This window comes from Rhinoraja longicauda, chromosome 21 (genome assembly GCF_053455715.1).
Source record: "Rhinoraja longicauda isolate Sanriku21f chromosome 21, sRhiLon1.1, whole genome shotgun sequence".
NCBI lineage: Eukaryota > Metazoa > Chordata > Chondrichthyes > Rajiformes > Arhynchobatidae > Rhinoraja > Rhinoraja longicauda.
Genome location: NC_135973.1, coordinates 32,627,538 through 33,680,973, shown reverse-complemented (window position 1 = coordinate 33,680,973; position 1,053,436 = coordinate 32,627,538). Strand labels below are relative to the sequence as shown.

Sequence of the window (1,053,436 nt, the reverse complement as noted above, 5' to 3'; positions counted from 1 at the left end):
GGCATTCTCACGCTGCAGCTTTATAGACACTTTAATGCAAAAAGACAATAAATAAGAATGCTATAAGCAATAATACAATTAAATTATCAGTAATACTAAGTAATCGGATTGTAATAAAACAAACCTGAAGGGCAAAGTGCAACCAAAACAAAGCCCACAGTACACTGCTGCTGAGATAGGGTTGTGGTTAGAGTGGTTCTCGAGGTACATGGTTGAAGAGGAGAAGCTGCTCTTCACGCTGGAGGCCGCAGTGCTTGTGATGGGGAGGACATCCTGCCCGGTTCCTGTAGCAAAGAGGACGTGCCCCAGCTCCTCCAACGACGACAGACCGGTGGTGCTGACTTCACACATCATGAGGTCCCTGGAGAGGCTGGTGCTCACTCACCTGCGACCCCTGGTTAAAACCCTACCTGGACCCCCTGCAGCTCGCTTACCAAACAAAGATGGGAGTTGAGGACGCCATCATCATCCATCGCTCCTGTGCTCACCTGGATAAGCCGGGTGTCACTGCGAGAGTCATGTTTTTTTGGCTTCTCCAGTGCGTTTAACACCATCCGGCCTGCACTGCTAGGGAGCAAACTGCCGAAGATGCAGGTGGATGCTCCCACTGGTGTCCTGGATCACCAACTATCTGACTGGACGACCACAATATGTCAGGCTGCAGAACCGGGTCTGGGACGGACATGGTTGTGAGCAACACAGGGGCCCCACAGGGGACGGTCCTCTCTCCCTTCCTGTTCACCATCTCCACCTCGGACCTCAGATACAACTCCGTCTCCTGCCACCTGCAGAAGTTTTCAGATGATTCTGCAATTGTGGGCTGTATCAGTGAGGGGAGGGAAGCTGAATATAGAGGTTCAGTCAGCAACTTTGTTATTGAGGGCGTGCAGCGTAGGTTTACTAGGTTAATTCCAGGAATGGCGGGACTGTCATATGTTGAAAGACTGGATCGACTAGGCTTGTATACACTGGAATTTAGAAGGATGAGAGGAGATATTATCGAAACGTATAAGATTATTAAGGGGTTGGACACGTTAGAGGCAGGAAACATGTTCCCAATGTTGGGGGAGTCCAGAACAAGGGGCCACAGTTTAAGAATAAGGGGTAGGCCATTTAGAACTGAGATGAGGAAAAACTTTTTCAGTCAGAGAGTTGTGAATCTGTGGAATTCTCTGCCTCAGAAGGCAGTGGAGGCCAATTCTCTGAATGCATTCAAGTGAGCTGGATAGAGCTCTTAAGGATAGCGGAGTCAGGGGGTATGGGGAGAAGGCAGGAACGGGGTACTGATTGAGAATGATCAGCCCTGGTAAATTGGTAAACTGGGTGTGCAGTTTACCAGGAGTACAAATACCTGGGTGTGTACCTGGACAGTAAACTGGACTGGTCCAGGAACGCTGGGGCCCTGTACAGGAGGGGACAGAGCCGGCTGTACTTTTTGAGAAGGCTCTGCTCCTTCAACGTCTGCAGTAAGATGCTGCAGATGTTCAACCAATCGGTGGTAGCCAGTGCCGTCTTCTTCACTGGGGCAGCAGGGCGAAGGCCGCAGACGCCAATAGGATTAACAAACTCATCAGGAAGGCTGGCTCCATCCTGGGGGTGGAGTTGGATTCATGGGAGGTGATCTTGGAGGGGAGGATACTCCTCAAACTGTGGAGCATCCTGGACAATACAGCTCACCCCCTCCATGACACACTGGCCAACCTGAGGAGCACCTTCAGCAACAGACTGGTTCCACCAAGATGCAGCACAGAACGCCACAGGAGATCCTTCTTCCCTGTGGCTATCAAACTGTACAACTCCTCCCCCTTCTGTCGTGGGGTAGACTGAGACTGAGACTGACACCTCTCCCCCCCACCCCTCCCCACCCCAATCTTTGCTCATCCCCCAAGCCTTTCCACTCATCACTTTCATTTCATATTTCATGTATCTTGTGTTTTTATGACTGTTGGCAGGTCAATTTCCCTCCTGGAATAACTAAAGTTCTATCGTATCGTATCGTATCATATTGTATCGACTGGGGAGTCCAGAACAAGGGGCCACAGTTTAAGAATAAGGGGTAGGCCATTTAGAACTGAGATGAGGAAAAACCTTTTTCAGTCAGAGAGTTGTGAATGTGTGGAATTCTCTGCCTCAGAAGGCAGTGGAGGCCAATTCTCTGAATGCATTCAAGAGAGAGCTGGATAGAGCTCTTAAGGATAGCAGAGTCAGGGGTTATGGGGAGAGGGCAGGAACGGGGTACTGATTGAGAATGATCAGCCATGATCACATTGAATGGCGGTGCTGGCTCGAAGGGCCGAATGGCCTCCTCCTGCACCTATTGTCTATTGTCTATCATACCTTCTTCCTGACGGTAGCTGCAGAATGAGGGTGTGAGCTGGATGTTGCGGGTCTACGACGATATTACCTGAGGCAGCACGTTCGGTAGATCTCGTTGACGGTGGAGATGTCAAGACCCATGATGGACCAGGAAATTCCACCACATTTTTCAGCCTCCTTTGCTCCAGGGCATTTGAGTTACTAAACTAGGCCATGATGCATCTAGTCAGTACGCTTGCTACGAAACTCCGTAAGAATATTAAAAGTGTATTTGCTGACAAATGGTATTTCCTCAATCTTCCAAGGAAGTGGAGGCTAGGTGGGTTTAGGTCATAAGGTCATAAGTGATAGGAGCAGAATTAGGCCATTCGGCCCATCACGTCTGCTCCACCATTCCATCTTGACTGATCTATTTCTCCCTCCTAACCCCACTCTCCTGCCTTCTCCTCATAACCCCTGACACCTGTACTAATCAATAATCTATCTATCTCTGCCTTTAAAATACCCATTGACTTTGGCCTCCACAGCCTTCTGTGGCAAAGAAACACCACCCTCTGACGAAATAAATTCCCCCTCCTCTCCTTCCTAAAGGAACGTCCTTTAATTCTAAGACTATGACCTCTATTCCTAGACTCTCCCACTGGCGGAAACATCCTCTCCACATCCACTCAATCCAAGCCTTTCACTATTCGGTAAGTTTCGACGAGGCCCCCCCTCATCCTTCTAAATTCCAGCGAGTGCAGGCCCAGTGCCATCAAACACTTTCTTTGTGATTGCATCAATGTGCTGGGTCCAGAACAGATCTCCAGAGATGAGCACACACCGGAACTTGACGTTTTTAACCTTCTCCACTATCCCACCATTGATGATCTATGGCTTCATGGATCTACGGCATTCTCTTCCCAAGTCAACAACCAGCTCCTTGGACTTGCTGATGCTGAGAGCAAGATTGGTATTCTGGCACCATGACTCATTTCCCTCCTGTACTCTGACTCATCGTTATCCATTCTTCATCCAACTACAACATCAGTGGGAATACTCAAGCAACATGTAAAACCTCCACTAGTGTTTGTATAACATCTGTATGCTGAAGGTAAACTGAGATTCATGTTCCTCTTCCTGCACCCGACAGATATTGCTTCATTCATGAAATCCTTCTTTTGTTCAACCTTTGCCTGACCGGCTCCTCAAGACTTCTGATTCCGGCACTGTTTTGTAGTTATTCTTCTGCACCATTCCAGTTTCTAGAGAGTCATAGAGTGACACAGCATGGAAAAAGCCCTTTGGCCCAACTTGCCCACACTGGCCAACATGTCCCAGCTACACTAGTCCCACCTGCCTGCGCTTGGTCCATATCCCACCAAACCTGTCCTATCCATGTTTAACTGTTTTGTAACATTGGAATAGTCCCAGCCTTAACTACCTCCTCTGGCAGCTTGTTCCATACATCCACCACCCTTTGTGTGAAAAGGTTACCCCTCAGATTCCTATTAAATCTGTTCCCCTTCACCTTAAACCTATGTCCTCTGCTCCTCGATTCATCTACTCTGGGCAAGGGACTCTGTGCATCTACCTGATCTATTCCTCTCATGATTTTGTAATAATAATAATAATAATAATGCATTTTATTTATATAGCGCTTTTCATATACTCAAAGACGCTTTACAGAGATTTAGAGAACATAGGGAAATGAATAAATAGATAAATAAGTAAATAAATAAACGAACAGAGAAAGGAGACAGAAGGTGAGGTGACCTTCAGTGGTTGAAGGCAGTACTGAACAGGTGAGACTTCAGCGATGTTTTGAATGTGGTGAGTGTGGAAGAGTCTCTAACGGTTTGGGGTAGTGAGTTCCATAGGGTGGGAGCAGCGATGGAGAAAGCCCTGTCCCCCCAGGATCTGAGTTTGGTCCGGATGTGGGGGGATAGGAGATTGGCAGCAGCAGAGCGGAGGGTGCAGGTGGGAGTGTGCCTGTGGAGGAAGTCGGTCAGGTAGGATGGGGCCAGGTTATGGAGGGCTTTGTAGGTTATGAGGAGGATTTTGTACATCTCTATAAGATCACTCCTCATCCTCCTGCGCTCCAAGGAATAGAGTCCCAGCCTCCTATTCAACCTCTCCCTATAGCTCACACCCTCTAGTCTTGGCAACATCCTCGTGAATCTTCTCTGAACCCTTTCCAGCTTGACAACATCTTTTCTATCGCATGATCCCCAGAACTAAACACAACACTCTAAATGTGGTCTCACCAACATCTTATACAACTGCAACATGACCTCCCAACTTCCATACTCACTTGATTCTACCTGATGTTTTTTGGTCCAGCTACCTCTACTGAGCTGGGGTTCTGTCACTTACTCTGGGCCATTATGTGTTACACATCTGAGAATCCAGAACGCAGCCTCTACTTCCTTAGAAGGCTTCGGAAGTTCATCAGGTCCGCAATAACTCTCACCAACTTCCACATATGCACCGTAGAAAGCATTTAATCGGGATGCACCACAGCTTGGTTTGGGAACAGCTCAATCCAAGACCGCAAGAAATTGCAGAGAATTGTGGACGCAGCACAGATTATCACACAAACCAACCTCCCTTCCATTGACTCCGCACGCTGCCTCAGCAAGGCCAGCAGCATAATCAAGGATGGGTCACATCCCGGCCACTCCCTCTTCTCCCCTCTCCCATCGAGCGAAAGGTACAGAAGAGTAAAGACGTACATCTCCAGATTCAGGGGCAGTTTCTTCCCAGCTGTTATTAGGCAACTGAACTGTCCTACCACAACCAGAGAGCACTAATATCTTCCTCATTGGAGACACTCGGACTATGCACGGTAGCGCAGCGGTAGAGTTGCTGCTTTACAGCGAATGCAGCGCCGGAGACTCAGGTTCGATCCTGACTACGGGTGCTGCACTGTAAGGAGTTTGTACGTTCTCCCCGTGACCTGCGTGGGTTTTCTCCGAGATCTTCGGTTTCCTCCCACACTCCAAAGATGTACAGGTATGTAGGTTAATTGGCTGGGTAAATGTAAAAATTGTCCCTAGTGGGTGTAGGATAGTGTTAATGTACGGGGATCACTGGGCGGCACGGACTTGGAGGGCCGAAAAGGCCTGTTTCCGGCTGTAGATATATGATATGATATGATATGATATGATCTCCGATCAGAATTGACTGGTTTTATCTGGCACCAAACGTCATTCACATTATTCCCTTAATCGGGTACCAGTATACTGTGAATGGCCCGACTGTAATCATGTATTGTCTTTCCGCTGAGCACGCACCAACAAAAGCTTTTCACTGTACCTCGATACACGTGACAATAAACTAAACTCAAACTCAATACGTCTCTGAGCACCGTACATTCATGACACAATCCTACTGGGCAAAGAGCCTTTCAGACAACGTGGCTCTGATATCGGCACCAAAAACACACTCAATTATTATTTGACAGAGCTAGGTATTATCTTTTAGACAGAATAGCTTATATTTATTATATAAGTCATATTATTATATAAGCCATAGTGAGACCGCACCTGGAGTACTGTGTGCAGTTTTGGTCTCCAAATTTGAGGAAGGATATTCTTGCTATTGAGGGCGTGCAGCGTAGGTTTACTAGGTTAATTCCCGGAATGGTGGGACTGTCGTATGTTGAAAGACTGGAGCGACTAGGCTTGTATATACTGGAATTTAGAAGTGGACATACGGGTCAAGATGTGGTCGTAGTTGTGGAATTCAGACATCAGTCTGAAGAAGGGTCTCGACCCGAAACGTCACCCATTCCTTCTCTCCCGAGATGCTGCCCGACCTGCTGAGTTAGTCTAGCATTTTGTGAATAAATACCTGGAATTTAGAAGGATGAGAGGGGATCTTATCGAAACATATAATAATAATAATAATAATAATAATAATAATAATACATTTTATTTATATAGCGCTTTTCATATACTCAAAGACGCTTTACAGAGATTTTGAGAACATAGGGAAATGAATAAATAGATAAATAAGTAAATAAATAAATGAACAGAGAAAGGAGACAGAAGGTGGGGTGACCTTCAGTGGTTGAAGGCAGTACTGAACAGGTGAGACTTCAGTGATGTTTTGAATGTGGTGAGTGTGGGGGAGTCTCTAACGGTTTGGCGTAGTGAGTTCCATAGGGTGGGAGCAGCGATGGAGAAAGCCCTGTCCCCCCAGGATCTGAGTTTAGTCCGGATGTGGGGGGATAGGAGATTGGCAGCGGCAGAGCGGAGGGTGCAGGTGGGAGTGTGCCTGTGGAGGAGGTCGGTCAGGTAGGATGGGGCCAGGTTATGGAGGGCTTTGTAGGTTATGAGGAGGATTTTGTACTGGATTCTCTGGAGGATGGGGAGCCAGTGGAGTTTATAAAGGACGGGGGTGATATGGTCACGGATCGAGGTGTGTGTGAGTAGACGGGCAGCGGAGTTTTGAATGTAAGATTATTAAGGGGCTAGACACATTAAAGGCAGGAAACATGTTCCCAATGTTGGGGGAGTCCAGAACAAGGGGCCACAGTTTAAGAATAAGGGGTAAGCCATTTAGAATGGAGATGAGAAAAAACCTTTTCAGTCAGAGAGTTGTAAATCTGTGGAATTCTCTGCCTCAGAAGGCAGTGGAGGCCAATTCTCTGAATGCATTCAAGAGAGAGCTAGATAGAGCTCTTAAGGATAGCGGAGTCAAGGGGTATGGGGAGAAGGCAGGAACGGGGTACTGATTGAGAATGATCAGCCATGATCACATTGAATGGCGGTGCTGGCTCGAAGGGCCAAATGGCCTCCTCCTGCACCTATTGTCTATTGTCTATTTACTTTAACAGCTTTGATATGGAAAAATATGGGAAGGCAGTTATTGACATCCTTGCAAACATAATTTAACTCCAGTCTAGATAAGGAGACATTGGCGTGGGAAATGAAAAGCCTTGTCATATAGGGAGTATTATTTATTGATACTCATTTGTTGTGTTGTTGTGTTGCTGTGCCTGTAAAGCTGCAGCAAATAAGAATGGCATTGTTCTGTTCTCAGTGCATACGGCATTAAACGATCTTGACACTTGAACGCACTAATCACACTCTTTTATCCATAGGATATAGATTTAAACTTTAAATGTGAATAGCTCTAAAAATATAACCGATTTCAATGAAACTTCTTCCTATACCGAGCCTGGCAGCAAGCCAGTAACTGGCTGAGGAACTTGGGCTGAAGGGCCTGTTTCAGTGCAGTCCCACTCGATGACTCACGGTGGGAGAAAAGTGGAGCACCCGGAGGAAACCCACACGGTCCACAGAGAGAACGTGCAAACTCCACACAGACAGCACACAAAGTCAGCATTGAGCCTGGGTCCTCGGACTTCTGAGGCAATTGGAGGGAGGTAAAGGAGGGAAGAGAACTCTAGAGGTAGAGAGGTTAAGGAAGGAAATTCGAGTGCCTTCAATCCAAGCAGCTAAAAAACGTGGGCACCAATGGTGGAAAGACTAAGAGTGGCAGTCAACATGAAAGCAGTGGCAGGAGTAGTCCCCCAGGCCTGATCCCCACGTTCAGTTGTATTTATTCATCTCTCTCCACCTTATGGCCAGGACTCCACCGCCCCCTGGCAGAGAATTACACAGATTCACATCCTGCCCTGAGAGGGTACTTCTACTCATTTCAGTTTTAAATCATCGGTACCTGCACCGACCGGTCAGTCAAAACATTATGACCACCTGCCAAATAGGCTGTTGGTCCTCCGTGTGCAGCCCCATACCCAGCAGGGTGCGATGCACTGTGTATTGCGACACATTCCTCCCGTGACCACCATTAACATTTTCTGTGACTTGTGCCACAGTAGACCTTCTGTCGGTTCGGACCAGACGGGATAGCCATCGTTGCCCTCGCGCATCGATGAGCCTTGGGCGCCCAACACCCTGTCGCCGGTTTGTGGTTTGTCCCTCCTCGGACCACTGTCGGTAGGTACTCACCACTGCTGACCGGGAGCACCCCACAAGCCTTGCCGTTTCAGAGATGCTCTGACCCAGTCGTCTGGCCATAACAATTTGGCCCTTGTCAAAGTCACTCAGGCCTTTACTCCTGCCCATTTCTCCTGCATCCAACACATCAACTTCAAGAACTGACTGTTCACTCGCTGCCTAATATATCCCACCCCTTGACAGGTGCCATTGTAACAAGATAATCAATGTTATTCACTTCACCTGTCAGTGGTCATAATGTTTTGGCTGATCGGTGTATTTCGTAGTTAGAGCCCTTTGTGATTCTCTCACTAGTGAAAACATTGCGACATCTCAGTTACAACCTTATAGGTTTGAATAAGGTCACCTCTCATTCTTCTAAACTGCAAGGAATATAGACCCAAAATATCTATGCTCTCTTGGCAGGACAACCCTCTCCTCTCATTCCAGGAATTAGCCTGGTGGATATGGTGGACTACCTCCAATGTTACTTTTTCTAAGTAATGGGGCCAAAACTGCGCACAGTATTCAATATTTAGTTCAGAGATACAGCATGGAACAGGCCCTTAGTCCCACCGAGTTCACGCTGACCATCAATCACCCCAGAGACAAGCACCATCCTACACACTGAGGACATGGCGGGACTGTCATATGTTGAAAGACTGGAGTGACTAGGCTTGTATACACTGGAATTTAGAAGGATGAGAGGGGATCTTATCGAAACATATAAGATTATTAAGGGGTTGGACACGTTAGAGGCAGGAAACATGTTCCCAATGTTGGGGGAGTCCAGAACAAGGGGTCACAGTTTAAGAATAAGGGGTAGGCCATTTAGAACTGAGATGAGGAAAAACATTTTCAGTCAGAGAGTTGTGAATCTGTGGAATTCTCTGCCTCAGAAGGCAGTGGAGGCCAATTCTCTGAATGCATTCAAGAGAGAGCTAGATAGAGCTCTTAAGGATAGCGGAGTCAGGGGGTATGGGGAGAAGGCAGGAACGGGGTACTGATTGAGAATGATCAGCCATGATCACATTGAATGGTGGTGCTGGCTCGAAGGGCCGAATGGCCTACTCCTGCACCTATTATCTATTGTCTATTGTCTATTGACAATTGACAGAAGGCAATCAACCTACAAACCTATTTATTATTTCATATTTCATATTTCATATTTCAGATACAGCGCGGAAACAGGCCTTTTCGGCCCACCAAGTCCGCGCCGCCCAGCGATCCCCGCACACTAACACTATCCTACACACACTAGGGACCATTTTTACATTTACCCAGTCAATTAGCCTACATACCTGCGCATCTTTGGAGTGTGGGAGGAAACCGAAGATCTCGGAGAAAACCCACGTGGTCACGGGGAGAACGTACAAACTCCGTACAGCCAGCACCCATAGTCAGGAATGAACCCGGGTCTCTGGCACTGTAAGGCAGCAACCCTACTGCTGCGCCACTGTGCCACCCACCATGGCACTCAAACGGGCTCAGCAATGCCAGTCACACCGCATTGAAAGACGTCACATTTGGGCACGTAACTGGAGGGATGTATCGAATCTGTGGCTCCAGGATCTGCCTCTTCAGCCACCTCAAGACTAAGAAAGGACCCGCCAGCAAGACAATTACATTTGACTTTGAGTGATCACCGATGATCTCAGAAGGCAGACGAAATATTTCAAAGAGACATATGTGTGTGTTTAATAACAATGAATGGAACAATTGGCTTGGTGAGCCTTGCTGTGGATAATAGCATCGTCTGTTCAATCAGTCTGAGAGCAAGGAGTATGGAAGATTCATGTGGGAACTTGTAGTGAATGAGCGATTGGGAGCCAGTGATGCTCGATTGTAGGGGATAGTTTAGCAAAGCTCACAATGCGCTATATTTTAGGGTGCAGTCCTGTATGTTTATTAGCTATTAAATAAACTACTACCTTCAGGTTGTTGAGTTGGTTGCCAGTCTTTGTTAATGGTGCATTTGTTAATTTATGCTTATCGTTCTGATGAGGACTATCTGCCACAAATCATGTACATATTCATTCAGTCTGACTGGTGCTCAAAGAACAGCACTGCTTAGAGATGGAGAACAGAGCCACAGTTTAGTTTTAGTTTAGTTTAGAGATACAGGCCCTTTCGGCCCACCGGGTCCGCGCCGACCAGCGATCCCCGCACATTAACACTATCCTACACCCACTAGGGACAATTTTTACATTTACCAAGCCAATTAACCTGCATACCTGCACGTCTTTGGAGTGGGAGAGGAAACCGAAGATCTTGGAGAAAACCCACGCAGGTCACGGGGAGAACGTACAAACCCCGTACAGATGGCGCCCGTGGTCAGGATCGAACCCGGGTCTCTGGCGCTGTTAGCGCTGTGAGGTAGCAACTCTACCGCTGTGCCACTGCAAATGATCCAAATTTGCAAAAACCAAACCAAAGCTGAAGGCATCCCTCGAAACTAAATTAAGTTCAGTATATATATATACCATCTGTGACCTCCAGGGGGCACCGCACGATGGCTGCCTCACCTACAGTCTGTCCTTTTCTCACTTTTTTTGTTATTTTTGGTAAGTTTTAAAAGTCTGTGTTAATGTTCTCTGGTTTGTTTTATGTGGGGGGGGGGGTGGGGGAAGGGGGTCGGGGGACATTTTATTTCAATCTCTTACCTTGCCGGAGATGCGATTGTTTTCCGGATTGTATCTCCGGTCGCTCTGCGGCCTAACATCATGGAGCTGGAGGCCTTGCCTGGGACTGACTTTGAGCCCCACCGTGGGGCCATGGACTTATCATCGGAGCCTGCGATCCCTTGCCTGGGATCAACGCTCCAACCCCGGCCTGCGGACTTCAACACCGCGGAGCTCCCAGTCTCGGGTTGAGACTGATGTCGGGAAGCTCCAAACGACACAGAAGGTTTCTACCAGCCCCGACCCGGGTAGATCACCCAGCGAGGGGAGCTGAGATACCCCCCGATGCAGCTGGATCGCCCCGACGAGGAAGGCCCACTACCGGGTACAGAAGTCAAGATCGTCCCGTCAACGGAAGCTTAGAGCCCCCGACTGCTGGAGGACAAAGAAGGGAGAGATTGAACTTTGTTTTTGCCTTCCATCACAGTGAGGAATGTGGAGGAATCACTGTGGTGGATGTTCATGTTAAAATGTATTTTGTGTGTCCTGTTGCTTTTTATTGTTATGACTGTATGGCAACTGAAGTTCCTCGTATGTTGCAAAACATACTTGGCTCATAAAGTGTTATTATGATTAATTGATTGTGATTGTGATTGTAGTAAATGAGCTCAGGATGAGATATTGGAAACAGTACAAATAGAACACATTGGACAAGTCAGAGAGTTTGATAAAGCCCAGGAGGAATGTGGAGTTTATTTAGAATGATTTCTTTTTAGAGATACAGCGCGGAAACAGGCCCTTCGGCCCACCGAGTCCGCACATTAATACTATCCTACACACACTAGGGGCAATTTTTTTACATTTTACCCAGTCAATTAACCTACAGACCTGTACGTCTTTGGAGTGTGGGAGGAAACCGAAGATCTCGGAGAAAACCCACGCAGGTCACGGGGAGAACGTACAAACTCCGTACAGACGACGCCCGTAGTCGGGATCAAACCTGAGTCTCAGGCGCTGCATTCGCTGTAAGGCAGCAACTCTACCGCCGTGCCACCCGATTGCAGAGGTTCTTTGAGGCTGACAACGTCGCAGTGTCCATGGACAATATCATATCATCATATATCTACAGCCGGAAACAGGCCTTTTCGGCCCTCCAAGTCCGTGCCGCCCAGCGATCCCCGTACATCAACACTATCCTACACCCACTAGGGACAATTTTTACATTTACCCAGCCAATCAACCTACATACCTGTACGTCTTTGGAGTGTGGGAGGAAACCGAAGATCTCGGAGAAAACCCACGCAGGTGACGGGGAGAACGTACAAACTCCTTACAGTGCAGCACCCGTAGTCAGGATCGAACCTGTGTCTCCGACGGTGCATTCGCTGTAAAGCAGCAACTCTACCGCTGCGCTACCGTGCCGCCCATATTCAACGATAATGTTGAAGAATACAATCCAGTGATCTTTGAAAGGAATAAAGATATTTTTAATAGGGATAATTACTCTAGCACATACAAGACACCAAATCAAATCAAATCAAATCAAATTGCTTTTCATTCAAAAATAAATTTGAACAAAATTGTCATTACCAAGCAGTCACAAACAATAAAGAACACAAGACACACAACCACACAAGTTTAACACAGACAACCATCACAGTGATTGCTCCAGGCACACCCTCACTGTGATGGAAGGCAAAGAAAAGTCTTATCTCCTCCTCATTCTTCTCCCGTGGTCAGGCAGTCAAACTGCTGCCACGAGGCGATCGAGGATCCCGACTCCCAAAGCCCCCGCTGGGCGATGGAAGGTCCCAGGGCCGAGCCGACCAGGCCGATGAAGGTCCTGAGCCCCCACCGGGCGATGGAAAGTGTCGCGGCCGAGCCACGCAGGGCGATGGAGGTCCTGCGAATGGGTCGATCATGCCTTACTAATCGGGGCGGTCGAAGCTGCTACGGCTGGAGCTCCCGAAAGCCGGTCGCCAGCCAGGGACCTGCGAGCTCCCGATGTTGCGGTCTGCAGGGCCCACGGCCGAAGCCTCCAAGATGGTAAGTCCAGGCCCTGCGACCGGAGCCTTCAAGGTCGATCCCAGCTGGAGGCCGCCAACTACACAGTGTTAGGCCGTAGCGCGAACGGAGACACAACGCGGTAAAGGTCGCATCTCCGTTGAGGAGGAGATTTAAAAAAGGTTCCCCCCACCCCCCACATATACACAGCTAACAATAGGTCAATACATACATTTAAACGCTAACAATATACGAAGAAAGAAAAAGACAGACAGACTGCCGGAGAGCCACAGCCGCAAGGCTCAGCACATTTATTGGCACAAAGCATAATCATGGGCATCTCATCTGACGAAATTGGTGCAAAGGTAAAAGTGCATTTCAACCTTGCTCTCTCCAAAATATTTCACTTACAAGTTTAATGCTTGTAACTGTGGATTTATGATTCTGCTACATTAGTACATTTCAGTTTTTAGTGTTTCCATTTTAAGATTGTCATAGAATTATACAGCCGTGAAAATAGGGCCTTCAGTCCAACTCATACACACAGACCAAGTTCGAGCGGGGAGAGGGGAAAGGGGAGAGGGGAGAGGGAGAGGGGGAGAGGGGAGGGGAGAGGGGAGAGGGGAGAGGGGAGAGGGGAGAGGGGAGAGGGGAGAGGGGAGAGGGGAGAGGGGCGAGGGGAGAGGGGGGAGAGGGGAGAGAGGGGGAGAGGGGGGAGGGGGGGAGGGGGGGAGGGGGGAGGGGGGAGAGGGGAGAGGGGAGAGGGGAGAGGGGAGAGGGGAGAGGGGAGAGGGGAGTGGGGAGAGGGGAGAGGGGAGAGGGGAGAGGGGAGAGGGGAGAGGGGAGAGGGGGGAGGGGGAGAGTGAGAGGGGGAGGGGGAGAGGGGCGAGGGGAGAGGGGAGAGGGGAGAGGGGAGAGGGGAGAGGGGAGAGGGGAGAGGGGAGAGGGGAGAGGGGAGAGGGGAGAGGGGAGAGGGGAGAGGGGAGAGGGGGGAGGAGGGAGGGGGAGGGGTAGAGGGGGAGAGGGGGAGGGGGGAGGGGGTAGAGGGGGAGAGGGGAGAGGGGAGGGGAGAGGGGAGAGGGGAGAGGGGAGAGGGGAGAGGGGAGAGGGGAGAGGGGAGAGGGGAGAGGGGAGAGGGGAGAGGGGAGAGGGGAGAGGGGAGAGGGGAGAGGGGAGAGGGGAGAGGGGAGAGGGGAGAGGGGAGAGGGGAGAGGGGAGAGGGGAGAGGGGAGGGGGAGGGTGGAGGGGGAGCGGGAGGTGGGAGAGGGGAGAGGGGGAGAGGGGAGAGGGGAGAGGGGGAGAGGGGAGAGGGGAGAGGGGGAGAGGAGAGGGGAGGGGGGAGGGGGGAGGGTGGAGGGGGAGCGGGAGGGGGAGGTGGGAGAGGGGAGAGGGGGAGAGGGGAGAGGGGAGAGGGGAGAGGGGGAGAGGGGGAGAGGAGAGGGGAGGGGGAGGGGGGAGGGGGGAGGGGGGGAGAGGGGAGAGGGGGAGGGGGGAGGGGGGAGAGGGGAGGGGGAGGGGGGGGGGGAGGGGGAGAGGGGGAGAGGGGAGAGGGGGAGAGGGGAGAGGGGGAGAAGGGGGAGGGGGGAGGGGAGAGAGGAGTCTCCCTGCTAGCTGTGTTCCTCTGTGGCAGGTTCACAGAAGACTGGTCATAAGGTCATAAGTGATCAGAGCAGAATTAGGCCATTCGGCCCATCAAGTCTACTCCGCCATTCAATCATGGGCGATCTGTCTGTCCCTCCTAACCCCATTCTCCTGCCTTCTCCCCGTAACTCCAGACACCCACATCAATGAAGAATCCATCTATCTCTGCCTTAAAAATATCCATTGGCTTGGCCTCTACAGCCTTCTGTGGCAAAGAATTCCACAGATTCATGACCCTCGTCATCTCCTTCCTAAAGGAACGTCCTTTAATTCTGAGGCTATGATCTCTAGTCCTAGACTCTCCCATTGATGGAAACATCCTCTCCACATCCACTCTATCCAAGCCTTTCATTATTCGGTATATTTCAATTCCCCCCTCATTTGTGTGAACTCCAGAGAGTACAGGTCCCGTGCTGTCAAGCACTGAGCCACTGGGACAAAACTGAGACCATCAGCACCACCCCCGTGTGGGCAAGACTGAGCTGCCGGGAACAAGCCCGAGACAGCAGGGTCTCTACTGAGGCTCAGGCTGAATGGTCAAGCCAAGCCTGAGACGGTGGTGCTCTTTCCTGCCCACGGACCACAAGGCACTGCTCCGGCACACAGAGGCAAAGACTGAGCTGCCAGGGTAATCCAGTGACCACCAGCGACGCCTCTTCAAGCCTCAAAGCTGAGCCGCCAGGATAAACCTGAGACAGCCAGCACCTCGTCCTCAGGCAAGTGTGAGCATGTGAGCAGATATATGTTGTTGTTGTTGTTCATCCTTCGGGTTCGAAGATGACCATGACTTCACTTTCACTTGGAGGATTGGTGACTGTGGGTCTGGAAGTGACTGGTGAGGCCAATCCGGGCCCGGAAGGCACGCCCACACGTAGGACACAAGTGGATGGGTGCTGCAGTGGAAGTGGAGGTAGCCCGGGCCTTGCGCGCGGTGCGTTTCCTCTGGGCCTCTGCAGTGCGTCTGTTCTCTGCTGTATAGATACATAGATACATGGACAATAGGTGCAGGAGGAGGCCATTCAGCCCTTCAAGCCAGCACCGCCATTCCATGTGATCACGGCTGGTCATCCACAGTCAGTACCCCGTTCCTGCCTTCTCCCCTACCCCTTGATTCCACTACCCCTAAGAGCTCTATCCAACTCTCTTTTGAAAGCATCCAGTGAATCGGCCTCCACTGCCTTCTGAAGCAGAGAATTCCACAAATTCACAACTCTCTGGGTGAAAAAGTTTTTCCTCATTTCAGTTCTAAATGGCCTACCTCTGATTCTTAAACTGTGGTCCCTGGTTCAGGACTTCCCCCAACATTGGGAACATGTTTCCTGCATCTAGTGTGTCCAATCCCTTAATAATTTTATATGTTTCTATAAGATCCCCTCTCATCCTTCCAAATTCCAGTGAATACAAGCCCAGTCGCTCCATTCTTTCATCATATGACAGTCCCGCCATCCCAGGAATTAACCTCTACGCTGCACTCCCTCAATAGTAAGGATGTCCTTCCGCAAATTAGGAGACCAAAACTGCACACAGTACTCCAGGTGCGGTCTCACCAGAGCCCTGTACAAATGCAGAAGGACCTCTTTGCTCCAACACTCAACTCCTTTCGTTATGAAGGCCAACATGCCATTAGCTTTCTTCACTGCCTGCTGTACATGCATGCTTACTTTCAGTGACTGATGTACAAGGACTCGTTCTACTTCCCCTTTTCCTAACCTGACACCAATCAGATAATAATCTGCCTTCCTGTTCTTCCCACCAAAGTGGATAACCACACATTATCCACATTATACTGCATCTGCCATGTATCTGCCCACTCACACAACATATTCAGCTACACCCTCAAGCCTCCATAGTCCCCTTTGTTCAACTGTAATACTGACACTTCAAATTTTACCTTCACCCTCTCTAATTGCAGATTACAACATCATATTATGGTCACTGCCTCCTAATGGTTCCTTTACCTTGAGTTCCCTCATCAAATCTGGTTCATTGAACAACACTAAATCCAGAATTGCCTTCTCCCTGGTAGGCTCCAGTACAATCTGCTCTAAGAATCCATCTCGGAGGCACTCTACAAACTCCCTTTCTTGGGGTCCAGTATCAATCTGATTTTCCCAGTCTACCTGCATAATGAAATCTCCCATAACCACCATAGCATTACCTTTGTTACATGCCAATTTTAACTCCTGATGCAACTTGCACCCCTTATCGAGGCTACAGTTTTGGGACCTTTAGATAACTCCCATTAGGGTCTTTTACTCTTACAATTTCTCAGTTCTATCCCCAATGACTCTACATCTTCTGATTCTATGTCAACCCTTGCAAGGGACTGAATTTCATTCCCTACCAACAGAGCTACCCCACCCCCTCTGCCCACCTGTCTGTCTTTTTCATAGGACGTATACCTCTGAATATTCAGTTCCCAGCTCTGATCCTCTTGCAGCCATGTCTCTGTAATTCCCACAACAGCATACTTACCAATTTCTAACTGAGCCTCAAGCTCATCCACTTTATTTCTTATTCTTCGCGCGTTCATATATAACACTTTTAATTCGGTATTCACCTCCCCTCTCACACCGGTCCCTCTTTCACCTGATCTTACTCTCTTATCCCTTCTTGAAATTTCCGTCTCATTAATTCGGGTGTCTTTTGTAACTTTTCCTGTACCCTCTTCCGCTTTAACTCCATCCTTAAGGGCCTGTCCCACTTTAGGCGATTTTAAGGTGACTGCCGGCGACTGTCAAAGTCGTAGCAGATCGCCGAACTTTCCTTTTACCCGACGACAATGACCACGACAATGACCACGACAATGACCACGTCAATGCCGAGTCAGGTTGAGATTACACCGTCTTCGGAAACATCGCGAAATTCCCACGCTGTCAATGCTTCTCCGGCGTCCTAATTTTCGCTGAAATCACTGACAAGTCGGTAAGTACTTGAGAGTTTTGAACTATAACATCTTGTATGGGTTACTTAAAAACCAAGCTTCACTGTAACAAGGAATAAACTGGATTTACTTCCAGTTTACTAATAGCTGTATTAAAAAAATTTTTTTTTAAAGTGGTTAAGTGGATTTTTGTGAAAAGTGTGTGGGCATTCTTTGAAAATGTACGGGAGATGCATATCTGGTTTCTGGGTTGCATATCTGGGTTGGGAGCCCACTTTAAATGTAATGGCTGATGGCCATAAACATCGCAAAATCCCCACACTTACCTGACCGTTAAACTGTCGCCTCCAATCTACCTGTCAAATGTCCTGACGGTAAATAAATTGGTTAAACACAAGCATTTTATGGTATTTTGAAATGACTTTACTTATTTTAATATAATGTGCTTCTAAATGCATCTAAGAGAACCTATCAAACCTGGGGACAGCAGGCGACAGCGCCCGCAATAAGCAACGATACCTGGCGACAAGCCAGATGTCCCCGAGAAATTTCACTCCGGATGATTTCTCAGCGACGCGCCGAGGTCCACTACGATTCTTGGAAGACTCTTCACGATCATGCCCACGACAGGCCCTTTACCCCCCCAATCTGTCAACCCCTCCGCCCCCGGCTACTTAGTTTAAATTATAATGTTTTATTCCTAATTATTGTCATGTATGTCGTGTTGTTACTTGTGAGCAAAGCACCATGGCAAATTCCTTGTATGTAGATACAATAAAATGTTTTCTGTTCTATTCTATTCTATTCTATTCTATTCTATTCTATTCTAAACCTGCCTGCCAGAATGTCGGTCCCCCTCCAGTTAAGGAGATTGCCTAACCTTGTCCGTCGAGGCAAGAACTGAGCTGCCGGGACAAGCCCGAGATCACCATCGCCACCGCACACTTGCCCTGACAGCGCCCCGATGCAGTCTGGACATTCGTACCACTGTAAATAAAGGTCACTTCTAGTGCTTCTACACAGCAGAAGGGGGGGAGGGGGGACTACAGCCTATCCATATAATTGAAGCCCTCCTATCCTGGCAACATCCTTGAACGTTTCCTCTTTCTTTCTTTCTACAGACACTGCCTGCTGAGTGCTTGGAACATTTTCTCCTTTCATTTAACAACTCTGATGATCACGAGTAATCGTTTGTTGGTGCCCCCCACTCATAAGAGCACTCAGCCCAGGATGAAGTGAACACATTAGCAGCACACAAGTCAATACATGGGCTGATAAAGACCCACTGCCAACATTTTGAGTGACCAGACTTCCAAAAGCCTTCATTATCGTTCAAGTGTAACTCCAGATGGAAATGCTGGGTTGTTTTCTTACAGCGGTACTACACCTTTGACATTTTCATTGCAAATGATATTCAAATCCAAGATTGTTAACATGACACCCTGTGTAATCCCAGGTGATTGTGATGCTCCTCTCAGGCGTGACGCACAGTCATGCCTTTGCGTTGTCGACGTTATGTATGCAGTGCCTGCAAATGCACTCACACCAGTTGCAAAAAAAATATCAGAGAGCAAGATTTGCTCTGAGCAAGAACACAGCATCCAGTTTAGACCGCACCAAAATAAAATATTGTTTTATTCCACACACACAACTGGCAGTAGATCACACAAGATACATCCTCCAGCGTTGTACATATTCTGCAAGATTTGCACAAGCAAAGAGCTGAACTCATGAACTCACCTACTTAAGACCTGGTGCTAAGATGTCATCTCATTGTCTTCCCACACTTGCTAACTCTAACTCTCGCCCTAATGTACAAAAGGCATTGCTTGTACAGCTCATCTGCAAATTATGAAAACTAAATAATTGTAAATGGGGATGGTATAGGTCCCAGGAATAGATTGCTCGGCTGAGAATACATGAGGCCACATTTATTCACAAAATGCTGGAGTAACTCAGCAGGTCAGGCAGCATCTCGGGAGAGAAGGAATGGGTGACGTTTCGGGTCGAGACCCTTCTTCAGACTGAAGAAGGGTCTCGACCCGAAACATCACCCATTCCTTCTCTCCCGAGATGCTGCCTGACCTGCTGAGTTACCCCAGCATTTTGTGAATCGTCTGCAGTTATTTTCTTATACTTGAGGCCACAGCTAACAATGGCCCGTTCCCTTTATCATCGTCACTTTTTTGCATATCTTTCATTCATTTGTTCTATATTTCTCTACATCACTGTCTGTATCTCTTGTTTCATTTCCCCTGACTCTCAGTCTGAAGAAGAGTCTCGACCCTTAACGTCTCCTAGTCCTTTTCTCCAGAGATGCTGTCTGACCCGCTGAGTTACTCCAGCTTTTTGTGTCGATCTTCATCATAAAGTAAGGTGTCTCTGCCGTGTCAAAGTCAAGTCAAGTCAAGTCAATTTATTTGTATAGCACATTTAAAAACAACCCACGTTGACCAAAGTGCTGCACATCTGACTAGGAAAAAAAGAAACATACAGTGGCAGGCAGCCAAACACAACGGCGCGGCCATCTTGAACAAAATGTTAATTCAATCACCCACAGTCCAACAATGATCACCCACAGTCCAACAATAAAAGCACTAAACAGGCACCCAAATTACCCAACCCCAAAAACCCCCCAAAACACAGTCCAACAATAGAAGCATTAAATAGGCATTCAAAGGGGCCATGATGTCAAAGCTACAAGAACCGAGACAAACAAGTTATCCAAAAGTCCGTATCTTACCATTGGTGTTGATTTTTCAGTTCTGTGTCCTGGCAACAATTTGCCTGTGGTTGTAATCAATGACAGAAGATTCCTTATTGCAGAAATTGGCCCTTCACCCTCTGCAAAATCTACCATTCTGAAGCTTGATCGTGACTTTGCATTACCTGGAGGACTGCAACAAAAAAAAACAATCATGGTCCAACAATGTGCGTAAGCAAGTTCGTGACGTACTTAGGTTTCTATCACGTATTGCGAGATTACGTCTTGGTGTCCAGAGAAAATGGTCAACTGCAGGAATCTGCACAAACTGCTCAATCCGAGGGAAGTCTTTATTCACAAAATGCTGGAGTAACTCAGCAGGTCAGGCAGCATCTCAGGAGAGAAGGAATGGGTGACGTTTCGGGTCGAGACCCTTCTTCAGACTGATGTCGGGGGGCAGGACAAAGGAAGGATGTAGCTGGAGACAGGAAGATAGAGGGAGATCTGGGAAGGAGGAGGGGAAGAGAGGGACAGAGGAACTATCTAAAGTTGGAGAAGTCGATGTTCATACCACTGGGCTGCAAGCTGCCCAGGCGAAATATGAGGTGCTGTTCCTCCAATTTCCGGTGGGCCTCACTATGGCACTGGAGGAGGCCCATGACAGAAAGGTCAGACTGGGAATGGGAGGGGGAGTTGAAGTGCTCAGCCACCGGGAGATCAGGTTGGTCAATGTGGACCGAGAGCAGGTGTTGAGCGAAGCGATCGCCAAGTCTTTCACATGCAAGACCTTCCTTTTGAAAAAGCAAAGAGAAATTGTGGCAGAATGTTCGTGGATGGCAAATCAAGAGTTAAAACTTGGTACTCGCTTGTAATATCTCTATTGCGCTTGACTGTATGTCCCCTCACTTCTTAGGAATGTACTTATCTGCAACTTTAGATAATACTCCCCTGTAAGTACACCGATCAGCCAAAACATTATGACCACTGACAGGTGAAGTGAATAGCATTGGTCATCTTGTTACAATGGCACCTGTCAAGGGGTGGGATATATTAGGCAGCAACTGAACAGTCAGTTCTTGAAGTTGATGTGTTGGATGCAGGAGAAATGTGCAGGAGTAAAGACCTGAGCGACTTTGACAAGGGCCAAATTGTTATGGCCAGACGACTGGGTCAGAGCATCTCTGAAACGGCAAGGCTTGTGGGGTGCTCCCGGTCAGCAGTGGTGAGTACCTACCGACAGTGGTCCGAGGAGGGACAAACCACAAACCGGCGACAGGGTGTTGGGCGCCCAAGGCTCATCGATGCGCGAGGGCAACGAAGACTATCCCGTCTGGTCCGAAACGACAGAAGGTCTACTGCGGCACGAGTTACAGAAAAATTTAATGGTGGTCACGGGAGGAATTCGTCACAATACACAGTGCATTCCTGCTGCGTATGGGGCTGCACAGGGAGGACCAACAGCATATTATGCAGATGGTCATAATGTTTTGGCTCATCGGGTCATAATGTTTTGGCTGATCGGTGTATATTAAAAACTGCCCATGGGAAGAAAGTAGTATGGTAACAGTTATCAAGTTTTCTTTGGGGGATTTTTATGTACTTTTATACTTTGTAGTAATTAGAGCACGGCTTCAGTCATGTAGACTTGCTTGTTCAATGGTATATATATCGCTGAAATACTTGCCGCATCGTCTAGCTCCAGCAGACAGGGCTCTCTGTGGTATCACGTTAATAAAACCTTGCCTTCTCGAAGTCTGGTTCTGGCAGTGTTTCTTTAAGTAAATTCCCTGCCACAAATATACTTTCAATGGAAATGGCCCTGAGTAACATGATGGAGTTTCGGTCATTTCAAGGGCAGATGTTTGTTTATTGAGCAAGACTAGAGGGAGACGTGGACTCGTTAGGACACATGGTGCATATGTTTTCTGCTTCATCTCTGCGGTCTGCAGCACAGGAGGGGATAAGGAATGAACCTTTTCACTCACTTCGATTCAACTCAAGAGAATGAAGGGCATCAAGAGACACCAAATGATGCAATTGAAGACAGGAATTTCAGAGGAGTTCAATAGACAATAGACAATAGACAATAGACAATAGACAATAGACAATAGACAATAGACAATAGACAATAGACAATAGGTGCGGGAGGAGGCCATTCAGACCTTCGAGCCAGCACCACCATTCAATGTGATCATGGCTGATCATTCACAATCAGTACCCCGTTCCTGCCTTCTCCCCATACCCCCTGACTCCGCTATCATTAAGAGCTCTATCATGCTCTCTCTTGAAAGCATCCAGAAAATTGGCCTCCACTGCCTTCTGAGGCAGAGAATTCCACAGATTTACAACTCTCTGACTGAAAAGGTTTTTCCTCATCTCCGTTCTAAATGGCCTACCCCTTATTCTTAAACTGTGGCCCCTGGTTCTGGACTCCCCCAATATTGGAAACATGTTTCCTGCCTCTAGCGTATCCAACCCCTTAATAATCTCATATGTTTCAATAAGATCCCCTCTCATCCTTCTAAATTCCAGTGTATACAAGCCTAGTCGCTCCAGTCTTTCAACATAAGACAGTTGGGGGAATTAACCTAGTAAACCTACGCTGCACGCCCTCAATAGCAACAATGTCCTTCCTCAAATTTGGAGACCAAAACTGCACATAGTACTCCAGGTGCGGTCTCACTAGTGCCCTGTACAACCGCAGAAGGACCTCTTTGCTCCTATACTCAACTCCTCTTGTCATAAAGGCCAACATGCCATTAGCTTTCTTCAGACGTTCAGACGTTTAAGCAGGAGTCAACACCAGGAAGGGTCCTGGCCATAGGGATGGTTGTGCAGTTGTGCAGATACTATGGGAAGCACCAAGGAGGCACTGAGGAAGAACAAGTAATGGCCAAGCTTCAGGATAAATGGAAAAGGAAAACAAAACTGCAGATCCTGGAAATATGAAAATAAAATCTAAAATACTGCCAATACTAGACAGGTCTGACTGCATCATATAAGAAAATAACTGCAGATGCTGGTACAAATTGATTTATTCACAAAATCTGACTGCATCTGTGGAATTAGAGTATTATGTTGAAGATTATTTAGCGGAACTCAGTGTTTTGCAGCGTTGTCTGTTTTCACTCAATTCTATCCAATTGCTCAGGAATCTGATGGAGAAGGAAAGCAAGGGTGGCATGGTGGCGCAGCGGTAGAGTTGCTGCCTTACAGCGAATGCAGCGCCGGAGACTCAGGTTCGATCCTGACTACGGGCGCCGTCTGTACGGAGTTTGTACGTTCTCCCCGTGACCTGCGTGGGTTTTCTCCGAGACCTTCGGTTTCCTCCCACACTCCAAAGACGTACAGGTTTGTAGGTTAATTGGCTGGGTAAATGTAAAAATTGTCCCTAGTGGGTGTGGGATAGTGTTAGTGTGCGGGGATCGCTGGGCGGCGCGGACTCGGTGGGCCGAAGGGCCTGTTTCTGTGCTGTATCTCTAAAAACTCTAAAGAAGTGCACAAAGTACTGGTCTCAGATTTTAGTATGACATTGCATGGAAAAGACCACTCTGGAATTTGTCTGTTTTGAGGAGAAATGATTGAACGTGGCAAGCCACAGGGGCAAAGATCACTTCAGCTGCTGCAAGAAACGTAACTGTAGCCTCCTAGCTGGTGATAAAAACCAGCCACAGCATTGCTGACCAGGAACACATACAGTTTAGTTTATTGTCACGTGTACCGAGGTACAATGAAAACCAGTCAGCAGAAAGACAACACAGTACATGATTACAATCAAGCTATTTACAGTGTATAGATACATGATAAAGGAATAACGTGCAGTGCAAGGTAAAGCCAGCAAAGTTCGATCAAGCATTTGGTCAACAATGAGGTGGTTAGTAGTTCAGCACTGCTCTCTGGTTGTGGTAGGACATAACTCTAATCAAGACCAGCATAACCATCAGCGTCCGACAAGGTGTCCCTCCAAAAGTACACTGATGCACTGTTGAAGTGTTTGCCCTCAACCATAACGTTGTTCATTATGGAGCTCTTAAAGGGGTGATCCAGCCATTGATGGAGCTTTGCAAACTGAGAGAAGAATCAAAGAGATGATGTGAACAGCACAAGGATTACAAGGCAAGTAATAATCTCTTCTTTTCGCTGAACACGTTCGCTCAGTCTGCCTGGGCCTGATCTCCCGGTTGCCAAACACTTTAATTCCCCTTCCCATTCCCCCACTGACCTTTCTGTCCAAGGCCAAATGCAAATTGGAGGAACAGCCCGTCATATTACGCTTGGACAGCTTACACCCCAGTGGTTTGAATGCTGATTTCTGCAAGTAACCCTTGCAGCCCTCTCTCTCCATCCCTCCCCCACCCAAGTCGTGTGCTAGCTTCAAAGTCATCTGGTTGAGTCTCATTGTCTGTAACTCATTTTCACCTAGACCACAGCTAACAATGGACTGTCTCCGTTAGCATTGTTACTTTTTTTGCATATCTTTCATTCGTTTGCTCTATATCTCTCTATACAACCGTCTATATCTTTCGTTTCCCTTTCCCATAACTCTCAATCTGAAGAAGGGTCTCGACCTGAAACATCACCTGTTCCTTTTCTCCAGAAATGCTGTCTGACCCGCTGAATAGCGCAAAATTTCACCAGAGCAAGAATATCCATGGAAATATCAATCAGTCTGTAAGTGATGTGGATCAAGGACATTGTCCACAGGGACGAACCAGAATTAAGGGGAGATAAAGAACAAAGGAATGTTTAGTTTTAGTTTTAGTTTAGTTTAGAGATACAGCACGGCAACAGGCCCTTCGGCCTTCCGGGTCCGTGCCGACCAGCGATCTCCACACATTAACACTATCCTACACCCACTAGGGACAATGTTTACATTTAGCAAACCGATTAACCTACAAACCTGTACGTCTTTGGAGTGTGGGAGGAAACCGAAGATCTCGGAGAAAACCCACGCAGGTCACAGGGAGAACGTACAAACTCCGTACAGACGGCGCCCGTAGTCAGGATCGAACCTGAGTCTCCGGCGCTGCATTCGCTGTAAGGCAGCAACTCTACCGCTGCGCCACCGTGACCACCCTATGTCATAAGAAGAATTCCAGAGAACCTGGACCCAGCAACGTGTTTAGGAATCCTACATCATGTTGTCATTTTGGATCCAAATATACTGTATGTGCAAATTGAGAATTAACATGTGCTGATTACTCTGAGGCAGGGTCTCGACCCGAAACGTCACCCATTCCTTCTCTCCTGAGATGCTGCCTGACCCGCTGAGTTACTCCAGCGTTTTGTGAAAGAAATACCATCGATTTGTACCAGCATCTGCAGTTATTTTCTTACACTCTGGAGCTTCCAGCAGATTCATCATTACGGGTGTCAGGGGTTATGAGGAGCAAGCCCATGAAAACTAAATAATTGTAAATGGGGAAGGCATGGATCCTAGGGGGAGATTGCTTGGCTGGCCAAAAAGTAAGGAATGTCTACCGTGTCAAGGGACCACGTCATCTAATCTACAGGAACTGATACAAACAAGTTAGACAAAAGTTTGTAGGTTACCATTGGTGTTGATTTTTCAGATCTGTATCTGGGTAGCAATTTGCCTGCAGTTGTAATCAATGATAGCAGATTCCTTATTGCAGAAATTGTTCCTTCACCCTCTGTGAAAACCATCACTCGGAAGCCTGATCGTGGCATTACATTGTATGGAGGACTGTAAAGAAAATCAACCATGGTCCAATAATGGATGTAAGCAAGTTTATAGCTTGCTTAGGTTTCTATCACATATTGCTAGATTACATCTTGATGTCCAGAGAAAGTGGTCATCTGGAGGGATCTCCACAAACTGCTCAATCCAAGGGAAATCACAGAAGCAAAAACTTTAAATGGATAGCCTTGGCAAGATTGCATCGTGTGAGAGGGAAAGATAGATCAGCCATGATTGAATGGCGGAGTAGACTGGATGGGCCGAATGGCCTAACTCTGCTCCTATCACTTATGAACATGCACTTACATATAACGTCATAGTCATACAGTACAGAAACAAGGCCCAACTCGTCCACCCGCCCACCTGCCCACATTTGGCCCATACCCCTCTAAACCTTTCCTATCCATGTATTTGCCCAGACGTATTTTAAATGTTGTTATAGTAATGCCTCAACTATCTCCGCTGGCAGATTGTTCCATATACCCACCACCCTTTGCGTGAAAAAATCGCCCCTCATGTTCCTGTTAAATCTTTCCCCTCTCACTTTAAACCTGTGTCCTCTGGTTCTTGATTGCCTTATACTGGGTAAAAAAAAACTGTGTATTCGCCCTGTGTATTCATCTATCCCCTTCATGATTTAATACACCTGCGTAACATCACCCCTCAGCCTCCTGCGCTCCAAGGAGTAAAGTCCTAGCCCGCCAAATCTCTCGCTACACTCAGGCGTTTGTGTCCTTGTAATCTTCTCTGCTCCCCTTCCAGCTTAACATTATCCTTCATATCGCAGGGTGACCAAAACTCATCTAATTCCTTGATATAAACCACAAAGAGCAATGGGCCCAAAATCAATCCCTGAGTCACACCACTAGTCACAGGCCTCCCGTCTGAAAAACAACCTTCCACATCACTCTCTGCTTGCTTCCAAGAAGCCAATTCTCTATCCAGTCGGCTAGCTCTCCCTGGATCCCATGCAAAAGAAACTTCCGGAGCAGCCTACATCAGCACCTCATCAAATTCCTTGCTGAAATCCATATAGGCAATGACTACAGCTTTGCCCCCAAAAAAACATCTTATGATACGATACGATACGATACGATGCGATGCAATACGATACGATATGATATGATACAATACAATAGAACTTTATTTATCCCAGGAGGGAAATTGATCTGCCGACAGTCATAAAACACAAGATACATGAAACATGAAATTAAAGTGACGAATGGAAAGGATTGTGGATGTGCAAAGATTGGGGGAGGGGGAGCCAGTCTCAGTCTCAGTCTACCCCACGACAGAAGGGGGAGGGGTTGTACAGTTTGATAGCCACAGGGAAGAAGGATCTCCCCTGGCATTCTGTCCTGCATCTTGGTGGGACCAGTCTGTTGCTGAAGGTGCTCCTCAGGTTGGCCAGTGTGTCATGGAGGGGGTGGAGCTGTATTGTCCAGGATGCTCCACAGTTTGAGGAGTATCCTCCCCTCCAAGACCACCTCCCATGAGTCCAACTCCACCCCCAGGATGGAGCCAGCCTTCCCGATGAGTTTGTTGATCCTATTGGCGTCTGCGGCCTTCGCCCTGCTGCCCCAGTGAAGAAGATGGCGCTGGCTACCATCGATTGGTTGAACATCTGCAGCATCTTACTGCAGACCTTGAAGGAGCAGAGCCTTCTCAAAAAGTACAGCCGGCTCTGTCCCCTCTTGTCCAGGGCCTCAGCGTTCCTGGACCAGTCCAGTTTACTGTCCAGGTACACACCCAGGTATTTGTACTCCCTGGTAAACTGCACACCCACACCATTGATGGAGACAGGGGATCAGGGGTGTTCCTCTCCTCCTAAAGTCCACCACCACTCCTTAGTCTTGTCGGTGTCGAGCTGCAGGTGATTCGTCAGTTTGGGCCCTGGCAGTGCAGGCCGGATGGTGTTAAAAGCACTGGAGAAGTCAAAAAAGCATGACTCTCACAATACTTCCACAGTCTTGGTTACTTCTTCAAAATAAAACATATCAGATTTATAGGAGGCATCTCCCATTTACAAAACCATGCTGACCAATCAGCCACTTCCTATCCAAATGCATATATGTCCTATCCCTCAGAATTCTCTGCAGTAATTTGCCAACCACAGATGTTCAACTTACTTGTCTCTGCTCTCCTTGCAGCTCTTCGCCAATGGAGGTACAACATCAGCCACTCTTCAGCCTGCTGCCACCTCACCTGCTGTCTGATGATGATTCATATGTCACGCCAGGACTCCCGCAGTGTCTTCTCTAGCTTCCCACAGTGTCCTATCACACAGTGATATATCTGATCAGGCCCAGGTGATTTATCTGCCTTCATACGCCTCAGGATTTACAGCACTTCCTTGACTGTAAACCGGGCTGTTCTCAAGACATTTCCACGAACTGCCCCAAGTTCTTCAGTTTCATGTTTTTCACCCGGAGAGTTGTGAATTTGTGGAATTCTCTGCCACAGAAGGCAGTGGAGACTGATTCACAGGACGAATTTAAAAGAGAGTTAGATAGAGCTCTGGGGGCTAGCGGAATTCAAGGGATATGGGGAGAAGGCAGGCACAGGTTGCTGATTGTGGATGATCAGCCGTGATCACAATGAATGGCAGTGCTGGCTCGAAGGGCCAAATGGCCTCCTCCTGCACCTATTTTCTATGTTTCTATGTTTCCATGGTAAAGACAGAGGAGAAAATCGCATTGACGACCTTGCCCGTCTCCTATGGCTGCACACAAAAATGACTGTTTTGGTTTCTGAGGGGCTCTGTTCTCTCTCTATTAACCCCCTCTCTATTAACCCTCTCTCTATTAACCCTCTCTCTATTAACCCTCTCTCTATTAACCCTCTCTCTATTAACCCTCTCTCTATTAACCCTCGCTCTATTAAACCTCTATCCCTTAATGTATGAGTAAACATTTGGTTCATTGGTGAGCTGATTCTGGAACCCTTCAGCAATATCAGAGAATATCAAAGTCCAGGATTAGCCTGAACCAGGGCATTGAACAACATTGACATGGATGTGTAGGAAGGAACTGCAGATGCTGGTTTAAACCAAAGATAGACACAAAACGCTGGAGTAACTCAGCGGGACAGGCAGCATCTCTGGAGTGAAGGAATGGGTGATATTACGGGAGTTATGAGCAAACCTGCCACAAATGCAGAAGGAATGAGCTGAGTAAGTAAACGGCAAAAGAGGAGACGACAGCAAGAGATTAGCAAAGTATTACTAAAGAAAATAATCAGAGAAAATTCCCTCGGCAAGGCCAGCAGCATAATCAAGGACGAGTCGCACCCCGGCCACTCCCTCTTCTCCCCTCTCCCATCAGGCAAAAGGTACAGAAGTGTGAAAACGCACACCTCCAGATTCAGGGACAGTTTCTTGCCAGCTGTTGTCAGGCAACTGAATCATCCTTCCACAACTAGAGAGCAGTGCTGAACTACTATCTACCTCATTGGTGACCCTCGGACTATCCTTGATCGGACTTTGCTGGCTTTACCTTGCACTGAACGTTATTCCCTTATCATGTATCTATACACTGTAAATGGATCGATTGTAATTATATATTGCCTTTCCGCTGACTGGTTAGCACGCAACAAAAGCTTTTCACTGTACCTCGGTACACGTGACAATAAAGCTAAACTAAACTAAACTAAGAAAAAAGCTCCCTCTCTGGGTCAGAAGGTGAAGATTTTAGTAATTTAAAGCAAGCACAGAAGTAGGAAGAACTCGAATGAGAAGTGAAAAGGATGGAAGAATGAATTAAGTGGAAGATCTTGCCTTGGCAAGGCCCGCTTTGGGCGGCATGGTGGCACAGCGGTAGAGTTGCTGCCTTACAGCGAATGCAGCGCCGGAGACACAGGTTCGACCCTGACTACGGGTGCTGTCTGTACGGAGTTTGTACGTTCTCCCCGTGACCTGCGTGGGTTTTCTCCGAGATCTTCGGTTTCCTCCCACACTCCAAAGGCGTACAGGTATGTGGGTTAATTGGCTTGATAAATGTAAAAAATTGTCCCTAGTGTGTGTGTGTGTAGGATAGTGTTAATATGCGGGGATCGCTGGTCGGCGCGGACCCGGTAGGGCCGAAGGGCCTGTTTCCGTGCCGTATCTCTAAACTAAACTAAACTAAAATCTGAGTTGAGGAGGAATTTGTTGGATGATTAAAGGATTGATGGTGTGGGTTAAATGTGGGTGAAAGGATGTAAGCTGAGCCTGCTGGAGTTGTGTGAGGATGTAAGCTGAGCCTGCTGGAGTTGTGTGAGGATGTAAGCTGAGCCTGCTGGAGTTGAGTGAGGATGTAAGCTGAGCCTGCTGGAGTTGTGTGAGGATGCAGTCGAATCGAGAAGTGAGCAAGTCATGGCAGGATTCATGGCTCTCGTGGCCTGGGAGGGTGACAGAGGAAAGCCAGGAGATTGCGGCCGTGTGCTTTGTAAACAGTCGCAGGTGCCAGAGACAGGATTCCCTGTTCAGCTTTCTCAACAAAAAGCATCCCCCCCATGCGGTTCCAACTCTTTCTAATGCAGAGGAAGCTCATTCCCACATCTGTTCTGCCAGAGTAGATCACGTAGGGAAAGTGTATCGCATTGACTACATTTTAACATTATCATCAAGCAACCTGTTTGTCAGTAATCAGTTGTAATTAGGACTCCAGAAATCGTTTGGTTTCCAATTACTTGTTAGTTTCCTGCTGCCTTTTTCGGCGAGGCAGTAATGACATCGTGGAATTACTGGCGGTAATTACCCACAGAGAACTGTGATGGTGAATGGCGGGCACAGTTCATGTCAGATCCCGTTGCATTCCTTATGGAGAAGAAAAAGCATCTGCCTCGAGCCTTTTCCCTGATGCGGTTAGCGAGGAGGATGACAAACGAGCGCTCAAAATCGAGCAGTGTCAAGGCATGCAGACATGATGCAGAACCAAGGCCAAGATCTGGGATTTTACTAATCGTCTTGTTTGCTTTTTCTGGCTTGCCCTCTCAGTGAAGGGTGGGAGACAGCATGATCCTGAAGATCTGCCGGAAGGAACCGCAGATGCTAGTTTAAACTGAAGATAGACTCAAAAAGCTGGAGTAACTCAGCGGGACAGGCAGCATCTCTGGAGAGAAGGAATGGGCGACGTTTCGGGTCGAGACCCTTCCGAAACGTCGCCCATTCCTTCTCTCCAGAGATGCTGCCTGTCCCGCTGAGTTAGGTCTCGACCCGAAACATCGCCCATTCCTTCTCTCCAGAGATGCTGCCTGTCCCGCTGAGTTACTCCAGCTTTTTGTGTCCATCTATGATCCTGAAGATCATCCCCAGTCATGGGTTAACTGGGTGTGAATGAGTGACTGGAGCACAGCCAAAATCCACAGCCAAAATCCACAGCATCTTATATAAGAAAATATGAATCAAGGTTACCATTTCCTTCGGGGAGTTTTGCAGTTGCTCCATGGAACGCGAGAACTTTGCTTAATATCAAAAGATAATGCAAACTTGGATTAATTAGTTTTGTTAGCAATGAAAACAACATTTGATGTATCTGCTGAGGGTGAAAATGTAAGACCATAAATGTGGTGCGATACTCTGATTTGCACAGTGAAATTTTAGTTTAGTTTAGTTTAGAGATACAGCGCGGAAACAGGCCCTTCGGCCCACCGAGTCCACGCCGCCCAGCGATCCCCACACAATAACACTATCCTACACACACTGGGGACAATGTACAAGTCAATTAACCTACAAACCTGCACGACTTTGGAGTGTGGGAGGAAACCGAAGATCTCGGGAGGAAACCCCCACACAGGTCACGGGGAGAACGTGCAAACTCCGTACAGACAGCACCTGTTGTCCAGGATCGAATCCGGGTCTCTGGTGCTGTAAGGCAGTAGCTCTAATGCTACGCCACCATGCCACCCTAAATCATCAAGAAATCTGCTAAAGAATTCAATTTAAAATACTGTCTAGGTTAAAGGGGGAATGTGGGTTCCTCCCCTGCTCACGGTTGTTTTCTCCTTCCTATGTTGTCTCCTAGCCAATGTTCATTCCACTAATCAACAGAAGTGAGGATCAGATTATCTGTAAGAAAATAACTGCAGATGCTGGTACAAATCGAAGGTATTTATTCACAAAATGCTGGAGTAACTCAGCAGGTCAGGCAGCATCTCAGGAGAGAAGGAATGGGTGATGTTTCGGGTCGAGACCCTTCTTCAGACTGAAGTTCACAACATAGACAGGATGAGCCAAGTAATCTGCCCGGTGCTGAAAGATTCAATGAGAATAGAGCAGCTGAAATGGTTTGGTGCACCATCTCTCTCAGTCTGAAGAAGGGTCTCGACCCGAAACGTCACCCATTCCTTCTCTCCTGAGATGCTGCCTGACCTGCTGAGTTACTCCAGCATTTTGTGAATAAATATCAGATTATCTGAGCATTATCACACTACAGTTGGTGAGATGTAGCTGTGCACAAATTGGCTCGCATTTCCCTCATTATAAGAATGACTACACTTCCAAACAACTTCATGGTTTGCAAGGCCCTTTGGACCATCCCGAGCACGAAAGTCACTCTGTAAATATTGGTCCCTCTCTATTCCTTGATCCTTATCCCTGTTTAATGCCTTGCTTTCTTTATTTCAAAGCAGAACCAATTCATTGGCCCTATGAAGATCACAACATAGACAGGATGAGCCATGTAATCTGCCCGGTGCTGAAAGATTCAATGAGAATAGAGCAGCTGAAATGGTTTGGTGCACCATCTCTTTCACTTCAGGTAGCCCCAGCATTCCCCCTCTCTCTCTATCCCTCCCCCACCCAAGTCACACGAGCTTCTCATTTTCACCCTACAAACAGCTTACATTGGCCTGTTTCCTTTATCATCGTTACTTTTTTTGCGTATCTTTCATTCGTTGTTCTTTTTCTCTCCACATCACTGTCTATCTCTCTCATTCCCCTTATCCCCAACCAGTCTGAAGAAGGGTCTCGACCCGAAACGTCACCCGTTCCTTCTCTTCAGAGATGCTGCATGTCCCGCTGAGTTACTCCAGCTTTTTGTGTCCATCTTTGGTGTACCACTCCTTGGGGATGGTACCACTCCTTGGCCCATTGATCATGGAGGGAATTAAAGAGACCTTTTGATTTCTGAGGTCCATAACTTCAACATTGAACCTTTATTGTTACTTCAAGGTTTTATTTGGTCAAAGAATAGGCGATACAGATTGAAAGGGAGGCGGGGAAGACATTTAGCATCCTTGCCTTCATCGGTAAGTGTATTGAGTACAGGAGTTAGGACATCATGTCCAGCTAAACAAGACATTGGTAAGGCCTCATTTAGGGTGCTCGTTGACAGGCTTAAGGGAAAATATCATTAAACTGAAGGGTACAAAAAAGATTTATATTTAGATTTAGATTTAGATTTAGATTTAGAGATACAGCGCAGAAACAGGCCCTTCGGCCCATCGGGTCCGCGCCGCCCAGCGATCCCCGCACACTAACATACACCCACTAGGGACAATTTTTACATTTGCCCAGCCAATTAACCTACAAACCTGTACGTCTTTGGAGTGTGGGAGGAAACCGAAGATCTCGGAGAAAACCCACGCAGGTCACGGGGAGAACGTACAAACTCCGTACAGATGGTGCCCGTAGTCAGGATCGAACCTGAGTCTCCGGCGCTGCATTCACTGTAAGGCAGCAACTCTACCGCTGCGCCACCGTGCCGCAACTGGGTCTGGAGGATTTGAGTTATAAGGAGATGTTGGATAAGCTGAGTCTTTCTTCTCTGGAGTATGGGAGGCCGAGTGAAGATCTTACAGAGATGCATGAACTTATGAGGAGCATACTGTGGGTAAGGTGATTAGCCACAGTCTTTTTCCCAGAGTAGGGAAGTCTAAAGCTAGAAGGCATAGAGTTATGATGGGAGGGGGGAGATTTAAATGGGACCCGAGGGGCAGCTTTACCGTACCAAGGATGGTGCATGCATGGAACAAGCTAACAGAGGAAGTGGTGGAGATTGCAACGTTCACATTTAAAAGAAACTTGGACGGGTATATAGATAAGAAAGACTTGGAGGAATATGGGCCAGGCGAAGACACGTGAGGCTAACGTCATTAGGCCAGCGACTGACCAAATCCCTGTGATTCCCTTGCTCCCTTTCCACATCAATCACCAGCTCTGAATTTTGCTCCATATTTCCCAATTTGCCTAAGGATATATTCCCGATGCTCAATTTCCTAATGTTCCAGATGTCTCCAATGCCCTGCACAACCTTTCCTTCCTCCCCAAGCATCAACCAAAATATTATTCAACCTTGTCTTGAAACTACTCAGGACCTAACCAGTGCACCAGAGAATTCCAAAGACTAATAATTATTTGAATGAAGACATTTCTTCTCATCTCAGTCTTTGATGTCTGCACCCTTATTGTGTGACGTTGAGTTCTTGATTACCTAGCCAGGAGAAATAACTCTAACATCTACGCTGTAAAACCATTGACCAGGTTTAAATGTTTGGATGAGATCACCTTTTCACACTTCTGAACTCTGAAAAACTTTTCTACTTTATCTTCTCCTCAAGGCAGAAATCAAACCACTGAGCTTCTGTTGGAGTGTTTCCAAGAACAATGCTTCCTTTCTTAGGTACAGGGACTAGAAGTATTTAAGTGTGATCTCACCAAATACTTACGTGATTGCAGGAAGACTGTGAAAGATTGCTTTACTCTTATGTCAAATCCCTTTGTAATAAAGGCAATCATGCCATTTCCTTTTCCATTTCCTTCTGTACCTCTTTGCTACCTTTCTGAGATTCATAACAAGGTCACCAGGTCTCAATGGATTTAGAAGAATGAGAGGTGATCTCATTGAAGTGTACAAAATTCTTACCCAGTTTAACAAGATTAGATATAGAAATGGCAAACCGGTTTCAATGGCAGGGGTGAATAATAATAATAATAATAATAATAATAATAATAATAATAATAATAATAATAATAATAATAATAATAATAATAATAATAATAATAATAATAATAATAATAATAATAATAATAATAATAATAATAATAATAATAATAATAATAATAATAATAATAATAATGATAATAATAATAATAATAATAATAATAATGCCTTTATTGTCATTGTACGAACAGTACAACAAAATTAGAAGTGCTACATCTGAAACAGTGCGACAGTGCAAAACTTTCAAAGACAATCGCACAAACATAGGAACCAACACAACAAATACCAATATCAATAAAAACCAATAAAAAACCTAACAAATAATAAATGAGTTTTACACCTAAAACGCTGAAAATATTTAAAAAGTTTGACGAAAGTGAGAGTTACATCAAGTCAAGTGTCTAGAACAAGGAGCTCCAGTATCAAAATGAAGGATCAACCATTCATGAGAGCCATTCACTGTCCAAAAGGGATGGGTGACTCGGTATATAGTAGGCAGAGAATGATTGATGTTTGGATAACAGGCTAGCCAAGCGATGTGGGGTTAGTCTAGGAAAGATATGAAAGGTAGAAGATCAATCATGATCCATTTGAACAGTGGAGCAGTCACTGTGCAGGTGGAGTATTTGCAGTGCAAATGACCCATTCATACATCTAGGTCTTGAAAGAAGGACAAAGCACAGAGAAGGTTTAAGCAAAAGTTCAACAGAAAAGTGACAGGACAGCAGGAGGCAGGAAAAAAATACAAAGGAAGGCTTGAAAATAGGCCATTTTCAGTGGAGTTGAGTGAGTTGATAGAAGAGCTTGAAGGGCCAAGGAAGTGAACAGAGTAGGTACAAAGCATTAATTGAGGGACCTGGAAGGAGACTACATTCTTATCAGATGAAGTGGAAGAAATTTAGTACCGAGGGTGGGAACATTTGTTTATACGGTGAGATCTGAGGCTGAGACCTGCCAAAGTTGAGTTCACAATTAATCATGTCAACAGGCATAGACACACGAACAGAGCAGGAAAGCAGAGTTAGATCCTATTGCTCAAGTGGCAGGTAACCTTTAACACAATAATTGGACCAATGTTGACAGAAAAAAAGCCTGATTTTATAACTAAACTGTTCATTCATTTATTCATTTTGTAAAGATGATAAAAAATATATATATGCATTTAAAAGAAATGGCAACTGGATTTCTTAAGAACAACTTTTGTGTTAGCCTCAAGCACAGCTTTCTGTGGTGATATTTTTCTAAATTTATTTAATAATCATTTTTTAGTAAGGAAGAAATGAGGAACTGCAGATGCTGGTTTACAAAAAAGGACACAAAGTGCTGGACCAACTCAATGGGTCAGGCAGCATCCCTGGAGAACACAAATCGGTGATGATCTGGATTGGGACTGAAGAATCTTGGTCTAAAGAAGTGTCCCGACCCAAAAAAATCCACCATTCCATGTTTTCCAGGGATGCTGCCTGAGCCGTTGAGTTACTCCAGCAATTTGTGTCTTTTTAGGTAAGGAATTGGATCGCAAGGCATAATACTTTATTGCAAGTCTGTCAGTTGCAGTCGTTAGCACTGTAAACATGGTAACTTATAATGAGAGTTCTCAAGGCAACGGTGTAATGTTCCCTTCCTTCCACTTATTTATCAGTTTATTCTGAGTGGCTAGTTAGAGAAAATCAAAGTGACTCAAATTCCCACGAGTCATTATGTATAAAGTCTTCCAGCTGGTGATTTGGTCTTGCAGAATGTTGCACTCCCATTAATACAAAAATAATAATAATTTTATGATGCGTAGAAGAAACAATAAGCTCAGAAATCTGAGTTTAATCAGTGCAATCATCAAGAGAAAATCTGCACATTGAAGGCGGCAAGTGCAGGTTTCAGTGGAGCGTGAAATCATCCAAGCTGTATCAAGGGTGTCTGGGTTCGGTTAAAGTTGGGGCCTTTGTTGTGTAATTGCACACATTTCCAGCAGAAAGAGCAAGCAATGAAGGAAATATCACAATCAAGGCCAGAAATTCTCCTTCAAGAAACACCTTTGATGGAGGAAAGATTGAATAGGCCTGGATAATTTCCCTTTGCCAGAAAAAGTCAATGATTTAAACCGAAGATCTCGGAGAAAACCCACGCAGGTCACGGGGAGAACGTACAAACTCCGCACAGACAGCACCCGTAGTCGGGATCAAACCCACATGATTTAATCATTAAAGAAGGGTTTGAAAGGGTTGAGGTAGAGCGGCACGGTGGCTCAGCGGTAGAGTTGCTGCCTTACAGCGAATGCATCGCCGGAGACCCGGGTTCGATCCCGACTACGGGCGCTGTCTGTACAGAGTTTGTACGTTCTCCCTGTGATCTGCGTGGGTTTTCTCCGAGATCTTCGGTTTCCTCCCACACTCCAAAGACGTGCAGGTATGTAGGTTAATTGGCTTGGTAAATGTAAAAATTGTCCCTCGTGGGTATAGGATAGTGTTCATATGCGGGGATCGCTGGCCGACACGGACCCAGTGGGCCGAAAGGGCCTGTTTCTGTGCTGTATCTCTAAACTAAACTAGAGAAGGATTTTGGACTTTTTCCAATAGTTTCTACAAACAGAAGATAAGTCTAAAAAGGGACAAATAGGAAATTCATGACAAGCTTTAGATAAAGAACTTTGTTCGGGCGAAGGGTATAGATTTATCTAAGCAGAGTAATGCTACATAATTTGCTACATCAAGACCAAAGATACTAGAGGAACAAGATAGACCACTCGACCCTAAAAACCGTAGTATGTCATAAGGCCATTTTAGTAGGCAGAAACTTGCAGAAGTTTCCCCAAAACACTGATTACACTGCGAGAGGCATAACGAACGGCGGGTTTTGCCTACTAAAATGGCTCCTTTGCGTACTACACTTCAGTATAGGCGATTTCAACGGAGTGGTCCATCTTGTTCCTTTATATTATCTATGATCAAAACTTAGAGTCAGAGAGTCATACAGCACCAAAACAGACCCTTTACCCCAACTCATCTTGGCCACCCAAGATGTCCATCTAAGCTAGTCCCATTTGCCCAAGTTTGACCCATATCCCTTGAGGTAACAAAGATATGAATGACGAATTTACCAGTAGATGGGCAGAAACAGACTCCACTTTCTTATCCATGGACCTGTGCAAAGTATCTGAAATATTTTGTTGCTTTTGCCTCAAATATTTTACCATTTCCTCAGACCGCTTATTTCATATATCCACTACTCTCTCCAAGTGCAAAGGTTGGCGCTCGGATTCCTATCCAATCTTTCCTCTCGTACCTTAAACCTATGCCTTCCAGTTCTTGATCGCCAACACAGGGAAAAAGACTGCATATGGCCCTCACGGCTTTATCCACCTTCATAAGGTCACCCATATCTCCCACTCGTCAAGATATCAACCGGTCTGCCCAACTTCTCCCCTTAACTCAATCCTTTCAGTCATGGCAGTATCATAAATTACTTCTGCATTCATTCCAGTTTAATGACATCTTTCCTACAGCAGGGTTGACCAAAACTGAACACAATACTGCACGTGCAGCCTCTTGTACAATTGTAACACAGCAATTGAAGAATTTCTGAAGAAAGGTCTCTACACGAAACATCACCTATTAGGGATCTCCAGAGATGCTGCCTGACCTGCTGAGTTACTCCAGCATTTTTGTATCCCAACTTGTATACTCAGTATCCTGTCTGATGAAGACCAGCGTGCCAAAAGCTTTCTATACCTTCGTGTCTACGTGTGACAGAATGGTGACGAAAGTTCCAGGGAACTATGTACTTGTAATTTGTACCTGTACTTGTCACTTGAAATGCCCCCTCCTCCACTTGCTCCCCCCACCTCCTTTCTGAGCCAGGTTGCTACCAGGGTCAAAAGAAGTGTCTCACCCGAAACGTCACCTATTCCTTTTCTCCGGAGATGCTGTCTGACCCGCTGAGTTACTCCAGCTTTTTGCGTCTTTCTTTGCTATCTGATTGCTACACTAAATCCCTCTCTCTATATTCTAATTGGTACAGAGTCCCAATCATCAAACACCTCTCTACATACTAACCTCTGTTGGATCCCAATAGACAAAGTTTATTAATATCAAAATTCTCAGCCTGTTTCAAAATTTCACTATAGTCTGGTCACTACCTATGTTTAGAGGTACAGCGTGGAAACAGGCCCTTTGGCCCATCGAATCCATGCTGACCAACAGTCCCCACACACTAACACTATCCTACAAACACTCGGGACAATTTACACACAATAAGCCAATTAACCTACAAACCTGTAGGTCTTTGGAGTGTGGGAGGAAACCGAAGGTCTCGGAGAAAACCCACGTGGTCACAGGGAGAACGTACAAACTCACTACAGACAGCACCCGTAGTGGGAATCGAACCCGGATCTCCGGCGCTGTAAACGCTGTAAGGCAGCAACTCTACCACTGCGCCACCGTGCCGCCCATGTCTATAGTTTAGTTTAGTTTAGTTTAGTTTAGTTTAGTTTAGTTTAGTTTAGTTTAGTTTAGTTTAGTTTAGTTTAGTTTAGTTTAGTTTAGTTTAGAGATACAGCGCGGAAACAGGCCTTTCGGCCCACCGGGTCTGCACCGACCAGCAATCCCCACACATTAACACTATCCTATACCCACTAGGGACAATTTTTACATTTGCCCAGCCAATTTACCTACAAACCTGTACGTCTTTGGAGTGTGGGAGGAAACCGAAGATCTCGGAGAAAACCCACGCAGGTCATGGGGAGAACGTACAAACTCCGTACAGACAGCACCTGTAGTCAGGATCGAACCCGGGTCTCCAGCGCTGCATTCGCTGTAAGGCAGCAACTCTACCGCTGCGCCACCGTGACTGCTATAAATTCCTCCAGCCCTGTAAAGCTCATCTGGATTCTTGCACCTCCCTGATCTCAATGGTTGAACTAATGGCAAACTGTGACCTCTGCTGCCTAGAACTTCAAACATTGAAGGCAGTGACCTTGTAAAGTTAGTGGTTTTACTTCAATTTTACTTAGAACTCTTCCCAACGCAACATGAATCTAAATTGGAATGTTTATTCCGTATTGCGGGTCTAATCAGGTCTAGCAATCTAGGTAAATCCGTTACAGATATTACCTGGCTGTGTGACAATCCTGCATTGCTGCCAGATGGCAGAAAGATATTTTTGACAAGATTAAACACTTGTAAAATGCACATTAGCTACCGTGTGGACTAGTTTCAAATACGTTAACCTAGACGAAACTTGCAAGGTGACTCGATGACATTGTTGGCAGAGGAACTCTGCACAATATATCTGCTCTCATTCTGCCAGAGTACAGAAATATTAAATCAAAGAAAAATAGAACAGGCATTGAACGAGGAAACCACAAGTGGAGATTTGTCATTGTGACATTTAATATTGTGTAAAAACACAACGGTGCTTTATTGCAGAATATTGGGTGAAAAAATATATTGGAGGAAACACATGTAACGATCACAGCTGCAAACCAAGCCGAAGAGTTGAGGATATTGGAGACGTTATCGGCAAAGGCTATCTTAGGAATTATTTTCTTCAACACTCATCACTCAGGAGGGATGATTTCTTCCATTTACCACCTTTCTTCAGAAGGATGCAAAACATGAATCTGTGGATAGACACAAAATGCTGGAGTAACTCAGCGGGACGGGTAGCATCTCTGTAGAGAAGGAATGGGTGAGGTGTTGGGTCCAAACGCCGCCCATTCCTTCTCTCCAGAGATGCTGCCCGTCCTGCTGAGTTACTCCAGCATTTTGTGCCTACCTTCGATTTAAACCAGCATCTGCAGTTCTTTCCTGCACATGAATCTGTGGAATTTGTTGCCACAGAAGGCTGTCGGAAGGAAATGGGAATAGATGAGAATTCTTACTCCGATCTTGGGTAAGGACATGGCTACGGTTGCTGAGTTAAGGGGCAGTTTTATTTTTTAACCTTTAGTAATCATTTTATAATATTAAAAACCTCTGCAATTTTCAAAAACTCGTTTTGAGCTCTTTGGAAATGCCTGAATGCTGAACTGGTAGGCCCCCTCACCATTCTTTGCTTCATCCACTTTCCCACAGCCTCCCATATACTCTTATTCCTGGAGTAAACAAGCTGAACTCCCATTTTTGTTACAACTTATAGCCCTTTGGTTAAAATTATATTGATCCCAGATTTGAAATAGGCATCAAAAATCCTAAGAATGTCGGCTAAAGTTAGCATGTATTCAAGCCTCACTCTCTGTTTAACAAAAATGGTATTAAATGATTAAAATCAACTCCACCATACTCACTAGCAAAGATACTAGAGGAGCAAGATGAACCACTTCGTCGAAATCGCCTATACTGAAGTGTAGCACGCAAAGGAGCGTAACGTCCACCATTTTAGTAGGCAAAACCCACCGTTCGCTATGCCTCTCACAGTGTAATCAGTGTCTTGGGGGAACAGTATGTGTGATGATACCATTAAAATGCAGAATATATCTCATCTATCAATTCACAGATTTTTGTTATTTTTCTTTTAAAATGTTTCTGCAAGTTTCTGCCTACTAAAATGGCGCCATGACATACTACGGTTTTTAGGGTCGAGTGGTCTATCTTGCTCTGCTCTATTATCTTTGCTCACTAGTATTGCTCTCCAAATGAATTTTTAATAACTAATTGAAAAACCTGTTAACTGGTAGTTAACATAAAAGTATACAAAACACTTTGTTGAGTCTTGATTGATTTAATAATTGACTGAAGGATCCAGCTTGGAATCAGGCCCTTTGGCCCACCGAGTCCACACCAACCTGTTCAAACCAGTTCTATGTTGTCCCACTTTCTCACCCATTCCCTGCACACTGGGTACAATTTATGGAGACCAATTAACCTACAAACGGGCACATCTTTGGGATGTGGGAGGAAATCAGAACACCCGGCGGGAACCCACCCGGTCACAGGGAGAGCATGCAAACTCCGCACAAACAGCACCCAAGGTCAGGATCGAACCCGGGACTTTGGCATCATCAGGCAGCAACTTTACCAGCTGCCCCACTGTGTCTTGATATCTTAATTAACAACAAGGAAGATCAGAATTGGGACCAGGAAATTTCATTCTTCAAGTTTCCTTTGCAGATACATTAAGCTGTTGATGCTGAAATTTTGAGCAAAAACAAAGCGCTGGAGAAACAGGCAGCATCTGGAGAGGAATAAGGAATAGAAGTCATTTTAGGTCGGAACCCTTGTTCAGACTACACTTGTAGTAGTAAGGATAAAACTGGAAAAGGAAGGTGGGGACAGAATAAAGAAGGAACTGCTGATGCTGGTTTACATCGAAGATGGACACAATAAGCTGGAGTAACTCAGCGGGACAGGCAGCATCTCTGGAGGAAAAGGAATGGGTGACGTTTCAGGTCGAGACCATTTGTCAGACACAAGGAAGGGTCTCGACCCGAAACGTCACCCATTCCTTCTGTGTGGGGTGGGGAGAGGACGATTGACGGATGGGTGACGGACGGTGGGGAGAGGACCGTTGACCTTTCACCGTCCAGCGGGGGCTTCAATATCGGGAGCCCCGACCGCCCCGACGTGGCAACTCCAACAGCCTGACCGCGGGACAAGACGGCAGGGAAGAGAAAAAGACATTTTGGCCTTCCATCACAGTGAGGAGGTAACTGGAGGAGACTCACTGTGATGGATGTTTCTTTTTGTTTGGTGTTAGTTGTGATTGTATGTGTTATTGCATTTTTATTGATTAATCTTATTGGTCTTATTGTTCAACTGCGGGTAATGTTTCATTTTACTACACATTTATGTGTATGTGACAAATAAACGACTATTGAAAGGCTCGAGGTGAAAAGGAGGAAAAAGTGTGTCAGATGTGGAAAGAAGAGAAGTAAAATTTAAAGCCAGAGGGAGATGTGGGTGGAAGGGATAGAAACATAGAAACATAGAAAATAGGTTCAGGAGTAGGCCATTCGGCCCTTCGAGCCTGTACGCACCGCCATTCAATATGATCATGGCTGATCATCCAACTCAGTATCCCGTACCTGCCTTCTCTCCATACCCCCTGATCCCTTTAGCCACAAGGGCCACATCTAACACCCTCTAAAATATAGCCAATGAAGTGGCCTCAACTACCTTCTGCGGCAGAGAATTCCACAGATTCACCACTCTCTGCGTGAAAAAAAACTTTCTCATCTCGGTCCTAAAAGACTTCCCCCTTATCCTTAAACTGTGACCCCTTGTTCTGGACTTCCCCAACATCGGGAACAATCTTCCTGCATCTAGCCTGTCCAACCCCTTAAGAATTTTGTAAGTTTCTATACACGAGATGAAACCCTACACGAGATGAAACCTAAGATAATGGGGAGGGGGCAAAAGGGAAAGGAGGGGATGGGAGATTCCTCTCACATCAAGTTAAAGATGTAGCAATGGAATCAGTCAGGCTGAAAACACCAGCAAACAGCAGCCTCTGGTTACTGGAGTAGGGTTTCATCTCGTGTGGGCTAAACAATGGTGACTGCACGTTTACAGATTTGTTTTTTAACCCACAGTAGAGAAAGACGGACCCTCCATATGCCAATGTAAATAAGAAAAAAGCTTTACTTATTTGCCGTCATTTGTTGGTTTATAGTGTTCACATGAATGTCAGTGATTGCTGAAACAATAACTAATTTCAGCCCAAAGCAACAATAAAGTTCTCCAAAGATCGACACCAGAAGCTGGAGTAACTCAGCGGGTCGGGCAGCATCTCTGGGGATAAGGAACGGGTGACATTTCGGGTCGAGACCCTTCTTCTCGACCCGAAACATCACCAATTCCATCTCTTCAGAGATGCTCTTTGTCCCGCTGAGTATCTCCGGCTCTTTGTGCCTATCTTCGGTTTAAATCACCATCTGCAGTTCCTTCCGACACAAATAAAGTTCTCCATTTGAGTCTCAACTATACTGGAGGTACCTTCTTGCTCTCAGTGATTCCTGCCCCAGGTTGTCCCCAGCTCCGTTTCCAATGTCTATATTCGAGTCAAGGACATGAATTTGTTGGCTCCTCTCTGCTCAGCTGAATCCTTTGCTTCAATTTCGTCTGATGCCAGAGTTTCCTTTGCAAAGATTCTTACGGCCAATCTTGCCTCAGTAGCTACCCTCAGAGAAGCAAGTCCCTATTCTGCATTCCCTAAACCTGCCTGCAGCTCCTGAGGAAGACAGAGGTTAAACTGGGAAGGGCAATAAAAAGCATGTGTAGAAGAGATAATCAAGAGAGAACAAAGGGAGAACAGTGATGCAGGTGCAGAATCATAATGTGGTGTTGAAGATGAAACAGTCATTTTACATTACAATTCATGTACATATATTTTTCTTAGCATCCAAGTTAACTGGCAAGAGTAAAATGGTTTATATTTGACTCCAGAGAGGTGGGTTAATTATCAGAATGTTGGGCATCAATTAATGTCTGTTTGTTTGGAGATACAACATGGAAACAGGCACTTCAGCCCACCGACTCCGCACCAACCAACGATCAACGTATACTAGTTCTATCCTACACACTAGGAGAAATTTACAGAAGCCAATTAACCGACAGACTTGCACGTATTTGGAGTGTGGGAGGAAACCGGAGCACCCAGAGAAAACCCACGGGGTTACGGGGAGAACGTACAAGTCACGGGGAGAACTTGGGTCTCCGGTGCTGCATTCGACATAAGGCAGCAACTCTACCGCTGCGCCACCGTGCAGAGAATAAAGGCCCAGGCTCCAGTCTGTGCAGTGCATAGCTGGTTATATACTTGCAATCAAAAAAGCATCCTTCCACCATTACTCTCTATCACCAGGCCAGTTTCAGGCCTGAAGAAGGGTCTCGACCAGAAACTTTGCCTATTCCTACTCTCCAGAGATGCTGCCTGGCCCGCTGAGTTCCTCCAGCATTTTGTGTCTACCTTTGGGTCTCATGAACCAGTTTACCTGGATCCTAAGTGTCTTTACCTGCTGAACCCACTTACCATGTGGACCTTGTCAAATGTTTTACTCAAACGATATTTGGACATGAAAAGTTTTGAGGGATATGGGTCAAACACAACAGAATGGGACTAGTGTAGTGGTAATGGGGCAGTTTGACTTTTTACAGAGGATTCCAGCATCTGCAGTTTCTCGTGTGAGCTCGGTGAGAAGTCGGGTCATTTCACGGGCAAACTGCTTTTTAAGGCAAAACAGTCTCCACACTGATGAAGGGTCTCGACCCAAATCATCACCCATTCCTTCTCTCCAGAGATGCTGCCAGTCCAGCTTTAGTGTCTATCCTCTGCCTACTTGTTGACACCACGGTGTTGCCCTTTAATGAGCTCCAAGGTCGCATTCAGAGATGCCTCCTCTCTGGCAACTCACCTTTCCACAGTGGCGAGGATGCAAAAATACAAACTGCAGTTTGCAGTTTGTTAAAGTCGATTTCCCAGTCCTCGAACCTTCATTAATGACTGGCTGTTTTTAAAACTCCTTGCTCTCTGTTCCTGAACTCCCCCAAGATCTTTTTTATAAATCTTCTTCTGGCACCTGGCACTGAACAACCTAGTTAATTGCAATAAGAGAAACATTGGCAATGAGTAGCTGGAACATAAAAACAAGAAAAAGGGAAGCTGGAGGATAATTAAATTCTGCAATTCCCACGCACATCAAAGCAACCAGATAGTGAAAAACAAAGTGCCGGAGGAACTCAGCGGGGCAGGCAGTATCTGTGGAGGGAATGAATAGACAATATTTCAGTTCAGGACCCTTCTACAGACTGAAGAAAAGTCCCAGGTCCCAATCCAAAACTTTTTTTGTCTGTCTATTTCCTCCCCAGATGTTGCATTATCCATTGTGTTATAGAGTCATAGAGTGATACAGTGTGGAAACAGGCCCTTCGGCCCAACTTGCCCACACTGGCAAACATGTCCCAGCTACACTAGTCCCACCTGCCTGCGTTTGGTCCATATCCCTCCAAACCTGTCATATACAGTACATGTACCTGTCTAACTGTTTCTTAAATGTTGGGATAGTCCCAACCTCAACTACCTCCTCTGGCAGCTTGTTCCATACACCAACCACCCTTTGTGTGAAAAAGTTACCCCTCGGATTCCCCGTCACCCTAAACCTATGTCCTCTGGTCCTCGATTCCCCTACTCTGGGCAAGGCATTCTGTGCATCTACCCGATCTATTCCTCTCATGATTTTATACACCTACATAAGATCACCACTTATCCTTCTGTGCTCCAAGAATAGAGACCCAGCCTACTCAACCTCTCCCGACAGCTCAGACCTTCTAGTCCTGGCAACATCCCCGTAAAACTTCTCTGAACCCTTTCAACGTTCCTCCAGCATTTCGGTTTTTGCTCAAGTGTCCAGCATATGCAGGTTCATGTGTCTCCAAAAAAAACAGATAACCTGTTCTCTTTCTGCAACACCAATTATGTAAGTCTTGGCCTTTGCATAACATCTGTGAGCCTGAAACGGTGCCTGTTTTATTTTAGTCATGCCCCACCAAAATCAACATGATGTAGATGCTGAACATCTGAAATAAAACTGAAAAGTGGCGGCACGGTGGTGCAGTGGTAGAGTTGCGCCAGAAACGTGGGTTCTATCCTGACTACGGGTGCTGTCAGTATGGAGTTTGTACCTTCTGCCCGTGACCGCGTGGGTTTTCTCTGAGATCTTTGGTTTCCTCCCACACTCCAAAGACGTACAGGTTTGTAGGTTAATTGGTTTGGTATAAATGTAAATGTCTCTAGTGTAGGATAATGTTAATGTGTGGGGTTCACTGGTCAGTGCGGACTCGGTGGACAGAAGGGCCTGTTTCCGCGCTGTATGTCTAACCTGAACTAAAATCGAAACAAAAAATGCTGAAAATACTTACAAGTTGTGGAGAAGCAGAGTTAGCTCATCAGATGTTCGTGTTGGGGGCATTTTGCTCTGCTGGTCCACTGCTTCCATGTTTTGTATGGACAGCGCATGTATGGAAAGAATGACTGTTGGAAATCTACCCATCACCGAGCAGCCCATCATTTTGGGCTCCTTCTTTCTTCATTTTCTTGTAATATTCAGGATCCTCCAGACTCCACGTCTCAACTGAGCACATCTTCCCAGGCCGATTACATATGTGCTTCTTCCAATTCAGTTTCACAAGGTCACTTGAAACACAGTGTGTAGGAAGGATGCTGGCTTAAACCGAAGATGGACCAAAACGCCGGAGGAACTCAGCGGGTCAGGCACCATCTCCGGATAGCAGGAATGGGTGACGCTTCGGGTCGAGTCTGAAGAAGGGTCTCGACCCGAAACGTCACCTATTCCTTCTCTCCAGAGATGCTGCCTGACCCGCTGAGTTACTCCGGCATTTTGTGTGTACATTCACTCTCCAACACAGTCTTAGCTTTGTCAATGAGATCCATGCAGATCTGGTTTCTGTATCACTCTCTGACCTCTCTATTCTTACCTGTACCGTATGCAGAACACACTGGTTATTTACCTGAGCTGTTCCCAAATCACGGGCTCTACCTCCAAAAATCAGCAAGCAATAGCTGCACGGACGTACCGCCACTTGTAGGATCCCCCCCCCACACCCCCACACCCCCCCACCCCCCCACCCCCCCACCCCCACCACACCCCCACCCCCACACCCCCCCACCCCCCCCCCGCCCCCACTCCCCCACTCCCACCCCTCCCCCCCCCCCCACCCCCACTTATGTACCAACCTGACTGGAAATATATTTCATTCCATCATCATTGCTCCCTCTTCCACATGGAAATCTCAACCCAATAACATTGTTACTTCAGCGGAAGGGCCCATCTTCTCAAAGGGAATCAAGATGGACAATAAATGCTGGCCTTGACAATATGCCCGGCTCACTGGAAATGAACAAATGGTTAATTTTTAGTTCTGGTAATACTTAGTGAAATTTTCTCCAGATTATATTGGCAGTTCCAACATCACTGTTCATCACAAAATGTCGGGGTAACTCAGCGGGACAGGCAGCATCTCTGCAGAGAAGCAGTGGGTGACGTTTCGGGTCGAGATCTCTCTTCAGGCTGAGAGTCAGCGGAGAGGGAGTCCAGAGATATGGAAAGGTAGAGTGTGAAAAAGATCAAAGGAGACAAAGGTCAAGGAAAATGTCAGGAGTCAGGAGTTATGGGGAGAAGGCAGGAGGGAGAGATAGATTACCCGTGATTGAATGGCGGAGTAGACTCGATGGGCCGAATGACATAATCCTGCTCCTATCACTGATGACCTTATGACCTTATTCACAAAATGCTGGAGTAACTCAGCAGGTCAGGCAGCATCTTGGAGAGAAAGAATGGGTGACGATTCGGGTCGAGACCCTTCTTCAGACTGATCAGGAAAATGCATAGATCATTGTTAGCTAGGGGAAGGTGCCAATGACCTATTCTACATTTCCCTTGAACCACTTACCCTTTTATGTCTCGTTTGCACACCTTACCCTTCCTTATCTCTGTGTCTCCCTGTCCCCTGGCTCTCAGTCTGAAGAAGGGTCTCGACCTGACACGTCACCCATTCCTTCTCTCCTGAGATGCTGCCTGTCCCGCTGAGTTACGCCAGCATTTTGTGTCTCTCTTCGGTGTAAACCAGCATCTGTAGTTCCTTCCTACACAGCACTATTCATCATTTTGGGATTTCCATGTAAAGATCAAAGCCCCATAGTTGCAGTCAGCTCTTTGTTGTTACCTCATCAACTATACTGTGATCTTGGACTCCTCATGTACTGGGGAGTCTCACCCCACACCAACGCAGCAACCCTACGTTGAAAATCTGTGTGCGATTGGCCCTGGGAGAGGAGCTCCCCCTGTATTGATTACAATAGTTGACAGCGACTGAGGTAAGTGTAGTTTAGTTTAGAGATACAGTGCGGAAACAGGCACTCCGCACCGACCATCAATCCCCACACATTAATACTATCCTACACACACTAGGGGCAATTTACACCTACACCAAGCCAATTGACCTACACTCCTGTACGTCTTTGGAGTGAGGGACGAAATGGAAAATCTTGGAGAAAAGTCATGTGGTCACGGGGGGAACGTACAACCTCCGCGCAGACAGCGCCCGTAGTCGGGATGGAACCCGGGTCTCCGGCGCTGCAAGCCCTGTAACTCTACCGCTGCGCCACCGTGCCGCCCATGGCCGCTCGTAAGTATCTGAGACAGTTTACAAACTGATTACATTTCATTTTAGTATCTTTAATTTTCTTTTACTTAAAAAAATCACAAAAACTCAACCACGTTTTTAAATGGAGTTAATAGCTTTGGAATACTTCTGAATGGCTGCAACATTCAGAAATATCCGTAGTATTTGGACGGGCTTTATTAGCCCACAAGACCAGGGTACAGTTTACCTATTCCCCTGACTCTCAGTCTGAAGAAGGGTCTCGACCCGAAACGCCACCTTTTCCTTCTATCCAGAGATGCTGTCTGACCCGCTGAGGTACTTCAACTTTTTGTGTCTGTCTACGGTTAGGTCCGTCAGTTTGTGAGCAACCCTGTGCTGCACTGCCAATATTACCCCAACTCCCACCTTTCTTGTCCTCCCCCCCCCCTCCCCCTCACCCTCCCACAGGACTCCACAAGTTGAAGAAGACCCTTCAGCAATGTAGGCTTCACCCTTCCCCCTCCCCCCCCCCCACCCCCCAAGCAGGATTCACACAGTCTGAACTGGTCTCAGACGTCAACAGTGAGGCTGCCTGTTCACCCACTGACCACAGATTCTGAGCAATGATCTTGGATTTTCTCCCCAGTGAAGCTGACTATTTCTGACGTATAAGATTATTAAGGGGTTGGACACGTTAGAGGCAGGAAACATGTTCCCAATGTTGGGGGAGTCCAGACAAGGGGCCGCAGTTTAAGAATAAGGGGTAGGCCATTTAGAACTGAGATGAGGAAAAACTTTTTCAGTCAGAGAGTTGTGAATCTGTGGAATTCTCTGCCTCAGAAGGCAGTGGAGGCCAATTCTCTGAATGCATTCAAGAGAGAGCTAGATAGAGCTCTTAAGGATAGCGGAGTCAGGGGGTATGGGGAGAAGGCAGGAACGGGGTACTGATTGAGAATGATCAGCCATGATCACATTGAATGGCGGTGCTGGCTCGAAGGGCCGAATGGCCTCCTCCTGCACCTATTGTCTATTGTCTATTGTCTATTGTCCAACAATTGGAATGTACATTCCCCCCACCCAAAGATAGACACAAAAAGCTGGAGTAATTCAGCGGGACAGGCAGCATCTTTGGAGACAAGGAATAGGAAGGAAGGACCCATTCCTTCTCTCCAGAGATGCTGCCTGTCCCGCTGAGTTACTCCAGCTTTTTGTGTCTATATTTGGTGTAAACCAGCACCTGCAGTTCCTTCTTTATTCTATCCCCACCTTCCTTTTCCTTTTTTAATCCCTGCTACTACAATCAGTCTGAACAAGGGTTCCGACCTAAAATGACTTCTATTCCTTATTCCTCTACAGATTCCTCTACCTGTTTCTCCAGCACTTTGTTCTTGCTCAAACTTTCAGCATCACAGTTTTTTGTACCTGCAAAGGAAACTTGAAGAATGAAACTTCGGTGTAAACCAGCACCTGCAGTTCCTTCCTGAACTGTTCCCCCCAGCCTCTTCACTCCTGCACATCAACAATGCTTCCTGAATATTCAACGTTTAATCTGATAAACCCTTTGTAATATTAGTGTGCTTTTAAATATCTGCATCCCACAGTTCCTCTATTCCATCTGCCTTGGGTCTAACGTCTCACTTTCACCAAATGCTGGAGTAACTCAGCGGGACAGGCAGCATCTCTGGAGAGAAGAAATGGGTGATGTTTCAGGTCGGGAACCTTCTTCAGTGTCTGAAGAAGGGTGTCGACCCGAAACGTGAGTCTAAAGAAGGGTCTCGACCCGAAACATCACCCATTCCTTCTCTCCAGGGATGCTGCCCGTCCCGCTGAGTTACCCCAGCGTTTTGTGTCTATCTTCGATTTAAACCAGCATCTGCAGTTCTTTCCTACACGTCTCACGTCATCTCCTTCTGTAGAAAACGAAACATGATTGTTAAAAAGCTCCTTTCATTCCTTTCAAATATGGTTGCTTCTCTTCATCTTAAAATCCTCCCATAATTTAGTTGACTCTCTTAAATCCAAATATATTTTTAACGCCCTTATTCCCAGTCTTTTATAACTTGCCCTCCAATTCTTCTCAATCTCCCCATTTATTTACTTTCTGCATGTTTTATAGTTCTCAAAGGATTTAACCTGTGACTATTCCAACCTCAATTTTTTTAATTTTTTTTTTTAATTTATTTTATTTTTACATTTTTTAATTTTTTTTTTAAATTTTAATTTTAATTTCTATTTTTCAGTGGAATCATTCCTTTGACATGGATTCCTTAATCCTGGTCCGAATATATTTGACCATTATCTCACACATAAACACTGATAATATTCAATAGAAGACAGGCACAAAATGCTGGAGTAACTCAGCAGGACAGGCAGCATCTCTGGAGAGAAGGAATGGGTGACGTTTCGGGTTGAGACCCTTCTTCAGACTGCGAGTCAGGGGAGAGGGAGACACGGAGATAAGGAAGTGTAAGGCGTGAGAACGAGATATCAAAGGCGATGCGGTTTCAGGAAAATGTAGAATAGATCATTATTAGCTAGAAGGTGACAACGAAGCATTCAGAGATAAAATTTAATCAGGAGGACAATCAGGCTGGTCAGATAACTAGGATGGGGGAGGGATGGAGAGAGAGGGAAAGCAAGGGTTACTTGAAGTTAGAGAAGTCAACGTTCATACCGCTGGGGTGTAAGATGCCCAAGCAAAATATGAGGTGCTGTTCCTCCAATTTAGGCTGGGCCTCACTCTGACAAGTGTGTCAGACAGGCTGACAGTGTGAATATTCAAATGTCACTGTTTGAACTGATACTTCATTAAGACTGGGATCCTTTCATGGCACTTGAGTGTGTTAATTACTTTCATGCTGACACCATTCTATGGTCTCTCTTTCAGAAAGGCATAACTTTCCATAGGTCTTTACCCACCCTCCATGTTGCCCCAAGTCAAATCTACAACTGCATCCTTCCTTGGTGGGCGTGAACCATACTGAATGTGGAAACACCTCCAGTCTCTCATTGTTATAACTCTCCCGTGACGGGACGCAGAAGATAGTGTCCATTTTCCGAGTGCGGAGGCCTTTGGTAGCTGACTGAGTAGAACCAGGACCTCATTGCTAGAGATAGACACAAAAAGATGAAGTAACTCAGCGGGTCAGGCAGCATCTCTGGAGAAAAGGAATAGGTGACATTTCAGGTCGAGACCTTTCTTCAGGCTGAGAGTCAGGGGGAAGGTCAAAAAGAGATATCGACGGTGATGTCGGAGATGCGTTGAGTTACTCCCGCTTTTTGTGTCTATCGTCAGTTTAAACCAGCCTCTACAGTTCCTTCCTGCACAAATCTCATTGCTTGAGATGCTAATATAGCTATTGGTTAATTATTAATATGTGTACTGAAATGCAGTGAAAAGATTTATTTTGCATTCTATGCATGCAGATCACACCACTTGTGAGTGCATCAGGTAGAAGAAAAGGAAAACAGAGTGCAGAATATTATCTTACAGGTACAGATAAAAAAAATAAGTGTGTGTGCCACAATGAGATAGATTGCAAGATCAGGGTTATATCCTTAGCATGTACTATGTTTACATATTCTGTTGTGCTGCTGCAAGTGAGAATTGTGAGAACATCTGACAATAAAACACTCTTGACTTGATATATAAGAGGTCTGTTCAAGAGTCTAATAAGAGAGGTGAAGAGGGTGTTCTTGAATCTCGTGGTACACGCACGCTGGCCTCGGGAGGAACACTAACAATGATTGCTTATCCTTCTGGTGAAATAAAGGAATACTCATCCCATATTACAGAAAAGGTACAATGTAGGAAGGAACTACAGATGCTGGTTTACACCGAAGATAGACGCAAAATGCTGGAGTAACTCAGCGGGACAGGCAGCATCTCTGGATAGAAGGGAATGGGAGACCTTTCTTCAGGCTTGGTACACACATTACACTTGGAGAACTCCAAGGATAGTTACCGATATTGTAGCGCTGAGTGCCAAAGATAGGTCGCAGAAACTGGAGCTGTTCAACCTTGCTGTTGCATGAGCAGCAGTTTTGGATCCAGCTGGCTCTTCGTTTTAAGATGCAACAGGCTGGTTAAACAAGTACGACCAGAACGTGGGTGAGACAGAAAGCATCTTCATATAATCCCGTGGTGCTGTTCACTATAATTATTTTATTCAAAAGTACTGCAAGGATTGATTTGATTGACAAGTTAGCAATTAATTAAGCATGAAAGCACCAGTGGCTGCTTTCAAAGTGGAACCTCTCTTTTAATTTGTGTGGATTGTGTTATTTCGAGTGCAATTAAGCAGCGGCGAGATGTTGATTTGCGGGAGACCGTCTGAATGGCAAAGCAGCAGAATGAGCACACTTTCACTTGACCTGCAGTTTGGCTCACTTGAAACTTTTAAAAATGATTTCTTTTTCCAAATCTATTCCTTTTAATGATCGGTGCAGTGCAGAACTCACCTCATTAGGTATTCCTTGAAATTGAATACAAATTATTTGCAGGTAGACCCATTAAAGCTCAGAATGACTAAAACGTTACGGGGAGAAGGCAGGAGAATGGGGTTAGGAGGGAGAGAGAGATCAGCCACGATTGAATGGCAGGGTAGACATGATGGGCTGAATGGCCTAATTCTAATTGAGGTTGGAGGTGTAGGGTCAGGTGTTACATCTCCTGCAGTTGCAGGGGAACGTACCTGGGGAGAGGCTGAGTTGCCTGGGAATGGATGATTGAACCAACGGGTTGCTGGTGGAGTGGTCTCTGTGGAAAGCAGAAGGGGGGTGGGGATGGGAAGATGTGACTGGTGATGGGATCACAGTTTAGGTGGCTGAAATGGTTGGATGTAGATGCTGGTGGGGTGAAAGGGAAGGATGTGAGAATTTGGGGGGGTGGTGGTGAGAGGAGTACTGTGGGACAGAAGAAACACTGGGAGAGGACCTATTCACAACACCAGAGGACATGTTGGATGCCCTGAAGTATCTTGGGAGTAGATAAGGCGGAGACGGAGAAAATGGGAGGGGGGGGGGGCGTTTCTTGGAAGAGGCAGAGTGGGAGGAGGTGTCATCGAGATAACTGAGGGAATTACTGAGTTTGTTATAGATGTCAGTCGATAGTCTGTCCCCTGTGATGGAATCAGAGATCAGGAAAGGAGAGGCAGGTGCAGATATAGTCCAGGTGAATTTGAAAGGAGGGTAGAAATTAGTGGTAAAGTTGATGAAGTCAATGAGTTCTGCAAGGAACAGTCTCAATGCAAAATGTTAGACACAAAATGCTGCAGTAACTCAGCGGGACAGGCAGCATCTCTGGAGAGGAAGAATGGGCGATGTTTCGGGTTGAGACCCTTCCTCGGTCCCAACAATATAGGGAAATGTGATGTGGTAAATGTGAACTTCCAATAAGTCTCATAATGGTCCTGTCAACGTCTGAAGGCCAGGGAATGAAATATATGTTGCAGCATAGACAGAAAATTGGCTGTAACGTAAAACAGAGAATGGTAGTGAAGAATTGCTTTTTGGTCTCAGGAGAAATGTGCAATAAAGTCCCCGTGAGCGATATTACATGTAACACTGTTTTTATTTATATTTATTAGTAATTTTGACTTGGGTGCACAGTGCACCATTACCAAATTTGCAGATAACTTCGAGGTGTGAGGATATTAATAGCCTTCGAGGAGCTGGTAAAATGGGCAGATGGAAGGAAAATGATATTTAATGCTGAAAACGTAAAGTATTGCATTCTGGTAGGGAAATTTAGTTAGTAAGGCATTTGACAAGGCCCTGCATGGAAGGCTGGTCGAGAAGGTTCGGATATGCTGAGGGCAAAATGGCTAATTGGACCTATAATTGGTTTGGTGACAGGAGGCAGAGGGTAGTGGTGGAAGGATACTTTTCTGATTGGAGGTCTGTGGTCAGTGGTGTATTATGGGGCATGATGTTTTGACCCTTGATGTTTGTGACATATTAACAATGTGAGGTACAAGTAGTAAGTTTGCAGATGACAAGAACATTGATGATGTTGTGGATGTTGTCTGAAGCCACTGCAAGATATAGATCAGATGGAAAGTTGGGAGAGAGTGAAAAAAATGGAGTTCAATCCCAACAAGTGCTGGATGTTGCATTTTGGAAGGTCAAATATGGGCAGGAGATCTGCAGTAAATGGTTGTGTGTGCTGGGTCCTTGGGGTATGAGGAGGAATTTCTTTAGTCAGAGGGTGGCATTCTTCGCCACAGAAGGCTGTGGAGGCCAAGTCGGAGGTATTTCTAAGGGAGAGATAGATAGATTCTTGATTAGTGCAGGTGTCAGGAGTTATGGGGAGAAGGCAGGAGAAGGCAGGAGGGAGAGATAGATTACTCATGATTGAATGGCGCGGTAGATTCGGTGGGCCGAATGACATAATCCTGCTCCTATCACTGATGACCTTATGACCTTATTCACAAAATGCTGGAGTAACTCAGCAGGTCAGGCAGCATCTCGGGAGAGAAGGAATGGGCGACGTTTCGGGTCGAGACCCTTCTTCAGACTGATCAGTCTGAAGGAGGGTCTCGACCCCAAACGCCGCCCATTCCTTCTCTCCCGAGATGCTGCCTGACCTGCTGAGTTACTCCAGCATTTTGTGAATAAATATCTTTGATTTGTACCAGCATCTGCAGTTATTTTCTTATACTACCTTATGACCTTATGGTAAACACATAGTTCCTTCCAAGTGAAACCAAGGGTAGGTAGGGTATTGGAGAAAGTGTATGGCATACTTGCAGACTGCATTAGACAAAGAATATAAAAGTTGGGAGGTTATGGTCCAACTTTATAAAACACAGTTTAGACTGCACAGAGTATTGTTTGCAGATCCACTCAGCGCACTACAGCAAGGATCCAGGTGGACTGGACAGAGTGTGGAGGAGATTCACCAGGATGCTGTGACGATTGGAGAAATTGTTTTGCCTGGGTTTGTTTTCCTTGCAGCAAAGGTAATTGAGTGGATTATAAAAAGCAAGAGGCGAGAGACTTAATGTGAGAGGAAGCCGTTTTAAAGGAGACTAGACCAAGTGGACCCGTTGGGCCCAAACCCTGCATTGGGCAGCACCCTCTCCTCCACCCACTCCCACCTCCCCTCTCTCCCCTCCCACACCCCCCTCCTCCCCCTCACCCCTCTCCACCACCCTCCCCTCCCCCTCCCTCCCTCCTCCCCTTTCCCTCCCCCTCCCTCCTCCCCTCTCCCTCCCCCTCCCTCCTCCCTCCAACCCTCCCCCTCCCCCCTTCCCCATCCCCCCACTCCATCCCCCTCAACCCCCTTATCCTCCCTCCTCCTCCCTCCCACCCTCCCTCCCTCCACCCTCCCTCCCTCCCTCCCGCCCTCCCTCCCTCCACCCTCCCTCCCTCCCTCCCGCCCTCCCTCCCTCCCTAGGAGATAGATTTAAACTTTAAAATGTGAATAACTTAAAAAATATAACACCGATTTCAATGAAACTTCTTCCGTTAGCACCAACGGGACGACGGTGAGTAAGGTGGGCCTAAAATTGTCTCGCTACCGTGTGCCGTTTTGGCTGTAGTTCAGGAATAAACAAACACGAGAGTTTTAAGTATATAGAGTTGAGGGGAAAGCTATTTACACAGAGTGGTTGATATCTGCAACTCACTGACAGAGGTGTTGTTGAGGAGTTACTATCACTGCGTCTGGAGGCAATTAAATAAGCTTGGCATAGGTGGATATGGATCCAATGTAAGCAAATAGCCTTCAGGATAATGGGGAAAAGTCAACATGGAGATGGTAGACACTAAATGCTGGTGTAACTCAGCGGGACAGGCAGCATCTCTGGAGAGAAGGAATGGAAAAGGGTCTCGACCCAAAATGTCACCCATTCCTTCTCTCCGGAGATGCTGCCTGTCCCGCTGAGTTACTCCAGCGTTTTGTGTCTATCTTCGGTGTAAACCAGCGTCTGCAGTTCCTTCCTACACATTTCGTCAAAGGATATGTCTCTGTGCTATTCAACTCTATGATGCTCCAGGAACGTGAGGAGGTGATTTCAACTGCAGGGTGTGCTGTAATTCTAAAGGGGATACAGCAACAGAAAGGTAGAGTGAAAGGCCTGGCCAAGCTGGCCATCCACGAGTCACGGTGCCAGGCGGAAGAAAGCTCTGTCCGTGTCGACTGCCTGCCCCTTTACTGGTGTTACATCCGCGCCCGGGTGGTTTTAGAGAGGGACCACGCGCTGTCCAAGGGCATCCTGGGGGATTTCCGGGACTGCAGGGCACTGTGGGCGGTGGAATGCATGCTCAGTACGGATGGGGAAACAGTGATTGAATATTTAAGAGCGTTTGCTTTATTTTGCATGATGGTGGTGGGTTTGTTTGTAGTTTTGTACCGTATTTTTGTAAATAGTTGATTAAAGTTACTTTTGGTTAAAACAAAAAGAGAGATGGAGGGGAGGACGGTTTTTTCATTGATCTCATTGATGGAGGAGTCAAGAACCAAGGAATTGACAAGTGAGGGTGACTGGCAAGAACTGAAAATGGCACGAGGGGAAATCCTTTTAACAGCGAATGCTGAGGTTACTGCAATGCACAACCTCATGTACCAGGCAAGGGCACAAGTGGGAGTTGGGTTAGTATCTGAAAGAAGTAAAAGCTTGCAGGCGAAGGGGAGAGGTAAGGGAGTGGATCTGACTGTATTGCCCTTTGATTGTGTAGTCTCAATGTGCGGAGTGGCCACACTGTAATTCTGCTACATACGCTGGGCTGGTCAGAGAGAAGCAAGTCTGGCTCGTAACACATGGCCTGATCGGGGTTCGGAAGTGCGAATTTCACGTCAAAAACACCGTTGGCATGAGGACAAGAGGAAGCTCTACTTATCTGATGGACTTCACCTAAAAACAGGAGGCTAATCCCTTTTCATGACAGTACCCAGATGGAATTATTTTAACAGTACAAGGACACATATGTCTGAGTGTGTGCATGTATATGTATACAGGCACACACACACACACACACACGCACCATATATATATATATAACATAAAATAACACCCCTCCTTCACTAGATTTTAGACTTTAGAGATACAGGGTGGAAACAGGTAATAATAATAATAATAAACATTTATTTTTTATAGTGCTTTTCCAAGTGCTCAAAGACGCTTTACAAAACAGTCATGACATAAAAACAAGCAGACGAACTGTCCTGACGGAGAAGCGGCGAACAAATAGCGCCAGCGTCCTCTCACGTCAGGGTCCGGCAGTAGACAATAAAGAACACAAGACACACAGTTACAATTTTAACACAAAAAGCCATCACAGTGATTGCTCCAGGCACACCCTCACTGTGATGGAAGGCAAAGAAAAATCTTATCTCCTCCTCACTCTTCTCCCGTGGTGCCATGAGGCGATCGAGGCTCCCGACTTTTGAAGCCCCCACCGGGCGATGGAAAGTCCCAGGGCCGAGCCGAGCAGGCCGATGAAGGTCCTGAGCCCCCACCGGGCGATGGAAAGTGCCGCGGCCAGGCCACGCAGGGCGATGAAGGGCCTGCGAGCGGGTCGATCGTACCTCGCGCTTCGGGGCGGTCGAAGCTGCTACGGCTGGAGCTCCCGAAAGCGGGTCGCCAGCCAGGGACCTGCGAACTCCCGATGTTGTGGTCTGCAGGGCCCACGGCCGAAGTCTCCGAGATGGTAAGTCCAGGCCCTGCGACCGGAGTCTTCAAGGTCGATCCCAGCTGGAGGCCACCTCCTCCATGGTGTTAGGCCGTAGCTCGAACGTAGATATGACACGATAAAGGTCGCATCTCCGTTGAGGAGGAGATTGGAAAAAAAGGTTTACCCCACCCCCCCACCACCCCCATACATAAACAGAGTTAAAAATAGATCAAAACGTACATTTAAACGATGACAATAGACAAAAACAAAAACAAAAAGACAAAGAGACTGCCGGTGAGCCACAGCTGCAGAATGCAGCCACACCCCCAATTCGTCCTATCAAGTCTGCCCTGGCCAGCGATAACCCTCAACACTAGCACTATCCTACACACTAGGGACAATTTACAATTTTACCGAAGCCAATTAACCTACAAACTTGTACATCTTTGGAGTGTGGGAGGAAATGGGAGCACCCGAGGAAAACCCACGCGGTCACAGGGATAACGTACAGACAGCTCCCGTAGTCAGGATCAAACCCGGGTCTCTGGCGCTGAAAGGCAGCAAATGTACAACTGCGCCACTTTGCCCCCCCATAGTAGTGAACAAATTACTTTTGTTGAGTTTAGTTTAGCGATACGGCATGGAAACAGGCCCTTCAGCCCACCGAGTCCGCACCGACCACAATCTATGCATATTAACACTACCCTACACACATCAGGGACAATTTTACATTTATACCGGTTAACGTACAAACCTGTACGTCCTTGGAGTGTGGGAGGAAACTGAAGATCTCGTGGATAACGCACGCAGGTCATGGGGAGAACGTTACAAACTCCGTACGGGCAAGCACCCGTAGTCGGGGTCGAACCCGTGCCTCTGGTGTTGTAAGGTCCTATGTCTTCTAAGGCGAAACCAATTTTGAGTCCAAGCTGGCCACTCCATCAGGAACCTCCTACCCCATCGGTGGAAGAATCTCTGGTTTCCACATTGGCCTCATTGATCCACTAAGGCCCCGTAAAATCAGAGTGGATGCAAGTCATTCATGATACCAAGTGAATCCCTAAACAGGATTGTGCGGCCTGTTTTCAGCGCATCTGTTATTATGTTGTGAGAGATGGACTGACTCAAATAAATTGCCACTCTGGGAGGAGGCACATTAGGACGTAGTAAATTATTTTGTTCAAGAAAGCACTTTATCTTACATGCCATTCTCCACCATCGTAGACGTGAAGTAGTGAGAAACACTGGGCAGTCATCCAACCCCATTAATTTCCATTCTCATTACTTGAATGCTAAGCTGCATACTGGGCCCTGGGCGAGGCCTATCGAGAGCTCCATATACATTTAGCATCTCAATAAACCAGTCAAGCAGCAAGTGTGAGAAAAGTCAAGAGTGTTTCGTTGTATTTTTGACCCGAAACAGAACAATGAAATCCTTACTTACAACAGCATAACCAGGACTGTAAGCACAGCACTCAATAGAGAACAACATAAACAGAAGGAAAAAAAAGTTTCACAAATTGGAAAAACATTATTAGTGCAAAACAAAACAAAAGTTCAAAGTCCCTAGGACAACAAAGGCAGTTTGAAGTTTGTGGTTTAGTTGGTGTTTGTACTGTTCAATAGTCTGATGGTTGTTGTCAGCTGTTCCTGAACCAGGAGGTCACAGTTTTCAGACCCTTATTTTCTTCCCTGCCCAGTCCATCACAGATCACGTGCAGTCATTTGAGATTCGATTATTTTGGCATCATGTTCGGTACAGAACTTGTGGGCTGAAGGGCCTGTTCTTGTGCTGTACTTTTCTATGTTCTACGCGAGGGCATTCGAAACAGGCCAGAATATACCAAGACTGAATTCTCCAGCTTCATATAACTTGTTTTTTTCTTTCTGTTGTATTGGGACTGCTCATTTGTACGTAGCATTTCTTTCTGGTTTTTGCTCTCATTTGCGTAGTCTGGTCTGCTCAGCACCTGCCAGTACAGATTGTTCCGCTGTAATGCTGACACTAATTGCATATAATGTAAGTGATGAATTATTGAACACCATCTGCATTACCGAGGCCAAACTGGTAACAACTCAATTTCGATCAGAAACAAGAAAAACACTCAAAACGTGCTTCGCAAATTGACAAGTTGTCTTTTTCCAATGCATCTCAATCTGTGCGAATGGACTCACACCACCTCCTCCTCACTGACCATCGACACAGATGTACCTAGTGTTGCAGCGCTAATGTTTTAGGTGCCGGAGTTGTCACTGCCGCTGTTAAATTCCCCGCTGTTTATTTTGCCTTTTTGTTTACAAAGGTGCCGGAGCGACGCTGTGGTGAGCTCGGGCAGCACAGCACCCTTGGGTGCCCCTGAGCCCTACTCAGGCAGCACTGCACCCGTGGGTGTACCTGAGCCCTACTCTAGCAGCACGGCACCCGTGGGTGTACCTGAGCCCTACTCAGGCAGCACGGCACCCTTGGGTGCCCCTGAGCCCTACTCCGGCAGCACGGCACCCTTGGGTGCCCCTGAGCCCTACTCTAGCAGCACGGCACCCTTGGGTGCCCCTGAGCCCTACTCCGGCAGCACTGCACCCGTGGGTGTACCTGAGCCCTACTCTAGCAGCACGGCACCCTTGAGTGTCCCTGAGCCCTACTCAGGCAGCACTGCACCCGTGGGTGTACCTGAGCCCTACTCCGGCAGCACGGCACCCTTGGGTGCCCCTGAGCCCTACTCCGGCAGCACGGCACCCGTGGGTGTACCTGAGCCCTACTCTAGCAGCACGGCACCCTTGAGTGTCCCTGAGCCCTACTCGGGCAGCACTGCACCCGTGGGTGTACCTGAGCCCTACTCCGGCAGCACTGCACCCTTGGGTGCCCCTGAGCCCTACTCTAGCAGCACGGCACCCCTGGGTGTACCCTACTCTCCTTACGTGACCACTGTGCAGGCAGGCGTAGCTTCAATGCCGTTTATAAAGTTGCCAACAACATGGCTGTAGTTGCTGAATCATGGGTACTGATGAGTGGGCGTGCAGGAGAGAGATAGAAGACCTGGTTGAGTGGTGAGGCAACATCAACAAGACAGGCAGCATCCCTGGAGAGAAGGAATGGGTGACGTTTCGGGTCGAGACCTTTCATCAGTGTGAGTTACTCCAGCTCTTTGTGTTTCTCTTTGGTTTAAACCAGCATCTGCAGTTCCTACCCTATTCTGACAGACCTCAACAGACGACCTGTTCCTATCCAATATTAAAATCCTGGGAACATTAGGATCAAAAGTAGACAGATTGGCAGTGTTGTGTTTTGAGATTTAAAAATCTTTCTCATCATTTTAGGGGTTAAAATCCCCCCTCCCTCCACCCCCCCCCCCCCCCCCCCCCTCCCCCCACCGAATCATCTGACCATGTTTTATAAATTTAATTTAATAAACTTATCCTGCAAATAATTGCAAGCATACCAATGAATTAATCTGCCAGTGACCTTCTATAATATTGCCGTCAGGACTGGCATATAAACACGAGGCAGAGAATTTGTATAATTCTGTCTCTGAAGGATTTGTTTCACAATGTCCAGCTAAGTTCTTTTCATTCTTTGAGTTATTAACGCTGAAGCGAAGGTGATGTTGGTTATTGCTGAGACTCATGTTGGACAGGATAACATTAGGATTCATATAAGACATCAGAAGAATATGAGTATAGGATATGAACGGATAAATGGCAATGCATACATCTGTGGTTTCTGCCGTCTCTTTATTTGGATCAGGAATTGTGCCATTTAAAGTCGATGGATTAATAATGCAAAAGCAGCAAGGGAGGAATTTGAGAAAAGTTTTGAGATTCTTTTGCTAAATCGGTTGAACAATGCAGTGTTTTCAAGGACAGGTTCATGACAGAATTTCTCCTTTGGCCACTCACACAAACTGGAGGTGGCTATCATTTCTCAAGTGTTGCCTGCAATGGTATTGCAAGCCTGCTGCAACTTGTGTGGGCTCTCACAAAGTCACGGTAAAGTGCAAAATGTGCAACAAAGGTGGAAATCAACTGGCGAAGCGGTAGAGGAGTTGCTGCCTTACAGCGAATGCAGCGCCGGAGACCCGGGCTCGATCCCGACTGCGGGTGCTGTCTGTACGGAGTTTGTACGTTCTCCCCGTGACCTGCGTGGGTTTTCTCCGAGATCTTCGGTTTCCTCCCACACTCCAAAGACGTACAGGTTTGTAGGTTAATTGGCTTTGTAAATGTAAAAATTGTCCCCAGTGGGTGTAGGATAGTGTTAATGTGCGGGGATCGCTGGTCAGCGTGGACCCGGTGGGCCGAAAGGGCCTGTTCTCTGTATCTCTAAACTAAACTAAACTAATCAACTGACCTTTGTTGCAGAGTAGATAAAGGAACAGTAACTCCCGGCTCTAATTGTCTTCTCTTCATGTTTGTTCTCGCATTGAACTAGATGATGCTTGTCCCATTAGCGTACCATTTGGATGAGAACTCATGCCTGAACACAATGTTCCAACTAGCAAAGGTAACATTTCCCATTCTGTCACTAGAGAATGCCATTGAGCATCTTACAGCCTTGTGGTAATAATCCTGATCTCCCGGTTGCTCAGCACTTTAACTCCCCCTCCCATTCCTAATCTGACCTTTCTGTCCTGGGCCTCCTCCATTGTCAGAGTGAGGCCCAGCGCAAATTGGAGGAACAGCACCTCATATTTCGCTTGGGAAGTTTACACCCCAGTGGTAGGAACAATGATCTCTAACTTCAGATAGTCCCTGCTTTCCCTCTCTATCCCCTCCCCCTTCCCAGTTCTCCCACCAGTCTTGCTGTCTCCGACTACATTCTATCTCTGTCCACCCACTCCCCTGACATCAGTCCGAAGAAGGGTCTCGAACCGAAACGTCACCCATTCCTTCTCTCCCGAGATGCTGCCTGACCCGCTGAGTTACTCCAGCATTCTGTGTCGACGGCATGAATATTGATTTCTCTCACTTCAAGTGATCCATGCATCCCCTCTCTCTCTCCGTCCCTCCCCCACCCCAGTCATTGCACTAGTTTCACTGTCGTTCTGTTGAGTTTCATTGTCTGTATAACTCGTTATCACCTTGCCCACAACTAACGATGGATTGTTTCCTTGGTCATTGTTACTGTTTTGCGTATCTTTCATTCATTCGTTCTATATCCCTCTATATCACTGTCTACATTTCCCGCTCCCCTTTCCCCTGACTCTCAGTCTGAAGAAGGGTCTTGGCCGGAAATGTCACATATTCCTTTTCTCCCGAGATGCTGCCTGACCCGCTGAGTTACTCCAGCGTCTTGCGTCCATATCCAACTCTCTGAGCAATTCCAACAGTCCCATTTACCCCACTTACTCCCGGCAACCTTCTCTCTCCCACCACCCAATTTACAAGTAACCACCCTTGTTAGGGAAATTTACAGAAGCCAATTAATTTGCCAATATGTCTTTTGAAAGTGGAAGGAAGCTAGAGCCCCACGGAGAATCCCATGCAGATGCGGAAGAACGTGCAAACTCCACATGGACAGCACCCAAGGTGAGGATCAAATGCGGGAGCTGTGAGGCAGTGGAAACACGCCCTTTCGGCTCCACCGCGCTTCCACAAATTTGGGCGAGAGCAAAGCTCAATAATACTTGACAAAGTCCAAACAATTCTGGCAATGGGTAACTATTTGCTTGCCGGACACCTTCAAACCTCTCCCTCTCCCTCTCTCTCTCTTTCCCCCTCTCTCTCTCTCTCTCTTCCTCTCTCTCTTTCTCTCCCTCTCTCTCTTTCTCTCCCTCTCTCTCTTTCTCCCTCTCTCTCTTTCTCTCTCTCTCTCTCTCTCTCTCTCTCTCTCTCTCTCTCTCTCTCTCTCTCTCTCTCTCTCTCTCTCTCTTTCTCCCTCTCTCTCTCTCCCTCTCCCTTCCTCCCTCCCTTCCTCTCTCTCTCTCTCTCTCCCCCTTTCTCTCCCTCTCACTACCCCTCTCTCTCTCCCTCGCTCTTCCCTCCTCACTCTCTTCTCTCCCTCTCTCCCCCCTTCTCTATCTCTATCTCTCTTCCCTCCTCTCTCTCTTAAATTCCCTCTGCTGTGTCTTTTCACTGTACCTCGGTACACGTGACAATAAATGGAGCAGAGCTGCCTCTCAGCAGGAAGGCCATTGTACGTTTGTGCTACTGGCTATGTTATCACTGCAAAGACTGTGACCTCCTCCTCTTCTGTATATTTTCTAACTCTGTCTGTGATTTTTTGCCACCAGTATGATGCTGGCACCGGCATTGACATCGGTTCCAGACACTAATTCATGGTGACTGTCTATTTTTATGTATCAACAGCGCAATTGATATCATGCTGCAAAACGCCCCTTCCATTTTCTCATTACAACTTGTTCTAATCTTGGATGGAGTTCCAAAGCTGGAACATTTATAACTATGTCGGCTGTTATATTCTGCTGGCAACTTCACACTGAGAGAAAAGCCTTGAGAAGGTTCAACTACATAGAACTATCTAAATAGTTTGTTAATTGTAGCCTCAAAAGTTGTCGATGGAGGTTTCCGATTTTATTTAATTGCTGCTGTGAGGATCCTGCTTCAAGAAGTACTCATAGAACCAATCAATGTATTACAATGTTATGCAGCACAATGGTGGAAAACAAAGAGAGAGACATAGAGGTAGTCTCATCAGTCTGAAGAAGGGTCTCGAACTGAAATGTCACCCATTCCTTCTCTCCAGAGATGAGGCCTGTCCCGCTGAGTTACTCCAGCACTTTGTGTCTATCTTCGGTTTAAACCAGCCTCTGCAGTTCCTTCCGAGACATAGAGGGATATAGACATGGACAAATATAAAGACTCTGGCTTCTCTGAATCCAACTTTAAACTCAAGCTTTTGTGAGATTAATTTTGTCAGGGCATAATCAGGGTAGTCAATTCTTTTTTATTACTACAAAACCACCTACAAAGAGAAAGCCATTACTAAGGAAATCACGTCCGATAGCTCTGAAGGAGAAATGAAAATGCTCTGATGAATCCCAGCAGGCTCCGTAAACTGAAGAATTGAACTCAATTGTTGAAAGGATCATGAGTTTCAGGACTGCTTGAGATAAGTGCGTTAGATCAGTCCCCTTCCTGAAAGGCAGACTGTAATTGGAAATTCCTTTGAGAAATGAAAGCATTGTACGTACATATGTCTGTGAAAAATGATGGTGTCAGAATGAACATCTGTGTACACAAAAATATATTGCCAATCCATTCTGAGGAGAAAAGCATACTGTTACAGGGCAGGGAGAAATGGAAACATTTCCTTTTGTCGGTGTGACAATGCTGAGTGTCATAGAATGGAGACTGGGTACAAGGGGGAGTGAACAGAGTGTTGAATGTGTTACTAATACACAGTGTATTTCAACAAAATGGTCCAGATGATTTAAAGTAGAAACGAGATAGAGATATGAGGAAGCCTGCAATGATGACCCTGTATATCAGTCTTCCAGAGTTTACAGAGCACAAAGTCCACAATCAGGCCAAAGAAATATACAGAACTTTAATCAACGTCCGTGTTTGATACAGATCTGAAAACGGTTCCTTGAAATGGTGGTGTTTTTTTTGTTGCATTTATCTCGCCTACATCTCTGTGACATAATGCCAGCGTGATGTGGCCTGGGGGAGGAAGCAGTTAGAACACAACTCCGCAGGTGAAACTGTGCTGTGATATGTTGCTCCGAAGTAAACCAACAGATCTGACAGGGAATTAGTGGGTTCTGCTAAAGGTCAGAATCCAGGAGTTCTGAGGTGGTTTTTTTTCAATACAGCAAAGCTCGATGGCAGCAGTCTGCAGACTTTACAATGCCGTTTAGTCAGATCACACCTAATCCTTCAATAAATAGCTGGACAAGGATCAGGGAGGATTGGCAACTTTCACCTTTCGACTGCTAAATCCCAGGGAATGCCAGATTCCCTTTTCCTGCCACTTGCCATCTCACACAATGTATTACTGACAAATCAATGAAAACTGTATGAAAATCAATGAAAATTACAGCAAGAAAACTGTACAAAATGCCGAGGAAGGTTATAATAAACCAAAACTAAAATAATCATCCAAAGAATAGAATTTGAAATAAAAGATTTAGGCTGCTGCATTTCCTCCGTCCCCTTTTGATTTTGTCTACCCCTTCTTTTGTATTTAATCAAACTCAGTTTGTTCTGAATTAATTAAAGAACAATAGGAAAACCTGCCTGGCTGTGTGCTGACAGCACTAGCATGCTGGGAAAGAAAAGGGTGTTTCAAACATGTCCTCTTCGAACAGCCTCCAAGCCAGTTACAATGTTGTTGGGATGGGTACCTGATGTTAAAGGCTAAGGACTAGACACAAAAAGCTGGAGAAACTCAGCAGGTCACAAGTTCACAGGTTATAGGAGTAGAATTAGGCCATTCGGCCCATCGAGTCTACTCCGCCATTCAATCATGTCTGATCTCTGCCTCCTAATCCCATTTACCTGCCTTCTCCCCGTAACCCTTGACACCCGTTCTAATCAAGAATTTGTCTATCTCTGCCTTAAAAAATACCCACTGACTTGGCCTCCACAGCCCTCTGTGGTAATGAGTTCCACAGATTAACTACCCTCTGACTAAAGAAGTTCCTCTTCCTTTCAAAAAGAGCGCCCTTTAATTCTGAGGCTACGACCTCTCGTCCTAGACTCTCCCACCAGTGGAAACATCCTCCTCACATCCACTGTATCTATAGAAAATAGGTGCAGGAGGAGGCCATTTGGCCCTGTGAGCCTGCACCGAAGATGCCTTTCATTATTCCGTAAGTTTCGATGAGGTCCCGCCTCAACCTTCTAAACTCTAGCGAGTGAGTAGAGGCCCAGTGCCATCAAGTGCTCACCATATGCTAACCCACTCATTCCTGGGATCATTCTTGTCAACCTCCTCTGGACCCTCTCCAGAGCCAGCACATCCTTCCTCAGATATGGGGCCCAAATTTGCTCACAGTCAGACAGCATCTCTGGAGAAAAGGAATAGGTGCCGTTTCTTCAGAAGGATCTGGACCTTTATGTTCTCTGCCTTTATGCTTTATGTTTAATCCTTCTTCACAAATTCTGCTTGAAAGGCAAGTCTGCTTGAAGATTGTGATGTAATTAAAGTAAAGGGGGAGATGTGATGTACATGTAATAAATTTATTAATGCCAGTGCCCCCTTTAGGCCAAGAGCAGAAGCTCAAGAGTAGAAGCTGACCAATGGGCTTGTGCCTTGCGACTGAGGTCAGGTGACCTTCTGTAAGTTTCCTGGTGAAGGATCTGTAATAAAATCTTCTTACAAGATGTCGGGCGTATATTCATTGTACTAGCCACAACAGGGTCTTACAGAGGACATTACAAAGATGTCAACTCTATTTCTTGACCCCTGAATCCTGCCACACTCGGTGCGTACCTCCGACATTTTCTCGTTCAGATTTTTCCACGGGGCACCGCAATGCAGTTCCCAACACACTGTGCAGTAACGCACATCAACTTTCAGAATATCTTTTCAATGAGATAGAAAACTTCATCGGGTCAAAGGAAAGAAAATCCTTTTGTGGTCTCGGAAGGATTAATTTCCAAAATTAATTAATTCTGCACAGTATAGAGAGAATCGCAAAAAATATACTCACACTAATCATGAATTCAAGAAGATTTGCAAGGTACAGAGGAGCATGGGTATAATAAATCCTGACTGATCACCTGAATTATTTGTGTTGGTAAATCCTTCAGTGGCTGGAAATCCATCCTCTAAATCCATTCAATGTATATTTAATTAATCTGACAATATATACTGTTCAGCAGTGGTAGCAGTGTCTATCTGGCCACCAGCTATCCTCAGTGTCTCAGTGGTCAACTACATCTCTGGAGCCATTCTCTTGTACGGCAATCTCTGCCGTTCCTATATCAGGAAGAAGGGGGGGGGAGAACAAAGGAGGAGCCGGTGTGGGGGGGGGGGGGGCACCTTGAGGGGGGGGGATGGGGGGAGAACAAAGGAGGACATGGTGTGGGATACTTTATAATTTTGTCGGCGCTCTTTATGTGGCGACTCTTTGCATACCTTGGGTATGCAAAACAAATAATTTCACTCTGACTGGTCACATGTGACAATAAAGTATTTATTCATTCATTTATTCATTCATTCACTCATTCTTTCATTTATTCATTCAAATGTTGGGTCCAGAAGTTGCAAAGTAAGCTTGCCCCAAGCGTCTCTGGGCCATCAGAGCCAGTGGGGCGCTCTGCTCCCACTTTCCCATGGCAACGGTGGCGCAGCGGTAGAGTTGCTGCCTTACAGGGAATGCAGCGCCTGAGACTCAGGTTCGATCCTGACTACGGGCGCCGTCTGTACGGAGTTTGTACGTTCTCCCCGTGACCTGCGTGGGTTTTCTCCGAGATCTTTGGTTTCCTCCCACACTCCAAAGACGTACAGGTATGTAGGTTAATTGGCTGGGTAAAATGTAAAAATTGTCCCCAGTGTGTGTAGGATAGTGTTAGTGTGTGGGGATCGCTGGGCGGCGCTGCCTCGGTGGGCCGAAGGGCCTGTTTCCGCGCTGTATCTCTAAATCTAAATCTAAATCCAAACACCTTCCTGAGCCGTCAACATCAGGACATCCTGACTCCTGCCTCTCAATGTCCTTGTCGCCATCTTGGAAAACGCAGTGGACTTGCACTGGAATCCTCAGCCCACAATTAAACAACATGTAAAGTAGAATTCCAAAAGAGGAAAATGTCCAACAAGCTGTTTGCTGGGAGGTAGGTTGAACACTTGGGAAGGTCTAAGAGATGGGGTATATAAGAGGCACAAGAGACTGCAGATGAGCAATGAACAAAGTGCTGGAAGAACTCAGCGGGATGGTGCAATATCTGTGGAGGGAAAAGGACAGACAATGGTTCGGGTCGGGACTCTTCTTCAGACTAACCTGAAATGTTGTCTATCCATTATTTTCCACAGGGATGATCACATTGAATGGCGGTGCTGGCTCGAAGGGCCGAATGGCCTCCTCCTGCACCTATTGTCTATTGAAAGGGTTGTGTAGGATTAAGGATTAGAAACAACGTGCCAGATCAGCCTGGCCTTGTCCCTGTTACTCACTGGCCCCACCTGCTTGGAATGTGTCCAGATACAAACAAGCTGAACAAGCTGCCGCCCGTCCCTACCTCACCCCCTGCCAACAAGGTGGCGTGGGTTTCAAGCTGAACAAGCTGCCGCCCGTCCCTACCTCACCCCCTGCCAACAAGGTGGCGTGGGTTTCAAGACGTGATCATTCCTCAGGCACCAGACCCTGATGCCCAGCTCTGGCAACAATCTGGCAACGTTTGACAAAGGCCTCTGAACATTTTTTAAATGTCACCAATTGCAGGAGCATTCAAAGATTATTCAAATCAATCTAAGCATTCTAAAAATGTATAAAATATTTAAAGTCATAAATGTAATTAAATCATCATAAGCTCATAAGTGATAGGAGCAGAATTAGGCCATTCGGCCCATCAAGTCTACTCTGCCATTCAGTCATGGCTGCTCTATCTCTCCAGCATAACCCCATTCTCCTGCCTTCTCCCCATAACCTCTGACACCCGTACCAATCAAGATTCTATCTATCTCTGCCTTAAGTATATCCACTGACTTTGTCCCCACAGTCTTCCGTGGCAAAGAATTCCACAGATTCATCACCCTTTGACTAAAGAAATTCCTCCTCATCTCCTTCCTAAAAGAGCATCCTTTAATTCTGAGGCTATGACCTCTAGTCGTAGACTCTCCCACTAGTGGAAGCATCCCCTTAAGTTCGAACAAATTTGTTAAAACATTAAAGTAAAATAAATCACTTCGTTTTTACCACTGGATTGGAATCTCAATCAAACAAGCAAGTCACTAAGTGGAAGCTGGACTAAGTGGAGTAACATCAAGGGCTGGATTTGAAGTGGATCCCAACCTTTACCTTGTTGTGACACTGCTCCAACCAAGGCCTCTATGACATTGCTCTGTGACAGTAAGATGCCCTGTAGCCTGACCTCTCTGCCTGACTCGATCTCCACAGGCCACAGTTTAACAATAAGGGGTAGGCCATTTAGGACTGAGATGAGGAAAAACTTTTTCACCCAGAGAGTTGTGAATCTGTGGAATTGTCTGCCACAGAAGGTAGTGGAGGTCAATTCACTGGATGTATTCAAGAGACAGTTAAGGTCCTGTCCCACTTTAGGTGATTTTAAGGTGACTGCCGGTGGCTAGGCTGTCGCCGACAGTTCGCCGGGTGTCGTGGGCATGATCGTGAGGAGTCTTCCATGAATCGTAGTGGATCTCGGCGCGTCGCTGAGAAATCATCCGGAGTGAAATTTCTCAGGGACATCTGGCTTGTCGCCAGGTATCGTTGCTTATTGCGGGCGCTGTCGCCTGCTGTCCCCAGGTTTGATAGGTTCTCTTAGATGCATTTAGAAGCACATTATATTAAAATAAGTAAAGTCATTTCAAAATACCATAAAATGCTTGTGTTTAACCAATTTATTTACCGTCAGGACATTTGACAGGTAGATTGGAGGCGACAGTTTGACGGTCAGGTAAGCGTGGGGATTTTGCGATGTTTATGGCCATCAGCCATTACATTTAAAGTGGGCTCCCAACCCAGATATGCAACCCAGAAACTAGATATGCATCTCCCGTACATTTTCAAAGAATGCCCACACACATTTCACAAAAATCCACTTAACCACTTAAAAAAAAAAAAAATTTAATACAGCTATTAGTAAACTAGAAGTCAATCCAGTTTATTCCTTGTTACAGTGAAGCTTGGTTTTTAAGTAACCCATACAAGATGTTATAGTTCAAAACTCTCAAATACTTACCGACTTGTCAGTGATTTCAGTGAAAATTAGGATGCCGGAGAAGCATTGACAGTGTGGGAATTGCGCGATGTTTCCGAAGATGCTGTAATCTCAACCTGACTCGGCATTGACGTGGTCATTGTCGTGGTCATTGTCGTGGTCACTGTCGTGGTCATTGTCGTGGTCATTGTCGTGGTCATTGTCGTGGTCATTGTCGTGGTCATTGTCATGGTCATTGTCGTGGTCATTGTCGTGGTCATTGTCGTGGTCACTGTCGTGGTCATTGTCGTGGTCATTGTCATGGTCATTGTCGTGGTCATTGTCGTGGTCATTGTCATGGTCATTGTCGTGGTCATTGTCGTCGGGTAAAAGAAAAGTTCGGCGATCTGCTACGACTTTGACTTAAAATCAAATTAAAGTCGCCTTAAAATCGCCTCAAGTGGGACAGGCCCTTTAGATTTATCTCTTAGGGCTAACGGAATCAAAGGATATGGCGAGAAAGCAGGAACAGGGTACAGATTCCGGAAGATCGGCCTTGATCATATTGAATGGCGGTGCTGGCTCGAAGGGCCACATGGCCTACTCCTGCACCTATTGTCTATGTTTCTATATTTCCATCTTTTACCACACGTGTGCAGAGATGTGTAATGTCCTGAGCATGGGCCGGCTGACCTTTGTCATTTTAGTTTAGTTTAGTTTAGAGATATAGCATGGAAACAGGCCCTTCGGCCCACCGGGTCTGCGCCGACCAGCAATCCCCGCACATTAACACTTTTCTACACATAACAGGGGCAATTTTACACATACACCAAGCCAATTCACCTACACGCCCGTACTTCTTTGGAGTGTGGGAGGAAACTGAAGATCTCGGAGAAAATCCACGCGGTCATGGGGAGAACGTACAAACTCTGTACGGACATCACCCGTAGTCAGGATAGAACCCGGGTCTCCGGCACTGCATTTGCTTTAAGGCAGCAACTCTACCGCTGTGGAAAGCTACATGTCAATTAGCACAACCCAGGCCTGTGCTTTCAATTGAAAAACACGCCACTCTCTGCAAAATGGGTTTTCGTGCGGTTTGCTCTGGATTTCATTGAAATGGAACTTTACTGCGTAACAAGCAAATGTTTGTAATCAGATTCATTCTGTGTTCTTCATACAATATTTATAACGTTATAAAAAAAAGATGAGATTTTATCGTAGTGAAGGTAATTACATTTCTGTAAAATAGATCAACGTATGACCCTTGAGTTCCCGTGGACAATTATTTATTATGGAATCTTCGAGCTCTATTATCGAATCTTCCAGTTGCAACGTAATGACCAGCTATTCTTAACTGGAAGCAGCACGTGTGCTTTCCAGTTCACAAGACCTGCAGAGTGTGATGTAGATGGGAGCTCATTGCTTCTGGCAACTGCAAACAGGCCAACATTAGCATTTACTTTGAGAACCGAGACCCTAAAATCTGTGGACGGTCCACAAGTGAGGGCTGGGATGGTGGGTGGTGGAGATATGGGAGAGAGGTAGGGGTGCCAACTATCTCACCCCCAAATAAGGGACAAGGTGGCGTCACCGCCCCGCGCCCCACGTGACCTCACCCAGCCAGCGGCCACGTGCTCCCGCTCCACCAATGGTGGCTGCCCGGGCCGGGAGACGGGTTGTTATGCAACCTCCGTAAAGGCGGCACCTGCACTGTCCGGACCTACAGCGGTCCACGGGCCTACACTGCCTAAGTGGCCGGGCCTACAGCGTCTGGGCCTACAGCGTCCGGGCCTACAGCATCCGGGCCTATAGCGTCCGGGCCTACAGCATCCGGGCCTACAGCGTCTGGGCCAACAAAGTCCGGGCCTACAGCGCCCCCTGGGCCTAATACGGGTCAAGGTCGATCCCGTACGGGACAAACCAATTTAGCCCAAAATACGGGATGTCCCGGCTAATACGGGACAGTTGGCAACCCTAGAGAGAGGTGCAATCTGTCCAAATGAATCCCCTTGCTGGAAATTGGGATTTTTTTAGGTGGGTGAATTACAATCCAAGGTAAACGACAGCAATATGCTCGACAGGGCGTTTCCCAAAACTTTGTTATTTATACCCACAGTAATATCAGAACCTTGCAAGAAACCATTGTCCCTTCCATTAACTCCATTTATACCTCACGCTGCCTCGGCAAGGCCAGCAGCATAAGCAAGGATGAATCGCGCCCCGGCCATTCCCTCTTCTCCCCTCTCCCATCGGGCAAAAGGTATAGAAGTGTGAAAACGCACACCTCCAGATTCAGGGACAGTTTCTTCCCAGCTGTTAACAGGCATCCAGAGAGCAGTGCTAAACTACGACCCACCTCATTTGGAGACCCTCGGACAATCTTTGATCAAACTTTACTGGCTTTATCCTGCATTAAACGTTATTCCCTTATCATGTTTCCGCACGGTAGGCTGCTCTGGAAGGTTAGATCGCATGGGATCCAAGGAGAGATAGCAAATGGATAGCAAATTGGCTCCATGGAAGGAAACAGAGGGTGATGGTGGAAGGTTGCTTCTCGGACTGGAGGCCTGTGACTAGTGGTGTGCCTCAGGGTTCGGTGCTGGGCCCGTTACTGTGTGTCATCCAAACATTATGGGGGGACTATGCTTAAACACTGCTGTAATTTCTACATGGTGAAACCAAAATGTATAAAAATGGCCTTTATTAAAATCTGACAATGTGCACTTTGACCACATGTGATTTTTTTCTATTACAAATCTCAAATTGTGGAGTACAGAGGCAAATAAATAAATTATGGGTCTTTGTCCCAAACGTTATGGAGGGCACTGGAGGATCAGACGATGTGCAATCTTTGTGGGTAGAGTTAAGAAACTGTAAGGATAAAAAGATCCTGATGTGTGACATTCACAGGCCTCTGAATAGTAGCCACCATATGGGGTACAAATAACATCAGAAGGTAGAAAAGGCCTGTAAGAAATGCCACAGTGATCATGGGGATTTCAATTTGCATGGATTTGCTGTTCTGTAATGAACTAGATTATATTAGGGAGGTGAAAGTGAAGAAAACCCTAGCAGGTAGAGATCATAACATGATAGACTTCAGTCTGAAGAAGGGTCTCGACCTGAAACATCACCTAATTCCTTTTCTCCAGAGATGCTGCCTGTCCCGCTGAGTTACTCCAGCTTTTTGTATCTACTGTATCTTCGGTTTAAACCAGCATCTGCAGTTCTTTGCTACACATGAAATTAGGTCTATCAATATTACTGTGGAGTGAAGGTAACTACAGAGGCATGAGGGAGCAGATGGCTAAAGCTTTATGTAGAGGACTTTAGCAGGAACGATGGTGGAGCAGCAATAGCAGGAGTATCTAGGAGTAGTTCGGAAGACACAAGTTCTTTTCATCCTGAAGGGGAAGAATCATACGCTGGGGGAATGAAGTGACCGTGGCTGACAAATAGGGGTGCCAACTATCTCACTCCCAAATACGGGACAAGGTGACGTCACCGCCCCGGGCCCCATGTGACCTCACCCAGCCAGCGGCCACATGCTCCCGCTCCACCAATAGCAACCTCCGTTAGGCAGCGCCCGGGCCTCTGGACCTCCACTGTCTGAACCTACACTGTCCGGAAGGTAGACACAGATTTTAACCAGCATCTGCAGTTTTTTTCCTACTACACTGTCCAGACCTACACTGTCCAAGCCTACAGCATCCAGGTCTACAGCGCCCCCCTGGGCCTAATACGGGACAATGGCGGTCCCGTACGGGACAAGCCAATTTAGCCTAAAATACGGGATGTCCCGGCTAATATGGCACAGTTGGCAACCCTATTGACAAAGTAAGTCAAAGACAGCATAAAAGCAAAAGACAAGCATGTAACATGGCAAAGATAAGCCGGAAGCTAGAGGATTGGGAAGCTCTAAAAAATCAACAGTGTTAATGTGCGGGGGTCCCTGGTCAGTGCGGACTCGGTAGGCCGAAGGGCCTGCTTCCACGCTGTATCTCGGAACTAAAAACTAAACTAAAATTAACAAGCATAGTCAAAGGAGAGTCTGTGGATGTTGTACACCTGGATTTTCAGAAGACCTTTGATAAGATACTGCATGTGAGGCTGCTAAACAAGATAGGAGCCCATGGCTTTAGAGGCCAGGTACTAGCATGGAGAGAAGATTGATGAACTGACAGAAGGCAATGAGTGGGAATTAAGGATCGATGTTGGGTTTGCGAGCTTTCACGTTACAGTGTACAGGTATGTTAATGATCTGAGAGATGGAATTGATGACTTCGTGGCCACATTTGCAGATGCTACGAAGATAGGTGGAGAGGCAAGATGATAGGTGGAGAGGCAAGATGATAGGTGGAGAGGCAAGAAGGTAGGTGGATCTCCCGGTGGCCGAGCACTTCAACTCCCCCTCCCATTCCCAGTCTGACTTTTCTGTCATGGGCCTCCTCCAGTGCCATAGTGAGGCCCACCGGAAATTGGAGGAACAGCACCTCATATTTCGCCTGGGCAGTTTGCAGCCCAGTGGTATGGACATTGACTTCTCCAACTTTAGATAGTTCCTCTGTCCCTCCCTTCCCCTCCTCCTTCTCAGATCTCCCTCTGTCTTCCTGTCTCCACCTATATCCTTCCTTTGTCCCGCCCCCCTGACATCAGTCAGAAGAAGGGTCTCGACCCGAAACGTCACCCATTCCTTCTCTCCCGAGATGCTGCCTGACCTGCTGAGTTACTCCAGCATTTTGTGAATAAATCGGTAGGTGGAGAGGCAGGTAGTGCTGAGGAAGCAGGGAATCTGCAGAAAGACAAGGGCAGGTTGGGAGAGTGGGAATGCAGCACAGGAAAGTGTACGGTCATGGACTTTGGTAGAAGGAATAACCACTTCGATCATCCCTAAATGGTGAGATGATTCAGAAATTGAAGGTGCAAAGGGACTTGGGAGTGCTGGTCTAAGATTCCCTAATTTGCAGGTTGAATCAGCAGAAAGGAAGGCAAATGTAATGCTAGCATTCATTTCGAGAGGTCCAGAATATAACAGCAGGGATGTAATGCTCTGGCTTTATAGGGCACGGGTTAGATCATGTTTGGGGCTCCATATCTGAGGCAGGATGTGTTGGAATTGGATGACGGGGGATCTCATTGAAACCTACCAAATAATGAAAGGCCTAGATCAGACATGTCCAAAGTCCGGCCCGAAGGTAGGGGGAGGGGGAGAGGGGAGGGGAGAGGGCGACTACACCTCCCAGCGGTCAGCGCTGCCCGACCTCCCGCCTCCCCCCCTCCCCCCCTCCCCCCGCCCCCCGCCCAGAGCGGGAGAGGCGACGGCGACTACACTTCCCGGCGGCGGCTGGGTTGAGGGCGTGCGGGGGATGGGAGAGCAGCAGCAGAGCTCTCCTCACCCCGCACGCTCATTGGCAGGTGCTCCCGTCAGTGCCGCATCCCCCCCCCCCAGTGGGAGAGGCGACGGCGACTACATCTCCCGGCGGTCAGCGCTGCCCGATCTGCAGATTGTCAGACGCGAGGTCCAGGGGGGGGAGGGAGCACATTAGTTAAAGGACCGGGGGGGGGGGGGGGGGGGGGGCATTGGCCCTTGGGTATTTTCACATTATCAAATCTGGCCCTCTTTGAAAAAAGTTTGGACACCACTGGCCTAGATTGAGTGGCTGCAAAGAGGATGTTTCCAGTAGTGGGAGAGTCCAGGACCAGAGAGCACAAAAGGACCTACATTTAGAATGGAGTTGGGGAGGAATTCCTTAGCCAGGGGTGATGAAACTGTGGAATTCCTTCCAACAGAGGGCTGTGGAGGCCAAGTTATTGGGTATTTTTAATGCGGACATTGAGAGGTCCTTGAGTAGTAAGAGCATCAAAGGTTACGGGGAGAAGGGGGTTGAGAAGGAAACAAAGATTAGCAATGATCAAATGGCAAAGCAGACTCCATGGGTCGAATGGCAAAGCAGACTCGATGGGTCGAATGGCAAATCAGACTCCATGGGTCAAATGGCAAAGCAGACTCCATGGGTCGAATGGCTTAATTTTGCTCCTATGATTCTAATATTATTATCTTATGAAAAGTGGTTGTTAGACAGTTTCAATTCTATAATGAATATTTATGAGCATTAGGAATAACGTAATTAGGTATAATGTAATTAGCTATGTTTGTTTTGAAGTAACAGTTTAATTAAATCCAAAGAATTGTGCAAATTGCATTTTGCCCCAGTTTTATTTTCCTGTTATTTCCATCTCTGGTCTATTTGTTTGAATTCCCTTTTTTAAGATGAATACAAAAGATCAGAAGCAATCACAATAAAGGATTTGTACTTCATGTGACAGGTGAAATCGAGACTACACACTCCTCCCAGGACTTAGATACATTGAAAATTTCAATATGAAATATCACTTGAGTCAGGAACAGGTTTTATTCACAACTGTAATATTGAATGTATCTAGATTTCTAAATGGAAAATATTTACAGTGCAAAGTTTGTTCATTTTTAAGGGCTACTAGACCAAGTGGACCCGCTGAGCCCAAACCTCTCCTGTATTGGTGAACCCTCTCCTCCCCCTCCCCTATCACCCCCCTCCCTCCCTCCTCCCCCCCACCCCTCCCCCTCCCTCCCCCCAACCCCCCTCCCCCCTTCCCTTCCTCCCCACTCCATCCCCCTCAACCCCCCTTATCCTCCCCCACTTCCTCCCTCCCCCTCCCTCCCTCCTCCCTCCTTAGGAGATAGATTTAAACTTTACAATGTGAATAACTTTAAAAATATAACACCGATTTCAATGAAACTTCTTCCATTATCACCAAAGGGACAACGGTGAGTAAGGTGGGCCTAAAATTGTCGCGCTATCGTGTGCCGTTTTGGCTGTAGCTCAGGAACAAACAAACAAACAAACGAGAGTTTTAGTATTTAGATATTTCCTGGATGATCACGAACCATAACCAACAAAAGGCAATACGCAAAGGCATCATGGGTATTGCTTGTGCAACCTATTCTATGTTTAGATTCACAGAGGAATAAAAATGATGGTATGTAATTGTTGAAGCAGCAGGAAAATGGACATTAAGTCAATGCAGAAGAAGTTTAAGTCTCACTTGTGTTGCATTGCCATGAAATAAGAATGTCTGGAAGATAAACTGTTGAAAAAATATTATTCCGCTTATCTGAAGAAAAGGAAAAAGGTGGTGCAGCGGTAGAGTTGCTGCCTTACAGCGCCAGAGACCCGGGTTCCATCCTGACCACGGGCGATTGTCTGTACGGAGTTTGTACGTTCTCCCCGTGACCTGCGTGGGTTTTCTCCGAGATCTTCGGCTTTCTCCCACACTCCAAAGATGTACAGGTTTGTAGGTTAATTGGCTTGGTATAAATGTAAAATGTAAAATGTAAAATTGTCCCTAGTATGTGTGCAGGATAGTGTTAATGTGCAGGGATTGCTGGTCGGTGCGGACTCGGTGGGCCAAGGGGTCTGGTTCTGCACTGTATCTCTAAACTAAACTAAATAAGAATATATGTTGCCTGTGGTTTAACTGCATTCAATGACTGCTGGGCACAGTTCATTGTTGTTATCTATAAAACCATATCAGGGCCTGTTGATTTGCTTTGTATCTCTCAGATTTACAGTATTTATAACATTCACATGTGTAACTGACCTTAAACTGTCCTAGAGCTTTGACTCAGATTATATTTTACAATGTAAAAGCATCTACCTTTTGGTGCTACCCACCGAGGGATGTGAGAACATTGCTTCATGTTTCAACATCTGTTACATTCCTCTAATTTCTGAACAACTCTGTGGTGATTCACCCATGAGTAAAGACACGTTAAATCATTCAAAGGTTTCAAAAGTTTCAAAGGTCTTTTATTGTCACGTGTAACAATTAAAGTACAGTGATATTCGTATTAGCATACAGCCATACTAAAAAAAGCAACAAGACACACAACTACATAAAAGTTAACATAAACATCCACCACAGCGGATTCCCCACATTCCTCACTGTGATGGAAGGCAATAAAGTCCAATCTTCTTCCTCTTTATTCTCCCGCGGTTGGGGCAATCGAACCATCCGTCGAGGCGATCAAAGCTCCCACGTCAGGGCAGTCAAAGCTCCCGCCTCTGGGCGGTCGAAACTCCCGCGTCTGGGCGATCGAATCCCCGCGTCGAGGTGATCGAAGGTCCTGCGGCTTGGAGCTCCCGAAGTCCGTCTCTAACCGGAGACCGCGAGCACCACGATGTTAAGTCCGCAAGCACCCACAGTTGAAGCTCAGAGGTCGATCCCTGGCAAAGGGATCGCGGGCTCCGTGATGTTAAAGTCCTGCAGGCTCCCGCGGTTGGAGCTCCCGAAGTCGGTCTCCAGCAAAGACCGCCAACTCCTCGATGTTAGGCCACAGCGCGGACGGAGATACGATACGGAAAAAAATCGCATCTCCGTCGAGGTAAGAGATTTTAAAAATGTTTCCTCCAACTCCCCCACACCCCCCCCCCCCCCCCCCATAAAAACAAGCTAAAGAACACTAAAAACATACATTTAACATATTATTTAAACAACAAAGGGACTGTTGGCGAGGCAGCCATTGCTTAAAAATATTGTTCACAGTCTAACTTCCTTTTAAAAATGTGTTCATTTTTTCTTCATCTTAGACTCACACAGGCTGAACAAACTTTTACATTTCAGTAGTTAACAGGCCAAATGGCCTGCTTTGGTGGCTTATATAGCTGCTGATGGTATTAATATTAATTAATACACACAGCAGATGGGAATAACTTTTGGTCCATGCAGCATGAGGTTTCCATGGTCCTGTTCCCTGTTCAGTAACCTGTTTCATGTAACTCTTTCAAATATTTAGCCACACCTTTATGTAACACTAGACCAAGTGGACCTGTTGGGCCCAAACCTCTGCTGCATTGGTGCAGCACTCTCTCCTCCCCCTCTCCCCCAACTCCCCAACCCCCACTCCACTCCATTCCCCCCTCCCCCACTCCTCCCTCCCTCCACTCCTCCCCACTCCCCCCCCTCCCTCCCCCTCCCTCCTCCCCTCCTCCCCTCCCCCTCCCCTCCCCTCCCCTTCCCCTCCCCTCCCCTCCCCTCCCCTTCCCTCCCCTCCCCTCCCCCTCCCCTCCCCCTCCCCATTCCACTCCCCCCTTCCCCTCCCCCCCACTCCATCCCCCTCCCCCCCCTCCCTCCCTCCATCCCCCCTCCCTCCCTAGGAAATAGATTAAAACTTTAAAATGTGAATAACTTTAAAAATATAACACCGATTTCAATGAAACTTCTTCCATTAGCACCAATTAGAACGAAGGTGAGTAAGGTGGGCCTAAAATTATTGCGTTATCATGTACCATTTTGGCTGCTGTTCAGGAACAAACAAACAAAAAAACAAGAGTTTTCGTATATAAATAATGCACCCCCTAGTTTCTCTTTATAGTATTTCCTGTTATTATGATCCTCTTAATAATATAAATAACACTATTTTTAGTTTAATTTAGAGATACATTGCGGAAACAGGCCCTTCGGCCCACCGAGTCCGTACTGACCAGCGATCCCCGCACACTAGCACTATCCGACACACTAGGGACAATTTGCAGAAGTCAATTAACCTACAAATCTGATGTTCTTTGCAATGTGGGAGGAAACCAGAGCACCCGGAGAAAACCCACGCGGTCGCAGGGAGAATGTACAAACTCCTTACAGACAGCTTCTGTAGTCAGGATCGAATACGAGTCTCTGGCGCTGTAAGGTAGCAACTCTACAGCTGCTCCACTGTATATCATGTTGCTCTGGTCTTTTGGTTACAGTCTGACATTTCCGTCTTGCATTTAGCAAGTCACCAATCAGTGGACATACCTACCATATCAGTCCCCTCAGGCACGTGTCCACTTCAGTGTGAAAGGTGAAGTCCAGTCCACTTACTCCTCTTTGGGCCTTGGATATTCTTCTTCCATCTGAGCTGCCCCTGGGGATCGAAGCTGATTTGCTCCTATTCCAGTTTGATATTCTTTAATTAAGGCATTAATATGAAATGTCACACTCGGGAACAGGTTTTATTCATGGCTATGATTTTGAATGCATCTCAATTTCTAAATGGAAAGTGCATACTGCGGAAAGTTTGCTGCATTTTTACAGCCCGTCTTTCCAGAACCTTTCTATAATCACTTGTGGATCCTGGTAATCTCTTATTAATCTGTTTTAATCTTGTGCTAAATTCTCCCTTATCTCCTCACAATTAAAACTTTATGCCAGCAATTCCACTTCAGTAAAGACTTTACAGATTTTCTTGATGTCCTTGATATCTTTCAAAAAGAAAAGTTCCCACAGTGGAGGATGCAATAGCCTGGATTTTCCTGGAACTGTATATCAATATGCTACCCACAGCTCTACGACATCAAGACAGATTACTGAGGGGAACCTGTCCCCCTTGGCTATCGCTCCACCACTGACCATATCTCAGTTCAGTTTAGTTTATTGCCACATGTACCGAGGTACAGTGAAAAGCTTATGTTGCGTGCCAACCAGTCAGCAGAAATACATGATTACATTCGAGCCATTCACAGTGTACAGATGCATGATAAGGGAATAACGGTTAGTGCAAGATAACTAACCTTGCACTAGGTTAGGTAAAGTTTGATCAAAGTTTGATCAAAGATAGTCCAAGGGTCCCCAAATGAGGTGGATAGTAGTTCAGCACTGCTCTCTGGTTGTGGTCGGATGGTTCAGTTGTCTGATAACACCTGGGAAGAAACTGTCCCTGAATCTGGAGGTGTGCATTTTCACACCTCTCCCTCCATGCAAGAACAGCCCATCACCTGCACCAGTGGGGGATGACAGACAGACAGACAGACAGACAGACAGCCCTGCTTGAGACTGCGGATATCCAGACCAGACCAGCCCACACATCGTGAATGAATGACTGCTCACTGCGGCTTTTCCCTGGTGGCATCAAGGCCATCCATCCAGCAACTTCTGCTGCCCTGGCCTGGATGTCTACCCTTGGCCTACAACTTTAGGCTGTGCACGCCACACGCAAGAAGAAGAAGAGGAAGCTGGGAAGAAACTGTCTCTGAATCCGGAGGTGTGCGTTTTCACACGTCTGTACCTTTTGCCTGATGGGAGAGGGGAGAAGAGGGAGTGGCCAGGGTTTCGACTGGTCCTGGATTATGCTGCTGGCCTTGCCGAGGCAGCGTGAGGTGTAAATGCAGCCTGCCCCTCCCTGCTGCCCCAGTGTGCCACAAAAATGAAAGTTCTTGCTTTGCTTTCATGAGAAGTGGGGTGGCGATTGAAAGTACGAAATACTGCAGTAATGACAATTAAAGATGTGCTGGATGGGTCACATCTCCTCGCCTGATGCAAATCATCACTTACAACATGTGATGACTTAATAATGTTGTCAAGAATGGATGTCTGCCGTTCAGTCCCAGTGATGGAGCTGCCAAGAAAATGATCATCATTTTTTCAAATGGTGTGCATCTTGTGCAGATTTATTGATATTGCAGAAGGTAGCGAATCCCAATTGATCAAGAGAGTTTAAACATCAGGTTGGTTGGCCGCACAATTAGATTAATTGCCTGACATTTATAAAACTGCAGCTTTTAGTGTTTCCATGGACTATGCTCACATCTTTCAACATGATTTACTTTATTGTGAAGAATGCCACAATCTGCAAGTGATGCTGAAATCTTTGTTCAGTTCTTCCTGAGAGTGGTTGTGAATGGGTCTGGCACGCTGAGAGTGGTTGTGAATGGGTCTGGCACGCTGAGATTTGTACTGAAGGAACAGCCACAGTGACCGGCAGATATTCCAGTGTTGTTGGACACAAAATGCTGGAGTGACTCAGTGGGACAGGCAGCATCTCCGGAGAGAAGGAATGGGTGACGTTTTGGGTCGAGACCCTTCTTCAGACTCAGACTCAGTCTGAAGAAAGCTCTTGACCCGAAACGTCACCCATTCCTTCTCTCCAGAGATGCTGCCTGACCTGCTGAGTCACTCCAGCATTTTGTGTCTACCTTTGGTGTAAACCCCCATCTGCAGTTCCTTCCCACATATTCCAGACACGTGTGATGGAAGTTGCTTCATTCACAGAGACCGATTGACAATCCAGAAATTGTCTCCAGAACGTAACCTTATGTTGACAAGACAATAACTTTTATTGTGAAGTTTGTGAAGGTAAATGCTCTCGATTCTCACATCTTTGTTGTTACAAGGAGTTGACCATCACCTATTTGCAACAATGCAGTTGGTGTCCCCTGGTAACAGACTAAACAGAGTGTGAACCATGATATCAAATTGAAGCCTTTTCTCCCTCAAAAGAAATCTCCTTTGCTCAAAATCCTTGGGGCTTAACAATGGCTCTCCAAGCATGCATGTCTGGCAGAGGTATTAGATAAGTTCAAGCAATGAGATCTGTCCATTCCACCATGTATCCAATATGTTTGCTTTTGCTGTACAAAAGAAGGGATATGATATGCTTGTGATCATTGAGAGGAGCATTGAACGTAAGAGTCAGGACATCCTGATGCAGCTTTGGTTCGGCCGCATTCGGAGTATTGCCTGCAGATCTGGCCGACCCATTCCAGGAAGAAGTGGAAGGTTTGCAGTGGGTGCAGAGGAGGTTTACCAGGATGCTCCTTGGATTAGAGGGTTTGCACTACAGGGAGAAGTCCGATAGACTTGGATTGTTTTCTCTGGAACGTCAGAGAATGAGGGGAGACTTGATAGAAGTGGTTGGAAAGTTACTGGGCAATATTCTGAGGGATACAATATACATGCGTTTAGATGGACAAGGACTGACCAGGGATAGTCAGCACCGTTGTGTTTGTGGGAGGTCGTGTCTCACAAACCTGATTGAGTTTTTTTTGGAGATGTGACCAAAAAGTTGATGAGGGCAGAGCTATAGACGTAAACGGATTTCAATAAGGCATTTGGCAAGGTTCTGCATGATAGGCTGCTCTGGAAGGTTAGATCACCTGGGGTCCATTCAGAGATAGCTGAATGGTTAGACAATTGGCTTCATGGAAGGAAGCAGAGGGTGATGGTGGAAGGTTGCTTCTCGGACTGGAGGCAATAGACAATAGACAATAGACAATAGGTGCAGGAGGAGGCCATTCGACCCTTCGAGCCAGCACCGCCATTCAATGTGATCATGGCTGATCATTCTCAATCAGTACCCCGTACCTGCCTTCTCTCCATACCCCCTGACTCCGCTATCCTTAAGAGCTCTATCTAGCTCTCTCTTGAATGCATTCAGAGAATTGGCCTCCACTGCCTTCTGAGGCAGAGAATTCCACAGATTCACAACTCTCTGACTGAAAAAGTTTATCCTCATCTCAGTTCTAAATGGCCTACCCCTTATTCTTAAACTGTGGCCCCTTGTTCTGGACCCCCAACATTGGGAACATGTTTCCTGCCTCTAGCGTGTCCAACCCCTTAATAATCTTATACATTTCGATAAGATCTCCTCTCATCCTTCTAAATTCCAGTGTAAACAAGCCTAGTCGCTCCAGTCTTTCACATATGACAGTCCTGCCATTCCGGGAATTACCCTGGTAAACCTACGCTGCACGCCCTCAATAGCAAGAATATCTTTCCTCAAATTTGGAGACCCAAACTGCACACAGTACTCCAGGTGCGGTCTCACTAGGGCCCTGTACAACTGCAGAAGGACCTCTTTGCTCCTATACTCAACTCCTCTTGTTATGAAGGCCAACATTCCATTGGCTTTCTTCACTGCCTGCTGTACCTGCATGCTTCCTTTCAGTGACTGATGCACTAGGACACCCAGATCTCGTTGTACGTCCCCTGTTCCTAACATGACACCATTCAGATAATACTCTGCCTTCCTATTCTTACCACCAAAGTGAGATCATAGATGACATGATTAGCAAGTTTGCAGATGAGACTAAAATGGGCGGTGTTGTAGATAGTGAAGATAGTCAGGACAGCAGGACCTTGATCGGTTGGGCAGGTGGGCTGAAGAATGGTTGATGGAATTGAATACAGAGAAATGTGAGGTGTTACATTTTGGGAAGTCTAACATGGGCAGGACCTACACAGTGAATGGTAGGGTTCTGGGCAGTGTTGCCCAGAGTAAGGGAATCGAGAACCAGAGGACATGGGTTTAAGATGAAGGGAGAAAGATTTAATAGGAGAACTGAGAGGTAACTATATTAAATAAAGGGTGGTGGGTGTGTGGAACAAGTTGTCGGAGGAGGTAGTTGAGGCAGGTACTATCTGAATGTTTAAGAAACATTTAGACAGGTACGGATGTAGGGTAGGTTTAGAGGGAAGATGGACACAAAATGCTGGAGTCATTCAGCAGTTTTAGGCAGCATCTCTGGAGAAAAGGAATAGGTGAAATTTCGGGTTGAGACCATTCTTCAGATTGAGGGTCAGGGGAGAGGGAAACTAGAGGTATGAAAAGGTACAAAGAATAAATGAATGAAAGATATGAAAAGAACAAATCAATTCCAGCAACGATGATCTAAGAAAGGTGGAGCCCACAATGGTCCATTGTTGGCTGTGGAGAAGGTGATAATGAGTGGATACAAACAGTAAAAGCAAGCAGGATGACAGTGAAACTAGTATGATGGCTATGGGTGGGAGAGGGATGGAGAGAAAGGGAATGCAAGGGTTACTTGAAATTAGAAAAATCAGTATCATATCACTGGGTTGTAAGTTGCCCAAGTAAAATTTGAGGTGCTGTTCTTCCAATTTGCGTTTGGCCTCACTCTGACAGTGGTGGAGGCCCAGGACAGAAAGGTCAGTGTGGGAATGGGAGGGGGAGTTAATGTGTTTGGCAATCGGGAGATTGGGTAGGCCAAGGCGGATTGAACGCAGGTGTTCAGCGAAACGATCGCCCAGTCTGCACTTGGTCTCGCCGGCATATAGGGGTCCACACCTGGAACAGCGGATGCAGTAGACGAGGTTGGAGGAGGTGTAAGTGAACCTCTGCCTCACATCTGAAAGGACTGTCAGGGTCCCTGGAGAGAGTCAGGGAGGAGGTGTATGGATAGGTGTTGCATCTCCTGCGGTTGCAAGGAAAGGTACCTGGGGAGGGGGTGGTTTGGGTGGGAAGGGGGGCCGAGTTAACCAGGGAGTTTCATCTTCGGTGTAAACCGGCATCTGCAGTTCCTTCTATATGTTAGGTTTAGATGGATAGGGGCAAAAAGCAGGCAGGTTTGACTTGCTTAGATGGGGCATGTTGTCGGCGTGGGAAAGTTGGACCAAAGGGCCTGTTTCCACACTGTATGACGCTATGGCTAAGTAAATACAATTATTAGAGGCACAGATAGGATAGGCAGTCAGACCGTTTTCCCTGTTTCGAAAAGTCCAACACAAGAGGGCTTGGCTATCAGGTGAAAGGTGGAAAATATAACGGAGATGTGCGGGGCAATTTCTTTACAGAGTGTGGTGGGGCCCGGCACGCATTGCCAGGTGGTGGTGGAGCCTTATACAACAATGGCATTTAAGAAGCTCTTAGATCGGCACGTGGATTTGGAGGGAATGGAGGGACGTGGATCACTTCCAGGCAGATGGGATCAGTTCAGCTAAGCTTCATGTTCAGCACAAACATTGTGGGTCAAAAGGCCCATTCCTGTGCTATACTGTTCTATGTCTATGCGTATGTCTGAAAGCATTTGAAGGCCCTGGTGTGTGAAACAAAGGGTTGGCAAGCAGACTCAGCAAGTAATGAAGAAGGTTGGCCTTTACTGGTTGTGTTAGGGTTTATAAAGGTAGGGTTATTCGGGTGTAACTTCACAGGTGTGGCTGAGACCATAGTTTGAAAAATGTGTACTTTTGATTTCCTTTTAAGGAAAATGTATTTGCATCGAAGGCACTATTTTCACTTTGCTGAAAAGGTTTTTGAGGTTGTTTTCTGGGTTGAAGAATTCGATGTATGAAGAGAGGTAGAACGGTTGGATAAATACTCGTCACGTCTCGAAGATAGTATATTAATGACATTTTGTAAGATTCTGCAGGAGGTGGCTGTATTGACTGAGAGGATGCGGAGAGAATGGTTCACCTACTATGGATATCAAGAGCCAGAAGGCATCGATTTAGAATTAGAGTTGTCCATTTTAGACAGAGATGATGAGGAATTTCTTCTCTCAAAGGGTCATGACCTTACAGAAGTCTCTACCCCAGTAAGGTTTGGAGACATTCAGTGGATTCAAGATAGAAGCCGGCAGAGCACTTGGACTACAAATAAATCGAGCATGAGGAGAAGAGATTGGATAAGCAACGACTTTATTGAATAGCAGAAAAGGATCGAAGGGCCTATTCTGAAGGTTCAAGATTTAAAAAATAGGTTTCACGTCTCGAAAGGGGTAGTATGTGCTTCTCATTTGGTGAGGTCAAAAAAGATGTCAATCTCACTCTACAATGCCAAATAATATCAACCCATCTAAAATCAACCACCACAAAATTTGAAGGACTATTTCCCTTTGAATCTGATCCAGAAAGCAAAGCAATAGATTCATGATCCATTTACCGTTTTCATTTGCAGACACTAAGATCTAACTGTTTCCAAAGTCAGAGTATACTGAAGATATCAAGTGATGAGGCCTGTTTTGCCTGTTGCCTAGATTAAAGTCAACGCAGAATATTCAGAATTCGTTTAACTTCCAGTCAAAACCTGATTACTATTTCACGCTATTATTTTCACAAAATTTTCACAAAAGTAGATTTTCAGCAAAAGGTACAGAGAAGATTTACGAGGATGTTGCTAGGACTCGAGGGTCTGAGCTATAAGGAGAGGTTGAGCAGGCTGGGACTCTATTCATTGGAGCGCATGAGGATGACGAATGATCTTCCTGAGGTGTATGAAATCATAAGAGGAATAATAATAATAATAAGAAGAAGAAGAAGAAGAAGAAGAAGAAGAAGAAGAAGAAGAAGAAGAAGAAGAAGAAGAAGAAGAAGAAGAAGAAGAAGAAGAAGAAGAAGAAGAAGAAGAAGAAGAAGAAGAAGAAGAAGAAGAAGAAGAAGAAGAAGAAGAAGAAGAAGAAGAAGAAGAAGAAGAAGAAGAAGAAGAAGAAGAAGAAGAAGAAGAAGAAGAAGAAGAAGAAGAAGAAGAAGAAGAAGAAGAAGAAGAAGAAGAAGAAGAAGAAGAAGAAGAAGAAGAAGAAGAAGAAGAAGAAGAAGAAGAAGAAGAAGAAGAAGAAGAAGAAGAAGAAGAAGAAGAAGAAGAAGAAGAAGAAGAAGAAGAAGAAGAAGAAGAAGAAGAAGAAGAAGAAGAAGAAGAAGAAGAAGAAGAAGAAGAAGAAGAAGAAGAAGAAGAAGAAGAAGAAGAAGAAGAAGAAGAAGAAGAAGAAGAAGAAGAAGAAGAAGAAGAAGAAGAAGAAGAAGAAGAAGAAGAAGAAGAAGAAGAAGAAGAAGAAGAAGAAGAAGAAGAAGAAGAAGAAGAAGAAGAAGAAGAAGAAGAAGAAGAAGAAGAAGAAGAAGAAGAAGAAGAAGAAGAAGAAGAAGAAGAAGAAGAAGAAGAAGAAGAAGAAGAAGAAGAAGAAGAAGAAGAAGAAGAAGAAGAAGAAGAAGAAGAAGAAGAAGAAGAAGAAGAAGAAGAAGAAGAAGAAGAAGAAGAAGAAGAAGAAGAAGAAGAAGAAGAAGATGCCTTTATTGTCATTGTACGAACAGTACAACGAAATTAGAAGTGCTACATCTGAAACAGTGCAACAGTGCAAAACTTCCAAAATCAATCGCACAAACATAGGAACCAACACAATAAGTACCAATATCAATAAAAAACAATAAAAACTAATAAATAATAAATGAGTTTTGCACCTAAGATGCTGTATATATATATATATATTAAAAAGTGCAACGAAAGTGAGAGTCACATCAAGTCAAGTATTTCCATTCACAGTTCTTACGGCCCAGGGAAAGAAAGTGTTGTTAAGTCGGTTTGATCTGGCCCTTAGGCTCCTGTAGCGCCTCCCAGAGGGCAGGAGAGCAAACAGTTCATATCCTGGGTGTGTGATGTCCTAAATTATATTTCTGGCCCTGGCTAGACAACGCGAGCTGGAGATGTCCTTCAGAGAAGGTAGTGGACAGCCGATAATTTTCTCTGCTGTCTTAATAACCTTCTGGAGGGCCTTCTGGTCTGCAGCTGAGCAGCCAGCATACCACACTATGGTGCAGTATGCCAGTATGTCAATAGATTGAGTAGATGCACAGAGTCTCTTGCCCAGAGTAGGGGAATCGAGTACCAGAAGACATAGGTTTAAGGTGAAGGGGAAAAGATTAAATAGGAATCTGAGGGGGTATACTTTACACACAAAGGGCGGTGCGTGTATGGAACAAGGAGGTAGTTGAGGCAGGGACTATCCCAACATTTAATAAGCTGGTAGACAAGTACATGGATAGGACAGGTTTGGAAAGATACGGACAAAACGCAGGCAGGTATGACCAGTGTAGACGGCACATGTTGGCTAGTGTGGGTAAGTTGGGCCGAAGGGCCTGTTTCCACACTATATCACTCTGTGACTCTATGATTCTACGGACGCAATTAAAACAAGGCACTGAAACAGACTGAGCAATGGAAAGACACTTTAGGTTTTCTTATCTGACATTCAATCCTGGATCAAAGAGTTTCTGTCAACACAGTCGGCACAAAAAAATTCTCTTTAGGAGCTGGTGACTAATTCATTTTGTAACTGCATTAAAACAAGAGTGAAAAAGCTTGATCTTGTTATCGTGTTTTTGTTAAAATTACGTGCTGCTATCTGCATTGGAAAATCATTTTTTGTGAAAAATAAAATGCCCTCCAACTTCACCAGGGAGACATGGTCTACATTTTAAATAGAAATAAATTTACATCAAATGTTTCTTCTGAAATGTGAACTTCCAACAGAAGTAATCTTTATGACTTTTAATTGTTAAATGCATTAAACGGGGCGAGTTCAAATTATTCGACTAAATTACACCCCAGTGTGTGGAGTCCTTTTAAGATCCTTGTGCATCAAGATTTGATGTACAAATGTACATTAAGAAAATAGATAAAACTGAACAAGAGATGTCGAAAAACTCGACATCATTTTCGGAGGGGAGTAAGCCAATTCCTGATATCAGCAATGTGAAGAAACATTGTCTTATTCTAAGACAGACACAAAATGCTGAAGTAACTCAGCGGGTCAGGGGGCATCTCTGGAGAGAAGGAATGGGTGACGTTTCGGGTCGAGACCCTTCTTCAGACTGTCTTTCTTTCCCATTGTCTCATTCTCCATCTGTTGCAGCTCACGTTTCCCTGCCCCTTTAGATAGACACAAAAAGCTGGAGTAACTCAGCGGGTCAGGCAGCATCTTCAGACTGAAGAAGGGTCTCGAGCCGAAACGTCACCCATTCCTTCTCTCCAGAGTTGTTGCCTGTCCCGCTGAGTTACTCCAGCTTTTTGTGGCCATCTTCGGTTTAAACCAACATCTGCACTTCCTTCCTAGACGTTTCCCTGCCCCTTTATCTTTGTATTGCCTGCAGTCTTTCAAACGGTGCCCCTATTGTACATGGCCTATCCTGTGCCAAGCCTTATGTATAGATATCATGTATAATTTTCCACTATAAAATATATTTGTAGATGATTCAGAAGTTTCATCTGGTATTGTGATGATTTTTTTTTACTATTTATCCATTCCTTTGCATATAACATACAGTATGACCTGTGCACAAAACCATTATTAAATATTAACTATCTATGCTATAACCTGAATTTATCAATATTCTGAATACCCTGATGTTCCAAGGTGTTTGCACTGGAGATCTTCTGCTGCATCTTAAATGAAACAACAAGACATTGCCTACATATGAGCTCTCCACCAGGTCTATGTGTGAATTTTATCATCTATATCCATGTGCATAGCCATACCCATCCATCCCGATCAATGCTATCTTTCTGCATAGAAGTGTATCTCCATTAATACATGTGTTGGACGTCAATGCTGAGACACATGGTAGGCCAGGCAAGGCACGCTGAACCAGGAAACGTATGTGGATAAATGTGAGGTTATCCACTTTGGTGGCAAGAACAGGAAGGCAGATTATTATCTGAATGGTGTCAGATTAGGAGAAGGGGAGGTGCAACGAGACCTGGGTGACCTTGTGCATCGGTCACTGAAAGTAAGCATGCAGGTACAGCAGGCAGTGAAGAAAGCTAATGGCATGTTGGCCTTCATTGTGAGAGGATTTGAGTTTGGGAGCAAGGAGGTCCTACTGCAGTTGTACAGGGCCCTGGTGAGACCGCACCTGGAGTATTATGTGTAATTTTGGTCTCCTAATTTGAGGAAGGACATTCTTGCTATTGAGGTAGTGCAGAGTAGGTTCACCAGGTTAATTCCCGGGATGGCGGGACTGACATATGATGAAAGAATGGGTCGACTGGGCTTGTATTCACTGGAATTTAGGATGAGAGGGGATCTTATAAAAACATATAAAATTCTTAAAGGATTGGACAGGCTTGATACTGGAAAAATGTTCCCGCTGTTGGGGAAGTCCAGCACCAGGGGTCACAGTTTAAGAATATGGGGTAGACCATTCAGGACTGAGATGGGGAAAAACCTTTTCACCCAGAGAGTTCTGTGGAATTCTCTGCCACAGAAGGCAATGGAGGCCAATTCATTGGATGTTTTCAAGAGAGAGTTAGATTTGGCTCTTCGGACTAAAGAAATCAAGGGATATGTGGAAAAAGCAGGAATGGGGTATTGATTTTGGATGATCAGACATGACCATATTGAATGGTGGTGTACGAAAATAACTGCAGATGCTGGTACCACAAAGGTATCACAAAATGCTGGAGTAACTCAGCGGGTCAGGCAGCATCTCAGGAGAGAAGGAATGGGTGACGTTTCGGGTCGAGACCCTTCTTCAGACTGATGTCAGGGGAGGGGGTGGGACAAAGAAAGGATGTAGTTGGAGACATGAAGACAGTGCACACCCAGGGCGTGAGGTTTCTGTTACATTGAAGGTCCTCTTCTTCTTGGGTCACAGTTTAAGAATATGGGGTAGACCATTCAGGACTGAGATGGGGAAAAACCTTTTCACCCAGAGAGTTCTGTGGAATTCTCTGCCACAGAAGGCAATGGAGGCCAATTCATTGGATGTTTTCAAGAGAGAGTTGTTTCAAGAGAGATGTTTTCAAGAGAGAGTTAGATTTGGCTCTTACCTTTGGCTCTAAAGTTGTAGGCGAAGGGTAGACATCCAGGCCAGGGCAGAATTAGTTGCTGGGTGGATGGCCTTGATGCCACCAGGGAAAAGCCTCAGTGAGCAGTCATTCATTCACGATGTGTGGGACGGTCTGGTCTGGATATCCGCAGTTGCAAGCAGGGCTGTCTGTCTGTCTGTCTGTCTGTCATCCCCCACTGGTGCAGGTGATGGGCTGTTCTTGCATGGAGGGTGTGGATCCTGTTCAGGGTTAGCCATTGCTTGCGACGGAGGTCAAATCCCGGTGGTTTCACTGTGGGGCATGTGATGACCTCTCCGTTGTTGGTGTTGGTATCGTTGCAGACATTGAAGGTGTTGATCCTCTCTCTGTCAGTGCACCCCATGTCCCAGGCATCACTTCCCCCGAGCTGCATCCTTCTGCTGCTGCCCTCTCTCATCCACAGTTGTGATACCTGTGGCCAGCAGACTGTTGCTGGTGCAGTAACTGGCTCAAAACCAATTGCTGGAGGAACTCACCGGCCAGAGAGCATCTGTGGAGGGAAATGGACAGGCATCACGCTGAAGGGTCCCGACACACAGCTTCATCCATCCATTTCCCTCGGTCCGGATTCGGTAGGCCGAAGGGCCTGTTTCCACGCTGTATCTCTAAACTAAACTAAACTAGTACTGTACATATATCTAACTGTGTAAGAAGGAACTGCAGATGCTGGTTTAAACCGAAGATAGACACAAAAAGCTGGAGTAACTCGGCGGGACAGGCAGCATCTCTGGAGAGAAGGAATGGGTGAGGTCACCCATTTCTTCTCTCCTGAGATGCTGCCTGACCTGCTGAGTTACTCCAGCATTTTGTATCTATCTAACTGTATCTATCTTTCTATTTATCTGAATGCATACATGCATGTACCTATTTACATTTATTTAGGTATCTGCATCAACCTGAAGATATGTATTTATAGATCTATCCATTTCAGATAATAACCAAATATCACAATGTCTAGGTGTCTGTCAGCAGGTCAGGACTCCCAGAATGCGCTGAAGTCTTTGACACTGTTAATATTGGCAAGTGTGCCCTGCCTGTATTGGAACTGGAAGCTTTCGCTATGATCAATGCTGCCTGTCATTACTATGACGTATAGATTTTTATGTGAGATGTGTAACCACACACAGCTCTCTTCTTGTGCCTAATGGCAAGCATCAATCACTTTGACTCCTTTGACACGTGTCTGATAGCAGGAACCTGTGTTACATCGGCATGGCACAGTTCAATTACTCACCCCTGTCCCCCCCCTTCTCTTCCACCCCCTCTCTGTTCCTCCTCCCCCGTGCGCAATCTGAACTCACACCTATTTCTCCACTCCCCCTCCCCTTCCACCTACATTCCTTCCTCTAGCTTCCTTCCTCGAGCTTCACAATTCACGCCCTCTGTCTTTTTATCTCTGGCCTTTGTCTGGCCATCTGCATATGAAAATCCCCCTTCACCATTGCAGCAGCAGCAGCAATCAGCAGCAGCAGTAGCATAGCAGCAGTAGCAGCAGCAGCAGCAGCAGCTTGGGAAGTATTGTGTGGAGATAGTAAGGAGTAAGACCTGTGTGATCTCCCGGACAAGTTTCGATCGCCTAGCTTGGGGACGGAGAGGAATTTCCCGGATTTCTTTTCCCAAATTGGCCTGGGTTTTTAATCCGGTTTTTCGCCTCTCCCAGGAGATCACTCAGTTCTTTTGGGTGGGCGGTTGGAGCGGGTGGAGTAGCGGCCGGGCGGTAGGTTTAGTAACCGAACACGGGGCTTTGTTTGGAGAGTATGAGTGCCAGGGCAGTTTATTGTTCTGGGTGTCGTATGTGGGGAATCTGGGAGTCTGATAGTCTTCCAGACATCCACATCTGCGCCAGGTGCGACGAGATGGGGCTCCTAAGGGACCGTATTAGGAACCTGGAGCGGCAGATTGATGACCTCCGTCTGGTCAGGGAGAGTGAGGAGGTTATAGAGAGGAGTTACAGAGAGGTGGTTACTCCAAGACCACGGGAGATAGACAAGTGGGTCACGGTTAGGGGGGGCAAGGAGCAGAGGCAGGGACTAGAGAGTACCCCGGTGGCTGTACCCCTTGGAAATAAGTACTCCTGTTTAAGTGTTGTTGGGGAGTATAGCCTACCTGGGGGCAGCGACGGTGCCCGGGCCTCTGGCACGGAGTCCAGCCCTGTTGCTCAGAAGGGTAGGGAATGGAAGAAGAGAGCGATAGTGATAGGGGACTCTATAGTGAGGGGGTCAGATAGGCGATTCTGTGGACGCAGTCGGGAGACCCGGATGGTGGTTTGCCTCCCTGGTGCCGGTGTCCGGGATGTGTCTGAGCGTGTCCAGGATATCCTGAAAGGGGAGGGAGAGGAGCCAGAGGTCGTGGTACATATAGGTACCAACAATATAGGTAGGATAAGGGAAGAGGTCCTGAAAGGAGAATTTAGGGGGCTAGGAAGAGAGTTAAAAAAAGGACTAGGTAGAGGATTGAAGTGCAGGACCTCTAAGGGTGTAATCTCTGGATTACTCCCTGTGCCACGAGCTAGTGAGTATAGAAATAGGAGGATAGAGCAGTTTAATGTGTGGCTCAGGAGTTGGAGCAGGGGGGAGGGATTCGTTTTTCTGGATAATTGGGCCTGTTTCTGGGAAAGGTGGGAACTGTATAGGCCGGACGGTCTCCACCTTAACCAGAGGGGGACCAATATCCAGGCGGGGAGGTTTGCTAGCACTGTTGGGGAGCGTTTAAACTAATTTGGCAGGGGTGAGGAGAAGGAAAATATAGAGGAAAAAACTGGTCAGATTGGGAGGCAGAACAAGAATGCCCCAACACAATGAGGTAGGGCAAGTCTGAATGGCATTTATTTTAATGCAAGGAGTATTGGAAGCAAGGGGGATGAATTGAAGGTGTTACTGAACACATGGGAGTACGACATTGTTGCCATTACGGAAACATGGTTGAAGGAAGGGCAGGACTGGCAGCTCAATATTCCAGGATATAGAATCTTCAGGAGAGACAGAGAGCAGGGAAAAAGGGGAGGGGGTATTGCAGTATTAATCAAAGAATCTATTTCTGCTGTAAGAAGGGATGACATATTAGCGGGTTCCTCAAATGAGGCTATTTGGGTGGAATTGAGAAATAGAAAAGGGGCATGCACCTTACTGGGTGTATACTACAGACCCCCAAACAGTCAGAGGGAAATAGAAGAACATATTTGTAGGCAAATCTCGGGGGTGTGTGAAAACAACAGGGTAGTAATAGTAGGGGATTTCAACTTCCCGAATATTGATTGGGATAGCCAAAGTGTCAAGGGCCCTGAGGGTGCAGAGTTCCTAAGGGTCATCCAGGAGGGCTTTTTGAGCCAATATGTTGAAAGTCCAACAAGGGAGGGGACTTAATCTTGGGAAATGAGGCCGGACAGGTGGCTGAAGTGTCAGTGGAAGAGCATTTTGGTGACAGTGATCACAATTCAGTGATATTTAAGGTGGTAATGGAAAAGGATAAAGAGGGACCAGAGGAAAGAGGAAAATTTCTAAATTGGGGCAAGGCCGATTTTAATCTGATAAGGCAGAAGTTGGCCCTGGTGGACTGGGATCAGCTTTTCGTGGGGAGGACCGCATCAGAACAGTGGGAGTCATTCAAAGGAATAATTGAAAAAGTACAGAGGAAGCATGTTCCCCTAAAGTTTAAGGGTGGGACAAACAAGTCCAAAGAACCTTGGATGTCGAACGATATAGTAGGATTGATTCGAAAAAAAAGGGGGGCTTTTGGAAGGCATAAAGAACTTAAGGCACAGACATCATTAGAGGATTACAGAAGGTGTAGGGCGGTTCTTAAAAAAGAAATTAGGAGAGCAAAAAGGGGCCATGAGATAGCACTAGCGGGCAAAATAAAAGAAAATCCCAAAGTGTTCTTTAAGTATATCAAGGGTAAGAGAATAACGAGGGAAAGAGTGGGGCCCATCAGGGACCATAGTGGAAAGCTGTGTGTGGAGCCAGAGGATGTAGGAGATGTTTTAAATTATTTTTTTGCATCTGTTTTACGAGGGAGGAGGGCGATGCGGACTTAGAAATGGAGCAGGAGGGTTGTGATGTTCTTGAGCATATTGCTATTGACAGGGAGGTGGTGCTGGAGGCTCTGGCAGGTTTAAAAGTGGATAAGTCTCCGGGCCCTGACGAGATGTATCCCAGGATGCTGAGAGAGGCAAAGGAGGAGATTGCGGGGGCTCTGGCACAAATTTTCAGAGCCTCTCTTGCAACAGGGGATGTACCGGAGGACTGGAGGATAGCTAATGTGGTGCCATTATTTAAAAAGGGCAGTAGGGATAAACCTGGGAACTACAGTCTGACATCGGTGGTGGGGAAGCTGCTAGAAAAGATTCTGAGGGACAGAATCAGTCTTCACTTGGAGGATCGAGGGTTAATTAAGGATAATCAACATGGCTTTGTTAATGGAAGGTCGTGTCTGACTAACTTGATTGAATTTTTTGAAGGGGTGACCAAGGAGGTAGATGGGGGTAGTGCAGTGGATGTGGTATACATGGATTTCAGTAAGGCTTTTGACAAGGTCCCACACAGGAGACTAGTCAAGAAGGTAAGAGCCCATGGGATCCAGGGCACCTTGGCAAAATGGATAAAAAACTGGCTTAGTGACAGAAGGCAGAGGGTGATGGTAGAAGGGTGCTTCTGTGACTGGAGGCCGGTGTCCAGTGGGGTGCCGCAGGGATCGGTGTTGGGTCCCTTACTGTTTGTAATCTACATTAATGATCTGGATGTCAACGTACAGGGCATGATCAGCAAGTTTGCAGATGACACAAAGGTAGGGGGGGTGGTGAATAGCGAGGAAGGGATCTGCAAGCTGCAGGAAGATATAGATGAGATGGTCAGATGGGCGGAGCAGTGGCAGATGGAATTTAATCCTGAAAAGTGCGAGGTGATGCACTTTGGCAGAAATAACTTGGAGAGGGAGTACACCATGAATGGAAGGACCCTAGGGAAGACAGGGGTACAGAGGGACCTTGGAGTACAGGTACACAAGTCCTTGAAGGCAGCAGGACAGGTGGACAGGGTGGTCAAAAAGGCATATGGGGTACTGGCCTTCATTAGCCGGGGCATCGAATATAAAAGTAGGGGGGTAATGATGGAATTGTACAGAACACTGGTGAGGCCACAGCTGGAGTATTGTGTACAGTTCTGGTCACCACATTATAGAAAGGATGTGATAGCTTTGGAGAGGGTGCAGAGGAGATTCACCAGGATGCTGCCAGGGATGAAGGGCCTCGGCTATGAGGAGAGACTGGGCATACTGGGGTTGTTTTCCCTGGAGCAGAGAAGGCTGAGAGGGGACATGATCGAGGTGTACAAGCTCATGAGGGGCATAGATAAGGTAGATGGCGGGGAACTTCTTCCACTGGTGGAAGGTTCAACAACGAGGGGACATAGATACAGGGTAAGGGGAGGGAGGTTTCGGGGGGATGTGAGAAAGAACTTTTTCACCCAGAGGGTGGTTGGAGTCTGGAACTCACTGCCTGGGGTGGTGGTGGAGGCGGGAACACTCACAACGTTTAAGAGGCATTTGGATGGGCACTTGAAATGCTACAACATTCAGGGCTACGGTCCAAATGCGGGAAAATGGGATTAAAATTAGACTGTGTTTGGTAACGGGCGGCGCGGACACGATGGGCCGAAAGGCCTCTTTCTGTGCTGTAGGACTCTATGACTCTATGACCTGTATCCACCTGTTGCTTGCCAGGCTTAGTTCTGCCCTCCTCTCTTCCATCTTCCCCCACCCCTACCCCCTCTCCCCCATAATCTATCTGAAGAAGGCTCTCAACCCAAAACATCACCTGTCCATGTTCGCCAGAGATGCTGCCTGACCCGCTGAGTTACTCCGGCATATTCGTCTTTTTTTGTCACCCAAGCTTGGTTCTAAGTTTGTTTCACTGAAATCAGCCGAACAGTTTTCTTCTGAAGAATTCTGCACAGCGGACGGTTAATTGCATCTGTGTAGGATTCATTAGTACCATCAGAGGGAAGGAGCTGTTGCACAATTAAGATGTTTTCTAAGATGTATCCTAATTTGGAAACATAATAAGAATCGTTTTATCTGTGCTTTACTCAATTTTCAAAGGTTTTGTCTTGCAGCTGGAACCTAATTTCCAGGCAATTAGCTGTTCTTCAGCTTTAAATAGTGTTTCCGGTGTATTTTGTGAAGAATAATACATTTTAACTAGTTAATATATCATTCATTAAATCAAAATAATGGAGCTGCCCAGCTGGTCAGAAGACATCCACAGAGAGAGAACATAGTCGTCAGAATGATCAATTACCTTTAAACAGAATGTTTAGCGGAAAGATCATCAACCTAAACCGTTAACTCCAGATTTAGCTTCAGGCTTAGGTTTATTATCGTCACATGCACTGAGGTACAGTCAAAAGCTTTGCTTTAGAAACATAGAAAATAGAAACATAGAAAATAGGTGCAGGAGGAGGCCATTCGGCCCTTCGAGCCTGCACCGCCATTCAATATGGTCATGGCTGATCATCCAGCTCAGTAACCTGTACTTACCTTCTCTCCATACCCCCTGATCCCTTTAGGCATAAGGGCCACATCTAACTCCCTCTTAAATATAGCCAATGAACTGGCCTCAACTACCTTCTGTGGCAGAGAATTCCACAGACTCACCACTCTCTGTGTGAAGAAATGTTTTCTCATCTCGGTCCTAAAAGACTTCCCCCTTATCCTTAAGCTGTGACCCCTGGTTCTGGACTTCCCCAACATCGGGAACAATCTTCCCGCATCTAGCCTCTCCAACCCCTTAAGAATTTTATATGTCTTCTAAATTCCAGCGAGTATAAGCCTAGTCTATCCAGTCTTTCTTCATATGAAAGTCCTGCCATCCCAGGGATCAATCTGGTGAACCTTCTCTGTACTCCCTCTAAGGCTAGAATGTCTTTCCTCAGATTAGGAGACCAAAACTGTACACAATACTCCAGGTGCGGTCTCACCAAGGCCCTGTACAACTGCAGCAGAACCTCCCTGCTCCTATACTCAAATCCTCTTGCTATGAATGCTATCCAAATAGATCAGATATACCATAGATACAATCAGTTCAAACTCAAGTGCATTAGATAGAGCAAATGAGAAGATGCAGAACGCAGACTATCATCGTAGTGCTTCGTAGCACACAGTTCCTTAGACAAAGTCCAATATCCTCAATTGGGTGAAGATGTTGCTAGCTCTATTTCTCTCTGTACTGCCTGACTTTAGTCTAGTTTAGTTTAATTTAGTTCAGAGATGCAGCGCAGAAACAGGCACTTCGGCCCACCGAGTCATCAGCGATCCCTGCACATTAACACTATCCTGCACACACTCGGGATCATTTACATTTATACCAAGCCAATTATAACAGTGGATGTGGAGAGGATGTTTCCACTGGTGGGAGAGTCCAGGACCAGAGGTCACAGCCTCAGAATTAAGGGGCGCTCTTTTGGAAAGGAGTTGAGGAGGAACTTCTTTAGTCAGAGGGTAGTTAATCTGTGGAAGTCATTGCCACAGAGGGCTGTGGAGACCAGGTCAGTGGATATTTTTAAGCCAGAGAAAGACAAATTCTTGATTAGAACGGGTGTCAAGGGTTATGGGGAAAAAGGCAGGAAAATGGGATTAGGAGGCAGAGATCAGCCATGATTGAATGGCAGAGTAGACTCGATGGGCTGAATGGCCTAATTCTACTCCTATAACATGTGAACTTGCGAATTAACCTGCAAACCTGTACGTATTTGGAGTGTGGGAGGAAACGAAAGATCTCAGAGAAAACCCACGCAGGTCACAGGGAGAATGTACAAACTACGTACAGACGGCAACCGAGGTCAGGTTTGAACCCAGGTCTCTGGATGTAAGTGCTGCAAGGCAGCAACTCTACCGCTGCGCCACCGTGCTGGATATTTCTAACATCTGCTTTTATTTTACATTTCTGACATCTTCAGTATTTTGCTTTTATAATGTATCTTTGATCTCTTTACCAAAGTAGCATTAAATACAAATTTTAGTTTCTAAATGAAACCCCATGTCTTTATAGCGTTATTACACTACCAAAGTGGATTGCCAAATGAAAAGCAGCAGAAGTACATTAATAAAAAAATATCCTGTCCACCGTTCTCCAAATACCATTGGATTTGACCAGCAGAGGGAAGGTGAGGGTTTGTTGTCATTAATGGCGGCCTAGCTGGCAAATGTTGCAAACAGATATGTACCAATATGTGAAGACATGTACCAATAATTCATCTTTCCACCTAAATATTCCTGTTGGTAGAAATATTATAAGAAAATAACTGCAGATGCTGGTACAAATCGAAGGTATTTATCGATTCGCCGATGATATCCAGCTCCTCATCTCCACCAAGTCAATTTCCCCCACCACACACTCTACACTGACAAACTGCATCACTGAAATAAAATCTTGGCTTCAATCAAATTTCCTCAAACTCAATTGCAACAAATCTGAAATCATCATCATTGGTCCAAAAACGCTCACCAAATCCACCCAAAACTTCATCCTCAACATTGATGGTCTCCCAGTATCCACCTCCCCTCACATCCGGAATCTTGGAATCATCTTTGATCAAACCCTCTCCTTCGACAAACACATCAAACACATCACAAAGACAGCCTTCTTCCACCTCAAAAACATCGCCCGTCTCCTCCACAGCTGCAGAAACCCTCATCCACGCCTTCATCACCTCCCGTCTGGACTACTGCAACAGCCTCCTCTATGGCTCACCCTCAAAAATCATCAGTAAACTTCAATACATTCAAAACTCCGCTGCCCGTCTACTCACCCACTCCCCGATCCGTGACCATATCACCCCCATCCCCCAGAGAATCCAGTACAAAATCCTCCTCATGACCTACAAAGCCCTCCATAACCTGGCCCCATCCTACCTGACTGACCTCCTCCACAGACACACTCCCACCTGCACCCTCCGCTCTGCTGCTGCCAACCTCCTGTCCCCCCCCATCCGGACCAAACTCAGATCCTGGGGGGACAGGGCTTTCTCCATCGCTGCTCCCACCCTCTGGAACTCACTACCCCAAACCGTCAGAGACTCCTCCACACTCACCACATTCAAAACATCACTGAAGTCTCACCTGTTCAGCACTGCCTTCAACCATTGACCGTCACCTCACTTTCTGTCTCCTTTTTCTGTTCGTTTACTTATTTATCTATTTATTTTCTTCTCTATGTTCTAGTAATCCCTGTAAAGCGTCTTTGAGTGTTTGAAAAGCGCTATATAAATGTAATGCATTATTATTATTATTATTACATTTTGACGGCTGCTTTGAATTTTTCTTCACTTCTTGGGATCTGGGCACGCTGGGTTGGCCGACATTTATCACCCATCCCTGATGGTCTCTGAACAAAGTAGAGGACAGCCACTTTCTTCAACCACTGCAACCTTTCTGATGTCGGCACTTCCGTTGATGCTGTTGAGTACCGTGTAAAGAACTGGCCAGACGGAGGGAGCCACTGCATTTTGATGACATATTTGCTGTCAGGAATTCTTAAGTATCTTTTGGACGATTCCATTTAGAAAGGAGATGAGGATTTTTTTTTTCAGTCAGCGTTGTAAATCTGTGGAATTCTCTGCCTCAGAAGGAAGTGGAGGCCAATTCTCTGAATGCATTCAAGAGAGAGCTAGATAGAGCTCTTAAGGATAGCGGAGTCAGGGGGTATGGGGAGAAGGCAGGAACGGGGTACTGATTGAGAATGATCAGCCATGATCACATTGAATGGTGGTGCTGGCTCGAAGAGCCAAATGGCCTACTCCTGCACCTATTGTCTATTGTCTATTGTCTATTGAATAGCTTGAGTGTGACTTGGGTCTAAAACAAATGACAGATCCAGAGGAATGGGAGCTGCTTTACGTCCTCATCGTCCACCCTGGGTAGTTCTACAGAACTGGCACCATTTGCAGCAAAGTGCCAACGACGGTACTCTGAAGCACCGATTGCCACTTTTGACTGTTGTAGTTGACGTACGAAAGAAGAAAGAAGAAGACAGATGCAGAGATTTTTCTTTCTGGATTTCAGACCTATGTGTGGCCACTGCAGGAAGACAGTGGCATGATGGTTAAATTCCAGCGCAGTAACCCTGAGGTTGGAACTAAAACTGCAGAGATCTAGATCCGTCCACAGCAACTGGCGGATTGTATTGCCTGAGCTATAAGAAGTGGTTGGGAAGGCTAGGATTGTATTCCTTCGAGCACAGGATCTTATGGATGTGTATAAGATCATGAAGGGAGCAGATAGGGTAAATGCACATAGTCTTTTATCCAGAGACGAGGGGAATCAAGAACCAGAGGACATAGATTTAAGGTGGGAGGGGAAAGATTTAATCGAATCTGAGGGGCAACATTTTCACACAGAGGGTGGTGGGTATGCGGAATGAGCTGCTGGAGGAGGTAGTTGAGGCAGAAACTATAACGGCTTTTAAAAGACATTTGGATAGGTACATTGGTAGGAAAGGTTTAGAGGGATAAGGGCCAAACGTCGGCAAGTGGGACTAGAGTAGATGGGCCACCTTGGAACAGAGAAGAGGGGTCTCGACCCAAAACGTCACCCATTCCTTCTCTCCAGAGATGCTGCCTGACCTGCTGAGTTACACCAGCATTTTGTGATACCTTCGATTTGTACCAGCATCTGCAGTTATTTTCCTACACAACCAGAGGACATAGGTTTAAGGTGAAGGTGAAAGGAATCTGAGGGGTAACTTTTTCACACAAAGGGTGGTGGGTGTATGGAATGAGCTGCCCGAGGAGGTAGTTGAGGCAGGAACTATTGCAACATTTAAGAAACATTTAGACAGGTACATGGATAGGACAGGTTTAGAGGGATATGGGCCAAATGAAGCAGTGAAGAAAGCCAATGGAATGTTGGCCTTCATAACAAGAGGAGTTGAGAATAGGAGCAAAGAGGTCCTTCTGCAGTTGTACAGGGCCCTAGTGAGACCGCACCTGGAGTACTGTGTGCAGTTTTGGTCTCCAAATTTAAGGAAGGATATTCTTGCTATTGAGGGCGTGCAGCGTAGGTTTACTAGGTTAATTCCCGGAATGGCGGGACTGTCATATGTTGACAGACTGGAGCGACTAGGCTTGTATATATTGGAATTTAGAAGGGTGAGAGGGGATCTTATTGAAATGTATAAGATTATTAAGGGATGGACACGTTAGAGGCAGGAAACATGTTCCCAATGTTGGGAGAGTCCAGAACCAGGGGCCACAGTTTAAGAATAAGGGGTAGGCCATTTAGAACAGAGATGAGGAAAAACCTTTTCAGTGAGAGAGTTGTAAATCTGTGGAATTCTCTGCCTCAGAAGGCAGTGGAGGCCAATTCTCTCAATGCTTTCAAGAGAGAGCTAGATAGAGCTCTTAAGGATAGCGGAGTCAGGGGGTCTGGGGAGAAGGCAGGAATGGGGTACTGATTGAGAATGATCAGCCATGATCACATTGAATGGTGGTGCTGGCTCGAAGGGCCGAATGGCCTACTCCTGCACCTATTGTCTATTGTCTATTGTCTTTCAATGCAGGTGGGTAGGACTAGTGTAGATGGGACATGTTGGCCGGTGTGGGCAAGTTGGGCCGGAGGGCCTGTTTCCACACTGTATCACTCTATGACTCTAAGCGCATCACTCAGGATGTGCTTCACCTAACAGAACCATTGCTGCCTAAATGTGGCATCCAGAGATGCTGCCTGTCCCACTGAGTTACTCCAGCATTTTGTGTCTATCTTCGGTGGCATCGGAGGTGAGCGGTTTTCTGTACCCGTAGCTGGTAAGCTGCACAGTCGCTGGAGACAGCCTAAGGTGGCGTGCCCGCCAACTCCCTATGTCCCACCATCCTCATTAATAACTGCGTGTTGCCTCACTCCATCTCAGCCACCCAGTCAAGCCCAAGCCCCCTTGTGAGTGGACTCTGTGCCAGGTGCTTCAGAGTTATGGCAACGTTATGGTGTGCCCAGCAGGTGTCCTGGCAAAGTATGACAAAGGAGGACTGTAAATAGTTATCATCACACTGTGTTCCTCACCACACACAGCATTTCCCTCACCTCAGCTGTTGCTATACATGTTATCGGTTTATTCATAGATGTTGCTTGAGGTGTGATATAAATGATTAATAAAAAGGCTTTCTTGCTTGCAAATAGGCTTTTTTATTTCTCAACTACAATAACAAATCATGTAAAATGTATTGCTGGTGCATCAGCCGCGTAAAATATTACAAAAATGCATTTTGCAAAAACAGGAGTTCATTTACAGTGGGGATAATTAATGTTTGTATTTGTAGGTGTGAGCGTGGCCTGCAAAGACAATGCTTCAGTAGTCCCAGGGTCCAATGTAAGTCCTGGAAGGGCAGTGGGTAATTTGGAGGCGATACCAAACCACCCCTCTTATCAGGTGTGAAGAGAGCAAAGCCAACTTGGTAGAGATGGGATAGGGAAGGTGATCTACTCCACTAATCTCGCTAACATTGAACTTGTTAATTAGTATTGCCAGGTCTCTGGCATTATAGGGTCAAGACACTTGGAAGAGTCATAAGAAAGGACTGCCACTGCCATAAATGGGTCAACTTATGATGAGCGTTTGTCAGCACTGGGCCTGCACTCGCTGTAGTTTAGAAGAATGAGGGGGGACCTAATTGAAACATACAGAATAGTGAAAGGCTTGGATAGAGTGGATGTGGAGAGGATGTTTCCACTAGTGGGAGAGTCTACGACCAGAGGTCATAGCCTCAGAATTAAAGGATGTTCCTTTAGGAAGATGAGAAGGAATTTCTTTGGTCAGAGGGTGGTGAATCTGTGGAATTCTTTGTCACAGAAGGCTGTGGAGGTCAAGTCAATGGATATTTTAAAAACAGAGATAGATGGATTCTTGATTAGTACGGGTGGGGAGAAGACAGGAGAATGGGGTTAGGAGGGAGAGATAGATAAGCCATGATTGAATGGCGTAGAATTGATGGGCCGAATGGCCTAATTCTGCTCCGATTACATATGACCTTATGACCACTGGTAACCACGGAGCCAAGTGGCAAAAGGGAGTCCACAGCATAAAAAGACCATCAAACGCCATCACATTCTCTGCGTACAAGCACTGGTGCATTTAAGTGTGATGCTGAGTTTGTCACTTGCCCTAATAAGATTTCTCTGACAATAAAGAAAAGAAAAAACTCGTCCAGCAAACTAGTTGCGTATCCCAATTGCAGACGTTGTGGACAATTGAAAAGCAAGCACATCAGGAGAGCAGGCAGTGAGACAGTCTTCCTCAAGCACATTCCCCCGCTGCCTAGGATTCCACGAAATGAAGAAAACGGAGTTGGGGTAAGTACTGACGCAGAGTCCATGTTCACCAAAGTAAAACCCAATGTAAGTGGGCACCTGCAGAAGACAAGGCTGTATGGAGAGGAAATTGTAGTAATGAAATATTCCAAACACACCCTGAGACCCTCACCCCCTGATTCACAGATGCATTTACAACTGGGTCTTGAAAATGGCGCCAAACTGGCAATGCTGTATACTCAATTAGTGCACTACCGTTATATACAGTACTTCTGCTATACATTTACTGCTATATACAGTACTTACTGCTATACATTTACTACTATATACTTACTGCTATACATTTACTGCTATATACAGTATTTACTGCTATATACAGTATTTACTGCTATACATTTACTGCTATATACAGTATTTACTGCTATACATTTACTGCTATAAACTCACTGCTATACACTTACTGCTATACAGTGAAAATCGAAATAGCTCAATTTTCATGACCATATTCATTACTTTATAAAACATCGTCCAAGGATAGCTAATTGCCCCAGTTTTAACTGACACGTGATCGGAAACAATGAAAATTTAATCCTACGAGCTTCCAAATCTCCTGGTACATTTTTTAAACCAAACTACAAAGCCAAGAGAGATGGGAATGAGTGAGGATGTTTTTGACAGTGGGTTTTAAAAAAATGCTTTTGAATACATTTTGCTTAAAAATAAACTTCCCTGGCAGTGAAGCAGAGAACAGCTCAGTTTTTGCTGAAAACCTCCTGTGAGAGAGGACACTGTCAGGGGATAATAAGCTTGTCTGTGGCGCCAATGAAACTACCTAGCAACTCATCTCTTTGCAATCTGGCTCTCGGGACCAATCTGACAAGGAACACTCGAACTTGCTCAACAATGGACTGCCCCGTTTCAACTCTTTTATTTTAATAAAATAAAATAAAATCTTCAGTCTGAAGAAGGGTCTCGACCCGAAACGTCGCCCATTCCATCTCTCCCGAGATGCTGACTGACCTGCTGAGTTACTCCAGCATTTTATTCTAATGTCTACCATTTATTCTAATGTTTCTTTTACAGAAGAAAATCTCTATCTGTTCTGGCAGCAGATCAAATCTGCTTTATGTTGTATGTGAAACATTCCCCATGTCAAAGGGGAATTGAGATAAAGCAAATGAAACGTTTCGTTTTCTAGCATATATTAGTTTTGACAATGTGGCAAAGATTTATCGCAGCAACTCGTCTGGTGCACTGAGTCTTTCCCTCCCACCACCCCCTTCTCCACCGTTAGCTGCCAGCTCAGATATTGTCCACACGCTTCACTATCCGCCGAGCCTTTGAACACACAACGCAGCCCCTCAATCGTTCTGCTCTCCAAGTAAATTGGTTCTCACAGTATTTTAGTGGAAAAGAAAATTTTGCTTAACATCTAAGTCAATTATATACCAATATTATATAACGTGCTCCGTAATTCTTTTATGCTCGGCTCTGCTGTATAGTCTTTGTCAGGCCTTTGATAAAAGTTTGTGGTAAAAAAATCAGGGAAATCTGCCACAGAAGGCTGTGGAGGCCAAGTCAATGGATATAAATTATATATATTTTTAAAATTTTAAATTTTTTAAAGCATATGTACAAATAATAATAAACGACAAACTGGTTATAGAATTCTTACATAGCTTAAATTTTTTAATTTTTAAAGAAAAAATAAAGATCAAATGGATATTTTTAAGGCAGAGATAGATAGATTCTTGATTAGTTCGGATGTCAGGGGTAATGGGGAGAAGGCGGGAGAATGGGGTTAGGAGGGAGAGATAGATCAGCCGTGATTGAATGGCGGAGTAGACTTGATGGGCCAAATGGCCTAGTTCTGCTCCTATCACTTATGACCTTATGAAAATTAAGTGCCTGGCGATCAGGAGTACAAACACCTAATATCTTCTTACTGCAGGTAGTTGTGACAGGAGCCCTGTGATTTACTCCTTTTCAATTACTAATAATCAACTGCTTGCCAGGGAAACGAGGTTATGAGATTTTGAACTGTTGCTGGTGTGACGGGCCAAAATGTTTTGGGAATAAGTAAGTTTGCAGTGCCACATGGTGCAACATTTCATTATTCTTTATGTGCACTTATCAAGTCATAGTGCTGGCTTTCAATTAAAATGCAAACTTAACTAACAATAGCTGTGAAAAGGAATGCATTTTGAAGTCTCGATGGTTTCGCATCAATTCATTGTCGCAGCCTGGCCACAAAGGGATGGTTATCATAATCATAATCATAATCATACTTCATTAGCCAAGTACGTTTTGCAACATACGAGGAATTTGATTTGCCATACAGTCATACCAATAAAAAGCAACAAGACACACAAAATACATTATAACATGAACATCCACCACAGTGACTCCTCCACATTCTTCACTGTGAAGGAAGGCGAAAAAAAAGTTAAATCTTTTCCCTTCTTTGTTCTCCCACGGTCGGGGGCCTCGAGCCTTCCGTTGACGGGACGATCTTGGCTCCCGCAGCCGGTGGGTCAGGCACTCCTCTTCGGGGCGATCAAGCTCCCACATTGGGGGATCTCAGCTCCCCCACGTCGGGCGATCTGACCCCGGGTCAAACCTCCTGCGACTTTGTAGCTTCCCGACATCAATCTCTACCCGAGACTGCGAGCTCCTCGATGGTGAAATCCGCAGGCTGCAGTTGGAGCGTCGATCCCAAGCAAGGGATCGCAGGCTCTGATGGTAAGTCCATGGACCCGCGGTGAGGCTCAAAGTCAGTCTCAAGCAAGGCCTCCAGCTCCATGATACTAGGCCGCAGAGCGACCAGAGATACGATCCGGAAAACAATCACATCTCCGGCAAGGTAAGAGATTGAAAAAAAGGTATTCCCCCGACCCCTCCCCCACATAAAACAAACCAGAGAATATTAACACAAACTTTTAAAAACACACTAAAAATAAAAAAAAAGATGAAAAGACAGACAGACCATTGGCGAGGCTGCCATTGCTGACGGCGCCACCCAGTGGAATGGTTATCCGGTTATCTTTGCTATCCCACCTAAAATGACAGGAACGAGACTAAAAACTGGCTGTGATCCACTTCTTTCCCCATCTTCCATGCTTCCCACCAGGGGCATGGATCTAAGAGCCCATTTCCTTCTCATCCACCAACTCCCATGCAGCTGCTTCTCAAGATATGTGCTGAAGTGATGATGATCCTGGTTTCACTGGGAATAATCTTTAATAAAGCTTCATGGTGGCATCCTACCCCTGTGTGATATCTTCTGAACTGGCAGAGGCTTCATCTTTCAGGTGCAACATCAGAAACAGAAAACCCCATCTGTTCTTTGATGCTCACCACCATTTTGTGGGGAAAGCTGGGGAATAATGCAGAGTGATCTGCCCATCATTTAACCTGAAGATAGACACAAAACGCCAGAGTAACTCAGCTGGACAGGCAGCATAGAGACATAGAAACATAGAAAATAGGTGCAGGAGGAGGCCATTTGGCCCTTTGAGCCAGCATCACCATTCATTATGATCATGGCTGATGATCCACAATTAGTAACCCATGCCTGCCTTCCCCCCATATCCCTTGATTCCACTAGCCCCTAGAGCCCCTAGCCCCTCAGAAGGCAGTGGAGGCCAATTCTCTGAATGCATTCAAGAGAGAGCTAGATAGAGCTCTTAAGGATAGCGGAGTCAGGGGGTATGGGGAGAAGGCAAGAACGGGGTACTGATTGAGAATGATCAGCCATGATCACATTGAATGGAGGTGCTGGCTCGAAGGGCCGAATGGCCTACTCCTGCACCTATTGTCTATTGTCTATTGTCTATCTAACTTTCTTTAAAATTCATCCAGTGGCAGAGAATTCCACAAATTCACAACTCTCTCTGTGAAAAAGTTTCTTCTCACCTCAGTTTTAAATGGCCTCCCCTTTATTCTTAGATTGTGGCCCCTGGTTCTGGACTCCCCCAACATTGGGAATATTTTTCCTGCATCTAGCTTGACCAGTCCTTGTATAATTTTATACGTCTCTATAAGATCCCCTCTCATCCTTCTAAACTCCAGCGAATACAAGCCCAATCGTTCCTCATATGACAGTCCCGCCATCCCAGGGATTAACCTCGTGAACCTATGCAGCACTGCCTCAATAACAGTGTAGCATAGACGGGCAACTTCTCTGGAGAGAAGGGATGGGTGACGTTTCGGGTGGAGACCCTTCTTCAGACCCGACTCGAAACATCACCCATTCCTTCTCTCCAGAGATGCTGCCTGTCCCGCTGAGTTGCTCCAGCATTTTTTGTCTATCTTCGGTTTAAACCAGCATCTGCAGTTCCTTCCTACACGTGGAGAGAATGAGAACGCGTTAGGCAGGATCCAGAGTAATGCTGGTTTGTAGGCTGAGGGGCTACCGTAGTGGGAGTTGGTTAGAGAGGCTGAGACTGTTTCTTTTGGTGATATGATTGTATAACATTCCCCAGGAATTAACCTCTGCAAAATATTCAAGTACATTATAATGAGGCCAACTGAGCACATTGAATCTCAAGTCAGCTTGTGATTTGGTCTAATATCAAAACACACAACTACAAGGAGCTTTTCTACATAGAATCTTCTCCCAACTTCAGGATGTTCCATTGCACACGTAGCCCTCTGAAGCATCTACTGTTGCAATGTGGTAACCGATCTCTGATGAGAGGATCCTACCATCATCAAAAAGTCAATGATGGGTGATGATCTGTGATAATGATATAGGTTGCAGGATATGGAATTGACACCCTGGAGAATTTCCTTGCTCTTCTACAAAAGATGAGGTGATCAATTTCAGAGGTGAAATCCTAGAAAACCAGGGTTATTGCAAAATTTTGAAAAAAAATCTATTTATGGCACGTTGCTAGGTTTTTTCACCGAATTTTGTGCATTCACACTGATTTTATCAAACATTTTGAACTACATTTTCATCTTTATATACACTGAGATAAGGGCACTGTATTCCTCATTGTGTGTTGCTCTCTTGTACATACTCTTTGCTCTGTCCTTTGTATACTTTTGACAGGGATGAGTCTGAGTGGACCTTCAGCAGAGCGCGTGTAAAGAGCAATGAAGAGAGGTTTCCTTCCACATTCTATCAGCAAGTCTATGTTGCAAAGTTAGGAGCTGTAGGTGATTTATTAATCCTACCCGTCAGAACCGGCGCAGTGTGCTAGGCAGCACAACCAGGAGGGGGCCAAAGATGAGTTTTGTGTTCTTGTTCTATGCCTGTATGAAACTTTGCGAGTCTTCAAGGTACAACAGAAGTCTTTATTACATTCACTCAATGCTGGCAGCAAGACAACTAAAATGGCTGCCACCCCACAATCTGACTGCACACTCCACACTGTGTACAGCCAAGATAACTATGTACAAAACATCTCCCTTTGTCCTGTGCAGCTCCACCTGCTGCACGGGAGGAGCAACGGGTCCTCCCACCCCACACAGTCCATCAAACATCACAATGAGATCAATGGGAACAACATGCCTGAGCTCGTTCAGTCTAAGATGCTCCATTGGTACTCCATGCACTACTTCTGTCTCATGGTTTACCACCAGCAAAAGGAGCAGAGCTGGAGCATATTTGGCCAATTTCTGTGACACTTAGGAAACGAGTTGACAGAATACCGTCTCCGTGAGTGGCAAGGAGAGAACGCAAGAGTTTCCAGGAGCAATGCCAATGTTGCAAAAGGCTTTGCAGCCCAGATGAGGAGTAAGAGAGGCTGACAAGATGCCAGACTCCATCGTTGTCCATTGATTAATTCCAGGGAAAGAAGAAATACATTTTAAGTTCCCTACGCAAACAATGAAGCATTTTTGAAGTGTAGCCAACAAAAAGCATGGCAGAACTCGTCAGTCAGGAAAGTAATCTGTTTTATCCAATGTAGTTAAATGGGGTACAGGAAGAAATTGCAGATGCTGGTTTACACCGAAGATAGACACAAAATGCTGGAGTAACTTAATGGGACAGGCAACATCACTGGAGAGAAGGAATGGGTGGCGTTTCAGGTCAAGACCCTTCCTCAGCCTTCTTGAGTCTGAAGATGGGTCTCAACCCAAAACGTCACCCACTCCTATCCAGAGATGCTGCCTGTCCTGCTGAGATTCTGCAGCAATTTGTGTCTATCTTCAGTGTAAACCTGCAACTGCTAATCCTTCCTACCTAATAGGTCAGTTGATGCCTGACCAATATTTTATCATGCTTCAGCACAACCTCCCTGCTTTTAATCTTTAGGATTCACTTGATTAACCGCAGGTTGGCCAAGATTTTCTCCTCCTTTTAGAGCAGATTCCTTTTTCCATATGTGCTTCCTATCCACGTCCATTATCACATATTTCTTGACGTTAAACTTCATCTGTTCATTCCACCGGACTGTTTAGGAAGGAGCTGCAGATGCTGGTTTGAACCAAAGATAAACACAAAATGCTGGAGTAACTCAGAGGGACAGGCAGCATCTCTGGAGAGACGGAATGGGTGACGTTTCGGGTCAGACTGAAGAAGGGTCTCGACCCGCAATGTCACCAATGTTGCTCCAGGATTTTGTGTCTACCACCAGACTGCTTACATCCCTGCTGCAATCAAACAATATTGTTGCAAATCAAAACACTGCCCTGTTTTGTATAAGAAAATAACTGCAGATGCAGGCTGCAAACTGCCCAGGCGAACCACCTCTCCCATTCCCAGTCTGACCTTTCTGTCATGGGCCTCCTCCAGTGCCATAGTGAGGCCCACCGGAAATTGGAGGAACAGCTCCTCATATTTCGCCTGGGCAGCTTGCAGCCCAGTGGTATGAACATCGACTTCTCCAACTTTAGATGGTTCCTCTGTCCCTCTCTTCCCCTCCTCCTTCCCAGATCTCCCTCTATCTTCCTGTCTCCACCTATATCCTTCCTTTGTCCCGCCCCCCTGACATCAGTCTGAAGAAGGGTCTCGACCCGAAACGTCACCCATTCCTTCTCTCCCGAGATGCTGCCTGACCTGCTGAGTTACTCCAGCATTTTGTGAATAAATGCCCTGTTTTGTATCTTCTGCATATTTAGATATTGAGGCTTGCATGCCAAATCTCGGTCATTAAAAAAGATTACAGAATATTGAAAGGCCCAAATGGAGTGGATGTGGTGAGGATGTTTCCATTAGTGGGAGAGTCTAGGAGCAGAGGGCACACACTCAGAATAAAAGGATGTACCTTTAGAATGGGTATGAGGAGGGATTTCTTTAGCCAGAGGTTGGTGAATCTGTGGTTTTCATTGCCACAGACGACAGTGGAGGCCGTTATTGGGTCATTTTAAAGCGGAAATTGATAGGTTCTTGACTAGTAAGGGTGTTAAAGGTTACAGAGATAAGGTAAGAGAATGGGGTCGAGAGGGTTACGTTGAACAAAAAGGACAGAACCATTCATGAGTTAATGGAGTTAAAAAATGGAGGTTAAAATGGATCATCTATGGTTGTGTAGGAAAAAAAACTGCAGATGCTGGTTTAAATCGAAGGTAGACACAGAATGCTGGAGTAACTCAGCGGGTCAGGCAGCATCTCTGGAGAGAAGGAATGGGTAACGTTTCGGGTCGAGACCCTTCTTCAGTCTGAGACCCTTCTTCAGTCTGAAGAAGGGTCTCGACTCGAAACATCACCCATTCCTTCTCTCCCGAGATGCTGCCTGACCCGCTGCGTTACTCCAGCATTCTGTGTCTATCATCTATGGTTGAATGGTGGAAAAGACTCAATGGGCCAAATGGCCTCTAATTCTGCACCTAATATTCTATCATTCAGGTAACTGCCAATCTTATCCCGGATTAATGTTCCCATAAACATTCCAGGTGGTCACCGCAATCCAACCAACCCTTCCAATCTCCCTCTGCTTTCAATTTTGATGGTATCCTGTGAGTCTGCCATCTCTTGTGTCACAGTTGCTTTGGATGCATCCTCTTCCCTTTTGGAAACCGATGCAAATGATTCTTTAAGCACCTTGACTGTGTCCTCAGCATCCGTGCACAATGTCCACTTTATGTCCTTATCAGGCGCCACTCCTCTCCGCCCTCACTCTGTCGACCCACGTGCATTATCAACACTGATCAAAATCCTATTGCAATTGAAATTAAAAAATAAAATTTCCATTAACTTCTGTTAAACTGCATATAGCTTCTAAAACTGGTGATTTACAATCATCCTCACATTGTCTATTTTACAGCATTACATGCTTCCATGATTTAAGAACTCATTTGTAACATTATCTTGTATCATTATTCTTCTAGTTCTACCCAGTGCATTTGCTGTTAATGAAAGCAAGGCGTCGTTCTTAAAATCCTGGTGGATAGAGGCGGTTCTATGGTTCGACCTGAATATAATGTATTGAGTGCTCATTCCAGCAACATCATGGAAGCAGAGTGCTGCCTAGATCACGTAGAAAGCTGGAGAACTCTACTGTATAAGTTATGCGCGGTAGTGTTTTACAATTGGCATAAATGTGTTTGGTGCTCAGAATGACATCTGAATTATTCAGCATTGTTATTGAGGTAACGTGCTCTGGCTGAGGCCAAGGAAGCCATCGCCTGTTATTAATTAAACAAGCAGGAGGCAAAATTGTTTGGTTTCATGCAAATATATTTAGACTGTGATTTCTTTTGTTGCGAACTGTAAGGAAACAGTAGTCTCCATTATGCCAAAGGTATAGGAATATCATTCTGCATTCCCTATTCCTTCTGATTTTATTTGCTCATTATCTTCCACAGTTTGGTTGACTTTGTGCGACTTGCCCCCATCTTTTGCAATTGGCACAGTGTTTTTGGTGGGGCCCCTCATTGCCGAGGGGAAGCTGGAAGGACTGTGGAGGTCCCCTAGGTGACCCTCCAACAAGCTGCCACACCACCTCCGTTGCTTCTCTGCATTCTAATAACCACCGTCACTCCTGACAGTGCATTTATTAGCAAACCAAGTGACAAGTGACTGGTTGGAGTAAATACTTTTCACACCACCATTACTCCAGGGCTTTTGTGCAAGAGCAGCAATCTATTGTAGGAGGGCAGTGGCATCAGCAACAAGGAACAGTTCTCCCATGCAGAAGAGTAATTGCAACTAAGCACAGCTCATCACTGACATAACTTTCCCGCTCACACTAGCAGAGCGTTGGGATGCAATGGTGCAAAGGATGACAGAGCGGAACGAGAAACTGGAAGCTCCCAATTTGCTTCTCTCTGCCGACTCCCTTTTCTGAAGTTGTGCAATGTTGGGACTCTACAATGTTGAGTCCCGTTCATACTGGTATTTAAGATAGCTACTGTTAGGATTCTAATCCGTAGATTAGATTTATCATCTATTCGGAATCAATGGCTCAGTATATTTCTGTAGGAGGGAATTGCAGATGCTGGTTTACATCCAAGATAGACACAAAATACTGGAGTAACTCAGTAGGACAGGCAGCATCTCTGGATACAAGGAATGAGTGTCGTTTTGGGTCGAGACCCGTCTTAAGTCTGAAGAAGGGTCTCGACCCGGAACCGCACCCATCCCTTCTCTCCAGTGATGCTGCCTGCCCCGCTGAGTTACTCCAACATTCTGTGTCTGGCTCAGTAGACTTGATTCTCATTTTTCTCCCTATCCTATCCTTAAGTCCCCTTTGTTTCTAGTGGAGTCCTTGAACCCTCACCCCTCCCAGTGTTAAAGCAAGGACCCGCACCAGCCTGTTCAGGCTTCCTGTGTCAGCTTTTGTTTCTTCTTTCCTTCATTATGAGCCAAGAATGTTACTTTGAAATGAGCCTTAGGAAGCTTTTCTTGTACGTTGGAACCAATCTGATTCTCAGGGTGAGGGCAGTCTGGGTTTGTTTCACTATGTGTGTTGAATGTTAAGGGCCTGTTCCACGTAGGCGATTTTTTAGGCGACTACAGGCGACGAGGCTGTCACCACACGGTTGCCGTGGTGTCGCCTGTACGGCCGTGAGTCGTCTCCTCAGTCTCCAGAGAGTCGTAACGTCTTTCTGGTCGCCGCTGGATTTTCAGAATGCTGAAAAGATTTTGGCGACAGTGGGTTTGACGCCAACGAGCGTAGCTTGACGTTTCCTGATGTAGGTGCTGTCGTAGGTTGTCGCCAGGTTGTTGCCAGGTGACGTAGGTGCTGACCAGTGAATTCCATTGGTGAGTACCTACGTCAACTTATGTCAACCGGCGACAGGTACCGGCGTCAAAACCGGAGGACAAAATGACGTGAATTGTCTTCAGTTGTCGCCGACAGGGTCATAGCTTGCCGTAGCTTGTCGCGGGTGGACTTAGGTTGACTTCGGTTGCCGTAGGTTGTCACCTGTGTGGTCGTAGGTTGTTGTAGGTGGACGCCCTTCTCGCGACGATTGGGTCGCTGGTTGTCGGTAGCTTGACGTCGACTAGGTGGTAGGTTGTTGTAGCTTGTCGTAGACGTTGTTGTAGCGGGGGTCCAGTCGCCGGTTTTTCGGCGACCTGCTACAATTATGACAATCGCCGGCAACCGCCTAAGTGGGACAGGCCCTTAATTACTCTGAGACCAGGAGCAAGATTGTTCAGTGAGAAGACGGCAGGCAAAACTTGTGAATACGTTCTTCCTGGAAGCTTTGAGATAGATACCTTCCAATCCTTGAGCTGGCTATACAAGTAGTCTGTAAATATTTTATGGGTTGTGAATATTAGTATTATGACCTTTGAGAAGTGGAAGCAACATCACTTTTTGAGCTGCTGCTGTCTTTCCGGTGAAGATACTTACAAAGTATCGTTAGAGAGTCCCACGAATTAGACCCAGTGACAATTAAGGGATGGAGATATGTTTCCCAGTCAGGTCGGTGTGCAACTCAGCGAGGGATAATTGGCAAGTTTGCCTTGCCCGCCTGCTGAGATCTAATTGTTGCAGTTTGCCTGAGCAGAATAACAGAGTCAAATAACTATACACACAAGGAATGGGGAGAATCCAAACCAAATCACTTTACATGCAAATGCAATTCATCAGGTTGAAGTCACTTAAAAATGAATGCAGTATTGAATGCAATTGTTTTCTCTAGTGAGGGATTATTATTTACATTACGTTTTCTTTAATTATGGGAAGTTTATGATATCATTAAATGAGAAGCAGATAATTTCACCTGTGAGGTAGTCTTTCATGCTGTTGTAATCTTCAGTTCTTCACTGAAGCTACACAAATCTGTGGCAACTGGTGTAATAAGCACGGATAGGCCGGGGGGGGGAGGGGGGCTGATTAGGGTTTGTAAGAGAAGCTAACACAAGTCGCTGCGGATGTTCATTAGGACTAACACAGTTCGGATGCGTGTTCGATGGACAGATCGCTATCAACCTTCCATCGGCAATTTGAATTGGAGATGTTAACAGAAGCTAATGGCTGACAGAAAGTCTGACTGCACACATTGCAGTGTTAAAAAAAAACACCCTGATCTTCACGGGCTTGTGCGATTCCACAAGAGTCACGTTGGCTAATTAGCCCTGCCTGTCGCTTTTCACAGTTCCTGGGGATTTGGTGACCTGCGCCGTTGTTCTGAGCCTCCCCCTGAGATTAGCAACGCATTCTTCACACTCATGCATCAGTTTGGTGCATTTCACGGACAGTTATGATGCATTGCATTGATCATCCTAGGCCCAAGGAGTTAAAGCAGAGAGCCAGCCTTTACTCGCTGTAGTACTGTGAGTAATTGGAGCTCACTGCACAACGTGGGGAGCATCTCTTCCAGGCAATCAAAGCAGAACGATTTCAGCCACCTGCCTCCTTGCCTTGTATAATATGATTTGTGTTTTGCATATCCACTGTTGTTGATATTTCTAATATATTTTTCATGTGGGCTTGCTTCTCCTGCAGCTGTCATTGTGTTGGAGATGGATTAAATTCACGCTTTTGTCTTGCACATAGAGGCTGGCCTTCGTTGGATAATGATGAAAAGCATTCGATTAGTGAAAATGAATGGCTGCCAAAGTGAAGGTTGCCGGAACTAAAATAAAAGTTTGACGGCTGTTAAAATCTCCGATATTCATTTCCTGCGGTCTAACTTTGAGAATCTGAACAACCCATTATCATTATCATTTGAATGCCATTGAGCTTCATTGCACCGTGCCAAACCAAACAGTGTACTGCCAAGGAAGTGAAAACGGTGGGACCCCTTATATTACTTTTGAGTCCTAACAAGCCATGGCAAAATTTACCGGCCACCACTCTTCGTCAGATAGTTGAAGATATATTAAATCAATGTGTAGGAAGGAACTGCAGATGCTGGTTTAAACCGAAGATAGACACAAAATGCTGGAGTAACTCTGCGGGACAGGCAGCATCTCTGGAGAGAAGGAATAGGTGATGTTTTGGGTCTGAAGAAGGGTCTCGACCCGAAACGTCACCCATTCCATCTCTCTGGAGATGCTGCCTGTCCCGCTGAGTTACTCCTGCATTTTGTGACTATTAAATCAATGTCTTGAGTTAATGGATCTTTAACAGTCAGAAGAAGGGTCCCAAGCCAAAACATCGAGCGTCCATGTTCTCCAGAGACGCAGCCTTACCCGCTGAATTACTCCAGCACTTTGTGTCTTTTTTTTTGTAAACCTGCAACTGGAGTGCTTTGTGTCTCCAAAATTACTGGGTCAGTCTCACCGGCAGAGTATTCAATCGTGGGCTTTTCAAAGAAATTATACCATTTAGATTTAGGGGGGAAATAGAAAAACTTACTTTGAAAATCAATTAAAGTTAAAGAAAAAAACAATTTTATTTCTCTCGAAGATAGACACAAAGCTGGAGAAACTCAGCGGGACAGGCAGCATCTCTGGAGAAAAGGAATAGGTGACGTTTCGGGTTGCGATCCTTCTTCGGACTGAGGGAAATGAGAGATATGAAAAGTTACATAGAACAATTGAATGAAAGATAAGCAAAAGGACAAATCAAAACCAGCAACGATAATTGAATGGTGGAACCCACAATGGTCCATTGTTGGCTGTGGGGTAGGTGATCCAAACAGTGAAACTCAGCAAGACGACAGTGAAACTAGTACGATGACTTGGGTGGGGGAGGGACAGAGAGGGGGGATGCAAGGGTTACTTGAAGTTAGAGAAATCAATATTAATATCACTCCTTTGTAAGCTGTCCAAGCGAAATATGAAGTGCTGTTCCTCCAATTTGTATTTGACCTCACTCGGACAGTGGAGGGGGCCCAGGACAGAAAGGTCAGTGGGAATGGGAGGGGGAGCTAAAGTGTTTGGCAACGGGGAGATTGCATAGGTCCAGGTGGACTGAGGAAGGTGTTCAGCGAAACGATCGCCCAGTCTACGCTTGGTCTCGCCGATATTCGGGAGTCCACGCCTGGAACAGCGGATACAGTAGATGAGGATGGAGGAGGTGCAAGTGAACCTCTGCCTCACCTGAAAGGACTGTCTGGGTCCTTGGACAGAGCCGAGGGAGGAGGTATAGCTTGTTTACAGATTACCTTCAGCATCAGACCAAAATCTTTCACATGTAGATTGTCAAACACAATCATTTAGGAGAAATCTTGGCAGGTGAGTAAAACTTGGTGAAAATGGAACATTTGATAGAGCATCTTGAAATAAAAGAGTTGTTGAAAACCAGAGAGGTTATGGGACGAATTACAAAGCTTAGGGCTTGGGCACCAGTGGTAAAGGGATTGAGTTCGGGAGTGATTAAATGGCCATATTTTGACCAGTGTAGATTTTAATGGAATGTGGGGTTAATAGACAATAGACAATAGACAATAGACGATAGGTGCAGAAGAAGGCCATTTGGTCCTTCGAGCCAGCACCGCCATTCAATGTGATCATGGCTGATCATTCTCAATCAGTACCCCGTTCCTGCCTTCTCCCCATACCCCCTGACTCCGCTATCCTTAAGAGCTCTATCTAGCTCTCTCTTGAATGCATTCAGAGAATTGGCCTCCACTGCCTTCTGAGGCAGAGAATTCCACAGATTCACAACTCTCTGACTGAAAAAGATTTTCCTCATCTCCGTTCTAAATGGCCTACCCCTTATTCTTAAACTGTGGCCCCTTGTTCTGGACTCCCCCAACATTGGGAACATGTTTCCTACCTCTAACGTGTCCAACCCCTTAATAATCTTATACGTTTCGATACGTTTCGGGTTAGAGGAGATTATGGTGATAGAGAAAGGTGAAACCATGGAACAATTTGAAAACAAGGACGGGAATATGAATTGGGATTGTCCCCTTACTGTGAGCCAGTGTACGTCAGAGAGTGGTAGGTGTAGAGGCCCTGCTATGCGTTACAGTAAGGGGGGTAGAATGATGGAGAATGGCCAAGAATGCATTGGAGCAGTCGAGTCTGGAAACAACAAAGCCAAGAGTTTCAGCGGCAGCCGGCCTAAAGCAGGGTCAGAGTGGAACAATGTTAAAGAAGCGAAGATCTGAGCTCCAAAATCCAACTGAGTATCAAATATGATACCAAGATTTTGATAGGTTTGTTCCATCTTCAGACTCTGGCCACATAGAAAGACATGTCTGGGAGCCAAGGACCGGAATTTGGGAACATTAAGTACATCTGAGGCGCATTCACTGTTGCAAAGGAGATCAGAAAGAGAGAAAAATACAGTAGTTTGAATGTAGCTGAGTGGGCTGTGCAATCATCGAGATTTAGCTGTAAATCAGGAGCATGTTTAATTGTTTAGAAAACCAATTCCTGCAAAGGGATTTTTATAGTAAGGGGAATGGACTAAAAGTGGTGGAATTCAATGTCAGTAAAGTGTGCATGTTGGTAAAAATAACTGCAGTGGATAATTATACCCTAAATGGAAGTTAGCTCAGTGCTGTGGAGAAGCAGAGGGACTTGTTCTTACAGCGTGACAGGATGTTAAAAGTAGCATTTAACGTTGATTAGGCTGCTAAAATAGCTAATGGAATCCTAGCTTTCATCACAAGAATGTAGAATGTCAAAGCCAAGTGGTAATGTAAGCCTACTTAATGCCTTCCCAATGGATCCTTTGACTACTATTTCCAGCACTAGACTACATGCTATATTAGGCAGATTGAGGCTGTGAAGAGGTCAGAGGGCAGATTTTTCAGGATGCACAGTACCTGCTGGGTGGTAATGCTTTTCTGCATTAAGGCACACTTTACTGACATTGAATTCCACCACTTTTAGTCCATTCCCCTTACTATAAAAATCCCTTTGCAGGAATTGGTTTTCTAAACAATTAAACATGCTCCTGATTTACAGCTAAATCTCGATGATTGCACAGCCCACTCAGCTACATTGGAAGAATGAATGAATGAATGAATGAATGAATGAATGAATGATCACTTTAGTTTATTGTCACGTGTACCGAGGTACAGTGAAAAGCTTTTGTTGTGTGTAGCAGTAAGACAATACATGATTACAACCGAGCCATTTACAGTGTACAGATTCATGATAAGGGAATATCATAGTTAAATGTTGTTGTAGGAATAGAGATTTAAGAGTGTGGGGTGATTGTAATATGTGTTTGTTAGATCTGCATCTGGGGCTAGCACGTGAATAGTTGCCTGGGTTGGGTGCCATCTTGGAGTCATCTTTCACCACACAATAATATTTAATTGTCACGTGACAAGTCAGTGATATTCTTTGTTTTGTATGCACAAGGTATGCAAAGAGTCACCACATAAAGGGCACCGACAACATTACAAAGTATTCCATTTTACACAAACCATAATCACTGAATATGGAGTACAGCTTCTTAGAATGCATGGAACATTGCCTCCTCTTCCTCAATCAAAATGCTGCCTGGCCTGCTGAGAAAACCCAGCATTTTTTACCTTTATTTAATCTTTCCAGTAGGCCAGAGATTTTGTATTTGTACAGAATATGCAGTGGCACAGTGGAAATGTTTAAAATTGGGAATGGATGGGAAAGGAGAGATTGTGGCAAACTGCTTCCAATAATCAAAGGGTCTAGATGGGAACTGATAGACAAGAGAGAAAGAAAGAGTTCAAAATACATCTCATTCTTCAAGGACTTGTGAGACTGCGGAGTTAATTTGTTGGTCAAGTAGTTTAGAGTATAGTTTAGATTAGAGATACAGTGTGGAAACAGGTCCTTTTAACCACCAAATCTGTGCCAAACAACGATCGCCCGCATACTAGTGTAAGAAAATAACTGCAGATGCTGGTACAAATCGAAGGTATTTATTCACAAAATGCTGGAGTAACTCAGCAGGTCAGGCAGCATCTCAGGAGAGAAGGAATGGGTGACGCTTCTCGTCGAGACCCTTCTTAACCCTAACCCTAACCCTAACCTGTATACTAGTTGTATGTTACTCCACTTTTGCATGCTGCACACTGGGGACAATTTTCAGAAACCAAGTAACCCACCTGCACATCTCCTTCACAGCTGTTATCAGGCAACTGACTCACCCGACCACAACCAGAGAGCAGTCCTGAACTACTATCTACCTCATTGGTAACCCTCGAACTGTCGTTGATCGGACTTTGCTGGCTTTACCTTGCACTAAACGTTATTCCTTTATCATGTTTCTATACACTGTAAATGGCTTGATTGTAATCATGTGTTGTCTTTCCGCTGACTGGTTAGCACGCAACAAAAGCTTTTCACTGTACCTCAGTACACGTGACAATAAATTAAACTGGAATATGAGAGGAAACCGGAGCACCCGGAGAAAACTCACGCGTTCACAAGGGAGAACGATCAAACTCTGTAAAGACAGCACCCGCAGTCAGGATCGGTCTCGAGCGCTATAAGGCAGGAACGCGACCGCCGTGCCACCATGACGCTCTAGCGAGGCCAGGCAATATGGAGGTGGTGGAGAAGCTACTGAACGGCAAGCACCGGCTGTCAGCAGGGGGCGGTAGCGCAATCGTGTCCCTGCCTCAGCGTTGCAACCATCCTAGCGTGGACTGCTGAGGATACACTCTGCTACACCACGCTGCTATAAATGGACAACACAAAGTAACCCAGCCAAACGATGTATCCACACTGCAAAAATAAAAAGATGGAATGACAAAGCAGGTAAAGCATTTTTGGCGTAATAGAGAGTAAAGACCACACAGATTGGTCAGGTTCTGACTGTGTTCCCTTTGTCGCATTTTCAAGATTCAATCTGGCTGAAAATGACACCTTGATTAAGATCCACAATAAATTGATTTAAAGTCATCTCAAGTTGATACCTAAGACAGGAAATTGCCAATAAATCAGCATGGTTCTCACAAATGACACGGGCGATTCTTTAGAGACTAGATGAAGGGGTATTTACCCTCTCTATCCATCTTCAATTAATCTACACTCAGTCTTTGTTACAATGTTATTGGGCACAGTAAACTCCTGACATCCTGCAATCTGCTGAATTCCTGCGCATTCTGAACCCACGTCACACTTTAATTTTAGTTATTTTGCCTCACACTTTATGCCTGCAAATATAGACAGTAACCTAGAATAGGTCCCCCGAACATCTTACAGTTTATCCCTGAATGCTGTATTAATGAGAGTGATGGATGTCGCAATGGTCCCTCTTTAAGTCAGAATTCTATGGTGTTTGACGGGCTCAACTCTCTTTGTCTTTTAGTTTAGTTTAGAGATACAGCGTGGAAACAGACCCTTCGGCCAACCAAAACTGCACCGACCAGCGATCCCCGCACGCTAACACTTCCCGGCACGCACCAGGGACATCTTACAATCATACCAGGCCATTTAACCATCAAACCTGTAGGTCGTTGGAGTGTGGGAGGAAACCGAAGATCTCGGAGAAAACTCACATGGACACGGGGAGAACATACAAACTCCGTACAGACAGCACCCATAGTCGGGATCGAACCCGGGTCTCTGGCGCTGCAAGGGCTGTAAGGCAGCAACTCTACCGCTGCGCCACTGTGTCACCCATGCCTCTGTGTCTGCACCACCATGCCTCTGTATCTAACGCTCTGTAAATCTCCATAGTTGGGTGTTTGTGGCTCCACTAAGATGAAGACAGTGTGGGTACCCATCAGGATGGAAACAAGCTTTATTAAAGACAAATGAAATGATGGAAATTTGAAATAAATATCATAAATTTTTCAACAACGAGGGGACATAGATACAGGGTAAGGGGAAGGAGGTTTCGGGGGGATGTGAGAAAGAACTTTTTCACCCAGAGGGTGGTTGGAGTCTGGAACTCACTGCCTGGGGTGGTGGTGGAGGCGGGAACACTCACAACGTTTAAGAGGCATTTGGATGGGCACTTGAAATGTTACAACATTCAGGGCTACGGTCCAAATGCGGGAAAATGGGATTAAAATTAGACTGTGTTTGGTAACGGGAGGCGCGGACACGATGGGCCGAAGGGCCTCTTTCTGTGCTGTAGGACTCTATGACTCTATGACTCTATAAATGCTGGATGCATTCAGCAATATAAGCAGCATCAATGGAAAGAAAAACAGGGTAATATTTCAAACGCAAGACCCTTTGTCAGAAATCTGTTTTGCTTCCAGATCAGTTGTCAAACCTGGTGAGTGCTTCCAGCACAATCTACTTTTTTTTTTCAAATCTCTGTGAAAGGACGAATGAGTTCTTTCAAACCAGCAGTTGTCCACCCGTGGAGTGAGAGTTGACCTCCACAAGTCACTTTGCCCTGAGACTCACTTAGAATAAAAAGCAATGGACAAAGCTACGTCTGGGTAACAAGGACCACTTCCTTGACAGCACAAAGAGTTGAGGGTGCTTGCAGCACCTGGGATCATCAATCATCACACCAACCTTCAAACCCACTCCACTTTCAACGCATGGTCAGAGGTACACTGAATTGATGCGTTGCTATTTCATTGGGTTTTATTTTAAGAAGTGGGTATATTTAATTTAGTTCAGTTTAGTGATACAGCATGGAACCAGGTCTTTCGACCCACCAAGTCCAAGCCGGCCATCGATCACCCGTTCACACTAGTTCCATGTTAGAAATCATGGAAGCGGCACGGTGGCGCAGCGGTAGAGTTGCTGCCTTACAGCGAATGCAGCACCGGAGACTCAGGTTCGATCCTGACTACGGGCGCCGTCTGTATGGAGTTTGTACGTTCTCTCCGTGACCCGCGTGGGTTTTCTCCGATATTCGATTTCCTCCCACACACCAAAGACGTACAGGTTTGTAGTTTAATTGGCTGAGCAAATGTAAAAATTGTCCCTAGTGTGTGTATGATAGTTTTAGTGTGCGTGGATCGCTGGGCGTCGCGGACCCGGTGGGCCGAAGGGCCTGTTTCTGCGCTGTATCTCTAAATCTAAAAATCTAAACTGCAGGTGTTGGTACAAATCGAAGGTATCAAAAAATGCTGGAGTAACTCAGCGGGTCAGGCAGCATCTCTGGAGAGAAGGAATGGGTGACGTTTCAGGTCGAGACCCTTCTTCAGACTGAACCAAATGGATGCATTGGTGATCATTTTCCAATGTTCTCTCCACTCTGGATCAGTTCCTGTGGACTGGAGGATATTCAATGTAACCCCACTATTTAAGAATGGAGGGAGAGAGAAAACGGGGAATTACATCGGTAGTGGGGAATATGCTTGAGTCGATTCTTAAAGATGTTATAGCAGTGCATTTGGAAAGCATTGACAGGGTCAGTCAAAGTCAGCATGGATTTATGAAGGGGAAATCATGCTTGACTAATCTGCTGAAATTTTTTAACATGTAGAATGGATAAGGGAGAGCCAGTGGATGTGGTGTATCTGGACTTTCGAAAACTTTTGACAAGGTCCCACACAAGAGATCAGTGAGCAAAATGAGAGCACATGGTATTGGGGTAGAGTATTGACATGGATAGAGAACTGGTTGGCAGACATGAAGCAAAGAGTAGGAATTAACGGGTCCTTTTCAGAATGGTAGGCAGTGACTAGTGGGGTGCCGCAAGGCTCGGTGCTGGGACCCCAGTTATTTACAATATATATTAACAATTTAGACGAGGGAATTAAATGTGACATTTCCAAGTTTGCGGATGACACAAAGCTGGGTGGCAGTGTGAGCTGCGATGAGGATGCTGTGAGGCTGCAGGGTGACTTGGATAGGTTGTGTGAGTGGGCAGAAACATATAAAATTCCTAAAGGATTGGACAGGCTAGATGCAGTATAATGTGGATAAATGTGAGGTTATCCACTTTGGTGGCAAGAACAGGAAGGCAGATTATTATCTGAATGGTGTCAGGTTGGGAAAAGGGGAGGTGCAACGAGACCTGGGTGTACTTGTACATCAATCACTGAAAGTGAGCATGCAGGTACAGCAGGCAGTGAAGAAAGCTAATGGCATGTTGGCCTTCATTGCAAGAGGATTTGAGTTTAGGAGCAAGGAGGTCCTACTGCAGTTGTAAAGGGCTCTGGTGAGACCGTACCTGGAGTATTGTGTGCAGTTTTGGTCTCCTAATTTAAGGAATTACATTCTTGCTATTGAGGGAGTGCAGCGTAAGTTCACCAGGTTAATTCCCAGGATGGCGGGACTGACATATGATGAAAGAATGGGTCGACTTGGTTTGTATTCACTGGAATTTAGAAGGATGAAATGGGATCTTATAGAAACATATAACATTCCTAAAGGATTGGACAGGCTAGAAGCAGGAAAAATGTTCCCGATGTTGGGGGAGTCCGGAACCAGAGGTCACAGTTTAAGAATAAGGGGTAGGCCATCTAGAACTTGGATGAGGAAAAACTTCTTCACCCAGAGAGTTGTAAATCTGTGGAATTCTCTGCCACAGAAGGCAGTGGAGGCCAATTCACTGGATGTTTTCAAGAGAGAGTTAGATTTAGCTCTTCGGGCTAAAGGAATCAAGGGATATGGGGAAAAAGCAGGAACGGGGTACTGATTGGGGATGATCAGCCATGATCATATTGAATGCTGGTGCTGGCCAAATGGCCTACTCCTGCACCTATTTTTTCTATGTTTCTATGCTATCCCACTTTCTCATCCACTCCCTGCACATGAGAAGCAATTTTGCAGGGGCAATTGAACTGCACACCCACACATCTTTGGGATGTGGGAGGAAACCGGAACACTCGGAGGAAAACTACGAATTCACAGGGAGAATGTGCAAACTCCACATAGACAGCATCCAAGGTTAGGATTGAACTCTGGTCTCTGGCCCCATGAGGCAGCAGCATTACCAGCTGCGTCCCTGTGCCGCCATATTTAGTTCAACTCCAGGGAAGCACCGCAATATTTTGTGTGGGAAGGAACTGCAGGTGCCGGTTTAAACAGAAGATAGATACAAAGAGCTGGAGTAACTCAGCGGGACAGGCAGCATCTCTGGAGAGAAGGAATGGGTGGCGTTTCAGGCCGAGACCCTTCTTCAGACCAGGGTCTCAACTCGAAACGTCACCCATTCCTTCTCTCCAGAGGCGCTGCCTGTCCCGCTGAGTTACTCCAGCTTTTTGTATCTATCCTCAGTATTTCGTTATTTTTGTGGAGCGGGTAGTCTGTGATCTCAATATGCTCAGAGGTCATACTTACAAGTTTTGTATCAAATCATTCTGCTGCTGATGAGAAACATATTGATTTCATCAACCTGTCGGTCTGCCATACTTAAATAGCATGTTTCTTGCAGTGTAAAAGATTATGTATCAGCAAACCAGAAGGAATTCCAACACTGCATTGCCATGTGTCTGCGCACTGCAATATTGTCACATCTTCAGAGTACACATCCTTCAGCTCAAAACATCCACAAATATACAGAGATTTTATTGTAGGCCTCAGGGCTCCTGTACTCCCTGACAGAGATATGCAGACATTAGTCCCTTAGTAAAGTAGACACAGTTTGCTTTCCTGTAATCCATCCCTGGTCAATTGTGTACAATGCCGATGCATGTTGTTTTCAAAGGTAAGAATTTTGGACTCAGAGTACAAAGTGCTGATTAGTTTAGTTTAGTTAAGGGATACAGTGCGGAAACAGGCCCTTCGGCCCACCCAGTCTGTGTCGACCAGTGATAACTTCGTACACCCGCACTATCCTACACATCAGGGACAATTTACAATCTTTACCGAAGCCAATTAACCTACAAACCTGTACGTTTTTGGAGTGTGAGAGGAAACCAGAGCCCCCGGGAAAAGCCCACAAGGTCACAGGGAGAACGTACAAACTGTACAGACGGCACCTGTAGTCAGGATCGAACCCGGGTCTCTGGCGCTGTAAGGCAGCAACTCACCTGCTTGCTATGGACACTAATAGGTTTCCAGGCATTTATCCTTTCTCAGAATATCTGAGTCTGACCCTGCTTATTCTGGATTGTATTGGATTCCTGGTGTTTCTGTGTAGGTTGATTATCCCCCACATCCTTGCTTAATATGTCATCTGTTCTGATGAAGGGCTTCGGGCCGAATTGTCAATTACTCCCCCCCACCCAACCCCCCCACTCCACACACACTTCCCCCACAGATGCTGCTAGACCCACAGAGTACTGCCGACATATTAATTGTTTGTTGCTCCAGATGTCAGCATCAGCAATCTCTAGTGTGTCTCTCTTAATACGTCTAATGCCAGGCCTAATGACCCAGAGTCGAGATTTCCAATCCCACCAAGGCAGCTGGGGGTTTTAAATTCAATCATTGAATCAAATAAACACAGAATGAAAAAAGACACACACACACACACACACGCACACAAAGTAGCTACAGGAAAGAAGGAACCACTGGCGTGTTAGAAAAGCTCGCAAGGTTAACTCATGGTCTTCAGGGAAGGCAATCAAACATCCTTATCCTTAGGCGGCACGGTAGCGCAGCGGTAGAGTTGCTGCTTTACAGCGAATGCAGCGCCGGAGACTCAGGTTCGATCCTGACTACGGGTGCTGCACTGTAAGGAGTTTGTACGTTCTCCCCGTGACCTGCGTGGGTTTTCTCCGAGATCTTCGGTTTCCTCCCACACTCCAAAGACGTACAGGTATGTAGGTTAATTGACTGGGTAGATGTAAAAATTGTCCCTAGTGGGTGTAGGATAGTGTTAATGTGCGGGGATCGCTGGGCGGCGCGGACTTGGTGGGCCGAAAAGGCCTGTTTCCGCGCTGTATATATATGATATGATATGATATGATACCCGGACTGTTTTGTATGTAATTCCAGAGCAAACAGCAATCTGGTGTGCTCTTGAAGAATAAGAAGATAACTGCAGATGTTGGTACAAATCGAAGGTACTTATTCACAAAATGCTGGAGTAACTCAGCAGGTCAGTCTGAAGAAGGGTCTCGACCCGAAACGTCACCCATTCCTTCTCTCCCGAGATGCTGCCTGATCTGCTGAGTTACTCCAGCATTTTGTGAACAAATATTACTCTTGAAGAATGGCCATTTAGCTCAGTGTGCCCTTCGTTCAGAGTGCCGCTAAACGCTGGCCTCTCTGGCAAAGCCTGAGGCTCACAAACGAATTAAAGGGGATGAATAAGCATTTTTCAAAAGCTAGTGCTTACATTTTAAAAAGGTTTCTAAGCCTTCAATTAAAAACAAAGATTATTGCCTTTAGTTAAAAAAAAATGGGATCAAAGAATCTCACGCACAGCTGTCAAACATTGGCCTGGCGGTATTTAGGGGTGTGGACTGTCATCATCATGGTGCTTGGTATCAGTCATGGACCTTCTCCAGACGGCATCAATGGTGACTGGTTCCACTGAAATATTACATTGAGTTTTCCCCGCCATCGTTTTGGATGTCCTTCTACGGCGCTTTGATTCATTGTACAGGGCCCTAGTGAGACCGCACCTGGAGTACTGTGTGCAGTTTTGGTCTCCAAATTTGAGGAAGGATATTCTTGCTATTGAGGGCGTGCAGCGTAGGTTTACCAGGTTAATTCCCGGAATGGCGGGACTATCATATGTTGAAAGACTGGAGCGACTAGGCTTGTATACACTGGAATTTAGAAGGATGAGAGGGGATCTTATCGAAACGTATAAGATTATTAAGGGGTTGGACACGTTAGAGGCAGGAAATATGTTCCCAATGTTGGGGGAGTCCAGAACAAGGGGCCACAGTTTAAGAATAAGGGGTAGGCCATTTAGAACTGAGATGAGGAAAAACTTTTTCAGTCAGAGAGTTGTGAATCTGTGGAATTCTCTGCCTCAGAAGGCAGTGGAGGCCAATTCTCTGAATGCATTCAAGAGAGAGCTAGATAGAGCTCTTAAGGATAGCGGAGTCAGGGGGTATGGGGAGAAGGCAGGAACGGGGTACTGATTGAGAATGATCAGCCATGATCACATTGAATGGCGGTGCTGGCTCGAAGGGCCGAATGGCCTCCTCCTGCACCTATTGTCTATTGTCTATTGTCCTTCCACCGCACTTTGATTCATAATAAATCTCAGAGCTGTCTGTAAACCTGGAGGCATTATTCCAACTACTGCACGTTCACCCCCATTTAATGCAAAAGGCATCAGCCAGTTTTACATCAGAAGGGTCTCGACCTGAAAAGTCACCCATTCCTTCTCTCCAGAGATGCTCCCTGTCCCATGGACTTACACCAGCTTTTTGTGTCTATCTCCAGTTAAATGTCACATCTAGCTTGTATTCCCAGAGCACAGGAGCAATAGTCATTGGGCAATCCTGGCAAAATATTGCCTTCCTGGCACTGCCACTGCCACACACAGGAAACCTCCTCCACCAGGAGGCAAGGGGTGGTGGAGGTGGAGGGAGAGAGAGGAGAGGGTGAGGGTTTAATGGGGGTCCCTTTCATTTTTCTTCAAATTTGCTTGTTCCCTTTAGGTCTCCCACCCACCCCTCTTCTCTGCCTCAACGCCCATTCTCCCGATGACTCCTTCGGTTCTCTTCATTGGGCCCAAAGCCCTGACCTCCAGAGAACTACTGCTCCACCATCCAACCCAGGTTGTAATCTTTAGCTTCTCAGCCTTGCCAACCAATGTCAACCACAGCCATTGAAAACAAACCCCTCTCTGGTTAAAGAACGCCTTCCAATTGTGGCAAAATCAATATCCCCCCATTTAGTGCTATACTTGAAAGTCAAAATACTCCTGCTTCTTTGAGTTCCCGTTCCTCCAAGATAATTAGTAATTAGCTCATTATTAAATAATTGCTCTGATTATTTGGGAATTCAACTATCTTTCAGGCTGAAAGTGTCTCTATATTACTTTTTTTGTTGCGAGTTTGATCATCTTAATGTGCAATTGTCAAAGATAACTGTACAATTATCAATAAGTGTAATTATCTGATAATTTTAATAAGCACCCTCAGCAGCCAGCGTCAGAAGAATGAATGATTTTAAGAAAAGGAAAGTCTCTAAGATTCAATGTGAACCCACTGTTAAGAGTGGCAGAAAGGTTACTATCTGAAATGAGCTCATTAATCAGCGAGTATTTTTGTCCTTTCAGAAATTATGCAAACTAAAATATTGTGTGCCCTTAAATCAAGGAGGAATTAGCTTCCATGAAAATAACATGTAGATGTTTAATTTAGGTTTAAGTCCCCTGAACAAAGAGAAACTGGTTCATATCCAAAGTGCAGACAGCCAGTCTAGGAAAGCTGCTTGCCCCCTATGTACTTCCCTTTTCGATTCTCTTTGTTCAGTTGGAATCTGTAATTAAAGGACTGAGACAAGGGAGGCTGAAGGAAGAAGCACTCAGGGTGAGACTGAAAGATATTGTGCAAAACAGTGTGGTGAGGAACAAGACGAAGCCATGTGGAGAATAAGAGATAACATCATGATAAATCAAAGCTAAAGGGCAGCGGAAAAGGGCCACAGAGTGAGAAGCTCCATCTTAATTTAGAAAGTTAGACTTTTTTTATTAGTGTCCCTCTTATTCCTGGAAACCTCACATGTTAAATATCGTGTCCAGGAAGGAACTGCAGAAGCTGGTTTTAGATTTTTAGATACAGCGCAGAAACAGTCCCTTCGGCCCACCGGGTCCGTGCCGCCCAGCAATCCCCGCACACTAACACCATCCTACACCCACTAGGGACAATTTTTACATTTGCCCAGAATATTAACCTACAAACCTGTACGTCTTTGGAGTGTGGGAGGAAACCGAAGATCTCGGAGAAAACCCACGCAGGTCACGGGGAGAACGTACAAACTCCATACAGACAGCGCCCGTAGTCAGGATCGAACCTGAGTCTCCGGCGCTGCATTCGCTGTAAGGCAGCAACTCTACCGCTGCGCCACCGTGCCGCTGTTTAAACCGAAGATAGACACAAAAAGCAGGAGTAACTCAGCGGGTCAGGCAGCATCTCTGGAGAGAAGGAATGGGTGACGTTTTGGGTCGAGACCCTTCTTCGGACTCGTCAGGGAAACAAAAGATATAGACAATGATATAGAGAGATAAAGAGCAATGAATGAAAGATATGCAAAAAAGTGATGATGATAAAGGAAATAGGCCATTCTTAGCTGTTTGTTGAGTGAAAACGAGAAGCTGGTGCGACTTGGGTTGGGGAGGGATGGAGAGAGAGGGAATGCCGGGGTTACGGTGAGAGAAATCAATATTCATACCACTGGGCTGTAAGCTGCCCAAGCGAAATATGAGATGCTGTTCCTCCAACTTGCGTTAAGCCTCACTCTGACAATGGAGGAGACCTAGGGCAGAAAGGTCAGTGTGGGAATGGGAAGGAGAATTAAACTGTTTAGTATCGTGTGTTATGCTGTTTAATGTTGTTACTCAGACTTCTTGCAATGTAATGTTATGTTGTTGCTCTATGAGGAACGAGACACCGGGCAGCATGCTGGAAGCACCAGACCTACACGGATCTGAAATCCATTGCTGGAATCCCTGATGTGAGGAAATTTGCACCAACCTAAAGTGACACTTGGAGCAAGTGACAGGAAAAATGACATTCTGGTCTGATATGAAAGAAGTGTTTCGTACATTGCAGGAACAGTATTTACTCCTGAGCAGCAGAAGCTGGACGTATGTCATAGGACAACCATGATAACTAAACAAAGCTAAAGTCAACATCAGGCTTAAAAACAAAGGACTTAAGCAAATGGGAAAAAAATATGGAGAATTGCAGAGAAAAGAATGAAATAGAAACATAGAAACATAGAAAATAGGTGCAGGAGTAGGCCATTCGGCCCTTCGAGCCTGCACCGCCATTCAATATGATCATGGCTGATCATCCAACTCAGTATCCCGTACCTGCCTTCTCTCCATACCCCCTGATCCCTTTAGCCACAAGGGCCACATCTAACTCCCTCTTAAATATAGCCAATGAACTGGCCAATGATCCAATGATACAATGGGAGTACCTTGAAGAGTAAAAAAAATAGAAACAAAATATTCAAGTTTCATCAAGATAACAAAATGTACAAATACATTAAGAAAAGCAACATGCGTTCAGGTGCCAAAGCTTTTTGGATCTCGCCCCCAGTCCTATTCACCTATATTCCTTCCTCTGGCTTCACATTTTAAGCCTCTTCTACATTTATCCCCTTATCTCACATTTTTGTCATTTCATCTCTGTCTTTGTCCAACCATCTCACAAAAAAAACCCCTCCCCTGTATTTCCCTATCATGTGCCACGTTTCCTCCTGCCCCCACCTCTCTTCCAGTTTTCTCCCCTGCCCCCACCCCCTATTACAATCAGTCTGAAGAATGTTCCCCATCCAAAAAAATTGCCTAAGGTTGACACAAAGCTGGAGTAACTGCATCTGTGGAGAACAGGAATAGGTGACGTTTTGGGTCGTGACCCTTCTTCCTGCACAGAAAGTTGCCTATCCCTCTTCTTCGGTGATGCTGCCTGACCCGTTGAGTTACTCCGGCACTTTGTATCTTTAAGAAAATCAAAATAGTTTATGGAAACACGACAATCCCCTCCAATCTCATAAACAAACACCTGGATCTAGGAGGCAATAGGTCGCCCAGTCCATCGCACAGACCAGACTCCCCACCATTGACTCCATCTACAGTTCACGCTGCCTCGGGAAAACAGCCAACATACTCAAGGACCTTGTCCAACCCAGTCATTCCTTCTTCTCCCCACTCCTGTCAGGCGGTAGATACAGAAGCTTGAAAGCGCTCACCACCGGACTCAGGAACAGCGTGTTGTCAGGCTTCTGAACGGCCCTTCCATAAAATAGCGTAAAGTCCCGAATCTCCAACCAACTTCATTGCGGATGTGGAATTTTTCTATGGAACTGTTATGCTACAGTGCTGAGAACTATATTCAGTGCCCTCTGCATCCTTCTCTTCCTTCTAGCTATTGTACTTGAGTTTGGCTTAATTGTATTCATGCATGAATCATCTGATTTGATTGCATAGTTTTAGCAAGGTATAGCTTTTCACTAAACCTTGGTACAGGTGACACTAATAAAACCTAACCTAACCCTAAGGTAGACACTAAATGCTGGAGTAACTCAGCAGGACAGGCGGTATCTCTGTAGAGAAGGAATGGGTGATGTTTTCGGTCGAGACCTTTCTTCAGACTGAGAGTCAGGGGAGAGGGAAACTAAAGATATGGAAGGGCAAGGTGCGAAAATGACAGATCAAAGCAGACAATGGTCAAGGCAATGTAGCTGGTGAGCAGGAGGAATCACAGAGGGGGAGCAGAGAGAGAGGGTGTTGGAGAAATCTTGTTGGACAGAGGAGGAGAACTTCTTGAAAGTAGGCACATAGTAGGAGATATCACAGTGGAGCACCTAAATATGGATCCGTTGTGCTCAGGTGCGAGTGATTCTGCAATTGAGTATAACTTAATGGCAGCTTTGTTCATTCAGCCTCGGAACACAGCTACCAGCCTTGGAGGGCATCTACAACACACGATGCCTCAGAAAAGCCACCAGCATTCACAAAGACTCTTCACACCCCTGCAATAGTTTGTTCGAAATTCTACCATCGGGCAGACGCTACAAGGCCTTCTACGCCCGCACCTCCAGACTCAGGAACAGCTTCATCCCCAGGGCCATAGCTGCTATGAACCGGTCCTGCTGAGCCGGATGGTCACATCGCACAGTGAACCGGCACAGATCTACTTGCACTTTATACTGTTTTAAATCTGTTTCTAATTTTGTTTCACTGGGTTGTATAAATTTATACTGATTAGCTAATTAATTTATTGCATCGTATGGAAGTCGCATTCTCAATCTCGTTGTACCCCGGAACAATGACAATAAAGATATATCGTATTGTATCGTATTGTATTGTATTGTATTGTATTGTATCAGCCTGTATAGTTGAGGAAGAGCAGATATATGAACAACATGAGGGCCCCAAAAGTAAGTAAAAGAAAGGAACTTCAAAGGTTTCGAAGGTCTTTTATTGTCACGTACCATTTAAGGTACAGTGATATGCGAATTACCATACAGCCATATGAAAAAAGGCAACAAGACACACAACTACATAAAAGATAACATAACCATCCACCACAGCGGATTCCCCACATTCCTCACTGTGATGGAAGGCAATAAAGTCCAATCTCCTTCCTCTTTTATTCTCCCGCGGTCGGGGCGGTTGAACAATCCGTCGGGGCGGTCGAAGCACCTACGGCTTGGAGTTTCTGAAGTCGGTCTCTGACCAGAGACCACGGGCTCCATGGTGTTAAAGTCCGCAGGCCCTTCGGCCCACTGCTCCATGTTCTATGTTAACAATTCAGAATGCTAGTTGGATGTTACTATTCATTGCATGGTGAATGGTATACAGAAGCAGAGAGGTTGTGTATCAGTTACATGGTGCATTGGTATGGCCACATATGGAGTATTGTGCACAGTATTAGTTTTCTTTGTTGTTGCTGTGCGTTGTCCCTAGTGTGCGTAAGATTGTGTTAGTGTGCGGAGATCGCTGGTCTGCGTGGACTTGGTGGGCCGAAGGGCCTGTTTCTAAACTAAAAAAAAATCAAGAGACAAGAACATCACAAAAGGAAGGCCATAACACTCAACACCAATTAATAACTCAGATGATTCTGCAGCACAAGCCTCCTTCTCCAGCAAGTCCTCTGGACATATAAATGAGAAGTAGGGGAGGACATCTGGTCCCTCAGGCCTGCTTTGCCATTCAGTAGCTGATCTGATTAAAACCTTATCTCTAAATTCCCACCTACGCTTAATAGCCTTTCACTTCCTTGACTGTCGAAAATCTACCAACCTCTACCTAAAAAATAGTCAAAGATTATGTTTATCGTAGGTCCAAAGACTTCTGTGTCTTTAGAGAATAAAAGTTTTGCTTCATGTCTTTTTTTTTTAGTTTTTAGTTTTTAGAGAAACAGTGGGGAAACAGGCCCTTCGGCCCACCGAGTCTGCATCGACCAGCGATCCCCGCACACTAACACCACCCTAGACACACAAGGGACAATTTTACATTTATCCATTCATACCAAGCCAATTAACCTAGAAACTGTACGTCTTTGGAGTGTGGGAGGAAACTGAAGATCTCAGAGAAAGCCCACGCAGGTTATGGGGAGAACGTACAAAACTGTACAGACAAGTCAGGATGGAACCCAGGTCTCTGGTGCTGTAAGGCAGCAACTCTACTGCTGCGGCCTTTACCTTAAACCACAACTCTTGATTTCCATGCCTGACTAGTGTCTCTGAATTGGAGTGACTGTTCAATATTTTATGACATCGAAGACACGTGGAGCCCCTTTTATCGACTAAAACAGCACCCACACTTTAGATCATTTCCTCTCATTACAATTGCAGTTCAATAAGGGCAGCACAGTGGCACAGTGGCACAGTGGCACAGTGGCACAGTGGCACAGTGGCACAGTGGCACAGTGGCACAGTGGCACAGTGGTGGAGTTGCTGCCTCACAGTGCCTCAATCCTGACCACGGGTGCTTGTCTGTACGGAGTTTCAACGTTCTCCCCGTGACCACGTGGGTTTTCTCCAGATGCACCGGTTTCCTCCCACGCTCCAAAGATGTGCAGGTTTGTAGGTTAAAAGGTTTCTCTAAATTGTCCCTGGTGTGTAGGATAGAACTGGTGTGAACGGGTGACAGCTGGTCGGCGTGGACTCGGTGGGCTAAAGGGCCGGTGCACACGCTGTATCTGTGATCTGAACTGAACTAAACTCTGAAGATCACTTTTACACAATGATTGGCACTAACCTCTGAGAAGAAATTGCCAGCTCACGATGCAGCTTTCAGAGAGAAGGTGCTCTGTTGGCAGGTGGCAATTGTCATCAGTGATTACAATCTTCACTATAAAAATATCTGGAAGTGCCACAGAATTCTGGTTCCATAAGAAGTCTGCACCTGCAGTAAAGCAGTCCACAGCATTCCCTTTAATGGCCTGACTTAGATGTGCTTCTGCTCTCATTTAAAGGCAGACTTGCATTGATGATTTCAATGATGTGATGCAATGGACTCTTCACTTGCCTGGATTGTCTCTAACAATGCTCTAGCTAAACACCGCTCAGTGAAAAGCCGCCCATTTGATCGGTACCTCGTCCACCACCCTCTCTCGTGATCGCCACACGCTGGTTGCAAATTGTACAGCAGTTGACTTGCCTAAGGGGCCTGTCCCTCTTAGGCGTTTTTTTAGGCGACTGCCGGCGACTGTCATAGTCGTAGCAGGTCGCCGAGAAACCGGTCACTGGACCCCCCCCATACGACAATGTCTACGACAAGCTACAACAACCTACCACCTAGTCGACGTCAAGCTACGGCAAGCTACCGACAACCGGCGACCCAGTCATCGCGACTTAGAACGTCCACCTACGACCGCACCTACGACAACCCACGACCACGCAGGCAACAACCTACGACAACTGAAGTCAACCTACTTCTACCCGGCACAAGCTACAACAAGCAACGACCCTGTCGGCAACAACTGAAGACAAGTCACGTCATTTTGGCCTCCGGTTTTGACGCCGGTACCTGTCGCCGGTTGACGTAGGTAGTCGCCAATGGAATTCACTGAAGTCAGCACCGGCGACAACCTACGTCACCTGGCGACAACCTGGTGACAACCTACAACAGCGCCTACGTCAGGAGACGTCAAGCTACCATCATTGGCTTCAAACCAACAGTCACCGAAATTTTTTAAACATTTCAAAATCCAGCGGAGACCAGAAAAACGCTACGATTCTTTGGAGACGACTCACGGCCGTACAGGCGACACCCCGGCAACCGTGTGGAGACAGCCTCGTCACCTGTAATCGCCTAAACAATCGCCTAAGTGGGACAGGCGTTTAAGGTGTCCTGATAGCACCGACCAAACCCTTCCCATTACCACCTACAACAGTAGGCCCACTTAATCCATGCAGCCAAGGACATGTTAGAACCCACATGAAATCTGCCATTCCAGATGAAAGATTTTAAACAGTTTGATGGGGGTTTTTTTAGCTTCTCTGCCTCCAAGGCTCAGGGGAATCTTGGTGCCGATATACTCCATCATGCATGCAATATCTTTATGTTTTTCCCCATTAGTATTAACAAGCCACTGACAAAGAATAACTTAGAATTATGTGATTTTGGAAAGTATAATTCTGTCAGTGGTACTCAGCCAATCATGATACTGACGACATAATGACCCTCCATATCTCAGTTAGCCAGTGTAAACGTCAGAGTTCATTAATGTAGCATTGAAAGAGCAATTGTGCAAAATTGGTTTTTGAAATTATGATAATTGAAAAAAGAATGAGTTAATGCGGCAAATAATAAGTTAGGAAATAATAAGTTAGTACAACGAGATCTGGGTGTCCTAGTGCATCTGTCACTGAAAGGAAGCATGCAGGTACAGCAGGCAGTGAATGGAATGATGGCCTTCATAACAAGAGGAGTTGAATATAGGAGCAAAGAGGTCTTTCTGCAGTTGTACAGGGCCCTAGCGAGACCGCACCTGGAGTACTGTGTGCAGTTTTGGTCTCCAAATTTGAGGAAGGATATTCTTGCTATTGAGGGCGTGCAGCGTAGGTTCACTAGGTTAATTCCCGGAATGGGGGGACTGTCATATGTTGAAAGACTGGAGCGACTAGGCTTGTATACACTGGAATTTAGAAGGATGAGAGGGGATCTTATCGAAACATATAAGATTATTAAGGGGTTGGACACATTAGAGGCAGGAAACATGTTCCCAATGTTGGGGGAGTCCAGAACCAGGGGCCACAGTTTAAGAATAAGGGGTGGGCTATTTAGAACGGAGATGAGGAAAAACTTTTTCAGTCAGAGAGTTGTGAATCTGTGGAATTCTCTGCCGCAGAAGGCAGTGGAGGTCAATTCTCTGAATGCATTCAAGAGAGAGCTAGATAGAGCTCTTAAGGATAGCGGAGTCAGGGGGTATGGGGAGAAGGCAGGAACGGGGTACTGATTGAGAATGATCAGCCATGATCACATTGAATGGCGGTGCTGGCTCGAAGGGCCGAATGGCCTACTCCTGCACCTATTGTCTATTGTCTATAATGGAATCAAACAGGTGCCAAGTACACAACATTCACAACTGGATCGTTAAGTCTGGCAATAAGTGTAGGCTAAGCTCTCTCTCCCTCCCCCACCAAGTCACACTAGCTTCTCATTTTCACCTAACAGCTAACCATGGCCTGTTTCCTTTATCATCAATACTTTTTTGCGTATCTTTCATTCATTGTTCTTTATCTCTCTACATCATTGCCTGTATCCCTTGGTTCCCGTATCCCTAACCAGTCTGAAGAAAGGTCTCGGCCTGAAATGTCACCCATTCCTTCTCTCCAGAGATGCTGCTTGTCCCGCTGACTTACTCCAGTTTTTTTGTGTCTATCTTAAGCTAAGCTACGTTGGATAAGGGTGGGTTATTGGAAGTGGTAAAAGCAGGTGGCAATTCAGAGCAGGAGTGAAAAATTAATGGATTACGGTTACAGCGGTGAAGCAAAATGTGTAGGAAGGAACTGCAGATGCTGGTTTAAACTGAAGATAGACACCAAAAAACTGGAGTAACTCAGCGGCACAGGCAGCATCTCTGGAGAGAAGGAATAGTTGACATTTGAGGGCGAGACCCTTCTGCAGTCTGAAAGTCAGGGGAAAGGGAAACGAGAGATATGGGCAGTGATTAGAGGGAGATGTAGAACAAATGAATGAATGATATGCAAAAACGTAATGATGATCAAGGAAACAGTCCATTGTTAGCTGTAGGCTCGGTGAAAACAAGTTATAAGGTCAAAGAAACACACCAGGACGACAGTGAAACTAATACATTGACTAGGGTGGGGGAGGGACGGAGAGAGAGGGGATGCAAGGGTTACTTGAAGTTAGAGAAATCAATGTTCATACCGTTGGGTTGTAAGCGAAATATGAGGTGCTGTTCCTCCAATTTGCGTTTGGCTTCACTCTGACAACAGAGGAGGCCCAGGACAGAAAGGTCAGTGTGGGAATGGGGGTATGAGTGGTTTTGATTGTTTTGCTAACATCGTAGAAGCTCGTGAGGGACTCGAACAGGAGTTGAAATAGGGATACGGAATATAGGGAATTACAACACATATATGTTTGAAAAGACTTTGGAAATAGGGTTGCATTTTGCTGGTATAGAAGAAATCAAGAGTATTTCTTTTAGAGGTTTTATAAAGGAGAGACAGGCAGAACCATTAGCAGCATCAGTCAATGTAAGGATCATGGATGGTCGTTAAGTGCTGCCTTTAAGAAATGTCAAGAAAGCAAGTAGTGAGCTTTATTGATTGGACAAGTTCAGAAAGGGCTGAGGAAGATGGGAAGCGATTCAGAGGCAGGGCTGTCAAAACGCAGAGCGAGCTGGTGGCAGAGTTTCAAACTGCTGGCAGCTGTGGCTGATGGTAAAAGGCACCAGAACTGGCAGAGGTACCTTCCACTGTGTGACATTTGTCTAATCCCAGGAATTCTGGCAGGCCTGGGAATGTAAGTGGGAGCAGTCCAAGGGAAAAAAGGACGGCAGACACAATGTGCTGGAGTAACCAGGCAGCACAGGTAGCATCTCTGGAGGACAGGGATAGGTGAGGCTTGCCGTCGAGACCCTTCTTCAGGCTGGTTGTAGAGGGGGAGAAGAAAGCTGGAAGAAAGGAGAGGCAGCATGAAGCCCGCCAGGTAGGAGGTGATGGAGGGGAGTGGAGGTTTTGAATGGCAGATGGTTGGACAAAAGCCAGAGATGGAAAGAGAGAAAAGGTGTGACACAAAAGGACTGAAGAGTTTTGAATTGTGAAGGAGGGAATGTAGGTGGAAGGGGAGGGGGAGTCCAAGCAAGGGCATCTCAGCTTATTGATGCCTTATGCCAACAGTTCTGGCCCACAATCCTCGAGCATTGCGTGTGCCATGCATTCACTGCATCTGTGGAAGCAATCCCGACTACGGGTGCTGTCTGTACGGAGTTTGTACGTTCTCCCGTGACCTGCGTGGGTTTTCTTCTAGATCTTTGGTTTCTTCCCACACTCCAAAGGCGTACAAGTATGTTGGTTAATCGGCTTGGTATAAATGTAAAATTGTCCCTAGTGTGTGTAGGATAGCGTTAATGTGCGGGGATCGCTGGTCGGCGCGGTCTCAGTGGGCCGAAGGGCCTGTTTCTGCGCTGTATCTCTAACCTAAACTAAACTAAACACCTTACATGATCTCAGGATGCCCCAAGGTGCTTTGGAACATGATGTGCTTTTCCAATGTAATTTATACACAGCAGGTCTCACAAATAGCAATGAGAACAGAAAAAGCTGGGCAAGGTGTTGGTGCAGCCACAGTTGGACTGTTCAGTTTTGGCCAGCAGGCTAAAGAAAATATGTTGTTAAGCTGGAAAGAGTGCAGAGAAGATTTACAAGGATGTTGCCAGGACTTGGACTTGGGGGCCTGAGCCAGAGGGAGAGGTTGGGCAGGCTAGGACTGTAATCCTTGGAGCGTAGGAGGATGAGAGATGATCTTATAGAGGTGTGTACGATCATGAGGGGAATAGATAGGGTAGATGCAAAGTCTTTTACCCAGAGTAGGGGAATCAAGAACAACAGGGCAAAGGTTTAAGGTGAGAGTGGAAAGATTTAATACATATCAGAGAGGGTGGTGGGTATATGGAATGGGCTGCTAGAAGAGGGAGTTGAGACAGAAACTATAACTGCATTTAAAAGACATTTGGGCAGGTACATTGATGGGAAAGGTTTAGAGGGATTTAGGGCCAAACTCGAGCAGGTGCGGCTAGTGTAGATGGGAACCGTGGCTAGCATGAGCAAGCTGGGCCGAAGGGCATGTATCTGTGCTGCATGACTCTATGACTCGAAGAAATAGGTGCAGGAGTCGATCATTTAGATCCTCACATCTGCTCCACAATTCTATCATGTAAAGTCTACCCTTTGCCCCTGCACAATGTTTCCTGGAGTAATTCCATATCCCTTGATTCCCTTAATGTCCAAAAGTCTATCAACATCGATCTTCAATATACTCAGCACGGAACCATGGCAATCTTCACAGGTGAAGAATTCCAAAGCTTCACCCATCTCCGGCTGAATACATTTCTTTCATCTCGGACAAGAATCTTGATATTGCGATTCCTCGTTTTCAGTACCCCGACCATGGGACACATATCCTTCCATGTGCTGTAAGAATTCTCAATTAAATCATCTTTCATTCTTCTCTGCTGTAGATTACGGAGGTTTTTTATGAAACGCAAGTGAATGCAGATGCTGCAATTTGGAGCAAAAACACAATCAACTGGAGGAACTCAGGAGGTTGAGCAGCATCTGCAGTGGAGACAGGCACTGTGGATGATTCAGGTCAGGGTTGAGAGGGGAGAGGGAAGGTGGCCGGCATAAGATGGAGAGAGGGGAGGGGTGAGACAGGGTGATAGGTGGACCGAGGAAGAAAGAATGGTGATGGGTAGAAGGAAGCAAGTGGAGGAGGATTGGGGTTGGGAGACAGAGGCCGGTATGTGATAAGTGGAAGGCAGACGCAGAATGCTGGAGTAACTCGGCGGGTCAGGCAGCATCTCTGGAGAGAAGGAATGGGTGACGTTTCGGGTCGAGACCCTCCTTCAGACTGATAGTCAGGGGAGAGGGAAACAAGATATATTGGACAAATGAATGGAAGATATTCAAAGAGCAACGATAATCAAGGAAATCTAAAGCCCACGATGGCTCATTGTTGGCTGTGGAGAAGGTGATAACGCGTTGTACAGACACTGAAACTCAACAGGACGACAGTGAAAATAGTACGACGAATAGGGTGGGGGAGGGGATGTGATGTTTATCTGAAGTTAGAGAAGTCAATGTTCATACCGCTGGGTTGTAAGCTGCCCCCAGCGAAATATGAGGTGCTGTTCCTCCAATTTACAGTTGGCCTCACTCTGACAATAGAGGAGGCCCAGGACAGAAAGGTCAGTGTCGGAATGGGAGGGAGAGTTGTAGTGTTTAGCAAACAGAAGATCACTTAGGCCCAGACATACTGAGCGAAGGTCGTCAGTGAAACGATCGTCTAGTCTGTGCTTGGTCTCGACGATTTATAGGAGTCCACGCCTGGAACAGCGGAGACAGCAGGTGAGGTTGGAGGAGGTGCAAGTGACCTCTGCCTCGCCTGAAAGGACTGTCGGGGTCCCTGGACAAAGTCGAGGGAGGAGGTATAGTGACAGGTGTTGCACCTCCTGCGGATGCAGGGGAATGTACCTGGGGAGGGGGTGGTTCAGGTGGGAGCGGAGGAGTTAACCAGGGAGTTGTGGAGGGAACGGTCTCTGCGGAAAGTGGAAAGGGGTGGAGATGGGAAGATATGGCTAGCGGTGGGATCCTGTTGGAGGTGGCGAAAATGTCGGAGGATTATGTGCCGTAAGCGACGGCTGATGGGGTGAAAGGTGAGGACTAGGGGGACTCTGACCTTGTCATGACTGGGGGGGAGGGAGCAAGAGCAGAGCTGGGGGTACCGAAGATCACATGTGAGGGCCTCATCTATAATGGAAGAGGGGAATCCCTGCTCCGTAAGGATAAGGACATCTCGGATGTCCTGGTATGGAACACCTCATCTTGGGTGCAGATGCGGCGTAGACGGAGGAATTGGGAGTAGGGGATAGTCTTTGCAGGAGGCAGGGTGGGAAGAATTGTAGTCTAGATAGTTGTGGGAGTCAGTAGGTTTATGATAGATGTCATTCGATAGTCTATGCCCTGTGATGGAGACAGTGAGATCAAGGTGGGAGGCTGGAGGTGGGGGATGGGCAGGGACAAAAATGGGAAGACAGGTGATGGATCGGACGGAGAGAGAGGGGGGGGGGGGGGGGGTCACAGGATACAGGAGATAAGGGTTACCTGAAATTGGAGAAATTCAACGTTCATCCTATTGATTTGTAGACTACCCAAGCGGAGAACGAAATGTTGTCCTCAATTGTTTTGGGCCTCACCCTGGCAATGGGAAAGGCTGAAGATGGAAACATGGAAACATAGAAAAATGGTGCAGGAGGAGGCCATTTGGCCCTTCGTTCCAGCACCGCCATTCAGTATGATAATGGCTGATCATCCAAAATCAGTACCCCGTTCCTGCTTTCTCCCCATATCCCTTGATTCCGTTAGCCCTGAGAGCTGAATCTAACTCTCTCTTGAAAGGTCCATGAGGAATTGGGAAGGGGAGTTGAAACGGCATGCAACCGGGATCTGAGGATGATCATTGCAAACAGAGCGCAGGTGCTCCGCAAACCTACTCACCTTGTCTGCGCTTGGATACAGCGATGCAGTGCGGGCCACATTGGGAGCTGCAGGGAATGCAACAGCATTGAAGGGTAGCAAGGACTGCAGGATGGAACAGCAAGTGCCTTTACTCACTCAGCCCTGCTTGTGTGCCAGACGATCAGGGGCGTTCCTGTGCTCCTCGGTCTGAGCCACTCTACTCACCTCAAAAGCAATCAGCTATTTGCTGAAGGGCATTTGACCTGAAGTGTTAACTGGCTCTTCTTTCCACAGATGTTGCAGGACTGGCGGAGTTTTTTCCCCAAAACTTCTGTAGGTTGGAGGAGGTGCACGTAAATCTCTGCCTCTCTTGAAAGTGTTGTTGAGGTCACTGGACATTGGTGAGGGAGGGAGTGCAGGGATAATTGTTGCCCAACCCCCTGCTGCTTCAGGGGAAGGTGCCAGGCATCAGGCAGGCAGGCAGGTGTAGGTGGGTGGGAGTGGGAGGGAGTTACAGAGAGAATGGTCCCAGCAGTCGATGGAAGGGTATGGGGACGGGAAGAGGTGGCAAGAGGTGTCAATAGACAATAGACAATAGACAATAGGTGCAGGAGGAGGCCATTCGGCCCTTCGAGCCAGCACCGCCATTCAATGTGATTATGGCTGATCATTCTCAATCAGTACCCCGTTCCTGCCTTCTCCCCATACCCCCTGACTCCGCTATCCTTAAGAGCTCTATCTAGCGTCAGGGGCGATGGGGAGAAGGCAAGAGCATGGGGTTGAGAGGGAAAGATAGATCAGCCATGATTGAATGGCGGAGTAGACCTGATGGGCCGAATGGCCTAATTCTGCTCCTACCACTGATGAACTCATGAAGCAGTGGGATCGCGTTGCAGTTTTTGCTGTTGCAATATTGCTGAATGTTTAGATATAGGTCAAGACATCAGGGATAACACTTCTGCTTCTCTTCAAAATAGTTCAGTGAGATTGTTTACAACCACCTAATGTTCCAGGTGGACCCCTGGTTTATTGTCCTACCTGAGAGGTGACATTTGAGCAGCGTAGAGCTCCCTCTGTATTTCATCAGGGTATCAGTTTTGATTAAAAATTCTCTTTGTACAGCTAACTGTCCCCAAAGTGTACCAGTGCTACAAGTGAACTACGTATTTTAGTATTAGAAAATAACTGCAGATGCTGGTACAAATCGACGGTATTTATTCACAAAATGCTGGAGTAACTCAGCAGGACAGGCAGCATCTCAGGAGAGAAGGAATGGGTGACGTTTCGGGTCGAGACCCTTCTTGAGACTGATGTCAGGGGGGCGGTACAAAGGAAGGATATAGGTGGAGACAGGAAGATAGAGGGAGAACTGGGAAGGGGGAGGGGAAGAGAGGGACAGAGGAACTGTCTAAAGTTAGAGAAGTCGATGTTCATACCACTAGGCTGCAAGCTGCCCAGGCGAAATATGAGGTGCTGTTCCTCCAATTTCCGGTGGGCCTCACTATGGCACTGGAGGAGGCCCATGATAGAAAGGTCAGACTGGGAATGGGAGGGGGAGTTGAAGTGCTCGGCCACCGGGAGATCAGTTTGGCCAACGTGGACTGAGTGCAGGTGTTGAGCGAAGCGATCACTGAGCCTGCGTTTGGTTTCGCCGATGTAAATAAGTTGACATCTGGAGCAGCGGATGCAATAGATGAGGTTGGAGGAAGTGCAGGTGAACCTCTGTCTCACCTGGAAAGACTGTTTGGGTCATGGATAGAGTTGAGGGGGGAGGTAAAGGGACAGGTGTTGCATCTCGTGCGGTTGCAGGGGAAAGTGCCCGGGGATGGGGTGGTTTGGGTAGGAAGGGACGAGTGGACCAGGGAGGTATGGAGGGAACGGTCTCTGCGGAACGCAGAAAGGGGAGGGGATGGGAAGATATGGCCAGTGGTGGGGTCCCGTTGTAGGTTTTAGAATTATTTACTATCACAAAATAGTTCAGTCCAACTTTTTCATTCCTCAACAAAAACCATCCCATCAACAACAAGAGAGCGGTTCTGAGCTACTATCTGCCTCATTGGAGACCCTTGGACTATAATCGGAATTTACTGGACTTTACCTTGCGCTGAACGTTATTCCTTTTTATCATGTATCTGAACTCTGTGGATGACTCAATTGTAAATCATGTATAGTCTTTCCACTGACTGGTTAGCACACAGCAAAACCTTTTCACTGTACCTCGGTACACGTGACAATACGCTAAACAGTGACTTTTACTACATTTTCGCAATGTGAATTTCTTCTCAGTAACTATGGATGCCTACTTCTACATTAAATGAAGAGGGAAATCTCCCATGGCTTTCAGTGACTGAGTGCACGCCACTCTCCATTAGCTCCATTAATTCTAATGATATACCCTGATGTGGTGAGGCTCACAGTTACTCGAGTTGAGCTGCACTTACAATGGTTGAGTCAACAACAGTGCTCCTAACAAGATTAATAATATAAAACTGACAGAATTCAATTGGTCCTTTGGGTCACATGGCGCAAAGAAACCCATTTAAAGTTACCGGATAAATGCTGTGAGGTTTTGTTGGCTATGGTTTCAGTTTTAACTGGCCATGGCCTTTGGAAACCATCCTTGTCCTGGCCCCCCACTCTGTGGCATCTCTAATTTTGAATTGCAAAGGGAAAAACAATCCTCCTATCTCCCAATCCACAATCAAACAGCGTTCTCTTTAAACATACAGAGCAGTTTCTAAAGTCATCTCTATTCAGCCCTGAGGTTTGAGCAGTGAAAGAACAGCCGTGGTTTCTCGACACCATACAACTTTATTTATCCCGGAGGGAAATTGGTCTGCCAACAGTCAAAAGACACGGTTACAAGGCATTGAAAGTGCCATGTGCATTATAGTAGTAATGAAATTTGAGTGACCAGTTTTGCGCGGCACATTTGTAATATTGCTCAAACATGAAATTAAATTATCAAGTGTAAAGGTCCAGGATGAGGGATGTAGAAAGATGGGGGGAGGGGAGTCAGTCTCAGTCTACCCCACGACAGAAGGGGGAGTAGTTGTACAGTTTGGTAGCCACAGGGAAGAAGGATCTCCTGTGGCGTTCTGTGCTGCACCTGGGTGGGACTAGTCTGTTGCTGAAGGTGCCTCTCAGGTCTGAGAAGGCACTTGGAACACCATTGGGAAAGACTAGGAAGACTATCCCAGGTTGTTGTGTGCCAGGGAAACGGGAAATGGAAATGTTGGGAGAACTCAGCAAGTCAAGCAGCCTCTGTGGAAAGAAAGGGCCAGATAACATTTCAGGACAAAGACCTTTGATCAGAACGGCTCGATTGCTTTGGAGGTGAGTAGAGTGGCGAAGGAGCACTCCTCACCTTCTGGCCCACAGGCAGGGCTGAGAAGGAGCACTCCTCACCTTCTGGCCCACAGGCAGGGCTGAGAAGGAGCACTCCTCACCTTCTGGCCCACAGGCAGGGCTGAGAAGGAGCACTCCTCACCTTCTGGCCCACAGGCAGGGCTGAGAGGATGTACTGTTACTGGTGTCACTTCAGCTGCCGCATTTCCTGAAGCCAGGGAAAACCACCCATTCCTTCTCTCCCTCCTTCCTTTGTCCCGCCCCCCCTGACATCAGTCTGAAGAAGGGTCTCGACCCGAAACGTCACCCATTCCTTCTCTCCCGAGATGCTGCCTGGCCTGCTGAATTACTCCTGCATTTTGTGAATAAATCGATTTGTACCAGCATCTGCAGTTATTTTCTTATACAGCTAAAGTTAAAGTTGGAACAACAAGCAACATCCAGGCACGTAACCTCATTGACCTATTTAAATGGAGGAGCTGCCTCCTGAGACCTCCAGTTGTCAGGGGTTCTGTGGAGTAGGCAGGAGAATGGGGTTAGGAGGGAGAGATAGATCAGCCATGATTGACTGGCGGAGTAGATTTAATGGGCCGAATGGCCTAATTCTACCTACTCCTATCCCTTATGACCTTATGAACAGGTCGGTCACCCTCCTGTATTAAAATCAAAGTGCGTTGGTTTGAAGTTCGAAATTATTAAAATCATCACTTCAGACTTGACTGGATTTTGGGAGCCTAAGATTGCTGACATTGATTCCCTTGTTCAACAGTAATCTTAACTGAAAACTGGCGTCTCATCTGTGACGATTGTACAACTTACCATGGGATCGCATTTTCTAATAATTAGTTTTTTTTTGTATTGAAACTTAATGACACAAATGTTCTGTCAAGCACGTTTAACCAATCTTAATGAAATTTTCAGTAAGTTAAATTGGTGCTAAATCTTTAAGATCATTGTACGAGGTGATTTGTAAGCATATTTCCATGGCTGCCATCCACACTAAAACATCAGTGAGTCATTTACAAAATATTTGTGAATCTATGGACTTTGAGGTCATTGCTGTGATGACAAATGCAGCCAAAGTTCCCCTGGGATTTATTGGCTTTGTGGGTTGACCTTGGACAAACTTTAACAGTTCACATTTAGTGTGGGAGTGTTAGTGCAAAGCTGTCATATAGATGCTGTGGGAGGGAACACAATGGTTCTGTACTCGTTGCTCACTGTAGGTGGGGAACATAATGCTACTGCGATGAATGTTTGTCAAAGGTGAGGCAAGCAAAGTAGTTGCTGTGGGCGGCAAGGCCCAGCGTGGGCTGGTGGAGCAAACCCGTGGCAGTTAACACGTTGTAGAGGAGGAAGCAGAGGTGGTATTATAAGACAATAGCTGCAGATGCTGGTACAAATCGAAGGTATTTATTCACAAAATGCTGGAGTAACTCAGCAGGTCAGGCAGCATCTCAGGAGAGAAGGAATGGGTGACGTTTCGGGTCGAGACCCTTCTTCAGACTGATGTCAGGGGGGCGGGATAAAGGAAGGATATAGGTGGAGACAGGAAGATAGAGGGAGATCTGGGAAGGGGGAGGGGAAGAGAGGGACATAGGAACTATCTAAAGTTGGAGAAGTCGATGTTCATACCACTGGGCTGCAAGCTGCCCAGGCGAAATATGAGGTGCTGTTCCTCCAATTTCCGGTGGGCCTCACTATGGCACTGGAGGAGGCCCATGACAGAAAGGTCAGACTGGTAATGGGAGGGGGAGTTGAAGTGCTCGGCCACCAGGAGACCTGCTATGGTCTGCTCTCCACACAGGTGGACCGATGGGACTGCGATCACCTCTGCCACCTCTGTGTGTTGAACACTAAAAGGATCAAACAAATCCCGATCTGGCAGTCGGAGAACTGCTCTCTCATATGAATTATAACTCAGTATAATGTTTAACCAATCCTGAAAACTTGACTTGGAGCAAAGTGGAGTGTTGAATTCCCAGAGGCGACTATCACTTGAATTTAGAAGGCTCTCAGCACACTCAATTGAATAATTAGATAGAAATAATTAGATTGACTATCCCGACTTTTAAGAAACAGTTGGACAGGTACATTGATAGGACAGGTTTGGCGGGATATGAACCAAATGCGGGTAGGTGGCACTAGTGTAGATGGGACATGTTGGTGTGTGGGGAAGTTGGGCCAAAGGGCCTGTTTACATGCTGTATCACTCAATGACTCTAAAAGATTGAGGAGGTCTACCTGACAGGAAAGTGCTGAGACTGCACCTTCTGAAAGATGACAGCTGAAATAACTGAGGAATAGTTAAAGGCACTTCACTCGTCGGATGAGGATTTATTGGCCATCTGTAATGGCCCCTGAATGTAAAAGGCCTGCTTGGTCTTTCCGAAAGGCAGTCCGGGGTTAATCACACTGGAGTACCTTGACCCAGTTGTAGATAGACTGGGGAAAGATGGCGGAAATCGTTCACTGAAGAAATCAATTAACCCGGTGGGGATCTTAAGAATAATTTTGTAGTTCCATGTCTGTCATTCTTGATACCAGTTTTCATTCCAGGGTTTATTTAACTGCTTGAATTTAGGTTTCCCAGGTGCCATGTAGTAATGCAGACTCATGTTTGCAGAAGAATTAACCAGGCCGTGAGAATTAGACCAGTAATTTAACCATTGTACTACCATGGCAAAGTGTGGCTCATTAGAATTTAGAATTGAAGTTAGACCCAAAAAGGTGGAGTAACTCAACGGGACAGGCAGCATCTCTGGAGAGCAGGAATGGGTGACATTTCGGGATGGGACTCTTCTTCAGACTGAGAGTCAGGGGAAATGGAAACGAGAGAGATAGACGGTGATGTAGAGAGATATGGAACAAATGAATAAAAGATGTGCAAAAACATTTGTAGAGTGGGAGAGCAGAAGGAATCACAGAGGGGGGGCAATGAGAGGAGATGTTGCAGAACTCTCGTTGGAGAGAGGAGGAGAACTTTAATGTAGGAACTTTAAAATTCTTTAAATTGGAGGAATAGCATCCCATATTTCGCTTGGGCACTTACAGCCCAGTGGTATGAATATCGATTTCTCTTTTTTAATATTTATTTTTCTTGAAGGAAAGATACAATTCGAATGACATAATGCATTACATTCCCCTCCATTTTGTTTTTTATATATAACAACAAAAATAACCCTCACCCGCCCTCCCTAGACACCCCTTTGCAGCAGATGTGTTCACAATACATCATATCATTTCTCTCACTTCAGGTAGCCCTGCCATTCCATCTCTCTCCATCCCTCCCCCACCCAAGTTGCACTAGCTACTCATTTTCACCCTACAAACAGCTACCAATGGCCTGCTTCCTTCCTCGTCGTTACTTTTTTGCATATCTTTCATTCATTGTTCTTTATTTCTCCATATCATCGTCTTTTTCTCTCATTTCCCTTATCCCCAACCAGTCTGAAGAAGGGTCTCGACCCAAAACGTCACCCATTCCTTCTCTCCGGAGATGCTGCCTGTCCCGCAGAGTTCCTCCAGCATTTTGTGTCTATTCTTTGAAGTGTACATACCTTGAGGAGATTTTGCAGTGGAGCAGACTAAATGTGCATGAAGGAACTGCAGATGTTGGTTTAAACCGAAGATAGGAGCAGGGAGGTTCTGCTGCAGTTGTACAGGGCCTTGGTGAGACCACACCTGGAGTATTGTGTACAGTTTTGGTCTCCTAATCTGAGGAAAGACATTCTAGCCTTAGAAGGATTACAGAGAAGGTTCACCAGATTGATCCCTGGGATGGCAGGACATTCATATGAAGAAAGACTGGATAGAGTCGGCTTATACTCGCTGGAATTTAGAAGACTGAGGGGAGATCTTATTGAAACATATAAAATTCTTAAGTGGTTGGAGAGGCTAGATGCGGGAAGATTGTTCCCGATGTTTGGGAAGTACAGAACCAGGGGTCACAGCTTAAGGATAAGGGGGAAGTCTTTTAGGACCGAGATGAGAAAACATTTCTTCACACATAGAGTGGTGAGTCTGTGGAATTCTCTGCCACAGAAGGTAGTTGAGGCCAGTTCATTGGCTATATTTAAGAGGGAGTTAGATGTGGCCCTTGTGGCTAAAGGGATCAGGGGGTATGGAGAGAAGGCAGGTACAGGTTACTGAGCTGGATGATCAGTCATGATCATATTGAATGGCGGTGCGTACAGGCTCGAAGGCCCGAATGGCCTCCTCCTGCACCTATTTTCTATGTTTCTATGTCTATGTTTCTATAGACACAAAAAGCTGGAGTAATTCAGCGGGGAATGTATTATCAATCCTGCAGCCTAAAATTGCTGGTCTCCACCCTACATCCTGGGTGACTATTGTGCTTCAGTATAATTCACAGCAAGGTGTTGAATTGTGACTGAGAGCAGCTGTTCATTTGGGAAAAAACGGTTGAAGAATCCCTAAAGGCATTGATTTACGGTGAGTTTTAGAATGGTCCTGCAGAGAAAATCCCCTCCCAAAGCATTAAGTTGCTTTCACTGATGCGGTAATGGGAAGTTCATTTGCTGTCATGAGATTTCCCTCACCGCCATCTGCCCTTGGAACTCTCTCTGTGATCAAACATTGGCTGCAAATGCTTATCCACAAACCCTCCATGGCAGAGATGGTTTGTGTAGTTAGGAGATAGCAGCTGGCACATAACTCACTCTCGTCGTTGTAAATACAGATAGGTTGAAGTGTTAATTCTGACCTTCTTTGCAACTGTACATCGCTCCATAAGTCAGTGGTTTTGCTAAAAATAAATTATCTTCAGTAGTAATTAAAAAATTTGAATGCTGATGCCCTTCCAGAGTTCAGATTTCCATGCTGCATCTGATAATTGTATTAGCATTTTCATTTAAACAAAGAATCACCCTGATGATCATATCTGCAAGCTTGCGTTAATTAGAGAATGGATTTCTGCAGTCATGTTCATTGCTAGTGACTGACCCATAACAGCTCGTGTTGCTAAGCTGAGAAACTGAGAAAGCAAGCCAAATATTGGACCTTGGCTCTTATTGTAAAGAACGACATGGAGCTGGAAACAATGGTGAGTTCCTGGACAGCTTGCTGAAGGGAAAGCATTGAATTGCCAGCGGTTGCTTCGCCAACAATGGCCTTCAGAGAGGAGATCTAACACGTCTCCCTACACCTCCTCCCTCACTTCCATTCAGGGAACACCGCAGCCCTTGAGGTGAGACACAGGCTCAAGGGCATCTCTTTCAACCTGATCTTAAGGTGGCGCAGCGGTAGAGTTGCTGCCTTGGAGCCCTTGCAGGAGGGGAAGGCAGGCAGGCAGTGCAGGAATCCCCTGCGGCAGCTTCCTCTCGAACAAGTGAAATATTGTCAGGGCAGATGACCTCTTTGGGGAAGTTAGCAGCAGCAGTCAGAACAGTGACACCTGTTGAAGAGCAGGAGGGGGCTGAGTCCAGGCAAGCAATAGAAATAGATGACACTGTAGGTAGGGTACTGTATAGACGAGAGGTTCTATGGTCGAGGATGGGGTGTTGCTTCCGTGATGCCAGGGTCAAGGATAATTCTGAGTGGGCACTGGACATTTTGAGAAAGATAGCTGAAATAAGGGGAGAAGGGAGGCCATCTGTCCTGACAATATTTCACTTGTTTATAGACAATAGACAATAGGTGCAGGAGGAGGCCATTCGGCCCTTCAAGCCAGCACCGCCATTCAATATGATCATGGCTGATCATTCTCAATCAGTACCCGTTCCTGCCCTCTCCCCATACCCCCCTGACTCCGCTATCCTTACGAGCTCTATCTAGCTCTCTCTTGGAAGCATTCAGAGAATTGGCCTCCACTGCCTTCTGAGGCAGAGAATTCCACAGATTCACAACTCTCTGACTGAAAAAGTTTTTCCTCATCTACGTTCTAAATGGCCTACCCCTTATTCTTAAACTGTGGCCCCTGGTTCTGGATTCCCCCAACATTGGGAACATGTTTCCTGCCTCTAACGTGTCCAACCCCTTAATAATCTTATATGTTTCAAGAAGATCCCCTCTCATCCTTCTAAATTCCAGTGTATACAAGCCTAGTCGCTCCAGTCTTTCAACATACGACAGTCCCGCCATTCTGGGAATTAACCTAGGAAACCTACGCTGCATACCCTCAATAGCAAGAGGAGACCAAAACTGCACACAGTACTCCAGGTGCGGTCTCACTAGGGCCTTGTACAACTGCAGAAGGACCTCTTTGCTCCTACACTCAACTCCTCTTGTTATGAAGGCCAACATTCCATTGGCTTTCCTCACTGCCTGCTACCTGCATGCTTCCTTTCAGTGACTGATGCACTAGGACACCCAGATCTCGTTGTACGTCCCCTTTTCCTAACTTGACACCATTCAGATAATAATCTGCCTTCCTATTCTTACCACCAAAGAGGATAACCTCACACTTATCCACATTAAACTGCATCTGCCATGCATCCGCCCACTCACACAACCTGTCCAAGTCACCCTGCAACCTCAAAGCATCTTCCTCACAGTTCACACTGCCACCCAGCTTTGTGTCATCTGCAAATTTGCTAATGTTACTTTTAATCCCTTCATCCAAGTCATTAATGTATATTGTAAATAGCTGCGGTCCCAGCACCGAGCCTTGCGGTACCCCACTAGTCACTGCTTGCCATTCTGAAAGGGACCCATTTATCCCCACTCTTTGCTTTCTGTCTGGCAACCAATTTTCTATCCATGTCAGTACCCTACCCCCAATACCATGTGCTCTAATTTTGCCCACTAATCTCCTATGTGGGACCTTGTCGAAGGCTTTATGGAAGTCAAGGTACACCACATCCACCGGCTCTCCCCTGTCCATTTTCCTAGTTACATCCTCAAAAAATTCCAGAAGATTAGTCAAGCATGATTTCCCCTTCGTAAATCCATGCTGACTCGGAATGATCCTGTTACTGCTATCCAAATGCTCCGCAATTTCGTCTTTTATAATTGACTCCAGCATCTTCCCCACCACTGATGTCAGACTAACTGGTCTATAATTTCCTCTTCACATGTCTAAAGAAGCTTTTACTATCCTCCTTTATATTATTGGCTAGCTTACCTTCGTACCTCATCTTTTCTCCCCATATTGCCTTTTTAGTTATCTTCTGTTGCTCTTTAAAAGAGTCCCAATCCTTTGTCTTCCCGCTCTTCTTTGCTATGTTATATTTCTTCTCTTTTATTTTTATGCTGTCCTTGACTTCCCTTGTCAGCCACGGGTGCCTCTTACTCCCCTTAGAATCTTTCCTCCTCCTCTGCTTTATTCCCAGGAATACCTGCCATTGCTGTTCCACCGTCTTCCCTGCTAGGGTCTCCTTCCGGTGAAATCTGGCCAGCTCCTGCCTCATGCCTCTGTAATCCCTTTTGCTATACTGTAATACTGACACTTCCGATTTTCCCTTCTCCCTGGAATTTATAAGATTATTAAGGGGTTGGACACGTTAGAGGCAGGAAACATGTTCCCAATGTTGGGGGAGTCCAGAACAAGGGGCCACAGTTTAAGAATAAGAGGTAGCCCATTTAGAACTGAGATGAGGAAAAACTTTTTCAGTCAGAGAGTTGTGAATCTGTGGAATTCTCTGCCTCAGAAGGCAGTGGAGGCCAATTCTATGAATGCATTCAAAAGAGAGCTAGATAGAGCTCTTAAGGATAGCGGAGTCAGGGGGTATGGGGAGAAGGCAGGAACGGGGTACTGATTGAGAATGATCAGCCATGATCACATTGAATGGCAGTGCTGGCTCGAAGGGCCGAATGGCCTCCTCCTGCACCTATTGTCTATTATCTATTGTCTATTGTCCCTCTCAATTTGTAGATAAAAAACTTATCATATTATGATCACTGCCTCCTAATGACTCTTTTACCTTGAGTTCCCTTATCAAATCAGGTTCATTACACAACCTTAATCCAGAATTACCTTCTCCCTGGTAGGCTCCAGTACAAGCTGTTCTAAGAATCCATCTCGCAGGCACTCCGAGAGGAAGGAGGTTCCTGCACTGCCTGCCTGCCTCCCTCTCCTGGCAGCTACCCATCTATCTGGCTAAATCCCCAGGGCCTGATGGTCTGCATCCCAGGGTACTTAAGGAGGTGGCTCTAGAAATAGTGGAAGCATTGGAGATCATTTTTCAATGTTCTATAGATTCAGGATCAGTTCCTGTGGATTGGAGGATAGCAAATGTTATCCCACTTTTTAAGAAAGGAGGGAGAGAGAAAACAGGTAATTATAGACCAGTTAGTCTGACATCAGTGGTGGGGAAGATGCTGGAGTCAATTATAAAAGACAAAATTGCTGAGCATTTGGATAGCAGTAACAAGATCATTCCGAGTCAGCATGGATTTACGAAGGGGAAATCATGCTTGACAAATCTACTGGAATTTTTTGAGGATGTAACTAGGAAAATTGACAGGGGAGAGTCAGTGGATGTGGTGTACCTCGACTTTCAGAAAGCCTTCGACAAAGTCCCACATAGGAGATTAGTGGGCAAAATTAGAGCACATGGTATTGGGGGTTGGGTACTGACATGGATAGAAAATTGGTTGACAGACAGAAAGCAAAGTGTGGGGATAAATGGGTCCCTTTCGGAATGGCAGGCAGTGACCAGTGGGGTACCGCAAGGTTCGGTGCTGGGACCCCAGCTATTTACGATATACATTAATGACTTAGATGAAAGGATTAAAAGTACCATTAGCAAATTTGCAGATGATACTATGCTGGGGGGTAGTGTGAATTGTGAGGAAGATGCAATAAGGCTGCAGGGTGACTTGGACAGGTTGTGTGAGTGGGCGGATACATGGCAGATGCAGTTTAATGTAGATAAGTGTGAGGTTATTCACTTTGGAAGTAAGAATAGAAAGGCAGATTATTATCTGAATGGTGTCAAGTTAGGAAGGGGGGATGTTCAACGAGATCTGGGTGTCCTAGTGCATCAGTCACTGAAAGGAAGCATGCAGGTACAGCAGGCAGTGAAGAAAGCCAATGGAATGTTGGCCTTCATAACAAGAGGAGTTGAGTATAGGAGCAAAGAGGTCCTTCTACAGTTGTACCGGGCCCTGGTGAGACCGCACCTGGAGTACTGTGTGCAGTTTTGGTCTCCAAATTTGAGGAAGGATATTCTTGCTATTGAGGGCATGCAGCGTAGGTTCACTAGGTTAATTCCCGGAATGGCGGGACTGTCGTATGTTGAAAGGCTGGAGCAATTAGGCTTGTATACACTGGAATTTAGAAGGATGAGGGGGAATCTTATTGAAACATATAAGATAATTAGGGGATTGGACACATTAGAGGCAGGAAACATGTTCCCAATGTTGGGGAAGTCCAGAACAAGGGGCCACAGTTTAAGAATAAGGGGTAGGCCATTTAGAACGGAGATGAGGAAGAACTTTTTCAGTCAGAGAGTGGTGAAGGTGTGGAATTCTCTGCCTCAGAAGGCAGTGGAGGCCAGTTGGTTGGATGCATTCAAGAGAGAGCTGGATAGAGCTCTTAAGGATAGCGGAGTGAGGGGGTATGGGGAGAAGGCAGGAACGGGGTACTGATTGAGAGTGATCAGCCATGATCGTATTGAATGGCGGTGCTGGCTCGAAGGGCTGAATGGCCTCCTCCTGCACCTATTGTCTATTGTCTATCTATTGTCTATCTCTTTTGTGAACCCCATTCTGAAACTACTGTCTACAACACTCTCTGCCTCCTGTATAGTCCACAATGTGTCCAGCTGTTGCTCCAACTGATCCATGCAGTCTAAGAGGTGCGGCAACTGGACACACGACCATTCATTCTTGACTCAAATATTGTTTGGAGCATTGCAGAACATTGGAGCAGAGATGAACGTTCGGCCCCTTCCTCATGGCTGGTGTGATCTAACTCCCCACACCCGCCTGTGTAGGAAGGAACTGCAGACGCTGGTGTAAACCGAAGATAGACACAAAAAGCTGGAGTAACTCAGCGTGTTCAGGCAGCATCTCTGGAGAGAAGGAATGGGTGACGTTTCGGTTCGAGACCCTTCTTGAGACCCACCTTTAGACAATAGACAATAGACAATAGACAATAGACAATAGACAATAGGTGCAGGAGGAGGCCATTCGGCCCTTTCCTCTTATAAAAACCAAACTGCTGGAAGCTTTCAGCAGGTCATGCAGAGTCCATGAAGAGAAAAGTAGAACTAACCCTTCATCAGAACCAGAGAATGGGAAAGCAAATGGACATTACTGGGACATTAAAACAGAAAACCTTGGAAACACTCAGCATCCCCCTTAATATCTCATAAACTTTCATCAAATTACTCTCAATATTTCAATTTCATATTATTCTTTGGAGCGTAGAAGGTTGAGGGGGGACTTGATAGAGGTTTTTTAAATTTTGAGAGGGACGGACAGAGTTGACGTGGGTAGGCTTTTCCCTTTGAGAGTGGGGAAGATTCCAACAAGGGGACATAGCTTCAGAATTGAGGGACAAAAGTTTAGGGGTAACATGAGGGGTAACTTCTTTACTCAGAGGGTGGTGGCTGTATGGAATGGACTTCCGGTGGAAGTGGTGGAGGCAGGCTCGATTTTATTATTTAAGAGTAAATTGGATAGGTATATGGATGGGAGGGGATTAGAGAGTTATGGTCTGAGTGCAGGTAGATGAGACTAGGTCAGGGAGAGTGGTCGGCGTGGACTGGTAGGGCCGAACGGGCCTGTTTCCGTGCTGTAGTTGTTATATGGTTATATGGTTATATGGTTATACTAGCAAAGCGGTCCCGTTGGGCCCGTCCCCACACCCCCCATTCTCTCCTCCCCCAGCCCCACTCTTACTCTCCAAGTGTGCCCGTTGGGCCCGTCCTCCTGATCTGTGTATTTCAAGTGACTTGCAATAACAAAAAAGACTACTTTAAAACAATCAGCACTCTCCAAGTGTGCCTGTTGGGCCCGTCCTCCTGATCTGTGTATGTCAAGTGACTTGCAATAACAAAAAAAAACACTTTAAAACAAGCAGTGATCTGGAAACTTTTTGAAACAATGTAGCCGTTTTTTGAAACAATGTAGCCGTCACAAGCTGCACAAGCTGAAGGCTCAAGCTGAAGGCTAAATCTGCACCGCAGCACCCCCCTGAAAAGGGGGGGGGGCAGCGCTTTAAAACGTCTGTAACTTAACAAACACGCGACCAAAGCAAATGAAAATATCACGGCCGGTCGTTTGGGAGGTTGGCGATTAAGGCGGTGCAAAAACCGTCACGCTACTGTTCACCGGTTTGCCGCAATCGCTGTTACGCGCGAACATATCAAATAATTCAGGTCAAACCCAAAAAATATATATATACAAGATCTGAGTTTTAATAGTATACTAGCAAAGCAGGCCCGTTGGGCCCGTCCCCACACCCCCCATTCTCTCCTCCCCCAGCCCCACTCTTACTCTCCAAGTGTGCCCGTTGGGCCCGTCCTCCTGATCTGTGTATGTCAAGTAACTTGCAATAACAAAAAAGACTACTTTAAAACAATCAGCACTCTCCAAGTGTGCCTGTTGGGCCCGTCCTCCTGATCTGTGTATGTCAAGTGACTTGCAAAAACAAAAAAAACAACTTTAAAACAAGCAGTGATCTGGAAACTTTTTGAAACAATGTAGCCGTCACAAGCTGCACAAGCTGAAGGCTAAATCTGCACCGCAGCGCCCCCCTGAAAAGGGGGGGGGGCAGCGCTTTAAAACCTCTGTAACTTAAAAAACACGCGACCAAACCAAATGAAAATATCACGGCCGGTCGTTTGGGAGGTTGGCGATTAAGGCGGTGCGAAAACCGTCACGCTACTGTTGACCGTTTTTCCGCAATCGCTGTTACGCGCGAACATATCAAATAATTCAGGTCAAACCCAAAAAATATATATATACAAGATCTGAGTTTTAATAGTATACTAGCAAAGCAGGCCCGTTGGGCCCGTCCCCACAACCCCCATTCTCTCCTCCCCCAGCCCCACTCTTACTCTCCAAGTGTGCCCGTTGGGCCCGTCCTCCTGATCTGTGTATGTCAAGTGACCACTATAACTTTCTTTTTTTTTTTTTTCCTAATCAGATGTGCAGCACTTTGGTCAACATGGGTTGTTTTTAAATGTGCTATACAAATATAATTGACTTGACTTGACTTGACTTGCAATAACAAAACAATCAGTGCTTTTCTGGAAACTTTTCGAAACAATGTAGCCGTCACAAGCTGAAAACTAAATCTGCACTGCAGCGCCCCCCTGAAAAAGGGGGGGGCAGCGCTTTAAAACCTCTGTAACTTAAAAAATACGTGACCAAATTAAATGAAAATATCACGGCCGAGCGAGCGCGAGATTGGCGATTGAGACGGTGCGAAAACCGTCGCGCTACGGTTCGCCGTTTTGCTGCAATCGCTGTTACGAATATATCAGGCCAAACCACAAAAAAATATATATACAAGATCTGAGTTTTAGTAATATAAGGGGCGGCACGGTAGCGCAGCGGTAGAGTTGCTGCTTTACAGCGAATGCAGCGCTGGAGACTCAGGTTCGATCCTGACTACGGGCGCTGCACTGTAAGGAGTTTGTACGTTCTCCCCGTGACCTGCGTGGGTTTTCTCCGAGATCTTCGGTTTCCTCCCACACTCCAAAGACGTACAGGTATGTAGGTTAATTGGCTGGGTAAATGTAAAAATTGTCCCTAGTGGGTGTAGGATAGTGTTAATGTGCGGGGATCACTGGGCGGCACGGACTTGGAGGGCCGAAAAGGCCTGTTTCCGGCTGTATATATATGATATGATATGATAGATAGATAGATAGATAGATAGATAGAAGATAGATATTACAAAATGCAATCTCTCTAGTTAAGCCTTTCGTGGTTTAGGCTCAGATTTAGACTTATCATTGTCAAATGTACCGAGGTACAGTGAAAAGCTTTGCTTTGCATCCAAACAGATCAAATATACCAGTCATAGATGCTATCAGTTCAAACTCACTTGCAATAGACTGAGCATAGGGGGAGATACAGAGTGCAGAATATAATTCTCATCATGGTGGTGCATGGGTTCCTTAGACAAGGTCCAATGTCCTCGTTGGAGTGGAGATGAATTGAACAATACCCTAGCTTGTGGAAGGACCGTTCAAAAGTCTGATAACCGAGGGGATCAAGTTGTTCCTGAGACTGGTGGTGCGAGCTTTTAAGCTTCTATACCTTCTAAAGGACAGGACCATGGCGTGGTGCCCATGTGCCACGCATTCCTCCAATGTTTCTATCCAAAGTAAGGTGCTCAAAACTCACCTTGTACTTCAGTTGTGGTCCAACCGGGGCCATGTGTAGCTGGAATATATCCTCTACATATTATATTATAGATCTCTGGATTTGAAATCCATCAGTCTTTTTGACTATTTTCTACTTCTTTGCTGCTTCGATCCAGCCACTTTAACTGGCTTCCAGCAACACTTAGGCAAATGGCCCAATTCTGTGTAGCAATAACATTTAATGTTCTTGCAAAAACATGGGTCTGAATAATGATCCATTTTGCCAAACCTCCAATAACTCAAATCACTCTGCAGCTGTTGTGCTTGGTGGCCTTGTAACTTGTTAATATTCCAGGTACCAATCTCCAGTTCGAGTTTAGAGCTTAGAGATACAGTACGGAAACAGGCAGTTTCAGCCCACCGAGTCTGTGCCGACCAGCGATCCCTGCATATTAACACTATTCTACACACTCTAAAGACCATATACAATTTTACCATGCCAATTGACCTACAAACCTGTACGTCTTTGGGATGTGGGGGGAAACCGGAGCACCCAGGGAAAACCCACGTAGGTCACAGGGAGAACATACAAACACCGTACAGACAGCACCCGTAGTCAGGATCGAACCCGGGTTTCTGGCGCTGTGAGGCAGTAACTACCGCTGCGCCACCGTGCTGAGTTCTTCCAAGTGTCCAACAGACCTGAGTCAGCTTTTTGGAAATTCTTTTCTTCTGGCTAACATTTCTGTTAATTGGAATGGCTTTCTCATATTGCTTCAGTACATCGTGTTCTCAACAGTTGCCTTAGATCTGATGCGATGAGGGTTTTATCATCTCTTTGCCATCAGTGTCATCCAACAATAATGAATGTCTTCGGGCAAGGATGCTCGTCTAGCACAGGGGTATGTGTGGGGTCAGGGGGGAACAAAGCTTGCATTTACTTGGCACCCATTACAATGGAATACCTCTGGAGTGCAGCCACTAATGTAGTACTGGAAACTCTTCACACATTTTGTCCTTTGAGTGGACAAGAACAAAGAGAATTTTCAACAATGTATACATAGCGACTTCGCAATTAAAAAAAAAAAAAAGAGTTACTCCCATTATCTTTTACGGGTTTATTTGCCTCAAAGTAAGATTGGAATTTTTTGCACCCATTATTGCGATGAGTGAAATGGCCTTTGAAGTGAGATTGAGATGACCACCATTGTAGCCTGGGTAAAGAAGAACAAAGCAATTATCATTCCATGTGAGACTGATTTGATAGATGCCGTGAAGCTATTTCTCCAGGCTGGAGGTGCTAAAATTGGAGAGAATCTTTTCAGGATAAGGATCCAGTCACATAGTATCGGATATTCGCTCAGCAACGCAAATCTGTTGTTTTCTCTACCTCAGAGGGCTGTGGTGCTCAGTCATTCCAGGAAGAGATCTGTAGATTTTTGAAATCAAGGGAAATGTGATCAGCCAGGAAAATTAAATTGAGGTAGATGATTATCCATGATCTCAGAACATTGGAACTGACTTCAGAACTGTACAGCCTACCCATGCTTCTGTTTAGGATTTTATTTATCATATCATATCATATCATATCATATATATACAGCCGGAAACAGGCCTTTTCGGCCCACCAAGTCCGTGCCGCCCAGCGATCCCCGTACATTAACACTATCCTACACCCACTAGGGACAATTTTTACATTTACCCAGCCAATTAACCTACATACCTGTACGTCTTTGGAGTCTTTACACCCGAGCTCGCTCCAGTGACTCACAATTTTCTAACAAGTGCTGAAATGAATACATCAGTGTTGGCTCCCTTGGACACTGTTGTCAACTGAAGAATACCGTAAATGTAACATGTCCACTTGGAAGGTATCACAAAATGCTGGAGTAACTCAGCGGGTCAGGCAGTATCTCAGGAGAGAAGGAATGGGTGACGTTTCGGGTCGGGACCCTTCTTCAGACTGATCACATGTGCGGAGAAACTGCAGATGCTGGTTTACACCGATGTTTACACAAAATGCTGGAGTAACTCAGCGGGACAGGCAGCATCTCTGAAGAAGTCTGAAGAAGGGTCTCGTCCCAAAACGTCACACATTGCTCCTCTCCAGAGATGCTGCCTGACCCACTGAGTTACTCCAGCATTTTGTGTCTACGCATCTGCAATTAGTTGGTTAAAGATCAGACACGTCCCTTAAAATGAAGGAAACTACTTTGGTATTGAGGAACCCCAGTGAAGGACCAATAGGTCTGGAACCAGAAGCGGGAAGAGGATATTAGTTTAGGTTTTAAAAGACAATGAGCACCACAGTCCAGGGTCCCAGTGAGGACATGAGAAGCGAAGGGTGTAATCAATCTCAATGTTCCAATTCAATGCCTTGGGATGTGAAAGGCATTATATAAATGCAAATTCTTTCAATGTCTTCTTCCTACTCATTTTCTAATTGCTTTTGATTTGGTTTTCGATCTTGGAGAACCAACATTTCATTCTTAATCTGTTTTGTGAAGGGAAGGTAATATCAAACCCTTGCAATAAATGTTAACGTTATGGTTTATATTTTAATCTGCTTTGATTTTTGGAGCATGTTTCTCTGGCAATTCTTGATTGACATGATTACAATCTTTAAGCGGCTGGTTTGATTCAAAAGCACTTAAACAATAACGCCAGATGGCACTGCCAAAGGTCATCCCGGTGCTCCCCGCTAACTGCGATCAACTGCAAACTAAAAATAGTTTACAACCTGTTTTTTATCTAAAAAGGCAACGCATACACAAGTACCCAAGACATGTACGTCAGTACTCCCACTCGCGCTCATTCTCGCACTTTCTTGCCCACGCTCTCACCTCCCACACAATTTGCAATATTTCTCCCACTTTCTTAAGTTAAATTACAATTTCCACCATCAACCCTGGCCAGAATGACTCAGAAACCAACCCTCCACCTTATCCGAAGGATCACAACATGATCAAGTGCGCAGCAGTGAGGAGGTGACCATCGAACAAGTCATCGTGTTGCTGGACGGGGATGAGCTAGGCCTGGCGTGGACAGTGGGAGCAGATCCATGGGCCCTCGGCTACATACTGCCGGTCAGTCTGAAGCCCCAACGTCCACTGGGAAAAAAGGCACCATTGAAATTTTCCGGTTGTATTTTCAGGGACTGCAACTTTCCGGTCACACCTTGAAAGACTGGAGCGACTAGGCTTGTATACACTGGAATTTAGAAGGATGAGAGGAGATCTTATTGAAACGTATAAGATTATTAAGGGGTTGGACACGTTAGAGGCAGGAAAATGTTCCCAATGTTGGGGGAGTCCAGAACAAGGGGCCACAGTTTAAGAATAAGGGGTAGGCCATTTAGAACTGAGATGAGGAAAAACTTTTTCAGTCAGAGAGTTGTGAATCTGTGGAATTCTCTGCCTCAGAAGGCAGTGGAGGCCAATTCTCTGAATGCATTCAAGAAAGAGCTGGATAGAGCTCTTAAGGATAGCGGAGTCAGGGGGTATGGGGAGAAGGCAGGAACGGGGTACTGATTGAGAATGATCAGCCATGATCACATTGAATGGCCGTGCTGGCTCGAAGGGCCGAATGGCCTCCTCCTGCACCGATTGTCTATTGAATTTGCAGAGACAAGATCATTGGAATGTAAGAGTCATACAGTGTGGACACAGAATGCTGGAGTAACTCAGCGGGACAGGCAGCATCTATGGAGACCAGGAATGGGTGACGTTTCGGGTCGAGACCCTTCTTCAGATTGATGTCAGGGGAGTGGGCGGTTCTGTACAGAGACCCCCCCCCCCCGCCTCATAAAGTGTGGAAACAGGCCCTTCAGCCCATCATTCACGCTAACCCAAACAAGCGTCCTTTTGCACTAATCCTGCGCCGATCCTCACTTACTCTCCCCACATCTCCATCAAGTCCTCCCAGATTCTACACCCAAGCACACACTAGGGGCAATTTACAGCGGCCCGTTAAACCACCGACTGGGGGATCAACTGGGGAAATCCCAAGTTGTCGCAGAGAGGGCGTGCAAGCTCCACACAGGCAGCGGCGAAGGGCAGGATCGAAGCAAGGTCACTGGGCCTATGAGGCAGCAGCTCAGTGCCGGAGGGGCTGCCAGAGGGCAGGAGTGTTCCTTTGTGGGGAAAGCCCACGAGTGAACAAAGACATCACCCATTCCTTCTCTCCAGAAGTGCTGCCTGTCCCGCTGAGTTACAGCATCTGCAGTTGCCTCCCACACACTTAAATATCTGCCTAGTGGCCTTGGGAAGTTGGATAAATGCTCTTCCCTTGGCTGTAAAGCAGATGGACCAGGGCTCTGCTGAGGGACTACACAGACGCCACACAGGGGTCGTTGTCACCTGCTCAGCAGCGAGGGTTAAAACTAAAGGTGACTGGGGGTGAGCGTGCTAATGTGAAGTGCCCACCTGCCCAGTTTATACCAGGCTGGTGTGGCTGCAATTGCCCCCCTCCCATGTCAAGCAAGGCTCATCCAAGATGAACATATTGTGTAGACTCTGCCAATCGCCACCTCCGCAGAGTATCTATTTTTACTGCAATAGTGCAGTCTCATGGTATTTTTAAATCATCTCCTTTTGCTCACGCAGTGACAAAGAGAACCTTTAGAACGATGCCATATTGACAGTATATTTGACATTTTGACAGGTTTGATTGAGAGGTGCTATTTTTACTTAAATAAGGAGGTTTTGTTGTATAAAGGAGCCACCAGTTCACATTGAAGAGGCAAAGACATTTCTTACTGGAGTTGCAAGTAGACAGTAGTTGCTTTTCAAGAGAGTATGAGTTATTTGAATTTTAAGCTGGACTTGTTTTCTATGATGGATTGTTCAATGTTGTCTCTGGCTGAACAGCAGTTTTCTTAGGACTGTTACACTTTCTGGCCCTTTCTGAGGAAGCACTTCACTTGCAGTGACCAACATAATAACGAGCGGCAAAAAAAATGTTTCAGTAAATCCTTTGAGCTCCTGGAAGTGAAGGGGCCCAGATCAAAGTGATGGAGCACGTTCCGGAAGGAACTGCAGATGCTGGTTTAAACCGAAGATAGACACAAAAAGCTGGAGTAACTCAGCGGGACAGGCAGCATCTCTGGAGAGAAGGAATGGGTGACGTTTTGGGTCGAGACCCTTCTTCAGGCTTGATCTTTTAATAGAACATGTTATTATTTCTGGAGTAGGCCAGGGATATAGTGAAGGTGCTAACTTAATTCCACAGCCTGATCAAACACCAGCCTCAGTAGACCATCTATGTCTATCTCTGTCCATGAGACATCCCATATTTCCCACATAAACATTGGGGCCTTTCTTGGCGCAGCTGCTATCGACTATTAAATGCATTGTGAACCATTGCAATGGCAAAATGTATGAAGAAGGGCCTCGACCCGAAACGTCACCCATTCCTTCTCTCCAGAGATGCTGCCTGACCCGCTGAGTTACTCCAGCATTTTGTGTCTACCTTGAGATAACCGAGGCTTATTTTCAAAATGGTGACATAAAGGGCAACTAGACTCCCTTCAGGAGCAAAAGAGACAACTGCAATTTCTGGGAACACTTTATATTTTGATTCAGATTATATTTCAGAAAATATGATATTTCAGATTATAGAACTGGGTTTTAAGTCAATACATTCCACATCAAAACATTCCATAGCTGACCTCTTTAGAAGCTAGAACGTTCGGTTGTTCACTCTACCTCTTACCAGCTCATCTCATAAGTAGGATACTAGAGGAATATTTGGAGTAAAACTTGTGTTTACTTTGCAGAGATTAGAGAGCAGTGCTGGGCTACGATCTACCTCATTGATAACCCTCGGACTATCCTTGATCGGATTTAGCTGGCTTTACCTTGCACTAAGCGTTATTCCTTTATCATGTATCTATACACTGTAAATGGCTCGGTTGTAACCATGTACTGTCTTTCTGCTGTCTGGATAGCAGGCAACAAAAACTTTTCACTGTACCTCACTGCACATGGCAATAAACTAAACTGAACTGAACTGAACTGAACATGTTCGCAAGCCTTAACTGCAGTGAGATATAAAGCTGTCTCAGGGAAGTTACTTGTTATTTAAGGCCAGAACTGAGTGGCATTCCATAACCTCTGTCAAATGGCATTTAAATTAGCGAATATACCATCATTGACATCGTTCTATTTTATTCATTGAGTTGTCTGCCCAGTCTAAGTCACTTGGTTGTTAAGTTATTTTAATGGAGGTCAGGGGATAATTACTTTATTGATCCTTAGCCCAGGCCCTGAATGATTTAATTGGACCTGTCCAAGCTGAGGAAAAACTATTGTAAGAAAGTCACCTCATTTCCAATAATAGGACCTGAATGGAAACCCAGCACCATCACTCAAATTGTCAGTCGTGAAAGGTTGAGCGCTTTTATTGTTCAACTCTTGCAGATCATTCTCCCAATACTGAAAGGTCTGGAAACATGCGGTAAATCAGTCAGTCATACTTGAAGAACAAAGAGTGCTATGTATGATATTTATCATATTTGATCTGGTTTATCCAACGCATACACTGCATTATGATGTGATATTAACTTTTCCTGTGACATGGTTGAAATATTCCACTGTACATCCTAATGTCAGGAAACAAGTCAAGAGTCCCGAAAAGAAACAATGAAATTGTTACTTGCTGCAGCACAACATATATGTAACCATAATACTCTGTCAACACCATGATGAATAGCAACAAAGAAGTGCAAAGACATAAACAATGCCCCCCTAGTCCATGTGGTTTGGAGCTTATTTGGAGATCACAATCAATCAATCAATCACAATAAAACGTTATCAGCCAAGTATGTTTTGCAACATACGAGGAACTTCATTTGCCATACAGTCATAACAATTGTAGCGTTTAATAGCCTGATGGTTTGTGGAAAGAAGCTGCTCCTGAACCTAGACATTAAGTTTTCAGGCTCCTATTCCTTCTTCCCGACGGCAGGAGTGAAATGAGTGTGTGGCCAGGGTGGTGTGGGTCTCTGGTGATGCTGGCTGCCATTTTGAGGCAGCGGTTCCTGTAGATCCCTTCGATGGTGGGGAGATGATGGACTGGGCAGTGTCCATCACTTTTTGTAGTCTTCCTGGTTCCTGGGCATTTGAATTACAGAACCAGGCCATGATGCAACCAGTCAATATGCTCTCAGTGCTGACAGCTATCAAGGGCGGCACGGTGGCGCAGCGGTAGAGTTGTTGCCTTACAGCGAATGCAGCGCCGGAGACTCAGGTTCGATCCTGACTACGGGCGCCGTCTGTGCGGAGTTTGTACGTTCTCCCCGTGACCTGCGTGGGTTTTCTCCGAGATCTTCGGTTTCCTCCCACACTCCAAAGACGTACAGGTATGTAGGTTAATTGACTGGGTAAATGTAAAAATTGTCCCTAGTGTGTGTAGGATAGTGTTAATGTGCGGGGATCGCTGGGCGGCGCGGACTCGGTGGGCCGAAGGGCCAGTTTCCGTGCTGTATCTCTAAATCTAAAAAAAAAATCTAAAGAAGGAAGCGTGGCTGCCTATTTGTACTGATTGTGTCCTGTTGATGAGGAAGTCGAGGATCCAGTAGCAGAGGTGATGTGCAGAGTCCGAGTTCCTTGAGCTTGGTAACCAGTTTGGAGGAATTGATAAAGTCATAGAGTTATAGAGTGATACAGTGTGCAAATAGGCCTTTCGGCCCAACTTGCCCACACCGGCCAACAATGTCCCACCTGAACTAGTCCCACTTGCCTGCGCTTGGTCCATATCCCTGCAAATCTGTCCTATCTATGTACCTGTCAAACCGTTTCTTAAACGATGGGATAGTCCCAGCCTCAACTACCTCCTCTGTCAGCTTGTTCCATACACCCACCACCCGTTGTGTGAAAAAGTTACTCCTCAGATTCCTATTAAATCTTTTCCTCTTCACTTTGAACCTATGTCCTCTGGTCCTCGATTCCCCTACTCTGGACAAAAGACTGCATCTACCCGATCTATTTCTCTCATGATCTTATACACCTCTATATCCTCCTGCGCTCCAAAGAATAGAGACCCAGCCTACTCAACCTCTCCCTATAGCTCACACCCTCTAGTCAGAGAATTGGCCTCCACTGCCTTCTGAGGAAGGGAAGGGCTTAATTTTTCATTCAAAAAATCATCCAAAATGTAAGCTGGACTTGATTGTAGGAGGTTTTTGCCTCCACCTGTTGCTGCCCACAGTCTATTCACCTCAGGAATATTGCACAATGATCTCCTGGATGACAAAAGAATGCGTTATTTTTGTTATAAAAGAGTCATATAGATCAGAAATACAGAGGATAAAAAATACAGAAATCTGGGGATTGAAGAATTATAATGGGAGGCTTCTCACATCGATCACAGAGTCAGAAAGTTTGCACTTTGCTGTCACCCTGATAGTAGCTCCCTCATCTCAAAGTATGGCTCGGACCCCTCTTTGGACCATTACAGTGAAAGAGAGAGTGCCATGTTGTGAGGTGCTCGCTGTGAACTCTTCCAGAGTTCCTTGTCATTCTCCAAACTTTACCTGTCGCCATTCCTTGTCTCTGTGGTTACTTCTTCTTCTTGCGTTTGAGGCGGCAGACGTTATGAAGCTGCTTCTGCTTCTGCTGTCTCTGTTAGTTGTCGTTCGCCTGACTGAGGTCAGTTGACAGGGCTCACCACGGGGAGGTCGACAACGTGAGACTCTCTGTGTTTACTGCTCACTGCACTTGAAGGGTTCCACATGAAAGCAGCTTCCATCCAGCAACCGGCTTCATTGGGTCACCTTGGGAATGGCGTAGTAGGTTCACAGGATTGGCAGCAATGGCACTGAGCTGTCACTGCAATTGAAGAAGGGTCTCGACCCAAAACGTCACCCATTCCTTCTCTCCCGACATGCTGCCTGACCCGCTGAGTTACCCCCGCATCCTGTGCCTGTCTTCGGTGTAAACCAGCATCTGTAGTCCCTTCCTACACACTACAATTGTACGTCAATGCTGCCCTCCATTCCATTATTCCCTGCTTTTGCTGGCTTCAACCTGGGATCCAATTGGAAATTTAGATGGATGTCCAACCTGATTCTGTCTCTGTCTCCCCCATCGTCAGCACGTTTCTGGTGATCTGCCCACTGTGCTGAACCATCTCTAGGATGGCAGAAGCTACCAACTCCTTGGCCTTTGCCCAGGAAATGTCGCAGTTCTGGCAAAGCTGGGTGGGCAGACAGGCAGATGGAAGTTCTGGGATGATGCATGCCACTGTGCAAGAGGATCTTAAATAGCAACACAGCCAGTTCCATCCTTTGCATCTTACCTTGGGTGCACCTTAAACCCATCTTTAGTTCGGCCTAGCGTTGTACTTCAAGGTGGTATAAAATTGGCACATCCCCTCTGAGTCTCAAATATAAACCTTTTCTTCAACCTGCAAGAGTGCTGGTTTAATTGGTGTCAAAGAAGGGGTAAAATTCCAACTCCATATTCTCCGTAGGGTGACACGCCAACTGGTGGCACATCACAGATTCTGACATGCGGTTCATGTTTTTGAAAGTAGTTGGATCAATGGATGGAAAATCATACAACAGCATGCAGCCAAGGGCTCATGGTCTACATCCAGCAACAAGGCTTCTCACCACGAGCACAGAGTCAGGACCTTTGCACTTTACTGTCAGCTTGACCTAGATGGTAGCTCTCTCATCTCAAAGTATGGCTTGGATCCCACTTTGGACCATTGCAGAGAGGGTGGCTTGTTGAGAAGAGCTCCTTGCGCACTGTCCACGTATTTCTTGGTGGTTCTCCAAGCCCAGCCTTACCTCTTCTTTCCAATGTCTGTAGGCCCAACATAATCCGGCCTCACCATTCACTGTGGACTCTCATATGATCCCTGCATGTATTGTCACACCCGGCAGTGTGATGGGTATTGCTTTACCGGCAGTCTGCGGCTGATAGCGTTTTGTTCCTAAAGGGGGTGGGGGGGGTCTCGCTCGGATGCAGTTCCCTGCCATTGGTTGCAGTTTGAATTTGGGAGCAGTGCTATTGGCCATTATTTTCAACAGCTGATTTCTTACCTGTATCAAGGCAGGCACCAGTAAGCTAGAAGTTAGTTCGTGTACGAGAGAGGTTCACCGACGGGCCGAGTCACGATCAGTGCCGTGGACGGAGGCACAGAGAGAGGGCGGTGTGCTGTTGTAAAACAAAACCCACGCAGACCAAGACAAGTATTGGTTTTCTTCTCTATCTTGCCAATAAAACTGATTTGTAACTAAACAGACGAGTGAACCTTTTTTCTGTTCTACTAGTCAGATCCTTGAACTTGTTCCCTTGTAACAATTGGTGCAGTCGGCAGGATCTGATGAATAGAATAGAAAATGTTTGGTAAAAAGAAATATCAAACGAGATGGTGCTGTTGCAAACCAATTTCCCCCGCAACAAGCTGCAGCCACTCGTCACCTTGGCATCAACAGACAAAACTGCAGCAGTGTGGGACAGTGAAAGATTCAAGAGACTTAAAGGTCACACATCCTTTGTGAATTCACGTTATCCCACCTAACGGGGACCACAGTTGGTCTGTACAGGAAGCGATGACGAAACAGTGAAGCTATAGGACATTTGGAAGAAGGCTGCAATCCATACATTTCAAAACACATACCAAGTACCGGCAGCAACGTTTAATGACACAAGCGATCAGATTATCTCTGGTGGTATTGATGACGACATTAAGGTTTGGGGCCTCTGACAAAACAAGTTAATTTATACCATGCGTGGTCATACAGACTCAGTTACAGGTCTAACCTTGAATGGGGTTAGAGAGAACATCACCAACCTCACTTACCACATCCAGGAAGCCGGGAGGATGGTGGCCTTCCGGGATGTTTGGAGGCTGGTGACAACAGTGGTGCACTGGGGACTGACCATTGGGACAATCTTGTTGGCCATAATATTACGACGTTGTATGTGTGGATTGGCATCACGACCGCGTGGACTTTACTGCAGCTTGTGAGCCGGTTTGGGAAGAGCAGGAGAGGGACGTTCGTGGCAAGATTGGATCAGCATGATCTCAGTGAATGGGAAAGTAAGATCAAAAGGTTAATTGGCTCACTCCTGCTTCTATTTCTTAAGGCCGACAAGCACCGTGATTGCACTAAGGTGACTAGTAAGTGAACATTAGGCATAATTTACCTTATAATTTTACTCTGGAGCATATATTTTTGTAGCAGTCAGTCTCAGAGAGAAGGTAAGGTCTGGGAGTATTTCTGAATAGAGAAAGAGATTGCAGTTCATGGTTCTTACACTCGAAGCAGTTCTTTGCAAAGCAGACCAGATTAATGGAGTTGTTGATGTAGCAGAAATATTCCTCCACCCCCCGTCCCTTCTCTTTCTTTGTCCCCTTATCGTCCTCTTGCTTCAAACAGCCTGTCGTGCTGTGTCGGCCAGTTGCTCGTTCTCCCAACCCAACTCTGTTCCATTTAACTGAGGCAGCATCCTCAGTTGGCAAAAGGTTACACATCTTCCTCTATTCGACACCAACTCAGTAAATTATTAAAGCCTGAAAATGCAGACACTGATAGAGTGATAGTGAATGCCAGAAGAATGGGGTATTCAGCAAGCCTGTAAACCATATTAATCAACCCGTTAAATAGCACCGAAGATAGACGCACAATGCTGGAGTAACTCAGCGGGTCAGGCAGCATCTCTGGATAGAAGGAATGGGTGACGTTTCGGGTCGAGACCCTTCGTCAGACTGAGAGTCAGGGGAGAGGGAGACACAGAGACAAAGAATGTGAGGTGTGAAAACGAGACATCAAAGGGGAGAAAGCTCAAGGAAAATGTAGAATAGATCAGTTAGCTAAGTGAAGGTGACAACGAAGCAAACAAAGATAAAAATGTAATCAAGTTAAATAGCACCACTGGGATCTCTACTTCCTTTTCATTGCGTCCGCCTGATCAATAAAAGGAGCAAAAAACATGGAGTTCTAAAATGGATGCCCCAGCAGAAGATCAGAGTCCCACACTGCACACATGTTAACTCGTCTGGCACGGTGGTTGATGCACTCATATCAAAAATGTGAATGCACATGCCAGTAATGTCGGAAAACCAGGAAGATTAGCAGTGATTTACAATAATAATGTTACCATGCCCAATCTTGCCCCACTAACTTTAACCAAGTGAGCACTTCCTTCAACTTTCAGAGTCCTTAAAACAGCCCAACCCACAGATTGGGAACTTCACAGATGAGTTTAGTTTAGAGATACAGCTTGGAAAGAGGCCTTTCGGCCCACCGAGTCCACGCCGTCTAGCGATCCCCGCACATTAACACTATCCTAAACACCAGGGACAATTTGCAATTATACCGAGCCAATTAACCCACAAACCTCCAAGTCTTTGGAGAGGGAGAGGAAGCCGAAGCTCCGGGGGAAGATCCACGCAGGTCACAGGGAGAATGTACAAACTCTGTACACACGAGCACCCGTAGTCAGGATCGAACCCGGCTCTCTGGTAATGTGAGGCAGCAACTCTACCGTGCGACACCGCGCCGCCCTGGTGATGTCCACCACCACTCCACACCTCCCAGTTCCTGCTTAAAGTGGACCAAACAAAGTGCCTTATTGCCTGAGAAACACTTCCAGAATAAAATACAGAAGATATATAAATGCAAGTTCTCTTTTCCCCTCTTGGTCCCGGAACGATGGGGCCCTGTACAAGAAGGGACAGAGCCGGCTGTACTTTTTGAGAAGGCTCCGCTCCTTCAACATTTGCAGCAAGATGCTGGGGCAACAGGATGAAGGCCAATAGGATTAACAAACTCATTGGGAAAGCTGGCTCTGTCCTGGGGGTGGAGTTGGATTCATGGAAGGTGGTCTTGGAGAGGAGGATACTCCTCAAACTGCAGAACATCTTGGACAATACAGCTCCACCCCCTCCATGACACACTGGCCAACCTGAGGAGCACCTTCAGCAACAGACTGGCTCCACCAAGATGCAGCACAGAACGCCACAGGAGATCCTTCTTCCCTGTGGCTATCAAACTGTACAACCCCTCCCCCTTCTGTCGTGGGGTAGAATGACCCTCCTCCCCCCCTCCCCCCCCCTCCCCCCCCCTCCCCCCCCTCCCCCCCTCCCCCCCCACCCCCCCCCCCCCCCCAATCTTTGCACATCCCCAAGCCTTTCCACTTGTCACTTTAATTTCATATTTCATATTTCATGTATTTTGTGTTTTATGACTGTTGGCAGATCAATTTCCCTCCTAGGATAAATAAAGTTCTATCATATCGTATCGTTGTCTATCTGCTAATTATCGGGGAGTTAATTGGATTGGATATCATGTTTTAAAGCAACCTCATTAACATCAATTGCCTTTGAAATGGACAAGTTTATTTTTCTAGCAATAATTATTCAGGGACTAATTAAAAAATAAACAAAAGCAGTCCCACCAACTGCAGAGAGCGGTGAACTTCTCAAACCACTGAGGTGATGAAGAGATTAAACAATACTTGGTCTATACTACTGCTGTGCAATCTTTCATTCGCTTTGTGTTTGTACCTTAATTTTAATACTGAGCACACAAGGGAGGATTGCGAATCTCCTAAAGATGTGTAACAAGCATTGTAATTAACACACAGCATATATTGCTTGTTCCCATCCACCAGCTAAGCATTCCAGACAGTCATTTCCCGAATACATGTAAACTAGGCCCTAGTGCTGGCTGACACCACGTACTGTAAGCCATTTTAATGACCTTTTATTTGGAACAAAGGATGTTCCACCCGGTACCAAGCTGAGACCAAGGACGGTTTGAAAAGCATTGACCAGAATCTAGCAAGCAGTACCTTGGAGACTGTTTCTGCGAGACTGCTCACACAGCACTCTTCAGTAAGATTGATTGGTATGTGTAAGAAGAAACTGCGAGTGCTGGTTTGAACCAAAGATAGACACTAAATAGACACTTCAGTCTGAAGAAGGGTCTCGACCCGAAACGTCGCCCATTCCTTCTCTCCTGAGATGCTGCCTGACCCGTTGAGTTACTCCAGCATTTTGTGAATAAATACCTTCGATTTGTACCAGCATCTGCAGTTATTTTCTTACACTAAATGCTGGAGTAACTCAGCGGGTCAGGCAGCATCTCTGGAGGGAAGGAATGGGTGATATTTCAGGTCGAGAACCTTCTTCAGCCTGAGGCCTGAACGCCACCCATCCTTTTCCTCCAGAGATGCTGCCTGTCCCGCAGAGTTACTCCAGCATTTTGTGTCTATCTTCGGTGTAAACCAGCATCTGCAGTTCCTTCTGCCACATGACATCTCTGGCAGCAGCTGATGACTCGGTGATCCATGAGGACATTCTCCAGCTTTTCACTCAGAAAGTAAACTTACCCCCCTATTCCCGTCTCCTCTCTCACCTGGAGCCAACAGAAGGCCACTGCACCTTCTGCTTCACCCTGTGTGGCTTTGCTTCATTCTTCAAGGAGTCGGCAGCAGCGTAAACTGGCTGCCGAATTAAGAGGGGTTTTCCTTTTCTTCACTCTGGGCCTGTGACAAAAGCAAAATGAGATTTCTCTTCCCCAAATAAACAAGGCAACATCCGCTCTCCCTTTGGAACGGTGAAGGATAAAACCTGCAGATGCTGGTTTACATCGAAGGTAGACACAAAATGCTGGAGTAACTCAGCGGGTCAGGCAGCATCTCGGGAGAGAAGGAATGGGTGACGTTTCGGGTCGAGGACCTTCTTCAGAGAAGGGTTTATACCAGGCCAATGAACCTACAAACATGTACGCCCTTGGAATGTGGGAGGAAACCGATGGTCTCTGAGAAAACCCACGCAGGTCACGGGGAGAACGTACAAACTCCGTTCAGACTAGCACCCTGGTCTCTGGCGCTGCAAGGCAGTAGCTCTACCACTAGGCCACCGTGGAAACAACATTGTGTAGGAATGAACTGCAGACGATGGTTTACACCGAAGATAGACACATGGTGCTGGTGTAACTCAACGGGACTGGCAGCATCTCTGGAGAGAAGGAATGGGTGACGTTGCGGGTCTAGCTGCGGGGGGGGGGGGTTGTAAGTAGATGACCTGTGGAAGGATTGACAGGGGAGGGTTAGATACCCTCTGAGGTAATAACCTGGGGCTGGGAAAGGAAGCCATTGGTGATGATGCTCTGTTGATGACTGCAGACCTAATGTGGACCCAGGCCAGTGAATCCCACCCAGCTGAACCACATGGGCAACTGGTGCTCAGGGCCGTTACATTAAAGGCTTCAGACAGGCTGAGGACATCCAAGTAGGATCTCATTAGTGGCTTCGATGAGGTACAATTTACAACTCGGCCAAGGTGGAAACTTAATTGTAGAGATTCAGACAGAGTCTCAGGCAAAGGTGAAAGGCACAATACAGCCTCATTATCCACTTCTCATAAAGGGCTAAAACCATTATCTCGTTTGGCACTGAGCCCACAGCTGAAATTAACGGCAGTAATATAAAATAGATGACTGAGAGAGGTTTATAAATTTCAAATTGTGAATGGCGGGTAATTGGCACCAGTCCGCAGGAAGTGATGGCCATCTCACACGCACGCCCTGCATCTTGCGTTCACAAGAGTCATCACCAAAGGCTTGTGTTCCCCACAAAAGCTCACAGTCACTCTTATCTTCTGTGACCTGGGTTTTCTCCAAGATCTTCGGTTTCCTCCCACACTCCAAAGACATAGAAACATAGAAACATAGAAAATAGGTGCAGGGGGAGGCCATTCGGCCCTTCGAGCCAGCACCGCCATTCATTGTGATCGTGGCTGATCATCCACAATCAGTAACCTATGCCCAACTTCTCCCCATATCCCACGATTCCACTAGCCCCCAGAGCTCTATCTAACTCCCCCAGAGCTCTATCTAACTCAGCTTTGTCGGCTGATTGGCATTGTATAAACGTAACATCATCCAGGGTTGCTGCTGCAACTCTTCCACACAACAGGACTAAACAGAATACAGAATACCTTTATTGTCATTCGATACCGAACAAAATTCATTTGCCAGCAGTCACAGAGCAAAAAAAAGGAACACAAGACACACAACCCCAACACAAACATCCATCACAGTGACTCCAAACACCCCCTCACTGTGATGGAAGGCAAAAAACTTCCTCTCTCTTCCCCCATGCCCCTCCCACGGACAGACAGCTCGACCCCTACCGAGGCGACCGACCCGCACAGCCCCCGCAAGGAGATGGAAGGTCCCGCGGCCGAGCCACACCGGGCGCTGGAAAGTCCCGCGGCCGTACCGGGCGATGGAAGGCCCCATGGCCATGCCGCGCCACGCTGGAAAGCCCTACGGCCGTACCGGGCGATGGAAAATCCCACGGCCGAGCCGCGCCAGGCGATGGAAGGCCCCGCGGCTGAGCCGCACCGAGCGCTGTTAAGTCCCGCGGCCGAGCCTCGCCCCGAGGAAGAGACCTAAAAAAAGAAAGATTTCCCCCACCCCACCCCACCACCCCCCACCACCCCCGACACCCCCCACACATACACAGCCAAAAATAAACCATCCCAACACCAACACACAAACAAAAAAGGACAAACAGACTGCCAGCGAGCCGCAGCCGTTACGGCACCGCCACACGTGACAAAACGCACGCAGCACTTGGGCCACGGGCGCCGAGGGTCTGTCTGCTCATGGATCTCCCTGGTATCATGGCCAGCTGGCTTCATATCGAGAGTTCTGGGTGCCTGAAGGGCACTGCCCGGGACGCTGGTGGAGTCAGATACGATTGTGGTGTTTTAGAGGCACTTGGATGAGCATATGGATGTGCCGGAAATGGAGGGACATGGATCATGTGCAGGCACCCATTCCTTCTCTCCAGAGACGCTGCCTGACCCGCTGAGTTACTCCAGCATTTGGTGTCAAGAGCAGTTTGACAGCCGAATTTAAAAATCCATCCCAGTGTTGGAAATTATTCTTTTCAACGTGACATCAGGGTAAAGCACGACATGTTTTCAACATTAAATGCTGTGACAAATCCAGGCTAAAGAAAGAGACAAAGTAATTTAGGAATCAGCTGGGGGACTGTACACGGAATGCACAGAGTTGTAATTTCCATGTTGAAAAGCAACAACATTAATCACAGACATCTCCGTAACTTTGCATGAATGTTTTATTAGTTCAATCAGTAACATAGAAAATAGGTGCGGGAGGAGGCCCTTCGAGCCAGCACTGCCATTCATTGTGATCATGGCTGATCATCCACAAGCAGTAACCTGTTCCTGCCTTCTCCCCATATCCTTTGACTCCGCTAGCCCCTAGAGCTCTATCTAACTCTCTTTTATTGGCCTCCACTGCCTTCCGTGGCAGAGAATTCCACAAATTCACAACTCTCTGGGCGAAAAAGTTTTTTCTCACCTCAGTTTTAAATGACCTCCCCTTTATTCTTAGACTGTGGCCCCTGGTTCTGGACTCCCCCAACATTGGGAACATTTTTCCTGTATCAAGTTTGTCCAGTCCTTTTATAATTTCATCATTTTAGTAGAGCAGAGAATGGCTCTCAACAGCTTGCAAATGCTTGCAGAACAATTAATTTCTCTCACGGGCTTGGGTTTGTTGCCTTCAGTGAAGATGTTAAGTGTTTCTTCTAGTTAGTTGGTCAGTTGGGTTTTGTTTATTGTCGCGTGTACCGAAGTACAGTGAAAAGCTTTTATTGCGTGCTAACCAGTCAGTTGAAAGACAATACATGATTACAATCGAGCCATTTACAGTGTACAGTCACATGATAAAGGGAATAAAGTGAATAACATTTAGTGCAAGATAAAGCCGAGGGTTTCCAGTGAGGTAGATAGTAGTTCAGCACTGATCTCTGGTTGTGGTAGGATGGTTCAGTTGCCTGATAACAGCTGGGAAGAAACTGTCCCTGAATCTGGAGGTGTGCGTTTTCACACATCTGTACCTTTTGCCGGATGGAGAGAGGAGAAGAGGGAGTGGCCGGGGTGCGACTCGTCCTTGATTATGCTGCTGGCCTTGCCGAGGCAGCGTGAGGTGTAAATGGAGTCAATGGAAGGGAGGTTGGTTTGTGTGATGGTCTGGGCTGCGTCCACAATTCACTGCAAGTTCTGCATTTTCAATTGGTTCATCTTCCTTGTTCCTTTCCTTTCAGAGATTATTTTTCACTGTGCAGCAAATATTGACTACAAACTGCAATGATATTTAGCTCTTGATTGAATAAACAGGGAGCAAAGTCCTGACATGATTCCATCCACAAAATGGCATCAGAAGGGAACATTGCATAGAAATCTGATCGGTAAGAATTTAAAATGGTGAAGGTTAGGACAATAAACATGGATAGCTTCCATTGCATCAAGTTATACTCTACTCATAGATCAAGTGCTCAGATCTGGAACTAAGGTCATGGACTAGTATCACCAGTGTTTCCCTGCATGGTTCAGAGATATGGACCATCTACAGGAAATACTTTAGATCATTAGAAAGATATTGCCACTGTTCTTTCCATAAAACCATCCAAATCTATTGCCAGCACCCTCTCCCAGCCCAACACCAGAGCATCATGGTTTTATTCCAATATGTGGCCAACATGTTTCCCAAGTTTGACAACGGATACTTGAAACCAAACTCTAACCCAAGTTCTTTCAGGGTAACGGATTCCCAAATGTCCAGAGAAAACACTTCAAGAATGTTCTCAAAGCCTAACTTGAAAAATGTAGCATCCTAATTAATCCATGCGACTCCCCGGCTTGTGGCCACGTGACATGGAGAAGGAACGCTTGTGCAGGCACTGAGTGTCTCATGCTCTTTGACAGGGACAAGCAACAATGTGAAGGCCAAGCGAAAATGGCAGGAAGACCACACGGCTTATGAGGTGAATGCACCGACGCTGTACAGGAGAAGCAAGAGGTGCTTCATGGGGTGAGTTTGGATAATCGGGGGGAAAGTTTAGTGATACAACACGGAAACAGGCCCTTCGGCCCATCGAGTCCGCACCGACCAGCGATCCCTGCACATTAACATTATCCTACACACACTAGGGACAATGTTACACAGATTATAAGGATTGTAACAAAAGCAAGCCAAGCACAAAGAATGATTCCTAAAGAATTATAAAGTATGGCCAAGCCAATTAACCTACATACTTGTGCATCTTTGGAGTGTGGGAGGAAACCGAAGATCTCGGAGAAAACCCACGCAGGTCACGGGGAGAACGTACAAACTCCGTACAGACAGCACCCGCAGTCGGGATCGAACCCGGGTCTCCGGCGCTGCAAGCGCTGTAAGGCAGCAACTCTACTGCTGCACCACCGTGAGGAATGGCCAAATTACACTACAAGTCAGGACAGCGGGCAGGTGGGACTAGTGTCGATGGGACATGTTGTGGGCAAATTGGGCCGAAGGGCCTGTTTCCACACTGTATCACTCTATGACTCTACGACTCTATGACTCCATGACCCTTTTTCAGACTGGACCCAACCGGTAATGTCCTCTGCCCATTTCCCCCCACGGATGCCACCTGAATCAGTGAGTTCCCCAGCAATCTTTATTTTGTTCAAGATCTCAGCATCTGCAGCCTCTTGTGTCTCCCCAAACTGGTAAACACCTGGTTAACATGCAAAAGTCTTCCATATATTGAAAGATCTGGAATAAATCACCCTCTTCACTAGCCACGGCACCATTCTAACCTATATCGTCTTGCATTTCTAGTGTAATCCTTGTAAAACTTTTTAAAACTCCATTTGTAATGAAGCAATTAGAAGAGTTCAGAATATTCCATTTGTGTGAAACCAAGACACTTTCCATACGTTATCATTCTTTAGAAATCATTCTTTGTGCTTGGCTTGCTTTTGTTACAATCCTTATAATCTGTGTTGCTTTTTTTCAAATTGAATTCTATCCTTGTATTCCCAGATCTCGTTGCTGCTGCAACCTATTTCAATTCTCATTTTCTATGATGCAATAATCACACAGCCTCATACTTACGTGTGTTGGGATTAATTAGCCAACTGCTTGCTCATTCCTACAATAATAATAATAATAATAATATTCATTTATTGTCATTGCAACGAGTACAACGAAATTAAAAAATAGCCAATCCTGACGGTGCGTAAAAACATATATGCAATAAATGCAAAAACAAATAAATACAATTATATTAAGTGCAAAAGTTTTAACAGTGTTGCCTAGTGCAGAAGGTAGTGTTCAGTTCTCGTATGGCCCTGGGGTAAAAACTGTTCTTAAGTCTGTTTGTTCGGGATTTGATCGACCTGAAACGTCGACCAGAGGGCAGATGAACAAACAGACGGTGGCCGGGGTGGGATGGATCTTTTATTATTTTGCCTGCTCTACTGAGGCAGCGTAGGCTGAACAGGTGCTCCAGGGAGGGCAGTGAGCAGCCGATGATCTTCTGGGCCATCGTGATGACCCTCTGAAGGGCCTTCCTGTTCTTTTCTGAGCAGCTGGCATACCATGTGGTTATACAGTATGCCAGCACACTCTCGATGGAGCAGCGATAGAAGGACATCATGAGCTTCTCCTGCAGGTTGGTTTTCCTGAGGATCCTCAGGAAGTGGAGTCTCTGCTGTGCCTTCTTCACTGTGGTGATGGTGTTGGTAGACCAGGTAAGATCCTCTGCGATGTGCGTACCCAGGAACCTGAAAGCGGGTACCCTTTCCACACAGACCCCATTGATGTAGAGTGGGTCGTATTCTGCACTGGTTTTCCTGAAGTCAATTATAAGTTCCTTTGTTTTGGAGGAGTTCAGGACAAGATTGTTAATGTTGTATTTAATGTTGTCGATCTGTTGACCACTGGCCACTCCTACGGCTCCCAATTTGGTGGCATTCACAAATGTAGAAAAAGTATTTTAATTTTGAAGCCTCATTTACATTGTGAACAACTTTGGTGCCAGAAGTGACCGACTCCCCATTTTTCTACCTTCTACCTTCACCTTCCTTCTGTGCATTCCACCTTTCAGCGAGCATTTGCACTCTGCTCCTCCATCTACAAATCTATGAGCTTTCACGTTCAATAGACTATAATGTGATATCTTATCAAAGGCCTTTTAAAAATCTGAGTAGATCCCGTTTGTTGCATTTCCCTTATTTACTCTTTCTCTTACCTCCAAAATGGTCCAATGAGATTTGCCAGGCAAGGGGTTTCTCCTCTGAAACTGCTGTTGGTTGCTCATTGGGCTTTTTTTGTTGTTGATTTTTGGATGCATTTCTATCCTTTGATTTTGTGTAAAGTGCTTATCACCAAACATTAAATTAAACAAGTTCAATTTCCCTTCCGAGTTATTGGCACAAGGGTAGAATTCCTCAAGTCTATTGACAGGACATCTCCTCCTCATGAATTATTAAGCAAATATAGTAGTCTCTGCTTTCTTCCACTAGATGCCTTTAAAATGCACAGAAAGCCCACAGAATATTTCAGAATATTTGTACCTAATAATGGATGGCTTGGGATGGGTATTGGTTTATTTATTGTCACGTGTACAGAGATAACGTGAAAAAACATATTTTTTGTGCGCTGTATATTTTCTACACACGTCACTTCTCACAGTAGGAGCAGTAAAACATACTTTGTGGTTTTCATTTATTAGTTTGTTATCTCATTTCTTCCCAGCTCCATCCCACAATACGCACTCAGCCATAATTCTATGCGTCAAATCCTTACACAAAATTGCAGTGAACTACTATTTCTGTTCATTGCTAAATTTCCCGATTCTTCATTTTTCTGCTTATTCATCCATGATCCAGCTCCCCTCCCCAAAAGCCAAGCTAATTATTGCAAGTTTACTCTGTCTCAGAAAGTTGTGGTCTAAGTTTGATCTCCACATCCTGTGTGACCTTCTATCTTCCTGACCCTATCTCGCCAGTCTCTGCAAGATTTGCTTCCACACCTTCACAGGGCGGGAAGAAGAACTAAAATCCATGGAAATGTTGACCTCTGCTTCGTCATTTGAACATCGCCTGGCTCATGCCCTCAGGTCAGATCAAGGACACAATAACAACTGTTCCATCTGGAATCTTCGTTGTTTATTTTGCATCTGAATTATCTGAAGTTGGGTGGTCATGGTGGCGCAGCGGTAGAGTTGCTGCCTTACAGCGAATGCAGCGCCGGAGACCCGGGTTCGATCCTGACTACGGGTGCTGTCTGCACGGAGTTTGTACGTTCTCCACGTGACCTGCGTGGGTTTTCTAAAAGATCTTCGGTGTCCTCCCACACTCCAAAGACGTACAGGTACGTAGGTTAATTGGCTTGGTAAATGTTTTTAAAAAATTGTTCCTAGTGGGTGTAGGATAGTGTTAGTGTGCGGGGATCGCTGGTCAGCACGGACCTGGTGGGCCGAAGGGCCTGTTTCCATGCTGTATCTCTAAACTAAACTGCTTGAGGTTCAAGGTTCACGCCAACGCTTCAAACTAATGATGAGGATCGCAGCAGTTCAAGAAGCTGCTGCTAATCCTTGACTTTATTTATTCTTGGTCAGCACACCTTGATGCACATTCAGGGCTGTGCTCGGCTGATTCACAGTCGAGAGCTGATCATGTTGGAATGGCTTTGGTGTTTAGCGTAAGCCTAAATAGCCCCAGCTGTTCTCCTGCTTGTGGGACATTGTAGAACGAATCCCAGCAGCTTAAAGTCATTTCTGCTGATACTGCTGAGCATTTTGTCTCCACGCACTGATCGCAGTGGTGCGGCAGGTAGTACAGCTGCCTCACAGTTCCAATGGTTCAAGTCTGGCCTCTGGCGAGTTCATTGAGCAGTTTGTACATTCGTCCCCTGTCCACCTGGGTTTGCCACCAAAGCCCCATGTGTCCCCCTGCATCCCAAAGATGTGCTGCCTGTCAAATGGCTGCTGTGAATTAAGGAGTGGCACAGTGACGCAGCAGTTGAGTTGCTGCCTTACAGCGCCAGAGGCCTGGGTTCGATCCTGACTACGGGCACTGTCTGTACAGAGTTTATACATTCTCCCCATGACCACCAGGGTTTTCTCCAAGTGCTATAAGAAAATAACTGCAGATGCTGGTACAAATTGAAGGTATTTATTCACAAAATGCTGGAGTAACTCAGCAGGTCAGGCAGCATCTCAGGAGAGAAGGAATGGGTGACGTTTCGGGTCGAGACCCTTCTTCAGACTGATGATTTTCTGCACACCTTGCTGCAGACTCAATTTTCTCCAAGTGCTCCAGTTTCCTCGCACACTCCAAGGTTCGTAAGATAATTGGCCTCTGTAAATTGTCCCTAATGTGTAAGATCACTGAAGGGCCTGTTTCTAAGCTGTATCTCTGAAACTAAAACGAAACTAATTACCTCTGGAGTAAATGGCTGATTGAAATGGGGTATTATTTAGGGTGTGTCAGTTGATGGGAAATAAGAGGGGGGTGGGGGGGTGGAATTTATGGGAATGCCCTGACAAGCATCATAGATCCAATGAGCCGAATAGTTTCCTTTACGCTGTAAGAAAATATGAGAAAAAAGATGAGGAATAACTTCAGATTTATTATCTGATATGTGAATTTACACTCCCTGGATTATTAGTGCACTTTGGGATCCCCCTCTGCAGGGAATGTAAATGACTGTTCCCCATGACCCATCGGCCAAAATAGCATCCTTGAGCGAAAGACACAAAATGCTGGAGTAACTCAGCGGGACAGGCAGCATCTCTGGAGAGAAGGAACGGGTTACATTTCGGGTCAAGGCCCTTCTTCAGTCTGGAGAAGGGTATCGACCCGAAACGTCACTCATTCCTTCTCTCCTGAGATGTTGCCTGTCCCGCTGAGTTACTCCAGCATTTTGTGTCTTTCTTCAGTTTAAACTGGCATCTTCAGTTCCTTCCTGCGCATCCTTGAAGGAGACTTGCTGTATTGTAGGATCTAACTTTCAGTAACTTGTTGTGGCTGAGTTGCTTCTTTCAAGACATTGAAAAAGCAGTTTCGTTGTCAGTTGTTCAGAGGTGGGAGCTTACTAGCAGGTGAGACAGCAGTTGTTCAATGAGTTGGTATGAGGCTGAAGTCAGGTAGCAGTCATCCATCATTTACATTGCCCACCATGTTGCCGTCCAGAGTCTGCATAGCCATGGCCAACATGGACATTGGGGTCATTGGACTAATTCATGCCCCAGCAAGTTGCAATTGGTAGGTTCACTGTACTGAGGTACAATGAAAAGCATTGGTTTGCATGCAATCCAAAAGAAATAAATACAATCTAACCAACCTCAAATACAATAGGTAGGGCAAAGGGAAGAAACAGAGTGCAGAATATGCCTCTCGCCATTGTAGCCCAGCAGTTCCAGGGACAAAGGCCAATTTCAGCAAAGGGATAGAGATGAATCAGATATTATCCTGGCTTACAAAATCGCTCAGAAGCCCGATAACAGAGAGGAAGAAAATTTGTTGATGATCCCTCCATCCTTGGACAAATAACAGGTAATGGCGAGTCAAGAAGTCAAAAGGAGATCAATGCTTGGTTGAGTGGTGTTGGAACACGGTCTTCATTGCTGGAAGGGCAGTTGAGAGAGTCAACAGATTCAAGGTAGACACAAGGAACTTCAGATGCTGGAGCCTTGAGTCGCAGCTGGTAGAGCTGCTCCCTCAAACAGCACCAGAGGCCCAGATTTGATCCTGACCTCGGGTGCTCTCTGTGTGGAGTTTGCAAACCACTTCAACGACTGGTGGCATCACTTAGTTATTGCGAGAGTTGGATTTCTCCACACTCTCTGGAGTGATGCTGTGAAAGACTGGAGGATCATCTGGGCATCACTTCATAATCATTCTTTACTGGCTGCCAGGATGTCCCCAGGCACAACATTGGCATCCGGTGGATTCCCCACTGACAACGTTCACTCGCCTGTGAAATATACTGTTCCAAATGAAAATCCAATCTACTGCTTGCAGGACCCCAGCAAAACGTGAGCATACGGGTTAGTGCAAGATGTCTCCTGTCCACATCCCATGAGAAATGTTCAGCTCCTCTCAGGGTTGCCATCCTGAACCTCCGTGGAATTCTGTTGTGTGTGTGATGGGCCTGAGGGAGGTGAGCACATCAATCTTTCCGGTTTAGCTGTATGAAGATAATCGTGTTGCACTTGCTATTTGAAACCATTGCAAACTGACCAGACAGGATGAATGACATGTCTCACTGTGCCACCAGACAACTGGGAGTACCCCTCTCTCCCTCTCTGATGGCCAACCAGATCCAGACTCCTCTCACTTCCACCCTCAACTCCTCTATCTCTGCAAGCTGTGAGATGGCTGTGGCCGCTGGACTTAACAGTGCACGGTGCAGCTCGGCCGCGGGACTTTTCATCGCCCGGTGCGGCTTGGCCGCGGGACTTTACATCGCCCGGTGCGGCTCGGCCGCTGGACTTAACAGTGCCCGGTGCGGCTCGGCCGCGGGACTTTACATCGCTGGTGCGGCTCGGCCGCTGGACTTAACAGTGCCCGGTGCAGCTCGGCTGCGGGGCCTAACATCGCCCGGTGCGGCTCGGCCGCGGGACTTTACATCGCCCGGTGCAGCTCAGCCACGGGTCTTTTCATCGCTGGTGCGGCTCGGCCGCGGGACTTAACATCGCCCGGTGCGGCTCGGCCACGGGACTTAGCTGCGCAAGGCTTGGTCGCGGGGCCTTTCATCGGCCGCAAGACGTTTCAGCGCCCGGTGCGATTCGGCCGCGGGGACTTCCATCCCCTTGTGGGGACTGTGCGGGTCGGTCGGGGACGAGCTGTCTGTCCGTGGGCGTGGGGAAGAGAGTGGAAGTTTTGTTGCCTCCATCACAGTGAGGGGGTGTTTGGAGTCACTGTGATGGACGTTTGTGTTGGGGTCATGTGTCTTGTGTTCTTTTTTTTATGACTGCTATGTAGTTTCGTTCGGTACCTCGGTACCGAATGACAAATAAAGCTCTGTTATACTGTTATACTGTTATGTTAAAGTTCGTTTTCTCTAGCCAGACAACAAAGCAACAAAGTTAGTGGTAAAACAGTAAAGTCTTTATTACGCCAAGCGGGAGAGGGGAGATCAGCACTGTGTGTCATCAGACACACAAACTCATCTTGTGTCCCACTCACCAAAACAAAGGACAAACCAGTATAGTTATATCTTTCTCTTATCAGTGAATGAGGTGGCACCACTCACATCATGCCCATTACAAGGTAGAGAAAGAAATAAGACCATGTCCATGTAAGGTATTAAGAAGTCATCAGTAGTCAGGTTTTTTTTAAGTATGTGCTGCACTTATGGTTAGACACAGCTTGATCTTTTCTGCTTAGCTGTAATTCTCACGGTTAGACACAGCTTTAACTTTTCTCTCTCTGCTTAGCTAAGCCATGTGCAAGAAGAAGCCGGCAACCATTTTGTGCATCTTTTCTTTTTTTAAATACTTAAACTCTTTCATCAGCACCATCTCAACAGAATGTACACGTTTGGATTACCTTTCCATATTTCAATATGGATTTAATTTTATACATTGAAAAATACATAACACCCCTGAGAGCAGGGCGGGTACATAAACTGCTGCATTGCAAATTGCACCTCCAATTTTACGAGCTGCACTAATGGTGCTCGTGGGGCCCAAGATCACTTGAATCTCATCTTCCTAAATGGGTATCCTGAGAAATATTAAGATGTTACAAAGATGATGGCTTCTTGAAAAATGGGCAAGAGCAGGATAATGATAGTTTTTGCCACGTCTGAAGAGAAAAATGCCAATCTCTTACAAAAGGGAAATCGCTAAAATATTAATTTGTGCAGGTGGACAGCCAGAGGCATTAGAATATCTGTTGTAGAAATGGGGGCAGGGGCTACTTTAATTCCTGGGACTTATTGGCTGATATCCCACCCAAACAACAGTACTAATCATGAGGAAGCAGTCTGAAGAAGAGTCTCGACCCGAAACGTCACCCATTCCTTTTCTACAGAGATGCTGTCTGACACTGAGTTACTCCATCTTTTTGCATCTATCTTCGTTTTAAACCAGGTAAATGTAAAAATTGTCCCCATTGCGTATAGGATAGTGTTACGATGTGGGGATCAGTGGTCGGCGTGGACCCAGTGGGCTGAAGGGCCTGTTTCCGCGCTGTGTCTCTGAACCAAACTAAACTAAATCACAACTAATACCCCCACAATCTCTGGAGCTACGTCTTTTAGAAACCTAGTGTGCAGTCCATCTGACCCAGGTGACTTATCCACCTTTAGACCTTTCAGTTTCCCAAGCACCTTCTCCCTAGTAATAGCCACTCCACTAACTTCCACCCCCTGACTCTCTTGAATTCCAGCCACATTGCTGGTGTCTTCCACTGTGAAGACTGATGTAAACAAGTTTATCAACTTGCCATTTTTCTTTATTCCCCATTATCACTTCCCCTGCATAATTTTCCAGTGGTACAATGTCCACTCTTGCCTCTATTCTTACCCTTTATGTATCTGAAGAAACTTTGCTATCCTCTTTTATATTATTGGTTAGCTTACTTTCATATTTCATCTTTTCTCCCCGTATTGCCTATTTGGTTACCTTCTGTTGTTTTTTAAAAGCTGCCCAATCCTCTGGCTTCCCACTAATCTTTGCAATGTTATATGCTTTCTCTTTTAGTTTTGTGCTGTCTTTGACTTCCCTTGTCAGCCACGATGTCATTCTTCCATTAGAATCTTTCTTCCTCTTTGGAATGAAAAGATACTGCTTCTTCCGAATTATTCCCAGAAATACCTGCCATTGCTGTTCCACCGTCATTCCAGCTAGGGTGCCTTTCCAGCTCTTCCCTCATGCCTCTGTAATCACCTTTGCTCAATTGCCTTTTCACTGCTATGCTCGACTGCAAGCTGCTTTAAGAAACCATTTCCTAGCGGCACTCTACAAATTCCCTCTCTTGGGGTTCAGTAGCAACCTGATTTTCCCAGTCCACCTGCATATTGAAATCCCCCATGACCACCGTAACATGGCTTTTCTTACATGCCGAATGTATCTCCTGATGTAATTTGTACCCTCTATGCTGGCTTCTGTTTGGGGGTCTGTAAATAATCCCATCAGGGTCTTCTCACCCTTGCAGTTTCTTAGCTATATTCTACAACTTCTCATCCTGTGTTATCCCTTGCTGAGGACTGAACTTTCATTCCTTACCAGCAGGGCTACCCCACCCCCTCTGCCCACATGTCTATCTTTTCACTAGGATGTGTAACCTTGGATATTCACCTCCCAGCTCCGATCCCCTTTCTTCCACATCTCCGTAATGCCCACAACATCATACCTACCAATTTCTAACTGTGCTACAAGTTCATCCACTTTGTTCCTTATACTACGTGCATTCAAATATAACACGCTTGAGCACAATCTCAGTTGCATTGCATTGAAGTAAGTTACATTCCCAATAGGAGATGCACACAATTTGAAAGGGTGAATACTGATGATTAAAGAACAGGATAGTCCATGTTGCTGAACATTTTAACTCCCCCTCCCATTCCCATACTTACCTTTCTGTCCTGGGCCTCCTCCACTGTCAGAGGGAGGCCCAACGCAAATTGGAGGAACAGCACCTCATATTTTGCTTGGGCAGCTTACACCCCAGAGGTATGAACATTGGCTTCTCTAACTTCAAGTAACCCTTGCTTCCCCTCTCTCTCCATCCCTCCCCCACCCTAGTTCTCCGACTAGTTTCACTGTCCTCCTGATTAATTTTACTGATTGTATGCCTCGTTATCACCTTCCCCTCAGCTAACAATGAACCATTCTACATTTTCCTTTAGCCTCGTCCCCTTTGATCTCTCGTTTTCACACCTTATCCTTCCATATCTCTATGTCTCCCTCTCCACTGACTCCCAGTCTCATGAGGGGTCTCGACCCTGCCTGTCCCGCTGAGTTACTCCAGCATTTTGTGTCTCTCTTTGGATCCACAATTGTCGGATTTATGGTTGTCATTGTTAACAAGCTCTTTGACCTTTTGTTTGATTTCATGAATGTGTTTACCAAATTAAGGGAGATGCTGTGACCTTTGGGGAAATGTAGAAAGAAGGAACTGCAGATGCTGTGCAAAAAAAGACACAAAGTGTTGGAGTAACACAGCAGGTCAGGCAGGGTTTCTGAAGAACAAGGCGGCCACGGTTGCGCAGCGGTAGAGTTGCTGCCTTACAGCGATTGCAGCACTGGAGGCCCAGGTTCAATCCCGACTACGGGTGCTGTCTGTACGGAGTTTGTACGTTCTCCCCGTGACCTGCGTGGGTTTTCTCCGAGATCTTCAGTTTCCTCCCACACTCCAAAGACGTGCAGGTTTGTAGGTTAGTTGGCTTGGTGTAAATGTAAATTGTCCCTCGTGTTTGTAGGATTGTGTTAATGTGCGGGGATCGCTGGCTGGTGCGGACTCGGTGGGCCGAAGGGCCTGTTTCCGCACTGTATCTCTAAACTAATAAACTAAGATAGGTGATGTTTCAGGTCAGGACCATTTTTGAGCACTGAGATTCCAGTCCAAATGCTAAATAATGCACCACTAATCTTATAAGAGAAGGTGGGAATAATGTGGTTGGGGAGGGAGGGATCTTGGGGATCAGAGCTGGGGATCTTGACAGCTAAAACCAGGACTGCCAGTGATGAAGCAAACAAATTGCAAGATACACAACAGGAACAGAGAGATCTTCGGGAACTTCTTATTCCGCAGATCACTAATTTATTTTGAGCTCACACGTTTATGAATATTGCCAATCAAATACAAAAATGATTATTAGAAAAACTTGATGCAGTGCTAAACGTAAAATTACACCCAGTCTCAAAGCTCCCCCACAAGAGAGGCTGAGACATTGTGCTCAAGAGGCTTCATCTCATGTACAAAGAACAAAAAATATCCAGTCACATTTGTGCAAATGCAAAACAATACTTTGAGTTTCCAAGGAAACCAAAGTGAATAATAAACACAGCTGACATGAGGTCTGTATTGAAGAATTCACTCACTTCTAAAGAAAACAAGATACATGTTTAAAAAAATGCAATTTAGAGAATATCTCAAAACCACTTTACCAAAAGTGGACAATGCAAATCTGAATTCTGATCGCTTTGCAGCATTTAAAATGTCTGTGCCATGCAGTGATTTATGCCGGCCTTCAACCACTCAGATTTAATGGCATTATCATCAATAACCCGGTAGTTGCTCTCTCTGGGAAATTCATATGGAACATGTTGGTTCTGATTAAATATGGAAGGCAATCTGTTCAACCCTACTTTGACTATGTTTCCATGGGAAAATGTGTCTGGATTAACCTTCACCTGGTAGAACTCGCATTTTAAGCCAGAGTCTCAGAATAAACTCACGGGGCGGCACAGTGGCGTGACGGTAGAGCTGCTGCCTTACAACGCCAGAAACCCAGGATCGATTCTGACTACAGGTGCTGTCTGTACAGAGTTTGCACATTCTCTCTGGGTTTTCTCCGGGTGCTCCGGTTTCCTCCCACACTCCAAAGACGTACAGGTTTGTAGGTTAGTTGGCATCGGTTAAATTATCACTAGTGCGTCGGATAGTGTTAGTGTATGAGGGTGATTGCTGGGTCAGTGGAAACTTGGTGGGCTGAAGGGCCTGTTTCTGCGCTGTATCTCGAAAGTCGAAAGATTGGCCATTTAGAACTAAGATGAAAAAAAATGTCTCTACCCAGAGGATTAAACATTTTAATAATTGTCTACACGAGAAGGCTTTGGATCAGTTATTATATTAAAGAATGATATCAATAGATGTTTGCATGTTGTCAAGTAAGATAGAGATTGAGTGAGAGAATAGACTAGAGGGATGATATTGAAGGGCAGGGAAGTCTTTAGGATCTGTTTGGCCTACTCCTGTATTGTTCCCCTTATATTTGAAAGCTCTATTGATTTAACCATATAACCATATAACAACTACAGCACGGAAACAGGCCCGTTCGGCCCTACCAGTCCACGCCGACCACTCTCCCTGACCTAGTCTCATCTACCTGCACTCAGACCATAACCCTCTAATCCCCTCTTATCCATATACCTATCCAATTTACTCTTAAATAATAAAATCGAGCCTGCCTCCACCACTTCCACCGGAAGTCCATTCCATACAGCCACCACCCTCTGAGTAAAGAAGTTACCCCTCATGTTACCCCTAAACTTTTGTCCCTCAATTCTGAAGCTATGTCCCCTTGTTGGAATCTTCCCCACTCTCAAAGGGAAAAGCCTACCCACGTCAACTCTGTCCGTCCCTCTCAAAATTTAAAAAATCTCTATCAAGACCCCCCTCAACCTTCTACGCTCCAAAGAATAAAGACCCAACCTGTTCAACCTCTCTCTGTAGCTTAAGTGCTGAAACCCAGGCAACATTCTAGTAAATCTCCTCTGTACCCTCTCCATTTTGTCGACATCCTTCCTATAATTTGGCGACCAGAACTGCACACCATACTCCAGATTCGGCCTCACCAATGCCCTGTACAATTTTAACATTACATCCCAACTTCTATACTCGATGCTCTGATTTATAAAGGCAAGCATACCAAACGCCTTCTTCACCACCCTATCCACATGAGATTCCACCTTCAGGGAACAATGCACAGTTATTCCCAGATCCCTCTGTTCCACTGCATTCCTCAATTCCCTACCATTTACCCTGTACGTCCTATTTTGATTTGTCCTACCAAAATGCAGCACCTTACACTTATCAGCATTAAACTCCATCTGCCATCTTTCAGCCCACCCTTCCAAAAGGCCCAAGTCTCTCTGTAGACTTTGAAACTCTACTTCATTATTAACTACACCACCTATCTTAGTATCATCTGCATATTTACTAATCCAATTTGCCACACCATCATCCAGATCATTAATGTAAATGACAAACAACAGTGGACCCAACACAGATCCTTGGGGTACTCCACTAGACACTGGCCTCCAACCTGACATACAATTGTCAACCATTACCCTCTGGTATCTCCCATTCAGCCATTGTTGAATCCATCTTGCAACCTCACTATTAATACCCAACGATTTAACCTTCTTAATCAACCTTCCATGTGGAACCTTGTCAAATGCCTTACTGAAGTCCATATAGATAACATCCACAGCCTTGCCCTTATCAATTTCCCTGGTAACCTCTTCAAAAAATTCAAGAAGATTAGTCAAACATGACCTTCCAGGCACAAATCCATGTTGACTGTTTCTAATCAGGCCTTGTTTATCCAAATAATTATATATATTGTCCCTAAGTATCTTTTCCATTAATTTTCCCACCACAGACGTCAAACTAACAGGTCTATAATTGCTAGGTTTACTTTTAGAACCTTTTTTAAACAAAGGCACAACATGCGCAATGCGCCAATCTTCCGGCACCATCCCCGTTTCTAATGACGTTTGAAATATTTCCGTCATAGCCCCTGCTATTTCTGCACTAACTTCCCTCAATGTCCTAGGGAATATCCTATCAGGACCTGGAGACTTATCCACTTTTATATTTTTCAAAAGTGTCCGTACCTCCTCTTCTTTAATCCTCATAATTTCCATCACTACTCTACTTGTTTCGCTTACCTCACATAATTCAATATCCTTCTCCTCGGTGAATACCGAAGAAAAGAAATTGTTTAATATCTCCCCATTTCTTCCGGCTCAGCACATAGCTGTCCACTCTGACTCTCTAATGGACCAATTTTATCCCTCGCTATCCTTTTGCTATTGACATATCTGTAGAACCCCTTGGGGTTTACTTTTACATTACTTACCAAAGGAGCCTCATATCTTTTTTTCGCTTTTCTAATTTCCTTCTTAAGATTCCTTTTACATTCTTTATATTCCTCAAGAACCTCATTTACTCCCTGCCGCTTATATTTATTGTATATCTCCCTCTTTTTCCGAACCAAGTGTCCAATTTCCCTGGAAAACCACGGCTCTTTCAAATTATTATTCTTTCCTTTCCACCGAACAGGGACATAAAGACTCTATACTCTCAAAATTTCACCTTTAAATATCCTCCATTTCTCTATTATATCCTTTTCATAAAACAAAAAGTTCCATTTCACTCCTTTTAAATCCTTTCTCATCTCCTCAAAATTAGCCTTTCTCCAATCCAAAATCTCAACCCTTGGTCCAGATTTGACCTTCTCCATAATTATATTGAAACTAATGGCATTGTGATCACTAGACCCAAAGTGCTCCTCAACACATACCTCCGTCACCTGACCCGTCTCATTTCCTAACAGGAGTTCCAACACTGCCCCTTCTCTGGTAGGCACCTCTACGTATTGCTGCAAAAAACTATCCTGCACACATTTTACAAACTCCAAACCATCCAGCCCTTTAACAGAATGTGATTCCCAGTCTATATACGGAAAATTGAAATCACCCACAATCACTACTCTGTGCTTACTACTAATATCTGCTATCTCCTTACATATTTGCTCTTCCAATTCTCGTTCCCTATTTGGCGGTCTATAATACACCCCTATAAGTGTTGCTAAACCTTTCTCATTTCTGAGTTCCACCCAAACAGCCTCCCTAATCGAGCCTTCTAGTCTGTCCTGCCAAAGCACTGCTGTGATATCCTCCCTGACAAGCAATGCAACACCCCCACCTCTTGCCCCTCCGATTCTATCACATCTGAAACAATGAAATCCTGGAATATTTAATTGCCAATCGCAACCCTCCTGCAACCATGTTTCACTGATCGCCACAACATCATACTTCCAGATATCAATCCAGGCTCTAAGCTCATCCACCTTTCTTACAATGCTCCTAGCATTAAAATATACACATTTAAGGGACCCATCATTTCTTATTCTCAGTTTATTTCTTTTCACTTCTTTCTCTCCTACATATTGGGTCTGAGTGTTTCCCTTTTCTGCCTCCTGCCTCACACACTGCCTATTAGCTATCTGTGTTTGAGTCCCTCCCCCCAACCGTACTAGTTTAAAGTCTCCGCAATTACCTTAGCAAATCTCCCCGCCAGGATATTGGTTCCTCTCAGGTTCAGATGCAACCCGTCCTTTTTGTACAGGTCATACTTCCCCCAGAAGAGGTCCCAATGATCCAGAAACTTGAATCCCTGCTCCCTGCACCAGTTCCTCAGCCACGTATTTATCCTCCACCTCACTCCATTCCTATTCTCACTATCGCGTGGCACAGGCAGTAAGCCTGAGATCATTGCTTTGGAAGTCCTTTTTTTTAACTCTCTTCCTAGGCCCCTAAATTCTCCTTTCAGGACCTCTTCCCTTATCCTACCTATATTGTTGGTACCTATATGTACCACGACCTCTGGCTCCTCTCCCTCCCCTTTCAGGATATCCTGGACACGCTCAGACACATCCCGGACACCGGCACCAGGGAGGCAAACCACCATCCGGGTCTCCCGACTGCGTCCACAGAATCGCCTATCTGACCCCCTCACTATAGAGTCCCCTATTACTATCGTTCTCCTCTTCCTTTCCCAACCCTTCTGAGCAACAGGGCCGGACTCCTTGCCAGAGGCCCGGGCACCGTCGCTGCCCCCAGGTAGGCTGTTCCCTCCAACAGTACTTAAACAGGAGTATTTATTGCCAAGGGGTACATCCACTGGGGTACTCTCTCGTCCCTGCCTCTGCTCCTTGCCCCCCCTAACTGTGACCCACTTGTCTACCTCCCGTGGTCTTGGAGTGACCACCTCTCTGTAACTCCTATCTATAACCTCTTCACTCTCCCTGACCAGACGGAGGTCATCAATCTGCCGCTCCAGGTTCCTAATACGGTCCCTTAGGAGCCCCATCTCGTCGCACCTGGCGCAGATGTGGATGTCTGGAAGACTATCAGACTCCCAGATTCCCCACATACGACACCCAGAACAATAAACTGCCCTGGCACTCATACTCTCCAAACAAAGCCCCGTGCTCGGTTTCTAAACCTACCGCCCGGCCGCTACTCTACCCGCTCCAACCGCCCACCCAAAAGAACTGAGTGATCTCCTGGGAGAGGCGAAAAACCGGATTAAAAACCCAGGCCAATTTGGGAAAAAAAATCCGGGAAATTCCTCTCCGACCCCAAGCTAGGCGATCGAAACTTGTCCGGGAGATCACACAGGTTTAAGATGCTGAAAACTAGAACTAAGCCAAGTTATTGGGGTCAGCATTAAATAAAGTCTGCCTTTTAATTTTCAGACAGGAGAATAAATGTTTATGTGGAACTCTCTTGTTCTAACACTGGAAAGGAGGAATAATTAGTTTAGCAGTTGGAGTCTTACCTAGTTGAATGGTAGATTATTTGCCCATTACATTATAAGCATTATGTTTAGGTATTCATCAGCCTTAGCTGATTCTGAGCCCTTCCAGTGAGTTCTATTTTTAAATAATAGAATTGTCATTATAAAGCCTTTACTATAATTTTCTTCAGAATAGGTAATAATTACAATGGCTAAAGATCAGGATTTGGGACACAATGTATTACAATTGCAGAGTTTGGGTTATATTCAGCACCGCATGATTTATATTTGGTTTGTGGGAATTTCCACAGCATCAACACATGATGTTTTACCTCCAACGAATAGCTGTTGATTTGAGCTCCAACCTGTGACGTCTCACTGAAGTCAGATATGAAGTCAGAAAAAAAGTGGTATGGATCGTAAAAATGTCAAACAGGCAGGGTTGCAAGACCATGGCCCATCGTGATGCGGCTGTACAAGTCGTTGGTGAGACCACACTTGTACCTCAACTCTGGTCTCCCAGCTAAAGGAACAATGTCAGGAAGTTGGAAAAGGTGCAGGAGAGATTCACTAGGATGTTTAGTTTAATTTAGTTCAGTGATACAGCACAGAAACAGGCCCTTCGGCCCACCGAATATGCGCCGACCAGCAATCCCTGCACATGAATACTATCCTATGCACACTAGGGACAATTTACAATTTTACCGAAGCTAATTTGGAGCATGGGAGGAATCCGGCGATCCCGGGGAAAACCCACGCGGTCACGGGGAGAACGTACAAACTCCATACAGACAGCACCCATAGTCAGGATCGAACCCGGGTCTCTGGCGATGTAAGGCAGCAACTCTACCGCTGCATCACCGTACTGCACTGCAACCTGAGCTTGCGCGCTTGAGTTATCAGGAGTGGTTGGTTAGGCCAGCACTTTTTTCTTTGGAGCATAGGAGGCTGAGGGGTGACCTTATTGAGGTGTATATGATCATGGTGGATATGGATAAATTGAACATGCTTTTTCCCAGGGTAGAAGATTCTAAAACTATAGTGCACAGGAGGGAATTTAGTGGTACCTCACTAGATTAATTCCCGGAATGGCGGGACTGTCGTATGTTGAAAGGCTGGAGCGATTGGGCTTGTATACACTGGAATTTAGAAGGATGAGGGGGGATCTTATTGAAACATATAAGATAATTAGGGGATTGGACACATTAGAGGCAGATAACATGTTCCCAATGTTGGGGGAGTCCAGAACAAGGGGCCACAGTTTGAGAATAAGGGGTAGGCCATTTAGAACGGAGATGAGGAAGAACTTTTTCAGTCAGAGGGTGGTGAAGGTGTGGAATTCTCTGCCTCAGAAGGCAGTGGAGGCCAGTTCGTTGGATGCTTTCAAGAGAGAGCTGGATAGAGCTCTTAAGGATAGCGGAGTGAGGGGGTATGGGGAGAAGGCAGGAACGGGGTACTGATTGATAGTGATCAGCCATGATCGCATTGAATGGCGGTGCTGGCTCGAAGGGCTGAATGGCCTACTCCTGCACCTATTGTCTATTGTCTATTGTCTATTGGTACCTCAACTTTTTCACTGGGAGGGTAGTCATAATCTGTAATGAGCTTCCAGAGTAAGTGATAGAATTAGATACAAGTAAAAACATGTAAAAGACATTTGGATGGATATGTGGATAGGAAGGGTTTAGATGTCAATGGGCCAAATGCAGGCAAATGGGATGAGTCCAGTCCGCCATCTTTATTGCAATGTATAAGGTGAGCCAATCGTGCGGTTTCCGTGCTGTTAATCACAATGACTCTATGACTCTCAGATTAGTATTCTGGCACACTGTGGACTATGTAAATGTGCTTGATTCATTCCTTAACCATATGTTTCAAGCATCGTGCATCCTGTGTGCAACTCAACCTGGGTGAAACTGGGAATAGAACATAGTGCTATAGTGCTTTATTTATTTGTCACAGATGCAACTGCACAGTGAAATTCTTTCTGCATATATTACACATGCGGGCGCTGCCATTTTTGGTGCCATTATTCAAAGTCCAAAGTCCGCTCGGTCCGCCCGCCCGCTCGATGTACTGGAGCAGTTCCCGTGAGCCAACGCCCTTTCCTGCCGTCTCCCGGCCATCTTGGTGTCTCGGGGGCACCTCCTGCAGCCGATCAGAAGGAGCTAGAGTCAATACCCCGGTTCATCATCCTACCGGTCCTTGCTCCACACGTCCGTCATCTCCAGCTCCCTCCCTCCCGGTTACGCCAACTCATGAGCAGGTTCCCGGTTCTGCCATCCTCCGAGTCTTCGGGCAAGGCCCCGCCGAATGGCACAGCACAGGATAGACAATAGACAATAGACAATAGACAATAGATAATAGACAATAGGTGCAGGAGGAGGCCATTCGGCCCTTCGAGCCAGCACCGCCATTCAATGTGATCATGGCTGATCATTCTCAATCAGTACCCCGTTCCTGCCTTCTCCCCATACCCCCTGACTCCACTAACCTTAAGAGCTCTATCCAGCTCTCTCTTGAATGCATTCAGAGAATTGGCCTCCACTGCCTTCTGAGGCAGAGAATTCCACAGATTCACAACTCTCTGACTGAAAAGGTTTTTCCTCATCTCCGTTCTAAATGGCCTACCCCTTATTCTTAAACTGTGGCCCCTGGTTCTTATTGTCTTTATCCCGTTTACTAATTAGTTGCATCTTAATATCATTATTTTCTGGAAGAGACATGTTTCCTGCCTCTAACGTGTCCAACCCCTTAATAATCTTATACGTTGCGATAAGATCTCCTCTCATCCATCTAAATTCCAGTGTCAAGGATGAAGCCTTTCAGCCCACAATGTCTGTGCTAAACATGATGCCAATATAAAGTCATACCTCCTGCCCGCACATGATCCATATCCCTCCATTCCTTGCAGAGTCATGTGCCTATCTAAAAGTTGCCACCCTGGCATTGTGATCCCTGCATCCATCACTCTCCCTGCACATCTCCTTGAAACCTTTCCCATCACCCCTTATAGCCATGCAATCTTCTTCTTTTGTGTCCATCATTCCAATGTCTCATCACTGTCATCGTCCGTCCTGAAAAGGGCGCAAGCTTCTGGCGACAATCAGTGGGAGCCTCACCTGTACAGTAGACGATGGTGGTAGCAGAATTAGCTCAGGGCACTTCCAGTTTCCAGCCCCGCGACGTGGGCCCTTCTGCTGTGGGGCCGGCTATGCAATTATTATTTGACATTTTTATCCTGGGAAATGGATCCTGACTGTCTGGCATATCCAACATATGTCGTTATTTTATGAATATCCGGCTTCATAAACCTCAGCCTTTGACAAATCCAGAGGAAACAATCCAGGTTTGTCTACATGGTCTTTCATAAGGCATTTGACAAGGTCCCTCATGGTAGGCTGATCCACCCTCTCCAAAGCCACCATATCGCTTCCTGTGTGGAGTGACCAGAACAAATCACAATAATACAAATGTGGCCTAATCAATATTTAATAAAGCTGCAACGAGACTTTCTGACTCACACTCAATGCCCCGACCGATGAAGGCAAGCTTTGAGTATGCTTTGTTTACCATTCTCTCTACTTGTGTTGCTACTTCCAGGGAGCAATAAACTAGGAACCCAAGATCCCTCTGTATATGAATGCTGTTGAAGGTTTTGCCATTAACTGTGCCTGTATACTTTCCCCATATATTTGACCTCCCAAAGTGCAATCTCTCTCGCTTACCCTGATTAAACGCGATCTGCCATCTCTCCACCCAAATCTGTAACTCAGGCATAATTCACGATCTGCAACGCCACCAGTTTTTGTATCATCTTCAAACGTACCAAACAGCCCATCAATGTGTATGTCCAGGTCATCCACAGTATGTTTGCCATAAACACCAAGGTCTCAGCACTGGTTGCAGCAGAACTCCACTGGTCACGGATCTCCACCCTGAATTATGCCCTTCCACCTCTATCCTCTGTCTTCTACGGGTATTTCTGTTCTGAATCCAAACAATCCTAGTGCATCAGTCACTGAAAGGAGGCATGCAGGTACAGCAGGCAGTGAAGAAAGCTAATGGAATGTTGGCCTTCATAACAATAGGAGCAAAGAGGTCCTTCTGCAGTTGTATAGGGCCCTAGTGAGACCGCACCTGGAGTACTGTGAGCATTTTTGGTCTCCAAATTTAAGGAAGGATATTCTTGCTATTGAGGGCATGCAGCGTAGGTTTACTAGGTTAATTTCCGGAATGGCGGGACTGTCATATGTTGAAAGACTGGAGCGACTAGGCTTGTATGCACTGGAATTTAGAAGGATGAGAGGAGATCTTATCGAAACGTATAAGATTATTAAGGGGTTGGACACGTTAGAGGCAGGAAACATGTTCCCAATGTTAGGGGAGTCCAGAACAAGGGGCCACACAGTTTAAGAATAAGGGGCAGGCCATTTAGAACTGAGATGAGGAAAAACTTTTTCAGTCAGAGAGTTGTGAATCTGTGGAATTCTCTGCCTCAGAAGGCAATGGAGGTCAATTCTCTGGATGCATTCAAGAGAGAGCTAGATAGAGCTCTTAATGATAGCGGAGTCAGGAGGTATGGGGAGAAGGCAGGAACGGGGTACTGATTGAGAATGATCAGCCATGATCACATTGAATGGCGGTGCTGGCTCGAAGGGCGAATGGCCTCCTCCTGCACCTATTGTCTATTGTCTATTGTCTAATCAAGTCACCGTGGATCCCATGCATCTCAATTTTCTGGATTAGCCGACCATGAGGAACCTTGTCAAATGCTTTATGAAAGACTAGGTGGACAACTTCCACCACCCGACCCTCATCATCATCTCTATCACTTCCTCGAAAAATCCCATCGCATTTGTAAGACATGACCTGCCCTGCACAAAGCTAAAACTATGCTGGCAGTCCCTAATTAGCCCCTTCTCTTCCCAAATGTGAGTAAATCCTATCCCTACAAATACTCTCTAATAGCCTCCCTACCACTGATGTGAGGCTCACCACCCTATAATTTCCTGGTTTGTTTCCCTCTGTAACCAAACTAACAACATTGGCTGAAGATAGACACAAAAAAGCTGGAGTAACTCAGCGGGCCAGACAGCTTCTCTGGAGAAAAGGAATAGGTGGCGTTTCGGGTCGAGACTCTTCTTCAGACTGAACATTGGCTGCTCACCAGTCCCCCAGGACCTTGCCTGGGCTTGGGGCGATGCAAAGATCGTCATCGAGGCCTTTGATGCGATCTCTCTCAATAACCTGGTTAGATCCCATCAGGTTCTGAGGACTTACCAACCTTAATGTTCTTCACAAGACCCAACACTCTCTCCTTCCTGATCTCAAAATGCCCAAGCACACCAGTGCAGTGTTGCAGTGCTAATGTTTTAGGTGCCGGAGCTGTCACTGGAGCTGGAGCATCCGCTGTTAAATTCCCCGCTGTTTATTTGGGGTTTTGTTTACAGAGATGCTGGAGTGGCGCTGTGGTGAGCCCCAGCAGCACTGCCCCCCTGCATCAGCATATCCCACACTGATCTCACTGGTCTCCATGTCCTTCTTCTGAGGGAATTGCATTGCAAAGTACTTGTTTTGTACCTCACCTCCATCCTCTGACTCTAAGCTTGAATGCCATTATTTATCATAGAGTGGTCCTACCCTCTCCCTAGTTGCCACCTTGTGTTCAAGGTATGTTTTAAATCCCTGGGGACTCTCTACTTTGCAAGGACATTGCATGACCCACTTGGGGCCCTCCTAATAACGTGCTTGCATCCCTTCCTGCTTTCTTTATATTCATCAACGGTCATATCATATCATATCATATATCATATATATACAGCGCGGAAACAGGCCTTTTCGGCCCACCAAGTCCGCGCCGCCCAGCGATCCCCGCACACTAACACTACTAACACTATCCTACACCCACTAGGGACAATTTTTACATTTACCCAGCCAATTAACCTACATACCTGTACGTCTTTGGAGTCCTGTCTGATTTCTTCTACCTAAACCTTACATACGCTTCCTTTTTTATTTCTGACCAAATTTACAACTTTCGTCATCTAAGGTTCCCTTACCTTGCCATCCTTGTGCCACATCCTTACTGGAACATGCTGGTACTGAAGTCTAAACAGCTGGTCTTGAAATGACTCTCACACGTCAAATGTGGATTCACCCACAAACAGTTATTCCCAATTTACTTTCCCGAGCTCCTACCTAATAACATTGTAATCTGGCTTACTCCAATTTAGTACCTTCCCCCAAGACCCAGGCTTGTCATTATTCATGACTATTTTAGTACTTAAGGAGTTGTGATCACTGTTCCCAAAATGATCTCGCACTGAAAAGCCAGTCAACTGGCCAGGCTTGTTCCCCAACTTGGTCTAGTGTGGCCCACCCTCTCATAGGATTATCCACAAACTGTTTCAATAATTCCTCTTGGATACACACAAAAACAAATTCTATCCCGAGTACATCTCTTGTACTACAGAAGTCCCAGTCAATATTGGAGAAATTAATAATTCAGATAGCTTCACAACTTCAGATAGCTCCTCTGTCCCTCCCTTCCCCTCCTCCTTCCCAGATCTCCCTCTATCTTCCTGTCTCCACCTATATCCTTCCTTTGTCCCACCCCCGACATCAGTCTGAAGAAGGGTCTCGACCCGAAACGTCACCCATTCCTTCTCTCCAGAGATGCTGCCTGACCTGCTGAGTTACTCCAGCATTTTGTGAATAAATTGGAGAAATTAATGTCATCCACTTAAGACAACCCTGTGGCTTTTCCATCTTTCTACAACCCTGTCTATCTATCTACCCATTCTTCTATCTCCTGCTTGCCATTGGGATGCCGATAGATTAATCCCACCAGAGTGATGGCAAATTTCATATTTTTGAGCTCGACCAGTATTGCCTCAATGGACATGCAGGAATTTTTAGCGGCAGATCGACTGTCGGAACCTGTAATCTGGGTTGGGTCCGAACTGCGAGGTCTGGAACCGGAGTTGGGAATCCCCGAGGTAGAAGTTGGAGGCGCAGGCAAACACCGAGAAAACAAACGTGGTTGTGGTCGTGGGTGCCCATTTTGTGACCCATTCCTTCCTTCTCTCCAGTGATGCTGCTTGTCCTGCTGAGTTTAGTTTAGTTTACAATGCGGAAACAGGCCCTTCCGCCCACCAAGTCTGCGCCAACCAGCGATCCCCATTCACTAACACTATCCCGCACACACTAGGGACAACCTTAATTGACCTACAAACCTGCACGTCTTTGGACTGTGGGAGGAAACCGAAGATCTCAGAGAAAACCCACGCAAGTCACGGGGAGAACGTACAAACTCCGTAAAGACAGCACCCGTAGTCAGGATCAAACCCGGGTCTCAGGCACTGTAATTGTGGATGATCAAGTCAAGTCAAGTCAAGTCAAGTCAAGTCAAGTTTATTTGTCACATACACATACACGATGTGCAGTGAAATGAAAGTGGCAATGCCTGCGGGTTGTGCACAAAAAGAATTACAGTTACAGCATATAAATAAAGTTAATAAGTTACTATTAGTGTCGACAAAAATTTAGTCTCTGGGGTTATAAAAGTTGACAGTCCTGATGGCCTGTGGGAAGAAGCTCCGTCTCATCCTCTCCGTTTTCACAGCGTGACAGCGGAGGCGTTTGCCTGATCGTAGCATCTGGAACAGTCCGTTACTGGGGTGGTAGGGGTCCCTCATGATCTTGCTTGCTCTGGATCTGCACCTCCTGATGTATAGGTCCTGCAGGGGGACGAGTGTAGTTCCCATGGTGCGTTCTGCCGAACGCACTACTCTCTGCAGGGCCATCCTGTCCTGGGCAGAGCTGTTCCCAAACCAGACTGTAATGTTGCCGGACAGGATGCTCTCTACAGCCCCAGAGTAGAAGCAATGAAGGATCCTCAGAGACACTCTGAATTTCCTCAGTTGTCTAAGGTGGTAAAGGCGCTGCTTAGCCTTACCCACCAGTGCGGCAATGTGCGTTGCCCACGTCAGATCCTCTGCGATGCGGACTCCCAAATATTTAAAATTGTTTTAGTGACATTCAAGAGGAGGCTATTGTCCTGACACCAGAGTGCCAGATCAGCCACCTCCTCCCGGTAGGCCTTCTCATCGTTGTTGGAGATCCGGCCCACCACCACAGTGTCATCAGCAAACTTGATGATGGTTTGAGCTGAACCTGGCCCCACAGTCATGTGTGTACAGAGAGTACAGTAGGGGGCTAAGGACGCAGCCCTGGGGGGATCCTATGTTCAGGGTGAGGGAGCTAGATGTGTGTAGATAGTACCCAAAAGAGGGCAGAATTGGAGGATCAGCTGTTCATGGGATTACAGCACTAGAGGACAAGGATAGGAAGGAACAAGCAAAGCTTCAAAATATTGAAACCATGGTATTATTTAACAAAATGACAATGCTGGCCCCAGCAGGCCCCAGAGTGTCGGATGAACTTGATAATATGATCAGGAGCTTCAATGGTACTTTATTGACACATTTACCGAGATGCAGTAAAACTACTTTGTTTTGCATACAATTCAGTAAAATCTTATTATACATAAGCATAATCATACCTAAGTACAAGATTGCAATGATTGTAGTGTAAGAATAGTAAATTACACTGAGGCAGCACAAAGGATCGCCATGTTTACAGTGTCATTTTGTTTCCTTAAGTTTCAAATTTCTTAAAAATATAAGGTCTTACCTTGGCCTTAAAGGCCCGTAATCCTGGCGACAGAGTTGGGTGAATGTTGCAGGGATCAGCCTGGTCTCACCATGCTGTCAGTGTCCTCCAGTGAGTCATCAAGTGATATAGCATGGTATAAGAAAATAACTGCAGATGCTGGTACAAATCGATTTATTCACAAAATGCTGGAGTAACTCAGCAGGTCAGGCAGCATCTCGGGAGAGAAGGAATGGGTGACGTTTCGGGTCGAGACCCTTCTTCAGAGTCATCAAGTGATATAGCATGGTAACAGGCCCTTCAGCCCAACTTGCCCACACCGGCCAACATATCCCAGCTACACTAGTCCCACCTGCCTTTATTTGGTCCGTATCCCTCCAAACCTGTCCTATACCTGTAGCTGTCTAACTGTTTCTTAAATGTTGGGATAGTCCCAGCCTCAACTACCTCCTCTGGCAGCTTGTTCCATACACCCACCACCCTTTGTGTGAAAAAGTTACCCCTCAGATTCCTATTAAATCTTTTCCCCTTCACCTTGAACCAATGTCCTCTGCGCCTCGATTCACCTACTCTGGGCAAAAGACTGTGCAGATACCCAATCTACTCCTTTCGTGATTTTATACACTTCTATTAGATCACTCCTCATCCTCCTGCTCAACCTCTCCCTATAGCTCACACCCTCTAGTCCTGGCAACACCCTCGTAAATCCTCTCCATCTTGACAACGTCTAACATGGTGCCCAGAATCGAACACAATACTCTAAATGTGGCCTCGCCACCATCTTATACAACTGCACCATGGCTTCCCAACTTTTATACTCCACCGCCACTCTGTGCTGTTGTAGGCTGTGCCCGATCTGTGGGGACACCTAACCCATGCAAGTGAGATCACTGAGATGGAGATTTGGCAGCTGTACCTGTAGAAAGTTGATCCCTAATGCCTGGGATTTCCAACCTTAGCCTCTCCACAACTCAAAACTTTACCCTGCCAAGAAGATACAAGCAAGATATTGGCCTTTGGGCTAATATAAATGGCTGAATTTATCATTTTATTTCGTTATGCATTAGTATAGAGCCTGTGATGTTTCACAGAAATAAGGGAGCTTCAAATGTCTTTGCTTTTGTAACAATTATATATTTGGTAAAAAAGGGACATTTCCTCGGCCTTTGAGGTAAAGTCTGCAGGCCAGTGGGATTCTGACTGCAGTTCCTTGGAAGTTACAGAAGTTCCTTCAGGTATGTTTTTAGGAACCGGTTGACTAATTTAATTGGGATCTAAGTGGTCCCTGCAAAATCTCTGTTAAATAGTTAAATTCCAAAATGGCCTCATTATATCTTGAAACAATCTACTTCAAATTTCTGTGGCACGGTGGCGCAGCAGTAGAGTTTCTGCCTGACAGCGTTTGTTGTATTAAAGCCTGACTACGGGCGCCGTCTGTACGGAGTTTGTACATTCTCCCCGTGACCTGCGTGGGTTTTCTCCGAGATCTTCGGATTCCTCCCACACTCCAAAGACGTACAGGTGTGTAGGTTAATTGACTTGGTGTATGAGTAGATTTTTCTTTGTGCAGGATAGTGTTTGTGTGCGTGAATCGCTGGTCAGTGCGGACTCGATGGGCCAAAGGGCCTGTTTCCGCGCTGTATCTCTAAACTAAACTAAACCTAAGCTTTAGTTTATGTTTTCCTGTGACAGGTAAGCAGTCGGCCCATCAAATCTATTGAAGCTACTGGAGCAATCCCATCAGCACACTTGCCCTCTTCCTTCTCCGTGGTATATTGTCTCTCAGGTGCCCATTAATTCCTACTGATTCTCCTCCCACTCATCGTCAACCAGTTTCCAGTAGCTAATTAACTACCAGCACGTCTTTGGGATGAATGAGAGAGAATGCACGAACTCTGCATTGGCTGCACTTGAGATCGGGATTGAATCTGAGATGTGGAATTTCAAGGCAGTAGCACCAGTGATGAGGACATTAACAACCAATTCACACCAAATTCAGCAAATCAATATCCACCCCATTTTGCCATCATCTCATCCCCTCTGTATTCCTGGTGGCATCTCCTCAAACCAGATATGTTGCTTCAATTTACCAGCAAGTTGCCACGTTTGGGTTCATATGGAGGGTGGTGAGATCTGTATTGAACCTCCCCAAAGATAAAATCTCTTGGGATTTGTATTGCCGAGATCTAGACAGCTTAGAACCATCCAAACCTTCATCTTAGCCGCTTCCGTTTTCCCAGTTAAAATGATTCCTGAGAAGTCCTGCCCAAGAATCTGAATGGACAAGTAGCCAAGAATAGGGATAAAGGCAGTATATACCCAAGCACTGTAAGACCTGTGATGGATTATGTTGCTTGTTAAGCAGCTTTCTGAGGCAGCCCTGATATGAGGGAATGTGGTGGTCAATTTGGACAACATTAGCTCCCACAAACAGTATCATGGTCACGACCAGGTAATCCGTGATGCTGAGGGAGGGTAGACATTGGCCAGAACTCCAGGGATAACACCCCCACCCCCTTCTTCGCTTCTTTGAATTAGTGCAGAGGAACCATTTACGTTCACTTGCGAGAGTAGGTAGGACCTCCGTCAACATCTCGAGCATGATGCTCCATCGCCAGCAGCGCAGCTGGAGTGTCAGTCAACTAGGATCCTTGTGCTCAACTCTCTGAAGCGAGCAAACCCACAACCACTGACTCAGAGGTGAGCGTGAACCATGGTGACAGATGCATAATTATCACCCATTGATGACATTTCATCCCCCTCAGGAAAATCTAGGCCATACTTATTTAAAAATGAGTAACATGAGCTCATTCATACATGCTTGATTTTTATTGTGTAGGAAGGAACTGCAGACGCTGGTTTAAACCGAAGATAGACAGAAATGCTGGGGTAACTCAGCGGGACAGGCAGCATCTCTGGAGAGAAGGAATCGGGTGGAGAACCTTCTTCAGACCGTCTTAATACTGTCTTAAAGAATTATAAGCCTCTTATCACCTCTGGTCTATGGCCCACTGCGGATCCCACACAAGGTAAACAGACCAAACAATTAAAAGGTTTGTTTTTCGAACATGCCATGAGATTACAATTTCATGTAAATGCACACTACCGATCGTTACATTCAGATTGAGAGTATTGTATTAGCAGTAGAATTTCATAAACTACCTGAGATTATTTCCCCAAGGTACACTGTGAAAGGAGAACAATCTTCTCCCCAATTGCTCGATCAAGAATCCTGTGCATTATGAAAATGGTTAGTTCGCAATTATCCCCAGTATTCTGCATTCTTAATTAACGAGTGTAGAATCAAAGCAATTAACTTACCTGTAGGAGCGAACTGCAGATGCTGCTTTTCACCAAAGATAGACACAAAATGCTGGAGTAACTCAGCGGGACAGGCAGCATCTCTGGAGAGAAGGAATGGGTGGCGTTTCGGGTCGAGGCCATTCTTCAGACTCAAAGACTGCTTGAGTCTGAAGAAGGGTCTCGACCCGAAACGTCACCCATTCCTTCTCTCCAGAGATGCTGCCTGTCCTGCTGAGTTACCCCAGCTTTTTGTGCCTATCTTCAATTAACTTACCTCGTGGTTTAACTTGGTTCCTCTCTGACCCTCTAACAATGTATACACTTACTTTATCTTTGGCTGTATTGAGAGATGCTCTCCCTGGGTCCAATGTCAGAAACCATCACTTTGATCGCAGCCTAAGCAGTCTGCAAACAACACCACCTCCAGACATGTCAAGTTCCTGCTCACTCTACCTCATGCAAGATCCTTTTACGTGCCTTGTACGTAAATCAGTGCAAACTAACTCTTAATTAACATCACGTAACTGGACATATGCGTACTGCTACATTCTTACACCACAATTCAGTTTTCGTATCTGCAAGCAGCCCCGAGCACACAAAGTCTAAAAGAAATTGCAACTAAAAAGGTGCACACTGAGATTTGCATCAATTATTTACACCGTGATTTGTAAGCAGGCATTTTACTCATGTTATACCTTGCAGGATTTGATAAAGGGCTCTGACTCTTTTGTAAAAGGTTGACGAACTGATTTCGATTGAAATGAATCATCTCAGACAGAGGATGAGATTTAGTCCACTGTACACTGCCGCCCAAGTTAACATGCTTCCATGACAGATCCAGTCTCCCCACAGGAATCCCACACTAACACCTTGATCTGAATAACTTGAAGTGCAAACAAAGCACTCCCCGGCCCAGTCAGGGACAGAGTTAGGTTGATATGTAGAATAAAATTAAACTCGAAGAGAAAAATAGGGTAAACTGCAGACACCAGTTGGTGTGCAAGATGACTGGGCTGTGTAGATGACCAGTTGTGTAGGAAGGAACTGCAGATGCTGGTTTAAACCGAAGATAGACACAAAATGCTGGGGTAACAGGCAGCATCTCTGGAGAGAAGGACTGGGTGACGTTTCGGGTCGAGACCCTTCTTCAGATTCATGGCTGATGTTTTGGGTCAAGAGGAAAGGCCCCCACCCATTCCTTCCCTCCAGAGATGCTGCCTGTCCCACTGAGTTACTCCAGCATTTTGTTGTCTATGTGACGATGATGAGCTCATTTTGAGCCCAACCTCATGTGTATGATGAAGATAGACACAAAATGCTGGAGTATCTCAGCGGGTCAGGCAGCATCTCTGGAGAAAAGGAATAGATGACATTTTGGAGCGGAACCCTTTGTCTGAACTGGAAAGTAAGTATGCTAAGTATTGCAACGAATTACTGGAGTCCAATTCTCTGGTCACCAAGGATTATTGCTAGTTTTGAACTCCTGCATTGTTTCTTGCATCTTATTTGATTAAAAGTGGACCATTTATTAATATATTAGCCTAATGACAACGTGCAGGGCAAGGAAGTATTTTAGTCCAAGTATCACTACTTTGTGGACAGTGTGGAGAGTGTCCAGCTTCACGTTTCTGGGCACTCACATTTCGGAGGACCCAACATGGTCCAATAACACTGCTGCGCTGGTCAAGAAGGCACAGCAATGACTGTTCTACCTAAGAACACTGAAGAAGTCTGGTCTACCCCAACAGCTGCTGACGACATTCTACCGCTGCACCATAGAGAGCATCCTAACACATGGCATCCCTGTGTGGTACCTCAGCTGCACGGAGGCAGAGAGGAAAGCTCTTCAGCGGGTAGTCCATAGAGCTCAGAGGACCATCGGAACACAGCTACCAGCCTTGGAGGGCATCTACAACACATGATGCCTCAGAAAAGCCACCAGCATCCACAAAGACTCTTCACACCCCTGCAACAGTCTGTTCGAATTTCTATCATCGGGCAGACGATACAAGGCCTTCTACTCCCGCACCTCCAGACTCAGGAACAGCTTCATCCCCAGGGCCATAGCTGCTATGAACCGGTCCTGCTGAGCCAGATGGTCACATCGCACAGTGAACCAGCACAGATCTACTTGCACTTTATTCTGTTTTAAAACTGTTCTAATTTGTTCCATTGGGTTATTTAAATTAATACTGACTAGCTAATTCATTTATTGCATCGTATGGGAGGTGCATTCCCAATCTCGTTGTACCCCTGTACAATAACAATAAAGATATATTGTATTGTATTGTATTGTATTAGAGTTATAGAGACATATTGCATGGAAATCTGCCATTCAGCCTACCACATTCACGCCAACCAGTGGGCACCCATCCCTACTAATCCCATCTCCCAGCACTTGGCCCATTCCCTTCTATGCCAAAGTGATTCAGGTGCTTTTCTAGAGACCCCTTAAATGTTGGCACCCACCCTACGTCACCCTACCTCTCTCTCGGGCAGTTCATTCCAGCTGCTTACCAATGTCTGGGTGAAAGTGATACCCCTCATATCCTCTCTGAATCTTTCCCCCCGATCCCAAAACTAAGTCCTTTGGTTTTTTGTTCTATGTTTTACATGGGGAAAGGTTTCCTACAACTTTTCTTACCTATACCCGTTGATCATGACCCCTTTTAACCTCTGCCTGTTGTTGTTGCAAAGTTTGTGCGGCAAAGTAATTTTGACCCCGTCAAACAGGCAGAGGTCACGTAGAATGTCCCCTGCCCTGCAGCGAAATAAAACAAGGCTGCAGTACCATTCTTCCAACCCACCCCACTGCGGACCAAGCACTTTTTTATATCTGCGCTTTCTCTGAAACCGGAACATTATAATGCGTGGTACTATATTCTGTTTGCACTATCTGTTGTACGAGCCTTTCAGGCCAAGTTAAGACTCTACATTTTTAACAACTTTGTTAAATCGAACAAAATGGCACTGGAAAAGTGGCAACCCCTGTGTACTGCCCCTGTGTAATATACTATACCTCCACTCTTGTACTTAAATGTGACTGTGCCTGCGTATAGTAACATTTCTACAGAACTATATGTAAAAAAGGAATTTCACTGTACTATACACATGTGTGGCAATAAAGCACCATTGAACCTCGTTTCTCTAGTTGAAACACTCCATCCCAGACGATATTCTGGTGATCTCCCACACTCTCACCAGTGCTATCCCATCCTTCCTAAAGTGGGGGACGCAGAACTGCACAGAGTACTCCAAGGTTGGACAAGGTTGGACAAAGTTGGAGCGTGGCCTCTCTGCTTTTGTATTCAATGCCCTGGTTAATGAAGTCGAGTGTCCATTATTCGCTCCCAACCATGTCACCTCCTTGTTCCGCCACCTTCTATCACCTCTGGACTCGTACTCCAAGGTTGCTCTGACCAGCAACGCTCCCGAAAACCGTGAGCGAAACAACAACTACTGGAAGAACTCAGCAGGCGAGTCAGCATGTGGACGGAAATAAACAGACAACGTTTCAGGTCGAGACTTTTATTCTGCCTGTGTTCCCCCAGCTGTCTGTTTTTTGCTCAGGATTCCAGCATCTGCAATTTCTCATGTCTCCCTGCCATCCATGTTACGTGTCCCAGCCTCACTGTTGCTCCCAAAATGCAACCCCTCATGTTTATCTGGAACGAACTCCATCTACCATTTCTCAGCTCATTTCACCAACAGATTGGTATCACTCTCATATGTGCAATTCAATTTTTAGGCACAGGTGTTTTGTTTATGATTTTATGATCTTCTGAATTCGCTTTGCTTGCTATTGCTCATTATTGGTAACCATAAATCAGGCACCTGACTGATAACCTGGTGCACCCCTTTAATGCCATGGGTTAGATACTTCCGAGAGAGATTGGTCATGAAAAGCATATCGTAGGTTTAGTGTAGTTTAGTTTAGTTTAGAGATACAGCGTGGAAACAGGCACTTCGGCTCACCAAGACCGCACCAACCAGTGATCCTGCACACTAACACTATCCCACACACACACACACACACTAGGGACAATTTACATTTTATACCAAGCCATTTAAACTGCAAACCTTTAGAGAGGAAACCGAAGATCTCGGAGAAAACCCACGCGGGTCACGGGGACAACATACAAACTCCGTTCAGAAAACCACTCATGGTCAGGATCGAACCCGGGTCTCAGGCCCTGTAAGGCAGTAGCTCTACCACTGTGCCAGCAGGCCGGCCTGGTTTGATTGCAGATTAATTACCCTTGCCGTTGGATTTTTTGATGATCGTTCATGTTCTGTAGTTGGTGCACCAGGGGTGAGGAGAGTGAATGTTTAGGATTTTGGGTGAGGTGTGATTTTAAAGGCCTGTTTAGCTTACGTGTTGTTGAGCCTTTTGTCGTTATTGCAGCTGCACGTATCCAGGAAAGTGGAGTGGATTCCAGTGGAGTGTATTTGGTAGTCAGGTGCTCTGATGGCCAGACAATCCTGCCTGACTTACATAGAGCACCTTCTTTTTGCACAATCTATTCTGTTGTTGTTGTTCGTCCGGGTTCGAAGATGACCATGACTTCACTTTCAGTTGGAGGACTGGAGACTGTGGGTCCGGAAGTGACTGGTGAGGCCAATCCGGGCCCGGAAGGCACGCCCACACGTAGGACACAAGTGGATGGATGCTGCAGTGGAAGTGGAGGCAGCCCGGGCCTTGCGCGCGGTGCGTTTCCCCTGGGCCTCTGCAGTGCGTCTGTTCTCTGCTGCACGGGCTCCTGTGGTGAGCTTGCTACGTATCCAAGTTGGACAGTCCAACTATTCTGTTATAATGTGTTTAACCTCCCAAACTGCAATGCACGGAGATGCCACTCCAAAGCTACGAATACTGTCTGAGTTATGAACTCTCCAGCATTATAACCTCACTTGAAGTGATCTCAATGAAGTGGGGACAACCAGAACTTGGTATGTGCAGATACATCTATCCCTGCCTTTCAACGTCACTATTTGTGCCCTTTCTCTATTTTCATCTAGACCACGTGTAGAGCAAGGTTGCCCAGTTTATTTTATTAATGCGGATACAACAACAAAAGAAAGTTGACAGCCAGGATCCATTTGTAACATATGATGATTCTATCTGTAATGATAGTGGCCGCAGGTGTGAATAGTGAAGATGGGTAAGATGGGAAAAGGAGATAACAAATATTTTTTCATTTATATTAACACTACCGTTACTATTTCATCATGCCTGTTTATCGTTTTCTCTGTGAAGAAAGAATATGTGGAACGTGCCATTTCACCCAGTGAAGGAGAAGTCTTTGAGTTGGATTCGTTAAGTTACCACAGATGTTCTAAGTGTAGGAAGGAACAGCAGATGCTGGTTTAAACCAAAGATGATAGACACAAAAAGCTGGAGTAACTCAACGGGTCAGACAGCATCTCTGGCGAAAAGGAATAGGTGACATTTTGGGTCGAGTCTTGAATAAGAGTCTGGTCCCGAAATATCACCTATTCCTTTTCTCCAGAGATGCTGTCTGACCAGCTGAGTTACTCTAGCTTTTTGTGTCAAACCATAGACAGGTTTAAACTGAAGCCTTGGTGCACCTGCGGTGGGGAGTGCGAATGTTTAGGATGTTGGATGGAGTGTGATTTTAAAGGACTGTTTGGTCCTAAGTGTGATTGAGCTGCTTGTGGTTATTGCAGCTGCATATATAGAAAACATAGAAAACATAGAAAATAGGCGCAGGAGTAGGCCATTCGGCCCTTCGAGCCTGCACCACCATTCAATATGATCATGGCTGATCATCCAACTCAGTATCCCGTACCTGCCTTCTCTCCATACCCCCTGATCCCTTTAGCCACAAGGGCCACATCTAACTCCCTCTTAAATATAGCCAATGAACTGGGCTCAACTACCTTCTGTGGCAGAGAATTCCACAGACTCACCACTCTCTGTGTGAAAAAAAACTTTCTCATCTCGGTCCGAAAAGACCTTATCCTTAAACTGTGACCCCTTGTTCTGGACTTCCCCAACATCGGGAACAATCTTCCTGCATCTAACCTGTCCAACCCCTTAAGAATTTTGTACGTTTCTATAAGATCCAGAAAAGTGGAGTGAATTCCATCATTTCCCAATTTATTTCTTGCGAATGGTTAAAAATATCTGGGTGAGAGTTATTCACTGAGAATACCCAGCTCCAACCTGCTCTTGTATTTATGTGGTGGTCCATTAAGAACATTGGTGACAGCCGTTTCCCATGTTGATCTTAGAGGTGGTGGGGAGGAAATTAATCAACAACAGTGTTGCCTGATTTCTGGATATGCCTTGTAACTATCTTTTGACTGTATCTTTTGGCAGACCTATTTCCCTCTGGAATAATTAAAGTGGTATTGTATCAAATCGTATCGTATCATGATGTTGGATGCAATCGCTGCCTGGCATGGTGTACCACTGGTGTTATTTAGCATTCATCGAAGCAAGCCTGACCGTTGTCCAAATCTTCCATGTTCACCACCTGAGGAGGTGTGAACAGAGCTAAACGCTGCACAGTTATCCCTGTTTCTGACCTTGTGACAATTATCATATTAACCCAGCAAACCTTTCTCAGCCAGGTTTTTTAGGATTAACACAAGGATTTTGATCAATTAACTTCTTTCTGAAATTACATGGATAGGACAGGTTTGAAAGAGAAACATAGAAACATAGACAATAGGTGTAGGAGGAGGCCATTTGGCCCTTCAAGCCAGCCTTCGAATCATTCATTATGATCATGGCTCATCATCCACAATCAGTAACCCGTGCCTGCCTTCTCCCCATATCCCTTGATTCCGCTAGCCCCTAGGGCTCTATCTAACTCTCTTTTAAATTCATCCAGTGAATTGGCCTCTACTGCCTTCTGCGGCAGAGAATTCCACAAATTCACAACTCTCTGGGTGAATCTGCAATTTGAGAAGGTTAAATCGGAAGTGTCAGTGTTGCAGTTGAACAAAGGGGACTATGAAGGCATGAGAGAGGAGCTGGCCAAGGTAGACTGGAAAGGGATCCTAGCAGGATTGACGGTGGAACAGCAATGGCAGGAATTTCTGGCCATAATCCGGAAGACGCAGGATCATTTCATTCCAAAAAGGAAGAAAGATTCTAAGGGGAGTAGGAGGCAACCGTGGCTGACAAGGGAAGTTAGGGATGGAATAAAACTAAAAGAAAAGATGGATAACACAGCAAAGAGTAGCCGGAAGCCAGAGGATTGGGAAACTTTCATAGGACAACAGAAGGTAACAAAACGGGCAATACGGGCTGAAAAGATGGAGTACGTGGGGAAGCTGGCCAAGAATATAAAGAAGGACAGTAAAAGCTTCTTTAGATATGTTAAGAGAAAAAGAGTAGCAAAGTCAAATGTAGGTCCCTTGAAGGGGTGAAATTATAATGGGTAACAAGAAAATGGCAGAAGAGTAGAACAGGTACTTCGGATCTGTCTTCACTAAGGAAGACACAAACAATCTCCCAGATGTACTGGAGGACAGAGGATCTAGGGGGGTAGAGGAACTGAAAGACATTTTCATTAGGCGAGAAATAGTATTGGGTAGCCTAATGGGACTGAAGGATGATAAATCCCCTGGGCCTGATGGTCTGCATCCCAGGGTCCTCAGGGAGGTGGCTCTAGAAATAGTGGACGCATTGGTGATCATTTTCCAACGTTCAATAGGTTCAGGATCAGTTCCTGTGGATTGGAGGATAGCTAATGTTATCCCACTTTTCAAGAAAGGAGCGAGTGAGAAAACGAGGAATTACAGACCAGTTAGCCTGACTTCGGTGGTGGGAAAGATGCTGGAGTCAATTATTAAAGAGGTAATAACGGTGCATTTGGATAGCAGTAAAAGGATACGTCCAAGTCAGCATGGATTTATGAAAGGGAAATCATGCTTGACTAATCTTCTGGAATTTTTTGAGGACGTGACAAGTAAAATGGATGAAGGGGAGCCAGTGGATGTAGTGTATCTAGACTTTCAGAAAGCCTTTGATAAGGTCCCGCACGGGAGATTGGTGACTAAAATTAGAGCACATGGTATTGGGGGTAGGGTGTTGACATGGATAGAAAATTGGTTGGCAGACAGGAAGCAAAGGGTAGGAGTAAACGGGTCCTTTTCAGAATGGCAGGCAGTGGCGAGTGGAGTGCCGCAAGGCTCGGTGTTGGGGCCGCAACTGTTTACCATATATATTAATGATTTGGAAGAGGGAATTAGAAGCAACACTAGCAAGTTTGCGGATGATGCAAAGCTGGGTGGCAGTGTAAACTGTGAAGAGGATGTTAGGAGGTTGCATGGGTGACCTGGACAGGTTGAGTGAGTGGGCAGATGAGTGGCAAATGCAGTATAATATAGATAAATGTGAGGTTATACACTTTGGCGGCAGAAACAAGGAGGCAGATTATTATCTCAATGGAGTTAGGTTAGGTAAGGGGGAGGTGCAGCGAGACCTGGGTGTCCTTGTACACCAGTCACTGAAAGTTGGCGTGCAGATACAGCAGGCAGTAAAGAAAGCTAATGGAATGTTGGCGTTCATAACAAGAGGATTTCAGTATAGGATTAAAGAGGCTCTTCTGCAGTTGTACAGGGCCCTTGTAAGACCACATCTGGAGTATTGTGTACAGTTTTGGTCTCCTAATTTGAGGAAGGACATCCTTGTAATTGAGGCAGTGCAGCGTAGGTTCACGAGATTGATCCCTGGGATGGCGGGACTGACATATGAGGAAAGGTTGAAAAGACTAGGCTTGTATTCACTGGAGTTTAGAAGGATGAGAGGGGATCTTATAGAAACATATAAAATTATAAAAGGACTGGACAAGCTAAATGCAGGAAAAAAATTCCCAATGTTGAGCGAGCCCAGAACAAGGGCCCACAGTCTTAGAATAAAGGGGAGGCCATTTAAAACTGAGGTGAGAAAAAACTTTTTCACACAGAGAGTTGTGAATTTGTGGAATTATCTGCCACAGAGGGCAGTGGAAGCCAAATCACTGGATAGATTTAAGAGAGAGTTAGGTAGAACTCTAGGAGCTAGTGGAATCAAGGGATATGGGGAGAAGGCAGGCACGGGTTATTGATTGGGGACAATCAGCCATGATCATAATGAATGGCTCGAAGGGCTGAATGGCCTCCTCCTTCACTATTTTCCATGTTTCTATGTTTCTAAAAGGTTTTTTCTCATCTCAGTTTTAAATGGCCTCTCCTTTACTTTATTCTTAGTCTGTGGCCCCTGATTTTGGACTCCCCCAACATTGGGAACATTTTTCCTGCATCTAGCTTATCCAGTCCTTTTATAATTTTATATGTCTCTATAAGATCCCCTCTCGTCCTTCTAAATTCCAGTGAATACAAGTCCAGTATTTCCAATCTTTCCTCATATGACAGTCCCGCCATCCCGGGGATTAACCTAGTGAACCTACGCTGCACTGCCCCAATAGCAAGGATGTCCTTCCTCAAATTAGGAGACCTAAACTGCACACAATACTCCAGATGTGGTCTCACCAGGACCCTGTACAACTGCAGAAGGATCTCTTTGCTCCTATATTCAAATCTTCTCGTTATGAAGGCCAACATGCCATTAGCTTTGGAGGGATATGGACCAAGCGCAGGCAAGTGGGACTAGTGTAGCTGGGACATTGTTGGCTGGTGTGGGCAAGTTGGGCCGAAGGGCCTGTTTCTACACTGTATCACTCTATGACTCTAAGGGTCTCGACACGAAACGTCACCCATTCCTTCTCTCCAGGGATGCTGCCCGTCCCGCTGAGTTACTCCAGCATTTTGTGTCTATCTTCGTCTAACTCCAGCATCTGTAGTTCCTTCCGACACAACATCTTTCTTCTGGTCATTTCCACATCAGATTCAACAATCAATTGTTTGACATTGCCATTGCAGCATGTTGATGGACTCTCTAAATTTAGTTATCCTGATCTTTAAATAATACAATCATCCACAGTAAAGCAGCTCTAGGTTCATTGTTCTTTCCCTGAGTTTCCATGAGCTGTGTTTTAAGAGCATAGAACAATACAGCACAGGAACAGGCCCTTCAGCCCACATTGTTTGTGCCGAATGTGATGTCAGGTTAGACTAATCTCGACCTGGTAGTGATCCATGTCCCTCCATTCCTTGTGTATCCCTGCACCTACCTACAAGCCTCTTAAATGCCACTATTGTATCTGCCACCACCACCACCCCTGGTACTACGTCCCCAGGCATCCACCATGCTGGGTGAAGAAAGACTTGTCCCACCCATCTCCTTCAAACGTTCCCCCACTCACCTTAAAGCTATGCCTCTGTATAAAAAACCTGACCCACACATCTCCTTCAAACTTTGCCCCTCTCACCTTTAAGCTCTGCCCTCTAGACTTTGACATTTCCACCCTGAGGAAAGGTTCTGACTGTTGACACTCTCTATCCATCTCATAATTTTATATCCTTCCATCAGGTTTCCCCTCAACCTCCAATGCTGCAGAGAAAACAATCTAAGTTAGTCCAACCTCTCTTTGCAGCTACTACACGATAATCCAGGCAACATTGTGGTAAACCTCTTCTGCACTGTCTGCAAAACCTCCGCAACCTTCCTGTAAAGAGACAAACAGAGCTGCACACAATACTCCAAACGCAGCCCAATCAGGAACATTGTTGTACTTACGTTGATAACTATTTGACCACCCAAATGATCTATTCATGTGGAGGATTTTTGGGGGCCGTATTTTAACTACAATATTTCTTCATTTCTCCTCTAAACGATAGTGAGAATAGGAATGGAGTGAGGTGGAGGATAAATACGTGGCTGAGGAACTGGTGCAGGGAGCAGGGTTTCAAGTTTCTGGATCATTGGGACCTCTTCTGGGGGAAGTATGACCTGTACAAAAAGGACGGGTTGCATCTGAACCTGAGGGGAACCAATATCTTGGCGGGGAGATTTGCTAAGGTAATTGCGGAGACTTTAAACTAGTACGGTTGGGGGGAGGGACTCAAACACAGATAGCTAATAGGCAGTGTGTGAGGCAGGAGGCAGAAAAGGGAAACACTCAGACCCAATATGTAGGAGAGAAAGAAGGGAAAATAAATAAACTGAGAATAAGAAATGATGGGTCCCTTAAATGTGTATATTTTAATGCTAGGAGCATTGTAAGAAAGGTGGATGAGCTTAGAGCCTGGATTGACATCTGGAAGTATGATGTTGTGGCGATCAGTGAAACATGGTTGCAGGAGGGTTGCGATTGGCAATTAAATATTCCAGGATTTCATTGTTTCAGATGTGATAGAATCGGAGGGGCAAGAGGTGGGGGTGTTGCATTGCTTGTCAGGGAGGATATCACAGCAGTGCTTTGGCAGGACAGACTAGAAGGCTCGATTAGGGAGGCTGTTTGGGTGGAACTCAGAAATGAGAAAGGTTTAGCAACACTTATAGGGGTATATTATAGACCGCCAAATAGGGAACGATAATTGGAAGAGCAAATATGTAAGGAGATAGCAGATATTAGTAGTAAGCACAGAGTAGTGATTGTGGGTGATTTCAACTTTCCGTATATAGACTGGGAATCACATTCTGTTAAAGGGCTGGATGGTTTGGAGTTTATAAAATGTGTGCAGGATAGTTTTTTGCAGCAATACGTAGAGGTGCCTACCAGAGAAGGGGCAGTGTTGGACCTCCTGTTAGGAAATGAGATGGGTCAGGTGACGGAGGTATGTGTTGAGGAGCACTTTGGGTCTAGTGATCACAATGCCATTAGTTTCAATATCATTATGGAGAAGGTCAAATCTGGACCAAGGGTTGAGATTTTGGATTGGAGAAAGGCTAATTTTGAGGAGATGAGAAAGGATTTAAAAGGAGTGAAATGGAACTTTTTGTTTTATGAAAAGGATATAATAGAGAAATGGAGGATATTTAAAGGTGAAATTTTGAGAGTATAGAGTCTTTATGTCCCTGTTCGGTGGAAAGGAAAGAATAATAATTTGAAAGAGCCGTGGTTTTCCAGGGAAATTGGACACTTGGTTCGGAAAAAGAGGGAGATATACAATAAATATAAGCGGCAGGGAGTAAATGAGGTTCTTGAGGAATATAAAGAATGTAAAAGGAATCTTAAGAAGGAAATTAAAAAAGCGAAAAAAAGATATGAGGCTGCTTTGGCAAGTAATGTAAAAGTAAACCCCAAGTTGTTCTACAGATATGTCAATAGCAAAAGGATAGGGAGGGATAAAATTGGTCCATTAGAGAGTCAGAGTGGACAGCTATGTGCTGAGCCGGAAGAAATGGGGGAGATATTAAACAATTTCTTTTCTTCGGTATTCACCGAGGAGAAGGATATTGAATTATGTAAGGTAAGCGAAACAAGTAGAGTAGTGATGGAAATTATGAGGATTAAAGAAGAGGAGGTACGGACACTTTTGAAAAATATAAAAGTGGATAAGTCTCCAGGTCCTGATAGGATATTCCCTAGGACATTGAGGAAAGTTAGTGCAGAAATAGCAGGGGCTATGACGGAAATATTTCAAACGTCATTAGAAACGGGGATGGTGCCGGAAGATTGGCGCATTGCGCATGTGGTGCCTTTGTTTAAAAAAGGTTCTAAAAGTAAACCTAGCAATTATAGACCTGTTAGTTTGACGTCTGTGGTGGGAAAATTAATGGAAAAGATACTTAGGGACAATATATATAATTATTTGGATAAACAAGGCCTGATTAGAAACAGTCAACATGGATTTGTGCCTGGAAGGTCATGTTTGACTAATCTTCTTGAATTTTTTGAAGAGGTTACCAGGGAAATTGATAAGGGCAAGGCTGTGGATGTTGTCTATATGGACTTCAGTAAGGCATTTGACAAGGTTCCACATGGAAGGTTGATTAAGAAGGTTAAATCGTTGGGTATTAATAGTGAGGTTGCAAGATGGATTCAACAATGGCTGAATGGGAGATACCAGAGGGTAATGGTTGACAATTGTATGTCAGGTTGGAGGCCAGTGTCTAGTGGAGTACCCCAAGGATCTGTGTGGGGTCCACTGTTGTTTGTCATTTACATTAATGATCTGGATGATGGTGTGGCAAATTGGATTAGTAAATATGCAGATGATACTAAGATAGGTGGTGTAGTTAATAATGAAGTAGAGTTTCAAAGTCTACAGAGAGACTTGGGCCTTTTGGAAGGGGGGGCTGAAAGATGGCAGATGGAGTTTAATGCTGATAAGTGTGAGGTGCTGCATTTTGGTAGGACAAATCAAAATAGGACGTACAGGGTAAATGGTAGGGAATTGAGGAATGCAGTGGAACAGAGGGATCTGGGAATAACTGTGCATTGTTCCCTGAAGGTGGAATCTCATGTGGATAGGGTGGTGAAGAAGGCGTTTGGTATGCTTGCCTTTATAAATCAGAGCATTGAGTATAGAAGTTGGGATGTAATGTTAAAATTGTACAGGGCATTGGTGAGGCCGAATCTGGAGTATGGTGTGCAGTTCTGGTCGCCAAATTATAGGAAGGATGTCGACAAAATGGAGAGGGTACAGAGGAGATTTACTAGAATGTTGCCTGGGTTTCAGCACTTAAGCTACAGAGAGAGGTTGAACAGGTTGGGTCTTTATTCTTTGGAGCGTAGAAGGTTGAGGGGGGACTTGATAGAGGTTTTTAAAATTTTGAGAGGGACGGACAGAGTTGACGTGGGTAGGCTTTTCCCTTTGAGAGTGGGGAAGATTCCAACAAGGGGACATAGCTTCAGAATTGAGGGACAAAAGTTTAGGGGTAACATGAGGGGTAACTTCTTTACTCAGAGGGTGGTGGCTGTATGGAATGGGCTTCCGGTGGAAGTGGTGGAGGCTGGCTCGATTTTATTATTTAAGAGTAAATTGGATAGGTATATGGATAAGAGGGGATTAGAGGGTTATGGTCTGAGTGCAGGTAGATGAGACTAGGTCAGGGAGAATGGTCGGCGTGGACTGGTAGGGCCGGACAGGCCTGTTTCCATGCTGTAGTTGTTATATGGTTATATGGTTAAACCTGAATGGGATTTTCTAAAATAGAAGTGAGACACAAAAAACTGGATTAATTCATCGGGTCAGACAGCATCTCGAGAGAAAAGGAATCGGTGACGTTTCAGGTCGAGACCCTTCTTCAGGCTGAGAGTCAGGGGAAAGGGAAACGAGAGATATAGACAGTGACACTGTGGTCTGTCCAGCTGTGTCTTGGCAAGTCTTATAATGTGATAGGCATGTGATGTGCTGATTATCCCAGTTCAAATTCCCTTGTTCTTAATTTTTATTGATTTATTAAGTGATTTGCACCATTCAACTTTCCTAATAATTTCCAATATTTTGTTTGCAGAATCTCTAACTGCTACTTGACTACAAACATTCATAGTTTTATATACTGAGCAAGGCACTATGCCTCTGTTGACTGTCACCAATTATTTAAAGTTCAGTCCCAAATGATAAAATGTAGATTAGTCTCAATTGTTACATATGATCTAATATAATCTAATAGCAACATACTTTTACACCATTAAAATAAATCAGTAATTCAGGCATTAAAAGTACTTCCTGATCTTGTATGGCTTAATGTTGATCTATTGCATACATTTGTAAGAATCATAATACAAGATGTCACCTCATTAGAGGTCTATTAAAATGAGTAGCTGATTAGCAATAATAATTGCCATTGATTTAAAAAAGATAATTAAAATATCTCCAACTGAAACATCATTAATTCATGTTTCATCTTATTTTCTTTCTCAAGTTGTATTATTCTTAACTATTAAATAGTGTGATGTGATGAAGACAAAATCACAAATAGAATAATAAGGTCATGGTGGTATACAGCACAGAAACAGGCCCTTCAGCCCAACCAACCAAGGCACTCCATCTGGACTAGTCTCACCTGCCTGCATTTGCCCCATATCCCTCTAAACCTTTCCTATCCATGTACTGTTCCAAATGTCTTTTAGATGTTGAAGTTAACTAATAAATTCAGTCTGAGGAAGGGTCTCGACTCGAAACGTCACCCATTCCTTCTCTCCCGAGATGCTGCCTGACCTGCTGAGTTACTCCAGCATTTTGTTAATAAATTCAGTCCTTTTATGATTGATGATCTATTCGTGAAAATTTTCTAGAGTTATTTCATCTCATATCTTGTATCCTTTTTACTTATGTTCATAGTCACAGAGTGATACAGTGTGGAAACAGGCCCTTCAGCCCAACTTGCCCACACCGGCAAAATGTCACAGCTACACTAGTCCCACCGCGTTTGGTCCATATCCCTCCAAACCCGTCCTATCCATGTACCTGTCTAACTGTTTCTTAAACGTTGGAATAGTCCCTGCCTCAACTACCTCCTCTGGCAGCTTGTTCCATACACCTACCGCCCTTTGTGTGAAAAAGCTACCCCTATTAAATCCTATTAAATCTTTTCCCCTTCACCTATGTCCTCTGGTCCTCGATTCACCTACTCTGGGCAAGAGACTCTGCGCATCTACCCAATTTATTCCTCTCATGATTTTATACACCTCATTTAGACCACCCCTCATCCTCCTGCACTCCAAGGAATAGAGTCCCAGCCTGCTCAACCTCTCCCTATAGCTCACACCCTCTAGTCCTGGCAACATCCTTGTAAATCTTCTCTGAACTCTCTCCAGCTTGACAACATCTTTCCTATAACATGGTGGCCAGAAATGAACAAAATACTCTATATGCGGCCTCACCAACATCTTATATGCCTGCAACATGATCTCCCAACTTCTCTATTCAAAACCTTGAATATTCTTCAGTCTGAAGAAGGGTCTCGACCCAAAATGTCACCCATTCCGTCTCTCCAGAGACGCTGCCTGACCCGCTGAGTTACTCCAGCGTTTTGTGTCTACCTTCGATTTAAACCAGGATCGGCAGTTTTCTTTCCTACTCAATACTCTGACTGATGGCAACATTCTGACTGTGTGTTGCAAAGATTAGATCAGGGTAAATTGCTCATTAAGAATTGGAAAGTATAAACAACGGCCCTTGATTTCCTGTTGTGTTGCCTAGTAATTAATTGACACTTGAACTGACATTCCCAGAATAAATCTCATTCAAGGCACTCAGAATGCGAATAAAGACTTTTGGTTCAATACTTGTTCATATTTATTTCCAAACATCTGACAAATAATTATTCATTTCATTTTCGTTCCAAAATGCTGCAACTTTTGACAATTGTCTGCTTTTCAAACGTTACTTAAATGCCGGTATTTTTTTAAAAATCAATGCATCCCCATAGTATTTTATGTAATTATGAAAATCAAGAGCATGTTTTTCCTGCCTTGCTCAAAGATGAATTTTTCATCTCTATAATGTGACTATGCCCTTCGCTTCCAATAGAATAATTTCCTACAAACGCAGGCCTGTGCAAGGGTGAGCCAGTGGGGATGAGCAAGGCCTCAACCCTTCCTCCTGCACCCTTTCCACTTCCACCCACCCACCACGGTACTCCTCACCTCATGAAGGGTGCACGTGCCTGGGGATCCTATTAAAACCACTCCTCCGAAAGCAGTCAGATTTAAATTGCTGCACATGTGCCTGCCTAAAATAATTCTCTTCCGATCCTGTATTTCCCTGCAATTAATTGGGAGTCAGCAATTAGTGTTCTTCACAATCCTTGCCTTCTGCTGTCGTATGGCAAACTGAAGCCTAATGATATTCCCAATGGATGGTGCAAACTCTCTGAAATTCTAAGTAACATGGGCTTTCCAAATGCACTACCCCATCACCGATTAAAGGATGAGGATGTACTCACGGTGCACGGTGGCACAGTGCCAGAGCTACTGCCTTACCGCACAGCTAGAGACCTGGGATCGATCCTGACTAAGGGTGCTTGTCTGTACGAAGTTTGTACGTTCTCCCCGTGACCTGCGTGGGTTTTCTCTGGGATATTTGGTTTCTTTCCACACTCCAAAGGCGTACAGGTCGGTGGGTTCATTGGCTTGGTATAAATGTAAAATTGTCCCCAGTGTGTGTTGGGTAGTGTTAGTGCGCGGGGATCGCTGGTCGGTGCGGACTAGGTGGGCCGAAGGGCCACTTTCCGCACTGTATCTCTACACTAAACTAAGCTAAAAACATGCTCCATAATTCCAGTAAAGACTCAAGATAGACGCTGTTAATGATCAACCAAAGATCCGATCTTAATCCTGTATCTTTACATCAGCAGAATATCAGGCACCCTTTGTGCCCACTGACTAGCTGATTCCACCTCCATCCCATTTTGACACCCAGCTAATGAAGGCACAGCTTTCCCCCCCTCAGACTGGCAGTAAGTATTTCGTAGCACATCTTGTGAACCCACCTTCAGCGAACAGTGACTGCATGAGACTGGAGAGAAGGCACAACGTTTGGTACTATGGTGCCACCTTCAGACCACAGACAATTTTACACAATCTGCCAGAACAAAGGAGGTGCCTTGAACTGAATTAACCCCCCCCCCCCCCATCATAAATCATCACCTCATTATGCCCCGAGATAAAAAATCCTTGCAATAGTCTACTCTCCACAATGAGACGTTAGGCCATTCAGGGACGACTAAATGGACTGGGACTATCTTCAATGGGAGATGGAGAAGGAGCACATACCAGAGGTAGAGTCTGACAGGGCAGACATATAGTTAGGTATTGACACTTGTGGAGACTACAAAACCAGCGGACAGAAATACAAGAATCCATAAAAATGCTGTCAGGAGTTCGGATGGCTTGAAATGTTGAACTGACTACCACATGGAACAGTCGAAGCAAAGGGCATTCATGTTTTTAAGGAGAAGTCCCATTAAATACACTAAAGTAAAAGATCAAAAGGAAAAGCCGAGGCAGGTTGAGAGGCAGGGGTACACATCTTTTTGGGAACTTTGTAAAATAAACCAAACATCTGCCTTTGGAGAATACTTAACTCGGCTCTTACTCCGAACAATAAGCCCTCGCAAGCATGAAGCCTCAGCGAGGGATCGTTTTATTGATGGGGAATAAGCTGAAAAATAGAAAATCACAGCTTGGGAATACTCTGCAGAAAGTGAAGCTAAAGAATCTGGGGAACGTGTGGCTCTGGATTTAGGGAATAGAAGAAAGGAAACTGCAGGTGTGGGACTCTCTAAAGACAGAGACAATATGGTTGACAAGCACTCTACAGTGCAATGCCTGGATTGGTAAAACAACACTGTTCATTCTGCTTGTACAATAATATGTCAACATGATTTTTATAGAGGTGATGGAATGCACATATTTTGTACCTACACCATTTCAATGAGAACCATTATAAATATGGAGAGGCTTTCATGCTACCAATATTGGATACTTATTCCTCCCAGCTAGAACAGGCTGGCATTTTGATGGCCCATTAGTAACGGTTGATACTTTCGTATTCACTGTGCTGCCTTGGCCTCAAAATAGGTCCGCATCTTTTTTTTCCATGAGAGAGATGCTGAATTAAAATAAAAGTAAATTGGTCCGGTTATTGAACTCTGAAATAATAGCTGATAATGTTGGAAGCACCCAGCATGTCAAGCGGTATCTGCGGAGAGGGAAACAGAATAAATGTTTCATGCTGACAACTGGAATAGTTAGAGACATAATACAGAGCAAGCGAATGAAGGGGAATGACAGGAAGGAGGACGAGTTATCGAGTGACAGAGCGGGTCGAGGTGAAAGAACACCATGAGAAAGAAAGAGACCATGGCATTTGTATCGAACCTCGCAAAGACACAGGACATCCAAAAATGCTTTACATCCAATTAATTACTTCTGATATGTGGCAGGATCCGTAATGTAAAGCAGGATTTTACGCACAGCATGTTCCCGGGAACAAACATGGCGTAACGACCAAATGATCTGTTTTGCTGTTAATTAAAGAATAAATTTTGCCTGAGCACTAATGGAAAAACTTCCTTCCTTTGATCTTCAAAATAGTGCTATGGAATGGCTGATAACACGATAAGACAGAGGAGCAGAATTAGGCCATTCGGCACACGCATACTGCTCTGCCATCCCATCATGGCTGATCTATTTTTCCCTCCTAACCCTATTCTCCCGCCTTCTCCCCATAAATTCTGATACCCTTACTTCTGACACATTTATAAATAAAATTATTGTTAAATATTTTAACAAAGATTGTAATTAAAGTAGTTTTTTTTTAAAATTAAGGCCTTCATTAAGACAATGAGCAAAGCAATTTTCACTCCAATCAATTAATCCACTGAAACATTCAGTAAGGCAATCGACAAGGTTCCGCATGGTAGGCTGCTCTGGAAGGTTAGATCGACTGGGATCCAAGGAGAGATAGCTGAATGGATAGCAAATTGGCTTCATGGAAGGAAGCAGTGGGTGATGGTGGAAGGTTGCTACTCGGACTGGAGGCCTGTGACTAGTGGTGTGCCTCAGGGTTCGGTGCTGGGCCCATTACTGTTTATCATCTACATCAATGATTTGGGTGAGAACATACAGGGCAAGATTAGCACGTTTGCTGATGATATGAAATTGGGTGGTTTTGCAGATAGTTGTTTCCAAATACACAGGACGTGATGTTAAAAATCCAAAGTGCCAAATGTCAACTTGCTCCCAGTGGTGATGGAAGGCTAAAGCACTCACCTACGCTTCTCCGATGTTGAGAAAGGCTGGGCAGACACGTCATTGGGGTTATCAAGTGGGCTCCTATTTTCATCGATGTTTCGCTGACTGGGCCCACGAGGATGTTGCCAGGACTGGAGGGTGTGAGCTATGGGGAGAGGTTGAGTAGGCTGGGTCTCTATTCCTTGGAGCGCAGGAGGGTGAGGGGTGATCTTATAGAGGTGTATAAAATCATGAGAGGAATAGATCAGGTAGATGGACAGAGTCTCTTGCCCAGAGTAGGGGAATCGAGAACCAGAGGACATAGGTTTAAGGTGAAAGAGGGAAAGATTTAATAGGGATCTAAGGGGTAACTTTTTCATGCAAAAGATGGCAGGTGTATGGAACAAGCTGCCAGATGAGGTAGTTGAGGCTGGGACTATACCACCGTTTAAGAAACAGTTAGACAGGTACATGGATAGGACAGGTTTGGATGGATATGGACCAAGTGCAGGCAGGTGGGACTAGTGTAGCTGGTACATGTTGGCCATTGTGGGCAAGTTGGGCCAAAGGGCCTGTTTCCACACTGTAATTGACAAAATGAGCCACGTGGAGAAATAATCTATTGTCTTCTGACATCTCATAGTTCCAAACGTTCAAGCAAATTGAAAAATTCCAGAGTTTGAAGAAGTGAATCCGCACCAACCACCAGTGATAACTGTACAAGACAGTATCAGCCACAAGTTGTCTTTAACGGCCCCTACTCAGTTTCCCTGAATTCAGTGGATTTGCAGAAGTTAAAACAATGGTGGCGTAGCGGTAAAATTGCTGCCTTACAGCACCTACAGCATCAGAGACCTGAGTTCGATCCCAACTACGGGTGCGGTCTGTACGGGGTTTGTCCGTTCTCCCCATGACCTCGTGGGTTTTCTCCGAGATCATCTATTTCCTCCCACACTCCAAAGATGTACAGGTTTGTTGGTTAATTGGCTTGGAATTGTTTTCACATTTTTGGATTGAAGAGGTTAATATTTTCTCTCAGTAACTCCTGAGTCTGAGTTGAAAGTCAATCAAATCTAATATAAGCTGTGTGTTTAGAAAAGATTTGAACAACTCACTTAGTCACATGCATATCTTTCATTCATTTATTCTAGACCTCTCTACATCACCATCTATATATCTCTCGTTTTCCCTTTCCCCTGACTCTCAGTCTAAAGGATGGTCTCGACTTGAAACATCATCCATTCCTTCTCTCCAGAGATGCTGCCTGTCCCGCTGTGTTACTCCAGCATTTTGAGTCTATCTAATCAAATTCACTCTCGACGAGCTGGGTGGTAAACCATGAAGCTTCCTTAGGGTGAGCATAATGGGAATCTTTAATGACGCTTCCTGTTCTTTGGCATACAACTGCTAAGAATGTGAAGCACAGTGCTCTTGTGAAATCAACAAACCTTCAGCTCTCCCATCTCCAAGCTGATGGTTGCAGCTTCTCTATCAAAACAACTCAATTCAGCTTCTCAAATGGATTCTGCAGAGTTTAGGATTGCTCAGTGCCTTGAAGTCAAAGCTTTGGGCCTCTGAGGATGGATTCAAACAACATTAACTTTCTCTAGACTCAGACACCAGACTCAAAATTAGTTTGCAATTGTTCAATTTAGAGGGGGAAATTGGAGAGCTAATCACCTGTTGCATTGCCAAAGCACTAAAAGTAAATGAGCTGCTTGCACTCTCTGCCAGGGAGGAGACCTCTGCATAGCAGGAAGATCCGCAGGGAACATCACAACAAACAATTACTTATTATGAAACAATTCTTGATCAAACCATTCTTTCAGTTTACAATGTAAGGTCACACAATCAGTTGGTTTGGTTTGTTTTGTTTGGTGTTATTGTCAGCTCAAGGATCAAGTGAAGGATCAAGAGTTCAGTTTAGTTTAGAGATACAGCGCGGAAACAGGCCCTTTGGCCCACCGGGGCCGAATGTGTTAATGTGCGGGAATCCGACCAGCGATCCCCGCACATTAACACTCTTCTACACACACTAGGGACAATTTTTACTTTTACCAAGCCAAGTAACCTACATACCTGTACGTCATTGGAGTGTGGGAGGAAACCGAAGATCTCAGAAAAAAAACACGCAGGTCACGGAGGGAACGTACAAACTCCGTACAGACAGCACCTGTAGTTGGGATCGAACCCGGGTCTCTGGCGCTGCATTCGCTGTAAGGCAGCAACTCTACCGCTGCGCCACCGTGCTGCCCTAAAGAGTGTTTAATTGTCAGATGCCCCGACACCAAGATACACTGAAAAACGTTGTCACGTGATGCACTAAGCAGACAAATCATACCGTGCATGAGTACAGCAGGTAATGCAAAAGAGAAAATAAACAGAGAGCAGTATGTGTATAAAATCATGAGAGGAATAGATCGGGTAGATGCACAGAGTCTTTTGCCCAGAGTAGGGGAATCGAGGACCAGAGAACATAAGTTTGTGAAGGAGAACAGATTTAATAGGAATCTGAGGGGTAACTTTTTCCACACAAAGGGTGATGTATGGAGCGATCTGCCAGAGGAGGTAGTTGAAGCAGGGATTCTTAATCGCAACGTAACGTTTAAGAATCAATTAGACAGATACATGGATCAGGCATATGAGTGAGGTAAAAAGAGGAAAAGTGCTGAGCGGTTGCGCGAGGTTTACAGCGGGGGTCAAGAAATTGGAATTTTTTTGAAAATTTACACACATAATTACCAGTTTCAAGCCTCTTTTAGTGCATTTCGAAGTAAAAACAGACATTACAAAATAATGTAAATATGTCACTGTACACTAATAACATTTTAAGTAAATTCACACATTAATTGATAATCAGCCCAAAAATGTGGTAATTGGCTTTTCTGCAGTGTTTTATATTTTAACCCCGTCTTAATTAATTTAGTTATATAATCTTGCACTTAAATTTAATATTTACTCATTACAGTTCCACCGCTGATTTTCTGGCACTCTTGGTTACAGAGCTTTGCTGGTTTATCCAGCCAGCCATGGGGATAGATTTGCTGGCTCCAGCTGGGCTGGAGTTCCAGAGCCCCGGCCGCAAGTTGCAAATTCAACCCACCGATCGGTCGTGGAAGTCCCGATGAGGTCGAGATTGGCTGCCTTGGCCAGCCTAGGTGCCACTTTTTGGGGAGATTTCCAGGGCGCGGAGGATTTCTTGCGGAACCCCTAGCGACCTCTAGCGGAACCCTCGTGTTCATTACAAGTCTATACATCGTTTTTTCTTCCAAATCGATTTCTCCGTTGGTAAACACGATTTTGGCAAAGTGAAAAACGTGGAAATCATGCAAAAAGCACTGAAAATGGATTTTTTAAAAGGCAGAAATCCGTGGAAACACGGAAAATTCACATGCCTGATGGATAGGACAGGTTTGGAGGGATACAGGCCAAATGCCGGCAGGTGGAACCAGTGTAGATGGGACATGTTGGCCGGTGTGGGCAAGTTGGGCTGAAGGGCCTGTTTCCACACTGTATGACTCTATGACTCCATGAGCAGAATACAATGTTGCAGCTACAGAGAAAGTGCATATAAACAAAACTGCAAGGGCCACAACGAGGTTGATCGGAAGATCGGCAATTCATCCTTTACATACGAGAAGTCCATTCAAGAGTCTGACACCAGCAGGGAAGAAGCTGTCATTGAATCTTGTGGTAAGTGCTGATGGTTGTAAAATGCTGAACAAAGCACAAGTGAAAGATTGAAGTCCTGTCTACACATCAGCCAGAAATGTTAGCATTTCCATTTTTTTCCCGTTGTTATCTCACATTTCCAACGTCTGGAGAATCTTGCTTTTGGCCTATTACCATATTATTGGTCATGCCATAACACAATCTACAGTAACTGCATTTCTGTGCCACTAATCTACACCCAGGTGGTAATGAGTAAAATTGAATGTTCAGAAACCCTGTTTGCTAAAAGCTGTAGCATCATCAGTGAGGATCCGCTGTCCCCTGCTGCCATTTGCACCTGTGACCTGGAAATGATTAACAGTGCTCCAGTCATCTTCTCTCATCTCTATTGCCAGGCAACGCTTCACTACACAGGGACCCTGTTGCACCCCAGTTGTATTGAGGTTAGAAAGAATTTGTCAGATTGAATTGGACATTATGAGGTCCACAGCTGTAACATGTTCAATTCTACCTGTCAGGAAATGCTCGAAGTGATAGATGGGAGGGTGTCTGTGAGCGGAGCGTGCTCCCAGTTTCCTGGTTGGTATTCAGCCACACAAACAGATGAACTGGTCATTCATCATGTCACTGCTTGTCGGACGTAACATGAGTAGAATGTCTGCCAACATGGTCTAAATAGTTACAATACTCACAATGGTTCAATTCCGCGTAGCAGTTTGATGCACTTTGGAATGTGACAAGATGCAATATTAATCACTCCATAACTGGCAAGAGCATTTATAATTTGGACTGATTCTCAAGTTGCTTTTTTTATGTTTATAACACATTAGTTTCTGTAGGCAAACTCTTACTCTCCATGTTGAAAGCCATAATTTAACAGTTTGTGAAAAAGTAAAATACTCCTAGCTTCACCTGAGGATTGACAAGATGGATTTTTATAACTGAATTGCTGACAAGGAGTATTTAAGTCATATTGTTATCTTATTAGATTTGCTTTACTTGTGTCTAATTTCAAGAAATTTATTTATAGATACAACTAATGAAAAAATCTTATGGGTGAGGCATTAACCAGTACCATATACTGTACCATATACCATTAACCAGTACCATATACTGTACCATATACCATTAACCAGTACCGTATACTGTACCATTCAAGATTCAAGATTCAAGATTCAAGATTCAAGATTCAAGATTCAAGATTCAAGATTCAAGATTCAAGATTCAAGATTCAAGATAGCTTTATTGTCATCCAAATTGGACGAAATTCAGTCACCCACAGTCCAACAACAAAAGCATCGAAATAGGCATTAAAATTACACAACCCCAAAAACACACAAAAGAAAAAACATCCATCAAGAAAACATCCATCACAGTGAGTCTCCTCCAGTCCTCTCCTCACTGTGATGGAAGGCCACAATGTCTTTTCCCTTCTCCTGCCATCCTCTCCCGCGGTCAGGTTGTTGTGGTTGCAGGCCGCGCCGGACGGTCCGCAGCAGGCCGAGCCTAAGGCGAGTCGCAGCCGCTCCCGCAGCCTCTGAAGACGGCCGGCTCCGCTGATGGTAAGTCCGATCCGGGGCGGGCGAACACGCTGCCGCTGTTGCTGCACGTCGGGGCGGTCGTGGCTCCCGACATTGAAGCCCCCGCCCAGCAGAGAAAAATCCCGCGGCCTATCTTAGGCCGCGCCGGACGGTGAAATGTCCGTGACCCAAGCCCCGCGATCCGGGGCGGGCGAACACGCTGCCGCTGCCGGAACTCCCGATGTCGGCATCCACGCGACCCGAGCCTAAGGCGAGTCGCAGCCGCTCCCGCAGCCTCCGAAGACGGCCGGCTCTGGTGATGGTAAGTCCGGTCCGCGGGCTCTTCGAACCAGAGCCCTTGAGGCCGCCAGCTCCAGGAGTTGGGCCGATGGTAGGCCGCAGCAGGAACGGAGACAACACCCAGAAAACAAAGGTCGGGTCTCCGTTCGGAAGAGACACATATTTACAATTTTACAGTTCCCCCCCTCCCCTCCACTCCACATACACACACACAGTACACAAACACAAAAACACGACATCACATCGACAATTAAGACACAAAAAAACAACAAAACACAAAGACAAATGGACCGCAGGTAAGCCGCAGCTGCTATGGCAGCGCCGCCATATACCATTAACCAGTACCATATACTGTACCATATACCATTAACCAGTACCATATACTGTACTTTAGAACAATGCCTACATTGTCATATGAGGAAAGATTGGAAAGATTGGGCTTGTATTCACTGGAATTTAGAAGGATGAGAGGGGATCTCATAGAAACGTATAAAATTATAAAAGGTCTGGACAAGCTAGATGCAGGAAAAATGTTCCCAATGTTGGGAGAGTCCAGAACCAGGGACCACGGTCGAAGAATAGAGGGGAGGCCATTTAAAACTGAGGTGAGAAAAAACCCATTATATATACCCATCTGGTATTTGACATTCCCACCTTGGGAAAAAGATTCTGACTGTTCACCTGTCTCACAATTTTATATACCTGTACCAGGTCGTCCGACAGCCTCCAATACTCCAAGAAAGTTTGACCAACCTCTCCTTGGAACTAATACTCTGTAATCCAGGCAACATCCTGGTGAACGTATTTTTCACTCTCATAGAGTCATAGAGTGATACAGTGTGGAAACAGACCCTTTGGCCCAACTTGCCCACACCGGCAAATATGTCCCAGCTACACTAGTCCCACATGTCCATGTTTGGTCCATATCTCTCCAAACCTATCCTATCCACGTACCTGGCTAACTGTTTCTTAAACGTTGGAATGGTCCCTGCCTCAACTACCTCCTCTGGTAGCTTGTTCCATACACCGACCACCCTTTGTGTGAAAAAGTTACCCCTTAGATTCCTATTAAAGCGTTTCCCCTAAACCTTAAACCTATGTCCTCTGGTCCCCGATTCACCTACTCTGGGCAAGAGATTCTGTCCATCTACCCGATCCATTCCTCTGGGAACCCTCTTCAAAGCCTCAACATCTTCCTGTAATTGGGTGACCAGAACTGCACGCAATACTCTGAATGTAGCCTAAGAAGATTTATATATGACCTCTCTACTTTTATATTCAACTCTCCAACTGATGAAGGCAAGCATGCTTTTTGCCTTCTTTACCACCTAATGCACTTGTGCAGCCACTTTCAGGGAGCTAAGGACTTGCACCCCAGGATCCTGCTGTATATTAATGGTCCTAAGGGTCCTGGCATTTACTGAAGATGTGTGGAGATCATTTGCAAGGGGTTAACAAAATGCCAGATTCATGCACTCTTAATAATTATTTTTGCAGACTTTGAATCAAAACACTTCTCTGTAATAAAAATGGTTATAATAGCATTCTTGTTCCCTTGAAGGCCAAAGCAGGTCAATATTTCAAAAATCAATTCTTTTTGAAGCTTTAAAATGACAGTAAGATTCGCCCCATCTCCCTGGAAAATGATTGCTTGCCTTTGATTAACAGACAGGTTGCTCGACACAATAGACAATAGACAATAGACAATAGACACCAGATATGAATTGACAGTTTAGCATTTATCGTGGGTTGAAGTGGAACAGAAAATCATATCCTTGCAACATATATACATACTTCCATTCCTCAACATGTTTTAATGTTTGTTAGTAGCAGCACCATTGCTTAGCTAATGAATAGCCGGAATAATGAGAATGCTTGAACAGTTCTACTTCTTTCGTGTCATCTTCTATGTTTCAAATGTTACATCACTGTCATCGTCTGTCCTGAAAAGGGCACGAGCTTCCGACAACAATCAGTGGGAGCCATCACTTCTACAATGGATGGTGGTGGTAGCAGAATTAGCTCAGGACACTTCCAGTTTCCAGCCCAGCGATGTGGACGCTTCTGCTATGGGGCCGCTTGAACAGTGAAAGACCTGGATGTAGTGAACGTGGGGAGAATGTTTCCACTAGTGGGAGAGTCTAGGACCAGAGGCATAGCCTGAGAATAAAAGGATGTACCTTTAGGAAGGAGATGAGGAGGAATTTTTTTAATCAGAGGATGGTGAATCTGTGCAATTTAATGCCACAGATGGCTGTGGAGGCCGTCAATGGATATTTTTAAGGTGGAGAGTGACAGATTATTGATTAGTAAGGGTGTCAGGAGTTATGGGGAGAAGGCAGGAGAATGGGGTTGAGCGGGAAAGATAGATCAGCCATGGTGGAGTAGACTTGATGGGCTGAATGGCCTAATTCTAATCCTATCACTTGTGAACTTATAAGCGCTGATGTAATGGGCTTCTGTGTCATAAGAAAATATGAGAATAAGGTGAGAAATTGAGACGGCATAGCAAATACATAATGTGTCACAGCTGTGGTATCAGGAGACTTTTGTAAGCCATTTTGATCCATGGTAGCCAGATCAGCACTGAATATCTGCAAGTTGAAGAACTTCAGTTCAGAGTTGATGAACTGTGATTTGGCTGCTCTGTGGCATCGAGGTGGGGGAGAATTATTTGAACACTCTGTCATGCCACTGAGATAAAGTGCAGCAGAAATGGTTGTTCAGTAATATAAGAAAATAACTGCAGATGCTGGTACAAATCGAAGGTATTTATTCACAAAGTGCTGGAGTAACTCAGCAGGTCAGGCAGCATCTCAGGAGAGAAGGAATGGGTGACGTTTCGGGTCGAGACCCCGGTTACGGACCAGGGGATGGACTACCTGCACGGAGAGGAGAGCAGAGGCTCCGGTCACCACCTGCCCAACCTGCTCCCACACACCTAGGGTCGCCAACTGTCCCGTATTAGCTGGGACATCCCGTATTTTGGGCTAAATTAGTTTGTCCCATAGGGTTGCCCGTGTCCCGTATTAGTAGGGTTGCCAACTTCCTCAGTCCCGTCTGAAGAAGGGTCTCGACCCGAAACGTCACCCATTCCTTCTCTCCCGAGATGCAACCCGACCTGCTGAGTTACTCCAACACTTTGTGAATAAATACCTTCCGGTTGTTCAGTAAGGTGTGACTGTGACTGAAGTTCATGTGGGGAATGCAGAAGGTGTTTCTAGAAGAGCCTCAGCTCTTGCAAATATGTATACGGTTCTCACACTCTGTGTCAATGAGAGCAGGGACTGCCGGGGGGGATGAGGAAAATGACCACAGCTCTGTCATACAGGGAGCCATTCAAGTATCATTAGGTGGAAAGATACTGCTTTTCCACAGCCGCAAGCAAGAATCCCACAGGTTGTGTTACCTGCTGGAGCCAGGATTAAACGTTACAGTTTGAGACTGGAGAGGTACTTAGAGAGGAAAGAGGAGGTTCATTGTGGTCCATGACGGAACCGATGATATTGCTTCGACCAAAGGAGGTTTTGTCAAATGGGCAGCCGAGACACTAGATCAAAAATCGAAGCAGATGTACAACAATGTCTGATTTAGTAGCGGAGCCACATGCTTATTAGCATGGGGTACATGAGATCAATTGAACATGTGGTTCAAAGATTAGTGTGGGAGAAAACGTTTTCAGTTTGTGGGACTTTGAAACCAGTAATGGGGAAAGAGGAAGATGGTCTATTGAATAGGGCTGGTTCAGAGTTCAGTTCAGTTTAGTTTATTGCCACGTGTACTGAGGTACAGTGAAAAGCTTTTGTCCCGTGCTATCCAGTCTGTGGAAAGACAATACACGATTACAATCGAGCCGTTACAGTGTATGGATACATGAAAAGCCAAGTCAAGTCAAGTCAAGTCAATTTTATTTGTATAGCACATTTAAAAACAACCCACGTTGACCAAAGTGCTGTACATCTGATTAGGTACTAAGGAAAAAAATGAAACATACAGTAGCACGCAAACAGTTCACAGCGCCTCCTCAATGAGCCTCAAACGCTAGGGAGTAGAAATAGGTTTTGAGCCTGGACTTAAAGGAGTCGATGGAGGGGGCAGTTCTGATGGGGAGAGGGATGCTGTTCCACAGTCTAGGAGCTGCAACCGCAAAAGCGCGGTCACCCCTGAGCTTAAGCCTAGACCGCGGGATAGTGAGTAGCCCCAAGTCGGCCGACCTGAGGGACCTGGAGTTAGAGAGGTGAGTTAGAAGATTTTTGATGTAGGGGGGGGGAATGTCCATTTAGGGCTTTATATGTGAATAGGAGGAGCTTGAAGTTGATTCTGTACCGTACAGGGAGCCAGTGGAGAGAGGCCAGAATCGGGGTGATGTGGTCCCTTTTACGGGTACCCGTCAGGAGTCTTGTTGCGGCGTTTTGGACCAGTTGCAGGCGGGACAGGGAAGATTGGCTGATCCCAGCGTATAGGGAGTTGCAGTAGTCTAGGCGGGAGGAAATGAAAGCGTGAATGATCTTTTCAGTGTCGTCGAATTGGAGGAAAGGTTTGATTTTAGCTATGGTACGAAGTTGGAAGAAGCTGGCTTTTACCACAGCGTTGACTTGCTTATCAAAATTTTAATGCAGAGTCAAATATCATGCCGAGGTTTTTGACATGCGGTTTGACTAGGCAGGATAGGCTTCCAAGACTGCCTGTTATCGATTTGATGGAGTCGGGGGGGCCGAATAGGATGACCTCAGACTTGCTCTCATTTAATTGGAGGAAGTTCTGTGCCATCCAACATTTTATGTCCTCAAGGCAGTGTAAGAGGCTGTTTAAATTTGACTGGTTGTTGGGTTTCAGGGGGAGGTAAAGCTGAGTGTCATCGGCATAGCAGTGGAAAGAAATGCCGTGCCTTTGAATGATTTGGCCAAGGGGGAGCATGTATAGAGAGAAGAGAATGGGGCCTAGGATGGAGCCTTGTGGAACTCCGCAGGAGAGGCTAGCTGGAGCAGAGGAATAACTGCCTATGTTGATGGCGAAACTCCTATCTTTGAGGTACGAAGCGAACCAGCTCAGGGCAGTGCCATCAATGCCAACCGCTTACCGGAGACGGTCAATAAGGATAGTGTGGTCCACTGTATCGAACGCTTAGTTCGATAACGTTTAGTGCAAGGTAAAGCCAGCAAAGTCCGATCAAGGATATTCCAAGGGTCTTGCGCATTGAATATAAGGCTTTAAACGAAACAGCGTGGTGAGTGAAAATGTCGAGTTATAAAGGACAAAGCAATCACGCAGAATCACAAAATGGGTAATATAACCTGTGAATGAGGAAGGGGCAGTACATCCAAACATGCAAGTATACCACAAATTACAATCAAAGCAAGGGAAATGATAATAAGGCAAATCTAAAGGCAGCTGACGACAGTGCAAACAGCACTCATAACAAAGCAAATAGATTAATGCACAGAGAGCAATGTGTGAGTATAATTTAATAGTCATTACAGAAATGTGATTGCAAAACAAGCAAGGCTACAAATTAAATTTTCAAGGTTACTTTTAGAAGAGATAAATAAAATCTCAAGTGGAGAGGTAGCCCTGATGAAAATGTATAGGTTAAAGCAGAAAGGAGAAGTGGATTTAGCTCAGAAAACCAAGAAGTTAAATCAATTTGGTTGAATCCGAGAAACAGAAAGGGGCGGAATACACGATGGGAGTTGTCCACAGCCACCTGTGCATGAGTGGTCATGTTGTCAGAACATAGATCAGGAAAATAGAGGGGCAAATATTAAAAGCGATGCAATGGTTATGGAAGAATTTAATCTCCATGTAGGCTAAGAATACCAAATCAGTTGTAACTTGCTGAGTGTGCAAGAAATGGTTTTGTACCTCAGTGTTGAGGAATCTAGCTGCCACGGCTATTTTGGAAAGGGCTTCACTCATAGGCTTAAGAGGGCGTTAAGGAAGACTGATTATAATAAGATATATTTATATTGAGAATGAAAGTGATTCTCAAAACAGAGTTTTTAGTTTAGCTTAGTTTGGTTTAGAGATACAGCGTGGAAACAGGCCCTTCAGCCCACCTAGTCCGCGCTGACCAGCGATCCCCGCACACTAACACTATCCTACTCACACTAGGGACATTTTTTTACATCTACACCGAGCCAATTAACCTACAATCCTGTACATCTTTGGAGTGTGGAAGGAAACAGAAGATCTCGGAGAAAATCCACGCGGTCATGGGGGAACGTACAAACTCCGTACAGACAGCACCCGTGGTCGGGATCGAACCCGGGTCCCCGGCGCTGTAAGCGTTGTAAGGCTGCAACTCTACCGCTGCGCCACCCTACTTTACTCTAAACAATGCATGAAACGTGAGGCATGAATTGGCTGCTGTAGATTGAACAATGGCATTAAACGTTATGACAGGAAACAAGAAAAGGATAAGGCTTCCAGACTATTATATATTACAATCAATATATTCCTTTTTGGATCCAGTTTGCCCACTTTCCTTGTATGCTATAGACACTAATCTTTTGGACTAGTCTTCCATGTGGGACCGTCTCAAAGACCTTTAATAAGTACACTATATGACTGGAAAGGAGTCGTCAGTACCAGGTTCAGAGACTAAAGGCAGTGGAAAGTCACAGGGATTATCGCCGAGTCCCCAGATTTGTATCAGAAGATATGTCTTTTTTGTAGGAGGATTTGAACAGAAGAGTGAAGTTCGTGTTCATAAATTATAGGATCTTAACGATAGCGGAGTCAGGGGGTATGGGGAGAAGGCAGGAACCGGGTACTGATTGAGAATGATCAGCCATGATCACATTGAATGGCGGTGCTGGCTCGAAGGGCCGAATGGCCACCTCCTGCACCTATTGTCTATTGTCTATTGAGCAGAATTAGGCCATTCCACCCATCAAGTCTACTCCGCCATTCAATCATGGCTGATATATCTACCTTTCCCTCTCAACCCCATTCTCCTGCCTTCTCCCCATAACCCGTGACACCCGTACTAATCAACAATCTATCAATCTCTGCTTTACCAAACAGTGAAGATGACACTGAAATTATATTGGGCTTGGTGAGACCATTTCGGGAATATTGTGTGCGGGTCTAAATCTCTGCCTAAGGAAGAGTAAGCTTGCAACAGAGTAAATGCAACAACGGGCTCACTGGATTGGTTGCTGAGGCTTGGGGATTGCGTCATGAGGAGAGGTGAAGCAGACCGTGTGCGCCCAGACTCTCCTGAGTTTAGAAGATTAAGAGGGGATCATATTGAAGTTCTCAAAATCCCTACAGAACCACAGGGTAAATAAATATATTTATATGGTTCCCCTTGCTAGAATGTCTAGAACTAGGAATCACACTCAAAAAAAGGGCTTGGTCATTCAGGAGTGAGAGGATATTCAATCTTTCGTATTCTCTACCCAGCAGGGAGACGGTGGAGGCCAGTTATTCCGTCCACTGAAAACAGAGATGGGTTGAATTTTGGATATTAAAGGAATCAAGACATAGTGCTGGAATAAAGTGATGAGAGAATAGATCAACCATAATCTCCGTAAATGGTGGAGCAGGTGCAGGAAGTTCTCTTGTGTTTAGATTTTATTCTCACCTGTTCCTAATATTAATTGTGGGGGGGGGGGGGGGGCGTTTTGTATACTGAGAACTTTTGAAACTATCAAATAGAGTCATGGAGTCATACAGCGTGAAAACAAGCCCTTCGGCCCAACGTGCCCACACCGGCCAACAAGTCCCAGCTACACTAGTCCCACCTGTCCATGTTTGGTCCATATCCCTCCAAACCTGTCCTATCCATCCTCAGAACCTTGCGTTCTGTTCTAAATTGGGACCAGATTATTCTAAGACGTTTTTGCGATGAGGATCTCCAAGAGAATTTCTCAGCTAATTTGCTTAAGCACTTTGTACTTTGCTTCCAGAACTATTGTTCCATAAAAACAGCTACTTTGTTGTAGCATGCAATCTCATATTCATGACTAGATTAGCTTTTTTTTTGTGTATACTAATTGTAAGTCTCTTTAGAAAGTGGACACTAATGATAAATTATTTTTAGAGTAAAAGGTAGTATAAGTAAATAACTGCAGATGCTGGTACAAATCGAAGGTATTTATTCACAAAATGCTGGAGTAACTCTGTCCCTCTCTCCCCTCCTCCTTCCCAGATCTCCCTCTATCTTCCTGTCTCCAACTATATCCTTCCTTTGTCCCGCCCCCCTGGAACATCAGTCTGAAGAAGGGTCTCGACCCAAAACGTCACCCATTCCTTCTCTCCTGAGATGCTGCCTGACATGCTGAGTTACTCCAGCATTTTGTGAATAAATACCTTTAGAGTAAAAGGGGTAGATTGTTAACGTGAAAATATTAGCTTCCTGTTGCTCTTCACCCTACTCTAAAATCTGAAGGAATGGGAGTTTGTCTGATGAAAACTGTGATTTATCATTGTCACCTGTCTGCTGTCCCCTGTTTATTGTCGTTCGCCTGACTGGGGTCAGTCAGGGCTCACCACGAGGAGATCGACAACATGGTAGCGCAGCGGTAGAGTTGCTGCTTTACAGCGAATGCAGCGCCGGAGACTCAGGTTCGATCCTGACTACGGGTGCTGCACTGTAAGGAGTTTGTACGTTCTCCCCGTGACCTGCGTGGGTTTTCTCCGAGACCTTCGGTTTCCTCCCACACTCCAAAGACGTACAGGTATGTAGGTTAATTGGCCGGGTAAATGTAAAAATTGTCCCTAGTGGGTGTAGGATAGTGTTAATGTACGGGGATCACGGGGCGGCACGGACTTGGAGGGCCGAAAAGGCCTGTTTCCGGCTGTATATATATGATATGATATGATAACCCAAAGTAAATCAGGATTTGAGCTTTAACTGGAGATGTTTGGGATCGGTACTCTTCTTCAGTCTGAAGATGCGTACCCACCCAAAGCATCGTCTGAAGGTGGGTCCTGACCCATAAAGTTGCTTATTCATGCAACCAGAGATGCTACCTCACCCACTGGGTTACTCCAGCACTTTGTCTTTAAAAAAAAAAAATCAGCACCTGCAGTTCCTTGTATCGATTTTGAGATTTAATTGTTCCAGTAGCCATTTGAAACTGAATTTAAAGCAAAAAGATAGGAACAGGCAAGGTAAAATGGATTTTTGATTTTCTGATGTCTGTTTTTGCCTACAAGGCCAATTTCACTTCCCAAAAATAGAAAAATATATTCTAAAAATTCTTTCACGTGGACTTGATGAAAAAGCCATGCATATTAATTATGCCGCACATTTAATTTGATGGTCATTAACTTTGCATTATCTTGTCAAAAAAAGAGAAATAGGAGTGGAGTATGGTAAGTAAACGACAATAATTAGCCAAACATTGCAAAGTTTCTCATTTGTAACCAATTGATGGTCTACAATTTTATTGTTGCGATTTTAATAAATTACTAGACCAAGTGGACCCGTTGGGCCCAAACCTCTCCTGCATTGGTGCAGCACCCTGACCTCTCCCCTCTCTCCTCAACCCACCCCCCTCTCCCTTCTCCCCCACTCCCCCCTCCCTCCCTCCTCCCCTCCCCCTCCCCTCCTTTTAAACTTTAAAATGTGAATAACTTTAAAATTATAACACCGATTCCAATAAACTACTTCCATTATCACTAAAGTGACAATGGTGAGTAAGGTGGGCCTAAAATTGTTGCGCTATCGTGTACCGTTTTGGCAGAAGTTCAGTCACAAACAAGATAACAAACGAGAGTTTTAGTGTATAGACGGCTTTGACCATTGCAAGGTTGTAGGATGAAATGCATCAATTAGCATTGCCATCCCATGTAACATAAAACATGCAGCAGTGCATGACACGTCTGTGCTGAACATGATGCCAAATTAAACTAATGCCTTCTGCCTGCAAATGATCTCTGCACATTTATATCCTTACCTCAAAGCCTCTGAAATGCCACAATCTCATCTGTTTCATCATCATTGTCAGCGCATAGCAAGCACCTCTCACTCTATGTAGAACACCTGCTCCATGCATCTCCTTATATCAACACAAAAAGCTGGTGTAACTCAGCGGATCAGGCAGCATCTCTGGAGAGAAGGAATGGGTGACATTTCGGGTCGAGACCCTCCTTGGTCTCCGTCTGAAGAAGGGTCTCGACCCGAAACGTCACCCATTCCTTCTCTCCAGAGATGCTGGCTGTCCTGCTGAGTTACACCAGTTTTTTGTGTCTTTCTTCGGTTTAAACCAGCATCTGTAGTTCCTTCCACCACACACCTCCTTTACACTTTCCTCCTCCCATCTTAAAGCTATTCCATCTAATATTTGATATTTCCACCATGGCAAAAGGTTCTGATTACTTACCCTGTCTATGCCTCTGATGATTTTTGAAACGTCAACCAGGTCTCCCCTTAGCCTCCAACGCTCCAAAGAAAACAATCCAAGTTTGTCCAACCTCCCCTCTAATCCAAGCAGCATCCTGGTAAACCACTTTGGCCTCCACATACTTTCTGTAATGGGGCAATCAGAACTGTACGCAATATACCAAATGCCATCCTAACAATCTATTTAATTACAGGTGGCTTGGACAGACAGGAATGCATGGGAAACACTGGGAAAAAACAATTGGGTAACAATATAGCCGAGAGAAAGGGAGAATTGAAAATTAGCATCATTTTATCAGCGACAAGATTTAATTGTTCTTTGAAAATCGCCGTTAATAAAATGTTTTCATTTATGTACAAGTGTATAATGTAGTTAAACACATGTACCATTAAACAAGACACTGGATTCATTTTGAGTTACAGCAAAGTAATACTTGACACTAAAGCTTAATTGCTTTCAATCTAATGTTTTAGTGACCTCCTGTGAACTGATTTGTTCCAAATTCTGCTGGATTGATTGCCAACATTGTTAACGCATGGAGTTGAATGATTAAATTAACAAAGCATACATAAACCCACAGAGGTGAAAAGCAACTGTGGGAGCAGTCTTCTGTTTGGGAAGGGAAGCATAAAACACATTAGTGCCCTACCTACACCAAAACACCATCTTGGAAAGTTTCCAGTCAGGTTTCAGAGCCCACCACAGCACAGAGTCTGCCTTGTTGAAGGTACACAACGACCTGCTTCTCGCCATCGACACCGGCGACTGTGCAATCCTGCTCCTTCTCGACCTCAGCGCAGCGTTCGATACAGTGGACCACACCATCCTTATTGACCGTCTCCGGTACGCGGTTGGCATTGATGGCACTGCCCTGAGCTGGTTCGTTTCCTACCTCAAAGATAGGAGTTTCGCCATCAACATAGGCAGTTATTCCTCTTCTCCAGCTAGCCTCTCCTGCGGAGTTGCACAAGGCTCCATCCTAGGCCCCATTCTCTTCTCTCTATACATGCTCCCCCTTGGCCAAATCATTCAAAGGCACGGCATTTCTTTCCACTGCTATGCCGATGACACTCAGCTTTACCTCCCCCTGAAACCCAACAACCAGTCAAATTTAAACAGCCTCTTACACTGCCTTGAGGACATAAAATGTTGGATGGCACAGAACTTCCTCCAATTAAACGAGAGCAAGTCTGAGGTCATCCTATTCGGCCCCTCCCCCCCCCCCCCCCCCCGACTCCATCAAATCGATAACAGGCAGTCTTGGAAGCCTATCCTGCCTAGTCAAACCGCATGTCAAAAACCTCGGCGTGATATTTGACTCTGCATTAAAATTTGACAAGCAAGTCAACGCTGTGGTAAAAGCCAGCTTCTTCCAACTTCGTACCATAGCTAAAATCAAACCTTTCCTCCAATTCGACGACACTGAAAAGATCATTCACGCTTTCATTTCCTCCCGCCTAGACTACTGCAACTCCCTATACACTGGGATCAGCCAATCATCCCTGTCCCGCCTGCAACTGGTCCAAAACGCCGCAGCGAGACTCCTGACGGGTACCCGTAAAAGGGATCACATCACGCCGATTCTGGCCTCTCTCCACTGGCTCCCTGTACGGTACAGAATCAACTTCAAGCTCCTCCTATTCACGTATAAAGCCCTAAATGGACATTCCCCCCCCCTACATCAAAAATCTTCTAACCCACCTCTCTAACTCCAGGTCCCTCAGGTCGGCCAACTTGGGGCTACTCACTATCCCACGGTCTAGGCTTAAGCTCAGGGGTGACCGCGCTTTTACGGTTGCAGCTCCTAGACTGTGGAACAGCATCCCTCTCCCCATCAGAACTGCCCCCTCCATCGACTCCTTTAAGTCCAGGCTCAAAACCTATTTCTACTCCCTAGCGTTTGAGGCTCATTGAGGAGGCGCTGTGAACTGTTTTGTATGTGCTGTTGTGTTTTTGTGCTAAATGTTTCATTTTTTCCTTAGTAACTAATCAGATGTACAGCACTTTGGTCAACGTGGGTTGTTTTTAAATGTGCTATACAAATAAAATTGACTTGACTTGACTTGACTTGACATTAAGAAAAATGTTCCTAAAACAAAATCAGTACAAATAATGTAACATATTGATTGTATTTTACTATGAGGATATATGGTTCTTACTTGCTTTAGTGGAATCATTGTTTCATTGCGTGAAGGAGGTGGGGATTTCAGAATGTAGTGTACCCACGTGCTTTTCCAGGGGAACCAAGACTGTTAAACTCACTGAAAAAATAAATTTTCAAGTGTACAGAAAACAGATCAGTAATCACAGTCCAACAAACTTTTCTCAAAACAACCAGAAATTCCTCAAATATGAGGAATATCAATATGTCTAGGAAGGAACTGCAGATGCTGGTTCAAAACAGATAGACACAAAAAAATAGTTGTAACTCAGCGGGTCAGGCAGCATCTCTGGAGAAAAGGAATAGGTGATGTTTCAGGTCGAGACTCTTCTTCATTCATATATCTAGTTTCCCACTCCCATGACTCTCAGCCTGAAGAAGGGTCTCGATCCGAAACATCACCCATTCCTTCTCTCCAGAGATGCTGCCTGTCCCGCTGAGTTACTCCAGCAATTTGTGTCTATGGGGGAAATCAAGTTACATTGAATATAGTAAATATTTGCCAGTGTTAAAATAGCAGAATAATATGAATAATGTAACTTGTGAAATTAGGTAAATGTACATAACTGACAGCTGAATCAATTGCAACATTGGTCAGAATTAGAAAGTCAAAATGAATCCTATTACACGTCTGTATGCTCACATCAAATGTTAATTATGGATTCCCATGTCTAAAAGCACATGCACTGTAAATTGTTCTTTAATTTTTGCCTGTTAGGACTTGGGTTAATGCCAAGCACAGATTACTGAATTAATGTTCAGTTCGTGGAGCATGCTGATTGGGCACGGGCTTTAATAACAGTAATAACAACATGGGAGAAATATCAGCATTTCTGTGAATAGACCAAGTGGCTGTATCCTGTATGTTTGACACAGTCCATTTACCTGAATAATTGAAGGCAAGTGGCTGGTGTTGATGCTCTGGTTCTGCCTCTGTAGCTCACAGCTTCTCATAATCAGAGACAGAAAGAAAACCAACAATGAAAACGAAAATAGACAGAAAATGCTGGAGTAACCCAGCTGGACAGGCAGCATTTCTGGAGAGAAGGAATGGGCGACGTTTCGGGTCTCAAAACGTCACCCATTCCTTCTCTCCAGAGATGCTGCCTGTCCCGCTGAGTTACTCCAGCATCTTCGCCTTAAACCAGCATCTGCAGTTCCTACACAGTTCCTATGAAGATAGCAGGAAAGAGGAACAAAACCAACATGTGCAAAGTGAAGCTTATTAAATTAAATAACAACCTATGCAAACTGATTAACCAAGTCATCAGGAAATATCTGCATCAGGGAAGCTATAATTAAAGAAATTCTACAAAGTCATTTCAATAGACAATAGACAATAGGTGCAGGAGGAGGCCATTCGGCCCTTCGAGCCAGCACCGCCATTCAATGTGATCATGGCTGATCATTCTCAATCAGTACCCCGTTCCTGCCTTCTCCCCATACCCCAATTATCAATAGTACTTTATTGTCAAATGTACCTATATAAAATGAAATTTTTTGTCATTCCGAAAAATCATACTATAGATAAGCAAAATCATGCATAAGTAAAAGTGGGCCACGACCCTGGTGTAAAAATCATAGATTTCACCCTGAGGCAGTACACAAAGAGACGCGATGTTTCCGACGCCATCTTGTTTCTTCCAAGTATTGTATTTTTAAAATATCATGATCTCAGAGGTCCGTTGTCCTGGCAGCGTCACTGTGGTGGTGATGTAGAGGCCAGTCTGGCCTGGCGATGTTGTCGGTGTCCTCCAATGCCGCTGCCTGCTGCTGCAGGCCACTTCCAACCTGCGCACTTGTGCGACCTCTGTGGGGACCTCTGGCAAGGCCTGATCCTCACGGACCCCCTGCAGTATAGGGCCTGCAGTGGTCTGCTCTGCCGAGACCATGACCTACGAATGCACCGTCCTCTTGCCTGCCACAGCCACCTCTCCACTTCCATGCCTCCCGTATCTGACCTCAGAACCCATCGACCACTGCCGAGGAGGGTATGGGAGGCGAGCTCAAAACCCCCTCGTTGGCTCCGATCTTCACTTCCATCTACTAGTGCCACCATCTTGCACTTCAAAAGCATTTCAAATGTTTGCAAAGTTAGCCCCATGAAATTCAAGAGTGCAGAAAGCCAGAGGTAAGGAGCGAAGCTTGTTTTACATCAGGATCACAGAGGATTCAGGAGTGAAAATCACTCACAGACCTGTCCCTGATTTTCATTAACATTCTTTTACCTAGAAATTGGATCATGTGCCACAACAAAACAATGCTGTTACATGACTCAATATCGCCACTTTACACTTGTCGGATTTCATTGTCCCAGGGGTTTCCAAGTATGTTTCAAAATATAAAATGCCCTCTCACCAAGGTTCCAATATTTTACCACCATTTCATATCATATGCAATGGGTGATGGGTAAATTTCAACTTTGATGAATTATTCTTAAACCCAATCTAATAAACAAATGTTATGCTGCTCAATCTTCGATGGCCTAAGAGATTCATACAATGTTTGGAGCGAACAAAAATGTAATACGGTCTTGAACAAAACTGCTTTTGGGTCGCTTAATATCTATTTTTCACACATGAATGAAATAATATTCCTAAGTTCATAAACAGGGATGTGATAAACAATAATTGTTCCAAATTTCCTCAAAGTGAATGGTAATCTGTGATGAATCATATCTCTTTCAGAGGTACTTACTGATTGAGCTGTGTGGATGCATAATATTGGCTCCTACAATATTGGTTAATTCAATACATCATTTCGTCTGACCTACACCTTCTACATTGAGTAAGTTATAATGATGCTCTGCTTCTAATCTTCTCAAGCAACGAGGGATAAATGGAATTGTCTTCTTTCAAAAGCAACTCATTATTTCCAGCCTGGATAAGCCGTGACCAAATCATAGAAGAGGTAATGAGGATTAAATTGTGAAGTCCTCATTGTTGGGAGTGGGACATGGAGAGACATAAGCCATGGCAATTTACATGTGAATATCTGTATCCAGACAGGGCTAACTTGGGTTCATGGGTTACGTGTATTTGCACAGTGTTACTATTGTAAGTGGCGAGCATCAGTTAAAGTGAGCATAAGGACCAACTCCGCTAGGAGGAGGAGGAGAGGGAAATTGGCTGGTTCTGTGATTCAGGAAGAACCAGAGGGCTTTAAGGCTCCTCGCATTCGTCGAACTAGTCTAGTGAATCTTCATTGCACTCCCTCTATGACAGGTATATCAATTCAGAGGTCAGACCCCCAAAATTATATATAACACTCCTGGAATGGTCTCAGCGAGATCGGACAATTGCAATAAAACTTCTTTACTCCTGTATTCAATGGTCATTCGAAATCAACAAACAACCAACCTGCAAGAGGTGGTTGCCTCCCTCTCCTTACTACTTGTCCAGCTGTGCAAGGTTAAGCTAGAGATCTGGGTGGACCAACAGACCTTCAAAATGACAGTGCTGATATTAAATCAGCATTTCACGTGGATCGTTGCCATGATTTGTGCACTTGTTCTAGGTGATTGTCGCCTATCAAGTAATACCATTACTGAAATGGCATCTGCAATGAATCTCCCTGCAAATGTACACACTGTGAGGTCGGGGATGACACCAGGTCGACAATAACTCCTCGGAATGGATGGAATCACGGAATATCGTTTATTTTGAATGACAGACAAGAGGGGTGGTCTGAAGAAGAGTCCCAACCTGAAACATCGCCTCTCCATGTCCTCCAGAGATGCTGCCTGACCCACACAATTAATCCAGCACTTTGCGTTCCACACCATTCTTCATGGATGAGACAAAATTGTGAAGGTCTAATATTCCTAGGGGCGGGTGGGGAGAAGGGATGGGGCCATATTAGGAACTCAGTGGCAAGTCTAACAGTTGAATACAATAGTCACACACTCTATTGGCTCAGCTGTTGATCTCCTTCCTAACGCCCGAGACAGAATCATCTAGAGTAACTCAGCGGGACAGGCAGCATCTCTGGATAGAAGGGCCTCCACCTGAAACGTCACCCATTCCTTCTATCCAGAGATGCTGCTTGTCCCGCTGAGTTACTCCAGCCTTTTGTTTCTATCTCGGGTGTAAACCAGCATCTGCAGTTCCTTCCTGCACAGAATCATCTGCACTGCTGTTTCAGTATTATCACCCAGGATGTCAGCAAAATCCTCTACTGCCCAGCAGTACAAAAGAGGCTTCAAATAAATGTATAATCTTCTGTTCTTCACTTATTTAGCCCTCTGCTGCGAAGCTTTGGAGTCGTCCTCTCAGCCCCTTGCAGCAATTAGGCTACAAAATCCACAAGGGATGTAAAGGCTAGTTTCTTATCAGAATGGCTTAGAACCTTTCTCATAAACGTAGGATGATGTTAAAGGAATCAGTGGCATGAAAAGGAATCAAAAGAAGATCCCCTGTTATCTGCAGAAAACCCGGGAGACCAAATATCATCTTATCGCGGGCTGACATTAAAAAGTATGCTTGCTAGCAGTGGTCAAACCAGTAAACCCTGACCACAGTAGTAGCTACCTATCCCAAGATCAATGCACACCACCAGATTCAGCGACAGTTTCTTCCCAGCTGTTATCGGGCAACTGAATCATACTAGCACAATCAGAGAGCAATGCTGAACTACTATCTACCTCTTTGATGGCCCTCGGACTATCCTTGATCGGACTTTGCTGGCTTTACCTAGAGCTGTAACTCACTTTATCAAGACACTGTAAATGGATCGATTGTAATCATGTATTGTCTTCCTGCCAACTGTTTAGCATGCAACAAAAAGCTTTTCACTTTACCTCGGCAATAAACTAAACTGAACTCACTGAACTGCCACAAGACCTAAAACTCTGACCATCTGGAATCAGCTAATGCAATGGTCCTTCAGAACTCATTCTTAGAAAGTGAATCGCCTCCTGTAAACTCCTCACCTACAAATTCTGGCGCTAATCACGGCAGATTTGTAATCAAGGTAAAAAATAATCACCATCTTGCATTCTGAAGAAGGGTCTCGACCAGAAACGTCACCCATTCCTTCTCTCCAGAGATGCTGCCTGACCCGCTGAGTTACTCCAGCATTTTGTGATACCATCTCGCATAAGGTCTTTCAGCAGCTACACACTGCTTTCGTATGTAGCACTTAGCTGCCTAGTGACCTTTTCAAAATAGGCAATCGTTATTTTAATGCTGGTATTTCATGCGTTGTGATGTAATTTTTTGGACATTGCTCTTGAGAGTGAAAACAAAATTGGATAGTTAATTTTGCTCTGAGGCTATGTTAAGGCTTCAGCTGCAAACTTAACCAGAGTGTAACTTGCTGACTGTTTGCAATTATCTGAAATCAGTTCATTTGAATAAGTATTCAGGAGCTGTGGGCTTGGTTCTTGCCTTTGTGTAGCAATTGGGCCCAACAGTGAAAGTGCAAAATCAGACCAATGCCACAAATTTGTTACCGCCTGCAGCTAAATGGTGACAAACATTGTTTATGTTTTCATAAAGCTTAAAGGAATTATGATTTTCCATTTTTCTAAGACTGGAGGAGAGGATGAGAGTAAAATGGTTTGTCAATATTGAAGTGAGGAAACAAAGTGTGGAGACATAAGATAGATTCTGTGTTCCAGAGAAAGGTCGCTGTCTGACCTTGATTAAATGGATGGCCAAATGTTATCGTATCCTTTGGGTAACCAAATCCTTTGTGTAATCCTTTTAGTAATTGTTTTCTTTGAGGGCGGCACGGTGGCGCAGCGGTAGAGTTGCTGCCTTACAGCGCTTATAGCACCGGAGACCGGGGTTCGATCCTGGCTACGGGTGCTGTCCGTACGGAGTTTGTACGTTCTCCCCGTGACCGCGTGGGTTTTCTCTGAGACCTACGGCTTCCTCCCACACTCCAAAGACATGCAGGTTTGTAGGTTAATTGGCTTGGTGTAAATGTAACATTGGCCCTAGTGTGTATAGGATAGTGTTAATGTGTGGGGATCGCTGGTCGGTGCGGGCTCGGTGGGCCAAAGGGCCTGTTTCCGCGCTGTATCTCTAAAATAAACTAAACTTATATACAGGACAACAACAGACATGCAAGTAGCAATTAGACATAAAAACTAGGAAAAATAAGTTTGTAGAAGCATTAGTAGATTAGCCCAAGCCAGCTCCACTATAGAGTACAAGTGTCTGATCATTCTAATTCAGCTTCCTGTTCCTGCACTCTCCCCATCTTCCTCTTTAGCCTTTACAATTACATTTAACCCCTAAAATAACATACAGTGCTAGAGTAACTCAGCAGATCAGGCAGCATCCCTGGAGGACATGGACAGGTGACGTTTTGGGTCAGGACCCTTCTTCAGACTCCTTCTTGGGTGTATTAAATAAATTGGCCCCAAATTCCTTCTGTAGTATAGAATTTCATAGGTTCACCACTTATTTTGGTTTCTTTCCCAAATAGCTTACCCTGTTTCCTGAGGCTGTGATCCCTGACACTGGACTTCCAAAACTGGAACATCCTTTCTGCAGCTCTCTTCCCTCTCTGTCCCTCTCTTCCCCTCCTCCTTCCCAGATCTCCCTCTATCTTCCTGTCTCCACCTATATCCTTCCTTTGTCCCGCCCCCCTGACATCAGTCTGAAGAAGGGTCTCGACCCGAAACGTCACCCATTCCTTCTCTCCTGAGATGCTGCCTGACCTGCTGAGTTACTCCAGCATTTTGTGAATAAATACCTTCGATTTGTACCAGCATCTGCAGTTATTTTCTTATATTATCCTTTCTGCAGCTAGTCTGTCCATTCCGTCAGGATTTTATAATGTCAGTGAGTTCTCCACTGATCGACTGGATCGATAAACAGCTCCAATATACAATATACACACTTTTAGAAGGATGAGGCTCGCTGGTCATTGCCACCGCCATCCAGAAATACCAGCAAACAAGGTTGTGCTGTGGGAACCCACCCGTGGAAGACGGAACCCGGGACGACCAAACATGGCGATGCTGAAGACGTTGATGGAAGACGCGTACGTAGAGACAAGAGGAGCTGGCCAGCTGTATGGAGGACAGAGATGTGTGGTGCGTCCGTCACTGTGCCCGTCGGAAACCAGCACCACTGCATCGCTAATGTTTTCAACGATTTTAACTTAATTTAATTTAATATACATAATAGACAATAGACAATAGGTGCAGGAGGAGGCCATTTAGGGGTTAAATGTAATTCAATGTGATCATGGCTGATCATTCTCAATCAGTACCCCGTTCCTGCCTCCTCCCCATACCCCCTGACTCCGCTATCCTTAAGAGCTCTATCTAGCTCTCTCTTGAATGCATTCAGAAAATTGGCCTCCACTGCCTTCTGAGGCAGAGAATTCCACAGATTCACAACTCTCTGACTGAAAAAGTTTTTCCTCATCTCAGTTCTAAATGGCCCACCCCTTATTCTTAAACTGTGGCCCCTTGTTCTGGACTCCCCCAACATTGGGAACATGTTTCCTGCCCCTAACGTGTCCAACCCCTTAATAATCTTATACGTTTCGATAAGATCTCCTCTCATCCTTCTAAATTCCAGTGTATACAAGCCTTGTCGCTCCAGTCTTTCAACATATGATAGTCCCGCCATTCCGGGAATTAACCTAGTAAACCTACGCTGCACGCCCTCAATAGCAAGAATATCCTTCCTCAAATTTGGAGACCAAAACTGGACTCCAAATTTGGAGACCAAAACAATATGTGGTATATTGTTTGTCTCTGCTCATCTCTGGGCAATTGGATCATCATCGGCAAACTTCATGTAATGTGAATTGGCAACAACACTTCCTTCTCAGAGATCATCAGTACAGAGGCATCCCAAGGCTGTGGGCTCTGACCTCTCTATATCTATAACTATGTAACCAGGAACGGCTCCACTGCCATCTTTAAATTCATAGATGACACCACTGTTGTCGGATGAATGACAGGTATCAATAAGTAAGAGTACAGGAGGGATATTGATGATCTGATTGAATGGTGCCAGAACAATAATTTTGTTCTTCATATTAGCAAGACCAAGGAACTGACTATTGACTTCAAGAATGGAAAGCTGAGGGGCAATGAATCTGCGTCCATCGTCTTCTCTTCACTTCCTGCTCAGAAGTTTGAGGAGAATCGGCATATCAGCAAATCAAACTTCTACAGGTGTACAGTAGAGAGTGCACTGACTGTTTGCATCGTGGACTGGTCCACATCTCAAACATCCAGGAACCAAGGGGGCTGCAGAAAGTGGTGGCATTCTTGGTCTTGGCCTTCTTGCACAATGCTGGGTAATTCTTCTTGAAAGCCTTGGAACTGAACATTAGCAGAGATTGAATCTCCCCGTTCAGCCAAAGTTACTGATTAGAATAGACAACTGTCTTCGTTGCAATGCATTCATCAACATACTTCTTGAAAAAACCACCGAAGACTGAGCTATACTCATTCAGACTGGATGATATTGAACATGTTCCAAACCTCTGACTCAAAGCAGTCTTGAAGTAAACCCTCAACCTAATCAAACCACTGCTATATTATTCTCTTATTTGGCACTGTAATGTCTGTCTGTAAGACAACAGGAGCAGACCCAACAGATGATCGGACTTGCCGAAATGCAGGAGAGAGATGAAGCATCAGGCGTACTTAATGGTGGTGTAGCAGTGGTCTCGAGTGTTAACACCTGTGTGTGATAGGCTACTCCAGCATTTTGTGTCTATCTGGGCCAGGAGACACGCTTGGTGTTGATGGAGTACATTGCTGGTTAGCTTGATTGAAGGTGCTGGAAATGATGAATGGGGCATCTGAATTTGCAATCTCAAGAGATTTGATGATTGAGTATAATTCCTCTCATGCCATCTTGAGAAGGGTACGTACAGCCATCAAGATGGTAGAGGTGAATTCCCTCACTCTATAGAAGGGACGCCATCTTATGTGTGGATATTCCAGGTCAGAGGAGCTGAATTGGGCTAAGACCATCACATCGGTTCTCCGTGAAGAAGTTGATCACAAAGCAGATGCCACCACCTTGCTCTTTGCCTAAGGATTTCACATGATCGATACAATAAATAGCAAAACCCTCAGTTTGTATAGCATAGTCAGGTGAGTCAGGTAGAGCAATATTTCAGTCCCCGATCTCCCATTGAAGTCTCTTTTAGCTTGTTCTTGAGTGATTGAGTTCAGCAGTTTAGTTTATTGTCACGTGTACCGCGGTGCAGTAAAAAGCCTCTGTTGCGTGCTATCCAGTCAGTGAAAGACAATACATGATTACAATCGAGCCAATTACAGTGCATAGAGATATAAGAGTGTGGAGCGATTGTAATATGTGATTGTCCATCTGCTTCTGTGGCTAACACGCAAATAGTCGCCCGGGTTAGGCGCCATCTTGGATGAACAATAGTTCAAAGTATACTGAGGAGAGGGGCAATATCCCCATTGTTTCGGCCGCACCCACCTGGAGCACCCTCCCCACCCCCACCCCCCTCCCACCCCACATTTACTGCCGTGCTCCTGTAAATTTTTAGGAATCCCAGCTGTGTCTGTAACTTTATTGTGTGACCAATAAAGTCTGTCAGTTCCGAGAGCTGCTTTGATTTAGTGATGAATGACAGGAGACTTGCAGTGCTGTATCTAATGACTTTCTTGGCACTGGAGCAGAATTGATAATAAGACCATTATAACAGCTTTTAGAGGAGCTTCAAGTAAAATCTTGACACCTGGAGAACACTGGGTCTGACCAGTTAGAGAACCACCAAAAGCAACAATAGGGATAAAAGAAAGTTTTTTTAAATGTCAGAATCAGAATCAGCATAATCAGAATAACCTTTATTGCCATCCAAAAAAACAAGTCTTTTGAACGAAATTCCGTTACCCACAGTCCAACAATAAGAGCAATAAAAATAAGCAATAACACACACAATCACAAACCAACACAAAACAAAAAAAAGAAACATCCATCACAGTGAGTCTCCTCCAGTCACCTCCTCACTGTGATGGAAGGCCAGAATGTATTTTCTCTTCCCCTGCCGTCTTCTCCCGTGGTCAGGCTGTTGAAGTTGCCACGTTCCAGGCCGCGCCGGACGGTGAAAGGTCCGCAGCGGGCCGACCCAAGCCCCGCGATCCGATTTATGACAAAGATTCCAAGGATTATTAAAGCTAACAGCAAAGCTACTTCTATATAATAAAAATAAAAGAACGGTAAGTGGAATATATGATAGCTGCAGGCAAAGAGATAATGGATAATAAGGAAATGGCAGACTTGTTAAATTAATGTTTTATATCCAATTTTGTAAAGCAGGAGGTGGATAAAGTACTAGTGCCACAAAGGAAAAAGAAAGTAAAGAGAAAGATGTAGTAGATTAAATGTAAGTAAAATAGGCTGACCATCAAGAAAATAATACTTGTTTTGACAAACAATTGCTATGGCATGTTATTTTTTACTCCAGCATATCGGGGGGAGGGGTGGGTGGAGAAAGCACAATTATTTTCAAAAGGACTCTATCTCCAAGAATTGTGCCTGAGGATTGAAAAACAAAATGATACTCTGTCATTTAAGAATTGGTGGGAGGGAGAGAACTGTTAGTTTAGGGACATTTTTGAAATCCACCATCAATGCTGAATGAGCAAACCCCTGGACAAGTACACGATGAACAAGAGAATAGTTTTGAGAATATACAGGAGGAGGGATACTCTGGGACTTGAGGATGGCTGCTTAGAATTAATGGTAAGAAGATCAGGTTCATTTCCCTCTGAAACCATGTGACACCTATTGTGTACGTGCACTATTGTGATTGGGCCAAGAAGTTACTACTGATTGGGCCAAGAAGTTACCACTGGTAAGAAAGTTACTATCTGCTGTATTGAACTATAAATATGTGACCAGCTGTATGTTGCTCACTCTCTCCCTGCTCTAATCATGCCACTCTGGTGAGAGCTTGAACGGGTGGGGCAGAAGAAAGTTCCGCGGAGAATAAAGGCTCTTGAACTGCAGTACTGTATTCGACTCGGTGATTGCTGAACCAGACTGAGGGTAAAAGAATCGGAATTCACAGTTTCTTGCAACAAACTAACCCACCTTAGCTCAGACTATTCCAGTTGGCTGGGACTTCATCTCATCTCCCTGTCTTTTATTGAAGATTGATCTTCTCCTTCACTTCAGAATCTTGACCCACGCTTCCTGTCTCCCCTAAATTAGATGCTTTTTACAAACTCAGTAAGTCAAGCAGCATCTTTGTTCATTTATAGTCTGTTTCAGGATTTAGGATTCAGGATTCAGGATATCTTTATTTGTCATCCAAAAAACGACTCTTTTGGACGAGATATCGTCACCCACAGTCCAACAACAAGAGCAATAAAATGAGCAAATTACACAACCCCAACCAACACAAAACACACAAAAAAAAGAAACATCCATCACAGTGAGTCTCCTCCAGTCCCCTCCTCACTGTGATGGAAGGCCAGAGTGTCTTTTCTCTTCCCCTGCCGTCTTCTCCCGCGGTCAGGCTGTTGTACTTGCCACGTTCCAGGCCGCGCCGGACGGTGAAAGGACCGCAGCAGGCCGACCCAAGCCCCACGATCTGGGGCGGGTGAAGACGCTGCCGCTGCCGCTGCTGCTGCACGTCGGGGCGGTCGTGGCTCCCGACATTGAAGCCCCCGCCGAGCAGAGAAAAATCCCGCGGCCTATTGCAGGCTGCGCCGGATGGTGAAATGTCCGCGGTGGGCCGACCCAAGCCCCGCGACCCGGGGCGGGCGAACACGCTGCCGCTGCCGGAGCTCCCGATGTCGGCATCCACGCGGCCCGAGCCGAAGCCTCCGAAGGCAAGTCGCAGCCGCTCCCGCAGCCTCCGAAGACGGCCGGCTCCGCTGATGGTGAGTCCGGTCCGCGGGCTCTGCGAACCAGAGCCCTGGAGGCCGCCAGCTCCAGGAGTTGGGCCGAAGGTAGGTCGCAGCAGGAACGGAGACACGACCCAGAAAACAAAGGTCGGGTCTCCGTTCGGAAAGGACAAATTTACAATTTTACAGTTCCCCCCCTCCCCCCCCCTCCCCCCCCCTCCCCCCCCCTCCCCCCTTCCCCCCCCCCTCCCCCCCCCTCCCCCCCCCTCCCCCCCCCCTAATCAAGATAGTCTGAGGGTCACCAATGAGGTAGATAGTAGTTCAGGACTGCTCTCTATTTATGATAGGATGATTCAGTTGACTGGTAACAGCTGGGAAGAAACTGTCCCTGAATCTGGTGGTGTGCGTTTTCACACTTCTGTCCCTTTTGCCTGATGGGAGAGGGGAGAAGGGGGAGAGGCCAGGGTGAGACTCATCCTTGATTATGCTGCTGGCATTGCCAAGGCAGGGTGAGGTGTAAATGGAGTCAATGGAAGGGAGGTTGGTTTGTGTGATCGTCTGGGCTGCGCCCATAATTCGCTGATGAACAAGCGAATAGTCTCTTGCAACAAACTAACCCACCTCAGCTCAGACTATTCCAGTACGCTGGGATTTGGTCTAATCCCCCTGCCCTTTGTCGAAGACTGATCTTCTCCTTCAGTTCACAATCTTGACGACACTTCCTGTCTCCCCTAAATTAGACACTTTTCCCAAACTCAATGTCAAGGAGCATCTTTATTCATTGACTGGATAGCACACAAACAAAAGCCTTTCACTGTACCTCAGTACACATGACAAGAATAAACTAAACTAAACAATTGAGGGAAAATTAGAACTGAAATATTAACTCCTTCTCCTTCCCCAGATGTCACCTGGCTTGCTGAGGTTTTTCTACCTTTATTTCAGATTTCAACTGTATTATTTGCTTTTCATCTTTTTTTTAATCTTCCTTTCAATTCATAGAGGCATATAGTTACAACACGGAAACAGGCCCTTCCGCCCAATTCATCCATGCCAACAAAGATGTCTATCTGAGCTAGTCCCGTTTTGCCTGCATTTGGCCCATACTTTTCCAAACCTTTCCAATCAATGTACCTATGGAAATATCTTTTAAACATTGTCATTGTATCTACCTTAGCCATGCCATTCATTACTTTTACATACGTATAGGTTTACCCTTCAACCTCCTACACTCCTGGGAAAACAATCCCAGCTTGTCCAATCCTCTCATTATAACTCAAACCGTCTGGTGCCAGTACCATCTTCTCTGCACTCTTTACAGCTAAATGACATCTACATACTAAAACTCTCATTTGTTATCTTGTTTGTGACTGAACTTCAGCCAAAATGGTACATGATAGCGTGACAGTTTTAGCCCCACCTTACTCACCATTGTCACTTTAGTGATAATGCAAGTAGTTTTATTGAAATCGGTCTTATATTTTTTAAGTTATGCACCTTTTAAAGTTTAAAAGAAGGGGAGGGGGAGGGGAGGAGGGAGGGAGGGGGGAGAAGGGAGAGGGGAGGGGGGGTTGAGGGGAGAGGGGAGGAGGGGAGGGGGGGAGGGGGGAGAAGGGAGAGGGGAGGGGGGGGTTGAGGGGAGAGGGGAGGAGGGGAGGGGGGGAGGGGGGAGGACAGGAGGACAGGGTGCTGCACCAATGCAGGAGAGGTTTGGGCCCAACGGGTCCACTTGGTCTAGTCCTTCCTATAACTGGGTGACCAGAACTGCACACAATACTCCAGCTATGGTCTCACCAGCAACTTGTACAGTTGTAACATGATATCCCAACTCCTGGACATAGCATCCCGACTGATGAAGGCCAACATGTCAATTGCCTTGTAGAAACAAGGAATTGTGGAAGTTGACTTACAAAGGAAGACACAAAGTGCTGGAGAAACTCAGTGGGTGAGGCAGCAGCTCTGGAGAACATGGAGAGGTGGTGTTTTTGGTCGGGACTTTTTTCAAATTGAATGTGGGAGGGGGGGGAAGAAAGCTGGAAAAGGGGAGGGGCAAAACAAAGCCTGGCAGGTAATAAGTAGAATACAGGTGAAGGCGGGGTTTTGATAGGCAAATGTTTGGACAAAGGCCAGAGATGAAAAGACAGGTGTGAGATAAAAGGATTGAAGAGCTGCGAATTATGAAGCTAGTGTGAGGAATGTAGGTGTTAAGGGAAGGGGGAGGGGAAAGCGATGCATGTCCAGGTGTGGCTTAGGGGAGTGGAGGAAGAAAGGCCGAGTGGAAGAAGTTTACCTAAATTAGAGAATTCAATATTCATACGGTTGGGTTGTAAGCTACCCAAGTGGAAAATTAGGTGCTGTTCCTCCAATTTCCTCCATTGACCGCACGCTGACAATATAGGAATGGGAGAAGGAGTTAAAATGGTTAGCAACCGGGAGATCGAGTAGGCCTTGGTGGACCGAGTGCAAGTGTTCGACAAAACGGCCACTGAGTCTATGCTTGGGTCTCTCCAAAGTACAGAAGGCCACATTGGGAACACCAGATGCAGTAGATGAGGTTAGAGGAAGTGCATGTGAACCTTTGTCTCACCTGGAAGGATTGCTGGGGTCCATGGATGGAGGTGAGGCAGGTGGTATAGGGACAGGTATAACATCTCCTGGGATTGCAGAGGAAAGTATCTGCGGAGGGGGTTGTTTGAGTGGGAGGGGATGAGTGAACTAATGAGTTGCAGAGGGAGAGGACTCTGTGGAAGGATGGGATGTGACTGGTGGTGGATCACATTGGAAGTGTTTGGAATGTGGGATGCAGATGCTGGTAGGATAAAAGGTGAGGACCAGAGGAAATCTATCATAGAGTCAGAGAGTGATACAGTGCGGAAACAGGCCTTTCAGCCCAACTTGCCCACACCGGCCAACATGTGGATATGCAGGGAATATAGGGATACAGGTTATGTGCAGGCAGATTAGTTAGTTTTGGCATTGTATTGAGCACAGACATTGTGGGCCAAAGGGTCTATTCCTGAACTGTACTGTTTTATGTTCTATGCTCTGTGTTAATTGTGTAGATAAATGTGTCTTAATTCCTGATGTGTCTTACTTCCTGATGCAGGTATCCCTCACTTGGAGCGGCACAGTGGCACAGCGGTAGAGTTGCTGCCTTACAGTGTAAAGACACCGGTTGGATCTTGACTATGGGTGTTGTGTGTATGGAGTTTTTGTACGTTTTCCCCGTGACTGCGTAGGTTTCCCCCAGATGCTTTGGTTTCCTGCTACACTCCAAAGACATACAGCTTTGTACGTTAATTTGAATTCAGTAAAAATTGTAAATTGTCCCTAGTGTGCAGGATAGTTCTGGTGTGCAGGGATTGCTGATCAGTGTGGACTCGGTGGGCCAAGGAGCCTGTTTCCATGCTGTATCTTTAAACCAAACTAAACATAGTAATGCTCATATTTCGTGTCTCATATTTCGCTTGGGCAGCTTACAACCCTGTGGTATGACTATTGATTTCTCTAACATCAAGTAGCCCCTTGAAGTAACTCTCTCCATCCCTCCCCCACCCAAGTCACACCAGCTACTCGTTCTCACCCAGCAAACAGCTAACAATGGCCTGTTTCCATTATCATCATTATTTTTTTGCATATCTTTCATTCATTGTTCCATCTCTCTACATCATCGTCAGTATCTCCCGTTTCCCTTTCCTGTGACGTTCAGACTGAAGAAGGGTCTCGACCTGAAACGTCACCCATTCCTTCTCTCTGGAGATGCTGCCTGTCCCGCTGAGTTACTCCAGCATTTTGTGTCTATCTTCAGTTTAAACCAGCATCTGCGGTTCCTTCCCACAGGGAGGAGTTGGCTGCACCTAACGGCTGCGGCTCTCTGGCAGTCTGTTGTCTTTTTTTCTTTTTTTTGTTTGTGTCGGTGTTGGGATGGTTTTTGTTTCTGTTTTTGGCTGTGTATGTGTGGGTGTGGGGTGTGGGGGGATGGGGTGGGGCGGGGCAGGGGGAAACCTTTCTTTTATTAGGTCTCTTCCCCGGGGCGCAGCTCGCCCGCGGGGCCTTTCATCGCCCGGCGCGGCTCGGCTGCGGGACTTAACATCGCCGGCGCGGCTCGGCCGCGGGACGTTTCAGTGCCCGGTGCGGCTCGGCTGCGGGACTTAACATCGCCGGCGCGGCTCGGCCGCGGGACGTTTCAGTGCCCGGTGCGGCTCGGCCGCGGGACGTTTCAGTGCCCGGTGCGGCTCGGCCGCGGGACGTTTCAGTGCCCGGTGCGGTTTGGCCGCTGGACTTAACATCGCCCGGTGCGGCCGCGGGACGTTTCAGTGCCCGGCGCGGCTCGGCCGCTGGACTTAACATCGCCAGTGCGGCTCGGCCGCGGGACGTTTCAGTGCCCGGTACGGCTCGGCCGCGGGACGTTTCAGTGCCCGGCGCGGCTCGGCCGCTGGACTTAACATCGCCAGCGCGGCTCGGCCGCGGGACGTTTCAGTGCCCGGCGCGGCTCGGCCGCTGGACTTAACATCGCCCGGTGCAGCCGCGGGACGTTTCGGTGCCCGGGGTGGCTCGGCCGGGGGGCCTTCCATCCTCTTGCAGGGGCTGTGCGTGTCGGTTGCCTCGGTAGGGGTCGAACTGCCTGTCCGTGGGTGCGGGGGGAAGAGAGGGGAAGTTTTGTTGCCTCCATCACAGTGAGGGGGTGTTTGGAGTCACTGTGATGGATGTTTGTGTTGGGGTCGGGTGTCCTGTGTTCTTTTCTTTTGTGACTGCTGAAATTTCGTTCGGTGTTGTGCCTCATGACAATAAAGTGTTGTTATGTTATAGTAATGCTTGTGGCAGCTTTTGATCTGTGACGAGAGTGAAGGATTAGTCTAACAAAATCTAAAGTTAATTTATTTGTTTACTTCCTTCCCATTACTTTCTTTTTGGTTGTGCATAATCGTGCTCATTCTCAAGAATGTGTGATAAGCAAAGTGTTGAGCATCTCGTGCTTATTAACTTGTTGGGTGACTTACTATCTAATCTACACCGGTCCTTGATGCTAACTTCAACTTGCAAATATAACACAATAAATGGGGAAAGCGTCACTTGTTAATCTTCTCCTAGTTTCTTCATATTGACTTAGTTCCACCGTGCTCCATTTATATTCTTTTTCAACAGTGGTCTAAGCACCATTAGATGAATTGGAAGGAGTCTGCTATCCCGATGATGCCTTCATACTTTGGCACATTGATGATGGCTTGTTTTATCCTTCGTGGAAACAAAATGGATAAAGCACATATACCTTCTATAATCAATGTGGTACCATATTTGATTTTGCAGTAGATTATATTTCCATCTATTTGGCAGTAAAGTGGCAGTGATTAGCCTATTATAGACAAATAATAATTATAAAAATTATAATTAAAAAAAATTATTACAAATAATTAAATAATAATTATTATTATATGTTATTAATAATATATTAATATTATTATAAAATAATAATATTTTATTATTATTGTTAAAATAATAATAATAATTATTATTATAATTAATAATTTTAATTATAAAATTATATAATTATAATTATATAATATTTATGTGTGATTCATGTTAGCCTTTCTAGAAACAGAGCCCAGACACTCAGGTGTTGAAAAACAAAGAATTTGAATGAAGTGCTAGAGAATATATTCTCATTATAAAGAACAGAGATTCCAAGACGTTTCCCCATCCCAGAGATGGATAAAAACAGAGGACATGAGATTTGGATAAGGGGAAAGAGATTTAGGTGGAATATGAGGGGAACCTTCTTCACCAGAGAGTGGGAACTACCTGGAATGCATTGCCTGTGAGAATGGTTGAATCTGGGTTAATGATAAAATTTAAGATGTGTCCAGATGGGCACTGAATTTGCCGAGGCGGAGAAAGTTATGGACCAAGTTCTGGGAGATGGGGTTATATACAGAAGGGTGTCCACTAGTTGGCATGGATGAGGTGGACCAAATAGCCACTTTCCATGCTGTACAATACAATGGCTATATAACCCAATTTTCAACCCATGATGAAATTGTGCATGTACTAGGTTGAAGTTCCTTTCAGCCTGATTACAGTCCGGGGAGTGAAGATGAGATTTTGCTCCTTCATATTTAACTTAATTTGAAGATGACTTGGAAAGAAACATTTGTTGATATTAGTTTTAAATAACAAATCATTTGCATTGAAATAAAAAGGGTCTGTACTACATGGTATTTATACAATATGTTTTCCTGTTATGCTTAGCCCTGTTGAATACATATGGAAGAGAAATATTTTTCTTCAATTCCCTTCTGAGTATCATTCCTCAGACTCACCTCAGACAATTTTCAAACGTTTCTTACCTCATCCAGAAAATAATTATATTAAAATTCAACTGTTTGCAAATGAGATGAAGACAATCAGAATATTAGTCTCATATAACAGTTGCTCCCCCTGAGAGCTTATGGCTTTTATTTCTTGAGATATCCGAGCTTCAAAGTTTTGAAATGATGCACAAGAGAGTGAACTACTGATATCAGATAAATTAAGCTGTTAATTCCATTGTCTGTTGCCTAAATGATTCGAAGGGAAGTGCTGCCAATTACAATTAGTGGTGAATTACAGAATGTTATGCTAGGTTTCATTCTAACAACTTACCTTATTTTCCACCTAATGAACATGAGACTTGTAAATTGGAGCTGCTTCTCATTATTTCACAAAGAGTTTACGAGGTTTACATGAATGATTTTGCACAGATGAGCCCTGTTAATGCCTTGATTCTATGGGGTTTTGTTAGTCTTCAACCCACTTTTGATGGGACTATAGGAGTAAAGCTCCTATTATTTAAGACTAATATTCTTATAGACAATATACAATAGGTGCAGGAGAAGGCCATTCGGCCCTTCAAGCCAGCACCGCCATTCAATGTGATCATGGCTGATCATTCTCAATCAGTACCCCGTTCCTGCCTTCTCCCCATACCCCCTGACTCCGCTATCCTTAAGAGCTCTATCTAGCTCTCCCTTGAATGCATCCAGAGAATTGGCCTCCACTGCCTTCTGAGGCAGAGAATTCCACAGATTCACAACTCTCTGACTGAAAAAGTTTTTCCTCATCTCAGTTCTAAATGGCCTACCCCTTATTCTTAAACTGTGGCCCCTGGTTCTTATTGTCTTTATCCCGTTTACTAATTAGTTGCATCTTAATATAATTATTTTCTGGAAGAGACATTTGTAAAATTGTCTGACATGAGTTTGAGAAATTATACTCAGAAGAGGTTGAAGAAAGGGCAACTCCATCACCTGTATTTCAATGCCCACTAATCCTCCCCTCTCAGCTCCTGAAACCTATAACGGTTTCACAAGTATTAATGCTCTTCAACAAATGTTTGCAGTGAAACCCACTGTTCCTTTCTTCCTGAGATCTTGTATACAAACAACCCACTCCTGATGCATTAACCTCTGCTTAAAGATTAAGTAAAGACAGTTCTGATGTCGCCCTGAGAAGGCTGCAGCCAATTAAAGGTAAGTATTACTTCAGGACTACCAGGAATGATGAAAGGCACACAATGTCAGGACCAGGAGCTATCCCAGAAAGGTCCTCCATACACTCAGCAGCGTCGCTGGAACTGTTGTTCCCACAAGTGAGGAAGAGAATAATATACAGCAAGTTGGCCATGTAGAGATGGAAGTCCCACGCCAGTCAGTTCCTCGTGACATTGCAACACAGTTCAGAAGAAATTCAACGACCTCATAATGGTGGTAAAGATAGCTCAAGCCACCAGTTTCGAAATATATTCTCTAGCACTCATTTATCTTCATTCACGTTCTTTGTTTTTCAGCACCTGAGTGTCTGGGCTCCATTTCTAGAAAGGCTAACCTGAATCACACAATGTCTTTCGTAAAACATCTTCTTTAAAGAAAACAATCTGCAATTATAATTAGATCTATGTATGGAAAACATACACATGTTTTATGCCATACGCGTATCCTGAAAGTTTTCTCCTCCACCTCCAATGTATGATGAGTGATACAACCCACACCAAATCAATACAAGTGGGAGAGGAGAGGTAGCAATGAAAACCAGGCTCATTAGAAGAGTTCACACTGCAGGAGAATGCGTGGGAGAGAGCTGGGTTGGAGTTGGGATAATTATAGAGGGGCAGTAAAAGCTGTGGAATATTAATCATAAGTAGTCTCTGCTTAATGTGCTTGTTCAAAGCATTGCCCTCCCTCAGATCGAGTGACTACTTCATTTGACGATGATCTCACACTGTATGTATGTTCTTCTTTGTTTCACTCACAGCAGATGCTTTGCAAGAAGAGGCTGTGTATGACAATGACTACCAAGAGCCATATGCCGGGCAATTAGCAGCCACAAGAGCAGTCTCAACTGCTGCCACTTCAACACCATCTGTAGCACAGCAGACTTTTTTATCACAATGACAATAGCTCCACAGAACAACTCTCATGAGGTAAAAATATCTTATATGTTTATATCAGACAAAATTCACCACAGAGCCATGTAACAGGATGTCAAAGGCTTGACCAAAGAAGGTTTTAAGGACTCACAATGGAGGAGAAGGACACAGAGAAGTTGAGTTTGTGTAATGGACTTGACTACATCCACAACCCTGTGACAACACAGGGAGAACATACAAACTCCATACAGACAGCACCCATTGTCAGGATCGAACCCAGGTCTCTGGCGCTGTAAGGCAGCAACTCTACCGCTGCGCCACTGTGCCGCTCTGCTTTAATTGCAAAATGTTGATGCTGAATGGTTATAGTCTGTTAAAGAAGCAGTTCTAAAAGAATCCCACTCACTTTTTGTCAAGTAAACCCTCTGCTTCACATGCAGCAGTTTGATATATGCATAGAGTACACACATTGTAATACCATTTTATTCATCTAAATAGATTGAAAATAATTTCCTTGATTTTAATTTCTCATGTAAGCTTGGGAATAATTAATTCTGTTTTCACCTTATTCTTGACAATATAACCCATAAAGTCTTAATAACCTCTAAACAGATATTGAATATTGTCTGGGGATTGCAAATCATACATCCTTGGCTAAAATGAGGAAGGGAATAAACCTAGCAATCAGTTTATGGTTATTTGTGGCAAAATTAATAGACTATTATCAAAACAAAATTAATTCCAATTTAGATAAGCACTGGTTAATTAGGGACATCAACCAATGAAGTTGTTAATGGCAAGTCTTGTCTGATTAATATAATTGAGTCATTTTATTAAGAAGCAAAAGGGGTTGGTGAAGATGGTTCGGTGGATGATGAAAATTTCCAAAAGATTTCAGATAAATTACCTCATGACTAATGTTCAGAACATAGAAGCTTTTAGTATTAAAGGAACATAATTGGCCTTGGGAAAGGGACCAATTAACAGGCTTTTTATGACGGGGAGAAGTGTATAGCGGGCTCTTCTGATGTCAGTATTGCGAACATTGCTTTTCTTGCTTTTATAAATGAGCCAGATTTAGTAATAATATTATAACTTTGAAATTTATGCATGATACAACATTTCACAATATAGATAAAATTAATGACAGTCATCAATCTGAAATGAAATACACCCCGCATTTATTTTTATTTTACATTTAAATGTGTAGATTATTGTTTTTTCAGTTTGACAGACGATACTAAACATGATAAAGTAGACGTCATGAGAACATACCCAAGGAAGGCTAACTAATGCAGAAAATGTGAAGCTTAATTTGTAATTGGTAATTTATCCAAAATCTTTTGGAAGTTTCCATCATCTTTCGGAAATTTACATCATCCTCTGGACTATCTTCATCAACCCATTTTGTTTCCTGGATTAGAGGTATTAACTACAGAGCCAAGTTGAACAGACTTGGATTGTATGCTCTGGAACGCCAGAGGTTGCTGGGAGAGCTGATAGAAGTATACACAATTATGAGAGGCATAGATAAGGTTGTTAGGCTGAATCTTTTTCCCAGGATGGAAAAATCAAATACTGGAGGGCATAGCTGTAAGGTGAGTGGGGCAAAGCTTAAAGAAGATGTGCGGTCACACAGATGGTGGTTAGTGCCTGGAACCCGCTGCCAGGGTCAGTTGTGAAGCAGATGTGATAGTTGCATTTTAGGCTTTGGGATAGGCATATGGATAAGCAGGGAAAGGATAGATATGAATTATATGCAGATAAATAAAAGATGGTCTTGGCATCATGTTCAGCACAGGCATTGTGGGCTGAAGGGCCTGTTCCTGTGCTGTACTATCTATGATATGAACCAGAACTCTGTTCTGTTTCTTCATAAGATGACTCAATTATATTAATCAGACAAGGCATGCAATTTACATTATACATATCAATTTTATACATATCCATGTATCATACGTAGTCCATAGAGCTCAGAGGACCATCGGAACACAGCTACCAGACTTGGAGGGCATCTACAACACACGATGCCTCAGAAAAGCTACCAGCATCCACAAAGACTCTTCACCCCTGTAACAGTCTGTTCGAACTCCTTCCATCGGGTAGACGATACAAGGCCTTCTACGCCCGCACCTCCAGACTCAGGAACAGCTTCATCCCCAGGGCCATAGCTGCTATGAACCGGTCCTGCTGAGCCGGATGGTCACATCACACAGTGATCCGGAACAGATCTACTTGCACTTTATTCTGTCTTAAAACTGTTACAATTTGTTTCGTTGGGTTGTTGTTGTTTCAATTAATTAAATTATTGCATCATATGGGAGGCGCATTCCCAATCTCGTTGTACCCCTGTACAATGACAATAAAGATATATTGTATTGTATTGTATTGTATTGTATTGTATCTTTCTTTCTTTAAAACGCCTCCTTGTGATCAGTACTCGTAACTCTTTATTACCTTATTATCTTAGCCAATCTCTATATAGTCTTTTGCCTTGCACCTCACTCCTCCCCCAGATCTGCTTTTAAAACTGACAACTATCTGAGGAAGAGTTCCTGACCTGATCCATTCATTGTATTTTCTCTCCACAGATGCTGCTTGACTGGCTGAGTTCTTCAAGTATTTCTGTTTTTTGTTTCCCATTCCAGCACTGCCGCAGGAGGCAGTCGTTCAGGACTGGCACGTGGTGAAAATTCTTTACACAGAAGGGTACAAATCCTTGGAATTCTGCATGAGAGCTCAAAACAAACAAAAGATGGCTTAAGGCCTTGAAATGTAATTTAGAGTTGTTACTGAACCTGGAAACAAGGAGGAGAGTGCTAGAAGTGGGTGGACGATAGTTAGTGTTGATGTAGAGTGGAAAATTGAACTAATATTGCAGGGGCTTTACCCACACCATAACTAGTCAGATCTGATACATACAGAACAAGTAAATTGTTGAACCCAATGCTGACCTAAACACTACAAGGTGCTAAGTCAGAAGAAGTGGTACTTTTTCTTGAGCTTATGTTGAACTTAATTGAATCTATGTAGGAGACCACAGAAGATAGACACAAAAAGCTGGAGTAACTGAGCGGGACAGGCAGCATCTCTGGAGAGAAGGAATGGGTGACGTCTCAGGTCGAGACCCTTCTTCAGACCTGTCTCAACCCGAAACATCACCCATTCCTCCTCTCCAGAGATGCTGCCCGTCCCGCTGAGATACTCCAGCTTTTTTTGTCCATCTTCGGTTTAAACCAGCATCTGCATTTCCTTCCTACACATCGGAGGCCGCAGACAAATCAGTATGTGAGTGGGATGGAAAATTAAAAGTGACAAGCAATAAAATGACAAGTATAAAGTCTCCATTATGGACTGTATGCAGGTATTAGTTTCATTGAGCTATATAGCCCGGAGACAGGCTCTTCAGCCCACCTTGTCAATGCTGACCAAGTTGGCATACTGGGCTAGTGCCATTTGTCTGCATTGGCCCATTGCTGTCTAAGCTCTTCTAATCCATATATCTATCAAAATGTTTTGTGAAAGTCATAAATGTGTCCTCTGTCAGCTTGTTGCAGATGTGGACTACCTTCTCAGTGAAAACGTTTTGATTGATTGATTGAAAGATACAGCATGGAAACAGGTCCTTCAGCCCATCAAGTGCACGCTGACCATCGATCACCTGTTTACATTAGTTCTATATTATCCCACTTTCACATCCACTCTTCGGAACCAGGGGCAATTTACCTGGACCAATTAACCTACAAACCTGCACATCTTTGGCAGGAAAATAGTCCCAGCCTGTTCAACGTCTCCTTGCAACTCAAGCCCACACAAGCCCAGGTAACATCTTGGTGAATCTCTGCTGCTTCCTTTCCAACTTCATGACTTCCTTCCTACAGCTGGGTTTCTAGTCTAGAACTGCAGATAGTATTCCAAATATGATCTCACTGACGACTTGTACAGCAGTATTATGATGTGCCAACACTAGTACTCAGTACCCTTTGAATGAAGGCAATCGTGCCAAATACCCTTCCACACACTGTCCACCTGGCTCGCCACTTTCAGGAAACCACACAACCGTACTCCCCGATCTTTCTCAGGGGGACTGTAGAGGGCTGTGGAGGCCAAGTCAGTTGATATTTTTAAGACAGAAATAGACAAGTTCTTAATTAGAACAGGTGTCAAGGGTTATGGGGAGATAGCAGGAAAATGGGATTAGTTGGCAGAGATCAGCCATGATTGAATGGTGGAGTAGACTCGATGGGCTGAATGGCCTAATTCTATAACTTGTGAACTTGTGGGACAGGCAGCATCTCTGGAGAGAAGGAATGGGTGACGTTTCGGGTCGAGACCCTTCTTCAGACTGATCAGTCTGGAGAAGGGTCTCGACCCAAAACATCACCCATTCCTTCTCTCCAGAGATGTTGCCTATCCTGCTGAGTTACTCCAGCATTTTGTGTCTATCGTCAGTTTAAACCGGCATCTGCAGTTGCTTCCTACACACCCTGATCTTTCTGTTCTGGGACAATCTCCAGGGCTCCAAATAGGAAAAAGTTTTTTTGCATCTTATCCAGGCAAATTATCTCATGCATGAGTTCATTGGGTAGTGCAAAAGCAAAAACAGTTATAGCTACAGAGAAAGTGTAGATTTTAAAAAAGTGCAAGGGCTGCAATGAGGTAGATTGGAAGATCGGGGATGCATCCCTAGCACATGAGAGGCATTTTCAACAGTATGTCAACAGCGGGAAAATGCAGTTCTTGAATCTGTTTGCTGGACTGAGCTGCCTTTAAAATTCTAGGTACAATGGGGATGGAAGTCAAACGGGCTCTTCCTTCCATGATCGTATGATTCTCACCTTTCAATCAAACCACCTTTGTTTCCCTAAAGCTGATGTTTTTATAATGAATAATTAGAAATGTTCACACCAAATAAAATCACTTGTGAAATACACTCCCCATTTATTTCTGCTAGGAATGTCTCGGGTGTGAAGTCTCATCCCATGATAGCTCTGGAATTTGGGGACTTTATTCTTCCAGCTGGTATCTGAATGCAAGAAGTAAGTATAAATGAAGAAGGGTCCTGACCTAATAATGTCGCCTTACCCTTTCCTCCCTGGTTTTCGCAGAAACCATTCCATCCGCAACTCCCTGGTTAACTCATCCCTTCTCACCTAATCCACCCTCTCCCCAGGTGCTTTCCGCTGCAACCGCAGGAGATGCAACACCTGTCCCACGACCATTCAAGGACCCCAACAGTCCTTTCAGGTGAGGCAGAGGTTCATTTGCACCTCCTCCAACCTCATCTACTGTATCAGCTGTTCAAAAATGTGGACTCTTATACATCAGCGAGATCAAGCATAGACTGGGCGATCGTTTCGCTGAACACCTTTGCCCAGTTACCTTTCTGGGCCTACGTGATCTCCTGGTTGTTAAGCACGTCAACTCCCCTCCCATTCCCATAGTGACCCTTCTGCCCTAGGCCACCTCTACAGTCAGAATGAAGCCAAACGCAAATTGGAGGAACCGCATCTCATATTTCGCTTGGGCTGCTTACAACCCAGCGGCATGAATATCGACTTCTCTAACTTCAAGTAAACATTGCTTTCCCTCTCACTGAGTCCCTCCCCCACCCAAGTTCTCTGACTAGTTTCACCATCCTCCTGATCTGTCTCTTTGATCTGTTGTTTTCACACCGTACCCTTCCACATCTTTGTGCCTTGGCTGGGAGTTGATGGAATCAAGATGCATCAAAGCCAGCTTATGTACTGTCTACAAAGAGAATCATTCGCAGTAACATATCTCACTTCATTCAATCCAATACCCAGAAATGTACAAGACAGTCCTCAGGTCACTTCATTTATACTAGAATTAGAGCAATCAAAAATAGCCAGCTACTGTCACTATATCCATGGACTATCCCAGAGTGGAACATCCTTCCCGACACCACCAGATGTGCACCAACCTTGTCACTCTTCAAGTCACAGCTCGACAACTTGGACATGGATCATCTCACCAAATTTGCCCACATAAAAATCTAAATGACCATTTTGCAACAAGTACCCACGCGAGGGAAACCTGCAAGAGATAGCCCAGCTGTTGGCGGTTGTGTAGTAGAAAGCAGGAAAGAAAAAGAAAAGCAGACACGTCTCCCACTCCCCTGACTCGCAGTCTGAAGAAGGGTCTCGACCCGAAATATTACCCACTGCTTCTCTCCAGAGATGCTGCCTGTCCCGCTGCGTTACTCCAGCATTTTGGGAGCCCCGACGTGCAACGGCAGTGTCTTCGCCCGCCCCGAGTCACGGGGCTTGGGTCGGCCTGCTGCGGACCTTTCACCATCCGGCGCGGCCTGGAACGTGGCATCGTCAACAGCCTGACCGCGGGAGAAGACGGCAGGGGAAGAGAAAAGACATTCTGTCCTTCCATCACAGTGAGGAGGTGACTGGAAGAGACTCACTATGATGGATGTTTCTTTTTGTTTGGTGTTGGTTTGTGATTGTGTGTGTGTTATTGCTTATTTTTATTGCTCTTATTGTTGGACTGTGGGTAATCTTTCATTTCACTGCACATTTATGTCTGTGTGACAAATAAAATTGACCATTGTGTCTTGGGGCTATTCAGACTATTCAGTCTGAAGAAGGTTCTCGACCCGAAACGTCGCCCATCCCTTCTCTCCTCCTGAGATGGTGCCTGACCTGCTGAGTTATCATATCATATCATATATATACAGCCGGAAACAGGCCTTTTCGGCCCTCCAAGTCCGTGCCGCCCAACGATCCCCGCACATTAACACTATCCTACACCCACTAGGGACAATTTTTACATTTACCCAGCCAATTAACCTACATACCTGTACGTCTTTGGAGTTACTCCAGCATTTTGTGAATAAACACCTTCGATTTGTACCAGCATCTGCAGTTATTTTCCTACACTACATTGTGTCTTGGGGTTTCAGTGAATATATATGATGCGGCCGGACGGTGGCGATGGCGGCGGAGGCCAGCGGGTGAGCAGCGGCGGCAGAGGCCGAGCGGCCCCTGGGCGGGAGCGGGTGAGGAGCAGCCGGCCGGCCGGCGCCATGACACCGCTCCTGGAATACGAGAGCCAGATCTTCCTGGACCTGTTCCACGAAGATGGGCTCGTCATCACGGCCAAGGGCTTGGGTGTGGACAGGATCCTGCTCAACTTCCTCAGGCTGTACTGTGACCCCGGCAACCTGCTGCTGGTGCTCAACACCAACGCGGCCGAGGAGGTGAGTGCAGGAGGGGTCGCGGCAACGGCGGCATCGGCGGCGGCGGCATCGGCCCGTCGGACGGGATGAGGGATGAGGGAGGTCCCTTCGGCCGGGTTGAGGGCGGCGATGGTGGCGGCCGCGATGAGAGGCCCTGCTTTGGCCGGAATGAGGGTGCCCCATCAGCCGGGGTGAGGGGTCCTGGTCCTTGCAGCCCCCACCCCAGCCATACCTGGCTGTCTTGTCCTCTTTATAAGACAATAACTGCAGATGCTGGTACAAATCGAAGGTATTTATTCACAAAATGCTGGAGTAACTCAGCGGGTCAGGCAGCATCTCAGGAGAGAAGGAATGGGTGACGTATTATTCACAAAATGCTGGAGTAACTCAGCAGGTCAGGCAGCATCTCGGGAGAGAAGGAATGGGTGACGTTTCGGGTCGAGACCCTTCTTCAGACCTCTTTAAATGGCTACGGACTGACCTGCAGACATGCCTCCCGCGCTATTATCTCCATCTGTTAGTGTTGACAGGAGTGAATGTCAACAGAGTGAGGGGTAGGGGAGGAGCCGAGAGTGTTTACTTGTCAAAATGTGTAGGGAGGAACTGCAGATGTTGGTTTAAACCGAGGATAGACGTAAAATGCTGGAGCAACTCAGCGGGACAGGCAGAACATTCTGGAGAGAAGGAACGGGTGACGTTTCTTCAGAGGGATCTCGACCCGAAAGTCACCCATTCCTTTTCTCCGGAGATACTTCCTGACCCGCTGAGTTACTCCAGCATTTTGCGTCTGTCTTTGTGTTTTGTTAGTCATATGCACCGAGTCAGGAACAGTGAAATTCTTACCTTGCTGCAGCTTTACAGGCACAATAAATGCAGCCACACAAATAAATATACAAAAAATGATCAGTTGTTTGAGGTATAACTTGTTTGAGGTATATCATCAGACCATGGTAATGCAGGAGACAAAGTACATAGTGGAACCTTAGTAGTGTAAGGTCCATAGTAGTTCGGTGCTGAAGTAGGGTTACGGTTAGGATTTTGCAAAACTGATGGGAAACAGCTGTTCTTTCATCTGGACTGAAGAATTCTCAGACTCTTTACCCACTTCCAGATGGTAGCAGCAAGATGAAAACGAGACAATCTGAAATGTCACCTATCCTTTTTCTCCAGAGATGCTGCCTGACCTGCTGAGTTACTTCAGCTCTTTGTGTCTATCTTTGGTTAAATCAGCATCTGGAGTTCTTTGTTTCTACATAGTGTGAGTCTTTGCTGGTGTCTTGAGGCAGCGTGATCGATAGAACTTTCGATGGTGGTGGGTTAATCCCTAGAACGTATAAGGCAACGTTCACCACTTTCTACAGCCTTCATTCAGATTACTGAACCAGGCAGTGATGCAATCGATCAATATGCTCTCGACCGTATGCCTGTAGAGATTTGATAAGAGCATTTGACCAAAGGACAAATTTCTTAACTTCTGAAAAAGTAGAGGCATTGGTGAGCTTTCTTTATAAATGTATCAATTTGCTGGGCCTAGTACAATCATCGGAGAGGCGTTTGCCCAGGAGCTTGAAGATATTAACTCTCTGCACTGCCATCCCGTCGAAGACGTATGTATGATCCCTCGGATTTCCCTTCTTGAAGTCAACAATCGAGCTGACATTAAGAGCAAGATTGATGGTTCTGGCACCACTCAACCAGATCAATCTTCCTGCTGTACTCTAACTCGTCATTACCAACATCATGTACATCAGGATGTGATGTGGAACACAGGTGTGCTCGTCGGCGACCATTGGCTTCGTTGATGCCAGTTGTGTGGATGATGCAATCTTCGTTGGTAAGCCTGATTGAGGTTGGAAATCACCCCTAGAGATACACCTTTGTGGGACATTGCTGGCACAAGAAAGATGCTGTGGCATGTGCAGATGCTGAGGCCTTCCAGCGTTCTCTGGCTCGTATCTCGGTCCAATCAGTTGCCTTCAAAGTTGATACCATCTCTTTTGATCAAAGCATACCAGCCTGTTATGTCGTCGGATCCAGCTCTACTGCAGGAATGTCACAGTGTTTAATGCTGTCTTTGATGCAATCCTTGCCTCGCTTACTTGTACATGCCTGATTCCGGTGGCCCCGTGCAAGAACTCCGAAAAGGAACTAACATTGCATACAGGAACTGTCCGTATGAATTACGTGGCCTGTCAGTGCAACTGTGCCCTCAGGATCATAACCAGAATGTTAACCAGGCAATCTCTGTCCAAATCAGCCAGGTTAGGTACCCTGACCTGCCATTTGATGCCCATGAGATCTTGTGGAAACATGCAAGCTATTTGATATCTTTCTTGTAAAGCATCTGTCTCACAACCATACAAAGTCTGAAGAAGGGCCTCGACCCGAAACTTCAACCTTTCCTTCTCTCCAGAGATGCTGCCTGTCCCGCTGAGTTACTCCATATTTTTGTGTCTATCTTCAGTTTAAACCAGCATCTGCAGTTCCTTCTTACACATACAAAAGACGTGAGTATGACGGCTTTGCTCTTTGATCTTGGTTGACATCTTGATGTTTCTGTTGTTTGTCAACCGAGAAGGCAGATGATTAAGCAACTAACTGGCCTTGCTGATTTGTGCTGCTATAGAAATACAATTAGCATTTGAGGTTAATGGCATTGGTTTAATGAGGATTACTTTCTTTTACCTTCTGAGAGATACCAGTGTTTGAAAGCTTAGATGGTTCTCCCAGTTGCGAACCATTTTAACCGCCCTTCCCATTCCCATACTGACCTTTTTATCCTAGGCCTCCTCCATTACCAGAGTAAGGTCATCCGCAAACTGGTGCCTCCTCCACATCACTTACAAGCCAACAATATGAACATTCAATTCTTCAATTTTAAGTAACTTCAAAACCACCTTTCCGTTTCTTTAGCACCCCCCTCCACCCCACCGCTCTCCCCTGTTCCCCTCCTGGACTCACACTTCTTTCTCCCCTCCCTTCCCCCCTACATTCCTTCCTCTAGCTTCACAATTTGCAATATTTTAATCCTCGTGTCTCACATCTTCTGCTTTTCATCTCTGGGTTTTGTCCAACTATCTGCCTATCAATCCCCTCAAGTATCCACTTATTAGTTGCCTGGCTTTCTCTTGCTCCTTTCTCTCTTCCAGCTTTCTTTGCCCCCCCCCCCCCCCCCCCCCCAACCCGAAACATCAAGGGCAGTGGTAGAGTTGCTGCCTTGCAGCGAATGCAGCGCCGGAGACTCAGGTTTGATCCTGACTACGGGCGCCGTCTGTAAGGAGTTTGTACGTTCTCCCTGTGACCTGCGTGGGTTTTCTCCAAGATCTTCGGTTTCCTCCCACACTCCAAAGACGTACAGGTATGTAGGTTAATTGGCTGGGCAAATGTAAAAATTGTCCCTAGTGGGTGTAGGATAGTGTTAGTGTGCGGGGATCGCTGGGCGGTGTGGACCCGGTGGGCCGAAGGGCCTGTTTCTGCACTGTATCTCTAAATCTAAAAATCACCTATCACTCACCTGTATCCACCTATCACTTTCCAGACATTGTCCTGCCCCCGCCTCAGATCAAACTTTAGTATTGACATGTTCCACTAATGAGGAAGAGCAACGTTTAAGAAACATTTAGACAGGTACATGGATCGGACAGGTTTAGAGCGAATATGGGCCAAATGCAGGTAGGTGGGACTAGTGTAGATGAGGGCAAGTTGGTCCGAAGAGCCTGAATCCACGCTGTAAGGCTCTATGACTCTTTGATAGGGATGGCAAGGTGAGGAAGATTAGGAAGATATAGGTATATATATGATATGATATGAAGTGGTGTTGAGTCTCTTGAAAAGTATCAAGGTGGATAAATCCCCAGGGCCTGATGAGATCTATCACTAGTTATTGAGAGAGGCACGAGAAGAGATTGCAGGATTCTTGACAAAGATCTTTGTATCCCCTCTAGTCACAGGCCAAGGTCACAGAGGACTGGAGAGTAGCTAATGTTATTGCTGGCAACACAAGTAGACAGAGTGGTAAAGAAGGCTTATTGTATGTTTGCCTTCATAGGTTGGGGCATTGAGTATAAGAGTCAGGAAGACTGTCAAAGGATACCATGGGATTTAGATCAGTTGCAGATATGGGCAGTAAAATGGTAGCTGGTGTTTAATCCCAGCAAGTGTGAGGTTCTGCACTTGGGAGGTCAAATGTAAGGGGAAAGTAGATAGTTTATGGCAGGACCCTTAACAATATAAATGTACAGTGATCGTAAGGTCCAAGTCTATGTCTCCGTGAAAGTGGCAACATGAGTAGACAGATTGGTAAAGAAGACATTTCGCATGCTTGCCTTCATTGATTGGGGCATTGCGTATAAGAGTCATGGGTATGTTGCAGCTTTATAAAGCCAAAACGTCACCAATGCATGTACTCCAGAGATGCTGCCTGACCCATTGAATTACTCCAGCACTTTATTGCTCTATATCTGATTACAACATCTGCGTTTCCTTGGGTCTACGTTTATAAAATTTTAGTTGGGCCGCATTTGGAGTATTGTGTGCAGTTTTTGGCCACCGCATTGCAGGAAGAATGGAGGGGATTTTGAAAAAAAGATTTTTTAGGAATGCAGCAGAGGGTTACCAGAATGCTGCTTTGATTAGAATGTATTAGCTGTAAGGAGAGGTTGGACAAACTTGAATTGTTTTCTCTGAAGTGTTGGAGGTTGAAGGGAGACCTAAGAGAAATATATGGAATTATGAGAGACATAGAGAGGGTAGACAGAATCTTTTTCCCAAGGTGGAAATATCACGGAGATGTTTGGGTCAAGTTTTTTTTTTTACACAGACTGGTGGGTGCCTGGAACACACCATGGTGGTGGTGGAGGCATATACAATAGTGGCTTTTAAGAGACTTTTAGATAGACATATTGATATGGAAGGATATGTATCAGGTGCAAGCAGAGAAGATTAACTTGGCATCATTCTCGGCACAGACATAGTGGGTCCAAGGGCCTGTTCTTATGCTGTGCTGTTCTGTGTTCTATGATGGGACAAAGTTGAGGAGCTAAATGGCCATTGTTCCTACAATTATTAAGCATTCCTGCAGGATTGGAAGAAATCCCTGTAATTACAGTACTTTGTCACATTGCAGTATTGAAAGAGCATGAAAGATTTATTATGTAGATACATAATTATGGGTTTAACAATTAATATATTCCTATTGGGAAATATGATTCTCCCTCAAAGACCATATTAAAATAATGGCACTGTTGTGTTAGATTAATAGCATTCAGAGAAAACAATGGAGAATTGATGTCCAAATACCAGGATTATTTTGGAATAAAATAGTTGTAAACACTTTAGCATGGAAGTCCATCTCTGATTATACCCCGTATGAATTAATCCCTGAGGACTACTCTCATGGTCATATTTCAATGCTTGATGTGCACAAATCTGAATTTGCATTCCAAAAATATGTCTTCTCATTCCCAAATGAAGGTAACTGCTATTCATACATTTGAATTATTAATTAGAAGATATTCTCTCCAGATGCTGCCTGTCCGCTGAGTTACTCCAGCATTTTGTGCCTACCTTTGATTTAAACCGGCATCTGCAGTTCTTTCCCACACATTGATAAACCATAGGTAGTTGATGTATTGGTTGTCATTGTTTTAATTAATCATGCAAGCATTAATAACTTAAATCAATGTGTAAATAACAACATATTTAATAGGCTCCAACAGCACACTGAAGGTTTAAGCTTTCAACTCAGGACATTGACTTTGAGCCTGTAATTAGACATATGCTTCACTGCAGAACTTGCCCTCAATTTATTTGGAATCCACCCATGTTTGTTTTGCTGACAAAGTTAATACTCTCTTTTCATGAGGATCTAAATGACAAGTTTGTTCATATAAGCTATAAAAAAAATGTCAACGACTTAACAATATTCAGATTAGCAGATGCCATGAAATGAAATACGTCCTTTTTAAACATAAATAATGGAAAAGTAGTCAAATAAATTGTAGACCAAAAAGATAATCTTTGGAGGTATCACAAAATGCTGGAGTAACTCAGCAGGTCAGGCAGCATCTAGGAGAGAGGGAATGGGTGACATTTCGGGTCGAGACCCTTCTTCAAAGAAGGGTCTTCTTCAAAGATCAAAGAAGAAAGGTCTCGACCCGAAATGTCACCCATTCCCTCTCTCCTAGATGCTGCCTGACCTGCTGAGTTACTCCAGCATTTTGTGATACCTTCAATTTGTACCACCATCTGCAGTTATTTTCCTACACATCTTTGGAGGTATGATTGGTATACTAAAAGTAAAGTTAGGTTCTAGCTTCACCACAAAAGAGAATGCTTTCTTAGTAATGGAGGGGGTGGTGGAGAAATCAGATAACATTGGATAAAGGGGAATTAATTAAAAGATTATCAAGCCTCAGAGGAGAAAACCCTAAAATCCAGATGAAATGTACCCAAGATTAGTAACGGGATAACATGGATGGAGATTACAAAGATTTACTCTTCTAATCCTTAAATAGATTTTAAAAAACATGTTGGATGGGAGCATGGCTGGACCAGTCAGCAACATGAATGGTGGTCGGGATCATTTCAAAGACAACAGTCATGAACAAAAAATATTGCTGCTGGGAAATGTAAGGGATTAATAAATGAAAACACAAATTTATTAAAGGACTAACTTGATTGAGACATTTGATGATATAGCACAGAGAATTGTTAGAAATTATAAAGCTGATAATGCCTTCTTAGACATTTGAGGGAAGCTGATATTTACCCCAAAATACAGAACCAAAGTTAAAAAACTGAAAACCTTGAATTAACAAAGTGATGTAACTATGGTTGAGTAACTCAGCAGGTCAGGCAGCATCTCAGGAGAGAAGGAATGGGTGACGTTTCAGGTGGAGACGTTTCAGTCTGAAGAAGGGTCTCGACCCGAAACGTCACCCATTCCTTCTCTCCTGAGATGCTGCCTGACCTGCTGAGTTACTCCAGCATTTTGTGAATAAATACCTTCGATTTGTACCAGCATCTGCAGTTATTTTCTTATAACTATGGTTGTGTCATTGGCTGAGAAACATAAAGCAAAGTGTTGTGGGGAATGGTTTTTTAAACTGAAGGGAAGTTGTGTTCCCTGGAGGTTAGTTTTGAGGTCAGACTTTTTGTGTCATATTTGTTTTGGGGGCTCGAGTACGTCGAGGATGTGGCTGACAATGTAATTTGATGGTTGATGTTTGCAAACTGCATGAAAAGCAGTTTTGATGAATGCATTGCATTGTAAACTGTGAACATGTAATAAAAGCTTTTTGTTTTGGGAAACAAATCTTTGAATGCAACAGGACAAGTAAAGATGGTTTCCAACCATTGCATGTTGTAATTACATTTCAACTGCCTTACAAACAAAACAAAAGGTTATTTCATCAGACAGAAAGAAGAATAAAATGGTAAATGATTTGATTATGCTTTCTCTATTTCAGCAATATTTTATTGAGCAGTTGCGATCTGAAGGAGTGTCCCATCTTCCTCGTAGTATTACCAATGAAATTCCAAGCAACGAGCGTTATTCAGTATACACAGAGGGTGGAGTCTTATTTGTGACTAGCCGAATTCTGGTTGTTGATTTTTTAACAGATCGTATTCCTTCTAATCTAATTACAGGTGAGTGATTTTGTTCTATGTTTTTTTCCCCAAAACAAAAACCTTTTAAATTAGATTCTTCTTCACCTGCCTAAATATTAGGATGTGAGGCAAGATGAACTGCCATTTCTTGCACTGAGAAAGATAATGACATTGACCAGAAATTTAGTGCCTCAACTTTAATCTCTTTTGTTTCCTTTCCTTGTGAAATGTTTGTGGAAGTTTAAAAGTAAAATGCAACCTTTCCTGAAATCATACGAGCTGATTGTTACTGCAAATATTTCACAGATATTCACTTTGCTTTGACATAAAATGCATTTACTAGAGGACTTGAGGTTTTGTAACCTCTTCCTAAGTTCTTTCATGTGTATACTTAGCTTCATCATGATCGTTGAAAACTAGACGGCTTCAGTATTCTTTATCAAAACTCTTCTATATTATTGATATATTTTTGCCAAGTAAAGCTTTAGAATTGCCATCTTGGGTGCAGCCTGTTTATTTAAACAAGTGTGTTCAGGGTTGGCTGAGAGGCTGCCAGCCTGCCTTAGGGTGAGTAAATGAATACTCTGCAAGTATTCACTGTTACGTCTTTGGTTCTGACATTTTGCAATAATCAACTAGCCACAGACAACCTCAACATCTTCAACCTCTCAGTTCAAATGTCCACTGTCCTCACTTATTTTAAAAAAAACATAATTTCAGTCGCCCAAGAAAGTAAAATAACCTGTTGCAACGACTACCACCCAGTATCTCTAACATCTACCAAAATGTTGTGGCTTGAAAGAATCATAATAGTAAGAATCATAACATCTGCGCCGGTCTCGTGGACAATCTAACTCCCTACAAATTGTGTACAGGGAAAATAGGTCTATGGTGGACACCATATCTCTTGCACTACATTTGGCTCTGGATCATCTCAACAATAAGAACAGCTATGTCTGGATGCTTATCACTATCAGCACCTCAGCTTTCAACACTGTACTGCCGAATAAGCTTATCCCTAAACCTTTTTTTTCATATAATGAGCTTCTATGTCCACCATTTGATCAGATACAACAATGATAACATTCAAAATAAAGTAAAGACAAAATGTTAACTTTACACCAGCAATGCATTGGCATTGCATCATCTGCCCATCATTATTTGAGAAGAAATATTCAAGCAATTCAAACAATGGATATCACTCCAAGGAAGAGAACAAAGATTATAACCTTGCATCAACATTGCTTGGTGTTACAGTGAGAGATTGCAAAGTTGGTAGGAGTGAGCCAAGCTTCTGTCTCCAGGATCGCCAAGCAAGTGTCCAGAACCGATCACTGTTGCTTAAGAGGATGGACAGGTGTGGCAGCAAAAGAAAGGCGACTGCAAGGGATGAGGCCTTGCTGATTCAGGGAAGTAAGAAGGAAAACAAGCTGTGCCCTGAAGAAAGATTTGGAGGCAGCAGGAGCCTCAATAATCTCGCGCACAGTGCAACGTGCCTTGCTGAAGGTGATCTTCAAAAAACAATTTCTAACTATTGCGATGAAGAGGCGGTGATAAAGTGCCACATTGACCAGTTTGTCAAATATCCTGAAAAGAAGATATTTTGGGGTTGTTTTAGCTGCAACTGTGTCGATCCACTGCACCCCGTTGATTGAATGGTGAGATCGCCGCAATCCATTGATGTATTGCAGAGAAGACTGGTGGTGGAAGTTGGCAAGGACTTTTCCAGATAAATCTGGAATATTCCAGCAAGACCTTTCACCGTGCCACACCTCAAAGATGGTGACCCAATTTTTCCAGCTTTTCTTGTAACTCGCCAGACCTCAATCCGATTGAGAATTTGTGGTCAATTATCAAGGAGAGACTGAAAGGAATGGACCATATCATGAGACAGAAACTCACTGAGGCCATAATTCATCTGTGAAAACATCGTTGTAAATTGTCAAAATCTGGTCGATTCCATGCCAAATCGTGTCAAGACTTGATAAAGAAATGTGGTAGACATATAACGTACTAAAGACATAATGGTGTGATGATAATGAATGAAAGGTATCCTCATGACATGTATTATAACTTGTTATACTCAAGTGTATGCTTGATGCAATTAATTTGCACAAGGATGTAAGTGCTGGATTATGTTTATGTCTCTGCAGGTATTTTGGTTTACAGAGCTCACAAAATCATTGATTCGTGTCAAGAAGCATTTATTCTTCGTCTGTATCGGCAGAAGAATAAACAGGGTTTTATCAAGGCTTTCACAGACGATGCAGTGGCCTTTAATCTTGGATTCTGTCGGGTGGAGCGAGTCATGCGAAACTTGTTTGTTCGTAAACTGTATCTCTGGCCGAGGTAGGCGCTATATGGGGAAACATCATAACCTGTATCACTAGCTGACAGCAATGATGTTCTCCTCTCAAAATCCTCTTACACTTGTTAATTTGTTAATTTGTAGGGTTCTTTGAGCTCCGTGTGTTTTCTTTTATTCAAGTGCTAATTTATTTTGGTTATTCCATCTAAATGAGAAAACAAGTTTCAAAAGGATTTTAGTTTATCTGTTGAGTGCAGTACTCCACTGTTTCGGGAGATTAAGGGCTAAATTATTTCCTTTTAATACGTGCTTGATGGCAATGTTTTGTTCCAAAATTATAGAAAATATGCTTATACCAGTATAAAGCTATTGAATCTAAAGTAAATACATCTGTGTAAATTTCATAAAAATCATTCATGGCAGTGCACAAATAAATATTGGATGCAAAAGATAAGTCCACTTGAAACTGAAGCATCTCAGCAATCTGGTCTCGACCTGAAACATCACCCATTCCTTCTCTCCAGAGATGCTGCCTGTCCCGCTGAGTTACTCCAGCTTTTTGTGTCTATGTTCAATCCAATGCCCTGTCAGGACATGCATTAGAACTAGACACCCCCTGAAGCAAACAGGTACCGTGGTAGACAAGTATTTTTACATACGTATTACAACATAAAAACAGCCATTTAGCCTGTCTGATCCAAGCAGCTTACCAAAGAGCACTCCTATCTATACTAGTCCCCTGTGATTTATTCTCTCATATGTTGTTCGACACCCTTTCCATCAGATTACATTAGAGGATAATTTATAATAGCCAATAATCCTATCATGCATCCTTGAAATGTGGAACGAAACTGAAGCACCCTGAGAAAACCAACACGTTAACAGCAAGGACGTACAAACTTCATACGGACAACACCTGGGGTCAGAATCATACATAGATTCCTGGAGCTAAAGAAACCTTGTGCGTCATTTGAGCTCAATGCACATGCCAGAGAACATCCATGCTTTAGTTTAGAAATACAGCGCAGAAAAAGGCCCTTTCGGCCCACCGGGTCCGCGCCAATCAGCGATTCCCGCACATTAACACTACCCACTAGGGACAATTTTTACATTTACCAAACCATTTAACCTACAAACCTGTATGTCTTTGGAGTGTGGGAGGAAACCGAAGACCTCGGAGATCACCCATGCAGGTCATGGGGAGAACGTACAAACTCCGTACAGACAGGACCCGTAGTCGGGATTGAACCTGGGTCTCCGGCACTGCATTCGCTGTAAGGCAGCAACTCTACCGCTGTGCCACCTTGACCGCCCTTTAACACATCACATGCACGAAATCACAGGCAACAAGTTTGTACCAGAATTCTCTTCTCCAATATGAAAATGGCTCAAAATTTGGGGAGCAAAGCATTAGATGGATTGGTTTCAACCCTGCTGTTTATTGGTACTAACACTGAAAGCAAAAAAATCAATCTGAGTTTCAAAGAAAGTTCAAGAATTCTGCAAAGCAAGTAAAAGTTGCTAATTTATGCAAAGTTCTGTTATTTCGCCAGCTTCAATCTGGCTGGCTGCTTCAGTGATATTAAATGCATCAAGACAAGAATTTTAATTGTTAAGGCAAATTATTTCAGCATGATTCCATGGGAAAGGTCTGTGATCCTCTCCACCTGACGCATGCCAGGTACAGAGAAAATAAGACAAAGTTGTGGAAGGCAATAATGCATTAATCGAGCGACATCTGGCCTTTTAATTCCTTGATCGTATAAGATTTTTAAGGGGTTGGACACGTGTTCCCAATGTTAGGGGAGTCCAGAACCAGGGGCCATAGTTTAAGAATAAGGGGTAGGCCATTTAGAACGGAGATGAGGAAAAAAAAATTCAGTCAGAGAGTTGTGAATCTGTGGAATTCTCTGCCTCAGAAGGCAGTGGAGGCCAATTCCCTGAATGCATTCAAGAGAGAGCTAGATAGAGCTCTTAAGGATAGCGGAGTCAGGAGGTATGGGGAGAAGGCAGGAACAGGGTACTGATTGAGAATGATCAGCCATGATCACATTGAATGGTGGTGCTGGCTCGAAGGGCCGAATGGCCTACTCCTGCACCTATTGACGATTGTCTATTGATCCTTTTGTAGCTCATCCCAGTTAGCAAAGAAAAACACTGACGCTTGTAAAACTGAACTGAAGAAGATAAATTGCTGCCAGTGCTTGGTATTAAGGCTGTGGTCTGGGTACCAACTAGGTTATTTGGATTCTGTAGTTTGTCTTTGAAATGGCTTGCTTTTTATTATAAATGCACTGCTGTATTATTTTGAGATCGGCCTGTACATATAATAAATATGTACAGACCTATACATTCTTGTTAAGGCCCTCAAGTGTCATTGATTTTGTGTAGTTAGTGCTCGTTATAATGAGGAACACATTAAAGCAGTACAGAAGTGTTTTTTTAATGGGAAGTATAGTGCCCTTCCACAAGAGCAGGTGTACCAGAGAGCATTGTCAGGTAAAATATTTCTCCAAATGGTTCTTACTTTGCTTTAGCCTTTAGACATTATCAAATAAATCTAATCTTTTCAACACTAAAAGGTATTAAGCATCTTAAAACTTTCTCAAATTCAAATCCAATTTACGTTTATCCAGATGACCAAATCAATTACTCTTACTTGGAGGTGAAAATATTTCATGTATGTAATTCATTATAATGCCATATAAATACTGAATGTCAACACTGATTCCGCGCTGACTTCCAGTACCAGAAATGCCAAACTGCTTTTAAAATAAATCGATCTTAATGTCAGCCTGTAATTTGGTCTCCAAGCTAAGCATTTTAACTACCATTATGATGGTAGTTAACTACCGGAGTGTGCATTCAAAGCTGAAATTGGTACATTTTCTAACCAAAAACCCATTTAAGGCTTTACAGCAGAGGAGATGAACAAATTGTTGAAATTATTTTAGCTTTGGTTAGATGCTAATGGAAGTTATTCATGAACTCTGAATGGTATTGTGGTATTGAGTAACTTTAGTTGTGTTGGAATATAATTGTTTTCAGATAGAACTACTTTTTTTGGGGGTCTATTTATTGAAAGACTACATGCTACATCTCTCATTGATATATCTCTCTATTCTATTAGGTTCCACATGGCAGTAAGCTCTTTCCTAGATAGACACAAACCTGAAGTAATAGAGCTGCATGTTTCACTCACTCCTCCCATGCTGGCTATCCAGACTGCCATTATGGATATAATGAATGCCTGCTTGAAAGAGCTTAAACACTACAACCCATCGCTGGATGTTGAGGATTTGTCTCTTGAAAATGCCGTTGGGAAGTCCTTTGAAAAGGTTTGTGATTTGGAATTTTGTTTTGAAGAATATATTTATGTCAGCGTTCTGTTCCTAAGCAAAGACTAAAGTCACAGCTTTGACAGACGATTTCATTGATCTATCCTTCGTGGAGTATGTTCAAAAGAGTTTTGTCCAATCTTTCTGCTGCACATTTTGAGTCAAACCTTTATTATATATCAGGTTCACCTTCACAAGTCCCTTTCATTGTTCTAAGTTTACTTTCACTGCTTAATACCATGTCCCGTGATAGTATAGCCTAAGGGTAAAAGCAATTAAATCGTTTGTTCTGTGAACCAGATATCAGAACTACTTTCACTTCTCAGATTTTCTAAAAAGCAGGCTGATCAACTCCTTAGTGAAACAAAGCCAAATCTAAATTAGCGAATTGTATCATTTACAATTATCAAATGTCTGTACTGACTCTTGTGTGACTTCACATAAATTTAGCCTCTCCTCCTGGAGAAAAAAATAACAGCACATAGTACACATTTAGAGGATGAGAGGGGATCTTATCGAAACATATAAGATTATTAAAGTGTTGGACAAGTTAGAGGCAGGAAACTTGTTCCCAATGTTGGGGGAGTCCAGAACCAGGGGCCACAGTTTACGAATAAGGGGTAGGCCATTTAGAACGGAGACGAGGAAAAACCTTTTCACTCAGAGTTGTGAATCTGTGGAATTCTCTGCCTCAGAAGGCAGTCTCGAGGCCAATTCTCTGAATGCATTCAAGAGAGAGCTAGATAGAGCTCTTAAGGATAGCGGAGTCAGGGGGTATGGGGAGAAGGCAGGAACGGGGTACTAATTGAGAATGATCAGCCATGATCATATTGAATGATGGTGCTGGCTAGAAGGGCCGAATGGCCTACTCCCACACCTATTGTCTATTGTCCATTACTGGGCTAAAACTCACCTTGCTCATCAGTCAGTCCTTTGATCCTCATTGGCTCCTTTCCAAAACGTTGAATTGACTGGTCAATCTGTCTCCCTTCTTCCTTGGCCAAGAGTAAAATCCAGCAGTTGATTTCTGTTCCTTACCTTAACCAATGCTTAACCAATAATCAATTAAACTTTCTAAAACTGAAAATCGTTGTGCTGTTTAGAAAGCAACGTTACATAAATTGTAAATATTGTAAACACTCATTTGGTCCTGTAACATCTCTGGAACTCTCTCTGCAGATGCTACATGAAACATTTTACATTTTCATTTAAACTTTCAGCATGTACAGTTTCTTTCTTTTCAGGTATTGTTTAAATTGGTTCATCAATCTTAAATGCACATATGTCTGCCTTATTCAAATCATTTAATTCTCTTAGATTAAAATTTAACTTGGATTAGAAGTAACGATTTATTATGAATCATGCTACATTCTTTCCTTGGTAAAATATTCAGAAATCCTGTCTGTGATCCATCTAACATTTTAGATTATGCTACATCAAAGAGCTCTCCTGAGAGGCACAACTATGTTCTGTAATGTGACAATCAAAGTTGTCTCAAACTTTAAAGTAATGTGTCGCTATATGGTTGGAAAGACTGAAGTACATGAATACATGAATATGAAACACCTGTGTGGCAAAGAAAGAACATTCATCAAACTACACTCAAGTTGTCTGAAGGGAGATTTTCTTTTGGGAAAATAACCTATTGCAGTGCAGGTCCATTGTGAATTATCTTTTAAATAGAAGAACAGTGATATCTGAAATAAGCCATTTAGTTTTGTCCATGAGATCTATAATACCCAAAAGTAAACAAAAATGCCAGTACCATTTAGTAGGCTGAACCTATCACACTGTCCATGAACAAACCAGGAGAATATTCTCAAAGGCTAGATTATAGTCATAAAGATCTATGCAAAAGAAAATTGCATGGAGAGCAAAATGGATGACTGAGCACACAACAAATTAAATTTAGAAAGGCTAAGGGAGTTATGATCATTATTATCTGGCCATTTTTAGTTTCTACTAGACCAAGTGGACCCGTTGAGCCCAAACCTCTCCTGCATTGGTGCCGCACCCCCCCCCCCCCCTCCCACTCCCCCCCACTCCCTCCTCCCCCTACTCCCACTCCCTCCTCCCCCTACTCCCTCCCCCCTCTCCCTCCCTCCCCCCTCCCCTCTCCGGTTCCCTCTCCCCATCTCCCCTCCCCCACCTCCCTCCCTCCCTCTCCCCTTCCCACCCTCCCTCCCCTCGCCCTCCCTCCCCCAGCCCGTCCTTCCCTCCCCCGCTCCACATCCCCCCACCCCCTCATCCCTCTCCTCTTCCCCCCTCCGTCCCCCCTCCCCAACAGAGGTTGAGTAGCAAAGCACCTCCCGGCCCGGGAGACCGCCATTGGTGGAGCGTGGGGGGGGGGGGGGGGGGGAAGGAAGAGTCCTGTCCTGTCCCGGTGCGGGGATGTTCAGTGTGGTGGGTAGACGGCAGCGGTGGTGGCAGCTCTCCCACTGTTGCTATGCCAAAGCCGAGGGACTCTGGGCGGCGTGGGGAAGACGCTGAGCCGGCGGGGGGACGGGGGAGCCGAGGGCAGGCCCAGTGCCACCAACACCCGGCCTCACCGCTGCTGTTGCTGCTGCCGCCTTTCCTCTTGGCCCACCTCAGGCTCACAATTACCCGGTCACGTCCAGGCCCAGGCTCCGGCTGCTTCCCCCGGCACCAGGAGCCGGCAAATCCGCCCCCAAGAGGCAGGTGGCCAAGCCCTGCTCGTGCCTGAGATCAATGGGCCCCAACTGTTCGGGCGCCGACGCGTTTTTCTGCGCACACGTGGATGCGGTGGCCATGTTACATAAGTACCAGATCAATGCGGCCCCAACTACGCATGCGTGGTTTTTAAAACTTTAAAATGTAAATAACTTTAAAAATATAACACCAATTTGAATGAAACTTCATCCATAGCATCACAGGATGGTGGTGAGTAAGGTGGGCCTAAAATTGTTGCGCTGTTGTGTACCTTTTTGGCTGTAGTTGGGGAACAAACAAACAAACCAACAAGATGAGAGTTTGAGTATATATGTATTTTTACAATACAGGAGAGATTTTGAGGAACAAGATTATTATTCAGGTTTTTACACCAATGCACTGTTCTTTTTATTTTTTATTTTTTTATTTTTGAAAAGCATATGTACAGATAGAAATAAAAGACAAATTTGTTACAAAGTTCTTACATAGCTTCAATTTTAAAATTTTTAAAGAGAAAAATAAAAAATAAAGAGGAAAGAAAAAAAAACTATTGGGAAGAGAGAATTATTTTTTTTTAAATTAAAAAAGGTATAACTATAAAAATTAAAGGGGGTAGATCCAGGAGACAATAACCACAGTTGTACATCCAACCCTAAACTCAAGTTTCAACCTTTAATTTTAAATTTTAATTTTAGTCCTGTGTCAAACCCATTTACTTTTCTAAAAATTCAATAAATGGAGACCATATTTTAGAAAATAAATCAGGTTTGTCAATTAAGGCAAATCTTATTTTTTCCAAATGCAGGGTCTCTGTCATTTCCGTAGTCCACATTTTAATTGTGGGGGTTATTGTTTTTTTCCAAAATTTAAGTATTAATTTTTTCGCAGTTATTAAACTGTAATCAAGAAAATGTACCTGACTTGTTGTAAAGTTTGTAGTATGTTCTGATAATCCTAATATAATTAATTTTGGATCCATATCCAATTGCTTGCACTGTTCTTAACAAAATTCTGCCTAACATGTGAAACCTTGTAAATAACAGATATAAATTAGATAACTTCAAGACCGAAAGTCAAAAACTTTTTTCATGACAGACAAATTTTCATCGTTTTACCACCATTTTGGACACCAAAAATGTGACATAAAAACTCTGCCACATTTAGTCATGAATATTTAATTCATAAATAAACTTCATATGGCCCCTCATACATATACGTTTTGATAATGATCTAGGGAAATATCTTCATTAATACCAGGAGAAAAATAGAGTAACATGTCAGGTGTTCCGCCTGGCGAAGATCCGGTAACGGCCGTTGTGCTTGGTGTGCATTGTCACAACGACCGTTATCAGGGTCGGTACCTCCTTAAGTTAAACCACGGAGGCTCCAAACCTCTACCGCTTTTCACAAACCCCAATGAGGTATCCTATGGTAGTAGTGATTGTGGGGTGAGTTAATTTTGTTTTCTTATATTCAAATTTAATATGTCAAAAACATCGTGGTGTCAAAAACACAACGACCATTTATGATATATTTTCTTGACTTTTTAAAGTCAATAAAAAAATTTGGGGGGCATAAATTGGTCTGAGAAACTGAGCCAATCTTTAGTTTGGCAACACACTGTCTCTTGTTTACCTTTTGTACGGACCAAGTCGATAACTTCATTCCTTCGTGTCAACTTCCGGAAGCTTTACAACGACCGTGACAGAGACAAAAAACATCAGACCCATGTCAGCTACAAAGCTGTTACAGTGTCTGTGTGAATACTGTGAATACTGTGTGAATATAAATTTCTCCTGCCGTCCCTGAACATGAAATGCCTTCAAGTAGGTCACAACAACAGTCTGAAGAACAAGGTGTTTTTATTATATGTATGTATCAAATACGACTTGGTAATTTATTTTAGACTTTTCTTCAGACTGAAGAAGGGTCTCAACTCTGAACAGAGCCACACACCTACCCACGCTCTGCAGAGATGCTGCCCGACCTGCCGAGCCAGTCCAGCACTCTGTGAAACATCACCTACCCACGCTCTCCAGAGACGCTGCCCGACCTGCCGAGCCACTCCAGCACTCTGTGAAACATCCATGTTCTCCATAGATGCTGCCTGAGCCGCTGAGTTACTCCAGCACTCTGTGAAACATCACCTATCCATGTTTGCTAGAGATGCTGCCAGACCCATTAAGTTACTCCAGCACTCTGAAACGTCACCTATCCATGTTTATAAATTTCAGGGCACCATGATGTTTGGGTCACATGGCTTCACAGGCCTTTGTAATTGCTCAGGTGTGTTTAATTTCCCCCTTAATGCAGGTATACGAGAGCGCTCAGCACTTAGTCTTTCCTCCAGTCTTTCCATCACCTTTGCTGTTTATCAACATGAGGACCAAAGTTGTGTCAATGAAATTTGTCTTTATTTACAAATGAAGCCAAAGATACAATGTATTATAACGTATGTTTTTCTTATGTAACACGCGTCACGGTGTCCACTCAGATGGATGCAGTATTCTACTACATGATAATAGACAATAGGTGCAGGAGTAGGCCATTCGGCCCTTCGAGCCAGCACCGCCATTTAATGTGATCATGGCTGATCATTCTCAATCAGTACCCTGTTCCTGCCTTCTCCCCATACCCCCTGACTCCACTATCCTTAAGAGCTCTATCCAGCTCTCTCTTGAATGCATTCAGAGAACTGGCCTCCACTGCCTTCTGAGGCAGAGAATTCCACAGATTCACAACTCTCTGACTGAAAAAGTTTTTCCTCATCTCCGTTCAAAATTGCCTACCCCTTATTCTTAAACTGTGACCCCTTGTTCTGGACTCCCCCAACATTGGTCCCCCAACATGATCAGGTGAATGAAGTGGAAACGGTGTTTGCAATGTTATTGTTCCGTGTGGTATTCATAAACATAGAAAGGAATAAGAAATACGTGCACTTGCTGTGCCAACCAGGCCACTGGACATCAGACGACAACCGTTACACAAAATGTATTTGTGTACTCCGATGGCATTTTCGGAAACGCCCTCAATAAGCGATCTTTTCTTATATTTTTTGTTGATACTATTTTAGTCATGAACTCAATAAAGTGCTTGTCAACTTTTTTGAAGGAATTTGAAATTTGACCCCCTATGTCACATTATTGTGTGCCAGTATTGTAAAATACACATATAGTTTGCTGAGGTAAAATAAGGGTAACAAATACTTCTGCTTTTTTAACAACATCCTTTCTCCTATTTCACAGGCAGTGCGTTACTATTTGGATCCAGTCTGGCACCAGCTCGGTGCAAAAACCAAGTCCTTGGTACAGGATTTGAAGATTCTCCGTACCCTATTGCAGTATTTAACCCAATACGACTGTGTTACCTTTCTCAATCTATTAGAATCTCTTCGAGCCACTGAGAAAGCCTTTGGCCAGAATTCAGGTAATTGTGAAATTAGTTTTGAAAATTCTACTGCTGGGTTCATTATTGAGGAAATATATCTTGACCATCCAACGATTATTGAGTCATAGAGTGATACAGTGTGGAAACAGGCCCTTTGGCCCAACTTGCCCACACCGGCCAACAATGTCCCAGCTACACTAGTCCCACCTGCCTGCATTTGGTCCATATCCCTCCAAACCTGTCCTCTCCATGTACCTGTCTAACTGTTTCTTAAATGTCTTAACATTTCAGGTCTTGGACCCTTCATCACACTCCCACTTTGGCAGTTTGACAATATATTTAGACAAAATCTAGAAATGTTTAGGTTTGTTGTGGTCACGTGTACTGAGACACAGTAAAAAGCTTTGTTTTGCATGTTCTGTCAAATCAGATACTGTACATAGATACAATCAAGCTGAGCTGAAGTACAGTAGGTAGAGCAAAGGAAAAGATATAAAGTGCGGAATATAGTTCTCCGTATTGTAGCACAACAGTTCCAAAGACAAAGTCCAATGTCCTCGATGGGAGAGAGGTGAATTGAATGGCTTCTGGAAGAGCCTGATAACAGAGGGGAGGATGGTGTAGCTTTCATGCTTTAAAAAAAAACTTTTGCCTGCAGAAATTATCGAGTTTTATCATTGAAAAAACTAAGAAGGGTCTCGACCCGAAACGTCACCCATTCCTTCTCTCCTGGGATGCTGCCTAACCCACTGAGTTACTCCAGTATTTTGTGTCTACCAGCTGGTTCAAGATGTATTTTGGACTAATCAGTTCTTAGCGGGTTGAGAGGGGAGATATCTGCAAAATAGCTGTTGTTTCTCCCAGCTGTCTTAGTTGTTCTGAGAATTTGAGGTGATAATAACTGATATTAGCATTGTGCTGCCAGACTGATCATCTCACTTCTTGTTAAGTTATATTTCAGTCACGTCAAATGCTTTGGGAGAGTTTTGCTGACATGAACATTTTAAAATGTATTTAACCAAAACATTGAGCATTGTGAAAAAGCGATCAAACTTGGCAGTAGTAAAACATGACCTTAAGAAAAACAGCTGAATCAGCATTAGCACTGCTGAAGCTAATAGGGAAAATACCCTGGGATGACAGGTTGCTGTAATTAAGGTATTATTTGAATGTTTTGCTGCCATGCTTCCTGCTTCTCTCGATATTGCTACCAGCAACATATCTAATGCACGGCCAGATGGCACCTTAGCTGCTGTTGCAGAAATCCCCAGTTGTAGCTGTTGGAGCTGGCAGTGTGCAAGTTGGGGGCTGTACTGGCTGACAGCCTTCGGCAGAATATGAAAAACAAAAACTGAAAATGCTGGTAAGATACAGCATCCGTGGCAAGAAAATCATTTCAAATTGATGACTTTGCATTCCGACCTATTCTGGGGAAAATTATTGACTTGAAATGTCAACTCTGTACCTTCCTACACAAATGCCTCACAGCCTTTTGAGCATCTCCAGCGGTCTCTGCTTCTATTTAGGATTGACAGAATCTCCTGTTTTAGTGCTCTTCAATATCTATTATGATGTGCTTACAGGGTGGTTATTCCTGGATGCCAGCAATATCATGTTTGTGAATGCTCGCGCGAGGGTTTACAGGTGTCCTCAGGCAAAACTCAAAACCTCAAAGAATGTGGCAAAATCTACAGCAAAAGAAACAGACCAGACAGGTGTGTAAGTTACATCTCTACTATAATAAGGACTGCAATGAACTGGAGCTCTTTTATCTGACGTTTGAGTAGTTTTGTATGTTTCCAGAATTAATATTTAGTTGTTGCAATTAGTAAAGTTAACCTGCTGAACTGAGAAAGCTTATCTTTATTTTCCAGTAATGTTTTTTCATGTTCTGAATACCATCCTCACTGTGTGATGGCCAGAACAAAGGAGGCACTGCATTAACAAATCGACCATGCTGCTCATGTACCTGCAATCCAGTTAGCAAAGGTTCAAACCTCTCTTTCACAGTTGTCCACACTTCAATGTTAGATAATAATCCCTCAGAAGAAACTGAAGTAAATCAAGTTATCTTTTGAGGAGCAGGACAATACACCTGGATACGATATTTACAAGACAATAGGAGTAGGAGTAAGCCAAATCTTCACGCCTGCATGGCTATTTATCTTGATTACGGCCCAAGCCTCTTCTGTGCTGGTTCTACGTAGCACTCAATTCTCTTTCATTTTTTATTTGCTTATTCTTTAAATTGAACATTGATCTCAGCTCCACTGCACTCTGTAGATAATTGCAAAGATTTACCATCCACTGAGAAGACCTAGAGTCACAGAGCATGGCAACAGGCCATTTGGCCCACAGTGTAGATACTGACCAATCTGCACCCATCCCATCTTCCAGCATTGAATCATGGAGTCATACAGCACTGGCCCAACTTGACCGTGCTGGCAAAGATGCCCCATCTACATTTGTTCCATTTACCCAAGATTTGCCCATATTTCTGCACTTGGCTCATAATCTATGCCTAGACAATTCAAGTGTTCATGTGGACACCTTGTAAATGCTGTCAGTGACTTTGCTTACACCACTTCTTCAGGTAGTGCATTCTACGTACTCTCCACTCTCTGTGAGAAAGGTCCCCCTCTAGATCCACTCGACATCTCTTCACAAATACTCTAAATCTATGTCCTCTGCCATGTGGAAATGTTTCTGTAGTATACCCCATCCATTCCCCTCATTATTCTATGGACACTAATCATGGCCCCTCTGATTTGAGTATAGGAGCAAGGAGGTCCTACTGCAGTTGTTCAGGGCCCTGGTGAGACCGCACCTGGAGTATTGTGTGCAGTTTTGGTCTCCTAATTTGAGGAAGGACATTCTTGCTATTGAGGGAGTGCAGCATAGGTTCACCAGCTTAATTCCCGGGATGGCGGGACTGACATATGATGAAAGAATGGATCGACTGGGCTTATATTCGCTGGAATTTAAAAGGATGAGAGGGAATCTTATAGAAACATGTAAAATTATTAAGGGATAGGACAGGCTAGATGCAGGAAAAATGTTCCCGATGTTGGGGGAGTCCAGAATCAGGGGTCACAGTTTAAGAATTAGGCCGTTTAGGGCTGAGATGAGGAAGGACTTTTTCACCCAGAGAGTTGGGAATCTGTGGAATTCTCTGCCGCAGAAGGCAGTGGAGGCCAATTCACTGGATGTTTTCAAGAGAGAGTTAGATTTAGCTCTTAGGGCTAACGGAATCAAGGGATATGGGGAAAAAGCAGGAACAGAGTACTGATTTTGGATGATCAGCCATGATCATATTGAATTGCGGTGCTGGCTCGAAGGGCCGAATGGCCTACTCCTGCACCTATTTTCTATGTTTCTATGACCCACCCCCACTCCAGGGAAAACAGGCCTAGCCTCTCTATTTTCCTCATGGCTGAAATGTTCCATTCCAGGGAACCTGCTGGTGAATTTCCCTGCACTATCACATCTTCTAAAGGTTTGGTAATCAGTGTACTTCGATATTCAAGCTGGGCAAGTGTGCAGATTTGACCATATCACCCCCCCCCCCCCCCCCCCCAACTACAATATCTAGAAGAAAAGACTGTGTAGGCAGGAACTGCAGATGCTGGTTTAAGACGTATAGGTATGTAGGTTAATTGGTTAATAGGTTAATTGGCTGGGTAAATGTAAAAATTGTCCCTAGTGGGTGTAGGATAGTGTTGATGTACGGGGATCACTGGGCGGCACGGACTTGGAGGGCCGAAAAGGCCTGTTTCCGGCTGTAGATATATGATATGATATGATAAGATAGACACAAAAAGATGGAGTAACTCAGCAGGACAGGCAGCATCTCTGGAGGGAAAGAATGGGTGACATTTCAGGTCGAGACCCTTCTTCAGACTGAAAATCACGGGAAAGGGAAACGAGATACAGACGATGATATAGAGAGATATAGAACAATGAATGAAGGATATTCAAAAAAGTAACCATGATAAAGGAAATAGGCCATTGTTAGCTGTTTGTTGGGTGAGAACGAGAAGCAGCTAACAGCTAACAATGACCTGTTTTCTTTATCATCGTTAATGTTTTGCATATCTTTCATTCATTATTCTATATCTCTCAACATCGTCTATATCTCTCATTTCCCTTTCCCGTAACTTTCAGTCTGAAGAAGGGTCTCGACCCGAAACGTCACCCATTCCTTCTCTCCAGACTGCCTGTCCCGCTGAGTTACTCCAACTTTTTGTGTTTAGAAGGAAAGACTGTTTTGTTAGTTCATGATTCTTGGTAGGTCCTGCCTATTACAGCCACCAAACTGAACATTGAAGTGTGAATTACAAAAAAAGATACAATGTGCTGGAGTAATTCAATGCGTCAGCCAGCATCACTTGTGAACATGGATAGGTGACATTTTCGATCAGGACTCTTCTTCAGACTGATTCTGCTGGTAGGGGTTAAAAGTTGGAAAAGAGGCAGGACAGGACAAAGCCTGGTGAGTGATGGGTGGATACAGGTGAGGGGGGTTGATTTGAGAGACAGGTGGTTGGGCAGAAGCCAGAGATAAAAAGACAAAAGGTGTGAGATAACTATATGTAGATTTCTTTGAAAAGACTTGGCTTTCCATTCAGGACAAACAAAAGCAAATGCGTTGTTGACCTACAGGAGAGCTGGTTAGTACATGGCAAAGATACTAGAGGAGCAAGATTGACCACTCGACCCTAAAAACTGAAGTATGTCATGACGCCATTTTAGTAGGCAGAAACTTGCAGAAACATTTAAAAGGAAAAATAACTAAAATCTGTGAATTGATAGATGAGATATATTCTGCATTTTAACGGTATCATCACATATACTGTTCCCCCAAAACACTGATTACACTGCGAGAGGCATAACGAACGGCGGGTTCTGCCTACTAAAATGGCAGACGTTACGCTCCTTTGCGTACTACAGTTCAGTATAAGCGACTTCAAGGAGTGGTCCATCTTGTTCCCCCGGTATCTTTGGTACTCGGCCTTCTCCCTCTAGAGTATGCAGGTGAAAGAACCTCGGTTCATTACAGGCCCGACGGATGAGGCCTGCTCTCACTGCAGTTTCAAGGCCGTATGGCTCCGTTCTGCATGGGCTTCCTAGAGAAGATTGACCACATGGGAAAATAGCTTCCACTGGTTAATGATATGGCCAGGGATTATTCCACAGAGCCCTTGTCTAACTCACCATTATCCTGTTTTTGGTTGGATTTTGGGTCGACTCCAAAAGGGAAGCCAGCTCCAAAAAATAATTCAGCAAGTCTCTCGTTAAATTTGTCCAGTGGGCTTAGCTATTCGTTGGTATTATTCACTTAAAATTTGAGGAAGACCATAACAAAAAAAAATCTATTCCCAAATAAAGAAGCACTCATAAAAATATTTGATTTGATTTGTTTTTTCAGGGACCATTCAAGGGCACATATTATCCTATCAGGCTTTTGTTCTGTTTTATTCCTTCAGCAGTTTTGCAATTATAAATGGTGGAAGTCTCTGCGACACACAGAGTGCTGGAAGACACTAATCTAATGAGGACCAGATCTCGGGCATTAAAGTCTAGCGATGCAGGCTCACACAGGAAGTTCAGGTACAACGTCAATAAGGCCATCAGAAAGGCAAAGAGACAATATTGTTCTAAACTGGAGGATGAAACAGAATTTCAGCAGCTGGAGCAGGATACACTTGCTTTGGTAGGAAGAATATTGACGTACATTCTCAGGCCACCATAGCCCCCGATGACATAACCAAAAAGATTCACATGGGCAAAGCTTGTTTTCATTGTCTACGTGGACTTGAGCAAGGCATTTGGTAAGGTTGTGCATGGTATGCTGCTCTGGAAACTTGGATCGCATGAGATCCAGGGAGAGCTTGCTGGCTGGGTAGAGAATTGGCTTCATGGAAGGAAGGATGGTGGAAATTGTTATGTGGACTGGAGGCCTGTGTCTAGTGGGTGCCTCAGAGATGGGTGCTGGGCTCATTGCTGCTTGTGATTTCTACCAACGATTTGGATGAGAATGTGCAAGGCATGATTAGTAAGGTTGCAGATGACATTAAAGTGGGTGGTATTATAGATACTGAAGATTGTTATCCAATATTATAGCAGGATCTTTATCAGCTGGACAAGTGATAAGAGGAATGGCTGATGGAGTTTAATGTTGAGAAGTGCGAGATGTGCGATTTTGGGAAATCAACCCAGGACTAGACTTTCACAGAGAATGGCAGGGCCCTGGAGAGCATTATGGAGCAGAGGAGTCTAAGAGTGTAGGTACATAGTTCCATGAAAATGATGTAACAGATGTACAGGTTTGTCAAGAAGGCTTTCAGTACATTGGCCTTCATCAGTCAGGTATCGAGTATAGAAGTAAAAAGAGTATACAAGACATTGATGATGCCACACTTAGAACATTCTGTTCAGTATTGATCACTCTGCTACAGGAAGGATGTTGTTATGCTGGAAGGACTGCAGAGAAGATTTACAAGATGTTGGCAAGACTTGAGGGTCTGAGCTACAGGGAGAGGGTAGGCAGGCTAGGACTTTATTCCTTGGAATACAGGAGGCTAAGGGGTGATCTTATAAAGGCGTATAAGATCATGAGCGGAATAGATGGGGTGAATGAACAGTCTTTTACCCAGAGTAAGGGAATAAGGGGAAAGATTTACTAGGAAACTGAGAAACATTTTTTTTCACACAGAGGGTGGTGGGAATCTGGAACAAACTAAGTCATAAGGGATAGGAGTAGAATTAGGCCATTTGCCCATCATCCACTCTGCCATTCAATCATAGCTGATCTATCTCTCCCTCCTAACCCCATAACCTCTGACACCTGTACTAATCAAGAATCTATCTATCTCTGACTTAAAAATATCCACTGACTTGGCCTCCACAGCCTTCTGTGGCAAAGAATTCCACAAATTCACAGAGAAGGTAGTTGCGGCAGGTACTATAACAACATTTAATAAACATTTTGACAGGTACGTGGATAGGAAAGGTTTAGAGATATGGGCCAAACATAGGCAGGTGGGACTAACGTAGATGGGGCATCTTGGTCGGCATGGGCAAGTGGGCCGAAGGGCTTGTTCACATGCTGTATGACTTTGTGACATGGTAATCTTTGTCACCAAGGCCGCGTCAAAAGATCCTTCAAGAGGGTGAACCCCCACGAGGCATCCAGCCCTGATGGGTACTGGCCTGTTCTTAAAACCTGCGAGGACCAACTGGCTGAAATGTTTGCATACACCTTTAATCTTTCATTTATATGGAACTAGGTTGTTATCACCTGCTTTAAAAGAGTAAGTTGACAGGCAGTAATAGACAATAGGTGCAGGAGGAGGCCATTCGGCCCTTCGAGCCAGCACTGCCATTCAATGTGATCATGGCTGATCATTCTCAATCAGTACCCCATTCCTGCCTTCTCCCCATATCCCCTGACGGGGATGTACGGGGATCGCTGGGCGGCACGGACTTGGTGGGCCGAAAGGGCCTGTTTCCGGCTGTATATATATGATATGATATGATATGACTCTGCTATCCTTAAGAGCTCTATCTGGCTCTCTCTTGAATGCATTCAGAGAATTGGCCTCCACTGCCTTCTGAGGCAGAGAATTCCACAGATTCACAACTCTCTGAGTGAAAAAGGTTTTCCTCATCTCAGTTCTAAATGACCTACCCCTTATTCTTAAACTGTGGCCCCTTGTTCTGGACTCCCCCAACATTGGGAACATGTTTCCTGCCTCTAACGTGTCCAACCCCTTAATAATCTTATACATTTCGATAAGATCTCCTCTCATCCTTCTAAATTCCAGTGTATACAAGCCTAGTCGCTCCAGTCTTTCAACATATGACAGTCCCGCCATTCCGGGAATTAACCTAGTAAACCTACGTTGCACGCCCTCAATAGCAAGAATGGCTGTTGTCCTGTGGCACTGACGTCTGTGCTGATGAAGTAAACTGACAGGTAGGTTATGATGCATGTCAACTACCTTAGGCAGGACCTGGAGCCACTACAATTTGCTTGCTGCCACAATAAATCAACGGTCACGTGGACAATAAGAACACGTGCATCAGGCTGTTCTTCATTGACTGCAGTTCAGAGTGCAATACCATCATCGCCACCAGACTTACTATCAAACTCGGAGAACTGGGTCTCTGCTCATCCCTATGTAACTGAATACTTGACTTCCTCAATGGCAAACTACAATCAGTACAAATTGGCACCAGCACTTCCTCCTTGATAATCATCCACACTCAAGCCCTCAAGGCCCCTTCTCTACACTCTTTATACTCATAGATGTATAGCTAGACACAATTCCAAAGTCATCTTTAAATCCGCCTACGATACCACTGTTGTTGGACAAATAACTGGTAATGACCAGTAAGAGTGTAGCAGGGAGATTGAAAATCTGATTGAATCATGCCAGACCAGTAATCTTGTTCTCAACGTCAGCAAAGCCAATTGTTAACTTTAATTCGGGAATGTCAAGGATCCATGACAATGTTTTCATTGACAAGATGGTGGTGAAGAGAGTCAATAGCTTCGAGTTCGGTGGTGTGAATATCTCTAAAGTTCTGTCCTAGGACCAGCACATTGATTCAATCACAAAGCCCATCAAAGCCTCTACTGAGGAAATAAAGTATTCCTATACATAATCACAATCGTAGATTATGAGCATAAAATGCAGTAGTCCACTGAGACACTACACAAGAGTCCAAGTTGCTTGACATGCAGCTGGCCATAAAGGCCCGTTGCCCTGGCGGCGTTAGACAATAGACAATAGGTGCAGGAGGAGGCCATTCGGCCCTTCGAGCCAGCACCGCCATTCAATGTGATCATGGCTGATCATTCACAATCAGTACCCGGTTCCTGCCTTCTCCCCATACCCCCTGACTCCGCTATCCTTAAGAGCTCTATCTAGCTCTCTCTTGAATGCAATGCGTTAGTGTATGATTCATCAAATGGACAAAATTATTTGACTTGGCAGTCAGATACAAGTCTTTCCTTCTGTTGGTATCAGACTGAAGGAAAGAGGAAGCTTTTGTATATTTCAAAACAAATGAAAATATTTTCAGAGAAATAAAAATTGAAGCCACCGATAACTTCAACCTCTTATGGATGTGCAATTATGTCAGTGTCACTTTTGTCTGTAAAATAGAAGATTGTGGATTCTGGTGTCCGATGCTGTTCCGAAGAAGTGAAATACCATCTCGCAAATAAGATCTTAAACGTGGGTCTACACTTAGCTGGATATAAAATGTTTAGTGGCACTATTTTAAAGAATAGCATGGGATCTTCTGTACTGTGGGCAATATTTAATCCTTCTTAACATTAAAAAAAATAGATGAACTGATCATTAGCACATTACGAGGCTGAAAATACTTTGCTTGTCGAAAACGTGGATTTGTGAAAACTGCAGTCTAAATGCCTGCTGTGTACTTTCTCTAGAAGAAAAGAAGGAACTTGTCCTGGAGATGAATCCGAAGTGGGAAGCATTGAGTGAAGTACTAACTGAGATAAAAAGAGAAAATGAACCCAGTGAGGAACTGACTGACTCTGGTGAGCTGAACAAACAGCTGCGGAAATCGAATGCCTTTTTTAAAATGTGTCTATCTCCAGAAAGTATGCTTTGTCACTGATTGTGTAAATCCCATTAGAAGAACAAGTTCAGAAGATGGCGCTTCTGCATCACAACTTTTATAGCTTTGGGGGACAGCTGGGGCTGGGGTGGAACGTGAAATTGTACTTGAAATGTTGTTGAATATTGGATATATGGGTTGGGGTGCTGTTTAAATGACAGATTTTCCATTTTATTGCATGTGAGATTTGGGCAGTTTGAAAGCTTGTTGATGGATGATGCCAATGATTATTGCATAAAAATGCACAACCCATGCTCCCAGATGGGCACGGGGCCAAGTTGTTCAAACTATGCGGCTCAACAGTGAAGCCATTACATTATGTCTTGGGGCAATCCATGTTAGTACGAATGATTAACACTTTAACATTTTATAGGAATGTAAAAAGAGAAATATCCATTTCCAGTAACTCAACCATTAAAAGCTCCATAAAATGTAAGCATATGTAGAAGTGGAGTATAAGTAGGCAGATGTTATGTTAAGGCTTCAGTTCTAATGTCACACTTACAGTTTGGTGTTCAGTTGGGTATCCAGGCCTCAAAACCTATTGTCTTTACCAATGGAAGAGTAAAAGAATTAATAATCAATGTAAAACGGCTGAAGAAATACAAAGTTAGAAATACAGATGAAGGCAATCATCGAGTCATCGCCTATGTTTTTTACCTGCCTGCAGAAGCTTACATTTTGCAATTGAGAACGTAGATGATCAAGCGTACAGGTCATCAGATTACACAAAGGCTTACATCGTCTACATTATATCATCCAGATTACGTAAGCCTTTACATCTAAGCTCAATTAACCTTGATGATGTAAATCCAGATGTAGCTCAAAAACAATAGCGAAACAAGGACAAATGAAAATTAATGGAATGTGAAATTTGAAGAGATATCAAGAAAGCGTAATGGTAAATATTTGGAAATATCTATAAATTACATGAGAGTGAATTTGGTCTCAAGTCTTAACGATATTTTATGTTATTAATTTGTAATACCTAAAAGTGACAATCTTATCACTTTCACCGCTGGCTGCACTAAATAATATTTTCTATACACAGGAACGAGTTCTAATCACATCTTTCTAAAACACACACAGCCACACAACATGATATTGCTTGTAAGGATTTTCAAAATGGTTGTATGATTGCTGTGGCCTTTCATCTTGCTCTGTAGGTCACGTGCTGATCTGTGGCAGTGATGATCAAACCTGTGCACAGCTGAAGGAATACATCAGCATTGGAGCAGAAGACTTGTTAAAGAAGCTGTACAATAAAACTTTTGGGAAGAATGAGGTGGCCGAGCATTTACTGATGGCCACCATGAAACATAAGCCTGGCAAAAACAAGGCGGGACCAAAGTTTGGCCATGGACCTAAAATGAAGAAGGCAAAAACAGAGACTCTTAAAAAGAAGAAATCTGAACTAACATTGACTCAGATGGTTGGAAGAGAAAATAAGGAAGATTCGAAGGAAGAGAAGGATAGAGAAGATTATGACAGTGTTAGCCTGAAACATGAACTTGAAGAAACGGAAGTTGATGATATGATGTTGAACCTGCCAACAGATGCCTGTTATGGAATCCTTAAGGAACCACTCATTATTCTCCATCCATTGCAGGGCTGTAGTGACCCATATAGTCTGTCACGTGTACTGCATGAAATTGAGCCTCGTTACGTCATACTCTATGATGCAGAACTGTCATTTGTTCGTCAGCTTGAGATATACAGGGCAAGCAGGCCAGGCAAGCCTCTCAGGTAAGTTTATGTCTAACTTGACACTTATTTGTTCTCTGAAGAACACAGGTAATGTTTATTGCTTGGCACTAATTTATGTGGCCTTTTTCTTGAAATTCTTTCTATATTTCAATAATTTATTTGGCACCTCACAAATCAATAAGAATTAACTACATCTGTGAGCTAGAGCCATATCTAAACCACACCAGGAAAATTGAAGATTTCTTGAATTTAATTTTAAAACTTGACGTGTTGTGCCTTCATCTTGTAACCTGCATCTCCTGGTTCATTGCACTGTTATTCTGATATCCACGAGTTCCAAGTAAATTTCTCTCTCGTTCTCATTTTGGAAGTTAGTTTGAGGCCAAAGTTCCCGAGGTGATCCCAATGTTTACAGAACAGTCTGGTGAATAGATTAAAGATGGCCAGAGGAAAGAGAAAACAAAGTGATGTATTGTAATGCAGGTCAAAGCTGCTCCTTAGTCCTGAAACCAAAAGAAGGATGCTCGAAATATCCAGACATCAAGGCAGTGTCCATGGAGAAAAAACAACCGATGAATAACCTGAGCAGCTTGTGATTTCTTCTATACTGGAGGAGCTGAACCTATGGCGTTTGACTTTGAATAGGCTTTTTGCTCAGTTCATAAGGTCAAAATGGAGCTTCCAGCTGCTTGGAACTTTAATTTTCTGTCTCACTGCATTTTGACTAATCTGTCTAGGGTTTCCAGCATTGTTTCAACAAGGCAGTTGCTAACTTGAGGAACATCTTTCCATCTTGGCATGGTGCAGCCTTTAGTGTGCGATATATTCAACAGTTACGGGTAGCTCATATTTCCTGTTTGTGTGATAACTGGTTGATTCTTATGTAAGGTTATGCATCCGTCATATAAACTTAACCTCTATCTCTCCACTGCCTGATTTGCCGGGATTTCCAACGTTCTCCTTTTGGTTTCGGGTCTGCCACAGATCTGGCCCACATTTTGCATCCTTTACATGTCTTTTAATCTGTCTGTTTCACTGTCTCGCAACTGCCACTCTAATCAGCAGCCTGATTCATCTAAAATAAAGACACAAAGTGCTAGAGCACCTCAGTGGGTCAGGCAGCATCTCTGGAAAATATGGATATGGGACATTTTGGGTCAGGACCCTTATTCAGGCTGATTGTGTTGGGGAAGGGGGAGAAAGCTAGAAGAGAGGAGGAGCAGGTCACAGCGTGGCGAGCAATAAGTGCATGTAGGTGAGGGGTAGTAATGATATGTAAAAGATTGGACGAAGGACAGAGATGAAAAACCAAAAGGTGTGAGATAAAGATAGAAGAGATGCGAATTGTGAAGCCAGGGAAATGGATGTAGGTGGAAGGGGAGGAGGAGGGGGAGAATGAGTGTGCATCCAAGTGGAACACAAGGAAGGGGGGTGAGACGGGTGAGGAGGAGAGCTTTTGCAGGAAATTAATCTAAAATTGGATAATTCAGTGTTCAAACCATTAGGTAAAAGCTACCCAAGTAGAATATGAGGTGCTGTTCCTCCAGTTTACATGTGGCCTCACTCTGGCAATGGAGGGTATCTAGGACCAAAAAGTCAGAATGGGAAAGGGAGTTCCAGTAGACTTCGGTGGACTGAGCACAAGTGTTCTGAGAAACGGTCGTCCAGTGTACTCTTCAAGATATGTAAGTTTAAGTTTATTATTGTCACCAAGGTACAGTGAAAAGCTTTGTTGTGCATGCTATCCAAAGAGATCAGATGTACCATACAGATAGTCAGATCAAACTCAAGTACAATAGATACAGTAAAGGGGAATATTCTCAGCATTGTAGCCCATCAGCTCCTTAGACAAAGTCCAATGTCCTCAACAGGGTAGAGGCGAATCAAATGGTACCCTAGCTCATGGAAGGATTGTCCAGAAGCTTGATAACTGAGGGGTAGGAAGCTGTTCCTGAGTGTGGTAGTGCTTTCATTCATCGTCTGATGGATGGGATCAGGGAGCAGAAGCAATGACCAGGGTGGACAAGTCCTTGATTATGTTGGCTGCTTTTCCAAGGCAGCGTGAAGTGTAGATGGAGTCAATAGTGGGGAGTCTGTTCTGTATTCTGGACTGGACTACACTAACAACTGTCTTCAATTTCTTGTGGTCTTGGGCGGTGCTGTTCCAAAACCAAGTTGTGATTAAACCTAACTGTATGCTTTCTATGGTGCATCTGTAGAAGTTTGTAAGAGTCACTGGAGACATGCCTTCAGCTTGACTTCTTGGCTGTCGCATCAGTTTGGTTGGTCCATGACAGATGATTGGTAATATTGATGCCAAGGTACTTGAAGCTCTCAACCATTTCGACCTGGAGCAATGATGCTGATTGTGGCATATAATCCAACATGCTTCCTGAAATCAATGATAGACACAACAAGATGGAGCAACTCAGCGGGTCAGACAACATCTCTGGAGAAAAGGAATAGGTGACATTTCGGGTCGAATCCCTCCTTCAGACATGAAACGTCACCTATTCCTTTTCTCCAGAGATGCTGTCTGTCCCGCTGAGCTACTCCAGATTTTTGTGTCTGTCTTCAGTTTAAACCAGCGTCTGCAGTTCCTTCCTTCACATTCCTGAATAACTGGCCCCTTTGTCTACTGACATTGTGGGACTGGTTATTGCCCTAACACCATGGCAGCTTCCTGTTGAAGAGATTTCCTTTGTCTTATCTATTTTAACCTCACCCTCCCTGCAACCTCTTTTCTCTAATTTGTTTTCTCAACATACCAGTTCTGATAAAGGGCTTTATTCTATTTCTCTTTCCACAGTTTTTACCCGACCTGCTGAGTGTTTCTAGCAATATCCACCATTTCAGATGTCCAGCATTTGCAGATTTTTGCATTTCAGTTATTACCAAATACCAGGAAGCAGTAAAGTCTGCTAGAGCACAATACTTCTCCGACCTCATTTCCAAAAACTCTCATAACTCCAAGGTCCTATTTAGAACAATTACCTCTGTCATATGTCCCGCCCCCAGTACCAGCTTAGTTGGGTCCCCTGCTAAGTGCGAAGAATTCGCTAAATTTTTCACCAACAAAGTTGAGAACATTAGAATGAACATTTCCCCTCCCACCCGTGACCTAGCTGTCTCACTAGTCTGTTCATCTAAATTGGACTGCTTCCAACCCGTCACTCTATCCTCCCTTGCAAAGCTTGTCTCCGCTATGAAACCTGCAACCTGCCCCCTTGATCCTGCCCCCACTGCCCTTCTGAAGGATGTCATTGCAATAGCCGGTCCCAGCATCCTCTCTATTATCAACAGTTCTCTGGCCACTGGCACTGTTCCAACCAGTTTCAAGCACGCGGTGGTCCAGCCACTACTGAAAAAACCTAACCTAGACCCCACCTTGCCTAGCAACTACAGACCCATTTCCAAACTGCCATTCCTGTCAAAAGTCCTTGAAAAGGCAATTCTAAACCAATTAATGCCCTACCTGCACCAATACACCATCCTGGAAAGTTTCCAGTCAGGTTTCAGAGCCCACCACAGCACAGAGTCTGCCTTGTTGAAGGTACACAACGACCTGCTTCTCGCCATCGACACCGGCGACTGTGCAATCCTGCTCCTTCTCGACCTCAGCGCAGCGTTCGATACAGTGGACCACACCATCCTTATTGACCGTCTCCGGTACGCGGTTGACATTGATGGCACTGCCCTGAGCTGGTTCGCTTCGTACCTCAAAGATAGGAGTTTCGCCATCAACATAGGCAGTTATTCCTCTGCTCCAGCTAGCCTCTCCTGCGGAGTTCCACAAGGCTCCATCCTAGGCCCCATTCTCTTCTCTCTATACATGCTCCCCCTTGGCCAAATCATTCAAAGGCACGGCATTTCTTTCCACTGCTATGCCGATGACACTCAGCTTTACCTCCCCCTGAAACCCAACAACCAGTCAAATTTAAACAGCCTCTTACACTGCCTTGAGGACATAAAATGTTGGATGGCACAGAACTTCCTCCAATTAAATGAGAGCAAGTCTGAGGTCATCCTATTCGGCCCCCCCGACTCCATCAAATCGATAACAGGCAGTCTTGGAAGTCTATCCTGCCTAGTCAAACCGCATGTCAAAAACCTCGGCATGATATTTGACTCTGCATTAAAATTTGATAAGCAAGTCAACGCTGTGGTAAAAGCCAGTTTCTTCCAACTTCGAACCATAGCTAAAATCAAACCTTTCCTCCAATTCGACGACACAGAAAAAATAATTCACGCTTTCATTTCCTCCCGCCTAGACTACTGCAACTCCCTATACACTGGGATCAGCCAATCTTCCCTTTCCCGCCTGCAACTGGTCCAAAACGCCGCAGCGAGACTCCTGACGGGTACCCGTAAAAGGGACCACATCACCCCGATTCTGGCCTCTCTCCACTGGCTCCCTGTACGGTACAGAATCAACTTCAAGCTCCTCCTATTGACGTATAAAGCCCTAAATGGACATTCCCCCCCCTACATCAAAAATCTTCTAACCCCCCTCTCTAACTCCAGGTCCCTCAGGTCGGCCGACTTGGGGCTACTCACTATCCCGCGGTCTAGGCTTAAGCTCAGGGGTGACCGCGCTTTTGCGGTTGCAGCTCCTAGACTGTGGAACAGCATCCCTCTCCCTAATTGGCTGGGTAAACCTAGTGGGTGTAGGATAGTGTTAATGTGCGGGGATCGCTGGGCGGCACGGACTTGGAGGGCCGAAAAGGCCTGTTTCCGGCTGTATATATATGATATATGATATGATGATCAGAACTGCCCCCTCCATCGACTCCTTTAAGTCCAGGCTCAAAACCTATTTCTACTCCCTAGCGTTTGAGGCTCATTGAGGAGGCGCTGTGAACTGTTTGCGTGCTACTGTATGTTTCATTTTTTTTCCTTAGTACCTAATCAGATGTACAGCACTTTGGTCAACGTGGGTTGTTTTTAAATGTGCTATACAAATAAAATTGACTTGACTTGACTTGACCAGATCACTTGTTGTTGATTGTAGGACCTGGCTTTGCTCAGATTGGCTGCTGTCTTTCCTGCTTTATCACATTTTTTATTTCTATCTGTAATGCTCTGTAATGATCCTAAGATCATGTTAAACTGTGAAAATGAGAGTCGATTTTATTGGTGAACCAGATAGATTTTTATAATTGGCCAGTGACTTTCACGGTCATCTTCTTTCTGCTACTGTAAAATTTCCATGTTACATCAAATTCACAAATTATAATATGCAATAACAAAATCTGCAAATTTGCAAAATGTCTAGTCTTCTATTGAATTATTATTCATCACATTGGAATAAAATTTTGCATTGTCCAAAAAATAATTTTCTTTTGGCATGAAAATATTCATGTAAAGACAAAACACTTTTCTCTCAAACTGTTTCTATTTGATTTATGGGGAAAATGTATACAAAATTTTTAACTAAATGTAGAAGTTGTGAGTTGCTTTTCTTACTAACCACTGTTTTACTTAAATTAATTCATTCAAAAACATTTTGGAGATAAATTTTTCTTTGTTCGCTTGCAGTAAACACTTGCCAGTTGTGATCCTCTCCTGCAGTTTCGATTCCATTGAGATTACCAAAACATTGTGGAAGAACAGTATGATTGGCAACCAATTCCTTCACATACATTTAGAACAAATGACTGATGTCAGATTTCTACTCCATCTGAACAGACTGCCCACTGTCCACTTCCATTATACCCATTAACAAGCATATGTGACCGTTCAGCATCAACGGGGCAAATTTTCACCTTGTTCCAGAAATTTGTAGTAAATATCAACAGTAGTAAATGCTCAATTCTTCAAATGTTTATTAACCTGAAGAATAAATATGTTAGTCCATTTGCCTGGAGGCCACATTGAGGTGAAACATAAATACCATGTTTTTAGAGTTTAGAGATACATCACGGAAACAGGCACTTCAGCCCACCAAGTCTGCACCGAACAGCGATCACCCCATACACTAACCTACACACAATAGGGACAATGTTTTCAACTTACCGAAGCCAATTAACCTACAAACCTGTACATCTTTGGAGTGTGGGAGGAAACTAGAGCACCCAAAGAAAACCCACGTGGTTACGGGGAGAACGTACAAACTCCGTACAGACAGCATCTACAGTCAGGATTGAACTTGTGTCTCTGGCACTGTAAGGCAGCAACTCTACTGCTGCGCCACCATGCCGCCTCTAACTTGAGCATTATTTACAGTGCAGTGGCAGGTTGTGTATTTTTTTTAATTGTCGGGGCACACAGACATGGAGAATTGGAATTTGATAGCTCACTGCTCGTGCTACTTCTGCGCCAAAAATATGGCATCAGGACAAAGTCACTGTGGTAGCTTGCAGTTTTAATTAAATATACACAAAAAATATAACATTTTGGTAAGGAATATGGATTACCTGGTAACAAAGGATTAGTTCAGGGATTGTACAAGTAGTTTGTAACTGCAAGTCATTTCCAACTGTTGTGCATCAATTTAATGCTCTAATTCAAGTCAGTGTCATTGCTGTAGTTCTGGTTGTTCTCATTAATCTATGACTTGCTACAAAATGCTCTTGCATGGAGGGGAAAAAAAGTGAATTACGGTTTTTAAATACGCCTACCTTGGAACTATCATCTGTTTAATTCCACGGAGGCTGCCTGACCCGTGGAGTTCCTCCACTAGTTTGTTTTTTTTGCTCCAGATTCCAGCGTCTGCAGATTCTTGTGTCTCCTCGGGCATTTAATAATGTTTGTTTCTGTCTGTGTATTCCTCATCTCTCAGTAGGTTTCCTTCGTGCAAATAAATGGGAAAATGTTTTCTTTCCTGAAGCCTGGTGATAAATTATTTTCCACCAGTATCATCACTTCTGTTTTGTTGAAAGTTAATGAGGCAAACTGAACACTTACATTGAGAGGAACACAGCTAAGTCGAAGGGAGCTACAAGCCAATTTTACTTAAATGTTCCGTCTTTTGTTTTTGTAAACTAAGCATCAGTCATGCACGTATTTCAGCATGAATCATTACGCATATGTGGTGCCTGGAGGATTGATGCTCCATTTAATTTTGTTCTTCTAGAGTTTATTTCCTAATATATGGAGGCTCCACAGAAGAGCAACGATACCTGACCAATCTGAGAAAGGAGAAGACAGCCTTTGAGAATCTGATAAGGTAAATGAATGGAAAAGATGCTTCAGAGGAGCCGGTGCTGTGAATGAAAGGCTTTGTAAAATTGTTTTCTAAAATAGTGATGGTGACTGACTTTCCCTTGATTTTTGAGATAAGAGTTATGATTATAGAACATGATAAACCAGTTGAGCAGTTTCCCTTTAAATGCCAAAAATTGGGAATAAGAGATTGACAGAACAATATTCAATTACTTTGGTGAGAATATCAACCGCTCTCTAAAGTCTCCAGATGAAATTGAGTACATAAAACAACAGCACAGGAACAGGCCTTTGACCCATGATGTTTGTGCCAACCATGGTGCCACTTTAAGCTACAGATTCTGTCTGCACATGCTTTACATCCCTCAGGTTTCTGCCCATTATGTGCCTGTCTAAATGCCTCTTGAACATTGCTATCATATCTACTTCTACCACTTCCCCTGGCAACATGTTCCAGGCACCCACCACTCTGTGTTGTCTTGTAAATTCCTTTAAATTTACCCCCTCTCACCTGAAAGCTACGCCCTTTAGTATTTGACATTTTCACCTTTGGGGAGGTGGGGGAGACATTGGACTATCTACCCTGTCTAATCCTCTCATAGACAAACACAAAATGCTGGAGTAACTCAGTTGGTCAGACACCAGCTCTGGAGCAAAGGAATGGGTGATGTTTCGGGTCAAGACCTTTCTTCAGATTGAGAGTCAGGGGAGAGGCAAACTAGAGATATGAAAAGATATAAAATCTAAGAAACGAATGAAAGATATGCAAAAGGACAAAGCAAAGTCAGCAATGGTGATTAAGGAAAGGTGGAGCCTACAATAGGGGCGTGGCTGTGTTCTGCAGCTGCGGCTCACCGGCAGTCTCTCCGTTTTTTTTTGTGTTTTTTAGTCAATGTTGATGTTAAATGTACGTTTTGTTTTATTTTTAATTCTGTGTATGTAGGGGGGTGGTGGGGGGGTTGGGGGAAACCTTTTTTAAAATCTCCTCCTCAACGGAGATGCGACCTTTACCGTGTCGTATCTCCATTCGCGCTACGGCCTAACATCGTGGAGTCGGCGGCCTCCAGCTGGGATCGACCTCGAAGACTCCGGTCGCAGGGCCTGGACTTACCATCTCGGAGGCTTCGGCCGTGGGCCCTGCAGACCGCAACATCGGGAGCTCGCAGGTCCCTGGCTGGCGACCGGCTTTTGGGAGCTCCAGCCGTAGCAGCTTCGACCGCCCCGAAGCACGAGGCATGATCAACCCGCCCGCAGGCCCTTCATCACCCTGCGTGGCCCGGCCGCAGCACTTTACATCGCCCGGTGGGGGCTCAGGACTCTCATCGCCCTGCGTGGCTCGGCCGCGGCATTTTCCATCGCCCGGTGGGGGCTCAGAACTTTCATCGGCCTGCTCGGCTCGACCCAGGGACTTTCCATCGCCCGGTGGGGGCTTCAAGGGGTTGAGAGCCTCGATCGCCTCGTGGCGCCACGGGAGAAGAACGAGGAGGAGATAAGACTTTGCCTTCCATCACAGTGAGGGTATGCCTAGAGCAATCACTGTGATGGCTGTTTTGTGTAAAAAATTGTATCTGTGTGTCTTGTGTTCTTTAATGTCTACTGCCGGACCCTGACGTGAGAGGACGCTGGCATTGATTATTCGCCGCTTTTCCGTCAGGATAGTTTGTCTGTTTGTTTCTATGTTAATTGTATTTGTAAAGCGCTTTGTGCATGTGTTAAGGCGCTATATAAAATAAATATATTATTATTATTATTATTACAAAGGTCCATTGTTGGCTGTGGAGAAGGTTATAAAGAGTGATACAAACAGTGAAACTAGCAGGACGACAGTGAAGCTAGTAGGACGACCGGGGTGGGGGAGGGATGGAGAGGGAGGATATGTAAGAGTTACTTAATAATAATAATCTCATGATTGTCTACACATTTATCAGGTCATCTCTCAGCCTCCGACACGTCAGAGTTACCCCAACCTCTTCTGCAACTAATATCAGCTGCACCCTGGTGAACCTCTTCTGTGCCTGCTTCAAACCCTTCAGATCCTTCCTGTAATGCAGTGACCAAAACTACACACAATGCTCCAATTATGGCCTCACCAAAGTTTTATAAAGCTCAAGAGTCAAGAGTGTTTTATTGTCATATGTCCCAGATCGAAAAATGAAATTCGTACTTGCTGCAGCATCACAGAATATGTGAACATAGTACACTGTAAACAATATAATTCGTTTGATTACAATATAATCAAACGAGAGAGAAAAAAGTTTAGTGTGTATATACACATACTCACAAGTACGCACACATATATATATATATATATAGTATATATACACATATACACACACACGCACACATAGGTACACACAAAAAACAAACAGTGCAATAATAATAATAATAAGTCTATTGTAGTTCAGAGCTTATTTGAGGTTGTAGTGTTTAATAGCCTGACTGCTGTAGGGTGGAAGCTGTTTCTGAACTTGGACATTACAGTTTTCAAGCTCCTGTACCTTCTTCCTGATGGCAGGGGTGAAATGAGTGTGTGGCCAGGGTGGTGTGGGTCTCTGATGATGCTGGCTGCCTTTTTGAGGCAGCGACTCTGACAAATCCCTTCGATGGTGGGAAGGTCAGAGCCTGTGATGGACTGGGCAGTGTTCACAACTTGTTGCAGTCTTTTCCGCTCCTGGGTGTTGACTGAGCCTCCGCAACCCCTTGGCAGGAGAGTTTGTAGATTCCCTAGCTTTGTGTCTCTGCAGGGCATCTCTATCCTGAAGGCCGTCCTTATTTTGAGCCTGTGATTCCTGGTTAAACATCAGTGCCTCACCTACCCTATCAAGACCTGTAATAACATTAAATATATTGAACTCCATTGTATGCAAAATGAGTGTCTCTTATAAATTTGTAGTCAATGGAGCCAAATTTCAGAATTTTAGCTATTTTTTTGAAAAGGCTTTCTCATTGCAACTTTTCATTCTTTGCAACATTGTTAACGTTTGGGGGGTGGGGGGTGGAAATGCTAGTGTAATCTGTCCAGTTCCAACTGATAATGCAACTGATAAAATAAAAGCCTTTAGAATAATAAATATGGAATATGTGTGAAGGATAATCCTTAGGAAGGTTTTTTCCACCTTTCACCGTCCGGCGTGGCCTGGAACGTGGCAACTTCAACAGCCTGACCGCGGGAGAAGACGGCAGGGGAAGAGAAAAGACATTCTGGCCTTCCATCACAGTGAGGAGGTGACTGGAGGAGACTCACTGTGATGGATGTTTCTTTTTGTTTGGTGTTGGTTTGTGATTGTGTGTGTTATTGCATATTTTTATTGCTCTTATTGTTGGACTGGGTAATCTTTCATTTCACTGCACATTTATGTGTATGTGACAAATAAAATTGACTATTGACTATTAACTTAACAATTTCATCCCTGGCTGTTTTTAGGGAGAAGGCAATAATGGTAGTTCCTGAGGAGAGGGAGGGCAGAAACGATTCCAACCCAGATCTTGCTCGAGGTGCTGGCCTCTCATCTGCTGAAACAGACACACGGAAAGCAGGTTTGTTTAAACTGAACAAGCTCTTTATTTGTTATTTTTGTTGTGGATCGAAATATGGGTTCTAGTGGAAATGCGGCAAACTTCTTCAACAAAGAGGAAGAAAAATAACAAGAAGAGTATACCAATTTATTCATTAGATAAGAGCAATATTAGAATCTTGTAAGTGCATTGCCTGATTTCTTTCTGTTAATCTATCCAGCTGAGGTAATTGTTTTACAATTTTGGAAGTAGAAATGTTTAAATGTTTGTGTGACAATTAAAGATTTGTGTTTTAAAGCCATGATTTCTTCTATTCCGGCTTGATGCTTGCTTTGTCTTCATGCAGGTGGCCAGGCTCAGAAGAAGGAGCAACATCGCATTATAGTGGATTTACGGGAGTTCCGCAGCGAGCTGCCATCGCTGATACATCGGCATGGCATTGACGTGGAGCCAGTCACCTTGGAAGTTGGTGATTACATCCTGACTCCCGACATTTGCGTTGAACGCAAGAGTGTGAGTGATCTGATAGGCTCTTTGAACAATGGCCGTCTATACACTCAGTGCATTGCCATGTCACGGTATTATAAACGACCTGTCCTGTTGATTGAGTTTGACCCCAATAAGCCTTTCGCCCTGAATTTCCGAGGATCCTTCCACCAGGAGATTTCTGTTAACGACATTACATCCAAGCTCGCCCTCTTGACTCTGCACTTTCCCAAGCTGCGCATCATCTGGTGCCCCTCTCCACATGTCTCAGCTGAGTTGTTTGAGGAGCTGAAACAAAAACGCCCTCAGCCTGATGCAGCTACTGCCATGGCCGTCACAACTGATTCTGAAATTGTTTCTGAGTCAGACCGATATAATCCAGGCCCACAGGATTTCTTGATGAAAATGCCAGGAGTCAATGCTAAAAACTGCCGGGCATTGATGAACCGCGTAAAAAACATTGCTGAACTTGTAAAACTCTCCCAGGAACAATTAGCTGACATCCTGGGGAATGCCAACAATGCCAAACAGATGTGGGAGTTTATTCACTCCTCATATATGGATAAGGCTGCACAAGTCAAAACTAGAAGGTGACATTCAGGGATGAAAGACTATAATGGACTCTTCTGTTGCATTCAGTAGCTGCTGAATGCATAAATCTTGAGCAGAATGCAGATCTTTTGAAGAAGAGTTATCAATTTATTTAATTACATCAAAGCTTAGAATTGTAAAAATAACTGGATATATCACAAAAAAATGTTTGAAATCGGATTGTGGTAATAACATCAGGAGCTCTTGTTGAGGATCTTTGTACGATACAACACAACTTATTTATCCCAGAGGGAAACAGGTCTGCCACAGTCAAAAGATACAGTTACAATGCGTTGAAAATGTCGCGTGCATTATAATAATCTACTCCTCGTCTAATCCTTTTTATTCAATTCATTAGAGATATGTAAAAAAGAGTTAAACAAACAAGACAGTGGATTATAAAAATGATAAAGTCAGCGCTACTTGTATGCAGGAGACATTTTAAAAAAAAGACAATTTATATAAATCCAACTAATGTCTGTCATTGAGTCGAATCAACCCAAGATGCTTTACATGTGTAGATGCTTCATAGCCTACAGATGTTCACCACTGCATATACTTGGTTAACTGGTCTGGCCAGATTATAATCCATCTATCATGTTGGATTCACCCTCTTGCAGCGCTTTACATATTGTCATTGGAGGCACATATATCGAGGAACGGCATTCTTCTGAAGCGTTAACTCTTTGAAATATCCCTTTGGCATTTTTAATTATAAAAGCCGGGCTGAACCTTTATTTAACTGTCTGGATCAGTTCAGCTTGGCAGATTCTGTTGACGAGGGTTGGCGTCCAACATAACTGGAATATCCAAACTTCATGCCTGCTGAATGGCACGACATGTAGATAAGTAGATTTTCCTGTGGCATCAAGCAGCAATGTTTAGTGGACTAACTAGTATGAAGGATTTGTTTCTATAGCCTGTGATATACACATAGCCTTAAAAGGAATTCCTCGGATTATTTTCCTCAAATCAAGAGATGGAATTTTCGAATATTTATGTGACACAAACAAGCTAATTATAAAATGGATAAATTGATTATATGGATGTTGGAAGCTTGATCTTAACTGATGGAAATCTTTTTGACAGATCAATTAATACAGCATGCCATCCCCTAGATAGCAAATTTAATAACGTTAAAAAAAAATAGCTTTCGTTTTACTGACTTTGGTGTTAAATAAATAAGGATAGAAAATGAAGCAACATGAAGCTTTCTCAGAACCATTTTAAGATTCAATTAAACATAAAAAGAACGGAGAATATAATCTATCTTTTAAATTGATTAAAGGCAGGGAAAGTGCTTGAATATTGAATCAGTGTTTTTTGTACTTGGATATTTTAATATTGTCTATGAGTTTGTTAAACTTTCCAGTTAATAAACATTGTAGCGCTTAAATCAAGGTTTCACAAGGAAAAAATGCACTCTTTGAATGAAGATATTGAGCAACTATGAAAGTGTTTGGTCTGTTGATTCTATTGATCTTTTATAGTTAGCACAATTTACAAGGATGTGTGTAAATGTTTGGCAAGAACTGCTCTGGGAAGTCTCCAGTCTTTCACCTCGCAGTTATTCTTAACCAAAAGAGCAGACTGATTTTTTTAAATATCTGCACAACAATTAAAATAGACAGAGGTTGAGGGGAGACCTGATAGAAGTTTATAAAATGATGAGAGGCATAGATAGGGTAGGCCGTCAGAACCTTTTCCCCAAAATGGAAATATCAAATACGAGAGGGCATGGCTTTAAGGTGAGAGGGGCAAAGTTTAAAGGAGATGTGCCGCACGTCTTTTTACACAAGGTAGTAGGTGCCTGGAATATGATGCCTGGGGTGATGGTGGGGGCAAATATAATAGCAGGATTTAAGAAACTCTTCGATAGGCATATGGGTATGCAGGGAATGTTTATTCCCTTTATCCTGTATCTCTACACAGTGGATGGTTTGATTGTAATCAGACATAAGGGCGGTCAAGGTGGCGCAGCGGTAGAGTTGCTGCCGTACAGCGAATGCCGCGCGCCGGAGACCCGGGTTCGATCGTAACTATGGGTGCTGTCTGTACGGAGTTTGTTCGTTCTCCCTGTGATCTGCATGGGTTTTCTCCGAGATCTGTTTCCTCCCACACTCCAAAGTCGTACAGGTTTGTAGGTTAATTGGCTTGGTAAACGTAAAATCTGTCCCTAGTGGGTGTAGGATAATGTTAATATGTGGGGATCACTGGTCGGCGCAGATCCGGACTGTATCCGCACTGTATCTCTAAACTAATATAGTGTAGTGGGTCTGGACGCCACAGAAATCAGGCCAGACGCCAGGTAAGTAGTAACAACACTTTAATCCGCAACGAACACACACTCCGCACTCATCATGTGAGTCGAAACACCCAAAACCCTTTATAGCCCCAGACCAGCTGACCCCAGGGGAATGACCCAGGAAGTGACCTAATCCCCCCCGTCCGCTCAGTGCTGAGGGGAATGACCCAGGGAGTGGCCTAGCCCCCGGGCACCGCCACAGGACCCCCCCTCCAAGAACCGGAGGCACGAAACGGACAGGGGGACGGACGAAACGACCAGCCCGCGTGCGCACCACGGCGGGCGCAGGAACCGGAACCACCCCGCCAGGGGAAGGCACCCGCGGGAACTCCGGGGGTAAGGGCCGGGACGCAGGACGACCCCGAGGGCGAGGCCGCGCCAGTAGAACCGGCTGGCTAACGTCCACGTGCGCCGGCTTCAGCCGCGAAAGAGAGACCGTCTCAGGACGACCCCCCATGTCCAAAACGAAAGTGGCAGAGCCCCGCTCAAGCACCTTGAACGGTCCCTCATACGGCCGCTGAAGGGGTGTCCGGTGGGCATCCCGGCGCAGGAAAACAAAAGGACAGTCCTGCAGGGCGGAAGGGACATGTGACCGCACTGAACCGTGGCGAGACGTCGGCACCGGCGCCAGCGAGCCCACCGTCTCCCGAAGGCGTTGCAGGGCGGCCGAGGGCTGTTCTGCCTGACCCTGGGCGGAGGGAACGAACTCACCGGGCACTGTCAGCGGAGCCCCGTACACCAATTCAATCGAGGAGGTGGCCAAGTCCTCCTTGGGGGCGGTGCGGACGCCCAGTAAACCCCATGGCAACGCGTCGACCCAGTCCGGGCCATCGAGCCGGGCCTTCAGAGTGGCCTTGAGCTGGCGGTGGAAATGCTCCACCAGGCCATTCGCCTGTGGATGGTACGCTGTGGTGCGGTGCAGGTTAACCCCCAGTAGTTGAGTCATGGACGACCACAGCTCGGAGGTGAATTGCGGCCCTCTGTCAGACGTGATGTCAAGCGGCACCCCAAACCTGGCAATCCAGTGAGCCGCCAAGGCACGGGCACAAGTAGATGCAGAAGTGTCCGGCAGTGGAACCGCCTCCGGCCACCGCGTGAAACGGTCAACCACGGTCAGGTGGTAGGTGAAGCCCCGAGAAGGCGGCAGCGGCCCCACGATGTCCACATGGATGTGGTCAAAACGGTGGCGAGGGATGATGAACTCCTGGAGCGGCGCTCGCACATGCCGCTGTACTTTGGCAGTTTGGCACGGGATGCAGGTGCGCGCCCAATGTCCAACCTGCTTACGTAACCCGTGCCAAACGAAACGGGAAGCCACGAGGGCCGTCGTCGCCCGAATGGAAGGGTGGGCCAGCCCGTGGAGCACCTCGAACACCCGGCGCCGCCAGGCAACAGGAACGATTGGACGCGGCTGCCCGATGGATACATCGCACAGCAGCGTCGCGCCCCCAGTGCCACAGGGAACGTCCTCCAACCTCAGGCCCGAAACGGTGGTACGGTAGGCGGACATCTCATCATCTGTCAACTGGGCTGCCGCCAGGGCTGAGTAGTCGATGCCATCGGCCACTTGCAGGACGGCATGGACCGAGGGTCGAGACAAGGCGTCGGCCACTCGGTTGTCTTTGCCCCCGATGAAACGGATGGAAGTAGTGGACTCCGAGACGAAAGCCAACTGCCGCTGCTGGCGAGCTGACCACGGGTCAGACACCTTGGCGAACGCAAAGGTGAGGGGCTTGTGGTCCGTGTACGTGGTGAAGGTACGCTCCTCGAGGAAATAGCGGAAGTGGCGGACCGCAAGGTAAAGGGCAAGGAGCTCGCGGTCAAAGGCACTGTAGTTCCGCTGTGCGCTGCTGAGGTGCCTGCTGAAGAAAGCAAGAGGCTTCCAACACCCATCAATGTGCTGTTCGAGCACCGCCCCAACCGCCACCTCCGAAGCGTCGACCGTCAGGCTGGTTGGTGCATCCGCCCGTAGGTGCACGAGCATCGTGGCCGCAGCCAGGGCTTCCTTGGCGCGGTGGAACGCCGCCACCGCATCGTCAGTCCATTCAACCTCCCTGCGCTTGCCCGCCATGAGGTGAAACAGCGGGCGCATGATCCGGGCTGCAGATGGCACAAATCGGTGGTAAAAGGCCACCATCCCAACGAACTCCTGTAGGCCCCGCACGGTGGTCGGGCATGGAAACTGGCGCACCACGTCCACCTTGTCCGGGAGCGGCAGTGCCCCGTGCGGGGTCACGTGGTGGCCCAAGAAATTGATGGACGACACCCCGAAACGGCATTTGGCGATGTTGATGGCTAGCCCATGATCGCTGATGCGCTGGCAAAGCTGGCGGAGATGGGCAGCATGCTCCTGTCTCGAGCGGCTCGCCACCAAAATGTCATCGAGGTACACGAACACAAATTACAGGCCACGGCACACACAGTCCATAAGCCGCTGAAAGGCTTGCGCAGCGTTCTTGAGTCCAAACGGCATACGGAGGAATTCGAAAAGGCCAAATGGCGTCACGATGGCCGTCTTGGGGACGTCGTCGGGGTGGACGTGAATCTGATTGTAGCCACGCACCAGATCGACCTTGGAAAACACCGTGGCCCCAGCCAGGTGTGTGTTAAAGTCCTGAATGTGGGGGACCGGATACCTGTCAGCGATGGTGGCATCGTTAAGCCGACGGTAGTCCCCGCAAGGACGCCAACCACCGTCTGCCTTGGGGACCATATGGAGTGGGGACGCCCACGGGCTGTCTGAGCGGCGCACAATACCCAGCGACTCCATAAGGCGGAACTCCTCCCGAGCGAGACGGAGCTTGTCCGGTGGAAGACGCCGCGCCCGGGCGTGCAGGGGTGGGCCAGTAGTGGGAATGTGATGCACCACCCCATGCTTCGAGGCGACAGAGTGGAATTGGGGTATCGGGGAACTCAGCCAGAACTCGCGAGAACGTAGCGTCCACAGACGACAGGGGCCCATCAGGCAGCACGACCGGGTCGCCCAAGTGGAGGAAAACGGGCTGCAAGGTGACGGAGTGCACCAAACGCTGCTGCTTAATGTCCACGAGCAGGGAATGTGCCCGTAGGAAGTCTGCACCCAGCAACGGCTGGGACACATCCGCAATGACGAATGGCCATGAGAAGCTGCCCGCTCCGAAGTTGAGGGAGATCGTGCGCACCCCATATGAGCGGATCGAAGTCCCGTTGGCTGCGGCAAGGAGGGGGCCACGGTTACCACTGCGGAGGTCAGCACGCGAAGGGGGAACAATGCTCACCTCCACCCCGGTGGCCACAAGGAAACGAGCCCCGGAGCGACGGTCCCACGCGAACACACGATGAATCTGGCCGGCCGCCGAAGCAATCACTGACGGCCGGCCCCTGCGTTTCCCGGGAACGAACAGGGCTGCCGGCATTGACGGGCAGAAGGGCCCCACTGCCGATGAAAGTAGCACCAGCCCCCTCTGCTGGCGTCCGTGAAAACGGGCGGCTGTGCGGGCCGATCCGACCACCAGCGACCTCCGGTGGCGTGTGGAGGAACTGCCGGCAGGCTGCGCGCGGCACCCGGGTCCGACCACCAGCGACCTCCGGTGGCGGGTGGGAGAACTGCAGGCGGGCCGTGCGAGAAAGTCGCGCCGCCGGCTGGGTGAGTTGCTGAAGCCGGGTACCGTCGGGAAGGCTGTCGGGGAGCGGTAGAGATGCGGGCGATCGAGGCCCCTACCTGCGGGTCGTCGTCGGCCGTCGGAGGGACATCGAGGGCCAGCTGACGGGCCAACAAGAGTTCATCGGCGCGCTTGCCCACCGCCTGCATGTCGGTGAACGGGTCGTGGAGGAGCTGCTGGCGGAGATCGGACGGCAGCTGCAGCAGGTAAGCATGTTTAAATAACAAGTCGGGCTGGTGGTCGCCGAGCAGCACCAACATGTCGGCCAGTAGTACCGACGGGCGGCGGTCACCCAGGCCCGGCATCCGGAGGATCTGGGTCGCCCGCTCGGCCTCGCTGAGGCTGAACTGCTGGAGGAGAAAGGCCTTGAGGGCCCCGTACTTATCGGTCGCCGGGGGGGCGCGGAGGAAGGGTCGGACCAGGCGCGAGGTGGCCGCGTCGAGGGCGCCGACTACATGAAAGTACTTAGTGTCGTCGGCAGTTACGCCCCACAGGGCGAACTGTGCCTCGGCCTGGTCAAACCAGAAGTCGGGGTCGTCGGTCCACAGGGGAGGCAGCCTCACCGCCACGGCGTGGAGAGCAGCGCGGTCGGCAGTGTCCAGAGGCGGCTGACCGGCAGAGTCGGGTAGCGGAGCGTTCAGGTCCATCGCGACTTGCGGGGGAAGGTCGGGGTCACCTGTGTAGTGGGTCTGGACGCCACAGAAATCAGGCCAGACGCCAGGTAAGTAGTAACAACAACTTTAATCCGCAACGAACACACACTCCGCACTCATCATGTGAGTCGAAACACCCAAAACCCTTTTATAGCCCCAGACCACCTGACCCCAGGGGAATGACCCAGGAAGTGACCTAATCCCCCCCGTCCACTCAGTGCCGAGGGGAATGACCAAGGGAGTGGCCTAGCCCCCGGGCACCGCCACAATAGTCTTTTTGCCGACTGGATAACACAAAACAAAAAAGCATTTGACAATAAACTAAACTAATTAACTAACTGGAAGGATATGGATTATGTGCAGACAGATAAGAGTTGGTCTTAGCATCTTGTTCAGCACAGGTATTATGGATGGAAGGGCCTGTTCCGGTGCTGTACTGTTCTGTTCTATGTTCTAATTATACTCAGACGAGATTTATTTCCTGCCTCAATCAAACTTACTGAGTCTTTAGGAAGTGCTAAATGGTTCTTGCATAAAACATAAAACATTGCAGCACAGGAACAGGTCCTTCAGCCTTCAATATCCGTGCCAAACATGATGCCAACTTAAACTAATATCCTTTGCCTGCACATAATCCATATCCCTCCATATCCTACATATCCATGCGCCTATCTAAAAGCCTCTTAAATACCACTACCGTGTCTGCCCCCACAACCCTTGGCAGCAGGGTGTAAAATAAAAACTTGTGTAAAATCTGTGTAAAATAAAAGCACATCTCCTTTAAGCTTTGCCCCTCTCACCATAAAGCTCTATCGTCTAGTCTTTGACGTTTACACCCTGGGAAAATGGTTCTGCTGTCGACCCGACCTATGCTCATGTTGTCTATAAGACTGTCAGGTCTCCTCACATCCACCTGCGTCTCTTATATGTTCAGTAGAAGTATCTCTGAGAAACCTTTGGTCAAAGATACTCTACTCCATGGCCTTTATTCATCTGACCAGTGGCATCTGTCAGTTCAACCAATTGCTGAAAAGTTGGTCGATGAGCATGTTGCAATGGAAGATTTGCGCTGCTGCAAGAGACACAGCTGCTGACAGCAGGTCTTGCAAACTAGTGCAAACTGTGGCACTATTTCAAATGCCCCCACAGACCATTGCTGCACCCCACCACGTCCATATATCTGAGTCACCTTCCCACTTCCAGGACATTTTCATAAAACAGTTAAACAAGAATGGATTGCAATCCTAAACACATCGCAAACCATTCTAAACAAAACACTTGTTTTTTCTCCATCTGCTGAGTGTCCATTACAGATGGAATGCTGTTTCCATATTTAAACCTACAAATCATATTACGAAGAAATCCATATTAATTTTTGGATCAGGATGAGTCCTCAGAAGCTTATTCTTCCTTTTAATACCATGGATACTCTATAGCATGACCAAACCATTTGCCTTTTACCTATAAGAAGATAACTGCAGATGCAGGTACAAATCAAAGGTATTTATTGCCTTTTACCTATACCTTTGATAATTGTTTTTGTTACCTAAATTAATTTCATCTTTAACATTAACAATTGACACAGCATTTATTTTACGCAGAACTGTGTACCACTTCTCTACCAATCTTTGCTGGTTCTCAAGTATAAGGTTCTCAACATAAATATGATTATATTTATAAAACCTAACCAGTGGAACATAACCACTGACAACTGAACAGTGAATCCCGCTAAAGAGAGTTGATGGGCACAAGAGAGGGAGAGAGAGGGAGAATACATTACCAGAGACAAGGAATGGAACAAATACAATCTCTCCCGGGAATCTGACAAGGAACGGATTGATTGACCTATTTCTTTCTCATTGTATAAAATAAATTCTTATAATCTTATTGGATTTCCGATAAGATCACTGTCTGCTGGTGGTGAAAGGTAATCTGAAGTGTGAAGAATCCTAGACTCCAGTAATCAGCGGTCAACTCCATTATTAAACCTGCTTAATCAATCATTTATGAGTGCCTGTGATTACAATCCTGTGACAAATCAATATTTTAAAGACAGAGCCTGACCTCCTTTCTGATAATCTCTGTTATGTGCAAGCAATATCACTACTCATTGATCAATGGACAAATAATAAGCATGGGTTTAAGCCCTTTCCTAGTGAATAGCAGGTTTCAGAAGTTCCTCACCATGAAGAGGAATGCAATTTGTCATAAATTTGGGTGTTCGGGGGAGCATAATCCCCAATCGGGTTTGCGTCTGCTTGTCACTTGAATTGAATGATTATCTCTCCTGTAAGTGTTTGGAGTTGCAGTTCTGATCAACCATTACAGGAAGGATGTGGGGGGCTTTGGAGCAGGTGCAGAAGAGGTTTACCAGTATGCTGACTGAATTTGAGGGCATTAGCTATTACTTTTCTCTGCAAAATACATTGGAGGCTGACGAGAAACCTGATAGAACTTTATAAAATTATGAGAGGATAGGCTATCTTTTCCCCGAGGTGGAAATGTCAAAATAGTAGAGGGCATTGTTTTAAGACGAGAGAGGGAAAGTTTAAAGGAGATATGCAGAACTAAGTTTTTCACACAGAGAATGTTAGGTGCCTAGAATATGCTACTAGAGGTAGTGGTGATAGCAGCTGTGATGGTGGTGTTTAAAAGGCTATTATCGGCACATGAATATGCACGGCATGGAAGAAATTGGATCATGTGCAGATAGACAGAAGGGATTGGTTTAATTTGACATCATGTTCAGCACACACAACATGGGTCAAAGGGCCTGGTACTGCTCTGTACTGTTCTATGTTCTGTAACGTGAAAAATATTCAAAAACAATGGATGGAAAGGTGGGGTTTAATGTTAAACCTAAGACTCATTTGCTTTCGGCAGGAAGAAAAAGCTGGAGTAGCTCAGCGGGTTGGGAAGCATCTATGGAGAAAAGGAAGAAGTGACATCCATCTGTCTACCCGAAATGTCACCTATACCTTTTCTCCAGAGATGCTGCCTGTCCCGCTGAGTTACTCCAGCATTTTGTGTCTATCTTCGGTTTAAACCAGCATCTGCAGTTCCTGCCGACTTATTTGCTTTACTTGTATGCTAGTCATTGACTGCCATCTAGTGGTAGCACTTACACACCAACTACAATGTGGTAAATTCCTCGATAACAGCCAGTTTTATTAACAAATATTTTATATATTTGCTTATTTTTCTTAATAAAAGTCATGTGCCATAGATCTGTAGTGCTTCTCTTGTGAACTGTCAGTGCTTCTCTAATAGGATTGTGCAACTTCACCAAACATCTTGAGCATATTTTTCAGATGAGGCATAATGAGATGAATGAGCATAGCACGTTGATGTTAAATAACATTCTTTCCAGTATTGATGACTGCGGGTGCATAGGTAATGTATTCTGACCTTTGCTGATTCACAGTACTGTCAACCTACACTGCCTTCCACTTCTTAGTCAGAACACAAGCAGAATAAATTACATATTTAAGTGGAAAGGTGTAATTTCACAGCCATCACCCAACCTGAATATCTACTAAATGTACGTAGTGCTTTGCTAAAACAACTAGGGAGGAAATTTCTATATAAACTTATATACATCCAATGCATTAATTAGATGGTTTTTCTCCACACCTTGTAACCTGTTTTGTCAGTTTAGCCATATTTAACCATTTCAACCTTCTATTTTGGGGATCAGCACTTAGACACACCTTGTTCCTGGGACCCATCCATCCCAATAATTGAAGACTAGTACGGTCATTGAGCAGCAGGCCCAGCCGCCCTAGGAGTTGGTACATTTTAACAAAATAGAAACCTTATTCAGTCTTATGACTGAAATTTTAAAAAACTGCAGATGCTGAGAAGTTTAAAATAAAGATGCAAAATACTGAAGTACTTGGCAGTGTAAGAAAATAACTGCAGATGCTGGTACAAATCGAAGGTATTTATTTCACAAAATGTTGGAGTAATACAGCAACTCATATTTCGCTTGGGCAGCTTGCAGCCCAGCGGTATGAACATTGACTTCTCCAACTTTAGATAGTTCCTCTGTCCCTCTCTTCTCCTCCCCCTTCCCAGTTCCCCTCTATCTTCCTGTATCCACCTATATCCTTCCTTTGTCCCGCCCCCCCCTGACATCAGTCTGAAGAAGGGTCTCGACCCGAAACGTCACCCATTCCTTCTCTTCTGAGATGCTGCCTGTCCTGCTGAGTTACTCCAGCATTTTATGAAGTACTTGGCAAGTCGGCCAGCACTTGTGGAGAGAGAAACATGGTTAATGATTCAAGTCAATGACTATATGAGAATTTGGGAAAGAACTGTCTTTAAATATCACCAGACAATGCTGGGAATACTCAGCAGGTCACGTGTAGGAAGAGAAATAATAGTGAATGATACAGTTTGGGGACCCTTTTTTCAGAATTGAAAAGAAGACGAGAAGCATCGAAAGCTGCAGGGACGGTGGGGGAATGAGTGGCTTTGAGAGGATAAAACTGGGGTGACCATGGGAATAAACTATAAACAGTTACATATTCAATGAGTGAATAGAAGTACTTGATTTCTCGGCAAGTATCAGTCATCCATCTGCGATATTAGCTCAACATGCTCTTTTCCCATCTCTGGGATTCGGCATGTCTGCCTAAATGCCTCTTAAATGCTGCTATTCGATCTACTTATACCAGCGGTCTTGATTGTGCATACTGCCCTCTATGTTGTTTTCTTATAAAAACCTATCATGTTGAGAAATTGGGCCGAGCACAGACTACAGAAAGGTTAACAAGCATTCATTCCCGAGGGAATTTTTTATTGTTTTTGAAGAATGTCACTGTAAAATATTTAATATATAAACTATTGGAGTATATGTTCTTTTGAAATGAATTTCTCATTTAGTAATAATAAGAGGCTACAATTTATTTTCAGATGGAATGCTTTGTAAAATAATAAAATAGATTTATTGTTAAAGAGTGAAATGAACAGATGTTTATGAAGAAGGGTTAGTTGTTTAGAAACTTTAAAAATAAATTTGAGTGAAGTACATGTTGAAGAGTGGGGGGAGCTGAAACCCAAAGGTGGTGGTTAAGTTCGACAACTTTATGTAGGCTACAAAAATTCAACATACATTGGGATTTATAATCACAAAATGCAGGAGTAACTCGGCAGGTCAGGCAGTATCTCAGGGGAGAAGGAATGGGTGACGTTTCAGGTCGAGACCCTTCTTCAGACTGAAGAAGGGTCTCGACCCGAAACGTCGCCCATTCCTTCTCTCCTGAGATGCTGCCTGACCTGCTGAGTTACTCCAGCATTTTGTGAAATAAATACCTTCGATTTGTACCAGCATCTGCAGTTATTTTCTTACACTTGGGATTTATAATGGTTATTTAACCCACAACACAAGGAATGATTTTGTTGACAACTGTACATTTGATAGATGTACTGCCCTTGGAATTCTGCAAAGTTTCTTTTCATCTCTTGCCATAACGTAAGTAGTACAAGAAACATGAAAACTACAGTAATATATGCAACATGCTTAATGTTGCAAAATGTTCCAAGTAATTTCCCAGGAGCATTGTCAAACGATGCGTGGTGCCAAGTTCCTTCAGAAGATAAGACAGGAGCCTCAAACAATTGATGCAGGAAGCAGATTTTGAGGGATTCTTTGGCAGTCATTTTAAAGTCATTTGTAAAGTGGTTAACCTTAGCTCCAAGAATATATGGTTTGCACGCTATTATCTTTTGTGATTGCACGCTGCCTTTTCCATAATTTCAGTGATCCTTCAGAATAGTACTGAGGGATTGTTGCATTGAACAAGGCCACATCACGCAACTCAAGTGCAAAGTATGAGGTATAAAGATTCTTCAGCACAAAGTGGAATAGTTATCCAATTCCAATGATATTTATTCCTTAACTAATAAAACTACAATGGCTCAAGTAGGCATTTTTGAGTGATTTTGACATGTATAAGATTACCATTTTGGCTTAAATAATAATAAGTGATTGAATTTCACAAGTAACTTATTGTCCAGCCCCCCTGATATCAGTCTGAAGAAGGGTCTCGATCCGAAACGTCACCCATTCCTACGATGCCCTACCAAGCCCAGCAAACCTCCACATCTGGCGCAAGAGCGTGACACCGTCCTGCCCACTTTGCACTGGAAGGGGATCATTAGAACATCTCCTCAGCAGCTGCCCAAAGTCCCTTGGGGAAGGTCGCTATCGGTGCGCCATGACCAGGTGCTCAAGGTGGTTGCTGAGAGCATAGCCACTGCCATCAGTAACAGCAAACACCACCACGCCCCGAAGAAATCAATCACTTTTGTCAAAGCTGGAGAGAAGCCTGGACCACAACCAAATACAAGGGCGGGCCTCCTCTACACGGCCACTGACTGGCAGCTGCACGTCGATCTGGGCAAACAGCTGAAATTTCCGCAGCACATCACAGCAACATCACTCTGGCCACACATGGTCATCACCTCCGAAGCGACAAAACAGCTGATCATTCTGGAGCTGACAGTGCCCTGGGAAGAGCGTATGGAAGAAGCAAATGAAAGGAAACACGCAAAGTACCAGGAGCTGGTGGAGATGTGCCGGGACGGAGGCTGGAAGATGCTATGAACCCGTAGAGGTGGGCTGCAGAGGCTTTGCAGGACGCTCACTCTGCGAAGTCCTCAACCAGTTGGGCATTACGGGGCTGGCAAAGAAGAGGGCCATTCAATCCGCAAGCGAAGCCACTAGATGGCTTTGGATTAAGAGGGTTGATCCGCGGGCAGTTGCTGCTGGGACGCAAGTCTGAGCCTGATCAACCCCGGCTGGATCGCCTGGGCGAGGGTGTCTGATGTGAGACCCGAAACACCCGATGACCCCAGGTCACACCACTGAGGATGCGTCCCAGTGCATCCAGAAGATGTATCTTGCATATTGATTTAAGAATTTTGATAATTTGATAAAGTATTGCACAATAATAATTTCTTTACACTAACAAACATACAGTGAAGTTACATATATGAAAATTAAACAAGATGTATTTGCAATACAAATTTCTGTATTTAAGCTTATTTGGCAATGGGTCTTACTTTGTCAATGGCTGGCAATAATGAAGACACCTGTAAAGTTAACCTTGGGAACTCCGGGTACAAACCCATGTCTTTCAACTCAGTTTTTGAGATCCCAATGATCTAGACCATCAGATTAAGTCTAAGATGAGGTCTCTATTGAACTATCAGTGTGTGGCCTACTATCATGTCACAGTGCAAGCTTGAAGCTCAGCACCTCAACTCCGTCTGAAACTGTTACATTATTATGGCTGTAAGCACAGAGACCTTTTTTACAAATGTATGGTTTGGAGCAGGAGGATGCCAAATGGCCACCCAAGCCTGATCTACCATTTAATAAAATCATGGCTGATCTGATTGTAACCTGGACTATGCAATCTTAACTACCTGTATGTAACCTTTCATCCACTTTCTTATTGAGTATCTATCTGCCTTGGCTTTCAAAATAGTCAAAAGATTCTGCTTCCATTGTTCTTTGAGGCAAAAAATCTAAAGAATTAAAACCTTTTGCTGGGAAAACAATATTCACCATGTCTTTGTCCTAAATGAGGGAGCCTTTATTTTTTTAACAACGACCCTGCTTCTCGATTATCCCATCAGATGAAACATCCTGTCTGTGTACGTGCTGTCAAGATCCTCAGGATTTTGTTTGTCTTACTTTCCGAAGCTCCAGTGGATACGTGCGTAGCCTATCCAACCTTCCCTTGAGACAAACTGCCACCTTCAGGTATCAGCTGAGTAAATCTCCTCTGACTTGCTCTCATTGTATTCGCATCCTTCCTAGAGACCACCAGGTGGCGCCGTACAGTGGCAGCGTCGCCAACGGTCTGCCTCGTCCTTTTCGTCTTTTGTTGTTTTTAGTCTATTGTTAAATGTATGTTTTAGTGTATCTTTAGTTTTGTATTTTGTGTTGCGGGGTGGGGGAAACTTTTTTATCTCTTTTCTCGACAGAGATGCGACTTTTCCGTATCGTATCTCCGTCCGCATGGCGGCCTAACATCGTGGAGCTGGCGGCCTCTTGCTGGGGATTGACTTCGGGAGCTCCAACCGCAGGAGCCTGCGGTCTTAACATCATGGAGCGTGCTGTCCCTTTGTCTGGGACCGACTTCGGGAGCTCCAAACCGCAGGAGCTTCAACTGCCCTGATCGCGGGAGCTTCGATCGCCCCAACATGGGAGCTTCGATCACTGGCTGCGGGAGTTTCGATCACCCCGATTGCGGATGGTTCGACTGCCCCGACCGCGGGAGAAAAGGAGGGAAGAAGATAATACATTATTGCCTTCCATCACAGTGCACTGTGGTGGATGTTTATGTTATTTTTTATGTAGTTGTGTGTCTCGTTGCTTTTTTGGTATGACTATGGCAAATCAAATTCCTTGTATATTTTTACATACTTGGCTAATAAATTAATTACAATCCAATACAATAGATGAGGAAATAAATACTATATTTAGTGTCACAGATACTCAGAAAGGGTGATGTGAAACATCTGATTTCCAGGAACCGGTGTTTATCTTTTGTTGTGGCTTTAGTAGCATTCCTGCTGGTACGAGCCATTCATAACTCTCTTCCCAGATGTGGTTTCTTATTCCTGATAAGTACAGGCAGTTCACTTCCTCTTAAACAACAACATTCTGGGCACAATGAAACAATGAACGAGTTAAGAACATCTGAAAATGACTAAGCTATTGTTCAGGTCCCCACATTATTAACCAGCTCCATGCTGTCCTGCAATCAAAGCAGGTCATTTTGCAACAGAGATAAAGATAGGTTAATGGTTCACTTGCAGTGGAGCTGCAACTGAGACATTAAAATTAGCCCAGCTTTACTTTGTGGATATGTGGACATTTTTTATTATTTATAATTCTTTTACCAGAATCAGAATTACCTTTATTTGTCATCCAAAAAACAGGTCTTTTGGACGAGATTTCGTCACCCACAGTCCAACAATAGAACAATAAAATAAGCAAATTACACAACCCCAACCAACACAAAACACAAAACGAAAAGAAACATCCATCACAGTGAGTCTCCTCCAGTCTCCTCCTCACTGTGATGGAAGGCCAGAATGTCTTTTCTCTTCCCCTGCCGTCTTCTCCCGCGGTCAGGCTGTTGAACTTACCATTCTAACAGCTTGAATAATAGGGCTATTACCAGGTGAAAAAGTCCCCTTTTTATTCCCTTTGGACAAGATAGGTGCTAGGTCAGGTGTGTAGGAAAGAACTGCAGATGCTGGTTTACATCGAAGCTAGACACAAAAAGATGGAGTAACTCAGTGGGACAGGCAGCATCTCTGGAGAGAAGGAATGGGCGACGTTTCGGGTCGAGACCCTTCTTCAGATAATGTTACCGAGGTGGAATGTAGTTGTCTTTGTGGCAGGGATGATACAAATATTGGAAAATTGGAGGAAAAGAGGACACTTAAATAGCAAGTAACTGGTTCATTCTCAAATAACACCCATAGTGAGAGATAAAATCAGTAACAAGCATCAGAGTTTGTGGTGGGGCCAGTGACATTTGTTTTGGTCTTTCTTACGTTTAACAGGGAGAAATTACAGCCCAAGACTGAATCTTGCTAACGCTGAAAAGAATTGAATGGTTGAGAAAGAGAAAGAGAAGGTGAATAGGTGGATCTACAGAATTGGAGATACGTTAAAGTTGACCATAGCTTCACCAAGGACCAGAGGAGGACTCCAGTGTGGGGTTGGGGAAGAAAAGCTTGTATACACTGGAATTTAGAAGGATGAGAGGAGATCTTATCGAAACGTATAAGATTATTAAGGGGTTGGACACGTTAGAGGCAGGAAACATGTTCCCAATGTTGGGGGAGTCCAGAACAAGGGGCCACAGTTTAAGAATAAGGGGTAGGCCATTTAGAACTGAGATGAGGAAAAACTTTTTCAGTCAGAGAGTTGTGAATCTGTGGAATTCTCTGCCTCAGAAGGCAGTGGAGGCCAATTCTCTGAATGCATTCAAGAGAGAGCTAGATAGAGCTCTTAAGGATAGCGGAGTCAGGGGGTATGGGGAGAAGGCAGGAACGGGGTACTGATTGAGAATGATCAGCCATGATCACATTGAATGGCGGTGCTGGCTCGAAGGGCCGAATGGCCTCCTCCTGCACCTATTGTCTATTGTCTACTCCTGGAGACGCTCTGGCCAGAATAGTATGGATAAAGTGGAAACAAGTAAGGTTCCCCTGAGCTGCGTAGGAAGAGGATGATACATGTTTAGCCATGTCACAAAGAGATCAAAACGGACAGTCGCAAAATGGTTACATAAAATCAATGATAGACACAAAAAGCTGGAGCAACTCAGCGGGACAGGCAGCATCACTGGAGTGAAGGAATAGGTAACGTTTTGGGTCGAGACACTTCTGACCCATTCCTTCTCTCCAGAGATGCTGCCTGTCCCGCTGAGCTACTCCAGGTTTTTGTGTCTATCTTCGGTTGAAACCAGGATCTGCAGTTCCTTCCTATACATAAAATCAAAGATGACAGTTTAAATTTTGTGACAGGAACAAAAATTTGAATGGCCACATTGAAAGAGGGTGTCATGAAAAATCATGCGTGCATTTTAGGTTCTAATTAATTGAGTTTTAACCTTTGTTCCATTGCATTTTGTACCTATATCTTCAAACTCTAGAGGGCACTCCAGCCCTGAATTGATACTATCTCAGGGCCGTTCTGCAGCTTTTGATATGATTAAATATACATTCAAGCAAAGTATGCATCTCAAATCAGTAAAATATGTAAGTAATGACTACTTACTATACAGTCTAATGACATAAATCTTTGAGAACTTTGTTTCTGAAATGTGTTACTACATATTTAAATTATATTTTTACATTTTGTAGCAAGGTTTTAGATTTGTACCATGCATTGTTTAGTGTCTTTTCATTCAGTTATTTTTCTGGTGACGGTAGGCCATCGAGCAGCAAACAATGGAATCAAAGGCCTTTTCAAGAGTAACAAAGAACAGATGATCCTGGTCTTGGAATTTCTGATCTCATGTCAGTAAAGTCCAATTAATCACCACGCATCTGTTCCAGTCACCCAAATGGGTCTGGAAATTTTATATTATTGTATCAAGTAAAATTAAGGCAAACTATCATCATTGTTAACCAATTGCGTAGCAGGCATATCCACAAGTTGAGCCACTGATAACTAGTATAAGAAAATAACTGCAGATGCTGGTACAAATCGAAGGTACTTATTCACAAAATGCTGGAGTAACTCAGAAGGTCAGGCAGCATCTCGGGAGAGAAGGAATGGGTGACGTTTCGGGTCGAGACCCTTCTTCAGACTGATGTCCTTGAGGAGAAATCGCAGTGGAGCAACACTGACTGATAACTACACGTGTGGTGATTCTGGATGCTCCAGATGGTTGCTCCATATGGACATGTGCACTTCCAAAAACATGCCTTGTTTCCTCAATTATTGTGATGGATGCATTTTCACAATATCCAAATCATGAAGCCATTCCAAGCTGACGGAATCACTGCTGGAATTTAATCAGTTGAAACTGCACAGATTAGCAGAGAAAAGCACAGTTAAGCATATTACTTATCCAGTTAATGTTATCCTACTCACTAGGGAACTGGTTCATTGGATAAATTAAACCTAAGAGAAACATCTCATCCCTCAACTAACAAGTCACCCTAACCAGCTTCCATTAACAATCCTGTCTAAGTTATTAATGCCTGACACGATCACTGAAATGCTGTGTTCAGAGTCACGTTACTGAGTCAACCACAGAGAGTTGACTAGGTTTTAGTGTTGCAGGTCTCACACTCTGCTTATACTATATTCCTATTCCACTTTATTACTCCTTTCCCTGCTCACTGTGAATAGATCGAAAGAAAAGCATCAGTCTCATCTTATCCTATAAAATTATTTCTCTGAACAAAGTTTGTATTCAATGGGAAAACCACACAAAGTGCTGGAGTAACAACATTTCAGACAGCATCTCTGGAGAACATGGCTAGGTGACGTTTCAGATTGGGGCCCTTATTCAGTGAAAATCTGCTTGAATGGTTGTTTCTGACTAAATTTACCCTGCTTTTATTTGCAATTTTGCAAAACATATTTTCGTCAAGTTTTTGTAAACGTTGTGAACAGAGGGCTCAGAATGACATTTCCCAGATTTCTATTACTACTAACGAGACAGAGCTTTATTCTGACATCAGTCTGAAGAAGGGACTCGACCCGAAACGTCACCCATTCCTTCTTCCCTTCTCTCCTGAGATGCTGCCTGACCTGCTGAGTTACCTTCGATTTGTACCAGCATCTGCAGTTATTTTCTTACACTATCCTTTATTCATCATTTGTGTAGGAAAATAACTGCAGATGCTGGTACAAATCGAAGGTATCACAAAATGCTGGAGTAACTCAGCGGGTCAGGCAACATCTCTGGAGAGAAGGAATGGGTGACGTTTCAGGTCGAGACCCTTCTTCAGACTGATGTCAGGGGGGCGGGACAAAGAAAGGATTTAGGTGGAGACAGGAAGTCAGTGGGAGAACTGGGAAGGGGGAGGGGAAGAGAGGGACAGAAGAGCTATCTAAAGTTAGAGAAGTCAATGTTCATACCGCTGTGCTGTAATTTTCTGCTTCCAATCATGGCTGATGGTTCTAATCTTGCAAAGATATTTTTTAAGTCAGTGTAACATTTTAATTATATTTCTTACTTTGAAAATTAATCAACCCAATTGCATCTGGAAATTCAAATATTCACTTCCATTGATTAGTAAACATTTATGGAAAATGTTTTAAAAACTGAAAGCCTGGAATAATGGTTAACTCCCTCAAAGCACAATCAGCATGAATATATTGCATTGTATTTGAACCATATTTATTGAGTTTTAAATCGTACTAGACCAAGTGGACCCATTGGGCCCAAACCTCTGCTGCATTGGTGCAGCACTCTCTCCTCCCCCTCTCCTCCCCCCCTCCCCTCCCCTCTAACCCCTCCCCCTCCCTCCTCCTCCCCCCTCCACCCCCTTCCCCTCCCCCCACTCCACCCCCCTCAACCCCCCTTATCCTCCCACCTCTCCCCTCCCTCCCTAGGAGATGTCTTTAAAAATATAACACCGATTTCAATTAAACTTCTTCCATTAGCACCAAAGGGACGACGGTGAGTAAAATTGTCACGCTATCATGTACCGTTTTGGCTGTAGTTCAGGAACAAACAAACAAACGAGTTTCAGTATATAGATGTGATATAAGAGGCAGCAGCTGGTAGAGGCACATGTAATAAAGGCAGGTCTTGATTCTGACCCTGGCGGTCGTGAGATATCGAAGAGTAAATGAAAACGAGATCAGAATGTTCTGTCGACCAAATATCATTATTTCATTGAAAGAAGTTGTGTATTCCAAGAATGTTGACCAGCATTATGTAATTATGGAAGAAGAACTCAGTGTTCAAAGTTAGTGTTTCAGAGACTGTCACCTAGAACTCATGGCCTACATTTCTTGGAAACTATCAAAGCTTTTCAACTTCCTTCCATCATCAATCACCTTGAGAATTGGCTTCACATGTTGATCCTAATTTTTAAGAGATAATTTCAAAGAAATCTTGCATAATGAATGTGTTTTCTCCTGTCATTTTTCTTGTAAATTACATTATGAGTATGGCTCATGGGCAATATAAAAGCATTGAAGCATGCACAGTACCTTGAATAACCCCCAAATATTTTTTTAATTGCCTTTAATTTTTCCTTATGTATTCCTTCCCAGCATATGTTTGAGTCAATTAACCTTTGGATTCTGTAATATGAGTAATCTGAATCCGCCAGAAACTGAACTGGAATAGCCATATCCACCATTGGATATGGTCACCATTTGACCTACACGTGCAGGTCAAAGGCGAAGAATACTGCAGTGAGCAACTCACCTCCTAATCCCCCAAAGTCTGTCCACCATCTACAAAGCTCAACCAGGAACATAAGGGAAATTCTCTACTTGCCTGGATGGGTGCAGCTTCACGAACGCTCGAGAAGCTTGACATCGCACAGGACTTGACATCGCACAGCAGCCTACTTGATAGGCTCCCCATCCACAACCATTCACTCACTCCACCACCTCTCCCTTAACATCATCAAGGCAAAACAGTTGGTTGTTATCCTTGTTGAATGAGATGGCATAAAATGGTCGACAGCTTCAGGTTCTGAGGCATCCATATCACAAGGAGCATAAACCTTTACTCTCTTAGGAATGTGTGAGGATTCTCCCAAACTGATACAGATGTGCTGTCGAATGTATTCCGATGGGATTCATCTCGGCCTGGCATGGCGACTGCTCTGCTCTTAATCACCTGAATCTGAAGAGAGTGGTGAACGTGGCCCAGTCTAACATGGGATTGTTACTTCTTTCCACCCAGTCCATTTTCAGGGTACATTGCATCAGGAAGGCTCAAAGTATCATCAAGGATGTCTAAGGTATTTATTCACAAAATGCTGGAATAACTCAGCAGGTCAGGCAGCATCTCAGGAGAGAAGGAATGGGTGACATTTAGGGGTCGAGACCCTTCTTCAGACATCAAGGATGTCTATCACTCAGGCCATTCCTTTTTACTCTTCTACTTTCCCGTGAGAAGATGTAGCAGCTTGAAAGGTCAGTCATCCAGACTTAAAACGGCTTCTTCCCCACTGCTATCCAGCTTCTGAACCAATCATCTCTTTCATACCCCATTCCAGGAGGTGCTGCCATATACTCTTATTCTTGACCCTACCTTATTTCATCAGTTCTTTATTGTACTTTAATATTCTTTTGCAGTACTTATATCTGAATCTGAATCTGAATCTCACAGCATTGGGGGAATACCCATACCACAAGGATCTCAGTGGTTCAAGAAGGCAGCTCAATCCCACTTTTGCAAGGGTAATTCGGGATGAGCAATTAAATGCTGGCTTTGCCTGCAAATCCCATATCCCTTGAATAAATATTTTTTATAAAAGTCTTCAGTATGTTGTAAAACCTGTTGCCTATCTGATCTTGAACTAATGAATTGCAGGAGGGTGGAGCAAGGCATGTGCCTGGGGCCACAGCAGTCTGAGCTTTTTATTTATTCATATTGCAAGCTCTCAATGTCTCTGGCAAGGTCTGCATTAGCTTGAGAAGGTGGAGATGAGCCACCTCCTTGAATCACCACTGTTGTCTCACTGAACGTGCTCCCTCCCGCAGTGCTGGTGGGAAGGAGTTACTGGATTCAGACAACCAATTGCAGCATCTCCCAAACACTGATTTTATATCGGAAAGGATAATAATGGGATCATGCACAGAGGAACACCACTAACAGCCCAAGATTCCCTTTGGAATAGCACAGCATTCTGACTTGGAAATATATTGCCATTCCATCATTACGGCTGGGTCTGAATCATAAAATCCAGCAGCATTTTCAGAGTCCTCTCTCCAGAAGGACCACAACAGTTTCAAGAGGACCATTTACCATCACTGGTATTTATTCACAAAATGCTAGAGTAACTCAGCAGGTCAGGCAGCATCTCAGGAGAGAAGGAATGGGTGACGTTTCGGGTCGAGCCCCTTCTTCAGAAACATCACCCATTCCTTCTCTCCTGAGATGCTGCCTGACCTGCTGAGTTACTCCAGCATTTTGTGAATAAATACCTTCGATTTGTACCAGCATCTGCAGTTATTTTCTTATATTCACCATCACTGTACCTATAATTGGCAATTCGATATGTGCAAAAAACACTGGTCTTGATAATACCCAAATTTACCCCCACCCCCAAAACAAAATCCATGAAAAAGGAAAGAATTATGAATGCTAATGCACTTTCTAAATAAAATAAAATAGACGAGTAGAGGAGGGACAAAATCTAGCTCAGGAATTCAAGAATGGTGACTTTAGTTGTGGCCGCATTAATATATTAAACAATGCATTTAGATACAAAAAAAAGACATACTTATATAAACACTCATTTCACATTCCAGTAGAAAGGATAGGTGGGACATTTGGTACTGTGACAAACAACGAACATGCTGTGTCAACCTCAATGTCATGAAAACTGCATAATATTTAGTTTTCCAACACAGTCTGCTAACTAGTACCGAATAAAACTACATACAAAAGTCAATATGCGAGTTGTATTTTCTTTTATCTTATTTTCTTCATTTTCTCTACCTATTCTTGAAATTGGGATATGGTCTAAAAAGCAGCAATAGACTTCCAGACAGCTGACATAAAATTTGGCCAATGATTGTCTGGTATTGTGAGTGTAATGGCACAATTCTAGACAAATGTGTTCTTTTTATCATGCAGCATGAATACTTTTAGTTACTTCTGGCGATTTTATCCGGGTTCCACGATTTGTATGGCAAAAATTCTGCAGCACGATTGCTTCGAGTTTCTTGGCATTTTAAAGTGGCACTAAATCAGCCTTATTGCCTCCATAGGAGGTATAATTTTACAGGACTCTTAATTGCCTACAGTTTGCACATGCATGAATCCCAGGTTTACCCACTGAATTCACTTCTGCTCCAGCTGCTCTTCAAATTTCTATTACTCCTGCTGGCTTCCCCCATAAAAACTTTCCAAATAATTCCCATATCCAAACAATCCTTCATGCCGCTGCTGAAGCGAAACAGTGTGGAATAATAAATTTACAATTACATCTGCAAGCACTATCCACAGTTACATCAGACGTGTAACGCAAATAGACTAAAACAGCACAAACTATAATTAAACTGGTTGCATTATGCAATAACCGATTGTAGCATTATAATACATCTATGCAGTATCTGCATTATGCAGGACGAGAGTAACATGGGTGGATCTACGTTTGAGATAAATAGGTTAGTGTCACAAAAACAGTATTTTAAGCCATGTATTCAAAGAAATAATAATCAGTGTGGGCAGAATCTCGATGCAAAATGTTTGGAGCAAATAAACAGAATGGATTTCATTTTAATTAACATGTACTAATGGTTTATAGAGCAGTCCTTTACTCAGGGTCAAATTATGTTTGTTTACGAGCTTCAGTCTGAACAATCTGTTTTACCTAAGCCTATGCAACATTAATAGAGGAACTTCAGATGTTATGGGGGAGTATCCTGTGCACGTATCCTGCTGGCCTCCATTAACACATTAGAAATAGATCTACATGGAGTTGTGTGCGGCAGCGAGCAGAAGGCTGAGATTGTCAGTCAGTTTGAGTTATGGGAATATATTAAAGAAATCTGGGATTGACAGTGCTTGAAAATAGATGCCCATGAGACAATTTTAATGAAGTAATGTGGATTATCAATGCAGAGAAAAAAGTACATCCAAAAAATACGCTGAAGTAAACTCCATAAATAGAACAAATTAATGAAAGGAAAATATGCATTGCTGTCAAATATCTTCATCCAAAATGGATTGGACATCCAGCTCTGGCATGAAGTCAGAAACTCTTGAACCATTTATTATAGGATATTGCGAAGATAGACACAAAATGCTGAGTAACTCAGCAGTGCAGGCAGCATCTCTGGATAGAAGGAATGGGTGACTTTTCGGGTTGAGACTCTTCTTCCGACTTCATATTTCAAGGTTCTGAAGAAGGGTCTCAACCCGAAACATCATCTATTCATTCTATCCAGAGATGCTGCCTGTCCCGCTGATGTTTACAAATATGAAATGCCCTGATTTTAATTAGGGACATCACAACCTTTTTGATATATTTATTGGAAGCACATTAAGACTATTTTAGAAATTTTAATATGAAAAAGTGTCTTGATAATTATTTAAGTGGGATTTAAATGTGCATGCTTTAACTGTCACTGGCTTTCCACGTACATTTGCAGTTAATTTCCATTTTATTTTTGGTGAAAACCCCGCATTGCAGCTTGTTTTCTGCTTGAAATCCATTCGAAATTAGCATCAGGTGGGCTCATTTACAACAGCGCAACAAATTGAAGAAAAGTGATCCAATTCTCTGCAGCACACCCAACTATAAAAAACCCACACAATTAACGTGAAATTGACTTTAATTTTTGCAAAATAGCACAATCTTTGCTGTTTCTAATTCAAATCTCGGTACAGTTAATGTGAAATTAACTTTATTTTTTTTTGCAAAATAGCACATTGCTGTTTCTAATTCAAATCTCGGTACAGTTAATGTGAAATTGACTTATATGTTTTTTTGCAAAATAGCACAATCTTTGCTGTTTCCAATTCAATTCTCGGTCAATATTTCCGATTAAGAGATGCGAACACTGCACCTCCTATGAAATAAATATGTCGAGCCTTTTTGAGGTGTTATTAGGTGCTATTAGTGTGTGGGAGGGGAGAGAAGCGAGTGCTGAATTCTGCGGTGCATTCACAATGTCCTTGCAATAACACTGCACCAACCTGCACCAGGTCCAGCCCAGCGGTGCGCGCTCACGCTGGGACAATCGGCGCGCCCGCGGCGGGGCGGGGCGGGGCGAGGCGGTGCCCGGGTAGGGGACGGGCGGGTGAGGGGGAGTGACGTCGGCACCACAGGCGCGCCTGCGTCAGCATCGTGAGCGCGAGGGTTTGTGGGAGCGGGCGCCGGGCGGCCGCCAGCAGCAGCTGTGGTCTGGATGCCGCTGGACGCGGCACCTCAGCGCCCAGGTGAGTGGACGCCGCTCCGGCCCCGGTGAAGGGCGTGCCGCGGCCTCGGGGGGAGTGTGCAGGCCCGGTGCATGGCTGGCAGCTGTGCTCAGCAAACGTCTCCATGGTGACAAGCAGTGGGAGGAATAATGCTTGCATTTAAAAGCTGTCCGGCGTGGTGGTGGTGGAGAGTTTACATTGATTGACCCAGACCCCAGACCCCAGACCCCAGACCCCAGACCCCAGACCCCAGACCCCAGACCCCAGACCCCAGACCCCAGACCCCAGACCCCAGACCCCAGTCAGTGGCCCGGGCTACTCCAGGCTCAGGCTTCCCCCATCCACCTCTCAGAACCACATCCAAATTGCCTTCCTCTGCTTCCCATCTCCAGTGAACTTCAATGTTCATCCAATGTGTGGATTCTGATAACATTGGCTCTGATTCAGCAATGTCCTGTCAGCCTGTTATCTCAGTCCAGCAAACACAATCCAGACACCTGTCAGTTGAAATGTAATGTTGATGGTGTGTTGCGAAAAGTGATCAACTTGAAATGGCAGGAAAAAAATCTCTTATTTTGGAGTGGATCCCTATTTACTGGACCCAACTATTTTCACGAGGATGTGTTATCAAGACGGTGCTACAAACCTGATAGGGTGTCTTTTTTTTATAGAATTGTGTTGCATAGCAATGCTTTTACAAGACTATGTGTATCAAGAAGGGTGAATTGCATAATGATTTATGTTGATTATTGTATGGAGCTGTATTTAGAACATATAGCAATGGATCCTTCAACCCACAATGTGCTGAATACGATGCCAAGATAAACTATTCTCATCTGTTTACACACAGCGCCATCTGTTTACACGTGATATTCCTGCATTACCTGCATATCCACGTAAAAGGCTCTTTAATGCAACTATTGCTTCTGCATCCATCACCACCCCTGACAGAATGTTCCAGGCAACCACTTGAAAAAAAAACTTGCCACGCACATCTCCTTTAAACTTTGCCCCTCTCACCTTATGGCCTCTAGTCTTTGATGTTTCCACCATGGGGGTAAAATGTTCTGACTGTCTACCCTATCACATTATATACTCCAATGAGGATTCCCCTCAACCTCTGGCCTTCCAGTAAAAACAATTCCAACTTTATCTAACCTTACTGTATAGCTAATACCCCCTAGTCCAGGTAGCATTCTGGGAAACCATTTCTGCACCCTCTCCAAAGCCTCCCCATCCTTCCTGTAATGGGGCGATCAGAACTGCACTCAATACTCCAAATGCAGTATAACTAAAGTATTATAGATCTGCACCATGACATCCTGACTCTTATATTCAGCGCCCTGACTAATGAAGGCAAGCATACAAAATGCATCCTTCTCGTAATGCGGTGACCAGAACTGCATACTATTCTCACAATTACGGCTTAACCAAAGTCCTATAAAGCCGCAATATGACTTCTTGACTCTTATAGTCAATGCTCCAGCAGATGAAGGCAAGCATACGAAACACCTCCTTTACCACTCTATCTACTTGGGTTGTCACTTTCAGAGAACTGTGGACCTGGACTCCCAAGATCCCTCTATACATCAGTGCTGTTAAGGGTCTTGCCATGTTATAACTGTATATTTTCCCTTTACATTTGACTTTCTACACATCACACTTCCTTGAATTAAACTCCATCTGCTATTTCTCTACCCACTTCAGTAATTTATCACAATTATTTTTTATAAATGTATTTTCTGCCATGTTTCATTAATTGAATTATTCCTCAGTAGAGTACAGGACCTTAAGAAGTGAGTGTATTATAGCATTGTCACTGTTATCTTCTGGTTTCTCATAATTGCTGTACATGTGGTTACAGTTAGGTCATCAAATTATTATTTATAATTATAGCCGCCACTAAATTTTGAAATATGTCTCGTACCATATGGTCATTGTTGGCAAGACAATTTAGATCCACAGGAGTTGTTCTCACAACACTAGAATATACAAAATGCCACTATACTATAAAGTCTCCCTAGAATACTTCCATTCCAGTGACTGTAACTTCGCTGAAGCAAATAAGATGTACCTTTGTTCATCTGAAAGAAATTCCTATATGCAAATCACTGAAATATTATCTTCTATTGGAGGGGTGGATATCCTATGCATGTAAACTATGTCAGTTGCGACTGGAAATAATTTTAAAAATTGGTAATGTACAATCTTAATTATGCGATGAGCAATCGTAAGTAAGGATAACACCAATTAATGAAAGATTTGAATAATGAAGTTAATCCCGTAAACTAGAAACTGATTTAAGGAAAGACTATAATCATTATTCCAAGATAGAAAAGTGACTGTGTCATTGATGTAATACAGATGGGCAGTTTCAATTAAATTTTGCTCTGTATGCATGTTATTAAAATAGATACAATAGTGGCATTTAAGTGGTTTTAGATGTGCAATTACAATTTTAACTTGATTCACAATCTAAAACCTTTGACATACATAATTGCTAATTATGATATCAAAATTTTGCAAAATACAATGTTTCTAAATAAACAATATAGTTAAGCTATACACTCTGACAGATAGTGTTTATTTCCAGAGGGATTGTTAACCTGTAATGTTGCAAGATTTAAAATGTGAAGGTTTTATCATTTTGGATAACAATCTAAATCTTTTATCTATGATTCGAAATCATGTTTATTTTCCATGGAAATGGAGGAGGTTTTAATATACACCAATGTATTCATTCAAGTTGTGCACTTTATAGAAAATAACAAGTGGATGTGGTGGCAAAATGCTTGGTGCTTGTACTTTTAGAGATTTGAATTCAGAATCTGGTTTTCACATCTTTTCCATACATGGACCACTCATAATTTCGGAAGAATAAATTGGCTTAAATTGGATATGATAAGTTTTACTCTACAAATGGAGAGGGAGAAGGGAAAAACGGAAGTGTCAGTATTACAGTATAGCAAAGGGGATTACAGAGGCATGAGGCAGGAGCTGGCCAGAATTGACTGGAAGGAGGCCCTCGCAGGGAAGACGGTGGAACAGCAATGGCAGGTATTCCTGGGAATAATGCAGAAGTTGCAGGATCAATTTATCCCAAAGAGGAGGAAAGATTCCAAGGGGAGTAAGAGACACCCGTGGCTGACAAGGGAAGTCAAGGACAGCATAAAAATAAATGAGCAGAAGTACAACAAAGCAAAGAAGAGTGGGAAGCCAGAGGATTGGGACTCTTTTAAAGAGCAACAGAAGATGGCAATACGGGGAGAAAAGATGAGGTACGAGTGTAAACTAGCCAATAATATAAAGGAGGATAGTAAAAGCTTTTTTAGGTATGTAAAGAGGAAAAAAATAGTCAAGGCAAATGTGGGTCCCTTGAAGACAGAAGCGGGGGAATTTATTATGGGAAACAAGGAAATGGCAGACGAGTTGAACCGGTACTTTGGATCTGTCTTCACTAAGGAAGATACAAGCAATCTCCCAGATGTTCTAGTGGGCAGAGATCCTAGGGTGACGGAGGAACTGAAGGAAATCCACATTAGGCAGGAAATGGTGTTGGGTAGACTAATGGGACTGAAAGCTGATAAATCCCCATGGCCTGATGGTTTGCATACCAGAGTACTTAAGGAGGTGGCGCTAGAAATTGTGGACGCATTGGTGATCATTTTCCAATGTTCTATAGATTCAGGATCAGTTCCTGTGGATTGGAGGGTAGCTAATGTTGTCCCACTTTTTAAGAAAGGAGGGAGAGAGAAAACGGGAAATTATAGACCAGTTAGTCTGACATCAGTGGTGGGGAAGATGCTGGAGTCAATTATAAAAGACGAAATTGCAGAGCATTTGGATAGTAGTAAAAGGATTGTTCCGAGTCAGCATGGATTTACGAAGGGGAAATCATGCTTGACTAATCTTCTGGAATTCTTTGAGGATGTAACCAGGAAAATTGACAGGGGAGAGCCGGTGGATGTGGTGTACCTTGACTTTCAGAAAGCCTTTGACAAGGTTCCACATAGGAGATTAGTGGGCAAAATTAGAGCACATGGTATTGGATGTAGGGTGCTGACATGGATAGAAAATTGGTTGACAGACAGAAAGCAAAGAGTGAGGATAAATGGGTCCCTTTCAGAATGGCATGCAGTAACTAGTGGGGTACCGCAAGGCTCGGTGCTGGGACCGCAGCTATTTACAATATACATTAATGACTTGGATGAAGGGATTAAAAGTACCATTAGCAAATTTACAGATGATACAAAGCTGGGTGGTAGTGTGAACTGTGAGGAAGATGCTATGAGGTTGCAGGGTGATTTGGACAGGTTGTGTGAGTGGGCGGATGCATGGCAGATGCAGTTTAATGTGGATAAGTGTGAGGTTATCCACTTTGGTGGTAAGAATAGGAAGGCAGAGTATTATCTGAATGGTGTCAAGTTAGGAACAGGGGACGTACAACGAGATCTGGGTGTCCTAGTGCATCAGTCACTGAAAGGAAGCATGCAGGTACAGCAGGCAGTGAAGAAAGCCAATGGAATGTTGGCCTTCATAACAAGAGGAGCTGAGTATAAGAACACAGAGGTCCTTCTGCAGTTGTACAGGGCCCTAGTGAGACCGCACCTGGAGTACTGTGTGCAGTTTTGGTCTCCAAATTTGAGGAAGGATATTCTTGCTATTGAGGGCGTGCAGCGTAGGTTTACTAGGTTAATTCCCGGAATGGCGGGACTATCATATGTTGAAAGACTGGAGCGACTAAGCTTGTATACACTGGAATTTAGAAGGATGAGAGGAGATCTTATTGAAACGTATAAGATTATTAAGGGGTTGGACACTTTAGAGGCAGGAAACATGTTCCCAATGTTGGGGGAGTCCAGAACAAGGGGCCACAGTTTAAGAATAAGGGGCTGGCCATTTAGAACTGAGATGAGGAAAAACCTTTTCAGTCAGAGAGTTGTGAATCTGTGGAATTCTCTGCCTCAGAAGGCAGTGGAGGCCAATTCTCTGAATGCATTCACGAGAGAGCTGGGTAGAGCTCTTAAGGATAGCGCAGTCAGGGGGTATGGGGAGAAGGCAGTAACGGGGTACTGATTGAGAATGATCAGCCATGATCACATTGAATGGCGGTGCTGGCTCGAAGGGCCGAATGGCCTCCTCCTGCACCTATTGTCTATTGGACCTGGTAATGCTTCTGAAATGCTAAAGCTTTTATTCAATTATATTTCATGTAGAACTTTAAGCTGTAATTAATGCATTGTTTATTATTTTTACTCTATTGCTGACAGATTAGATTAATTCCTGAAATGATATTGGTATAAATCGAAGGTAGACAAAAAATGCTGGAGTAATTCAGCGGGTCAGGCAACATCTCTGGAGAGAAGGAATGTGTGACGTTTCGGGTCTGAAGAAGGATCTCGACCCGAAACGTCACCCATTCCTTCTCTCCAGAGATGCTGCGTGACCCACTGAGTTACTCCAGCATTTTTTATCTACCTGAAATGATATTGATCGTAGCAGCAAAAAAGGACACCAGAAGTTTAATGTTATGTTTAATTACGTAATAAATTAATTCCTGATGCAGGGCCTCCACAGATGCTGCTTGCCCACTGTGTTTTTCCAACAGTTTGTTTTTTGCTCCAGGCTCAAGCATCTGTAGTCTCTTGTCTCTATGTGTTTATTTATGAATTTGATATACTGAGCCAGTGCTTTGGTTTCATCAGATGAGATACTGTCTTCAACGATATCTGTTTTTTGATTAATTGAATAGTCAAAGTAACATGGATTGAAAATTGTTGTAATGTCTTTCAAAAACTTATATTCAAGTTTACGATTACATAATAAACCAAGTCATATAGGAAACACTTGTTTTATTGGTCCTTTTCTGTTTAATTACCATGCTTTCATGTAATTTTGCATCTATTTTGTGATATCATTTAATTGCATAAGCTTTGTAAAATTTTTAATTATTCCAAATGTCTATTATTGTAAAGTATTAATATCTGGCTATATCTCGGTCTTACAATGTGCTATTGTTCACCGGGTGGCGCCGTCAGCGATGGCAGCCTCGCCAACGGTCTGCCTGTCTTTTCGTCTTTTTTAGTGTGTTTTTTAAAGTTTTTAAAGTTTGTGTTAATATTCTCTAGTTGTTTTATGTGGGGGAGGAGGTCAGGGGAAACTTTCTTTCAATCTCTTACTTTGCCGGAGATGCGATTGTTTTCCGGATTGTATCTCCGGTCGCTCTGCGGCCTAACATCATGGAGCTGGAGGTCTTGCTCGAGACTGACTTTGAGCCCCACCGTGGGGCCATGAACTTATCATCGGAGCCTGCAATCCCTTGCCTGAGATCGATGCTCCAACCACGGCCTGCGGATTTCAACATGGAGGAGCTCGCAGTCTCGGGTAGAGACTGATGTCGGGAAGCTCCAAAGTCACAGGAGGTTCGACTAGCCCCGACCCGTGGTCCGATTGCCCGGCGTGGGGGAGCTGAGATTCTTCCCGATGTGGGAACTTAATCACCCTGATGCGGAGGGTCCGACCGCTGGCTGCGGGAGCCAAGATCGTCCCATCAACGGAAGGCTCAAGGCCCCTGACCGCGGGAGAACAAAGAAGGGAAAAGATTGAACTTTTTTTCGCCTTCCTTCACAGTGAGGAATGTGGAGGAGTCACTGTGGTGGATGTTTATGTTAAAATGTATTTTGTGTGTCTTGTTGCTTTTTATTGGTATGACTGTATGGCAAATCAAATTCCTCGTATGTTGCAAAACATACTTGGTTAATAAAGTATGATTATGATTGTTCTGTCTTGGTGCAAATTTCATAAATTTACTTCAAAACAAACTTAAGAGGTTTATTGTGGACTGTTTGGAAAGAGGAAGGGAATGAGTAAATGGTGATCCTGGAATCTAATGATCACATTCATTCAAGAATTAATAATATCCTGTACTATAGTTAATGGTGCACTAATAATATAAACAGAATGAACAATTATTATTGGACAATTAGTATTCTGTTGAGTTAAGATGTGATAACAAAGTGGTGTATTTGTATACTGCCTTTTACAACCTTTAGATGTCCTAAAGTATTTTTGAGACGCAATTTGAGTGTAGCAAAGGTCCATAAGAGCAATGTCATAATGATTAGGTATGTTTTTTGAAGATTGATTCTTGAGTAAAGTTTTGTGTACTCCTTTGAAATCGTGCAGTGGAATCCATCTCATAGGTCTGGGAGAGTAGTTGGAGCTCTGGTTTCTCATCTGAAATTTTGAGATGGTTCTAGACAATAGACAATAGACAATAGGTGCAGGAGTAGGCCATTCAGCCCTTCGAGCCAGCACCACCATTCAATGTGATCATGGCTGATCATTCTCAATCAGTACCTCGTTCCTGCCTTCTCCCCATACTCCCTGACTCCGCTATCCTTAAGAGCTCTATCCAGCTCTCTCGTGAATGCATTCAGAGAATTGGCCTCCACTGCCTTCTGAGGCAGAGAATTCCACAGATTCACAACTCTCTGACTGAAAAGGTTTTTCCTCATCTCAGTTCTAAATGGCCAGCCCCTTATTCTTAAACTGTGGCCCCTTGTTCTGGACTCCCCCAACATTGGGAACATGTTTCCTGCCTCTAACGTGTCCAACCCCTTAATACATTCGGCCCTTCGAGCCAGCACCACCATTCAATGTGATCATGGCTGATCATTCTCAATCAGTACCCCGTTCCTGCCGTCTCCCCATACTCTCTGACTCCGCTATCCTTAAGAGCTCTATCTAGCTCTCTCTTGAATGCATTCAGAGAATTGGCCCCCACTGCCTTCTGAGGCAGAGAATTCCACAGATTTACAACTCTCTGACTGAAAAAGCTTTTCCTCATCTCCGTTCTAAATGGCCTACCCCTTATTCGTAAACTGTGGCCCCTGGTTCTGGACTCCCCCAACATTGGGAACATGTTTCCTGCCTCTAATGTGTCCAACCCCTTAATAATCTTTTATGTTTCGATAAGATCCCGTCTCATCCTTCTAAATTCCAGTCTATACAAGCCTAGTCGCTCCAGTCTTTCAACATATGACAGTCCTGCCATTCTGGGAATTAACCTAGCAAACCTACGCTGCACGCCCTCAATAGCAAGAATATCCTTCCTCAAATTTGGAGACCAAAACTGCACACAGCACCTCTTTGCTCCTATACTCAACTCCTCTTGTTGTGAAGGCCAACATTCCACTGGCTTTCTTCACTGCCTGCTGTACCTGCATGCTTCCTTTCAGTGACTGATGCACTAGGTCACCCAGATCGCATTGTACGTCCCCTTTTCCTAACTTGACACCATTCAGGTAATACTCTGCCTTCCTATTCTGACCACCAAAGTGGATAACCTCACACTTATCCACATTAAACTGCATTTGCCATGCATCCGCCCACTCACACAACCTGTCCAAGTCACCCTGCAACCTCATAGCATCTTCCTCACAGTTCACACTACCACCCAGCTTTGTATCATCTGCAAATTTGCTAATGGTACTTTTAATCCCTTCATCCAAGTCATTAATGAATATTGTAAATAGCTTTAATGTATATTGTAACCAGCACCGAGCCTTGCGGTACCCCACTAGTCACTGCCTGCCATTCTGAAAGGGACCCATTTATCCCCACTCTTTGCTTTCTGTCTGCCAACCAATTTTCTATCCATGTCAGTACCCGCTAATCTCCTATGTGGGACCTTGTCAAAGGCTTTCTGAAAGTCAAGGCACACCACATTCACCGGCTCTCTCCTGTCAATTTTCCTAGTTACATCCTCAAAAAATTCCAGAAGATTAGTCAAGCATGATTTCCCCTTCGTAAATCCATGCTGACTTGGAACGATCATGTTCTGCTATCCAAATGCTCCACAATTTCAACTTTTATAATTGACTCCAGCATCTTCCCCATCACTGATGTCAGACTAACTGGTCTATAATTTCCCGTTTTCTCTCTCCTTTCTTTCTTAAAAAGTGGGATAACATTAGCTACCCTCAACCTGTGCAGAAAATATGACCTCCCACATAATCATTTCTTTAAATATCTTCAGATCCTCCACTTTGCCATGAAAAAATTTCCTTCTTTTCCTGATCTCCCATTTGTCACAGTGTTGGATAAACTCACTCTTACCTTTGCAAATAAAGGACTGATCTCTGCATTATATTCTCAATTGATGTCTTTAGGGGATCAAAACCTGAACAAAATTAAAACTAGGTGGGAGGATGACCTTGGTATGGATCTGTCTGAGGAATGCTGGACAGAAGCACTGAAAAGAGTTAATTCCTCGTCATCATGTGCAAGATTGGGGCTCAAACAATTCAAAGTTTTACACAGGGTTCATTTAAGCAAAGTCAGGCTTGCCGACATATATTCGGGGACAGACGCTGGCTGTGACAGGTGCTCCTTCTCTCCAGCCAATCTAGCTCGCGCATTCTGGTCATGCCCCAAACTTGGTGACTACTGGACAGTGGTTTTTAAAACCATCAGTGAAGTCCTTGGGGTGACAGTGAGGCTTTGCCCACTTGTAGCAGTATTCGGCGTAACAGATGGAACTTTGGGTTTAAATGCAAACCAATCTGACATCATTGCATTCACATCACTTTTGGCCCGTAGGAGAATTTTGCTGGTCTGGAAATCTACAACTCCTCCATCTGCTGCCGCTTGGCTAGAAGACGTAATGTTTTTTCTAAACCTAGAAAATATCAAATTTACACTGAGGGGGAACCTTTTCTGTCATACTTTGAGAATCTAAAAGAACTACCCACTGACTGAGGGCACTTGATTGTAGTTGGGGATCTGCCTTTATGTTTTACTTTTATTTACTTTTTTTTGTTTACACAATTGCCGATTACCTCACAGGATGGCTGATGCATAATGAATGAGAGAATCCTGAACCATCTGACATGTAGATATGTATGGGCCTGCGCCTTGGAAGAATGTAGAGGTTTTGCTGTCAAATTGTGCATTTGTATTTGTGATATGATGTATTGTGAACACATCAGCTGCAAAGGGGTGTCCAGGGAGGGTGGGTGAGGGTTATGTTTGTTGTTATATATAAAGAACAAAATGGAGGGGAATGTAATGCATACGTTTTTCGTATTGTATCTTTCCTTCAATAAAAATAAATATTTAAAAAAAAAAAAAAACATTAGCTACCCTCCAATCCACAGGAACTGATCCTGAATCTATAGAACATTGGAAAATGATCACCAATGCATACACAATTTCTAGAGCCACCTCCTTAAGTACCCTGGGATGCAGACCATCAGGCCCTGGGGATTTATCAGCCTTCAGTCCCATCAGTCTACCCAACACCATTTCCTGCCTAATGTGGATTTCCTTCAGTTCCTCCGTCACCCTAGGACCTCTGGCCACTAGAACAGCTGGGAGATTGTTTGTATCTTCCTTAGTGAAGACAGATCCAAAGTACCGGTTCAACTCGTCTGCCATTTCCTTGTTCCCCATAATAAATCCCCCTGCTTCTGTCTTCAAGGGACCCACATTTGCCTTGACTATGTTTTTCCTCTTCACATACCTAAAAAAGCTTTTACTATCCTCCTTTATATTATTGGCTAGCTTACCCTCGTACCTCATCTTTTCTCCCCATATTGCCTTTTTAGTTATCTTCTGTTACTCATTAAAGGAGTCCCAATCCTCTGGCTTCCCACTCTTCTTTGCTATGTTATACTTCTTCTCTTTTATTTTTATGCTGTCCTTGACTTCCCTTGTCAGCCACGGGTGCCTCTTACTCCCCTTAGAATCTTTTCTCCTCTTTGGGATAAATTGATCCTGCAATTTCTGCATTATACCCAGGAATACCTGCCATTGCTGTCCACTGTCTTCCCTGCTAGGGCCTCCTTCCAGTCAAATCTGGCCAGCTCCTGCCTCATGCCTCTGTAATCCCCTTTGCTATACTGTAATACTGACACTTCCGATTTTCCCTTCTCCCTCTCAATTTGTAGTAAAACTTATCATATTGTGATCACTGCCTCCTAATAGCTCTTTTACCTTGAGTTCTCTTATCAGATCAGGTTCATTACACAACACTAAATCCAGAATTGCCTTCTCCCTGGTAGGCTCCAGTACAAGCTGTTCAAAGAATCCATCTCGGAGGTACTCCACTTTCCTGGGGTCCATTACCAACCTGATTTTCCCAGTCTACCTGCATGTTGAAATCTCCCATAACCACCGTAGCATTACATTTGCGACATGCCAATTTTAGCTCTTGATTTAATTTGCACCCTATGTCGAGGCTACTGTTTGGGGGCCTGTAGATAACTCCCATTAGGGTCTTTTTACCCTTACAATTCCTCATTTCTATCCATACTGATACTAATCTAATAAGGCAGTTATTGTAAGTGTTTATTAATATTATGCTTACCATATCTGCATTTTCATGGCTTGAATTAACATTGCCAGATTATGAAAATATGCATTTAGCAAATTAAATATTTATATAATTTAAAGCTAAGATTGTTATTTATATAAATGAAAGGAAGAACATTTCCATTTATATTTAAAATCACAGAGTGGAACAATTTTTAAAATGGAAAAGATAACATTTGCTTACTGGATGCACAAAAATGAGAATACAAGATAATTTGGATTGATAAGAGTTTGGAAAAATTTCCATGCATCAAATTCAAAATTTCATGGATGTGAGAAATCTGAAACAGTAAAACGGGCACTGTTGGAAATATTAAGCAGGTATCAGTTGTGCAGAGAAAGTTAATTTTTCAAGATCTTTCATAGGAATGGATACATTCAGAGACCAAGCAGGTTGGAAGCAAGTGCACTTGGTGTGCAAAAATGGGGAAGGAAGGAGAGGAAACAATGAACAAAGAAAAAAACTTAATACGATAGAAATCCATTGATTAAATGACAAAGCACAACTTTGGCAGATGATGACACAGAACAAAACAGGAGAGCATTTTTTAAATAAAGAAAAACTAGGCCAGAAGGGGAAATAAATAGCAGTAGCAGAATTGTGATGTTTCTGCAAGAATTCCTCGGTGTGCTGACCTAAGCCTAACCATTTTCAGTATTTTCGCAATGGCCTTCTTTCCATCAAAGGCAGAAGTAATGATTTACAAAGTTCAGTTTGATTTGCAGTACACAATAGAAGCATTTCTACTGGATGAGCTCATGCCTTTTATGCACAATTTGAACAAGCAATCAAAGAACCACAAAGATGCGTTTACCACTGCGACCCCCTCCCACCACTGTCTCCAACGTCCTCATCTGGCACTGTCCCATGCTCTCGGTGGCAGAAGTTGGATCTGCTGTCATGAGGGTAAACTCTCAGAAAGCGGCTGACCCAGATGGGGTTGGGTTCTGCAATTATGTGGCCATCAGCTAGCCGCAGTGTTTGCTGAGATCTCCAATCTCTCATATCAACAGACTATTGTCCCAATCTGCTCCAAGGAATTCTCTATCATTCCAGTCATCAAGAAAAGTAAAGTGACCCGTCTCAGTGACCATCACCGAGTGGCTCTAACATTGAACATAATGAAGTGCTTTGAAAGGTTAGTAATGCCTCACAAAAGCACCAGTCCACATGCCTTGGAATTTGCACACAGGAAACGTAGATTCATGCAGGATGCCATCTGCCTTGTGCTACGTTCCACTCTGGATCACCTTGACAATTAGAAAACTAATGCCTGAATGCTATTCATGGACTGCAGCTCAACCTTCAACACTATTATATCAAATAATCTCACCTCTAAATTCCAGAGCTTGGGCCTTGGAGCCTCCATTTGCAACTGGCTTTTGGACTTCCAGACCTGCAGATCTGTCAGTTAAAACTGGTCATAAAGTTCCTCTACACTGCCTTTTAGCATTGGTTCTCCCCAATATTGTGTGCATAGTCCCTTCTCTATTCCTTGTGAACCCATGACTGTCATGGCTAAGTACAGTGCCGCTTCGATCTTTGTTTACCGATGATACTACTCCAGTTGGCTGGTTGAACATTCAACGATGAGGCAGGAAAGAGATAAGGAATATTATGTATAACAGAGCTTTATTTGTCATTCGGTACCGAGGTACCGAACGAAACTACATAGCAGTCATACAAAAAAAGAACACAAGACACATAACCCCAACACAAACGTCCATCACAATGACTCCAAACACCCCCTCACTGTGATGGAGGCAACAAAACTTCCACTCTCTTCCCCACGCCCACGGACAGACAGCTCGTCCCCGTCCGACCCGCACAGTCCCCGCAAGGGGGTGGAAGTCCCCGCGGCCGAATCGCACCGGGTGCTGAAACGTCTCGCGGCCGAGCCGGGCGATGAAAGGCCCCGCGACCAAGCCTTGTGCAGCTAAGTCCTGTGGCCGAGCCGCACCGGGCGATGTTAAGTCCCGCGGCCGAGCCACACCAGCGATGAAAAGTCCCGCGGCCGAGCTGCACCGGGCGATGTAAAGTCCCGCGGCCGAGCCGCACCGGGCGATGTTAGGCCCCGCAGCCGAGCTGCACCGGGCACTGTTAAGTCCAGCGGCCGAGCCGCACCAGCGATGTAAACTCCCGCGGCCAAGCCGCACCGGGCGATGAAAAGTCCCGCGGCCGAACCGCACCGGGCACTGTTAAGTCCAGCGGCCAAGCCGCACCGGGCGATGTAAAGTCCCGCGGCCAAGCCGTACCAGGCGATGAAAAGTCCCGCGGCCGAGCCGCACCGGGCACTGTTAAGTCCAGCGGCCAAGCCGCACCGGGCGATGTAAAGTCCAGCGGCCGAGCCGCACCGGGCGATGTTAGGCCCCGCAAGCGAGCCGAGCCGCACCCCGCGCCGTGAGGAAGAGAAAAGTTTCCCCCACCACCCCCCCACCCACACCACCACCCCCCCCCCCCACACATACACAACCAAAAAAAATACAAAAACCATCCCAACACCGACACACAACAAAAAAAAAGGAAAAAAGACGAACAGACTGCTAGCGAGCCGCAGCCGTTAGGCGCCGCCACTGGGAAGAATCTCGGTCTGCTATGTCAACTGCTCTACTCTTGACCACCTGAACCTACAGAGAATGGTAAACATAGTCCGGTCCATCACAGACTCATCTCTTCCTTCCATCTAGACCTTCATTGCAGTGTGTTGTATCAGGAAGGCTGAAGTATTGTCAAGGATGCCTGCCGCCTTAGCCATTCCCTTTTCTATCTTTTATTTTCTGGAGGAAGATTGAAAGCCTGGACATTTAGACTTTAGAACAGCTTCTTCCCCCCAACTATCAGACTGCTGAACCAATCCATTCCTTCACACCCATTCCTGGAGCTTCTGCTATGTACTTTCACTCTTAACTCTAGCTTATTCGGTTATTCCATTATTTTGCACTACTTTAAGTTGCACTATGCACCATTCTGCTGTTTTGCATTTGTCATTGTATGTATTGTTGTATCTATCATTATCATCTGTGCATGAAGCATAGATTACACAGTACACAAGAAGTTTCATTGCATCGCGATGTATATGACAAAACGAATCTGAATATCTGTATGCAGCAAGGCTTGTATACTATTTAGGCAAGGGTTGCAAAGTGCTAAATGGCATTTCTGGCACTAAATACCTACCGTAGCCATTCAGCGGCATTATTATTGGTGTCCCCTATTATGAATATGTTTCAACTCAGCACTAGCTTATTACATTCGAAATAATACATCCTCAAAGTCTTATTCAATTCAAGTTTATCTGGTGTACATAACTATCAGTGTTTTTTTTCAATCCCCCTCCAAATCATTCATGTGGGAGGCAACAACGGAGAGGCAACAATAGAGATATATTGAAACATATAAACTTATGGTTCAAATGTGACCACTTGTACTTTTGGATATAATGTAAAAATAATATTTCACTGGGAAGTAAGGTAAGTATTAGTAAATACCAATTGTTCATCTTTCTGCTAACTACTATTTCCATGGACATAGCCTTATGAGATTACCTGATTTGCATAGTTCTTTGCCTTGTAATGACAAATATTTTCTGAGGGTTAAAACGAAAAAGCAAAGCCAAGCATTTCAAGGTGCATATCTGAAGCTAAATGTTGAAAATATTCAGTAGACCAACCAGTATCAGAGGATCACTACCTCAAATCTCTGATCTTTTGTCAAGACTAGGGATGAGGATCGTGACACGAATAAACCTATTATGATTTGGTGGGTATAAGTGATGAATACATGATAAAAGCAATTATAAAGAAAGTAGATCATTTGTAAAAATCAAAGATGCAATCAAAAGGATGTCTGGTTATTGCAGAAGCTCAGAGGTTATAGGAGCAGAATTAGGCCATTTGGCCCATCTAGTCTAATCTGCCATTCAATCATGGCCGATCTAATTTTCCTTCTCAATCACATTCTTCTGCTTTCTCCCCATAACCCCTGGCACCCTTACTAATCAAGAACCTGTCAATCTGTGCCCATAATACCCAATGATCTGGCCTCCACAGCCACCTGTGGCAATGTATTCCACAGATTCCTTGTGGTGCACAACTAGCAGGATAGTCTGCACGCTTATTGAAAACTTACTTTTTCCTTCTGTCACATTTCCAGATACCTGGAATCTCTGATTAAAGGAGAGAGGAGAAAGAAGTATTGAAGTGCAGAAGATTCCAGGCATCTGGAAATGTGACAGAAGGAAAAAGCAGGTTTTCAGTGAGCATGCAGACTATCTTGCTAGTTGTGCGGCATAAGGAATGCTGATGCCTTCCATTCATCTAAAATCTTCCTCCACCTCTTCCCAAAAGTACGGGTACAATCATGGAATATTACGAGAACATTCTGTGCAAGGGGAAATGAGAGTTATGATCAAGATAGATGATTAGTAAAGACTGTGTGTTAATCAAGAATTAAATGTAGTCTTGACCAACTTGTTTTTCATTGGTTGTGGCATAGAATCAGGAACTGGAAACTTGACGACCTTCAGCCTCATTTTTCTGGAGTTCATTGTAACACCTCTATTACTGATGAGTTTGCTCAAGACAATTGAAGGTCGAGATGTAGTTTAGTATTACAGTTTGTGCACCGTATTACTGCCTCTGCTCAGTCTTGGATATTTCTTCAGCATCATAAACATTTTTAAACCTGCCGCACCGCTGATTCTTCCCACAGACTTGGTTCTTGTTTCCTTCATGGGTAAAGGGTTTAACTTTTCAGTCTACCCACGTTACTTTAAAGCTCCAAGTTATGGATTTGTTGTAATTGATTTGCTTTGAACATCCTCAATTTGACTTTGAATAGAAAACATTTATGGTTGAATGTTTGAAAATGAGACAAACACTCTGTTCCCTAAATTTGAACAAGTTGTGTATCTTCAGATGTGCAATTTAAAATGTTTCTTTTTCTGTACTTCTGTCATCCCATACCAAACATTTATGTGTAAAGAGTCAATTAGTTTGACATATGCGGAAAGTGAAAAGTGATTAAAGAATTTGATGGTTAGAATATTGTCTTTGCCATAATAAAGATACTGTGGCTAGGTGAGTTCTCCAGATTTGATTCTTTAAATCTCTTCTATGAAAAAAGAAGTTACATCATTTATGTAGATTAATATGTTAAAAAAAATCCAGTTTATTAAGCAAAACCATGTCTTGCCTTCTACCATTGAGCATGTTAACTTCCTTCCATGTGCTGTGCAGTATTTGCTTTAACAATCATGCCACTTAAAGATAATATGTTGGAAGGAACTGCAGATGCTGGTTTAAATCGAAGATAGATACAAAATGCTGGAGTAACTCAGCGGGACAGGCAGCTTCTATGGAGAGAAGGAATGGGTGACATTTCGGGTTGAGACCGTTCTTCAGACTGAAAGTTACGGGAAAGGGAAACGAGAGATATAGATGATGTAGAGTTGAGATGATGTAAACAAAAATAATATGTTTCTGTTAAACTATGCCATTGGGAATGAGGCAGTTGAACAATTAAAAGTACAGTGGACATTTCATACATCATGACATTTTAAAATTCAACTTTGCCTGTGAATATTAACGATTCACTTGAAAATAAATTCAATGTGTTATGCAAAGAGAATGAGTTGCCATTCATTCTAATCTCTAGCAGATGATGAAGAATGCAGACAGGATATGTTCCATATTTTGGAAAATATCTACACAGCTTTATTATAGCCTGAAGGTTTATGCCATTCATTCCTCTAGTTCTAGATATTTATTCCATTGTTCAGTGAAATGTAATTAATCGTAATATTTTGAGGTTAAAATGTCCGACGGTGTTTTTTGTTTAATGTTACTTGATGCAGTGTAGTATTCCAGTTTAAGTGTCCAAGTCACTTTTGATTTGGCTGCTTCTGTATGGTAATTAAAAAGTATAATTGGACTTTTAAATTTTTTTTCTGTTAAATTTTCAATTATGCCAGCTTTGAACACCACATGTGGTGAACTGGAATGTGTCAAACGTGTGTTATTGGTATGCTGGTGATTGTTTAATGAAACATAATGATATAATTGGGTGCTTTACAATATTTATGCTTCAAATAAATGTTAAGTCTTAACGTTGGGGAGGTACCGTAATTTATGGAAACAATTGACAAAGCTATTTTTCCAGGGTGGGTTCCTTCATCTATCTCTGAGTGTGCCTGCAGGCTCTTTGCTGGTATTTCAACATTGAAGAAACAGTGACTTCCTTTCATGAGTTGAAAAGGAGATAACTTATTTGCAGGGGTTCGTTCGGTGAAGCTTGGTTGAAGATAGGTTCGCAACTTGTAATTGAGAACTGCCAAGGTTGAGAACTTAATCTTTGCAGTCTGAGTATGGTGAACTCTTTCTTTTAAAAATACATTTTCAGTAGTTTGGCAGTTATGGGGAGCGGGCTTAAATGAAGCTACCCGAGAGAGATGATTTCACTTAGAAGATTTTATTTTCTGTTGAAAACCCTAGGTGAGGGTCAAGCCACAGTATATGTCACCTTTAGAGTTTAAATAGAACAATAACATGCTGCGATGAATAAAGAAATATTAATTAGAAACAGCTTAAAACAGTTTTCTTGCACTAATGGAAACTATATTATGCAACAAAGATTAAATTTAAATATGAGAAAATATGTGAAGTAAATATAAAATGGGATTACTATAAATGAGTGCCTGCTGGTTGTTGCAGCCTCGATGGGTCTATTTCCGTGCTGTATGACAGTTTGTCTAGGCAGAGATTTGTCTGAGTCTTACAAGCATGGGTTGATTTATTCACTGAGAATTTGCAAATGGAAATTAACATTATGCAATCATCAGCAAACGTATTGTTTTCTGACCTTGCGAGGGAAGAAAGCAATTGATTATGCAGCTGATGACACTTTGGACTCAGAGGAATTCCTGCAGTGATATCTTCGGTGCTGAGGTCGATGACCTTTTGACAACCACAACTATCTTCCTCTGGGGTGTTTTCCTTTTATTATCCATTGAATTCATTGAATTCATGAACATACTCTGTCAAATGCTGCCTAATGTCAAGGCAGTCTCTCTCGCATCGCCTCAGGCATTCGGCTCTATGATCCATTTTTGGACCGTGGCTGTGAGGTCTGAAGTCAAGTGGTTACAGTTGTAATATCCTGATTGATTGCTGAGTTGGCAGGTTTGTCACACAAGAAGAGATTACACAGATAGCTTATTAGAGGAAGACATGATCTCATAGAGACGAACAAAGTTCAATGGAGCTTGATAACCTGATCTATTCCCTGGTTCAAGTTTCTAGTACCAGGTCCAAAGTCTCAAAATAGAGAGTTGTTCATTCAGCACCTGGATGAGAAGAAATTTCTTCGCTCAGTGTAGTAAATCTTTGAAGTTCTGCACTCGACAATGAATGGCTGAGTATATTGAAGATAGAAATTATTTATATATTAAGAGAATCAGGAGATTTGATAATAGTGCAGAAAAGTGGCTTTAAGATAAAAGATTAACTGTTCTTACTGCATGGTTGAGCAGGCAGGGTGGCCCAAATGTCCTACACTTCTTTCTCATGTGTACTTGAGGAGTTCCATTGTTATCTATCTAGAATCATACACTAGGGCTTTTCATTGAACAGTGTAGATCCTTGGTGGCCCCTAATGATCCGTCTCAATCTACCCTTGTAAATTATTTGCACCTTTGTAGCTCTATTGACTGGCACTATCGTTGCTTGTCATGCCCGCTGAAACCCTTGTCTATGGGTTCATTAGCTCTGGGTTTCTATTCCAATGAGCTCCTGGCTGGCTCCCTCAACTACATTTACATCGTGTGAGAACTCCACTGTTTCTTCCAAATCTAATCCACTCTCGTTTACATCAACATCACCATCACCCCTATATTTGTTAATCTACAATTTGCATTTACCCATCACCCACATATTTGCAAACAGACATTTAGTCCTATTTGGCAATGCTTTAACCTTTAAAATTGATAACATTGTTTTCTCCAGGCCTGTAACCTTCAAGGTATCCATACTTCTTCATTTCTGGATTCTTAATTGTCCTGGGTTAATTGCTCCACCTTTGATAATTGCTCCAATAATTTTTTTTAATTTATTTGATTTAACTTCTTGATGTTTACATAGAGATTCATGACACACTTCTTTTTGTGGCACCTGTGGCAAAAATCATCCACCAAGAACGAGTTTGTGTCATGCCTTGTCGTCTTGTCAAATAGCTGGCTTTTGTACAATGAATAAAATGTTGCGTACACTGAACTTACCAATTTAGTTCCACAGATTCTGGCTATTATATTGTATTGCTGGGACTTTGGGGGAAGAAACATAACAATTGTTTTCTTGTGGTGCATTGGATTAATAGTTATGATTCTTAATGTGGTGAATTTGTGATGTGGGTTGTACCCATGATGAAAGGAAGACAGATTCTTCCTCATCTTCAAGGAAAATTGCTATGTTAATCACAGATAAAGTAGTATTCCATCCAAATGAAAACTGATGCTTCGTGACAAGAACGAGGGGATTGTTCTTGATTGCAATAAACCGGGCTGCCCTACGTGGTTCCAATATAGTTTAGATCTGAATTGGCCATTTGCATCTGTATGGATGTTAGTAGGTCAGCTGTTACATTACTGGGAGTTTACTTTGCCACTACAAGTATTCAGACTGATTATGGCATCTCTGAAACGGGGCATTTCAAATCCCAGCCAGCCAGGAACCAAACAATGTAAACATAGTAGCTCCTGCAGGGCAGATGCACTTTTAAAACTGGCACTTTTAAAAAATGATTTAAATTTGTTCATCATTGAAGTGAGTTCCTTGTTGGTGATGGTAATGGAGAGGAGGTGGGACTGTTTTTTTTTCTGGTTGCAGTAATTTTTTTACTTTGAGATTCAGAGATACGAGGAGAAAAGAAAGGCTAAGTATATCATTGCCTGCCTTGTGACTTATACCAGCACCATTATTTCCCCATCTGTTGATCCCCGTGGCAACTATAATTAGTTATCACTTTGATCTATTTCCCTTGTCACTTCTCTATTTCCATAATATGTTAAGGATTATTTATGATTGAAGATTCCTCATTCAAGAGAAACTGAAAAACTAAATTTGTAAAATACATAAATCAACCCAAATATCTATATATCTGCCTGTCTGTCTCTGTCTGTCTCTGTCTGTCTCTGTCTGTCTCTGTCTGTCTCTGTCTCTCTCTCTCTGTCTCTCTCTCTGTCTCTCTCTCTCTGTCTCTCTCTCTCTGTCTCTCTCTCTGTCTCTCTCTCTCTGTCTCTCTCTCTGTCTCTCTCTCTGTCTCTCTCTCTGTCTCTCTCTCTGTCTCGCTCTCTGTCTCTCTCTCTGTCTCTCTGTCTCTCTCTCTGTGTCTCTCTCTGTCTCTCTCTCTCTCTCTGTCTCTCTCTCTGTCTCTCTCTCTGTCTCTCTGTCTCTCTCTCTGTCTCTCTCTCTCTCTCTCTGTCTCTGTCTCTGTCTCTCTCTGCCTCTCTCTCTGTCTCTCTCTCTCTGTCTCTCTCTCTGTCTCTCTCTCTGTCTCTCTCTCTGTCTCTCTCTGTCTCTCTCTCTCTGTCTCTCTCTGTCTCTCTCTGTCTCTCTCTGTCTCTCTCTGTCTCTCTCTGTCTCTCTCTGTCTCTCTCTCTCTCTCTGTCTCTCTCTCTGTCTCTCTCTCTCTCTCTCTCTCTCTCTCTCTCTCTCTCTCTCTCTCTCTCTCTCTCTCTCTCTCTCTCTCTGTCTCTCTCTCTGTCTCTCTCTCTCTCTCTGTCTCTCTCTCTCTCTGTCTCTCTCTCTCTGTCTCTGTCTCTGTGTCTGTCTGTCTGTCTCTGTCTCTGTCGCTATGTTTGTGCAAAGCATAACTTTTACGGTTCGCACAGCCAAAACAGTACACCATAGCGCCACCATTTTTGCACCACCTTACTCACCATTATCCTGGGCATTCTTCAGTCTGAAGAAGGGTCTCGACCCGAAATGTCACCCATTCCTTCTCTCCTGAGATGCTGCCTGACCTGCTGAGTTACTCCAGCATTTTGTGAATAAATACCTTCGATTTGTACCAGCATCTGCAGTTATTGTCTTATATTATCCTGGGCATAATATGTAACAACTCACATTCAAATTGAAGCTACATTTTTAAAGCTAGAGAGATTTTAAAGTTTAAAAATTCACTTTCTAACCCATTTCCTGAAACTCCTCAGCGTATGACATCACAATGCTCCACGTTCCACTTCATTTGCTCCTCACTCGCCAAAACAAGATGGCCGCCGGCAGCGCCGCCGCCCGCCCGCGCTCAGTCCTTCCCTCGCCTGGCTCCGGCCTTGGCCTCTCGCCCGGCCTCAGTGCTTCCCTCTCCCCTCGCCCGGCCTCAGTCGTTCCCTCGCCCCTCTCACCTCGCTTCTCCCCCGGTCTCGGCCTCTCGCCTCTCGCCTCTCACCCGGCCTCAGTCGTTCCCTCGGCCGTCTCCCCTCGCCTGGCCCCGGCCCCACCCCGGCGGAGACTCGCACGTCGGCAGTCAGCGTTTAACGCACGGACACTGGTAAGTGCTTTTCGCAGCCAACGGCTCCACGGAGGGGAGTGGGCGTGGCGGCCGAGTGGGTTGAGGGGAGGAGGGGGAGAGTGGGGGTGGGGGGGAGAGGGGGGGAGGGGGAAGGGAGAGTGCGGGAGGGGGAAGGAGGGGGTGGGGGCATGGGGAGGAGGGGGTGGGGGGAACGGTGGGGGGAAGGGGGACAGTGGGGGGCAGGAGAGAGTGGGGGTGGGGAGGAGGGGAAAGGGGGTGGGGGAGGGAGGGGAGGGTGGGGGAGGGAGGGAGGTAGGTGGGGGTCAGAAGAGGGGGAATAGGGCTCACTCAGTGACGACACTCTCTCCCCTTCCCTGTCCCTCCTCTACGAGGAATGGGCCCAACGGGTCCACTTGGTCTAGTTTATGCTAAATCTATCAGTTTCAGAATTGCAACTGAATCTTTTTTTCCTTTCTAATTTAAATTGTTCACATGTAGCTGTTTATTTTGTTATGAATTCTATCTGTTGTGTTTAGTTGCACCGTCTGTGCTGTTGACATCTGTGTAACAGTTGGAGAATTGTTTTTCGGTGTGTGCCATTGAGATACTGCTGGTGCTCTACAATATTCTATGGCAGTGCATGGTGCAGCAAATTGGGATGCATGGTGCAGCAATTGGACTGTACAAAATATAGGATATTAGATTTGTTGCAGTGTACCTGATCCTATATATCCTTGACTTTACCATTGGCTTTTAATGCAACTTAATATACAGATTCACAAAATCATATACATGAACCCTTTGTCTGAACTAAATGCTAGCAGTTCAGCAACGTGCTGCATTTGAACTAGATTTGATAGGTGTTTCATTTTCATTAGCATCAGCTGTTTACTGATGGGAAACAATTCTGCTTAATGCAAGTGATGCCGCAGTGCACCAGTTAGCTAGAGGGTCTGGGAACACATCTGATCTTGACGACCCTGCATGTTGGCTATATGAGGTTTGCTGTGCAATTTTCTTTGTTTCCCCCACCTTCGGTGCTTCAGATTCTTCTTGCATTCCAAAGATGTGCTGGTGGATTAATTGGCTGCCCCAAATCAGCCTTGATTTAGTTTAGTTTATTGTTATTGTCACATGTACAGTGAAATGTTTTAAATTTTAGTTTAGAGGTACAACATGAAAACAGGCCCTTCGGCCCAAGTCCCCGCTGACCAACGATCATCCGTACACTAGTTCTATCCTGCAGGGAGAATTTTATACCAAAGCCAATTATCCAACAAACCTGCACGTCTTTGAAATGTGGAATGAAACTGGAGCACCTGGTGAAAACTCACGCGGTCACAGGAAGAACGTACAAACTCCGCACAGACAGCATCCGTAGTCGAGATCAAACCCCCGGTCTCTGATGCCGCTGCGCTATTGTCTGTACTATCCAGTAAAAGAAAAGACTATACATGTATACAATCAAGCCATCTACAGTGCACTGATAAAAGATAAAGGGTACAGCATTTAGTGAGTGTGGGCTTTAACATCGTGAAGCCCACGGTCTCTGGTAAGAAGAGGCCCACTCTTTTAGCCCCTATTACCAAGAGCGGATTTCCGTAATCTCTGAATCAATGACTGGTCACCTCGGTAGCTGAAAAACATGGTGGAAATGTTGAACATTATTCTCAAGATGATAAAATCGAATTAATTGTCCCTGCCTCACAAATAGAAATTATAGAATTGATACAGAAAGAGGACATTCAGACCATCTGCTCTATCCCAGATCTCCAACCTGAACGACTACCGCCCGGTTGCCCTAACGCCGATAGTCATGAAGTGCTTTGAGAGGCTGGTCCTCTCACACATCAAATCCAGCATCCCTGACTCACTGGACCCACATCAATTTGCATACAGGGCAAATAGATCCACAGAGGACGCCATCTCTCTGGCTCTTCACACTGTCCTGACTCACCTAGAGAGACAGGGCACGTACGTGAGGATGCTATTCATAGACTGTAGCTCCGCCTTCAACACGGTCATCCCCACCAAGCTCATCACCAAACTCCACCAGCTAGGCCTCAGCTCGTCATTATATGACTGGATCCTGGACTTCCTGCTGGAACGACCGCAGGCAGTGAGAATGGGCCCGCACCTGTCCTCCACTATCACCCTGAGTACCGGCACACCACAGGGCTGTGTTCTGAGCCTCATGCTCTACTCCCTCTTCACACACGACTGTGTTCCTGCATTCGACACCAACACCATTGTCAAGTTTGCAGATGACACAACGGTGATCGGGCTGATCACCAACGGGGATGAAACAAACTATAGAGCGGAGGTGCAGAACCTGGCGGACTGGTGCTCAGATAACAACCTGTCCCTAAATACCACCAAGACCAAGGAGCTGATCATCAACTTCCGTAGGTCACATAACGGGGAATATGCCCCGATCTCTATCAACGGGGACAGTGTGGAGAGAGTGTCCAGCTTCAAGTTTCTGGGCACTCACATTTCGGAGGACCTAACATGGTCCAATAACACTGCTGCGCTGGTCAAGAAGGCACAACAAAGACTGTTCTACTTAAGAACACTGAAAAAGTCTGGTCTACCCCAACAGCTGCTGACGACCTTCTACCGCTGCACCATAGAGAGCATCCTAACGCATGGCATCCCTGTGTGGTACCTCAGCTGCACGGAGGCAGAAAGGAAAGCTCTACAGCGGGTAGTCCATAGAGCTCAGAGGGCCATCGGAACACAGCTACCAGACTTAGAGGGCATCTACAACACACGATGCCTCAGAAAAGCCACCAGCATCCACAAAGACTCTTCACACCCCTGCAACAGTCTGTTCGAACTCCTTCCATCGGGCAGACGATACAAGGCCTTCTACGCCCGCACCTCCAGACTCAGGAACAGCTTCATCCCCAGGGCCATAGCTGCTATGAACCGCTCCTGCTGAGCCGGATGGCCACAACGCATAGATCAACTTGCACTTTACCCTGTCCAAAACTGTTACAACTGTTTCGTTTCGTTGGGTTGCTGCTGCCTAAATTACTTAAATTATTGCATCGTATGGGAGGCGCATTCCCAATCTCGTTGTACCCCTGGGTACAATGACAATAAAGATATATTGTATTGTATTGTATTGTATTGTATACTGCCAGTCCATTTTCTTGGAATTTGAGAATGTGAGATGTGACAATAGGATATTTGTAAGTTATATTCAGAAGTATTTAACTTGAGAATATTTTAAAAAGGATGCAAAATATTAAATTCAGAACCTGGCACTTCTGCATTTGCAAGTAATGTTAAGGCAATAATATCTCAAATCAGAAAGACACACAATGCTGGAATAACTCAGTGGGTCAGCCAGCATCTCTGGAGAACATGATCAGGTGATGTTTTGGGTCTGGACACAAAAGGTGGTGGGTGTATGGAACAAGCTGCCAGAGAAGGTAGTTGAGGCTGGGACTATCCCAAAGTTTAAGAAACAGTTAGACGGGTACATGGACAGGAAACGTTTGGAGGGATATGGACCAAACGCAGGCAGGTGGGACTAGTGTAGCTGGGTCATGCTAGCTGCTGTGGGCAAGTTGGGCTGAAGGGCCTGTTTCCACACTGTATCACTCTATGACTCTATCAACCCTTCTTCAGACTCTCCATCTGAAGAAGGGTCCCGACTCAAAACGTCACCCATCCATGTTTTCCAGAGATGCTACCTGACCTGCTGTATTACTCCAGTACTATGTGTCCTTTTGTGTAGGCCAGCATCTGCAGTTCCTTGTTTCTACTGATAACTTAAATCATCTTTACAAAAGACTGAATGCGAGATTTAGTCCAATTTAGTCAAATTTAAACACATAATAATTCAAAGATCAAGCAATGACTGCAAGCAGCTTGGTCCTTATTTGTATGTAACCTACCATTTCTGTCCAAAGTTTTGGAACGTGCTGTAGCTTCCCAACTCAAATACCACCTCTCTACCAATAACCTGTATGAAACTTTCCAATCCGGATTCCGCTCCAACCACTGTACTGAAACTGCGCTCCTCAAAATCACAAACGACCTTTTCCTCTCCTCCGACGCTGGCAACCTCAACATCCTCATCCTACTTGACCTCAGCGCTGCCTTTGACACCATAAATCACTCCATTCTCCTCACCCGACTTGAAACCTCCTTTAACATCACCGGCACAGCCTTATCCTGGTTCAAATCTTACCTCTCTGACAGGCACCAGTTCATCTCCATTAACAACTGTAAATCCCCCACCGCTCCCCTCCCCCAAGGTGTCCCCCAAGGCTCAGTCCTTGGCCCCCTCCTCTTCATCCTCTACCTGTTCCCCCTTGGTCAATTAATCCGCCGTCATGGTCTCAACTTCCACTGCTTCGCCGATGATATCCAGCTCCTCATCTCCACCAAGTCAATCTCCACCACCACACACTCTACACTGACAAACTGCATCTCTGAAATAAAATCTTGGCTTCAATCAAATTTCCTCAAACTCAGAGACTCCTCCTCACTCATCACTGCAACAAATCTGAAATCATCATCATTGGTCCAAAAACGCTCACCAAATCCACCCAAAACTTCATCCTCAATATTGATGGTCTCCCAGTATCCACCTCCCCTCACATCCGGAATCTTGGAATCATCTTTGATCAAACCCTCTCCTTCGACAAACACATCAAACACATCACAAAGACAGCCTTCTTCCACCTCAAAAACATTGCCCGTCTCCGTCCATCCCTCTCCTTCACAGCTGCGGAAACCCTCATCCACGCCTTCATCACCTCCCGTCTGGACTACTGCAACAGCCTCCTCTATGGCTCACCCTCAAAAATCATCAGTAAACTTCAATACATTCAAAACTCCGCTGCCCGTCTACTCACCCACTCCCCGATCCGTGACCATATCACCCCCGTCCTTTACAAACTCCACTGGCTCCCCATCCCCCAGAGAATCCAATACAAAATCCTCCTCATGACCTACAAAGCCCTCCATAACCTGGCCCCATCCTACCTGACTGACCTCCTCCACAGGCACACTCCCACCTGCACCCTCCGCTCTGCTGCTGCCAATCTCCTGTCCCCCCCCATCCGGACCAAACTCAGATCCTGGGGGGACAGGGCTTTCTCCATCGCTGCTCCCACCCTATGGAACTCACTACCCCAAACCGTCAGAGACTCCTCCTCACTCACCACATTCAAAACATCACTGAAGTCTCACCTCTTCAGCACTGCCTTCAACCACTGAAGGTCACCTCACCTTCTGTCTCCTTTCTCTGTTCGTTTACTTATTTATCTATTTATTCACTTCTCTATGTTCTAGAAATCCCTGTAAAGCGTCTTTGAGTGTTTGAAAAGCGCTATATAAATGTAATGCATTATTATTATTATTATTACATTCCTTATTTTGGCATAACTGCTGTCAGCTTTCCATTGCAGATGTTATAGCCGTAAACATATTCAGTCGACACAGAACTCTGTCCTTTCTCCTCATCTGACTCCATCTTACACATGTGTCTGACCCCTAACTTCTCTGACTTCCCCTTCCATGTTCTTGGTCCTCCCACCCATCGCTCGCAAAAGAAGAAAACTCTTCTGTCATATACAAACCCTTAGGAGAGCCTGGCACCAAGATATTCTGAGGTCCTTTCTCCCTTTGTGGATATTTTCTTCATGAACGCTGTTTTTTTTTCAAATGCACATCTCCTTCCCAACCTATACTTGTGTGAAAATAATGGATTTGCCAGTTAAAACAAAAAATAGCGCCATTCAACGGCGGCATTTTGCTAGCAGTACAACAGCAAAGGATCAAATACAACGGTTCTCAACTTAGTTGGATCAAAGAAACAGCACTAATTAGTGCTGTAATTGACAAGTTGCTAGACCGTTTAAATCGATTACTGCTTTGTGATCTCCCGACAGCAACAGAGCTGCCAATTATAAGGGAAATGCTGATCACAGGGGATTTCTCCCAACTCTTAGAGGATCACAAGTATCGCGTGTACAGTGTCAGGAAACATCAGGGAGGCCATGGTTGTGTCTCGAAGAATGATCGGTGGAGTGGCCTGCAAGGAAGACTGAAGCGCATGGGACTACGACTACGGATTCACCATGCTCTGGCTAAAGAAATTCCTCATCTTTCTACAGGGATGTCTGTTTATTCTGAGTCCTGCAGCACCAGAGGATCAAACACCCTCAGCCACTGCTATTCCACTGTCAAAGATGCCTATCGTTCCACCTCTTGCCCTCACTTTGGGAAATTCAACCACCCAGTTGTGCTCCTTCTTCCTGCATATAGGCAATGACTGAACAGTGGTGAGGACTGTGCAGAACTGGTTAGGGGACGCAGAGGAAAGACTCATTAGCAGTTGGCAGACCGGGCAATGTTTAAGGACTTGGCAATGGACCTGAACGAATATGGCACGGTTGTTACCGACTTCACAAGGAAATGGTATTGAAATCTCGGTCACTGAGGCTAACGTCAGAAGATTCTGCAGGAGGATGAACCCTCGGAAACCATCTGGACCTTATGTATACTTTGGTCGCGTTCTCAAAAGCTGTACTCTCATTACTGAGGTAGAGGAAGAAATGGGTGCGAGTCCAGGTGGGACACAGAAAGCCAGAGAAAAGAATCTAGGTAGAGGGAGAAGTAGGTGTGTGTACACATGGGACACAGGAGGAGGGGGGGGAAGGGGAGATTTATAGATTAGTTACCTATAATTGGATCATTCGATGTTCTAACCATTGGGCTGTAAGCTATCCAAGTGGAATATGAGTGGAATTCAATGTTCGTATGGTTGGGTTGTAGCCTACCCAAGAATTCAACGTTTACACCATCGGGTTCTAAGCTACCGAATGGTAAGCCATCCTTCTCCATTGCCAGAGTGAGGCCATGTGCAAACTGGAGGAACAGCAGTATTCCACTTAGGTAGCTTACACCCAATGGTATGAACATTGAATTCTCCAATTTTAAGTAACTAACCCACAAACCTCCTACTTTCCCCATTTTCTCCCCTCCCCCAGCCTTCCCGGTGCCCAACTGGACACCCATTTCTCCCATACCCCTCCCCTTCCGCCTATATTTCTTCCTCAGGCTTCACAACTCGTGTATCCTCATGCTACACCTTTTTGTCTTTTCATCTCGGGCCTTTATCCAGTTATCTGCCTATCAAAATGCCGACCCCGCCTGCATGCACCTTTCACTTTTCAGGCTTTTTTCTGCCCTTCCTCTCTTCCAGCTTTCTTCTCCACCCCCTCAATACTGTCAGTCTAAGGAAGAATCCTGACCAAAACGTCACTAATCCGTGTTCTTCCGAGGAATAGCCTCCAGATATCAATAAATGTTGGTTTTGATCATTATCAACATTGAGAGAGAGAGATTTGAATTAATATAGTAACTCTCATAATCATTTAAAAACATCCCAAAGCCCCTGAAGTACTTTTGAAGTGTATTCACTGTTGTGATGTAGAAGCACAGCAGCAATTACTGCACAGCGAACATTAGCTGGTGTGCCACCATACAGGCTTTACTGCAATTGCATCATGTGCAATCTTCAGTGTGCAGTAACACCATTTTTATCACTTCAGTATCACCTCCCTCCATGTAACCTCAATAACTAGAAGTTAAGGACAACCAAGAGGAAGGCTATCCTCTAGTTGGAAATATATTTAATGGAAAGGAACATGGCTCTGCAAGTCTCTCTTTCAAGGCCGAATGATCTCAAGCCCAAGATTTGTTGCATTTGGTCCTTGGGGCAATGGTTTAGATTCAAGAATCTCTAGTGGTTTCATCAATGACCTCTCAATCATAAGATCAGAAATAGAGATGTATAGTATGCATTCATTCATTTGCACTTACTGCAAGGGTGAATCAATCCTGTTCAACTGCAGCAGGGCTTGGACAACATTTAGGCAACTTGCGTAAGTGGGAGCCAGTGACCATTTACAACAACTGAGTGAATAAACTGAGATGCTGCCTGACCTGCTGAGTTACTCCAGCATTTTGTGAGTGAATACACTGGGTTAGTGTATTAGTATCTTACAATACACACATAATATTATTGAAAGTTGTTGCAAGTAGTTGGAGAAAGTGCAACACGATGTTGCCAAGGTATCTTGCTGGAGGCAGTATTGCAGACTTGTTTTTCCTGTCCAAGAATAAATAGGCAATCTAACTGGGATAAGCTATTGTGTATGATTGGAGTATTTGTGTCTATGTGTATGTTATGCCATACTTGGTGTACGTATGTCTTGGAACATGAGTCTCAGCTGCAGTACGCAACTGATCCAAGCAAAACCTACAAAAATGGATCGATCATATCTGCCACAAAATGCACCTTCTATTGATCTTTTCATGTTATTGAGCTATGGTTTGGAACATTGTTTTTGTGCTCCATGTTCCCAAGACTACTTTTGAGACCCTGGAGCTGCTTCTCATGGAAGGCTTATCTGAGAATCTGTTCACGTATTTCTTGATCCTTGACCTCCAAAGTTTTTATGACATATTAGTGTGCCTTTTTACTGTGGTCCCAGGTTTCTATAGCTGATGCAGCATCCTTATTACCCGAGACAATGCCTCTAAAACCTCTAGTTTGCTGTGTTCAATGGCATTTGAAATCTGATTTTTAGCTTACTTGTTTACAGATTTCTAATTACTTAAAATTTTAAGTGGTCTTAAGCCTAAGAAAATAAAGCTGTAGTTGCTTTTGTTAGAAGATTGGCAACATCTTTTAGTGATTCAGCAGACTTAACTGCGGTCGTGCGGCTTTTCCTTTAATGCTTTAATTGTTCTGCAAATTGCGTTTTGAAGTTTCAGATTTCAACATGTGCTTTTTGGCAGATAACAATGAGATTGTTCTTTTTCTGTTAACCATCAATAGGACACGTCTACTCTGACAGTATATATGACTAAGTATTGCTAAAAACAAAATCGTTCTTACTGGAAAAAAGAGGCCTTTTGCGTCAGTCGGTTTGAATTGCAGATTAGAACATTCTTTTTATCAGAGATACTGAAATATTTTCAGGCATGTGGAAGCGTATTGATTTTGCAGCCCAGAGAGCAATTTCCGAGATTTTATTTTATCTACATATTTATATAATTTTTTTCTCAACGGTATGAAACCGCACAGACAAATTGGGCATAAATTCAGCAAGCTCATTTAAACTATGAGAGAACCATTAAGGGCATGCTAAATCTGTTCCCTTGATTAAACAATGCCCAGACTAATTTTGTGCCAGGATGATTTTATATGCATTAGAATGATAAGTTGCCATAGTACTCAACCATGTTATTGGCAGGTTAAAATCAGGTATGAGGTACCAGCTATCACCATGGCAACCTCGGCCCAACTGTTCCAAATAATTCAAAATAATCACTAGCACAGAATGTATTAGTTCACAACAAAGGTTGTGGCCACAGGGCACAACTCACGACACAGATGCATGCAGGCCACAAAAAAAAATAGACTAAGTGGAATTCTAAGAAGATGGGTGCAGACCATCATCTGGTGTTTGCCCTTTCAACTTAACTTTGTTGAATCAGCTGCACATGTTGACACAATACACACTGCAGTGAGAATTTCCCATGAGATTTCTGAAATGTTGCTATATACTTTCTGGACTTGACAAAAATAGCTCTTATCCGACTTGAATCCATGTGAAAAATAACAATGCATACTGCTTAAAGGGACGTGGCTAACACGGGCATTGCCATGCTTTAAAATGCAGAATAATTTAAGGGACAAATGATAAATTGGTAAGAATTATTCATGTTTAAGAGGACTACCTTTATTTGAAATCCGATCCAAAGTAATTGATGGTAAAATTGAGAACAGCAGCAGCATATCTTGTGTTTAGTTAATTTTGCATTGTTCTGGGCCATCCATATAGTATCAGCTTGATAAATTAAGCATCAATTGTTCAATTGATGTGACTTGAGCCTGAAGTCCAAGACACAACCAGTATTTAAGAACTGAAGAGAAAAGCAGTTGAATATGTTATGTGTCCAGGTTGCCATGTTATCAAAATACAAATAATTCCACACCTTCTGGTTTGGATTCACCTCGCAACAGCTTTGGTCAGAGTGGGAAGCTGCATTAGCATCCCAGCACAAGCAAAAGTTTCCAATTATTATTTCTGATTGTAACCCCAAATTACATCATTGGAACCATTCATCATATTCAAAGAGGACTTTGTCTGCTTCAAGTAGGTAGCCAGGATGCAGTTTAAAATTCTAGTCAACCAAATTCTGGCAAGTATGCATCTCCTGCTTTATTTAAAATCTTCCTAAAGCAAACTCTGCCAGGCAGTTGGAATGAGAAAATTCCCCTTGCTTATCTGAAAAGGGAAGAATTATTTGCCTTGGCACTAATAGCTGAACAGACAAACGTTACTGAATCCAAATTCTAAATTTACTTATGTGTGGGCAGAAGAACTGTGAAAACTGACGTTAAATGCAACATTTTCTGAACATATAATTATAGTGGTGTTAGAAATTGCATGAATTTTAAAATAAATCAGTTATCACCAGTATTCCCACAGACCTGGGTCTCTGCGCATCCCTCTGCAATTGGATCCTCGACTTCCTCATCCACAGACCACAGTCTGTTCGAATTGGCAGAAATACTTCTTTAACAATCAGTACGGGGGCACCTCAAGGCTGCGTGCTCAGCCCTCTGCTCTACTCACTCTACACTCATGACTGTGTAGCCGGACACAGTGCAGACTCCATCTTCAAGTTCGCTGATGACACCACCGTTGTTGGACGAATTACAGATGGTGATGAGTCAGAGGCAAGATCGACCGATTGACCAAATGGTTCCAGCACAACAACCTGGCTCTCAATATCAGTAAAACCAACGAACTGATTGTGGAATTTGGAAGAGGAAGGATGACGAGGACCCACAATCCTGTTTATATCAACGGGACAATGGTGGAGAAAGTCAAAAACTTCAAATTCCTGGGCATGCATATTTCCGAAGATCTTTCCTGGACCCAGCACACTGATGCAATTATAAATAAAGCACATCAACGCCTTTACGTCCTGTGAAGATTATGGAGATTCGGTATGTCAGAGAGGATTCTCTTGAACTTCTACAGGTGTATGGTGGAGAGCATATTGACTGGTTGCATCAAGGCCTGGTTCAGCAACTTGAACACAGGAGCGGAAAAGTTGTGATCACTGCCCAGTTCATCACCGGCTCTGACCTCTTCATCATCGAAGGGATTTATCAGAGTCACTGCCTCAAAAAGGCATCCAACATCATCAGAGACCAACACCACCCTGGCCACACACTCATTTCACCCGTGCCATCGGGAAGAAAGTCCAGGAGCCTGAAAACTGTAATGTCCAGGTTCGGGAACTGCTTCTTCCCTACAGCCATCAGGCTATTAAACACTACAACCTCAAATAAGTTCTGAACTACAGTAGAATTATTATTATTATTATTATTATTATTATTATTATTATTGCACTACTATTATTTGTTTTTTTGTGTGTATGTATGTGTGCATGTGTGTGTGTATATGTATATATATATATATGTGTGTGTGTGTGTGTGTGTATACATACACACTGAACTTTTTTTCTCTATTATATTGTTTACAGTGTACTATGTTTACATATTCTGTTGTGCTGCAGCAAGTATGAATTTCATTGTTCTATCTGGGACATATGACAATAAAACACACTTGATTCTTGACTCTAACTTGTTATGGAGTGAAGATGTCACTAAGGACCAATTAATCCTCTTTTCCATCCTTCTTGCCAGAGAAGGACATTCTATGACAATTGTGATAGTTCTTATTTTGGTTGAAAATATCATTCAACAATACGACAAATAAATTGTCATAATGTCACCCAACAAAAATGTTAACACTGATTTATAGAAAATAATCCACTAGGAATTGAGGTTTGGTGGAGCTTGGAGTATCAATGTGGATTATTATTGTGTGATAGGACTCTGTTTCATACTCAGATTTTAGTGCATCCATGTGGGCTTTCCCTGATGCTGGGAACAAATAACAATGCAGTCCTTGGTGGTGCCTTGAAGCATGTCAAGACAAAAGAAAATAAGGTGCCGACAACAGCTTGTATTTATATAGTGAAATATGGAAAGCCAAACCAAGATGCTACGAAAAGCTGGCCGCGATGAGTAAATGGTGAGATTAATTGGAAATGTGATCAAAGGTCTGATGGAATTTATGGCCAAAAAGTAACTACTACATCTTGGGTAAAAGAAAACTGCCATCCATATTTTAAATTATCTAATCCAATCAATGTTTTCCATTCTGCCTGCTGCAGATTAAATGCACATTGATCTTCCCAAGTATTGAACTTGCAGACCTTCGAACATTATCTGTAACCTGTTTTTACACCATGGTTCAACCACATTGGGATAGTAACATCAGTCCAGATGAAGGGTCTTGACCATTTCCTCCGCAGATGCAGGATGACCTGCTGAGTTCTTTCAGGGGCTCTTTTTTTACGAACAACAACATAATTTCTCCTAAATTGAGCTAGTTTCTCCATTATTTGCATGGAATCATTTTACCACAGTCACAGGATTATGCAGGTAAAGAAGGTGTATGCTGAGAACAGTCACATTATGTATATAATCTCCCAAACGGCATCCAAGCATTCCCCTCATTAACCACCTCATAATCCACAGAACTGTAGTGCAAATAAGTCAACCTTAACCTTCAGGGACTGCTTAAGAAGTGTGTGCTTGTGTATGTAATGCTTCCAGTGTTTCCTACTGATAAGCAATGGACTTTGATTATAAACTTTAAAATCATGCATCAGAAATTAACCTTTTCCAAGTAAATTGGTCCACCCTTGATGTTACAGTTCATTAATCATCGCTTGTGCACTCTGGGCTTTGAGCCTAAAGTCAATTGATGCCTTAAGGGAAAGCCAGAAACATTTCGAGATATTAACCAAAGCAAAATTCTTAATTTTTTTAAAAAAAATGTTTGGGCCCATGCTCTACAATTAAATGCAGGTAGCTGGAACCAAACATGCACTTTTTCTATAGTTAAATGATGAGTCATTGCTAGATGCTAAAAACCTTATATTTTAAACAAAAAATGCTGAAAACAGTCAGCTGGGTAGGAGGCACCTGGAGAGAACAAAACAAGTTCACATTTCACACATGCCAATTTCTCGTCCGAGCAGTAATGTAATGCAGAAAAACATTTATATCGGAACAGGACAATGAGGGGAAATAACCAACAAACCAAGATAAAACAAAGTATAATGCATTAATGAAGAAGCGGGAAATGGTTAATTGGCAGAACATGATAAATAGGAGAAAATTTGTGAAAAATGGTGAGATAGAGAATATAAATAACTTAAAATGGTGGGGGATAGAGAGAAATAAAATGGGAAAAGAAAAGTACTGGCAGAATGGATCACTTGCCACAGTGCACTGGAATGTGATAGAGGTTTAAATGTGACAGAGATATAATTCTTCTCACTTTCTTCCCTCTGATGAATAATCCTGGAGGCTTGACAATTTAGAGATGTTTACAAGTAAGTCTGAAAATTATAGTGGGTGTAATCTGGAAAAGAAAACAACCATACTTTTCTAGTGAGAAAACATTAAATAGGTGCCTGTTATTGCTATGCCAGACTTAATCGACCCCTTGAGCAACAGAGCATGTTTTTTAATATAAATTAAAATATCTGGAGATCAAGAATAGATCACATTTGTTTGGTCATTGTGTACAAATCTCCAGATAAAGTGATGAATTGTCTGGACCTTTACATTAGGTTGCATCAAGCTGTGCATACAACCAAAGTATGTAAAGATTTAGGTGCTTAGGTTCTAACCAAGGATGGATATGGCCGTGATACCGCACAATGTCCCATTCAGCTGGACCTTGCTGCATTACCTGCCCTTTGTAGAGAGTTTTTGTGGAAAAAACACCTTTGAATGCAAACCCGTCAGCTATTTGACTGCATGAAATTTCCTGGAAGCCCTGTGAAGAACCATTTAATTTCCATTTTGAAGCTATAAACATGGTGAAAGGCAAATTCAACAGACATCGGCTGTTGAATTGCACCCTTTTTTGCAACCATCCATTCCTGTTTTCCTAAATGTATGTGACTTGGGAAGTTTTTAGAGAATTTTGTGTAGATTAAACTAAAATTTAGAAGATGTAGCCTTCAGGCAGAACTTCTCAATAGACTGTATAGTAACAATTTTTTTTAAATTTCCAGAGCACTTTTTTTGCGAAGACACCAGTTTTCAGCTCAAACATTATTTGAGAACTTTTGGATTACATTCAAATTTGATTGTTCAATATATGAAAACTTTTGTTGTTACTTCAAATATTTTTAAATGGTAACTTACTCTGTGCAATTCAGAGTAACTGTGGCAACAATTTGCACGTACAATTACTACATCAGAAAAACTTGTTACAAGAGGAGAGGTGGTGATAATGAGTCAAGGGACGATACAAAAAAACGTTGTCCTGGAGCAGATACAAATTGGAGAATCAGAATTATCATCTGAAGTTGTCAATTAGTGTAAGTGGCATTATTAGCTTTCATCAGACTTCTTTGTGTGAAATTTCTTGCAAATGTTGATACTCGTGGCGATTCTCCTCCCAGCTGAAAAACTGTCTGTTTGGTTAGATAAAGCTATCAAATAGGCAATATCTTTATTAATATAAAGCAATGCAATAATGTAATAGTGAATAACCAAATGACCCAGACAGAAGAAAACAAAATTCTCTGCTATATCGGTGCTAAATATGAGGCAGAGATTATGATAACCTAACGGATCCACTTTGAAAACAATTAATTTAAACTCCATGTTGGAAAGTGAAATGATAACTCTTTTGGCTGTTTTTCTAAACAGAGAAAACATGGAGGCTGATGTAGGTCAAATCACATAATCAGTCCCAGCACACTGTTGAGCTTTTTAGTTTATGCTACAGTGTTTGAGTATCAAATCCAGACAAACATTTGCAAAGAGAACAATTATAGCCGTATAATAACAAAAACTGAAAGGTAACATTATTGACATAGTGCCATCAATTACTGGTATCAGAAAAGAGTAGTATCCATTTGCGACAATTTAGAACATATTTCCCAATTGTGGAGCTTTGCTAATATGAGCGCCAGACTTTTACATGCCAACCAGAATTTTATTTTTTCTGATTGCTTTCTTTTTATTAAATTTGAAGGCAAATTGTATGAGTTTGAGTTTAGAGATACAGCGCGGAAACAGGCCCTTTCGCCAACCAGCGATCCCCGCACATTAACGCCATCCTACACGCACTAGGGACAATTTTTACATTCACCAAGCCAATTAACCGACATACCTGTACGTCTTTGGAGTGTGGGAGGAAACCGAAGATCTCGGAGAAAACCCACCGCCACCGTGCCTCGGTAGAGGGAATAGAGGGAAATGGTGGGATTGAGAAAAAGGATAATTTAAGAAAAACATATTACACAAAATGGCTTTCTGCAACTTTCTGCTAATTAAATGGACTTAAATGGGGAAATTATGATGTAAGGTAAAAGTGAGAAGAATCAGTATTGAGGCAGAGTTTATGTGCCGTTATTGGATTGAAATTTTGCTATCTATATTTTCTCAGCAATAAATTTAAAATAGATATCAGTAATTATTTGAGTAAAGTACTGGAAAGCCTATAATAAAGTGCAGAAACATTTGCTAGTATGGTATAAGGAATGAGGGATTTCAGTGGACAGATGACAAACTGGGATTATTCTTCTTGAATCTGAGAAGATTGAGACGATGTAAATTAAAAAGGATAATGGCCACATGACTATGAAAAAACGTTCCACTTCAAAAGGTCACAAACTAAAGGAGAGAAAACCAAAGGTAAAAAGAAAAATTCATGCAAAACAGAGCAAGATCACTATTTTATCAGAAAATATCATATTGAGTTTAATGACATTCTTAAATTTCTACAGGATAATTCTACCACTCAAATATTTGTTATTTTTTTAAGGGGGGGGAAACTAGATGGTCATTCTTTTTTAATAATCCTGTTCCTTAAAATTTAGAAGAACAACCACATGCATTGTGGGGAAAAAATATTTTGGATTTAGTGAGCCAATTTAATGTGGAATTGCAACTTCATCCCAGAAATAATAAAATATTTCAAAAAATGTGATTAAATTCACAGTTATTATACTTGGCAAGAGATCTATGATCTCAATAATAACTGAAAATATTCTGGTTATTCCCTGCATACCAATTTATTAGTCTATATTTTACAGTTACTGTGAAGCTAACTTATAAATATACAGGATAAAAACAACCATTTGGTCCATCAAACCATCCTAATGAAACATGGAACAGCCTTGTATAGAAGAATTCACCCACTGTAAAAGAAGCCCAGGGAATGTTCTCGGAGACCAATTTAGAAACACCCTTGGGGAATTCTTCTGAAGCCCCCTGAAGCATTTGGGCAAGCTCCAAGAAGCCATAGCAACAATAGGTTATTACATAGACCAATAATAAACTGTCCACCTCTGAATTTGCTTCTTGATTCTGCAAGGCAGTGTTTATGTTTTGTGATGATCTGTGCCAGAGCGGCATTTCTAAAATGTTAAAATCTAGATTAAAAGTTTTTTAGAATTTAAATTTTTGAGTGATCAGTTTATTAATTGAGAAGTTGATTGGTTACAAAATCAAACAGAAGAGGGGGCTGTATTGATGGAAAAAAATTATTGATAAATGCAGCTCAATGTTTAATTAGTGTGCATACTGCACCTCTATTTTCTCCAAAGTTTAAAGAGATTCAGCATTTCATCGAATACTCTTTAAACTTCTACAAATGCACTGCAGAAAGTACTCTGACTCACTACATCATGGCATGGTGTAGCAATTCCAATGCACAGGAACACAAGGCTGCAGAGAGTGGTGGACTTGGTCCAGTCCATCATGGGCACAACCCTTTCCGCTGTCAAAAGCAACCCCATGAGGCGCTGCCTCAAGAAGATGGCATTTATCATCATAATGCAGAAGCCTGAGGTCCCACGCCACCAGGTTGAGGAAGAGCTACTTGCCTCCAATCATCAGGTTCTTGAACCCATCTTTACAACCCTCGTCCTACCTCAGCAATGGAACACTGTAAACCATCTTTTGGATGACTGTGGACTTATTTTCCAATTGTATTTTGCAATGATGTCGTCTTTTCTGCAGTCTTGAGTAATTTATGTAATTAGGTTTTTGTGTGTAATTTGAGTCAAATTTGAGTCAAATGTCTAGTATGCTGTTGCAAGTAAGATGAATGAATGAATGAATGAATGAATAAGTTTATTGGCCAAGAATGCATATACAAGGAATGTGCCTTAGTGCTCCGCTCACAAATGACAACGCAAACATACAGTTAACAATTAAGAATAAAGCATAACCACATCAAAACAATAAGGATACAACATTACGGTCTAAACATGTGGGTGAAAATAAACCAGAGCAAAAAAGAGACTACAGACTTTGGTTATTGAGTAGAACTATCACTCGTGGGGAAAAAAAGCTGTTTTTATGTCTGGTTGTGGCTGCTTTGACAGTCCGGAGGGAAGTGCTTTGAAGAGTTTGTAGCCAGGGTGAGAGGAGTCAGAGATGATCTTGCCCGCTCGCTTCCTGGTCCTTGCAGTGTACAGTTCGTCAATGGGGGGAAGGTTGCAGCCAACAACCTTCTCAGCTGTGTGAACGATCCGTTGCAGCCTCCGGATGTCGTGCTTGGTGGCTGAGCCAAACCAGACCATGATGGAGAAGGTGAGGACGGACTCATTGTACTTGTGCACATGACAATAAACTGTACTTGATTTGATCAATCCCATTTCCCTGCATTAGGTCTATATCTCCTACGCCTTGCTTAATCAACTGCCTCTCGAAATGCCTCTTAAATGTAGTGATTCTGTCTGACAATAGACAATAGACAATAGGTGCAGGAGTAGGCCATTCAGCCCTTCGAGCCAGCACCGCCATTCAATGCAATCATGGCTGATCACTCTCAATCAGTACCCCATACCCCCTCACTCCGCTATCCTTAAGAGCTCTATCCAGCTCTCTCTTGAAAGCATCCAACGAACTGGCCTCCACTGCCTTCTGAGGCAGAGAATTCCACACCTTCACCACTCTCTGACTGAAAAAGTTCTTCCTCATCTCCGTTCTAAATGGCCTACCCCTTATTCTTAAACTGTGGCCCCTTGTTCTGGACATGTTTCCTGCCTCTAATGTGTCCAATCCCCTAATTATCTTATATGTTTCAATAAGAACTGCAGAAGGTTTATTTATCTTTTTCTGTATTAAATTAATTAAATAATACCATACTGTATTGAACCTTCTAAAACCACCTTGGCATTACAGACTTGCAAACAAAAATCCAGAAAAAGGTGAAACCTTTCTTAAAACAAAAGCAGCCATGATGGTGGCCAGAATTTTTAATATTGCCACCATCTCCTCTAATAGCAAGTCCAAATATGAATGACTCTGTAGGATATTTTATTTTAATTTTTAGGCTTTTAAAACTCCCTCTTCCTCTCACCTTAAACCAAAGCCCTCATGTTTTTGATAGTCTTGCCTTTGGAATAGAATTCTGAGTTTATCCTGTCTATGCCACTGATGATTATTTTGATTTGATACCTCTATCACTTATCCATAGTCACGTACTATTCTGTTTCATTCACAGCTCCTCAGAAAATGAAGTAGCGTATGTCTGAATGCAGCCAAATCAATTGGCAATCGAGCATACACTGATAAATGGCATATAAAAATCGGTTCACATGGGTACTGCCATTCAATCAGAGTACAGTACGGCCACAAATTCAATGATATTACTGATTTCCCACACTTCCAACATCTACAAAATGCACTACCGTTACCTTGGTTATTCTGACAGCACCTGCCAAATGTATAGCACCTAGCACTGAGAAGAGTTAGGTCATATGTTTATGGGTCTAACACCACTGGCATAATTTTTTTTCAAGAAATCCACGCCTTTGGAAATATAATGTGAGAGTGTTGCAAAAAAATAATTATTTGGATATTAAATGTGGGTCCCTTATCACCAATGTATACAGATATTAATTCGTCAACTCAGAACGATCCTGTGCATCAGAATAGAATAAAACTAAGTTGTTTGTGCTGTACAACATAACAAACGATGTTAAGTATAAGAAAATAACTGCAGATGCTGGTACAAATCGAAGGTATTTATTCACAAAATGCTGGAGTAACTCAGCAGGTCAGGCAGCATCTCAGGAGAGAAGGAATGGGTGACGTTTCGGGTCGAGACCCTTCTTCAGACTGATGGTCAACCGTTCTTCAACCCTTCTACTAACGATGTTAAGTAGTTTTTTGGAATTGGCCTTCTTATTTGGGGAAGGAGCATTGGTTCCTGATGTTGCTTGGTATCCTGTCAAAGGGCACATTTAAAAGAAAGTAATTGAAGTGTGGAATTGTAGGGCTTTGTGCAACCAATTAACAATAACCTTCAATTATATACAACAAATTTCTAGACACAATCTAAGTAAGAACAAAAATAAAGAAAGCTGAGAATAAAAATAATAGCTTTCCGTGGAAATCCTGATTCACTTGCGATAAGTCAGATATTTATTTAATTTAAATGTATTAACTTGTTCTAATGTTCTGCCAACATAGGCAGGATCTCATCAAACTAAGAAACAAATTGAACCAGCAAATTTTGCTTTCTTACCTTGTCTTTAACAAAAAACACTTTTAATTCTGCTTACATTTACTGTGAGATTACTAATAGTCAATATTAAAAATTCTGGCCACCATCATGGCTGCTTTTGTTTTAAGAAAGGTTTCACCTTTTTCTGGATTTTTGTTTGCAAGTCTGTAATGCCAAGGTGGTTTTAGAAGGTTCAATACAGTATGGTATTATTTAATTAATTTAATACAGAAAAAGATAAATAAACCTTCTGCAGTTCTTCTGCAGTTGTATAGGGAGGGCCCTGGTAAGACCACATCTGGAGTATTGTGTACAGTTTTGGTCTTTTTAACCCAGAGAGTTGTGAATTTGTGGAATTCTCTGCCACGGAGGGCAGTGGAGGCCAAGTCACTGGAAGAATTTAAGAGAGAGTTAGATAGAGCTCTGGGGGCTAGAGGAATCAGGGGATATGGGGAGAAGTTGGGCACAGGTTACTGATTGTGGATGATCAGCCATGATCACAATGATTGGCGGTGCTGGCTCGAAGGGCCGAATGGCCTCCTCCGGCATCTATTTTCTGTGTTTCTATGTAACCTTTACTTGAAAGTTTTGAAGACCATCTACTTATTTGTGAATTTTCCTTTGGTTTTGAGTGTAAGGAAATGCAGAACTCCAAAATTTGATGATAACTTCTATCGAATAATGACTACATTGCCTCAGCAGCATAATGAAAAACTGGATGCCAAATTAAAAAAGAAGATATTCGGAAGGGTGACCAAAATCTTGATCAAAAGGATAATGGAGGTGGACTTATAGAGAATTAAACGGGGAATTTCTGGAGAACAGATGGAAGTATGTTGACATATATTAATCGATGTTTAATTTGGTGAAACAGGATGGAACTGTATTAAGAATGTGGAAAGGCAAGTATTTATTGTCCCTTGCTCCAGGTTAATGAGGTATTTGAACAGATGCTTGTTAATATTTTTGTAAATTACGTGAACTCTGCAGAAAATTTATTTGGAATTTTAATAGAATGAAAAATATAGTTTGAGATTATTTTCTGCCTATTTATCAAAAATAGAAATTCTATAGAGCATTAACTAACGTGAATAAACATCAAACTACTGAACGGTCCTCCCATAGCTAGGGCATCGTCCCAATTTTCCAATCTACCTCTTTGCGGACCTTGGACCCTTTCACTGTAACTTAAATGTTGTAATACCGTAATGCTATTTTTTCTCTTTTGCCTTACATGTTGTACTTGTGTTTGGTTTGATGATTTTCATTACATGATTTGATTTGACTGGAAAGCACGCAAACAAAGGTTTTTCACTGTATTGTCACAATAATATACCATTACCAATACAACCTGTGCTTTGAACATTAATGACTTGCTTTAATTGTGTGCATAAATTGAGATCTTGAATAAACAGGGAAACAGATTTTCTCATCAGATTTTTTAAAACAGATAGGAACATGTATAAATTATTTAGCTATAAATATTACAACCTAGAAATTCTTTCATGTATCATAAAGGCTAGCCAAAGTAGTTTTATCTGAAATCCAGTTGCTTTACATGACAGAGTACTTTGTATGTTTACAAATTTGAACTGGATCCTTTGTACACATGATATTTGTACACACAAGCATAAAGGGCACCAGCTTGACCATGAATATTGAAATCTGAATACATTTTCACTAAATATGCACAGTTCATGAATGCCTTGGGTTTCAAACACTGGGAGAGGGCTTGTGGAGTTTTGGGGCTTGACTGACTCTCGGGAACTGTCTGTGCCTTGGTCACTGTTGTGTAATCAGGGGCATCGATTTTGAGTGCCACCCTGAATGGCTGTTCATCAAAACACAAATTGAAGAATTTCTAGCCCTGCACCATTCGCTTTTGTGTAGGAAGAACTGTACATCTGGTGTTTAGATATAAACTGAATGTTCTAGTCAATCTTGAATACCATGACATCTGGAATTAAAAATAGCATTTTTAAATTGTCTTAATGACAAATACAGTAAGAGTTCAGTTTGTTTGATGGATGGTATGAAGTGCAACTGCCAATAAATAATAGCATACAGCTTAATGAGACTTCTTAGAATTTTTGAGCAAATTTGTAAGATATTTTATGTTGGCATGAAGTTGTCAATAACAGTGGTGAATGCAACTTTGCCAATTATATTTGCTTGATTTATATCTTGTGGAATAGTTTTGATCACAATGGCACAGCGGTAGAGTTGCTGCCTTATAGCACCAGACCCGGGTTCAAACCTGACTACGGGTGCTCTTTGTACGGAGTTTGTACGTTCTCCCCGTGACCGTGTGGGGTTTCTCTGGGTGCTCCCGTTTCCTCCCACACTCCAAAGATGTATTGGTTTGCATGTTAATTGGTTTGGTAAAATTGTAAATTGTCCCTTGTGTGAGTAATAGTGTTAGTGTGCAGGGATCGCTGATCGACACGGACTCGATGGGACGAAGGGCCTGTTTCCAAGCAGTATCTCTAAACTAAACTAAACTAAAATCTGTGTTAAATCCCAAATTTTTGAAATATTTAGTATAAATGCAGACGTTTGAGTTCTCACGTAATCGGATAGGACTCACCTATGCTTGTATTACTTTTATTTTTCTGCTGGTATTAATCCTATTTGATGGATACAGTGGTAGAACTATACCCACTGTATAGTTCTAATATGAACGAGGGGTATGCTTTCCTTAATTACATGTATTTGCATGCAGTCTTTTGTTGCCTCTGGGCACGCCATAATGCTGCACTGCCAGTGAATTACCTTTACGTTTGAAGTATGGAAAAAGATAGATGGGAACATGTCACCCAGTTGGTGCACAGCAGAGTTCCAGACAGCAGTGCAATCATTGAGCAGTTGATCACTTTTGGTAGTGTAGGTTGAAGAATATATTTTGTTTGGGACACTAGAAGAACTATCAGGATACTAGAATAACTCTTTTGCACTTCTGAAATCTAGAGATTCTCTTTGACGAAGCTTCTCTGAAATGAAAATCTTGTTACTTAATATTCACTGTAGATAGACACAAAAAGCTGGAGTAACTCAGCGGAACAGGCAGCATCTCTGGAGGGAAGGAATGGGTGACTTTTCGGGTCGAGACCCTTCAGTGTATTCAGCCTTCATTTGGCTAAATGTTTTAACGTGTAAAAGGTTTTTTTTGTATGATCTCAAAAACCTCAAGATATGAAGTTCGCAGCAGGAACCTGTCAAAGAAGCAGAGGGAAACTGAGTTGCTATTAGGTTTAGTTTAATTTAGTTTACAGATACAGCACGGAAACAGGCCCTTCGGCCCACCGAGTCCGCACCGACCAGCGATCCTCGCACATTAACACTATCCTACACACACAAGGGACAATTTACACATACACCAAGCCAATTTACCTACAAACCTGTACCTCTTTGGAGTGTGGGAGGATATCAACGATTTCAGAGAAAAGTCACGGGGAGAACATCCAAACTCTGTACAGACAGCACCCGTAGTCGGGATCGAATCTGGCTCTCTGGCGCTGCAAGCACTATAAGGCAACAACTAACGCGACACTACCATGCTGCTGCATATCCAGAGAAAGGCACTTGGCAGCAACTAGTAGGGGGGGATGTGAAATTGAGTTAGATGGAAATAGCAGGAAGGCCTCTTATTTCACCAGGGAATGCCTACTATATAAAACATTCTAACATTAATAATGGATAGATCAAGTAGGTTAACGTCTCATTTCATAAGCAATCTCCAGCACATCAGAGATATCAAAGATTTAAAAAAATATATAAATAAATTTGTAGGATAATTTGTGACAAATAATTTTACATTACAATTCAAAGCTTTTGCTCATCTTTTTTTCCAAATAAAGCAATTGGTAATTGGAGGTTTAAGATTCAATTACATTATTAATTTGATATTTCTTTAATTTGGTGTATTGTCTCAAGTGCATGTAATACCGTGGACTATTCTACAAATCTGTGCATTGTTCATATTACTGGAGATTTAAAAGTTGTACAATGATGTATACAAAATCATGAGAGGAATAGATCGGGTCGATGCACAGAGTCCTTTGCCCAGAGTAGGGGAATCGAGGACCAGAGGACATGGGTTCAAGGTGAAGGGGAACAGATTTAATAGGAATCCGAGGGGTAACTTTTTCACACAAAGGGTGGTGGATGTATGGGACAAGCTGCCAGAGGAGGTAGTTAAGTCTGGGTCTATCCCATCGTTTAAGAAACAGTTAGACAGGTACATGGATAGGACAGGTTTGGAGGGATATGGACCAAGCGCAGGCAAGAGGGACGAGTGTAGCTGGGACATTTGTTGACCTCTGTGAGCGAGTTGGGCTGCAGGGCCTGTTTCCACATTGTATCACTCTATGACTCTATGATGTACATGCAGATGATCAATCCAAATCCACCATAAAACAAAAGTATTTTAATCAAAGTAATCTTTGATGTATAGGAAGGAACTGCAGTTGCTGGTTTACACCGAAGATAGAAACAAAATGCTAGAGTAACTTAAGCGGACCAGGCAGCATATCTGGATAGAAGGAATGGGTGATGTTTCGGGTCGTCTGAAAAAGGGTCTGAAAGGGCCCCATTCCTTCTATCTATCTCATCTTTGATTTCTTCCTCCTAAAGTTTCTTCAGCCAAAAGTTTTAAAAGCATACTTTAGTGTATAAGAGGTGAAAATGACGACATTTTTTAATGGTGACGTTCTAATGTTGAAACAGCTGCAGTAATAGAAAGTAGTAAAATGAAGCATTGCTCATGCTTAGGAAGGAACTGTACATGTTGGTTTAAACCGAAGATAGACACAGAATGCTGGAGTAATGCACTAACTCAGTGGGACAGGCAGCATCTCTGGAGAGAAGGAATGGGTGATGTTTCGGGTCGAGACCCTTCTTCAGATTAGTCTTCAGACAGTCTGAAGAAGGGTCTTGACCCAAAACGTCACCCATTCCTTCTCTCCAGAGATGCTGCCCGTCCCGCTGAGTTACTCCAGCATTTTGTGTCCGTTGTTCATGCATATTAGTAAGGGCAAGTTCATTCTTTTGTTTCATCACTCTAATATTTTTCTAATTAGATCAAATGATTTCTTGTGAATTCCACACTTTGCAGCTGTTTGAAGTTTTATTCTGGCTTACCGGGTTCTACATTTCATACGTATGCAATTTTGTTTGGACTTTCTGCATTCTTACAATGTCGCAAATCTAATTATTTTTTGCAGTGAATCCAGTTTTACAGTTAGTTCAACCTGTCGGCTAGCAGAGAATAAGGTCATGTAAATGACAAATGAATTGATTTTAAATTTTAAAAGGTTTTGAGCTAAGTCACTTGAAAGGATGAAATTTGTCTTTGGTTGCTAATATTAATACATGCAAGATTATTAAACACCATTGTACTGTCCTCCAGCACTTCCCATGATGGCCAATGTTCTCGCATGTATTTATTAACAAAAGCAAACTTTTCCTATTGTCTACCTTGGCTTTTTTACAACAGCTTAGTTAAATTGAAAAATATAATTTTGAAGTAAAAGGGATATAATTCCGATTATTTAGTAAATCTGCAGCTGTGTAAGAATTTTTGTTTTTGTTGCTTCCAGTGTTTCCTATGGTGTGATAGTTTCACTGCCGTTCTGTTGTCAACGCAACCTATTAAAATCTATTCATGCAGAAATGTTGCTGTCTAATTTTGAGGCCTCGTGTACACATGAAAATTGGTCACAGGAGTAAATTTAACAATTCAAAGTTCAAACAGAAAGTCTTTGATGCTGTTATTATGATGTGGTGGCAAGATATTTGTGATTGCAGGTGAAAATCATAAAATTATTTGTGATATGTGTTTTAAGAATCAAGCATTATCTTTGTGGCAAAATTTGTTTTCATAACATGGATGTTATATTCACCAGGAATGATTAGGTTGCATTTTTGGCCGGTGAATTCCTGAGAGTTCAAGAGCCCTTGTTACTTACAGCTGAAGGGTATTTACGAAGTATGGCTGCTTATTTTTGTTGAAGATCTACAGTTACAGTTTTGCTGGAATTGCTATGCTTTATAATCCTAAACTTTTCCAGACTCCAGTTTATCAATATCCCAAACCTGCATTCACTAGATACAGTATTTTTGTTCTTAAATATACGCCATCCTTTAAGGTACTGTGTATGCTCATAGTAATAAAAGTAAAGATAATGGTTCTGTTTTTTACAGCCCACAATGAACCATGAAAAAGATTTGTTGTGTTTGGCAATAACCAATAATTCAGGACCAGTTGTCATGAACTATGATCTCCTTGTAAGTGAAGATATTTACTGCAAGTCATGTTCAACCATTACATATCGTTTTTATATAAATCACAAGCATTTTGTTGTCCAATAAGAATTTGAGCTGCATTATATTCTCACATAAAGGACAGAAGGATGATATTTGTCACTTTTTTTTTTGCTACACTAACTAAAAATACTAAACTGACACCCATCTGTTTTACACAGTTTAAAGCTTTTTTTTTACAAAGTTATTTGGCATTGATTATATGAAATCTAGATGGTTTGTCATATTGCTGTATATAAACACAGAGCTACTTTGGTTGCTGTTTGTTTGTTTAAGATACTCTTTTAAAGCTGTGTAATGTTTAATTATGCATCTGATTTAATAGAACATATGAATAAATCTGTTGTATTAATGAGTTAACTCATTTACAACATTTTGGAGGCATTGACTGGGAACTAGCCATCTTTTGCCACTATGGTTTTAGCTTGTAATTGGTTGATTTTATTCTTTGGGATATGAGTACTGCAAAATGGATGTAGAGATTAAGGAAACCAAGAGATAAAAATTCAGCCAAAGCAACTTGTTGATCTCCCTTTCCAAATACGATCACAGCTTAAAGGAATGCAATAGTTAAAAAATAAAACATGTCTACATATGATATGTGGCTTGATAGACTTAGATTGTTTTCTCTGGAACGTCAGAGGTTGAGGGTAGACTTGCTAGAAGTACAATTCTGAGAGGCATAGATAGGGTAGACAGTCTGAACCTTTTTCCCCGGGTGCAAATGCCCAACACTAGAGGGCATAGCTATGTGAGACGGGGAGAGTTTAATGGAGTTGTGCGAGGCAAGGTTTTTATACAGAGGGGCCTGGAACGCATTGCCAGGGGTGGTGGTGGAGGCAGATACGATTGTGGCATTTAAGAAGCCTTTAGATAGGCACGTGGAAGTGCTGAGAATAGAAGGATATGGATCGTGTGCAGCTAGATGAGATCAGTTCAGCTAGGTATCATGTTCGGTACAAAACATTGTGGGCCGCAGGGCCTGTTACTGTGCTAAGCTGTTCCACGCACTATGACTGCTAAATATCTTTTTAATATCCCAAAGGACGATGAAAGTACAAATTTGCAAAACTGCTAATATTTCCTCTGTTCGTTTGGTATCTATTCTTTGGTTCATTAGAGTACTTCACAATATTTGCTTCTACATAATGTGTACATTTAAGAACATGCGTACATTTGGTTGGATATCTTGCAGCAGTCTTTACGTGGCCATAAATATGGTAAGACACAAGGAACTGCAGATCAATATGATTAGCTTTATTGACAAATATTTACAGATGTTTAGAATGGTTCCAACACAATTGGTAACCGACACACAATGTGCACTGTATCATTATTTACTCTCATTTAAAGCATTACCATTCATTTAAGTCATTCCATAAGAATTAGAAGCAGGAATAGGCCATTTGATCCTCAAGCCTATTCCTTAATAGGCCTGGATAGAGTGGATGAGGGGAGGATGTTTCCACTAGTGGGAGGGAGAGTCTATGACCAGAGGTCATAGAATTAAAGGACGTTCCTTTAGGAAGGAAATGAGGAGGAATTTCTTTAGTCAGAGGGTGAAGAATCTGTGGAATTATTTGCCACAGAAGGCTGCCCCGGCCAACTCAATGGATATTTTTAAGGCAGAGATAGATAGATTCTTGATTAGTACAGGTGTCAGGGGTTATGGGAGAAGGTAGGAGAATGGGAAGAGGGAAAGGTAGATCAGCCGTGATTGAATGGTGGAATTTACTTGATGGGCCGAATGGCCTAATTTTGCTCCTCTCACTTATGAACTTCATTTAGTAAAATCAGCTAATCTGATTGTAATCTCAGCTCAGCATTCACCATGCACCCTGTGGTATCCTTTCACCCCCTTGGTTATCAAATATCAATATACCTCGGTCTTAAAAATAGTCTTACGAAGGATCTTGACCCGAAGATGCTGCCTAGTCAATAGTCAATTTATTTGTCACATACACATAAATGTGCAGTGAGTTACTCCAGCATTTCGTGTCTACCCTCGATTTAAACCAGCATCTGCAGTTCTTTCCTACTCATAATATTACCTACAATGCTGTGGCTTCTCTTCATGCAATTGCTAAAATACACACAACAAATTTAGAATCTTTGCATTTTATTAATCTACATGCAATTAAAATGAATATTGCATAAAAGCTTTTATCATAACCAATTCCAATTTCAGAGTTAAAAACTGTTATATTTCAAACATCTACGATCTATTTCTCTCTACACTGCCTGATTTGTTAACCTGTTCAGTGCCATCACCGAGTATACTCGGGTCAGACTATACAAGTGAAAAAATATCTTGGCAGTGAACAGGTTAAATACCTCTAGCTCCTTCACATTCAGTGAGTGGAATTCTCAAGAAATCCTGGTTCTTGCGACATGGAATTATTTTCTATTGCGTTTATTTATAGCTGCAGCAGATTTCTTGTCCGTTGATATTTAGCCACAAATTTAGTCCCTAAAACGTGGGTAGATGGCATTTATGAAATTATGACTGCTCATTTCACTGGAACAAGATGGAAATAGAGTTGAGTACATTTTAATGTTTTGATGTGAATTGACGATTTGTCCTGCACATAGTTGTTGTGCTATGAAATGATGTGAAGTATTAGAGACTATAATTTTATTGAGAAGGAAATTAGATGAATATTTTCAAAAGACAAATGTAAAAGACTGCAGAGGAGATTAGTCCAATGTGTCCTACTCGCAGCTGTTTGAAAATCTTGGCAGGGATTGTTATTTTATCTTTCTTTCAAGAAGGAAAGTAATATTTAATCTGGCACATTTGGAAGCATCAACTAATGCATATGTTTCACATGTGAATTCATTGAGTACAATATAAATTGTGTTTTCGTTTACAAATTATACTCTTCTAGTAGAATAATACTGGACATTAATGTGTATTTTGAATTATCAGTACCAATTTGAAATATAAAGTGAGAGCTCAGCAATTGTCATTAGATTCTCTATTTAGTGCTCTGAAATGTTGCATGGCTTCATTAGTTATTAGGATAATGGCAGTGTATAGTAAGTAGAGCAGTAGCCTAAATATATAAATAATGCAGCGCTCTTGATAGATTTAATGGCAGTAGCATCAATTTTTTTCCCTCAACTCCCCACCAACTTGAGAGGCCGACATTTGGGCTGGACGTCTACATCTTGGGTGGAAGGTGGTAATTGCTGCAGAATTACAGAAAGAAGAACTAATCTCATGGGGAAGACCCTTCTGATTGATATTAGTTTGGAGTATTGACAGAGGATGTTTCTGTATTCTTCCTATCCTTGAGCAATGTTAGAAAAGGTCATTTATCCGCTGTAATTGGCATTTCGCAACTCATTCGGGTTGCCACTCTTCATGAGCCCTGAAACCCACAAACATTTTTGTGATGCGCAAAGTCTCTCATTAAGTTAATATAATGACTAACCTGTTTACACTGCAAATGTCAAAAAAGAACTGCATATGTCAATTATGTTCTTTTTGACATAGTTAACCTATGCAAGATGCAGGATACATCAATATGTATTATTTTCAGAATATTGTTCTGAGCACTGAGTGCTCCTGAAAACACAAATTATGATCATAGGAGGAATGTGAAGGGGGGGAATAGAGAACACTAATGCAAGCAATCACTTGATTATAGGTCACCCATTAGAAATTAGTAAGAAAGTTGCTTCATGGCAAAAATGTATTTTATCACCACAAATTTTAACTTAATTTAATGCACTTTATTCCTCGGGATTGTGGGAAACGGTATTTCGATTTTCTGTCTGTGTAAACTAACTGGAAATTGACAATAAAGTTGACTTTGACTTGACTTGAAATTAACTTTTGTTTACGGCACAAGAAAGGGCAGATGCTGGAACCTTGAGCCAAACACAAAGTGCTGGAAGAACTTGGTACTTCAGGCAGCATCTGTGGAGGGCCTTCATCCTGATTTATTTGGATTTTTTTTACTCAATTGAACGTTGAAAATGCTATTATGGTCATACTATCTGATTTCAATGAATATCAAATGAAGTAATGAGCTGCGTGGCATTCTCAGGAACAGGAAGATCTCATGATCGTTCTTTGATCAGTGTTGCGATGTCCTTGGTGATGAAGGGGAAACACACTGTTATTTTTAGCTGCTCTGATTTGAAGGAGCACAAGTCAACCTGGTTGTCCATACCTGAAATGAGCTGCCAGAAGGAAATACAAATATGGATATAATTACAACCTTTAAAGGACATTTGGACAGATTTATGGTTAGGAAATATTTAGAGAAATATGGGCCAAATGTAGGCAAGTGAGACTAGTCCAACGTGCCAACTTGATCAGCATGGACAAGGTGAGCTGACGAGCCCGTTTCTGTGCTCTGCTCTCTAAGTCTTAACCATGCTACACTCTTCCTGATGCAAACAAGCTTGCTATTTCTGCCTTATGTATTGATGTGCCTGCCAAAGACAGGATCGCTTCCTGTGATGCCCACTGTGCGGATGACTGACAAAGAGAAAAATATAAAGACAAAATATAAAAATATAAAGAACCCTTGCAATAAGAAGGGGAGCATATAATGCACAAGTCATTTTCAACTGGAGATGGCAAATGTCTTCTGATTTTCCATTTAAACGGACAGCTGCCAGCTATATTTCACTGCAGTAGTTCTGAAGCCAACTTCCAGTTGCTTTTCTTCTTCATAAAGAGTGGAGATTATATAAATAATCCTCATGCTAGAATTAGGTTTGGTTCAGAGAGGAAACATGGCAGGCACGATTCCCTGGCAGTTGCACCTCTGCACCAAGGAAATAGGCATTTGCCGTTTAATTTACACTGAAAGCAATTATTAAAAATATATGCCTGCATTTGGAAAGGAAAATCTACGTACACATGGCCAGGAAATGTTTAGAGGAGATGTCAGAGCTTAAATTGACGATAGACACAAAATGCTGGAGTAACTCAGTGGGACACGCAGCATCTCTGGAGAGAAGGAATGGGTGACGTTAGATTGAGAAGTTTAGATTGTTTTCCAAAAAGATGCAGTCTTTGAAGAGACAGAGTGCTGGGATAGTTTAGCAGATCATGTAGCATCACGGGACAGCACCAACAAGTAACGTTTTGGCTCAGGTGACCCTTCTTCAGACTGATCAGTCAGAAGAAGAGTCCTGGCCTGAAACGTCATCTATCCATGTTCTCCTGAGGTGCTAACTGACCCACTGAGGTACTCCAGCACTCTGTGAAGTCTTTTGTAAACCTGCGTCTGTGGTTCTTTGTTTCTACAGTCATTGGCCTTGCACAGTTGGAATTGAAACCCAGAGACTTTTCTATGTAGTCTCTATGTAGAGCATTATAATAATAATAATAATAATAATAATACATTACATTTATATAGCGCTTTTCATATACTCAAAGACGCTTTACAGGGATTTAGAGAACATAGGGAAGTGAATAAATAGATAAATAAGTAAACGAACAGAGAAAGGAGACAGACGGTGGGGTGACCTTCAGTGGTTGAAGGCAGTACTGAATAGGTGAGACTTCAGTGATGTTTTGAATGTGGTGAGTGTGGAGGAGTCTCTGACGGTTTGAGGTAGTGAGTTCCATAGGGTGGGAGCAGTGATGGAGAAAGCCCTGTCCCCCCAGGATCTGAGTTTGGTCCGGATGTGGGGGGATAGGAGATTGGCAGCAGCAGAGCGGAGGGTGCAGGTGGGAGTGTGCCTGTGGAGGAGGTCGGTCAGGTAGGATGGGGTCAGGTTATGGAGGGCTTTGTAGGTCATGAGGAGGATTTTGTACTGGATTCTCTGGGGGATGGGGAGCCAGTGGAGTTTGTAAAGGACGGGGGTGATATGGTCACGGATCGGGTGTGGGTGAGTAGACGGGCAGCGGAGTTTTGAATGTATTGAAGTTTACTGATGATTTTTGAGGGTGCGCCATAGAGGAGGCTGTTGCAGTAGTCCAGACGGGAGGTGATGAAGGTGATGAAGAATTGAGTCCCCCAATTCTAGCTCACAAGTAGTGGTGGATAGATATTTAACTTTCCCTGGAAGCAGCTGTTGTCGCCTGTGTTTTTTATATATCAGCATTGGGAAACCTGTTCTGTCATTTTAAGTAGATGCTAAGTGAAGGTCACGTATCATCAAGGAAAATTCCAAATTTGCCAAAAGTAAATTAGAATATGCTGCCGTTAAAATATGGATTTTGCCAACTTGTCTCATAGGGATGTATTTGGGTATCCTATTTTGTTACATTGAAACAGTTCAGATTAGGTGCAGTTTTCTAAAATGTTTGCTTCTAATCTGGCCACACCCAACACAATTGTTATTTCAAAATCTGCTATGGAAGCTGGAGCAAATTTCAAACTTATCCTTCATCTAGAAAGTTCTGTCTTTACACTTGATTAGCAACAATTTTTGGAGGATTATTTTGTAGGTTGTATATCTTGTGATTGGCAACTCTGGTTGAATTGTTGGTAATTCATCTGATGTTTCCAAGGATATTTCCTATACCATGGACTATTTTGGAGAATCTGTCGCCTGCACTCTTAAGGACAAATTACTTATCTAAAATTGTTATACATTGTCAATGTTAATGGCTAATTTTCTACTTTTTTATTAACTTCAATGCGTTGTCCATTCACTCGCATTCTTGACAAGGATACTTTGTGAATATTTAGTTAGTGATGTAATGGCAGCTGATGTAATGAGGATGAGTTTCTTTATTTGCAATTTGCAATTTGAATACAATAAGGTTATGACAGACTAGCACATATTAAAAAGTGTCATACTTGAGATGTGCATAAACTGAAAGAAATGTTGGGGGAGAAAAAACACTTTTTAATATGTGCTAGTCTGTCATAACCTTATTGAAGAAGGGTCTCGACCCGAAACGTCACCCATTCCTTCTCTCCTGAGATGCTGCCTGACCTGCTGAGTTACTCCAGCATTTTGTGAATAAATACCTTCGATTTGTACCAGCATCTGCAGTTATTTTCTTATAATATCTCAAGTATGACAGTACCATGCGGATCCCCCCCTGGCTAAACTTCTTCACAATCTGCTTCAAGGACTGTTCTAACAACAACAAAAATCATTGAAGACTGAAGCTGATGAGCAAACTTGTGAGGCTGATCTAACCCCAACTTGTTGCTACCCCATGCCATTTGAGATTTAAAACGGGGTGTGAGAAATTGAAAATTAGAATGTGTGGCTGTCTTTTTATGATGAATTCAGTTTAATTGATGTGAACGTGTAGGAAAGAACTGCAGATGCTGGTTTAAATCAACGGTAGACACAAAATGCTGGAGTAACTCAGTGGGACAGGCAGCATCTCTGGAGAGAAGGAATGGGTGACGTTTCGGTTCGAGATCCTTCAGACTGATGATGATTAATTGATGTGAATATTGTTAAATTAATGCTCAGTTAAATAAGTATGTAACACTGCATAGATGTAGCCTTGCAAGTAACTGCATTTCATTGCTTTTGTTTAAAGCATTTGGTTTACAACCTCATAAATCTTGTTCTGTCTGGATGGTAGTAATATTTATTTTTTAATAATAGTATAAGATTAATTATATAGCAATACTACACATGCCCAATATAGTTCAGAAATAGTTCTCAATATATTTTCCATGCACAGATGAGATCCTGTCTGCCTATGGGGAATTTGAAATTTTAATACTGCAATTTCCAAATTGCATTTGTGCGTGCCACTCTGAAGATTGTGTGACTACAACTCCCAGCATTCCTAAGGGATTGCTTACACTAGTTGAATCTGATACTGAATGTGGTGTTGGGCTTATATCAGGAAGCCCTGGCACTGACTTGGGCTGTTAGGCACCTTAGTCTACAGTAGCAAAATAATTGATTCTTGCAATTTGAATTTCCTGATCAATGCATTTTTGTTTTATACAGATACGGCTACCTAATAGGATATCAACATCTAAGAAAAAACGTCTATGAGCAGCAGTGATCCTCAGAGGTAAGCACCCATTTGTATGAAGTCCTGTTGCTTTAATATTAAAACAATCTCCTACTACACCAATATATGTTCCACTCATGCCAACAACCTCCTCCATCGCTATCCAATTAATTGTGCTCCAGATTTGAATCATAGTAATATTAAACATCAAAAATCTCAGTTTAAATGAGAGTTTAAACTATTTGGCAATGCTGCTAATAAATCAATTATGGCAAAAACAACATTGTTCAATGTAGAATGGTGTTAGCAAAGACTTCAATTTAATGCATTTTGATTATGTTACATTAACACAATCCATATATAGAGTGACCATGCAATTACTGCTAACAATGAATACTTGTGCTTCCTGCGGACCTGTGAAGAAAAAGCTTCAAGTATATACTTCTCATCTTAGACTGATTAGAATAGTTAGCAGTTAAAGTCCTTTCCTGCCTCTCCCCTGTGCTTTTCCAGTAGGGTAATAATATATTTCTGAATGTGATGATAACATTTTGATTTGTGTTAATTACACACAAAATATTTTAACTATTAAGTTTGGCTGGAGGCTGGGAGGTTGAGCTGCAATCAGCATATACATTATCATTTGGTGCAAGTAGCCAAATTGTTTATAGACACAAAATGGTGGATTAACTCAGCGGGACAAGCAGCATCTTCAGTCTGAAGAAGGGTCTCGACCCAAAACGTCACCCATTCCTTGTCTCCAGAGATGCTGCCTGAGTTACTCCTGCGTTTTGTGTCTATCTTCCGTTTACACCAGCATGTGCAGTTCCTTCCTAGACAACTTGTTGCTTTGTTTTTAGATACGATGTCTGAAAAGTCTAGGGATACTTTTGATTTTTGAGTTTAGAGTTTTTAATTTGTCCCTGTGGTGTGTGTAGGTACAACAATTGAAGTAAGGCAATCTCGGGCTCGGAAGGAAAAACAAATTAACTTACAAGTTAGACCATGGTGTTGAGAATTGAGTCTAATTTTTTTATCAGAATTTTCCAGTGAAAAGTAGTTAAAATGTGTAGGAAAGAACTGCAGATGCTGTTCGGAAGAAGGGTCTCGACCCCAAAACGTCATCCATTCCTTCTCTCCAGAGATGTTGCTTGTCCTGCTGAGTTACCCCAGCATTTTGTGTACCAAAAGTAGTTAAATTACTTTACTTTATTTCAGGAAAGTTTTAAGGGGAACCTGGCTCTGCACAAATATCTCCCCCTTTTTTCCTCTACTCAGCCAGTCCCTGTACAGCTATGACTCATAACAATTTTACAAGGAAGAACAGTTTAATGACCCTCAGCCTAATGTCAAAGCATTTCTGGAGGTGGGGTTTTGGTTAGAAATTGCCGAGCAGGAATCAGCTTTGTGGACCAAGTTGCTGCTGTATCTGCTGCAGTTAATTACAGAGCCAGCAGGTAGGGGAACAATATATGCGAGATAGATTGAAACATTCTGTGGGCCAATTGTGACCCATGTACTGCATGTTGTGCACTATTGTTGTATGGGCATCATTAGAAGAAGCAGAGATGACAGGATAATACCGTCAGTTAAATTTCATCTCAATTTAGTATTTTATGTCTGGATCAAATCCAGGTGGAGGGATGCCAAAATAATAACAAATAGCAGTTAGCCTATGATAATCAATCTTAAAGTGACTTGCTATTTTAATGGCAGCAACTTTAAAGTGGTATATATTTTGAGTGTATTTGGCCGGTGGGTCAATATCACTACCAGTTTTTAACTCCTCATTCAGACTGCTACTGGAAATGACATTGTTGCTGCAGTAATTAAGACAACCAAATCGGTTATAATCGGCTAAAAGTCAGCATTTCTTATTGGCAAAATACACATGCTGGAAATTTACAAATGAAAATAGAAAATTCTAAAATATCTCCACAGATCGTGCAGCATCATTGAAGAGAAATAGAATTATTCTTTCAAATTAATGACAATGCGTCAGAACTTTCATTTCAACTGTTAGTTATGCTTTCCTTCCCACAAATGTTGCCACAATCTCTGTTTTTAATACTTTGTCATTACTCTTGTTAGCATTTATGGTTTACATCAAGCGTCCAATTAACATTATCAAATTAAGCTTTTCAAAATGTAGCATTGAACATATCTATTTAATCACCTAAAATATTTCTAGTGCCCAAAAGTATTTGAAGTGAAATAAAGGGGGGGAAAAATCGCCAGGTTCCGCATGGTAGGCTGCTCTGGAAGGTTAGATCGCATGGGATCCAAGGAGAGATAGCTGAACAGATAGCAAATTGGCTCTATGGAAGGAGGCAGAGGGTGATGGTGGAAGGTTGCTACTCGGACTGGAGGCCTGTGACTAGTGGTGTGCCTCAGGGTTCGGTGCTGGGCCCGTTACTGTTTGTCATCTACATCAATGATTTGTCTGAGAACATGCAGGGCAAGATTAGCAAGTTTGCTGATGATACAAAAGTGAGTGGTTTTGCAGATAGTGAAGAGGGTTGTGAAAGATTGCAGCAGGATCTGGATCAATTGGCCAGGTGGGCAGAGGAATGGTTGATGGAATTTAATACCGACAAGTGTGAGGTGTTGCATTTTGGGACGTCGAACAAGCCCAGGACCGACACAGTAAATGGTAGGCCTCTGGGTAGTGTTGTAGAGCAGAGGGATCTAGGAGTACAGGTGCATGGTTCCTTGACGGTCGAGTTGCAGGTAGATAAGGTGGTCAAAAAGGCTTTGGCACTGGCCTTCATCAATCAGGGTATTGAGTATAGAAGTTGGGAGGTCATGTTGCAGTTGTATAAGACGTTGGTGAGACCGCATTTAGAATATTGTGTTTAGTTCTGGGCATCATGTTATAGGAAAGATATTGACCTGTTTCAAAGGGTTCAGAAAAGATTTACGAGGATGTTGCCAGGACTAGAGGGTGCGAGCTATAGGGAGAGGTCTCTACTCCATGGAGCACAGGAGGATGAGGAGGGATCAAATAACCTACAAACCCATACATCTTTGGGATGTGAGAAGAAACTGGAGCACCTGGAGAAAACCTACTCTCAGTCTAAGGAAGAACGTGCAAACTCCACTTAGACAGCACCCATGGTCAGGACTGAACCTGGATCTCTGGCGCTGTGAGGCAGCAGCTCTACCAGCTTTGCCACTGTTCCGTTCTGAAAAATGGCAAGTAATAAATGAGAATGCTATGTACGTTGAAAGTCCAACAGGACAGGAAAGAACTCAGGTAGGAAATTAGGTGGGTCAATGCCCTGGGCAAATAAGATTAAAGAGAATCCCAAGACGTTTTATAATTAAACAAGGGAGTAACTAGGGAGAGGGTAGGTCCATTCAATGATAAAGGAAAAATTTTGTGCTTGGAGTCAGAGGATTAGGCAAGCTACTAAGTAAGTATTCACTGAGGAGTCAACAATGGCAGTTAGTGACATTAGTGTGGGGTTATCAAGTCACATCATCCCCAAGTCTAGAACAGCAGGCAGAGTGTTGCCATGGTCTGCTGCCATCTTGCAACTTCCAAGTCTCTGAAAAGTCTGATTTTGGCCTGAGGAGATACGCAATTTCTATTTTTTTTTCATTTGATGGTCCACTGGCCTGGCGGTAATGGATCATTGAAGTAGTGTTAGGGCTGGCCAAGTGCTATGCTGTTAGCTCCATCCATTCCAGTCGCAGAAGACTGCGCTGGATTCACTCACTCACCCGTTTACTGTAGGGCCTCCCATAGCAGCCTCTGCCAACACCACTATGAATATACTAATATGCCAGGTCATTTTGAGATTGGGATGAAAGTGATATTAGGTCTCCTGAAAAGTATTAAGGTGGATTTGTCCCTGAGGCCTGATGGTATCTATCCCATTTTATTAAGAGAAGCAACACAAGAGATTACTGTACCCTTTCTAGCTAAAGGCAGGGTCCCAGAAGGCTGGAGAGAAGCCGGTGTTGTTACGGAAGAGCAATGGGGATAATCATGGTTATAAACCACTGCGTCTCAAGTCAGTGGAAACAAACCTATTGGAGAGAATTCTTAGGGGTAGGATTGACTCAATTTTGAGCAGAATAGGCTAATTAGGGGCAGAATAAAAGGCTTTGTGTAGGGTAGGTCATGTCATACATATCTGATAAGGTTTTTGAGGAGGGGACAAAGGTGATTGAGGGTAGGGCAGTTGATGATGTCTACATGACTTTAGTAAAACATTTGACAAGGTAAGTTCATAGTAAGCTGATCCAGAAGATTGAGATGCATGGGATCCCACGGCGACTTGATAGTTTGGATTCAGAATTATCTGACCAATCGAAGAACGAGGGTTGTGGTGGTTTAGCTACAAGGAGAGGCTGGATAAACGTCTATTGTTTTCTCTGGAGCTTTGGAGTTGAGGTGAGACCTGAGGTAAGAAGTTTATAAAATTATCAGGCATAGAGAGCGTAGAAAGTCAGCATCTATTTCCCAGGTGGAAATGTTAAAGACTAGAGGGTACAGCTTTGATGTGAGATGGGGTAGGTTTAAAGGAGATATGTGGAGCAAGTTTTTTTACAGGGAGCATGGTAGGTACCTGGAACATCTAGCCATCTAGCCAGGGATGGTAGAGTGGAAATATATGATAGTGGTCTTTAGAAAGTTTTTAGATAGACATGAATATGCAGGAATGAATGGAAAAGGATCAAATGCAGAGAGAAGGGATTAGTTTAATTTGGCGAGGAGGAAGGAACTGCAGATGCTGGTTTAAACCGAAGATAGATACAAAAAGCTGGAGTAGCTCAGCGGGTCAGACAGTATCTCAGGAGAAAAGGAATAGGTGACAGTCTGAAGAAGGGTCTCGACCTGAAACATCACTTATTCCTTTCCTCCAGAGATGCTGTCTGACCCACTGAGTTACTCCAGTTTAGTTTGGCATCCTGTTCTACACTGATATCATGGGCCAAAGGCCTCTTCCTGTGCTGCACAGTGCTGTGTTCTGGAAGATGTAATAAAGCATGTAGAAGGAACTGAAAAGGAGAAAATGACTAGATAGAAAGAAGTGAAAGAGTTACAAGTCCATCAGTTCCAAGAAAAGCAACCGTATTGTGAGTTAGATGTGACATCTACTATTTAGTGAGTCAGAATAATGAGCATCATAATCAGATGTCCTATAACAATTGTTTTATCGATTGCCTCATAGTTATGATATATTGTATGTTTTAATATTTTACTCGTAGTTCAGGATATCACAAATAAATATTTTGAAAGTAAGAAAGGGGGACATTTGCATCCTTGAAACAGCTTTTCATTCAAGAATAATTGTTGATCTGTTCTATGACTTCACCATAGTTTTTTATTCTATACCAATAACAATCATTTTTTTCAGTCAAAAGATTTAGCTTAGTAGTAGATATACTCAGCTGCCTAGATAAAAAAATTAAAGATTCATCCAGACTCTAAGTCAAATCTAAGTCAAAAGAAGAAATTTAAATAATCAACAACTGCTGGAAATCTGAAATCTATATACTAAAACTCTAATTTGTTTGTTTGTTTGTTCCTGAACTACAGCCAATATGGTACACGATAGTGCGACATTTTGTAGCCCCATCTTACTCACGGTCGTCCCTTTGGTGCTAATGGAAGAAGTTTCATTGAAATAGGGGAGGGAGGGGGGAGGGGAGGGAGGGGGGAGGGGAGGAGAGGGGGGGAGGAGGGAAAAGGGGGGGGGGGAGGAGAGGGTGCTGCACCAATGCAGGAAAGGTTTGGGTCCACTTGGTCTATTAACAACAACAAATGCTGGAAATACTCAACAGCCGAGGCAATGACCATTAGAAAGAGACATTTCAGGTCAAAAACCCTTTGTCAGTCTTTTACCTTTTTTTTTGTTGTTGTATGGAGGTTAAGTGTTTCCAGTATTTTTTGTTCTCCTCATCTTAATCTTTACCGGTCAATCAATTATCCTGTGGTAGTGCCCCGATTTCAGGTTCCTCGCTCGACCAGCAAAGACATCTTTGTGGCATTTGTTCAACCATCACCCCTGGGAGATTTATGTGTTTCAATCGTATCTTTATCTAAACCCAAAGAAAAATTGGCCCATTTTGCTGCATTTTTTCTCCTAAATCAACCAACTTATTCCAGTAATTAATTTAGTGAAACTTAGCAGTATTATCTATAAAGTTGCAAAATTGGTATATCCTCATTTTAGTATGAGTCACATGCTGGAAGACATTAAACCTTGACCTATGTGTTTTATAGAGACAAAGTGCAGATGCTGGTTTACAAAAAAAGACAAGTGCTGGACTAACTCAGCGGGTCATACAACATATTATCCTCCAACGTTTTTGCCACCTCCAACGGGATCGCACTACTGGCCACATCCTCCCATCTCCACACCTTTCTGCTTTCTGCAGAGACTGTTCCCTCCGAAACTCCCTGGTCCACTCGTCCCTTCCACCCAAACCACTCCCTCCCCAGGTACTTTCTCCTGGAACCGCAGGAGATGCAACACCTGTCCCTTTACCTCCCCCCTCTACTCCATCCAAGGACCCAAACAGTCTTTCCAGGTGAGGCAGAGGTTCACCTGCATCTCTTCCAACCTCCTCTACTGCATCCGCTGTTCCAGGTGTCAACTTCTTTACATCGGCGAGACCAAGCGTAGGCTTGGTGATTGTTTCGCTAAACACCTCCGCTCAGTCCGTCTTAACCCACCAGAACTCCCAGTGGCTGAGAACTTCAACTCCCCCTCCCAGTCTGGCCTTTCTGTCCTGGGCCTCCTCCATTGTCAGAGTGAGGCCCAGTGCAAATTGGAGGAACAGCACCTCATATTTCGCTTGGGAAGTTTACACCCCAGTGGTATGAACATTGACTTCTCTAATTTCAGATAGTCCCTGTTTTCCCTCTCTAAACTCCCTCCCCCCCCCCTTCCCAGTTCTCCCACTAGTCTTCCTGTCTCCGACAACATTCTATCTTTGTGCCGCCCCCTCCCCTGACATCAGTCTGAAGAAGGGTCTCGACCCGAAATGTCACCCATTCCTTCTCTCCGGAGATGCTGCCTGATCCGCTGAGTTACTCCAGCATTTTGTGTCTACCTTTGATTTTAACCAGCATCTGCAGTTTTTTTCCTCGACATAAACTCAGCGGGTCAGGCAGCATCTCTGGAGAATGTGGATAGATGGCATTTTTTGTGAAGACCCTTTTTCAGATTGATTGTAGTGGGGGGAGAAAGCTGGAAGACACAGGCTTCACAGGAATTTCATTCAATAATATTGTTACAACGATACGGTTGCCATGGAAAGGAAAAACTCCTGGAGTGGGAGAAAGAGTGGAGGAAATAGTGGTGGAAAATGGAGCAGAGGGTGTGAAACCAAGTGGGAGATTAGGGCAAGAGATGGGAAATGTAATGTTTCCTGGGACTTTGGAACTGCTGTGTTGGGTGGGTGGTGGGGGAAGCGGGTGGCAGGTGTAGAGTGCCACGAGCTGGCTGGGTGGGCCAGGGAATGAATCAGTTACTGTGATTGAATTACAGACACTTAATAGGATTTAGAAACAGAATTATTAAAAAAATATAAATGATATCCTTGTGATGCCCATTTACGTGATATAAGTGAAACTGTTTTCTATGTGAGATACTCCTCTCTGACTGTCTCCTAATTTCTTTGGCTGTTTGATGCAGTTATTGCCAGTAACTCTTTAAAATATGCACCACAAATCATCCATATGGGGAAATACAGGTGTGTTGTGGTGAGTTGTGCCAGAAAGTGTCTGCTCCAATCTTCCAATGGCTGGACTTTCACCATAAAGCATGTGCAAACACGATAAAACATATCCAAATATTTTGAGGAAACGGAGAAGTGCTCCTGGAGTTAGTCCAACACTTTGTGTCCAAATCGTTTGAAGCTATTCGTGCTTACAAAAAACAAATGTAAATTTGTTTTTAATTTGATTTTTAGTCGGACGTATCTTAGAATGGAATATTTTGACTGCAATGATAACTGCGATAATGTTAGTGGCCATCATACATTTGGAATGTGCTCATAGGGTGCAACTAGGGTTTGCCTGGAAAGTGAATACACTTAAAAGATAATTTATTTATCATATTTTGTTTGCTGTTTGGAGATCTGTGAGACAATATATGAACACAAAGGCGTTTTTTTCAATTTGAAATCCAGTGTGAGTCATACATTGAATGTTGTTGTTGGTTGAATGGCTGATAAAAGTGGGGGGGTTTTGTGTAAAAGGGCTGTTACAGAGTAGTTTGCTTTTATGTTAAAATAGTCATAAAGTACCATTGGCATTCCATGGAATAGACTTTGTATTTAAAAAAATGTAAATTATACTAATATTCTGTTCATTATTCCTTCCCATGATAACTTCCACTGTTATTTCATGCTAGATGTTTTTATAAATTTAGGATAAATCTATTGGATAATAGTAGTTTCAATCGCAAAATATCGAAGGTCCTAACTTTAAACAACGTGTTGTTTTTTAAATGTGAAATAGATCCAACTCCTGTACCCCAAAGTATTTATGGCCATCGACTCCTGAGAAATAATGTACCGATTCTTCTTCTCCCTCTCAGCACTCTGTGAAAGAATATGGATCAACAGACAACTCCTACCATCTTACGAAGTGTGATGGATAATATACAAGTATCTGAATTGGAGGATTCAGTTATACAGAGCTTAATAACCCCGAGCCCTCGAAGTGAAATGGTTGCCCACGAGTTCCAAGAGCTTACACTGCAGACAAATCCACGCTTACCACCTCTGAATGAGCGGAAAAATGGTGAGTACTGCACAGAGCCAACTGATTACTATTACCTCCATTTGGAAGGGACGATATAAGATTGAAAGAATCTTCATGGAGATTTGTGGTCAGTAGAATAATTATAACTGATTGTGCTATTATGTTAGTTTTACGTAGCAGATGGAAGCTTATCATTTTTGTGTTCTTGGCTATATTTGGTTGGATCATTATGAGGTGAAATGTTAGCCAACGTTATTTCTCTATTTCCTTTCCGTAGCGCAGAACTCAACCCTCAGCTTCTGAAATTACTCTGCATATAAATGTAATGTAAATTGCCATGCTGGACAAGGGGAAAAAGAAACATAATTTTGTTACTAGTGTGATTTGCTGCTAAACTCTGCATAGTTTATATGTGGGCAGAAAGCATGTTTGACCCACTCCTCTTCAAGCTTTCAGTTCTCTTTTCATAAGTTATAGGAGCAGAATAAGGCCACTCGGCCCATCAAGTCTATTCCGCCATTCAATCATGGCTGATCTTTCTTTCCCTCTCAACCCCATTCTCCTGCCATCTCCGCATATCCCCTAACACCCATACTAATCAAGAATCTTATCAATCTCTGCCATAAAAATATCCATTAACTTGCCTCCTCAGCCTTCTGTGGCAACAAATTTCACAGATTCGCCACCTTCTGACAAAACAAATTCCACCTCATCTCCTTTCTAAAGGTATGTCCTTTTCGAGACTCGCTCACTCTTGGAAATGCCCTCTCCCCATCCACTCCCTCCAGGCCTATCACTATTCAGTAATTTTCAATGAGGGCCCCCTCATCCTTCTAAACTCAAGCGAGTACAGGCGCAGTGCCATCAAATGCTCATCATATGTTAACTCAATCATCTCTGGGAACATTTTTGTAAACCTCCTCTGGACCATTTCCAACGCCAGCACATCATTGCTCAGAAAAGGGGCCCAAAACTGCCCAGAATACACCAAATGCAGTCTGTCCAGTGCCTTATAAAGCCTTAGCATTACATCCCTGTTTTTATATTCTAGTCCTCTCAAAATAAATACTAGCATTGCATTTGCCTTCCTTATTACCGATTCGACTTGCAAATGAACTTCTTGGGAATCCTGTATCAGCATTCCCAAGTTCCTTTGCATCTCCAATTTCTGAATTCCCTTCCCATTTAGAAAATAGTCTACGCCTTGATTCTTACTACCAAAATACATGACTCCACACTTTGTTACGCTGTATGCCATCTGCCACTTCTTTGTCCACGCTCCCAACCTATCCAAGTCCTTTTGTAGAGTCCCTGCTTTCTCTACATTACTTGCCCCCCCCCCACCTATCTTTATATATCTGCAAACTTGGCCACAAAGCCTTCAATTCCCTCATCCGAATCATTGATGTACAACGTGAAGAATAGTGGCCCCAGCACTGACCCCCCCCCCCCCCCCCCCCCATGGAACACTACTAGTCACTGCCAGCCAACCAGGTAAAGCCCCTTTATTGCCACTCTTTGCCTTCTGCCATCCAGCCAACCTGCTCTCCATGCTGTGTAGGAAAAACCTTTTAACTGGGAAGAGGGAGGGAATAGAGAGAGGAAGCAGGGACTACCTGAAGTGTGAGAAGTCAATGTTCACCCCGCTGGGGTGTAAACTGCCCAAGCGAAATATGAGGTACTGTTCCTCTAATTTGCACTGGGCCTCACTCTGACAATGGAGGAGGCCCAGGACAGAAAGGTCAGATTGGGAATGGGATGGGGAGTTGAAGTGCTGAGCAACCGGGAGATCAGGTTGGTTGTTCCTCCAATTTCCCGCCCCCTCCCCTGACATCTCTGCTTCCGACTACATCCTATCTTTGTCCCGCCCCCTCCCCTGACATCAGTCTGAAGAAGGGTCTCGACCTGAAACGTCACCCATTCCTTCTCTCCTGTGACGCTGCCTGACCCGCTGAGTTACTCCAGCATTTTGTGTCTACCTGCTTTCCATGCTAGTATCTTCCCTCTGATACAATGGGCTCTCATCTTCTTTTGCAGCCTCAGGTGTGGCACATTATCAAACTTTAGTGAAGTTTAAGCTGACAGTGTTTAAACATAATCTTGTTATTTTGTATTCATATTGACCAAACTTTTACAGTTATATAGTTTAGAAATGTGCCCTTCACCCCTCCACCACCATGCCAACCTTATTGCCAATAACAGTAATTCCATTTACCCACACAAGGCCTGTATCCTTCTATGCCTAGCCTATTCAAATGCTTGTTTAAATATCTCTCAAAGATAATGATTGTATCTAACTCTTACCACGTCTGGCAGTGAGTTCCAGATGGTAATCACTCTCCTCGGTACTCTCGCCAACACAACCACATCCTTCCTAGAATGCGATAATCGGATCTGCATCCAATTCTCAAAAGTACGATCTGACCAGTGTTTTGTAAAGTTGCAACATAACGTCCCAACTTCCATCTGTTATGCCCTGACCAATGGAGGCAAGCGTGCCTGCGTTGTCACTTTCAGAGAACTATGGACATGAATGCCAAGGTCCCTCTGCTCACCAATATTCCTGGGCACCCTACATTTACTATAGATAACCTCCCCTATTTGACTCCCCAAAATGCATTACCTTGTACTTGTTGGGATTAATTTCCATCTGCCCATCAAAGGAAAAGGGAAGACATCGATGTGAAAGATGCTGTCATCAGAAAAAAACAACGTGGAGCTTGAGTAACTGGGGAAAATAAATAGATTTTTACAGGGGGCAGGGTGGGAGGAGTGGTTGTCAAGAGAGTGGGATTTGTGATAATGACAGATTAGCAACCAATCCTCTGAGGTGTAGATATTTGTTGCCAAAAGGTTACCCTATATTTGTTTAGGTCATTGTTACTGATGTGTTACAAAAATATAGTGATCCCATTACTAACTTTGGAATGCTGAGCTATTGCTAGTATCACTTGAGGGGAGAGCTTGTCTTGTGAAATTTAGATGGCCTATCACTTTTCGCTGTTCTGCAATAAGAAGAATGGTTCTCCAGAGAAATCAGATTCTTATGTCGATGTTGTGCAGCTTCTGAATCATCACTAGGTTGCAGTTGTGGTGAATAGTTGGTTTATTATGAAAAGGAGTGATCAATAAGGAAAACAACTTTTCATCTGGCACTCCACATGTAACTAGCATTTTTATTTTGGTTTCAAAACATTGCCTATTTTGATGTAAGTTGCTTCTTCAGAAATAAAAATACTTCATCGATGCAAGTAACTTTGTAAACTGTCATTGTTGCTGCAATAAATGTAATTTGAATTCCAATTTGGAACCTTTTATTTAACAATTGATCACTGGATTTTTTTTTAAACGTAGAAACAAATCTGAATTATAATTATCTAGTTTTCAGTTGTGCTTTTTTACGTAATCTATGGGGAAAACCATTTGCAAATCAAATGCTAAAAATTAATTGCAATTAATTTGAAGACAAGAAATGCATTGACTTCACTGAAATATTTTTCCCACAGTTTTCAAACCTATTGGGATCTGACATGATGTGTCGGTGAAATGTAATTGGAAAATTGACCCACACATTCCACTGAACCCATTTCTGTTAAAAAGAAATGAAGTCATTCAGAATCCCCCGGAGTCATGTTGTAATTGTGGAATTATGTCGTCTTAGCATGGGTTTAATTTGAAAATTGCAACATGGCATATTCTGCAGAGCCATCTGTGACTGAACTTTGTACAAGTATAAGTGAAAAGACTAAAAGAATGGACTGCTTGTTATTATTCATGGGCTTGTTATTTGACATGACTGATATGTCTAATAGCTGTTGAGAATGTTTTCTGTATATTAGAATAGATTGCTTTGGACATTGGCAGTCTGTTTATTTATGGTAAAAGCAAAAACTGGAAATAGATTCACTGGATCCTCTTGAGTCCTCTCTCTAAGGAGAAAGGGCAAAGTTGAGAATTCAGTTGTAAAGGACTCCAAATGAGCTATAACAGCAATAACTTTCTCTTTGGATTGCTTCTTCCAATGGCATTGCCTAATCTTTGATTACTTTCCCAAGGAAATAAAGGGCACAGTTTATTTTGGCGGTGGTAATCCAACGGGTAGAGATGAAGTTTTCCCAAGCAGCTCAATTCTAATCTTATGTTTCTGTTAGCAATAACTATTATATATTTGATCCATTTGTGTCATTGTCTCCCAATTCTTTGAGGCTCCGCCAAAGGCAAATGTATTATCAATAGTACTGTTGGGGAAGTGCAAAATCAAGCATTCAGTTTAGTAAGTACTTAATAGTAAACTAGATTTAAACTAATATAAAGCAAGAGTGTCGGTAACATCTAGCAAACAAACGTTTGTTACTTGGAGTGAAGCTCTATCTCTGGATAACCTTGCATATATACAATGTACCTATCGATTTTGGCTGTTTTATTCCTCAAAGACATTTATGGTCATGTGCAGTTATCGTTTGCATTTAAGGTTCATGTAAATGGGTGTCCAAAATTCAACTGGCCCCAGGCATCATGAAGGAAAATCATCTTATTTTTGTTTTGCAGTAGCCTGTTGTGATGTCCAAGGAAAGTTTTGAAATTAAAGAGGTTGACTCTTACATTGGTGTGCCCTTTCTTCCCTGCTACTATTGCATGAAAAAGCAGATCACTATATCACTTCTCTTGTAAGTGGTGTGAATTTGAGCTTGCCATTTAAGCCAAGCAATCACTTACTCATTCCACAAAGAATATAAAGTTTATTAAAAGAAAATCTTTTGATTTCACTCCATGTTTGCTCTCTGTTATGCAGTATTAGCTGCAGATAAACCAGAATATCATTAGTCAAGGACCTGGTATAGGAAAGCGATTGCAAGAACGTGCTTTTAAGAAAAAGTTTATTTTCATACCTTTATGGTGTCAGATTTCCCAGCAACACAATGTTAGAGAGGTGGTTTTGTTTCCACCGTATGATTAGTCATTTGGGAACATAGTGATAACCCAAGAAGCAATACCCGATAGTTGTTTCTTTATGCCGCTTGCTTCTGCTCAGCGTGCAACTGATATAAATTAATTAAAATCTAACAGCCATTAAGAATAGAAAGCTATCTGACTATCGGCTGAGGCTGGCGTCATCTCAATATTGAATGTAACATAGCCACAAAATGCTGGAGTAACTCAGCGGGACAGGCAGCATCTCTGGATATAAAAAACGGGTGATGTTCCGGGTCAAGACCCTTCTTCAGAATTGACAATGTTTCAATATTCTCCACTATTCAATATTGAATGTGTTGTCTTTACATATTTACCAGAGTATTACAATAAGCTTGAAAAACAAATTCTCTTCAAAAATGTAATTTGGTTCCCAACAATTTCAATGTTAAAGAAGGCTTACCTTTACAGCTGTTTTTCTCTTGATTTATTATCCATGATAATATTATAGAATTATGGCCAAACTTGGATTGTTTCTCTGGAGCATTGGAGGCTGAGGGGAGACCAAATCGACATCCATAACATTTTGAGACCATAGATGGAGTAGGTAGTCAGATTTTTTTTCCCGGAATGGAAGTGTAAGATACTAGCACACGTAGCTAGCTGTAAGATGGATGGAGAAAGTTTAAAGGAAATGTTGGGGCAAGTTTTCTTTAAACACAGCGCCTGGAATGTGCTGCCAGATGTGGTAAGCTCCCGGAGGGCCCCGCCATGGTCGCAAAACCCCAATAAGCAGCAAGCCTGGCTCACCCCCGCAGGACCGGAGGAGCCTGCCTGGAGTGGGGGGGGTGAGGTGGGAGGGTGGTGGGGGGGGGGGGATATGGGGGTTGGGGGGGGGGGATATGGGGGTGGGGAAGGCGAGGGAGATAAATCGGTGCCAGTGCAGGTGGGGGACAGGGGAGGTGTGGGGGAGGGGAGGAGTTGTGGTTACCTAGGGTGGCACGGTGGCGCAGTGATAGAGTTGCTGCCTTACAGCGCTTGCGGACTTTGTACGTTCTCCCCGTGACTGCGTGGGTTTTCTCCTAGATCTTCGGTTTTCTCCTGGCACTCCAAAGACGTACAGCTATGTAGGTTAATTGGCTTGGTAAATGTAAAAATTGTCCCTAGTGTGTGTGGGATAGTGTTAATATACGGGGATCGCTGGGCGGCGCGGGCCCGGTGAGCCGAAGGGCCTGTGTCCCCCCTGTATCTAAACTAAACTAAATTGAAGAATTTATTGTTTATACCTTTGGGTAAACTTCACAAATTTAAGGTAGAGGTCAGGAGATTTAGATGGGATTATTGGAAGAAATCTTTCATTCCAGAAGACGGTTGAAATCTTAAACACTGGCGGAGGGGGGGAGGGGTAGGGGTGTAGGTAGAGTGGGAGTGGGGGGAGTAGGAGGGGAGGGGTAGGGGTGTAGGTAGAGTGGGAGTGGGGGGAGGGGTAGGGGTGTAGGTAGAGTGGGAGTGGGGAGAGGGGTAGGGGTGTAGATAGAGTGGGAGTGGGGGAGGGGAATGGTGGTTTGGGGAGGGTAGTGGGGGGGAGATTTGGGGTGGTGAGGGGGGTGTGGGGGACATGGACCATTGTGATTTGCTGTTGAAGACCACTGGAGCAAGTGTCTTCAATGAAATGAGGTATGTGCAGTTTTTTAAATGAAACTCTTTCTTCATAACTTAGTCATACATTTTATGACCATTGTTCTTTTATTCAATACCAAGAGAATTAGGATGTGTAAGGAATAAGCAACATAGAAAAATCAAAACAAACCAATTTTTTCTTTGTGCTGTAAAAAGTATTTCTGTTCAATAACCTTTCTATAAATAGCAGAATATACTCATGATCGGCCTGGCATTGTACATGTAGTCCAAGAACTACAGACTGTTGGAAATAATAGTCGTTTTTCACGCATGAATGTAGCGCAACACGTATGCGCATTTGGCATGCATACTTTTTGATGTAAAATTCCAAATTTTGGACAACAAAATTATGAATTTGTGAAATTAAATGTTGGGAGGCCTGGTTATGGCCTTTGAGGAATAGAAAGCAAGCAGGAAAGAACTCGAGGGCAATGAGAAGGGCCAAAAAGGCCCAGGAAATTTAATTGCCAAGTCGGTTTAAAGAAAATCTCAATGTTTTTCATGCATGCCTTAAAAACAAGAGATGAACCAGAGAGAAGGTGGGACCATTTCAATACTAAAGGAGGGAATTTATGCTTGGGCTCAGATGATGTAAGTGAGTACTTTGCATCTATAATCACCAAGGAGGAGGATGTGGAGGACAGTAGGATCAGTGTAGGGAATACTAATATGCTAGGACAGTTTGAAATAAAAAAAGGCATGGTATTAGAGGACCTTGAAGTGCATTAAAATGGATAAGCCCTAGGGACTAATGAGATCTATCACAGGTAATTGAGAGAGTCTAGAAAAGTGATAGCAAGAGCCTTTACAAAGATCTTTGCATCTACTATAGCCACAGTCAAGTCACAGAGGACGGGAGAGTAGCCAATGTTGCTCCTTTGTTTCAGAAGAGAAGTAAATTATAGACAATTACCTGTCTATAATCCAGGTAATTGTAGACACGAGGAACTGCAGATGCCGGTTTGCTGGAGTAACTCAGCGGGTCAGGCAGCATCGCTGGAAGACATGGATAGGTAACATGTTTCAGTCTAATTGTAGTAGGAGGCAAGAAAGTTGAGTAAAGTGAGTTTTTTGAGGAGGTGATGAGGGTGATCGATGAGACTAAGCAATGGGTGTTGCCTACATGGACGTTGGTGAGGCATTTGACAAAAGTCTCTCATGGTAGGCTGATCCAGAAGATTAAGATGCATGGCATCCATGGTGACTTGTTTGTTTGGATTCAGAGGGTTGTGTTATTCTGGCTGGAGGTCATTAATGTAGATAGCTTGATTAGTAGTTTGTGAACAACACAAAAATTGGTAAAGTTGCGGACAGTGAGGAAGACTGTCAAAGTATACAGCAGGATATTGATCAGCTACAGAAATGGTAGATGGAGTTTAATCTGAGCAAGTGTAGATGTTTGGGAGGTCAAATGTAAGTAGAAAGTATACAGTATATGGCAAGACCCTTAATAATATTGATGTATAAGGGGGATATTGAGGTCCAAGTCTGTAGATCCCTGAAAGTGACAACACAATTAGATAAAGTTGTAAAGAAGGGGAATGGACTGCTTGCCTTCATTGATCAGGGCATTGAGTATAAGAGTCAGTTACAGCTTTATAATACGTGTTTAGGCCGCATTTGGAGTATTATGTGCAGTTCTGGTCGGCCCATTACAGAAGGATGTAGAGACTTTGGAGAAAGCGCAGAGCAGGTTTACCAGATGCTTTCTGGTTTAAAGGATATTAGCCATAAAGAGAGGTTAGATTAAATGTTATTAGCTATAACGAGAAGTTGGACAAACTTTTTTCTCTGAATTGTCAGAGATTGAGGTGAGATCTAATAGAAGTATATAAAATTATGAGAGGTATAGATCGGGTAGACAGTTAGATCCTGACATGCTCCACCTTGGAAGCGAGAGCAGGTGAGAGGAGAGAGAGTTCCACAATAACCGTGCCTAGTTTTAAAGTGAAACGACTCAAAGTGCTGGAGTAGCTCAGCAGACTGAATCAGTCTGAGGAAGGGTCGCAATGTCACCTATCTATGCTCTCCAGAGATCCTGACCCGCTGAATTATTCCAGCACTTTCTGTCTTTTTGTGTATTAACCATCATCTGCAGTCATCTAACTTACACCACTCCCTCTGTTATGGTCTGTTTACAGTGATTCCTTGTTATAACGATTAAGACATGTAAAATATGCTAGTAAAATAAATATCTGGATTTCCTGGGAACCCAGTGTGAAATGTGCATCGCCCATTTGACATTTGCACAAGGCAGAGAATTATTGGTTTAATTAGTGGATATTTTTCCATTCTCCAGCTATAAAATCTAATTTATACCCTCATTGAATACACCATGGAGTAGAAATTTGTTTCCTGTCACGTGTATTAAATGTATAATATAGTGACACTATTTTACTTTGTTTCTGATATTTTTATTTCTATTTTATTAAAGTCATGATTGTATTGTACTCATGATGTGAGGATGAATTTTTATCCTATTCATTCCAAAAGGAAAATGTGTAACCCGTGAAGGTGCTTAAATTACCGCTGCATGTTCAAGAATCCAATGGCCATGATAAACAAATACCAATTACTCTGGGGGAGCTGCCTGTTGACTTATATTACAACACACAGCAATTAAAGAAAGTATTTCCACATGCTTCAGCAAAATGTTTTCCCCATGTTAAAGCTCACCCCAGCTTGATCTTTGTAATTTTTGAAAAGGTTTTGAAGGTACCTTGCAGTTTGCAAAGTCTACCGTTCTAATATAAAATAAAAACAAATTACCAGCAAGTAAAGAAGCATCTGTGTGGAAAGAAATAGAATTAATGTTTTAGATTGATGACCCTTTCATTGGAACTGTTTACTGTGAGGATCTTAACGAGCAAGCAGCAGAGGAAATTAACTTTGTTGGCAAGGCAAGACTTTTTCCACCTGAGTGAAAATCGGAGCAACTCATTGGTTGGAATGTAATGTCAGAGCATGGAGAACAAGGTCAATTTGTTCATTCTGTTTTCTCTTTTGCTTCCTCACTGCATCTGCTCCTTTGTGGGACCTTATGTACAATCTATTTCAACTCTGTTATCCATGTTATTTTACTTAATGCCTTAGCTTTCAGGTCATGGCACATTAACGTATACACACAAATACAATACAATACAATATATCTTTATTGTCATTGTACAGGGGTACAACGAGATTGGGAATGCGCCTCCCATACGATGCATTAATTACTTAGCTAGTCAGTATTAATTTAAACAACCCAATGAAACAAATTAGAACAGTTTTAAAACTGCAAGTAGATCTGTGCCAGTTCACTGTGCGATGTGACCATCCAGCTCAGCAGGACCGGTTCATAGCAGCTATGGCCCTGGGGATGAAGCTGTTCCTGAGTCTGGAGGTGTGGGCGTAGAAGGCCTTGTATCGTCTGCCCGATGGTAGAAGTTCAAACAGACTGTTGCAGGGGTGTGAAGAGTCTTTGTGGATGCTGGTGGCTTTTCTGAGGCATCATGTGTTGTAGATGCCCTCCAAGGCTGGTAGCTGTGTTCCGATGGTCCTCTGAGCTCTATGGACTACCCGCTGAAGAGCTTTCCTCTCTGCCTCCGTGCAGCTGAGGTACCACACAGGGATGCCATGTGTTAGGATGCTCTCTATGGTGCAGCGGTAGAAGGTCGTCAGCAGCTGTTGGGGTAGACCAGACTTTTTCAGTGTTCTTAGGTAGAACAGTCGTTGCTGTGCCTTCTTGACCAGCGCAGCAGTGTTATTGGACCATGTTAGGTCCTCCGAAATGTCAGTGCCCAGAAACTTGAAGCTGGACACTCTCTCCACACTGTCCCCGTTGATAATGATCGGGGCCTATTCCCCGCTGTGTGACCTACGGAAGTTGATGATCAGCTCCTTGGTCTTGGTGGTTGGGACAGGTTGTTATCAGAGCACCAGTCCGCCAGGTTCTGCACCTCCGCTCTGTATTTTGTTTCATCACCGTTGGTGATCAACCCGATCACCGTTGTGTCGTCTGCAAACTTGACAATGGTGTTGGTGTCGAATGCAGGAACACAGTCGTGTGTGAATAGGGTGTAGAGCATGGGGCTCAGAACACAGCCCCGTGGTGTGCCGGTACTCAGGGTGATTAAATAACAAGTAACTTAAAATTGTATTCAAGTCTAAATCGACTCCCTGTACAGAAAGGCCTTGATTTTAATATGTTCATTTTTACTTTCAATAGTGCTTATCCAAAGGCAGTTGATCAATAATTTTTAAAGATGCTCCGTTCCAAAAAAGCAAATGGAATAGAAACCAGAGAAAAAAGGCTGGTGTAGGTGAAAAATGTTAAAGTTAAATTAAATGGTAAGACAAAGGGCAGAGACAATTGAATGGATAATTTCTGACATGCTTACAAAGAGCACATAAATACTTTGGACCAGTTCAAGATTTATCTTATTGATCAATTAATTTCATGGAGTTATTAAGAGTATAACCTAAGAAATGGGAATAGTTCATTTGGCTCCTTGATTTTGTTCTTCAGTAAGTTGATAGTGATCTTCTATTTCGAACACTATATTCCAATGCTGTTCCCATGTCCCATGATTACTATAAAATCTAGAAATCTATTAATTTGTTTTGAACACAATCAATGACTAGACATGCACATACCTCAAGGCTTGGTAAATCCAAGGAATAACCAGTCTCTGAGTGAAGGAATATCTCCTTATTTCATTCCTAAATAGCTTGCACCATGAAACCCTGAGCCCTAATTCTAGATTCTTTAGCCATCTTCTCAGATGTCTGCATGTTTCAATGATGTAACCGCTTATCCTCCTGATTCTGGGAGAAAGGAATGATAGGTCATTGTATGGTAGACCTGATATCCTAGGAGCCATTCTGCTACACATCTGTAGCAAGTATATCCTTTCATTTGTATTGCATACAGTTCTCCAGGAATGGGTTCAAGGTTGTAGGAAGACATAATTGTAGGAAAGCATCTTTATTATTGTACTTACATCCTGCAACAATAAAGGCCAGTTTATCCATTTGTCTTTCTAATTGCCTGCTGCATATTTTTGTGTCTTGTGTACTAGGACACTCAAATTTATTTGAACATTAAATTTCCTAACTCTAACCTTTAAAGAAAAATCCTCATTTTTGATTTTTCCACCAAAATGAATAACTCCACATTTCTTCAAATTTCCTTCCATCTGCTCACTCGCTTGGCTGCAGTATATCCTTTTAAATCCTTTGTATCCTCAGCACTACTCACATTCCCACTTAGTTTCATGACATCAACCAACTTACAAATGTTACATGTCACTTTCCTCAACCAAATTGTAAATTATAAATAGGTGGAACTCGAGCATCCTTTGGTGCCCCACTAGACGCAACCTGTCAATTAGGAGTAACCTATTTATTTGCGCTCTTTGTTTTCTACCTTTTAACCAAATCTCAATTTGATCCAGTTCATTATTATCTCCAATTGACAATGCTGCAATGACATGTTGCTTTGCAACAAATTCAATTACTATTGGCATTGGAAGAAGATCTGAACGTGGCCGTTCTTTATCTGCGTTTACTGAGATTTAAGTAAGAAGAGGTAGCTGTAAGGTTGTCTGAGGACTTGGACTCAAATTTAGATTTTTTTAGATTTAGATTTAGTGATACAGCGCAGAAACAGGCCCACCGGCCCACCGGGTCCGCGCCGCCCAGTGATCCCCGCACACTAACACTATCCTACACCCACTAGGGACAATTTTTACATTTGCCCAGCCAATTAACCTACATACCTGTACGTCTTTGGAGTTTGGGAGGAAACTGAAGATCTCGGAGAAAACCCACGTAGGTCACGGGGAGAACGTACAAACTCCATACAGACGGCGCCCGTAGTCAGGATCGAACCTGAGTCTCCGGCGCTGCATTCGCTGTAAGGCAGCAACTCTACCTCTGCGCCACCGTGCCGGTTAGAACGGTTATGAGAACAGGTTGAAAGGTAACATTTTGCCTACTTTTTACCTATTACCTGTAATATTAAAATATGCCACTGTTTTCTTATTGTTTGAAAAACATGTCACCTTTTTCCGCACATTACCAGCAGAGAGAAGGTGTCCACAAAATGTTAAGCATGTTAACTTGGTACCAGGAATTATGCATCATTATCCTTTGGAATGGTCATTCTGAAATAGTGAGGAAGAACAACCCATCTTACAACCATGCCTATCCTGATGCTTAATAATTGAAGATAAGAACATACCTGTGATCGTTCCAAATTAATTATATATTAAGTACAAATAAATACTATCCTGTCTGCTGCCAAGCTAAATATAAAAATTCAAATTAATAAATGGCTCTAGTTTCATACTCAAGTTTGAAGGACAGTTATGGCTTTTAATTGTGTAATAATTAAACACAATTACCAGAAACCAGAGAAAGCAGTTGTGGGTGGAAGTTTTTGTTTAAAAAAAAATTGCAGCTGGATGTTTGTTTCCATTGAATTTTTTAATTGGCAGAATGTAATATGTAACAGAAGAATACCCTGCTATTCAGTTTACCATTAATCGTGTAGTATGGATGCTGGTGGGAGATTGGAGGGGAGTTGATGCTGAAGGATAATAGATTGTGAAAATGAACTGAACATACCCTGAGGGACAGATGGAATACTGAGTTACACTGAGGGTAATGGCGCTCTTATTTGTTAGGTGAAACAGTTTGAAGGAAAGGATAATATATCTGTCTGTAACCCATTCATTCTCGCCAGAGATGCTGCCTGTCCCACTGAGTTACTCCAGCATTTTGTGTCACCCATTCCTTCTCTCCAGAGAGGCTGCTTGTCCCGCTGAGTTACTCCTGCATTTTGTGTCTACCTTCGATTTAAATCAGCATCGGCAGTTCTTTCCTACACATAATATGTCTGGCTGTGTGGGTTAGGAGAAGGCAAGGATTTCAGCTGAAAGAGAATATCTCTGCAAGATTAGATGCTTGGTGTAGGAGCCATTTATGCTTAATTCAGTTATTGTCATTGTGTTATGGCTGTGTTTGAATATTTCTAGTTTATGTCTTTTTTTGCATGCTTATGGGTGTGACTTAATACGTAATGGGGAGTGTAGATGGGAGGTGGCTAGCGTGTCGACAGAGGTTGTGGCTCAGTTTAGACTCGGAGGATGGTGAGCATAGTTATTTACCACGCGCTCGTACCATACGCTTGTATCAGCTATATTTGTAAGAACCATACGGTAATAACTACAAGAATTCTGAGATATTGTTTGAAGAAGAAACAGTTGATAAAGTACGGAAAGTGATGAATTACTCGTTGATTTGTGCTACTTTAATAAAACCAATTACTTAAGAAACGTCACCCATTCCTTTAATAAAACCAATTACTTAAGAAACGTCACCCATTCCTTCTCTCCCGAGATGCTGCCTGACCTGCTGAGTTACTCCAGCATTTTGTGAATAAATACTTAAGAAAGGACGTTTGAAGATTCGTTGTGTCATATCAGGGTGCGACGTGTGCGTAACCTATAACTACATTTCATCCCCGAGTAGTAATGGCTATCGAAGTAGGACTTTGAGATGGTATAGAAACTGCCATTACACTTGGGATGAGGATCCGTGTATAAGACACTGCAAACAGTGTGTGCGACAGGGGCAGATTGAGTGCATGAAGTCACAATAGCAGAAGGTAAAATATTCTCGCAGAGGTTCCAGAACCCAGGCATTCCTGCAGCCTTCATGCAATTGATATTGAGCAACACAGACAAAAAAAATCCCAGGTTTCATCACCCCACTGCACAAGAAGGGAGCAAAGCAGAATAGTGGGAACTATCAGCTGGTTAGTCTGACTTCGGTGGTTGGTATGATTTCAGTGTCCATTATTATAAAGAATGAGGTTACGGAGTACCTAGAAGTTCACGATAAAATAGGGCGAAGTCAGCATGGTTTTGTGAAGGGGAAGTCTTTTGCCTGACAAATCTGCTGGAATTCTGTGAAGAAGAAAATAGCAGGACAGACAAAGGAGAGTCAGTAGATGTTGTATACCTTGATTTTCAGAAAGCCTTTGATAAGGTGCCACTGGTGAGGTTGCAAAGGAAGAGGAGAGCCCACGGTATCAACGGGCAGATACTAGCATGGATAGCAGGTTGGCTGGATGGCAGAAGGCAAAGAGTGGCAATAAAGGGGGCTTTTTCTGGTTGGCTGCCAGTGACTAGTGGAGTTCCCCAGGGCTCGGTGCTGGGGCCGCTACTCTTCACGTAGTATATTAATGATTTGGATGAGGGGATTGAAGGCTTTGTGGTCAGGTTTGCAGATGATACGAAAATAGGTGGAGGGGCAGGTAGTGTAGAGAAAGCAGGGACTCTGCAGAAGGACTTGGGCCGGTTAGGAGAGTGGGCAGAGAAGTGGCAGCTGGAATATAGTGTAGCATTGTGTGGAGTCATGCATTTTGGTAGTTGGAATAAAGTAGGATTATTTTCTAAATGGGGAGAGAATCCAGAAATCGGAGGTGCAAAGGAACTTGGGGGGTGCTGGTGCAGGATTCCCAAAAGGTTAATCTGCAAGTGGAATCAGTGGTAAAGAAAGCAAACTCAATGCTAGCATTTATTTCGAGAGGGCGTACATACAAAAACAGGGATGTAATGCTAGGCTCTATAAGGCGCTGGTAAAGCCGCATTTGGAATATTGTGAGCAATTTTGGGCACCATATCTGAGGAAGGATGTGCTGGCTCTGGAGAGGGTCCAGAGGAGGATTACAAGAATGATCCCAGGAATGAGTAGGTTAACATATGATGAGCGTTTGATGGCACTGGGCCTATATTCGCTGGAGTTTAGAAAAATGAGGGGGGACCTTATTGCAACGTATAGAATAGTGAAAGGCTTGGATAGAGTGGATGTGGAGAGGATGTTTCCACTAGTGGGAGAGTCTAGGACTAGAGGTCATAGCCTCAGAATTAAAGGACGTTCTTTTAGGAAGATGACGAGGAATTTCTTTAGTCAGAGGGTCGTGATAGATTCTTGATTAGTACGGGTGTCAGAGGTTATGGGGAGAGGGCAGGAGAATGGGATTAGGAAGGAGAGATAGACCTGCCATGATTCAATGGCAGCCTAGACTTGATGGGCCAAATGGCCTAGTTCTACTACTATCACTTATGACCTTATAATCACTCTGTGCAGAATTGTCTCACCTAGGTTGGGCAATAGGGATTGCAACGTTTTGTCACCATATATTTATGTCAAGGATGAAGGGGAAAAAAAGCAAACTACATTTTTTAAAGTTTTCATTATTTAAATATTGTTTTAACTGTAAAAATAATTGATTAACTTGTAAGTTTGTTGCTAGTACGTGATGTTCATGGAATATTTAAAATGCTGCAAATGCTGGAAATCTGAAATAAAGATGAGAATTCTGGAAATCTGAAATAAAAACAAAAAATGCTGGACAACCTCTATCTGTGGAAATAATTTGTCCTGAACCAATCACACTGTAGCCAAGAGAGCATGCCAACACCTCTACTTCCTCAAGATTTATTAAATTCAGCAGGTCTCCAATGACTTTTACCAACTTCTACAGATGCACCATACAAAACATCCTATCAGGTTGCATCACAGCTGGTTTGGCAGAGCAGAGAGTTGTGTTTGCAGCCGAGTCCATCATACAAACCAGCCTCGCAACTCCATCCCCCTACCCTATCCCTATAGGCTCGATGTAAATTTCACATTGCCTCAAAAAGCTGCCAACGTAATCAAGGACCACTTACATCCCCATCCTTCCCTCTTCTCCCTTCTTCCATTGGGCAGAAGATCAAGGACTAAAATGCTTAGGTTTAAGATGAGAGGGGAACAATTTGATAGGAACCCATGGGACAATTTTTTTCACATGAGGGTGATATATTGAACGAGTTGCCAGAGGAAATAGTGGAGGCAGATATAGTAATAACATTTTTAAAGTCATTTATACAGGTACATGGATTGGAAAGGTTTTGAGGGGCATAGGCCAAATGCAGGAAAATGGGACTAGCTTAGATGGGTACTGTATTCAGCCTGGACACATTGGCCCAAAGAATCTATTCAGGTGTTGTATGACTGACTATTACTAGGAGCTCGTACTGTAAGCATCTAGCATCAGATTCAGGAATATTTCTTCTCTGCTGTTAGTACACTATTGAACAGACTTCTCATAAGATCAGTCTGAAGAAGGGTCTCGACCCGAAACGTCGCCCATTCCTTCTCTCCTGAGATGCTGCCTGACCTGCTGAATTACTCCAGCATTTTGTGAATAAATCTCATAAGATAAAGGTGTAATCCTGATCTCCCAACTCATCACATTACAATCCTTTTTTAATTGCACTTTCCCTCTCGCTATAACATTATATTCTGCACTCTGTTCACTTTTCTCTTTGCACTAGCAGCATCTCTGGAAAGGAATGACTATGTTGAACAATCGCTGTTCCAGGCATACACTGGCCCTATCCCCGAACTCTATCTCCGCTATATTGACGACTGTATCGGGGCTACCTCCTGTACCCATGGACCTCATCAACTTTACTACGAATTTCCATCCTGCACTCAAATGTGAGACTGACGAAGGGTCTCGACCCGAAATGTCACCCATTCCTTCTCTTCAGAGATGCTACCTTTATCGCTGAGTTACTCTAGCATTTTGTGTCGACCTTTGATTTAAACCAGCATTTGCAGTTCTTTCCTAAACGTTCACATCAATTAAACTGAATTAATCATAAAAAGACAGCCACACATTCTAATGCAAGTACAATATGATAGACTTCATTTCCTCTGCAATCCCTAAATTAAGTACAACTTAAACTGCATGATAATCAATGAATGGGTGACACTTGTACCAAAAAGAATAAATAAGAGCAAAACAATGTGGTGCCAGAACTCAAGCCCACTCTGCATTCAGTAAGAATCTATATTGCAAGTCCATTTGCCCACCAATGCTCATATATCCGATTTCCTGAGTGTCCAAACATACATTAATCTCACCCTTGAATACGCTCAATGATTAATGACCAACGCCCATCAAAAAGTTGCCGATTCAAGAAAACACGCAATTCCAACAGATCGGAAAATAGCTTAGTGTGTGAAGGAGAGAAATTGTTGCTTGGGTCAGGTACCTTCAGCGATATCATTCCCTAAAGAGGTCCATGTATTTTGCTGTGCTCAGGAGTTAGTTCCTACAATGATCAATGCACTTACCTGAATGCATCAGAGGCTAGGCAGTTTTTGCAGACAGATAAATAATGTTAATGTTTGAGATTGACGGTCGTTCATGCAAGACCTTGACCTTAAACATTAAATGCTTGTATCTGTCTAGACTGTTGAGTACTTCCATTTATTTCATTTTTAACTTCATACTTGAAGCACCTGAAGTATTTTGATCAAGGACAATAGCAAAACACAAAGAGATGTAATAATATCCTTGAAATCCAGAACCATATCCATGATATTCATTTCTTCATTTTCAAAATTCCCAAACATAAGCAGAGCCCTTCTAATGAATAACCAGTGCAGCATAGAGCAACCGATTAAAAAAGTGAACAGCATTTTGTGTGTACTCTACAAAGAGGGAGGCATAGCTGGTGCCCATACGAGTGGCCAAGGCTACGTCTTGGATTTGGAGATGGACATGGGTAGGGAAGGATTGGACCAAGGGGGGTAGGATGGAGTCGAGATATGTGGAAATTAATTGAGTGGGACAGGAGGAAGCAGAAACAATGGGTCTGCCAGGGCAGTTCTGTTTATGGATAAGGTTGGAAGCTGTGGGGGGCAGACAACCGGAAGTGATAAAACCAGAAATAGTCTGTGAGATCATGGCCTGGTGCTCATCAGTAAGATCATGGTCCTAGGATAGGTAGGTGGAGGTGTCTGAGAGTTGGCGAAGCCTGAAGAAGGGTCTCCACCTGAAATGTCACCCATTCTTTTTCTCCAGGAATGCTGCCTGACCTGCTGAGTTACTCCAGCATTTAGTGTCTATCTTTGATTTAAACCAGCGTGTGCAGTTCCTTCCTACACACTCCTGGACAATTAGGAAGACCATCTAGGTATAAACTAGAAAGTGGGTTTCTCTTGCAACCACAGGAGATGCAATATCCGTCCCTATACCTCCCCCCTCGAACTCCATCCATGGACCCTGACAGTCCTTGCAGGTGAGGCAGCGGTTCACTTCCACCTCCTCTATCCTCGTCTACTGTTTCCACTGTTCCAGATGTGAATTCCTATATATCGGCGAGACTAAGAGCAGACTGGGCGATCATTTCGTTGAACACCTTCGCTCAGTCCGCCTTGGCCTATGCGATCTCCCCGTTGCCAAACACTTTAGCTCCCCCTCCCATTCCCACACTGACCTTTCTGTCCTGGGCCACATCCACTGTCAGATTGAGGCCACACGCAAATTGGTGGAACAGCAACTCATATTTCGCTTGGGTAACTCAGAAACCAATGGTATGAATATTGATTTCTCCAATTTCAAGTAACCCTCTCTCCATCCCTCCCCCACCCTAGTCATCCTACATGGAAACGTGAGATTGCCTCTGGATTTCAGTGTACAACAGTGCATTTGACTAATCCAGATATTACTGTTTCACAGTGTAATGACAGTCAGCGATAATTTCCCATTGCTACTGCTGGAAAGCCTGACTATTACTAAATGGTGGAAAATAATTTTTTAATTGGCGTTAGAAATACTTTAGATCAGGAAATGGCGTTTTTATTTGTAACACTTTATCAGACCTGCAGGTTTACTTTTTACATTTAGTTGAAACTCTTTGCAGGTAGTAACCAATCAATTTTCTTCTATATTAATGGGATACTCTTTTTTAAAATGTTATAGTCAATATACTGGAAAGATGGCCTACTCTAGATATGTCAGGGGTGATAGTGTGGCCAAGCACTGGGAAATATACAGTTTTTGCACACCTCGTGATCTCATTTTCCATGTAAACAGAGTGAATTTGGATCTAAAGATGACATGAGAGTGATATTTTTAAACAGCCTTTGCCTCGTTGGTGTGAAACAAAATTGCTTCTGGTTGTACTGTGCCTCTCGGATTCCTCTCGAATCTTGTACTCCTTCATTGGAAGGTCATGATTGTGCCTAACTTGACTAATTTCACTCTAAAACGCATGCATTTCTCATGACTAAGCAGCGGTCAGCTTGCTGTGTATCACATTTCGCAATCTTAGCATGAGCCGACCGTTTGATTTAGAAATGAGATTTAAATGCTGTTAGAGCTCAGGACTGATTGCATAATAGAAGCCAGATTGATCAAACATTATGCATATAGATTCTTTTGAAACATTAACATGCCTGGCCTTCATTGGTGGCTGTCAGTCCAGTGCGTTATCTAAATGTATATGAACATTGCTGGAAACTGGATTTAGTTTAGTTTAGTTTGGTGATATAGTGTGGAAACAGGCCCTTCGGCCCAGAGCCCACACTGACCAGCTGTCACCCATACACCAGTTCAATCCTACGCACTGGAGACAATTTAGAGAATGTGGGAGAAAACCAGAGCACCCAGAGAAAACCCATGGGGTCACAAGGAGAACGTTCAAACTCCATATGGACAGCACCCACGATCGGGATCAAAGCCAGGTTCTCTGGCACTTTAAGGCAGCAGTTCTACCACTGCGCCACTACATTGCCCTCATTTGACAAGGCCTCTCAGCTCATTGTGAGGGATACAAGCTGATTGGAGTGAAGTGGCTTTATGAGAACTGACATTTTTGTGGCAGCTTATTCGGGTGATGTGCCAGCACAAGGAAGCAAAGGTTTAATCTTTCTTTTGGAACCACAGACCACAAGGACCTTCAAGATCATGAGTACAAAAGCAGCATTTCCTGTGATAATTGGAGTCTGGCAGGATTCCTGAGGAGGCTGAAACTGACTCACTGACTGCTTTCTGCTTTGGAGCAGCTCTGATTGGTACTCTCACAACACCAAGGTCTAGGTCTGCCTCACAAAAGCAGTCTCCTGCAGTTCTGGAGCGAGCTTTTGGTGTGCACACTGGATGCCTGGCATATTTTCTGTGTACTTCAATGGAACTAAATTACGAATCAGAAGATATCGTGAATCTGTGGGATTTCAGTCATTAGCAGATGGCTCTGCTGGAACCCGAGAGGAACTTTGCATTACAAAGTAATTTTAAATCAGGTGAATGTCTTTTATTTTAAGGCCACATTTCTTAGTTTGGAGTAAAACGTTTGAATTGTACACACAAAGGTGACTATATTGGTCTCTATTGACTTTTTAGCCTGCATTGTCAGTTGTTTAAGGAAAATGAAACATTTAGCATTGAAGCAGTGTGTTCAGAGACTGAACCTAGTACAATAACTTTTACAACCAGGTTGATGCATTAAGATGATCAAGTGAATATGTTAGTGTATTCATTAAATAGTGAAAATGTGATCTGTTATATCGTGTGGGGCTTTGCCTGAAAAGCAGTGTAGCTTTACACTCAAATGACAAAATCAAGGGTTGACTTCTTTGACTTGAGCTTGTTAAGATGTTTAGAAACATTGATCGAAGATCCTAAAATGATTCATGTTATTCATAAAGGACTGGGATCTGTCAATAAAATTGCTTCGAACTAGTCAAATGTAAAATAACAAAGTCTCTCACAGGGATGATTTTTTTTGTGTGAACTTCTGTGCCATTTGTGTCCTCTCGGACAGAGTTTATATTTGTGTTTGCGAGTGTAAAGAATATTTTTGATTTGCTGACAACATTCTTGCTCTTTGATCTCATTTAAAGTGAAAAATTAGGCAAATTGTCTTGGTGCGTGAATTACAGAACTTATGGGAGCAATTGTTATCAATTGTGTTTCTGTAGTCTTAATGGAAAACTAGTCTGCGGGATCAGTGTAAGAGCACAGGAATGTTCACAGAACCATATGAAAACATTTATGATGACAATATAGCCCGAGGGGAACGGAGCAAGGTCATAAGGGGACATGTCAGAGGTTTCAGCCGCACATTTAGGCATTAGTAACAACATTCACTAAACATTTTAAGATTGCTAAATCCACCAGGATTGCTGGGAACAAGCTATCCCCCTGGGTGTCACAAAGAAATCCACCGCCAGATTCAGAATTCATTGGTTCCTCAGAGTTACTTTCAGTATCGAAAATATCATCGGTTAAATGAAAAGTAGATTGCTACCAGTTAGAATGGTCTAAAACTTTTTTTTTCTTCGTTTAGTTTTATTGTTTAAAGTGAAATACTGATCTATAAATCTTGTTGGAAAAATAAACGGAAATTCATGACACAGTTAATTATGTACAACTCAGCCAGGAAGTTCAAGAGAGAGAGAGAAAGCCAGTGGGAGCTGTGAATCTCCAGAACTTACTGGTCTTTCACCCATCCCACTGTTTGCTTTATACAAATGGCCGCTTTCCCTTAAACTATTGGTTACTTCAATGAACATACAATACAATACAATACAATACAATACAATACAATACAATACAATACAATATATCTTTATTGTCATTGTACTCAGGGGTACAAGGAGATTGGGAATGCGCCTCCCATACGATGCAATAATTTAAGTAATTTAGACAACAGCAACTCAATGAAACAATTGTAACAGTTTTAGACAGGGTAAAGTGCAAGTTGATCTATGCGTTGTGACCATCCGGCTCAGCAGGACCGGTTCATAGCAGCTATGGCCCTGGGGATGAAGCTGTTCCTGAGTCTGGAGGTGCGGGCGTAGAAGGCCTTGTATCGTCTGCCCGATGGAAGGAGTTCGAACAGACTGTTGCAGCGGTTGAAGAGTCTTTGTGGATGCTGGTGGCTTTTCTGAGGCATCGTGTGTTGTAGATGCCCTCCAAGTCTGGTAGCTGTGTTCCGATGGCCCTCTGAGCTCTATGGACTACCCGCTGTAGAGCTTTCCTTTCTGCCTCCGTGCAGCTGAGGTACCACACAGGGATGCTATGCGTTAGGATGCTCTCTATGGTGCAGCGGTAGAAGGTCGTCAGCAGCTGTTGGGGTAGACCAGACTTTTTCAGTGTTCTTAGGTAGAACAGTCTTTGCTGTGCCTTCTTGACCAGCGCAGCACAGTCTCCTTGAATGACCTGACATTTGCTTGTACAATGCCAACCAGCCATTCTGACTCAGAAAAAAACCCAATTTGAGTTTTTGAGTATTAAGCAGTAAATTACTCTAAAAAGGTTTTAAGAATCTCCAAATTCATTTGTTTTTGTTTCCTTAATTCTTTTTTTGAGACCTTGGCATTGCTGGCAAGGCTAGCCATGATTGTCCATCCAGTGTTGTCTTTGAGATGATGGTGAGTTGCCTCATGAACCATCATGTATTGTCTTTCCGCTGACTGGATAGCACGCAACAAAAACTTATCACTGTACCTCGGTACACGTGACAATAAACTAAACTGGATCTGAACCAATGCTGTCTCTCTGTTGCTGCTGGCTAGTCAGTTCCAAAATTTGGATACAACCATAATGAAGGAATGGCAATGTATTTCCAAGTCAGGAATGGTCAGCCTAGTCTGGCATGGTCCTGGAGAAGTATGGCTAACTGTAGTTCCAACTACTACCCAGGCCCAATTGCATATTTAAATAAATGTTGTCTGGTCCAATAGCTTTCATTGTATCCAGGTTTCTCAGCCTTTATTTCTATCACGTTGAGTGAATCAAATTGACAGAATACTAGTTTAGGAATGGATGCCAGGAGAAAGGCATAATAGATTATCCACTTGCCATTTCTGTGTAAACATGAATATAAATATTGCTGCGTTGTCATTAGCACTTTGATGCTGGGCTTTATGGGAAAGGCTATGTTTAATGCTCAATCATATCCCGTGATCCTACCTTTAGCTATCCTGCTTCTCGATCAAGTCATTGCAACCTTCTAAGCACAATTATGAGTGGTGATGACTGTTATTTAACATCTAAAAGGAGGAAGTCTTCCAGAGCCAGATTCCCCTTCAAATTTTTGAGATGTCAATTTGGCTTCTCTTCCCACACCCACGCTCCCTCACCCCCTGGGGAAATGGATTCTTTAAGGACTATGGGTCCTAACATCAGATTGTTGGAAATGAAACTCCAGAAGTGGTATCATGCTTTAGCTGATATTATTAGAGCATTGGCACCTACCCACCAATTGGAAATCACACTGTTGTGTTGCATGTACAATAATCAAAACCAGCTCAATGCAATGAATGAATCATCACCTATTCAGACTACTACTTTAGTTACCGGTAACTTCTCGCTGAAGTTTTGTTGTGCTCTGCCAGTAGCATTTAGTTTGAGTTTGGGGTTTATGCAGGAATTTGAATTTGAGCGACAAGTGTCAGTTGTCATATGCACCAAGATAGAACAATGAAATTCTTACTTGCAGCAGCACAACAGGTTTGTGAACATGGTTATCAATGGATAGCGTAATAAACAAACACAAAGATCCATAAATAAATAAATCTAATATAGTACAAAGCCCGAAGCTCTTGTATAACCAAGATAGTCCGTGGGTTGAAGTTTAGTTGGAGTTTGTAGTGTTCAATAGCCTGATAGTTGCTGGGGAAAAAACTTCCTGAACCTGGACATTGCGACTTTCAGGCTCCTAAACCTTCTTCCCAGTGGCAGGAGTGAAATGAGAGCATGGAGAGCCAGCTAGGTCGCATGCCCCATTGATCTATTGTGACAGTAGGCAGATTGTAATGGGCCCAGGTTCTTGCTAAGGTAGAAGTTGACATGCAGCATAACTAACCTCCCAAAGCACTTTGTTACTACAGATGTTAATGCCACCGGTTTGTGTTCATTTGTGCATGTCACCTTACTCTTTTTGGACACTGGTATTATTGATGCTCTTTTAAAGCAGATGGGAAGCTCAGTAATGAGACTTTGAAGATGCCCACAAAAACTCCAACCAATTAGTGTGCACAGGTTTTGATAACACAACCAGGTACACCATCAGGTCCAGTCACTTTCCAAGGGTTCATCCGCCAGAAGAATCTTCTGACGTCGGCCTCAGGACTGAGATTGCAGTACCATCAGGGGGCTGTGGGGGCCTGAGAAGCCACATCGGTGTTCTCCCTATCAAAGCATGCGTAGAATGCATTGAGCTCGTCTGGGAGTGATGCCTCGCTGTTGCTTGAGCTGCCACTTGGTTTTGCATTGTGGAACATGATAGCTAGCAAGCCCTGTCACAGCAGCGAAACATCCATCTCATCCTCCAATTCATAGCGAAAGTCCCTCTTAGCCTTTGATGCTTTTATTGAGGTTGGACGTGGACTTTTAGAGGGGTTTTTATTGGCACTTAATGAGGCACACACGATCCTTAAGATTACATGGCAAACGTGCGTGAGTATCTAGAACCTTGTTTTTTTTAGATGACTATTCGGATGGCCCGTGCCCTTGATCGTCCCGTTTGGAAATTATCCTGTCTTCAGTCAAACTTACAATTTTGATCCAAATATGAACGAGTGATTAGAATTCCAGAGATGAAGTAAGAATGACTTATTTTGACATTAAGAATACATTCAATTAAATGTCACCTTTAATTGAAATTGATGAAGTTGAAGAGCAATCTCTTCATTGGTTGGAGTCATAACAACACGAGCAAAGATCATTAAGTTTGGTGATGGCCAGTCATCTCAGCCTCAGCAGGTGGTCTGGGAGCACTGTTTTATGCTGTCCACCATTTGGAAATTTGGAATTAAAATCAATATGTTCGAATACTTATTCAAAATAATTTATCAAATCAAAAAATATGTATACTTCATATTCTCCCTGATGGCGATGATTTAGCTTGGGCTGTGTAGAATTCTAGGAGCTGACTTTACATCCTTGGGACAGCTAAGCCTCAAGACCGCCTGTGGCTCAGTATTTATTTTTCACGTTGTTTAAACAAGCAATAAACAAAATAACAAAGAAATCTAGGTGCGCTGACCTAAAGCCTTTTATTTTTAAATTCATAAACGTTTGCTGGAACTATTATAATAAATTAATGATAGACACAAAAAGCTGGAGTAACTCAGCAGGACAGGCAGCATTTCTGGCGAGAAGGAAGGGGTGACGTTTCGGGTCGAGACCCTTCTTCAGTTTCGACCCGAAACATCATCCATTCCTTCTCTCCAGAGATGCTTCCTGTCCCGCTGAGTTACTCCAGCTTTTTGTGTCTATCTTCGGCTTAGACCAGCATCTACAGTTCCTTCTTACACATGGTCATTAATGAGACAATTTTTCAAAGTTAAAATTCTAAAGTTGCATCTATTAAAATTAATATCAGTTACAGAAATATTAGATGCAAACCTGTCTTCATTGAGCAGCTTTAAGTTAAAATAAACTCTAAACTGTGCCCTCTTTGAAGTTTAGCAGGTTTCAGTGCTATGTTCACATACAACCCAATGGATATGAACTGAAGTCTTTCACACCATCCGCCAGTGTTGTAAAGGACGTCCACATGCTTTTACTCAGAAATTTAAGTTTAACTAAGTGACACTATTTTGCCACTTTTCATTAATCCATTTCACTCTTTTTTTTACTTTGTGGAAAATCTGATGATTGCCAGGAATGTTTTATCTATTTATCTTGGAAACTTGCTTAACATACACCCAAAAGATTTTCCTTAATAATACAAAATATCTCTGCAGTTCTTGTAAGGTCTCATGACAAATTCAGAAAACAGAATAGAAAAAAAGTCATAATACATATTTGGGACTATTTTGTAATATTTGTATCTCATAAAGGCAAAGTGCATCTTTGTTTCACTACGGCTCTTTAGCGAAGGAAATATGTCCGCCTGTATGTGACTCTGGATCTAGGACACTGAGCAATCTAATTAGTTCAAGGAAACTAGGGATGGAAAATAAATGCTGAACCCAGTTACGCCTACATCACATTAATGTTTTTTATTAAATGCCAAATGTCACAGGCATGTGTGTGAAAATCTATGTAACCTGGATACACTTTTTTAAAGCTTCTTGTGTATTTTCTGGACGACCTATTTAATTGTCCGAGGATATCTACTGCCCTGGAAAATTGTCGTGTTTGATTCAGTTACCTTTTTCATCAATTTGATTTGCTGTAAACCATGTATAATAAAAGTCCATTAGTATTCAGTCATGTTTTTTTTAATTTTAATGATGACAAGAAGGGTTTCGACCCGAAACGTCACCCATTCTTTCTATCCAGAGATGCTGCTTGTCCCGCTAAGTTACTATAGCATTTTGGGTCTATCTTCACACAACACTAGTGAGTAGCATCGCTTTTAAGTGGAAAATGATGGTCCAGTGCCAAATTGAACACAGCCACATCAGACATTTAAATAAACCAATCCAGAAAATTTATGAGGTGTTCTGCAGTCTCAAGATTTCTTGACCATGCTCTGTACTTCCACCAAAGGTCCCTGGAAGTAATAAAAACACTAGATTCTCATTGAAAATGTCACTGCTTACAGTCTCCAGTGTCTGAGTGTATCATCTTCAAGATAGGAGACAAGTCCAACTGTTGGTCCATCTCAGGGAACGTCAGTGTCCTCTATCACCTCTTCTCAGTGTCTGAAGTGCTGCTCTGCGAATCACAGTGTAGTTTATGTCTATCCAGAAAATATAATTAAGTTTTCATACAGTGAAGATACATCCAAAAAAGTGCAGGAGAAAGCACCAACCACAATATTTGTCCTTTTTTAACCTCACTAAATTATTTGAATCCATCAATCAGGAAAGATTGGAAAATCCTCAATTTTTGCTGCCCACTGAAATTCATCTCCGCTTTACATCTGTTTTATGATGGTGAGAAGCCACAATTTTAACCTGTGGGTCTACAGATGGACCCACCTCATTGAAGACCAGTGACAGACAAGGCCGCTGCATTGCCCAACACTTCATTCTTTGTTACCACACCTTGCCTACAAAGGTAGAGCTAATCTTCAGTACTACTGGGGAAATATTCAATGTGGAATGACTATACTCTTAAACAATTGGGCCCAAACTGTTTCTGGTTTCCAACATGCACTTTTTCTTGACTTTCATTCACCTGAAAATCAGTTGCAGTACATGCAGGCTCAGAAGTCGAGCTACAGGTCATTATTGATTTGTTCACTGAAGCATTCAGGAGTAAGGACCTTGTGCTCAACGTCCAGAAGACAAAGGTCCTCAACCAACCTGCTGATACTGCACCAAACTAACAATAAAGGCTCACAGTAGGACACTGGGAAATATGCTCAAGATTCTAACATCTGCATTTTCTTGAGTCACCTGAATTTTTTTTTCACTTTCTATATCTCGGGAGCCACCACTCAGCAAGGACACATAACGCTATGAAATTCATCAGTGCTTTTGAGACACCAATGTGGCCTTTGGTTGATGGGGAAAATGACATTTGAGGATTAAGACTTAAGACCTGGCACAACACTCACAATGAAGCTGATGACAGTGCTCTCCTGAATTATCTATGGCTCTGGGAATGGGAGACAGGAAATTCCTCCAAATTCACCAACATCCTCAGCACCATGGCTCTAGTTGGCCTTGGTTGGCTACAATCAAAAGGGATTCAGGGATGTGCCTGAAATCTCCTTGGGAAAAAATACATTTGCCATCTGGGAATTTCTGCCCCATAACTCTTCGAAGTGCGGAAACATGATTCAGAATGGATTCAGAATGGTATTCTGAACCTCAAAGAGCACACAGGAGTCTGCATCAGCAGCTGAAGAAATATACCAAACAAACTAACCCTGCTCCCACCCCAGGCACTTTCTGCTATATCTTTGAATCTTTCTGCAGTTGCCATATTGTCTCAAGAACCACCCCAGAACCCACACAACTGGAGTGGATGGAAGTCAACCTCAATGCTAATGAACTGTCTATGTAGGAGAAAGCAGTAATTTAACTTTAACATTTATTCAAAAGTAAAATACTCCAGAAGTTAGAAATCAGAAGTAACATTTGCAAAAAGGTTTCTTGTCTAAAAGCTTTTTTATCCTCATATGCTATCTGGCCTGCTTTTATTTAAAAATAATTCTTCAGATCGTTCACCTTGCTGTGGTGAAGAGGCTTGCGTGCCCCCATGATTCTGAGAGCGAAGCCGTCGGAAGCACTAGCTTCTGGTAGGGCCACCCATGGCGGTAAGGTCGAGGATGAGGGTCCAGACTAAGGACGATCCAATGTACAAGACCTCAACAGCGGACCAGGCAAAGTTATCTTGAACTCAACGGCTGTGAAGGCGGATGAAGGCTGCAACAGATCTATCAGCTCCAATCGCGGCATGGTAGCGCAGCGGTAGAGTTGCTGCTTTACAGCGAATGCAGCGCCGGAGACTCAGGTTCGATCCTGACTACGGGTGCTGTACTGTAAGGAGTTTGTACGTTCTCCCCGTGACCTGCGTGGGTTTTCTCCGAGATCTTCGGTTTCCTCCCACACTCCAAAGACGTACAGGTATGTAGGTTAATTGACTGGGTAAAATGTAAAAATTGTCCCTAGTGTGTGTAGGATAGTGTTAGTGTGCGGGGATCACTGGGCGGTGCGGACTTGGTGGGCCGAAAAGGCCTGTTTCCGCGCTGTATCTGAAATATGAAATATGAAAATAAAAAATATGAAAAATATGAAATCGTCTTGGTTCCCTTGCCATTGGAATGAGTTGATTGATTTGTGAAGGACTGTGTGCTTCTTGGAGTGCAACATCAAGTATAGGTTACACAAACACACGCACAGGCGTCTTCGTTCTGACATCGGAACGCAAACCATCATCCTCGACCTTGAGGGATAGCCACGACGACGATTTTAAAATGATTTGATCTTTTCATCTTACAGTTTGGCAGGCAATTTGGCCGACAATGTCCATAATTTCATAAGACCTATCTAATTTACACAATAATTTACTCACTATAGGTAATTTGGATGAAGGGATATCAGAAATGTGTTAACCCAAGTGTCTACTATTGTTTACTGTTTTTCTTTATTTCCTTGTGTTAATCATCTTGAAAAATACTTTCGTATTTAAGTTTTAACAGTTACTGAAAAGTATTTTGTGCATTTCAGCAAGCATATATTTTACTGATTATCACAAAGGGGTTTTGATTATCACAAAGGGGTTGACCATGGCCTTCAGAACTATCAAACCATGACAGCAACTGGGGTGGCACAGTGGCGTGGTGGTCGAGTTGCTGCCATGCAGCACTAGAGACCCGTGTTCAATCCTGACCATGGGTGCTGTCAAAGGAGTTTGTACATTCTCTCCAGTTTCCTCCTACATTCAAAAAAGTCATGTAGGTTAATTGACTTCTGTAAGTTGTCCGGAGTGTGTAGGATAGAACTAGTGCATGGTTGATCATTAGTCGGCGCAGACTCGGTGGGCCGAAAGGCCTGCTTCTAAGTTGTATCTCTACACTAAACCAGTAACTTCAAAAAATACCTAATCCTTTATCAAACTATCTGGAAAAGTTCAAGCCTATTTATTTGCAAAGAAGAAAGATCCATTGGCTCTGTGCAACTATTGAGAGTTTAGCTGATATTCAAATGTTGATTCTCTGCCCAAATGGACAATAGGTGCCAGTAGTAAAACTTATTCTCTCATCTCAAACGGGTCCAGATTTTGAATGAGCAACTCCAGTGCAACATTAACATACAACGCTCCACATTGAGTAGATATAGTTTAGTTACAACAAGTTTTAAAGTATTGTTCTCAGTTTATGTTTGTAGGCACTATTCCAAAAATAGACAAATTGCTAACAGATGCACCATTAATGGCAATGATTTGTGATAGGATAGAAGTAGACAGTCTGTCTACACTGGCAGATTATCTGCTTCAGTGGATTTTGTGTCTTTTTGTCTGTATAACTTACGATTCCAAAGATACGGAAGCACAACCTTTGGACAAATGCCAAGATAATTATGTAGACTCCTTTTTAATTTAGTTTTGCAATCCAGGAGAGGTATCAACTGCAGACTAATAGTTCCTTACTCTGCTCTGCTGCCACAGACCTCCCAGGTCCAGGCTCAAGAATATATCCGCGTGTCCTGCTCGCCCTTATGGCCAGAGATTGCCAAGGTCGCAGAAATTCTGATCTAAGGAAAAGATATAGGATTTCCTGTAATTGATACTTCCACAGGCTTTATGAACCATCTGGGAACCGTTACTGCCATGAAGAGGCTTGACAGAAATAGCAATGATGTTCAATTTCTCAGTTTATTGAATAGCCAAATGCCACCATGTAGCCATTTAATAATTGTGAGATGGAGATTAAGCTTTTTATTCAGAGCTAATGTTGGAGAAGACATTGTGTGTGTTAGATATTATATCTGTGGTGCTTATTATATTTTTAAAGGTTCCTGGCAAATTTGTATCTGCCATTCTAAGTGAAGCGTATAATGTGATCTGAGGGAACTTATCCATTAATAGTAAAAGATAAATAAATTGTTTTTGAAAGTATTGCTTCATTGAAAATAATATATTATGTATGCACTGCATCTTGGATTACTGAAATAGGCAAATTGGTTGTGATCTTATTGACTGGCAGAGCAAGCTTAAGTGGTTGAAAAGCCTTCTGCGCTTTATTCATATGTTGGAGAAATGCCAGAGTGTTAGAAATTTGATAACATTATACTCAATATTACACCAAAAAAAGGAAAGAGGAGAAATGACGCATCTTATCAATGTAACTTTAACACTTGGGATGATATGATAAACCATTATTAAAACAAACTTTCTTTGTTCTTTCTATTCTTGATTATTGAATTACTTTCCAAGTAAAGACATGAATCAGAATATTTTAAGGTCTACCAAAGTAATTTAAAAATATAGTCATTCTTGCAATGGATTGGCAGGGACCTTCAAACTAGCAGGTCCCCTTAATATAACAATGAGATAAAAAGTAAATATTGGTTAAGTCATCAAAATTGTATATATCTTAAAAACATAGAAACAAAAAATATGTGCAGAAGTAGGCCATTCGGCCCTTCGAACCAGCACCACCATTCAATATGATTATGGCTGATCATCCAGAATCAGTATCCTGTTCCTGCTTTCTCCCCATATCCCTTTGATTCCGTTAGTCCAAAGAGCTATATCTAACTCTCCCTTGAATACATCCGGTGAATTGGCCTCTACTGCCTTCTGTGGCAGAGAATTCCACAGATTCACAAATCTCTGGCTGAAAATGTTTTTCCTCATCTCAGTCCTAAATGGCCTAGCCCTTATTCTTAAACTGTGACCATGGTTCTGGACCATCTTTACCAAAGAGAACTCGTAGTACTTCATTTCAACAGCAAATCTGGCAATGCAGCACCTGCTCAGTACTGTATTGAGTATCTTATAGTGGAACTTGAATGGAACCTCTGCTTCCTTGGAAGATTGAGGGGATTCGGTATTGCAACGAATATGCTCTTGTAATTCTATAGGTACATTGACTGGTTGCATCACGGCCTGGTTCGGCAACTCAAATGCCCAGGAATGAAGAAGATTGTAAAAAGTGGCAAACACTGCCCAGTCCTGACCTCCCCATCATTGAAGGGATCTACAGGAGTCGCTGCCTCAGAAGGGCAGCCAGCATCATCAGAGGCCCACACTTCCCTGGCCATGCTCTCATTCCACTCCTGAAATCAGGAAGAAGCTATAGGAGCCTGAAAACTGTAATGTCCAGATTCAAGAGCAGCTTCTTTCCAACAACCATCTGGCTATTAAACAGTACAACCTCCAAATAAGCTCCGAAATACATAGACTTAGGGGCATTGTTTTTGTCTTTGCCCTATTTTTATCTTCTTAATATATACTGAACTTTTTCTTGTAGTTTATTATGGTGTTTACAAAGTGCTATCTTTATCTATCTGTTGAGCTGCTGCACGTAAGAATTTCATTGTTCCATTTTGGGACATATGACCATAAAACACTCTTGACTCCTGAACCCAAAACTTACTGATTCAGTCATGAATGTGCCAACAGACTCACAACTGATTCAATTAGCAATTGAAGAGAGCAAGTGTGATTTGTTAAAGGCAACAAATGTTTGACTAATTCATTTGAATTCTTGATAAATTAACAAAGAAAATGTACTTGTTTGTTTATAGGTTAATTGGCTTTTGTAAATTGCCCCCGGTGTGTAAAGAGTGATGTTAAATTGGGATAACATAGAACTAGTGATGGTCGGCATGGACAGTGGGCCGAAGTGCCTGTTTCCATGCTGTACCTCTGAACTAAAACTAAACTAAACATTAATGGCGGTGTGCTTGTTTATACTTGGTTAAAAATTCTTCAGTTCCAGCAAAGTCATCAAATGATATTGTTTGTGCGAAGGGAATGTTAGTCAATTTTGAGAGATTCTCAAGTAGCAAAATTCTGCAGCAAATGTGGGAAAAGGATGCTAAAGAGGCTTGGCACCAATGTTGCCAGAGGGCTGGATGAGAGGGATGCGTGAATGGAGTTTGGAGAATGGAGGTGTTATGCATGAAATTATACATTCTTTCAATGACATTTTATGAAAATATCTATCTCAGTCCCCATTCCTCACGTAGTTGTATCTGTCTCTACCACTACCTCCGGCAGTTTATTCAGTGTAAGCACACCTTTCTAAATTAAAACAAAAGCCTGTCAGGTCTCCTTTAAATGTCTTCCCTTTCACCTTAAAACTATACCCTTCAGTTTGAGACTCCCAACCCAAGGAGAAAGACTCTGACTGTTATAATCTATGCCCCTTATAATTTTATAAACCTTTGCTGGGTCTCCCCTCAACCTCCTACATATCAATATCAATAGTCAATTTATTTGTCACATACACATAAATGTGCAGTGAAATGAAAAATTACCCGCAGTTCAACAATAAGACCAATAAGAATAATCAATAAAAATGCAATAACACATACAACCATAAACCAAACAAAAGAAACATCCATCACAGTGAGTCTCCTCCAGTCACCTCCTCACTGTGATGGAAGGCCAGAATGTCTTTTTCTCTTCCCTATTGCGAATAAATCTTATCCAATCCTTCTTTAACTAAAGCCCTCCATTCTGGTCAACGTCCTGGTGAATCTCTCCTGCACTCTTTCTAATGCTACCCCATCCTTCCTGTACTGTGGCAATCAAAACTATACACAATACTCCAAGCATGGCCAAGCTAATGTTTTATGCAGCGAAAATGTGATAACCCAACTCTAATATTCAATGCCTCAGCCTATGAAGGCAAGCATGCCGAATGCCTCCTTCACTACCTTATCCACATGTGTCACAATTTTCAGGGTGTAATGAACTTACACCCCAAGATCACTCTGTACATCATTACTCCTGAGGTTTGCACTGCTTCCATCAATTTTCTTAGGTACCTCCTCTCATTTAAATGTAGCCTTTCTCCTTGTTTAAAATTGCACAGACAAAAACTGAAATTTCTAGAAGCACTTGGCAGTCAGAAATAGCTTCAGTAGATTGAAATAGAACTAATGTTTCAGGCTTATTACTCTATCAGAAACAGGAAAAAAAAAACAAGAACACTGAGGGGGAAAGGGTGCACCATGACATTTACACAAGTAAAGAATAAAATTAAGTTGTCAAATTTTCAGTAGACAGCAAGAGTCTGACATGATAGTAAAGTGACAAATGGAGGCATACTGAGGGAAATCAGAAAAATAAAAGTCTGAAGGAGGGTCTCGACCCGAAACGTCACCCATTCCTTCTTTCCTGAGATGCTGCCTGACCTGCTGAGTTACTCCAGCATTTTGGGAATAAATACCTTCGATTTGTACCAGCATCTGCAGTTATTGTCTTACAATGACCCAGTGGAATCACCAGGAATTGTTCGGTTGCCACCAGAGCCTTTGGGCTAATAACATTATTTGATGTAGACTTGTTTTATAAAGTAAATAACACCTCATCATAACAAATGGAACATATTGGGTAACTCGACACTTTATAGGAGGAAACATCCGAGAACGAATGCAAAAAGTAAGTTGTGAATTCCCCACTCAAACTAAATATTCAGCAATAATCCTGACTGTTAGTCATAGGGCTAAACAGTGCAGAAACAGGCTGACCCACCTTGTCTTTGTGACCAAGTTGGCGTACTAGACTGGCCCCATTTGCCTGCATTTGGCCCACAATCTCTTATGACGGATTTCTGTTCAAACCAGGTTGTTAGTAGCAGGAAGAACCTTTACCTCCACTGTCAAGAAACTCCAAAACACACAGACACACCAGCAACAAAATTATCTAAATTCCACTGACAACTCTGCCTCTGAAAATGTGGAGCTCTGGAATGCATCAAAAATAACAGGAAACATTTTTTCAATTTGCTGGGGGGGGGTTTGTCTAACGATACATTTTCCCAGAACATAACCTACTTTGGAAATCGAAGAATACTTGTATACCATTTGAAAATTTAAAGAAAGATCGCAACAGTATGGAAACAGGTCTGTCGGCCTAACTTGTCTATGGTACCCAAGATGCCCCATCTAAGCCCTTTTACCCATGTTCGGCACATATCCTTCTAAACCTTTCCTATCCATGTACCTGTCCAAATATCTGTTAAATGCTGTTATAGCACCTGCCTCAACTACCTCGACTGACAGCTCGTTCCATATATCCACCACCCTCCACGTGAAAAGTTGCCCCTTGGTTTGCCCTTCTCATCGCAAATTTGTGTCCTCTGGTTTTTGAAGCCCCAACATTGTGTAAAAGAATGTGCATTCTTCACCTTATCTATTCTTCTCATGATTATGCACCTCTGTAAGATCACTTCTCAGCCTTTTCCACGCCAAGGAATAAAGAGCAAGCCTGCCCAACCTCTCCTGATAGTTCAGCCCCTTAAGTTCTGGCAACATACTCGTAAATCTTCTCTGCATTCTTTCCAGCTATTTGTATTACGTTGAGTAAATGTCAGCATACTGTGTGAATTTTACATTCTGATTTCTGTGCTGTAATATAAATAAAAACAGTGGTTAAAAAGAGTGATCTTTTTAAACTCTAAAAGTACTTAATTAAGTGCAAAGTATTTTGGAATTGCTGAAGCCATGATGGACGGCAAAAACATAAGTTGTCTTTAAAATTTTCAGTTTTGGCTCAAACTACCTGACTCGGGTTATGGGGAGAAGACAGGAGAATGGGGTTAAGAGGGAAAGATAGATCAGCCATGATTGATTGGCGGAGTAGACTTGGTGGGACAAATGGCCTAATTCTGCTCCTATCACATGAATTTATGACTTCTGATTTGCAAATGTATCAATCCTGATTTCAACAGTACAGGCCTGTGGAATGTGTCTTTAAAATGCGGACAGACATACAGTAGGTCATAGTTAATAGTTCAAGACAATAAACTTTAATCATGATCTTTCATCACTTTCCGAATCAGTCTCTCCATCTTTGTGTCTCCTTTCTCTCATTGTTCTCCGCTACCATGCCTCCAGCCATGGTGGCCGCCTAACATACTGAATATATCATGCATTTTTTGTTATAATTTTCAGATTGTCATCATCTGAAGCATTTTAGACACGAGGAATTGCAAATGCTAGTTTACCAAAAAGAACGCAGAGTGCTGGAGTAATTTAGCGGGTCATGCAGCATCTCTGAAGAACATGGATAGGCAACGTTTCGGTTTGAGATCCTTCTGAAGATTGGAGCAGGATCCTGTGTTTTTCAGAGATGCTACTCCAGCACTTTGTGTCTTTTATTTTTTTTGAAGCATTGTGCTTTTTAATAATTTTGACACACATTTCACTGAAATACGTGTACAGAGTTGAGGTATTTGCCACAGTATATCTAACACCTGTTTTTGTAATATTGAATATGTGTGGGCTGAGTTATTTCACAGGGGGAGTGTACATGTATTTGCTGTTGGACACTATCTGAATCAGCAGTCTTGTAAACAACTGTTGGACTTATTTTTACCAAAGATTGTCATGTAAGTCTGCCCATTTAATTTTCTTTATATAGGAAAATGCTCATAAACTGAGGACAATACTTGACAGTGAGTAACTTCATGATCCATCTACAAAGTTTGGATTAGCAACATTAAATTAGTGTAACAGTAATTCAATGTGGGTATATTACTGCCTTTGCCTTTTCTGCACCTTCCTTATAGACCTCAGCAATATTAGGACATGGAAGCTCATATGTTGGCTTTTTTTTCACTCTGATGTAGTTTTTTGGGGTGTAAAGTACAGGACTTACCCAATTCACAAATACCCAACTTACGTGCGGCCTAAACACTTCTGAACAAGTGTTTGGGAGCCAGACTGGAAGGATTTGCCGACTGCTGCGGGCGGGGCTGGAGGCGTCTTCTACTGTGTGGGAACTCGATTAACAGCCACATTTCCAGCTTGCAAATTGTTCTGGTTACAAATGGTTCTCAGGAACGGAACACTGTCAAAACCTGGGGACAACCTGTACTTGTTTTTTATTGTAGTTTTTTTTTTAACCTGTTAATGGTGGAATGGTATCCCTTAATCAATGAGGTGAAATTTAACATCAGCAAGAAAGCAGAATAGCTGGTGCTGGTTGGCGTCCTAGCATGTGCCTCCCAAATGTTAAATTCCTGTTTAATTCAGTGGAAAATGAAATCAGGGGGAGGTGAGAATGCTGGAGGTAAAACTCTATAGTGCAGAGAAGGAAAAAGAATTGGTGTAATTACAGGATAAAAATGCAATTGATTTTCTGCAAGAAAATCATGACGTTGTAAACTTCAATCAGACAGCTTGTGCTATCACTTCAATGATTCTGCTTTTTTATCAGTTATAAAGCTGTTCGGTAACTCGAGTTTTGAAGTAAGTATCAAATATTTTGTTGCATCCTTTTGCAGTACCTCTTATATCAGTGGTCATAAGTTGACACCATGTTGTGGCTTTTTCAAGGAGTTTCAAGTTGCATCTTTACAAATGTCAGTTTTTTTCTTTCCTTAGGTTTACATGATATGATCTAAAAGCATCGTGCTGGATGGTGTAATTATACACAAAACTAGACATATCTCCAGATAAGATCTCCACTGGGTTTCTTCTAGGTGCGCCTGATTGCAGGCTTTTGAATAAGCTCGTATAATTAAAGATTTCTTCTTCAGAACCAGGACATGGCAGGACAATTTATAAAATCCATTAACTGTTTTAATTAATTTACTAATTATTTTACTCTAGGTTAATTTTATGGTTCTAATAAATGATTTTGCATAATATTTTTTAAATCATTTACAATTATTGAAAGTGTAGTTGCTTGCAGATGGATGAACAAATTCAGATTTTAGTGGTAATTACATTTTCAGCTCTACTAACAGAAGCACTTCGAGTTTCATCCTTAAATGTGTTTATTGGAAACTAAATATCTCCAGAGTATTATTGCGGAGGTGTTTGAGTTGTGGCCTATGCCTCAACTGTGGTGAGTGATACACCTACTGTCCCCACAAAGTTTTGCCATCAACTACAAGCCAACGGTTAGAAATAATGTGTGTATCCCTTTGTTATCTCCTCTTCCCCAGCCAACAATGGGCTTATAATGGCTCCACCATTCCATGGTCATCTGTTGCTGCCCTACTTTGTTCTGGCCATCCCTTACCTCCAATTCCCTCTGAAGAAGGGACCCGACCCGAAACGTTAACCATCTTTTTTTCTCCAGAGATGCTGCCTGACCCGTTGAATTACTCCAGCACTTTGTGTCGATCTTCGGTCAGAAATAAGATGGCTTGCTTGGATGAGATCATCATCCAGGACAACGCAGCCCACTGGATTGTTGCCCCGTTGATTTTCTCCACTGGTATGGCACCATGATTGCAGTGCGTACCCTCTACAAAATGCACTGAAGCAATTTACTTAGACTGGCAGACCCCCCCACCCTTCCGAATTGGCGGAAAGTTTCCGCTATCTTATTTCATTTCTGCCATTCCGATTTTGTCTCATATTTTTCTGCAAAACACATGCCTCGCCGCTCGCCTCGCCCCGCCGCTGGCAGGGCATCTCCGCTGGTCTCACCTCGCCGATGGCCCAGCCTCGCCGCTGGTCTCGCCTCGCCGCTGGCCCAGCCTCGCCTTGCCGCTGGTCTTGCCTCACCGCTGTACTCGCCTCGCCGCTGGTCTCACCTCGCAGCTGTACTCACCTAGCCGCTGGTCTTGCCTCACCGCTGTACTCGCCTCGCCGCTGGTCTCACCTCGCAGCTGTACTCACCTAGCCGCTGGTCTTGCCTCACCGCTGTACTCGCCTCGCCGCTGGTCTCACCTCGCAGCTGTACTCACCTAGCCGCTGGTCTTGCCTCACCGCTGTACTCGCCTCGCCGCTGGTCTCACCTCGCAGCTGTACTCGCCTAGCCGCTGGTCTCGCCTCGCCGCTGTACTCGCCTCGCCGCTGGCCCAGCCTCACCGCTAGCCTCGCCTCACCTCAACGTTCGCCCGGCCTCGCCTTGTCGCTGGCCCGGCCTCACCTCGCCTCTCGCTGCTCGCCCGGCCTCGCCTCGCTGCGGAGCGTGAGGCCCCTTGATGTTGAGAGGGGGTGGGGGGGAGGGGGTTAGGATGCGGGGGAGGGGGGCAGTGGGGTAGTGGAGTGGGAGGAAGGAGTGGGCGTCGGGGGGTGGAGGAAGGGAGGGGATGATTGGGGTGGGAGGGGGGGTGGGGGAGTGGATTTGGGGGGAAAGGGGAGGAGGGGTAGGAGGGAGTACCTCCTAAACCTATCATCTGCACCACAAGTGTCAAATCTCTCATTCACATGACTTCCTGTCTATTCCTTCTTCATTGGGGCTAAATGTTTCATATCTTTGTCCAACATCACAATGGGGGTAATATTACCATGGTGGTTGCACCCTTCAAAACCCGGTTCACCACTTGCTTCCCAGGGATAATCAAAACTTAAGCAGCAAATACTGCCAGAGACATTTACTCCCTTGAATGATCATAAGGTCATAAGTGATCGGAGTAGGATTAGGCCATTCGGCCCATCAAGTCTACTCCATCGTTCAATCATGGCTGATCGATCTCTCCCTCCTAACCCCATTCTCCTGCCTTCACCTGTAACACCTGTACTAATCAATGATTAAAAGGGGAAGTTGAGGATCTCTTTATTACATTTGTTTTCTAAAATCATAATATTGCATTCCAAAAAGCTGTTACTTTAGGCCAGTTTGTGGAAAATTCTGTTTGTTTTCAATTAATTTAACAAGAATAATAGAGCAAAAACTAATTTTGAAAATCCACACAGTTTTTAGGTTGGATTATCCATTTCAACCTATGTATAAACCCTTAGCCAGCCTGTTTTATTTTATAATTAATTGTCCGGACAATACATCTTCTCTTCTTTATAATAGTTTTGGGCACTAATTGTGAATCTGCAGAAATTTGTGTACCATAACATCCTGTGCAATCACCTATTCAACAGCTTTGTCTATAATTATGTATGCAAATTGATTAAATATCTATATTATACGATATATGTGAGAAAAAGGCCCATTTGTAGACCTGAAATAACTGAAGTACATGCTTTAATTACATCTTTTTTTTAAAAGTTATCACCCTGATTTGCACAAAATAATTTTTGTGAATGCTCCTGTCTATTTGCCTTTCTAATACGTTAAACTTAGTTCTTTTAGTTTAGTTTAGAGATACAGCGAGGAAACGGGCCCTTCAGTCCACTGAGTCCGCGCCGACCAACGATCCCCGCACACTAACGCTATCCTATACACACCAGGGATAATTTAGAATTTACCAAACCAAACCTAGTGAACCTATGCTGCACTCCCTCAATAGCAAGAATGTCCTTCCTCAAATTAGGAGACCAAAACTGCACACAATACTCCAGGTGTGGTCTTACCAGCCCTGTACAACTGCAGTAGGACCTCCTTGCTCCTATACTCAAATCATCTCAATATGAAGGCCAACATGCCATTTGCTTTCTTCACTGCCTGCTGTACCTGCATGCTTTCTTTCAGACTGATGTACTATCTCTAAACGTCTGATAAAGGGTCTTCAATCTGAAACATAAACTTTGTTTCTCTTTCCCACAGAAACAGCTTGAACTGCTGAATGTTTTCATCATTTTATATTATGTGTTTTAAAAAACTTACAATTAAAAACAAACTGCCGGAGAAACTCAGTTATCCAAGCAGCACCTGTGAAAAGAATGGATAGACACTGATTTGGTTGGGGACTGTTCTTCAGACTGTGGAAGAGTTGTAAGAAGGGTCCCAGCCTGAACTATGATCTGCCCATTCCCTCCACAGGTGCTGTCTGACCCACAGAGTTCTTCTAGCAGCTTGTTTCTTGCTCAATATTCCAACATCTGTAGTTTATTGTGTCTCCAAAAACTTACAGCTGACTTGCAAAGTAGTTCTCCCTGTGACCTGTGTGGGCTTTCTCTGGGATCTCTGGTTTCCTCCCACACTCCAAAGACATACAGGTTTTTTTTAAAAAATTAATTTTATTTAAATTTTAACAAAACAAATACATGTATGAACTCATAGTACGCGATGGTACCTACATTATATAATTCGATTATACATTTAAATTCGATTATACTTGTATTGTTCTGCATTATCTCCCCACCCACAACCCCCCTCCCAGTTAGAAAAAAATAGGAAAAAGGAGAAGAAGAAAGATAAAAAAAATAAAAAAGGAAAGAAAGAAAGAAAGAAGAAAGAAGGAAACCTGGAGACAAGAAGGAAACACTTCCGGCTAATTTTTTATTAAATTCTTTTTAGGGGTATCAAAACAATCCTAAAATTAAATATTAAATATTTCCAATTCTTAATCCTAGTTTTAAAGTACAGGTTTGTAGGTTGACACAAAATGCTGGAGTAACTCAGTGGGACAGGCAGCATCTCTGGAGAAAAGGAATGAGTGACGTTTTGGGTTGAGACCCTTCAGACTGCTGAAACAGTAGGCTGGGGCATCATTCATTTTAGCTAATCAACACCAAAACATTGCTAATTATTTGAAATGAAAGCAACCGCTCTTATTTGGCAGGTTTATCTATTATTTAATCCCTTGTGAATAAACACTCTAACAGTGATCAGAGAAACTGAAATCCAGTTATCTATTACTCCATGCACCGTGCTATTGATATGTTATTTAAGTCTCGGCACTAGTTTGTGCACTTTTATTGATTTTGTATTTCCTTTCTTCCTTTCCCTGGCAGTACTTCAATTAAGGCTACAGCAGAGACGAACAAGAGAACAACTGGTGGACCAGGGGATCATGCCACGTAAGCATCTTTTGGAAATAAACATAAACTATAAGCTCAGAGTAAACAAACCTTACAAATGTGATTTTATTAGAAGAGCAGTGTGATTTCAATATAAACTTCTGGGATTTTGCCCCATTTACTGAAGCAGTAAGTCTTTTAATTTATTTTAAAGGTTACTCTCAAAAGTGTTATTACTAATCGCACTGCGGACAATGGTGGGATATCCTGTTTTTGTAACTGATAATTGTTCCAAACTAGTAAAGGTCTGTATTGTATAAAACAAAAAGAGTGTTTCATAAATTTCTCATTGTTTACATAGCCGGCAAACCTGTAGATACGCAGCCGTTTAAGTGATATCTTAATTTATATTTTGTTGTGTTCAAAGCTGAAAACTCACGGTGTGTTATTGTGGTGCATTTTTGTTTTTTACGTTCAGTAATGTAATTAAGAATTCCATTAAACATGAAATATTTGTATAAGATACGTTCCAATTAGGTTATTCTGTTGTTGAATGGTAGTATTGTTACGTTTGAGAAGAGAACATTTACAGCATCCTGTGATACAATACATGATAAAGGAAATTAATGCACGTTCATTATGAATACAATATCGTGCAAGAAGAGTTCTAAGTAGAAAGGAAGGCACTGGTACAAAGGCACAATATTCTAAAAGATTGGATTCCATAAACAAAGATTGATACAATATTTATAATTTTTGTATTGTTGCAATGAAAAGTTTCAGTCCTCTTTTCACACTTAATTTCTCTCCACCTGCATTAATTGTCTACTGTAGCAACTAATTTGAAGAAAACTGGAGAAGCTGGGAACTGCAGATGCTGGTATCTTGAGTAAAACACAAAGTGCTGGAGTAACTCAGCAGGACAGGCAGCATCTGTGGAGTTTAACATATATTAAAAATGTGTTGGGGAACTAAGAGGAGGGAAACTTCCAATTGTCCGAAAAATTAGTGTCTGGCACCAAAGTCTCAAGGATGCCAGATTATAGGAGTTTTACATCTATATATTAAAACACTTGTTTGTTTGTTTGTTTGTTCCTGAACTACAGCCAAAACGGTACACGATAGCACGACAATTTTAGGCCCACCTTATTCACCGTCGTCTCTTTGGTGCTAATGGAAGAGGTTTCATTGAAATCAGTGTTATATTTTTTAAGTTATTCACATTTTAAAGTTTAAATCTACCTCCTAGGGAGGGAGGGTGGAGGGGGGGTTGAGGGGGATGGAGTGGGGGGGAGGGGAGGAAGGGAGGGAGGGGAGTGGGAGGGGGTTGAAGGGAAGGAGGGGAGGGGGTTAAAGGGAGGAGGGGAGAGGGAGGGGGGGAGGAGAGGGTGCTGCACCAATACAAGAGACGTTTGGGCCTAACGGGTCTACTTGGTCTAATTAATTCTTAAAATGGAAATTGCTGTTCTAATTGTGGGAACTAAATAGAATGAGGCCAAAACTTTAAAATTCAGACTGAAGGGTCCCAACCCGCACTATTCATTTCCTCCACAGAAGCTGCCTGAACTGCTGAGTAATCCCAGCACTTTGTCGATAGACAACTATGACCCTCGCTGAATACATCAGAAGTAGAAATGTTGTAGTTATCATTCATTAAGGAGTTGATTTTCCCCCTTGTCTCCAACTAGATTGTTGATTTTAATTCTTTCTCGTCATATTGGTGGATAGGAAAGGATCATGTTGGGGAATCCTGAAAATGAAACTCCCAAACCCACTGGAGACGGGGCTGCAGCAAAGGGCAAGCTGCTGCCCAGTTAATGTAAACACCAGAGAGTTATTGTCAAGGTGTGAGAGTACAAACGCAGCTTGTGGTTTCCTTCTGTTTGAACTGCTTGGCAGGCAGGAACGCCCGTGGACTCTGCTAATTACTTGAGTCAGTGGAATTTACAATTTCCCTCTAACTGTTATGAAGGAATTCACAATATTTTCATGCTCCCTTGATTCTTAAAACAAATGATTTAATGAGCTATTTCCAATTTCTAAAACAAGCAGATTGCACACTTCTTCGTGTCTCCTCTTCTACAATTTTTGTCAGGGCAATCAACAATCTCCCTGATCCTTTAACAGGAAGTCATTTAATCTCCACCTAATATTTAAACCCTTCCTGGATCTGACCACAATTGCTTTCACACCTCTCCTCCCACTGATGTTGCCAATCAAAATAGCAGCTCACGAGCTGTGGCATCCTGCAGATAAATTCCATCTTGACTGATTGTGGGAGTTGGGAATGCAGAGAGTGCTTCATAATTTAAAGCATCTACCTCGTGTTAAAAGCCAGTACTTTCACTCCAGGATATAGATACAAAATGCTGGAGTAACTCAGCAGGACAAGCAGCATCTCTGGAGAGAAGGAATGGGTGACTTTTCGGGTCTCGACCCAAAACATCACCCATTTCTTCTATCCAGAGATGCTGTCTGTCCCGCTGAGTTACTCCAGCATTTTGTGTCTATCTTCAGTGTAACCCAGTGTCTGCAGTTCCTTCCTACAATTTCTGGCAGTATTTACTCTATTTATTTTTCAGCTTTAAGAACACTTCCTTTTCTCAAGATTTTTTCAGATACAATGAGGTTTAAGCATTGACTTTATTCAACCCATGCTGCAGTGGCCAGTGATGCTAGGAGCATGGTATTTTAAATGAACCTTTTTATAAAATGAATTAAAATCTTGACCCAAAGTGGCCCTCTAGTCCTCTCTCTCCATGTAGAGCACAGATAAGATTATTACTTTGCAGATTTTCATCCATATCAGTAGTACTATTATTTATGATTTAATATTATTGTTTATGATTTATGAACCTAACATTTGTGAGCAAACACTTGTGAGCATTATGAACATTGGCAAGGCATTCCATCTAGTATGGAACATGCAGGTTTGTATTAGAATATCACAGATTAAAATGAGTAGCCATGCAGTTTTAGCTGGTTAAGGTGGCATTGTATCACTAAATATGCTTGGGTTTCCCAAACATTTGCAAGTGCATTCCAATCCCATGTACATAAATTCTCTGTTTTGTGCACGGTATAATCCTCACTGATTTGCAGACATGAGAGGAATGTTTGCTGAGGAGTGTTCATGTCTGATTTCTAGCTGACCAACGAAATGGCTTGTGCCAAAACTTAAATTAAAAGGTATATTAAGGATGGCCTGGTAACATTGGATAACACAGGAGCAGTGTAAATATTACTGATTCTTATCAATGTCTTTATTTTCACCCAGCCTGAATGGGAACCATCAATTAAATAAAATCATATTCTCTTGAAGGAATAGAGAAAATAGGGAGGGCGAACAAAAAGTACAAAGGTGCATCACTGCTTGTTAAACACTTTGATTGAATTGAAAGATACACCTTGGAGAAAGGCTCTTCGGCCCACCAATTCTATCTATGCCAACCACCAATCACCTGTTCTCACTACTACTGTGTTATTCCACTTTCCCATCCATAGATAGCAAGAGGAATTTACAGAGACCAATTAACTTACAAACTGAAGAAATACACGCGGTCATAGGGGGAATATGCAAACTCCAGACAGACAGCATCCGAGATCAGGATCGAACCCAAGTCTCTGGCGCAGTGAGGCAGCCGCTCCACCAGTGCCAAAGTCCATTTGGTTTTTGTTTTTACCCCATTTGAACTTTTTGTGATTCATCAAAACCCCTGGATTAGACAATAAACAATAGACAATAGGTGCAGGAGTAGGCCATTTGGCCCTTCGAGCCAGCACCGCCATTCACTATGATCATGGCTGATCATCCACAATCAGTACCCCGTTTCTGCCTTCTTCCCATATCTCTTGACTCCGCTATCTTTAAGAGCTCTATCTAGCTCTCTCTTGAAAGCATCCAGAGAATTGGCCTCCACTGCCTTCCGAGGCAGAGAATTCCACAGATTAACAACTCTCTGAGTGAAAAAGTTTTTACTCATCCCCATTCTAAATGGCCTACCCCATATTCTTAAACTGTGGCCCCTGGTTCTGGACTCCCCCTACATCGGGAACATGTTTCCTGCCTCTAGCGTGTCCAATACGTTTCGATAAGATCCCCTCTCATCCGGCTAAATTCCAGTGTATACAAGCCCAGTCGTTCCATTCTTTCAACATACGACAGTCTCTCCATCCCGGGAATTAACGTCGTGAACCTACGCTGCACGCCCTCAATAGCAAGAATGTCCTTCCTCACATTTGGAGACCAAAACTGCACACAATACTCCAGGTATGGTACAACTGCTGTACAGCACCCAGATCTCATCGTACTTCCCCTTTTCCTAACTTGACACCATTCAGATAATAATCTACCTTCCTGTTCTTGCCACCAAAGTGGATAACCTCACATTTATCCACATTAAACTGCATCTGCCATGCATCTGCCCACTCACACAACCTGTTCATGTCACCCTGCATCCTCATAGCATCCTCCTCACAGTTCACACTGCCAGCCAGCTTTGTGTCATCTGCAAATTTGCTAATGTTACTTTTAATCCCTTCATCTAAATCATTAATGTATATTGTAAATAGCTGCTGTCCCAGCACCGAGCCTTGCGGCACCCCACTAGTCACTGCCTGCCATTCTGAAAGGGACCCATTGATCCCTACTCTTTGTTTCCTGTCTGGCAACCAATTTTCTATTCATGTCAGTACCCTACCCCCAATACCATGTGCTCTAATTTTGCCCACTAATCTCCTATGTGGGACCTTATCAAAGGCTTTCTGAAAGTCCGGGTACACTACATCCACTGGCTCTCCCTTGTCGATTTTCCTAGTTACACCCTCAAAAAATTCCACAAGATTAATCAAGCATGATTTCCTCTTCGTAAATCACTAGAGAGATTACTCACTCTACCTAGTGATCTCAGAAAATTTAGCTAAAAGGACAGCTATTAAATTTGTTAATTTGCTTTAAGAAGTGTTTCAGTGTTTTATTTAATGATTCTCTGGTATTGGTTGATATATATGAATATAATAAGATGTTGCACTGAGTGTAATATTTGCCTGCTTCTGTGGTGCTGATGCAACCCCAAATTCCTTCTAGTTATGTTTCCATTTTGATTGATCAGAGTTGATTACTTCTCGTTTTTAACCTCTGTAATTGTAATTAGTTTATTAATCAAGTATGTAAAAACATACAAAGAATTTGATTTGCCATACAGTCATACCAAAAGAACAGCAAGTCATGACATAAAAATCAACGTAAACACCCACCACAGCGCACTGATGGAAGGCAATAACGCATTAACTTCTTCCCTCTTTCAGATCCTTCATTCAGATCCCCTTCAGTACATTACTTAAACCATGCTGCCTTTGTTTCTGCTCTCTTTGGCCTTTCGCTGCTGCCCCATTCCATTTCGATCCCGGTTCATCATTACCACTTTGCTTTTGTTCCAGACCACACGTCTCTATACCACTCCACCAAAGGACATTTGTGACATGAGTCATTGCCACTTTACAAGCTGCTTTGAGATTATCCCCATGTTTATACCATTATTATTTAACTTGCTCTGTTTGCCCATGTTTTACTCACTCATAGTCTAGAATATTAATGAAGCACTGTGTTACTTAAATTAAGTCAGCAAGTATCTATAATGCACACAAACAACCAAAACATTTTAGTCTGAAGAAGGGTCTCGACCCGAAACGTCACTCATTCCTTCTCTCCAGAGATGTTGCCTGTCCCGCTGAGTTACTCCGGCTTTTTGTGTCTATCTTCAGTTTAAACCAGCATCTGCAGTTCCTTCTTACACAAAACATTTTAGTTCCTTATAATGCCAATTTGAGTAGGTGCTGAACATAATTACATGGCCTATACAAGACCTACAAAACGATTTACGTTATTAATATAGATCCAGAAAGTATAGTGTCCAAGGTCGTTACATTTGTTTTTATTTTCAATATAATAATGGTGAAAAGATTTATGTGCATATTTAAATGTTTATATAACCAACTTTCATTCCTAATAATACTAAATAATTGTGCGCTCTCAATAAGATGACCAACAGGTATAGTTTTCTTTCCATATTATGTCATGCAACAAACACCAAAGGAATGCAATTTCAATGTTGCACATGATTCTAAAAGACTGATTGCATAATAGAATTACCTTGATCTTGCAGTATTGTGGTCATTTAAACCGTGCCCAGAATTGTGTGAGTCAGGGCATCTGGTTATAATGCTGAAATTCTAAATTAGGAAATGAACATGCCAAAATCTTGTATTAATCCTGCTTGGATAGCCAGACGGTGAAGAATGAAGAATTTGAGTCAAAACATTAATTGTTCACAAGCCTTTATGCATAGATATACAAATATTGCATAAATAGGGCAGCCACGGTGGCGCAGCGGTAGAGTTGCCGCCTTACAGTGCTTGCAGCTCCGGAGAACCGGGTTCAATCCCGACTACGGATGCTGCCTGTACGGAGCTTGTACGTTCTCCCCGCGACCACGTGGTTTTCTCCGAAATCTTCGGTTCCCTCCCACATTCGAAAGACATACAGGTTTGTAGGTTAATTGGTTTGGTGTATGTGTAAATTGTCCCTCGTGTGTAGGATAGTGGTGAATGTGCGGGGATCGCTGGTCGATGTGGACTCAGTGGGCCGAAGGGCCTGTTTCTGCGCTGTATCTCTAAACTAAACATAAATCAAATCCTTAAAATAAAAACAAAACCTGCTGGAAACACAGCATATCTGTGGAGAGAAAATGGTAAAAGACTGTCAGGTTCTGGTGAATGGTCATTATATCTCAAACATTAATATGGTTTCTCACTCCACAGATGCTGCCTACCCTTCTGAATATTCTGTTAGTTTCTGTTTTGAGTTTGGTTTAGAGTTACAGTGTGGAAACAGACCCTTCGGTCCACCGTGTCTGTGCTGAACAATGATCACCCATGCGCTAATTCGATTCTACACACAAGGGACAATTTAAAGAATCCAAGTTTACCCACAAGCTTGCACGTCTTTGGAATGTGGGAGGAAACCGGAGCACCTGGAGAATTTAGCTGAGTTTGCTGTATCTGTAAACAAAGACTAACGAGACTTTCCTAATTATAAGTTCCAAGGTAGGTTTGTGTACTTTTTCCTCAGCTATGGAATACAGCGTAGCAAAGTGTGGAGTCGTGCATTTTGGTAGTAGGAATAAAAGCGTAGACTATTTTCTAAATAGAAAGAATTCAGAAATCGTAGGTGCAAAGAGACTTGGGAGTTCTGGTGCAGGATTCTCAAAGTTAATTTGCAAGTCGAATCGGTATTAAGGAAGGCAACTGCAATGCTAACATTTATTTTGAGACGGCTAGAATACAAAAACAGGGATGTAATGCTGAGGCTTTATAAAGCACTGGTCAGACTATATTTGGAGTACTGTGAGCAATGTTGGGCCCCACATCTGTGGAAGGACATGTTGGTGGTGGAGAGGGTCCAGAGGAGGTTTACGGGAATGATCCCAGGGATGATTGGGTTAATATATGATGAGCGTTTAAGGGCACTGGGCCTGTGCTCGCTGGAGTTTAGAAGGATGGGGGGGGGGGGGGGGGGGGAGATCTTCATTGAAACTTACCGAATAGTGAAAGGCTTGGATGGAGTGGAGAGGATGTTTCCATTAGTGCCATACCCTCAGAAAAAAAGGACGTACCTTTAGAAAATAAATAATAAGGAATTTCTTTAGTCAGAGGGTGGTGAATCTGTGGAATTCTTTGCCACAGAAGGCTGTGGAGGCAACGTCAATATTCTTTAGGTGGAGATTGACAGATTACTTCTCTTGTTCTCTTAGTAAGGTTATCAGGGGTTATGGGGCGAAAGCAAGAGAATGGGGTTGAGAGGGAAAGATAGATCAGGCATGAATGGCCGAGTAGAATCACTTTGCCGACTGATGGGCTGCTCCTCGAACTTATGAACTTGCTCCCATATAAATTATAAAATGAGATATCTCCAATTGATATAAGCAACCAAATGATGCTTGGCAGCGATACGTTATGATTAAATATAAGAGAGGTGCCGGGAGACTAGAAGATGGCAAACATCTATTCAGGAAGCTGCCTCTATTCAGGAAGGGTTGCAGGGAAAAGCCTGGGAACTACAACCAGTCAGCCTAACAATCTGTGGTCGTAAAGTTACTGGTGAGTATTCTGTGAGATAAGAGATACCATATATGAATTTACATCGACACGGGCTGATGGTCAGCATGATTTTGTATGTGGGAGGGTGTCTTACGAATCTGAGTTAATGAAGGCAGAACTGTAGACGTATATGGATTTCAGCAAAGCATTTGACAAAGTTCTGCATGGTGGGCTGCTCCAGGAGGTTAGATCACATGGGATCCAAGGCGAGAAAGCTGAATGAATTTTTAAAATTGGCTTCATGGAAGGAAGCAGAGGATGGAAGGCAGTTTTTTCTGACTTGAGGTGTGCCTCAGGGCTCGGCCCATTGCTGTTTGTCGTCTATATCAACGATTTGGATAAGAACGTACAAGGCATGATTAGCAAGTTGGCAGATGACACTAAAGTGAGTGCAGACAGGAGGGACAAGTGTGGATGGGGCATGTTGGGCAGAAGGGCCTGTTTCCACACTATGACTATGACCAATTTGGATATAATTAAGCTCTGCCACTACTGGTGTTTATCTCATAAATGTTTCTAAGTATATCATCCAAGAGAAATAGAGTTTCTGTAGCAATTAACCTGCACACTCATGATGAAATGAGTGGTCACAGTTTAAGAATAAGGAGTAGGCCATTTAGGACTGAGATGAGGAAAAACATTTTCATCCAGATTTGTGAATCTGTGGAATTCTCTGACAACAGAAGGCAGTGGAGGCCAATTCACTGGATGTTTTCAAGAGAGAGTTAGATATAGCTCTTAGGGCCAACAGAATCAAGGGATATGGGGAAAAAGTAGGAACGGGGTACTGATTTTGGATGATCAGCCATGATCATATTGAATGGCGGTGCTGGCTCGCAGAGCCGAATGGCCCACTCATGCACATATTTTCTATGTTTCTATGAAATTGCCAAAAGGACCAAAGATATTTGCTTATCTTTCCAGCATGCGAAAGTCTACTCTAACATCTGTATTACTTATTTTATCTTGACGCACAGCACCTGAATATGATTAACATTAAACACTGCAAATGCATATGGATGCAATTAACATAGCATGCAGACGACAGCCATTTGGCACATTGTGCCTGCCGCTCTTTTTAACGAGAAAGGTCCTGACCTGAAACATCATCTATTCATGATCTCCAGAGATACTGCCTGATCCGCTGAGTTACTCCAGCACTTATAGTTTTTTTTTTGTAAACTAGCATCTGTAGTTTCTCACGTCGTCATTTTTAGAGTTATCCATTTATCCTACGTCCCTCCTCTCTCCCTGTAACCTGACAATTTACTTGCTTTCAATGTTTTGGATTTAAATATATTTCAATCTCTGATTTCTGATGAATGTAAATGAAGAGAAATAGCCACTTTTGTTAGAGACATAAGGTGCTGGAATTTGGAGCAAAAATCGAGCACTTATGGGAACTCTGTGGGTCAGGCAGCATCTGTGGAGGCAAGGGGGGATGGTTCCTGGTTCAGATTGCGACCCTCCATCAGTTATGAGACAGAATCCCAACCTGAAGCATTTTGCAGTTGAACTTTCTTTTGGACTCAAGCTGTCCAATTTGCTGTACAATTTAACTGTAGATCTCAAAGAATAAAATAACTGATAAGTAATCTTTATAGCTGCAACATTAAAATTACACTTAAAATAAAATATATTTTAGATCTCAAAGAATAAAATAACTGATAAATAATCTTTATAACTACAACATTAAAATTACACTAAAAATAAATTACACTATAAAATATAATGGAATGTAACATTTCTTTTGAGATAATTTGTCATGTTCATGTCTTATCCTTGTGAAAAACCTAAAATGGCACTGAAATTAAGTGCAGTATTTATCACACCATTGTTTGTTAACATTTCATATTCCACTTGGGTAGCTTACAACCCAACGGTATGGACATTGAATTCTCCAATTTCAGTTAACTAACCTACAAACACCCCCCTCCCCTCCCTCCTCCCCCTGCTCTCTTCCCTGCACCCACTTGGATGCACACCCATTCCTCCCTTTCCCCACCCACCACCCACATCTTCCTGTATTCCTTTGTCTGGCTTCATGTTTCGTGTCTTTTATCCTTATCTCTCATTTTTTTGTCCTTTTATTTCTGGCGTTTGTCCAACCACCTGCCAATCAGATAAACCATCCACCTACCACTTGCCAGCCTTTTGTCCCACCCCCACCTCTCTTCCAGCTTTCTCGCCCTCTCACTCCAATCTGTCTGTAGAAGGATCCAGACCCGAAACACCACCTATCCACCAGCATCTGCAGCTCCTTGTGTCTATATTAAACTGAGGCCTGGTTGTTCTTGGAGATGAATAGTAAAGATTTAATCACCCACGATCAAAGAAATGAGTTGGAATTGCATCCGCTGCCCTCGCCAATATTTATACCACGTATCAACATTACTAAACTACATTAGCCTAGAATGTAGAATATAAAGCACCTGCTTTTAATATCAGCAAATTGCAAATAAAATAGAGTTTGTCAAGCTTTGAAGTTTGCGCCCACTTCTAGGTCTACCATTTTTCTGGCATCATTGACAAGTGATGGTGAACAAGGTTCATGTTGCACATCTCTGCCTCACTGACAGAAACTGGAGCAATAATGTGCAATCTACAATCATTATTTGGAAACAAGGAGCAATCCATCAGCAAGTTAGCAAGGGGCTATGAATGAAAGGGTTCCCACTGGAGCGTAAATATTTTGCTGCCTGCACGTGCCTCCCTGAATTTTCAATGCTCTGCTTACATTAGAAATTCATTGCTGGGTCTTGCTATGCTTACTGCATTAATTCACACCATTAATACATGGTGCAGTATCAGGAGAATTGGTACTTGTTCAAGGGCTTGGGGTTGTAGCGAAGCAGACACAAGATGCCATGTTCTTCATCTCTATAGCTATCGGCTGCTTCCTACAGACATTTCCATGCTTCCTAGTAACAATGATGCAGCAACTGCAGTCCTTTCAGTCAGCTTGGAAATTGTGTGGGTTGCATTCAATGCAAAAAGTGAAGGAAAATCCCCAAATTATTTTTTAAAAGATAATTTCCTCTAGTCTTGCATTTTTAAGATGTTCTCTGGTTAGCATTAATGGAGGGTATGAAAAGAGTATATAAAGTCAAGTCTTTCAGGCAGAGTTTTTCCATCCATTGCATTATAGTTTGGGATGTAAGTGGTGTAAATCAATAGTGGTTGCTCGATCAATAGGAAATGACATACACTGGAGGAGTGATGAACCCAGAGTAAGAACTGTAATTGATGTTTATGTTCTATTTTTCACATTATTATCTAAACCACAATGATTGTCACGGCAATTTAAGATCATAACAATCAGAAGAGCTTCTAACCTACTAAATAATGCATTTCCAGTTTCTACTCAGTAACAAAATCAATGGGGTGTAATAAAAGTGTTTATCCTAACACGCCATCCTCTAGAGAAATAATGTGTAACATGTTTGAATAGCAAACTGAAATATAGATCATGGAAAATTAAAACACAAAAGAGATCTGGTTATGAGCTCAGAAAATTAAAACCTAATTTAGTTTTGGAAAAATGTTCATCAGGATATCCCAGGGAGAAAATTATTTCTTTAATCAAGATAGTTGAACAAGATGATTCATCCAGTGTTATAATTACACCATTGGTGATAATTAATGGAGGAAGGGTTATTTGTCAGGTTGAGTGTTTACTTGAAGGTGTGCTGTTCATTTGTACAAGATAACCAGTTTGTCATAAATTCATCAAGGATCTTTTTTTAAACATCTATTTTTAACCGGCATTCAATTTCCAGTTGTTGTTTGTAGCAGCTGGAACAATAACAATGTAAAAATTGAACAATGACTATTTCCGGAGCTCAACATAACCGGACAGGCAAGGAGTGGGTTTTTTTAAGTGATGTTCATGTTAGTTTAGGTGAGGGTTTGGGTGATATCAACTTAATTCAAGAGGTGATGTTCAAGAGCTGACAACGGCCAAGAACCAGTCCAATCTCTCACATTCCTGACCAATTAAAATATTTAAGAGATGGTATTATACACAATGTCAGGCACTGACAGAATATGGAAAAGATAACCAGACCACAGGATGTAGAGAAAATCTAGAAGACAAGTCACCGGTCCGCCCTGGCTTACGTACGGACACACCGAGCACAAGAACGAGCTTCCAGGAATATTATTAAAATTTAACAAGAACCAGCCGTGGAAAAACCTGTTTACAGGTAACCACCCCACAGTAATCAGACGAAATGTGTAGGAAGGAACTGCAGATGCTGGTTTAAACCAAAGATAGACACAAAAAGCTGAAGTAACTCAGCAGGACAGGCAGGATCTCTGGAGAGAAGGAATGGGTGATGTTTCGGGTCTCGATCCGAAATGTCACCCATTCCTTCCCTCCAGAGATGCTGCCTGTCCCTCTGAGTTACTCCAGCTTTTTGTGTCTATCCACAGTAATCAGACATCCATGTCTCTTAACACAGGCTGCCAGTTTCACTGTGGGAGGCCACTTAAGAGAATTGCTTTGGAAATTGATAAGCAATGGATACCTGTGCAATGATATTCTTTTAAACAATGTAACAGTTACTGATACTTCAAACCCATTGATACCAGCCATTGAGCATGGGCCATCCTGATTCTGCACCATTGATACCAAGCAGAAGACAGTAAATAGATGTTCATGTTAATTGTCCCTCATCAACATCATTCATTACAGTACTGTGGAGGTATGGTTATTATCTTGATTAATTTTGTAAGTTATAAACAAAATTGACTCACAAATATATGTGAAAGCAGAAACTTGATACCAGAGATGGCATGCATCTGTTGCTTTTCACCATCCAGCTGCGTGAAAACTAGAATCAGAACTTGGAAGCAGGAACATTGCCAGTTGAGTAATAATGAGATGTATCTGGGCTGGGCTCTTAACCCATCTGTGGGTTCCCTATGTGACTGTGTGGATTTCCTTCCACATCCCAACTTAGTTTAGTTTAGAGATGCAGCATGGAAACAGGTCCTTCAGCCCACCAAGTCGATGCCGACCAGCGATCCTCATACACTAGCACTATCCTACACACTAGGGACAATAGTGAAAGAAAGTGGAGAACTGAGAGCAAAATAAAAAATTATGGCTTGCAGATGCATCAAATTTTTCCCTTTCTCTTTCCATCCTTCAGCTGAAAGTGGTTGCACAAAATATTGGAAAACGTGTCAGTTATAGAGTAACCAGTTTCTAAGATTCTGGCATTCCTTCAGTGCCTTGCCCACGTCATAATTTCCCATGTGTACCTTTGCACATTTACAGAGGTATTATTATCTTCAAAATGTACTGAACTTTGTCACTTTTCTTACTGATTGAGGACTGGTCTTTTAATCTGGTCTTTGAAGTCCAGAAAGATTGTTGAAAGTAAAGAAAGGCATAAGTATTATTGACTCTTTCATGACCATGGAACATCGCAAAATGTAATCTCTGCTTTAACGTGGGAAACACAACTAACAACTAACACTGCAAAATCCCACAAAGACCAATGTAATCATGACCAGATGATCTGTTCTGGTGACCTCCATGAATAGGATTAAGATGGATAATTTCCACAGGACAAAACAGAACATATTGGACATAATTAGTGGGTCAGGCCCTATGTGTGGGAAGAGAAACAGTCAATAGGTTGCGGAATCTTGCCTGACCCTCAACATTGACCGTTGCTCTTCGCACAGATGTGGCCTGGCCAACTGACTATAATCAGTATTTTCTGTCTTTGTTTTAAATTTTCGGTTTCTGCAGTTTTATTTTACTGAATTTCCACAGGACATTAGAGTCCGAGATATAGCATGGAAACAAATCCTGTGGCCCACTGAGTATGTGCCAATCATCAACCACTCATTTACGCTAATCCTGTCTTAACTCCATTATTATTCACCCTACTTTCTTAACAATTCCCTCCAGATTCTACTTCTCAATTTCATTAGAGATCATTTATGTTGGCCATACTCCCTCACCAACCTGCAAGTGAAGGTGGCATGGTGGTGCTGCGGTAGAGTTGTTGCCTTACAACGCCAGAGAGCGGGGTTCAATCCTAACTACGGGTGCTGTCTGTATGGAGTTTGTACGTTCTCCCCATGACCACGTGGGTTTTCCCCGGGTGCACCAGTTTTCTCCCACACTCCAAAGACGTACAGGTTTGTTGGTTAACTGCCTCAGTAACAATTGTAAATTGTCCCTAGTGTGTAGGATAGTGCTAGTATACGAGGATCGCTGGTCGGCGTGGACTCGATGGGCCGAAGGATTCGTTTCCAGACAATCGCTAGGTTACTGAGGGAATAGCTTTCTATCCTGTTTCAGATGAAAAACCCAATGATATTGTGCAGCCTCTTCTTTACTGTTTGGTGTTTAGTCACCAGTGTGACTGAGTTTTGAAGTAATATTATTTAAGTTGAGCAGCAGATGCTTCTGATTACACTCATATTGGAACAGATAGAACCAATTAAAAAACACAAGGACAGAATTAATTTTTTTTACAGAGATATTGTAAGTTTCTGACCATTTGACAATTGACCATTTGCTATTTCTCACAGCATCACAAAGATCCTAACATTTCCAAGATGAATTTACTTTGCAGATTCAGAATTTAAATTGCATTAAATATGTTACATATTCCATCGGTCCTATTGCAGCTACTTTTTTGCTTCTTATGAGCAAAATGTAGCAAATTACAAACGGAACTTAGTATTATGTAGCATTTCAACATGTGATGTCTTTTATATTTTGGTGACCACAGTCATAGAATTGATGAGTCAGATTAGTAATTCCAAGACCTTGTGATTTTAGCATTCTGCTGAATGGCATTTGTCAGAGGCATGTATGTATACCTTTGGTTGTGAAAGTATTACCACATTTCCTCTGAGCCATTTCCTGTCAGTTTAAATGTTTCCTTTTCACCTGTTTACAGCATTAAAGAGCCCAGCTGCATTCCATGAACAAAGGAGGAGTCTGGAACGAGCAAGGGTAAGTTACATGCTTCCCATTTTCCTGAGAACATAAGAAACAGAAAAACTAGCCTTTCTTCCCCTCATGCTTGATCAGCCTTTGAACATGATTTAGACTGGCCTTTTACCTCACCGTCACTTTCCTGTACTAACCCATTGCCTTTTATTCCCTCAATATACAGAGACCTATCAATGCACATTATCAGCCTGTCGATGTATTAATGAGAATTAATATGCCTTGCCATATGTTTACATCGCATGCAAACATGCCCTTCAGTCCAACTCATTCATGCCAAACAGATTGCCCACCTGAGTTAGTTCCATTTGCCTGCGTTTAAAAAAAGTTAGCCCTCGCGTCCCATTCGTCGCCCCGGAGAAAATATATCTCCCGCTAAAGATCACCCCTCAGTCTCCTACATTCCAAGGAATAAAGTCCCAGTCTGTCCAACCTCTCCCTATAACGCAGGTCCTTGAGTCTTGGCAACATTTCTTTCTGCATTCTTTCCAATTTAATGGCATCTTTCCTATACAGCAGGGTGACAAAACCAAACGCAATGCTCCAAGTGTGGCCTCACCAACAGTTTTTACAACTGCAACATAAGGTCCCAAATCCTATACTCAGTACCCTGACTGATGAAAGCCAACATGCCAAAAGTGTCTTCACTGCCCTGTCCACCTGTGATACCACTTTCATGGAATATGTACTTGTACTCCTAGGTCCCTCTACAATACTTCCTAGGGCCCTACCGTTCATTGTGGAAGTCCTACCTTTCTTTGATTTAAAAAAAAAGAAAAACCTCACACTTGTCTGAAGTAATCTATGACCATTTATTGGTACACGCTTATAGACAACCTGCACTCATCAACCTTCTTGGATACTTCTTCAAAACTCTGTCAAATTTGTGAGACATGATCTCCCACACATAAAGCAGTGCTGACTATCCCTAATCAATCCCTGTCTTTCCAAAGGCATGCATATCTTGTCCCACAGAATCACCTCCAGTAACTTTCCTATCATTGCTATTCAGCCTGCGGGTCTATAGTTCTCAGTTTTTTCTTTACAGCCCTCCTTAAGTAAAGGCACATTAGCCAACCTCCAGTTCTCCTTTGTCTTACCAATGGCTAACGATGATGCATATTTCTTAGCCAGCGCTCCTGCAATTTGCTCTCTAACTTCCCACAGTATTCTTGGATGTACCTGATTTGGCCCTGGAGATTTATCGACTTTCAACTGAGGAATTCATTGCCACAGAAGGCAGTGGAGGCCAGGTCAATTGACATTTTTAAGGCAGAAATAGATAGATTCTTGATTAGTACAGGTGTCAGGGGTTATGGGGAGAAGGCTGGAGAATGGGGTGAAGAGGGAAAGAAAGATCAGCCATGATTGAATGGCGGAGTAGACGTTGGGCCAAATGACCTAATTCTGCTCCTATCACTTAAGAACTTCATACATTTTAAGATGTCCAGCGCCTCCTCTAATGTAATGCGGACTATGCCCAAGACATTCCCAAGTTCCGACATCTTCAAGTCTTGCTCAACAGTAAAAACAGAGGAAAAGTATTCATTGATGAGCTCACCCATCTTCTGAAACTCTATACATTGATGTTCAGTTTTGTCTTTGGTGAGGGGATTGCTCTCTTCTCCCCTCATTTACTCTTTTATCCTTAATATATCATCTCTTTGGATTCTCCTCTATCCCTTTGTGTCAGTTTCTTCTCTTGTGCCCTTCCCCAACAATCCCCTCACCCAAAAGAAAACTGTGGAGCTCAGTGGGTTTCACGGACTAACGGTGTGGGGACTTGGAACATGCAAATATTATATTGGGAAGACAATGTTCATTTAGTTGATTTTACCTAATAATGCCAATGGTATTATGCCAATATAATGCCAATTATAGACACCAAATAATTAAAGCTAGTTAGAAGAAACGTGTTGGAAGTGTCCTATTCCATTTATTATGGACAGGCACCAGTTCATCTCCATTAACAACTGTAAATCCCCCACCGCTCCCCTCCCCCAAGGTGTCCCCCAAGGCTCAGTCCTTGGCCCCCTCCTCTTCATCCTCTAACTGTTCCCCCTTGGTCAATTAATCCGCCGTCATGGTCTCAACTTCCACTGCTTCGCCGATGATATCCAGCTCCTCATCTCCACCAAGTCAATCTCCACCACCACACACTCTACACTGACAAACTGCATCACTGAAATAAAATCTTGGCTTCAATCAAATTTCCTCAAACTCAACTGCAACAAATCTGAAATCATCATCATTGGTCCAAAAACACTCACCAAATCCACCCAAAACTTCATCCTCAATATTGATGGTTTCCCAGTATCCACCTCCCCTCACATCCGGAATCTTGGAATCATCTTTGATTAAACCCTCTCCTTCGACAAACACATCAAACACATCACAAAGACAGCCTTCTTCCACCTCAAAAACATTGCCCGTCTCCGTCCATCCCTCTCCTCCACAGCTGCAGAAACCCTCATCCACGCCTTCATCACCTCCCGTCTGGACTACTGCAACAGCCTCCTCTATGGCGCACCCTCAAAAATCATCAGTAAACTTCAATATATTCAAAACTCCGCTGCCCGTCTACTCACCCACACCCCGATCCGTGACCATATCACCCCCGTCCTTTACAAACTCCACTGGCTCCCCATCCCCCAGAGAATCCAGTACAAAATCCTCCTCATGACCTACAAAGCCCTCCATAACCTGGCCCCATCCTACCTGACTGACCTCCTCCACAGGCACACTCCCACCTGCACCCTCCGATCTGCTGCTGCCAATCTCCTATCCCCCCCCATCCGGACCAAACTCAGATCCTGGGGGGACAGGGCCTTCTCCATCGCTGCTCCCACCCTATGGAACTCACTACCCCAAATCGTCAGAGACTCCTCCTCACTCACCACATTCAAAACATCACTGAAGTCTCACCTGTTCAGTACTGCCTTCAACCACTGAAGGTCACCTCACCTTCTGTCTCCTTTCTCTGTTCTCTGTTCGTTTACTTATTTATCTATTTATTCACTTCCTTACGTTCTTTAAATCCCTGTAAAGCGTCTTTGAGTGTATGAAAAGCGCTATATAAATGTAATGCATTATTATTATTATTATCATTATTATTAAATACCTAATTAGAAGTTAAATTCCAAATTTCTCTTCTTTCAGACTGAGGACTACCTGAAACACAAAATACGGAGTAGGCCAGAGAGGTCTGAATTGGTCAGAATGCACATATTGGAAGGTGAGAAAATATTTGAATCCTGCAGGAAAGCATTTACATTAAGTTTATAATCATATATTGTATGGAGTATTTTAATACTGTATACATGTTTTGTGTTGCAAATTTCTTTCTGTTGTGTATTGGCATGGAGTACAGAGACCTTGGCAGAGCCTTCACTGCAGGCCACTCAGATGAAACTAAAGAGGGCCAGGCTGGCAGATGATCTAAATGAAAAGATAGCTCAAAGACCAGGTCCTTTGGAACTTGTGGAAAAGAACATCCTCCCTGTGGATTCCAGTTTAAAGGAAGCAATTAAAGGCAAGTAGTAACTTACACCACATTTTACTGGGCTTGATTAGAACGGGTGTCTGGGGTTATGGGGAGAAGGCAGGAGAATGGGGTTAGGAGGGAGAGATGGATCAGCCATGATTGATTCATCTTGATGGTCCTATCACTTATGACCTTATGATTGGGGTAGAAAGAAACGGAAGGAAATATTAAATATTGTGGGAAAGAGGTTGAAAAACCACACGTGTCATACAGAAAGACCTAATGAAAATCTACTAATTATACAGTACTTTCCATGTTTACAGCAAATTAAGTACTTTTTATCTTGTAGTCAGGCTGGCAAATAGGCAATACAGAAGTTAATTTGCATAGAGCAGAGTCCTGGCAATAGCAATATAATGATGATGAGATCATTGTTTTCAGTTTTATGAGTTGAGGAATTAATAATACCGAGGACATCAAGAACTATCAGAACTAACACGGCTCCTTTTGTGAACTCTATGGGGCAAGAGCTGCAAGCACATTTTATCTGTTGTATGGAGTAGACTCTGGATCAAAAGTGATCTTGGAGGATTCCAAGGCAAAGAACGATACGATACGATAGAACTTTTTATCCCAGGAGGGAAATTGATCTGCCAACAGTCATAAAACACAAAATACATGAAACATGAAATTAAAGTGACGAGTGGAAAGGATTGGGGATGTGCAAAGATTATTAACTCTTTACATCTCAGAGCTCCTCCCCAACATCCACAGCTACCAGACTTAGAGGGCATCTCCAACACACGATGCCTCAAAAAAGCCACCAGCATCCACAAAGACTCTTCACACCCCTGCAACAGTCTGTTCGAACTCCTTCCATCGGGCAGACGATACAAGGCCTTCTACGCCCGCACCTCCAGACTCAGGAACAGCTTCATCCCCAGGGCCATAGCTGCTATGAACCGGTCCTGCTGAGCCGGATGGCCACAACGCATAGATCAACTTGCACTTTACCCTGTCCAAAACTGTTACAACTGTTTCGTTTCGTTGGGTTGCTGCTGTCTAAATTACTTAAATTATTGCATCGTATGGGAGGCGCATTCCCAATCTCGTTGTACCCCTGGGTACAATGACAATAAAAATATATTGTATAGTGACTACAACAGGAGCAGATTCCACATGCTGTTTTCCCTCTGACTCGCTTTCTAAACAACTTTAGTTTGAAGAATCTCTTGATTTCTCCTTAATTGCTTACCATGATGATCTGAGATTGAAAGGGAGATTTGTACTTCTTGCATTAGCATAATCCCTCTTGTTAAGATCATAGTTACATTTCTCACGCTGGATTCTTCAGCCTATGATACAATTCGCTGCAACCTCCATGGTTCCTATCTGAGTCATACTCACGGAAACAAGCCCTTCAGCCCAACTCCCCCATGCCAACCAAGATGCCTATCTAAGATAGTCTCATCTGCCAGTATTTGGCACATATCCCTCCAAAGTTTTCCTATCCTTGCATCTGTCCAAATGTCTACTAAATATTGTTATTATACCTGCCTCAACAACCTTCTCTGGCAATTTGTTCCATATACTAACCACTCTCTTTATGAAGAAGTTACCCCACAGGTCCCTTTTAAATCTTTCCTCTCACCTTAAACCAATGTCCTCTAGTTTTTTTTTTAATTCTCCTTCTCTGGGGAAACATTTGTTGCATTCACCATATCTATGCCTCTTGTGATTTTTGCACCTCTATAAGATCACCCTTCAGTCTCCTGCACAGCAAGGAATAAAGGTTTAGCCTGCCCAACCTCTCACTTTAACTCAATCTCTTGAGTCTTGGAAACGTTCTCCGAAATTTTCTCTGCACTCGTTACAGCTTAGAGTCATAGAGTCATAGTGATACAGTGTGGAAACAGGCCCTTCAGCCCAACTTGCTCACACCAGCCAACATGTCCCGGCTACACTAGTCCCACCTGCCTGCGTTTGGTCCATATCCCTCCAAACTTGTCCTATCCATGTACTGCAACAAGTGCTGCAGAGAGGTTTTACAAGGATGTTGCTAGGACTCAAGGGCCTCAGCTATAGGGAAAGGTTGGGCAGGCTAGGATTAATTCCTTGGAGCGTAGGAGGCTAAGAGGTAATCTTATAGAGGTTGTAGTGTTGGGGTCATTGCCGGGTTTGATAGTGACCACACCGATACTTGCAGTAGGGTGAAAGCCTATATATTTTATTTACAATGGTAAGAAAGTCTGGAACCGTCAGGGTGCATATGTGGTGGTGATCTCAAGCTTGTCACAGCAACTCAGACCTGGTCTTTGAAGGAGAAGACATGGAGATCTTCGACTGCTCCGTGCTATTCAGTTTGCCTCGAGATGAGGCACTGGTGGTCTTGGGCCTATCCTGGCAGCTCAGCTTTTTTGCCTCCGTGTATGCGTGGGTGCGGTCCCTTGTTTTCCGTTGGCAGGAACAGACATTGGCATCTTAGGCTTGCACCAGCCGTCCAGTCTTGGCTCTGTAGAGGCGCTGGCTTCCCGGCAGCCCAGTCTTGGCCATACAGTGGTGCTGGGGTCTCGGGGTAGTCCCAGTGGCTCAGTCATCCTCGAATCTGGGAAGGGAACACAGCTAACAGGGAGGCTCCCCACTTTACCTACCTTCCTCTCTCCCATCCTTCCTCTCTCCCATCCTTCCTCTCTCCCATCCTTCCTCTCTCCCATCCTTCCTCTCTCCCATCCTTCCTCTCTCCCATCCTTCCTCTCTCCCATCCTTCCTCTCTCCCATCCTTCCTCTCTCCCATCCTTCCTCTCTCCCATCCTTCCTCTCTCCCATCCTTCCTCTCTCCCATCCTTCCTCTCTCCCATCCTTCCTCTCTCCCATCCTTCCTCTCTCCCATCCTTCCTCTCTCCCATCCTTCCTCTCTCCCATCCTTCCTCTCTCCCATCCTTCCTCTCTCCCATCCTTCCTCTCTCCCATCCTTCCTCTCTTTCTTCTCCCTTCTCTCCTCTCTCCTCAGGCTAGAATGCTTCGGTTTTATATGGAGTGGGCTGACAAGGTTCAGGTAGCCAAACTAATAACAGCTAATTGGACCCAGCTATTACCAATGGTGCTGATTGGCCTCCCCTGGCCAGTCAGCTAGTGATAGCGATCAGAAGGAGGCAACACTGTCACAAAGTGTATACAATCACGAAGGGAATAGTTAGGATGAATTACACAGAGCCTTTTACCCAGGGCAGGGGAATCAATCACCAGGGGATATAGGTTTTAAGGTGAGAGGGGAAAGATTTCATAGGAACCCGAGGAACAACTTTATCACTCAGAGAGTGATGGGTATATCAAACAAACTGCCAGAGGAGGTAGTTGAGGCAGGAACTATAACAGCATTTAAAAGTCATCCACGAGTACATGGATAGGAACTGTGTTAAGGGATCTGGGCCAAATGCAGGCAAATGGGACAGGATTAGATGGGGCATCTTGGTCGGCAAGGACAAGATGGACGAAAGGACCTGCATCTCTGCTGTATGACCCTATGTGTGTTTAGTTTAGATTATAGATACAGCATGAAAACCGATGCTCCGTCCCATTGAGTCCACATCGACTATCGGTCTCCCATTCACGCTAATTCTGTGTTATTCCACTTTTGCTTCCACACCCTACGTACTAGAGGCAATTTACAGAGGCCAATTGATTTATAAAACCCACATGTCTTTGGGATGTGGGAGGAAACCCGACCATCCGGAGTAAAAACCAAGAACATGTAAATTCCATACAGATAGCAACTGAGATTAGGATCAAACCCTGGCCTCCGGCGCTGTGAGGCGGCAACTCTACCAGCTGCGCCACTGTGCCACTCCAAAATTATTATTATTGTTATTAATTGCACTCTCTGTGCTCAACTAGTATTGCACATCAAACGTGGGAACCTCCCTGGCTTTATTGAACCATTTCCACACTGAGCAAAATATAAAACTGAAAAGATTATTTTCAATGCAGAATAACGTGCACTAGAAAAAGTGCTTTTTACTCATATCTATATGGGTATCAATGCTGATTTTGTCAGGTACAACAAGAAACGGTTAAGTAATGTTTATAATTAGCAGTTCCAAAATCAACAGCTAATGTAAATAATGTGTCAATACCATTTGAATCTGAATTGAATTTACCATCTGAAGAAGGGTCTCGATCAGAAACGTCACCCATTCCTTCTCTCCAGAGATGCTGCCTGTCCCGCTGAGTTACTCCAGCATTTTGTGTCTACAATTTGTTGAAGCCTTGTTACAAATTAATTTTATGGCTCTTTATCTGTTGACATAAATATTCTTGAGTTTTTATTTAGTTTAGTTTAGAGATAAACTGGAGAGAAACAGGCCCACCGAATCCACACCGACCAGCGATCCTCGCACATTAACACTCTCATACACACACTAAGGACAATTTTACACATACACCAAGTCAATCAACCTACATACTTGTATGTCTTTGGAATGTGGGAGGAAACTGAAGATATCGGAGAAAACCCACGCGGTCACGGGGCGAACGTACAAACTCCACACAGACAGCACCCATAGTTGGGATCGAAGCCGGGTCTCTGGCGCTGCAAGCACTGTAAGGCAACAGCTCTACCGCTGCGCCACCGTGGCCACCCTCAATTTCAATGCCTGGTAGCCATCCGGGTTCTAATATCGTTACCTGGGGTTGCGTGAAGGTTGTTTGTGAGCATATTCTGCTGCATGTGCTGGCAAAGGTTTGTTATATCACATGGACTGGGAAGAATTTGAGGCTGCGTCTGCCCATTGTCTGTGAAGAAAGCCGTCAGTGCTGTGTAATTGGATGCTTTTCCCAGTGATTATTTTACAGTGTGTGAGACAGCAGTCCAGCTGGCATATATAAATAAAGACAACTCTGCTGACATGCTGGTGGAAAAACTTTACTAGTCATGTTACTAATTATAAAGTGAAACTTCTGACCAGAAATAACTTAAAAGCAAAGTGTGGCTGTTCCTTCTTGTCATGTCATTCTTCCAGTACAGCTTTCAATACTAAATAATAATTTCACATTTTTCTGAACACAGATTCTTAATGTAAAAACAGTGCAATTGGTAGGAAAGCAATCGGTTTCAATAGAACCCATTAATTAGGTCAGTGGTATTCAGATTAATAAGTTATTTTAATGTAAGTATTTATGATGGGAAACTATCAATTAATATGTAACTGGATCTTGTACATATCTCTTGCATTGCTACTCAAATAACTAGAAACTGCACCGATACAAATAGATTTATGACAGCTCAGACCAAAATGAGTTTTAGAATGAGTGGCGGTTGCAAAACACAGTGTGAACACTTGTAAATGGAAAAACATTGAGAAATTTATGCATTTGTACTTGCAAAATGTAATCACTAGATTTTGTACTTAATTAAGTTTAATATTTCTCAGATATAGTTATGAAAAGTCACATACCATTTTAAATGGCAAATTGAAAGCTATTCAGTTGTGGTATGTTGACCGTTAAAATGCTGAAAAGCGATTCAAACATCACTACGTTCTTCATCTTATGAGAAATATCTGTGGGAAATAATCTGGGTAAGTCAGGCAAACACATTGATTTATCCAGAAGATTAATATAGTGGTGCTGAGTAACTGAGCGCCTTGACAATGTATACAGTTCAAATTTCACTCATTATTTTTGAGGGTGGTTCATAAAACAGAACAGAGAAAAGTACAGCACAGGAACAGGCCCTTTGGCAACACAAGGTCTGTGCCAAATATAATGCCACGACAAACTAATCTCACCTGCCTGCATATGATCCATATCACTCCATTCCCTGCAAATCATCCGGAATTTTTCTAACAGAGGGTTTATAGTAAAACACACCCAAATTAATTAGAATCATATTTGTTTGGTGGCAAAAACAAGGAGGCAGATTATTATCTCAAAGGTGTCAGGTTAGGTAAGGGGGAGGTGCAGCGAGACCTGGGTGTCCTTGTACACCAGTCACTGAAAGTTGGCATGCAGGTACAGCAGGCAGTGAAGAAAGCTAATGGCATGTTGGCCTTCATAACGTGAGGATTTCAGTATAGGAGTAAAGAGGTTCTTCTGCAGTTGTATAGGGCCCTGGTAAGACCACATCTGGAGTATTGTGTACAGTTTTGGTCTCCTAATTTGAGGAAGGACATCCTTGTAATTGAGGCAGTGCAGCATAGGTTCACGAGATTGATCCCTGGGATGGCGGGACTGTCATATGAGGAAAGATTGAAAAGACTAGGCTTGTATTCACTGGAGTTTAGAAGGATGAGAGGGGATCTTATAGAGACATATAAAATTATAAAAGGACTGGACAAGCTAGATGCAGGAAAAATGTTCCCAATGTTGGGGGAGTCCAGAACCAGGGGCCACAGTCTAAGAATAAAGGGGAGGCCATTTAAAACTGAGGTGAGAAGGACCTGTTTTCACCCAGAGAGTTGTGAATTTGTGGAATTCTCTGCCACAGAGGGCAGTAGAGGCCAAATCACTGGATGGATTTAAGAGAGAGTTAGATAGAGCTCTTGGGGCTAGTGGAATCAAGGGATATGGGGAGAAGGCAGACACGGGTTACTGATTGTGGATGATCACCCATGATCACAATGAATGGTGTTGCTGGCTCGAAGGACCGAATGGCCCCCTCCTGCACCTATTTTCTGTTTATGTTTGATTGGATTTACTCCGCTTCTTAAATGTTTTGAACCTAATTAAGTATTGTGGACTACTCTGTACACTTCAGTTAAATTTTGCCCCAATCATTTCTACTCTACATTACCCCTACCCCCACCCTGCTAGATATTAATCAAACATGAGATACTGACAAATATTTAACCTTTTGTGCAGAGCCTCCCAAATTGTGGCTCATTACCTCAAAAGGCTTGTAATTTAAGAGCCACTTTAAACCCACCACATTGCCTTGAATGTCATGCCTTTTTCTCGGTCATGCTGCTTCAATAACCCATTGCGTTTGTAACCTACCTCTCGCCCTGCTTGCTATGTGCCCCGATTGAAATCTGCAAAAGTCACTTGGAGAGAAGGGAGGAAGTGAAGGCCTCCTATCTGCCTTCAGTTCACTATACATACATGCTCACTCAGCTGCTTAATTTGAGCTGACAGTAAATCCTTTGGGTTCAACTAATCCAATCAGCTTTGTCTCTAAACGTGATATGTCCAGTCATTATATGCTTACTGCAATCGAATGACTAAGGTTGGCGTGACCATAGTCTGGAGTGGAGACAAGCTAAATTAAAAAGTTTCCATTGTCCTACAGACTAACAAAACTCCCAACAGGAAGCTTGTTGGGAGTGAATGGCAACATTGCACAAGAACGATTGAGAAAGCATTGGAGCAATGTTGCATCCGTGCTTGACACTGCCTCTCTTAAAATCAGAGTCAGAAGCTTTGGGGAAATTAATGCAGGCCATATATAACATCGCATTCCAGTACTGGACATCACATAATCTATGGATAGTTTCTATCTCTGTGATTCTGCTTATTTCTTCCTTTTTGGACCAGTTACAGGCTTAAACAATGTATCTGTGAATTTATTATCCAATTACAGAAAGGCTATTGAGCTGTCACATCCAACAGCACATAAATAAATTATTTGATCATCATTACATAGCTATTTGTAGAATCTTACACTGTGCTAGTGATTTTGTGGTGTGATTGCTGCTTTGTTTTGATTGAATTCTGCAGTCATGTCAAATCTCAAATATTAAAAGACAATTGTTTGGAAAACTCTTGGTAAAGAGTCCTGAAACCTTGGGAACCAATTGTTGTCCTGTCTCAACTCATTAAATCACCATGGATTTGGTCAGTAGATATCTTGGCCCCTTTGGTTTTAAGGGCATTCTGGTTATATTTAATTTATGGAAGGCTTGACTGATGAATGTATATTTGAGAAACCAGTTGGCATAATTTGGGAGAGAATTTTAGCAGATGTGTCAAACAAAATTATGCAGCTTTCGAGCAGTGTTTCAGCTTTGAGATGGTTGCCAATAAATAAAAATATAGTATAATAAATGGCAAATATTTCTGCACTGACAGTTTTGTTTAGGAAACGGTCCACTCAATAAATAAGAAACACTTCCTGGTTTCCACTTTGAAGACCATGTTGCGTAAATGAGGTACTGATATGTATTTATTTTTGCAGTAGGACAGGTCCATTACCCCAAAACAGACACCTTCTCAATGGATGAAGACAGCAGCGATGCCTTGTCCCCAGAGCAGCCTGGGAGCCAGGAGTCACAGAGCTCAGCTCCTTCTCCAGTGGAAGCCAAAGTGAATGAGCCGTCGTCATCCTCATCCTCACCTGTACCAAACACCATCATTCAAGTGAGTGCTCCATCATCTAGTTGGGGAGTGAATAAAAAAGGTTGGGTGTGCAGACCACAATGTGACAACAGGGAATCACTGTTTTTGTCTTTATACTCTCAGCTCGCGCCACGCAATTGCACAGAGCACTGATTCCTCATAGAATTCCTGCTCCTGGAATATAAAATCTCAAGTGTGCGTACTAGAAACAAGGAACCACTGATGCTGGTTTACAAAACAAGACACAAAGTCCTGGAGTAACTCCGTGGGTCGGACAGCATCTCTGGAGAACATGGATAAGGGGGGTGTTCTGGGTCATGGTCTCTTCTTTAGACTGAATGTACAGGGGAGAGACAAAGCCCGGCAGGTAATAGGTTGATTCAGGTGAGGGGGAGGTTTTGATAAGCAGATGGTTGCACAAAGGCCAGAGATGAAAAGACAGACGGTACGAGACAAAAGGATTGAAGAATTGATCATTGTGAAGCTAGAGGGAGGAATGTAGGTGGAAGATAGGTACTATTCTTATCTTTAAAGGGACACCCGCTCAAACGGCATACCCTTGTGCTGAAAACCTAACATGAAATCTTGTCCTCCGTGCTGTGGTAGGTTAGGTACCTGGCACAAAATCCTCAGCAAAGGCTCATGCCTTGAGGTGGGTGAGGTGGCCAGTGAGGGTTGGTCTTGGGCAGCCCAGTGCAAGCAGTGCAACTATTTAGAATTGAGATGTGCTCAAGGATGCACTCTGGCTAGCGCAATGATCTGGGGAATGAGGTCTGGCTGGCACCAGGAGCTGGGGAATGAATGGCTGGCACCAGGAGCTGGGGAATGAGGTCTGGCTGGCACAATGATCTGGGGAATCTTTGGCTAGCACAATGAGCTGGGAATGAGCTCTGGATTGCACCATGAGCCAGGATCTTGCTGGAGAATGGCACTAGCTGCTCCAGGTGCTAATAGACTGCCCAGATCCTACAGTCTCTCTGACCTCATGTTCGATGTGAGAGAAGTCGATGCCACCCTCTATCTTTGTTTTCCCACACTGTTCTCCCCAGCTAGGAGATTTCCCGATGGTGACAGGCTCAACAGCAGTCACAGAACATTGACTTTGTTAGTGTAGAGATATTTGAGCTGGAGAGAGCTATATAAACCATACAGTACATCTATACAGGAGGCATCACAGGGTCAAAGTGAACCTGCTAACAGGCACTTACTGGACACAGATACAGAGAAAAACATAACTGATATGGCACATATGAAACATGCCAAATAGCTCACATATTTAAAGCTGGCAGTCTGGCAGCTCCCTGCAGATTGTAATTGGCTCATTCACGGATGCAGTGAGTGCCTCTGAAATGACCTTTTGATAATTAAATTAATCCTGTGCTGACTTGCTTGTTCTTTGCTCTATCATTTCTTGAGTTGATCAGGGTCATAATATTGTCCATTGCAGTGTTGACAACCTGATCCACAATCTCAACGGTCAAATGGGTATTTGAGAATAGATATGAGATAGAGGGCAGATCTGATACTGACACTTTCAACACACTGAATCTTATACCAGCTGTCACATGAAGCATAGAAATCTTATAACAGACTAGACCAAGTGGACCCGTTGGGCCCAAACCTCTCCTATATTGGTGCAGCACCCTCTCCTCCCCCCCCCCCTCCCTCTCCTCTCTCTCCCCCCCTCCCTCCCCCTTCCCACTCCCCCTTCCCGCTTCCCCCCCTCCCTCTCCCCCTCTCCCTCTCCCCCACTCCCCTCTCCCCTTCCTGCTCCTCCCCCTCCCCTTCCCCTCTCCCTCCCCTTCCCCTCTCCCTCCCCTTCCCCTCTCCCCTCCCCACACCCCTCTCCCCTCCCCCCACCCCTCTCCCCCCTCTCTCCCTCCCCTTCCCCTCTCTCCCTCCCCTTCCCCTCTCTCCCTCCCCCTCCCCTCTCCTCCTCCCTCCCCCCCTCCTCCCTCCCCCCTCCTCCCTCCCCTCCCCCCTCTGCCTCCCCTCCCCCCTCTGCCCCCTTCGAATGTTGCACCACCCCCAGAAGGAATGCAAAAGCAATAAACAATTTTTGCTTGAACATTGTTCCAATTTTAAACAACTGTGCATGTATAATCCCAGGAGCACATGGTTCTTTCTCTACGGGGTAGATTAATGCATACGTCAATGGGACCCATGTCCTGGGCATCTGGCCTCTTATGGCCTCGATTTAAACAGTGCAGAAAGGATTCATACAATCACTGGATCACTTGGATATTTTGCAAAATTACTTGCTTTTGTACTAATTCAGTGTCTTCAACAGGCTTATTCCATGAAATGTCTCACTCCACTATCCTAATTCAGTGGATTGAGACAGATGAGGAGATAAAGGAGTGGCCAATGGAAATGTCTGTTACAGATTAACCACAACCCAATCTATTCTTTCCCACCACCACTGACAAAAAACAGCCTCCATCTCTTCATTTATTTTTGTCCCTTTTTCCCCCCCGTCAATTCCAGCCTGAAGAAGGATCTCGACCCGAAACGTTATCTATTCCTTTTCTCCAGAGATGCTGCCTGTCCCGCTGAGTTACTCCAGCATTTTGTGTCTATCTTTGGTTTAAACCAGCATCTGCTGTTCTTTCCTTCACAAGACCAAGTGTGGTGTTCCTCCAATTTTCCTCCTCTGACAAATCTTTGCCAGAGGTGCCCCCGCCCCATTTGCAACTTCATGACTGTCACCCTCAGTCTTGGCCACAATCCTCAGGCAACCAATGTCTCAGAGTCTGAAAGGAATACCGATTTTCTGAAAATCTTCAAGCCTTGAAATTTGCAGCCAAGTCCCAAAGTCATTATTGATGCTTATTGTTGTGTTCTTCTGGTATACCCATTGGACTCAGCAAGGACCTCTGGGTGCATAGGTTTGCCTTTAATATTGTTCAAACAAGTGAAATGGGTTATTTGACTGAAAGGCTGTGGAAATAAGAATCATTTTAAAATGTACTGTCAGAAAAATGTAAGTAAAATCAGTTTATCAAGTTTGCTTCCTTTTTGACTGAAAATACCAACGATCCATATTTTAAGAGGATCATCTTCACTCGAGCATCATCTTTACACATTGGTATTTTTATTTTATTATTTCATTGTAGAAAGGGTCTTTCCCACCATTACTTTTAAACAATGGTGCTTCAGTTTAAAAAATACTCGACCTAGTCCTTTACTATACATGATGTATTCACAGAATCTCTTGGATTAAAGAGATATTTTCATATTTGTACTAATACCCTTGATTTCCATTTTTTTTCTAGTACCATCCACAGCCAATGCCTGACTTCCTGAAACCAGCTCCTCTAACTGATCAGCAAAGTATGCGTTCAATAAATACCACTCTCTCTATAAGTATATCTTCCTCAAGCAAGACTACTCCAACCCTAGTTAAGGTATGTTCAAACCTTTATCATATGATTCATGCTAGAATAGCTCCAGTTTCATTTGTGTTGGGGATGTTGAGATACCAACTGGTTGCTGAGCTGTGCATGAATTATAGAACTCCCAGAAACATATACATACATTTATCTTTGTATGGCTTTGTGTCTATTTTTTTGTCAGGTAATACCCCATGGAAATATTTGATTTAGTTAAGTAAACGACATAATTTCAAATTGTTTGATGAAGTGGGATTATGCTACCTTTTGTATTATTATATTAGAGCAATAACGGGGCAACTGTACAAGAGATAGCAGAGCTCTCTCAAAAAATACTTTTTGATAGAACATATCAATTGTGGTCATATTACCCTTTGTCTCATGTAAATAGACGGGAAGTTAGATCAGCAGCCTTGATATTACACTGACCTTGGGATGTTAGTAATGGTATTACATCAGCCCCACAAGCATAATGCAGCAAAAACACAAAAAAACCCTCTTCTGACAAAATGATCTCATTCCTACAGTGTGTTGGCAGGTGTGCGAGATAAACTAGCCAGACTTCCTTTCCTGCTCAGTTTGTGAACAGTTCTTGTATATGTTTTCAACAACATGTTTTCAAATTTTCACAGCAGCCGAATGTAGCTCTGCTCTATCAAACGATTAACACTTTGCTGTTTTCAGAAATTCAACTCCAAAGTAATACTTGAAGAGTTTTTTTAATGTATTTACGTTCTGATTGTTAGACTATGGAGACTGTACACATTGCTGTGAAAACAAATGCTCGGTTCAAAAACTCGATAAGTGAAATTACTGTTGTTCATAATAGAAATTAAAAAAAGGTAATACAAAGTGTACTACCATCTTATGTATATCTCAGATTTTAGCATTTAGAAGAATTTTAACCCTTTTGTGCTAATGTTAAGTATTAATTGAATTGCAAGTGCGGTTTATTTCATTGTGATTTATTTATATGGTTAAGATCAGGATTTATGATGCGTACACACTAATCTGGAATTGACATCAATTTTACACTAGCAAAGCCAACCCAAAAGTGCAAATGATAAGAATCGCAGCAAGAAAAACAAGGATCCAAAACCCAGGGTGAAGCAGCTCAAGTACCACCAATATGTCCCACCAGACAAGAAACACGAGAAAATTGAACTTCCCATGGATACAAACTATTCCCGTCTCCTGCAACAGCAGCAACTTTTCCTCCAGCTGCAGATCCTCAGTCAACAACAGCAACATTACAACTATCCAGCCATTCTCCCTGCACCACCAAAGTATGTAGCACACTCCAGGTGATTCCCTTTCATATCTCCTTTCAACGTGTTTTGCAAATTTGGCCTCGACGTATTTCACACACTTATGTCTGTGTATCTTAAGAGGTTTTTCTTGCAGTTTCCCCATTATTGAATAAAAACACCTGTCTCTCATCCAAGAGTCAAATCATAGATTAGATTTGATTTTAGGATGAAAGTACTTTTCTTGTGTGCTTCTGAAGGTTATTAGAGTGTACACAGTTCATAAGTTTACATAGCTTCTTGAGGTTCTACAGGATTGATTTTCCAACAGATACAAGTGTTGCCTGCCATTTATATACCTCTGTAGATTTTGTTTTTGCTGAGGTGCCCCATGTGTTTTAGATGTTGTTATTGTACCAGCTTCAACTACCTACTCTGGCAGCTCATCCCATATACCTAGCACCCCTAAAGTTGATTAAATATATATGATCTTTTGCTAATCTTTACATAAAAATAAATTAAATAAAGATGTTTGCTTTGAGAATGCTTCAATCAAACACAGAAGGCACCCAAGTAAAAGATTATTGCATGATCAGTGTTGATTTGGTATTGTTGAGAGTTCTGTGTTAACAAGATTATTGTTTTACATTGGTTATTGTACCTGTATCCTTACCCAGGCCATCCAATGATAACCAGATAACCAGCAATATGTCCACATGCAATTCGTTGGCTAACTGCCAACAGGCGGCAGCAGCAGCATGTGCCACAAGGCTCAACACGCCGTGCAGAAAGCTGGGAATCCTTCCTTCTAACCTGGATGATATGAAGGTAGAAACATTAGAACGATTCCAAAATGTATGTTCTCTACTTAAAATAAGTTCTGATGAGATGTATAATTATATTTAATTTGTTCTTGTTATTGTCTGTACTGTTTAGATAGAGAACTACACTTACACAAAGATGCAATGTAAATAAAATTGCATAAAACCTGTCTCCAAATGGTCTTGTCAGCTGTACTTTTAACTTGGACATCTGTTTCCTGTTTCATTTTATACAAAGTATTCTATTTTAGAGCAGGCATGTTTCATTTGAAGCAATTGCTTTCATTCTGAGGTAATTAATATGTATCTTTTGGAGATCAGATTGTGCTTCTCTTTGGGCATGGAATATAGGTTCTGTGGTGCTGTACTGCCACCTTCTGTGTGCTTCCAGTCAACAGCTTTCTGCTTCATTTACTTCATGATTTAATTGTTAAAAAAAGCTTTCATTGTTTCTTATTTAGTTTTATTAATTTTAAAGAATTGGACAGGGTGGATGCAGGAAAAATGTTCCCGATGTTGGGGGAGTCCAGAACCAGGGGTCACAGTTTAAGAATAAGGGGTAGGCCATTTAGAACTGAGATGAGGAAAAACTTTTTCACCCAGAGAGTTGTGAATCTGTGGAATTCTCTGCCACAGAAGGCAGTGGAGGCCAATTCACTGGATGTTTTCAAGTGAGAGTTAGATTTAGCTCTTGGGGCTAAGGGAATCAAGGGATATGGGGAAAAAGCAGGAACGGGGTACTGATTTTGGATGATCAGCCATGGTCATATTGAATGGTGGTGCTGGCTCGAAGGACCGAATGGCCTACTCCTGCACCTATTTCCTATGTTTCTTAAACTTGCTGAAATTATATGTTTAGTCTATGCTAAAGGCAGGAATACTTTTAAGGTTAAAGTAAATATATTTTTGATAACACTGTTGTAGTTGTAGTTCACATGGTATCTACCCCAAAATATGGAAAATTGCCATGGTGTACAAGTTCACAAAAGCAGGACAAATCTAATCGGGCTAATTACTACCCAAAAAGTCTAATTTCAATAATCACCAAAGGTATGGATGTTACTGGGTGCCTAACTCTGATACCTGAAAGCCTCTGCAGCAGGGCGGCACGGTGGCGCAGCGGTAGAGTTGCTGCCTTACAGCGAATGCAGCGCCGGAGACTCAGGTTCGATCCTGACTACAGGCACCGTCTGTATGGAGTTTGTATATTCTCCCCGTGACCTGCGTGGGTTTTCTCCGAGATCTTCTGTTTCCTCCCACACTCCAGAGACGTGCAGGTTTGTAGGTTAATTGACTGGGTAAATGTAAAAATTGTCCCTGGTGTGTGTAGGATAGTGTTAAATGTGCGGGGATCGCTGGGCGGCGTGGACTTGGTGGGCCGAAAGGGCCTGTTTCCGCGCTGTAGAATCTAAATCTAAATCTAAAAAAATCTACAAGATGCAAGTAAGGAGTGTGATGAAACACTCTCCACTTTCTCCGATGAATGCAGTGCCAACAACTCGTATAACATAACAGTATAACAACACTTTATTGTCACTCGGCACAAACACCGAGCGAAATTTCAGCAGTCACAAGACACCACAAAAAAGAAAAGAACACAGGACACCCGACCCCAACACAAACATCCATCACAGTGACTCCAAACACCCCCTCACTGTGATGGAGGCAACAAAACTTCCCCTCTCTTCCCCCCGCACCCACGGACAGGCAGCTCGACCCCTACCGAGGCAAACAACACGCACAGCCCCCGCAAGGGGATGGAAGGCCCCGCGGCCGAGCCGCCCCGGGCACCGAAACGTCCCGCGGCCACACCGGGCGATGTTAAGTCCAGCGGCCGAGCCACCCCGGGCACCGAAACGTCCCACGGCCACACCGGGCGATGTTAAGTCCAGCGGCCGAGCCGCGCCGGGCACTGAAACTCGTAATGAGTAGGAAGGAACTGCAGATGCTGGTTTACACCGAAGATAGACATAAAATCCTGGAGTTATTCAGCAGGACAGGCAGCATCTCTGGAGAGAGGGATGGGTCACATTTCGGTCGAGACCCTTCTTCATACTGAGAATCAGGGGAAAGGGAAACGAGAAGGCCTCCTCCTGCACCTATTGTCTATTGAGAGACATAGAAAGATATGGAGCAAAGAAGTGAATGATATGCAAAAAAGTAACAATGATCATGGAAACGGTCCATTGTTAGCTGTGGGCTGGGTGAAAACAAGTTATAGACAATGGAACTGACCAGGACAAGTGAGACTAGTACAACGTGAAGCTCACTCTGTTAAATATCTGGTCCCTCAACAATAAAAGCCACATTCTGAATGACTTCATCCTGGAAAATAAACTGGACTTCCTCTGTCTGACAGAAACCTGGCAACAACCTCTGGACTACCTCCCACTCAACCTCACTACACCCAACGGATACTCCTACATCAATAAACCACGCTCGGAAGGCCGAGGTGGTGGGATTGCCGTAATTCACCGACAGGACTTCAAGATCAGCCTCATCTCCATCTCATCTGCTCCTTCATTTGAACTCCTGGCTTTCAAACTCTCTGGCCACACACAATTAGTCATGGCAGTTGTCTACCGCCCTCCCAAACCACACCCATCATTCCTTTCTGACTTCTCTGACTTTCTGACCCAGTTCTGTTCTCTCTCCCCCTCAATCCTCCTCCTCGGTGATTTCAACATCCATATGGACTCCACTGACTCCACAATAACCGCTGACTTCACTGAAATACTCAACTGCTTTAACTTCACTCAACACGTAAATTTTCCCACCCATAACCGTGGGCACATTCTGGACCTTATCTGCTCCACTGGACTAAATCTACATCACCTCTCTGGCTCCGACCCCACCCTCTCTGATCACTTAGCCATCACCATGTCTGTCAACATTCCCACCCCAGCTCCAAGGCAAAAACGCAAAATCAACTTCCGTAAGCTGAACTCTGTTTCACCTACCTCGCTCTCATCCTCCCTCTCTGAAATAATGTCCGCCTCTCCCTTCGTTGACCTCCACAGCCCCTCTGACCTCACTGACTACTACAACCACACTCTCTCCTCCTGCCTCGACCAGCTTGCACCTATAAAAACAAAAACTGTTTCCTTCACCCACTCTGCTCCCTGGTTTACCCCTGAACTCCGCATGATGAAAACTCATGCCCGCCAACTTGAAAGACTCCGCAACAAAACAGGTCTCACAATTCACTCCCAAGCCTACAAAGACCACCTGCAGCACTACAAAGATGCCCTCTCCCGTGCCCACTCCACCTACTACTCTCAAATAATTCACTCTGGCTCCGGAAACCCAAAAACACTCTTCTCTACAATAAACAAACTCCTCAGCCCCCTGGACACCATCTCCCAATCATTCACAGTTGACAAATGCACCACTTTCCTTTCATTCTTCCAAAGCAAAATAGACAACATCTACAGCACCTTAACCACCAACACACCTGCTCCACCTCAAACCACCTGCCCCCCCTTATCGTGTCAATCCCAGCCTCAGTTCTCCCCAGTCTCCACCACCGACCTCTCTGACCTCTTCACAGGAATAAAAACTGCCACCTGCTCTCTGGACCCCATCCCCTCCAGCTTTGTCAAGGCCTGCCTTCCTGCTCTCTCTCCACTTATCACTGCAACAATAAACTCCTCCCTGTCCACTGGCATCGTCCCGCCATCCCTCAAAATCGCTGCTGTCACCCCCATTCTGAAAAAACCTGGTCTCAACCCTGACACCCCAAACAACTTCAGACCAATCTCCAACCTACCCTTTCTGTCCAAAGTTTTGGAACGTGCTGTAGCTTCCCAACTCAAATACCACCTCTCTACCAATAACCTGTATGAAACTTTCCAATCCGGATTCCGCTCCAACCACTGTACTGAAACTGCGCTCCTCAAAATCACAAATGACCTTCTCCTCTCCTCCGACGCTGGCAACCTCAACATCCTCATCCTACTTGACCTCAGCGCCGCCTTTGACACCATAAATCACTCCATTCTCCTCGCCCGACTTGAAACCTCCTTTAACATCACCGGCACAGCCCTATCCTGTGACAGGCACCAGTTCATCTCCATTAACAACTGTAAATCCCCCACCGCTACCCTCCCCCAAGGTGTCCCCCAAGGCTCAGTCCTTGGCCCCCTCCTCTTCATCCTCTACCTGTTCCCCCTTGGTCAATTAATCCGCCGTCATGGTCTCAACTTCCACTGCTTCGCCGATGATACCCAGCTCCTCATCTCCACCAAGTCAATCTCCACCACCACACACTCTACACTGACAAACTGCATCACTGAAATAAAATCTTGGCTTCAATCAAATTTCCTCAAACTCAACTGCAACAAATCTGAAATCATCATCATTGGTCCAAAAACGCTCACCAAATCCACCCAAAACTTCATCCTCAATATTGATGGTCTCCCAGTATCCACCTCCCCTCACATCCGGAATCTTGGTATCATCTTTGATCAAACCCTCTCCTTCGACAAACACATCAAACACATCACAAAGACAGCCTTCTTCCACCTCAAAAACATTGCCCGTCTCCGTCCATGCCTCTCCTCCACAGCTGCAGAAACCCTCATCCACGCCTTCATCACCTCCCGTCTGGACTACTGCAACAGCCTCCTCTATGGCGCACCCTCAAAAATCATCAGTAAACTTCAATACATTGAAAACTCCGTCTGCTCACCCACACCCCGATCCGTGACCATATCACCCCTGTCCTTTACAAACTCCACTGGCTCCCCATCCCCCAGAGAATCCAGTACAAAATCCTCCTCATGACCTACAAAGCCCTCCATAACCTGGCCCCATCCTACCTGACCAACCTCCTCCACAGGCACACTCCCACCTGCACCCTCCGCTCTGCTACTGCCAATCTCCTATCCCCCCACTTCCGGACCAAACTCGGATCCTGGGGGGACAGGGCTTTCTCCATCGCTGCTCCCACCCTATGGAACTCACTACCTCAAACCGTCAGAGACTCCTCCACACTCACCACATTCAAAACATCACTGAAGTCTCACCTATTCAGTACTGCCTTCAACCACTGAAGGTCACCCCACCTTCTGTCTCCTTTCTCTGTTCGTTTACTTATTTATCTATTTATTCACTTCCCTATGTTCTCTAAATCCCTGTAAAGCGTCTTTGAGTATATGAAAAGCGCTATATAAATGTAATGTATTATTATTATTATTATTAACACTGGGGGGGGGGGGGGGGAGTACGGAAAGAGAGAGGGGGGTTACTTGAAGTTAGAGAAATCAATATTCATACCGCCGGGTATGAATACTAAACTCCCTACTCAACTCCACCGAAACAGTACATTCACCAGAAGGATTGCTGCAGTCAAGAAGCCTACTCATCACTACCTTCTTAACAGCAATTGTAGATTGCTAGAAATATCTAGATCCTAGGGGCGAATAAAAAAAAAAAATAGGGCCTATCTTAATTCACCTCAAAAAATAATATTGTGGTATCCAATATTCTTTTGCCTCCCCTATATTGCCAGGCAAAAAAGTTCCCGACCAGCACTTTCCCTTTCCATGGATACCGTACAGAGTTGTGGACACATTATCCTATGTGTCAGACTGAAGAAGGGTCTCGACCCGAAACGTCACCCATTCCTTCTCTCCTGAGATGCTGCCTGACCTGCTGAGTTACTCCAGCATTTTGTGAAATAAATACCTTCGATTTGTACCAGCATCTGCAGTCATTTTCTTACACTCTGAGTACACTGATACTCCTGGAAATAGCAGATTTTTGTCCTTATTTCTTCCCTCCTCTTCCTGAGATCCTTGAGGCATATTTCCAGTTTCCTGCACTTTGACCATCATTGCAATACATCATTGTATTGTTCTTTATCTTTTCCCAAGTCATGTCTCCTCATCAAGCTCATCTTTTCCTCTATCAATCATTATTCATATTCAATAATTATGCTATTGTTTTAGTATCAATTTATCACTGTTTTTTTAGATTTAGAGATACAGCGAGGAAACAGGCCCATCGGCCCACCGAGTCCGTGCCGCCCAGCGATCCCCACACATTAACACTATCCTACACACACGAGGGACAATTTTTACATTTACCCAGTCAATTAACCTGTACGTCTTTGGAGTGTGGGAGGAAACCGAAGATCTCGGAGAAAACCCAAGCAGGTCACGGGGAGAACGTACAAACTCCGTACAGACGGCGCCCGTAGTCAGGATCGAACCTGAGTCTCCGGCGCTGTAAGGCAGCAACTCTACCGCTGCGCCACCGTGCCGCCCAGTTGCAATGATTGAAATGTCTACCCCTCCAAAATGTTGACATTTCATTTTAACTTGGAAATATTTATCCTGTTAATTGTTGACTCTTCTGCTCTACGTTGTACAGGTGGCAGAGCTCAAGTTGGAACTGAAACTGCGAGGACTTCCAGTATCTGGTACAAAGGTCGACCTGATCGAGAGACTGAAGTCATACCAGGATCTAAGCACCACTCCTGTCACGACAGCACTAGTAACTGTCTCTATATCTCCTATTCCAAGAAATCAAACCACTTCAACATTTCCCAGTGCTGCTCTTAGTAGTGCCACAATGACCACAGAGGCAGCCATTACCACAATGTCAAACAATCTACAGTTTCATGAGAGTTCGGTCTCTCCAACTCCCACCTCTCCAGCTCCCTCAGAACAATCTAATTTGAGTACCGATGACAGTAATCTTACGGATATGTTTACTGAACTGGTAACCATGGTGTCTCCCTCACAGCTTGCAATCCACACTTCACCTGTGAACATGGCAGTTAATGAAGACAGCGTAGGGGCGAGCACAGCTGGAAATAATTCTACTGCGCAAGGAGTTGATGTGACCAGTGTGGATACCGAGAAGGACCGAAAACTGCAGGAGAAGGAGAGGCAGATTGTAAACCTTATGAGAAAGCTGGAGCACGAACAAAAATTGGTGGAGGAATTGAAGATTCAGTTGGAAATTGAGAAAAGATGCCAGCATCAACAGTCTGTGACTGTGAATCAGAAGCATTTGAACTCTTCCATCAAGGAAGAAAACACTCTCTCCAACTATACTATGTCAAGGCAGCCAGTGGCTGTTTCTAGGCTATCCTTGGGCCCACCAACCAATATCAACATGGGGGGACACATTCAGAATGCTAACAAGGGAAATACCATGCTTGTGAAACAAGAAGGGCCATCAGTGACTACAGAGCAAACGAACGCCTTCTCTCAGTTTTACGTAAATTCAGCAAGACAAACGCAGACTACTGTTCTTTCTCAAGCTCAGCCCCATGCTTTACTGACCACTCAGACAGGAACTCAGCTGCTGCTTCCATTGGCGATCCAAGCACAGAACTCAAACCTCTGCACCAACTCTCAGCACTTAAAAACAGGAAACGTTAAATCACAGGTTGGGTTCCTGGAAATGGTTTTATGTCTGTTTGTTGTGTGTTGAACTAATGTTCAACTTGTAGGAAAATAACTCATTTAAACCAAGAAAGATTAACGTGGGAAAAAACGAATCAGTTATTTTCAGTAGAAAATATTCTAAAGTCAGGTCCTGGTTTAACCCCCACGGTTATAAAGAAAGCATAAGTTTCAACCAACTCACATCAAATGTGTTTCAGAAGATCAAATTCAGAATTTCTTAGGTTGGAATTTCTAGAAATTGGACATTATACATTTTTGTTACACTAAATAGGTGTGCAATGTAATGCCAGTGCCAAATCTGAAGTCAAAAAAGTAGTGAAATTGGGACATCTTTAAGAAGTCATTATCATGGTTTGTACCTTTTTATAGAATGCCAAAACCCAGCACATATTTCAAATCTAGTACTCTTTCTAGTCAGGCAACCAAACTTTTTAGTCAGGATAAAAACTTTTTCCAAGATCTCACCACAGTATGTTATGTAAGGTGGGCACTGGTAAATGGACCTTTTGGGGAAAGATTCTCCTGATTAAATTGTGCTCACTGGTGACTCTAAGGTCCCTCAATCAGTGTCAGCCCTTCAGTCCACATATCAAGGAGTCCGAGAACGATATATACCACTTGAATGGTGTCAAGTTAGGAAAAGGGGACTTACAACGTGATCTGGGTGTCTTAGTGCATCAGTCACATAGAAACATAGAAACATAGAAAATAGGTGCAGGAGTAGGCCATTCGGCCCTTCGAGCCTGCACTGCCATTCAATATGATCATGGCTGATCATTCAGCTCAGTAGCCTGTACCTGCCTTCTCTCCATACCCCCTGATCCCTTTAGCAAAAAGGGCCACATCTAACTCCCTCTTAAATATAGCCAATGAACTGGCCTCAACTACCTTCTGTGGCAGAGAATTCCACAGACTCACCACTCTCTGTGTGAAGAAATGTTTTCTCATCTCGGTCCTAAAAGACTTCCCCCTTATCCTTAAGCTGTGACCCCTGGTTCTGGACTCCCCCAACATCGGGAACAATCTTCCCGCATCTAGCCTCTCCAACCCCTTAAGAATTTTATATGTTTCTATAAGATCCCCCCTCAGTCTTCTAAATTCCAGCGAGTACAAGCCCAGTCTATCTAGTCTTTCCTCATATGTAAGTCCCGCCATCCCAGGGATCAATCTGGTGAACCTTCTCTGTACTCCCTCTAAGGCAAGAACGTCTTTCCTCAGGTTAGGAGACCAAAACTGCACACAGTACTCCAGGTGCGGTCTCACCAAGGCCCTGTACAACTGCAGCAGAACCTCCCTGCTCCTAAACTCAAATCCTCTTGCTATGAATGCCAACATACCATTCGCTTTCTTCACTGCCTGCTGCACCTGCATGCTTGCTTTCAATGACTGGTGCACCATGACACCCAGGTCACGTTGCATCTCCCCTTCTCCCAATCAGTCACCATTCAGGTAATACTCTGCTTTCCTGTTCTTGCCGCCAAAGTGGATAACCTCACATTTATCCACATTATATTGCATCTGCCATGCATTTGCCCACTCGCCTAATCTATCCAAGTCACTCTGCAGCCTCCTAGCATCCTCCTCGCAGCTAACACTGCCACCCAGCTTCGTGTCATCCGCAAACTTAGAGATGTTGCATTCAATTCCCTCGTCCAAATAATTAATATACACTGTAAATAACTGGGGTCCCAGCACTGAGCCTTGCGGTACCCCACTAGTCACTGCCTGCCATTCCGAAAAGGACCCGTTTATTCCTACTCTTTGCTTCCTGTCCGCCAACCAATTTTCTATCCACCTCAACACTGAACCCTCAATACCGTGTGCTTTAAGTTTGTACACCAATCTCCTATGTGGGACCTTGTCGAAGGCCTTCTGAAAGTCCAGATATAACACATCGACTGGTTCTCCCTTATCCACTCTACTAGTTACATCCTCGAAAAATTCTATAAGATTCGTCAGACATGATTTGCCTTTGGTAAATCCATGCTGACTTTGTCCGATGATTTCACCACTTTCCAAATGTAATGCTATCACATCTTTAATAACTGACTCTAGCATTTTCCCCACTACCGATGTTAGGCTAACTGGTCTATAATTCCCCGTTTTCTCTCTCCCTCCCTTTTTTTTAAAAAGTGGGGTTACATTAGCTACCCTCCAGTCCTCAGGAACTACTCCAGAATCTAAAGAGTTTTGAAAAATTATCACTCATGCATCCACTATTTCTCAGGCTACTTCCTTAAGCACTCTGGGATGCAGCCTATCTGGTCCTGGGGATTTATCTGCCTTTAATCCATTTAATTTACCTAACACCACTTCCCGACTAACCTGGATTTCCCTCAGTTCCTCCATCTCTTTAGACCCCCGGTCCCCCGCTATTTCCGGCAGACGGTTTATGTCTTCCTTAGTGAAGACAGAACCAAAGTATTTGTTCAATTGGTCTGCCATCTCCTTGTTCCCTATGACCAATTCACCTGTTTCCGACTGCAAGGGACCTACATTTGCCTTAACTAATCTTTTTCCCTTCACATATCTATAAAAGCTTTTGCAGTCAGTTTTTATGTTCCTTGCCAGTTTTCCCTCATAATCTATTTTCCCTTTCCTAATTAAGCCCTTTGTCCTCCTCTGCTGGACTCTGAATTTCTCCCAGTCCTCTGGTATGCTACTTTTTCTGGCTAATCTGTATGCTTCATCTTTTGTTTTAATACTATCCTTGATTTCCCTTGTTAGCCACGGATGCACTACCTTTCCTGGTTTGTTCTTTTGCCAAACTGGGATGAACACTTGTTGTAGTTCATCCATGCAACCTTTAAATGCCTTCCATTGCATGTCCACCGTCAACCCTTTCAGCATCAATCGCCAGTCTATCTTGGACAATTCACGCCTCATACCCTCAAAGTTACCTTTCTTTAAGTTCAGAACACTTGTTTCTGTATCGACTTTGTCACTCTCCATCCTAATGAAGAACTCTACCATATTATGATCACTCTTGCCCAAGGAGCCTCGCACAACAAGACTGCTAACTAACCCTTCCTCATTACTCAATACCCAGTCTAGAATGGCCTGTTCTCTCGTTGATTCCTCGACATGTTGGTTTAGAAAACCATCTCTCAAACATTCCAAGAAATCCTCTTCCTCAGCACCCCTGCCAGTTTGGTTCACCCAATCTATATGTAGATTGAAGTCACCCATTATAACTGCTGCGCCTTTAGTGCATGCATTTCTAATTTCCTGCTTGATGCCATCCCCAACCTCCCTACTGCTGTTAGGTGGCCTGTACACAACTCCCACTAGCGTTTTCTGCCCCTTAGTGTTTCGTAGCTCTACCCATATCGATTCCACTTCCTCCAAGCTAATGTCCTTCCTTTCCACTGCTTTAATCTCCTCTCTAACCAGTAACGCTACCCCACCTCCTTTTCCTTTCTGTCTATCCCGCCTGAATATAGAATATCCCTGGATGTTGAGCTCCCAGCCTTGGTCACCCTGGAGCCATGTCTCCGTAATCCCAACCATATCATAATCATTAATAACTATCTCCACATTTAATTCATCCACCTTATTACGTATACTCCTTGCATTGAGACACAAAGCCTTCAGGCTTGTTTTTACAACTCTCCTACCCCTTGTATGATTATGTTGAAAAGTGGCCCTTTTTGATTTTTGCCCTGGATTTGTCTGCCTGCCACTTTTACTTTTCACCTTGCTACCTGTTGCTTCTACCCTCATTTTACACCCCCCTGTCTCTCTGCTCCAGCTCCCATCACTGAAAGGAAGCATGCAGGTGCAGACTCCATAATCTTAACAGAGGCCATTTTCTTTATACCATCAGAAATTAAACTCTCTTTATCAGATATAGCTGCTTTTAATTTTATATATAAATAGACAATAGGTGCAGGAGTAGGCCATTCGGCCCTTCGAGCCAGCACCACCATTCAATGTGATCATGGCTGATCATTCTCAATCAGTACCCCGTTCCTGCCTTCTCCCCATACCCCCTGGGGTATCCTTAAGAGCTCTATCTAGCTCTCTCTTGAATGCATTCAGAGAATTGGCCTCCACTGCCTTCTGAGGCAGAGAATTCCACAGATTTACAACTCTGAGTGAAAAAGTTTCTCCTCATCTCTGTTCTAAATGGCCTACCCCTTATTCTTAAACTGTGCCCCCTGGTTCTGGACTCCCCCAACATTGGGAACATGTTTCCTGCCTCCTGCAATGTCTGGGGGTTTAAATGATGTGTAGTTCATTGTTTTGAATGTGATATATTCCTCAGTTTATCATGAATCATCCAGGCAGTAAGTTGTGTGCTTTTAACCCATTTTGTTGTCATTATGTAAATAAAGCAAGCTTTTTATTTGATGACTTGGTGAAATGTGCACAATACAATGGGGAAATGAAATCTGTCGGAAGGTGAATAATGACAGAATGTTCCAATGTGGTCATTCAAAGACATGACTTACTTGAATTTATTCATAGAGGACAGTCTTGTTCTGACCCAGGTTTTTGAATGATTGGGGTGAGATATAGCTGCAAATTGAATGATTTGTTTTTCACTGACAATCTGTAAATGTTTATTTTGCAGTCTCATTCGCAAACACAAGCACCGGTAGCTGTTCCTGTCTCTGCACCTGCACAGGTTTCAGGCGCTCCAAAGCAACCACAAACACAGGATCCTGTGACCCAATGTACTTTGACCCAGAATGCACAGATGAGAAAGGTTTGTAATGTAAATACACTGGGCGACAATGGAGTGCAGTAAGTGGCTTTGTTCTGAGTCAGAAAGCTGCAGGTGGATGCACGATCTTTACCTTCCCAGATGAGGTGCTGCTGTTGGAAGCTACTTATTGCAGGTCCAACATTGAAATAGCCTATCCATATCCAGTCCCATTACTATATCGATTGGTGCAATTAAATTGCTACCTTCTGCCATTCCACCAATTGATCTATGCTTCTTTAAAGTAAATCGGCTCAAATATTAAAACCTGTTAGGGGAACTAAGATATTTTAAATCTGGATGGCAGTCACATTCTCTTATTACCTATCAGATTCAAATCTGAGCAGAAAATTCTTAACAAGGTTATGTGCAGAACAATATGGTCACGTTTCTGTTTTGTATTTGGTAGAATTCCAACTTGTGAGGTTGTCTTATAGTAATAGCCGGAAACGTCAGCACTTGACAACTCTTAACCAACCCTGCCAAACTCCTGATAGAGCACGGGTATCCTTCCCATCAGTAAGTCCCATGCCATGCTGGTGATAGTGGTGCATATACCGCATTATGGGAGCACATGCTGATGATGCTGTCTTTAAAGGCAGAGTCCCCCAAAACGTTTTCCAAGTCAAGTCTTACATTTTGACTTGACCTGACCAGACACATTAAACAATGCCTCTCCACATTTCTACCTGACAGATATTCAGGCAAAATATGTAACGGTATAGGACCACCGTTACCTGATTTTCCGTCCTTCACTAAATGATTTTTCATAAGTCAAATAAAATTAACTTTTAGCTTCCACTGTAGCTATTAGGAGAGATATCAAATCTTTAATCCCAGCATGTTCTCAAAGATCATTATTGAACAGCGTTACTATAATTTCTGCCTTAGTTTGAAAATGCTTGCACACAGGAGAGCAATCTGCTTAACACTTGGTATATTCTTTTCACATATTCTATTCATTTCATTTGACTTTTGTGGTCAAATAAACACTTACAGAAGTGCATAGGAAACAAGATCATATTCTAACTTAGGGTGATTTTATACTAATCAGATCAAAAGTTTGTTAAATGATGGCACTGCCTCAGTGTACCTTATACTTGGGCTGTGAAGCTGACCTCGTACCCCACCTACAGCATCCTTTGTGTTGTGCCAGTCTCAAGCTCTCTGGCACATGGACCACCTAGAGTCTTACAGTGTGGAATCAACCCAACTTGCCCACGCCGACCAATATGCCCCATCTACACTAGTCCCACCTGCCCGTGTTTGGCCCATATCCCTTTGATCCTATCCTATCCATGTACCTGTCCAAATGTCTTTTAAACACTATGATAGTACCCATGTTAGCTACCTCCTCCTCCAGCAGCTTGTTCTATATACCCACCACTGTTTGTGTTAAAAAAAAGTTACCCAGGGTACCTATTACCTATTCCAGCACATTGATGATAATAAAACCAGGTTTGAGTCTTCCTTTGGTTACATGTTACAAAGGTTTAATAGGTACCAGCCTCACAGCTTCTGGCAAGATTGTTGTAACCATAAGACAAATGATAGACCAAAAATCTGAACACACACTCCCTCCCACCCACTTATATCATCGTTTCTTCTAGTCTTGTTATTTTCGATGCTCTTTTCATCCACCTTCCATATGTGGTATGGCTTGAAGACTATCAGGTCTTTTAGGGAACCTCCTGTACAGTCTTTGCCCTGTTACTAGTTTCTTAATTAGTTATTGAATCTTTGTGCAAGCATATTGTTTTTTCTTGTACTTTGTATAGGTGACTTGCATGCATTTTAGTTCTACGATTAAAATAAAACATTTTTAACTGGGCAAAATATACAGAGCTTACTGTAATACTTCTCCATTTTAATCATAAAATCTGCTTCATTGGTTAATTAATCACACTGCATATTCCTGAAACCTAACATAGAAAGTCAAGAATGTTTAATTATCATATGTTGAAATTGAGGTCAGCTTCTGAGCCAAAAACTGAGAAACATTGAAGCCATGCAAAAACTAGAAGTGTGTTATTTAACAAATTTTGATTCTTGGTCCTCCAAAATATTCCAAATGGAATTTAAACTGGAGGTGGATCAGTGTAAAATCACCCCAAAGTTAGAATATGATCTTACTTCCTCTGGATTTATGTATCAATGAGAACTTGACTATAAAAGTCAAATGAAATAAATAGAATGTGTGAGTTGAGTATACCAAGCGTTAAACTAATTGCCTGATACATGCATGCATTTTCTAGCCAAGACGGAAATTCTGGTCTTTGATCTTTGAGAACACGCTGGGGTCAAAGACCCGATGTCTCTCTTACTGCTGCAGTGGAAGCCAAACGTGTTCTAGTTTCATGATTTACTAAGTTTCCAATTGTTGACAATGAGGCTTAAATATTCCAGATCACATTTATGGAAGGAGTATGGTGTGTGTTGTTCGCAATGGGAGTAACATGGGGTTTTTTCTGAGACCACTTTGCTGTGTTTTGTAAATGACAGGTTTTTACATCCACACCACCATCAAGTGTATTTCCAAGCCACATTCAAACCACAGCATCAGTGCAGCAGTGTTTCATAAACACTTCAGCAGGTAATGTTCTTCAACCAAGGACAAGCAGTATTAATACACTTCGCAATGGACCCTGCTCTACACAAAAGGTAATTACAGAACCAATTTCAAATCATTAGAGGAAAAAATGGCAGATTCTCATATCTTATTTCTTTTGAACTTTATAGTTAAATATTTGCTGCTTTGTCACTTTGGAGCAATAAATTAGTCTTCACCTATGGACAGGATAACATCTTTTGTGTTAATCTTTTAAAACATAGGAGTTGCCTGAAAATCAAAAAACTGCAGATGCTGGACATTCTGAAATAAAAACACAAGTTCGAGCATCATAGATTTTCTTTGGTAAACCTTATTACCTTTGGCCAACTTTATTAGGAGGCTTCCTCCATTTTTCGGATTGGAGCAGCAGTTGTAACGATAGTTTGCTTTGAAAATTATAATTGTGTTTGGATTTATCGTAGCAGATTTACTTTACCTTAGCTGTATGAAAAAAGCTTTAAACTTTTTAATTCCTTTTTTCTGGTTTTCATTATATTTAAATTAAGTTATTGGATGTTTAATTGGTTAAGATTCACTAAATAGAAACAAGTATTCCACAAATGGTACTTCAGTGAACTTTGCATAATCCAGCACCGTCAGGACTACGGTGGGGCAGACAGGCAGATTGTTCAGACTTCTGGTTGTTACTCTTATTAATATATCAACACACTTTAAATTCACTTCTTTTTGGATCTTACATGGCAGTACGATATATTTTCCAGTGATCCAGGGCAGGAAACAAAACCTCATAAGTTTAAAGTGACCAAGTGAGTTTAAAAGAAGTGTGGAAATGGGGCCATGGCGAATTTAAGAGGAATGCAGAAGACATCACCCAGAGAGTTTAAAGGAAGCTTGGGAAGCAGGGTTTAAGGAAAGCGTGGGAAACCAAGTAGTCCAGATGCAGAACCATCAGGATTTCCAAAAGATAGTTAGCGGTTTATTGGAGGAGTTCTTTGAATACTTGGAACGTGGACTGTAATCTTACAATGTAATTATTCATCTCCAGCATTAAGGCGTAGTTACATTCAGCCCACATGTGTGGGTCAGACCACATCATTCACATGCCCGACACCAAACTCCCAAAGTAGACACTCTGTTTTAGATTCAGCAGTGTCAAGAGGTTACCAAATGGAAAGAGGGGATGTGTAATATATCCCAACCACGTTATGTGCCTCGTGATTGCTCAAAATGGAAAAGGAGCGTTCAGGGGGGTATTAATTACTTTGTCCTTTCATTGGAGCCCCACAGATGCTCATCACTGGGCTCTATGGTTGCATGTACACCAGAGAAATTGCCTAAGCAGATAATGCAGACGTTACATTTACAGTGCATTCAGAAAGTATTCAGACCCCTTTGCATTTTGCTACGTTACAGCCTTATTTTAAAATGGATTAAATTCATTTTTTTAATCATCAATCTACACACAATACCCCAGAATGAAGAAGCGAAAACAGGTGTTTAGAAATTTTTGCAAAGTAATTAAAAAGAACTAACTGAAATATCACATTTACATAAGTATTCAGACCCTTTGCTATGACACTCAAAATTGAACTTAGATTCATCCTGTTTCCATTGATTACCTTGAGATGTTTGTACAACTTGATTGGAGTCCACCAGTGGTAAATTAAATTGATTGGACATGATTTGGAAAGGCACACACTTGTCTATATAAGGTCCCACAGTTGACTCTGCATGTCAGAGCAAAAACCAAGCCATGAAGACAAAGGAATTGTCCGTAGACAGGATTGTGTCGAGACACACATCTGGGGAAGGGTATAAAACAATTTCTGCAGCATTGCAGGTCCCGAAGAGCACAGTGGCCTCCATCATTCTTAAATGGAAGAACTTTGGAACCACCAGGACTCTTAATAGAGCTGGCCGCCCGGCCAAACTGAGCAATCGGGGGAGAAGGGCCTTGGTCAGGGAGGTGACCAAGAACCCGATGGTCACTCTGACAGAGCTCCAGAGTTCCTCTGTGAAGATGGGAGAACCTTCCAGAAGGACAACTATATCTGCAGCACTCCACCAATTAGGCCTTTATGGTAGAGTGGCCAGACGGAAGCCTCTCCTCAGTAAACATTTCAGCCGGCTTGGAGTTTGCCAAAAGGCACCTAAAGGACTCTCAGACCATGAGAAACAAGATTCTCTGGTCTGATGAAACCGATTGAACTCTTTGGCCTGAATGCCAAGCATCACGTCTGGAGGAAACCAGGCATAGCTCATCACCTGGCCAATACCATACCTATGGTGAAGCATGGTGGTGGCAGTATCGTGCTATGGGGATGTTTTCAGCAGTAGGAACTGGGAGACTAGTCAGGATCGAAGGAAAGTTGAACGGAGCAACGTACAGAGAGATCCTTGATGAAAACCTGCTCCAGAGCGTTCTGGACCTGACTGGGGCGGAGGTTCACCTTCCAACAGGACAATGACCCTAAGCACACAGCTAAGACAACGCAGGAGTGGCTTCGTGACAAGTTTGTGAATGTCCTTGAGTGGCCCAGCCAGAACCCGGACTTGAACCCGATCGAACATCTCTAGAGGGACCTGAAAATAGCTGTGCATCGATGCTCCCCATCCAACCTGACAGAGCTTGAGAGGATCTGCAGAGAAGAATGGGAGAAATTACCCAAATACAGGTGTGCCAAGCTTGTAGCGTCATACCCAAGAAGACAAGGCTGTAATCGCTGCCAAAGATGCTTCAACAAAGTACTGAGTAAAGTGTCTGAATACTTATGTAAATGTGATATTTCAGTTACTTATTTTAATTACTTTGAAAAAAATTCTAAACACCTGTTTTTGCTTTTATATTATGGGGTATTGTGTGTAGATTGATGATTAAAAAAATGAATTTAATCCATTTTAAAATAAGGTTGTAACGTAACAAAATGTGGAAAAAGCGAAGGGGTGTGAATACTTTCTGAATGCACTGTACCTATAATATATTTAAAATGTAGTAAATCTCTTATGGCAGAAAATACGTTATGCTAATTTCAGTTTAACATAAACTGAAATCATTGCATTTCCACACAATTGACTGATTGGTAAATAGGAGAACAGTTCTGTAAGGTATGATATATTCCTTAACAATTTGTTCCTGTATGTAATAATTTGTATTCCGTTATCCATATCTCCACAGTCTGCACCATCTACTTCCCCATCTCGGTCCCAGCAACCATTTTCAATCCATTCCCCGGTCTTTAGTAACTCTGTTTCGAAGACGAAAGATCCTCCTCGATACGAGGAAGCTATCAAGCAGACTCGCAATCTAAAACAGCAGGAGGTAAGAAGGGTCCACGATATTTAATGTGCCGTAACTGGCTCACAATCAAACATTATGTATTAGGGTAGATAGTCTTGTTAAAAAGGTGCATTGAGAGATAGAAGTGAGATACAGCTCATCTTTTGAGGAAAGCAGCAGATTTGCAACTAGTTTATTTCAAAGACCTATATAAACGTAGATTAATTTGGAGCAAAAAAATTAGTTTTTGAAACCAAGGCTGGTGTGAACTGGGCAGAGGAAGCTGCCCACACTCCACTATGCCTTAACATGAGGAGCACCCAATTTTTACCTTTTGACCACAATTGTGACTGGAGAGTGAGCACTGTGGTGCAGCAAGTAGAGTCACTACCTCTCAGTGCCAGAAAGCCGGATTTGATCCTGACCTTAGGTGCTGTATTTGTGGAGTTTGCAGGTTCCCCCTGTGGGCTTCCTCCGGGTGCTCTGGTTTCCTCCCATGTCACAAAGACGTGTGGGTTTCTAGGTTAATTGGCCTGTGTAAATTGCCCCTAGTGTGTAGGGAGTAGATGAGAATGTGGGATAACATAGAACTAGTGTGAATGCCGATTGATGGTCAGCATGGGTGGAAAGGCCTGTTTTCATTGCTGTATCTCTGAACTAAACTGAACTGAAAAGCAGGTGACATTTCCTGGACAGCTCTACCAGTTTGCAGTCTGAGTGTGGTTAACACACAAATTGGACTGGTAGGCAGTTTGAGATATTTATAAATATTTAAGAAACAATTGAATATTGTCGAGGAAGGTATGAGTTTTCCAGATGTATTATCTAAGGTTTCCTTTATTTGCATTTATTGAGATTGTAAGGTTGATTTCCAATTTAATATCGCTGCCCTCTAATCACGCTGCATCTCAACTACTTTGTACCAACACATGCAATAAACTAAGTATAGTTAGATAAACTAATGAAGTTTCGTATCTTTAAGGTGTTCAACGCACACAGTCAGCAGATGGACGACCTCTTTGATATCCTAATTGAAAGTGGAGGTAATGTGAATTAAATATATTAACATCAGAATCTGACTAATGCACTAGTAACATCTGAAAGCATGTGGAAGATACCAGATAGAGAGCATGATCTTCCTCTTTCTTAAAATAGGCACTACATATATACTGAACATTCAGTCAACTTCCACTTAACCTGACAGGTTAAAACATCTATAAACACATGATGCTTGCCAAGTGCATTTTATGATATTGGAAGTAGACTTCATGTTGAGGAGGTGACAAAGAAGATTGATGAAGGTTGGGCAGTGAATGTTGTGTACATGGATTTTAATTGGGGGTTTTGATAAGGGCCCTCATGGTAGACTGATCCAGAAGATTAAGATGTATGGTATTCATGATGATAGCCATATGAATTCAGAACTGGCTTATTCGTAGAAGATACAGGGTTGTGGTGGAAGGTAGATGTTCTGGCTGGAGGTCTGTGACCAGTGGAGTTCTGCAGGGATCTGTGCTCGGACCTCTACTGTTTGTGATATATATACATGACTTAGACGTAAATGTAGATGGTATATATAGTAGGCTACACCAAATTGGAAGAGTTGATGACAGTGAGGAATGCTGTCAAAAGATAATGGCAGATGGAGTTTAATCTGAGCAAGTGGGATAGAGGGATTCAGCTACAGGGAGAGATGGATAGACATGGATTGGTTTCTCAGGAATGTCGGAGGTTGAGGGGAGACTTGATAAAAGTAGGCTAAATTATGAATGGCATATGGGTGGACAATTGGAGCCTTTTTCTCCAGGATGGAAATGTTAAAAACATTGGACATATCTATAAGGTGAGAGGGGGGGAACGTTTAATGGAGGTGTGAGGGGCATGATTTTTATACAGAGAATGGTGGGGGCCCGGAAACCATTGTCAGGGGTGGTAATGGTGGGGAGAGATATGATAGTGGCGTTTAAAAGGCTTTAAGATAGGCACATGGATGCGCAAGGGAAAGGGTTTCTGGATCATGTACAGGCAAATGAGATCAGTTTAGCTTGATATCAGGTGCAGCACTAAACTGAATCTTAGAGGCCCGTTCCTGAATTGTTCAGTTCAGTTACACAGCGCGGAAACAGGCCCTTCGACCCCAGTCAACACCGATCAGCGATCCCCGCACATTAACACTATCCTACACACACTAGAGACAATTTACACTTATACCAAGCCAATTAACCTACAAACCTGTACGCCTTAGGAGTGTAGAAGGAAAGCGAAGATCTCGGAGAAAACCCACGCTTCTCCGGCACTTGCATCATAAAGTCATCCACATGTGAACAGCCACTTTCATTATGATTGATGTCATCGTAATCTCATTCAAGAATATGGTCCTCATTTCAATTCATGACATTCTTATGATTTTACTCTACTTATTTTGAGAAATTATAGTATAACACTTGGAGCAATCGTTTATAGATCGGGGTGGAAAACATGAAAGGATATTGTTTTGTGTTTTTCAATTAGTTCTAACGTTTTTTTCTCTTATGCTTTGCAAGTTCCTAGTGTGTTAATCAAACATTAAATCCATTATTGCCCTTTTGTCATTCAAATGGCATATGTGGAAATCTTCAATTTGATTATTTAATTACCTTAAACAGTAAAATCAATAGAAATGGGGTTTTTTTCTTATCCTTACTATCTTTTGTTGTGTAACAGAGATTCCACCAATTGTCAAAGAAGAATCGTTCCCTGCTACCAAGATGAGAGCTGTTGTTGCCAATATCTCCTCCTTGCCTGTAAACTCAGCATTGTCACGTCCACCACCACGAATTCAGATGGCTCCTCTTCCATTGTCAATGGAATCAACCAATAATCTCTCAATCAGTTCAGAAAATCAACTGGAAGCCTTTCTGGACAGTACAATGTTATCCAGTGACAATGTTCCTCAAATGCCCATCAACCAGGAGAGCTCAGACTCTCTTTCTTTAATGGAGGATCTTCCGAATGACCTACTGAATACATCCAGCATTCTGGATCAGCATCATTCTGTGATGGACCCCTGTGATATGCATTTCTCTGATGAGAGTTCTTGCCTGAACTTAGACCTCCCGGACAGTAATTTGGACAATATGGACTGGCTGGATCTGACGATGCCAGGTTCAAGCACAGGACTTACTCCTGTTAATAATGCTGCTCCTAGTGTGTTTTCCACTGATTTTCTGGATGGTCATGATCTTCAGCTACATTGGGAGTGATGTAACCAGTCTTTCAGTGGTACTCAAGCAAAAAGAGGATGTTGTCTTAGTGTTGTGAGTTAATCATCTAGCAATGGTTAGAACCCAAAGTTAGTAACAAAGCAAGCCAAGATGAGATTATCCAGTCTGGTTCACTTGATTGCTACCAGAGAGTAGAATGGGTAGTGAAAGAAACAATAATTCATGGCAAGCTGACAATCTGGCCATATTCAGACTTCTTATTTCACGTTTAATCTGGTGTCAGTGGTGAATAGTTACTGTTCTATTGAAATTGAAAAATAATTTCTTCTTCATGCAAGTGAGCTTTTCTGTGGCCGGCCTGAGCCAAATTGCATGATATTGTGGAGTTCATTACACTGGCTGGTTCAGTGAATTCTTATTAGTCTGATGAAACACTTCATTCTTTTAAAGCCAGAAATGTTTTTGAACCAATTAATCTTTTCTAAATTTGTACATTTTGTGTCGATGGTCTTTCTGTAATATTTTCATCATTTTATTACATCAAGCAGATATGATTGTCTAGAGCCAGGGCAAAACAACCATTATAATGACCAGGGAGATTCAGACGATGGCATCTTGAGGTCAGGCATAGGTTTTTTGGTCGATGCAAATCCTGTGGGTTTCATTTGTCAGAGGCTCTTCTGTTTTAATTCAAGCAGATTATTTGTGACATTTAGAGTCTGTTCATTTAGAACTCATAATTTTCTACAAAATTATCTATGAATTTTAATTTCCAAGCAATTTCATCGGTACACAAGTGTTTGACCCTCTGTAACTTTTAACCAACATTAAAGATAAAATGATCAATTTGAATTATTTCAATGGCAAACACTTTCCCACTTTTTCTAAAGTTTGAGTGGAATGAAACAAGTAGATTCAGCAATATTAAAGTGCTTGATTTGTGATTTTCCACACATGCTGACCATGCTAATTCTTATGGGAGGCAGCACTGAACAAAACAATTATGACTATATTAATAACTTCAGATAGTTCCTCTGTCCCTCCCCAGTTCTTCCTGTCTCCAACTACATCCTATCTTTGTCCCCCCCCTCCCGCCGACATCAGTCTGAAGAAGGGTCTCAACCTGAAACGTCACCCATTCCTTCTCTCCTGAGATGCTGTCTGATCCGCTGAGTTACTCCAGCTTTTTGTGTCTACCTTCGATTTGAACCAGCATCTGTAGTTATTTTCCCTTATATGACTATATTAGTGCTAACCTAATACATGGTTTCATATTTTTTCAAATGTCACCATGGTAGTTAAATATTTAACTTTTAAAGATCCATCTTCTTGCAAATAAAACTGGGAGAGCCTTGTTTTTATATAGGAATGAGGGATTAAAACACGTCATGTTATTGACGTATGAGGCTCTGCTTGCTTCCCAGAACAGGATTTGCCAAACACTTGATGAAGGAAAAAAAATATATAATGTTGAATGCAATGTGATATTTTGAAATGTTGTGTGTCCTTCCAAAGGAATTGATAGTCACTAATTAGCCAAAGGGTTTAAGTATAGAGGTACAGATTTTATAAATCAGAGAAAAAAACTGTAGTTTTTAAAACTAAAGCAGGATTAGCAATTTTGAGAAGGAAATGGTATTTTCTATATTTTAGTGGATTAAATTATAGTGCAAAGGATGTGAATTTATAATTAATAAATAATTGCCTTTACCAAGAGAAATATCTATCGTGCCCTTCAGAAAACAACCTTTGAATCATTTAGCACATTATGAACTGTTGATTTATGTCATGCTGTTCTAATCATGCCTTTGATAATGATTTGTATCAAATGGTTAAATATTGGGGAATGTGGGATTGTTTTGACTTCTGCATTGTAGTGCAACGGACAGTTTAAAGTCATTTAGAGTTTGAATGTACTTGTTTGAAGTACTTTGCCATAATGCCCCACAGTTCTGGTTGTATTGGTATTATCTTCACATGGGATTATTGATTGTTTGGATTTACAACTAGATTAACAACATAAACTAAAAGCACAGAACCAATTGAAAGCCAAAAATTTTAATGCCATAGAATGTCTGGTCAAAGCAACACTAATCATGATTGTTTCTGTGTATTTTTGCACTCCATTGAAATTTGAGAACAGTAATGTGATAAATGTCACTGATACAGAAAAATGAACCATTCTTAAACTGGACTCTGATGTGCTGCCATAGCTACAAAGGCACTTCTATGTTCAACTTGCATCTTTTGTCTTGCTTTGTTGCTTAGTAATGTTATCCAACACTGCCTATTCCAGTCACACTTACACTTGACCTCTTCTATGAAACCTGCTCCCAAGTCCCTGCCAATGTTGCACTTAACCAGCCATTTGAAAATAGAAGTTTAGGTCATTGAATCTGACAGATTCTTTGCCAATATAAAAATAGCACCAAATCTGATGTTTGCAACCTTGTAATAATGATAACCTATATTTGGGATTAGTGTTCAAGATACAAACTGACATTGGATCGCAGGCATAATGGTTTGAAACACCAATATGCTTTGTCAATGCACTATCACACATAGTTAATGGAAGTTTCATCAGTAAAAGCATAATCTAAATCAGCCAAAGAATATTAGAGCCAGAATGGGAGGGCAAATTATGAATAGACACCATATCTGAAGAGATTGCTATGGAAGCTGTTTGAACTGCTAATAATGATGTGTGGTCTGGATTGAATATACTAATTACAAATAATCCCTTAAATGCAGAAAAACTGCAGTTTAGATTTGAAAGAGATATGAAGGGTTGTTATATTTTTGTGACAAAGTATATTTTCAAAGTAGCGATGGATTAATTCATTAAATGCAGTTTCATTGTAAAGACAATGCAAGATAGTTTATTATTTATGAATTCCTCACAATGATTGTAGTCCTAAATCAGGTCAATGTCCAGATATTTGAGATAAATTATGTAGGAATGCGATTGAGCAATATTATGCCCCATTTTATCCAATCATCATGAATTCAAAATGCAACTGGGTAAAATTCCAATTGCTAAATATCATGGATATGTTAGTATCTCCTGTGTAGGAAGGAACTGCAGATGCTGGTTTAAACCAAAGATAGACACAAAAAGCTGGAGTAACTCAGGGGACAGGCAGCATCTCTGGAGAGAAGGAATGGGTGACGTTTTGGGTCAAGACCCTTCTTTAGTCATGGGAAAGAGAAACCTTTCCCTTTCCCGACTGTCTGAAGAGGGTCTCGACCCAAAACGCCACCTATCCCTTCTCGCTAGAAATGCTGCCTGACCTGCTGAGTTACTCCAGGATTTATGTGCCCATCTTCTGTTAGTTTGCCATGATAAAAAATAAGATTTATGTCTGTGTAAACATTCGGACATATAATTGTGCATTGTTGATTTCAGGATTAGGTGGCTGGCAAAATCAAAAAATTCGAACTTATGATTCTTTAAATTAAACTATAAATAGCTTTGATAATCAAGCAGTTACCAAAGAAAAAACTGCATTTTTTTCCCTTAAGGAGTTTTGAGTGCAACTCCCTAATAATTAGTCCCTCTCATAACTATCTTCTTTTTTTCATAGCCATACTATGTTAGCATCTCAATTTAGTTTGAAATTGGTAAATTTCCAAAATTGAAATTTTACACATTTTAGCACTAGATATTTGATATGGTCTTTGGAAATCCAGAAAAATAAAATGTATACGCGTTTGTCTATATCAAACCATGATGCCTTTTTCAGTACTGTTTGCACCCATGTGAAATTTCATATCATGTTCGAATACCATTGGTTTTGCACATTTGTATATAAGTAATGCATATTTTTATATGTGTGGTACATATACTCGCAAGAGCTTTGTAAATATTGGCAGTGTTGTAGTTACTGATATGTATCAGAAATTTAGCCATTACTGTGTTTCAATAAAATGTTACTGTCCTGTTCCTTGCCTTGTGACTTATATCTTTCCCATACACTCATTCAATCTATTAGTTAGTAACTAGAAATTGTAGTAAGGTCAGATCAAGTTGTTAAACTTTTTTATTAAACCAGGAATTAATGACAGAGACTTAATATTTCTCCCAGAGAATGAACAATTCCTCTTCAGCCCATGTTGGAGTCTCTTCCTGTTTGGCCCTTTTCCACACCCGAATCCAAACTCAAAATGACAGCATTTAACTTTGGACGATCCATTTGATTAAGCTGTGGCAAGGTGTCACTGTTTGTAATTAAATGGCTGCTCCAGCTCCAATGCCAAGAAGAAGTTTATTTTACCCCCACTATGGATACTTTCCATGTGATTAATGGTTGGAATTGTCATTTGCCAACAAGATCATAATTTAGCTAAACAGCTTGTGGGTTTTCATCTTAACACCATCTTTGACTCCATGTCCTTTAATACCTATAACAGAAGTTTCACAATCATTTATTTAAAATTACTAAATGAGCCTGAAGGGGTTCAGCCTATGAGGCTTGAAGGTCTAAATAGCCTACTCCACTCATTTTTACGTTCTTTTATTCTGTTCAAATGCTTGTGTTGTGGTGGAGGCGCGGCTGTGAAGCAGGCTTGAATTAGGCTAAATTTGCCTTTAGCTATGCGTTTAGTATTTGACATTGGGAAAAGACCATCTACCCCTTTTGCCACCTTCCATAATTTTCTCACTTGTGATGTTTTGAACAATTCAATAATTAAATGCATTAAACCACTCCTCTCATGTATGGACAAATATTCCTGCAATAGGAGGAATCCTTTAAGATTGTTTCACCCCTGTCTTCCAAAAAAAAGGTCAACTACTTATTACAAAGATTAGAACCACAAAAACATATACAATAATAGACAACACTGTCCTAGTTCATTCATTCAATACTAAACATACAGAAATACCAAATAAACTTGAGAAAAATACTACTTTTTAAACCAAGCAGTAAACATTATTGCCTAGATCTTGTAATCCATCGCACCAGATTTGATTTTACAGATGCAAATTCTGCAGATCCATTTTGTTCATGATTTAACCCATTTCTGGTAAAAATCTTCCCTTGGGCACTCCACACTGTACACTTCTGGTCACGATCCACCATAATGCAGCGGTCCTTTTGAAATCTGTGTTACTGTTGTTAATTAGAACTGAAAATAGTGATCCCTGGCCTTTCATTATAAATTTTAAGTTTAAAATAAAAGTTAGTCAGCAGACAGCTGGATAATGATGTTTTGCTCTCTGCATGTGCCGGACTGAAATTGTGCTGCCCTGGCGGCTGTTAATGCCATTGCTAGGTTTCATAGTGCCGAATGAATATAATCATGACACACCTACATGTCACGATTTGTGCAGGTCTTTAAGCCCTTGCTTCACGGTGGTACAGTACACTAATGGTGCCAATGGTCACAGGGTGAGTGGAATAGCCATTGGCACAGAAGGCATTCAATATGCATCTCAGCCCACCATGTTGCCTTGGCAACCTTTTCCACAGTTACTCTGGTTGCCATGAAGATGCTTTTTTTTACAGCTCTGAGAAACTTCAAGTTTTGACTTTTACCCTCGTATCAGCAATGATGGAGCAGCTGCCTTCTCTGCAGACAGCTATTTTCAGGAATCAACCACGTTATATTTTAATGCAGCAGAGAGGAAAAAATGCTAATAATTTGATTAACAAACACCAAATTTAATCAATTTCACAATTCTTTTAACGTCCCCCATTTTTCTAGCTCAGAAAACTGCTGAAGGTTTGTCATATTTTCCCTGTATTTTTTTAATGATTTTCTTTTAAACGTTGTTTCTATCATACACCCTTTTGTTGCTTCGACCCAACTTTTGAAATTTATCATTGACACATTTGAACATACATTACAATCTACGCATTTCTACTCCTGCACAGTTGACAGATTCAGTGCCACATAGGAAACAAACTTCAAAATATATATATATTTTAACCCAACATAAAATCCAGCAGAAGGTTCAGAGGGCAAAATGTGTTAACTGACTGAAAGAAAAACCTAAGATGCAGTCAAATGTCAAAATAGACCGACAACTCAAACGTCAAATAGCCTGACACACGAACATAATTCCATCACTTCTTATTTTGTTGTAGGTATTGAATGAGATAATGACAACAAAGTCTATGCACCATTGCAGTTCAATAGGGTAGAGGCATATTTCACATCAGTCGACTTGGACTGTCATTGGATAGGCCAGCTTTACATTATTTAGTAATTACACGTATCCTCCCAAAGCAAGCTATGCATCTGATGATCAAATTCCCATGGTGGTAATTTCCGAGAATGTTGCCAGGATCTATGTTTACAACAATGATGGTGGCATCTAAAAGGTTGTTGATTTTGCTATGCCTTCATGCATCACTGAAGGCTCAATATTTTCAATTGTGTGACTCCCAATAGCAATAATTGGGCTGTCACATGCTCAGCATTGCTGGGCTGCTGTTCTACCTTTCTGTTCTGGGATCCCATTCCAGATGTTTTCATTCAAACATAACTAATAGTCAACTACAACATTAAAACATATCTAAATCCAATTCTTAAATCAGACACATCATTTAATGTCAGAGACAAATGGGTTTTATACAATGGCCCATCCCGAGATATACGACTGGGAACCGTACACTTTCCTGCAATTAAAAACAGAAAAAGCAGAGAGGTGCTGGAGATTTAAAAGTTGGCCAAGAGCAGTCGGGAACAAAAAATCTTAATCCAGAAAGTGTGTATGTAGAATTGGTAAGGGTGGAAATAAAACAAAGTACACAACTCTGGGGATGGTTAATAGGCCACAGAATAAAACCAGTATTGAACACAATGATTATAAAAAATATAAAGATTAGAAATGAACAAGAATAATAAGTACAGGCCCAGAGGATTTTAATTTTCATATATATTGAGCAATTCAAATTGGCAAAAACAGATTGGAGGACACGTTCATATACACTGGAGTCTTTTTCTTGAAAAACAACAACTTTGAAGAACTATCAAGGGGCCAAACCATCTTCAGTCTGTGTATTGGGACAGGGTTAAAAAGGTAAATTGTCCTATAGAAAGTGATTTCAACATGATGAATTTTATAATTAATTTTGTTTCCCAGGTGTTAAAATTTAAGTCTCTGCATTCAAAGTTAAAGCAAATTACAGGAACCAAATGGGGAGTTAATTTAAAAACACAATGTTCCCAAAATAATTAGTAATAAAAATCAATGGAAATATCTGAGAGACCTTTTACACAGATTAACAAGAGTAATGAAACTACACTTTAAAAGGTTACAATACAATGGGACAATGGAAACGACAGATATTAAACCATATTTCATGTTTTGTTAGTTTAAAAATATGTATGGAGAATCAACCGTCAAATGAACTCGATGAACATAAGTAATTCATATTGATAGTGTACGAGAGAAATTAATAGAACTAAAGAATCATCTAGACCTGATGGTCTACTTCATAATGTGTCAAGACATGGCAACAAAGTTAGTGGATATTTAGCTATTTGGCTGTTAGTTAATAGTCCAAATTCTTTATTTTCTGGAACAGTACCTAGGAATTGGAAGGTACCAAAATAATTTTCCCATTCAAGAAAAGAAATGTTAAAAAAACAAAATCGAAGGCTGGTTTGCCAGACACCAGTTGTAGGGGAAATGAAATCTATTGCGAAGGAAGTGGTAACACGACAATTGGAAGATCTTATGATTAGTTTTTAGTAAAGTAATATTTTTTTGCAAAAATAGAATTTTTGCAGGATGTAAGGAGGAACCAGAGGATGTAGAATATTTAGATTTACAGAAAGACATGCAACAAATTACAACACAAAATGTGTGACACAAGACTGAGCCTCATAGGGGCGGCACGGTAGCGCAGCGGTAGAGTTGCTGCTTTACAGCGAATGCAGCGCCGGAGACTCAGGTTCGATCCTGACTACGGGTGCTGCACTGTAAGGAGTTTGTACGTTCTCCCCGTGACCTGCGTGGGTTTTCTCCGAGATCTTCGGTTTCCTCCCACACTCCAAAGACGTACAGGTATGTAGGTTAATTGGCTGGGTAAATGTAAAAATTGTCCCTAGTGGGTGTAGGATAGTGTTAATGTACGGGGATCGCTGGGCGGCACGGACATGGAGGGCCGAAAAGGCCTGTTTCCGGCTGTATATATACGATATGATATGTTTGTTTGGTTTAAAGCAAAGCTTTATCGGTTAAAGGACAGAAAACAGTCGGAACAGCCAGGTTATTTTCAGAATGGCATAATTCAACTAGTGTATTATTATTTGATCTTAGTTATTTTGCAATCTCTATCAGATGAAGGAATTTGATAAATGTCAGATGGGGAAGATGACAGGTCTGTAATAGGCTCTGCACCCTTTAAGGAAGTGGCAGGTAAAGTGATAATGTGGGGCAAATCAGGAAATTATCCAACAGGTAGAAACAAAAACCCAAAATACATTGGTATTGTTGGTATCGTATAAATGTTGGTATTTACAGTGACCATACGATACAGAAATAATATTGTTATATAGCATGTTAATTTTGGAAGGGGTTAGAGGATAATTATAAAAAAAACTCAGCAGTAATTATAAAGGGCTTCAGCAAGATCTCACTTGGAATGTGGAGTGCAGTTTTGGTTTCCTTATCCAGTGAAAGCTATACTTAAAGATGGCACAACAAAGAATCTCAAAAGGATTATTATAAAATAGAATGAGCTTACATTCTTTGAAATTACAAGAATGCAAATAAAGTATATTGAAATATATATCTATTCGTAATATAACAAGCTGAGTTCACCAGCTGGAATGTCTAGAATTTGGGCATCCTTTAATGAACCCAAGAAGCAACTTTCCTTGGTGGAATTCTCCATTTTAAAAGACCGAAAATAAGACTTTGAATGCTAAAGGAATCAAGGAACGTGATGACATGGAAGAGAAGTGATTTAGGTGCAGAAGTTCAGTCAAACGCGTTTAGAATGGTAGCAATGTCAGGGGTCCTGTGGCACATATGCCCCTTTTGTGTGATAAAGTTACAAAAGATTTTTGGTTAAAATTGAAAAAGGAAATAAGTTATTGATGATTGAAGTTGCTAAGAATGTAATCGACTCTTTTAATTGGAAAATAATCAGTACGTAAAACATACAAAGCATTTCAACTTTAAATAAATCCATTATTTATACAATATCTGAATACATAAAATGTACAGTTGATGGTAACATGACAGTGTATTGGTAGAAACACACCATTAGCAAAATGTTGTTCATTTCAGTAAGTTACCCAAGTGATGCAAGTTTCAGAAATGGAGAAAAAAAAAGTATCTTAAGTATGGTAACACAACAAACCAACAAGACTCACAACAACCCCACATACCACAGAATTGCAGTCCAGAGTGAAAGCACCAAAACGTATTCTATAAAATATACATGTAGCACAAGCTAAATGCACAGATTATATATCAGAATTCAATTTGTATTCCAGCCACAGAAAATTCAGGTTTGTTGGTTCTGTTTAAAATCAAAGGTAGGAAGAACTTGTAATCTAAAAGGACAGTACAGACAAGATCGAAAGGTCCTGCAGAAACTTAAGGGGAAATTTTAACTGGAAACCAGTCATCTGATGTATTTGTAAAAATCAGTAAAGATACACACAATAGATGTAACACACCAAACAAAAAGGTGGTAGAATGCAATACGACATGTTAGGACACAAGTACACTCGTCACATGTCACCCATTAACTATAAATGTCTTTGTAACAAAAATACAGTAAAGTGGACAGTTCACAAAACGTTGAATGGACTCAGAATGGGTTAAAAAAACCTCATTAGATTAAATAGAAACCTGTAGTTCAGTAATAAATTCAAGAAAAAAAATAAATCCCATTTCAGCTGATTTTAGTTAAGGCAACAGTATTTGCAGGACTGAGCCCATTCCTTTAAGTCCTGCTGCCTATTGCTTCTTGAATATTCGGTGTTAAACCTGTGCCAAGACTCTGAAAATAGTGCAATGAGCTTTGAGAGCAAACTACCTTGAGACATCAGGGTAACAATGCTGTTCCCTCTAGTAAGATGCTAAGGCAGCCATAGATTTTACTTTATTCAAAAGGTTGGTCTTTGAACTCACTAGTAATTGAGGCAAGAATCATCAATGGGGTCATTATGGTACCTGCAGGTGCAATTGTCATTTATGCACATTTTGTGCCCCCAAAGTAGACTGGTACTAGTGAACATCATCACACCTCATGTGCCTCAGTTGCACTATCAAAATTGTAACAACTGATTCTAAACCTAACAAGCTGAAACACACCAATGCTTTTATATTAACATCCAGATCACTGTGACTTTATCAGGGGGAATTTAAAATAATCCATATATTTATTAGGTGTACACACAGAAACAGATTGCACAGAGATGGGTCCACGCATAAAATGTGTGTGCATGTACTGCAAACCCTGGAACCTTGCACCGAGTCCAAGAATACAGTGCTAACACACTACTAGATATACTGAAAGATCACACTGCCAATTCAACTGGCAAGAGTCGAGCACTTTGAATATAGCACTGCTTCTCCAATCCTCGATCAGTAAACTGGTAAATGGTTAATACTGACTCATTTTATATTATTCTCACTGCGACAAACAGCATTACACACAGCAGTCTCTTACTCATTCAATTTGCAGAAGTGAGCTCTGGCACTATTCAATATTTTAAATGAAGGAATTCCATAACATCACAATTTTATAAGCAAAGAAAACTCTGCAATAACGATATCAGACTACTTCATACTAGAAGTATTCAACGGCTGAAACTGATGCTGCTTTTATTAGGGCAACTAGTGAATTACTGCATACTTTTGTGAACAAGCATTTTTAAAAAAGTATTACCCAATTGCTTAAAAAGTGGCTATAAATTATTACAGCATCTTGGAGCCCTTTTAGCAACAAGGCAATTGAGGGTGATGAGGAGCAGTAAACTACATAGATCACGTTTAGTTATTGCTCACTACTCATTATCTTTAACATGGTAGTCTGTAGCAATTTGTCCCAACATTTTCGCATTTGCAGCCTCTGTAACTAAATGCAATTTTTCTTCAGCCAGACCCTCTTTTCTTCTTCTTTCTATTTCCCACTCTACGAAAGTGTCAAACAGGCTTGGCCAAGCCTCATCCTCACTGTAGTTTGTTAGATCAGGACCTATCACCTGAATAAAATTTAAGAACATGTTCCATGTATCTCGAGAGATTCCCTTTATTCCAGGCGGATTATCAGTTAAGAAGCTCAGCCACTGGTCCAATATGAAAGGTGCGTTCTGCGTGAACACCAGTTTCCAGAGGGCCACAGCTATTTCCCTCCGTAGCGATCGCTGGCCTTCATCAGAGTCTAGTCCAAACTGAAATGTAAACCGATACAAATCTTTGAACTTGTCCTCAACTTTGGCTTCATTCATAAGGCTGGGGAATCTGGTACGAATCCCTTCAATACTGTCTGCATTTAATGCTTTACATCCCTCAACAAATTCTTTCCTGAAAAGAACGAAAAGAAATTCAAGAGCTTGAATCACATTAGCAGATTGTAAAATCATATTAAACAATGTAAAGCATTGCTCACAACTGAAAATAAAATCCTTTAGATAAGTTAATTTAAAAAAAGGTCAATACACTTATTTTATACAAGTAACCTTCACTTATTTTGTACATTACTATGCAAATTAATGCAGTGACTTAGAGAACTTTACCCTGGAAATATACAAGTATTTCAACAGCCAAATTCATGCTGAATTATGACCAGATTTTCAACATGAATGTTTTGGTAAATTATTAAACATTACAACCTATAATGCATTGATTTTGTACATTCACTCTGGCTTCTCTAGTTTCCACCCACAACCCAAAGACATGGTGCTGTGAGGTTCTTTAGCAACTATAAATAGAAGGTTGATAGGAAGATCAATGAGAGTGGATGGGAATATGTGAGAGTAGGTTACAGGGTGATAGATGGGAAAATGGGATAGTCAAATAGACTCCCATCATCCGAGCATAGAATCAATGGGCTGAATGGCCACAGGCAAATTGGAGGAAAGAAACAGCACCTCATATTTCACTTGGACAACATATAACCCAGCAGTATGAATATTGATTTCTATAATTTCAAGTAACCCTTGCATTCCCTCTCTCCCCACCCTACTCGACCTGCCAGTTTTACTATTCATATCCCTTCGATATCACCTCTACAGCCAACAATGGAACATTATGGGCTCTTTGGCCATCAGTGCCGGCTCTGATCTGTTCTGTACCTTTTCATACCTCTAGTTTCCCTCTCCCCTGACTCAGTCTGAAGAAAGATCGCGACCCAAAACGTCACCTATTCCTTTTCTCTAGAGATGCTGCTTGACCCACTGCATTAATCCAGCAGTTTGTGCATATTTTCAGTGTAAACCAGTATCTGCAGTTCCTTCCTATCCATTTGATACCTGCCTGGGGCCTGTGTGGATTATTTCTTCAGAAAGTTAAAGGAAACACCAGAGGGGTGTTATTTTCCGTTTCATGGCTCTTTGTGCTTGAGATACAGAAGACGACATAACTAGTATTTGTTTTCAAATCCTGCCAGCATGCAAAACCCACGCTCCTTGTAAAATGCTGGACTGGTAATAAATCAGGTCGGATTTTCACAATTTCCCAGGATTTGAGTGTAGGAGTTTGATGGAAGGAAACTGGACTCTACCAATATTTTTAAACATTTTTCACTCAAACAACTTCAAGTGATTTTAAAGTTAACGTCATTAAGGGCATTTATCAGAATTACAACGCCCACATGGCAAATATCCTAAGGTTATAATTCACTGGATATCAAGCAGTGACATATCAATTACTTTACTATTCCTGCTGGTATCTTTGCTAAGTGCCATTGAGCATCTATTCCATCCATTCAGCAGAATGGGACCTTGTCAATACTTCCCATTCATTTAGAATAGAACCAGTATAATCATTTGTTATTTGATAAATGAATGCAAACGTCAGGATGAGTTTGCTCACAATGTTGCCGCCAGAATTAATACAACTAAAACATTTCTGGAATGATTAATTTCAAACATTATCTAGAACTTACCTGGTAAACTTGCACATAGTACCTGCTTGAAATTTCCATGCTAACAACAATACTATGAACTCTGTAGGATCCACAGAAAGGTCATTGCAAAACCACTCCATGCCCTCCTCTAAAATGGAATCCTCGTGTGCGTCCTTATACCTGCTAAACAATTCTTCAGCTCTCTTTAGCGAGAACTCATCACGGTGCAAAAATGATTCTTCTTTTTTACTGTCGCCAGAGTGAGCAAGCTGGGGCTGGGTTGATTCCAATACAACATCAGTTTTCTTTGTTCCATTGGCAAGTATATCTCCAGAGGCCTTTTCACACATCGAGTTAAATTCTTCACCAGAGACAGCCAATTTCTTAACATGTGATTTGCTACCAGATTCTTTATCTCCATTCTTACTGCCCAGCGAAGAAGGGGGATTTTTGCACTTGGTGACACACTGGCCCATGTTGCTTAACTGCAGCTCTAAAGCAGTCCCCCTCCAGTCACGCTCCCGCTATGCTCCTGTCGCTCCATACACTTCAACTTGCCATCAGGAATACTGTTTAAAACAAAATAAAATCATTACACTTTATTCATAATTTCACCACTAACTCAAGAGTTCACAAGTTTTTAATATTTCATACATAATATTTACTCAAGAATTTTATAAGCAAAGATATTAATAAAGAATACCACATGAACACTATTGTTAAAGATACATAATGTTGTAAATTACCTTGATTAACTTGTTTGAGAATTGCCTTGTTTGAAAATGTAAAACATGTCTTTTTCAGATCCAAATCATAAATTAGGTTTTTTTTAAATAACCCCTCTCAAACAAAATCTCTCCCATCTCAATTAGTTTAAATCTGGTAGAAAGTACAAATATAGCTTAATATGTTTGCTTATTAGTTTCAGTAAAACACACTTAAATCATGAATATCTTTAATTGGTGTTTGTTTAATGGATTTTACACGTATAACATCTTTAATGATTTGTGACAGTCTGCAGCATAATTACACCTATCAAAAACTTCATTCAATTAGATTTTTGTGAAGGAGAAAAATGGTTTAATAATTTGTCACAAGGTCGATTATTCCACTTCCTCCAGGGGCAAGCAAAAACATAGGCCCTATTGCAACAGAAGTGTAGACACCTGGCAGAATCATAGGAATCACTCCAGCATTAAACACTAGGGGACATTTATAATGGTACAATAAATAATGCAAAGTAATCTAAATCGCTCCGAGATTACAATTTGCATGTCAATAGGCCTTGTACAATTGACTAACCTTGATTGCAAAGTGAAATGAGAACAAAGTTGCTTCAATGTATTCTTTAATAAAAATAACTACATTTTTTAAATTTCACACAATCATCCTATCTTTTCAACCAGTCAGTAACAGAATATCATCCATTACTACTTGTTTGGAATCAGGTTTACTTAATTTTATTTCTTTACTACATAAATAAGTGAAGAGGATATCCTGTTTACAATAGAATAACAATATTCTCACATTGGAACGACAGAACTCAAGTTTCATTTTGAATAGATCAAGTCGGATACCAAGTTAGAATGGAATCGTAGATATCTACAAACTATTTGCCTTACTCCAGGTTAGGTAACACTGATCAGCAACTAGCAAATATAGCTCTCGACTGCCTATTCCTCAACAAATTTAGACTACACCTTCCATGTTTTTAATGTTGCATCAACCAATTCTGCTTGTTTGAGATTCACTAACTTCAAACTTGCATCGTCTTATGTTTATGCGAGGGAGTGGCGTGAGGGCGAAGGAGGAGGGCGAGGGAACATGCTAGTTTAGTTTATTATTGCCATGTGTACCAAGATAGAGTGAAAAGCTTGTTTTTTTGCATGCTATCCAGTCAAACTGGACACAAGTGCAAACATACACAAGTAAAAGAGTGAAACTAACGCAAGTAGAGAAACAAGGATTTGTAAATCAGGACTTTGCAGGTGCTGGTTTACAAAAAAGACAATGCTATTGTAAGTAGGTTCTTTGGGACAACATCCAAAGAGTCATCATGTTCCAGCACCCTCTTGCAAATTTCAATGATTCAATGGTCCTTTATTCTCAAGTGTGTAGGAAAGAACTGCAGATGCTTGTTTAAACCAAAGATAGATACAAAATACTGGAGTAACTCAGCGGGACAGGCAACATCTCTGGTGAGAAGGAATGGGTGACGTTTCAGGTCTTCAGACAAATCAAGTGTCAGGTCTCTGAAAAGTCTGGCCCAAGGAGATGTACAATTTCTTATTGTCTCACTTCAAGGCCTGGTGTCCTGGATGCACAGGATCAATGATGTTGGAGTCAGCCTGACCTGGCTGGTTCCTTTCTCTGCCACTACGTACTGTGCGGCAACCTCCCGTAGCCACCCATCCGCCGCGGTCTCCGTGTCCTACTGCCTGTCCTGGCCACAGAACTTCAAAGCATTTTCCAGTGATGCAGAGTCAAGCTTGTAGACCATTCATATCCACTAACTTTCCCCTTCACGTTCCACGTGACCATCTTGAGCATTAGCTATGTGCAAATTTCGACACTACTACCCTGTCATAGGCGTACAAACAATCCAACTCATGGTGGTGCTTTTCTCCATCCGGACTAATTGTACATCTTTTTTAGAACCGATATCCTTTCCCACTATTTTACTGACTATTCATTTCAACAATGCTGCCCCACCTTTTCCTTTTTGCCTGTTCACCCCAATGGGAATATCCTGGATATTTAGCTGCCATCCTCGACTCTGCAACCACATTGCTGTATTAACAATCACATTGCGTCCATTTCCAACTACTTGGGCTATTAATTTATGCATCGTGTTATGTGCAATAGGAGGCAGCATTTTTAGACTCATCGTTTTGTTTTTAGAAAACCAACATTTTCATTGTATATCATTGACTGACTGATTTATCTTACTGCTATTTTTCTTGCCCAAACACCAATTGTTAATCCATTCTTTTATTTTTATATGCAGTCTCTTCCTACCACGATCTGGTTATCCCTACACCAGTTTCCTGTTTTGCTTCCTGTGCACTTCTCTTCAGCATTCTAGATCCCTGCTCATGCAGATTCTGCCCCAAACTTTTCCATTTAAAGTTTTATTTATCTTTCTATTTATTTAATTCACTCGAACTCTCGTCTCGATTCAGACCTAGTTCATCCCAATGAAATAGCTCTTTCCTTTCCCAGTACAGATGTGAAAATCCATCTCCTCCACGCCAAGTAAGTCACAAAGTCATCTCACTCCCTGCTCCTATTAACCTTCTGCTAACTTGCCCATGACTCCAGCAACTATTACCTTTATGGTTTTTCCCATTTAAAAACAAAATCTCAAATTACTAAAATGTTTAAAGTTCCTTTCCAGCCCAGAGGAGATGTACCCGACCTTGGTAAGAGGTAAGCAATGGACCCATCAGATTTCTTACCCTTGGCTGTGGAATGCAATATCCCTGATCATCTGTAAATTCTGGAGTTGTTAATCTAAGATATGTGAATGACCGTTGGAGGAAATGGCAGAACCTCGTCTTCACATGGATTGAGAAATAGTCACTTCTATAAATGCTGCTTCAGATCTATGACAAATGAACCAGTGAGAAAGTCAAACAGGCTTTTCCCCTCATATTTATTATTAAATGTGAGGCGTTGCATTTTAGGAAGTCTCCCATGGGCAGGACCTACACAATGAATGTTAGGGGTCTTTGGTGTGTTGTAGATCAGAGGGAGCTAGGAGTGCAGGTACATAGATCCTTGCACTCAGGTGGCGTCTCAGGTATATAGGGTGGTCTAAAAGGCTTTTGGCACATTGGCCTTCATCAGTCAGAGTATTGAACATAGAAGTCAGGTCGTCACTTTGCAGTTTAATACAAGACATTGATGAGGCCACATTAAGAGTATTGTGTTCAGTTTTGGGCACCATGTTATAGGACAGATGTTGTCAAGCTGGAAAGAGTGCAGAGAGGATCTATGAGGATCTTGCCAGGACTCGAGGGCCTGAGCTATAGGGAGGTTGAACATTTCTTGGAGAGCTATTTCTTGGAGAGCAGGAGGATGAGGGGTGATCTTAGAGATGGACAAAATCATGAGAGGAATAGATTGGTTAAATGCACAAAGTATGGGAATCGAGAACCAGAGGACACAGGTTTAAGGTGGGTGGGGGGGGGAAGATTTAATAGGAACCCAAGGGGTAACTTTGCTTTTCACACAAAGGGTGGAGGGTGTTTGGAACGAGCTGCCGGAGAAGGTAGTTGAGGCAGGTACAATTGCAACGTTTAAGCAACACTTAGTCAGGTACATTGATAGAATAGGTTTCGAGGGATTTGGGCCAAACACAGGCAGGTGGGACAAGTGTAGATGGGACATGTTGGTGGGTGTGGGCAAGTTGAGCTGAAGGGCCGGTTTCCACACTGTATAACTATGACACATAGATACGTCTCAGAGAGGATCTGTGTTATCTCCTCACATTACTTTCCACCCATGATATCCCTAATTGGTGTCTCAAAACTCTATTACACAGGCACATTAAGATTACTCAACCCACTAGCCAGTCGCCATCATGTTATATTTTTACAACTACTTGGTCCAATCAAAACTTTAAGTAAATCAGAATTGCTCCACACTCATTTAACACCATTTCCTTCTCAATCTGGTTGTTCCTGGTGACACAACTTCATCATCAATCCTTCCAGCCCAAAGTGCACAGATTTGTGTAGAAAAGGCAGATAAATACTTTAGCTATTCGCGATCAGATGTGGCTGGGCATCTTGTAGGTTTTTCATATTTGATTTATGGGCAGGAGACCAGCATTCAATTCTATTGAAAATAAGTTGGCTCCCAGAGCAATCCCACCAAACTCACTTGCCCCCACTTATTTCTTTTGTAACTATTTTCTCCCATATGTTTAACATCACGACCATAATTTTGTTACCATTCACCTATACTAGTGTAACTACATAACCTATCAGTATGTCTTTGGGATATGAAAGGTGACCAGACCACCTAAGAGAAACCAATGCTGTGTCAAGGAGAAAATGTAAATGCCATTCTTTGATTTGCAAAAAAGGTCAACAGGGAATGCAAAGATGACACCCCTCGCCCCTCCTGCCAATTTCCTTTCGAGTGTAAACTGTGTTCTTAAATCCCTCTCAGCTTCTCCAACAAATGTAAAGAGCTCATACACAAATCAAATGGTCAAAAAATTATGACCATTTGATTTGCTGCCACTGTGGGCAACAATTCCTTGAGGGAATCAAAACGACTGAAAACTGGCAAACAGATTAATGTGCAAGTGGCCAAGAAGTACTCTGAAAGCTACTGCACTTTTGGTTGAGATTTACAGATTAGTGGGATTGAAGTACAATTCTTTCAATTGATTTGCAAATTATATTCCTAAAGTAAAATTGGACAGCTAGATCATTGTTCTTTTCAAAAAGATATGGAAGTGAGGTTGAGGTAAACAGTATTAAGGAAATAAAGTAGCTGGCAGCAGTGTGAGAAATCCAAAGCTCAGACATCATGAATCACCAATTACAATGCAATACAAATGTTAACATAGGCTATTTTCAGTTACAAAATGCTGCCCAAGAATTTTTTATTATTTTTTAATCATAAAAAGGCCCAATATCAAATAATACAAGTACTTCTGGAGCTTCACAAAAGGAGCTGTTGACCACTTGATAAATTTATAGATTTAACTGTTCAGTATCCCATTGCTAGAAAATCTGTTACACTTCCTTTTACTGATTTGCAAATAGGGCTCAAAATCTTGTGCCTCCTACATAACCTCTCTATTACAATTTCAGGTAACTATACTTACAGGACAGAATATAGGAATTTCCCTTTTAAAATCATCATGACAGGCAATTAGGACAAGAAGTCATAAACCCACATTTGTACTTACAGAAACAGGTGCAGGAGTTATGGGTGATCTCTAACATAATCGGTTTGTTGTACACACAGGGATATGGTGTCGGCACATCTAATGCTGTAAAATAGAACTGGGAATTATTATCTGCAGCAAGAGAATAACATATTATAAATGGTTGCATGTAATAACTGTGTCAGTCAACCAAAGGGAACACCATTGAGTAATTCTGACAATCGTTGGCAACAAGTGACCAATTGATAATGTGCACATTTATAAATATTTCACTTCATGTATTTATCTGAAAGAATTATTCTGATTTTGTTGCGGCAAGTTTGTTTCTCTACTCTTAACAAGACTACTTGCCGAGTAAATTATTTGTTTGCTAAAATAGACTGGCATTGTAAGCTCATTTCAGTAACTGATGCTGTTTCACAATAATATCCTTTAATATCAGAATCCCTGATCTCATAAAAAGTTATGTGCATACGTTTTGAAACAAGAGTTACTCAGTTTTTTACTACCAAATCACTGCTGCTTCAGGATATTATTTTTAAACATTTGACAAATATTTGCATCTCCTTGGTCTTAATGTTCACCTCTTCACTACTTATGATGGTTGAACTATTAATAGGTATATAAAATGGAGAATCATCTTATGAAAACTAGGTGATCTTTCTGCACACTATTTTGGTCCACTGCAATTCATTCATCTTAAAATTATTTTCAATAAAATCACAAATGAACCAGTAAAATTTAAACTTTCATCTTCAGTTTTACATTAACTTTCCATAAATTGACACATGCATAGAAATTGGACAGCATATGCTTTGCAATTCAACTGCAATGCAAATCATTTGCCAAGGAAAATCTTAGATTGACTGAGAGATCCACACAGTTTGCAGCTTTCCTTCTGGGGCCTCTACACAATTAACTAAAGCAGACAAGCACAGATGTGCATCGCTAATCAAGAAACCTCTTCTGGGATTTTAGATAACATGCATGTAAAAGCTCATCTTCATAATACTTGGTCTGCTTCCATTTTACTTGAAGGAACTTGCCCAGCTTGTGGAGTCAGGAGCTATTAACCACTCCTTCAGGTAGTATGCCCATCATACGTTGCAAACATTGCCTAACCCCCAATCCCTTCTTTGCCCCTGACCGTTCACCTACTGCCTTGTCACCACTCATCTTTCAGCATGTCCCTTGCTCCAAAAGCCTATTGACCTCTCAAGCCCCACCAAAAGCCAACCTGAACATTCCCAATTATTCTTTTCCAGCAAGAGACCCAACTAACATTCCCAGCAATTAACCTGTTTATTGCCAAGTTTTTTTTCATTATTGGGCATGGCCCGAGTATACTCGTGGGTGGCAGTGAACAGGTTAAAGATTGTATCTTGCATTAATCTTCAGGAAGGAACATCCTGACCTCCCTGCTGATAGGGCCTCAACCTCGCCACCTCTTCCACCAACAGTTAGTTTATCACAACATTTTTCAATGATCCTATCCAACTCCTCAGATCCCAAGACCGCCAGATTGATGGACCTTCCATGCAACTTCACAAGTCCCTCCCTTGACCAAAAGTTACCCAGGTTTCCTTGCGATCAGTGGAGCTGGCAAAAAGATGCTCCTTTGGCAACATAAGCATATTTAGAAACACCGAGCTTGGGCCATATGAGCAAAGCAACTGGACTTTGCAGTGGCAAGCCTCAAACAAAAACTTGGATGAAGTGAAAGGAAAGTAATCACAGTAAATTTAAATTAGTTTTGCTTAGAGATACAACATGTGAACATGCCCTTCGACCCAAGGTGAAACCATCCATCAACCGGTCACGAGTTCTATGTTACCCTCTCCCACTCCCTACACACAAGGGGCAATTTACAGATGCCAATTAACCTGCAAGTCTTTGGTATGAGGGAGGAAACCGGAGCACCCAGAGGAATCCCACACAATCACAGGGAGAACGTGTGAACTCCACACAACAGCACCCGAGGTCATGATCAGACCCAGATCTCTAGCGCAGTGAGGCAGTAACTCTACCGCTGCACCACTGTGCAGTCCAAAATGTGACATTAATTATGACTAAAACTACAGTTTATCATACCAATACAGTCTTAGCTACATTAGATTATTTTGGAGCACCAGCAGCCCTAAATGTCACTGAAGTGCTACGTTAAGTTCCTTCCCGTTAAATTTAGCAGCAGATTCAGATTTTTGTCAAATTAGTTCTGCAAACCAATTAAGAAACTATATTTGGCATTGAAACAGCCTGGTGAATTGCTAACAGATTTGCAGCTACTTCCACAGATGTAGACCAAATGACAAGGGGTGTGCTAAAGAACCTCACCATACTGCATACTTGTAAACATTGGAAAAGATGTATTTGAAGCTATATCCAATAGTTATATAAAAGAAACATAAACCAACAATGAATTACCCAACTTGCATCTCCTTGCAATCGGTGCAATAGACAATAGACAATAGGTGCAGGAGTAGGCCATTCAGCCCTTCGAGCCAGCACCGCCATTCAATGCGATCATGGCTGATCACTCTCAATCAGTACCCCGTTCCTGCCTTCTCCCCATACCCCCTGACTCTGCTATCCATAAGAGCTCCATCTAGCTTTCTCTTGAATGCATTCAGAGAATTGACCTCCACTGCCTTCTGAAGCAGTGAATTCCACAGATTTACAACTCTCTGACTGAAAAAGTTCTTCCTCATCTCCGTTCTAAATGGCCTACCCCTTATTCTCAAACTGTGGCCCCTTGTTCTGGACTCCCCCAACATTGGGAACATGTTATCTGCCTCTAATGTGTCCAATCCCCTAATTATCTTATATGTTTCAATAAGATCCCCCCTCATCCTTCTAAATTCCAGTGTATACAAGCCCAATCGCTCCAGCCTTTCAACATACGACAGTCCCGCCATTCCGGGAATTAACCTAGTGAACCTACGCTGCACGCCCTCCATAGCAAGAATATCCTTCCTCAAATTTGGAGACCAAAACTGCACACAGTACTCCAGGTGCGGTCTCACCAGGGCCCGGTACAACTGTAGAAGGACCTCTTTGCTCCTATACTCAACTCCTCTTGTTACGAAGGCCAACATTCCATTGGCTTTCTTCACTGCCTGCTGAACCTGCATGCTTCCTTTCATTGACTGATGCACTAGGACACCCAGATCTCGTTGAACTCCCCCTCCTCCTAACTTGACACCATTCAGATAATAATCTGCCTTTCTATTCTTACTTCCAAAGTGAATAACCTCACACTTATCTACATTAAACTGCATCTGCCATGTATCTGCCCACTCACACAACCTGTCCAAGTCACCCTGCAGCCTTATTGCATCTTCCTCACAATTCACACTACCCCCCAACTTGGTATCATCTGCAAATTTGCAATAATTTCTTATTAAAAAAATAAATGTGGTTAAAATCCACTAAAGTCAGAAGATTTGAATTATTTGACGTAGGAATACACTTCCACAGTACAGCCTGGAGAAATATCATTCCACCCAGCAGATCTATGCAGGCTTATGGTAAAATGAGCTTATTTTATCCTTTTAATCTCACTCTACCATCAAAATCTTCTATTCTTTCCTTTTGCCTCAAATGCATTAAAAGCTCAGGAACATTAAGCAATGAACAACCCTCCCCAGATTCCACAAAGTGGGACCTGTTCAGGCAAATCCCTTTGAAGTACAACTGAAACAAACTTTGCAAATGTTGCACAGGCTTGCTTCTACATGCAAGTGCAATCTTAAATCTATATTATAGATATACAGGTGTGTGATACACATTAATGGATATTACAGTACATGTCAAAGCTCCTTCGTGATTTAGCACACCAGTCACTGAAAAATAAGAATAGGAGTAAGCTATTTAGCATCTAAAAACTATTCACATATTCAATGAATCACACAAAGCCCTGCGTAAGTGATGGAAGACATTATCATCGCACACAATCTCTGCCCACTGATCCCATCAGGCATCACCTGCTTCACGCTGGCCCCATTTACCACCTCAGAACCCACTAAAACTGGCTGGGAACAAATTGCCCCTAATCCCTACAGATTGGCCACTAGCATCTTATGATCTATCCATATTTGCAGTTGTGAATTTCAAATTTCTAACACTGAGTGACAAGTGTTTCCTAACTTCACAATGGCAGGTTTGGCCCCAAATCCCCTTGCTTAAGACTGAGCAACCAGCAGAAACTGCTTTACTCCATTTAATCCAGCCAGATTAATAACCGTTTTTCAATTTTATTAGCACCATCAAATAGCTCCAGGACATCCAAGTTACAAGATATTCACACAAAACCATTTTTCTCAGACAGAGGAACCTGGAAATAGAAGACAGATCCACAGTGCAGGAGGTGACAGAATTAAGACCGGGATGAAAAAAATCATCAAACCAAAGAACAATAAATGTCATGAACTCTGTTCCAGAGAGGTGGAGATACAGTTTATGAATATATTCATGGCTGTCATTACTATATCTGTGAGCACTATGGTAATCACGGGCTAGGTGAAAGAGCCATAATCTTACTGAATGCCAGATGTCACAGGAGGCTCGAGTACCAATTCCCGTTTCTTACATTTTAACAGTGACTTTTTCCAAAAATGTATCACATTTTTCAGACATGACCTATGTCCAATAAATCATAAGGGTGCTTTCAAATCAACTGAAAAATTTCAAAACATTCAACCACACTATTCTTCACAATAAACTCGTATTTCCACTAAACAAAAGCCAGCCTGACTAGTCTAACGCACTTTGATTTCACACTTACTTCTTAAATTGTACCCATGCTATTTTGCAATGTAAAGAAAACAATTCCTGACAAGAAAGAACTTTAAAAAAGTTATATGGAACACCTGCACTATTCTCACTTGTTTTCTTTAAAACCTAAATTGAAAATAATCTCATCCCAGGAAAATTCCATTCGTTAGTGCCATTTGTCATTACTACTTGTCAATTATAACAAGTCCTAATTCCTGTCTCTGTCTCCGATTCACAACATTTTCAAAGCTACCTTCGTTCTCAGTAAACTCTGATATAAAAGAGTCTGGCAGCTTAATTAGAGGCAGGTAAAACTATAGGGCATAGGTTTAGGGTAAGAGGGAAGAGTTTCAGCGGAGATATGAGGAAGACCTTCTTAACACAGAGAGTGCAAGTAGCTGCAAGAGATTCAGAGGAGATATGAGGAAGACCTTCTTAACACAGAGTGCAAGTAGCTGCAATGCACTGGCTGAGAGGGATGGTTAAAACAGGAGCACTAACAACATTTAAGGGTCTAGATGAGCACTTGAATAGTTTAGGCATATGGCTATGGCTTGGTCCATATTGTGCTTTACAACCCCTAACTTATGGCTATGGACCAAGTTCATACAGAACATTGTTCACTGTTCCAATGCTGTATGAATCTATGTATTATATCTGCAATGTTCATTTTGGACAAATCAAGCCTTTCTTCCCATTATGCACATCAGATTTACCCAGTTTATTGGGAATGAGAACAACCTCTGCATGTCAATAAACCTTGCCCAAATCTTCTTGGTAATCATTCTACATTTCTCATTTTTCAATGCTATATTGAACACCGTTGTAGTCTGATTATCATTACAAAAACATTCAGACACCTGCTGCATTGATCTGACATACAAGAAGAAATGGTCCCATGGCAATTTTCTGCTGTTGTTATTGTTGAACACTCAAGGACATTTCTGTAAGTTGCTGTGCAAAGCTAAAAATCCCCATGACAATTCTTCACTAAGTTAGGGGTTGTAAGCACAATGACAAATGAAAGTAAAAAGTAAATATAATGGAGAGGATGCAGCTTTGGACTTTACCAGTGATTATGCAGTGCTCCAACAGTGTGTTAAAGAACAGGAAAAGGGGACAGTACCCCTTTTTCTCAAACCACCTGTAAACCTCCTGGTGAACCATAGATGCGGAAATGATTTTAGAAATGAAACAAACTGTTGTTTTACCAAGATTAGACATTAAGCAAGTAGTCTGACAACACAAGATATGTAGAGGGAAGAAAATGCAGAGTAAGGGCTAGATTTCATCAACACTCATGTAGAAACTGATGCATGGGTAATATCACCAAGGGTATTACGCAGATGGGGAAAGCCCAAATCACATTTTGCTCTCAATAAGAATCACTTTATATTACATTTTACAAGTATTTTTTAATCAATTTGACAATTAACCAATGTTATACTGCAAAATGCAGAAGTAAAAACAAAAGAAATTCACAATCAAAATGGATCAGAACCAAGAATTTTCAAAAATAATCATGTTGCCTAGTCTCATTTACATTACCTTTTGAAACAGAGTTTACAGTCATTGCATCACAGAACCATAGTAAGGTTTTGGGTTACAGAACAGATTCCAAAATTAGCTCTTTTTTCAGCTGCCAAGCAGAAAGTACAGTTTATAGATCAAGACCACAAACCGGTATTAACCTAATGGTTTACCAAACATCTCCTGTATGGTTTGTTGATTGGACCATCTACAACATTAACCTCAAAACACTTTAGCACCACAACGCTGTCTCCATAAAATCTTCCAAATTCATTGGAGGTCTAAAGGAACTAACATCACCACCCTTTCCCAAGCCAACAGCTCAACATTGTGGCTCTACAGTCAGTTCCATTGAACAGGACATCTAACCAGCATGGCTGATACCAAGCTCCTGAAATAGAGGTGTCCCACAGCAAGTGGATTCCATGCCAACAGAGAAAATAGAGAACATTTCAACCTCATTGAAATGAAGAGCAAACATTCTTGTTAACTTGTGAGAATACATGAACAATAATAGCTTAACAAAAGAGGCATCTAAAAAGGCACCAAGCATCTTTGAGCAGAATCAAATAAAAATGGAATACAAGAAAAGAGTACAAGAGGAAAGGACATCTTACTTCAATTGCCAGTTATGTCTCATTCTCAAAAAAGGACAAATCCAATCTGGCTAATTGCCACCCAATCAATTCACTCACAATCATGAGCAGGCTGTCATCAACAGTGCTATCGAGCAGCAAGTACACACCAACAGCTATTCATTGCTGCCCACTATGAAATTCACCAGAATTACTTGCACATACGCTATAATAAGGTTTGCAGCCAGCAATGGAACAACAACTGAATTCTGGAAGGCAGGCAGGAGTGATTGTCCTTTACATTATGGAACCATTTGACTGAACCCGACATCAAGGTTCCTGGGTAAAACTGAAGTCAATGGGCATTAAAAGGAAAAATTATCTAGTGCTTGGAGTTATAGCCCCCACAAAGAAAGAAGGCCATGGTTGTCAGAAGTCGATCATCCCAGCTCCTGAGCATCACAGCAAGAGTTCCTTGGGGCAGTGGTTTAAGTAACTTATTTAGCAAGCTTTCCTTCCACCATAAGGTTTGAACTGGTGATGCTTACTTGTCCAATTCCATTCAAAACTGTGATGCAAGTAAAGCAATTATGCTTGCATGCATCATGACCTGCGCAACCCTCAAGCATGGGATGATCAGCAGCAAGTACGATTTTCACCACAAATTTGCCAGTTAACAATTACCGCGAACAAGTGTGGCTAACCATCTATCCCCGACATTGATATTGCCAAGTCTCCCACCATCACTGTCCTGGGGTCGATGACTAGAAACTTAACTGGACCAATCATATAAATACCATGACTACAAGAGCAGGTTAAAAGAAAGTCAGCCCTCAGAATGACACACCTCCCAACATCAAGGTCTTTCCACTATTTGCAAGTGCATGCTGCGAATTCGATGGAAAATCTCCTGCATGGATGAGTAATACATCCATGTACTGTGCCACTTCAAAATACACTGCAGTTCCTTCCTACACGGAGAAAGCATGGGCTAAGCATCAGGTGGAGGCAAACCCCACCTTACCCAGGGGAGATGCCTTCCTAGAAAACAGCTCATATCATAATTTTCCATTACACAAAGCTACATCACCTGAGCATGAGTCAAGAAATTAAAGTTGAAAAAAAACATGTCAGTTACTTTCTTTCACCACAAATTCTGAGGGGGCAAATTTTATTCCACATCAGTTATGTGGATTCTGGAGGGCTGTTACCTAAATAGCCACTGCAGAGGTCAGTAAAGCAAAAATCATAGTTAAAATTTCCATACGACAAATGTACATTGAAACATTTTGCTCAATGACACCATGACTATAACTATATTAGTAATATAAACCTATCAGCTGCTGTGACAATTTCTCCTGCATTGATAACACATTTATTGACAGCTAGAATCTCTCAGACTGGAATAGCACTATATACACAAAAAAAAATCAGTTTGCTTTGGCAGGATATTAAATCAAAGGAAAATATTAGCAGAGTAATTTATTTGTTACCCCACATAGTATATAGTTCATACTTCAAGGGTTGTATTTGATTTGCGAGAATCAATCGTTTTCATTCTGAACAAGTCAGCATTGGCATAACCAGATCTGAAACACGTGCCAATCAGATTTCTGGTAGGCAGAAGTATAGAACATTTTTAGCTTTATTACACCCCACAAATTCAACCATCAATATAGCAAATTGAAATTGATAGACACCAAACTAGAAGAGGAATAATTCCATGTACATCCAAGCACATACATTCCAATTTTAAAGCAAAAAACATTCCTATTATTTAAACATTTCTTTAAGCCTGAAGATTGTCAACTCATGGTCAGGAATTTAATAACAGCTGAATGTTGGGGAATAATATTTTGGCAGCTTAAGATTTCTTCAACAGTGCAAAATAATTTTTAATTTCTGTATTTCATGCTTAAAACAAAAAGTACTAAGTACAGTTCTCACACACTAAGCTTGGGAGTACTGAGGTATGGGCAAAGCCAGAATATGCTTAAACACAACAAAAAGTTTGTTTTACAGTTGTTGGTCAAAGTCTTTAGTTACATGATTTTAAAAACAAGCTATATTGTTTTCACATCCAAAAAGAAAAACGTTAATAACCTGTAATTATGAACTTTTTCTGCATTATGTACTTTTTCTAACTCATGTGAGAGTGTGCAAAATCTGAATAGTAATCCACCCGTCAGTGAAGGGAGACAAAAAGGGATGAAATTTACCAGTGCCTCAATTGTGCCAGTACAGCCTTTGGCCAGCTAAGGAAAGAAACGTCAAAGACATTACTTAAACGTGATCCCGAGCTCACTATCCAAGGAGCAGCAGCGACATCCATTCTCCGTATGGATTGAAGATTTGGACAACCTACAGTAGGCACCTCAAAGCACTAGAGTACATCATTCGAGTAACCAATGCATTATTTTCCAATCTGAGTAAAATCTTTTTCTTAGCCATTTCCCCGTTTTTACCCTGAAGTGAAGCAGAGAGAATTGCACAGATATGCTTTTCAAGCTCTACCAACACTGTGAGGCATTAAGAGGTCATTCTCACAAGAACGGAGCCAACGTGGCAGAGATTACGTTTTTATCCACTTTGTTTCCTAACAATTATTATACTTGTTTCCCAAATATAACCCATTTAAGACTCAAATATAAAAGTCACAAAAAACTAAATAAGGGAATGTTTTAGTAGTTAGGGTTATATTTGTCAAATCAAATGAACATCACGGTGGTCTTTGCATTAAAGATGAAATATTACAAAATGGCAAATCTATGGTAATCTTTGGCACATGCATACTCAAATGTGCATGCTTTGGTAATAGAATTTTGACAGCACATCTGTCGGTGCACTCAAACTTGTTGGTAAATCTGCTCATGGATCCTCTGCATATCTAGTCACATCAATGGGGCTGAGAGGAAGGAGGATTTAGAATAAATTACTTTTATAATTATTAGTGTTTGAATTGGTGTTTCTAGAGGATGAATTTTATTTTAATTTACAAATGTAAGTTATTATTACTACTTAGAGAGGAATGCAATTGCACTTCAACAAGCTTTTCTCAATCGCTTTAGGGTGGAGATCCTTTGGTCTATTTACTTAGTAGAGTTTTGTTGTACAAGCCACTGGAACAATACAAGGCTTCACAAATCAGATTACAACCAGCAAGTTCAAAATCAATTTTGGACAAGGTAGTGAAGCATCTAGATAATAAGTATTGGTGGCGACCTTACTGATTCAAATATTGGCCCAAAACATGGGATTCCAAATTGAAGTCAAAATCCATAAAGCACCCTTCAAAAAAAAGACACTGAACTTTGCTTGAATTAAGTGTATAAATAAAGTTATTTCTACCAATAAAATTCCTTCTCCCCTGAGATGCTGCCTGACCTGCTGAGTTACTCCAGCATTTTGTGAAATAAATAAAATTTAGGAAGTGAATAAATATTTCAATTTTAAACATTCTGAATTGCCAGTATGAACAACCAAGCCTGTTAGCAGTATATTTGATAACTGTGAAGAAATTCTGCTATCTTTGTAATGTTTACTCTAATATTTTACCCTATAATACCAAGTGAAAGGGTAAAACACCCAAGTAAATTTACAGATTAAAAATAATTATCGCCGGGGAGGCACATGCACATGTACATTTTTATTTTCAAGTAGTTTAATATTTTCTATCCTCAAGCAGATCAGGTCCACTAATTATAGTTAAGTGCAATATTTTTGACTTGGGCTATTCTGGATGTAGTCTACAGGGGGTCCCCCAGGATAAGGGAAACCTTACTTGCAGAAAATAGATTAAAAAAATTGATGGGTGAAAGGTGTAAATTTTTCAAGAGAGTATTAAAAATAATAAAATGTTTGATATATTCATTAACACTGAACGCACTGCCAGAGGAGGTGATGGAGGCAGATATGATAGTTTTTAGATAGGAACATGAATATGCAAGGTTATGGAGGGATATGGATCACATGCAGGCAGATATATCAGTTTATTTTGGCACTATGATAGACACAGATATTGTGGGCCAAAGAGCTTGCTCCTGTGCCTTACCTTTCTATGTTCTAATTGAGCTATTCCATCAGTTTAATCAGATTGAGATACACCATCAGTTTAATTATGGGATGTGTTAAGGTTCTAGGAAGTAAAAACAGAGAAATGCAATATGGAAAATGGAGGTTTCCAATTTACAAAAATGTAGGCGTACAGTCAGTTCTCATTAACGGAACCCTTACATAACCCATGACGACTTGCATTTGGATTTCCAGAAAGTATTCAAAAAGATACTACATAAAAAGGTTACTTCATAAGAACACACAAGATTGTGGATAATATAAATTGGTGTGACTCACAGAAAGCAGAGCTGGGATAAATAGACATTTTCCAATTGACAATCAGGAGCTAATGCGGTAGCACAAGGATCAATGCTGAGGCTCCTAGTAAGAGCCTCCTACTGCTAATAATCTACATTAGTCACGTAAAAAGAGACCAAGAGTACTGCAGCCAAATTTACTATTGACAAATAGTTGATAAAAACTACGAGAAGAGCCAGGAGTCTGAAGGAATACAGGTTAGCTGAGCCGGCAAAACATTGTAGATAGAGTGTAATGTGGAAACTGAGAGGTTATACTCTTTGTGAGAAACTGTAAGATGCTAATTCTCATTTGTGTGGAGTAAAACCACAAAATGTTGCAGTATGTATCGACCTGGGAATCCTAGTACATGAAATGTAAAAGACTAGCAAGTAAGTTGAGCAAGTGATAACGAAGGGTAATGAAACTATGATATTTAATGCAAGGAACATTTTCATATAACTTTACAGAATACACCTGGAGCATCGCATAGTCTTGATCTTCATAAGATCACCCTGCTATTGGAAAGATGTTAAGCTGGAAAGAGTGCAGAGAAGATTCGAGAATATCGCCAGGATATGAGGGCCAGAGCTATAGGGAGAGATTGGACAGGCTGGCACTGTATTCCTTGGAGCTTGAGGATGAGAGGTGATCTTATAGAGATGTGTAAGATCATGAGGGGAATAGATTAGGTAAAATACTGTGCATCTACCCTAAGTTGGGGAATGAGGGCATAAGTTTAAGTTGAAGGGAAAGATTTAACAGGATTATGAGTGGCAACTTTCTCCCCACAAAGAGGGTGGTGGGTATATAGAATGAGCTGCCGGAAGAGGTAGTTGAGGCAGAAATTATAACAATATTTAAAAGACATTTGGACAGGTACAGGAAAGGTTTATAGGGATATGTGTTGAATTTTTATCCATAAAATTCTGAAATTACAACACATTCAAATGCCGATAATGTAATCTTTCAAATTCTTAACCAATATGCATCCACATACATGCTGATGCATTGGGCTCGATTTGTCAGTTATTTACATTATTACAGATGCTTCACATCCAGAAAAAATGGCTTCCATTTTATTTACTGTCATCCCACTTTTGCCATTTTCCTATTTTCTGTTTGAACTTGTCATTTTGCCATTTAAATGTTATAGATTAAGATTTTAAGATCAATTTATTGTCACATGTACCAATTCAGGTACAGTGAAATTTGAGTTATAGGTTATGTTGCCATAACCTAAATAATATCCGTTATCACCCAAGGTTCTGAAACGGATGGCTACAGATATAATTAATGTATTAAAGACGCCCAACAAAATTCTCTTCATTATGGAATGATTCCAGTAGATGGAAATCTATCAATTGCGAGAAGCAACAAAAATAACAAATTATGGTTTAGTTAGGTTAACTATTTTTTTGGAAAAGACTCCACTAATTCAGAGCAATTAATAAAATCACAATACATTTATAGACAGTCAACGGTTTCATGAAAGAGAAATCACGTATGACAAAACTTATTAGTTTCTGGGATTTTGTACAGGGATAATAGATTTTCATTTGACATTTGCTCAGGTGCCACTTTAATTGCGCTGCACAGAAGTGCACACATTTTTAAGCACACAATTCTAAATCACATTGTGGACCACTTGTGCAGGGAAACCTCAAATTTTCTGAAGTGTTCTCGGCTGTCATTCAAGCTGTGCTATACAATGTAGTCCAACAGTACAGTTAGTAGATTAAACCTGCCATTTAACTCCATTCACTTCAATTTTGGGAGGCAGGTTTCATGTAAATTTACCTGTTTAGAAGTGACTGGATTTTTAATTTCATTTTCTGGCTCAGTCTGTATATTAATGGGTGCCACGATGATCAGTTCAAGCCACTCAGCTACCTTTAATCTTTATAATGATTTAACAAAATGGCAAAATGGCACATATCAGTGTTGCTGATATAGAGCTTAACAAGAAAATTGGCTACTTAGAGAACAGAAGAACTCTGCAAAGGAATATCAAGGTTAAACAAGTGAGCAAGATAGAACCCAGAGTTTATAGAGCTATACAGCATAGAAACAGGACCTTTGGCCCAATTCATCAATGCCAACCAAGTTGCTTAACCAAGCTAGTCCCATTTCCCTACGCCTGGCCCATATTCCGCAAAGCCTTTTCTATCCATTTAGCTGTTCAACTGTCTTTTAAAATGCCTTATAATTGTACATCCACCATCATTTCCTCTGGCAGCTCATTCCATTTTCCCAGCCTCTGTGTGACAAGGTAGCTCCTCATATCCCTAATGAATCTTTCCTCTCTCATCTTTACCGTATGTCCTCTAGATTTAGTCTCACCTACCCTGGGCAAGAGACTGTGGCTATTCACCTTATCTATGCCCTTCATCACTTTATAAATTTCTCCAAGTTTATCGCTCAGCCTCCCATGATCCAGGATAAAGAGACCCAGACTATCCAGCCTCTATTACAAATGAAACCTTCCAAGTCTGTTAATATCTTCGTAAATCTTTTTGCATCCTTTCCAATGTAAATTCCATCCTTCCTCTATCAGGACTACCAGAATTGTAACCAATACTCCACATGTGGCCTTGCCAATGTCTTGTATAGCTGAATTATGATGTCCCAGCTCCTGTACTCAATGCGTAGAAAGGATGCTGGTTCATACTGTGTCTGAAGAAGGATGCCGACCCAAAAAATCACCCATCCTTTTTCTCCAGAGATCCTTTTCTGCCTGACCCGCTGAGTTACTCCAGCACTTTGTGTCTATCTCCAGTACTCAATACCCTGACTGATGAAGGCACGTGTGCCAAATGCCTTCAGCGCCCTTTCTACTTGTGTTGCCACTTTCATGGAACCATGCACCAGGGTTCAACAACACTTCCCAAGTCTCAACCATTTACCATTCAAGTCCTGCTCTGATTTGACCTATCAAAATGCAACACGTTATTTATCCAAATTAAACCTCTTCTGCCATTCCTCTGTCCATTGGATCCATTGATCAAGATCGCACTGTAATCTTAGATAACCTTCTTTATTGTCAACCACACCACCAATTATAATGCCACCTGCAAACTTACTAACCTGCCACTTACATTCACACCCAAATTGTTCATATAAATAACAAACAACAGTGGACGTGGCACCGATCCCTGTGACACACCATTTCTTTCAGGTCTTCAAGCCTCTACCACCTTTCTGTTTCCTAAAAGTCAACTTTGCATCGAATTGGCCAGTTCTCCCGGGATCCCATGTGAATTCACCTTCCTGACCAGCCTTACCAAAAGGTCAACTTATTTACATCAGCGAAACCAAGCGTAGGCTCGGCGATCGCTTCGCTCAACACCTGCGCTCGGTCCGCATTGACCAAACTGATCTCACGGTGGCCGAGCACTTCAACTCCCCCTCCCATTCCCAGTCTGACCTTTCTGTCATGGGCCTCCTCCTGTGCCATAGTGAGGCCCACCGGAAATTGGAGGAACAGCACCTCATATTTCGCCTGGGCAGCTTGCAGCCCAGTGGTATGAACATCGACTTCTCCAACTTTAGATAGTTCCTCTGTCCCTCTCTTCCCCTCCTCCTTCCCAGATCTCCCTCTATCTTCCTGTCTCCACCTATATCCTTCCTTTGTCCCGCCCCCCTGACATCAGTCTGAAGAAGGGTCTCGACCCGAAACGTCACCCATTCCTTCTCTCCCGAGATGCTGCCTGACCTGCTGAGTTACTCCAGCATTTTGTGAATAAATACCTTCGATTTGTACCAGCATCTGCAGTTATTTTCTTATACTGCTTGCTAAAGTAAAGTTGATGTGAGATGTGATGTCCCGCACAGAAAGGAACGGTGACTATCCCTAATCAGCCCTTGCCTTTGTATGCATGTATGTATGTATGTAGATCCTATCTCAGAATCCCATCGAATAACTTACTTACCAGTGAAGTTTGGCACACTGGTCTGTAGTTCCTGTAGCTTTTCCTAAATAGAGGTACAAAGTTGGCATTGGAATTGAGAAAAATATGAAGTTATGAAAACCTGAAATATAAGAAACTAATGAGAAACCTACAATGAGATGGAATGGAGGGATCTGTGGATTGATGGTGCAATTAACACTGAAAATTAATATTTCAGTAGGTGTGAACAGCAATCAGGAAATCCAACGGAATAAAACCAGGTAATGCTGTAAATATTTAACAGTGGGGAAAGAAAACATTTTACTTCACGGATTTCTTACAATATAAATCTGAAATTTTTGTTTCAGATTTCATCCGTTTAGTGTGTTTGACAGTGCAAATTTAGACAGGCACACTAAGTCTGTGGCATACATTAAGTACCCATTTATGCTGACATTTTATACTCCCAACATGTGCATTCTCCCCAGACTCTACCCCTCACTCACAGACAGGCAAAGAACATCCATGTAGTTACACATGCAAAATCCACACACACAGACCCAGAAGTCAGGACTGAGTCTGGGTCACTTGAACTTTGGGATAAAACTCGACGAGTTGTGTCACTGCTGTATATGGTGCACTGACTTTTATTGTAGGTGACATGCGAGTTCAAGGGTCAGTCTTGCTGCAACTGTACAAAGAGTTGATGAAACTCCACCTGGTGTACTCTGCACATTTTTGATATTTCTATCTAAGCAAGGATATATTTGCCTTAGAGGTGGTGCATTGTAAATTCATTAGATGAATTCAGGATAAAAGATTCTCCAAAGTGGAGAAGGGGGCATTTCTTAAAGGTTTAGGAGTGACTTTATTGCAACATACACGGTTCCGAGAGGAAAGTTGACTCTTTGGAATGAGGAATCCACAAGTCATTGATTCAGGAAGCTTACATCAGTCAATTAGGTCAGTCTAGAAAAGTTATTTACTCACAGGCAGTGAATCTTTCAAATTCTCCAGCATACAGTGCTGCTCATAGACATCAAGTACATTCATTCAGAGATCAACAGATTTGCAGACACTCAAAGAATTACGGGTCAATGTAGTTGTTAAGGAATGTAGAACATCCAATATCTCACTGAGTGCTAAAATATAATCATACATTTACATGTGTCCATCTACCTATGCCTACCACATTATGAATGCACCCCCCCCCCCCCCCCCCCCCCTTCCACCTACTATCCGTCCTTTGGCCTCAGAACTCATGACTCTTCTCTCCTTGGCTCACATCTCTGGCCATCGTTCACCCATTTGCCAATCAACTCCCATTACCTGTATCCACCCTAACACTTGCCAGGCTTTGTCCCACCCCCACTCTCTTCCAGCAACCTCACGCCCCTCCCCTACTACAATCAGTCTGAAGGGTCGCAATCCAAAACAGAGCTTATCCATGTTCTCCGCAGATGCTGCCCAACTTGTTGAGTTACTCCAACATTGTGTTGTTTTGCTCAAGATATCAGCATCTGCAATTTTTTTGTGTTCACACAACACCAGACTTAGTATAAAAGTGAAATATTGGGAATGTTGCTAAAATTTCAGCTTGAATCATATGATGGCCGGGAACACGACATCTTGCAACTTAAACAGTATTTTCATCCCACGCTCACTACATGAGATAGTTCTACCAGGCACAAGGACATGCAACACATTTCAACATTCACTGAAAAGCAATCACTTCATAGCTAGTTTTGTAGTTACTGCTCCAGTTAAATTGAATCTTGGTTTATTTTATGATCTGAGCATTCCTTAGGTTCCTTTGATTCACATGTGCCCCCCAACCAAGTTTCCCCGTTTGTCTCCCGAGGAGATTCTTATCGAATTAATCTTTTCATGCTCATCCACCATTTATTCATGTTCGTAAGTATAGGAGTAGAATTAGGCCTTTCGGCCCATCATTCAATCATGGCTAATCTATCTCTCCCTCTTAACCCCATTATCCTGCCTTCTCCCCATAACACCCCTGACTTATGGGTAAAATGCAACAGTCACAAGTTGGCCCATCTAAAATCTCATACGACTCATGGACTGCCCTTGAGCAATGACAATCTTCTACCTCTCAGAAAAATTATAGGGCGCATGATTTGGACTATAGTCCCATTTCACCATGTTACCACTTAACCAAGCAACTTGGGTGTGGAAGTGATGTTATGTTTTTCAAATGCTCCATTTTCCCTCTATCCTGATAGGAAGCTGTTCAGTCATCATAATGCTCAATCCGATCTTACTTTCAAGGTGCACATGTCACAACTCTGAGGGTAGAAAAGGGACAACCTAATATTTCAGCACCAAACCTGAAAGTGATCCAAATAGCAAATCCAGCCAACCAAGAAGACATCCAAGTCCTGCAGTAGACCCAAAGAATGCATGCCACTACACGAAGATGTTGACGGGAAATTTTCAGAACACCCCTGTTATTTTTCAGCAATAGCTCAAAAAGATTTAGCCATTACAATTGCAATTGTAATGACCTTGTGCAAAAAATTGCCGTCATGATTTCCTAAAACAGTAGCTGGTCTTTAGCACCTATTCAGCTGTGAAATGCTGTAGAAAATGCTGAGGCCATGAAAAATATTATTCATATATAAATTTGTTCTTTCATTATCACCTGGTAACTGAAATAGAAGACGAATTGCACTTGCAAAATATAGCATCAAAAGTATGAGAAGTTTGTCGTATGCAGACTTAGCACTCTGTAATTTACAACATCACGTGTGTAAATGAAGACCACAAGTGTTTTCACAGGAATAGAAGATGGAGTTATTTCCTGTAAATAGACCAAGACAGCAAGTGTCACAAGGGAAGTATGCCTGTAGTTGAATAATTTGAACATTTCTGAAAAAATGTAATATGAATTTATGGATTACTTAACTTTTCGCCCAAAATTATTCCTAGTTTCATTTTGCACCATCCACCAGTTAGGGAAGTTCTTTACCAAGATATATTTTTTGATCTTCAAGATTAAATTATTCTCCTTTTAATTTGCCCTGCAACCCTCATTCCAGAGGGACTGCAGAATCTTTAACTGCATGGGTGATTTCATTTCAGTTAGAGATAGAAGATCCTCATGAATAATACTTAGTAGATTCTTTGAATGATATCCATAATGGTACTGTTGTATTGTATTTAACTGTTCTCAATGCAATGCCTTCAATTGAGACCTTTATTCTCCGTGTGATTGGTACTCCATCACCCACAGTGTTACTTCAGAAATGCAAATTCAATAATTGTGATTCAGTTGTTCAACAACAGATAATGGTTGGCTAGAGCATGTTTGTGCAAAGAAATGCTTAAAATTGAATAAGGAATCATTTTAATGGAGTGAACATGTTTACTCAACAATACCACGCTGTTATTTAATTATAAAGTTGTTAGACAGCTAATAAATAATGACAAATTTTTATTTAGAAATGTTGTTGAAAGTCTAAATCTCCAAAAGTAAACAACATCTTTGGCTCAATCAAAACTATCTATCAATCAAAAGGCTTGGATAGAGTGGATATGGAGAGGATGTTTCCACTAGAGGGAAAATCTAGGACTAGAGGTTGTAGCCACAGAAATAAAGGACGTTTCTTTAAGAAGAGGAGGAATTTCTTTAGTCAGAGAGTGGCGCATCTGTGGAATTATTTGCCACAGAAGGCTGTGGAGGCCACTAATGGATATTTTTAAGGCAGAGATAGATAAGATTCTTGATTAGTGTCAGGGGTTATGGGGAGAAGGCAGGAAAATGGGGTTAGAGGGAGAGATAGATCAGCCATGATTGAATGGCAGAGCAGACTTGATGGACCGAATGGCCTAATTCTGCTCCTATCACTTATGACATTCTTGTTCTAACTATTGAATTTGGTACATCCAGGAACATTGGTCATCAGTCTCTGACCTATGTGCACTGTTACAACTCCATAGGTTAAACAATACTGCAACAAACTTACATTTAATTTCAATAAAAGAGGGAAAAGTCACTGGTTGCCTAGAATATAGGTCCAAACAGATAGCAATGGTCATCAATACAAAGAAACAGATAAAATTGAGATGGCATATCAATATTGTGACTTTCATGAATGCCTGCTATCGCTGCTTGGATATAATTGAACAATAGTATTCATTGCTTGGGATATTTATTTTGAAACTTAACATACTTATTAGTCTCTGATAACAGTGCAAATTTTATGCAGCATTGAATTGACATGGAGAAATATGATGTAACAGAACAGAGTGCAATGAGGTAGTTTTCTGGGAAAAGATGATGCAGAGATTGAAATAAGAATTTCACAATGCGAGATGGAGTAAGGCATGGCCTTCAGTGGCAGAGCTCAGTAAGTCATGGAACCCAAGATAAAGAAAGAATTAAGGTTAGAGGAAGCTACAGCACAACATAACAATTAAGCACGAGGACATTTCACTAGTGATTTTGTAAGATCATAAGAAAGATACGAGTAAGAAAGGTCAAGGGACACAAACAAAACAAAAAAGACATATTACATATACACATGTGTATTTGACGGAGGGTAATTTCACCCACCAATCTCTCAATGAATGCACCACCCATATTAGAACACACCTTCTTTGATTTGGTGCATAGTTTCCAAATATTAATGCCAAATACGACCATGCATTATATCTTGCATTTTTACCTGACATGGCACCTATCCACCACGTTCTCCAGAGATGCTGCCTTACCCGCTAAGTTACTCCAGCGCTTTGTGTTCTCCCCCCCCCCCCCCAAAGTATCTATTCTTAACTACATGAAATGATTCAAGCCCCCTCCCTTTCATTTTGCAAGCCAACATCTATTAGTTAGATATTACTGAAAGTGGTTCAAGCAACAATCTTTTATTAATTAACCAATTATTTTGGCTACAGCCTGCTTACCTACTGCTGGGAATTAATAATATTATTTAAGAGATTCAACTCAGTCAATACACAAAACATTATATACCGTGAGAGAGAGCGAAGTCAGATTTATGGTTAAAATGAAGTCACTGCTTGATTTTTTAAATGTTACACTTAATCTATGGAATTGATACAAACATTATATCTTGCATTTCTGTTCCCACTGGGCTCCTTATATTCATCATGTGATTACAACAGTATTCGCAGTAGTTTATCTTTATCAGTGTTCAATTATAACTTTCTTTCCATGCATGTGCAATTTCGGAGAAAACAAGAATATTTAAGTTCTATACTTTCTTAAAATTTATAATTTTGTATTAGCATTATATTTGTAATTTGATGCACCAATATTAGTCCTAATCAACAAAGCACTTATTGTAAATTATGTACAGCATTAAACTATTTACTGACTGGTATTTAAACTACTAACAGATGCTGATGTTGTACTTGTTGAAAGCAATAGCTCTTTCCATTGTCGTATCAGGCACTAGGCACAGCGTGGATCAGATACATCAGAATAAAGCTTTTCTCCTCTGGCCCTTATCCTCAATTTCAGAAAACAACTGTAAGAATGTTTTCTCGACATAGCCAAGTATAGAATTGCTGCCAATTTAGTATACCAGCAATGATTTGCCAGTAACTTAGTATTGACTAAAGGACTGGTGTTGCACCAGTAAAGCAGAGTTTGGTCAAGTGCAAATACCTGAGAATTAAACAGATAATTGAGCTCATAAAAATATTTTTCTGAATGTAATTCAGAATTCTTCAATTCTTCTCATCACCAAAATGATGTAGAGAAGCTAACTTTTAGCTTCTTCAGCATATCTGCAAGTGAGAATTAGTATTCAAATAACAGTCATGACTTGAACTTAAATAAAAAAGGAAAATGCACTAATTAGTCTCCTAACTAGCTGCACATGTTCAGGTAGTAAAATAGCAATGTAATCCTATTATGTTATTGACCAAAGACACCCAGGGCATTTTACTGAAATCTGAAGCTCCTGTAAAAGTAAAGTCTTAGAAAATATACATACTCAGGAATTGGACCATTATCTCATGTCAATTTTACATTTATATATTACAACTTAAAACCTTTAGATACTTAAAATGAATGTAAAGTACCATGCAACTTGGGTCACAGTTTGTTTCTATGGGCTTGCCTCAACATGTTCCCAATTGGGTATTTCAGTATAGTTCTGACAACACTCCTGCTCAAGTAGAAGTGCTGCTTTTCAAACAAAATGTATTGGCTTTTAAAGAGAAAGTCAGGGGCGAGAAAAATGTTCAAGGGACCAAATATTTATTGCTCACCACAAAAATAAAAAATCTTGGTGGTTATGATATTGCAGACCTTGTTGAGCACAAACTGTCTGTCGCAATTTGTTCAACAGTGACTACAACTCACACGAAGGCCGAGACATTTGTAAGAAATTTAATGAAAAACATTAAAAATCCAGCAATTTTATATGGGAGTAAATAATTTGCTGAAATTTCTACAGTAAATTGACTCAATATACATGAACATGTACCTTGATTTCAAGTTCTTTAAAAATAGTAAATCATTAACAAAGCTTCTATGTTTGAGATGTATAACGTTTGTATTATGAATGGGAGCAGTTGATAATCCCAAAAAACTCTCAAATGTAGGCAGGTGTGGCCAGGTAGCACCCTGCTCCTAAATAAACCACTCAACATTGCCTTATTTTTCCACAACTTCAACATGTACCTTATTTTTAGAAGTGAGTGCATGCATGACTATTGTTTACATCTACTATGGATTAGGATCATGAAAATTAACCGAACAAAAATCATCTCCTTAACAAAAATCAGACTTGAAATCAATCATTTTCCTTTCTAGCCTTACAACTTTTGCTGGAAAACATGCAATCTCTTTGTTTTTATCTGGGGAAAGTAATGGCACATACCATCTCTTTTTTTCCATCCACTTGATTTCAAGCAAAACATTAACTCAGTGTTTCACTATAGAGCACCAACCATATTTAAATATCCAGCACCGAAGAAAAGTTGTCCGACAGATCTTAAATAAAAATGCAACGTCTTAGTTGTTCACAGAGTTAACTTCGACAGACTTAGATCAATTGTTACAAACTGTCATTGTTGCCATTTCTGTATAATATAATGTCGGTAGATACGAAATATGAAAAACAAGAACTTACAATAATGCGAGTGCAATTAAGGCATCGTCCCGTTTGACAGAAGAGCGAACAAAACACCGATGTTGCTGAGTTTTAGCGGTAGCAGGGTTAGAGTCAGAGGTTGTACGCAGGCACTGGAACAACGACGGGCTTCCCTTCGCCCACTTTAGTCGTCCCAGAGAGAGCAAAGGCTAAGCCAGCAGTAGGCCTTCTTACGACATCACGGTCGATAACCCCGATCCTTTTGGGGACATGCCTTTCAAACCGCCATTAACAGATGGGAAAACTACGATTTCGAGAAATGTATGGATGAAAACACCCAGCGTTCCGCAGATAATTTGAGGAGACAGAAACTTCCCCTCATCACTTCCTACTGCGCCGGGCAGCAGCTTTTTCGCCTGCGCATTACCTCATCAAACGTCAGACAACAGTGACGCAGGAGGCAGGCGGCGCTGGTGCCGGGGAAAGGAAAGTGAAAACAGCCGCCTTATGTTCACAGCGACGCGGAACGTCAGGGCGTGCCCGGCGTGGCCCGGCCCGGGACCGAGCCCGTCCCCATTGTCACCGCCGGCTGGGAGGGGGGGGGGCGCGCGTACTCGTGCACGGCCCTCGTGCCCGCGCTCACCCACCGGCCTGAGTTCCTGCACGATGGGCGTGCACGAGCACCAGCTGAGTGCTGCGAGGCAAGGAACTACAGATGCTGGTTTACACCGAAGATAGACACAAAATGCTGGAGTAACTCAGCGGGACAGGCAGCATCTCTGGAGGAAAAGGAATGGGTGACGTTTCGGGTCGAGAACCTTCTTCAGACTGAGAGTCAGACAGGGGAGACTAGAGATATGGAAGGGTAAGGTGTGAAAACGACAGGTCAAAGCAGACGCTGCTCAAAGGCAATGACAGATAGACTGACGGGAGGGGGCGGGGCGGGGGCGGGGCGTCGGGAGGGGTCGGGGCCGGGGCCGGGAGGGGGCGGGGCGCCAGCACATGCGCGGCTCTGGAACTTTGAAGGGGTTGCCTCGCCATTGGAGGGATGCGTTAGCGCATGCGCGGCGCTCGAGCCGGAGCCCGAGCCGTTGTCGTCCGCCTGGCTGCGCCCAGGAGCGCGAGCGAGGAGAGGGCACGGGTGAGGAGAGCGCTCAGGTGGGTGTCGGCCGACGCGCTTGCCGACCATTCCGTCCCATTCCCCTCCTTCCCATCACGATGCCGCGGATTACATGAGAAAAAAACACGCCGGATTTGACAGGATTTTTTTTTTTGGGGGGGGGGGGGTTCCTGCCAATAAATCTGTGGATGTCAGAATATAGACCTTTACTTCGAAATTTAAGTAAATCGATGGTGTGCCCTGTGATCAGGTAGTTTATTTTATTTACAACAAGTGAACACTTCACCTGTGTGATCTTCCAAGAGATGCATCGTCTTAAAGACGAGGAAACCTTTGAGTCGCCGACAGATGTTTGTCCTTAAAGACGAGGCGAGGGCCTGTGCTGTGTCACTGTATTTGATTCCCCTCCCTCCCCATCGTATTCATAGTGTGAAAATCAAGTCATTTCCAGAATAGTTTGTATCGACGTTTCAGCACCAGTGAATTTCACATGATGAATGTTTCATGCCGAGGATGCAAACCATGGTTTTAAATTTCAATTTCCGTCTACACAATCCCTCCCTACCTATGTCCAAAGCACCTCACACACCTTTCATTCTTTCAATCACTTCTGTTTTCCAGGCCCCCACTACCTCATCTTTATTATGGATGTTCAGTCGCTCTACACCTCCACCCCCCACCAGGAAGGTCTTAAAGCCCTCCGTTTCTTTTCGACCGCAGAACCAGCCAATTTCCGTCTACTATTTCTCTTCTCCGCCTAGCAGAGTTGGTCCTTTCCCTCAACAACTTCTCCTTTGACTGCTCCCACTTCCTCCAAATCCAAGGCATAACTACGGGCCCCAGCCATGCCTGCCTCTTCGTAAGGTACGTCGAACAATTGCTGTTCCAGACGTACACTGGCCTATCCCTGAACTCTTACCTCTGCTACATTGACGACTGCATCAGTGCTACCTCCTGCACCCATGCAGAACTCACTGACTTCATCAACTTGCAACAAAATTCACTTGGACCATCTCTGACATCTCCCTACTGTTTCTAGATCTCACCGTCTGCATCAAAGGAGACAGATTATCGACTGACATCTATTACCACCCCACTGACTCTTTGCTACCTAGACAGCACTTCTTCCCACCCTGCTTCATGTAAAGACTATCCCTACTCCCAATTCCTCCGTCTACGCCGCATCTGCACCCAGGATGAGGTGCTCCACAGGTCATTGGAAATGTCCCCATTCTTTAGGGAATGGGGGTTCCCCTTTTCCATTATAGATGAGGCTCTCACTAAGGTCTCCTCGATATCCCGCAGCTCCACTCTTGCTCCCCCTCCCCCCATTCATAACAGGGACTGAGTCCCCCTTGTCCTCACTTTCCATCCCAACAGCCATTGCATACAGCACAATATTTTCACCACCTCCAACTTGATCCCACTATCTTGATCCTACATCTTCCCATGTCCACCCCTTTCTGCTTTCCGTTGAGACCGTTCCTTCGGCAACTCCCTGGTCAACTCGTCCTCTGCAACCGCAGGAGATGCAACACCTAGAAACATAGAAAATAGGTGGAGGAGGCCATTCGGCCCTTCGAGCCAGCACCTGTCCCTATATCTTCCCCCATCGACTCCGTACAAGTACCCCGACAGTCTTTTCAGGTGAGGCAGAGGTTCACTTGCACCTCCTCCAACCTCATCTACTGTATCTGTTGTTCCAGGTGTGGACTCTTGCATATTGGCGAGACCAAGCACAGGCTCAGTGATCTTTTCGCTGAACACCTCCGCTCAGTCTGCATAAACCTAACTGAACCCCCGGTTGCTCAAAACTTTAACTCCCCCTCCCATTCCCACACTGACCTTTCTGTCCTGGGCCTCCTCCATTGTCAGAGTGAGGCCCTGTGCAAATTGGAGGAACAGCACCTCATATTTCGCTGCCAGGCAGTATGAACATTGACTTCTCTAACTTAGTTAGGCAGCAGGCAATGGAGGCCAATTCACTGGATGTTTTCAAGAGAGGTAGATTTAGCTCTTAGGGCTAACGGAATCAAGGGATATGGGGAAAAAGGAATGGAGTACTGATTTTGAGTGATCAGCCATGATCATTTTGAATGGCAGTGATGGCTCGAAGGGCTGAATGGCCTACCTCTGCACCCATTTTCTATGTTTCTAAATGTGTGTTTCTTTTGTGTTTACAACAGTTAGATATGTCGGAGCATACTGCATCCACGTGGTATCACTGTGTCATATGTTTAACCATAGCACCTTCCTATTCCCATTATCAAGATTAGGACAACAATACTTTTTATATTTATGTGCAGGAAGGAACTGCAGATGCTGGTTTGAACTGAAGATAGACACAAATGCGGGAGTAACTCCGCGGGACAGGCAGCATCTCTGTAGAGAAGGAATGGGAGACGTTTCATGTCGAGTCCCTTCAGGAGGGTCTCAACCCAAAACGTCCCCCATTCCTTCTATCCAGGGATGCTGCCTGTCCCACTGAGTTACTCCAGCATTTTGTGCCTTTTTTCGTATTTACCTTTTATTTCCAATTTCTGGTTTCTTAGTCAGGATGTAGAAGTTAGTGGAGTTACAATTACTAAGGAGAAGGTGCTTGGAAAGCTGTAAGGTCTGAGGGTGGATAAGTCACCTGAAACAGATGGACCACACCCAGGGTTCTGAAGGAGGTAGCTTTAGAGATTGTAGAGGCATTAATAGTGATCTTTCAAGAACACACAAAAATCCAGCAATTTTATATGGGAGTAAATAATAAGAACACACAAAAAATAACAAAAAGGACGAAAAGACAGACAGACCTTTGGTGAGGCTGCCATCGCTGACTGCGCCACCCGGTGGATTATTTTAAAGTAATTAAATTAAAGTAGAAATTTCAGTTGTATCTGAGACTTCTCATCCTAAGTCTTGACTTTTGGCAACGACGTGTGTGAAAAACATCTTGTATCTTCTACCATTTTGTCACAGCTACCTCTTTGAAGTATATCTTGAAATATTAAGTATGAAGAATATATTAAATATTCCTGAGCTTAATTAACTTTAGAATCATTGCATATTTTTTGTCTACGTAAAGATGAAGTACTCTAACAATTGCTTCTAATAAGCTACCAATTTCTCCATGCTCATTCTCGAAAGCAAAAATAGCTTTAAGTTCTTTTGTTTTAGTTCTTTGTTTTTGAGTGGATTTGAGTGTCACTGAGGCCAACACAATCCCTCTACTTCACCTGAAAGGACTGTCGGGGTCCTTGGATAGAGTCAGGGGAGGAGTTGTAGTGACAGGTGTTGCATCTCCTGTAGTTACAAGGGAAAACTCTGTCCAAGGACCCCGACAGTCCTTTCAGGTGAGACAGAGGTTCACTTGCACCTCCTCCAACCTCATCTACTGTATCTGCTGTTCCAGGTGTGCACTCGTATAGCAGCGAGACCATGCGCAGGCTCGGCGATTATTTTGCTGAACACCTCTGCTCAGTCTGCCTGGACCCATTTAATCTCCCAGTTGCTAAACACTTTAACTCCCCCTCCCGTTCCCATACTGACTTTTCTGTCCTGGGCCTCCTCTACTGTCATAGTAAGACCCAACGCAAATTGGAGGAACATCACCTCATATTTCGCTTGAGCTGCTTACAGCCCAGCAGAATGAATATTAACTTCTCAAACTTCAAGTAACCCTTGCTTTCCCTCGCTCTCCATCCCTCCCCCATCCTAGTTCTCCGACTAGTTTCAGTCCTCCTGATTAAATTTTACTGATTGTATGTCTTGTTGTCACCTTCCCCTCAGCTAGCAATGATCCATTCTACATTTTCTTTGAATTTCGTCCCCTTTGATTTCTCATTTTCACAGCTAACCCTTCCTTGCCTCTACGTGTCTCCCACTGTCTCTCAGTATGAAGAAGGGTCTTGATATGAAACGTCACCCATTCCTCCTTCCAGAGATGCTGTCTGTCCCGCTGAGTTTCTCCAGCACTTTGTGTCTATCTTTGGTGTAAACCAGCATCGGCAGTTCCTTCCTACAAGGGAACAGGTTTAAGGTGACAGGGAAAGGTTTAAAAGGGGTGTGAGGGGCAACTTTTTCCGCACAGAGTGTGGTGAATATAGAACAATTTGCAAGAGAAAGTAATAGAGATGGATACAATAATGACATTTAAAAGATACTTGGTATAGGAATGCTCGGAGGGATATGGGCCAGATGCAGGCAAGTGGGACTGGCTTAGTTAGGCAACTTGGTCATCATAGCTCTGTGACTGAAGCATTAAAGACTGCAGTTGTTAATGGAGAAAATTGGAATTTAATTAATAAAAGGAAGATTTAGAATTTCTGTAATAGGAAGATCTGCATTTCTACAAAGCATTCCTAGTTCCTAAACGAATACCAGGAACGGCTCTTGGGGAAAGATTGGACAAGCTGGACTTTATGTGCTGGAGTTTGATAGGATAATCTGCAGCATACAGATCCCAAAGGATATTGCCTGTCAGGAGAGGATGGGACTGGGACTCATCCCAGGAGAGGATGGGACTTTAGGTTTTTAAAAAGGAGATTGCCCATTTAAGACAGATGAGCTAAAATCTATATACTAAAACTCTCATTTGTTTGTTTGTTTGTTCCTGAACTACAGCCGAAACGGTACACGATAGCGCAACAATTTTGGGCTCACCTTACACACCGTCGTCTCTTTGGTGCTAATGGAAGAAGTTTCATTGAAATCGGTGTTATATTTTAAAAGTTATTCACATTTTTAAGTTTAAATCTATCTCCGAGGGAGGTGGGAAGGGAAGGGGGGTTGAGGGGATGGAGTGGGGGGGATGGGAAGGGAGGGAGGTGGTGAGAGGGGAAGGGGGTTGGGGGGGAGGGGATGGGGAAGGGAGGGGGGTTGAGGGGATAGAGTGGGGGAGGGGAAGGGAGGGAGGGGTGAGAGGGGAAGGGGTTTGGGGGGAGGGAGGGAGGAGAGGGGGGGGGTGGGGCAGAGAGGGTGTTGCACCAAAGCAGGAGAGATTTGGGCCCACTTGGTCTAGTTATTTTTTTTATTGCTTTTAAGGCCGAGGTAGTTAGATGACAGGTGAGCAAAGAAATGAAAGTCCCATATTTTCCTTTATCCCCTTCACCCTTTTGTCTCCATTTTACCTCTAGCGTTGGTCACTAACTCCATCAGTCTGCCAATAAGCCCTTCACCTGTATTCACCTATCACTTGCCAGGCTTTGCTCATCCCCCACCTGTCTTTTCCAGCTTTCTACCCCAATTTTTTTAATCTGAAGAAGGGTCCCAACCCAAAATGTCATCTGTCCATTCTCTCCTGTAATGGTGCCTAACGTCTTTTTAATTTTTTTAAAATATCCAGCATCTGCAGTTATCCAGCATCTTGTATCTCTAGCCTGTCATCATAATTGGCTGATGAATAGATTGTTTGTGAAATAGTGCAAGCAGCTGCTTTTGGTCAAGCAGCAATCACTTGCAATTGTGTTGCATCATTCACAGAAAATGCTGGGACAATGTTAAGAGTCAATCACTTAAAAGACACTAAAATCAGGAATTTTAAGAAAGCTTCTAAAGATGGGTGAAATAGTGAAGGGAATCAAGATGACTGATGGCTTTTGTCATTGTTATTTAGAAAACCGTGTCGCTATACCTAATGTTGAGTTGGAGATTGGAGAGCTGTACATTCTTTAGAAGAGCAATATATCCATATTTCTCAACTGGCAAAAGATATACTTTCCTGGAAAACATGGCTGGGCAAAATAATTTATGGTATTTTGGTTAAAAAATAGCCCAACTGTCCACACATATGCAAAATATTTTTGTAAATCAAAGACTTCTACACTATCTGTACAAAGAAATACATAACCAAAATATCTAAATTTTATTTTGCCCAGCCATTCCATTTTACAAAATTTTACTCTTTACAAAATATTTTCTAGGAATTCTTCCCTCATGTAAATCAACAAACTTGTACAAAGTCCTGTGAATTATTTGAATTATATATTCTAAATATCTTGCATGTAGTGGCATTGAGCAGTTATTTTGTATATAATTTTAAATTTCTCCCGGCCCAAAACACCTGAGAACAGTGCTTTCGTCAGGCCACCAACAGTACACGCTCAGTCAGCGTGGGGCGTCCCTTTCAGCGGCTGCTGCTTTTCCTTTTGCTTTGTCTGCTCCCCTGCCATTGATGGTGCAGACCAGTAGCATTGGCACCTAGTTTTAAGGTGCTGGAGTAACTCAGCCGACCTAATCATCCAGAGATGCTGTGTGACCCATTGAGTTCCTCCAGCACTTTGTGTCCTTTTGTGTATTAACCATCATCTACAGTTGTTTGTTTCAATTGTATACAATGATACTACTGTACTGTTACGGCAGACAATCTGCAATAACGCACACCAATCCCCCCCCCCCCCCCATGGTCCGTTATAACGAGGGTTTACTGTATATCCATTCTCTCAACTAAGCCCATGTACAGTTGTTGCTAACCTCTTTCCACTACCTCAATTAACTCAACTGCATAATTGTCTAAATCATAATCATAGATTTTTTTTCTTAATTTGATCAGATGACAGCAGCAACCAGAAACGAAGTGCTTGGTCTTTATCGGAGAATCTTCAGAATAGCAAGAACATGGCAATCACTAACAGGCTTAACAGATGACTCTTCAAAAGAAAAACAATACATCGTCATGGAGGCCAAAGCATTATTCAAAAAAAATAAAAATGCAAGTTAATAGTTTTAATTTATTAATTTATTACATTTAATTTATATGGGGAAAGATGCATTGCCACCCATGCCTTTTTGATGGTAGGGAGTGAGGAAAAGACAACTTAATCAATTTTAATCTGAGTTTCATATGTTTGATTTTTTTGTGCAAGCTGTAATACATCGTGCAATCTTATACAAACTCCATATTAGTTTGATGTTGAGGTCAGGTTGTGTAGAGTGGTTCAGGAACCTGGTGATTGAATGGAAGAAGCAGTTCTTGAATCTGAAGATGTTATCGGGCTCCATCTTACTAATGGTAGCAGTGAAATGAGAGAGTGGCCAAGATCATGTGGGTGTTTGATAATATTAGCAGCCTTAAGAAGGCAAGATTCAAAATGGCAATTCTCTGTGTAATATTTCAGAATCTATTGTACTAATGTATGGTATGATTTGATGGATAGCTTGCAGAACAAGTATTTCACTGTATCTCTGTACACTTGACCATAAATAAACCATTGAGGCAGGGCTTGTAATCCCTTCGATAGTGGGGAGATCAATACCTATGATGAATTGGTCAATGTCCATCACTTTCTGTAGCCTCCTTTTTTCTTGGGGATTTGAATTACTCAATCAGGCCTTAATCAACTAATCAATATGTTCTCTACTGTACACCAGTAGAGGTTTGATGGAGTATTCAGTGATACTTTTACGAGGATGTTGCCAGGACTCGAGGATCTGAGCTGTAGGGAATGGTTGGGTAGGCTAAGACTTTATTCCTTGGAACACAGGAAGCTCAGGGGTGATCTTACAGAGTTGTTTCAGACCAGGATGGGAATAGATACAGTGAATGCACAGAGTATTTTACCCAGGGTAATGCAATCACGAACCAGAGGACACAGGTTTAAGGCGAGAGGAGCAAAATGTAATAGTTACCTGAGAGGCAACTTTTTCACTCAGGGTGGTGGATCTATGGGATGAATTGCCAGAGGAGGTAGTTGAGCCAGATACAGTATAACAGCATTTAAAAGACACTTGAACAGTATGCGGATAGGAAAGGTGCAGGGGGATATTGGCCAAACACGAGCAAATGGATCTACAGTCTGTGGCAATAAATTTCACAGATTCACCACTCGCTGGCTAAAGAAATTTCTTCTCATCTCTTTTCTAAAAGTACATCCTTTTATTCTGAGGCTGTGCCCTCTGGTCCTAGACTCTCCTACTAGTGAAAACATCCTCTCCGCAACCATTCTATCTAGGCCTGTCACTGTTCGGTAAGTTTCAATCAGATCCCCCCTCATCCTTCTAAACTCCAATGAGTACAGACCCAGAACTGTCAAATGCTCATCATACATTAACCCCATCACCCCGGGATCACTCTTGTAAACCTCCTCTGGACCCTCTCCAATGCCAGCACATCCTTTCAGATATGGGGCCCAAAACTGCTCATAATGCTCCAAATAGATTCTGATCCTTATAAAGCCTCAACATTACATTCCTGCTTTTATATTCTAATTCTCTAAATAAATGCTAACATTGTATTTGCCTCTCTTGTTACTGATTCAACCTGCAAATTAAGCTTTTGGAAGGCCTGCATCAGCACTCCCAAGTCCTTTTGCACCTCAAATTTCGGAATCTTCTCCCTATTTAAAAAATAGTCTATGCCTTTATTCCTACTACCAAAATGCATTACTAATACCATGGGCTCTCATCTTGTTTAGCAGCCTCACATGCGGTACCTTATCAAAGGCCTTCTGAAAATACTTACGTTGTTCAATGTACTTGAGACATTTTAAAGTTGCAACTTAGAACTTTTTTGTTTAAAGCTGAGGTAGTAATTGAATAGTTTGTGCCCACCAAGACCTGCTGTATCTCCCAGTTGCTAACCATTTTAACTCCCCATTCCCATTCTGACCTTTCTGGCTGGGGTCCTCCTCCATTGCCAGAGTATGGCCACACATAAACTGGAGAAATGGCAGCTCGTATTACACTTTTAGCCTGACACCCAACAGTATAGTAATTGAAATCTCCAATTTTATGCAACTAACCAACAACCCCCTCAACCCCCCCCCCCCCCCCCCCCCCCCCAAAGTAAGATTGAGAATCCCAAGATGTTCTGTAAATATATCAAGCGAGATGGTTGCCTGGGAAACATGTGGGGGCCAGTGGATATGGGCGAGGTCCTAAACAAATATTTCTCATCTGTATTCACAATAGAGAACGATGTGGAAGATAGTTTGGGGAGGAGAACGTGGATAATCTGGAGCATCTCAGTATTAAGGAGCAGGATGGTATTGGATGTCAAAGAATGCATAAAGGTTGATAAATCCCCAGTGTCAGATGGGATCTATCCCAGGTTGCACCTCAGGGAGGAGATTGGTGGCACCCGATGGAGATCATTACATCCTTATGAGCCTAAGGTGAGGCGCTATAATATAAAGTTATAGAATAATGAATATAGTTACTTAATTTTATATAGGTAGCCTGCATAAACTGGATTAAGTATAGGCCGCTGAACCTAATGTCATTATTTTGGAACGATGAATTAAATTGAATTGGATTGAATGATACAGCTTGGAAACAGGCCCACCAACTTCATGCAGACCATCAATCACCTGTTCACACTAGTTATTCCATTTTCTCATCCACTCCCTACACTGTCGTCTTCGGGATGTGGGAGGAAACCAGAGCACCCAGAGGAAATCCAAGCAGTGACAGGAAGAATGTGCAAATTCCACACAGACATCACTCAAGGTCAGGATCTAACCGGGTCTCTGGCGAAATGAGGCAGCAGCTCCTCCACTAGCTGTGCCTCCGTGCAGTTTTATGGATGTTAGTAAAGCTTTTGACAAGATCCCACGTGGTAGGTCGGTTCAGAAGTAGTAAGCACGTGGAATCCAAGGCTAATTGGATCCAGTGATGGAAGCATGTTGTTTTAATTGACATTTGTGAGCAGTGGAGTACCTCAAAGAATGATGCTGGAACCATTGTTGTTTGTGATATATTATGGCTAGATGTGAATGTAAGAGGTAAGATTAGCACGTCTGCGGATGACACGAAAGTTGATGATGTGGATAGCGAGAAAGGTTATCTAAGGTTACCGCAGGATATAGATCAGATGTAAACTTGGGCGGAGTATGGATGGTTGGAATTTAAACCCAAAACTATGATGTGATGCATTTTGGGAAGTCAAATCGGGGTAGTACATATATAGTGACTGGTAGAGCATGAAGAAAAGTTAATGAATAGGAGGCCTTGAGGTTCAAGTCTAATTCCTTGAAAGTGGCAAGAACTTGTGGATAGAATAGTGTAGAAGGCTTGCGGTATGCTTGATTTCATTAGTCTGGGCAAAGAATATTAAAGTTGGAACATTGTGTTGTAACTTTACAAATCATTGTTTAGGCCACACTTGCAGAACTGTGCAATTCTGGTCACCACATCATAGAAAGGATATGGTTGTACTGGAAAAACGGCAGAGGAGATAGACCAGAATGTCCTCTGCCTCTTGCCACTGAAAGATTGGTTAGGCTAGGCTTGTTTTCCCTGGAGCAGAGGGGACTGGGAGGTGACATGATCAAGGTTGTTCAACCCAATGAATGTTGAATTCTCCAACTTTAGGTAACCTCTACAAAGCACCTACCCCCTCCCCTGAGGCCTGGCTGACCTTGCACGTATCTCCCCTTCCACCTACATTGCTTCCCCTCGCTACACAATTGACACATTGTCAATCCCAACTTCACAATTTGTAACTCTCTAATCCTTTTGTCTCACACCTTATGTGTTTATCTCTGGCCTTTGTGCAACATGTCTGCCTATCAAAACCCTCCCTCGCCTGTGTTCACCTTTGACCCGCAATGCTTTGTCTTGCCCCTCCACTCTTCTAGCTTTCTTTCCACTCCCCCCACCCCTGCAATATGTCTGAAGAAAGGACCCAACCTGAGACGTCATCTATGCAACCGCAGAAGTTACAACACCCGTCGCTATACTTCCTCCCTCAACTCTGTCCAGGGACCCCGACAGTCCTTTCAGGTTAGGCAGAGGTTCAGTTGCACCTCCCCCAACCTCATCTACTGTATCTGTTATTCAAGATGTGGACTCTTATACATCAGCGAGACCAAACGCAGACTGGGCAATCGTTTTGCGGAACACCTTCACTCAGCCCGTGTAAACCAACTTGATCTCCTGGTTCTGGGCACTTTAATTCTCCTTCCCATTCCTACACAGACCTTTCTCTCCTTGGTCTCCTCCATTGTCAGAGTGAGGCTAAATGCAAATTGGAGGAACAGCATCTCATAGTTTGCTTGGGCACCTTACAGCCCAGTGGTGTAAATATTGATTTCTCTCACTTCAGGTAGCCCCAGCATTCCCTCTCTCTCAATCCCTCCCCCACCCAAGTCGCACTAGCTTCTCATTTTTACCCCAAAAACAGCTTACAATGGCCTGTTTCCTCTGAAGAAGGGTCTCGACCCGAAACGTCACCCATTCCTTCTATCCAGAGATGCTCCCTGACCCACTGAGTTACTCCAGCATTTAATGTCTTCCATTACAATTGTATAATGTTTGAGTGTCTTGATTGACCTGGTAAAATTGTGACAATTCGGTACATGCCCCACAGAACGTCAAAATGAGTTTCAAAACTGAATAAATAAGACCTTTTTTTCCAGTGGCACAAGGATGGTAAGCAACTGGGGAACTAGTTCCTTAGTCTGGTTCCAGTGGGCATTAGTATTGCAGAAATAAGGAACTACGGTTGCTAGTTTACCAAGGAAAGACACAAAATGCTGGAGTAACCCGGGGGTCAGGCAGCATCCGTGGAGAACATTGATAGGTGACGTTTTAGGTCGGAACATTTCTGATAGCTGATAGCACTAGTATTTAATATCCACATGGGATGCTTATGATACTTTGCCAAATATTCATCAACAAAACCTGCAGATGCCCGTATAGATGCATGTTAACATAAATGCATAACTGGGTGTGAGCATACAGTACTCTCCATAATGTTTGGGACAAAGACCCATTGTTTATTTATTTGCCTCTGTACTCCCCAATTTGAGATTTGTAATAGAAAAAATCACATATGGTTAAAGTGCACATTGTCAAATTTTAATAAAGGCCATTTTTATACATTTTGGTTTCGCCAAGTAGAAATTGCAGCAGTGTTTGATTTCAGGGGACCATAATGTTTGGGACACAGCAATGTCATGTAAATGAAAGTAGTAATGTTTAGTATTTTGTTGCATATCCTTTGCATGCAATGACTGCTTGAAGTCTGCGATTCATGGACATCACCAGTTGCTGGGTGTCTTCTCTGGCGATGCTCTGCCAGACCTGTATTGCAGCCATCTTTAGCTTATGCTTGTTTTGGGGGCTAGTCCCCTTCAATTTTCTCCCGCATATAAAAGGCATGCTCAATTGGATTCAGATCAGGTGATTGACATGGCCACTCAAGAATTGACCATTTTTTAGCTTTGAAAAACTCCTTCGTTGTTTTAGCAATATGTTTGGGATCATTGTCTTGCTGTAGAATGAACCGCTGGCCAATGAGATTTGCGGCATTTGTTTGAACTTGAGCAGATTGAATGTGTCTATACACATCAGAATTCATTATTCTATACACATCAGAATTCAGCAGTTGTATCATCAATGAAGATAAGTGAGCCAGTACCTTCAGCAGCCATACATGCCCAGGCCATAACACCCCCACCACCATGTTTCACAGATGAGGTGGTAAGCTTTGGATTTTGGGCAGTTCCTTCTCTCCTCCATACTTTGCTCTTGCCATCACTCTGATATGTTAATCTTCGTCTCATCTGTCCACAAGACCTTTCTCCAGAACTGTGGTTGCTCTTTTAAGTACTTCTTGGTAAACTGTAACCTGGCCATCCTATTTTTGCGGATAACCAGTGGTTTGCATCTTGCAATGTAGCCTCTGTATTTCTGTTGCTGAAGTCTTCTGCGGACAGAGGTCATTGGCAAATCCACTCCTGAAGAGTGTTTCTGATCTGTCGGACAGGTGTTTGTGGATTTTTCTTTATTCTTCTGAGAATAAGAGAATTCTTCAGAGAATTCTTCTGTCATCAGCTTGGAAGTCTTCCTTGGCCTGCCAGTCCCTTTGCGATTAGTAAGGTCACCAGTGCTCTCTTTCTTCTCAATGATGTTCCAAATAGTTGCTTTTTGTAAGCCTAAGGATTGGCTGATGTCTCTAACAGTTTTATTCTTGTTTCTCAGTCCCATATGGCTTCTTTGACTTTTATTGGCACAACTTTGGTCCTCATGTTGATAAACAGCAATAAAAGTTTCCAAAGATGATTGAAAGACGAGGAGCTGAGAGCTCTCTTATACCTGCATTAAGGAGGAAATTATTACGCACCTGAGCAATTACAAACGCCTGTGAAGCCATGTGTTCCAAACATTATGGTGCCCTGAAATGGGGGGACTATGTATAAACACTGCTGTAATTTCTACACGGTGAAACCAAAATGTATAAAATTGGCCTTTATTAAAATCTGACAATGTGCACTTTAACCACATGTGATTTTTTTTTCGATTACAAATCTCAAATTGTGGAGTACAGAGGCAAATAAATAAATGATGGGCCTTTGTCCCAAACATTATGGAGGGCACTGTAGGTCTTACCTTTTTATTCTCTCTCTTTGAGCCTGAGCAAACCATCTAACTTCATAATCTCTCTATCAGCAAGCCTGCCTCATCTCCATTCCATCTTGTGCTTCTCTTGCTGGTTATCTGTTGCTACTCTCATCTATTCTTTTCCTATCTAAATTGCTAACTTAATGACCCTGATGCCTTTCCCTCTTAAATTTGCTCAGCACAAATTCTGGCAATATCTTAACTTAGTCTAGATTGGTAATACTTTAAATTTGATCCACCTTGTTTATTTTTATCTCTTCAGCCCTGCTACCTCCAATATTCCACATTCCTCCATTTCCATTCTACCATTATTATAAGCCATGCCTCTAGCTTACCTTGTCTCCAAAACTTCTTTTCTAAATCTCAGCGTCTTTAATTCTCTCTCCGTCATTAAGACATTCCTTAAAACATATCTAGCTTGATGTAAATCTTGTTGTATGATAGCTGATGCACGTTTGGGAAGTTTTACTTTGTTAACAAGGCCATCTGTTCCTGATATCAATTATAATACACCTTATTGGAAAAGGGTTATGAAGATTTAGAATGTTTTCTTATTATAATTTGCATTCATGTAGCAGCTATAACATTGAAAAACATTGCAAGGCATGATTGTGAAGTATAATAATTGAGGAATGTGCACAGTGCATTTGGGAATGAGTCACCAAAAAACAAGTTAAAAAAAGTTAGGATTTAAGTAAATTCATAAAGAACATAGAAAAGGCTGCAAATCATTTTTGAAGGAAAATGAGAATAATCCATTCCACCATGTCTGAAACTTTGATTTGGACTGTTTCCATTTAAATTAACGTTAATTTTGAACATAGACACGAGGATCTGCAGATGCTGGTTTATATAAAAAAGACACAAACTGCTGGAGCAACTCAGTGCAGCGTCTCTGGAGATCATAGATAGGCAATGGTTCCAGCTGGGACCTTCAGACCCTAGAGATAGTTTTGAATAGTTATGTTAACTCTTATGAATGTCTGGTTTATATATAATGATCTGACTCAAAATCATAAATCTGACACAGGTTGGCCTGTAAGTAAAAGTTTCAATTTTGATCATTTGTTTATAAATATTTGTACATTTTAGGCCAAAATTACTTGAAACTGAATTGTCTTCCGTGCAAGTTATCGTTAAAAAATCTTCCTTAACCTGAAGGGAGGTTATTATTGCAGGTTAATATGCGTACATTTATGGTAGCTTATAATACATTTTGTCAGTTTTCATTACCTCTGAATAAAATGCTTTTGCAGTTAACAGATGCAGAAGCAATTAAAAACTGCATAACGGAATGCCACACAAGGATAGAGATGGGTAAGAAGAAGAATTTAAAAGTTCATAAATATTTTAATGGTAATTTTCTTAGAAAGATAACCTAACTTTGATCTTTGATTTCATCCACAGGATTACATTATAGAATTCCTTATCCAAGGCCTGTAAGTTCCAATCTTTACATTATACATGTATCCTGAAATGGGTTTATTAAATAAATCAATGCCTTGAAGTAAATATGCTGAACTTGGGTGTTAACCTTCCATAAATCTCTACTCTTCTGATTCTAGGCAAATCATCCCCAAATTGAATTGCACGACTATACTGGAAGCTATGCCTTCACTTATCAAGGCTCCAATTTCTACAATTCCCATTCTAAATCGCTCTACTTCAGTTGCAGGTTTTAAAATGCTCCTCTTTAGTCCTCTGTTGTCATGTGACTTGGTATTTGTTTAACAACACTCCTGTGAGGTACTGTTTGCTTCATTAAAATCATGGTATAAATTGACACTTTTAAATCACCAGATGCCACGTTGTACATAACCACTTAAATGGGTACTCTCTTCAAAACAATTTAATGAAGGATATTTTATATTTAGATGTGACGTGATGGATTTTTGATCATTTTAAAGAGTGTAAAAATAGGTCTGAAAGCTTAATTTTCCTGGTGGTATTTGCAAGTCTGGCATCTATGGAATTAATCTCCTTTAAATGCTTTTTTTGGAGAATTCTGGATCGTAGACCCAAGCTTTAGAGTAACTAAAACTAAACGGTCAATTTATAACTTGTGTAAGAATCTTCCTACTAATTTGCTGCAGATGTCGGGTTTTATTTGGAGATGTTGCAGTTGCTTTGCTCATTAGTCTTGTTCAATCAAAGTGTTCTGACTAAATACGTTTTTGATACTGTCAAGTTATTGGACACAGATTTGTATTCAAGATATTAAATTTCTCTATATCTTCCTGTTAGTTTGTACTTGGATTGCTTTGTCTACATTTATAATGGTATGACTAGAAAGGTATTTCATTTTGCCAATATACAAGAATTAAACACACTAAAGTTTTATTCCATGTAATACAACTTGTTTTTCCTTTGCAAGTTTGAATAAAATATAAAACTATGATATTACCAAACTGATTACTTTAAAAAGCATATTAATCATTTAACCTATAGCAGTAATAAATGGGATATTCATCACCCTCTGCATGGCAGATGCAGTTTAATGTGGATAAATGTGAGGTTATCCACTTTGGTGGTAAGAATAGAAAGGCAGATTATTATCTGAATGGTGTCAAGTTAGGAAAAGGGGACGTACAACGAGATCTGGGTGTCCTAGTGCATCAGTCACTGAAAGGAAGCATGCAGGTACAGCAGGCAGTGAAGAAAGCCAATGGAACGTTGGACTTCATAACAAGAGGAGTTGAGTATAGGAGCAAAGAGGTCCTTCTGCAGTTGTACAGGCCCCTAGTGAGACCACACCTGGAGTACTGTGTGCAGTTTTGGTCTCCAAATTTGAGGAAATATATTCTTGCTATTGTGGGCGTGCAGCGTAGGTTCACTAGGTTAATTCCTGGAATGGCGGGACTCGTATGTTGAAAGACTGGAGCGACTAGGCTTGTATACACTGGAATTTATTGAAACATATAAGATTATTAAGGGATTGGACATGTTAGAGGCAGGAAACATGTTCCCAATGTTGGGGGAGTCCAGAACCAGGGGCCACAGTTTAAGAATAAGGGGTAGGCCATTTAGAACAGAGATGGAGAAAAACCTTTTCAGTCAGAAAGTTGTAAATCTGTGGAATTCTCTGCCTCAGAAGGCGGTGGGGGCCAATTCTCTGGATGCTTTCAAGAGAGAGTTAGATAGAGCTCTTAAAGATAGCAGAGTCAGGGGGTAAGGGGAGAAGGCAGGAACGGGGTACTGATTGAGAATGATCAGCCATGATCACATTGAATGGTGGTGCTGGCTCGAGGGGCCGAATGGCCTACTCCTTTGTCTATTGTCAAAGATAGAGCTTTACTATTAGTTTCAACTCTTGACTGAATGAGGTTGCCTGGAAGATTACTGAATTTTCACTTCAATCTCAAAATATTTGTTATTGTCAAACTGACATTTTGGTAGATGTTAAAATAATTGGTACAGAAAACTTGTAAAGATGATAGTTCGGAATTGTAAAATCATATTTTTAACTTTAGGTACATCTTATCTTGGACTTAATCTCGTTCATGTTTATTTACAGATACATTTACCTCCTATGGGACTTGCTGATAAAAAAGGACGCAAGTTTAAAATGCAAGAGAGGCTGAGGAAATTTGCCAAACCAGTGTACCTGCAGTCACATGAGGAAATTGAGTAGTAACACTTAAACATTTTTGATTGTGTGAATATGATTTATTACTTAAGTCCCACTGTCTTTTTAAGTACTAAAATTTCTATTATGAAAATCCATAGGGTACAGTAATATTTTTAAATTAATAAATACCCATTGGAATTGTCTTGAGCAGAATTATTTTTAATTTTGTTTTTTGGGATATTGAACAATTCTCTCAAAATAAGTACTTCGTGAAAAATAGAATGGCATCCTTCTATGCTTAATTATGGGCTTTTTTTGTTGCCTCTTTTGGGTATATTTTGTTAGAAGGAATGGAAAAATCAAAGTTGCACATCATTCCCGAGTCAGCTTAATTAAAACCCCTATTTCCCATCTCAAATTATATTTGAGAGAGTCATGTTAGACTACCTCCTGGATATCCGCATTCTGAGTGTCAAGCTGCTCCCACGAATCCTTTGGGTGACGAGTTCAAGATTTTGGTTTAACAACAATGGAAAAATTAGCTTGAATGCTTAAACTGAGATTTTTGTCATGGCCCAGATAGGGAATTAAACATAAAGATATTACCATGTACTTATGTCCCGTGCTCCTCCATAATGGAGTTTCTCCATGGAAGATGGAAGGGTGGATATCTAAGAATGTGGGCTAGCCTTAATGTTTTTTGAGTATTTAATGTGACAGAAGATTTCATTGTTCGGAAATATTAGTGTTTTAGTGAATATTATAATTGTAACTTTATTTTCCTTTGCAATTCAATAAGATTTTTTGAACCTTTTTTTATTACTGCTTGCAACAAATCCCTTTGTAAAGTATGGTATTTTGCAGTTTAGATGGCATTGAGTCACATAAATTAATGATCAAGATCACCAGATTCAGGATAATACTTTGACTTCAGCACACTATCCAGCACTGACTAAGAACAATTGACTTTTATGGATTAGTGGTTTTAGTTAGAGAACTGTCATCTTCAACAACACATACAGATAAAATGCAATATTGGGACTTTCACCTACAGATGTTCAATGGCTTATTGGAAGTATCTTTACCTTTGCAGTATTACCAATCTAATCTTCTATTGACTGATCAAACATGTCTTCTTCAGTAGGCATGGCCTGCATTTTATTATTTTTCTATTCTGAACAGTATGACCTGAAATGCCCTGAAAAATTAGTATCTATTTTATGCTTATCTTCATACGATCATAAGTGATAGGAGCAGAATTAGACCATTCGGCCCATCAAGTCTACTCCACTGTTCAATCATGACTGATCTATCTCTCCCTCCTAACCCCCTTCTCCTGCCTTCTCCCCATAACCTCTGACACCTGTACTAGTCAAGAATCTATCTCTGTCTTAAGTATATCCACTGACTTGGCCTCCACAGCCTTCAATGGCAAAGAAGTCCACAGATTCACCACCCTTTGACTAAATAAATTTCTCATCTCCTTCCTAAAAGAACGTCCTTTAATTCTGAGGCCATGACCTCTAGTCCGAGGCACTAGTGGAAACATCCTCTCCACATCCACTCTATCCAGGCCTTTCACTATTCTGGTCCCCCCTCATTCTTTTAAACTCCATTGAGTATAGGCCAGTGCTGTCAAACGCTCATCATATGTTATTTGTTATATAACCTACTCATTCCTGGGTAATTTGGTGATTGTTCTAAGTTTTCATTAGTGAGCAGTTTAATGTGAGTGTGCCAACATTTCGATTAACAATACGGCTGGGATGAAATAAAAGGGTTTGATAAATGATGTGATTGTCTCATTCTCCATAACACATGGAGAGGTAGATCTACGTCAACATCACATATCTTGAAAAGTGAAGGCTTATCTGTGAGACTGCATCTTCCTTTGCTTTTGTTAATATGTTCTGTCCTATATTTACTCTGCCTAATTAAAACACATTTCATGAGTTCAATGGCCTTTTACAATAAAGACGCAAGGAACTGCAGATGCTGGAATCTTCAATAAAATATTTTGCTGGAGTAACTTGGCGAGTCTGTGATTGAGATACAGATTGTGAAAGGGCATAGAGGAGTCCAACTGAATTTGAGGGCAGGATGGAAATTAGTGGTGAAGTTGATGAAATCAATGTTCCTCACGGGTGCAGGAGGCTGCTCCAATGCAGTCCTCTATGTAGTGGAGAAAGAGTTGAGGGATGGTAAAAAGTAAACATTTGAAACAAGGATTGTCTGAAGTAACCAACAAAAAGGCAGTCATCGCCAGGCTCTATACAAGTGTAGGCACCATGTCTACACCTTTGTCTTGAAGAAAGTGAGAGGAGTCAAAATAGACGTTGCTGAGACTTACCATAGTTGTATTAATGCATTGGACCATTTGGACACTAAAAATGTAAATGATTGACTCCAGCTCAAATTGTGTGTCCCTTTACAACTGGATCACCTCAACTTGTGTGACCTCAACTAGAGTTCCTGCCTCTATTCACTGTATACGTATGACAGTGTAGCCGGACACAGTTCCACCTCCATCTTTAAATTTGCTGATGACACTTCTGTTGTTGGACAAATATGGGTAATAATGAGTCAGAATATAGGAGGGGGATTGAAAAGCTGATTAAATGGTGCCAGAACAACAACCTTGCTCTCAACGACAGTAAGACCAAGGAGCTGATTGGTGACTTAGAAGAGGATGGCTGAGGATTAACGATTGTATCTTCATCGATGGGTTGGTGGTGGAGAGAGTCAATAGCTTCAAGTTCCTGGAAGTGCATATCTCTGAAGATCTATCCTGGACCCAGCACATTGATGCAATCATAAAGAAAGCCCATCAAGGCCTCTACTTCCTTAGAAGATTGAAGAGATTCAGTATGTCAACAAATACTCTCTTGAACTTCTACAGCTGTACCATTGAGAGCATATTGACATTGCATCATGGCCTGGTTCGGCAAATTGAATGCGCAGGAATGAAAAAGATGACAAGTGGTGGACACTGTCCAGTCCATCATGTTTACTGACACCCCTCTCCCCAACCACACTGGTGGGGAGACACCCCTCTCCCCAACCAGATCCTATCATTTCACTCCTGTTGTGGGAAAGAATGGACAGTAGTCTGAAAACCATGACCTCCAGGTTCAGGAAAAACCTTCAGCTTCTTCTTAACAATCATCAGATTATTGAACACTACAAACACCAACTAATCTTTGAACTACGAACTGTCTTGGTTGCTCTAGGGACTTGGCGCTTTTGTTTTGTTTTGCACTAATATTGTTTTTTTATTTATTGCCTTTTTTTGTTTCTTTCATTATATTTATTGAGAACTTTGTATACAGACATGTTATGCTGCTGCAAGTAAGAATTTCATTGTCCCATTTCAGTATAAATAACAATTAAACACTTGACTCTTGATTCTGTTGACTCTTAATGAGGGAAATGGTCAAAATTTAATTTGGAGCTTTGCGAATTGCCACTTTGTTATAATTACATTTTTGCTTATCAGGTGACCTAATCCATTGTTTAAATTGGGACGGTTAAAATTAATTTATAGTTATACAAGTATATACTGTGAGAATATTCTATGATAAAGTCAGTAGTTGGCTTTGCCACTTCTATCATGAAGATAAAAAAATATATGTACTAATAATCCAGTACAATCTCCCCAAAATCCATGTTTTAAAAATGAGCAATAACTTTATTGTCCAAGATATGATGACCTCAAAGTATATTTCCAAGCTAGAAAAAGTATTTTGTTTCATTTGAGCCTAGACAAATAATCCTGGAGTACTTTTGTACTGTCACCCTCCAATAAAAGCAAAATGTAAATTTCAAAGTTCATTTTTTTATCAAGCTTTGACAATCATGCTTTAAAATTAAGAGTGCTAAATTAGTCCAGAGTGTGCTGTCTTTATAATGATGTTGCCTACTCAGATAGTTTGCTAGCAAATTTCACACCTTTCAAATGGCAGCTAATGTAGTATTCAGTTTGAAACTTTAAACATCTTTCTGATAATGTTAATGATAATGATGTGCTTCACATTAATACTGACCCTGTTTCTTTAAACACCGATTATTAGTTGTCAGCATCTAACTGCATTTTAATGTCTGAAACTGTGCCTTAGGATAATAAACATTGAACATAGAACATTGAACATCCACAGCAGAGGAACAGATTCTGTTGCTCACCAAGTCTGTGTCTACTTGTACCCTGCTATTCCCTTCCTGTTCATGTATTTTTTAATGTCCTTAAACATCGCAACCGAGTCTGCTTCCAACACACATCCTCGCAGCATGTTTTGGGTTCCTTTGTGTTAAAGAAAAATGTCTTGCACTGCTCCATTAAAAACCTCCCACTCATCTTAAACTTACGCCTCTGGTATTTGACTTTTCCATCCTGGGACCAAGACTTCGATTATCCTGTATATGCCCCTCATAATGTTATATACTTCTATTTGGTTTCTTCTTAACCTCCAGACCCTGGGAAATAAGCCAAGATGGATTTCTCCTTATAGCTAATATACTCCAATTCAGGCAATATCCTAACAAACTATCTCTGCACCCTTTCCAAAGCCTTTACATCCATCCTGTAGTGTGTTGACTAGAGCTACACACAGTACTACAAATGTGGTTGAACTGAAGTTTTACATGTGGCTTGCCAATTTTTTATACTAAATGAAAGCAGGCATGCCATGTGCCTTGTTTACCACACTTTTCACTCATGTTCCCAGTTTCAGTGACCTATTGGACTTTCACCCTGAGATCACTGATCAATATTCATAAGTGTCCCGCCATTTATTATGTACTTTCCTTATGCATTTCCCCTCCCAAGATACATAACTTCACACTCATGGAGTCATACAGGATGAAAGGCCCTTATCCCCAACTTGCCTATGCTGACCAAGATGTTCCATCTACACTAGTCCCACCTGCCTGCATTTTGCCCCAATCCTCTAAACCTTTACTATCCATGTACCTATCCAATATTCTTTTTGATGTTGTTGGAGTACCTGCTTCAGCTACCTCCTCTGACAGCTTGTTCCTTATACCCAACATTCAGACAGTTACCCAAAACTTATTTTCTATGAAGAAACAAAGAAGACAAAGTGCTGGAGTATCTCGCATGTTGGGCACGTGGATAGTTGAGTTTTGTTTAAGGTCATGTGTACTGAGGTACAGTGAAAACATTTGTGTGCTATTCATTCAATGAAAAGACTATACATGAATACAACCAAGCTGTCTGAGGTGCACAGATAATGAATAAAGAGTACAACCTTTAGTGCATGTAACATTAAAGGTAGATGGGAGGTCACTAGCTGACGAGAGGACTGTTCAGTTGCCTGATAACAGCTTGGAGAAACTGTCCCTGAATCTGAAGACATGTTTTGAAAACCTATGTACTTCTTGCCTAATGGAAGAGGGGAGAAGAGGGAGTGACCGGGGTGAGACTGGTCCTTGATTATGCTTGCAGCCTTGTTGAAACAGCGTGAAGTATAGATGGAGTCAATGAAGGGAGGTTGGTTTGTATGATGGACTGGGCTACGTATACAACTCTGCAATTCTTGCAGTCTTGGATGGAGCTATTCCCAAACGCGGTTGCGTAATATCCCAATAAAATGTTTTTTATGGTGCATTTGTAGAAGTTGGTGAAGGTTGTTGGGGACATGCAGAATTTCCTAAGCCTGCTAAGGAAGTAGAGGCGTTGGTGTGCTTTCTTGGCCAGGGATGTGTTGTTTCATTATCACTCTGACCTCTGTTGGTACGGAAAAATTGAGAGGTTCTGGAACCGAGGATAGCAAAAAAACGGTGTTCAACCTGTATTTAAATACCTTTCTGAACCAAAAAGCAGTGCATTACTTGAATACCAGCCACAATTCAGAAGAAAGTTTAAAATCATCTTTTTGTTGCTACTCTCCTTAATTGGTTATTCATTGGGCTGCAGGCATGCTTCAATTTCCAACATTTGAACAGCTCTACATTGTCGAGAATCCTGAAGATAAAGGGATTCAGCAAGATTTTAGGCAAGATACTAGCAAAGTTTGCCTGGCATTGCACGTTGAAACAGCCTAGATGCCCACAAGCTCTGAAACTCCATGTGAATACGGATGCCCCAAACATGGAAACTAGCAGTGGAGTATGAATCTTCTGGATTTACTGGCATGTTTGCTGGAAGATCCATCCGCATGCACGAGTTAGAGCTGACAAGGAACGGCTGCATAAACCACTGCAAGGAACTTATTCTAACTTCAGTGTATTTGAGTCATTCAGTACGTTTACCATTTAAATTGTTTTACCAATATTTAACATTGGAACAGATTGCCAGCAAAGCCACGGCTTAAGCTTTACTTGTACTCGTTTTGTTTTGTATCTGCCTCACGGCTTAGACTTCTTCTGGCATATCCATGTGATAATAATGATGTGCACAGTTGGCCCACACCATTTTGGACCTGATTTTTGCTTTTTACTTCATCTTTCCACTGATCAATTGGGTAGGTGCCAACTAATAAAACTGCATCTGCAAGTTCCATACCAATGAAGTAGAATTTCAATCGTGTTCATTTGTACCAAATAGAATCAGCAATGATTTGTATGCAGCTTCTCAAATTTATTTCTACTAACTTTATTGGTGCATAAGGGAGAACATTGATCATATTACTATACAATAATCCTGAATTCTGGATTAGCAATATAGAGCTGTGATTTGCAAATGTTTTTAAGAGAAGGAAGTTTCTTCTTACCCAGCCTCGCTTTTGCATGACGCCCAACCCAGAGCAATATTTATAACTTGCTACCAATTGGATTAAAGGGGTTAAGTGGTGTTGCAGGAAGATCAGAGACGGGAATACTTGTTAATGATTTCTGTTAGTGATAGTCTCCGGATAATAACTTCTTAATTTGCAGCTGACAAATTGGAAATAACTCTATTTCTATTCCTAACATAGTCCATTCAGTGTGTGCATTAAAATATTCAATGCCTGGAGCTCAAAGGCCAGACAGTGCAAAATAATTGAATTAGATCTTGTCCACAAGATATGTGTCCCAGTTTCACAGAAGTCGTGTGCAGTTTGTACAAAAATGTTGCAAACAGTATTGGCTGAATATTGTTTTGTGTTACACCTTTTATTTTCTTTTGTTCACAAATATTAAGTGATGTGTTATTGTTAATAACAAATTCATCTCAGTAAATGGTGTGTACTAATGTATTATTTGACAAAAAAATTATTTGCTTCAACAATGTGAATAAACATAAACAGTCGTGTTTTTGGAGATTCAACAACTAGAAAATCTAGTCATCCAGTTGACAAAGAGCTGCCACACCACGATTTATCCAGTGACGTTCCAGTTGATCAGAGGAAAGCTCGATTGAAAGAACATAATTTGTTGAGTGGCCAGTTGTGGATAAGGTACCTCTGCGAGCACTGGTCTTGTAGACTGGACAGAAATAGATATTTTCATGCAGGAATGAAGCATTAATTCCTGGTTTAAGCCAGATAATAGGCATAACATCAAACAAAAATTTGGGAAGTGACTCTCCAATAACCATCTTTACCATGTCCCATCGAGCACCTTCCAAAAATAATCCCTTAACATATGCTCCATCATTTGGTTTTTGATCCAAATTTGTTTCTTCTCTCATTACCTAGAAAATAGCAAACAACTATTGGTTAAAATTTTTGGCTAACAAGACATTTGCTGGAGTCTAATATTGTACTTGCATAATAATGAGAAAATGTTATATAGTAGAAAATAACATTTTACTAAAGGTTTAATTTAAATAATGTATTGATTAAATAAATAAACATAAACATTATCACAGCTATAAATCTTGAAGAAAAACAAGTTATACACATATGGAAGGTTCACTGCCTTTAGAAGCAGTGATTGATGATCAATATAGGGAATATCTGACCCTTGTACACTGTATCCAGATATTTGCTAGCAAGTTCAGGATTCCCAGATATGTGGAAGCAAATGTGAGAATACCAAACATGTTGAGAGCTTTTCACCAACACTAGTTCGTGCGAATTTCAGCAATGGAACTATAAAGTTGTTGAAATTCACACATACCTGTGATGGGGAATTGAATCTGAGAAGAGCGCTATTAAAAGAACCTAATTTGCTGAGTAAGAAAATAACTGCAGATGCTGGTACAAATCGAAGGTATTTATTCACAAAATGCTGGAGTAACTCAGCAGGTCAGGCAGCATCTCAGGAGAGAAGGAAGGGGTGACGTTTCGGGTCGAGACCCTTCTTCAGACTCTGAATCTGAAGAAGGGTCTCGACCCGAAACGTCACCCATTTCTTCTCTCCTGAGATGCTGCCTGATCTGCTGAGTTACTCCAGCATTTTGTGAATAAGTACCTTATAATTTGCTGAGTGGTCAGTGTGGACAAGGTACCTACATTAGATGGGTTTTATAGACTGGAGAGCAATAGATATTTTCATGCAGAAATGGGGCACTAACACCAGGAATGGTATAGGAAATAGGCAAGCTGTGTAGGATTCCCTGGACCATTCCCCTCGGTAACACGTATCTCTCTTTGGATATCGTTCGGGGAGGGAGTGATTGACCTTTCAGAAGACAGCAGCAGCTGGGTCTGTAGCACTGTGATGGGCTTTGAAGGTCAGCAGGGAAGGATGGAGTCATGGAGAGCGATAATGATCAGAGACTGAAGAGTTAGGGTGCGAACTGGAGATTCTGGGGTCTCAAACAATACATCAGGATGGTGTGTTGCCTCCCAGGTGCTAGGGTCAAGAATGTTTCTCAGTGATTGTAGCACATTGTCCATTCGACATAGGAGCAGAATTTTGTCCATCAGGTCTGCTCCGCCATTAGATCATGGCTGATCTATTTTTCCTCTCAACCCCATCCTCCTGTCTTCTCCCCCAAACCTTTGACACCCTTACAAATCAAGAGCAGGGTGAAGGACATTATCTATACGGACTTTAGCAAGGTCTGGCATGCAAGGCTAACCTGGAAAGTTAGATCACATGAGATCCAGGGATAGCTAGCTAATTGGATACATAATTGGTTGATGTTATAAAGCAGAGGGTGATTGTCGAAGATTGTTTTTGGACTGGAAAACCTGTGACTTGGCATGCCACAGGGATCGGTGCTGGGCACATTATTATTCATAGTTTATAAATGATTTGGATGAGAGTGTACAAAGCATGATGAGTAATTTTATAGATGACACTAAAATAAGTGGCTATCCTAAACAAGAAATCTAAAACTAGAAGGCATAGGTTTAATATGAGAGGGGAAAGCTTTGGAAGAGACCCGAGGGGCAACTTCTTCACACAGGATGGTAATATAGCAGTGGCCCAAGGAATGGCAAATGGCATTCGACTCAGATAAGTGCAGGGTGTTGCATTTTAGGAAGTCAAACCAGAGTAACACTTTCACAGTGAATGTTAAGGCTGTGAGGAGTGTTGTAGAACAAAGGGACCCAGGAGTATAAGTACATAGTTCCCTGAAAGTGGCATCACGGGAAGACAGGATGGTGAAGAAGGCATTTGGCATAATGGCTTTCATCAACCAGGGTGTTGAGAATAGGAGTTGCAATGTTATGTTGCAGTTGTAGAAGATGTTAGTCAGGCTGCAGTTGGAGTATTGTGTACCCTTTTGGTTACCCTAAAGAAAGGATGTCATTAAGCTGGAAAGAGTACAAAAATAATTAAGAGAATGTTGCCTGAACTCAAGGGCCTGAGTTATGGGGAGAGTTTGGGCAGACTAGGACTTTATTACCTGGAGTGTAGAGACTGAGTAGCTGGCCTTGTAGAGGTGTATAAAATTATGGGGCAGAGATAAGGTGCATGCACAGTCTCCCAGAGAAGGAAAATCAAAAACTTGAGGGCATAGGTTTAAAGTGAGAGGAAAGATGTAGCAGGCACCCGAGGGCCAAGCTCTTCACGGAGGGTGGTGTGTTTTTGGAAAAACCTGTCGAAGAAAGTGGTTGAGGCAGGTAAAATAAGATCTTTTAAAAGACATTGGCACTGCTACGTAAATAGGGAAGGTTTGGAGGGATTTATTCACAAAATGCTGGAGTAACTCAGCAGGTCAGGCAGCATCTCGGGAGAGAAGGAATGGGTGACGTTTCGGGTCGAGACCCTTCTTCAGACTGATGTCGGGGGTGGGACAAAGGTTTGGAGGGATATTGGGCAAATAGGAATAGCTTAAGATGGATATCGTGGTCATTACGGATGAGTAGGAGCAATGAGCCTCTATTACTCTGAAAAAAATGACAATAAAAGGAGGTAATAAACAATTAATTTTGAGTATCTTACCTCAAATTCAAATCCAATGTGATCGATGGGTATGGTATATTTTCTTGCATAATTCTGTGACACACCAGTTAAAAAAGACTGAGTAAAGTAGAATCCGGATAACCAAAATACATTGGGAGGCCCGTTGTTGATCCATTCCTAGTCACAAAAGACATTTAGGAAAGAAGCACTTAAATAAATAGAGCTTTGCCCTACTTCATTATTTTATATCAATTAGCTTTTTATTGTGCAGGAAGGAACTGAAGATGCTGTTTTAAACGGAAGATGGACACAAAAAGCTGGAGTAACTCAGCGGGTCAGACAGCATCTCTGGAGAAAAGGAATAGGTGACGTTTCGGGTCGAGACCTTTCTTCACACCAACATTTCCTACACTTCCATACCATTTCCACCAGCTGCAATGAGATCCCATCACTATCTCCTCTCCATCTCTTTGGCCTTCCTCCCTCCCTTCCCACCTACCCCTCCATGATCCCGGTTGCTTTCCCCTGCATCTGCAGGAGATGCAACACTTGTTTTTGCATCTGCGCTTAAGCAGCTTTCCCAGGCGAGGGAGAGATTCATATGCACCTCCTCCAGCCTCATCCTCTGCACGATGCTTTTGATGAGGCCTCGATATCGGCGACTCTAAGAGCAGACTAGGTAACTGCTTAGCAGAGCACCTGTGCCCCTGTCTACAATGGCCATCCAAAGCTCCCAGTTGCATGCCACTCTAATTTATGTTCCCATTCTAACACTAACGTGTCAATTCTCTGCCTCCTCCACACCCAGCGAGAGGAACAACATCTCATTCTCCGCCGGGGTAGTCTTCAACCAAACCCCACCTCTGGTGCACTTCTATGTCTGTCTCTGTCCCCTGAATCCATAAGCCCCCTCCAGACCTATTGTTAGTTTCCCACACCCTCTTACTGGTTCCATCCACAACACATTTCAACCAGCAGTTTCCCCATCAGGATCCATCTGCCCCTTACCTCTCCCCAAATGATTCACATTACACCTTCCTTACCAATCAGCTTCTAGCAGTGATAGCCTTTGTGCTCTTACTCTTCACCCACTTAGTTGGCTTCACTTTCACCCTCCCTCCTCTACGTAGCTCCGTCTGACTTTTTTGTTTGTCTCCCTCATCTATTACCCACCTGCCTCTGTCTCTCAAATTTACCGCTCCCCATCCCACACCTGGTTCCATCTGCCTGGCATCCATCATTCTTGCCCCATCAATGACCCACAGGGTCCTATCTCACCACTCCCCCTCTCCATACTGGGTATCTTTCCTCTGCACTCTTTGGCCTGATGCACAGCTCTGACTTGATATGGTGATAACCCCTTCCCCCCACCAACTCACCCACTGATGCTGCTAGACCCACCAGCAGATTGACTGGTGCTACATTAAACCTATCAAATTCTAGCTTTTTACAACAAGGAAGTTTCTAACCAAACGACACCAGAAGGTATTAGTCGATGGTCAATCTTCATCCAGATGTCCAGTGTCTTCAGGAGTACCCCATGGTACTGTCCTCAGCCCCCTGCTCTTTCTAGCCTACTTAAATGACCTATCAACTTGTGTAACATCTGAGGTCAGATTATTCGCACACTCTAAATGACTGCGATACCCTTCAACAAGACAGCAATTCATTCTGCAAGCGGGAATCTTCTTGGCAGATGAAATTCAACAAATCCAAGTGCTATGTCATGAGAATGACCCACAAGAAGAATTTTCATCATTATCAGTACTTCATGGGAAACTCTGCACTGCAGGAGGTAAAACGGGAGGTACCCTATTTGGGTATCTAACTGTCAGACAACCTCAGCTGGGCAAAACATATTAACCAAGCTATTTCAAGCTCAAACAAAATTCTTGGTCATCTGCGACAACATTTCTGGAACTGTACAAAATCCACAAAGGACATTGCTTGCAAAACGCTAGTACGTCCAAGACTGGAATACTGTAGTGCCATTTGGGATCGCTACCAAGTGACCCACATTAACAACCTTGAGAAGGTCCAGAGAAGAGCTGCCAGGTTTGTAACTGGTGACTATAGAAAGACCAGTAGTGTCACAGAAATGCTTCATGAACTCAAATGGGACACCCTCCAAAGACGCTGTATAATATCCAGGCTTACTGCAGTCTACGAAGAAACCCATCATTAGCTCCATCCAACATTGCCCATCTTTCATACAGTCGGAACAATAGACCAGGAACCCGACTAAACCAATCATTGAATTATATAACTATCAAGACCAACAAAGACTGTTTCCGCTACTCGCTGTACCCCAGAACCATCCCTGTTTGGAATCCTTTGCCACTGCATATAAAATCTGCTGTTGATAGTAAATCTTTTAAACTGTTTCTTGCAAACACTAAATTTTAAATCTGCAACTGCATGCATGAGGGACTGCAGGTTTATAGCCCAGCAGCAGCGGTTGGTGCAGTATCAACAAGACAAGACAAGGAGGAACTCATTGACCAGGCAGCATCTCTGGAGGGGAAATGGACAGATGAGGTTGCTGTTTGGGACCCTTCAGATTGAAGGGTCCTGACCCAAATTGTAATTTGTCCATTTCCTTCCACAACTGCTGCCTGACTTGCTGGGTACCCCCAGCACTTTGCTTTTTGCTCAAGATTCCAGTATCTGCAGTTTCTTGTCTCCTCTGGCTATTTACATTTGAATGGTTCAACAAATTATGCATGAAAACAAACTCCTTTGAAAAAAGTTTAAACATCAACACTTTAAATACATTTATTGTTTTAAAATTGATGTACTCTCTAAAGCTGAAATAAGAAAATATGTGTTCATTTGTGCAGGATATTTTTATTACCAGGGCTTAAATTAATATTGTGCCCAGTGCCCCTACTGATACTATCACTATTTACAGTCCAAGAATTCTAAATATTAATATATAGTGGAGATAAAAATAATTTAAATTATACAGCAAAGCCTTCATATTGAGATGCATTACTATCTATATACCAAAACTCTTGTTTGTTTGTTTGTTTGTTTGTTCCTGAACTACAGCTAAAACGGTACACGATTGCACAACAATTTTAGGCCCACCTTACTCACCGTCATCCCTTTGGTGCTAATGGAAGAAGTTTCATTGAAATCGGTGTTATATTTTTCAAGTTATTCACATTTTAAAGTTTAAATCTGTCCCCTAGGGAGGGAGGGAGGGGTTGGAGGGAGGATAAGGGGGGTTGAGGGGGATGGAAGGGGGGAGGGGGAGGGGGAGGGGGCGGGAAGGGGAGGGGGGAGGGGGAGGGGGGAGTAGAGGGTGGTGCATCAATACAGGAGAGGTTTGGACCCAACGGGTCCACTTGGTCTAGTATATTGTAATAGTTTATATTATGATCAAAGCAACAAATTTGACAAATGATACCATACATTGGTTTTAAAGTATTGTGTTTCTTAAAATAGCCAGTACTAAAATACTTGTTTCAGCAAGAGGGATCCTTCTTAAAGTGAGACATTCTAAAATATGCTAATATTTTAAGTAAATATCAAATACCTGGAAAAATTGTAACCTTGAAAGAAGGTCTGTAATGTAACTGCCCATAGGTTTCAGAGATGGGTAGGATTTGGCTGCCCACATGTCTGGGACTTTGCCCACCAACATACTGTCAAACACATTCTCCAGTTCAGAAGACATTACCACAAGTCCTTTGATAGCTTTACGAATATTTATGAGACTACTACGTACAACTTCAGTGAGTCTGGGGAAAAAAAAGTATAAAAGTAGAACATTGTCAAAAAAAGAAGCTAGTATTTAATGCACATTTATTGGCATTATTGATGAGGCATCTTGCCAACACAAAATAGAAATGGGCCATTCAACCCATTCAATAAGATTGAGACTGATCATGAAAAAACTGAACTCTGCAGTGATCTTACATCTCCTTGTTTACCACTGCCTTACAAATATTGACAAACTTGAAGCCCACGGGAAATTCTTCCCTCGTTTTTCATAAGTGGCAGATTCTTTATTTTTGAACATTGACATCTAGATTCTCATCACATCAACATCATTAAGATTTCTCAACATCCTGTACTGCCATCTCACTTTACACAGGGCTTGAAAAGCAGCTTGTATCTCAAAAACATGTATATTACACAGATTGTTTAACATAAGAATGCATCTCACTGGTACAGGTTAGGGGAAAGGTCATCTAACTGTCCACAACACACAATAAATAATTCAACCACCATTATTCGTTTATCTTACTCATTAAGACAAAACAAATTGTTAATAAAGAAAAAACAGTAAAGACATCTTATAAATAATAAATAATGTATTTTAAAATCTTTTTTAATGTAAATGCGAACACTTACATTGACGATTCACGACTTCTGCCTGCCCAAGATAGCATAGATGGAGGGCTAAAGAGGGGGGCTACTGGGAATGGGGGTCCGCCACATCAGGCAAGGGTGTGGGTGAGTTAGTTGTTGATGCAGCAGTAGACTGAGGTCTGGAGATACCATATCTGGGCAACGCAGTTGCGCAGCAGTAAAGTCGCTGCCTTACAGAAACCTGGGTTCAATCCTGACTATGGGTGCCATCTGTATGGAATTTGTACATTCTCCCTGTGACTGCGTGGGTTTTCTCCGGGTGCTCCGGTTACTTCCCATGTTCCAAAGACATGCAGGTTTGTAGCTTAATTGGCTGCTGTAAATGGTCCCTAGTGTGTAGGATAGAACTAGTGTACGCGTGCGTGATCATTGGTCGGCGCAGACTTGGTGTGTCAAAGGGTCTGTTTCCACGCTGTATCTCAAAATTAATCTAAATTAAACATGTGTTGATGGCTGAGAAAATGGTAAGTGGCAACTTACTGAACGCCACTGCTGCTGTACAGTACAGTCAGACATCACAAGTGACTGTGCTACTAGGTATAAATTTGTATTCATTTACATTCGCAATAAATGAAAATGTTCTGTTATAACCTAGAACAGTATAGCACAGGAACAGATCCTTCGGCCTACAATGTCTGTGCCGAACATCAACTCTGATCTTCCTTCATATAATCCATATCCCTCCATTCCCTACATATCTATGTGCCTATCTCAAGGTCTCTTAAATGCCACTACTGTATCTACTTCCACCACAACTCCAGCAGCGCAATCCAACCACAAAGCACGCTCTGTGCGAAACACATCTCTGAACTTTGCCAATCTCACCTTTAAGCTGTCCCTCCTCACATTGAATATTTCCCTCCTGGGAAAAAGGTTCTGACTGTCTTCTCTAATGTATCCATGTACCTGTCCTAATGTCTTTTAAATGTTGTTATTGTACCTGTCTCAACTACATCCCCAGGCAGTTTATTCCATATTTTAGTTTTGTTTATTGCCACGTGTACTGAAGTGCAATGAAAAGCTTTTTTGGTGCATGCTATCCAGTCAGCGTAAACACCATACATGATTAGAATTGAGCCGTCCACAGTGTACAGACACAGGATTAAAGGAATAACGTTTAGTGCAAGTTAAAGTCCAGTAAAGTCCAATTAAATATAGTCCGAAGGTCTCCAATGAGGTAGATGGCAGCTCAGTACTGCTCTCCAGTTGTTGATAGGATGGTTCAGTTGCCTGATAATAGCTGTGAAGAAACTGTCCCTGAATCTGGAGGGATGCGTTTCACACTTGTGTACCTCTTGCCTGATGGCAGAGAGGAGAAGACCGGGATGAGGCTCTTACTTGATTATGCTGGTGGCCTTGTTGAGACAGCGTGAAGTGTAAATGGAGTCAATGAAAGTGACGTTGGTTTGTCCCATCACCCTCTGTGTGAAGAAGTTGCCCATTGGTTTCCTAATTAATCTTTCCCCTCTCACCTTTGCCCGAAAACCTGTGCCTTTCTTAATTGCCCTGCATTGGGTAAAAAGACTCTGCATTCACCCTATCTATTCTCATTTTAATGCATCTTTATAATAGACTGCTGCCGAAGAGACTGCTGCCAAAAGTGCAGTTTCCCACTTTTAAAATTTCCCTAAAGATAAGCCCCTATGATATCCAATAGCTTGTATGATGAATTTGATCAAAATTCAATATTTTCCACAGATTTTCCCCTGAAATTATTAATAGTTTATTTTTATTTAATAAATCAAGTTGATCCAATGGTTTACAGTTGGCTCTCAAATAGAATTGTTATGAATGCTGTAAAGAAAATATTTTTATTGCCTACCTATTGAATCGAATAAGCTCTTGTCTGAGTACTGTGTTCATGGACTCCTGATACACCACTGGATATTTCATCATCACAGCCTCCAGATCATAATCATTAGGGAGTTTATTTAAAATGTCTGCAGCGAGATCTTCAACAATTTCCTGAAGTTAAAGTGAAGATTCAATTAAAGATTTTCTTATACCATTGTAGTTTATGCAGCAGACACTACAGCACTGTGGCAGCCTTTTTCAATTCTTATTTTTGTTAGTAAATCTTTTGGAACTTCAAAATTTTCCCAAACAAATAATTTATTAAAACCAGTTTACGTTTGCCTCTGAAATCAAAGGTTTCAGAGGTCTTTTATTGTTACGTGTACCAATTAAGGTACAGTAATATTCATATTACCATACAGCCATACTAAAAAAAGCAACAAGACATACAACTACATAAAAGTTAACATAAACATCCACCACAGCAGATTCCCCACATTCCTCACTGTGACTTACTTACTTACTGCCCATTATGCCTCCTGTTTAATTTAGCCGCACGGTGGCGCAGCGGTAGCGGTATGCTGCCTTACCGAGTCAGAGACCCAGGTTCGATCCTGACTATGGGTGCTGTCTGTATGGAGTTTGTATGTTCTCCCTGTGACCACGTGGGTTTTCCCCAGATGCTCAAGTTTCCTCCCACACTCCAAAGTGGTGCAGGTTTGTAGCTTAATCGACTTCTGTAAATTGTCCCTAGTGTGTAGGATAGTGCTAGTGTACTGGTGATTGCTGTCGGAGTGGTCTTGGTGGGCCAAAGAGCCTGTTTCCACGCAGTATCTCTAAAACTAAAACTAAAACACGTTACAATAATATTAACTCCCAACCAGACAAAACCTATGATGAGAGAACTTTATAGAAGCACTTTTTATGACTTCAGGATACCCTACTACATATTGCAGCAAGTTAACTATTTGTAATCCGAAAACAAAATTCTGTAGGTACTGGAAAATGGAAATAAAAATATAAACTGGTGGAAAGTGTTTAGCATCCGGGAGACCAACCGCAGGCTCGGCAATCATTTTGCTGAACACCTCCCTTCAGTCCGCCTAAACCTACCTGATCTCCTGGTTACTAAACACTTTAACTCCCCCTCCCATTCCCGCACTGACCTTTCTGTCCTGGGCCTCCTCCACTGTCAGAGTGAGGCCCAGCACAAATTGGAGGAACAGCACCTCATATTTCATTTGGGCAGCCTACACCCCAGCGGTATGAATATTGACTTCTCTAACTTCAAGTAACCCTTGCTTTCCTTCTCTGCCCGTCCCCATAACTCCTCCCTCACATCCATCCAAAGACCCAAGCAGTCTTTCAGGCGAGACTGAGGTTCACATCCACCTCCTCTAATCTCATCTATTGATGAAGGCTCTCAACCTGAAACGTCACCTTTTCCTTTTCTCCAGAGATGCTGTCTGACCCGCTGAGATACTCCAGCTTTTTGTGTCTATCTCCCCCCGACCTCCCCTACCCCCTCACTTGTATCCACTTGCCAGTGTTTGTCCTGCCTCCACCTCTCTTCCAGCTTTTTCCTCCACAACTACCATTAATCTGCAGAACGGTCAGACCCGATACATCACCTAATAATAATAATAATAATAATAATAAACATTTATTTTATATAGCACTTTTCCAAGTGCTCAAAGACGCTTTACAAAATGGTCAAGACATAAAAACAAACAGACGAACTGTCCTGACGGAGAAGCGGCAAACAAACAGCGCCAGCGTCCTCTCACGTCAGGGTCCGGCAGTAGACAATAAAGAACACAAGACACACAATTACAATTTTAACACAAACAGCCATCACAGTGATTGCTCCAGGCACACCCTCACTGTGATGGAAGGCAAAGAAAAGTCTTATCTCCTCCTCATTCTTCTCCTCCACCCACATTCTCCAGAAATGCTGCCGAACCCGCTGAGTTACTCCAATACTTGGCGTCATTTTTATTTTATTGAGTAATTGCCAAAGGATTGGGCAACTTTTAAAGATCAACAGAAGATAACTAAAATGGCAATTCGGGGAAAAAGATGAAGTATGAAGGTAAGCTAGCCAAGAATATAAAGGAGGATAGTAAAAGCTTCTTTAGGTATGTGAAGAGGAAAAAATTAGTTAGGACAAATGTGGGTCCCTTGAAGACAGAAGCAGGTGAATTTATTATGGGGAACAAGGAAATGGCAGACGAATTGAACAGGTACTTTGGTTCTGTCTTCACCAAGGAAGACACAAACAATCTCCCAGATGTACATGGGGACAGAGGATCTAGGGTGATGGAGGAACTGAAGGAAATCCACATTAGTCAGGAAATGATGTTGGGTAGACTGATGGGACTGAAGGCTGATAAATCTCCAGGGCCTGATGACCTGCATCCCAGGGTACTTAAGGAGATGCCTCTAGAAATCGTGGATGCATTAGTGATCATTTTCCAATGTTCTATAGATTCTGGATCAGCCTGTTAATTGGAGGGTAGCTAATGTTATCCCACTTTTCAAGAAAGGAGAGAGAGAGAAAACGGGAAATTGTAGTCCAGTTAGCCAAACATCGGTGGTGGGGAAGATGCTGGAGTCAATTATGTAATAGCGGAACATTTGGATAGCAGTAACAGAATCAGTTCAAGTGAGCGTGGATTTACGAAGGGGAAATCATGCTTGACAAATCTTCTGGAATTTTTTGAGGATTTAACAAGTAAAATGGACAAGGGAGAGCCAGTGGATGTAGTGTACGTGGACACTCAGAAAGCCTTTGATAAGGTCCCACATAGGAGATTAGTGGGCAAAGTTAGAGCACATGATATTGGGGGTAGGGTATTGATGTGGATAGAAAATTGGTTCGCAGACAGGAAACAAAGAGTAGGGATTAATGGATCCCTTTCAGAATGGCAGGCAGTGACTAGTGAGGTGCCGCAAGGCTCGGTGCTGGGACCACAGCTATTTACAATATACAGTACCCTCCAGAATGTTTGGAACAAAGACCCATCATTTATTTATTTGCCACCGAACTCCACAATTTGAGATTTGTAATAGAAAAAATCACATGTGATTAAAGTGCACATTGTCAGATTTTAATAAAGGCAATTTGTATACATTTTGGTTTCACTATGTAGAAATTACAGCAGTGTTTATACACTGATCAGCCAAAACATTATGACCACCTGCCAAATATGCTGTTGGTCCTCCGTGTGCCACCAAAACAGCGCCGACCCGCCGAGGTATGGACTCTACAAGACCCCTGAAGGTGTCCTGTGGTATCTGGCACCAAATCATTAGCAGCAAATCCTTAAAGTCCTGTAAGTTGCGAGGTGGAGCCACCGTAGATCGGACTTGTCGATCCAGCACATCCCACGGATTCTCAATCGGATTGATATCTGGAGAACTTGGAGGCCAGGGCAACACCGTGAACACTTCATCATGTTCCTCAAACCATTCCCGAACAATGTGTGCAGTGTGGCAGGGCGCATTATCCTGCTGAAAGAGGCCACTACCATCAGGGAATACCATTGCCATGAAGGGGTGTACCTGGTCTGCAACGATGTTTAGGTAGGTGACACATGTCAAATTGACTTTCACATGAATGGCCGGACCCAGGGTTTCCCAGCAGAACATTGCCCAGAGCATCACACTCCCTCCACTGGCTTGTCGTCTTCCCACAGTCGGTTCGGACCAGATGGGATAGCCTTCGTTGCCCTTGCACATCAATGAGCCTTGGGTGTCCAACGTACTGTCGCCGGTTTGTGGTTTGTCCCTCCTCGGACCACTGTCAGTCGGTACTCACCACTGCTGACCGGGAGCACCCCACAAGCCTTGCCGTTTCAGAGATGCTCTGACCCAGTCGTCTGGCCATAACAATTTGGCCCTTGTCAAAGTCACTCAGGCCTTTACTCCTGCCCATTTCTCCTGCATCCAACACATCAACTTCAAGAACTGACTGTTCACTTGCAACCTCATATATCCCACCCCTTGGCAGGTGCCATTGTAACAAGATAATCAATGTTATTCACTTTACCTGTCAGTGGTCATAATGTTTTGGCTGATCGGTATATGTTTCAACTTAAGATGGCAACGTTCTATATTTTTAAAATATTATGTGGGTTTGCAGTTAAGTAAAAACATCAATTTTTTACTACATAATCATCATCCCTCTCAATTGTTCATCTTACTTGAGGAGATTTTCCACCACCTCCAGACTGCCTGGGAAGAGTCAACAGTACCCCAACAAATAGCTGGTTAGTCTCCTGGTTATCTTTCGTGATATCAGCATTTTCATGAAGTCCAAAGATCTCTGGGTGAGCGACAGCTGGTAGATTTCGCAGGTAATCGATGTAAGACTAAATGTCAAAAATAAAACACATTAAACATTCAGGTAGAAGTACGTGTCAGCGTTAAAAAAAACCAATTAAAATAAATCCCGCAGTAAATAATAATAATAATAATAATAATAATAATAATTTATTTGTCATTCGAACATATAAGTCTACATTTGAATGAAGTGTCGTTCCTCATGGGGCCGAGTTGCAAGGTGCATAGTGGTTGATATTGATGCAAGGTGCCAGTGTGCGTGTGTGTGTTTTAGCTGAGGTGTGTGTGTGCGCGTTGGGGGGCAGCAGGGTGTTCATCATTCTAACAGCCAGGGGGAAGAAGGTGTTGCACCTCCTGGTGGTGCTGGTCTTGATGTACCTCATGCCGGACGGCAGAGGGGCAAAGAGTCCATGGGGGGGGGGGTAGGAGGAGCCCTTTATAATGCTGGAGGCTTTTCGGAGGCATCTTTTGTTGAAAATGTCTAGAATGGATGGGAGAGGCTCCCCGACGATGTTCTCTGCTGTCCTGACCAATCGCTGCAGGGTCTTCCTGCCTGATGCGAATGCAAATGAAACAGCTTTTTGAATATTCACACCATCTTTATATTTCTAATTTCTTGGACTTTTGGAGATTTAAAGAGAAATCAGGCTCAGGGAAATAGAATTGAAAAATAAATAGAAATAAAAATAGAAATCAGTCTGAAGAAGGGTCTCGACCCGAAACGTCACCCATTCCTTCTCTCCTGAGATGCTGCCTGACCTGCTAAGTTATTCCAGCAATTTGTGAAATAAATACCTTCGATTTGTACCAGCATCTGCAGTTATTTTCTTACAATAGAAATTAAAGATGCAAATTCAAGTGATCCAAGGTAAATGAGATCACAAAGAAAATGCTTGCGCTCTCCAGATGATGAGATGCACAGAAGGTAGAATAAGGCAAAAGGTGACGCAGATCCTGAGAACTTGGTGCATGAGAAAGCCTGAAAGAGTGTAGAAAGTGTAGGAGGGAAATCAAGATGGTAGGCAAAAAGATGGTAAAGGAATTAGTGAGTAAAATAAAAAGATAATGGCGGCACGGTGGCGCAGCGGTAGAGTTACTGCCTTACAGCACCAGAGGCCCGGGTTCGATCCTGATTACGGGTGCTTGCCTATACGTTCTCCCCGTGACCCCGTGGGTTTTCTCCAGGATCTTCGGTTTCCTCCCACACTCCAAAGATGTACAAGTTTGTAGGCTAAATGGCTTGGTATAAATGTAAAATTGTCCCTAGTGTGTGTAAGGTAGTGTAAGTGTGTGGGGATCGCTGGTCAGTGCGGACTCAGTGGGCCGAAGGGCCTGTTTCCGCGCTGTATCTCTAAATTAAACAAAAAGTCCGGTTATAAATACATAAGAGGACGAGAATGACTTAGGGAAAAGTAGGGTCCAAAAAGTAAAGCTGCGTATGGAGATAGGGAATCCAGAGGCCGCCAGCTCTGCCTTTTCAAGTCCAAAGCTGAGGATATGCCCGAGACCACCAGACCACCCACTGTTGGCAAGAGTGAACTGCAGGGAGAAGCCTGAGAATGCTTCACCTCCTCCTTCGAGACCAAGACTGATCTGCCGTGACAAGCCTGAGATCGGCAGCACCACTGCACATGAGCCCTGATGGTGAGGGACAAGCCCCATATGGTCCTGGACTTTCTTCCCACTGAGAATAAAAAATATACGAGAGTTCACCCTTACTGCGAGTGTTTGTGTGGTCAGTGCCGAACCCAGCGCCATCCCTGACACCACACTATTTGATTTCTAAATTTTCCCTACAACCACAATGGTTTACTCATTTGGGAGGTGGAAGGAAATCAAAGCACCCGGAGGATGCAGGTGCACTGGCCTCTGTGAATTGTTTGCGATGCGGGTAGATGGCAGGAGAATTAGGGAGAAGTTGAAATGTGAGGGGCAAGTGAGGGAGAATGGGTTACAGGGAAATAAATAGGACTGAAGAAAAGATCTAAGAATGGCTGGCGTGGAGTCAATGGACCAAGTAGCCTCTCCCTCTGTCATAAACAAACATGAAATATAAAATAAAGAAAAAGGATGATCCACAACCATTATCATAATCAAAATAAAGTACAAATTTCCCTTCAGAGTACCCAAAATGAGAACTGAACAGTGTCACTCAAAACTTGCAATCTTCGAGTTTAAAAAAAAAACTGCAGTAGATCAATTTGACCATATGGTGGAAAATAATAATTGTATGCTGCAGATCACATCTCTAGATTTTATTTTTAACAAATTTCCCAAACAATTTATTTATTTGTAGCTTTAAAAGTATCAATCTTGGAGCTGGAGAAGTTGTGTATTAGCTACACCTGAGAATGTAGGTGTTTTGCTGATCCTGAGATCTTACATGTGTAGGAAAATAAGTGCAGGTGCTGGTACAAATCGAAGGTATCACAAAATGCTGGAGTAACTCAGCAGGTCAGGCAGCATCGAGGAGAGAGGGAATGGGTGACGTTTCGGGTCGAGACCCTTCTTCAGACTGATGTCGGGGGCGGGACAAAGAAAGGATATAGGTGGAGACAGGAAGACAGTGGGAGAACTGGGAAGGGGAGGGGAAGAGAGGGACAGAGGAACTATCTAAAGTTGGAGAAGTCAATGTTCATACCCTGGGCTGCAAGCTGCCCAAGCGAAATATGAGGTGCTGTTCCTCCAATTTCCGGTGGCCCTCACTATGGCACTGGAGGAGGCCCATGACAGAAAGGTCAGATTGGGAGTGGGAGGGGGAGTTGAAGTGCTCAGCCACCGGGAGATCAGGTTGGTTAAGGCGGACTGAGCGAAGGTGTTGAGCGAAACGATCGCCGATCCTGCGTTTGGTCTCGCCGATGTAGAGAACCTCTGTCTCACCTGGAAAAACTGTTTGGGTCCTTGGATGGAGTTGAGGGGGGAGGTAATGGGACAGGTAAAGGGACAGCTCTTCCCCTCCCCCTTCCCAGTTCTCCCACTGTCTTCCTGTCTCCACCTATATCCTTTCTTTGTCCCGCGCCCCTGACATCAGTCCGAAGAACGGTCTCGACCCAAAACGTCACCCATTCCCTCTCTCCTAGATGCTGCCTGACCTGCTGAGTTACTCCAGCATTTTGTGATACCTGAGATCTTACATTTTCATTTACATAGTGTCTTTAACACAGCAACATCACTTTACTGTGATTCACAGTAGCATTAGTTTAAAAAAAACAGATACCAAATCACATTCTCTACTGCCTAATACTGCTTGGAGAAAGGCGGTTGTAATTCTACCAGATTATGTTATATAGAATAATTGTTATTCTGTATTATAAATTATGTTAGTCAGCACACATTTCTGGCTTTGCCTCATGTTTATAGGAAGAATGTTCTTACCTTGTAATTTTAATTGTTAACATACCTGATAGGGACCATGCAACGGGACAAAATATTCTTCACCAAGCGCAAGTTTATATTGGTCTTTGTGTATTACGTCATCATTGTACACAATCGATAGAAGAGACAAAAGTAGCCGCCTGTCTTTGTCATCTGTAACTCTACCACCATAATTACATTCACCTTTATGGATTAAGAAAGATCAAGTTTTGATTTAATTTGAAGAACAGCATTAACATCACATCAAAGAAAAATCCATTAAAATGATGATGCTGATAGTTAAATTACTGTCAATGAAGAAAAATAATAATTGATGCAGTCACTTGCCTGTTAAATATGTAAGAGCCTCTAGTGGTACCTCTTCATATTCATTCAGAAACATTTGGATCTGTCTTGTGCTTATTCTCAGATCAGACTCATTAAATTCATAAGGGATATTCCAACCTATAAAGAATACATTACAAGCGGCTAAATATTTATAATAATGAAGTATATTCTAACATCTTAATTATTGCAGTATATAATAAATGTTTTATTTTTGATTTGAAAGTTACATGGAAAATAAAATTTACTAGCTCGAAAATATTAAATAGAGCCATCACATGGAAAAAGACATTTGTCACAATTATTTTTCAAAACTGTGCAGTAATTAGCCCATAAAAAATGTTTTGAACCATTTCTGTAATACTGGAGACTCACCCAAAGGACCAAAGTTCCTCCTCTCCTGCACTAAAGCATGAAAGAAGCAAAGGCCAAAGAGGAGTTTTTGCCAGATTTCAGGTTTGTTACAACTGGTGAAGAAGGCAGTATCTGAGATTGGGTCATTGAGATAAGAACGTAGCATATTTGCCCTGAGACCCTTCGGTGGTTCATTTGTCATCTTCACCCCATTCTGGAGAATACTGACAGGAAACTTGTCCGATGGGTAGCTGGTCAGCCACAACCTGTAATTACAACTTAGTTTAGTTGGTACAATCAGATAACAATATCATAAAATGCTTTGGCCAGAATTCACATGCTAAAAATATCTGTGATGCATCTTTTGCGTTTACATTTCCCTGACATGTAAGCGAATCTAAAATCCCAAGGACAATGCAATTAACAGTGGGCATAGTTAAATTAATGATTTAGCCTTTCAATCTATTTTTACATTTCAGTTAGATCATAGTTGTTCTGTGCATGACATATGAAAATATTACAAGGATGTGTTTCAGCACATTTATAATTCCATTCCAACGAAAGAAACTGTTCCAATATATTATTTACATCGTCGTGGCTATCCCTCGAGGTCGAGGATGATGGTCTACGTTCCGAAGAACGAAGACGCCTGTGCGTGTGTTTGTGTAACATGTACTTGATGTTGCACTCCAAGAAGCACACGGTCCTTCAAAAATCAATCAACTAATTCCAATGGCAAGGGAACAAAGACGATTGGAGCTGATAGATCTGTTGCAGCCTTCATCCGCCTTCACAGACGTTGAGTTCAAGATAACTTTGCCTGACTGGTCCGCAGTTGAGGTCTTGTAGGTTCAATCGTCCTTAGTCTGGACCCTCATCCTCGACCTTACCGCCATGGGTGGCCCTACCAGAAGCTAGTGCTTCCCACGGCATCGCTCTGGGAATCATGGGGGAACGCAAGCCTCTTCACCACAACAAGGTGAACGATCCAAAGAGGATATTATTTACACACGTATTTCAAAAAGAACTGTGTAAGTGCTTCCTTGGATCTGAAAGATTGAGCAAATAGATCACTGCAAAGTGACATTAGATCCTGTCGTTGTTGTACAGCCATTCTCATCTGCAGCTTCTGTTTCCCACATCATCCCCATGAATAATTTTAAATCTTCTCACATTTTGTCCTGTAATCTGCAATTTTCTAAATGCAATTGCTCAATTTCCCCTCAAAGATGGCAACACAGGTCGATAGGGTGGTGAAGAAGACTTTTGGTACATTGGCCTTCATCAGTCAGGGAATCGGCACACTGGCAGAAATGCCAGAGGTAGAAAATGGGATGAGGTCCTGCAGAGTGAATATCATGAGTCAGGCAGAACGTTAAAAAGCAGGACCTCAAAGCTGTGATCTCCCGATTACTCCCAGTGCCACATGTTAGCGAGGAAGACAGGGAAGTGAATGCATGGCTGAGAAATTGCATGGATTTCAGATTTTTGAGCCATTGGAATCTTTTCTAGGCAGAGGTGATCTAGATAATAGGGATGGGTTGCACCTGAACTGGAGGGGGACCAATATCCTGGCAGCCATGTTTCCTCATGCTACACGAGGGGGGGCTTTTAGACCAGATTGGCAGGAGGAAATGGGGTCCAATGTAGGAGTGAGGCAGGTGAAAGGCTGGAAGTCAGTAAAAAAGGCAATGACAGATAATTCAGTCTACAGGATAGGCAGGAACACAGCAGGGAGCGAGGAAAGACAGTTGCATTAAATTGCATTTATTTCAATGCTAGAGGTCTAGCAGGTAAGGAGGATGAGCTCAGGGCGTAGATGTGCTACTGGGATGTTACGCAAACCTGGTTAAGGGAGGGACAGCACTGGCAGCCTGATGTTTCAGGGTTCAGATCCTACAGACAAGATAGAGATGGGAGTAAAAGTGGAGGGGGGTTTGCTTTGTAGATTAAGGAGAACATCATGGCAGTAGTCCAAAATTATATTCCTAAAAGATCATCCAGTGAGGCTGTATGGATGACATTCAGAGTACCAGTTTGGGATGTTGGAATTGGACTATATACCCCCAAATAGTCAACAGAAACAGGAATAAATATACTGTTCTGAGTGGAAGAGAGTGCAAGAGGCAGAAGATGAATTTAGAGATGTGTAAAATCATGAGGGGAAGAGATAGGGTGAATACACAATCTTTTTCCCGGGGTGTGGGATTCATGTACTAGGGGACACAGGTTTTAGCTGAGAGGTGAAAGGTTTAATAGGAGCCTGAGGAGCAACTTTTTCACAGGGAGGGTGGTGGGTATACGGAACGAGCTGTCAGAAGCAAGTACAAGAATTACTTTTAAAAGACATTTGAACAGATACATGGATAAGAAAGATTTGGAGGGATATAGGCCAAACCTGGGTAAATGGAACTAGCTGAGATGGGATATCTTAGCATGGATATGCTTGGCTAAAGAGACTGTTTCTATGCTGTACGATGTATTTTTTTCTCTATTTCTTCAGTTTGGTACAACTCTGTAATCTTCGATTCATTTCTTTTTAATAATCACACTGTTGGTCAACCTTGCTGTATGTCAGTTTCTCCTTGCAGTTCACCTTTGTGAACTTCATCCCAACCATTCCAAAATTGGGTGCTCCAGGTTACCAAGAAGATAAAAAATAAATTCAACACCTTTCTGTAAAAATAATAATTTGGTTGACAGATTACAGATTTTGTCATGTTTTTTTACATTTACAAAACTAATTATCTATCTATATACTAAAATTCTTGTTTGTTTGTTCCTGAACTACAGCCAAAACTGTACATGATAGAGCGACAATTTTAGGCCCACCTTACTCACCGTCGTCCCTTTGGTGCTAATGGAAGAAGTTTCTTTGAAATCGGTGTTTTCTTTTAAAAGTTATTCACATTTTAAAGTTTAAATCTATCTCCTAGGGAGAGAGGGAGGGAGAGGGGTCGAGGAGGAACGATAATGGGGGTTGAGGGGGATGGAGTGGGGTGAAGGGAAGGGGGGAGGGGAAGGGGATGGGAAGGGGAGGGGGTGGAAGGAGGGGGGGGAGGGGAAGGGAGGGGAGGGGGAGGAGGGAGGGGAGGAGGGGAGGGGGGAGGGAGGAGGGGGAGGGGAGGAAGGAGGGGGAGGAGGGAGAGAAGGGGTAGGAGAGGGTGCTGCACCAATGCAGGAGAGGTTTGGGCCCAATGGGTCCACTTGGTCTTTTGTAATAAAGTGCATTCAATAGAAATAGGAATATTTGGACCTGAAGCTTTTGTTTGTGTTCTCTGGTACTATAACTTCCTCACATATCTTCTCCAGAGCAGGCATCCAACTGGTTGCAAGATGGCAGTTCTGTAGTACAACCCAGGTTCCAGAGACAAGTGCACCTTCTATCATTTCTGCTGCAATTGGTCCCTGGCCCTGGCCAAGCGAGATTGTTTGAGTGCTTTCTCCACCCATGCCAATGTCATCTGCAAACTTCAGCAAGCCTGTGAGCAGGGAATAAAGCATTGGTAAATACACACAGCCATAACTTATACTGCTTGGACTTTTCACATGGTAAAAGTCTGAGGTATTTTTTCCAGTTGTACAGCAGATAAACGTATCATCTAGACAAACTGTATCAATGGAAGGAAGGGCAAGCCTTCCGGTGGAAGAAACATTAAAATTCCAAAATAGGAAAGTTACAATTTAAACAAAAATAATCAAATATAAATGCGACTTCTTGCATCAGCATTATTTGCACAATGAAAAACAAGATGATGCAACATCAAATGTTTTCAGCATTTCTGAGATATTGTTCCATTAGCAAAGATATATAGTTTGCTGTAACAATGTTCAAATTACATAGTGGTAGAAAGACAATATTCATTGATGAGATCAAAAGGCTAAATTATTTTTTTAAATCCTTGTTTTCTGCAAAATACAACAATGAGCTGAAGGTTCAACTGATCAGTTTACCTGCCATAGGGTCGGCTCCAGGTGAGAGAATAAATATCAAAGGTGCACAGCAATGGGAATCACTGTAACTGCCAGCAAGATCAAATGTTGGAGGTTCAATAAATGTTTTTCCCATTATACTCGTAATGAAGTCTTGCACTGCTGGAATGATTTTGTCTGGTCGGAAGCATCTAATAATAATCAAATGACACATTCCGCTCAGTGAATTCCACTGATCAGGAAGTACCTCTTTATGAGGCTTTGCTGAATCATAAATGATTTTCCACTTTGGGATGTTTTCAATCACGTGATCCATCAAACCTTGCAGCTCTGGCAGATTTGATGCCCGGACAATCTCGGCCCAGTTTTTGTCTGACAACCATTCCGAAGCCGGATTGTAATATGGATTCTCAAGGGCCACACCGCCAGTTAGTAAAAATCGCCAGATATCTTCATTGACTTCTCCTTTGCCTTTCATGAGTCCCACATTAAGAAGCAGCGAAAAAAGCAGCTTGTCCTTCTCAAAAAGAGAACGACAAACATTGTTATAGATACTGAAGGTGAAGTTTTCTTTAATAGCCAAAATTCTTTTGGTCACATCATCACTCTTTTTACTATTTGCAATAGCTTGTACGTACAAATTAATGAACCAATTTAATGAGTTCTGATACATTGGCTCAATGTGAGCTAAGTCGGAGATGCAGAAGAATATAATAGATGAATGCTCGGCAACAGGTTTGTAACCCATTCGTGTGATGTCTATTTCTTTCTCTGTTGCACTTGCAATATACTGCTTTTCAGTTATCTCTTCTGAAAGCTGTTTAGAAGAAGATAGGACCTTAATGGCTGTTTCATCTTCTAGAATATTTCCCTCTGATGACAAAACTTCAAGGATTTTGTCTTCTATCTCCTTAAGCTGTTTCTTGTTTTGCGCACTCTCCAAGATCAACATGTTCTTCTTTTCTTCCAACTCAGGCTTTTCTTTGGCAGCAACAATTCCCAACAATTGATCTTCCAGGCCCAGAGGTGTAATCATGAAGTTTAAAAGACAAACTTTCACTGCTACTTCTGGGAGATAGTGTGGGTTTCTCAAACGTGTGGTCATATAGAATTTGAAATCATGTGAGTACTCAATTATATTTTCCCCTACTTTCATGACCTCCACCCCCTGCTGTTTAAATGTTTGTTTCAGCAGTACTGGTTCGAGCATTGGATCCAACTCTTCACCAATATTTTCTAACAATAGTGGGGTGCCAAACTGGATGGAATTTTCTAAAATCCTTACATAATTAGAGTCAGTTAATTTTATAACTCCAAGTCTGTTGCTTTTCTCCATATTTTTGATCCATTTGTTTGCCTGACCTTGAGGGTCAATCATTAAGGACCACCTTCTTGAGTTGGATGTAATTATCCCGTTATCAATGGAGAAAGCATCAACAGGCAGGCCTGCAATCTGCCAAGCACGAATTTTTACTGGATCTCCTAATGTGTTGCTAAGGGAAAAGTTGTCTGAACAAGGGATCCTCTTTTCTTTACATAAGATCTGCCATTCAGTTTGGCACTCCACACGAAAATCAACTGTGAAAGACCCTAAATAAGCTACAGTGCCTGATGACAGAAGCACATCCCCAGTTAGATCTATGTATCTTATTCCCAACAGCCGAGCAGCTTCCGTCCATCTATCCTTCTCTCCACCAAGTCCTCCTATCAGCTTCTCAGCGCGCACAAGCTTTTGTGAGCAGAGTTCGATGTTATCTTCTAAATCCTTCTTTTTGTTATTCATAATGTCAAATTCGTCATTCAATGCTTGGAGTTTGTCCTCCAAAGCTTTCAACTCATCTCGTTTAACATTCAACATTTCCATTTGGACTGCAAATTCTCCTTCAGCTATCCTCAGCTTTTCGCGTTTTGGTCCAACCACCTTAATCACACGTTCATACACTTCCATGGCTCTAACCCATTTGCACAATCCTTCACAGGCAGAGGACACATTTCTAATCACTGATGGTTGAAAATCTGGGTGCTCAATAAACCTTTCTCTGATTCTTTTCATGACCATAGGGGGAATGTTGTCCTTGTCATAGGTCTTCAGGCTTTCAAGGAATTTAAGATCTCCAAGAACCTTCTTTGATGGACCCCAATAATCCTCAATCATTTTGCCTGTGTAAAAAGGAATACAAAGACATAAAATTCATACATTCAAATATTTTTGTGTCATTCCCTGGTGTAATAATGCTTATTATTCAGGATCATTAGTGCAAGAACATGTAGTAATAAAAGGGCATTTTATGCAAGCAGTCAATGTTTTTGGATGTTTCTGAATATGTCCTCAAACATTTGAGGAAATCATTTGTGAAACAATGATTTTCCCTTCATCAGACTAACCTAGCTGTGATTCTCTATTCTTTCGCTCCTTTCTCTCTTTTAAATATTGTTATTATATCTGTCTCAACTACTTGCCTCACTGTCTATTCCTTCAATTTTGGTCATGAAACAAACTTACTCACCAACCCATCTACATACATCTACAACAACTTATCCTTTGACTCCTCCCACTTCCTCCAAACCAGAGGTGTAGCTATGAACACTTGCATGGGCCCTAGCTATGCCTGCCTCTTTGTTGGGTACGTCGAACAATCCCTGTTCCAGACGTACATTGGCCCCAACCCCGAACTCTACCTCCGCTACATTGACAACTGCATTGGTGCTACCTCTTGTACCCATGCAGAACTCACTGACCATACATTTCACCACTAATTTCCATCCTGCTCTTAGATATACTTGGACCATCTCCGACATCTCCCTCCCGTTTCTGGATCTCACCATCTCCATCACAGGAGACAGACCAGTGACTGACATCTACTACAAACCTACTGACTCCCACAGCTATCTGGACTACACTTCTTCCCACCCTGTCTCCTGCAAAAAGTCTATCCCCTACTCCCAATTCCTCCATCTACGCCACATCTGCGCCCAGGATGAGGTGTTTCACACTAGGGCATCAGAGATGTCCTCATTCTCTAGGAATTGGGGCTTCCCCTCTTCCATTACTGATGAGGCTCTCACTAGGGCCTCTATATCCCGCAGCTCCACTCTTGCTCCCCCTCCCCCCATTCGTAACAAGGAGAGAGTCCCCCTTGTCCTCACCTTTCCACCCCATCAGCCAGTGTATACAACAAATTATCCTCCAACATTTCCATCACCTACAACGGGATCCCACTACTGGCCACATCTTCCCATCTCCTCCCCTTTCTGCTTTCCGCAGAGACCGTTCCCTCCGTAACTCCCTGGTCCACTCGTCCCTTCCCACCCAAACCACCCGTTCCCCAGGTACTTTCCCCTGCAACCGCAGGAGATGCAACACCTGTTCCTTTACCTCCCCCTTCGACTCCATCCAAGGACCCAAACAGTCTTTCCAGGCGAGGCAGAGGTTCACCTGCATCTCCTCCAACCTCATCTATTGTATCCGCTATTCCCGATGTCAACTTCTCCACATCGGCGAGACCAAACACAGGCTCGGCAATCGTTTCACCTGATCTCACGGTGGCTCAGCACTTCAACTCCCCCTCCCACTCTGACCTTTCTGTCATGGGCCTCCTCCATTGTCATAGTGAGACCCAACGCAGATTGGAGGAACAGCACCTCATATTTCGCTTGGGCAGGTCACACCTCAGCGGTATGAACATTGACTTCTCTATCTTTAGATAGCTCCTCTAGCCCTCTATTTCCCCTCCCCCTTTCCAGTTCTCCCACTGTCTTCCTATCTCCAACTACATCCTTTCTTTGCCTCGCCCCCTCCCCTGACATCAGTCTGAAGAAGGGTCTCGACCGGAAACGTCACCCATTCCTTCTCTCCTGAGATGCTGCCTGACCCGCTGAGTTACTCCAGCATTGTGTGAACCCATCTACATACATCTACATCTGAAGAAGGATCTCGACACAAAACATCACCCATTCCTTCTCTCCAGAGATGTTGCCTGTCCGCTGAGTTACTCCAGCTTTTCTTACATTTACCTCTAGATCGTTTATATATGTCACAAACAGTGGAGGGCCCAGCACAGATCCCTGTAGAAATCCACTGGCCACACACAGATCTCCAGCCAGAATATCTACCTTCCACCACAACCCTCTTTCTTCAATGAATAAGCCAGTTCTCAATCTATATGAACAAGTCATCTTGAATGCCGTACTTCTTAATCTTCTAGATCAGCCTACCATGAGTGACCTTATCAAAATCTCCATGTATGCAACATCCATCGCCATATCTTTATCAATTTCCTTTGTCACCTCCTGCAAAACGTCAAATCAAGTTAGGGAGACATGACCTGCCACATACAAAGTCATGCTGGCAGCTCATTCTCTTCCAAATGGGGGTAATCCAACCCCGAAGAATTATCTCCAATAGTTTCCCTACCACTGATATGAGGCTCACCAGCCTCTAGTTCCCTGGATTCTTTCTACTTCATAACTTAAACAAAGGAACAACATTGGCCACTCTCCAGTCTTCCTGGACCTTGCCTGTGGCGAGAGAAGAAGCAAAGATCATCATCCCCTTAATCTCCTCCTGTCTCCCTTAATAACCTGGGACAGATCCCATCAGGCCCTGGCGACATCCCCCTAATGTTCTTCAAGAGCCTCACGACCACCTCCTTCTCGGTCTCAAACTGCCCTAGTACATTTGTATTCTCCACACTGATCTCGCTGTCCTCCAAGTGAATACAAAATATTAATTTAGCACCTCACCTACATCCTGCAACTCCATGCATTAATTCCCTCCTTTAACTTTGAGTGGCCCGACCTTCTCCTTGCTCACCCTCTTACTTTTAACCTATGTATAAAAGGCCTTGGAATTTTCCTTAATTTGACTCACGAAATGACATTTCATGGCCCCTTCTGGCCCCTCTAATCGCCAGTTTGAGTTCTTTCCTACTCACTTTATATTCCTCATAAGCCCTGTCTGATGCCACCTTCTTAAACCTGACATACGCGTACTTTTTCTTCCTGACCAAGTTTACAACCTCCTTGCTCATCCATGGTTCCCTTACCTTGCCATCCTTATCCCTCCTCTTTACTGGAACATACTGAGCCTGCACTTTGATCAGCTGGCCTTTAAATGACTCCCACATGTCATCTTTGGATTTACCTAATTACAACTGCTCCTAATCTACCCTCCATAGCTCCTGCTTAATGACATTGTAATCTGTCTTGCCCCAATCATGTACCTCCCCCCAACATCCAGACATCTCCCTATTCAAAACAATCTTAAAACCGATGGAGTGGTGATCACTATCTGCAAATTCTTCTTCCATCGCAACACCAATTACCTGGCCAGGCTCATTTCCAAATACAAGATCCAGTATGGTACCTCCTCTAGTTGGATCCACATACTAATACAGGCAGGACCTACACAGTGAATGGTTGGGCTCTGTGGAGTGTTGTAGAACAGAGGGATCTAGGAGTACAGATACATACTTCATTGAAAGTGGCACAGGTAGATAGTACTGTGATCAAAAAGGCTTTTCGCACATTGGCTTTCATCAGTCAGAGTATTGAGTATAGAAGTTGGGACGTCATGTTGCAGTTGTATAAGATGTTGGTAAGGCAATTAGAGTATTGCATTCAGTTTTGGGTATGGGTGCCAACTATCTCACTCCCAAATACGGGACAAGGTGACATCACCGCTCCGCGCCCCACGTGACCTCACCCAGCCTGCAGCCACATGGTTCCTCTCCACCAATGGTGGCTGCCCGGGCCGGGAGGCGGGTTGCTATGCAACCTCCGTTAGGCGAACACACTTGGCTCCGCTCCCCGAACATACTCCATTAGCCTACACTGTCTGGGCCTACAGCAGCCCCCGGGCCTACAGGGCCAATAACGCCCTCCGGGCCAAATACGGGACAAGGACAGTCCCGAACGGGACAAACCAATTTAGCCCAAAATACGGGATGGCCCAGCTAATACGGGACAGTTGACAACCCTAGTTCTGCGCACCATGTTATAGGAAAGATGTTGTCAAGCTGGAAAGGGTGCAGAGGTGTTTAATGAGGATGATGCCAGGACTCGAGGGCCTGAGCTATGGCGAGAGGTTGAGAAGGCTAGGACTCTATTCCTTGGACTGCAGGAGGATGAGGGGTAATCTTACAGAGGTGTACATAACCATGAGAGGAATAGATCGGATAGAAGCACTGAGTCTCTTGCCTAGAGTAGGAGAATCAAGAACCCGGGGACATAGATTTAAGATGAGGGGGGGAAAAGTTTTAATAGGAACCTGAGGGGTAACTTTTTCACACAAAGGGTGGTGGGTATATGGGATGAGCTGCCAGAAGAGGTAGTTGAGGCGAGGACTATCGCAATTTTTAAGAGACAAGCACATGGATAGGACAGGTTTAGAGGAATATGGGCAGATGGGACCAGAGTAGATGGGACATGTTGGTTGGTGTGGGCAAGTTGGGCTGAAGGGCCTGTTTCCACACTGTATCACTCGATCAGTTTCACAATCAGTGGCATGGATCCACTGAAGAATGAATGGGTCAACAGAAGCAACAACTCTGCACCCCTAATGATCCCGATTTATAAAGGCAGACTACATTACAGTGGTGTCACAGTGCAAGCAAATCCTGTTCCATATTAACTAAACTGAATGAACCATCAAGGTCAAAATAATCAAAGATTTTCTTTGCAATTTTTCATCTGAAGTTTTTATTTTAAAAGGGGTTTTAGCCCTTCATTGGGGGGAGTTGGATGTATCGTAAAATATGCATTTTAGCATTTAGCAGTTAAAATATATTTATTCAGCTATCTGCCATGCAAAATAAGATATATTCATTTCAGGCATAAAATTGATCTATCATAATTCGAAGTCCAATGAAACAGCTGCATGATCTGGTTCAGTGGGTTCAAACCAGATTTTGCTTGGAGGGTGCCTCACTGCCTATATTGTAACAGTACTATAAAAGAGGTAGGAATTATTGCAGAGTTAAAATAATCCCATGAGTAAATAAGTACTGTACCTGATCCACTTGGATCTGGCTTTCTTTCTGGTTTTATCCCTTTCATTACACAGATACTTTCCATCACCAGCTTTATGGGACCTGGTGGATTCTGCATAGTCTTGACGACTGTGACGTCAGCTGGCTTTAGAGTATCAAGAGCTGATTCAGCGGCCTCCAGCGCTGGCATGGCTTCTGCAAGATCCCCCTCACACTCATCCTGCAGAAACATTCAAAAGGTATAAAATAAAACATTAGGAAGAGGCTGGACTTCACTACCACAAAAACAAAACTCTAGCCAGTATTTTTTTTGTTGTCAGCAATTCACTTCTTAGAACATATTTTCAATCCCCAGTTTTCCACCAAAGTTAATTAGATCATGGAGTGATTATCTTAAATCAAATCTGGAAAATGTTTAATTGACATCTGTAAACAAACCTAAATTGTCAACGATCATATTGTTAAAATATAATCCACTACTTTATTTGTGGTAAATTAATAAATAAATTCAATCCATGATTGAATGGTAGAGTACACTTGATGGGCCAAAAGGCCTAATTCTGCCCCTATCACTTATCATATCATATCATATCATATATATACAGCCGGAAACAGGCCTTTTCGGCCCTCCAAGTCCGTGCCGCCCAGCGATCCCCGTACATTAACACTACCCTACACAATCTAGGGACAATTTTTACATTTACCCAGCCAATTAACAATTGGGAAACACCAGGACAACATCCTATCATGCAATAGACTCAATGCTTAATCGATAGGCTTGGTGCATTTACAAAATTAGGGTACTACAGTATCCTCCCACCATCCCACTCCTGCACCAATCATTGCAACAAGAGTTTAGAATATAGGGCGGCATGGTGGCGCAGCGGTAGAGTTGCTGCCTTAGAGCGAATGCAGCGCCGGAGACCCGGGTTTGATCCTGACTACGGGTGTTTGCCTATACGTTCTCCCCATGACTGTGTGGGTTTTCTCCGGGATCTTCGGTTTCCTCCCACACTCCAAAGACGTACAAGTTTGTAGGCTAAATGGATTGACATAAATGTAAAATTGTCCCTAGTGTGTGTAAGGTAGTGTAAGTGTGTGGGGATCGCTGGTCGGTGCGGACTCAGTGGGCCGAAGGGCCTGTTTCCGCACTGTATCTCTAAACTAAAAGTCTGGTTATAAATACATAAGAGGAAGAGAATGACTGAGGAAAAAGTAGGGTCCAAAAAGTAAAGCTGCGTATGGAGATAGGGAATCCAGAGACCGCCAGCTCTGCCTCTTTAAGTCCAAAGCTGAGGATATGCCCGAGACCACCAGACCACCCACTGTTGGCAAGAGTGAACTGCAGAGAGAAGCCTGAGATTGCTTCACCTCCTCCTTCGAGACTGTACGGAGTTTGTACGTTCTCCCCGTGACCTGCATGGGTTTTCTCCGAGATCTTCGGTATCCTCCCACACTCCAAAGAAATACAGGTATGTAGGTTAATTGACTTGGTAAATGTAAAAATTGTCCCTAGTGGGTATAGGATAGTGTTAATGTGTGGGGATCGCTGGTTGGCGTGGACCTGGTGGGCCGAAGGGCCTGTTTCCTTGCTGTATCTCTAAACTAAACTAAATATAATTGGGGAAAATACCATTCAGATCCTGACTTGGAGAAATAAGATTGGTTTACAGTAGTGTGAATGGCAGGAGCAAATCCTGATATTACCAAGGAAATTAAATCAGCTTTGCAGTGAAATAATGCAATAATAATTGTTCATCAGAATGCGTTTTGTGTTATTATCATGGTTGTACCTTGATTGCTTGTGCAGCGGCTGCTGCCTCATTAGCCACTACCTCGTCAGCTGCCACCAACGCCCTTTTGGCATCAACCTCAACAGTTTCCAGTTCAATTTTTATCATCATCTTGGCAGTCTCAGCAGATGTCTTAATTAGCTCTGGCTGCAGGTCTGTTAGCTCCTTCTGCATAACTGACACCTAATGATGGATCACAACACAAAGCAACAATTGGAAATAGCTGCATAAAATATAATGTGGCCACGAAAAATTCTGCCCGTGGTACTGAAACATCAGAGAGCAGAACAATCCTGTATGATCTGGGAAGATCTTTCAAGTCCTGCCATAAATGTCAACAGTAGAAATAGCTGGATTTCTTGGCTTAAATGAAAAGTAGAACTTTATCAAATAGATGGCAGACTGACAGAGTAATCCACCCACCTACAGCATATGCTTCATCATTGGTAGTTTTTATTGAAGATATAGTCCATATCTTGCTGTGTATTACAATACAAGGAGAATAAATCAAAGCTGTGTCCTACAGTCACAGGTTATCTCAGGTAGTAATGGAAAGACGAACCAGTAAACTCACCTGTGAAGATGCAAATTCTAGTTTATCCAGACCAACAAGATAACGATTTCTCATCAGGTCAATTTCATGTCTTTTCTTATTAAGAAGAACTTTAAAGGTCAGGATCAATTCTAGGTAGGAGGTAGGAGTTACATAGTTGTACCTCCGCAATGTTGAGAAATATTGTGTTGACAGGTTTCTTGCACTCGCTTGGAAATACTTGCACAATGCAACAACTCTGTAAAAACATGGAAATACTCAAGATCTTGATTGTAAAACTGTAGCACGCAACAAAAGCTTTGCACTGTACCTCGGGCACATGCCAAAAAATTTTTGTTGAAATTTGTTTCACATTGAAAATTACACTGAAACTATTGATCAAGTTACAACTTGTAAGGTCTTCATGAACTAGTTGATTTAATCTGCAGTGTGACAGGAAAACTGTGATGATCGCATAAAATAATGACAGGTATTGCAAATGAGAATGCATTAGCAATAAAAATACAAATTTGATCTTCCATTGTAGTGCTGAAGATTAAAAAGCAATAACGTCTTGATAAAAAATAAGCTGAGCGAAGCATTCATCTGAGGAAATAACAATGATTAAACAGGTTGTGTAACAGTATTATAATGAGTAAACATCACAGCTGAATTTTGGATACAAAGATAATCGCTATCAGCTTTATTTAAAAGCGAAAAATCTATCATTGACTGGATTCAGAACTTCATAGCGACCCATGTAATGTGTGATATTTACTGCTTTCAGTTTAATTAAAAAAACATTTTAATATAATTTGCATTTTAGATTCCACTGTAGATTTGCAAGCTTTCAATTAAAAAATAAAATTGTGGACACCACAGAAATTGTTATTATATGGCAAGTAAATGTCACTTGTAAACTTACTCTTTCCTGACTTCAAACTCCAATTCTACATCTTCCAAAAATTTGTGTGCCACCATTTCTAAAGCATCAAGTGGCCAAACTTGGAACCAATCAATGGTACAGCAATTTATGAGTGAAGGGAACATTCGCAAACGATTCCGAAAGGCATCTCCAATTGGGCTCATGACTGTTGAGAAACACAAAATCGATTAATGGAGGGAGGGAGGGGGAGGAGGGTGGATAAGGGGGGTTGAAGGGGATGGAGAGGGAGAAGGGGAAGTGAGGAGGGGAGGGGAGGAGGAGGGGAGGGAGGGGGAGGGGAGAGGACAGGGTGCTGCACCAATGCAGGAGAGGTTTGGGCCCAATGGGTTCACTTGGTCTAGTAAAAACTATATTTGTTTGCCATATCTGTACAAATAATGTGTTTACAAACACAATCTGGCAGATGTGCAGGGCCATCATATGATGAGCATTGGATATCTTAATACCACTCAGGCAAAATTCATTTGCACGGGCAGATGGGACTGGCTTAGATAGACATCTTGTCAGTATGGACAAGTTGAGCCGAAGGCCTGTTTCCATGTGGTACAGCTTGGTATATCTAGATGATGCCTTCTTTTGATTCAAGTTAAAATGGACTACCTTGACCGGGCTTGTGATGATGGAGTCGAGTAGATGTATACTCCATAAAGTAGAACACCTTTAAAGTTTAGTTTAGTTTAAAGATACAGCATGGTAACAAGCCCTTTGGCCCACGGAGTCTACACCACCCAGCAAACACCCGTATATTAGTTCTATCCTAAACACCAGGGTCAATTCACAGAAGCTAATTAAGCTACAAATCTGCACGTCATTGGAATGTGGGAGAAAACCGAACACCCAGAGAAAACCCATGTGGTCACAGGGAGAACGTACAAACTCCATACAGACAGCACCCACAGTCAAGATTGAACCCGGGTCCCTGGCACTGCAAGACAGCAACTCTACCGCTGCGGGAATTGACTGGCCAGGTGACTGACATTTCAGTGGAAGAGCTTCAAGTAACCTTGGCATCCCCTCTCTCTCTGTCCATCCCCCACCCTAGTCGTTGTACTAGTTTCACTGTCATCCTGGTGAGTTTCATTGCTTGTATAACTCATTTTCACCTAGCCCACAGCTAACAATGGACTGTTTCCTTTATCATTGTTACTTTTTGCACATCTTTCATTCATTTCTTCAATATCTCTCTATTTCACCGTCTATATCTCTCATTTCCCTTTCCCCTGACTCAGTCTGGTCTCGACGCTTAACAGCATTGATATACAGAGAGATCGTGGGGTCCAAGTCCATAGCTCCCTGAAAGTAGCAATACAAATAAATAGGGTGGTAGAGAAGATGTTGTTTTCATCAGTCGGGGCATTCAGCATAAAGGTCAAGAAGTCATGTTGCAGCTTTATAAAACTGGTTATGCCAGATTTAGTGTATTGTATGCAGTTTTGTTTTGGGGGGCTTTAGAGAGAGTGCAGAAGGGTTTAACAGGATGATGCCTGGATTAAAGGGCATTAGCTATACGGAGGGGTTGGGCAAATTTGGATTGTTTTCTGTGGTGCATCAGTGACTGGGAGAAGACTTGATAGAAGTTTATAAAACTACAAGAGGCATGGATAGGGTAGACGGTCAGAATTCTTTTGCCCAGGTTGGAAATATCAGGTACTAGAGGACAGAAATTTAAGGTGAGAGGAGGAAAGTTTAATGGAGAAGTGCAGGACAAGTCTTTACACAAAAAGCGTTAGGTGCCTGGAACGTGAGATGGTGGAAGCAGATACACTAGTGGTGTTTATGAAGATTTGAGATAGGCATATAGATCATGTGTAGGTAGAAGGGATTGGTTTAATTTAGTGTCATGTTTGGCACAGACATCATGGGCTGAAGAGTCTGTTCCTTTGCTGTACTGTTGTATGTTCTGAACCTGTGGAAGCCTAGATGGATGGATAAGAAATACTTGCATTTATATACTGTACCTTTCATGATTTCAGAATGTCCAAAAGGAATTCACATTTCCTACAGTAGTTTTTGAAGTCTAGTCTTTGCGGTTATGCAGGAATATTAAATCTTACCTAACACAATGTGCAAGTTAGCTTTTACTTTCTCAATGAAGTAATTGTACAATGACAATGGAGTGGCTTCAATTCTCTTCCCATCTGCCCTGGCCACCGCTTGCATCTTTTCCAACAGCTCAGCTTTCTCATCTGCTGGGAAGATATTGGGTACATCCCCTGTGTTCAACAACATGTTGATGTCTTCGACAAATGACTCATCTTTAATTTGGCTGTCATTAAACATAAAGACGGTTTGAGTGCTCTCAACTCCAGTTTTGATCATTACTCGCTTAACATCATCTCTCCATTCATTCTTGCCATAGTTCTTGGTAATTTCAATTTGAAAGAGATTGAAGTCATTCATAAAGGTGGACAATTTCGTAGCACTCTGTCTGCCGCTCCCACCAACACCAACCAGAAGCAGATGACCATTGTCCTGCTTTAGCACTCTGCATATTCTTGAGATGTGTTCAATAGCAAACTTGAACATAACCAAGGCCATTGGAGTTCTACTGACGTTGTTGTACTCGGACAGATAGTATTCCATGATTGACGTCAGTAGTTTTAAGTCTATGATCTCGTCATAAGCCTTCAAATTAGAATCTGGCTTTAGATAATCTCCAAAAAATAGACTTCGGATATTGTCATCCGTAACTTTTCCTGATCGAGTCAAGTGGCTCAAAACCTGTGGGAGATGAATGGATACTGAATTTCATAACAGACTGTGATGTATTTCTTTAAAAAAAACATTAAAAACTGAACAAAAGATCATCAGAATAGATATCAATTCTTAAACCTTAAAAATAAGTCACAGTTTCAGAAAGTAGCTCATTCCCTGATGCAAGAACAAATTGATAAGAGTTCCATTCACAAATTATAATTGCAAGGTTACACGGTGTTGTTCACTATTTGTCAAATTGAATTGTACAGCTGAATTGTTGGAATAAGCAAATGGATAGTAGGTGATATTAATCCTCATCCAACACTGATTTGGCATCACCAACCACAATGGTGCATGTAAACGCATCAAATCCAATGTGTGCAGCATGCATAGGAAACAAAGCCTGAACAGCAAGAACAAATCCTTTTCTTCAGCAACTCCTCCAGCCCCAAAATTCCCATCCACATCACTCATATCGCACTATGTTATCATGGAAGGAATGAAGTGAAAGAACAGCAGGATAAAGACCACAAGAACAGACAATATTCAGGAACTCTACCTGGTCTCCAGACTTGGCAGAGTTGATCACTTTTCACCCTTAAACTCCATATAATTGTAGCACATAATTGCCTATTCAGCAAGTCCTGGGCAATACTCACAGCACATAAGTGTGAGACAATGACTCCACCGACTAAGAGGAAGTCTAAGCAAGCTTGATCTACTGCAGATAGACACAACATGCTGGAGTAACTCAGCGGGACAGGCAGCAACTTTGGAGAGAAGGATTGGGCAACAAGGAAGCTCACTCCTGAATCTACACTGCCTTTCCATTGTCTACATGTCTAAATTGGGGGTTATGAATTAAATTATCAACCCCCTTCCCAATTCTAATCCCTTCTCTCGGTCACTCTATCTCTGACCCCTTTCCTCTAATGACATCCTTACTTGGTCCCCACCCCTTTCCTCTTCTCCTGCTGCTGGTACTCACTCTCTCTCCAAGAGCTGGACCACCCACTGACCAATGTGACTCACCCTCTTCAGTGGTCAATTCACAATTGCCAAATCCGCCCTCTTACCCCAGCCATGCCCAATCCCAGGATTTGCACTACCCGAAGCCTGAAGTCTAGTGCACAACCCCCAGACCTCTCCCAGAAAACCTCAGGACAATCTTTGGACACTTCTGGTGTGGCCCAACGTTGGAGGTCAGTGACCTCCTGCTGGGAGAACTGCTTCATTCTGGATGTTAGACACAAAATGCTGGAATAACTCAGCGGGACAGGCAGCATCTCTGGAGAGAAGGAATGGGTGACGTTTCAGGTCGAGACCCTTCTCAGACTGGAGAGGTCTGAAGGTCTCGACCCAAAACGTCACCCATTCAGTCTGAAAACGGGTCTCGAACTGAAACGTCACCAATTCCTTTTCTCTGGAGATGCTGCCTGTCCCGTTGAGTTACTCCAGCATTTTGTGTCTATCTTCGGTGTAAACCAGCATCTGCAATTCCTTCCCACATTCTGGTTGTTGTTGTGCCTCTTGTGGGTTGCCCAGGCAGGTAGAAAAACTTCCATCATAGTCCTGATTTGTGCCTCTTCAATGGTGGAAAGAGTGCCACAAGTTAATCAGCCTCCGACCTGCTCACTGTATATGTGGTTGGACCAATGGTGACTCCTCCCCATAGGATGTTAATGGTGTGGGATAAGCAATGGTAGTCCCACTGAATATCAAGGGTATGTTGTAAGACTCTCTTGTTAGAGATGGCCAATGCCTGGACAAACATAGCTGACTAATTTTCCACATTACCAGTGTTATGCCCCAACCTCAGTCTGCTCCTTTTCTACCAAGGCAATTATAAAAATGTAGTAAAAATATAATTATTTAACATCACCTTATCAACAGTTTGCTTAAAGAAATTTGATGTGGTTTCTTTGATGATTTGGAAGAATGTCCGCCTGTCTTCTTCCGCAATCAGTCTGTCATAAAAGACTCTGTAAACTTCGTGAATCCAGAGACGAATTAGTTTGTCACCCTCCTGTGAGAGAAAATCATTCACCGTTAGTAACTGAAGATATCTCGGGCTCTTTTTTCCTACAAATGAAATAGTTGAGAGCACGAGTTACAATCCTAAATGACCACAGTGTACAACACAAGTGCTTCAGTGGAATGTGCTTTTTAATCCCATATTTGAGAGGCTCCAATCTTTGCTCAATGTACATCTGCTAAACTCCTACCATTTTTGTCCAACATTGCTTCAAATGAACAAACGTCTTTGCAAAAGCGTAGGATTTTCATGGCACTATGTCTATTCATTCCCATGTAGTTTGCAAAGCATTTAGTAGTGGAGACGTAAGAGACTGCAGATGCTGGCATCTTGAGTAAATAACAAATGAATGGAGGAACTCAGCAGGTCCGACAGCATCTTACAGATGCTATAAACAGTTGGAAATTATGCCTTTCTTTAAATAAAATCTCTATTGAGTCTGTCGATGAAGCAAATAACATCTGAGATGAATTTAAAAGTCTTACAAAAATGGTCACCACACTTATAATATCTGTAGTGGCCATATTTGTAAGACTTTGTCAGCAGGCAATATTTTCATTGGGGAAAAGTGGGTATTTCAGAACGTACAAACTCCGTACAAACAGCACCCATAGTCATAGTCTTTGGCGCTGTAAGGCAGCAACTCTACCGCTGCGCCACTCTGTCGCCCTGATTGGTTGGTACAAAGATATTTGCTGGGGGAACCTTCCACATAGTAAAAACTACTTCCCTGCAATGGACGAATAGGAGTTTTGATTATTGACCATTGTGGCGGCTCCCGAGGGTCGGGCCATACCACTCACGACCCCTCGGCACGGGAATGGGTCGAGCCAAGGAGGCGGACTTCGGCCGGGAGTATAAAGGTCAAGGACCGCATGACTCTCATCCCCTTTTGGAGTTCCAGAGATACAGTAAACACGCTTTTGTTAACCTTGCCTACTTGTCGTTCTTTTGGCCTACTTGGCCCACTACACTGGTGACCCCGAACGGTCCATTATAGAAAAAATGGACAAGACATGGAGCGCAGCCTTCGCCTCGCTGTCCGAGGGCGCTACACCGGCTATCGAGGCAATTTCTGTAGCCCTCCCTACCTTTTGGACCCACCGACCCCACGTCTGGTTCCAGCAAGCTGAGGTATATTTCCAGCTCAAATCCATCCGGGTGGAAAACCGGGTGGCCGACGCGTTGTCGCGCCCCGCCGTCGAGGTGGTTTTGGATGTGGCGCCTGGCATTGACTATTCAGCCCTGGCGGTGGCTCAACTGGTGGACGACGAGATACCCGCCTACCGGACTGCCATCTCCGGCCTCCGCCTTGAGGATGTCCCTCTCGGCCCCAATGGAGCGACAATTTTGTGCGACGTGTCATTGGGCCAACCACGCCCCATCGTGCCTGCTGCCTGGCGCAGGCGGATTTTCGATGTAATCCACGGGTTGGCTCACCCATCCATCCGGACGACAGTCGCACTGGTGGCCACACGGTTCATGTGGCACGGTCTCCGCAAGCAGGTTGGCAATTGGGCCCGCACCTGCGTCGCGTGCCAGACGGCGAAGATCCAGCGCCACGTCCGGGCGCCTCTCCAGCAAATCGGCCTGCCAAACCGCCGATTTGACCACCTGCACGTGGACATTGTGGGTCCCCTCCCGACTTCGAGGGGCATTACTCACCTCCTCACGGTGGTTGACAGGTTCACCCGGTGGCCAGAGGCCATACCATTGACCGACACGTCCACGGCCACGTGTGCTCGAGCATTGGCTGCAAATTGGATCGCACGCTTTGGGGTGCCGGTGGACCTTACATCAGACCGGGGACCACAGTTCACCTCTGAGTTGTGGTCAGCCATGGCTGAGCTGTTAGGGGTTCGGCTTCACCACACCACGGCCTACCATCCGCAGGCTAACGGCCTGGTGGAGAGGTTCCACCGGCAGCTCAAGGCTGCGTTGAAGGCACGACTCTCCGGCCCCGATTGGATGGACGCACTGCCGTGGGTCTTATTAGGCATCCGGACGGCACCCAAGGAGGACCTCGCAACGTCATCAGCCGAGCTCGTCTACGGGTCGCCGCTCACCGTGCCCGGGGAGTTCGTGCCCTCATCGCCAGGGCAGCAGGAACCGTCCTCGTCCACCCTACAGCGCCTTCGTGAGCGAGTGGGAAAACTGGCACCCGTCCCTACGTCTCACCATGGGACGTTCCACCCGCACGTCCCATTGGCCCTTCGAGATTGTGCCTACGTTTTTCTCCGCCGCGACGCCCATCGAGCACAGCTTCAGAGACCTTATGAGGGCCCTTTCAAGGTGCTGAAGCACGGTGAGACAACTTTTGTGTTGGACATGGGGGGCCGACCGGAGGCCGTGTCAATTAATCGCCTCAAGCCAGCGCACTTGGACATTGACCAGCCGGTGCGGGTTGCACAGCCTCGGCCGCGCGGGCGCCCCCCTTTACAAGTGCCTCCAACACCGCACCCGCCGATCCCCTCATCTCGACCGGTATTTGTACCCCCTTCTCCGCCCCCGTTTGTCCCTCCAGCAGTGCCCCCGCCAGCCCCCCCGGGTGTCCCTTCAGCTGAGCCCCCGCCAGACCCCCCGTCGGACGGGTACCGTACACGGTTCGGTCGACTAGTGCGACCACCGGTGCGCTTCGTGCCTCTGGTTCTGGGGGGGGGTCCTGTGGCGGCTCCCGAGGGTCGGGCCATACCACTCACGACCCCTCGGCACGGGAATGGGTCGAGCCAAGGAGGCGGACTTCGGCCGGGAGTATAAAGGTCAAGGACCGCATGACTCTCATCCCCTTTTGGAGTTCCAGAGATACAGTAAACACGCTTTTGTTAACCTTGCCTACTTGTCGTTCTTTTGGCCTACTTGGCCCACTACACCATTTTAATAAGCAATCTAATAGTCCTGGGGCTCTATTATAAAATCAACTAGCACAACTCGAATACTTTGCCCATTCCATATTATGTGGAAAAATTGTGCTAATCAATGTGAGATGGTTTTTATCATTCCCATTTTGGAATATACTAAACAAATTGAATCAAGGTGAAAAGACATCATGGTAGCTAAATTGTAAATATTTTCAGTTATTCCAAACAAAATTGGTATCGCTTAACATCGTAACTGGTGTCTGCTAAATGCAATATTGAAATTTAGTTAAGAATTATTTTGGAACAAAACTATACGTACACCTTTGGAATACCTAAGTGCAATCTTTGGTGATAATTACATCTGTCCATAAAGCTAAAGACTTGAACATTTCTAGGAAGTGTTAATGTAAAGGAACGTGTAATCAACTTTTGGTATTTAGAGAGAAGTATTCACTACATATTATAATTATTCAATGAGAAATGCAAATGACTAACTGAACTTTTTCCACAATGAACTGAAAAATGTGACATTGCTAAGCGCATCATGGGATGGATATTTTAATATAAAGACATATTAGATTTATGTTTTAAAGAATTCCTGGTGTTCATTTCAAGAGACAAAGCACGTTTGTCATTAAAGTTCCAAAGTAATCATGATCACCCACCTTGAGATGTGTGCTTGGGCATAACAGCACTCCTTTAATCACCCGGGAGAAATCTCGCAAATTGAACACGTAATGAGATTTGGAAGGAGTTGGAAGAAAACTGCTTATTGCAGCCTTGTACACTGCCATGGTAGCTTGCACCATTAACCTTCCCAAACTATAATAAAAAAGAACTTAATTTTAACATTAAATTCATACTCCCTGCAAATACCACAAATTATGTATGCACAGATTATGGTGCAAATTATAGTGGCGAAACTGGTAGTGGCACTGCCACACAGCATCAGATACCCAGGCCTCAGGCACTGCCACACAGCATCAGATACCCAGGCCTCAGGCACTGACCTCAGGCACTGGAACACTGCATCAGATACCCAGGCCTCAGGCACTGACCTCAGGCACTGGAACACTGCATCAGATACCCAGGCCTCAGGCACTGACCTCAGGCACTGGAACACTGCATCAGATACCCAGGCCTCAGGCACTGCCACACAGCATCAGATACCCAGGCCTCAGGCACTGCCACACAGCATCAGATACCCAGGCCTCATGAAAGTGGATATGAAAGTGAGATAAGATGGAACTGGTGTGAACGGGTGATCAATGGTGAGCATGGACATGGTGGGCCGAAGGAACTGTTTCCATTTAATTCAATTCAATGTTTCCCAGACAAACAACAACATTTTATATGGAGCCTTTAACATAAGTAGTCCCACTCATATCATAACATTAAGACGGGGAGGTAACTAAATATTTTATCAGAAATAAATTTGAAGGCTATCATTGCAGGAAGGAGACGATGCTTTGAGAACTTAATATGTTTCAAAGTAACAATTGTAACAGCTGAGATAGACACAAAATGCTGGAGTAACTCAGCGGGCTAGGCAGCAACTCTGGAGAGAAGAAATGTGTGACGTTTCGGGACGAGACCCTTCTTCATGCTGAGAGTCAGGGGAGAGGACAGCTTGTATAACAGCTTGTATTTGTACAACACCTTTAATATAGCTCAGCATCCCAAAGCACTTCATAGGAGAGTTACCAAAAATAGTCATATATAATGCAAGGAATATTGTGGAGAAAGCAGATAAACTTAGAGCCTGGATCAGTGATTGGGACGATAATGTTGTGGATATTGCGGAAACGTGGTTGCAAGAAGGACACGATTGGCAGCTTAATGTTCCGGGGTTTCGATGTTTCAGACATGATGGAGTAGGAGGCAGAAGAGATGGAGGGGTTGGGCTACTAATGAGGTAGACTACCACGGCTGCACTCAGAGAGGACACACTGGAGGGTTCATCTACTGAGGTGATAAGGGTAGAGCTTAGAAAGAAGAAAGGTGCAAGCAATCTAATGGGATTGTACAATAGCCCCCCCCCCCCCTCCCTCCCTCCCAGTAGCAAACTGGAAATAGAGAAACAGATATGTAGACAAATTACCGAAAGATGCCAAAGCAACAAGGTTGTCTTAGTGGGTGACTTTAACTTCTCCAAAATTGACTCGGAACTTGATCCGTACTAAAGGCTTAGATGGGGCAGATTTGGTGAGGTGTACCCAAGAGAGTTTCTTGAAACTGTACGTGGATAGCCCAACCCGAGAAGGGAACATACTGGACTTTGTGTTGGAAAAGAGCCTGGCCAGGTGAATGGTGTTTCAGTCGAAGAGCATGTTGGGGATAGTGATCGCAGCTCCATTAGTTTTAAGATTGTTTTGAATATGGAGAAGGATGGACCTTGCAAGAAGGTACTAAATTAGGGTAAAGGCAAATGATAACATTATTAGGCTGGAGCTCGGGAGGGTACACAGGGAGCAATTGTTAGTGGGAAGTCCACATCTGACTTGTGGTATTTGTTTAAAGGCCCGTTGATCGACGTTCAGAACCAGCATGTTCCAGTAAGGAGGGATAACTATGGCAAATAAAGGAACCTTGGATGGCCAGAGTGGTTGTAAATGAGGTCAAAAAGAAACAGGAAGCGCATGCAAGGTTTAAGAGGATAGAATCATACAGGGCCTTTGAAGAATATAAAGAAAGGAGGAAAGAACTCAAGCAGGCTATTAGAACGACCTAAATGGGCCACAAAATGGTTTTGGTGAGTTAGATTAAAGAAACCCACAGAGCTTTTTGTACCTATGTTAAAAGCAAGAGGGTAACCAGGGAGAAGGTAGGACTGCTCAGTGACACAGAAGGGAAGTTGTGCTGAATGTCTGGGGATACAGGCGAGGTACTAAAACAAGTATTCAAGGCTTTAGTATAAAATAGAATGATGGTAGAAGGAAATTTGAAAAATGTTATGGAAATGGGATGAGGTGATTATTGTGATGGCAGGAAAATGGGTTTGAAGACTGAATTAGATTTAGCGTTGGAACAGGGACTGATTGAGAGACCTGGTAGACACAAAATGATGGAGTAACTCAGTGGGACAGGCAGCATCTCTGGAGAGAAGGAATGGGTGACGTTCCGGGAGACCCTTCTTCAGATTGAGAGTCGGGGAGAGGGAAACTAAAGATATGGAGGGCTTCTCCGTGGATTGTCACCTTGTTGTGGTGGAGAAGCTTGTGTGGTCCTGAGATCCTGAGAGCGATGCTGTCTGGAGCTATGCTCCTGGTAGGGTCACCCATGGCAATAAGGTCGAGGGGGAGGTCCCTGACAAAGAGCAATCCAACCAAGACCTCAACGGTGGAACAGGCGGAGGATGATGGCTGACTTTAGTGGAGCGTCACAACGGCTGGGAAGGCGGATGAAGGCTGCAGCAGAAAAGGGTCCCCGGTCGTCTTGGACTCCATGCCACTGGATCCTGACCCAGATCTGTCAAGGACCGTGTGGTGGCTGTCTGTGCACCAGTCTTCCCAGGTTAAACAAAGTCACGCACAGGCGTCCGACCCTATGGAGAGGACAGTCATACTCGCTTCGAGTGACCACCGACGATGATGATGGAGGGGTAAGGTGTGAAAACAACAGATCAGAGCAAACGATGATAAGGAAATGTAGAATGGTTCAATGTTAGCTGAGTTGGTTATGGATTATGTGTCATCATTCCACATACAGAATCTAATCATCAACCATGGAGTTAAATTGAATTTGGTTGATCCTTACCGCTGAAAGGTGTTATCAAATCCTTTTGCAAAATGCCATTCCGTAATGGAAGTAAAAATCGTCATCATGGTATCATCATCAAAGGAATCAATGGACACAATATTCAAATGCCGAGTGAAACGTCCTGTCAAAAAACAAATAAGTGACTTCAAATCATACAAAGCTCCAGGGAACAGCAACCAAAGTTTGAAAATTAAAACAAAACTTCAGATGTTGAAAATCTGAAATAAAAACAGAAAACGCCAGAAACAGCCAGCCGGTCAGGCTGTGAAAAATGAAACAGTCCAAGTGTCGGGTCCATAACCCTTTGTCAGAATAGTTTCCCTTTCTCGGGATACAGCCTGATCTGCCGAATGCTTCCTGAATTTCCTTCTTTTAAAGCAACTCAGGTTTTATAGTTTGTAGATTCAGGGGGCAAAACAGCATAGAAACAGATCCTTCGGCCCAACTCGTCGATGCTGGCAACAAAAAAAAAATTCTGGAGATCATGAGGGGTTGTTTGACATTGCTGTGATTGGCCTGCTCTTGTTGATGCAATCATTCTGTGAATCTGAACCCAATGGGGGTGACATTTAAATATACATTCCTTGCTGGGTGATAATGGTGTCAGTGGGTTATGCCATTTTAATGCCAAAGTTGGTTTCAGCCAGCCCTGTTTTTAAATAAAATTGCACAGAAGTTAAGTGGCAGAGTACTGCATGGAAATAAGAAAAGGACAAGTGAACAGGCTCTGTCCTGGGATGTAGGACTGAATGCCTGGAGATCATTATATTTAAGTTACATAACTCAAAGTGACAGAGTGGGGGTTGAATCATGGCTTTCTCATTTTCTATCATAATGTGAATATATGTTATATCTATTGGCACAACTCATACCCTTGAATCTGTACCTGTCACCTTAAAGTATCAAAGATCTGTTTGTAATTTAAACTACACTCTTAAAATCATGTGTTCACTCTGAAGATCTTCCTTCAGAAAGATAAAAGAAACATTTGTGTGAAAGGCAGATATATTATGGTACTGGTCTCAAGGGGGTGCTATTGTTATTCTCCAGGCTACACGCCAACTAGCTTCTCTAAACCAAGGAAGATATATTGCACAAAATGCTGGAGTAACTCAGCGGGACAGGCAGCATCTCTAGAGAGAAGGAATGGGTGACGTTTCGGGTCGAGACCCTTCTTCAGACTGAGAGTCAGGGGAGAGGGAGTCTAGTGAGATGGCGGAGTAAGGTGTGAAAACGATGGAGCAAAGCAGATGATGATAAGAAAATGTAGAATGGTTCATGTCAGCTGAGGGGAAGGTGACAAGGAGGCATTCAATCACTAAAATTAACCAGAAGGACTGAAACTAGTCAGAGAACTAGGGAGGGGGAGGGACGGAAAGAGAGGGAAAGCAAGGGTTACTTGAAGTTAGAGAAATCAAAATTCATACCGCTGGGTTTTAAGCTGCACAAGCGACTCCCTGGTTAACTCATCACTTCCCGCCCAAACTACCCTCTCCCCAGGTACCTTCCCACCCCAACTACCCCCTCCCCAGGTACCTTCCCACCCAAACTACCCCCTCCCCAGGTACCTTCCCACCCAAACTACCCTCTCCCCAGGTACCTTCCCACCCCAACTACCCCCTCCCCAGGTACCTTCCCACCCAAACTACCCCCTCCCCAGGTACCTTCCCACCCAAACTACCCTCTCCCCAGGTACCTTCCCACCCCAACTACCCCCTCCCCAGGTACCTTCCCACCCAAACTACCCCCTCCCCAGGTACCTTCCCACCCAAACTACCCCCTCCCCAGGTACCTTCCCGCCCCAACTACAACCCCTCCCCAGGTACCTTCCCACCCAAACTACCCCCTCCCCAGGTACCTTCCCCTGCAACCGCAGGAGATGCAACACCTGTAGCTATACCATCATTGGTTATTTATAAAGCAGAGACTGATCGATTCTTAATTAGTAAGGACGTAAAACGTTCTGGGGAAATGGCAAGAGAATGGGGTTGAGAAGGAAAAATAGGTTAGCTACGACTGAATGGCGGAAGAGACTCGGTGGGCCGACTTGATCTAATTCTGCTCCTATTTTTTATGACCTTTATTATTATGGAATCTATACGGACTCTCAGAATAATCTCATCAGTGCCAACTTATTTGTCCACTTATTTGCCTTTAATCCATTCTCTCTGCTCAGATGCTCTGGAAGCCTACCTGCGCTAGGGTCAATTTACAATAGCCAATGAGTCTACTAACCACCATGTCTTTGTGATAAGGGAAGAAACAAGAGCATCTGGGGAAACTCACAGTCACAGTGAGAATCTGAAAATTCCTCACAGACAACACCAGAGGTCAAGATGGAACCCAGGTCACCTGCTGCTTTCAGTGACACTATCTGTTGTGCCATTGTGCAATATCATAATAGGGACCAACGTACATAGAGCAACTACAATATCAATGTCTTGGTAAGTGTAAATTCAGATGAACAAATAACAGTTAATCTAAAATGAGAGCTGCCTGTCAAGGAAATTGAGATGCACTTATAAAAATATTGTCAAAACTTATTGATTTCTAATGTCAGAATGTATTTAAAGCCAAAATACTCTTGATTATATTATTTGCCATTTACAACCAATGTTCTTACCTGTTATGTCATTTCTTCCTCCTCCAGGGGGACCCATTGCCGAAATAAACAATACATTTATAATGGTAAGTTTTGATGTATCTTTCCTGTCATACCAATGACCATGATCAATCCATTGTCGAAGGAGCTCAATGGGTGGCTGGGCTCCATAAATTTCCTTTGATGGCATATTAAGATCATCTGGAATCAGCACATGAACATACTAGATCAGGACTCTCTCTGAACAAGTATAAGAAAAATCAGCTGGTAGCACATGCCAATGCAATTGATAAAGCTGTATTTCCCCATCTCCGACCCTTGGCGGTTTTTCATGATTACAGCCGCTGGCTACAACTCTTTACGACACGATACCATAGAACTTTATTTATTCCAGGAGGGAAATTGATCTGCCAACGGTCATACTGTTAAAATCTTATCATGCCGCTTGCTGCCCACCCGAGGCCTTACAATTCCTAGTCCTCAGATATGGGCCCAAATCTGAATCACAGCCAAATGCATGACTCTAAATTAGCTGACTCCTCCCCCATTTGGTGAAACTTATTGAAGGCCTGAAAAATCAAGTGGGGGCCATGTGACAACGAGTTCCAAGGCACAAGGCCAGAAATGGCATAACTCACTATTTTGGTGCTTGTGAATGTCAAGAAATGTGCTCAACTGAATGTCTAGACTGTTTCTATGAAGGAAATGTACAAATCACTGCATTTCCAAAGAAAATGTCACATGTGGCACAATCACCAAACACACAGAAGCAGTGCACCATGTGCCAATTTATAATAGATAATAGATAGTAATAGACAATAGATCCATTATCTATTATAAATTGGCATATCTTCAGTATTAAGTAATAGCAGCAAGAGTTAGATAAATGGATCGATTGTAATCATGTATTGTTTTTCTACTGACTGGTTAGCATGCAATGAAAAGCTTTTCACTGTACCTCGCTCGGTACACGTGGCAATAAACTAAACTAATAAATCTTTAAGATCCACTATTAAACAAAACAGTAGTTTTACATTACAAAGTATTTATATTGCATCATAACTAATCAAAAGATAGATCCCTTACCGACAAAGACAATGGATTCTTTCCCAACTGGTGGACCATAAACCCCCTTCTTCCTCCTGTCCAGTTTTGACATTATTATATCTTGGGTTTGATTAGCCGAGGTTCTAGCAGAGAGACTGATGCAGTTGGGAATGTAACGATCTTTGGGCAGCTGCATGAGGAAGCTGTTTGTAAGTGCAGATTTGCCTGTGCCAGTGGGACCCAAAAGTAGCAGAGGTATTTTGTGCGAGATGTAAACCTCCAAGAAAAATGACTGCCTAGCAGTTTCCATGGTGGGAATGATAAGGTCTGAAACCTGTAAATCAAAATAAATTAAAGGAATAAAAATAAACAATGTAACAGCAGTAAGTTGGAAGGCAAGACATAAGAGTGCTTAATTTTTGTATGTGCCCCAAAACAATAAAAATTCTTTAATAAAGTTTCTTATCTCTGGGTATACTAAGATACCTGGGGGATCTAAATTTCAAAGCTGATAAATGCAAGCTGGATAATCAAAGCTTGGGGAGACAAGGCAACGACATGGGATAAACGGCACGAGGTTTCTCCTGCTTGGAACACAGCACCAAGCCCTTAACTTAAATTACATTTTCCAAGAAATATTTTCAAAATCAAAATTACAGGTTTTAAAAAATAATATAATTACAAATTCTGAGTTGTTAAGAATGCAGATCCATTTGAGGTAATTGCAGCCAGAAATCAGCTGTGCAAGACTCTTTTTTAAGGATCAATTTTTTGGGGGGGATTTTCGATTGATAATCTAAATATTAATGCTAAAACTGTATAAATTATTTTAATTTAATAAGGAGACAGCTTTGCTGGAACATCGAAGGAAGCAAGATATAGTACATTCAACATCAAATATTCTACTGATCTCAGCCGAGGCCAAAAATGATAATATAGTGCCATAAAACCTTGGCTCCTGAAGGGATCTCTTTTTCTGAGGCGATATAATCTGTCCACAGAGTCCACTGTCCACTGCCAACCTTCTTGAAGTAGTAATCATAAACAGTTCCTGGATGATAATAATAATAATAAGAAAGACGATTAAGTACATCAATTCGAGTTCCTGTACTTTCAAAGTTTTATATTTGGTTCAAATCTAACCTCTTTCAGGAAAGATATTGTTTTTTGTCAGTTTGACACTCTTGGGACGAGGATTATTGTCATCCATTCCCAAAATCAAATTACGGAAGAAAGTATCAAACTTCTTGCGGCTCTCCCCATTGATTGTGGCACCAACGGTCCACACTGTAGCAAAGAGGAATAAGCCCTGCAGCCACAGGGTGATTTGCTGACTTGACATTTCTTCACTATCCTCCTGTCCTGACCGAGCTATTTCACCTAAAGATTGGAAAAAGACAAACTAATTGTTAGCTATTCATAATTCCCTTTGAAACTGCTGCAAGCTAGACCACAAACCAAACGAAAGCCAAAAGTTTGTTATTAAATCAACTTAGTGGGAAGGAAGAAGGGAACTTTAGTTTCGTTTAGTTGAGAGATACAGCACAGAAACAGGCCCTTTCGGCCCACCGGGTCCGTGCCGTCCAGCGATCCCCGCACATTAACACTATCCTATACCCACTAGGGACAATTTTTACATTTACCAAGCCAATTAACCTACAAACCTGTACGTCTTTGGAGTGTGGGAGGAAACTGAAGATCTCAGAGAAAACCCACGCAGGTCACGGGGAGAACGTACAAACTCAACATAGTCGGGATCGAATCCGGGTCTCCTGCACTTCATTCACTGTAAGGCAGCCACTCTACCGCTGCGCCACCGTGCCGCCCGTAACTGGGGTCTTCTCACCCTTAACCTCGTGAGGATTGCACATTCTATCCGGATACTCATTATTTAGGTTCCTTGAGTGGTTTTATTCAGCATTATATAGGCTTTGAAAGGATATTAAACTCATCTAATCCCAACCACACTTAATGTTCCATTTGATCTTCCTCTCATCTAATTCTATCTGAGAATGATCAGCCATGATCACATTGAATTGCGGTGCTGGCTCGAAGGGCCGAATGGCCTACTCCTGCACCTACTGTCTATTGTCTATTGTCTATCAGCATAACCCTTGATCCCTTTCCCTTTCTCCAGCTTCCCTACACAGAACTAATCAATTCATGATTTTTGTTAGATCCTATTCAATTACTCTTCCAGCATTATGCATCTGAAAACCGATTATGTGGTGTGAAATGTGATAATGGTCGTTTCTACGTTATTTTATGTTATTTGGGAAATTCGACTAGGCTCTTTCTGGTATCAGTTATTCTTGGAGCCTTGATGTGAATCAGATGTTATCCTGCAGTTCCAAAAATATTCAATCTGCTCTCATTTGTGCCCAAGGCTGGAGCTTTGACTAAAACAGTCACAGTTTGGTCGTTGGCCTTAATCGGAGCATCACCCAGGGTGCACAAAAATGTCTAAAAAAATGCACATGGGGAAACTGATCTTCCCTCGTGTGTTCAAAACACCAGGAATTTATTAGTTCTTGTTAAAAGTACTGCACTATAAATCCCTGATATATCATTGCATACTGACTAAAATGTTGCAGCCAACACTGCCAAAATATTAGCTTTTGGCAAATAGCTGAGCAAAACAAAAGTTGTTGTGGAAATGCAATAGGAATCAGATTTAAATGGAACACTTACCCATTAAGCAAGAATAGAGCCTCATCATACTGTAAGCCAGGTGCATTGGAGAGGTCTGTACGAAAAACTTGCAATATAACCGGGTAAACTCCAAACATGGCTGTATTAGCCAATGGAACATGTCATTGATCTAAGGAACAAAGCAAATCAGCTGCCTACCTGAACAATTTTATTATGATTAATAGAATCATCAAAATAACTCCCCAATGGCATGACAAATGTATCTATTGATTAATTAGATAAGTACTTGATTTCCCAATCTATAAGCCTATGAGCCGAGGAATGGGAAGCAGGATTAGGCTAGATTGCTTATTTTCATGAAAGGAATGGCCTCTATTCTGCTGTAATGTTTTGATACAATCCAATGACCATTGCATGAAAAAGATCAGTGGGTCAAGTCCTCAACCATCTGCCTTAGCTAGACAGCAATAGAGATACTCTAATTACCCTCAATTCCCCTGGGTTAGGAAAGGAAAATCAGTCCCCTGATTTTTGGCTGTTAATATGTGATCCCCTGTGTATATGAATGCTGGAAAGGGTCTAGATTGGACTTGGTTGTCACCATCCTTAAGTTGTCAACACTTCCTATCAGGACAGGAAAAGTGACCATGGCGACCACAGGAAACCGTTAATGTCATAGGAAGAAACATAAGTGTATCATCATCATCTGTGAAACTGCATCTTTAAAAGGAGTTAGAATCTTCAGATGTCTCTAGACATGAGAAACTGGTTGAATTTTTTTTTCAAATATCAAGCTGGCCAAAGGATATTGTGTTATTTATATCCCAGAAGAGAATTCCCATCTTTCACAAGAACCCACATATGTTTGTGGGGGTTTATTTTAAGAACCAGCTGAAGAAATCAGAAGTAATTTGGTGGTTTTCTCTACGCTGTGATACCAATTAAATTGTAACACTCTCATTTGATCACTGTGTGGCGCGTCGAGAGAGGCCCGAAATAAAGGCGAGGAGCCAGGTATTTCGGGACGTTCGGTTTTATTTCACAGTTATCAGACCGGTCAAGTCTGCTGGAATGACTTCGCGCCCAAAACCTCGTCCTTATATACGTAGCAAAGGACCGCCCCCCTGGACTGGTCCATTCCCGTGCCGAGGGGTCGGTAATGGTATGGCCCGACCCTTGGGAGCCGCCACAGGACCCCCCCCAGAACCGGAGGCACGAAACGCACTGGTGGTCGCACAACCCGACCGGACCGCATACGGAAATCGGTCGACAGAGGGGCCGGCGGAGGCACAGTTGGAGGGACAGGTGGCGAGACAGGTGGTGGGACCCGCAAAGGGGGGCGACCTCGTGGCCGAGGCTGGGAATGGTCGATGTCTAAGTGGGCCGGCTTCAAGCGGTCAATTGACACGGCCTCCGGCCGGTCCCCCCATGTCCAAGACAAAGGTTGTCTGTTCGTGCTCTCGACGCGCCACAACTGCATATTTTCTTATGTTTCTTATGTTTTTGGAAAGATTTATCCATATGAATAAAACTATCAAGTTAATCTCTATCACTGCCCCATCAACAGTATTTGTAATTTTTTTTACTGTCAGGTTGGGCCTGAATCAGCAGTTAGAAAGGTGTGAAAGAAATATTTTTGTAAATATATTTTTTAATCTCATGTTTTATTTTATCTCCTTATTTCTCCTGAGGTCAGGAGTAAAGGGGTCAGGTGCTGGAGGCATAATAACTGTGAATGAGAGGCTGCCAATTTGTTTCCATTACTCCAACATTGTTATTTTTACAGCAGACATTGGCTATGCATAAACCGATATGATTTTCTGCAGTTCTTTGCATGGGACCCTGACCTACATTTCACAATTATTCAGTTACTGGTCATCCCTGGGTTCAGTTCCTGTGAACTGTCTGTAACCAGAACAGTTCACAAGTCAGAAATATAGCTTAGCAAACCAAGTTCCCATATGGCAGAAGATGTCTGCAGTCCCGTAGCAGCCAGCAAAACTAGACCCCAGTCTTCCAAATGCACATTACGGGCTGTAGATGAGCCAGGCATTCATAACCTGGGGAGGAGTGGCATATGAAAACCTGGCTGCCAGTCATCGATGATACTTCAACAATTCCAGATGGGCTTACAAGAACTAAGTGTGTAGGAAGGAACTGCAGATGCTGGATTAAACCGAAGATAGACACAAAATACTGGAGTAATTCAGCGGGACAGGCAGCATCTCTGGAGAGAAGGAATGGGTGACGTTTCGGGTCGAAACCCTTCTTCAGTCTGACTCGACCCAAAACTTCCACAGTTACTCCAGCATTTTGTGTCTATCTTACAAGGACTAAGGCTAACTTTAATCAGAAATCTGCAAGAGAAGTCGGAAATGTAAGTCAACTTAGAGTGTAGTGTAGGAAAGAACTGCAGATGCTGGTTTAAATTGAAGATATGGCCTGTTCCTTTATCATTGTTATTTTTTTGCCTATCTTTCAGTCATTTGTTCTATATCTCTCTTTATCACCATCTATATTTCTCGATTCCCTTTCCCGAGTCTCAGTGTGAAGAAGAGTCTCGACCCGAAACGTCACCTGTTCCTTTTCTCCAGAGATGCCGTCTAACCCAATGAGTTACTTCAACCTTTTGTGTCTATCTTCAACCTAGGGAGCAGAGTTAATATTGCAGTTCAGCCAGAATCTAATGTAATGATGTAGGTCCATGTGGTGCATTTTTGAACATTGCTCCTCTGTTCAAATTTTTAATAACAAATTCCACAGGACATTATGCCAGGTTGGTCTCCAACCAGTACTTACAAGGTTACTGAATTAAAGTGGTAGGAGATGAAGATGTGGGAGGGGGATAAAATGGTGTCAGGATGCCATTCTAGAACTTGGTGCATGCATACTGGGCCTGCATATGCTAACCTACAAGACTTGATGTGTGGTTGTGTTTGTCTTTGTGTTTTTTGTTGTTTTTTTGTCTTAATTGTAGATGTGATGTCGTGTTTTTTTGTGGTTGTGTACTATGTGTGTGTTGGGGGACGGGGGGGGCTGTAAAATTGTAAATTTGTCCCTTCCGAACGGAGACGAGACCTTTGTTTTCTGGGTGGTGTCTCCGTTCCCGCTGCGGCCTACCATCGGCCAAATACCTGGAGCTGGCGGCCTCCAGCTGGGACCACCTGGGCTCTGGTTCGCAGAGCCCGCGGACCGGACTTACCATCTGCGGAGCCGGCTGTCTTCGGAGGCTGCGGGAGTGGCTGCGACTCGCCTTCGGAGGCTTCGGCTCGGATGCCGACATCGGGAGCTCCGGCAGCGGCAATGTGTTCGCCCGCCCCGGATCGCGGGGCTTGGGTCGGCCCACCGCGGACATTTTACCGTCTGGCGCGGCCTGAAATAGGCCGTGGGATTTTCTCTGCCTGGCGGGGGCTTCAATGTCGGGAGCCACGACCGCCCCGACGTGCAGAGGCAGCGGCAGCATCTTCGCCCGCACCGGATCGCGGGGCTGGGGTCGGCCCGCTGCGGACCTTTCACCGCGGCCTGGAACGTGGCAACTACAACAGCCTGACCGCGGGAGAAGACGGCAGGGGGAGACAAATGACATTCTGGCCTTCCATCACAGTGAGGAGGAGACTGGAGGAGACTCACTGTGATGGATGTTTCTTTTTTTTCTTTTTTTTTGTTGTGATGGTTGGGGTTGTGTAATTGCGTATTTTATTGCTCTTATTGTTGGACTGTGGGTGACGAAATCTCGTCCAAAAGACTTGTTTTTTGGATGACAAATAAAGGTAATTCTGATTCTGATTCTGGTTAGGTGAGCATATCCTATGTCTAAATAGCTAAAGAGGTGGTGGGAGATATATTACCAGATATTATAAACATTAATATAGAAAATGAAATTCACCCATTCCACAGAAAGTCACTGGAAACAACAGCACTAAACAGCTGGAAGCGTGCACAAAGTGCTTTTTATGTGTGATATCTGAATAAAGAACAGGTTTTTTTCAACCCAATTTCTATGATTACTATATTTCTTCCTTAAAGGGTTTCAATACAGCAGATTACTGGATGGATGTTTAGGTGAGTTTAACTCCGCACTTAAGCTATGTAATGCCAATGAATTTCAGGGCCATTAGTTTTCCTTTCCAACATTTGTTGCACAGTGGGTAGTTAATGATCAATACTAAAAGCACTACAACACACCACGGGTGATTCCAGAACCATTTAGCTTTGGACATTGGGAACTAGGTTTAGATTTTTGTCATGTATTTCTATTTGACGAAATTTCATTCTAATTTATCTTTTACAAAGAGTCGACAGTTACATCATTAACTATAAACACACATATTTGTTTATAACCAACCACAGTGGGTAGGTATTGAATTGTGTAATAATTAGAGGTTACGTTATTTGGATGTACAGAGAGAATTGCCACATTAAGAATGTAGAGACATAAAATTAACCTGAGAAATGAGCAACATTTTAAAGCTCAGCATGTATCCATATTGACATCAGTAATAGTGGCCAAGTTTCCCCATGTTCATCATTGCAACTTAACTTTCAAAAACAAAGAGTTACCAGTTCTTTATGTTCATCAGTAATAGTTGGTGGTAGAGTATCCATGTAAGAGTCTTTCAGGGGAGCCCAACCGAGCTGATGGGGTTCCAGATAAATCATACCACACCTGTTAAAAAAAGGTTTCCAATTCAGCACATGTGAAGTTAGCTGCATCTTGTACTGACTGCTCAAGTTTGATAATGCCACAATTGATACCTGCTCACTGTCGCTGGAGAAGCCTGTTCCAAATCTGCTGGCTCAAATATCAAACTCATTTTGGAACTCATCTGGATAATTTCACCACTCATCAAACACAACTGGAAGACAAAGGGCACATAAACAATTACAAGCAACACGATGCCAAAGGGCATTTCATCAAGCTTATCAGATCAAGTTATGAAGAAAAAAGAAGAGAGCATGCAACGTGAGTGAAGATTGGGGATCATCTTGGTAACAGTGGCCAAAACAGACTCTTCTCCCTAGACTAGTTACAGTTCAGCCATAATCTTATTGAAGGCTTGGTGCATTCTTGCACACAGTTCTTCTATTCTTAAACTAAAAATTCCAGATGCTTTATGCCAGTTTAGTCTCCAGCTTGTCCTGGAGGTCACTGGCATAAAATGGCAAGGGATGGAGATGAGGGAGAAGGATCAGGTGGACTTCCCAAGTTGTAATCTATGGAGTGCTTCCAGGCCCATGAGCTGGAAGGATAGGTCAGATGGATGTGTGGCTGACGGGATGATGCAGGAGAATGGGCTTTAAGTTTCCAGATCATTGGGACCCAGTCTGGGAATAACACACGCATGACAAAGATCACGGAAATGGATTGGGGAGGAGTGAGGAGATTTGAGGAGATGAGAATTGAATCTGCAAAAATAACAGGAGAACAGCACCTACTAACAATGCTATATTGGGAAAGGACCAATAGGAAACATTCAAACATGTGTTCAACATAGTTCAGGATAAATGTATTCTGCTAAGACATTGACAGGACAAAATCAAAAGTGGTGATGACAAAATTATTGAAATATTATTTAATTGTTTTGTTTCAGTCTTTATTAGAAAGCTGTGCTAGATGGACATGGCATTTTATAATGAGATTAAAAGGAAGTAAAGCTGTGAAAAGAGTTGTCATGATATATTACTTAATTTATCTAAAAAAGGATAGAATCCCTCCTTCAGATGAATTACTTCCAGGGATTTTCGAAGAATCTATCTAATAGAAGGACCAGCCACATTATTACATAACTTTAATACATTGTGATAAATCAATTCTCTTCTGTAGATTCACAGATGGCTAAATTATTCTCTCTGACTAAATAGAAAAACACCCGGAAATAAAATCAGACAGAATAGTTGGTGTGTAGAAAGGGTCAGGCAGCATCTCTGGAGAAAAAGGATGGGTCACGTGATGTTCTGGGCTGGGACCCTTATTCAACCTTCTTCCGAATAGTTGGTGTAGATTTCAGGAAAATATGTCTTGTTTGGTCAGAAAAATAAGATTATTTAATATTTGGAAAATGGGAATCTAAATTGACCAAAATAGCTCAGGGAATTAAAAGTATTAATAAATAAACCACTATTCATATCCATAATTTCCCTGTAGAGGTAATACACAGGAGAGATACAGTGAATTTAATTCATCTAGATTTCCATAAAAAGATGAGTGAAGAGTAGCTATGAATGTTGCAGGAAATGGGACTGAAGTCCCACTATGATTTATGATGTGTACAATTTACATGAATGATTCACACTTTAGAACCAAAAGCATACTTTATTAATTTGTGGGTGAAACCAAGGTGGGAGAGGTGGTTGGTAATCATTACAATCAGGAGGAGAAGTTTATAAAAGCATCAGTAGTCTTACGGAATAGACATACACTTGGCAAATTTATTTCAGTGCTACGAAGGGTGAGGTATTATATTTTGGGAAGAAAAATAAGAATATATATTACTCCAAAAAAAATCTAAATAGGATAAAAGAATAAAAATATTAAAAACATAATATTGACAAAAAGTTGGTTGTAAGTGCATAAAAATACAAACCAAATTTGGGGGGTTTATACCTAGAGGGATATGTTTCAAAAGTAGAGAAAGTCAACTGAACATATAGAACTTGGTGAAAACACAGTGTTAGCAGGTCTGGTTGCCCCTTTATTTAAAGGACATGATCACACTGACAAGATGGAAAGATAAAAATTATGAGGATACACCATAAATCTAAGAATATAAACATCAGGAAATGTGGACGTTCTCCCTCTTGAGAGGTGGAGATGTACCCTACTTAATGTCAATAAAATTATGAACGCTTTTAAAAGAATGGATCAGTTCAATTCATGAACATGAACAAAACTAAACACCATCAATATCACTTTTTTTTTTACAAAGAGGTCCTTTGAAGACTTCAGGAAAAGAAACTACCCAAACTGTGGTAAAAATGTGAAGTATGCTGCCACAGTGAATGGTTGGCGCGAATAATGTAGTTAGATTTAAGGAGAAATTAATTAAACAGACGAGGGAGAAGGATGTGGAGGGTTCTATTCATAGAAAGGATAGGAGGAGCTACACTGAAGCATGAATTTTGGTATGAATTAGTTTGGCCAAATGTCTTTTCTCGATGCTCTCCTCTTTCCTTTAATATATTATGTACAAATATCTCTTCTTTTTTTTAAAAATCACCCACTTTCTTGTTGTCATCCAAGACAGTGTTCATATTTTCAATCCAAACAGCATCAACAGGTCCATCAAATACAATCCACTTTCTTGCATCAGTGATAGAAGTTGCTTGAGCTCGGAACGTTGTGGCAAGAACCCCATCAGTCCATTCATGGCTTACGAGATCAAAGCACCCATACAGCTGTCCCATGGTTATGGCCTTGGGATTTATTATGCAGTATTCAACAGCATACTCATCCATTAACTTAGCTTCAAATGAAACAGATGAAAAATTACGAGAGTTCAAAACAATTCGCCAATTTACAGTGTATATTCTCCATTTCAGCAGTTTCAATTGTGTTTAGCACCATTTTTCACCTTAAAATTATATCAAATTCTGACTCTCCACCTTATTCACTCTTATTTACGCAAGATCCATTTGTGTGAACTGTGCGTTCCAACTATTTTAGCTGTTATAAATCCATTCTCTCTTGAAGAACCAAGCTGTGGAATGTTAATGCAAAATTAATAGAAAGATGGACAGATGCCATTAACAATAGATGGACACAAAGTGCTGGAGTAACTCAGCAGGTCAGGCAGCATCTCCGAAGAAGTTACTCCAGCACTTTGGGTCTATCTTTGGTATATACCAGCAAATGCAGTTCCATAAACCGCACAAACTGATATAATTCACCTCCTTGCAAAGAATGCTCAACATTTGATAAAATGTTCACAAACATTTGTGTTAAGAAATGTTAAGGAATTCCTCTGGTGACTTTTCTCCACATCAGCGGTGAATGTAAACTAGTGCTCTGCTTCTCCTGTACATGTTTGTGACTTTGTATTTCCTTAGTCAAATCTGCTTTATTGTACTTAAACATGAAGCTCTGTTTGTGGAATTCAATAAATCATAAATATTTACCAAACACAGCACTGTTGGGCACATAGTCTTGTGCCAACATTTTGAACTTACAACAAGCGTAAAAGATCCTTTCCTTAATTTCTTAGAAAATACAATATTTAGATTGAACTGTGAGTCTGAACTTTCCTTTTGCATTATTTTAAAAGTTGTAACTCATTTAATATTTGAAGTATTAGCCTAATCAAATAATTTTGATATTTTAATGAACACATTAAAAACAGCTAATTTCAAGATATCTAAAATAAACTACATAGAAATTAACCAAGATTATAATGCCTGACAATTATTTATCCTTGACCATTATACACCATCAGCCAAAACATTATGACCACTGACAGGTAAAGTGAATAACATTGATTATCTTGTTACAATGGCACCTGTCAATGGATGGGATATATTAGGCAGCAAGTGAACAGTCAGCTCTTGATGTTGATGTGTTGGATGCAGGAGAAATGGGCAGGAGTAAAGACCTGAGCAACTTTACAAGGGCCAAATTGTTATGGCCAGACAACTGGGTCAGAGTATATCTGAAACGGCAAGGCTTGTGGGGTGTTCCCGGTCAGCAGTGGTGAGTGGTCCAAGGAGGGACAAACCACAAACCGGCGACAGGACGTTGGGCGCCCAAGGCTCATCGATGTGCGAGGGCAACGAAGACTATCCCGTCTGGTCTGAACCAACAGAAGGTCTACTGTGACACAAGTCACAGAAAATTTTAATGGTGGTCATGGGAGGAATGTGTCACGATACAAAGTGCATTGCACCCTGCTGCGTATGGGGCTGCACACGGAGGACCAACAGCATATTAGGCAGGTGGTCATAATGTTTTGGCTCATCAGGTCATAATGTTTTGGCTTATCGGTGTAATATATGGAACGTTTGTATGTCAACACATTGTGCTGTTGTGCTCCATTTATTCTGCACAATCATCCCTACTGGCAGTAATACCAGGATGCAACAAAGGTCAGACTAAAATAGGCAACCCATTATTTTTAAACAGTGTCCCATAGTTCTGGATTCTCCGAGAAGAGGAGATATCTTCTACACTTCCACAATCCCATCTACTCCCCTCAGGATCCTGTTAGTTTCAATCAAAGCCCTTTTCATTCTATCGAACTCAAGTAGACAAAGCCTAGCCTGTCCAATATTTCCTCATAAGACAACCGCCCCATTCAAAATATTAGACTAATTAAACTTTCGCTGAACTTCTTCCGAGTTTTTAAGATCCTTCCTTAAATAAGAAGGCCAATATTGTATACCTTTGTCCAAAGTGTGAAGAAGGGTCTCGTCCTGGAACATCACCCATTCCTTCTTTCCAGAGATGCTGCCTGTCCCAATGAGTTACTCCAGCTTTTTGTGTCTATCTTTGGTTTAAACCAGCATCTGCAGTTCCTTCTTACACATGATACCAAGATGAAATGATCTCACCTGCCTGCACATTATCCATATCCCCCCATTACTTCCATATCCATGTGCCTATCCAAAAGCCTCCTAAGCATCACAATTGTATCTGCCTCCACCTCCACTCTTGGCAGCATGATCCAGGCACCCACCACTTTTTGTGTAAAAAAACCTTCTCCACACATTTCCTTGAAATGTTGCCTCATCTTAAAGCTATGCCCCCTAGTCTTTAATATTTCTGCCCTGGGTAAAAGGTTCTGACTACCTGCCCATCTATCTATGCCTCTCATAATTTTATATATTTCTATCAGGACTCCCCTCAACCTCTGGCCTTCCCGAGAAGACCATCCAGGTCTGTTCAACCTCTCCTTATAGCTAATACCCTCCAATCCAGGCATCATTCCGGTAAAAGTCCTGAACTAGGAGACCCCCTCCGCACCTCAGATCTCTAAAAACGATCCCCATTTAGATAACGTGATTGCTTGTTATTTTTCTTCCTGACAATATTTCACGTTTTCCTATAAAATACTCAATCTGCTAGATCTTTGTCCATTTAACATCTTTCTAACCTCCTTATGTTGTCCTCACAAATTACTTCCTGTCCATCTTTGTAAACAGTTTTATTCTGCAAAGCTACAACAAGTAAATTGGTTTAAGTATCAGATGAACCATTACCTGCATACAAATCACCAAGTGCTCCTGCTAACACTTTGAAGGCACAGGTTTTACCACCCAGAGGATCACCAACAATCATAAATCCATGACGCACTAACATCATCTCATAAATCTGTTGAAGCACAATATAAATTAATAAAATACTTCATTTCAGATTATTATTTTTTTTAATCTATTACAGAATCACAAGTATAGAAACAAAAAAACCCACCAGAAGTTAATAAAAACATACGTTATTATATATCAACATTAACAGCAACTCCCTGCCCTTGTTGACTTTTGTCCACTTCATCTTTTATTCACAGATTGCCGAATGCAGAAGTGTATTTGACGATGGGGAAGGTCAACATTGCTTCAGTCCATGACTAAAGAACAATTCCATCCCCCTTGCACTCAGGGAGAGGGATAATAGCGGGTAACCCATAGAGCTCAGAAGACCATTGGAACACAGCGACCAGCCTTGGAGGGCATCTACAACACACGATGCCTCAGAAAAGCCACCAGCATCCACAAAGACTCTTCACACCCCTGCAACAGTCTGTTCGAACTTCTACCATCGGGCAAACGATACAAGGCCTTCTACGCCCGTACCTCCAGACTCAGGAACAGCTTCATCCCCAGGGCCATAGCTGCTATAAACCGGTCCTGTTGAGCTGGATGGTCACATCGCACAGTGAACCGGCACAGATCTACTTGCACTTTACTCTGTTTTAAAACTTTTCTAATTTGTTTCATTGGGTTGTTTAAATTAATACTGACTAGCTAATTAATTTATTGCATCGTATGGGAGGCGCATTCCCAATCTCATTGTACTCCTGTACAATGACAATAAAGATATATTGTATTGTATTGTATTGTATTTTAGATATGTATTGTCAAGTTACATTGGTACCCTATTCTAACTATGATAAGGAGTGACAAAGGCATACACAGAAGTAAACAATTCCAATGCTTTTCTTTTCCAAGTTGTGACCATCCAGGAACATTCTACTTTGGAGCACTTTGAAAGTCACTTCACCACAGCCATGAAGCTGGCTCAAGATGGCAACAGTACCATCTCACGAACATTTAAGGATGGAAAATAATCCATTCATGTCCGGTCCCACAAATGACTGTTAAAAAATTTCTAAAGGAATGTCAATTCAGAAATATAAATTTATAAATTTACAATACAATTATTCTCTATCACACTGAGAATTAAAGGAGGGGATCTTTATATTAAGCACCAAAAATCAATTATTCTCGGGGCTGATGCAATATTGACCTAATTGTATGCTGCAGATTTTTTTGTGAATCAAATAAGGACAAACAATCAAACAAACTGAAACACTACATTTAAGGAAAGAAATATAACTGAAAATAAATATGACAGATCTCAGGTAACACCATGTGCAGTTTTATTGTTCATAGAGCCACACCTTTATACTAAGGTTGTACTCACTGTGAGGGCAATTGTCAAGCAAGAAAATGATAAGGCCATGAAATTCTGAAGAATTTCTCTTGACCTTGTTGTACTTCGTGGTCCGGTATCTGTTATACCTTTGTTATGACTCTGGACGGACCACAAGTACACGTGTTTAAAAGGTTTAAAGGCTGGAGCTTAAATCCAGGCTGTTTATTCCACGGCCACCTGGAACCAAAGTGACCACCAAATCACCTCATTCTCTTATATACACGTTACTACACAGGCAAACAAAGTAGTCCTTGTGATACAACAAAGTAGTCCTTGCAATATCACAACAGACCTCATATTATAACTTTGGCAGCAGAAACCATTGGGACATAGTGACAATAATCATCTACAGCTATTGTCACTGGATTTCTGGTGAGGTTAAGGTGGGCGAGCAAGAACATGAGAATTTCAGGACCAGAGTTATGTTTTTGCTTCAATTGTGGGAACAAAGGTCATATGGTCTTTAAAACCTATTCCATGATTCAAAAGGTTACCACTCACAAGCTTCAATGGCTAATTTAAACTGGAATAGTGTGCGGTCTAACCCCTGCCATGCCTTTACAATCCACTCTGACCACACCTCCCCCTCTGCCTTTGAAGTGTCTGCCCTCAGCAGAGATCTCACCTACATCACCATCGATCTCACCAATGTAGCCCTGCGGCCACACCTCAATGAGTTTCAAGCCTGCTATCATATTGAGCGATCCTTTCTATTTCTCAATCAAGAAGGCTCTAGGGCCCCATGGCGCTCCCGAGAATGTAGATCCTACCAGTTCCCTTCTCTGCAGGTAAAGCTTATTCTCATCTGTAACAATTTCTCTTTTGATTCCCCCCAATTCCCTAATTGGGGGTTAAATTGACAGTACAACATTCTGGTTTAAATTAGCCATCTAAGGATTAATTCATAATTATTTTTGTTTGTGTCTCTCTCAAAGGCCATCCCAGTAATTAAAAGGAGACTATCCATTTTACTATTGAAAGTGCATGGTATAGTGGGACAGACGTGGCAGTAATGCAACTGAAAAGCAGATGATGGTGATCAAAAATCAGAAACTACTATACATAGATGCTTCTTAAAACATTAAACAAAATAAATGATGACATCGTTAAATAATTTAAGTGACCTGAGTAATCTTCTCAATAAACCATGGGACAGCCTGCAGCTTCATTTTCTTAATGTTGCTCTTCAACGCATTAATGAAAACGTCACGTTCCGGTACAGGAAGCACCACACCAGGGAACAGGTCGGATATTATGCCCTAAGGTAATGCGAAAGATAGGCTCGATTTTAACAATAAAACATTTACATTTATACAACCACTTTCACAAAGTCTGAAAGCTCTTTACAATCAATGAGGCCATGTTGAAGTGTATTGCAATAAAACACAAAGAGCTGGCATAACTCAGCGGTCAGGCAGCATCCCTGGAGGACATAGATAGTTGACGTTTCACCCGAAACGTCACCTAGCCATGTCCTCCAGAGATGCTGCCTGACTCGCTGAATTACTCCAACACTTAGTGTTCTACGCAAGATTCCAGCATCTGCAGTTCCGTGTGTCTGAATGGTAATAATCCAGAAACACAACAGCAAAGTTGTGAATAGCAAGTCCCCACAGTCAAGTGAAAATGACAGAATGACCACGTTAATGTCTCATTCAAGAAGCTATGGCTTAGAAAGCTATGGATGCAGAGAAATGGGGAGGAAATAGGATGAAATAGGATGAATCGGACTGCTCCTCTGAGAGCTGGCAAGAAGCCAATGTATCCATTCTATATACCACAAAGGCATGAGAGCAGTCTACGGACGCCTGTTTATTGGTGAAGCCCGGGCATATCCAATTTCTCACCTCAGTGGCTGAAAATAAAATATATGAAATCTCTTCCACTTGCGTTCAGAAATCGGTACTTCCCCAACCCCCTGTTTGAAAAGGCAGTGGTACTGGGAGATGCGGCAGAGATCAGCGACACCCTACTGTGATCCCGAGATGAGGACTTTGGGAGTGACTATGAGCCAAACCTCCACAGGCAGATTAATCAAGATATCCATGTGATATTGCATTGGAGGTTGCAAGATGTCGGAGATGTGAATGGGGACAAAGAATACAGTAAAAGTGCATTATGTGGGAAGAATTATACCAGATAGGATGAAAATCCTGCCAAGAAATTAGATTTATATATCAACAAGATATAAGGCACCAAGAATTGTTCTGCATGTGGCTCTGTTTTGAGTTGCGTTGATTTTCAGGGATTTTTTTTTTCCAGAGCTGCATGGATAAGTTTCTAGGACAACATCTTTCATGATGCACCATGCCTTCTACATAGTCTATGTCCAACCTAATGAACCATTGCTTAAACAAAAAATCACAGGCCTTTTAATTACAGATTCTCATGTTAGTCCAAAATATGCCTCAACAGTTTTGTTTTGTTTTGAACAAATGGGACTGAAAATACAGGCAATGCAAAGATTACAAATGAGAAGCTGAAAAAAAAGGTATTTTTAACCATTGCGTCTCAACCAATTTTTCCTTGTGGAAGCCTAGTAGTTTGATTGGCATTTTCAACTTTTGTCTCACTTTTCCAATAAATTAAGTTTTGCTTTTATTTAATTTTTGACATTATGGTCAGTCAGTCTCATGGCTCTGCACTATGTCCTTACAGTGCTCGCTAATTGTTTTCAAATAAATCTCTCTGCAATAAATATGTTGTGCACTGCAGACCCGATTTCCTTCTTTATTTCTTCATAATCTACCTGAAACAGAGGAACATCCTGGGCTAAAAATTTGGCCAAGTTCACATCCAACAGGGCTTGTAGTAGCAATACACTCTCATTCTGAGTTGTGAATTTGAGCTTGAGGTTTCCAGCTGCTGTGAGGACTGACTTGACTGCACGCATTCCATAATCATAGTGATGCTGCGATGATAACTGTTCGGAGCACAGTCGATAGGTAGCCACAATCTTCTGGGAAAGACTGGAGAAGTAATATTAAAGGTAAGAGTTGATGGAGGGAAGAGAGCAACAAGTTGCAGTCAGTTTTATCTAACACAATTTTTTAAATCATAATATTACAAAGAATTAACTGTTGAGAAAACACAACAGTTGATCCTTTGAACTAGACAGTTGCATCATGTAATATTGTACATTAAATATTCAGTCCAAGGGATTTTGGAAGACCAGCCTAAAAACACATTTTTCTAAAGTTAGTTTTCAGTTGTATTGACAGTCTATATTTGAAACAGAATGAAAGTAAAATACACGCAAATGGATCTTGAAAAATAGCCCAAGTACATATGTACAAAGATATAGAATTGTTAACTAGTGATGTTGTGATATGTATGGGATAGGAGTATACTTGAAGATATACCTCAATCCACCTATCAGTGATTTCTGCTGCTGATATTGCCAAAATGTGTAGAGTCATGGGAATGTTAAATAATTCTATCTGGCATAATCATCTCTACTATTTGGCTGGCAAATAAAACCAAAATCTGCAACCAGATCTGTTGTGTTTAGTCAATGATTATTACAGTATACATCCCAAAGATGTTCAACGCTGATCATGTACCTTCCTGAGTTTATCTATGTCCTGGTAAAATTTTCATCCTGTCTGATTCTTGCAAACCTATGCAGGGATTACAAGGACTGTGGATTCTCAGTCCTGCAACATCATCACAGGTGTATAAACTACTCGACAAAGACCTCATTAACACTGATGCTCGGCACATTTTGTTGGCAGATATGGCTTCCATTGGCCACAACTTGGACTGGAATTTGGTCCTACAGTTCCAAAGAAAGGAGTTACCTGGTGCATCGGAGGGGAAATGGCTGTAAATGGGAGATCAGAACAAACTCACCAAAGTGGGCAGGCAATGGGCATTGCACCCACCTTTCATTGAGAATGAAATGGCCCCTCATTTGTTTTACATGTGCAGGCACCTGTCACAGTCCACCAATTTTCCTGTAGGTAAGGATTATGTATTGCTGCATTTTAAGAGGATTTAAAATAATTTAAAATATATTTAGTTTTTAACCTTCGTGAGTCGATGAACCCCATTGAGTAAAGCGAAATTTCACCAATCAGAGCGTAGTCTGGCACCATCATAGCAACTGTACGGAACAATGCCTGTAAAAATTCAAGAAAATGGAGTACATTACAAAAATCAGTCATAAGGAGAAACAATATGATCCAACCATTAATATTCTGGGGATGAAATGTATCTAAACACCAAATGAGGTTGTCCTATTCATTATAATCCATGACATCATCAGTACATCAGCAATAATGGCCTATGGCATTCAAAATCTCCCCCAAAATAATTGATATGGAGATTATTTGGTTAACTGCATATTCAAATTCAAAAACTCGGCAGCAGAGATCTTAACGTCTGATGACAAACCAATTCTTTGCTTATAGTTATATTAAAAATTGTTTGGAAATAATAAGTGTGGAGACTGCAAAATGAGTTATCAGGTGATATTAAATATTGATGGATGAGACAATGACTTGGATACTGGCCACCTTCGCCAACAGTCTGTCTGTCCCTTCCTTCTTTGTTGTTTGTTTCGATCTGTTAAATGTATGTTTTTAGTGTTGTTTAGCTTGTATTATGTGGGGGGTGGGGGGATTTGGGGAAACATTTTCTAATCTCTTACCTCGACGGAGATGCAATTTTTTTCCGTATCGTATCTCTGTCCGCACTGCGGCCTAACATTGAGGAGTTGGTGGCCTTTGCAGGAGACCGACTTCGAGAACTCCACCGCAGGTGCCTGCGGACTTAACATCACGGAGCCCGCGATCCCTATTGGGGATCGACTTTGGGGCTCCAACTGCGGGAGCCTGTGGACTTTAACATTGCAGAGCTTGCGGTCTCTGGTTAGACCGACTTCGGGAACTCCAAGCCGCGGGAGCTTCGACCACCCCGACGCGGGAGCTTCAATCGCCCCAAAGCAGGGCTTCAACCGCCGGCTGCGGGAGCTTCGATCGCCCCGACTGCGGATGGTTCGACTGCCCCGACCGCGGGAGAATAAAAGAGGGAGCAGTTTTGACTTTATTGCCTTCCATCGCAGTGAGGAACATTGGGAATCCGCTGTGGTGTTTATGTTTATGTTAACCTTTATGTAGTTGTGTGTCCTGTTGCTTTTTTTTTTAGTATGGCTGTACGGTAATTCGAATTTCACTGTGCCCTAATTGGTACACGTGACAATAATCTGATCTTGAAACCTTGACCTTGAGGTGAAGGCTTGAGGACAATTGTCTTCAATAAAAGATGTTCTGTTGACAGCTCTAACACTGTTATTTGCCATTATGAGAGAAACATCGTGGAGTCTACAAATGTAAAATTATCATAATAGGAAACGGTGGAGGGGCAATTTGCTATTGGGGGACTAAAAGAGAAAGTAAATAACTGTTCTATTTCTATGTTAAAAAAATCTCAGAAATAAATTTCAGCAAAAGGCTACGTACATACTTTGGAAAAGAATGGGCTCGTAAATAAATTTGGATAGAGTAATGAAAAAATCTCTTCAAATCTCATTCCCCTATTTGTTCTAATGCAAATTATTTGGAAATATTTCCAAACTATTTTCAATATTGGGACTAATTTGAAGTATCCTAAAATCAAGAACAAAATCTGTGCCTTACCTTGAGGTTGTCAGGCAGCTCTGCCCGACCTGCATAGCCAGGATTCATCGTTATGAAGACCGAACATGTTGGGTTGAGAGAAAGTTCAGTACCTTCGAAGTGAAATGTTTTAAGTTTCCGTATAATTGCTTGTTGAATACTGAGGATCTGTTGTGCAACTACAGACAGCACTTCAACCTAGGAATCAAAACAGCAACCCAAAACTGAGATTTGTAATCACGGTTCTTTCTTGCTGCATTACATAAGCCATAAATAATAAAGTAATACTTTTCTGCTTTGCAGCAAGAGATGACAATCTGCCATCACAAATATCTTCTGAGTTCCGAAGTAATTGCCAAGTATTTTTTTAAAAATCAAGGAAATACGATGTATAACCCGTGCCAAAAATCTGGATCATTTGCATGCGTGAAGCATGATGATACTTCTACCGTAAGAGCAATGACAGATTTGCTGTAAAGCATTGCCTTCTCACCCCATCGCGATGCTAACATGCTCTCTTGAGCAGGAAAGGGAGTCACTCACAGAATGTGGAGTCTGTTTCAATAAGTATGTTGGTTTGATGAATATTATTGTTATGCGATTGGCAATTCCAACAGGGGTCAGAGAAAGAAAGCAGTGACAGCCTCCCTGTAAGAATCCTAACGTAGAAGTAGTCCAGGTAGTTAGGTAATTAAATGCAATTAAGTTTTCTTTTAAATTAGAATGAGTAGCTTTGGATCTCAATTGATCCAAGCTCCCACTATCTGCATTCAGTACCATCCTCACCACGAAGGGGAAATGTGAGTTTAGTCCACAGCCTACATTGAGTTGAATGCATAAGTTTTGTCATGGTCTAAATAGTAGACCTGAGGGGTCAGAATAGCTTCTACATGTCCCTATATTTATATGTTCCGTTGAATATAGCCATAGCAAAGGCAATTGCAATTGCAGGAAATAAGGCAAATGTTCCTTATATATCTATGCCCACCTATAACAGGTATAACAGGTATAACAGAGCTTTATTTGTCGTTCGGTACCGAAGTACCGAACGAAACTACATAGCAGTCATAGAAAAAAAAAGAACACAAGACACATAACCCCAACACAAACGTCCATCACAGTGACTCCAAACACCCCCTCACTGTGATGGAGGCAACAAAACTTCCACTCTCTTCCACTCTCTTCCCCACGCCCACAGCTCGTCCCCGACCGACCCGCACAGTCCCCGCACCGGGCGCTGAAACTTCCCACGGCCGAACCGGGCGATGAAAGGCCCGCGACCAAGCCTTGCGCAGCTAAGTCCCGTGGTCGAGCCGCACCGGGCGATGTCAAGTCCGCAGTCGAGCCGCACCAGCGATGAAAAGCCCCGCAGTCGAGCTGCACCGGGCACTGTTAAGTCCAGCGGCCAAGCCGCACCGGGATGTTAAGTCCAGCGGCCAAGCCGCACCGGGCACTGTTAAGTCCAGCGGCCAAGCCGCACCGGGCACTGTTAAGTCCAGCGGCCAAGCCGCACCGGGATGTTAAGTCCAGCGGCCAAGCCGCACCGGGATGTAAAGTCCAGCGGCCGAGCCGCACCGGGATGTAAAGTCCAGCGGCCGAGCCGCAGCGGGCGATGTTAGGCCCCGCAGCCGAGCCGCACCCCGCGCCGTGAGGAAGAGAAAAGTCCCCCCCCCCACACACCCACCCACACCACCACCCCCTCCCACACATACACAACCAAAAATATATATATAAAAACCATCCCAACACCGACACACAACAAAAAAAAGACGGACAGACTGCTAGTCAGCCGCTGCCGTTAGGCGCCGCCACGTATCACTCATTTGTTGATTTTTCTTGTTTTTAAATGCTTCATCTGTGTGTTGTTTTAATGGCGTTTGTAACCTTATAGCTTTGTCACTAGGATTTGAGATTTTGTTTCTGAGTTAATTTGATGGCATTGGGACATTCCACAAAGATGTTCCTACTGTTCCTGGATTGGAATATATTACAGTAATCTTTCATTCATGGCTTGTGATTAAATGTTCAGTCAGACAGCAATAACCTTGGCCATATCACACCTGAATTACTGAGCAGTAGAAAATGTCAAGCTCCTGGTTGATATCCAGTGAAAAGATTGAGATGGGGAGAATGCTAGAGATTTTTAAAAAATGGAACTAAAGTAAAATAAAATGAAAATAATAGTGAAGTAAAATTAGCTTAGGAATTGTGGTTTTTTTTTGCCATACCCCACCACAAGAATTAAGTGTAAATGCTTAACTTATATTCTGAGATATGGTTGCATCAAGTGCCGTTCTTCAGGTGAAACTGAGGATGATCTCTCATTAAGTCCCCTGCCCATTGAAAAAACGGAAAATTAAATATCCCTGCAAAGACCATGATCTTTCTAAGTTGGTGCAATTACCTCTATTCTGTTGAATTCATCAAAGCAGGCCCATGACCCAGCTTGGGCAAGACCCTTGAAAAATTTCCCCATGGCTTTATAATCCAGACCATCAGAGCAGTTGAAAACCACGCACTGTAGGAACAGAGAAGACATCAGTCCTGTTGAATAACATACTTAAAGGCAACAACTCAACAACTACATAAATGAAAGGCCTTCTTTCTCATCGTGTTTGATAAATACATCTTCCTCTTAATTCCTGAGATTAGACACAATAGTGTCGCATCAATTAACATTGGAGGCATAATTACGGCAACTTAAAGGTATTTATTAATTGTTTTTTATATTAGCCTTTAGCAAGCACCATATATATAATGTGTGGGAAAGAACTGCTGATGATGGTTTAAATGGAAGGTAGGCACAAAATGCTGGAGTAACTCAGCGGGACAGGCAGCATCTCTGGAGGGAAGGAATGGTGGCGTTTCGGGTCGAGACTCTTCTTCAGTCTAGAGAAGGTTCTCGACCCGAAACATCACCCATTCCTTCTCTCCAGAGATGCTACCTGTCCCGCTGAGTTACTCCAGCATTTTGTGTCTACCATATATATAATCACTGGAATACATTTTCTGGCCCAGACTTCATCTCCAAAGACCAAAATGCACCACTTAACCATATCAGAAATTTGTACCTGCTTCTGAAGTTCACTCAATTAACTTTAATAGAATGAATTTCACAAACACTAATGTGACTCCACGGTCAATTTTCTGTCATCAACTGATGAGGATTTTTTAAGCAATAGTTGATTTGGTAAAAATATATTTGTAACATTCAGCTGAACTGGCAGGACAGTAATCTGCCTAATCAAATCTTCTGTCTGTGGTAGAATTTGTCTGGTTTTATTCTTTGCATTTGACCATGTAGCAGATAAGAAAAATATTTTTAACCAGATAAGCATCAGTTTAAGGCTCAGTTGGTAGCAACCAATTCAGAAATTTGAGCACAAAATAATTACCAACACAGTACTTTTGGAGGTGGGATGTTCTGGGTGTGACTTTAACATCTACCCGAGGGAACAGATTTGGCCTCAGTTGAAAGATACCATGGTAGTTTCATGGGACAATAAGGGAGCTAATCCTGAGACCCTGGCCAACATTCAAAACGCAGCACCACCTAAATTATTTATCACATTTTTGTATTTCCAACGATAAAACAGCAGTTATACTTCCAAAACATACGATTCATTCACTGTAAAGTACTTGAGGACATTTTGAAAGAGACATAGAATGCACCATTTTAATGCAAGACTAATTTTCATTCTTTCAGTAGGTTTGCAATTTTATTTCTTCATTTCTGAAACTAGGCTTCATAGTGTCACTCTACAAGTTGATATACATTCTAGCTCTTTGTGCCTTCAAGTAAAACTGCTTTTGTTTTACAAATTGATTTTTAATTATAAACTACTGCTTGTTGGTTTCATCGTCTTCCAGAAGAAATAATGTTGAAACTATTGCATCCTATATCACTTGTGCTGTCTAGATTTAAAACATCCATAAAATCCAGTATATCGGTTGAACAGTGGTTACATTACCAGATTAATATTTCAGAAACCCGATTCCAAATCTGACCTGTGGAATTTGGTTTAATTTATTATTATTGTCACGTGAACCGAGGAACACTGAAAAGCTTTTGTTTGCATGCTACCCAGTCAAAGAAAATACTAATTTCATTGCATTAAAAAAAGGAACTTGTCATTAGTATCAATGACTACCAAACTGCCAGTTCCTTATCATTTCATATGTGGTTATTCATGTAACTCAGAGGTCTGACACAACATTGATGGAAAGGAAATGCAGATGCTGGTTTACACCAAAGATAGAGACAAAATGCTGGAGTAACACAGCAGGACAGGCAGCATCTCTGGAGAGAAGGAATGGGTGACGTTTTGGGTCGAGACCCTTCTTCAGATTGATGCCTCAGTGGACATCGAGGTCAGATATCAGAGTTGACTACAGGGTCTACATCAGTTATGAAGGTAGGCCAAGGTGGGAGATGTAATTTAACTCTGACAAGTGTGAGGTGTTGCGCTTTGGTGTTATCGGAATAGCGCACCCGGTGGTGCAGTACCGGGGATATATTACCCATGAGCTGTAGCCAAGCTGATCCTGAATTAAAATGGCTGAACCCAAGACTCGAGTGTAAAGCCTCTGTTAATTAGTTGTGTAGCTGTAATGTAGCAGGTTACAGAAAGGAAACACACTAACAAAACATTTGGTATGCCAAATCTGGACAGGAACCATCTACCCTAGCTGTGCATCATAATTTTATATATATTTTTATCAGATCTATGCTCAACCTCCAATGCTCGATAGAAAACAATTCAAGTTTGCCCAACCTCTCCTTATAGCTTATAGCCTCTAAGCCAGGCAACTTTCCAGTGAACCTGTTCTGCATCCTCTCCAAAATCTCCACATCACTCCAATAGCGGAGCAACCAGAATTACGCACAATATTCCAAATGAGATCAATACTGGTGCAACGAGAGTGCAGGAAGAAATACCAGGAACAGCACCTCATCTAAAAATGAGTTGACACCCTAATGAAGCCATGCTAAATAGCATGCAATCAACTGTGCCAAGCAATCTCAGATTGCTTGGATGAGATCAAAGCTCTGTAGCACTGCCCAAAGATACTAGAGGAACAAGATGCACCACTCCGTTGAAATCACCTATACTGAAGTGTAGTACGCAAAGGAGCGTAACGTCCGCCATTTTAGTAGGCAAAACCCGCCGTCCATTATGCCTCCCACAGTGTAATCAGTGTTTTGGGGGAACAGTATGTGTGATGATACCATAAAAATACAGAATATATCTCATCTATCAATTCACAGATTTTTGTTATTTTTCTTTTAAAATGTTTCTGGAAGTTTCTGCCTACTAAAGTGGCGTCATGACATACTACATTTTTTGGGGCCAAGTGGTCTATCTTGTTCATCTAGTATCTTTGGTGCTGCCACACCGAGTTGACAAACAGCTAATAGAAAGGGGAGACTCTGAAAAGATCCCCACCCCTACCCATCGCAGGGAAACCGTGAACAGCAAGAAATGATGAGTGGAACATCCATCCAATTTCTTTCCAGTGATGCTCTCCACAACAGAAGCCAGTCTTCAGCCAATTCGATGTGTCCTTTATAATAAGAAAAACAGCAATATGGCTGAATATAGCATATAGATAACTGAGAACCTGCACTCCAGAACTGGTCATAGCTCGAGCCAAGAATCATGGGTTATTGAGTGAAATTGCAACCCGTTAGGTTATTTTTAATCTATTACTGTAAAAGCATTAAGTGACAAATTACCTGCTTAGCTACAGCTTTTGCCAAATCTTTTGTTGTTTCTGTTTTGCCAGTTCCTGCTGGTCCTTCAGGGGCACCACCGAGATGTAACTTTAACGCTCCCATCAACGTCCTTGGTGCCACATAAGAAAAGACAACATTTCATCAGGAAACCAAAGATAACATGCAAATCTCATGGATTCTCAAAACTACCTGCACACAAATGATATTCTTGTAATAGATTATATACTTTTTGTGCCCTAATCTGCCCAGATTAAAAAAGGTTTCAATTTATTCTGTTTTCAGTTATGAAATATAATGATTTATTACTGATAATTCACGGATCTATTACATTTATAGCCTTTTACTTTAGAGCACCCCATTTTTAATGGTATTATATATTTCTTTGACAGTGAACTTGCTGTATCTTATATTTAATCCTCTGGAGGATTATACAGGATGCAGTCTAATTTCAACAGAATGATATCCTCCAGTCATACTCTGAGCATGTGCATCACTTTTATGTCTCATTTTCTGTATTTCAGGCTTTAAGGCTGCAGGGAAAAAAATGTACTCTTGGAAACTTCAGAAACTTCCTCTTCAAAAATAGAACTATTGTTGTGTGAAGCTTCTCCAACTTCAGGTAGTTCCTCTGTCCCTCTCTTTCCCCTCCCCCTTCCTAGTTCTCCCACTGTCTTCCTGTCTCCTACTACATCCTATCTTTGTCTCGTCTCCTCCCCTGACATCAGTCTGAAGAAGGGTCTCGACCCGAAACGTCACCCATTCCGTCTCTCCTGAGATGCTGCCCGACCTGCTGAGTTACTCCAGCATTTTGTGTCTACCTTCAGGATATAAAGCCATCACTAATGTTCTTCAGGAAAGATCTTCCATTCTTACATGGTCTGAGTTATATGAGACACCTGCCCCACATCAATGTATTTGACTGCACTCTTAAATGACAGGTTGGGAGGGGGTGCAGAAAAGGTTCACCCAAATACATCTGAGATTAGAGGGTATTAGCTATGAGGAGAGGATGAACAGACTTGGATTGTTTTTGTCTCGAATGCTTAAGATTGAGGGAAGACCTGGGTGTCAGAGGTTATGGGGAGAAGGCAGGAGAATGGGGTTAGGAGGGAGAGATAGATCAGCCATGATTGAATGGCGGAGTAGACTTGATGGGCCAAATGGCCTAATTTTACTACTATTCCTTATGCTCTTATGGAATATCAATAACTAGAGGGCATGGCATTAAGGTGAAAAGGGCAAAATTTGATGGCAAGTTTTTTTTTACGCAGAGGGTGGTGGGTGGAGGATGGAACAGGCTGCCCGGTGTGATGGTAGATACAATGGTGTTTAAGAGACTTTCAGATAGGCACATGGGAAGGCAGAGAATGGAGGGTGATGGATCTCATGCAGGCAGATGATATTAGTTTATTTTGGTATCATGTTTGGCACAGACATTCTGGGCCGAAGAGCTAGTTCCTGTACTCCACTTTTCTATGTTCCATTAGAGTGGATCATGGAAAGTTGCTACTATCACTTCAATGGCAAATTGAGGTGCATATTAAATCCTGGGCTTCTCAATGACATTATCTATGCAAATGCATATACCTGTGTTTACATACACACATAACTGAAAACAGAATTCATGTTCTGTCAATCTGCTCTGCACTGAACTTTAATAAACGTTGCTGAAGTATTGTCAAATTCACAACTATGTCTTAAAGATGTGGCAAGACTGGCTGGGAATTTAAATGAGAATTTCCATATTACTTCAATTGGTAAGTATGTTTCCTTACTGAGCTGAAATATATTCAATTTTTCAATTGAAAGGTCAGCATTAAAGAGAACAAAATTTGCTTGACTTCCAATTGCAGGCTAATTCATAGATTGCAAAAGTCAAAATCCATTGATTTTATTCACATTTTTTTTAAACTGAAGGGAATTTGAATCAACTTGAGCTTTTGAAAAAGCAAATTCGGTGAATTTGTTTGAAACTGGAGAAAATATAGTCATATTCCTCATTTGTTTGAAACTGGAGAAAATATAGTCTTTTCCTCTTTGTGGACATAAATGTACATCATGTTGACTTACCAACATTCAGCAGACACACATGTAAATAGCAGAAATCATTCAGTGACAAGCATTGTGCAAAGATTAAATTACTTTGCAAAACTATTAATCCATTATACACAAAGCACAAATTGTCTATTCAGCAAATCTAGTTTCTTTTAGAAGAATGAACTGTTTCATTTTACCTGTAACATCGATCTGTGAGTGGTGTTATTACAAGTCGTGCAGAATTACCCAGGTATTCATAGCCATATGTCAAAACAGTCGTGATCATACGCACAATAACCTCGTTTGTTTCCCAATAATTTCTCAGCTGAGATATCCACATGAAATCATTGAGGTTTGATACATTAGCTTCTGTCAAACAGGCAACTACGTCACGTGCTGTTGGAATAAAACACACCATGGGGCATATTATGTACCATTAAATACCTGTCCTTTTCTCTATCACTTCCCTGTGAGGTAGAGTCCTAAAAATGCTGTGAGGTAGAGTCCTAAAAATGGTTTCCCTTGGTAGGTAACTTGTATCAATTACCAGGTTGTGGTTGGTGATGTTTGTGATCAGCCATCAACAGATGGGACTGTCATTAGCCTGTAAGGATTTGGGGTGTGCGATTACAACATAGGAAATAGGAAGAGAAGGCACCAATTTGGCCCCTCATGCATTCCCTACCACTCGATAAGATCATAGTTGATCTTTAATCTCAATGTCACTTTTCTGTATTAACTCCATATCCCTTTATAATCTAAAAATCCATCTATCTCTGTCTTGAATGTACTCAACTGCTGAGCCTCCACAGTACTCAAGTAAGTACCATGCGTCAGGTGAAGATATTTCATAGCATCTCAGTCCAGAATAAGCAATCATGCACTTTGAGATTCAAAACACCAAAACTAGGGAAATATAATCGGTGCATTCAGCCTGTCAGCCCCATAAGAAAGTTTGATATTTTAATGAGACACCTCTCATTAAAATATCAAACAGTGGCGCAGCGGTAGAGTTGCTGCCTTACAGCGAATGCAGCGCCGGAGACTCAGGTTCGATCCTGACTATGGGCGCCGTCTGTACGGAGTTTGTACATTCCTCCCCCGTGACCTGCGTGGGTTTTCTCCGAGATCTTCGGTTTCCTCCCACATTCCAAAGACGTACAGATATGTAGGTTAATTGGCTGGGTTAATTAAAAATGTAAAAATTGTCCCTATTGTGTGTAGGATGGTGTGGGGATCGCTGGGCGGCGCGGACCCGGTGGGCCGAAGGGCCTGCTTCCGCACTGTATCTCTAAATCTAAAACAAAATCTAAAATTCTTCCAACAGACATTCACATGCAAATCCTCTAACCTCATCTACTGTATTCAGTGTTCTCGATGTGACCTCTTTAATATCAACGAGACAAAGTGTGGACATGGTGACCATGGGTGACACTTGTGTTCAGTCCGCCATGGTCTGCTGGACCTCCCGGTTGTTAACCATTTTAACTCCCCTACCCATACCGCTCTGCCTTAGGCCTCCTCCATTGCCAGAGTACAGCCACAAGCAAACAGGAGGTACAATACCTCACGACCCTCACAACATCAGTCTGAAGAAGGGTCTAGACCCGAAACGTCACCCATTCCTTCTCTCCCGAGATGCTGCCTGGCCTGCTGAGTTACTCCAGCATTTTGTGAATAAATACCTCACAACCCGCTTGAGCAGCTTACAACCTAACAGTATGAACGTTGAGTCCTTCAATTCTAGGTAACTAATCTACAAACTTCTCCCCCTGTTTTTCTCTCCCTTCTCTTGGCTGTGCCCCACCTGGATTCACACTCATTTCTCCCCTTTCCTCATCCAGGAGTTGGCTGCGCATAACGGCTGCGGCTCTCTGGCAGTCTGTTGTCTTTTTTTCTTTTTTTTTGTTTGTGTCGGTGTTGGGATGGTTTTTGTTTCTGTTTTTGGCTGTGTATGTGTGGTGGGGGGGTGGGGTGTGGGGGGTGGGGTGGGGTGGGGGGAAACCTTTCTTTTATTAGGTCTCTTCCCCGGGGCGCAGCTCGCCCGCGGGGCCTTCCATCGCCCGGCGCGGCTCGGCTGCGGGACTTAACATCGCCGGCGCGGCTCAGCCGCGGGACGTTTCAGTGCCCGGTGCGGCTCGGCCGCTGGACTTAACATCGCCCGGTGCGGCCGCGGGACGTTTCAGTGCCCGGCGCGGCTTGGCCGCTGGACTTAACATCGCCAGCGCGGCTCGGCCGCGGGACGTTTCAGTGCCCGGTGCGGCTTGGCCGCTGGACTTAACATCGCCCGGTGCGGCCGCGGGACGTTTCCATGCCCGGTGCGGCTCGGCCGCTGGACTTAAGAACGCCCGGTGCGGCCGCGGGACGTTTCAGTGCCCGGTGCGGCTCGGCTGCGGGACGTTTCAGTGCCCGGTGCGGCTCGGTCGCTGGACTTAACATCGCCCGGTGTGGCCGCGGGACGTTTCGGTGCCCGGGGCGGCTCGGCCGGGGGGCCTTCCATCCCCTTGCGGGGGCTGTGCATGTCGGTTGCCTCGGTAGGGGTCGAGCTGCCTGTCCGCGGGTGCGGGGGGAAGAGAGGGGAAGTTTTGTTGCCTCCATCACAGTGAGGGGGTGTGAGAGAGGGGGAGAGAGAGAGAGAGGGGGAGAGAGAGAGAGGGAGAGAGAGAGAGTCACTGTGATGGATGTTTGTGTTGGGGTCGGGTGTCCTGTGTTCTTTTCTTTTTTGTTGTGTCTTGTGTCATGTGACTGCTGAAATTTCGCTCGGTGTTTGTGCCGAGTGACAATAAAGTGTTGTTATGTTATGTTATCCCCTTCCACCTACATTCCTTTCTTACACTTTAAAATTCACACCTCTTCAATCCTTATCTTACTCTTTGTCTTTTCACCTCTGGCCTTTGTCAGAGCCTATTAGAGAGCCCCTCACCTGTATCCACCTATTATTTACCAGGCTTTTCCCTGCCCCCACCTAATTTTCAGCTTTCCCCCCACCACAATCAGTCCAAAGAACGGTTCCAATCTGAAACGTGACTCCCACATCACCTTCTCCAGAGGTGCTGTGTGACCTGCTGAGTTACTCCAAAACTGTGCCTGTTTTTTTAGAAACCAGAAGCTGCAGTTGTCTATATCTCTCGTTTGCCTTTCCCTTGACTAGTCTGAAGAAGGATCTTGGTCTGAAAACTCACCCATCCCTTCCCTCCAGAGGTGCTGCCTGGCCCGCTGACTTACTCCAGCATTTTGTGTCTAGTTGCAGTTCCTTGTGTTTCCTATCTGCTCATAAGATATGAAATCGTCTTCATCTGCCCTCATTGATCTCTATGGAACTTTAGATAGTTCCTCTGCCCCTCTCTTCCCCTCCCCCTTCCCAGATCTCCCACTGTCTTCCTGTCTCCACCTATATCCTTCCTTTGTCCCGCCCCCCCGACATCAGTCTGAAGAAGGGTCACGACCTGAAACGTCGCCCATTCCTTCCCTCCTGAGATGCTGCCTGACCTGCTGAGTTACTCCAGCATTTTGTGAATAAAGACCTTCGATTTGTACCAGCATCTGCAGTTATTTTCTTACACTAAATTAAAATGACTCATAATCCAGACCAACAAAACTTGTTAAATGCTTCCCTTCAAATAAGGGAGCTTGTCACATTCACATAAAATAGCTGACTTTTAAAAGTTTTAGTTGGCTTGGAAACCACTTTCAGAAAGAAATAGGGCTTTTTCAGCACTGCCCACATACCCAGCACAAATTATTTTATGTGACTTTTTGAAATAAGCATTTATTGTTACTTCCCCCTAAGATGAGAAACAACAAGCAACTATTTACCATGCACATCAATGACAGTAAGTGCTCCAAGAGACATGCGTTCTCCACCAGAGAGCTTTCCTCGTACTAGTTCCACAATTTCACTAATTTGTTCATTGCTTTTCTTTAGATAATCCTTCAAAGTAAAGTGAGAAGTGTATTAATATAGTAATTCGTGGAATTGCAGAGAAATAGAGAAATCCAGAATTTCTCTGTTATAGTAATGACGTAGAAATATTGAAGCCAATATATTTTTGTGTTCCAAATTTGAACTATTTTTCCACTGCTTTAAGGTTTATCCTTACCTCACAGATAGACTGATTTAGCAAGGCACCTGCTCCTATAAATAACACTTCAGTTATTTTACATTATTGCTGTCAGAACCACCAGTGTCCTAATTATAAGTGTTCATTTACATTGCAAATAAAAGCTTTGCAGCAAATACATTAAAGTCCAATCTGATCCAATGAAGTGAAAATAGAGAAAATAGAAAAAAGTAAAAAAGGTGAAAATGAATCAGTCTGAGGACGGGTCTCGACCCGAAACGTCACCCATTCCTTCTCTCCAGAGATGCTGCCTGTCCCGCTGAGTTACTCCAACATTTTGTTTCTACCTTCAAGTGAAAATAGATACAAGAATGCTTCCTCCAAGGAATCCCAATTAATTTTGTTTTGCCTCAAATTTGGATGGCATTTACATTCATACTGCATTTATATGCAATTACCTTAATTCCCCAAAACAATTTTTGGTTGAATTAATCTCAATAGCAACGTTTTGATGACTTGCTGGAAAATATATAACCTAGTTATCTGTTTCATAGTAAATGATATCTATGACCACAGTCAATAGTTGTTGCATTATTGAAGGCATTGGGTGCAGTTTTGATGCAGAATCCTAATGTTACTAAAATGTTACTGTTGCATAATAAATATGAAGTTCTTTACAAATGAATTTGCAAATGTTTGTGGTGAAAGTCATTTGTAAATATTTCCTCTTGAAAATTAACATTCATATCCCTGGCGCAGCGGTAGAGTTGCTGCCTTACAGCGAATGCAGCGCCGGAGACTCAGGTTCGATCCTGACTACGGGCGCCGTCTGTACGGAGTTTGTACGTTCTCCCCGTGACCTGCGTGGGTTTTCTCCGAGATCTTCGGTTTCCTCCCACACTCCAAAGACGTACAGGTATGTAGGTTAATTGACTGGGTAAATGTAAAAATTGTCCCTAGTGTGTGTAGGATAGTGTTAATGTGCGGGGATCGCTGGGCGGCGCGGACTCGGTGGGCTGAAGGGCCTGTTTCCGTGCTGTATCTCTAAAACTAAAAAATCTAAATCTAAAATCCTCACCTAACGGACCATCATGGAGAAAACAATTGAGGGCAATTTCACGCCTATCATTTAAGACCTTGTTTTAATAAAGTTAATTACAATTTTGTTTCAACTTAATCCAAGAATTAGGAAAATTATCTGCATCTCCAATGCTGACCACAGGATATGAACATGGCCACAATGATCCAGGCAGTTTGGTCCTGTTTTATCTTGCTTTTCTATTATGTATACATGGTGGAACTGCGAGAGACTTTAGGATGCACTGGTCTCAACAGTGCCCATGCTGCAACGGCTATGCACAGCATTGATCAAAGACTGCAAGACCATAAATTACCTTCATGCTCCACGTCCCTGTTGAACATAAGTTAAACACTAGCTGATGTATGCACAGTTGATACTGGACACTTCTTGAAATTAAGTATACGTACCCAGAGAGTGGGGGTAAGAGGATCATTTCTTCTAAAAATATAGGTAACACCAAATCTAACCCATGACATAACATATCTAGTTCCTATTGAACCAGACTGGGTTGGTAGTTGTGCAAGTAATCTGCTCTCAAGGACAACTCAATTATTGATGTTCTCTGCCAATTGTGTTAGAAATCATACAGGTTTAAACACCTGCAAATCAGGTGAAAACGCACACCACCAGATTCAGGGACAGTTTCTTTCCACTTGTTATCAGGCAACTGAATCATCCGACCACAATCAGAGAGCAGTGCTGAACTACTAACTACCTGTTTGGTGACCCTCGGACTTTGCTGGATTTACCTTGCACTAAATGTTATTCCCTTATCATGTATCTATACACTATAAATGGCTCGATTGTAATCATGTATTGTCTTTCTGCTGACTGGGGTTAGCACGCAAAAAAAGCTTTTCACTGTACCTCAGTACACATGACAATACACAAAACTGAACTGAAACTAAACTTAGGTTTACCAAGGTGAGAATTTCTTTCTAAAATTGTTTGTAGGCCAGAAATAGCAACATTTAGGAGGTAGAGAGAAGGAATTAACTGGCTACAATCCACTTTCCTTTCTCCAGAGAGTTAATCCAGCCCAGGCGCACCTGACAACCCTCCCCCAACCTCCTGAACTTTCACTCCTTCTTCTCAGTTGTCCAGTTCTGGTGTCATCAGCCTTCTTATCCAACATTGCTCAAACCTTTATGTTGGCTGTTTGTCAAGGAGAAAGGTACACAATCCCTTCAGGCATTAAATTCAACAAGGACACTGGCATTTTTTTGTTTCTGACAGCTGACACTCCTGTCTTCCCATTTCTGCTTAAAATATCAGGCCTCTAAGATAGTTGATGAAAGTTGTATCATATCGTGATCTTCTGCCGAAGGATATTACAGGATTAAATACATACGGGAAATGTGCAGAATTAACTTACAGGTAAAGTTCCTTGTGTAATCGCACTAGAAACCTCGCTGGTCCAGTAGATTGAGGACACGGAAATCACCACCTGTCCAGGCCACTGAAGAACCCATTTTTTACGAGGAAGCTTCAAAACCAACACATAAACACATTTAGGTATTCTCAAATAATAAACATTATGCTCATGGTGCACAGAATATTTTCAAACAGCACTGTGTGGACATAAACAAATTTTCTCTGATTTGCAACTAGCACTTTCCATTATCCATCTTTTTTCTACTTTGCTTTTCTGACCTATTTCAGCACATGACCATAAATACAGATCAGAGAGGCCATTGTACATGTGCCAGCATATGATGCCAGCGATAAAACTATTGGACTACTAACTCAGAGCCCCGAGTTAAAATCCCATATACATCTTCGAAATTTAAATTCAGATGAATAATCTGAAACATAGACACAACCAGGCATTACCTCCAACCTCATCTACTGTATCTGTTGTTCAAAGTGTGGACTCTTATACATCAATTAGCAAGACCAAACTTAGACTGGGCGATCGTTTCACTGAACACCTTCGCTCAGCCCGCCTGGGCCTACCTGATCTCCCGGTTGCCAAACACCTTAATTCCTCTTCCCATTCCCACACTGACTTTTCTGTCCTGGGCATGCTCCATTGTCAGAGTGAGGCCAAACGCAAATTAGAGGAACAGCACCTCATATTTCGCTTGGGCAGCTTACAGCCCAGCGGTATGAAAACTGATTTCTCTAACTTCAAGTAACCATTGCATCCTCTCTCTCCCCGTCCTATCTCCCTCTATCACCGTCTATATCTTTTGTTTCCCTTTCCCTTTCTAAAGAAGGGTCTCGACCCAAAACATCACCTATTCCTTTTCTGTCTGATTTGCTGAGTTACCCCAGCTTTTTCTGTCTATCTTCAGTTTAAACCAGCATCTATAGTTCCTTCCTTCACATTACCCATAATGATCATGAGTAATGATTATGATATAAAACGCCTCCTTCTCGAATGTCTCTCTGGGGAGTAAATCAGCCATCCTTATCTGGTTTGCCTATATGTGCCTCTAAACCTGCCCTGTATGCTTCACTCTAAAATGCTCCAGCATCCCACTCATTTGTAGATGACCCACCACAACCTTTCAGAAGGACAGTTAGGGATGGGCGATAAATGTTGGCCTTAATAGTAATGCTCAGACCATGAAAGCATAAATATATAAATAAACATATTGGGCGGCACTGTGTCGCAGCGGTAGAGTTGCTGCCTTAGAGCGCTTGCAGCGCTGAAGACCCGGGTTCGATCCAGACTACGGGTGCTGTCCGTATGGAGTTTGTACGTTCTCCCTGTGACCTGCGTGGGATTTCTCCGAGATCTTCAGTTTCCTTCCACTCTCCAAAGATGTACAGGTTTGCAGGTTAATTGGCTTGGGTCTGTGTACTTGGTAGAAGTGTAAATTGTCCCTAGTGTGTGTAGGCTTGCATTAATGTCCGGGGACTGCTGGTCGGTGCGGACTCGGTGGGCCGAAGGGCCTGTTTCCGTGCTGTATCTCTAAACTAAATCTAAACTAAATAGATACCTTGCGAACCCTGATTTATGATTAATCAATTAAATTTAGAATAATTTGAGAGGACAGAAGTTGAATCACAAGCTTACGTTTGAACTTAGAGTAGCTATGAAGGAATAAGACAGAAACTGATCAAAGTAGAGGAGGCAAAACGTTTTCAGAATAGATTACATTCGAAGGTCTTCAAAGAAGAATTTGGTAGAATACAATTCCCCTGGATATGTGAAAAGTGCAAGAATTATACTCGATTAATTAAACAAACTTGGACATCAAGAGATGTGAGGAAGAACAAAGCTAAACTCTAAAACAATCACACAATCATACTTTATTAGCCAAGTATGTTTTACAACATTCGAAGAATTTCATTTGCCATACAGTTATACCAATAAAAAGCAACAGGACACACAAAATACATTTTAACATGAACATCCACCACATTGACTCCTCCACATTCCTCACTGTGATGGAAGGCAAAAGAAAGTTCAACCTCTCCCTTCTTTGTCCTTCAGCGGTTGGGGGCCTCTAACCTTCAGTTGACGGGACGATCTTACTCCCATAGCCGGCAGCGGGCCTTCCTCGTCGGAGCGATCCAGCTGCAACGGGGGGGGGGGGGGGATCTCAGCTCCCCCATGCCGGGCGATCTACCCTGGGTCGGGACTTGTCGAACATCGTGCAGCTTGGAGCTCCCAACTTCGGTCTCAACCCAAGACTGCAAGCTCCTTGATGTTAAAGTCCGTAGGCCGCGATTGGAGCGTCGATCCAGGCAAGGAATCGCACGCTGCGATGGTGTCCACGCCCCGCGGTGGGGCTCAAAGTCAGTCCCGGGCAAGGCCAGCTCCACAATGTTAGGCCGCAGAGCGACCAGAGATACGATCCGGAAAACAATCGCATCTCCGGCAAGGGAAGAGATTGAAAAAAAGTTTCCCCCGACCGCCCTCCCCAACCCCCCACATAAAACAAACCAGAGAACATTAACAGACTTTTAAAACTCAACAAAAATAACAAAAAAAGAACAGACAGACTGTAGGCGAGGCAGCCATCGCGGTGCCACCTGGTGTAAAGATATTTGTGGAAAGACAGCAAAGGGATGCTAAAAGTAGATCATGGCATAATGAGGGATGCAGGAAGAATGAGGGACGTGAAAATAATCATAATTAGGATTTATAAGCCATTTAAAAATAGAGATAAATGATCACACAAGTAAATAAACCTTGGAGCAGAAAGCTGTACTGAAGCATTTTTAGTTTGACCTAACAAAACTGTAGCAGGTAGGGTCCAACAGAGAGAAAATGCCAGGTTTTTCACTTTGGACCCGAGAAACGTAGTTTAAAGCCCTTTCTAAAAGGCAAGAAACTACAGGAAAAAAAGTGGAAAAGAGATTTCAGGATCAATGCATTGAAACCACTGAAAGTTCATATTCAGGATAAAAATATATAAAAAGCTAATATCAACCTTTCAGAGAGAAGAACAAGGAAGCTCTGCCAAGTAACATTCAAGAGGTAATAAGGGAGTTGACAAAGATTTCAGCAGCATGAGCTCAAGTCAAGTCAAGTCAAGTCAAGTTTATTTGTCACATACACTGAGGCAGGGGAGGTAGTAAGCAATGTTACAGTGGAGAAAAAGAGCTTTCTTACTGATTGCAAAGATATATGATCTGATGCTTATTTTTTGGTCAAATATAACACCAAGGATGTGAAAAGACCGACTCCATAGCATGCAATTACCAGGGAGAAGGACCTGGTTAGCAGCTAAAGAGCAGAGTTTGTGATGGGAACTGAATACAATGGCTCGGACTATCCTCGATCGGATTTTGCTGGCTTTACCTACCGCTAAACCTTATTCCCTTATCATGTATCACAAGTACATATGTATATGTACATGTACACATATCATGCACCCTGTAAATGGCTTGATTGGAACCTTGTATTGTCTTTCTGCTGACTGGATAGCACACGTGACAATAAACAAAACTGAACTGAACTAAACTGGCTTCAGACATGCCAGCATTTAGTTGAAGGAAACATAGACGCAGATAAGCAGATTGATGATTTAAAGACATTTGAAATACCAACAAAGATTTTTCTCTAATAAAATTGGTAAATTTCACAATTTGCTGCATTTTAAAAAGGCCCATCTCCCCATAGACAATCGCACCAATGGGGCAGTTATGGCACATGGCAAGGCACCCAGTACCAATATGCTCCTGATTTCACAAAATCACAGACCATTATTTGCCACTTTACTTATTTATGTAGATATCTATATTCTACATCAAATAGTGCTGACTTTCAAGGAAATCTAAATGTCCTACCTTTGTGCATTACAAATCAACCATCTTCAATTTTCTTACATGTAGGGCCATCGAGTCTACTGTGTTTATGCCTGTTCTCAGAGCAACCTATCAATCCTGATCCTTCACTTATTTCTCAGTGTTCTCTTCTCTCTCACGAGATCCATTAGATCCTCAACCATTTACACAAGGGGTAATTTACAAAAGTCAATGAACGTATCAATCAGAATATCATTGGAATGTGGAAGGAAACTAGAGGATCTAGGGAATACCCATGCATTCACAGGGGAAACCATACAGATAGTAGAGGTTGGAATGAACCTGGATCACTAAAGATGTAGGCAACTGCTCTACCTAGTCCCGCTGTGCACTCATTATCAAATACACAACTTTCATTGGCAGGTAACACTCTTTATAATTTAAAATAGAACATCAAAATATTGATTGTTTTTAATATTAACAGAATCCAGAATCTTTTCTGCACGCATTCCACCTTGATGACTTCCTTCCCAAAGGAAGTATAAGAAAATAACTGCAGATGCTGGTACAAATCGAAGGTATTCCCAAAGGAAGGTGACCAGAACTGCATGCAATACTCCAAATCTGGTCTCACCAACATGTGCACGTATAATGCTATAATACGTTATAATTCCTGTCTCCACTTATATCCTTCCTTTGTCCCGCCTCCATGACATCAGTCTAAAGAAGGGTCTCAACCCGAAACGTCGCCCATTCCTTCTCTCCTGAGATGCTGCCTGACCTGCTGAGTTACTCCAGCATTTTGTGAAATAAATACCATTGATTTGTACCAGCATCTGCAGTTATTTTCTTACACTACCTGTTGCTCCACTGCGATTTCTCCTCAAGGTATGTCTACTTTGAAGAAGTTCTCCTCCTCTCTTCGACGGGAGTTTAGCAACATGCTCTCTCGCTGCTCCCCCTCTGTTACCACATTTTGACAATAGTTCCTCTGTCCCTCTCTTCCCCTCCCCCTTCCCAGTTCTCCCTCTATCTTCCTGTCTCCACCTATATCCTTCCTTTGTCCTGCCCCCCTGACATCAGTCTGAAGAAGGGTCTCGACCCGAAACGTCACCCATTCCTTCCCTCCTGAGATGCAGCCTGACCTGCTGAGTTACTCCAGCATTTTGTGAAATAAATGCTATAATTATGATTGCCATTACCTGAACATAGTTGTCAATGCCTTCCTTGATAACATGCTTTAAGCTGCTGAGCATCATCACTTCAACTTGCAAAAGCCATTTCTCTACCATACCCTGTAAGTAAGAAGCCACATCGTTATTTTTAAACAAGATTGGAGATAATAGTTTTCAGATCTTATAGAACAAACTTATGTGAAGAATAAATAAGAGGAAATCATGGGGGCATAGGCACTGGTGTCTTTCAGTTTGTTGTCAAGAAACTCAAAGTAACAACAGATCTCTGAACATTTTTAAATCTCTTTAGAAAATAAAAACTTCCAAGATTTGTGGCAGGCACCTCGTGAAAGAAATAACTCCACTCATTCTCTGGATTTAAGAGCCCAATTACATTTCAGAGCCCAGTTGCATATAAGTCAAGTCAAGTCAAGTCAATTTTATTTGTATAGCACATTTAAAAACAACCCACGTTGACCAAAGTGCTGTACATCTGATTAGGTTCCAATGGAAAAAAAATGAAACATACAGTAGCAAGCAAACAGTTCACAGCGCCTCCTCAATGAGCCTCAAACGCTAGGGAGTAGAAATAGGTTTTGAGCCTGGACTTAAAGGAGTCGATGGAGGGGGCAGTTCTGATGCGGAGAGGGATGTTGTTCCACAGTCTAGGAGCTGCAACCGCAAAAGCGCGGTCACCCCTGAGCTTAAGCCTAGACCGCGGGATTAGCAAGTCTGCATATGATACAAAAGTGGGTGGTATTGCAGATAGTGAAGATGGTTGTGAAAAATTGCAGCACGATTTTGATCAGTTGGCCAGGTGGACTGAGGAATTTAATACAGAGAAATGTGAGGTGTTGCACTTTGGGAAGTCTAATGTGGGCAGGACCTACCCACACATTGGAAGGTACAGCTCTGGAGAGTGTTAAAGAGCAGAGAGATCTAGGAGTGCAGACACATAGTTCCTTGAAGGCAGGGTTGCAGGTAGATAGGATGGTCAAAAAGGCTTTTGGCACATTGGACTTCATCTATTAGAGTATTGAGTATAGAAGTTAGACAATAGACAATAAGTGCAGGAGTAGGCCATTCGGCCCTTTGACCAGCACCGCCATTAAATGTGATCATGGCTAATCATTCACAATGTAGCCCGTTCCTGCCCTCTCCTGCTATCATTTTTAAAAATTTTTTTTAAAATTATTTAAATTTTAACAAAGCACAGGAAGGAAGGAAAGGAGGAAGGAAAGGAGGAAAAGAAGGAGGGAGAGAAAGAGAGAAAGAGAGAAAGAGAGAAAGAGAGAGAGAGAGAAAGAGAAAGAGAGAGAGAGAGAGAGCGAGAGAGAGAGAGAGAGAGAGAGAGAGAGAGAGAGAGAAAGAGAGAAAGAGAGAAAGAGAGAGTGAGTGAGTGAGTGAGTGAGTGAGTGAGTGAGTGAGTGAGTGAGTGAGTGAGTGAGTGAGTGAGTGAGTGAGTGAGTGAGTGAGTGAGAGAGAAAGAAAGAAAGAAAGAAAGAAAGAAAGAAAGAAAGAAAGAAAGAAAGAAAGAAAGAAAGAAAGAAAGAAAGAAAGAAAGAAAGAAAGAAAGAAAGAAAGAAAGAAAGAAAGAAAGAAAGAAAGAAAGAAAGAAAGAAAGAAAGAAAGAAAGAAAGAAAGAAAGAAAGAAAGAAAGAAAGAAAGAAAGAAAGAAAGAAAGAAAGAAAGAAAGAAAGAAAGAAAGAAAGAAAGAAAGAAAGAAAGAAAGAAAGAAAGAAAGAAAGAAGGAAAGAAAGAAAGAAAGAAAGAAAGAAAGAAAGAAAGAAAGAAAGAAAGAAAGTAAGTAAGTAAGTGAAGGGGAAATGATTTAATAGGAATCCAAGGGGTAACTTTTTCACACAAAGGGCGGTGGCTGTATGGAACAAGCTGCCAAAGGAGGTAGTTGAGGCAGGGACTATCACAACTTTTAAGAAACAGTTAGAGAGGTCAATGGATAGGACAGGTTCGTAGGGATATGGACCAAATGCGGGCAGGTGGGACTAGTGTAGCTGGGACATGTTGGCCGGTGTGGGCAAATTGGGCCAAAGAGTCTGTGTCCACGCTGCATGACTCTACGACTCACACTCTGGCAGCCCCAATTCACAACTAAAAATGAAAGTGTCTTTCGTGTCTGTTTGGAACGTAGTTAAGAGAGTTGGAAGAAATTTCACACCACATGCCTTTCAAAGACAAAAAAGCTGGAAGTTAGTTCATGAGATGTCACATCTTGGCCTGTGGGTTGTGTTTAGACCAGCATTGGCAAAACCTGATGCCTTGCACTCAGACCACCCTGGGCACTTACCGACAGATGCCACTGTCAAAGGGAATGTATCCGCCTCCAAATGTCATGATCCAGATATATTTAGAAACAGTTGAAATAAAATGTAATGAATAACATAATGTCCCTATCCAGTTCTCATCACATGATAGACATTGATCATCACGTAACCCTGAGATACAGTCCTGGTGGATAAAGGGTTCTCACTGGCACTACTGCAATATCAATGTTGTCTTTTCAAGAACCGGTACTTGCAGACTGGTCAGTAAGACTTTTTGAACTACAATAAGTCCTCTCTCCCACTGTTGCTAGAGACAAGGATGTGCACAGAGTTATTGGAACTGACCCGGAAGAAAATATGTTCAGGTTCCAGACTTGGGGAATAGAAAATGCTTGCATTATAAGATGGAAACTCTTGGGTTTCTTTTCAAAAAAAGTTTAATATATTTTTCTTAATAAATTGGTTGGATAAAACAAAATACATTTCCTGTGAATGGTCTGTGAATGATCTGATCCCAAAGAAGTTATGCACCACTATTCTATACCCTTCTGCAATGTATATACAATGAAATTTTACCTAATTAAATAGGCTCCTTCACCCTTTTACAGACATCTTTAGAAATTACAACTGTTTGTTCATCACTAATATTGTAATTTAATTTTTAAAGTGCTTTTTACAGGTGTCAAAGAAAACAGATGTTTTATATGTTTAAATATGTGATAGACAAATATTTCCTTTGAAGGAAACAATTGATACATGAAGTTTATTTAAATTATGATTTTCAAAAGTTTTAAAGTTAAAAGAATAACCAATAATCTTTTGTAAAATTGACCCTTGTCCTTATTATGGATTGTTGCACAATCATTGAGGAATAGTTCATAGGCACAAGATTAAGATGTGTACCTTAGCTTTTGCTGGGTTGATACTTTTAACAAGGGGTACGATTTCTTCCTCAGAGCTAACCATTCCTGTGATTTGAAGCTGATCGGTGAACTGAAGTCTTGCTATCCCTTCAAAGCATTTCTTCAGATGTGGCTGGACTCTGAGTGGGTCTTTGGTTTCCGAAAGAATTTCAAGCAACTCATCATTAGACAAGAAAAAAAACCTGTAGTGGGGGAGGAAAAAAGAACTCAGGACCAAGAATACAAGAAAATAAATAGTGATTTAGTTTGCTCTTAACATTTCACGATAAAGTGACGAGAATCCCATTCTTTCTTCTCTTTGGATTCTCTCATTCTAGCTCACATTCCCTTTATTTGACCAAATGCTAATAGTTTAAACAAAGGTTTTAGTTCAAGCAGTATCGGCAGAAGAATACTTGTTGGTATTGAATCCGAAAATATTTTCAGGGCAGATGCAAATGAATGCGGCCTTTCAAGAGATTAGAACGTTTCCAGTCGGAGAGTGGAGCAGAATAGCAGAGGGAAGATTTGAAAGAGCACCATTAAAAAGCAAAACTAGTCCGTTCCTAGCCTGGAGGCAGGACAGCTGGAAAAGTCCCTTTATTTAGGAGTATGGCTGAGAAAGCAGTTCTGATTGTAAATTGCAATACGCCAGCCAATAAAATAAAGGTAAGATACAGTGGAGCGGCCCTTGTAGGAGTGGTGGTGCCTGAGGAATAAATGCTGAGGCTTTGGCTTGTGAGACGTTTGCAAGGAGGCTGAGCAGAGGTGAAGGTAAGAATAGGAAAGGTCCTTTAACTTTACTTCTCAGACAGTGCAGTTGGGACAGCAGTTCGGGCAGTAGTATGTTCCTCTTGCAGGATGGGGAGACTCCCCTGCGGAAACTGCTCTCAGCTGCAGCTCCAGACTGACGGTGTCAAGGAACTATAACTGGGGTTGAACACATCCAGGATCATCCAGGATGTTGAGTATCATAGATAGGAATTTTGGATGGGTAGTCACACCTAAGGTGCAAGATGCAGGTAGTTGGGTGACCACCAGGAGAGGTAAAGGGGGCAGGCAGCCTGGGCCGTTCCCCTCAGTAAGAGATATACCTCTTTGGATTCTGTTGGGGGGCATGCCCTTTCAGCGGGCAGCAGCGGCCGGTGGTGCAGCGGTAGAGCTACTGCCTTACAGCTCCAGAGACCCGGTTCTATCCTGACTACGGGTGCTGTCTGTACAGAGTTTATACATTCTCCCCGTGACGTAGGTTTTCTCCGAGATCTTTGGTTTCCTTCCACACTCCAAAGACATATGGGTTTGTAGGTTAATTGGTTTGGTATAAACGTATAAATGTAAAATTGGCCAGAGTGTGTGTGAGATAGTGTTAATGTGTGGGGATGGCTGGTCGGTGCGGATTCGGTGGGCTGAAGGGCCTGTTTCCGCGCTGTATCACTAAACTAAACTAAACTAGACTAAAGCAGCATCCAGGCACTGTGACAGGCTCTGAGGCTCAGCAGGACAGGTGGAGTCAGACAGAACAATAGTGTAGGAGACTCAGTCGTTAGTGTGACAAACAGGAGAGTCTGTGACTGAAAACGAAAAGCCAAGATGATGTATTGCCTGCTGGGTATCATGGTCAAGGATGTTTCCAAATGATGCAGAACATTCTCAAGGGGGAGGGTGAGCAGCCAGAAGATTGTTGTGCACACTGGTACTAACAATATAGATAGAAAAAGGGATTCTACAGTATATGAAGAACAAGAGTGTACGATACAATATGGTCCCCTTAGAGATCAGCATGGCTGTCTCTGTGGAGTCACAGGGGATATGTGAGATTTGCAATGAATACTTCTCATCAGATTTTACTGTAGGGAAAATCATAGAAGCGAAGGAATTGAAGCAAATGATTGGTAATATGTATATGGTCCAATACATCACAAAGAGGTGGCATTGGCTGCCTGCAGATTTATGTTGGGGCATAGGGAAAGCTGAGAAATTTAGAAAGCTTCACTGAGCCCAGGTCGTTGACAGGAAAATGCAGAACAATTCACAGGGTACAGATCGCACCATAGGTCATATAGGACTCAATCATTCAAAGCACAAGACTAAGGCCCTTTTAAATGGCTTGGGAACCACAACCTTCATAACTTACTGCATGAGAATCTGTTCCCTATAAAACAAAAATGTGATATATATCACTGAGGATTTTATGACTATCCAGCAGAAAGATGGAGGAACGAGTCCTTAAACATGAATGGAGTTTCAATGTGGTGTGAAGGAAACCAAAGACAGTGAAGATAGAGGATCAAATGGGAGAGGGCAGGAACGGGGTACTGATTGTGGATGATCAGCCACGATGACAGTGAATGGCGGTGCTGGCTCAAAGGGTCGAATGGCCTACTCCTGCACCTATTGTCTATTGTCTAAATGATATGGAGAAATAAATTAACACTAGAATACATGCTAACCAAATAGACTTGATTATAAGCTGCAAGTACAGGAATCCCAATTAGAAGTAGAGAGAATCTTGATTTCATCTCAGAAGCAAAATTTAGAGCTTAGATGATGGAAAAGGTGTAATAAAAGAGCAGGTTTTTCAAAATGCCAAAAAGGAAAGGAGTGAATGATGCGTTTTGTAATGAAATTGTTTGAAAGGTGGTGGAAATAACTGAGGTTGATCTGTAGAATGTGATGGTTCTTGAGATGATTGTGCAATCCTAACTTGAATATGGGATAGATAGGACAAATAAAACAGAGTGCAAAGTGTATGATTTAGAGCCACAACATTGCTGCTGGGAAATAAAAGGAAGATATTTCAGTAATTCTGCTGCAGGAGTTGTCCCCACGAAATAAAAAGCAATAGAATGGAAACATTGATTACACCCTTGGCATATAAAGCAATGGACCAGATGTTGGGAGATGGCATTAATAGAGTGCACACTGGTTCACATATCCAAGGTGGGCTGAATGGCCTGTTTGCATGTTGTATGACTCTATGCCAGCCCATACAGGAAGTTGTCAGAGGAGGAGGAAATACATATAATCAAGAACCATCAAACCTCAGTTCCAGTCTGAAGAAGGGTCTCGACCTGTAAAGCCACCCATTCCTTCTCTCCAGAGATGCTGCCCGTCCCGCTGAGTTACTGCAGCATTTTGTGTCTATCTTTAGTTCCAGTAATATTAGTTTGTTCACTGACCCCACTCGTGTCTCACAAACATTGTTAGCTGAATAACCTTCTGCTATTCCAATTCATTCTGTAGTTTCAGACATGTTACTGAAGCACCCTGCATTAATTGTGCACCAGCTACAGGACCCCATCCTGCAATTTGCAGCTGGGTGTGCAGGAGAGGGTATAATCTATAGTAGAACCTATCGTTGAGCTTTTGCTACCACTGAATGCCTTTAGATTTCTGAGGTGAGCAGTACTGGGAGGCCAGATTGCTGATTTTAAGTTAAACAAAAAAAAATTAAACAATTCAGTAACTGCATCCATCTATCTTTCATATCTGTTGTGAATATTGGTTTATTTTTGCAATGCGTGTAATGAAATCAAGATCAGGAAACTTCCAAAAAAGTCCATTTATATTTTAGATTATTTTCTGATATTACCCCAATATCAAATACAGCAAAGATAGACACAAAAAGCTGGAGTAATTCAGCGGGACAGGCAGCATCTCTGGAGAGAAGGAATGGGTGATGTTTCGGGTCGAGACTCTTCTTCAGACCCGACCTGAAACGTCATCCATTGCTTCTCTCCAGGGATGCTGCCTTCCAGCATCTATCTTCGGGTCAAACCAGCATCTGCAGTTCCTTCCCACACATCTAATATAGCAACTTTTATTATACTACCATGAACCTATAATTCTATTCCTCTTTAATAAAGTAGCCCAGTATATTTGTAAAAGGGATCTCTTACCTCGGGAAATAGAGCCTTTTCTTCTCCAGGTATAAATTAAGGCCCTTCTGGATATCCTCCAAGAGAACATTAGCCTCTAACAATCTTTCCAACATATTTGGCTGAGCTGTAGCTTGCAAGACACGAGTATCTTTTACCTTGTAACAACATTAACAAAATGCATTAGAAAACATGCCTCGTACAACATCTCATTGACTTTAGACTTTACTTTACTTTAGTGATACTGCGCGGAAACAGGCCCTTCAGCTCACGCCAACCAGCAATCACCTTGTACACTCGCACTACCCTAAACACTAGGGAGAATTTATATTTTTTACTGAAGCCAATTGACCTTCAAACCTGTACGTCTTTCGAGAGTGGGAGGAAGCCTGAGCTCCCGGAGAAAACCCACGAGGTCACAGGGAGAACGTACAAACCTCAATACAGACAGCACCCAAAGTCAGGATCGAACCGGGGTCTCCGTGATGTAAGGCAGCAACTCTACCGCTGCGCCACCGTGCCGCCTCGAAATATTAGAGTCATTGACAACATTAAAAGTTACACATACTCAGAATACAATATTTAATCTGAGACTATGCACAGTGTAAATTAATTATACTCTAAAATGTCCCTGGGCAGCAATTTTACTGCGCCACTGGGTGTAATTATGCATCTAACATTTTGTTATAACTTGAAAATAATGCTGGTCATCTAATAGGGACAACTGAGACAATAAATGAAGATATTTTTTGCGTATTCATTGATAAGGTGTAGGCATTCAGGAATGGACAGTTATGAATGGACAATAAAATGGAGTACAAGTACTTAGTTTCCTGAAATTTGTGTCGCAGGTAGACAGAGCCGTGAAGAAGGCTTGTGGTCTGCTGGCCTTCATCAGCCAAGGAATTGAGTACAGAAATTGGGACTTCATGTTACATTTGCACCAGACATTGGTGAGGCCTCGCTTGGAATATTTTAAAAGATATTTGAATGTGTACATGTCTAGGAAAGATTTGGAGAGATATGGGCTAAATGTGGGACTAGCTTAGATGGGGCATCTTGGTCATTATGGGCAAGTTCGGCAGAAGGGCCTGTTTCCAAGCAGTTTGACTCTATGACTCTTATAAATGTTTGTCATGTACTGTTAAATATACTGTTATCTTTAAGAAATATTTGTTAGTTTCACATCCCCACCTCAGTAACACCTGCAAAGAAGATGGGGATGTCTTGAAAGTGATCCACTGTTGTGAACTAGTGGCACCTTATTATATTTGGAAATAGTCATCAGTTTGTATCACAGCAAGTGAAAGAGGGTACTTCACAGAAAAGGCCGGGGCGAAAGATATCAAAGGACGAGTGGAAATGCTCCCCTTCATTGCAATTCCCAATTCAGAATTAGCAAAGTTTGACAAAGGTACAGGAGCAGACCAGGGAACAAAATTTAAAAGGAAGCAAGCAGAAAATAATTCCTGAAAATAGGGAAAACCAAATAAATATTAAAAGTTCAAAGCATTTCGATTAGGCATGGCAGAAATTCTGTACCTGCAGCTCAACATTAACGTAGAAAAATACTAGAAAGCCAAGCTTTGAAAGCTTTCCCCAACTTCCTAAGTTTTTGGGATGCTATAGGAAATACGTAGTGTAGAAAGGAACTGCAGATAGACACAAAACCGAAGATAGACACAAAATGCTGGAGTAACTCAGCGGGACAGACAGCATCTCTGGATAGAAGAAATCGGTGATGTTTTGGGGCGAGACCCTTCTTCAGATAAATACATAGTATTTATTTCACCGCCTGAAATCAATATTAAATTTTGGATTGATGAGATGGATGATTAACTTACTGCTTCAAACATGATGTCTTTCCAGTAGCCATCTACAATACCGAACTTCACACCTTCTTCTGGCATTTGAGCAATGATGTCCTCAGAGCTAAAGATAGGCTCCAGGTAAAGCCAGGTGGCCTGGCATTTCAACCAGGCATCAAGAATATTCTGCATCAGGACTAGCTTGTCCTCCCATATCTAGATTGTTGAAAGTTAAACACAGCATAATTGTTACACTGAGTGCTTCTAATATTTTTTTTTAAATAAACAACACCTTGTCTGTGTTATTAATGCACAAAAAATAGTTTTTAAAAGATCATATCTACTGATGAACATGAAATATAGCTTGAAGATAGGCACAAAATGTTGGAGTAACTCAGCCAGACAGGCAGCATCTCTGGAGAAAAGGTATGCAAGGTAAATCCAAGTCAGCATGGATTTATGAAAGGGAAATCATGCTTGACTAATCTTCTGGAAATTTTTGAGGATGACAAGTAAAATTGATGAAGGGGAGCCAGTGGATGTAGTGTATCTAGACTTTCAGAAAGCCTTTGATAAGGTCCCACACGAGAGATTGGTGAGCAAAATTAGAGCACATGGTATTGGGGGTAGGGTGTGGACATGGATAGAGAATTGGTTGGCAGACAGGAAGCAAAGAATAAGAGTAAACGGGTCCTTTTCAGAATGGCAGGCAGTGGCGAGTGGAGTGCCACAAGGCTCAGTGTTGGGGCCGCAACTGTTTACCATATATATTAATGATTTGGATGAAGGAATTAGAAGTAACACTAGCATGTTTGCGGATGACACAAAGCTGGGTGACAGTGTGAACTGCGAAGAGGATGTTAGGAGGTTGCAGGGTGACCTGGACAGGTTGAGTGAGTGGGCAGATGCATGGCAGATGCAGTTAAATGTAGATAAATGTGAGGTTATCCACTTTGGCGGCAAAAATAAGGAGGCAGATTATCTCAATGGTGTCAGGTTAGATAAGGAGGAAGTGCAGCGAGACCTGGGTGTCCTTGTACACCAGACACTGAAAGTTGGCGTGCAGGTACAGCAGGCAGTGAAGAAAGCTAATGGCATGTTTGCCTTCATAACAAGAGGATTTCAGTATAGGAGTAAAGAGGTTCTTCTGCAGTTGTATAGGGCCCTGGTGAGACCATATCGGGAGTATTGTGTGCAGTTTTGGTCTCCTAATTTGAGGAAGGACATCCTTGTAATTGAGGCAGTGCAGCGTAGGTTTGCGAGATTGATCCTTGGGATGGCAGTACTGCATTATGAGGAAAGATTGAAAAGACTAGGCTTGTATTCACTGGAGTTTAGAACGTTGAGAGGAGATCTTATGGAGACATAAAATTATAAAAGGGCTGGACAAGCTAGATGCAGGAAAAATGTTCCCCATGTTGGGCGAGTCCAGAACCAAGGGCCTTTTAAAACTGAGGTGAGAAGGAACTTTTCACCCAAAGAGTTGTGAATTTGTGGAATTCTCTGCCACAGAGGGCAGTGGAGGCCAAATCACTGGATGGATTTAAGAGAGAGTTAGATAGAGCTCATGGGGCGAGTGGAATCAAGGGATATGGGGAGAGGGCAGGCACGGGTTATTGATCAGCCACGATCACAATGAATATCGGTGCTGGCTCGAAGGGCCGAATGGCCTCCTCCTTCACCTATTTTCTATGTTTCTATGTTTCTATGTATGGGTGACATTTCAGGTCGAACCCTTCTTCAGACTGATGTCAGGGGGGAAGGAGATGCATTGATAAGGAAGAGTGAAGGTGTGAAAACAGGGCAAAGGGAATGTAGATCAAGGCAAATGTAGAATAGATCTTTGTTAGCTAGGAGAAGGTAACAACAAAGCAAACAGAGATAAAATGTAGTCGGAGACAGTAAGACTGGTCGGAGAACTGGGAAGGGGGAGGAATGAAGAGAGAGGGAAGGCAAGGGTTACTTGAAGTTAGAGAAGTCAATGTTCATACCCCTGGGGTGTAAGCTACCCAAGCGAAATATGAGGACATATAGCTCCTGGTTTCAATCTAGGCAGACCATTATAGAGAACGGTAATGCGGTATTAACTGAAGATTAAAAAAATAAGGACCAATCTCAAGTATCTTATATATTTAATCTTCCCAAACAAATTATTTCAAATTGCATTGTAGATGGAAATCTGAAAATAAAGGTGCATTTTAATCTTTTTTTGTATGTACATGCATCATTTTTTTTGGAGGGGAGGGAAATTAAGATCATTACACAGTTAGAAAAGAAAATCAGTGCAAGACAGGCATAATTTTCAGTATTGGAAATCTCCAATTTTGTTTCACAAATCTCCAATGTCTCAAATCCTACCTTACATTCGTTTTCAACCGGTTTAATGTATGGTGATCCACGCATAGTCTGTACCTTGATGACGTGATCATCCAACAATACCTGGATATCATCCACTGCTGACAGAATGCTTAAATCCTGAAAACACAGGTTATATTATAGTATCTCATCGATAATATCCAGCATTCATGTGCTCCACATTGCATTATTCTTCACAAAATGCTTCCAGCTTGGAAGGAGAACATTTCACCCATCAACTCTCCACCAACTCTTTTTCCACAGTCCAGCAAATTCTTTCCTTTTAGTTACTTCTCCAGCTTCCTCGTGAACAGTCCCTGTGAATCTTTCACTGCCATTACTTCTAACAGACCCCAACCGCTTGGTGCAGTAAAAACTTGATGTTTTGCTTCACTTTTGGTTCTTTAGAGAATTAGTTTCATTTTTTTGTCCTCGATTCTTTACCCTTCCATTCTGAAACAATGATTTCATTTAGGGGTTAACTCTAACCCCTTCCCCTTAACCCCTTTCGCTCAAGTTATCTATGCCTCTCTTATTTCTTTGGGACTTCCCTTCTGAACTCCGTGTAAGCAGCCTAGTTCTCATTTGTGTTAACAACCTGGCAACTGTCATATGGGACTGCTTGTCTGCTCTCTCTTAATGATTGTCACTGTGAAGGAGGTTGGTTAATGCAACATGGTAAATACACCGATCAGCCAAAACATTATGACCTGATGAGCCAAAACATTATGACCACCCGCCTAGTATGCTGTTGGTCCTCCGTGTGCAGCCCCATACGCAGCAGGGTGCGATGCACTGTGCATTGTGACATATTCCTCCCGTGACCACCATAAAAAATTTCTGTGACTTGTGCCACAGTAGACCTTCTGTCGGTTCGGACCAGATGGGATAACCTTCGTTGCCCTTGCGCATCGATGAGCCTTGGGCACCCAACGCCCTGTCGCCAGTTTGTGGTTTGTCCCTCCTCGGACCACTATCGGTAAGTACTCACCACTGCTAACCGGGAGCACCCCACATGCCTTGCCGTTTCAGAGATGCTCTGACCCAGTCGTCTGCCCATAACAATGAGGCCCTTTTCAAAGTCGCTCAGGTCTTTACTCCTGCCCATTTCTCCTGCATCCAACACATCAACATCAAGAACTGACTGTTCACTTGCTGCCTAATATATCCCGCCCCTTGACAGGTGCCATTGTAACAAGATAATCAATGTTATTCACTTTACCTGTCAGTGGTCATAATGTTTTGGCTCATCGGTGTATACGATGATTGAGAGGATTTACTAGATACCTGATGCTGCTCTGAGGCAGGCATAATTTGATGTTTGGGGAAATTGTGCAGGATTAATAACCTGAATTTAGTAGAATGGCGGTGAGGAAACAATTATCTAAGTTGGCTTAGTATGAAATATACCCACCGTATCCCGATACTTTGAAAAGCTGAAGACGCTATCCACCCATTCTGTTTTCATCTTCCCAAGAGCTTTCTCCAGTGAATACTCTTTGCTTGCTGCTACTCCAACCTCTTCCAATCTAGACAAAGGTTGTTTATAAATCATTTCATTATGCAATATGTGGAAAACTAACTTTTTTTAGCTTTCCACGATAGTTTTTACTTTTACGATTTGCTGAGCCAAAAGAGGAAGAGACAAAGATGTGACAAAGAAGAGACAAATAAACATTATCTAATTTTCTCAAATCCTTTTCCTTCTTGCCCAATTATCATTAGACATCCTGATAGTTTTAGAGCAAAACACAAAGTACTGAAGGAACTCAACGGGTCGGGGAGCTTTTGAGGAAGGAATGGACAGGCGATGTCTCGGGTCAGCACCCTTCACATCGACTGCAGTAGGAGGAGAAAGCTGGAAAATAGAGGTGGGTGGATGCAGATGAGGAGGGTTTGATTAGTAGATGGGTGGAGTAAGTGACAAAGGCCAGGCATGAAATGGAAATAAAAGGGTGTCAGCTAAGAAGAAAAGAGGAGAGGAATGTAAAGCCAGAGGGCGGGATATAGGTGGAAAGAACGCAGCGGGGTGGAGAAAGTGGCCAGGCTGGTGGGAGAAATGGGTGCACACAGGGGTGGGGGTGGCAAAGCAGAGGAAAGGGGTGGAGGAAACGGGTGGGTTTGAAGAATGGGAGAATTCAATGTTCATACCGTTGGGTTCTAAACTATCCAACACATGCTACTCCTCCAGTTTGTGCCTGGCTCTTTCTGGCAATGGAAGAGACCCAGGACAGAAAGATCAGTATTGGAATAGGAAGTGGAGTTAAAGTGGTTAGCAATCGGGAGATCCAGCAGGCCTTATTGGTCCAAGCACGTGGAAATTGTTGACAGTTCTACACTTGGTCACGCTGATGTAAAGGCGGCCACATCAGGAGCACCGAATGCAGTTGATGAGGCTGGAAGGACTGCTGGGGCAGGATGGAGGTGGGGTAGGAGGTATAGGGGCAGACGCTACATTGCCTGTGATTGCAGTAAGTACCCGGGCAGGAGGCCATTGGGTGGGAAGAGATGATGCGAAGGGAGTGGTTTCCGCAGAAGGTGGAAAGAGGTGGGGATGGGAAGATTTGACTGGTGGTGGGATCACATTTAAGGTGGAAATGTCGAGGAAAGAGGTGTTGGTTGCAAAAAGTGCTGGGATAAAAGGTGAGGACCAGAGGAATGCTGTTCCTGTTCCAATAGTTTTGGAGCTCATTACCTTAAATGTCTTAAAACCTTATTTGGTGATATAAGAATATGAAATATCTTTCATATTTTTCATCAACTCTGTTACAAAGAAAAATTATTCCGTCATACTTTTAAAAAAATGCTCGACTAGCCTTTAATTAACCTGAGAATCAGTGAAGAGACGGATATCACTAACTGACTGAAGGAAGCACAACAATGTTCCCAATACCAAGGATCGTTCTTGGGGCTCCTCTCTACCCTATCTCCGATGGTTCTGCCTTGCATCTTTGTAACCAGGACTGGACACAACACTTAGTAGTGTGAAAAAGGGTCCCAACCTGAAATGTCACTTATCCATGTTCTCCGGAGATGATGCTGAGTTACTCCAGCACTTTGTGCCTTTTTTGAAAACCAGCATCTGCAGTTCATTGTCTCTCCACAACAGTCCATGTTTGATTTTGCACTTTAAACATGAATTGCTTCATGCTGATTGTTCTTTCCATTACAACAATATTTATTTTACAATTTTGATAATAGTTAGGCATGTTAAAACTTGCAACCAACAACAATTGGTTTGGACTTTATTATTCATTATTTCAATGCTATTCATGAAATATTCACATTACATTTGTTCCGTTGCTGATGGAGTGCTAAACACAAGACATCCAATGTTGAGCAACAAGGGTCACTCCATTCAGAATACCCACTCCTTAAACTATCCTTCAGCCAAGTAAAAACAATATCGAGATTTTTTTTGAATACTGATGATTCAAATTTGAGGCACAGCAAGTGTGTAGAATTATGATAAAGGGATTTCAGCACACTGGTTCTGCACACTCACAAATAAAAATTGCATACCAGATTCCAAGCTACAAAACTAATAACATTATATAGCTGAAGTTCATTTCCCTTGCCATGCATAATATTCCCCCACAAATATATTAACTGGTTAATAAAGGGGAAAAAATTGAAGAGAAAATTCAATTGCATTTCCCAATGGATTACAATATTGACAGAAATGTGTAATAGAGCTAATGTGAAATCATTACAAATGGGTAAACACGTAGAATACAATGCATATATCTGGTTTTGTATTTTATGTGTGGGGAATATAGTGCAAAGATAACCAGAAGAAATGCCGGGAATGATCATCAAATTTGCAAAGAAATGGTTATGCATTCAAGTCTGAACCTTTCATCCAGAAGATATAAAAATCCTCAAGCTCAGTGATGCTGGATATCAGACATCCAGTCTCACCGTGAGTATCTCATACCACCAACAACATCATAGGGAGCTATTAGTCAAGATTAAACAGTCAATTACTCTGTGCAGGTACCCTGGTCTGTTCACGCATGTTTCCGCATGAATAGACTGCTCTCAGATCCGTATCACAGAATGGCGGGGTACTTATGTAAGACCGCTCTTTTCAGGGGAACTGAGCAGTTCATGAGAAAATAGCTGAAAAAGAAATGTGCTGATGCTGGGAAAGCAAGTGTATGAACTGCTTACTTGTCAAGGAACTTTTCAAGTCCAATTTCTAGCATTTCCTGCAAGGTGGTCTCTTCATCGGGTTTCACTTCAAATCCAACAATTGCACTGATCTGTAAACAACACATAAATCAGCACAAATTATATGTTGCCGAGATTTGTGAAAGACCTTTCCACCGTATTCATTTCCCTTATGGTTTGCTGCAGAGTAACGGGTGGCTAATTGCTCAAGGAGCAACTAGTTTATACAAGGATGATTGTACCAGAAAGGTAATACATTTTTAATGAAATGCTTTATCGCCACCCATCTCATGAGCATTTTGTTTCCTGCAATCCTTCAGCAACACTAATCTTAGGGCAGTTATAATTATTGGCATGAATTTAAGGTTAAAATGCAGGTGAAAACTCATTTTGACCTGCAAACGTTGCTTCCAGTGTATTTGCCAACTATGCTCCAATACTAATTGAGTTCCAACTGGAGCAATAGGGTCTGGAGATTCTCAACCACTCATCATCAAGATTGTTTCTGGGTTTTTTTTACATTTGAAACATTGGCCTAAAGTCTGCCATTAGTCATCCTTACTCATCAGTTGCTACTGAATAAAGCTCATATTTCCCTCGTGCAGATTCCCCTGCGGGAATTTAGAGTTTAGAACTGCCTTGGACTGCCCTGCACATCAATAGACCCTTCTACAATGAAATAGATTTACTTGGGGAGTATAAAAATAAATGCCAAAGCAAACAAACGGCTGGCTAAATATCATCTCCTTGTTTAGATAACAGACAAAACTCAAATATTTGAAACTTCTAAGAATCCAGACAATAAAAAACATTCAAGGTGTTAAATCCAGGGTTGGATGCATTCGGATTAGCAGGGATAGAACATCATGCATAATCTGGATTTTGCTGGGATAATGCCAACAGTTACTTGGGAATATATCAACACAACCATGCAAAATCTAGCCAATTCATGCCTCAGATCGTTCCAGCTAAATTAGAAGGCGTGACCTAAATGCATTGTCAAAATGTTGGAGGTATGCACAAGTAGAAGGGTGTGCTATTTAGCTCCAGCACTATTTCACTATGGTGAAGACCTTTGTATTGTTCATAAGTTCAAAAGTGATAGGAGCAGAATTATCTTTCCCTCTTAACCCCATTCTCCTGCTTTCTCCCCATAATCCCCGACACCCGTACTAATCAAGAATCTACTTATCTCTGACCAGAGCATTAGTCCGAGGGTGGTGAATCTGTGGAATTCTTTGCCACAGAAGGCTGTGGAGGCCAAGTCAGTGGATATTTTTAAGGCAGAGGTAGATAGATTCTTGATTAGTACGGGTGTCAGGGGTTATGGGGAGAAGGCAGGAGAATTGGGTTAGGAGGGAGAGATAGATCAGCCATGATTAAATGGCGGAGTAGACTTGATGAGCCAAATGGCCTAATTCTACTCCTATCCCTATGACTTTATGACCTTGCGACCAGCACCAGGGCGGCACGGTGGCGCAGCGGTAGAGTTGCTGCCTTACAGCGAATGCAGTGCCATAGATCTGGGTTCGATCCCGATTACGGGTGCCGTCTGTACGGAGTTTGTACGTTCTCCCCGTGACCTGCATGGTTTTTCTCCGAGATCTTCGGTTTCCTCCCACACTCCAAAGACGTACAGGTTTGTAGGTTAATTGGCTTGGTCAATGTAAAAATTGAGTATAGGAGAGTGTTAATGTTCAGGGATCGCTGGTCGGTGCGGACCCGATGGGCCGAAAGGCCTGTTTCCGTGCTGTATCTCTAAACTAAACCTGTGAAGGGCTTAGCCACGATAGATTGATACAATATTTTTTCCCTGTAGTTCCCATTGGGGACAGTGCAAAAAGTAAATATACATTTTGATTGGAAGTCTGAGGCTCGTCACTAACAGAAAACTCTGCCCCTTAGTTTTGTTTTGTTCCATTCGGGAGTATTTCTATCAGACTTGATTTCAACCAGGATTCAGTAAGATTTCACTCACGGTCAATTTGTCAATCAATTTAAAGTTCAACAACAACGAACACCAAGTGATCACTAATTAATTACCCATTATCCTTCTCCCTCAATTTTCTTTTATACTAATTTCTTTCAAGAAATCAAATTACTTGTATGTTTACATACTTGGTTAATAAATCAATTACAATTAAGTTGAATTTCTCTCCAGTTTATGGTAAATTGCAGTTCTACTGAGTAGAAGCAGGTACAAGAACACCCAACTCTGCTCACTGACCTTTACTCAGTGCATCAATTTATCAAACTTTACCTCTTTCCAGTGTCTCTTCTTGATGCCAGGATTGCAAATAGTTGAGATAACAGGTAGATGTGGCTTGAACTTCTCAATTTTTAATTTTGCATTTTCTGCTACACGTTTAGGTCCAGAAATATCTACAAACGTCTTTGTCAGTTTGTACATCGTTCTCCACATATTTGAAACTTCGTTTGTAATCTCTTCAGCATCTAGACCTTGGAAGGGTCCTAAAAATAATGGGAACATATGGAAGCAGTCAATACAAATATATAAATGCATATCATTGTGCACTTCCGAAGAATCTAGGTTTTAATAATTCTATTCCAAGATGTGACTTCACTGAAGTAAATATTGTTTCTTATATTCTCTCCTCACGTGACGTCTTCTGTCCTCACCCCCCCTCCCTCCCCCAGCCCTCACCCCCAAACCCCCAGCCCATGCCCCATGCCACCAATGCATGCAACTGCAGATCTCACCCATGACCCACCTGTTGGCTAGTGGGTCCCGAGTCACTCTTCTTGGCCACTTTCCCACACCTCCCAAATCTGATCACTCAAACCCCCAACATATCCAAACTCAGCAACTCTTCCCCAAATTCCTTTCCCTCACCAGTCACCCCTCCTCCATCAAGGTTTTGTTTCCAGCCACCTTCCAGAAAGTGCAAAGAAGCAATTTCCAAACTACACATGGAATAGTGCATCATGGATGGTTAGTAACAAGGCCTGACTGTACTTTTCATTTTCAGGTCTGTGACTGAAACAGTCACTGGCAGCTTCCACGAAGGCCCTTTGCCTTAAAGACTCACATCAGTTTCTCGGCCCTCCTCATTTTAGGATCCTGAATGTTTCTTACTCAATTATCTTTTGAAACTCACCATTTAGCCATGCTTCTGATTTGGTATAAAAGTTATATGCAGTGTTCCACAGTTGTTCATAAGGTTGCTTCTGTGCCACTGTGGCCAATAACTGGGGGAAATGGGACACCTGATGCCCCAACAACTCCTCTTCTCTGTTTATCATCTTTAAAAAGAGAAAATGAGATCCATGATGGACATAGCTGGTATCAGAACATACAAACGGCCTATTAATGGGTAGAATGCAATGTATTTGAGTAATTCAGCGAGTCAGGCAGCATCTCTGGAGGACTTGGATAGGCCATCGATATTCCCCCAGGAGGGGAAGGGTCTTGACCCAAATCGTCACCTATTCATGTTCTCCGGAGATGCTGCCTGACCTGCTGAGTTACTCCAGCATTTTGTGCTCTTTTGTGTAAAACAGTATCTGATTAAGCAATGTTTTGGGTATCTGATTAAGCAATGTTTTGGGTTGGGACCCTTCCAGCATCTTCAGTTCCTTTGGTCTAGACACTAATGGGTATGTTTAGATCTCTAGGTTTCAGTGGTTTATAAATTTAGCAATACTCTGCTTAAGAATAGTTCCATTGTTTTAGTCAGCATCCAGAACTGGGAATGTTACAGATGTCAATGAAAGGCAAGAATAAAGCAAATAGAATCACGGGGTAGCTTGAAATAATGCCTTACTTTTGGTTTCAATCTAATTAATTTAGGTGCTTTTGATTTACAGGATGTTGTTTGTATTAGGTTGCTTCCTATATTCTCACCAATGGACCCAATTTTGCTCATATGATGCAGAAACAAGGAACTGCAGATACTGATTTACACAAAAGAGCACAAAATGCTGGAGTAACTCAGCAGGTCAGGCAGCATCTCCGGAGAACATGGATAGGTGACGTTTTGGGTCAAGACCCTTCCCCTCCTGGGGGAACATCGATGGCCTATCCAAGTTCTCCAGTGATGCTGCCTGACTCGCTGAGTTTCTCCAGTGATGCTGCCTGACCCGCTGAGTTACTCCAGCACTTTGTGCACTTCCCTTTATACGAAGATGAAATTATAAACCCCCACCAAAAAAAACGATAAAATAATTTCCTTGCATCCGAAATTGAATCATTGTTATAATAAAAAAATAATAATAGTTTCCTTTACCTGCTCTTAAAGAATTGTGATTGACTATTGCATTTACACATCCACAAACACATATAATAATATTATGAAGCACATATAATGTCATAAACTCTAATGAATAAACCACAAGAGGAAAGTTTTGGATACATGTTCCTATCCCCAAAGATTATTATGTATTATCAAGAATAATAATTATTTATTCACAAAATGCTGGAGTAACTCAGCAGGTCAGGCAGCATCTCAGGAGAGAAGGAATGGGTGACGTTTCGGGCTCGACCCGAAACATCACCCATTCCTTCCCTCCTGAGATGCTGCCTGACCTGCTGAGTTACTCCAGCATTTTGTGAATAAATACCTTCGATTTGTACCAGCATCTGCAGTTATTTTCTTATAAGAATAATAATTAAATACATTCCATGAAATATACAATGATAATTATTTATAAATAAATTGAAAAAGAAAGAGTATAAATGTCGTGTATAGTAAAGTTGTCTAGAAAGGTTGTCTTATGAGGAAAGATTGAACAGCTTAGGGCTTACTACAAAGATCTAATTGAAATATCTAAGATTCTGAATTGGCTGATCTGGCCAAATGTTGAGAGGAAGTTTCCCTCGTGGTGGAATCTGGTGCTGGGAGCCATACCTTCAAACTAAAGAGTTATCCATCCAACCAAGCGGTATGAATGTTGAATTCTCTAATTTAGGTTACTTCTGCAAACATTCCCCTCTCCCCCCCCCATCCCCTTCCTCAACAGAACATCTGTTAACTTGTTGTACAGTTTGCACCAATGTATCCCACACTGTCCCTACCCAACAATCAGCCTATCAAAGAACCTCCCTGCCTGGGTCATCTGTTGCCGCCCCTGATTTATCCTGGTCTTTTCCTGCTTCCAGTCGTTTCTCCCCCACCCCCTCCTTCACACATACACACACAATCAGTCTGAAGAAGGGTCCCAATCCAAAACGTTACCTATCCATTTTCTCCCGAAATGCTGGCTGACCTGCTGAGTCATTCAAGCACTTTGTGTGGGATCAGCCATGATCCTGTTGAATGGTGGAGCAACCCCAAAGGGGAATACAATTCACCGTTGTTCCTGTTTCTTATGTTCTCGTAAGAACTATCTAATTATTCCGACAAAAGGCACTTAACTTAGATTTCTAAAGTGCTAGAAGAAAATAACTTATCTAAGAACTAGATAAGAACCGAAAATGAATGAAGGTGGTAATGGTGGAAGTATGAAGTGCTGATTATCTGACATTATTGAACTCAAATGTCAACCACAGATGAGGAGCTGTACCCTGAGCTAACTTTGGGCTTCATTGTAAGGTTAAGGAGACATAGATCAGAGAAAGGCTGAGACACAATCTCAAAGTGATGGGCAGTTGGAAGATATTAAATTATAAAAGGTTGTAGACAGTCACGGAAATGCCAAAGGCAGCAGGACTCTGCAGGTTAGGTGTAGGAAGAAACTACAGATGCTGGTTTAAACCGAAGATAGACACAAAATGCTGGAGTATCTCAGCAGGACAGGCAGCATCTCTGGAGAGAAGGAATGGGTGACGTTTCAGGTCGAGACCCTTCTTCAGACAGGTCTCGATCAGAAACATCATGAACCATCACTGGTTAACTGACTGTTCCACTGAATTACTCCAGCATTTTGTGTCTATCTGCAGGTTAGGCTTGGTTCCTGGTGTAATTTTACCTTCAGGACAGTGTTTGGAGATATTTAATATATATATATAATTTTTCTTCTGGCACTTTAGAAATCTATGTTGTCTTTTGTACGAATACTTAGATAGGGAGAGAAAATGAGGGGAGTTCAGTAGAATAAAAATAAATCAGCCCAGAATATGGCCTAATCTATTGAAGCTGAACACGTGGCTTTTTGAGAGCGTGTTCCAAAACCTCTACATTAAAGTGGAGGAGAAAGCATGCTCATGTACAGGGAATACCAACTTAGTAAATCATAAAGGTTACATCTAAAGGTCGCATTACACATCAACAGGTTACCAACATCTAGTTCATCCATTGCAGCCGTCAGATTATCAGACAGTTCACTGAGCTTCTCCACATTATTCTTCATTTCGTCAGTTGTTATAATTTCCTTTTTCTTGAAGCTGTCCACATCTTTGCCATATGCCACAACTTTCTTCTGAAATTCTTTTACTCTGAAAACACAAACAATGGCATTATTGGGAACAATTTTTCCACAAACAAAATGTCAGCTGAAATTGAATAAAAATTTGATTTTTTTTCAGAACCAATGATGGGATTTATTGAGTTGATTCTGTCCAGGAAACGTTACAACTTTCACCAGCGCTTTGTTTTAAATATGTGCGTTTAAAACTCTAATACAGTGATTGAAAGAGTGAAGAAATGAGAGCCATGGGATATAAGCAAGCTTTAAACTTAAAATATATATAATTCAGGATTATTGATTATTTTTATTATGATTATTAATAATGATATTGTAATAATAATTATTAATAATCATCATCATCAACAGAAACGGGAAAGTGAAGGAGGCAGAAAAAAGTAAAGTACCATTAATAACATTAATAACATTAATGGTTAATATCTTTTGAATTACCTTAATTCTTTTTAGTTTAACACTTTTTTATGTTGGAACACTGTTCATAAAGATGTTTAAAAAAGAGGGGGGAAAATGTGTTGAAAATTGCAACATTAACATTCTTCATAGATTTCAAGATTGGGAAAATAAAGTTAGGAAAAATAAAAGAAAATGTGTCACAAAGTTCAAATTCACCCCTGAAAGATACATTGGAAGGATATATTTTGCATGTTCCAAACTGTCCTTGCAGAATGTGCATGGGCAATTCCAGCTCAATTCTCTGTTGACTGTACATTTACCCCGGCACAATTTTCACTATTAGGCTAGAAATTAGTTTTTAAAAAACAAGTATCTCAGCTAAAGGCAACTCAAAATTGGTTTGATAAGGCTTGATTAGTTTGATTGGCTTGATTAGAGGTTATGGGGAGAAGGCAGAAGGATGGGGTTAGGAGAGATGGACCAGCCATAATCTTATGACCTTAAATGGGGGAAAAAAGTGGGGGGAAAAATCTCAGAATGACGATGGGGGTTGGTATTACCTATCTTTGTTTTGCTCTGAGTTTGCAGAAGGGCTGAATTATGTTAGAAAAAGGATGTAAAAAAGGATGAATGTAGTCTTTTTCTCAAGTTAGGACAATTAAAAACCAGAGAACCTACATTTAAGGTAAGAGGAGAAAGATTTCATGGGAATAGGGTAGATAGGGTGAGCAGCTTTAAATACCTGGGAGTCCACATCAAAGAGGATCTGACATGGACAACACACATTGCCGCTCTGGTGGGTAAGGCAAAGCAACGCCTTTACCACCTTAGACAGCTGAGGAAATTCAGAGTGTCTCTGAGGATCCTTCATTGCTTCTACTCTGGGGCTGTAGAGAGCATCCTGTCCGGCAACATCACAGTCTGGTTTGGGAACAGCTCTGCCCAGGACAGGAAGGCCCTGCAGAGAGTAGTGTGTTCGGCAGAACGCACCATGGGAACTACACTCGCCCCCCTGCAGGACCTATACATCAGGAGGTGCAGATCGAGAACAAGCAAGATTATGAGGGACCCCTACCACCCCAGGACTGTTCCAGCTGCTACGGTCAGGCAAACGACACCGCTGTCATGCTGTGAAAACGGAGAGGATGAGACGGAGTTTCTTCCCACAGGCCATCAGGACTGTTAACTATTATAACTACAGGGACTACATTTTCTTTTCTGTATTAATTTTAATTTATATGCTGAAATTGTAATTTATGTTTTTTTGCACAATCCGCAGGCATTGCCACTTTCATTTCACTGCATATCGTGTATGTGTATGTGACAAATAAACTTGACTTGACTTGAGGGGAAACATTTTTACACAGAGGGTGATGGGTGTATTGAACAAGCTGCCAGAGGAAGTTTTTGAGGGAGGTACAATAACATTAAAAAAACATTTGAACAGGTACATGGAAAGAAATGTTTTGTGAAGGATATGGGCCAAACGCACGGCTAGCCGAGACAGTGCGTCTTAGTCGTAATGGACAATAAAAGGAAAAACTGATGAAAGCTGAACATGCAGAGAGGGTCCCATGCAGGACACTTAATTTCAATTTGTCAAGAAGATTCTGAGATCCGTGGGCGGTTGCTGCTGGGATGCAAGTTGGGGCCTGATCAACCCCGGCTGGGTCGCCTAGGCGAGAGTGTCTGATGTTGTGAGACCCGAAACACCCCATGACCCCAGGTCACATCACTGAGGATGCGTCCCAGCGCATCCAGAGGATGTATCTTTCACATTCACAAAAGGGAACAATTCTACTTTATTTCTGAAATGCATGGAAGAATTTTTTTTAGGTACAAACCGAGTCCTCAGGTTATCATCTACATCATCTCTCTTGTTCAGCAGTCGGTCCCGATGTGAATCAAGCAACTGTATAATCTGTTGCGGCCAGTTGAAGACTTGACTATTCAGCATCAAATGATCCGCTAGAATATAAACGGAAAATCTCAGAGAAATAATCATCTGAATAATGCAAGTTATTATGAATCACATCATAACACTTGTTTTTTAACCGGCTGAATAATTTCAACATATCGAGTGACGAGGCCATTGTACAGATTAATATATCAACATCAGGTCTGACACCAGCTTCATGGTATAATAGTTAACTCCTATTTCCATGTGTAAAGGAAGAATTTATGACATTCTTCAGATACTGAAACTTGATCATTAATATCTACTTGTGCAACCAGGCAACCTGCAATTTAATAAGTAGTCAAAGTTAGATAAATGACACCAAGATTACAAGGGGCATAGAATTGGAAGAGAAAGCTCAGAAATAACAAAATGAATTGAACTACCCTTTGAAAGTCTTTGCCTGTAGTTGCCCAGGTAGACCAAATTTCATCAGCGTACAAAAAATACACCAACGACCCGATTGAAACAGAAGTTTATAAAGAATTCCACTCAGTTTTCCAATATGTCAAGCAAATGGACCATCATTTAAATGTTACGCATCAGAACAATGATTGATGAAATATGCTGGTCAAATGTAATGTACTGCACATGGAAAGGGAAACAAAAAAATGTATTACCTTCTTTCATCTGCCTCATCACCACTTTCTTTATGCAATCTCTCCTGGCTTCCATCCCTTTGTCTTTCCCTGCACTTTAAAATGTATTCTATCTTTAAAAATTTAATTTATCTCTAATATTTCCCAATTCTGATTTACTGTCTTCACCCTGAAACATTAACTCTGCTTCTCTCTTCACAGATGCTGTTGAAATAATGCTAATGGAGTATTTGTAAGTTTGACACAAAATTATATACAATTATTGGATAATGCCAAACAAAAGGTTATTTGGATAGACGGGCAAAATACTGTTGGATTCTCCGCCTCATTTCATTCATTTTGGGCCATGTTAAGATGACCGAAAACATGAAAGGGCTGCTTTATATTCCAGAATATCTGGATCTAAACAAAAAATAAAAAAATCATCATGCTAACTATCTTTCACATTCCAGTAGGCTTGGAACAGGGGTCCAGGATTTGACACGTTTTGGAACCATTTCAGCTTCCTCTAATAGCCCTGTGTAATGTAAGGGTTAAACAGACTTTGTCAGCTAAAATTGAGTTGTCAGCTACACTAGCAATACCATATTTAAAATCTGCCTAGGAAAACAAGTAGATGTTTTCGAAGAAGTGCTTAAGCTAAATCGAAGGGACCAGTCATGAGGACACCCGTGAGGCCACTAAGATAAGCTTTGCCTTCACAGAGACATCCGAGACGAGCTCAGCATCTGATAGGACAAGTAACTCATGGGATTATGGTACCAAGGAGGACAGCTAGTTTGACACGTTAACCTGTTGTTCTTAGAGATAAAGTTATTATATAAGTGCACGCTTCTACCACTAGAAGATACCTTCACCAACGGGAGAGAGAGGGGGAGGGGGGAGGGGGAGGGGGAGAGGGAGAGAGGGAGAGAGAGAGGGGGGGAGAGAGGGAGAGAGAGAGAGAGGGAGAGAGGGAGAGAGAGAGGGGGGGGAGAGAGGGAGAGAGAGAGAGAGAGAGAGAGAGAGAGAGAGAGAGAGAGAGAGAGAGAGAGAGAGAGAGAGAGAGAGAGAGAGAGAGAGAGAGAGAGAGAGAGAGAGAGAGAGAGAGAGAGAGAGAGAGAGAGAGAGAGAGATGAGAGAGAGAGAGAAGAGAGAGATGAGAGAGAGAGAGAGAGAGAGAGAGAGAGAGGAGAGAGAGAGAGAGAGAGAGTAGAGAGAGAGAGAGAGAGAGAGAGAGAGAGAGAGAGAGAGAGAGAGAGAGAGAGAGAGAGAGAGAGAGAGAGAGAGAGAGAGAGAGAGAGAGAGAGAGAGAGAGAGAGAGAGAGAGAGAGAGAGAGAGAGAGAGAAAAAACTTGGACAAGTTGGCCATTCGCGGGTCCAGGCAGCGGGCGGTCGATGGTCTTGCCAGAGTCGGCTGCCTTCCCCTCTTCCGGGCCTACGTCCGTGCGCGTGTGACCCTAGAGAGGGAACACGCGGAGACCACGGGGACTCTGGAGGCCTTCCGTGGGCGCTGGTCACCGCGGGGGGTTGAGAGCATTGTAAATAATGAAGGCAACATTGTATTATAATGATTATTTGATGACTTGTAACCTCTGAATGTGGTTTTGATGTGATGTATCATGTGAATGTGCTGAATAAAGTCTTTGAAAATGAAAAAAAAAAAAAGAAGAAAAAAAAAAAAAAAAAAGAGAACTTGGACTGTGGTGAGTGCTGATGCCAGTCTGTGCAGTCAGGCGACTCCAATACGCAGAGGGGAGTGAGTGAGACCTGTTATTTTATATTGTTACTTTATTGATAATTGTTCTGCACTTTACTTGTATTTTGCTTTAATAAATAGTTATTTGTGCTCTTCAGGATTTGCTTTTTCCTTTTATTGATCCGAATTCTTGAATCCTACATTTATTTTGTTACACCCTGAAAATTTGGAACAACCTTTGAGTGAAAGAATCAATAAAATCAGGGATACTCAATAAGGCGTTGGGTGTCTCTCAACAATAAATCAAGGATGAATAATTTAACAAAATCTGAAACTCAACCTAAAATATTTATAGGTTTCCTTTTGGTGTGTACGAGATCGGCAAGCTGCATGTGTATCTGATTACACATTGATTCCCTCTGCTATCAGACTCCTGAATCCATCACGTCTTTAACATTCTCATCCCTGCGGTACTGCCACATATTCTTACTGTGAACTATACTATATTCGGATATTCCATTATTGCATTTCTAGGCGTTGCTTCAGATTGCTCTATGATCTTGCACCATTCTGCTGTTTTACACTTGCCATGATTATTGCTGTATTTGTAATTAATTTCTGATTACTGTTTACCCTATGCGCTTCAAGTGAAGACAATAGACAATAGGTGCAGGAGGAGGCCATTCGGCCTTTTGAGCCAGCACTGGCATTCACTGTGATCATGGCTGATCATTCACAATCAGTACCCTGTTCCTGCCCTCTCCCCATACCCCTTGACTAAGCTATCTACCGACAGTGGTCCGAGGAGGGGCTAACCACAAACCGGTGACAGGGTGTTGGGCGCCCAAGGCTCATCGATGCGCAAGGGCAACAAAGGCTATCCCGTCTGATCCGAACCGACTGTAGAAAGATTACAAGCCGGTGGAGGGAGTGTGATGTCCTGGGCAATGTTTTGCTGGACAACCCTGGGTCCGGCCATTCATGTGGACGTCAATTTGACATGTGTCACCTACCTAAACATCATTGCAGACCAGGTACACCCCTTCGTGGCAATGGTATTCCCTGATGGCAGTGGCCTCTTTCAGCAGGATAATGCGCCCTGCCACACTGCACACATTGTTCGGGAATGGTTTGAGGAACATGATGAAGTGTTCATGGTGTTGCCCTGGCCTCCAAGTTCTCCAGATCTCAATCCGATTGAGCATCTGTGGGATGTGCTGGATCGACAATCCGATCCATGGTGGCTCCACCTCGCAACTTACCGGACTTGAAGGATCTGCTGCTAATGTTTTGGTGCCAGATACCACAGGACACCTTCAGGGGTCTTGTAGAGTCCATGCCTCAGCAGGTCGGCGCTGTTTTGGCGGCACACAGAGGACCAACAGCATATTAGGCAGGTGGTCATAATGTTTTGGCTGATCAGCGTAAATTCAAGGATGATGTGCATTTCAAATAATGCTAATTCTACAAAATGTACATCATCCTCGAAACTTTCTCTTGCTCACCTGACAGTGTGGCATAGTCTAGTAAAAAGTCCAGTCTATCTGTTGCTTCAAAGATTTCTGCCTTCAGCTTTACAATAGTGACGTCACTGGCCTTTTTCATGTAAGTGTCAAGTTCCACAAGCTCTTCTGTGCTCTCGGGAATTTCATGGATCCGATCAGATATTTCCTCATACTGCGCGCAAATACTAGAGAGAAAAGAACACCAACCTGTACTTTGACTGTGAGATTTAAGATACAGTCACTGCATGCACGGTTATAGGGATCATAAATCTCCAACTCAAAACTAACAGGGAGTCATCATCAAATGAGTGGATAATCCCTCAGAAACGTCGTAGAGATATTCATCATGGAAACAAACCCTTCGGTCCAACCCATTCATGCTGACCAAGTTGCCTAACCAAGCTAATCCCACTTGCTGAGCCTGGCTCATATACTCTTATCCATGTACCTATTCAATAGTCTTTCAAATGTCATAATTGTACCACCTCTGACACTTCCTCTGACAGCTTATTCCATATTCACACCACACTGTGTTTGAATATGGAATAAGCTGCTTGAATATGGAATAAGACTATTTATCTTAACCATGTGCCTCATGACTTTATAAAGTCACTCTAAAGCCTCCTACACTCCACATTCCAGGGGGAAAAGACCCAGTCTCTCCCTATAACTCAAACCATCTGGACCAATTTTGCACCCCTTCTGTTCATGATATCCTTCTTGTACATGCAACTTCAAATGTGGTCTTACCAATATCTTGTTCAGCTGTAATATGGTGTCCAATCCAAACTCTTGGACCCAATATACTGACTGATGAAGGCAAGCGCGCCAAACATTTTCTCCACACCCTGTCCACCTGTGCCGCCACTTTCATGGAACTATGTGCCTGCTCTTGTTTTGGCCAAAATGCCACACCTCGTCTCTATCTAAATTAAACTCCACCTGCCATCCCTTGACCCTTTGGTCCAGTTGATTAACATCTCATTGTAATCTTAGATAAACTTTTCCACAATTTGCAATACCATCAATTTTAGTGTAATCTGCAAACTTACTAACATGCCACCTACATTCACATCCAAATTGTTAATATAAAAGGCGAACAACAGTGGACCCAGCACTAATTCCTTTGGCTCACCACTTGTTTCAGGCCTCCAGCCTGAAAAACAACCCCTGTGCACCCACCCACCCACTCTCTCCCACCTTCAAGCCAATTTTGTATCCAAGAAAGACACAAAATGCTGGACTAACTCACCGGATGAAGCAGCATCCGTGGAGAACGTGGATAGCTGACGTTTTTGGTTGGGACCCTTCTGCAGAGTTTGTATCTAATTGGCTACCTCACCTTGGATCCCATGCGATATAACCCACCAGAGAGTATTTTCATATTATTTCATATTTCAGATACAGCGCGGAAACAGGCCTTTTCGGCCCACCAAGTCCGCGCCGCCCAGCAATCCCTGCACACTAACACTATCCTACACACACTAGGGACAATTTTTACATTTACCCTGTCAATTAACCTACATACCTGTACGACTTTGGAGTGTGGGAGGAAACCGAAGATCTCCGAGAAAACCCACGCAGGTCACGGGGAGAACGTACAAACTCCTTACAGTACAGCACCCGTAGTCAGGATCGAACCTGAGTCTCCGGCGCTGCATTCGCTGTAAAGCAGCAACTCTACCGCTGCGCCACCGTGCCGCCGTCAACGTCTTTTGTCAACGTCTATTGCATAGCACTCAATCTTCTTGGTCACCTCTTCAAAAAACTCAATCAAATAATGTGACATACGATTTCCCATGCACAAAGTCATGCTGACTATCCCTAATCAGTTTTTGGTTTTCCAAATGTCTTAGAACTTGTCTCAGAATCCCCTCCAACATGCTGCCCATCACTGATGTTAGGTTAGGTTCACCAGTCTGTAGGTCCCAGGCTTTTCCTTGCAGCCTTTCTTAAACAGAGGCAAACATTTGCCAGTCTTCAGTCTCCCGGCACCTCATCCATGGCTATTGATGACACAAATATCTCTGCCATGGGCCCCACAATTTCATCCCCAGCTTCGTACAATGTCCTAAGATAGACTTGATCAGGACCAGGATTTATCTACCTTTATATCTATTTGGATCTCCAGCACCTACTTTTCTGTAATGTGGACTCTCTTCAAGACAGCACTAAGTCCCCGCTTCCTCGTGTTCATACCTTTCTCCATAATATATACAAAATATTCATTTTACCTGTCACTCTTCTCCTGTGGCCCAACACATAGACAACCTCATTGACTTTTAAAGGGCCATATTCTCTCCCTGGTTACTTATTTGTTGTTAATATAATTTTAGAATTCTATGTGTTCTCCTTTACCTTATTTGCCAAAGCTTTTTGATCTTCCTATTTTCCTCTTGTGCATTCCCAGACCTCCTATATTCTTCAAGGGATTCATTTGATTCCATCAACTTATACCTGACACATAGCTCCTTTGTTTTCTTGACCAGAGTCTCAATGTTTATTGTCACCCAGGGTTCCCTACTTCTGCCAGTCTTGCCCTTCACTCAGGAACATGGTGGCCCTGAACTCTCCCTATTTCACTTCCAAAAGCTTCCCACTTACCAGCTATCCCTTTACTTGCAACAACCTCAGTTATCAGCTTTTGTAAGATCCTGTCTAGTATAAAAATTGGCCTTGCCCCAATTTAGTCAACCGTCCTATCCTTTTCCATAATTATTTTAAACTAATAGAATTGTGGTCATTGGTCCCAAAGTGCATCCCCACTAACACTTCAGTCACCTCTTTATCTTGTTTCCCAAGAGGAGGTTGAGTTTTGCTCTTCTCTATAGGTAATCCATACAATTATAGAGAACATTTTCCTCCAAAAACACATAACAAATTTCACTCATCCACTCCCTTCACATTTCAGCAGTCCCAATCGATATTTGGAAAGTTAAAATGCCCCACTGTTCCAACCACACAGTCCTCTTTTAACAATGAATGGGCATCAAAACACTTTTTTTCTGGAGCAGTCTAGATTATAGTTCAATTTTAGATTGTGGCAGGCTCCATTGTGGCAGGCTCCATGGTAATGTGAGTGTTAATGTTAGGATTAGGAATGAATGGAGTTTAGTTTGGGATTTAGGTTTGCCTTCAATGGTGGACAAAAAAATTGAAATTCCTTCAAACAACAGTCAAGGGGGAAATGAAAACAAACAAAAAAAATAGCTGTAGATGCTGGAAGTCTAAACCAAAAACAGAAAATGCTAGAAAGGTTCAGCAGGTGAAATCTTCAAAATCTAAAATGTCTCGGTGTCTCCTTCCATACGCTGCCTTACCCACTGAGCATTTTCTGATCAAAAAGTTGAGTGCTGTGGCACTGAATACTTTTCCTTCACCAAACCTGAACAACCTGCATTCTGTAAAACGCCCTGAGACAGATAGCTTTTTTTATACTCAGAATGACTTTACTTGAAAATAAAAAAAGTCCTAAGACTTTTTTTTTTTTTTTTTTGAACTCTCGGTGGATCATTTATTTTTTTTTAAATTATTATTAGGAGCTGTCCGCTGGTGATATGGGTGTAGATTTAGTATTAATTCTTTTTTTTCTGGCCTTCTATAGGTCCAGAGGGGTTTTTCCGTGGGTGGGGGGTGGATTTAAGGTCTGTTTTATATGTTTTCTAGTTTCATATACTGTTTTTTTTCTTCTTTTCTGGACTGTTGTAAAACTACTAATATGTCCGATGTGTCGCCATTTCCGGTTCCTCCCTGTATTTTTGTTCCTCTTCCGGGTACATGAGTTTATACTTTGGTTAACCTTTTATATACCAAAGGCTTGACCTCAGCAATATGGCTCAGTTTATTAATTTTGTCTCTTGGAATACTAATGGTTTAAACCATCCAATTAAACGGAAAAAGATTTTTAAAGTGTTCCAAAGACTGAATGCACAAATTATTTTTTTACAAGAAACTCATGTTAGGAAGGAGGACAATCAACGTTTTTTTAGGTTCTGGAAAGGGCAACAGTACCACTCAAACGCAAACGCCAAAATAAATGGAGTTTCAATTTTCATTAACTCTTCTATTACATTTGTTCACCACGATGTCATTTCGGACCCAAATGGTAGATTTTTATTAATTACTGGATTACTTTCTAACACCAAGGTTGTAATGCTTAATGTTTATGCTCTGAATGTGGATTACCCTGAATTTTTCAAGTCTTTATTTACTACCTTACCCAATCTAAATGAATATAAGCTAATAATGGGTGGTGACTTTAATTGTTGTTTAAATCCGCTGTTAGATAGATCAAAATCTTCTCAGCCATTACCAAACAAGTCGGCCTCTCATATTAATTCCTTTTTGACTGACTCTGGAATGGTTGATATTTTGGAGATTTCTTCATCCCAAAGACAAAGAGTTTTCTTTTTTTTCACATGTTTATCATTCTTATTCGAGAATTGATTACTTTTTTTATTGACTCTCGTCTTATTCCATCTGTAACTGGTTGTGACTATGACATTATAGCCATTTCGGACCACTCCCCACTGAAGCTCTCCATCAAGTTAACAGATACAGTTTTTATCACCAAGTATTGGCGATTTGATTCTACCCTACTGCAAGATCAGGACTTTATTAAATTCATGAAGGAACAGATTGACTTTTTCTTCTCAACGAATTCGACAGAGGAAATTTCTTATGGGATACTCTGGGACACGTTCAAAGCATACATACGTGGTCAGATTATTTCCTACTCTGTAGCTTTGAGGAAACGTATCAAGAATGAGACTCTTTTATTGGTTGATAGGATTAAAGAAATCGATAAGAAATACTTGACTACTCCTACTAGGGAGCTTTATAAGCAGAGAATTGAACTTCAAATGGAACACAATCTGTTACTCACATCTTTGATTGAAAATCAATTAATGAAATCTAGATCTGAATTTTACATACACAGTGATAAATCTGGTAAATTATTAGCTAATCAGTTGAAGAATGTTTCGGCCAAGCGTCAAATTGTTAAGATTCGTAAACAGAATGGGGAATTGACAGCTAATCATGACGAGATAAACAAATCTTTTCAGGATTTTTATACTTCTTTATATTACTCTGAATTCCCGCAAGATTCTAATAATATGCATGATTTTTTAGGGGAATTGAAATTTCCAAAATTATCATTTGAAGAAAATTTATCACTAGATAAATCGCTTACGAATATAGAAATCCAGAATATTATTTCTTCAATGAATTCTGGGAAAGCTCCAGGCCCAGATGGGTATACAGTGGAATTTTATGTTCTTTTCCTCTATTCTTTCCCCTTGGCTTTATAAAGTTTTTGAAGAAGCAATTAGCCTGGGCAAATTACCACAATCTTTTTATAGAGCTTCTCTTTCCTTAATTTTGAAAAAAGATAAAGATCCCACTGACTGTGCTTCTTATAGACCAATATCTCTGTTAAATGTAGACTCTAAGATTTTTTCCAAGTTATTGGCGATGAGGTTGGAAAAGATATTACCTCAAATTATTTCGGGCGACCAAACAGGTTTCATCAAAAACCGGTATTCCTTTTTTAATATTAGAAGGTTGATGAATATTGTCTATACTTCTCCATGTAATACTTCAGAATGTGTCATCTCATTAGATGCGGAGAAAGCTTTCGACAGGGTGGAATGGCCTTATTTATTTACGGTCCTTGAGAAGTTTAATTTTAGTCCAACATTCATATCTTGGATTAAATTGATTTATCAAACTCCAGTTGCCTCGGTTTTTTCTAATAACCAAAGATCACCATTTTTTCGATTGTTTCGTGGTACTAGGCAAGGTTGTCCCCTTAGTCCTTTATTATTTAATATTGCATTGGAGCCTTTGGCAATTGCCATTAGAGAATCCCCCAACATTTCTGGTATTATTCGTGGAATGGAAACACATAAATTGTCATTATATGCAGATGACTTGCTATTATATATTTCTGATCCTGAAAATTCTATTCCTGCAGTTATATCTTTATTAGCTCAGTTTAGCACTTTTTCTGGATACAAATTGAATCTTAATAAGAGCGAACTATTTCCTTTAAATAGACTGGTTCCAATTTATAATAACTTACCTTTTAAATTAGTTAATGATTATTTTATATATTTAGGGATTAAGATTACCAAAAAACATAAGGATTTATTTGGGGTTAATTGTTTACCCTTATTGGATCAGATTAAATGTTTATGTACTAAATGGTCACCATTATCAATATCTCTGGTAGGCCGGATTAATGCTATCAAGATGATTATTTTACCTAAGTTTTTATATATATTTCAAGCAATACCAATTTTTATTCCCAAATCCTTTTTTGATAAAGTTGATTCTAAAATATCTTCATATATATGGCAAAATAAAAATCCTAGATTAGGGAAAAAACATTTACAAAAATCCAAAAAGGAAGGTGGATTGGCATTGCCTAATTTTAGATTCTATTATTGGGCAACTAATATTCGTTACCTGAAATGTTGGCTAAACGACTTGGACTTATCTCCGAGTCCTCATTGGGTAGATTTGGAAACTAAATCGGTACAAGGATTTTCATTGGGCTCTATCTTAGGAACTTCTCTTCCTTTAGCTCCTTCTAAGTTACATAAACAAATTGACAATCCGATAGTTAAACATACCTTACGAATATGGTTTCAATTTCGGAAATTTTTTGGATTGAATTATTTTATTTTAGAGATGCCCATTGTATCGAATTTTTTCTTTCACCCCTCTCTGATGGATCAAGCCTATCTAGTTTGGAGGATTAAAGGTATAGTACGATTTTCAGATTTATTTTTGGATAATTGTTTCATGTCTTTTGAACAATTATCTAACAAATATAATTTGTCCAGTCCTCACTTTTTTAGATATTTACAGATTAGGAATTTTTTAAACACGGTTCTTCCTTCTTTCCCTAACCGAGACTCTAAGGGTATTTTGGAGAATATGTTACAATTAAACCCCCTTCAAAAGGGTGTAATATCAAATCTTTATAATATAATTATGAAAATACACTCTGATCCCTTTTATAAAATTAAGAATGATTGGGAAAGAGAACTTAATCTTACTATCCCTATTGACAATTGGAATAAAATTCTTCGACTTGTTAACTTTTCTTCTATATGCGCTAAACACTCTTTGATACAGTTTAAAGTCGTTCATAGGGCTCATATGTCCAAAGATAAACTGGCTCGTTTTTATTCCCATATAAATCCTATATGTGATAGATGTCACTCTGAGATAGCTTCTCTTACCCATATGTTTTGGTCATGCTCTTCCTTGGAAAGGTACTGGAAAGACATTTTCAGTACTTTGTCTACGGTTTTGAATATTGATCTACAGCCCCATCCCATTACTGCAATTTTTGGTTTACCAATGATGGACTCTACTTGTTTATCTCCCCCCATTTGTCGGATGATTGCTTTTCTTACATTAATGGCCAGAAGATCTATTTTGTTGAATTGGAAAGAAATCAATCCTCCTACTTTATTTCATTGGTTTTCTCAAACTATTTCATGTTTAAATTTGGAAAAGATTAGAAGTACTGTTTACGAACCTTCGATCAAATTTGAGCAGACTTGGAGGCCATTTATTCAATATTTTCATATCATGTAATGTGACCCATTTTTTAACAAACACTGCAAATGTCAAATTGTACAATTTACCTTGTGTTTAATTTCCGATTTTCCTGCACCACGGACTCAATCAAAGTCTCCTTTAGCTTAAGAGCTTGAGCGCAGAGATCTGCATTCAGGCTGACAGCATCAAGGCAAAACATGGCTAGTGGGACAGTAACGTGCATCAGGGATATTTCATTGCAGAGTTTCTGCAAACTGGTTATTTTCTGGCAGTGAGAAGCAAAGGTTAGTAAAAATCACAAGATTTAGCAAACAATCTATAATGCAACAACTAATCTTCAACAACTCAAAAGTGCAATACTGCATCAGTAAAGCACAAACATATCTGGGCGCATTACAGGTAGCATGGGAAACTCATCCACTTGCTTCCCCCTTCGCTTCCCAGATGGAAAAGAACAAGGTTTAAAAAATTTCCCAGCCAAATTTCAAAATTCCTCACCTATTTCATCAATTTAATTAGTGTCATTATGGAAGAACTTGGTTTACCTCAGTATTCAAACTATCAATGTTAATTCAATGTGGTTGAAGTACTTCTACTTATAATTTTTAATTACCAAACAGAATAAAGAAGAAAATGAGGGGAACTTTAAAGTGAACAAAATATGGCATCTCTTTGGTAGTATGAAGCACTACATTAAATAAAACAGGTTTCAGATCCCCCTTGGTTATTTTTTGGATGGTGCTGGTAATTGCTGCGACCTGCACTGCAGACTTCAAAGTTAAACACCTCTGTTTGAGTATGGGACCCAAACCTGTAGATACTTCAAGCAGTCTCAACAAATCCCTGGACTATTACAGCAAGACTTCCTTATTCTTATATCCAGAGCTCCTTTCCATAAAAGCAAACTTGCTTCTTCTTTCTCAACTGCATGCTGAATCTCCATGTTAAAGAAATAGCAAATAAGTAATTTCCTAAAAATTCTAATTTATGCTGGCACAAGCGAAATCCATTAAACTCTATGCATTTGTTTAATGTGGAACCATTATATTGAGTCGTTGTATTGGTTCATCAAATAATTGAATGTATAATATTGCTCTCAGTTGCTCTTGTGATGGCACCAAATGCAGAGTAACCAAGCAACATTTATTTAATTTATGTGCTGAAATGGAGACACCAGTTTTCTCAGAATCTGTGTTAATGATGTTAATTGACAGCTACAGGCTAGTGTCAGTCAATGCAATTACACTGTTGCACAGTTAAGAGATTTGCCTTCTGTTATAGTTATCCAATTAATTATAGTGAAACTTAGACTGTACTCATGTTCCTGATCAATTTATATTGCTATTTGTGCATGCCAGGTGCAAAATGTACAGAACAAAGAAACCCATTTGAGTCATAGAGTCATAGAGTGATACAGTGTGGAAACAGGCCCTTCGGCCCAACTTGCCCACGCCGGCCAACATGTTCCAGCTACACCGGTCCCACCTGCCTGCGTTTGGTCCATATCCATCCAAACCTGTCCTATCCATGTACCTATCTAACTGTTTCTTAAATGTTGGGATAGTCCCAGCCTCAACTACCTCCTCTGGCAGCTTGTTCCATAAACCCACCACCCTTTGACAAACCTTTCAGCAAAAGTTCTAAAGTGTGTTCTGAAAAAACGCCAGGTTAAAGAGATAAAAATCTTGTGGCTTTGTTCTTGAAACAAATGATGATTTGCAATCTTTGAAGTATACAAATGGCTACTTATTTGGACAGGCCTGAAGCACCTGGAATATGTAAACATACCTTTATGACTGCTTCCGTTGAATGTTTCTCTGACAAAAAAGTAGCAACATCTTGTTCTGCCTTATTATTCAAAAGATCACTGTATATTTTATATACATTCAGATAGCTAAACAAAAGGGAAAGTAATACATTTACTTGCAAGTGTAATAAAAGGTATCTGGAAATGATCATTTAAAAAATAATAAAATTAATTCACATTGTATATGTCTTAATGAGTTCCAAGAAAATGTTGCTTTAACTCTGGCAATCACCAGCCTAATCAATGCATTGGCTGGAATTAGTGTTGACGTGACTGGATTCCCACAAAAAGGGACAAAGGTTTCACCCTTAAATGTCCCTTTTTGTGGGAATCCAGTCACGTCAACACTAATGTGGGAGGAGATTGTTATGGGCAGAACCACCATAAGCCTCTCTATGTAAAAGAATTATACCAACAGCATAGATGCAATGTGGTACATTATCTTCTGTAATTGGCATGCTGTGACCAGAAAAGAATCTGGAGAACAACGTATACTATGCACCGGAGAAACTGCAGCACTTATCCATTCACCTTTTCCCTGCCCATCATCCAGGGATCCAAACAATTATTTCCGGTGAAGAAGCAATTCACTTGCACTTCCAATTAAGTCTACTGCATCAGTGTTCATAATATTGAATCCTCTGCAAACCAAATGTAAACTGGGTGATCACTTTGATCACAGCAGGGGTGATCCTTAACGTACTGTTGCATGCCACATTAATTCTCAATCCCACTCCATTCTGACCTGTCTCATTACAGTCTACCCTATTGCCATTATGTGGAACAATATCAACCGGAAGAACAAAATCTCATCCTCCATCTTAGCACTTTACAGGATGGCCCTGCAGAGAGTAGTGCGTTCGGCAGAATGCACCATGGGACCTATACATCGGGAGGTGCAGATCCAGAGCAAGCAAGATTATGAGGGACCCCTGCCACCCCAGTAACGGACTGTTCCAGATGATACGATCAGGCAAACGCCTCCGCTGTCACGCTGTGAAAACGGAGAGGATGAGACGGAGCTTCTTCCCACAGGCCTTCAGGACTGTCAACTTTTATAACCCCAGAGACTAAATTTTTGTCGACACTAATAGTAACTTATTAACTTTATTTATATGCTGTAACTGTAATTCTTTTTGTGCACAACCCGCAGGCATTGCCACTTTCATTTCACTGCACATCGAGTATGTGTATGTGACAAATAAATTTGACTTGACTTCTGGAAGGAACACTGAAATGTTCCAAATTCAGTTAACCCATGCTCTGATTCCCATGATCATGTTTCGTGTTCCTTTCTCCCATCCCCTCACTTCTTTAAAATGCCTTCTCATCGGTCAGTACTCATGCTCCATTTCACCAGATCTTTGTTAAACAATCCCTATGTGGTTTTAAGAAGGCAAAATAAATTGTCAGTGCTCGAATATGTAACACAAAACAGAATGCTAGAAGAATTGTCAAGCAGCATCCATGGTGGCAAAAACTGTAAGTCAATGTTTCGGGTCAAGAACCTACATGAAGGGGGATACACAACCTTGCCAAATTAATCCATTTTCGATTATGAAAACAAATCACAAATATCGGTGTTACTGTACACCCCCTTGTTTTTGGAAGGTTAGTAGTTATTATAATTAAATAATCCCAGGATTTAATCAGAATACAGACTGAATACCCATATACATACTTGTTGATATGGGGTTGGAGTATTCAAACTAAGAAAAACACTTTCAAAGTAGGAAACAGTCCATTCATGTCTTAAATTAGGAAACACATTCACACAAAGGCTAGAAAACGTGTGGGATTTTCATATTTAAGAGGCTATGGAATCTGGAACATCTCCAGGAAAGATCAACAGATGCTTGCTATGCAAGGAATGTGGAATTGAAGAAATAAACAGTTGAGGTTGAAATTAGTTGTGGTCTATTGACCGGCGGTATAGGTTCAAGCAATGAATGTGTTCTTCTCCTTCTACCATAAACTTAATCTCAGCATTTATTAACCTTGCCAAGTATAATATGAATGAGACTGAGAAATTTATTCTGCTTGGTACACAATAATACATTGGATTGCGCGGTATAAAGTACTACCATTAAATTTGTGTGGTTCCATTAGTTTATATTTTGAGAACTTAACATCCTGTCTTGAAATTACACGTAGATTTACCTTTGAGGCCCAACAATATTTACATTAAAAATCTCCATGGCTTTACTGATAATGTCATTGACCAGGGACTCCTCTTCTTGAACTGTATGAAGGGTGAGCTTTTTGTCCAAGAGCTCAGGTAACAATTCACATTCCACCTGTGCCAAAAAAAAGCTACATAAATCAAAAGCAACTGAGCAGCCCTATGAGTTTACAAGTATTCTTTACTATAATCCGAATGTTGACCATTTTTCTGAAATTAATACTTATTCCTAAGAGAAGATTATTCTCAGATGTTGCAAGAAGACGGGAAGAGGCACAGAGAAGTATTATTTCCAATTAAATCAAAATATTTCCCTGCAGCTGAATAGGAACAGTTTGACATTGGCCTAGAAATGGACAATCTATCACTTCTCCACTAAAAACTGGAATCTGATGTGGTGAAGATATTCAACAGCTAGAAAGATTAAAAAATAAATAAAAGTATTCAATCCATCTACTTTCCAGCCACCTGTTCACGTATTATTTAGGATCACTAATGCTTTAGCAAAGGACACAAAGTTCCGGAGTAACTCAATGAGTCAGGCAGCATCTCTGGAGAATATGGATAGAGTCATAGACAGAGAGTCATACAGTGTGGAAACAGGCCCTTCGGCCCAACCTGCTGACAACGACAAACATGTTCCAGCTACACTGGTCCCACCTACCTGTGCTTGGTCCATATCCCTCCAAACCTGCCCTCCAAGGAATAGAGACCCAGTCTACCCAACCTCTCCCTATAGCTCAGACCCTCGAGTCCTAGCAATATCCTCATAAATCTTCTCTGAACCCTTTCAAGCTTGACAATATCTTTCCGATAACATGGTGCCCAGAACTGAACACAATACTTCAAATGCGGTCTCACCAACGTCTTATACAACTGCAACCTGACATCCCAACTTCTATACTCAATACTCTGACTGATGAAGACCAATGTGCCAAAAGCTTTTTTGACTACCTTATCTACCTGCAACTCCACCTTCAAGGAACCATGCACCTGCACTCCTAGATCCCTCTGCTCTACAACTCTCCCCAGAGGCCTACCATTCACTGTGTAGGTCCTGCCCTTGTTAGACATTCTAAAATGCAATACCTCACATTTCTCTGTATTAAATTCCATCAACCATTCCTCAGCCCACCTGGCCAATTGATCCAGATCCTGCTGCAATCTTTCACAACCATTTTCACTATCTGCAAAACCACTCACTTTTGTACCATCAGCAAACTTGCTAATCTTGCCCTGTATGTTCTCATCCAATTCATTGATGTGGATGACAAACAGTAACGGGCCCAACACCACTATTCACAGGCCTCCAGTCTGTGAAGCAGCCTTCCACCATTACCCTCTGTTTCCTTCAATGAAGCCAATTTGCTATCCATTCAGCTATCTCTCCTTGGATCCCATATGACCCTACCAAGCAGAACCCAGTTGAATGCCTTACTGGTCCATGTACACAACATCAGCAGCTCTGCCCTCATCGACCTTTTTGGTCACGTCTTCAAAAAACTCAATCAGATTTGTGAGACACGACCTCCCATGTACAAAACCATGCTGACTATCCCTAATTAGCCCTTGCCCATCCAAATGTCTGTATAACCTATCCCTCAGAATACTCTCTCGTAACTTTCCAACTACAGATGTTAAGCTCACCGGCCTATAGTTCCCAGCATTTTCCATGCAGCCCTTCTTGAATAGAGGCACAACATTTACCACCCTCCAGTCTTCCGGCATCTTTCCTGTATTAAAGGACGACTCATAAATTTCAAACAGGGCTCCTGCAATTTCCTCTCTAGTTTTCCACAATGTTCTCGGATATATCTGATCAGGCCCTGGAGATTTGTCTATCTTCATCCACGATAGTCTTTACAATACTTCTTCATTGACTGCCCCAAGTTCCTCCGTCCTACTGTCTTTCTCCTTGGTAAATACAGAAGAGAAATATTCATTGAGGACCTTGCCCATCTCCTGTGGCTCCATACAGAGATTCCTGAGAGGTCCCACTCTCTCTCTCTAGTTACCCTTTTCCGCCTTATGTACAGTAGTTTTTAAATCTTTTGGGATTGTCCTTAAAATAAGTGACATATCGGGTCGGGACCCTTCTCTCATCGGCTTCTTTAGCTACCAAGCTTGATAATAAGTTAAAATATTATTTGCTCATGCTCTCTAGCCCTCTTGCGCTGCTGGTTACTCCTGCTACATTGGTACGGTTGTGTAGCACCAAGAAGCCATGTTCAAGTCTGACAGTCTCGTTTCTCGGTGTTTGCACGATTTCTCTGGAAGGACATGGATTTCATCCATGGGTGCTCCAGTTTCCCTCCAATTCTCTGAGATCTGTTCCTAGGTTAATGGATCTATAAATGATCACAAGCGCATGAAATGGCAAAGGGCATAAAATTGAATTGATGGGCATGTGTGGGACTACACATGTGTAGGTCAAATGGCTTCCTTCTGTGTCTTTCTAAGTGTAGACTCTTTGTTGATACATGAATCAAGGAATCAACTGCCAACCCTACAAATTTTGACAGAAAGAAAAACAAATGCTCAGAACATCTAACATTTAACCCAGAAGGCTAGCATAGGATTTTGATCCCCATGTTCAATCAACAGTTGCTAGTTATTTTATGAAGAGTTCATAGTAAAACCCATTCAACATTCCCTTTTTCAGATGATGTCTTTGGACATCGATGTATTTTAAGAAATCAAGAATACTCAATGGATAGAAATGAGAAATTGTAAGGGTAAAAAGACCCTAATGGGAGTTATCTATAGGCCCCCAAACAGTAGCCTCGACATAGGGTGCAAGTTGAATCAGGAGATAAAATTGGCGTGTCAAAAATGTAATGCTACGGTGGTTATGGAAGATTTCAACATGCAGGTAGACTGGGAAAATCAGGTTGGAAATGGACCCCAGGAAAGAGAGTTTGTAGAGTGCCTTCGAGATGGATTCTTAGAACAGCTTGTACTGGAGCCTACCAGGGAGAAGGCAATTCTGGATTTAGTGTTGTGTAATGATCCTGATCTGATAAGGGGACTAGAGGTAAAAGAGCCATTAGGAGGCAGTGATCACAACATGATAAGTTTTACTCTGCAAATGGAAAGGCAGAAGGGAAAATCGGAAGTGTCGGTATTACAGTATAGCAAAGGGGATTACAGAGGCATGAGGCGGGAGCTGGCCAAAATTGACTGGAAGGAGGCCCTAGCAGGGAAGACAGTAGAACAGCAATGGCAGGTATTCCTGGGAATAATGCAGAGGTTGCAGGATCAATTTATTCCAAAGAAGCGGAAAGACTCTAAGAGAAGTAAGAGACACCTGTGGCTGACAAGGGAAGTCAGGGACAGCATAAAAATTAAGGAGAGGAAGTATAACATAGCAAAGAAGAGTGGGAAGACAGAGGATTGGGACTCTTTTAAAGAGCAACAAAGGTTAACTAAAAAGGCAATACGGGGAGAAAAGATGAGGTACGAGGGTAAACTAGCCAATAATATAAAGGAGGATAGCAAAAGTTTTTTTAGGTACGTGAAGAGAAAAAAAATAGTCAAGGCAAATGTGGGTCCCTTGAAGACAGAAACAGGGGAATTTATTATGGGGAACAAAGAAATGGCAGACGAGTTAAACCGTTACTTTGGATCTGTCTTCACTGAGGAAGATACACACAATCTCCCAAATGTTCTAGGGGCCGGAGAACCTAGGGTGATGGAGGAACTGAAGGAAATCCACATTAGGCAGGAAATGGTTTTGGGTAGACTGATGGGACTGAAGGCTGATAAATCCCCAGGGCCTGATGGTCTGCATCCCAGGGTACTTAAGGAGGTGGCTCTAGAAATAGTGGAAGCATTGGAGATCATTTTTCAATGTTCTATAGATTCAGGATCAGTTCCTGTGGATTGGAGGATAGCAAATGTTATCCCACTTTTTAAGAAAGGAGGGAGAGAGAAAACGGGTAATTATAGACCAGTTAGTCTGACATCAGTGGTGGGGAAGATGCTGGAGTCAATTATAAAAGACGAAATTGCTGAGCATTTGGATAGCAGTAACGGGATCATTCCGAGTCAGCATGGATTTATGAAGGGGAAATCATGCTTGACAAATCTACTGGAATTTTTTGAGGATGTAACGAGGAAAGTTGACAGGGGAGAGTCAGTGGATGTGGTGTACCTCGACTTTCAGAAAGCCTTCGACAAGGTCCCACATAGGAGATTGGTGGGCAAAATTAGGGCACATGGTATTGGGGGTAGGGTACTGACATGGATAGAAAATTGGTTGACAGACAGAAAGCAAAGAGTGGGGATAAATGGGTCCCTTTCGGAATGGGAGGCAGTGACCAGTGGGGTACCGCAAGGTTCGGTGCTGGGACCCCAGCTATTTACGATATACATTAATGACTTAGACGAAGGGATTAAAAGTACCATTAGCAAATTTGCAGATGATACTAAGCTGGGGGGTAGTGTGAATTGTGAGGAAGATGCAATAAGGCTGCAGGGTGACTTGGACAGGTTGTGTGAGTGGGCGGATACATGGCAGATGCAGTTTAATGTAGATAAGTGTGAGGTTATTCACTTTGGAAGTAAGAATAGAAAGGCAGATTATTATCTGAATGGTGTCAAGTTAGGAGGAGGGGGAGTTCAACGAGATCTGGGTGTCCTAGTGCATCAGTCAATGAAAGGAAGCATGCAGGTACAGCAGGCAATGAAGAAAGCCAATGGAATGTTGGCCTTCGTAACAAGAGGAGTTGAGTATAGGAGCAAAGAGGTCCTTCTACAGTTGTACCGGGCCCTGGTGAGACCGCACCTGGAGTACTGTGTGCAGTTTTGGTCTCCAAATTTGAGGAAGGATATTCTTGCTATGGAGGGCGTGCAGCGTAGGTTCACTAGGTTAATTCCCGGAATGGCGGGACTGTCGTATGTTGAAAGGCTGGAGCGATTGGGCTTGTATACACTGGAATTTAGAAGGATGAGGGGGGATCTTATTGAAACATATAAGATAATTAGGGGATTGGACACATTAGAGGCAGGAAACGTTCCCAATGTTGGGGGAGTCCAGAACAAGGGGCCACAGTTTAAGAGAAGGGGTAGGCCATTTAGAACGGAGATGAGGAAGAACTTTTTCAGTCAGAGAGTGATGAAGGTGTGGAATTCTCTGCCTCAGAAGGCAGTGGAGGCCAGTTCGTTGGATGCTTTCAAGAGAGAGCTGGATAGAGCTCTTAAGGATAGCGGAGTGAGGGGGTATGGGGAGAAGGCAGGAACGGGGTACTGATTGAGAGTGATCAGCCATGATCGCATTGAATGGCGGTGCTGGCTCGAAGGGCTGAATGGCCTACTCCTGCACCTATTGTCTATTGTCTATTGTCTATTGTCTATTGTCTATTGTCAATACCTTAAGAATTCCATTCGCACTGTTTAGAATTTGCACGTAACATCGATGAATTAGATCCCAACACTCATCCAGGCTCGGTTCAAAAACGATTTTAGGCTCTTCCACTTTCAATTTGAGTATCATAATCTGTTGCCTAACATATCGTAGTTCATGAAATTCATCTCCAAAGTCATTTCCATCCTGTTTGAAGAAGATTCAAATGCACATTACAAAGCTTAGAGCGTTAGCAATTGATGGATAATTCATTTCAGGATAAAGAAGCAGTCTTAAAAAGAAAGAGGTGGATAGTTCAGTGAGTTGCTGGGCAGGATGAGATAAGGAGGGATTTATCCATTGAGGGAGTTGAAATGTGGAGGAAGGACCTGCAGATGCTGGTTTATACCAAAGGTAGATACAAAACGCTAGAATAACAGCCATTCAGGCAGCATCTCTGAAGAAAAGGAATAGGTGATGTTTCAGGTCGGAACCCTTCTTCAGACACTTTGAAGGAGAGTTGCGACCCAAAATGTCACCTATTCCTTTTCACAAATTAGTTGAAATCGAGGATAAGACATTCCTTAACAGGGTTAAGCAAGTCAGGGAGAACATTGGAAATTGGAGAATGGGACTGTGCAGGTTATGGTCTGATGGAAATGCTTTAGGTGACTCAAGTATACTTAGGGTAGAACAAAAGAGGCGAGCTGGGAATTCATAGTACAGTAGTGTCCATTGGTAGCAAATATGAGGTATTTATCACACATGTACTGCGTGAGATAAATATTATAATATCAATATAATTTTCTTTGTCTACCTTGAATAATATTCCTAATGTTTGCTGAATATCCACAATGCTTATTCCGTAAAATACACTTTTAAAGCTCCTTGATTCATGCATATTTCAAGTTATTTACGCACACTGCATGGATTTCAAAAGTACCTTGTGTACTGTAAAAAACAACAGAAGATCCTCCAGAGATTTGATAACAGCCCCCCTTAATTGTAGGGACATAATGGAGGCAGCACATGCAAAGAATTCTTTCACTTGCTGAATAGAATCACAATCATTTTGCGGTACTAAATGCATCCATTTTTCTTTGTAAGTGACGAAAAGATTGGCACAGGTTGGAATCCATCTGCAATCACAAATTACAAGCTAATTTATTTCATAGCAAAAACAGTTTCTTCTGAAAATCCAAGACAGACAAAATCTGGAAGAACTGGGCTATTTTCTCACTTGCAGCTTATTAAAACATCAGTGAACTTTTAAACAGACACAAAATGCTGGAGTACCTCAGCCGGTCAAACAGCATCTCTGGAGAAAAGGAATAGGCGACATTTCGGTTCAGAACCCTTCTTCAGTCAGAAGACGGGTTCCAACCCGAAGCACCGACTATTCCTTTTCTCCAGAGATGCTGCCTGACCCGCTGAGTTACTCCAGCATTTTTTGTCTTTGATATAAACCAGCATCTGCAGTTCCTTCCTACACATTAGTGAACATTAATATGTTTTTCATCAAGATTTCTAATTCATTTTTTGGGAGCTGGGCATCACAATAAAGCCAACATTTATAGTAAGGAAATTAGCCAACACAGTAAGGAAGAAGGGTCGCGACTCGAAACATTACCTATCCATGCATTGTTGGGTTAGGCCAGATCGGGTAACAATTGAAGAACCTGACAGAACTGACGAGGTTTTAGAACAAGTTTGTTGGTCACCACGACCATGCTGTCTTTCTGAGACTTGAACTAGGATTTCTGAATTGTTAGTCCAGGGATCTGAATTTCCAATCCAGTAACTTAAACACTGTACACAGGGGGATTAGTTCCATAACATCCTGTTGAAGTTGAATTAGTTTAGTTTCAATGCGAGCCACGATCATCATCCAGTATGCGACGGGGTTGTGGGGAAGAAATGGAAATGATGATTGGACCGCAATAAATAACATTACTTTACGTCTCCACATAAGCCCGCAAAAATATTTGAAATCAGTAATTTTTTATATTTCAGCAATGGTCCCACAGAGAAACCATGGTCACGCTCCATAACCAGCAGTCAGTTGTACGCTGTTACCTCAGAGGTACAAAGGAGTCCTTTCTATGATGAGTATAAATTAATGAGGTTCCCAGTCTAATTATAATGAGCTTTGTCCTGCTTCCAGTCCAGCTTTTAAAATTGTAGCGAGCCACACTTTGTAGAAGAAGAGTGGCAAACTCTTAATATGAGCTAAGTCTCACTGCTGTTCAGTTTCCATGTGCAATAGGCAGCTCTTCAGAACAAAAATGCCAATCTGGACAAAGTGCAAATCAAAGAAGCAGAATCATTATCTGAAATTACCAAAATATCATGTGAATGGTGAATTATCAAAAATTAATATATTCCAGTGTTAGAAGATTGAATTCTGTCTGGTTAGAAGATGAGCTGTTGTTCTTGAGGTTATGCTCCTTTTGATTTGGAGGTAACAGTAAATTTGCAAACAAAATGAAGGGAATCTTTACTTGTGATGTTCCTCATCGTGTTGGTTGAAGATGATATTAACTTCATTTCTTTTTCACTGGGACCCTTCACCTCAAAGTAAAACAAGAATCACTGATAGTGTAAAAGATTTGCACTGTATAAATATTCACATTGGTTCAACATGTCGTCTACATAAAATATACTACGATACTAACATGGTTTCAAGAATACCACGAGCCTCTGCACAGTGCTTCTTGACAAGACCTTCAAACTCCTGAGGAAGCAGTGGAAGATCTTCTGTGTTTATTTCCTTCACTCGAACAAATCGGAAATCATCGAACCTGTACGCAGTAGAGAGGTGGGTTATAAAAACAGACTGAATTGCACAACACCTATTACTATAAAAGTCTTCTTGTTCGATACTCTATTAGGATCATTAGAAATGTGCCAATGCAAGTTGATTTCCTATCAATTCTAATTGCTGTGGAGGTTCTTACAGCATGCTGCAATATGCTCACAGCACCAAATATGGGCCTTCATATTGAATACTTGTGGCAAATTAAACTAGACAGGAAACATCCAGAGACAAAGTGCTGGAGTAACCCAGTGAGTTGGGCAGCATCACTGGACAAAAAGGGTCCTGACCCAAAATGCCATCTATCCATGTTCTCCAAAGATGCTGCCTGACCCGCTAAGTTACTTCAGCACTTTGTGTCCTTTTGTGTAAACCAGCATCAGCAGTTCCTTGTTTCTATACATCTAGCAGAGTTGGATTAACACAGTAAAAGGAGATGTAATGGATAGGCATATATAATTATATTTTAATATGGAGTTTATACAAAATCCAGATTTTACTTTTGCAAATAAAACTTTAAAGATCCTAATTTGGAATTTATAACTAATTGCAAAACTTTACATTAACCTTGTATTAACATTTTTTCCCATCAGATGATGTTATTAGCAACATGGGAAAATTAAAATGCTAAAAAATTGATTTATAGCAATTATAGAGGAGTGAATATTTTAAAAATACTAATTTGACCATTTGATACATAAAATTTAACCAAGACTAGTCAGAAATGAATTTAATTTGCCTTAATCTTGACATGTTATATTTATAATTAGGAAATATTCATGATCCAGTTGTATTTGAAGAGACATCAATTTCTTATTATATTTTGCTTGCTATTAAAATTATAGGTCTGCATTGGAAGATGTTACAACTAATAATTTCCAACAGGGAAATTAAGGAAGGGCAATTTAAATTTATAGGTAGTCCAGAAAAGGTTTACATATAAACATTTTTGAAGGTTGCAGGAAACGGTGATAAGGCTGTGGAATTTTGATTGAATAGGTGGAAACACGTTCAAGACGATCGTTATTAGAAAAACAGGGCGCACTGGGGTGGGAAAGATTGATGTAATGAGGAAACATCAAGGCGGAAATATATTGTACATATTATCCAAATGCAAAAAATATAGTTGCACCTACATATTGTACTCTACTTCTGAAGATTGGTTCAATTCTTAGATAAGTGCATCAATATGTTTATATTACAACACTGCATGTTCACTTAAAGAGGCAAGTATTCACCCTACTGATTTTTTTACACTCGACAAGTTTCTTATATCTGGAATATAGTCCGTGATCAAATGGGACGAGCACAGGAAGGCACCTTAGACAGCGTGGACGAGGTGGACTGAAGAGTCTGTTCATTTGCACAACTCTATGACACTGTCAATAGTGGAAGAAGCTGAATATCTTTGGAAGGTCATTAAGTATACAGTTGAGAAGGAAAAATCAGCAGAGGAATGGGGAAAGAAAGGGGTAGTAAGACCAACTGAGGAAAGCATCCAGTGGGTTAGTATAGAAGCAAAAGAACAAATTATCCTTTTCTGCACAATGTTATCCTATTCAATGATTAAGAATATATAAATTATTAGACTGGCAGCAAATGCTTGAAATGTGTAGTAATTCATCCTCAAAGTTGGAATTTTGTGATCATTATCACAATGGTGATCACAAAATTCCAACTCATGGAAGAGATACATATGAAATGGATGTAACTGGAAACAATATAAAACTCATTCAATGTACAGGTTGACTAGACAGTAAACCATGCAATGAGTTATTAATTCATAAAAGCTGTATACTTCTTGCTTTATTTTAATTGAAGTGCTTTTAAATTTCCAGCAGCACATAATTTCCAATTATGTACTGTATTGCAAAAATATGTTTCTGTTTTACTCAGAAGAGAAACCAGGTACAGTGTAATTGGCCAGTCCACATTATTTTATAATCTGGTGAATGGAATAGGCAGGAGATTTCTTCCACCAGTCATACTGCTGCTGAGATTGTACATATGCACCATAGAAAGAACAGCTCTGCCCAAAACTGTGAGAAATTGCAAGGTTGTAGATGCAGCTCAGTCCATCACACAGATCAGACTTCCCACCAATTACTCCATCTACACTTCATTAAAGGAGCCAACATAATCAAAGACTTGTCCTAGCTCAGTCATTCCTTCTTCTCCCTGCTCCCATCCGGCAGATGGTACAGAAGCTTGAAAGCTTGCACCACCAGACTCAGGAACAGTTTCTTCCCTCTGTAATCAGGCTTCTGAACAGTCCTTGCAAAAGCCAGGATACTGTCCAATTCACCACTAACCCATTGTGGACAATGGACTTTGTCGATAGAACTCTTTGAGCACTGCAATGCTGAGAAATACACTCTGCATATTCCCCTTCACTCTATCTATTGTACTTGAGTTTAACTTGATTGTATTTAAGTATAGTATATCTGATCTGTTTGGATAACATACAAAACAAAGTTTTTCACTGGGCATTGGTACATATTACAATAATAAACCTAAACTTAGGAGCACTGCAAAGTTAATGGATGAGCATCTTGGACATTAATTACTAGTGTTTGCAGCAACTTCTGTTCCTTAAATTAACTACTTACTTTGTGTGCCATAAGTCCTGCAGCAAAGTCATCATTGGACTGTCCACAAAGAGATGAGATTCATTCCATGCCCTAGCTTTGGTGGTGTCATTGTGCCAAGGAACAGGTGCACGAATTACTCTATGAGGGAATGGTTGAGGCACAGAAGCAATAAAGAGACGCAACCTTTCAGAAGGATCCTTTAAGACATAGTCAACTGAAAAGAAATACAGTATGACACAGAATTAACTCAGTAAACATTCAGTAAAATAAATAGACACGTGATAGTAAGGTAATTATTTTAGTATAGTATAATTAAAGTTTAATATAATATTTTTAATATAGTAAAAATTAATTCCCACCACATTGAAAGGGGAAAAGAGAAATCACATACAAAAAGAAAAAGAAAAACTGCTGGGAATATGCAGAAGATCAGATAGCATCTCTGGAAAGAAAAAAGTTAACCTTTCACAGCTGGGACCCTTCGTCAGAACGAGGTAATCTTCAAATACACAAATAAAAATCTTCAAATCCGTTCAAAAGCGCAAATAGTAGATGCGGCAAATCTTAAATAAAAGCAGGAAGTACTAGGGATAGATAGCATCGCAAGCAGCATCAGTGTAAAAAGCACTTTTTCCTTCCTATCTTCATTGTATTCTTTCTCCTCTTGTCCAGTCCTTCTCACTTACATCCATGACACCTCAGATAAGTTTTTAGTTTCTCAATCTATGCATCTTTGTGATTAACATCCAATTGTTCTACATGTCCATCTGACATCAAGGATTGAGGACCCTTCAATTCTTATGTGAACAGAGACTCAACCAGTTTCCTCCATTATCACTCTCCCGTGCCCTTTCGCTTCATTCTTACATTGAACATCATCACCTTCATTAACTTGCTCTAAATCAAAAGTGTAGCTATAGAAATTCGCACAAGCCCAAAGTATACCCAAGGCAATGCTAGCATTTATTTTCAGAGGCCTAGAATACAAAAACAGGGATGTAATGCTGACCTGTATAAGGCGCTGGTCAGACCGCATTTGGAGTATTGTGAGCACTTTTGGGCACCATATCTGAGGAAGGATGTGCTGGCTCTGGAGAGGGTCCAGTGGAGGATTACAAGAATGATCCCAGGAATGAGTGGGTTAACATATGATGAGCGTTTGACTGCAATGGGCCTCTACTCGCTGGAGTTTAGAAGGTTGAGGGGGGACCTCATTGAAACTTACCGAATAATGTAAGGCTTGGAAAGAGTGGATGTGGAGAGGATGTTTCCACTAGTGGGAGAGGATGTTTCCATTGTCTCCATCCAGGGATACAAACAGTCCTTCCAGGTGAACCAGTAGTTCATTTGCAATTCTAATTTAGTGCTTTGTTTCAATGGTCAAGATATGGTCTCTTTCAAATTGGGGAAACAAAATGTAGACTGATTGACTGCTTTGCAGAACACATCCATTCAGTCCACAAGGACAAGTTTCTTGTTACTCTAACTCCTTACCCCAGTCCAACAGTGACCTCTCTGTTTCTGGCCTCCTTTTCAGTTTTAACAACATCCAACATCATCTGGATACAGGAGGAGGTTATTTTGCTCATCAGGCCCTTGCTTGTTCTAGTTCAGCAACCCAATTAGTCTCACTCTCCCTTTATTTCCTGTAACTCTGCAACTTATTCCCTCCGACACAGGGTCTTGCCATAGAGGGAGTACAGAGAAGGTTCACCAGATTGATTCCTGGGATGGCAGGACTTTCATATGAAGAAAGACTGGATGGACGGCTTATACTCGTTGGAATTTAGAAGATTGAGGGGGGATCTTATAGAAACTTACAAAATTCTTAAGGGGTTGGACAGGCTAGATGCAGGAAGATTGTTCCCGATGTTGGGGAAGTCCAGAACAAGGGGCACAGTTTAAGGATAAGGGGGAAGTCTTTTAGGACTGAGATGAGAAAGTTCTTTTTCACACAGAGAGTGGTGAATCTGTGGAATTCTCTGCCACAGAAGGTAGTTGAGGCCAGTTCATTGGCTATATTTAAGAGGGAGTTAGATGTGGCCCTTGTGGCTAAAGGGATCAGGGGGTATGGAGAGAAGGCAGGTACAGGATACTGAGTTGGATGATCAGCCATGATCATATTGAATGGCGGTGCAGGCTCGAAGGGCCGAATGGCCTACTCCTGCACCTATTTTCTATGTTTCTATGTTTCTATGGTCCTCAACTCCCTTTTGATTCTTTTCCTACTAACCTAGAATAAAAAATAATTTATAATGGTCAGTTAACCTACCACCTTTTTTTTGGGTTGTGGCAGAAAACCAAGGCACCTGGAAGAAATCCACATGGTAACAGAGTGAACGTGCAAATTCTCTATGGTCACATCCAAGGTCAGAATTGTACCAAGTCCCTGGATCTACATGGCGCAGCACTAACTGCTGCATCGCCATTCACCATGCCACCGAGTTACTAAACATCCATCCAAGCATGGTACAGCCCTCATGACACAATTTTAAATCAAAAAATTATAGATAACCCCTTTTCCTGTTTATGTCAGAATTGGATGAAGTAAGGTCATCCTCTTGTAACATTGATTCAGTTTTCTTTCTCCACGGATGCTATCTGATCTGCTGAAAATTTCTGGTATTCTCTTACATTTCATATTGCTGCCTTTGTTCGATTTACCCGCCCTCATTGATCTTCTATTTTACACTCACCCCGACAGATCTGCTATAAATGATGAGTTTTCATTTCCTTCTCTTCGGCAATACTGAAAGTAATTGCTTTACCTAGTAACCTTGGTCTGCATCTTATCATAGACATTCCTTTGCTTTCTCCATCACTCTACAACTTTAAATGTTTTTTTCTTACTTTTCCAAATTTAATGGAATAATTGGCCTGAGATTTCAGTTGTTTCTCTTTTAGAAGATGCTATCTGGTCTGCCGAGTTTCCCCAGCATTTCCTGTTTTTTTAAATTTCAGAAGTCTGTTTGCAGACTCAAAATAATCTCATTGTACATGGTAGTTGGAAAACTACCATGAAACGCTTACAATACCAGTGATACTATAATGGTAGCACTTACTGCTACTCTGTTCTTTAGTTCAGTAGTTAACTATCTAATATTGTTGGCAAATTGCCGAAATTTGTGAATTAATTTAGTTCTTAACCCTGATATGGATGAGAGATATTTAAAGAATGTGAACATTATTTTAAGGTTGTCAGCAAATCCAGTTCATGTCTCAACCAGAGGTGATAATATTTATTCTCACAAATAGCACTTCTTATATTTGGAAACCATCCAAAGATATATTGCTTAATCCTTAGAAACAGAAAGACCACTTCTAACTCTCAAAATCTAGGCCAGGCCACAGTATAAAATCAAAAGTAACAGGAGTCTGTAACTTCCAGAGTCTCAGTTTTCTTCTGCCATGCCTCCGATTTGAGCAGTAGATCTGCAGGGTGCAAGTGGGATCTGACTTTAGATACGTGCAACACGGTGGTGCAGCGGTCGTGTTGCTGCCTTACAGCACTTGCTGAGCCGGAGACTTGGGTTCGATCCCAAACATGGGTGCTGTCTGTACAGAGTTTGGACCTTCCCCTGACCTGCGTGGGTTTTAGAAAACATAGAAAATAGGTGCAGGAGGAGGCCATTTGGCCCTTCGAGCCAGCACCGCCATTCATTGTGATCATGGCTGATCATCCACAATCAGTAACCTTGTAAAGGAGAAAAGGGAATTTAAGGGTTAAGGTGTACGTGACCAAATGCTACATGAAGATGAACTGTCACTAAATTAAAATGCATACCTCAGATGCCGACAAGTCTACCTCTGTGTAGATGCCGGCTTGAGATTGCAGAAGGGGTGTTGTAATCTTACAAAGGACAGGAAACGAATATAAAGGAAGAGCACAGAGTAGACTGAGCCTCTTAACAATTACCATAAGGTTGAGCACCAGGAAGATGTGTTTATGTTAATATACTGAATTAATGACCTCGGACAATGGCCAGTGATAGTGGGTGATGATTCATTGAACTCCTATCCTCTTGCAAGACCACCTGTGTGGGGTGTCTGGTTCGGTTATCACTTCTAAAAACCCATTGTATTTGGTGTATAAAAAGGTTGCTGAAACACTCTGTAGGTGAGTGGGGTCTTCGAGTGACTGCTAGTATGCGAGCATACTAGTTGCAGCTCTCAAACTGGTCGCAGACGCTGATCAGTCTGCGGACCGACCCTGGATCCGAGCAGAAGACGGCGACATCGTCCATGTACAGGGAGGCCTTGACCTGAGTGCCCCCACTGCCTGGCAGTGTCACTCCTCTTATGCTCGCATCCTTCCTGATGGATTCGGCAAAGGGTTCAATGCAACAGACGAACAAGACAGGGGAAAGAGGGCAACCCTGCCTGACTCCAGACCTGACGGGGAAGCTGTCTGATTCCCACCCATTAATTTGGACTGCACTACAGATATCAGAGTAGAGCAGTTGTATCCACTTCCTGATTCCCTCCCCAAAGCCCATTTTGGAGAGCACGTTTGAGTTGGCCACGGGGGCCAGGGTAAACCGCAGGAAGAGCGAGGCCATGCTCTTCGGCAACTGGCCCGACCGATCTTCCATCCCCTTCACCATCAAGCCTGACTTCCTGAAGGTGCTGGGGATCTGGTTCGGGAAGGCTGGGGCATGTAACAAAAATTGGCTGGAGTGGATAGCCAAGGTGGGGAAGAAGCTGGAGCTGTGGAAGCAGCGCTCCCTCTCCATCACGGGGAAAAACCTGGTCATCAGGTGTGAGGTGCTCTCGGGGCTGCTGTACTTGGCGCAAGTGTGGCCCGTCCCTCCCTCCTACGCCACGGGGATCACCCGGGCCGTCTTCCGCTTCATCTGGGGGTCGGCGATGGACCGGGTGCGACGAGCCACAATGCACAAGTCGGCAGACAACGGGGGTAAAGACGTGCCCAACGTCGCCCTCATTCTGATGGCCACTTTCGTGTGTGGCTGCATCAGGCGGAGCATAGAGCCAAGGCACGTGGGCACCAAATGCCACTACCTGCTGAGGTTCTACCTGTCCCCGGTGTTGCGAAGGATGGGCCTGGCGCAGATGCCACGCAATGTGCCAGTCAGCTGGACATTGCCAAACCATCTGTCGTTTGTGGACAGGTTCTTCCGGACCAACACCTTTGACCACAAATCCATCGGGCAGTGGTCAGCACGGAACGTCCTGCAGGCACTGCAGGGGAATGACTCCATGGATCCTGTGGCATGGTTCCCAGAACAGACAGCCCAGCTTGTCTGGCAAAATGCCTCATCGCCAGAACTCACCAACAAGCACCAAGACCTGGCTTGGCTGGCGGTGAGGGGAGCCCTCCCAGTCAGATCCTTCCTGCACCGCCGGAACCTCACTACCAGCGCACGCTGCCCTCGGGACGGCTGCTACGGAGAGGAAACGGTGGCCCACCTCTTCAAAGAGTGTGGATTTGCCAGGAGAGTCTGGAGAGGTCTGCAGGGGTCCCTGTCACGATTCATTCCGAGCAGCTCCGTCACAGAGGACTCTGTGCTCTACGGACTGTTCCCAGGGACGCATTCCGAGACTGACATCGAGTGCTGCTGGAAGGTCATCAACTCGGTGAAAGACGCTCTTTGGTCTGCCCGATCCTTGTTGACCTCCCAGCGGAGCGAGCTGTCCGTCAAGGAATGTTGCCGACTGGCCCACTGCAGACTGCAGGAGTACGTGCTGAGGGACGCTCTGAAGCTCGGTGCAGCCAACGCCAAGGCCCTGTGGGGGAGGACCACAGTCTAGGGTCCTTCCGCTGCTGGACATGGGGGGCAGGGTGTGGTGGAGAGAGACGCCCCTCCAAATAAGGGATATGTATGTAAATGTATGTAAATGTCTAAGTAAATGCCTGTATTGAATATGTAACCTCCGGAAATGTCGGATGGGTTTGTTTAAAAATGATGTTTTGTAAATGATATTTATAACTTGAATAAAGTATTTTTGATAAAAAAAATAAAAAAATAAAAAAAATACTAGTTGCAGCTCTCCCACTCCCGCTGGCGTAATAAAGACTCTAATGTTTTACCACTTTATGGTATTGTTGTCTGTCTATTAGAATCGAACTTTAACAACCTGTGCCTGCCTTCTCCCCATATCCTTTAATTCCGCTAGCTCTCTTTTAAATTCATCCAGTAAATTGACCTCTACTGCCTTCTGTGGCAGAAAATTCCACAAATTCACAACTCTCTGGGTTTTCTCCAAGTTCTTCGGTTTCCTCCCACACTCCAAAGACGTACAGGTTTGTAGGTTCATTGACATGGTATAAGTGTAAATTGTAAGATAGAGTTAATGTGCAGGGATCGCTGGTCAACATGGACGGTGCTCCGAAGGGCCTGTTTTCGTGGTGTATCACTATCACTAAAACTAAAACTCATTCGTTGGTATCATATTAACCCAATTTGCATCAGAAAACTGAGGCCTGGATGCAAGCTGCATAGCAGGGCAGATGATGCCCAAACTTGAATATAATATGTACTTCCTTTGTGAGCCAGAGGAAGCAGGAATATTTTACTTGTCCGCACAAGGAAGTCTTGCCTTCCTTTTATGTGGTTCCTCACCCACCTCCTGATCACAGTCATTGTTTTCCATCCTTGCCCTATTGCATTCCCTGTTGCTTTTCTTTCCCCACCTCTGATAGCTGGTGGGGATTCTAGACTGCTGTTTTCTTGTGCTACCTTATACTCCCCGTCCTCAAAGGTTTCAAAAGTATTTTATTGTCACGTGTAACAATTAAGGTACAGTGATATGCGAATGACCATACAGCCATACTAAAAAAGCAACAAGACACACAACTACATAAAAGTTAACATAAACATCCACCACAGTGGATTCCCCACATTCCTCACTGTGATGGAAGACAATAAAATCTAAGCTTCTTCCCTTATTTTTCTCCGGCGGTCGGAGAGATCGAAGCTCCCGCAGCCGACGGTCGAAGCCCCCACGCTGGGGCGATCGAAGCCCCCACGACGGGGTGATTGAATCCCCCGCATCGGGGTGTTCGAAGCCCCCGCATCGGAGCGGTCGAAACTCTTGCGGCTTGGAGTTCCCAAAGTCGGTCTGTGACCAGAGACCGCAAGTTCCACGATGTTAAAGTCCATAGGCTCCCGCGGTAGAGCTCAGAGGTTAATCCCTGGCAAAGTGATCACGGGCTCCACGATGTTCAGTCCCGTAAGCTTCCGCGGTGGAGCTCTCGAAGTCGGTCTCCAGCAAAAGCAGCCAACTCCTCGATGTTAGGCCGCAGTGCAGACGGAGGTACGATACGAAGAAAAATCGCATCTCCCTCGAGGTAAAAGATTACAAAAAGTTCCCCCCACCCCTACCCCCCACATAAAAACAAGCTAAAGAACACTAAAAATGTACATTTAACACATACTAAAGAAACAACGAAGAAGAAAGGGACAGACTGTTGGCGAGGCAGCCATTGCTGGCGCCACCCGGTGGTTCATTTCCTGAGTCAGTCTGGAAGGTGATTGAAATGAGACTTTGAGTTTACTATTGCCAAAGCCTCCATGTTTCCAACCTTATTGACTTTTCTCAAATGATTCCCTTCTCCCACCACACGAGAATCGCAGGCAATGTTGTTAAAGCATTAAGAAAAGTAGTAAATAGTTTTTCAAAGGAGGGAAAAATAGGGAGGGCGATCCATAAAACAGTTTTTACTTGCAGCATCTTATCTGCTACTCTTTATTTAGATTTTTATCTTACCAATGGCTTTCCTAAGGCTACTATCGTAATCATTGTTCACTTCCTCTAACAATTCCATGCGCAGTGGCTGCAACTCTGGCACACTTTTAAGCTCTCTTGACAAAAGTTGTTCTATCCGGTTTATCTGTTCAGACTTTTGTGGTTCAATCATGTAAGATTGGATGCCATGATCGATGTAGTGAAGATACCTCTGTGAAGAAATAGAAAAAAAATGACTAAGAGTGTTGTCTACGCTTATATCAGTTTTATTTTCCTACTATTACATTGCGGTACAATTAAATTTTTTAACAACGTTTTGTTCCATTAAAGTTGGAAATAGGCCTTTTTATCTTTATCAGTTCAGACTTTGCAGTAACATTGCCAGCAAAACTGTTCGCATTTACTGTCAGTAACCTAAAATTAACAACTTCAGGCACCCGCATGTGCACAGCTAAATCGAGAACTTGCTGTCCCAATGTATTACCTTGTGCTATGATTATACATTTAACTGATTAACACTGAAATCTGTGATCCACCAAGAACTTGAGCTTCTTAAATATTATTCATTCTCTAAAATCCATTGAGAACCTATGAATGTTGCTGAAGGATGATGATAATATAAAGAATGAGATTTCTTAATGACCTACAAAATGGTCATTGTAGCTGAACAACCTCTGGGACGTGAAAAACCTACATGCATCTACCTTACATGCACAACGTGTATTTCCGCAGTATTCAATTATAGTTATTTCTTGATACTTTAAGTAATCTGACAAATTTTAATCTGTCATCTGTGTGTTGAAAAGAAAAATTATTGTTAAAGCAATGGAAATATAAGGTCAATTTATACATATATGTATGTTAAGTGGCAGATGAGTCAACAAAACAAAAACAGAAATAAAATCTATAACTCAGCAAAAAGGGATGACTTTGAAAGGAATGTAGAAACATTATAAGGAATTCCAGATTCAGCATAGGAAAACTAGGCATGAGGACTTAGGAATTCATTGCTCTCTTCTCCATTGTCACAATACTCAAGGCACAGAAAGTCATTCAGCCCATTAAGTCTACGACAGTTCTTAGAGCAATCCCATGCCCAACTCAGTTCCTTGCAACCTATTCTCTCTCATATACCCAACAACTCTACCCTGATTCCTCCGCCACCCATGTACACTGGGAAACATAGAATAGACAATGTATCTATCAACCAGCACATCTTAGGGATATGAGTAGAAACCAGAGTAGCTGAAGGAAATCCAGAGAGCTCCAGAGGGAAAGTGCAAACTCCACACAAATAGCACCAGAGGCTAGGATCAGGATTGAGCTTGTCAAATCTCTCCATAAAGAGTGGCAGATCATGGGCCACTGGAGACTGTATTGACTAAAATAGAAGCCATCCTGGCCTGTGATCCATAATCCTCTTAGCACTCTCAGTAGTCGCTCCTTTCCTGTTAGTTCAAGTTTTCAGACATTTAAACATCGGGGATGATTTTATACATCCAGAAGTTAGTCCGACTCCTGACTTGCAGTAACAGATCCCATTTACGAGCAGTATCAATCCATACAATCCATTCTTATTTTTTACAGGAAAGCGATGAGAAATTCAGATTGATATTCCATTCCATCATTAATTTATCAAAAGGATGAAAGTTGAAATGATGCATTCAAAAACTTCCTGTTTCAATTTACCAATCATCTTTGATAATACGAGGGTTGAACATTTATGTCTTATATCCCTTACAATTTACTGCAATTAGCAACCGGGAGAAAGAACACAATTTACCATTGAAAGTCCCCCGTGCATCTGCCCCAAGCCAGAAATTGTATCCTAAATTTTAAGGGGAGAATCATTTTCATAATCAGAGCAGGACATCTATAGTTGCAAGAGCACCCTAGTGGCCTCAGTCCCAAACCAGCTGTTCCAAATAGAATAGATTCATCTGCACAGGATGGGACATCAAATCATTTATATTTGCAACAGTCACTGCGATTTATTTAGAAATGAAAACATGGATCTCGGCTGTCTCTTTCATTTATAGAAGATGTAAAAGAAAAATATTTTAGGAAAAACTTGTGCACTGCACATTAATCAATGCTTGATTGACCAAAATGCCCATCAAATGCTCCCTTCAGTTCATATTAAAATGCCAATGTAAACAGATTGGAATATTGTACAGTAAAGAGATCTCACACAGTAATAATAATGTAGAATATTGTAGAAATCAGGAAATAAGGGTTAAATGTAACAAGGTAGGAACCCATTTAGTTTCTACCTACCACTTGAGTGGTATAGCTGTAACGAAGCAGTATATGAGGAATTCCCTTTATGAGCCATCTATATCTGCTCACATCTGTCCACATTGCACATGTGAAAATATATAAGGGTTACATTTTAATTAGTGCTGTGAATTACATGTAAACTTCCATCAATGTTTTCTATTCCATCTTGTTTCTTGGCTCAGAAAATCAAGTAGTAGAATCATTTAGGGAGGAATTAAAATTCATTCTATCTGTTGCCTTGATCCATTCTTTCATATCACGGCTTCTCATCTTTTCCACTTAGCTTAACCCTTCTAAAAGTTAACTGTTGATGTATTTAACTCCCCACCTTGGGCAAGACAGAGCCACATCTCTGACGTGGCTAGACACAAAAAGCTGGAGTAACTCAGCAGGACAGGCAGCATCTTTGGAAAAAAGGAATAGGTGACATTTCAGGTCAAGAGTCGGGGGAAAGGGAAACAAGAGATATAGACGGTGATGTAGAAAGATATAGAACAATGAATGGGAAATATGCAAAAAAGTAATGGTGATAAAGGAAACATGCCATTGTTGTGTGTTCGGTGAGAATGAGTTACCGACAATGAGGCACAACAAAACAACTTTGAAGCTGATACGACTTGGGTGGGGGAGGGATGGAGAGAGAAGTGAGATGCAAGGGTTACTTAAAGTTAGAAAAATCAATATTCATACCACTGGGGTGTAAGCTGCCTAAGCAAAATATGAGGTGCTGTTCCTCCAATTTGCATTTGGCCTCACTCTGACAATAGAGGAGGCCGACAGAAAGGTCCATGTGGGAACGGGAGGGATCAAAGTGTTTGGCAATCGGGAGATCAGGTAGGTCCAGGTGGACTGAGCAATATTCCAAAGATTCATCACTCTATGAACAAATTTCTTCTCATCTTTATTGAAGAATCAGTGATTTTTTTTAAGAAGATGTTTTCGATTTTGTTTCAAACTCTAACAATAAATAAAAGCTGTTGGAATGAATTCTTCATTTGCAGAATTTAATTTTCAATAAAAGAGGATGAATAAATCAAGACGTTTCTGATAATTATAACTTTACTTCCACCGAAATTACCTAGGGGTGTTTGTTGGGCACCTTTCATGCAAGATGCAAAACCTTACCACGATTCTGGATATTTTTGTAGATACTGATAAAGCAAACATTCTCGTAGAGCAAGGGAACTTGGACAGCAATTTCCCAATTTCCACATTTAATTGTGCATCTGTGATCATTCCAAGTACCAATCTGATAAGGGTGTATTGTTATTTGAGTTATTGATAAAATATTAACGCCAAATTTTTAACTAAACCTAACTGGTCTAACCACTTTCCGAAAGATGGGTAATTTACCTACAGGATGTTGTCCACATCTTTCTGGGCAGTTGTGACACAGATTCATTTAACATTTTGTTCCATTACAAGTGCAGTCAGAAATTATAAAGCTCCTTTTCAAAAGTGATTTAAAAAATAACCTCATAATCTCTATTCGTAGGCTCTCCTTCATGCTCAATAATATCGTTCTCTTGTTCAAGTATTAAATTAATTTGCTCCATTGGAGTCATAGGTCGACTTTCGGAAAATTCGTCCTTTTCTGCAGGTACATATCCACGCTCTCCATCCCAACTAGTCGATTCCCTAAAAGAAACCACAGTTTTATACTTCTCAAAATGGCGGCACTGCGCAGCAGCTGCAGCTCACCTGCAGTCCGTTTGTCTTTTTTATCTTAATTGTAGTGTTTAGATGTGATGTAGTGTTTTTTGTTGTTGTGTACTATGTGTGGGAAACTGTAAAATTGTCTCTTCCGAACGGAGACCTGACCTCTTTTTTCTGGGTGGTGTCTCCGTTCCCGCTGCGGCCTACCATCGGCCAAACACCTGGAGTTGGCGGCCTCCAGCTGGGACCACCTGGGGCTCTGGTTCGCAGAGCCCACGGACTGGACTTACCATCTGCGGAGCTGGCTGCCTTCGGAGGCTGCGGTGGCGCTGCGAGAGCGGCTGCGACTCGCCTTTGGAGGCTTCGGCCGCGGGCCGCATGGACGTTGGAAGCCCGCAGGCCCTGCCCTGGGTGGGGGCCGACATCGGGAGCTCCGGCAGCGGCAGTGCTTTCGCCCGCCCCGAATCGCGGGGCTTGGGTCGGCCCACTGCGGACCTTTCACCGTCTGGTGCGGCCTGGAATATGCCATGGGATTTTTCTCTGCCCGGCGGGGGCTTCAATGTCGGGGGCCACGACCGCCCCGACGTGTCAAGTTCCACAGCCTGACCGCGGGAGAAGACGCAGGGGAAGAGAAAAGACATTCTGGCCTTCCATCACAGTGAGGAGCTGACTGGAGGAGACTCACTGTGATGGATGTTTCTTTTTTTTTTGTTTTGTGTTGGTTTGTGATTGTGTGTGTTATTGCTTATTTTTATTGCTCTTATTGTTGGACTGTGGGTAACGGAATTTCGTCCAAAAGACTTGTTTTTTTGGATGACAATAAAGGTTATTCTTATTCTTCTTATTCTTATTCTTCTCTCACAGAATCAGAGTATTTGCAGCACAGAAACCTATTTAGCCCTTCATGTCCAGCTCTCTACTAAAACTAGTTTGTTCTCCAACTGTCCTTTTTCCATGACCCTGCAAATTCTTTCACCTTCTGTTTATTCAAATTCTCTCAAAGGCCACACCAGAATAGACTTCCAATTCCCACCACACACTGCATAAAAAAGTCAAAGCCTCATCTCACAAAGAGGTCTGACTTACATAATCAGTCATGCCCACCATGAGTCTCATATTTCAGACTCAACAATGAATTTAACAATTTTACATAATCAGTCATGCCAACCATGATTCTCATATTTCCAGCATTTAGTTTTTCTTAATCTCTCGTCCTCTGGTATTTCAAATATCATTTACCTCTTCAGTTTAGACTTTCCACAAACACGCCCTCTGTTATTCATTAGCTTTACCACCCTCTTTCAGCTGGCACCAATTGTGTTATTTAATCTCTCCTGATCTCCAGCCTAACAAACCCTTCCTCATTTATTATGCAGCCTACTTATTGTTAATATTTCATGTCTATTCAAAGGTCATTGACGAAATATTAATGCGATTTCTCTTTACGCAAATGCTGCCTGCTCCATTGTACATTTTTAGCACTTCCATTTTCCAGCATCTGCAGTAATTCATAGTCATATAGTTTGGAAATAGGCCCTTCGGCCCAACCCAAGTATGCCGACCAAAGTGCCTCCATCTAATCCTCTTTGCCCACAGTTGACCCAAATCACTCTGAATATTTCCTATCCATGTACCTGCCTAAACGTTTTAAAGTGTTATTGTACCTCCCTCAATACTTTCTTCTTCACTTGTTCCATATACCCACCATCCTCTGTATGATAAAGGTGCTCCTCAGGCTCCTATTGCATCTTTCCTCTTTCACCTTAAGTTTACACCCCCTAGTTCTTGATTCCCTGACCTTGTGGAAAAAAACTCTATGTTCACATTCCCATTCCCTCATGATTTTATATATCTCTACAAGATACCCCTCAGCCTCCAGCACTCCAAAAGATAATGTCCTACACTGCACAAGGTCTCCTTGTAGCTCAGGCCCTTCAGTCTTGGTAACATCCTCGTAAATATTCTCTGCACGCTTTCCAGTCTAATGACATCTTTCTTATATCAGGTTGACCAGAACTGAACACAATATTGTAAGTGCAGCCTCACCAATGTTTTGTACAACTGCAACATAACGTTCCAACTTCTACACTCAATTCCCTGACTGATGTAGGCCAGCATCCCAAAACCCCTCACCATGCTATCTATCTGTGACACTACTTGTAGTCCGAGATCCTTCTGCTCCACAACACTCTCTAGGACCCTATCATTCACTCTTAGTTTGACATTCCAAAATGCCACACCTAGCACATCTGAATTAAACTCTATTTGCCATTCCTCGCCCACTTGCCCAGCTTATCAAAATCCTGTTTATTTTTTGACAATCACCTTCACTGTCTACTATACTACCTATATTAGTGTCATCTGAAAATGTATTAATCATGCCTTGTACATTATCATCCAAATCATTGATATGGATGACAAATAGCAATGGGCCCAGCACCAATCCCCGAGGCACACCACCAGTCACAAGGCTCCAGTCCAAACAACAACCTTTCACTGGGAGCCTCTATCATGAAGCTAATTCGGCATCCATTTAGCTAGCTCACTCTGGATGCCATGTAATCTAACCTTCCAGAGCTGCCCATCATGCAGAACCTTATCAGAAGTCCATATAAAATCTGTCAATGCCTTGCCCTCATCAACTTTCTCGATTATTTCTTTAAAAAACTCAATCAAAGGCCTTGTTAAAGACCAAGTAAATTGAAGAGGGGCTGAAGAAGCGTTCTGACCCAAAATGTCATCTATTCCTTTTTTCCCAGAGATATTGCCTGACCCGCTGAGTTACTCCAGCATTTTGCGTCTGTCTTCCATATAAACTGCATTAGCCCTCATCAACCTTCTTGGTTACTTCTTCAAAACCTCAATCAAGAACATAATCTCAAATGCAGATTTTAATAATATAAGATCTAGATCCAGATTCAATTCTTCAATTATTTCTCTGAATTTTTTAATCACAATAGAAATGTACTAGTCTTAACCAATTATTCAGCAGAATGTGCTTATTTAACAGTAAGAAACTTGCGATACGAATAGAGCTTAACTAAAGAAGAAACATTATGATCTAAGGGTTGCTACTATTACGCTCTTCCTTTCTCTAACTCTCACTTTACAACTACTATCACATAGATTATTTATAATTGTTTCAACAACCAAAGCAAATTGGTGACCTTAAATGGATTATCATATGTGAAAAAAAAAAAGTATAAATTACCCATTGTTGATAGACTTGGTGCTGATTGAAAGTTTCTGCCTCTTTGGGGCAGGTTGAGATGCTCTCAGAGCTGAACAAATCAGTTAAGGTTAATCTATTATTCTTTCAATTAGTTTTATGCTTTAGATAGCAATGTTTTGTAACATGTATATATAAAACAATAAAACCTTCAGACCCTTTGAATAATTTTTGCTTGGGTTTTTTTTACTGAAAGAAAATCACATTTTTCCTATAGATCATTGTATCGTTGGCAATTTTGCTTTTCAGAAATAACGGGAGTTCTCGTTGATATGTAGGAGAGTATTCAATTCAAAATAGCTTTGACATTCTGGAACCTTAATTACCCAGATTTTACTTATTTGGGGCCATTGCTTCCCCCTTCACCTTTTCAGCTGCATGTTGATGCCAAAGTGATGCCCAACTGTCTTGATCACTGTCGAGATGACATCAGCTGTAGCGCAAATTCTGTCAGAGCCGTGAGGTCCAGTTTGGAAAGGAATATTTGCATTGTTTTTGTGACAAATATTCCCTGAAGAACACCCATTATTAACAGAAGATAGACACAAAATGCTAGAGTAACTCAACGGGGCAAGCAACATCTCTGGATAGAAGGAATGAGTGACGGATTGTGACCCTTCTTCAGACTGAAGAAGGGTCTCAACCCAAAACGTCGTCCATTCCTTCTATCCAGAGATGCTGCCTGTCCCGCCGAGTTACTCAAGCATTTTGTGTCTATCTTCGGTGTAAACCTTCTTACACACCCATCATTAATAGCAATTGGAAACGGAAGCACGATTGATTCGGTAGATTGAGAATGGTTTCAAATGAAAGAGAGATGCTTCGGGGGACTATACTCGGTGATTAAGATTAAGGCAGCTAAGGAGAGTGTAAGGAGCCCTTCAGTAAACCTTGCCGACAAAGAGATTGCAGATGCTGGGAGCTGGAGAACCTGTCAGGATCTTGCCATCTAATCTGGTGTTTCCTCCTTCACTACTTGAATAATTAAATGCAACTTTTCAGGACATCTGGTTAACACAAGTAACACAATAGCAAAGATGTCAAAGTAGACTATTGTGGCATGTTTCTCTTGCTGCAGTCTTTGCTAGATTGGTATGGTGAATTTGGACCATTTCCATAATTTCCGGAATTTAGACCTAATGGCAAGCTAAGTAGATGTAATTTATTCCAAAGTTTCTCATTAATTTAATAGGATGATTTCATTAAATCAAGTGTTTCGTTCTTTCCTAAAAACCTTGACAAATTCTACATTTTACTTAACTTAGTGCGTACAGTTAGGAATGTACAATAGCAAACAGCTCCCAACATTCACGTAAAAATGCCTGACAGCTTCAGCGCTGTGCCACTATGTTAAAATACAATTTTATACAGGGCTAAATACATTATTATTCTTTTAAAAGTCACCATGTCCTGGACACTGCACACGGACACAATACCAAAGAAGGCCCACCAGCGGCTCTTTTTCCTGAGAAGACTGAGGAAGTTTGGCATGAACGCCAGCATCCTCACAAACCTCTACAGATGCACCATCGAGAGCCTGCTGACAGGCTGCATTACAGTCTGGTACGGGAACTGTTCTGCCCACAGCCACAAATCACTACAGAGAGTGGTGAAGACGGCACAGCACATCACTGGCAACTGTCTCCCGGCCATTCAGGACATTTTCTATAGGCGGTGCCTGCGGAAGGCGCGCAGCATCATCAAGGACCACAGCTACCCAGCACGCAGGCTTACCGTCAGGCAGACGATACAGGAGTATGGCTGCGCGTACCACCAGACTTAAGAACAGTTTCTACCATCAGGCCATCAGGCTTCTGAACTCAAACACATTTCAAATCATATATGTTGATTATTTTTAATATTGTCTTTTAAACTATTTTTAATATTGTCTTTTTACCTTACTAATGTCATTTTTTATCTTATTTATCCTTGGAACATTACTGCTGAGGTGACCCGTTGTCTTGTCAAATACATTTCATTGTACCGTTGACCCTGTGCCAACCTACATATGACAAATAACATTTATTATTATATTATGCCTCAGGAAAAAAGTACAAAGCAATTTTTCTCTATTATTCAGCACCGAGACAATTACAGCACATCATATAAAAATATAGATAGCATTGCAAAGGAAGCAGTTTTTGTTCTTTTATGTGATTCAGCCACAATGAAATTGATAAACAGAGGGCTTCCCTCGATAGGATAAAGAAAATATATCTAACAATTTTTATTGAAAAGATACGAGAATAATATTTCATTGCGCAGATTGGTATTGTAGGAACTGCCTTATGAATACGACATGACCTCTTCAAATCTTTTATCTTCAGGTTGTTTGCTGTTGGTGTGTAGTTGTTGCCAATTGATTCACTTGGGCTTCTATGGTAGCGTTGCTCTTTGAAAGGGATTGCCAAAGGCCACGATATGTCTTGCATGATGGGAGGATACTGGCTGTATTGCAAAACAGTCTGAAAAGTAAACATCATAGATTAGAAAATATCATGCAATGTATTTAAATATACCCTACAAGTATTATAAGCTTGGCCTAGGTTCACAATATTTTTGGCACATTTATTTCTAAAATACATCACTTCATCAATTTGTTTTCAACTCCTATTCCTTTATTATTTAAAAAAAAACATACAATCATTGGTTGTTAATGGATCCTATAACTTCCTTCCAAACTATTAATATGTCATCTAGGATAATTTAAAAAATAATCTCCACAAATCATACAGAATTTTCACTAAATTAACAATTGCATTCAACAGCTATGCAGCATTTCCAAATTATGCCAAATTATAATAACTAAGTTCTCGCAAAAATGCTGAATTACATCTTAATTGGGTTTCCTTTTGGTCTTTGGCCATCGCACATCAGGTGATTAACTAACAAATCTGGATATGCTCCAGAAAATTTACTTTAACTTTTAAATCGGCTACTGTGATTTTTAGCTTTTTTTAGTTTAGAGATAGTTTAGTTTTAGTTTTGAGGCCCTTCGGCCCACCGAGTCCACACTGACCAGCGATCCCCACACACTTGCACTATCCTACACACTGGGGACAATTTACACATATACCAAGCCAATTAACCTACAAACCTGGACTTCTTTGGAGTGTTTTGCAGCTGTGAGCCTAATAATGAATGGCTTCCCACTATTGGTGTATGGCATTGTGATTATACTGAGCCGAATAGTCCATAATTAAACATAAAATTTGCCCCATGCACAGGAAACAATTGAAAAGTTTTTGAACAGCCTTATGGCTGCCTTTGCACACCAAACATGATAGTATGTGGCACAAAGAAACAAATGGAGACAAATCTAACAACTGATTTTCTAAAGTTAAAATAAAATTAACTGCATCTTGAAATGTTGCAGTTCATGTATTTTTTAAACAAGAAGCCACACTGGAGAACGACATTTTGCAGCCGGCATGCAGAACACTCACATTCTTTTAAAATCAAAATCTGCATCCAGAACTACAGCAGTAGGAGACAGGCTGGGATGCCATTTCAATGCATTAGTGAGCTTAATGGGCCTGACATATTCGGCGGACCCAACACCCAAATGCAAGCACAGCACCTCGAAGCACCGGGGAAGCTTCCATTGTGCTGGGAAATGTGATTACCAGGGAAGCCCTCAAGGCAAGACATATGTGACCCTCCTCCCCCTTCCCTGGGATTCTCCTGACCGTATGTACAATCACTGGAAAATAATGTAGAAGACCGAAGAGCATGACTGCTACATCAGAGGGATGCTGAGGGATTGCTGTTTAACCTGTTTTACCATCCACTGAGTGGACTGGGAAAAGGAGGCAGCGGAGGCATCTGCTCCATGATAACCTTGTCGCGATATTGGGACCTGCATGAATATGCCACAGTCATCAACGACCTCATGAGAAAATGCTTGGACAAGTGTGAAACTACAAAAACAATCTAAGTCTTCCTCAAACAGAAGCCCTGGATAAACCATGAGATTCGTAATCTGTTGACGGCTAGATCTGTCCCCTTTTGGACTGGCAATACAGTCATGCAATACCTAGGTATGACCTCCTGAGGGCCACCAAGAGTGGAAATTGTTGGTCAAAGCTGGAGTCACCGAAGGATGACAAATACTCGACAGCTGTGCGGGGCTTGCACACAATCACCTCCTCCAAGGCAAAACCAGGTAGCATAAGTGGCAACGATGCATCACTTCCGGCTCAATGCATTACGCCACTTTGAAAGGGAGAACAAATGCACCACTACATGAGCTCCCGCATTCCCCAATGATCCTGCGACCAGTGGCTGAGGGTGATGGCAGAGCACCTTTCAAGAGGGTCAATCTACTCCCTTTAAGAGGATCTACTCCCTTTAATTTTTATTGTTAGATCCTTTTTTTTAACCCTCTTATTCTCTCTCCCCAAGTTTATAGTTTATAGTTTTTATAGTTTTTTATTTTTATTTTTTACTTTCTCTCTTCAAAAATTTTAAAATTGAAGCTATGTAAGAACTTTGTAACAAATGTGTTTTTTCTTATTTCTATTTGTACATATGCTTTTCAAAAATAAAAATAAATAAAAAAAATTTAAAAAATAAATAAAAATAAATAAAAAAAGAGGGTCAATCCACGTAAACCAACTCGTCTAGATGGAATACTTGGCAGGTTGCTAAAGACCTGCATGGATATATTGGCTGGAATATTCAAGGACATTGTCAACCTATTGCTTCTGTAGTCTGAGGTTCCCATCTGTTTCAAAAGGGCATCAATGGCACCGATACTCTCAAAGTGTATGGTGATGTGCCGTAATAATTACCACCCGGCAACACTTGCATCCAACCATAATGAAGTGTCTTGAGAGCTTGGTTATGGTGCAATTCATGCCTGAGAAGTGATCTGTATTCACCTCAATTTCCCTATCGCTGCAATATGCTATTTCACTAGCTTTCAATTCTGCTCTGGACCTCCTATACAACAGGAACCTGTGCGATAGATTGCTGTTCATTGCCTACAGCTTGGTCTTCAACACCATGATCCCGTCTAAACTCATCACCAAGCTTCTTGACACGGGCCTCTGTAGTTCCCTTTGCAACTGGATCCTTGACTTCCTCTATCGACAGGTCTCAATCAGTGAAGATCGGTAACATTTCCTTCTCAACTGAATGTCAACACACCATCTCAGGGCTGCACTGAGTCTCCTGTGTATCCTCATTACACTCATCACTGTTCAGTGTAGCATAGCTCCAATGCAGTTTATAAATTTGCATCAATATCACCGTTATTGGCTGAATCTCGCAGGGTGATGAGTCAACATACAGGATAGAGTTAGTACCACCAGGTTGAGCGGTGCCAGCAAAAACAATCCCTCGCTCAACATCAACAAAACCAAGGAACTGATCACTGATCTCAGATAGGGAAAGAGGGGAGTCCAAATGCTAGTCTACATTGGTCCCGAACAATGCCACACTTAAGTGATCTACCCCTTCCAGAACAGAGCAAGTTAATTAACTTACATTTGTACAAGAACTTAAACATCCTCCAGCATGGTTGTGCTATATACCATCCAACCCACCAAAGCTTCCACGGTAGATTCTTAACCTGCAACCTCTACTCAAGCACTGGTGCGTGGGAACGTCACCAGAGCATACGAATCCCAACCAAACTAATTTCCAAGCTCCTGGATCTAGGAGTCAGCATCCCATGCTGCAACTTGATCTTCAAATTCTTGACACAGATTTCTCACCAGCACGGAGGGAGTACCTCTATCATAAAGCTGTCCAAATAAAAGGTATCTCAATGACACCTTCTCCAGGGCAATGGACAGAACAGAGATGTTACTTTGTGAAAGCTAAAATTAAATCTTTCAATATCTGACAAATCAAATTAATTCTTATTTTTCTCATCAGTAACAATACGAAAGTCGTTTTCTGAGAAGTTCAATAAATCTGAGCTCCAATTTTAAGGACTCAAAGCCCTGAACATCAATACCAAATGTTTTTGTTCAGAAGCCATTTGCATCATATTTCAATTACATAGGAGACTTAACTAGTGTTTACCACAATTCAATCCATCAGGTTCCTTTGAAGAACAGATTAACAGTATCAATTAATTTCCAAGAAACTTTGAGAACAGAGCAGTTGTCCCTGCAATCATGATGGTCTTGATTTGATAATCAGAAATAGGTGTTGTTTTCAAACTTAATGCCCAATTTTAATTGTCCTGCCTTTTGGAAATTAGGTAAGAATGTCAAAATGTGATTACACTTCTCCACCACGTCATATTTATAGTCATACAGTCATGCAGCATGGAAACCGGACTTTTGGCCAACTTGACCATGGCAACCAAGATGCCCCTGTTTTCCAGTTGTGGAAGATCTTAACATCCTCTTTTGAGCTTCATTTCTCTCTTAAGTAGCAGAGCACTTATTTTTAAAATGTAAATGCATTGTTTTAGATTCTTTCTCAAGAACATTTCTACATCCACCCTGTCATAACCCTTCAGTATCTTGTTTCAATCAAGCCCTATCTCACTTTTCTAGAATCCAGAAGATACAATCAGGCTAGCCTGTCCAACCTGCCCTCATGACAACCTGTCCAATCTCATAAAGCTCTAAACTCCTTCCAAAGCATTCATATTTTTTCTTAAGTAAGGAGATAAATGTACACATATATTTATGAGACAAATGTTGCCTATACTATAACTGAACCAGAACCTCCTTGTATTAATTCCCCTGGCAAGAAGTGATCACACTTGCTTAACTTTCCTAGATACTTTCTGTAACTGCACACTAGCTTTTTTGCAACTCATGCAAGAGGACACACAGATCCTTTTCTAGTTTTGCAGGCAGGCAAAGCCAGGAGTCCATGAACTTGTCTTCATCAGTGGGGCCGCAGTGCAGAGAGTCAACAGCTTCAATTTCCTGGGCGTGCACAGTCTCTAATGATCTGCCCTGGGCCCAGCACACTGCTGCAATCTCAAAGAAACCTCATCAATATCTCTACTTCCTCAGAAGTTTGAGGAGATTTAGAATGTTGTCAAATACTCCATTGAGCCACCACACTTGTATAGTGGACAGCATTGTAACTGTTCTGTAATTCAAATGTCTAAGAACAAAGGAGACTGCAGGAAGCGGTGCATGCTGCTTGGTCCATCACTTCCCCACCACTGAAAGGATCTGCAGGAAGTGCTGCTTCAGGGCGGCTGCTAATATCAAAGACCCACACCACCCAGGCCATAATTTCATCTCAGTGCTACCATAGGGAAGAATGGTACGGGAGCCCGAGAATCATTGCCACTTGGTTCAAGAATAGCGTCTTCCCGTCAACCATTAGGCTCTTGAACCACTCTTAAGAAACCTAACAATGGCCCTCCCTCGGCACGGAATTATTATGGATTTCGTACAAGGGTTGTGTATATGCATGTGTATATGTGTGTGTTTTTTTTGTTTAATGTGCCTGTAAAAGCTGCAAGTAAGAATTTCGTTGTTCCATTCCTGCTACATATAACAATTAAACACTCTTGATCTCTTGAACTCAGAGCTTCACACCCTCTCAAAGTGCAATTCTTTATTAATTTTCCAAATAAAATAACTAATTTTTCCATCTTCTGGCATATCAGTCGTTACAACTTGCCAATCAGTAAAGAAGGGCGGCACGGTGGCGCAGCGGTAGAGTTGCTGCCTTACAGCGCTTGCAGCGCCGGAGACCCGGGTTCAATCCCGACTACGGGTACTGTCTGTACGGAGTTTGTACATTCTCCCCATGACGGTGTGGGTTTTCTCCGAGATTTTCGGTTTCCTCCCACACTCCAAAGACGTTCAGGTATGTAGGTAAATTGGCTTGGTAAATGTAAAAAATGTCACTAGTGTGTAGGATAATGTTAATGTGTGGGATTCGCTGGTCGGCGTGGACCCGGAGGGCCGAAGGGCCTGTTTCCACACTGTACCGCAAAACTAAACTAATACAAATTAATTTATGCACTGTCTCTTTTTCCCATGTGCCCATTAATCTTCCAACCATGCCAATAGATTACTTTCTACAGATTAATCTTTTATTCTCCGCAAGAACCTTTGACGCAAGCACATTATCATATTTCTACTGGAGATCCAAGTGAAATACATCCACCTGTTCCCTTTTATCCACAGCTGCTTCTTCAAAGAACTCAAATAAATTGGAATTGATGTATTCATTCCACGATACACGATTAAACAAATGCACCTTAGACCATCCTTCTTTGATGGCTCCTTTTATGTAGCTCAAACAGAATAATTGCTCTGCCAATCCTATAGGCTCACAGTAAAGGTATATTTTCGTTGCCTTTTACCTGGCTGACTATAAAATATGATTTGTGACTCCATATATTGTCCTGATCTTATCATTTTGTTTCACAGACTAACACACAGGGTTCTACATCACCACCGAACAAGGTGTCTTTTGGAAAACCACTGAATTGTTTATTGTTCAGGCTCTGAAAGATATAATTTTAGTACATTAACCACTGTTTGATTGCCTCTATAAAAAAGTTGTGAAAAGTTGAAGTATCCAACATTAAAAGTGATTATTCTTCCAAGACTCCGGAAAATAATCAGAAAATTCAAAAATCAAATCAAATTCAAATCAAATTGCTTTTATTGTCATTCAAAGTGAATTTGAACAAAATTGTGTCGCAGTCACAAACAATAAAGAGCACAAGACACACAACCAAACAAGTTTAACACAGACAACCATCACAGTGATTCCTACAGGCACACCCTCACTGTGATGGAAGGCAAATAAAAGTCTTATCTCCTCCGTTCTATGTGGCAAAAGAAGGGAAAAGTAGCGGGTGGAAAGTGATCACTGTGGAACACTGGGGAACTTTAATAAATAATCAGACATCCTGAAACCATTATGTGCGAGAAGGAACTGCAGATTTTGGTTTACACTGAAGATAAACACACACCCATATACAGATACACACACACACCAAAGTCTATCCTGTAAACATTGCTGGGTTCCCCCAGTGTGCACCTGCAGTAGCATGTTAATGACGCATTCAAATGCCCATTTTTACATTGATATTTAGAAATTAAGCTTTAAACACTACTTATTAAAACCTCCGTATCGAGTGAAAATTTACTCAACTATCTTTTCCTCTGACAATATTGTATCCAATATCTTAATTCTTTTTCTCTCACTACAAAAATTATTTTACCTTATATAAATCTGAAGTTTCAGAACAGCAATCAGGAGGCATAGGCGGTAAACCAGGCAACCCTCTTGTATAACTACTGGGAAGTATCGGATAATCCTGTGACTGAAGTCAACAACAGCATTATTTGCTTCTCAAGATTTTCACAAATAAATCTAACCTAATAAAACTATATTTAAGAGTTAATAAAAGTTTTGTTATACAAAAATATCAGCTCCTTTATTTTTTGCAGTTCTAAATGCTTACAACTACAGTGACTAAACATGAAGGTATTAAACTGTCTCATGAAACTTGGCCCTGCATGTTAATTGTTTTTTTTTTACATTAATCTAGTCCAGTTTGATGATAAATTAGTGTTTTCTTATACATTTTTGTTTAAAATAGAACTTAGATTTCCTAGAAAATAAACACAAGGAAGATCTTAGAAATTGCCATCCCCAAGTCTGCAATGAAATTAACTTATTTGGACCGTTTTTCAAGCAGGAAGATCATTTCCTAGTTGCCATCAAGCTCAGATGCAGAAAAATGAAGTTCTGTATTTTTTTAAGCCTTTGGTCACTACCTTCAGTGGATTGCTGGGAGGTGCTGGAAGCCAAGGCTTAGTGACCACTCAGTTGTTTTAAGCTTGAACCACAGAAAACACATGTTAACAATGTCTCAATTGTTAACTGAATAAAATACTGAATAAAAAACTGAATAACAAATCAGAATAATTGTTTCTAAATAAAGTGATTTTCAATGTACTAACTTTCCTTGGGCTCATGATTCACACTTCCATGTCTCTCCTATTGAGCATTTTGAGAGTTACTTGTTACTCTTTCCCCTGTTTGTTGCACCTCAATCTTTCTGACACCCTGCACATATACAAGGCAGCATCTTCAACCAAAGATAGCCCAAAACAAAAGAGTTCCCCTGCAAATTGCTGCAGCTGATGGGTCATTTGCTGACATCTCCCCTCTCTTTTCTTTTTTTTAATTCACATAACCCACTTCCTCCTTAATTTCCTGCAGTTTAAGATACTTCCATTGGCTATGGTTCCTCTGAAGATACATGTGAACATACTTTCTGTTCCAAATTAATCCAAGCTCCCCCAGCTGCTGATTTGAACAAGTGATGTTTTCTAAATGTCAGGAATGCATAAAGTTTTCTCAGTGAGGCAATAGCAAGCTTCACATTCCTTTGTATTGTATGCATGAAGATTCGAAGTACAGCACAGGGACAGGCCCTTTGGCCCACAATGTCTATGCCCAACATGATCCAAAACTATCCCTTATCTACCTGCACATAATCCATTTCCCTCCATTCCCTATATTTTCATGTATCTATCCTAAAGCCTCTTAAATGGCACTATCGTATCTGCCTCCACCATCAACCCTGGGTACAGCGTCCATGTACTCACCATGTTCTGTGGAAAAAAAAAGTTGACTCACGCATCATCTTTAAACTTTGCTCCTCTCACCTTAAACCTCTGCCCTCTAGTATTTGATTTTTCCATTCTGGGAAAAAGGTTCTGACTAATCCAGGCAACATTCTGATAAACCTCCTCTGCACCCTTTCCAAAGCCTTCACATCCTACCTGCAATGGGTCAACCAGTACTGCACACAATATTCCAAATGTGGCTTAAGAGCTGCACCATGACATCTTGACTCTTATACTCTATGCTCCGACTGATGAAGGCAAGCAGATCCTATGTCTTTACCACTCTATCTACTTGTGTTGCCATTTTCAGGGAGCTATGGTTTGGACCCCAAGATCACTCAAATTTCACTGTATCTTAATTGGTACATGTGACAATTAATTGATCTTGAAATCTTGAACTCCCTCTGTTCACCAATGCTGTTGCAGGTCATGCATTAATTGTATATTTTCCCCTCACATTTGGCCTCCCATTGAGTAACATCTCACACTTGCTCGGATTAAACTACATCTGCCATTTCTCAGCCCATTTCTGTAGCTGATCTTTCTCCTGCTGTGTACTTTGACAGCCTTCATCACAGTCCATGGCCCCAGCAATCTTGGTGTAAATGGCAAACTTACTATACAAACCCATCTACGATTACATCCAAGTCATTTATATATATCCCAAACTGATCCCCGCAGAACTCCACTGTTCAAAACAAATTTCTATCAAATCAGCTGTATTACATAATCTCCAAATTGCACACCTCTCCTATCTGATTCAGTGTACAGATGAAATGAATGTAGCCATACCACTGCTAGTCAATAGCCTTTTGAAAGATTTCAAAACAGAAAGACTTTCTACCAATTCAGCTAAGTGTTACATAATCTTTAAATAGCACACGTAGTGTGCAATTTATTGATTAAGTGATGTAGATCTGCATGCAGAGAATGAGGAAGCCCCGATCCAAGCTTCATATTATCTGAAAGTCAGACGTGATGTTGATAACCTTCAGCGATCATAAAGTTATCTTATCTTTTCCTTGCTGTGTGAAAGTACAGAATTGGAGGTTGGTGTGAAAGTACAGAATTGGAGGTTGGTGCCAGACCTATCCATAATATTTGACACCAGACGGCGTGCTAGAGAGGTTGCACACAGTGAGCTGAGCACTTTGTGGTATACACCTGTCAACCTTTTTTCTACAGACTTGTCCTTACCAGGCATGTATTCGTGGGCAAGTTAGCTCCTGCACACCTTATCCCTTTGTATTTACACAATGTTATTTGCCAACTCTCCTAATGCAGATCTAAATAACACTCTAATCTGTCTTCTTTGTTGATTTCTGATAACGTTCCTGCAAGAGTAAGATCAGGTGACTGTGTGTCCGGGACTGACTCCTCTTCCTTCTCTTGCCTGCCGCATGAAGGCAGGAACTTAGCAAGAGATTGTGGTAACATTTGAATGGCAGCAAAGTTCATCTGCTGTTTCTAATGAGGTCAGTAGTTTTGTGGATACTGATTGCCTGGCTTTCAGTAGACACAAGGAACCGCAGATGTTGGAAAAGGGTCCCGACCTGAAACATCACCTATCCATGTTCTCCTGAGATGCTGCCTGACCCGCTGAGAAGTGATGCAGCACTTTGTGTTTTCCCTGGTTTTGAACTTTGACTTTCCTTGTAAGGAGGAATGGTGCATGTCAATAGAGTAAAGGTTTATGATATGGTGCACGTCAATAGTATATTAAAATGGCATAGATACACGCAAGGAAACTGTAATAGGTGTTAACTATGGTTGCAGCAGCAGTACATTGGAAGAAATGAGTTGTGATTGTAAGAAATTGATGGAAAACAGGGATGGAAACTTTGGAAATAGTGCAACTACAAGTATTTACCATTAAGCCCTTCTCAAGCGATTAAATTTCCCTCAACAATGCAGCCTGGTCCAGGGTGCAATAATTCACAAAATTATCTGTTCACTGAAGTTAGAGAGTTTACCTAGATAATCTATTGCCTCCTTTTGTAATTATGATAATGCACACAACTCTTGAACTTCCAAAACAACACCAGGAACTCTTGCTCCACCTGCCATTGGAATTGTACAGACTGACTCAACTCAGGGAAACTGAAGTATGCCTCTCCTTAATAAATGCAAGGCTCCTTTAAATAGCAAAGCTGTTAGTAAACATGGAAGTAACACTGGCTAACTATTATTGAATACATGAAGCACACACACCCAACTTCACATATGCTTCTCACGAATGTCATCAGGGCATGCACATTAGAGTGATATATTGTTTCGCTGAAAAATATTTTTCCTCACAATTTTTTTTTCCTCATTTACACTCTAGCATAAATCCAGAGCAAATCAATTCCAAGTTCATTTCTGTTTTTTAAAGCTAATTTATATTGACACCCAGGAGATCAGATTTATATTTTGTGCTACAAATCCTGCAGACATTGCATCATCATTATATTTATGTGTGATGACATGATATATGGAAAGAATAATAAAGGGAACATGGCACTAAGTTTCAAATACATTTCATCCATAATCAAGAAATATTGCTTCTGAGAAAATACAAGACATCGAACTGTAACAAAAGATGTTTTCAGTTACAGCTGGTGGAAGCTTGAATAAGCATTCAACATTTCTTACAAACAGAGAACAGGATGAAATACTTGATATTTGCTCCGGGTGCTGATCTGACTTTATCAGTTAATATGTTTTTACCATCAATGTACAAATAAGTACATACACAGCAGAACATGACATTAAAAACAGGAATTCTAGAAGTATTCAGCAGGTGAGGAACAATCCCCTTCCCATACTGACCTTTCTGTCCTGTCTCCTCTATTACCATAGTGGGGCCACTCACAAAGTGGGAGAAAAGCATCTCATATTCTTCTTGGAAAGCTTACAAACAAGGAACATTTAATTCTCAATTTTCAAGTAATTAACCCCCTCCACCCTCCAAAACAAAACACCAGCAAACCTCGCATTTTGTTTTCTTAAATTTTGGAATGAAGATAAATTACATTTTATATATGGCATTAAAAATCAATATCATTCTGATATGGGGTCTCGCCTCTACTCGTGGACAATTGCTTTCTTTCCCACAGATGCTGCTCGACCCACTAAGTTCTGCCAGCACTTTGTTTTTCGCTCCAGATTCCACCAGCTCCCATTAGAATTAGAACTACTGAAGCTGTATTTCACTCAAGGAGATACAAACCTCAGTGAGCAAAAGAAGAAAAAAAATTGCAGCTGAACACACATGCAAAGAGCCGAAAAACGCGCACAAGTGGTTTTGAGATTGTACCTCTTCATCTTCCATTTTTGATAGTTGTAAGTGAAGATACAACGTTTTCGTTCACAGCTTCTCTCGGCCCCTGAGAAAAGTCGTCAATAAAGCCTCTAGTTAGAACAGTCTAGTTGTGTACCGTCACAGACAGCGGGCTCAGTGACGACGATGTGACCTTTCTTAACCTGGCACGCAACTTTTCCCAGGTGCCCCTTTCAATAAACTTTCCATTTGCCAAAATGTCATTGTCAGATTCTCTTCTTTGACCCAACCAACTGCCTAAATTTACAGTACTTTTGCGCGCTTCATAAAGTTACAGTCCACTCTCCCGTCTGTATTGACTTCCAGTTGTATGACATCCGGCAACACTGTTGCTGTGAGCTACCGCGTTCTTGTTGCTAGGTACCCGGGGATCTCACAAGAAAGTGATAGACACCAACCCAGTCCTTGTTCTGAGAAGTTTACTTCAATGAAAGGCACGCGTGTCCAAAATACAATATTGTGCATATGCTCCCTCAGCTATCTGACTGAAAAATGCAGTCAACACATAATAATAATATTATTTTTATTATGTGTTGACTGCATTTTTCAGTCAGATAGCTGAGGGAGCATATGCACAATATTGTATTTTGGACACGCGTGCCTTGTTAATTATTATTAACAATCATAAATACCTTCATTTGTACCAGCATCTGCAGTTATTTTCTTACAATAATAATAATAATAATAATAATAATAATAATAATAATAATAATAATAATAATAATAATAATAATAATAATAATAATAATAATAATAATAATAATAATAATAATAATAATAATAATAATAATAATAATAATAATAATAATAATAATAATAATGAACACTAGTTCTCTCGTGCATCATTAATATAAACCGACGTGCTGTTTTTAAATTTTAAATAGATGTGAAGGAAGCGAAAATAAAAAATAATCTTTTTCTGACCACAATCACATCATTTTGATTATCCCAAGAAGACTCTAAAAGGCGCTTTAAAGCATTGGAGATATTGCAGGGAAAACCTACCAAACTGAACCCTTGAAGATCTCTAATTGTTAGGAAAAGCTGGAGATATGTGGGTATCTCTTCAAATGGAGAAATACAAAAATGTTATCAGTAAATGTAAACTTCATTTCAGGTTAAATACACTTAATTAAAACTGTGAAGTCGGAGTTTTATTGAGATTGGAGCATCACTGGTAAGGCCAACATTTAAAAATATATATATTTTTAAATTACTCTTTCAACCATGTCATTTATTTATGACTAGACCCAGTGGACCCATTGGGCCCAAACCTCTCCTGCATTGGTGCAGCACTCTCCCCTACTCCACTCCTCTCCTACTCCCCCCTCCCCCTCTATAAGTTAAGGGAGTAGACACCATCTTCCGACTTGCACTTTTTTGCAACATCTGTAACACTATAATGCTATAATACTGCATTCTGCACGCTTGTATTTTTCCCTGTTGTACTTGTGTGTGGCTTGATTATACTTGATTATACTTTGGAATCATCTTTGATCAAACCCTCTCCTTCGACAAACGCATCAAACACATCACAAAGACAGCCTTCTTCCACCTCAAAAACATTGCCCGTCTCTGTCCATCCCTCTCCTTCACAGCTGCAGAAACCCTCATCCACGCCTTCATCACCTCCCGTCTGGACTACTGCAACAGCCTCCTCTATGGCGCACCCTCAAAAATCATCAGTAAACTTCAATACATTCAAAACTCCGCTGCCCGTCTGCTCACCCACACCCCGATCCGTGACCATATCACCCCCGTCCTTTACAAACTCCACTGGCTCCCCATCCCCCAGAGAATCCAGTACAAAATCCTCCTCATGACCTACAAAGCCCTCCATAACCTGGCCCCATCCTACCTGACCGACCTCCTCCACAGGCACACTCCCACCTGCACCCTCCGCTCTGCTACTGCCAATCTCCTATCCCCCCACATCCGGACCAAACTCGGATCCTGGGGGGACAGGGCTTTCTCCATTGCTGCTCCCACCCTATGGAACTCACTACCTCAAACCGTCAGAGACTCCTCCACACTCACCACATTCAAAACATCACTGAAGTCTCACCTCTTCAGCACTGCCTTCAACCACTGAAGGTCACCTCACCTTCTGTCTCCTTTCTCTGTTCGTTTACTTATTTATCTATTTATTCACTTCTCTATGTTCTAGAAATCCCTGTAAAGCGTCTTTGAGTGTTTGAAAAGCGCTATATAAATGTAATGCTGTAGGGACATACGGATTAGCGGGGGGGTCTCGAACCCTCGGTTGGGCTAACGAGTCATGAGATGCGGGAGCACGGGATATAGTTGTGTCTGACGACCAGCTGGAAAGATGAGATTAGATTATAATACCTAGTTAAGTAGTGTGTGTCCAAAAGCTGCAGTCTGTTTGCAAATACCTTCGAATAAAGACTTTGAACAAAGACGCTCGTTGTGGACTCACTACATTGGTGACCCGAACGCGAAGAAAACACGCAGAATGTCGCAGGTGGGAGCGAGCGCGGGCGAGGTGCACCTACCGCCGTTCTGGGCCCATCAGCCGCACCTGTGGTTCGTACAGGCGGAATCACAGTTCCACATTAAAAAGGTGGATAACAAACTGGAGAAGTTCCACCACCTCGTGAGCTGTCTGCAGGCGGAGGTGGCGGCGAGGGTCAGTCAGTATCTGACCAGTCCACCCCAAACGGAGCAGTACGTGGAGATCAAGAGGCTCCTACAGAAGAAATTCGGCTGGAGCCAGAACCAGCGGGCTCTGAGGCTGCTCCATCTACCAGCGCTGGGGCAGCGGCTGCCGTCCGAGTTGATGACGGAAATGCTGACCTTGGTGGGCGACCATCAGCCGTGCATGATGTTCGAGGCGGCATTTCGAGAGAAGCTACCCCAGGACGTCAGGCTGATGTTGGTCGACATCTCGTTCGACGACCCGGAAACGTTCGCCGAGAAAGCCGACGTGCTCGTCAGGGAGCGGCACACCCGGGTCAATCGTGTTTCTGGTGGATACGGGAGCGGTGGTGAGTATTGTGCCCCCCTACGGCTGTGAAGTTCAAGCGGGGGGGAAGGGGCCGCCCCTTATTGCAGTGAACGGTAGCGCCATCCGCACTTACGATAAGAGGACTATGTCCCTGTCCTTTGGGTCTAGGACCTACCGTTGGAATTTCATCGTGGCGGATGTGGGTCAGGCCATTTTGGGTGCGGACTTCCTATGGGCGTTTTCGTTGGTCGTAGACGTCCACGGTAGCGGCCTGCAGCCCTCGGCCGAAGTACGGGGCCTGCGGCTCCTCCAAGCGCCGCAACACCCAGTTCAGCGATCCAGGCCATCACCACGGCCCCCGGTCAGTTCGATGCGGTCCTAGCGGAGTTCCCGCAGCTCCTCGTTCAGCGGTTCGATGCACCTTCCGAGAAGCATGGGGTGGTGCATTTCATCCCGACCGAGGGCCAGCCGGTTTTTGCCCGGGCACGGCGCCTCCCACCCGACAAGCTGGCCATGGCTCGAGAGGAGTTCTTGAACTTGGAGAGGCTGGGAATTGTTCGGCCTTCAAGTAGTCCATGGGCCTCCCCCTTGCATATGGTTTCCAAAGCATCTGGGGGGTGGAGACCATGTGGGGATTTCCGACGACTTAACGCGGCAACACGGCCGGACCGCTACCCGATTCCGCACATACAGGACTTCTCAGCTAGCCTGGAGGGGGCTACAATTTTTTCAAAGATCGATCTGATGCGGGGTTATCATCAGATCCCGGTCCATCCGCCGGACATCCCAAAGACGGCGACCATTACTCCGTTCGGATTGAGTGGTTGCGCATGCCTTTCGGCCTTAAAAACGCAGCTCAGGCATTTCAGCGTCTCATGGACCGTGTGGGTCGAGGTTTGCCGTTCGTGTTTATTTATCTCGATGACATTTTGATTGCCAGCCATTCGGTCCAGGAGCACTTAGTCCACCTCCGCACTATATTCCAGAGGTTGCAGGACCACGGCCTGATTCTGCACCCGGACAAATGCCAATTCGGCCTGTCGGCGGTAGATTTTTTGGGTCACCGGGTTACATCGGCCGGAGCCACCCCTTTGCCAGCTAAGGTGGAGGCGGTCCGCTCTTTTCCACGTCCCACTACCATCAAGGGATTGCAGGAATTCGTAGGCATGGTGAACTTTTATCACCGGTTCGTGCCTGCAGCAGCTCGGGTCATGCGCCCCCTTTTTCTATGCCTCGCGGGTAACCCCGCAGAGTTGGTATGGTCCGCATCTGCAGAGACGGCTTTTGTCGCGGTCAAACAGGCCCTCGCCAACGCCACCATGCTGGTGCACCCGCGCTCCTCCGCCCCCACGGCGCTGATGGTGGACGCCTCAGACGTGGCGGTGGGTGGGGTTTTGGAGCAGCAGGACGAAGGTCAATGGCAGCCCCTGGCGTTTTTCAGCCAGCAGCTCTCGCGAGCCGAGCTCAAATATAGTGCGTTTGATAGGGAGCTCCTGGTCCTCTATTTAGCAGTCCGCCACTTCCGTTATTTTTTGGAAGGCCGCTCTTTTGTGGCCTACACGGATCACAAACCTCTGACATTCGCTTTTGCTAAGGTTTCTGATCCGTGGTCGGCTCGCCAGCAGCGGCACCTCACCCTAATTTCGGAGTTTACCACCGATGTCCGTCATATTGCGGGTAGGCTTAATACTGTTGCTGATGCCCTGTCCCGGCCGGCCATTCCCTCCGTTGCTGTGGTAGGCGGACTGGTGGATTTCCAGGAGCTAGCGGAGGCTCAGCGCCTGGAAAAAACGGCCGAGGTGTACGGCTCCACAGCCTCGGGACTGCGTTTGGAGCAGGTGGCGTATGGCCCCACAGGTACCAAGTTGTGGTGTGACGTTTCCCTTTCACGCCCTCGCCCGGTGGTGCCTGCCGCCCTGTGGCGTAATGTTTTTGAGGCCATTCACGGCCTGGCACATCCGTCCATCAGGGCGACTTCGGCCATGGTGGCCGTCCGGTTTGTCTGGCACGGCCTGCGGAAGCAGGTGGCGGCCTGGGCACGGGCCTGTATTCCGTGCCAAACCTCCAAAGTTCATCGCCATGTCCAGCCCCCATACCAGAGTTTCGAGGTTCCCCCAGTCCGTTTTTCCACATCCACGTGGATTTGGTGGGTCCATTGCCTTATTCCAGGGGTTATACTCATCTCCTGACGGTGGTGGATCGGTTTACACGTTGGCCGGAGGCGTTCCTATTGTCGGACACCTCGGCGGCCTCCTGTGCACGGGCCCTGGCGTTGCATTGGGTGGCCCGTTTCGGCGTCCCGGCTATCATCACCACAGATCGGGGAGCCCAGTTCACCTCGTCCCTCTGGGCCGCGCTGGCACAGTTGTATGGGTCTCGCTTACAGCAGACCACCGCCTATCATCCCCAATCCAACGGGATGGTTGAGCGCTTCCATCGGCAGCTTAAGGCGTCCCTCTGTGCCCGACTGACCGGCCACGATTGGGCTGACCAGCTGCCTTGGGTCCTCCTCGGCATTCGTACGGCCCCGAAGGCCGAGCTAGGCACATCCTCGGACGAGCTCGTCTACGGTTCGCCCCTGCGGGTACCAGGTGACATCCTCCCTTCCGCCCCCGCTTTGCCACCACCCGTTACGTCGGTGTTGGGTTCCCTCCGGGCACGGGTAGGTTCTCTGGCTCCAGTCCCGACCTCCTGGCACGGAAGCGCGGCGGTCCACGTCCCGTCGGACTTGCGGGACTGTGATTTCGTGTTCCTGCGGAAAGATTCCCACCGCCCCCCTCTTCAGCCGGTTTATCAGGGCCCGTTTCAGGTACTTAAGAAAGGGGCTGTCACTTTTACCTTACAGGTGGGTAATCGGCAGGAACTCGTTTCCATATCCCGGCTCAAGCCAGCCCATTTGGACCAGGACCTCCCTGTATCGGTGGCCCAGCCGCCGCGCAGGGGCCGGCCTATGGCCGCCCCCTGGTGCCACCAGCGGCGCCTTGTTTGCCACCCCTCAGCCCCCCGCCACCTATGGTTGGGCCCGGGCCCCCGTTCCCGATCAAGCGCTCTCCGTCGCCTACGCCCTCCACTTCCATGGCCCCTCCATCGCCTCCGGCGGCGACGGCCTCCCCGTCTCCCATCACATTGGCGGTATCGGGTTCCCCCCTCCGTACGCGTTCCGGGAGGGAGGTCCGGGCACCCGTGAGGTACGGTTTCGAAGGTTCTGGGGGGGGGGTCATGTAGGGACATACGGATTAGCGGGGGGGTCTCGAACCCTCGGTTGGGCTAACGAGTCACGAGATGCGGGAGCACGGGATATAGTTGTGTCTGACGACCAGCTGGAAAGATGAGATTAGATTATAATACCTAGTTAAGTAGTGTGTGTCCAAAAGCTGCAGTGTGTTTGCAAATACCTTCGAATAAAGACTTTGAACAAAGACGCTCGTTGTGGACTCACTACAATGCATTATTATTATAATTATTACTTATGATTTCACTGGATAACACACAAAGATTTCCACCGTATCACGATGCAAGTGGCAATAATATATTAATACTAATACCGAGAAAAATGATTTTACTATGCTAAGGGTGTCATTTGTCTGCCACTACTAAGTCACTGTCCTACTGAGCTCGAAATAACTTTAAAAATGCTAAACTGCAAACAGGCTACTGAATATCAGAGAAGGAGTGTAGAAATCTGAATCTCTTGGTACAATATGAGAAAAGTACTCTATTTGAGATTTGGGGAAAAAAAATCAAAAAATACTTTCGATCGTGTTTTCATAATGCATTGTGAAATTATAATTGATGGAATAATACTATAATCTGATATGCTGCTGGTTTGGCTAGCTATTCATTTTATGTCTCTGTGAAGCCTAAATGGAACTTCCGCATTACATAGTTTCTCATATGGGAGTTTGGTTATATGGGAGTTTGGGAGTCTGCACAGCATCCATATCTTAATTTTACATAACAATAGACAATAGACAATAGAAAATAGGTGCAGGAGAAGGCCATTCGGCCCTTCGAGCCAGCACCGCCATTCAATGTGATCATGGCTGATCATTCCCAATCAGTACCCCGTTCCTGCCTTCTCCCCATACCCCCTGATCTACAGTATTCATTTATATCCCCTAAATTACAAATTGTAAGGTAAAATTGTGTGGATGTTCATCATGTATTCAGTGCAATATATTACAATTAATTAGGTTAAGTAGCTACAAAAAAAAATCAGTGTAATAGTTCATTATATTCCTTAATTACTTTGTTTCAGTGCAACTGAAGGAAAAATGTATTAATTATATTTTGTTTATAATTAAATATCTTAATTAAATATCTTAATTACATTACTGTGAAAATTATGATTTTTTTAATTGATCTACATGTTACTGATTGTATGCCTCCTTGTCATATCCCCTCAGCTAACAATGAAACATTTTATATTTCCTTATCATTGTGTTATTACCTGACATTTTCACACCTCACCCTTCCATATCTCTAGTATATGACTGACTTTCAATCTGAAGAAGGGTCCCGACCCAAAACGTCGAGATCTCCCCAGAGATGCTGCCCGTCCCGCTGAGTCACTCCAGCATTTTGTGTCTACTTAAGAGGAGTAGTTGAAACAAATTGTATAGGTGCATTTAATGGGAGGCCGGGCAAAGATTGGAGATGGGATTAGCAGATTATACTGTAGGATTTAGAAAATGGATGTGGGTCAAGTGGAGGATTAACACTGGCATGGGCTGGTTGGGCTAGTTTCTGTGCCATATATTCTAAGTAAAGAGCTCTTTCAAAATTACAAATGAGATAAAATGGTGGCAGATTACAACAGGTACCCTGAAAATTGATGTCCCATCACCAGTAAATAAAAAGACCAAGTAGACAATAGACAATAAGTGCAGGAGGAGGCCATTCGGCCCTTCGAACCAGCACCGCCATTCAATGTGATCATGGCTGACCATTCTCAATCAGTACCCCGTTCCTGCCTTCTCCCCATACCCCCTGACTCCGCTATCTTTAAGAGCTCTATCCAGCTCTCTCTTGAATGCATTCAGAGAATTGGCCTCCACTGCCTTCTGAGGCAGAGAATTCCACAGATTCACAACTCTCTGACTGAATTTTTTTTTCCTCATCTCAGTTCTAAATGGCCTACCCCTTATTCTTAAACTGTGTTCTGGACACAGTGTTCTGGCCCCTTGTTCTGGACTCCCCCAACATTGGGAACATGTTTCCTGCCTCTAACGTGTCCAACCCCTTAATAATCTTATACGTTTCGATAAGATCTCCTCTCATCCTAAATTCCAGTGTATACAAGCATAGTCGCTCCAGTCTTTCAACATATGATAGTCCCGCCATTCCGGGAATTAACCTAGTAAACCTACGCTGCACGCCCTCAATAGCCCTCAAGTACATCCCCTTGTTTAAGAGATGGCTAAAAATAAATGTTAGTGGGTCAAGTGGAAGATTAACTCTGGCATGGACTGGTTGGGCCAGTTTCTGTGCCATATATTCTAAGTAAAGAGCTCTTTCAAGATTACAAATGAGATAAAATTGTGGCAGATTGCAATTGATGTCCCTGAAAATTGATGTCTAAACACCAGTAAATAAAAAGACCAAGTACATCCCCTTGTTTAAGAGATGGCTAAAAAGAAATTTAAATAACCCAGGGAGGGTGGAAACGGCATCAGAAGCACCAACCACAGTGGCCTCAGCCTCCACCCCACGTCATGTGCTCCTGGTGTCTCAGGCGTTCATCAGTAAACGGAGAATCCGGAACAATTTACACCCTTTCCGGGAGTTTGATTAATTGCGCGATTTCGGGAGGCAACTTGTGCAGAAAATAAACCAACAAGTTGGGAATCTGAGGCGTCAGTAACGGCGCTGCTCGGAGGGTGGAAGAAAACAAGGAGCGAGGCCCGAGCAGAGGAGGAGGCTGACCTTGGGCGGGACGGCGACGGAGGAGGCGGCGGCCGGGGAAGCAACTCATCTGATCAGCAGGTGGGTGCCGGCAGAGAGAAGCAGGCTCACAGCGACGGCCACATTGCCGCCAGCGGAGCAGCAGGCCGTGGACTGCATGCCGTGCGAGTCCCGGCGCCGATCCATGTCGCCCCGGCTCTGGAGAGAAGTCTGGCTTCGTTGCTAGGCAGGGCCCGGGGATGGCCATTGCTCCCCGTTGCTATGCTGGGGAATGGGCTTCTTTGTCACTTACATTACAAATTATAATAGTCACCATAACATGATTTACGGAAGGCTATTGAAATTGAGTACAGATTTCAGAAATATATATATTTTATAACATTAACCACCTCATCTATTGTATCCGCTGTTCCAAGTGTGGACTCCTACATATTGTTTCGTTGAACACCTTCATTCATTCCCTCCCCCTTGGCTACGTGAACTCCGGGTTGCGCAATACTTTAACTCCCCGTCCCATTCCCATACAGAACTTATGTGTTTGGAAGGAATAGCAGATGCTGGTTCTTCCTTCTCTCCAGAGATGCTGCCTGCCCCGCTGAGTTACTCCAACATTGACCTTTCTGTCCTGGGCCTCCTCCACTGTCAGAGTCAGGCCAAACATAAATTGGAGGAGCAGCACTTCCATTTCTCTTAGGCAGCTTACACCCCAGCGGTATCAATATTGACTTCTCGAACTTCAAGTAACCCTTGCATCCTCTCTCTCTCGCTCACTCACTCTCTGTCCCTCCTGCAACTTGGTGGTGCTAGTTTCACCGTCATCCTGTTGAGTTCCTCTGTCTGCATACTCGTCATCCATCCCCAAAGCCAACAATGGCGTATTGTTTGCCCCACATTTCCTTGATTATTGTTGCTTTTTGCATATCTTCCATTCATTTCTGTCAATATCTCTCATTCCCCTTTCCACTGTTTCGCAGTCTGAAGAAGGGTCTTGACCCAAATCGTCACCTATTCCTTTCCACCAGAGATGCTGCCTGACTCGCTGAGTTACTCCAGCCTTTTGTGTCTGTCTTCAGCAGATTGTAAAGTCGATTTACTGTCAACTACTGTGAGTGAATTGTAATGGAATTTTAGCATGCTGAGATTGCTACTGCTTATGTCCTGCATTGGAAAAATTATGCGAGAGATGATGTTATTAAAGCTTAATTGTTCCCCATGCCTGATCAAACCATTCCCTTTTCACAGAAATTTCCTGTCTTAGTTTGCCATTGACTTTAATCATCCACCCTAACATAAAAAAGCAGAAAATAGTAGAAATGCTCAATAGAGCATACAGCAACTTTTCAAAGAAAATATTAAAAACAAAGATCTTCAGGATGTAAAATGTGCTGAGAGTGTAATAGAAGATAGAGGAGGTTATTGTTAGGATGGAACAGTGAAAGGATTAAGTGATGGTATAGTTCCAACACTTTCCTCAAAGAGGAGGAAAGATTCTAAGGGGAGTAAGAGGGCACCCGTGGCTGACAAGGGAAGTCAAGGACAGCATAAAAATAAAAGAGAGTAAGTACAACATAGCAAAGAAGAGTGGAAAGCCAGAGGATTAGGACTCTTTTAAAGAGCAACAGAAGATAACTAAAAAAGCAATACGGGGAGAAAAGATGAGGTACGAGGGTAAGCTAGCCAATAATATAAAGGAGGATAGTAAAAGCTTTTTTAGGTATGTGAAGAGGAAAAAAATAGTCAAGGCAAATGTGGGTCCCTTGAAGACAGAAGCAGGGGAATTTATTACGGGGAACAAGGAAATGGCAGACGAGTTGAACCGGTACTTTGGATCTGTCTTCACTAAGAAAGATACAAACAATCTCCCAGATGTTCTAGTGGCCAGAGATCCTAGGGTGACAGAGGAACTGAAGGAAATCCACATTAGGCAGGAAATGGTGTTGGGTAGACCGATGGGACTGAAGGCTGATAAATCCCCAGGGCCTGATGGTCTACATCCCAGGGTACTTAAGAAGGTGGCTCTAGAAATTGTGGACGCATTGGTGATCATTTTCCAAAGTTCTATAGATTCAGGATCAGTTCCTGTGGATTGGAGGGTAGCTAATGTTATCCCACTTTTTAAGAAAGGAGGGAGAGAAAACGGGAAATTATAGACCAGTTAGTCTGACATCAGTGGTGAGGAAGATGCTGGAGTCAATTATAAAAGATGAAATTGCGGCGCATTGGGATAGCAGTAACAGGATGGTTCCGGGTCAGCATGGATTTACGAAGGGGAAATCATGCTTGACTAATCTGGAATTTTTTGAGGATGTAACTAGGAAAATTGACTGGGGAGAGCCGGTGGATGTGGTGTACCTCGACTTTCAGAAAGCCTTCGACAAGGTCCCACATAGGAGATTAGTGGGCAAAATTAGAGCACATGGTATTGGAGATAGGGTACTGACTTGGATAGAAAATTGGTTGACAGACAGAAAGCAAAGAGTGGGGATAAATGGGTCCCTTTCAGAATGGCAGGCAGTGACTAGTGGGGTACCGCAAGGCTCGGTGCTGGGACCGAAGCTATTTACAATATACATTAATGACTTGAATGAAGGGATTAAAAGTACCATTAGCAAATTTGCAGATGATACAAAGCTGGGTGGTAGTGTGAACTGTGAGGAAGATGCTATGAGGTTGCAGGGTGACTTGGACAGGTTGCGTGAGTGGGAGGATGCATGGCAGATGCAGTTTAATGTGGATAAGTGTGAGATTATCCACTTTGGTGGTAAGAATAGGAAGGCAGATTATTATCTGAATGGTGTCAAGTTAGGAAAAGGGGACGTACAACGAGATCTGGGTGTCCTAGTGCATCAGTCACTGAAAGGAAGCATGCAGGTACAGCAGGCAGTGAAGAAAGCCAATGGAATGTTGGCCTTCATAACAAGAGTAGTTGAGTATAGGAGCAAAGAGGTCCTTCTGCAGTTGTAAAGGGCCCTAGTGAGACCGCACCTAGAGTACTGTGCAGTTTTGGTCTCCAAATTTGAGGAAAGATATTCTTGCTGTTGAGGGCGTGCAGCGTAGGTTTACTAGGTTAATTCCCAGAATGGCGGGAATGTCGTATGTTGAAAGACTGGAGCGACTAGGCTTGTATACACTGGAATTTAGGAGGATGAGAGGGGACCTTATCGAAACATATAAGATTATTAAGGGGTTGGACACGTTAGAGGCAGGAAACATGTTACCAGTGATGGGGGAGTCCAGAACCAGGGGTCACAGTTTAAGAATAAGGGGTAGGCCATTTAGAACGGAGATGAGGAAAAACTTTTTCAGTCAGAGAGTTGTAAATCTGTGGAATTCACTGCTTCAGAAGGCAGTGGAGGTCAATTCTCTGAATGCATTCAAGAGAAAGCTAGATAGAGCTCTTATGGATAGCAGAGTCAGGGGGTATGGGGAGAAGGCAGGAACGGGGTACTGATTGAGAATGATCAGCCATGACCACATTGAATGGTGGTGCTGGCTCGAAGGGCCGAATGGCCTACTCCTGCACCTATTGTCTATTGTCTATTAACCGAACAATTTTCAATAGCCAAACAGTTCTAAACACACTGACTAAAATGAAAGTCAAAGTTACTAAAAGTGTGAGACACAAAATGCTGGAGTAACTCAGCGGGACAGGCAGCATCTCTGGAGAGAAGGAATGGGTGACGTTTCAGGTCGAGACCCTTCTTCAGTCTGTGTCTATCTTCGATTTAAACCAGCATCTGCACTTCTTTCCTACACATTTTGTTTACTAAAAGTGTTGTTTTCAGCTGCTATTTTGTCATCAATGAATCAGAAGAGCTCCCATGAGCTGGCAGACATGTCAGGAGGCTATTCATAATTCTTTCGTTTGGGGAGCTGAAATATTGCACGCAAATGGTCTTAACTCCTTGCATTTCCATCGTAACACTCAACTAAAGATTTATTTTCATTGATCACTGTAAAATATGTAAACTCTATTTTGAGTGTTAGATCGGGTCTTTTTACTTAAGACTATTTTTTTATCACTATACTTAAAAAGGTGATTTAGCTAGTTTTCAATCCAATATACTGCTTTTGGTGCTCGCAATGTGAGCTCTTCACAATGTGGGTATTATGCTGGAAATTTAAAATAAAAGCAATAAATGCTTTAAATACAAATCAAAAGAGCAAATATCTTTGCAGTTTATGTTTAATATTAATAATTTGAATTAATAACTTGAAATGGTATCTCCAGTTTGTCTTCAAATCAGTCAGATTCTGTTTAGTACAAGCATTTTCTCCCTTAATTTGAAATTGGTATGTTTCACATGTTAAGAGAGCATGAACAATGCACTACTTTGTGCAAGGAAACCATTTCCTGGTTATAAGTGTTTGTTGCTGTTGCCATCAATTTCAAATTTACATATTATTCATGTTTCACAGTGGCTGCAATAGAAAATAGAAGGATTCTTATGTCAAATACTTGTTGAGCAAATATTAGTTGAACAATAGTATAGAATATTTGGTCTGTGCATGTGTAGAGCATAATTATAGTTCAGTGAAGATCCTTAACCAAATAGCAAAACTCTATTATTTATTATAAAGTAATCTGAACTGAGTGATTGTATTATAGTTGTGCATCACAAAGCAATTATGGGCTTTTGTATGCGTAAAACAATATATCGTGTGAATTGTGATATAAATTTAGATTATAACTGGGGCCAGCCCTAAAGACACAGGTAATAAAATCACCATATAATTCTGGTCGGAATTGCAGGTATCAAATAATAACATTTGAAATGGATCAGTGTTATAAAACTGAATGCATTATTTTGGGGGTAGTCTGTTGTGACGTAATGTTTGTTGCCTGTGTTGTTTCAAACGGCAGATTGAGAGTAACTTACATCTAGTCTAAAAGTTACTTCTAAATCAGAATGTATTTTCTTATTTTTACCGATTTGACATTAAATCAAATGTGGGGAAATTGAACACATTTTGTAATGGAACAACTTGGGAGTTTGCTTTTTTTTGGTGAAAATAGAGAGATCAATGGCAAAGGGGGAACCAAAAGGCAATGGCTGTACTGGGAGATTTTAAATTTCTTACAGACTGAGATACAGAAAATATCATCAATTTCTAGAGTGTATGGAGTAGAGTTTTCTGAAATAGTGGCCTGATTTTTAGCCTCTCAAAAGTGGTAGGTTGGTGTCAGGTCAAAAGATAAAATGAAAAATGTGAACAGAACTGAGTTAGCCTGCTTCTAGTTTTACAGATATGGTACAAGAGATGGATGACCAATGCACTCAAAAGAAGCGATTATTCATTTATATATGATAACGAGGCTGTAGTCTTAATTTTAACAGCTATTTTACAACTGACTGGGTTTCCTAGATCTGGAAGAGCCATTGAAAGCTGATAAACAGAGAGCTTTAAAAATCTTTAGCCCCACTATACCTCTGGTGAAATTTCATTCTTATTCCTGTAAGGCAATATATTTTTTCCGAGATGAAATACACAAAACCAAATGCTGTCCTTCGGGTTGCTACAAGTCAAAATACATTCCCACTCATTTGTATTCCATCCTCTTTTTTAATTTGAAAAATGTTCTGGTCATGTATCTTGAGTCATTTTACAGATGTAATCAATCCCCTTTGCTCCATTACAGTTCCTGAACATTTACTATTAATATATTCTCATTTGTCTTTCATTGATTCAAAGTTTATGACACCTTAATTACCACAGCCTTGCTCACTGGCTTAATAGATTCTGTTCATTTCTAACTTTCTGCTCCTATCTGAGCAACTTATTAGCCCACTGTTGCTTTGCACAGATACCGTCCACTGGATCCCACTTTTCTTTGTGTTTGTGTAATTCTTAATTGTGTCTCCTGTATAATTTGTTATCGATGGTTACGTAACTACATGTGAAGTTTTTGCATTTGGAGATGGATGTACAGATTCTTTGAGTCTGAAGTACAGATTCAGTCTGAAGAAGGGTCTCGACCCGAAACATCACCTATTTCTTTTCTCCAGAGATGCTGTCTGACCCCCTGAGTTACTCCAGCTTTTTGTGTCTATCTTCTTTGAGTATTCCTGCTTTCTGCGAGTTTCTGCGTTAGTAAACTGGGGTGAATTATTATATAATGAATTTATTTCTCAATCCATTGAAGATGTCAAATTTTAAACCTACATTCCTCAAATCCAGGTTATTTTGTGGTCTCTATCTATAAGATGTTTCTTCACTTTGAGAATTCCAGTAAGCGAGTTTGGTATCTCGATAAATGTAAAGAATCAAGGGATTTGTCAAAGGTCATTCGGGATAAACAAAGAGCGTTGCTAGTGAACTTAATGGCTAATATACACTGAAACAATGGTTGATAAATGATTAAATGAAATGAAAGAAATTAAGAGTTGTATGAACTTCTGTATATTTACTGATTGAGTTCTGGATTTCAATTCATATCAAATCTGGTTGAACATAAAGTTGAACTGATCAAAATGATCTGCAAGTGCAACAACATCTCATTTACACACCAATGGAGGCAGTAAATGACATAATGCTGCGCAGACCGTGAAAATATCATCAATATGCGGAACTAAAGTGGGTAAAGTGTTTCTCAGGATGTTAAACCACTTTAGATGACCTATGGCTTGTTCAACATTAATGCGGACATTAGCAACCTTCTTGGTTTTGTGTACTTTTTCTCTGGTCATTTGCTGATAACCACCGCTGGGAGGGAGGTGGAATCTCTAAACAACTTTGTTGGCGAAACAACAAGTCTTCTGGAATGGGAAATCCTCTATCCGCCATTATGCAATCCCCAGGATCAACTAAGTTCAAAATTCCACTCTTACTAACAATGTGTGTATCAGATGATCGCCCAGCACAAGTTTTTGATAAGAATGTGATCATGCTGTTTGGGGCAATTCCAACCAATAGTTTCACAGTGTTGTTTTTGTTGTAGTCGGACCATGTCAAAGCCTGCAACTGTAGATGCCGTGGTCGTTCTATAAATATCTCTGTGCAGTCGGGAATGCATCTCAGTGCTGGGCATTTATTTATTATCTGTTTTGGCTGCGTGGACTTTATCAAATCACGATCTGTAAGCATGTCCATTACATACCAGTACAAGTTATAATGCAAAAGAAAATGGTGCAAGTATATTGAACTAATTTATACAATTGCAAGATTATAACTGAAAATTAGAATGTCAAATACTGATTAAAATTAACCAATGTAATGGGAATCAGAAGAGACATTAGTTAGGAGACTCATGACTATGTTTTGTACCACACAACTTTACTTACACATGTACATACAGAACTCATTCAGAAGTCAACAAACATGCATACAGCCTGTGGACGTGGACTAGTATAGTAAGAGGTGAAAACCCCACAAATACTTTTCATATTATCTATTGATAGTTATTGAAATCATACATTCCATTTCATTCTTCCCCCCCCCCCCCCAAAACAAAAACAATAAAAAATGGTTGTTATTAATAATCACGATCTCGTTCACTCACCGAAGTGGGCCAGCAAGTGACCAAGGAAAAGCCAATTAAACCATCAAAATTATCGTAGTTGTGTACAAATGAACCATAAATACACCGTTAATAGTTTTGAAAGCAGTATTTTCTTACCTCAAAGAAGCAAAACTGGAAAATACGTGTGAAACGCAGGTCTGTATACGCACAGTAGCTCAGCTGGCGAGAATGTTTATCCCGATTGACCCATGATCTGGGCATGCACAGTTGTAATACCGAACTCGCTTATTCGAGTTTGATGCACATCAATAATTCTAATACAACCAACTCCCTTGTTGGTTTTGAAACAAAATATTTTAGATATGCTCTAGAAAACTGCTGTCATTGGAGTTCACATGATGACAAAAATCACTCATTATAGGCGTAATGTTTTTGCTATTTGTTTCTCTCGTTTCTATTTTTCTACCCTGTTGCACCTGTGCCCCAAATCAGTAATTGGGAGAAAACCTCCACTAGAAATGTTCATTCTTTGCAATTCCTTGGTCCAATGTAACTGCTCATTCAAAATATAGCATCTTCAATCAGGTTTCTGTATTTCCTTGCACTCAAAAGCATTCATAGAAATTAAACTTTTTGAAATTGATTGGAATTTTAGGTTATATATCAACTTTATTATTCTATGTTTAATATGGGTATCAAGCAGGGCAAGTCAGACTGATAAAGGTCACAATAAGAATAAAAAAGAGACAATGTAAAAGAGATTTAAAATGCAGCTGGAACTGGTCCAAATTTTCATTTTTATTAACCTACTTAAACACAAGGTTGAAAAAAATTATGCTGCTTATGAGCACAAATAACTGAACCATATGTATAATATTTGATTGTACGCTTCCAATGAAGAGAATGGTTCAGAGGATTGACAGTACAGAAACATAGCTCTATTTGCAATTCTTAAATGCTTGCAAAGTGAAATTGTTCACCTCGTCATTTTAAAAATGAAGTGGCTAAATTGTACTTATCAGAACCTAAAATGTGCAGAGTTGGAAACTGCTGCAAGTAAGAATTTCATTGTTCCAGTTTGGGACATGTGACAATAAAACACGTTTGACTCTCTCTAGAAGAATGGGGAGGCCATGTATAATCATGTCTATAGGCTACCTTCCCACATTAGCCCCATGTTCCTTGTATCTAAAACATCGCTTTCTTGAACATACCCTTGAAGTGAGTGTACCCAAGGAAATTGTTTTGAACAAGCCAGAGTTTGTGATAACTATAGACAGACACACCAAAGATACACATTAAATGCTGGACAGGCAGCATCTCTAGATAGAAGGAATGGGTGACGTTTCGGGTCAAGACCTTTCTTCAGATTGAGTGGGAGGAGAGAGGGAGACAGACTGGTCGGAGAACTAAGATAACTATATATGTGGCACTGGTATGAAATTTTCAAAAACTAATGCTGTGAATTTCAAGCCAATTGTAACTTCACTGAATTCTATTCGATTTTCAACAATTGTGATCAATCATTGTATATTTTTCTTTGAATCCTCTCAGCAGGGCATATTGGGTGTCTCTTAACAATTCTCCCAGCTGGAAATAAATGATATGCAAGGCGAAATGTCAAACATTGATGGGTTACCGTTATCAAGAGAAATGCAGGATCTACAGAATCGGTTTAATACGATGATGCACACTATCAACAGCAACTCAAAGGTATGGTTTCTTTCATGTTAGTTATAATCACTCTGCACTGTTAAAGCTGTGCATGGTACATGTATCACCCTTAAATAGTAAATACATTATGCTATGGAACACTTTATGGCATGAAGTAAACAAAATTATGGCAATTTATGGCATGAAGTAAGCAAGTAGGGAAGAAGACTGGACTTTATTGCCTTCCATCACAGTGAGGAATGTGGGGAATCCGCTGTGGTGGATGTTGATGTTGATTTTTATGTAGATGTGTGCCTTGTTGCTTTTTTTTTAGTATGGCTGTATAGCAATCTGAATATCACTGTACCTTAATTGGTACACCTGACAATAAAAAAACCTTTGAAACCTTCGAATTGTTAGCAAGGCAAGATTTTAACACTACTTCTATCTACAATCATTAGAACATTTGCTGTAAGGCATTCTTATTTAAAACATTGTCACTTTAGTGCAACGTTTCTCAACCGGGGTTCCCCGGAACACACGGGTTCCGCGAGAAATTCCCCCGCGCCCTGGAAGTCTCCCCGAAAATGTGACACCTAGGCTGGGCAAGGCCGCCAATCTCAACCTCATTGGGATTTCCATGGCCAATTTGTCAATTCGGCCGCTAGATGTCGCTAGGGGTTTGCGAGAAATCCCCCCGCCCTGGAAGTCTCCCTGTAAATGTGGCACCTAGGCTGGGCAAGGCAGCCAATCTCGACCTCATCGGGACTTCCATGGCCGATCGATGGGTTGAATTTGCAACCTGCAGCCGGGGCTCTGGAACCCCAGCCCAGCTGGAGCCAGCACATCTATCCCCATAGCCGACTTCCTTGGGCGGCTTTGCAGGCTGGTATTTCGGCCGCCTAAGTGGACCGTTCCGGTACTGTTGTACCCCTCTTGGAGGCCGTGACCTCCCTTGGTCAGGTGAAATGGGTAAACCATTTTCTGATTTTCTGGAACCAAGAGTGCCAGAAAATCAGTGGAGGAACTGCAGAGAGAAAATATTAAATTTAAGTGCAAGATTATATAACTATATTAATTAATTAAGACGTGGTTAAAATATAAAACACAGCAGAAAAGGCAATTGCCACCTTTTTGGGCTGATTATTAATTTCTGTGCGAATTCACTTCAACAAGTAATTCAATATTTACTTCAATAAGCAAGATGACATTATACTCTAAATTACTGCAATTAGTGGTCAGATATGGGTTTTGTCCCTTTGTCCCACCCCCCTGACATCAGTCTGAAGAAGGGTATCGACCCGAAACGTCACCCATTCCTTCTCTCCTTAGATGCTGCCTGACCTGCTGAGTTACTCCAGCATTTTGGGAATAAATACCTTCGATTTGTACCAGCATCTGCACTTAGTTTCCTACACTGCCTTTTATTTTAAGTTGGTTATGTAGCCTGGCTGGAAAGTTGTTTTGAACAAGCCAGAGATTGCATTTCTTGAGTACTGTTGTAGATGCTTGGTCATTGAGAGAGATCTAGCACGAGTAAATAATTAATATTTGATTGTCAAACACAAACCACACTGCATTCATTTTGTAATGGCCTAATTTAGTACTGATGTGTTAATATTGAAACATATGAAATGGAATTAAATATGCTTTTGTGAGTGAAAGTGAACCAGATACTGTGGAACTGTAATTTTTTTAATATGTTCAATCTTGCTTTAGCTGAATTTAAACCTGTAAAATCTCATTGTCATAATTCAGTACCACGTGAATCTACCATTTTGTTTGTTAATAGTTAGAATTTAATTTGTTCAGAACATAGAACAGTACAGCATAAGAATAGACCATTCGGCTCACAATGTCGGTGCTGAACATAATGCCAAGACCATCTTATCTACCTGTACATAATCCACATCCCTCCATTCCATGTCCCGACATATCCATATGTCTATCCAAAAGTCTTTTAAATGCCTCTATTTTATCTGCCTCAACTACCATTCCCCCAGCACCATAATTCAAGGCACTCACAAGTCTTTAATCTTTGCTCCTCTTGCCTTAAAGCTATAATAATAATAATATTCATTTATTGTCATTGCAACGAGTACAACGAAATTAAAAAATAGCCAATCCTGACGGTGCGTACAAACATATATGCAATAAATGCAAAAACAAATAAATACATAAATACAATTAAATACAATTATGTTAAGTACAAAGATTTTTTAGTGTTGCCTAGTGCAAAGGTAGTGTTCAGTTCTCGTATGGCCCTGGGGTAAAAACTGTTCTTAAGTCTGTTTGTTCGGGATTTTATCGACCTGAAACGTCGACCAGAGGGCAGATGAACAAACAGACGGTGGCCGGGGTGGGATGGATCTTTTATTATTTTGCCTGCTCTACTGAGGCAGCGTAGTCTGAACAGGTGCTCCAGGGAGGGCAGTGAGCAGCCGATGATTTTCTGGGCCGTCGTGATGACCCTCTGAAGGGCCTTCCTGTCCTTTTCTGAGCAGCTGGCATACCATGTGGTTATACAGTATGCCAGCACACTCTCGATGGAGCAGCGATAGAAGGACAACATGAGCTTCTCCTGCAGGTTGGTTTTCCTGAGGATCCTCAGGAAGTGGAGTCTCTGCTGTGCCTTCTTTACTGTGGTGATGGTGTTGGTAGACCAGGTGAGATCCTCTGCGATGTGCGTACCCAGGAACCTGAAAGCTGGTACCCTTTCCACCATGCCCTCTAGTATTCGATTTGTTTTCATTCTTGAGGAAAAAAGTTTCCGACAGTCCTCCCTATCTATGCATTCATACTTTTGTACACTTCTAGCAGGTGTTCCTGCAACTTCTGGCATTCCAGAGAAAACAATCCGAGTCTGTCTAACCTCTCCCTGTAGCTAATACCCCCTAATCCAGGCATCATGCTGGTAGACCTGCCAATCGTGATCCTCTCGCAACCATGTTTCTGCATTGGCCACAACATCATAGTCCCATGCACTGATCCAGGCTCTAAGTTCATCTGCTTTCACAATACTTGCCTCGAAATAAACACACTTTAGCTCATCAGCGTCATCACATTCCTCAACTCTCCCTGCCTGTCCTTCATTTGAGACTTACTGATCCTAACTTCTATCATCCCATTACTCCTTTTTATTTCTGACCTCCTCCTCTGGTTCTCACCCCCCCTGCCTCTCAAGTTTAAACTCCCTAAGCAACACTAGCGAACCTCTCTGCAAGGATATTGGTGCCCATTCAATTCAGTTACAATGTGTCCTTCTTGTATAGGTCACCTCTGCCCCAGAAAAGACACCAATGATCTAAAAATCTATATCCATGCCCCCTGCACCAATTTCTGTGCCATGCATTCATCTGTCCTATCTTCCTATTCCTACCCTTACTAGCGTGTGGCACCAGGAGTAATCTGGAGATTACTACCCTCAAGGTCCTGCTTTGTAATCTTCTGCCTAACTCTCTATATTCACTTCGTAGGATCTCATCTCTTTTCTTGCCCTTGTCATTTGTGCCAATGTGCACAATGGCTACTTATCCTCCTCCTTGAAAATGTTCAGCAACTGCTCAGAGACATCCTGGACCTGACTCCGGGGAGGCAATGCACCATCCTGGAGTCTCATTTGCTGTCACTGAATCTCCTTTCTGTTCATCTAACAAGTCTCCTAAGTGCTCTGTCTCAGCTGTGCCTCACAACCAGATCGGACCACTTTTGCTGCTACTCCTCCCCCACCACAGTATCCAAAGGAACGCACGCACCTGTTGTCAAGGAGAATAGCCCCAGGGGATTCCTGCACTCTCTGCCTATTTCCTTTCATGGTGGTCATCCACCTATTTCCTGCTTGCACGTTAGGCATGACCACCTCACTGTAACTCCTGTCTGTGACACTCAAACTCTCCTGGAAAAATATCCAACTGCAGCTACAGTTCCTTAACACGGTACATACGCACCTGCAGCCGAATGAACTTACTGCAGGTGTAGTCCTCATGGGCACTGGAAATTCCCCTGACTTCTAACATCCTGCAGGAGGATCACTGTACTATCTTGCCTGCCATTTCTATGACAACAAAAACCTAGGTAAAATTACAAAGCAAAACAGACCATACCTTAACCTGCCATTACCCGTTGCTCAGCCCTCTCACCAGAGCCTCTTGACCCAAAGCCTTTTGCACTGCTCATTGGATAAAGTAGCTTGAATGAATTATGAATGTCACACTGAACTCTAATTTAGAATAGTGTGGCGTCACTTCAAATTCATGGTCCTCCACCAATGAGTTCCGCTTCTTGATGTTTTTCATGCACTCATTGATTGGAGCCTGTACGCCACGAGTTAAAATGACTTGCTTTTGCACATCGTTAGTATATAGCTTTATGGTCTATTCAAATATAACATTGAAGAGAAAGGGGAGTAAAATGTCAATGTGTCCTTGGAACCAAAGTTGATGCATGATTTATTCAGAAATTACATTGTACAAAAAAGGGAGTAAAATGCCAATGTGTCCTTTCAGTACAGCTGGCACTCGTGAAAACGAAAAGTTGCTGAAAGGAAGGGGGAATACTTAACACTAATTTGGGAAATGCCTTTTCTGGTGGTGTATGTAGATTAGATTTGTGGAAGGATAAAACAATGGAAAAAAATATAATTTTTCCTTCAATCTTTTATGTCTGTTTTATCATATTTTTACTTTGTAAATAAGAGATAAATTGTTTCCAATTTTTTTGGCACATCAAATTAAATTGGAATCTATTAACATCATCTCAATGACTTTATCCTACTGTGTTTGATTTGTAGGTTGCTGCCTTCATGAATTCCTCTTTGGGCCAGTACCTGGATGACCATCCTTTCCTTGCCTTATTACTGCTTGTTTTTACCATAATGTCAGCTGTTCCAGTTGGCTTGTTCCTGGTTTTTGCAGTGGTTACATCCCTTCTGGCCTGCATTGGTTTCATTGTCATGGAAGGTACTGAAAGCACCAAAATATTTTTTGTATAACATCTGTTTGTGAAAGCAGTTTATAATTATCACACATGGAGGTTAATGTATTTAAACAAAATGGCCCTGTACTTTGTCCACTGCCAGATCGCTATACATAATTTTTTTCCAGGCATAAGGGAACAGAACAAGTTGATCATCTACAGTGATCGTGTCTTTTGAGGCACAGCTACTTTGAGTAAGTCAGTCTTACGCATTGTATCCTGAGATCGGACCCTGCAACCTCCCAATGGCCTTCAATAGCTTGCAGGCTGTCAGGCACTTTTTGACCAAGACGTTTGGAAATTATTCCAATTAAAATAATTTGTATGTAATTAAATACTAACAATTAATAATGCTAAAATAAATTAAGCACATTGCTTTCTCCCCATTGTCGACAGTCACAGAATGTGAGTGCGTTCTCTGGTGTAAAGTTGAGGGATGGATGTAAAGTACATCTGGACCCTCACTTCATCTTGTTACTGTTTCACTGGTAGCTGAATGTAGTCCGGCCTCAACAGCTGCAGTCAGACATTCAACCTTCAATTCATCTTGGATTTCCTCAAACTTCCTGAGATGAAAAAAGTTGATAGTCAGCAGGTCCCTTCAAAACCACTAACTGCCAAGCTGGCATGATTCATCCCATTTCAAATACAAATAAACTTTTGGAACTCTCTCTGAGGAACGGTCTCACTTTCTGAACTATCTATTATTTTATTCTTTAATAATTTAGTGATTGTTTTGAAATTCAATCAATTAATTAAAACATGGATATCAGTATGTACCTTCTGTTGGGGCACGGAATGAGCTTTCATCATGATAAATGCCCACCATCTTCAACTACTTAGAGAAGATACCTGGTAGCAAAGAACCCCATTCTGCTTGTTTTATTTTCCTGCAGTTTGTTATCTATTGTTTAGCATTGTATGTTAAGATTCAAATGTTTAAATTGATTTTGATTAGAAATGTAAATAGCTTAATTGAAATGTAGAAACTCCAAGATACAACTTCAATATTATTTTATTTCAAGTTCACAGCTAGACGTTGTAATATGGAGTCTGTGCTTTATTGCCCAGTATGTCTTAACAATCAGGGGAGCGTCTAGTGTGGCATGTTAATATTTTGACGAGACAAACACCAATGCAGCTTTCCATACACTATACATTATCTAGTTTTGATTTTAAAAAGCTTTATAAAGATTTTTTAATCATCTCACTGGCATGTATATTTTAGCAAAAATACCAAATTGTAATATAGATGTAATAACTTCTACAAATGAGAAAAATACAAAACCTTATCTATTTGGTCTCCAATACTGAATGCTCGCAATGATAAAAAAGTTTGTTTCTTACGTTTTTATCACTTGTGCTCCAGGCTTGATGCTGTCAATTGGCGGAGTCGTCCTCCTTTGTTTTCTATGTGGGATGGTTCTCATTTCATTGGCCATCTCTTCTCTTCTGGCTATTTGTTATTTTAGTTTTTCCACAACAATGAATTATTACCACAGCTCAAGGTAAGAGCATTCCATTGATTTTTAAAATGTCATGAATGAATTTAACATTAATTATTAAAAGATTGAACTAATTACAGAATTAAGCTAATTGTAAAAATATGTTTTCATGGGTACTATTAATTTTAAGCAACCATAATATTTTGTTGTGGCATTAACATGTACCCAGTTGTAACATGGTTGTGAAAACCCTTTTGTTTCTTTGGAGATGTAATGTATTAATATTCTCAGATCACATCTCTGCCAGATGATAGAATGTTTTCCCATTATTTCTTTGTTAATGTTAGTACCAATAGGACTGGTATATTTAGTGTGAATATTATAACAGCTTTTATCTATATCTTATATTACTAAAACTCTGTGTTTGTGTGTATGTGTTCACCATAACTTTTTTGGTTCGCACAGCCAAAACGGTACACCATACCGCCACAATTTTTGCACCGCGTTACTCACCATTATCCTGGGCACAATGTCTAACAACTCTCATTCAAATTGAAGCTACATTTTAAAAGCTAGAGAGATTTTAAAGTTTAAAAATTTACTTTCTAACCCATTTCTTGAAGGTCTTCAGCGTGCGACTTAGAGATGAGCTCGCACTTCCCCCCGCTCCCCCGCCGGTTCGACCCAACAAGATGACTGCCGTCAGTGGGGCCGTCCGCCCCTCTCCTCTCTCCCCTCGCCCACACCTGGGAATCACTCCAAGCAGGAGGGAGATGATCGGACTGATGGTCCACTGATCCTTTCCTTTTGTCCCTTCAACCCACGGCGTTCTCGAGTCCCTGCTCCCGCCCTGAAAAACGGCGGCCACTCTCTTCCTCCTCACACTCCGCCATCTTGTACGCGCCTCCCGCCCCGAGTAGTCCCAGCACCCGCCTGGCCCAGCCACCGCGCTGTCCCCCTCAAGTAGTCCCAGCTCCCGCCGGGCCGCCACCGCCCGCCCGCCTCGAGTAGTCCCAGCTTGGCCAGGCCACAGTCGCCGTGCCGCCGGCCTCGCGTAGTTCCAGCTCCCGCCCAGCCCAGCCACCGCGCTGTCCGCCACCTCGAGTAGTCCCAGCTCGGCCAGGCCACAGCCACCGCTCGCCCGCCTCAAGTAGTCCCCGCTTGGCCAGGCCACAGCTGCAGGCCTCGAGTAGTCCCAGCTCCCACCGAGCCGTGCCGCCAACCCGCCTCGAGTAGTCCCAGCTCACGCCCGGCCCAGCCGCCGTCCGCCCGCCTCGAGTAGTCCCAGCTCCGCCGGGCCGCCGCCGCACACCGGCCGGCGCTCCCTCCTCCCTGCATGCACAGCCAGTGGTAAGTGGCTTTTGCCACCAACGGGTCCACGGAGGGGAGTGGGCGTGGGGGCCGAATGGGTGGAGGGGAGGGTGGGGGGAGGAGAGAGAGGGGGGAGGGTGGGGGTGGGGGGGTGGGGGTGGGGGGACAGTGGGGGTGAGTGTAAGAGAGAGTGGGGGGTGGGGGGGGAAGGGGAGATAGAGTGTGGAGGGGTGGGAGAGGGGGGGTGGGGAGGAGGGAAGATTGGGGGTGGGGGGAGAGTGGGGTGGGGGAGAGTGGGGTGGGGGAGAGTGGGGTGGGGGAGGGAGGTTGGGGCGAGGGGGGAATAGGGGTGGGGAGGGGTAAATGGGGGTGGAGGCAGGGGAGGGAGGTGAGTGGGAGTGGGGAATAGGGGTGGAGGCAGGGCTGGTGGGTGTGGGGGCAGGGGGGGGGCAAGTGGGGGTGGGGACAGGAGAGGGGCAAGTGGGGATGGGTAGGGGGATGGAGTGGGTCAGTGGGGGGAGATGGGGGGATAAGGGGGATTGAGTGGGGGGAGTTGAGGGTGCTACACCAATACAGGAGAGGCTTTGGGTCCAGGGATCACTCAGTCACACCCTCTCCCCTTCCCTGTCCCCCCTCTACAAGGAATGGACCCAACGAGTCCACTTGGTCTAGTATATTCTTAAAACCTAAGGAATAAAATCAAAAATTTCCTTTTGATATCTCTCATTTCCTTATGACAAAGGTGATAGTAATTGACCTAATGAGTCTATGCAGTGCCGAAAGCAGTCCCATTGATCCCATTTCTACCACTGACCGGGTGAAGAAAAGTTAGAAAATTTGATCTATTGAATGGGACTGCTGGAGTTAGATTGCATTCCAAATTTAAAATGCTTAAAAACAACCTAAATACTTTAGCAAGGACAGGTAAATATTAAACATTGAACTCGTCATACAAACTAATTTTCAATGTTGTAAATTGCACATTCACCCTATTATCTATATTTCTGCTCTGTAATGATTGAGGAAGTTAATAATGGAGAAGTCAGTAGTGATAGTCATTGAATGCCAGGGATAGGTGCCTGGATACTCTCTTGATGGTGATCACATATGATACTACAGTGGCACAAATGTTTCCTGTCACTTATTAGTCTATATCAAGATGTTGTTGCACTCACATATGAATCATTTCACAATTATCAGTGAATATCCCTGCTTCTGATCTTGGAATGAAAGTTAGGACATTAATGAAACAACAGAAGATGGCCGGGCCCAGGACACTGCCCTGAGGAACTCCTGCAGTGCTGTCCAAGGACTGGGATGATTGACTTTCATCAACTAGAGTAGTTTTCTAACCATTCAAATGTTTTCCCCTTAATGCATATTGACACCATGCCACCCAGTCAAATTCTGCCTTACTATCAAGGGCAGGCAACCTCTTCTTGCATCTGGCATTCAGCTGTTTGCAATGAGATCATGAGCCAAGTGAGAATCAATTCATGGCAAAAAAAAAGACAATGTACTGGAGTAACTCAGTAGGTCAGGCTGCATCTCTGGAGAACACGGAGAGGAGACGTTTCGGATCCAGAGATGGAGAAGTCCCGGCACGAAACATTGCCTATCTGTTCTCCAGAGATACTGCCTGACTTAGTTACTCTAGCACGTTGTCTTTTATTTTGTAAACCAGCACTGGAGTTTCACGTGTCTTCAATTCATAGCACATTGCCGTTTATCACCATTCTAATTCAGAAATTAGGCACTTACTGAATTTAACCATACCTTCAGCACAATTGCAAAATATCCAGTGTTTCTCAATTGCTGTAAATCTTGGCAAAATGTAATGCAACAGAATACTAGTGTTCAGTTCATTTCAAAACTTGCATAAATTATATGCTTTTATAACCAATGTTGATGCTGGAAGCAATCAGCTGATCAATCAGAAACAGGGAAAGTCGATATTTAGGTTAACTCTTCAGGTAAGAAATGTTAATCATCTTTACATGGATGCTTTTTGACCCATTGAGTATTTTGAGCATTTTTTTGTTTTTTATATCAGAACTTTGACAGTAACATAACTTTTAAGTATTGAGATAAAGTCAACGTGTTTGCAATTGTAGGAAATAACAATTTGTTCTATACCTCATGCTGAAAACACTCACCTGTTGTAGATTTATCTGTAAAGCATTTATATTGTATAAAGCAGCACACTTAAGAATATTCTTTCTTTTTACTAAGCACTGCAAGTAAGAAAGAAGAAACCATCAGCCCTTCTGCAAACATGTGTCCAGGCAATACTGAATCGAAATCCACTAAGACGGAATAGATATTAATACACAATTTTTGCATTAACTATTTATGAAAAGCAATTCTACTTTTCTTTATGAAGAGGGCTCTTTATGCATTGGAATAACATTGCAATTTTGTTAACATCTGAAGCAGTTACGTTTAGTTTTATCATTTTTGTCCAGTTTAATACTGTTGCTTTATATTAATATTATTAATGTTATTCCATTGGAATTAGTCACAAATAATCCATTAATTTGCTGCACTATAGTTTGAAACAAATGGCAAAATGGTATATAAAGAGGTAAAACTGATGAAAACGGGACCAGATCAGTCCAGTTCAGACCAGTAAGTTCTGCTGTCTGCTTAGTTTGAAGAGGCTACAACATGAATGAGAAATCCAACATTAGTGAGGAATAAAATTCTGGGTTGGTGGAGATTGCATTTCAATTTTTATGTACCTAATCTCACATTGGGCATAAAGAGAAACATGATCATTTTGTAATATTCTCTGTAAAAAGCAAAATTCATAATGTTTTTGACTGACATTAATACTTCAAGTTTATTTGTAATGCAATAGTTAACAAACCTATTGTGTCCTTTATTTTATATAACTTGGAATTAAAGTTGCAGAGTGAATAATAATTTACCTATAAATTTAAGATTTATTTGAAACCATGAATTTCATGTTACCTTTAGCAATAAATCTTTTATATTCAAATTAGAAAATTTCAAAAACGAGTATTGTTTGTCATGTTCTTGAAGTTGTATTAAACTCATTCAAGCATAAAGAATCAAATTCTGGCCATTGTTCAAAATAGCTTTCAACAAAACATCATGGAGAGACAAGAGACTGCCTTTCAGCACTTTTTTTGCTTGAGATTCCAGCATTTGCAAACTCTTTCTCTGGAAAATGAGAGGGATGGGTTACTTAAAATTTGAGAATTCAATATTTGTGCCATTGGGTTGTAGGCTACCTAAGTGGAATACAAAATGCTGTTCTTCTGTTTGTGTGTGGCCTCACTCTGGCAGTGGAGGAGGCAGAGGACAGAGTGGTCAGTGTGGGAAGGGGAATTAAAATGCCCAGCAACCAGGACTACATCTGGCTTTGGTAAGTTTTCCCAAAAAAAAGTGAATGTAATAATAGCTTTTACCTTTTTAGGGATTGGTGTCATGGTATCAACTGTTTATATGGTGTCGCTGTGCAGGGATTAGGATTAATGGGAAGGATATTCAAAAGGGGCTGAATGCAGACATGCAACTAGCTAGTTTTGCATGTGACTGGAATTTAAATGAGCAGTTGTGTTAAATAATTGTCCAACCTGCTGTCATTGTTAAGAAGTTAAATTGTCAGCAGCCCTTAGATCAGCTTCTTGGACTTGAGGGCCAAATTAAATTAGATTGTGAATGTCATTTGCTTGTCAGTGTGTCACAATGGTTCTGCACCAATTTTGTGGTGTGCTGCATCAATACCAGGTATTTTTAATCCATCCATGTTATGTGAATATCCTAAAATGGAACAAAGTGTTCATCAACATTTGAGAGATCCTGTATGAACCTGTATAATTATCTTTCATATGCCATTTGAAATGCAAACAATTGACTAGTGTATGATTGTGATTCTCCGCTTTAAGTTTCAGAATTAAGAAACAATGAATATTTTAGAATTTCCTATTGAAATTGTGCTCAAGATTTATCGTCATCACTTATTAAGCATTCTTTAAAATGAGTGGCTGTTTCTGTCTGAAACAATAAGACCCACCCTGCCCAAGCATGATGTGCTGTAGACTCTTCTCTTCAGTTGTACTAAAGAGGAATGATAAACCAGTCGTCTCCAAAAGGATCTACAGGCTACAACAGCTACAGGCTACAATGTGTACAAAATGAAGCTCGCATCTCTATGCTCCAACCTGATGAACAACATGAGAACAAGTGTTCAGTGTCCTAACCTGGGTAATATTTCAGTGAAATGTTTGATGGAATCAAAACAAGCAGAAAAAGCATCATGAATTCACAATTAACACTCAAGTTGGAGACGAGTAAAAAAATTATTAATGTAGAAAATAATTTGAATAAAAATTAAATGATCATAGTTTACATACAGAATCTTGCACCAAAACCTTGTCCAGATTTAAAAACATCTCAGTGCAACTATTTATAAAAACTCCACGTGTACAATGCACCAACATTATTTAAATGATGATTGAACCATCAATATTTTACATTACAAATGGTGTACGATGGTGTCAGAATTGAACTCCATTATGCAAAATATGATCCTACTGAGCATATATGTTCATGAAAACAGTAACACAGCTAGTATTGTTTGAAATTCTTTGTTTGAAATGCAACCTTAGAGATATTGTATCCTGTTGAGATCGCGAGGTGGTTTTTGAACCTCCCAGACCAACACCTCATTGTATGCAATAGATAGGAGGAATTTTCCAGATGGTGCAAATCGAATGAAATGAACAGTATCATTGTGCCCAGTGAAATCTTGGGATTTTCCATTTGGATAATGAATTATCTTCATAAGTCTCTCTGCAAAACATGAATAATTCAACCTATGAAGTTTGAACAGTGTATGCCATAAAATGTGTTAAAGATAAAGTTTAGGCTTCACGTAATTCTTAATGCATAGATCTCATTGGTTTGAAGCTTCTACTGTTGACTTTCTATTTATCATTTTAATCCACAAGTATATATCAAAGTTTTCTATTCACAGATTGAGAATATTTTATGATATTTGTTTACTGTAATTACAAAATCTTAATAAAAGCAACAAAAAAACGAGCCAATCTTGATGCCACATTTAGGTTTTAACAGTCTTTTGCACTAATCAGAAGGTTGCTGAGTGCTTTGGTCCATGCATTATAACAACCTGTAGACCTCATCTGGGAGAAATACATTTTCTTTTGAAGATAGGTTCTTATTCCTGATGACTAGATATATTTTAAGCATTTCAATTAGAAATATACCATGCGCTCCTTGTGCTCTTCCATTTCTTGGAATATTTAAAGGCAGAGCTACTCTCAAAACTGGAAACTAGAGAGTAGCATATTGGGTGACGGTGGGGAATTGTGTAAACAGGTTCCATGTAGGCATTAACTGCAATCGCTTTGTTTATGGCAGTGATAAAAATTGGCAAGCAAATTATGATTACACAGTGTTGTTAATCAATGTTTTGCTCTGATTATATGGGAGATTATGCTAAATCATTTAATTTAAACAGACTAACATTTGATTAGTATTGTACAATGCCTGAAAGCATAAAGAAAGGCAATAAATACTAAATGGAAATTCTCAGCTGCATCTATTGGAGAGAGACACAAAATGCTGGAGTAACTGCAGGACAGGCAGCATATCTGAAGAGAAGGAATGGGTGACATTTCGGGTAGAGACCCTTCTTCAGAGAAACAGTTAACATTATGGGTTAATTACCCGTCATCAGAACTGGGGAAGTGAGGGGAGAAAAAGCAGTTTTGGCGAGGGGTAGGGCTGGAGAGAACAAAAAGAATGTCAAATTTGTCACCTAAACAACCTTGCACCCCATCCTATTAGACATTCCCCCTCTTCTCCCACAACTTAATCAGGTTAATTTCTCACAGAATTTCTTGGTACATCAACATGAAATACTACGGGTATAAATTCACATTCCAATATTGTTAAGTTATTTCTTCTTTTAATACATGCAGTGTGTGTGACTGATCAGGAGTCACATGAATCTGCACGTCTTTTCTGGTTGAATGTCTCTTACAAGAACTAGTGGAAGAGATCATAGACCAAAAATTCATTCTTACCACTGGTCCCCACAGCAATAAGTTGTCCTGTTGGAGAGAGGCACAAACTTGCAGCCCAATGAGGTAAAGCTATCTGTTTAATTGTCTGAGATAAGAAAAAAAGGGCAGTTTAGGCTATTCAAAGAATGATGTCACAAACAATTAATATAGGTAGAATAATTTTTGTAAACCTGATATTTGTTCCTACAGGTACTCAATACACTCTCCTCCCCCCCCCCCCCCCCATCCCTTTTTAATTTTACAATCTCAGATTATTTCACCTATTTAGACCAGGTCCAATCATCCCACATAGTCAGTGAACTGTTCCCCAAATGTGTGCAATTTCACATAGCAACTGATTATTGAACTGTACTTTAGTTTGATGTTCTGCCAAACAACAAAGCCACTTTACATTCTTGAACACATAGAAAATAGGTGCAGGAGGAGGCCATTTGGCCCTTCGAGCCAGCACCGCCATTCATTGTGATCATGGCTGATCATCCACAATCAATGTCAAATTATCAACGTACAAATGCACAGTACAGTGTTGTCATATGAAGCTTAGTTTTTGGCTATACCTGTTTGCTATGGAGACAATACAAAATAATTTCCGGTCTCACTCCAAATCCCACGTACACCACAATGCCACTCTGACTAGGTGAGAAGGCAGCCAGACTAGGTGGGAGACTATTCTCGTCACGTATCTGAAATAAAAATTGAAATCAAACAATGTACTCTAATAGATAATTTGAAATACCTTCTGATTGTTCATTCTAGTGTTTATTTAGTGTGCAGAATGCCAGAGTTGCTCATTCTCAACAAAGGAAAACATACTTTGTTTTCCCCTAATATATCATAAATGGCTACAGAGTCAACCTTCACTCCAGAGACCCAAGCATATAACACTTCATTACTGTATTGCTGGGAGTGCCATCCTTTCAGTAATCTTTTGCCATGACAACTCATCCCATTAATAAGCCAAGATGGACGCAAGATAGTGGGGAGCTCTTACCTTTGTTTGGTCAACTAAAATCATGAAAAAATAAGTGACTGTTTAGTTAAAATAATGGAGGGTATTACACTGTATTTCTAATCTAAACTACTTGCTTCATTGCTATGGATTCTGCAGGTCTCAAATTGGCTACGACCACAAAATAATGACAACACTCTAAAACAATTTACTTGACACATTTAAGGTCTGGAATATTATTGTTCCTCCTGTTTCCAACAAATAGCAAACTTGGCTCCTATCCAGCCCATCAATCTGTGTTCACACATGATTTTTCCAGTTGACATATGCATGAGAATGTTAATTTTATCCTGCCTCATTTCTGACATACCAAAAGCAGAATAACCAGTTACATATTGTATTCATAGATAACATTCCACATACGATTAAATTCTTAAATCATAATATTAGAGCATATAGACTAACACTGTGTCTTAAATTAAGCATTGGGCTTCATGCTTCGTACATACAATTCTGCAATAAAACAAGAAAAAATTATCAAAGTGGAACATTTCCAATCAGGGTCAATTTTCCCATCCACACAGTGATAGGCTTCAGTGAACAACTACCAAAATACAATAAGGCTGGAAGGGAAATAAACCTGTTCAATGTCAGTTTGCACATAGATGATGTTTCACAATATTACACCTAATCCATTCACCTCCTTAACAAATAAAATAGAAATTAATCTCACCTGAGGTTCAATAGGTGCTGGGAATGTCAACCAGTCAATGAGTTCACACTGGTCTTTTAGCCAGTCAGCAGCCCAAATACTAACACGCCGATCAGAACTGACCGCTAACCACATTTCATCACCTTCAAGACCGAATTCGTCATACTAGAAAAGGAATGCAAAATAATCAAACATCACAAATTCTGGGATGATAGACTTCCTTTGTCACAATCACAAGGTTGACGACTCTAGGAAGAGCTGTTATGGTAATATGAAAGGAACCTTACTTAGATTTGGTTGCAGGGATCACAGTAAGGAGTTTGAGGAATAAGAGTTTACAGCATGTTCAAGCACTAGAGAGGATGAGATGATTGGACGTGGACTGTTGTTTGAATGAATGGGAGGGTGGGGGGGGAAACACAGGGTATTTTTTTTTAGAACAGGTGTGACAGATTTTAAGGAGAGATGAATGGTACCCAAGGGCAAGTGGTAGGAGAGAGGGGTCAATAGTAAATTGAAACTAATTTTTATTTAAAATATGTGATCTGGATTTCACTCAATTTTATGCCATAACCTTTATTTAATGTGAATCTTACTTTTTTCTGTGTACATTCGATTGTTGTAATTGGAGAACCTTTATGATCACTGATAACACGGATGGTAATTCCTGTACGAGGACTGCTCACAGCCATCAGGCCATCTTTACCTCCTGAAATAATGACCTCACCTGAGGAAATTACAAAAAGTTTGTCAATGTTAATAACACCTTGCATTAATGGCAGAACAGTTGCTGTGCATTCTTGGTAGAAGTCATGTATTAGTGGTGCATGCTTATGATCAGTATTCTAATAGGGATATTGCGTGATTTACACCTAGTGTATCGTACCATCCATAGAGTATGCTATAGCACTGACTGCCACAGGGTGAGGATGAATCTTCAATTCCATTTCAGTTTTCAAGACTCCAAAGAGACGGATTGTACCATCACTGTATCCTGCAACTATTTGCTGTTTGTCAGCACAATTCCTTGAATTGATTATGGGGCTCCAAGCTATACACAAGCAACTCTGTGAAGAAAAAACATATTTACTTATCAATACCTCCATCGTTTTTCCATTTCCTACAGCATGCCAAGAATCCACAGTGGAAGTGAAACAACTGTTAATAAAAATTATGCTCAATAAATTTCAACTATTGTATAATGACCGGAAAATTATGATGTTGCTAATAAAAGTTCCCTCCAATAGAACAAACAGCATGTCAACCCATTTCTAGTCCTTTTCCCTTTTGGTAACATACCTGATTAAGGACATGAAACTGAACAACCAACTCAGTGCCGTTCATAACCCAAACCCTCAAGCTGCCATCCTCTGCGCATGTGGCAAAGTGGCTTTCATCTGGACTAAAAATGACCTGGTTAACCTGAATGAAGGAAAGAAAAATAAACTGATCAAAGTGCTCAATAATTCCCAGCTCATTTATATTCAATGAGTACCAAAGACAACAATCATATTCCACTGCCACAAATACTGATACCCCATTTTTGCAGGAAAACAGTATGCATTGAATTTGACAAAAAAACATGAATCATTGCAAATAGAAATACATTATAATATTTTCTGCACTGAAAAGTATCATGGTATATTTTATTTAAAAGCAACTGGCCAATGTGTTTCTTTATTTTAGAGTGCTGCAAATTTCACTTTTGAACTACTCATGAAGATGCTTAAGGTCAAATGGCAGCCGTACAAAAATATTTTGTTTATTTTTTCCTCTGAATTTCTGTAAGTCAAAGATGAAGATATATCCATTCTTTCACAATATTCAACGATCAGACTTTTAAAGATTATTTTATGCCATAGTCCAGCAAATTCTACTTCTCTTTCTGCTGTTCAGAGAATCAGTCTTTTCTGTCACCAAAGCAAACTCATATTGAACTTTCCTCTGTAGGAGAGCCCATGGCTGTCCCTCAAGTTCCAAGCAGAAATAAGCAGGTTACTCAGTGCACCTTTATTTTCCCCATTGTTCCACATTTGATTGTGAATGTTTTTCCAAGCTGCAACTAATCTCAGTATAGAACAAGTGGGAAATGACCTTGCCTTGTTTCTGTGGCCACTGATCAGACGGATGCTGGTATTTTCAGCCCAATTTATATACCACAGTGTCCCCGCTGTGGTTCCCACGATTCCCATGTCCATTATATCATCGAAGACTGCACTAACCACAGTGCCGTCCAGAATCATTTCATGTTCCAGAAGCACTGAATTTGATCTGAAAGAAAAATCAGAAATTTCAGCACAGATGCAAGTTGTAGACCACAGAAATGTTTCCAGCTAAAAATTACATCTCTCAAATCACATCCAGCAGACTGAAATTTACAGGCTTTAATCTTTCCTACCGTTATGCAATTTCTACTTCTATGTACAAATTAAAATAAGTCCACACTAATGAAGGTTCAGTTCAGCAGTATCACCTTGCTCCTGTTTCTTCACATCTCATTTCCTGCACTGCAGCAACTGCCCAGAGCCGGATTTTCTTTGTGTTGCTGCCACTCATCAGTCGATAACCTCGACATTGCACAATTCCTAGAAAAGAAAACCAGTACAATAAACAACACTGCCACACTACAAGTGCTGGGCCATATTGGAGCATCACATACCAATCTCCCCTTCGTCTGCATCCCAAGTCATGAAACATCTATTGTGCTGCGTGTCCCATGCACAGATCTTCCCTGTGTTGGTAGCGGTGTAAAGAACTGAATCACCGTTGTAGCATAATGCAGTAAGCTCCCCAGCATTCACTTCATCTGGGATTGAAACCCTGTGTACCTGTAACAAAAGAAAACTACAAATAACATTTAGAAAAATTAAACCAAGATGAAAACATTTCATACTCAAATGAGATAAGAGGGGGATAAGGGAAAGAAAGTTAGGCTTAACGGAATGAAAACCAATAAGCTAAGTCTAAGCTTTACAGGCATCGGTTACAAAGCAGCATCAAAACACATAAAAATGCCTTTCCTTTTACATGTGACCCCTTGTTGAAAAAGTAAGTGGACACGATTTAAGAAGACTTGCAGAAAACACACTATTCAGTATATATTCAACTGAATTGTTACAATTAGGACAAAGTGCTGGAGTAACTGAGCGGGTCAGGCAGCATATCTGGAGAACATGCATAGGTTATGTTTCGGATTGGGACCCTTGATACAATTAAGACGGTTGTAATCTGAGTAAATTGAATTACAACAAAATATTTGAAATGCAAAGTGCAACCAAGAGTAAGACTGGATGGGGTGCAATTCCTCCAAAATGTTCACGAGAGTTTTCTTAAGCAGTATGTGGAGGTCCCTACATGTGAGAGGGCAACGCTGGATCTAGTATTGGGAAATAGGGAAGGGCAAGTTAATGAAGTGTTTGTGGAGGAGCCTTTTGGGACCAGCGACCACAGTTCGATTAGGGTTAATATAGTTATGGATAGGGATGGAGAGGGTCCATGTGTTAAAATGCTCAACTGGGGTAAGGCCCACTTTAAGGGTACAATAGAAGGTCTCGCTCAAGTTGACTGGAGCAGGTTATTTGAGGGAAAAGGAACATCGGCCAAGTGGGATGTTTTTAAAAGTGTGCTGATGAAATCTCAGGATGCGTATGTCCCCTTTAGAGTGAAGGGCAAAGCCGGCAAACGTAAGAAAGCTTGGCTGACGAGGGAAATTGAGACATTGGTCAAAAACAAGAAGGATGTATGGGACAGGTATAGGCAGCTGGGATCAAGTGCATCCCCGGAGGAGTTTCGAGAACTAAGGAATAAGAAAAGGAGATCAGAAGGGCAAAAAGGGGTCAGGAGATAGCTCTGGCAGGTAGCATTAGATTAGGTAGGATGGAAATGAATTTGGAGATAAATTTCAGGATCTGCGATATGTTAGGCCACAGATTATGATACTCAAATTGAAAGTGGAAGAGCCTAAAATCATTTTTGAACCGAGCGTGGATGAGTGTTGGGATCTAATTCATCGGTTACGTGGAAATTCTAAACAGTGCTAACGGAATTCTTAAGGTATTGAGCATTCTTGATTTCTTGTCCAAAGCAATTGTTGATTGAACATGGGGATCAAAAGCCTACTCTACTAGCGTTCTGGATTAAATGTTAGATGTCCTGAACCATTGTCGTTTATTTTGTCGAAATTTGTAGGGTTGGCAGTTTTATGGATCACAGATTCAGATTCATGGAGTCTACACGTAGAAAGGCACAGAAGGAAGCCATTAGGCCTACACATGTGTTGTTCCACGCATGCCCATCAATTCACTTTTTAGTCCTTTGCCATTCATGATAATTTATAGGAGTCCATTAACGTAGAAATAGACCTCAGAGAAGTGGAGGGAAACAGGAGCACCCGTGGATGAAATCCATGTCCTTGCTGAGAAACGAGACTGTCAGACTTGAACATGGTTTCTTGGTGCCATACGACCGTACTAATGTAGCAGGAGTAACCAGTTGCTCGAGGGTTAGATAGCACGAGCAAAGAATATTTTAACTTCTTATCAAGCTTGGTAGCTAAAGAAGCCGCCTGGAGAAGGGTCCCGACCTGATATGTCACCTATTTCAAGGACAATCCCAAAAGATGTTACAAATACATAAGGGGGAAAAGGGTAACTAGAGTGGGACCTCTCAGGAATCAAAGCGGTCACCTGTATTTACCGAGGAGAAAGACAGTATGACGGAGGAACTTGGGACAGTCAATGGAAGTGTCTTGAGAGCAGTCAGGGTTACCGTCGAAGAAGTACTGAAGGTACAGTCGTGTATGAAGGTAGACAAATCTCCAGGGCCTGATCAGATATATCCGAGAACATTGCGGGAAACTAGAATTGCGGGAGCCCTGGTTGAAATTTACGAGTCGTCCTTAAATACAGGAGAGGTGCCGGAAGACTGGTGGCAAATGTGCCTCTTTTCAAGAAGAGCTGCAGGGAAAATGCTGGGAACTGTAGGCCGGTGAGCTTAACATCTGTAGTTAGAAAGTTACTGGAGAGTGTTCTGAGGGATAGGTTATACGGGCATTTGGATGTGCAAGGTCTGATTAGGGATAGTCAGCATGGTTTTGTACTGGGAGGTCGTGTCTCACAAATCTGATTGATATTTTTGAAGATGTGACCAAAAAGGTCGATGAGGGCAGAGCTGTAAATGTTGTGTACATGGATTTCAGTAAGGCATTCGACAAGGTTCCGCATGGTAGGCTGCTCTGGAAGGTTAGATCGCATGGGATCCAAGGAGAGATAGTTGAATGGATAGCAAATTGGCTCCATGGAAGGAAGCAGTGGGTCATGTTGCAGTTATATAAGACGTTGATGAGACCACATTTAGAATATTGTGTTCAGTTCTGGGCAGCATGTTATAGGAAAGATATTGTCAAGCTTGAAAGGGTTCAGAAAAGATTTACGAGGATGTTGCCAGGACTAGGGGGTTTGAGCTATAGGGAGAGATTGAGTAGGCTGGGTCTCTATTCCATGAAGCGCAGGAGGATGAGGGGGGGGTCTTATAGAGGTGTACAAAATCATGAGAGGAATAGATCGGGTAGATGCACAGAGTCTCGTGCCCAGAGTAGGGGAATCGAGGACCAGAGGGCATAGGTTCAAGGTGAAGGGGAAAAGATTTAATAGGAATCCGAGGGGTAACATCTTCACACAAAGGGTGGTGGGTGTATGGAACAAGCTGCCAGAGGAGGTAATTGAGGCTGTGACTATCCCATCCTTTAAGAGACAGTTAGACAGGTACATGGAGAGGACAGGTTTGGAGGGATTATGGACCAAGCACAGGCAAGTGGGACCAGTGAAGCTGGGACATTGTTGGCCAGTGTGGGCAAGTTGGGCTGAAGGGCCTGTTTCCACACTGTATCACTCTATGACCATTTAACTCTGTCTTGGGGAGAAAAAGTCAGCAAATGCAGAGAAGAAAACAAATCGACCATCTGCTCAAAGTCTCCTTGAAAAACATGGCGACTTCTCCACTGTCTCCTGGGAATTTTGGTCCATGACAGCTCAATATTCCTCTGCCCACCTGGCCAATCGATCCTGATCCTGTGCAATCTTTCACAACCATCTTCCATATTTTGGCACACACAGATGCCAGTGATGAAAGAGCACACTACTTTGCAAACTACCTACAAAACCGTTGAGGCATCTCCTACCCATCTGCGTAAGAGTAAAAAAACTCCATATTCTGCAGACAGAAAAAGGAGATAGAAGGTAAGTTGCTGCATGGGTTGTGTTATCCATTCCAGTTATAAATTTCTTGCTGGCCATAATCAGAAGGGCAGCTAGAGGGAGTCTAGCAGATTATTCACCCTAAATTGCTTCTTATATGATTAGATGGCAGTCAATTAATGGCATCTGGCTCTTAGAAACTTAAGGTGGAATATTGAATTGACATGTCAAATTAAAGCTGAACAGTAATTATTATTACAGAAATAAATACCATTTGCAAAAACTGACCTTCAGTTGTACTTCATTCCCAGACTGTTCCACCAGCCAGAAATGCACAGCTCCTACCCCAACACATGCAAACTCATTGTAGGCAGTTGGATCAAATGCTAAATCATGAATAGGATCGGATACTCTTGTTGTTGCCAAAAGCTCATAATTCCTGGTATTCCATAAAGCAATTGTCAGATCCCTGTAATCTCCTGCAAACAATTATGGATCAATGTCAGAGATTTTGAGGAACAAAGTCTGCATCAAAGACAGCTAATTGAAACTTTGACCATTTAACAATAACTCATGTTAATTGACAATAATTTGACTAAATCCCACAAAGAACCAACATTGGTAAGAAAACGGTTCCGCATCAGATTTTACCATTCAAACAAAGCCTTACCTGCAGACATCAAGAGCCTGTCATCTCTGGAATATGCCATAGCTTGTACCTCGCTTGCATGCTGGGAAAGTACTTTCTTGCAACTGCCACTCATCACATCCCAAATAAAGATGCAACAGCTAGTTTTATTTTGCTCCCCTGAAGCTGATGCAAGATCCTTGCGAAAAGAACAAACAGCAATAAAAAGGAATGTTCTCTAAATTTTTAAAACAGGTAATTAGTAAGTGAAGAAATCCTCCAGTCCCATAAATCTTACTGGAAAACCTTCCCAAAATTAATATTGAAGAAAGACCAACAAAACATGAACACATTTACAAAAAGCCCTGCACTTCAGCAGCAGGTCATCTTCCTGATGATGCTGCTGACAGGAGACAGCGAGGTGGATGAAATAAGTTCAATCTTCCTTTGTCTATCTCCCTCTGCCTAGACTGGTCATTTAATTAATTTCTTTGCTCCTCCTCCCCCTCCCCCATGCGGAAACAATAATAGAGCATGATTTAGGCTCCGTTTGTAACCAATGTCTATGAAAACCATGTTTTGGGAATTAATTGCATCTTCTCCAATCTAGAGTGTTAAATTCTGCAGCAACATTTATAATAGGGACTGGAGATTATATATACATTATTGATTAATATTGGGCATCAATAAATGCAAAGCAAAACACTATTTCTTCATTTTCATCCACTAACTCAAAAAACTCGCTTGAAGACAGGAAATATTTTGTGCATTATACACATCTATGGACCAAAAGCGAGGCTGCAGATGCCAGTTTACAAAAAAGACACAAAGTGCTGGAATAACTCAGCGAGTCAGACAGCATCACTGGAGAATGTGGATAGAAGCAGGCTGGGTCAGGACCCTTCTTCAGACTGATGATAACAGGGAGGAGTATGCTGGGAGAACGCTAGGGGCAGGACAAAGCTTGACAAGTGATAGGTGGATACAAGGTGAGAGGGGTTTGATTAACAGATGGGTGGATAAAAGCCAGGGATGAAAAGGTGACAAAAGGTTGAGATAAGGATAAAGGAGGCATGAAATATGAAGCCAGCAGACAGGATAGAAGTGGAAGGGGACGAGGAGGCAGGATAGCGGAAGGAATGGGTGTGCACCCAGGTGGCGCACATGAAAGAGAGAGGGGATAAAAAGGGGGTGGGTGGAGGATGGGTGTTATCTAAAGTTGGTTAATTCAATGTTTCTACCGTTGGGTTGTAAGCTACCCAAGTGGCTTGGGTATGCTGTTCCACCAATTTATGGCATCTAACAATGGAGGAGACCCAGACAAAAAAATCAGTATGGGAATGAAAAGAGGAGTTAAAACGGTTAGCAATTGGGAGATTTTGCAGGCCTTGGCAGATTGGCACAAGCATTCAGCGAAACGGTTGCCTCGTCTACACTTGGTTTTGCTGGTGTAAAGGAGGCTACATAAGGAGCACCAAATATTGTAGATTAAGTTAGAGGAGGTGCATGGAGCTACAAAGAGAGACTATTAATATCACTTGGTCTTCTGATTCTTATTGATGACTAATATGATACGATTAACTGAGGAACAAAATGATATCAATGACTCAATCAAATTTCATCTCAAACATACCTGCGTGTCATGGCTGACTGCAAGAGTGGAGATTTCTCCTGTGTGGCCTATTAAGTGTCTCTGAGATCCAGAATGCAAGTCCTCAATCACCACCAAACAGCCACAAGAATACGCAAAAAGAGCTTGAAGATGTAGGTACATAGAGAAATAATCAAAATAATGGCAGGGACTTATTTTTACATGTTATAGTCTGACTCCTGCCTTGTATGGATTTTGTACTCAGCAGTAGCCAATATTAATGTAAAATTGTAACCGATAAATATATAGTTAATGCAGATGTAAGTTAAATTAAACAGAATAAACAATAAATACGCAAACCAAGGTGTTAATTTTTCAAAGATACATCAGTCATAAATAAGTACAAAAAAAAAATGCAGCTGCTGGTTTAAATAGAGTTTAATGGTTTAAATAAGTTACTCCAGCATTTTGTGTCTACCTTCACTCATAAATAACTTCTCTGCATAATGTATATTTCCTTTTGAGATAATACATATATTCCAGGCGTACTGGTTATGCATATTTGTATTCCAAACAACATTCTGTATACCACTGATACACTCCAATCTGGGTCCAGATCTTGCTCTAACAATTAATTACCTGTATCAGGATTCCAGACCATATTTCCTCTCCCATTTCCATTGTATCCAATTACAACTTTCAGTTTCAGATCATCTTTTCCTTCAGAGAGGACTGCATCCTGATGCAAATTCAAAATATGAGAAGAGAAAAGGCATGGGGATGCCATTAGACAACATAATGTAGTCACAAAAACTAAGGGTCTAATTCATAGCGCATTTCTAGAGAACTTGAATAGGTAATTTGTCAAGTCGGGGCCCTTCTTCAGTCTGACTGTGGAGGAAGGGGGGAAAATGAAAGCTGGAAGACAGGAGGGGCAGGACAAAGCCTGGGAGTTAATAGGTTGATACTGGTGAGGGGGGGTTTTGATAGGCAGACGGTGGACAAAGGCCGGAGATGAAAAGACATGAGTGTGACAAAAAGATTGAAGAGTTGCGAATTGTGAAGCTAGAGGAAGGAATATAATTTGAAGGGGAGAAGCTATAAAGTCTCCTGGTTGCTAACCATTTTAACTCCTCTTCCCATTTCACATTGACCTCTCTGTCCTGGATTTCCTCCATTGCCAGGAAGAGACCTCACGCAAACTGGAGGAAAAGCACCTCATATTCAGACCTCCCAACATTTGATTTTACAAATTCATAATTTTGATGTCCAAATTTCAGAATTTTACATCAAAATTCATGTGGCACGTAATGCAACATTTCAGTTAAAAAAAAGGTATGCACACCAAATACGCATACGCGTTTCGCTACATTCATGTGTGAAAAACGATTATTATTTCCAACAGTTTGTAGTTCTTGGACTACATGTACAATGCCAGGCCTATCATGAGTATATTCTGCTATTTAGAGAAAGGTTATTGAACAGAAATACTTTTGGCAACACAAAGAAAAAATTGTTTTGTTTTGTTTTTTCTATTTTGCTTTTTCCTTACACATCCCAATTCTCTTGGTATTGAATAAAAGAACAATGGTCATAAAATGTACGACTAAGTTATGAAGAAAGAGTTGATATATGTATACGGAAGTGCTTGTTGAATTAAATTCGCACATTAATTGATAATCAGCCCAAAAAGGTGGTAATTGGCTTTTCTGCTGTGTTTTATATTTTAACCCCGTCTTAATTAATTTAGTTATATAATCTTGCACTTAAATTTAATTTACTCATTAGTTCCACCACTGATTTTCTGGCACTCTTGGTTCCAGAGCTTTGTTGGTTTATCCAGCTGGCCAAGGAAGTCGGCTATGCGGATAGATGTGCCGGCTCCAGCTGGGCTGGCGTTCCAGAGCCCCGGCCACAGGTTGCAAATTCAACCCAGCAATCGGCCATGGTGGGTTGAGGTCGAGATTGGCTGCCTTGCCCAGCCTAGGTGCTACATTTTCGGGGAGACTTCCAGGGCGTGGGGGATTTCTCGCGGAACCCCTGGCGACCTCTAGCGGCCGAATTGACAAATTACAATTACCGACTGTTTTACGGAAAAATGTGACGCGAAATCGGAATGGCGGAAATGAAATAAGAAAGCAGAAACTTTCCGCCAAATTCGGAAGGATTGGGCGGGGTGTATTCCATGTGGGTAGCTTACAACCCAACGGTATGAACATTGAATTCTTCAATTTTAGGTAACTACAATACCCTTCCCCTCTCCCTTCTTCTCCCCTAACCCCCCTCTCTCCTGTGCCCCACCTGTCTAGTTCTGACTGTCTACCCTATCTACACCCAATTCACTTGATTATCGTACTTATGCTGTCATTATTTAAACTTCATAACCTACAAAGAAACATATTTAAATCCTTTCCAAAATATGCCAGGTGCCACATTATTTATCAATGTAAATTATTGTGGGCTGAAATCAGCCAATCTATCTGCTCCACAATATAACGGTATCAATAGCCTCATCAAATATAAAACTAAAGGTGCTTTCGGAATACCACAGCATTTTCTATTGGATGGGAGCATGGACATTTTGTGCCAAACATTTATCCCTCAATCACCAAGAAAAAAATGCTGTTTGCACTGCCTTCTTTAATAATTTTTTTAATAATCCCTAAAAACACTATTTCCATATAATTTATATGTTGGAATTCTCATAGAGGCAATTCAGATGGAATTAAAAGCTAAGTTTTTCAATCTTTCATTGAATTCATCTTCACAAAACTGATTTTTATATCGTCCTGCATGACTTTGATTTCCTGAATAAAAAATGAGATAGGAGGATGCAGGCCATTTAGCCTTTTGAACCTGCTCCGTCATTCATCAAGATCATGACATATCTTACACCTTGGTCCCATATTCCAGCTCTACCCATATAGCCCTTTATTCCTTTAAATATCCAGAAAGTTTAGAAGAATGTGGGGGAACCTCATTGAAACATACAGAATAGTGAAAGGCTTGGATAGAGTGGATGTGGAGAGGATGTTTCCATTTGTGGGAGAGTCTAGGACTAGATATAATCGCCTCAGAATTATAGGACGTTCTTTTAGGAAGAAGATGAGGAGAATTTTCTTTAGTCAGAAGGTTGTGAATCTGTGGAATTCTTTGCCACAGAAAGCTGTGGAGGCCAAGTCAGTGGATATTTTTATGGCAGAGATAGATTCTTGATTAGTTCAGGTGTCAGAGGTTATGGGGAGAAGGCAGGAAAATGGGGTCAGGAGGGAGAGATAGATCAGCCATGATTGAATGGCGGAGTAGACCTGATGAGCCGAATGGCCTAATTCTACTATGCCTTATGACCTTATAAATCCATCAAATTTCTGTTTAGAATGAATAAAACAATTGAGCCACCACTGCCAACCAGAGTAGACACTACCAAAGGGCAACCACACTCTGTGTAGAAATTTCTCATATCTGTCCTAAATTTCTCATATCTTTCCTAATATCTGACCTCTATTTTCATGATTTTCAATATTTTTATTTGCCCCATGGTCCTTGATTCCACAGCTGGAGGAAACTTTATCTTTGCATATAAACTATCAAGCGCGTTATAAATTTTCCAATGAGGTCTTTCATTCTTTTAAACTCTAAATACAATCCCAGTCTATTCAATCTCTCTTTACATGGCAAACCTGCTGACAAACCTGCCATTCCTTGAACCAATCTTTTAAAGTCTACAACATTCTCCCTCATGTCCACTAAAAATTAAAAACTATAATTTCTCTTGATCTGATAACTAAGCCAAATAACAAATAATTACGTCTAAACGGTGAATATCAGGTTGTTCCATTGCGAAGTGTAGGGAGCATTGCCTGGGAGCCTAACACAATCATCTTTAACAGCTCTGATAATACCCTCAGGCACAAACAAATTCCACTATTATCTTGAAGATGTCTAATAACCCAGTGGGGAAAACACTGCTTTGCAGATATAGTTTGCTGTACGTCAACCTACTAAGCTATTGAACTCAGGGCATTTTCCAGAAGGAAGAAATTGAAACACACTGATGATGCAGGCAATTAAACTGCTCTCTCAAGCAGATCACTGTCCCCAGAGATAGGATGAAACAAAGGAAAAAAGCATCTTTCGTTTGGCAGTAGGAGTTTATCAACTTGAAATATAGCTAAATTCTGGGTCAAATTTTATTGCAAACGAAACACACAACATACAAAGCCATACTACAATCTTCACTTCCACATTTTGCAGTAAATCAAAGGGATAATACCTCAAAGATTGACAGAAAAGGGCTTCAGTTATACATGATTATCTGAAAGACTAATGTAATTTTAACTGTATATTTGTGATGGACTGGTAATGTGAGGTGTATAATTAAACCTAAACAGACTGGCCCAGTTGACTAAACAAACTAAACTTCTTAAGTTTCTCAAGAAGCAGTACAAATATAACTCTTTTCAAATCTGGCAACACAAAGATTTGTAGAAGATAGCCAAAACTTTTTCCACAATTGTAGCAGTCTTTATCCAATCTTCTATATATGTAGAATTGGAAAGAGAGTGAAAACATAGCGTCATAAAGCATCTCCAGATCTTCTTGCAGAATGAAACAATGAAACACAGAAATTTAAAAATTCAAGCATACCTGAGAGACAGAAGTTTTGAATCGAGCTGCAAAATGTTTGTATGATTCTGGCCGTGAACAATTATATTGAATATCACCATCCCCAACAAGAAGTCCTTTGAAAGAAATATTAATATCAAAATGCATACGTGGAAGATTTAGAACTCCTATAGGAGATATAATGCTGTACTGATAAGACTCAATTTACAACAAAAAACCTGGAAAGCTGTTCTTCTTTACATCAAAATTGAGGGCAAATTACAAAACGCAGGGACAATTGCATCAGTGTTAGATAGACAAATCAATATCATTGACATAAATTTTTAATAAAATAAATACTTCCTAGTATTGGATTGTTTGCTGAGTATGAGAGAAGCAAAGACAAAATCTAATTGTTTTGTGGATGAGAAGATATTTGCTCTCCAACTGCTAAACAAAAAATAAGTGGATTGTAAAAATCTAAACAGCAATCCAAATGGCATTTAAAATAAGATGGGATAAAAAATCTTTAATGCTGAGTAATTATTAACAATGTTTTCAGATATGAACTGCACATCCGCAAAACCCTTTCATCTTGCACGGTACGAACTTTCACATTTCCATTTACTTTAGACATGTATTGCCACTAAGGAGATATGCTCCATTAACAATCAATTTATAATAGATAAACTCAAGTTCTCTAAACATGTCAACATCCAGAACAAGCCTTCATCAACATAGAATGAGTTCTTTCATGCAGTTATCTCATTATATATAAAATGTTTTCAAAAATTGTTAAAACCGTTTACAACATTTGTTAAAGTATGATCCAAACAGTTAACTATATAATTTCAGTGTTGAAAACTTGATTCAGAAAAACTTTGACGACATCAATATGAAAACAATCCGAGTGGCTAAGATAGGTGCTATGTGTACTTTCTTTAGTTTCTCAGGATGATTCCTGTGACTATCATCTATGCGTTAGCAATTAATGTTAAGATGGGGACTGTGGTTAATAGAAAAATTATGGGTAACTTGGAGTTACCTGGTTCCTCAAAATCTCCCTGGTCCTCCTGGGATGAAACAGGTCTCAAGAGAGAAGATACTCGCTCTCCGTAATGCAGGTCATCATGGACTTGCTGGGGCAAGTCCCTACTTCTTCCAACTCTAACCGATACATCTCTCTGACTGCAGTCATCTTTATTCTCACTATAAGGCAAAAACCCTTGACGTGGAGAAAATGGCCACCAAAACTGTTAGTGTCAACAAATCAATGGAAATATAGTGTTACACATTCATATATGATATTACATTATTAGTTGGAGCAAACCTGATCGTATTACACAGAGATAACCATCTACAAAGAATCACATACCGTTCATTTTCTAATGTGATTGAAAACAAACTCAAATCATCTACAATAGGCTACACATCCTTCATTTGGGTACATTTTTGCAATTTATTACTTGCAATGATATTGCTTAAAAATCTATTAATGAAATTTATATGTGGTTTGTTTCCACGACTTGAAGCAACTACATATTAAATGTGTAATCTTGAACATATTAAACTGCAAAACTACTGTATTTTCCAATGGAAATAAATTGTGTGTTTTGACGAGTGGGCAGGATATCTTGGTATTCTGATCAAAATTTATCAATCCACTGAAGTAAACAAATATCATTTAACTGGCTATTTCAGTGTTTTCATAGGACCTCGTTTTACGTAGGTCCATTTTCACTCCACTCAACTTTGTAAAAGTAATCACACTTCAAAAGTATTGTTAGGCATCTTGAGTCAATCTAAGATCATAACAGCCACAATAAAAATTATAATTTTTTGTACACTTGAAAAGCGATGTGTTGATGGTGATGTGTTTGAGTGTTCCGAGTATGTTAGTGATTTAAAAGTTTACCCTCTTCTATTTACACTGAAATTCGTTGCTGTGTACACTCGAGAGAGAGTAAGATGAAAACAGAAGCAGAAACAAGGAACTGCCGATGTTGGTTAATACCCAAAAGGACACAAAGTGCTGCTGGAGTAACTCTGCAGGTCATGCGGCATCTCTGGAGAACATGGATAGGTGACAAATCGAATTGAGACCCTTCTTCAGGCTAGACAATTCTCCAAAACATCACCTTTCCATGTTCTCCAGAGATGCTGCCTGACTTGCTGAGTTACTCTTGAACTTTTGGTCCGTTTGAGGATGAATAAAATGCAGCTCCCATATCTATGCTGCAAGTTCTTCATGCAATCAGCTGCACCCAAGAACACATGCCAATAGACTCATTTGGTGAAAATACTGATCCATCCCCTTACCTAGAATTGAACATTCAGAAAACTTGTAGAAAATGGATGAATCGGCATAAAGAGGTATGGAGTCTTAAACTGCATGTGCTTAATCCAATAACTGGTTAAAACCGTAATCTTCCCTTTGCAGTGCTCACCATTTTGTTCATTTCTTTCAACATCATGAACGTGGATGTGTGATGGGGAAAAGCTAGGGACTGGTACAAATTGTCGAGGATGTTCACTGTTCTCTGCAATGAAAGGAGCTTCTAGGACAAAGAACAAGTAGCAAAATCTTAGTTTAAAGTTTTGATTCATTCTACTACTGCCTGTAATCAATCTAAGTCAGATGGAGCAATGATGATCTACACGATAAATATGTTTGGCAAAACAAAACCTCTGCCTGATAAGTGGTCCAGCTGATAACATTAGATCGAAAGCTGAAAAGTTTGCCAAAAAGATCACTAAGGCTGAGCATCGGGAAAATATTAGAATTTAGAAAAGGGTCTTGATAAGGAAAAGGAAAGTAGAATGCAAGAGTATTCTAGCAAGGAACAAGTAATAAGATTTTATAGATACACAGAAAAAAAGGTAATGATCAATAAAATTGAATAAGGCCCTTGTGGACAAAGAGACAGAAAAATAATTGAGAATAAGGAAACAGCAGAAAAAGTCCACAAATACATTCAATGAGTCATAGAAACAGTCTTTTGGACCAACTTGTCCATACTGACCAAAATGACCCATTTAAGCAAGAGCCATTTGCCTCCATTTGGCCCATATCACTCGAAAGCTTTCCTATCGATGGACCTATCCAAGCGTCTTTTGACGCTGTCTTAATACGTGCCTCAACTATCTTCTCTGACAGCTCGTTCCATATACCCACCCCCCTTTGAGTGAAAAGGTAGCCCTCAAGTTTATGTTAAGTCTTGTGCCTCTCATCTTAAACCCATGTCTTCTGGTTGTTGATTCCACTACACTGGGTAAAAGACTCTGTATTGACCCTATGTATTTCCCTTCATGATTTTATGCAGCTCTATAAAATCACCCTTCAGCCTCCTGCTTTCCAATGGCGGCACGGTAGCGCAGCGGTAGAGTTGCTGCTTTACAGCGAATGCAGCGCCGGAGACTCAGGTTCGATCCTGACTACGGGTGCTGCACTGTAAGGAGTTTGTACGTTCTTCCTCGTGACCTGCGTGGGTTTTCTCCGAGATCTTCGGTTTCCTCCCACACTCCAAAGACGTACAGGTATGTAGGTTAATTGACTGGGTAGATGTAAAAATTGTCCCTAGTGGGTGTAGGATAGTGTTAATGTGCGGGGATTGCTAGGCGGCGCGGACTTGGTGGGCCGAAAAGGCCTGTTTCCGCGCTGTATATATATGATATGATATGATATGATATGAATATAGTTCTCGCCTGCCCAACCTCTCGCTACAGCTCAGACCATCAAGTCCTGGCAACATCCTCGTAAATCTTCGCTCTGTCTGAAGAAGGTTCTCGACCTGAAACGTGACCAAAAATGAAAACTGTACTCCAAATATGGCCTCACCAGCACTTTGTCCAAATGTAACATAACGTTTCAACTCCTATACTCAATACCCTACTGATGCAGCCCAATGTACTAATCCCTGAGGCACACCACTCGTCACAGGCCTCTACTCCGAAAAACAACCTCTGCCATCACCCTCTGATTCCTTCCATGAAGCCAATTCTATATCCAGTTAGTTAGCTCTCCCTGGATCCAATGTGATTTAACCTTCCATAGTAGCCTACAATGCAAACCTTATAAAATGTCTTACTAAAGTCCACATAGATAACATCTACGGCCTTGCCCTCGTCACCTTTTTGTTACGTCTTCAAAAAACTCATTTAAATTCATGACATGATCTCCCTGGATCCCATGTGATCTAACCTTCCCAGTAGCTTGCAATGCAAACCTTATAAAAGGTCTTACTAATGTCCACATAGATAACATCTACGGCCTTGCTCTCATCACCGTTTTTAATTACGTCTTCAGAAAACTCATTCAAATTCATAAGACACGATCTACATACAAAACAAAGCTGACTATCTCTAATCAGCCCCAGTGTATCCAAATGAATATGTTTGCCTTTTCCCTCTTCTCCTCAGTAATTTACCTACCACATATGTCAGATTCACAGGTCTATGCTTCCCCGGCTTTTCCCTGCAGCCCTTCTTAAATAGAAGCACAACATTACCGACCCTCCTGTCATCCGGCACCTCACCAGTATTTAACGATGATTCAAATATCTCAGCCAGGACTCCTGCCATATATTCTCTAGCTTCTCACAGCATCCTCGGATATATCTGGTCAGGCCCAGATTATTTATCTACCTTCTTAAGCCTTAGGACATCTAGTACCTCTTCAACCATAATACGGACTATCGTCAAGACATCTCCATAACTATCTCAAGTTCCCTCACCTTCATATCTTTCTCCAGGGTAAAAAGAAAAAGGAGAGTCATTGATAGCCTACTCTCAAGGTCCTGCTTTTTAACCTTTTGCCTCACTCCCTGAATTCACTCTGCAGGACGTCATTCCTTTTCCTACCTGTGCCAATATACACAATGACTTCCGACTGCTCCCCCTCATCCTTGAGAATGTTCTGCAGCTGCTCCTAAATACCACAAGCCCTGGCTCCAGGGAGACAACTCTCCCTCCTCTTTTACCCCCACCTGTCTCATCTGTAGCACCTGTACCCTGGAATGTTAAACAGCCAGTCCTGTCCTTCCCTTAGTCAAGTTTCTGTAATGACTTACAGGACACCATTCTGAAGTCTTTTTTGCTGCCACAGAATCTCCTGTCTGCCACCCTAACTAACGGGTCTACTATGTTGATTGTTCTGCCTGTCTTCACCCTTCCTTGCTGTGCCTCAGATGATGTCACAGACATGACTGCTGCTGCTGTCCCCTGACTGACCATTCCCCACAATATCCAAAGGGGCATGCCTGTGGTCAATGGTAATTTCTTTAGGGGACAAGTTCACAAGTTATAGGAGTAGAATTAGGCCATTCGGCCCATCGAGTATACTCCGTCATTGAATCATGGCTGATCTCTGCCTCCTAATCCCATTTTTCTGCCTTCTTCCCATAATCCTTTACGCCTGTTCTAATCAAGAATTTGTCTATCTCTTGCCTTAACCCGCACTCTCTGCCTACTCCCTGTCATGGAGGTCTCCTATCTATTTTCTGCCTGTATCTTAGGCATGACCACCTCACTGTAAGTCCTATTTATGACCTTCTCATGCTCCCGGATGATCCTGAGATCGTCCAGCTGCTGTTCCAGTTTCCTAACATGGTCTATTGGTAGTGAGGGAGTGCAGCATAGGTTCACCAGGTTAATTCCCGGGATGGCAGGGCTGACATATGATGAAAAAATGGAACGACTGGGCTTGTATTCAATAGACAATAGGTGCAGGAGTAGGCCATTTGGTCCTTCGAGCCAGCACCGCCATTCAATGTGATCATGACTGATCATCCACAATCAGTACCCTGTTCCTGCCCTCTCCCCATACCCCCTGGAGTCACTGGAATTTAGAAGGTTGCGAGGGGATCTTATAGAAACATATAAAATTCATAAGGGATTGGACAGGCTAGATGCAGGAAAAATGTTCCTGATGTTGGGGGATTTCAGAACCAGGGATCACAGTTTAAGAATAAGGGGTAGGCCATTTAGGACTGAGATGAGGAAAAACGTTTTCACCCAGAGAGTTGTGAATCTGTGGAATTCTTTGCCATAGAAGGCAGTGGAGGCCAATTCACTGGATGTTTTCAGGAGAGAGTTAGATATAGCTCTTGATTGTACAGTTTTGCAAAACAAAGTTGGGGGTGGGGCAGCTGCAAAGTACTCTGACATCTGACATCCAGCTCATCTCTGACTTCTGTGCTTCTATACACTGATGTGGAGACAAGCTGACCCATTAGGAAAACATCACTGGCAGTTCCATACAACATTTTTGGCCAGAGACAAGTACTTTTATTACTCGAGATGAAACAGAAGCTTTTTAAGTGCTGAAATCTCACCAGGTGTCCGAAGCTCATTTGGGAGAACACTGCAGGGGAAAAAAAGAATTGATTAAAAACATCAAAAATACACTAGAAATTAAATGTCATCTAAGTGGTGAGAGATTACAGACTTCTGAGATGTAAAGGGATCTGGGAGCCCTAGTGCAATATTTGCCTAAAGCAAGTATGCAGGTATTAAAAGTCTTTGGAAAAGCAAATAAAATGTTATTGTTCACTGCCAGGGGAAATCAATAACAATGCAGGGATTATGTACTTCTGCGAGTTTAGGTTATAAGGAGCAATGGCGAGACCAAATGGAATATTATGTATTGGTCTCTCTATTTCAGGAAGGATGTTAATATTTTATCAAATTCTGAAAAAAATACTAGCTTAATGTTTGGAAATGGACAGGTTACTTTATAAGGAAATTTTGGATAGGCCACGGTCAAACATGTTTGGGTTACAGGCCTGGCTGTTGAGAGGGGACTTGGTTGAAACATACGGGACCCCAAGGGATTTTTTCATTTTTTAGGTTTTTAGAGCTACAGCGTGGAAATACGCCATTTGGCCTACCGAGTCTGCACCGACCAGCGATCCTTGCACACTTACACTATCCTACACACACGAGGGACAATTCACAATTATACCAAGCCAATTAACCTACAAAACTGTACATCTTTGGAGTGGGATGAAAACTGAAGCACCCGGAGAAAACCCATGCAGGTCATGAGGAGGACGTACAAACTCCGTACAGACCAGCACCCATAATCAGGATGAAACCTGGGTCTTTGGTGCTGTAAGGCAGCAACTCTACCGCTGAGCACCATGCCGCCCTCTGACAGGTCGGTTCTGAAAAAATCTACAACTAAGCATCACTGTTTAAAACTAAAGAGTCACCCAAATTAGGCCCATGGCAGAACGGGCTTGAGGGGCTAAGTATTCTATTTCTGTTCCTAATTTTTACAGTTAAACTCTCAGCTGAAACAGTCTCATCTGCGAAAATCAGAAATCTAATTGCTTACTTGTAGGCAAATGCATTTGAATTTTATCAAATTAAGTTATAGCAAGGAGTTTCATTAATCCATTCAGACTCAATCACTGAAATAAGCCTTTTTTTTCTTGTGTGAAATGCCAGAAAGATTTTACTTGCTTTGTCTCTTGGTCCAGCGCAGCAGCGAGGAAATCCCATATAAATATTGCATCTCCAACACTAATTACACTTAGCTGATCTGGAGTAAAAGCAGCTTGTTGAATTGATTCAGAATGTCCAATGAACACCTTTTAAAACAGAAAAAAAAACATGTCTTGAAAAGCACCTGATGAGAAAGTGTAAATAGGGTGGGCAAAATTTCAAAAGGAGCCAGCAAATAAAAACAAATAGATGCACATCAGTTGTGTAGACCATTGCAGTCCAAAAAACTGAATAACGTGACACGGAAATCTATCTGATGTGTTTAAAGAAATGGCCTTGTAAAGAACAAGGTCGGTTAAAACAAAGTCAGTGCATGTCAATCACTCAGGGCACTCAAAATGTAACACCAAGCTCAAACTCACAGGACAATGACATTTTCTAAAGACTTTTTGTACATATGAAGAGAGGAAAAACATTTTTTTTAAAGACTTCTGATTCACTTTGAAAGTGAAATCTCATTGTTTTATAAATTAAGTATTTATATACTTCATTCAGAATCACTTTAATTTGTTCAAAAACATTAATAAAGTAATTATACCTGGAAATTAATTTCGAGTTTCATTTTATAGTCCCAGATTTTGACGACCTTCTCCCCAGTTGTCAGTAGATACCGAACATCCTCAGTCACAGCTAAAGATGAGGGGACTGTCTTGTGAACATTACACATCTGTTGAAACAATGCAACATGAAAAGTACGTGGAAATAATCAATACCAAATAGACCAAGATTAAAATTAATTTTTGCATAGATCAAAATCAATAGATTTGATTATTCCTAATGGTTTTAGAAATGGAAATGAAACTTAGACTTTGAATTAACAAGTTTCATAGAACATAGACCAGCATCCGGTGTTCCTAAAGTGGCCTCCTGAACATCGGCGAGACCAAGCGTAGACTTGGTGACCATTTCGTTGAACACTTGCGCTCAGTCCGCTAAGGCCTATTGAATCTCTGCGTTGCTAACCATTTTAACTCCCCTTCCCATGCTGACCTTTTTGTCCTGGGCTTCCTCCATTGCCAGAGTGAGGCCATGCATGAACGGGAAGAACAGCACCTCGTATTCCGCTTGGATAGCTTAAAACCCAACGGTATGAACATTCAATTCTCCATTTTTAGGTTACCTCTAACTAACCAAGCTTCCCTTTCTCCCCCACGCCACTCCTTCCCCTTTCTCTTCCCTGTGACCTATCTGGATTTCCACCTACATCTTCCCTCCTGCTACTTTCATCTGACCTCACAATCCGCAACTCTTCACACCCACGTCACACCTTCTGCTCTTATCTCTGGGCTTTGATCCAACCATCTGCCTATCAAAACACCTCTCTTCTGTCACCTATTACCTGCCACGCTTTGTCCTGCCTCTCCCGTTTTCCAGCTTTCTTCTCCACCCCCCCTCCCCCTTCCACAATCAGTCTGAAGAAGGGTCTTAATCCAAAATGTCACCTATCCATGTTCTCCAGAGATTTTGCTTGACCTGCTGAGTTACTCTAGTACATTGCATCCTTTGTGTATTAACCAGCATCTGCAGTTCCATGTTTCTATAGATTTCTTCAAATACTTCCAATATTTGGAGAAAATATATTTTCCAATGAGGGCAACTGCCAAAATCAGCAAGGACCTGCAGATTTATGATAATTAGCATTACTAGAAAGATAAAATTGCATTTAATGTAATTCCAGGGGATAAACGAACTCTGACTACCTGATGATGCTGCGATTTAAAAATTGCCAATTTAACAAAAATCCTACTTTTAAGTTTGAATCTTAAATTGCAGCACCCTCGTCAGTGTCCTGGCTGGATTATCACAACTCAAAAACAGAAACCAAAACCCTCATGTAGAAACAAGGAACTGCACATGCTGGTTTACAAAGTGAGACACAGTGCTCGAGTAACTCAGCGGGTTAGACAGCCTCCCTGGAGAACATGGGCGTTTTGGGTCGGGACCCATCTTCAGACAAAATCTTCATGATCTATTTGGGGCAATTATCACCTTGATCAGCTGAGTCACCATGAAGCTGTAAATAAATGTTTAATAACGTGAAATCTATGAGCATTTTTACATTTACAATCGGTGAAAGTCCATTAATGATATGATGTACTCTGACATTGTACCTCTCGAAGCAGTTTCCCAGTCTTTGCATTCAACCACAGTATCTTATTTGAGGATGTTGAGACTAGAAGCTGGTTGACTGCAGTGGGAGGATAGCATACTTTAATGGCTGTGTCAAGAGTGGTCGTCTCCAGGTCCAGAATACTGACATCGACAAGCATTAACTACAAAACAAAAGAATGTGAAGAAGTAACTCCTACTGGTGCATTGTGAACCGTATAGATAAACACATATTATTGTAGTTGTCAGATCCTGGGAATTAGCTCGTTTCAGAAATTACCCAATATTATTTACTGATTCATTACAAAACAAGTCCAGATCACCAATGAAACTTGATCGATTGGCCAGGTGGGCTGAGGGATGGTTGATGGAATTAGAGGGATGGTTGATGGAATTTAATACTGAGAAATGTGAGGTGTTGCATTTTGGGACCTCTAACAAGGGCAGAACCTACACATTGAATGGTAGGCCTCAGGGGAATGTTGTAGAGCAGAGGGATCTAGGAGTGCAGGTGCATCGTTCCTTGAAGGTGGAGTAGCAGGTACATCTGTCCAAAGTTTTGGAACGTGCTGTAGCTTCCCAACTCAAATACCACCTCTCTACCAATAACCTGTATGAAACTTTCCAATCTGGATTCCGCTCAAACCACTGTACTGAAACTGCGCTCCTCAAAATCACAAACGACATTCTCCTCTCCTCCGACGCTGGCAACCTCAACATCCTCATCCTACTTGACCTCAGCGCCGCCTTTGACACCATAAATCACTCCATTCTCCTCACCCGACTTGAAACCTCCCTTAACATCACCGGCACAGCCTTATCCTGGTTCAAATCTTACCTCTCTGACAGACACCAGTTCATCTCCATTAACAACTGTAAATCCCCCACCGCTCCCCTCCCCCAAGGTGTCCCCCAAGGCTCAGTCCTTGGCCCCCTCCTCTTCATCCTCTACCTGTTCCCCCTTGGTCAATTAATCCACCGTCATGGTCTCAACTTCCACTGCTTCGCCGATGATATCCAGCTCCTCATCTCCACCAAGTCAATCTCCCCCACCACACACTCTACACTGACAAACTGCATCACTGAAATAAAATCTTGGCTTCAATCAAATTTCCTCAAACTCAATTGCAACAAATCTGAAATCATCATCATTGGTCCAAAAACGCTCACCAAATCCACCCAAAACTTCATCCTCAACATTGATGGTCTCCCAGTATCCACCTCACCTCACATCCGGAATCTTGGAATCATCTTTGATCAAGCCCTCTCCTTCGACAAGCACATCAAACACATCACAAAGACAGCCTTCTTCCACCTCAAAAACATTGCCCGTCTCCGTCCATCCCTCTCCTCCACAGCTGCAGAAACCCTCATCCACGCCTTCATCACCTCCCGTCTGGACTACTGCAACAGCCTCCTCTATGGCGCACCCTCAAAAATCATCCGTAAACTTCAATACATTCAAAACTCCGCTGCCCGTCTACTCACCCACACCCCGATCCGTGACCATATCACCCCCGTCCTTTATAAACTCCACTGGCTCCCCATCCCCCAGAGAATCCAGTACAAAATCCTCCTCATAACCTACAAAGCCCTCCATAACCTGGCCCCATCCTACCTGACCGACCTCCTCCACAGGCACACTCCCACCTGCACCCTCCGCTCTGCTGCTGCCAATCTCCTATCGCCCCACATCCGGACCAAACTCAGATCTTGGGGGGACAGGGCTTTCTCCATCGCTGCTCCCACCCTATGGAACTCACTACCCCAAAACGTTAGAGACTCCTCCACACTCACCACATTCAAAACATCGCTGAAGTCTCACCTGTTCAGTACTGCCTTCAACCACTGAAGGTCACCTCACCTTCTGTCTCCTTTCTCTGTTCGTTTATTTATTTACTTATTTATCTATTTATTAATTTCCCTATGTTCTCTAAATCTCTGTAAAGCGTCTTTGAGTATATGAAAAGCGCTATATAAATAAAATACATTATTATTATTATTATTATTATAAGGTGGACAAAAAGGCTTTTGGCACATTGGCCTTCATCTGCCAGAGTACTGAGTATAGAAGTTGGGAGGTCATGTTGCAGTTGTATAAGACGTTGGTGAGGCTGCATTTGGAGTATTGTGTTCCGTTCTGGGCACCATGTAATAGGAAATATATTGTCAAGCTTGAAAGGGTTCAGAGAAGATTTACGCAGATGTTGCCAGGACTAGAGGGTCTGAGCTATAGGGAGAGTTAGAGAATGCTGGGTCTCTATTCCTTGGAATGAAGGAAGATGAGGGGTGATCTTACAGAGGTGTATAAAATCATAAGAAGAATAGATCAGGCAGATGTACAGAATCTCTTGCTCAGAGTAGGGGAATCGAGGACCAGAGGACATAGGTTCAAGGTGAAGGGGAAAAGATTTAATAGGAATCTGAGGGGTAACTTTTCTACACAAAGGGTAGTGGGTGGATGGAACAAGCTGCCAGAGGAGGTAGTTGAGGCTGGGACTATCCCAATGTTTAAGAAACAGTTAGACAGGTACATGGATTGGACAAGTTTGGAGGGATATGGACCAAGGCAGGCAGGTGGGACTAGGGTAACTGGGACATGTTGGTCAGTGTGGGCAAGTTGGGCCTGTTTCCACACTGTATCACTCTATGACTCAATGATACCCTTATTCATGCTTCACTGATTCCCTCAAGGATAGTGCACGCACAGGTTGTCAGTTTCCAAAATCCCATAGATTGTAAAATTATTCTCATAGACTGGAAGGTAGCAAATGTAATCTCACTATTCAAGAAAGAAGGGAGAGAAAAAGCAAGGAACTATAGCCTGACATTCACCCTTAGGAAAACACTGAAACTTTAAAGGAAGTGGTAACAGAAAATAATAGGTTGAATAAAGTCAGCATGTATTTATGACAGATAATTTATGTTTGACAAATCTTTTAAAGATTTTGAGGTTGTATCCAGCAGAGGCGGTAAGGACTAACCGTTTCCATGCTGTATTTGGTGATTATGAGGCTTTTATATAGGCACATGAATATGAGGGAAATGAAGGTATGTGAAGGCAGAGGAGATTATTTTTACTTGGCATCATTATCGGCAGAGACATAGTGGGCCAAAGGGCCTGTTCTTGTCTGTACTGTTCCATGTACTTGTTAAGAAGATAAGTTTGTTCTGGTGAACTATATCAATTTACCTCATCAAGTGAGTGAGCATCCATCACAGTGACAACATATTCAGATGGGCCGACAAAAGCCAAATGACAGCTATCACTGCTCACTGTTAATGCATCTGGACCATAGCAACTGCCTCTTGCCACAACATTACCTAGAACAGTGTAAACATATTGATAAATTAATTTCAGATAAAGATTAAAGCATCATTTGGCAGAATTAACATTAACTCCATACGAGATCTATTCTTCATGAAAATAGTTTTTCTTTTGGTAGATATTGCCTGGTCCATCATAGATTCTGACCTCGTCAGCATCAAAGGGACCTATAGGGAGCTGCCATAAAATAGCAGCCAATATCATCAAAGACCCATTCAACCTTTGCCACGCTCCCATTTTGCTACTACCATAGGGAGGAGGAACAGGAGCCTAAGCACTGTGACCATCAGGTTCAAGAACAACTTCTTCCCAGAAACCAGCAGGTGCTTGAACATTGCACAACACTACCCTACCTCAGCAACTGCAATCTTCTATGGACTGTCTTTGCTTGCACTCTGGACCATTTAACAGTATTTGGGTTACCTAACATTAAGGTTAGCATTATTATATTATTGATTATTATTTATCTGTGTGTTATTGCACTATTGGGTCTGTTAAGCTGCAGAAAGTAAGAAATTAATTGTTCCGCTGCTGGTACATATGACAATTAAACACACTTGGCTCCTGACAAGGTTTTACTTGGGCAGCAAGGATAAAGAATATTTGCCAGAAATGGTCATACTTCTTCCTGTTTGTCCACCGCATTTATATAAATAGAAAATTGAAACCCTCCATTATGATATGATCTTCCCCATGTAATTTTCTCTACTCATGCCAATAACTCGCACTTGTTAGAGTACACATAGCAAAAACCCTTTAGAGTAATATTATCAAATGAAATTTGATGTTAAGCCACATAATTAGGATTGGTGATCCAAAGCAAGGCCAAGCGACGAGCCTTTAAAGTTTGTCTTAAAAAGGAGCAATAGAGCTGGGCAAGTGAAAAGGAGAAGCTGGGAATGGAGGATTGCCAATTCAAAGCTTAGTGTCCATTCAGCTGAAGGCACAGCCATTACTGGTTGCATAGTCAAAATGTCCAAAAGGCCAGAGATGGAACAGAGCAGGAATCTTTGGGGAATAAAGGTCTGAAAGACTTTATAGAGCTTAAAAGGATGTAGGTCATGAAAGGATTCAAAAATAATAAACATTTAAAAAATCAAGGCAGCTAGAAAGTGACCCTATTTCAATTAGTAAACAATAGAGGTAATAGATGAGTAAGACAACTAAAGTTAGAGGAAATAGGAGGCAGCAATTTAGATTATTAGAAACTGTAAAGATTAAGATTAAAAGGTCAGCCAGGGGAGCAATGAAATAATCAAATGTAGAGATAAGATGGACGAAGTAATCATCAAAAACTAGGGCTTTATTTCCTGCCTATCTTTAACTGACTTTGCTGGGATATTTCAGAGGGCTGTTAATACAGTAGTCATCCATATTGTTGTAGATCTAGAGGTACATTGATGGGCATATTTTCATCCCAGAAGGACATGAGTAAACCTAATGTTTTTTTTAAACAACAATCAAACAATTTCATATCCACCATCACTGGTGCTAGCTCTTTATTGAATTGAATTGAATACATTTTATTAGCCAAGTACGTATACATAAAAGGAATTTGCCTTGGTGCTTTGCTCGCAAGTAATAACACGATATCCAGAAAAACAATTAAGAATTATTCAGAACTTGTTCAATTTCACAGCTGTCAAAGTGCAACTTGACATTTCCAAATCAATTACCAGGCATCTGGTTTCTAGTCAAAGAACATAGTTCTTCAACTTTTCACTTAAATTGCACAACTTACCTAGGATCCTGATAACATGGTGATCCTCCTTAGTGGCATTGTACAGAGCTAAAGAACCCAGAGAACCAGCGCTGTACATGTACTCTCCATTGGGTGAAAATATAAGTCCAATCACTTGTCCTCTATGCTGCCTGAAGGCCAGACAATGAAAGCGTCAGCAAAATCTGAGAAAACTCATTCATTTACTCAGAATCAATGCAGGGAAAATAAAATTTGTTGCTGGAAATATGATACAAGACAAAAAAAACCTCATGATCAGTAAAACTGAATACTCACCGCTGCTCAGCCAGGAGACTAGAATTTCCCACATTAAAAATTCGTACTATGCCACTGCTGAATCCGCAAGCAAATACTTGCCGTGACGGATGAAACGTCACAGCACACGGAGTCTCTTCGGCACTTACAAAGTCGTATAACTGTCATTAAAAAGAAATGTATTCATTTCCAAGAGAACTCCATTAATGACTTGCATATCAACACATCACCACAGAATTTAACCTTACATAGGCTGAAAAATAAAATTTGAAATTTGCAAATAAGGTGCAATCTCATAACCAATGGATCAGATGGACTCTTCCATCCAATCATGTTTTGTCACAATCATCAGCAAAGTGATGAAGCTAATTCAGTGCTCTCAAGGAGCACATGCATATCAATAAGCTATTCACCGATGCCCAATTTGTTTTACTTGGCTCACCCAAATCCAGGCTTCATTACAACACATCCAAACCTGGGCTAAATAGCTGAATTCCAGAGGTGGGTTGACAGTAATTGCTCTTGACATCAAAGCAGCATTTGACCATGTGTTTGTTCAAGATGCCTTGCTAAAATTGAAGTCAATGAACATCCAAGGAAACACTTCAGTGAAGATATACACAAAAAACTGGAGTAACTCAGCGGGACAGGCAGCAAAGAGGTCCTTCTACAGTTGTACCGGGCCCTGGTGAGACCGCACCTGGAGTACTGTGTGCAGTTTTGGTCTCCAAATTTGAGGAAGGATATTCTTGCTATGGAGGGCGTGCAGCGTAGGTTCACTAGGTTAATTCCCGGAATGTCGTATGTTGAAAGGCTGGAGCGATTGGGCTTGTATACACTGGAATTTAGAAGGATGAGGGGGGATCTTATTGAAACATATAAGATAATTAGGGGATTGGACACATTAGAGGCAGGAAACATGTTCCCAATGTTGGGGGAGTCCAGAACAAGGGGCCACAGTTTAAGAATAAGGGGTAGGCCATTTAGAACGGAGATGAGGAAGAACTTTTTCAGTCAGAGAGTGGTGAAGGTGTGGAATTCTCTGCCTCAGAAGGCAGTGGAGGCCAGTTCGTTGGATGCTTTCAAGAGAGAGCTGGATAGAGCTCTTAAGGATAGCGGAGTGAGGGGGTATGGGGAGAAGGCAGGAACGGGGTACTGATTGAGAGTGATCAGCCATGATCGCATTGAATGGCGGTGCTGGCTCGAAGGGCTGAATGGCCTACTCCTGCACCTATTGTCTATTGTCTATCTCTGGAGAGAAGGAATGGATGATGTTTCGGGCCGAGACCCTTCTTCAGGCACTTCAGTGGTTGGAGCCGTGCCTCACTCAAAGTAGAACAATTGTTGGCAATCAATCATTCCAGCCCCAGGACTTCACTGAGTGAGTTCCTCAGAGCATCATCCTCGGTCTCAAGCATTTCATCAATGACCTTCCCCCATGAGGTCAGAATTTGCTGATGGTACAATGTTCATTCCATTTGCAATTCCTCAGCAGCTGAAGTAGCCTGCTCCAGCATGCAACGAGACCTAAACCATCTTGAGACCTTGGCTAATAAGTAACAACTAACATTCATGCCGCAAAAGTGCCCGGTAACGACCATCTTCGCAAGAGAGAAATTGACCATCTACTCTTGACATTCAACAGCATTATATTCACCACCCGAAACAGCATTTCCCATAGAGAAACACCTCTTAGAGAACTAGTTATGAAGCAACGTACCAAGTAGTTACAGTATTTTTCTAACCCTACATCCAGATTCACAAACAAAATTTAGATTCCTATTGTTTTTTCTTAGGTTTAAAAACACAACAAACCAATAATGACAAAAAATAATAGTTTTAGGGAATGTTTAAAAAAGATACAAAAGCTACCAAACAGACACACACATGAAGGCAGAAATTCAAAGCTTTAAATTTTCATTCCTCCAGACACACCTGTTGCATGGAATCTAGGTTCCATACTCGGATGGTGCAATCTTCAGATACAGTAACGATATGTCTCCTTATTCCATCCACTGAGAAAGCCAGAATTTTGTCCATATGTGATCTCATTAATGTAGTGTAGCCTCTGCTGGGTATATCAAGATATCCAAGATTACCTGTAGTAGTTGCTGCCAGCACTTTCAGCCCATTGGGGTCAATGCTTACAAAGCTGACACCCCCTTCGTGTTCTAAAGATAGATGCAAGGGTTAGTAATTCTGAATGGTCAGCACATAGTTAATGACTTGCATCATGCTGCAATTCCTCCATCAGTTTTAAAAAAATACTCCAGGATAAGTGAATAAGAGCCATACAGCCATCAACGTCCCATGAACAAAATATATCAGAAACCTGTTTTTGTACCAATTTCCCTTTTGGTCAAATGAATGTCTAGTATGAGCAGAAGTACAAAATAAATATCTCGGAAACTTACATCTGTAAATTTAATAGTTTCCTGGTACTGAGAAAACATTCTCATGCCATAAGGAATAGTTCTCACTTTTCCAAATCTAGTGCATTTACGTACAAATTGACAGACAGGATTTAGAAATAAATGTTCATAGGGATCTTATTAGTTTAGTCAACCACAATGACAGCCTATCAACCCGATACAAACTTATAGAGTCTCCAGCTAGAATCAGGCCACCTGATATTGTCCTGCAATATCCTTTGGAGCTGGATATAGATTTCCAACACCTACACAACTAGTTGGCTTGGCAGAATAGTAGTCTGTACTGCATCAGAGAACTTCAAAAGGCCCTAAAATTTGTAGAGCTACTTGGCTCAAGAATTTGACAACAGATACAGCAGACCAGTTTACTTTGGACCAAGAACGTACTTAATTCTCATTTGTGTAGGATCTCCCGGTGGCTCAGCACTTCAACTCCCCCTCCCACTCCCAGTCTGACCTTTCTGTCATGGGCCTCCTCTATTGTCATAGTGAGGCCCACCGCAAATTGGAGGAACCGCATCTCATATTTCGCTTGGTCAGCTTACACCCCAGCAGTATGAACATTGATTTCTCTAACTTTAGATAGCTCCTCTGTCCCTCTCTTTCCCCTCACCCTTCCCAGTTCTCCCACTGTCTTCCTGTCTCCAACTACATCCTTTCTTTGTCCCGCCCCCTCCCCTGACATCAGTCTGAAGAAGAGTCTCGACACGAAATGTCACCCATTCCTTCTCTCCTGGGATGCTGCTTGACCCGCTGAGTTACTCCAGCATTTGTGATACCGTAATTCTAATTTGTTCAGTCAGATAGTTATTACTTGGTCACTAGACAATTGCAAATATCATTTTTTACAAGATGAAGTGATTATTTAGGAACTCTTTTCATGTGGTCTACTGAACCACAGAATTCAGCACATCAGGTAAATACATTGCCACCTTTAGCAGATCATTGCAGTCACTCACTGAACCCTGTTTGCATAAACGACTTGCATAATCTTATTTTGGCATACTCTAAATGGTGTCGAACAGTTGGCAAGGCAAATTAAGGTAACTTCCTGTTCTGATCTTCAAATGATGCAAAGAAAGTGAAGGCAGCAAAGATTCAATTTTACAAATGAAAATGAAGTTTTAATAATTTCCAAAAATATATATTTTTTAATGTATTGTTCCACTGGGCATTGCTATCAATGCAGTCACCTGCTTCAAGAAAGACAGTTGAGAAATCCAAGGGCCAAAGACGCAAGTAACCATCATCAGATCCTGTGGCACAGAAAGCAGCAGAAATACTGATACTGTTGATGGCAATACCAGACCCTGAAATTTGAAAAGGGGATTTAATGTTTAATTTCAAGTGCCTAGAAGATGAGAAGTATTTAAGTATTTAAGTTTCAAATGCAAACACTGATAGTAATCAAAATATTCTTATAACCACCTATTTGCTTCCACCGAACTTCATTTGCACTACTGAAAAATTCCCTGCTTACTGCTACAAGTTATATTCTGACAGCAATGGAACAAAACTTAATTGTTTGACAGTAGCTTTGTAAAAAAAAAGCAATTTCCATGAGGCCATGGACCATCTATTACACAAATTATTTACAGAATAGAGTTCTATTTGGAGAATGAAAGAGTTTTTGAAATGTTTTGCTCCTAAACAAACAGTTCATTGGCGAACGTCAGAGTCACACTGCATAGAAACCAGCCCATCACCCCAACTTGTCCATGATGACCAAGATGGCCCAGCCAAGCTAGTCTCATTTGCCCATGTTTAGTCCATGTCTCTCTAAACCTTTCCTAACCATGAACACATCCAAATTTCTTTTAAATGTTATTATTGTATCTGCCTCAACTACTCCCACTTTAAGCTTATGCCCACTCATTCTTAAATCTGGGAAAAATACTCTGTGCATTAGGTATTCCCCTCATGATTTTATATACCTCTATAAGATCATCCCTCAGCCTCCTGTGTTCCAAGGTTTGTCTACCCAAAATATAGCACCTCACAATATCTGTAATAAACTCCATTGGCCATTCCTGGGCCCATTTGCCTAGCTAATCGAGATCCTGTTATATTGACATATATCATGGATTTTAAAATAATTTATAAATTCACACCCAAAAGTCTGAGCTTTGGTTTAAGATTATAAATTACATCAAAGATAAATGGAAAATAATCCTTGTTATATTAATCCAACAAACCCCGATTCCATTTAAAGCACAAAGGCACCATAGCACCACCTTCTGGATTGTATGTGATACATTTGCTTTCAATTATTCATAAGGCACAGAATACACATTCAACAAGTACTTTTTTGCAAATAATATAAATTTATAGTAACCACCCACCACCACAACCAACTGACTCTTTTGCTTCCCCAGCTTCACAAAATCCAAACACACCCAAACTTTTTGGATCTCACACTTCCCTGACATCAGCCATTTGCCAAATTAAAACAGGAATTGTGTTTAGGAGAAATGATGATGGGTCTGCATGATATCAGAAACATGACTGACACATTTATCTGATTAATTTTCTTTATTATGTGGCATTATATTACCCTAACATTCATCTCTTTGGACTGGAAAATGTAAGTCTTGGAGATGGGTAGATAAAGATAGGAAATAAATCAAATTTCAACACCATTTTCCCATGCCATGAACAATGAAAGCAAAAAAATTATTCCCTCCAAAAATTGCAGAATAAGCAAGTGTCAAATAATAATTTGGTTCAGACAAAAGCTCCATTAGTACAATAAAATTAATTTTCAATCAATTTATTATTCGCTTGTGAAGTTTCATTTAACTGTATCTCCTATGCACACTACTATAAGTTATTGATTTTTCACAGAAGTGTAGTTTCTTACCTGTATTCAATGACACTGTTTCCGAGTGGTTTGAGGGATTTTGCTGTGAGGGAAATAAGCGACGTGCTTTCTTAATAACAACATTTTTATAATCGATTTCAATGATGTGTCCACTTTTACTGCATGCAAAGCTGAAATTATATAGGAAAAGAAATAAGTAACGTATACAAATATAAGTATATCTCCATTTGATTTTTTTTTTAAACCTGTATTAATTTGACCAGGACATTCTTGTGCATTACAGTCAACACTACTTCTGGAATGGAATTACTATTACAGCATAGGAAACTCAGCAGTCAATACACACCATGCAGCAAACATGTAATCACAGACAATAATGTACTATTGGCTGGGTAAGCAGTTTTAGTTAAGAGATAAATATTACCTAGCACAGAGGATTATGGTTTAACATCTTATCTACAAGATGAAAGCACCAGCAGGGCCATACTTTCTCATCATGATACCAGCTTTTGTACTCAAATACCCATAATGGTGCTCAATCCAACAGCATGAAGTTGAAGTCGTTATGCACACCTTGGCTGAATCTACAGCTAAGAGCACTGATATTTTCATCAGAATCACCAAGCATTATAATATCTGGGAAGTAACTTAGACAGTTGTGAGGTAACACTAAGCGTATCCTGGGTGAACAATATCCATATAATTGCCTCATTAAGTCTCCTTGGTAATTTTGATAAATAATCTTTATATGTTCTATGCACCACAATTTGCAATTCTTAACCAAAAATAACATGGTAAAAATCTTGGCATTTTCCTGAGCAACTGTGTACAACTTCACTATTTCTACCTGAATGCACACCTCCCAGAATTGTGGTCAAAGGTTCACTGCTCTTCTTGTGAATGAGATCCTCATGAACCCCACTGTGGAAGCATGAAGCTTATCGTGGGAGCACAAATGCAGTATAACTAGGAAAGCTGCTGCTGCATAGCTCCTGCGACTGAGGTTCATTCTTGATCTCCGATGCAGTCTGTGTGGAGTTTGTATGATCTGCCTATCACTGTGTGGGTGTCCTCCATGTGTTCCAATTTCCTCCCACATCCCAAAGATATGCGATTTGATAAGATTCATTGGCTATTCTAAATTGCCTCTAGTGTGTAGGTGTGTATGTAGGGAGAATAAAAAAGGTTCAGCGTAAATGGATGCCTGATGGTCAACAGGAACAGGGTAAACTGCAGGCTCCATTTCCATGTTATATATGACACTAAAACTGCGATAAGCTACCATTTATAGTATGGATTAATGCAAGCATTCATGCAACAATTTAATTTTTTTAATATATTTTGGCAAGAGTTTTTTTAACTGAAGTTTTTATTTGCTGAGACATGAAACATGGAGTTTTAAATATGCAATGACTTTGAGCAGGAGCATGATTTAGACAGATGTTGTTATTTTCCCCCTGTTTTGAACACCACCCAAGTTGCACTGCAAATAGTATTATGTCATAGAATGGTCTCTCCTAAGGGACAAATGAACTCTCTTAAGGATTCCGGCAGGCAATGAAAACAGTTACTCCAGTTACTTCTGATCCAAAAAAAAAAAGTTCCATGCTGAAAAGTTAGTTTCTAAGTAACCCATCGTAAAGTTCCAGTTCAATGATTAGTCTTCCCCATTGCATTTTTTGCAGCTTATGGAGATTTAACCTATAAATTCAGAAATGGCAACCCACAGATTTGTTTACGTATTGGGAAGTAACAAAAAGTAAGCATCACCACCCATCCCAACACTAAGTCCATCCAGGGCAGTTACAGGTCAATTTGCAGTTATATAAATATCTGACACATATTTTCTGATTATACCCTGTCACACAATCATAGTCATAGAGCTATACTCCTTGTGTAAAATAAATAGACATTACAACTGACTACATATTTTAAATACTTTACTACGACATAGAACAGTGCAGCACAGGAGCAGGCCCTTTGGCTTACAATGTCTGTGGAACACGATGCTAAGTTAATCTTCTTTGCCTGTATATGATTCATATCCCTCCATTCCCTGCATATCTACGGCCTATCAAAATGCCTCTTAAATGCCACGATCGTAATGCGTCCACCACAACATACTTTGCCATTTCTCCGCCCATATTTGTAACTGATCTAAACCACACTGTATTGTTTGACAGCATTTCTCACTATTCACAACTCCACCAAGTCTGCAGTCATCTGCAAACTTACTAACTAACCCATTAAATTTACATCAAAGTCATTTATATCACAGACAACAGAGGTCCTTAAACCAATTGCTGCAGAACACCATGGCTCACAGACTCCACCACCATTAATAACACCCGCTTCTAACCTCTGTCTTCTAAAGGGAAGCTAGTTCTGAATCCAAACTACTGAATCACCCTGGATCTCATGCATCTTAATCTTCTGGATCAGTCTACCATGAGGAACCTTGTCACTGGAATTTAGACGGATGGGAGGGGATCTTATAGAAACATATAAAATTCTTAAGGGATTGGACAGGCTAGATGCAGGAAAAATGTTCCCGATGTTGGGGGAGTCCAACCAGGGGTCACAGTTTAAGAATAAGGGGTAGGCCAGTTAGGACCGAGATGAGGAAAAACATTTTCACTCAGAGAATTGTGAATCTGAGGAATTCTCAGCCACAGAAGGCAGTGGAGGCCAATTCACTGGATGTTTTCAAGAGAGAGTTAGATACAGCTCTTCGGGCTAACGGAATCAAGGGATATGGGGTGAAAGCAGGAACGGGGTGCTGATTCTGGATGATCAGCCATGATCATATGGAATGGTGGTGCTGGCTCGAAGGGCCGAATGGCCTACTCCTGCACCTATTTCCGATGTTTCTAAATACCTTATTAAAATTCATGTAGACAACATCCACTGCCCTACACTCATTATTCACCTCCTGAAAAACCTCGATCAAGTTAGTAAAATGTGACCTGGCACAAACAAAGCCTTTCTAAAGTCTTTCTACAGAGAGTCTTGGGCCTTTTGGAAGGGTGGGCTGAAAGATGGCAGATGGAGTTTAATGCTGATAAGTGTGAGGTGCTGCATTTTGATAGGACAAATCAAAATAGGACGTACAGGGTAAATGGTAGGGAATTGAGGAATGCAGTGGAACAGAGGGATCTGGGAATAACTGTGCATTGTTCCCTGAAGGTGGAATCTCATGTGGATAGGGTGGTGAAGAAGGCGTTTGGTATGCTTGCCTCTATAAATCAGAGCATCGAATATGGAAGTTGGGATGTAATGTTAAAATTGTACAGGGCATTGGTGAGGTCGAATCTGGAGTATGGTGTGCAGTTCTGGTCACCAAATTATAGGAAGGATGTCGACAAAATGGAGAGGGTACAGAGGAGATTTACTAGAATGTTGCCTGGGTTTCAGCACTTAAGTTACAGAGAGAGGTTGAACAGGTTGGGTCTTTATTCTTTGGAGTGTAGAAGGTTGAGGGGGGACTTGATAGAGGTTTTTAAAATTTTAAGAGGGACGGACAGAGTTGACGTGGGCAGGCTTTTCCCTTTGAGAGTGGGGAAGATTCCAACAAGGGGACATAACTTCAGAATTAAGGGACAAAAGTTTAGGGGTAACATGAGGGGTAACTTCTTTACTCAGAGGGTGGTGGCTGTATGGAATGAGCTTCCGGTGGAAGTGGTGGAGGCAGGCTCGATTTTATTATTTAAGAGTAAATTGGATAGGTATATGGATGGGAGGGGATTGGAGGGTTATGGTCTGAGAGCAGGTAGATGAGACTAGGTCAGAGAAAGTGGTCGGCATGGACTGGTAGGGCCGAACGGGCCTGTTTCCGTGCTGTAATTGTTATATGGTTACATATGGTTAAATGTCCCTAGTTATCCCATTCTCTTCCAAATGCGAGTAAATCCTATCCTGAAGAATCCTCTACCGTTGACGCAAGGCTCACCGTCCTTTAATGTCACGATTATCACTACTTCCCTTCTTAAACAAAAGAAACCCATTGCTTTCTTTTCAATTACTTCTATTTCAACTAGCTTTCTATTACTTTGGAACTTCCTGAAATCTGAAAGCCTCTGAAATAAGTGAAATTGTAAACAGGACATCAAATATAAATTGGCAGGCCTGCTTAAACCATGTGCAAGTGCCGCACAGATTGGTTCATGGTTTACTGGTCTGGGCACACTGCTATATTTGTTTTGCTCTTACAGTGTTCTCTCCACAGGGTCTTTGTCAGCCAGATTCCCTTCTTCAAATGCTATATCTGTAAATGCCAAACAATGATATTCACCCAGGTTTACTGGGCAAGACCGTAGTGCCCCACTTCGAACTCGCCACAGACGAATATTATCTCTTCCACACGACACCATCCTGTTAAAACAATGTCAGGCAATCACTACAAGCAGGCAATAATCAAGAATCTACACAAGAGAAAATCAATTAAAAAGCAGAGGAATCAAGAATGATTAATTAGATGCAGCATTACAGGTGAGCAAAGCAATCAAAATGTAGCAGCATAGGATACTTGCACAAAACATCTACTGCAGGCCCACTTAAACAACAGTATTAGTCTTGATATAATGATATAAAAATAAGGGAGATTGTACAAAGAACTGAAAGAATTTGGCCATTGTGAAAGATTGAATAAATTGGACATGTTTTTTCTTTTGTGAAAGAAACTTATAGGAGACCAGACAAGAGTCGTCTCCCCCCCCCCCCCCTGCGAATTGTGAATGAATCGGACGGTAAGGATGTATACAGAATAGTTGCATTTGGAGGGAAATTTAAAACTGGGGAACAATAAATGGTAAAAGGCTTTTAGTAACCAGCTGAGAAATAAAGAGAACATGCTTTACTCAGACTGGTTAGACTTGGTAACTAAGTATTTTAAAGAAGAAATTGGACAATAAAACACAAGAGAAAAAAAGAGGACAAAGATATAGTGAAAGATTGAGATGAGGGATGCAATTGGAGAACACTTGGACGAATCAGCATTAGTAAAATTCTTCTGGGCTGAAATAGCATTTTCTTGAAGTGCATTTAATTTACCAAAAAAAAAACTAGTTTAAAAAGTATTTCATAATCACTGTTTCCAAGGTATGAGCTAACATCTATTCAAACCCAGGGGTAAATTGGAAAGCATGATAAACAACGTGCATTATCACAAATGGTAGAAATGCAAGGAACTATATTGTAGAAAAGAAAGATAAATAGTACATCATAGGGAAAGGGAAAGGAAGGACATAATTCCACAAGATAAAAACACTGATCTGCTTACCTGGTGTCATCAAAAGCAGCTATTTTCATCACCTGAATATCAACTTCAGTGTGAGCTTTTGCCATCACTAATACTTCACCATCCTGATTTACCTTTGATGTGTTCCATACCACGACCATCTACAAAAAAAAATCCTGTAATTTTGTGAACTACTTTGAATGCTCGTACATTATTTTGACTCTATTGAAACCAAAGAGTAATTGCCACCACTGTCAGTTTTAATTTTTATTCTAATTTAATCTTTTTTCTTCATCTCTTCAGTAGCACACATTGCACTTGATATAGGGGTGTTTTGACGGTTTCCCCATTGAGACTGGATTACTTGGATGTTGTGGATTTAAATTCATGATCTCTAGTCAAGAATAAGAAGGTGGCCCGGGGCAGATTTAGGCATCTGGGATCAAGTGTATCCCTGGAGGAGTTTTGGGAACTGAGGTGCAAACTAAAAAAGGAAATCAGAAGGACAAAAAGGGGACAGGAGATAGCTCTGACTGATAATATTAAGGATAATCCCAATTTTTTTTATAATTACATAAAGGGAATAAGTGTAACCAGAGAAAGAATGGGACCCCTCAGTCAACTCTGTGTGAGCTACAAGAGACGGGTAAGGTCCTCAATTAGTATTTCTCCTCCGATTTTACTGTGGAGAAAAACATGAGGAACGGGGAAGTTGGGGCCATCAATGGAAGTGGCTTGAGAGCAGTCAGTATTACGGTCAAGGAAGGGCTGAAGGTCCTGACGTGTATGAAGGTAAACAAATCTCCCAGGCCTGATCAGATATATCCACGGATACTCTGGGAAGCTAGAGAGGAAATTGCAGGTGCCCTTGCTGAAATTTACGTCGTCATTAAATACGGGCGAGATGCCAGAATACTGGAGGGTGGCAAATGTTGTGCCTCAAATCAAGAAGGGCTGCAGAGAAAAGCCTGGGAGGCTAGTGAGCCTAACATCTGTGGTCGAAAGGTTAGTACAGAATATTCTGAGGTATAAAATATACATGGATTTATAGGGACACAGTTTGATTAGGGATATTCAGCAGTCTTGTCCGGGGCAGATCGTGTCTCACAAATCTGATTACGTTTTTTAAAGATGTGACCAAAAAGGTTGCTGAGGGCAGAGCAGTAGATATTGTATATATGGATTTCAGCAAGGTATTTGACAAAGTTCCACTTGGTAGGCTGCTCTGGATGGTTAGATCGCATGGGATCCAGAGAGATCGCTGAATGGACTGAAAATTGGTTTCATGGACAAAATTCTGTCTGTGACTCAGGGTTCGGTGCTGGGCCCATTGCTGGTTGTCATCTATATCAACGATTTGGATGAGAACATGAGCAAGTTCGCAGATTACACTAAAGTGGGTAGTATTGTAGATAGTCAAGATGATTGTCAAATATTGCAGCAGGATCTTGATTAGTTGGGAAGGTGAGCTGAGGAATGGCTGATGGAATTTAATACTGAGAAATGTGAGGTGTTGTATATTGTGAAGTCTAACAAAGGCAGGACCTAGAGAGTGAATGATAGGGATCTAGGAAGTGTTGTACGGCTGAAGTATCTAGGAGTGCAGGTACATAATTCCTTGAAAGGTCAGAAAGAGTTGGTCTTCGTCAGTTGGAATATTGAGTATAAAAGTTGGGAGGTCATATTACACTTGTATAAGAGGTTGGTGAAGCAACATTGGAGTATTGTGTTCAGTTTTGGTCACCATGTTATAGGAAAGATGTTGTCAAGCTGGAAAGAGCACAGAGAAGATTTACAAGCATGGGCCTGAGCTATAGAGAGAGGTTGAGCAGGCTAGGGCTATATTCCTTAGATTGCAGGAGGATGATGGATGATCTTGTATAAGTGTACAAAATCTTGAGAGGAATAGATCGGGTAAATGTACAGAGATTTTGCCCTGAGTAGGGGAATTGAGAACCAGAGGACATAGGTTTAACATGAGGGGGGTAAAGATTTAATGGGAACCCAAGGGGTAACTTTACTGCACAAAGGGTGGTGGGTATATGGAATGAGCTGCTGGAGGAGGTAGTTGAGGCAGGTACTATCATAACATTTAAGAGACATTGGACAGGTACCTGTATAGGATAGGTTTAGTGGGTTATGGGCCAAGCATGGACAGGTGGGAAGTGTATAGATGGGGCATGTTGGTCGGCAAAGGCAAGTTTCCATGCTCTATGACTCTGTCCCATATTGTCACATTGTTGAGCCTTTTTGAGCTAAGGTTTATTCTGGTCAAATTTCAGGTCACTCATGTATGATTGTTCATCCATGCCTTAAAATCTAGAAAAAGCTTACAGAATAAGAAAATCTTCAAAAACAAAGTTAAATTATTCAAGAATTATGATCAACATTCTTTGTAAATTATATTCCAGTTCTTCAGACAGTTTGAAAACTTCTTAAGCAATAAATGCTCAAAGCAAACAATAGAGAAAGGTGACTAGACCGATCATTTTTTCCATTTTACTTCATTAATCATAACAATTAACTTAATACTATTATTTGTTTTGCAAACAAATGTTCCAATGAAATTTTAGTGGAAAATTACTTTTTTCATAGTACTACTTAAAATGTTTTTTATTTAAAAAAAAAGTTTAATCACCATATTCTGATAATCGAACCTTGCCTCATGACAAGCTAATAAACATTGCACTAATTCTATGTTTTAATATGGTAACATTTATGGCATTTCTTAAACTCTCAGATGTTGGGTTTACTGGCTTTCACTTGCTCTAATGTCATTATATCTGGTGTTTTATATATTAATGTTCAGTGTTGCATAGTTGCACCATTCATATTGCAATTAGAGATTTAGATTTATCAGTATAGATATGATCGAGGTTGCCCATACAAATTTTGGAAGTACTTACAGTTTTACCATGACCGTCTTTGCCTACACCACAGAGTACTCCCCCGTTGAATGAAAAGCTAAAGGAAAATAAATATTATTTTACTTTCCTTTCATCTGAACCATTCATCACCACTGAGAACCAATACATTTAATTATTCCAACAAGTAAACAAATTCAAAGTAATTCCACTGTAAAGTTGCAGCAGCAGAGGTTCCGTTATAGTGATTAATATTTGCTACATATATATGCTGCAACTAAACACAGGAATATAATTATTGCCTTGAACAACCTTAATTTAAATAATACATACAATTAAATTGATGGTTGAACAAATATTGAAAAACCGTTAATATAATATGGTTCCCAGCATAAGAACAGAAATGGTGGAATGCAGAAAGTTTAAAATACAATCAAATGTCTGCTTTAATACATTTTAAGATGTTAATGAAATTTCCCATTATAAATATTCCGGCTGCTGGGATGAAGAGTACAGGAAAGAGATTGGCAACCTTATGACACAGTGTCAGAACAGCAACTTAGCTCTCAACCTCAAAAAGGCAAAAGGCAAAAGAGTTGATCTAAGGAAGCGAGAGGGATAAACACAACCCTGAACTCTTCAATGGAGCTGGCATCCATATCACCAGTAATCTAATTGGTCCTTTCACAGTGATGTGGTGATCAAGAAAGCTCATCAGCATATTTATTTTCTTAGCATCTGAGAAGATTTGGCATGTTAAGAAGGATTCTCCTGAACTTCTACAGATGCAGAACGTATTCTGACAGGATACATCTCAACCCCAGTATAGCAACTGCTCTTCTCTTAACCGCCCAAACCTGCAGAGTGGCACATATTGCCCAGTCCATCAACAGGCTCGTTACTTCCTTCCATCCAGTCCATCACCATAGTGCATTGCATAAGGAAGGCTGGATGTATCATCAAGGATGCTTGCCACCCTGGCCACTCCTTTTTCTCTTTTCTACCTTCTGGGAAAAGAAAGCCTGGATATCCAAACGGAAGAACAGCTTCTTCCGCATGGTTATCAGACTCCTGAACACTCACCTCTTTCATATTCCCTTCCCGGAGGTGCTGCCATATGCTCTTGATTCTCATTCGGTTATTCCATAATTACAATTTAGTATTTGTTTTGTATTATTTCAGATTGCACCATAATCTTTACACATCCTGCTATTTTGTATTCAATGTTGTGTTTATTGCTGCTTCTATCATTAACATGTATAATTTATTTACTCTAGAAGCTTTGTGCAAACAAGGAAGTGCATTGCACCTGGTGCATATAACAATATAGTCATCCGAGTCTAAAGACAGAAATTATAAAAACAAATAAAGATCTGCAATATATTTCACACAATATATTCTGATTTGATCTTTAATCATTAATAAATGAAAACATTAAAGATCGGTACGTGTTACTTCTGCACATATTCTTTGCCCATTAGGATTTGTGGAAGGAGAAAACGTTCCTTTAACCACTTAGTTCATCTTAGTTATAACCAACCAAAGGAGGAATAAGAAAGCAATAGTGCAGCTCATCCTTACCTGAGGGAAGCTACTGAATGCACATGGGTTTTAAACATCGCGAGGCAGTTTCCTTGGTTGAAATTCCAAACTCTGATCAGACTTACATTTCCAGTTTGTGCAGATGCTAGTAGTGTAGTGCTGCCATTAAAGGACAAGGCAGATACCTGGTGGAAAGCAGACAAAAGAGAAAGCGTGTTTTGACAGAATAGCACCAAAATGCATTACGCCAAAGGGCACCGATTCAATATAGCACTCTTGGTTCTCCACCTTTATTCTCAGGTACATTGCCCTTGTATCTTAAAAGCATCTGCTTGGTAATGCACACGACTGAGCTAAGAATCTGGCACGAATCCTTACCCTCCCTGTTGCGTCTCTGGAGACCTGGTGTAGATTGCAACACTCTATGACTCAGTGTGGAAAAGTGTGCCTGCCCAGCACCAACCTTCGCAGGCAGCCAAGGAGGGCAGCCGTTCATCACTGTGCTGTGGGGCTCAGGGCTCAGGCTCACTCTGGCTGGCATGGTGGATATAGACCATTGTGAGGGACTTGTACAGTGAGCCAGCTTCCCAGCACTCGGGTTCCTTGCACAGCAATGGGGAGGGCAGGACTTTGCACAAGGTTCCTGACACAAAGGCCAAAGTCACCTCGGTTCCTGTATAAAAATGTATATATGACTGCTAGATTTGGTCCATTAATCTACTATGTGATGTTCAAACGTTTATGGATTTTCAACCATGGCGTATCAAATAGCAAGTTATAAAAACACAAAGCTTAGGAGGGGCAGGAACAATTATCTACCTGCTCTCTTAATTGAATCTTGGTTAATCCAGAACTGCAAATGTTGGTTACAGGTGACAAACACCTTTTGACAAAGCACTGACCTAAATAATGCATTGAAAGATTTCTTAACACAACATACAGTGATTAAAAACAATAAATGCATTACTACTACCTTATCTGTGTGTCCAATAAAAAATCTCTGTTGTCCAGTATCAATTTCCATCACTACAACAATGGCATGACAGGGATAGGCCACAGCTGATCCAGACTTGGTCCATGCAGCCTGAAAAATTAAGAACTTTATAAGATCTATTCCACAATCATTACTAAAATGTTTTGTTTGCATTTCTTGTGGGGCAATTGAATTGGTTTGATCACTAAAAGCACCAAAAAATTTTAAATTGAACATTCAGTAATTTTAGTCAATTGGCAATAATGATCAATGCAAAGTCATAAAGAGGTACAGCACAGAAATGAGTACAACAGACCTTTTTGACCATCTACATTAATCCACATTAGGTCTATATCCTCCTATGCCTATTTAAATGCCTGTTTCAATGTCCCTGAAAGGTAGTGACTGTATCTGACCTCAGCTGAATCTATGTTTACAATGGTATATATAAGAATCATCTCTTTTCAGCCATCAACTTCAATATTTCTGGAAACTCCTTATAAAATCAATATATAATTACAATAATGTTAGAAGTAGCAATTCTTTATCAGTAACTTTTGCCTTTCTGACTGGTTGAAATAGAGAAGTCTAGATACAACAACCTCAATATACAAATCTACACCCTAGAATCAATCACGTGTACCTTTTCATCGATAAGGAGCACACACCTAAAAATGGACTATTCTCACTGTGAATTGGTATAGCTGTTGCTGTAAAAGCATTGTAGACTTTGTGAATTTTAATGTCAACAGATTACTGAATTGAGATGAAATTTCACAGCAATCTATCTGGACAAAAAAGTAAGTGAAAGTGTAGATAACAAGATTAAGAGACATTTTTAGTACTGCTCTGGATTTAGCACATACTTACACATTTCACTGTACATCCTCCGTATCCAATAATCTTCTTTAACTTTAGTATCGGGTCTGGCTGCAATCCCTGACAAAAATGGAATTGAATATATAACCTTGCAATAAACTGTAAACTTTCCAATGTTTAATCATGTAGAATTAATTTAAACAGACAATTCTGTAACTTTTATTTTGATTGCTTTAAAGCAACAAAAAAAAATCAAAATTATTATTTCTAAAGAAACAATTTGAATGAAAGTCACAGTTCAGATGTAATCCTGCCAGTTATACAAAAAGATATTGTATAAAAGAGAAAGAAGAACAGATTGAAACATGCAAAACATGATTAAAGATTGCTGTAGTTTGGAATGCCAAGGACAGCATCTCAAAGATTGTGGCATTAATCAAAAGCAAATTATAAACTTAAAATCAGTCTGAAGGGCCTCGACCAGAAACGTCACCCATTCCTTCTCTCCCAAGATGCTGCCAGACCCGATGAGTTACTCTAGCATTTTGTGTCTACATTCGATTTAACCAGCATCTGCAGTTTTTTTTTCATATATACTTAAGGTGACCCAATATTGCTCAGTCAAATGCATGTGGTAAGAGACTCCTCAACCTGCCAGATTATTCATTTTGAACAAATCCTTTCAAAGATATTCTAAAAACAATGTTATCCATTTTTGTTCATCCCCTGCTTAGCTCTCTTTAAGTGCAAAAATATATTGGAAATTGAACACCTGTCTGAAGAAAAACTCCATCAGCTTACCTTACGTTTTCTGAATTTTTCAGTGGAAAGCCTGGTGGGCGTAGAAACCTTAGTGCGTAGAGCCTAAAAAACAAAGTCAAAACGGTCTATATATTTCATGGAACACAAAAATGGATTGATGGTAGAGTTGCTACCTCACAGCGCCAGGGACCCGGGTTCGATTCTGACTCTAGTCTGCACAGAGTTTGTATGTTATCCCTGTGACTTTGTGGGTTTTCTCCAGGTACTCCCTTTTTCTCCCACATTCCAAAAATGTACAGGTTTGTAAGTTACTTGTTTTCGGTAAGTTGTACAATTGTCTCTAGTGCGTGCAGGTTAGCCAATGGGTGATCGCTGGTCGGTGCAGACTTGGGCCAAAGGGCCTGTTTCTACGCTGTATTTCTAAAGTCTAAACTTGCTGTATTCTTTTTGTGCTATGGAATAATCAATATTACAACCCTGGAATAAGAAAAAGTGTTTAAGAAACAATCTAATCATTTTTGATTTGATGTCCTAATCTCACTTGCAGTAGCTTTCACATGCCACCAGAAGACAAACTGCATCATTGTAGCATGTTTTTCAATTGCTGATCCAGTGTAGAAAATTGTACAATAACAGAGTTGTACTAAACAATTCTAAGATCTATCCATAATATAGCAAATCAGGATGTCTAGCTCTTGATCACAGCACTACTGCTGGAACAACAGAAATAACAGAATGCAAGATATCCCATAAATAGAGGTGTGTGTGTGTTTTGTGTGTGGGGGTGGAAGGGGAGGGGAAGGGATAAGGAAAACCTATCTTAAGAGACTCCTAATACTAAATATCAACCATCAGCAAATTATCAATGGCCAAGGAGACACAAATCTTCCCTCCCAAAAGCAAAATATAGCAGTCACTGAAAATGAGAAATAATAACAGAAATATTTCCAACAATTTGCTTTTAAAGTATTAGTCATAGAACTGTGCAACAGAGACAGGCCCTTCAGCCCATTTGTCTATGCTGATCAATTTCCTTTCATTCTTCCAAAGCAAAATAGATAACATCTACAGCACCTTAACCACCAACGCACCTGCTCCCCCTCAAACCACCTGCCCCCCCTTATCCTGTCAGCCCCTGCCTCAGTTCTCCCCAATCTCCACCACCGACCTCTCTGACCTCTTCACAGGAATAAAAACTGCCACCTGCTCTCTGGACCCCATCCCCTCCAGCTTTGTCAAGGCCTGCCTTCCTGCTCTCTCTCCACTTATCACTGCAACAATAAACTCCTCCCTGTCCACTGGCATCGTCCCGCCATCCCTCAAAATCGCTGCTGTCACCCCCATTCTGAAAAAACCTGGTCTAAACCCTGACACCCCAAACAACTTCAGACCAATCTCCAACCTACCCTTTCTGTCCAAAGTTTTGGAACGTGCTGTAGCTTCCCAACTCAAATACCACCTCTCTACCAATAACCTGTATGAAACTTTCCAATCCGGATTCCGCTCAAACCACTGTACTGAAACTGCGCTCCTCAAAATCACAAACAACATTCTCCTCTCCTCCGACGCTGGCAACCTCAACATCCTCATCCTACTTGACCTCAGCGCCGCCTTTGACACCATAAATCACTCCATTCTCCTCACCCGACTTGAAACCTCCCTTAACATCACCGGCACAGCCCTATCCTGGTTCAAATCTTACCTCTCTGACAGACACCAGTTCATCTCCATTAACAACTGTAAATCCCCCACCGCTCCCCTCCCCCCCCCCCCAAGGTGTCCCCCAAGGCTCAGTCCTTGGCCCCCTCCTCTTCATCCTCTACCTGTTCCCCCTTGGTCAATTAATCCGCCGTCATGGTCTCAACTTCCACTGCTTCGCCGATGATATCCAGCTCCTCATCTCCACCAAGTCAATCTCCTCCACCACACACTCTACACTGACAAACTGCATTACTGAAATAAAATCTTGGCTTCAATCAAACTTCCTCAAACTCAATTGCAACAAATCTGAAATCATTATCATTGGTCCAAAAATGCTCACCAAATCCACCCAAAACTTCATCCTCAACATTGATGGTCTCCCAGTATCCACCTCACCTCACATCCGGAATCTTGGAATCATCCTTGATCAAACCCTCTCCTTCGACAAACACATCAAACACATCACAAAGACAGCCTTCTTCCACCTCAAAAACATTGCCCGTCTCCGTCCATCCCTCTCCTCCACAGCTGCAGAAACCCTCATCCACGCCTTCATCACCTCCCGTCTGGACTACTGCAACAGCCTCCTCTATGGCGCACCCTCAAAAATCATCAATAAACTTCAATACATTCAAAACTCTGCTGCCCGTCTACTCACACACACCTCGATACGTGACCATATCACCCCCGTCCTTTATAAACTCCACTGGCTCCCCATCCCCCAGAGAATCCAGTACAAAATCCTCCTCATAACCTACAAAGCCCTCCATAACCTGGCCCCATCCTACCTGACTGACCTCCTCCACAGGCACACTCCCACCTGCACCCTCCGCTCTGCCGCTGCCAATCTCCTATCCCCCCACATCCGGACTAAACTCAGATCCTGGGGGGACAGGGCTTTCTCCATCGCTGCTCCCACCCTATGGAACTCACTACCCCAAACCGTTAGAGACTCCCCCACACTCACCACATTCAAAACATCGCTGAAGTCTCACCTGTTCAGTACTGCCTTCAACCACTGAAGGTCACCTCACCTTCTGTCTCCTTTCTCTGTTCATTTATTTATTTACTTATTTATCTATTTATTCATTTCCCCTATGTTCTCAAAATCTCTGTAAAGCGTCTTTGAGTATATGAAAAGCGCTATATAAATAAAATGTATTATTATTATTATTATTATAATTTGTAATATTGGGCTAATACTATTTGTCTGCATTTGACCCACACCCCTCTAAATCCATCTTATCCACATATCTGCCAAAACCTATTTTAAAAGTTGTAATTGTATCCGCTTCCATAGTTTCATCTGGCAGCTCTTTCTAGATGTGGATAAGCTTCTGAATGAAAATGTTGTCCCTGAGGTCCTTCTAAAATCTCTCCACTCTCACATTAAGCCATGCTCTCTCGTTTTATAATTCTCTCCCCTAGAAAAAATGGGCATTCACCTTATCCATGTTCCTCATGATTTTGCACACCTCAGTAAGGTCACCCCTCAGTCTCTTTTGCTCCAATGGAAAAAGGTCATAGCATTTCCAACCTCTCCCTATAACTCACGTCCACCAGCCCGGGAAATAAGCTGGTGAATCTCTTTTGCCAAACATCTTCACCACACTATCCACCTGACTATGCATCTGCGTTCCCAGATCTCTCCATTCTGCAACACTCTCCAGGGCTGTACCATTTACTTTGCAAGCCCTGCCCTGGTTTGACATACCAAAGTGTAATTCATTTGTCATTCAATTTGCCATTATTTGGCCCACCTTCCCAACTGTTCTAGATCCTGAAGTAACTTAAATAACCTTCCTCACTTCGACCATACCATGTATTATGGTGTCATCTGCAAATTGTGAAAACAACATTAATCACACTATCATTCAAATCATTACTGAATATAACAAACAACAGTGGACCTAGCATCGATCCCTGCAACACTTCACTGGTCACAGGCCTCTAATTAAAAAAACAACCCTCCACAGTGAGCCTTTGACCCATTCCCCCAAGCCAATTTGGAATCCAGTTGGCTAACTCCATGCAGCCTTCCAAAGTAGCCTATCATGCAGCACCTTGTCAAAGGCCTTTCTAAAATCCATAAAATGTCCACTGCCCTACCCTCATCAATCGCCTTGGGGACATCTTAAAAAAAACCCTCAGAGTTTTGAGACACAATTTCCCACGCACACAGCCATGCTGACTATCCTATTCAGTTTGTGCCTATCCAAATGCTGGTAGATCCTATCCCTAAGAATCTTTCCAGCAGTTGTTTCACCAATGATATCAGCTCAATTGCCTGTAGTTCCCTGACTTGTCTTTGCTGCCCTTCTTAAATGAAGTTAAAGCTTGAGCCACCCTCCAGTCTTCCAAAACATCTGCAATTTCCTCCCTTGCTTCCTGCACAATTAAAAGAGGTACTTGGTTAGACCCTGAAGATTTATCCACCCTAATGTGCTTTAAAAGCACCAATACCATCGACGCTAAACTTATCTCACTTACTTATAATTCAAAATACCATAATATTATAATCTCAGATCATGCACCTTTAACATTCATGATTAAATTAAATGGAATGTCCGAGAAACAAGCATATTGGAGATTTAACCCACAAATTGTGAACGAAAAGTCATGCCAGGAATATATTATTAAACAGATTCAAATATTTTTTGAGGCAAATGACAACCCTGACACACCTATTTCTCTTATGTGGGAAACGTTTAAAGCGTATGTTCGAGGTACATTAATTTCTGCTCAAGCTTTTTACAATAAAGAGAACAGGATTAAGCAACAAACATTGGAAAGTGAAATCAAACAACTAGATATAGAAAATGCGAGAATGCCATCTACTCTAAAATATAATAAAATTGCGGTATTGAAATATAAATTAAATAAAATGTATTCAGAACAAGTAATAAAACTCTATCAAAAAACAAAACAATTACATTTTGAATTTGGAGACAAACCACAAAAACTATTAGCACGTCAGTTACGAAAAATGGAAGGGGAAAAAATAATTCATAAAATTAGAACAGAGACAGGAGAATTATTAAAAATGCCCAAGGACATAAATGATAGATTTCTCCAATATTATCAGAGCCTTTATTCAACTAAAACCGTAGCACAATCAGAAGGAATAGCAGACTTTTTAAAAAAATGTAATTTAAAAGGTTTAGATTCAAACGATAGAGAAGTATTAGAAAGGGAGATTACGACAAAGGATATTGAGGAGTCTATTGGTTCTTTAAAAAATGGTAAAGCAGTAGGACCAGATGGTTTAGGCTCCGAATTTTATAAAAAATTTTATGATTTGCTTAGCCCACGTTTACATAGACTGTATGAGTATATATATACTCAACAGAAACTTCCAGACACTCTAAATGAATCTATAATAACACTCATTCCTAAAGCTGATAAAGATCCGGAAGATCCGGGATCATACAGAGCAATTGCACTTTTAAATACAGATCAAAAAATTTTAACTAAAATACTAGCGTATAGATTAAGTACAGTGATGAATAAATTAATACACCCTGACCAAACAGGCTTCATTCAGAAACGATACTCATACTATAATCTAAGAAGATTATTTAATATTATATATTCCAAGAGAATTATTAATGAAGATCTAGCAATAATCTCACTTGATGCTGAAAAAGCATTTGATCAGGTTGAATGGTCTTATTTATTTTCGGTGATGGAAAATATGCAGCTAGGGGAGAAATTCTGTACATGGATAAAACTGTTATATACAAATCCCACGGCCAGAATATTTACAAACCAAAGGTTGTCATCGAAATTTAGCCTATCTAGAGGTTGTAGACAAGGATGCCCGTTATCCCCATTATTATTTGCGCTTGCTATTGAGCCACTGGCAGAAAGAGTTAGGGGGCATCCGGAAATACATGGATATAACACAAAGGACACAGTGAATAAAATTTCTCTATACGCAGATGACGTATTAATTTACATCACAAAACCAGAAATTAGTATTCCAAACCTATTAAAGCTAATAACCCAATTTGGTTCATTTTCAGGATACAGAATAAATTGGAATAAAAGCGAAATTATGCCAATAAGGGAACATAATAAACAGATAATACAACAATTTCCATTTAAAATAGTAAATGAAAAATTTAAATATCTAGGTATCTATGTAACTAAGATATATACATCATTATTTAAAGCAAATCTCCCCCCATTACTGAACAAACTACATAAGAATATTCAATATTGGAAAACACTCCCTATCTCAATGGTTGGCAAAATTAATGCCATAAAAATGATTTTTTTACCGCAAATATTATACCTTTTTCAGACAATTCCGATATATCTGACAAAAAATTTTTTTTAAAAATTGGACTCTATTGTTAATGATTTTATCTGGGATTATAAGAATCATAGGATAAACAAAAGACACTTGTGTAAATCAAAAATAAATGGAGGCCTGGCTTTACCCAATTTTTTGTTTTATTTCTGGGCAGTTAATATTAAAAATATGAATTTCTGGTTGGAAGAAATAGATCATCAACCAGACTGGTTAAAAATGGAAAAGGAAGATTGTTTACCTTTTGATATTGGTTCGATATTATTTGCTACGTCTAAATTAAACAAAAAAATTTATAGGGAAAACCCTATAATATTTAGTGCTACACGAATTTGGAAACAATTAAAAAAGACATTAAAATTAGATAATTTATCACTTTTTCTTCCAATTGTGAATAATCCTTTGTTTAAGCCTTCATGGGTAGACGGGGGTTTTACACAATGGAAGGATTATGGAATTAAAAATATGGGACAACTTTATAAGGAAGGCACCTTTCTGACATTTCAGGAGTTGCAACAGACTTATGGTCTTCGTGGAAATGATTATTTCAGATATCTTCAACTTAGAGATTATGTAAAATCGAACTCCCAAAATTTTCGAATTAGAAATTCAGAAATTCTTGATGAATGTTGGAACAAACATCCTAATACAGAAAAATTAATATCTTATATATATAATATCTTATTAGACAGTGACATTCCCTCCACGGACTTATACAGACAAAAATGGGAAAAAGAATTAAACCAAGTAATTACGAAAGATACTTGGGAAGAAAGTTTGCAACATATACATCAGTGTTCACTAAACGCCAGACATTCTCTAATACAATTTAAAGTAATACATAGGTTACACTATTCAAAAACAAAACTACATAAAATTTTCCAACATATCTCACCTAAATGTGATAAATGTCAACATTTAGAAGCTACATTATTTCATATGTTCGCAAACTGTATAAAAATTAAAAAATTCTGGGTAAATATTTTTAGCATAATATCTAAAGTAACCAGCACACAATTGGACCCAGATCCAAAATTAATTATACTCGGAATATTAGAATTAAATCAAACATTTAGAACAATACAAAGAAACTTTATGGATTATAGTTTAATAACGGGAAAAAAATTAATTCTAAAATTTTGGAAAGGCCCTACGGTCCCCACAATCAAAATGTGGATTATAGAAATGACGGAGACCTTAAACGTGGAAAGAATCAGATTTTCCCTGTTGGACAAACAGGAATTATTCATTGGAATATGGTCTCCTTTTATTGATTACTTAAAGGGTCAGAATGGTTCAGCACAGGAACCTGACTAGCACTCGGACTAAAGAATGGATGAAATGCTATACTTTGAAATGTACGTATATATCTCGAATGAAGTTTTTGTTATTTTAATAAATTTTTCCATTCTTCTTTAACTAACTTTTTCCTTATCTTTATAATTTGTTTTTGTTTTTGTTTTTATTTTGCTTCTCTCTCTTTTCTTTCTTTACTTCATCTATTTCTTTAGTTCTATCTAGTTTAAAAAAAAAAAGGGGGCAAAAGGTATTGGAGACAATATAATAATAATTGACAATATTATCAATTTAAAAATGTATGACTGTAAAGATGTACCTATCTCCAATAAAAAATTTATCTCAAAAATAAAAGCACCAATACCTTCTCCTTGGTGATTTGTGTATGATCTAACACATCACAACATCATACCTCAATTCCTTAGCTCCCATGATCTTCTCAGTAAAATCAGATGGAAGTATCACTTAATATTTCCTCCATCTTTTGATGTTTACATAAACCTGGCGATGGTGATGTTTCAGGGTACCTAATATTTCCCTAGCTACCCTTTTGCTCTTAATATACCTGTAAAATTTATTGGGATTTTCCTTTGTCTATCTGCCAGCTCCATATCATGTTCCCTTTTTGTCTTCCTGATTGCCTTCTTACGTGTACTCCTATACTTCTTAAATTAAAGAGGGATTATCTTAATCCCAATAACCCAATTCTGACATGTCTCTTTTCTGGCTAGAGTCTCAACATCTCACATTAAGCAGGGTTCCCTAAACCAGCCAGCCCTATCCTTCGCCCTAACAGGAACCTGCTTACCCTGCACTTTTACTAACTCACTTTTGAACACCTCCCATTTATGAATAGTCTCCTTACTAGAAACTCCTAATCGATCTCTGCAAGCACCCACCTAATGCTTCCAAACTCAGCCTTGCCCCAATTTAGGATTTTAATTTGTGGGCCAGTCCTATCCTCCTTCATAACTGCTTTATTCCCTTCTCCCTAGATTGTAGACGGTGAAAATGGACAAAAGAGAAACTGGACCAAATCTCTTTGCAGATTTGTTTCTAACATTTCTTTGACACATGGGAGGGTGCTATTCAGCTGCTGGCTAAAGATTAACAGATATATAAAAGCAGCAAATTTTTAATTGGGAAACTACAGTTTAGGTTTTTTCCTGTTGGTGACAAACTCTACATTTTTGCTAACAGGTCTACATGAAGAAAATCAATTAAATTACACAAGAGTATCTTTTTGTAGATTGCTTTAAATTTACACTGATCTAGCATTCACAAACTTTGAAGTTAAAATGAAAGTTCAAATAGATGCAACTCAAATATAATTGATACTTTTTACATCTCACCTCAGTGTCACTGCTAGCTCTGTGGATTACAGCTCTACCACCTTGATCCGCAAAAACATGAATTCCACCATCATCTGCTGGAACCACTTTCATACATTCAATACTTTTTGTGGTTTCATCATTCTCCCAGTCTCTGCTACCTCTATCATGATTGGGTGACAACGTTATATCCAAATGTATTTCCGGAATACTCGTAACGATCCGAGGGGAACTCCGATGCCTACACATTTCCTGAAAAAAGAAAAAAAATCATTAAGAGTAGGCAATCAGAGAGAAATTGTTTACTTTGTTAGAACATCCAATATGAAAACATTTTAAAGTATTTTGATACTCCCATTCAGGTAACAATCTGAGAATTAGGTGCATGTCTGATAACCTCTTCCCAGAACAGTAATCCAATTGAAGTGTCAGTTTTGGTAGTTTAGTTTCAGTTATGTAAATGACTTGGCCTGCCCAAAAGTGCTTGCTGAAGGTAATTGGGATCTCATTGCAGTGGAATGTTCACTTTTTCCCCCAGTTAATGTAAAAGATTTTGCCGAGAGCACCTTGAAATAACCGCTGAATGTCTCAGAAGCTTAGGTCTCCGAGGCATAAAGGGGGGTAACTGATCATTGCTTACCCAGTGGACCTTGGGTTTGTGCTAAGTCACAAGTCTTGACCTCTAAATACCCTTTTCCTGGCGGAAATGTCAAAGAATAATGTGTTGGATGTGGAAGCTGGTAGGGTGTAAGTTACAGACCAGGGTAACTCTATCCTTGTTCCATCTGGGGGGGGGGGGGGGGGGGGGGGGGGAAGAGGGGAAGCAAGAGCAGAACTCCGGGACAGAGGAAACATGGGTGAGAGATCCATCTATAACTGCAGTGTGGAAACCACTTTTAAAGAAAAAGGACATCTCGGATATCCTATAATGGAATGCCTCATCAGGGGAGCAAATGTGGTGGAGTCAGAGAAATTGAGAGTAGGGGATTGGAATTGGGTGGGAGGTATAGTCCAGGTAAATGTGGGAGTCGGTGGATTTATAGGAGAGTCCAGATAACTGGGATTCTGTGTTTACAGTAGAATATAGATAACTGTAGGAATCAGTGGGTTTATAGTGGAGTCAGAAAAACTGTTGGAGGCAGTTCAGACAGTAAGTGGACACTCCAGAATTCAGTTCTTGATATTGACTTCACACCTGGCTCCAGCCACAGACCTATTCATATTCCCAGCCCATGTCTCCGAGCTATTGGCTCTATTCCTGGCCCTGGCCACATATCTGCCTCAAATGAACAAATACAACTTTAAACTACAATCCCACAGTCTCTCAGGAAGACTTAAAATATCCTCTGGTACTTTCCAAGAAGATTTGGGGGTTTTGACCTTTGTTCTGCAGGGCTGTTTATTTCTCCAAGTAACATTTACCACTTTTCTAAAAGGTCGCCATTGCTTGTGAATTCTTTGGAATATCTTGAATTAGTAAAATATACTAAATAATTATAAATACTTTGTTACATAAAAATGGTAGCTCTATTTCAAAAATAATCTTCTGAAACCACTGAGAATCTTGATATCCCTTGTGCACGATTAGATACTGAATAAAAATGCTTAAGTATCCAGTCAGCAGAATGCCATTGCTTTGTCAGGTACTCACTGCTTCTGGGCTGGTAATTTGTTGAATGAGGGAAACTCTGTCTTTGACAGCTTTACTGACGCTCACTGTGTGAGAATTTGTTCTAATTGGAGTGCAATGTGTTGAATGACCTAGACAAGGCAAAATTAAAATATATATATATTATAAATGAAAACAAAGCACAAAGAGATGCAAGGTTTTGATGCAGATCAGAGACATCCAAGCAAAAGCAATCCTCTACCATTACACTGTGCTTTCTATCACAAAGTTCATTAGTTCTAGGAGAGACACATCAAGTCTACTCCACCACTCAATCATGGCTGATCTATCTTTCCCTCTCAATCCCATTCTCCTGCCTTCTCCCCAAAACCGCTGACACCCTTACTAATCAAGAATCTGTCAATCTCCACCTTAAAACTTTCCATGGACTTGGCCTCCACAGCCGCCTGTGATAATGAATTCCACAGATTCACCACCCTCCGAGTAAAGTAGTTCCTCCTCATTTCTTTTCTAAAGCTACAAACTTTTATTCTGAGGCTATGGCCTCTGATCATAGACTTTCCCACAAGTGGAAATAGCATCTCCACATTCACTCTATCCAGGCTTTTCACTATTCAGTATCTATTCACAAAATCAATTTTGGATGCAATTTGCCTTGCTTTAACTTTTTGAATGAATCTTCCATGTAACACCATGGTAAAGGCCTTATGAAATCCATGTAGACTACATCAACTGCACTCCTTCATCAAAACATTGTTATCTATTGAAAAATATTCAAATTGGTCTGAAGAAGGGCCTTAACCTGAAACATCACACATTCCTTTTCTCCAGATGCTGCCTGTCCCGCTGAGTTACTCCAACATTTTATGTCTATATTCAAATTGGTCAGGCAGGATGTATCCATCTCACAAACCCTACTGATTATCTATGATTAACCCCTGCCTTTTCAAGCATAATTTAATCTTGACCCTCAGTAGTTTTCCAATGAGTTCCCTAGATCCACTGGCCTATAGAGTCATACGGCAAAAGACACAGGCCCTGTGGCCCTTCTCGACCATGCTGATCAGGTGCCCCATCTAATCTAGTCCCAATGGCACATAATTGGTCCATGTCCCGATAAACCTGTTCTATCCGTGTACCTATCCAAGTGTCTTTTAAATGTTATTTTACCTGCCTCAACTACCTCCTCTGGCAGTTCATTCCATATACCCATCACCCTCTGAGTTAAAAGATTACCCCTCAGAATCCTATTAAATCTTTCACCTCCCTTCCTAAATCTATGTGTTCCGGTTCGTGCTTCCTTTCCCCCGGGTAATGGGCTCTGTGCATTCACCCTGTCAATTCCCCTCATGATTTTAAACACCTCTATATGGTCTGGTTGCCAGGAATCTATTCCTGCTGCCCTTCTTGAATAAAAAGATTACATTTGCTGTCCTCCAGTCCTTCTGACACCTCACTGTGGAGCAGCAAAGATGTAAAATATCTCTGTCACAGCAACAACAATAGCTTCCCTTGCCTCCTAGAATAACCTAGGACATATCGAATCATGCCCTGCTAATTTATCCAATCTTAAGATCACTAAAATATATAATACAGAAAACCTTCATTTTAACAGACCTTTATAACAGATTTTGGTTATAACGGACTGACCTGTCGAACCATCCCCGACTCGCTCTGCCAACCCAGCCCCAGCTTCTGATACCATCCCCAGCTCACAAGATGCACCGACGAGCCCTTCTTCGCCCACTGCACAGTCCGGTTGATGCGGCTGTTGTTGTGGTTCACGTTGCAGCCCCTGGGGACAGCGCTTTCTTCGGGCCGCTGCCACCAGCAGGACACCCTCGGTCACCATGGAACATCCTCCCCTCTCGCCGACTGCTGCTTCTTTCAATTGGCCATCGCTTTGTCCACGACCTCGCCCTCCCCCCCCCATTCCTCCTCCCCCTCTCGTTGCTCTGTCCATTCCGCCACTCCCTCCTCCTTCTCCCATCACTGACCATTCAGCCCCTCCCCCCGTCCTCCACCACCTCCTCCTCATTCTCCCCCCCCCGGAGTGGCTGACATACTCCACCTTGGAAGCGTGGAGCAGACAAAGCGACGGCCATCAGGTGATTGTTGAGAGGAGAGGGAACCCCACAGGGACCAAGCACGTCCTGTCGATGGCAGCGGCCTGAAGGAGGAGGTAATGGCCAGGGGCTACAACATGAACCACAACAGCCATCTCAATCGTACTGTGCAGCCCCTGGGAAAGAAAGGGTCACTGGTGCAGACCAGTGGCATCTGCACCCAGTTTTAAGGTGAAACGACACAAAGTACTGGTGTAACTCAGCAGTGAATCAGTGTAAAGAAGGGTCCCGACATCCTATCCATGTTCTCTAGAGGTGCCTGAGCTGCTGAGTTCCTCATGCTCTTCGTGTCATTTTGTGTATCAGCCATTATCTGCAGTTGTTTCAACTACATACCATGATAACACCTTACTCGGTTATTGCAGACAATCAATAATAATAATCGACACTCCCCCCCACCCATGCAGTCCGTTATAACAAGGATTTACTGTATCTCCTTTTCAAATTATGCAATTTCATCATTCCTTTCACTGAATTCACCAGCTTCAACATCCTTCTCCTTAGTAAATAAAAATGAAAAGTATTCATTTAACATGTCACCAACACATTGCGATACCATGCATCGATTACCATTTTCGTCCCGAATGGGTCCTGCTCTTTCATGGTTATCCTCTTGCCTTTAACATACTTATAAAAAGCTTTACAGTCTTCTTTTATCCAGTCCATCAGTGATATTTCATTCTCCTCTTTAACTCCCCTCCCAAGACTTTCCATATTTTTGGTGAGTCCCCAGATTTCAGCTCTATAACTGTCACCTGGTTCCTTTTTTGCCTTTATCCGGCCCTTGATTGACCTTGATATCCAGAGTACCTTTTCCTTTCATTCTGAGGGGAACACATTGGCCCTGAACTCTTAATTACTCATTTTAATGCTTCCCATTTGTAGACCTATCTGCAAGTAGCTACTTCCAAGTCCACTTTGCCAGATCTATTCTGAGGATCTTGAAATCAGCCTTTCCCTCACATTCAGGATCTTAATTTGCATGGTTACCTTGAAACTTGAGAGTTAAGGCCATTAGCCCTAGAATGTTCTCCCAGTGACACTCCCACTAGTTGCCCTCCAATATTCCTTAAAGTTTAAGTCATGTATTGCCCCTTCGCCAGTTGAACTTTCTATGTACTGGTTCAAAAACTCCCCTGAATGCACTTTAAAAATTTCATTGCTCTATGCTTTTCTCACTAAAACAGTCCCAGTTGATATTGGGGCAAGTTGAAGACTCCTGCTGTAATAACCTTGTCACTCCTACTTCGCTCTGTAATTTATCCATATATGTTTGTCTATCTATTCATATGGCCTTATTTGAAGAGTCTTCAAGGATATCTCTCCCATTATTGCATTAATGGATTCCTTAATCAATATTGCAATGCCACCTTCTCCTTTATATCCCTCCTTTCCCCTCATGTTGAGTTGTAAGTCCTACCCAATCTTCCACCATTTTACCATGTGCTGGTCAATGCTCTAGGTTTGTTTGCCTTACTAGTCAGATTCTTTGATTCAAAATAAATACAATTTAGTCTTGCATTCCTCACATATAATCTAATCTATCTCTCCAAGTCTTTATCTGGCTCTCCAAGTTCATATTGTATCTTCTTTTTACCCATGTTGCTCGTACCAATATGGACCACGGCCTTTATCTGTTTACCCTCCCCTTTTTCAATGTAATAGTCATGGAGACATCCTTGACCCTCACACCAGAGGGGCAACATACGATTTGGGTGTCTTGTTTGTGGCCACACAAATATTTGTCCGTTCCCCTTACATTTGAATTCCCAATTACCCTAGTTCTCCTATCTTTTTTTTATCCATTCCAGTGCAGCAGAGCCAGCTGTCATGCCACAAACTTGTTGGTCACTGCTCCCCCCCCCCCCCCCCCCCCCCCCCGAGAGCCCATCCCCGCTCTTATGTGTCCGAGAGGGGCATGGCCATGGATGATTCCTGCACTATCTACTCTTCTGCTCTGCTCGATAGTCGCCAATTGCTTTTCTGCCTATGTAGCAATTGTGGGATGAACAGCTCACTAAACCTGTATCCATAATGCCCTCAATATCCCATAAGCTTTATAGGGAATCCAGCCATCCAGTATGGTCAGTCAAATGTTACAGCTGGCCATACTTCCCACATACATGGTTGCCAAGAATACTTCCAGTATCCCCGATTTCCCTAAGAGCACATGTGGTCGAGTTCTCCATGGATTACTATTGAATGACCATAGTTCTCCAAATTAAGTGGGGGTAATTAATTATGAAAGAGCTTTATTCCATTCTAAGCACATCTATTACAAACTAGATTCCCTATCTTTACTTAGTCCTTTGCAATGTCAAAACTTTGAAAATTATGGTGACAGTAAAAGAACTAACAATATAAAACCTTAAGATCTTTGAAATACTTCATTTATCTTTAAATTAAATTAACAGCATTTCTAACCTGTTTTATGTGGGCTTGTGTGTCCCTTCTGAATTGAGTCGTATGGCATCTTAACTCCATCTGAAGGAAATCTGAAGATAAACATATAAATGAAATTATATCTCAGTGCAGCAACATAAAGCCAAATGGATTAAGTCAGAATTTCCTTTTTAAAAAGTTTAGATTTCCTGCAATTTGTGTTGGTTTTTCTGCATGCACTACGTGGAACAAAATATAATTAATCCTTTTTACACAGATGTACTTTAGCGTTAAGTGAACTGTAGAGTTTCTGTGAAGAAAATCTTTTAGAGTCAGCCAAGAAGGCAATGGCAAAATAAGATTGGTCCTCTTGTCTTGACTTTTTTTTACTATCGAGCACCAGAAACCGAGAAAACTACGACATTCAGTTAAATGAACAAATTCACATTAATGTAATTAATTGAATTAACTAAATAGTAAACAGCAAATCACGACTCATTGCTCAAGGTGAATCTCAGGTTAATTGTGAAAATCAATGGGTTAGAGTGGATTGCCCAATGCACTTGCCTATTTGGCACATTTAACCACCATCGCAACCAATCCCCATTCCTAAATGCACAAGCAACAAAAATTAATATCCTGTTATACACCCCTGTGAACTCCTGCAGCCCAACAGCTTTGATGAATTGTACATTACTGTGATTCCCCTGAAGATGTCTTTGAGCTATGCCTCTTCCCTAACTAAACCAGGGTGTATTAAGAACAGACAATGCTGGAGATACTCAGCAAGCCAGGCAACAACTGTGGAGAGAGAAACAAATTTCAGATTTTCAGCAACTGAATTGTTTTGCGTCCCACAATTCGTTTTGTTGCTTTATTTCCATCTCTGTCCTAATTCATGAACATTTACTTATATCTCTTCCAGACAACTCCACTATGATTAGTAAACATTGGCCACCATCTCTTAGATGGTGCCAACTAGAGTGTCATCTAGCTCTCTGAGTCTCCACTGTTTCACATTCCCCTTATTATCTCATAAATTAAAAAAATAGTAACTGCAGATGCTAGAAATCTGAAATGAAACAGAAAATGCTGGAAACACTCAGCAGATTCACAGCATCTGTGAAAAGAGAAACAGACTTAATGTTTCATGATGAAAACTCTGTCAGAATTGTTTTTGTTCTCTTCGGCCCTCTCCCTTTTTAAAACATCTTTGTTTTATTTTACTTTTCCAGTTCTGATGAAATGTCACCAACTTTGGAACATTAACTCTTTTTCTTCCATAACAGGTGCTGCCTGACTTCCCAAGTAGTTTATTTAAAGCTACAACTATATTTTTACTTTTAGAGAAAGTCAGTGACTCTGGTCTCAAGTTTTAGATTGCCTTAATAAGCGTCACTTAATCCATACCTACACCTTCACTACCCATCATGAAGTTAATTTCTTTGCCTAATTTCTGGGTTAATCCTCCTAATAATTCATTTTTTGTTAAGATCAGCACTGCAGTACTTGGGACAGTTTTCTGTATTAAAGGCTTCATATTTGATGCAAATTTCAAATTGCAGATCCAAAGATGGCACGTGGAAATTCATGGTCACATTCTAGGATACCAAACTCATGTCATCCTCAGTCAGTGCTCCATCCTTACTCAATCCCTTTTATAAAATATCAGTCAGCTGAGACAGTCACATACCACCACAATGAAAGAGGAACTAGACAGGGGTAGCAGGGTTTGGTTGCAAGTAGACCATGGTGTTTCTCTTCTTCAACCAACATAAACAAGTAGTAGATTTTCTGATGTTTTTTTAAATAAAACATCACGTGACCACAGTATTTCCTCTTAATGCACAGTGAAGCTGACCTGATATAATCATAAATATCGTGCCAGTTTTCTCCTTTGGGCACAAGAAAAGCCATATCTCTTGGTATTGGAGATACATCATGTAATACCAGTCCTGCCCGATTAGCCTTATGGGCTGTCACACCTGAAATTTATAAATGAAGAATTATATGCAGAAGTGGCACATACTGACACAGTTCAGATGTCTTTCATCACTTACCATTGACCTTTGCTTTCAGAAACTATAAATGAGGACCCAAGACTTGTTTCGAAAGGAAGTGAATACTGTCATGTTTACTTTTGGTCCACCTATATGTCACAACTCCAAATCCCCAGTTTGCGGATGACACAAAGCTGGGTGGCAGTGTGAGCTGCGAGGAGTATGCTATGAGGCTGCAGGGTGACTTGGATAGGTTGGGTGAGTGAGCAGATGCAGTATAATGTGGATAAATGTGAGGTTATCCACTTTGGTAGCAAGAACAAGACAGCACATTATTGTCTAAATGGTTAGGAAAGAACGGCAGATGCTGGTTTAAATTGAAGGTAGACTCAAAATGTTGGAGTAACTCAGTGGGATAGCCAGCATCTCTGGAGAGAAGAAATAATGTCTCCCATCCAAAGACGTACAGGTATGTAGGTTAATTGGCTGGGTAAATGTAAAAATTGTCCCTAGTGGGTGTAGGATAGTGTTAATGTACGGGGATCGCTGGGCGGCACGGACTTGGAGGGCCGAAAAGGCCTGTTTCCGGCTGTATATATATGATATGATATGATATGATATGATTCCTTCTCTCCAGAGATACTGTCTGTCCCGCTGAGTTACTCCAGCATTTTGTGTCTACCTATTATCTGAAAGGTGTCAGATTAGGAAAATGGGAGGTGCAACGAGACCTGGGTGTCTTTGTACATCAGTCACTGAAAGTAAGCATGCAGGTACAGCAGGCACAGCAGGCAGTGAAGAAAGCTCATGGCATGTTGGCCTTCATAGCGAGAGGATTTGAATACACGAGCAAGGCGGTCCCACCGGAGTTGTGGTCAGGTGAGACCACACCTGGAGTATTGTGTGCAGTTTTGGTCTCCTAATTTGAGGAAGGACATTCTTGCTATTGAGGGAGTACCGCGTAGGTTCACCAGGTTAATTCCCGGGATGGCAGGACTGACATATGATAGAAGAATGGGTCGACTGGGCTTATATTCACTGGAATTTAGAAGGATGAGAGAGGATCTTATAGAAACATATAAAATTCTTAAGGGATTGAACAGACTAGATACAGGAAAAAATTTCCCGATGTTGGGGGAGTCCAGAACCAGGGGTCACAGATTAAGAATAAGGGGTAGGCCATTTAGGACTAAGATGAGGAAAAACTTTTTCACCCAGAGTTGTGAATCTGTGGAATTCTCTGCCACAGAAGGCAGTGGAGGCCAATTCACTGGATGTTTACAAGAGAGAGTTAGATATAGCTCTTAGGGCTAACAGAATCAAGGGATATGGGGAGAAAGCAGGAACGGAGTACTGATCAGCCATGATTATATTGAATGGCGGGGCTTGCTCGAAGGGCCGAATGGCCCACTCCTGCACCCATTTTCTATGTTTCACTATGAATCCAAAAACACATATTTTTAAAATAACCAGCACACTGGAATGGTGTCTCCAATTCCTGCATGATTCATGATACTGACCTTCCTTGACCTAAAAATAAAATTACCTGGACACAAACAAGGATATGTCAAGGTGACTGTCGTTTAACTGCTCTGCCTTACTCCTCATTCTATTATTGTGTTATCTGACTGATTTTCGCAGCTTACTGGGTCAAAGATAATTGCAGAAAACACAAGCCCATTGCATAAGAGGTAGCATATATGAATAGAACTGGCTGACTAACAAGAAACAGAAGATTTGCATGAATGGATCTTTTGTAATGTATGGAATGCCACTTGGATTATATGTAAATGACATGGATGAAGATCATATCATATCATATCATATATATACAGCCGGAAGCAGGCCTTTTCGGCCCACCAAGTCCATGCCGCCCAGTGATCCCCGTACATTAACACCATCCTACACCCACTAGGGACAATTTTTACATTTACCCAGCCAATTAACCTACATACCTGTACGTCTTTGGAGTGTGGGAGGAAACCGAAGATATCGGAGAAAACCCACGCAGGTCACGGGGAGAACGTACAAACTCCTTACAGTGCAGCACCCGTAGTCAGGATCGAACCTGAGTCTCCGGCGCTGCATTCGCTGTAAAGCAGCAACTCTACCGCTGCGCTACCGTTAACGAAGGCAAGGTTGATAAATTTGCTAATGTTACAAAGAGAAGCAGGGAAGTAAGTTTTGAGGAACACATACAAATACAATAAAGAAATAGGTTAAGTGAGTGGGCAAAGATCTGACAAATGTGAATATAATGGAGGAAAATCCGGGCTCACTCTCCCTGCTCCCGCAATCAGAAACACGCCACGCGGCGCCAGCTCACTGGGTGACCTGGCAGAAGCAGAGGGTGCAACGGGAGCCTCCCACCGTATCAGGTGACGAGGCATGTGTTGCCGGTGCAACGCAAGGTACAGAGGTAAATGCTGTGTCTGCATCCAATACCCTGGGATCTCGCTGTGCTGTAGCTACTGCAAACCCGTGCCCAATGATGTCAGGAAATTCTTGCATCGAGCTTGATCAGACTGACTGGTGTACTTAAATTACTGAAGGAAAAATCTATAAATTATTAAAGAATAATTGGATACAGAAAAGGGGGCTAATTTACTATCTTTTGATCTAAGACGTCAAATGAATATTCATCAGCAATTATCTCACAATATTGCGAATAACCACAATTTAATTTTCTTATGCACAACTCACAACATCACCAAATATCGACCATCCCACAGTCATTGTGATATCACAGAACTACCATTGTATTCCTCGCCCAGTCCACGAGAATGATGTGATGACTTACTTGGCTCAAATAACAAGTCACTGGTGAAGATGTTCTTTACATACATATTAGAGCAAAGTTTAATGCTTTTCAGGTGGCTGTAGTGTCTCTTTAGATAAAACAACAAAATATAATGAAGGTCCATGATCAGACATGTCCACTTCACACCAACAGGAGCAAGGCCAACCAGGTCTGTTGAAAGGAAAAGGGAAAAAATGCAAGCTTATCAACAATAATTATCAATAAATCAATACAGCTAGCTGATTTATATCCTGTAATAACTAACCCTATTTCCTCTAAAATCACTACTTATGATTAAAAGAATAGCAATAACAATGTTTTCATGTGGCACCTTTAATATATTAAAATGTCAGAGGCAATTCACATCAAATAACTGCTGAGAAGGAGAGATAGAGAAGGGTCCTAAAACGTAGTCAAAGAATTTTACGTGGAATTTTAAAGAAGGTGAGGGAAAAAGAGAGAAGGGTTTTGGAGAATGAATTCCAGATCTCAAGGCAATAGCAATTGAAGGTATTGGTGGTGATGGTGAAACAATAAAAAAACAGGAAACATCAGAAGCCTATTGGTGGACAAGTGATAACATGAAGGATATTAAAGATGGGGGTTGAGAGGAAGTTTTGACAACAAATGCGAAATTTATTTTTAAATGCAATGTGTTGCGTGATCTGCAACAAAAAAAAAATCAGATCTGAAATTCATCTTATAATCAAATATGCTTCTGTATAGTTTGGATGAGTTAATTGGGGAGGAATTGCCCTTTACTTGTCACATAGAAATTAGCCGTCTTGAGAGGCATTTAAGATTTGTTTTTTTTAGAAAAGATATTAAATTAATTAATTTATCCACACAAGGAAACGATAAAGATTTTATAGCTCCATTTCAAAGAACAGCATGTAAATACTTCACTGCCAACAAACCACTTCAAAGCATCTCCAAATTCATAAAGCACTGTCCTCCTAATTAATTTTACTGTTGTATGCCTCGTTGTCACCTTCCCCTCAGCCAACAATGCACCATTCTACATTTCCTTGAGCATCGTCCACTTTGATTTGTTGTTTTCACAAATTTTCTTTAAAACCCTTCCATATCTCTAGTTTCCCTCTCCCTTGACTCTCAGTCTGAAGGAGGGTCCCAACCCCAAAAGTTACCCAATCCTTCTCTCCAGAGACACTGCCTGTCCCGCTGAGTTACTCCAGCATTTAGTGTCTATCTGGTGTAAACCAGCATCTGCAGTTCTTTCCTCTACTATATAAATACAAGTCTTTTCATTCTTACCGAAATATAACCTTGGATAATGAAGTCAAAAATCTTTGCCAAATATTATCAGAAAACTAATTACAAATTTGTACTATTCTTTCTGAATAGGATCAACTGAGAAATGTATGAAATTTTAAAAAAACAATCATGTTACGAAAACCTACCTTGCTTTGCAGATTTTGCAGTGGTGTTATACACAGAGCCTTTCACAGCACCACAAACAAATGGAAACTGGAGCCACGTGACTGTGGATTTAAACTCTTTAAATAGGTTGGAGAATGAAATCCGAATGACTTGACTATCCTGGAGAGAAATGATTCACAAAAAGAGTGCATGAAATAATTCCTTTGAGAACAGAAAGTACCAATGCCCAGATTCCCCGCCCTAAGACAGCCAGTCTCACGTTGAGATCAAACCTCAAATTAATTTAATTGAATAAATTTTATTAGCCAAGTATGTACACATACAAGGAATTTGTGCTCGCAAGTGACAACACGATATACAGTAAACAATTAAGAATAAAACATTATAATTTAAACATGGGAAGAATGAAATAAAATACCTGACGAAAAGGAGGCTACGGATGTTTGGTTGTTGAGTAGAGCTACTGCTCGTAGAAAAAAGCTGTTTTTATGTCTGGCTGTGGCTGCTTTGACAGTCCGGAGTCGCCTTGCAGAGGGAAGTACTTCAAAGAGTTTGTGGCCAGGGTGAGAGGGGTCAGAGATTATCTTACCCGCTCGCTTCCTGGCCCTTGCAATGTACAGTTCGTCGATGGGGGGAAGGTTGCAACCAACAACCTTCTCGGCTGATCGAACGATGCGCTGCAGCCTCCGGATGTCATACTTGGTGGCTGAGGCAAACCAGATCAATGGTGAAGGTGGGGGCAGACTCTATGATGGCAGTATAAAAATGGACCATCATTGCCTGTGGCAGATTATGTTTTCTCAGCTTCTGCAGGAAGTACATCCTCTGTTGGGCCTTTTTGACTGTGGAGTCGATGGTAGCCTCCCATTTAAAATCCCTGGAGATGTGGTTCCAAGGAACTTAAATGAGTCTACAGAGGTGACTGTGGTGTTGTTGATGGTGAGTGGGGGAGGGGAGGAGGAGCTCTCCTAAAGTCTACAATCACTGTCTCAAGAGCATCGAGCTACAGGTTGTGCGATGGCACCAGGACGCCAGCTGTGTCACTTCCTGTCTGTAGGCAGATTCCTCCCCAATCAGGGTTGTGTCGTCCGCAAACTTGACAGAGGAGTCTGTGGAGGTGCAGTCGTTGGTGTAGAGAGTAAAGGAGAGGGGAGAGCATGCACGCTTACGGTGCTCCAATGCTGAGGGTCGGCGGGTTCGAGATGTGCTTTCCCAGCCTCACATGCTGCTTCCTGTCCGTCAGGAAGTTGGTGATCCACTGACAGAGGGGTTCAGGCACAGTCAACTGGGAGAGTTTGGAGTGTAGTAGCTCTAGCACAATGATGTTGAATGCAGAGCTAAAATCCACAAACATATATTGTGCTGCACAACTCCATGATCCACATTAGTGTTTGCGAGTCGCAAAGCAGGGACTACCTAGCCTTATTTTTGAATATACACCAAACTCATTTTGCACAGTAATGCATCTTAATGCAGGCATGGGAACAATTTGATCAGCCAGTTACTTTTTTGAGGAATGTCATGGAGCACTGCAGCCGGAATGAGGAAGCAGTTTGGGAAAATATTAAAAAGAAAAAATGATCCTTTCATCTTCCCCCAAAATCAATTTCAAATGCATCAAAAATCCAAAGAAAGTACCTCCGCACGTGTTATTTACTTTTTTAAAAAGTGATCACAAAACGTCAATCAGAAAAATAAGAGCCCGATATTTATTCCACTAATTTAAATATTTACTGTATACTCCTCCCCCTCCGCATGCAGCAATTTTCTCACAACTCCCAAAACTCAATTTAATTGCGATCGCCAAACATTTCTTCTGAAGCTGCGCTGAGAATCCCCCAAAAAAGTCCCCTCTTTCTAAACAAGGTATGTGAAACTCAATGTATCTGCTGGGAATGTCTGCCAGGGTTTCCACTTCAATGACATCCAGTGATCACACTGCATACAAATATGCATACATAGGAATAGTCGAGAAATGAACAACATACACATTGAAAAAAGTTAAGAATGGAACTAGTTCAGTAGCTAACTTCAAATAGCCTCCTAAAATTCAATTTCTACTGATCCGTCAAGATTATCCAATTGGAAAGGTTAGCAAAGCTCCATATATTTGTGATATCCTCAGCACTGCAAAATTAATTCCATAAACATTTAAGTTATGGTTGCAATTACCTTATCCATCAAATAATTTTTTGAAATGCTTTGAAACAAAATAAATGAATAAACAAACTTTCGTGGGCAAAGGTGAGTTTAAAGCCATTAAAAATACTGGAGTGCTGGAGTAACTCAATGGGTCAGCCAGCATCTTTGAAGAACATGGATAGGTAATGTTGGGTGATCCAAAACATCATCTATCCATATTCTCCAGAGATACTGCCTAACTAGCTGAGTTACTCCAACACGTTGTGTCTTTTTTTCATACAGTTTGGCAAATGATCTTGGCAATGATGGTAGCATTGAACTATTAATCTTAATACAGACTTTTAAATAACTACATCTAATTCCAACATTAGATTCAAGCAAACAAATGCACAATGTCCAGACGGTACTGATCAACACATACCTCAGTAACTGCATCAAAATGAACCACAAAGTATTTGGATACAATTGGTTTGAAGAGGATGTACAGGTAATGGCCAACAAGTCCGAGGGATTGAGTAGTAGTTTTTGGTAGCTGAATGTAGTTGCCAGCAGGGACGGATCCTCGGATGCGATAAACTGTACACTTCAGAGTTTTATCCTTAAAACAAAAAAATCCAGATTAAACAGTCATGAGGTAACTCTGCAAAATAAACAAAAATCACTTGATAAGGTAACCGTATCATCATAGTATTATAATGCATGGTTTCAAAGGCATATAAGACTGATAAGAACAATGACCAAAAGAGGGGAAAGAAAAACGATTTTGGCCATTCATAAGAAATATGCTTTGCTTCCAGAAGTCAAGCACAGTCTTGTTTGTTTGGCTGACACTGAAGGAGAGGTTGTTGTCTTAGCACCAGGTTATCAGGTTCTCAATCTCCTTCCTGTACTTGATAATCGACCAAAATACAGTGGTGTCATCTGCAATCTTGTATATTAAGTTGAATTGGTATTTTGCTGCACTGTCATGAGTGTATAAGGAGTATAGTCGGGGCTGAGAATGCATCCTTGTGGGGCACCAGCGTTGAGGATTATCGTAGAGGATGATTTGTCACCGATCCTCACTGATTGTGGTCTGCTGGTCAGGAATTCGAGAATTCAGGTGCAGACTGCTGACTCCAAGGTCCACAAGCTTGAAGATTGGTAAAATGGTATTAAAAGCAAAGCTCTAGCCTAAGACTGACTGTGCAGAATAATCCTGTATCCAGAAAATAGATGCATCCCCATTCCTACTCCTCTAACGCGATTTCAGACATAAAATAGTCATAGTTGTTGTAAAATACTTAATCAAAAGTGGAATACTTGACAAGGTAAACCAGGGATGTCTCAACATGCCCACTACCAATGAGCCATAGATTAATCATGTATGTGTACACATTTCTAAGCAGTAACAGAAATTTAAAAAGGAAAAACGTAAGACAGCATGCATACTCTACATTTTTCGCATAATAACCAACTTCAAGGATGACTAAACAGATGTTTACAATTAAATCCCTATGTTGATTGCCACTACGGAAGATCCCCAATTAAATTGAGGGCAGCCACTTGCTTCTTGCTTCCATCATAATCTAATTTTAGATTATGAAGTCTTGTAAGCAAGTGAACAAACAAACTTGCAGGAAGACAGTGTCACTTATTAAATATCAGGTGAAAACTCAAATGATGTCATGGATCGGATCTGCAATTTTGGTAGAAACTCTGAATGATAGAACAAAGACTTTGTTTTCAAACAGAGAACTACATCAAGTAACAGAAGCCCAGCATGGAGATTGTTATTTTATTTTTATTTTCTGGACCAAGGAGGACAGGAGAGTTCTTCCCAGTTTCACGAGGTAGCTAGATCGTCCCTTGCACTGGGGCCCCTGCTGATATCTGATCTCCACCCAAAATTATGCTGCTGCAACTATCAAGCACCATTCCAGAACAATTCCTACAGGTCCCAAGCAATGGGACTGTCGTTCTGGAACTATCTAGCTCAGTGAGGAGTAAAAGCAACTTTATTCAAATACAGATCGCAAAGGCCCACAAACGTCCAGATGCACATCCCATACTCACCTGCTCCTCCCTGTAAAACCGCGACAATGTCTCAGTACATGTACGTAAAATATAAATTTTTGGAAGTGCGGACAGAATAGAGCACAAATAAAACATTTGAGGAAAATGTCTCCAAAAGGTAAACAACTGTACCATAACAGTTGCAATGTCTCCTTCTTTTGTTGATTTTTTCCATTCTTCCAATTTGAAATGTTTGAAGACGTTCACATATGGACGCTGCCACACAGACTCTAAAATTGAAAAACAATCACGTCAACAAAATAAAGTCAAATGCAAAGAGCATAAATTTAGATGTAGATATCTGCCAATATAAAAAAAAGGGGGTGAAGGGGTAAGAGAAGGAGGGGGGAGTGCGGTTAGTAGGTTAGTTCTCTAAAATTGGAGAATTTGATGTTCGTACGGTTGGATTTTAAGTGACCCGGGTAAAGTATGAGTTGCTGTTCATCCAGTTTACCTGTGGCCTCTCTGGCAATGGAGGAGGCCCAGAACAGAAGAGTCAACATGGAATGGGAAAACGAGTTAAAATCGTTAGCAACCGGAAAATCCAGCAGGCCTTGGCGGACCAAGTGCAAGTGTTCGGCGAAATGGTCGTCCCATCTATACTTGATCTCGCCGATGTAAAGGAGGCCACATCTGGAGTTACAAATGCTGCAAATGAGGTTAGAGCAGGTGTACATGTACCTCTGTCTCACCTGGAAGAGCTGCTGGAGTCCCTGGGTGGATGTGAGTGAGGAGGTGTAGGGGCAGATGTTACATGGGATGAGTGAGTGAACCAAGGAGTTGCAGAGGGAGTGGTCTCTGCAGAAAGTGGAAAGAGGTGGAGATGGGAAAAAGTAACTGGAGGTGGGATCATGTTGGCAGCATTTCACATTTAGCCTACTTGTGGTCTTACATTGCAGTATTAGGTACACGTGATACTCCTGGCACTCAACACACCTCATTGAATCAGGATGAATGTCTTGCCATTATGGTACTGATAACACAAAGGATATGCTGAGTCAAGAGATAGAATACAGTCCTGCAGTTTCTGAACACACTGCCTGAGCTTGCAACTGCCACATCTATTCTGAATTCATCTTATTTAGGATTGTGATACCGTTGTACAACATCGATTCTATGTAAGAAGATATGACTTTATCTCCACGTGTGCCATTCTGCCATTGTTGCAATGCGTAGATCCATCTTTCCCAAGTAGATTGTTAAAGATAATTTCATCAACCATTTATTTTCTCACCTATCTTTCGCTTCTCCATGTTGGTCAAAGTATCATTCGACAATAAAGAATCTTATTTCTTTGGTCCTTGAAGATCAATTTTAGTAAATGTGGGCATCAAATTTAATTCCAGAGAAAATGTTCATACAAGACATCATCTGAAAGAAAAATACCCATGAGCAAAGCCAACCAAATAAAAATCCGAAAGGTGTAGTTCAATAATTTACCTTCAGCATGCACTATCAGTCCAAAAAAAGAAAATGCTCAAAACACTCAGTCCTGCAGCCTCAGTGAAAAGAACAGGCAAGCATAAAAATTAGGGTAGACACAAAAAGCTGCAGTAACTCAGCGGGACAGGCAGCATCTCTTGAGAGGTAATGGGTGACGTTTCGGGTCGAGACCCTTCTTCAGACTTCTCGACCCGAAACGTCACCCATTCCTTCTCTCCAGAGATGCTGCCTGTCCCGCTGAGTTACTCCAGCTTTTTGTGTCTATCTTCGGTTTAAACCAGCATCTGCAGTTCCTTCCTACACATAAAAATTAGGAGATCAGGTCACGCAGTGCCTCAAACATGTGCACTATTTAATACAATCATGACAGATCTAATTCTAACCTCAGCTCTGCTTTCCTGGCAATTCATTGTAGCTTTTTACCTCCCTGCTTATCAAATATCAATCGTCTTTTGCCTTTAAACAGATTATGCTTCCACCACATTTTAAAGAAGAGTCCCAAAGACTCTCAAACCTCAGAAATCACTTCATCTGTTTTAAACTAATAACCCTTAATTTTCAAACAGTCGCCCTTGCCATCCCCTAAAAGGAAATATCATTCGAGACCCATCCTGTCAAGATATCTCAGTGTCTTGTATGTTTCAATCAAATAACATTTTGCTCTCATATACTCCAAAGGAGGAAAAGTAGAGAAAAGAGAGATGAAGAAAATAATTCTCGGGTTTAGAACCATGGCTTCCAAAACCTGAAACCATCATGGTCTATATTAGCTGTCCATGGGGCCTGGATTGCACCTTCTCTGTCATTGTCTTTTTTCTTTTTAATATGACATTTGACTGTCACTGGCAAGACAACATTTATCACTCTTCCTTAATCCCTTGAGAAAGTGGTGATGAGTCACTTTTTCAAACAAAATCAGTTTCGGATCGAGACCCTTCTTCAGACGTCTCAACCCAAAACGTCACCCATTCCTTCACTCCCGACATGCTGCCTTGTCCCGCTGAGTTACTCCAGCATTTTGTGTTTAACTTCGGTTTAAACCAGCACCTGCAGTTCATTCTTACAAATGACACTACTGTGGTGGAAAGAACCACAAACAATGACAAGACAGAGTACAGGAAGAAGATAGAGAATTAAATGACATGATGCCACAACAATAACTTCTCCCCAATAACAGCAAAATGAAAGATCTGGTTATTGACCTGCCCAATAGTGTGAACGTGGAAATGACCGGGAGCTTCACATTTCTATGCGTTAATATTATCAATGGTCTGTTGTGGGCCAATCACATTGGTGCAACAGCCAGGAAGGCACACCAATGCCTCTGCTTCCTGAGGGCATTGAGGAAATTCAGCATGTCTTCAGTGATTCTTACAATCTTCCACATGCACCATAGAAAGTATACTGTCGGGCTGCATCACGTGTTGGTTTGGGAACAGCTTTGTCCACGACCAAAAGAAATTTCAGAGTTGTGGATGTATCGCTCCATCACTCAGATCAGACTTTCCATCATTGACTATATCCATACTTTAAGCTGCCTCCGAAAAGCAGCCAACATAATCAAAGACTTGTCCCACCTCCGCTAATTCCTTCTCTCCGCACCCAGCATAAGGTACAGAAGCGTGAAAACACACACCACCAGACTCAGGAACAGATCCTTCCCTGCTGTTATCAGGCTTTGGAATGGTCTAGGAGCTTGGATACTGTCTGATTCACCTCCAACTCCCTGACGATATTGAACTTTGTCTATGGAACTGATGCACTACAATGCTGAGATCTACAATGTGCCTTCTTCTCCTTTGCTCTATCTATTTTACTTGAGTCTGACTCGATTGTTTATACATATGGTATATCTAGTATAAGAAAATAACTGCAGATGCTGGTACAAATCGAAGGTATTTATTCACAAAATGCTGGAGTAACTCAGCAGGTCAGGCAGCATCTCAGGAGAGAAGGAATGGGTGACGTTTCGGGTCGAGACCCTTCTTCAGACTGATGTCAGGGGGGCGGGACAAAGGAAGGATATAGGTGGAGACAGGAAGATAGAGGGAGATCTGGGAAGGAGGAGGGGGAGAGAGGGACAGAGGAACTATCTAAAGTTGGAGTCGATGTTCATACCACTGGGCTGCAAGCTGCCCAGGCGAAATAAGAGGTGCTGTTCCTCCAATTTCCAGTGGGCCTCACTATGGCACTGGAGGAGACTCATGACAGAAAGGTCAGACTGGGAATGGGAGGGGGAGTTGAAGTGCTCGGCCACCGGGAGATCAGTTTGGTCAACGCGGACCGAGCGCAGGTGTTCAGCGAAGCATAGACGGATGAATTGGGAGTAGGGGATAGACTTTTTGCAGGGGACCGGGGTGGGAAGAAGTGTAGTCCAGATAGCTGTGCGAGTCAGTGGGTTTATAGTAAATGTCCGTCACTAGTCTGTCTCCTGTGATGGAGATGGTGAGGTCCAGAAATGGGAGGGAGATGTCGGAGATAGTCCAGGTATATTTAAGGGCAGGATGGAAATTGGAAGTGAAGTGTATGAAGTCAGTGAGTTCTGCATGGGTACAAGAGGTAGCACCAATGCAGTCGTCGATGTAGCGGAGGTAGAGTTTGGGGATGGGGCTGGTGTACGCCCGGAACAGGGATTGTTCGACGTACCCGACAAAGAGGCAGGCATAGCTAGGGCCCATGCGAGTGCCCATAGCTACGCCTCTGGTTTGGAGGAAGTGGGAGGAGTCAAAGGAGAAGTTGTTAAGGGCAAGAACCAGCTGTGCTAGGCGGAGGAGAGTGTTGGTAGATGGGGATTGGCTGGTTCTACGGTCGAGGAAGAAACGGAGGGCTTCAAGACCATCCTTGTGGGGGATGGAAGTGTAGAGTGACTGGACACCCATGGTAAAGATGAGGGAGTGGGGGCCTGGGAACCTGAAGTTATCGAGGAAATGGAGAGCGTGTGAGGTGTCTTGGACGTAGGTGGGGAGGGATTTAACCAGGGGGGATAGGATGGAGTTGAGGTAGGTGGAAATAAGTTCGGTGGGACATGACATACGTATGGTATATCTGATCTGTTTGGACAGCATACAAAACAGATTTTCACTGTACACGTGACAATAATTAACTTAAACCTAACATAAAAATGGCAATTTAATGTAAAATTCTACATTATTACCACTCCTCTTAGACTTCGAGGTCCCCTCAATACACCCCATCCTGTGTCCCAACATCCACCCTACGCCACCAACACCCACCCTATGCCCCCAGCACCCACCCTATGCCCCTAACACATGCCCCCAACACCCACCCTATGCCCAACACATGCCCCCAACACCCACCCTATGCCCCTAACACATGCCCCCAACACCCGCCCTATGCCCCTAACACATGCCCCCAACATCCACCCTACGCCACCAACACCCACCCTATGCCCCCAGCACCCACCCTATGCCCAACACATGCCCCCAACACCCACCCTATGCCCCTAACACATGCCCCCAACACCCGCCCTATGCCCCTAACACATGCCCCCAACATCCACCCTACGCTAACACCCACCCTATGCTCCTAACACATGCCCCCAACACCCACCCTACGCTAACACCCACCCTATACCCCAACACTCAACCCTGTGCCCCCTAGCAATCACTAACCAAACAGTTCAACTTCTGCAGTTATACAGAGATGCTGCCTGACCCGCTGAGAGTTACTCCAACATTTTGTGTCTACCCTCGTTCAACTTCTACCGCGTCTCACAGACATCTCCTCTCGCTTCGTAGCCCATAACTGTCCAGCCCCTCACCCCAACCCCAGCGCGACCCCCTGTCCCTCTCTGATGACAAAAAAGTGGTTGCCGGCTGTCCATTCATTTGGATGGAGGGTCTCGATCCGAAACGTCACCCATTCCCTCTACGGAGATGCTGCCCGTCCCGCTGAGTTACTTTCGCTGCATTCACCATCTTACCGTTCCTCCCGCCGCTGACGGGTGCGGGGCCCCCGGTCACGGACACTGCGGCCCCCCGGTCACGGACACTCCGGCCCCCCGGTCACGGACACTGCACCCCCCCTGGTCACGCCGGCCCCCCGGTCACGGACACTCCGGCCCCCCCGGTCACGTACACGGTCACTCCGGTCTCCGGCCCCCCGGTCACGTATACTCCGGCCCCCTGGTCACTCCAGACCCCGGTCACGGACACTCCGGGCCGCTCGTGTTCCCGCTCCCGCTGCCGCGCGCAGTGTTTACCCAACGGCAACGGCCGCTCGCTCCGGTACGTCATCACGTCGCCGTGGCCCGGCCCCGCCTCCATCCCCTGCGGGAACATTCCCGCGGCGCCGGGCGCCGGGCGACGCCGACGGTGGGGAGGAGCTGCAGGCAGGTGCTGGTTTACAGCGAACATAGACACAAAATGCTGGAGTAACTCAGCGGGACAGGCAGCATCTCTGGAGAGAAGGAATAGGTGACGTTTCAGGTCGAGACTACTGGGTCCGTTGTTCAAGATGTGGACTCTGATACATCGGCAGACCGGGCGATCGTTTCGCGGAACACCTTCGCTCAGCCTCAGCCCGCCTGAACCAACCTGATCTCCCGGTTGCTGGACACTTTAATTCTCCTTCCCATCCCGACACAAACCTTTCTGTTCTCAGTCTCCTCCATTGTCAGAGTGAGGCTAAACACAACTTGTAGGATCAGCATCTCATATTTCGCTTGGGCAGCTTACAGCCCAAGAGGTATGAATATTGACTTCTCTCACTTCAGGTAGCCCTGCCATTCCCTTTCTCTCTCTATCCCTCCCCCACCCAACTCGCACTCGCTTCTCATTTTCACCCTACGAACAGCTTACAATGGCCTGTTTCCTTTATCATCGTTACTTTTTTGCATATCTTTCATTCATTGTTCTTTATCTCTCCCCATCACTGTCTATATCTGTCGTTTCCCTTATCCCTAACCAGTCTGAAGAAGGGTCTCGACCCGAAACGGCACCCATTCCTTCTCTCCAGAGATGCTGCCTGTCCCACTGAGTTACTCCAGCTTTTGGTGTCTATTTTAGGTGTTTGATATAATTATTTACTCCGAGTTCAGACAATTTAGAGCTCCTCTGTGGTTTCCTTCTATTCGAAAAGCAACAAAATGTGTTCGGCAATGAAAAAAAAAGATGCTTTGAAGTTAGATGAAAAAAAAAGATGCTTTGAAGTTAGATGAAAAATAGTTGACCATTTAAGCTAGCCGTGTTAATTTTTTGTACAACTTCAGTCCTGTTATTAGTGGATTCTGATAGCAGTTTCCTATGTATATAGTATCTCACCTTTTGCGCAACTAAGAGATGACCTTGAATGCTTCCAACTCCTGGTGTATACATGGTTGAATTTCAGGTTGCTGTGACAACAACAAAAACCAAAACTGAAAATTCACGGGCTTGTTAACTCTTCTGATTACTACTGGTTAACGTATTTAGCGTAGCTGTCTTTAATGCTGCTCCCCATTACCAGTGGCATTACCCCTTTTTTATCATGGTTCTTTAACAACAGTGATGTTATGAAATATCCACTACCAAGCTAGAATATATTCATTCACATGGACTTGTTGATCATCAGATAAATACAATCGTCAAATTCGAGTACAATAGAGCATACTGTAAGATATAGAGTGCAGAATACAATTCTCAGCATTTTAGTGCATCAGTTCCATAGACAAAGTCCAACAGCATCAATGGGATAGAGATGAATCGGACAGTACCCTAGCTTATGAAAGTACCATTGATAACAGAAGAATAAGTTTTTCCTGAGTCTGCAGGTGTTTCGAGCATCTGTAACTTCTGCTGGATGGGAGAAGGGAGAAGGAGGAATGACCGGGATGGGACAAGTCTTTGGCTGCTTTTCCAAGCTAGAGTGAAGTTTTAGATGGAGTCAATGGTGGGAGGTCTGGGTTATGTGATGGATTGGGCTACATTACAACTCACTGCAATTTATTGTGATGTTGGGCAGAGCTGTTCCAAAAGCAAGCTGTGATAAAACCCAACAGTGCGCTTTCAATGGTGCATCTGCAGACATTTGTAAGAGTCATTGGAGATGTGCTGAACTTATTCAGTCTCTGGAGGAAGTAGAGGCCCTGGTGTGTCTTCTTGGTTGTTGCATCAATGTGGTTGGTCCATGACAGATTGTAGGTAATTTTATCGCTAAGGATCATGAAGCCCTCAACCATTTCCACTTCTGCACTATTAATGCTGATGGGGGCATGTTCTCCACCACGCTTCCTGAACTCGGTAACTAGCTCCTTCATCTTGCTGACATGGGGGGAGACATTATTGTCCTGACACCATGTTACTAAGTTCTCTGTCTCCTTCTTGTTCTCCATCTCACCTTTGTGCGTGATCCGGTCCACCATCTGCAAATCATGAATGGAGGGAGTGTAGTAGGGGACTGACAATGCATCCTTGTGGGGAACCGGTGTTGAGAATTGTTGTGGAGGAGCTGTTGACGCTATCCTCATTGATTGTCATCTGTGGGTCAGATGCCAAGGATCCAGTGGCAGAAAGGAATGCTGATTCCTAGTTCCATGAGTTTAGAAGGGGTTATGGCGTTGAAGTCAGAGCTTTTGTCAATAAAGATAGATTACTGGCGAAATTGGGGAATTGTAGAGCTAGCAATGACTGCAAAAGTAGAGAAGGACTTAAGAAGAAGAATGGAGAGGCAGAGAAATGTAAAAAAATGGAATTCCAGATTTAGTGCCTTGTAGGTTGAAAATCCAAATGGTGGACAATTAAAAATTATTATCAGGATTGGAGGAAATGAAGCATAATAGAGAGTGTAGGAATGGGGATTGGAGAAATAGAGTGGGTGGAGGCCATTGAGATATTACATACAAAGATGAGAATTCAAAATTTGAGGCATGGTTTACCTGGAATTAATGTGAATCATTGAGCATCAGAGGAACAATTGAGGGAGACATAGTGCAAGTTGGGAAGCTGTGGCGGGGGAATGCGGAAATCTGTTCAGAAGTTTGTTGGGATAATCAAGTGATTAGTGAAGGATGCACAATATTGAAGGAAGACAAAGTCAGGCAATGAAATGTAGTTAAAATAAAAATGCTTAACATGAAAATCAATATTGAACAGGCACAATAACAACACCATGACTACCCATATTGATAGGATTATGGTAATAGAATTCCAGTCTCTTTTTATTTAAAATGTCATTTATGTTTGATGTAACCAATAGAGGTTGACAGGTACTTCTACTTATATTTATAGAACCATCATTAATGAAATTCTAAGAAGCAAAGGGGATATATTGTTCAATGTGTCTTCCTCACAAAGAGGTCCATTTGTCCCAAGTAGCTAAAGTTGGTAAATTTATAGTTTCCTCGCCTCCACTCCATGCTTCAAGTGCATTGTGTTGTACATTGAGTAACCAATGAAGAATCAATGAATATGTTAGAAGAAAGCAAAATAATTTTATTGATGGCAAAATTTATTGCTGTGTTATGTCAATTACAATCTAGCATTCCGATGGTGGAATACTAATGGTTTAACCAACGCTCAAGAGAAACATATGTAATGAAATTTAACATCCATGTACCAAACAACAAAACAACAAAGTAGCGGAAAGACTACAAAAAGTTGAGGTCATCATTAATAGCAGAAGACGGGTAAAATATTCAAATTCTGTTTAATTTACCTTTTATGCCTGAATACAATTATTCATTTTTAGGATAAACTTTAGTATATATATGTAAATCAGACTATATATGAACCAAAATCACAACTTTTAACATATTATAAAAGTAATAGGTACAAAAAAATGTGTTGATTATCATACGGTGTTGAATTACAGGGCCATTCCAGGTCTGAATGATATCAACGGATTCAGAATGTAGGGTTTCCAAAACCAAGAGTTTGCTGCAGCTGATGAATCTCATCAAAAAGCTGTTTATCTTCAAGGTGTAACTATGTAAAACAGAATAGATTACAAAATATCTTATATTGTAAGTCAATTTTCTGCCTTATCCTCATGAACTGATTTAAGCTATTCAGTTTAATGTGGGATAATGCTAAATCTGTGTCTCATTAAAGAACTGGCCTGATTGGAGCAGCAATCAGGTCAACACTTTAATTCTCCTCTGGAAATCCTCCTCTTGGAAATGGAATTACTGGTTTTGGGGGGAATATTTGGAAAAAACGCAAGAAATTAAGTTTATTGGAAAGTCAAAATGGGACTCCATCAGAGCAACGCATAGTATTTTGGATCCATTATCATATTTTATCACTGGCAAAATCCTTCCATATACAAACTCTTCAGAAATATACAATTCCAAGATATGATGAGACTAAATGAAAAATTATTTCAATAGTTCAGTGGTACTTTATTGTCACATGTACCTAAGTACAGTGAAATTCTTTTTTTGCAGATAGTTCAGTGACAATCCTACAAAACATTGGGCACAATCACACTAACTACAAGAGTGTAAGAAAATAACTGCAGATGCTGGTACAAATCGATTTATTCACAAAATGCTGGAGTAACTCAGCAGGTCAGGCAGCATCTCGGGAGAGAAGGAATGGGTGACGTTTCGGGTCGAGACCCTTCTTCAGACTGATGTCAGGGGGGCGGGACAAAGGAAGGATATCGGTGGAGACAGGAAGATAGAGGGAGATCTGGGAAGGAGGAGGGGAAGGGAGGGACAGAGGAACTATCTAAAGTTGGAGAAGTCGATGTTCATACCACTGGGCTGCAAACTGCCCAGGCGAAATATGAGGTGCTGTTCTTCCAATTTCCGGTGGGCCTCACTATGGCACTGGAGGAGGCCCATGACAGAAAGGTCAGACTGGGAATGGGAGGGGGAGTTGAAGTGCTCGGCCACTGGGAGATCAGTTTGGTTAATGCGGACCGAGCGCAGGTGTTCAGCGAAGCGATTGCCGAGCCTGCGCTTGGTTTCGCCGATGTAAATAAGTTGGCATCTAAAGCAGCGGATGCAATAGATGAGGTTGGAGGAGGTGCAGGTGAACCTTTGTCTCACCTGGAAAGACTGTTTGGGTCTTTGGATGGAGTTGAGGGGGGAGGTAAAGGGACAGGTGTTGCATCTCGTGCGGTTGCAGGGGAAAGTGCCCGGGGTTGGGGTGGTTTGGGTAGGAAGGGACGAGTGGACCAGGGAGTTATGGAGGAACGGTCTCTGCAGAACGCAGAGAGGGGAGGGGATGGGAAGATATGGCAAGTGGTGGGGTTCCGTTGTAGGTGACGGAAATGTTGGTGGATGATATGTTGGATCCGCTGGCTGGTGGGGTGGAAGGTGAGAACGAGGGGGATTCTGTCCTTGTTGCAAGTGGGGGGAGGGGGAGCAAGAGCGGTGCTGCGGGATGTAGAAGAGATCCTAGTGAGAGCCTCATCTATAATGGAGTAGGGGAAGCCCCGTTTCCTGAAGAACGAGGACATCTTGGAAGCCCTAGTGTGAAACACCTCATCCCGGGCGCAGATGCGGCGTAGACGGAGGAATTGGGAGTAGGGGATAGACTTTTTGCAGGGGACTGGGTGGGAAGAAGTGTAGTCCAGATAGCTGTGCAAGTCAGTGGGTTTATAGTAAATGTCCGTCACTAGTCTGTCTCCTGTGATGGAGATGGTGAGGTCCAGAAACGGGAGGGAGATGTCGGAGATAGTCCAGGAATATTTAAGGGCAGGATGGAAATTGGAAGTGAAGTGTATGAAGTCAGTGAGTTCTGCATGGGTGCAAGAGGTAGCACCAATGCAGTCGTCGATGTAGCGGAGGTAGAGATCGGGGATGGGGCCAGTGTACGTCTGGAACAGGGATTGTTCGACGTACCCGACAAAGAGGCAGGCGTAGCTAGGGCCCATGCGAGCGCCCATAGCTACGCCTCTGGTTTGGAGGAAGTGGGAGGAGTCAGAGGAGAAGGTTCTTACCCTCAACAATATCTTCACCATGGATGTCCAGTCACTCTACACTTCCATCCCCCACAAGGATGGTCTCGAAGCCCTCCGTTTCTTCCTCAACCGTAGAACCAGCCAATCCCCATCGACCAACACTCTCCTCCGCCTAGCAGAGCTGATTCTTACCCTCAACAACTTCTCCGTTGTTCCAACTTCCTCCCACTTCCTCCAAAACAGAGGCGTAGCTATGGGCACTCGCATGGGCCCTAGCTACGCCTGCCTCTTTGTCGGGTACGTCGAACAATCCCTGTACGGGGGGGGAAAGAGAGGAACCGCGGAGCGGGAATGGCAATCAGGGGAGGTTTGGACCCAATGCGCAGTTGTGAGCTTGGAGAGGAGCGGGACCCGCCTGAGTGACGGGAGTGGCGGCCAATCAGTGAGGTGAGGAGCCGCGCTGCCCGCCGGGTAGTGTAGTCCACGCTCCCGCCCAGCCCCAGAGCCCTGGACCATCACCGGACTACAACCCCAGCGGGCAGCACACACCTCCAGGGTAATAATAAAAACAATAATGAAATAATAATAATAATTAAAATGCTTAAAATATAATAATGTAAGAATATAAAATGTTATATTGTATATCTATTAATATATATTAATCTCTTGTAGGGGAGGGGGATGTGGGGGGGTCTGACTGATATCCGGGTTGAGGGGGGATGGAGTGAGTGAGGGAAGGAGGGGGAGATAAGGGGGATTGAGGGGGCATGGAGTGGGTGAGTGGTGGAGGGGGAGTGGGGGAGTGGAGGGTGCTAGACCAATGCAGGAGAGGTTTGGGACCAACGGGTCCACCCTGTTCCAGTCTAGTTTTAAAAACAAACTGACAATCTACCCTATTTATACCACTCATAATGTTAAATACCTCTGCATATCACCTGTCAGCTTCCATTTCTCTCAGGAAAACAGATCAAGACGGACTAATCTCACATAACTTAAGCTCTCCAATCCAGATAACATCCAAGAGAGAGCTGGATAGAGCTCTAAAGGATAGCGGAGTCAGGGGGTATGGGGAGAAGCCAGGAACGGGGTACTGATTGAGAATGATCAGCCATGATCACATTGAATGCCGGTGCTGGCTCGAAGGGCCGAATGGCCTCCTCCTGCACCTATTGTCTATTGTCTATTGCGAAGGAAGTAAATGCAGATGCTGGTTAACATCGAAGGTAGACACAAAAAGCTCGAGTAATTCAGTGGGTCAGGCAGCATCTCTGGAGAAAAGGAATAGATGACGTTTCGGGTCGAGACCCTTTGTTCAGACTGAATTGGGGGAAGGGAAACAACAGATATAGAAAGTACATAGAACAAATTAATGAAAGATACGCAAAAAGCAACGATGATCAAGGAAAGATTGTGCCCACAATGGTCCATTGTTGGCTGTGGGGAAGATGATAATGAGTCACACAGACAGTGAAACTCAACAGGACCACAGTGAAACATTGGGGGAGGAACGGAGTGAGAGGGGATGCAAGTGTTATTTGAAGTTAGAGAAATCAAAATTCGTACCACGGGGTTTTAAGCTGCCCAAGCGAAATATGAGGTGCTATTCCTCCAATTTGTGTTTGGCCTCACTCTGACAATGGAGTAGGCCAAGGACAGAAAGGTCAGTGTGGGAATGGGAAGGGGAGATAAAGTGTTTGCCAATCGGTAGATCGCATAGGCCTAGGCAGACTGAGTGAAGGTGTTTAGCAAAACGATCGCCCAGTCTGCACTTGGTCTTGCCGATATATAGGCATCCGCACCTGGCACAGCGGATACAGTAGATGTGATTGGAGGAGGTGCAAGTGAACCTCTGCTTCACTTGAAAGGAATGTCAGGGTCTCTAGACAGTTGAGGGAGGAAGGTTAGGGACCGGTGTTGTATCTACTTTGGTTGCACGGGAAAGTACCTGGGAGGGGGTGATTTGTGTGGGAAGGGATTCCAGAGAGTTACGGAGGGAATGGTTTCTACGGAAAGCGGGAAGGGGTGGGAATGCGAAGATGTGACAAACGGTGGGATCCCGTTGGAGGTGGCACAAATGTCAAGGGATTATGAGCAATATGCGACGGCTGATGGGGTGGAAGGTGAGGATGAGGGGGACTCTGTCCCTGTTGTGACTGGAGTGAGAACAAGAGCAGAGGTGTGGAGTACCAAGGAGACACCTGCGATTGCCTCATCTATGATAGAAGAGAGGAACCCCCGATCCCTAAAGAATGAGGACACCTTGGATGTCCTAGTGTGGAACACCTCATCTTGGGCGCAAATGTGGCATAGACGGAGGAATTGGGAGTAGAGGATAGAGTCTTTGCAGGAGACAGGGTGGGAATAAAGGAATTCGAGATAGTTGTGGGAGTCAGTAGGTTTATAATAGACGTCTGTCGATAGTCTATCTCCTGTGATGGAGATCAAGAAAGGGGAGAGAGGTTTCAGAGATGGTCCAAGTGAATTTGAGTGCAGGATGGAAATTGGTAATGAAGTTAATGAAGTCCATGAGTTCTGCATGGGTGCAGGAGCTAGGCCCTATCCCTGAACTCTATCTCTGCTACATTGACGACTGCATCAGGGCAGATAATGCAACATTAGTTAACCTTCAGTATTTTTCATATCTCATGTATGAATCACGAATCTCTGCTATGGCCCCAGAAATCTCCTCCTTCACTGATCATAACATTCTAGGTTACACCTCTTTAGACCCCATGGATTTAACCATCTTTGTGTGTCTGAAAATCTCTGACAGCTCCTCCTTTGTTATGTTGATATGCTCCAGGATATCATTACTCCCTCCCCTGAACTTAATAGCTTCCATGTTTTTTAAAGTTTTTTTTAAAATATTTTATTTAAGTTTTAACAGAACCCATACGTTATACATTTTACATTCCTTAGTAAACAATAGTCACTGACCTATAACTCCGATTATACACGTATTGTTCTGTATTTTCTCCCCTCCCCCCCACCCCCCCACCCCCCAGTTCAAAAGAAGGAAAAAGAAAAAGCAGAAGAAAGAAAGAAAAAGAAAAACCTGGAGTCCCGAGGGAGTCACTTCCGAGTAATTTCTTTTTAAATTCTTGTTAGGTATCAAAGCAATCCTGAATTTAACTACTTCCTATTCTTAATCCTAGCTTTGCCATGAATGGGTTCCACACCTTCAAAAAGAAGTCATATCCATTTCTCAGATTATACGTTGCTTTTTCTAATGGGATACAACTCCGCATTTCTGCATGCCATCTTTCAAATCTTATTTCATTTTGTTCTTTCCATGTGACCGCAACACATTTTTTTGCTACTGCTAATGATATTTTGAGAAATCTTTCCTGATGTTTATCCAAACTTAGCTTTGGTATTATTCCTTTTGTATCTCCTAGCAAAAACAACCTTGAATCCATTGGTATGATCTTATTCATCAATTGATCTAAAAACTTTTTTAGATCTTGCCAAAAAGGAATTACCTTCTGACATGCCCATGTAGAGTGTATAAAAGTGCCCACGTCTTGGTTGCATCTAAAACACCTTTCAGATGAGTTTGGTTTAAATTTATTTAATTTTTCCGGGGTTAAATATAGTTGCTGCAAAAAATTATACTGTACTAAGCTGTATCTCACATTAAAAGTATTTTTCATACTATCTAAACACAGTCTTTCCCAACTTGGTTCATCAATAGTAATATTAAGATCTGTTTCCCATCTTTGTCTTGCTTTATGAATTCCTATCTTTGGACTAGATATCTGTAGTAATTTATACATTGATGATATAAATTTTTTCATTCCCTTGCCCTGAATCAAAGATTCGATTCCTTTAATCTGAAATAGAGACATTGAATTACCTAACTTTTCCCTTAAAAAATATTGTAATTGATAATAGAAAAAAATACTATTCCCTGGAATTTGATATTTATTTCTCAATTGCGAAAATGTCAAAAAGATATTCCCTTCATAGCAGTCTCCTATATTTTTAATACCCTTCTGTTCCCAGAGTTATAGTATTTGATTATTCCAAGCAAATGGCAATAATCCATTTTGAAATAATGCCTCTTGTTGAAGGCAATTAAGTTCCATGTTAAATACAGATGAGAAGTATTCACTAAGCCCTCACCCATTTCTTAGAGCTCCACAAATAGATTAACATGGTAATCCTTTTCACAGAAAGCAACATGAATTTCTGTCCCAAAAGTCTCAAGTTCTGCTTCTGCCAAACAGCCTTCGACCTCATCACACCATCCCATGTGAAACCACCCTTCTTACCATCCTTTGTTTTTACATAATAAACTTGTAATGAAGGGGAAAATCCAAACAAATTCAATGGTGAAACTAACCTTTATTGCATATTTATAGGTTTGTTCTGCTTCCAGTTTTCTCCTTGTCTGAAATAATGAAAATTGAATTAAATTAATGAAATCGTACTCAGTTAGGACACAGATGTTTGCACTTTGGACCGCAACTGAATATTTCCATTACCTTATTTCCAAATAAATTAAAGCACTGGGTAAAATACAGAATAATTTATCTGACTAAAAAAAATCATGGTTATGTCCTGTCTTTAATCAAAAATAAATCACAAAAAAAAGTTAATTATCATCATCAGTGAAATTTAGAGAAACCAATATGTATTCATATTTGATTTTTCTTAAAAAGCAAGAACTGCTCAGTACTCTATCAAAAACCTCAGACAGGAATTGAGATATATTTAAAAACGGGACCATTTTTGCGTCCATTGCATGGTGTAGACAGCCTGTTTGATATTGATTTCTATTAATTTCAATGGAAGATTGGACTTCTAGCTGAAGAATTATCAGAATTTATCTTCAATTGTTTCCTGAGAAGTGGAAGTACTCTCTGCTGAATATGAATGATTAGTGTGGTCAAAACAGAATAAAACCTTAAATAAACCTCAAATAAAATGGTGTCTCTTTCTTAAATAGCCTATTTCACCTGAACATTAAAATATAACACTAATAAAGATTTTGATCTTCAATAAAATCAGAACTTGTAAAACTGCTCCTGATAGTGCCAAAGTCCTGGGTTCAATCCTGACTGTGTGGAGTTTGCATGTTCTCAGTGTGACCGCGTGGATTTTCTCCGGGTGCTCCGGTTTCCTACCACATCGCAGAGACGTACAGGTTAGTCTGTTCATTGGTCTAGGAAATTGCCCCCCATGTGTAGGGAGCAGATGCGAAAGTGGGGCAACGTAGAACTAATGTGAATGGGGGATCGATGGCTGGCGTGAACTCGATGGGCTGAAATGCCCATTTCCATGCTGTACCTCTAGCATGGAAAACTAAAAGAGAGATAGTTTTTATTTCTTCTTCTAAGAACATTCTTTCAAATACATTTCCAATGAAGGCTAATCCCATACCTTTTGATAAGTAACCGTTCTTGTGAAAGTCTGGCTGATGTGTGCTTTCTGAACAGATTATTGTAGCAATGGCAACATGGTCGTACCCGATGTTCACATGCTGACAAAAAAGACGAGGCAGATATCCATCTCTCGGGGATGTTCAAGTGTAATAAGCTAATATACTTAGTTAATTTAATTAACATGTTTATTTAGCATATTTATGAAGGAAATCAGAGGAGCAAAAAGTGGACATGAGATAGTTCTGGCAGATAAGATTGAGAATCCAAAGAGATTTTACAGGTATATAAAGGGGGAAAGAGTAACTGCAGAGAGAAGGGGGCTCCCCATAAACCAAATTTTATGCATGGAGCTGCAGGAGATGGGTCAGGACCTCAATGAAAAATTCTCCATTATTCTCTTTTTACAGCGGAGAAATCCATGAAGACTTGGAAAAGTTCATGGAGATTGTAGGAGCCATTTTGTGTTTATTATCTATCTTAGCATATTATTAGTGTAAGAAAATAACTGCAGATGCTGGTACAAATCAAAGGTATTTATTCACAAAATGCTGGAGTAACTGAGCAGGTCAGGCAGCATCTCAGGAGAGAAGGAATGGGCAACGTTTCTGGTCGAGACCCTTCTTTAGACTGATGTCAGGGGGGGCGGGACAAAGGAAGGATATAGGTGGAGACAGGAAGACAGTGGGAGATCTGGGAAGGGGAGGGGAAGAGAGGGACAGAGGAACTATCTAAGGTTGGAGAAGTCAATGTTCATACCACTGGGCTGCAAGCTGCCCAGGCGAAATATGAGGTGCTGTTCCTCCAATTTCCGATGGGACTCACTATGACACTGGAGGAGGCCCATGACAGAAAGGTCAGACTGGGAATGGGAGGGGGAGTTGAAATGCTCAGCCACCGGGAGATCAGATTGGTTAGTGCTGACTGAGTGCAGGTGTTGAGCGAAGCGATTGCCGAGCCTGCATTTGGTTTCGCCGACGTAAATAAGTTGACATCTGGAGCAGCGGATGCAATAGATGAGGTTGGAGGAGGTGCAGGTGAACCTCTGTCTCACCTGGAAAGACTGTTTGGGTCCTTGGATGGAATTGAGGGTGGAGGTAAAGGGACAGGTGTTGCATCCCCTGCGGTTGCAGGGGAAAGTGCCCAGGGATGGGGTGGTTTGGGTAGGAAGGGACGAGTGGACCAGAGAGTTACGGAGGGAACTATCTCTGCAGAACGCAGAAAGGGGAGGGGATGGGAAGATATGGCCAGTGGTGAGGTCCCGTTGTAGGTGACGGAAATGTTGGCAGATGATTTGTTGGATTCGCTGGCTGGTGGGGTGGAAGGTGAGAACGGGGGGATTCTCTCCTTGTTACGAATGGGGGGAGGCGGAGCAAGAGCGGAGCTGCGGGATGTAGAAGAGACCCTAGTGAGAGCCTTATCTATAATGGAAGACGGGAAGCCCCGTTTCCTGAAGAACGAGGACATCTCTGATGCCCTAGTGTGAAACACCTCATCCCGGGCGCAGATGCGGCGTAGACGGAGGCATTGGGAGTGGGGGATAGACTTTTTGCAGGAGACCGGGTGGGAAATGTAGTCCAGATAGCATATTATTATATTATTTTGTATCCTGCTGTATTATTTTTGGTCACCAGGAGGTTGTTGTGAGATAATACTAGTCTTATGTGTATGGACTGGGAGGTGCCATGGGAAGGGCCTGAATTATAATTCAGCCAACACTTACGTAATGCGGCAGTTACGTTAAGAGCACTGCTAAGGTTTTAGCAGGTTAAAAACAGGATACGAAGGAGTGATGATGAGATATTAAGTTCTTACCAGAAGTTTACGACGGGAGATATACTGATTTGTTTTGTATTGTTACTTAAATAAATAACTAACTAAACTGAAACGTCGTGAAGATCTCTCTGTTGTGGTTTTGCGTCAAGAAATATCGCTCCCCTCCTTCGTCAACAGTAAGCTGTGGGACCTTATTGGGAAGACGAAGTTGTCTTGAGGACAATCTATTTTACAGTCGAGGAAGTGTTGGACATCCTAGAATATATTAGGTTAATAAATCTCCTGAATATATCCCAGGAAAATCATAGGAAGTTAGAGAAAAAATTACAGAAATCCTGGCCGAGATATGGGAATCATTACTAAAACATTCATGAGGTGCCGGGAGTGAACATAGTTATCAAGAATTAGTGTGATTTTGATCAGCTGGGCAAGTGAATTGAGGAATAGCTAATGGAGATTAAAGTGTTTTTTGCTAATAACTGACATTGAGGGATAATTTACAATAACACTTCTATGTGGGAGGTCACTGGAGCACCTGAGGAAACTCTCCCGGGCACAGAGGGAATGTGCAAACTTGGCACAATTAACACTTGCCAAGCACTTTCTACCGCACCAGAATGTCACATTAAGTTTTCAAAATTGGAGGTAGGACTGGAAATCGTAATCTTCTTACCTTGTATTAAACTGATTTGAACCTACAGAGTATTCCTTCCCACATGAAATTAACCCACTAAGCTCAAACCAGAACTTTATGGGAATACTTGACTCAGTATAGTAAAGAGCCAGTGCTTCCTTGACCAATTGTTATGAAGTGAAATTCCAAGATTTATGGGATGTTAAGTAATAAAATTAATTCTGCTACAATACAAAATTATTGCCATTTTCAATAATAAATTTCTTCCGTACCTTTAGGCATACTAATGTAAGATAGCCCCAGACATCTGCATTAGAATTATTGAGGATATTTGCTTCACACAGAGCATCTTCAGCATCCCTCAATTCATCAAGCTGAGTAAATATAAGAAAGAACAGAATTAATCTCTTAATTTATCATACGAAACATCTAAGATAGAGGTAACTGATCTCAATGCTGATCCATTGGAACATATATTTAAAATGTGCTTTCCCAATTCTTTCAAAAGGTTACTTAATTTTATTTTATTGCAATTTCAATTTCAAAAATCGAATTTAATTTTTAATAGTTCCTTCCAATATTTGTCTCCTTTATATAATGTTTCACAGTATGAGAAATTTCAAATACAAATTACCATAATTAGATTATATAATATTTCAGTCACAAGGTGTAGCCTTCTAGACCCCATCCTCTGTGATTCATTTTGTAAGTCCTTTTATAATTGCAAAATATCGTGAGTAACCAAGCAACATATTTAGAACATTGTCAAACTGACCAAAATTGAGTTCTCATAACTTTTCATTGAACCTGGATAGAAAAACAGAAAGCCTTTATATGTGAACATTCTTTTGTTGTGGATGTTTATTTTATTAAATAGTTTAGATATTTGCAAAGTAATTATAAACAAAAAAGACAAAACAAATGTAAAGGGAATGTAAAGGACCAAACCATAACAGATGGAAATTAGTTGAGTTTAGAAAAATTAGTAGAGGAACATTTGAGATTATCTACTTTAAAACTGAAAAATAAAAATATTTTCTAAATAGTCAGATTAGCTCCACCTATCAACACCATTCTCATTTTTGTCCATCCGACTTGAGATAGAATGGACAAAGATGAAGGGTCATCTTTGATTCCACTGCTCTTCTATCTCAGAATTAAAGGGAAATTTAACCAACGTGAGATGAGTTTCTGAATCATGTTCAATGTGTGAATCAAGGATGGCAACCCTTCCTAACACTCAGCCTGAACATTTCCACCCATTCCAAAATAATTCACAAACAGGTATTTTTACCCTATAGCAGGCAATGCCAACTCCAAGCCAAGTCAAGCAGGATGGTGCTCTCTCACTGGCAAAGAGGTAGACCGATTTGGCTGATTTATACTGAAAACAAAACAGAAACAATAATTAAATGACTTACAAATCTATTTAAACAATAAAAGTAAATGAGACTTCACTATCGCAGCGGTAGAGTTGCTGCTTTACAGCGAATGCAGCGCCGGAGACTCAGGTTCGATCCTGACTACGGGTGCTGCACTGTAAGGAGTTTGTACGTTCTCACCGTGACATGCGTGGGTTTTCTCTGAGATCTTCGGTTTCCTCCCACACTCCAAAGACGTACAGGTATGTAGGTTAATTGACTGGGTAAATGTAAAAAATTGTCCCTAGTGGGTGTAGGATAGTGTTAATGTGCGGGGATCGCTGGGCGGCGCGGACTTGGTGGGCCGAAAAGGCCTGTTTCCGCGCTGTATATATATGATATGCTATGATATGATAATATTGGTAGTATGTAATATCCGTGCAGACTCTCTCCTGCCGAATGCTGACCTTTGTACAGTATGGCTTGTACACGCGAATGAACATTTCAGAGTCAGTGGGATGGATCGGCGCAATTTTCTGCCGTGGGCTATCAAGATTCGCAGCCGCCTGTCCCTGGTCACGTTCCCAAACCTCAACCTCACTCGACATTTGCAGCCGCATTTCTGACTTGCAAATCGATTGGGTTATGAACAGTTCACAGGAAGGTAACCCTTCCGTAACTTGGAATGACTTGTAACATCTCTTGTCATCATTGTGTTAGGCAGTATTTAATGTAGATGTGAGCCTCAGATGCTGAAAATGTAGCTGTCCTGGTTACAGAGGCAAATTCAAAATATAGGGGATATTTGAGGTAAATAAAGTTTTCAATAAATTTCCATTTATCTATAGATTTAAGGTTTAATGACAGATTATTAAAAAATTTCTTAGCTCGTCTCAAGGTATTAGGTACCCCAAACTTTAAAGAAATGAAAGTGATCCTTGATGAGAATACAAATTTGTTAATAAACAATCTATTTCCACAGATGAGAGATGAAGGACTGAAAATTGTTATGTGAAGCACGTGGATAAATCTGAAGGATTTTTTGGGATGGAAAATTGTTTATAAGGGAGAAGGCAGTGAATGGGATTGGCAATGATACTGGAGTTTGAACAATAGATTGCTGGAGTATTTCAGCAGGTATCTCCAGCAATTTTTGTCATTATTTATACTGGTTACTTCCCCTCTATTCTTCTCATCTCGATGAAGGATCTCAACACAAGACACTGACTATCTATTTCCCTTCCAGATGTTATCACTTCCTCCAGCAGCTATCATTTTTTCCCCCAAATCGTAAAAGTAGTATTTATATTGAAGCCAATATGTGTCAGTGGCAGACACCAAGAAATAATCAGAAAAGTGTCACAGTTTACACCAAGAATAAAGTAATGATAAGCTCCATTGATAGCACCATACAGTTCAGGAAGACTGAAAACATTACTTTAAAACTGCACTTGATGGAATTGTAGGAGAATCAATACATTTGATGTTCAGGAATTCTATATCACCAAAGAAAGTGTGTGTATAGTGATAGTGCAGAGTAGAATCCAATTTTATTTTTAATATCAATAGTGGTCAATGTCTGCAGTAAGATGCTGCAGATGTTCTATCAACCGGTGGAGGTCAGTGCCATCTTCTACGCTGTCATGTGCTGGGGTAGCAGGGCAAAGGCCATGGATGCCAACAGAATCAACAAGCTCATTTGGAAGGCTGCCTCCGTCCTTGGAATGGATTTGGATTCATTGGCGATGTTTCAGAAAGGAGGATGCTCCTCAAACTGCGGAGCATCCCGGCCAATACATCTCACCCCCTCCGTGACACACTGGTCGACCGAAGGAGCACCTTCAGCAACATACTGGTCCCACCAAGGTGTAGCACCGAACACCCCAGAAGATTATTTTTCCCTGTACAACTCCTCCCCCTTCTATCATTGGGTAGACTGACCCCATCTTTCCACATCCCTCATCCTGGACCTTTCCACTCGATAATTTAATTTCATGTTTGTGCAATATTACATATGTGCTGTGCAATAACTGGACACTTTAATGTCATTATTATTGTCAAGCACATGACACTTTTAATGCCTTGTAACTATCTTTTGACTATCATATAAAAAATATTTGCTGGTTCACCTATTGATGAATGTGAACAAACTGAAGGCCCTATAGAAGGAACAGTGCATTCTTTTCACTTTTCAATTGGAAGATGCTTTTGGGTCACAAATAAAGAAATTGAAATACATTATTTTCTTCCACAAAGACCTTTACTCATCATGACTAATGCAAATTCCTGAGCACGATGGAAATGTTGTGGAGTACAAGCACCAAATGTATACTGCTGCAAAAGCCAGTATTCATTGTTTAAAAGTCTTAAAGACAATAAATATGTCAAATATGTCGTAGAGCGATACCGTGGGGAAACAGGCCCTTCGGCACAACTTGCCCACGCCGACCAACATATCCCAGGTACACTAGTCCCACTTGCCTGCGTTTGGTCCATATCCCTCCAACCTTGTCCTATCCATGTAGGTATGATCATTTTAAAATTTCCTAGAAATAACCTAATGAAAATGCTTTCAATATTTTTGAATTGTGCAGGTACACCACCGATTTTCCGGCAACTAATGGTCCAGCACCACCTTTAATCTGAATAAAATTACCAGACGGAAACTATTCTTCACAGCTGCAGTATATGTGAGACCGCCATTTTCCACATTATTTCTTTTCTCACTCACATTGAGTTGTCTCTCCATTTCCCTCAGTAGATTGTGATATGCAGGACGACATTTCACGCTCAACTTCACTTTTGTCATGATTGTGGCAAGGGTAGCCACTGGCTTCCTGCTCAATTACTGCGGACCATGGCAACCCGATTCCTGGTCATGTAAGTCACTCTGGGCTACTGGCCCCAATGGTTGGTGAGCTGTGGCAGGACTAAGGGGGGGCACTGAACGAAACTGGGAAGTTGAGGGTTGGAAGCGTGACCAGGGATAGGTGATGGAGATACGCAGAGTGCCGGTGCCGAGAGAAATGAAAGGAATTCTAAGTAGCGAGGAGACAAACGCTCCAGCGGAGGAGGGGAGAATGTTATTGTGACACTGCAATAACTTTCATTGTGCCTCTGCTATAGTCCGTTTACAGTAAATCTTTGTTATAACAGACCATAGCAGAAGGAATGGTGACTGCAGATGATGGTTAATAGACAAAAGGACACAAAGTGCTGGAGTAATTCAGCAGGTCAGGATCTCTGGAGAACATAGATAGGCGACAACAGGACCCTTCCTCAGACTGATTCAGTCTGCTGAGTTACTCCAGCGTTTTAAAACTAGGCAGAGTTACCGTGAGGCTTCCTCCCCTCTCACCTGCTGTCGGTTCCAAGGTGGAGTATGTCGGCGACTCCGGGAGAGAAGGAGGAGCAGCGGCAGTGGGGAGGGAGAAGAGGCTGAGAACAAAACAATGGGAGAAGCAGGTGGCGGTGGTCGAGTGGATAAAGCCATCACCTACCGCAAGAAATAGAAGCAGGTGAGAGGGGCTCACTGATGCATCTTGTGAGTCATGAGTGCGGTCGAAATCTGGGGCTCTAAACATCCGAGAAGATGGTAGGAACCAGGGATGGGTGGGCATGTCATTCCATCACATTCAGTTTACAATGCCATCTGTGGCAGCTCTAGGAATTTAACTGAGCTCTTGTAGTTTTGTTTGGATTAATAGGGGGGGGGGGCAGACGGACCATCAGTTGCCAGAAAATCAGTGTTCAACCTGCATTTTGAATTGTTATTAAGTGACTGTTGCTGCCGGAAAATCGGTGGTGTACCTGTATTAACCTGACCCACCTATCAACATTAATATGTGATAGACATACTGTTTTATATTTTCAAATGAGCGCTGGAGGTTAGATTTTAATAAACCTATTGAAATTGCATCATGTTTTATCTTTCAGCAAGATAAATCTTATTTTTAATTCATTTAAAAAAAAATATTGATTAAACATGCTGTTCATATTTGAAAAGTAGTTCAATGGGAGTAAGTCAATGTGAAACAATATCATGCTTTAGTTATAACGACAAAAATAAATAAAAATAAAAACAAAGATGTCATATGAGCCCATTCTATGAAATAATTAACTTTTGATGATTCTCATTCATTTATATTTTCCACAAAATTGGGTAATTAATAAAATGTCCTTACTGACTCCTCTTCGCCTTCCTTGAGATAGATGGATCCTAGTCTCAAGCAGATGGCATGCATGTCAAATGCATCATCGACATAACACAGTGTGCGTGCATAATGTTCCTTAGCCTCATCATAGTCTTCTTTCATGTAGCTTAAATGTCCCAGTAAAGCCCATAGATCTGAATTCTGAAATAAGACATTTATTGTGAAATTCAGATTATTGAAAGAAAAATATATTTGTTGAGAAAAAATGTTGATTTTCTATAAACAATAAAGAAATGTTAGAAGCACAGTTTGACACAAAGGCTTGCAAATTATTTGCTACCATCAGAGTTTAGTTAATTCATATCAAAATTTGGTTTTCAGTAATGCTGTCATATCAAGGAGCTTGGTTACATCTGAGAAAATGTGCCAGATAAAATATACAATGCAAACAATGTAATGATTCTAAAACAAGATAAATAAAATTAAATATTTTTTAACAAGGTAATGGCTCTACAGACAAAACTGGAATAAAATGTTTAGGTATAATATCTGACAAAATGGACTCTGAGAACGAGGGATGATCCAATTGGATTGAAATTGTTGAATATTTGAGATATTTTCAACGTTTACCTCGAGATCGAGGAGAAAGGCAATAGTGACAAAAGTAAACATTACTGACAAATAACTTACGAGATTGTCGCTGTGCAGTAATGCTGATGGGAGGCAAAAACTGAGAACATTTTTAGTGCGTCAACAAGTTGAATTTGTTGCTTCATGCACAAGTAAGATGAGGTAGTGGTATTACGAAAATCATGGGCACAGTCACAGACAACACAAAAAATCATAAAGTGCACATAAATTCTGCAAGCCATGAAAAGAAAAAGTGTGCAAAAAATTAGACATCTGTGCAAAACACAATTAGAAAACAATTTCTGTTCTATTGTAGGATTCCGGTTGGTTTGGGTCGGGTCAGAAATCTGATGGTTATGGAAATAGGAGTACCAAAAAACTTTAAACTGTCTTTATTTCTCCTTGTTTCATCCAGCTTGTGTCAAATTCACTTACGTGATGCAAGGGGAGGAATTTCAGGATTCCAGGACTGCAGAAAGTTGGAAAGATCTTTAAATAAAGTACAACAGGGCCAAGAAGTAGGTAGGGTGGACAGACGGTAGAAAAAAATAAAATAATGATTGCAAAGTAGCAAAGGATGTCTATATGTAGTATGATAAACAAGATTTATATTATGTTCAGAAAATATATTTACAAAAGTAACCAAACTAAAAATATGACAAAAGCAATAAAAAGGTGATAAAGATATGTTAAAAATTGTATAAAAACATCAAGGGACGAGGGTAGAATGATGTCTCTCCCCATTTAAAAGTTCTATACATTCATGTAGAATGAGAAATAAAATAAATGGATCAGCAGCTCTACTTTAGATTGGTGGATGTAAAGAAATTTGGATGTGTAGTGCACAGTTAGGAAGGCATTAAGAGACTTCAAGAAGACACAGAGCAGCTGGCAAATTGGGTAAATATACAAATAAAACTTCATTTGAAAAATGTGTGATGATAGAGTTTGGTACAAAGAATTACAAGAGATAATACATGCAAAATATAACAATTTAGCATATGGATTGCATATCAATGAGGCAGAAAATATTTGGACCAATCAGTTCATGTGGACATTATTGCTGTTCTCAAGCCTCCTTCCATTATTATTATCCAAAGTTTCAGTATCTAAATTTGTAAACTACGATCCTCTATTCTAACAATTGCTTGTTCAGCTTCTGTAGAAATATGTCCGTTCTATTCATTTCAACCATGTTCTGTGGATGGCAAGTTTCATAATCTTGTTTCTTGTTGGGTTAAGATGTTTCTTCCAAATTCCTCACTGGATTTCTTGGAGCCCATCTTATTGATGATGTGTAGTTATGCTCTTTCTCATGAGGGGAAATATTCTCGCTGTACATTCTCGCAAGACATTTATTAATTTTAATACCTCTATTAGGTCATCTCTCAGTGTTCTTTCCCTGCAGGGAGAAGGAACCTTGTCTGTTCACCCTTTCTTCAAATATATATGCTTGCATTTCTGTTATCATCCTGGTTAATCTACTCTAATGCTTTGATATCCTTTTTGGAAATGGTAGCCAGAATTGTATACAGTGCTAAGTGTGGCCTGACCAAGATTCTATACAGACACAGCACCACTTCCATATTTTTCAATTTTATTCTTCAAAATAATAATTGTGTTTGGGTTACTTTTTATAGCCTTGCCAGTTGTGGCACAACTTTTAATGATTGGTATATTTGTGTTTTAAGATCCTTTTGTTCCTCTACCTCACTGAGAGATAGCCTTTTCTAGTGATGTAATCTCCTTATTCATTCTTCCGAAACATTATTTAATAACAAATCTTCCCATTTCAAGTTTCTTTACTTGGTTTGGAAGTGTCTGAAATACATTCTAGAAAAGGCATTCTCTTACCTTCTTTCCAAATAATATTCAGAGCAATTGAAATTCCAACGATTGCTATTCTAGATTTCATTACTCATTTTGCTAATTTGTCTGCATATATCCTTTCCCGCATCTCTTTGACATTAAGATTGTCCATGGACTCCACCTTTCCGTATAAAGACATTAATGTAGACCCAATATTTGTCTTCTTTTAAATAAGTCTAAGTTTCTGAATTGTATCTAGTCTCAGTGCACTCAGTTTTGGGTTAATGACTTACTCCTGTGATTGGAAAACTTAATTAGCTGTGTTGGCCCTTGAATGTCCATGCTCCTGTCCGAGAAAATAATACGAGATCGAGGAGTAAGAAAGATAAAGCATTGGATTATTCTGAAGCAAACCCAATGTCAGGGCTAGCCATCCAAAGTGCTTGCCAGTCAGATTTATATTTTCTAATGCAGGGAGCTAAATGAGAGGTCCTGCGAGTACTGCCTAAAATGCGAGTAGATGTCAGGCATTACTTGTGTCAAATGTTAGCATTTGCCAAGTTTGCATAAAAGTCTGAGATGAACTGAACTACAAATGGAACCACAAAACTATCAGTAAAATCAGATTAGTCCATTATGTCCGCAGGGTCGGTTTTCATGATGAAGGACAGCAGTCCACTCTAATGGTGATGTTGCAATAGTGAGGGAGAGGACGCAAGATATAGATAAATTGAGCCGATTCTTCTTCAAATAATTATTAAATTCCATGGACAAATTTATATAGATGGCTGAATATTTCAGTACCATTTGACTTAAAAGAAAATTCAAGACCTTTTATCTGACAAATTGTCAGGATTTCATTCTGCTTTCTTTTAATTTACTGACTTACCTGATGATTGATTCGTCCTGCTTCTGAAATACATTCCTCTGCCTTTCCTAATTCCCCCTGCTGTACATAAAGTCGAGCCAGAACCACGTGATATTCACAGCTTAACCCACTTTCGGTGCAAATCACCTCATGTGCCAAAGCTCTGGATACAAACTAATAACAAGAAGAAAAGTTTTCATGAGTTGCTGTGGACATATCTTAAATTGGCAGACTTCTGATGTAGAGTGAAAAAGAGAGAAAGAAAATGAGACAGAGAGAATGAGAGAGAAAGTGAAAGTGAGTGTAAAAGAGAAAACGAAAGAGGGAGAATGAGAGGGAGAGAAACTGTGTGTCTGTGTGAGAGAGAGGGAGAGAGAGGGAGAGAGAGGGAGAGAGAGGGAGAGAGAGGGAGAGAGGGAGAGAGGGAGAGAGGGAGAGAGGGAGAGAGGGAGAGAGGGAGAGAGGGAGAGAGGGAGAGAGGGAGAGAGGGAGAGAGGGAGAGAGGGAGAGAGGGAGAGAGGGAGAGAGGGAGAGAGGGAGAGAGGGAGAGAGGGAGAGAGGGAGAGAGGGAGAGAGGGAGAGAGGGAGAGAGGGAGAGAGGGAGAGAGGGAGAGAGGGAGAGAGGGAGAGAGGGAGAGAGGGAGAGAGGGAGAGAGAAAATAAATTCATTGAAAATAATGTGTTAATGAAACATTACTAGGAATTCATAGCTTGTGAAACCATTTTGTTGGTCCACTGGAATGAGTGGTAAGTCAGAGATCACAGACTTTTAAGCAACATTTCCCTGAATATAGACATAGACATTCATACAATATTGAAGGGAAGTAGTGGGTGATTAAAGTTGGGTGACCTTCAAATCCTACTTTGTAAAAACCTTTGGCTACAAGGAACCCTTTGAAGAACAGTAACAACAATTTTATTCTGATGGAACCACCACAGAAAATATGACGTTGGAAATCCACGGAATGTCTACTGTGCGCTTACAGAGCAAATTTTAAAATGTATCCCAACTCTTAAGGTATGGATCATTATGGATTAAAAACTAATACGCAATATTTACATTTATCATCTGATAGGTGTGTACAGTATACATTTGTTTTTTTTTTTAACTCAACCATATATATGAGGACATAAGCTAAATTAATTGAACTTTCATCTTAAGATATTAGAAACTGTTCATCATCAAGTAATGGGATCCTGCAGCTCCTCATAACCATCTCATTCAAACAGTCATGGAGCCAATTTTACCCAATTATGAATAGCAAACTTTCTCCTTATGCTTATTAAGATAATTGACTCTTTCTGGAGTGTCCCCCAGTATCGATACTAACAGAGATGTGGTACTGCAGCTTGTATTCTAGCAATTAAAGAATGCCACAGTGGAAGTTTGATCAATGAGAGAGGGCCAGCAAATACAGTGCATTTCAATGAAATTGTATAATAAAACCTTAGGGTTTCCTGGAGACCTGCCAAGTTTCTTCTCTCATTCTAGGTAAGTTCTTTTTTTGTTTTGATTACCTCTGTAGCCCAAACCATTCTCTCTCTGTAACAGCAACAAATTAATATACTCCTATTTCCAAAATGTAATAGGTTGCCATATAACAAGAAAGCTTTCTGAAAGAACAATTAGAACTAACCTGCAGTGCATTAACATCCAATAGAAACCTTGCTGCTTGCATATAAATACTTCTTGAAAATACAGCAGTAGTCTCTTTTCGTGGCTGTACAGGTGCGGGTTTTGGATCAGGTATTGGCTCTTCTTGTTGCTTTGGTGGTGTGACATTTTCAACGGCATCAATACCTTTTTTTGTTTCTACTAAAAGTAGAACATGAACAGTTATGTAATATTTCACAGCTTGTCATGAAATATTTGATTTGAATCTGGAGCAACATCTATTAATTTTTAAATTATTTGGACTTCACAAAACAGCTTTTAACTAACTGCGAGAGGAAGTCGGTGGGTGGGACAGCATCTGTGGAGGGAAATGCTCAGATGACAAGACTGGAGTGTAGCAGAAATAGCTGGGAGAATATGCACCTTTATTCCCACAATTATTTTTCTTCTTTGCTTACAATAGACAATAGGTGCAGGAGTAGGCCATTCAGCCCTTCGAGCCAGCACCACCATTCAATGTGATCATGGCTGATCATTCTCAATCAGTACCTCGTTCCTGCCTTCTCCCCATACCCCCTGACTCCGCTATCCTTAAGAGCTCTATCTAGCTCTCTCTTGAATGCATTCAGAGAACTGGCCTCCATTGCCTTCTGAGGCAGAGAATTCCACAGATTTACAACTCTCTGATTGAAAAAGTTTTTCCTCATCTCTGTTCTAAATGGCCTACCCCTTATTCTTAAACTGTGCTCATAACTGTGCTTACATGTGCTCATAAACTGCTGTCCCACTTTTGAGGTTACTTCTTGCCAAAGTGTCCCTAGAGAAAGAGCATGCAGTGTCCATTGATTCATTCAAGGTCTCCAAGATTGGTGGGTACACTAAGAGTTAGTGTTTCATGGGGACAACATATTAATTTAAGTTTTGATTTAATGTTGTAAATAAGGTTATGCTTTTAAGTTAATAGAAATAACACAATATAAGGGCTTGGGAATTAAAGCCAAAGAAAATAGTAAATGAAAAATATTCCAATGCATGGTGTCATCCTAATTGCCAGGAAGTGCTGACTCTGCTACTAGAAGGTGCCAACCATTCCAACCTGGTTGATGCTTGTGACTAGACTGGCGACCTGGCTGAAGCTTGATGGGATCAACCTGTGTGTGTCATAGAAACATAGAAAATAGGTGCAGGAGTAGGCCATTCGGCCCTTCGAGCCTGCACCGCCATTCAATATGATCATGGCTGATCATCCAGCTCAGTAACCTGTACCTGCCTTCTCTCCATACCCCCTGATCCCTTTAGCCACAAGGGCCACATCTAACTCCCTCTTAAATATAGCCAATGAACTGGCCTCAACTACCTTCTGTGGCAGGTCCACATCAGGACAGACATCAAAAAATCTAAGTACTCAGATGCAGGCCATATTCAAATTGCATGCCCTTGGATTGTATTTGAATTTTATCCCAAAGATCGTACATTCTTAAATTCTGGATGAATGTATAATGCAATTCTGTAAAAGAGCATAATTCCTATCTCTCAAAAGGCAAGATAATAAAGATAAGAAATGAGAGTATGGGAAAGAGCTAAAGGAAAGAGAAATAAAATATATTCAGACCTATATCGAAAGATGCCTTCCTTATCTGGCTGATTGAAGAATCAGAGTCTTGAACTATATCTGCAGGCACGTCAACTGGGGTTGAAACAGACTGTATGCTAACAGTGTCACGAACTACAGGCTTACTTTCCTCTGTAACAGCTGGTGACTCTAATGGAGACACAAACAAGATTATATTCATAACCTGTAACAAAATGCATGTTATGAAAATGGCATCAAAAACAGTAGCAACAAACCAGACTGTTCTCTGATCCTGTTCAGCACTCATAATAATCATTGAAGAATAATTATGTCAACTCCACGTTCCCAGTATATCTCCAAATTCCTTGATTCCAAAGTTATCTTGGTCATAAATATACTTATCAACTGAGTAGCCAGAACAAACTTGCTACAAAATTCCAAAGATCAGTCATGTGAAAGTATAATTTTTTTCCCTATCTCAATCTTAAGGTCACCCATCATCCCGAAACCCTGAACACAAGACTCTCCAGTTGGGAAAAGACTTTTAGTGGTTACACTGCCAATCCTTCAAAAGATTTTTTACATTTCATTGACATTATCTTAATTGTTCTAATCTTCCTGTAGTCAGGCCCTTGAGTCCTAGAAACATCCTTGTAAATCTTCTCTGCATCCTTTCTAGCTTGACAACATCTTTCCTACATTTGGTAATCAAAAGTGAACATAATACTCTAAATGTGGCTTCACCAATGTCTTATACTATTGTAACATGACCTTCCAACGTCTATACTCAATACTCTGACCAATGAAGGTCAATGTGCTGAACGCCTTTTTGACCACCCTATCTATCTGTGATGCCACTTTCAAGGAACTGCATTCCTCGATCCCTCTGCTCTATAACACTCTCTAGATCCCTACCATCCACTATGTAGGTTCTGCCCTTGTTAGACATCCCAAAATGCAACACCTCACATTTCACTGTATTAAATGTCATCAAACATTCCTCAACCCACCTTCCAAACCGATCAAGATCCTGCTGTAATTTTTGACAACTATCTTCAGTATCTACAATATCACCCACTTTAGTGTCATCTGCAAACTTGCTAATCATGCCATGTACGTTCTCTTCCACATCACTGATATAGATGACAAATAGCACCAGGTCACACCCTGAGGCACACCACTAGTCACAGGCCTCCAATCCAAAAGGTAACCTTCCACCATCACCATTTGCTTCCTCCCACAAAGCCAATCTTCTATCCATTCAGCTATCTGTCTTTGAATCCCATGCGATTTAACTTTTCATAGCAGTCTATTCTGAGGAACCATGTCAAATGCCTTGCTGAAATCCATAGATACAACATCTACAGCTCTAGCCTCATCAACGTTTTGGTCACATCTTCTTAAAACTCAGATTTCAGAGACTTGACCTCCCACATACAAAACCGACGGGCTGAGTCGCAATCAGCGCCGCGGATGGAGGCACAGAGAGAGGAAGGTGTGCTGCTGTAAAATGGACCCCGCGCATACCAAGTATTGTTTTTGTTCTCTCTCTTGCCAATAAATCTGATGTGTTCATGTACGAGAGGGGTTCAGCGTTGGGCCGAGTCACGATCAGTGCCGTGGACGGAGGCACAGAGAGAGGGAGGTGTGCTGCTGTAAAACGGACCCCACGCAGACCAAGACAAGTATTGGTTTTGTTCTCTATCTTGCCAATAAAACTGATTTGTAACTAAACAGACGAGTGAACCTTTTTCTGTTCCACTAGTCAGATCCTTGAACCTGTTCCCTTGTAACAATTGGTGCAGTCGGCAGGATCTGATGAATAGAATAGAAAATGTTTGGTAAAAAGAAATAGAAAATGCGATGGTGCTAGTGCAAACCAAGCGCCCCCGCAACAAGCAGCAGCCACTCATCACCTTGGCATCAACAGACAAAACTGCAGCAGTGTGGGACAGTGAAAGATTCAAGAGACTTAAAGGTCACACATCCTTTGTGAATTCACGTTATCCCACCTAACGGGGACCACAGTTGGTCTGTACAGGAAGCGATGACGAAACAGTGAAGCCATTAGACATTTGGAAGAAGGCTGCAATCCATACATTTCAAAACACATACCAAGTACCGGCAGCAACGTTTAATGACACAAGCGATCAGATTATCTCTGGTGGTATTGATGACGACATTAAGGTTTGGGGCCTCTGACAAAACAAGTTAATTTATACCATGCGTGGTCATACAGACTCAGTAACAGGTCTAACCTTGAATGGGGTTAGAGAGAACATCACCAACCTCACTTACCACATCCAGGAAGCCGGGAGGATGGTGGCCTTCCGGGATGTTTGGAGGCTGGTGACAACAGTGGTGCACTGGGGACTGACCATTGGGACAATCTTGTTGGCCATAATATTACGACGTTGTATGTGTGGATTGGCATCACGACCGCGTGGACTTTACTGCAGCCTGTGGCCGGATGGGACGGTAACAGACTGTTCGGGGGGTGGAATGTTATATGAGAATTTTGCCCAAATAGTCTGTGACCCATAACGCTATATTTAAAGTCCATAGGCTGCGGCCGGTGGCGCTATATTTAGAGCCCACAGTGCTGTAGCTGACAGCACATTGTTTAAACCTTTGCGCACCAAACCGGCAGAGCTGTTTATATTACCTATGCGCACTAAGTCTGTAGCATTGTGTGTATTGCTTTACACGCCAGCCTGCGGCTGATAGCGCTTTGTTCCCAAGGGGGGTGGGGGGTGCACGCTCGGATGCAGTCCCCTGCCATTGGTTATAGTTTGAATTTGGCAGTCCTGGCCAACCGCCATTGGCCAGGACTTATCGGCGATTATTTCACCAGCTGATTTCTTACCTGTATAAAAGCAGGCACCAGTAAGCCAGAAGTTAGTTCATGTACGAGAGGGGTTCACCAACGGGCTGAGTCGCGATCAGCGCCGCGGACGGAGGCAGAGAGAGAACAAGTGTTGTAAAACGGACCCCGCACATACCAAGACAAGTATTGTTTTTGTTCTCTTTCTTACCAATAAAACTGATTTGTAAGTCAGATCCTTGAACCTGTTCCTTTGTAACATAGAGACCCAGCCTACTCAATCTCTCCCTACAGCTCAGACCCTCTATTCTGGCAACATCCTTGTAAATCTTCTCTGTACCCTTTCCAGCTTGACAACATCTTTCCTATAACATGGTGCCCAGAACTGAACACAATACTGTGGTAGATAGACACAAATGTGGCCTCAACAATGTCTTGTATAACTGCAACATGACTTCCCAACTTCTATAGTCAATGCTCTGATTGATGAAGGTAATGTGCCAAATGCCTTTTTGACCATCCTATCTACCTGCAACTCCATCTTTAAGGAACTCTGTACCTGCACTCCTTGATTCCTCTGCTCTACAACACTCCCCAGAGGCCTACCATTCACTGTGTAGGTCCTGCCCATGTTAGACTTCCCAAAATGCAACACCTCACATTTCTCTGTATTAAATTCCATCAACCATTCCTCAGCCCATCTAGCCAACCAATCAAGATCCTGCTGCAATTTTTTATAACCATCTTCACTACCTGCAATACCACCCAATTTTGTATCACCTGGAGAAAAATTTACAATTATACCAAGCCCATTAGTGTACAAGCCTGTACGTCTTTGGAGTGTGGGAGGAAACCGGAGATCCTGGAGATATCCTATGCAGGTCATGGGGAGAACATACAAATTCCATACAGACAAGCACCCATAGTCAGGATTGAACCTGGGTCTCTGGCGCTGTAGGGCAGCAACTCTCCCACAATGCCGCCCAATGTTATATCTTGGTAAGTTAAACCAGGATAGGACTTACACAGTAAATGGAAGGGCCCTCGGGAGTGTTATGGAGCAGAGAGAACGATGTATACAGTACATAGTTGCCTGAAAGTGGCGATAGAGATGGAAGGGTGGTAAAAAAAAAGGGATTCGGCAACCTTGCCTTCATCGGTCAGGGTATTGAGTACAAGAGTCTGAAGAAGGGTCTCGACCCGAAACGTCACCCATTCCTTCTCTCCCGAGATGCTGCCTGATCTGCTGAGTTACTCCAGCATTTTGTGAATAAAAATATTGAGTACAAGAGATGGGATGTCAAATTGCAACAGTCCAAGTCACTGGCAAGAACACTATGAAATATTATGCACAGTTCTAGTCACCCAGGTATAGGTCGGATGTCATTAAGGTGGAAACGGTACAGAAAATATTTTCCAAGATGTTACTGGGACTGGAAGGTTTGAGTTATAAAGTGAAGTTGGATAGCCCGAGACTTTTTTTCTGGAAGACTGAGGGGTGACTCTACAGAGGTACATAATAAACTCATGAGGGGCATGGATAAAATGGATGGTCACAATGCTTTACCGGGGATACACCACAATTAAAGGTCATGTGTTTAAGGTGAAGGGGGTAAGATTTGAAGGGGATATGAGGGGCAGTTTTTGCACAAAGAGGGTAATAGAATGAGCAGCAAGAGGAAGTTGTAGAAGCAGGTACAATTGCAATGTTGAAAAGACTTTTGGACAGGTACATTGACAGGAAAGGTAGAGATATATGGGCCAAACACAGACAAATGGGACTGACTTGGATACACATAGGGCGCTGACGCAGCGGTAGAGTTGCTGCCTTACAGCGAATGCTGCGCCAGAGACCCGGGTTCGATCCTGACTATGGGCGCTGTCTGTACAGAGTTTGTACGTTCTCCCCGTGGCCTGTGTGGGTTTTCCCCGAGATCCTCGGTTTCCTCCCACACTCCAAAGACGTACAGGTATTTAGGTTAATTGGCTTGGTAAATGTAAAAAATTGACCCAAGTGTGCATAGGATAGTGTGTTAATGTGCAGGGATTGTTGGTCCGCGCGGACACGGTGGGCTGAAAGGGCCTGTTTCTGCGCTGTATCTCTAAAAAAAAAAATCTCAACATCTTGGTCAGCATGACAAATTGAGCTGAAGGTTCTGTTTCCATGCTATTTGATTCCATGACAGACTTGTTTCATACTATGAGCAGAGAACTGAATTCCAGAGGTGAGGCAAGAGTGATTCCCTTGACAACTAGGCAACATTTGACTGAATGTGTCATCAAAAAACACTGGTAAAAGTGAAGTCAATGGATATAAAGGGGAAATTAGTTCAATGGTCGGAATCTTACACCATACACAGGAGGATACCTGTGTGTTTTCCAGCATCAGGATATCAATGTAGAAGTTCCTAGGTATAGTGACCTGGGCCCAATCATGTGACCTTCCTTTCATTATAAGAGGAGGAAATTAAATATGACTCTATGAACCAGTTGAATTCAGGCAAGAACTGATAAATGGCAAGTAACAGATGCACCACAAAAGTGCCAGGCAATGACATCTCCACCAAGTCAGAGTCCAACCACTTAACCTTGATTTTAAAAGATACGAGACCAAGTGGACCCGTTGGGCCCAAACCTCCTGCATTGGTGCAGCACCCTGTCCTCTCCCCTCTCTCCTCAACCCCTCCTCCCCTCTCCCTTCTCCCCCACTCCCCCTCTCCCTCCCACCACCCTGCTCCCCCTCCCCCCTCCCCTCCTTTTAAACTTTAAAATGTGAATAACTTTAAAAATATAACACCGATTTCAATAAAACTACTTGCATTATCACTAAAGTGACAATGGTGACAACGCCTAAAATTGTCGCGCTATCGCGTACCGTTTTGGCTGAAGTTCAGTCACAAACAAGATAACAAACGAGAGTTTTAGTATATAGATTACCTCAACACGTACCTCAACATCCTTTGGGTCACTATTGATAAAACATTTAAATGTGATATATTTAAATGATTTGGATAACAATATATAGATTAGGCGAATAGTAACTTTGCAGACAACTCAAAATTGATGGAGTAGTGGATAGTGAGAATAATTGTCAACTAGATATAGACCAGTTGGAAATTGGCAGAAAAATGGCAGATGGAAAATATGAGATGTTGCACTTTGGGAGATCAAACATAAGAGAAAAGTATACAGCATCATGGTTGGCACAGACATTGTGTGCTATAGGACCTGCTCCTGTGCTGTTCTATGATGTGCCTACAAGAGCTAAAGTGAGGGATTCACCTCTTAACACACCAAGTCGGTGTAAGTGAATCTGTTGCACTTGTATTGGATAACTGTCAGACCAACAACACTGAAGAAGCTTTCCATCATCCAGGACAATTCAGTCTGTTTAACTGGTACCCCAGCAACTACCATGATCATTCATTTCCAACATCACTCCACACAATACGTGCAATGTGTACCATCTACAAAATACACAGCAGTTAGTCACCTGGACTACTCTGACAGTGCCTCACAATCTTACATCTTAACCATCTAGAAGGACACCTAGGAAACCACCACATGAAGGTTCCCCTCCAGGTTGCACATCGTCCAGACATGAAAGCACATCACTGGTTCTACATTGTTGCCAAGTCATTTGGAACTCCTCATCCAACGGTAGCTTCACTAGAAGATCTACAGGGGTTCAAGAAGGTGGCTAACAACCAGCCTCCCAAGGGTCTTTATCCTTGGGTTGGCCTTGCTACCCAGGTCCTGAGATATGAATAAGTAAAACAAAGCTCTGCTTAAGGGATAACCCTATAACCCCAAGAATCAATGAAATGAACCTTCATTGTACTTCTACTCACTTCTAAAGTTAATTATATTTTCCCTTTGGTAAGTAAACCAAAACCCTGGACAGTGCTCCAAGAGTGAGCTCATCCATACCGTTTATGAATTTAACATATTTGCTTTATCCTTGCACTCCAACTCCTTTGCAACAAAGGCCAAGATATAATTTGACTTCCTAATTGATTTTAGCATTTATGTGACTTTGTGCTGCATGTGCAAGAACAACCAAAGCACAGGAATACACACATGGGTTACATTAAAAAAAATATTCAGCTTTTCTATTCTTCTGTTCAAACTGAATAATTCTACATTACACTCCATTAATCTTATTCTTACTGAGACACTGAACTACTCTCTATCCCTTTGCATACCTTATGTTCCATAGGACTGAATCTAATACAAACTGAAGTGAATATGAAACATAAAATAAAATGAGACCATTTTCATGCACACCCATTTCTCCCCTCCTCCCCACCAGCATACAAGTTGGTTGTGCATGGGTTCTAATAACATTTACCAAGTAAACTAACTGTTATTTTACCTTTTTTGTCATCTTCAGGTTCAGGTTCTGGAACCTTGGTTACCTTTGATGCGTTGACGATCACATCTTCTGGAGACCTTTTTGGTGCTTCAGTTGCCATTACAAGCTTTCTTGCCTCTGAAAAGGCCATTTCTGCTAGAATTGTCTGTTCCTGACTTTCATAGAACAATCCTGAATATATAATGATTCCATTAAAAGCTAGAATCTGATTGCTATATGTTATTAATACTTCAAATAATGAAAATATAGGAAGGGATGGCGAAATCTAACTGCCGTAAAAATTAATTTTTAATCTTTTGCTCTTCCTTTAGCAAGTATCAGATTCTGTTTGCCATATTTGTTAAGAGGATTTACTCATGTATATCACTACTTTTAAAAAACAGTTGAGAAGCAAGTAAAAACAGAAAATGCTGCAAATAATCAGAAAGTCATACAGAATTAGAATTTCAGATCAATGTTTTTTCATCAGTTCTATCCAGACCCGCTGAGTAATTGCAATATCTTTAATTTTTTTTCTCACATTTTCAGCAGCTTGGAATCTTGTTTTTGTATCTCTGGCACAAATGTTGTACGTGTCATTCAAACTTAAATGATGACATTGAAAATGACAAGTAACATTTAAATAACATTTAACTGGCACGAAGCCTGCATGTACTTCCTGCCACAAAAAAAATATTGTAACTGTAAGAGCAGGGCATAGGTTGGATATTTTCACCATCTTAATGGAATGTCAGGAGTGTGATGGAATACTTTTATTTGTCTGGATGACTCCATTCCAACAACTATCAAGAACCATAGCACTGTACAAGACAAAGGAGCCAATTTGGCAGATAACCCATCCATCACCCTAAAAAATCCGTTCACAACTGGTGCAGTGTGGCTGCAGTGTGTATCATCAACAAATTCACTGCAGCAGCTCCAACAGTACCTCCCAAAACCACAACCATACAGGTGCACAGTGGCGTAGTTGGTGGAGCTGCTGCTCCACTATGCCAGAGACCCGACCTTCGACCCGAATTAGGAAGACCTGAGAATCTTCAATTCTGACCTCTGGCGCTGTCAGTGTTGAGTTTGCACATTCTCCCTGTGATCACATGTGTTTCCACTGGGTGCTATGGTTTCCTCCCACATCCCAAAGACCTGAGGGTTCGTAGGTTAACTGGCCCTTTAAATTGCCCCTAATATATGGGGAGTGGATGCAAAAATGGGGTAATGTAGAACTACTGTGAACAGGTGGTTGGCCTGGACTCAGTGGCCAAAGGGCCTGTTTCCATGCTGTATCACTGAACTAAACAAAACTAAACCAGGAAGGACTAGATCAGAATTAGGATGGAATACCAGTATCTGCAGGTTCTGCTCTAAGTAGTACACCATCCTGACCTGGAAATACATTGCTGGTCCTTCATCATTGCGTGGTCTAAATCCTGGAACTCTGTACCTAACAGCATTGTGTAGAGAATTAATAAGGCGATTCACCGAGCATCTTAAAGGCAGTTACAGTTAGGCAATAATGCTGGACTTGCTCATGATGCCCAGCTCCTCAAAAAATGCATTAAAAATAAAATCTGTTTTTATTGGCTGATTTGGCATATTCTTAAGTGGACTAAGTAGATTGCACATCTACCATTCTAAAAAGCTGCTCTGCCTGAGATTTTCACCAGTTTGTAATAGGTCTGGTGGAGCTCACAATTTAAAGATAGATCTTTCCAGAGTGAATATTGGCAGCTCTTGGCAGAACCACCAATATTTCTGGAAAGAATAAAGTCTAAGCTGGAAGAAACACTCAATTCCCCTGCTTTATCACCCCCACAGTTCACCTCCATCTCTCATTCCCACAATCCAGTGTTATGGTATAGGTGAATGATTTCAAGTGAGCCATTACATCAGGAGGCAAAACTGTACTGCCAACAAAATAAAATTAAATATACGTGTGCTAAATAATATGTTCAGGTATTTCCAAAAGGCAAATCAGACAAATAATTGACTATGGGTAATTGAATACGTAATTGAATATTACTGTCTTTTGGATATTTCAAGGCAAGGATGTACATGTAATTAATTGGTGAAACTTAAATAAAAATGTAAAAATTGTCCAAACTTTTGATTTGGTATATTTTCTATAACTAACATTTTTCTATTTAGTTTAGGTGGCCTTCAGCAATAAATAATTCAGATCAAAAACTTTTGCCTCTACTTTTTCAAAACAGAGGCAGGGGCATGTACAAGTCAAAGTGTATGTGCACGTATGAGTGAATGTGTGATAACTAACTGATAGTGCATTTTGTAATGAAATAAAAATCTATACAAATTGTTCAGCAACATTTTGAAGCACTGTCTGAGGTAGGGATAAAAAAATCATACAATGCAAAGAAATAATGTAGATCAATTTTAAATTCAAATAATTTCTCACATTATATTGAATATCTGGGGTATATAGTTAGTATAAGAAAATAACTGCAGATGCTGGTACAAATCGAAGGTATTTATTCACAAAATGCTGGAGTAACTCAGCAGGCCAGGCAGCATCTCGGGAGAAAAGGAATGGGTGACGTTTCGGGTCGAGATCCTTCTTCAGTCTGAAGAAGGGTCTCGACCCGAAACGTCACCCATTCCTTCTCTCCCGAGATGCTGCCTGACCTGCTGAGTTACTCCAGCATTTTGTGAATAAATACCTGGGGTATATAGTTAGATATATATCTTTCTTTGCATTTGCTTGTTATGTCTGTAGTGTAAATAAACATTGAAGTTTCTTTCATTACACAGACAAATCACAGTACAAATAAATTGCAAGAAAAACAATGGGTCAGTATCAGTTTTATGAACTTGATTTCTAATAATCAAATTTGAATGTAAGCTACAAGTGAGAGAACAGGCCATATTTTAAGATGACCCAAGACTTACCATGCATTGTCCAAGCTAATATGTTGTTTGGCTCGAAGCATCTGGCACTCTCAAAGAAATTATCTGCTTCTTCATAATGTTCATTCATACATGCTAGAATGCCACATAGGATGAGGCTGGACATAAAAGCACTCACATGAGTCAACACAGAAACAATACTAAACAACATAAAGACTATTCAGACACAGTACGTGTGTATAAAATGAATCGAGATCTCAGTGAAGCTCAGTACACTCATTTCTACTTACTGTGAATCATAAGTACATTTTTCCACCTTCTATCCTTTACCTATCACATAATATACTGGATTGACTTATTTTCTATCATTTAAATCAATATAATTATTTAGTAGAACAACTTGCTTGGATTCTTTAGTTGTGTAGAATCGCTTTTAAGCAGCGGTTGCTGCAAACCTTTAAGAAGTTCAGAAGCTAACGAGTCACTTCATTCCAATTTGAATGAAAAGAAAACTCAACAGTTGCAGCTGAGGAGGTAGGTTTATCCACATTCTTAGATGATGAAAAGGATGTCTAAGCCCATCTCTTCATTGTTCTGCTTGGATTTACGCATGTGACTGATATGGAACTCGCATTTGCAAACACTTAGAAGACGTGAGGAACTGCAGATGCTAGTTTACAAAAAAACACAAAGCACTGGAGTAACTCAGAGGATCAGGCTGATCTCTGGAGGACATGGATAGGTGATGTTTCGGCTCAGGACATTTCTTCAGACTGATTGGTAAGCATATGAAAGCAAGCCTAGACAGACACACTGAATGCAGAGGAGGAGGTGAAAGTAAACCACTTTCTCACCTTGTTTTTGGGACCCTGGATGGATGCGAGGAAGGAGGAGATTCAGGTGTTACATTTCAATGAGCTATCCTTTACATCAGCCCCAATGTGGCTTCCTTTACATTTGCAAGACTAGGACAAAGCGTAGACTAGACGAACATATTGCCAAGCACTTACGTTCAGTCTGCCTAGGACTGCTGGATCTCCCAGTTGCTAATCATTTTAACTCCCCATCCTCTTCCCCTTCCCGTTCCTATTCTGACCTTTCTGCCCTGAGTCTCTTCCATTCCATGAGCCAACAGCAAACTGAAGAAACGGCACCTCAACTTCCGCTGGGTATCTTACAGCCCAATTGTATGAAGACTGAATTCTCTACTTTTAAGTAATTCCATCCCCCCCTCTCTTCTCTGTGCCCCACACTGGTGTGTACCCTTCCCCCACCATCCTACCTCCTTTCCCCTTCTCCCTGCCCCCATTCCACTATATCTCTCCCACTGGCTCCACATCTACTCCTCTTCTCTCTTTGACACCATCTGTCGCCTATTCATCACTAGCCTTTGTCCATCCAATCATTCAAAACCCCTCACCTGAATCATGTTCCAGACCTATTTTTTACCTTTCTTCTCTCTACTACAATCAGTCTGTAAAAGGGTCCTGACCCAAAATAGTCCATGTTGCTTGACCCGCTGAGTTACTCCAATACCTTGTTTTATTTTCAGCAAATACTTTAATCATTTTATGGACAACAGAGAACAAAAACATAGAAATCTGGAACTGATACACATATCTATAATCTTTACATCCAGGCATAACTTACGCACATGAGCACTTCTGCAAATGAACCTACACATTAAGGCTTCCTTTTTGCAATATGCAGTTGGTGTCAGCTTCTCAGACAGTCATGATGCACCTTCATACTGTGTTAAACCTCTATTTCCTGCTGGATAGAAGGAATGAGTGACATTTCGGGTCAAGGCCCTTCTCAGATCGAGACTGGACTCTACTGAGGGTCACCTCGCCTACCTGGACTCTCCTCAGGATCACAAACTCACAAAACATGCTGCCTGTCCCGCTGAGTTACTCCAGCATTTTGTGTCTATCTTCTGTGTAAACCAGCATCCACAGTTCCTTCCTACTCTTCTCTACTTTTCTGTCTATGTACAGCAAGCCAAAGGCTGGTTTCTTAGTAACAAGGATTATATCCTTCAAACACAAATCATAATACCTCTCAAAAACTGATGTTACCCAGCTTACTGTATTCCTCACCAACCCTCACCAAATTTTCAGAAAACATTTTATTGTGATGCATTACAGCATTCTTTGAGAACTGCTCTATCCAAGACCACAAGAAATTGCAGAGATGTGGACGTAGCCCAGAACATCAGATAAGCCAACCTCCCGTCCATTTTCTCCATCTACACTTCACACTGTCTTGGCAAGGCCACCAACATAATCAAGATTAGTTTCATCCCAGTCACTTCCTCTTCTCCCCTCTCCCATCAGACAAGAGGTACAGATGTTTGAAAATGCATACTTCCAGATTCAGGGACAATTTCTTCCCAGCAACTGACCAGGCAACTGGATGGACCTCTCATCAGCCAGTGTGTGGTTCTGACCTTCCATCTCCCTCGTTAGAGGCTTTCAAATTATCTTTACTCTGACTATATCAGACTTTACCTGGCACTAACTGTTGTACCCTTTATCCTTAATCAGTACACTGGACTGTAATCCTGTAAAGTGTATTCTTTGACGGGTTAGCACAAAAACAAAAGCTTTTCATTGTACCTCAGTACATGTGACATTAAACTAAACTAAACTACATTAATTTCTCAAGATTGACAAATTATCATGTGTTCATGTAAGTGCTCACGTAATTCTTCCATTGCCTGGGCCACTCACGAGAGAGCTTTGCTCTGCAGCGGCACAAAATATTATAGGACTTTGGTTAATCCACATTTGGAGTATTGCACAGAATTCTGGTTGCCCCATTACAGAATAATTTCCATAGATTCACCACCCTCTGATTGAAAAAAAATCCTCCTTATCGCATTCTAAAGGTATGTCTTTTTATTCTGTGCCCTCTATTTCTTGACGCTTCCATTACGGCAAACATCCTTTCCACTTTATCATTTTAGTAACCAATGGAAATTCTGTAAAACAAATTAGTCTTTTGTGATTTCTAGGTCTGATTGACTGATCGCAGATTTAGGAAAGTGAATCCCAATCCATCATCTGTTCAAATATTGAGCAGCATGGCTGGAAGGATTTGCACTGGTGATTCACCTAGCTAATCTGTTAAATTGAAATCAAAATGGTTTGGACCATCCAATGAAATGGCTTGGGATTCAGAATAATTGGTCTATCCACCACTCACTTTCACATTCCAAATCCATCAAAAACGCTATGAAATTGCACCTCAATAGAGATGCTATATCATTAATTCAAGGCTTAATAGGGCTATCAAAATGTAAGACTGACCCGTTTATATGCTCTTGGTTTACTGCAATAGCCTCACGGAAGCATTCTTCTGCTTTGACATAGTCATTTAACAAGAGGTAGAAAGTACCATAATCGAACCAGTGTTCAGGATTCAATTTGTCACGTGCCAATCGCTGCAAAGGAAAGAAGAGTTATAATTCTGTTTGTTAAATTAGTGACACATTTCCAAATCTTACGTCTTCTGCATTCAATTTCCAAAGACAAAAGTAGAATTTGACAGACAATTTGGTTGAGATGGCCGAGGTGTCCATGATGGCGATGAGTAACAATCATTATGCCTCTTGATACGCTGATAAGGAGCTTCGTGCAATTTTATAGCATTTCTTTTTTTTAAAGTACCTTTTATGGCTCCGGCAACCCCATAGTGTCCACCTAGTTGGTTTTCTCCATTTTGGAATGCCCTACTGTTTGTAGTTACATCTAAACCTTCCTAGAAAATGCAAATTAGACTCAACAAGAGAACTGGCATTGAAATTGTGGCCATGGCAAATCATTCCCAAACACCAAAAAATGAATAATAGCTAGAATCTTCTAGCTTATAAATCTATATCTGCACATTCTCACCTCTAGGTGGTATTTATTTGCAATTTCAAAGTTCTTGTTGGCTTCAGCTTCTTTAGCAAAGTGTTTTAATTGAGAAGAACTAAGAAATGATTCTGGAATAGGATCTGGTGGATCTACATGGAACATCTGGGCAGAGAAAAAGACAATGATTTAGAATTCAATTAGAAGTATTCAAAGCTCTGGTCGTATTATAAATTACATGAATAATTTAAGAATCACAATTTTCAATTGTCTTGCAGTGCCAAAAGTTAAGTCACATTTTCTAAATTGTTTGCGTTCTGAAGGAGAAAATATATTTTGTTTTGTAGATTTGCAGTTGAAATTGGAGCTGAATGACCAATGCAAAAATAATGGAGAGAATAAAGTGCAGCAAAATGGCTAATGATATCCGTACAAAGGAAGGTGTGCTTCTACCATATAGCTTTACTGCATGTTCAAAGGAATCATAAAAGAATCTAAAGCAAACAATAGAAAATGAAAGTTTAACATGGTAAATACTTTAGCTTACTTTATGCAGGGAAGTATTTTCAGCAGTGATAATTGTATGAGAACATAGTTTTCCTCTATCAATTTGGGCAACAAGACCGCTTCTGATTAGGATTAGGATTAGTTCTGATTAGGATTGGTTCTGTTCAGAAATTATATTTTGTCCCTTCATTGGCCATTTTATGACCAATGAAATTAAGATCTCAAACTAAAATGCAAACACAAAATGAGCATGAAAAAAGAAATTAACATGTAGGGTAAAGAAGGAAACTTTTGACTTTTGTCTTTTTTTTAAAAAAGCTGCTTGCCACAGGAGTTTCGACTGCCCCGACGCAAGAGTTTCCATTGCCCCGACACGGGAGCTTCAACCGCCCCAACACGGGAACTTCGACCGCTGGCTGCAGGAGCCTCGATTGCCCCCACAGATGGTTCGACTGCCCCGACCGCGGGAGAATAAAGAGGAAGAAGTTTGGAATTTTTTGCCTTCCATCACAGTGAGGAATCCACTGTGATGGATGGTTATGTTAACTTTTATGTAGTTGTGCTCAATAAACGTAATAATTATATGTTTTTATCATTGATTTTAAAAATAGAGCTTTTGATAACTAGCTAATCCTTACCTTGTGTAGGCAGCAATGCATCTGATCAATCAAATAAATATACAACTCATTAAGGAATGTATGAAGCTGTTCTTTATCTTCAAAAGCCATTGTCTGCATGTATTTTTCTCGCACAATTTTTACAACTGCATGCTGTAGTGAAAAGTTAAATATTATCAACTTTGTATATTATTACTGAAAAATTTCCATTAATAAAATAACACTACATTTTTCAACTGGGAAATAGCTTCATTAAGTTTAATTTCTGCTAAAATTTGTATTAGCAGGTAGATGGCATATTCCATTTTCCATGAATGTATTGTGTTGCTCTATGATATACATTCAAGATGCACCTACAGAACCTGAATTAATCTGCTCACCGATGACATTATCCTACCAAATGAAGCTCACAAAAATCTATTAACAGTTATCACCTAAATCCTATGTGCAGATAAGTTTGGGATTCAAATTGAACCCCTACATCAATGTTTGCCATTGATCTAGTCCAGCCAGTGCTGTTACTATCTCTCTGCATTCATTCCTGGAAGATTGGTTGGTAATTGAATCATGCATAACTGGCGCATCAATATGCCAATATTGTAAATTGTATGAATATCTCAGAGATTCTCTAAAAGTATTATATTATAGTGATGCCCAAATAAAATTCCAGATTGGTTAAGCTCATGCACACCAACCTCAATGCTGTGGTTAGAAAGTAAGGCGGTTGGCTCCTTGTAAAATTAGTTGTAAAACGTTGAGCATTATAACATGCTCAAACCACTCCAATGCCAAAGCACCCAAAATCTGCTAGCCAGATTAGTCATACAACTTGAAAACAGGCTTTTCGCCCCAACTTGTCCATGCCGACCAAGATGCCCCATCAATACTAGTCCCACCTGCCCGCATTTGGCTTATAACCCTCTAAATCTTTCCTGTCTATGTACTTGTTCAAATACCTTTTAAATGTTGTTATAGTACCTACCTGAGGTATCTACTTTGGCAGCTCATTCCATAAATCTACCACCCTCTGCGTGGAAACGTTGCCCCCTCAGGTTCCTATTCAATCTTTCCCCTCTCACCTTAAATCTATGTTCCTTGGGTTCTTGATTACTCTATTCTGGGTAAAATACTCTGTACATTTACTTTATCTATCCCTCATGATTGTGTATTTTGTTCATTTTCAACCTATGAAAGATTTGGATTACAAGCATTTCTTAGGAACCCTTTTGTAACCCAGGGATTGTCTAAATCCCTCTATCAGCTTCTTTTTCCTGCTCCTCAACACTCATGGTTGATTTTCATCATGACCATCCTGCTCTTGTAATCAATGCTTATATAACATCCAAGTTTCTGTGTGCTTTTTTAATTATCACTTTCAATGAAAAATGCATATGTACACTTTGTATTCTTGTCCACATTGGGAATAACACCCTCTATTTATGTCTCTCATTCCTCCAACCAAAATGTACCACTTCACAATTATTTTCATCGGAAATTTCTCTCCAGGAGACATTTCTCTCCTGTCTTTAAAATAAGTTTCACGTTTACACCGTTTCTTGTCACTGAGCCAATTTTCCATCCATGGTGTTGCTGATCCTATTATTCCATGGGCTTTAATCTTGATGACAGGCCTATTGTGCAGCATTTTCTTCAACTAATCTAGAAAGTACCTATACATCACATGATCCTCAGCATCTCCCACATCAACACTCCATTAGTTGAAAAAAATTGTTCAACATGATTTGCTTTCAAATGAATCCATGCTAACTTTCCTTATGCAAGTGACTGCTAGTTCTGCGCTTAATCATAATTTCTATAATTTTCTCCACCTCTGATGTTAAACTGACTATGGTTGCAGAATTTATCCCTACATCAATTTTGCACAATGGTGTAACATATATATTCCTCAGCCACTACCCCGATACCTGGAGACATTAGGAAGATTACGGTTACGGCCTTTTCACTTCCTGCCTTCTTTTTCACAGTAATTTAGGATCCCATCTGAATGAGATAACTTACATATATTAGGTACAACTACCCTTGCTAGTACCGCTACTTTATCAAATTTTATTCTATACAGTATCTCAACAACATCTTACTTTGTAGTGAATCCAATAAACATCTTCTTCACTGGTAGACTGATGTAGAGAACTTACCCAGTGCTTATCCAGAGGCTTTCACGTGAAAAAAAAATTATTTGAGTTTTAACCACACGTATTGCAATTGGACAATCTAATCATGGATGCCCCATAGTTTTTAAATCTTCATCTTTTATCATAGCAATGCTTAACTCCGGAAAGACAAAATGATTTTTAATATTTTCAGCCAAAAATCATGGATAATACACAAGATTTTGCATGCATACAATGACTATAGATAATAAACAAATACAGCATATCTTAAATATGGGTTATCAAAACTCAGTTTCCATATTCTTGCACAAAAAAATAAATACTCAGTCAGAGTATTGGAGGGAGATTGAACACCTGATTGAATGGTACCAGAACAACAACTTGCTCGCAACGTCAGTAAAACTAAGTAGCTGATTGTTGACTTTGGAAGAGGAAGACCGAGAATCCACAAACCTGTATTCATTGATGGTCGATTGTGGAGAGAATCAACAACTGGACGTGCATATCTCCGAAGATCTGTCCTGGACCCAGCACATTGATGCAATTTATATACTAAAACTCTCATTTGTTTGTTTGTTTGTTTGAAAGACATAATTTAAAAAGTGGTGGTCACTGCCATATCCATAGATAGACGCAAAATGTTGGAGTAACTCAGTGAGACAGGCAGCATCACTGGATAGTTTCGGGCATTTTGTGTCTATCTTTGGTTTAAACCAGCATCTGCAGGTCCTTCCAACACACTGCCATATCCATCATTGGTACTGACCTTTCCACAATCAAAGGGATCATAGAAACATAGAAAATAGGTGCAGGAGTAGGCCATTCGGCCCTTCGAGCCTGCACCGCCATTCAATATGATCATGGCTGATCATCCAGCTCAGTAACCTGTACCTGCCTTCTCTCCATACCCCCTGATCCCTTTAGCCACAAGGGCCACATCTAACTCCCTCTTAAATATAGCCAATGAACTGGATCAAAAGGAGGTGCTGCCTCAAAAAGACAATCAGCATCATCAAGAACCTAGATCACTCTCGTCACACTTTCATTTCACTCCTGCCATCAGGAAGAAGGTATTGAGTCTGAAAACTGTGACGTCCAGGCTTCAGGAACAGCTTCTTCCCAACAACTATCAGCCTATTGATCACAAAAATTTCAAACTACAAACTGTCTTGGTTGCACTCGGGACTTCAAGCTTTTGTTGTATTTTGCACTTTATTGTTTTTTTTATTTATTACTCTTTTTTCGTTTATTATGTTTACAAATTTGTTGTGCTGCCACAAGTAAGAATTTCATTATTCTCAATCAGTACATATAAAAATTAAACAAGCTTGACTCTCGATTTTACCTTTAACTGTTCCTTGAAGGCAAAATATTTTCCTGAGGTGTTTAGCTCAAATATAAGTTTATGTTTACGCTCCTCCTGATCCTGGTATTCATGTGAGAGTTTGCCTTCAATTAATTTCCGTCCAAACATTTCCTGGTATTCAGCCATGATGATTCTTGCCACACTAATTATCTGATTATGGTAGTCTGTGACAGCCTGCGACAGACATAATTTAAAATATTATAACTAAATTTATTACAAAATCGTAAATTCTGAATAGAATGCCACTGTTTAAAAATTAATTTGTTACTTTTTTTTGTGACATTTGGAAAATTGGATTTTCTCTGTTGTGTCACCTTGCAACCCCTTTGGGCACCTGACAATATTTGCTAATGATGCAGTTTTATACAGGAGCCTTTAGTTGAGCACTATATCAGGATTGGCAACATACACGCATACTCCGCATAAACATGTCATACAGGTTAAGACTGGTAAAAAACCTGGGATCACGGCCCAGTTGTTTCAACCACAATATCCACATTGTTTATAGAGACAAATAAAGATACCTTAAGATAACCAATCCAATAAACTATGATTTAAAATAGATACATTGATATAATATTCCATTCATCCAATGAATGCAACATGCAAGCCCGTTTCTGTTCCTTCACACACCTTATCTGCTCCACTTGTCCTACGAGGAAATAATGGCCGAGGAGGTATCATCTCTGCAATCCTGATTTAGAAAGACAAATATTCATTGATAAGATTATATATTTAATGTACTAAACATTCATACAGGAGACAGTGGAACAACTCAGCCACAACCTATTATACTTTTGCCACTTTCCTCGACAAGTTTCCTGATGCTGTATAGTTCCACATGTATCAGTTGGCTCCAGTACTTTGTGGTTCACTATTCTTCACCTGTGAGAAGGCATTTGCAGATTATTCTGTAACTGTGTCACAGGTAAACCCAATCCTACCCACGTTTCCAAAACTCTTATCAAGTTTTCCCTTTGAACCCAATGGACAGAAAACCCATTTGAACTAAACGTGCTTGCACCCAGTTTAGATCATGGAACCACGTAAAAAAACAGTGCCCTTCTGTAAATCAGTAAAAAAAAGTAATCAATTTGAAGTAGAACCTTGAGAAATATTGAGTAAGTTAGAAAAAATCAGGAATAAAATGCTAGAATCAGTAATAGTGATTACTAGACCAAGTGGACCCGTTGGGCCCAAACATCTCCTGCATTGGTGCAGCACCCTCCCCTTCCCCTTCCCCTCCCTCCTCCCTCCCCCCCTCCTCCCCTCCCTCCCCTCCATCCCCCCCTCCCCCTCTCTCCACCCCCCCCTTGCCTCCCCCTTCCCCCCCCCACTTCACCCCCCTTATCCTCCCTCCTCCCCCTCCCTCCCCAGGAGATAGATTTAAACTTTAAAATGTGAATAACTTAAAAAATATAACACTAATTTCAATAAAACTACCATTTTTACCATTAAAGTGATGACGGTGAGTAAGGTGGGCCTAAAATTGTTGCGCTATCGTGTACCGTTTTGGCTGAAGTTCAGTCACCCATTCCTTCTCTCCTGAGATGCTGCCTGACCTGCTGAGTTACTCCAGTATTTTGTGAATAAATACCTTCGATTTGTACCAGCATCTGCAGTTATTTTCTTACACTACCTCATTCCCACATGTCCTTCAGGCAAAGAAATCTGACACCTATATCACGCCTGGTCTACAGGTTACTTCAACCCCATGAATGTGATTTGACTCTTAATTACCAATATTCTTATTTAGAATACATCAAGCACGGCAGCTGTCCTATCTATTGTGTGCAAACTGTTTTCTGTCAAATTCTACTGAGTTTTCAAACCTGCATGTGATGCAACCACGCAATATTGTTTAGACATTCCTGCTTTTATTCTCACCATTACGGAGCCAATCATCGATGTTTGCTTCATCCCGAAGATCAATTCTCCAATCCTCATCTTTGTACAGTTTCCTCATTTTCAATTTTCCCAAACTTCAGCAAACCCAGAGTTTCATTTGCTAAAGTCTTTTTCTGCACAAAGCTTTCATACTAACCACAAAGTGCCCTTCAGACCCCACTATGGTCTATGAAGAGAGGGTGCTCTTGACATGGTCTAATAGAAGGCTGAATAAGAGAATCATCAGTTTCTGCAGATTTTCATTTTCGATGAGACTTTACACAACGCCCTTCATAACTTTACTTCTATCTTTGTAAAACATTTCAAAACATCATGCAGATATCAATGCAGGCATGCAACTCCCACAATGGATGCATTTAGTTCATTCTGATGGATGCCACAATCAGAACGAGTTTGTGTCAAACATTCCACATTATGGCACCAAATCTGAACCATTCTCAGTATTGACTGAACATTTTCAATTTACTCTTTTCTTTGCATCCATTCTCAAATCATTCTCTGAAGATCACCTACAGGGATGAAGAAGGTTCGATCACATGATGAAAGAGCATAGATTTTTCTTTGCATGCTGGTCCTGAATATGACAGTTATTATATATATTTTCTGGAGACAGTTTCCAAAATCAAGATGTGTCAGCATTGCACTTTCTGATAATCCTATGAAACTGTGATATATTCCTACAGCGGGATAATGTGCAATAAATAGAAAATATTTTATTGATTATCAGAAATTCATCATCAATAAGATTTTTAAAATGCATTGCTGGAAGAATTGTGTTTATTATCTATTCCAAGCTGAAACTTACTTTTTAGACAGATCCTCCCGAAGTCGTTTCTGCACCAGAGGTTTAGCCAGACTAAACTCCAAAACAATGTAGGACTTTGCATCTGTATATTGCTGAAAGGTAAAAATAAAAGTGAAGAATTTTTAAATTTGCAAAATCCATTCTTGGTAAAATAAATTAATTATCGAACAATAGGAAATGTAACAATTTCAAAATCAATCCAATATCCACAATTAATGAATATATTTAAAAATCAGTATCATTATTCAATCACTGTTGACAGTAATTACTGTAGGGCTCTGGACTCTCCTATTTTCAAGCACTGTATTTTGAATGCTTGGTGGTATGGTGGGCCAGAATGTACTTAATCAGAAACCTATGCTTAAAATGCTTGGGAGGTTTATTAAGGTTACAACTAAAATTTGGTGATACATCTAGCACATTTGAGTAGCACCCCATCTACAGGCACTTCTGGCGCAGCCTATTTCAAAAATATAATATTTTACAAAACTACTGCCCTCTCCTATATTCAGGCTACTTTTACCTTACTGTGCTTTCCTGTCACTTAAATTCTCCATCCCATTCTTATTTTGAGTTCTCCATCTTTGGTCTCCAACAATCTTCCCAAGCTCATGAAACAACACTGGTTCTTCTTTCTAGAAACATTGGATTAGGTCTCAATTCGGTATTCAAAAATTTCAGATGTCTAGCTTTCTTGTTTGTGTCAAAACTAGTCAGATCTAATGTAAAAAGCCACAGGGGTGAAACTGGTAGAGCTGCTATCTCACAGCAACAGGCTCCTGACCTCCATGTGAAGTTTTCATATTTTCCCTGTAACACCCAGAGTTTTCTCTGGGTGTTCCAATTTCCTCTTGTGTTGCAAAGATATGCAAGTAGGCTGTTTAAATTACCACTGTAAATTGGCTCGAGTGTGTAGGGGAGTGATAGAATCTCGGGGGGAGAGTAAAGTTGATGGGAAAGTGAAAAGAAAAGGTCGCAGAGAAAATCGGTGAGAGAATGGATAAGCTCTGAGAGACAGTGTAGATTTAAACAGTTTAATTGCTTCGTTCTACAACACAAGAGAATATAAATATGCAAGTCCACAGAGTTTGGAAATATATTAATTTAACTATAAAATAAAACATCTACAAATGCTTCCTGATTTGTCGAGTATTTCCAGTATTGTGTTTTCTTTCAGTTTTCCAGCATTTGCTCTGTTCCAGAATATTGTTTCTCAAATTCCTTTACTTACATTCCTCCAGACAGATCATCTTATATACACAAACATTAATTTCCCTCACAAACACTGAAAACAACTATCCGCGTCACCTGGACAACCTTCATCACAGATATCCCCTTTGTCTTTTCCATCCCCATACCTCTCTAGGACTTAAAACACAACAGTTTTCTCACTTTTTCAGTTCTGATGAAGGTCAGCGATCTGAAACATCAACTGTTTCTCTCACCAAGGATGCTGCTTGACCTGCTGAGAATGCCTAGCATTTTCTGTTCTTATTCCCACATCATGTGCCGCACAAATATCTATTTAAACATTGGTAACGTAATTCCCCTCCATCCCTACCTCAGCCAAAATGCCCCCGAAACATTGTTATCTTTAACATACCCAGGAGTAATTACACAGTTACTTTCCTGGCCAGCCTTCCATATTCCACCTTCTGTAAATTATATGCCATTCAAAATTCTGCTGTCTATACCCTATGCTGAGCACTCTTGGTTATTGCTTCATTATATTTAAAATTTGTATTGTTTAAATTACTTTATAACCACACTCACATATCTTTATAAGGCCCTCTTGTACTTTTAACCACTGCATTTACAAGAAAAATTGCTCCATGCAGTTGGTATGACAAAAGAGATCTCAGTGGTGATTTCTCTCAATACAGCTTAGTTTTTTCATATACTTACATCTCCTTCCACATTAACTACGACAGTTGCTTCAGGTTCTAATCCATGTTCGGTAATAAATGACTTCACATTTGCTAAGCTCTACAGAAACAAAACAAATTATGAAAAAAGGACATGAAAGGGAGTGGTAAATCAAAGCCAAAAATCACTTCATTTTCAAAAAACCAGTATGATCTTTCTTTCTAGTAAAATGTTCTGTGCTAGTAGGTAGTACAGATCCCCCAAACAGTAGCCTGGATATAGGGTATAAGTTGAAGCAGGAGTTAAAATTGGCATGTAACAAAGGTAATGCCACTGTAGTTATGGGAGATTTCAATATGCAGGTAGACTGGGAAAAACAGGTTGGTTCTGGACCCCAAGAAAGGGAGTTTGTAGAGTGCCTCCGAGATGGATTCTTAGAGCAGCCTGTACTGGAGCCTACCAGAGAGAAGGCAATTCAGGATTTAGTGTTGTCCAATGAACCAGATTTAATAAGGGAACTCAAGGTAAAGGAACCGCTTGGAGGTAGTGACCATAATATGATTAGTTTTAATCTGCAATTTGAGAGGGAGAAGGATAAACCAGGAATGTCAGTGTTGCACTTGAACAAATGGCACTATGAAGGCATGAGAGAGGAGCTGACCAAGGTCGAATGGAAAAGGATCCGAGCAGGAATGACGGTGGAACAGCAATGGCAGGAATTTCTGGGCTCCAGAAGATGCAGGATTATTTCATTCCAAAGAGGAAGAAAGATTCTAAGGGGAGTAAGAAGTAACCATGGCTGACAAGGGAAGTTAGAGATGGAATAAAACTAAAAGAAAAGATGTATAAGATAGCAAAGAGTAGCGGGAAGCCAGAGGAGTGGGCAACTTTCAAAGGACAACAGAAGATAGCAAAAAGGACAATACGGGCTGAAGCAAAGCTGGCCAAGAATATATAGAAGGACAGTAAAAGCTTCTTTAGGTATGTTAAGAGAAAAAGATTAGTAAATACAAATGTGGGTCCCTTGAAGGCAGAAACGTGTGAAATTATTATGGGTAACAAGGAAATGGCGGAAGAGTTGAACAGGTACTTCGGATCTGCCTTCACTAAGGAAAACACAAACAATCTCCCAGATGTACTAGTGGACAGAGGATCAAGGGGTTCAGAGGAACTGAAAGAAATTTGCATTAAGCGAGAAATAGTATTGGGTAGACTGATGGGACTGAAGGCTGGTAAATCCCCAGGGCCTGATGGTCTGCATCCCAGGGTACTCAAGTAGGTGGCTTAAGAAATCATGGACTCATTAGTGATCATTTTTCAATGTTCAATAGATTCAGGATCCGTTCCTGTGGATTGGAGGGTAGCTAATGTTATCCCACTTTTCAAGAAAGGGGCGAGAGAGAAAATGGGGAATTATAGACCAGTTAGCCTGAGATCGGTGGTGGGGAAGATGTTGGAGTCAATTATTAAAGAGGTAATAATGGCGTATTTGGATAGCGGTAAAAGAATTGGTCCAAGTCAGCATGGATTTATGAAGGGGAAATCCTGCTTGACTAATCTTCTGGAATTTTTTGAGGATGTGACAAGTAAAATGGATGAAGGAGAGCCAGTGGATGTAGTGTATCTAGACTTTCAGATAGCCTTTGATAAGGTGCCACACGGGAGGTTGGTGGGCAAAATTAGAGCACATGGTATTGGGGGTAGGGTATTGACATGGAGAGAGAATTGGTTGGCAGACAGGAAGCAAAGAGTAGGAATAAACGGGTCCTTTTCAGAATGGCAGGCAGTGGAGAGTGGAGTGCCGCAAGGCTCGGTGCTAGGGCCGCAATTATTTACAATGTATATTAATGATTTGGATGAAGGAATTAGAAGTAACACTCGCAAGTTTGCGGATGACACAAAGCTGGGTGGCAGTGTGAACGGCGAAGATGTTAGGAGGTTGCAGGGTGACTTGGACAGGTTGAGTGTGTGGGCAGATGCATGGCAGATGCAGTATAATGTAGATAAATGTGAGGTTATCCATTTTGGCGGCAACAATAAGGAAACAGATTATTATCTCAATGGTGTCAGATTAGGTAAAGGGGAAGTGCAACGAGGCCTTGGTGTCCTTGTGCACCAGTCACTGAAAGTAAGCGTGCAGGTACAGCAGGCACTGAAGAAAGCTAATGGCATGTTGGCCTTCATAACAAGAGGATTTGAGTACAGGAGCAAATAAGTCCTTCTGCAGTTATATAGGGCCCTGGTGAGTCCACATCTGGAGTATTGTGTGCAGTTTTGGTCTCCTAATTTGAGGAAGGATGTCCTTGCTATTGAGGCAGTGCAGCGTAGGTTCACGAGGTTAATCCCTGGGATGGAGGGACTGTCATATGAGGAAAGATTGGAAAGACTAAGCTTGTATTCGCTGGAGTTTAGAAGGATGAGAGGGGATCTTATAGAGCCATATAAAATTGTAAAAGGACTAAACGTGCTAGTTGCAGGAAAAATGTTCCCAATGTTGGGGGAGTCCACAACCAGGGGACACAGTCTAAGAATAAAGGGAAGGCCATTTAAAACTGAGGTGAGAAGAAACTTTATCACCCAGAGAGTTGTGAATTTGTGGAATTCTCTGCCACAGAAGGCAGTGGAGGCCAATTCACTGGATGAATTTAAAAGAGAGTTAGATAGAGCTCTAGGGGGCAGTGGAATCAAGGGACATGGGGAGTAGGCAGGCACAGGTTACTGATTGTAGATGATCAACCATGATCACAATGAATGGTGGTGCTGGCTCGAAGGGTCAAATGGCCTCCTCCTGCACTTATTTTCAACGTTGCTGTTTTCTATGTAATTAGTCAATCTTTTCTCTCTAAAATGGTTTATCTATTTGAACTTCATAAAAGCAGAATGAATCCAAATCTTGTCCGTTGAGGTGCGGATTTTGCTTTTCACTTCCGACGTAAGTGGGATAATCTGAATATATCTGTTTAAAATTTAGCCAATTTATTTGGCTCCTTGCAAGTCGAATCATGAGAAACATTTGACTAAAAGCTTCAAATTTTTTAATTTATTGACATTAAATAGAAAGCAAGTAACTGTTTGGTTGATGCGAAATGCCATGGTCTATTAGGCCAAGCTGAACTTTAACGTGTTTTAAATACTTACAGGTACAGTAATACTCACATTAGTGCTCTGGATATGTTCCTAGAAAATGGAGCTAAACAAGACAGCACTCTATGGGGTCATTGTAACATGGAATAAATTGGGATGAGATCCTGATAAGTAATTTTTAACTCATTTATTGCTAACTTATTTGTAAGTCTGTACACGTTTCCACAATGTCTACTCCGGATGTTTACTCGCTTATTCCACTTCATTCATAGCTCCAATATTAAAAGATTCCCTGAAGGGATGAATGGAGCTTTAATCCGAGAAGGTGGAGCGGGGAGCGGACAAAGCGGCAGCCAACAGGAAGAAGCGAAAGGTGGTGAGAGGGGAGGGAGCCCCATGTCAACTGAGCTCCCCCTGTTGTAGGCAGCGCTGCCGGCCGTATAACGTGATTATATACAACTTGAGCCGCAACAATAGGCGTGTTAATAGGACTGTGGAGTACTGTGGAGTACCGTGGAGAAGGGCTCCCTGGTGCACCTTGCGACCCAGGGGTAACGTTGATAGGTCTGTCTGCCATAACAAAAATCAATTTTAAAGGGGACCGTTAAAACTAGGGTTTACTGTAAGGTTCCTCCGGGGACAATTCCCTCCAGGGATGAATAAAGTTCTATCGTATTGAATCGTAGTCAAGTAACTGTCAGCGCACTGATTTCTAAAGATTATGGCAGAAAAGAGTGCAAACAGTGTTTCTTCTGGAAGGATATGGGTTTACAGAAGACAGCAATGACTGTGGAATAATCCCCTCTATAGCACTGAACACTGTTAGTTTATCTCTCATCACTGTTACTATACCCCTGAATGATTGTTACAAAACACAAACAATGAAAGAGAATTCAGGCAGGATGGTGAAGCTTTAATAGAACATTGAATGAAAATAAACATCTTTGAGAGCCGAGAATACATTTACAATTCAAAATAATCATGGCTTTTGATAGCAAAACAATTTTTGATCCTCAAAGCATCCTACCTTCCTAACGTCTCTTGGTCCCTTATCAGTCTTGTTAGCAGTAATTTTAGAATGTTGAGACTGCCCCTTCCCTCCAGATGCATCCCGAGTTAAGCTCTTCTTATGTTTTGTCTGAATCATACACAATCACACATTAAAAACAAAATATGTTATAATCATAACTAAATATAAAATCATGGTCTACTATGAACTATCACTGGTGCCCAATATTGATGCAACGTTCTATTTGCTAAAGTAATGGAAAGAATCATCCAGGTTTACTTAAGTACACACCATAAAGCTGCAATTTCTACCTCCTAGAAGAACAATAACATTCCCTTTGGTGCTCCACCACCTGCAAGATAGCTTCCAAATCACACTATCCGGACTCAGAACTTTAATTCTTATCCCCATGAGCTAGCTTCATCTCAGGTTTTGTGATGCCCACCCAATAGTACTCTGAGTTTCTTCACCACAGCCATAAATGTTGTTCAGGAAGGCAGCTTCTCGCTATTTTTGATGGATAATGAGAGATGGTCATTAAATGGTCATTAATCACTTCCGAGAAGTGATTCAAAGTGGAAAAGCAGAATCACTCATAGTTGGCATTCTATTTCTTAAGGTGCTGATCATTTTTGCATCCACAACCAACAATTATTTGACCATTGGAATAAATACACATTTCCAATCATTTATACCTTAAAAATTATCAAAAGCATACAACTTTTACCTAATTACCCTTATACATATTCTTGGTGATTGTCCTCACATACATTGCCGACCTATTTGTTCCAATGTATTGCCTTCCACATGGCCACAAGTAGGACCATAGATGGGGCTTTAAACTAAATAGTGGAAGGGTAGGTTCAACAGATTGGATAAGTATGGATAAAGTTAAAGGGAAGGAGAGCATGGGAAAGATTACTGAAGCATCCAGAATAAGAAATAGGACCAAATGGGATAAGAGATTCACATCAGACAACATGGGGACCAATTTGAGAAGAGGGATGGTGAAAACAGAACTGAAGGTGTTATAGTTCAATGCATGCAGTGTAGAAAACAAGGTGAATGAGCTTATAGCATGGTTAGAAATTAGCAAGTACGACATTGTGGGCATCACAGAGTCCTGGCTGAAAAAAGATCAGAGCTGGGAGCTGAACATCCAAGGATACGCATCCTAGCAAAAGACAGATAGAAGGGCAGAGGGGGTGGGGTAAAGACATTAAAAGGTTACAGAGAGAAGGCAGGAGAATGGGGTTGAGAGGGAAAAATACAGGTGCTCCTCAGCTTCCGATGGGTTCCGTTCCAAGAAAACCATCGGAAACCGACAGTATTGTAAGTCAAAATGCATTGTAATACACGCGATCACGTGGGCGGAAGCGAGCGGCGGCTCACTACCATTTGCACCATCGCAAAGTCGAACTATCACAAGTCGAAACATCGTAAGCCGGGGAGCACCTGTAGATCAGTCGTGATCGAATGGCGAAGCATACTGAATGGGCCGAATGGCCTAATTCGGCTCCTATGTCTATGATCACTCATTCACAGTGATGGATACTGCAGACGATTGGGCTGCAGCATATTGCCCGATAGGTAACTGTTAGGACCAGATGAATGATAAAGAACACTGGGAATATTCCAGAAATGGGACCAGGTTCAGGAACAGCTTCTTCCCTACAGCCATCAGACTATTAGACACCACTTTGAATTTCTTATATGTATGACATTTTGATGTACATCTAAGAGCCATCTTTGACCTGAAATAGTGACTCTGTTGCTCTTTCCACAGGTGCAGCATGACTTGCTGAGTGTTTCCAGCAAATTCTATTTTTATTATACACTGGAGATTCCTAATGCCTGGAATATGGAACCTTTCTCATCCTTTCTTTATCTAAGGAGCTGGCATTCACTCTTTAATGTTTCCAAGAAGGAAGGTAGAAATTGGAAGCTTATAGTATAAGAAATTTGACAGGTCTACCAAGATAGTCATATCCAAAATAATGCAAAAAATATATTACTATATCAATATTACCTTTTCAAATATTTCAACCTCATTATATGGACCTAATGGATATGCTCCTCGAATCCGCTTCACACCTGGATACAGTAAAGGTGCCATATTTACATACAATACTCCACGGAAAGACATAGGGCCATCCTCCTCTGACTGCAGATAATATAAATTAAAAGATTACCACAAAGACTTGAAAGATAAATTGTGACTGAATTCATATTAATATCATTCATTTCCCCAAGACTGAAAGTTTTCCGTTTCAGGTATCCATTTGGGCCTGTCAAAAACATTTGGCTGAGAATCTGTGTGGTAAACAAAATCCTTCAAACAACAAAGCTTTTGGCCGTGGAAAACAAATCTAAAGGAGACAGTCATTTTTTAAAGTAACAACACAAGTAAATTGTGCATTTAAGAAGGCATATGGTATGCTTGCCTTCGTTAAGTACAAAGGGCACTGAGTATGAGTTAGGAAGTCGTGATGCAGCTTTATGGGACTTTGTTCCGCCGCACTTGGAGTATTACGAGCAGTTCTAGTTGTCCCATTGCAGGAAGGATGTGGAGGTTTTGGTGAGGGTGCAGAAGAGGTTTGCCAGAATGCTGCCAAGATTAGAGAGTATTAGCAACAAAGGGAGGTTGAACAAACTTGGATTGTTTTATCTCGAATGCCGGAGGTTGAGGGGAAACCTGATTATGAGAGGCATAGAAAGGGTAGACAGTCAGAACCTTTATCCCAGAGCGGAAATGTCAAATACCAAATGGCATAGCTTTAAGGTGAAAGGGGCAAAGTTTAAAGGAGATGTGCAGGGCGTTTTTTTTTTTACACTGAGCGTGATGTGTGACTGGTATGTGCTGCCACGTTGGTGGTGGAGGCGGATACAACCGAGGCATTTAAGAGGCTTTTAGATGGACACATGGATATACAGGGAATGGCAGGATATGGATCATGTGCATTCAGATGAAATTTGTTCTTGTGCATTACGGAATTTCCGGCTTTCTTGTTTTTTGTTAGCACTAAATGATTTTTTAAATTTATTGAACCTCTTTTTCTTATTTACTATGCTAACTACTGAATACTGTGTTTACAAACGTGATGTGCTGCTGCAAATAACAATTTCATTGATTCATTTTGGCACCTATGTCAATGAAACACTCTTCACTCTTGAACGTGCTCGGCACAGGCATGTAAGGCTTTTCATAATGTTCTAAGTGATAGGCTGCCCTGGAAGATGAGATTGCATAGCATCCAGGGAGAGCTAGTGGCATGGATACAGAATTGGCTTCATGGAAGGAAGCAGAGGATGATGGTGGAGGTTGTTTTTCGGATTGGAGGGCTGTGACTAGTGATGTGTCTCAGGGATCGGTGCTGGGCTCATTGCTGCTTGTGGTTTATATTAGATGAGAATGTGCAAGGCATGATTAGTATGTTTACAGATGACATCGAAGTAGAAACTATCATAAACCACAAAGAGGGTTATCAAAAATTATATCAGGATCTTAATCAGCTGGCCAAGTCGGCTGAAGAGTATGAGGTGTTACCTTTTGGGAAGTCAAAACAAGGCTGGATCTTCAAAGTGCAGGGCCCTGCAGAGTGTTGGAGAGCAGAGGGATCTGGGAGTACATGTGCACAGTTCCTTGAAAGTGGCATCACTGGTAGATGGGGTGGTAAAGGCAGCTTTTGGTACACCGGCTTTCGTCCATCAGGGTATTGAGTATAGAAGTTGGGACATTCTGTTACAGCTGTACAAGACATTTGTGAGACCATATTTGGAGTATTGTGTTCAGTCTTTGTAACCCTGCTATAGGAAGGACATTGTTAAATTGGAAAGACTGCAGGGAAGATTTACAAGGATGTTGCCAGGACTCGACCTGAGCTAAAGGAGAGATTGTGCAGGCTCGGACTTTATTCCACAGAACGCTAAGGGGTGATCTTATAGAGGTTTTTTAAATCATGAGGAGAATTCATTGAGTGTTTGCACAAGGTCCTGTACACAGGGTAGGGGAATCAAGAACCAAAGGACATAGGTTTAAGGTGAGAGGAGAAAGATTCAATAGGAACCTGAAGGGCAACTTCACTCAGAGGGTTGTGGATATATGGAATGATCTGCCAGATTAGGTAGTTACAATAATAAATTAAAAGACACTTGGAAAGGGACTTGGATAGGAAAGATGTACAGGGATATGGACCAAATGCGATCAAATGTGACTAGCTTAGATGGGGCATTTTGGTCAGTATGGACACGTTGGGCTGAAGAGTCTGTTGCCGTGCTGTATGACTATTTCATTATGGGACAAAGGGGCTGTTCTTATACTGTACTTTTCTCTGTTCCATGTTCTATGCAAAAAAAGTATAGTCAAAATAGCTGCACAAGGTAGTAATAGGTGTGATCATAAGAAAGAGTGATCATACATCTATATACTAAAATTCTCGTTTGTTTGTTTGTTTGTTTGTTTGTTTGTTTGTTCCTGAACTACAGCCAAAACGGTACACGATAGTACGACAATTTTAGGCCCACCTTACTCACCGCCGTCCCTTTGGTGTTAATGGAAGAAGTTTCGTTGAAATCGGTGTTATATTTTTTAAGTTATTCACATTTTAAAGTTTAAATCTATCTCCTAGGGAGGGAGGGAGGGAGGGAGGGAGGGGGGGAGGAAGGGGGGAATGAGGGAGGATAAGGGGGGTTGAGGGGGATGAGGGGGAGGAGGGGGAAGGGAGGGAGGGAGAATTATGACTCAAGGAATAATTAACTGACCTTATCTATTTTACTGCTTTTCCCTCCTTTAGCCGGAGGAACTAATGGCACACGCTTGATCTCCACGGGTAAGTAAGTATTTTCTGCTATATGCTTCTGTAAGCTGGAAATATATATTTAATTCAAACACACTTAGGAAATTGAATAAATTGCTCTTAGGTGCTCCATTTTACTTGGCATAACTATGAATATTCAGATACAGCAAAGAAAAATTGAACAATACCTCCATTCCTGCAGATATTATTTTTACCAATTTTCAGCCAAATGATTTGGATTGAGATGTTCTAGTTTATCAACATACATTTTTTAGATTATCAATATTTTTAATGTCCAACCTCTACAATAATAATTTGTACACATCCTTTCCTAAAATGAAAGGTCTGTTCGACAGCAGGCAAAATTTCCCCTCAAAGAACAAACTAGTTCAATGAAATTTTAGAGACAAGAAAACATACTTTGCAAAACAGATCACATTTTAATATGAGGACAAACAATTATGTGGAAACTGAAAATCAGAAATAGTATAGCAATAAAACAGCTGCAAGGGAAGGCAGTTTGGGGAAGGGTACCATTGATGGGTTTCTAAGCCTCATGTTGCAGATGGGGAGAAATAAAGGGTATGGAATTTGCATGTTTGTAAAAAAAATACAGATGGAGACCAATATTGTACATATTACTCTCATTGATATCACACAAAAGTCCCAAGTAGTCCCAGCCAGATTTTCTTAATTTTCTACACTAATCCACTTGCAACAGAGGCTATCAAATGATTTGCCTCACTATTTGCCAGTCTGTGTGATAACTTATAGACAGATTTTCTCTCTAAACTGAGATAAGATTCCATAAGCTAACTTCAGGTTGACAGCAGAGATTTTCATCCTTATCAGTTTTGGCTGGATTCAAATCCAGAATTATATGTTACTTTAATTAGTAGTTAAATTAACATAAAGAGATAGAAAAGTTACCTCAACAAAGTATCAGAATCCACAAAGCAGCGTCGTTCGATGTTCCATGTGACACGCTTCTTCTCATTTTCTGCCTCTGTTCTAAATGCCCAGTCCTGAATAATTATTACAAGAAAGTAAAACTCCCAGGTAGCACAGTGGCACAGTGGTGGAGCCTCACAGTACGAGAACACATGTTTGATCCTGACTACAGGTGCTATCTGTGTGGAGCTTGTACGTTCGTCCCGTAAACGCACGGGTTTTCTCCAGATGCCCCCGTTTCCCACCCACATTCCAAAGACATGCAGGTTTGTAGGTTAATTGGCCTCTGTAAATTGCTTGTAGTATGTAGGATGCGAACGTGGGATAACATGGAACTAGTGTGCGGGTGATCAATGGTCACGTGGACTTGATGGGCCGAACGGCCTGTTTCCATCTGCAGGAAAGAACTGCAGATGCTGGTTTAAATTGAAATGCTGGAGTAACTCAGCGGGTCAGGCAGCATCTCGGGAGAGAAAGAATGGGTGACGTTTCGGGCCGAGACCCTTCTTCAGACTGATGCCAGGGGAGGGGGCGGGACAAAGATAGAATGTAGTCAGAGACAGTAAGACTAGTGGGAGAACTGGGTGCTAGAGAGGGAAACCAAAAGCCAACTGAAGTTAGAGAAGTCAATGTTCATACTGCTGGGGTGTAAAATTTCCAAGCGAAATATGAGGTGCTGTTCCTCCAATTTGCGCTGGGCCTCATTCTGGCAATGGAAGAGGCCCAGGTCAGAAAGGTCAGATTGGGAATGGGAGGGGGAGTTGAAGTGAAGATCAAGTAGGTTAAGATGGACTGAGTGGAGGTGTTCAGTGAAACGATCGCCGAGCCTGCGCTTGGTCTCGCTGATGTAGAGACGTTGACAACTGAAACAGCGGATACCAAGTTGGATGTGGTGCAAGCGAACCTCTGCCTCACCTGGAAAGACTGTTTGGATCCTTGGATGGAATCGAGGGGGGAGGTAAAGGGGCAGGTGTTACATCTCCTGCGGTTGCAGGGAAAAGTACCTGGGGAGGGGGTGGTTTGGGTTGGAAGGGACGAGTTGACCAGGGAGTTTCGGAGGGAACGGTCTCTGCAGAAAGCAGAAAGGGGCAGAGAAAGGAAGATGTGGTTAGTAGTGGGATCCTGTTGGAGGTGGCGAAAATGTTGGAGGATTATATGTTGTATGCGACAGCTGATGGGGTGGAAGGTGAAGACAAGGGGGACTCTGTCCTTGTTACGAAGGTGGGGAGGGGGAGCAAGAGCGGAGCTGCGGGATATCGAGGAGAGGCCTGTTTCCATGCTGTATCTCTAAATTAATCTAAATTAAGCATTTAGAAGTCCATCACCAATTTCGTATATGGCTTTGTGCCGAGCTTTGGCCCAATTCTAAAATGAAGGATATGTTAATAAATACAGAATTGAGATGCAACATAAATGAATTATCTATATACTAAAACTCTTGTTTGTTTGTTTGTTTGTTTGTTCCTGAACTACAGCCAAAACGGTACACGATAGCGCAACAATTTTAGTCCCACCTTACTCACCGTCGTCCCTTTGGTGCTCATGGAAGAAGTTTCATTGAAATCGGTGTTATATTTTTCAAATTATTCACATTTTAAAGTTTAAATCTATTTCCTAGGCAGGGAGGGGGTGAGGGAGGGAGGGAGGGAGGGGGAGGATAAGGGAGGTTGAGGGGGATGGGGTGGGGGGAGGGGAAGGGGGGAGGGGGGGTTTGGAGGAGGGGTGATAGGGGGAGGGGGGTTTGAGAGGGGGGAGAGGTGGGGAGGGGGAGGGGGGGAGAGAGGGGAGTGGGGGGAGGGGGGGTGGGGGAGAGAGGGAAAGGGGGAGAGGGGGAGGAGGGGGACGGGGAGAGGGGGGACGGGGAGAGGGGGGACGGGGGGAGGGGGGACGGGGGGGGGAGGGAGGGGGAGGAGAGGGTGCTGTACCAATGCAGGAGAGATTTGGGCCACGTGGTCGAGTAAATAAATAATTGTACAGTCATAACTCGCCCTATTCACAGACATCCAACTATGATGCAGTTTTTGATACAAATTGACATAACTAAGCAATATCTTAATGTTGGAGTAGATGCTGAAATTGTACACAAGGTACACAGAGAGATGCTAAGTCAGCCAGTTACTAATATATTTAATGGTAGTTTTAGAATATCATGACTCCCCATCGATATGCATTTAGTTATATGAGGATTGCTGGGTCACCCCTCTTGGGAGTACCAATGGTTCCACAGAGCAGAATCAAAAGATTTAATCCATGATTTGTTTTATATCTCAAGAAATCAATCCTGACACGTAATGTTCATGTAATGTTGTTATTTTTAATGCATTTCTATCTGCACCCTGGCTGGATCTTTCTGCTCATCTAACCAATTAGAGTTATTTGGCAAGATATGTGTGATCTCCTCATTAATCCTGCTTAAAGGCACTACTCAATATTATCCTTATGAGGTCATTTATCAGTTACATGGTCATTCCATATTTATTAACCTTTCCTTTGTTTTAGTGCGGTCCTTGGTATTAACTAAGCCACATTCGCTGACCTCCACAAATTTTAAAATTGTATTTCTCATTCCTAAGTATAAATTGTTTATGTGCAAATGGCCAACAATAATCCTAGCATCTATCTATCAGTCTGAAGGAGGGTCTTGACCCGTAACGTCACCTATTCCTTCTCTCCTGAGATGCTGCCTGACCTGCTGAGTTACTCCAGCATTTTGTGAAATAAATACCTTCGATTTGTACCAGCATCTGCAGTTATTTTCATACACTATCTTTCTTTGTACATTACATTACCTGCCCTTTGTCTTACCTCTTTGCTATTTAGTTCCCCATCTTCATCTTCATATGGGCAAATCTCAATGAAGGAATCTACGATATTCTGAGCCCCAAATGCAGCTATGTTGTTTATTGGCCATCTCTTTGGTCTAATATTGGGCTCTTTTTCTCCTGCCCCCTTCAAAATTCCATTAGAAAACACAATACGAGGGTCCCTCTGAAATATAATCCAGTTAATTATCATTAGATAATGCGTTTTATGGTTCTTTAAATCGGTTAATTAATGCATGTTGAGTTTAATGTGAATATTTGAACATTAAGGGAATTAGAATTCAAATTTTCTATAAAACATTGGTTAAAACACAGAAATTACATGCGTAATTTTGGCGTCATTGTTGCAGAAAGAGCACATATGCAATGGAAAAATTGCAAAGATGATTTACATAGATGATTCTAGAACTGAGAACTATCAGCAAAGAAGGGTGCTCATGAACAGCAGCAGATGCTGGAAACTTTAGCAAAAAAACAAAGCACTGGAGGAACTCAGCTGGCAATTGAAGAGGCCAAAGACAAAAAGTAGGTAGTATAAATAGGCTTTATATTTTACTCCTCCTTTTCTTTTATTATTGAACACTCTTTTGGCTCCTTTCCAATTGAGCTGTTGTCACTTAATTCCTCATCTGAAAACAATGCTCCACCCCTCATCTGTATTCGTCTATCACTTGCTAGGATAGACATAAAATGTTGGAGTAACTCAGCGGGTCGGCAGCATCTCAGGAGAAAAAGAATAGGTGACGTTTCAGGTTGAGACACTTCTTCAGACTGAGAGTCAGGCCTGACTTCTTTTCTCCAGAGATGATGCCTGAACCTCTGAGTTACTCCAGCATTTTGTGTCTATCTTTGGTGTAAACCAGCATCTGCAGTTCCTTCCTATCACATGTCAGGCTTTGTCCCACCCCCACCTCTCTTTTCCAGCTTCCTTCCCCCTATTCCAATCAGTCTGAAGAAGGGTCCTGGTCCAAAACATCATCTATCCATTCCCTCCACAGATGTTTCCTGATCTGACGAGTTCCTGCAGCACTTTGCCTTTTGCTCACAAACAGGCTGTGGTTTGCCTCTCCATTAAAGCAGATACGAAGAGATGCTCCAATTGAGATTGTTAAATTATGAAGTGTTTTGAACAGGTCCATCCATGTGTTTCCATTTGTGGAGGAGTCCAAAACTATTGGCATTGAAACTGAAATCATCACAAATAAATCCAATTCTGAATTCAAAGGAAGACTATTGTTCAGAGAATGTGAATAAGTAAAGTGCACTACCGCGTGTCGTGGTTAAGGTGACTAACACAGGCAGAAGTGGTCAAATTGAATGGATAAGGGAAAATGGAATAGGTAGACATGTTAACAATGTAAAATGGTGGAAGGAAGCTTGTATTCTTGGTAAATACCAAACAAATAAAGTATTCCTGTGCTATAATACTCCACATAAGAAATCCTGATGTATGTGGCACATTCTTGCAAAATACTTACCTGAGTGGCATCTGGCAGAAATAGTGCAATCATATAATTAAATTGTGGTCCAGTGAGGTTCCAGCTGTCAGGAACTGAATAGGCAGACTCTACAGTGATCCTCAACAGATTAGATCCTTCTAATTGGGCTTCAGATAGTAATGGTTCTGGGACAGACACAACAATATCCAGTGCAGCCTGCAGACAAAATACAGCAACTGGCAAAGTACAGACATTACAAAGTTATACTGCAAATGTAACTTACTTTACATGTGTGTATTTAATAAATTAGTGTAAATAAATAGCTCATTGAACTCTAATGATCAACCTTCCAAGCAGATGGTGGTAGCCTTGACAGACAACATTTTTTCCTTTTTCATTCCAGTCTCCTGGGGATTCCCAATGAGCTACTGTAACCAAGATGGTCAAAACATCTATAATTAATCATCAGGTTAGGCTACAGCTAGAATGTGTGCCGACAGTTTTGATCAACACATTACAGCAGGGATGTAATAACTTGAGAGTGTCAAGGGGATTTACTAGGATGGTGCCAGAGCTAGAGAATTGTGAGCAGAGGTTGAATCAGGTGGGTTGTTTTCTTTAGAACCAAGGAGCTGGAAGGGAAAGGGAAAGGAATGTAAGAGGCCTGGTCAGTATGAACAAAACGGACAGAGTTCCCTTGGTAGAGAGGAATTTGAGGAAGAACATTTTTGCTATAGAGGGAGTGCAGCGTAGGTTCACGAGGTTAATTCCCGGGATGCGGGACTGACATATGATGAAATATATGATGGCTGATGACTGATATATGAACAACTGGGCTTGTATTCATTGGAATTTAGAAGGATGAGGGGGGATCTGAAAGAAACATATAAAATTAAGAGATTGGACACGCTAGATGCAGGAAACATGTTCCCGATGTTGGGGGAATCCAGAATCAGGGGCCACAGTTTAAGAATAAGGGATAGGCCATTTAGTACTAAGATGAGGAAAAACTTTTTCACCCGGAGAATTGTGAATTTGTGGAATTCCCAACCTCAGAAGGCAGTGGATGCATTCAAAAGAGAGTTAGATAGAGCTCTTAGGGCTACCGGAATCAAGGGATATGGGGAGAAGGCAGGAATAGGGTACTGATTGTGGATGACCAGCCATGATCACATTGAATGGCGGTGCTGGCTCGAAGGGCCGAATGGCCTAATCCTGCACCTGTTTTCTATGTATCTATGTCCATAACTCCAGGTGTTAATGATTTTTTCATCCAAAGATCAGTGGGATTCTGGAAGTAATTAGCTCCAAAGGATGCAAAAAAAACCATGATCACATTTAAAATATGCATGGATGGTTACTTGAATAGTCAAAACCTACAAACTACAAACCGAGAACTGGAAAATGGGAGTAAGTTATAGATCCAATTTTGGCTGTCATGACAGGGTGATATATTTCTTTGATTCGATGATACTTCATAACAGTATTAACTGTTAGGAAACTGCATTGGGTTTATTTCTTCTCTACTCTGGATAATTATATTTTTTCCTGTGGGAAATCTTCATCTCTTTAACATCCATGATTCTCAACCTCACGGGAACCTCTTTCATTCTGAGGATGAGGGGGTGATGAATCTGTGGAATTATTTTCCCCAGAAGGCTGTGGAGGCCAAGTCAGTGGATATTTTTAAGACAGAGATAGATAGATTCTTGATTAGTATAGGTGTCAGGGGTTATGGGGAGAAGGCAGGAGAATGGGGCTCGGAGGGAGTAATAGATCAACCATGGTTGAATGGTGGAGTAGACTTGATGGGCCGAATGGCCCAATTCTACTCCTATCACATGACCTTCTGACCTTATTCTATCATTCTGTAATGCAACATGCTAATGATGCATTAACAAACTGAAGATCCTCACCAGAGTGTTTGATTAATTTGGAACATTGATGCTGACTGGGATATTGCACAAAAGTATATACTGACTGTATTGTAATTTCCTCTCAATCACCAAGCCAACTTGTTAATATTATTAAACCTAACTAAAAACTGCTCGTGGATCAGTATGACAATTTAGGAAGAAGATAGTCTGACCAAACTAAAAACACCTTGTCGCCACATATCATGGCTACATCATTGTTTAATTAACAGCCTAGAGATATAACCTAATGAACCATTAGTTCATATGTCATAGGAGAAGAATTTAGCCATCTGGCCTATCGAGTCTACTCCGCTATTCCATCATGACTGATCCATCGTTGCCACTCAACCCCATTCTCCTGCTTTCTTTCCATAACCTTTGATATCCTTACTAATCAAGAATTTGTCAATTTCCACTTTAAAAATACCCAATGACGTCCTCCACAGCTGTCTGTGGCAATGAATTCCAGTTTCACCACCCTCTGACTAAAGAAATTTCTCCTCATCTCCTTTATAAAAGTACAAACTTTTATTCTGAGGCTGTGCCCTCTGGTCCTAGATGCTCACACTAGTGAAAACATCCTCTCCACATCCACTCTATTCAGGCCTTTCACTATTCAGTAAGTTTCAATGAGGTCCCGATCATCCCTCTAAACTCCAGTGAGTACAAGCCCAATGCTATCAAACGCTCATCGTATATTAACCCAATCTTCCCCGGTATGTGCTTTTGGACTCGTTCAACACCAACCAAAAAATCGATTTGAATTTTTTTAATACTTATCCAATACCAAAAGACCATGAAGCTGCTTTTGTAAAAATGCTAATGGCTAACCCATTTCCTTAGATAAGTAAACATGCCATGCTCACTTTGTCTGGGCGACATGTGGCTCCAGACGCATAATAATGTGGTTGACTCTGAAATGGCCAAGCAAGCCACTCAGTTATCCCACAACTGCTACATTAAAGCAGAAAAATAAAATATAAAACAGATCAATCTGGCACCTAATTTGGACATGACAAAGTCAAATCAAGCCCAGTTAACCACATCAAGATGCCATTAAATCATTTTATTTTATTGCTTACCTTAGTTTCATCTGTTACAATTGGTTCAAAAACAACTCCACCTAAAGGATGGACTGTAAGGGTTTTTGTAAACGTACTTACTCCTAAGGATAAGGATGATAAATTTTAACATCAATTATTGTGTGCTGCATAAAGTCAATTTTAATGAACAGATAAATCACATCTCTTAAATTTTTGTTGATATCACCCACCTTCAGCAAGAGGTAGTAGGTCCACTGTAACTTGGCCCAGTACAATAGTCTTCTCATCTTTTTTCTTCTTTTCTTTAGGTAAAACTTCAATAACTGTCACTAAATAAAAAGCAAGAAGCACTTTAAAATATATTTTAAATTCTCTAAAGCTTTTTTTAAAAATACAACAGGCAACAGATAAAGGCTCGTAACTGGATTGGGAGAAAATGTGCGTGATAAATTCTACATGAAAAGCATTTTGTGCATATTTTGAAATGTTTGGGCCAGTTTCTGGTAGATCCAATTTCTGGTTTCCCCCATGGGGATAATACCCACTTCATATTACAATTTACCCATGATGGTGGTGTCATCTTCCTGCAATACATCATGACCCATCAAGATAAATACAGTGCACTTCCAACTTAAGAGCAGAAATTGATTAACAAAAAATCACAACCTGCTATCTTCAGATCAGAGTTTCTTGCTACATACATCTTCCACATACAGCACATATTCCCCAGCCTCCAATGGGCCATTAAGGACTCCACCCTTCCTGAGGTCATCTGTTGCCGGCTCTGATTTGGTCTGGCCTTTTCACACCTCCAGTCCCCCACCCCCCCATCTTTCAGTCTGAAGAAAGGTTCTAACCCGAAACTTCACCTATTCCATTTCTCCAGAGAGGCTGCCTGACCACTGAGCTACTCCAGCATTTTGTGCCTCTCTTCGGTATAAACTAGCATCTGCAGTTCCTTCCTACACTGTTATGGTGAAATTTGGAATATTAGCTCGAGGATCAGGTTTATTTATCACGTAAAGAAACTACTCCATCATCATAGTTGCATTCAAAGTAAAATGAGGTGAATCACAAATGTATGAGGATCAGTGTTACTTTTCGCTCATACAGAAAGGTTAAATATATTGTTTATCATCTGGTCAAACACTGCAGCATAATCATTTTTTATTCTTCCAACATTTCAAGATTCAAACTGAGCTGATTATGGTTATGGATTTAGACTTAATTATCTTGAAATTTAATCATCATAGGTCCTATGTATCTTCACAGAAGAGACAAGTAATGAAATCATAGCTCAGTTCTAGCATGGCGCATGTTTGTTCTTGCACATGAACATCAGCAAATAATTATACACCGATGAGCCACAACATTATGACCGCTGACAGATAAAGTGAATAACACTGATTATCTTATTACAATGGCACCTGTCAAGGGGTGGGATATATTGGGCAGCAAGTGAACAATCAGTTCTTGAAGGTGATGTGTTGGATGCAAGAGAAATGGGCAGGAGTAAAGCCCTGAGCGACTTTGACAAGGGCCAAATTGTTATGGCCAGACGACTGGGTCAGAGCATCTCTAAAATGGCAAGGCTTGTGGGGTGCTCCCGGTCAGCAGTGGTGAGTACCTACCGACAGTGGTCCGAGGAGGGACAAACCAGCGACAGGCTGTTGGGCGCCCAAGGCTCATCGATGCATGAGGGCAGTAATGGCACCAGGATGCATTGTGGGAAGACGACAAGCCGGTGGAGGTAGTGTGATGCTCTGGGCATTGTTCTGCTGGGAAACCCTGGGTCCAGCCATTCATGTGGACGTCAATTTGACACGTGTTACCTACCTAAATATCGTTGTAGACCAGGTACACCCCTTCATGGCAATGGTATTCCCTGATGGCAGTGGCCTCTTTCAGCAGGATAATGCGCCCTGCCACACTGCACACATTGTTCGGGAATGGTTTGAGGAATATGATGAAGTGTTCACGGTGTTGCCCTGACCTCCAAATTCTCCAGATCTCAATCCAATTGAGCATCTGTGGGATGTGCTGGATCGACAAGTCCGATCCACTGCAGCTCCACCTCGCAAATTACAGGACTTAAAGGATCTGCTGCTAATGTTTTTGTGCAAGATACCACAGGATACCTTCGGGGGTCTTGTAGAGTCCATGCCTCAGTGGGTTGGCGCTGTTTTGGCAGCACACGGAGGACCAAAAGCATATTAGGCAGGTGGTCATAATGTTTTGGCTCATCAGTATATATGTGTGCTTATAATTCAAGGACAATTGAAACTGATACTCACAAATCACAGGTTTATGCACCAAGTTGTCCAACCCTTGAAATCCATCATAGCTGCAATCAAAGCTGGTTGTGAAGTTGTAATCTACTTCTCCTTCAGTCACCTGCAATTTCCCCGAGTCTCCAAGATGAATGCTATTATACTCAGCACGGACATAGGACATTGGATTGTCTGTCTTAGTTCCTTTCTGCAAGGACAATAGAATACATAGACATGGGATGAAAAAACACATTAATCTGTCTATATTTTAAAATTTAAATAGCAATCACAAAACCTTTCAAAATAACATGACATTTAAATGTTGACTGGAATCAAGCCAGAATTGACAAATCAAATTCAAATTTGTTTTAAACACTGCCTCTGATATTGTTACCTACTGACCTATATCATACCATAACACATAAAACCACAAATTTATAGAATAAATAAATTGAAGAGACATTAAATAGTACATATATGCTGCAGTACAAAAATATAATTGAGTAGCTTGTGACATGAACAAGCGGTCATAATACAATATCCAATAATTACACACACACACACACACACACACACACACAGGTCCTGTTTCATTCTACAACACTCAAAGAAGACAATTATAAAGCTATCCTCGCACCCCCTCGCACACCTTTTGCCAGTATTTTTGTGGTTTCATGATCAGCAGCTGTAACAAGGATTGATTTTAGCAATGTAAGTGTGGGGAATCTCCCTCGTTTTAAAGAATTTGTCATACAAGAATCCACTCAAATGTTTGACCACAAACTATATAAGACGTAATATCCTTGGGATAAGATACGAAGATGGTACATACCAGGTTGCTGCCCCTCAGCACTGTGATCTGCACTGACACTGCATTGCGTCCTTTGATTTCAACTTCAGGGTTCTCCATGTCCACAGCCACGGTTTTACAGTAAAGTATTAACTATTTTAAGGATAAAAATAGGATTATGACCTGAATATACATAACATTCTGCAATTAATTTGATAAACATATAAAGATTGACCAGAGATTTGCAATATAGTAGGCTTTTCACCTATGAAATCCATTATTTTTCGCATTCCCATTAACTGATGAATGCCATCTCTCTCTGAGATTCTATCTAGTTTTGAACAGACTTGATCATGTGCCTAGTAAGTCTTAAATTTAAGTTATTGATTTAGCAAAGCCAAAGCTTTGATCAAACCCTCTCCTTCGACAAACACATCAAACACATCACAAAGACAGCCTTCTTCCACCTCAAAAACATTGCCCGTCTCCGTCCATCCCTCTCCTCCACAGCTGCAGAAACCCTCATCCACGCCTTCATCACCTCCCGTCTGGACTACTGCAACAGCCTCCTCTATGGCGCACCCTCAAAAATCATCAGTAAACTTCAATACATTCAAAACTCCGCTGCCCGTCTACTCACCCACACCCCGATCCGTGACCATATCACCCCCGTCCTTTACAAACTCCACTGGCTCCCCATCCCCCAGAGAATCCAGTACAAAATCCTCCTCATAACCTACAAAGCCCTCCATAACCTGGCCCCATCCTACCTGACCGACCTCCTCCACAGGCACACTCCCACCTGCACCCTCCGCTCTGCTGCTGCCAATCTCCTATCCCCCCACATCCGGACCAAACTCAGATCCTGGGGGGACAGGGCTTTCTCCATCGCTGCTCCCACCCTATGGAACTCACTACCCCAAACCGTTAGAGACTCCTCCACACTCACCACATTCAAAACATTGCTGAAGTCTCACCTGTTCAGTACTGCCTTCAACCACTGAAGGTCACCTCACCTTCTGTCTCCTTTCTCTGTTCGTTTACTTATTTACTTATTTATCTATTTATTCATTTCCCTATGTTCTCTAAATCTCTGTAAAGCGTCTTTGAGTATATGAAAAGCGCTATATAAATAAAATGCATTATTATTATTATTATTATAAAAGGTTATCTGAATAGTTTATTAAGTTGCTGAAGTGGTTCAATCAAGATTTTTTTTCAAGACTTGTAGTTGGGTGATTCTTCAACTTATCATTTAATCGACAGAGCTCTGATGCTCTGACGGAAAGTCATCAATCTGAAATGTTTGCTCAGTTTTTTTTTCGACGGGCTTTCTGCCCGGATTTGCCGAGTATGTCATTCCTGAGCAGTACACGGAACTTTTGACCAATTTAAAAATAAAGAGCATGGTCGGTGTAATGGCAGTTTCTATACCATCTCGAAATCCCACTTCGATAGCCATTACTTCTCGGGGATGAAATGTAGTTATAGCTTACGCACACGTCGCACCCTGATATGACAAAAACGAATCTTCCAAACTTCTTTTCTTCATTAATTAGGTTTTATTAAAATAGCACAAATCAACTTTAATTAGGTTTTATTAAAATAGCATAAACTAGAAATATTAAAACATAGCCATAACACAATAACAATAACTGAATTAAGCATAAATGGCTCCCACAGTCGGGTTTAGGGTCAAATATTATTTGAACATAGGAAATCATCTTAATATGTTTGATGTATGTTTATTTGATCTTAACATGTTTGATGGATGTTTATTGAATGATGAATGTAGACCCATGTAAAATACATCAAAAATAACATTGTTATCTCGGACAGTTCTTGCCTTTTTAACTGCTGGTCCCACCAACTTAGATCATTGGAAATTCAGGAACATGTTGTTTGGATCATGAACAGTGTATATCGTGGGAAAAAAAGTGTGAAAAAGGACGGGAGAAATTACAAGATCACCACAAAATTTCTCTCCCATTCCCCTTGATTTTTGTATGGACTTTTCCTTGTGCAGAAGGAAGTCAATTTACTCTCAAACCTCCAACAAAACCACTGAAAGGGGTTGTAAAACTAGCCACAAGAGACATGGCCTAACTGAGCATGTTCTTCTCAGCACACTCTTAAATTGGTCAAGAATGTCCTGTATGCTCAAGAAAGATGTACTTGGAAAGATAGGCAGTATGCATGTCGAGAGCTAACATTTCAGATTGTACAGATGGTGATTTACACAAAAACCTGGAGTAACTCAGCAGGTTACGAAGCATCTCTGGAGAAAATAAATAGGTGACGTTTCAGGTCGAGACCCTTCTTCAGGGAAAAGGGAAATGAGAGGTACTCAGAACAAATGAATGAAAGATATGCAAAAAGTAACAATGTTGGCTGTGGGGTAGGTGATAACGAGTTATACAGATATGGAAGAGGGTCACTCACACCTCCACCAAACTCATCTGCATCCTCTGTTCCAGGTGTGGACTCCTATATATCAGCGAGACCAAGAGCAGACAGGGTGATCATTTTGCTGAACACCTTCGCTCAGTCCGTCTTGGCATACACGATCTCCCGGTTGCCAAACACTTTAACTCCCCTTCTTATTTCTATACAGACATTTCTGTCCTAGGCCTCTTCCATTGTTAGAATGAGGCCAAACACAAATTGGAGGAACAGCACTTCATATGCCACTTGGGCAGCTCACAACCCAGTGGTATGATTATTGATTTCTCTAACTCCAAGTAACCCTTGCAACCGCTCTCTCTCCATCCCTCCCCCATCCTAGTCATCATACTGTCATCCTGTTGAGTTTCACTATCTGTAAAACTTGTTATTACCTACCCCACAATGGATCAACAGCCAACAATGGACCATTGCGGGCTCCACCTTGCCTTGATCATCGTTGCTTTATGTGTATCTTTCATTCTTGTTCTATGTACCTTCTATATCTCTTGTTTCCCTTTTCCCTGAAGAAGGGTCTCGACCCGAAACGTCACCTATTTATTTTCTGTTGGTAAGGAATGATATTCACTCCCTTGCAAGGGGGGACATAGAATCAGGAGATGTAGAATTAGTATGGACAGAAATGAGGAATTGTAAGGGTAAATTGTAAGGTTGGCACTGGACCCCAGGAAAGGGAGTTTGTGGAGTGTCTCCGAGATGGATTCTTAGAGCAGCTTGTACTGGAACCTACCAGGGAGAAGGCAATTCTGGATTTAGCGTTGTGTAATGAACCTGATTTGATAAGGGAACTCAAGGTAAAAGAGCCATTAGGAGGCAGTGATCATAATATGATAAGTTTTAATCTACAAATTGAGAGGGAGAAGGGGAAATCAGAAGTGTCAGTATTACAGTATGGCAAAGGGGATTACAGACGCATGAGGCAGGAGCTGGCCAGATTTGACTGGAAGGAGGCCCTAGCAGGGATGATGGTGGAACAGCAATGGCAGGTATTCCTGGGAATAATGCAGAAGTTGCAGGATCAATTCATCCCAAAGAGGAGGAAAGATTCTAAGGGGAGTAAGAGGCACCCGTCGCTGACAAGGGAAGTCAAGAACAGCATAAAAATAAAAGAGAACAAGTATAACAAAGCAAAGAAGAGCGGAAAGCCAGAGGATTGGGACTCTTTTAAAGAGCAACAGAAGAAAACTAAAAAGGCAATACGGGAGAAAAGATGAGGTACAAAGGTAAGCTAGCCAATAATATAAAGGAAGATAGTAAAAGTTTCTTTAGGTATGTGAAGAGGAAAAAAAAAAGTTAAGGCAAATATGGGTCCCTTGAAGACAGAAGCTGGGGAATTTATTATGGGGAACAAGGAAATGGCAGACGAGTTGAAACGGTACTCTGGATCTGTCTTCACTAAGGAAGATATCATCATCATATCATATCATATCTATACAGCCGGAAACAGGCCTTTTCGGCCCTCCAAGTCCGTGCCGCCCAGCGATCCCCGTACATTAACACTATCCTACACCCACTAGGGACAATTTTTACATTTACCCAGCCAATTAACCTACATACCTGTACGTCTTTGGAGTATATAAACAATCTCCCAGATGTTCTAGTGGCCAGAGATCCTAGGGTGACGGAGGAACTGAAGGAAATTCACATTAGACAGGAAATGGTGTTGGGTAGACTGATTGGACTGAAAGCTGATAAATCCCCAGGGCCTGATGGTCTGCATCCCAGGGTACTTAAGGAGGTGGCTCTAGAAATCGTGGACGCATTGGTGATCATTTTCCAATGTTCTATAGATTCAGGATCAGTTCCTGTGGATTGGAGGGTAGCTAATGTTATCCCACATTTTAAGAAAGGAGGGAGAGAGAAAACAGGAAATTATAGACCAGTTAGTCTGACATCGGTGGTGGGGAAGATGCTGGAGTCAATTATAAAAGACGAAATTGCGGAGCATTTGGATAGCAGTAACAGGATCATTCAGAGTCAGCATGGATTTACGAAGGGGAAATCATGCTTGACTAATCTTCTGGAATTTTTTGAGGATGTAACTAGGAAAATGGACAGGGGAGAGACGGTGGATGTAGTGTACCTTGACTTTCAGAAAGCCTTCGACAAGGTCACACATAGGAGATTAGTGGGCAAAATTAGAATACATGGTATTGGAGGTAGGGTACTGACATGGATAGAAAATTGGTTGGCAGACAGAAAACAAAGAGTGGGGATAAATGGGTCCCTTTCAGAATGGCAGGCAGTGACTAGTGGGGTACCGCAAGGCTCGGTGCTGGGACCGCAGCTATTTACAATATACATTAATGACTTGGATGAAGGTATTAAAAGTAACATTAGCAAATTTGCAGATGACACAAAGCTGGGTGGCAATGTGAACTGTGAGGAAGGTGCTATGAGGTTGCAGGGTGACTTGGACAGGTTGTGTGAGTGTGCGGATGCATGGCAGATGCAGTTTAATGTGGATAAGTGTGAGGTTATCCATTTTGGTGGTAAGAATAGGAAGGCAGATTATTATCTAAATGATGTCAAGTTAGGAAAAGGGGAGATCTGGGATCTGGGTACAACGAGATGTGGGTGTCCTAGTGCATCAGTCACTGAAAGGAAGCATGCAGGTACAGCAGGCAGTAAAGAAAGCCAATGGAATGTTGGCCTTCATAACAAGAGGAATTGAGTATAGGAGCAAAGAGGTCCTTCTGCAGTTGTACAGGGCCCTGGTGAGACTGCACCTGGAGTACTATGTGCAGTTTTGGTCTCCAAATTTGAGGAAAGATATTCTTGCTATTGAGGGCGTGCAGCGTAGGTTTACTAGGTTAATTCCCGGAATGGCGGGACTGTCGTATGTTGAAAGACTGGACCAACTAGGCAATAGTCAATAGTCGTTTATTTGTCACATACACATAAATGTGTAGTGAAATGAAACATTACCCGCAGTTGAACAATAAGACCAATAAGATTAATCAATAAAAATGCAATAACACATACAATCACAAACTAACACCAAACAAAAAGAAACATCCATCACAGTGAGTCTCCTCCAGTCCCTTCTCACTGTGATGGAAGGCCAGAATGTCTTTTTCTCTTCCCCTGACGTCTTCTCCCGCGGTCAGGCTGTTGGAGTTGCCACGTCGGGACGGTCGGGGCTCCCGACATTGAAGCCCCCGCCGGGCGGTGAAAATCCCGCGGCCTATTGCAGGCCGCGCCGGACGGTGAAAGGTCCGCGGCGGGCCGACCCAAGCCCCGCGATTTGGGGCGGGTGAACACGCTGCCTCTGCCGCTGCCGGAGCTCCCGATGTCGGCCCCCACCCAGGGGCCTGCGAGCTTCCGACGTCCACGCGGCCCGCGCCGGAGCCTCCGGAGACGAGTCGCAGCCGCTCCCGCAGCATCCGAAGGCAGCCAGCGCCGCAGTTGGTGAGTCCGGGCCGCGGGCTCTGCGAACCAGAGCCCAGGTGGTCCCAGGTGCATGGCCGGTGGTAGGCCGCAACGGGAACGGAGACACGACACAGAACCAAAGGTCGCATCTCCGTTCGGGAGAGAGAATTTTACAGTTCCAGTTCCCGTTCCCTCCCACCCCCCCCAAACATAACATACAAACCCTACACCATATTAAAACTACAATTCAGACAAAAACAACAAAAAACACAAAAAGACAGACGGACTGCAGGCAAGCCGCAGCTGCGACGGCAGCGCTGGCTCCTCCTCTTGTATACACTTAGAAGGATGAGAGGGGATCTTATTGAAACATATAAGATTATTAAGGGGTTGGACACGTTAGAGGCAGGAAACATGTTCCCAATGTTGGGGAGTCCAGAACCAGGGGCCACAGTTTAAGAATAAGGGGTAGGCCATTTAGAACGGACGAGGAAATATCATTTTCAGTCAGAGAGTTGTAAATCTGTGGAATTCTCTGCCTCAGAAGGCAGTGGAGGCCAATTCTCTGAGTGCTTTCAAGAGAGAGCTAGATAGAGCTCTTAAGGATAGCAGAATCAGGGGGTATGGGGAGAAGGCAGGAACGGGATACTGATTGGGAATGATCAGCCATGATCACACTGAATGGTTTGCTGGGTCGAAGGGCCGAATGGCCTACTCCTGCACCTATTGTCTATTGTTTCCCTTTCCTCTGACTCTCGGTCTGAAGAAGGGTCTCTCGACCCGAAACGTCACCCATTCTTTCTCTCCAGAGATGCTGCCTGTCCCGCTAAGTTACTCCAGCATTTTGTGTCTATCTTCGATGTAAAGCACCATCTGCAGTTCCTTCCTATCAATGCCAGGCTTTGTCCGAACCCCACCTCTCTTTTCCAGCTTTCTTCCCCCTATTCCAATCAGTCTGTAGGTTAATTGGCTTGGTAAATGTAAAAAATGTCCCTCGTGGGTGTAGGATAGTATAAAAAATTGTCCCCAGTGGGTACAGGATACTTCCAGTATAGTCCCTGGTGGACTCTTCGGAAGTGATGACCACAAGATTATGTATGCAAGTCTGAAGAAGGGCTACTTCGAGTTACTCCAGGACTGTGTTCAACAACGTAAGATTGCAGCACCTGCAGTTCTTCGTGACTCCACCCTCCCTATTTATTTCGAATCCATACTGTGGATGTCCCAGACGTTGCTGCTGCATCTTCAACCTCAGCCCGGCCGCCATCTCAGGCTGCCCCTTGAGGCCTCACCTCACCTCATCCCAACCGCCATCTCAGGCCACCCTTGAGGCCTCACCCCTCACCTCAGCTCTCGCCGCCCTCGTCCAGCTCCGGCCCGGCCACCTCGGCGCGTGCCCGTTGCCAGGGCGACCGAACCGCTCGCCACCTGACGTGCTCTTGCGCGGTGACGTCAGACGTCCTGGGCTCCAACGCGAGGAGGGGAGGAACTGCAGGTGCTGGTTTTCACCAGAGACAGTCACGGAGTGCTGGAGTAACCCAGCGGGACAGGCAGCATCAAAGATATTAGAGGAACAAGATAGACCACTCGTACCTAAAAAACCGCAGTACGTCATGGCGCCATTTTTAGGCGGCAGAAATATTTTAAAAGAAAAATAACAAAAATCTGTGAATTGATAGATGAGATATATTCTGCATTTTAATGGTATCATCACACCATTAAAATGCAGAATATATCTCATCTATCAATTCACAGATTTTTGTTATTTTTCATTTGTGTTCCCCAAAACACTGATTATACTGCGAGCGGCAGGTTATTATGCCTACTAAAATGGCGGACGTTACGCTCCTTTGCGTATTACACTTCGGTATAGGCGATGTCAACGGAGTGGTCCATCTTGTTCCTCTAGTATCTTTGGGCATCGTTTCTGGAGAGGAGCAATGGGCGACTTTTCCGGTCGAGACCCATCTTTTCAGTCTGAGTTCAACCTGCATCTGCTGTTCCCTCCTACATACTGAAACCCCGTGTGATTTTGCGGAGAACTGGTGATTACCAAACAAGTTCTCCGACCATGAAAGAGTAATGGTCGTCTTCGAACCCGAAGGACGAACAACAACAATAACAATAAATAAACGATGCTGTCTGACCCGCTGAGTTACTCCAGCTTTTTGTGTCTCTCTTCGGTTTAAACCAGTATCTTGTTCCTTCCTACACGAGTGGAATGGTTTACATGCAGAGAAAAGAGGATTTTATTACAGTTGCTGAAGCTTAATTTTTTTAACCTTAACTCACTCTCTCTTTCAAATATGGTGCCAGATTTGCTGAATATATATATTTATATTTCATATATATATATATTAAGAATTTATATAATTTACAAAGGAGTTTTGCTACATATATAAATCCTTTGTTAATTATCTATATATACATATACAGATATTTAACAAAGGATTTATATATATAGCAAAAATCGTTTGTAAATTATATAAATTCTTAATATATATAAATATCTATAAATATATAATTTAGAGGATTTTCCCCTATATATATATAATTTAGAGGAATTTCTCTTTATATATATATTTGCTGAATATATATTTATATTTCATATATATATATATACGAATTTATATAATTTTATAAATTATATAAATTCGTATATATATATATATGAAATATAAATATATATTCAGCAAATATATATAGGGAAATTCCTCTAAATTATATAAATATAGGGGGATAATTCTCTAAATTATATATTTATAGATATTTATATGTATACGAATTTATATAATTTTCAAACGATTTTTGCCATAGAAATATATATATATATATATATATATATTATAAATCAATTATATATATTGATATAAACATAGCACAAAAAGTAAGGACATTTGTGTTTGGTAGATTATTTCTTTGTTGTAACAATGCTTCTTGGCAATAAATCTTATACCGTTGGAAAGCCTGTTTATTTCCCTTTTAAATGGTGCCACATTTCATATCATATCATATCATATATATACAGCCGGAAACAGGCCTTTTCGGCCCTCCAAGTCCGTGCCGCCCAGTGATCCCCGTACATTAACACTATCCTACACCCACTAGGGACAATTTTTACATTTACCCAGCCAATTAACCTACATACCTGTACGTCTTTGGAGTGTGGGAGGAAACCGAAGATCTCGGAGAAAACCCACGCAGGTTAAGGGGAGAACGTACAAACTCCTTACAGTGCAGCACCCGTAGTCAGGATCGAACCTCAGTCTCCAGCGCTGCATTCGCTGTAAAGCAGCAACTCTACCGCTGCGCTACCGTGCCGCCCTTGTAAGGAACATGCATTTGTAGGATGAGCAGCAGAGCTGAGAATGTGGGTTGCGCCCATGAAAAATCTGCCAAATCTTTTCTGCCAATGCCAAACAGCTTATTCTGCCATTGATTCTTGTTTGGTGTTGTTTGGTGGATTGGATGATTGAAGTCTGAAGAAACAAGACATATTGGCAATTTAACAATTTATTCATTTAATAAACAGGAGCCTCAGTAGCGTGTGGAAGAACCATACACAGCCACAACAGCCTGGCACCTCCTCCTCATGCTGGTCACCAGCCTGGTCACACACTGTTGTGGGATGGCATCCCATTCTTCAACCAGCATTTGTCGCAAGTCAGCCAACGTGGTTGTGTTGGTCACTCTGGCACGAACAGCACGCCCAAGCTGATCCCACAAGTGTTCAATGGGGTTGAGGTCAGGACTGCTGGCAGGCCATTCCATCCTCTCCACTCCCAAATTCTGGAGGTAGTCTCTGAGAAACCCTGCTCTGTGGGGGCGAGCATTGTCATCTTGGAGGATAGAGTTCGGTCCCAGACTGTGGAGATATGGGATTGCCACTGGTTGCAGAATCTCATCTCGATATCTCTCTGCATTGAGATTGCCTCCAATGATGACAAGCCTCATTTTCCAGTGAGGGAGATGCCGCCCCACTCCATCACACTGCCTCCACCAAAAGATGTTACTCTATCGGTGCAGCAATCAGCATAGCGTTCTCCGCGTCTTCTCCACACGTTGACCCTATGATCCAACTGCCATAGGCAGAATCTGGACTCATCGCTGAACATAACGTTCCTCCACATGTTCAGGTTCCAGTGCACGTGTTGCCGACACCAGCGCAAACGGGCCTGACGGTGAAGGGCAGTCATGGCAGGCCTCCTGGCAGCCCTATGAAACCGGAGATCGGCTGCGTGCAGTCTGTTCCGAATTGTCTGGGCAGAGAGCCGTCGGCCATATCGTCCTGCAAACCTTGACTGCAAATCTGTAGAAGACAGCCTACGGTTCCTAAGTGCTGACAGGGTGAGGAAACGGTCTTCTTCGGGTGTCGTCTTCTTGGGACGCCCACTTCGCGGCCTGTCTCTGACATCCCCCGTTATATGGAACTTGGCCTTCACTTTGGAGATGGTACTAGGGCTCACTCCAAATAATGCCGCAGCTTGGTTTTGCGGAACACCAGCTTGAAGTTGCCCTATCGCACGGGCCCTATCCAGATCAGTCAAACGTGGCATGCCGATTCTTGGAGCAGACACCTACTGACCACTGTAGCAGGGCCCATGCTCACAGATGCTGCCAATCAGGCACCTGATTGTCAGCACCTGGAGGTACCAGAAGCTCAAAACAAGAGTCAATAGCAACAGCAGAATAAGCTGTTTGGCATTGGCAGAGAAGATTTGGCAAATTTTTCATGGGCGCAACCCATATACTCAGCTCTGCTGCTCATCCCACAAATGCATGTTCCTTACAAATGTGGCACCATTTAAAAGGGAAATAAACAGGCTTTCCAACGGTATAAGATTTATTGCCAAGAAGCATTGTTACAACAAAGAAATAATCTACCAAACACAAATTTCCTTACTTTTTGTGCAATGTTTATAGATTATTGATATATATAAATTATTGATATATAATTGATATATATGATATATAATTATTGATATATATAAATCAAGAATTTATATAATTTGCAAGGGATTTTTGCTATATATATATATATATATATAGCAAGAATCAAGAATTTATATAATTCTTGATTTTGGGGCTCCAGTTCAAAGAGAGAACAATTTATACAATTTAGCAAACACGTCACATGACTGTGGTGGGGGTGAGAGGGCAGAGCGTTGCTGGGATGATGGCGGCCGGGACTGGAAGTGAGTAATACTCTGCTGGAAAAGAAATGTTGCGGAGGGATAGGAATTACGTGACCAAAAATCCAGTGTGATTGAATTTGTGTCTCGCCGAAGCGCTATAAAACCGAGCAAGGAAACCAAATAATATCTTCGGCGTGTTGACCGTGTCGAGCACGGACTGTCCCCGCATAGTTCATCCGACCGTGCATTTAACATACATAATATTGCTTTCAACGTGCAGAGTTTGATCGGGTACCGGTTAGACAACGAGTATATATTTGAAATAATTATCAAACGTGGAGTACATGTTGGAGCCATGTCTGCATTTTCTGAGAACGCACAGAAGCACGACTAGGCCATTGGCCCAACTAATAGAGCCAATGTGTCTTGGATTTCTCGAAGGTATTTGATAATGTAGTGACCTTTCACTATACGAGATAAACCAAGCAAGGAAGGTTGGGGGTTACATATTGGTGGGGATAAGGCCATTAGGATACATGGATCATTTTTTTGATTTTACAAAAAGAAACTAATGGTGTGCTCCAGGTATCAGCCATGAAACTATTGATTGAGGGGGATCTTATAGAAACTTACAAAATTCTTAAGGGGTTTGACAGGCTAGATGCGGGAAGATTGTTCCCGATGTTGGGGAAGTCCAGAACAAGGGGTCACGGTTTAAGGATAAGAAGGAAGTCATTTAGGACCGAGATGAGAAAGTTTTTTTTCACACAGAGTGGTGAATCTGTGGAATTCTCTGCCACAGAAGGTAGTTGAGGCCAGTTCATTGGCTATATTTAAGAGGGAGTTAGATGTGGCCCTTGTGGCTAAAGGGATCAGGGGGTATGGAGAGAAGGCAGGAATGGGATACTGAGTTGGGTGATCAGCCATGATCATATTGAATGGCGGTGCAGACTCGAAGGGCCGAATGGCCTACTCCTGCACCTATTATCTATGTTTCTATTTCAATCTGTAATGGATGAATAACCAAAGAGTTCTGTAGTCAAATAGCACTGAGATTGGTGGGCTAGTAATTTAGGATGACGTTATCCCTTGTCAGTATCACAAAATGCTGGAGTAACTCAGCAGGTCAGGCAGCATCTCAGGGGAGAAGGAATGGGTGACGTTTCGGATCGAGACCCTTCTTTAGACTGATGTCAGGGGAGGGGGCGGGACAAAGATAGGATGTAGTGGGAGACAGGAAGACTGGGAGAACTGGGAGGGGAAGAGAGGGACAGAGGAATTATCTAAAGTTAGAGAAGTCAATGTTCATACCGCTGGGGTGTAAGCTGCCCAAGCAAAATATGAGATGCTGTTCCTCTAAATTGCGATGGGCCTCACTATGGCAATGAAGGACAGATAGGTCAGACTGGGAGTGGGTGGGGGAGTTGAAGTGCTGAGCCACTGGGAGATCAGATGGGTTAAGGCGGACTGGGCGAAGGTGTTGAGCGAAATGTTCGCTGAGCCTGCGTTTGGTCTCGCCGATGTAGAGAAGTTAACATCTGGAACAGTGGATACAATAGATGACGTTGGAGGAGGTGCAGGTGAACCTCTGCCTCACCTGGAAAGACTGTTTGGGTCCTTGGATGGAGTCGAGGGGGGAGGTAAAGGGACAGGTGTTGCATCTCCTGTGGATGCAGGGGAAAGTTCCTGGGGAGAAGGTGGTTTGGATGGGAAGGGACGAGTGGACCAGGGAGTTACAGAGGGAACAGTCTCTGCGGAAAGCAGTAAGTTTGGATGGGAAGATGAGGCCAGTAGTGGGATCCTGTTGGAGGTGACGGAATTGTTGGAGGATAATTTGTTTTATACGCTGACTGATGGGGTGGAAGGTGAGGACAAGGGGGGCACTATCCTTGTTACGAATGGGAAGAGGGGGAGCAAGAGCGGAGCTGCGGGATGCAGAGGAGGCCCTCGTGAGAGCCTCATCTATAATGGAAGACGGGAACCCCCGTTTCCTAAAGAATGAGGACATCTCTGATGCCGTGGTATGAAACACCTCATCCTGGGCGCAGATGGAGGAATTGGGATTTTTAGAGATACAGCGCAGAAACAGGCCCTTCGGCCCACCGGGCCCAGCGATCCCCGCACATTAAAGCTATCCTACACCCACTAGGGACAATTTTTACATTTGCCCAGTCAATTAACCTACAAACCTGTACGTCTTTGGAGTGTGCGAGGAAACCGAAGATCTCAGAGAAAACCCACGCAGGTCACGGGGAGAACGTACAAACTCCGTACAGACGGCACCCGTAGTCAGGATCGAACCTGAGTCTCCGGCGCTGCATTCGCTGTAAGGCAGCAACTCTATCGCTGCACCACCGTGCCGCCTGGGAGTAGGGGATAGAATTTTTACAGGCAACAGGGTGGGAAGAAATGTAGTCAAGATAGCTGTGGGAGTCAGTAGGTTTGTAGTAGATGTCGGTCACTAGTCTGTCTCCTGTGATGGAGATGGTGAGATCCAGAAACGGTAGGGAGATGTCGGAGATGGTCAGTCTCTTTTAGATAAGGTGAGTGAGTAAGAAGTTGCCTGATGGAGTATAATGTGTGAAATGTACAGTTATCAAGTTTGGAAGAAAAAATGTAAAAGCAAATTCTTAAGTGGAATGAAACTCCAAAATGTTGTGATACAAAGGTACCCGAGTGTCTTAGTGCATTAGCACAAAAAGTTAACAGTTACAGCAAGTAATGAAGAAGGATAATGAAATGTTGGTCTTTATGGCAAGGGAAAGGCCCACAAAAGTAAGGAGGTTTTGATGTAATTTTTCAGACTACTGCTAAGACTGCACTGAAGGACGAAGGAGATGTGGACCATCTTTACTGACGAGTCGTCTGTACCACTTTCCCTGTTGTTTCTTTGTCCTGTGGGTCAAGGTTGCTAGCTTCTAATGTGAATAGTTTGCCTCAGATGACAAGATTTATCAACCAACTCTTCACTTTTGTATTGTAAATCGTCCTTTAATTGTCATAACAAAGAACAGAACATTTTAAGGTTCTGATGTGGTACGTTGCACAAGTGGTACTTTTGCCCTGTTTAATCATTTTGAGGGTTGAGAAAAAAATTCTACTGGGCAGAAAAAAACATGGTGAACAAAAATGGAAATAGGAGGGGCATAAGAATTAAATATTAGATTACATAAAAAAAGGGTACAGATGCGTTTTTATAGAAATGTATAGGATACCTAAAGGTACATTGGCAGCAAAAGGGTTATCCTGTGGAGTCTGAAGTACAGAATGAGTATCTTTCATGGGTTGACCCAACAGCAGGACACTACCAATGTAACAGAAGGTGGCAAGGTGGAAGAAGGATAAAATAAACAGGATATATTTAAGAGCCAGTCCTTGCTCAAGTAGGGAAAAAATACCTGGTTCAGTAACCCCTTTCCACTGGCTAATCATGCCATGTACGTTCTCATCCAAATCATTAATATGGATGACAAACAGCAATGGGCCCAGCACCGAACCCTGAGGCATACCACTTGTCACAGGCCTTCAGCCAGAAAAGCAATCTTCCACTATCACCCTCTGCTTCCTTCCATGAAGCCAAATTTCGATCAATTCAGTTATCTTCTCTTGAATCCCATGGGATCAAACCTTCCAGAATACTTTGAATATTTTCTCATATAAACTAGTTGATAGCGACAGGTTTAAGTGGAAAACATTATTTTTATTTCCTTGGACCAGAGGCAACTTTGGAGATCAATTTATTTCTATTAACTATTATATTTTCAAAATTGGTCTTATTTCCCTATTATTTTGAATTTCTTTCTGAAGTTGGGCTTCTACATTCACGCTGAATAACTTTATAAAGCACATTTTGTGAAGCATGAAGGAAGAAGGGAGAGGTGGTATGTGAACCACACATAGAGATTATGATATAGATTTTGCAGCAATTTGATGTCTCCTACCATAAAACTTTCAGAAAGTTTCTTCAAAGATCTAGCGATCTTAGTGGAATGAGCTTCCGTTTTTCTGACATTTTTCTAGCGAGGAACTTCTTGAGTGGAGCATAAAGCTAAGATGCTAATTTCTCTCTTGCTTATTTTATCAGTATCAGTAAGTATAAACTAGCTGAGAGGATTCACATCCTGAGTGCAAAGCCATCTGCATCACCTTATGAAACCTCATCTGGTCATGGGGGTGGACTGGAACGGGTTTGCTATTAAACAATCGGGAAAACCTTTGACAGATGGCAAGGCCATGGCCCGATTTTATCATCTGTAAAAGTTGTAGATTTTCCAAGTCCCTGAGCTCTGAAAAGTTGAAAACATGTCAAAATAAAAACAAAACTTGCGTACAGAGACGAACCAGCAAGTTTTGGACTTTTGTTTTTTTTTTAGTATTACTCGTGGGCACATATTGCTGAGACATGGTCATAGTTCTGCATGGAACTGATGACATTTCCCAGCATATCCAGGCCTTTTCAGCCAGAAGTGATGTCATCAAGTGGGCTATGTTTCCAATCTTTGGAATTTTCAGATAACAATTAAAGATAAAAAGCATAATTTTGAGCTGGTATTTTAAATATTTTATGAAGCATAAGTTAAACCTGGGACATAGATGTATTAAAATAGGTTCTTAACGATCATCAGTTACTTGAAATTTAATTTTAAAATACAAGTTGTGTTTTTTGTTGTGTTTTTAAAATATTTATTCAAGCCATAATGTAAAATTTATAAAACGTTGCCATCTTGGAATGTGATTTACAATAATTGTTACTGTGGAAAAAACGACACGTATTTTATTTATTCTAAAAGCTGTTAATTTGGGACATTGTTTCTCTCCCAAAGAGCACAAATTGCTGAGCACTGGCCCCACCGAACCATGGTCAATTCGAGAAAAGCTATGCCTGGCATCATCAGTGATGCGGAGTGGGGATCAGAACTGGTAAGTGATACGAAATGTAACCATGATAACATTGAATGTGTGAGTCACATTTCAATCTGATGCAAAATGTATCTGTGAAATACATGGACAATAGTCTTATTGTCATCAATCATCTGCCTGATTGGAGAAATAAGCATGGGACTTAATGCAACTTCTTCTATCCACGATGGACAGCTGGAGCTGGAGTAGCTCAGCAGGCCCGGCAGCATCTCTGGAGAAAAGGAATGGGTGATGTTTCAGGTCGTGACCCTTCTTCAGACTGAGAGTCAGGAGAAAGGAAAACAAGAGATATCGAGCGATATATAGAATAAATGAATGAAAGATATGCAAAAAATGATGATCAAAGAAACAGTCCATTGTTGGCTGTGGGCTAGGTGTTATTCCTTTTCTCCAAAGATGCTGCCTGACCCGCTGAGTTACTCCAGCTTTTTGTGTCTATCTTCGGTTTAAACCAGCATCTGCAGTTCCATCCTATGCACCCTTCTATGCAGGCCCAAGTATCAGTATCATTATATCTTTTTTTCCCAATGAGAAACCACATTATGACAGGTATTGATTATAATGGGGCTGTTTGTTGCCCAATCTGTTCTGTTATCTCCATTAGCCGGGATACAAAATCATAGCAGCATCAGAAAAATTGACACAAGGAAGAATAATGAGGCTCAAGGATCCCACAAAGAGTGTTCTTATTGGAGTAGACGCAGAGTCTGTCTGAAGAAGGGTCTCGACCCGAAACATCACCCATTCCTTCTCTCCAGAGATGCAGCCTGTCCCGCTGAGATACTCCAGCATTTTGTGTCTATGGAAACATAGAAAATAGGTGCAGGGGTAGGCCATTCAGCCCTTCGATCCAGCACCACCATTCAATATGATCATGGCTGATCATCCAAAATCAGTACCCTGTTCCTGCTTTCTCCCCATATCACTTGATTCCATTAGCCCTAAGAGCTATATCTAACTCTTCCTTGAAAACATCCAGTGAATTGACCTCAACTGCCTTCTCTGGCAGAGAATTCCACAGATTCATAACTCTCTGGGTTGAAAAGTTTTTCCTCATCTCAGTCCTAAATGGCCTACCCCTTATTCTTAAACTGTGTCCCCTGGTTCTGGACTCCCCCAACATCGGGAACATTTTTCCTGCATCTAGCCTGTCCAATCCCTGAAGAATTTTATATGTTTCTAGAAGATCCCCTCTCATCTTTCTAAATTCCAGTGAATACAAGCCCAGTCGACCCCTTCTTTCAACATATGTCAGTCACGCCATCCCAGGAATTAACCTGGTGAACCTTTGCTGCACTCCCTCAATAAAAAGAATATTGATCTTTGGTTCTTATTAAACATTGCCTCACAGACAGCCTTAAAGACAACTTGATGACACCCAACCGCAGAAGCTACTGTGTGACCATGGGGTTTGAACTATCATTTGGAAGTATTATAATTGGTATCCATAAAGAGACCTTTGCAGAGAACTGATTCATATTTGAATCACAAGGAGCTCCAAGGATTAATTAATAGTAAGGGATGGGAATCAGGAACTTCTTGCATGAAAGGAATATAAATAATCCTGCAGACATGTGAAGGCCAAGGTCCAACAAAAAACAGATCCCCTGAAGAACAAATGGTGGCTGGAGCTTAGGAGATCCAGCAACCTGCCGACAACCATGACCTGTGGAGATATCGAGAACATCTCGGTACAGCACAGGAACTGCCTGTTCGGCCCACAATGTCTATGCTGACCATTTTAAACCAATCCCAACTGCCTGGTCAATGTCTATCTAAAGGGTTCAAAGAGTATTTTATTGTCACGTGTACCAATTAAGGTACAGTGAAACTTGATTTACCATACAGCCATACTAAAAAAAAGCAACAAGACACACAACTACATAAAAGTTAAACTAAACATCCACCACAGCGGATTCCCCACATTCCTCACTATGCTAACCAAGATGCCATTTTAAATCAATCCCAACTGCCTGCTCATTGTCTATCTCCATCCATTCTCTACCTGTTCACATACCTATCTAAATGACTCTTAAAAGCTGCTATTGTATCTGCTTAGGCTTAAGCCTTGCACTAAACGTCTACAAAACCCATCCTTGCAAAATAAAATTCCATGTCAAAATCCGAGCAATTTGAACCATTTTCCATGTCTTGGAGTCACTTCTCAGTACATGTAGATATCCGACACTTTGCATGCAATTTAATTATGCTGCTGCACACGTTTTCAGTCAACATTCTTGAGGATTAACTGGTAAAATAACTTTTTTTCTGTTGATTGCCCTGTTTTAAATCTGAGACTGATGATATACAATACAATACAATACAATATATCTTTATTGTCATTGTACAGGGGTACAACGAGATTGGGAATGCGCCGCCCATGCGATGCAATAAATTAATTAGCTAGTCAGTATTAATTTAAACAACCCAATGAAACAGTTTTAAAACAGAATAAAGTGCAAGTAGATCTGTGCCGGTTCACTGTGCGATGTGACCAGTTCAGCAGGACCGGTTCATAGCAGCTATGGCCCTGGGGATGAAGCTGTTCCTGAGTCTGGAGGTGCGGGCGTAGAAGGCCCTGTATCGTCTGCCCGATGGTAGAAGTTCGAACAGACTGTTGCAGGGTGAAAGATGACTTTGCAGTTGTAAGCTTTTTTGCACAGAAGGTGGTGATACAGTTTTTGACTAGCTTGATTTGGGAGCTGTCTACTAAATTGGTAAATTCAGTTTGAGAAAGAAAGATTATTTCAATTACATCTGTTATCAACTGAGGATATTCCAAAATATTTACAGGTAATGTCGATTTTAAAGTATAATCATTGTTTTAGTGTAGGAACAATTGTAACCAATTTCCAATGACCAGATGGATTTATTTTAGTAACATTGATTGAAGAATAAATATTTACTCTGATTTAAGAAGGGGGTAACTCCCCTATTGTCATCTTAATAATGCAAATGTATTTTTACAACAGATTGAAACTAAACAGGGCCACAGTTTAATTTTTCAAACAATTTTAATGCATTTTCAAACTTGTAGTACTCCTTCAGTGCTGCACTGCAATCTAGTTTTTCATTTTTAATGTATGTGCCATCATGAAATAGGTCGATGAAATAATGAAGGGGAAAGATAAGTGGATGCCACAGTCATTTTCCTAGCGTCGATGAGTATAAAGCTAGAGGGCAGAGGTTTAAGGTGATTAGGGAAAAATGTAAAGGTCACCTGAGGGGCTAGTTTTCCACATAATGGTGGTGGATATATGAGATGAGCTGCTAGAGGAAGTGGTGCAAGCAGGAAAAATTACAATGTTTAAAAGACATTTGCATGGGTATGTGGATAGAAAAGATAAAGAATGGAAAGGGCCAAACACAGGAAAATGGGACTAGCTCAAGTAACCACCTTTACTGGCAAAGATATTTTGGGCCAAAGGTAGACACACAATGCTGGAGTAACTCAGCGGGACATGCAGCATCTCGGGAGAGAAGGAATGGGTGACGTTTCGGGTCAAGACCTTTCTTCAGACTGATGTTAGGGGAGGGGGCAGGACAAAGATAGGATTTGGGCCAAAGGGCCTGTTCTGTGCTCTAGTCAATGACTCTATGACTCTTTGAGAACCTCATGAAATAAATGTTTGAGTGCTTTTAACTGGGTAACAGCTAATATGCTCAATGGAGATATATTGGGACATGTGCTACTAAGATACAAATAAAATGGGAACAGCAGTGAAGCACTTCACTTTTTGTTTAATCGGTACCATAATCAAGACTAACGGGGAGGTCATGCTGTTCACTGTTTGATTGAATTATTGCTATTTTGAGCACCATAATTTAAGAAAAAGTAATTGCGTAGTTCAAAGGCAGTGACTTTAAAGTACCAACAGTTCTGATTATGCTTTAATGCACTACAGATTTTGATGCCAAGTTTATAATAATTTGTCTGTTTTTTCAGGGTATCAGTTAGCAGAGCAATTAAACCTTTTGCAGAACCAGGGCGGCCACTAGACTGGTTTTCACAAAAGGTAATGGATAACAAAAATAGAGGAATTAATTGATAATCGTATTATATTTTATATTATGTAAATATAGTTTAAAAAATACATATATATTCTTACGTCCTTCTGTATCGTGTCTGTGCTTTGTTGGCAAGGTTTGATGTCAGCTATACTTTTTAGCTTTTGATTTATACTTTTCTACTTGGTAATACATTTTCTCATCAGTCAGATTGGAAAATAAATAACAAATTACTTCAGTTTATAAAATAACTTCTCCAATTTTGTGGTTTGAAACAGGCATTCTTGGAATCCTGTTCAGTTTCCATGCAGAGTCTGATCCTAAACCTTTCATCACAGTCCACAGACTGGAAAGGTCTTCATAACAACAACCACCTCCATACTGCATCAATCTTTTGCCATTGAAGCACTTATCCATGGCAATGTTACTTGGCATGGTTTCACTCAGTATTATTTATGCTAATGTTCACTTGATTACTTTACAAACTTTCCAAACTTAAAATTTTGACAATAACACCCTTTTAAATGTTTTGTTTCCTATTTATTACCACAGGTTCTGTGCATTGAATTTTGCTCAATATTGCTTTTTTTGTGTCTACATTGCCTGTTTATTTCTGACCTTGTGCTTGATTATGTTTTAATATTTTTCTCTCTTTATTGTAGCATTGTGCATCACAGTATTCAGAACTTTTGGAAACAACAGAAACACCCAAGTAAGTCTGCAACCCAAATTGGTGTAAGTGCCTGCGAGGACAATTGTGCCAAAGAAGAATGGTTCCTAATTATAATTTCTCCATAGACGGAAGCGTGGTGAGAAGGGAGAGGTTGTGGAAACTGTGGAGGATGTAATTGTCCGCAAGCTCACTGCTGAGCGAATTGATGAGCTGAAGAAACTTATTAAAGAGACACAGGAGAAATACAGGTCAGATCTTCACTCAGGTCTTTACTTACTTCATTATTTGTTCAATCAACATATATAAACACGTTTGCTTTCTAATGTGTTGTGTAGGGTTTTGAGGGGAAGAGGGGGTAGAAATACTAATTTAGGTTTGTTTTCCTTTCACAATCCTAATTGTAATTATTTTTTTACTATGAAGGCTATCCCTGTTATTTCATTATGTCTTTTGTATTTTTTCAGCCTGAATGAGGAGGGGCTATTTCCAGAGACATAAGGAACTGCAGATGGTGCTTTACAAAATAAGACAAAATGCTGAAGTAACGCAATGGGTTAAGCTACATGTCTGGATAACATGGATAGGCAACGTTTTGGGACGGGACCCTTCATCAATCTGTACGCAGTCAGCCCAACCCAAGACTTCACCAATCTTTGTTCTCCAGAGATATTGCTTGACCTGCTGAGTTACTCAAGGACTTTGTGTCTTTTTAGGGCCAATTTCCAATTAATAGTATTTATCTGCTTCAGATCCTCACAATTGCAGTGCTTTGGGATTTTTTTTTCTTATTCCTGATCACTTTTCATTTTGAGAACTTTTTCCATTGACAATGTATTCTTTTCTTTGTAAAATAAAATTATTTTAACTTTTTATTTTAAGTTAACTTTTATATCCCATTTCAAAAGATTATTTTTTGTCTCTGGATTTTTGTTTAATATTTATTAAATTTTTATTTTATTTGCCTAGAATAAAGAAAATCAAGAAACTCTAAAGTGATCATAAGAAAAGGCATTGTAAATATTTGAAAAACTATTGCCAAATGTTGAATCTCCATTTTTTGTTAAGCTCTTCTATATAATTCTTCAAAATATGCAGATTTTTTATGCTGATATACGTAGTTGAGATATTTTTAAATAAGCCATGTTATTAGTTCAAATTCAGTTGCTGCTGCATAGACCTGAAATATTTATTTATATACCTGAAATAAGTTAAAAAATATATATAAATCACAAACCTGAACTGCTACCAATCATCAGAAACTATTGGAAATATATTTTCTAATATGTCACCTTTCTATGTTCTCCAGAGGTGCTGCCTGACTCACTGAGTTACTCCAGCATTTTGTGTCTTTCTTTGGTATAAACCAGATCTGCAGTTCCGTATAATGCAGTTATTATAATTAGAAATATATTGTTCTGTTTCTTAGACTTTGGAATACTCAATTTTAATTTTCGCAGTAGAGAAGTAATATCTTTATTTCTTCATGCTTATCAACAATGCTCCCAGGCATCTTATGTACTTGATTTCAGTACATCCACATAATGTGGATGTAGTGAAATTAAGTATATAAGATGCCTAGGAGCATTGTTGATAAGCATGAAGAAATAAAGATATAATGTGGATATAATCAGAGGATTTACACATAGCAGTAAAATAAATGATGAATGAACAATTTTAACCAGGAGATTGGAAGGGTTCATCTCTCTCAATGGAACCATAATATCCAACAGAACCACAGGAAAAGGCTGATGAACCCTACCATTCCTTATTGAAGAATGGCCTTTAAATGCAACATCCCCACAGTGCAGTTCTAAGGCACTAACATATTTTATGATTCAATGCGAGAAGGTACTTAAATCTGTAGCCTCTTGCTAGAATCAGTGCTGAATCTTCATTATTAACAGGAATAATTTGAAACTGGGTCTTGGTGAATAAGAGTAATCAGTTTAACTACTCTGGTTTAAACCGAAGATAGACACAAAAATCTGGAGTAACTCAGCGGGACAGGCAGCATCTCTGGAGAGAAGGAATGGGTGATGTTTCGGGTCTAGACCCTTCAGACTGGTTAGGGATAAGGGAAATGTGAGATACAGACGGTGATGTGGAAAGATAAAGAACAATGAATGAAAAAGTAACGATGATGAAGGAAACAGGCCTTTGTTCGCTGTTTGTCAGGTGAAAATTAGAGTTAGTTATTGCTAGTTAGCTGCACAGGAAAGAATGAAGAAGGTGGAAGAAATTTGATTTTAATTATTTATGTTATAGATCCTACAACTTCCCTCATTATTAGCAAATAATTGTTTGGTTAGAAATATGGAAAAAGTTCTGTAAGGAATGTATAAAATTTATCTGTACTTAAATATATTGAGATGCCAATTGATTAGCCAGATTGGTGATCTATTATTTTAAAGTTTTAATGGCATGTGAATGTATAGTAAGATAACATATCAAGTGACCCGATCCATTTAGTTGTGGCAAGGATTCTGTTTTATTTTGGTTATTTATGGTCCTGTATACAACTATGAATTATGAGAGTTATGAAACATTATGACTATGAATGTTTGAACTAACAACAGAATAGTGATTCATGTTTAAATATGCATTTCATAGGAAAGTGAAGAGAGAAGCAGAGCTGATCCAGGCTGGCCATGTAGATGGTAAACTTCAGGAAACTTGGAATGATATTGCTGCGTAAGTATGAAGAAAACAAATCAGCAAGATGGTATTAGTTATATGATCTAGTGGTAATGCTCATCAGAACTTACACATTTCTTGTATGAGAATTGCTCGTGAATGAAATCTGTTTACAACACTTGGATCTTAGCTTTTTTGTCTGTTATTGGTAGAAAGAAGAAACTTGAGGAGGAGGAGGCTGAAATGAAAAGGCGTGCAACAGAAAGTGCTTATCAGGGTAGGAACCATTGATAAATTTTAATTTCTGTGACATATTGTGAATTATGTGTGAATGAAGACAGAAAAACATGAACCATCACACGCACTTTTGTCATGTCTTTTTGTCACATGTTTGTACAGACTTTTTTCCCTCTTAAATTCGTCTAGCCAATCATAAACTCAGTAATTGTTGTTGTAATTAATTTATTAGCCAAGTATGCAAACATACAAGGAATTTGAATCTTCAATCTGAAGATAGATGTGCCTATCTTCGGTTTAAACCAGCATCTGCAGTTCTTTCCGACACAATGTGTTCAATCTAATCAGAGTACAAAAAATTTCAAACTGCATTCTAAGTTTTTCTTGCCCTGATTTTCTTTTCTTTTTCCCCCCAAAGTATTGGTGTAGCCAAAGTAACAAAAGGTATAATAAGTGACATTTTGCCATTGCACATGTTATTCAAAGTAGAATAGTTTTGTAATTGGACGGCAAAACAGCACATTAGAACATGGGTGGTTAAGATACTTAGAAAGATGGAAACTAGGTGCAGGAGTAGGCCATTCGGCCCTTCGAGCCATCACTGCCATTCAATATGATCATGGCTGATCATCCAAAATCAGTATCCCGTTCCGGTTTTTTCTCCATTTCCCTTGATTCCCTTAGCCCGAAGAGCTAAATCTAACTTTCAAGAAAACATCCAGTGAATTGGCCTCCACTGCCTTCTGTTGCAGAGAATTCCACAGATTCACAACTCTCTGGGTTAAAAAGTTTTTCTTCGTCTCAGTCCTAAATGACCTTATTCTTAACCCCTGTGACCCCTGGTTCTGGACTCTCCCAACATCGGGATCACTTTTTCTGCATCGACCCTGTCCAATCCTCTAAGAATTTTATATGTTTCTATAAGATCCCCGCTCATCCTTCTAAATTCCAGCGAATACAAGCCCAGTCGACCCATTCTTTCATCCGCTGTCAGTCCCGCCATCTTGGGAATTAACCTCGTTAACCTATGCTGCACTCCCTTCATAGCAAGAATGTCCTTCCTCAAATTAGGAGACCAAAATTGCATACAATACTCCAGGTGCGGTCTCACCAGGCCCATGTTCAACTGCAGAAGGACCTCCTTGCTACTAAACTCAAATCCTCTCACAATGAAGGCCAACATGCCATTGGCTTTCCTCACTGCCCGCTGTACATGCATGCTTACTTTCAGTGACTGATGCACAAGCACACCCAGGTCTTGTTGCACCTCCCCTTCTCCAAATCTGACACCATTCAGATAATAATCTGCCTTCCTGTTCTTGCCACCAAAGTGGATAACCTCACATTTATCCACATTATACTGCATCTGCCATGCTTCTGCCTACTCACCCAACCTATCCGTCATCCTGCAGTCTCATAGCATCCTCCTCGCAGCTCACACTGCCACCCAGCTTTGTATCATTCGCAAACCTAGAGATGTTACATTTAATTCACTTGTCTAAATCGTTAATATATATTGTAAACAACTGGGGTCACAGCACCGAGCCTTGCGGCATCCCACTAGTCACTGCCTGCCAATCTGAAAAGGACTTGTTAATTCCTACTCCTACTTTAGGGGTATTTGACTTTCTTGGCCATGACATCGAATATAACATGTTATGGTTAATCTGCATAAAACTGCTAGTTAGTTCACAGGTGGACTACTGTGTACAATAGTGTGCACAACACTATGGAAAGGACATGATTGCATTGGAGAGGGTGTAGAGGAGATTGATCTGGATGTTGCCTGGCCAGTTTCAGTTAAGGGGACAAACTGAATAGGCTTGAAGTGGTGGAGGGTGATGAGGAACCTTACAGAGAAATACAAAATTTGAGGGATATAAATTGGAGCTAGAGGACGTAGGTTGAGAGAAAGAGGTTTAGAGGGGCCTGAGCAAGAACCTTGTCACCTGGAGGGTGGTTAGAATCCGGAGTGGACTGCCCGAGTGGGAGGTGGAGTTCATAATAAGAATCTGATTTGCCAGTGCATGGAAAGCTGTAGACCAGATGGTGGTAAATAGCATTGTTATAGATCTTTACTCGATAATGGCTGAAGGACATGATTTCTACGCTGTATGACATTATGACCCTCAGACTATCTTTGATCGGACTTTACTGGCTTTACCTTGCACTAAACGTTATTCCTTATCATGTGTAGGAAGGAACTGCAGATGCTGGTTTAAACCGAAGATAGACACAAAATGCTGGTGAAACTCAGATGGACAGGCAGCATCTCTGGAGAGGAGGAATGGCCTGTCCCGCTGAGCTACTTTAGCATTTTGTGTTGATCCATTCCTTCTCTCCAGAGATGCTGCCTGTCCCACTGAGTTACTCCAGCATTTTGTGCCCTTATCTTGTATCTGTACACTGTGAATGGCTCGATGGTAGTCATGTATTGTCTTTCCGCTGGCTGGTTAGCACGCAACAAAAGCTTTTCATTGTACCCGTGACAATAAACTGAAGTGAAACTGACTAACTTCCAGATGAAATATAGTGATTTAGAAAAATCAATTTGGTTAGATATAAAACAAATACTGTATTATCTGGAAGTTATTTTTCCTAATTGCTTCTGTCGAATGGGGAGATTGAATCATTAGCAGAATATCAGAATGCAGAATTGATTGGATACTTTTGTTAAAACAGGTCCCAATAGTGAGGTGGGGAATTGGGTATATGTGACAGTTATCAGGGTTAAGGTAATGTTAGATAGGCACACATATTCCTGAAACTCATGCTCTAGAAGTTGTAATACAATTTTTAATTCAATTCATTTCAAGCTAAGGATCAGAGCTGACCCGAGTAAAAATAAAAAGTATTCAGCTCAAAGTTTAATCTTGAAAAAAAGTTTAATCTTGAAAATACTAAAATTATTAGCATTTGTGTGCATTTTTAAAAAGATTTGTTTGGACATCTTTCTGATATCTTTCCCCAGTTTCATTCTAATTGGCAACTAAACGTAATAAACTTTTCATCGTTGAGGGTCACTGTGCCAGGTGCATAGATTGTAGGATATTCAATGTGCAACCACAAATTTGGACATGTTATGGATATTGGTATAAATTTGTGCTAAAAGAGGTGCCAGAGGACGGATAAAACCAAAGATGATGATCATTGGACAGCTCAGCTTTTTGGTGCAATTAACAATTGACACTCTGTAGGTTATAAAAGCTTTGAAGTTCAATAATCATTATATATCCTTATTTGAATTGATACTTGACGTTTTTTTCTGGTGATAATGTCATTCATATCCATGCTCATTCTGAGACTGAAGGGTCTGAATGTTAAGATGAGACAGTAGACAATAGGTGCAGGAATAGGCCCTTCGGCCCTTCGAGCCAGCACCGCCATTCAATGTGCTCATGGCTGATCATTCACAATCAGTACCCCGTTCCTGCCCTCTCCCCATACCCCCTGACTCCGCTATCATTAAGAACTCTATCTAACTCTCTATTGAAAACATCCAGAGAATTGGCCTCCTGAGGCAGAGAATTCCACAGATTTACAACTCTCTGACTGAAAAAGTTTTTCCTCATCTCCGTTCTAAATGGCCTATCCCTTATTCTTAAACTGTGGCCCCTGGTTCTGGACTCCCCCAACATTGGGAACATGTTTCCTGGCTCTAGCGTGTCCAATCCCTTAATAATCTTAGATGTTTCAATAAGATCCCCTCTCATCCTTCTAAATTCCAGTTGAGAGACATCATATGGATAGACTTTGGTATTTTCAACTTCAGTTACGAGGCAACTGAAACATAGTCAAATGATAATGTGGCTACTTTTATTTTCTTTAAAAAATAATTTTCTTGTGAATATGCTTTTTAAAAAAAATAACAACATTTTGTATGTTACAGCCCGTCAAGCAGCAAAAAATGCCCCAAAGAGACTGACTAATCTGACCATCCGGTGGTCTCCAATGGAATCGAGTTCTCCTGGAGTAGACTATTCTGTGCCAGATACACATCAGCCCAGTGAGGACAGCCATACTAGTGTATGTATGAGACTGTCTCCCCTTTGTGATGCTCTTTTTGCATCTCAAAATATATTTTGTGGTCAGTTAAGAAAAATTGAGTGGTCTACAAACGGGGGTTGGAGGAGGTTGCAGGCAGTTAATCTGCTAGTTTCTTGACAGTGGCATTTTGTTAAAATTAAAGTGATTGCTTCTTTGATTATTCGTGCAATGACATATTCAATATGTATTGAGTAAATACTTGAAAGATAAATTTATAAGACTTGTTGACAACTCTCAATGTTGGCACAGGAATGATGAGCCAAATGCCTACTCTGCTCCCTAATTATGTGATTGTAAACGTATTTATTTTCCTTGGTTTTTGTCCATATGTATCATTCTCAATGTTTGTAAATAGAAAAATATGGTCCTGTCAAGAAAACTAAGCACATTTTGGGAGATGTTTGCAAACAGTAAAGTGTTTGAGGATCTTGAAGAGAAAAAGCTAGAGCTGAATAGGTAAAGACTAGTTAAACTGGAGATGGATATGTTGAGTGGTGCAATATTGACAGTTTTAAACGTTAACCAGATGGTGGGTTATAGACTAAATCCATTGACCATGAGCAGTGGGCAAGGCAGTGGTTCCTATGGTCGTTTAGTAGGTGGGGGCGGAGTAGCCAGGAGAATGGTGGACAAACAGACTGACTACATAATTTCATATAACAGCTGAAAATTCAATTATTGTTTCAGGAGAAAACTTGTCTAACCTGAAAAAACAGATACAAGATGAATCAGCCATCAGAATTGACAGTAGAAATAAAAATTGAGACAATTATAGAGGCCTAGATCTTGCTGATGGTTGCTGAATAGTTTAGACCAAGACAGCAATAAGTCTCAGAGTTCTGTGCAGGCCCTATCAAATCTGGGGAGGACTTACTGATAGATTCTGGATGTTGGATTCTGCATTTTGGATCTGGCAAATGACTTGGGGCTCCATTGATTTCAGTGAGGATTGTAAAGCAAAGGCATTAGAAGTAAAGGAGAAAAATGTATTATGTTTTAATAGTTTACATTTTCGTTGAATGTTATTAATTTTGTATGTTTAAGTAACTTTTTTAATTATATTTTTTACGTTTTTTTATTTCAGTCTTTTTGTATGTCTGAATGATTGGGACATATAAAATATTTCACAATCACTTACAGCTTTCATAGTCAGCAACCAAGTGGCCCCAGCTCCCCTGATGGCTGCTTCCTCACCTACTTAGCCTTGCCATTGTCAAAGCTGGTTAGGGGAATTTTACAGTGGCACCTCTGCCCAGGGATGACATTGGCCATTTGCATCTGGCCAGTTAAGTGTAGGTATTGTGGGGAATGCAGGCCATTGTTATGCACATGAAAGACTAGTCAGTAGGATCTAATTCAAGATATAAAAATGTTGTAAATACTCCAGTAAAGAGGCAGCATCTATGGAAAAAGAAAAACAAAATTAATATTTCAGATTGATGACCCTTTATCAGACAATCTGAAACATAAATTTCTTTTCTCCACAGATAGTGTCGGACTGCGTATTTCCACAATTTTTTGCTTTTTATTTCAGATTTATAGTTTTTACACTCTTCTAGCTACCTGTGGAATCTTGAGCTGTTCAAATGTATGAGTTCTTTATTCTAACTAAGCTGTCCTCTGATCAGCCATCATCTTATTAAATGGCTGAGCAGACTTGAGTGGTCACCTGCTGCTCCTTGTTTATATGTAACTCAGATCTAGCCGTGTTCATCTCTTGCCCCCCTTCACTTGCTGAGTAACACTGGTTTCAGGTACATCCAGTCCTGTGATTTTGTAAAATTCTCACGTTTTTAAAGTCTCTCTTTAGCCTTAAAACTCAATATATTTAACATCCTATATTCTCTCCAGAATCTCTATTTTCTAAACCACTTTTTGCCTAAGTCCAACTTTAATTGCTTTTGCTATTAGAAACTGTACTTTCTGTTATTTCAGCCCTAAAGAATACTTTACCATTCATGGTAAAAACAAAAAATGCTGAAAACATCCGGGAGGTCAGAGAGCATCTGTGGAAAGAGAAACGGTGTTAATGTTTCAGGTCAGACAAGGGGTCTTTGACCTGAAATATTAACTTGGTTTCTACAGATGCTGTCTGACTTACTGAGATTTCCAGCATTTTCTGTTTTTATTTCAGGTTTCTAGCAGCCACAATTCTTTGTTTTTCAACATCATTCCGTGAACTAGGACAGTCTGGGCAGGTAATTCGATACGAATGAGGAAACCTCTGCATAGTATGAACTTCCAAACTAGATGCCCTTTTAATTTAATGACTATTAAAACTGTAGTGTGCTGGTCCTGTCTTAAAGGTTTATGTGTAGGCTTGTGCTTACTTAGAAGGGTATGTAAGAGTTTGTCTTTTCCCTTGTACAGTTGGTGTCGATGAACATTGGAAGTGCTCCGACTATTCCAGTGATCTCAGCCCCTGAGACTCCTGGGCCTGCTGTTACCTCCACTAATCTTGAAACTCCTCTGACTCCTGTTTTGGAGGATTCGCCCCAGAAAAAGTTATTGGGGCAGAAGGCCACGCCTCCACCCTCTCCACTGCTATCTGAGCTCCTGAAAAAAGGGAGTCTCCTGCCTACCAGTCCTAGGCTTGTAAGTAACCAGCAGGTCTTTATTTAAAGAAACCTAAATCAAAGGCAAAGACCCAATAACGTAGGAAAACACAGACTGAAAAGGCGATTGAATAAAACATATAGTAATGGGTATAAAACCATGTTGATCGAAAGGTAAGGAGGTACACTATTTCAAAGTAATTGTGTGGCAAGTATAGTCACTCCCTGTTAAAACCTACTTGATGAGTGTCCTGTGGATCATGCATTTTTAGGATCTTTTTATTACCAGAGAACAACTATTATTTTGAACATTGATTGTGGCTTATATTGAAATATAAAAATCAGAATTATTTTCTCAGTCAGCCATACAAAAGTGTGTATTTTTCATTGATATTTATATATTGCTCAGACCACCAGCAACCGATATTCCTTTCATTTCATAATAACAGGTCTTTTGCACCTATTTCTGTTTTAGGTCAGTGATGTTGATCTCCAGGTGAATTCAACACATGTTACTAGCCCCAATGTGCATGTTGAAATGGGAACAAGTGTGTCAACCCTGCATGTACCAGAGCTGCAACCAGCTTGTACCAGTGTAACAGTATCTCCCGCACCAACAGGTAAGATTTACCTTTATTCCTACCGAGTTCAATGATATTTAATAAGGCAACCTGGCAGATTTGGTATTTCAACAATGGAATAATTTGTTTCATCTGTTTCTGTTTACACAACAGAACTTAAATATATGGTTTAGTCGTAGTGTTTGTACTTAAAATGTAACCTAGGAATGATACCCACTGGACATAGCTTTATCAAAAGGTGAGATTTGAGCTAATTTATATTGATAGGCAGTCCTTTCTATGTAAAGTAATATTAAAGATTTTGTTTTCCAATGCTTGCTACTTGACTTCAGATAACTTGAATAAATTGAGAGAAAGAACTATTGTTGGAAATAGCAGACGATGGAATAATAACAATTCATCAGAATGGAAAGCAATTTTTAAAAATGATTAATAATATTTTGATTTTCTATCTCTTCTATGCCTTTTCTCTCCTTTCCCCACTTCCCTTTAATTCCTATCTTTTTATATGGTTAGGTATTATACTGAAATTACTTGCTTGCATAAACAAAAGTTTATTAATCAAGGTATTTTCCTTTTTGTCTGTCTGTGTGTGTGACATTTGCACGTGTGCTCATATATTCAGCTTCATCATGAAGTAGTTCATACGATGTTCTGTGTCATTGCATTGATTCTGGTTAAGTAACTTATCGATTCAGATACTAAACAGTAGCTGACATTCAGCAATCAAATTCTATCATGGCAGTTGCAAAACAAATTGTAAAAACTCAACTGGTCTTTAATGCCCTTTGGTGTGGATGTGGTACGGGTTCTACCCCTATTGGGCTGGTTGCTCTACATTTACTCCTGCAATAGAGTTCTAGACTTAACCATAACAGCAAGATTAGCAATATACACTATATGGCCCATATTCTTGTTGATGTTACTGATGGCAATTTTTCACAGTTATTGCAGCAAGCATTCCATCAAATTGAAAGGTGACAGATTCTTTCCTATTCCAAGTTTAGATCAACAATGTGATATGGGTAATGCTGTAAGACCTATAAATTTGCTTTCAAAGCATTCCTTTCTCGACCTTTGCACCACTTGGGATATTCAACCCCAGGTGTTTTGATGGAATTTGCAATAATTCGAGAAATTGAATTCTAGTTTCAAACTAGAATTTCGTGCCATGCCCAATGTTCCCATTTTAGCACAGTTTTCAACCTATGGTCTGAAAATCAGAGACTAGACATTGGCTTCAGTGATTACACTGCACATAGCTCAAAGTGCACCTTCAATAACATTTCTGCAATGAAAACAGACTTCCTGGAAATAGTTTTCTAAACCTTCCACTCTTGCTGAATGATATCTTTGGAACATAACGTTCAGAGACATCACAGGTAATCATAGGTAGTGTGTAAGAGAAAGAATAGAAGCACTCATCAGCCGAGACCATTTCCACGCAGTGTTTACAGTTCCTATACTTCCGTCTACACTTCTCGGAGGAGCCAGTTCTATGCTGGCCATATCTCAATAATGCAAGGCTCCAATGAGATATGTGACCTCAAGTATAGACTTGCACTTATAGCAAGGCTCCGCTCACATTTGAAGTTGGAGCATCTATCACTCTTGGTTTCCTTGCCCTAGGATTATTCCAGGCTGCTGCCATTGATCTATGACGCATTGAACAGTTTTCTGCACATTGTCGCATTCGGGAGGTCGATGAAGGAGATAAGACTTCACCCACATTTCCTTCAGGCCGGGCCAGCTTTGCAGCCTCCTCTAAGGTGCAGGCACTCATAGATTGTGCTCATGCATTCCTTGCACATCTTTCCCTGGCAGCCTTCAACCAGGGTGCCTAGCTGTAACCTTGGATGGTCTCTGTGGCCTTTCTGAAAGTAATGGTCTCCTGTCAAAGATCCTCTGAAAACTTGAGATCATGTTTGTTTTCCTCTCTACTCTACCATCATTCCAGCATCTGTTCTCGAGGAGCAGCACTTTTAAATAGTTGGAATAATTTTGCTTGTCCTGTATAAAGCCCTTTAAGCTGTCTGCTGAGTGCAGCTGCATAGCTAAGTGCCAGCAATTGCATGATATTGAAGCAAAGACTTAGCATATGTTCAAGTGGAAATGGTACACTGTTACAGCAGTAAACTCAATAACACTGTTTAACAGGCAGACCATATTCCTAATGATGCTGTTTAAAACATTGTTCACTCAACACACAACGTTTTTGTGATTAGAAATGCTATTTCTAACACATCTTAAAGTTGCAGTCATTAAGAAGTCTTGTTTTTATACAGCCCCTTTCACAATCTTGTGCTGAACTTTGGCACTTTAGAACCAATTAAAGAAATTGTTGAGGTATAATTGATGTCATATGATCATGACTGCTGATTTGCAAACAAGCTCTCACAATTAATTAATCTGTATTTTTGGTCATGCAGATTGAAGGTAGGTATGGGTCAGAGTATAACCTGGACTGTGTATAACGTCCCTCTGCTTCCAGAAGTTTTGTGCTGGTCCAAAGTACTACAGTATCAGAAACAAATAATCAAAAGGCAAAAAAAACCTGCAGATGCTGGAAATCTGAAATAAAAACAGAAAATGTTGGAAATATTCAGCAGATCAGCCAGAAACTGTGGTGATAGCAGCAGTTTACATTTAAGGTCACCAATGGTTCCACGTGTCTAGGAATAATAAGAAGTCAAATGTGCTTTAGTGTAGAGAGAAGGGGACGGGTGGAAAGAAAAAAAGGAGTGTCTGTGATATAGTGGAGACTAAGAAAGGCTGAATGTCAGACATGATGGTTTGTCAATTACACAACCACAGATATTCTCATTGCTTCTCCACTTCTATTTCTCTTCAACTTAAACATGTTTATTTTCTAACTTTTCCTCGCTGTAATGTAAAGTAATCAAACTGAAATGTTGGTTCTGCTGTCCTCGGGTGAAGTCTAATCTGCCGATTTTTCCCAGTATTTTTTGCTGTTATTTTTGGAAGGACCAGGTCTTGGTGGCCTTGGTTGATATCTTTCTGTTTAGATCACAGCCACAGAGATTCCACTGGTTTTATCATTCTATTCACCAGCAGCAGACTATCCTTGATGTATGTTAAGGCAATGGTTTTCTCTGGCAAAAATTTTAACAAAAAAATTGTCTGTATCAAAGCAATCCAAGGTACAAACTCCTTTATTTTATAGCTCACCATGTGAAAAGCAACAACAATACAGCAAATAGGATTCCTATTTTAATGAGGGAAGAAACCGTAGAAATTATCTTCCTATTGATTTTGGCAATGGCCAAAAGTGAATCAATGCAAAAAACACGTAAATTAAAATATGGTATGGGGTAGTTAGTCCATAACTTTGTTTTTCTTGTGTGTCCATCCAAAGAATTCAAAGATTTTGATGACTGATTATATTGGTACATATTATCAGAAAACTGATACTGAACGTCCTCTCCTGAGATATTGTGGAATATACATCAATGCTTGCCACCATTTTATGTGTTCTGGATGATGTCAATTTAGGCTTTGGCTTCTTTGGTTTTATATCATTCAGGAAAGAGAGATATAGGAGGTCTGGAGAAAAGCAGCCAATTTAACCTGGAGAGGAGGGTTTATAGGGAGATTTAACTGAGATCATCATCATGTGCAAAAAGTTTGTCTTGGTGGGTAACTTTTACTTCCCCAATATTAACTGGGACTTGCTCAGTGCCAAAGGAAGAATTTGTTATGTTTATCCGAGGTTTCTTGAAAGAGTGTGTGGACAATCCAACCCGAGAAGGAAACATACTGGACCTTGTGTTGGGAAATAAGTCTGACCAGATGATTGGTGTTTCAGCGGGAGAGCATTTTTAGGATAATTATTACAGTTCCGTATGTTTTAAGATTGTTTTGAATAGGGATAAGGCTGGACCTTGCGGGTAGATACTAAATTGGAGTAAGGCAAATTATAGCGTTGTTAGGCAGGTACTTAGGGGATACACTGGGAGCAGTTGTTATTGGATAAGTCCACATCTGACACATGGGAGTTGTTTTAAGGCCAGTTGATCAAAGTCAGGATTGCCATGTTTCAGTAAGAAGGAGGGATAAGGATAGCAAGGTAAGGAAACTAGATGACCAAAACGGTTGTGAATTTGGTCAAAAAGAGAAATGAAGCACAAAAAAGGTTTAAGAGGATAAAATCAGATGTATCAGATGTGCTTGAGATGTATAAAGAAATGAGGAAAGAACAGTGGGCGACTTGAAGTTCCAAAAGGTGTCACAAAATGGCTTGGGCAAGTCGAATGAATGAAAATCCTAAAACTTTTTAAACCTATATTAAAAACAAGAGGGAAACCAGGGAGAATGGATGACCGCTCAAGGATGAAGGAAGGAATTTGTGCTTGGGGATAGGGGATGTAGGCAAGGTACTAATCCAGTACTTTGCATCTGTTTTCACCAAGGAGAGAGACATGGAGGACAGTGAGATCAGTGTGGAGAATATTAATATGCAAGGGCAGTTTGAAATTAAGAAAGAGGAGGTGTTGGGGCTCTTGAGGAGCAACCAGGTGGATAAATCACAGGGCCTCATGGTATCTATCCCAGGTTATTGGAGGGAGGCAAGAAAGGAGATTGCGGGAGCCTGGACAGGAGAGTGGCTAATGTTGTTCATAGAAAAACCAGGGAATTATAGGCCCCTGAGCCACATGTCAGTGGTAGGGAAGCTATTGGAGAGGGTTCTTCAGGATAGGAATCACTTCCATTTGGAAGAAAAGGGTTAATTAGAGACGGTCAGCCTGGTTTTGTACAAAGCAGGTCGTATCTTACTGACGTGCTCGAGTTTTTTTAGGAGATGACGAAGGTGATCAATTTAGGTAGAGCAATGGGTGTTGTTCACATGGATTTTATTAGTGGATTTGCCAAACAACCTAATGATGGGCTAATGCAGAAGATTAAGATGCACTGGAGCAAGAGTGACTTTTAGTCGTATTGATTCAGAACTGGCTCACTGATAGAAGACAGAGGGTGCTGGTGGAACGACAATATTCAGACAGAGGTAGGGAACCAGTGGGGTTCCGCAGGGATCTGTGCTGGGACCTCAGTTTTTTAATGATATCTATAAGTGGACGGAAATCTAGATTGAGTTGGTTTGTAACTTTCAGTTGATACCAAGATTGCTGAGGTTGCGGACTGTGGGGAAGACTGTCAGTGGACCCCAAGATCCCACTGTACATCAATGCAGTTAAGAGTCATGCCATTCATGGTATATTATCCCCTTGCATATGACCTCCCGAAGTGCAATACCTCGCACTTGCTCAGATTAAACGCCATCCGTCATTTCTGCAGCTCATCTGTATACAGTGGGATATGGATGAGCTACAGAATTGGTGGATGGAGTTTAATCTGAGCAAGTGTGAGGTGTTGCACTTTGGGAAGTGATATGTAAGGGGAAAATATACCATTATTGGCATGACTCTTAACTGCATTGATGTACAGTGGGATCTTGGAGTCCAAGTCCATAGTTACCTGAGAGCAGTAACACATGTAGATAGAGTGGTGTATGATATGCTTGATTGTATTAGTCGGGCATTGAGCATAAGAGTCAGGAGGTTATGATGCAGCTTGATAAATCTTCGGTTAGGCAGCATTTGGAGTATTGCCTACATTCTGGTCGCCCCATTACAGGAGAGATGTGGAGGGTTTGGAAAGGGTGCAGAGGGGGTTTACCAGAATGATGCCTGGATTAAGGAATATTGTTCAAGGGAGAAGTTAGAAAGACTGGAACACTGGAGGTTGAGGGGAAATCTGATAGAAATCAATTTTGATAATGTCCAAAATTATGTTGGGCATTAATAGAGTAGACAGTCAGGATTTTTTTCCCAGAATACTTTAAGATGATAGGGGCAGGTTTTTTAAACAGAGGGTGGTGAGTGCCTGGAACATGCTGCTGGGGGTGGTGGAGGCAGATAAGATGGAGACTTTTGGATGGGCATATGGATATGCAGGGAATAATGTGAATAGCGTTCAGGCAGATAAGAGTTGGTCAACATCATCATATTCGTTAATCAACAAATAGAAAATATAATGAATAATCCAGTAAGACTACTCCCAAATGCTCAGAGGATTCTCTCACAGGTTCTGTCAGAACTATTGCCTTGTATCCATGTCACCATTATTAAGCAGATGTGCAGCTGTTCTTGGTAACAAAGCTCACAGCACAACAATTATTATTGAAACCCAAATGTGGCTGGAATTATACCTGATGCACAATCTTATGATTACAACTATCAGTCATGGCAGTCTCGGACAATACTTTGGAAAGCATTCTTGGATAGAATTCTTACTGAGATAGCATTCTTGATCTAAAATTAGGATATAAAGAAGTTTAAAATTGAATGAAAAACTTGCCTTTTGATCCGCTGCTACAACTGCAAAGAGCTGAAGGGCAAAGCAGTCTGTTTGGCGTATCAACATTGTCTGAATTTATCACCAGCACTGCAACAATGCATGCTTACTTCAGTTGTACCTTCTGAATATTAGCTGTACCAGCAAGAAGCACAAGATTAATAAAATCATGACAACACCACAAACTGGAGTTTCCCCTTTTGGCCTTGCATGATTCTGACTCCGAAATGTAACAATAATTTTGCACTGACGGTTACAGTTCCATACTTAATATTTTGGTGTCTTACATGATCAGCCATTATTGATTTTCAATACATGCTTTAAAGCTATCCAATTTAAATAATATTTTGGTAATAGTTTTGAATTATGATTTTCCCCCCCTGCTCCTGCTTAAAGTTCAGATAGGTGCTGAAAGCCTTCTGATCGGTTAGGCAGCTGTAGATCAGTTACTGCACAAGCCTGCCAAATTTAAAATTTCCATGGTTTCTGTTCCCCCTAATCCTGAAATCATTGTAGTTTGCTCCATTTTTCAAAGTTGCTAATAATTACATATTATGTATTTTGTTGTGAATGGAATTATGTTTATTCACCTTCATTTTGTGTAATTCCAGAAATAGGTATTTTCTGTACTGCCATTAACAATGCCATCTGATTGCTCTGGTGGGTAATACCATTGATAAATAGCTAATCTTTATCATTTGTCAGTGAATAGGGCTAGATGAAGTTGTTGATATTCAAAATGGTATCCTGGAATTCAAGACTATATTTAGTGTGCTGGTTCTATAAATTTGCATGCAATACCATAGAAAGAGAGAGCTCGAATTGCACTCGTGTATGGGGCATAGTTTGAGAAAGAATTGGTTTGGTCATTATTTGAGCTGTACTATCTTTGTATCAAACACTTTTATGTTCTTGTAAGTGTAATGTGAGATTTTACATTCATATACGAGTTCAACTTTAGGATGCTGCAAATGAAATACCTTCTCATTGGTAACCTCTATTATGGAGTAGGAAATGCAGCAGACAAATCTGTTTGTTTAAGAGAGCTGACCAAAGCCCAGTTTAATATATGAATTGAAAAACACTCCCAACATACTCTTGAGGTGGAGTTTTAACAAAAACTGTTAAATTTAGATCTCTGGAGTGGAAATGTTTCTCAAGCTATACCCCATACATTGAGAGCAATTTGGAGAGCACAGTTCACAGTGGGTTCATTCAATCAAATAAAGAATGTGTGTTGAACGTAGTTCCTCTTGCCTACCTGCATGAGCCTTGTATCTTTCTTTGTGCACTTTATGTTAGGTGCCCCTACTCTGTCAAGGCTTTTGGAGGTCGGCCTCTCGCAGTTCACATCACCTTTCGTTCCCTTCTCTACCATCAGCCGTGAGGCACCACCTCCAGTTAAACCCATGCAAATTCTAGCTGACCAGGTGTATTCAGCCACCACCACAACCATGATGCAGAAGATCAGCAGGACAGGTCTGTCACTAGGCAGTCTAACCAACAATGCCAGATGTTTAAAGAAAAATACAAATCCTGTTCCTTTTAAAGATTGTCTCAAACATCTGCATTTGGATATTGAAGAGAAATATCGGAAAAGCCGTAGAATTAAAAATATGACAGTCAAATTTCCATTGGTACAGTGGATACCACGTGAACTCAGATTGGACAAAAACCAATGATATCACAAGTTATCTTCTCAAATCTGATTCTCAAACAAAGCAGCGTAAAGCTGTCTTTACAATATTTCTCCTTGTATTCCTATCTTGTAGATTTTGTGTAAGATCCTCAATATTGATAAAGGGATAAAACATCCATAAAATTGGCTCAATGTGAAAAATGGGGAGTACAATTGGGATAATTCTCATACTTTTAGTGCTCTAGGATGTTTTTACATTTGTTTAGATTGTTTTTAAAATAGGCTTTAGTTTAAGGAATATTGAGGCAAAATATTTTTTAAATGGGCAGAGGATTCAGAAATCAGATGTGCAATATGACTTGGGAATGCTGGTGCAGGATTGCAGTTTAGGGCCCCATCTCTGAGGATCTGCTGACATTGGAGAGGGTCCTGAGGGGGTTTCTGAGAATGATCCCAGGGATGATTGGGTTAACGTATGAGGAGCGTTTGATGACTCTTGGCCATTACTGCCTGGTGTTAAAAGGATGGTGCTGGATCCCATTGAAACCCACCAAATAATGAAATGCCCACAGAGAAATGTGAGGTGTTGCATTTTGGGAAGTCTAACATGGGCAGGACATATTCAGTGAATGGTAGGGCTATAGGGAGTGTTGTAGAGCAGAGGGATCTTGGAGTGCAGGTGCATGGTTCCCTAAAGACCGAGTCGCAGATAAATGGTCAAAAGGTGGTACATTCGCCTTCATTTTCTGCACCTATTTTCTATTGTCTATTGTCATCAGTCAGAATATTGAGTATAGAAGTTGGGAGGCCATGTTGCAGTTGTAAAAGAGGTTGGTGAGACTGCATTTAAAGTATTGTGTTCAGTTCTGGGCACCATGTTATAGGAAAGATGTTGTCAAGCTGGAAAAGGTACAGAGAAGATTTATGAGGATGGTGCCAGGACTAGAGGGTCTGAGCTATAGGGAGAGGTTGAGTAGGCTGGGTCTCTATTCCAGGGAGCGCAGAAGGATGAGAGGTTGATCTTAGAGGTGTATAAAATCATGAGAGGAATAGATCGGGTAGATGCACAGAGTCGCTTGCCCAGAGTAGGTGAATTGAGGATCAGAGGACATAGGTTTAAGGTGAAGGGGAAAAGATTTAATAGGAATCTTAGGGGTACCTTTTTCACACAAGGGGTGGTGGGTGTATGGAACAAGCTGCCAGAGGAGGTAGTTGAGGCTGGGGCTATCCCAACGTTTAATAAACAGTTAGACAGGTACATGGACAGGACAAATTTGGAGGAATATGGACCAAACGCAGGCAAGTGGTATTAGAGTCGCTGGGACATGTTGGCCGGTGTGGGCAAGTTGGGCCGAGGGGCCTGTTTCTGCACTGTATCACTCTATGACTCAACATAAAGTGGACATGGAGAGGATGTTTCCAGTAATGGGAAAGTCTAGGACTAGAGGGCACAGCCTCATAATAAAAAGACATACCTTTAGAATACAGATGAAGAGGATGGTGAATCTGTGGAATGCATTGCCATTGTTTAGTTGGGTTAGTTTTAGAATTTAGTTTAGAAACCCAGTGTGGAAACAGGCCCTTCGGACAATGAGTCCTTGCTGACCAATGACCTTGGTGACCGGTACACTAATTCTTTCCTACGCACTAGGGACAGTTTACAGAAGCCAATTAACCGACAAACCTGCATGCCTTTGGAATGTGGGAGGTAAAGGGAGCATCGGTCACGCAGTCACATGGAGAACGTACAAACTCCGTACAGTCATCACCCGTGGTCCCATTGTACACTTTTAAGGCAGAGATTGATAGTTTCTTGATTAGTAAGGACATTAAAGGTTACAGGGGAATGGCATGGAGAGGGAAAAATAGATGGCGGAGCAGTCGATGGGGCGAATGGCCTAATTCTGTGCCTATGTCTTATGGTCTAATATCTTAACTGAAAGTTTGCACTTTGGACAGTGTAGCAGTTCCTTAAAATTGCAGTGAAGTTTTAGCCAATATTGTCCCTGGAGTGGGACTTGAATCTGCAGCCAATGACACCCATTTGATTTTGTTCTTTGAGCAGGGAGGTTTTGAGCTGGGCAATATTATGACAAAAACTCTTGACCTTTCTGTTTCTGAGCCCCTTAAATTTGCCCGTCTTTGAATAGGAGCATTTAACTTCCATGCGGAATCATGTGGCTGATACATGATTTTCAATAAAGGATCCTTCACATTGATCTGTGAATTTTAATTGGGTGCTTTGTTTCAGATTATACAACCAGTGTTGCAGGATAATTAGTCCAGATATCAGTAAACGAGCTGTGGTATCATGTACTGTTCCTGTTGTATGGAACTTTGTTCCTTTTGCTGGAAATATAGTACTTGAAATATTTTTGTTGCTTATTGATAAGAATTACTGGAAGCCTGGAAAAATATAAAGCTTGATTTATATAGACTTTGAAGGTTGAAACTCACTGAGAAAAGGTAATGAACGTTGTAATTATGCGTAATATACATCGATACATTGAATAAAAAGCAAACTGATGTTAAATTTATATATTGTCAAGAGACCTGCTTACTAGACATTGCATTGGAAATATTTCACAAAATGCTGGAGTAACTCAGCAGGTCAGGCAGCATCTCAGGAGAGAAGGATTGGGTGACCTTTCGGGTCGAGACTGGGCTGAATTGAACCTGAAGAAGGGTCTTGACCCGAAACATCACCGATTCCTTCTCTCCAGAGATGCTGCCCGTCCCGCTGAGTTACTCCAGCATTTTGTGTCTCCCAATCCGTTGTTCAACGGAAAGACAACTGATACCATTCATTTCCACACAGGAAAGAAGATGGAGTGGGAACTTCCATGGGCTGTTCATGAGACGATGATGGGCAACTTTTGGGAGGTCTTTAGAATTATTTTGTCAGCCCAAAATGTACCACAACACTGCAATCGAAGAAAGTACCAGGCCACAAATAATCTGCAGACTTTCTTGATAATACCCTATTGAAGTTAGGTAAATAGGCGAGTAGCTGAGCATAAAATTCTCCTCATCTTTTTAATAACTGAGATGCCTCCTAGAATTAAATCTATGCACTTTCTGGTAAACTGCAAGCTTGTTTTGCTTTCAGGTAGCCAATTGGTTCACAGATAAATGGCTAAACCAGGTGAGAATAAATAATTGCAGTATTCTATTACATAGAGTTTGGTGCGTGCAGTAATTACCCTGAGTAATTTTCCATTTGTTCAAAGTTCCATTATGGTTTTTGCTCAAGATTCCAAATGTCAGGTTGTGAAGCTAATTATGTTGTTAAATCGTGTAAGATGTCTGTTTTGCAGGATGTCTGATTAGAATTACAGGAAATATCTTGTAAAAAAAAAATAGTTGTGGAAATGGTTCTCATTTTTGGAGAATAATTGTATTTTCCGATGTTTACTTCTGCAGTTGAGGAAACCACCATATGTGTTCAGGTCGAGAGCTGCGTGGAGCAGCCAGCTCTCTCGGTATCCGGGGAACTGACTGGCTTCTCAGTGTTGATTGACTCTGGAGAAAGCAGGTGTCTACCATCCGGCACTCTGCAGATCGCAAGACAAAGAGAGAGCATTGCGGATCAGCACCGGTCAAAGCAAGTTGAAGGCAATACAGCAGTATCTAATTATACAGATGTACTCAATTTGGGAAATCCTGCAGACATCCTAGCAATTATTGAAGAAAAGGTAAATAGTTTTTTAAACAACGTGAGTGAGTGAGTGAGTGAGTGAGTGAGTGAGTGAGTGAGTGAGTGAGTGAGTGAGTGAGTGAGTGAGTGAGTGAGTGAGTTTGTTTATTGGCCAAGTATGTGCATATACAAGGAATGTGCCTTGGTGCTCCGCTCACAAATGACAACATAAACATACAGTTAACAATTAAGAATGAAGCATAAACACATCAAAACAATAAGGATACAACATTACGGTCTAAACATGTGGGTGAAAATAAACCAGAGCAAAAAAGAGACTACAGACTTTGGTTATTGAGTAGAACTACCACTCGTGGAAAAAAAGCTGTTTTTATATCTGGCTGTGGCTGCTTTGACAGTCCAGAGTCGCCTTCCAGAGGGAAGTGCTTCAAAGAGTTGTGGCCAGGGTGAGAGGGGTAAGAGATTATCTTGCCTGCTCGGCATCATAATATTATTAATCCCTTGAAACTCTTCCCCACTTGTAGAAAGCTCTTCTGTAGGGTAGCTGGTTGTTCAGTTTCCAAACTGCTGCTTTGTTGCATTTGAATGGCTTGTGCCGACCTGTGTAATCTGGGGGAAATTGTGAATGGGAGGTCAGGTTGTGCCATCTTATGGTGCAACAAAGTTCTATGACTCCATTTAGGAATCAAAACCTCTTTGCAAGAATATGTTTCCATTGGCTTCCTTTAGGAATTACTAAATTATGTGGGCTACCTGGAAGAACAATAAGAAAATGGAAATTGCAACATGAAATCAATAGGAATTAGGAGCAACTGATAGATCATCTGTTAATTTTTAGGTGGAGGAAACACCACGGTTGATTGATCTTCCTACTGATGTCGGAGAGCAGCTCACAGCTACTGAGGAAAATTCTGCATCCCTGTTTCAGACTGGGCAGACGATTAAGGAGGAAACTGAAGAAATCCAGCAACAGGCTCACAAATCAGACTGTCGACCCAGTGATGAGAGACAGATATTGGCTGGATTGGACTCTAAAGACAATTTAGTTATCAAAATTAAACAGGAATTGCCAGAACAGGGAGAGGAGGAGCAAGAACAGGAAGAAGAGTCCATTTCAGGACATGTGCAACAGATGGCAAGTGCAGGAAAAATGGCAATTTTCCGTGGCCTGAAATCCGAGGTGAGATGGTGGAGAAAGTTTACGACAAATTATATGGCTTCATATTTTAATAAATATATAAAAAGGGTATTGCAATGATACCGAAGGTAAATTAATATGGATTACAATCTTGACTTCCACTTTCTGAGCCCCCACTTCCTCATCTTTACTGTGGACGTTCAGTCACTCTACACCTCCATTCCCCACCAGGAAGGCCTTAAAGCCCTCCGTTTCTTCCTCGACCGCAGAACCATCCAATTGCCCTCTACTAACACTCTACTCCACCTAGCGGAGCTGGTCCTCACCCTCAAACCAACTTCTCCTTTGACTCCTCCCACTTCCTCCAAGTCCAAGGAGTAGCTATAGGCACCCACATGGGCCCCAGCTATGCCTGCCTCTTTGTAGGGGTTAGTTGAACAATCCCTGACCCTATCTCCACACATCCCTGATACACTTGCTCTATCTCCGTTACATTAATGACTGCATCGGCGCTCCCCTCTGCACCCATGCAGAACTTATGGACTTCCTCAACTATACCACCAATTTTCATCCTGCACTCAAATTTACTTGGACCATCTCCAACACCTCCCTCCCATTTCTTGATCTCACAGTCTCCATCACAGGAAATAGACTAATGACTGACGTCTATTTCAAACCCACTGACTCCCACAGCTATCTCGACTACACTTCTTCCCACCCTGCTTCCTGCAAAGACTCTACCCCCTACTCCCAATTCCTCTGTCTATGCCGCATCTGTGCCCAAGATGAGGTGTTCCATAATAGGACATCCAAGATGTCCTCATTCTTTAGGGAACAGGGGTTCCCTTCTCCCATCATAGATGAGGCCCTCACTCGTGTCTCCTCGGTACTTCGCACCTCCACCCATGCTCCTGCTCCCCCTAGTCGCAACAGAGAATGAGTCCCTCTAGTCCAGGGATCTCCAAACTATGGCCCGTGGGCCACATCCGGTCCACCACGTGATTTTATCCGGCCCGCAGCAAGCTCTTAGGCAGCGGGGACTGGAGGCAGAAGCTGCCGGCGAAGGTTCTCCGGAGAGCAGATCGCCACCGACCCAGAGCCGGGACAAAGCGAGAGATCTTGTAAACACCAAACTCGCAAACACCAAACTCAAGGAAATTTCCCTCCTCGCCGCCGTCACTCACCCCGGGGAGAGAGAAGGGGGGGGGGTGGGTGGAGAGAGTCGGGATAGAGGGACCAGCGGGTGAGAGTGGGAGTGCAGGGAGGGGGAGGGTGTCAGAGGGTCCGGTGAAGGAGCGCCGCCGCCCTTACGGGGGCTGCTCCTTCCTTCCCTCCATCTCTCCCAGTGCCAGCGAGATCTGCGCCGCTCCTCCACTCTTCCCCAACCCCGTCTCCCTCTAACGCAGTAAAATAAGAAAAAAACACAAGTGAAACTTCCCTCCTCGCCACCGCCGCCGCAGGGCTTCTGAACAACAACTACACTTGTGTTTGTTCTTATTTCGCTGCGTTGGAGGAAGACGGGGCCAGGAAGAGAGTGAAGGAGCGGCGCTGATCTCGCTGGCTCTGGGAGAGAGGGAAATAGAGGGGGGGGGGGAGATAGGGAGGGGGGGGAGAGAGGGAGGGGGGGAGCAGCACCCACAAGTGGCAGTGCTCCTTCACACTCTGACACCCTCCCCGCGCTCCCGCTCTCACCTGCTGCTCCATCTACCCCGACTCTCTCTCCCCCCAACCCTCTCCCCCCCTTTCTCCCCCTCTCCCTCTCTCTCCCCCCTCTCTCCCTCTCTCCCCCCCCACTCTCTCTCTCCCCCCCCATTCTCTCTCCTCCCCCCCACATTCTCTGCCCCCCCCATTTTCTCTGCCCCCCCCCCATTTTCATTTCCCTCCCCCTCCCCACTCTCTACCCCTCTCTCTCTCCCCAAGTGGTGCTCGCTGTATTTTCTGTTTTATAAATAATTGTATACCTAGGGTATATTCCAATATTTCAAGCTCTTTTTAGAAATTTAATATTATTTATTTGTTGCCATATAAACCTAATGTAAACTAAACTAATCTTTCCTAATCTAATTTAACGTAACCCAGTCTAAACTTTTTTTTAGTTCATTAAATTTATAAAACTCGCACTTCTTTATTTTTTCCTATGGCCCGCAAAAATGTGTCAAATATATAATGTGGCCCTCATGCTGAAAGGTTTGGAGGCCCCTGCTCTAGTCCTTACCTTCCACCCCATCAGCCATCATATACAACACATAATCCTCTGAAATTTCCGCCACCTCCATCGGGATTCCACCACTAGCCACATTTTCCCATCTCCACCCCTTTCCACCTTCTGCAGACACCATTCCCTCGGCAACTCCCTGGTTAATTCATCACTTCCCATCCAAACTACCCCCTCCCCAGGTATCTTCCCCTGCAAATGCAGAAGATGCCACACCTGTCGCTATACCTCCTTCCTCGACTCTGTCCAGGGACCCCGACAGTCCTTTCAGGTTAGGCAGAGGTTCACTTGCACCTCCTCCAACCTCATCTACTGTATCCGTTGTTCAAGATGTGAACTCTTATACATCGGTGGGACCAAACGCAGGCCGGCGATTGTTTTGCGGAACACCTTTGCTCAGCGAACCTGAACCTACCTGACCTCCCGGTTGCTGGACACTAATTCTCCTTCCCATTCCCACACAGGCCTTTCTGTCCTAGGTCTCCTCCATTGTCAGAGTGAGGCTAAATGCAAATTGGAGAAACAGCATCTCATATTTCGCTTGGGCAGTTTACAGTCCAATGGTATGAATATTGATTTCTCTCACTTCAGGTAGCCCCAGCATTCCCCCTCTATCCCTCCCCCACCCAAGACGCACTAGCTTCTCATTTTCACCCTACGTACAGTTAACAATGGCCTGCTTCCTTTATCATTGTAACTTTTTTGTGTAAATTCATTGTTCTTTACCTCTCCTCATCACCGTCCATATCTCTTGTTTCCCTTATCCCTAATCAGTCTGAAGAAGGGTCTCAACCCAAATCGCCACCCTTTCCTTCTCTCCAGAGATGTTGCTTGTCCCGCTGTTACTCCAGCTTTTTGTGTCTATCTTTGGTTTAAACCAGCATCTGCAGTTCCTTCTTACACATTGATTACAATATGTTGTGTTCAATATTAAAAATATTGGAAAATGGTTAGCAATATTTAGGAATATGTAAAAAAGAGTGTCTGCCTCTCTTGAAACACACTGTATCAGAGTAAATAATAAATGTGCCTTCAGATTTTGAGAAACACTGGCAAATGTATTATGTGGTGGTAGGCAGTCTTTATGATGATGTTAATTGTCCTGTGCCAGTGGTTTAATCCAATAACATTAAATAAAAATGAAAATGCTGAAAGTGCTCAGAAGACCAGGCAAAACATGTGGGGAGAGAGAGAGTGTGTTCATATTTTAGGTCAGTAAACTTTAAGCAGAACTTTTTCCAGACAAATGTCATTTTATATTTGAGATATTGCTATATTTTTCTTCTCAAACAATGAAACTGAGGTAATGTGCAGCTTGGAGGTGACATGGTTGCTCCACCCTTGATCTCCATGCAAGAGTTTATGAGCCTTGGAGGAGTGTTCAAAATATTACAGCCAATGGTGAAGTTGACCAGACTGGGTTGAGAGTGGGCATGAATTAAACAAAAATCAGGATTGTCTTGAGATGCAATAATCTTTTTATCATTTCAAGATTTCCCTTAATTCTTGGGAAACAATTTCATTTTTTCTACAGAGGTCATAGCTCTTCACTTTACCTATGAAAATAGATTCTGAAAATTATGGGCCATTTTGTAAAGGTTGATTTCTGTCACATTAGGCACTAGGACTGGAACACGTTTTGCCGAGGGGCACCATGCGAAGTAAAAGTACATCTGAGGAAACTACACATCCCCTGCCACGGAGCACCGCACGAAGCAAAAGTACCTCTGAGGACATTGGTCAGATGTCTCCGAGGAGCTTAACACAGTGCAAGAATACTTCTATTGATGTGGGACCATCTGAAATTGTAGGTCAGTGGAATAGGAAGTGAGTGGGACTCGTTTGTAATAAAAGATCGTAAATAAAACTCCAACCTAATCTGGCAGACAATCATTTTCTCCATATATAATAATACTCAATAAAATATTTAATAATTTGATAACATTCTTTACATTTTCTTTTTCTCCTTCCCCTCTCCCCAACCTACATCCACGTTGTCCGGTTATCTCTATTGGAAATGTATCAATGATCAGCAGTGGTAACCTTTGCTGACTACCATCCCCCTTCCTACTCCTCACCACCATCTTTCAGTATAGTGCTGAATCTGAATAGACAAGGTTCATTCTAGGCATTTGCTTGCATACTATCATGTGCCACTCGTGTTTCATTAAAGAGAAATATCAATGATTGTTCATCTGTTTTTTTTTCATTCTGTCACAAAGCATTTCCCCCCCCCCATGGAAAAACAACTAATCTTTGCTCAACCGCACTACCCAATGGGCCGAATGGCTGCCCAATGGGCCACACTGCTGAAGGGCTGAATGGCCTACTTCTGCACCTATTGCCTATTGATTGTTGCAAATGAAGCTACAAATGCACTATAACGCCCTGTATTTCTAAGCCACGACAAATTGGAAAACTAAACTCAAATCAACCCAAGCCCCGCCATAGTAAACTATACATTTCATATTTATGTTATTATTTCTTACAAGTACAGTTTTGCAATCTTGAGCAAGAGAATTTTCAAGTAGTGCACAGATTGATGGTGATAATCTTTTCAGCAGATCACAATTTTATGTATGATGCTATTATTATTTGTTCAATATTAACATTAATGCAAGATTCCACTTTGCTTTCAATCTTTAGATGCCACAAAGGAAGAGACCCGATTAATTTTAAAGGGTCAAATCAAGGTACTGCTCACCTGTTTTTGTTTCAGTTGATGTGACTGTGGATGTGATTGAATCTGTAACTTTGTATTGTTGTAAGTTTACTTGGATTTATATATACTGTGATAGAGAGAATGACTTCATGAACTGATCTTATAAAATTGCTAAACCTTAATATTTCATTACTGAAATCCGTTGTTGTTTAGTCGCATAATTTACAAATTTCAGATGAATATTTTAGAACATAGGGCAGAACTGCACTGGAACAGGTGTGACTAGGATGCCAATCTCTCTGCATAGAGTAGGTCCCCCTCCATTTCCTGCATGTTCATACTCCTGCCTAAATACCTTTAAACCATTGCCATTGTTCCTGATCCCAGCACCTCTCCTGGCAGTATCTTCCGGGCACCTACCTCTCTAGAAACCTTACCTCACACATCTCCTTTAAACCATCTTCCTCTCATTGTGAACCTATACCTACAGCTGTTCGACATTACACCCTGGGGAAAAAGATTGATTAGCAAGATTGAAAAAGATTGAAAAAGAAAGATTGATACCTCTTAGAATTTCAAATACTTCTGTCGTGTCACTTCTCGGTCTCGCACAGACATTGTTCCTCCTGGCTGAAGAATCTGGACCAGGGATCATAATCTCAGAAAAGGGGCTAAGATGAGAAGAAATTTCTCTTACTTAAATGGTGGCAAATTCTTGGAATTGCTTATCTGAGGGGGCCTTGGAGGCTCAGTCATTGTTATCATTCAAAAAAGAGGTTTATAGATTTTTGGATATTCAGGGAATTGGGATGTGGGAATAGTGCAGGAAAATGGTACTGAGGTTGAAACTCAGCCATGATCTTGCAAAGTGGAAAGCATACTTGGAAGGGTAGGGTAGGTCTATTCCATCTCTTAAATCATGCATCAGTAGTTCGAGAGCAATATAAGCAGAGATCTAGGAACAAGTTATTTTGTTCAGCAATGCTCAAAAAGAACCAGCCCTTTTCAGGTCTGACTCAAATTTATTTTAATCTGTTTTCACCTCAGATTACTGTTAGGTTATTTTTCATTGTAATAATCTACATATGTTTGAACTATCCAAATATGAGAAGTTATGGAAAAGGACAGGAAGGCGATGGAGAAGCGTTTATGTCGTTTGCGTTATATGTTGAGATAAGGTCAAGTACTGTGCTAACGTCATTGTTTCATTGATGAGAATGCTATTTTTTTACAGCTGCAGGAGATGCTTATTCCCAAAGAGGAAGATGGAGCTAGTGAAGCTGCCAGTGTGGATGAGACCAGGGAGGAGGAACCAAATGAGATTTATATGTCAGAAACTGATAACGAACCACCTGTCAGTGAAAGTGACGATGGATTCAGTATTCACAATGCTCATTTACAATCATCAGTCCTTGCTGATTCAATCCCCAGCAGCCCTGCTTCCTCTCAGTTGTAAGTTTACAAACTTTTTTTTTACCAACTCTTGAAAGGAGATGAAAAATATATGTGCAGCTCAACATGATAACATTAATATTTGGTTTAACCCTGCACAATAGGTCTTTGGTCATCATTATAAGCTTTTTCTATACTTGCAATGGCAAAAATGTATCTTTCATATGTCGGAGAGTAAGTTGAATTCACCTGTTCCTTTCAATCCTCAATTTATCGACTTAAGCAGTTAAATAGTCACATATTAAGTAGATGCATTTAACTCCACTCGTGGGTACCTGAAGAAATCATGTTCCTATACACCCTAGAAAAATAATCCCATTCAAAGTTTTAATTCTGTTTTCTCATTGCGTTTGCCACATTTAGATTATCGTATACCAAAATCGTACATTGATTTTCAGAATCTATAGAATTTTGGAAGATGCCAAACAATGTTTCCAGAGCTGCCTCCTTCAAAACTGTAGGATGCAGATCATAAGGTCCTGTAGATTAACTGCCTTTTGGATGCACTAATTTCCCCAATGCTTTTTTTTTATAACAAATGTCTTTCTTGTACTCATTCACACTAGTTCTCCACTATTTCTGGAGATTTTCTGGGCCTTGGGCTGCTATAAAAAAATATTGTGTTATTTGCATTACTAGTTCACAAGTTATTGGAGTAGAATTAAGCCATTCGACTTATCAGGTCTACTCCGCCATTCAATCATGGCTGATCTCTGCCTCCTATTCCCATTTTCCTGCCTTCTCCCCATTACCCTTGACACCCATTCTAATCAAGAATTTGTCTATCTCTGTCTTTAAAATATCCACTGACTTGGCCTCCACAGCCCTCTGTGGCCATGAGTTCCACAGATTAACTACGCTTTGACTAAAGAAGTTCCTCCTCACCTCCTTTCTAAAAGGGTGTCCTTTAACTCTGAGGCTATGACCTCTCGTCCTAGACTCTCCCACCAGTGGAAACATCCTTCCCACATCCACTCTATCTATGCCTTTCATGATTCTGTAAGTTTTATTACTGCCATCTAATTTAGAAGTCTAATTTTGTTTACCTTGCTCACCATCTTTAGTTCAGTTTGTAGTGAAGACCAAGAAGCCATACAAGCTCAAAAAATTTGGAAAAAGGCTATTATGCTCGTGTGGAGAGCAGCTGCTAATCACAGGTTTGTGCAATTCTGCAATGTTATCTCTACAGGAAGGGAACGTTTACAACAATAACCCGAAAAGAGTCATTATAATCTGTTGACAATGAAGGTTAACAATAGCATGACAGAGCATTAACAAGATACCTTTAATAGAGGAAGTGGCATGAGTTTGGTAAATGTATTCTCATGGCTAATTAGTAGGAAGGATGGAATCAGCACAGGATTTCACTAATGGGTGATATTTTGAACACATTGGAGAAAAGTACCACACTGCTGTATTACTCCCAAAGATTATGGGTGGGAGGATGCCTGTAAATAGATTTGTCCTGCTTTTTGTAATCATGACAAAATTTTGAGTAAATGCCAATTTCCTTGTGTACCAGAATAGCATGGCTAGTTCTTAGTTTCGTTCTAGAACATTTCTTCAGCATTGCAGCTCGGATGTTAGGCCTTCCCAGCATCTAGGCCACTCTAGGACACTGCAAGTTCACTTACACTAACATGTAAAGTGAACTTAATTAACTGAAGATAGTGGGTCTTCATGATGAGGCAAATCAGCCTGCAACTTCTCGATGAAGATGGTGGCAAATCTTTCAACACTAATACATTGTGTTCAGTCATCAGAGAAGTCACAATGCTAAAGTTGCATGCTTCTTGTAGTAATTAGAGTAATTGAGTTAAACAGATGGAAACAGGCCCTTTGATGCAAATCTTCCATACTGACCAAGTTGCCTGCCCGAGCCAGTGCCATTTGCATGTAGTTGACCCTTTTCTATCCTGTCCAAATGTCCTTTAAATGTTGTGATTGTACTGTCTCCACCATTCCTCCTGCAGCCCATTCTACATTACCACCATGCCCTATGTGACACAATTGAACCTCTCGTCTCCTTTAAATCTGTCCCCTTTCAGCTTAAATTTATGCCTTCTAGGTTTTAGACTCTCCTACCTTACTCTAGGAAAAAGAGTGTGACCAATCATTGTATATATGCCAGTTATCATTTTATATCCCCCTGTAAGGTCACTCCTCAGTCTCCTATGCTCCAGGGGAAAAAAGCTCCTGCCAATCCAGTCTTCCCTTATAACTCAAGCCCTATGGTCCTGGTAACATCCTTGTAAATCTTTCCTGCACCCTTTCCAGCTAACGACGTCTGTTTTATAGCAAGGTGACACGATAGTGCAAGTGTTCCATCATACCCCCAGGTTTCTCTGTCCTACAACACTCACTGGGGCTCTGCCGTTTACTGCTCTGGTTCACTTGTTCATGAATTCCAGCTTCCATTTCTTGACCCACTTTCCCAGTTCACTAGATCCGGTTGTAATCTTAGATAAACTTGTTCACCGTCTGTTGTACAATCAATGTTGGTGTTATCTGGAAACCTACTAACCACGTCAACTACCTTCTCATCCGAATAGTTAATATAGATGACAAACAACAGTGAACCCAGCACTAATCCTTGCAGCACCCCACTGGTCACAGGCCCACAGTTTGTAAAGCAATCCTCAATTATCACCCTCTGACTTTTACTAGACCTTTCTGTTCAATTGGTTGTGAGATTGTTTAATTCTGATTTTGGCATGCTTTTTTCACTACTTACTACTTTTCACAAGCAGTTCTATGCAGTAGCTTCAATGGATTGGCAGCTTGATGTGTCTGACACTTTGGGCATACTTTACTACACTCATTGAACCAGAGATATTGGAGAGGAGAGTTACTGGGTCACGAGTTACAAATTGTAGTGGAATACAATATGCTGCTACGACTGATGCCCAGTTTTTGAGTTTCTGGAATTGATCTGAGCTTATTACATTGAGTAGGGTCGGTGGTGTCTTTTGGCACCGTGAGGACGCCACTGGTCATTCCTTCCCACAAGTTGCGTGCTTGTGGGGTTGGGAATGCATGCCAGTATATTTAATAGACGAGTGCTGTTTACAGAACAATGTTGATGTTTTACAACATTTACCATTACTGTTCCAAATATATATTCTTTGTTTTTCAGATATGCTAATGTATTCCTTCAACCAGTAACAGATGATATCGCCCCAGGATATCATAGTATTGTGCACAGGTCAGCTTTTTGAACAAGTTTAGCAAATTCATCATAGTTCGGCAGTTTTTATAAAGTGATTCTTGCGATTAGTGCTCTCTTTCGAATACAACAAATTATTTGGTGGACTTGCCCAGTTTAATGGATTTAATATTTTTGTATGAAATTAGTGTTAATTAACTGCAAAATTAACTGAGACTCTGAAAGCTTTGTGGCATAAAGTTATCTGTAATGCCAAAATACTTGAATCCTGTGGAATTAGTTTTAAATCTACTGATGATAAATCGTTTTATGTTGATATTCTATAAATCATCACCCATTTCAAGGATCGTTTCAAAAGTTTACAAATAACATTTATTATAATTTATGATAATATGTTATAATCTATGAAAGAAATCTGCATAGCACTGTGAACTATAAAATCTCTCTAAAATTGCTCCAACATTGGATTTTGCAGAAAATTATTTCCATCTTACAAGCAGTTTTTACACTGTTTAATAATTATCAACATTTTTACATGTGTAATGGTTTTGTTATTTCCATAAATTAATTTGAAAAACTCCATAATCTCAAACGTAGGGTCATTTGGTTACATTACAAAGACATGAAAAAAGTAGATACCCATATGTACCTTTGTAAAAATTCATATTGTACAATTTAAAATATGCCAGTATTAGGAATCATAACTTTTAAGGTAATACAGTATCTCAGAGTAATATAGCAGTTTTGAGATGTGTGTTTATTTGCAGAACCCTACCTTGAGTTTATATTCTTGGCTCCTCTACACATTGCAAAATGAAAGCGCAGACCTTGAAATGTTGAGAAACTAATATGCTCTGGAACCTGACAAAATCTATTCTGGTTTAAAAAATTAGCATCATTCTGTTAAAATGCAGCTCGTTACATCAATGGCTATGGGTAGAATTGTAATTTTCCCACATAAAGAATAATAAGTGCCATATAGAGATAGAACTCTCACTGACCTTTTTTTCTCCCCATTTGAGCCCAGGAGTCTGAAAATCACAAACAGGATCAGCATTCATTGAGATTAAAGCACTTATTCCAGCTTTTTAATGTAAAGATTTTATCGGTTATGTGCTGGTTGGGAGATACCTAATACTGGATATTCCTGTGCTATCCTTTTAAGATTAGCTTGCTTGAACCAAGAATGTCCCAACCTTGATCTGGCAGGTCCCGTGTAAAATTAACTTTTTTAGCCTCTGCCCCATTATACATGTAATCCAACTTGCATTTGTAAACTCTGATAATTCATTGGAAATATTTTCATTACATCAATTGTATAATGCTTCATGTATCCCAAAACCATTATGTCTGCATTGGTATTTAAAGCAAAGTCTGATTCACCTGTACCCTATTGTGGACATTGGACTTTTTCTCTGGAATTAATGTGTTACAATGCTGAGAATTATGCTCTGCATTCTGAATCTTCCTCTTTGCTCTACTTATTCTGCTTGAGTTTGGCTTGATTGTATTTGTGTATGGCATACCGAATCTGCTTGGATAGCATGCAAAACAATGCTTTTCACTGTACCACATGGCAATAAACAACCTAAAACCCCAAGCAAGCATTTACTTCCCTCTTCTTAAACTTAGAGATAAATTAATAAAATAATTGAGTGGGTAAATAAGTGGGTCTGCATTTTAATCTTATGTCAATAACTAAAATATTGTGTGCTGAATTAACATTGTCTAAGATGCATTTATGCACAAGAATATTTTATTAATGAGACTGTTGTGAGAGATGATAGATTTCAGCCAGCTGTCAATTTCATTGCCAGAGCTTCTCAAATATTTATAAATAAGTACTTTTTGACGTGTATAAGTGTTGCCAAGACATCCATTGCAGTGATTATCTGTCCAGGAAGTAAAGATATATAAAAGGTAAATGTTCACGAGATTTAAAAATATTTGTGAGTTTCCATTTTAGCTTTGAATCAGTGTGACCATAAACAGTAAAGAGAGAAAACCAAGGTGGGATTCCAGTAGATGAAGAGATTGACTTTATCATTGACATTGGTGCATCAGAATGAGCTGAATATAGCGTGCCAGTTTATTAATAATCCCAAACCATGTAAGATTAAGATGCAGCTTTAGTTGAATATCTGTTGGAGCCACAGAAAGTGATCTCCGTGCTAAGCAGCCAGAAAGCCAATTAAATGCTATATTTCAGGAAATCATTACTTGGCAAGTGGTTCTAAGAAATTATTTGTACTGACCACTGTTTCAATTTCTTTAGACCAATGGATTTGTCTACAATAAAGAAAAATATAGAGACTGGTTTAATTCGCACAACAGCAGAGTTTCAGCGTGACATAATGCTGATGTTCCAAAATGCAGTGATGTATAATAGCTCTGATCATGATGTGTATCACATGGCATTAGAAATGCAACGAGATGTCTTAGAACAAATTCAGGTAGAACTCTCCCAACTTTTAATATTTCACATAAATGTAAATAATCAAAATATGAAAGTTAGTCTGGACCAATCTTTGTCTAAAATCAAATGTTTTTGTTGCAGCAGATGTAAGATTATGAATAAGGGTAAGAAAGGTGTTATAATTTGTAACCTTGGTCTTAACTAAACCATACTTCTGAAGGTGGAACTCTTGCAGTTTGTTATCTAGATTACGAAATGGATGTGAACAGAGGAGGTATAATTTCAGCTGACACAAAATAGGTGGTGTTATCAATAGTCAGGAGGGTAGACCAGCTACAGAAAAATGAGTTGGGAAGATGGGCAGAGAATGTGAAGTTGTGTATTTTGGAAGGACTAATAAAGCAAGCATTTATGAAATGAATGTTAGTACCATTACTGAGGAAGAGAGGGACATTGGTGTACATGTCCAAGGATCTCTGAAGTCAACAGTGCAAGAAGATAAGCTGGTTTGGAATACTTTCCATTAGTTTGAACATAATATAAGAACAGGGCGGTTGTGCTACAACCTTGCAGCACTGGCGCGGTAGTAGAGTTGCTGCCTTACAGGGCTGGAGACCGGGGTTCGATCCTGACTACAGGTGCTGTCTATATGGAGTCTACGTTCTCCATGTGACTGAGTTTTCTCTGGGTGCTCCGGTTTCCACCCAGTTCTAAAAGACGTGCAGGTTTATAGGTTAATTGGTTTCTGTAAATTGTCCCTAGTGTGTAGGATAGAGATAGTGTATGGGGCATCACTGGTTGGCACGGACTTGGTCGGCCAAAGGTCCTGTTTCTACGCTAATCTAAACTAAACGAAGCAACATAAAACATTAATTAGGCCTCAGTTAAAATATTGTTAGCAGTACAGGAAAGATGTGATTGTACTGGAAAGAGCGTAAAGGAGATTCACTGCATTGTTGGCTGTGATGGAGCTCTGAGGAGAGGTTGAGTAGGTTGGGATTATTTTCTTTAGGATAGAGAAGACTGAGGGGAAACCTGATTAAGGTATAAAATATTTTGAGGGTGCACAGAAGATGTAACAATGAACAAGAAACTGTCTCCCTTTGTGGAGGTGCCTATAACCTGAGGTGCTAGGGGTACGATAAGGAACAAGAGATTTGAGGTATTTGAAGGGGCAAAAAAACACCTTGAGATGAATAAAAAGGAGCTTGAGGAATGATGAGGCAGATACCCTCACAAGATTTAAGATGTTGACGTGCTTGAAAACTTAAAATGCCATGGTATTGAAGGCTAGAAGCTAAATGCTCGGAAATGGGCTGAGTATGGATAGGAATTTGATGGTTGGCACAGACATGGTGGGCTGAAGGGCCTGTTTTCATGCTGTACGAGTCTTTGACTCTTTTACTGAACTCCGTCTTTAAGTGTGATCTCAGCAGTAGAGCTTGCATGACTTTTGTAGCCTTGTGACCTGGCTATACCAGGTATGGCCAGCACAATAGCCACAAAGGAGAAGTTGAGAATAATTTCCTTTATGATTTTGTAAGCAAAGAAAAAGTAAGATATACCAATATGATTGTAATTAGGTCAATATATGCCTGTTTTTTTTGGACATTTTTGTTTGTTTATTGATCATATCCATATAACGTAAAACAAACTGTATAGTCTTTCCAGGTGAGACAGAGGTTCACCTGCACCTCCTCCAACTCCGCTGCTCTAGATGTCAACTTCTTTACATCGGCGAAACCAAACGCAGGCTCGGCGATCGTTTCGCTCAACACCTTCGCTCAGTCCGCCTTAACCAATCTGATCTCCCGGTGGCTGAGCACTTCAACTCCCCCTCCCACTCCCAGTCTGACCTTTCTGTCATGGGCCTCCTCCAGTGCCATAGTGAGGCCCACCGGAAATTGGAGGAACAGCACCCCATATTTCACTTGGGCAGCTTGCAGCCCAGCGGTATGAACATTGACTTCTCCAACTTTAGATAGTTCCTCTGTCCCTCTCTTCCCCTCCCCTTCCCAGTTCTCCCTCTATCTTCCTGTCTCCACCTATATCCTTCCTTTGTCCCGCCCCCCTGACATCAGTCTGAAGAAGGGTCTCGTCCCGAAACGCCACCCATTCCTTCTCTCCTGAGATGCTGCCTGACCTGCTGAGTTACTCCAGCATTTTGTGAATAAATACCTTCGATTTCTACCAGCATCTGCCATTATTTTCCTAAACAAACTGCATATGTCATTTGATCAACTTGAATGTTTTACTTCCCTGGTTACTGAATGGTTCCCTTTGTTAAGTAAATAAGCATGTCTTAAGTACATTTTGCTGAATTGTTAGTGTAAGTCTTGACATTTTCTATGAAAGTTAATGCAGATCATGCAACCATATCAATGTCTGGTCAGTAATTTCTGTTGGACATTACTTGGGTACACAAATCAGTGTTCCATTTGTTGTTTTACTTCAGTTCAGTGAATTTAATGTGTCAGAAGTCACTCCAAGATCGCTTTCATGGTCCCTGTGAAAGTCCCCTTCATCCCCCACAATTTGGAAAAATGGTCTAAAATGATAGTAGAAATACAATATAGACAATAAATGAGTGGTAATATTGGTCTTCTTTAACCTTAAGTCGAGCTTTATCTTCCTTTGATATTTTTGTTCCTTCAGCAATTCTTAGCCACTCAATTGATAATGCAAACCTCAGAGTCTGGAATCAGTGCTAAGAGTCTGCGGGGGCGTGAATCAACAAGAAAGCAGGATGCTGCAGAGAAGGTAAGTCAGAAGATTTTATGTAGAGCCAGAACCATCACTGCCATTGTTTTTTTGTGTTGAACCACAAAATCTGTGCTATTATTATTTAAAAAAACAAAATACCAAACTTTGCAATAAATTAATTATTTAGATTTGACTTGAATTGGAGATCCTTGGGCATCATTGTCATCTGTATGTTGTAAGGATAAACAGTGGTTGGTATTGAATTTCGGCTCTATTCCTTCCTTCATACATGTTGGATGGAAAGAGAAATCACGTGTAATTTATTGCTTCAGTGAACTACTTTACAGTTAACTCAATACTAATTTGCAGCTAGCATTCCCAGTCAAATGTGTCCCCTAATATTGTAAGTTTACTTGTTCTCATCCGCTGCTTTCCTGTGTAGTTCACAAAATGCTCACTTAGAGGTATAGTAGAAATATTAAATCAAAGGAATTTGCACGGTGGCGCAACGGTAGAGTTGCTGCTTTACAGCGAATGCAGCGCCGGAGACTCAGGTTCAATCCTGACTACGGGTGCTGTACTGTATGGAGTTTGTACGTTCTCCCTGTGACCTGCGTGGGTTTTCTCCGAGATCTTCGGTTTCCTCCCACACTCCAAAGACGTACAGGTATGTAGGTTAATTGACTGGGTAAATGTAAAAATTGTCCCTAGTGTGTGTAGGATAGTGTTAATGTGCGGGGATTGCTGGGCGGCGCAGACTTGGTGGGCCGAAAAGGCCTGTTTCCGCGCTGTATCTGAAATATGACAAAAAAATAATAATAATATGGATATTGCACTTTGTCAAACCGTAATTTTCACTGCTGTTGAATAATGGCTGAGGATCTCTGAGATTGCACGTGAATAAATGAAATAATTCTTTATAAAATGGGCAATGTGCCAAACTGTTCAATGGACTGTGGGTAAATAAAGCAGGTTTTACCTGTAATTTTATTTACTCAGTGGAAGTTTGTATTTTAACCTATAATTTGGCAACACTTCATAAGAGATTTCCGTCTCCCATCTTATGAAAGATGGCACTGAATATAAACGAATATTACCATCTAAAGTCCTTGGGCATTAAGAACAACTTTACACACATAACAATGTAAAACTAGATTAAATATTTAAAATAATTTTAACAAGTTTCTTTTAGCTTGGCCTCTGGTCACTTTCCCTCCTATTTTCTCCCTATTTTTGCTCTCATTTTTTTCTATCTCAACTTATGCTTATTTTACCCTAAAGATGTAGTTTAACATGCCACCTTTCTACTTTGGGAATAAATTTACACTGTTGTCATCAGCTGAATATTGTTATTTAAGGGCGAGACATTGGAAGTCCCAAAAATATTAAATGGACATTGTTACTTCTTTGTAGGCCATTCGACGGGGTATTTTCAGGAATTGTAATAAAGAAGAGAAGTATTGCAGGAATGTGTTTGGTGACAGTTCAGTAATAATGAGCAATCTTCCGATGAATAAATCTATCTGGTGTCACTTGCAGTACCCAATTTGTTTTTATTTGGCAGTGAGATGACACTCACTGGGATTGCTATCAGTACTGTCCACAAGTATTGCATCAAAAATAAAAATGTTATTTAATAATGTGCAGCATAATGTTCCAATCAAATATTATACATTTCCATATTCATGGTAGTTGAAGCATAATAAAATTGAAAGCAATGTGAAAGTATCACAGGAATTGCATTTAAAATCTTGAATAGTAATTTGTAATCAAGGGTATGTTTCATATCCTTAGTTTCTACATACCATAGTCCAAAACCAGTCATGCCAACAGAACAATTATAGAATCCTAGCCAGAAGTATAATCACAGATAAAAAATATTGTTGTAATATTAACAACTAATAAACTAATTGTCACGCATAAATTAGCAGCTTAACTCTTACTTGCCACCACTTATTGACATGCATCTTTTACAGTAATGGCCCTCAATTTTCTAACTCGAGCTGTGACCCAGAAATAAACCATTCAAATAGATGGATTACCGACCATCTTAAAATTGCATCGAATAGAAATGCAGATTGAGAGCTTCGGAGGGAGTGTAGCTGGTTTGCTTTCATGTTTACTCAGGTTGAATCTGATTTGGTGTTTTTTTTCTTATTTGTCCTTTAACAGGACAGTGTCCCAATGGGCTCTCCTGCCTTTCTTCTCTCTCTCTTTGTAAGTATTCAATGCAGTGTACAGATAACTCAGTTTTAGGAGGTGTCAGAATATGAGTGAATGCCCTGTGTTTTAAGCCAAATTATTTTGATCAATCAAACTGTATTTCATAGCTGGTTTAAGTTTGACTGTTTATTTGTGGAAGTTTGTTTTGATGAGATTGTTTCAATTTATTTCATTAGGTTCAATAATATCTGATATTTCATCCTTCCATAAATGCCATATTGATCAGCAACTCCACCTGCTTTTTGACTGCTGTGAAGTCAGTGCCATTTCATAGTTGTTTGTGGCTGAGCTGATAGTTAGGTGCTGATTGGAGGAAGACTTTTCAATTTCAATATGGAAACAAACAGCATAAGCAGAAACTTCAGCCAACACAACAGTTTATTTTAACTATAAGAAAGTTGGGGACTAGATATTCATAATCCTACAGTATCTGCCAAGATTTTCAAGAAGCCAAAGAGATACAAACAAATCGAAGAAAGCTTCTAGATCTAGTAAAGAAAAGTTTAGGAAAAATTGCACATTATGTTGCTAGAGTTGCACTTGATCTAAATGCTCGTGATCCAGCGATTAGGAGCAGCCACATGCAGCCTGCGTTCACTGTGGTAGGGCTCTACATCAGGACAGGTAGGTGATGTTTCATAGTTGTGGAATGCTGTTCCGTTAATTCTGAACAGCCTTTCTGCGGGTCCCAGTTTCCACTTGAGTGAACTGGCAGCACGTAATAACATTTATTGTTAATTCAGTCAGTGTTTTATACCACATCCTGCTGTCTTATGGAAAAGCCTAGCTTTCTGTGGTGCTTCCAATTAAATATTTACAGAGGTTTCTAGATGGGATATCACTCCAGCACCTTTCCTTTTGTATCATGTTCTGGTGACTAATACAACATTGAAAAAATATTTTGGAAAGCTGCTTTTTGAACACAGTATAGATTCAAAAGTATCCATCTTACACAGGATTTCGATAGGAGGGAGCCATGTCACCAATGTTTTTTCTCCACAATGCAGTACTTTGTCGAACAGATCCTGTTTCTTTATTATAGTTAATGTTCCTTTTCATTTCTTCATTAAAAAATGCTACTTTGAGAGTGTTCATTGGTGTAGTCGGCTATTTAAGTGCATTAGTCAGCTGATGAGTACATAAAAAGGGATTTTGATTAAGTAAGAGAATCAACAGAACATATGAACAAGGGGCTTTGGTACGGCACCAGAAATCACAAATATTCAGAGATGTAAATTTCTGCTGGTTTATCTGATAATCGCATTTGAATCCACTTCATCCTGCACATTGCCATTAGTTTAAAAGCCAGTTTGATGTTTGGTTGAAATCTGAACCAGCAAAATAATGGTAGTGATAACTGACTGTCTCTTTTCCTGCAGGTCTTTAACATTTGGTTATAGGCATAGATCTAATTTTGAATTGCATTTATATAGGATGTAGTTAACTCCTAATTGCTATAGAATAAACTTTAAATAAGTAATTCCATTGTTACATTAGTACTTCTGATTGTGAGTAGTTTTTGAATGCATCACTAGCTCATTATTTTAAGCAAGTGATAAATAATTTGGTTATATATTTCCAAACAAATAAAATGTAGTAGAAGTACAGTGACTACCCTGCCGTGTACTACACTCATCTCCAATTCCTCACAATATGTCACTTTCCATGTATCCAGTTTACAATTTTGAAAAATACATTGTTTACTATTGCCACACAAATAAGACATAATGAACTGAAATCTGCCATTTAACCTAATTAATTAAAATTATAGAAAGTGAAGTCATGAAATATTATTCCGAAGCTTGTATTAATTTCCATATCATGGTAGTTTGACGCCAGGCTCATGAAAATTCATGTGGACTCGATTTGGGCTATAAACTTACAAAGTATTCCATTTAGTCCATCATGGTCCCTCTTTTTTCTCGGTCTCCTCCCCCCCCCCCCCCCCCCCCCCCCCTACACACACTGGGCCGCTCCTTGTCCTCTAAGCAGTCTCCTCCACGCTGGGTCCCATTTTGTTCTTTCAGCGGCCCCCCCACCAATGGTCCAGAAAGACTATTGATGCTAATCTCCTTTATTAATAACAGACTTTGAGGAGATTCCAGAAAGCATTTTATTTTCATTTGGAGTTAATTTTGTACAGAGTCGATTTTGTTGAGCACTTTTAACGGAGCAGCTGCTTGTATTCAGAGTGTTAGGAAATGAGACTAATTGAAATGAATATATATTGCATCAATGTGCCTCTTTTTAGGAAGACTATTTGAATAGAATACATTTTGGTTAGGGCAGCGGAATGAATTAAAAAGTAATAAGATTTGCTTAATTTTATATCTATTATATCAGTAAGAATGTGTTATTAAGATAAGTAAGATAGCTCCCTGCTCTATTCCATTCTGAGTTAGGCAACCATGTCCAAAGGTTGTATCTGACTTGTAATTATTGATATTGTGAATGTCTGTATAAAGTTTATTTGTCCATTATTTTGAGGGAAACACTTTCAAGACAAATTACTTCCTTCATAAAAAACACACAGATTTAAATTAAATGTATTGTGTGGCCATGTATATTGCAAGTGAAATATTGTCACACAGGAAGATGATTTTATAACTTAATTGAAAAACCGAGAATGTTTAAGAATTGCCTAATATGTTGGGAATATGTTTGAAAGCAGCATTTAAATGGTATTGCAACACTTTTGAAGAGCTGACATTTTTCCCAGTAATATCTTTAAATTATTTTGTCTGTGTGGGCCATATGAAGGCATCTGATTTTTTTGAGGTCACTGATTCAACATTCAGCAAATGCTTTTTCTAATAACTTATATAAATTGCAAATATCATTAAATATGGTAGTTTTATTGCTTTGTTAGGCACATACAGCTATCAAAATTTAAGTACGAATCACCATGTCCTGCATTCTTATATTCGTAAATATGGTCAACTAGTTATAACAGCATTGTATTCTTAAAATTCTCCAGTCATTCGCCATAGTTATCCATTTGTATTTCAATTCTATACATCCAACTTATCTTTGCAGATATACACAACAATCTTTAGTTACAGTGTAAAAGCTTTAATGGAATGGGTTGCCAAATTAATCATTCAAATTATGATAATTACTGATTCATGCATTACATACTTCCCACTTTCTAAATTTTTAAATGTAAGAGCTTAAATTTTTCTTATTAAAATTCCATTCCCACATATTTAAATGAACAGACATTCCTCCAGCATTTTGTTCCGTGCACTAATTCAGTTTTATCATTTTGTCTGCACAGAGCATTCAAAGGGAGTGTTTTCCTCACCTGTTTACAGCAATTAACTACTTTGTAGAGATCGTTAGCAACTTTTTGTCATCAGATGATGATGATGTCGCTACACTGGCTGAAATACATGGAAATCTGGGAGCTTTGTGTGTTCTGAATTTACTTTTATTTCAGCAACTGCATGTCAACTTAACACACAGAAGCTTCTGTTTAAATCAATCATTAGTTTTAAAAATATTTTATTTCAATTTAACTGAAACTCATTTTTAAAAGCTGTCCGGTGTTGATGTTACGAGTTTCCCCATGTATTTCAGCCAGCAACAGCAAGTGCTGTGAGGTCATCTGATGACAAAGTACTGTTAACCATCTCAGCAAAGCAGTTAATTGCTGCTGCCAGGTGAGTGGAACGCACTGTTTGAAATTTTCTTCTTCAAATGAAGAAGTTGCTAGGCTTAAGAAATTGCAGGAATATTTTATATGTTAAGGTTCTTGTTTATGTGATATCAAATTTTCAAACTCGCTTAATTAATCTTGCCTTGGAAGCTGTTAATAATAAAGCGCCAATCAGGTTTTCCTGTCTTCTATTAATTTATATATAAGTATAATGTTCTCTGAAGCCGTTATTATGGATGGAGTTTTATCCCTGTTAATATTTTTTGGTTTAATTTATAAATCAAGTCATTTTTATTTTCTTAATGGAAAGTATTACAAAAGAATACAGTGCAAGCTATTTGTCAATTTGTTTGTGCTTTTCACTTTTTTTCCTTCTAGCGCATGTGCAGTCTCCCTCATAAACTGAGATATTCTGAAATATAACAAAGAAACCCCCACAAACCTGTAAATATTTAATGACTCCCCAATAGGCAGTGAAAAAGAGTAATTGTTTCTTCCATCAGGATGGTGGTACAAGAGGACGTCGCTGTGCGATTGAAGCAGATATGAAAATGAAGAAGTGACTATCTCCAGTAGGACCTGATGATGTGAAATGTACAGCACTCTATAAAGACAAATTAAATTGTACTGTCTTCATCTGTATTGATGGAAATTAATTGTATTGTACAGCCTTGTTTCTAATGTACAGTTTTTGTTCTGAGAACAATATATGTGCTGAATAAAATGATATAGACAAACTAAAAGGTTTGATGGCTTTAGAAAACTTCTATAGCAAATGAGGTTATGTTAATATCTATTTCAATACAGAAATTGGGACATTGCCTTTGTGCATTGCTGAATCTTTTAAATGAATTACATTCTCGTGAATATTTGTCGCAAATTTTATTTGTTGAATTACCTCAGCAATAGCCTTATTTCTGGGTAAGTACCATCTGTCATGAGAGTGAAGATGAGATGCAACTCTATTTTATAAAGTTTCAGATTTCTCTTCTAAGCTTGGTATAAGAGGAACCATTACGAGGTAAATAATACATTATTAGTCAGGTTGCCTAGCAGACCTTTCGACAGCTGGAATCGAATTTACATAATAAATTAGTTGTGTAGTTTAGGATGTCGTTAGATTAGGCTGTGTCCTCTCTAGTTCGACCTAAACTTCAGTGTTGTAGTACAGTTATTAGATTGCATTTAATATCATTAACAATGTCGGAGGGTTTGTTATTGCATCACAATGTGCAGCAAAGCACATTTCCAAAACATTGTTCGAAATTGGGAGAAACTTCAAGGAAGCTAAATTCTGCTGTTGGCCCACATTATGATGGGGTAAAGGTATTGATGTTTGCACTGTGTACCAAACATTTGGTAAATGGTTCATTATTCGGCTTCTGTATCACTCGTCTCAATGAACACCATATCCAAAAGAAAAACTTCCAGCAAAGTTCACCAGGTATGTTCTTTTCATTTGATATGTAATATGTATGTGCTTGATAACGTCATATATGGCAGTTAATTTCATTTCTTACACCTGAATCAGTCACAATGTATTAAATAATTCATTACATTAAAAAAAAAATTAAGTCTCCAACTTTAATACCAGCTTCATATAATTTGCATGAATCAAGGAAATATTGAACTGGTCTGAACTTTCTTCCCCATATTCTCGGATCAAATTTTAAATTAAGTAAATTAAATTAAGTAAATAACTGCGTATGTAAATAACTGATATAAAATTTCAGGGCTCTATAAAGGTAGTCCATTATTTTCCCACTAGTATGTTTCATTATGTTGATGTGTAACATCTCTATGGAAGAAATCCAAATAAAGCAAAGGAACAAAATATTTAGTAATTGTAAACATTTTAATTTGTCTTTACCATTTTATTTAAATGGTGAATGTACTCATTCACTATATCCATATCCTGTAGGTTTATCTGAAGCCGTAAATTAATTTAATCTCGTAATAGAATATAGAGGCTAAAATAAGTATAATTGTTATCTAATTTGTTGTGATATGATAGTTGATAACTAAACTTTTAACTTGATTACAGACATTCTATTTCCTCTTCCATGTCCTATCCCCACGTTGAGTTTTAGGAATAACGTTGCACAATTTGTACCCTGAGGTTTGACTTGCTTAGAACAACAGTTAATCTCTTTTACTTTCAAGTTAGAAAGACATCCAATCATTTATATGATCATGGTTCACCTTGAGGTGGCACAGTTAGAAGGATGCCGGTTTAGGTCTCACTCTAATAACTTGACTACATAAGTTATGTTGGCACTCAATCTGGAACTGAAGGAGTACTGCAGTGTTCCAAGTTGTGACATCTTTTGAATGAAATAACTTATGTAAAATGCCAGTGCTTGGGGAACTTTAAGGAGGTATCAGAGAAATTAATAATGGCAATTAAGTTGATATAATCTTTCCAGATTTTAAAATGCTAAATGAAATTTTTTCTTCTAATAGACTACCAAAAAATATCTGAGGAGAATGAGTGGGGACAAGTTCTAGAGTCAGTTGCTAGCTGGCCTCTGGGCTAATGATGGAAACAAACAACTGCGAATGCTGGTTAATACATAAAAGGACATAAAGTGCTGAAGTAACTCAACAAGTCAGGCAGCATCACTGAAGAACATGAACACGTGACTTCAGGTCAAGATGTCACATATCCATGTTCTACAGAGATGTTGCCTGACGTGCTGAGTTGATTCAACCAGCACTCTGTCCTTCTGGGCTAATGATGTTCCATTTAGATCCTGCTGGGGTCTCTACTGTTCACAATTTACACTGATGATATCTACTGGAAATAACGACGGTGTCTTATTTTATTGGTGAAACTAAATGTTGGGGCGGATGGGAATATGTGATACAGAGAAGTCCTACAAAAAAATTACAAAAAAATAAACTTGCAGATGTGAGATGGTACATTTTGGTAGCAAGTAAAGCAAACCCACTGATTATGTGGGAGTTTAGATGGAAAAAAGAAACAAAGGGATCTCAGAATATCATTATGCCCAGCACTAAAGGTTATGTTGTAGATTAGCAACGCCAAACAATAAGTAATCCAACCACAAAGATTTATTTCTAGAAGAATAGAATTCAAGAATAGAGAAGTTATGCTAAAACTGTATTGACTAGTTCTGGTTGCCATATTTTAAGAAAGATGTCGAGGCAGTGAAGAGTGTATAGGTAAGTTTTACAAAGGTACTAGACGAAGTGGACCCGTTGGGCCCAAACCTCTCCTGCATTGGTGCAGCATCCTCTCCTCCTCCCCTCCTCCCCCTTCCTCGTGCCCCCTTCCCCCCCACCCCATCCCCCTCCCTAGGAGATAGATTTAAACTTTAAAATGGGAATAACTCTAAAAATATAACTCCGATTTCAATTAAACTTCTTCCATTAGCACCAAAGGGATGAAGGTGGGCCTAAAATTGTTGCGCTATTGTGTATCGTTTTGGCTGTAGTTTAGGAACAAACAAACAAGAGTTTTAGTATTTAGATGACCAAAAATGAGAGGGAGTTCATAAAATAGGATGAGCAAACTGGACCTCTTGTGAGACAGGAAGCAGGGTTTTATTCAGCGATCTTTTTGAGTTATTTATGATGGACGCAGATAAATCACTTGTAGATAAAACCCATATCTAGAGTACATTAATATATTATGGTCACTGAGAAATCCCTGAAGGAATTTGAAATTGAATAGTATGGATGCATGTAAGGGGAGACTAGGCAACAATTTACAGGAATTGAAGATTAGGCTGATAAATATAGATGAAATACAGCTGGTGATTTGTGTGGATCAAAATTGTTCAAATATTGTCATGATTTTTTTTAATTTAATCTAAAAAACCTGGCTACTCTAATGGTATGAGCAAAATAAGTGGACACTGAAATGGAACAATGGGTCAGAGAGTCATGTAGCACAGAAACAGATCTTCAGCCCAACATGTGCATACCGAACATCAACATTTTTACAAAGAAACTGGAGAGTTCTTTCTCAAATTTATTTATTAAGCAACATCATTTCAACATCATCCAGTCATTTTCACATTATAGAATTTTGCATAAAATTGGCTGCTATGTTTCTTGCATTACAACAGTAACTAACCTTCAAAAGCACTTCTTTAGCTGTCAAGTACTTTGACGTATTCTAAGGTCGTGAACCTCTCCTTTCTGCTAAGGCCACATTACCAATATGATTTACAGCACCAAATTTCCCAACTAGAACTATGGTCCCAGGCAGTGTTCATAGTAATATTGTTTGATTAATGGGAATTGATTTTAGTTCAATAAAGATTTCTAGACCATGGTTGTGGTTCAGTATGAGGGAAAACATCAAAAGTAATACCACAAAATGTTATTTCCAGTGTTACTGGTTAAGTATCAGAGTAAATGGAGCTACTGAAAAAATAATATGATCTTTGTACAGTAAAAAATGTATTCTAATGGTTATATTTCAGTTAAAATTCTTAGGTTTTTTCAGAGTAAGCTCTTAGCACCGTGCAAAGTTCATTTATAAAAGAGACATTATTGCAAGGGTTAGTCACGCAAGCAATTTAATTGTCTATTGATTCCTTCCATGTCATAAACTAGTGCAGTGTGATTCACATATTTGCCTGCTGATGAGCTTGTGTATGGGAAATCCTTTTGGCACTATTTCATTCTCATCATATCATATCATATATATATATAGCCGGAAACAGGCCTTTTCGGCCCACCAAGTCCGTGCCGCCCAGCGATCCCCGCACATTAACACTATCCTACACCCACTAGGGACAATTTTTACCTTTACCCAGCCAATTAACCGACATACCTGTACGTCTTTGGACATAGATTTTAAACATAGATTGATACATTCCAATATTTCCAATCAATGTATCTCCAGGGTGATCCAACATGTTCCTGATGTCCATTTGGGGATTTTCCTGTCTTTCCGGATATATGAATAAGTAAGAGGTTTGAAGATAGGGCCCAACTCAAAAGATTGTCCATCCATTTTCTTCCACAGTAGCTGCCTGACGCACTGAAATCCTTCAGCACTTTATGTTTTACTCAAGATTCCAATATCTGCACTCTTGTGTGTCTGAGGTTTATACTGTTTGGTAACTTTTTATATCTTTCTGCTGATAAATATTCAGATTTTCGTGTCTGTCACCTCAGGTTGGTTGAGAAATAGGATTTTTTGGATCCATTATCATCAGAACCTGACTTTGGATTGATTATTTCAGCACACTGATCACTGGACCTTTTTAAATAGTTGGATCATATTTGAAGAAATGTATTCACTATAACATTAAAAATTAAATGTGATTTGTTGAACGAATGCAACCTCCCATTTTAAATACAAATGGATTATAAACTGTCGTTTTAAATTAGTGTCAATGATGAAATAAGGTGTAGCAAGATCGCATATAATAAATTTACAGAATTTTGCTTGGAAGGTATACTAGTTTATTAAACCATTTGGTCCACAATTAAGATGCCAAAAGAAGCCTCTGGACACATGGCCTTATCCTAACCCAATTGGTCCATAGTCTTAATTATTCAACTCTGCAGAGCATTGTTTGCTTCTATGAAGCCCTGTGTTCTAGTACAAGCCAACAGAAGGAAATTGTTCATACCACCATAAATACCTTCATGCAAGTGTTAGAAAGGTACAGTGGAAGATCTGACAACGTGCTGGTTTGCTACAAATGTATTGTGTCATGTGGCAAAAGTGCTAAGTTGAAAATTTGAAGAAAACATTTTAAATTGAATATATTAGAGTCACATCCCAAAAACAATCAAAGTTTCTGGATGGGATCCAACAAGGCTGTCTTTCCACGATTAGGTTATTTGGTGAACTGAAAAAGTCTTAAATTATTTAAGATTGTTTTCATTATTTTCATACTTATATATTCTTTCAGAGAGTAGACCAATGCATCGTAAAAGTGAATGTTTTATGAAATTGTACTGTGGACTGCATGAAGGACACAGATCAAAATGGTTCTGAATATTTTTGTCTTTGTATAACAAAACCTTGATGTTAACAGTTGTAATAGCTTTTTTAAAATATGTTCATGGTCTGGCAAAATCTATATTGTAGAAACTTGCATCCATTTAAGGGATGTGAATCCACTTTGTGAAACCATTTTCAAAAAGATTGCTCTGAAAGATTTTTATGCAATTATTAATAGATTAGCCTTGCAATATTTATTGAGAAGATTTAATAAAGATTAGCCACATACAAAATTGAATCTTAAGGCAGGATTTATCTCCCTTTGTTGCCGAGCAAAGAAAACATAGACTAACTAATATATCTCAGTAGATGCATCTTGTTCTTTGAACATGTTACACAATTATAAATCCCTACTCAGTTGTACATTCCAAACTATATTCCTTGTGACTAATTGATGCCATTGCAATCAGTGTTTTCAAGACATATATTTCAAAGTTCAGATTTGCATTGTCGCCAGAACTATGGGAGAATTGAGTGAATTATCCACTAATATATAGTACAACAATTTTTTCATTTAAAAAAAGATTAATTCATTGAAATGGGTTAGCTATTGAGTTGAGCTGTCCAAATCATTGTCAGAAGTTTAAGGAGGTTTTGTTACAATTTCTGAATATGTTGACCTTTATGGTTCCTCTTAATTAGTATTCTAGAAATAAACCATGCAACATTACATTGCAAGCAGCAGCATTTTTTTACCTGTAATTTTAAATGGTGTATGAATATTTTTTTTTATTGCGATATATCGTCTCTTGAAATAAACTTAGAGAGAGGCTGTTGGTTACAATTAATTCAGGCAGATTTGATACAATTCCTTGTGGATATGATCTATAATGCAAAGCTACACATAATTCAGCAGTAAATTGATACAGTTCAGAACATATTGATGTCCTGTGGGAATGATATAGCGGAGAATGGGAACTGATTGGAGAAGTGCGTGCCTTTGTTCTGACATGAGATGATTGGAACTGGGAAACTGCTCATTACATCACTATTCTGCCTGGCATTTAGGTGGAACAAATATTTCACACAGAAAATCAATCTAAATGTTCAGATTAAATTTTTAAGTAGCCATAATGAGACGATGATAATGATTTATACATAGAAATTGATCTCAACTTTCATTTTGTTATGTAGTTACAATATAATTTGTTTCTGAAGTACTCAAGAAAGTAAATTGATAATTAGTTGACTTAAGAAGTTTATTTAGTACACACTTTTTTCCATAGGCAGTGGAGGTGGAGGCTGATATTGCTAAAAAGGAACATGAAATTGAAATGCAGAAAGAAATTTACAAACAGATCCTGGGCTTGAAGTCTGAATATAAGATGGAGAAACAGGAAATGGATGGATCTGTAGGCGAGGACCAAGGGAATAATGACGTTGTTAAAGATCTGTCAGAACAAAGTGAGAAAATGGAAGTGTGCCAGAAACTTTCAGGGAAAGAGGTGTCTGAACATTCTAAGAATACGGAGCATTCCCAAGAGCAAGTAGAAGGAAGAACATTTGGTTCAGAGAAAGAGTATTTAAATCTGACAAAGGTAAGATATTAATATTTTGATAGAAAAGGGACATGTCAGTTGATGTTAAAAGGCCATTAGTCTGAAACGTTAATTATGTTGTCTTTCCACAGATGCTGAGTGTTTTGTGCACTTGCTGTTTATAAGTCACTTGATGTTCCACTTTTCTCCAGAACATTGTGTATTCAGTTAAGCTTTTTAAATATTAATCGTCTTGCAGAGAACCACAGCTCTTTCATGTAAACTGGATTACATATGATGTTGACAAATTTGCCATGGTGTTATAGATTGGAATTCATCATTCGTGAATCTCCTTAAAGTAAATGTATTAGTTATTTTAATTTAATTTGTTTGGGGAAAATAGTGTATTTTTGGAATCAGAGGGTAAAATATGTTCAACTCTCATAGATGTATAAGCAATAAGTTGCAAAAAGCACACCAGTTATGATTGAACACCATATTAGGAACCTAATCAAGTCAACCTTGCAGAGTGTTTTCATGAGGATCTGAAAGCTGGTATGGCATTTGGGAGAGCTGAGTCACAGACTGGTCAAGCAGCATCTGAAAAGATTCACAGTCGCAGAATCATACCTTTTAGCCAGTGTACCAAACTATTCCACCATGATACTCAGGGAGGTCCTGTTCCCCCAGCAGGATGAACCCATAAAAGGTGGTAATGTAGTCACATTCAGTCAGGAAAGAGAGGAAATCAGCAATTGCAGAGGCTAGAAATCTGACATTAAGACAGAAATGCTGGAAATATTCAGCATTGGCAGTGTTTTCTGTTTTCATTTCAGATAGAAATGGAATCATCAGCATTGCCTCTCGAACTCATGAATTCTCATGGCATCAGATACAGGCAAGGAAATCTGCTCAATACTGACTCTCCAGATGATGAATTAACATTCTGCCATGCTACACACTTGGAAGAAGAACTGAAAGTAGCACAGGCACAGAGAGTGCTTCAGACGGGGAATATCAGTGCCAGTAACTAAGAATGGCATGGTTGTATCATTGCCGATCAACTGATCTAATCCTGAAGGATAGCTAAGATAGACACAAAGGATAGCTGTCAGACTGGATTTGTGTGGCAGATGATAAGTGGATAAACACAAGGGATAAGCCTACCTTGTTCCCATTCTGTCTGTTGCATATGCATCTGTCCATAACAGTATTGGTAAAAATGGCCACCACTGGAAGTCCCCTCTTCAGTATCATGGTAAATGAATGGATTCAGATCAGATCTGACATCACAAGACTAGATGTCTATAAGGAGATGCTGGCTGCAGCAAAAGCAAAATTATAATGTACTGTGGTACATTATGACTTGCCGTATGACTTGCCAATCCTCATGCCATCATTACAATCAAGCACATGGAACCAAATTCACATTAATGATGAGGGAAGAAGCAAGTGTCAGGAAAACGGCATTAGTACCTAAAAACTTATTGCTGGCTGTGCAAATCTGCAGTACCTCTTTCAGCATGCTAAACATCAAAAGTAGCAGACAATCAATAGATCTAAGCAATGTTGCAATGGATGGGACCAAAGTTCTGCATTTTGACCACATTTAATTATGACTAGTGGTGATCTCTTAAACACTAATAGAAGATAAAGAAGCTGCTCAAACACAATCGATATTCGTAACAATGGTTGAGGTCAACAATTAGGGCATGGGAATAGAAGAAAGAATAGGCCATTTGGCTCAGCGTGCTCTACCATCCAATGGCTGATCTTTTATCTCAGTGTCATCTTCTGTACTTATGCCATCTCCCTAGATTACTTAAATATTGAATCATTCTCCCTCTTCAATATATTCAGTGACTGAGCTCCATATCCCACTTGGATAGAGAATTACAAAGATTCATTGCTATGGGGGAGGAACTCTCATATCAGTCCTGAATCGCTGTCCTACTTGGAGAATGTGACCCCTGGGTTTAGAAACTCCAGCTAAACGAGAGCATCCTTGCATCTACCCTGTCAAACCCCATCAGAATTTTGCATGCTTCAGTAAGATCATCTGCACTATTCTAAACTCCAAACAGTATAGATTCAGTCCCCTTAAATCTCTCTTCACACATCAGTCATTGGACCCGGAATCATTTTGGTAAGCCCTCACTGCACTCAATCACAAATAAATGCATCTTTTGGTCTGGAGACTTTATTTCCTAATTGAGTAATGTACATTCATACTATTCAGTGACTTAAGCACATGAATGCACAGTTGCTCCTCAGCCCCAACATCATTCCTCTGGGCATTTAAAAAAAACACAATGCTTCTACCTGTATATTTTTTGTACCAGAATAGATGAGCTCATATTTTCCACTTTATAGTCAATCTGCTTTCTCTTCAACCTTTCCTTTAGCCTGTTTCCTTTAGCCTTGATATATTTTATAATTTCACACTCTCTCACCCAGCTGCATATCATTAGTGATATGGATATATTACATTTTATCTTATCCATTACTGTTGTATGCAGATGCTACACAGCTCGAAACTCTGCAGCAACCCAACCCAAAAGTTACACATTCATTCTTAATCTCTGTTTACTGTGTACCGGCCCTCTATCTCAGTGAGTCACATTGTCCCCCAGTACTCTAAATTTGTTTCATAATCTCTTTATCATATTACTTCAGAAAGTCCAAGTACACCACAGGGTGGCATGATGATACAGAGGTTAGTTCTACTGCCTTCAAGAATACAGTTTTGATCCTGAACTTATGTGTTGTCTACATGGAGTTTCCCAGGTTTCTATCAGGTCCTCTTACTTTCCCTATCATCCCATAGGTGGAATGGGGTTGTTCTACTGGGTGATCGAATTAACCTTATGATACAAGTGGAAGCTTTTTGTGTTGTAATTAATTAACCACATCAACTAGTTCAGCTTTATACATCCTGCTAGTTAAAATCTCACAAGAGCTCAAATTTTTCCCAATCAAATTTCCCTTTTGAAAACCATGTTGAATCCATCTTAATAAAAGCTGAAGCATTTATAACCATCTTCAGGCTTCTTGCTGAGATTCCCAGCATCACTGATGCCAGTTTTCAGCTAATTCAGTTCTATTCACATGATATCAAAGAATGACTGCAAGCACTGGATACAGCAAAGATGATTCAACCTGACACTCCAGTTCCGAAGATTCATATTCTAGAACTAACAGCTCCAGTATAGTTACCTAATATTGTGAAAGATTGAAAAGATACACCCTTTCCACAAATCCAGCATGGCTAACTAACCAGTCTACATTCAATCATCTGGAAAATTAAGCAAGGTGTGGGCGCCAATATTATTGCCATCGATAACATGCTCACCAGTGCTTAGTTTGGCTTCACCAGGACCACTGTGCTCCAGCGCCCATTACAGGGTCTCGACCCAAAACGTCACCTATTCCTTTCCTGCAGGGATGCTGCCTGACCCGCAGAGTTACTCCAGCTTTTTGTGTTTATCTTCGGTTTAAATCAGCATCTGCAGTTCCTTCCAACCCATTACAACCTTAGTCCAAATATGGATAAAAGGACTGAATTCCAGAAGTGAGGTGAGTATGATTGACCTTGACATCAAAGCAGAGCAATTCATGGGGAATTGATGGGCATGTGAGAAAGAGTAAATTACAGAGGTAAAAGGAAATTGGCAGAGGGGGAATGGGTTTAATTGGATTGCTTCCATGGGACATTGAAGGGTCAGAAGGACTAAATTACTTTGTGTCAAGGAGTGTCATGTCAAGAAGCATGCATGAAACTAAAGCCAATGAGAAACGATGAAAATTGCATTGACGTATAAAGTTGGTTGTAGTTGTTGCTCAATCACCTCATCACAAGACATCAAAGTTCCTCAAAAACAGTACCTGAGGCCAGTTCTGATGCAAACCGAAAAGGCTGGCTATTTTAAATTGTTGAATTCAATTCAAGTCCTGAATCCTGAAGGCTATTACATGCTCAATCAGAAGATAAGATGCTATTCTTTGAAATAATTTTAGGCATCGTTGGAACAGGACCATGTAGTGGAGTGAGGGTGCGCATTAAAGTGGCAGCTACCTGAAAGTTCAGGTCACCTTTGTGGATTGAATAAAGATATTCTGCAAAGCCATCACTAAATCTACAGTTTCCAGCACATTATGAGCGTTGAACGCTTTACTTTAAATTGTAAGAAAAAGCAGTGAATTGCATTTTCTGGAAGTAGTGCTTTGGGTCTTGGGAAGAGAAGTTGCGAAAGAGCAGGCGATGAATCTCCTGGACTTGCTTGGGAAGATGCCACGAGAAAGGGAGTGGGTATAGGTGGAGATGGAAGTGTGCATCTGGGAGGTGTGAATCCAAATGATGAAAAAGGAAAGAAGAGATCTGTGGCTGGTGGTGGGATCATACTGAAGGCGAGAGAAATTATGGAGAATGATCCTTTAAATGCAGAAAATGAGAATAAGGGAATTTGTGGAGAGGGAAAGCGGAAAGGGTTTAAGGGCAGAAACAAAGCACATGCATTTGAATCTATCGACGATGCAAAGGAGAAAAAATATTTCTGCTAAGTGGTTAGCACGCAACAAGAGCTTTTCATTGTGCCTCAGTAAACATGACAACAAACTAAAGTAAACTAAAGGAAGACGGAGTATTGGTATGGAAAATATCATAATAAGAACAGATATGTCGGGGCTGGATAAACTGGTAGACATGAGTGAGAGGTTTAATCAAGATAACTGGAAGTCCATGGGCTTTCATGAATATAGATTGTTAACTAACTCCTAAAGCTGAGATAGAGAAATCAAGAAGGAAGGAGAAACAGAATGACCATGTGAAAGTGAGAGCAGGGTGAAAATTGGCAGCTAAAGTGAATAAACATTTACTTTATTTCTGATTTGCATCATCTGCATTTTTTATGCTTTTCAACAAGGGTTCCCCAAGAAACTCCCTATTAGACTGCCAACACAAATTTTTCAGTATTTAAAGTTTGTTTCCTAACTATGATGCTTGGTTTCTGCATAGATCATAAAACTGCTTGATCAAGAGTGATTGTTGAAATATTAGTTGAAAGGATAATACTTCACTTTTTCATGTGAATTTAATTAACAGAATCAAAGTCGCAAATATTCTTCTTGGTGTTTCCATGAATTTCTTTTTCTTGTGTGTAGTGCTTGGATGGCAGCTGCAGTTATCTTGCACGTAATGCAAAGACCAATCCAATTCCAGAAGCACAGCACAACATAATCGGGAATGAACTAATAGGTGAGTGCACAAAATAAATTCCTTCAATTGTCATATTTTTATAGTGTCAATTACATGTTTTTTAAAATAGGTCATGTTCTATTAAATAGGACATGTTTAAAATGTTCTCTCCATTGCTTCATCTTTATCCGACTTACATATCTTTTTATGTTGTTGAATTGCTCAATAGCTATATCAATATTGGTTCTCCTACTCCTATTTTGAGTGACAGTCTACTAAACATTTTTTATTCAGCAATAAGTAAATAAATAAATCTATGTGCGGACAGCATAATGAATATCAAAAACTTTACACTTGACCACTAATGCCTGACCTCCAAATGCCACAGTTTACTTTTATATTTATCTATCCATGGTTCAGTAGCATGATTTAGATCTAAATATGTTGCTTTATATTAGATACTGTACTCTGAGCTACATACATTATCCAGTGCAAGATATGAAATTATGTAATTGCTGCATTAATTGAATTTTATTTTTCAAGTAACATTTCATTCTATCTGAGAAGGCATTTGACAGATATTGACACCATAATTGCTGTTTGCGAGAATGTGACAAAAGAGGAATAAATAGCTGTCAGGATTGCAAAATATTCTTTGGCATTCTCAAGTTTTTTAATCTACTTTAGTCCCTTTGAACTCAGGATTAAATCTACAAATAGAGAGTCATAAACTGCACACAATCTGTACGAGGAGAGACTTTGAATGGCAGTTATCCACTGTGTGCTTCTTTGCATTAATTTCAGGAATCAATTTTAAAGAAGCTTTGAAGCTACACACATCATTGATGGTTTCTGTCTAGACATGGGTTTCAATGCACTCACACTGATGGAGCAACCCTCATATCTCTGGGCTTACGTCTAAGACCTTGAATAAAATATATTTGAACGTTTTCAATACCAGCATCTACTGAGTGTGGTTAATAGCAACAACTGGCCAGAATATGACACATTAATGTAAACCCCGCAGACTCAGATTTTGAGTCAAATAATGGTGCCTGATGCCATAGTAGTACCGTCGGCACAGTCCTCTGCCCTTATTGGGATGGGTGGGTTGTCACATCAGAGCAATTGGATCTTTGTTTTGCAGCAAAGTGTAATACATGACATAGGAATGGCTGATAGCATTGGTGGTACAAAATAGACAAGTGCTCTATTTCTAGTACTGAAATCCTTTGGATAGAAGTATATCCAAGGTCATTTCAAATAAAGCATTGTTGCATTTTAAAACAGTTATAAAGACATACACATTGTGTACAGATCTGCAATCATTTTGCAAGTCATGCTGGTCCAGTCGTTCTGCCAGGAATCACCATCCGTTGTCCACTTGAGGCTGGTTATGGAAAGCTTATCTCTGCTCTCCACAACCTGGAACAGACCTTGGCAGCCAGGGCTTAGCCAGATATAAACATTGAAATTGATTTTAGTGCTCCATATGTTTTAACTAAAACACAAATAACACTTATTTTTATTTTAATATTTCTAAATTATCTCTAAATAGTTTAAGAAAATGTAACTTTACTTCTCTGTCTCTTAAATTTGCACCTTTTAATCCTCATTGAAATTAATAAAGTCCGTTGGCCATAGGTTCAGAGAATCTCAGCAATGAGTCATGCCACTGGATTGTACCTAGTCCAGTGGCAGAACAAATACGTCTTCCAAATCTGTCAGTAAGTCTAAGCACTTCACAACATGTGTGTGACAGTCTAAGGTTTCAGTGGCTGAAGGCAAGTAATTCAGTTTGGAACAATTGGCATTGGTCAACAGGATCCAGCTCATTGTATCAGTTATTCTGTTGTGATCACTACCCATTACTTTCATAATAATGAAGCAATTTCCTACTTTCGTCCCATTTCCCTTAAAAGTGCCATTCCTTGCTGATGTTCATTTCCACGGGATAGCTCAGAAAATAGTCATTCATGATGTGGGCTTGGATAGTGACTACAGAAAGCTGGTTAGCGGTTCTCAGCAACATCTAATCTCTTAAGTTTTTTTTTCACGAATGCTTCCTCTGCTCCAGGGAGAAAAGACATAGCTTTTCCAGTATCCCCTCATAACTGAACTGCTCCATCCCAGGCAACGTCCTGGTGGATCTCCTTTGCATCCTCTCCTGCACTATTATATCCTTCCTGCACCTTTATGACTAGAACTGCACACAGTACTCTAGCTGAGGTCTGGCCAAGGTATAAAGATGGAGTATAACCTGCCTACAATACCCTGACTTAGGAAGTATCCTTTATGCCTCACTAACCACATTGTCTTACCGCGTTGCCACCTTCTAGGATCTATGGACTTTTACTCTAGGTCCCTCTGTTCCATAATACTCGCAAAGATCGTAGTATTCTTGATGTAGGTCCTAGCCTCAATAGCGTCCCCAAAATGAATCACCTCACATTCGTATGTATTAAACCCCATCAGTGGTTTTTAGCCCATTTCATCAAAACATCAATATCTTTCTGCACCCAAGACTATCTTCCGGAATGTCAACATCTCCATCAATCTTTATTTCGCAAACTTACTGCCCTAGCCCCCCATATCCGCTCAGTCATTCATATTAATTAACAAACGGCAAGGCTCCCAGCACCGACCCTTGTCAGACATCACAAGTCACTGGCGTCCCATTGCAGAAACAACCCTCTATAATCACTGTCTGTCTCACCTATTGCATAGCTATTTTTAGATCTAATTGCCAACTTGCCCTGAATCCCGTGCATCCTAACCTTTAGAATCAGTCTCCCATGCTTGAACTTGTCAAGGGCTTTACTGAAGTCCATGCAAATCACATCTACTGCTCTCATCAATGAACTTAATTACCATTTCCATTAATTCAATCAAATTGGTCAGGCAGATCTGCCCTTGACAAATCCATGAGCAAAAAACAAAGTGCTGGAAGAATTGAGATGGTCAGACAGAATATGGGGAGGAAAATGGACAGATGATGTCAGGGCCTGATGGACAGATCAACATTACAGGGTAAAAAGTTCAGACTAGAAAAGTTGTCTGTCCTTTTCGCACTACAGATGCTGCCTGATTCATTGAGTTCCTCCAGCAGTTTGTTTTTTCTCGAGATTCCAATGTTTGCAGTCTCTTGTGTTTCCTTGACAAAACCATGTTGGCTGTCTGATTAGTCCCTGACTTGCCAATTGATTGTTAATCTTCTCCCTTAATTTTTTTTCTAGTATCTGCACTGAATCTAGCTTAATATACTGGGCTACTCGAACAGCATTATCACCTTTAATGATTTTGTATTAGAATATTTCCCATCTAAGAATATTAACAATATCTTCATATTTCAGAGATGTCTGAGGTAGAATACAACACAATGAGAGACACTCTCCTGGAGGTATGATTTCAACATACGTTTTAGTAAGATGAGCATTGTGAAGTTCATCGCTGATGCAAGTAATCGTGATATAACATTTTCTGTGATGTTTTAACAAATTTCAGGAGGATACTACCAGTGAAGATGAATTTTGCGATGTTGATCTTTCAGAATTTGGCATCGAACTGTCTATCTCTGAAAGTGATGTCAGCTTCAGTTCCCATCAGTTCTTGGTCATGAATGAATCGGCAGCCAGCAGTCACACATCCTCCCAGATGTACGTATCCTAAAAATATGTATTGGAATGCATTAGGCTTTATCTTAAAACACATGAAATGTATTAGGCTTTATCTTAAAACACATGAAATATCATTAAGATTCAAGAGTTTCTCATTCTTTAATGAGAATTTGCAAAGTAACTTTCTAAATTAATGCACATGTAGGATATAGAATCAAACCTGTAAAATGGCAAAAATGGCAAATAAACAGTAATAATATGTCAAGAATATTCTCACTACAAGAGCAATGAGTCACTCAACCCTCCATCTTTTGTGTATAAACTGAAATATATTCTGACAAAGGTATCTTAAAATAATGACAGAAATATTGAACTTGTGCTCTGAATAGCATAGGGAGATCAGTTCCTCTGACTTCCTCAAACTTATACTCACGTATTACATTCTAAGTAAAACAGTTTTACAACCCATTTATTTAGGAAGTAAAACTTATTACCTTTTCCAGAATCAAGGAATCATTGGATCACAGCAATGTTCAGCACAGAAATGGGGCCTTTCAGCCCACCTCACCCTTCCCAACCATGATGCATAGCTACATATATGGCATTTACCTGCATTAGGCCCATATCCCTCTATGCCTTTCTAATCCAAGTGCCTGTCAAATGTCCTCAGTATCAAAAGATGGTCAAGACGTGGACATATGAGAGCAAATACAAGTAAAAAACATTAATGTGAGACCTTTGTAAACATAGAGAGATAACCAAGTGTTTGGGCAGAATTTTTGCCTGCTTGAGAGAAACAGGAAAAAAGCTCTACCCTGAAGTAGAAGACAGAGATATAAGTAGAAACATGTCTGAAGAAAATTACGCAGTGGGTTTGGGCAGACCAAGGGAAGATTGAAGATGAGAATGGGAGTTATTTTTAAGAAAAACATCTATTACAGTTGCAGAGTGGTTTTTGTATTGGATTAGCAAGACAAAGATCATGAAGTTATGTGGTAAATTATACAAAATCTAAAACATTGACTGGAAACATTGCTTATTCATTCCCTCCTCAGTCACTGCCTGACCAACTGAGTTCTTCCAGCACTCTTTGCTGTCTGTGTGTTCTCCTCTTTATTAGTCCTATCATTGTTCTTGGGCATTTGAACAAATAATCATGACAACTAGTAAAAGTACAATTATTTCGCAAATGACCTCCAGTTAATGACAGATCGGCACAACCGGGATGGTGGACATGTGATGTTGATTCCAGCACCATTAACCTGATTCACTCTAGGCGTGCCTCACAAATCAAATAAATAAAGGGAAATTAGTTATGTCACCTATGATGAGGGCAGTTACATTGGGTTCATACATTAGATTGGAATACACAATTCTGTTCAAGGATCGATCCTGCAGTCACTAGATACAACTGCTTGAGATTGTAGATGACCTTGTGATTGTGTATATTTGATGGGACCTCGGCAGGAGTAGAATATTTTGAAGTTTGGACAGTTAGCAGAAAGAAACACAAGAAGAAAACAAATCAATTTAATTATGAGGATTGCCTTTAATTAATGTATCCCAACACTTGGAGGTACATCACAAATGGAATATCACTGGATTCTTTTATATTGAAACAACACCAAACATGCTGGGAATGCAGAAATGGCGGAGAGAATGGACATTGGTGTTTCAGCTCTGAAGTCCTCAATAGAATTTGCAGGTTTTTGCTTTTGCTTCTGCTCTTCAACGTCATTATTTAGTTTTTCTTTTATTTGATAGCAGTGTTATTGTATATGTGTCACTAAGTCGCGTATTATTGAAAAGAAAGCCATTATTATAGGGATTTTTTGTTGTTAATGTAAAGAATACTAAAATGGATATTAGAATGTTGAAACATTAAATAGGATGTTCTTATCCGCGATACGCAGTATTAGTGAAGCAGCTATACAAGATATAAGACTTACGAAGACTTCTCTCATGCCGAGCTCAAGGTCAGGAAAGATAAAATCTGCTCACGTGCCATTTCATTATCGTTTGGTGCATTACTTGGAAAGATAATTAAAGGGAAAGGAGATAATGTTTTGGGGTGATGTGTAAGGGCAAACATAATGGACAATATTACCTTGCATCCTACCGTCCATCTCAGGTTGAGTCACACGATAAAGTTGGATTGCTGAAATTTTTCAGCTTACGCTCACCAATGAAAGTTCAAGATGAAACAAACAGAAGTGAAATGAAAGTTGGTGCTGAGACGATTCATTTGCCTTTTGCTAAAACAGTTTACAGTCACTTTGCAAATTCTTGACATACAACTGATAATTGTACGCGCAGCAGTTAAAGGAGAAAAGTACACAAATATGCCCATTAAAAACATAATGCCTATTTTTTCAGTGTAGTTACCATTCTAGTCTTTCATCAGATCTACAACTAACGACCAGGATCAAATTTCAGCTCAGAGGAATTGGAAAAGGACAGTACTGCTCATGTGGAAGGAGATAGCCGGCCACAGGTCAGAAATAGAGATCAAGTAGAAACCTATTAAGCTAGAATGTGTTACACCTTTAACTCATAAGATGGTGATGTTTGAGATGTAGTGTTTCAGAAGCAGAGCAAGAGAAGTAAGCCATTTAGTTCTAGGAGCCAGTTATTCCTAGCCAGTTCTAGGAATCAGTAAGATCATGTAAGCTCCAGGACTTTATTCCCAACAATCTTTGCCCTGATCCCATAATGCCTTAACTTAACAAAATATATCAAATTCAGGTGTAAAATTAATTCATTCAATATCGGTTTCCAAACTAAACTGTAGAGTATTTATAACACAAAGGAAGATCATTTAGCCAGTTGAGTTCAAAATGTTCACCTCCAGTACTGGTTTATGGCGCTGCAAGTTTTGGTTTCACGTGCATATCCAACTACTTTTCAAATGTGATTTATATTTCTGCAACTATCACCTTTTCAGGAAATTAATTTCAGATTTGTAGCACTCGCTCTGTGAAAACATGTTTCTTCTTCTCCCATATAGTCCTTTTGCAAATTACTTTAAAATCTATGTCTTTTTTTTAATGTGAAAAGTCCTTCCTATTTATTCTAACCAGGTCACTCTTTATTTTACAAACCTCAGTTAAATCTTCCTTCAGTTTTTTCTGATTGAAAGGAGATCATCCCAGCCTGATTTTCCACTTGTGACAATATTTACATAAATCTTGAAACTGAAACATGGATTTGTCAGATATGACCAACCCTTCCCAAATGTTTCCCACTTTGATCAACTCACACTTGAATACTGAGTTACTCTATCACTGATAAAAGATTAAGGGCACATGGATTTATTTAAAAGCAGAGTTAAAATCATTATCCATTATTTTGATTTACATCTGGTTGAACCAATATTTCTGCACATTAGTCTTTTTCTGAATAAACTATATTTTATAAATTATTTTTTAACTATCGCCAAAATATTTATATGCATCCTTTTTAGGGTACAAATTAGTTTTGCATTATACTAAACATTTATTGAATATTTCTCATTGTCGTTTTGGGTTATCATTTTGAATGCCCCTTGAGTCAATTAGATTTGCACGAAGATCCACTCATAATTGTTCCAATGGCAATGTCTTAGCCCTGCTGGAGTTAAAGTTTATGACTGGAGAAGAAATGCAGAGATAGAACAGAAATGCAAGTAGTGTAAATCTTATTGTGCGATTAATCATGCAAACCAATTAATAGAATATAAATTGGTATAATGAACTATTCACATGCTCATAAACTGACCAATAACATAATGGCCATGTTCAAACTGAAATGATGGACAGTTAAAACGGTTCGCAGCAACAGATCCTTCGGTTTATCCATTTTTCCACTATCAGCCTGCCATTTTGGATTTATTTTTTAATATTTCTATTCCTTCTCGTTTCCCAATTTCTCTGAGCTTTCTGAAGGTTGTACTGCCTGGAGTAGTTGGCCTCCTTGCATTCTAGCTTGTACCCAGGTCCCTGCAGTGACTGCTGTGTTGAACCATTTTAAGCTGAATTTGTGTTTCTAACTTGCGCTTTATTCCTTGTGCTTTTCCTTATGCAACTCTAATTCTACTCATTTGGCTGTTCCAACCACATGCTGAAAGTGTGTTTTTCACACTTCTTGACCAAACACATCTTTAATTGCTAATTCTTCACATATTGGTTGCCAGCAAATATATCTTAAAGTCTTTTGTGGGTATTTTATTACTGCATTAAACATTTTCTATTCTAGATTATTTATATTATCCTTATCTTTTATAATCTCATCCCCTCTTTTTGCCTATAGGTCTTTCTTTTTTATGTTCACCCGAATCCCTCTTTGTGATGTAATGTTCCTTCTGGACCTAGCCACATAAATTGACTGTTTATATATAACATTTATTTATAACAGTGAATCCAAGTTAAAATAAAATACTTAGTTGGTTTTAAAATGCTTCAGGATGTCGAAAATTAATGGGAGGCACTCTATAAATGCAAGTTCTTTTTAAAAGAGTATGTATTGTAAGATAATTTTTGTGGGGCTTTGGAGATAGTAGTTTAGAACAGAATGAGGATGGCGATAAATTATAACAGTGTGAGTGTGAAAAAAAAGATCTTTCTTACTTCCTCTGTGCCCTAGTTTCCCAAGACGTGTAGTTTGTAAGGTCGTTATAAGTAAGCCTTCTTTCTGGAGGGACCTGCTTCCTTCAGTTTTGCATCACATTGCCATTACAGGCAGAAAAGCAGTTGATGGCTGTTATGTAGATCGGCAATCTTTTTTGAGGTAATTCATTATTGCACTGATCGAAGCCAATGGAAGAACTGACCACCCCAAGACTATAAAATGTTTGAGTAACTCAGTGGGTCAGGCAGCATCTCCATAGAAAAGGTCTGAAGAAGAGTTTCAACACAAAACATCACCAGTTCTTTTTCTCCAGAGATGCTGCCTGACCCGCTGAGTTACTCCAGCATTTTGTGTCTATCTTCAGTGTAAACCAGCTTCTGCGGTTCCTTTCTACTCATAACAAGACTGCAATTGTATTGAAAATTGTATGAGCCTGTCTGACCAAGAAGAACATTTGGAACAAATTGATTGTCTACATCAATGCTAATCTCTTGACCCTGGATCATGTAATTAATGGAAGTCTTACTTTGTCTCATTCCTCTTTTCCAACTTAAATTCCAAGGTCTTTTTGATTCAGGTGTGATGTATTACTATTAGCTGGTAGCACGATCTCAAAACTCCATAATACCATCTCATATGGCCCAGTTTTACTCTTGTTATCCCCTGTCCCAGTTTGATATCTAATTACTATTCCATACCTCCAATTTGGATATCCATTCACTTTGCCTTTGCGCCTTGCACATCTTCCAACCTGACCAATGTTTAAGAATGTAATTTTGCTCTCATAAGCAGACGTTTTTAGGTTTACTATTGTCTACTGTCACATGTACCGAAGTACAGTGGAAAGCTTTGTTTTGCATGCAGTCTACTCAAATCAGATAATACATACATGAATATAATCAAACCAAACTCAAATACAAGAGGTAGAGCGAAGAGAAAGAGAGATGTGCAGAATTCTCTGCATTGTAGCATTAACAGTTCCCGAGAAAAAGTTTGTTGTCCTATTTAAAGTAGGTTGGAGAATTGGGACTGTGACCAGCATATGGAAGGACCGTGCAGAAGCCTGATAACGGAAGAAAAGAATTTGTGCCTGAATTTAGTAGTGTGTGCTTTCAAACTTCTATATGTCCTGCCCGACGGGAGCGGGGAGAAGGAGTAATGACCGGGGTAGGAAAGGTCTTGATTGGTGCAGGCACACCCGAGACTGATGTTCCTCCACCAGCCATATGTTCAGAGCAAATGTGGAATGCATTGAACTCATCAGGGAGTGACCTGTAGTTGCCAGCAATGCTGCCCACCTTTGCTTTGTGGCCCGTTATAGTGTGCAACCCTTGCCGCAATCTTCGGGTATCCATGATATTGCCTTGGGATTCTAACTTGATCCAGAATTCTCCCTTGGAATCCTTAATGGTTTTGCGAAGGTTGGAGATAGATTTGTGGTACTGCTCAGGATCGTTTGACTTGAATGCTGCAGACTTGGACTTCACCTGGGAGAGGACCTTGTGGTAGTAGGCAAATCCTTTTTTTAATTTGGGCTGCAATTTGAGGAATTATTGGCACAGGTTTCCAGTTAGTTGTAAAAGATGATTTAAGTTAACCAAATAAGTCAAGTCAAGTTTATTTGTCACATACACATACAAGATGTGCAGTGAAACGCAGGCAATGCCTGCGGATTGTGCAAAAAAAATTACAATTACAGCATAAAAATTAAAATTAATACAGAAAAAAAATTAGTCCTTGGAGTTATAATAGTTAACAGTCCTGATGGACTGTTCTGGGGGAAAAAAGGACTATAACCTCACTGTACAGTAATTGTAACTCAAATAGATATTAATAATTGGAAATGTTGATCAAAAAAGAAATAACATTTAGACACAATATTAAAAGGAAATTGTGTAGATTTACCTACATATAGTTATCAGTTATACAGGTAATTCTGTGGTTATTGTAACTGACTCTTCCGGTGATTTGCATGAGGCGCAGGTAACTTATAGGAAATTGCATGGAATCAGAGGTGCTTGTAACTAAAATATATGATCATGGTTTAGTGCTCTGCATGTGGAAATACCTCTACAGCACTATTTACAAACTTAATGAGTTATTACACGGGCAAAAGAAAACAAATGCATTTAGCATATGAATTCATTGGCAGTTTGTAATACATCAATTTTGTAATGAAATAGACCAAGTGGACCCGTTGGGCCCAAACCTCTCCTGCATTGGTGCAGCACCCTCTCCTCCCCCTCTTCCCCCCCCCCTCCTCCCCCATCCTCCTCCCCCCCATCCTCCTCCCCCCCTCCTCCTCCCCCATCCTCCTCCCCCTTCCTCCCCCCCTTTCCTCCCCCCCTCCCCATCTCCCCCCTCCCCCTCCCTCCCTTCCCCCTCCCTCCCTCCCTTCCCCCTCCCTTCCCCCTCCCTCCCTTCCCCCTCCCACCCTTCCCCCTCCCTCCCTTCCTCCTTCCCCCTCCCTCCTTCCCCCATCTCCCTCTCCCACTCCCGCAACCCCCCTTACCCTCCCTCCTCCCCCCTTATCCTTCCTCCTCCCCCTACCTCCATAGGAGATAGATTTAGACTTTAAAATGTGAATAACACCGATTTCAAAGAAACGTCTTCCATTAGCACAAAAGGGATGATAGTGAGTAAGGTGGGCCTAAAATAGTCGTGCTATCATGTACCGTTTTGGCTGTAGTTCAGGAACAAACAAACAAACAAGAGTTTTAGTATATAGATATATATATAGGAATACAGGTGTTTATGGGTTTTTTGTAGTTTTGCTCACAGTCTGGATAATCTATTTCATGATGCTGAGAAGCTCAACTTGGAAGGAAGTATACATCACCTGTCATTGAAGCTCTGCATAAGGCAGCGTGATACTACAAAATCTAATTATGTTAATACAATATGATTGGCTTCAGGATGAGGGTGATTTGTGCACACTGCCGACTGTGGAAAACAGCTTAATTTTTTGTGCATTTCCTGTTGACTCTTTTTTATAATTGCAACATTTCAAAATGGAATGTATCTATCAAAGAGTTGTAACTAAATCTCACACTGGAGCTATTGCATTCCAGTTATTACCATGAGGGTATAATGACAAAATGCAAATTTATAGAGATGACTCTCATTGTAACATGAGCTTGGGAAGTTCTAATAGAACTATAACAGTGATGACAGTTTTCCTATAATGTGTGTTTCCCAAACGTGAATTGGATATAATGCGGTTGGTGATGTAGGGATATTTATGTTACTTGGCCGAATTGGTTAAAACATGATTTCAATCAGGAACTAGCCCCGCAACAATCAAACATACTGCTAGTTTCACCGTGAAAGGTGAAAGAGAGTTACTTTAGAAATCGACAAGCAGAATGAAAGCGTTTTGGGGGGGAAAAAAAGTGCGGGGGTTGAGGTGGGGGGTGGAAATAGTACTGGAATCCTGTTTAAATGCAACCTCCCTGCAGTAATCAGACACCATTCTTTGAGATATACTTTGGAAATTGACAAGCAGTCACTTCTATTGATATGTGTGCAATCATACTTAGTTAAACGACGTATCATATAACCTTTAGTATTTTTAGTTTGCAGTAATAAAATAAACATAGCGAGTAAAAACATCTTTAGTTTTGGAAATCCTGCAGGAAATATAACTTTGGTACTGTTAGTCCGAAACTCTCTGGCCCCCCTTTCCCATTGACCCAATTGTTTTTGTAGTGCGATTTTCTGGGACGAGGTTTCTTGGAACACAGCGAGTTATAGAAAAATTAGCTATACTTTACAAAATCACATCAGTATGCCTTCCCCTCAAATTTTAGATGCATTGGACCTTTTACAGCGCATGTGAAACCACAAAGGATATTGCTTCATGCGTAGTTAATGCACACAGTACCTGCCTGGTCTTTGCTAACATGCCCTCTCATTAAACTCCAGTTTACAGCCTCTTCCTACCTCCACACCTTGACTCAGCCCCAGAACCTCCTATATAACATACAGTATTTGCTGTATTTCTTGGTACAATATTCCTGATGTTATAAAGCATTGCAGTAAAGATCTATTAAAATAATTTATAATTTTAATTGACCTATGCTTGTTCTTAGTTGCTAGTATATTCATTATGCTGATCACTTCAATTGCAGATTTGCTAGTTTGTTTCTGAATCCGGTATCTGAAGAGCGAGTTCCAGGATACCACAGCTGGGTACACAGGTAAGAGAGTAAGAAAAATAGGATAACATTTCTGGGTGCAGAGGTGAACTCTACATTCAGAGAATAAGAATGCGCAGAACAGTAAATTAATTTTGCCCAAGTGGTATCAAATCATACACTGCATGTTCATTTGATATATCGTGTGCATGTTAAGGCTTCACACTGAGTCAATCATCTGGAAAATAATTGTTAAAAAGTAATTTTTTTTAATCACTTTTTTTTAGATTCATGCCGCCATGCTTTCCACAGATAAGATTTTGCCTTTGTATTTATCAGTGATCCAAATCATATGTATCAGGGTAAAGGACAAGAAAAAATAGTAAGATTAAGAATACTGTTTCCATAGAAAATGCATATTCTTTTCGGAAACACCAGCTTTACAATTCTTTCTTGATATTGAACAAGTTTTGTCAAGCCTTATAAGAATTGTAATTCCATTCCATTCGTATTTTAGGTTTCCCATTGAGAACAACCTCTCCCTGCAGGTTTAATCGTGCTACTTGGCTGTTTTCCATTTGAAACATCATAACCCTTGTTTGCAAACTTTTTGCAAATTCTATGCAAAAAAAACCTGTTTACAATTCCAATACTTCAAACTTTAAGAATTGCAAAGGCTGTCATAACCTCTTCAAAAAGACACCATGACAACAACTAAAATTTAGTGTAGGAAAGAACTATAGATGCTGGTTTAAAAAGAAGATAGGCACAAAATACTGGAGTAACTCAGCGGGACAGGCAGCATCCATGGAGAGAAGGAATGGGTGATGTTTCGTGTCAAGCTGAAGCAAACTGAAAACTCAGAAAATCAATAAACACCTATGGATAGAACATATAAGTTAACATTTTAGGATAATCTTTCTATGAGTCTCTGATTGCATCGTTTTAAATGTCCAACATTATAATTCTGCATCAGTGCAGCTAGAAAGCAAGCATGAGCGAGTTTATGCACTTGCCTTTTAACTCAATAATCTGGTTGCTTTTTCCTGATATCAAAGAATACTTTTTTTGTCAGCAAAATCAATCAGGGCAATCATCTGGTTAAAAAAAAAGTTTAATCACATCATTTCATTGTAATGTGAATGAAAATGTGGAACAATTTCCAAATTGATGGGACAATTCACAGTGGTCATTCTTCTTGAGGCTGTTGAGCCAGCATCCTTCAGTTTTTTATCCTGGGTCCTTCAATTGTCATATCTTCCAGCTTATTATCGAGTTTCTTTATTACAGGCCAATGGATTTATCCAATATAAAGAGAAACATCAGAAAGGGACTGATCCGCACGACGGTGGAATTCCAGCGAGATATCATGCTGATGTTCCAGAATGCGGTAATGTACAACAGCTCCGATCATGATGTTTACCACAAAACAGTAGAAATGCAGCGAGATGTCTTGGAACAGATCCAGGTACGATAATTGGTCCTTCTCCAATAAAACAATCGTTATTTGGGAAGAGAGGGGGGGGGGGGGGGAGGATTGTAGATCAGTTACCAAAAATTGGGGAAATCCCAACTGTATGAATGTTGAATTCTCCCTCTATGCAAGGTTACAGGAGGTCTTCTTGCAATATCTATATACTAAAACTCTTGTTTGTTCCTGATCTACAGCCAAAACGGTACAGGATAGCGCAACAATTTTAGGCCCACCTTACTCACCGTTGTCCCTTTGGTGCTAATGGAAGAAGTTTAATTGAAATCGGTGTTATATTTTTAAAGTCATTCCCACATTTAAAAGTTTAAATCTATCTCCTAGGGAGGGGGGAGGGGGAAGAGGGAGAATAAGGGGGGTTGAGTGGGAGGGAGGGTTTGGAGGGAGGGAGTGGGTGCTGCACCAATGCAGGAGAGATTTGGGCCCAACGGGTCCACTTGGTCTAGTTTAATTCTAAAAATCTAATTTGGATCTGAGGAACCTACATCCTTACTGTCACGGATATCATGTGCAGAATTTCTGATCCACTTACTGGCATTGTAGTTGGAGAAGAACTAGTACGTTGAAATTTCCAGCCTACTTAACTGATGACAATCTTGCGAAAAGGTGATACAAATAATATTAATAATGTACTCTGCATTATTTTACCTTTTGCCTCCAAGTTATTTCCCTCATTGGTTATTCCTTGATCTCAGTATTGGTTTATTATTATTGGCACGTATTAAGTGAAAGTATTTGTTTTAACGGGACTGTTATCGGGAGCTAATTTTGATGGTGGACTAATTCATCCTCAACAAATAGAAGCCTAATTTATGGAAATTCAGAACCACATAACTACATCCTCTTACAACTGCAACAGGATTCTGATATTATACGATGTGTTTGCATGGTGAAACGGTTAAACTATCATACCATACCATACCATACACATACAGCCGGAAACAGGCCTTTTCGGCCCACCAAGTCCGTGCCGCCCAGCGATCCCCGTACATTAACACTATCCTACACCCACTAGGGACAATTTTTACATTTACCCAGCCAATTAACCTACATACCTGTACGTCTTTGGAGTGTGGGAGGAAACCGAAGATCTCGGAGAAAACCCACGCAGGTCACGGGGAGAACGTACAAACTCCTTACAGTGCAGCACCCGTAGTCAGGATCGAACCTGAGTCTCCGGCGCTGCATTCGCTGTAAAGCAGCAACTCTACCGCTGCGCTACCGTGCCGCCCGTTGTATCTAACTGCTACACTACTCATTTATACAAACATAAGATACATGTTTTAAAAATGAGGTAATCCAACAGAAGCTAGTTTGACTGGATTCCAACCCAAAATGGCACCTACCATGTTCTCCAGAGATGCTGGTTGTCCTGCTGAGTTACTCCAACATTTGCGACTTTCCTATTTATATTTGTTTGGCTTCGTTTGACAAATCATATCATCCACATGTCTGACATCAGACTCCCAGAATAGAAATTCTATTCTGAATTCTTTCCTAGGATGAAATTACCATGCACACAGATGAAAACATTCAAGAATTTATTTAAAGCATTATTGAATAAAAGCAACATCCCCACTTACTCTTGGGGGTCTGTAGCCAAGGACCGCCCAAACTGGAAAAGGACGGCATTAAGATACTAGGTCGTGCACCAGGAACACACAGGGACACTGCATGAGTGATTGGGGGAGTGCACCACTTCTCAAACTAGCCACTTGCCTGCCCCATAGGTCATTACTTGCCCCTTTTGTGGATGAGTCTGTAGTTCCCTCATAAGATACATCAGAACCTACAAAACCAAAGTGACAATAAATCGTGCTCAATCCCAAAGGACAGCCAAAAAATATGACTTTGACCAAGATGTCTGGAGTCAACAGGAACTTAAATGGGAGAGTATACACTGCAAACACCTAGAAACATCTAGTCATTGCCACAAAAGAGAAATTCTACATAAGAAAAACCTCAGCGTAGAGATGAGGCTTTAAAATGACATGCCTTGTGCCAGACCCTTGAGTGGATCTTAATGTCATCGTGTGCTCCCACGATCTTAAATAACATGTTTTGGCTTTATTGGGTTGTTATATTAATTTGTGAAATTTACCTGAATAGGATATACTGGAAGTAGTGGAACTGGGTGACTATAACAGGAGATTCAGTGGGAAGAGTTTGCATCTTATGGATAAATGAGGTAATGATTTTTTGCTGCATTAGTGCAAAACAAATGTTTTATTATTACTTGATTCATTGTTCCTCCAAGCCTATGCAGCTATTGAAAAACTCTCAGAGAATTCTTTGCTGTTATTTGGCGTGTAAGATAAGGCAAATTAACAATTCGCTTCATAACTGTTCTGATTAGTAGCTCATTTATATTTAACTGTGTGTCAGTACACCTCATTCTATTTAACATAGAATTGTGATCAGAAATATATATTTTAAAATTTGTGTTCACACATACAAATTAGAGTGATGAGAGGAAATTGCATCCAAAATTTGTTTAAAATATCAAAGCACACAAACAGTGGCATAGTCTATTTCAGATATCTCATCAGGGTACATTTATTAGAGCTTATTGACAGGTCTTCATCAAAGCCTTGCTTTGCGAGAGGTTAACCAAATCATCAGTTTTACCTTCAATTGAGGAAGACAAAAAAATCTAATTTTTAATGTCAGAGTATTGCACAATAGAATGTGATTTTGTTGTTAGAATCATTTAATATTTAACTTCTAGAATCATGCAATGTTGATAATTGTGCCACAGCAGTGTTGTAAACCTATACAGTTGAAGAACAATCATGCCAGAAATATTTTGTAGCTATTCAGATCAAACACATGTTTTTTTTTAAATGATTAATGTAACTTTTTTTATTTACAGTATTTCTGCTGTTGGGAAATATTGAAAATGATATTCCTGCTGTTGGAGGAGATACTGAAAATGAATATTTTTGTTATATTTCACAGCAGTTATTGCAGTATTTTGAATTTTTGTCACTTTACTCATGATGTTGTGGGCTTTAAATGAGAAACCACTTGGGAAAAGAGATGGTAATAAATGTGTACAAGTTGTTACAAGTTGCAGGAGATTCGTAGGAATGCAGATTGCTGCTAAGTTGGACATATTCTTCACCCCAAAAACAGAAATCCAAGTTTATTGATTTTTATTTTCAATAACGGTTGATGTACTTATTATGTGTACTTATTATAGTTGGTTCAGTTTCCTTAAATTTATTGACCAGGTACCAGTTGGTCGTACTTCATTTTGGAGTTTGTTAATAAAATTTATTGATTCCTCTTTGCTGACCAGTTTATATTTGGTGTTCTTCTTCACTTCATCACCCAGTTCTGCATCTTTGTCCTTTCAAAATGGCAGACCTTTTGAGTTAAAGGAATATATTTTAATCCTTTTGAAATCATTGAAAAGATTTGACGCAAGAGGTCATTCAGCACTGCTCCCAGTCTTAATCTCTGTTTTACCATAACTATCCATTCCAACCAATTTTTACCATTCACCATAGGTCCTCATCCATACAGGAAGTCATAAAGATTACAAGTGATTAACTTCAATAACTAATGTAATTAAATTGTGCATCAAGTCATAAGGTTTCTTTGCTGTGAGAAGGCTAGATGCTCAGAATTATTGATTGATGTTTCTTGGGGCACTTCTTTTCAGGGGCTTTGAGTTTGTGTATGTTGATTGGTGATTTATGCTGTTCAGGGCAATGTAGGAAGGAACAGCAGGTGCTCGTTTAAACCGAAGACGGACAACAAAAAAAAGCTGGAGTGACTCAGCGGGACAGGCAGCACCACTGGAGAAAAGGATTCGGTGAAGATTCAGGTCAAGACCCTTCTTCAGACAGAGTAGGGAGAGATAAACGAGAGATATCGACGGTGATATCGGGAGATCTAGAACAGATTAATGATGTACAAAAAAGTAAGGATGGTCATGGAAAAATGGAGCCCACAATTGTTGGCTGTGGGGTAGGTGATAACGAGTTATACAGAAAGTGAAACTAACCAGGTCGACAGATTAGTAAGGCGACTAGGGTGGGGGAGGGATGGAGAGAGGGGATGCAAAGGTTATTTGAAGTTAGACAAATCAATAGTCATACTGCTGGGTTGTACACTGCCCAAGTGAAATATGAGGTGCTGTTCCTCTAATTTGCATTTGGCCTCACACTGACAGTGGAAAAGACCCAGGATAGTGCTAGTCATTGTGGGAATGGGAGGGGGAGTTGGAACAGTACCTCATATTTTGCGTGGGCAGCTTAGAACCCAGCGGTAGACACAAAATGCTGGAGTAACTCAGTGGGACAGGCAGCATCTGTGGAGAGAAGGATGGGTGATGTTAGAACCCAGCAGTATTAATATTTATTTCTTGAACTTCAAGTAACCTTTGCATCCTCTCTCTCTCCGTCCCTCCCCCATCCTAGTCATTGTACTAGATTCAGTGTAGTCCTGGTGAGTTTCATTGTCTGTTACTCGTTCTCACCTCGGCCACAGACAACAATAGATCGCTTCCTTTATCATTGTTACTTTTTTACATATCTTTCATTCATTTGTTCTGTATCTCTCTACATCACTGTCGATATCGTTTCCCTTTCCCCTGCCTGTCCTGCTGAGTTACCCCAGCATTTTATGTCTATAAAAACATACAAAATAGGTGCAGGAGTAGGCCATTCGGCCCTTTGAGCCAGCACCACAATTCAATATGATCATGACTGATCATCCAAAATCAGTATCCCGTTCCGGCTTTCTTCCCATATCCCTTGATTCTGTTAGCCCTAAGAGTTATATATAACTCTCTTGCAAAACATCCAGTGAATTGGCCTCCACTGCCTTCTGTGGCAGAGAATTCCACAGATTCACAACACTCTGGGTGAAAAAGTTTTTCCTAATCTCAGTCCTAAATGGCCTACCCCTTATTCTTAAACTGACCGCTGGTTCTGCACTCCCTCAACATATGGAACATTTTTCCTGCATCTAGCCTGTCCAATCCTTTAAGAATTTTATATGTTTCTATAAGATCCCCTCTCATCCTTCTAAATTCCAGTGAATACAGCCCAGTCGTTCCATTCTTTAATCATATGCCAATCTTGGCATCCCAGGAATTAACCTGGTGAACCTACGCTGCCTTCTCTCAATAGCAAGAATGTCCTTCCTCAAATTAGGAGAACAAAACTGCACACAATACTCCAGGCGTGGTCTCACCAGGGCCCTGTTCAACTGCAGTAGGACCTCCTTGCTCCTATACTCAAATCCTCCCTTTATGAAGGCCAACATGCCATTTGCTTTCTTCACTGCCTGCTGCACCTGCATGCTTACTTTCAGTGACTGATGTACAAGGGCATACAGATCTTGTTGCATCTCCCATTCTCGTAATCTGACACATTCAGATAATAATCTGCCTTGTTCTTGCCACCAAAGTGGATTACCTCACATTTATCCACATTATACTGTATCTGCCTTGCATCTGCCCACTCACCCAACCTATCCAAGCCACCCTGCAGCCTCATAGCATCCTCCTCGCAGCTCACATTGCCACCCAGCATTGTGTCATCCACAAACTTGGAGATGTTACATTTAATTCCTTTGCCTAAATCATTAATATATATTGTATGTAACTGGGGTCCCAGCACTGAGCCTTACGGCACCCTACTAGTCACTGCCTGCCGTTCTGAAAAGTTCCCGTTAATTCCTACTCTTTGCTTCCTGTCTGCCCACCATTTCTCTATCCATGTCAATATCCTACCCCCAATACCGACATGTGCTCTAATTTTGCACACTAATCTCTTGTGTAGGACCTTGTCAAAGGCTTTTTGAAAGTCCAGATACACCATATCCACTGGCTTCCCCCTTATTCATTCTACTTGTTACATCCTCACAAAATTCCAGAAGAATAGTCAAGCATGATTTCCCCTTCATAAATCCATGCTGACTTGGACCAATTCTGTCACTGCTTTCCAAATGCACTACTATAACATCTTTAATAATCGATTCAAGCAGCTAATACCAATGTACGGCTAACTGGTCGATAATTTTGTTTTCCCTCTCCCTCCTTTCCTAAAAAGTGGGCTTACAGTAACTACCCCCCAGTCCACAGGAACTGATCCAGAGTCTATAGAACACTGGAAAATGATCAACAATGCATCCACGATTTCTAGGGCCACCTCCTCGAGTGCTCTGGGATGCATACCATCAGGCCCTGGGGATTTATCGGCCTTCAGTCCCAACAGTTTACTGAACACCATTTCCTGACTAATGTGAAATTCCTCCCTCCAGATCCTCGGTCGAGTATTTCTGGGAGATTGTTTGTGTCTTCCTTAGTGAAGACCGAACCAATGTACTTTGAACCAATGTACTTGTTTAACTGTTCTGCCATTTCCTTGTTTCCCATTATAATTCACCTGTTTCTGACTGTAAGGGAGTTACATTTGTCTTCACTAATCTTTTCCTCTTCATATATCTATAGAAGCTTTTACAGTCAGTTTTTATATTCCCAGTGAGTTTTCTTTCATGCTCTATTTCCCCCCTCTTAATTAACCCCTTTGTCCTCCTCTGTTGAATTCTAAATTTCTCCCAGTCCTCCGGTTCGCTGCTTCCTCTGGCCAATTTATATGCCTCTTCCTTGGATTTAACACTATCCCTAATTTCCCTCGTCACGGTTGAGCTACCATCCGTTTTATTTTTTCACCAGACAGGGATGAACAATTGTTGTAATTCATCCATGCGATCTTTAAATCGTTGCCATTGCATATCCACCGTTAATCCTTTAAGTATCATTTGCCAGTCTAGCCTAGTCAATTCCCGTCAACACTATCTAAAATGTTTGGAAACCGGGAGATCATGTAGGCCAAGGTGGACTGAGCGAAGGTGTTCAGCAAAACGAGGGCCTAGTCTGCACTTGGTCTTGCTGATGTGTAAGAAGTTGCTAGATAGATACAAGCTGGAGTAACTTAGCGGGTCATAGAAACATAGAAAATGGTTGCAGGAGGAGGCCATTTGGCCCTTCGAGCCAGCACCGCCATTCATTGTGATCATGACTGATCATCCACAATCAGTAACCTGTGCCTGCCTTATCCCCTTATCTCTTGATTACACTAGCCCCCAGAGCTAGCCCCCAGTTCCGACAGCATCTCTGTAGAAAAGGAATAGGTGACGTTTCGGGTTGAGACCCTTCTTCGCCCTTGAGAGTCAGGGGAAAGGGAGACTGGAGATATGGAAGGGTAAGCTGTGAAAAGGACAGATCGAACCAGAAAATGGTTAGGAAATGTAGAATGGTTCATTGTTGGCTTGGGGAAAGGTGACAACGAGGCATGCAATCAGTAAACAAAGAAGTTTCTCATCTGTAGACACAAAAAGCTGGAGTAACTCAGCAGGACAGGCAGCACCTCTGGAGCGAAGGAATGCGTGACATTTCGGGTCGAAATCCTTCAGGGTAGTTAGGGAAAAGGGAAACTAGACATATAGGCAATGATGTAGAGAGTCAAACAATGAATGAAAGATATACAAAAAAGTAACTTTGATAAAGGAAACAGGCCATTGTTAGCTGTTTGTTGGGTGAAAATGAGAAGCTAGTGCGTCTTGGGTGGGGAAGAGATAGAGCGAGAGGGAATGCCGGGGCTACCTGAAGTGAGAGAAATCAATATTCATACCACTGGGCTGTAAGCTGCCCAAGTGACATATGAGATGCTGTTCCTCCAATTTGCGTTTAGGACATAAAGGCCTGTGTGGGAATGGGAAGGGGAATTAAAGTGTCCAGCAACCGGGAGATCAGGTAGGTTCAGGCGGGCTGAGCGAAGGTGTTCCGCGAAACGATCGCAGAGTCTGCGTTTGGTCTCGCCGATGTATAAGAGTCCACATCTTGAACAACGGATACAGTAGTATAAGAAAATAACTGCAGATGCTGGTACAAATCGATTTATTCACAAAATGCTGGAGTAACTCAGCAGGTCAGGCAGCATCTCGGGAGAGAAGGAATGGGTGACGTTTCGGGTCGAGACCCTTCTTCAGACTGATGTCGGGGGTGGGACAAAGGAAGGATATAGGTGGAGACAGGAAGATAGAGGGAGATCTGGGAAGGAGGAGGGGAAGGGAGGGACAGAGGAGCTATCTGAAGTTGGAGAAGTCAACGTTCATACCACCGGGCCGCAAACTGCCCAGGCGAAATATGAGGTGCTGCTCCTCCAATTTCCGGCGGGCCTCACTATGGCACTGGAGGAGGCCCATGACAGAGAGGTCAGACTGGGAATGGGAGGGGGAGTTGAAGTGCTGGGCCACCGGGAGATCAGTGGCGTTAATGCGGACCGAGCGCAGGTGTTCAGCGAAGCGATCGCCGAGCCTGCGCTTGGTTTCGCCGATATAGATGACAACGGATACAGTAGATGAGGTTGGAGGAGGTGAAAGTGAACATCTGCCTGACCTGAAAGGGGACTGTTGGGGTCCCTGAACAGAGTCGAGGGAGGGGGTATGGGAAAAGGGGTTGCATCTCCAGGCTGCGGCTGCAGGGGAAGGTAGCTGGGGAGGGTTTGGGTGGGAATGGGAAGGATAATTAAAGTGTCCGGCAACCGGGAGATGTGTTGCTCATCCGTCGCCTGCCTGGGCATTGAGAGACAGACAGTGCGTCGCTGTGCACATCTTGCTGCAGTCCGGGGCCTACCCCTACCCCTCTGCGTCACTTCCTGCCGCCGTGATTGACGTACGAGCGCCCGGTGACGGTTGGTGCGGCGCGGCCCGGATGTCCCGCCCCCGGCGGCCATGTGGTGACCGGAGAGAGCGCGCGGCCAAGGACGCTCAACATGAAGTCCACAAAGATGAAGAAGGAGAAGCTGGACGACGACTTGGTGGCGGTGGAACCCGAGCCCGAGAAAACCTACGAGGACTTGGTGGCGAATGTCAATGCGATTGCGCAGCCGCTGGCATCGAGGAAGCTGAGCAAGAAGCTGTACAAATGCGTGAAGAAAGGTGAGGATCGGCGGCCGGCGGGAGGGAGGGCCCGGCGGGGAGGGGGGGGGGGAGGGGGGGGGATGCTGCCTGGCTGGGAAGGGGTCGGGCTGGGGAGGGGTGGTGGGGAGTGGGGACGGGGTGGGGGGAGCGAGGGCCCGTTGGGGGGGGGGGGAGCGAGGGCCCGGTGGGGGGGGGGGGGTGAGGTGGATGCTGCCTGTCGGGGTCGGGCTGGGGAGGGGTGGCGGGGATTGGGGACGGGGTGGGGGGCAGCGAGGATACTGGGGTGTTGGGGAAGTCTGGGGAGGGGTGGTGGGGATTGGGGAGGGGTGAGTGGATCTGGGGTTGGGAGGGATCTGGTGTTCGGGGCATCTGAGGAGCCAGAGTTGGGTGTGAGGAGCAGAGCGAGGCTGGGGTTGGCCCAGAGTTGGGAGTGAGATTGTGAGAATGCGGGATTTTTGAGCAGTGAGTGCTTGTTCAGGAGTGGAAATTATTGCACCTATTTGCTGAGGTGGAGGATATATGATGGGAGAGATCTGTCATGGATGTGTAGTAAGGAACTGCAGTTGTTGGTTTGCACCGAAGTTGGACACAAAATGCTGGTGTGACTCGGGAGGTTTGGCAGCGTCTGGAGAAAAGGAATAGGTCTGCGATAGGTGGGCTTGATTAGTGCGGGTGTCAGAGGTTATGGGGAGAAGGCAAGAGAATGGGGTTAGGAGGGAGAGATGGATCAGCCATGATTGAATGTAGACTTGATGGGCCGAATAGCCTAATTCTGCTCCTATCACTTATGACCTTATGAATTAGGGTTTGACAATGATGAAATCTAGTGGGAAGAAAGGTGGAGTATGGGAACAAGGTAAGGGAGGTGATGTGGAGAGATGGGGGTGAGAGCAGTGTCTGGATGATGGGCAGATGATGCAGATGGGGTAGAAGAAGCTGGGTGAGAGGCAGCAGTGTAGAGGGAAAGAAGGATGTATGAGAGGATAAGGATGGATGGAGGAACTGAAATTGGGGGCCTAGGTTACCTGAAATTGGAGAATTCAATATTCATGCCATCAGATTGTAGTTTACTGAGGCAGAATATGAGATGTTTCTCTGGCTTGCATTTGGCCTCATTTGGGCTGTGAAGAGGCCAGGACAAATAGGTCATTGTGGGAATGGGGAGGGGAATTAAAGTCATTTTAATTTTGCAGGTACTGCCTGACCTGCTGAATTCCCCCAACAGATTGTATTTTTGCTCAAGATTCCAGCATTTGTATTTGTCTCCCTCTTTCAATTTTAGCTTTTCAGAATTGGCATTTGTAGTGCTTGTTTATTCTACTTGTTGAAAGAAAAGTAGCTGCTGATCCAATGTAATGGATTTATATGTGAAATTATTCCAAGGGATAGGGAAATATGGGAGAGGTAGGTTTATTGTCTGTTGTATGGATATTCCAAGATCATTAGCCACATCTAATTCCATTTAATTTTCACTTCATTTTAGCTGCAAAAGTAAAGCAGATACGCCGAGGAGTGAAGGAAGTTCAGAAATTCATCAATAAGGGTGAAAAAGGGTGAGGATGAAGTTGAGTCTGTGTCCACTAATGCACATTCCTTTGCAACTCAGCAGTGGCCCTAGGGATTTGTTGACCTCCAATTTTCATGGCATAGAAACATAGACATAGAAAATAGGTGCAGCATTAGGCCATTCGGCCCTTTGAGCTTGCACTGCCATTCAATATGATCATGGCTGATCATCCAACTCAGTATCCCGTACCTGCCTTCTTTCCATACCCCCTGATCCCTTTAGCCACAAGGGCCACATCTAACTCCCTCTTAAATATAGCCAATGAACTGGCCTCAACTACCTTCTGTGGCAGAGAATTCCACAGATTCACCACTCTCTGTGTGAAAAAAACTTTCTCATCTCGGTCCTAAAAGACTTCCCCCTTATCCTTAAACTGTGACGTTCTGGACTTCCCCAACATCGGGAACAATCTTCCTGCATCTAGCCTGTCCAACCCCTTAAGAATTTTGTAAGTTTCTATAATTCCCCCTCAATCTTCTAAATTCCAGCGAGTACAAACCGAGTCTATCCAGTCTTTCTTCATATGAAAGTCCTGCCATCCCAGGAATCAATCTGGCGCTTTTTATTAATACTAAATTCTATCTGTTCCTCCCTCTTTCTGGATCTTTGATTCCCTAATATATTTGGGAGGTCAGTTGTGTCCCACTTTGGGATCGACTTATGGGATTGGGAAAGGAACATGTGAACGGGCTATCGGAAATTGTAAACTAAGTTCATTCCATTGGGCTGTAGGCTGCCCAAATGGATTATGAGGTGCCGTTCTCCGAGTGGAACAACTTCTTGCTTGCAAAATATTCAAAATTCCTTTCTACCTGTTTCACTGGTAATTCATAAGATGCATATTGTTACTGTGTATATTATTTGAGTTTTATGAAGTACATAACATAGTACTTATGCCCATAGTGGGCATACTGACCTGTTAAAAATCCAGCAGAAGGAATAAAATGGCATTTTGAGAAAACTTTCTGCTCATTTTATTGAATGGTATTCTGCTTACACTGTATTTTTCTGCCTGCAGGATAGTTGTATTAGCTGGTGACACAATGCCAATTGATGTTTATAGCCATCTTCCAGTTTTGTGTGAAGATAATAGCCTTCCGTATGCTTACATCCCTTCCAAAATGGTAAGATTTTTTTTGTCCTATAATACAAACATATTGATACTTTCAACAAGAGAACATACAGAAATCCTTGCAAATGACTGGGTAATTACTGTGGAGATCCAGCCCCAGCCAGATTCGATGAAATCAACAAATCAAATAATACATATACAAAGGATCAGTTCATTCCAAAGAGGAAGAAAGATTCTAAGGGGAGTAAGAGGCAACCGTGGCTGACAAGGGAAGTCAAGGACAGTATTAAAATAAGGGAGAAATAGTATAACATAGCAAAGATGGGCGGGAAGCCAGAGGATTGGGACTCTTAAAGAGCAACTGAAGATAACTAAAAAGGCAATACTACTAAGCCTCTTGTAAGTGAATTTATGCACCTGGTTGAGTCCTTCAATCTTACTCTACTTACCACTGGACCCACTCACCAGCTAGGCCATACACTCGACATAGTGTTATCGTCCGGTTTCCCAATCTGCAATATTGAAATTATTGAGGCTTGTTTGTCGGATCATAGCGCTATTAATTTTGATGCATCTCTGCCTTTCTCTCCCACTAAATCTCATCTCCCTGTTCTCCGAGGCTCTCATAGCTGCCCCCAACATCTGCACTATTGAGGCTTCTCCCCCCCCCCCCCCCATCTCAGCACTGAGGATCTCATCTCTTTATTTAATACCACTTGCTCTTCCATCCTGGATTCTGTTGCTCCTCTTAAAATGAAAAAGCCTAAGCCCAAAGGTCGGCCTTGGCTCAATGACACCACCAGAGCCCGAAGAAGGGAGTGCAGAAAATCAGAACAGAGGTGGAAATGTGATAAGCTTCAAATTTCCTTTGAAATTCTGAGAAACAATCTTCTTGAATACCAGGAAGCAGTAAAGTCTGCGAGAGAACAATACTTTTCCGATCTTATCTCCAAAAACTCTCATAATTCCAAGGTCCTATTTAGCACTATTACCTCTGTCATATGTCCCGCCCCCAGTACCAGCTTCGTTGGGTCCCCTGCTAAGTGCGAAGAATTCTCTAAATTTTTCACTAGCAAAGTTGAGAACATTAGAATGAATATTTCTCCTCCTACCCGTGACCTAGCTGTCTCACTGGTCTGTTCATCTAAATTGGATTGTTTCCAACCCGTCACTCTATCCTCCCTTGCAAAGCTTGTCTCCACTATGAAACCTGCAACCTGCCCCCTTGACGCGGTCCCCACTGCCCTTCTGAAGGATGTCATTGCAATAGCCGGTCCCAGCATCCTCTCTTATCATTCACAGTTCTCTGGCCACTGGCACTGTTCCAACCTGTTTCATACACGCGGTGGTCCAGCCCCTCCTGAAAAAAACTAATCTAGACCCCACCTTGCCTAGCAACTACAGACCCATTTCCAAACTGCCATTCCTGTCAAAAGTCCTTGAAACGGTAATTCTAAATCAATTACTGCCTTACCTACACCAAAATACCATCCTGGAAAGTTTCCAGTCAGGTTTCAGGGCCCACCACACCACAGAGTCTGCCTTGTTGAAGGTACACAATGACCTGCTTCTCGCCATCGACACAGGCGACTGTGCAATCTTGCTCCTTCTCGACCTCAGTGCAGCGTTCGATATAGTGGACCACATCGTCCTTATTGACCGTCTCCGGTACGGGGTTGGCGTTGATGGCACTGCTCTGAGCTGGTTCATTTCCTATCTCAAAAATAGGAGTTTCTCCATCAACATAGGCAATTATTCCTCTTCCACAGCTAGCCTCCCCTGCAGGGTTCCACAAGGCTCCATCCTAGGCCCCATTCTCTTCTCTCTATACATGCTCCCCCTCGGCCAAATCATTCAAAGGCACGGCATTTCTTTCCACTGCTATGCGGATGACACACAGCTTTAGCTCCCCCTGAAACCCAACAACCAGTCAAATTTAATCAGCCTCATGCACTGCCTTGAGGACATAAAATGTCGGATGGCACAGAACTTCCTTCAACTAAACGAGAGCAAGTCTGAGGTCATCCTACTCGCCCCCCCCCCCCCCCCCCCACCCCGACTCCATCAAAACGATAACAGGCAGCCTTGGAAGCCTGTCCTCCCTAGTCAAACCGCATGTTAAAAACCTTGGCGTGATATTTAACTCTGCATTAAAGTTTGACAAGCAAGTCAATGCTGTGGTAAAAGCCAGCTTCGTACCATAGCTAAAATCAAATCATTCCTCCAATATGACGACATTGAAAAAATCATTCACACGTTAATTTCCTTCCGCCTAGACTACTGCAACTCCCTATACACAGGGATCAGCCAATCATCCCTGTCCCGCCTGCAATTGGTCCAAAACGCTGCAGCGAGACTCCTGACGGGTACTCGTAAAAGGGACCACATTGCCCCGATTCTGGCCTCTCTCCACTGGTTCCCAGTACGGTACAGAATCAACTTCAAGCTCCTCCTATTCACATACAAAGTCCTAAACGGGCTTGCCCCCCCCCCCCCCCCCCCCATATCAAAAATCTTCTAACCCACCACTCTATCTCCAGGTCCCTCAGGTCGGCCGATTTGGGGCTACTCACTATCCCGCTGTCTAGGCTTAAGCTCAGGGGTGACCGCGCTTTTGCGGTTGCAGCTCCTAGACCACAGGTGTCAAACACAAGGCCCGCGGGCCGAATGCGGCCCGCCACGTCATTTTATGTGGCCCGCGAGAGCTTAATTGTCATTGGTCGTATATCTTTTAAGTTACAGACATATTTAACTTTCAAACTTTCATTTCTCAACACATTTTTCCAAGTTGCTGTGCGTCTGACGGCACGGCCTCTCCTCACTCGCTCCAACAAGATGGATGCCGTTAGCGGAGCCGCCCGCCCGCAATCACCGCCTCCCCTCTCCTCACTCCTCTCACTCTCTCCGCTCTCCAACACCTGGGGGACACTCCCGAGCAGGAGGGAGATGGTCGGACTGATGGTCCTCATCCTTCCCTTCTGTCCCTTCAACCCACGCACGGCGTCCTCGAGTCCCCGCTTCCACCGATGGCGACGTCGACGAGGGCCGCTGCCATCGACGGCTCGTCGCGACTTCAGACTGCGCGCCTCCCGCAGTGCCTCTCCCCCCGCTTCTCTCCCCTCCCTGCGTTCCCAGACCGGCCCCGCCGCCTCGAGTCGTCCCACCTCCGCTGCCCGACTCCAGTAGTCCGGGGCTCCCTCCTCCCTGCACGCTGGGTAAGTGCCTTTCGCCGCCAACGGCTCCACGGAGGGGAGGGGAGTGGACGTGGGGGCCGAGTGGGGGGAGGGAAGGGTGGGAGGGAGAGGAGGAGAGAGTGGGGGGGTGGGGGGAGGAGAGAGGTGGGGAAAGGGGGGGAGCGTGAGAGTGGGTGAGGGGAGAGTGGGACAGGGGAGGGGGACAGCGGGGGTGGTTGGGGGAAGAGAGAGTGGGGGTGGGGGGAAGGGCAACAGTGGGGTCAAGGAAGAGGGGAGAGTGGGGGGGGGTGGGAGGAGCAGAGAGGGGGTGGGAGGAGCGGAGAGGGGGTGTGGAGGGGTGATGGGGGGGAAGAGGGGTGGGGGAAGGGGGACTGGGGGTCAGGGAAGAGTGGGGGGGAAGCAAAGGGGGAGAAGGTGGGTGGGGAAGGGGACAGTGAGAGTGAGGGGAGGGGGTGGGGGAGGAGAGGGGCTGTGGGGGGTGGTGGTGGGGGGAAGAGAGGGGGTGGGAGGGAAGGGGACAGGGTAAGGGGAGAGTGGGGGGAGGAAAGGTAGGTGATGGGGAAGGGGACAGTGAGAGTAAAAGGGGGAGGGCGGGGGGGAGAAGAGAGGGAGTGGGGGGTGGGGGGAGGGGGATGGTGAGAATGCAGGTGGGGTGGGGGGGAGGGTAGGAGGGGGTGAGGGGGGGTGGGGAGGAGAGAATGGGGGGTGGGGGGAGGAGAGAGTGGTGGAATGGGGGGTGGAGGAGAGTGGGGGTGGGAGGGAGAGTGCTACTGGGGAGGAGGGGTGGGTGGAAGGGGATAGCAGGGGTGGGGGAGGAGGGGGTTTTGTTGGGGTTTGGGGAGAAGGGACAGTGGGGGTCAGGGAAGATGGGAGAGTGGGGGGTAGGGAGAGGAGGGATAAGGAGGATTGAGTAGGGGGTTGAGGATGCTACACCAATACAGGAGGGGCTTTGGGTCCAGGGCTCCTCGGTCACACCCTCTCACCTTCCCTGTACCGCCTTTAATTGCGCTCCCCCTCCCCTGGAGGAGCACGGCACCATAGTGAAGGAGAAAGAAGATGGCCTCTGGCAGGACGGTGTCAGAGGCTTGCTCTCCCCTTTCCCTTCCTCACCCACCTCCCCTCCTCTCCCCCCCCCCCCCCCCCCCCCCCCCCCGCCCCATTGAGATTCATTTTAATTTTTTTTAAGAGACAATTTATTTTAAAGAAAAAACGCGATGTCCCCAGGTCGCAATGGAAACCCTACGAGGAACGGGCCCAATTTGTCAATGTGCTTACATATATTTTTACATTTATGTTAATGCATGTACAATATTTGTTCATTTCAATAAATAATAATCAAATGCAGACAGTTATTTAACAATATGTTAAGGATTAGTTACAATTATACAGTCTTACAATTACAACCGGCCCTATGAGGGCAACCATAATGCTGATGTGGCCCGGGGTGAAAATGAGTTTGACACCCCTGTCCTAGACTGTGGAACAGCATCCCTCTCCCCATCAGAACTGCCCCCTCCATCGACTCCTTTAAGTCCAGGCTCAAAACCTATTTATACTCCCTAGCGTTTGAGGCCCTCTGAGGGGGCGCTGTGAACTGTTTATGTATGTGCTGTTATGTTTGTGTGCCATTGTATGTTCGTTTCTTAGTACCTGAACTGATGTACAGCACTTTGATCAACGTGGGTTGTTTTTAAATGTGCTATACAAATAAAATTGACTTGACTTGACTTGACTATTATGGGGAACAAGGAAATTGCAGACGAGTTGAACAGGTACTTTGGATCTGTCTTCACTAAGGAAGACACCAACAATCTCCCAGGTGTATTAGTGGACAGAGGTCCTAAGGTGATGGAAGAACTGAAGGAAATTCACATTAGGCAGAAAATGGCATTGGGTAGACTGATAAATCCCCAGGGCCTGGTGGTCTGCCTCCCAGGGTATTTAAGGAAGTGGCTCTAGAAATCGTGGACACATTGGTGAACATTTTCCAATGTTATATAGATTCAGGATCAGTTCCCGTGGATTGGAGGGTAGCTAATGTTATCCCACTTTTTAAGAAAGGAGGGAGAGAGAAAACGGGAAATTATAGACCAGTTAGCCTGAGTGGCGGGGTAGATGCTGGAGTTAATTATAAAAGAAGAAATTGCGGAACATTTGGGTAGCAGTAACAGGATCGTTCCGAGTCAGCATGGATTTACGAAGGGGAAATCATGCTTGACTAATATGGGATTTTTTGGGAATGTAACTAGGAAAATGGACAAGGGAGAGCCAGTGTACCTGGACTTTCAGAAAGCCTTTGATAAGGTCTCACATAGGAGATTAGTAGGCAAGATTAGAGCACATGGTATTGGGGGTAGGGTGCTGACATGGATAGAAAATTGGTTGGCAGACAGGAACAAAGAGGGATTAACTAGTCCCTTTCAGAATGGCAGGCAGTGACTAGTGGGGTACCACAAGGCTCGGTGCTGGGACCACAGCTATTTACAATATACCTTAATGACTTAGATGAAGGGACTAAGAGTAACATTAGCAATTTGCAGATGACACAAAGCTGGGTGGCAGTGTGAATTGTGAGAAGGATGCTGTGAGGATGCAGGGTGACTTGGACAGGTTGTGTGAGTGGGCAGATGCATGGCAGATGAGGTTCACTAGGTTAATAGAGCTCTTAAGGATAGCGGAGTCAGGGGGTATGGGGAGAAGGCAGGAACGGGGTACTGATTGAGAATGATCAGCCATGATCACATCGAATGGTGGTGCTGGCTCGAAGGGCCGAATGGCCTCCTCCTGCACCTATTGTCTATAATTCCCAGAATGGCGAGACTGTCGTATGTTGAAATACTGGAGCGACGAGGCTTGTATATGCTGGAAGTTAGAAGGATGAGAGGGGATCTTATTGAAACATAAAATTATGAAGGGATTGGACACGTTAGAGGCAGGAAACATGTTCCCAATGTTGGAGGAGTCCAGAACCAGGGGGCATGGCTTGAGAATAAGGGGTAGGCCATTTAGAAAGGAGATGAGGAACATCTTTTTCAGTCACAGAGTTGTAAATCTGTGGAATTCTCTGCCTCAGAAGGCAGTGGAGGCCAAATCTCTGGATGCTTTCAAGAGAGAGCTAGATAGAGCTCTTAAAGATAGCAGAGTCAGGGGGTATGGGGAGAAGGCAGGAACGGGGTACTGATTGTGAATGATCAGCCATGATCACATTGAATGGCGGTGCTGGCTCAAAGGGCTGAATGGCCTACTCCTGCGCCTATTGTCTACATAGGAAGGAACTATAGATGCTGGTTTAAACCAAAGATAGAATATGGTAAGTTGGAAATAAAAAATAATATTAGATAAAGCTGTGTGGTGTTCCATCAGCTTTCAGTAGGATTGTTTAACATGAATTAGGTGTACCTTAGCTTTTATTTCTTGCGTGCTTAGCTGCTGAATGAAACTGGAATGCAAATTATTGTTGGAAATCAAGAACTTTTATTTAGTCGATTGCAACACAAATACTGAAGTATTCCGATTATCAGATGAGGTAGCTGGTGCTGTGCTGTTATGTTTCCAGAGGTGACTGGATTATTAAGTTTAAATGAAATTTGTGTTTTTGTGTAGGATTTGGGAGCTGCTGCAGGAACCAAACGACCAACGTGTGCAATATTGATCAAACTTCATGAAGAGTATAAGGAATCATACGCTGAATGCTTAGATGAAGTGCAGTCACTGCCCCAACCTGTATGAAGAAATGTTTCAGCAATGTTAGTCTTTTCTACTACTTACATTGACATTGAATGCATTGTTAGTAGTGCACAGGAATAATTTGTAATATGACTTTTCTTTTCTGTCAGTGCCAGCTGCAGAATTCATTTCAATGCTAATTTTATATATTTGAAAAATGTACAGATGTTATTTGATTTGTCTTTTTTGGAAATCTGATTTAAAACATGTATAGCAAATAAATTGTGTTTTTATCATATTGATTTCCTACCTTTTGTTTAATTTGAGATATCAATCAAAATCCCAGGGCCATTTTTGGATTTGGTGGATGAGATTGTGTTTATACAGGAATACAGAGCTTTATTTGTCATTTGGTACCGAGGTACCGAACGAAATTACATTGCAGTCACACACAAAAAAAAAGAACACAAGACACATGACCCCAACACAAACATCCATCAAAGTGACTCCAAACACCCCCTCACTGTGATGGAGGCAACAAAACTTCCACTCTCTTCCCCACGCCCACGGACAGACAGCTCGTCCCCGACCGACCCGCACAGTCCCCGCAATGGGATGGAAGTCCCCGCGGCCGAGCCGCACCGGGCGCTGAAAAGTCCCGCGGCCGAGCCGGGCGATTGAAGGCCCCGCGACCGAGCTGTATCGGGTGCTGAAACGTCCCGTGACCGAGCCGGGCGATGGAAGGCCCCGCGGCCGTACCGTGCGCTGCTAAGTCCCACGGCCGAGCCGTACCGGGCGATGTTAGGTCCCGCGGCCGAGCCGCACCAGCGATGTAAAGTCCCGCGGCCTAGCCGCACCGGGCGATGTTAGGTCCCGCGGCCGAGCCGCACCAGCGATGTAAAGTCCCGCGGCCTAGCCGCACCGGGCGATGTTAGGTCCCACGGCCGAGCCGCACCAGCGGTGTAAAGTCCAGCGGCCGAGCCGCACCGGGCGATGGAAGGTCCTGCGGCCGAGCTGCGCCTGGCGCTGAACCGTCCCACGACCGCGCTGGGCGATGTTAGGTCCCGCGGCCGAGCCGCACCAGCGATGTAAAGTCCCGCGGCCTAGCCGCACCGGGGAATGTTATCCCCTAATCACATCAGCAATTAGAATCAATCTCAATGATAAGATCTTCACAGAAATTTAGGCAAGCTAACAGTGCTTGACAAGACAGATTCATGTCCATAGCAAACTTGTTCCTCTTAAAAATTAGCATCGTTTCCTTTGTTATCATTTTCAGCACAAGATCCATAACTAATATAAGATGGAATGAACACATTAGAGCCCTCACATTGACCCTTGTTTTTTTAGATGGAATAGCATATAGACTTTAAGTTACTTAATTGATATCAATGGCTATTTATCTTGGGTATGATGTTTGCAAATGTCTTTAATAAAAGAACCTGAATAATATTTGTTCTTATTTTCAGCCAATGTGTAAATAAATTAATTATTGGTTTATTTCATATAACCTACATTCTGTAAGTAATTTTTATTCCTCAGATTGCATTCCAATAAAGTATTGGAAATGGGATGACAACAAAACTACGTTCAGAGATTTTCATGGGCATATTTTGTTTTAGTTAAAAGACACTGTGACGCTGTATGGTGGTCTTGTTATTTGCCCAACAATGGTAGTACCATCAACAAATTTAATGGTGGTGTTGAGCTGTGGCTGACTATACAGTCATGAGTGCAGAGAGACTAGAGCAGGGTACTGAGCACACTGTTCAAGATGCTCCTTTGTTGATGATTATTGAGGGGGAAGTGTTGTCAATTCATACTGATTGCATTCTGACAAGGATCAAGGAAGATATTTGGTAAACTCCCTAATAGTGAAAGGTGAGAAGAGAAGCCAGTTCAGGTGTTTCTCCACCTCAGTTACCAAAAGTAAGGTGAGATAAAGGATGCCAAGTTAAAGGAACCTTGGATGATGAATGAGGTTGTAAATTCCTTTTTAAAAGGCAGCATATGTAATGTTTAGGAAGATGAAATCAGACATGGCCTTTAAGGAATATAAAGGATAGAACTCAAGCAGCGAATTTGGGGCAGAAGGACACATGAAAGATGGGCAGAAGACACTGAGCACTGCAGTCTTGAGTAAAAAGCAAACTGCCAGAGAAACTCAGCGGGTCAGGAGCATCTGTGGAAGGAAATGGACAGATAATGTTTTTTGGTCAGGATTCAGAATTAAAATGTCCTTGGTAAGTAGAATTAAATGGAATCCCAAGGCATTTTATACAAATGTTAAAAACAAGAGGGTAACCAGGGAGGGATGAACCACTCCCAGATAAAGGAGGGAATTTGTGCTTGGAGTCTGGATGTAGAAAGATTCTAGGGGGTGAGTCTCAGTAGTGAAGCTAATGGAGAGAATTCTTCAGGACTAAATTTATTCCCATTTGGAAAAGAAGTCAGCATGGTTTTGTGTATAGCAGGTCGTGTTATACTAACCTGATCAAGTATTTTGAGGAGGTGACAAAGTTGACTGATGAGGGTGGGATGATGAATGGTGTCTCCATGGACTTTAGTAAGGTATTTGATGAAGTGCCCAATGCTAGGCTGATCCAGAAGATTCGGATGCACGGGAAGGACAATATTCAGGCTGGAGGTCTATGTTCAGTGGAGTTGTGCAGGGAACTTTGCTGTTTGTGATGTATATAAATAACGTGGAAATAAATGTAGATGGCTTTGTTGATAAGTTTCAGATTGACACCAAGCGTACTGGGGTCACTGAGGAAAGCTGTCAAAGTATACAGCGGTACATAGATTGGCTACAGAAATGGGCAGAAAAATGGTAAATGCAGCTTAATCCGAGCAATCAGAATTAATCAGGTGAGGTGTTGACCTTTGAAAGGTCAAATGTAAGGGGGGAAATATACAATTAATGGCATGACACTTAACAGCATTGATGTACAGAGGGGTCTTCAGGTCCATATCTATAACTTCCTCAATGTGGCAACACAAGTACATAGAGTGATAAAGAAGGCATATGGCATGCTTAGGTATTGAGTGTAAGAGGAATAGGTCATGATGCAGCTTGATAGGACTTTGGTTAGGCTGCATTTGAAGTATTGCCTGAATTTAGGGAAATTAGCTGCAGGGAGCAGTTAAACAGGTTTCGATTATTTTTTCTGGAACACTGGAGGTTGCGGGAGTTCTAATAGAAGTACATAAAATGAAGAGAGGCAGAGATAGAGTAGACAGAACCTTTTTCCTGGGATGGAAAAACAAATACTAGAGGACATAACTTTAAGGTGAAAGGGAAAAAGTTTAAAGGAGACTAGACCAAGTGGACCCGTTGGGTCCAAACCTCATAGAGGGGGACAGGGAAGGGGAGAGGGTGTCACTAATCTCGGCGCCAGAGCGAGCAGTCGACCCAAAGCCTCCCCTGTATTGCTCTAGTACCCCCCCCCCACTCAATCTCACCCATTCCCACCTCCCCCTCTCCTCACCCCCCACTCCCTCCTCCACCTCCGTCTCCACTCGGCCCCCACTCCCCTCCGTGGACTTATTTTATTTGCTGCTGAGCCGTTAAAGATAACCCCTATAAAAACTCCCCGAAACCTCTCCTGTATTAACTGAAATTGCGTTAAGGTTGTTTTAAAGAACCCCACGCACTCAATCCATCCCCAACCACCCCGTTTATCCCTCCTCTCACCCACTCCATCCCCCTCCACCCCCTTCTGAAATTCTGAGAAACAATCTTCTCAAATACCAGGAAGCAGTAAAGTCTGCTAGAGCACAATACTTCTCCGACCTTATTTCCAAAAACTCTCATAACTCCAAGGTCCTATTTAGAACAATTACCTCTGTCATATGTCCCGCCCCCAGTACCAGCTTAGTTGGGTCCCCTGCTAAGTGCGAAGAATTCGCTAAATTTTTCACCAACAAAGTTGAGAACATTAGAATGAACATTTCCCCTCCCACCCGTGACCTAGCTGTCTCACTAGTCTGTTCATCTAAATTGGACTGCTTCCAACCCGTCACTCTATCCTCCCTTGCAAAGCTTGTCTCCGCTATGAAACCTGCAACCTGCCCCCTTGATCCTGCCCCCACTGCCCTTCTGAAGGATGTCATTGCAATAGCCGGTCCCAGCATCCTCTCTATTATCAACAGTTCTCTGGTCACTGCCACTGTTCCAACCAGTTTCAAGCACGCGGTGGTCCAGCCCCTCCTGAAAAAACCTAACCTAGACCCCACCTTGCCTAGCAACTACAGACCCATTTCCAAACTGCCATTCCTGTCAAAAGTCCTTGAAAAGGCAATTCTAAACCAATTAGTGCCCTACCTGCACCAAAACACCATCCTGGAAAGTTTCCAGTCAGGTTTCAGAGCCCACCACAGCATAGTGTCTGCCTTGTTGAAGGTACACAACGACCTGCTTCTCGCCATCGACACCGGCGACTGTGCAATCCTGCTCCTTCTCGACCTCAGCGCAGCGTTCGATACAGTGGACCACACCATCCTTATTGACCGTCTCCGGTACGCGGTTGGCATTGATGGCACTGCCCTGAGCTGGTTCGCTTCGTACCTCAAAGATAGGAGTTTCGCCATCAACATAGACAGTTATTCCTCTGCTCCAGCTAGCCTCTCCTACGGAGTTCCGCAAGGCTCCATCCTAGGCCCCATTCTCTTCTCTCTATACATGCTCCCCCTTGGCCAAATCATTCAAAGGCACGGCATTTCTTTCCACTGCTATGCCGATGACACTCAGCTTTACCTTCCCCTGAAACCCAACAACCAGTCAAATTTAAACAGCCTCTTACACTGCCTTGAGGACATAAAATGTTGGATGGCACAGAACTTCCTCCAATTAAATGAGAGCAAGTCTGAGGTCATCCTATTTGGCCCCCCCGACTCCATCAAATCGATAACAGGCAGTCTTGGAAGTCTATCCTGCCTAGTCAAACCGCATGTCAAAAACCTCGGCATGATATTTGACTCTGCATTAAAATTTGATAAGCAAGTCAACGCTGTGGTAAAAGTCAGCTTCTTCCAACTTCGAACCATAGCTAAAATCAAACCTTTCCTCCAATTCGACGACACAGAAAAAATAATTCACGCTTTCATTTCCTCCCGCCTAGACTACTGCAACTCCCTATACACTGGGATCAGCCAATCTTCCCTGTCCCGCCTGCAACTGGTTCAAAACGCCGCAGCGAGACTCCTGACGGGTACCCGTAAAAGGGACCACATCACCCCGATTCTGGCCTCTCTCCACTGGCTCCCTGTACGGTACAGAATCAACTTCAAGCTCCTCCTATTCACGTATAAAGCCCTAAATGGACATTCCCCCCCCCCCCCCACATCAAAAATCTTCTAACCCACCTCTCTAACTCCAGGTCCCTGAAATCCTCCTCAGGTCGGCCGACTTGGGGCTACTCACTATCCCGCGGTTTAGGCTTAAGCTCAGGGGTGACCGCGCTTTTGCGGTTGCAGCTCCTAGACTGTGGAACAGCATCCCTCTCCCCATCAGAACTGCCCCCTCCATCGACTCCCGGCTCAAAACCTATTTCTACTCCCTAGCGTTTGAGGCTCATTGAGGAGGCGCTGTGAACTGTTTGCGTGCTACTGTATGTTTCATTTTTTAAAAATTTGTACCTAATCAGATGTACAGCACTTTGGTCAACGTGGGTTGTTTTTAAATGTGCTATACAAATAAAATTGACTTGACTTGACTTGACTTGACTTTATCCCCCTCTCCTCCTCACCCACTCCATCCCCCCTGCACCCCCATTATCCCCACTCCATCCCCCCTCAACCTCCCTTATCCTCAACCCCCTCAACCACTCCACCCTCTCCCCACTCACCCACTCCATCGCCCCTCTTATCCCCCTCCTCCACTCACCCACTCCATCCACCCCCTACTCTCCCACTCCATCCCCCTCAACTCCCCTTATCCCCCTACCCCTTCACCCACTCCATCCTACCTCTTCCCCCTCCCTCTCCACCCCCTGATCCTCCCCTCCTCCCCTCACCTGATCAATATCTATCTCTTTTTAACATCATGCCAAGAAGAGGGAGGAAAGTTGCAGGATGGTCAACAAACGACACAAGGAGGTGTCGAGAAGCAGTAAGGAGAAGGGAAGAAGAGACGCAACAGGAAAGCTCCACGTCTCGAGGATCGACGAGAACCAAAGGGAACGAGAGACACGACAGGAAAGAACTTGACGTCTCGAGGGTCAATGAGAAAGAACGCAAAGGAGAAGGGACGAGACGCAATGCGATATTATTTCCATAGGATCATGAATCGTTTTGAGAGGAGGACGATTCTTTCAACAATGTGATAGGAATTCAAAAATCAAGACAAAGATGGGAAACAGATCTGAATATTAGCATTGATGAACCAAGTTGGGAAAGATTGTGTTTATACAGTATGAAAAATACTATTAATGTGACATATAGTTTAGTAAAATATAATTTTTTACATCAATTATATTTAACTCTGAAAAAATTAAACTATTTAAAACCAAATTTATCTGAAATTTGTTTTGGATGCAACCAAGATGTGGGTACTTTTTTACACTACATGGGCATGTCTGAAGGTAACTCCTTTTTGGAAAGACCTAAAAAAAAAATTGGGACAATTGATGAATAAGACCATACCATTGGATTCAAGGTTGTTTTTATTGGGAGATATTAAAGGAATATTACCAAGGTTAATTTTAGATAAATATCAGGAAAGATTTCTCAAAATGGCAATAGCAAAAAAATGTGTAGCGGTCATTTGGAAAGATCACAATGAAATAAGAATTGAAAGATGGTACGCAGAAATGCGTAGTTGTATCCCATTAGAAAAAGCTGCTTATAATCTGAGAAATAGATATGATTTCTTTTTGAAAGTTTGGAACCCATTCATTTTAAAATTAGGATTAAGAATTGGAAATATATAAATTCAGGATTGTTTTGATACCATTAATAAGAAATTAGCCGGAAGTGGTTCCTTCTTGACTCCAGGTTTCCTTCTTTCTTTCTTTCTTCTTCCTCTCTTTCCTTTTTTTTCTAACTGGGGGATGGTGGGGAGGGGGATTGGGGGTGGGGAGATAATACAGAACAATACATGTACAATTGAATTTATAATGTAGGTATCATTGGGTACTATGAGTTGTAACATGTATGTGCTTTGTTAAAAAAATTAAAAAACAATGTTGATATGGCAGCTAAGATTGAGAGTGAATCAAGCATCGTTGAGATCGACAACTTACAGAGGCCTGACGGGTGCATTAAATGATAATGATAATTTGGAAAAAGTCGGAAAGCGCATCATCCTCTCCTCGACATTTGTCGGTGGACCGAGGTACATGATGGGACGATGTCAGGACGCCATGATGTACGTTCGGAAGTACGGCAATGCTTCGTTCCTCATTACGATCACTTGCAATCCGAAGTGAGGCGAGATCCGCCGGTGCCTCTTTCTGAATCAGCAGCCGTGTGATGGACCAGACTTGATTGCAAGAGTATTAGATTGGAAAAGAAAACTATTCATCAAGTACCTCACTGGTCCAGATGGCCTCTTTGGAAACTGTATAGCTTTTGTCCCGACTGTGAAGAGAGGCCTGCCTCATTTGCACTCTGCTGTGGCTTGACGAAGCAACTGAGCCACGACCACGAGACGTTGACAGATTTGTGCAAGCTGAAATACCAGACCTGCAAGTAGATCCTGAGCTGCATGGATTGGTACTGAAGCACATGATTCATGGACCGTGCTGCAACCACACCTCTCCATGTTGGAAGAATGGAAGATGCAGTAAGAGAAGCCATTTATCGAAAGCACAAGGTGTGGAGATGATTCATATCCTCTACATGAGAATATCTCCGGATTTGGGAGGATTTCAGGGACATCAAGAAGGACGCTGGGATCTACCTATTACTTCTGAATGGGTGGTGCCTGTAATGGTCAACAATTGAAGTTACTCCAATGTCACATCAATGTTGAGATATGCTCCTCTGTAAAGTCAGTCAAATATGTAATGAAGTACACTTTGAAGGAGTGTGATCAAGTAGTTTTTGGAGTTAACAGGGATGACAAAATTACAGAGTACTTGACTGGCAGATACATTGGTCCATCGGAAGCAGTGGGATCAATCCTTGGATTTCCATCTCATGAGAGACACTCCACTGTCATTCGATTCCAGTTACATATACCATAAGAACAACTAGTCGTTATCAATGACTCCACAGATGTGACTATGGTGAGAAATGAGGATATTGTGAGAACGACTTTCACTGAATTCATGGAATTGTGTTCTCGAGATCAATTTGCAAGAACACTGTACTACGCTGATGTTCCCCGACTTCCCACATGGAACAATAGGAAATGGCAAAGGAGGAAGGTTGGGGAAAGTTCTCGGCTGTGACAAATATTTGGGTTTAGCAGTATATTTATCTAGTTATTTGGCTAATAAAGCATGATTGTGATTGAGATTATTTAATCAGTATCCTATTCAGTGAGCAACTGAAAATAGGAACAGAAAAGCAGGACTCAATGTCAGCAACTCCATGAGGGCAATAGGAAATGGCAAAGGAGGAAGGTTGGGGAAAGTTCTCGGCTGTGACAAATATTTGGGTTTAGCCGTATATTTATCTAGTTATTTGGCTAATAAAGCATGATTGTGATTGATTGTGATTATTTAATCAGTATCCTATTCAGTGAGCAACTGAAAATAGGAACAGAAAAGCAGGACTCAATGTCAGCAACTACATGAGGGCAGATTCAGTTCTGCAGCTGAAAGTGGCGAGCATCCTGGAGTGACAGCTCCTAATGGGTGTATAAAAAGGAAGGCAGACACTAGTGGAGCGGCCGTGTGGGGTGAGGCTACATGGAGGGTAGGTGCGAGGCTTTGCAGCAAGGGGTACAGCAGGATCAGCTACAGTCTTTTTTTCTTTCCTAAATCTTCCCTGCTCTGGTGCAGTGAAGATGGCAGTTAGGACAGCAGTATGTTTCTCCTGCAGGATGTGGAAAGTCAGCGAGACTTCCAGTGTCCTTGAGGACTACATCTGTAAGAGGTGCTTCCAGCTGCAGCCACTTCCAGACCGTGATATGGAACTGCAGCAGCACCCGAGTGACCTGTGGGTCATCCAGGAGACGGAATGAATGAATGAACCAACCGACCGACCGCATATACAAGGAATAAAATTGTCCCTAGTGGGTGTAGGATAGTGTTAGTGTGCGGGGATCGCTGGGTGGCGTGGACCCGTTGGTACAATAACAGTATTTAAAGAAAGCAACATTTGACAGATATGTGAATAAGGGGTAGAGTGATGTGGGCCAAATAAGGACAAATGGAACTAGCTTAGATGGGGCATTTTGGTCAGCATGGACGAGTTGGACTGAAGATCCTGTTTTGCTGATCCTGTCAAGGCCCTCGTTACACTGGAAGACTGGATCTGGACCCTTCATCTCCTGAGTAATAAGTTTGGTGCCCAATTTAAAATTGAGCATGATTTAGAGAACCCAGACTGAGCATTTCTATCAGGTGAATTAAATCCATTCCAAATTCTAGGCCTGTTTCATGCTGGTATGAAATAACACATAGGACAATCAATTTTGCTGATAACTAGAGTGTCAGCTTTAGCTCTGCAAGGCCCATCATTGCTTGCTGCAGCAGCAGTTAATGGTGTGAATCATTCTGTTCATTAGACATAGAGGCTTAACAAATCTTTGCAGGTATCTCCATTCAAGATCTTGCACTTCCTGTTATAATCCCTGCCTCCTGATTGCCATGAATCACAGATGCATCACTTCATCCAAAATGGCGGCGCTGCCCTAGCAGCTGCGGCTTACCTGCGGTCCGTTTGTCTTTGTGTTTTGTTGTTTTTTTGTCTTAATTGTAGATGTGATGTCGTGTTTTTGTGTTTGTGTACTATGTGTGTATGTGGGGGGGAGGGGGGAACTGTAAAATTGTAAATGTGCCCCTTCCGAACGGAGACCCGACCTTTGTTTTCTGGGTCGGGTCTCCGTTCCTGCTGCGGCCTACCATCGGCCCAACTCCTGGAGCTGGCGGCCTCCAAGGCTCTGGTTCGCAGAGCCCGCGGACCGGACTCACCATCAGCGGAGCCGGCCGTCCTCAGGCCGCGTGGATGCCGACATCGGGAGCTGCGGCAGCGTGTTCGCCTGCCCCGGATCGCGGGGCCTGGGTCGGCCCGCCGCGGACATTTCACCATCCGGCGCGGCCTGAAATAGGCCGCGGGGTTTTTCTCTGCCCGGCGGGGGCTTCAATGTCGGGAGCCACGACTGCCCCGACGTGCAGCAACAGCGGCAAGCGACAGCGTGTTCGCCCGCACCGGATCGCGGGGCTTGGGTCGGCCCGCCGCGGACCTTTCACCGTCCGGCGCGGCCTGGAACGTGGCAACGACAACAGCCTGACCACGGGAGAGGACAGCAGGGGAAGGGAAAATACATTCTGGCCTTCCATCACAGTGAGGAGGGGACTGGAGGAGACTCACTGTGATGTATGTTTCTTTTTTTTGTGTGTTGGTTGGGTTTGTGTAATTTGCTTATCTTATTGCTTTTATTGTTGGACTGTGGGTGACATTTCGTCCAAAAAACTTGTTTTTTGGATGACAAATAAAGATATCTTGAATCTTCAAATTATTTTAAGGGAGTTGTCCTTCTGATGTGACAGGAGCATCAGAACAATTGCAAACTGTTGAGATTTATCCTGCAAAACTCTTCCAAAACACAAAACGTTGTTCCTGTGGGGGTTAATACTTCATCAGATTGTTATTCAATCTCTATATTTATCTATATATACTAGACCAAGTGGACCCATTGGGCCCATTCCTCTTAGAGGGGAGACAGGGAAGGGGAGAGGTTGTCAGTGTCCTGGGCCCCGTGGTGCCAGCGCTGCAGCCAGAGTGAGCCGTGGACACAAAGGCTCTCCTGTATTGGTCTGGCACCCTCACCCACTCCCCCTCACTCAATCCCCCCACTGACCCACTCCATCAAAGCCACTTACCAGTGGCCGTGGGTGCAGCACTGATTGCCGGCGAGACCTGGCGGCCGGGGCCCGGCGGGAGCTGAGACTACTCGAGGCGGACATCGCGGCAGGAGGAGGAGAAGAAGGGGAACGGCCGCCATTTTGTGGAGTGGCGATGATGCTGTCGGTGGAAGAGGCCGTCGTCCACGACGCCGTCGGTTGAAGTGGCCACTGAAGGAGGAGGAGGAGGAGGAGGAGAAAAAGCTGGCCGCTGGGGGTTGTATTCCGATAATGGTGCGGGGCGCTGGGCCCCGGCGGGAGCGGGGACTCGACGCCATTGGTTGAGGCGGGCGGTCGAGGACACGTAGGAGAACGATCAGTCGATATACGAGTCACGACCCAGGGGACGCTCCCCGCCCACAAACGAGTGCACGCATCGGTAGGATTGCGCCCGAGCCGGCGGATCGCCAACTGGTCCGTACCACCACAGTTGTTGAGAGGATGGGGTGTGTGAGTGGGGAAAACTATTTCCATTTTTTTTAAAAACGTTTAAAAAACCCGCTTGCTTCACAGATTAGACTTGAAAACAAAGCGTTAAAAAAACCAGGGGAGGGGGGCATGGAGTGACGGCGGTGGCCAATGGGGGGAGGGGAGAGGGTGACTGGAGCCTCAGGGGAGGGAGGAGGAGGAGGGGGGTGGCGGAGGAGGAGGGGGGGTCGAGCGGCTGGGGGAAGGAGGGGGGATGGAGTGGGTGAGGGGGATAGGGGTGGGGGATGTAGTAGGTGAGGGGGGTGGGTGGGAGGGGGTGATAGGAGGAGGGGGGTGGACTGGGTGAGGGGGCATGGAGTCTGAGGGTGGGGGGGAAGGGGCATGTGTGATGTATATATGCAACAATATGGTAAAGCTGCTATGTGATGTATACATGCAACAATATGGTAAAGCTGCCTGCGCATTGCGAAAATACACAGAGAGTTAAAATGGCGATCCTGTGTCCAGACATGTGATGTTTTGGTCTCCCACTCAATGCGTGCTTTTGAGAATGATACTGAGTAGAACGTATCATTAATTGGCGACGAGGATAAACTTGTTTTGAAGTTTCGCCTGGTGACTTGCTGTTGTGGCTATCATGGCTACTTTTGGCTCAATAGGGGAATTTGATGATGCACATGGCGGCTGGGTACAGTACGCCGAGCACATTGAACATTACTTCCTAGCCAACGACATTACAGATGCAGGAAAGAAGAGGGCCATCTTGCTTTCCGTGTGTGGAGGACCAACGTACAGACTTATCTCGAGTTTACTTGCTCCACAGAAACCTGGGCAAGTCGAATACTCTGAGATTGTGTCAACAGTCACGAATCACAAGGTCCCAAAACCGTCGGTCATCGTCCAGCGTTACAAATTCAACTCTCGTCATCGTCAACCGGGTGAGTCAGTTGCTGATTATGTGGCCGAGTTACGTCACCTCGCTGAACATTGTGCTTATGGTTCGAATCTCAATGAAATGTTACGTGATCATTTGGTGTGTGGGATTGATGACGACCGCATTCAGCGTCGATTATTGTCGGACGCCACGCTGGATTTCGACAAGGCACTCGGTATCGCCACCGCTATAGAGACTGCAGACCGCAACACGGCTGATCTCCATGACGGGAAATAAAAGCCAAGCGAAGCGATAAACAAAATCGCAAAATCAAGGGGGCCTCACAGTGGTCAGCCCAAGCGGGGAACCGTAAGAGGATCTTTGTGTTATCGCTGTGGTGGCTCTCCCCACGCTGACCCGAACGACTGTCCAGCAAAACAGGTGGATTGTTGCAACTGCGGGGAAAAAGGGCATTTCTCACGGGTGTGTAGGTCGAGTGGGAAAAATGCTCAGAGTGGAAGGAAAAAACGGCATAAAAAGCAGTCAGCCGGAAAACGGAAAAAAGTCACCGACTGACCGAGGAAGGTGATGTGTATGGTCTTTATCATACTAAAAGTGAGAAGAAGAAAGTTACTCCTTTCACTGTGGACATGTGTGTGGGGGGAAAGACTATACCCATGCAAATTGACATCGGAGCTGGAGTTACGCTTATCAGTGAAAAGACATGGAAGGACCAGTGGCGAAAAGTTGAAAGGTAACGCCTTCGCGATAGCACCGTGGTTCTCCGTACTTACACTGGAGAGAAAGTGGAATTGTTGGGAGAATGTTCGGTGCCCGTCTCTCACAACCAGCAAACAGCGACGCTCAAGCTGCTGATAGCGAAGGAGGTGGGGCCAAGCCTACTTGGCCGAGATTGGTTGACTCAACTGGCAGGAGGTGAACCAGGTCAACGTGAACGACCGCCTGCAGAGCCTCCTCTCCAAATACGGTGACCTCTTCAAAGCGGAACTCGGGACGCTCAAGGGCGTCGAAGTTGACAACGACCCGACCGTACCACCAAATTCATCAAGGCTCGACCAGTGCCGCTGGCCCGTCGCGATCGCGTTGATCGCGAATTAGATCACCTACAGGAGGAGAAAATCGTAGAACCTGGTCAACACTCGAAATGGGCGGCACCGATTGTCTCCATTGACAAGGCAGATGGCAGTGTGAGAATCTGCGGAGACTACAGGTTAATGGTGAATACAGCAGCTCGATCTGATACGTATCCGATACCTCGGATTGATGAGTTGTTTACGAAGCTGGTGAAGGGGAAGCAGTTCACCAAACTTGACCTGTCGCACGCTTACCAGCAGTTGGTTTTGTCGTCCGGATCCCGTGAACTGGTGACGATAAATACCCATCGCGGGTTGTTACAATACACCAGAATGCCGTTTGGCATTTCAACAGCACCGGCTGTATTTCAGCGTACGATGGACAATCTTACCGCGGGGATTCCTGTGTATCTGGACGATCTGCTCGTCACAGGTAGTTCCGAGGAAGAACACCTCGACAACCTCAAACAAGTCCTCCGCAGGCTCCAAGATGCAGGCCTACGACTGAAACGGGAAAAATGTGCTTTTCTCATCAATGAAATCCAATACCTGGGTCATAAGGTGAGCGTTGAAGGGCGTTGCAGGGGAATTTATTATGGGGAACAAGGAAATGGCAGACGAGTTGAACCGGTACTTTGGATCTGTCTTCACTAAGGAAGATACAAGCAATCTCCCAGATGTTCTAGTGGGCAGAGATCCTAGGGTGACGGAGGAACTGAAGGAAATCCACATTAGGCAGGAAATGGTGTTGGGTAGACTGATGGGACTGAAGGCTGATAAATCCCCAGGGCCTGATGGTCTGCATCCCAGAGTACTTAAGGAGGTGTCTCTGCATCCCAGAGTACTTAAGGAGAAATTGTGGATGTACTGGTGATCATTTTCCAATGTTCTATAGATTCAGGATTAGTTCCTGTGGATTGGAAGGTAGCTAATGTTGTTCCACTTTTTAAGAAAGGAGGGAGAGAGAAAACGGGAAATTATAGACCAGTTAGTCTTATATCAGTGGTGGGGAAGATGCTGGAGTCAATTATAAAAGACAAAATTTGCAGAGCATTTGGATAGTAGTAACAGGATCGTTCCGAGTCAGCATGGATTTACGAAGGGGAAATCATGCTTGACTAATCTTCTGGAATTCTTTCAGGATGTAACTAGGAAAATTGACAGGGGAGAGCCGGTGGATGTGTTGTACCTTGACTTTCAGAAAGTCTTCGACAAGGTTCCACATAGGAGATTAGTGGGCAAAATTAGAGCACATGGTATTGGAGGTATGGTACTGACATGGATAGAAAATTGGTTGACAGACAGAAAGCAAAGAGTGGGGATAAATGGGTCCCTTTCAGAATGGCAGGCAGTAAATAGTGGGGTACCGCAAGGATCGGTGCTGGGACCACAGCTATTTACAATATACATTAATGACTTGGATGAAGGGATTAAAAGTACCATTAGCAAATTTGCAGATGATACAAAGCTGGGTGGCAGTGTGAACTGTGAGGAAGATGCTATGAGGTTGCAGGGTGACTTGGACAGGTTGTGTGTGTGGGTGGATGCATGGCAGATGCAGTTTAATGTGGATAAGTGTGAGGTTATCCACTTTGGTGGTAAGAATAGGAAGGTAGAGTATTATCTGAATGGTGTCAAGTTAGGAAAAGGGGACGTACAACGAGATCTGGGTGTCCTAGTGCATCAGTCACTGAAAAGAAGCATGCAGGTACAGCAGGCAGTGAAGAAAGCCAATGGAATGTTGGCCTTCATAACAAGAGGAGTTGAGTATAGGAGCAAAGAGGTCCTTCTGCGGTTGTACAGGGCCCTAGTGAGACCGCACCTGGAGTACTGTGTGCAGTTTTGGTCTCCAAATTTGAGGAAGGATATTCTTGCTATTGAGGGCGTGCAGCATAGATTTACTAGGTTAATTCCCGGAATGGCGGGACTGTCGTATGTTGAAAGACTGAACCGACTAGGCTTGTATACACTGGAATTTAGAAGGATGAGAGGGGATCTTATCGAAACATATAAGATTATTAAGGGGTTGGACACGTTAGAGGCAGGAAACATGTTCCCAATGTTGGAGGAGTCCAGAACCAGGGGGCACGGCTTGAGAATAAGGGGTAGGCCATTTAGAACTGAGATGAGGAAAAACTTTTTCAGTCAGAGAGTTGTAAATCTGTGGAATTCTGCAGGATATGGGAAGGTACGGACACTGCTGGAGCTTGTGGGAGCTACACCTGCAAGAACTGTGTCCAGGTGCGGCTCCTGAATAGATGCGTGGCGGAGTTGGAAAGGTAGCTGGAAGACCTCAGGGCCATCCGGGAATGCGAGAGTTTCCTGGACAGGGCCTATTGTGAGGCTGTCACGCCAAGGGTCCAGGTCGAGCGAAGGTGGGAGACCGTTTCAGAGGGGAGCGAACATGGACTACAAGAGACCCCGGTGGCTGTGCCTATTGCTAACAGGTACACCCTCTTGGGAGCTGTTGGGGCAGAAGACGCTTCCAGTCCGAGCAGCGGACAGGTCGGTGGCTCTAATCCAGGCAAGGAAACTCGACCGGGGAGACCGAAGTCTGGAAGAGCCATAGTAGTGGGTGACTCCATTGTCCGAGGTACGGACAGTAGATTCTGTGGCGACAGGCTGGACTCGAGGATGGTCTGTTGCCTCCCTGGTGCCAGGGTTCAAGACATCACGGGGCGGCTTCAGAACATCCTAGCGAGGGAAGGCGATCAACCGGAAGTAGTTGTGCATGTGGGCACGAACAACGTCGGGAGGAAGAGGAAGGAGATACTGCAAAGTGAGTTTAGAGAGTTAGGAAGAAGACTGAGAAGTAGGACATCGAAGGTGGTTGTCTCTGGACTGCTACCTGTACCTCGTGCTAGTGAGGGCAGGAATAGAGAGATCGGGGATATGAATGTATGGCTGAGGGGCTGGTACAGGAAGCAGGGATTTAGATTTCTAGACAACTTGGATCTTTTCTGGGGTAGGGGTGACCTGTACAAAAGGGACGGGCTACACCTTAACAGCAGGGAGACCAACATTCTGGCAGGTAGGTTTGCTAGTGCTACAAATGTGGCTTTAAACTAAGTAGTGGGGGGGAGGGGTAGACAAACTGGGAATATGGAGATGGAGTTAAAGGGGAAGCAAATACAGGAGAAATTGCAAAGGACTCTCGAATGAATGGGGAGGGAAGTTCTAGAAGGGATAAGAGAGTAAGGTCAGGGCCAATGGTGACCAGTGTGAGAGGGGAGGTGAATACGGAAATAAAAGTGTTGTATTTTTAAATGCGCGAAGTATAAGAAATAAAGTGGATGAGCTTGAGGCTCAGTTAGACATTGTCAAGTATGATGTTGTGGGAATCACTGAGACATGGCTACAAGAGGACCAGGGCTGGGAACTGAATATTCAGGGGTACACAACGTTTAGAAAAGACAGACAGGTGGGCAGAGGGGGTGGGGTCGCTCTGTTGGTGAGGAATGATATTCACTCCCTTGCAAGAGGTGACATAGAATCAGGAGATGTAGAATCAGTATGGGTAGAAATTAGGAATTGTAAGGGTAAAAAGACCCTAATGGGAGTTATCTACAGGCCCCCAAACATAGGGTGCAAGTTGAATGAGGAGCTAAAATTGGCATGTCGCAAATGTAATGCTACGGTGGTTATGGGAGATTTCAACATGCAGGTAGACTGGGAAAATCAGGTTGGTAATGGACCCCAGGAAAGAGAGTTTGTGGAGTGTCCCCGAGGTGGATTCTTAGAACAGCTTGTACTGGAGCCTACTAGGGAGAAGGCAATTCTGGATTTGGTGTTGTGTAATGAACCTGATCTGATAAGGGGACTCGAGGTAAAAGAGCCATTAGGATGCAGTGATCACAATATGATAAGTTTTACTCTACAAATTGAGAGGGAGAAGGGTAAATCGGAAGTGTCAGTATTACAGTATAGCAAAAGGGATTACAGAGGCATGAGGCAGGAGCTGGCCAGAATTGACTGGAAGGAGGCCCTCGCAGGAAAGATGGTGGAACAGCAATGGCAGGTATTCCTGGGAATAATGCAGAAGTTGCAGGATCAATTTATCCCAAAGAGGAGGAAAGATTCCAAGGGGAGTAAGAGACACCCGTGGCTGACAAGGGAAGTCAAGGACAGCATAAAAATAAATGAGCAGAAGTACAACAAAGCAAAGAAGAGTGGGAAGCCAGAGGATTGGGACTCTTTTAAAGAGCAACATAAGATGACTAAGAAGGCAATACGGGGAGAAAAGATGAGGTACGAGGGTAAACTAGCCAATAATATAAAGGAGGATAGTAAAAGCTTTTTTAGGTATGTAAAGAGGAAAAAAATAGTCAAGGCAAATGTGGGTCCCTTGAAGACAGAAGCGGGGGAATTTATTATGGGAAACGAGGAAATGGCAGACGAGTTGAACCGGTACTTTGGATCTGTCTTCACTAAGGAAGATACAAGCAATCTCCCAGATGTTCTAGTGGGCAGAGATCCTAGGGTGACGGAGGAACTGAAGGAAATCCACATTAGGCAGGAAATGGTGTTGGGTAGACTGATGGGACTGAAGGCTGATAAATCCCCAGGGCCTGATGGTCTGCATCCCAGAGTACTTAAGGAGGTGGCGCTAGAAATTGTGGACGCATTGGTGATCATTTTCCAATGTTCTATAGATTCAGGATCAGTTCCTGTGGATTGGAGGGTAGCTAATGTCCCACTTTTTAAGAAAGGAGGGAGAGAGAAAATGGGACATTATAGACCAGTTAGTCTGACATCAGTGGTGGGGAAGATGCTGGAGTCAATTATAAAAGACGAAATTGCGGAGCATTTGGATAGTAGTAACAGGATTGTTCCGAGTCAGCATGGATTTACGAAGGGGAAATCATGCTTGACTAATCTTCTGGAATTCTTTGAGGATGTAACCAGGAAAATTGACAGGGGAGAGCCGGTGGATGTGGTGTACCTTGACTTTCAGAAAGCCTTTGACAAGGTTCCACATAGGAGATTAGTGGGCAAAATTAGAGCACATGGTATTGGAGGTAGGGTACTGACATGGATAGAAAATTGGTTGACAGACAGAAAGCAAAGAGTGGGGATAAATGGGTCCCTTTCGGAATGGCAGGCAGTAAATAGTGGGGTACCGCAAGGATCGGTGCTGGGACCACAGCTATTTACAATATACATTAATGACTTGGATGAAGGGATTAAAAGTACGATTAGCAAATTTGCAGATGATACAAAGCTGGGTGGTAGTATAAACTATTGTATATCTCAAATGTTTATGTGATTTGTGAATTCAGTAAAGGCTAATTTCCATTACCTGAATGGCCATACTGCAGGTACTGTTTGTACAATAAAGTGATCTGCCTGGATATTAATATTTTGCATTTTTAGTGCTGGTATCCCTTTGCAACATGCTTTTCATGCTCTGTATTAATATCATATTTTCTCACATAATCCTCTACCAATTTACGATATACATTAATGACTTAGATGAAGGGATTAAAAGTACCATTAGCAAATTTGCAGGTGATACTAAGCTGGGGGGTAGTGTGAATTGTGAGGAAGATGCAATAAGGCTGCAGGGTGACTTGGACAGGTTGTGTGAGTGGGCGGATACATGGCAGATGCAGTTTAATGTAGATAAGTGAGGTTATTCACTTTGGAAGTAAGAATAGAAAGAGATTATTATCTGAATGGTGTCAAGTTAGGAAGAGGGGATGTTCAACGAGATCTGGGTGTCCTAGTGCATCAGTCACTGAAAGGAAGCATGCAGGTACAGCAGGCAGTGAAGAAAGCCAATGGAATGTTGGCCTTCATAACAAGAGGAGTTGAGTATAGGAGCAAAGAGGTCCTTCTACAGTTGTACCTGGCCCTGGTGAGACCGCACCTGGAGTACTGTGTGCAGTTTTGGTCTCCAAATTTGAGGAAGGATATTCTTGCTATTGAGGGCGTGCAGCGTAGGCTCACTAGGTTAATTCCCGGAATGGCGGGACTGTCGTATGTTGAAAGGCTGGAGCAATTAGGCTTGTACACAATGGAATTTAGAAGGATGAGGGGGGATCTTATTGAAACATATAAGATAATTAGGGTATTGGACACATTAGAGGCAGGAAACATGTTCCCAATGTTGGGGGAGTCCAGAACAAGGGGCCACAGTTTAAGAATAAGGGATAGGCCATTTAGAACTGAGATGAGGAAAACCTTTTTCAGTCAGAGAGTTGTGAATCTGTGTAATTCTCTGCCTCAGAATGCTGTGGAGGCCAATTCTCTGAATGTATTCAAGAGAGAGAGCTGGATAGAGCTCTTAAGGATAGCGGAGTCAGGGGGTATGGGGAGAAGGCAGAAACGAGGTACTGATAGAGAATGATCAGCCATGATCACATTGAATGGCGGTGCTGGCTCGAAGGGCCGAATGGCCTCCTCCTGCACCTATTGTCTATAGAAGGCAGTGGAGGCCAATTCTCTGAATGCATTCAAGAGAGAGCTAGATAGAGCTCTTAAGGATAGCGGAGTCAGGGGGTATGGGGAGAAGGCAGAAACGGGGTACTGATTGAGAATGATCAGCCATGATCACATTGAATGGCGGTGCTGGCTCAAAGGGCCGAATGGCCTCCTCCTGCACCTATTGTCTATTGGCTGCAGCCAGCGGATGAACGAGTCAAAGCCATCGATGAGCTGGCTGAACCGAAGAACGTCAGAGAACTGAAGGCGTTCCTTGGGATGCTGAACTATTACGGCAAATTTCTGCCTAATCTCTCAACCACGTTCGAACTGCTTCATCAACTGCTGCGCAAAACGGTTCAATGGCACTGGGGACCAGCTCAGCGGAATGCGTTCGCACAAGCTAAGCAAAGCCTGAAATCGTCCAAAGGTTTGACGCACTGCGACAGCAACAAGCCGCTCGTCCTCTCCTGCGACACCAGCCCTTACGGAGTAGGAGCAGTGCTGTCACACGTCATGGAAGAGGGCATGGAAATGCCAATAGGCTACGCTTCACGCAGTATGAATAACGCCGAACGCAACTACTCGCAGCTGGATAATGAGGGTCTAGCCATAGTCTTCAGCGTCAAGAAGTTCCACGCAATCTTGTACGGACGACGATTCGTAATCAACACCGACCACAAGCCGCTTCTTGAGTTGTTCAGTAATGACAAGGCCATTCCGCTAATGGCTTCGCCGCCAGTGATTTACTGGTCGCTAACACTGGCAGCGTACGATTACGACATCGCTTACAAACCGGGCTCAGCCAACGCCAACGCAGACGTGCTTAGCCGACTCCCACGATGAGCGACGGTATTGTAAGCGCCAATACCACTCCAAAGACGTACAGGTATGTAGGTTAATTTGACTGGGTAAATGTAAAAAATTGTCCCTAGTGTGTGTAGGATAGTGTTAATGTGTGGGGATCGCTGGGCGGCGCGGACTTGGTGGGCCGAAAAGGCCTGTTTCCGCGCTGTATATATATGATATGATATGATGAAATCGTGCTTCTGATGAGCGAGTTGGAGAAATCGCCCATCAGTCCATCGCGTGTTCGCACCATGACGCAGAGGAATCCGATTCTGTCTCGTGTTCACGAATACATCATAAACGGGTGGCCAGACAAATCTCCAAATGATGATTTCAAGCCCTACTTCAGTCGCAAAGTGGAGCTGAGCGTTCACGAGGGTTGTCTTCTCTGGGGTAGTCATGTTGTACTACCACCCCAATGTCGCTCGCAAATGATCGAGGAAGTGCATGATGCCCATCCGGGTATTGTGAAGATGAAAGCGATCGCTAGAAGTTGTGTGTGGTGGCCTGGAATTGATAAGGACTTAGAGCACAAAGTCCGAGCATGTTCAGAATGCCAAATGTGTCAGCGGGATCCGCTCATAGCACCGTTGCATTCATGGGAGCATCCTAGTCAACCGTGGTCTCGAGTTTATGTCGACTATGCCGACCCGGTACAGGGAAAGATGTTGCTTGTTCTCATCGACGCATATTCAAAGTGGATTGAAGTGCATATCACAAGTGAATCAACCAGTGTCGTCACTATCGACAAGCTTCGCTTCGTGTTCGTGACACATGGCTTTCCGCATACACTGGTTTCTGATAACGGCCCATGTTTTGCTAGCGAAAAGTTTGCAAAGTTCATGAAAGCGAATGGCATTTGTCATGTCAAAAGTGCGCCATACCATCCAGCAACCAATGGTCTCGCCGTGCAGATGGTGAAGGCAGTGCTCCGTCGATGTTGGGACCGCTGCAAACACGTGTCGCTCGATTCCTCATCTCGTATTGTTCAACGACGCAAACTTCTACAATGCAAATGCCGGCTGAAATGCTGATGAAAAGGAAAATTCGCACGCGTTTCAACATCGCGGTGCCAGATGAAAGAGCGACCATTGGTGACAAACAATTCTCGCAAAAGTTGCACCACGATTCGCGCCCAGCTCGAGAATTTGAGGAGGGAGAGAACATGCTAGTGTGCAACTACGCGAGAGGGAAGAAATGGGTACCAGGACGCATCACAAAGAAGCTAGGTCCTGTCTCGTACCAGGTCGAGGTTCATGTCAACGGTGTAGAAATTTGGAAGCGTCATGCAGACCAGATTCTGAAACTCGAAATCGACTCTCCCACAACCAACAAAATGGGAGATTCGATAGATTTCGACATGGGTATGCCCACAGTGCGCGATGAAGACGTCAACGACGACGTTGCATATGAAAACTTCGACGAAAGCAACCATGATGAGACTGTCAAGAATTGGATATGTAAACTTTGATTTGGATTTAATTGGATACAAAATGATGCATATTTTTGGACTTACTTAAATTGGGTTTTGTTATAGAAAAATACTTTGGAAACATAATGGATATAAAGATCATTATGATATTGGATTGTTTTATGCATATTAGTATGATTTAGATGGAAGAAAAGTATCACAGTTCTAAGGGGGGAGATATGTGATGTATACATGCAACAATATGGTCAAGCTGTGCCTGCGCATTGCGAAAATACAGAGAGTTAAAATGGCAATCTTTTGTCCAGACGTGTCGTGTTTTGGTCTCCCACTTAATGCGTTCTTTTGAGAATGATACTGAGTGGAACGTATCAGTGGCCTCGTGCCTTGGCTGACATGACACACACACACACCATCTGACCTCCAGGTCAGCTGATACAAAGGGCAAGATATTTGCATCTCATTACCATGACTCATCATCATGACATGGGGGGGGGAGGGTGACATCACAAAGCCACCTGGCAACCGGCAACCAATGAAGCCGCCCGCCACACCCCCTCTCCATGGCAACCCACGCCGGAGACTATAAACAGAGAGCGTTGCCAAGGGCTCGACTCGGCATATGTCCGCTGGTGGCTTGCATCGAGATAGAGAGAGAGAGAGAGAGAGAGTGAGCGATAGATCATAGATAGAGAGATAGAGAGATATAGAGAGAGATATAGAGAGAGATAGAGAGAGATATATAGAGAGATATAGAGAGAGATATAGAGAGATATAGAGAGATATAGAGAGAGATATAGAGAGAGATAGAGAGAGATATAGAGAGAGATATAGAGAGATATAGAGAGATATAGAGAGAGATATAGCGAGAGAGATATAGAGAGAGATATATAGAGATATATATAGAGAGAGATATATAGATAGAGATACAGAGGCATTGAGATATTGAGATAAAGAGATATAGATATATATATATATATAGAGAGAGAGAGAGTTAGAGAGAGAGTTAGAGGGAGAGAGAGAAATATATATATATATATACAAGTAACAAAGAATTTATTCGTCAGGTATGTAAAAACTCTCCTGCATTGGTGCAGCGCCCTCTTCTCTCTCCCCACCTCCACCCCTCTCCCCCCCACCCCTCCTCTACTCCCCCCCACTCCCCCTCACCCCCGCCCTACCCACCCACCCCATCCACCCCCTCCCCGCATCTCAACCTTTCCCAACCCCAAACCCTCCCTCACCCCCACCCCAACCCACCGCCCCATCTCCTCTCGACATAAACGGGCCACCGATCCGTTGAACTATTGGCGGTGGCGAGCGGCCATCTTGTTAGACTGGGCGGGGAGTCCCCCGTGGCATGGGTGGGCCGAAGCGTCTCCTGCAGCTCGGCTGCGATTTGCAGCGGGCAACGGTGGCAACGGCATGGACCCGTTGGCGGGCGGGAGTGTGTCCCGGGGCCGTGGGTGGGTGAGAGTGGACGGAGAAGGCACTGACCTCGGCCCCATTTCTCCTGCCAACCGGGCGTGAAAGTGAAGCGTCTCCTGCAGCTCGTTGCAGTTTTCAGGCTGCTTTACCTTCTTCCCGATATCAGGAGTTAAGTAAGAGCTTGACAAGTGCGATGTGGCGCTCTGATGATGCTGGCTGCCTTTTTGAGGCAGTGACTCTTATAGATCCCTTCGATGGTGGGGAGGTCAGTAACCATGATGGCCCTTACAGGGTCTGCACAAATTCACAAATAGCTTCCTTCCACATTAGAAATTTCAACTTGCTTTGATTGTCAACAATGTTTCCTGTTGAGGACACTTTCCCCATAACTTTCCTGGTTTTTGACAGATCATTGACTTGATATAAATATTTTTTCTCACTCAAACTATTTGACTTGTTCTGTACTCCCAGTAAGTAGGCACTGAATGTATAGTAACCAAAATTGCTGTCAATAGAAAGATGATTGACAATAGACAATAGGTGCAGGAGTAGGCCATTCAGCCCTTCGAGCCAGCACCGCCATTCAATGCGATCATGGCTGATCACTCTCAATCAGTACCCCGTTCCTGCCTTCTCCCCATACCCCCTCACTCCGCTATCCTTAAGAGCTCTATCCAGCTCTCTCTTGAAAGCATCCAACGAACTGGCCTCCACTGCATTCTGAGGCAGAGAATTCCACACCTTCACCACTCTCTGACTGAAAAAGTTCTTCCTCATCTCCGTTCTAAATGGCCTACCCCTTATTCTTAAACTGTGGCCCCTTGTTCTGGACTCCCCCAACATTGGGAACATGTTTCCTGCCTCTAATGTGTCCAATACCCTAATTATCTTATATGTTTCAATAAGATCCCCCCTCATCCTTCTAAATTCCAGTGTATACAAGCCTAATTGCTCCAGCCTTTCAACATACGACAGTCCCGCCATTCCGGGAATTAACCTAGTGAACCTACGCTGCACGCCCTCAGTAGCAAGAATATCCTTCCTCAAATTTGGAGACCAAAACTGCACACAGTACTCCAGGTGCGGTCTCACCAGGGCCCGGTACAACTGTAGAAGGACCTCTTTGTTCCAATACTCAATTCCTCTAGTTATGAAGGCCAACATTCCATTGGCTTTCTTCACTGCCTGCTGTACCTGCATGCTTCCTTTCAGTGACTGATGCACTAGGACACCCAGATCTCGTTGAACATCCCCTCTTCCTAACTTGACACCATTCAGATAATAATCTGCCTTTCTATTCTTACTTCCAAAGTGAATAACCTCACACTTATCTACATTAAACTGCATCTGCCATGTATCCGCCCACTCACACAACCTGTCCAAGTCACCCTGCAGCCTTATTGCATCTTCCTCACAATTCACACTACCCCCCAGCTTAGTATCACCTGCAAATTTGCTAATGGTACTTTTAATCCCTTCATCTAAGTCATTAATGTATATCGTAAATTGGTAGAGGATTATGTGAGAAAATATGATATTAATACAGAGCATGAAAAGCATGTTGCAAAGGGATACCAGCACTAAAAATGCAAAATATTAATATCCAGGCAGATCACTTTATTGTACAAACAGTACCTGCAGTATGGCCATTCAGGTAATGGAAATTAGCCTTTACTGAATTCACAAATCACATAAACATTTGAGATATACAATATAATTTTCTAATTGAATTCATGCAGGGCTAATGATTGCTTTACATTCAATTGATTGATATTGAAACAGTTACCAACACAATAAGATAAAAATCTAAAAAGTACCTTTAAAACCAAGTATTGTAAGCAGCCACAAAATCAGTCCTCTGAGTGTTTCCAGTATTTTCTGTTTTGATTCCAAATTTCCAGTATTCAGTAAACCTTTTGCTCTTACTAATTAAATCCATATCAGACATGGGCAGGAAAGTTAAATATAACTATATCGCAGAGCACAAGTCTTCACTGTTTACAACTCCAAATGTTGTGCCATTTGCAAACTGACGAACCAATCCATCTACATTGTTGTTTATAATCACAAACGAGCGTCCCAGCACCGATGACTGCGGAGCACCACTGTCCACATGATGTGCCCATAGTTTTCTTTGTAATACTATTTCCAAGTCTGGAGTAAGACCTTGCGTAATCACACTCTATATTTCAAAACAATAATCACAAGAATTATTTAACCTTAGAATTTTTCCTATTCTAATTTTCTTTAATAGAATTCCAAAATACTCCCTGATTAAAATGAATGTTAACTTCTTTTAATCAATTTCCATGAATAACATTTTCTTTGTCTGAAGCATTGGGCTGTGGAGGTCTGCACAGTTTAGGCTGGCAGAGGCAATATTCTTCATAACATTTTCCAACACGCTGGGTGTTGATCCCATCTCCATTTTATGACAACGTAGTCTAGTCCATCGCACAGATCAAGCTCTCCGCCATTTACACTTCATGATGTATCGGAAAAGCTGCCAACATAATCAAAGACTTGTCTCACCCTGGACATTCCTCCTATGTGCTCTCAGCGGACAAAAAGATTCTGAAGCTTGAATGTGCACATCACCAGACTCTGGAATAGCTTCTTTCTCCTTTGCCATCAGGCTTCTGAGCAGTATAATTCTTTTTGATGTTGAATTAGAGTTATTCTAGAAAGTCAGGGTGAAGAAACATGCTTGAGATGCAAAGTCATCATTAAACTTCTAAGTTGGAAAAACTAAAAATGGATATGTTCAAGAAAAACAGGTGCTAGAAATCTGAAAGAAAACGATGACTGCTACAAAATGCTCAGCAGCTCAATTAGCATCAGTGGACTCTCCACTGACATGCTGAATATATCCATTCAACATTTTCTATGTTCAACATCTGTCAGCCTTGTTAGAACTCATCTGGCTTTCAATATCAATAATACAGTTATGATTTAGATCTTCTCACTCACTTTGCATTTCAAGCCATTCATCCTTTTTCGTTTGCACGGAATAACAATATGTTATTTCTAACTTTGCAATTATTTTCTAGTGAACGCTGGTTGATATAAGTTTTCTTCATTTCGTTGCAGAGAATTATATCATCATTAATTTGAAGAAAAATGTTTACGTTCATGAGGTGGACATACAGATGGGTCAGCCGTCAACAGAAATCTGACGGGTATGATTTAAACATATGATTCCTGTTAGCAATTAGTGTTTCCATTATACAATTCGATATGAAAGAACTTTATTTATCCCAGGGGGGGAAATTGATCTGCCAACAGTCATAAAAACACAAACTACATGAAAGATGAAATTAAAGTGACGAGTGGAAAGGCTTGTGGATGTGAAGGGAGGGGGGGGGGGGGGAGGAGTTGTACAGTTTGATAGCTACAAGGAAGAAGGATCTCCTGTGGCATTCTGTCCTGCATCTTGGTGTAACCAGTCTGTTGCTGAAGGAACTCCTCAGGATGACCAGGGTGTCATGGAGGGGGTGGAGCTGTATTGTCCAAGATGCTCTGCAGTTTGAGGAGCATCCTCCCCTCCAAGATCACCTCCCATGAATCCAACTCCACCCCCAGGACGGAGCCAGCCTTCCTGATGAGTTTGTTAATCCAATTGGCTTCCGCAGCCTTCGTCCTGCTGCCCCAGCACGACTGCGAAGGAGATGGCACTGGCTACCACCGATTGGTAGAACATCTGCAGCATCTTACTGCTGACTTTGAAGGAGCCGAGCCTTCTCAAAAAGTACAGCCGGCTCTGTCCCTTGTCCAGGGCCTCAGTGTTCCTGGACCAGTTCAGTTTACTGTCCAGCTACACTCCAAGGTATTTGTACTCCCCGGTAAACTGCACATCCGCACCATTGATGGAGACAGGGGACAGGGGTTTGACTGGATGAAAAGAAAATATATGAATTTCAACTTGTATGACAATTAAATGTAATAAAGGAAAGGATGTTTTCAAAACTAACTTCCCTCAAAGGCATGGACTGTTTTTCAAAACTTTGTACAACAATGTTCCCTATCTATATGTAAGCCAGGAACATAAATTGTACAGTCAAATCAAAAGAATTCAACCACTTCTAACGTTAAATGTTTAATAATCCATTTGTGTACTTCAATATTTTCACTGCTTTAATTTATGTAATATCCATGTACATTTGCTTCAGCTTGATCTATTAACATTGCTTAAATGTCTGTGTGCTAAAGGCAAGTGGATATCAATGAAGAAAAGTATTTATCTCTCAGCAAATGATATTAGCATCTGGCTGCCAAGATATTTAAATAAAGTATTTTGAATGGTGACAATAAATAATATGTGTGGTCTATTGCCTATTATTTTTGCATTAAATTTGTCAGTGCAGTGAGAAACATTTTCTGTGGATCGAATGCCAGTTTATCTTCCTCCTTTCCTTCCTTCCTTCCTTCCCTCCAAAACAATCTTGAGTACGAATCTGGTACAGATATAAGCTCCAATTGTCTTGTGTTGCCTTGGCCCTGAAATGTACAGCAATACATTTTGCCAATTTGGCCTGGTCCACCTGTACAGCTGAGACCCAGCCTTGGCATGTTTCTAACAACCTTTCAGGAAGCAAAACTCCCATCGGTTTCCCCTGCTGTCAAGTCAGTAACAATGTTTACATTTGTCTGGTTATCAAAACTCTTGACAGCCTATTTGAATTATTTTAATTCAAAACAGTTAATTAAAAATAGAAAAAAAACAGCATAAACAAAGTAAAGAAAACAAATGTTTTATTTTATTTCCAGGATAGGAATCTGGGTACAATTATTGGGGATTTCCTAATTACACCTGTTCTGGTTGATTTTGTTCCCCCGAGCTGTGTTGGGGAATTTCAGTCCAATTTGCCATTGCCTCTAATATTTGTTTATAATTAAATATAAACTTCAGCCCAATATCTTTTTGTTGGTTCAGCTGATATTCAGGATTTGTGATCCATTGCTGTAGTTCAATCCCAAAAGTTCACCAAATATATCAAATAATAACTGGGCTTCTACATAGTAAATACTTTCCCTGTAAAGCTATTTTCCAAAACAAAAAACTAAGCCGTGTGTGTTGCCACTGCACCCATTCAATCTGATATGGCAGGAAAATGGAAATGAAATGGTTCTGGTGTCGTTACCTTAAAAGCCGCTCTACTAATCACCCTGTAGCATATTTTGGGTGTACTGCTCACTGACAGTACCCTCCTTTACTCCAAGAGCATTAAGAAGTTAAAATTCAACCTTTACATGCTTTTTAAAAAAATAGAGAGGTTACATAGAAACATAGAAAGTAGTTGCAGGAGGAGACCATTTTGCCCTTCGAGCCAGCACCGCCATTCATTGTGATCATGGCTGTCATCCACAATCAGGAACCCTGTGCTTGCCTTCTCCCCGTTCCCCTTGATTCCACTAGCCCCTAGAGCTCAATCTAACTCTTTTAAATTCATCCAGTGAATTAGCCTCCACTGCCTTCTGTGACAGAGAATTCCACAAATGCACAACTCTGGGTGAAAAAGTTTCTTCTTATCTCAGTTACAAATGGCCTCCCCTTTATTCTTGGACTGTGGCCCCTGGTTCTGGATTCCCCCAACATTGGGAACATTTTTCCTGTATCTAGCTTGTCCAGTCCTTTTATGATTTTTTTTAACGTCTCTACAAGATCCCCTCTCTCTCATCCTTCTAAACTCCAGTGAATACAAGCCCAGTCTTTTCAATCTTTCCTCATGTCCCTGGAACCTAAGCTGCACTGCATCAATAGCAATAACGTCCTTCCTCAAATTAGGAGATCAAAACTGCACCACAATACTCCAGATGTGGTCTCACCAGGGCCCTGTACAACTGCAGAAGGACATCCTTGCTCCTATACTCAAATCCTCTCATTATTAAGGCCAACATGCCATTAACTTTCTTCACTGACTACTGTACCTGCACGCTTACTTTCAGTGACTGGTGTACAAGGACACCAAGGTCTCATTGCACTTCCCCATTACCTAATCTGACACAATTGAGATAATAATCTGCCTTCTTATTTTTGCTGCCAAAGTGGATAAGCTCAGATTTATCTACATTATATTGCATCTGCCATGCATCTGCCCACTCACTCAACCTGTCCAAGTCACCCTGCAACCTCCTAACATCCACTTCACACTACCACCCAGCTTTGTGTCATCTGCAAACTTGCTGGTGTTACTTCTAATTCCAGTAGTATGCGTAAATGATAAGCCTTGAGTAATATTTAAAGATATAATAACAACATTTATTAGTTTTGCCTTGAATTGTTCAAAAACAAATCTGGGTCACATTCACAAACCACTTCAGATTTTTATTTTCGTCAATCCTCATTTTAATGCTTCTCTTACATGACTGTCATCATATAAGGCACCATTTTGACCGTGTGTGAGCACTAGTGCTGGATACCACTGCACCAATAATCCTGAGAGCAAGAGTTCGGGTTGTAACGAGTTTGCTGTTTGAATCTTAACACCATAGTGTTTTGAGAATTTGGAAGTGTGCACCTTAAGACGTAGTTGTTGGAAGGTCATACAAGTGCATTCTCAGGTGTCTTTCTTTTGAGACCCACCAACTTACAAGAGGTACAGCTGTATCAATTGGTGAACTGAAGTATGGGCAATCAGTGATGGCATTGCCAGCATAAATATTGTCTGGGAATTAATTATGTAAAATGTTAAAATTATTAAAAATGTGCATATTTTTGTCTTTGTAAACGCAGAGAACAGATTCAAAATTCGAGTCTGGAAGGTGAAAGTAGCCAGAGCTGTCTTCCCTGTAGACCGTTATCGAACATAATTAATGTGGTGGGTAGTGATATATATGCACAAACTGTTTTAACATCATGCCATTGGAATAACATATCAATTTCTAAACTGAAGTTTTCAGTTAATGTTAATGTAATTTATTAATTCTAAACTAATGGTATCAATAACATAACGCAGTTAAAGTTCACAAGTTATAGTAGTAGAATTGGGCCATTCGACCCATCGAGTCCACTGCCATTCAATCATGGCTGATCTCTGCCTCCTAATCCTATTTTCCTGCCTTCTCCCCATAACCCTTGACACCCGTTCTAATGAAGAATTTATCTATCTCTGCCTTAAAAATATCCATTGACTTTTACAGCCCTCTGTGGCAATGAGTTCCACAGATTAAATACCATCTGACCAACAAAGTTTCTCCTCACTTCTACTTCTTTTCTAAAAGAGCGTTCCTTAATTTGAGGCTATGACCTCTGGTCCAAGCCTCTCCCACCAGTGGAAACATCTTTCCAAATTCACTCTCTCTATGCCTTTCATTATTCTGTAAGTTTCAATGTGATCCCCCCTCAACCTTCTAAACTCCAGCGAGTAGAGGCCGAGTACTGTCAAACCCTCATTATGTGCTAACCCACTCATTCCTGAATCATTCTTGTAAACCTCCTCTGGACCCTCTTCAGAGCCAGCACATTGCATCTCTCCTTATAGAGCCTCAGCATTACATGTCTTGCGTAAAGGTTTATAGTTAAGTCTGCCGACAACTCTTTTTCACTTTTAGTGATCAGTACTCTCCGTTCCTTCCATTTCTCATTCCCACTGGCTTTTTTTCTCTCGTGTACCTGTATTATTTCTTTAAGACAAACTGAAAGAAATGATTTAATTTGTCTGCCATTCTCCATCTTTAATTCCCCTGTCTCTGCTTGTGAGGGCCCACACCTGCTAATTTTAGTATTTTCCTCCTGCAGTCCATTTTATGTTCACACCATTCGAGGCTTACAGTATGGAAACAGGCCTTTCGGCCCACCTATTCTAGACCCATTTTCTGACATTTGGCCCATATTTCTTCAAATCTTTCCTATCCACATGTGCCTGTCCAAGTGCTTTTTAAATACTGTTATAGTACCTGTTACAACTATATCCTCTGGCAGCTGTCTCTATATATGCACAATCCTGTGTGTGGAAAAAGTTGACACTCTGGTTTTTCTTGAATGTTGCCCCTCTCACCCGAAATCTATGTCCTCTGGTTCTTAATGTCCCCGACTCTGGGTAAAAGGCTGTGCACCCATCCTATCTATTCCCCTCAAGATTTTGCACACCTTGACTTTATTCCATCTGGCATTTCTTTATCCATTTCTTGGTTCTCCTCTGAGTTCTAAATGCTCCCATTCTTCAGGTCTAAAATTATTTCTGATGATTTATGAGTTTTTTTAACACTCCCTTTAATTCCTCATGCCAGCCATGGATAATTCACTTTTTTTTGTTGGGTTTTTGTGCATTAAACTAATTCTCTTTATTATTCTTGATGTCAGATCACAGGGAAGAAACACAAACATAATAAAATTGATCCTGGGACATGTAATGAGAAGAAGGGGATTCGGTTGATCTATGTAAGGCCTGCTGAACAAGCTAATATATGGGACACAACGGAAAAGATGGAAGGGAAGCAAACGATGAGGAGATGGAGGAACAAAGTTGATCCTGCTGAAGAACCATCAGACATTGAAGCAGGTAAGGAATTGCATACTTGGGATGGTATTCAAAACCTTAAGCAGGTGAAATCAGATGTCGAGTCACAAAATGAATCAACAAAATCAAAACCACCATGGTAAGTAAACAAAGTGAGTTGCTTAGAAAGTATGAATACTGTTTAGAATCCCTTTGCAATGACTATTGAAATGTGGGACATGCACTGTTTAAAAAATCAAAGAAGAAGAACTCGAGGAGAAAGAATAGGGTAGAACCAGTGGAAGGAAACGATGAACCTGGCAAACCAATTCCACGCATTGTGCACGGTCAACAAAAATCCTTTTGCTCTGACATATCCAGAAGGAAACAGCAATTTATTAGGGACTGAACATAATACTTGAAATGCAGTAGTTATCAAAAAGAACAAATGGATTTGAATTGTGTGCTCAGAGTAAATGAGATAATACCTTGCAATTGGTGATTAAAATGATAGTTTTATGTATTAATAAGACTGGTCAATCCAGCTTTACATCTTCCTTTCCCCATCCCTCTCTTTAAAAAAATACATTAACCTGACTTCTGTTTGTGCCTATTGAGTAATGTTGGGTGGTTCAAATTCATGCAGAGCATGAAGAACTCCAGTTGCTTTGTGTCTTTGGCCCAAATAATAAGGGTGATTAGACATGGTCCGATTTCTAAATCCTATTTAATGATCTTTATCAGAAAGTGTACGTCATTAATACATTCTCTACCGATACAATAGGAAGGATTAGTATGCGGGTGATTTATGTGTTTGCAAAGACCAAAAATACTGTAGCTTAGTGGAACTTTTTATTTTAAGAAGCAAATTTGTGCTGGGGTAGGGGTAAAGAAGGAATGTCACACTCTAGTGTCCAGTAGGTGTCCCTGCATCAGGGAATGCTGCAAGATTGTGTTTGGTAAAGGAGAATGATCACAAAATAATTCAATGGGTTTTGCAAAGGAGGGCAGCACAGTGGCGCAGCGGTAGAGGGGCTGCTTTACAGCGCCAGAGACCCGGGTTCCATCCTGACTACCGGTACTTGTCTGTGCGGAGCTTATCCGTTCTCCCAGGGCTGTGTGTGGGTTTTCTCCGAGATCTTTGGTTCCCTGCCACACTCTAAACGCATAGAGGTTTGTAGGTTAATTGGTTTGGTATAAAAATATAAATTGTCCATTGTGTGTGTTGGATAGTGTTAATGTGCGGGGATCGCTGGTCAGTGCGGACTTGGTGGGCCGAAGGACCTGTTTCCACGCTGTATAGCTAAACTAAACTACAAGTTAAAAGTACAATGCTTACTTATCTATTGTGTTGCTACAAGTAAGAATTTTGATTCAGTCTGAAGAAGGGTCACGACCTGAAACGTCACCCATTCCTTCCCTCCAGAGATGCTGAATGTGTCACTCATTTACTCCAGCATTTAGTGTCTGTCTTCGATTTGAACCAGCATCTGCAGTTCTTTCCTACACACTAAGAATTTTGATTAGTACATGTGTCAGGTGTCAGGGGTTATGTGGAAAAGGCAGGAGAATGGAGTTGAGAGGAGAAAGATAGATCAGCCGTGATTGAATGGCGCAGTAGGTTTGTTGGGCCGAATGGCCTAATTCTGCTCCTATAACCTATGAAACGAAAGCTCGAGAGCTTTTAATATTGAGAGCATCATTTTGAAAGCCACTTCAATGGTACTTTATTGTCTCATGTACCTAGGTAGAGTGAACCTCATATTTTGTATACAGTACAGTAACAATTTTGTTGTAAATGGGGCACAATCATACTTAAGTACAGGAGTGTGAGATTAGTAGATAACAGTGAGGCATTACACGAGAGCTGCCATTTTTCCAGCGACAATTTGTGCCCTTCAACTTCAGAGATCAAAAAATGTGAGAGTCTTAACTTGGCCACAAAGGCACATTGGTGGGGGGGAGGGTGTGAGGGGATGTGAGGGAGGGGGGAGGGAGGGGAGGGGAGGGGGAGTGGGAGAGGAGAGGGTGCTGCACCAATGCAGGAGAGGTTTGGGCCCAACGGGTCCACTTGGTCTAGTTTATTTATATTATCCCTTCATATTCACCTTTTTTACTCTATTACCCTCTTATTTTACAATTATCAATGCATGCTAAATTTATTGGAGGTGGATAATAGTTGCTCAATATATTTTTAAATAGATGTGCCGGGAATTGTCTTCCGTGAGCTACAGCAAAGGGACAGTCTGAACATTAATTGAATTAAATTAATTAAAATATTTGTGCCTATGAAGTCAACTGAAAAATCAAAGAAGCAGCCACTTATTTGTGGAATAAGTGTTTAAGTTACTTAAAGGGCCACTTATTTGTGGAATAAGTGTTTAAGTTCTATACCAAGCTACTATTCTCCTAAGTTACCTTCGAGGTGTCTAGTTTCTGTAACTCAGTAATAACAAACAATAAATGAATTATCCCTCTCCCATCGAACCATGAATAACATTTCATTGATAAATGTAAAACTGTTTAAAAAAAAAGTCTTCAGTTGTTTTGCTGAAACTGCAGGGTGTAAAATTATTTTTTAAGTGCAACATGTATAATAGATTCATGATAAATGTTGTCTTTTAATATAATTATAGTTATCTTCAGTTTGAGTTCGACAGCTACTGAAGATAAAATATACATTTCAGTATTTGGGTCATACAGCATGGAAACAGGCTTTGACCCAAGATACCCCAGCTACACTAGTCCTAAGTTTACTTTATTGT

General features: G+C 42.5%; 10 protein-coding genes across 32 annotated transcripts; 6 read left to right on the top strand and 4 right to left on the bottom strand.

The window, feature by feature from the left end:
* Positions 1-272,497: 272,497 nt before the first annotated feature.
* Positions 272,498-316,538, top strand: ercc4 (excision repair cross-complementation group 4). Its single transcript, XM_078418300.1, has 11 exons — positions 272,498-272,722; positions 280,171-280,351; positions 282,466-282,661; positions 285,751-285,958; positions 291,874-292,054; positions 293,599-293,730; positions 301,479-301,589; positions 302,836-303,415; positions 310,452-310,544; positions 313,965-314,077; positions 314,403-316,538. The coding sequence occupies exons 1-11, from the start codon at positions 272,549-272,551 to the stop codon at positions 315,134-315,136; spliced, it is 2,703 nt and encodes a 900-aa protein (XP_078274426.1). The 5' UTR covers positions 272,498-272,548; the 3' UTR covers positions 315,137-316,538.
* A 23,694-nt stretch (positions 316,539-340,232) lies between these two features.
* mrtfba (myocardin related transcription factor Ba) lies at positions 340,233-503,985 on the top strand. Of its 6 annotated transcripts, none has more exons than XM_078418294.1 (17): positions 340,233-340,364; positions 396,114-396,180; positions 404,682-404,887; positions 446,450-446,515; positions 461,542-461,597; positions 464,754-464,829; positions 464,965-465,126; positions 473,252-473,430; positions 476,685-476,816; positions 477,840-478,105; positions 478,726-478,876; positions 485,245-486,270; positions 490,867-491,001; positions 493,501-493,659; positions 496,746-496,889; positions 497,830-497,890; positions 499,551-503,985. In XM_078418294.1, exons 3-17 carry the CDS (start codon positions 404,698-404,700, stop codon positions 500,087-500,089), a joined length of 3,342 nt encoding a protein of 1,113 aa, XP_078274420.1. In that variant the 5' UTR covers positions 340,233-340,364; positions 396,114-396,180; positions 404,682-404,697; the 3' UTR covers positions 500,090-503,985. The 6 variants fall into 6 exon arrangements, with proteins under 6 accessions (XP_078274420.1, XP_078274421.1, XP_078274419.1 ...); XM_078418295.1 differs by having other exon boundaries at positions 473,249-473,430; positions 477,840-478,087; XM_078418293.1 differs by having other exon boundaries at positions 473,249-473,430.
* Positions 503,986-508,022: 4,037 nt separating this feature from the next.
* Positions 508,023-541,657, bottom strand: dcun1d3 (defective in cullin neddylation 1 domain containing 3). Its single transcript, XM_078418292.1, has 4 exons — positions 541,241-541,657; positions 519,020-519,103; positions 513,130-513,659; positions 508,023-511,547 (listed from the first exon to the last, which is right to left on the bottom strand). Exons 3-4 carry the CDS (start codon positions 513,564-513,566, stop codon positions 511,028-511,030), a joined length of 957 nt encoding a protein of 318 aa, XP_078274418.1. The 5' UTR covers positions 513,567-513,659; positions 519,020-519,103; positions 541,241-541,657; the 3' UTR covers positions 508,023-511,027.
* Positions 541,658-541,782: 125 nt separating this feature from the next.
* On the top strand, positions 541,783-566,415 carry lyrm1 (LYR motif containing 1). Of its 10 annotated transcripts, XM_078418287.1 has the most exons (7): positions 542,219-542,359; positions 546,933-547,023; positions 548,860-549,018; positions 556,907-556,967; positions 557,058-557,089; positions 557,216-557,325; positions 559,165-559,421. In XM_078418287.1, the coding sequence occupies exons 2-7, from the start codon at positions 547,000-547,002 to the stop codon at positions 559,229-559,231; spliced, it is 453 nt and encodes a 150-aa protein (XP_078274413.1). In that variant the 5' UTR covers positions 542,219-542,359; positions 546,933-546,999; the 3' UTR covers positions 559,232-559,421. The 10 variants fall into 10 exon arrangements, with proteins under 10 accessions (XP_078274409.1, XP_078274413.1, XP_078274407.1 ...); XM_078418281.1 differs by lacking the exons at positions 557,216-557,325; positions 559,165-559,421 and adding an exon at positions 565,151-566,415 and having other exon boundaries at positions 557,058-557,116; XM_078418285.1 differs by lacking the exons at positions 546,933-547,023; positions 557,216-557,325; positions 559,165-559,421 and adding exons at positions 542,943-543,185; positions 565,151-566,415 and having other exon boundaries at positions 557,058-557,116.
* dnah3 (dynein axonemal heavy chain 3) lies at positions 566,087-740,499 on the bottom strand. Its single transcript, XM_078418267.1, has 62 exons — positions 740,331-740,499; positions 731,414-731,483; positions 726,699-726,800; positions 719,772-719,994; positions 717,512-717,581; positions 714,120-714,282; positions 710,386-710,575; positions 702,676-702,871; positions 699,927-700,052; positions 698,195-698,390; positions 697,279-697,458; positions 691,886-692,022; positions 689,707-689,812; positions 688,005-688,183; positions 680,341-680,525; positions 676,446-676,569; positions 674,065-674,218; positions 670,944-671,088; positions 670,085-670,296; positions 667,825-667,916; positions 665,066-665,180; positions 663,655-663,771; positions 661,333-661,512; positions 659,510-659,646; positions 655,612-655,813; positions 652,454-652,546; positions 647,422-647,532; positions 644,721-644,835; positions 641,102-641,300; positions 638,868-638,976; positions 635,535-635,648; positions 633,152-633,328; positions 631,542-631,633; positions 630,262-630,481; positions 628,637-628,771; positions 626,060-626,171; positions 623,093-623,334; positions 620,627-620,727; positions 620,432-620,537; positions 615,911-616,040; positions 614,363-614,599; positions 614,170-614,270; positions 613,259-613,553; positions 612,194-612,373; positions 609,568-609,691; positions 606,477-606,633; positions 602,801-602,944; positions 600,276-600,942; positions 598,201-598,366; positions 597,318-597,534; positions 596,744-596,926; positions 594,972-595,170; positions 587,983-590,121; positions 587,285-587,510; positions 584,050-584,294; positions 583,678-583,794; positions 583,376-583,533; positions 579,837-580,004; positions 575,660-575,802; positions 572,999-573,203; positions 569,497-569,634; positions 566,087-566,848 (listed from the first exon to the last, which is right to left on the bottom strand). The coding sequence occupies exons 2-62, from the start codon at positions 731,426-731,428 to the stop codon at positions 566,495-566,497; spliced, it is 12,165 nt and encodes a 4,054-aa protein (XP_078274393.1). The 5' UTR covers positions 731,429-731,483; positions 740,331-740,499; the 3' UTR covers positions 566,087-566,494.
* Positions 740,099-760,078, top strand: LOC144604121 (lipid droplet assembly factor 1-A-like). 4 transcript variants are annotated; one of them, XM_078418279.1, is made up of 6 exons: positions 740,099-740,390; positions 741,284-741,414; positions 749,329-749,484; positions 754,214-754,382; positions 755,768-755,906; positions 759,387-760,078. In XM_078418279.1, exons 3-6 carry the CDS (start codon positions 749,377-749,379, stop codon positions 759,472-759,474), a joined length of 504 nt encoding a protein of 167 aa, XP_078274405.1. In that variant the 5' UTR covers positions 740,099-740,390; positions 741,284-741,414; positions 749,329-749,376; the 3' UTR covers positions 759,475-760,078. The 4 variants fall into 4 exon arrangements, with proteins under 4 accessions (XP_078274405.1, XP_078274404.1, XP_078274406.1 ...); XM_078418278.1 differs by having other exon boundaries at positions 749,326-749,484; XM_078418280.1 differs by lacking the exon at positions 741,284-741,414.
* Positions 760,079-760,125: 47 nt separating this feature from the next.
* On the bottom strand, positions 760,126-841,132 carry wdr90 (WD repeat domain 90). The gene is made up of 44 exons (XM_078418268.1): positions 841,022-841,132; positions 836,715-836,851; positions 835,613-835,710; positions 833,847-834,023; positions 831,304-831,442; positions 829,883-830,053; positions 826,944-827,067; positions 825,125-825,195; positions 820,596-820,705; positions 818,966-819,196; positions 810,341-810,403; positions 809,591-809,659; positions 808,721-808,831; positions 807,787-807,932; positions 806,248-806,305; positions 803,384-803,502; positions 802,315-802,476; positions 798,145-798,275; positions 796,478-796,594; positions 794,788-795,023; positions 792,874-793,013; positions 792,598-792,728; positions 790,722-790,852; positions 787,531-787,692; positions 785,958-786,086; positions 785,378-785,505; positions 784,246-784,274; positions 780,361-780,471; positions 778,959-779,138; positions 777,956-778,050; positions 773,948-774,047; positions 773,351-773,472; positions 771,760-771,916; positions 771,378-771,568; positions 767,555-767,723; positions 767,369-767,480; positions 766,995-767,166; positions 766,195-766,317; positions 765,782-765,962; positions 765,492-765,622; positions 764,917-765,060; positions 763,792-763,917; positions 763,235-763,319; positions 760,126-761,975 (listed from the first exon to the last, which is right to left on the bottom strand). The coding sequence occupies exons 2-44, from the start codon at positions 836,731-836,733 to the stop codon at positions 761,788-761,790; spliced, it is 5,589 nt and encodes a 1,862-aa protein (XP_078274394.1). The 5' UTR covers positions 836,734-836,851; positions 841,022-841,132; the 3' UTR covers positions 760,126-761,787.
* A 3,250-nt stretch (positions 841,133-844,382) lies between these two features.
* cfap70 (cilia and flagella associated protein 70) lies at positions 844,383-917,079 on the bottom strand. Of its 3 annotated transcripts, XM_078418274.1 has the most exons (29): positions 916,993-917,079; positions 909,855-909,965; positions 909,047-909,230; positions 906,983-907,081; positions 906,792-906,874; positions 903,833-904,009; positions 902,338-902,520; positions 899,512-899,606; positions 898,547-898,649; positions 895,815-895,949; positions 893,804-893,914; positions 889,732-889,812; positions 887,827-887,918; positions 885,747-885,807; positions 885,093-885,287; positions 883,772-883,789; positions 881,637-881,768; positions 880,531-880,656; positions 879,946-880,079; positions 876,677-876,792; positions 873,776-873,946; positions 866,616-866,765; positions 865,026-865,204; positions 863,410-863,562; positions 860,112-860,282; positions 855,861-855,950; positions 854,839-854,940; positions 851,118-851,165; positions 844,383-844,845 (listed from the first exon to the last, which is right to left on the bottom strand). In XM_078418274.1, exons 2-29 carry the CDS (start codon positions 909,930-909,932, stop codon positions 844,765-844,767), a joined length of 3,348 nt encoding a protein of 1,115 aa, XP_078274400.1. In that variant the 5' UTR covers positions 909,933-909,965; positions 916,993-917,079; the 3' UTR covers positions 844,383-844,764. The 3 variants fall into 3 exon arrangements, with proteins under 3 accessions (XP_078274400.1, XP_078274401.1, XP_078274402.1); XM_078418275.1 differs by lacking the exon at positions 883,772-883,789; XM_078418276.1 differs by lacking the exon at positions 903,833-904,009.
* Positions 917,080-920,800: 3,721 nt separating this feature from the next.
* Positions 920,801-1,003,466, top strand: brd8a (bromodomain containing 8a). 4 transcript variants are annotated; one of them, XM_078418270.1, is made up of 30 exons: positions 920,801-920,842; positions 925,606-925,702; positions 929,649-929,718; positions 930,373-930,422; positions 930,509-930,631; positions 932,994-933,074; positions 933,230-933,294; positions 937,144-937,280; positions 939,672-939,896; positions 940,332-940,476; positions 948,112-948,288; positions 951,872-952,143; positions 952,945-953,286; positions 957,078-957,270; positions 958,106-958,152; positions 959,356-959,573; positions 960,638-960,730; positions 962,710-962,778; positions 965,015-965,192; positions 967,811-967,915; positions 970,031-970,075; positions 980,958-981,269; positions 986,370-986,463; positions 989,757-989,803; positions 989,908-990,059; positions 992,425-992,514; positions 998,756-998,824; positions 1,000,052-1,000,229; positions 1,002,360-1,002,438; positions 1,003,123-1,003,465. In XM_078418270.1, the coding sequence occupies exons 1-29, from the start codon at positions 920,821-920,823 to the stop codon at positions 1,002,435-1,002,437; spliced, it is 3,774 nt and encodes a 1,257-aa protein (XP_078274396.1). In that variant the 5' UTR covers positions 920,801-920,820; the 3' UTR covers position 1,002,438; positions 1,003,123-1,003,465. The 4 variants fall into 4 exon arrangements, with proteins under 4 accessions (XP_078274396.1, XP_078274399.1, XP_078274398.1 ...); XM_078418273.1 differs by lacking the exon at positions 939,672-939,896 and having other exon boundaries at positions 1,003,123-1,003,466; XM_078418272.1 differs by lacking the exon at positions 948,112-948,288.
* A 5,474-nt stretch (positions 1,003,467-1,008,940) lies between these two features.
* nhp2 (NHP2 ribonucleoprotein homolog (yeast)) lies at positions 1,008,941-1,020,113 on the top strand. Its single transcript, XM_078418266.1, has 4 exons — positions 1,008,941-1,009,208; positions 1,010,674-1,010,743; positions 1,011,776-1,011,881; positions 1,018,627-1,020,113. The coding sequence occupies exons 1-4, from the start codon at positions 1,009,043-1,009,045 to the stop codon at positions 1,018,750-1,018,752; spliced, it is 468 nt and encodes a 155-aa protein (XP_078274392.1). The 5' UTR covers positions 1,008,941-1,009,042; the 3' UTR covers positions 1,018,753-1,020,113.
* The last annotated feature ends 33,323 nt before the right edge of the window (positions 1,020,114-1,053,436 follow it).

Bases quoted from the DNA above. Each gene is read 5' to 3' on its own strand.
- ercc4 (XM_078418300.1), top strand. From the start codon at position 272,549: ATGACACCGCTCCTGGAATACGAGAGCCAGATCTTCCTGGACCTGTTC. The intron at 301,590-302,835 runs GTGAGCTGAACA...CTTGCTCTGTAG, and splicing joins TGAGGAACTGACTGACTCTG to GTCACGTGCTGATCTGTGGC. The intron at 303,416-310,451 runs GTAAGTTTATGT...TTGTTCTTCTAG, and splicing joins AGGCCAGGCAAGCCTCTCAG to AGTTTATTTCCTAATATATG.
- mrtfba (XM_078418293.1), top strand. From the start codon at position 404,698: ATGGATCAACAGACAACTCCTACCATCTTACGAAGTGTGATGGATAAT. The intron at 404,888-446,449 runs GTGAGTACTGCA...TTTCCCTGGCAG, and splicing joins TCTGAATGAGCGGAAAAATG to TACTTCAATTAAGGCTACAG. The intron at 476,817-477,839 runs GTATGTTCAAAC...ATTTTACACTAG, and splicing joins CTACTCCAACCCTAGTTAAG to CAAAGCCAACCCAAAAGTGC.
- dcun1d3 (XM_078418292.1), bottom strand. From the start codon at position 513,566: ATGGGCCAGTGTGTCACCAAGTGCAAAAATCCCCCTTCTTCGCTGGGC. The intron at 511,548-513,129 runs GTAAGTTCTAGA...CGTTCTTTTCAG, and splicing joins ACTATGTGCAAGTTTACCAG to GAAAGAATTTGTTGAGGGAT.
- lyrm1 (XM_078418281.1), top strand. From the start codon at position 547,000: ATGGAAGAAGTTTCATTGAAATCG. The intron at 547,024-548,859 runs GTGTTATATTTT...TAATTTGATCAG, and splicing joins AAGAAGTTTCATTGAAATCG to ATGACAGCAGCAACCAGAAA. The intron at 549,019-556,906 runs GCAAGTTAATAG...ATGCTTTTGCAG, and splicing joins TATTCAAAAAAAATAAAAAT to TTAACAGATGCAGAAGCAAT.
- dnah3 (XM_078418267.1), bottom strand. The intron at 697,459-698,194 runs GTACTTTTGAAA...TTCTTCAAACAG, and splicing joins TGTTTTTTACAGTACACAAG to GATGGAAATGACTTTGGAGA. The intron at 569,635-572,998 runs GTATTTGATATT...TTTTGTGACTAG, and splicing joins CAAGGTTACAATTTTTCCAG to GAATGGATCAACAACGGGCC.
- LOC144604121 (XM_078418280.1), top strand. From the start codon at position 749,377: ATGCAAGGCGAAATGTCAAACATTGATGGGTTACCGTTATCAAGAGAA. The intron at 749,485-754,213 runs GTATGGTTTCTT...TTTGATTTGTAG, and splicing joins CTATCAACAGCAACTCAAAG to GTTGCTGCCTTCATGAATTC. The intron at 754,383-755,767 runs GTACTGAAAGCA...CTTGTGCTCCAG, and splicing joins TGGTTTCATTGTCATGGAAG to GCTTGATGCTGTCAATTGGC.
- wdr90 (XM_078418268.1), bottom strand. The intron at 803,503-806,247 runs GTAAGTACTTCC...TTTTTTTTGTAG, and splicing joins AAGACGGTCATGGTAAAACT to ATGGTCGTGGTATGGAACAC. The intron at 802,477-803,383 runs GTAAGCAGATCA...TTGTTTTAACAG, and splicing joins GCTGCTTTTGATGACACCAG to GATGGTGTCGTGTGGAAGAG.
- cfap70 (XM_078418274.1), bottom strand. From the start codon at position 909,932: ATGGAGAACCCTGAAGTTGAAATCAAAGGACGCAATGCAGTGTCAGTG. The intron at 885,808-887,826 runs GTAAGTTTCAGC...TTTCTAAATCAG, and splicing joins CGGGAGGATCTGTCTAAAAA to GATTGCAGAGATGATACCTC. The intron at 880,080-880,530 runs GTGAGAATGTGC...TTTCCTTTGCAG, and splicing joins CAAATAAATACCACCTAGAG to CGATTGGCACGTGACAAATT.
- brd8a (XM_078418270.1), top strand. From the start codon at position 920,821: ATGATGGCGGCCGGGACTGGAA. The intron at 929,719-930,372 runs GTAATGGATAAC...TCTTTATTGTAG, and splicing joins TAGACTGGTTTTCACAAAAG to CATTGTGCATCACAGTATTC. The intron at 939,897-940,331 runs GTAAGTAACCAG...TTTCTGTTTTAG, and splicing joins TGCCTACCAGTCCTAGGCTT to GTCAGTGATGTTGATCTCCA.
- nhp2 (XM_078418266.1), top strand. From the start codon at position 1,009,043: ATGAAGTCCACAAAGATGAAGAAGGAGAAGCTGGACGACGACTTGGTG. The intron at 1,009,209-1,010,673 runs GTGAGGATCGGC...ACTTCATTTTAG, and splicing joins GTACAAATGCGTGAAGAAAG to CTGCAAAAGTAAAGCAGATA. The intron at 1,010,744-1,011,775 runs GTGAGGATGAAG...TTCTGCCTGCAG, and splicing joins ATCAATAAGGGTGAAAAAGG to GATAGTTGTATTAGCTGGTG.